Below are 1,153,433 nucleotides of genomic sequence, written 5' to 3'. Positions count from 1 at the left end.
AACCCAACCTGCAATGAATTGCACCACCCTCCGCATGGGCCCTAACGTAATGCCTTTGAGAAGAGTATTTTTATCAACTCCAAAATGGGGGTCATTAAGTGCATCATTTTACATAACAACTGGCTTCAGAGAGAGACAAGAGTCCCCTTGCCAAAGGACTCCCTGGCTGGCCTGAGTGTCTCAGGCCACTTCCTCAGCTCTCTGGGGCCCTCAGTCAGCCTGCAGCCCCTCCCAGACTAGCTGCAGTCTGACCAAGTCCTCTCCCTCATTCCCACACTTCCCTCCCCCTGATCTTTGGACCCTCCTGTCCAAACCCTCCTCTGCTTCCCGGACTCCCTGCAAGCCCTCTCAGTGCCTGGCCCATCCTCAGGGGCCTCTTTGTGGCCCCTAAACTCCCTGGGCCTCACTCCCCCACATTAACTCACGTACATCCTCACAACTACCCTGTCAGGAGACTTCAAGGGAAGAACAGCCCACAGAAATGGAGCTAGAAAGGTTAAGTAACTTTCCCAAGATCACACAGCTGAGAAGTGTCAGGACCAGGCCTTAACCTCCTCTGGCTTCACAGGCCTCGCCAGCTCCATGGCACATGCCTCCCTCTGACGTTAGCTGGTCCCGATATTTCAGCTCTGAGGGCAAGGTCCTGAGCTTTCCTTCTATTGCCCCCACCATGCTCAGCTGCAGTCAGCCATGACTGCACAGACAAAATGCTGAGAAGGCCTGTGCTGAGCCTCTCTGGGTGCCACATGCTCAGAGAGGCTAAGTGACTTGTCGAAGGTCACACAGCATGTGAAAAACAAGGCAGGGATTTCAAAGCAGGTTCATTCAGACAAGTTAGGTGTCTCTGTGGCCAAGCAGAGCACATCAGTGAGGGCACTGGCTGAAGGGGTTTGGGGACTAGAAGACATGTCCTCCACCTAACAGGGAATGGCTCCCAATTCCAGGCAGCAGTTAGCAGCTGGGAGCACAGCACGACCAAAGTTTCTGATTCTTTAAGGAAAGGTGGAAACCCAGATTTTTATGGGGAACCTCCTATTTTTTAACACTGACCAACACCTGCCCTGAATGTTTTAAACAACTCAGGGAACAACAAAGAAAACACATCTGAAGGTCTGATTCAAGCACTAAGACCCCTGTTACGGAGCTTGGAGTTCTTTTCAAATGAGTGTAGGAGCACTGGTACACAACCCTTTCCTACAGATGGGGAAACTGAGGCTAATCCTTCAGTGACAGGGATGGAAAACTCAACAAGCAAACACTGGCCGACTCTTAACCCCAGGTGCACAAGCCATGGGCAATTCTGGGGAGAGACCAGGGACCGGGGCCAGAGCCCTCTCTGTGGTTAGGAGGCAGACCTAATGTCTCTGGGCCTCAGTTTACCCACTTGCCAGAGAGGGAAAGAAAAAAACCAAACAAGAATGTTTCTTTCCTTCGCTCTGTCTTTGTGAAGATGATAAAGGAGTGATGGATTAGTTTTTTTAAAAATTCCTAAAATTATAAGAAATGACAAGTCCCCTCTCCATCCTGAATAGAGCTTGCAGGATTCAGAAGTTAGAACAGACCCTGGATGTCACGGCCCTCGGCACTGGAAACAAGGGCAGGAGCTCAATCTTTTGCTGTCCACTCAGGGGCCAGGCAGCCGGGACTACATTTTACAGACCAGGGGGCTGAAGCTTGGCAAGGCTCAGGGAGTGGCTGGCAGACACAGAACCAGGAATTTCTCAGACCAGGAACTTCTCCGGCTGGTGGGGACAGGCCCTGGGCGCAGCGGGCTGTTACCACTGCCCGGGCATCCGTCAGGCCTTCACTCACTGCTCCCTTTGAAGTTCAAAGAATGGGCCTCGCCCCTCCAAAGCAGGCAGTAAATCAGAAAGGAGAAAGGAAACTGTCCACCCAGATGAGTTATGGCAGCCGTGGCGAGACAGCCCTCACCCTCTGGGACTGCTGGCCCCAACCTTACCTGTCCCTCTGGCCTCCCCCCTGCCCCTTTCCGGCCCCAGCTGGCCCCTCCATCACCCCTGAGATTGGGTCCTGCCCCAGCCCCTCCATCCCACCACCCTATACCTTCTCCATCAAGGAGTAGTGTAGCCCATGCTTGGACACGTCCTGTGATGGGGAACACACGGCCACCTCCGACCCGGACACCACTCTCCCTCTCACGGCCTGCAGTTGGCTTCCCAGTGGGTCTCCCATCTTGGTTCCTGGGCTGGCCTGCACTCTGGGTCACAGGCCGCCTCCTCCCTGACCCCAAGACGGCCCTGCAGACAGGAGGCATGACACAGCTTCCTTGGGTGACTCTCCTTGTCTCAGAGCTACCTGGGGAAGTCACAGGGTACCCATGGGTTTGCAGGTGTGAACTTGGGGACGAGAGTGAACATCATGGGTGATTTCACTCAGAGCTGTGCACTTGTGGGCAGATGAATGGGTCAGGGACAGGGAAGTGTGCAGGCTGGATGTGTGACACGTGTGATCCTACGGCAGCCATCAGTCGGAACACAGACGTGACAGAGTCTGGGCAGCACTGCGTGTGCACGCGTGTGAATGTGGGTCCCTGGTTGGGTGTGTATGAGTGTGTAACCGGGTAGTGTGTGCACTGGGGGCCAGCAGGAAAGAGGAGAAGTACAAAGTGTGTCAAGGGGAGAAAACATAGGTGTGGGAGAGTGTGAGCTTCTGGCGTACGTGTGAGAATGTGATTGTGAGAGTATGAGTATGTGTGTGTGTGTGTGTGACAGAGAGAGGTTAGGAGCCTCTGAGACGGCAGGGGGACTGTGTCCCCCAGCTCTGGGGGACAGCCTTAGGCCTGATGACATCATTGGGCAGGAATAGTGCCTGAGCTCATCTCCTGGAGGTGGGTCCCAGAAGAAGGTCGCTCAGGAGAGGCGAAGTCTGGGCAGCAGGGAGGATGCATCCTCCTCAGTGAGACTTAGCTCAGTCCAGGGACCACCAGGGCCTCTAGGAGAGAGAAGGGGCCTGGCTCCTGATACCCCAGGGTCCCAGGGTCCCAAGATGGGGCAGAGGAGGCAGTTACGGCTCTGATTCTGAGCCTGAGTGCATGCCCTGGCCAGCCCTGCAGTGGGCGTTCACACCCTCCTACACGGCTGCAGTGTGGCCTTGCTGCCCCGCTGCTGCAGTCTGGGTCAGTGAGGACTTCCCCAATGCGAGGCTGGGCACAGCTGGCCAGCCATGGGGACAGTGTGGGTGACACTGTGCTCCCTCAGCTGCGAGTCAACCAGGGATCCCAGACGATTCCTGGAAGCCATCCCGACTGCCCACCCTGTCAGCCAAGCCTTCTTGGTTCTCTCTCCTCCTTCTTGCTGCAATCCCTGGCTCTTGGTTGCCATGGCAACCATCCAAGGCCAAGCCACCACCGCCTCCTGTCTGCATCGCACAGCAGCCTCCTTTCTGATCTCCTGCCCGTCTAGCCCCACTAGCACACTCCCATAGACACATGCACAGCGTGCCCAGCAGGCCCTCTACAGGGCACATGCACACACCCCTCCCCAAGCCAGCCCTGTTCCGGCCTTAATCAGGCCAGACTCTGTGTCCATCCTCAACCAGCCCCAGGCAGTGGGGAGGGGAGGCAGAAGACCATGCTATGTGGCCTCGGCCTGCAGAAGGCCCAGCGCCTAGAGTCCAGGAGGAGCCAGCCATCCCAGAATGCCACCAGACGTGGCATTGCGTGCCAGGGTCCCCACGGCCCATCCTTCCTCCACCCACAGGGAGATGTGGATTCAGTCTGGATGTGCTGGGTCTGGGACGTTGGTGACACATCCCAGTGAGAATGAGAAAAAGCCTCAGATGTGGCTCAGCAGAGAGGTCTGGACAACAGGCAGTGTCCGAGGTCACCAGGGTGTGGGAGAATCCATCACTAGCTCCCTGGTGGCCACCCAATTCTGTGTGTCCCTCTCAGTGTGCCTGTTCCCAGAAGACTGAAAGCTTTTTGGTTTTGTTTTGAATAAGAGGTTTAGATTTACTTGATCTATGGACATAAAGTAGGTGGCTGCAGTGCTGTACACAGTAGGTACTCAGTAAGAAGAATGTCACTTAAAATACAGAGACAGAATATCTGAGCTCAAAAGCCGGTGGGGTCACTTAGGCTATAACTGCAAAAGTCAGAGAGGTCAGCAGCTGCCATAAATGAGGGGAGTGGGTGCAGGGGGCCTGTGGGAAGACGGGCAGCCCTGCGCCAGGTGCAGGGCACGTTGCCCCGTGCCAGCTGACCTATGGCCCTCTAGGATTATGGACCCAAGATGCTGGATCTTTCTGGTTTTCAGAGAGGCCAGAAAGCCAGAGCAGTGTTTGACACTTCCCAATGTTTAAAATGTGCTCAATGTTTTCACATGCACAGTCTCTCATTTAGTCTCAGGCACTCTTTCTACTGAAAGTAAATTGAGGCTCCAGAAAACTTAGGGAACTGACTCTGCACAGCACAGGAGCAGAAGGCCAGGGAGTTCCCCACCTGCATGCGTGGCCTGGGCCCCAGCACATGGGTACAGCCAGACTGGTGAGAGCAATGGGTGCTGTTGGTGCCAAGCCCAGATCCCCCTTGCAGGGCAGGGCACCCATCCCTCAGGATACTGTGAGGGTGCCAGCTAAGAGCTTATAGCCACTCCTTGACTGAAAAAGTGCCTTTGGGCACCTGGAAATAAATGCCAGGAAGACGTATGCCTCTACCCCCAGGAGCAATGATCGACTGTTACAAGGTCCAGTCCCCTTGCCCCAAGGGGGTGGTTCCACAGTGCCCTTCACTCTCGGAGCTCCCATGGGGTCAGGCTGAGGAAGGCTTCTCCTGAAACCACGTCCACCACTTGTTTTCTTCCCCTGCTGCCCTCTCTCCCTCGCTTCCAGGTTTTTCCCAAGTGCTCCCTCAGTAAATTACAGGCACCCAACCCCTGCCTCAGGCTCTGCTTTTAGCAAGCAGCCTAAGCAGTGAGGGCAGCAGCAGGGGAGCTGGCTGGAGGCAAGGATAAAGGGACCCTTTGGAGACTCTTTGGCCACGACTGGACCTCAGAGGTCTGAGCATATCTGAAGGCAACAGGGACACAGGGGTATGCAGAGAAGGGAGCTGCTGGGGAGACAGCTCTCCCATGGAGCCATGTCCTTCACTCTTGCTGGTAAGTGTCACAGGACACCGAGTCAAAGGACTTCAGTGTCAACTTGGAGAAAAATCAGGGGACAGTCACCATCACCATCTTCCCTACAAAATTCCACAGCCCATCAACAAAACGAATCAAGGGCCTGCGGCATGTCAGGCCCACCTCTGGGTGCCGGACACAGCAGGGCACACACACACCGGAAGGTACGGCCCCTTCAGCCTAAGCCAACTGCCTTCCTCTCTCCCTCTCTCCCTCTTTCCTTTCCTCCCTCCCTTCCTCCTTCCTTCTTCCTCTCTTTCCCTCCTTCCTTCTTTCCATCTGTCCTTTCTTTCCAGATCATCTTTCAGCCCATACATCTTTCCAGATCTTGTTTCAGTAGGTTGATACATACAGAACAACTAAAAGTTATTGTGACGCTGAGAGAAAAAGAGAAGACAAACAGCTCTGGAATAGCCTGGACGAAAGAGGTATGGCGTCAGACTGTAAGTAGAAGAAGATTTCAGAAAGAAGGACTCAAAGCTGTGCCCTGAGGAAGGACTGGCAACAGGTGGAGGCGGATCTGTATGTGGGTGACGGGAGGGCTGTCATTTTTACTTGCAGCAGCCAGGCTGTCTCCTAACGCCCCCAGATGTCTTGCAGAATCTCTCTCTCCTTTCCCATTCTGGGGGCCCTCTTGGCGAAAGGGGTTGCCCACCTCCCGCCATGGAAGTCTGAGGCCTTAGCTTTCCCCTCTGTGCCCTAGGACAGCCCCAGCCCAACATGGAGCTGAGCTGAGCTGGTCAGACACTCCAGACTGGGTCTCGAGAGAGCCACCCACAGTCTGAAGAAGCCTGAGGAAGGAGAAGTTGGGAGGCAAGAAGTGAGACAAGTGACACATGGTCTCAGCCAGTTCTCCAGGGAGCCCTCTAGATGCCCCTTTTCTTATTAGACACTGGTTTTGGATTTTTCACAAATGTATAAGTTATAAGTACCATTTCTGTACCTTGCTTATGTGTTTCAACATCATATTTATCCATGTTGGCATTTGTAGCTCAAGTTCATTCATTTTTAACAGCTATATGATTATTCCAAAATGTGAATGCATCAGAACTGTCCAACTAAGCCATGGATTCAATAGCAAGAACACAAGCTTATGTTTTAAGCAACTGGGGTTTGTTTGTTTGTTTGTTTGTTTTACAGGGATGTCAGATTTCGCATCAGAAAGGATGGTTTGGGTGGCAAGTAACAGAAAACCGAACTTTTTAACTAGTCTCAACTATATAGGGAATTGATTAGATCATGTAACAGAAAATTCCAAAGTTTTCAAGAATTCAAAAAAATGTACAATGACTTCAGGCATGGTTTAATCAAGGCTCCAGGTTTGTTTCTCTGTGGCTCTTTCTTCCTACAGTTCTTTGGATGTTGGCGTTGCCCTCAGGGTAACTTGTCCCCATGCACTAGTTGGCTCAGGTAGTCTTTATGGATCCACCAGTGTGATAGAAGCGGTGGGACTGTGCCTACTGGCCCGGGCCAATGCCGTTCACGCCGGAGCTAAGATGGAGACAGGCCCCTCCCACACCTCAGGACCACCGCTTAGTGGGGAGGAGGGAGAAAATGGATGCTGAGGACGCCATAATAAAGACCGTGGCAAGGTCCTGGCCCTATGATAGCACATTGCGTAAGGTGCCACCTCCTCTATCACTAGCATGGCCCTGTCTAGGCCTCAGTTTCCCTTCCAGTAAGATGCAGGACTGCCGGGATGGTGTCTGTCGACCTCCACCCCCCTTTAGCTCCCAGAGCCCCAGTCTCAATGGATCAGTCTGAGTCTTAGGTGGAAGGCTGGAGCCCACCACCTGCCATCTGTGGGGTGAAGTAGACTCCATGGGCAAATGCTTCTTGGCAGAACAAATTGCTAGAGCATTGTTTCTCATTCTTCTTAGGGTGAATAATTTCCAGGAGTTTATTGGGGCAAGTGAATGATTTCCTCACTCTGCCAAGTTCTTTCCAACACTATAATTGCATTTTTAGTGACAAATTCTTAACAGCAACCCCCCAGCCAGGAGCAGGATGTGGCAAACTCCACTTCACACATTGGGGGCCATCCATCTGTCCACTGCCAGCCCACCTCCTGTCAGCAGACATCAGAGGAAGTCTGCTGGAGGGTTCTGGGAAATATTTCCTGTCTGACAAGAGACAGGCATATGAGCAGCAAATCCCTTTGTACCCCACTCTCCTGCTTCCCGCTCCAGCTGTACAGTGCCTGGTGTTGTGGCAGCCATTTGGGAAGGGAAAGTGAGCACGCTGAGGTGGTCACGTGGGAGGATGGGGAGCACTGGGGCCCTCGTGTCTTTGTTGAGCTCCGGAACACGCACTGCCCACTCACCTCCGATTTTTGTAAAGTAAAAATAAATGTCTTTGATGTATGGGTTTCTTGCAACCAAAAGCATCCTGAGTGATTCTCATTCAAGGGTGAGTCAGAGTTCTCCAGGTCAGCAAGATGCACATGTACATTCCAAGCAGAGAGAACAGTGTCGGGGAGGGCAAAGGAGGGCAGAGATGTGCGAGAGGACGCCCCATCCTGAGAATGGGAAAACAGCATGCGGGACTGTGGCTAAAACGAGAGTTGGGCAAGGGCCAGTACGTGCTGCCATGTGGTAGAGTCTGGCCTCCGGCCCGCACGTTGGTCAGTGGGGTGAAGGAACATTGGAGCATTTTAGGGAGCGGTTTTGAGTTACACGGTGAGCTATGGGTGGGAAACAGGTTGGTGGGGAAAGACTGAAGGCAAGGAAGCAAGCTGAGAAATGGAGGAGTGACAGGGAGAGGAGGGGCAGAGGAGGAACAGACAGGTCTTGGTGACTGAAGGACTGAGGTGACGCGGGGAGGAGGAGCTGAGGACAGGGCCCTGGGGACAGCAACACCTGACAGATGAAGGAAAGAAAGAGGGAGCAGACTGAGGTCAGAGAAAAGGCAGAAAGGATTTCCAGAAGGGACGGACAGCTGTGTTGCGTGCTTCTCTTACCGCCGCACCAACAATCCTGACTCCAGAGTACATCCCACCCCCCCCTCCCCCGCCTCCCCATCACCTGCCACCCAAGCCCACAGCAGCCCCCTCTCAGCTGCTTTATTGTGGCAACCTGCTGCGGGCTTCCTCCCTAGCTCCCTGCCGTCCATTCTCTCCACAGCCGCCAGAGGGCGCCTGATAAAACCTAAGCCAGGTCACACCTCTCCTCTGCTCCACACCCACTCATGGCTCTCATTTCCCTTGGAGGAAGAAAGGGCCAACATTCTCATAGGCAACTTTGATGCCCTAAAGACTCCCCACCCCACCTCTCCGACCTCATCTTCAACTACTATCTCCCTACTGTATTTCAGCCACTCTGGCCTCCTTGCTGTTACTGGAACAAGCCAAGAATATTTCTACTTCCTAGACTTTGCACTTGCTGTGCTCACCGCCTGGAACATGCTTCCCCACAATCTTTGCAAGGCATATCCCCTCACCTTTCTCAGCTAGTTCTTCCCTGGCTCCCTGGTATAATACTGCTCCGGTGCACAGCACCCTCCATCCACCCTACCCCAACTTACCATTCTCCATAGCCTCTATACGCAGTGCACTCTATGTGCATCTACTATAAATACTGGTGTGTTTATCAGCTTGAATCAGCTCCATGGGGACAGGATTTGTGTCTGTTCTGTTCACAGTTATATCCCCAATGCTCAGGTGTGTCCGGCCTACAGCAAGTGGTCAATGAAAATTTATAGAATGAATGAATGAGGACCAAGTGTGATAAAGACTGCAAATAGTCCTCTCTGAGTTTGGCAATGAATCCAGAATGTGAACGGTGAGGAAGTGGAGGTGGCAGGTATAGACAACTGATTTAGGAAGCTTGGCCATGAAGGGAGAACTGAAACAGGGGATGGGGCAAGGAAGTGAAGAAGGGCTTTATTTTTCAGATGCATGTAGTTTAAGCAAGTTTAGATGCCGATGGAAGGAACAAGAAGAGGGCGAGGCTTTCAAGACACAGGAGCAGGGGGAACCAACAGAGGCTGGCCAGAGGAGGCGGGCCAGACAGGGACCCAGAGCCTTGGACAGCCATGCCTGCAGAGCATTGCAGGAGGAAGTAGGGAGGGGTGTAGGAGGTGGTCCCTTTTGTTAAAGTACCTCTGAAAGTGGCACCTGCAATGGGTAAAGCATATAAAGGATGCACAATGACAAAATTGACTTCTAATTAATTTGATTTATCCAAAGAGGGTTTGAGGGTCTGTTTATGTTCCACAGAAGCAAGAGAGTTAACAACATTTGACAAATATTTATCAGAGGAGTACTCTAGACCAGGCCCTGGGTCCAGGCACTGAGTAAAACTCTGCTTGTGATGTAGCCACAATTAAATACCGGGGAAAACTGAGCCCCTTTTTTCAACACTTCCTCCTTAAGGACAATGAGAATCATGTCAATATTGGTGTTTCCTCCTTTACTTGGATACTAGGAAGCTCAAAGCCAAACCTGAAGGTCAGCTTTTTAAAACTAGAGTTTTATGGGCCACGTAGCTGCATTCTTACTTTCTTCCCAGATTTGATCACTAGTTAGATTTTTATTTTGCCTTGCCCTGAAGGTTTTGTTTGTCATTACATTTGTTTGTGTGGTTGCACTTCAAAGAAAATTAAAATAACAGTGGCTTAAAACATGATAGTGGTTTGTTTTTATCTCTTATAACTGGAAGCCAGGAAGTATACAGACCAGACCTAGGCAACTACAGCACACTGTGCTCAGGGACCTGGGTCCCACCTCACCCTTGCTCTACCTTCCTTCAGGTATGCCCCTTGTCCTGGTGCTCACCAGGTAGCCTCAAAGTTCCAGCATCATATCCACACCCTGGGCAGAAGGTAAAATAATTGCTAGAGGACAAGCAACAAAGTGAATTTCCCAGAAGCTCCTCCCAGCAACTTCTGCTTAGAAAACATTGGCTAGGACTGTATCCCATGATCACTCCTAGCTGCAAGGGAAGCTGAGCAATGAAGTTGTTTACCAGGGCATAGTGCTGCTCTGGACAAAACTGGAATCCTACTACTGAGACAACGGTGGATCACTATTGATCAGGTAAAATAGCAGTACCTAACATGGTTATCTATATTTCCCTCTTTTGTCCTTTATAAAATAAAAAACTGACAAATGTTGGGATAGAGTACAAAAGCCCAACAATTCCCAGAGTAGCTACCAGCTCTGTGTCCGTCTTGTCTGTGATTTTGTCTTCACTGCCTTGGAAAGGAACCAAGTACATTTTGCAGGGAGGTGAATGTCATTATCCTCATTTTATGGAGGAGGAAACAGCTTTTCTTCAGACTTCAAAGAACATCATACCACAGAGTCATTGAGCTTAAGATTATTATTCTACAGAGAAGGAGACATGGCCCAGAGGCTTTAAGTGACTTGCCCAAGATCACACAGCAAATTCATGGCAAAGACTAGAGCCCAGATCTTTGAAGATATATTTCAGATTGAATCTGGTCTGGACAGAACCCAACCCTGAGGTTGCCTAAGGCAGGGTTTCTCATTCCCCTAGATACTGAAATTCCATTATTCACAGTAGTCTTAAACACGGGTCCAAGTGAAGTGGGAGACTAGAGTCATCTTTGAGTCATGCAAGCAGCTGTAAAGTCAGGGAAATGGAGAAAATAACTAATAATGACTTTCGACCAAATTCAAGGTGAAACTAGTAAACAATGAACTTGAGAGGTGGAAAAAATTGTTTTCTACTAAAAATCCATTTCCTTGGGTCAAAAGCATTTTCGGCAGGATGGTTTTCCAGTAGACCATGAAGACCTGAACATGCCCCAAATATGTAATCCCTTCCTAAGTGCCAGAGAAACCCCACATTGGCGCCCTGACAAGTTGCCACCAGAATCACTATAGTTTCAGCCCCCAGAGAGGCATCAAAGTCCCTTTTACTAAAATGCATTATTTATGGCTTACAGAAAGTCTTCCAAACCCTGACAGCTAAGGAATGAGCTCAGAAATGAACACTTTGATATTATCAGGGTCAATCCATCTCTCTGGATTCTTTACCCCGTGTTCTTTTTTTTTTCTTTCTTTCTTTCTTTCTCTTTTTCCTGAAAAGCACGTACAGAGGAGGAATTTCATTCAAGGCACAAAGGAATGACGAAGCTGGCTGGGTAACTGCATTAGCCCCTTCGCTGATCGACCCTCTGATTCATCTGTCCTTTCTGTAAAGATAGAAATGACTTCTCATTTCGATGAAGGTGGTCCCAAGGATGGGAGAACCCAAGAGGTGACCAGGGATGAAGAGAATGAAGCTGGAGAGCTCCGAGAGACCACCTCATCCCATGGAGGCTCAGAGACGGCACAAGCCTGGCCGTCGTCACACAGCAAGCTTATGCACCAAGGCTGTGGGAAGTGTCAGGAAACCAGAGTCCCAAGGCTAGTATCCCCTTCTTGAGATTCTTGGCGAGTTCTGACTGCTTGGAGCCTCAGTTTTCCTATCCATAAAATGGCTGCAAACATGAGCCCAGTGTATTTCAAACTGTTTTTAGTGACTGTTTTGATTTTTCAAGCAAAACCATTCAAGGAATCCCCAAAAAGTAAAAAGATGAAAATGCAGTAATTTTTCTCTTGGCCCATCTATCATGGATACCAAGGGACCACAGGAACTCTAGGCTCCACAAAAGATTGTTTGAATTTCAGGCATGAGCTGAGCACTGAGACACTTCCAATGTGGAATTTGGGGTTCTACAATTGTGAGAAGGTATTCCTTCATCCCTAAGCTGAATTATGACTGTGTTGGCCCTCAGCAATAGAAGGGTGCCCCTCACCTTGCTCCAGCTCCATCCTCTTCCCATAGGCCCCTCCAGTGCAGAGATGAGCCCCTGCTGCTTGGAGCACCTTCTGCCTTGCCCAATGCAGTAGGACGCTGGCCCCTTATTAGCACACCCTCCCCGAGGCCATTCTCACCAGAGAAAGCATGGGAAGCTGTGGGAGAATAAGGCCCGCTGGAAGGCAAGAGGCTTGGACTTAGGTCCTATGTCTGTTACCAGCTTGCTGAGTGACTTTGGGCAAGTCACTTCCCCTCTCTGGGTCTGTTTTCTCTACAGGTACAATGCTAAGAGATATATAGGTCAGGATTATTTTAGGTGCAAAGAACAGTCAACTCAAATTGGCTTCAAAAAATGGAGAAATAGGACCCACGTGCACTGTTGGTGGAATTGCAAATTAGTGCAATCACTACAGAAAACAGCATGGATGTTCCTCAAAAATTAAAAGTAGAACTATCTTACAACCCAGCAATCCCCCTTCCGGGGATATATACAAAGGAAATGAAAACAGGATATCGGAAATATATCCCACCCCCATGTTCAAAGCAGCATTATTCACAATGGCCGAGACCTGGAAACAACCGAAATGTCCATCAGTGGACGAATGGATAAAGAAGATGTCACACACACACACACACACACACACACACACACACACACACACACAGAGGAATATTATTCAGCCTGATAAAGAAGAAAATCCTATCATTTGCGACATGGATGAACCCAGAGGGCAGTATGCTAAGTGAAATAAGGCCGAGAAAGACAAATACAGTTCACTCACATGTGCAATGTAAAAAGAAGTCAAACTCATAGAGATTAGAAAAGTGGTTACCAGGAGCTGTGGCATGTCGGGAACAGGGAGAAGTTGGGGGAGGTTGATAAAAGGGTACAAACTTCCAGGAATAAGATGAATAAGGTCTAAGGATCTAACATGTAACATGACTGCAGTTGATAACACTGGGTTGTATAATTAAAATGTACTAAGGGAGTAGAACCTAGGTTCTCACACGCACACAAAATGATAAATACTCCTGTGTGAGGTGACGGGTGTGTTAATTAATTAGATGGGGGATGCTTTCTCAATGTATAGGTATATCAAATCCTCGTGATGTACACTTTAAGTATCTTACAACTTTGTCAGTTATACTTCAATAAAGCTGGGAAACAATAAATTTAAAATGGAGAAGTGGAAAACACTGGCACATGGGAATGAAGAACTCACTGGTGGACTAGGTCCAAGTGAGGCCAAATGTCTTCCAGAAGGTGTTGTCTGGCCCCTTTCCTTCTTTCAACACTGGTTTGATCTGTGTGGCTTCATCCTCAGGCAGGGTCTCCTGTGTGGTGGCAAGATGTCCACTAGCAGCTCCCAACTTGCAGCCAGGTGGCTTTCAAGCCCCTAGAAAGCAAGAAGCAGCTCCTTGATGACACGTACACAAAATGATAAATACTCGTATGTGAGGTGATGGATGTGTCCAGAATCTCAGGACTGGTGCTGATTGGCCTGTCTTGTGTCATGTGACCACCCCTGACACACACACCCCTTGGGAGCATGCTCTTCTCTGATTGGCCAGGCCTATCATATGCTCATGACAGAAGCCTGGAGTGACAGTCCTCCCCAACCTTTATTATTCCCCAAAGATAATAAATCTCCATTAGAAGGCAAACTGGGTGCTGGAAAGGCCAAATCCACAGAGGATCACAAGAGAAAACTAGGGTCCCAACTTGTTTAAGTATGGAACCTCATCCTCAAACTACAGCTCACACAGGCACCCAATACTTGATACAGAATAAAGTCAAGTTGTTTTGGTTGAGGGAATTGGATAGTCCAGGACTTTGTTCACACTCAGTCTTTGCTTTCTCTGTGGATCCCAGCTAGGATATTTAAGAGCCCATTCAGCTCCCTAAGAGGCAATGTTTTGATGGCCCCTGGGGGCCAGGACTCAGGGTCTGTACCCTCAACAGCAGCCTGAGGTCAGGGACACTGTGCCAACCTGCCCCTTGCTGCTAACAGACCTTTTGAGAGCTCAGCTTGCCCAGCCTCCCATCTGATGGCTAAATCCCTCCTCAGCAGGCAGTCTCTCCACCCTCCTTCACATCCATCATCAGGGCGCTCACTCTCCTGCACTCATCCCACTAGATGTTATAGTCTGTTCAGTCTTTACTCCAGCCTCACTGACTGTGAGCTTTGCAAGGGCAGAAGTTGTGCCTGTTTGCACTGCTGTGTCCCCAGGCTAGAACAAGAAGGCTGGGTAAATACTAGAGGGGTGGGTGGGTGGTGGGTGATGGATGAATGGATGGACAGGTAGATGAATGAACAGATAGATGGATGGAAAATATAGCTCCCAGGATAGCCCATCTTTTTCCCAGAAATGGACTAGGAAAAAGCACTTACTCAGAAAGAGCGACCAGCCTCCCTCAGTGTCACACAAATATATGGAGGGCCCTGGCCCTGTCCTCTGACCCACAGACTTGCCTACGCCCCGCCCACCCCATTTCAGGATGGCTGGGCATACATGGCGGAGGGAGTGACCAGGACCCCTGGGGCTGCCTGTCTGAGTGGCCCAGCTCCTCCAATTACTCCTCTTGAAGCATGTCTCTACTGTCTGGCTACCCCTCTGGACACGCCCTAGCCTATACCTGCCCCTTTCTCAAAGATCTCAGCTGCAGCTTTTAGGCAATTCTATGGAGTACAAGGGTATAGCAAGGCCCTTCCTCCTTCTAGGCTCCATGCCTTAAGTTATATGGCCTGGGGCACGTGTGCTTGTCTGTACCACACAGGGACTGAGCTCCGGACCACTATGGACACTGCTAAGCCATATCTTCTGATCCTGGCCACAAGGCAGCTTGCTTTTTGGACCCAAGTAGTGGAATTGACATTTATTACCAGTCAATTCACTTTGCATGATTCCTGCTGGCATGACAAGACCACTGTGATTCTGGAGTTATTCTGTGGCCTGGCCATGGCTTTGGGGCATCTCCACTCCACAGCCCCAACTCCAGGGCTTCGAGCAGCCATGGCAGGACTTGGGGGCACTTCCCCTGGAGAAGCCATGACAGATGGGGAGATGGGCTCTCACCTCACCTTCGATGGACATGGGCCAACAATGTGCCTTCCTGGTAAATGCCCGGTCGGACCCTGACCCTCAACCTTCCTGTAAGTGTTTTCTTTTCCATCCTTTGCTTCTCCCTTATCCTCAACTTGGGCCACGGTCCCCCTCCTGCCAGAATCTTCCCAAAGACCCAACCCTTCTTTCCCTCACAGAATCACTGACAAATGCGTGGGACAAAAGTGAGTTTTGTTCTTTACAGATGGGGAAACTGAGGCCTGTAGTGGAGGGGCACCTTGCCAAGGCCTCCCCGAGCATCAGCAGCCAGACGGGACCCCCCTCTGTGAACGCAGTCCCACCACATCACAGGGCTGCACAGTGGTTAGACAAGGGGCTGGGCGTCCAGGGTGGAGTCCCAACTCCAGACCCCACGAGGCAGGTGACCGTGGCCAATGCCTCCTCCGGGCTCATTCTGCCTGGCTGAAAAATGGAGATGGTGTAGGATTTACCCCATAGGATTCAATGAGGTCATCTGTGGGGAGGGCAAAGCTAGCGCCTCAGACAGAGAAATGGGCAAGAACTCTGAATTTTTTCACTAGCATGTGCCAGACACAGCACTGGGCACTTTACATGCATCGTCACCTTTCTTCTTTGGGGCACGCGTGGTAGTTAGACAGCAATATTCTCATTTTCCAGCTGAGGAAAACGGAGACTCAGAGATAGAAGCCAGGCCTGTGGCACCCTCCACCCCTCACACTGTCTGCTCTGTGTTCTGCTGTCCACTTGTGGGTCACTGCCCACCTGCTTCCAAGTTCATGTCATTCTAATTCCCATTCCCAGGCACTGGCCCAGGCTCTGAGGAGACTGCAGGGAACGGCACAGAGAAGACTCCTGCTTTTGCTGTCCTGGAGGGACCAAGGCTGCCCTTTGGTCTCCGTTTCTACCTTCACTTGGTGCCCCACTCTACCCCTGAAAGAGCTGGACCTTGTACAAGTAAACACACACGGAAAAGACAAACTCCAAAGTAATAGTACTGTGATAAAGAGAAACAGGAAGATAAAGACATGGGGGTGAGCATCCTCTGTATTAACTAGCATGGCCAGAGAAGACCGCTCAGGAAATACAATGTGAATTGCTGAGAAAAAGACAGATCATGGCTATCCGAGGGAAGGAGTCCAGACAGCAGGTGCAAAAGCTCTGAGGCAGGAACGTGTTTGGCAAGTTCAAAACACAGTGAGGTAACCAGATGGCTAGAATGAACTGGAAAAGGGAGAGAGCGGCGGATGAGGAGGCTGATATTAAGGCTTCCCAAGAAAGAAGTCAGCCTCTCGGGGTGCTGTCAGCTCCTCCAAAGCACAGGAGATTGTGTTGGGAGGAGGAAACACAGCGCCGATCACTCTTGATTCCAGAACATTCTGCATAAAAACTAACACACCTGCTGGGAATATGAACTGGAATCGAGAATCAAACATTTAAAATGCACGTTCTTTGACTAGGCAATTTTAGCTGCAAAGGTGGTCAGTGGCATTTAATTACAGCAGAGAAAATCTAGAAAACACCTATGTGTCAACAGGTTGTGTGTGTTATTATACCATGTCAAGGTCACGGGAGATGATGTGGCCATGTGAAATGATGCTATAGAGAAGCGCTGAAAGTGTTTTAGTAAAAAAAGAAAGATGTGCACGATATATAGTTAAAATGAAAAATGGTCCTGTCTTTCTGAATATAAATCTATATGTACAGGCATAGCCAAAGAGACTAGAAACGCTGAGGACCATCTTTGTGGGAGGGAATTGCAGGCACATTTTCTTGTCTTCCTTTTGTTTATCTGGGGTTTCTGCCCCCCTAAAGTTACTTCAATTTGCCTGAGTTAAGTTAAAAAGGGAACTTTAAAGAGATGCATGGCTTTATGGTTCTATAGCCAAGATGGTAGGTGCTGGGCCGTGGCTCTGGGAGACGTGACAGATGTGATGGTCACCGCCATGGGTCAGCCTCCTGGTGATGCGCTAACCACAGCTGAGCTGTCCAACAGGACAGGACACTCCTGGGGGCCTGGAGGCTGACCTGAGGGGAGGGCAGGTGTGGGGGCAGGGCTGGGCCTGCGGGCCAGCCTGGGCAGCAACAGTTGGCATCCAGGCCGCAGTGCCCCGGTGCCAAGCCCTGTGTCAAAGCATGCCCCACACAGCCTCCCGTATGTCTCCAGCAACCCATTCTGGGAGATATTGTTGTCCTCACTTTACAGATGGGGAAACTGAGGCTCAGAGAAGGGCACCAACCCACTCGAGGTCTCACAGCTAAACAGGGCCAGGAGCCAGGACCAGAGCCAGGACCCAAAGTCAGGCCAGGACTCCAGAGGACGTGCGATTGGATGACAGTGCCAACTTACAGCCAGGCTTTCACCTGTTCCCTCAACATCTCTCAGTTCCTGCCACAGTCTCATGATGGGAACTAGGCTCAAAGAGGTTATGCAACCTACCCGAGGCCATACAGCCTGTAGGTGGCAGAGCCTAGGACTCCAACTGCCCCCACTACACACACTCCAGCTTCCACAATGGGGAAGTCCAGAGGGAGTTGGGAGAGAGCCACCTCCTGTCCCTAAGAACTTTGTGGGGAAACTGAGGCAGTTGTGGGGAGTTTGCTGGGACCTGCTGATGACCCCCTTTCCAGATACACCAGCCTCCCTGCCTGACCCAGGCCAGAGGCTGAGGATCTTGGGTGTGGACTGATTGAAGCATCCACTGGAGGTGCTCAGAGTTGTGGAGTCCCCAGAGAATGCCCAGAGCGGAGGAGTGACTTGCCCAAGGTCACACAGCACAATATCAGGGCAGGGCCCATGGGCCTCACCTCCCCAGGCACCACAGGCTGGAGTAAGGGGTTTGTCAAGGAGAAGGAAAGAGCCGGCGTCTTCCAGGCAAAGAGAGATTCCTCACGTCTAGCGATCACGTCATCGGGCCAGGATGCCGTGGCCCCGGAGGACCGTCTCCGTCCTCCATGACCTCATTTCTTGGCTGGGTCCCAGTGTAGCACAGGGCGCCTGGAATCAATACCTCTTGGCAGGGCCCAAGGCTCTCCCCACCCCCGCTGCCCGGGCGGCCCTGCCCAGGAGCACACCGACCCTCCCAAGAGAGGGAGTCCAGTCAGAGCCACCACTGCTCACCACAGGCTGGGAGTGAGCCCCGAAATTTTCAAGGAGCTCAAACTGACTCCCCTCCCTGGCAGCTCACCTGTGCTGAGCTTACCGCAGGTGGGGGAGCAAGCAGCCTCCTTTCAAATTCAGAAACCTTCCCACACTTCCTGCCCCATGGGGGGCAGCTCACATGGCCTCCCTGGGTCAGTGTTTTTGTGCTTCAATGGGGGTGATGAATCCAGCTCACAGAGTAGCCATGGGGTTTCACTGTCCAACACAGTGCCTCACAAACAGTAGGCGCTTAATAAGTGCTGTCTCTCCTCCCTTTAGTCTGGATGCTTATTATAGCACCATCAGAGTCACCCTCACACTTAACAGCAACCATGAGAAGGAGGCTTGGTGGGGACAAAAGGCCCCTCCTGCAGCTGGGGAAGCGGGGTTTGGTGAGGGTGCTGTGGAAACAGGTTTAGAACCCAGCACTTGACAACATCAAAGTGTAGCACCAGGCTGCCTCTCAGTCAGTGCCTGGGCTGAGAAACCCCTGAGAGAACATGGCATCCAGCTTGCTCCCCATTCACAGGCAGGAAGGTCAAGGCAGTTCTGAAGATCACAGAGCCAGTTAAGGCAGAGGTGACTGGAGCTCGGTGTCCACGCTCCCAGGCCAGTGGAGACGGGTAGCCTTCGCAGCCTGAGACTGGAGGCTGTTGTGACAGGACAGGCCCCTCCACTGCAGTCACACTCAGCTTTAGGGAGCGTCCTCATCTTCATGGGGCCCCTAGGGGACTGATTGCCCTGTGTGGCTTCTCCAGGGCGGGTCCCTGGTGCATTTAAGGTCTGACAATTAAGTTCACGAACTTGTTGCTAAACTTTTTTTTTATATCAGAGGGATTATTCATTATGAATTTGTACCAACTGGACAAACAGTTAATCAAGTTTACTATTTGGAAAGGTTGAAAAGGCTGCGTGAAAAAGTTAGACCAAAATAACCTGAACTTTTCACCAACAATTCATGGCTCTTGCATCACGACAATGTACCAGCTCACACGGCACTGTCTGTGAGGGAGTTTTTAGCCAGTAAACAAATAACTGCATTAGAACACCCTCCCTACTCACCTGGTCTGGCTCCCAGTGACTTCTTTCTTTACCCGAAGATAAAGGAGATATTGAAAGGAAGACACTTTGATGACATTCAGGACATCAAGGGTAATACGACGACAGCTCTGATGGCCACTCCAGAAAAAGAGTTCCAAAATTGCTTTGAATGGTGGACTAGGTGCTGACATCGGTGCATAGCTTCCCAAGAGGGGTACTTCGAAGGTGACCATAGTGATATTCAGCAATGAGGTATGTAGCACTTTTTCTAGGAAGAGTTCGCGCACTTAATTGTCAGACCCCATAAGTCCCACTAGCTCCAGGGCCCTGCGACAGGGTGTCCTAAGAGAGGGGAGGACCTGGCTAGGCTGGGGCTGCACAATCACGGCCCAGGCATCACGCAAGCAACAGATGAGTAGTGAGGGAAGCAGCCCCTCTGGGCAAATGAAAGGGACAGGTGGGGACTGAGGTGAGCAAGGGAGCATGTGCCCCACCGGAACAAGGTGGTAACTCGTTTTCTGCCATGTGGAAATACGGGTTGTAAGGGCTTCTAGATTGTTGATATATTGTTTTCAAGAAACAGCAATACATCCAGATTTTTATATAAAATCTCATTGAATCAGCAGGGAACAGGGCAGGGTAAAGGGGGACTGCTTGCTATTTGGGCCCGCACCTGGGAGCTCAGTCTTAACCTCACAAGGTGACTGTGCAAATGCCTCTTGGGTTCTCCAGAACCCCACAGGCCAGTTTCACCATTTGCTTTCTTCAGCTTCTGGGTGGGGAGTGGAGCCCATGTAGCCCACCCTGGCTCTCTGCAGGTGGTGTTTGGGTCAAGAAGCAGCATTAAGAGGGAGGGACCCTCACCCTGGCACCCTGAGATTAATGGGACCCTCATGAGCAGCCTTGAATTTGCAGCAGGGGTTGTAGGTTTGGGGCAATTCTTGGTGTCTTTGCTGAGACTTCCCTTTCTCTGCCAACCCAGAGAGCAGAGAGGAAACCGGTGAGAAATGATAACGGGGACACACTCTGCTATTGAGCGGGCAGTGAAAGCAAACCCTCCCACCTTGGATCTTGTGCATTTTATTCAGGCCACACCTCACCCCACACACCTTACTCACACAAGCCCAGATGCCCCCAGAGGGCCATGCACAGCGGTGGGCAGGGGTTGTCATTTGGGCCTTGAGAGGGCTCAGCCCCAGTGGTAGGCAAAAAATGCCCGCCTTCCCCAGATAGCCACTTCTTAATCCCTGGATTCTTGGAATGTGTTACCTTACATCGCAAAAGAGACTTTGCAGACGTGGTTAAATTAAGAATGTTGAGATAGGGAGATTATCCGGATTATCTAGGTGGGTCCAAGGTAACCCTAAGAGTCTTTTAAAGGTAGACGAGGGAGGCAGAAGGTCAGAGTCACAAAGAGACTTGAAGCTGCTATACTACTGGCTTTGGAGATGGAAGAAGGGGCCACCAGCCAAGGAGTGTAGGCAGCCTCTAGAAACTACAAAAGACAAGGAAATGATTGTCCCTTAGAGCCTTCAGAAGGAACGCAGCCCTGCCGACACCTTGATATCATCCCTGTAAGACCCATTTTGGACTTCTGAGCTCCAGAACAGTTCAGAGAATAAATGTGTTGAGCCACTGTGTTTGTGATAATTTGTTAGAGCAGCAACAGCAAATAATATAGATGTCATGTGAGCTGGAAAAAAACCTGGAGTAGGAGCAGCTGGGGCTGCGGGTAAGGAAGCCCTGGCGCTCACACCCTGAGGGCACATGTCCCACAGTGCCTATCATGGGTGTCACCCTTGCCTCACCCAAGCTGGTCTGTGACATCCCACCCCTCTTGCCTCAACATTTGGTTGAGATAACCCAGAGCAAGGCCAACAAGAGTATAACACCTTCATCCCCCAGGAATTGGCACAGAAACAGCCCAATCCGTGCAAAGGCCAGAACCTCTGCTGGCTCTGACGTCTCCTGGACATGAGGCCTGGAACCACTGTAGCCACGTTGCCACCTTGAGGGGCTTAAAAACTAGAGAAGGAAGGAGCTAGCAAGTCGCCTGTGAGAGCCACTGAGGTCTCAGCCTAAACAGTGGCTGTGGGGAGGGCCTACTGTGCCAAAATGAGGAAGATCGGTGAGGAGGACAGCCTACGGGTGAAACCTGAGCCACCAGCATCTCATGCACATTCTCCCACAGCAGCCAGGGCACCTCAGGAATATAGGCCAAATTACGACCCGCCACCGCTCAGGCCGCCAGTGGCCCCTCCGCACCCTGAGTAAGAGCCAAAGTCCTTTCTATGGCTACAAGGCCATACACCATTGGGCCCCATGACCTTCCTGACCTCGCCTCCCCCCTCCCTTTTCCCCAGACTGTTTCACCTTGGCCCTGCTCTGTAACTCAAACACACCAGGCACACGCCTGCCTCGGGGCCTTTGCCAGGGCTGTGCCTGTGCCTGGCACACCCTTCTCAGAGGCTCACCTGGCTGACTCCTCCCTCTATTTCAAGTCTTCGCTTAAATGTCATCCTTTCAGTGAGTCCTTCCTTGACCACCCTGCCATCTCACTCACCCCCATTTCCTGCTTGGTTTTGTTCCCAAGTATTTATCACATACCATTTATTCACTTATATCTTTTGTTGATTGACTGTAGCTCCCCAAAGGCAGGGACCTTCTCTGTTTAGTCCCACTGCCTAGAGCAGCATCTTACAGAGTGGCTGCAAAATACATACCTGAATCAGAACCAGGAGAGCTCCGGGTGGAGGCTCCAGCTCTCACAACCCAGCCCCTCCCCCCCCACCGTCCCTCCCCCACCACCGACCCCTCCCCCGACCACTGCCCCACCACTACCACCACCACCACCTGGACCACCATCCTGGGGCCTGGAGCTTGCTCTCCGGCGCCCTCCACCGCCTGAGCTGGCCCTTGTCTCCTGACCTCTAGATCGGCAGACAACTTTGTCTTAAAAAGTGCAGGCATTCCTGGGCGTCCCCCCCCACCCCCCCCGCACCCGCCCCTACCCCTCAGCCCCCCTCCTCCAGCCTCTGGTGCACGCAGGCACGTGTGCCGACAGGCCAGCACGAGTGGATTCCAGGAACGGAGAGAGCAGCAGGCAGGGCCCAGAGAGGCTGCCCATGGTGGGGCACCAGCAGCCCTAGCCCCGTCCCAGGAGAACCGCCAAGTCGCTACCTGAGCAGTCCCTGCTTCTGGGCACACAGGCATGCAGGCACGCAGGCATGCACGCACACTCCATTTGGAAATTCCAGAATGTCAGAATTCTAGAGTTTTGAAAACTTGTTTATTTCAATGTAGCCCACATTCTGTTCTTGAAAGACTGGGCTACGGCAAATTGTATACTTCCAGACCCTCAAACGCCTCAAGAATCAAAGCAGAAAAGTCCCATGAGGTCATTCTACGGCAGACTCAGCTGGTAGCTCCCAGCACCATCCATCCTTTTCTTATTTCTCTGATTTTCAGCGGGGCTCCCCAAATGAAAACCTCACTCCCAGCCTCTCTTATATCTAGAAGGGTCATGTGACTAAGTTCTGACCAGTGGAATGTAAGAAATAGTGTCCAGCATCAACTTCCAGGAGCTTTCCTTAAAAGATATCTGATACCCACACTTTGCTCTTTTTTATCCTTCCTTCTTTCCTTCCTTCCTTCCTTCCTTCTTTCCTTCCTTCCTTCCTTCCTTCCTTCCTTCCTTCCTTCCTTCCTTCCTCTGTCTCACTGCTTAGAACTAAGATGTGATGGCTGGGACTCTGGCAGCCATATTGGAACACAAAGACCAGATTTCTTCCTTGGTTTGAAGCCAGGAGTTAGAAGGAGGCTAGTCCCCACACCTCTACGCCTAAATATGAAAAAGATAAAAATTTCCCTCTTGTTTAAGTCATTGCTCTTTGGGATTTTCATTTACAGTCCAACCCTCTTACTGCATAGATGGGGCAAGTGAGGCCAGAGTGAGCAAGGACCTTACAAGGCTAGATGCCGAGTCAGGGCAGGGCCAGAGCAGAACTGAGGCACCTGCTTCCTTAGGAGCCCCTGGGCTGGCCTCTCTGATTGCTCCAATGGGTCACAGGACCCTCTTCCCCCAGGTTCGCCCAGACTAGTCCCCTATCTCTTTCCATCCATGGAGGTTCCCAAGGCCGCCAGAGGCAGCCCTGGATGGAGGCACCAGAGGCCTCGCCTCCACCAGGGACGTGTGTGAGCCCAGGCAAGCCCTTCCCATCTCTGGCTACGTGTGTGCTTCATCAGCCCCAATTATTGGCCTCGATGTCTCCCTTCACTAGACTCCCTCAGGATTCCTGGGTTCTGATTCACCCTCATCTTAAGACCAGAGGTCCTTAAAACCAGGGGTCCCTCAGCCCAAGCCCTGTCCATTCCACAATATCGCTGGTACATGGTCACCCAGGTGCTGTTCAGACAGAGAGGACAGTTCCTCTCCGACAGTGCAGCCCAGTCCTTCTGAGCTCTACCTGGGATGCCCGGGCTGCACATGGAGCTGGAATCAGCCTGCTGAGTCCCAGCCTGTCCTCTGGGCCAAATGAGCAGGGGACCAGGACGGTGAGCCCGCTCCTCTCCACACTCATGGGCACTTGATGCACTGCCGCTTTCTGAATTCTGCACGCTGGGGAGGAGTTCAGGTGGGACAGTGGAGGAAAGGGAATGCGGACTACTCAGCTTCTCCTCAAGGACTGGGTTTTTATCTCCACAGATAATGGAGCTGCAGAAGCGGGTCCAGGCCTCGCTGGCATGAGAAGAGATCCAGCCCATGCTCTTCATGCATTATCTGATTTAATGTTCATAATAATCGCTAAGGTACACTCAGTTATTACCCCATTTCACAGATAAGGAAACTGAAGTACAGAGAAAGTTGTCCACAGTCCACTTTCTGCCCCAACAAATCCAGATTCAACCCACGTGTGTCACCTTCTCCAAGACCCTCCTCTGTCTGGGATCCCACCCTGCCCATGGCACCTGGAGCGGGCCCCAATGGTGGATCTGAGCACTCGTCCACCGTTTCCCGGGGCCCCTCCCTCAGTCCTCCCAGGCCCACGTCAGAACAAGACTCCAACTTGCAGGAAAATTATGAATAAGGCAAAAGAAAGTTGTCCTGGCCCCTGTGCATGCCTTAAGTATTTAAATTCTTTTTCATAATTATCTCAAATAGTAATTATTGCAGGAGCAGATGCGCTTATCGCAGACAAGAAACCACCTGCCTTCCCATTTTTGTCAAAAGTGGAAACACTGACATTATTTTTGCGATTCGCTTCAATAGCTGTTTTCACTGTAAATACCACCTTAACCACAAGAAAAATACCCTGGGAGACGCTGGAGGTATTCGAGGTTTTGGAGGAATTATTCCATGAGGGCTGCGAGTGTTTCACAAGGACATGGACAGAAAGGGGCATGGAAGAGTGCTCCCTCTTCGTGCCAGAGGGAAAAGTGCACCAGCTGAGAGGAGGCTCTTACTCCAATGGGGGGGATCACCATGTGAGCCCCTTCCTGCTCTGTGCTCCCAACTCTCACCCCCACCATCGACTCCAGCTGCCTCCCCTGGGCTGCCCACCCTCTGGAAACACCTTGTTCCTCCCCAAAGAACATCAGAATCAAGGGGCTCCCTCCAGGCCCCATCGGAAACAAGGGGCCTGACCTCCAACAGGAAGCTCTAAGAGTGAAAGACTGGAAGGGACCAGGTTTCCAAGAACACGGCATTCCGAGGTTTGCAGGGCTCTAGCCTCACACAGTCAGGCACAGGGGCGATGGGAAAGACAAAGGAACATCAGGGGCTACAGCCTGAAAACTGTCCACCCCAGCAAACTCCTTCCCCACAGAGTTATGTGGAAGCAGGGCATCCCCTCCCTCTGAGTCCGAGCTCAGTCCGAGCTGTCAGGCACGGAGTGAACTCCCTGGGGGTGTGCAAGCAGGGCCTGCACAGTTGCTATGGGAAGGAGTGTCCAGTTCTGGGTGAGAGGCTGGGGACAGGGGCCTTGAAGGGGGGCCCTATGATGGGGCAGGATAAGCCATGGCCAAGAAGCGGGCATCCCAGGTCCTAACCCTGTGTCTGCCACAGGTGGCCTCGGCCTGCCTGCCAGTCCTCTCTGGGCCTCAGCTTCCCATCCATCAAATGGACACACAGTCTTGGAGGAGCCTCTGGCTCTCGTTCCTGGGGAGTACAGGTGGGCAAATGCCTCCTCTTCAAAGCCTTCAGCGTTCTCATCTCAACAGCGGGTCTCTCCCGGGCTCTGTGTCCCCAAGTTATTAATGTCATTGTCATGATCAATTATTGCCATTGAGTATTTTTACTAAGTGCCAGGTACTATGCTGAGTACCCAGCATGCACTCTGCTTTATGTCAGTTTTCTTGCACAGGATTTCCACGCTGTAGTCCCACCACCATCCCCATTTTACAGACTGGAAACTGAAGCTCAGAGGGTATAAGCGTGTTGCCCAAGGCCACACAGCTAATAGGCCGAGGTACACATGACTGCAAGCAGACAACGTTACTGAGACCTACACTGTGCCCCCTAGAGATGGCAGGAGCTCTGATTGTTCCCATGTCAAGGATGCAGGCATCAAGGCTCGGGGAGACTCGCTTTACCAGAAGCGGGGGAGCTGGGACTTTAGCAGGTGTCCCTGATGATCAGGAGGGAGAAGCTTGAGAAGACAGTAGCAAGATGGGTACTGAGAAGTGAGGGGAGGGGTTCGCATCCAGCCGGCTGCCTGAGCATCTCCACAGGGCTCCGTGGGCCCTCCACCTCCCCACTCCTTTCCAGTTGTGTTCTCTGCTGCCCTCGCGTGGTCAATGGAGTAAACGGGGTCTCTGGATCTGGCTTGAGTGAGGAAGGGTTGGCTGGACTGGCCAGAAGGCAAGAGGGCCCTGGCCTGGCCATGAGGCACAATCTTCTCTCTAGTCTCACGCACCCCCCTCCAGCCACTCCGGCACATTCTTACTTCTCGGCCTTTGCCCTGCAGATCCCTCTGCCTGGGACACTCTTTTCTGCCTTTTCACGTGGTGGCCACCTTCTCATCCTCCAGCTTCCTGGTGCTATGACACGTCTCCTATTTAACCTAGGCCCCTGCTCTTCTCGGCCCTCAGCTCTGTTCTCATGTCCATTGTCAGACTTGTCCCTGTCCGACAGCACATTCTGAATTTGTTTGTTTGTTGACTGTTTCCCCAGCAGGGTCGTATCCAGTGTCTGGCACACAATAGACGCTCAGTAGTGACTTTAGAACAAATGACTGCAGGAACATCCCCATCAAATGGCCGTCCACTTGTTCACCCCCACCATGGGGCAGCTACGGCTAAAACAGGGGCACTTTCTCACAAGTTTTGGCCCTGTCTTCCCAAGGTTCCAGCCCTACCCTCCTGCCCCAAGACACCCTGCAGAGAATTAGGGACAGCAGTTGGAACCCCTGAGGCTGTGCTTCTCTTGGCTGAGCCATTCTGCCTTCACACAGGATGGAGTCTCCAGGGGTCGCTGTCCATTTCAGAGTCCACTGAAGTGTCTAGAGTGGAGCACAGGAACCAGGGAGCTCAAAGAAGAGCAAAGCAGAGCTGGACATCCCCTCCCTCGTTGCAAGCACAGATCTTTAGTAATGTGGCCTGACAGACACAGTCATTAGCTCAACAAACGTATCTTCATGCTGTTCCCTGCTGGTGCAGAGAAGTCTGCAGAGATGAATCCAGCCTAGATATATTGCTCGTGGGAGAGATAACATGCCTCCTTCATCCCACCCACTTCTGTCTGGCTGTGTGAGACTTTGGGCAAGTCCCTTACCCTCCTTGGCTTTAGTTCCTCTTAGGTACAGTGCAGGTCTGGGGGGAATGGTCACAAAGTTCCCTGGGACCCTGGGAGCCCCCATTTCATTGCGTTGAGCCGTCCCCTGCTCTGAACCTGTGCCTTTTACAAGCACGCCTCCCAATGTGCTTTCTTGATCGTCTAGCTATGATCCATCCTCCCCGTGCTGCTCAAGGGATGGCAGTCTCAGAAGGAAGAAGGGCTGTGTTCAGGCCCAAGGGGACAGCCAGTGGTATAAAGGGCTGCCGCCCACCTGCCCAGCACCCTTCCAAAATGGCCTGATGGTGGCTGTCATTGCTCTCTTCTGGGTAGAGGGGGGTGGCCTGGCCAAGGCTTCCTCACACAAGCTTCTGTCTTGCTGTGTGACAAAGTTAGGAGAGACAGCCACTCACGTTTATTGAGCACCTACTGTGTTCCACACTCCGTCCTGAATGTGCCCCCTCAGAACTACATGACAGGTGCCTGCATCCCATCTTTCAGGTGGGGGGGCTGGGGCTTGGAGCATTCAGCAACCTGCCCCTACTGCCCGGCTGGTCAGTTTGGCCCAGCACAGACTTCACCTTCTATGGCTCAACCTGCTGCGGACTCTCATTTTTCCTTTTCTTCCCAGGAAAAGTTTGGGTCAAATGTCTGAATGCTCCTGGCCATTAGGGTTCACACATCTACATTTCTCGATTCCTTGGTTCTCTGCACCTCCTATTTTAAGTCTCTGGGTTTCTGAACCCATGAGTCAAATACACTGTCATGAGTGACAATAGTTACCCCCTCACGGAGGTATCATATGCACTGACTCATTCAGCCCTCACCACAACGGGCTGGTTCTGATATTAACCACAGAAGCTCACAGGCGAGGAAACCGGGGCACATAGAAGTTAAGGAACTTGCCCAGGTAAGTGGCAGAGCCAGGATTGGAACCCAGGAAGTCTGGCCCCAGGGTCTGTGCGCCTCACCACACTATACTGCACTAAAATTCAGAGAGCACCTAGTCCAGAATTCAGGTGCTGAGATTTGAACATTGCAATATTGTAAACATCTCAAGGAGTGTAATCTCCTTAATGGAGTGTTCTCACGACCTCCACCTCTGGTCTGGGAAAATGATCACACCGAGATCTTGAGGCACCCACGCCCTTCAGAGAAGTGGCCCAAGGGCAGCTGCTGCTCCTGCAAAGCGCACGCGGCAGGTGGCTTCCTGGAGGAGGACCCTCCACCTTGGTTGGTTTGGAGCCCCTTCTGTGGCTTGCTCAGCCCTGTCCTGCTCATACAGGCACTAACCGGGAAACTGAGGCCGCATAGAGGGGCATGTGAGCCGGCCCCATCTTCAGGGTCAGTGGTGAGTGGCCAGCCCGTGGGCGGGGTGGGCGGCCCTCAGGACCCAGGCCTTGCAAAGCGGCGGGGAGACGCTGGGCGCCAGGCCCAGCCCCTCTTACGCTCTGCTTTCCACGTCGCCACAGCGCCCCCTGGCGTCGGCCTGCGGCGGCCGGCTCCGGCCTTGAACGCAGGCAGGCCCTTCCTGCGGGAGCGGCAGCCGGGATGCCTCGGGCGGCCGGGCAGGGGTGCGCCCCGGGAAGGGAAGAGGCGCCCAAGGCCGGGCGGGGAGCGGCTCGGGGCTGGCGCGGGCGAGCGAGAGGAAGGCGGCGGGCGGCTGGCAGGCAGTTGGAGGGAGCGGCTCCCCAGCGGGCTGACCCTCGCCACCGGCTTCAGGGGACTGGCTCTTCGTGAGAGGCCTGGGCTTCCTGTCCTCCGCGGCAGGCTGGAGCGGCCGCCAGGAGCCGGGAAGAGAGCGACCACACCCCTGAGCCTGGAGCTGACTGACCTCCCGCTGCAGCTCTGCCCTGGGGCGGCATGGGCAGGGGCTCAGCCTGCCCGCCACCCAGCTGTGCCCGGCAGGCAGGCCCTCCCTGCCTGCAGCCAACTGGAGCAGAGGGGAATGCCTTCAGTTGTGACCGTGCTGACAACCATCATTGTAGCCAGGGCCTCCCACACCAGCGGAGCCCACATGCTGCCCCAGTGGGCACGGGAGCAGGGAGATAGATGGGGGCCGCATTGATTTTCTTAAAGCAGAGGAGTGTGCGTGCAGATGGAAATGCCAGACTTAGGGGTGTAGGGAAAGGCGGGGGAACAGAACCTGCCTTAAAAAAAGTGGGTTGGGGACACAGAAGCCCTGGGTCCGGATGCACCTCATCCTCCACCGCTACCAGGTGAACTCTGCCTCACAAACAGGAGACAAACTGTAGGCTGAGTATAAGGAGGAAGCCAGACTGGGGCTTCCAACAAACACAGACCTCAGGCAGCGTTCTTTTCTGAAATCTGGCAGCGAGGGCCCCAGAAGACAAAGCTCCCTGTAGGGAACAAAGCTCCCTTTCCTGGAGTCCAGCACCTCTGCTTCCACCACACACACACACACACACACACACACACACACACACACACACCTTCCCAGGACAAAGCTGCCAGGAAGTAAACACACGTTAGCAGGCTGTGTGAGAGGGAGAGCCCAGGCCTAAGGGTACAGATGGGGAAACTGAGGCCTAGAAAAGGGCAGCGACTTGCTCTGAGTCCTCCGCACACCCCACATTTCCACCATCATAGCACTCATCACACCAAAGGGTCTGTCTACCAGGGACCCCCAGACAACAATCACACAACTAAATATATAAAATAATATCAGTGAATGTGCTTAGAAGAAAAATATAAAGGGTAAGAAGACAGGGGATGATAGGCGGTAGGGGTGTGGAACTTACGGCAGACATGGGTCAGGGAAGACCCTTATGAGGAGGTGACAGCTGAGAAAAGACCTGAATGAAGGGAGAGAAGGAACCTTATGAATACCTGGGAATAAATGTTCCAGGCAGTGCAAAGGCTTGAGGTGGGAATGTACCAGGTGAGCTCAGGAACAGTGAGGATGGCCACGTGGATGTGGAAAGGGAGATGAGGTTGGGGAGTGTGCCCGGGCCAGCTCTGGAGGGCTTACAGAGCACAGGGAGGGATTCTAATTGATCCCGGCTATGACGGGAATCGATGGAGGGGATTGAAAACAGGGAAGTTGTTTAAAATAACTGCTCAGGCAGCTTTGAGGGAAAGTGCTGTGCAGACTGGAGGGCTGTGTAGTAAGGGAGGAGGCAGAGCGGTGGCAGCGATCCAGGCAAGGGACGATGGTGGCTGGAGCCAGGCTGCTGGCAGTAGAGGCGGGGGAGGGTGCTTGGGTTCCGCCGTGTTCTGAGAGTTGATTGTGCAGGACTTGCCTACAGTTGCCTGTGGGGAGGAGTAGCCATGGAGAGGTCAGGTTCTGAAATGTTCTGAAGGTCCAGCAGGCAGGACTCACTGATGGTTTGGATGTGGGGGTGACAGAGAGGAGTCCTGCTGCTCCAGCTTCTAACTGAGTGACTGGGTGACCATGGTACCATCCAACTCAGGCTCGCCCACCCCCACCCTCCATCCCTTTCACTATGACTCTGGGAACTCGTTTGTAGCCAGCAAGACCCCTAAAGCCGCCTCTCTCCTTACTGCATGCTCACCACTCGCTGAAGAGGCTCCATCTCCAGCCCCAGTGCCTGGAGGGGTGGCCAGGAAGGCGTGCAGGGGCCAGGAGAGCTAAGACCATGTGGGTGGGGGAGGGAAGCTCCCCAAAAGAAAACGGGGCTGCCACAACCAGGGCAGGGCCTGCCAGGCAGGCACAAACAACTGGTGCCTCGTGTAGGAGCGCACATTAACTGATGTCCCGGGAGCCCGAGGGTGGCTAATGAGGTTATGCCCGTTCACGGTTGAGGAAACAGAGGTCCAGGGAAGTGGAGTTCTAGCCAATGTCCCTCTGCTGGACCAGGCAGGGCTTACCTCAGGCCCCGTCTGCCGATGCTTTCCCTTCACCACAGCTGGTAGGTGGGTTTTCCCTGGGATTCCCATCCACAGCAGTGACAACGTGACCATGTTCACTCTGGGCCCAATTGGAGGGGCACTGGTGCCTCTACGCCTACCCCCCTCCTGCCCCCCTCCTGCCCCCCTACTGCCCCCCTCCTGCCCCCCTTGCCCCCTCCTGCCCTCCTCCTGCCCTCCTCCTGCCCACCCCCTGCCCCCCTCCTGCCCCCCTCCTGCCCCCCTCCTGGCCACCCCCTGCCCCCTCCTGCCCTCTTCCTGCCCCCCTCCAGGCCACCCCCTACCCCCCTCCTGCCCCCCTCCTGCCCCCCTCCTGGCCACCCCCTGCCCCCTCCTGCCCCCCCTCCTGCCCACCCCCTGCCCCCCTTGCCCCCTCCTGCCCTCCTCCTGCCCACCCCCTGCCCCCCTTGCCCTCCTCCTGCCCCCCTCCTGCCCACCCCATGCCCCCCTCCTGCCCCCCTCCTGCCCTCTTCCTGCCCCCTCCTGCCCACCCCCTGCCCCCCTCCTGCCCCCCTCCTGCCCCCCTCCTGAACCCCTCCTGGCCACCCCCTGCCCCCCTCCTGCCCACCCCCGGCCCCCCCTGCCCCCCTTGCCCCCCTCCTGCCCCCCTCCAGCCCACCCCCTGCCCCCCTCCTGCCCCCCTCCTGCCCACCCCCTGCCCCCCTCCTGCCCTCTTCCTGCCCCCCTCCTGCCCACCCCCTGCCCCCCTCCTGGCCACCCCCTGCCCCCCTTGCCCCCTCCTGCCCCCCTCCTGCCCCCCTCCTGCCCCCCTCCTGGCCATCCCCTGCCCCCCCTGCCCCCCTTGCCCCCCTCCTTACCCCCTCCGGCCCCCCTCCAGCCCACCCCCTGCCCCCTCCTGCCCCCCTCCTGCCCTCCTCCTGCCCACCCCCTGCCCCCCTTGCCCTCTCCTGCCCCCCTCCTGGCCACCACCTGCCCCCCTCCTGCTCCCCTCCTGCCCACCTCCTGCCCTCCTCCTGCCCACCCCCTGCCCCCCTTGCCCCCTCCTGCCCTCCTCCTGCCCTCCTCCTGCCCACCCCTGCCCCCCTTGCCCCCCTCCTGCCCCCCTCCTGCCCCCCTCCTGGCCACCCCCTGCCCCCCTCCTGCTCTCCTCCTGCCCTCCTCCTGCCCACCCCCTGCCCCCCTTGCCCCCCTCCTGCCCCCCTCCTGCCCTCCAACTGCCCACCCCCTGCCCACCTCCTGTCCCCCTCCTGCCCACCCCCTGCCCCCCTCCTGGCCACCCCCTGCCCCCCTTGCCCCCTCCTGCCCCCTCCTGCCCCCCTCCTGCCCACCCCCTGCCCCCCTGCCCCCTTACCCCCCTCCTGCCCCCTCCTGCCCACCTCCTGCCCCCCTCCTGCCCACCTCCTGCCCTCCTCCTGCCCGCCTCCTGCCTGCCTCCTGCCCTCCTCCTGGGCCTCTGACCTTGCTAGGACCCCTGCAGGGAGGGTTTAACATTGGCCCAAAGGCATTGGCCTGGAGACCAGTTGTCAGGTGGAAGCATCCAGGCAGAAATCCTGACACGGCTGACAACGCCCCGGGCAGGCACAGAGGCCCATTGTCCCCTTCCCGTCCCCACCCTTCCTGGTGTATTTCACAGGGTCAGAGTGGCTGCGGTGGGGAGGACAAGCACATAAACCTTGGCCCCTCCAGGCTGGACCAGCCTTGAGCTTCTGATCTGATAAATGGACTGCACGGAGGGCAAGGCATGGCACAATGCTGACCTTTTAGGGCTGAGAGTGAGGGAGCTAGAGGGCTGAGCCCCACTGGGGACCCTTAGGAGCCTGTGTGGCAGCAATAGCAAGGGCCACCACCAAGGAGTAGGCAGAGAGAAACCTGGAACAGGTGCTTCAGATATTGGGGGGTAGTGCAGGCCAAAAACAGGCCCCAGCCTGGGACGCCCCTCCCCTCCACATACCAACTGCTGCCATCACTACCACCATGCTGTGCTACTTCCTTTAGTTCTGGCCCCAGCCTGCACAATTGGACAAAGTCTGATTATCACGTGAATGGCTGGAAAGGACCCAGCCTTTCTCTCAAGCAGCTCATGGGTGGGTGGGGGAGTGCATAAACATGTCTGTTTATTTATCCAATAAATATTTATTAGTGCCTCCTTTATGCTGTACCTGGTGCTAAGTGCTGGGGAAAGAGATGATGTTTGTGTAAATTCTGAGAAGGGCTCCCCCTAGGGATGTGTGAAGGCAGTAGGAGCACAAAGCAGGGATGTGCCAACCCTGTGTGTGGTGATCAGAGTGGGGCATTGCAGGATGAGTAGGAGTTTGCCAGGCACTCCAAGCACAGGCATGGAGGTGTGGAGATGCTTGCAGGTAGCTGGGAAGGGATAGTGGCTGGGGTGGCTGGAACGCAGGGAATGGATAGGTTGTGACGCAGATCTGTGGAACTTGGACTTGATGGGGAGTCACAGGGATTTACATAGGAGAGGGACTGAAGCTGAGTGTCTCCTCTGCTAGCTCAGCCTCAGACATCTTCCTTTCACCCCCTGACATGGCAAGCAAGGACACTCAGAAGAACCAGGCACCCTGTCCGTCATCAGCCATGGCTGGACTGTGTGTGTGGCCTGGGCGAAATGTTCTGCATTGGTAAAGGGGGCATGATCGAGGAAAGGAGGGGGAGTCAAGAAGGCTTGTCTCCTTCAGAGGAGGCGAGGCAAAGCCCGCTCCTCCAGACCGCTTGCCACACCTAGGCATGGGCGAGGGCTCCTCTAAGGGCCAAAATGAGCAGGCTGACCACGGGGCTATGGGTCAGGTGGCTGCCAGAGCCCAGGCACCCGAGATCGGAACCCCCATACACACACACACCTCCTCCACCTTAGATGCACCCCCTTCAGGCCAGCATGCCCACAAAAGCAAGTACAGCAGGACCACTGATGGCGTGTAGGCCCCAGACATACGGCAGCCCCTGTCGTAGTGTCCTTGGGGGAGTCTGTTCACATCCAAATTATTAGTGGTGCTGCCTTTCTCATTCAAGGGTGCAGAGCTAGACAAGAAAGTTACGGTCACCCACCTCATCCTGGGCATTTGCTGGTGTCACCGTTCCTCTTAAGAGGGTTTCTCAACCATTGTGTGTGCATGTGTGCATGTTTGTGTGTACCTGCATATGTGTGCATGTGTGTGTATGCATGCACATTTGTGTGTGCACATGCACGTGTGTGTGCATGTTTGTGAGCACATGTTTGTGTGTATCTGTGAGCATTTTTGTGTGCGTGCATGTGCCACAGGTGTCTTTGGCCGTCTGGAGGAAACTGTAGGTTTTTAAATGTCAATTATATTGAAATTATAGTTATCAAAATACTAAAAAGAAGTCTGTAATAGGGCACTATGTGGGTTCCTTTCTTAACACAATGAATAACACATTCTAGCGGCAGATCTAACACACACAGTAATTTTAAAGTACTGCTGAGCATAAGCGGTATTTTGAGATACCTGAAATGTGACGTGAACACAGCTAATGCTACTGTAGCTTGTTGCCTGCGTTCATAATGAAAGGAAATGCTACATTTCCATTAGGGGGTAGTTTAGTGGCAAACAAAAGATGTCATTTTTGCACATCTATTTTCACGATCCCGATTTCTTTCCAGGTCCCGAGAGTGCTCTAGGAGCCAGCAATAGCCCTGCCCCACGCATCCCTACCTGCCCCCTCATCTGCACTTGTGTGGCTACCCGCAGTTCCCTGTGTATACACCCCAAGGTCTGGAGGAGCTGACCCTGGGCCAGCTCCGCAAAGCTCTAGGGACAGCACCATAGTCCTCTTCCCCCTGCCTGTGACTCAATTCTGCACGCGCACCCCACTTTGCACCTCAGAACTTCCACTGCTCCCCCAACACCTCACAACTCTGTGCTTGGAGTGCCCAACCTGCTTCTCCACCTGAGTAATTCTTGCTGGGTAATTGAAAGCCCACTGGAGGCAACACCTCCTCCAGGAAGCCTCCCTGATGCCAGTGTAATCACCCCTCTAAGTGTCCACAACCCCCTGCAGCTTCCTTACCATTGCAATGACTGCCCAAATGGTCATACCTGTTTCTGTATCCATCTCCACCAGACTGTGAGCTTCTGGAGGCGGGGTAAGGACAGTGCGATGAGCTATTTCCTTCATAGACTATTTTTCAGAGCAGTTTTAGGTTCACAGCAATATTGCCTGGAAAGTGCAGAGTTCCCCTCTGCTTTCTCCACCCACACATGTACAGTCTTCCCTGCCATCAACACCCTACCAAAGTGGTACATCTCTCACCGTCCATGAACCTCCATGGACGCTCTATCATCACCCAAAGTCCACAGTTTCCATGAGGCCTCACTCTTGGTGCTGGACATTCTGTGGGTTTTGGAAAAGGCGTAATGACATGTGTCCATCATTACAGTATATAGAGCAGTTTCTTTTTTTCCTTTGGACTTTTTTTATGAATTTAAAACAAACGTCTGTACATTATGTGCAGGTCCGATTAGCTGGTGAGCAGGCATGCAGGCAGGATGCCAAGCTGGGTGGGAGAGCAGTGGCAGCCACAGGGGCGTGGAAAGGGTCTGGATCCTGGCTTCTCCATTCCTGCTCCCCAGCCTGCTGTCCCATGGCATCCCTGTCCCCAGGCCATGCTGCTGGCCTACTTCCCTTGGTGGTGACCTCCCAGCATGAAAACAGGAGCCTCTTCCTATAGAAAAATTAATAGAAGCCCGGGGTAGGACCTAACCCACCCCCACCCTTAGTCCCAGGCCTGCAACAGCCGTCTTCCAAAGAGAAAAGCCGGTTCAGGGAGCCAGGCCCAGGCCTGGCCAGGAGAAGGGCGAGCGGTACCTAGCAATCCGTGTCACCCCAGGGGCCCTGGGGGTGGTGGGCAGAGCCAGGCAGGGGCAGAGGTGAGGGGCTCTCACCCCAAGGCTTTAAGCAGAGCAAGGTGAGGGTGTCACAGCCCAGGGAAGGGCGGCACACTGGCTGTGGGCAGGGCCGAGGACCGGCAGGGGGCTAGAGCAGATGTGAAGCCCTTGGTCCTGGACCCCCACTCGATGTCCAGTGCACCCTGGGGATGCAGGGTGGGGCCTGGGCCACCGCCTGATACTGTCTTCACTGCCCCAAAACTCCTTTGTGCTCCACCTACTCCTCCCCCAGCCCGACCCCTGGCAACAACTGATCTTTTCACTGTCTCCATAGTTTTTGCCTTTTCCAGAAAGTCATATGGTTGGAATCATCCAGTATGTAGCTTTTCCTGATTGGCTTCATTACCTTAAAATATGCATGTAAGGTTCCTCCATGTCTTTTCATGGCTTGGTAGCTCATTATTTTTAGTGCTGAATGATATCCCACTGTCTGGATGGACCAGTTTATTATCCATCTCCTACTGAAGGACATCCTGGTTGCTTCCCAGTTTTGGCAATGATGAGTAAAGCTGCTGTAAACATCTGTGTGCAGGTTTTTGTGTGGACGTCAGTTTTCAGCTCATTTGGGTAAATACCAAGGAGTGTGACTGCTGGATTGTGTAGTAAGAGTATGTTTTGTTCAGTAAGAAACTGCCAAACTGTCTTCCAAAACCGCTGCATCCCCACCAATAATGTATGAGAGTTCCTGTCGCTCCACAGCCTTGCGGCATTTGGTGTTGTCAATGTTTGAGACTCTGCCCATTCTCATAGGTGTGTATGATGTGGAGCATCTTTTCATATGTCTATTGACCATCTGTAGATTTTCTTTGGTGAGATGTCTGTTAAGGTCTTTGGCCCATTTTTAAATCAGGTTGTTTTCTTACTGAGTTTTAAGAGTTTTTTTTCCTTTTCTTTCTTTTTTTTTTTGGATCACTGTCCTTTATCAACTATGTCTTTCACAAATATTTTCTCCCAGAGTGTCCCTTGTCTTCTTATTTTCTGGAGCAATGAATTTTTGCGGTGAAGAACACCTGGGTTCAAATCTGTGTGACCCTAGGTAAGTCACGTGTTCTCTAAGCCTCAGTTTCCCCTCTGTAGAAAAGAAAAGATGCCCTCCCTCACAGGTTTTAGTGGGATGAAATGAAACCTTAGCGATGCAGAGCCCCCGCGCAGAGGCTGTCGGGTAGGCACTGATGGCGCAGAGTCATCTCAGTTCTCTGGGTGGTGCTCTTTGCCCAAGTTCCACCATGAAAGCACCTGGCCGTTAGTGGGGGTCCCATCCATGGCAGAGGAGACCAGGCCAGGTCAGTAAGTCCGTTTGCCAGGAAGATTCTTGTGGGTGGGAATTCTTGGTCCCACAGGGAAGAGGATCCATCCCCAGGAAGATAAGAGCCTTAGGGCCAGGGACACACTTGCTGTTCAAGGGAGGGTTGGCCACTCTGCCAAAGTCAGGGCACTACCTACACCATATCCCCTGAGGACACCTCTCACTCAGCACCCAATGCCCTTCTCATCTGGCTTCCCTCAGACCTCCAGCCTCTGCTCCCCGTACCTCTATCCTCCAACCACACTGGCCCCGGACAAGGCCTGTAGTGCACCCCATGAGCTAGTGTGGCCCTCCCTGTCACCAGACACACCTTCCCCCATGACCAGCTGTCCAAATGCATCTGTCTCCATGGGCAGAGGGCAGAGCTGCAGCCACAAGGGGGCACCACTGTCCTGCAGATGCCGGCACTCACCCAGCGTGCCTGTCTCACAAAATCTGGACAACATGGAGCTTCAAGGTCCAGCTCACACACCTTCATTGATGGGAGTGACAGGGGTGACACCTTCACCTCCAGCCAGGCTGCCCTGCCCATCACAGGACAGCTCTTTCTGTAAGAAAAGGGCTTTTCAGTGGTCTGGGCCTACATATTTTGCAGAAGCCAGGGGTTTTAAGAGGCCATGAAGACTACCAAATCTAATATTTTAAGAGAATGACTCCAGAAAAGCTCAAAACTTAAAACTTTATGCGAAATTTCTCAATGTTTACCTGTTGTCTCAAAATTTTTCTAACTATTGTGCCCGCCAAGCAATGGAGCATGTGGGCCCTCAGCTCGCCACACATGCCCTGGTTTGTGGCATGGCTCAGTGACTTGGATGGAGCCAGCCTCAAATGCCCATGTGCAGTACTCAGATACCCCCACCTGCATGCGCACTGCCAACGGCACTGCCTGCCCCTCAGCTTGGCACGTGTCAGGAAGTGAGATCATCGATGGACTCAGGTTACAGGAGGCTGACGGGAACTGCCTTTCTGGAGGGCAGCCTGAAAAAATGGCCACCTGGTGACCAGCAGTTATTCCTGGCTTTGTGTCCAGAGAAGTCCTGAAACAGGCCCTGTGGGGACAGCGTCCCAGAGAGCAGTTTCCAGGCTCTCGGCCTCATGTGGGGAGGTGCTGGCTCGGGTGGTGAATGGCCGTCAGCTGTGATTGGCTGGCCATCAGCTGTGACCAGTTGGCCATTGGCTACTAATGTAACTGCGGGCTGCGTTGATTGGTTGGTTGGTTGTCAGGCAGAGAAGTGAATGGCAGACTGTGCGGATCGTGTGGCTACTACTGCGTGTGTCGCCCAGCGGCCAGCGAGTATATACTGGTGTGACTCCCCCACCTGTGGCTCCGTGGGTGTTCCTTTTTGGCCTCACCACGTCCTGCGTTCTGATGTGGGGAGCGGGAGCAGAGGCCCCGCAGGCCGCCCCGCACGACACATGGCGCAGCGAGCAGGGCCTCACACATGACAGGCCCGAAGGGCAGGAGGATGTTCATTGAGGCAGAGTCGGGGACTGGTACCTGGGAGCAGCCGGGGGTGGCGGGGGAGGGCTCTGCAGCAACGGACCAGATGCACACAGTAACAAAGGTAAGTTTAAGACGGTACTGAATGCAAGGCAGTTTTTACACCGAATGACATCTAGACCACAAAACCGTTAAAGAATCAAAAATACATGCACAGAAGAATGCAGTATGGGAAGAGGGAGAAGAAAGAGTCACTTTACATCAGGGAACCCAACAAACACAACTTTAGCCAGTTGATAAAGGTCAACATGCACAGTGACATATTATGTTAACGGCATGTAACCTTGATATACTATGGTCTTCCTCCCCCAAACTCCTGACCCCGGTCTAATCCAAAGGAAAACATCGGCCACCGTCCAAGAGAGGGCACCTTATGGGACACCTGACCAACACTCTTCACATTGTCAAGGGCAACAGAAACAGGACAGCCTGGAAATGGTCACAGCCAGGAGGAACCATGACTACTAGTTAACGTGGGGTCCTGGATGGGGTCCTGGGTCAGAAAAAGGATATTAGGTAACAACTAAGGAAGTATGAAGAACTATGGACTTTAGTTTACGGTAGTGTGTCCATTGTGACAAATGTGTACAATAATGTAAGATACTAACAATAAAGGAAATTGAGTGGGTCAGGGTGTGAGAGAACTTTGTACTATCTTTGCACTTTTTCTATAAATCTAAAACTATTCCAAAATAAAACGTTTATTTAAAAAATACATACACACCAAGCGACAGTATTCCTTTTCTAAAGCTCCTCCTCACACAGAGATACACAACAAAGGTGTCAGAACGGGGCCTGGAGGAGGATAAGACCATTGACACAGGCCCCAAGGACAGTTGTGTGGGTGAGCACCAGCCCTCTGCCCCAAGGTCTGAAAAGCAGCCTGCCAGAAAGGCCAGCAGCTCCAGCTGCTCCCCACATGGCCCTCTGTGCTGGACACACCAGCCATCCCTCAGGGGTCCCAGGAGGGAGGCCCTGATGCTGGGACAGTGAGCATGGCACTGGTCTCCCACTGCAGGTGTGCTCACCTCCAGGAAGAGTCCCAGATGGCTCTTCCTGAAAGGTCAGGTGTGCTGATCGAGGCCGGGCCCATAGGCACGGGGAAGCCCTCAGCAGGGGATGCCAGAGGGCAGGCTCAGCCTGCTGGGAAGATACAGGACTGTCTGTGTGGGGGGAGGAGGGGGGCGGGGGAAGGGTGTTGTGTTTCACCTGACACAAGGCCATGAACTGCTGCCCCTCCTCAGGGCCTGGGGAGCAGAGTGTATACAGAAGGGCAGGAACATTAACATCAGCACGAATGTTGCAGTTCTGGTACAGATGGATCCAGCAGGCTTGTCTAGTCTGATGAGCAAGTCCTTGGCTTGTCCCTGAGATAAGGGGAGAGGGGCCTGGACATAACAGGGCTGGAGCGGTAAGGCCGGCCTCCAAGGGCCTCCCACCCTACGTGGTGCTGACATCCCTGAGATCAGCTTCTACAGGAACCTCCCCTCAGCCCTACGATACATTCTCCAGACGGGCAGCCAGCGTGACATTTGTAAATGCAAAACTGACCCATTGAGACAAGTTAGTGTGATTACTAGGTAGATAGGGAGGTCCCTGGTGGAATAAACAAAACGCAGACATGTCCGGAAACTCCAGGCCCTGGAGTGTCTCCTTCATCCAAGACAGAGACAGGAGAATACGCCTTAAACTTAATAGATAATCGAAATCCCTTCTGGCCGGACAGAGGAGCAGCTCTGATAGGTAGGACTGGGTTGGTTCCTTCATCCCTTCAGGATGGACAAACAGGACAAACGTGATGGATGCATCCAATTAGAAGGCTCCAGCCCCTTTCCCTAAGCAGCAAGGGAAGGTATAAAAGTAAGAGCTTCTGCCTCAGTCACGGGCACCCCCATTTGGGACCCCTCCCACTCGGGAGCTGCAACCTCTGCTCCTGCCTCTAATAAACTATCCTGTTTTTAAAACTTTTTGCCTCTCCCTGGTCCGTGTGTCCATTCTTCGGCTTCACGAGACACGATCCCGGCCCGCACTCAGAAACTGCTGGCAGATCCAACATCACCTACATCATTTGGGGACCCACAGGAAAATAACCCCACAGCAGCTCCCTGTGGCCAGGCAACAGCCTACCCGTCTGTCTCCTTGTACCTGCCGCCAAAGAAAGGAAAGTCTGTGGGACGGATCCCTTCAGGGACTTTGCTTCACCTTTCTGTTCGCACCTTATGTCTCCCTGTTTGGCTCCAAAGGATGGCTGGTCAGACAATGATGAGTAAGATTCCCCACGGGGTGGGGCAACTCAAGCCAGGCTCAATCGAGTGGGGACCAGCAGGAGAACCCACGGGGTTCATAGAGGTGGGCACAGCCCCCCACCTTCCCCAGGCTAAGAAAAGCCTCTGCCTCTGTGGCTGCGTTCCTTCCCAAAACCTGCAAGGGAAGAGAGTCCATGATGTGCTCTCCATCTATTCATATGCATATAGGATTTGTCCCTCGGGGAAGTACACACATCCTGAGACTTACGGTCCAGCTGCCTGCAGGCAAAGGTGATTGGCTTAAATCAGTTTCCTATTATGATGTGTGGGATTCACAGATCTTGAGATTGACAAGCTTTATCTCCTTTACTCCCCAACCTAACTAATAAAAGCTAATGCATAGGCCCGATTCGGGTTGTCCAGTCCTTGAGACTGGGGGTCCCTTGGCCCTGTTTAAACTCTATTCATGGCTACTGTCTTTTCTTAACCCTGCACCGCCCTCCTCGCTCCCCACAACCCTCATCGCGTGGGACGCAACAGCTCCCCATTAGGAGTCAAGGACTAGAGTCCTATCCAGGCCTGCCACACCCCGTCTGACCTCCCCACACCTCTCTTTCTACCTGCAATCATCCACTCACCCTTCACCAAGTCTCCAGGCACATCTGCCTTCTTCCCTGTCTCCAAAGCCTTGTACCTGCTGGTCCCTCTGCCTCGTTCCCCTTCCCCAGTTGTTACTGAATTCTGTTGGGGACTTTTCCTGTTGCATTTGACACGAAACTCATCCAAAATAGCTTGCACAGAAAAGACAATACTGCCAAAAAATTCCTCAGGCCCAGCAGGGGTCAGGGCTCAGGCATTGCAGCCAGGACTGCTGGCTTCAGTCCCACCTTCCACCTGCAGCAATGTGGGAGCGGCAACTTCAGGCCTGGCACCCCCTCAGGTTCACGGTCAGGAGACAAGAGTACCATCTCTATCCCAGTATTCCCAACAAGAGTCACTGTCTGGGATCACATCAGGGCCCATCCTGGAACCAGTCACACTGGTCAGGAAGCATTTGTAACAGAGATGTCACAGAGTAAACGTCACCTTTCAGCATTCATTGTGTGTGTCTCTTTGTGTATCAATTAAGCTCTTTCAAAAAACAGATGCTCAGCCGGGATTAAACGTGCCGGACTTCGTTAGTGGAAATGCCTGTGAGAGAAAATAAGGCAAGGTCTGGGTAAGGCTGGGAGCAGTCTGATCTGCGGGAAGGAGAGAGGGAAGGAGCACTGGGTGGCCACATCCCTGCCTGCCATCCGTCTGAAGGATCAGCAGATCCTCTTGGCTGTCCTCAATCTGTACTCGGCCATCAGAGGAGTCCCATGTCTGCCAGGAGGGGGCCTGCCTCACTAATTCTGCTTTGCTCAGTCCCTAGCTGGGAGCATCCTATGGAAAGCATGGCAAAGGCTTTCAAAGCGTGTAGCTGGGATCCATGTTCAGTTATACTCCCAGAGCTGCAGGTCCGCCAGGTGCATTCTCACGGTGCCCTACTTCTCCATGCAAGATCTGGTGGGCCCGTCTATCTGAGAGGAAAACTGAGAAAAGGGAGGTGAGTGGAGTGACCCACAGCTCCTGTCACTGCAGTTGACCTAGAGGGAACCACTGGTCCTCATCCTCTCCCCCACTATCAAAGGTCCCCTCACCCTTAGCTATCATCACCTTTTCAGGTGTTGGAGACTCATCTGGTAGTTTAAGCCAAACCTTCATTCTGAGGGATCTTTGATAGCTTGGTATTTGTCACATTGACAACCGAGCCCGTCTCACTCTGGGGTTGCTGCATGGGTCTGTTTACAGGTACAATGGGGCAGGAGCACCTGAGATCCCCTGAGTTCCCCTCATATCCCTTCTTGCCCCCATTGTGTTGAAACGGCCTTGTCTCCTCTGCTGACCGGGTCAACCACGTCATCAGCATGGGGACCTCACTGTGTACCTATCAGTCCCGGCACCAGGAGAACAGGGAGCACGGGCAGTGGCCGTAATGTACAAGTCAGTGGCACCTTGCCAGTTCCCTGGGGAAGAGCGTGCCCCTTTGGGAGCCAGGACTTCTAACCCTGAAGAGTCCAGATTTGCAAAGACAGAAAGAAAACAGCCACTCAGTGGCCACTGGCGTGATGACAAGTGGGGCCACTCCTGCGTCCATTCCTTGGATCCCAGACAGCTCCACATGGGGTCTCAGATTTAACGTGCTGCATCCTACAGGGCGGCACCCCGTGGTTTTGTAATGTTTTCCCCAAGCCAGCTCTCCATTCACCTTTACAAGGCCATTCCCGTGCTCTGAGGCTGGCTGCCTCGGGGTGACACGGTGTGTGAAGGACCAGTGGGTCCTACAGTCATGGGTGGGCCAGTCTCTCAGCAGCTTCCCTGTGTAGCAGGACTCTAATCCGACCCTGTGCTGTGCGGGAGGGTCGGACACTGTAAGCCTGCTCTCGGCTTCGGCGTCTACCCCAAGATGGAAGGAGGCCAACGTAGTGCCCTCAGTGCTCATCCCCAAAGCAGTGCTCACCTGCTGCGGTAAGTGGGTGTCCATACTCTTGGGTTCATGTGTCACCCTGGGACTTGTTTTATGGGGTCCCAAAGCACTGTGACTCCAAAACCTACTGGTAAAGTCCTAATGGGGCTACATTAGGAGGACACAGACGTACAATGGCTGATGGGGTTAAGGTGGGCATTTAGATGAACTGAATGTTTGAATAGCTTCTCTGTGAAGTGGCTGCATCTCTTCGACCCTAATGTATTATGAGGATGGACACTGTGTCTGATGGGAGAACACTGCCCCTCCCCACCTATATAACAGAAGACAGGAACCTGCCCTTCAGGCAGTATTGACTGGACACTGGTGGACAAAACATGTGAGAAGACCAGAAGCTGGTCAGTTTATTTGGGTTTTGGAGGACACATATTCCACTTTTGGGGACACTGCTAGCTTCTATCCATAAAACTGATCAAAAGAAGCTCTGAAGTCTTCCCTCAGACTGGGGCTTATGGCAAAGCTACCCAGGAATGACTGCTGGGATTTGGGTCCAGAAATTTTCCACGTAACAGGCAGTTACTGGTTGGATGTGGACCTTGACTGAGACTGCTCTTAGGGCTGAAGGCCATAAACCTTATCTTGAAACCTGAAACACCCATCATGTCGTGTGTGAGGTCCAGGAAACACTGTGACGGGGAGGGGAGAGAGCCGTCCACCAGAGATGCGCAAGAAGACAGAAATGGTCTGTGCAGGAAGACCCGTCCAGGGCGATGGCGGGGCACTCAGCAACCACACGCAAGAGGATTCCCCACGGCTGACTCTGGGCTCCGCCTGAGCAGCTGCCAGGTCCTGGCCACCCGGGTGGTCCCCTGTGAAAGCTCTCGATTGACCAAAAAGCGCTTCTTGGCTGATGAATGGCAGCTTCAAGGGTATGGACAGTGTCCTGTTGGAAGACTGCCCCTCTGATGGAAGAAGGTAAAAGCAAGTCCCCAGAGTAGCCGAGTTACACGCTATGTGCCCCAGGTTGGGTTTTTCAGTGGCTCACAGGTGGAGACCAAGGATGTGGTCAGGAAGAAGGGCCATGGAAACCTCGTCTTTTAGAGGGATGCCCACGTGAGCCCGGCCCTGTGGAAATCACTGTGGGAAGTGAGGGGTGCGTTAAAGTAGAACATGCTGACACCCATCCAAGGAATTCCCTTCCAGGATCAGAAAGTGACTGGAATTAGCAAGCAGGTATACTGGTGTGCTCCTTTAAGTTGGCCACCGGGGTCCATGAAATGAGTGGATATTTGGAGGCTGAAGCCATGCAGGGACTGGTTGAATCTAGACATACTCCTCTTGCCCCCTGAGGCACAAAATGTCAAGAACTGTCCTGTCAACTAGAGAGAACCGGTAAATTGCTATCTGCGGCAGATTCCCCAGGGGAAAGTCCTTGCCCACTGCTGGCAAATGGACAAATTATGGAAGCCCCGGACCAGCAAATGGGTCCTGACAGGAAGAGGCATTTCCTCTGGACTGGGTTTCACATGCCCCGCCTCGTGGAAGACGGAAATGCTCAAGATACTGTACGAACCATTAGCACAGTAGACAGTGTGACAATTTGGACTGACTCACATTTCTTCAGATCAAGGAACAGCCGTTATAGCCTGTAGTGTACAATCATGGAGACATCCTGCTGGGAGTCATGGCTAGAGAGAATTAGAACTGGCAACTGAAAACACTGGTCATCTAAACCGGGGGTGGGGGGGACACGCAGGCAGGAAGGGCTGGCTTATACGCCATCATGAGTATGTGCTCACACTCACCATGAGGGGGGCCAAGCGAGGGCCCCCCCGGATAGATTCCTCTGCTTTTCTAGGTGACCTGGGGAGGGGAGAACGGGGGTGCTGTTACGAGGACACAGTTCTTCCCACACTGGAGGACACTGGTATGACGATGCTCCCTGCAGCCCCACCCACCCAGATCATCTCAACTTTCTCTTTTCCTCTCTGATGCCATTGTCACAGGACCAGGTATGCAACTGTGGATACAGAAGCAGGAAGGATTCCTAAGCAAAGAAAAGTAACTAAACTTTCAAACCTCGATCTCATAATTCCTAAAGGCCCAAGGAGGTAGACACCGCTGTCCCCTCTTCCAGCAGAATCTGGGTTGACAGTGTACAAGGTCTGACAATTAAGTTTGCAAACTTGCCACCATGCGCTTACATTGGCAGCACTGTACGAACAGCTCAGTAAGGTTTCATAACCTTGGTATATCAGTGTCTCACAGCTGCGTTCGTGTGGATGTGTGGCGGTGTCTTGCTGAGTGGCGTTCATTATTGTTGTTGCCTGTTTTGTGTGCCGTCGCAAGAACATCTGAGCTTGAATTAGAACAATGAACAAACATCAAATTTCTTGTTAAACTTGGCAAGAGTGGAAGTGAAATCAGGAACATGTTAGTCCAAGTTTATGGGGATAATGCCATGAAGACAACAGCAGTGTACAAATGGATTAAATGTTTTTTTCTGAGGAGAGAGAACGTGTCACTGATGAAGAGAGGTCAGAGCGGCTAGTAACGAGCAGAACTGGTGAAAACATTGCAAAAATTCATCAATTTGTGCAAAATCGTCGGCTGACTGTGAGAAGCATAGCAGCCCAAGTAAACATCGACAGAGAAACAGTTAGGAAAATATTAACTGGAAATCTTGGTATGAGAAGTGTGCAAAAATGGTTCCAAAGGAGATCACTGATGAACAAAAGTAAAGGAGAGGCGAAGTTTGCCAAGACCTTTTGGCAAAGACGATGTTTTGGGCCGTGTTACCGCCGGTGATGAAATATGGGAATACCAACACCACCCTGAAACAAAGCGTCAAAGTGCACAATGGAAGTCAGCCAATTCTCCACTACCAAAAAAGTTCTGTCCGTCCAAATCAAGAGTCAAAATGATGTTGCTAACTTTTTTTGATATCAGAGGGATTATTCTTTATGAATTTGTACCAATGGGACAAACAATTAACCAAGTTTACTATTATATTTGGAAGTGCTGAAAAGTCTGCGTGAAAAGGTTAGACGACCTGAACATTTCGGCAACAATTCATGGCTCTTCCATCACGACAATGCACCAGCTCACACGGCTCTGTCTGTGAAGTAGTCTTTAGCCAGTAAACAAATAACTGTATTGGAACACTCTCCCTACTCACCTGGTCTGGCCCCCAATGACTTCTTTATTTGAAGATGAAGGAAATATTGAAAGGGAGACATTTTGATGACATTCAAGACATCAAGGGTAATACGACAGCTCTGATGGCCATTCCAGAAAAAGAGTTCCAAAATTGCTTTGAAGGGTGGACTAGGCACTGACATCAATCAGTGCATAGCTTCCCAAGGGGAGTACTTCGAAGGTGACCATAGTGATATTCATCAGTGAGGTATGTAGCGCTTTTTCTAGGATGAGTTCATGGACTTGTCAGACCGCAATGCAGCTGTACTAGCAGCCTGCGGGCCGAAATGGCCCACCAGCTCTGGGTCTCTAAACCAAGCCTGGAGGGACGGGAATGGACTGAGAGGGAGGCACCTGCACCTCTCAGGTGCCTGCACGTGGACCGGCACAGGGCCCAAACCTAAATCCCTTCCAGTGCTGGAAGGACGGGGGTACAAAGGGAGAAAGCTGAGGGAAACGGAACGAAGGGGTTATGGATGAGAGAAATCCAAGAGTGCATTTACTCAGTATTACGTTAACATCTCACGAGAGCCTTGGAGAGAGATGACATTGTCTCTTAGCTTGGTTATTCCAGATGCCGGAAAGGGGAAGCCAAGCCCACTCCTGCTGTTGGAACCTGACAAGGTCAAATGGAAGATGTAAACTGGGTGACCTTGACCCAGGAGACATTTTGGTTATATGATATGATGGTGGACTGGACAAATTGCTAATATCAGAGTGGGTCCCTGTCTTAATTTTCAGGTGACACCTACCGTGATATGGTACAGCACTGGCATTGTTGGTAAGCTTGTACTTACACTGATGGCCAAAAGTGCTGGAACATTGAGTTAGAGTCTCTGCAGAATGTAATACTGATGGAAAACGGCCAGCCTAAGGAACCATTAGCTCGTTTCTATGCAAAATATTCTGCATAAGTTTATCATAAGGTACAAACAGCTGATCAAGATGCGTGATAAGGAACACTAAACGTAGACGCCCAAATACGATCATCCTGTAAGAAAGCCTATGCCAGAGGCCAAAGGCGCTGGCCTTCTCTTACCTGAAGTCTGGTTGCCCTCGGGTCTTACAAGGGGAGCTCTAGGCCCCTGGAAAGTCCTGACTGGAGTGTTTTGTTTTTTTTTCTGTTTTTTTTTCACCTGAAGGCACTGGACAGTCTAAGAATGTGGCTTACGATGGGGGCTTTGGGACACACCTTATCAGTTCTGATCTCCAGAAGGGACTGGACACTAAAGGTCAGCCACGCTGACAGTATGTGACTGAGATCTAATAAAAACACTGGGAACCCCCCGTCTGGCAACACTGTGTGTGAACTGTTACCCATCATACCAGGAAGAATGATACGACCTGAGGACATGGAGCCTGGTATCTGGAAGGAAGGGTGGTTGTAGGGACCCCCAAGCTTGTGTCTGGCATCTAAAGTGAGGACGGTCTCTGGGGGCTGTACCTTGCCCAAAATTCTAGAATCACTGAACCTTGGAAACTACAAGACCAGAAGGAAAATTGTTTTCCAATAGCCTCAGGTGAGCTGACACCACGCTGGAGGCTTCATGTGTGTGCTGATTCTGTCGGCATGACAGCTCTGTGAGGGAAGAAGTGTGGGGATCCCCTCCACTGCTGAGGCACATGAAACCCAGGGAAGTGATTTCACTCATCTGAGGCCCCACCCACCAGGAGTGCCTGTGAACCGGGGGAAGGACCCAGGACTCGGTGGAGTCTGTGGGGGCCGGCTGGGGCCTCTGCCAGCCAGCCAGGGGCTGCCCATGCATTTCTGGTATCCTCAACCCACCTCTTGAATGGAAGGCTGTCCCCTACTAGCCCATGTCTGACAGAACTGCTAGCTCGGGTTTTGAAAAGCAGAGAAACAGAAAGAAGAGAGGCAGCCAGGCCAGTGAGAAAGTCCTGGCTTCGGCCACAGGCCCCTGGGGCCAGAGGCAGTAGGGAGCAGGGGGATCGAGGGCCTGAGATGGTGGGTCTTCCACGGCAGACGTACGGCCACAGGCTTTGAGGTTGGCTCTTACCAGTGGGTAAAAGTTTTAATCAATCACCACATCTTAAAATTGGGAGATTTTAAATCAAAATGTACTTTGGGAAGTTGTCTTGAAGAATGAGCACATCTGGCCACCTGTGCGCAGGTCCCCAGAAGGCAGCAGTGCTAGGACTGCAGATCACTGCCTTCCACACCAGGCATGCGCTCCCCGTTTACCTCAGTCTCCAGCAGGTCCGTTTTTCTCCATTTTTGACCACCACACATGAGCCAAAGCTGGTGGCACTGTGGATGCGCGCACACACACATGCTCTGCTATTTTGTGACACAAGCCTTCCCTTCAGCAGGTGCGAAGCACTCTGACACTTCTTTCCTATTTCACTTTTTAAACGCTGGCTGCCATCCACTACATCCACTATACACAAGGCCCACGGAGTCACATGCCGTTTACCGCCTGAAAGCCACTGGCATGAAAAAGAGCCAAGGGCAGTGGCCAAAGCATGCGCTTGGGGGCCTCACAGGCGAGGTCCAGATGTCCACGTGGACCATGGCATGAGCTGTCCCCTCTCAAGCCTCCATTTCCCCAGTCGTCCTCCTCTGCCCAAGACTTAAAGTCCCAGAAACCTATCGTGGAGAAGAAAGGTGAATTCTCTCATCCTTCAGGTTTCTGTCCAAGGCCACTGTCTGACCTGACGTGTTCAGGCCTCCAGGAGGGACCAGCACTGGAGTTCCTGGACAATATCCAAATGACACACCAGCCAAGGTCCATGTTTGGGCAAGCAGGAGAGGGAAGAGGGAAAGTGGGGAGAAGTGGTGAAAGAAGAAGGGATTGCAAAGCCAGCCTGTTTACACTGCGATCCTTTTACCCGCAAGGGAAACTCTTAGTGTGGGGCGAATTCCTTGAGTAACACATCAAGGAAGCTCACAATGAACAAACTGAAGCACTGTCCAGGCTGGGGAACCTGGGACATTCAGATACCATTGTCAAACTCAAACACTTTACAAAAGTAAGGGTTTTTTTTCTTTTCTCACTTTTTTAGTTTATAACCCTTTTGTACTATTTGAAAATTTTTTGCATTGTATGTGTACTACTTTTATAATTAAACAAAAACACTGAAAATGATTTTTTTAAAAAGTAAAGTACTAATCACAGTGGAATGTGAAATGGAATATCAACTTTGGGGACAGGTCATCCAGTTGAGTCCAAGAGCCCCAACGTGGTCGCTGTGTTTCCAGTCTTTGGTCATCAGCCGGCCTCTGGTCCTCCCACTCTACCCACAGGGCACCGGCAGTGACCTTGAACTGCTCTCAAAGCTTCCACACACCTCCCGCCACCAAGCTCCTTCCCATGGGGGTGGGGGCATAAGACAGGCCCAGGAACCCAGTCAGCAAAATTAAGTTACTTTACAGAGTTAGAGTAAAAACTGCCCGTGTAACCGGGCCCCACTCAGGCAGTGCTGAGCGCTGGCAGGTGGTATGGGGGCGGTGCTGGGGCCAGCGGGAGGACCCTGGGTCCTGCGGGCCCCGCAGGGCACTCAGGCGAGTGCCTTACAGGGCAAAGGTGGTAAAGAAAATGTGCATCTTGACCAGGAAGATGGTGACGGAGCCCTGGCGCCAGAGCTTCATCTCCACATCCAGGGCAAAGTCCCGCGGCTCGCGCACAGACCGCTGCAGGTACAGGACGCCTGTGTAGGCGTTGAGCCGGCGCGTGCCGAAGTAGCCCTCTTCGTTGCCCCTGGTGATGGTCAGGGTGATGGTGTCCCCTGCGAAGGCGGGCACCGGACTGATGCGGAAGATGTGTGCTGGCACCAGGAGGCCGGTCTGGAAGTTGAGCTGGTAGTACGTGATGCGCGAGGGCGAGTTCTGGCACTCCAGGAAGTCGTGGCACGTGGTGCGCTCACACTTCCTGTGGGGTGCAGGGGCGTGGTCAGCAGGCCTGAGGCCTTGCACCCATCCATCCAGCGCCCTTCCACCCTGATGACCACCACTGCAGACAGGGCAGACGCCCAGTTCTACCTCTAGTAGACTTGCAGCATCTGCTAAGTCACCTTGCCTCTGTGGGCCTGTTTCCTCATCTGCAGGATGGGCTGACAGCCTTGTGGTTTCATTGGAAGAGGGTGAGTTTGTCAACATGCAGCACTTTGCACAGTGCCTGGCAATCTGCCAGCAGCTCTCAGGCACCAGATGCTCCTCCCTTCCTCCTTTTTCTTTTACTTGCACACTGCCCATCTGCACAGATACTCTGGCCAGGGTGTTCTATTGTTTCAACCATTTTTCAAATTCCTTTTCTTCCGTGCACTGACTGCTCCTGAGCCATTTCCTCCTCTGACTGGGGATGCCTTGCCCTTTCCCAGGTGGAAGCCTTGAAACTTGGCCATACTAGACAAGGATGGTCCCCAATGGGGCCCAAGGCCTCAATTTTTAAGCACAGCAACAACCGGGTCTCTTCCTGGCCCTCTGAGCCCCTGGAAAAGCTCACTGCTTCCAAACCAGGATGCTGTGCAGGCACCAGGGCTCAGCAACTCTCGAGACCTTCTGAGCAGAGTTCCCCACCTGGCGGGCCACAGCCCCAGGCCACGCAGGGCCGGGGTGGGCACGACACTGCCCACACAGCACTGCCACAGCACTCATGACATGCCACACACTGCGCTAAGCACACCCGTCTTCACTCATCTGGTGTTCACAGCTGCCTGCAGTGGTGCTGCTCCTATCAGTCCCACATGGAAGTCGGCTTAGCTGAGACCCACTGTACTCCCTAAATGTCCCAAGAGAGGTCCACATGGACATCCCCGAGCAGTGTGCTGGCCAACTGCCAGCAGGGTGGCGGGTAAATAAATTATGGATGTGCCCACGCTAGGCGATGCCATTCAAGGCAGCTGTATGCACAGATGTGCAAGGGAGCCAGCTGCGAGGCAGAGAAGGCAAGCTTTGAACAACTGCATGCATCTGTGTGACAGCACCGCCAGGTACGATGTCTGCTCAAATAAGAGAGAAGACAACACACGCCAACTGGTCAGCAGTCATGGGGACAGGGGCAAGAACTTTTGCTTTGCGCACTTTTATTGTTTGAATGTTTTTATAAGCATGTGTCTCTTTTGCACAGGGCTGTTACTCTCTCTCCATGACCTGTGCTGGGGGAAGGCAAGTCAAAAGCAGCCCCATGGAAAAGCCCACACAGTGAGTAGCTGAGAGCTGAGGCCTCCTTCCCCGACCCATGTGAGTGGGCGGCAGGATCCTGTAGCCCCATGAGACCCTGAGCCAGAACCACCCAGCGAATCTGCTCCCGGGTTCCTGACCCTCCAAAACTGTAAGATAATAACTGTCTGTCTTGTTAAGATGCTAAGCGTCATGATAACGTGTTATACAGCAACAGATAACTAATATGGTGCGAGTGTGTGTGAGAGAGCAAGAGGGACTGAGATTTTCTGCGAGTCTTCTTCCCTTCCTTTTCTATACTCCAAACTTTCTGCAAGGTACTTTCATTTGTACCACTTGTGGTCAGACCACAGACCCGGCAGTCGGGGCGGGTGAAGAGCAGGAGGCGGTGAAGGCAGAGGCCACTGGTCACTTGGCCTCTCCCCTGGACCCAGGGCTGGGGTGGGGACACTCACGTTTCAGAGACTCGGATGTAGTTTGGAGGGCACTCGAAGCGCAGACAGCGGAAACCACCCTGGATGTTATGGCAGGTCTCAGCCTCAGAGCAGTTGTGGGTGCCCAGTGCGCACTCGTCCAGGTCTGGGGGGGAGAAAGGTGATGGGAGGGATGCCCCCCGCGGGGGACCCTAGTCTAAACCACCCAGATTGTAAGAACACAGCTCACAATTCTATCCTGTGCCATTGTGTCGGCTCCACACCCAGCAGCCAGAGGGCCTTGCTTTAAAATGCAAACCTTCTTTTGTCATGTTCTCTGAGGGTTTCCCATGCTCCCTGAAGAACAACCCTGGTCCCTCCCAGGGATGCTAGCCTTCGCTGAGCCCCTCTGCTTCCACTCAGGCTGTCGTCTTTCTGGACCCCTCTGGGCTGCCCCAATGCCCCAACCCTTCTCCCACCTCAGGCCTTTGCACATGCTGCTCCCGCTACTGGGACACTTTCCCCACATCTTCCCATGGCTGGCTCCTTCTCGGCTTTCAGGTCTCAGCTCAGGATCACCCCCTACAGGATGCCCCCCGGATCGCCCTACAGAGTGGTCCTCCTCCATCACCTCCCACCCCATCCTACTTGATTCTCCTCATACCTTCCGTCCTGCTCTCAGACACACCTAAGCTATTTGTTTGTCGCTTGTTTCCACACTCCCCCTCCTCAGTGTGAGCTCCAGGCGGGCAGGAGTACGTTTCTTTGTCTGTGCTGTGGTGTCCCAGCACCCAGCACAGTGCCTGGCCCAGGCAGGTGCTCTGCACAGACCGGTGGATGGCAGTGCGAGACCCCTCACTAGTAGATGCAGCTTCTGACACACACAGCCTCCAAAGCCCCCGTAAACGCCCAGGCACACGCAGGCTTCCTGTGCACTCACATGGACAGGCGTGCGCATGTCCATGCTCCACACACCCACCCGGGCAGATGCATGCACACGAGGTACTGAAACCTACACACACTGTGGATGAAAAGGGGCCACACACTAACGCTGACAGACTCAGGGGAGCCACATGGCAGGCCCTACGGACTCAGAGACTGAAAGTAACAACACAGGACGGTCTGAACAGAAAAACTCGTAACTAAAGCGCGCCATGGCCGGTAGTCACATCTTTGGCCTGTAGTTTCCTTGGCAAAGGACAGTCTTTACCCTAAGGGAGCCTGTCTGTTGTCTTTTTGCATCTAAGATAACATACCCTTGGAAAGTCAGAGCAATCCCTTTTTCTGGACCCCTCAGAGCACAACCCCCACACCGAAGAGGAAACTACAAAATCCCTCATTGTTGTCTTGTTCCCCAAATACCACCTTTATGTGCTATAAAATGTTGATTATTAACTGTCCTGTATCCACCAATGTAAAAGAAGTCTGTGTCTCTCCGTTTTACTTTTTATGCAATCTCAGAGATTTCCCTCTTTTGCTTTCTCCTGCTCCCTTAACCTATAACCAATGGATTTCATGTAACCCGCCTTATGTCTTCACCTTTGATTATAATGTATAAAATGAGCTGCAAAACTGACATCCTCCTAAGCATTTTCTCAATCCTTTGAGATTTTGCTTCCCAGCAAGTGTCATCAGTTTGGCTCGAGCAAACTCATAAAAATTCTCTACAGCTTTAGGCGTTTCTTAACGTCGACAACACACATAAACATATGGATAAATATCTCGGACAAAAAAAATCAGAGAAGCAAGAATACGGGGTGTGTGTGTGTGTGTGTGTGTGTGTGTGTGTGTGTGTTCCACAGGCATCCTGTGGATCAAATAAATGAGTTCCAGAGACCCTCCCTGTGAGGACGAGCTGATCAACTCAGAGAGGTCAGCCTCAGGAAGCCCCAGGGTCTGTGCCGGGGTGGGGGAAGCAGTGGTCTGTCAGGCCGTCCCCTGGAGGCCTTCAGGTTCTATACCCAGTCTTCCACACTGGCCCCACTTAGGGATTTCTCCTCACTCAGTCCCCACCCCGGCCCAGTGGGGTGAGGGACATGGGCCTCGCTCAAGGTCACGCAGCACTCAGCTGGAAGCCAGGTCCACCTGATGCCAAACTCTGGGATCCTACCATGGTGCCAAGCTGATCCCTAACGACAGCAGTTACAACAGAACAGTGCCACCAGCAGCAGCCAGCTGGACCGTCCGAGCTCACCGCCTGACATTCATGCAACACTCCAGCCACTCTGTACTCATTAACTCATGAGGCACGTGTGGGGTCGCTTCCAAGCCACAGCTCACATTCATTCACCTCTTCAAGCCTCACTCTTCTCTGAAAAATGGGTCATGATCCCATTTTCCCAGGGTGGTGCAAAGGCAAGGGGGAGAAAACATGGCAGGAGGCCAGAGCTGGTGGGGGGTCAGCATGGGTGTGGTGGTTGTCCCGACGGTCCACTAACTGAGTCCAGACCCGGGGAGGACCTCCTTCTGTTCCTGACCCTGTGCGGGGTGCCCACAACGTGAGTAGAAGTCTGGGCCCTGCAGCCTGGGTGGGGGCAGGGCGGGAATGAGGTGGGAGCAGCTTTTCACTGTCTGCCCTGGGCCAGTGTTGACAGTGTTGTCCAGAAGTGGCTGGAGGAGCCCCAAGGGTCAGAAGCGTGACCTGGCCGTGCCCAGCTCACAGGAAGCTGCTGAGGATTTCTCGGGGACCCCCTGGCAGCTTTGGGGCTTTGACCTTGCAGCTCTCCTGGACAGCTCAAGCCAAAGGAAGAGCTCAAGGCCGTACACCCACGGGGTGTCATCTTTTTTGGGGTCACAGCCTGATTTGGGGTGGCAAGGCACCAGCCACAACTCAGACGTGCAGAAATGGGGGACAAAGGCAGTGGTAAGGCTGTTAGCATTGCTAAAAGCTAGCCCTTATTGAGGGGATGCTGATAAGGGCTTCACATACACTAAAATGGAAAAGAGCAGCATTCAAGCTTATTTCCAGTATGATTTAGCTAATATTGTATTGTGTATGGACATATGTGTATACATATTGGCATAAAGAGACACGGGAAGGGAAAACATCCAAATACCAGAAACAGCTGCCTCAGTTCAGTCACATGGGCAAATAGTCACTGAGCACCTGTCATGTGCTGGGCACGTGCCAGGGAACAAGAGTCATGGCCCTTCCTCATGGCACGTACGTGTTGCAGGACACGTGGCCAAGTCTTACTACGTCCCTGTCCCGTTTTTCACTACTGAAGAGGGGCCGGTGCTGAGACCTGAGCAACACATTCTGTGTCCCCATGGCCATCCTACGGTCGGAGCTGTGAGACCTCAGTGTCTGGCCCAACACAACCAGGGAGCACAGAGGGCAACTGCTTAGCTCCGAAGGTCAGTGGCCACAGACACGTGGTGCCACAGTGTGACCCAGGAAGTGGATATGACCAGGCAGAACCAGCACCTCAAGCTGTGCCCTCGTCTACCCCGTGACAGACAGAGACTTCCAGCAAAACAGTCTGGAGAGAAAATAAAAGTGTCACATGTGCGGAGGGACCTCTCCCTCACCCGACCTCCCTGGGCTGGCTGGTGATGCTGCGTGGACAGGAGGGACCCTGTGCCTCGCCACCTCTAGGAAGGGGCTGCAGAGGCAGGGGGGCAGCATGGGCAGCTGTGGGGTCCCAGGGTCAGAGGTCAGTGCTGGCGGTGCCTGGGCCCAGGGAGCCCTTCAGGAGCAGCACAGGCACCCTGGGCCGTCTGGGCATTCCTCGGACCCTGGCTAGTGTGGGTCAGGGAGGGAGGTTCAGGGAGAGAACGTCTGAGCACGAGCAGGTTTTCTCCCGGAAGAGCCTTCAACAGTGAAAGTCACTTCTTACAAGTGACCACATGTATGCTCTGCTATCAGATGGGACGGCCTGCGTCTCAACACTGAAAGCACATGCTAGAGGCATAAAGTATTTCCCACACAGCTTAGCTTACAGGTAAAATCCCCACCTTTTCAGAGTCCATACCGATTGTTTTTTAAATTACAAAGCAGCGTGCTTTGCAGGTAGGGAGGCCGGGCTGGCTTCTGTGAGCCCAGCAGGTGTCCAAGCCCCTGACTGACCTGATCTCCGTCAGAGCATCTAATTTATCAGGAGTGGTAGTTTTTCATCAGCCGACAGTAAGTGGACGGCTGAGTGCACACGTGTGGACGGCAACAGTCCTGTGGGCAGAGCTCTCTGACCGACGTCACATCCACGCCACCTGCGACCCTGTATCTGTCCTACATTGATTTAAAAAACATCTGGCTGATATCTACTAATTAGACCTTAGGATCCATTTACAGGTAACGACCATCAGCCCGAACAACACTGATCTAACTCTATACCCTGCCGGGTGCCAACCCTCGCCGCTGGTCCCCAGGAACACCAGGGCTTGCCTTAGTGGATGAAAGCTGCAACCCAGGGACCTCAGGACTGTCAGCCCCACCACCTGGGGAGCCAGGAGGAGGGCCGGTGGGCTGGTGCCCCTCCTTGATCCTGCCCCAGGTGCACTCCAGGCCTTGCACTTCACCTTGCCCTGGTTTGCCCTGGTGGCTTGCCAGGTCTACAATTTGGTGGCCTCAGTATATCCCAATGGAACTGAACTAGAGATCCTGACTCTCCCGGTTAGAAGGAAGACTACATGTCACAGACCTGTTTCTTCTTCCAGGGAAGTAGTCCCCTCGATTTAACGGCTGACTGCCCAGCCCCTCTTTGCAGGCCTCCAGTGACAGGAAGCCGCCTTCCTCCTGTGAGCCCTTCCCAGCTCTGCGTATCTGTGCCTGGGAGGCTGTCTCTGTGCATGTGGCTCTGGGACAAGCCTCTCGGTGACCCTTTCTCTACCCTTGGGGTACCACTTTACCCTCGGGTCCAAGGCCTGGCTGCCCGACCCATGGCTGGCAGCAGATACCTGAAGACAGAGACTGTGGCTCCTCAGTGGACAGGTCTCACGCCTGTTAGAACCCCACCCCACACACATACGCATGCACAGATCCCCGCCCCACTTCCATGGCAAGGCCGAGCGGACTCCAAGCCTGGAAGATGCTAAGCTGGGTCGAACAGCACGAAGACTGTCAGCTTCCTCGTCCCAGGCACAGACCACCAGAGGCACTGCTATTCTGTGCTTATGCCACTTGGTGTCAGCTCCAAGTGTCAGCAAGCTGTGCGGGGCTTTCCATGTCAGCTCGCAGCCTGCCCAGGCTCTGGTGGGCAGCGACCCCTGCTCACCCTTGCAGGACCTCCCGCTGGCAGTCATGGTGTAGCCCTGCTCTGGGCACGCACACTGGTAACTCCCGGGCACGTTGACACAGCGGAAGGTGCAGAGGATGCCGGCACCCTGCGCGCATTCGTCAATATCTGCGGAGAAGAGGTTCAGCCCTCATGAGCCCTGCCCCACCACAGGGCCCAGCCACTGACAGTCATGCTCTCTCTGCCACAGCCAGGCAGCTTAGGACAAAGGGCTCAGAGAAGGAGAGGGTCCAAAGCCACACAGCAAAACAGGATTCCCATTCATGCTTGCTTCCTGGGGCTGCTCCATAATCACTACTATTAGCTAAGGGCCAGTCGGGTACCAGACGCGGGCCTGGACGCAGTGTTCAATTGAACCCTTCGGCCCACTGAGGTCAAGACCACTGACTCCATTTTGCAGAAGAGGAGCCTACGGTCAGACTCAGGAAGCGTTTGCCCAAGGTCACACAGCCAGGGAGTCACAGGGATGAGACTCCAACTCTGATTTGATGACAAAGCTTCTGTGTGTCCCCCATCAAGCAGGGACTGTCTGGGAGCCTGGTACATGGGAAGGAGTGCCTCTCAGGAAGGAGCCCTGGGCAGAGGAGATGTACCTGTGCAGGTGTGTCCGTCCTCAGCCAGCTGGTAGCCTTGGCGGCAGTAGCACTGGTAGGAGCCGTAGATGTTGGCACACTCCTGGCTGCAGCGCTGGGCCTCACACTCATTCACATCTGCAGGGAGACCAGCCTGTGGGCACGGCGGAATCTCGCAGCCCAGAAATGAGGGCCAGGGTCCAGGCTCACCTGGAGCCTTCTCTGAGTGAACATTAGTTCCAGCTTCCCCTTGGGGCCCAGACAAGGACGAGGGGCCCACCTAGGGCAGGCAGCTGAGGCAGGGGTACAGCTGGGGCTTGGTGTGGAGGCCTGGCTGGCCTGCTGTCAGGAGGAGGTGGCCACAGGTCAGGCTCAGATTCCAGGTGGAGCTAGAGCTGCCCTAATGAGAGTCCACAGCACCTGGTACAGATGGCTCTGGGAGCTGTCACCTAGGCGCTAACAAGGACATCCTCAGGCACTGCCTGGGGGTGGGGAGGGAGGCAGGTGCTCGCCTCCATTAGAGTGGGCTGAGCCACGTGTGGGTGAATGAAGGATCATGTGGGTGAATGAAGGATCGCTTCTCAGCTTAGGTGGAGCATCCACTGGACTGCCCGTGGCCAAGGACTTGTCTTTCACTCAATGAGCCAAGAACTGCTGATCTCTTATGCTGTGCCAGGCCTGTCTTAGGTCTGGGCCTGCCGCCATGAGCAGGACAAACAAAAATCTCCACCTTGTGGAGCTGACACTTGTGAGTGTTGGGGTAGAACAGGGGAGGGAGCTAATTAAATGAGTAAAGTAACTAGTATGTCAGAGGTGGCAAATGCAATGGAGAAAGACTGCAGACAAAGGGGACGGGGGTGTGTCTAGGAGGGTCACAGTTTTGCCGCCATGTGGGCTTCTGGGGAAGTGTTCCAGGCAGACGGTGCAGCAAGAGCTGACCTCGAGGTGGGCGCCTGCCTGGAGCACTCCAGGGACAGCAAGCAGGTGAGGGTGGCAGAGGAGAGTGACGAGGATAGAGAGGGAGGAGGTGACGTCAGATCATGCAGAGCCCCGGAGACCGTCTCATCCACGTCCAGATCCTCAGGACCTTGTAATATACACAGCATTCACACAAAATGAACGAATGATCTCTAGGAGGCTCTGAGCTTCTGGGGGCCAGGGGCCACACTGCTTCATCTGACTCTCACATCCAGCCACCGATGGTGGAGCAGAGAGGTGGCGTGAGGCAGGGATGGTGGGGATGACGTTGTACGGGCCACGGAGTGAATGAGTGACCACGTAATGCCTGGGAGGCAGAGGCCCCACCCCCACAGCTCTCTGCATTCAGCCTGGCACAGAGGAGGTGCTCACAGGCCGTTATAATGCAGACAAAGGCACGAGTGAGAGTGAGGTCTGCTTTGGGAGCCCATCCAAATGCCATCTGACGTAGCTCGGCCTGATCACCGTCCCCTGCCCCTGGACTGGTCCTGACCCATGGCAGGGCGAACCTCTCTGCCAGGCCAAGTGACTGGGGAGAGATACACAGCCCCTCCAGGGGTCTCAGCAGACCCCACCCCCAGGAGGGAAGACAGGAAAGCGCCTCCAGGCTGGGGAGGGACTGGCAAAGATGGTGCCAGGTAACTGGGGCTGGACACCACACAACTCTTTCCTTCAGCCCCTGCCTCCTCACTGAGAAGCCTCGAGACCTCCTTCCCTATCGGTCCCCTCCAGACCTGGTCCAACCACACTGTCAACACACATGGGAACAGCGCACGGCCCCCTCACATGCTGTGCCCTCCTCAGCCAGGGGTGCATCCCATCCAGGTGAGAACTCAGCCTCAGGTGCCAACCGTGGGCTGGGTCCAGCCTGTTCATGTGCTTCGCTTCACTCATAGCGTGTTTTTAAAACGTTTAAATCCATCAGCAACATGGAAAAAGCAGCAAATTTTACATAAATGTCTATCTTTCTGGCATCTGGACAACCAGGAAGATCACCCTGGACTGGCACTGTTGGGTGGCACCCATCCATGGGTGCTGTGGCTGCTGTGCCCTTTTTCCAGCAAATCCTGGGCTCTGCAGGTGGCCATGAGCCCTGTGTCATGTTTTACTCACTTCTCTTCCCTGCCTGGTCTCCAGGGCACTGCAGTCGTGACCAGGGTCAGAACCTACCAGGGGGCAGAGGCTGGGCTGGCACCCCGCCTGCATGGAGCTCCCTATCTGGGGGTAGAGATGACACACAGGCCCAGGCTCTCTAGTGTGAGACAGCTGGGGCCCTGACCCTTGGGGAGGGCTCACAGCAAGAAACAGCTAGACCAGCTGCGGCCGGGGGGGTCTGCACAGATGGAGAACAGAAGTGGTGAGCGGTGGGGTCACGGGGGTGAAGGTGTGAGGGTGGAGGCTGGGCACAGCTTTGGGCTCCGCACGTGGTGGGTGCATCTGTGTGGCATCAGAGGCTGAGGTCAGACATCAGGGTTAGTGGTACCTTCACAGCGCTTGCCATCAGCAGCCAGCCGAAAACCGGAGGCACAGGAACAGCGGTAGGAGCCGAGCGTATTCTCACATGTGTGTTGGCACAGGCGGCCCGGGGAGGTCCAGCACTCATTCACATCTGTGGGCAGATGACAGAGGCAGGTGAGTGGCCCAAAAGGAAGGCAGAGGTGGCCTGGAAGCCAGCTCCCTCCAGCCCAGGTAGAAGAGGGGGATGGGTGGGGAGAGGGACCCAGGAACCCAGCGTAAGAAGGGGCCCCAACACGGAAAAGGGGAGGCACAGGCACCGGGGAGAAAGGCAGTGAGAGTGTTGGAGGGAGGCCAGAGGCAGAGATGAGGGACAGACAGTCACAGCAAGCAAGGGCAGGAGAGGAGGGGACAGAGGCTGAGAGAGCAGAGGAGCAGAGCCACAGCTGAGCAGGAGGCAGGGAGTCCAGCCCAGAGGGCAAGCCTGTCAGAGCAAGGCAGAGGCTGCAGGAAGGAGTGGGCATCCTGCAGGGAGCCTGGGGCAGGTGGGCACGGCAGGGAAGCCAGAGAGGGGTTGGGCAACCAGCCCCACCTACCTACGCAGGTCCGGCTGAAGAGGTCCTGCTGAAAGCCGGCTTTACAGTCGCAGCGGTAGGAGCCAGGGAGGTTGTGGCACAGCTGGTTCTCCCTGCAGTGGTGCACGCCTGCCTCACACTCATTCACATCTGCAGGGGAAGGTGCGCAGGGTACCCTGAGGCCCAAGCCCTCGCCCTACACTGGCCTCCCCCAGGCTGGGAGCCCATGAAGGCAGCTGAGGCTGGCCAGGGGACAGGGAGGCAGTGGCCTTACCCACACACTTGGTCCCGTCCTGATTGGCATGGTAGCCGCGCCCGCACAGCAGTGGGTTCCTCTGGCACGTGTAAGAGCCCACTGTGTTGATGCAGCTGAAGCCGGCCCGACACGGCTCGGACAGCGACGTACACTCATTGATGTCTGCAGAGGGGGGTGTGGGTGACAGGGAGCCTGGCACGGCCCCTCCCCAGGCCCCAGCAGGGCCAAACTAGGAGGCAGCCACTCCCGGGCTCCAGACCAGCCCAGGTCAGGGCGGTGGGGTCAGATTGTCCCACTCGTGTCCCATGGCACAAGGGGTTTCAACTCCCAGAACCCAAGCACCTGCCAGCTACTTCCTAATGGGGTAGCGAGAGGCAGAGGGGATACCTAGGATAACTACAGCGAGTCAAGCCCTTGCTCCGGCATCTCCACACCTGCCAGCCTGTCAACCTCACCCCTCACACGCTGCAGGCCTGCCCTCTGAGCTCAGCATCCCGCCACGGCTGGGCACAGCCCTGGGCAGGGCCTTTGCACATGCTATCCCCCCTTCTCGGGCACACACTGCCCCCTGACACGTCCACGGCTGGCCCCCTTACTTCCTCAGGGCCCTGCCACAATGTCACCTCCTCAGGGAGGTCCTCCCTGACCACTGTAGGTAGAAAAGCCACCCTCCTTTGAGCTTTTATCCTCCATTTGTTTCATCATTTATTAAAGTACCTTTGCATAACTGCCACCTGTGTAAGTGTGTTTTCTTATTTAATCTCTCCCCTCTAAGATGTCCTGTTAAAATGCTGCAGCCCCGACTCTAGACCCATGGCACCTAGGAGGTGCTCAGGAAATGCTGCCAGTGACAGACTCACTGGGGACCTGTTTGCAGCCTGGCAGACACCTCTCCACCTTGCCCTGCCCTTACTGGGTGTCCCTGGGCAGATCACAGGGACCCTCTCGTGCCCACAGCCCTGTGGTGTCCTGAGGGGTTCCCAAGGCCTGACACTGTTGGGCTGCAACTGTTAAGAGGGTGCCTCCAGATCCCAGACTAGCTAGAGGGACCCCCAAAGTGCCTTGAGAAAGCCTTCACATAAAGTGAAGGCCACTCTCTGCCTCTCAGTGTCCTCCCTGTAAGTGGGGATGCCGCCCCACAAGCTGCTTTCGTAAGGAAAGGGTAGGTGACGGACGCTGTTCTAACACCGCTCGTTTCTTCTGCCACGGGCCGGCCTGCACCATGCCCACCTTCCTGCCTCTCCGTGTCTCATCCCTCCCCAGGTTTATCAGAGTGCACCCTTCATTGTGCCTACACTCCAGATGCCATGAGTACTAGAGGTGCTCGTGGTTCGCCTGTGGGCCTGCTCTGCAGCCGCGGGGAAGGTGGAGCCTCCTGGCTGTGGGCCAGGGGCTTTGGGACGCGGCTGAAGGGAGGTGGCGAGTATGAGATCTCCTGAGACCCATGAGGGGATAGGAGGCCAGCATCTGTCTGACTGACTGTGGGTCTCGCCCCATGAGTGCAGCATGCAGCCAACTTAGAAGGTCTCTCCAGCGTGCTTTGCAAACAGACATCTCAGTGAATGTCGCATGCAGTAGGGTAATGTTCTGTAGGACTTATGTTCCAGTCCTGTGCATGTGTGCGTGTATGCACGCGTGCACGTGTGTTTCTATACCAGGTAAAGATACAGGATATATTTCTTCTTATTAGCTCAGTTAAAAGACATCTGGTACACATTCATCCAGTCCAAGCCCATAGATGGGTAAACTGAGGTCACCAGAGAAGTAACTCAGCCAAGGTCAGAGAACTCAGGATAGTAAGAGCTTCTATTTGGCAAGTACGTCCTGATCCAGGCACTGGCACATCCATTCCCAGGAGGGACACTGCAGCCAGGAGAGGGTAGGAGCAGCAAGCAGGCCTTCCTGATCTCTACACGCTGAGTCCCCCACACATGACCAAAGACACCAGGCAGGGCTCCCCTGCCCACTACTCACCCACACAGTTGCCCTCGGGGTCCTGCAGGAAGCCCTCCATGCAGCGCTGACGAGCCTGGCAGTAGAAGGAGCCCTTGGTGTTCAGGCACGTGAATCCTGCCTGGCAGTTGTGTGTGCCCAGCTCGCACTCGTCCACATCTGGCGCACAGAGGTAGGGGGTCAGGGGCCTGCAGGCTGGCGAGCCCCTGCCCACAAATCCCCGTCCTGACCTTGCTGGTTACAAAGCGCTACTGCATCCCGGAAGGCAGAGCGCTGTCACTGCCCACGCTATAATGACGACAGAATGATGACATCATCACTTTACTGAGCTCCTCTGTGGTACTGGGCGTCGTCCCCAGCACTCTGAGCCGCGCTTATCTGCTTAATCCTCACAACCACCCTAGGAAATAGGGGCCATGGCAACCCCATCTGACACAGGGGGAACCAAAGCACAGACAGTTCCACCGCCAGGGGGCCTGGGCCAGGGCCTGCGCTCTGAACCGCTGCCCCAGGCTTCCCTGGGCAGGCAGAAATGGGGACACATGCTATAATCCCTACGGTCATGTGTCCAGGCTTCTCCACAAGTGTCAGACCTGGATGGAACTGCTGCCGCCACCGACTGTGTGGCACTGAGCAGGTCAGTGAGGGCCCCACCCACACCCCACGCCCGCGCAGTACCCCCCAGCTTACAAAGCACTGGTCCTGAGCTTTCCCTCCTGTTTCTTGCACAGCAGGCACATCAGGCCTTTTCTACAGACCAGGAAATTGGCTGAGTAGAAAGGCAACACACAGACTTAGTGTCCGGCCAAATCTCACTCAGCTTCACTGCCAGACCAACGCCCCTGTGTTATCTGTATGTCGTCTCTGTCCTTCCCTCCATCTACCCACTCTCTGGTTTCCAAGGCTTCCACCAGTTTCCCACTGCAGCCTAATCTCTGGGAGGCCCCGTGCCAGGTTCCAGGCAGCAAGACATGAATCAGAATGGCCCCGGCCAATGACGGCCTACTGCCCGAGAGGCAGCCTCTCCACATCCACGCTAAGAAGGAGGCGCCCAGCGCCCTCAGATGAGAGAGGGTCAGAGGGTGTGGGGTGCTGGGGCACATCCAGGGAGGTGGCACCTCTTGCCAGGTGTCTGGGGTCTTGGAGGGAGGCTGGCCCTGTGGGTGTGCACACAGGTGCTGAGGAGGCCGAGCTCATCTCCCCTCCTAGCTCATCCCACCCCCAACTCCACACCCAGCTCAGGGCTGCTGCACGGGGCGTGTTAATCCACCTCCCTGAGCTCACACCCAACCTCCGGGCTATTTCTCATCAGCCTTCTCCAGGGCCTGTAATAAATGAGCACTGCAGGTCTTCCCTCCTTGGTGACATTCTTTGGGACATTTTCAGTTAGAAATAAAATGTTTCCTATCACATGTGAAATAGACTCCAAACTCCTGTCAAGTCTGTACCCTCCTTCTAGGCTGCCGGCATGCTTTCCCCAGCCCAAGCCTCTTTCTGTTCTTCGAACATGCCACGATCTCTCCCCTCTCAAAAGCCCGCATGTTTGCTGTTCTCTGCCGGGAGCACCCTTCCCAGGAGCTCCTCGTCATGTCGGTCTGCACTCTGACGTCACTCCACAGGGGCCCCTTTAGACCCGACCTACTGTAGCAGTCAGCCTGAGGTCGCTCTGCCATCCTCCTGTTTCCTATGTGGCCCCATGTCCCTCATCAGGAGGTCAGTGACAGGGACATCGTCACCTACCACACATCCTGCCACCCAGAACCCCACAGGCACACAGAGAAGCTCGGAAGTATCTGTGAAAATGGTCCAATGAAAATTCTCCTTCCTAGGTGGCTAGAATTTTCCAATGAAAGGGATGGAAGTGACATGGGGGGCTCCACCCCAACACAGAGACAAGGGAAGCGAGGCATGGCGAGGGGATGAGTGGCAGTGAGACACCAGAAACAGGAAGCCAGGAGCATCAGCCTCAGACACCCCCTCTGCTCCAAACTCCATCATCGGGGGGGCTTCGTATGGGTAAGAAACCCAAGTGCCGGGAGCTCGTGGCTCTTGCAGGCCAGGGGCGGGTCAGGGGTGAGGCCTGCAGACGCTGTGCTCACCTGTGCACTCGCCGTCCTCGAGGGCGTAGCCCGGCTGGCAGGTGAGAGCCTTGTAGCAGCGGAAGGAGCCCACTGTGTTCACACAGTGCTCGCCCCGGCTGCACGTGTGCAGGTCTGTGACACACTCGTTGATGTCTGCGGGGACAGTGAGGGCACCAGAGGCTACAGGGCGCTGCCGGGATGGCGGCTGAGCGCCCAGAGAGCAGCACACAACTGACGGCCACTCGTCTATGCATCCAGTCATTCAATAAGGATTCACCGAGGGCCTGCCGTGTGCCAACAAGCACTGTCCTTGGCGCCAGGATACACGGTGAACGACACAAACAAATCCCTGCCATTGTGGGGACACTCAAGTGGAGGAGGTCCAGCAGATGAAGAAACGCACATGTGACAAGGAGGGTGCTCGTGAGTGTTGTGGGAAACACAGAGCAGGGTGCAGGAAAAGGGGGTGAGGGTGAGCATGCGCCACTGAAGTCGGTCATAGAGGGTCCTCAGAGAAAAGGACACTTAAATAGGGGACACAATGAGGCCGGCAGGTATTCCAGGTAGAGGGGGCAGCCCATGCCAGGGCCCTGAGGTGGGGGCCTGCTAGGCACATTGGAGGGTGGCCGGGGGCGTGTGGCTGCAGGGGGAAAAGAGTGTTAGGAGATATGGAGGGAGGTGGAAGCCATGGAGGGTTCCAGCAGAGGAAGGAAGTGCTCTCACTTATTTGTAACATGGTCCCCTGGCTGGGTGTTAATACTCCAGGGATGAGGGTGGAGGCTATTAGAATAGGAGATGATAAACTGCCACCCATGGAGGTGAGGAGAAGCAGTCAGTCCAGTTCTGGAAAATACTGTGAAGGTGGCACAGACAGGATGCACCAATAGATGAGCCAAGGGTGAGAGAAAAAGGACACAGAGGTCTGCAAAGCTTGTTGGCCAAGCAGCTGGCCAGGTGAGGGACCAGCCCCTGGGACAGGGGTGGCTGGGAGAAGCCGGCGTACAGGAGAAGATCCGGAGCCTGTGGTCACACTGAATTTCAGAGTCAAGAGCAGCTGGAGACACACGTCTGAGTTCATGGCAGGGGTCTGAGTGGAGGTACCAATGTGAGAGGGGTCAGCTGCTGAGATCATCTTGGGGGGGCAGGGCACAGCGAGAAGGGGCCAAGAACGGAGGTCTAGGAGGAGCAGCCGGGAAAGGGAGAAGCCAGAGAGGGGAGAGCAGAAGGAGCAGCAGGGCTCGGGGAGAAGACCGTCGGGGGTTCCCCCACTCAGACACTATTCCAGGTCGCGTGCTAAGCATGCATGGAGGCAAGCCCAGGGCCCGTCTCCACGTTCGTCCTGGCAGGGGAGGTGTGGCAGTCATCGCTGATGCATTTATTCCTGCACACACATTAACTAGCACTATCTGTGCTAGGCCCACGTGGCCAAGCGGGAGTGCCAGCCCCAGCTCTTGCCCTCCAGGAATTGCCAGCCCAGCGAGGGAGACAGCACAGACGGGGTGGTGACTCTGGGCAGAAAAGCTGTGCAGTCTCCAGGCCATAGTATTGCCTTCTCTGGGCCATGGGCTGGCAGAGCGCAGTGATCGCTGAGCTGAGTCTACAAGTGGAGAGGAGGGGTGAAGGGCTGCGGGGAAAGAGACCCCCAAACTCACAGGTGAACCAAATGGGTAAGGCCAGGCTTGCCGCGGTTTGGGTGGGGATGAGGAGGAGGAGGAAAAGACAGAGTTCTGGGCCAGCGGTTTCCAAGGAAGGCTTGGCTGGGCAGGAGAAAAACTTCTAATTTGCATGCTAGATTGACAGAGGGAGACACATTCCCAGGAGTCCAGAAATACTGGAGCCCAGGAGCCCGCAACCCAGGAGGAATCATGGTGATCAACAGCAGACACCACTCACTAGGGAGGCTCGCTAGGGACCGGGCAATTCCCGGAACTGCCATTCCACAATCCTGCGACAGTCTCATCGAGGAAAAGAGGGCATGTGGCCAGAGCAAAGTGAGGCAGCCTGCACACGGCAGCAGCAAGAACAGAACCAATGCTCAGCCCAGAACGGGGCCGTTTCCCCTGCTGGGGCCTGGGCCCCAGAGCCAGAGGTGCCCCCTCCTAAATTCTCGCAGCCCAGCCCACTGAGCACACTTTTCCCAGGGGCCAAGACAGTCCCCAAAGGGCAGGGACAAAAGGCAAACAGCAAAGCACAGGGGTGTCCCCACAGGCCACGTGCCCGTCACCACCCAGCCTAGCCCCACTGCAGCTCCCGTCCCTCCGTCCATGCGTCCATCCATCCATTCAGCAGAGATTTGTCAAGTCCCAGACTCATCACTACCATGCAGACTGCCTCAGTATGACACAGTGATTGAAACACCATAATGACATCACTCATTTCGTCTCCACAGTAACTGGTTTTACAGCTGAGGAAACTGAGGTGCAGAGAGGTTAAATGTCTTGTCTAAGGGCTTGCAACTAGAAAGCGGCAGTCAGGATTTGAACCCAGGCAAGCCGGCTGCAGAAACCATACTCCGTCTGGGCAGCGGGGTCCCATCTCATCAGCCGGGGTTAACACACATGCCTGGAGCTAAGACGTGAACCACAGAAGACACCAGTGTATGTTTGTGGATGAATACGTGATGGAAAGCATGAATGCTCACAGATGGTGACGTGAACATGGAAATGGAGCAGAAGGGCAAAGACGAGACCCTGAAAAGTCTGCAGGATCAATGAGGAGGGAAAAAACTGAAAGCATGAGACTGTGAGCTCATACATTTTGCTGAATGGAATGTGCCTTTGCTCTTCTAATCCCAGAACATGTCTTCCTGCTGCCCAGCGACACCTTTTGGCACAAGGGCTTCTCCCCAGGCCACCAGTGGAGCCTGCATACCCGGCATAGAAAGCAGTAGGGTGCCTGCAGGCCCTAGGGGGACCGCCTTCCCAGACACACAGACATACCCAGACAGGAGAGCTGCCCAGCTCTGACAAGCATGTTGTGCCGATGCCCGGAGGCCAAGGGCAAACGTGTGCAGCAGCCGCTCAGCCCAGTACCGTGGGCCTGTGTGCCCAGCAGTGGAGGGTGAGGAGAGGACACGTTCAGGTTGGACATGGTCCCCAAGCACAAAGAAAGACTGGGCTCTGCTCATGCGCCCTGAATGCACTCTGCACTGCTCCCACCTCCACACCTTGGCTCGAGCTACTCCTTCCAGCATGCATGCCCTTCCTGATTTCCAAGTCCTAGCTGTCCTTGGAGAGCAGTGCAAATGCCACCTTCTCCAGGAAGTGTGTACAGATGCTACCAGCCGGAATGACCTCACCCTCTGCCTGTATCTCTGCTGCAGCACTTGCCAGTCTGCCCCAAGTTCCTGCTCCTTTGGGTCCATCTCTGTTCAGGGCCATACTTCTTCCACCTTGGGAGAGCATCAAGCCCGCCCTTCTCACTGCCCACAGAGCAAACCTGGAGGCCCAGTGCCCAGCCCACATGGCCATCAAGAGGCAAGAGGGACAAGCTGTTACCAAGCATTGGCCCCACCCGTGTGCAGGCGAAGACCTGGGTGCCAGCCCTTGCCCTATCCTCCGAGCCCTAAGCTTAGAGGTCAGGAAACAGGTTCGGAGAGGAGAGCTCCACTGCTCAGGGGCACACAGCAAATGAACACCGAACTGGGGTGCAACGCCGGGTCTGCCAGACCCCAGCTCCTTCCTTTTACCCCGGGGGGCCCTGGATGCACCTAAGAACTATCTCAGCAGCTGACCTCACGTGCTCGCTGTACCCCAGCCTTTCTACTGTCCCGATGACCTCCAAAGGAGCATCCACGTCCTCAGCGCCTCCTTACAGATGACAAAACTGACACTTGGAGACGGGAAGTCATTTGATGAAGGCCACAGAGCCACTAGAGGATCCCGCTTCAGACCCAGGCCTCTGCCTGCAGACCTCACACGCCCTATCCTGCTGCCCAGAGGGCTGACCTCCTCGTTCAAAGGCCCAGCCAGGTCACACGTCACTCGGAGTGTGCTGACTCTCAGGCGCATGCCTGGGGAAAGCAGCCTCCCAGGGGCACTGGTGGAAAAGCGGGACAGACACCAGGACACGGAGGACGTGACACGGAGCATGGGGGGGGCCGGCTGCGCTGAGCTCACATGCAAAGGGCAGGCCCTTTAGCATGTGGCTGCATGTGGCGGGCGTGGTGTGGAGCAGAGCAGAGCGCCATGACGGTGGCGGCAGCAGGGGCTCTCGCTTACCCACGCACTTCCTGTGCACGTTGAGGATAAAGCCCTGGGCACAGAGCACTGTGTGGTTGACACAGTAGAAGGATCCCAGGGTGTTCACACAGAACTGCCGCCGGCTACAATCGTGAGCACCCAGCAGGCACTCGTCTCGGTCTAGTGGCAGCCGCAGAAGGGAAAAACAGAAGGGCTGTTAGGTGGGCATGGCCTGTCCTGGAGCACCCAGTGACAGAGGGGACGCTGAGACTCAGAGATGGGTAGGGAGCTGCCCAGGGCCTCCCAGCCCATCAGTGCTATGTCTGGGCTTTGGGCCCCAGTCTGAGTTTGTACAGTTCAAAGCTGTCAGAGCCGGAACCCCAGTCAGGGCAGGTGGCGAGGTGAGGCTCAGAGAGGGCAAGCAGCCTGCCACAATCCAACAGCAGGGCGGAACCAGGGACCGTCTGCCACCCAAGTTCTGGAGGCGTTCCACCTGCACAGACAGCCGGGGGCGCCACACAAGGCAGGGGCTGAAAGCTCAAGTACTAACGGGGCCAGGCTGGCAACATAAACAGGAGACGGGCCAAGGCGCGGAGTGAGGGGGACTCTAGAGGCACGTTGGGCCTGTGCTCTGTTCAGAGGGGGATCGGGGCTACAGGCCCCTGGCTGGCAGGTTTTACAAAGCTTCAATAGGAAACTGCCATCTGGACACTCAAAACAAATTCTTGAGTTTTTCATGGTTGGTAACTAGTTTGAGTAAACAGGGTAGAGCCCAGCAGGACTCCCCTGCAGGATGGGCTGCACGCTCAGAATGCCCGTCTGCAACCTCTGGCCTGGGCCCCATCGCCTCTCCCGCCAGGCCCTGCAGAGGAGGAAGGGAAGCCTGGAGACACAGAGACACTGGCCCACAGCCTGGCTGGACCCAAAGGAGTCCCAACCCAGGACAGAAACATCCTCACATCCTCAGGGCTCTGGGGGGAGTGAAGCCCAGCAGGCACCGGAGATCTGTCCCCACCACCCAAGACAAACACCTGCCAGTCACCACCATGCTGTGTGCCCTGGGGAAGTCTCCTGCCTTCTCTGGGCACTGGGTGGTTTTCATCCACATCAGAAAACAGCCTCAGTGGAGGGGCTAACTAGGGGTGTCAGCTTCTGGCAGGGACGTCGGCATTTTCCCAGAGGTTTAATCCAGGTTCCCCCAGATACCCACCCGGGTCACATCTCCTGAGATTGACCCTAATCTGAAGTGTGTCCTAGCCCATCTGCACGCTGCATGTCTGTCCTGCCTCCAGACATGACAGGTGTCTGGGGGAAAGGTGCAGTCACGAGGCCTCTCAGACTGTTCTCCACGCCTCACTCACTGAGAAAGCCGCCCCAGCAGGGTGGGACCCAATGCCCCCACCTCACAGGAGGCCACCGGGCCCCACAGAGGCCCCAGTGAGGTAAGACCCAGACCTACCAGGGTCGCTGGAGTGAGAGGGATGTACTTCCGGAACCTCTTCGACCCTCTGTGCATGGCAGTGGTAGCTAACTGTCACCAACATCTCCTGTCCCCTCCTTGGTTTCAGTAACAGAACTGAGCACGTGCTGCACAGATGGGGGCTCCTACTCCCCAGTCTTGCTCCCCACCGGAGGCAAGTGGGAGGGATGAATACCAATCTTGGTCCTGCCTTACAATAACTGGGCATGCACTTCCCTTTCCCTTTTTCCACCCACGGCCAGAACGGGGACAATGTGGTCAGAAACAACTTGGGCCATGCAGACAGGGGTGACCCCAAGGACAGGGGAGTTGGAGTGTGCTCCGGGGATCTGGTGAGAAATACACATTCTCAGTTCCTCTGACAGACCTACTGGGTCAGGATCTCTGGGGATTCTGTGGAATTCTCAGGGTCTGTGCTGTCACCGGGTTTCTAGATGACTCTGGCACACACTGAAGTTTGGGGAGCACTGCTGTGCAGCCCTGGCCAACCTGTGTACCCACCCTGGGCTGCACGTACACCTGTGCATGGTGACATGAGAGGTAGCAGAGGCCCTCCATTACAGCCGCCACACCTGTTCCCTCACCAACACAGTGAGTTTTAGATCAGGACCACCGCCCTCATTCCGTGTGTCCCATCCCCACCCTGGGCCCCCCACGGTGCTCACCTTCACAGGACACACCGTCCGCCATGATGGCGTAGCCGGGAAAACAGGAGCACATGGCGGAGTCCCCGACAAGGCTGCACACTTGCTTGCAGGGCCCATTGTCTGTAGGAAGCAACACGGAATCAGACACCACCAGGCTCATTGCCTCCAGCTCTGAGCTCGAGATGGCGGGACGGGAAGCCCAGGAATCCCACTCTTGGTCCTTTATACAAGTTCCCTGGTAGGCCGGCTCATACACGGGCTGGTGTCTGGGACAATGTTCTCGATCTCCAGATGCCAGCACCACTCGGAGACCAGACCCCTCGCTCAAGTAACAGCAGTGGGAGTGAGAAGGAGACAGAGGAGACAGAGAAACGATGGGGAGAAGGAGTAAGAAGGAAGGGAGGAGCAGAACAACAAACGGAAAGAACGCTCTACGTGTTACTGAAGGCAGTCTCCAGGACAGTTCCACAAGCAAGGAGTTCTTCTCTCAACTTTATAGGAACCGAGACCCAAAAAGTAGCTAATTGGCTTGCCTGGGGTCACATACAACAACCCCAGGCTGTCCTCTGTTCTCATCTCCCCTCTCATCCCAGGCTGACCCTGCCCCCAATCTCACCTCCTTAGCTACACTCAGTTCAGACAGCAAGACCAACCAACCCTCCAACAGAAGCACCCTTTGGACAGGGGCCACCTTGCACACACCCAGCACTGGAGAGCTCACCACCTGCAAGCAGCCCAGACACACCCTGAGGCCCAGGTTACCTTTGCAGGTGTTGGGTTGTGGCCGTGGGAGCAAGATGGTGTTGGGGGCCACTTGGGAGGAGTCTGGCTTCAGCGAGGATTCCTCTGCAGCCTTCGGCCGTGGGGGGCCACCGTCTGTCCCAGGCAGAGCAGACAGGAGAGGGAGGTCTGCCTCACGTCTGCAGCCAGGGCTCAGGCACTAACAGGCACCAAGCTGGCACTGGATTGAGACTACTTAATCCTTCCCCACCCACTTCACAGGAGAGAACACTGAGGTTCAGGGAGCTACATACCTTGAACCAGACTAATCTCACAGCTATTCAGGGCAAAGGAAGCAAGTAAGACAGGGAGTGAGTTTCCAGATTGACAACAAATCTGTCCCTGGAAGCTGGCAGGGAGAAAGACCTCCCAGACCAGGGGCTATGGCAGCCTCCTGGGCGGCCGACCGGGGCCTAAGTACCATGGGCCTGGCACTGGGGATACAGCTTGGGTTGGTGAGAGCCCCTGTGGCTTGAGTCCTGGCCCTGCACTGAAATCCAGGGCAGAGCACTAGGGCTGCCCCTGCAGATGGAGTTCAAGAGGGAGCCTATCTGTCTGGCCTCACGGAGTCCATCGGCAGGGGCTTCCCGCTCCTGCCGGTTCCAATGTGCAGGTGGCAGGAGAAGTACCCCACAGTCCCCACTGCAGGAATGCCACACTGCCCTGGCAAGGTCAGCCTCGGCCCCACCCCGACTGTCCAGGCCCTTACCTGGCTGGCAGGTGCGGCCATCGCCCTGCAGTGAGAAGCCAGGAAAGCAGGCGCAGCGGTAGGAGCCCACGGTATTGATGCACAGGTGCTGGCACAGCTCGCCGGGCAGGAGCAGGCACTCGTCCTGGTCATCTCCGGGCAGGCTGTTGGGCAGCTCGGTTTCCATGCCCAGTGACAGGGCCTCCCGGCTCCCCACCTGCGCCTCTGAAACTGGGGTGGGGGTCAGCACGCATGATAGGAGCTGGGTGGGCCCAGCAGGTGGCTGAGACCTCAGGCCCTCAGCAAGTCAGTGCAGGCGCTCGTCCGAACCATCTGCCGGCCCAGCTGAGGACAGGTGGACGGACGGATGAAGGGCGGGTAGGTGGGACAGATGGACAGACGGAGGGATGAGGGATAGGTGGATGGACAGACGGATGGATGGATGGATGGGCGGATGGATGATGGCTGGGCGGGAGAATAAATGGATGGGTGGACGGACTGACCCTCAGCAATAAGAGCGAACCCATGAGTCAGGTCTACAATAGCCCTCAGGAAGCTTTGCCTGAAGTGTTGGATTGGATTCACACCCTTAGATTAGTGACATCAGCGAGGGGAGCAACAGAAAGGGCCCCAAACCTGGGTTCCATCAGACTGCGATCTGAACCCTCACTTGAGCCTTCCCTAGCTGTGTCACCTTCAACACCACCAGGTCTCTCCATGCCTCCCAGGCTGCAGCAGGGAGCAGGTGAGAATGGGAGAGAAGGCTCTAAGGCCGAGCTGCCTTGGAAGGCTCATCACATGGCAGTCACGGGGCAGGGTAAGGCCTGCAACCCCTCCACGCTCCACGTCGGCCCAGAGCCTTGCTCTGCCCGCCAGCACCAGGCAGCCAAGTCCCCAAGGGAGCAGTGCACGAGGTCACACCTCAGGGACATGCTTCATACTGAGGGAGCTCCATCAAGCCCCAGCCCAGTCAGCCCAGGCCCGGTGCCTGCCCGCTGGGCTGCGCTGCCTGGTAGGCCAGCCCTCTGGACACCCAGCACTGCGAGCTGGCAGCAGACGGACCCGGGCCTGGGCCGTGCTGGGCATGCCGCATGCTAAGCAGCATCTCTGGGGCTCACGTCCTCATCAGCAGATTTCTCACAACGATCTGCCCAGCAGAGCGCACTCTGAGGTTCAGAGGAACACAGGGATTTGCCGAAGGTTCCCTGAGCAGGACGGGACCAGGTAAGTCTGAACCTGCCACCTGCATCCCAAGGCCCAGGTCACCTACCAGTTCCTTACCGGAGGAGAGGAACACATACCTCTGGCTCTGGACTCTTCTCGGCCCCCTGATCCCTGAAGCCAGGCTTCATCCCAAATCCTACCTTGAACCAGACTCATGGGTACTAACTTGGCCTTCACACCATGCCCAACCAGCCCCTTACAGCTCACCTCAGCAAGTGGCACTTCCTTGGACTGGACAGCCTCGTGCCCATGCTGGCCTGGTGAGGCTGGCCACTTCCCCTGGCTTGGCCTGGCCCATTCTCCATACACTGGCTGCGGCCCCGCCCTACTGCGAGGTCAGGTGTCTGCTGCGCCCACCATCACATCCAGGAAGCCCTGTACCCAGGGAGCAGGCTCTGCTCCTAGGAGCCCTGGCCCTGTAGCCTGTGGACAAGGGGTGTTCTAACCCCATGCACAGGGTTCCACTGTGCTGCATTATGATGACAGAGACTCAGGGATGACTGGGTCTGCTCAACTGCAGGACACCAGAAATCCAGAGTCAAAGAGTCCAGTCCCAACTATGCCAAAGACATGCTGTGCACCTGGGCTGAGGCCCTGCTGCTCTCTGGGCCGCAGCTTCCTCCTCTGTACTGCGAAAACGTGGCAACAGTAACAGGGTGGCAACTCTGAGTGCTTTGTCAGGTACTGTCAGAAGCTCTTGACGAGCATCCTGTCATCTGTCCCCACACTGATGAGGTAAGAGCAGAATCCCAGGTTTCTCCCCACAAAGGGCCACAACTTGTAGAGGAGAGCAGTGGAGGTGGGATCCCAACCAGGTCTACGGAACTCCAGACACCAAGAGTTAATCTTGATTCTAGAACAACCTCTGGGGCTTTCATTCCCAATCCTTGAAGTGACAGGACAGGCCCATAGGGGCCCCAGATGGTACACACAGCTGGAGGAAACACTAGGCTGGTGGTTCTGGAACTCTCCTGGCCATCTGGTCCCAAGCTGGTCAAGACTAAAGGTGTGAACGCCTGCACAGGTGACCTGCCAGGGCTTTCATGGCACCAGCCCCAGGGCTGCCAGATCAAGCTGGACAAAGGACATCCGTGGACTCACTGGGATACCATCGTTGGGCTCCTGGTGGCCCACAGCACAAAGAAGGTTAATAGCCACGAGTCCAGAAGATAGCTGGTTAGGGTGACAGAGGCTGGACATGGCAGCTAGAACAGTGACCACAGCATATGTAGGGAACAGGAGGGAGGAGACCCAGGGACACTGAGGGCTGGAGGCTCCCAGACGTGGCTCCTGACCCTCAAGCAGGAGCAAACACAGGCTCCAAGCCCCACGTGGTCACCTGGAGCTGCCCCCCCACACTGCCTAAGGCCGCTGGGAATGGGGATAGAGAGGGCAAGGGCATATGCCTGGTCAGCCCTCAAAGGACTTGTGGTCTGGTGGTGATGGGGGCTGCCAAACAAACACATTGCTCGTTCAGTCCTTTGCTAGCGCCTCTTCGGGGCCAGAAACTGAGAACACAGACATAAAAGACAGTGCAAGCCTGAAGGGGCTGATCAGGTAAGCGGGTCAACACTCACAAATGCCTTCTCTGTACTAGTTACACCCGTCCCCAAGAACGTAAGGATGGCACAGGTGAGAGGACGGAGGATGGATGAATACAAGGAAAGGTGAGTGAAAGGTTTGCTGACCAGGCTGGTGGGTAAATGCATAAGAAGATGGACAGGGAAGGAAGAAAGGAAGGAGGGGGGGAGGGAAGGGAGGGGAGAGGAGGGGAGGAGGGACAGAGGGAAGGAAGAAGGGAGGGAGGGAGGGGAACGGAAGGGAAGGCAGGGGAGGAAGGAGGGTGGGAGGGAGGGAAAGAAGACTGGACGGATGAATGGATGAACACATGACTGGAGGGACGAATGGACAGATGGACGGACGGACGGACGGACGGACGGACGGATGGATGGCTGAGTCAATGGGATAGACGAGCAAGTGGATGGCTGGGTGTGTGGGTGAGTAAGCAGATGGATGGACGGGCAAGGGGATGATGTCTGAATGGTATAGTGGATGGATGAATGGATGGAGAAATAGACCAGAGGATGGGTGGGGGATGGTTGAAATGGATGGATGGATAAAAGTATGGATGTGTAGGTTAACAAAGCCACGGAAGAATTTTGTCTAGAGCAGGACTTGTGCCTCAAAGCCACAAATGGCTGTGGACCCAGAGTTGCACAGAAGGACAGAGGGTACCCAGCTTTGGCTAGAAACCCCACCAGTTCTCTCCCTCTCATCCAAATATCCCATATACCCTGTGTCCCAGGGTGGGCAGCACCCACCTTTCTGTGGTGCGGTCTCAGGCTCAGGAGGTTGGCGGACTTCGGGGACAATGAGGGGGTCTTCGCCCTCACAGCAGGAGAGCATGACATGGTTGCAGGGGTAGCCCAGGTTGGGGTTGGATTCGCATGACTGGCCCTCAGCACGCACACGGAGCCCCAAGCCACAGCAGTCACAGCATTGCTAGAGAGAGACACGTGGTCACTGCCGTACCCTGGCTCCTCAGAGCCCATCTCCCTCCCCACAGGGCTCGCTGCGGGCCCCAGGGTGCAGCCTGGGTCAGGCTCGGAGGGACAGGTGATAAATGAGAGAGAATTAATCCTGTCTTGTTTCTTCTGTCCGTTATGTGCTCTCCAACGGTGCAGGACTTACCTGTGCCATTCCCCATGTCTGGCTCAGAGTAGGGCTAATGAGTGTTTTTTGAAATAATTAATAAACGGCCTCTTGTGAAAAGAACTACAAGTTAACCCCCAGCCACATCCACTAGCTCCCTGCCCCCATATATACTAGTGGACTGATTCTATTTAGGCCAGCTAAACAACTCCATTTTCCAGGGTCCCTTGCAGTCAGAGAAAGAAGTCACTGGGTGAAACTTTCAAAAGAGCTTTTAACAGAGGCTGATTCAGCTTGGAAGTACATCCTTTTTGCATGCCCCCTAGGTCCTTTTTGGAACAGGTATGATGGCTGGAAGACTAGCAACCATCTTGGGATATGAGGTAACCTTCAAGATGGAAGCCACAAGTTAACGATGACTGAGCAGAAAAATAGAAGCCAGGGTGCCTGAAGATACTGTGCAGATGCACCCTGTCCCAGACTGCTTACCTCGGAAATCTTTAATGTTCAAACTGCTGTGGCTATAATAATGGCCCAATAGTTTCCTCTCCCTGTGTCCACCATCTCTGCAATGTGATAGGGCAGGTCTTCCAATCAATATAGAGTATTTCCCAACCTACTGGTCGTGCCTCATGACATGCTTTGGCAACAAGATGAGACAGAAGTGGCAGCTCCAAAGGCCTTTAACACTTCTACCCCGTCAGGACCCTGCCCAGTCGTTAACATGGATAATCGCGGCTAAAAGAGTGTGAAGGATGAGACCAGTGAGGTCTGGCGGGGTCAGAGCAGACTTCATCACGGAGGCGGAACTTGGAGCCAACCATGACGCCTGGGGAAGGTGCACTGGTCATTTTAATTTACATACACAGAAATGATAATAAAATAATGATTATTGGTAATTCCTTCCAACTGAGATAACTATTTAAAATTTCCATGCATATCTTTCCCAGCTTTTTTCCCTGGGAATATATTACAAATTTAGAATTCTACCTAACAGCCCATGCTAGCCTGCTAGAGGCCACACGGAGTAGAGAAGAGTCCCAGCTTCAGCCATCCCAAATCATCTAGTGCCAGTAGAGCCATCACCTGCTGGCAGATGTATAAGTGAGCGCAGCCAAGGTCAGCTGAGCATGGCCCAGGTCGGCAAAATTACACTGACTCATAAGATAAGCCACTCATAAGTCAGCACATTTTGGGACTGTTTGTTACACAGCAACAGCTAACTGATACTCCAGACCTGCATCACCCAACGGTGAACATTCACACTTGGAAAACCCACCATGTACTTAATAAATACTTAGTTTGCATTACCTCTGATCCTCACTATCCCCCCCATAGGACATACATTATTGTCCCCATTTTATAGATGGAGAAGCTGAGGCTCAGAAAAGAAGACTGATCCAGAGTCAAACATACAGAGAAAAAAGGGATTCTAAAGTTGCCTGTCAACTAAGTGCTTTCCGTAATATCAGTTGTTTTTAGGAAAAACTATCCCCAACATGACAAAAATTGAAGTCAAAATCATCTCCCAAATGCTGCCTCCTCCAGAGGTCCCTGTCACAGTTATCCAGGCTTGTGACACTGTGCCTTCTTCAACTCCTTCCCCCCTCTCCCCTAAATACCTCCTTTTGTGCTGTTTCCTGAAACTGTTCCAAAGTCCTAGTTTGCCCCTGTCCTCTGCTGCACAACTAGCCAGGTGTCGATCCCAATGTCTGTTTTCCCTTCTTCCCAATTTTCAGTGGAGCACATAACCTCTCCAGAATAAAGACTATATTTCCCAGGTTCCCTTGCAGCTAGGTGTGGCCACTGGACTAAGTTCTGGCGAATGTGATGTAAGTGGAATTACTGTCTGTTATCAAAAGAGGGGCTTATCACACCCGTGTTTACAGAAGCATTAGTCACAACAGCCAAGAGTAGAAGCAACCCAAGTATCCATCAACGGATGAATGGATGAACAAAATATGCAATGGAATATTATTCAGCCTTGGAAAGGAAGGAAAATTCTGGCACATGCTACAACATGGATGAACCTTAAAAATGTGCTTGGTGAAATAAGCCAGATAATAACAGGACAAATACTGTGTGATTCCACTTAGATGAGGGCCCTAGCGTAGTCAAATTCACAGAGACAGAAAGTAGAATCGTGGGTGCCAAGGGGCTGGGGGAGGGGAAATGGGGAGTTGGTGTTTAATGGAAACCGTTTCAGTTTGAGAAGCTGTAAAGGGTTCTGAAGATGGATGGTGATGGTTGCACAATAATGTGAGTGCATTTATGCCACTGAACTGTACTCTAAAAAATAACAGAGATGGTTAATTTTACATTATGTGTATTTGCCACAATTAAAAATAATTTAAAAGGGGGTGCTCCTTCCTCCTTCTTGCTGCCTGGAGCTCAAACAGCCGTCTTGGGCCAGGAGGCAGCAAATTACAGTTGGTAAAGCAGTGAGACAGCATGAGCCTGTGTCCCTGATGACCATGGACCCTCTCGCTCCTTCAGCTCTGGCCTGGCTGCCTCTAGCCTCCAATATATGACAGAAATGCTAATGTTTTAGGGAGTGTCCCATTACTTGTAGCCAAACTGACAGCCCGTCCCTGAACTACCAACCCGAGGCCAGCATGAGTTCTAGCATAGTAACTCCTCTCTTTCTGTAAATCTCTCCAGCGCCCTGCAGACCACTGGCCTGAAACCCAAGTCCTCAGGGCAGTAATTATTCCTCTTCTCTATCCCACAGCTGCCTGGTGAGGTTTTACTCCATCCTGATCGCACTGTCACACAGAAGAACCCCCTCAATGAATGGTCTGCACAATTGTCAGAAGGGACCCAGATAATGTTCCTCAAAACTCTCCTGTTTCCCATGTCACTCAGAGTAAACGACCATCCCCATAATGATGGACGGGCTCTTCCCCATCACCTCTCTGGCCTCAGCTCCTGCTACTTTTCCCCCAGTCACTGTTCTCCAACCACAGATCTCCTTGCTGCTCCTCACACATGCCAAGCATATGCCTGCCTCAGGACCTTTGCACTTGCTGTTCCTTCTGCCTGGAAGATACTTCCCACAGACATCCACATGGCTCACCCTTCAGGGTTTTACTCAAATGCACCCTTCTCAGTGAAGCCATCTCCGGCCACTGTGAGCTGAAATTCCAGTGCTCCCCACTCCTGACACAGCTTATGCCCCTTCTCTCTTCAGTTTTTCCTTAACACCATCACCTCTAATACACCGTACATTAACATATTCATCTCAGTCTCCATCTATCCCCCTGACCAGAAAGAGGGCCCTCAGAGGGCAGGGATGTTCGTGTGGAAGTCGTTTCTGCATCCCAGATGCCTAAACAGGGCCTGGCGCACCAGGCCTGGTGTCAGAAACATTTCGTGAGGAGGCCGACATAATAACTGAAGATGTCTCCTATGCAGATGAAGAGACGCCCAAGCCCAGGGGTGAGGGTCACCACCCTGAAAAGCCCTGCAGGGGAGCCCCACCCCGGGCCCTGAGGACCCTCAGGCCCAGGCCACAAGGCCGCAGTCGAGCTTGCCTTGTACAGGGAGACGCCACAGGTGTCGCTGTCCTCCAGCCCACAGGCCTCGCCCTCCTTGGCCCCCATGGCACCAGCCATGCAGCTCTTCTCCTTCAAGTAGGACACGCAGCAGTGCTTCTGGGCTGTCCTGCAACAGACGTGCACCTCAGCCCCACCTGAGACCTAGCCCCGTCCTCCCAATGACCCTCCCCATTTCACAGAGGAAGAAGCTGAGGTGCGGAAAAAGGAAGCCCCTGCCCAAGGTCCTGTGAGTGGGACCTGTGCTGGTGCAGGGGCACTGGCAGAGCCAGCACAGCCCCCACCAAGTCACAGGCTTTGTTCCTTGGTTTAACGAAGAGGACTTAGGCCTGGACCTCGCTGGACTCAGTGCTGTGTGTCCCTGACCAAGGAGAAAGGGCAGTCGGCACCCCGAACCGCCACAGGGCCAACAGAGATAGGAAGACCAAATCCTGGGAAGGGCTATGTGGCGGGCCTGCAGAGCTGCAGCCTCCAGGGTCCCTGGTCACGCCTCCTAATCTCTGTGGGGCTGCTCTAGGGCAGAGGCAGCTGGTGAGTCGGCAGCATGAGGGCAGCGCCAGGACAGAGTCAGGCTCACAGGAGGCTGGTTCAGCCCCGTGTGAGGAAGAACATGTCCCAGCAAGAGCAGTCCAGCGACAGAAGTGGCTGTCCGTGAGGTAGTGAGCTTCCCATCACAAAAGGGATATAAGCACACAGTACAGCCACTTAGCTCAAAACTCCAGGAAGCTGAATGGGGCAAGCTCTAACTCCTAAACAGCCCCCAATTGGCAGGAAAACAGAAGGGGAAGGAAAGAGACAAGGTTAGAATGTAAATGTTTCTAAAGGTGTGCTGGATGTTAAGAAGTACGGAGTCTAACCCTGGTCATGCTCCCAGTGGGTCGTGTGATGCTGGGTGAATCACATCACCTCTCTGAACCTGTCTTCCTTGTCTGGAAAATGAGTAGGTTGGAAAAGATGGTGTTGCTGGAAAAGAGAAGTGGTGAATGGCTGAGCAAGGCCTCTTCTGGGCCTGGCACAGGGAAGGCATGCATGGGTCCCCATCCTCCCCTGCTGACACACTTGAGTCAGAAGAAACAATCGGCACAGGCAGCAGCAGAGGACAGCGAGAGGCCAGCCTTTCGGAGACCCTAGGGCAGCAGAGGGCTGAGGACCGCGGGGCAAAGCTGAGGGAGGAAAACGTGTGGGCTGCACACCGCGCAGTAGCATTGCGGTGTGTGTGCTCAGAGCAGCACCCAGTGAGTCCCAGGTGGTGATGGTCCCGTAGCACCTGCTCCAAAGTACACTCCTCTGATCATGTGTTTTAGCCGACTACGAATTTGTGTGGCCAGTTTACTTTGGGGACCAGTCTTGGGCTCTCCACACTTGCGGAAAGCCTCGCCAGCTGAGCCACAGCTGCCACGTGTGATGGCCCATGTGCACCTGGGAGCAGGTGAAGCATGTGCTTACCGTGCACTGCCAGGGCTTGGGGTCCATGGCAAGCAGAGGTCTGGAGCAGGTGAATGGGCAGCTCTGCCGGCTCCAGGGTACCCACCTACCTGCAGACGTCGCCCTCAGAGCCGCTCTCAGGGATTCCCAGGCACTCGTCATTGTCAATGGCCCACTGCTGTCCGGCTGCACAGCACGTCTCAATCAGGTCCTTCGTAGAGACTGTGGGTGGCAGGCAACACAGGCAGCGTCACCACCCTGGAGGAGGCATGCACTTCCAGGATGTCCAGGTCGTCATGCATATGAGATGCCACCAGTGCCCGTCAGACCCCCGTGACGGGGCAGCTGACCCACGCACCCGCTGCTGCGTGTTGGCTGCCAGCAACTCACAGCTGGAAGCTCGTGGGGAACTGCCTGACAGGTTGAGCTGCCCCCTGGTGCAGGGGGCTGGGAGAAGCACAGCCAGTCAGGAAGCCACCTGGGAGTACAAAGGTGACAGCTCTGTGGGCCACCGCACTCCCGCGTGCTCTGTAGGACCAGGAGCACTGTCCCACTCCTTCCTGCACCTCCCTGCACCTCCCTGTGCACAAGGGCCCCAGCTCAGGCTTGGCTTCCAATGACACAGCACTCCAAGGAGGACAAGACGTAAGAAAGCAACAGCAAGAGCAAGAGACGTTTAAAACTCAGAAAAGTTCACAGAACTAAGTTAGTGGAGAAAACTCTCTGTGCCGGGGGAGGTTGGGAGGAGCTGGGGGCAGGGAGAACACCTTAAACTCAAAGGCACAGACCGTGCACTAAGAAGCGGGTGAACTGACCACCTGAAAATTAGCATTCTCTGTGTCACAAACGCCTCCAGGAACAAATGTAACAGACTGCTGACAGGTGTACAATTTGGGAATGTCTAAAACTGAAAAAGAATTGCTATTAAGAAAATATAATAACCTCCTGAAAATTAACAACACACACACACAAAAACAACCCCAACATAAAATACCTATGAAAGTGGAAAAATCAGCAAGAGCAATAAATGGGCTCTTGGGGTGGCAGTGGGGAGGCAGCCAGTGTTGGGAGACCTGGCAGCACCTACACTGCTGAGTGTGCACCTCTGCCAGGACCTGCTGGGTCCGCTCCCGGGTACCCATGGCCCAGAATGCAACCACCACAAGAAGGCGTGCTCGAGATTCCTGTGGGAGGGGGTTGTTGCACGCAGTCTGCAGTTCATGCTGGGGAAGCGGATGAAGAGAATTTGGAGAGATCCTCCATGTAGAACTCCACAACTACCAGAGAAAACAGACTAGATGAGCATACAACATGAAGCTGCACACATGTACGCACAGCAACAGGGGCAGCACGGAACAGAACGCTGGGGGACAAAAGGAAGAACTCAAGTGAGATCATTACACAAATTCAAAAGATTGCACACAAAATAGTGATACACATTCTGCAAGAACACATAAAAAAAAATCCACAAATTTAACAGAAGAGAACTGTTGCCTATGGTAGGGACAGAGGATGGCAATGGGGAAAGGAAATACATAAAACACATAAATAAAAGAAAGCCTTGCAAAGCTGTAAAGGTGTAAGGTGCCAGGAAATGAGGAGTACAACTGACCCAACAATTCTATTCTGAGGTCTTAAAAGAAATGACATTCAAAAATAAAGCTCATCTGGAACACCTATGTAAATGCCGGGGCAGCAGGGAGCAATGGAGTAACTTTGGGCCTGGCTCTACTTCTTAGTGCTACCACGTGCAGCTGTGTCTCCTCCCAAAGACTCAGTGCCCTTCTCTGCTATGAGGACCTAATGTCTGCACAGCTGCTGAAGCCTACAGGACCTCTAAACATCCTAGAGCAATTCACGTAACCTGTAGGGCGGAGGAACAAATGCACCAAGGGGTGTCCGCAGCCTACAGGGTTCCAGGAACAGAATGAGCACTTGCTAGCATCATCAGTTTTATCTGCTAACCGGACATTTCAAGTCACCAAAGTTTTCTAAGCTTCAATTACCTTCTGTGAAACAGGGAAAATAAGCTTCAGTAATAACTTAAGAGCTGTTCTAAGGCACCAGGAGGATAGAAAGAATTCTTGATAACTGGTGTCTCTCAGGAACAAGTCACAAACATCACACTCAATAGTCAAACACTGGACACATGTCCCACTTAAGTCAGAAATATGACAAAAATGTCAACTGACACTGCTACTACTTAGCAGCTTCCTAGAGATGCTAGCAAATGCAATAAAGCAAGACAAGAAGAGGCACGAGAACTATTAGAAAGAAAGAGACGATGGTCATTATTTGTAGATGTCATGGGTTCATCTTCCTAGGGAATCAAAACAAAGTAGTAAATGAACACTAAAAACTTAGTATTATTATTATTATTGTTACTACTACTAGTATTACTACTAGTAGTATTACTACTACTATTATTATTTGCTAGCCAAAACCAAAATCAACATATTCAAATTAGTGGCTTTCCTATACATCAGCAACAATTAAATAGAAAAGGTAGTAGGAAAAAAACAATCCCATTGAAAACAGAAACAATTCTAGAAATAAATGTATAGTAAACATGCTAAATCTACATGAAGAAAAAATTGTCTAATAGATAAAACAGTATACTTTATTAAAAATATATACTGTGTATCTGCAGGGGAATATTCAATACCTTAAAGATGTCAATTCTCCTCTATTTAACCTATTACCATGTTTCCCCAAAAATAAGACCTAGCCAGACAATCAGCTCCAACACGTCTTTTGGAGCAAAAATTAATAAGACCCAGTATATTATGTTTATTTTTTATATCACATAGTATATTATATTACATTATATTATAATAAATTCCCAGTCTTATAGCAAAACAAGACCAGGCCTTATATTAACTTTTTCTCCAAAAGACGCATTAGAGCTGACTGTCCAGCTAGGTCTTATTTTCGGGGAAACACGGTAATTTCAATGCAAACCCAAAGTCCCAACATAATTTGTCATGCAATTTGTCTATGTGATTCGAAAATTCATTCAGAAAAGGAAATGTTTAAGAATACCCAAGAACACTGATGTCAGAAACAGGCGGCGTGAGAGGTCCCTTGGTTTCTCCTCTTAAAGTTAAAGCAAGTTGAACGGCTAGAATTCAACAAAGGATTCTCCGCTCAACAAACAAACATGTCTGAGAGATCCGCACAATGAAACATCTGAAGGTGGACAAATCGGGGTGAGCAGGAGAGAAGGGAAGAGGGAAGTGCAGAGATGGGGGACACAGCCCAGAGAGGGGAGGGGTCAGGTTGCAGCGTGTGCTCTCTGTAACCCTGAGCATTCTTGCTCGAGTGATCAGCATATACTACAGCTGAACGCAGGGCAGACACAGAATACAGAGGTGTGACAGCTATGGTCTAGCAGCCACCATTGCCAGGGAGAACAAAAAGCCACAGAGCCCGGTTGCCTCCCCTCACACTCCAGAGCTCGCTTCCCCTCACCCTCCCAGAACTAGCAGCAGGCCCCCGAAGAAGCTATAGCAGTGAGTGTCAAGTTACTGGAAAAAATATCAATAACAGGTCTGAAAACTGGAGAGACAGTTCCTGAAAGGCAGACACGAAGGCTAATCCCAGTGAAAGGGGTGGAGATACAGCGCTGAGGTCTGGGAGAAGAACAAAGACACAAACACACTTGCGGCCTCTCCCAGTCCACCTGGCACCCACCCATATCAGCTGATCTCAGTGGGCGCACCTGGGACACCTCGGGCAGTGCAGCAATGCACCTGGTTGCAGAGGACAGCCCTGGGATTTCATGCGCTTAGAACACCATCACATTCACTCATGGGGATGGTACCCTGAGACCAAGGGAACCTGGTCACAGAGGAGACGCGCACCTCCCTGGGGAATACAAGACATTCCCACTGACCTGAAAAGAATGCTCCTGCACCACCTACTGGAAAACAAAAGAAAGACCTCTTCTTATCAACCTGCTAAAGAGGTATCGCTCTTAAAAAAAAAATTTTAAAAAGGCAGAGTTCATTCCCATAAATACAGAGGCAGAGAAATAATCCATTAAACATCATGAACAACCAAGGTAACAAGGCAGCTCAGAAAGGAAATGAAAAAACTCTCCAGAAAATAAATGTAAAGACATGGAAATATGTGATTTAAATGACAGAGAATTCAAGATTGCAGGTCTGAATAAACTCGAGATGCAAGAAAACTCAGGCAGTTTAATGAAATAAAATCAATGAACAAAAGGAGCACTTCACCAAAGAGACTGAAACATTACAACAGAACCAAACATACATTCTGGAGACGAAGAACTCTATAAAAGAAATGAAGAATGAACTAGGGAGCTTAGAACACAAAGCTGACCAGATAGAAGAAAGAATTAGTGACATCAAAGATAGAACTCTAAATGATGCAGATGGAAGAAGAGACTTGAGAAGTTAAAAAAGAAAAAACTATCTGACTCCATCAGAAAGAGCAATATAAGAATAATGGGCGTACCAGCAGGAGGAGAAGGAGAGAAGAGAACAGAGAGCCTATTCAAATAAATATTTGATTAAGGACTTCCCAAACCTATGGAAAGAACTGGATCCTCAAATCCGAAAACCAAACAGAACACCTAGTTATCTCAATCCAAAAAGGCCTTCTCCAAGGCACATTATATTAAAACTGTCTAAAACTAATGACAAAGCAAGAATTCTCAAGGCAGCCAAGGAAAAGAAGATGGTAACCTATAAAGGAAATCCCATTTGATGATCATATTTTTTAGCAGAAACTCTACTATCTAGGAGAGAATAGAGTAAAAGATTCAAACTATTGAAAGAGATAAATTACCAGCCAAGAACAATATATCCAGCAAAGTTATCCTTTAGATACGAAGGAGAAATAAATTTTTTTTTTTCAGACATAGAGAAGCTAAGGAAATTTACCACGACAAGACTTGCCTTACAGGAAATACTGAAGGGGGTTATTCTACCTGAAACAAAAAAAAGACAAAAGGATACAAAAATATGAGTAAGATGACTAACAGACAGAAGCACAAAATTGCAACCCTTGTTCAGAGTAGGTTATTACACACTTAAATGTAACATAAAGATTAAAGGGGATTAAAAACATTAAAAAAGAGAGAAAAATTAGACAATAGCTAATGCAAGTCAGAAATGAACTTACAGCATATATAAGGATAATTTGTGACAACAAATACATAAAAGCTAAAGGTCTGAATTTGCAAAGGGGAATGGAGATAATGTGCATTCAGAAGAAAAAGTACTACTGTGTATATGAAACTTTGTTTTGCATAAACATAATGGTAACTACACCAAAAATCCAGAATTGAAACACATAACACAAAAACAGAAGAAACAGGGAAAATCGTAGAATACCATCAAACTAAAATAACAGAAACACAATGGCAAAGAAACAATGGAGACACAGAGCTACCAGAAAAAAGATAAAATAGCTATAGGAAATCCTCACATATCAATAATCATCCTAAATGTAAATGGACTGAATTCACCAATAAAAAGGCACAGAGTAGCAGATTGAATCAAAAAACAAAACCTAACCATATGCTGTCTTCAGGAGACACATCTCATCTGCAAGGACAAATACAGACTCAAAGTAAAAGGGTGGAAAATGACACTCTAAGCAAATGGCATACAGAGAAAAGTGGGTATAGCTGTGCTTATATCTAACAAAATAGATTTCACAATTAAAAAAAGTAACAAGAGGGGCCAGCCCGGTGGCTCAGGTGGTTGGAATACTGTGCTCCCAATGCCAAAGTCACCGGTTTGATTCCCACATGGGCCAGTGAGCTGCGCCCTCTAGAGCTAAGATTGTGAACAACAGTTCTCTCTGGAACTGGGCTGCGGTGAGTAGCTGGAGGTTGGCGTGAGCTGAGGTGGGCTGCTGTGTGCTGCCGCAGGCTGCTGTGTGCTGCCATGGGCTACCGTGTGCTGCCATGAGTGGCCAGTGGCCAGCGTGAGTGGCTGGCAGCCAGCGTGAGTGGCCAGCAACAAGCATGAGCAGCTGGCAGCCAGAGAAAGCTGCCGTGAGCTGCTGTGAGCAGCCTACTGAAGATCGCCTCAGCCAGGGGAGTGCAAGGCTCATCATACCAGCATAGGCCAGGGAGCTATGTCCTACACAACTAGACAATGGCTTGAACCAGAGTAGAGGGGGGAGGCGGAAGAAAGGGGGGGAAAAGTAACAAGAGACAAAGATAGACATTTTATAATGATAAAGGGATAATGACAATATATCAAGAAGATATAATACTTACCAATATATATGCACCCACTCAGGTAGCACCAAAATATATAAATTACTAACAGAACTAAAGAGAGAAACTAACAAAAAAACCACAATTATAGTGGTGACCTAAATACCCCATTGACAGTTATGGATAGACGATCCAAACAGAAAATCAATAAAGAAATGTCGGCCTTAAATGACATACTATTAGACCAAATGGACACAATCGACATTCACGGAACCTTTCATCCCAGAATACCAGAATATACATTCTTCTCTGGTGCACATGGAACATTCTCAAGGGTAGACCATATGTTGGAAAATAAAACTGTCTCAACAAATTTAAGAAGACTGAAATCATACCAAGTATATTCCCTGACTACAACGCTTTGAAATTGGAAATCAACTATAAAAACAAAGCAAGAAAAAAAACCCACAAATATATGGAGATTTAAACAAGATGCTACTGAAAAACTACTGAGTCAAAGAATATATAAAAGGAGAGGACAAAAGATACATAGAGACAATGGAGAATGACAACATGACATATCAAAACTTTTGGGACACAGTGAAAGCAGTAATAAGAGGGAAGTTCGTGTCATTGCAGGCCTATCCTAAACAAACAAGAAAAATCCCAAATAAACAACCTAACATTATATCTTAAAGAACAAGGAAAAGAAGCAGAAGTGAAGCCCAAAGTCAGCAGAAGGAAGGAAATAATAAATATCAGAGCAGAACTAAATGAAATAGAGAACAAAAAGACAACAGAAAGAAATTAATGCAACCAACAGCTGGTTCTTTGAAACGATTAATAAAATTGATAAACTCCTGGCTAAACTCACTAAGGAAACAAGATAAAACACTCAAACAAAATCAGAAATGAAAGAGGAGTTACAATGGATGCCACAAAAATACAAAGGATCATCCAAGAATACTATGAAGGACTATATGCCACCCAATTCAACAACCTAGAAGAAATGGACATATATAGAAATATTAGAAATATATAGCCTTCCTAGACTGCATCACAAAGATCTGGAAACTCTAAATAGACCGATCAACAGTAAGGAATTTGGAACAATCATCTAAAACCTTCCCAAAAAGTAAAAAGTCAAGAACCAGATGGCTTCACTAGTGAATTCTACCAGTTAAATATTATTTAATATTTATCCTTCTCAAACTCTTCCAAAAAATTGGGAGAAAAAGGCAATACTCCCTAACTCATTTTATGAGGCCCACATTATCCTGATACCAAAACCTAGTGAGAATAACACATAAAAAGAAAACTACAGACCAGTATCTCTGATGAATACAGATGCAAAAATCCTAAACAAAATGCTAGCGCATCATATACAACAATATATTAAAAAGATTATACATCATGATCAAGTGGGGTTCATCCCAGGGGCACAAGGATGCAGAAAAGGATCTGACTACACACAACATCCATTTATGATTAAAACACTTAATAGGGTCGGCCGGGTGGCTCAGGCGGTTAGAGCTCCGTGCGCCTAACTCCGAAGGCTGCCGGTTCGATTCCCACATGGGCCAGTGGGCTCTCAACCACAAAGTTGCCAGTTCAATTCCTCGAGTCCCGCAAGGGATGGTGGGCTCCGCCCCCTGCAACTAAAATTGAACACGGCACCTTGAGCTGAGCTGCCGCTGAGCTCCTAGATGGCTCAGTTGGTTGGAGCGTGTCCTCTCAACCACAAGGTTGCCGGTTCGATTCCTCGACTCCCACAAGGGATGGTGGGCTGCGCCCCCTGCAACTAGCAATGGCAACTGGACCTGGACCTGGAGCTGAGCTGCGCCCTCCACAACTAAGACTGAAAGGACAACAACTTGACTTGGAAAAAAGTCCTGGAAGTACACCCTGTTCCCCTGTTCCCCTTCCCCAATAAAATCTTAAAAACAAAACAAAAAACCACTTAATAAAATGGGTATAGAAGGAAAACACCTTAACATAATAAAGACCATATATAACAAAACCTCAGCTAATATCATAATTAACGGTGAAAAACTGAAGCCCTTTGCTCTACATTCAGGAACACGACAGGGCTGTCCCCTATCACCTCTGCTTTTCAACAGTGTTGGAAGTCCTCGCCAGATCAGGCAAGAGAAAGAAATAAAAGGTGTCTGAATTGGGAATGAAGAAGTTAAATTGCCACTTTTTGCAGATGACATGATTCTTTAGGATCTATACATCAAAAACTATGAGACATAATTAAGAGAAAACTGAAGAAAATACAAAGAAATGGAAAAACATCTGTGTTCATGGACTGGAAAAATCAACATAGTTAAAATGGCCACATTACCCAAAGCAATATACTGACTTAATGCAATCCCCATCAAAATCCCAATGGCATTTTTTAAGGAAATATAATAACAACAACAACAAAAAATCACCAGATTTGTGTGGAACCACAAATTACCCGAAAGAGCCAAAACAATCCTAAGAAAATAAAACAAGGCTGGAGGGGTATCATACTCCCTGACTTCAGTTTATATACTACAAAGCGACAAAACCAAAATAGCATGGTATTGGCTGAGACACACAGATCAATGGAACAAAACTGAGAACCCAGAAATAAATCCACATATATATGGGCAAATAATTTTTTACAAAGGAGCCAAAAACATACAATGGAGAAAAGAAAACTTCTTGAATAAACGGTGCTGGGAAAATTGTAAAGCCACATGAAAAAGAATGGAACTAGACTGCTATGTCATCATGCACAAAAAATTAACTCAAAATGGATCAAAGATCTAAACATAACCCTGAAACAATAAAATGCATAGAAGAAAATATAGGTACTAAACTTATGGACCTTGGTCTTAGAGATGATTTTATGAATTTAACCTCAAAGGCAAGGGAAGTAAAAGCTAAAATAAATGAATGGGACACTATCAAACTAAAAAGCTCCTGCACAAAAGAAACCATCAGTAAAACAAAGAGGCAACCAACTGAATGGGAGAAGATATTTGCAAATAAGACCTCTGGAAAGGGGGCTAATATCTAAAATATATAAGGAACTCATATAACTCAACAATAAAAAAACAATCCAATTAAAAAATGGGCAGAGGACCTGAACAGACACTTCTCCCAAGAAGAGATACAAACGGCCAACAGATATATGAAAAAATGTTCAACTTCACTAACTATGAGGGAAATGCAAATAAAACCTACAATGAGATATCACCTCACCCCAGTCAGAATGGGTATCATCAACAAGACAAGTAATAACAAGTGGGAGAGGCTGTGGAGAAAAAGGAACCCTCATACACTGTTGGTGGGAATGTAGGAGGTCGGACAATTAAGTGCGCGAACTCATCCTAGAAAAACTGCTCCGTACCTCATTGCTGAATATCACTACAGTCATCTTTGAAGTGCTCCTCTTGAGAAGCACTTCACCAGAGCCTAGTCTGTGATGTGTGACACAGAGTGTTGCCATGATGAAGGATGATTCATGATATACTTTAAAACACACCTTCTCTCAACCGTAGCTCACACCCAACTGACTGCACTGAACAAGCTGACACTTGTCACACACTGTTACTAAGGTTCAACACACTGCTTCCCATATGGAAGATCCCTGCCTTTCCACTGGATGGCATCCGGCATCAGCATTCACCTTATTTTGTGATCACATATCACTTCTGATACAGCAATTTTTGTCAAGTAAAAACATTACGGTGTGTCCTCATCCACCTTATTCACCAGATCAGGCACCGTGCGACTTCTGGCTCTTCCCCAAAGTCAAAATGACCATGAAAAGTAAACGTTTTGAATAGATTCAGGACATGGAGGCAGCCACGACAGTGCAACTAAAGACACTCATGAAAGAGGACTTCCAGAACTGCTTCAGAAAGTGGCAAGAACAATGAGGGGGATTAATGGCAATGTGTCTTTTACTGTAATAATTATTTAAAATTTAAACATTCACCATATTGTTTGATCACACCTTGTAGGCAACCCTGTTCATTACAGCACTATTCACAATAACCAAGACATGCAAACCAACTAAGAGCCCATCAATAGATGACTGGATAAAGAAAATGTGGCATGTACCAGGGGTGCCAAGTGGACACTTGGTCAATGTCGCTCAGGCAGTAGTTCACCGTAATCAGAAATGTCTGGACGCTGATGGTAACCACTTTGAGCACCTCTTGTACTTGCAGAAGTCAAACATGACATGTATTCATCTTTTGTTATTGGTATATATGGAGTATTTCAATTTTAATAGTTTTCCTTTCTTAAAATGTGTATACATTTTTTTGGCACCCTCTCTGTATATACAATGAAATACTATTCCACCATACAAAAGAAGGAAATCCTGTCATTTGTGACAACATGGGTAAAGCTGAAGGGCATTATGCTAAATGAAATAAGTCAGTTGGAGAAAGACAAACAGTGCATGGTATCACTTATATATGGAATCTCGAAAAGCTTAACTGGTAGAAACAGAGCAGACTAGTGGTTACCAGAAGATGGGAGGTGCAGGAAATGGAGAGATGCTGGTCAAAGAGTACAAACTTCCAGTTATAGGATAAAAAAGTTCTGGTGATCTAATTAATATACAGCAGAGTGACTACAGTTAATACTGCACCGTACGCTTGGAAGTTGCTGAGAGAGTACATCTTAAGTGTTCTCATCACGAGGGGAAAAAAATGTAATTATGTGGATTGATAGAGGTTTTAACCAGACTCATTAGAGTGTGTATGTGTGTGTGTGTGTATATATACATATATACACACACACATATATACACATACATATATGTACACACACATACACACACACACACGTTCATTACATTGTATACCTTAAACTTACATAATGTTGTACCAGGTCTGACAATTAAATTCTAAGTTCGAGAACTTGTTGCAATAATGTTGCTAACCTTTTTTGAATCAGAGGGATTATTCATTATGAATTTGTACCAACTGGACAAACAGTTAACCAATTTTACTATTTGGAAGTGCTGAAAAGGCTGCGTGAAAAAGTTAGACGACCTGAACTTTTCGCCAACAATTCATGTCTCTTGCATCACGACAATGCACCAGCTCACAGGGCACTGTCTGTGAGGGAGTTTTTAGCCAGTAAACAAATAACTGTATTGGAACACCCTCCCTACTCACCTGATCTGGCCCCCAATGACTTCTTTCTTTGCCCAAAGACAAAGGAAATGTTGAAAGGGAGACATTTTGATGACATTCAGGACATCAAGGCTAATATGATGACAGCTCTGATGGCCATTCCAGGAAAAGAGTTCCAAAATTGCTTTGAAGGGTGGACTAAGCTCTGGTGTCGGTGCATAGCTTCCCAAGGGGAGTACTTTGAAGGTGACCGTAGTGATATTCAGCAATGAGGGATGTAGCACTTTTTCTAGGATCAGTTTGCGAACTTAATTGTCTGATCTTGTATGTCAATTATAGCTAAATAAAAGCAATAAAGCTGGAGGGAAAGGAAATACAATCCACACACAAAAGGAAAATTTCAATACAACTGAGTCCATAACAGTGTGAAATACCTGTATGGCAACAGACAGTACATCCAACCAGCCCGGTTACTCTTTCATCACGTCACTCACTTAAATCTCCTCATAGCATTCATCACTATGTGAAATTCTCCTGTTTGTTTATGAACTCTCTTTTTAAATTGTTAGTTTGTGTCCTCCTCTGCAATCTCTGCTTCAAGACCTAGGGGTTTTATTTATCTTGGCACGGTGCCTGGTACAGAGGGGGTGTTCAGAGTATTTGCTGAACAAACCAATGAGACACCAGGCAACTGAGAACCTGTTTCCGACAGCAGTGTTGGTCTCACCATGGGAATGTAGCACAGCACAGATACACCAGGCCCAGAACGCCTACCAATGGAACTTGAGCGGCCACTGAGAGTGACACCACCATTCCGTGTTAATCCTCTCTAATTACACTCTGGACACATGGGAGTCTCCCCTTTGTTGGAATACTTCCGGTGCTGGAAGGCTCACTTCAGCCAGGCAGCCTGTCCCTTTCCTGCCTAGTTGAGGATCACAATGCCCTTTCTTTTACTGGACTGAACGCTTTCTCTTCTAAGCTTTCTCCAAGACTGCTTCACAGAGATCAGGAGATTGCAATAGATCCCTGGGTCTCAGCCAGGCAACCCGAGATGCGTGCTCTATCAGGATAACAGTAACAGCTGAAATGAATGGGGTACTAGCCATGGGCCAGGCACAGGTCCAAGTACTCTGATTCTCACAGTTACTATGTATGAGTACTTGACAGACCAGGTAGGGGCTTAGAAGTCCCAAGCCTCAACTTCCATCTGCCCTTCCCCCCTCCAACCCTCAGCTTCCCCACGGCTGTCAAGCAGGTGAGTTGATGCAGCTGATTCTGAAGGTCTACTCTGCAGAACTAACCACCACCAGCCTGAGAGGTGGTTCTGCTTTCCTGGGGATCGAACAGCCCCCTCCTTGATCAGACGCCAGGTTTCAGCCTGTGTTTGGCAGACTTCCCACCATTCTCTCCTGGCCTTTCCCACCCTGGCTTCCCTCCTTTTCAGAAAAAGGAACTCAGGGGCCGTGACCCCTCATGCTGGAAGGGCCACCCACTTGGAGGAGGGGAACTAGTATGGGGCGAAGCATGGCGCTGCCTGGTACCATCCAGTACAGAGGAGGCAGGGCCAGGCAGCCCGTCTCCCTGACCAGAGGACCCACGTCCTCCCAGCCCAATGCTTCTAGGCTCAGCCAAGAGGTCCTCTCCGCCACCCAGGTCCCCTTCCCTGCCCTGTCTCTCTGGTTCATATTCAGTTCCTGGGCACCAGCCTTTCAGGGTTTCAGTCCTGGGGCCTCTGTTCTCCCAGCCCCCACCCTGGCCGATCTCATTCAGTCTCTGAGTTTTAAGTGTCTTCTGCACCTCATCCCTCCTGCACATCCCACTCTGGCCTCAGCCTCCTACACACACACAACGCTGGCCCACAGTGGCTGTTCAGAGTATTTGCTGAACAAACCAATGAGACACCGGGCAACCGAGAACCACTGGGCATCTCCCTGGTGTTCCCATGGCCGGAATCCGTTTAGCAACTGACTTCTCCCAAACCACCTTTCCCTGGGTCTTCTTAGTATCAGCGAAGCACTTCTGTCAATCCCAGGGCCCTCCTGCCCACTCCTCATTCCTCACCGCCCTCCTCCAACCCATCCCCCGCTGCTCACCTCCAAAGTGACTCCTAGTCCGGCCCACCTCCCCCCTCACTCCACCAGGCTGCCTGCTCTCACCTGGGTCCTCCTGCAATCCATCTTCCGGATGGTGCCAGAATGACAGTTCACCAATATCAACCAGACCGTGTCTCTTCTTGGTCTACAGGCCCCAGGAGCCCTGTTTCTTCACAAAGACCTATCTGGTATGGCCCTGCCAACCTCGTCTCCTCTGATCCCCTCTCCCACTCCTCTGGCTCATCCCTGCCCCAGAGCCTTTGCACAGACTATATTTTCTGCCTGGAATCCTCCGCCCTCCCCTGTGCCCTACTCAATCCCCATTCTCTGTAGGGTTTCCCTACCCATTCTCTGTAGTCCCTTCTCCTCCTTCAGGAATCTCACCTCCTCAGAGAGGATCATCTGACTTCTGTATCCAAACTAACCTCCAGTCCAACCCTCATGACATCACCCTACTTGGTTTTCCTCATAATGCCCCGGCATTCACAAGCCCCGAGTCATCTCAGGGAGCCCTAGAGTCCATGGCCACCCAACAGGAAGCAGCACCCCTCCCTGGTGTGAACACCAGGGACTTCACACCACAGCCCACACTCCCATCCAGGCTCATGTCCGTCTACCCTGGCCATGCATGCTTACCTGCCATTGTGTCTTTGCACATGCTGTCCCACGATGGGACTTCTTCCCTGTCCTCGTCCAACTATCCAATGTCCAACTACCCATTCTTAATGAGCTAAGCCACGTGACTCCTTGCTTTTCTGTCCACTGCACCCCCATCCAGCACACCTCCATTCCAGGCAGAACAAACAGCTGCTTCCTCTGTCTTCATTCACATTAGCACTTGGTACACACTACCATGGTGTCACTGTCAGGTGACATTTGTCTCAACCACCAAACTGAGAAGGTCTCAGGAGCCAAGAATGGGTCTGAGTCATTTTGCGGTCCCCAGTGCCAGAAGAGACCTGGTACCGGATGAAACCTGGGACCGGATGGGGTATTCCAGGCCTTTGGTATATATATCGCCTCATGTAAACTGTCATCAACACCACCAAGTCAGAGGATTATCTTCATTCCCTAGCTGCGTAAATAGAGATCTAAGAGTTTACGCTGTACTGCCCAAGGGCACATGCTTAGAAAACCAAGGGGGAGGGATTCAAATGGTGGCCCACCCACATCACTCACACCACCTCCCTGCGGCAGGGCAGCGGGCACCTGTCTCAGAGGGGAGCATGGGCGGGGCTGCACCACACGGGGAACTCCAGCGACCAGCAGGGCCCCCCCACTTCTGGGAATGCAGTCGAGCAAGTCACTCATCCTCTGTGTTTCCACCTTCTTGTCTGTAAATGGGCAAATGACCTCTCTGCCCACAGTTCACAAAGTGGGGAGGTGAGAAGTCTCGGTGTGTGGCAAACCAGTGCTCAGGAAACAGTACCTCCCTGCCCGCTGGCACACAACTATTCTCCAGTTGCTTAATTAAAAGACAAAGTAAAAGACCAATACATGCACGGATAGAACCACCACCCCTTTAGCAGAAGCTGGCCAACCTTTCCCACTTTCGTCTGGGTTTTAGCAGACTTCCCCATTCCTGTCCACTAAGCTCAGGCCAGGGAGCATGCCCTTCCTCACTTGTCAGTTATCCTGACCTGCACACACAGGTGAGACCAGCTCGTACTGTGACAGCTGCACACCTGGCCTAGCAGGCCCTCCCTGGCCCGCTGGGATTAACAGCGGAATGGGCCAGCATCGTCCTGGCTTCAGAACGCTCTGGTATCTCTGCCTCACAGAACCAGGGCTCCGGGACCCTGCCTGGATGCAAACAAGCAGATAGAGTGGGAAATGGACAAAGCCAATAACGCAGCAACTGCATTGTCAAGTGTGCGTCCAGGGGAAACGGGTACCACAGCCTCCACCTGGAGACCCACCAACAGCCCCAAACAGGAAACGACTCAGCGCCCAACAACCGGACAAGGGGTGACTCAGCCATGATGTGAAAGAATGCACTCCGGCCACACGCAGCCAGGGAGAGGGGAGGGGCTCAGGGCAGGCCAGCTTTTGTCCCCACTGGCTGGTGCTTCCTGGGTGTCCACTTTCAATGCTTCTCTAACTAGTCCCATAACTCCCATAGCTCTTCTATTCACAAATACTTCACAAAAAGACATTACTTAGAAAGGTAGTATGATTAGAAAATTCTAAGACTGAAAACTAAAAGTGTCTTTAAAAATGTGACCCAAAAAGTGACATGAGACAGACACAAAAAGACAAATATTATATGATTCCATTTACATGGGGTTCCTAGAATAGGCAAATTCATATAGACAGAAAGCAGGACAGAGGTTGCCAGGGACTGGAGGGGCGGGGGAGGGGACGTCAGTGTTTAATGGAGACCAAGTCCCAGGGTGAAGCTGAGAAAGTTCTGTGGGTGGACGGTGGTGATGGTTCTACAACAAGGGGAATGTATTCAATGCCACTGAACTGGACACTTTAAAATGATTACATTTTATCACAATAAAAAGAAAGTAAAACATTGCTGTATTAAAAAAAAAAGTGACCCAGCAGTTCCCCTTCTAGAAATGTAATCTGCTGACAGACACCCCCATGGGTACAAACACGCATGTCTTACATGCTTGCCATAGCCAAGAGCAAAGGTCCAGAAACGACCAAAATGCCATCAACAGGCTAGTGACTACATAACTGATGTTATGTCCATCCAATCTTATGCAGGTGTTTAAAAGAACTAGTTAGATCTTCATGCACTTACATAGGACAATTCTGAATGCTCTATGAAGAATTAAGAAGAAAAGGGTCAATGCTGAATAGCACGTATTTTATCGTTTTAAAGGGAAGTGTGGGTATACGTGGAGTATTTCTCGAAGCAGAACCAAGTAAGTGGTTGCAGGGGTTACGGGGGGGGGCCTGGCCCTGGGGAGGGAGGGAGCTAACTGACATGCCACTGCTCCCCCTTTTCCATTTCTGTGCTGCCTGTCGTGTGCAGGGATCACCCATTCAAGACAAGCCCCGAGCCTCCGGAGACGCTAACTGCCTTTGATTACAGGACAATGGGTGTCCTGAACCGTCCAGCCCAGAGGTTGTAACCCCTCCAGACAGTGCCTTTTGCCAGACATTAAAGCCCTAAAGATCTGTGGGATTAAGAAGTATAAATTGCTATTTAAAAAACAGTCATGGGGAATAGCACAGCATAAGGAATATAGTCAGTAATATGGTAATAACTATGTGTGGTGTCAGGTGGGTACTAGCTTTATCAGGGTGATCTCTTTATCCTGATAAATCAGGGTAAATGTCTAAATCACTATGTTGTACACCTGGAACTGATATAATATTGTATGTAAACTATAATTGAAAAATACATTTAAAAAAAAAGAATTGTGGATTTGGGAATGCTGCAGAAAAATGTCTACCCCTGGCAAGAGGGTGATGAGCAGGCCATCTGTGCCAGAGGTGCCTTTGGGCAGGATGTCTGCAGGCCTGAGCAAACAGCCGCGAGAATACTGCAACTGATGCTCCCAGCAGCCTGCGGGGCGGGCGGGAGGACTGTTAGGAAGCACCTGAAGTCCTCTTATAATGACAGTTCCGGAGCTCTGTCACCTGCCCCAGGATCAGGCACAAATGGCAGACTGAGAAACAGCAGGAGCTGCTGGGCAAAGCCCACCCACCAGGGCCCACCCACTTTAGCCCCTTGGAGATGCCTCCCTGAACCCCGGTGGGCGGCCGCAGCCCCCACTGCCCTTTCCAGCACCTCCCCATCGCCTGTTTCCTACTGCCTGCCTACCCACGCCCAAGTCAGCACCTGGCCCACTGGCTCCCACCCAGCCTGGCCAAAGAGGCACTCGGCGACTCTCGATGACCAGCCAGATCTCTGCCCTGGCCCCGGCCGAGTTGCCTGCCGAGCCCAAGCTTGCACCCACTGCATCTTCCTCCATCTCTAGGAAGGTCCTAACCCCACCCACACTTTACAGATGAGCAGGTGACAGCCCAGGAAGGAGGCACAACTTGCCCCAGACCACACGTACTGGCAGGGGCAGGGCAGGGTCTACTGCAGGCTGTGTGCTCCACAGTGCCAGTTCCTCAGCAGAGCTTCCAAGGAAGCAAGGAAGGCGGAGAAAGGGGAAGTTCAAGTTCCTCGCTCTGTATCGGTGATCACAAGGGACGCAAGGTCCCACTCCTCAGGCTCCCTCCCCAAGCTCACTCCCACAGAGGACTCAACACTGCCTCTCCATCCTGTACAGGGCTAGGATCAGGGTCCTGGGCTCTACGGTCACTCTGCCTCCCCTACCCACTACTGCCTGGAAACAAGCCTGACCTTCAGCTCCATAGCCCAAGGTGCCAGGCTCCAGGCTGGGGCTGTTTCTGGCAGGGGCACAGCCTGCAGAGCTCTTTATTGCAGCTCCTGATGGGGACTTCCAAGGATGGCACCTCACAATTCTCCCAAGAAGCCCACAAGTTAGGGATCATTATTTTCCTTTAAAGGTGAGGGAAGGGACAGAACCAAGATCAGAACTCAGCTCTGCTTGTCCCCAAAGCCCAGGCTGTTACCCTTCTGAAACTGACTTGAAAATATTTCAATGTGCTTTCTGCCATGTGGGCAATGGGTTCACTTCAGCCGTAGCTGGCTAGTTAGTATGTGGAGGACATTAATAAGGATTCAACCCCTCAGGGGCAGGTGGTAAATGCTGCCATCCTACCCATGAGGACTGCAAAAACAGCCACTATTCTTTGCAGAGAGGTAGCACCTACTTCCCTATGCCCTGAATCTGGGCTGCCTCATGAGTACGTTGCTTTGGATAACAGGTCACAGCAAAAGTGACACCTCTGCTCTCTCTCCTGGGACCCTGCCAAGACGTGAACAAACCAGGGCTAACCCGCTGGACGACGAGAACAATGGAGCAGAGACAAGCCGTGCTGGCGAGGCCATCTACAGTGGAGCCCCCAGGTGCACAGATACATAAGTGAGCCCAGCTGCCATCAGACAAACATGGCCCAGGTCGGGAGAGCCCAGACCAACTGCTGACCCACAATGGTTACAAAACTAACACCAGCCACAAGTAATTAGCTAGGAACAGATCTAATTAAAGATGTGTAAGACCTCTATCCTCAAAACTATAAAAAAAACTGCTGAAATCAAGAAATCAAAGAATAAATCGAGGGATATACCAAGTTCACGCATTAGAAACGTAATATTGTTAAAATGTCAATTCTCCCAAAATTGATCTACAGAGTAAACATAATACCAATTTAAAAATCCTAGCAGGCTTCTTAAATGTAGAAATTGGAAAAGCAAAGAACCTAGAATAGCCAAAATGATCTTTTAAAAGAACAAAACTGGTAAATTCCCACTATCAGATATCAAAAATAACTACAGAGCTACAGTAAATGGAGACAGGGTGCAAAGATAATCAGCAAAACAATAGAACAGAAAAGAGAGGACGGAAGCAGACACACACATATACAGTCACCTGATCCCTGACAAATAACAGTGCAGTGGGGAAAGCTGTCCCTTTCAATAGCTGGTGTCGGGTCAAATGAACATCCATTTGGAAAAACAATGAATTTTGACTACTACTCACATCATCCGAAGAAACAAATCTAAATGTGATCTAATGTGAAAAATGAAACAAGTTAAAATGTCTAGTACATAGAAAAATAGCTCCATGACTCTGGGTAGACAAGGATTTCCTTAAAAAAAACAAAACAAAACAAACACACAAAATGTGCTAACATAAAAGATCACTAATTTATATTTCATTAAAATTAGAAATCTGTGTTCCTCAGAAGATAGTATTTGCAATGTACTCATCAGAAAACATCATTAAGAGAGTGGAAAGAAAACTCACAGAATGAGATAAGGTACTTGTGATCCAAAAAAAGATGCATAATCAGAATACATAAAATACTCCTATGAATCAGGCAGCAAGACAAAGAAACTCGATTTAAAAATGGGCAAATGACCAAAAAAATGGCCAATAGTAATATGAAAATGTGCTCAGCACCATAAGTTACGAGGCAATGCAAACTAAAACCATAATGAGATACCACGACATATCCACCCTATTGGCTAAAAGGAAAAAAATGGCATCTAGTGCTGGCAACGGTGTGAAACAACTGAACGCCTACTCCTTGCTGGTGGGGATGTGAGCTGGGAATACACATCGAAAAACTGTCGGACAGTGTCTGCTAATGCTAACCAATCCTTTGATGCAGTAATTCCACTCCTAGATATACACCAACAAAAATGAACAGCTAGGGCCGACTGGTGGCTCAGTTGGTTAGAGCGCGAGCTCTGGGCCACGGGGCTGCCGGTTCGATTCCCACATGGGCCAGCGAGCTGCACCCTCCACAACTAGAATGAAGTCAATGAGCTGCTGCTCAGCTTCCGGGTGGCCAGATGGCTCAGTTGGTTGGAGCACGTCCTCTCAACCACAAGATTGCCGGTTCGACTCACGCAAGGGGTGGTGGGCTGTGCCTCCTGAAACTAACAACGGGCAACTAGACCTGGAGCTGAGCTGCGCTCTCCACAACTAAGATTGAAAGGACAACAACTTGACTTGGATGGAGCTGATGAGAGTCCTAGGAAAAACACACCACTGTTCCCCAATTTAAAAAAAAAAAAAAAAAGTCCTGGAAATACACAGTGTTCCCCAATAAAGTCCTGTTCCCCTTCCCCAATAAAATCTTTAAAAAAAAAATGAATGACTAAACCTTCCAAAAGGCTCATACTTTCTGAATGTTCACAGCAACTGTATTCACAGCCAAAAGCTAAGCAGCCCAAAAAGCCCTCCACATGAGAAAAGATAAAATTATGATTTATTCCTATAATGGAACAATAAAGAACAATTTTTTTTTAAATGAACTACTGCTACATACAACATGGGTGAATCTCAGACACATTATTCTGTACCAAAGAAGCTAAACACAAGCAAAATCATACCGTCTGGTTCCCATGACACAATTTATGAACAGGTAAGAATAACTGATGGTGGTAGAAGTCAGCGTGTGGTTTCCGTGGGGTAGAGAGGACAGACTGACTGAGAGACCACCGGGACAATTCTCGAGTATATGACATTTTTATCTTGATTGGGAGGAGCTGCCTGGGTTACACTGTGTGAAAATCCACTGAGCTGCTCTATGAAGACTTGTGTGCTTTACTGTCTATACATTATACTTTATAAAAAATATAACAGGGTGCTGGTCAGCTCAGTTGGTTAGAGCGTGTGTTCTTAACAAGGGTGCTGGTTCAAATCCCCCATGGGCCAGTGAGCTGTGCCCTCCACAACTGGATTAAAGAAAATGAGCTGCCGCTGAGCTTCCGGAGGGGCGGCTGGATGGCTCAGTTGGTTAGAGCGCGTGCCAGTTCGATTCCCACATGGGATGGAGGGCTGTGCCCCCCGCAACTGGACTGAAAGCAGCAACTGGACTTGGAGCTGAGATGTGGCCTCCACAACTAGATTGAAGGACAACGACTTGACTTGGAGCTGATGGATCCTGGAGAAATACACTGTTACCCAATAAAATTAAAATTTAAAATTTAAAAAAAATATATATATATAAAATACAAAAATGAGGGAGTACTGTTAACCTACATTAAATGATACTCAAGAGTATCTATGGTATACTTCAATACGACTTTTAGAAAGAAGGAAACTCACGAGATACAATCACCAAATATAAACCAAGTAATGTTTAATCATCGATTAGATATTACTTTACAAACAGAGCTACATACAATACACTGTGGGACAAGCAGAGAGAAACGAATATGGTCTGAGTAAGAGATGGAATCAGGACTGGTGAATGGCGTAGGATCACAGTATGTGGTAATATAGGAGAATGTCTTTATTTTTTAGAGTTGCAACATACAGTGTCAAGATTGAAATGTTTCCATCACACAAGCACACACGTGCCGTACACACATATGTACTTTATCTCAGATGAGAGAGAAAGAAGAGTGAGCCTGGACAATTATGGGACTAAGATGTACTCCCTGAGCCCCTTCCCCCCAGAGCAGCCTCACTGAGGGTCTGTCCCCGATGCCTGGTGGGAGTTGGGGTTCCAAGGGGAACCCTTAGATGTTGGTGTGTCGTGGCTGGTGGAGCCATGGTTATGGGGGGATGTCATGGTGGGCTTTGACCACATGTTGGGGTTCTGAGGCCCCGCAATACTTGGCTTCAGGCTGGTCCTTGGGAAGCTTTGGGAGGCGGGAGCTGAGTGGCCGGATGACCTGTGGACAGACCGTACCCTCCATAGCCTCCCGGGAAGCAGGTGGTGTGTATGTGCCTGTCGTCGGCATTTTAATGGCTAATTCTGTTCAGACTTGTACAGTCAATGAGAAGCTGACTCCATGCAAAGAGAGAAAAGTAGCTTGCATAAGAACGGGCTGCCCTTATCACAAACAATGCAAAGATTCTTGACAGGCTTAGCTCTATTCAAAAGGAGTGTGTGGAACTGGCATTTTTAGAGGATTCTGCCCTTAAAAAGAGTCACCAGACAAATGGAACCTGGAGGCAAAAGCTCAACAGGACCAGCCCCATCCCTGAGGAGGAAAGAACTTTCCCAGAACAGACAGAACAGTTCTAAATACTTGGACACAGGAATGGACAGCTCGCATCCAAACAATGAACCCGTCACTGAAAGATGGCTACAGAATCAGAACACTGCGAGCCTCTTTCTAAAACAGAGCACGTGAGCAAGGATAGACGCGCATCATGGCCTCTCAGCAGCTGGTGGCCTTCGTCTGAAACAAAAGCGGTGACTCCTCCATGCAGGCTGTCTCTACACTTCTAACCATGTTCGCCACCTACTGAAGTTCATGGTGGCCCCAGTGGCCCCTCTCCCTCCCATGTTCCCAGAAGAGGCTTTGGGGACCCCTCCCAGGCCCTGCCAATGTAACTCAAACTTCAAACAAACCCATTGTATGGGTTTCCAGAACTGCACCAAGACTCATGGGGTGTGTCCTGTTCCTCCTCAAAAAGGGAGTGTGAATTATCTCTCTTTCATTATTAGTTTAAGAAACTGCGGCTGCCTAAGAGATTATAGTGACACTCAAACCGGAGTTTGATGGAATTCTGGCTCTTGGAAGAGCATTTTGTTTTACACATGAATCTAATAAGAGATTTACTTCTATTTTATTGTTCTTTCCAGACAATTTAATTTAATTACCAGTCCATCATACATCAGTTTAATAAGAAAAGACTGTTTACTATACAGCAATTTTGATTTTCCCGAGCCAGTATTTACAATAAGAGAAATGTAAACATAACTTGCTTTTTACCTTAATAGTAACTGGTAAAAAAATACAATGTCACGTGAAAACTAGGTGGGGGTCTCTCCTCTGAGAGGCAAACAGGAAGCAGGGCACCAGTGTGGTTTCCTGCAAGGTCCCAGGTGACCGTGCTGCCCTAATGGTGTAGACAAGAAACGCTGCCTGGAGAAGAGGCAGCAGCACTAGAACAACCCCCGACAAGGCTCTGCTAGGCAGAGGGGCTGCACTGGTGAGGGCATGGGGCCCACAAGTCTGTGACCTCAGGCTCCCAGCGTTTTCAAACGGGAAGCCACAGGGCCAGGCAGGGCCCTTCCAGGACCAACCCCCAGTGGCTGCGCCCAGCAAGGTTCCATTTCTCTCCACCCACATACTTGGGGCCTTGGCCACTCGGCCCCCACTCCACTAGCCCTTGACCACATCTCTTCACCACCCCCAAATACCTCCGTACTTTGTCTCGTTCCCCCTGCAGCCTGCAGAGTGACTGGTGACTGTTCAAAGTAGAGCACGAGGGGCCCAGGAGAGGCAGGTTGACAACACCCCACACTGAAGGCCACAGCTGGGCGTAGGTGGGAGCACAGAGCCAGCAAGTCAGAGAGCCTTGCGCTGCCTCCCATCGGCTGAGCGAGCTCAGGAAGACCCCTGGCCTCTCTGTTCCTGCATCCAGTCTTCAGGGCCCATGTGGTAATGGAGAAGGAATCACGAGACCTTGCTCAGGTGTTCACCCATCTGCTAAGTGGCCCTAGCTGTCCTCTGATCGGGTGTCCACCTCCAGCCCAGACCTCTGCCCTGTGTTCCAAACGCACATTCCCACGGTGTCTCCACGTGGGTGTCAGCAGCTGGCTCCAGCACCTCCGGGAGACCACAGGTAGGCCTGGCTGACTACCCTGGGGCTGCCCATCTCAGGAAGCACACACCACACCAAGCCTGCGGGATGCCATCTTCAGGGGATTCTGATCCCCAGACAGCAGCACCTGTATGGCCACCCTCCCTCAAACCTGCTGCTTGCCCCCTTCTGTCCCAGATGCCCCTTCTGCTCTGCTCCTTGCTGACAAAGTCTGACCTGGAGGGACTGCAGCCTAGCTCCTCACGCAGGCACAGTCACCTCTGCCTAAGGCCACTGCTCCTCCCAGGGCCTCAGGTCTCACCAGGTTCCCCTTCAGGTCTGGAGAGACAGCTCCCACAGCTGACAGGCCAGGGGCTACAGTGTGCCCTGCTGGTCCCCTAACTGCGCCCTAAAACCCCCTCTTTAGTCGCCCTGTGCACGTGCAACCTGCTTCCTGCACACTGGCTCCACCAGGAGGGCCGTGTGGGAGGAGAGCACTGGGCTGCGATCAAGACACCAGGGACCCCATTCTCTGAGCTCGCTGTGAGTCTTTGGCCAGCCCCCCCACCCCGGGCCTCTGTGTGCTCGCTGTCGTCAGCAGTGGGAAGGGGCAGGTGAAGCTGGCACTCTGTGAGTCTAGATTGTAGTAGCAAACTGGGCCCACTGTGGGCTTTACTGGAACTCTAATACATCTGAATTTGTTGTCAACATTTACAAACTGGAGCTTCCATACAAAATTAAAGATCTCAGCCTTCTTTTGGAAAATCCCAAGTTATGGGCCACGCTGGGCCGCCGCTGCCCCAGCTTGAGAGCACCTGACCCTACGATCGAGGCACTGTCTGGTCCCCACAGGCCTGCCCCCAGCCAGTGGCTCCGTCACCATGCGCACTGCAAAGGCCTGCTCCATACAGCAGGTTCATCCATCCTGGGCCAGAGAGGGGCTAATTCTTGCCTTTCTGGACTCCACTGGGTCTCTGGCACCTGACACAGCGTGGGCCACACACATATCATGAATGAGTGAGTGGGGTAGGTGAGAGGGTGATGACTGGAGGTGAGACGAGACTCTTCATCCACATACCTGGGACCTATCACTCTCTCCCCCGCACCCCCTTCCCCCCCAGGTCCTGGGTGCTCTCTGTGCTCAGCAGAGTCAGTGCTTAGCAGACATCTGCTTCATTGCCTTCAGTGACCCTGGGCAATTCACTTAACTTCCCTGTGCCTCAGTTACCTCGTCTCTAAAATGGGCATTATGAGCGTCCCCTGTCATAGAGGTATCACGAGACTTAATGTACCAATACACACTCAGGGATGAGCACAGCACTTGCCATGTAATAAACCCTCCCCACGTAGGTCGACCCCATGAGGGGGAAGGAGAAGGTGGACAGGGCATCTCATGCGGACCTGCAGAAAGTGCCCTCCCCAACTCTGAGAGGTCAGCCTTAGGGCCAGGCTATGCCGCTGAAGGAAAGATCTCAGGACTTGGGCGTTTGCTGATGCAGTTGGCAGAGCTGAAACAGCAGCATAGAGCAGGGAGGCAACAGTCAGGGAGGAACAATGTGCTGCACAACTAGAAGCAGCTGCAGTGACAGAGGTGGGGTGGGGAGCAGGATCTGAGAGCTGAACCCCCCCACCCATCCCACTAGGCCTGACCCCTTTGCTTTTACACTATAGGGGACAACTCCTGGCCACCAGAAAAGACACACATCTGTTCACTTAAACAAAAACACAAATCCATCCACCCACCTCCCAGAGAGCAGTAGCCCTCCAGCAGAGGAAAGAAGGGAACGCAGAGCCCCCAGCAGCCATTCCGTGCTGACCAATACTCTCTCTCCTATTCCTCTCAGTAATCCTGAGGGGTTGTGAGGGATTACTCTCCCATTTTACAGAGGCAGAAACTGAGGCTCAGAGAAGGTGAGTCAATCGTCTGAGGTCACCAGCCAGTGACGGCAGAGGCAGGATTCACACCCAAGGATACACCCTCTGAGGACTCAGTGGGTCATCCCTAGCGTGACTCAACCCCTCTCCCGCTTTCCCAGTGCAAAGACCCTGGAGTGGACCAGGAGGTTTCACCAGATCCCCAGCCCATGAAATGCTGACCTCAGTCAGGTAGAAGTCTCCCGCTCAAAGCCTCAGACGCTGCAGGACAAAGAACCCCATGGCCAGCTTGGGGAAGGTGCCAGCAAGCAGATGTCGCTGACACTGTTGATACTGCCCCCAGGGAAGCCCACAGCACAGACCACTGAGCTCCAGTTCACTGAGAACCCAAGGTTCCGGAAGGCTCAGGGTGCAGAAGACCAAAGAGGCTTGGTTCACCAGAGGAGAGCAGCCTCTGCTGCCTCAGGCTTGGTGTGTGAACAGGAGGAAGCCAGGCCAGCGCTCAGAGGCCGCTGCCCACACAGCAGAGCCCCCAGGGCTGAATCACAGCACCCAGAACACCAGCTGCGAGTGCAGCCTAACTAAGCCCAGCACCTCGTGCCCAACACCACTTCTTTCCCACTGAGAACACAGCTCTAGGAGGGAGCCCTTGGGAAGCCCATCTTATAGATGAGAAAACTGAGGCCGCCTAAGGTCACACAACTAGTGAGGGACAGAACCAGCCTAAAACCTCGAGAGCCTCGTACCAGACCTACCTAAGTAGGTAAGCAGGAAACCAGAGATACCTTAAACACTGACAGACCTGAGTTCAGAGCTTTCTCGCTGCTGGGCTATGGGCCAGGCACATTTTTCTCCCCTTGGTCGGAACGAACTGATTGTAAGGTCATTTGGGAACAAGTGAGACAGGGCATCTAGAGCACCCGACCTGGGGTCTCGGTTAGATTTGCTGCACTGACTGCCCCAACTCTCCTCCCTTCCTTTATCCACACCCTTTGCAATGCAAATTTACAGTAACTACCATCAGCAGGAACCCCTGAGCCTGGGCTGGCCCCGACTGGCTGACAATGGAATGTGGCAAAAGCAGCAGTTCTGCTATTCCGGAGCCTAGGCCCACTAATCCTTGTACGCTTCTAATGTTTCACTTGGGGCCCTGTTTCTGGATGAGAACAAGCCGGGGCTAACTCACTGGAGGATGAGACAGCACGTGGAGCAGAGATAAGCCATCCCTGCAGAGGCCATCCCAGACCAGCCAGCCTGAGCTCAGCTGCCAGCTGACTTAATAAGGACACTCACAAGTGTGAACCCAGCTGACATCAGCCTAGCCCAGCACAGCCTGGCTGGCCCGTGGACTTGGGAGCAATAACAAATGTTTATTACATGTGCTACAGAGGTTCTGTGGTTGTTTGCCGCACACATTATTATGGCAATCGATCATTCATATCCTGACCAAGGTGTGTCCCCAGCAGGAAGGACTGACAGGACCAGTGTGGTGACAGCAGCAGAAAGGTCACCTCCTCACTCAGTGTTGGTGGGAGTGTGACCAGACTTGCTGGGGAGCCCTTGGACCAGGCAGGGGGACAGCGAAGCACATGTGGAAACCACAGCAAGACACCAACTTCCACCTCCCAGACTGGCCCAGTGGAGACGTTTTACGTGTAGCACCCTGCTCACTCCTCTGCTTAGTGCTTTTCACCATGCAACACAGATCTGATGTGTTCCTGTGATTGTGTGCCGTCCCCACACACAGAATGGGACCCGCATGAGGGATGGACACCTGTTTTGATCACTGCTGTATCCCCAGCAGCCAAGACAGTGTGATGGGCACTAAATAAATATTTATTGAATAAATTGGGGAACCAGGCATTTTTGTACACTGCAGGTGTTAAGTAAAAATGGACACGCCATCAAGAAAGGACAAGGTGACATCTACCAGGGTTATAAACATGCATTCTGTGTCTTCTAAAGCTGAGCACACACCGGCCAGCACGTCCGAAAAGAAACGTGTGCAGCTGGTCATCAAAAGATTGGTCTAAGCAGGTGCACGGCAATTCTTCCTAACGGCCCGACTGGAGCCAGCCCCAAGGCCACTCGACAGGAGAATGAACGGAGAAACTGGGCCCAATCATACAAGAGAGCACCTCTCAGCAATACAAAGGACCAACTACGATACACGCAACTCTGTGAACTTCAAAAATGCTCTTTTACGTCTGGCGCAAAAAGCCAGACGTAAAAGAGAACCGACTGTATGGCTCCATTTTTAAAAGTCTGAGAGTGGGACTGTTAGAAGTCGGGACAGTGGCTCCATGGGACAAGTACTGAGAGGGGACCTGCGTTGTCTTGTGATGTTCCATGAGCTGAGTGATGGTTACACAGGTGTTTTTGTTTGTGAAGATGTATGATGGGGTTTTATGCTTCTGCTAGGTTCTATGTGTTATACTTCAATAAACAGTTTACAAAATGTAGAAATGCACATGTATACTGACCCCCCCACTACACACGGGGGCGTGGCACAGGTCTGCACTGCAGCACTGCTTCTTAGGGCAAAAGATAGGCAGTGACCTGAACACCCGTCAACCGGGACCCGTAAACAGAAGATGGACCGTGCACACAGCAAAGCACTGGCTGGTGAGGAAACTCTCCACACGCTGACAGGGAACGCTCCACGACAGGTGGCCAACAGGACCAAAGCACAGGGCAGAACGCTGTGCGTAACAGGCTAGTACTTGTGAAAGGTGTGTGCACAGCCTACGTTCTTGTAGTTGTATTGACCAGTGGTTCCCAAGTGTGGTCCTGGGCCCTGCAGGGTCCCTGAGACCTTTTCAGGGAGCCCGAGGGCAACATGATTTTCATAACACTGTGTTAGTTACCTTCTTATGCTCTGTCAACCACAAGCATACAGAGGAATTTTCCAGACTACATGATATTGTGATGATGTCATCATACCAATGGCTAATGGAATGTGTACTTGTGTATTCAGTGTTTTCTAGAATTTTCTAAATAAGCTCATGAAAAGATGATCAACATGGTTGGTCACTGGGGAAATGCAAATCAAATCACAGTGAGAACCACTTCACACTCACTCAGATGGCTATACTCAAAAGGACAGATAGTAACAAGCGTTGGTAAGGATATGGAGAAACTGGAACCCCCTGCATTATTAAAAGGAAAGCAAAATGGTGCAGCCACTGTGGAGAACAGTGTGGCCGTTCATCTGATGGTTAAACATGGAGTTAACACACAATCCAGCAATTCTATTCCTAAGTATATTTCCAAGAGATATGAAAACATAAGTCCACACAAAATATGTACATGAGTATTAACAGCAGCAGTACTCACAATAGCTAAAAGGTGGAAACACAAGTCCATGGTCGGATGAGCCGATAAACAGAACGGGATGTTATTCAGCCATAAAAAGGCATGAAGAACTGACACACGCTATGATATGGATGGACCCTGAAAGCATTATGCTATGTGATAGAAGACAGTCCCAAAAGGCCACATATTGTATGACTCCACGTCCAGGAATGTCTGGAATATGCAAATCCGTAGTGACAGACAGTAGATTGATCGTTTCTGGGCACTGGGAGAAGGAAGCAGTGGGAAGTGGCTGGTACTCGCTGTGGGGTTTCTTTCTGGGGTGATGAAAATATTCTAAAAGTAGATTCTGGTGATATTTGCACAACTGTGCTAAAAATTGCCAAACTGTACAGGGGGACTTTGTGGTACATGAATAATACCTCATTAAAGCTGTTTGGAAAGAAATGAAGAAACAGTTTTCAAAGTTAAAATAAAGAGACCCACCGAAGGCCTGGCCTTGGCCCGACCCTCTCTGTGGGGAGCAGCTGTGAGCGCTCCACTCTCCTCCAAGTGCCTGGCACAAGTCATATGCTCCAGGAGGCAAGCACAGGGAGGGCTGGCTCCAGGCCACAGACCCACTGCTGCTCCCAGGTCCCCCATAGGGCCATGGGCCCACCCCCTCTACTGGAAGACTGAGGTTCCCTACTAGCTACACTATGACCTCTGCAAAAGCCCCTTCCAGTTTCTCTTCCATAAAATACAGTGACGACACAGAATCTCTCAAGGTTGCCACAGGGTGAAACTATGCTCTGACAGGTGTCCCCAGCAGAGCACCCAAGCCCACTGCCGACCAGGGCCAGGCCAGCGACAAAGCTGAGGAGAGCCGGCCGAGGAAGTGCAGAGTGCCCAGTCTGAACAGCAGCGTCTGCTCAGCTCCCCAGACGTCAGCCTACGGACGTGGGCCTAGTGTGCCCACAATTGCCCATTTTCAACAAAAGCCACTAAGCTGAAATTTATGTGACATTTTCCAATTTCTACATATTGTAACACATTCTAGTGCTTACCAACATGCTTTGCAGAAAAAAGCTAACAGGTGGACAGATGAGAGGTACGTGCACCATTTTAGCAAGAGAGCAGACAGAAGTGGGAACGACGCTGGCCACATTCTCCCTGCACACAGCCCTGCTCCAGAGCTGTCAGTCCTACTACAACCGTGGGTGCTAAGCACACCACTTCACCGAGGACACGGGCTCAGGAGTGATGTCCCAGGCTGCAGGTGACATAACAAGTGGGGCTTCGCTGAGGACCTGCAGGGACTGGCGGAAGCCCAGGCCTCTCATCTGCCCATCCTGCTCCTGGCTGCTCCCGACAGGCCCCTGTGCAGCCTCAGCAGTCAGACGCCCACTGCAAACCCCATGATTAGGCACGCGGAGGGCAAGGGCCACTGGGCCCAGCTGTAAGCTCTCCACAGCGCTCTGCTGCTGAGCCGAGTGGAGGTTCCCAGAGGGCAACCTCTCCGTCGCCGGCCCCAGGAGCGGTAAGCTCCTGCAGGATGTGACGGCTGCTGTACAGGACTCAGGGGCTTGGGTGTCCAGAATTCCAGCCTGGCTCCCGCAGTTCCCAGGCCAGACATGCTCAAGGCTCCTGACCTCACGCAAGTTTAAATCTTCTACAGACCAAGACTGGACAGGGTCTATAGGGATCCTCTGGGGGAACGGACTCTCCTGCTCCCTGGAACCACAGCCTGGTGATTCTGGGAACCCTTGGAGACCCACAGACATCGGAAAGGCCCGGAGCTGGCTGACGACCCCGTCAGCCTGCAGAAGAGGCAGGGAGAACCCTGCTCCTGCACTCTCCTCCCTGCACCCAGAGGGAGTCTGCACAGCACGAATAAGATCAGAAGACCCCCTGCTCTACACCCAGTGACACCCCACAAAGCTCCAAATCTTCATCTCAATGATAAGCACTTTGCCCTGGGCCTGGCCCCCGACCCTCTCAGCTGCTTCGCACACCGGCCACACAGCCCCTTTCACTCCAATCGATTCCCTCAGGCTGCAGGACCTCTGCACACTCGGTGTACTCTGTCTAGAGCACTCTTCTCTCTGCCCAGATCAACCTCCATACCCAATCAACCACCCCTCTCACTCCAACACCACTTCCCCCAGAAGGCCACGCTGACCCCCAGGAGGAGTCAGACCCCCCCCACACACACACACACACAGGCTCACAGAGCTCAGGAACTTCACGCCGCCTGACTACTGGGTTCTTTACCTCTCCCACTAAACCAGAAGCTTCCAGAGGGCAGAGTGGGTGTTGGGTTCTGCTCCACATCACTCTTTTATCTTGTCACAGGCTGTGCACACACTGGCACTCAGAAATGACTGTCAGGGATGAACACACGAACGCATACGCGGGAGGCCTGGCTCCACCACTGCACGTGTCTGTGGGCAAGTGGCCTGAGTCCACTGCTGTCAACTACAGTGCTGGCTGAGGATTAAATAATCGCAGAGTGCTTACGATGGTGCCTGGCACAAGTCACAATACTACATGGTATCTGCAATTCACATAGTCGTTTGAACTTAAATAGCTTCTCTGTCAAAGCACTCAGAGACCCCTGCCCTGCACAACCTGGTTAAGTGAGGTCCTGAGGATGGGACCCCCTTCTCTGCCACACTCCTGGGGCCTGCAGAAGTGGTACGGGAGCCTCTTCCAGGAATGGGACTCCCTCCAGCTGCTCCAAGAACCTCTGACTTCCTGAGGGCAGCCCTGTCGCGGGGTTCCCTCCTGGGGGGTGAGGGGGCGATCCCCAACCCCCTCCGTCATGCCAGCCCAGCAGTAGAAGCCGCCCTCACAAAGCCCCTAGAATGACAATAGATGTCAGAGCCCGCTCCCCGGCCCGCAGAGCCAGCATGTGGCTTGCATTAGGCACATCTGGACATGCTCAGAGGCAGCCTGGATCCCTGGCACGGATCGGCTCAAAGACAGGACCCCCGCCCCAGCCAGGCCTGAGGCAAGGGCTGGAAACCTCCTTCTCCAGGCCCCAGGGCTGCCATGGCAACATGGACAGGGGTCATTTCCGGCCCCTGGCCCACCTCTCAGCAGGCCCCACCAGCGAGCTGGGCACAGCTGCCTCCCCAACTTCTCCTACCAGCAGCAGCCAGGGGCCTCTAAGACCTCACTTCCTCCCAGGCTGCTCAAATGGGCATCTGACCGCCCTCAGTCAGGCCGCCACCACCCCCTTCCCACACTGCATGCACTGGCGTATGGTCACGCATAGATCTGTGTGCCTATCTATTTAACGCCCTCCTCCCCAAGACCCCAAAAGTGGAGATGTCACGCCTGCCTTTTTCCCCTCGCACAAACCCTGGGCACAGAGAGGGTGCTCCCTAAATATCTGTTGAAGAAGCGCACAGATTAAAGAATGGATGGTGAGTAATGATGGCTAACATTTTCATTACTCAGCAAGTACTAAGTCCCCTGCCAAGCACTGGACATGAACTAGCTAATTTAATCTTCAAACCAGCCCCATGAAGCAAGGATTTTTCTGCTGCTTACAGATGGAGAAACGGAGGCACAAGAAGTTACGTGGGTGATGGGTGGATACCGGGTACGCAGGGGACCAAGGATGTGTGCGGTGCTGCATGGCAGGCCAGCCCTGGTCCTCTGACGAGGCCAAGCTGCTGGGTCCCATTAACGCGAGCTGCTCCCCCTTCCACTCAACCCCACACCGACTTTCCACACCGTCCTTCAACCCCACACACACTAAAAGCTGCAGCCGCCTGTCCGTGCCCTGACAATTCTCATCTCTGGGCCTTGCGTGTGGGGGGCCTTCTGCCAGGACAACCTTCAGATGAGATAAGGGGCACGGAATCAGGGGCCTCTACCCACAAGCAGCCCGCAAAGGCCACACTCCAAAATCCACATGAGAAAGCCCGGGGGGCGGAGCGGGGGGAAGGGAACCCAGAGATCCTGAGAACAAAGCAATTCTCCAGGATTCCACAGAGAGGCCTCTGGCAGCAAGAGATGGGGCGGGGGTTGGGGGCTGTATCTATTTTGGAAACCCTGGAGGCTGCAGCCCAAACACACTGTGTGTGCGTCACGCTGTGAGGCCAGGCCTGCACGTCCTCCCGGGGCACACACGAACTGCATCACAGCCCCACCTCACACAGGCTTGGGGCTGGGTTGGAGGAGCCCCTGAAGCCCACTGCCCCGATCCCAGCCCACCTCCTCCCATTCTGTGACCTGGACCCTTCAGCCACGCCTCGCAGACTCCTACCTGCTCAGTTTAAAACCAGAAGGAACTGACCTCCCTGGCTTGTGGGGCGGTTCAAGTCACAGAAATGGGGCCTGGCACCCAGGAGGTGCTCTGCAAGGGTAAATTCTGTACCCAGCCACTCTAAGCAGGCTGGACGCAGAGTGGTCTGGGCTTGTGGACCCTCTGGGCCTGCAGGTCAGGAGCGGCTGGCAGTTTCACCCCTCACTACTTGTGCACAGGCTTTGCACAGGAGATACCCAGCAAGACCCACAGAACTTGACAGGAGGGAAAACGGAGCCCAGGCCAGTTAAGAGATTTGCTATGGGCAGCAGGTGGATAGATGGGAATGCTGCAGAAATCCCAGAGCCCCCTCTTGCCCCCAGATACCTCTCAGGCATCTCCGTCACAGCTCCCAGCCTGAGAACTAGGGCTACACTAGTCTATTCATGCCAGGGCCCATCAGCATCTGCTCACTGTTAACACCTAATGAAGGTTTGTAGAGTGAATGATATGGTACTGAACAAGACACAGACTCGCAGATGTAGGAAGAGATCTCTAGTTGAGACAAGTCCCCAGAACACTCTCAGAAGGGACACAGGAAGAAAATGGAGCTGAAGAGGAGGGTCAGACAAAAATTCAGAGAAGGCTTCCTGGAGGAGGACCTACTTGTGCTAGCTGGGAACAGTGTGAGCACATGGGTGGATCAGAAGGGAGATGACGCTACAGGGTGCTAATGGAATGGCAGGGAAACAAGTATGAGGAGGGCAACTGATAGAGGGGTTAGCCACAGAGGCCCCATGGATTCACTCATTCATTCACCCCAACATCTGCAGTACCAGTTGTGTGCCAGGCCCTGCTAGAGCTCCTTGGACACAGCAGAGAAGATGACAATGTGGTCCCACCACACATGGCACTAACACTCTACTAGAGGAGACAACATTTAGCAAGTTACTATGTACTATGATGTCAAGTATTGCTAGAAGAATTACAGCAGTAAGAGGAAGGCATGGTGCTCTTTTAGCTGGGTGTCCCAGGAAAGCCTCTCTAGGGTGGTAACCTTGAACAAAGAGCTGAACGGAGGGAAGGAGTGAGCCACATGGACACCTGGAAGAGCATTTCAGGAGACGAAGTGGCAAGTGCAAAGGCCCTGGGGCTGCAAGGTGCCTAGACAGGAAGCCAATGGGGCTGAGCAAAGTGGATGAGAGGGAGAGCTGCTATGGACTGTTTATCCCCCACCCCAAATTCACATGAAATCCTAACCCCAATGGGATGGATGGTATTTGGAGCTGGAGCTTTCGGGAGGTAATGAGGTGATGAGGGCGGGGCCCTCATGATGGAATTAGTGCCCTTATGAGAAGAAACACCAAAGAACTTGTTCCTCCTCAGATGCATCTCAGCTAAGACGTGTCCTCCTCTGCTCTGCCATGCGAGGACACAGTGAGAAGCTGGCCATCTACAAACCAGGAAGTGGGCCCGCAACAGACCCCAATCTGCCAGCCCCTGGGTCTTAGACTTCCAGCCTCCAGAACTGTGAGAAATACTTGTGTGTCGTTTAAGCCACCCAGTCAACAGTATTTTGTTACAACATCCGAAACGGACCAAGACAAAGGTGATGGAGAGGAGGTCCAGGAGGTCACGGGGGCAGGCTGTGCGGGGAGGATTTTGGTTTCTGCTCTGAGGAGGTGGGAGCCACGGCGCAGGAGGTCTGAGAACAACTCACGCATGAACAGGACCAACAGGAAGAGCTGGCAGACCTGGGTCTGGGCTCCTGGAAAGAGCCCCCATGAGAGACCACATCCCTTTGGCTGCCACCTCAGAGACCAAGATCGCAGCCGTGACTGGAGGCTCCTACGAGGGAGGATGTGAGAGGCAGGTGCCCCAGGCCTGTGCAACTCCCCACTTCCTGCTGGAGCATGGTCGACCCCACCAGGCCCAACCTGAACCTCAGCAGGAACGCCCTCAGGGACGGCCCCCCGCCCTGATGAGGGATGCCCACTGGGGCCTCACCCCCACCCATTCAGTCCATCCTCAGGAGCTACGTTCTACCCACAGTGTGGGGCCCCACAGACCCAGCTCCCCCTATCCCAGGCAGGGGTGCAGGGACCTGGGGCAGTGAGGGTGCCCTTCCTCAGAGTGAGTGCCCCTGAGGGAACTAAGAAAGGGTCTTACCTTCAGGGTCACCTCTGGGGACAGAATGGACAGAGTTGGGGTCTGTGTCCTCCTCTGGCTGATGGGGCAGAACCGGTGGCTGCCTGGGCACTTCCAGGGTGGGTAGGACCTGGGCTGCCTCATGGAGAACTGTGGTCAGGACGCTGTGGGTGCTGGGTTTCGTCGGGTCTCCAGGAGAGCTTGACGTGGCCTGAGGCTGGAGGACACTGGCTGTGCTTAACCCCAGCACAGGTCCAGCCCTCGCTTGCCCTGTGCTTTGCAGGGTGGCCTGGGCATCCAGGATAAGGTTCTCTTCGGGCCCTGCTCGGACATCTGCGCCTTCCTCTTGGACAGGGAGACTGGGCCTGGCTGGGCCTACAGTGGGAGGCCCATCGAGCCCCCTGACGCCACCTGCTGCCAGCTGCTCCCTGCCAGCTACTGCCTCCCTCTCCTCCTCCCCTTCCTTCTGGCTGTCCTCTGTCACTCTCCTAGCTTTGGCCTGCACAGGTGCTGGTGGACCCAAGGCAGCAGCCACTGTGGGCCTGGGGAGGGCAGCCAGCCAGGGGGTGGCCTGGATGGCAGACAGTGGCTGGCTCCCGCCTCCCAGAGCAGCAGGGCCCCCTGCACCTGCCTGGAGCTCGCCTGCCAGGGCCGCTGCCGCTTCTGCCTCAGCTACTTCCTGGTCATAGCTGTAGGGGTCTTCATAGTGCCGCTCAGTGTCACCCTCCTCGGCATCTGAGAAGTTCCCGGAGGTAGCAGTGGGCACGGCCTCGGCATCTCCAGGGCAACCGGGGAGCTGGTAGCAGATGAGTGCCCCGCCGGTATCAGGACAGTGGCAGGCCCGGCAGGGTGACAGGTGGACCGTGTGGCCAGCAGCATACTTGCGACCACTGTGGAGGCAGCCCACCTGGCCACACTGCGGGCAGCTGTCGGCCGCTACCACGGCCTCGATGCAGTTGGGTGGGAGCTCCGGGCACAGCATGAACTGGCAGCTAATCTTGCCACCGCCTGGTGGGCAGGAGCACTCGGTGCTGCCGAAGTCCACGAAGTAGGACTGGCCGGCGGGCACGCGGCCGCGCACGAAGCCGCCCTGCAGGCAATCGTAGTACTGGTAGCCCTCGCAGGCGCAGCCCTGCTGCACACACGAGGCGCAGCAGGCACCAGGCTGCAGAGCCTCCTCGATGCAGTTCTCCAGTGGCGGGCACTCCACACCCGTGCAGTCCTGCCCAGGGGCTGCCACGCCCACGCCTGCTCCCAGGGCCAGGGCCAACGCCAGCGCCAGGGCCAGCCGCGCTCCCGTAGGCTCCCCGAGCGGCACCATGGTCCCACAGCCAGCCCAGGTGCCACCTCGAGCCAAAAGGTCCCCTGTCGTGCGAGGCCCTGGGGGAATGGGAAAGGACACGTGTCAGAACCACATGGGGCCCACACATGTGGACACACGCACCCCCTGGCACACAGCCCCGCATGTGCACATGGCCACCCTCCCGCACACGTGGGCACCCCATGCAGTCGGTCCCATGTCCCCATGCACACACTCCTGGTCACGTGTTTGGATGCACACAGGCTCTGCCACACGTGTCAAAGTGTCACAGACAGGGGCTTCCACAGTTGTCAGGCATCACAGGTGCTCTGCCCAGAATGCAACATGGCCCCTGAGGGAAGCTGATCCCCACCTTCAGCTGCCTCCGCCACGTGCCCTCTGAGTGGGACCCTCCTGCGCAGTCACACACTGGTGCCTGCACTGTAGCTCGGTCACACTCCTTCACCAGGGCGCACGTTCAGCAGGCCTGGGCACTCTGGCTCTCACACCCTCCACAACAGGCACCCGCAGTTGCTCACAAACCTGCCCCAGTCCTCCATGCACAGTTACACAACCTGTCTCACCTACAGCCTCGCCCGTGGGCCAGGATACCATGCGTGTTTTCACACACACACTACCACCCAAACAATTTCTCCCCCCAAGTCCAGCACATTCACCAGCCTTCCTCCCGGAGGCCTGTGGCTGAGGACAGAGGACAGATCAGGTGGAGGCGGGGCAGGGACAGGCCTCCCAGGCCTTGGTACAACCAGCCAACCCCCACACCACAGCCCTCAGCAGGCCCCAGGGCTCAGCAATGCTCCCCAAGGGAACTCCTTGGACCGCAAGTTTAGCCACTGGGGACACTCCTATCAACTCCTCCGCTGCCCCAGCAAAGGTCAGCGCCGTTCCCAGAATCACCCCCGACACTTGCTGCTCCTGGTACCCCTCCCAGCCCACCCACACCTTTCAAGTCCTATCTACTCTCCCCCATGTGCAGCCCTGGACTCACTCTCTCTGCCCACCTCTCCTCAGCCCTGGGACACACTCCCAGCACCCTGCCCCACAAACTCCACTGCTGCCCTTCTCTGCAAAGCCAGTGTGATCTGAGGGCAGCTGACCCTGCCCCTGCATCCGGTCTCCCGCAAGGAAAGGTCCAGACTCCCTGTGGTGGCTGCTTGACCCTCCTCTCTCTCAGGCCCTCCCATGACACTCCTGCAGGGCCCTCTACTTCCCCAGCCCCTCCTCTCCATCCTCGACAGGCTACTCGAGTGCCACCTTCCCGCCAGTCCTCATTCTCTGCCACCACGCCCTGTGGCTCAGGGGCCAGGCCTGCCCAGGCTGAGGCGCGTGCTCCTTGGCCACAGACAGGGGCTCGTTGCCCACCCACTCCCAGCCCCCAATCCCGGTGACTGTTTGCAGTCACTTTGCTGAGACTGCCCAGTTATTCTAAAAGGGATAAAAAGACAATGAAGTGACATCTCTAGTATTTTAAGTGCTTCTCATTTCGAACCTAAAAATAACAACAACTTCTTTAATGTTTTTGACAAGGAGAAAAAGGAAGCAGAGGGCAGAGCCCACGCCGAGAAGCCACTTCCCAAGGATGGAGAGTCCCATAGAGCCAGTGCACTCAGGAACAGCTGCTGGGAGAGCTGGGGCCTGTAGTCTCCAGTGACAAAGCCCATCACCCTCCACATGGAGATGAGGTGGAGGGTACAGAGGCCCTTGAGTCCACTCTCAACAGTGCCACTTAAAAAGGAAACCTTTGCAAACTGAGACCTAAACCCTCCTCCTGCCCTCTCCTGCCTTTCTACTCATCCATCACACACTCACATGGACAGTACCTTCTAAGAGGGAAATTGTCCCACCGGAGGCGGGCAGCCTTCTCCCAGAGGACCTCGGTGCCCCGCCAGGCCCGCAGTACCCACCCACCGCACCTCGCATTCTCCTGTAAACCAGTCCCCCAGCTCTGCTCACCTTCGTGGCCCCCACGGTGGCCTGGCCCTTGGCCTCCACAACTCAGCATCACGTTCTACCACACCCCGATGATTCTAGATCTTGGGTTCATCCATCACCCCCACCCAAGGCCCAGAGCAACGATAAAGGTCGGGCCCTGACTTGGTGTTCTCCTCATTTGCTGTGCAAACCTAAGCAAGGCCCTTGCCCTGTCTGCATCTGTATATAACGAAAAGGTTCTACTACACCACTGGCCATTGCCGGGGTTCCACAAGCACTATCAAGCTCACGGCTGCATTTTTTGGCCCACGCGGGTGGTTTTCAGTTTTAAATCAATTGCCAGCATTTACAAATTGGAAATGTTCACATGAAAATTCAAGTTTCCAACTTCTCTTGAAAACCACGGGATTTAGAAGAGCAATGTCACAGAAATGGCGGCATGAGGAGTGCTTCTGGAAATCTTCCCTGGTAGTTACAACAAATTGAACAGCTATAATTCAACAAAGGATTCCCTGCACATTACACAGGAATGCCAAAGAGACCCGCACACTGAATCACATGAAGGTGGGGAAAATCAAGCAAGCAATGGGGGGGCGGAGGGGGTGTGCAGAGACACAGGCTGTGGGCCACAGGATGCAGTCCGGAGCTCACTGCAGTTTCAGGCAGCAGAAGCACTCCCTGTGGTCTACACTCCTGCCTAAGGGATCAGCATATAATACAACTGAACCCAGGGTTCAGGGCAGACACCTCGGACGGAGCAAAAACCAAATACAGAAGAGTGAGTATGGTGGTTTAAGCCCTCACTGACGGACAGAAAACAAACCACGGAGCCTGGCCTATTCCCCGAACACTCCCAGACCTTGCCCAACCCGCACCATCCCTGTGTTAGAAGAGGGCTCTAGAAGAAACGGTGGCAGTGTCAGATTAAAGAACAGAATGTCTACAGCCCTGAGAACTTCACTAACATTCCTGCAGATGAACAGCGCAGACAAACGAGAGGGAAGGAATTGTAGGGGCAAGACAGCTGTAGGCTGGTAGTAGCCATTGCTCAGAGCCACAAATGTACCAACTGCCTCTCACATCCCACTCCGCCACCACCTTTCTGGGGGCAACCACAGCCACTGAGACATACAGGCTCTGCATCAGGCTCAAGGGGTAGCACTGTGATTTCACAAGGTCAGAGCTCTCTTGCCGTCCACATCCCCCCACAGAGGCAGTGCCCTAAGACCCAGGCGACATGCTCCAGAGAAGCCCGCCTTCCAGGGAACCTCCCATCGCGTGAGAAGCTGTAACAGTGCAAGAGAAAATATAACACTACAACGTGAGAGAAAATAAAAGGCTGCAGCAGGAGAGAAAAAAATAAAACATTCCAGCAACACCTACTGGAAAACAAAAGAAAGACCTCTTTCCATCAACATGCTGAAGAACCCACTGCTGTAATGAAATAATAATTCATTAATTGCCATGAATAACCAAGGTAACAAGACAGCTCAGAAAGAAAATAAAGTCTCCAGAAAGTGAACTTAAAGAGATGGAAATATGTGACTTAAAGGACAGAGAATTCAAGATTGCAGTTCTGAAAAAACTCAATGAAATATAAGAAAACACAGAAAGGCAGTTTAACGAAGTCAGCAACACAATCAAAGAACAAAATGAACATTTTACCAAAGCGATTGAAATTTTAAAAAAGAACCAAATGGAATTTCTGGAGGTGAAGAAATCAATAAAAGAAATGAAGAATGAAATAGCCAGCTTAGGTAAAAGAGCTGACCACAAGCAGGAAAGAATCAGTGACATCTAAGATAGAAATCTGGAAATGACACAGATCAAAGAAGAGAGAGACTTGAGAGTTAAAAGAAATGAAAGAACTCTACAAGAACTTTCTGACTCCATCAGAAAGAGCAATGTAAGAATAATGGACACACCAGAAGGAGAAGAAAGGGAGCAGGGAACAGAGAGTATATTCAAACAAATAGTCGACGAGAACTTCTCAAACTTGTGAAACGAACTGGATCCTCGAATCCAAGAAGCAAATAGAACACCTAATTACCTCAATCCCAACAAGCCTTCTCCAAGGCACGTTGTACAGAAGTTGTCCAAAATGACAAAGAAAGAATCCTCAAGGCAGCCAGGGAAAAGAAGACGGTAACCTACAAAGGAAAGCCCATTATATTATCATCAGATTTTTCAGCAGAAACTCTACAAGCCAGGAGGGAGCAGAATCAAATATTCAAACTATTGAAAGAGAGAAATTATGAGCCAAGAACAATATATCCAGCAAAGATATCCTTTAGATATGAAGGAGGAATAAAGACCATTCCAGACATACAGAAGCTGAGGGAATTTTCTAACACACGACCTGCATTATAAGAAATACTGACGGAATCTATTCAATCTGAAACAAAAAATCAAAAGAATACAAAACTATGAACAGTATTATGAACAGACAGACAAAACCAGGAAATAGCAATCCATACACAAAATAGGGCACTACACACTTAAACATAACATAAAGGGTAAAGAAGGAAAAAAAAAACATTAAAAAAAGGAAAAAGAAAACTTGCTATTGCAACTCAGAAATCAATTCACAGCATAAATAGGGATAACTTGTGACAACAAAAACATAAAAGGGGAGACAGTAAAGATCTGAACCTGCAAAAGGGGAATGGAGAAAGGAAGCATGCTGAAGAAAAAGGACTACTGTACATATAAAACTTTCTTTTACATAAACTTAAAGATAACCACTTAAAAACAACCAGAACTGAGATATATTACATAACATAAAAAGAAAAAAGAAAAAAGGGGGGGGGGAATCATAGCATCACGCTGAAATAATAGACAAAAACAAAATGGCAAAAAGCAACGGAGACACCAAGCCACCAGAAAAGAAAAGATAGAACAGGAAATCCCCATACATCAATAATCACCCTAAGTGTAAATGGACTGAACTCACCAATAAAAAGGCACAGAGTAGCAGACTGGATCAAAAGCAAAATCCAAAACCATATGTTGCCTCCATAAGACACACCTCCAGCTACAAATAAGACTCAAAGTGAAAGGGTGGAAATTGATACTCCATGCAAATGGTAGCCAGAGAAAATCAGGTGTAGCCATGCTTACATCAGATGAAACAGGCTTCAGGATAAAAAAGGTAACAAGAGACAAAGATAGACATTTCATAATGATAAAGGGGACAATACAACAAGAAGACATAACAGTCATTAATATATTTATCTCCAATCAGGAACCACCAAAATATACAAAGCAACTACTAACAGAACTAAAGGGAGAAATTGACCAAAACACAACTATAGTAGGGGACCTAAATACATCATTGACAGCTATGGGTAAATCATCCAAACAGAAAATAAATAAGGAAATACCAGCACTATAAGTAAGATACATTAGACCAAATGGACATAATTGATATTTATAGAGCACTTCATCCTAGAACATCAGACTATACATTCTTTTCTAGTGTACATGGAACATTCTCAAGGATAGACCATATATTGGGACATAAAATCAGCCTCAGCAAATTTAAGAAGATGGAAATCATACCAAGCATATTCTCTGATCACAAGGCTTTGAAATTGGATATCAACTGCAAAAAGAAAGCAGAAAAAAACCACAAATATGTGGAGATTAAACAACATGCTTTTAAAGAACAACTGGGTAAAAGAAGAAATAAGAGATCAAAAGATACATAGAAATCAATGAGAATCAAAATACATCCTACCAAAATTTTTGGGATGCAGTGAAAGCAGTTTTAAGAGGGAAATTTATATCATTACAGGCCTATCTCAAGAAACAAGAAAAATCCCAAATAAATAACCTCAGGTTACACCTTAAAGAACTAGAAAAAGAAGAACAAATGAAACCCAAGGTCAGCAGAAGAAAGGAAATAACAAAAATCAGAGCACAACTAAATGAAATAGAGAACAAAAAGACAATAGAAAAAAATTAATGCGACAAAGAGCTGGTTCTTTGAAAAGATTAACAAAATTGACAAACCCTTGGCTAGACTCACTAAGATAAAAAGAAAGAAGACACTAATTAACCAAATCAGAAATGAAAAAGGGGAAGTTATCACGGACACCACAGAAATACAAAGGATCATCCAAGAATACTATGAAGGACTATATGCCACCAAATTCAATAACCTAGAAGAAATGGACAAGTTCTTAGAAACATATAGCCTTCCTAGGCTGAACCATAAAGAACTGACTGATCACCAGTAACGAGATTGAATCAGTCATCCAAAACCTTCCCAAAAGCAAAAGTCTGGGACCAGATGGCTTCACTAGTGAATTCTACCAAACCTTCAAAGAGGATCTAATACCAATCCTGCTCAAACTCTTCCAAGAAGAGTTTGAAGAAGAGGCAATACCTCTTTACTCATTTTATGAGGGCAACATTACCCTGATACCAAAACCTGGTAAGGATAACACAAAAAAAGAAAATTACGGACCAATATCTCTAATGAATACAGATGCAAAAATCCTAAACAAAATTCTAGCAAGTTGAATAAAAAGAATGCATTAAACAGATTATACATCACGATCAAGTGGGGTTTATCCCAGTGGCACAAGGATGGCTCAACATATTCAAATTGATCAATGTGATACATCACATAAACAAAATAAAGTACAAAAACCATATATGATTGTATCAAAGCTGCAGAAAAAGCATTTGACAAGATACATCCATTTATGATAAAAAACACTTAATAAAATGGATATTGAAGGAAAATACCTTAACATAATAAAGGCCATATGTGACAAACTCTCAGCTAATCTCATAATTAACGGTGAAAAACTGAAGCCCTTTGCTCTACGTTCAGGAACACGACAGGGCTGTCCCCTATCACCTCTGCTTTTCAACATAGTGTTGGAAGTCCTCGCCAGAGCAATCAGGCAAGAGAAAGAAATAAAAGGCATCCAAATTGGGAATAAAGAAGTTCAATTGTCACTCTTTTCAGATGACGTGATGCTATATATAGAAAACCCTAAAGACTCCACCAAAAAGCTATCAGATACAATCAATGAATACAGTAATGTGGCCGGCTACAAAATCAACGTACAAAAGTCCACTGCATTCCTATACACTAACAATGGGATTTCAGAAAAAGAAATTTTTGAAAAAATTCCTCTGCAACTGCAACAAAAAGAATAAAATACCTAGGAATAAACTTAACCAAGGATGTGAAAGATCTATACACTGAAAATTTAACGACATTTTTAAAAGAAATTGAAGAAGACACAAAGAAATGGAAAGACAGTCCGTGCTCATGGATTGGAAGAATCAATGTAGTTAAAATGGCCATGTTACCCAAAGTAATATATAGATTTAATGCAATCCCCATCAAAATCCCAATGGCATTTTTTAAACAAATAGAACAAAAAAATCATCAGATTTCTATGGAACCAAAAAAGACCCTGAATAGCCAAAGCAATCCTAAGAAAAAAGAACAATGCTGGAGGTATCACGCTCCCTGATTTCAGCCTGTACTACAGGGCAACAATAATCAGAAAAGCATGGTATTGGCAGAAAAACAGACACGTAAACCAATGGAATAGAATCGAAAACCAAGAAATAAATCCACATATACACGGGCAGATCATTTTCGACAAAACAACCAAAAACATACAATGGGATAAAGACAGCGTTTTAAATAAATGGTGCTGGGAAAACTGGAAAGCCTCGTGCAACAAAATGAAACTAGACTGCTATCTGTCACCATGTACCAAAATTCATTCAAAATGAATCAAAGACCTAAATATAAGACCTGAAAACATATACAGCATAGAAGAAAACGTAGGTACTAAAATTATGGACCTTGCGTTCAAAAGGAATTTTATGAATTTGACCTCAAAAGGAAGTAAAAGCTAAAATAAATGAATGGGACTGTATCAAACTAAAAAGCTTCTGCACAGCAAAAGAAACCATCAATAAAACAAAGAGGCAACCAACCGAATAGAAGATATTTGCAAACAACGCCTCCGATAAGGGGCTAATATCCAAAATACATAAGAAAGTCATGCAACTCAACAAAAAAACAAACTACCCAATTAAAAAATGGGCAGAGGACATGAACAGAAACATCTCCCAACAAGACATACAATCAGCCAACAGATAGTATGAAAAAATGTTCAACTTCACTAACTATTAGGGAAATGCAAATAAAAACCACAATGAGATATCACCTCACCCCAGTCAGAATGGCTATCATCAACAAGACAAATAGTAACAAGTGTTGGAGAGGCTGTGGAGAAAAAGGAACCCTCATACACTGTTGGTGGGAATGCAGACTGGTGCAGCCGTTATGGAAGGCAGTGTGGAGGTTCCTAAAAAAATTACGAATAGAATTACCATATGACCCAGCAATCCCTCTCCTGGGTACCTACCCCAAAAATCTGAAAACATTTATCCATAAAGATATATGTGCTCCAATGTTCACTGCAGCTTTATTTATTGTGGCCAAAACATGGAAACAATCAAAATGTCTTTCAATAGATGATTGGATAAAGAAGTTGTGGTATATATACACAATGGCATATTACTCTGCCATAAGATGGAATACCGCCATTCGAGATATGGATATATCTTGAGATTAATTATGCTAAGCGAAATAAGTCAGACAGAAAAAGTTGAGAACCGTATGACTTCACTCATATGCAGGATATAAAATTGAAGGCAACAAAGGAACAAGACAAACAAATAAAGAAACAAAAACTCATAGACCCTGACAACAGTTAGTGGTTACCAGAGGGTCGGGGGGAGGGAGATGATAGAAGAGAGTAAAGGGGGTCCAACATATGGTGATGGAAGGAGAACTGACTCCGGGTGGTGAGCACATATGATGTATAGATGGTGTATATAACAGAATTGTACACCTGAAACGTATGTAGTTTTATTGACCACTCTCACCCCAATAAATTTTAATTAAAAAAAAGTTTTTTAAATGAAAGAAAACCACTGAGCCCTGGCTACCCTGAGGTGTTACACAGGGTGTGTGCTCTTGGTTCCCACCCCAAGAAGCCTAAATGGCCTCCCCGCTCACTCACACAGAGCTGGTTATGTTTGAACTCAGGGTCTCCCCAGGCTCACCTCTGAAACGGGAAGTCCACGGTCATTCCCACTGTGGCCTCCAGCTGGGAGAAGAGAGGTCTGAACCCCCTGCACACTGCTCAGAGCCCCTTGGTGCTCTCTGAAGGTTGTGTGCCCATCCACGAGGGGGACGGGACCAGCTGGGATGTGTCTGGAGGAGGTGGCCCAATGGGGGAGGGCCCAGGCCCCCTTGTGTGGCTGACCTGGAGAAGAGCTGCCTCAGGGGTCCCTGGCACATCTCTATAGCTGCTCTGGATGGGTGTGTACGGGGGTGGGGGTGGAGGGACAGAATCAACTCCATGTGGGGAAAGTTTTCTGCAGGTCAAGGACAGACCAGGCTGCTAGGCAGAGGGGTAAGCTCCCCATCTCTGGAGATAAGCAAGCAGGACCGGGAAATACTCATACAAGTGAGAAGTAGGAGGACACAATCACTACATTACTGATTCTCAGATTTGAACTTGTCCCCCACAGACCCCCCCCATGTGGCCCCTGAATGTCCACCTTCTACAGATGGATACCCCCACCTCCAATCTGAAAAGAGGCAGAAGCGGAGGACTGAGAAAGGGGACCTGACCTCTCTGCAGCCAGAATGGTCCGAAACACCCTGCGGCCAGGCTGCCTGACGCCTAAGGGCTGTGTCATGGGGCACACAGTCCCAAGGCAGGAGCTCACCAGGGCCGGGGAGACGCAAAGGCAGAACCCCCACAGGCTGTGCCCTACAGTGGCTGACTGAAAAGCTGGATAATGCACGCATCTTAATATTAAGAGACCGTTACCTAAGATGACGATTATAATGCCAGCTGACCTAAGTGACCACTGGAATGGACACGCTGGACAGCAGCACATATTCAATTAAGCCCACATAAGCAGTGTATGACGCCAAGTTCTCGTGCCCGGTGAGCTACCCAAAGACATCAGCACTGGGTCTACATGCCCACGGCGGTCACTGGGTATTCGCGTGGTGGTAGGAAGGGACCCACTATGCCGGTACCTATGCCCAGGTCCACTCCCACCCTTCTCCACTCTGCTCTGCACCAGGAGGCCGACCTCCTCAGACTGCATCCCCAGGTGCCCCGACAGGAGATCAGAGAGTAGGAAAGAAACTGGTGTGCATTTCCCAAGCCCTGTCTCCTCCCCTCCCAGGCAGGGGTTGGTGGTAGCTGTATGTACCCCCTCCACCACGACAGCCCCTACTGGGTGACACTGTTGGATTCTAAGAGCTGCCTCTCCCCAACCCCTGCAGGCCCAGGGTGCAAAGGGCTCCCCACCCACCCACCACTGCTGCGCTAAGAGCTGGCCCACCCCTTATAGGTTCCCCCAACACTGCCCACACCTCTGTTCTAGGTCTCTTCATGAACCACTGCTTCCATAAACCCTGTGAAGGCCCCCCATTTCCTGCTGGGACCCTGACAGACACGCACACACACGAAGACCCCACAAAACTCAAAGCCAATGATTCAGTGCACACAGAGCAGCAAGGATGGGCCTTAAAAATATAACATTAAGCAAAAGTACAAAACAGAACAAGACAGAAAGCCCAACACCATTCAAGTCGATTGAAACTGCACACACCCAAGGTAAAATCAACACCACTTGCAAAACACAGGCAAATAAACAGATCCACACAGAACATATATGGAGTCTGCCTGTAGTGGGGAAGGGAATGCGTTGGGAGCAGAGATAGAGGAACAAAGTAAGCACAGGACCCCGCAGACACCAAGACAATAGTGTGACATTCATTATGGAGTGTAATTAACTCAACTCTTAGCTCCTGAGGTCTAGCTGGTAAACAGAAAGAATCCCATGCTGAGCCGCTCTCCAAGCAGGACCCCCACAGCCTCAGGGAGGGCTGGGGCCTGGGGGGGGGGGGCGCCTTCCTGCACCTGGCTCTGAGGTGCAGCACGCCCACATGCCCACACCCAGCCAATCCACAGAGCCCATTCGCCCTGATTTGCTGCGACTGGCTGAGGGATGGGCCTGGGACCATGTGCAACCAATGAGAGTCAGAGCTGTGACGATTCCCGCCAGGGACGTGCAGGAGGCATGCTGAGCCCCTCCACCAGGTCTGGCATCCTCTGCCTGAGTCTCTAAGAGCACTGGGCCACCAGGGAAGACAGGGGACCACCCTGCCGGAGACATCACATGTGGTCGGTGCACTCCTCCTGGTCACTGTGCTGGCATGTGAGTGAGCCCATTTGGGAGACCCCCTCCGCAGGGAGGCGGGTGAATACCACTGAAGTCCCCATTCGATGCCATGTGGAGCTGAAGACAGGGCCCGGCCTCACGCAGCCTAAATTCCTAAGCAAATTACATGACTGCGGCCGCTTTCAGCCTCCAAGTGTCAGGGCAGTTGGTTATGCAGCAATATGTAACCAGAACCACTGGGGTCTAAATCATCAATTAAAAGCAGCTCATCCAGGAAGTGGGACATTTCTGTAGGACAAATGCCCGCCTCCTTAGCACATAGGAAAAGCAGGGAGAGAAGCTGCTGTAGGTGGAAACAGGCCTGAGCTATAATCATCCAGTGCAGGCGGGATCCCTGATGGGGCCCAGCATGAACAAACCACTGAGAGAGCGACACCGGGCTAAGTGACGGAAGCCAAGAACGGACTGAGGACACACAGCATCACAGAACACCCGCTCATTCTGTGATGCGTGATGCTGGCATTTTTAAAAGATTAGTATTTTAAATACCATCATGTCTACAATATGCTCTAACATACTTCAGCATGAAAAATAATCCAAGGCAATACGCTGGGAAATGTAGGGTGTCGGGGGTCCTTTCTGGTCTTCTGTTTTGGCTTGTTGCTCTCCATAATGAAAAGCCACAAAGGCAGTCGGTGTCTAGGTGAGGAGGAAAAATGGGAGTCACCAACACACAGAGTCTGGGGGCATCCAGCCGGTGGGGAGTCTCTGACTCCCAAGCTGAAGATCCAGGGTGAGCTCCAGGCAGGAGCGAAAGGCAGGTTGATGCCCAGTTGGGCTGTCACAGCCTGGGTCTTTGTTGACCAGATCCCTGCTGTGGGTAGGCGCAGTGGGGAATCCAGTGGAGTATGCAGTTCGGTTCTCAGGCCATCACTTAAACGTGACAGGGCAGAGGAGGGGACGACACACTCAGTCCAGGTCTCTTCCCAGAGAGCATCGGCAGAGCAGGCGGCGGAGTGTGCTATGTGGAGACATGCCCACTCCCCCACAGCCCCCACCACGGGGGCTGGGGACCCCCGGGGTCAGGACGCAGGTCAGTGTGGCGTGCCAGTGTCAGAGGTACCTCCGCATGCCACTCAAACCTCAGCTGCCTTCACTCACCCTGGCTCCAAGCTCCTCTCTCTGCCACCCTCGCTGCTGCTCACCCTCAGCCCCAAAAACTGAAACAAAATTACATCCCTACAGTAAGGTGACACCACGTCCTTTGATAAATTAATCTCACCCCCAGCCACAGCAGGCCCCAGATGAAAACTCTCTGGGCTGGCAAGGCCACCTGGTGCCCCCAGATGGCCCTGGGAGCACAAACACATTACCAGTACCACTACAAGAGTGGGGACTTGCCTTACGTGACTTTGAATCACAAGGTACGGAAATTCTTCCTTTTTCCCAGCTCTCAGATCCTTCAGATTCTGACAAGAATAGGCTTGCCAGAGCTAGCAAATAAAAAGAGAAGACATGCAGCCACAGTGGAATTTCAGATAAACAATGCATAATTGTTCAGTGTAAGCGTGTCCCGGGCAATATTCAGAACACACTTATTCATTGTTCTTCTGAAATTCCAATTTAACTGGAGTCCTCCATTTTTACCAGGCAACCCTAGATAAGAACAATCTCAGGTTTGTGCTGGTATGGCCTGAAAACTTTTTAAATATTTGCAGGGGATCTCTCTTTTAAACAAGAGGCAGCTACATCAAAACATTGGGACTTTCAAACAGCTGGGAATGACAGAAGGGAAATAAACATACAAGACACTTGTTGACATACCAGTTACAAACACACAAGTAATCAGGACCACCTGGCCTGTCCGAGCAGCTCCGAAGGCAGCACGTCCCTGGCTCCTCCCAGAAGCCGGCCTCACACACTGACCTGTACCCCATGTCCAAGCAGAGAGCAATCACTAACCAGCTGCTAGTCTGTCCATAGACCATGTTTGGGGGACACTTTGGAAATTAGTTGCTGACACTGTAATACTGCTGTGTTATTAAAGTTGTAACATTTAAAATCAGGACATTTGACACTGAAGCTGGACTCCCAAGTTCTCTAAGAAAATCAGAAGGTAGGGCCACAGCAGGGCATCACTGGTCCACCACGACTCACGCTCACTGTTCACAGCTATCGCTGGGCTCCCTGGTTCTCTCTATCCTCCTGTACCCTCCCAGGCCTAGCTCCTCTTGTCCACACCCAAAGGACAGACGCCCAGCGGAGGTGGGAGCTCCTGCTCCCTCCTGCCCAGGGTCACCTGCTGAATGTCCAGGTTTCCTGGGTTAGAACCTGCCTCTTCTCTAAGTGGCGGACTCTGAAAATTCTGCCCCCTCCCAAGGAGCCCACTCCTACCCAGGCGGCCTGGCAGGCCTCAGTCTGTCAGCCACATCAGAATCCAGTGGTACCCCCACAGCCATACAGGGCACACGGTAAGAGGACACACAGGAGTGTGGGGACAGAGCCCCAGAGAGCAGTATCCATGCTCTCAGCCTCACGAGGAAAGGAGCCGGCGTGGTCGTGTAGCCCGTGCATGCGCAGGACGCATCCCCACGCAAGCACTTATGTAACCAGCTGGCCGTCAGCCCCTATTGTTCTATATGCTACGTATATAACTGCCGTGGCTACGTTAGCAAGTGTGGATGTTTCGAATTTTGCAGATTCTACTTCCTGTGTCTTGCCCGGCCACCATCGAGACTGTGGTGCAGAAAGACCCCTTCTTGGGGTATTGGCGGATGTTTGCCTCTTGTATCTCGACCGGTGCCTCAAGAATATACCTGTGGTATGAACCCTTTACCTATGGCTCCATTGTCTTTTTTCTGGCCTCACCAAATCCAAGAGCCTGCCAGGAGTCAAACTCCTGCATTATGAGGAGTTACACACTGTCTTAGCCCAGGACCTCTAAGAACAGAGCTAGAGTTGGGTTCCTGTGCTCATGGTTTATCAGAGAACTCGAGAGAGACGGGAAAGAGGGAAGCAGAATAGAGGAGGGCATGAAGCTGGGCAAAGATGGGACCTCAGCTGGAGCCTGGTGCCAGCCTGATCCCGTGGGGAACGCAGCAGCATGACTGGCACCCCAGGGCTCATCCCACTCAGAGGGACATCAGTCAGTCACTGGCTATGGACTGAGTGGGGGCGAGGGGGGAGCATGACCTTCCAGGCATGTGGGGGAGGCGACTCCTGTGGGCCCAGGGCAAGCACCTGGAGAAGGACGAAGGTGTGAGCATGAGCGGCCAACATCTGGGGTGCTGGGGGAGGAGTGCACCACCGGGGTGGGGGGGGCAGGCAGGGCACCAGCAGTGACCACACAGGCTGCCACACGAACACACACATACACAACACACACACACACACACACACACACACACACACACACACACACAGGCAGTTTGGTCCTAGAAACTCTCCCAAAAACTACTTTTAATTTATAATTCAGTCTGTGTTCACCCCAGGCTCAGAAAGGTAAGAAAGTAACATATTAAAATAGTGTTTGCACACCCATGTTCACAGCCAAGAGGTGAAAGTAACCCAGTGTCCATGGGCAGATGAATGGATAGACAAAATGTGGTCCCAGAGAGTCCCAGAGAGCAGTTTCCAGGCTCTCGGCCTCACATGGAGGGGTGCTGGCTCGGGTAGTAGATGGCCGTCAGCTGTGACTAGTTGGCCATCAGCTGTAACCTGTTAGCCATTGGCCACTGATATAACTGCCGTGGCTACGCTAGGGGGGTTGGTTGGTTAGCAGAGAAGCGGATGGCGGATAGCAGCTAGCAAGTGAGGTTAGCAAGCGTCGATGGCAGATTGCAGATCGTGTGGCTCCTGCCTCCTGTGTCTCCAACACAGCCGCCAGCGTGAATACAGTTGTGTGACGCCCCTACCTATGGCTCCATGGGTGTTCCTTTTTGTTCTCACCATGTCCGGCGTTCTCATGCAGGGAGCAGGAGCTGAGTCCCTACATTACACATGGCGCAGCGAGCAGGGTGTGGTGTCAGCCAAAACTCTTCAAAAGGTGGTAGAGCAGCTTGCGCATATGAGCGCTCAGTCTCAAGACCAGGAGGAGCGGCGCCAGGAGCAGAAGAGGACATGGATGGCTCTCCGACCAGCATAGAAGGAGCCATGCAGCTGCCGGAGAGCTGGCAGGGGAGGGGTGGGAGGACGTGGACGGTTCTCCAACCAGCACAGGCCAGAGAAAGCGAAGGTCGTTGTGGCCCTGTGGGCTGGGAAGTGCTTGCTGAGGCAGCCCAGGTGTGGGACTTGCAGTCCCAGGAGGAAACACTTGCTGAGTCCTCGGTGGAGGATATGGATGAGGTCAAGGTTGTCCCTCACCCCCAGGTTTGGGAGGACTAGGAGCCCTCGCCCTGCGGAGAGGGCACACATTGTGGGGCCAACGCACAGCCTTGGCGAATGACTGTGGACTATGGGGAATTGCCTTCCATCCCTGATTTGATGGACCGCTTGACTGTTTGCTTGGGAACGTACCACCATGTAGTGGAACTGGCGGATGTTTGCTTCCTGTGTCTCACCCGGCCACCAGCAAGACTGTGGTGCAGGAAGACCCCTTGTTGGGGTACAGGTGGATGTTTGCTTCTTGTGTCTCGACCAGCCGCTCTCAAGAATATGTAAGCACCTTGGCTGTGAGCCACTATTATTCCAGCACAGTACTCTGAGAACCCTGGCTGTGCCCAGGAAGTAGGTGGACATCAAGGGACACCCCCTGGGACATTACTTGAACTGGAGTGAAACTTTTTCTCGTGATCTGGGTTCCTGACACTCGTGGGCCCCTCGTGGAAGACGCTTGTTGTGTAGATTGTGAGGCGAGACCCTGGAGGGGTGGAGTGTGGGGACAGAGTCTCAGAGAGCAGTTTCCAGGCTCTTGGCCTCAGGTGGAAGGGTGCTAGCTCAGATAGTAGATGGCCATCAGCTGTGACTAGTTGGCCATCAGTTGTGAACAATTAGCCACCAATATAAATGTCATGGCTACACTAGCGGGTTGGTTGGTTGGCAGAGAAGCGGACAGCAGATTGCGGCTAGCAAGTGGGGTTAGCAACCGCGGATGGCAGATCCTACTCCCTGTGTATCGCCCGGCCGCCAGCGAGACTGGGGTGCAGGAAAACCCCTCGTTGAGGTACTGGAAGGTGTTTGCTCTTGTGTCTTAACCAGCCACTATCGAGAATACAGTGGTGTGACTCCCCTATCTATGGCTCCGTGGGTGTTCCTTTTTCAACCATGTCCTGCGTTCTTGTGTGGGGAGCGGGAGCTGAGTCGCTGCATGACAGTGGTCCATCCATACAATGGTATATTATTCAGCTTTGAAAAGGAAGGAAATTCTGACGCACACTACAACATAGATGAACCTCAGGGCATTATGCTCAGTGAAATAAGCCAGATACACAAGACAAATGCTGCATGATTCCACTTATATGAGGGCGCTGGTGTAGTCAGATCACAGAGATGGAAAGTAGAACGGTGGCTGCCAGGGGCTAGGGAGTGGGGAAATAGGGAGTTGTTGTTCAATGGGGACTGAGTTTCAGTTTTGAAAGATCAGAAAGTTCTGGAGAAGATAGTCGTGATGGATCCACAACAATGTGAACATATTTAATGCCACTAAACTTGACATTTAAAAACGGTTAAAATGGTCAACTTTATGTTTTGTATATTTTACTACAATTAAAAACACTCATAATACATGTGTACTATGGAGTCAAAAGCGAATATTCAAAGAGCATAGAGAGGACAAGAAAAAAACTGTACTTAAGACCCAACAGGAAATAAGGGCTGCTCCTGAGACCTCCCCTTAGTAGTAAGCTTCCTGGCAGCCAAGGCTGAAAGGGAAATTTAAGGATGCCACAGGGCTCCTTGTTTGATAAGAGGAAGTCATCTAGGTCACTGGGAAAAGTACACTTGTTCTTGGCACAAACTGTTAGGAGGAATTTTAACTTGATCAGTTCATATTTATAACTATCACTTCCCCAGGGCTGACACAATGCCAAACAATGGACTGAGAATTTCCAGGGGTTTTTATTTTCTTTAGCCATGCTCTATAGATAAGGAAACTCAGGCCCAGAGTAGGCAAATGATCTGCCCAAGGTCACAGCACCAGTACAAGGTGACGGGGATCTGAGCCCCGGCGTCCGGCCCAGGGAGTCCTTCAGTTTGTCCACGTCCACTGGGCACCTGCGAGCCTCCCAGCTCCTATCGCTGGTACTGCGAGGTCGGTGAACAAGACCAGCAAAGGTGCGATCCGCATGTGGCCAACGTTCCGGGGGAAGGAAAGGATAAGAACAAATCAAAAAGACAACGTCGGCCCTGTGAAGGACAGGGACAGGGGCACCCCTCTGGAGAGACAGAGCGGGCCTCACTGAGGAGGGGACACTTCAGCTGAACCTTGTCTGGAAGAAACGTGGTGGCTGGCAAAGATCTGGGAAATGGAATCCAGTGGAGGAAGCAGCACAGGCAAAGACCCTAAAGCAAGAAGCAGCTTGACACATTGTCATTGGCACGGGGAACAAGGAAGAGAGGGGCAGGACGTGAGGGGAGGAGCAGGAAGAGAAAAAGTAGGTGAGGGGACAAGAAAATCAAGGCAGGAGAGAAGCTAGAAAGAGCAATAAGAGCAGTTACCCATTTCCAGTACCCCAGACCTCAGCAAAATACCCAGGAAATGTAGTAGACGTTGTTCCAGCAGGGCGGTGGGGCCACCGCTAGGCCACAGCACAGTGGGAACTCAAGAAGGGACTGAGACACCCCTCTCAAGAAGTCTGAGGAAGATTCCAGTCATATAAAGTACAAAACCAAGTAAAACCTAAAGAGTATCACTTATGGAACACAAATGCAGGAGGCAGAGCCAGAAAGCCAAGCTGGGTGGTAACTGTAAAAGTCTGGCAGAGAGAGGCAGGTTGAGGACAGGGCGCTGGGGGGCGGGGCTGGGTCCTCCTGGTTCTTCCAGGTGGGGATGACGCAAGGGCTCGTATGCTTTTATGTACTTTTTGTATGCGTGCTTTCTCACAATAAAAGAGACTTCTTACAGAAAAAAAGAGCCAATTACAGTAGTCTAGAAAAAGGAAACAAAGGCCAGAGATGGTTTTGGCAAAAGAAATGGAGAGGAGGAGAGGGAGATGAAAAATAGTCACAAATTATCAAAAGAAAAGTGATCGAGTTTGGCTTCTGTCTTTAAAGTCAAATTTTCCTTCAGTTCCCTGTGGGCAAAAGTTTGAATAACCGACGCCATCCTTTGCAAAAAGTCAAGTCAGGCCGTGAAGGGTGAGCTACATACAGGGCAGGGGGTTTGGGGAGGGGCCTGGGTCCTTTCGGGTAGAAGGGCAGGCAGGTCAGGCCTGGGGAGAGACGGGCAAGGCAGAAGGCACAGGTGGGGTAGCCTGAGGTCTCCAAGGAAGAGGGAGGAGCTGGGCCCTGAGCACAGAAGACACTGGGTCTCAGCAAACACTGGGTACAAGGTACTGGAAAGCAGCAGGGTCCCAGGTGGAACAAAGAGGGTGCCTGGGGCCCCGTATCCTCAAACGCTCATTGGCACCTGTGGACCTTCAACAGGTAAGCTCATGAAAACACTGGGAAAAATCACCCTTCAATTGGAATAGCGAAGTTTTTCCCTCTCCACCCTTAAAAAAAAAGGAGAGATGAATAAAAAGCTCCTTAAACCCTGGGTGCGAGCTGACCCTGCATATATAGTCACTAATCTCATTAGCAGCACAGGCAGGTGACAAATTACAAAGATGAATGTCCATGACTTACAATCAGCCTTTGGGAAAAGAAAATGTTGCTTCTGGCACCAGGAATGAGCTGATATTTTCCTTCCCCTCAATTCACAACTTTGGAAAGAGGAAACACTCCTAGGGTGGGGTGATGAGAAACGGCGGTAGCAGCAGCCAAGGCTGAGCTCACTGCTCTCCCCCACCTGGCGTCCCCATGTCCCCCACCCAGCCCCAGACGCAAGGCCGCCACACCCTCGACCTCTCCCTCTCTCTGTGAAATCCTGAGGCATCCTCCATCCAGTTTGTCCACAGTCCTGCTGCTGGGCACTTCTCATCTCATCTCCCAGCTCCACTCAAAACCCTGAATGGTTCCTTATCACCTCTGGTCCTTTTGAGAGCCTGAGAAAAGCTACGAGGGATAATCTAACCCCCTCAAGATGGGACTGAAGACACCCACAGAAGGAAAACACAACATGACATGAGAGCAGCTATGGGGTATGCTCTGACCACCATCATCTATCCACGCTCCTTCTAAGCACAGCCCCTGGATTTCATTCTGAGGTCCACACAACTCCCTGTCCGCCATTCAGTCTCTTCATTCCTCCCACAACGCGCCTGACTCAGCGATGAACACTGCGCCTGAGCCCATCTGAGCGCATGAGAACCAATTCAGGTGGGTCCCTGAGCAAACGGCCTCCCTCTTTCCCACTGTATTAGACACGAGACGATTTATCACTGAGGATCCCTGAAGCCATCTTGTTGTCAGGTGGAGACTGTCTGAGGCTGGAGCAAACTCAAAAAAAAAAACAAAAAAAAAAAAAACAGAAAAATCAATAGATGGGAAAAAGAGAAACAGAGTCATGGTGACAGCTGTTGGATCCAACCACGCCTGAAGAAATTAAAAGAACTAAATTTTGCAATGACACAAACCCATTTTGCTTAAGCTAACTTGGACCAAATTTTCTGTCACTTGTGAGCAAGAGTCTTAACAGATATATGGACATATAACAAAAACAGCTGTGTACCATTTTAAGGGTAAACAGAATCCCTGGAGGTGACTCGTGGACCCCGGTGGAAGATCCCTGGCCCAAGGATAAAGTGAAAATTCCTAAGAGTGACATTCAAAGTCCTTCACTATCCTGCCCCCATGTATCTTTCCTAACCCATTTCCCTCTGTTGCCCTCCACGTATCCAAGTCCTGCTAAACGGGAAGGCTCTGGTTTTCGACCCTTATCTTTGTTCACAACATTATCCCAATTCAGGATGCCCTCCATTCTAATCTCTGCACACCTAAATTCCACGCCCTACTTTAAGGCCAAGCCACAAGGATGGGTAGCTGGATGAATGGGTGGGTGGATGCCGATGGGTGGAAGGAAGGAAGGGCAGGTGGGTGGATGAGTGGGTGAATGCAATGGATGGCTACGAGGGATGGTGAGTGGACAGATGGATGGATGGATGGATGGATGAAAGGCTGCAAGGGTGAGTGGATGAATGGAAGGAAGGAAGGAAGGAAGGAAGGAAGCAGTAAATGGATAGATGGGATGGATGGATGGATGGATGGAAGGAAGCCTGGAAGGGTAAGTGGATGGAAGGAAGGAAGGAGGGAGGGATAGATGGGATGGGATGGGATGGATGGATGGATGATGATGGTCGACAAATAGGTAGCAGATGGAGGACAGGTGGATGAGAAGATGAATTAGTGGAAGGGTAAATGAAGTGGTATGTGGATGGATAGTTGACAAAGACACGGGTGGGTGAACAGATGAATGGTGACTGGATCATGGATAAATGGGTGGGTGAATGGATGGCAGATGGAAGACAGATGGTGGGAAGGCGGGTCAATGGATGGGTGAGTAACAAGCATACGGATACACGTCTGATGGATGAGCAGGCGAGTGCGTGGAGAGACGGGTGAGGAGATGGAGGACGCATGGACGGCAAGGTAGGCTACCCAGGGGGTGCATCAGCCTGGGGATGAACGGCTGAGGGATGGCTGGGCAGGTAGGTGATGGGTTCAGTGGACAAGGGGATGCACGAGTGGTGCATGAGTACATAGGTCGACGGGCCAGCAGGGGGTTGAGTGAAGCACAAACATTCTCGACACTCAGTCAGTGGTCTTCCCAACCCCCTGGAAAAACCCAGAACAAGGCCAGTGCTCTCCCACAGGCCAGCCTCTCAGACAATTCTGCACAACAATGAACAGCATAAAAAGCACAGGCCCTGGAGCCAGACTGGCCTCATTCACAGCTCAGCAGAGCCGCCTCCCACAGTATGACCACAAATCAGACACTCTGGCTCTCTGGGCCTCATTCTCCAGTGTGTTAAATGAGAAACACGGATGGTGCTTCTCCTCCCAGGGTGCTTTGGGATTCAATTAAAAATAAGAGGCTAGCCCAAGACACGGTACAGTCAGAGCTGACAATAATTTCTATCCTATTGAAAAAAATTGCTCCAGGGTCTCCTCTCATTTTATAAGACTAGGAAAATCCTGATATCAAAAGCAGACATGGATACTACAAGAAGGGAGAAGTATAGGCCAGTTTCACTTATGAATCTAGCTGCCAAGTCTTAAATATCAGAAAATTGAATCCAGCAGCATATTACAGGGATAATAATATACTGTGCCCAAGCAGGGTTACCTCAGGAATGCAAGGGTAGTTCAATATTAAAACATGAATGCAATTCACTAAAAGAAAAATTCTATGTGATCATCTCACTAGATGTTAGAAAAAAAGGTATTCAATAAAATTCAACATTTTGTGATTTAAAATCCGAGAAAAGTAATCTTCTTCTGGCAGAGGACTACCTACTAGGCTCCTGGGGGGGTGCTCCCTGCTGAGCAGGCACTGAAAAAGGTTCACCCCTCTCCCCTCCCAGAGAATAAATGGGCTTTTGGGGGGATTTACTGCCTCCCCAAGAACACAAAGGTGGGATTTCAGGGGCTGCGGCAGGCCAGTGGGTGATAAGCTTTGGGGTCCACCTATCCTCCAAAACCCCCAAACCTTGACTCGGCCCCTTTCACCCCTTCTTCAGCCCCTGAAGTTGAGTCCAGGAATGCAGTGCAGCGTCTACCTATGCTGAGAAACCAGCAGGAACTGAACTGCTCCTGGGAAGCGAGCACAGTCCAGGGGCCTGGACCAGGTTCTCACCCGTCTCTGAGCTTAAGCAGACATTCTCCTGCTTTCTTTTCTCCTCCTCCTTTTGATGCAAGAGTTTTTTTTCAAGGGAAGCTTAAAGACCAGAGTCCTTTCTATAAGAGATGCAGGTACTTATGAGTCAGAGAGAGAGACAGAGAGAGAGAGAGAGAGAGAGAATGAGAATGAGTCTGGGTGTGTGAAGGCGGCTGTGTGCACGTGAGTGCGTATGGCGTAGGTGTGCACATGGAAGGTATGTGTAAGTGTGTAAGAGTGTGGGTATAACTGTGTGAGACTGTGTGAGCACACTGTGCATGTGAACTCTAAGTGTGCATATGTAAGACAGCGTGTGCATGTGAGGTGTGTTCCAGCACCTGTGAGTGTGTCAGTCTGTGTGTGGTGGCAGCACGCATGCACACACAAGCACTGGGCCAAACTCTCCTGGCAGGGCCCCGCCCTTTCTCCAGCCCCAGGTGATGGGTCACGGCTCCCCACTGCCCCTGACCACTCCCCTCTGCCTGGACCATGCTGCCTCCTGGGTCCCTCCATGACTTGCTTCCCGCTCCCTGGACACATCCCTGGCCCACCTCATTCACAGCTCCACTGGAGCCCATCCGCTCCTCCAGCACCATGCCTGCTGGACCTCAGTGCAGACAGCCCTCAGGCTCCTGCAGAGCCCTGGACGGGTGGATTCTGCTGTCAGCTGCGTTTCAGAGTTCCTGAGCCCTCCCCTCTAGACACCAGATGCCCATCACAGGCTGGGGCTGGCAGGCTCCTGGCCTCCACCTCGAGGTGACATCTCACACTGACTGATGTGTCTGCCTGCTGGTCTCCCTGACTGGCCTGTGACTCCTGAGACAGAGGTCCTGCTCTCCTGCTCAGCCCTGACCCAGGGGCAGGCCCATGGAGACACTCAAGAAAGCTTCTGGTGCGTAGGTAGAAATGGGTGGATCAATTAATTAGTGTGGCGGCAGCACAGGGCTGACACAGCACGTGCGGTGACTTATAATAAATGTGAGTGCCACCACCACTCATCCCCAAAGGGCCTTCATACATGGAGAAAAACTTGCCTGAAGACACCTAGCGAGTACGCGGGGAGCCACACACAGTAACCCGGGGCACACCCACCCTTACACAGAAGCTCTTACCTCACCTGTCCTCCCTTCAGCCTCCGAAGGCCTGGGATTCAGATGGAGGGGGTGAGACAGAGACAGGCAAAAAGAAACTATATGAGCCAGGAGACCTCCAAGCTTAGGGTGGGCACATTTAAATCATTTTGGGAGAATCAAGCAGGCTCAGAGAGAAAAGCAGAGACCAAGGAAGGAGGGTGTGAGGCCGGCCGGTGGCAGTGGAGTCCCCAGCTCCAACTTCCCCGGGACCCATCACTCACCCTCCCCTGAGGACGCAGGGGAACGACTGTGAGGGCTGCGGTCCAGGCCATGGACAGGGCTGCTGCGCCACAGGCGAGGAAGGGCCCAGGATCCACCGCCACTCTCGGGGTATAAACGGTCAGGCACAGCTGGCCTTGGGGTCATGGTGGGTACATGTCCAGGACAGACAGCTAATATCACAGCCTTCCATCCCCAGCATTCCGTTAAACGAGTGTCTTGCTCTCATGAAAACATAAACTCAGTTCAAGAAAACAAGTTGCAGAGGGAGGGTGAGGGGACTGGAGCAAACTTCCCTCACAGGGTCCTGCAGTTAATTGAGGGCCAACAGCCACTGCTGCGGTGTTACAGGCACTGCCCATGCAAAGTAATATTAATGAACCCCACTCACCTGGGCGTAGCAATTGAGTGTACAAGGCACCTGCCCGTCTGGCCAGGCCTAGCTCCCCACCTCCTCCACGCCCTGGGCCCAGCCTCACCTTGCCAGCCCACACCGCCCCCTCCTTCAGAGCTGGAGCCCTGGCCCTATGCCCCAGCTAACCTGCTGCCCCTGGCATGGACCCCAGCTGCAGGATGCCCCTGACTAAGTCGCCTTCACCTCCAGGGCTCTGCACAGGTAGCAGGAAGGGTGCGGAGCTGGGGAGCGTAGGGGACAGCCCCAGTGCCTGCATGACAATGGGCATGGCCACTACCTGAGAACCAGGGTCTTAGTTTTGGAGAAGACATTCTGGCTGGAGGGGCTTCAACCTCCTCTCCTGGCGCAGCCCAGCAGGAAACATGCCAAGGAGGGTGCAGAAAGCGGAAATGGTCCTGAGAAGATGGGAGGTGTGTGACAATCAGCCCGAGGGGCCTTTCCAAGTAGGGCTAGAGGTAAGGACGCACAGGGACGCACTCAGAGCTCAGACCAAGCCCCGTGATAAGGAATGACCAGTGCCTAAACAGCTCCCTGATACACACCAAGCTTCCTTTTCAACAGAGACAGGGCAGGGCCCGCTGGCTCAAGGCTGGGCAGGGAAGAAGGTGGCGAGGATTCAGTCCTGCTTTGTAGCTCTTACCTTTATTTTAAAAGGTACTGCTGATTCAGGGCAAGTGGTCCAGATTCCTGTCTGCAGCTGTGGTAAAAGGACTCCTTTTAAATGAAGCGTAAGTAAACCAGGGGAAGGATTTTTAAAAATATATTCAGCATAATGTAAAGGCCTGGGAGGTAGGGCAACAGATGTGATTATGCTAATAGCTGCTTTATCAGAAGAGGAAGCCAACACCCACTGGATTCTTCCCAAGAAACAGCAAAAGCTCCCCTGGGGCCTGCCTCTATCAGCCCTGCAATCAGACCACAGCAGCAAGGGACCCTGGGGTGCCCAACAGACAAAGGGGCAGAATTAATCTGCTCTGAGGATCTACAGGGGACCCAACGAGCAGCCCCGAGCTACCAGGAAAGCTGACCAGTGACCCGCAGTGGGCTGAGGGGGTGGAGACAGGCGGGGTCACGGAGGGTATCCTGTGCTTGTCCTCAGGGGCCCAAGCGTTCTCTACCAGAATGTTTTTTAATGCTGTGTTTTCGTCGTGAGTAGAACAGAATTTTCTACCAAAAGCTCAGAACAGATCACCAAAAGCTTACTTAGTGACCAAATACAGGGCTGGGTATTTAGTCCTGGGATGGGGGGGAAGAAGAATCTGGGAGGCTTATCAAGCAAAGCATGGGGCTGTGTCCCCACCTCAGAGCCTAGGGCTGCCTGTGACGCAGGCAAGGGCCGCAGGGATCAGAAACAGACAGAAGTCCCTGGAGGGGCAACCATGCCTTTCAACAGAACCTAGTCCCGTGTATTAACTAAGCACCACACACTTGCCAAAGCCACACTTGGGCTTTCTCAGTCTTCACACCAACCCTGCTAGGTGGGCACCACCACTAGGCCTCTTCTACAGATGGAAAAGCTGAACCTGGGAAAGAAAACCCTCATTAACCAGGATCATGTGACTCTGGCCATGCAAACCCTCCGGTGGCCCCTGTGCTTCCCACACACCAGCTGGGCCCTCACCCACTGTCACTCCACACTTCAGAGCCCTCTTCCCACATTCCAGGCCATTTGTGGCAACCAAATGACAGCAGAACCAGTAGGGTTGTCCCCAACCCACAGATGAGGAAAGTGAGGACCTACCTAGGAGGTAAACTGGCCTGACACCGGCAGGGCCCACCTGAGGCAAAGGTCCTGTGTCTGCAAGCAGCCACCCCACTCCCCGAGCACAGTGGGGTTCACTGCCTGCACTGTCTTGGCCCGGCCTAGACTCAGGTGCCCCGGCCCCGGCCCTGGGCAGACAGGCAGCACCACTTCCTCTCCGGCACTGTAACTCGGGCGGGGTCACTCTGGCCTACAATACAGCCCCCCACAAAAAGCCAGACTGCCCACCCTCGAGGAAGGAAATAACCTTTCCCCAAACAAGTACTTTGATTGGAACAATCTCCATATGTGAGAAGGCAGAGGCAGTTTTGCAATGTTTCCAAATTCCAATAACTGTGAGGACAATGGTACAAATGACCCATGGCTTGACCTGGGAGGGTCCCTGGGAGGGGACCAGCCCAGAGTAGGTGAATTAGTGGTGTGTGCATGCCAGCAGTACCCTGTAATCAAGGGGCAGCCCACCCAGCGCAGGACCTAGAGGTGAACACACCTGGCTCCCACTCCAGTTCTTCCTCCTCCTAGCTCCCCTCCAACCCACCTCTCTGAGAGAAGCTGGGTTTTCTCCTGTCCCTCCGTCTCCCTCACCCCCTACCTCCTTATTACAATGCCAGTAGCACTTCCTCCAGGAAGCCCTCCCTGCTGACCACCCCCAGGACCTCGGCTGGATGCCTCCCGGCTGCCAGGGCCTCTGGGCTCTCCTCCAGGACAGCCCTAACCAAAGCACTTCTGAACCTCCTGTGTAAGTCCCTGGAGCCCTCAGGACGGCCATGGGAGGGACCACGCTAGGGGCCACTGCTAGCACTGTGTGTGTGAGAGAAAACCCAAGGCCTTGGTCACACAGTCCTGGTATGGGTGTCCAGGGAGCCTCTAACGGGGCTTTCCCTGGCTGCTCCCAGGAACTCAGGGCTGTTAACCCTTCTGGAAGGAGGCCACAACTCCCCACTGTAAGGCCTGGGGTCCTGCAGGTCCCAGGCTGCTCCCCCTCCACACACACACCCAGCCAGGGGCTGGGCAGGAGCTTTAAAATCTCATTCAGTCCTCACCCCTCCCCAGATTGAGTCCTGATCACACCCAGAATAAAACCAAAGGCCAGACCCTGCCACACCCCTGAGCGCCCTCCTTGTTCACAGGGGGTCCTGTCCTCCAGCTGCTCCCGCTCCCTGGCCTTCTCCACTGAAGCCAGCATCTATCTGCACCACTGGCTTCTCCGACACTCCCCCTAGAACAGCCCCACCCCCACCCCAGCCCCAGACCTGCCTGTTTGCTCTTTCTGGCAGGCACAACCAGCAGAGGACACCACAGTGAGCACCCACTGTCTCCCGTCTGTCACCCACCCACCGGAAAGCAAGCTCTGCGGGGGAAGAGGACGTCACCTGGGTCACTGCTTCATCCCCAGCAGTTGGAACAGTGACCAGCACCCAGTATGCTCAATAACTAACTATCTGTTGAATGAATGAATGGTCTCATTTCCTCCTTCCAACAACCCTGCGAGATACAAGTTATGGCACCCATTTAAAATGAGGGAACTGAGGCTCAGTTGGGTGTCACTGGCCCAGAGGGAACACAATCTATGAGTGGCCCAGCTGGGTCTGAACCAAAGCAGGGACTCCCCCCCACGTTCCCCCCACCCCTTCCAGCCCATCCCCCCGCTGCCCTGCTCCAGGCCCCCTGGGATCTGGACCTGTGGCTGGTCTCCCAGCCAGCAGACTGCAGAAACAGGCTCAGGACAGAATGGTAAGTGCTGTGGTGCCCACCCAAAGAAAAGCCAGCAGTCAATTCACCAGAGGAAACACACCCACAGGAAGAGGGAGAGAGAGAAAGGGTGGATTTTTTCTTTTGTCCACTTGCCAAACTTCGCAAAAAGTGACTTTGTTACCATCTACTTTTAATCACAGTGGAGACTTGTGTACATCAGGCCAGGAAGAAGTCAGCCTGCTCCACCACAAGGCCAGCAAAGCCGAGAATTTAAAAACCATCCTTAAACACTTCTACTTACAACTCACAAATGAACAGTCACTCACCAACTGCTCAGCTGCTTTTGAATTTAGTGTAATGTTCTGAACAGGCAATACAGTAGCCTGGTTCAAAAACCAGAAACTATAAAAAGGCGCACAATGGGAAGTGTCACCTAGCCTTGCACCCTGGTCCCGGCCCTGCCCCACTTCCTCGGAACCACAGGTGACCAGCACAGCCGCATCCTGGCGGCTCCTCCCCGCTCATTTACGCACATCCAAGCACACGGGAATTGACATTTCTTATTGTACACAGTGGTAGCATGCTTTCCACACCATTCAGCACCTTCTTTTCTTCCCTTAGAGGATCCTAAAGATGTTTTCATGAGAGCACCTTCACTTTTCACAGCTGCATAATGTCTCATCATTAGGCTGTGCCAGCATCTGTTTAACCAGGGCATGTCGCCCTGGATCTCAAATGTCTGTTCACAGGCCTCTGTTCCCCGTCTGCCTGTAACTTCTTATGGGTGAGAACTGCCCCCGGCAAAGGGCCTGGCACAGGGCTCGCTCTGATGAATGGTTATCAGGCAGCTCAGAACTTCTGCCAACATCCTCTCTACAGGGGCGCAAAGCTTGATCTTGCAAGCTAGGGAGGGTGTCTTAAAACAAATCAGATGTCATCGCTCCCTGGCTCAAAACTTTGCAGCACCTTTCAGTCTCCGTGCCCCTGCCCCACCTGCTGTCCCCCAGCTGCTCCAGCCGCCTCACTTTGTCCCTTCACACATAGCAAGCAAGGTCCCACTGTCAGGCCCTTTGCACTGGCTGTGCCCTCTACCAGGCATGCTCCCTCACCACTCCATCTCAGCTCAGGCACGCCCCCTCACAAGGACCCCCCCCCCCCCCCGGATCTGGTTGCCCTGCCGGTGGAAAAACTCCTTTACAGCATCTACTCCTGTGGGAAATTAACAAATTCATTTCTTTGTTGACCAACTTACCCCAGAATATAAACTGCATGGGAGGAAAGACAGCGTCTGGGCCGCCCACCACAAGCTCCCTGCGCAGACCATGCCTGGCCCCACACGTGACTCCCACCCTCGGCCCAGGACAGCCAGGCTCCTGGAGCAGCTCCTGCCTCACAGCAGTAACCCTGCTGACCTTCGAGGAGGTTGTGGGCTGGCAGAGCGCAGTGCCAGGAGTCCTGTCACAGGCCAGAATTGCATGCCAGGGCAAGGCCTTCAGGGGGGTGCCCCTAAGAGTTCACGAAGCCAGAAAGTAAACCTCCAGGAGGTACATGGAAGAGGTTGGGCACTGCCCACCATCCCCAAGTGCCATGTGCTACTTAGAGGGCTGGTCCTCAGTCAGTCAGTCAACAAACCTTCAGGAGGCCACACACTATAGGGGCCTTAGCTCCCGTGAACTCAGCCTCATGCACACGGCAAACAAGAGCAAGCAGAGAGTCATGGGAACTAGGGCTTGGAATAACTGTGCGGCTGCGCCACCCCTGCAACCCATCAGAGTGTGAGCCAGCCCTCTTCTTCCTGAGTCCCTCCTTGTGAAGGCTCTCATCCACAAGAACTACCAGGGGCTCACAGGGAAAACGCTCACACCCACAGCCCCCAAATGCAGGGCAAACATTGAATCTGACGTCCAAGAGGACACACCACAATGCCCCCGAAGCCATGCAAACTCTAGAGTCTCAGAGTTGTCCACCCTGGTGGTCATGGGATCACCATGAACTTGGCCATCAAGACCAGAGTAGGACACTGCACTGGGCTTTCAGGCCAATTCAAAGGAAATTCAGTAGTCATCTTAGGCCCTGAACTTAGCTCCACCTTGACCTCTGCCCAGAAAGCAGCTTCATCTCCCTCAGCTGTTGTACAAGCATTTATTAAGCACCTACTGTGTATCAGGCATGGATCTGGCTCAGGGAATTTGCCCAGAGTCAATGACACCAAGTACTTCCTCTGATGGATACGTTGGGAGGGAGGCAAAGAGCTTGGCTTTAGGGTCAGAAAAACCTAGGTTGAAATCCCAGCTATACCCTCTACTTGCTGGGAGACCCTTTCTGAGCCTCTGTTTCCCCATCTGTCAAGTAGGGGTAAGAATGTGACCTTGCAGGATCAGTGACAAGATCCGGGAAGGAAAGCAATGGATGAAGCCTGGCTCTGAGATCACTGCCCTCCTCGCATGGGGCCCCCAGGCCACTGTCTCCAACAGCCAGGCAGAAAAAGTGCCTGCTGCCATCACGGGATGCCCTGGGTTCAGGCCCCTGGCGTGCCCTCCGTGTTCTGATGACTAAGACCTTGAATGATACGAGGCTCCTTCAAGGCTTCCCCAGCCATGGGTGAGGGGACTAGACTACACCCACTTTGGGGTGGGCAATGCAGCAAAAACAGCTCTGTCTACACAGCTGGCACAGCCAACATAGAGGCCTATGCAGGCCAGGCAGGAGCCAAGAATGTGCAAGCAGGCTGGGTGGGGACTGTGGCCAAATGGTGTTCCTGCCCCACCCCCAGTGGCAGCAGGAGGGCAGCACCATGCAATGGACATCTCCCAGGGATGTGGACCCCAAGCTGCCAGACCTTGTGATTTTTCAGGAGAAGACGGAAGTCCGGACTTTTATGTGAAACCTGCCAATTTGTAAATGCTGGCAGCTAATTAAATTTTTAAAAATAATAATAACATGGTTAAGAGCCAAACACAACATGCAGGGCCAGCCACAACCAGGGCTGGCAGGTTTGCACCACAGGAATAAGATTTTTTGACTTCATCTATTCCCTGCCTAGTCCCAGATCATACAGCTCTGGACGCAGGAGAGGAGGGTGGGAAATGGAGGGAGCAATGAGGGCACCAGTTCCCAGTCCCTGCCTTCCTGGGCGGGGGGGAGGGTTCACCCCCATGAGCATGGGGAAGGGGAGGCCCAGAGCCCCAGTCACTCAGCCACAAACACAAGCCAGCCCCGCCCATCAAGGCTCGCTTACCAAGGGGCTCCAGGTGATGACCAGTACCCAAATCTTTTTTGTCTTTTTCTGGCCTGCCACAGGGCAACAGCTGGAGGCTCAGACCAGCTTGGTCTAGTCCAAGAGGCCACCACAAGCTGAGGTGGGGCAAGACCTCATGACAGCAAAGTAGGGAGGGAGGGCACCCCTGCTTGGGACAGGGGGGCAGGGGAGAGGATGCAGGGGGGTGATAGAGAGTGAGGAGGCTGGCAGAGTGGCCGCACCCCTGCAGGCTGAGCACTGCTCCCTGTGCTCCCCACCATAAGGGAGTGTCAGCCAAAAGCCTCCCTCCACCCCAACTCCCACGGGGCTCAGGAGAGCCCCAGGAGGGGGACTGTGTCCACAGAGGTGCGGGGGGCTGGGACTATGAAGTTGTTAGCATATGTGACTGTGTCCAAGATTCATGGTGCGTGGGGGCTTGTTTGTGAATCCAGGTATGTGAGACATGTGTGAGACAAGTGCGAGACATGCGTGTGTGACAGACACATGTGTGGCAGACATGAGTGTTAGAGACGCACATGCGTTTAACAGAAACACAACTTTGATAAAGAGGCACGTATATCTGGGAGACACTGGTGTGCAAGACACGTGTGTATGGAGCGTGTGTGCGCAAAAGGGCCAACTGTGAGGAACGCAAGCATGTGTGAGAGATGTGGTGTGTGTGTGGGCGGGGGGTGCTCTGAGAGCTGGACTAAGAAACCAGAGGAATGGAGGGACAGAGACGGCAGCGGGTGCGCCCATGCAGTGTGCAGAACTTCTGGCTACCGGTGTGAGTGCGTGTGTGGCAGTGAGTGAGGCTGGGTGTGAAGGCGGGGGTGGTGCCCCACCTAGGGTTCCAGTCTTCCCCTCTCGGGGAAGGGCTGGTGGGGAGTGGGGGGGTGGTGACCGGGCCTCGCGACCTGCGGGGCGGCAGTGAAGCAATGGGACAAGGCTGGGGCAGCGGGGAGACCGGTGGCGGGACCTGGAGGGTGGGGATACCTGCCGGCGGAGCCCTAGCCCCCCACAGGCGCCAGCCTAAGAGACGGCATCTCTCCAACGGGCACCGCGCGCTGCGCTCGGGCACCGTCCCCGCGGCTGGGCTATGGGCGCCGGGCGCGTCCGTGGAGCCGCCGAGCCGTCGGGGTGTCTGTCTGAGCGCCGAGCCAGGAGCAGCGCGCTGCGGCTGGCCGGGACGCGGTGCAGGAGGGAAGGGGGGACCAGGGGCCGGGTCCGCGCGCACTCACCGCGGGGCGCTTCGCACATCCGTCCGGTACGGCGTCCGTCCGGGGGCCCGTCGGTGCGTCCGGAGCCCGTGCGCCCCGAGCTGTGCGCGGCGCGGGGCGGGGCGGAGGCGTGCAGGGGCGGGCCTGAGCCGGCTCCGGGCCCCTTCCCCTGCCTCCGCCTCCGGGGCGGGATCTTGGCCGGGAAGGGGTGAGGGGTGGGGAGTGGGCGGCCTGGCGCCGCTCACTCCAAGCTGAGATGTGCAAACCGAGGCCCAGAGATGGCAGTGCGGTGAGTTCGCCAAGCACCTCGACCCTCTCCCTGCCCCCCCATTTCTCCGCCCAGTCTAAACTCTGAGTTCCACATCTGGCACAGCTGCCCTCAGCTGGGGGTGGTTTGACCCCACCACCCCAGCCAACCTTGACGTCAGTGTCCCCACCTGGAAAATGGGCTCAGAAACTCTGAGCCCGTTGGGAGGTCTAAGGAGCCTGGGCACAACACTGCCTGCAAGCAGGCCGATGTGAAAGGATCAGAGAGCAGGCGTAGCTTGGCCCCAGCCTTCAGAGGGGCTTTGCTTCCTGCCTTGGAGACTCCAGCACTTCAGCGCTGGCTGCACTTAACACTGCTACTGCAGGTCCTCGGGCACATGCTTCCCAGCCTCCAGCTTCGCGACAGTCTAGTTTTGTCGTTTTCCTCAGCCCACACATCTGCCTGTGACCACTGAGTGACCTCCACCAAGGCCTTGACCACTCTGAGCCCAGACTTCACATCTCCTTTAAGGGTTAACTCTGGGCTGTTGATGGGGAGACATAGAGAACCCCATGCCTTGCCCTCAGCATAGAGCCTAACAGGAGGTGAGCGCCTGCAACTTGTAAGCTCAAAACGTTAAGTACCATGACTCTGACCCCACAATCCAGGTGGGGTGGGCATCCCATGAGCTGGTTTCCACTCACTCCATTTGGCAAACTAGGAGCCTGTGCCTGGTAACAGGCCCCATGGGGAGCAGGCAGTTGGCAAGGGACTACCTCTCAGGCCCTTCCCCCTGACCAGGGGCTAAAAAACCCCACCCCCCAAAGCCCACACAGCAAAATCGAGCACTGTCAAAGCAGGGCAAACATTCTGGCACCAGAGCAGTCCAGGTAAAAAGGGGACTGGCCCGAACCCACTGGGCCCCGCAGGCCTGGCGTCTGGCACAAGGGGCCCTCCTTCCCCAGCGTCAACTTAAACAGTCCCAGAATCCAGTCAGGCCCAAGGTGAGTCAGGATCCTGGAATTCTGTCCTTCCACCTGTCTGTCACTCTCTGTTGTCCATCTCCTACCTCTGTCTGTCTGTGTCTCCTTTTATTGTAGTAAAATTCACATAGCATAAATTCACCGTTTTAAAGTGTAACTTCAATTTAGAACATTCACAACTTTCTTATCTGCTCTCAGTCTCTCTCTCTCTCTCTCTCTCTCTCTCTCTCTCTCTCTGTCTCTCTCTCTCTCTCCCCCTCCCTCCCTCTGTGTTTCTCACTCTTCCCTCATCCTGTCTTTTCCTTTCTGTGCCTCCCTTTCAGTTTTTATGTGAATCTGTCTCTCCATCTTACTCTATCCTTCTTAATCTATGCACTCCCTCTCACTCTGTCCCTTGCTCTCTCAGTCCTGGGGCTGTATTCTCCGGGACCTAAGGCCTAAACCAGGCCCTCTGGGACCTCAGGACTTCCTGGACCACCTCCCATCCCTGCCAGAAGAACCATTGCCCAGCAGTTGCCATCTCATATCTAGGTAGCAGCCATGGGCCCAAAGTGAGCCCGACCCCACCTCCACCCCAGGGGCCTCACTGTAGCCCCAGGATGGGTGAAGCAGCCCAGAGCAAAGGCCAAGAGAAGGGAATCGACTTGCCCAGGGTCACACAGCTAGGAGGAGGTAAAGCCAGGAAGTACCCAGGAGCTCAGACAGGGCTGGCACAGAGGCAGAGAGCGGGTGGAGGGGCCAAAGCTTGGACTGAAAACCTGGGTCCAGCCTACCCCAGCTTTCTGCCTAAGTCTAAGCAGGCCCTTTGCTCTTTGGGCTCCTTTCCCCCAATGGGCTTGTTTTCCTCAGGACCTTTGCATTCGCTGTTCCCTCTGCCTGGAATACCCTTCCCTAAATCCCTATGGCTGGCTCATCCTTGCATTGAGATATAACTGAAAAGTCACCACCCCAAAGTGCCCTGACAACCCAGCAGAAGTAGCAACTGCTCTACCCTCTCTGCTCCTCAGAATATGTGTCACTGACAGACTTTTATTCATTTGTAAATGACTATAGGACAGCCTGTGGCTAAGAACTGCATCACACATCAGCTGTGTGATCTGGGGCAAGTGACTTCTGCACCTCGATTTCCTCAGCCATAAAATGAACAGAATGACATCAGGGCCTACCTATCATATGGGGTTGTTGAGAAGATTAAATGAATTCAAATATATAAGTACTTTGAACAGGGGTTGGCCGAAGGGGGGTGCTCAGTAAATATCTGATGAATGAGTGACAGATTGACTGCTTTGTCAGCAGCAGGCAGGCAGCCTGGGGAGATAGACGGACACCTGCCTCACTCCCCTGGGCAAACTCACTGCCCTCTGATGTGGCTTCCTTCCCTCCAGCAAATTCCTGGAGCCCAGAGGAGAAGCCGTAGTGGAGATTTGGTCTCACCTTGCAGCCTGCTGAGCCCAAAGCCAAGCCAGCTCTCCAGAAGATAAAGTGGAGACATTTCCCTGGTCCTCTGTTATCTGAGCCGGAGATGCAGCCAAAGCAGCCATCCCCAGGGAGCTCTGCCAGAGCTGTTATCGAAGACAGAGCACACATCACCCAGCAGGAATTTGGGGCCCGGGTCTAATTGAGACACAGTTGCAGGAAGTTCCAGGCTGATAAGGCTGAGTCAGAATGCTCAGAGTGGGCAGCAAAGTTATCCACATCAGTGACAATCTCAGCAGCCCCCTGGGCATCGTGGCGCCAGGCTGGCAGGCATAGGACTCACCTGTACCACCTGGCAGCCCGGATGGGGAGGAAAAGGCTCACTGGGCTTCCTGGGTCTGCATCCTCGCTGGGTAGCCTTGGGGAGGTCACTCTGCCATCAGAGAAATTAGAGTAACAAAAATCATAACCCCCTACCACAATAATGTGCAGTTTAGAAGTATGTGCTCTGTAGCCAGATGGCCTTGGTTTAAAGCCATATTCCCCCTAGGTGACATTCAGCAGGTGGCTTCAGTCCTCTGGCCTCAGTGGCCTCTATAAAATAGTTCCTACCTCATATGATTGTTTTGAAGATGTTTAGAGCAGACTCTGTCACGTGATAAGCCCTCGATTAAATGTTTGTTGTTGTCAGTAACTGTGCGCAGACTAAACCAACTGGAGCCAGCCGCAGCATCCCAAATTTCCCAATACACCTGGGTGCAGACAGCAGGGGAGTGCCCCCTCCTTGAATGGTGGGCCCGGGCTCTCCACCAGAGCTTCTCCTGCCTCTGACATCTGATGTGACACCCCTTCCTCCAACAGTGGGCTGTGCGCTGGGCTGGCTTCGTCATAGCTCTTGCCTGCCATTCAGCATCTGTTGCATGCACAGTTGTTACCAGAGAGTGGTAACAATTGTTACCAGAGAGTGGGCTCTTCTCTGCTCGGTGTCCAGGCTCTTGGAGTCTCAAGCAAAGAATTGAACAAGATACTGAGGTAAAGTAGTGAAAAAGCATTTTATTAGAAGAAAACGTACACTTTAAGGAAATAGAAGTGGGCCCAAGCAGAAAGCAGTGTCTCAAGGGCCATTATTAAAAGGGGTAGTACACTCCAAAGAGTTTGGAGCGGGCCCCAATCAAAAGGAAGGCTCAAGAGGCTCAAAGGCCCAAGGGCCAAGGGCCCGGGATCAAAAAGGGCTGACTGGTGAGGACTTGGCGTTTTTTATCCATTTTTCTCTAGAGTGGCTGTTCCTTTCTGGGCGTGGACCACTTGATTGACACTTGTGATTGACAAGAGGCTAGTACTTCATCTTTCTAAACTGCACAGGTGTGAGTTGCCTGTTTAATCTAGTTGGGTATCTTGTACCCATTTGTTTACAATTAAAAGGGGAAGTTTTGGACAGAGAGGGAAAGTCTTTTGGGCGGTAATGCAGATACCCAATGTCTATCTCTAACTGCCTGCCTTGTTTTCCCCTTGAGAGGTGTGATCCCCATAAAATCTCTATGGGAAGTTGAGGGCAGAAGGTCTTTCCTTCTATATCTGCTTCCTGCTGGGCAGGGGTGTAGAGCTGTCCGGACCTATTGGGGATTCACAGAACTCTCGCAGATGAGAGGAAGGGGTCCCGAGATCCGCCTGGAAGACCGTGTTGGCTTCTTTGGTTGTGGCTGGCAAACTTTCTGGGGTATCCTCTGTATCCCCAAGGCCCCTGAATGAGGAAAAATAGATTTTAATTAATAAATCAGTTAGCTCTGTAGAGCCTGTGGCCATTCACCCAGTTATTTAGGTGACATCAATTGTCCAGGAGCTGGGCCCAGAATGGATTGGAAAGAACATTAGGCTTCAATGATTACAATCAACAAGTATACTGGCCTAGGGGTCTAGAACGGCTTTGGGGGAGTTACAGGTTTTTAAGTCCTTACCTGAGAGACATCCTGTGATTCAGGTTAGGAGAATCAAAGCCGGGGGCTAAGGAGCTAAGAACTAGGGAAAAGGAGACTTAAAAATTCTGTAGTGAGGGGGCTCTCCCATATCACAATGGCTGGCAGTATGGGGCAGCAGTCTGCTCCTGGCTGCAAAGGAGGCTGGGAATGAGTCTCTGGGCCCAGCAAGAATCTGGAATATTCCACAGATATGGGAAAGATATTCCAAGATGATGGGCAATGATTTCAGACAGAGGCCCTCCTCACCCAGGAGGTGGCACTACCTGCCATCCAGCTGCCAGCAAAGACCTGAACTTTAGAATGTGGCATTCCTTTAAAATCACCTGGGACTTCTTTTTGAAACACCAACATCTGTACTCTACTCCAGAACAACTAAGTCTGAGTCTCCAGAGGGTACAGCAAGGCATCAATATTTTTTGTCCCAGTTGACTGTAAGGTGCTGCCAAGTTAGAAAACACTGCTTCGAACTCCTGCTTCTGTCCTTCCAGCTGTGTCCCTCCCCAAGGGGTAAGGAAATGTGTCCACTCAGAGCCCATGATACCTCACACCGGTCCCTTGAATCCCCTGCTGTGGATGAAAAAGGGGCTCCATACTAAATCTGGCAACTCCAGTGCCCGAAAGTCACCTCACAGAGTGATCTGATCATAAATTCCTAACTGGGCAGGTCATGGTGGGTAGTCACGTCCCAGGCATGTAAACATAACTTCTTTAGTAAAAGGTTTATCTGTGCCTCAAGCAGTCCTGTCCATTGTTTCTATGCAGCTAGGCTAACACACCTTTGAAATACCTCTTTTTCTGACCCCTCAAGGGAGCACATAATCTTAACCATCCTGTAATCCAATCTCTGCCTGCTTTCTCCTTCCTTCAAGTAATCTTCCTTACGTTCCCTCCTTAATTCCAGATGCATGGAAGAAACTGCAAACTGTCATTCTGGGGAGGATTTGAGATCTTGCTGCCTGGCATGTATTGTCAGTTTGACTCAGATAAACTCATAAAAGTCCTCCATAGCCTTGGATGTTTCTTACATCAACACTGACTGCTCAACTGCGCTGAGCCCCAGGGGCTATGGGGGCCTCTTCCCCTCATCCCTCCCTCCAGGAGTGGGCTGCACCATCAGTGACACACCCGAGGCCTGAGGGGTGGCCGCGGGCAGCTGCTGGAAAGTGGCGTGAATGGAGCTCTGATGGGTGTACACCGTCCCTGCTTGTGACGCAGTGCCGGCCCTCTGTGGAGTGAGCCCTACCCACCTCTCCCGCCTCTTCCCCCGCCCACACTCCTGTCCCTAGCCCCCAGCATCTGACGCTTCAGCTCAGTGAGAAGCTGATTATACACCAGGAACTTCCCCACATCCTTGCCCTTCCATCCACCATGAATGCTGTTCCGCCTGGGCAGAAACTGCTAGTCACACCCCACATTTTAAGTCAGCAACATAACTATAGAAAGTTTACACAGACCCATGCCTACCTGGCTAAAGAATATATTCCCAGCCTCCCTGGCAGCCAGGTAGGACCACGAAAGTCTAAGGCCATCGGATGGGGGCAGAAGTGATGTCTCCCCTTCCCTCCCCCTTCCCACTGGCTGAAGCCAGGCCCTAGTGGTGGACACAGAGCTGAAGCAGCCACCTTACACAGTGTGGAAGTCACGCATGGGTGAAAGGAGGCCCTGGGCATCTTGGAGCCATCAGACCCGGCCTGGACCTCATGTGAAAGAAATAGGTTTTCACATATGCTGAGCCGCAGTCCTTCATGATCTCTCTAATAGCAGCCTATTGTATACCTAACTCGGAACTCCACCCACCTCAGAAGCCATAGCACACTGTGAACCCATCCGCCGTGGCTCGAGAAGACTGGTGCAGTCTACCCTTGGCTTCTGCGCATCCCTGCCCCTTGCTGCAGCTACCAGCCCGAGTCTCCCTTGCAGACCCCTCTTCTCTCCATTCTGAGTCCATGTGGTTCTTTCAGATTGAGCTTATCCTCCCCTCCGCCTGGGTGGCACCTGGCCCGGTGTGGCCCCCAAGCATAGTCCATCCAGGGAAGGGCTTGTGACTCAAGGGAGAGGCCCACTCTTCCTGCTGTAGCTCTAAGCCTGTGGCATGGAGCCCACCTCTTAGGGAAACTTGCTGAGAATGAAGCCAGCTCGAAGGAAAGCAGCGCTGAGAGGAGCAGAAGAGGAGGAGGAGGAGGCAGACACAGTTTTCTGACAGAACATCTAAGCACCTGATTGTAGCTCGCTGGAGGCCATCCCACCCCTGGCCTTTTCAGTTACAAGGGCCAGTCAATTCCCTTTGGGGCTTCAGCCAATCTGAACTGGAATTTCATTACTCACACCCAAGAGTCCCTGCTAATAGCATTTGTTTCGTTGACACAACATAACCTACCAAGTCGGGAGCATGCACTTTCCAGGTCCTCTTGGACACAGGTTTGCCATTTGGGGTCAGTATTTTTTTTTTTTTTTTTAAAAACAAAAGCCAAGTTTATTTGTTCATTTCTTGCATTTGAAGTACTCCTCGATGACATCCTTGGCCTGAGACTCTTTGCCATAATCCTTAACCACCACACAACTGCAACCAACCACTTTACGGGGCTTTCCCTCTCTGTCGATTTTACAGAGGCCTACCCATTCCCCTAGTTTCTTGTTGTCATCAACCTTAATTAGATTGATTTGGTGTTCAGCACAGAGGGCCTCCACCAACTTGACGTACATAGGTTCATCACAGTTGGATGCAAGCACACAAAGATGGGCTTGGCGCTTGTCTAAGGCTTTGGCAGCTTCGTGAATTCCACGTGCCAGGCCATCGTGGATGAGGGCGGTCTTCAGCACCTCTTGTAAAGCAGTATTGACGTCCATTACACCTCCAGCAGCAATGCCTTCCTCGGCCATGGCGGTGGGTTACGGGTGGAGCCGAATCTTGAATGCACCCAAGCCGCTGCCTCCGCGCTACTCCGCGGCGGCAGGAAAAGAGCTGGGGTCAGTATTTTTGATACCCAGATTCTCCCCAGGGGGTGCTTTGCCTTAAATGAAAGAGACAATGATTGGAATGAAGAATAAACTCCTGTCTGTTAACTATACAGTGGGTGCCAAGCATTTGAATAGGCTCACTACATTGATTAATTCATTTCATCCTCAAAACAACTCCAGAGGGGCTAGATATTATCATCCCAATTTACTCAAAGAAACATGTTCAGTGGCCTCGCAAGGGCCCCAACCCAGAGCAGTCTGACCGCAGAGTGTGCACGCTCTCCTGCCCTGGCAGACGAAGGAGTGGAGCACTCTGTAGGAGCCGTGGGTTCCCCTTCCCAGGAACTGGGTGACCCCTGGGCAGATGGCTGCAGGGGCTGAAGTACATGGAGTGGGGTGTGTGGAGAGAGGAGGTAGGGAAAACCATTGTGGGGACAGAGTCCCAGGGAGCAGTTTCCAGGCTCTCGCCTCACGTGGAAAGGTGCTGGCGCGGTTATTAGATGGCCATCAGCTGTAATCAGATGGCCGTCCGTCCACTGTGGCCATCTGGGTGGCCATCAGCTGTTACTGGTTAGCCATTAGCCACTAATATAACTGCCGTAGCTACGCTAGTGGGGTTGGCTGGCTGGCAGAGAAGCGGATGGCAGATTGCGGCTAGCAAGTGCGGTTAGCAAGCGGATTGTGGATTGCGGATGTTTGCTTTTGTCTCCACCAGCCGCCTTCGAAAATATAGTGGTATGAACCCCCTACCTGTGGCTCCATTGGTGTTCCTTTTTGTTCTCACCACAGCCTGCGTTCTTGTGCGGGGAGCGGGAGGAGCGGAGACCTGCACTACGCATGGCGCGGCGAGCCGGGTGCGGTATCAGCCTAAGCTCTCCGATCGGCGGTGGAGCAGTTTGTGGGTATGAGCGTTTAGTCTCAGGAAGCCGGTGAAGGGCAGCACCCAGAGCAGGAAACGCGATCTGCCTGACAGAAACGTGACCCTCAGTGAATTGGTGCTCCTCTGGAGCCTCCGGATGGCACACCGCCCTATTCACCATAGCAGAAGTCATCTGCTTTTTGGTGGTCCGCTGCTGCCGTGGACTCCTAGAATTGTGCGCGTCTTGCGCTGGGGCCACCACCCACTCGGATACCTGACTCGGCGAGCAGGCTAGGTAGGAATTATGTCTGACTCTGGGCAAGAGGATATGTGGCCCCCACACAGTGTTTGGTGTCTGGTGGCCACTGTTCTCAGGAGTTGGACCCCCGTGGAGGGGTGGGAGGACATGGACGGTTCTCCAACCAGCATAGACCAGAGAAAGCGAAGGTCGTTGTGGCCCTGTGGGCTGGGAAGTGCTTGCTGAGGCAGCCCAGGTGTGGGACTTGCAGTCCCAGGAGGAAACACTTGCTGAGTCCTCGGTGGAGGATGTGGATGAGGTCAAGGTTGTCCCTCACCCCCAGGTTTGGGAGGACTAGGAGCCCTCGCCCTGTGTAGAGGGCACACATTGTGGGGCCAACGCACAGCCTTGGCGAATGACTGTGGACTATGGGGAATTGCCTTCCATCCCTGATTTGATGGACTGCTTGACTGTTTGGTTGGGAACGTACCACCATGTAGTGGAACTGGCGGATGTTTGCTTCCTGTGTCTCGCCCAGCCACCAGCGAGACTGTGGTGCAGGAAGACCCCTTGTTGGGGTTCAGGCGGATGTTTGCTTCTTGTGTCTCGACCAGCCGCCATCGAGAATATGTAAGCACCTTGGCTGTGAGCCACTATTGTTTCAGCACAGTACTCTGAGAACCCTGGCTGTGCCCAGAAAGTAGGTGGACATCGAGGGACACCCCCTGGGACATTACTTGAACTGGACTAAAAGTTCTTCTCACGAGCTGGGTTCCTGGCACAGGCCCCTCACTGAAGAAGCTTGTCACGAAGATTGTGAGGCGAAACGCTGGAGGGGTGGAGTGTGGGGACAGAGTCCCAGAGAGCAGTTTCCAGGCTCTCGGCCTCGCGTGGAAAGGTGCTGCCGTGGTTATTAGATGGCCATCAGCTGTAATCAGATGGCCATCCACTGTGGCTGGGTGGCCATCAGCTGTTACCAGTGAACCATTAGCCACTGATATAACTGCCATGCCTTCGCTAGGGGGTTGGTTGGTTGGCAGAGAAGGGGACTGCGGATTGCAGCTAGTGAGTGCAGTTAGCAAGCAGATTGTGGATTGCGGATATTTGCTTTTGTCTCCACCAGCCACCTTCAAGAATATGGTGGTATGAATCCCCTACCTGTGGCTCCATTGGTGTTCCTTTTTGTTCTTACCATATCCTGCGTTCTTGTGCAGGAAGCGGGAGCGGAGACCCTGCATTACAACCATTACAGATTTTTTCACTCTGGGGCTTCTCTACACTTTCCCAAGCTGTCTGCTGTGGATGAAAAACGGAGTTCTATAGGAAGTAACCTCACAGGTGATCTGATCATAAATCCCTAACTGGGCAGGTCATGGTGGGGGGATCACGCCCCAGGCCTCTAACTTCTTTAGTAAAAGGTTTATGTTTGCCTTAAGTAAGCCCTGTCCATTGTTTTGTGCTTCTAGGTTAACACACCACCCTCAGGAGAGCACAGAATCCTGTCAACTCTACTGTAATCCAGTCCCCTGCCTTGCTTTCTCTCATCTCTGCATAATCTTCCTTACCTTCCTTCCGTAATCTCAAATGCATAAAAGAAATTGTCCTTCTCCAAGCATTTATCTCAGTCTGAGATCTTGCTTCCAGGTGTATCTCTTTTGGCTCAGATAACTTTTCATAAAATTCTCTCCAGGTTTGGATGTTCTTCCGTTGACACTGCTTATTCCAGGAAAGCTGCCGGTCTGACGCCTCCCCTCTGGTAACGGTTAGCTCCTACCTCCCGTGGCCCAGCACATGCGTGACTCACGCCTGGCCCATCCCTCTGCTTGGTGTGATGAAATTTCTGGCACCACTGAAAAGTTCTGGTCACCCTGGATGAGAATTGGCCCAGCCTTGCTGTTCGGTCCAGCTTTCCTGGCATGGGGGAAGCTGAGGGAGCCAGGGGTGCTGAGCTCAGAGGCTGGGATCTCCCTAGTGGGCTGGGAAACTTGGCTGAGGGGTCTCAGAGCCCCTTCCCTACTGGAGCAGCCCAGAGAGGGAAGGGATTTGCCTAGGGCCACACAGGGAAGCCCTAAGGAGCTGAAAGAGGCCCCCAGGACAGAAAAGGCAGCCCAGAGAGAGGGGGCTTTGTCCCGGGAAGCCTCTTGCACACTCTGAGCCTCAGTTTTCCCGTCTGTGAAATGGAAGAGGCTGACTCTGATTTTAATAAATAAGTTAGGAAATATACATAATAAAACATTCAACAGCAGCAAATCTACCTCACAAGAGAAAGTCTTCCAAGCACTTTTGTTCTATAATATGTATACCCGCATGAATACATGTATGTATGTGTGCCCACAATCAAATTCTAATAAAATTTCTTTCTGTTACATTTTTATGTGATATATTGTGGCCATTTTTCTACATCAAAACATATCACACAATCACTGTCAATAGCTGTCCAGTATTCCACTGTCCACTCTAACCACAGTTTATTTATCTGATCCTCCACTGATCATTTCCAATTTTCTTTGTTATAATAAATGATTTAAGTATCTCCTTGAATCTGTATTTTTGGGTACTCTCTATCTCCAAGTTGCAAGGGAGAAAGGACGTGTACATTTTTAATGCTTTTCATTTGTACTCCTAAAGAGCACCACCCCCCCCCACCCCCCTGGAAAGCTGTATAAATCTCTTCCCACCAAGAACTGGTCAGAGGGCATGTTTCTCATACACTCACCAGAGCCAGGTATCGTCAGCATTCCTAGTTTTAGTCAATCTGTGAGGTGAAGATGGTATCCCATTGCTTGAAGCTGATGGTCTTGGAAGCTAGAGGCCAAACAATGAGTCTGGGGCTCGTGCTGCCTGCGCCGCTCAGCCAATAGACTGACACAGGAATTGGGTCGTAGAATAAGCGTTTATTATCAGAGCACCGGTGGCTTGAGAAGACAGCGGGTTAACACCTCCAAAAACTGCCTTCGCATTCTCAGTATGGCTGGGGGTATTTAAAAGAAAATCTGGGCGCTCCTCCAGAGGCTACGTGATAGCTCTGGGGGTCTGCATGGAGCCTTCCCTCTGGCCACGCGATTCTCTGTTGGAGTCAGGAACCCAGGAACAATGATGGGATTAGCCTGGTAGACCATTGAGAATATGACCAATAAGCCTAAGAGCATTAGTCATAAGTTTCAGGGTAATTTTCTAAAGCAGGAACCTGGGACAGGGGACATTCTGAGCTGAAGCTGCAGGGGGATGGGCTATTGTTAAGGTCTAGGTGGGTCCAGGAGAGGTGAAGCCAGGTGGCAAACAGGTGTCTACTACGGGGGTACCGACCGGGCCTGCTGCATTTTTAAGTGTTTGCCAGCCTGCGTGTTTCTTCTGAGCACTCCACGTGCAGTCTTCATTCGCTTTCACTACGGAAGGGTTCCTCTTCCTCTGAATACTTTTAAAGAATTACTGGTATAGCAGGAGTGTTGGCCTTTTGTCTGCTAGCTGCATATGCTTCTGTTTTAAACTTTGGTTATGTGTTTTTTACATAAAGAACTTATACAATTTGATGTAGAAAAACTTACCAGTATTTTTCTTTGTACTTTCCCCATTCTAAGATAGAGATAGTAAGCTATGTATATTTTCTTTTTTCTTTTTTTTATTGGGTCTATTTTATTTTATATTCAAATTCATAGAGATAATCATTATAGTGCTATTTTGAGGAAAGAGAAATTTCACAATATCAATTACCTACGGGGGAAAACCTACTTGTTTACACATTAGAATTATTTTCTTCTCACTAATGTTTTATGTTTAGTTTTTTTTAATGTGCTACTCATATCTTTTTTTTAATTAAAGTTTAATTTTAAAAAATTAAAGTTTTAATTTAAGGGTGACATTGTTAGTAAAGTTACAGTATATTTTCTTCCACTCTTTTTTCCATTCATTCATTCATCCATCCTTCATTCACTGTTGTCCTTGAAGTCAACCCCATCCCACATGGCTGGTGACTGGGTCCTCAGCATATTGCCTTGCTATGGGGCAATTTACAGTAATTCCTGGAAGCCTCCCCTTCTAGAAATATGGGGAGGAAAACACATCTCAGTTTCAATGACAAAATTCAGCCTTTGAGTCTCCACATAACCCTGGGTTAGATGACAAGTCTCGACCTAACCAGTCCTTGGGCATAGAGGGGTTTAGGATAATGATTACAGTGGCATGAGAATGCGTCACTCAGACCTGCTCCAAGCAGCGTGGGTGACTGTCCTCCCTGCCAGATCAGCCCCGCCAACAGAGCACAGTGGCTGCTGTCACCATAAGAAACGTCCAAACCTGTGGACAATTTTTATGAGTGTTTATTTGAGCTAAACTGATGACACATGCCGGAGGCAAGATCTCCAATGCTCCAGAGGACAGTTTTGCGATTGCTTTTATACATTTGAAATTAAGAAGGGAACTGTAAGAAAGATTACATGGAGGTGGGAGAAAGCCAGACAGCAATCAGATTATAGGAGGGGCTTGAAGGAGGCGTTTCAAGGATGTGCTAACCTACATGCACAGGAGCACAGACGAGGCTTAGTTTATTTAAGGCACAGCTAAGCTGTGGGGACACAGCCAGGAGTGCAGTTTCCAGGCTCTCAGCCTCACGTGGAAAGGTGCTGGCTCAGGTAGTAAATGGCCATCAACTGAGATTGGATGGCCTTCAGCTGGGGCTAGTTGGCCGTCAGCTGTAACCAGTGAGCCATTGGCCACTAATATAACTGCTGTGGCTACGTTAGCAGAAAATGGGGGCTAGCAAGAAGATGGTGGCTGAGCTAACAAGCTTGGATTGCGGTTAGCAGGGCGGATTGCAGCTAGCAAGTGGAGTTGATTGGCAGAGAAAAGTGGACAGCAGGTTGCGGATAGTGTGGCTCCTGCTTCCTGTGTCTCCAACCCAGCCGCCAGCGAGAATACAGTGGTGTGACTCCCCTATCTATGGCTCCGTGGGTGTTCCTTTTTGGCCTCGCCACATCCTGCGTTCTTATGTGGGGAGCGGGAGCTGAGACCCCACAACACCCTGTAAGACAGGAGATCTTTTGGACAGTCACGTTCTGTGGGTTATGCAGGAATGCAGAGACCCGATGCCTAGCTCTGCCTGCCTGCCTTGTTTTCCCCCTGAGAGACGTGATCCCCATAAAATCACTATGGGAAGTTGAGGGACAGAAGGTCTTTTCCTCTGTATCTGCTTCCTGCTGGGCAGGGGCGTAGAGCTGTCCCAACCTATTGGGAGATTCATGGAACTCTCGCCTATCTGATCTTAGATGAGAGGAAGGGAGTGTGGGGACAGAGCCCCAGAGAGCAGTTTCCAGGCTCTCGGCCTCACGTGGAAAGGTGCTGGCTCGGGTAGTAGATGGCCGTCAGCTGTGGCTAATCGACCATCAGCTGTAACCAGTTAGCCAATTAGCCACTGATATAACTGCCGCGGCTGCGTTGGTTGGTCAGTCGGCGGGTTGGCAGGCAGACAAGAGGACAACAGGTTGCAGGTTGTGTGGCTCCAGCCACCAGCGAGACTATAGTGGTATGACTCCCCTACCTATGGCTCCGTGGGTGTTCCTTTTTGGCCTAGCCACATCCTGCATTCTTATGTGGGGAGCAGGAGCAGAGGCCCCACAGGCCGCCTCGCATGACAAATGGCGCAGCGAGCAGGGTCCCCCGCATGACAGGATCTTGAGATCCACCTGGAAGACCATGTTGGCTTCTTTGGTTGGGACTGGTAATCCTGCTGGGGTATCGTCTGTATCCCCCAGGCCCCTGAATGAGGAAAAATAGATTTTAGTTAATAAATCTGTTAGCTCTATAGAGCCTGTGGCCATTCAACCAGTCATTCAGGTGTTGTTAATTGTCAGGTTGGAAAGAACATTAGGCTTCAATGATTACAATCAACAAGTATGAATCACAAGTTTTAGGGTAATTATCTAAAGCAGGGGTAGGAGCTAAAAACTGGGGAGAAGCAAACTTACAATTTCTATAGGAAAGAAAACTTAAAAGTTTCTCAGTGGTGGATGGAGGGAGGGAGCTGCTCGTTGGCCACATCAGAAGGAGCCAGGAGGTCACCTACGGGGTAGGAAAGCAGCACCTTCCATTCTTGGGGAACGCTGTGTGTTGAGAGAAAAGTCTTGTTTTAAACAGAGAGGTGGTGCCCTTCCTGGGTTCCAGTGCTGCCCTCTGGTCCCCACACTGTCCTGCTCCTTGTCACCTTCCACATTCCAACCTTAACTTCAGGTCATGTGACCCGAGCTGGAGGTAGTTTATGTGGGGTGCGTGTACTGAAGTGCCACCCACACCGATTCAGGGTCCCTCAGCTGCTCAGCTGAGCACACAGAGCTGCTTGGCTCTGTGCTGGCCCAGTTGGCTTTGGGAACCCGTGGGTAGGCTGGCTGTCTGTCCTGGGTGTCCACACGGAGGTGCCCTCTGCTCTCTCCCCAGCCCAGCCAGCTCTCCCTACACTGCCTTGGCCTCTTCTTCCTTCTAGCCTCCTCACCAAGGTCCTGATAAGACAGCTGTTGGGGGCCCCACACCCTGTGCAGCACACCAGCCAGCTGCCTTCAGCCCCCGGGAAGCAGAGATGGCCTCTAGTGCGGTGTCCTAATCCTACATCTCCATCTGTTCAGCCCCAGTCTTCTGACATGCTCAGAACATGGGTTTAGTCTGAGCTCCAGACCCCTGATCTCCACTCACCCTGACCCCTGTTGGAACATGGCCTCAGCATCTATCCAGCCATCTGGCCATCCACGCAGATACAGTATGGCTACAAGCACAGACTCTGGAGCCAGGCTGCCTGGGTTTGCATCGTAGCTCTGCCACTTACTAGCCATGTGACCTGGGGAAGTTCCGTCTCTGTGTCTCAGTGTCCCCAGCTATAAAACGCTTGCCAGCCTCAGCATTTGATTGTGAGACTAAGTGAGCAAATATATGGAAAGTGCTTAGGAAGCAGCTTGCACAGGGTAAGTGCTCAATGCATATTAGCTAATATTACTCATTCAACAAATTTTTCCTGGGCACCCACTCTGTGCCAAGCACTGTGCACCCACTGGGGGTCCAGCAGGAGAACATACTTGTCCCTGCCTACATGGAGCCCATATCCTAACAGGAGACAGGTATAACTTCTACAGCCTCACAAGCAAACAGAAAAAGAGCTCCAAAGAGACGGTACAGGGAAGGCAGTATGGGGCAGTGGTCACCCTCGGAGGCTGGAGCCAGAATGCCTGGGTCCTGTCTGCATGATGGCTCAAGGAAGCTCCTAACCTCTAGGCCTCGTTGCCTCCTCTATGCATAGAGGTAATAGTTCCTATCCCATCGGTTTTATGAGGGACAAATGAATAGCAGGTGGAAGGACCTTCCAGGGCCTGACACACAGTATGTGCTTAAGGAAAGTAAGTAGGTATATGTAAGCAGAGGAGTCCTTTGAAGGACTCCTGGGAGGAGAGGGCCTGGAGGGCCCCATTGGCTGCAGGAAGAATTTGGTGTTTATTCTGAGAGCTATGGGGAACTACTGGAGGATTTTAGCAGAGGAGGCTGGTGCTGGAGTCCAGGGGTGAGCTGATGGAGTTCAGACACGGTTGGCTGCCAGGGGAAGTGGTAGAATTGGAGCGATGTCGAGGAGAGAGATTATGCAGACTGCTGTGATGTTGGGAGCCAGGGAGACAGAGGGATAGGGATCATTCCTTGGTTTCTGGCTCAGGGAGCATCACTGATGAGTTGGGGAGAGGTATCCATCTGGGACTTGCTGCTCCAAGTCACAGTACACTTGACTCAAAGAGGCTTAAGCTAAAAAGGGAGATACTGAATTCTGTAATGAAAGAGTAGGGAAGAGAGGTGGATTTCAAGCATACCTGGATCCATGTGCTCAAATGTCTTCAGAACAAGTTTTCTCCCTTTGTCCCTTCTCCTCTCTCCTCCATTTTCCACCAAAATCACTTCTGGTGACCAAACTTCCCAGCAGCTCTAGCCCACAACCCTTCAAGTCCAGACAGAATGAAGCCACTAGTCTTCTGATCTTAAAGTTCTCTCCAATTGGAGGAGCTAAAGTCAGATGCCTAGGCCTGAACCAATCACTGCAGCTAGACTTTATCAAGTCTGTCAGTGATTGGCTCTCAGCTGAGGAAGCCCCAGCCAGTCCAGCCAATGAGAAACCAGAGATTCCCAGATCTCACTGTCATTGACTCAGAGGTCAGGCAAAGCAGAGAGCCTTGGAAGCAATATGGGTCTGATGGGAAAGTTGTTGCCTGTGGTTGGTGACTAATAATACAACACGCAGGTTACAACCCATTGCAAAAATGTTAAGCCAGAGGGAGGCAATGTGACAGGAACCCAGTGGCTGATTCTGGTTATGTGAAAATACCAGAAAGGGGGACTGTGAAAGACGGGCTGCAGATCCAGAAGTCCTCTCTGGTTGTCCACCTCCCAGGTTTCCTGAAAAGCGTTACCATCTCCGTATGCAGCCCTAAACTTATTTCATTTGGGCTATTTTTGAACTTGATATAAACAGACATGCTGCAGGTGCTGTCTGCACTGAGAGCACCTATGTCTGTCCCTGCAGCTCGCCTCCATTTCTTTCTTCCACTGACCAATCTAACAATGATTGATCTTATCTGTGCATACTGAGATTGTCTGCTGTCTCTTTCCTACTACAGATAATGCTGCTCTAACTGTCCTTGTCCCGGTCTTCTGGTGACAGACGCATTAGTCTTGTAGGGGAGCATCCAGGAGAGAGCATGCTGGGTCATGCTGTGCACTCGTTCAAGTTGACCGACTCGTTGTTTTGGAGTGTTCACACCAGTGTGCATTCCTTCTGCCAGCTGCTGATGAGGGCTGACCTCCTCACTGACCCTTAGTAACCTACGGAGGAGCAGGTGTGAATTGGTGTCTAGGTGTGGTTTGTTTACGTGTCCCTTGTCACTGCCTAGGATGAGCATGCTGACATGTGTTTATCAGCTCTCTGCATTTCCTCTTTTGTGAAATTCCTGCTCATATCTTTGCCCCTTAGAACTGTTTTCTCCTTTTCAATCACTGATTTCTAAAGCACAGTCTGCCATGGGACTCCTTGCCTTTAAGCCTGTTTGTGGCTCCCTGGGGACTCAGAGCAAAGGCCACGCCCGGCGGGCTAGCCGGCAAGGCCCTACAGTGGTTTGGCTCTGATCTAGGTCTCCATTCTCAACAGGAATGTTTCCTGGCTTTCTCCTCACATTCTCCCCTCCCCTCAGCACCTACAGGGTTGCCTCCACTTGCTTGCCTACATCCTGCACTGTGCAACCTTCCAGCTACTGCTTGTGCTGTGGCACCTGCCAGCAACAGCAACACTCTCCCTCTCCCTGCTGGCCTCATATCCTTGCCTGGCTGGTTCTTTCTCAGCCTTTAGGCCTCAGCTAAAACATCACTTCCTCCAGGGGGACCTCCTGGCTTCCCCCCACTGCCTCACTGCACCACTCCCCCGCTTCCCCCACTGTAGAATGTAGGGTCCCAGTGCCTGTGCACTCTCTCAGGGCACTGTTCCTGTGCTGTAACTGTCAGCAGGACTCATCAGCCTTTGCCACTGCACAGCAGAGTCCACGAGGCCAAGACCGTGACATTTTGCTCATGCTTATATTCCTTGTAACTGCACAAGCTACCTCTCCAAGTGCTCTGTGGAAGGTGGGAAGAAGAGACGGATGGACAGGGGCAGTGTGGGGCTCTTTAAGAAAAGTGGCTGCACCAACACAGACCCTGGGAGGGACCCAGGGGTCGCTAGGAACCGGCATTAGTGTGGAGGCAGGAGGACTGCATTAGGAATCAGGGAGCCGGGTTCCAGTCCTGCCTCACTGCTGACAGAGTAAGATCTCTGGGCAAGTCTTGTCCTCTCTGTCTTGTTTTCTCCATCTGACAGACTGGAGCTCTGGCCTTCTTCCCATGACAGAGAATGGCCTGCAAGGTCAGCCTGATGTCTGAGCCACAATTTCAGCCCAGGGAACAGGCAGACCCCTGACCAGACAAAGGGGCCTTGTTTCGGGTTCTTTCACGGAAACTCCCCCCACACAGCTTGGCTCCAGCTGAACAAAATAATATGCCAACTTGTAGGAGGAGGGGGTGGGCAGGCAGGCACATCCCATCACGCCTTTCAACGTCCAGGCCCCGCCCTGAATGCCAGACGCCAGGGACTCTGAGGGAGCTCTCCTTCCACGCTTTCTGCCCTGCCCCCTATTTTCCCATCCCCCACACCCACCCCAGCTGCACCAGGACCTCATGTGAGTTCTCTTGGGGCTGAGGGAGCCAGTCACAGTGTGTTCCCCTCTCACCTCATGCAAGGCTCATGCCACCTCCAGGCAAGCATTGCACCAGGTCCATTTAACAGGTGAAGAACTGAGAGGCCTGGAGGTCATGGTCACGAGCCCTCAGAATCAGCCAGGAGAGGCAGAGGCTAGACCACACGTGGGCAGCCTGAGGCTCCCTGCCTAGGACCCCACCTCAGTGCCCTGCAGAGCTCTCAATATTCAAGGGGTGGGCAGGTTCCTCCCCTACCAAACCTCACGCTGGCCTTCCCATGAGAAGACAGAGCTCAGTGCAGCCTGCCCTCAGCAAATCAGAGAATGGACAGGGACAGGTGTCATCACCTGGCCTGCTGGACAGCATCAAGGGAAGGAGCAGGCCTCAAGTCCACTCACCACTTTGCATCCGGAAATCTGCTGAGCACCCACTCACCCGGATCTGCCAGGGGCAGATCTGCAGAGAATTCTGACTCCAGCCCCCACCCTGCCACCTCAACCTGTGTGTGCCATAGGGCAACAGACTCCCCTCCCCGCGCCTCTCAGGCTGTCGGTGAACTGTGCATGTGGCTGTGAGGAGGACAGAAGAACCTGGTGCACGTGAACAACCCACCTGCCCACTAGATTTGTAGAAGGAAAAAGACGGAAGTTGCAAGTGCGGGCAAGGAAGTGAAGCACTGTAATTCTTGTCCCCTGCTGTGGGAGTTTCATAAGGTACATTCATTTTAGAAAACTGGTGGGTGAAATTGACTATAGCCGAACACACACTCCACAATGACCCAGGACATTCATTCCACTGCTAAGTTTCTACTCAGAGGAGAACAGCATGTGTCACTCAGAATCCAGACAGGACAACCCCAGCAGCACTGGTCCTCATTCCCAAAGTGGAAGCCATTCAAATGTCTGTGGGCAGAGGGATGGAGAAGTATCCCGAATACTGCGGAGCAGTGAGAACAAATAATTGATGGCCACAAGGATATAACTCACAGAGTCGGCTGTGAGCCAAAGAAATCAGGCACAAAAGGTTACACACGTATTAGTCCACTGTTTAAGGAGTTCTACAACAGGCGAGGCTAGGAGCAGTACCCTCAGGGTGGCTGGCTGGAATGGGGCAGAGAGGAAACTTTCCAGGGGCGGGTCAGGTTTTGTTTCTTGATCTGGGTGCCAGGTCCACGAGTATGTTTGATTTGTGAAAATCTGGCACATACATAATTGTGCTAGAGACGTAAGAAGCTATCGAGAGGCAGGGCTGGGAGGAACTGATGTTTCCCTAGGTCTGTTTTGTTTTTTGTTTTTTTTTTTTCAGTGAGGTCTCTAGAGGGATGACAGACGGGGGCCAATGGCAGACAGTGTCGGTGCCCTGTCTGTCACCTCAGCCCGTGCTGGAGGTCACTGCAGCCTTGGTGGTCAGCCTGCACACACAGATGGCTTCTGGCTGCAAGAGTGCACCCGGCCTGGGTATGCAAGGCATCCGATTGCCAGGGCGTTAAAGCCTCTGGGAGCCGCACCCTTATTGGTGGGCAAACACCCCAGCCCCCTCTGTCCTTCTGAGGTGTGCTCCTGCACAGTCCCTTTGGGGGCCCAGCTGGCTGCAGCCCCAGTTGCCCCCACTGGTGACACAGTGAACACACCCTGGTTGGCGGCTATTCTCCTTCCCCTCCCTTCCCCCCTCAACTATGCTTTCTGAGATCACCTCCCAAATAAACTCTGCAGCCAGCACCCAAATCCTTGCCCTGTGTCGCCTTTTGCTCCTAAATGTCAAGACAGGGGGACTGATGAAGGGATTGTCCTTATCTGAACATCACAAGGCCGGGAAGCCAATTCCAGGTCTAATCAGAGCACCCTGTGGCCTTGGGCAACTCAGCCACCTGAGCCTGCCAGTAGCACAGTTTGCTGAGTGAGACTTGCTTCTCCAGGAACTAGTGACTAAGACCCAGAGCTAAGGACAAAGAAGCCCCCTGATGCCCACACTCCAAAGAAAGACAATGGGGGCCTGCAGCTCCCGCCATCACCCAGGAACCTCATGCCCACCTGCCGCTCTGATCCCGTAGGCCACCGGGGCAGAGGGGCTTAGAAATCATCAGGGTTGTGAACTGTCACTTATTGGCAGGCGCCACGCTTCCCCCACCCCGGAAGTCAAAGTAAAGCCCACAGATGCCAAGTGTCCAGGAGATTGGGTGGCTCTGTAAGGAGAGGGACAAGCACCTCACTCGCAGCTCAGATGTCGTCTCCCGCAGTGGTCCAATGGCCTATGTCCTGGGCTGTGGGCACCGGGGAGAAGAGAACGGGAGAGATGGCAGGGCAGAGGGCAGCCACAGGGACTATCGCAGCCCACTGGTGGGGCCCATAATAGGATGCCAGGCAAGGGCTGTCTGGGTGGTCCCCACGCTAGGTGATGGGAGGACCACAGCAACAGGGAACCCTGCTGGGGACAGAGGCTCAGCAGCTGTGAAGGGGTCCAGCTAGGGCCAGGTGCCAGGTCAGGGTCCCCTGCAGAGGGGCCTCTCCCTAGTAGTGCTTCTGGAAGAATCACACATGCCTGTAAGTAGGCTGGTGGGGACAGAGGCCACTTGAAGGACACGGCTAGCATCGATGGCCTGTCAGTGCAGCCCAAGGGTTTATAGAGACTGACAGAGAGATGGCAGTAGAGTCAGACAATGGCCTCCTCCCTGCAACGTCCTGCCCCCCCATAAGGGCACAGAAAGCAGAGGAAGACAGGCTAACCTGGCCCCACCCAGTCCCTGGGCCTTGGGCTACATCCTTCCCAGGAGGGAGGGGAGAGGAGGGAAAAGGAGGGGAGGGGAGAGGAGGGAAAGGGGAGGGGAGGCGAGGGGGAGGGGAGGGGAGGGCAGGAGTTCACAATCCGCGGTGGTCTGAACACTGTGGATTTGTCAGAGACGGCCTTCGAGGAATAGGAGGTCCACAGGGCGCGCTGGGGGACAGCACAGACTGAAGTAAAAGGAAAACCCCTTTGGGTGGGAGATGAGGGTAAGGGGGATCAAATATATGGTGATGGAAGGAGAAACTGACTCTGGGTGGTGAACACACAGTGGGATTTATAGATGACGTAATACAGAATTGGTACACCTGAAATCATATGTAACTTTACTAACAATTGTCACCCCCAATAAATTAAAAAAGAAAAAACCCTTTCCTCTTTGTCCTCTCAGCAGTCCAGGCTGCTCAATAAACTGGCGGCACTTGATTGGGAAGGCTGTGCTGCATAAAGGAAGACAGGGTTATGGGAAGGGGCCCCTTCCCCCTGCCATCCAGCACACCAGGCCCCCGCCCACCATGCAGACCAAGGAGGTCTCCACCCACTCCATGATTTTGCCAACAGACAACTTCACACATCATGAACCCCCTCTCCAGAGTCCCTTAGGCTGCATAGATGGGCTCACAGCCACCCAGGGCCCAGGAAACTATACCCCCAGCCCAGGCCAGCTCAGATGCGGCGTTGCTGAGCACAGGCAGGGTGTGGGGTGAGGGTGAGGGGGAGCTCAGAAACAGATTTCTCCCAAGTATGAGAAAGGAAAAGCACAGTGCAGTCCAGAGACACGGACACAAAAATCCTGAACAAATCTGAACAAACTAAATCCAGTCATTTCTAAAGGACAATGAAATGAAATGCATCATGTGAAAGTACCATTTGGTCCAGGAGTTCGGCTTACCTCTGGAAGGGCAAGTCATGTGTTCACCACATTAGCAAATAAAGGAGAAAAATCATTCAATCAGCTCAATAGGCACAGAAAAAAAAAGTGTTTGATAAAGTCAGTATCTCTCTCACAGACTAGGAGTGGCAAGGAACTTCCTTAATCTGATAAACTGTGTGTGTGTATAGATTCCGTTTCTACAGAAGATTGAAGACAGAGCCTGGGGAGCCAAGCTAAATGTGCCAGGCTCATTTCAATACCCACTCACCCTTCCAGCCAAGAAGCGTCCCTCAGCACCTCCTGTGGCAGGTCCCTCACTGTGCGCTGTGGTCACAGAATAGCAGGGGATTAGGTGTGCTGTGGCATTGGTGGTGCAGAACCCTCACCTTGTTGCAGAGGTGGCTGTCCCGGAAGTTTGGGGAGAGACAGGACTGGCCCTGGTGCCCCCACTCCTGCCTCCCAGCCTGCCTTGCCCTTCCCTATGTGAGCAGCTTTGCAACTTTTTAAAAATTGTAGTAAAATACACGTAACATAGAATTTACCATCCCAGCCATTTTTGAGTGTCTAGTCCAGCGCCAGTGAGCACATTCACTGCTGTGTAAACTTCATAAATATCCATCCATCTCCAGAACTTTTTCCATCTTTCTAAACTGAAACTCTGTCCCCATTAAACAACCACTCCCCTGATCCCCCTTTCAGCCCCTGGCACCTACCATTCTACGTTCTGTCTCTACGATTTGACTACTCTAGGGCCCTCATATGAATGGAGTCATACAACATTTGTCCTATTGTGACTGGCTTATTTCACTGAGCAAAATGTCCTCAGGATTCATCCATGTGGTAGCAGGTGTCAGCATTTCCTTCCTTTTTAAGATTGAATAATATTCCATTGGACGATAGATACACCACCTTTCGTTTATCTGCTCATCCACGGATGGCACTTATGTCGTCCCTCCCCTCTGGCTGCCGTGACTAGTGCTGCTATGAAAATGGCTGTGCAAGTCTCTATCTGCAGCGCTGTTTTCAATTCTTTGGGGTATTGATATCTTTCCTACTTTCTGCACAAAGAAACACTGCCTCAGACCTAGCATTCCAGGACACTGCCCAGCTCAGACGTTGGAACGGGGAAGAAGACGTGCTACAGAAGAACTGAAGCAAGCGTGTGTTCACGAAGAGGCAGGACTGGGGCAGGCAGAGGGAGCAGAGGGGATTACCCACATGTGCCATCTCAGCGATCCTCACAGTGACTCAGATCTGCGCACAAATGCGTTTTGCGTGTCCAGGATGCTTTAAAAATCAGATAGTTCAAGATCTGAATTTCTGGTTTCTCTAGAAAAGTTGATGGGTCTGGTTTGGTCTGCATTCTGTAGCTGGAGTCAAGTGGCATGCACCCTGAGACACAGCCTGAGCCTCCAGGTCTCCACAGTTCTCCACAGCCCTTCCCGCCCTGGGCCCCATAGACACTTGAGTTTGTGAGCCCTTAACTGGGGATGGGTGTTCCCATTTTACAGCTGAGGAAAGTAAGGCAGAGAGGCTAAGTAAATGACTGAGGCCTGACTTGAACCCAGGACTCTCAGGCTACATAACAGATACTGAATGGTACCGTGTTTCCCCGAAAATAAGACCTAACCGAAAAATAAGCCCTAGAGTGATTTTTCAGGATAACATCCCCTGAACATAAGCCCTAATGCATCTTTTGGAGCAAACCTTAATTTAAGACCCAGTCTTATTTTGGGGGAAACACGGTAACTTAGCTATGCAGGTGGGAGCTGGATGCTTCAAGAGAAACGTGATGACTCATCTGCATCCCCCACAGCCAGCCCTGTGCTCTCCGGACCCACCACTGTCTGCTGAGCCCCAGATGCAGCCCCTGCCAACGGAAACCATGTGACCCTTTTGCCTGTCTCCCCACTCTCCTGCTCTGCTGCCTCTTTTCTCGGTCATCTGGACCCCTGTGCCTGCCCTCACTTTGTCTTACCACTGCCAGATGCCCTGCAATCTGCCCAGACACGCTGCAGAAAGGCTCTTCTGGAAATGTGTATCTGCTGGCATCTCCCCTACCATGTTTCCCCGAAAATAAGACCGGGTCTTATATTAAGTTCTTCTCCAAAAGACACATTAGGGCTTATGTTCAGGGGATGTCATCCTGAAAAATCATGCTAGAGCTTCTTTTCTGGTTAGGTCTTGTTTTCAGGGAAACACGGTACCTGGAAGCCTCCTCAGCCCAGAGCTTCAGGATAAGGTCTGAATGCATCAGTCTGGTCTTCAAGGCCCCTGCGAATAAGTTTAGCTGCCCCCCACCCCTGACCTGCCTCATTTCCCGCACATCTGCCCCTCCAGTCAGACTGAGCGGATGGACACACCACACCGTCCATGCCATGCCTCTGTGCCTTTGCGGATACTGTTTCCTCTGCCACCATGCCCTTCCCTCACTTGTCTCCTGATAAACCCCTACTCACCCTCCAACACTGCCTCTGTGCTTCCGCCATTACAGCTCTGATCACCATGAATTCCTACTGCCCCTCTCCTGTTACACTGAGACCACAATGAGTCATGTCTGAGCCCCCATGCCAGCCGAGGGCCTGGCACAAAGTGGAGAGAAAATAAATAAAAGGATAAAAGGAAAAATGGAGGGATGGAGGGGAGGATGGAGAAGGGAACGGGTAGAAAGATGAAGGAATGGATGGAAGGAGAGATAGAGGGGTGGAGAGAAGGGGGAAGGAGGGAGAGACAAAGAGATAAATACAAAGAGAGATGGAGGGAGGGAGGGAGGGGAGGACTGTGGACCGGTGGAGAGAAGAATGGGAGGGGAGGATCTCCTTACCTCACTGTGCAGGAAGTGCCTTGGGGAGGGGAGCGGGGTCTTCATTTGCATGTGAATCCTCCACAGAGCCCAGCACAGGGGGTGTGTGCAGCAGGATCCAGGTAAACTGACAATGAGCCAAACAAGGAATTCACTGGAAGTGGTGTTTAGAGTGAGGAATGGGGGCCAGTGGGCGCAGGGACGGGGCAGTCCTGAATGATGACAGTGCCAGCCCCAAGTAGGGGTTGGGAACGCTGGGAGAAGTGAGACACTGAACAGCTATGAGGGAGGCAGAACTAGCTGGGCATCAAGGACGAGAAGAGGGGGACTGCATCCCTGAAGTGGGGAGCAGTGGTGACACAGGGTTGGACGTGCTGAGAAGGGGGAGCTATCCAGGGACAGGGTCAGAGCTCAGGACAGTGCCCTGGAAAGCCGGTATGGACTTTCTAACTGAGACAGTAAAAGAGCATGTGGGATTGAGAGAAATTTCCAAAACTCTTGGTGGAAAAAGCAAGAGGAAGGAAGCAGAGCCTTGGGGACAGGAGAGTGAAGCCAGTCAGGAAGAAACCAGAGGATGGTGGTGGAAGGAGAGCAGAGCAGCAGAGAAGGGTGACGGTAGGTACTGAGTCAGGGTTTGTTCCCTATCCTTAGGCCCCCTCTTCCACACTGTCCTGTCCTTGGGGTCAGACAGATGTTTGCAAACTAAGATGAAGGAGATGGGGCTTGGGCAGAGTGGTCATCATTTGTAGCACCAGAGAGGCAGGGCTGTTCTCCAAGGAGAAGCAGCAAATGGTCATGTTAACAGAGACATGATGTGCAGAAAGTGGAAGTACTGTATAGTTTCTGGCAGCCACACCTGCCGCTACCATATCTGGGCACCACCTGGAACCTCTGCATTTACAGCCTCCGTTTGGGACTTCTGACCTTCCCCACTTCAGCTGTGCCTCAGCACACCTCTCCCCAGCCCAGCCTTGCCCTGCCAGACTGCTGACCCTAACCCCTCAGGCAGACAGGGCCAGCCTCCCTCTCCCAAAAGACCTTTGCTCTGCTGCTGCTCACCCCTGAACCCCCAGCTGGGGAAGAAGGAGGCTTTCGTCCAGCATTGACCACTGCCAGGCCCTGTGCTGCCTGCCCTTGCCCTGCAGCTGGAGAAGCCTCTAGAAAGGTCAAGTGTAGGCTTTGGTGTCACGCCCAAGGAGGGTTGGTCCTGACAGCCAAACACCAGCTGCACAAAGCTGTGCCTGTCCCTGGGCCTCTATGTGCCCTACTTCTTGGACAAAGAGATGTCTACCTTCCAGAACAGATCTGAAGGCAATGGGAGACCAATGTGTCCCTCTCCCTGACTATGTCTCCAAGCCCATTCTGGACACTGGTCCTGGTGCTCACGGAGTCCTCTATCTGAGCCCTCCTCCCCACAAGGCTTGCCCCAATGTCACCAGGTCCCCAACTCCGCTGAACAAGCAGGGATCTCCCTCACTCTCTGCATTCTTCCCCCGTGTAACGTGCATAGGTGGACTGTAGCAAAGTCCTCACGTACTTGGCTCTCAGGGTTCTTTACTAGGACCACCAGGTTTAGTACATAAGGAAAAATACAGAGCGCCCAATTCAATTTGAATTTCAGATAAATGACAAATAATTTTTTTAGTATAAGTATGTCCCAAAGATTGCAAAGGACAAACTTGCATTTTATCTGGCAACCCTCTCTTCTACACTCTAAAAATTATTGAGAACCTCAAAGAGCTTTAGTTTATATGGATTACAAATACTGATATTTACTGTACCAAAATGGAACAATTGTTAAAATATTACTGCCAGTTGTTCTTTCAAGTAAAAAATGATGTTCCATGAGAAGAGGCTAATTGAGCTGACAACTCAAACTTCACACACATGTCCTGACGTGACCTTCAGACTGGGGGCGGTGTTTGTGCACTTCCCATTTATCACACAGAACATTACAAAGATGTGTGCTTACAGGTCAACATCAGAACAAATCTTTTTAAACATCTTTATTGAGATGAAACTCACAGACCATACAATTTATCCATTTAAAGTGTACAATTCAGTGATTTTTAGTATGTTTACAAGGTTATACAGCCATCACCGCAGTTAATTTTAAAACATTTTTATCACCTCACGAAACCAAACCCCATGGCACTTAGCAGTCAGTCCTCTTTCCCTCCCGTCTCTAACGACCAGCAACCTACTTTCTGTCTCTATGGATTTGCCTATTCTGGACATTCTGTATAAATGGAATCATACAATACATGGTCTTGGTGACTGGCTTTTCTCACTCAGCATAATGTCTTCCAGGTTAATCCATGTCTCAGTATGTACTAGCACGTCCTTCCTTTTGAAGGCTGTCCACTGTGTGGATGGACCACATTTTCTCTATCCATTTGTCCACTGATGGACATTTGGATTGTTTCCTCTTTTTGGCACATATTTATGTGCACAAAATTGCAAAGCCACATCACCACGTCTACACCAGTAGTACGAAGGCAGGTAAGTTCTTATCATAGTCATTAGTAAAATAAGCCTGAGCTGAGGCCTTAACATGAGAGATTTCATGCCACAATGGACAAAGAACATTTTTTGCTGACTTTTTATACAGACAGTGCCTAGCAGAAATAGAGAACACAGTATAACGTCCTGCCCGCCATGAGGCCCCCGCCCCCCACGCTGAGATGCCCCGCCTCAGTGTCCTGTGGGGCTGCCAGGAAGCGGTGCGGGCACCAGGCCCAGCTCCGGAGTCCACTCAGCCGGCAGCCAGCCAGACACCCCTGACCACACTGCCAGCCTCCCCCCTACAGGTGTTGGCCTAGGCTCAGGCAGCATTATCTCCTGATTGATACCTGCCCGGAGGCGACATCTGGGCATCTGGACTGGAAGGGAAGCTGTGCAGGCGGTGGGGCCTCCCTGACAGGAGAAGTTCCTGCACCAGCCTGGAAAGAGCTAGAAGTGGGGAGACAGAGACCCAGAAAAGTCAGGGACTCACAACGCATCTCCGAAATGTTCAGCCTGCAGACGCCTCTCAGAGGCCAAACGGGGCCGCAGAGGGAAGACTGCGCCATCTCAGCCCCTGCTCAGGGTGGGGCGGCGGGAGTGCAGGGCGGTGGCAACAACGTTTCTGCAGGAGGAATGCAGCCTGAGCCCACGCCCGCAGGTACAGGGGCCTGCAGGTCGGTCCAGTGACTCTCCACGCGTACTTCCCTCTTGTCCCTAAGTCTTCGCAAGATTTTCCGAACAGTCCAATCCTGGTGCTACAGGACCCCAGGACAGGACCCCCAACTGGGGCCAGGGGGTCAGCGAGAGAAAGGTCACCACCCCCCCCCATCCCAGGGGCCTGAAGTCCCTGGTGAAGGGAAGGCAGGCACTTGGGATGAAGGTTAGTGGAGGCACTAGGACCCAGCTTCCCCCACCAAGGCAGTTGTCCTCCCTCCAGGAATAGCCCGGGGAAGGGAAGCCCACTTCTGGGAGACCCACAGCTGCCTGTCTGCCAAGTCTGGTGACAGGAAGACACCTGGCAGCAGCAGCCCCCCTCCCCACCAAGCCTGAGCGTGCCAGCTGTGTCTGCAGAGACACTTCTTCCAACCTGCTCAAAGGCATGCTGAGCTCTAGTCCTGGTCTGCGGGCCCTGGTGGGGGCCCGCTGGGTCTAGCCAACTCTCCCAGGGGTGGGTCTTGGCCCCCTGGCTCTGCACTCTGACCCCCAACCCCCATCCCCGACTCGATGTCCTCTGTCACTCTCAGCAGGTGCCACCTCCCTCCCCCGCACCCAGCTGCCATGGGAGCTCCCTGAGTTAGCTTTGCTCCAAGCATCCTTTGGGAAAATATCCTTTGGGAAAATACGCTCACTGCCTGCAGGCTGCCCTGTGCTCCAGTTTCCAGACCTTGGTGGCGAGCACCACTGTTTACAGTGGGTCTGGGCAGCCAGCCCCTGGCGCTGGACTCTGCATGCAGTGCCCACCTGCCGTCTCAGACCCAGGAGAACTTGGCAGAGCCGCAGCTGAGCCCATGCCCCGCTGTCTCTCCCTCCTCACGCTCCTAGGATGGACCCAAGTTCCCATGAGCAGAATGTGTCCCTGGGCTAGCATCATCCGAGAGAGGCAGCTGAGGCCCGGCCTAGAGGTTTACAGGGACTTGGGAACCAGTGCCAGAGCAAGCACTGCCTGGGCTGCTCCCGCAGGTCCCCTGGACAGAGAAGGGAAGGTGACGGAGGAGAGGGGCACAGAGCCCTGACTGCATACCTGGCCACACAACGGCCAAATTTCACATGCTGGGGGCACTACCTCCCTGCTTTGTAGGAAGGAAGTGGGGACTCAGAGAGGAGAAGGGCCTTGCGCAAGGTCACACAGCCAGGGAGAAGCACAGGCAGGAATTTTTGGTGACTTTTGGCCCCCTGCTTGGGCCCTGGGCCTGACCTGACAAGGGAGGGAACAGAAGCAGCCCCTCCCAGCAGCAGGTAAGGCTGGAGTCCATGGCCTTGGGCCCCGGACTGGCAACGACACTGGGGCCTGAGTGTTCTTATGTTGCCGCCTCCTCCTGGATCATGTTTATCAGGCCCTGTAACTGGGCTCCTGCCACAGTCTCCCCTGCTGCCTGGGAGGCTGGGCCCTGCCGCTCCTTCTGGATCCAGCAGACAGTATGGAAGCCCCATGTGAACGCCCTCTCCTCTCCAGGATCTATCTGGCCCAGGACACTGCCCTGGCCAATGCAGGACATCTCTCGCTCCCTCCCGAGCACTCTGTCCCATTCTGGGGAGCATGGTCCCTCCACAGCCCAGGAGCTGCTCCTCTGGAGCAGACCCCTTCCTGGTGGGCATGTGGGAGGGGTGGAAGAGGCAGAAGGCAGGGACTCGGGAGAGACGCCCACCACCATAGATGTGCCTGCTTGCCTGGCATCTTCTTCCCTAAAATGGCAGGGAGTGTGAAGTCCTAAGTGGCTCCTGGTGCCCCGTGGGCCCTTCTCCCCACCCCCCACTGCCACTGCCTCCTGTGGTCTTTCTCTCGCAGGCCTTGAGTCAGAGGGCACTTAGAGACTGACAGCTCCATGCCCAGTTTTGAGGTGGAGGCAATGGACAGAGGCCCATAGAGCACCGGGGCGTACCCCTGGTCACTCAGTACATGGCCTTGGTCAGCCAGGGTTTGTCCCAGGCCAAGGAACCAGGGGAGCCAAGGGACGGGTGGGGCCGCTGGGGCTTGGGCTGATGATTGCTCCAAAGAACAACAAGGAATAACAACAGACAGCAGCCAGAAGAGTCGGGACAGCTTGTTTCCACAGTGGGCCCAAGGGAAACTGGCTGACCACACCTCAGATATGCTGGACCTGACATCTGCTCAATGGCTAGCCTTGTCCCTGCTCAGGCCTTAGTTTTTAATTCTGCACGAAGCGAAATGGACACAGCAGCCCACCGGGCACCGTGTCTGTGGCCGATGGGGCTAGCAGGTCTCCCCAGAGGTCAGTGATGCCCTCTGGGGGCAGTTCCCACGCTGGGGGAAGAAACAAGGAGAGGGAGAACAGTGGGGGAGGAGGGTCTCCGGCTGGCAGCCTCTGTGTGGGGCTGCTGCATACAGACTTCACGTAGGCTCACAGCTTCCCACACACAGATACATCGAGGGGAGGAGACGGGAAGTGGCAGACCTGCTTTGTCGCGGTGTCAGACTGAAGACTGGACCCCGACTGCAATGACTTACAATAATCACAGCAACTCATTTCTGGAACGTTCACTACGTGCCAGGCATTGTTCTAAGTACTTTGCATGGGCCGACTTACTCGTTCCTCATAGCAAGTCCGAGAGAGAGGTACTGATACTAACCCCATTTAACAGATGAAGAAATTGAGACCAGGGAGGTTGTTACTCACCTAAGGTCAAAGGGAAGTGGACCTCAGTCAGCACCATCCAGTTTACCCCAGTGCTCGTCCAGTGGATGGAAAGGGTAAGCTTGGTTCCTCCCACACCCGCTGGCGTCTCACCCAAGCCCCCCAGCCGGCTGCCAGCAGCTCCTTGGAAGCTCCAGGTGGAAAAACAATTGTGGTTTTGGCCCAGGGCTGCTGGAGGGGCCAGGAGCTCCCTTCTCCCTGTCCTGCTGATGGCAAACAGCCCTGACTGAGCGACCTGGAAGGGCTTGGAGGGGGTGGGGAATAGGAGCACTTGCTCAGGAGTGGGATGGGGCCCCCATGGGTTCAGAGGGCAAGTGGGAGCCCACTCTTCCTAGAAGTGGGATGGGGGAAGTGGTCTCCACCCTGGCCTGCTGAAGACTGCTCCTGGCCTGGCCCCCAGCGCTTGGAGGGCGGGACAGCCCCAACAGGCACCAGCCAATTTCCCTCACAACTGGAACAATGACGGAGTGTTTATGGAGCACCTACTGAGTGCCAGCAGTCCCTGTTCTGGGGATATTGTGGGAAAGCAGCCCCAATCCCTGCCCCCTTGCTGTCTGGCAGGGAGAGCAGACAATGAAAAGAGCAGTAATAAGAAAGTGTCTGTTTCCCAGCACACTGGGAAGAGGTAAAGTGACATGTGAGACACTCAGCGAGGCTGCGATGAGATTCACACCCATGAGATTCACACCTGGGGACCTGAGCCCTTGTGACGGCGCTCTGAACCCAGCCAGCCACCACCCTGGTGCCAGTCTCTGTGTGTGGAGCACCTGTTACATGCAGGGTCATTCCTACACCCGTGCGACCCTGCCAACGACACCCTCAAGTGGGTGCCAGCATTCTCCTTTTCCAGAAGTGGCAACTGAGGCTCCGAATGGGTTATTTAGTTGGGAAAGGCAGCACCAGGATGCCACCCCGGATCACTGACACCGGAACCCACAGGCTCCCCCAAACCTCTCTTGGGAATTCCTGGCAGTTAGAATCCTGGGAGGGAGCTCTCCAGAGCAGGGCCGAGTGGGGTCAGGGCCCCGGCCGGCCAGCAGCCAGCCTCCTGCTGGGCCTCAGAGCACACCATCATTTCTTTTACAAGGACACATTACTTATCTCGCTTAAGCCTCACCCGTGGGAACTCTCTAGATAGTTGTGGTCTATTCTTTTAAGCAACAACACAGTTATAATTTAACCATTTAAGAGGAAATGAAGTCCACACAGAGTCTTCTTTGTGATCCTAAAGAAAAACTACCATCCAACTATTTCAGGCCATACCACAGTAGAGTAAGAATCTAGGTGCTTCTTGAGATACGAAAGGTTACTTGCACCTACACAAATGCTCCCAAACTGATATTTTGTTATTGTTCTTGTGTTGGCTATTACTGGTAGTCTGTCTCTTCCCTTATTGTTGGACTATTATTTCTAAACGCACCTAGGGTTTGCTCTGGCAAGTGGCAAACAAGCTTGATGCATCTTGTCAGTGAATTGTCAATGACTCTGCTGTGAGCAGAGCTTAACAAGAAGGTTAATTCTTATTATTCCATCATAAGAATAAATTCCACCAAGTACTGCTCGAGCTCAGGGAGCTCCAGGGACTCAAGGACTGAAATTGAGGACTTGACACGGCAGTTACTAGCCTCCACTGCAGTTTTGTGCCCAGTAGAAAAAGGCTCCATTTCCTCAAGACACTTTACTGCCATCTGCTGGAAAATTGTTCTGATAAATACACAGATCTACTGTGATTACTGTGTGAAGAGCACTCCTTAGAATTGTGCAGTGCACAACTTGTACAGCTGTTCACAGCAGTCCTGTCTTGATGTCACCAGGATTCCCTCTTTTTCCATCATGTTTTATCTTTTTCTCCTTCCTCCATTTTATTCTTTCATACCTTAGACAGGCTTTATCTTTGAGATACAAACATGGCTGCTCTATAATTTGTAAGACAAGGTCACTTCCCCTCCTACCCCAACATAAACAAATCTAGGCAAGGACTCTGGCCCAGCTTGAGTCACATTGCGTCACTACACCATCTGTGTGATCAGGAAAAGGGGGTGCACATCAGTCAGGACGAGCCAGACTATGCTGTGTGTCAGCCTACGGGCGTTGGCTCCAATCCAGCGCCACCAGGAATCACCGATTTGGGGTGTGGTGAAGGAGGGAATGAGGATACTTTACGAAGGGCCAACAGCTCAGCTGTGATACGGCGCGGCTGCAGAACAGCATGACTGAGGAACAGCTCAGTGGCGTTACAGCTCAATTATAAAACAGCACGGCTGTAGAGCAGCAAGGCCATGAGGCAGCTCTGGGTTCCCGACGGCCCTGGCCCCCAGTGTTGCCAGCTAGACAGCTCTGTTCTGATCTGCTCCCCTCCCGTCTGACAAACACAGCTCCTCTGTATTACAGCTCCAGACTGGTAGTCTGCGATTGGAAAGGGAAAATACGCTGTCTGAGCCAGAGGGGACCTGACTTATATAGAGAGAAGTCCCCATTCCTGGTCCCTGATTGGTCTGTTCTCATGCAAATGAGGGCTCCAATCCTCAAAGTTTGGTCCAAAAGACACTGTCCTGATTGGTCAGAGTGGAGCTGCTGTCATTGGTTGGTGATGAAGATGCTGATGGTGACACAGCTGCACAGCTCCGATTGGACAGGAAAAGCCTCAGTCCTGTTGGTTTTTTAAAACACACTTCAGGAACTCCTTTACAAGGGCTGGCTCGGATGGCAGGACCACAGTGCAGGCAGGCCGGTCAGTGCCGGCTGCTCCCTGAAGTGCGGTTTGCATGAGAGGCCGTGTTTAGCAACAGCTGCTATGCTGTTTTGTTTTTGTTTTGTTTTAATTTTTGAGCCCAGTTAGCCACCAGGAGCCTTTTTTGGTACTATTTTCCTTCTCAGGGTCAACATGTGTTACAAGTCACCTGATCACTCCGTAGCTTAAAAAACAAAGGTTTATTCTTGCTCCATACTGAATGTCCACTCCGTTTGACTGGGGGCTCTGCTCACCTCGGACTTTCAGGGACCCAAACTAACAGACGCTGTGGCTCAAAATGTGCTCCCACCATCAGCATGGCATTCGGAGAATCACACACTGGTTTGGAAAGCTCCCCCCTACGAGATACATAAGCCACAGAGCTCATAGTTCATAAAGACAGTCTGTGGCTACATCTTTAGAGGGCAGATAGGTACAGCCCTGGCCTGGCACCAGTATGGGGCTGGACTAGGATGCACTGAACTTGAGTCACATCCTACTTTTGGGGCAGTGGGGCTGGGCTGGGGGTGGGCAGGTAATCATGGGACTGAGAGGTAGGACTTCCTCAAGGAAGTGAGGAGGGTGCCAGCTGCCCCAGACAACTGTCCAGGGCAGCAGCCAAGTGTCAGGCAGGCCGGGGTGGGAGGGCCATGTGTGAGTGACACAGCACAGAGCAGCCAAAGCCCGCCTCTGCACACTGCATCCAGCAGGAGCCTGCCAGGGACCAGAACTCTAGAGAAGAAACACACATACTCTGGCCCAGGGCAAAACTCATGAGGAACCCAGCCTGGACTCCACAGAGATGTTTTAAATGCGGAGCCTCTGTGTTTGTTTCACATTCTGATTCTTGGGTGGCTGTGTGTGGGCAGAGGTACCAGGTGAGTAAAGACTGATTATCGACACCCCTTAGAGTTGCAGACTCCATTTTACAGAGGCGACCAGTGCTGGATCAGTCAAAGAACTTTGTCAAATTCACCGAGCTGATTGAGAAGCCCGCATTTACTGAGCACCTACTACCACATGCCAGGCTTGAGTTCACTTCTCAGAGCAAAGAAGCACAGAGGTCGGGGACACATCGCAAGCCAGGTGGGCCCAACTCCAAACCTCAGGCCTCCCCATGGTACCTCAGGAGCCGGGGGTCATCTTTGGAGGGGGTTTGAGTGGAAGGAGCAGTGGGCCTTGGAAGAATGATGGCTCTAGCATGTGATCAAGGAACCTGAGGAACCACATGGATGGCTGCGGGGCTGCGTTTCAGGCACATTCCTGAGCTCTGAAAGGAGAACTGAAAGTGTTTCCCTTGTTTTTGAGCTGAAGAGACAGCAATATTGCGGTGTAACTAGGAACAGATGGGCTTCAGGAATTGCCAAGGGCTTTGAGCGTGTTAGACAAAATAGCCTCCCAGCCACACACCATAGCTTTGTCTGGCCAGCCTGGTATCGGTTACCGAGACGACCGGCAGGCTGCACACACTGGCTGGAGGGTCCCAGAAGGGAGTGGGCCTCTGGCTGGGCCCCCTGGCCACTCCCCCTGCCCCGGCAGGAACCCCCCCTGCTTATGACACTATCTCCAGAGTTCCAAGGCCACGGCACACACTGAGAATCGCAAACTCAGAGTCAGCAAGGGGGAGGGAAGTCCCAGAAGCTGCCCCGCCAGATGGCCCCTGATGCACAAACCCTCTGCTACCATGCCTTTGGGGAAGTGACACCCATGGTCACCCAAAGTGGAGCACACAGAGGCTCGGTGCCAGGCTCTGGGGGGAGCCAGGGAGCGTGCCCTGATTGGGTGACTGACCTGCCTGCACCCTGTCCTCATGTGAACAAACACTTGTGTGGGGATGAAGCCGTTTCCTAAGTGCCAGAGCCTGGACGTGCCTGAACCTGGAAGCACTGCTTTGTGTTGGCTGCTGTTATGATGACCTTTGGACCGCTCTGCTGTGACAACATCCTGCTTCATCCCTACCTGAATATTATTAGCCAATACGATTAGGTTGGTGCAAAAGTAACTGTGGTTTAAAAGGTTAAAAATAATTGCAAAAACCACAGTTATTTTTGCACCAACCTATAAGTGAGCACTCGTCTATGCCAGGGCATCTGATGGGGCAGCCCGAGGCTCAGGCCCACACAGCAATGCCAAGTCCTAAGCACTGTGCGAAACTGCCTCCCCATGGCCCCAGCTCCTGTGCGGAGCAAGGCCTCCTGGCTCTCTAGTCTGTTTCACCATCTGTGCAACAAGATGTTGGACAGTCAGCCATGCGGGGCCTCCCACGCTCACCCTCACCCTCATTGTGTCCTCAAATGACTCAGACACCATGTGGCAGCCCCACTTGCATTGTCTCACGCAGTCCTCTGTAGAGGGAGTGGCAAGCCTCAGAGAGGGAAGGCCACCTCGCAGGGTCATTCCTCAGGCCAGTGACAAGGGCAGGTGTGAACCCAGGCTGGCCAACTCCAAAGCCTGCGAACTTTCTCCTGAGACCCTCCCGCAGAGATCCTGGCTCCTACTCTCCTAACAGTGACAAGGGAATGCAGAGAAAACAACTGGGGTAGTGGCAGAGACGGCGCTCTGTCACTCAGCCCGGTGCAGCCTTTGGCGAGTGCTTTGTGCCTCTCTGAGCCTCAGTTTCCCAGTCTGTAAAACAAGCCTCTAGATCCCTGCCCAGGGGATGGCTGTGAGGGTAAAGAAAGACTGAGTGCAGACAGGGTAGTGCAGCTTCTGGTAGAAGGGCTTCGGGGGTCCTCTCACTGATGCCACGTCAGTACCTGCCACCATGGCCCTTCCCTCCTCCCACTGCTCCAATGAGAAGGGCGAGGGACGAGGGGAGGGAGCCAGGAGCCTGGGATTGCCAGGGCTGCCAGGCTCCTTAGCAGTCCTCCCTGGGCTTCAGTTTCCTATAGACAAATTGGCAATGTTGACCACCAGCCTTGAGCCAGGATCCCAGCAGGCCTCCCACGAAGGACAGCCTGCCCTCTTTCACCCCAGCCAGCTGAGTGGCACGACGCTGGGCCTCTGTGTGCCATCGACATGATGCAGGTCAACAGGTGGTCCCAGGGCCCTAGGCTCGAACTGTACACACACCGATCCATAAAGCACTTCTCAGCCGCCCGCTCTGTTTTATTTTCAAAAATTCATTTCGTACCTGCAAAATTCAAGCTGCAAGTCGGAGGGCCCTTCAGGAAGTCCAGTGCATCTCCAGGTAAAGTGTTTCAAGGGGAGGACGCGGAAGCTGCCCGTCTCTGCAGGCCCCAGAGTGAGCAGCCAGCCACTCACTCACTTACAACTGCCATACTCTCCTCCATCTGACCCTGCGACCACTGCTGAGGGACACTGGGTGCTGACACCTGCCTCTCCCAGGATTGCTAGTACAGGTGTGCGCCAGGGAGGGGCTGAGAGGTCCAGGTACAGGACATGGTGCTCCCTGAGATACTCTCACTCCCAACCTTTGCCAGAGGGTCTGGTTATGGGAAAAGGAACTCATTTGGAGTCAGATGCTTTTGGGTCTATTCCCTGGCTTTTCCATTGCCTGCGCATTTCACTTTACTTGGGCAAGTCACTTCACCTCTGAGTCTGTCTCCTGTAAATGGGTGATGACGACAGAGGGTAACTTGCATTGAGTGCTTACTCCGTGCTGGACGTGACTGGCAGCACTCACACATATTAACTCGTTTCATTCCCCCAACAACCCTGTGAGGTAGGGGCTGGCATCCCCATCTCACAGGTAAGTAAAGTAGGGCTCAGACAGGTAAAGTCACCCAGCTAGCAGGGGCAGAGGTGGAACTCAAAGCCAGGCTGGCTGAGGGATGGGAGCCCATGTGTTCCCACTGCACCCCAGGGTCGCGACCATCGCAGGACAGCACTGCTCCCAGGTTGTCCCCGGCCAGCGCTGCTGAACTAAATGAAACCAGCTCGAGGGCGGGCTGCTTGAGGAGAGTTCTCGGCCCCCAACCCTAAGCACCTGACCGAGGAGCCAGGGCAGCGTCCTGAGTCTCCTTTAGATCTGCCCGGGAGTCCTGCGAGGCTGGCGGCCATGCCAGCGGCCACCTTCCTTTATGCTGAGGCAGCAGGCTGGGTACCTTCATTCCTGCCTCTGCCACCCACCAGAGCCATTAGCCTAGCCTCAGCCATGGTCCCCATGTCTGCCTGAGAACCCCTCAACGGGGCCCGAGTGGTGAACAGAGCTGTGACTGGGACAGGAAAGCCCTGTCCCCAGGCCTCAGGCGGCCTACCAGCCAGTCGGGCACTAGGCTTCACGGGAGGAGGGAAGAGGGCGGCTGTGTTTATGCAGTACCTACCTGGTGCCAGGCCCTGAGCTGCCACCAGTGTCACCCCCCTGCAAGCCCAGTACTGTGACCCACCAGGGTGGCTGAGAAAGGAGTCTCTGAGACGCTGTCATTTGTTCAAGGCCCGACACCCAGACCCAAGAAGAGCAGGGCTGCCCACACGGTGGGCCTGGGCTCCAAGGTCTGCCCACTCCCCAGCTCTTGGGGGCCTCGTGCAGATACCCTACACCTGCCGGCATCAGGGCTGGCCCACGATGGCCTCCTACTGGCAGCGCTTTCCCTCCTTGTTTTCCACATGGCCCCTGCCTGTCCCTACTGTCACCCTAGGTGGCAGTACCCACTGCACCAGCCAGGGCTGCCATGCGGGCGCCTCAGCCACCTCACAAAGTTGGTGTGTTCCCCTTGGGTTTTTATAACTTCGGGAATAACTGCCAAACAGCAAAACACACAGGTCTTAAGAACAGATCCCAGACACTTCACATCAACTGTCCTGATTCTTCAATATGACCTACAGGAGAAGCATCGTCAGATACTGGGTGCCAGCGTGTAGTGGGTGCTAACATGAGGTGCTTGCGTGTAGTGGTGATGATGTAGTGGGTGATTGCGTGTAGTGGGTGATAGTATGTAGTGGGTGCCAACACGTACTGGGTACCAGCATGTAGGGGATACTAGCATGTAGTGGGTGACAGATGTAGTGGGTGCTAACATGTAGTGGGTGCCAGCAAGTAGTGGGTGCTAACGTATCGTGGGTGCTAAGACAATGCAACACAGCCTCCTACCTGCACCCCATGTGTTGAGGCGCTAATCCTGGAAACTCCCTTTGGCAAGTAACCTGAAAGGCCCCTTACAGGTGAGGAAAGCCTGTGGATTCAGTGCTGAGGCCTCAGCACAAATCCTGCTCCTCCACTTCCTAGCTGTGGGCCTACAGTGAGTAACTAGCCCGTATGCCTCAGTGTCTGCATCTTGAAACAGATGAAAACACTGCAGTACTTCCCTGCGCGTCTCACCAAGAGCCTGGAACTGGGCCTGGCACCTGTCAGCTTTCAGCCTCTTTCTCATACATAGTACAGGGACCCCTGGCTGTGCCACTAACGCTGGTCACTCTGCCAGGCTGAGGACAAGGTCCTGCTCCCACCTGCCTGGAACCCTCTGCCCTGCCCTGCTCACCCCATGTGCTCCACTGGAAGTCCAGGGCTGGAAGACACCCCCAGACCTGCTGCCCTGCCAGGGTCCCCAGGTGCCTCCCACTCTGCTGTCACCATTACAGCCCAGCCCTGTCTGCCTACCCATCCCGTCTGGCACTTTCCCAGACTGGTCCCAGACTCGTGTCTGGAAAGCAATGCCCTGCCTCCCCGCAACTCCTTGACTCTGCCAAATTTGAGGCAGCTGAGACACATACTCTGGAATCCACCAGAGCTGGGTTCAAACCTGGCTCTACCACTCACTAGATATGTGGGAGGCCTGGGGCAAATTGCTTGCTGAATCTGTTGTCTCATCTGTAAAATGGGAATAATGACCTACTTCGTAAGACTCTGAGGATGGAATAAAATACTAGCACTTCTTGGGCAACAATCTGACGCCAGGCCTCATGCTATAGAAATCTTGCTTCCTTTCCTCTGTGGGGGGAGGGTTCATCTCAAGAAACACACAGTGGTTCAGTCCGATCAAGAAGAGCCTTTATGGTTCTCTACAGACAGAAGTTCAGCAGTGACGCCACATCCCCTGCCTTTCCCCTGATGTTGCAGGCCCACAGTAGAGATGAAGGATATCAGGGACGCCAGGTCAGACACACAGAGACCAACCGCAAGGGCAGGGGCAGGGAAAGGGGCATCCAAGTGTGTGGTTAGTGCCTCAGGTCTGGTGCAGGTCAGAATTTTTGTCAGCTTGTGGTTCTGGAACTCTTACCCCTACCCTCACCCCCACCCCCACTCCAGCAGAGAGCTCGGCGAGCAAGTGTGAGGGAGGAAGTGGGAGAAAGCAGGAGCACCCCCAGATGGTAAGGAATACGATCCCCTAAGTGGGGTTGACTTGGGACTGGGACGCCTCAGCTGACCCACTCTCCCCCTGCCGCCAGCCCCACCTGTGTCCACTACGCACACACCCAGGAGAGGGAGAAGTGGATGCTCCCCACCCAGCTTCTGGGGGGCCTGAGTCCCCTGAGTGGAATGGGGACAAGGTCGGGGCTCACTTGGGATCCCTGGACGCAGCGCGATCAGGGCCCTGTGCATTCTGGGTGAGGACAGTGGAGGCTGCAGCCCACCCAGGACCCCACCCTAGCCCCCACCCTTACAACCTACAGACCTGGAAGGAGACCCCCTGCTCTCCCTCAGAAACCCCACCCTGGCCTCACCAGCACCTCAGGCCCTACCTGGGGCCTCAATTCCTGCAGGACCTGCCTTGACCACCTGCGCCATCCCCAATTTCTGTCTGGGCCGCATCTTCCCCTGCCCCCTCCCGACGGGGTCAGCAGCCCCATTAAGCCTTGAGTGTTTTTCTAAACCTCCTCACTGAACAGCTAGAGACCATTGTGGAAGCAGGGATTTGGGGCTTCTCAGGCCTCCCCTTCACTTATCTTCACTGAAGGGCTCTGGGAAGGTGGGTCCAGTCCCTGCTTTATTGAAGGGGAACACCACACAGGGAAATCCACCTGCATCCCCTTCCTTGCTGCCACTCACATCCAGGACCAGGGCCCCTGCCTGCTGGCTGGGAATCCAGGACCCCCTGCCCCCCAGAGGCCTGGCTCCAGTACCCAGCTTTCAGGCCCACCCACATGGATTCCCCCCTCCTCGTGCCCTGTCTGAGGCAAGGAGAGGGGGAGCAAATCGCTTGACTTAAGAGGGGGAGGCCCAACCATGGCAGAGATGGAAGCTTCCTTGGTCTGACACGGTCTGACTTCTTTGAAACGCAGAGCACTGGAACCCCTGGGCGCCCTTGCAGCAGCCCCCGAGCCTCGGCCCTTCCTCCTCCTTGGTTGGACTGCCTGACCAGACCCACAAACCCATGTGCGGTCTTCAGGCCCTGCCTTCTGCCCCTGCCCGAGAGGCCCGGAGACCGCCAAAACCCAGTGGGGACACTGGAGGAGGTGCCTACCAGGCCCCCAAGGCAGGCCCAGTGAGGGACAGGCCCCTGCCCCATGTGGTTAGAAAAGGGAAGCACTGAGAGGTGGGCGGGCAGGCGGCAGGCAGGGAGCCGTTCCGAGGGCAGTGCAGTCAGGGCACCTCTGGGGGTAGCAGAGGGGTGTCTGAGTTCTGGGCTGAAATGCTGGGTGACTCAGATCCGATAAGCCCCAGGCTGTACAAATTCAGGATGGAGTCGGCGATGATGCGGGCAGTGCGCTTCTGGTACCCACCTGAGTTACCATGAGGATGGGCACGTGGCGGCCGCGGACCGTCCGGAACACCAGTTCATCCCGCTTCACGATGCCCTGCGGGGAGACGGGAAGGCTGCTCAGACAGGCTCCCTGCCGTGGGGCCAGGAGGCCCTGCTCGACGGCTGCTGTTCCACCCTCCCGACAGAAGTGCGGCCCACCTGTCCTGGCGGGCTCCTGGGTTTGCAGAGCAGCCTGTCCCCTGTCCCCACGGTCAGGACGTACCTGTGGGCTGATGGACAGGCCCCCAAGACGGTCCCCCTCGAGGATGTCGGTGCCTGCGTTGTATACCACCACGTCAGGTGGGTGCTCCTGAGGGCTTTCTCGAGGTTCCTCTCACTTTACCCAGGTACTCATCATCCTCCGTGCCCCACTCCAGCTCCACCTTTCGCTTGATGGCCTCTGAGAGCAATACAGGAACACCCCTCAATGTGCAGAGAAGGGAAACTGAGGCTCGGCAGGGCAGAGATTGCCTGGCTCCCTGTCAGTGCCCAAGGTAGGACTGGAAACCAGTCGGTCTGATTCCAGCACTGCTCAGCTCCCCATGTCAATCGAAACTAAGTGAAAAAGAGCACCAAGCACTGCAAAGTGGTGACCAAAGGAGAGAAGGGGGTTGCCCTGGGGACATAAGAGATACACGTCAGCGACGTCTGGTCTCACTGCCTCCATGAGCCGTACCTCACGCCCAAACCCAGCATATTCAAGACTCAGTTGGGAAGTTGGTCCCCCAGGCCACGCTGGGCTCAGTTCCCACAACAGACTCACAGCTCTTCCTGCACAGATGCCTCCTGCCTGCAAAGTGTGTGTGTCCCTGTGTTTGCCCAGCTCATCTCTGCTTCCGGATTGATACATTTAATCTGCCTGCATTTATTTTAACAACTACTATAATTGAGCTGATTTCTGTCACCTGATTTGGAATATTCTATTTATCATATTTTCCCTCGTTTCTTTTTCCTCATTCCCCGTGTCCTACTAGATAGATGCAAACCTAAAAGAGGAGTCTACTCTTATTCTTCTCAAGGTTGCCCTAATATGAAGACCCACCCGTGTTTATTGGACAGGCTTATGTAGTCTTGGGTAGGTCAACTTCTCTAGGTCTCATTTTCCTCGACTGTAAAATGAGAACAAGCCCCACGCAGGGATCCTGAGAATAAATGAAGTGACTTCCACAGAGCCCAGCGCGTAGGAAATGCTCAGGGGAGGGCCCATCCAAGTCAGAGTGCCCTCAGGACTGGGGCAGGGGGTGGCTTACGCTTGGCGAAGCGGTCCCCGGGGTAGATGTGGCGGTTGTAGACGTCCATTATATACACACGCTTGTCACCCATGAAGTCCCGTTCATGCCCATTGCCCTGTGGGGAGGACACGGAAGGCACACGCAGGCAGGTGCCATCAGCAAGCCAACACCCGCCACCCAAGAAGCCCCCTCTCTCACCCCCGTGTGCCTGAGTGGGGCAGCTTGCCCTTAGGGCAGAGGGTCTCGTGGCTATTAAGTGACAAAGCGGGAATTCAACCTCAAAACCTGGCCCGTGACCTTCTAGTGTGACATTAAGCAAGCTCCAGCCTTCTCAGCTTCATCTCCATGGAACAAGGCAGTAACCCTGGCCCTCCCTCCCCCTCAAGTCTGTGGTCGGATTGGCTGGGATCAGGGACGTGAAGCAAACTGGAAAGGGCTGTACTCCTGTGACTTGGTTCAGGAGCTCAGTGTCACGTGACCTTGAAGTAGGGCCCCGACCAGCACAAAGCCACAGCAGCAGAGGTGTCAGAGGAACTTCCAGAGCCCACTGGATGCCTTGCTCTGCCTGTGACCTGAGGAGCAAGCCCTGGGTTTGGGGGTCCAAGAAGGAGGCCCTGACTCTGAGCCCAGCCAGTGAACTAGCTCTTCAGCAGTGGCCTGGGGCTGGGCAAGCCTGAAATCACGTGTGGGCATCTGCCCGAGGGGCAGGTTCACAGTGCTCGTCAGCTCCGTGCACACGGGCCAGCGCAGCCACAGGGGGTCCGAGCACAAGAACAGCACTGCCAGGTGGGCTTTAGGGAGGACCCTGGCTGTCTGATGGCAGCAATGAAGGGCCAGCCACCCTGGCTGGGTGGTGAGGGGCAGAGGGAGAGAGGACCTTCTGCTTCCAGGCTGAGAAGAGGCTCGGCAGCAGGGAGAGAGGCAGGAGGTGAGGGTGGGGGTGCAGAGGTCGTTTGGGGTGTTCCTGCAGTAGGGGGAGTCCCACAGTGTAAGGCTATGTGACAGGTGCCAATGGGGGCATGTGGAGGGGTCCTCGGAAGGGGGCCCATGAGAATGTGGCCCCCCCAGGGCACTCACCTGATGGGCGTCGAGATCAACAATGGTGGCCCTGGAGACGCCCTCCACACGCTCAAACAGAAACTGCCAGAGAGGAGAAGGGAGACATGAGGACCCAGAAAGGCCAGTGGACGCAGCCCCTCGGGACTCACAGAGAGGGCCCGGGCTGGAGGACGTACATGTTTGTGGGTTATCAGGACATGGGCAGAGACATCACACACCCAGAAGAGCTGGGTGGCTCCAGAAAAGCCTGTTTGCATGGTCAGGGAAGGCTGCCTGGAGGAGGCGCTTGTGCTGTGCCCTGAAGGGTGGGAAGTCAGGAGTTAAGTGAGTGGGGCAGTGGGGCTGGCCCTCAGTGATACTCCAGGAATACTGGGGAAATGTGTGGGGCTCAGGGGAAGGGAACCTCCTTTCAGATCTGGGCCTGGGAGTACATTCCGCAACCTTTGCCTTCCTACAAGGCCACGTCCTCATGCCTCCTTCTCTGGAAAGCCCTCCTTCTGCTCCCCGCACCCTCCAGGAAGGTTTCCTGTGCGTCCCCCTCTCTGAGTCGCCAGGATCTGCTGACCTGCCCCCTCCAGCACTGGCCTGTTTGTCCTGTGAGAACAGGGACCAGGACGGCCTGTTCCTGACAACCCGCACGAGGCCAGACGGAAGATGGGCAGGGGGAGCTCTGGGGTCTGACAGAAAGGAAGCCTCTGCCAGCTGTGCCCTTTCTGGCTGTGACCTCACCTCCCTGGGCTTCGGTTTCCTCATCTGTACCACGTGAGCATTGACTGAGGTGGGCCATGGAGGATGGTGGGTGGCACGGGGCTTGCCTGCACTAAATGCCGCGAGTGTTACCGTGATCATTATTAGCTCTCTCCTCCTCACTCTTGGAGCACTGCCCTTCTTACGTTGTTGATGTATATGCGCCCCCCAGGCCCCTGCCACTGTTGAAGGCTGTAACATCTCCTTTCTGTCAGGCAGCTCAGAGACAAGTGTCAGATCTGGGTTTGAGCCCCAGCCTGGCTTGTTCCCCTCTGAGCCTCAGTTCCTTTCTCTATCACGTGGGGTGAGATCAGGCTGGGAGTGGCAGGGGGACTCCAGGGAGGGCTCTCGGGGGCGAGCCTGCCATGCTCTGCTCTGGGGCACACCTTGATGGCCAGCGTGATGTCCGCGTAGGCGCAGAAGCCCCCACCACGGTCACTGGAGCAGTGGTGGAAGCCGCCACCTGTGGAAGGGCAGATGTGGTGCAGTCAGGCCCAGGCACTCCCCTGCCTCGGCCCCCGCCCGCCACTCAGCTCCCAGGAGGGCTTTGGGACTCCAGGATGGCAGTGAACTGAGTGCCTGGGCGTGTCCCCATCCCTGGGTCAGGAGAGGGCTTTGCCATTGCAGCCACCCCTCAGGGCCTGGGAGCTCATCCTCTCCAGGCAGAAAGTCTCCGCAGGGCAGGGCCGGCGCCCCTCTGAGTCCTCATGCCAAGGGGGGTGGGGTGGGGCGGTGAACGCAGGTGTACCTTGGGACCTCCCAGATGGTGCGGTGGTAGAGGGGATGGTCAGAAAGGCCACCCTCTGCTGGTTATGGCTGCCCATGGCAGTGAGGAAGGCGCTGGACACCAGTGTCCAGCCCCCACCACCCCGCAGCCCTGAGACTGCAGCCTCAAAGCCCCAGTACCCCTGCTACCCCCACAAGAACCTGAGCTGCAAGGGCTTCTGAAGTGGAGCCCAGTAACTGCCTCACCTGGCAGTGTGAAGCCAGGGCCCACGGATGCAAGGGACTTGCCTCTTCTACCACCCAGGAGGCTGTCATTGGATCACAATGACAAAATAACAGCCAACAGTGAAATCCTAACCAGGCACTGAGCTCGCTGAAGCCTCCCTACAGGCCTAGGAGGCAGCATTATCATTGTCTCTATTCTACAGGTGAAGAAACCAAGGCACAGAGAGTGTTAGCAACCTGTCCTGGGTCACACAGCTAACTAATGGCAGAACCAAGATTCGAACCAAGACTGGATCAGGACCCGAACTCTTAACCTCTACCAGGCCATAACACCTTCCATCGGGAAGGGCCTTCCTGGGTCCTCGTGGGAACATTGCAGTAGACACACATGGCATGTACCACTTATTCACTGGTTCAGCAGAGTATCATAAACCATGGTTAAGCCAGACCTAATGCTGGTATGAGCAGGCCTGGCCATACCAACATGGAAGAGACACAGCCCTGGTCTTACAGAGCTCACAGTCCAAGGTTGGGGGCAGGGCAGCTGTGGGGCTCTTAGTAAGCCTCTCTCGATGTCCAAGTTCTTATCACTGTAAGGGGACTGAAGGGTAAAACCTGGCTCAGATGAGAGGCCGGACAGAACAGGGCTTCACAAATTGTGAAGTGCTAAGCCTCCATGAGGGACCCTGGCGGGGGGAGGAAGACCATGGGTGTGGCCCTGTCATGAGCCAATCCTGTGGGAGAGCCCAGGGGGCTGGGGAATGCTGGCTGTCAGGGCCCTGAGAAGGAAGTGATATTGACCCTGGGCCTGTCCACCCACCGCATGACCAAGCCCCTGCAGGCTGTCCTGGGCCCCAACAGGTTGATGGAGTCTTTTGGGAGAGCCTCTGAAACTCCGTAGGTTTCAGCCCCATGCAGAGCTGCCCCCGGGTGGCACGGGCTTTCTTGGAGGGAACAAGCTCCCCATCACTGGAAGCATGCGAAGGCAGCAGTGGGGAGCCAACCGGAGACCTACTCTAGACAAGGATCCATGCCAGACGGAGGCACGGGTTTTGCTCTCGGCACCAGGAGGCTGCACACCTGCCTCCAGGCCACTGTAAGGAGGCTCGGGTGGCTATGAGCTCACGCTGTCTCCCCAGGTTCCTCTGGGCCCTCCCAGAGCCCAGGCCAGGCCCGGGGCACTCACCCACATTGATGGCCCAGCCTCGCTCCACCGCCAGCTTCCCCGCCTGAGAGACAAGCACAGGGTGAGGGATGCGGGCAGGCTTCCCGTGCAGCCACTCAGTCACTGATCCACTCGCCAGCCCATAAACACTGTTTCCAGCCACCTCTGAGGTGGGGATACAGAAAGCACGCACCCCCCCAACAAACTCAGTCCCAGAAGCAAGGACCGGATTGGCTGGCATGTGAGATGGGCAGTGCCTAAGCCCTTTGCAATTCTGTGAGGAAACTGGAACAAGGTAATTACTCATGATCACACCGGAGCTGACAATGATTTCAATGTGGTTTTCAAAGGGAAAACAGGCAACTTCTTGCTCAATGGAAATATAGTAGACTGAATACTGAAATCCCACAGGAAATCATAGTTTTGGGTGGGTAGTAATAGTCTAATAAACTAAAAAGAAATGTAAAAATTGCAAGCTAACAAGAAAAATATAGGGATCAATAGGTATTGATCCAGGTCTGAATTAGCTCATCGTACACTAAAATCTGAAATGTTCTCTACGTCCAATAACTTGGCAGCCTGTGGCTAACTTTGAAGAAAGCTACACACAGGACAGGAAACCTCATTTTGCCACGAGTGTTCTCCATTGCCACACCCTCGTTGGGGAGAGAGGGGAGCGTCATCCATTACTGAAGTCATGGGAGTTTGGTTTTCCACCTTAAATTTGAGTACATCGAAGTGACAGTTTTGGGATGTATCTCTGGGGGATGGGCTATATCTTATATGCCAGCAAATACGGTACCTAGGTCTGAGGTGCCAGGGGAGGGAACAAGGAATTCTAATGTGCCGGGACGGGAAACGGGGAAATGCGCTGGGAAGGAGACTGCTGCTGGGCCTTGACAACACTTAGGATTTTGTTCAACTACTAAGTGGGAGAAGGGCACTGCACATGGAGAGCCCCGGGTGGGCAGAGGCCCAGAGGTGACGAGGAACGGGGTGTGGGAGTCCTGGCCTCCTGCGTCCCGCCTGCCTCCCACCTACCATTATGGTTCCTCCCGTCTGGGTCCGAAGGGGCTTCAGCACCTTCCTCTGCACAAGGAAGTTGGGGAGAAAGATGACAGGGGGGATTTCTGTGATGGTCGCGACAGCAAAGGACCACTGTGGAAAGAGATGCAGGCCATTGGCCTCCCGGTGCCCAGAGCTCGGAGGCAGCTGGCGGGAAATCCGACTTCCTCTAATGCCAGTTTCCAGGTGCCCTGGGTGAACTCCGGGCCAAGTGCAGCTTCTTTAAGGAAGAAATGAGAACTGTCCACCCGCCTGGCCCACACAGAGCTCTGGGCTCAGGGAAGAGCCATTTACACAGCTGTCACCACATCCGAGCGCTCCAAAGCCCTTGGCTGCCCTCTTGTGCCCAGAATGAAAGCTGAAACCAATATAATAATGAATATCAACTGTAATTGAAAAAATAAACGTTAAAATTAAGAAAAATACAATAACAATATATTGGGGTGGGAAAGGAGAGAAAATGAAACAAAAAGAGCTGAGGAGGACTCCAAGTCACAGAGGTGCAGACCCGGAACTGGCCCAGCGCTGGCGGTGAACAGGCAGTTGCCTTGCTCAAGGTAAAAAAAAAAAAGACTGCTGGCAGGGGAAAAGTCAGTCCATGGTCAGGGGAAGCTGGGTGCAGCCAGGATAGGGCCGTGGTTAGGGCGTAAGGCTGGGTCTACCAGTGAAGGCTCAGACATCATGGTCAGAGCAGCACGCAGGGAGCCTCAGATGGTGCTTCCCAAGCAGCTGAGAACAGCAGCAGCAGCGGCCCCAGGGAGGAAGCAAGAGATAAGGAGGGTCTGGAGGGGGCTGGGGTGGGGGTGAGGATGGCTCACAGACAGGACGTAGGAGACAGATGGACAGAGGTATCCAGGACGCAAGGTCAGAACCCCAGGATTCCAGCATTGAAGGGCAAAGCTCAGGAGTGGAGCCCACTGGGACGAACAGGGCTGTCCTGGGACCAGAGGGGTGGCAGGGGGTGTGGGGGGCAGAGCTGCTCAGGAAGGAGTGAGCAAAGTGAGGCACTGCGGCTGCCAAGGCATCCTGGGAGAGAACTGGGAAGCATGGCCGCTGTGCTCACCAACCAGGAGAGAAGCCTGAGCACGGGCGTCAGCAAAGAGGGGAAGAGGCCAAAGACGGAGTGTGACAGCGGGAAGCTCATGTGAATGGAAAGGCCCGGAAGGCGCTGGGGGTGCCCACAGAGGCTGGGGCGGGACAGGACCCATGTCAGCCTGACAGGGGCCACAGTGGCTTAGGTCATGAGACAATAGGGGAGACATATGCCAGGTTGCCCACACCGCCAGCGACACGTGTGTGGCCATCCTTCCCAGGAGAGCAAGGCTGAGGGCAGCTGAAGACTGGGGAAGCTTGTTCTGCCCCATCGCGCAAGTGTAGGAAGCCATGAGCATGGCCCACGGGGCCTGGACCACTTGCCTGGCAGGAGGACCCCATCCAGCTCTCCTCATGCACAGGCCCTCCGGGGTAACATGGAGGCACGCCGGGCCTGGAAGGCGGCAAGAGTGCTGGAGCTGGATCAGGAAGGCTGGACAGCTGTGCGGCCCTCCCCCACATGTGTGCGCATGCACGCATGCTCTCACGGACACATGCGTGCATGTGTGTGGTGGGGCTCTGACACAGGGGAAGGTGGTGGCCTGTGGTCACACCAACCCCACTGCCCCACGCAGGCCTGGAACCACTGTTTCCTACGAATAAATGCGTGAACACACAAATGAAGAATCACATTAAGTGACTGCCTCCCTTCCTCAGCAAGCCAGCACAGGGTAGAGATAGAAAGGAAATGAAGCCATACCTCAGGCCCTGAGGGGTCCAACGTGCACACAAAGCCGTGAGAATGGCATTTCTCTGAGTGCATTCCACAGCGACTACCTAGCACCACAACAGTCCATAGAGAAAGGCTTCACATCAAATAAGTTTGGGGAACACTGCTCATGTTGTCCACCTCTTCTTGGAAATTCACAACCCACTCTGGCATGTTAAAGGCTCTGAGAAAGTCTGCAGTACAGAATCCTCTTCAACTGTGCTTTACTTCGTGTTTCCCAAACTTCCTCACTACAAGCCTCTGCCTGCCCCCTTTGCTTTTAGATAACACACACTGTGCTGAGCTTTGCAAAGCTGCAGTCATGTGGGTAGGACACACCCAGGAACCTCTAGCTAGAGACTGAACTTTCCATGGGCCGGGAACAGTCACCAGAAGCACATATGGGATGCAGCCAAGGGGACCAGCGCCCACAGGAGAAGGCAGTTGGCTGCCACTGTTTCTCCACTTCTGGCTATCCAAGATGGGGCACGGGCACACCAGCCTTCTGCCCGGCCCGCAGGGGTTTCTGTGCCCGGCAGTGGAATAGTTTAGATGTCCTGTGCAGCCCAGCAGTCACCACCCACATGGGGCTACCTGCGTATAATTTTAATTAAATTCGTAATTCAAATTTTGTTTTTCAGTCACGCTAGCCATATTACAAGTGCTGAATGGCCACATGTGGCTGGTGGCTACTGGACTCGACAGAGCCTTTCTAGAATATTTCCATCACTGCAGAAAAGTTCTGTTGGATGAAAGTTCTGATGGGAAAAACCATCAGTGGCCAGAGTAAAAAATAAGCAGAGTGGGTGGGCCAGACTTGGGGGTGGGTGGATGGGGGCAGATGTTCCAGTGCCGGGGATGGGTACTTTATCTGGGCCGTGCAGCAGGCTGGGGCAGGACCGCCCAGATCTGCCCGCAGGTCAGGCTCTCTGGCAGTCTGGCGCCAGGCAAGGGCATTGAGGGACAGGCTGGATGGGAGCGGCATGGGGATGGGACACAGAGGGATTCCTCAGTCAGCTGGTCTGACTCTGGGCTCTGCCACTGCCGTATGAATGCGGGCATGGCACTTCCCTGTGCCTCTGGCACGTGTCTCACCTGAGGAACAAGAGCTCCTCCAACTAGACCTGGAATGAGGACTTAGACTCATTAGAGAAACCTGTCCTCACTGCCCATCCTAAAGTATCCCCAGCTGGGCCCCCTTGACCCGTGCCTTTGTGCACTTGTCTCTCTACCTTGATTGTTATCTGTCTCTCCCAGAGGGATGCCAGCTCCAGGAGGGCAGGCGCTCACTCGTCCCCTGCTGCACACAGTAGGTGCGTGTAGCACATGCTTTCAACGCTGCCCCACGATGCCTACCTGCCCTCTCTTCCGAGCAGGCCACCTCACCTGCTCCATCCCAGGATGGACAGCTGTGCGGCCCTCCCCCACATGCGTGCGCATGCATATATGAGAGCCTGTAAGAATGTGGCCCCTGCTCCTGAGAGAATGCTGAGCACAGCACATGCCTCGAGATGAGGCTGATGCCACACTCCTGTTGAAGCCACGGGTGTGCCCAGTTCCCTCCCCGCCCTCTCTGTTCCCCACCCTCTCTTACAGGTTTCACCTGAAAACTTGCCCCGGGTGAATTCCCACTTCAGGCTCTGCCTTTAGGGCTATGCTTCTCCAAGTGTGGTTCCTGGACCAGCAGCAGCAGTCGCGTCTGAGAGCTTGTTATAAATGCACATTCTCAAGCCTCATCCCAGACCTCTTGAATCAGAAACTCTGGAAGTGGGTCCCAGTGATTTTCGTTGTGACAAGCCCTCAAAAAGATTTGATGCTTTAAGCAAGTTTGTGAACCACTGCTCTAGGGAACGTGACCTTGGACAGTGCTGAATGAATGAATGAATGAATGAATGAGCGACCTAAACCTGGGAGGTTTATCCCAGCTTGATGCCCACCACCCACCAAAGGGCGTGGCCTGCAAGCTTACCCACCCCAGCCTGCATGCCCAGAAAGCCTTTTGGGGACCCCACAGATAGGAGGTCACACCTGAGCCTGGCAACACCTCTGAGTCCCCCACACTCTGAGCTCTGCAAGAAGCGGGTCTTCAGCGGCCTGATTTCCTCAGGTGGACCCTCCGAGGTCCAAATCAAGAACTGCTCTCAGCAAACAGATTGACTGAAGCCCCACTTAAGAGCCTCAACTACTTGGTCTGGGTAAGAACTTTCCACCAGTGTAAGTGGGAGCAAAAGGAGAGAAAGGGAAAGAAAACCCACACAATCATCTCAGTTGATGAAGAAAAATCCTCTAACAAAATCCAACACCCTTTCATGATAAAATCAATTAAAAAATTAGGAATAGAAGAAAACTCCCTCAACAAGACAAAGGGTACTTTCTCTCTCTCTTTCTCTGTCTCTCGGTCTCTCTGTCTCTCTCTCTCTGTCTCTCTGTCTCTCTGTCTCTCTCTCTCTCTCTCTCTCTCTCTCACACACACACACACACACACACACACACACACACACACACTCCACAGCTAACATGCAATGGATTCTTAGAAATGACACCAAGAGCAAAACCAAGAACAACAAAAAATAGATAAAATGAACTTCAGCAAAATTTTGTGGATCAAAGGACATTACTATATCAAGAGCATGAAAAGACACCCCACAGAATGGGAGAGAATATTATTTGTAAATTATATAATATCCAAAGCATACAAGGAACTCCTACAACTCAACAACAAACATCCAATTTTTAAAATGGGCCAGACTTGAACAAACATTTCTGCAAAGAAGATACATAAATGACCAACAAGCACATGAAGAAATGCTCAGTGCTATTAACCATTAAAAAATGCAGATTAGAACCACAATGAGATACTACTTCCACCCACTAAGTTAGCCACAATAAAAACAAACAGACAGAAAATAGTAAGTGTTGGTGAGGATGTGGAGAAATTGGAAGCGTTGTGCTGTTATTAAGAATATGAAACGTGCAGCTGCTGGGGGAATCATTTGGGTGGTTCCTCAAAAAGTTAAACAGAATTACCATATGACCCAGCTATCCCACTCCTAGGTATATAACCCAAATAACTGAAAACAGGAACTCCAAAAATATTAATACTTGTACCTGCATGTTCATTGCAGCACTATTCACAAAGCCAAAAGCTGGCAACAACCCAACGTCCATGAGCTGAGGACAGGACAAGCAGAACGTGGCCCACCCACACAATGGAAGGTTCCTGAGCCTTCGTAAGGAGCCAACTGCCGACACAGGCTGCAGCATGGTTGATTCCTGAAAACACTACGCTCGGTGAAGCCAGAGCGAGAGGTCACAGCGTCTGTGATTCCATGTACACTGTAGAAAACACCCAGAAGAGGCAAAGCCAGGTTGGTGGCTGCCAGGGGCAGGGTGGAGGGCAGAGGGGAGCAACTGCTCAGTGGGCATGGGGTTTCCTTTGGGTATGAACATGGTTGGGAACTAGACAGAGGTGATGGTTGCGCCACATTGTGAGTACACTAAACGCCATTACACTTTACACTTTAAGACGGTTAATGATTAATTTTATGTTATGTGAACTTTAGCACAATAAAAAAAAGGAGAGAGGGGCCCCCTCAGGGAAGAAAAGAGAAGTGAGAGGAAGGCCATCAGAGACCCGGGGGTACCACTTCCCCAGAAACCCTCCCAGGACACCTGCCTTCGGGTGCTCTGTGGAGCTGGGGTCTGTGCCTCCCTCTCTTCCAGGGACTCCAAGTGCCCTGAGAGCAGCAATGAGGCCCAATTCCTGCCCAGACTTCCTGGGGCTCAGGCCAACATTTCTGAGGCATCCTTGGCTTCTTTCTCTCGCATGCCCCATACTCAATCTGAACAACAGAAAGTCCTGTTGTTTCAACTTCATAACAAACCCCCACTCCTACCACTTCCCCCCCACCCCCAGCTGCTGCTTCCAGGCTAGTGGGAGAGCCCAGAAGCTCTCGCAGTGATTAGTGCAACCAGCTCCTTCCCCACTGGTTTCCCTGCTTTTGTCCTGACAGCATATTCTCATCATAGCTGCCAAGCAATTCAGTTAAAACATAGCTCAGATCCCAGCAACCCTCTGCTTAAAACACTCCTTGGTTCTCCTGTCCCCAGAGCAAGGCCACAGAAGCACGCAGAGCCCTTCGTGTCTGGCCCCTGACCATCTTCTGACCGAGTCCCTTACCACTGTGCCTCCCGTCCCCTCTGATCCAGCCACACTGGCTTCCTCATTGTTGCTGGAACACACTGGAGGTCCTCTGACCTCAGGGCCTTTGCACTTGCTCGTTCTGCTGCTTAGAATGTTCTCCTCCAGATGCCCACCCAGCCCACTCCCTCACTCCTCTCACTTCATGATCACATCAGTAAGACCCTCCCTGACTCCCTGTTTCAAACAGCAGTCCCCCCACCTCCTTTCCTGCTGTCCTTTCCCCAGGCACCGAGCACCTCTAACACACGTATTACTGACTTGATTATTCTATTAGCTGACCCTCCCACCTAAATGCCAGCTCCACAGGAGAGGGATCGTCTCCTCACACCTAGAACAGACCACGGTGCTCACTAAATACTGGCTGGATGAACGGGTCCCGAGCACTGCCCCGCTCTGGGTGCACAAGGACAGACGTCACATTTGCATCACATTTGCATCACAGTACATGACAAATGTCACTGGGGTCAGCAGAAGACAAGAGCCCCACATGGGCCCAACACGTGCACCTCAGTGGGGCCGCGTCTGGGCCTCGCACACAGCAGCCACTCCACGAACACCTGACTCCATGAATGGATGCCATCTGTCAGACATCAGCCTATGGCATGCCTTCAATGCCTCGTTTATTAAGCACTGAAGGCCATTCCAGTGCAGGGCCAGGCATGAGTCCCAAAACACGGGCTGGGGGCAGAGTGAAGTGGGGGAGGAGAGGGGTGGACGGATACTCCACAGCACACACACAACAGCCAAGGAAAAGCAGTCCTGGGAAATCTGCAGGAACTCTCCAAGGCACTGCTTGGGGTCCGCAGCAAAGAAAAGGAACAGAAGTTGCAAACATGTGTTGGGTGCGGGGATGTCCCTGGGCTGCAGCACCCAGATGCCAGACAAGGCCTGAAACGGAATGGGTCTCCCCTGCGCATCTAGGGCACACCGCGTCACATCACTCTCCCACGACGCCTGGAACAGAACCTAAGCTCTTCCCACACCCTGGCGCTGCTGGCCTCCCCAGCCACACCACGTGCCACCTCTGTGTTTCAGTCCCTTCAACCTGCTGCTCAAGGAGGCCAACTCCTTCCCACTCCAGGCCTGAGACTAGGGAACATTACTTCTTCAAAGCTCTACATGACTGTAACCTACTCCTTATTTAGTCTTACCTCACACCTCACCTCCTCTGTGAGGCCCTCCCTGATCACGCGTCTAAATGAGCGTGGTCTCTCTGCCCAGCATACCCTTTATTTTTTTTCCTTCATAGCCCTTGGCACCCTCTGAAATGCTTTTGTGTGATTACTTCTTTATTTTCAGTCTTGCACAATGAAAATGCAAATCCACAGGCACGGGGAACCTTGCTTATTCCTTTTTTGTGCCTAGTACAGTCAGTGTTCCATATAGATGTGCTGAATGACTGAATATTTTTTCACCTTAGGTGTGTGCAATTCATCATGTTTCTCCTTTCACTCTGGCTTCCAGGGAGCTCCAAGCCAAATACGAGGTCTGACAAGTAAGTTCACAAATTTGTTGCAAAGATGTTGCTAACCTTCTTTGCTATCATAGGGATTCTTCATTATGAATTTGTACCAACTGGACAGTTAACCAAGTTTACTATTAGGAAGTGCTGAAAAGACTGTGTGAAAAAGTTAGACCACCTGAACTTTTCACCAACAATTCATGGCTCTTGCATCACAACAATGCACCAGCTCACACGGCACTGTCTGTGAGGGAGTTTTTAGCCAGTAAACAAATAACTGTATTGGAACACCCTCCCTACTCACCTGATCTGGCCCCCAATGACTTCTTTCTTTATCTGAAGATGAAGGAAATATTGAACGGAAGACATTTTGATGACATTCAGGACATCAAGGGTAATACAACGACAGCTCTATTGGCGATTCCAGAAAAAGAGTTCCAAAATTGCTTTGAAGGGTGGACTAGGCACTGGCGTCAGTGCTTAGCTTCCCAAGGGGAGTACTTCGAAGGTGACCATAGTGATATTCTGCAATGAGGTGTGTAGCATTTTTTCTAGGGTGAGTTCACGGACTTAATTGTCCGACCTCATATGTAGCTCAGTCATACCAACTTGGTTAATCATTCAGTTGGCATATCTGAATTGTCCTCCTGCTCCTGACCTCAATTTTCTACTTGGGACTCTACCTCCTAACACTTTATTACTTATCACATAGTAAGCTGTCCTCAGGCTTTTCGGGGCTCAAGGCCAGGCATTCAGTAAGCCCCACATAATTTCCCTAAAGGCCCCTCAAATGGGGGCATCCCCAGCCTTATCCCACGTGCTCACTCCATCCTGGCCCCACTCTCTTCTTGCCCGGACTCAATGCTTCCTGTCCCTGCACCTGGCCTTACCCCCTGGACTCCAGCAGGCGTGTCATCATGGTCCGGGCCCTGGGCTACGGGTTGTGATCACCCATGTTCAAGCCCCAGGAAACCAGAGCAGCCAAGCGCTGGGCTTCCTGCCAAGACCTCACACATCCCCCTCTCCCGGGAGCCAGGTTGCAACCTCTTCCTGGTAATCTTTCATGAGCTCACATTGTCATGACTCCATCTAGAATTCTCACAGATAGGCTGGAGTGTGGAGAAGGGAAGGCAGCAGCTGTGACCAGGAACCTGGAAGACCAGACTGGATGCCCGACCTGGGGTCTTCCCCAGGTCTGCCTGACTTTGCAGGTAACCTTGAACAGGTGTGGCCTTCTGGGCCTCGGCTTTTCCACCTGTAGAGGGGACGGGCCTGGTGACCTCTGGCATCCACTATGGCTCTGAGTCTCACATGAGTCCAGCTGGAAAGCCTGGGGTCAGGGGTCAGGGGTCTATACTCTTGGAGGTAGAGAACCTGAGGCCTCCCTGACCCCAGGGCAGGCTGACAGCACCAGGTTCTGACGCAAGCCCCGGCCCAGCCTCCCCTCGGCTCCCACAGAGGGGACTCACTGAATGCCTCCAGCCTCAGAACCTCAGCCACTAACGAGAGCTGTGGGCTCCTCTAGAAAGAGGTCACGAGAGGGCAGCCTTGTAGGCCCAGTTCGGTCTGCCAGTGGGATTTTAAAATGTTAAAATGTTGCCACATTAAGAAATCAGGAACTGTCACTTGGTAATTCCGGTTTCTCCTTAAAGCCAGGCGTCCTGCCCATGCTGGACCTGTGCTGGAGCCCACTGTCTCACCACTTGTTATGTTCCCGGCTGGGCCCTATGGGGCTTCAAACTTGTTTCCAGCCCAATAATTTTCCACAAATCTTTAGCAGTAGAAGTCCTTAGAACTGAATCGTAAACTTCAGTGCAATATAAAAATAGGTCAAGGTGGAGCAGCTCTGGTTAGATGGGGCCAGGGGCTGGGGTCCTACTGCCCATCCTTTGAGGGCTGTTCACAGAGCACAGATTGAAAGTCACTAACGTATGAGCCCCAGATCCCTATGAAGGATCATTCTCCACAGAGAGGACATGCCTGCTTTCATTCTCCCAGAAAAGGCGAGCTTACTATTGTCAGAGCAGTCTAGCCCACCCCTGTATCTGCCTTTCATGACACCTCTCTCCTTCTCTTGGGGACCACAGACTCACATGCTCCCCCTGCACTAGGGACAGGAATGGAACCCCTGGAGGCTGTGCTTCCCTGGCTAAGCTGCCCTCTTCTGCCCACTGCTCCTGGCGCACAGCCCTTCCGGCCCGTGGCAGCCCTCAGGCCCTCGACTTGTACCTTCAGCTCGTTGAGATAGCGTCTCGTGTGCACCACCAGCAGGTCCTCGTCGGAGGCCTCCCGCGCCTCCACCAGCATGCCGTCTGACACAAGCTTCTCCTCTGAAACCATAAATTGGGCAGCATGCTTCCCTGCTGGGAAGCCAGGCCCAGCTCCAGGCCCTCCCACAGGCTGCAGACGTGGCCTCTGTCAGCTGTGCCCCAGGACAAGGTGGGCACAGTGCTGGCTTACGGGCATTCTGAGAACAGGCCTCCTCCCAGGCCAGGGTGGACAATGGCCAAGCGCTGGGGCTAGGGGACATCAAACATTGTGTACGCAGCAGTCCTTGCTTCTCAAGCTGCTCAGAGCCATAAGGTGAGCTCAGGTATGACTGGACCACTTTCAGAGGGCGGTGACCCACGGGTCAATGATGTTGAGTGTCAAGGTGAGGAAAGCTCTGACCGATTCCCTCCACCTTCCGATGGCATTGCGGGACTCAGTGCGGTGTGGCCGCTCTTTAACACTGGTCTGACCCTTGCTCATCTGTTTTTCATCCCAAAAGCAGTCCCGCAGCCTGAAGTAACAGTAAGCAGCCTGCACTGAATTACACACTTGTTTTCATTGCGTTGATATTTTACCATAACTTTCTATTTATGGCAAGTGAAACCGGCATTTCCTATCTAGGTGACATAATGTTTCGTTTTAAAATTTTACTTACATGTTTAAAAACGGAGGCAAAGTCAATAAAACATATGAAGTAAACAATGGAACAAGAAGTATGAAGAGATGGCAAAGTCCCCAGATGGATTTCCATATGACCACTGTTTAGGAAACACTGCGTTATTTCATCACCCCTCACATACACTAGACAAAATTCGTTCCATTTTTGCAAAAGAAGAAACTGAGGCTGAGATTGGGAAGTGAAGGGCAAACAGGCCCATGATGCTGTGGGTTTTAGGGAAATCCAAGGCAAAGGTCAGAATCTAGAGGACCTGTTTTAATGTGTCACCCTTAGAAACCAACCCTTGTAGAAACCAATTATTTCCATACATTTTGCACATAAGAGTATAGCTCCACATACAGCAGGTACTCCTCCCACCTTGCCCCAGAACATTCCATATCTCCCCGCTGCCTTCAGGCAAAGGGCCAGCTCTTTTCTTGGAGGTACCCAAGGCCCTTTACCATATGGCCCCTGCCTCCTTTCCACCTATATTCTCAGAGAAAGGAGGGAACTCTGGAGGACGGTAGACTCTGAGAGGAGGGAGACAAGGAATCCTGTTGAGCTACTGGATGACACAGGAGCCCAAGGACAGGCACTGGGAGGGGGGCCTCAGACTGAAAACAGAGCACGAAGGACCACATTCAGAAGGCAAGAGAACTGCAAGGTGAGAGGCAGCTGGCTCTGCTCACCTCGTCAGTTCTCGTGATCGCTGCACACCACTTATTCTTTTCTACGTAACATTTTCCCCTGAATACCCAGTCTGGTCACTCCTGTATCACTACTGCTAATGGAATATCAGTATCACTTGCCATGAAGAGAAGTTAACCAGAAATAAAAAAACAAATACAATAGAAACAAGTGTTATTAAGCTCTAATTTGATTCTATTTTCTGCAAGGTACAGCACCTGAGGCTTGCTCTGGATTTGTTAAAAAGGGAGATGGGCTTAGGTGTTAAAGATGGGCTAGCCCCAGAGTGACCCTTTCTCCATGGTGTGATCAGAAGATTGGGTGATTTAAAGATATTCACTGTGTCATCCTACGCTAGGTCACACTTCAGGTGGTATTTCTTCCTTCCTTTACTCAGAGAAGCCATGATACAGGGAATAAGGAAAATATTCTCACACTAGCCTACTGTGATGCCTGAATTCCCCACCTAAACTAGATCCCTGGAGAAATATCTTGCTCAGTGGGATGAGCCATGAAGAGTGGGAGCCTGGAGCTCTGAGTTCCAGACCCCTCTCTGCTACTTAGTAGCTAAGTGACTTTGGGCACTTTTCCTAACCTTTCCGAGCCCATTTCCTCCATTTGTAATCAGTGGGGTTGGAGCAAAGGTTCTCTTCCTCTTGGACTCTCTGAGCTTGTGGGGGATGGACACTGGATTCCTCCAAACTTCAGCTTCCTGTGTCTGTCATTAATCAGTTCCCCTTCTACTGGGCTCCAGGGGAACACACAAGACCTAGGTCCACAGCGATGGGGAGCCAGGGAAGGTCTGGGACAGGGACATGCCATGCTTAGAAGTCAAGATCCTTTTGACAGCACGGGTGGAAGGAACCTGAGGGCTGAGACTGGAGGTAGGAGAGAGTCTGGAGCATCTGTTAGGGAAAGGCAGTGGGGGTGGGGGGTGGAAGAAGCCGATGTAGGATCCACGTGGGGCCTTCCATACCTTTTAGGAAGCTGATCACTTTGCCCCATTTTCCCGCGTCAAAAGGGTGCAGCTTCTCCAGGCCCATGAAGGTTATGTTGTAGCGGGGCGAGTACACGATGGGCCAGTGCGACTCGGGCACATGCTGGTACAGCTGTGTTGTGTGTGGCCTTCCGTGTGCATAGGGACAGAATACACAGATAGGGACAGCCTCAGGGTGGGAAGCAGCCTCCCGCTCTGGGCCAGCGGGCTTTGATTGACCAGACAGCCCTGATCTGGTACCGGTAGCTCCCTCAGCCACAGAAATCGGGCCACTTAGCAACAGCAACAATAACAGTGGATCCTTACCGAGCATTGGCTTTTCCCCTGCACTATCCAGCCCAATCCTCATAGTCCTGGGAGGTAGGCACCACTCTCACCAAAGGCTTGGGGAGGGGAACAGGTGTGCCCACGGTCACACAGAGGGTCTGTGGAGCAGCGGAGGTACATCCAGGTGTGCTGGCTGCAAGGCCTGAGCACCTCACTTCCACATTATAACAATTACAGCGAGCAGCCGTGTGGCCCTAGGCCTCAGTTCCCTCAATTATAAAATGTGTGCTTTTTGCTAGGACTGAGATAATACATCGCAGAAGCTGAGCGCACAAAGCGCCCTGTTCCTGAGAGCTGGGTTCCCAGAACCAGCAGGTAGGGGCTCGCGCAGGCTGTGGCCCAACCCGCAGACGGGTCAAGGGTCAGCTCCGGCCCGCTGCGCAGCTTACTCCCCACCCCACCCCATCACACCTCCGCAGCGGCCGCACAGGGACCAGAAACACGGGCTCCAGTTGCTGCCACTGCGGAGGCCTCCGCACAGCCGGTGCGGCCCAAGGGTAGACATCAGACCCACGCATGTCGCGAGTCCCCGCCCGGGTCCGGGCCCTGCGGCGGACTCCCGTCCCTCCGGCCGCAGAGAGATGGCGCGGGGCTGGCCCCGCGCGCAGGGCCGACCTGAGGGCACCCGGCCTCAGCGTCCCCTCTCCCGCCACACCTGGGCTGGTACCTGGCTGGCCCACCCCGCTGCCCGCGCACTCGTGCGCCCGCCCACGGAAACCCCTGGAAACCCCGGGGGCTTGGCCCGGCGTCCCCACCCCCGCCAAACTCACATCCCGGGGCCAGGCTCTCCCGGCGCGGGCCACCACTCCAAGACCGGGCGGGGCGGGGCAGAGCCCCGCCCAGGACACGCCCCCGGCCTCGGCTGCCTCCGCGGGAGTGGAGCTCCCTCAGGCTCGGCTCCGCCTCTCCCGCGCCCGCGCCTGCGTCACAGAGGGACCGAGTCCCACGCTGGGAGCTCCCGCAGGAAGGAGGCCACGCCCTCAACGCCCAGCAAACGCGCAGTCCCGCCTTCCGCAGACAAATACCCAGTGGATTCTCGCATGTCTATGGAAGCCACATCCGTCAGGGGCAGGGCTACACGAGTCTTCATCACAGAGCGTCAGAGTTGGAACGTGCGGCCTCGCCCCGCCCCAGGGGCGGGGCCACCCTCTGCCACACCCCCGGCTGCCCAGCCTCTGTGAGCTCTCGCAGGGCTAGGAGAGCCAAAGAGTTTGGCACCCACAGCTTTCCCCGGTTGACTGCGGTGGAGTCAGTGTGTGACCTTGGGCAAGCGTCTGTGCTCTGAGGTCTCTGTTGCTACAAACAGCATGAGAGGACGGGGGTCGTGTGCTCTGGCCCTGACATATCTGACCTAAGGGGATCCATGACTTCTCTGACTTGAGGCCACACGCACCCCCCTCCAGAGTGAATCCCCCAGCTCCATCCTTGGTAACTGTCGTGAGACAAGCATTACCCACACAAGCTATTTAAGCTCTCTGAGCCTCAGTTTCCGCAGCAGTAGAACAGCGCTGGTGACCCAATCTTCAGAGTACAGTCAGGTATCTGTGCACACTTCCTCATGCCCCTCTCCCACCCTGGGATGCCAAGACTACCGCCAACGACAGCTCATAGTGTCTTGGGGCTAAACTCTGGGAGGAGGACCGAACAACAGAGCCCCAGAGGACAGAGACAATGGACCTCTCTGTGGAACCAGCTGTCTTTGCCAACCAAGTAGAAGCAGCTGACCCCAGGGTTGCCAAGAACAGGGCAGCTGGGATCCCTGTTGGCTCTATTAGGGAGTCAGTTTGACAGGGTGGGGCACCATGAAGGGAAAGGTCACAGACATTTGAACAGTGCCCTCCAAGTGCCTGTCACTTGGTTGCAGGATGGCATTGGATTCTCACAACCCAATCCTATAAGGGGGTGCCATCATCACCCCAATTTTATAATGAGCTAACTGAGGTTCAGGTGTGGATTAAACACAGACTTGGCCACCTATCAGTGCAGTGGCCTTGGGCAACTTGCTCAGCTCTGTGGTTCTTCATTTCTGTATCTGAAAATGAGGTGATACCTGCCCATCTACCTCATGGGAAAGTTGAGAGAATCAAAAGAGATAGTAATGTTGATTGTTATTTAAAGAACACATAGCATTTGTTTTGTTCAATTCCAAAAGCTTTGTGCTAATTTAATCCTTATAGCAACCCTAGAAAGCAATCTATGATAATCACCATTTTACAGATGAAGAAACTGAGGCAGAGAATGAAGTAATTTGCCCAAAGATCAGGGATGTTGACAGGTGTGAACTATTGCCACAGAAAGAAGAAGGTAATATTAAATAATAAATGTAAGCAAGAAAGTGCATACAGTGGCCCCGTGTGGTCGTGAGAGGCCAACTTCATCTCAGGGAACGTGCCTTATGATTTGAGAAACCACAAAGACGAGACTCTTGTTGGGAGAATGAGGGTCTGGGGCAGGGCAGATTGGGAAGCTGAGGCCAAAGAGAGTGGGGTTTCTCTGGGAAAGAAGGTTTTTAAGTTGTGTCTGGTGTAGCTAAGGAGGAAGGCATTCTGGGGAGTCCTAGGGTCTTGGGAATACCTTCAGACCACCATGACAGCCTGGACCACCTACCCATATATAACCTCTAGGAGAAATAAACTGTTATTCATGCTGTGTTTGGGGGCCTCTTTGTTACCGAATCCTAGCATGTCTGCTCACTAAGACACTGTACTGTGACATAGCAGTGAACCCAGGAACAAGATCTAAAAGCCTTTGTCAAGCTCACAGGTTAGTAGGAGAAACAAATCTTAAACTAGGATACAATCATTCTTAGAAAATGCGGTTAAGTGCTGTGAAAGTCACAAGGTGAGATGGTGAGACAGAATCAGGAGACCCCCCCCAATTTAGACCCCTTTCAAGAGATGATTGTTTTTCACTTTTAAAACATTTTAAAATGTTGTGATAAAACAGGACACTGACTTATTGAACATTGTATCCTTATTATTTTCCCCATTTCATGCAGTCTTGGAATATATTTCAACTTAAAATGAAAAAGAAAACCCCAAAATATAACACTTCTTCTGAAAAATACAGGCATACAAAGGACATTAACTGTAGAAATGCACCAAAGATGAATAATAAATGGACAGATCCAATATTTCGATATTAGTTAATATTAGTTAAATTTACACAGTATTAAAACCATGCTCTTTAAATTCAAGTAAACACCTATTTCCATTCCCGTGTCAAGCAGTTTTATACATATTTAACATGACAGCAACAATAACAACAATGTTGACTAGTATTAGTTACAAATAATCCCTCTGATATCTAATTAGCAGTGCCAAACACTGCTAAATATGTAAAATATATGTTTTATTATTTGTTTGTTTTACTGATGAAGAGATGATTTTTAAACAAGCAGAGGAAACTGCAAGTGCAGAGGTCTCGAGGCCGGAAGGAGCTTGTAATCAAGGAGCACAAATGGGAGTATATGTTTTATTCCTATCTCAGTGAGAAACTGTGTGTTTCCCAGGATCCCAGCAGGAAAGAGAGGACCCACTCAATAGGGTTTATTGAAAAAGAGTTTGATGAAGGGGCCCTTTACCTGAGGGGTGTGTGGGTTAAGGGAATCCACAGGAGATGGTGCAGTACCTGGGCTGCCAGTAGTGGGGAGCTTTTACCCACTAAACCTGATGGGAGGAGGGCCAGAGTGGATTCCTGCAACCGGGGAGAGCTGCAGCTATGGGTCCGGGGTTCCCTGAGAACAGCAGTGGCTAGAGAGAAACACAGCCACTGCCCAAGTCGGGGGTAGATGGGAAAAATGCCCCCACTTTTCTCTCCTCCCACCCTCTGATGCCCACCGGAGGAACAAATGGGAGCCAACACCAAGGAAGCCCAGCTGACAGTGTCCACAGGGGTGAGAGTCATTAGGGGACACAGAGCAGATTGGAAAATTGTGGCAAGTAGTTAGAAATCTGTGGAGTGGAGGATAAGTAGAGAATAAACACTGGTGTTTTAGGTGAACGTGGAGATTTCTCCAGCCCTTTCTGAGCCAACTCCGTAACAGGAGTGAGTTGGGCTTAAAAACTGACTGTGTCTCCAGTACTGCCCGCAAACATCTTATAGACCCAGAGCACTCACAGGAGCTGTCACCATGGAAACCTGATACTCAGGCTGGCCACCTCTGCCTACCATCCATACCGTACCCCAAATCAAAGAGCTGGTCCAAACCAGTGACCAGGTGGTGCCCAAAGGATAAGAAACCACTGCATCTGTTCGAGCCCCGGCCTCCCCTCAGTCAGAAGAAGGTGGCAGGGCCCCTAGAGACAAGCAGGGATGTTTCAATGCCCTGGGCGGGATGAAGTCATCACTCCTATCTCTGGGCTTCTAGCAGCAGTTGGCTCCACCAGAGATGACTGGCTCTGAGGGAATGCCGCAGCCATGGCAACTCAGCCCACAGCACTGCCTGGCCTCTGTGACTAGAAGGCACATGAGGCCAGCAGCACACAGCACACATGCTCTCGGGTTCTCCCTCAGCTGCACCCGTGGAGAAAGATACAAATACCCCATAGCTACACACACACACCCACCTCATCATATCCAGATCCACACACAAATTCACAGACTGGTACAGACACACACCACAGGTGCTGACATCTGGAAAGCCCGCACCGCGCTTTCCACCACGCCTCAGCCCAGGTCTGGCCACCTCTGCCAATTCTTTGATTCTTCCAGTATTGGTTGTCCCAGGACGAAGGTTGGATGCCTCACAACACGCTCTTGTGGATCCCCGAACCTCTCTGGAATGGAGTGTCTTCCTCATTGTTGTGCATCTTTCCCAGAAGGGGAAGTTCCTGAAACAGAAATATTGAATGGAGAAAGGGAGGGAGGAGGGAAGGAAGAAGGGAGAAAAGGAGGAGAGAAAGGAGGTAGGAGGGAGGGAGACACAGACATAAGAAAGTCGGGAGCAGATTCAGGTTTTGTTGGGCCTGACGTTTATTTAGTGGGGAGAGGAGCTGTTTTTCAAAACAGAAGACTAAAATTCTGAATACAAATTAAAGGTAGAGCCGTGGAAGCGGCCCTGAGGGTCCTGGATGAGGGCCCTCAAGCTTAACAGTAAAGCTGGGACACATTCATGAAACACAGACATGTGAGCCCACAGACACAGGTGCCCCCCACTCCCAGACAGACACACACATGTGGCTCCAGGCCTCAACTGCTGTCAGAGGCTGGGCCCACTGGGCACCAGACTGCAGAGACCCCTGCAGCTTTCACTTAGAAAGTAGACTTCAGTGTCGGCACACTAAATGGTTCTCAAAAGCTTCTCAGTGTGGGTGAGGTCTACTTAAGTGTGAGCCATGCTGTTTAGTCATATGTGTACGTGTCCTGTTTTTTTTCTTACACACACACACACACACACACACACACACACACACACGGTCTGACAATTAAGTTCGTGAACTCATCCTAGAAAAACTACTGCATACCTCATTACTGCATACGAGTATCACTACGGTCACCTCTGAAGCACTCCCCTTGGGAAGCTATGCACCAACGACAGTGCCTAGTCCACCCTTCAAAGCAATTTTGGAACTCTTTCTGGAATGGCCATCAGAGCTGTCATCGTATTACCCTTGATGTCCTGAATGTCATCAAAATGCCTTCCTTTCATTATTTCCTTTATCTTTGGGTAAAGAAAAATGTCATTGTGGGCCAGATCAGGTGAGTAGGGAGGGTGTTCCAATACAGTTATTTGTTTCCTGACTGAAAACTCCCTCACAGGCAGTGTCCTGTGAGCTGGTGCATTATCATGATGCAAGAGCCATAAATTGTTGGCAAAAAGTTCAGATCGTTTTCGTCTAACTTTTTCACGCAACCTTTTCACCACTTCCAAATGTAGTAGTAAACTTGGTTAACTATTTGTCCAGTTGGTACAAATTCATAAAGAATAATCCCTCTGATACCAAAAAACGTTAGCAACATCGTTTTGACTCTTGATTTGGACGGACAGAACTTTTTTGGTCGTGGACAATTGGCTGACTTCCATTGTATACTTTGACACTTTGTTTCAGGGTAGTATTGGTACACCCATATTTCAGCACTAGTGATAACATGGCCCAAAACATCATCTTGCCTCTCCAAAAGGTCTGGCAAACTTCGACTCTTCTTTGCTTTTGTTCATCGGTGAGCTCCTTCAGGACCATTTTTGCACACATCTTTCTCATGCCAAGATTTTTCAGTTAAGATTTTCCTAACTGTTTCTCTATCGATGTTTACTTGGTCTGCTATGCTTCTCACAGTCAGCTGACAATTTTGACGTACAATTCAACGAATTTTTGCAATGTTTTTGTCAGTTATGTTCGTTACTGGCTGCTCCGGCCTTTCCCCTCAGAAAAACTTTTAATCTATTTGTACACTGCCGTTTTCTTCATGGCATTATCCCCATAAACTTGGAATAACATGTCCCTGATTTCACTTCCACTCTTGCCAAGTTTAATAAGAAATTTAGTGTTTGTCCATTGCTCTAATTCAAGCTCAGACGTTCTCGCCATAGTACACAAAACCACACAACAATAATGAACACCACTCAGCAAGACACCGCCACACGTCAACACAAACACAGCTGTGAGACACTGATACACCAAGGTTATGAAACCTTATTGAGCTGTTCGTACAGTGCTGCCAATGTAAGTGCATGGTGGCAAGTTCGTGAACTTAATTGTCAGATCTCGTGTGTGTGTGTGTGTGTGTGTGTGTGTGTGTGTGTGTAGTTAAGAATAAATTTAAATGTGTGCACTTACATTCAAAATAAAAAAAAAGAAAGTGCACTTCAGCCCAGCTGCTTCCACAACCGCAGACCACCCTCTGGGCCACGTGTATTTTGTTATTTCTTAGGAATGGACCTTGCTTGGCCGTGTCCCCCAGACCCCCAAGCCCACGTCCCTCTTCCCAATAGGAGCTGGCTTCACACCAGATTAGAGAACAAGGAAGAGTGGGGAGGAAGTGGGAGCTGCCTCTGAAGAGAGATTCAGGCCAACACTCAGTGAAGTGTCAGCCTCTGGCTGTTAGAGCTGGCAACTGCCCCAGCCCACCCTACTGCCTTCTCTTGAGGATGGGAAACCCAGGCCCAAAGGGGGATGGCATAGGCTCTATGTGGGGCTTCCTAGGGCACGACAGTATAACACATACCATTACACACACGCACGCACACACACGCACACACACGCACACACACAAAATCATCACACATTTTTCTAGAATGCAGGTGATTTTAAAATCATTTCTTTTTCAATACAGAAAAGCATAAGGAAAATGAAAATTGTTTGTAATACTACAGCACAGATAATCCCAATGACTTTTTTTTTTTTTTAGGGTAAAATCCTTTTATTTATTTTTATTTTTTTTATTTAATTTTTTTTTAAAATTTATTGGGGTGACAATTGTTAGTAAAATTACATAGATTTCAGGTGTGCAATTCTGTATCACATCATCTATAAATTACATTGTGTGTTCACCACCCAGAGTCAGTTCTCCTTCCATCACCATATATTTGATCCCCCTTACCCTCATCTCCCACCCCCCAACCCCTTTACCCTCTGGTAACCACTAAATTACGTTCCCCAGATTAATTTTCAAACCCCGTGGCCATCTTGTGGTTACTGATTGTTTTCTAATCCCCTCACCTTCCCCCTTACCCCTACCCCACCCCCGCCCATCTAGCAACCCTCAGTTTTTCCTCTTTGTCTCCAAAACTGTTTCTGATTAGTTTATTCACTTATTCTTTTCTTTAGATTCCGCATATAAGTGAGATCATATGGTACTTATCTTTCTCTGTCTGACTTATTTCACTTAACATAATGTTCTCTAGGTCCATCCATGTTGTTGCAAATGGTAAGATTTCTTTCTTCTTTATGGCCCCAGTGACATTTTTAAAAGAAAGTTTATGCATGCACACATTTGGAAACTTCAAACAGCTCTAAAAGATAACAAAATGAAAATTAAAATCTTCTTTTGTATGACAGTCTCTCTCACTGGAGAGGATCACTCTTTGCGTTCCCTTCCCGAGCACTTTGGTATACCGGCATTTTTACTGATAAAAAGAATCAAACTCTGCTCACTATTTTGTACCTTGAAGATTCTTTCACCTAAACCACATCTCTACAGATTTTTCCACATCAACAAAGCTGAATATACCACCTTCTTTTTTTAAATATATATATCCTGAGTGTGTGTGTGTGTGTGTGTGTGTGTGTATATCTAACAAACAATATTGTATTAGTTTCAGGTGTACATCACAGTTATTCAACAGTACCCACCTGGAGCTATACATACTTATTACCATATTGTTGATTATATTCCCTGTGCTAAAGAAGTGATCACCATGATAAGTCCAGCAACCATCTGACACTGTACCACGCTATCACAAAATTATTGACTATATTCCCCATGCTGTACATTACATCCCCGTGACTTATTTGTTATACCTGGAACTTTGAACCTCCTCCTCTTCTTTATCTCCCCCCACCCCTTTTTCAATTTACAATTAGAGTTGACATTCAATATTATTTTATATTAATTTCAGGTGTACAGCACAGTGGTTAGACATTTATATAATTTAGGAAGTGATCCCCAATCAGGTACCTCCCCCCCCCGGCACTATATATAGTTATTACCATATTTTTTATTGTATTCCCTATACTTTACATCCCCATGACTATTTTGTAACTACCAATTTGTATTTCTTAATCCCTTCACTTTTTCATCTTGCCCCCAACCCTCCACCCACCTATCACTCCATAGATCCAGTACCCACCTGACACCATACATGGTTATCACAATATTATTGACTATATTCCTTACGCTATACCCTACATCCATGACTACTTTTTAACAACCAAGTTGTTCTTCTTTAGCCCTTCACCTTTTCACCTACTCCCAACCCCCCTCCCACCCGGCAACCATCAAAATGTTCTCTGTATTCTGAGTCTGTTTCTGTTTCGTTTGTTTGGTTATTTTGTTATTTAGATTCCACTTATAAGTGAAATCGTATGACATTTGTCTTTCACTGTCTGACTTACTACACTCAGCCCAATACCCTCTACGGCCATCCATTTTGTCGCAGATGGCAAGATTTTGTTCTTTTTTAAGGCTAAGTAATATTTAATTGTATATATGTACCACCTCTTCTTTATCCATTCATCCATTCAGGGTCACCCAGGCTGCCTTCATATCTTGGCTTATGTAAATAATGCTGTAATGAACATATGGATGAGCACGTCCCCTTGAAGTAGCATTTTGGGTTTATTTGGATAAATACCCAGAAGTGGGATTACTAGGTCCTTCTTTGTTTCTTGCTATGGCCTTTGTTTTAAAGTCTATTTTATCTGATATAAGTATTGCTAACCCAGAGTTTTGTTTGTTTGTTTCCATTTTCACGAAATAACTTTTTCCATCCCTCCAACTTTTTTCAGTCTGTGTGTTTTTTGATCAGAAGTGAGTCTCTTGCTTTTTTGTTTGTTTGTTTGTTTTTTATTAAAGAGGGGAAGGAATTCATTTTTGGCGGGGGGGAAGGGGAACAGGGCTTTATTGGGGAACAGTGTGTACTTCCAGGATTTTTTCCAAGTCAAGTTGTTGTCATTTCAATCTTAGTTGTGGAGGGCGCAGTTCAGTTCAGGCCCAGTTGCCATTGTTAGTTGCAGGGGGCACAGCCTACCATCCCTTGCGGGAGTCGAACCAGTAACCTTGTGGTTGAGAGCCCACTGGCCCATGTGGGAATCGAACCGGCAGCCTTTGGGGTTAGGAGCACGGAGCTCTAACCACCTGAGCCACCGGGCTGGCCCCTGAAATGAGTCTCTTGTAAACAGCATAGGTAAGGGTCTTATTTTCTTATCCATTCAGCTCCCCTATCTTTTGATTGGAGCATTTAATCCATTTACATTGAAAGTAATTGTTGATAGGTGTGTAGTTATTCCCATTTTATTGTTCATATGTTTTATCCTTTCTTTTCTTTTCTTTCTTTTTTTTTTCATCTTAAAGTAGTCCCTTTAAAATTCCTTGTAATACTGGTTTGGTGGTGATGAACCTCTTTCGCTTTTTCTTGTCTAGGAAGATCTGTATCTGTGCTTTGATTCTAAATGATAGCTTTGTTGAGTAGAGTAATCTTGGTTGTAGGTCCTTGCTTTTCATCACTTTGAATATTTTGTGCCAATCCCTTCTGGCCTGCAAAGTTTCTGTTGAAAAATCAGCTGAGAGTCTATGGGAGTTATCTTGTAGATAGCCAACTGCTTTTCTCTTGCTGCTTTTTAAATTCTCTCTTTTTGTTTAACCTTTGGTATTTTAATTATGATGTGTTTTGGTGTGGTCCTGTTTGAGTTCATCTTGTTTGGGACTCTCTGCACTTTCTGGGCTTGTATGTCTGTTTACTTCACCAGGTTAGGGAAGATTTCTGTTATTATTTCTTCAAATAGATTTTCAACTCCTTGCTCTCTCTCTCTCCTCTTTCTGGTACTCTTATAACATGTATGTTGGTATGCTTGATATTGTCCTGGAGGTCCCTTAAACTTTCAATTTTTTGGATTCTTTTTTCTTTTTGCTGTTCTGATTAGGTGTTTTCTGCTACCTTATCTTCAAATTGCCAATTCAATCCTCTGCTTCATCCAATCTACTGTTGATTACCTGTAGTGTATTCTTCATTTCTGTTACTGTGTTTTTTATATCTGACTGGTTCTTTTTTACATTTTCTGTCTGCATTTTTATGTTTCCTATCTCTCTGTTGAAGTTCTCCCTGAGATCATTGAGCATCCTTATAACCAGTGTTTTGAACTCTGTATCTGATAGATTGCTTATCTTCATTTTGTTTAGTTCTTTTTCTGGAGCTCTGTTCTGTTCTTTTACTTGGGACATGTTTCTTTTTCCCCCTTTTTTAGCTGCCCCCCTGTGTTTGTTTCTCTGTACTAGGTAGCACTGCTATGTCTTCCGGTCTTAGTAGAGTGGCCTTATGTAGTAGGTGTGCTGTGGAGCCCAATGACACAGTCTTCCTGACACCAGAGCCACGCACTCCAGATGTGTCTCTTATGTGGGTTGTGTGTGTCCTCCTCTTGTAGTTGAGCCTTGGTTGCTATTTGCACATTATTGGGAGGGATTGACCCTTGGGCTCATTGGTTGTGAGGACTGGCTGTGACTACAGTGGAGAAGCTTCAGTGCAGAGGCTCTCTACAGAGAGGATCTTCTTCAGGGAGACTCTGGTGCTTGCCCAATCCACCCCTTGGTTGTGTCATCCTTGTGGCAGCTGGGTGATGCTCTATGTTATTTTGAAGCTGGCCACTGGGGGCACCAGCCCCAGGGCCACCTGGGAGGGGACCCATTGCAGGTGAAGTACAGCTGCAGCTTGTGCCCCACCCAGGGCCACCTGGCAGGAGCCACAAAGAAATCTGCAGGTATCTGCCATCCATTCTGTGCTTAGAAGTGTTTTAAGAGGCCTAGACATGAACCAAGGCCAGCTACCACTAGCGCCGGGCTTAGGGCTTCTCATCCAGAGGTATGGGACATCCTCAAGCCAGATGCTGCTTGTTTGGGTTCCTCAAACCTTAGGAAAGTCTGCAGCATGAGCTAAGGCAGGTGGCTGATAGAAAAAAGCCACTGGAAGCAGCTTGGGTGTGCCCGAAAGTTGGGTGGGGCAGGGTCTTGAATCACCAGGGCAGGGCAAAGGAACAACGTTAGCCAGCTTGGTGGAGACTCAGATATGGCAGCCGCATGTGTTTGCACGCCAGGAAAGGGGATGACTCAACAAAGAAACAATGGCCTCTCTGATCACAATGCTATGAAATTAGAAATGAACTACAGGAAAAAAACTGGAAGACACACCAATTCATGGAGGCTGAATAACTTATTACTAAATAATGAATGGGTCAAGCAGGAGATCAAGGAAGAAATCAAAAGATATCTCGAGATAAACGAAAATGAAAACACGACGACCCAAAATCTATGGGATGCCGCGAAAGCAGTCCTAAGAGGGAAATTCATAGCTTTGCAGGCCTACCTAAAGAAACAAGAAACATCACTAATCAACAGTTTATCTTCACATTTAAGGGATTTGGAAAAAGAACAGCAAAATAAGCCCAATGGGAACACAAGGAAGGAGATAATAAAGATCAGAGCAGAAATAAATGAAATAGAAACCAGAAAAACAATACAAAAGATCAATGAATCCAAGAGTTGGTTCTTAGAGAAGATAAACAAAATCGACAAACCTTTAGCCAGTCTCATTAAAAAAAAGAGAGAGAGGACCCAAATTAATAAAATCAGAAATGAAAGAGGAGAAGTGACAACGGACACTGCAGAAATACAAAGAGTTTTAAGAAGTTACTATGAGCAACTATATGCCAACAAATTTGACAATTTGGAAGAAATGGACAATTTTCTAGAGGCGTACAACCTTCCAAGGCTAACTCAAGAAGAAACAGAAAACCTGAATAGACTGATTACCACCACGGAAATTGAATCAGTAATCAACAGTCTCCCAACAAACAAAAGCCCTGGACCAGATGGCTTTACAGGTGAATTTTACAAAGCGTTCAAAAAAGAATTATCACCTATTCTCCTCAAGCTCTTCCAAAAAATCCAGAAGGAGGGAAGACTCCCAAACACTTTTTACGAAGCCAGTATCACCCTGATACCAAAATCAGACAAAGACACCACAAAAAAAGAAAACTACAGGCCGATATCTTTAATGAACATAGATGCAAAAATCCTCAACAAAATATTAGCAAACAGAATTCAGCAATACATTAAAAAGATCATTCACCACGATCAAGTGGGATTCATCCCTGGTATGCAGGGGTGGTTCAACATCCGCAAATCTATTAATGTGATACACCACATTAACAAAATGAAAAATAAAAATCGCATGATCATATCAATAGATGCAGAAAAAGCATTTGATAAAATCCAACAGCCATTTATGATAAAAACCCTTAAGAAAGTGGGAATAGAGGGATCTTATCTCAACATAATAAAGGCCATATATGACAAACCCACAGCTAACATCATACTCAATGGGGAAAAGCTAAAACCATTCCCCCTAAGATCAGGAACAAGGCAAGGTTGCCCACTATCTCCGGTTCTATTCAACATAGTTCTGGAAGTTCTTGCCACAGCAATCAGACAAGAAAAAGAAATAAAAAGCATCCAGATTGGTAAGGAGGAAGTAAAGTTATCATTGTATGCAGATGATATGATACTATATATAGAGAACCCTAAAGACTCCACCAAGAAACTATTAGAGCTGATAGATGAATTTAGTAAAGTAGCAGGATACAAAATTAATATTCAGAAATCAGTTGCATTTGTATATACCAATAATAAAACATCAGAAGGAGAAATTAAAAAAACAATCCCATTTACAATCGCTCCAAAGACTATAAAATACCTGGGAATAAATTTAACCAAAGAAGTAAAAGATCTATACTCAGAAAATTATAAGACACTGAAGAAAGGAATGAAGGAAGATATAAATAGATGGAAACACATATCATGTTCATGGATAGGAAGAATTAATATAGTTAAAATGTCCGTACTGCCTAAGGCAATATACATATTCAATGCAATTCCTATCAAACTACCAACGACGTTTTTCACAGAAATAGAACATATAATCCTAAAATTTATATGGGACCATAAAAGACCCCGAATAGCAAAGGCAATCTTGAGAAATAAGAACAAAGTGGGAGGTATAACAATACCTGACTTCAAATTATACTACAAAGCTACAGTAATCAAAACAGCATGGTACTGGCATAAAAACAGACACATAGATCAATGGAACAGAATAGAGAGTCCAGAAATAAATCCATGCCTATATGGCCATTTAATCTACGACAATGGAAGCAAGAATGTACGATGGAGTAATGACAGTCTATTCAATAAATGGTGCTGGGAAACCTGGACAGACACATGCAAAAAAATGAAGTTGGACCACCTCCTTACACCATATACAAAAATAAATTCAAAATGGCTTAAAGACTTAAATGTAAGATCTGAAACCATAAAATACCTAGAAGAAAATATAGGAAGAAACTTCTCAGACATTACCCGGAGTAAGATTTTTACTGATATATCCATCACCTCGCGCGAGGGAAGTAAGAGAAAAAATAAACATGTGGGATTATATCAAACTCAAAAGTTTTTTCACAGCAAAGGAAACCATCAATAAAACAAGAAGGGATCCTACTGAATGGGAAAAGATATTTGCCAATGATATATCTGATAAGGGATTAATATCACAAATCTATGGAAAACTCACTCAACTCAACTCCAAAAAAACAAACGATCCAATTAAAAAATGGGCAGAGGACTTGAAGAGACATTTTTCTAAAAAGGACATACAGATGGCAAACAGACATATGAAGAAATGCTCAACCTCACTAACCATCAGAGAAATGCAAATAAAAACCACAATGAGATACCACCTCACCCCAGTCAAAATGGCTATCATCAATAAATCAACAAACAACAAGTGCTGGCGCGGATGTGGAGAAAAGGGAACGCTTGTGCACTGTTGGTGGGATTGCAGACTGGTGCAGCCGCTATGGAAAACAGTATGGAGGTATCTCAAAAATCTGAAAATGGAACTACCTTATGATCCAGTAATTCCACTCCTAGGTATCTATCCGGAGAAATCCAAAACTTCAATTCAAAAATCTTTATGCACTCCTATGTTTATTGCAGCACTATACACAATAGCTAAGACATGGAAACAACCAAAATGCCCATCGGTAGATGACTGGATTAAGAAACTGTGGTACATTTATACAATGGAGTATTATGCAGCCATAAAGAAGAAAGAAATCTTACCATTTGCAACAACATGGATGGATCTAGAGAACATTATGTTAAGTGAAATAAGTCAGACAGAGAAAGATAAGTACCATATGATCTCACTTATTTGCGGATTCTAAAGAAAAGAATAAGTGAATGAACTAATCAGAAACAGTTTGGGAGACAATGAGGAAAAACTGAGGGTTGCTAGATGGGCGGGAGGGGTGGGGGGTGGGCGGGAGGGTGAGGGGATTGGAGGGCAATCGGTGACCATAGAATGGCCACGGGCTTGAAAATTAATCTGGGGAACGTAATTTGGTGGTTACCAGAAGGTAAAGGGGTTGGGGGGTGGGGGATGAGGATGAGGGGGATCAAATGTATGGTGATGGAAGGGGAGCTGACTCTGGGTGGTGAACACACAGTGTGATTTATGGATGATTTGATACAGAATTGCACACCTGAAATCTATATAATTTTACTAACAATTGTCACCCCAATAAATTAAAAAAAAAAAAAAAAAAGAAAGAAAGAAACAATGGCCTCCAGCAGCTCCTATGTCCAGGAGAAAGCTGTCCGTTCAGCCCTCATCCTGGAGCAAGACAACTCAGTTCCCCACCATATGTCCCTGCTGCCCCCACTGCTGTGCCAGCGCTGGAGCTCAGAGCCAGTGATTCTGTTGGTAAGTCTGTGCACGGTCCCTTTAAAAGGAGCACCTGAGACTCCAGCCACCCTCCATCTCAGTCAGAATCTCCGCTGGTCTTCACAGCCAGAAATTATGGGAACTTCTTTCCCCTGCACTGGAATCCTGGGCTGAGGGTTTTTTGAGATATCCCTCTTAATTTTTAATGATCAGACGCAGGTGTGGGAACAGCCCATTCAGTGTCTCTGTCGTCCTACCAGTCTGGAGGTGGCTTCTTCTTCACGTCCTTAGTTGTAGGGTTTTGGTTCAGCAAGATTTTAGGCGATTCTCAATAGTTGTTTTGTAGTTTAGTTTTAATTTTGATGTGGTTGTGAGAGAAGGTAAGCAAAGCATTTACCTACTGTGCCATCTTGACTGGAAATCTCTACCACCTTCTGTTTTTTAGGAGGGTGCAGCTCACAGTGGCCCACGTAGGGATTGAACCGGCAACCTTGGTGTTATCAGCACCAATATCTAACCAGCTGAGCTAACCGGCCACCTCTTTACCATCTGATTTTTAATGGTTGTGCTTTATACCAATGTATGATTGCATTCGCTGTCAATGTGTATTTATTTCCAGTTCTTTGCCCTTATAATACTCCAACAGCAACTTGGTGTACGTGGACATACTGTAAGTTTCCCATAGGGTCAGTTAGAAATGGAAGCACTGAGTATGTGCTTTTTCAATTTTGGTAGAGATTGCAAAAATGCTCTTTAAAAAGATGGCAAAAATTTACACTTTCGTCAACAATATATGAAAGAGGCTGTCTCCCTATACTCTTATTAATTTTGCCAATGCAAAAAATGAAAAGTAATATATCAGTGTTTTTTTTACAGCTTTATTGAGATATAGTTCACATGCTATAAAATGCACCTATTTAAAGTGGGCAAGTGCATAGTTTTTAGTAAGCTTAGACTCGCACAGTCACAGGTCTGTAAGTTGCCATCAGCCCTAAAAGAAACCCAGCGCCCGTTAGCAGTCACTCCCTCCCTCTCCCTGGCCGCGGGCCACCGTTCTGTAAATCTTATCTTTGAATTACAGTTGACATATTAGCTTCAGATCTAAAGCATAGTGATTAGATATTTATACTCATGTACCTTATGAAGTTCTCACCCCAGCTAGTACCCATCTGACACCGTCCAGAGCTATTACAGTATTATTGAGTATATTCCCTGTGCTGTACTTTACATCCCTGTGACTGTTTTGTGTAACTGGCGATTTGTACTCCTTAATCCCTTTCACTTTACCACCCATTCACCCGCCCTCATTCTCCTCTGGTGGCCATCAATTTGTTCTCTGTGTCTATGAGTTTGTTTCTGTTTTATTTGTTTGCATTGCTTTTTAGACTCCACATATAAGTAAAATCACATGATATTTGTTTTTCTGTGTCTGACTTATTTCACTTAGCATAATACCCTCCAGATCCATCCATGTTGTCACAGATGGTGAGGTTTCATTCATTTTTATGGTCAAGTAATATTCCATTGGATATATGTACTATATCTTCTATATCTTTTCTCTGTTGTTGGAAATTTAAGTTGTTTCCATAGGTTGGCTACTGTAAATAATGCTGCAATTAACATAAGTGTGCATATGTCTTTTTGAATTCGTGTTTTGGATTTCTTTGGATAAATAACCTGAACTGGAATTGTGGGGTCACATGGTAGTTGTATTTTTAATTTTTTGAAGAACCTCCACACTGTTTTCCATAGTGGCTGCTCCAATTTACAATCCCACCAACAGTGTATGAGGGTTCCTTTTTCTCCAGAGCCTCTCCAATACTTGCTGTTAGTTGATTTATTACAGTAGCCATTCTAACAAGAATCAGGTGATATCTCATTGTGCTCTAGATTTGCATTTCTCTGACAATTAGTGATGTTGAGCATCTTTTCATATGTCTATTGGCCATCTGTCTATTGGTCATTGCTCTTTGGAAAAATGTCTATTCAGGTCTTCTGCCCATTTTTTAATTGGATTTTTTTTATGTTGAGCTGTATGAGTTCTTTATATATTTTGGATATTAATCCTTTATTGGGTATATCGTTTGCAAATATCTTCTCCAATTCAGTAGGTTGCCTTTCTGTTTTATTAACGGTTTCCTTTGCTGTGCAAAAGCTTTTTAGTTTGATGTAGCCCCAGTTGTCTAATTTTGCTGTTGTTGTCTTTGCCCTAGGAGACATATCCAAAACAATATTGCTAAAAATTCAGAAAAGTCAGAAAGTTTATTGCCTATATTTTCTTCTATGAGTTTTATGGTTTCAGGTCTTACATTTAAGTCTTAAATCCATTTTGACTTTGTTTTTGTACATGGTGTAAGAAAGTGGTCTACTTTCATTTTTATGTCATGTATCTGTCCAGTTTTCCCAACATTATTGTATCTATTGCTGTTTTAGACTCTACTTATTTCTGCTCTGATCTTTATTATTTCCATCCTTCTACTACTCTGAGTTTTGTTTGTTTTTCTTTTTTCAGTTCCTTCAAGTGTAAGGTTAAATTGTTTATGTATGTGATATTTTTCTTGTTTCTTGAGGTAGTCCTGTACTGCTGTGAATTTGCTTCCTAGCACTGCTTTTGCTGTGTCCCATACATTTGGTGTCATTGTGTTTTAATTTTCATTTCTCTAAAAGTGTTTTTTTTTAATTTTTTCTTGATCTCATTGTTAATGCATTCATTCTTTAGTAGTATGTTCTTTAGTTTTCTTATAATTCATTTCTAGTTTCATACCATTGTGATCAGAGAAGATACTTGATATGATTTTAGTTTTCTTAAATTTATTGAGACTTGTTTTGTGGCCTAATGTGTGATTTACATGGATAATATTCCATGTTCTCATGAACAGGATGTATATTCTGGTGCTGTTGGGTAAAGCGTCCTAAAAATATCATTAAATCCATCTGATCTAATGTGTCATACAAGCCACTGTTTCTTTGTGATTCTCTATCTGGATGATCTTTCCATTGATGTCAATGAGGTTTTAAAGTCTCCCAATATTATTGTATTACTTTTGATCTCTTCCTTTATGTAGATCAATATTTGCTTTATATTTTTAGTTGTTCCTACATTGGATGAATGGATGTTTACATGAGTTATATCCTTTACTGGATTGACCCCTTTATCATCATGAAATACCCTTATTTGTCTCTTGTCACAGCCGTTGTTTTGGCTGATATACGAAGGTTGGACAATTAAGTTCGCAAACTCATCCTAGAAAAAGTGTTCCATCCCTCACTGCTGAATATCACTACGGTCACCTTCGAAGTGACCCTTGGGAAGCTATGCACCTATGCCAGTGCCTAGTCCACCCTTCAAGCAATTTTGGAACTCTTTTTCTGGACTGGCCATCAGAGCTGTCATCATATTACCCTTGATGTCCTAAATGTCATCAAAATGTCTTCTTTTCGATATTTCTTTTATCTTCAGGTAAAGAAAGAAGTCACTGGGGGCCAGATCAGGTGAGTAGGGAGGGTGTTCCAATACAGTTATTTGTTTACTGGCTAAAAACTCCGTTATAGACAGTGCCTTGTGAGCTGGTGTATTATGATGCAAGAGCCATGAATTGTAGGCAAAAAGTTCAGGACATTTTTGTCTAACTTTTTAATGCAACTTTTTCAGCACTTCCAAATAGTAAACTTGGTTAACTGTTTGTCCAGTTGGTACAAGTTTATAATGAATAATCCCTCTGATATCAAAAAAGATTAGCAACATCATTGCAACAAGTTCACGAACTTAATTGTAAGACCTCATAAGCATTGCTACCCCAACTTTTTTTTTTTTAATTGGACTAAATATCTTTTTCCATCCCTTTACTTTCAGTCTGTATGAAGTGGGTGTCTTGTAGGTGCATTACAGATCTTGTGGATTTTTGTTTTTGTTGTTGTTTAGATCAATTCAGCCACTCTATGTCTTTTGATTGGAGCATTTAGTCCATTTACATTTAAAGTAATTAGTGATAGGTGTATAGCTATTGACATTGTATTAATTGCTTTCTTTTTTTTTCAATTAAAGTTTATTGTGGTGACAATTGTTAGTAAAGTTGCATAGATCATCTATATATCATATTGTGTGTTCACCACCCAGAGTCAGATCTCTTTCCATCACCATATATTTGATCCCCCTTACCCTCACCTCCCACCCCCACCCCCCTTACCCTCTGGTAACCACTAAACTATTGTCTGTGTCTAAGAGTTTTTGTTTCTTTATTTCTTTGTCTTGTTCTTTGGTTGTTTTCAGTTTTATATGCCACATATCAGTGAAATCATATAGTTCTCTGCTTTTTCTGTCAGACTTATTTCACTTAGCATTATAATCTCAAGATCCATCCATGTTATTGCAAATAGTACTATTTCATCTTTTCTTATGGCAGAATAGTATTCCATTGTGTTTACATGCCACAACTTCTTTATCCATTCATCTATCGAAGGACACTTTTGTTGTTTCCATGTCTGGACCACCGTAAACAAAGCTGCAATGAACATTGGAGCACACGTGTCTTTATGTATAAATGTTGTCAGATTTTTTGGGTAGATACCCAGGAGAGGGATTGCTGAGTCATATGGTAATTGTATTCTTAATTTTTTGAGGAAACTCCACACTGCCTTCCATAACAGCTGCACCAACCTGCATTCCCACCAACAGTGTATGAGGGTTCCTTTTTCTCCACAGCCTCTCCAACACTTGTTACTATTTGTCTTGTTGATGATAGCCATTCTGACTGGGGTGAGGTGATATCTCATTGTGGTTTTTATTTGCATTTCTCTGATGATTAGTGATGTTGAGCATTTTTTCATATGTCCATTGGACATTTGTATGTCCTCTTTGAAGAAATGTCTCTTCAGGTCCTCTGCCCATTATTACTATTTTTTTAAAGATTTTTATTGGGCAAGGGGAACAGGACTTTATTGGGGAACAGTTTGTATTTCCAGGACTTTTTTCCAAGTCAAGTTGTTGTCCTTTCAATCTTAGTTGTGGAGGGTGCCATTCAGCTTCAATTTGTTGTCCTTTCAGTCTTAGTTGTGGAGGGCGCAGCTCAACTCCAGGTCCAGTTGCCATTGCTAGTTGCAGGGGGCGCAGCCCACCATCCCTTGCGGGAGTCGAACCGGCAACCTTGTGGTTGAGAGCCCACTGGCCCATGTGGGAATCGAACCGGCAGCCTTCGGAGTTAGGAGCATAGAGCTCTAACAGCCTGAGCCACCAGGCCTGTCCCCCTCTGCCCATTTTTTAATTGGATTGTTTCTTTCTTTGTTGTTGAGTTGTATGAGTTCCTCGTATATTTTGGATATAAGCCCCTTATCAGAGGCATTGTTTGCAAAAACTTTCTCCCATTCAGTTAGTTGCTTCTTTGTTTTGCCTATGATTTCTTTTGCTGTGCAGAACCATTTTACTTTGATATAGTCCCATTCACTTATTTTAGCTTTCATTTCCCTTGTCTTTGGAGTCAAATTCATAAAATGCTCTTGAACTAAGGTCCATAAATTTAGTACCAATGTTTTCTTCTATGCAGTTTATTGTTTCAGGTTTTATGTTTAGGTCTTTGATCCATTTTGAGTTAATTTTTGTACATAGTGACAGATAGCAGCAGTCTAGATTCATTCTTTTGCACGTGGCTTTCTAATTCTCCCAGCACCATTTATTGAAGAGGCTGTCTTTTCTCCATTGTATGTTTTTGGCTTCTTTGTCAAAAAGTATCTGTCTATATTTATGTGGGTTTACTTCTGTGTTCTCAATTCTATTCCATTGGTCTGTGTGTCCGTTTTCCTGCCAATACCATACTGTTTTGATTATTGTTGCCCTGTATTACAAGCTGAAGTCAGGGGGTGTGATACCTCCATCATTGTTCTTTTTTCTTAGGGTTGCTTTGGCTATTCAGGGTGTTTTGTGGTTCCATACAAATCTGATGATTTTTGTTCTATTTCTTTAAAAGATGCCATTGGGATTTTGATGGGGATTGCATTAAATCTGTATATTGCTTTGGGTAATATGGCCATTTTAACTATGTTGATTCTTCCAATCTATTAACATGGAATGTCTTTCCATTTCTTTCTGTCTTCTTCAATTTCTTTTAAAATGTTTTATAGTTTTCAGTATATAGGTCTTTCACATCCTTGGTTAAGTTTATTCCTAGGTATTTTATTATTTATGTTGCAATTGCAAAAGAATTGTTTTGTTTTTTTAATTTCTTTTTGTGAGATTTCATTGTTAGTATGGAGGAATGCAACGGACTTTTGTACATTGATTCTGTGTCTGGCAACTTTACTGTATTCATATATTGTTTCTAATAGCTTTTTGGTGTAGTGTTTATGGTTTTCTGTATATAGCATCATGTCATCTGCAAAAAGTGACAATTTAACTTCTTCATTCCCACTTTGGATGCCTTTTGTTTCTTTTTCTTGCCTGAATGCTTTGGCTAGGACTCCAATACTATGTTGAAAAGCAGAGATGATAGGAGACAGCCCTGTCGTGTTCCTGAACGTAGAGAAAAGGGCATCAGTTTTTCACTGTTAATTATGATATTAGCTGACGGTTTATCATATGTGGCCTTTATTATGTTCAGGTATTTTCTTTCCATACCCATTTTACTAAGTGTTTTGATCATAAATGGATGTTGTATCTTGTCAAACACTTTTTTTGCATCTATTCATATAATCATATGATTTTTGTCCTTTATTTTGTTTATGTGATGTATCACATTGATCAATTTGCGAATGTTGAACCATCATTGCGTCCCTGGGATGAATCCCTCTTGGTTGTGATATATAATCTTTTTAATACATTCTTGAATTCGATTTGCTAGAATTTTGTTTAGGATTTTTGCATCTGTATTCATCAGAGTTATTGGTCTGCAATTTTCTTTCTTTGTGTGATCCTTACCAGGTTTAGGTATCAGGATAATGTTGGCCTCATAAAATGAATTAGAGAATATTGTCTCTCCTTCAATTTTTCAGAAGAGTTGGAGTAGGACGGGTATTAGATCCTCTTTGAATGTATGGTAGAATTTATTAGTAAAGCCATCTGGTCTCGGGCTTTTGCTTTTCGGAAGGTTTCAGATGACTGATTCAATTTCCTTACTGGTAATTGGTCTATTTAGATTTACAATTCTTCATTATTCCGCCTAGGAAGGCTATATGTTTATAAGAACTTGTCCATTTCTTCTAGGTTATTGAATTTGGTGGCTTATAGTCCTTCATAGTATTCTTGGATGATCCTTTGTATTTCTGTGGCATCTGTGATAACTTCTCCTCTTTCATTTCTGATTTCATTTATTTGTGTCTTTTCTTTTTATCTTAGTGAATCCAGTCAAGGATTGCCAATTTTATTAATCTTTTCAAAGAACCAGCTCTGTCGCATTAATTTTTTCTATTGTCTTTTTGTTCTCTATTTCATTTAGTGCTACTCTGATTTCCTTTCTTCTGCTCACTTTGGGTTTTATTTGTTTTTCTTTGTCTTGTTCTTTAAGGTATAGCGTGAGTTTTTTATCTGGGATTTTTCTTGTTTCTTGAGATAGGCCTGTAATGATATAAATTTCCCTCTTAAAACTGCTTTCGCTGCATCCCCCAAATTTTGGTAGGCTGTATTTTCATTGTAATTTGTTTCTGTGTGTCTTTTGATCTCTCCTCTTATTTCTTCTTTGACCCGGTCGTTCTTTAAAAGTATGTTGTTTAATCTCCATGTATTTGTGTTTTTTCCTGCTTTCTTTTTGCAGTTGATATCCAATTTCAAAGCCTTGTGATCAGAGAATATGCTTGGTATGATTTCAATCTTCTTAAATTTGCTGAGGCTAGTTTTATGTCCCAATAGATGGTCTGTCCTTGAGAATGTTCCATGTACACTAGAAAAAAATGTGTAGTCTGATGTTTTAGGATGAAGTGCTCTATAAATGTCAATTATGTCCATTTCCTCTAATGTGTCACTTATGACTGATATTTGTTTATTTATTTTCTGTTTGGATGATCTATCCATAGCTGTCAATGATGTATTTAGGTCCATTAAATACATAATTGTGTTTTGGTCAATTTTCCCTGTAGTTCTGTTAGTAGTTGCTTGGTATATTTCAGTGCTCCCTGATTGGGGGCATAAATATTGATGACTATTATGTCTTCTTGTTGTATAGTCCCCTTTACCATTATGAAATGTCCATCTTTGTCTCTTGTTACCTTTTTTACCCTGAAGTCTGTTTCATCTGATATCAGTATGGATACATTTGCTTTTCTCTAGATACAATTTGCTTGGAGTGTCAATTTCCACCCTTTCACTTTGAGTCTACATTTGTTCTTGTAGCTGATATGTCTTTTGGAGGCAGCATATGGTTGGGTTTAGTTTTTTGATCCAATCTGCTACTCTGTGCCTTTTTATTGGTGAGGTCAGTCCATATCTTTGTTTGTCTGGTAGGACTGTGTCTCCATTGTTTCTTTGCCTTTTTATTGTTGTCTATTATTTCAGTGTGGTGGTATTCTATGATTTTTCCCTCTGTTTCTTCTTTTATTATGTTATATATTTCAGTTCTGGATTTTTTTTTTTTGAGTGGTTACCATTAAGTTTATGTAAAAGAAAGTTTCATATTTAGAGTGTTCCATTTTCTTCAGCATGCTTACTTTCTCCATTCTCTTATGGTAGTTCAGACCTTTACTCTCCCCCCTTTCATGTTTTTGTTGTCACAAATTATCTCTATTTGCTCTGTGAGTTGATTTCTGTGCTGCAGTAGCAAGTTGTCTTTTTCCTCTTTTTCTTTAAGTGTTTTTTCCTTCTTTACCCTGTATGTTATGTTTAAGTGTGTAGTGTCCTATTTGGTGTAGGGGTTGCCATTTCCTACTTCTGTCTGTCTGTTCGTAATACTACTCATGGTTTTGTATTCTTTTGCTTTTTTGTTTCAGGTCAAATAGCCTCCTTCAGTATTTCTTGTAGTGCAGGTCATGTGTTAGAAAATTCCCTCAGCTTCTATTAGTCTGGAAAGGTCTTTATTCCTTCTTCATATCTAAAGGATATCTTTGCTGGATATATTATTTTTGGCTCATAATTTCTCTCTTTCAATAGTTTGAATATTTGATTCCACTCCTTCCTGGCTTGCAGAGTTTCTGCTGAGAAATATGATGAAAATTTAATGGGCTTTCCTTTGTAGGTTACCGTCTTCTTTTCCCTGACTGCCTTGAGGATTCTTTCTTTGTCGTTAATTTTTGACAGCTTCAATACAATGTGCCTTGGAGAAGGCCTGTTGGGAATGAGGTAATTAAGTGTTCTATTTGCTTCTTGGATTCGAGGATCCAGTTCTGTCCACAAGTTTGGGAATTTCGCATCGACTATTTGTTTGAATATACTCTCTGTTCCCTTCTCTCTTTCTTCTCCATCTGGTACGCCCATTATTCTTATATTGCTCTTTCTGATGGAATCAGAAAGAGTTCTTTCATTTCTTTTAACTCTCAAGCCTCTCTCTTCTTCCATCTGTGTCATTTCCAGATTTCTATCTTCAATGTTACTGATTCTTTCCTCCATGTGATCAGCTCTACTACCTAAGCTGGCTATTTCATTCTTCATTTCTTTTATTGAGTTCTTAATCTTCAGAAATTCTATTTGGTTCTTTTTAAAAAATTCAATCTTTTTGGTAAAATATTCACTTTGTTCTTTGATTGTGTTTCTGAGTTCATTAAACTGCCTTTCTGTGTTTTCTTGCATCTCGCTGAGTTTTTTCAGAACTGCAATCTTGAATTCTCTGTCATTTAAGTCACATATTTCCATGTCTTTAAGTTCCTTTTCTGGAGAGTTTTCATTTTCTTTCTGAGCTGCCTTATTACTTTGGTTATTCTTGGATATTAATGAATTATTATTTCTCTTCCTAGGCACCTACAGGAGTGGGTTCTACAACAGGTTTATAAGAAGAGGTCTTTCTTTTGTTTTCTAGTAGGTGTTGATAGAATGTTTTATTTTCTCTCTGACTGTAGCCTTTTATTCTCTCTCATGCTGTGTTGTTATATTTTCTCTGCACTGTTCCAGCTTCTCACACAAAGTGGGGATTCCCTGGAAGGTGGGCTTCTCCTCTTTGAGCAGGTCGCCTGAGTCTCAGAACACCACCTCCATTGGGGGATGTGGAAAGCTTCTGAAGTTCCAAAGGTCTTCCTGCACCAGATTCAGGGCCTGTGTTTCAGTGGCTCTATTTACCCCTGCAGGGATCCTCCCAGATAGGTGGGGATGGGGGTGGAGTGGGTTGTGAAAGGTGGCTGTGAGCAATGGTGACCACCACCACAGCCGGTCCTGCACCCAAGTCTCCCTCCCCTTCACCAGAACTAGTTGAGCTGCAAGTCCATGGCTGTGGGCCACAGTTCTCAGAACTGGAAATACTCTGTTCTTTTGATCTGACACTACTGCCGTTCTGCTTCTAGCACTGGGCAGGTGGGGGTAGGGCGAGCTCTGGGAGGGTCAGGAGGGGTAAGCTAGGCTCTGCACTTAACCCTTCTGTTCTCTGCTTGGCAATGAGGATTTAAACCGCTGTTTTCACCCTTCTTCCCTCAGTCTTTGCTCTGAGGTCTCTGCCATGAACTTTGGGTTCAGCCGTGTTATATGCTGATCCCTCAGGTGGGACTGTGGGCCATAAGCAGAGCACTAGCTGTCTGAATTCTTCTGTCTCCCCTGGCTGTGGTAGCTACCAAATGCAGGGAGCTCCACACTCTGAGATCAGTCTGCTCCTGTGCCCATGCTGCCCGCATCTCTACATTTCCCTGTTCCTTCTTCCCCCACTTGCTCAATTTGCCCACCTTTAGATGATTTCAGTTGTACGTCTCTTAGTCTTGCCTGTCTGCTTTTCAGGGAGTCCTTTGTGGAATTATAGTTATTCAATTTGTTGTAAATTTTAGGAGAGGTTTCAATAGGCTCACCTCACGCTGCCATTTCTATGACCTAATTGTTTTCTTATTGTTTTTGTAGTTCTTCTCTTTTCCTTTTTTATTCTTTTGCTCTCTGCCTGTGTATGCTGATGACTTTCTACAGATTTCTTTCTCTTTCTTTTTTGTATATCTCTTATAGATTTTTGGTTCATGGTTACAACGTGCTTCATATATACCAAGCTATGTTTATAGTGGTCTATTTTAAGTTGATGGTTGCTTAAGTTCAGACACATTCTAAAATTACCACAATTTTTACTCACCCCCTCCACATATGTTTTTCTCATTATTTTTTACTTCTTTTTGTGTGCGTGTGTCCTTTTATTTATTGTAATTACACATCAACTTTTACTTTTGTACTACCTTTATCATCAGTGGATCCCTTTCTTTTTCTAAGTGTTTGCCTTTGTCATCGAAATTTGTTTCATTCCTATATATTTTTTATTCATATTTTTGATTACTTCTTTTCTACTTAAAACATCCCTTTAACATTTCTTGTAATACTGGTATAGTGATGAACCTCTTTAGGTTTGTCTAATCTGGGAAACTATGTCTCCTTTGATTCTAAATGATAGACTGGTTGGGTAGAGTAATCTTGGCTGTAGTTGTTTGCTTTTCATCACTTTGACATTTCATGCCATTCCCTTCTGGCCTGCAGAGATTCTGTTGAAAAATCAGCTGTTAATCTTATAGGAGTTCCCTTGTATGTAAACTAGCTACTTTTCTTTTGCTACTTTTAGGATTCTTTTATTGCTTATCACCTTTGGCATTTTACTTATGATGTGTTTTCGTGTGGGCCTCTTTGGGTTCATCTTGCTTGTGACTCTCTGTGCTTCCTGGACCTGTATATTTATTTCCTTTGCTCAGTTAGGGATGTTTTCAGACATTATTTCTTCAAATACGTTGTCAATCCCTTGTTCTCTCTCATCTCCTTCTGGTACCCATGTGATGCAAATTTTGTTAAGATTGCTGTTGTCCCAAAGGCCCCTTAAAATATCCTCATTTTTAAATTCTTTTTTCTGTTCTGATTGGGTGTTTTCCAGCATCCCATTCACACTACTTTGTCTTCCAGATTGCTGATTTGATCCTCTGCTTCATTTAATCTTCCTTTTATTCCCTCTAGTATATTCTTTATTTCAGTTGTTGTATTCTTCAGTTCTGATATTTTTTTTATGTTTCCTATCTACATTTTAATGTTTTCTATCTCTTTGTTGAAGTTCTCACTGAGTTCATCTATTCTTTTCCCAAGTTCATTGAGCATCCTATAACCAATATCTTGAACTCTGCATCTGATTGATTTCTTGTTTCCATTTTGTTTAGTTCTTTTTCTGGATTTTGTCCTGTTCTTTCATTTGAGATATATTTGTTTGTGTCCTCATTTTGGCTGACTCTCTGTATTTGTTTCCATGTACTGTGTTTCCCTGAAAATAAGACCTACCCTGAAAATAAGCCCCAGTTAAGTTTGTCAGCCAGACGGACGCATTTAGTATATTATGATGATGTTTCAGAAGAAGATGAAAAAATAAGACATCGCCTGAAAATATACCCTAATGAGTATTATGGAGCAAAAGTTAATATAAGACCTGGTCTTATTTTCAGGGAAATACGGTATAAGATCCAGTCTTATATTCAGGGAAACACGGTATTACATAGACCTGCTATGTCTTCTGGTCTTGACAGAGTGGCATTATGTAGAAGGTGTCCTGTGGGACCTAGTGGCACAGTCTTCCTGGTCACCTGAGCTTGGTGCTCCAGGCATGTCACTTGTGTGGGTTGTGTGTGCCCTTCTGTTGTAGTTGAGCCTTAGTTGTTATTTGCACATCAATGGGAGGCATTGATGTTCAGGCTGATTGGTTGTGAGGACTGGCCACGACTACAGTGGAGGAGTTTTTGTGCAGGTGCTGACCCTATGGAGCAGGATTTGCTTTAGCAGGTCTGTGGTCCACTGTTCTATGTGTTAGTTTTGAAGTTGTTTTTGTGGGTCTCTGGTGAGGTCTGAAGCCAGCCACTATGTGTGTTGCATCTGGAGCCTCTTGAGAGGGGTTCCAGTACAGGCCAAGGTCATTTGCTCTTTGTACCAGGCTTGGGGCCACTTGGTAGACGCTACAAATTGACTCGTGGTTGTTGCCCCTTGTGCTTGGCTTGTCGGTGCTTGGGAGAAGCTATGACGTTAACTGAGGCTGGCTGCCACTTTTTCTGGGCTTGGCACTCTTTAGTGGGCACCACAATGTGAGCTGGGGCCAGCTGCCACTTGTTCCAGGCTTGTGGCCACTTACCATGTTTCCCCAAAAATAAGACCTAACCGGAAAATAAGCCCTAGCATGATTTTTCAAGATGACATCCCCTCAACATAAGCCCTAATACATCTTTTGGAGCAAAAATTAATATAAGACCCGGTCTTATTTTCGGGGAAACACGGCAGTTGAAGTTATATTACAGGACAAGACTGGTTGTTGTTTGCGCCAGGTTTGTGGCCGTCTAATTGGAGTTACAGTGCAAGTTGACACCTATTGATGCATATGTTGGGCTTGGGGACACTTGGCAGGAGCTACAACGCACACTAAACATGGTTTGTGGATATTTGAGAGAGTCTATAGCATGAGCTGAGTGTGGGTGGCACTTGCATGAGATTTGTGATCTTTGAGAAACTCTGCAGCACGAGTCTAGGGCAGCCACCACTCATGTGGTTTGATGTACTTTGAGTGAGTCTGCAGCATGAACAAAGGCAGGGGCTCCTGTGGAGGAGTCCCTGGAAGGTGCTCAGACCAGGGAAGTGAGTCAGGTGGGGTGGGGTCTCAGGGAATCACCAGGGCAGGGCTAAAGTGTTAGCCAGGTTAATGGAGAGTATGGATTTGACTCCCACCTGTGTGGGGCCAGCTGGGTGGAAGAAGCATTCAACAAAGAAACAATGGTGCCTGACAGCAATTTCCTCCTAAGAGAGAGCTGCCCTGATCACTGCCCATCCAGCCCTCACCCTGAATTCAGTTCCTTCCTGTATGTCCCTGGTGCTTTTTGAGCTGCTACGCAGTACTGGATCTCAGAGCAAGTGATTTTGTCAGTGAGTGAGTCTGTGCATGGTTCATTTAATACCATCAGCACATAGGTAGGACTCTAGCAGCCCTCCACCTCACTCAAACACAATTCTCACTGGTTTTCATAGCCAAATGTTGTGGGGACTCCTCTTCCTCACTGGAACCCTTGGCTGGAGAGCCCATTGTGGGGATGGGACCCCTTCATTCCTTATGGGGTACCTCTGCAGCGAGATGTCCCATCTACCACACCATGTATGTGGGGCCTGCTCATTCCATATCTCTGTCCCTCTTACCAGTCTTAACATGGCCTCTTCTTTGTCTCTTTAGTTATAGCAATTTTGTTCAGCTAGTCTTCAAGTGGTTCTCAATGATGGTTCTATTATTTAGTTGTAATTTTGATGTGACCGTGGGAGGAGGCAATCTTAGAGTTTATCTATTCTGCTATCTTAACCAGAATTCCACACCCCATACTCCTGCAACCACTAATCTACTTTCTGCATCTATAGATTTGCCTATTCTGGGTATTTCATGTAAATGAAATAATATGTGGTCTTTTTGACTACTCCCACTCAGTACCTCATGTAAGTGGAAACATATAGCATTTGTCCTACTGTGACTGGCTTATTTCACTTAGCATACTGTCCTCAAGTTTCATCCATATTGCAGTGTTTGACAGGATTTCCTACTTTTTAAAGGATGAATAATATTCCATTGTATGTGTATACCATCATATCTTCTTTATTCATTCATCCATTGATTGTGCTGGGTTGCTTCCATCTTTTGGCTATTGTGAGTAATGCTGTTATGAATATGAGTGTGCAACTAAATACCTCTTTGAGATCCTGTTCGCAATTCTTTTGGATACATACCCAGAAGTGAGACTGCTGGATCATATGGTAATTATATTTTTAAATTTTTGAGGAATTTTCATAGTGGATCCACCATTTTACATTCCCAAAAACAGTGCACATGATTGCAACTTCTCCACATTCTCACCAGCACTGGTTATTTGCTGTTTTGGGGGTTTGAGTGGCCATCCTAATGGGTGTGAAGTGATTATCTCATTGTGGTTTTGATTTGAACTTCTCTAATTATTTGTGTTGTTGAGCAACTTTTCAAATGCTTCTTGGCCATATTTTTATCTCCTTTGGAGGAATGTCAATCAAGTCCTTTGCTCATTTTAATTGGGTTGTTTTTGTTGCTGTTAAATTGTAGTTATTTTATATATTCTAGATATTAGTGCCTTATGAGATATATGATTTCATAATGTTTCCTTCCATTCCATATGCTGTCTTTTTACTCTTTGATTGTGTCCTTTGGTGCACAGAAAAATTTAAGTTTGATGTTCCATTTATCTATTTTTGCATTTGTTGCCTGTGTTTTTGGTGTCATATCAAAAAAATAAAATAAAATTGTTGCTGAATCCAATGTCATGTCGTTTCCCCCCTATGTTTTCTTCTAGGAGTTTTATAGTTTTAGGTCTAATATTTAGATTTTTCATTCATTTTACTATCTGAGTCTTTGTTATTAAAACATGCCCTGGCCAGTATGTGGGCTGCAGAGAAATTGTTGAAGTCCTCACATTTGACTATAGTAGGACCTAGAGATGATTCTCTTCAGATTAATGGATCACAGGGTGGGTGAAGCTTTTGTGGGAATTGGCCCTTTCCCAGTCCCAGTGGTAGTGTCCATTAGATTGTGTCTTAGAGACACTCATTTAACAAGTGCCATATGTTCATCATCTCTATCGTCATCATTGTCAATGTCACCAGCATCCCATTCACACAGGTGTGCATCATTTAGGTAGCAGCCATTGCCTTGATCTTCCTAAAGGCTGTAACAAAAGCAGGTCAGGAATGATGCTCTTTTTGCAGATGGGAAAAATCTTTTGCAAATGGGAAGCTTAGAGGTATTCTCACATAACAAGTATGCAGAACTGTTTCCACTACACTGAAGTTTCTTCTCTATAAATATTTTTTAAATTGCTGGTGTACAATGACCTGCTGGAGAATTAAGCTGAATGAAAGAAATTATTTTTCTCCAACAGATTTATTTATCTATTTTTGGAAAGAAATGGATTTTGAGGAAAATGCATGGGGCAGAGAGGTATGGAATAGAAAATAAATACAAATGTAAGCTATTTTGCTAATTTTTAAATAATTACAACAAATGAGTACAGAGAAAGCCCTATAGAAAACAACAGAAAGTTTAAAGATCAAGGAGTTACTTTAGGCCAGGCTGAAGATTTCAGTCTCTGGCATTTGGAATTCAGGCTGCAGTCCATGTTTTTGGATGGATCCCTGGGTGTGTCGCGCAGTCCATGCTTCTAACCAGATCTGAACAGAAGCATGGCCCCTGGCCCAGGTAGAAGTAGATGAAGGGTGTGGTTTCATGTGTCCCACAACTACCGAAGTCCCTCCGCACGATGCAGAGCCAGGTGGGGTTGTACTTCTTGTCAAACTCCTTCCTAATATGGGCTGCAATGTCCTTCTCTATGTTATATTTCTCCAAAGCCTGAAGAGCACACTCCACCAAGTCCTGTTGCATCTCCTCGGTTGCATCAACATTTTTCATCACCACCTTTTGGTTGCACATGGCTACTGTGGAGCAGGGGCTGGCCAACTGCAACAGTCTCCGAGGGGAGGGACTGACGAGGCTAGACCTAGTGGGAGATGGCATCACTACTGAAGCCGTGGCACATCTGAAAGAAATGATTTAAAAGAAAATTAAAATCACTACATATTGTCAACTGAAAAATAATATTGACTAAGTGTTTCATCACCAAAAAGGATTTATTTGGGAAAAAGAAAAGGTTGCAACCTAGTGCATGCAGACATGGCAAGCCACGTGTACACTCTGGCCTGGGTGGTAAGATGGAGGGTCATTTATAGATGGGAACAAGAGGTTAAGGGAAGCGGAAGTTAGAACCAGAGAGCTTTATTATAAATGTAGAGTTCTTCCTGTAGGGTTCTCACGGGTAGGGTTCCCGCGATTACCTAAAATGTGAGAAATTTGATAAGCCCATGCTCCTTCCATAAACACTCCTGATTGATTATCTTTATTTAAAGTTACAGTTAGTCTTTATCAATACAAAGGTGTTGCTTTCAGTATGTTTGTGGAAGCCACAAAAGTGGAATGTGCCCAAATACCAAACAATAGAGAAATAATTATGCCAATGAGTGAAGTTCTTTGCAGTTAAGAGAAATAAGTCCCATAATGCCTCTGGGAAGATCTAGAACTACATACCTTAACCAAGAAAAACTAAGTGGAATCAAATTTATAAATAAATACTGACCACTGCTACATAAATACCATTTACATCATGTTGGTCAACTGCTCATGTCTGCTCACTTTCATCTTCACCCTTGCCTCTGGCTTCACATTCAGCCAATGGTTAGCTATGGTGGGATATTGAAGGACAGGAAGAGACGAGAAACCAAAGTATTTCTCCTTCCCTATGCTATGTGTGACATCTCTGGCAATAGGAGGGGGTTCTCCTCTTTAGCTTCAGCTCCTTCTTTTCCCTTGAGACCGTTTGTAGTCCCAGGTTCTACCGGAAAGGTTCTTTCCATAGTTCTAGATTCTGCCAGACAACCCTAACTCCACAGTAACACCAAACACTGTTGCTCCTCTTTTTCCAGACGCATGATAGTGGCTTCCTGCTGGGCTAATAAATGGGTCACCTCGCTGTTACCTATTTGGCTTCCAAACTCCTCCATCACCTAAGTAACCAATTCCCTGTATTAAATTCCCTATGAGTAGTTTGTGTTTTCCTGGCTGCACCCAGGCTGATACCTGGAAAAAAATAAAAAGTTTTATCTTCAATCATAAAAATGATATATGCTCATTGTACAAAATATGGAAAACCCAGAAACATAGATAAACTAAAAATCAGCCATAATTTCTTACCACTTAAATTCAACCACTGTTATCATTCCCCACTATTTTTAATATGTGAGATTGTATCCTGTATAATTTTATAATCTGTTTTTTTTCAGCTAACAACACAGCACAAGATTTCTCCATGTTAATTCCTTTTAAACCTTATTTTAAATGGCTAACATAATATATCATCAACTGAATGTACTATGTTGCTGTACATTTAGATGTTCTATAATTTTTGCTGGTATAAATAATACTATAATTAAAATCTTCCCTCCTGAATTTCAGATTACTTCCTTAGCTAAATTGAACCAAGGGTGTGAACAACTTAAAGGTCCTTGGTACACAGTATCAAATTACATTCTACAAATACCGACCCGTTGACACTCCCTGGAACCTTTGAGAGGGACCAGCCCATCACTACAGGAAGGACCTCCTGTGCCTTGGTTTAGAAAGCTTCTTAACTGAGAGAAGAGGTGCTCCTTTGCATGATATAAAATGTCAACAATCCAGGTGGGTCTAGGAAGAAGGGCTTATTTCCTGGGCTTCACAGGAGTACGGGGGAAAAGCCATGTATCAGTTAGCTGTTGATGTATAACAAAGCACTCCAAAAGGTAAAGGCTTAAAAAAAGAAACACTTATTATTTCCTATGAGTCTATAGATCACTTGGATGGTTCTGCTAATATGGTTCAAGCTTTGCTGATCTTGGCTGGGGTGAGCTATGATGCCTTGGCTGGGATGCCTCAGCCTTCTGAGTTAGCCTACCATTAGCTCACTAAGCTTATCTCTTACATCATTCCAACCAGCTAGCCCAGGTGTGTCCTCATGGTAGTGTCAGGATTCCAAGAGACAAAGCCACAATGATCAAGGGTTTTTTCAAGGTTCTGCTTATATTAAGCCTCCCTCTATTCCATTTGCCAAAAAAAGTCACATGGTCAAGCCCAGAGCCAGTGTAAATATTGGGAAGCAGGAAAAATTGGGACCATTATAATAACCAATCTACAAGCTGCATCCTCACTGGATGGGAACATGATCTCCATGGAAACCAGCAGGACCACTCCTGCTGAGGCCCAGGCCTCAGAACAGGCTGCTGACCTGCCCCCAACACATGATTCACATCACATTTACCCCTTGGAATGTGGGTGCATCCAGGGGAGAGGGAGAGGGAAGCCTTGAATGGCCACCCTAGAGAAATGGGATCTGGAAAGAGAAATTAAGATGGGGTATAAAAGATCAAGAAAGGTACAATTCTTGCACATTTGAGTGTATAGACTAGACTTCAAGTCCACCACAGAGAGAATAATTGGCCTTGAAATGAAGAGAGGGTGATAAAACACCAGAATGCTGTAAAAAAAAAAAAAAAAAAAAAAGTTCAATTTGAAGGAAGAAAATCCTTCAACTCCCATGGAAAAACCCATTTTTGGTCTGGCAGGGTCTTTAAACATCAACCGGCATAACCCCCATTTCACAGCCTAGGAAACAGAAGCCCAGGAGGTTAAATGCTGTTTGGGGTCTCACAGTGCAGGAGTCAGGAAGCAGCCTGTGCCACATTGGGCTGCTGCTGGGGTTTGCTGCAAACATTCAAATTGCTTCTTAATTGGAGTTTCCTGCTTAATTAGCTGCTTCCTGAGCAGCCTGTACTCCCTGCTTGAAAATCTCAATCAATATCGTCTTCTCTAAATTGGTGTGACCTTGCTCTTCTCATCTCCTCTGCATTGGGATTTGCTCCATGGTTTTGCCCAGTGGGACAGCTTGGGACGAGCGAGGCTGGCAGGCAATCTGTGCAGACAGAGTAGTGTTCTCAGCAGCTTCCCGCTCCAGGGACATCAGAGCATCACAGCCGCCGCAAAGGGTCAGGACTGGGAGGCAGGCAGGCTGGATTCAATCTTGGGTTTCATCTCGGGTAAATCTTTATTCCTCTCTGGGCCTCAGTGACCATTAAATGTCTCCCCCAAATTGGGGTTACAAGGTTTAGCAAATAAAAATGAAAGATGCTCATTACATTTGAATTTCAGTAAACAATAAATATTTTTTCATATAAGTGCGTCGACACAATATGTATACTAAATTTGTGTAGTACATATGTCTACTAAATTTTTTTTGTTATCGTTTATCGGAAATCCAAATTTAACTGAGCATCTTGCATTTTGTCTGAAAACTGTACCCCAGATGGAAAATTCTGTCCCACCCTGTTGTGTAGAGGCAGCCTGATGCAGGACTAGGAGCAGACGGTGGGGATAAGGCAGGCCTGCATGGGAATCCCAGAATGCCACCCACTCCTTTATGATCTCGGTCAAATCGCATCACGTCTCTGAGCCTCCGTTTCCTGGATTATAAAATGGACATGTGAATCCCTGGTGGCTTATCTCTCAGGACTAATGTGAGCCCAAAGAAAATGCATAATTAAGACCTCTTTATAGACTGAGAAATGTGCTGCAACCTCAGACATTTATTAAGAACCTACCTACCATATGTGACACACTCTACGAAATATTATGAGAAATAGAGATAACAGTGCAGGTGGGAAGATGTTTGTGTAAGAAAACAAAAGCCTGAGACTGTTAGCAAATAAGGGTCCAATGCACATGGAAGTCAATAATATGGCACCAGCTTTTAAGAAAAGAAAGGAGCGTTATTGGCAAGTTGGCAAGAGGACAGGAGGCAAGGCTCAGATCTGTCCTCCTGATCCAGGATTCGGGTGTGTGTGTGTGGGGGGGGGATGTCGAGAGGCAGCAGTTAAGAGGTCACAAGTGTTACTTGTAACCAGTGTGTCCAAGTCTTAAACTTTGGTTCCGGGTCGTGTTAGAAACATGATAGAACCAGGTTCTGTAGTTACAAGACTGTCTATTTTTCACAGAATCCTTCCATAAAGTAAAATTCCATCAGGGATTTAAATTAGGACTGCTATGAACTAATAAGGAATTAGATGCTCTAGGGAACAAAAGTCTGTGCAGTCCTGGAAAAGATCATGCCTGGCCTTGATTCTCTGGACAAGCCCTGCTTTGAAATTCCCATCTGGGAGGGCACATGGCTAATCTAGGACAGCCGAATTCATCAGTTTGGGTGGAATCTTTCCCATCTTTGCTTTGGGACTTGGATATGCCTCTGCTGTCAGGGGAAAGCAAGTTCCACTTGATTCCCACCTTCCAGAAGCCTAGACTGATGAGGTGGCTATCAGTGGATTGCCTGCCCAGCTCCCTGTCTTGTTAAAGGATCGATCTCATCCACCCAGAGAAGAGGAGAAAATATTTGGAAATCATATATATTATTTTATTTTATTTTATTTTATTTTTATTTTAAAGATTTTTATTAAAAATATAGCTAACATACAATATTATATGAGTTTCAGGGATACACCATAGCTGTTCAGCATTGACAGGCCCAGAGAAGTATATAGAGCATTAATTATGAACACAAAATGGACTCTAATAATTCTGATAGTTATGTCAGTCACAAAGTGACAGTCATGCCAGAGCATCCCGTGAAGGCATACCCAGTGAACACCCTAACCAGGTAACTCCAGACACAGGGTGGAGTGTGACCTTCTGGACACTTTATCAGACTGCAGAGGAGCTTTATGGGCTTGTAGGTGGGGGCACCACACCCAGTCTCAAGCATAAAATCAGAGCTCTCTCACAGCTATCATCGCTGAGGCCTCACCTGATGAGTTGACAGAAGTACCTACACCTATCCCACATGGAACGTTGAAGCCTCGCCTCCTGACCGTCTCCCCAGCCTGGCCTGACCCCGATGCTGAAGGGACTCTCGCTGAACACAGGACTCTCATTCTTCTTTCCTAAGACCCTGTTTGCCTTGCCTAATCCTATCGCTTACAAAGCTGTGTGACCCACCTGCTTGTGTGAAACTGCTCTACCTCGAGTATTGAGGCTATCATCTGCCGGGGCCGTGGTTAATGCCCGTGGTAAACTGAGTCAGTAGGACGAGATCCATGGCTTTATTCTAATAAAGTCTGACATTGTGGAAAGACACAAATGTGTGTGAGGCTGCTACTTTGATAGCCACGTCCTGCTCACAACAAGAAGTGATCACCATAAGTCCAACAACCATCTGACACTGTATCACGCTATCACAATATTATTGACTATATTCCCCGTGCTGTACATTGCATCCCCATGACTTGTTTGTTTTATACCTGGAAATTTGGACTTCTTGTTCCCCTTGACCTTTTTCCCCTTTTTTAATTTTTCAATTACAATTGACATTCAATATTATTTTATATTAATTTCAGAGGTACAGATTAGTGCTTAGACATTTGTATAATTTAAGAAGTGATTCCCTTGACTGGTCTAGTACCCACCTGGCACTATACATAGTTATTACCATATTGTTAACTATATTCTCTATGCTTTACTTTACATCCCCAAGACTATTTTGTAACTACCAATTTGTACTTCTTAATCCCTTCACCTTTTACACTCTGCCCCTGATCCCCTCTCATCTGGCAACCATGTTCTCTGTATCTATGAGTTTTTTTCTGATTTGTTTGTTTTGTGCTTTAGATTCCACATATAAACAAAATCACATTGTATCTGTCTTTTTCTGTCTGACATACTTCACTCAGCACAATACTCTCCATGTCCATCCATGCTGCCACAGATGGCAAGAACCCATTCCCTTCCATAGCCGAGCAATATTCCATTGTGTGTGTGTGTGTGTGTGTGTGTGTGTGTGTGTGTGTGTGTATACACCTCCTCCTCTTTATTCATTCTTCATTCGACAGACACCCAGGCTGCCTCCACATCTTGGAGATTTTAAACAATGCTGCAATGAACATATGGATGCATAAGTCCCTTCAAAGTAGCATGAAGTGGGATTACTGGGTTCTTCTTTGTCTCTTGTTATAACCTTTGTTTTAAAGTCTATTTTGTCTGGTATAAGAATTACTGCCCCAGATTTTTTTTTCCACTTTCATCTTCATGAGATATCTTTTTCTATCTCTTTACTTTTTGTCTTTCAGTCTGAAATGAGTCTCTTGTAGGCAGCGTATGGAAGCGTTTTCTTATCCATTCATCCCTCCTATGTCCTTTGATTGAAGCATTTAATCCATTTACATTGAAAGTAATTGTTGATAGGTATGTTGCTATTGCCATTTTATTATTTATATTTTTTATCTTCTTTTTCTTCCATCTTAGAGAAGTCCCTCTAACATTCTTTGTAATACTGGTTTGGTGGTGATGAACACCTTTAATTTTTTTCTTGTCTGGAAAGCTTTCTCTGTCCTTCAATTTTAAATGATAGCCTTGCTGGGTAGAGTAATGTTGGTTGTAGGCCCTCCCTTTTCATCACTTTGAATATTTCCTGCCAGTCCCTTCTGGCCTGCAAAGTTTGTGTTGAGAAATCAGCTGACAGTCTTATGGGAGCTCCCTTGTAGGTAACTAACTGCTTTTCTCTTGCTGCTTTTAGGATTCTCTCTTTGTCTTTAAACTTTGCCATTTTAATTATGATGTGTCTAGGTGTGATCTTGTTTGGGACTCTGTGCTTCCAGAACTTGTATGTCTATGTCCTTCACCAGATTAGGAAAGTTTTCAGTCATTATTTCTTCAAGTTGGTTCTCAGTCCTTTGTTCTCTCTCTTCTTTCCCTAGTGCCCCTGTGATGCTAATGTTGTTATGCTTAATATTGTCCCAGAGGTCTCTTAAACCATCCTTATTTTTCTTGATTCCTTTTCTTTTTGCTGTCCTGATTGGGTGTTTTCTGCTACCTTGTCTTCTAAATCACTGATTCGATCCTCTACTTTATCTAGTCTGCTGTTCATTCCTTCTAGTGTGTTCTTCATTTCAGTTATTGTATTTTTAATTTCTAACTGTTTTTTTTTAATGGTTTCTATGTCCTTTTTTATGCTTGCTATCTATTTGTTGAAGTTCTCAGTAAGTTCCTTGAGCATCCTTATAACCACTGTTTTTAACTTTCTCTCTGGTAGGTTGCTGCCTCCACTTCATTTAGTTCTTTTTCTGGAGTTTTCTCCTGTTCTTTCATTTGGGACATATTTCTTTGTTTTCTCATTTTGGCTGTCTCCCTGTGTTTGTTGCTACGTATGAGGTAGATCTACTATGTCTCCCAGTCTTGGCCGGGTGGACTTATGTAGTAGCTGCCCTGTGGGGCCCTGGCACAGTCTCCCTGGTCATCTGTGCTGGGTGCTCCAGGAGTGTCCTTTGTGTGGATTGTGTGTGCCCTCCTCTTATAATTGAACCTTGATAGCTATTGGCACATCAGTGGGTCAAATTGACCCTCAGGCTGAATGGCTGTGGGTTTGGCCACTTCCATAGCTAATGGGCTGCTGTGAGGGGGGCTTACCTGATGGAGTGTGATTTACCTTTGTGGGCTCTGGTGCCTGTTGAGACCACCCTTTGTGTGTGCCACTTGTGGGGATAATTATGTGCTGCTCTGCGGTGATCTGAAGCCAACCTCCAGGTATGTTGGTTCTGAGGCGTCTTGGGAGGGATTCCAGTGCAGGCCCAGGTCACTGACTGCCTGTGACCAGCAGAGGATTACCTGGTAGGAGAGACAAAGCAATCTTTGATTGTCGCTGACTATGCTACTCCTGAAGGCACATGGGAGATACCAGGCTGTGAATGAATGGATAAACAAAGTATGGTTTATCCATACTTTAGCATATTATTCAGCCTTAAAAGGAAAGGAAATTCTGGCACATGCTACTAAGTGAAATAAGTCAGACAAAAAAGGACAAATATTTTATGATCCCATCTGTATGATATACGTAGACTAGTCAAATTCATAGAGATAGAAAGTAGAATGGTGGTTGCCAGGGCCTCGGGGGGAGGGAGACAAAGGAGTTAGTGTTTACTGGGGACAAACTTTTAGTTTGGGGTGATGAACAATTCTGGAGATAGTTGTTGCGTCCAGCACGACAAAACTTGTGGGGAGCGAGGAGGGCAGTGCAGGGTTAAGAAATACAGTAGCCAAGAATAGTGTGCAAGTGGGGCAAAGGGACTCCAGCTTCAAGGGCTGAGCCCCGAATTGGGCAAATGCATACCTTTTATTAGTTAGGTGAGGAAGTAAAGGAGATAAAGCTTGTCAATCTCAAGATCTGTGAATCCCATACATTATAATAGGAAACTGATTCAAGCCAATCACCCTTGCCTGCAGGCAGCGGAACTGTGAGTCTCAAGATGTATGTACCTTCCCCAAGGGACAAACCCTTTATGCATATGAATAGATGGAGAGCACATCATTGAATCTCTTCCCCTGCAGGTTGTGGGAAGGAATGCAGCCACAGAGGCAGAGGCTCTCCTTAGCCGGGGGAAGGTGGGGGGCTGTGCCCACCTCTATCGACCCCATGAGTTCCCCTGATGGTCCCCATGTGGCTGTGTCTGGCTTGGGTTGCCCACCCCCGTGGGGAATCTTACACATCGTTGACTAGCCAGCCATTTTTCTGAGGCCAAACAGGGAGACATAAGGTGTAAGCACAAAGGTGAAGCAAAGTCCCTGAAAGGATCCGTCTCACAGACTCTCCTTTCTTTAGGGGCAGGTATGAGGAGACAGAAGGGTAGGCTGCTGTGTGACAACAGATAGTGGTGATGGTTGCACAGCAGTGCCAACGTACTTAATGCTGAATTGTATACTTAAAAATGGTTAAAACGGTAAATTTTATGTTACGTGTTTTTTTTTTTTTTTACCACAGTTAAAATAATGAGATGTAAGAAAGTGGCCAAAACAGGATTTTGGATTTTTGTTGTTGTTGTTGTTGTTTGTTTTAAATGGTGGTTTGCGGCTTTAAAAAAAAAATTATTGGGGAACAGTGTGTTTTTCCAGGACCTATCAGCTCCAGGTCAAGTCGTTGTTTTCAATCTAGTTGCGGAGGGCACAGCTCACTGGCCCATGTGAGAATCGAACCAGTGACCTTGGTGTTATGAGTACGGTGCTCCAACCATTGAACCAACCAGCCGCCCTGTTGTTGTTTTTAAAAAAGACCCATCTCTCCTGTTTGAGGAGCCAGCCCTCCCCCTTCTCAGTCCATGAGGTTCACCAGGGGTGGGCATTTAATTCACATACACCTGTGATTGGTCTGGGGTATGCATGTGACTTGAGCTGGACCAAAGAAAACCCTTCATGAGACTGTTGCTCTTTTCCACTAAGCTGACTTTTCCACTAAGTTAAAAGATAAGGAATCTATGAGGTATGACAACTAAGTTTGCAAACTGATCCTAGAGAAAGTGCTACATATCACTGCTGAATATCACTATGGTCACCTTGGAAGTACTCCCCTTGGGAGGCAATACACTGATGCCAGCGCCTAGTCCACCCTTCAGTGCAGTTTTGGAACTCTTTTTCTGGAATGGCCATCAGAGCTGTCATAGTATTACACTTGATGTCCTGAATGTCATCAAAATGTCTTCGTTTCAATATTTCCTTTATCTTCGGGTAAAGAAAGAAGTCATTGGGGGTCAGATCAGGTGAGTAGGGAGGGTGTTCCGATACAATTACTTGTTTACTGGCTAAAAACTCCCTCACAGACAGTGCTGTGTGACCTGGTGCATTGTGGTGATGCAAGAGCCATGAATTGTTGGTGAAAAGTTCAGGTCATTTTCGTCTAACTTTTTCAAGCAGCCTTTTCAGCACTTCCAAATATAATAGTAAACTTGGTTAACTATTTGTCCAGTTGGTACAAATTCATGATGAACAATTCCTCTGATATAAAAAAAGTTTAGTAGCGTCGTTTTGACTCTTTTTTAAAAAAAAATAAATTTTATTGGTGAACGGTGTGTCTCTCCAGGACCCATCAGCTCCAAGTCGTTGTCCTTCAATCTAGTTGTGGAGGGCGCAGCTCATCTCCAAGTTCAGTCGCCGTTTTCAATCTTTAGTTGCAGGGGGCACAGCCCACCATCCCCTGTGGGAATCAAACTGGCAACCTTGTTGTTAAGAGCTCGTGCTCTAACCAACTGAGCCATTTGGCCATCCCTCGTTTTGACTCTTGATTTGGACGGACAGAAGTTTTTCGGTCGTGGACAATTGGCTGACTTCCATTGTGCACTTTGACGCTTTCTTTCAGGGTCGTATTTGTACACCCATGTTTCATGACCAGTGATAACACGGCTCAAAACATCATCTTGCCTCTCCAAAAGGTCTTGGAAAACTTCGACTCTTCTTTGCTTTTGTTCATCGGTGAGCTCCTTCAGGACCATGTTTGCACACATCTTTCTTGTGCCAAGATTTTCAGTTAAGATTTTCCTAGCTGTTTCTCTATCAATGTTTATTTAGTCTGCTATGCTTCTCACAGTCAGCCAATGATTTTGATGCACAATTCGATGAATTTTTGCAATGTTTTTGTCAGTTATGCTCCTTAACTGACCGCCCTGACCTCTCTTCATCAGTGGTGCATTCTGTCCCCTCAGAAAAATGTTTACCCCATTTGTACACTGCCGTTTTCTTCATGACATTACCCCCCATAAGCTTGGAATAACATGTCCCTGATTTCACTTCCACTCTTGCCAAGTTTAACAAGAAATTTAATGTTTGTTCATTGCTCTAATTCAAGTTCAGACATTCTCACAGTAGTACACAAAAAACAACAATAATGAACGCCACTCAGCAAGACACCGCCACACGTCAACACCAACACAGCTGTGAGACACTGATATACCAAGGTTATGAAACCTCACTGAGCTGTTTGTACAGTGCTGCCCATGTAAGTTCTCGGTGGCAAGTTCGTGAACTTAATTGTCAGACCTCGTATGTCAAGAGCTGATGGTGACCTGTTTGCTGTCAAATTGGAGGAGCCTAGCTGACAATGAGGCCAACTCCTTGGAAAGCAAAGTGGGGAGACATAGAGACAAAGCCCTGGTATTGTCTGAGCCAGGCCTGAAGGTAGTTCATTGCCTACAGAGCCAGTTCTGCCATATCTGTAAGTCCCCCTTTGTGGCAGTTTGAACTGGATTTTCTGTCACCTGCCAACTGCTGACACACTCCTCCAGCCTGCTGAGATACACAGAGAGGGGCTTCCAATGAAAAGAACTCCTGCCGTGACTCAGGCCTGTGTTTCTGATGGCTGCATGCTCAACTCCCATTCATGGAGCACCTGCTCCTCTGATGCCTCAAACAAGCAAACCTCAAGAAGGGCAATTCCACCTGCGTTTGGGATCCAACAGCCACAGTGTCTGGGCAACCTGAACAGGACTTCAGGGCTGTGGGCTGTGTCCCATGCCCATCTCTTCCCCAAGCTCACCTCTCAGGGTGGCACTTAAGACTCTCCTTAAGTTGGTCCCCCCTAGCTCTCTGGCCCAGAATACCCCCATCCACTTGACACAGCAGCCACACTCTCTCATCCCCAGGACTCAGGTTCTGCTTCCCAGTATCCAAACTTCTTGTGGGGACAGAGCCCCAAAAAGCAGTTTCCAGGCTCTCGGCCTCCTATAGAAAGGTGCTGGCTCAGGTAGTAAATGGCCATCGACTGTGATCAAATGGCCATCAGCTGTGGCTAGTTGGCCGTCAGCTGTAACCAGTGAGCCATTAGCCATGAATATAGCTGCCGTGGCTAGGCTAGCAGAAAAAGGGGGAGCTAGCAAGAGGATGGTGGCTGAGCCTGCAAGCGGCACAGTGAGGGGTGAGAATTGTGTGGCTCCTGTTTCCTGTTTCTCCAACCCAGCCGCCAGCGAGAGTATAGAGATATGACTCCCCTACTTATGGCTCCGTGGGTGTTCCTGTTTGGCCTCACCATGTCCTGCGTTCTTATGTGGGGAGTGGGATGAGACCCCGCAGGCCGTCCTGCATGACGCTTGGCGTAGTCGGCAGGATCCCCTGCACTACACTTCTCCTCTTCCTACTCCTTCTGCCTGACGTGGCTTTCTGCTGTGTTTATCCCCCATCTTTCACTCGTTGAGTATCTACAGGAACAAAGCATATTGCTGCCCCCTCACAGACATGTCTCTGGTTCCTGTCGCCCAAATTGACACTCATCCCACTTCCACAGCCTTCAAGAGACCTTGATCTGAACCCGGAGCAAAGAGCATTCTGTGATGTGTTGGGTGTCAGGGCCCCGGCCTGAGCCTACGCTGAGCTTGTCCTGGGCTCAGAGTGGTCCAGGCACAAGGTTGTATATGAGGCTACATAGGGCCCTCTCTGAGATTCCGCTTTCACATCTATAACGGGTGTGAAAACTTCCCTCGTACAGTTACTCTGAGGTTAAATGACATAATATACCCATGACTACTCCAGTCCACGTTATCATTTACGTGAGAAAAAGCTCCTGTTAACATCCCCTTAATGCCTGCCTGCTTCCTACCCCATTCCAATGAGACCTGGGTCTTCACTGTCCCAAGAAAAGCAGGCCATAGTCAAAATGAAAAGATACAAAATTAATCATTAACTTTTGAGCTTTCAAGGGCCTTAAATTTTGTTAGTTAAAGGAATTTTCAAGGGTAAATTGACCATAATGCATTTTGAGTCTGATATCAGGCCTTAGAACCTAACCTCCCCACAGAAGGCAGAGGTCCCTTTCTATCCTCCTTGAGGCTCCTACTCCAAACCACTGAGTCTAGGGCCCTGGGGGTGACTTAGTCCAGGGGCTCGGTCCTGGTGGTCAACACCAGGCATGAGGACCCGCTGGCCAGTCCTACGTATACTCCTGTTGCTCTTCGTGCCGCCATATGGGTCACTGCGGAATGTGTGCTCTGCAAAGTCCGGTGCAAGCTTGTTTTCTGCTTGGGGGATTCTCTCCTGGCCCAGCAGACTGACAGTTCTGCAAAGGCCAGTCTTCACCTGGCCTTTAGGGACCCCAAGGGAACACACAGAGCTCGTTTGTGAGTGGTGATGGGCGCTGTGATGATGAGCGGTCATTTAGTTCGTGCTGCAGGTGCCCACTTGGAGGGTCTAGGCTTTCAGGTTTGTTTTGAAGTAAGAAAAGTTGCTCGTTAGAAGTTGTATTTTACTTCCTAGTCTAGGTGAACTAAAAAAGTCACTTTAGAGAAGAATTGTTATTTTGAGAAGAATTTTTGTTATTTTGAGGAGAATTATTAAGTGTCTCCTCTTAGTTTACCTAAGTTAGTTTATTTAACTACATTACTAACTTAGTTACCTAAAAAGCAAGTGTGGGGGGGCACATTGCCTTGAGAGGAAATTATAATGGGACCCACTAGCTAATCAAAGTTAGTGGCTGGGAAAAAGCTTGGAAACTTTGCATTAGGACCAAAAGACCTGTTGGGCACAAAGTAATCAAGATCCCAGCCCATTCTCCAGATTCCACTGTAATAAAACTGTGTGACAGATTGGGGGGGTCCTGACTATCAACCCCTTTGTAGGACTGGATGTGTAGAGCCACCGACAGAGAAATTGCCCTTGAGGCACAGGCTCAAGCTCAGCGCCAGGTCTGTGTTGTGTGGGTGGAGGGAAGCCATGTAGTGGCCCCAGACTGGGAACTCTGGCATGGTGCCCATGGTTTGAGAACGATGGCTGAGCGTGAGGTTCCACACCAAAGCCGTGAACAGTGTGGGGCCGGACTGTGGCCACTGAAGGATGCAAACCAGTGAGCACATCAGCACAGGACCAGGTTGCACAGATCTAATGTTCAATAGAAACACTGTGTTCAGGGACAGGGTAACCCCAACCCCAAACGGGGCCTTGCTGCACACTCTGTCCAGTTCTCCTTTCAAGAGTATCTTTGAATTGCTGGACTGAGTAATCCCCTCAAAGTTTTTGCAGGATGAGAAACAACAAATCTAGTATATGCAGACTCAAGTGTATTTTAGTTTTAAAAGAAATTGAAGGTGAACTTTGTACCCTCAAGCTACCAAATAAAGCACAACACCTATCCTTAATTTCATTGTTAAATTGTTTTCTTTTTCAACGAGTACCCCCACCTTAGTCACAGCTCTTACCTAAGGTTTGTCTTTTCCTTTTCTGGTTTGCTCCTAGATCTGTAGCTGTGACTACAAAATCTTGGGCTTGATTGTTAGGATAAGGTTTAATTACCTCCCACTTAAATGGAGAGGGTAAATTAGGGCAGGTATGCATCTTAGATAATTCATTCTAATTTTTTTCCTAGCCTCAACATCCAGCCAGGGCTGCAGGGACAGGGTAACCTTTGTCAATACTTCTAGATTCCTTCTACTCATGGGCTATTTCCCAAGAAGCCTTCATTGTACTGAAACTTTCTGCAGGGGGAAGAAAATGAGATTTGGGGCTGGCAGAGAGGTGGCCCACAGAGGACCCCAAAGGACCTGGTCGTGTCGCTGTGTGTGTTGGAACTCTCCCTTTCATTTACTGTCCTTTCAGTATATAATGTTCCATTTATAAAGTCCTCTGTATTAATTAGGATGAAAATTTGGCTGCTTTAACAGAGAAACCAGGAGTAACAGCAAGCTTAAGTTAGCTAAAATTTTATTTCCCTCTCTCATAAAAGTCGGTGTGGGTGATCAGGATAGGTACGCCAGCTCTGGAATACTCCAGGCCCTAACTATTGCTCTGTCATCGTCTGTGCATGGCTCTTCCAGTCTAAAACGATTGCTATAGCATCCACCAGTGTGCCCTCAGCTCATTCTGTGAAATCAGGAAAAGCCGAAGCGGAGGGCAAGCTCCTTCCTTCTAAGAGCACAGCCCAGAAGCTGCTCATGTGCATACTATTGGCCAGGAGTGGCTAGTGATTCTGCTAACACTGATCCTGCTTCCATGATTCTGCTAACATCCTATCAGCCAGAAGTCAATCACATGGCCATGGATGTAAAAGAGTCTGGGAGATGTGGCTCAGCTAAAACACCTGGGTTGTAGTACAAAATCGGGAAGCTCTACATGATGAGGAGCCGAGGGAAGGAGGGGACAGCATCGGGAGAGGCTCTGTGAGGTCTATTTCAGGTTCTTCAGTGTCTTTTGCCTTTTCTAGTGACCCGTTTCCTGCTTACCTGTCTGGAAGCTCACCTCCCTGACCCCAAGGTAACCCTGTGGCTTCCTGGGCCTCACAAAGTAGAAGCAGATCATGCTCTGATGACTTGGGCTGAACCTCACTACTGAAGGACTAGTACCTTACCACTCACTCTTGCAAAGTCTAAAGGAAAGAGTTGGACGTTTGGTTACCCTGACCGGGGACGGCGCCAAGACACCAGGCTGCCACACTCACTGGGAGGCCTGCCCTTCTTGAATTTGGCAGGCAGTATGCTCCCCATGGACCCGATGTGGCTCCTGACAGACCATGAGCGGTCGTTAGTGCTCTCCACGGGAAGTGACCTTAGCCGAAAGGGCTGGCTGTGTATGTGATTGTCAGGCTTGGCATAGTTTGGAAATTTTTTTAACCAGAAAGTGACCCAAAACCATGAGAGCTGTCCAAAGGATGGAGAGAAACAAGTCCCCAGAGCGGATTCAAAAGGGGCAGTTCTGAGAGAGAATAAAGCGGCTTCCTGCTTGTTTATATCCTACCCACTGAGTCACACAGTGGTGCTTGCCGCCAAGTCGTACTCTGGTGTTCTTCTTCCCACCCACCTTGGAAACGCCTCCATTGCATAGGCTTTTGGTTTGCAAAGACCAAATACCAACTTGGCTGACTTAACCCAAAAGGGGGCTTTGGGGAAAGATACTGGGGGCTCCCAGCATGGCTGGGAGCCTAAAGTCACAGCTTGTAAAATGGAACCCCTGGGCTGGAACCCAGGGTGCCGGTGGCAGGCAGTGGGATCTCCAGCAGAGGTCCTGCTGCAATGGGCCACTCGGCATGTCCCCATCCTATGACAGTCAGTCCAGCCTTCAGCTGTCCCCGACTGTCACTCCCTACGGAAGGATCCAATCCTGGGGGAGAGCAGTAGGTTGGCCAACCCTACCTCACATGCTTTGCTGTACTCCGCTGGCTGGACGGTGGGATAGTGGGAGGATGTAATGGATGCTGTAGGTCTGTGCGCAGAAGGCCCCTTCCATGCTGAGGGCTATTTCCCAGCTGCAAGAATGTTTGCCTGCTGACAGCTCAGCTGAGTCTCTTGTGTGTTGCCCTGGGCCGAGGAGAGCTGCCTGACCCAACGTTACATCTTCCTTCCTGTACACAGTCAATGGCCAGAGAAGGGAAGAATGTTTACAAACTGTCCTCCCTCCTGCCCTCCCTCTTTAATGTGGCCCATCTCTAAAGGGCCGTCCCAGTTCCAGAGCTCCCTCCACCACCTGCTCCCCAACCCTGGCAACCCCCTGAGGCCTTTTCACAACTGTGTGGCAGTTAAATTTCTCCCAGTGTCCAGTCCTGCTCCCTTTTTCCTTGGAGCCCTCTGGGTGCTACTCCTCAGGCCATTCCCGAATAAACCTCCCGCACACAAATCTCTCTTTCAGAAACTGTTTCTCTGGGAACCCAACCTACAACAGGGAATGTGGCACCTCGGCTTCTTCAGTGGGCAGCTCCATGTACTCCCACCAAAATCCACCCACAGCAGTGACTGAACAACTGTTCCTTCCAGAGAGGGCAAGTGACTTGGCAGGTGTAACACAGCACAGGAGTGGGAAACAAGAGGAAGCTGCACTGGTCTCTCTCGGTGAGGCCACGTCATTGTCTGAGGCTCACCTGCTCATACGTGGCTTTGAGTGAATCACACCTTCACGTGCATCTGAACTTGGGGACTGGTGTATTGGCAATGCAACCCCACCCACAGAGAACCAAATCAAACTTCCCCACCACAGTAGCTATGATTGCAGCTCCAGAGTCTTCATTTACTTGTTGTGTGATTCTAGCATGTTACTTGGCCTCTCTGAGACTCAACTTTTTCATCTTTTAAATGAAGATGAAGGCCTCTATCACAGGGCTTCGAGGATTATATCCCTTCATTTCACAAGTACTTTATGACATTCAGTACAGAGCATATAAAATGTATTATATATGTGGATTGAGCTTTGCAGAACAAGTTGTTTATTAGTAGGGACAGGACTATGGCCGCACACGTGTGAGACTGATAAGAGTGAAGTAAAAGCATGTTTCTGTGTGAAACTGAGCATAACAAAATGGAGTGATAAACATTTACCAAACAACTTCTGGTTATCACCTCAGAGGTAAACAACTCCTGGCAAACCGCTTCTGGTTATCACCTAACAAGTAAACACGTCCAAAGAAAAGAGGATAAAAGCAGAGCTCCAGAGCAATCCCACGAGTGCTCCGACTGGGCGCTCCAGCTAAGACTCCCTGCGAGGTGCATGCCGTGATATCCCAGGACTCTCTGAAGTTCTTCCCTGCAAGACCAGCTCGACTCAGACCCGTCGTGGGCCCTGTCGTCTCTCCTGGACCAGGGACCTTTACCACCTCAATTGACTCTGAGACTTGGTTCCTTATTAAATTCTACTCTATTCTGTATGACCTTCTGCGCTTACCAGAGCACTGGCCTCTGGAGGGACATTGGCTCCCAAATAAAGCTGTGTTACGCAATCTATCTGAACCTGTGTGCCGGGACTTTTTTCCCCACTCGTGTCACGAGTGCCACTCAGGGACGTAGGGCCCTGCTGAGGGGTTAATGTCCCCTTGACTTTCAGGAAGAGACTGAAATGTAGCGACTGCCTTTCCAGGCGCTCACAACACATTCTAGCTACTGGGGATACAGAAATGAACAACAACGATAACAACAATGAATGGACTGCTTCTTGCCCTCCGGGAGTTTACATTCTAGGTGGGACAGACACACAAGACACTGAACAAATATGTAAATAAGCCATTACTGCTGTGATGAAGGCTGAGTGGGGGAGGGCGCTCTTTTCCCAGAGTGATCAGGGAAGGAGGTGAAGTCTGAACTGGGACCTGAATGATGAAAATGCGGTAGACAAGATGAGGGCTGGGGAAGAAAAGTCTCGAAATGAGGGGTGCAAACTTCCTTTGCAAACTGTGAAGGGTGGCCTCAAATACCCATGGTTGTCATTCTGGGACAGCCGAAAGACCACATGACCGAGAAGGCCAAGGGCAGGGTTCTAACCTTGGGGCAAGGCCCTTAGCCATCTCACGTTCTCCTCTGAGAAATGGAAATAAAGTCATGGAACGAAGTTCATCCTCAATTCCGAGATGAGGTAATGACTGATGCTCAGAGAGGTTAAGGTAACCTGGGAAGTTCCCACAGCGTAGAAGCTAAGGGTGATGGAATTTTTGGTTCCAATTCTGCATCAGTCTCAATATCCATACCTTATATATATATATATTTTTATATTTGGTAATATGCACATAATGGAAAGTTTTCCATCTGAACTATTTTTAATTGTACAGTTTGGTCTTGTTAAGTACATTCACATTGTTGTGTAACAAGTCTATAGAACGCTTTCATCTTGTAAAACTGAAACTGTTCCTGTTAAACACCAACTCCCCATCCCGTCCCCCAGCCCCTGGCAGCCACCATTCTACGTTCTGTCTCTGAACTTGACTACTCCAGGGCCCTCATCTAAGTGGAATCACAGTATTTGTCCTGCGTGACTGGCTTATTTCACTCAAGCCCAGTGTCCTAAGGTTCACCCATGTTGTAGCGTGTGTCAGAATTTCCTTCTTTAAGGCTGAATAATATTCTACTGTGTGGATGGACCACATTTTGTCTATCCGTTCATCTGTTGATGGGCACGTGGGTTGCTTTCACCCTTTGGCTCTGGTAAATAGTGCTGCTGTAGTGACTGGACAAATATCTCTCTGAGACCCTTCTTTCAACTGTTTGGAGTATCTACCCAGTGGTGGGATTGCTGGTTCATGTGATAATGCTACATTTACCTTTGTGAGAAGCCTCATCTTGTTTTCCACAGTAACTGCACCATTTTACAGTCCCTTCAGCAACACGCAAGCATTCCAATGTCTCCATATTCCCACCGACACTTGTTATTCTGTTGTTTTGGTAGTAACCATAACAACGGGTGCCAAGTGGTTTCGACAGGCACCTTCCTAACATCCATGCGTTGTTCAGTGTGGCACGAGAGAGCTTGCCATCAGGAGGTGGGGTCTGTGGTGGCTTATGCCTGGCTTTGGTCATTGGACTGCGACTGGAGGAGCTGTGCCAGCTGCAAGCCGAGGCCCAGGAGACCCTTCGCACTCCAGTCTGCCATTGGAACCTGTGCGGCTGCCACGTGAACGAACCCAGGCTAGTCTGCTGCAGGGTGAGAGACACGAGGCCCAGGCACTCTAGCTGGCCGAGCAAATAGCTGGCCAGCTGTCAGACGCGGAGGTGAGGCCACCCTGGACCTCCAGCCGCCTGCAGCAAGGATCCGCCCCGCCTGGCCCAGGTCACCACTGCCTCGCTGACCCACCGAGTTGTGAGTAGCAGTGAATTCTTGTGTTCTAAGCCACGAAGTTTGGGGCTCCCCTTAGTCACCATGCTCCCCAGGTGGATCCAAGGTGCAGCCAGGTCTGGGAACCTGGCTGGAAAGCCAGGGGGCATGTGAACTGGCTCAAGCAGGTGAGGCCCCAGGTCACATGTGCTTGTGTTAGGAAGATCTCCCTGGAGGCCACCGGGCTCCCTGAGCTCCCCTACCTCACCCCTCCCACCCCGTGCACTGTCTCCCCAGCACAGCCATCTTGTCCATCCTCCACGGACCCTTGGCACACTCTGTGGTCACCACCCACTCATATGCCTTCCCCTCCACGGGCCCGGGTCTCAGGGAGGGGTCCCAGGGGCCAGCATGGGGCCTAGAATAGGGAGCCTGGTGATTAAGGGCACAGACCTCCATCAGACTTCCAGGGTTCAGTGCCCTTACCTGCCTTCCCACCTTGCAAACCTTGAGTGGTCCAATGGTTCTCCATTTGTGTTTTCTCATCTATAAAATGAGAACAGTAATAGCACCCACTTCACAAGATGCTGTGAGAGTTCAGTGATGGCTGCATACAGGAAACAATAAATCAGAGCACATTGGGCATCTGAATGTGTTTAATAAATTATTAAAATAAAATCTGAAGTGTAGAAAATTACAATTTAAGTCAGGTATAAAACACAGATCTTAGGTATATGTGCATGTGCTAATTCACCAAGCCAGGTACAGAACCTCTCCATCACAGAGACCAATTGTCCTTTCCTAATTAATTTCCTTCCCCACCAGAGGCCACCACTGCTCTGATTTCTGACAGGATAGACTTTTTTTTAAATTGAGGTATATTGACGTATATATTGACTTACAGCATTACATTAGTTTCAGATGTATAGTGTAATGATTGGATATTTGCATATATTGCAAAATTATCACCACATTAAGTTTAGTTAACACCCATCACCACACATGATTACAAATATTTTTTTCTTGTGATGAGAAGTTTTAAGGATAGATTAATTTTTCCCGTCGTTGAACTTCAAGTAAATGGAATCATAGAGCATGCATTCATTTTATGTCTGGCTTCTTTCATTCAGCATTATGCTTGTGGGATTGTTTGTATTTTCATGTTTATCAGTAATCTGAGCCTTCTTACTGCTGATGGGGGCTCTAGTTTATGAAATCGCCACAACTGATTTACGGCTCCCCCTGGCGTTACTTCCTCTTTGAAGCTGTTACAAATGCGACTCCTATGTACATTTATATACAAGATACTTTTGTGTGTGTACATTTCATTTTATTTGGGTAAATACCTAGCAATGGAGTTGCTGGGTCATAGAGTTTATTTAATTTTATAAGAGACTGTCAAACCGTTCTCCGAAGCACTTGTGTCATTTCATACTCCTGCCAGCAATGGATGAGAGTTCAGGTGTTCTACAACCTGGGGAACATTGGGATTGTCACTTCTTTATTCAGCTGTTCTAGTGGGTGGGAAATAGTGTCTCGTGGTATTTATTACTTGCATTTTTCTGATGACTCATGATTGTGGGCACTTTTTCATGTGCTAACTGGCCATTTGTGTATCTTCTTTTATTAAGTGTCTATTCATTTTACACACATTTTTATTGGACTGTTTGTCTTTACAATATTAATTTGGTGGAGTTTTTTAAACTATATGTTCTGGAAGCAATTCTATTGTCAGCTATAAGTACTGTGGAAATTTTGTTTCAGTTTATGCGTTGCTTATTCACTTTATTTCTCCCCACTTTTTAGAACTGCTTGGGGTATAATTGACATACAACAAACTGTATACATTTAAAATGTACAATCTGATATACTTTGACATACATGTGTATACACATATATGTGAAAACCAACACCACGATCAAGATAGTAAACATTTCCATCACCCCCCAAAGTTTGCTGGTGCCCCTTTGTGATTCATCCTTCCTGTTGCCCTTCTATCTCCTGTCACCCAGCCCCGGGCACCATCCATCTGCTTTCTGTTTCTATCCATGAGTTTACATTGTCTATATTTTTATATAAGTAGAATCATGCAGTATTACTCTTTATATGCCTGGCTCCTTTGCTTCTTTCTTGTTTTTAAAGATTTTTATTAAAATATAGCTAACATACAATACTATATTAGTTTGAGGGTTACACCATAGTTATTCATCATTTATACACCTAAAGAAGTGATCACCATGATAAGTGCAGCAACCATCTGACACTGTACCACGCTATCACAATATTACTGACTATATTCCCCGTGCTGTACATTACATCCCATGACTTATTTGTTTATACCTGGAAATTTGGACCTCTTATTCCCCTTCACCTTTCCCCCCCTTTTAATTTTTCAATTAGCGTTGACATTCAATATTATTTTATATTAATTTCAGGTGTACAGCACAGTGGTTAAACACTTACATAATTTACAAAAGGATCCCCCTGACTAGTCTAGTACCCACCTAGCACTATACATAGTTATTAATATAGCATTGACTATATTCCTTATGCTTTACTTTACTGCCTCATGGCTATTTTGTAACTACCAATTTGTACTTCTTAATCCCTTCACCTTTTTCACCCTGCCTTGAACCCTCTCCCATCTAGCAATCATCAGCTTGTTTCCTGCATCTCTGAATCTGTTTCTGTTTTGTTTATTTTGTTCTTTAGATACCATAAGCGAGATCTTATGGTATTTGTCTTTCTCGGACTTATTTCACTTAGGGTAATACCTGCCAGGTTAATCCATGTTGTTGCAAATGGTAAGATTTCATTATTTTGTATGGCTGAGTAATATTCCATAGTGTAAATGTACTACATCTTCTTTATCCAATCATCTATTGTTGGGCATTTAGGTTGCTTCCATATCTTCGCTACTGTAAATGATGCTGCAATGAACATAAGGGTGCATATGTCTTTTTGAATTAGTGTTTTGGACTTCTTAAATAAATATACAGAAGTGTGATTGCTGCATCATAAGGTAGTTCTATTTTCAATTTTTTGAGGAACCTCCATACTGTTTTCCATAGCACCTGCACCAATCTGCAATCCCACCAACAAGGCACGAGGTTTCCTTTTCTCCACATTATTGCCAACACTTGTTGTTTGTTGGTTTATTGATGATAACTATTTTGACAAGTGTGAGGTGATATCTCATTGTGGTTTTTATTTGCTCTGATGTTGAGCATCTTTCCATATGTCTATTGGCCATTTGTATGTCTTCTTTGGAGAAATGTCTGTTCAGGTCCTCTGCCCATTTTTTAAATTGGATTGTCAGTTTTTTAGTGTTAAGTTGCATGAGTTCTTTAAAAATTTTGAAAACTGAAAAAAATTTGACTATTGCATGAGATCTTTATAAATTTTGAATCAGATGTAGACTGTATTTACCCAATTGTATATTCTTGCCTCCTTTGTCATAGATTAATTGACCATATAGGTGTGGGATTATTTCTGGGATCTCTATTCTGTTGCATTGATCTACATGTCTGCTTTTATGCCCATACCATGCTGTTTTGATTCCTATAGCCTTGTAGTATAAGTATAGTCTTGATTACTATAACTTTGATATCAGGTAGCATGATTCCTCCAACTATGTTCTTCTTTCTCGATATGATGTGGCCTTTTATAAACTTTAGGATTATTTGTTTCAGTTATGTGAAAAAAATGCCATTGGTATTTTGAGATTACATTGACTCTATAGATTGCTTTGGGTAGTATGTACATTTTGATGATGTTAATTCTTCCTATCCATGAGCATGGCATATGCTTCCATTTATTCATATGTTCTTTAATTTCTTTCTTCAATGTCATAATTTTCTGAGAACAACTCTTTTACCTCCTTAGTTAAACTTACTCCTATGTATTTTATTTTTGTTGATGTAATTGTAAATGGTATTGTTTTCTTAATTTCTCTTTCTGATAATTTGTTTTTGGTGAATAGGAATGCAACTGATCTCTGAATGTTAATATTGTATCCTGCTGCTTTACTAATTTATTTTTTCTGCATCTATTGATATGATCATATGATTTTTACCCTTTATTTTGTTTTTTGTGGTGTTTCACACTAATTGATTAGCAGATATTGAACCAAACTTGCATATCAGGAATGAATCCCACTTGATTGTGGTGTATGATCTTTTAAATGTATTGTGAATTCAGTTTGCTAATATTTTGTTGAAGATTTTTGCATCGATGTTCATTACAGATAATGGCCTATAATTTTCTTTTTTTGTAATTCTTTCTTTGGCTTTGGAATCAAGGTAATGGTGGCCTCATAAATGAGCTTGGGAGCCTTCTGACCGCTTCGATTTTTTTTTTTTGGAATACTTTGAGAAAGATAGGTGTTAATTCTTTTTTAAATATTTGGTAAAATTCACCTGTGAAGCCATCTCGTCCAAGACTCTTTTTTGTGGGGAGTTTTTGGATTACTGATTCAATTATGTTACTAGTAATCAATGTGTTCAGATTTTCTGTTTCTTCTTTATTCAGTTTGGAAGATTGTATGCTTCTAGGAATTTATCCATTTCTTACAGGTTGTCAAATTTGTTGACATGTAATTTTTCGTAATGTTTTCTTATAATTTTTCTGTATTTCTGTGGTGTCAGTTGTCATATCTCCTTTTTGTTTTCTATTTTAATTTTTTTGGGTCCTCTTTCTTTTTTTCTTTCTTTTTTTAAAATTAAAGTTTATTGGGGTGACAATGGTTAGTAAAATTACATAAGTTATTAAAGTTACAATGGTTAGTAAAGTTACATAGGTTTCTTGATAAGTCTCATTGAAGGTTTATCAATTTTGTTTATCTTTTCAAAGAACCAGCTCTTGGTTTCATTGATATTTTGTATTGTTTATTTAGACTCTATTTGATCTATTTCCACTCTGATCTTTATTATTTCCTTCTTCTACTATTTTGGGCTTTCTTTGCTATTCTTTTTCTAGTTTCTTTAAGTGTAGGGTTGGATTGTTTATTTGAGATTTTTCTTGTTTCTTTAGGTAGGCTTGTATTGCTATGAATTTCCCTCTTAGGACTGCTTTTGCTGTGTCCTACAGATTTGGGGTCGTTGTGTTTTCATTTTCATTTCTCTCAAGGTATCTTTTGATTTCTTCCTTGATCTAATTGTTAACCCATTCATTATTTAGTAGCATGTTAGATAGCCTCCGTGTGTTTGTGTGTTTTTCAGGGTTCTTTTTTCCCTTGTAATTGATCCTTAGTTTTATACCACCGTGATCATAGGAGATGATTGATATGATTTCGATCCTTTTAAATTTATCGAGACTTGTTTTGCAGCCTAACATGTGGTTATCTTGGAAGATGTTCCATGTACCCTTGAAAAGAATGTATATTCTGCTGCTTTGAGGTGAAATACTCTAAAAATATCAATTAAAGCCATCTGATATAATGTGTTACTTAAGGCTGCTGGTTCCTTGTTGATTTTCTGCCTGGAAGATCTATCCCTCAATGTCAATGGAATGTCAAAATCCCCTACTATGACTATTAATGTCAATCTCTTCCTTTATGTTGGTTAACATTTGCTTTATATATTTTAGTCCTTTTGTGTTGAGGGCATAAATGTTCATAAGGGTTATATTCTCTTACTGAATTGATCCCTTTATCATTATGAAATGTCTTTCTTTTTCACTTATTATAGCCTTTGTTTTAAAGTCCATTTTGTATGATATATGTATTGTTACCCCAGCTTTTTTTCCCCTCATTTGCATGAAATATCTTTTTCTAACCCTTTACTTTCAGTTTTGATCTGAAGTGAGTCTCTTGTAGGCAGTATATGTAAGGGTCTTCTTTTCTTATTCATTCAGCTACCCTGTTTCTTGATTGGAGCATTTAATCCATTTACATTTAAAGTGATTATTGATAGGTATATAGTTATTGCGATTTTTTATTTATATTTATGTTCTTTTTCCCATCCTTTTTCTTCTTAAGGAAGTCCATTTAAAATTTCTTGTAATGCTGGTTTGGTGGTAATGAATATTTTGAGCTATTTTTATCTAGGAAGCTCTTTATCTTTCCTTCAATTTTAAATGATAGCCCTCCTTGGTAGAGTAGTCTTGTAGTAGGCCCTTGCTTTTTATACTTTGAATATTTTGTGCCAATCCCTTCTGGCCTGCAAAGTTTCTGTTGAGAAACCAACTGGTAGTATTATGGGAGCTCCCTCGTAGGTAACTAACTGCTTTTCTCGTGTTGCTTTTAAGATTTTCTCTTTGTCTTTGGCATTTTAATTTTGATGTGTCTTGGTGTGGGCCTCTTAGAGTTCATCTTTTTGGGACACTCTGCACTTCCTGGACTTGTATGTCTATTTCCTTCACTAGGTTAGGGAAGCTTTATGTCATTATTTCTTTTTAGTCTCTTGTTCTCTCTCATCTGCTTCTGGTACCCCTATGACGCAAATGTTGTTATACTTGATGTTGTCACAGAGGCCCCTTAAACCATCCTCGTGGGTTTTTTATTCTTTTTCCTTTTTGCTGTTCTGATTGGGTGTTTACTGCTACCTTGTCTTTTAAATTGCTGATCGATCTCCTGCTTCATTTAATCTGCTGTTAATTCCTTCTGGTGAGTCTTCATTTCAGTTATTGTATTCTTCATTTTTGACTGGTTCTTTTTATGATTTCTATGTCCCTTTTTTATGCTTACTATCTCTTTGTTGAAGTTCTCATTGAGATCATTGAGCATACTTATAACCAGTGTTTTGAATTCAGCATCTGGTAGATTGCTTTTCTTCATTTTGTTTAGTTATTTTTCTGTAGTTTTCTCCTGTTCTTTCATTTGGGACACACATTTTGTTTCTTCGTTTTGTCTGCCTCTCTGTGTTTGCTTCTATGTATTAGGTAGATCTGCTATGTCTCCCAGTCTTGGCAGGGTGGCTTTGTGTAGTAGGTCACTTCCCAGTGGGGGAATCTCCTTAGTTACCTGTGCTGGGTGCTCCAGGCATGTCCCTTATGTGGGTTATGTGTGTCCTACTGTTGTAGTTGAGTCCTGATTGCTGTTGGCATGTCAGTGGGTGGGATGAACCCTCAGGCTTATTAGCTGTAAGGATTGACCACAACCACAGTGTAGGACCTTCTGTGCAGAGGCTGACTTCATGGAGCAAGATTCACCCCAGTGGGCTCTGGTGCCTGCTGAGACCATGTTTTGGGTATGCCACTTGTAGGGCTAATTGGGTGTTCTGTTGTAGTTTGAAGCTGACCACCATTGTGCTGGTTCTGAGGCTTCTTGGGAGGGGCTCCTGTGTAGGCCAGGGTCAGCCACTTCCTGTGACTGGTCCAGGGATACCTGGTAGGAGCTACAAAGTGATCTGCAGTTGGTCATTGTCTGTGCTGGATCTGGAGGTGGGTAGGAAAGGCCATGCTGGGAACCACGGTAGGCTGTCACCAGTACTGGGCTTGGGCAGCTCAGCAAAATCCCCAGGGCACCCCAAGGCCTGCTGCCAGCTGAAAGAGGCATTGAAAGAGGGTGGTACAGGAGTTGGTTGGGGCAGGGTCTCAGGGAATCACCAGAATGGGGTGAGTGGTGTTCACCAAGTTAATGCAGATTCAGATTTGATGCCAGTTCTGAGCCCGGGTCCACTTCTCAAAAGTCTCAGAGCACACTAAGAACAGTTGCCACCCACCTGGGGCCAGACCCATGAGAATTGTCCAAGAAAGACTGCAGCGTGGGCCAACACCGGCTGCCTGCCAGCTGTGAAAAGCCTGTTAAATGGGTGGGGTCACAGGGAGTCATCAGGGTGGGGTGAGCAGAGCTCACCAGGCCAATGAAAATTCACATTTGGCTGTGGAGGGAGGGCTCAACACAGGAAAGATGGCTTCAGCCCGTGAGCTACATGGGAGGAGGGCTTAACACAGGGACAATGGTGGCTTTCCTTCCACCCCTTTCCCTGAATCCCAACTCAGTTTCTTCCCATATGTTTCTGGCACCTCCCAAACTGCAGTCCCTTCCTGGAGCCAAGGGTGAGTGCCTAGGAGTGAGAGAGTCTGTGCAAAGACCCTTTAAGAGGACATCTGGGTTTCTAGCTGTCTTTTGTCTCGTCCAGGTGGATGGACTCCCCACTGATTTTCACAGCCAGATACCATGGGCTTCCTCTTCCCAGCACTGGTGCTCTGGGCTGGGGAGCCTAGTGTGGGTCTGGGGCCTCTTGCTCTTCAGGAGGGAACCTCTGCAGCTGAGATAGTCCTCCCGATTCTTGAGCACCACATGTGGGTGTGTGGGCTAGTTCGTTTTATGTCTCCACCTCTCCTGCTAGTCTTGAGATGGCTTCTTCTTTGTATCTTTAGTTATAGGACTTTTGTTCAGCTAGTGTTCAGGTGATTCTCCAGGTTGATTGGTCTGTAATTTAGTTGCAATTTTCATGTAGTCACAGAAGGAGACAAGAACAGCACTAACCTACTCCTCCATCCTAACCAGAATGTGTCTTCATGCCTTCTGAAGAATATAGACAACCATAGCCAAAACCTCCAACTAATAAAAGCAGAATAGCAATAACTGCTTCCAGTTGCACCACAGCTGGTTCAGCTTCCGCACAGACTGAAGCTGGCCCAGGGTCCACCCACTCCCTTCTATGTCTGGCTCCTTTCACTCAGCATAATTATTTCGAAATTCATCCATGTTACAGTATATATCAATACCTTATGCATATACCAAAGTTTGTTTATCCACTCATCTGTTGATAAACACTTAGATTGTTTTTCAGCTTGTATATCAACCAAAGTTACTATGACACATTTGTACACAAGTCTTGTGAAATATGTGCTTCCTTTTCTCAGGGTAAATAAATACCTAAGAGAGAGATTGCTGGATCATATAGTATGTGTTTAAGAAAAATTAAAGAAAAAAAAGTGCCGGCCCGGTGGCTCAGGTGGTTGGAGCTCTGAGCTCCTAACCCTGAAGGCTGCCAGTTTGATTCCCACATGGGTCAGTGGGCTCTCAACCACAAGCTTGCCAGTACAACTCCTCGAGTACCACAAGGGATGGTGGGCAGCGCCCCCTGCAACTAAGATTGAACATGGCACCTTGCGCTGAGCTGCCGCTGAGCTCCCAAATAGCTCAGTTGGTTGGAGCGCGTCCTCTCAACCACAAGGTTGCCGGTTGGACTCCCGCAAGAGATGGTGGGCTGTGTTCCCTGCAACTAGCAAGGCAACTGGACCTGGAGCTGAGCTGCGCCCTCCACAACTAAGACTGAAAGGACAACAACTTGACTGGAGAAAAGTCCTGGAAGTACACACTGTTCCCCAATAAAGTCCTGTTCCCCTTCCCCAATAAAATCTTTAAAAAAACAAACCAAAAAAAAACACACTTGCCAAACTGATTTCCCAAGTGGTTGTACTATTTTATATTCTTTCCAGCAGTGTATGAGGATTCCAATTCCACCCCATCGTCATCAACATTTGGTATGGTCAGTATTTTTCATTCTAGCTATTCTAATAGGTATGTAATGGTATCTCATTGTGGTTTTAATTTGCATTTCTTTAATCACTAATGATTTTGAGTAGTTCTTCATGTATGTATTTGAAACCAGTATATTTTTTGTGAAGTGTCTATTCAAATCTGTCATGTATTTTTTTTTTATTGGATAGTTTTCTTATTGAGTTTTGAGAGTTCTTTCTGTATTCTGTATCCTTTATCAGATATTTGATTTGCATACATCTTCTCCTAGTCTGTGGCTTGTCTTTTCATTCACTTACCAGTGCCTTCAAAGAGCAGAAATTTGAAATTTTGGTAAATTCCAGTTTATCCATTTTTTCTTGTCTGGTTTTGTTAGTTAGAAATCTTTTCCTGCCCCAAGGTCACAAAGGTATTCTTCTATTTTTTTCTTCTAGAAGATTTATAGTTCCAGCTATGATATATCTCAAATTATTTTTTATGTATGGATTTGATTATCCAGTTGTTATAGCACCACCACTTATTAAAAAGCTTTCATTTTCCAATTGAATCAATTGGCAAAATATGTGACTGTCTATTTTGGACTTATTTTGTTTCACAGATCTATTTGTCTATTATGTCAATACCATAAAAGTTTGCTTACACAAAGCTAGATTACTATAGATTTACATGAAATTAAAAAGTATAAGTCCTCTGAATTCGTCTTTTTTCAGAATTGTTTTGGCTATTCTAAACCATTTGCATTTTCATATAAATTTTAGGATCAACTTGTCCATTTCTGCTAAACAGCATGATGAATTTTTCTTGGATCTGTGTTGAAATTATAAGTGAATTTGGGGAAAATGAACATCATAAAGATTTTCAATCCTCCAAGTTTTGTATATTGACCTTGTATCCTGCAATCTTGCTAAATTCACTTATTAGTTTTTGTAGATGTTTTTGTTTTCTAAGATTCTTCGACTTTTCTGTTTACAGAATCATGTTGCCTGTGAATAGAAACAGCTTTATTTTGTCCTTCCAATATGTATTCTTTTGTTTTATTCTGTTACCTTTCTGTACTTCCTGTGCAATGTTCAATAAAGTGGGGAGATTGATATTCTTTACTTGTTGCTCATGTGGATGAAAGCTTTCCATGTTTCACTATTAAGCATGTTGTTAACTATATGTATTTCATATATGCACTTTATTAGAGTTGAGGATCCCTTCTCTTCCTAGTTTGCTGGAAGTTGTTACCATGAATAGATGTTGAATGTTCTCAAATGCCTTTTCTGCTATAATAAGATGGTCCTATGATTTCTCCCTTTTATTTTGTTAATGTGATAATAGATATATTGATGTTTGAATGTTAAGCCAAAAACTTGCATTCCTGGGATAAGCCACTGGATTCTATTTCCTAATACTTTGTTATGGATTTTTGTGTTCATATTTAGAGGAATATTGATCTGTAATTTTCTTTTCTTGTAATGTCTTTGTCAAAGTTTGGTACCAGGGTTATGTTGTCCCACTAAAAACAGTAGGGAAGCATTTCCTCCTCCTCTATGTTCTAGAAGAGATAGTGTGAATTAGTATTATTTTTTCCACAAATGTTTGATATGCTTTACCCAGAGAAAAAGGAAGTGCTTAGAGGAAATTGGTAGCTCTTATGATGGCTAATTTTTAGTGTCACCTTGACACTAAAGTTTTAGTATCACAGACATTGGTCTGTGAGGGTATTTGTGGATAAAATTAACACTTGGTCAGTAGACTGAGTAAAGATTTCCCTCCCTTATGTGGCTCCAATCAATGAAAGACCTGAATAGAACAAAAAGTCTGAGTAAGGGGGAATTTCATATGTCTCACTGCTTGAGCTGAGGCATCAGCTTCAGACTGTGACTAACACAATAGGCTCTCTTGTTTCTCAGGCTTTCAGACTGGGACAGGAGCTGCTGCATTGACGCTCCCTGGGCCTCCAGCTTGCTGACCACAGATCTTAGAATTTGCAAGTCTCCATAATCATGTGAGTCATCCCTTATAATAAATTGCTTATACATACATACATACATGCACACATCCATACATACCCACACACCTGCATATCCTGTTGGTTCTGTTTCTTCGGAGAACTCTGACTAACACATCTCTAAACAGCTGTATCAGAAAATAATAAAGGTGCATTATTAAATCTCTGAAGACAGAAAGCAAGTTGAGATCACAGCACTTGGTCAAGGTAAGTGAAAGAATCAGGACATGAATGCAGATGACCAGGCTCCAGAGTCTGGGGCTCATCCCGCAAGCTGTGCTGCGTAGGCACAAGCTCCTACCATAGGCCTGTATCCAACTTGCAGAGGACAAGCAGTGCTGAAGGGGGCAGAGGGCAGGCTAACCCATGTAGGGCTCTGGAGGGAGAATTTAGACCACTGGATGGAGAAAAGCTCTAGGAATGCAGATTTTGGATTGATGTAGAGCAAAATGAGTGAACAGTGTAGCTTAAATGGTAGTGAACCCTTTGTCCCTGGAGGTGCTCAAGAATAAGGCAGGACAATAACTTTGTACTGAGTCAAACCCTGTAATTCATGTTCTAGCCAGCATTTAATGGATACTCTTCAAGAAGTTACCATGTTTTTTTAAAAAATGATTATTTGTCATAAGCCATAATTTTCAGGGTATTCATCTAAAGACCATGAAGATATTTTAAATAGGAATATGATCCATTCCCTGTCTGGAAAGAAATAATTAATCCAAAAAACAAAACCGTCTTGTACTCAGCACCATGGACAGGGTGCTCTACTCCTACCTCAAATACAGGAAAGCAGGCCAGGCCTAAGTTCTCTCGAGCTCTGTGGGATCACGGGTGTGTTACTCTTCTCTGTGTTTCAATGTCCTCACTAGTAAGACAGGAATAATCACCAAAGTGTGCATTTTGTGGGCCTCTTGAAAACATTCTCCCGATTGCTATGTCTTATGTTTTGACTTTTACAGAAGGTGAAAAGATCACAGATGATCAACACGTGAAAAGTTAAAAGCCAAGTGTACACAGAGAGGAGGAAAAGAACCTGATCTTTAAAGTCAAAACTTTTCAGGATATCAGCTCTTTAGCATCCAAATGCAGCCAATTTTTGCTGAAAGATGCACTCAGTTCTGTGACAGGCAAACATTACATCTCACCTCAGGTGTCAGAGATGTGTATCCCTGAGCTGGCTCTAACAAAATAAAACTGAAACTAATTAGTGAAGAAGAGATAATACAGATAAGTCCAGTTCCTGTTTTCATGGACATCTGACACTCAAAGTGAGGAAGAAAACAGGAAAAAATATTCTAATTAAAAATATATATATAATTTGGGAATATCCTTATCAGTGGCCTGCATGTCAGGAGAACTAAGTTTTAATTCTTATTCTACCAACCAAGTGGCCATGTGGCCTTTCAGAAGCCATTTGCCTTGCACCATTTCCAAATCTGTAAAATGGAGTTGGTTTTCCTTACCTACTGTAAAATAATAATAATAATATATATATATATGTCTCTGCCCCCAGTTCCTGGTGCAGAGCTCCTAAAACCCTTGTAGTTTCCTAAGTGATAAGAACATGAGGAGCATCGTTTGTTCTGATACTTGGTCTTCGGCCTTGGTCCCCCATACCGAGCGCCTAAATCCCTTGGAATTTCCTGAAGGACAGGAGTGTCTTTTGTCCTAAGGAGCTGACTCTTGGTTGGCTTCTGGAAAGCCTCAGATCAGGGCTGGTGACCAGAAAGACCAAGTCATGATTAGAAGCATGGAACTTTCAGCCTCACTCCTATCCTCTGGGAAGGGGAGAGAGTCTAGAGATTGAGTTGATCAACCATGCTTACATGATGAAGCCTGCATAGAAATCCCGAAAGTACAGGGTTCAGAGAGCTTCTGGGTTGGTGAATACACCCACGTGCCAGGAGAGTGGTGCACCCCAATTGCAGAAATAGAAGTTTCTGCACTCAGGGTCCTTCCAGACCTCACTTGATCTGGCTCTTTACCTGTATCCTTTATAATACTCTTTACAATATACTGGTGAACATAAGTAATTATTTCCCTGAGTTCTGTGAGCCTTTCTAGCAAATTATGGAACCCAAGAAAGGGGTCAGGAGAAACCCAGCTTAGACCTGGTCGGTCAGCAGTACACTTTGTGACTACAGAACCAGCTCAGAATGGTCCTAACAAGACAGTGAGTTGAGTTTCAGAGACAATAGACCAAAATCACAAGTCATGCAGCCAAATCATGTACAGAGGAGAAAACACGGACCTCCAGCTGTTCAGGAACAAAGTCTTGCACCCCCAACCTCACCTCTATCGGGGAACCAAAGGACCAGTGTTACAGTGTAAAAGGTCCAGCTGCTCTCCACAGGAAAGCCAAAACTCAAGAGGTGAGGCTCATGGAAAGAAAAGCAGTTTTATTCCAAAATGCCAGCATTAAGAGAAGATAGTGGACTCCATGTCACAAACACTGCCTTCCTGCTCTTAATACAGCCAGAAGATTTCATAGACACTCAAGGAGGGCGGAACAAAGAAAAGGAGAGGTTGGCCGGCAACTCCAGGAAACATCACTTCGCAGAGGCTGGTGTGCCTCAGGGTCAGGAGCAGACCCCATCCAGATGCAAAAACCTCTCCCAAGTCGCGGGCCAGGCAGGCACTGGGCACCAAAGTATGTGATGCCATTGAAACTGGTGGCTGTACATAGTAAATGTACAGTAAACTGAGTCATCAAGGTTTGGTAGGAGGGGAAGGAAGCGAAGAAAGGGACAAAAAAGTTCAAAAAGCCTTTAGCCAAACCACTGTCAAATCAAATTACATCAGAGGTTTAAATCTCAAAATAGAAGGTATTGGGTCACGGTTACAATCCTTCCTGTATTTTGTTCGTTCTGTTTCTATAAAATCAGCAAAGTTAGATTAGGGAGAAAACAGAACAACTACATTACTCCTTTTATAAACAGATTAAGACAATTTTTAAATTCAGGGATCTGGGCAGTGACTGCTCTTGCTACTTCCTGCTGAGAGTGGGTGTGGTCCCTGCCTGTCTACAGCCCGGAGCGCTTTGCTGTTCTGTGACAGCAGGAGGGGGATGCGAGGAACTGCAAGAGAAAAAAAGCCCGCCCGCTTGGTCAAGTGGCTGCTGGCGTGGCTTGTCATCCTCACGAGGGACAAGATGGAATCCTGGTGCACGACCTTCTGGAGATGAAACTGCTGTGTCTCAGATGACAGAGACCTGACACCGAGACCAAACGACAAGGGCCAAAAATAAGCAGTCCATAAAGAACTGACAATAAAGTTACTGTCCCACTCCCCTTGGAGGAGCCCAGGGAAGAAGAGAGCCAAAGGGACTAAAATCATGGTGAGGCATTAAATGGGGATCCCACGTGGGGCACCAGTAAAGAGGAAAGCTAGACCCAAAATAAGGCCCAAGAGAAAGGGAGTAATGCGCAGCTCCAGCATCATCAGTACTTAGCAGCCTTGGGAGACTGACTTGTCTGTTTGAAGGGGACCCTAAGGTCTTCAGTTGGCTCACAGGAGCAGGAGTGACAGTCTTCCTTCTGGGGTTTCCTGTGGGGACTTAAGTGAAACAGGTTTGATTCGAGGGAAGTGGACCCAGCCAATGACTCTCTGTAGATCAACACTTGTTGGGTGCTTGGAAGAACTGTAAAGGGTCCCTTCCATTTAGGAGCTAACTGGTCTGTCAGGGACCCCTCCCCGTCTAGTCTTTGAATAGTGCTAGAAGGGGTGGCCTGGGGGAGGTGCTGGTTCCCATAGTTTGTGAGTGCCTGCTGAACCTTTTTCAAGTTAATAACAGAGGAAAGAACATAATTGAGGTCAGAATCTAAAGCACTGGGCAGCAATTAGAGCCAGAGCTTAGAGGTCTCCTGACACAACTTTCCCAGAGTCCTTTTTAAATCTGATCTGCTTGTTTTACATTTCCTCTCAGGTATAGGGCAATGGTAAGGAACAGGCTGAGCACAAGTATGGGGGCTCTATTTATCTTCATATCCCAGAAGATTTAGAGGAAATAGTTCCAGAGTGTGTGGTGAGTGGCTGCCATATCAATCAGGAAATTAACAGGCTTACCTGACACATCAAGGATCACCTGCAGTTCCTCCCCTGTGATGAGAGTGGCCTCTTCTTTTTGGGAGCCACTAGGCAGTGGATCATAGCCATTCGTGTGGAAGGAGTTGGTCTCTGCTCCCTTCAGAGCAGGGGACACTCCCTCCTCCAGTGCCCTTTTGGTTTGCACAGGGCATGGCTGCTTTGGAGGCTTAGGACACTCTTTGCTCCAGTGGTTCTGGGCTTGTATATCCAAAGCAGCCTCCTTCACCTGGTGTTCTTCTTCTGGGGCTGCTGGGGTGGCCCTGAGGAGGCCCTGGCCTTGGCCCATCTCTTAACTGCCGCCAAAAATCTGGCCTGTCTCTGGTCTCATCCTCTGGTCTCACTATTCTTTCTTCTCTCATTTTCCCGGTCTCAGTTGTTAAAGACGTTTAAACAAATTCCCTGGCCTTCTTTTAGGAACTGAGCCTCTTTATCAGGGATGTAACAGTGGGTCCGAACCATTGTAATACCCTGATAGGTGGGGAAAACATGCGGCCGAGCTTCCTTACACTGGCCGAGGAGGACACATGAGCTCTCGCAGTCTTGGCATGCAGAAGCTTGTACCATTATTAGCAGAACTTCGTTCTTAGATTTAGTTTTCTTGAGTAACCAAGGACCTAATTAAGACAATATAAAACATAGAAAATTATTCTGATAACACATATAATCTTTGCTTTATAGGCAGAAAACTTTTTCATATCAGCTGCAGACTAATAGTCTAACAAACTTTGTCTTATTAGCGGAGAGAGAAAGCTTTAACTCTAATTTTGCACCAGCTTGCTTTTGGTGTTTAAATTGAATTAATCATATTTAGCTTAACCATATATAAAATTATCTAAAGATTTTCTTTTCACAAACCTTTTATAGCTCTCCCAGTACCTGTTAGTTTGTCTCCTGTTGTTTTCTTGTTTGCTTGTTTTTAGGAGCAGTTTTCAGTTTTCAGTTTTCAGTTTGTGCACAAGTCCATGCAGACTTGTTGCCTCCATAGGCGCTTGCTTCACCTGAGTGTGGTGAATGCAAGGCGTCCCTCGGCAAGCTTTACCGCTGTGTGCGTGATCAGCAACACACCGTAGCAAGCTGGTTTTCAGGTCCCTATTCTTTCCGCATCTTAAGCAGCACTCTGTCCCCCTGGTGGGACGGGTGGAGCAGTTCCTCCGGTGGGTGTTACGACCTGGTGGAAGCATACTTATGAAAGATTATTAACATTTGTCCTAGATGTTCTACATATTGGTTAAGCCTTATCTCCTGATCTAGGTCTAATAGTGTGCTCTGGAAAGCTATCTTGAAAGGGCTCAATTTGAGGCCACTTCTAGGGGCCACCCTATCCACAGGAGGGCAATGGGAAGAATTTGGTGCCACCTAAGGTGGGTTTCTTGACATATTTTGGCAATTGTCTTCTTTAAGGTGCGGTTCATCTTCTCAATTTTTCCTGTTGATTGAGCCCTCCAGGCAGTGTGCAGTTTCCAGTTTATTTGTAATGCCTTGTTTACCTTTTGGGTGACCTCGGACATAAACAATGGCCTGTTGTCACTTTTGGATGGAGCTTGGAAGGCCAAACCTTGGTATAATTTCCTTGAGCAAGCATCTGGTAATGTCAGCAGCCTTTTCAGTCCAGATGGGGTTTTCTTCTACCCATTCTGAGGAAGTATCTACAAAAACTAGAAGGAACTCAAAATATCCCTGAGTTCAAGGCATTTGAGTAAAATCAACCTGCCAATCTTTATAAGAGACCCTTCAGATTGTACACCGCTTCAGGAGGATTGCATTCAGTTTTTGGATTGTTTTTAGCACACAGCTGGCATCCTTGAGTGATCTGCTGAACAGTCTTAAACAACTGTGGGCCCCTTAAATGAGGCTGCATCAAATCCATTAGTGCATCTCTGCCATAGTGAGTTCCTTCGTGTAGATGTTTTAAAATGGAACACACTGAGGCCTCAGGAAGTAATATCATGCCCTGGGCATTAATTTTCCACATTGAGTTAGGGGTCAGTGTTTGTAAACCCCCTTTTTGGAATGTGTTCCTCATCTTTTCTGAATATTGAGGCTTAAATTCTGATAAATTCATGTGAGGTATTAGTGCCCCTAATATTGGGGTGTCTCGAGCAGCTTGTTTTGCTGCTTTATCGGCTGCCCTTTTTCCCTGGGTGACCGGAGTGACACCCTTCTGATGTCCTGGACAATGCATAATGGCAATTATGTCAGGCAGGTTTATAGCTTCCAGCAAGGCTAATATATCTGTCAGGTGTTTAATCTCTTTGTTTCCTGATGTCAACAGTCCCCTTTCTTTCCAGGGCCATCATGGGCAATCATGAAGGCATACTTATAGTCAGTGTATTTGCCCGCTTGCCCTGGGGAAATTCCAGAGCCCTGGTGAGAGCAATCAGCTCGGTATTTTGTGCAGAGGTGCCAGCAGGGAGGGCATGACATTCTATTACTATGTCCAGCTTCACCACAGCATACTTGGCTTTTTGCTGTTCATTGTCCATGAAACTGCTCCCATTGGTGTAAAGTTCCCATTCAGGTTCTGTCAGTGGCAGGTCAGACAGGTCCAGTCAGCTGGAATAGACTGAGTCAAGAATTTCCAGACAGTTATGTGTTAGGCTAGGGTCTGAGTCGCAGGCCGGTAGCCACGTGACTGGGTTCAAAGTCACGGTGGTTTGTAGGGCCACATTAGGATTGTCTAGTAAAATAGCTTGGTATCGGCCCATTTGCCCAGCTGGCAGCCTCCCTTTCATTCCAATAAGGCAAGGACTTGGTGTGGTACAAACACCATCACTGACTTTCCCAGAGTTATTTTCTCTGCTTCGTGTAGGATGTCAGAGGTAGCTGCAACTGCCCGCAGAAAATGTGGCCGCCCTCATGTTGTTTGATGGAGACTTCTGGAGAAGCAGGCTGTTGGTTGTGGTGAGTCTCCCAGCACCTGGATCAGGACTCCTAAGCCTATCCCCCGTTTTTCATGCACATGGGACTTGAATGGCTTCCTGGGTTTGGCTGAACCTAGCACCAGTGCTGACATTAATTTCTCTTTGACTGTGCCAAGTGCCAGTTGGCATTCAACCGTCCAGACTAGGCGCTCAGTATCCAGCACCTTTGAAGATTCATAAAGAGGCTTAGCAATCAGGCCAAAGTCTGGGATCCATCTGTGACAACATCCTGCCATACCTAAGAATCCCCACAGCTGTCTCCTATTTTTAGGGACTTGCATAGGAGCTACTGCTTGTTTTCAGCTGGACATTAGGCAGGCGGCTTCTTAATTGGCGCAATGGGGGTATTATATGGGGACTGGCGTGGCCAAATCAATCTGTTTCAGGAATTTTAGCAGGATTGGCTGTATTCCTTCTAAAGCCTCCTTTTTAGGGGATTTTCTTTTTTGATGTGGCCTTATATCCCCCTCCTTTAGCTTTATTTTTACTGGTTGTGCATTAATAGTTTTTCCATATGTCCCATCTGCCCAAACGGCTGTACTTACTACTTCGTAGGTCTCTGGAGCCACAGTTTCTCTTTCTGTCTTTTCAGGACAGACAAGTACCATCTGAAGCTGCAGGGCATGTTCTGGCAGAACCTGTAGGTGAAGCTTTTGTTTGGGGGTGAGAAGGCTCCTTGGGCACTGAGCTTACGTATAAGATCCTGACCTAAGAGGGAGAATAAGGCACTCTGGTACATAGAGAAATCTATGAGACATTTTGAAATCTCCCATTTTACATTCTAAAGGTTAGAGAAAAGCTTTTTACTGTAGTTGACCAGTTAGTCCTGCTTCCAAAACAGTTGCTGAGCTTTTATTAGTCAGTTTACTGTTTAATACCGAATAAGTGGCTCCAGTGTTTATTAAAGTTAATTTTTTGAATCATATTTTCATTAAAGCACAAAACACATTTATTAACAGATCTTAATTTATCCTTTTGCTTTCCTGTAACATGAAACCAAAAGTTGAACTCAGACCCATCCAATAATTAATATTTCAGTATTTTGTTATTTTGGAATATCTAGACATTTAATAATTTTTATCATTTAACCCAGCCTAGCAAAACTCCAAGATTTCAAGTTACCAGAAGAATTTGGGAAACCATGTTTAAGCATATATATCATACACACATTGATGAGGCAAAAAAGACTTAATAAAAGTGACCTCAAAGGGGGGCTGCCCAGGCCTGCATCCCCTCCCCGGGAACCACCCAGGCTCGCCCGCTAGAGATCAATCAAGCTATCCAAACACCCCTAAAAGGAGGAGAGAAGACCCAACTGGATTTAGCTGGTTCCTAACACATGCGCAAACTGCTGAAACCTGTCCGTTATTTGAACTTGGGCCTCATTATAATACAATTAAAATAAATTGAACACTAAGTCTTGCCCCCTCAAGGTGAGTTTTTCTGTATGCATTATGGGTAAGAGCATGTGCACAAAGAAACTACTTATATAACCAACATATGTCAAATGACCTCAGTCTATTTGTCGCATCTCCTGCTGTAAGGACATTTACCTACCCTTTCCTATATGAGAAAAAGCTCACCTAAAGTTAGGTGCAGTGGTCTATTCTAAGACTGCCCCGACAACCCTCAGTTAGTTTCTTTCCTTATTACCCGGGACGGCGGTCTTCTTTCTCTGCATGACCTTCAATAAAACTTTCCTTACTCTGATATATGTTTTGTCATTAGAAACCCCTGGGACAAAACACATATAATACATATACTATATAACGTTATTATTACTGAAAAACTTTGTAACAACCCTTTATTTTAGTTACCTCTATTAGTTCTTAACTCTATGAGATTTCAAAGTTAATTATTACCCAAGCTATTTTCTTGACAAATTTCGTAACAGAGATAACATAAACTTAATTTTGCAAACTCAGGTTAAACAAAAGATACCATATCTAATGTTAATAACCTTAACAGATATGTCTATTTAACAAAAAGTTAAACTAGCCTTAGTATCAAATATTTTCTTAGATCATGTGTGTAAGGCTTGTGGCGAGATAATGAAGCTATGAGTCAGGCGGGTTGAGAAAGGTGAGTGCTTTATTCTGTGTTCCCGGGCGAGGTTCACCGGTCCCGCAGACAGGGACGCGAAGTCGTGCCCAGGATAGAGGGAGGGAGGCATATATGCGGTTTTTGGGGTGGGGGTCGGCTGAGTGAGGTGGCAGATGAGCAGGCCCCCCCCCAGCGCAGATCGGGCGCGAGCGGCTGTGTCCGGAGTTGCTTATCACACCAGCGGTCTGCTGTTTTTTCTGGGAAACGCCAGGGGCCTGAGTCTCTGTCATGCGGGGAGGGGTCTGACTTGGCAGAGGGACATGACTTGGCTCCTGGGGACGGGTCTGACTTGGCAGAGGGGTATTTTTGGCTCCTGGCCACTTTGACCATGCCCGTAGCTGACCTAACAATGTGATCCTGAAAGGTACTTGGGTCAGTTTTCATTATTTGTTTCTAATTTATATAAGCTCAATCTTGTTCTTTAAATCAATCAAATATCAAACTGGTAATACCATCCAGAGGCAAAAACACTACATTACATATAAAACATACACAGCACAGATATCAGAGATCATTTGAAATCTCATATACATATAAACATAACTATTAACAATTGCAGAGAGGACTTAAGGTCTTACCATTGCCCCCTAATAGTTTCAAAGAGGCTGGAACAAAAGGCTGGAGGTCTGGATTGAGAATCAGACACTTGGTTTTAAAAGTGTCTCTCTTTTTTTTCCTCCCCTTCAATTACCTCAGCCTCAGGCAGTAGTAGTTAGCTGTGTTTACCCTTGAGGTTACCTGCAAGATCTTGAAAGTCACTGAGAGTTAGAAAAAAAAACTTATAAGACCTCCACTTTTGCCAAGTTTCTGAATACAGAGTTGGTGACTAGTCCATACCCATTCCACTTTCTTATTACTGGTTTTTGCAGCCATCATGCTGCTTCTAAACCTAGACAGGCCCACCAAGTGTTATGCTTTCTTTTTCATTGTAGGAGGTGCGATCATTTATCTTTTACTTTACATGGACTATCCCAACACACCCTTGACCATTGAACTTGTAAAATTCTTACTGATATGGCAGGCCCTTGGATCTAAATGGTTTATCTTCCTTACCAACACCTCCAATGTGCTAGTTTCTTCCTGCGCATCCAGTCCCATTAGCATGCCGTCAATAAAGAGAGCGGACATGATGTCCTTCAGTAATTCGGACGGTCCTGATCTCAGACTGGAAGAGTTTACATAGCTCTGGGGCAAGACTGCGTGTGTAACACCCTAAGAGCTTGCACATGAGGGACCTCATTCCATTTTCTTCACCTTTGACAAAACAATTCTAACTGCACAACAGTGTAATAGTTCAAAGACCTGTTTGTTAGGTCAGCTATGGGCATGGTCAAAGCGGCCAGGAGCCAAGTCAGACCCCTCAGCCAAGTCAGACCCCTCCTCGCATGACGGAAACTGGTGCGATAAACAACTCCGGATGCAGCCGCTAGCGCCCGAACTGCGCTGGGGGGGCTGCTCATCTGCCACCTCACTCAGCCAACCCCCACCCCAAAAATCGCATATATGCCTCCCTCCCTCTACCCTGGGTGAGACTTCGCTGGCCCCGCCTGCGGACTGGTGAATCCCGTCCGGGAGCGCAGAATAAAGCACTCATCTTTCTCAGCCCACCTGACTCTCTTAGCTTCATTATCTCGCCGCAAGCCTTACACTGTTAAGGGGCCATTTCTCTTCAAAATCTAATACATATATGGGCCAAATGGTATTACAGTAAAACACCATTTTTTTTCTTGTCATTAGTTTATAATTTGACCAATCAACCAATATATGATGCCGAGGACTCTCAGACCATATAGACACAGATCCCCTCCCATTTTTAGCTTAAGATTCACACAGAGAAGGGAAAGGAGGGAAAAACAAACAAACAACAAATGGTTTATAGACAAACCAAAGCCAAATGTGAGTACTCACGAACCAAATCCTCAATAGTGAGGAGCTGGGGGTCAGAACCTGGTCTCCCACCAAAAGCGATACGGCAAGTGGGTCTTGAGAGACCCCAAATGGCGTCAGTACCCCCAACGGGAGATAGGGGAACCTGGTCTCCCACCAAAACTGGTGCCATGAATTGATCTTTGAGAGCCTCCAAATGCCATAAAAGCCCCAACAGGAGACAGAGGATTTCCGGTGCGCTCTCTGGTCTGACGAGGCCCAGGCTTCAGATGGGTCTCAAGAGCCTCCAAATGGCTTAAAAGCCCCTGGCTGATCTGAGTCCAGTCCTGAGGTTCCTGTAAATCTTTGGTAAACAGTTATGGCTTTGCATCTTTTCCCACCTATTCAGGAGGCTGTTTTTGAAGAATTCCTCTAGTCAATTAGAACTATATGCGTGAAGGCCCTGGGAGAAATACAGGCTAGAATTTATGGTAAGAGTTGGATGGGAGTGAAGCAAACGCATTCCACCTTGTTTCAGGAGGGGATGATAAGTGCAGTGGAAATGTTACAATATTAGCCAAACTTCATATACCTGCAGTAGAATTTGTCCTGTAAAGTGGGTTCCCCAGTCACTATAAAGTTCAGTGGGGATTTCCCAAGTTGGAAAAATCTTTTCTAGAAGTATTTTGGTGACTGCAGTGGCTATAGCCCTTCAACATGGGAATTCCTCTACCCAATGAGAGCACACATAAATCACTAATACATGTTTATCCCTGACAGGGAGGCAACAGGATAAAATCCGGTTGGGTGCATACAGGTTTACTAGGATTATATCCTCTTGTTGGATGGATCCCTTTATCATTATGTATGTCCTTCTTTGTCTCTTATTAAAGTCTTCATTTTAAAGTCTGTTTTGTCCAATGTAAGTATTGCTGTTCCTGATTTTTTCTCCTTTACATTTGCATGAAATATCTTTCTTCATCCCTTAACTTTCAGCCTGTGTGTGTCTTTTGATCTGAAGTGAGTTTCTTGTAGACAGAATATGTGTGGGTCTTGTTTTCTTATCCATTCAGCCACGCTATGTCTTGATTAGAGCATTTAATCCATTTACATTTAAAGTGATTTTTGATAGGTACATAGTTGTTGCCATCTTATTATTCATATTTTTGATATTTGTTAGTTAGTTTGTTTTCTCCTTTCTTCTGCTTAAAGAAGTCCTTTTAACATTTCCTGTAATACTAACTTGGTGGTGATGAACTCCTTTAGCTTTTTCTTGTCTGGGAAGTTCTTTATCTGCCCTTCAATTTTAAATGACAGCCCTGCTAGGTAGATAGTCTTGGTTGTAGGCCCTTACTTTTCATGACTTTGAATATTTCCTGCCACTCCCTTCTAACCTGCAAAGTTTATGTTGAAAAATCAACTGATAGTCTTATGGGAGCTCCCTTAAATTACTAGTTGCCTTTCTCTTGCTGCTTTTAGGATTCTCTTTGTATTTAACCTTTGCCATTTTAATTATAATGTGTCTTGGTGTGGGTCTGTTTGAGTTTATCTAGTTTGGGACTCTGCTCTTCCTGGGCTTCTATATCTATTTCCTTCACCAGGTTAGGAAAGTTTTTAGTCATTATTTCTTCAAATAGGTTCTCAATCTCTTGCTTTCTTTTTTCTCTTTCTGGTACCCCATAAAGTGAAGTTGTTATGCTTGATGTTGTCCCAGAAGCCCCTTAAATTATCTTCATTTTTTTCTTATTCTTGTTTCTTTTTGTTGTTCCTATTGGGTGTTTTCTGCTACCTTGTCTTCTAAATCTGCTTTATCTATTCTGCTATTGATTCTTTCTACTGTATTCTTCATTTTGGTTACGGTATTCTTTATTTCTGACTGGTTTTTTTCTTGTGGTTTCTATGTCTTTCTTTATGCTTGCCATCTTTTTGTTGAAGTTTTCACTAAGTTCCTTAAGCATTCTTATAACCAGTCTTCTAAACTCTGTCTCTGGTAGGTTGGTTGCCTCCATTTTATTTAGGTCCATTCCTGGAGGTTTCTCCTGTTCTTTGGGACATGTTTCTTTGTTTCTTCATTCTGGCAGCCTCTCTGTGTTTGCTTCTATGCATTAGGTAGATCTATGTCTCTCAGTCTTTGCTGGGTGGCCTTATGTAGTATGTGTCCTGTGTGTTCCAATGGCACAGTCTCCCTGATCTCCTGTTCATGTGTTCCAGGAGTGTCCCTTGTGTGTGTTGTGTGTGTGTTCTCCTGTAGTTGTTGAGCCTTGAATGCTTTTGGCCCAGCAGTGGGTGGGATTGACTCCCAGACTGACTGACTGTGAGGATTGGCTATGCCCACAGTGTCTGAACAGCTGTGTGGAGGCTGACCTCTCAGAGGAGGCTTTGGCCTTATGGGCTCTTGTGCCTGTTGAGACCACCCTTTGGGTGTGCCGCTTGTGGGGCTAAGCAGATAGCACTTTGGTGTGGTTTGAAGCTGGCCTCTGGGTGTGTTTTTTCTGGTTCCTCCTGGGAGGGGCTCCCATGAAGGCCAATTTCAGCTTTGCCCGTGACTGGCCCGGGGCTACCTGGTAGGAGCCAGAAAGCTACAGGCGGTTGGTTGCTGGACCTGGAGGCATGTGGGGGTGGTCTCACTATAAACTGAGGCCAGCTGCCACCAGTATGGGGCCTGGGACAGCTTAGCAAAAGATCCAGGGCCCCTGTAGGTCTGTTGCCTCCTGCTGGCTGCCTATAAGGCTCAATCATTGAAAGAGCCTCTTTAGGTGTGCAGGCATGGGCAGTTAACCTGGTATTGAGAGAGTCCCTGAGCATGTAGCACTAGCTGGGTGGGCCAGGGTCCCGTGGAGTCACGGGTCGTGGGTGGTGATTTTTACAAAGTTAGTGCAGATTTGGTTCTTGAACCAGTGCTGGGCCTGTGACCCCTTCACAAAACTCCCTGAGAACACTGCAGCCAGTCACCACTTGCCTCAGGCCTGCAGGTCACCACTCATCTCAGGCCTGCAGTCACCACTCGCCACAAGAACTGCCCAAGAGAGTCTTCAGGGAAAGTTGTGGCTCACTGCTTATCACCAAGAGTTCTCTGTGCAGCCAGGGGTTGTCCATTGCTGTAAAAGCTTCTGCAGCTAGTGTGGCAGGACAGCCACCCAGGAGCTGAGGGTACCTCCAGTGATGCAACACTCGCTTTGATTTATTAAATTAAACAAATAAACTATTATAAAGTTGGCTGTAATCACTATCATGACTTGGGTGGGAATCCTTCCTATATAAAGAATATATAGGTTCTGTCTCAGCTCTATTCCTGCCCTTCTCTGCTCTCTGCTTTGTCACGTGGGGCTAGAAGCTTCTGTAGGAGAAAACTTTACCCTCAAGTTTTTTTCAGCCCGTCTAATAATCAAATAGACATGAGTGATTGACAAGAGAAGATAACCCAATTTAATACTTGCAAATGCATGGGAACCGCATATACATGAGAGGTTCAAAGACAGAAATGGAAAATGAGGTATGTGTGACCTTGTGTATCGATAAGTATTATCGATTGCTGTACACAGACTTAATTTCAAGGCCCGATACGCAAGACACACCACCACAAGCCGGGATGAAGGGGTTAAAGAGTTTTATTACAAAGCGAAAGTAAGTAGACAAGACAGAGTTAGGGGGATATATCATCATGCCACTAACAAGCAAGGAGGCAATTCGTCATACCACCAGGGCCCAGTCAATTAGACTCCTAGAAACAGCAATGGCCTTTCATCAGCACGGGCGAAACATCACCCGCAGAAACAGCACCGGCCCTTCATCAGCGAGGGCAAAATCCCAGTCAAGTAGAGTCATCAGCACGGGCGAAATATCTTGCAGCAGCCGAGGTGGCCCAGGGAACAACTGTGCCTGCCTCGGTTTTCTGGGGTTTTGAGGACTTCACTAACAACAGCGGCAAGGAGCCAATAAGCATACGTGTCAGCAACACAAGGAACTGGTCCCGGATCTGGCTAGGAGCCGGGGCCAGTCCTTGGTACGAGATTAGATGTGTCGGAGCTCTGCCCACCTGCGCCAAAGCGAAGGCCAGGCTCCACATCCTGTAAACATTTTCTTGGTCCTTGGGAGGGTAGCCAGTCCTTTCAAGGCCAAGCACGTACCCCAGCCTCTGTGAGAGTTTACATCCCCAAATGTTCCCAGGCAGACCTTCATATATTGTATTCCTTACACCTTGTGAGCCAAGGATCACCTTGGGGCTTCCTAGGGAAAGAAGGTCATTGCAGGAGGATAAGAAGAGTTGTTCAGTGATTAGAAGTTTGCCCTGCCCTATAGATATGTCAAAAAAGGTCATCTCTGATAATCTCTTATGACGGGCAAGGCCCCTATTCAGTTTCTTTTAGGTAGTTAAGGGAGGGGCAGAAGTTTCTCTTGAATCTATAGGTTCCTGGTTGCCTTTAGCTCAAAACAGTCTGCATGCCACTGAGGCACACCTTGGGGTGACTTGTTCTGAACCCCTACACTTCCAAAGTACATTTCCCTTTCTCCCTTTCCTGCTGGATTGGTAGGCTCTGGTGGAAGATTGTAAGGCTAGAGAAAGAAGGAAACTCTTTCTTCTGTGGCACCATCTCTGGCAGATCGGTGGTACTTGGCCCAGCAGCAGGAGCAGAGGCTCCTGCACTCTTGGTCGGGGCAGGGCCTCCAGCAGAGCAACAGTAAGTGTGAGCTCTTGGCTTCAGTCTAGGGGCAGAGGCAGCCTCCTGACGTCTGAGTACTACATCCTTTTTCCTGTTGTTCATCCCTTTCAACTCATTGTAAACCAATTATTTTCATTAAATCCTTTCTGCTTGAAATAGTTAGAACAGCTTCTGTTTTTCTCACCAGGCATGGATGGGTTAAGTACTATTGACTGGCATGTCCCTAAAATTTGCATAAACACCATCAAGTTGTATAGAGCATTCTGTACTTCCTTTTTTTTTTTTTTAACTTTTATTTATTTTAAGTGTGTTTTTCCAGGACCCATCAGCTCCAAGTCAAGTAGTTGTTTCAATCTAGTTGTGGAGGGCGCAGCTCACAGTGGCTCATGTGGGGATCGAAACAGCAACCTTGTTGTTGAGAGCACCGCTAACCAGCTGACCTAACCAGCTGCCCCTCTTTTTTTTTTTTATAAAAATAAATTATAAATTATACATATACAGAAAAGTGTTCAGTTTAAGAAAAGTTTGCAAAGTGAACCCTCATGGAACCAGGTTAAGAAACAGAACATTCGTGACAGAAATCCCCAATATATTCTTACAATGTGCTTTTTTAAGTGAAAATCATACCTTCTACATGAACTATTTTACTAAATTTTAATATTAGGTTAAAAATGGATATTTCTTCTTTCTTATTGTTGTTCTTATTTACTAAATGGTCCAGCACCCTCTGTAATGACGAGCGAGGAAAAGGAGGAGGAACATACGCTAAAACGGGGCTAATTAATTTATTTAGTAATATCTAATCAAGTTATTTAGCAATATGCAATAGCGAAAGACAAGGGCAATTAATAGAATGTGCTGATGACAGAAAATAAAGGTGGTTAACAATAAACTATATACATCGATACCAATGTCATGTCAAAGGAGTACACATACTTATAATTTTAAGAGATCCCAGCATATGTTTACTATTGATCAAAAATCACTTGACTAAATACACAAATAACGTCAGTGAGGAGTATCCAAAAGCAGTAATAAGCTCTATAGGATAGTAACTATTACAGTAGATGTCAAAAGCTCACCAAACTGGGGGAGAACAACACTGGAAAAGTCGTAAATCAAAACCTTGCCAGGTCCGCAGCTGAGAGAAACTCAGGCGTCTCCCACACCGCTGCTTGCTAGTTCCCAAGAATGTTGCTCTTGTTGTCTTTGTTGTTATTAGAGTTAGGACATCTTCTGATGTTGTAAGCTGCAAGCTGCATACAAGTTTTCTAGATGCTCACAAGTTCTCAAGAAGGCTAACCGTGGGGAACAACACTGGAGAGGCCGGGAACCAGCCAGCCCTCACCAGGTTCGCGGCTGGAAGTCAGGACATGCCCTGGTGTTGTAAGCTGCATGTTGCTGGAAGTCTTCAAAATGTTAGAATGATGAGAAATCACCAACAACTAATGACCAAATGATGAAATAATAATTAATTAGTACTGCCAACTGAGGTCTGTCTTATATATTTTCTCAGATGCACCCCAGAGCCAAGTTTCTTGTTCCTGCCTCCCCCTCCGGGAATGGCCAGTTCCAGGAGGGTCCAGCAGTTACTGATATGAATGCTATCCATCCGGTCAAAGGGCCAATTCATCTGGATAAACAATATCTACTGTTCTTGCTGGGACCTTCAGCCCAAGGTCTACTAAAGCCTGGCAACGTGCCTGTCACGTCGTCCTGATATAACTTAGTTACTTCTTCACTTCACCTGCTAATGTGGGCGAAACAGACAGAATAAAGAGGGAATTCTTTCAACACCTGATCAAGAATTTCTTTAACCCTAAGCGAACCATCAGCTCACAGCACAGACAGAACAACAAACATCATCTCATGTCTCCCCTGCTCGGGAGAATGAGATCAAAGGGGGAATTTACTCAACCCCGATCACAGCACAGAAATCACCTCACATACAGGAACAGACAAAAGCTAATAGACAAAAGCTCACATCAACCAATGAAGACAAAAATTTTTTAGACATCTTCCCTACACCCTCTAATATTATTCATTACTACAACAGGCCAATGTTTTTTAAAACTACAATGTAATTAAAAAGTTATCTACAATATTATTCTACCTCAGCTTCAGGTGTACAGCGCAGTGGCCAGGCATCTACACCGTCTATGACGTGATCCCCCTGATAAGTCCAGTGCCCATCTGGCGCCCTACATGATCTTTACAACATTGTTGCTTATATTCCCCAGACTGTATTTCACATCCCGTGACTACATTGAGTCTATTAATTTATTCTTTCTAATCCCTCCACCTTCTCCCCCACATGCATTTATCTTCATTTTTCTCAGTATGCTACTTAATAAGTTAAGAGACTTACCAGTCTCTTAAATGTTTTCAACATTAATTCTATTAATCTTGGTTTAATAATTAATATTTAAAGTTATATATTTTATTTCACTAGAACTTTGGTGATGTACCATGGGTTTTATTTTTATCATTTTTTGAAAATTAGTTTCAGGTGTACAAAGCAACGTAAGAGACATTTACACCCCTCACAGTCATAATCCCCCTCCCCCGAGCTAGTACCCCTCTGACAACTTATACAGCTGTTACAATACGATTGACTACCAACCTTATGCTGCACTCCACCTCCCATGACCATATATACTTATATACATATACATATATAAAGAACCTGAAAATAAAAACTATAAGATAATTAATTAATTAATTAATCTATTACCTTTTCCTTTTTGGCTGTAATATTTATTTTTTATTAAAAATTTGCTTTTGCTTGCTTGCTTATATATACAAAACTCAAAGAATAAAAAAGTTATGTTTTCCCAACCACTATGTTGCATTTAATGTTTATTGCTGAAAACACTTTTGTCTTATAAAGGAATGTTAGAAAACAGTCCTCAGTATGGTGTCAGACACACTAGGTTCGCTACTGGAGGTGTGGAGTATGGAGTTGTGTCCAGGGGCTGGGGGAGGCAGAAGGAAGAGGCAACGCTGAGCAGTAAGCAGGGACACCTTGGAGGGCCTGGAGACCCAGGAAGGAGTCTGGAGTCTCTGCCAAAGGCATCTGGGAACTTTGGAGGGCCAGCCAGCTGAGGGGTGTGCTATGGTCTGTGCTGACCCCTCTGGAAGCAGTGTGCAGCCGCTTGGCAGGCTGGGGCAGTTCTGGGAAAGCAGGAGAGGACCGGCCCTCCTCGTTTTGGTGCCTGGGGATACCTGAGGACTCCCTGTGTGTCGTCAGTGCTGCCGGTGTCAGGCTTCGCCAGCTGGGATAACACACATGTGCCTGAACTTCCGAGTGGGAAGTTGTAATCAGTTTATTCTGTAGCCATGGTCCGTAGCAATGCCTATGGGGACAAAACTCAGTGTGTGAGGATGAGGGGTCCCACGGCCCGTGGGAAGCTACCTCCAGCTGTCACGGATCTTGGCAGAGGATGAATGTGGCAAGTGTGAGAAAACTGTTCCGATCCACAAGTAAGCACACAAACAGAAATTCGATCCTGCAAGCGGGCAGTTTGTCTGGGCATTGATAAAAAGTAGCAATTTCTGTAATTAAACGACACCATTATCTTACACATGATGAAGTTTTGGAAAACATTTTGTAAATACCGAAGCCATTCCAATGCTCCCAATCTCTTTGTTATGTTTTGTTTTTCCAAACACTGAGGTTTCCAGCTCAGAGATGGTGCTGAAGGTTCACAATGGGTCCCTCTTTCCTAAGTTTCCAGGGACCGTGACCAAAACCTAGTTGTAGACTCGTGCAACAGAGACACCACGGCTGCCGCAGCAGTGCCCACGGCTGCATGGCAGAAGGGAGGCAGGACTCAGCGTGAGGGTGCTCTAAAATACAAATTTCTACTCCAAAGATAAAGGAGCAACACAGAAATTGCAAAGGAAGAGAGATGGAGGGAGAACCTATAGATTAAAAGCTCATTTTAATCAATTGCAAAGTGTGAACCTTACTTGAATTCTGATTCTTAAAACATAAACTGAAAAAAAAGTTATGACATTTATGAGATAGTTGGAAATTTCAACTTCAATTGGCTATTTTATGACTAATTTTTTACATGTCATTAAAAAAAAATTGTCGTTACAGTATATCTACAAAAGAGTCCTTATCTTTTAGAGATACACACTGAAATGCAGATGAAACGAAAGGATGTCTTGGATTTGTTCCAAAATGACATGGGCTGGGGTTGGTTGCGGAAGGCACAGGACTGGCCATGGACTGTGGTCACGTGACTGGGTGGTCATGGCGCTTTATTATACTAATGTGTATAGTCTTGTGAATGTTTGAGATTCTCCACTGTAAAATTTACATACCGCGGGTGCCCAAAAAATGTACACATTTTAAGAGACATTATCTATGTATTATTTTTCAAACTTGAATTGAATTACGTACCAATGTGTAGTACAACGTTCGCTCAAAAGATGGCGTTAATCAAGTGAATGCTAGCGTCATTCACTGATGGTACCACTTGGAGCACCTCTTGTAATTGCAGAAGTCAAACGTGCCTTGCATTCATCTTTCGTTAATGGTATATATTGAGTACTACAATCTTAATACAGTTTTTTCCTTTCTTAAAATGTGTATACAGGATGATGTCATAGGAATGGCGGCAGCGGGGCGCACTTTCTGAGTTCTCCTCCGGATCTTATTAAAAACAGGACCTCTAACCCATCAAAGAACTCTTTGCTCATCACACAGAACAGCTAAGAGACTCGTGGAAGGATTACTTGAAGGTGCGCTAATTGGGTGACCAGGGGAAGGAAGGAAGGGAGTGGAGTGAAAACGCTCAGGCCTGCGGCGGGGTCCCGGCTGGCGGTGGCGGCGGTGGCAGCGAAAACCGCGGTGGCACCCGCAGTTCCAGGCACGCACGGGATGCCAGGGCGGAACGCAGAGCACAGAGAGCAGGAGGTGGGCTCTTTCCCTGCGTCCCACGGCTGATTTCTCCCGCCGGGAGGGCGGCTAGTGGGCCCTGGGGCAGACAAAGAACACAGACTCCATACCTGGGCCCCTCCCCCCCTTCCAATCCTACCCCCGCCCTTCCAGAGACTTACACTGGCTCCTGAACTGAGGAGTAGTGTCAGATTACAGAGGAGCCGTAGTGCTCAGGCTCTGGGAAGACTGACAGGTAGCCCTGACCCAGGGAAGAGGCTGGGAAGGGTGCGATTTTGGCTGGGCTGGGAGAGAAGGGACTTCTCCATCCCCAGCCACCACCTTTTCTGGCCTGCGGGAAGAGGGTGACGTGGCTAGGCTGGGAGAGAGAAGACCCCTCCATCCCCAGCCCCCACCCTTTCTGGCCTGCCTAGGGCGGGGCAAGTGCTACTGCTGAGACACTCCCAGGGATCAGCAGTAAGCAGCAGACGCAGCTCTGGGCTTTCAGCAGCTCAGAAATCTCCCGCCCGCACCCCCCCCCCCCATACACACACACACACACTGAAGAAGTGCCCTAAGACTCAGGAGTAGTGGACACGGGGCTGGTGGGGCTACTCTCAGTGTGCATATGTGCAGGCAAGGGCAGAAACTGCACTGACTTTGTAAAAACTATCATCCAGACCCCTCAGGCCCACGCATTTATCTACAGTCCCAAAGTCACTCTGGGCACCAGGTGACTGGCTCTGCCTGCGCAATAAGCAGGGGGCTCTTTGGTACAGCAGAGGACAACCTGGACACTACTTGGTGGGCTTAAGCCAAGACTGGCGCTGCTTTTAGTTTTGCTTTGTTTTGTTTTGTTTTGCTTTGTCTTTATATCTTTGATATCTTTGCCTGTGTCGAGTGGGGGTTATCGGGTGTTTTTACATGTGAATGTATTTGATTTTTTTCTTTGTTGTTGTTGTTGTTGTTGTTGTTGTTGTGCTTGGTGATTTGCTTTGTTCTGAAATTGCCCTACAGGGCCCATCTTAAGAGGCACAAGATTCAACATATGCAGAGGCCAACTCCAGACTAAACCAGAGTACTACTGGGTTTGACCTACAAGTCACACATGCAGAGGGAATTCTCTGCAGGCACTACAGCCCATAGAGGCCAAACCACATTTAAGCGGTCAACCCTCACGCAGCAGAACGCCCTGTGGTGGGCAGAGCCAAGTCTCACAACAAGTCAGCCTAGGAGTTAACCCCACCTACTCACAAACAAAAAGCAATTAAAGATCTTCTTGAACAGGACAATATACACAACACAAGAGTCACCGTTGGAGCACACGCAGAGGAGAAGAACGAAGTAGTGCAAGTCAAATATAAAGGACACATACTACATAAGATAACCTAGCAAGAACTAAGAACTCTAGGGGATCTACCTAACACATCAAAGCAAACACAGACAGTCAGCCAGAATGGGGAAACAAAGATACATGTCCCAAATAAAAGAACAGAAGAAACATACACAATTGGAACCAAATGAAGCAGAGGTAACCAACCTTTCAGAGACAGAGTTCAGAACACTGGTGATAAGAATGTTTAAGGAGCTTAGAGAAGACATAAAGAAGGATGTAGAAATCATAACGAACAACCAGTTAGAACTAAAGAACACAATTACCGAAATTAAGAACTCACTTGAAGGAATAACCAGCAGGTTAGATGAAGCAGAGGATCGAATCAGCGACTTAGAAGACAAGGTAGCAGAGATCACCCAAACGGAACAACAGAAAGAAAAAAGAATAGAAAACAATGAGGAAGGCTTAAGAGACCTCTGGGATAACATCAAGCGCAACAACATGCGCATCATAGGAATACCAGAAGGTGAAGAAGGAAGCAAGGGATTGAGAACATATTTGAAGTAATAATGTCCGAAAACTTCCCCAACCTGATGAAGGAAACCAACATACAAGCCCAGGAAGTGCAGAGAGTTCCAACCAGGATTAACCCAAACAGGTCCACACCAAGACACATTATAGTTAAAATGGCAAAGCTTAAAGACAAAGAGAGAATCCTAAAAGCAGCATGAGAAAGACAGAGGGTTACATACAAGGGAACTCCCATAAGACTATCAAATGATTTTTCTACAGAAACATTGAAGGCCAGGAGGGAGTGGCAGGAGATACTCAAAGTGATGGAAAACAAAGGCCTACAACCTAGATTGCTTTATCCAGCAAGGCTATCATTTAAAGTTGATGAATAGATAAAGAGCTTTCCAGAAAAAAATAAGCTAAAGGAATTTATTACCACCAAGCCAGCATTGCAAGAAATACTAAAAGAACTTCTGTAAATAGAAGAAAGATCAAAACAACCTAACTACAAATTTAAAAATGGCACTAACTATGTACCTATTAATAATCACTTTAAATGTAAACAGATTAAATGCTCCAATCAAGAGACATAGGGTGGCTGACTGGATAAGAAAGCAAGACCCTTATATATGCTGTATACAAGAGACTCACTTCAGAACAAAAGACACACACAGGCTGAAAGTGAAGGGTTGGAGTAAGATATTTCATACAAATGGAAATGAGAAAAAGGCTGGAGTTGCAATACTTATATCTGACAAAATAGACTTTAAAATGAAGAACATATTAAAAGATAAAGATGGGCACTATATAATAATAAAGGGATCGATCCGACAAGAGGACATAACCCTAGTAAATATGTATGCACACAATATAGGAGCGCCTAAATATATAAAACAGGTACAGACTGACATAAAGACAGAGATCAACAGTAACACTATTATAGTAGGGGACTTCAACACACCTTTGACAACAAGGGACAGGTCTTCCTGACAGAAAATCAATATGGAAACAACAGCCTTAAATGATACATTGGACCACTTGGATTTAATCGATATTTTCAGAGCATTTCACCCCAATGCTGCAGAATACACGTTTTTCTCAAGCGCACATGGAACATTTTCCAAGATAGACCATATGTTAGGCAACAAAACAAGTCTTGATAAATTTAAGAAAATTGAAATTGTACCAATTGTCTTCTCTGATCACAATGCTATGAAATTAGAAATGAACTACAGGAAAAAAACTGGAAGACACACCAATTCATGGAGGCTGAATAACATGTTACTAAATAATGAATGGGTCAAGCAGGAGATCAAGGAAGAAATCAAAAGATATCTCGAGACAAACGAAAATGAAAACACGACGACCCAAAATCTATGGGATGCCGCGAAACCAGTCCTCAGAGGGAAATTCATAGCTTTGCAGGCCTACCTAAAGAAACAAGAAACATCACTAATCAACAGTTTATCTTCACACTTAAGGGATCTGGAAAAAGAACAGCAAAATAAGCCCAAAGGGAGCACAAGGAAGGAGATAATAAAGATCAGAGCAGAAATAAATGAAATAGAAACCAGAAAAACAATACAAAAGATCAATGAATCCAAGAGTTGGTTCTCAGAGAAGATAAACAAAAGTGACAAACCTTTAGCCAGACTCATTAAAAAAAAGAGAGAGAGGACCCAAATTAATAAAATCAGAAATGAAAGAGGAGAAGTGACAACGGACACTGCAGAAATACAAAAAATTTTAAGAAATTACTATGAGCAACTATATGCCAACAAATTTGACAATCTGGAAGAAATGGACAATTTTCTAGAGGCGTACAACCTTCCAAGGCTAACTCAAGAAGAAACAGAAAACCTGAATAGACTGATTACCACCAGGGAAATTGAATCAGTAATCAACAATCTCCCAACAAACAAAAGCCCTGGACCAGATGGCTTTACAGGTGAATTTTACAAAACGTTCAAAAAAGAATTATCACCTATTCTCCTCAAGCTCTTCAAAAAAATCCAGAAGGAGGGAAGACTCCCAAACACTTTTTACGAAGCCACTATCACCCTGATCCCAAAATCAGACAAAGACACCACAAAAAAAGAAAACTACAGGCCGATATCTCTAATGAACATAGATGCAAAAATCCTCAACAAAATATTAGCGAACAGAATTCAGCAATACATTAAAAAGATCATACACCATGATCAAGTGGGATTCATCCCTGGTATGCAAGGGTGGTTCAACATCCACAAATCAATTAATGTGATACACCACATTAACAAAATGAAAAATAAAAATCACATGATCATATCAATAGATGCAGAAAAAGCATTTGATAAAATCCAACAGCCATTTATGATAAAAACCCTTAAGAAAGTGGGAATAGAGGGATCATATCTCAACATAATAAAGGCCATATATGACAAACCCACAGCTAACGTCATACTCAATGGGGAAAAGCTAAAACCATTCTCCCTAAGATCAGGAACAAGGCAAGGTTGCCCACTGTCTCCGCTTCTATTCAACATAGTGCTGGAAGTTCTAGCCACAGCAATCAGACAAGAAAAAGAAATAAAAGGCATCCAGATTGGTAAGGAGGAAGTAAAATTATCATTATATGCAGATGATATGATACTATATATAGAGAACCCTAAAGATTCCACCAAGAAGCTATTAGAGCTGATAGATGAATTTAGTACAGTAGCAGGATACAAAATTAATATTCAGAAATCAGTTGCATTTGTATATGCCAATAATAAAACATCAGGAGGAGAAATTAAAAAAAAATCCCATTTACAATTGCTCCAAGTACTATTAAATACCTGGGAATAAATTTAACCAAAGAAGTAAAAGATCTGTACTCATAAAATTATAAGACACTGAAGAAAGAAATGAAAGAAGATATAAATAGATGGAAACATACATATGTTCATGGATAGGAAGAATTAATATAGTTAAAATGTCCATACTGCCTAAGGCAATATACATATTCAACGCAATTCCTATCAAACTACCAACGACGTTTTTCACAGAAATAGAACATATAATCCTAAAATTTATATGGGACCATAAAAGACCCCAGATAGCCTCAGCAATCTTGAGAAATAAGAACAAAGTGGGAGGTATGACAATACCTGACTTCAAATTATACTACAAGGCTACAGTAATCAAAACAGCATGGTACTGGCATAAAAACAGACACATAGATCAATGGAACAGAAAGAAATCCATGCCTATATGGCCATTTAATCTACGACAATGGAAGCAAGAATGTACGATGGGGTAAAGACAGTCTATTCAATAAATGGTGCTGGGAAACCTGGACAGACACATGCAAAAAAATGAAGCTGGACCACCTCCTTACACCATATACAAAAATAAATTCAAAATGGCTTAAAGACTTAAATGTAAGATCTGAAACCTTAAAATACCTAGAAGAAAATTCACAGACATTACCCGGAGTAAGATTTTTACTGATATATCCCCTCGCGTGAGGGAAGTAAGAGAAAAAATAAACATGTGGGATTACATCAAACTAAAAAGTTTTTTCACAGCAAAGGAAACCATCAATAAAACAAAAAGGGAAAAAGGGATCCTACTGAATGGGAAAAGATATTTGCCAATGATATATCTGATAAGGGATTAATATCAGAAATCTATAAAAAACTCACTCAACTCAACTCCAAAAAAACAAACGACCCAATTAAAAAATGGGCAGAGGACTTGAAGAGACATTTTTCTATAAAGGACATACAGATGGCAAACAGATATATGAAGAAATGCTCAACCTCACTAATCATCAGAGAAATGCAAATAAAAACCACAATGAGATACCACCTCACCCCAGTCAAAATGGCTATCATCAATAAATCAACACACAACAAGTGCTGGCGCAGATGTGGAGAAAAGGGAACCCTTGTGCACTGTTGGTGGGATTGCAGATTGATGCAGCCACTATGGAAAATAGTATGGAGGTATGTCAAAAATCTGAAAATGGAACTACCCTATGATCCAGTAATTCCACTCCTAGGTATCTATCCGGAGAAATCCAAAACTCCAATTCAAAAATCTTTATGCACTCCTATGTTTATTGCAGCACTATACACAATAGCTAAGACATGGAAACAACCGAAATGCCCATCGGTAGATGACTGGATTAAGAAACTGTGGTACATTTATACAATGGAATACTACGCAGCCATAAAGAAGAAAGAAATCTTACCATTTGCAACAACATGGATGGACATAGAGAACATTATGTTAAGTAAAATAAGTCAGAGAAAGACAAATACCATATGATCTCACTTATATGTGGAATCTAAAGAAAAGAATAAGTGAATGAACTAATCAAAAACAGTTTTGGAGACAAAGAGGAAAAACTGAGGGTTGCTAGAGGGGTGGGGGGGTGGGGATAAGGGGGAAGGTGAGGGGATTAGAAAACTATCAGTAACCACAAGATGGCCACGGGGTTTTGAAAATTAATCTGGGGAACGTAATCAATAACGTTGTAAAGATTTTGTAGGGTGTCCGATAGACACGTGTCCCATTTGGGAGACCATCTCAAGGAAGATGTAGATGCCTGATCACTGCACTGCACACCTGAAGCTGAATGATAATGAATGCCAACTATAATATTATATATATATATGTATATATAGGTATGTATACATTTACAAGAGGCGGAGTACAGCATTGCGAGTGGAGATAGTGGAAATGGGATGGCTCGGTGCGATGTCAGAGGGATAGCAGATGGGGGGAGGGGAGTCCACAGTGTGAGGGATAGAAACGATAAACATCTAAGAAAAACAAAAACAAACAAACAAACAAAACAAAAAAAACCTCATAAACAAGACAGACAATAGTTTAGTGGTTACCAGAGGGTAAGGGGGTTGGGGGGTGAGAGCTGAGGGTAAGGGGGATCAAAAATATGGTGATGGAAGGAGAACTGACTCCAGGTGGTGAACACACAATGGGATTTATAGATGATGTGATACAGAATTGTACACCTGAAATCTATGTAATTTTAGTAACAATTGTCACTCCAATAAATTTAAAAAAAAACCAAAAAAACAAAACAAAAACCGTAAATATTTAAAAATCAAACAACGCTCTTAAAAAAAAGTGTATACATTTTTTTTTTGGCACTGTGTGTGTGTGTGTGTGTGTATGTGTGTATGTAATAAAAAGATGGTGGATAGGCTCTAACATGACAACATCCCACTAGGAAAAACTGACTTGCCTTTTAAATTCTTTCAACCCTCATACGTTAAAGGAGAAAGGCCCAGTGTTGAGGGGGTGGGTCATGCCTTTATATTGCCGGGTGCTTGGTTATTTCCCAGTTGAACAGTGAGAGCAGGCCTTGGGCTCTGAGCCTTTAGCAGGAAACAGTGTCTGCTTGATAGGAAATGACAGTACAGGTGGTACTCAGATACTGTAAGATGTTTGAGGCTGGTTAAGAAAATGAAAGTTTGGGAGGTACTGATACAAGTCACAGAAAACGTTTGCCTGTCTCATTTTATTTATCAGGTAGACAACCATCTCACACAAACCTGGGGTCCCTTCCAACACAGTGCCTCTGTACCTGGGGCAGATGGTCTGCTCAGGCCACTGCCTGCTGCCTAAGGCATCTGACACCCAGAGAAGGGGTTCCAATGGCAAGGACTGGAAACAGACCACATAGAGAAGGCAGGGTGGCCCACAGGAACCCCTAGACACCATCCCTCATCAGTTCATAGGCAACTGAAATGGGGGAAAGGGGATATGTTTAAGGACAATATAAAAGGCAAAATCTCAAATGGGAAAATGTTTATCCACCATTTTATTTCCCATTGGTTGTTTTTGCTGGGGAAATTTCCTGACTGTTTTAAATTAAGCAAGATGTCCACCCAGATTATTTTGTTAGGCCTGTTTGTGTGTTTGCTTTTTTGTTTGTGTAATTAAACTTTTTTTGAGGTAATTGTACATTCACATGCCGTTGTCAGAAATAATACAGAGTGATCCCATACACTCTTTATTCAGCTCCCCAGTGGTAACATCTTGCAAAACCATTGGACAAAACTGCAATCAGGACACCGACGTCAATACAGTTTAAGATGCAGAACATTCCATCACCACAAGCCTTTCTCCTGTTGTCCTTTTATAGCCACCTCACCCCCCACCTACACAGGCCTGGCCTGCCCCATCAATCACTCATCTGCTCTCTACTTCTGTAGTTTTGCCACTTCAAGAATATTACACGAATGTAATTATACAGTATGTAACCTTGGGGACTGTTTTTTTTCACTCAGCACACTTCCCTGGAGATTTGTCTGAGTTGTTGTGTGTGTCACTAGTTCTGTCCTTTGTGATTGGGTGGTACTCTACGGTACAGATGGACCAGTCTGTTTAACCATCGCCCCTGAAGGACCTCTGTGCTGTTTCCAGCTGTGGGTTTTATGACTAGAGCTGGTATGAACATTTTATGTACAGATTTTTGTGTGAACATGACTTTTCATTTCTCTGGGATAAATGTCCAAGAGTAGGTATGTTTGTTTTTAATAAATTAATTGCATTCATTTACAATCAGGATGTTTCACCTACAAATCCATGTTCCTAATTTCTCAATAAACATAAGATCTGGAAACATGGGGCAACAAGGACTCATGATCCTGGTGGGCCAGAGCGCTTCAGTCCCCCAAAGCCCCACCTCGTCCTTTTATGTATTTATTTACCTCCTGGCAAGGCTCCTGGTTTGCCAACTGAAGTGGGCAGAATGGGAACATGATGGGTTATATCTTGATTTTTAAATGTATGTGTTTGTATATGCATAAGCTTTCTCTGGAAGTGTATTCAAGCAGAAAACACTGACCATGGGGAAGGTACCGGGTGACGGGAAAGCCCGGGAAATCACTTGCATTCTGAGCCCTTTTGACCTTTTTAATTTACACTATCTGACTGCAAACTGCATCAATAAAATGTGCCAACAAGAGCAAGAAGATTTCCTCACTGATTTCCCTTTGGGGCTGCTTTGCCATACAACTCTTCTGTTTCCCATTGGAATTCTCCTCCCAGAGCACCTGGGAAGGACCCAGGGAAGACCCCCCACCCCCTCCCAGCTTTGGGATCTCTAGAGGTTCCCCCAACCCACACATTCCCTGGTCTGGGGCCCTCAGGTTTTGAGGGTGACCCCCAAGACACCGCTCATCACCATCCAAAGGCCAATGACCTCTGAGCAGCAGGCTCAGATGCACCTAGGCCTCTCTGAAGCCCAGTGAGGTATCTATGCCCAGGCCAGGGGCCACCTCCTCTAAGAAGCCTTCCGCAGCCTGACTGAAATTCGTCTTCTCCTTCCTTGTCAGGCGGTGGCATCAATGTGTGCCTTCCGGGTTACAATTCAGGGCACACTTCCTGGACCCTTCCCAGGAGCTGGGCCTGCACATGCTCACCCGGGGCCCCTTCCTGAGTCCCACGAGGCTGCGCCCTTCCTGTGACAGATTAACATTTTAGAGACACTGGTGCTGGCCGAACCAACCCTCATGCAATTCACAAGGAAAACAACTACAAACCATACAGCACACAAAGTAGACTGAATTTAAGAACTGAGGTGTCTGCACGCAGACGAATTCGATGATGCTGCACGTGTTCTCTTTCTCTTTCACTCTGGGGGAGGTGCGGTGAGCCTGAGCTGGCGCCCTGAGTCTGCCCTTTGGGTACCCCCCTCCCGCTTCTGGAAGGCAGTGGGTGCAGTGTAGAGAACAAGGGCTTTGGGACCAGAGAGCCCCAGCACTGCCCTTCTTGGCTGAGTGATCTTCGGGCCACTCAACCTGTTTCTTCCTGGAGAAATAGGGATCATATGGCCTTCCTGGCAAGGCCGTGAGGTGGCTGACGGGGGAGGAAGCACCTATAGTGCACTCAGAGCTGCGACAGGTCTTCTTCCCCTTGCGGAACACACGGTCCCCCTTCTTGAAAGTGTAGACTTGGGTGAGGCGCACATCAGCACTCCGCCTCCCGGATCTCCTCGGTGCTTGTCCCTTTGCGCGCTCAGTTCAAGGTATGGGGAGCCTGGCGGCCTACCTTAGGCTCTGCCCAGGTCCAGAGGCGCTGGACGGAGCCAAACGAAAGACTGCGGGCATCTGGGAGGCTCCACATTGGCCTGCAGTACCGTCGGAGAGAGTGACACCAGGGGGTACGAGCATGGAGGCCAGAAAACGGCTCAGGGCTTCCCGCGTGCTCCAGGGGTGCCCCGCAGCCGGGCGCGCGCTCCATCCTTTCTCCCCCTACTGTGGTGGTTCGGGCACGCGCCCCAGCCCCTTCCTCCGCCCCGCGTGGCCACGGGGGATCGCCGGGAGCTCGGCCCCCTCAGTTCCCGCGCTCGGGCCCCGCCGGGGCCCAGGAAGTGGCCCGAGGCCTTGGCCCTCGCCCCGCCCCTCTCCCTCCCGCGCTCATCACCTGCTGGCTCCGCGGGCGGGCGGGCGAGGACGGAGGGCGCGAGGGGGAGCGCGCGGGCAGCCCGGCGCCGGGTCGCGGGAGGTGAAGCGCCGCGAGGATGGCGGCGCGGGCTCAGGGGCTGTCGCTGCTGCTGCTCGCGCTCTCGGTGCTGCTGGCGCTGGGCCCCACCGCCGCGGCGGCCAAGCTCAACATCCCCAAAGTGCTGCTGCCCTACACGCGGGCCACGCGCGTGAACTTCACTCTGGAGGCCTCCGAGGGCTGCTACCGCTGGTGAGGCGCGGCCGCGGCCCGAGGCGGCGAGGGCGGGCTGGGGGCTGGGCGGCCGGCGGCGCGCGGCAGGTGCGCGGGCGCGGGGGAGGCGGCGCGGGCGGGGCGGCGTGGCCGGCGGCGGGCGCGCGGCCTTCGGCCCGGCTGGCGCCGCGAGGATGGCGGGGCGGCCGGGCGCGCCCCCCGCCGGCGCGCGCGTGGCCTGTGCGGCGGCCAGGTGGACCCGCCGGAGCGGCCGGTCGCGCGTGACCTCGCGGCGCACACGCTGGTCGCGGCCGCCACTGCGCATGTCGCCGCCAGGCTCCCCGCGTCACTCCGGCCGGAGCGGAGCCGCCTGGGCCTGGCCGGTCGTGACCTGCGTGTTTGTGGGTCGTGCGGGAGGAGGGGTTCCCCCGTGTCGGCATGATTTCGGGAGGGGGTTCTTCAGGACTCCTCGGTAGGGAGAGGCATGTGCTCTTCCTCTTGTAGCTCTGGACCCCAGGGAGCAGGTGGGCAAGGCGCTGCCCGGAGAGTCAGGAGACTCGGTGCCGGTGACGCAGGAGTCATGCCTGGCGCCGGACTGCTGTGGGAATTGGGTTCTGTGGCGGAGTGAGGAAGGCGTGTGTGGGAGTCTAATCATACCCCTTCAGCAGATCTGGGAGGAGCAGAAAACCTGTGATGGAAGGTCTTTGGGAGGAAAGCCAGGCATCCGTTGGACTGGTGAGACAGACACAAGGGAATAGTTGGTAACTCACTCACTCCCAGATGGCCCACAGACCGGGGTTAGCCTTGACACTCAGGAATAGTCTTTTTCTGACACCTCCCCTCCTGGCTTTCTGGAGGAACTCAGGAATTCTACACTCATTGTGGGGCTCCTGATCTGGGAACCCCCAGAAACTAATGAAACTGGCGGACTCTGTCCCACCTCCCCCAGTCAGGGAGCCCTGGCTAGGCCCTTGACTGGGCGGGGTGATGTGGTCCACCAGCCCCACCATCCTGCAGATGGAGAAGAATGTGGCTTCTAGCGGGGTGGAGACAGTCCTTGGTGTGACTGAGGTCCCATTTATGTCACAGATGGACCTTGCTAGAGATGAAGGAGGTAGTCCCCTGCCCCTGGCAACCCCCATGATACACCTTTGCTCCTCCCTTTCTTTTCCTCTTTGAAAGCTGGGTCAATGTTGCGGCTTAAGAAGATGGGATCACATTACAAAAAAACGTGTGTGTGTGTGTGTGTGTGTGTGTCTGTTTTCTGTTTGATTATTAATTAGTCTGTGCATGTGTGCCAGTATGGTATCCAGAGCAGAATTCTTCCTTACTTGTTCCTTTTTACTTTCTGAAAGTGGGCCTCCTAAAATAAGGACATGCTACCTCAGCCAGTTGCATTTTGGATTAGTGCCTTCTGTGCCTGCATGACCCTGTTTCTGGCTTGCTGTCAGAGGCTGATCTTCTGCTTTACCTTTTCTATGTCCCTGGAGGAAGGCTGACGGTTAGTCCCTGCTTTGGAGGAGAGACATGTTCATGCTCTGGTTGAAGGTGTCTGTTCTTGTAATAAGTGGGCAAGAGAGAGGAAGCTGGTTATTAAAAACAGCTGGCTTCCATTGAATGCCTTTGGATGTATTTCTATGCTGCTTTCCCTGACATTCTATAGCTGTACTTTTTTTCCCCCTGAAGTAACAATTTTTTTTTTCCTAACTGCATTTTCTTTTGAGAGGAGCTGATGGACTGGGGGGGACTTTAATTTACTTGTATAGATTCTCGGGAGGAAGGAAAAACACAATCCTAATCTCTTAGGCATCAGAGAAGTGCTAAGTGTGTTATAACTTGTTTTGCGTCTGATCCATACTTTTTCTTGCAAGTGTGTGACTGCTTACCATAGGTGTCTCCTCAGAGGTGTTTAGTGGTTGTGATTTCCCACTTAACTTCACAGGAAAATATTCCATCAATCAAACACTGAAAATGTTTTATTTTCAGTAGCACTGTTCCTAGTTTCATCATCTATCACTTGGGTTTTTGAAGACTAGATATTTTAAGAGTTGGCGTGCAGACAAGCTGTATGTCCCCAGGAATATAAAGCTGGATGGAAAATACCTTCTGCACCCAGGGAGTTCATTGTTAAGTCTCTGTGATGGAACTCAAAGAAAGCGAAAACTTTCCTGCACCGTGGGAGACTTGTTTTGCTCTTCCTTCAAATTTGTGGCCAAGTTCCAAGTTTACAGAGATCACCACACGCCTGAGCCAGTAGCTTTAAGTTTACTGTTCCTGTTTCTTGATATTACAGCATCAAGTAATTGGACAATTTTAAGGCCAGAGGAACCGTAGAGATCCTCTAGTCTGAAATGCCTACGTTTCAGTCCAAGCCTCAGAGAAGGAAGTACTGTATGCGATTAACTATAAGCTGTGATGGTCTGTGAGTCGCTGCTGGACGCCTTCTGTCCCACCCCTTCAGGAATTTATAGCCTCTGGCTAATCCGCCAGACTAGCCGAACCTCTCCAGTTGCATCCAGCATTGCTGGTTTTAAGTTTCTGATTCTTTTTGATATTTTGTGTTACTGAAAGTGCTCCATAAAGTATATTTCATTTAGGCCCTTTATGTTTAAAAAAATGACATTATATAGAAAATTGGGAAAATAGAGAAAAAGAAGAATCTTTTGACTGTGATACAATCAGTCACCATTTTGTTTTCCTTTCAATCACTTATTTTTTCCCTCGAAGCTCACACCTGGTATTTGGGCCACTCCGTAACTAACCTTCTCTTCCAACCACCAGTTAACATTAAAGCCCAAGTATTTTTCTATGTTGTTTCAAAACCTCCCTGAGCGTAGTGTCTGAGCACCACTGTGTTGGGGAGATGCTGCCTTATCTGCCTGTTCTTTCACCTGCGGCTGAAGTCCCAGGGTTCTGGATTCTTCAGTGGGCTGCCCTATCCTGCAGAGAGTGAGTATCTTAGATTGGTCTCCCAGAAGCAGAGCCTGACGCTGCTGATGAGTGGGCTGGGGGAGAGGAGTGAGGATGTGGGCTGAGACTCGAGGAATTGTACTAGCAGCTTGAGGGAAGGGGGAGACCGAGGTTTTAAGCTTTCGAACCCACTGTTAGTCAGCCATCGGCTGCTCCTTGGGGGAGGGGGAGTGTGCAGCCACCCAGGCCTCTGGGTGAAGCACCCCTAAAGCCAAGGGTGTGTGAGTGGATAAGGTTACAGGTGTAAACTGAGCATCAGCACCCCTCCCAGCTGAACAGCGGTGCACCTGCCTGGTAAGGAGCATCTGGCAGACCATACAGAGCCCACATTAAACTGAGCTGTGCCCAGACTTCTCCTCCTCTTCTGTGCCAGAGGGCTACCCCTTGGGCACCTGGAGCTGCCTATTGTGTTTGCCAGGCCTGGTCCTGAGTCAAGGTGTACCCTCTCACCATGGCCCTGGGCACAGCTGAGCCTCAGGTGCAGGGACTGTCAGGGAGGCAAAGGGGAGCCCTTTCTGCTGCATGGGCCCCCCCATAGTGAGCTGGTCCTTGGAGCACCCTGTGTACCAGGCCGCTCAGGGGACCCTTGGAGAAACAGTGGGCATGAAGGACCTCCTAGTCCGCGTCCTTGCTAACCCAGGACTGCAGGGCATCGGAAGCCAGCACAGCCCAAGGTCCCTCTGCCTTCCCCCGCAGGCGGGAGCAGCGGCACTCACACTGCAGTGCTTCGCAGGCTGAAGTTAGGGGAGAGGGTTTCCTCAGACTCCTCTCGAAACCCCTTACATTCTGTGCCTTGTGCTGGGCTCACGGACAGCCTACAGGACAGAGGGGCTCACATGCTGGAAGCTGGACAGGTGAGGCGACAGGACCTGAGGGAAACTGGGGAATGACGCTCTGACGTTGAAGTAAGAAGTTTACCATGTGGACACTGAGCAAAGAGTGTGTTTAATTGAACCGGAGGCCCAGCAGTTTACGACTTCTGCAGCCCGTTCACTGGGCTTTCTGACCCCTAACTGTACTTCTGTTCCCCTTGTCTGGAGTGTTTTTTCCTTGACACCCCACTTATGGGCACTGCTCATCCTATCACACCTAGCCCAATCTCTCCTCCTTCCTCCTGCCTCCTTCCCATAGACTTTGGCTGTATATTCTCACGTGGGGGCTGCATTGGGTGTCATTTCTGGCAGTTAGGGAGTGGGGTAGAGATGCCAGAGTGCCTGCTGTGCCCAGGACAGCACTCGTGAGAAGCACTGTCCTGCCCGATGCCCTGGGGACAAGCACTGGGGACCGCCATACTTCACAGGTGAGGGCAGGGGGTTCACCAAACAGACAGGTGATGGCTATTGGTGACTCTTTCTAGGAGCCAGGCACCATTCTAGGTCCTGGGGCATGTGGCAGTGAATAAGCACAATATTCACTCCTGCTTTCCTGGAGCATGAGGTTGACTGTGGGAGTTAATAAAGATGAAATAAATGGGTGCATTTCTGATGGAGAGAAGAACGTGAAGGCAGGAAGCAGCGTGCTGTGGTGAGGGCTGAGGAGACGTGCAGCTCTGGATGGGGTGGTCAGGAGAAGCCTCTGGCGCAGAACTGGGAGCCGCGTGGGACCAGCTGGAGCCAGCAGCGAGTGCAGAGATGCTGGGGACGGGCTGAGCTTGTTGGAGGGCACAAAACAAGGCGTGTTTGGTGAGCGGAAGGGTGTTAGGAGGTGAAGTCAGTGTGGTTGGCAGGGGCCGGGCCATGTGGGTACTTGTGGGCTATGGTTAGGAAACAGGAAGGGGGTTGCCAGGGTCAGGAGTGGAGCAGCCATAGCCTGAGCTTGGTTCTGCAGGCCTTGCTCTCCTGTCTGCACTCAGCTTGCCTGGCCCGAGGGCTGCCTGCAGCTCTGGTTCCTGCAGGATTGGTGGGGTCTTGCTCAACTCCCTTCACCAGACCCACAAAGGCGGTGCCAGGAAGTGTGTGTTGACTTGAGTTGACCTGGTGCCTGGTTGCTTACTTCCTGTTTCCTTTGTCAGTTCCCCCTCTGCCTGTGTCAGGCCTGCAGGCCCTGCCTCTGCCCAGGTGGATGGATGGGGGTGGGAGGGTGGGCTGTGGTGCTCCCCACCCCCACCCAGCCCCATTCTTTGCACAACTCTCAATTCTCGTTTTTTCACTGTCGTTTTCTGGCCTGGCCCCGCATGTCCTTGGGTCCCCTGCCCTCTGCCCAGCGCCTGTTCTGTGCTGGGAGGAGTGGAGAGCAGCTCCCCCAAACGCAGTGCCTCCCAGAGCACCGGACGCGTACTGTGTGTCCGCCGGGCTTGCGCGGTGCTGGCAGTGGGAAGGATTTACCCTTTCCAAGTTCAGTGTCAGTCCTTTAGAGTTCCTCAAAATAAAAGTTTATTTCTGGCTCCAGTATATGGTTTATATTTTTTCTTTTAAAAATATTGTGGTAAAGTATACATATCATAAAATTTACCATCTTAAGTATTTTTAAGTGACCGGTTCAGAGGCATTAAGTTCTCTCACACTGTGTGGAACCATCGCCACCATCCATTTCCAGAACTGTTTCATCTTCCTCAGATTGAACTCTGTCCCATTGAGCACTGACTCTCCTTTCCTCTCCTTCCACCCCTGGGCACCCACCATTCTACTTTCCTTAACACCTTTTAATATTTGCATGTCTCTAGAGAGAGCAGGCAGGTGGGCTCAGAACCTTTGGAGGCAGTGTCTCCACAAAATCTAGTAACGTTTTGACACATGTTTGTTTTTATGGTTACCACAGATGCATGCCAAATGATGGGGCTTTCTGTTTACACTGTGAGAGAAGCTTTCCTTTCCAAGCACTTTTTCCATAAAGAATAATATAAATGGACAACAACAAGAAAATAATAAAAGGGTTCTCTGAATGTAACTGGACCCAGGAGGGCAGCGTACAGGAAGGGCCCAAAGGTGGGGAAGGGCTGGCTGAGGTGCAGCTGTCCCTGCGGCCAGAGACACCTGTCCAGAGGCAGGAGCTTAGAATGTTGTGTGTGGGGGGGCTGGGGGAGCCGGGGATGTGGCAGAGGGAACCCAAACAGCAGGACCCGTTTTTCTGTTAATCACTTTGCATATTCTTCCCCACTTAATCCTACAAGCGAAACAACCGTCTTTGGTAGGAATGATCAACATAGCACCAACCGGGAGCCAGAGATCAGCCTCGCAGCCGGGCACCGGCAGAGCCACTTTCAAAACCAGGTCACCGCGCGGTCCACACCTGTGGCTGTGGAAATGCAGCCCGCATCTGCGGCGGTGGAAACGCGGCCGGCACCCGCAGCTGCAGAGACGCAGGGGATCCCAGGACGGAACAGAGAACACAAAAGCCAGGAGGGGGGCTCTTTCCTGCGTCCCACAGCTGATCTCTCCCGCCGAGGGGGCAGCATATCCAGCATTTGAGGCAATAACCTTGGCTGGGACCTCCAGTTGGGCCCTAGGCTGGACAAATGACACAAACTCCATACCTGGGACCCTCCCCCTGCTCTTCCAATCCTACCCCCGCCCTTCCAGAGACTTAAACTGGCCCCTGAACTAAGGAGTAGTGTCAGATTACAGAAGAGCCTTAGTGCTCAGGCTCTGGGAAGACCAGCATGCAGCTCTGACCCAGGGAAGAGGCTGAGAAGAGTGTGACTTTTGCTGGGCCAGGAGAGAAGAGACTCCTCCACCCCCAGCCACCACCTTTTCTGGCCTGCGGGAAGAGTGTGACATGGCTGGGCTGGGAGAGAGAAGACTCCTCCATACCCAGCCCCCACCCTTTCTGGCCTGCCTAGGGCAGGGCAATTACAACTGCAGAGGCAATCCCAGGGATCAGCAGTAAGCGGCAGACGCAGCTCTGGGCTTTCAGCAGCTCAGAAATCTCCTGCCCACCACACACACACACACACACACACACACACACGCGCAGAAGAAGTGCCCTAAGACTCAGGAGAATTGGACGCAGGGCTGGTGGTGCTACTCTCAGTGCGCATAGGTGCAGGCAAGGGCAGAAAATGCACTTACTTTGTAAAAACTACCATCCAGACCCCTCAGCCCCATGCATCTAAATCTGCATTTTCAACGTCACTCTGGGCACCAGGTGACCAGCTCTACCTGCACAATACGCAGGGGACTCTTTGGGACAGCAGAGGACAACCTGGAGATTACTTAGTGGACTTAAGCCAAGACTGGTACTGCTTTTTGTTTTGTTTTGTCTTTATATCTTTGATATCTTTGATATCAAAGTTGAGTGCGGGTTGTCAGTCGGTTTTACATGTGAAGGTATTTGATTTTTTCTTTGTTGTTGTGCTTGGTGATTTGCTTTGTTCTGAAATTACCCTACACCAGGGCCCAGCTTAAGAGGCACAAGATTCAACACACCCAGAGGCCAACTCCAGTCCAAACCAGAGTACTACTGGGTTTGACCTACAGTGACACACCAGAAGGAATTCCCTACAGGCACAAGAGCCCATAGAGGCCAAACCACATTTAAATGGTCAACCCTCATGCAGCAGAACATCCTGCGGTGAGCAGAGCCAAGTCTCACACCTAGTCAGCCTAGGAGTTAACCCCACCTTCTCACAAGCGAAAAGCAATTAAAGATCTTCTTTAACAGGACAATATACACAACACAAGAGTCACCTTTGGAGTATACGCAGAGGAGAAGAACGAAGTAGTGCAAGTCAAATATAAAGGATACATACTACATAAGATAACCCAGCAAGAACTAAGAACTCTAGGGGATCTACCTAATACATTGAGGCAACAACAGAGAGTCAGCCAGAATGGGGAAACAAAGAAACATGTCCCAAATAAAAGAACAGAAGAAACTTCCAGAAATGGAACCAAACAAAACAGGTAACCAACCTATCAGAGACAGAGTTCAGAACACTGATGATGAGAATGTTTAAGGAGCTTAGAGAAGACATAAAGAAGTACCAGAAAGAAGTAGAAATCATAATGAACAACCAGTTAGAACTAAACAACACAATTACCGAAATTAAGAACTCACTTGAAGGAATTACCAGCAGGTTAGATGAAGCAGAGGATTGAATAAGAGACTTAGAAGACAAGGTAGCAGAGATCACCCAAACGGAACAACAGAAAGAAAAAAGAATAAAAAACAATGAGGATGGCTTAAGAGACCTCTGGGATAACATCAAGCGCAACAACATGTGCATCATAGGAATACCAGAAGGTGAAGAGAGGAAGCAAGGGATTGAGAACATATTTGAAGTAATAATGGCTGAAAACTTCCCTAACCTGATGAAGGAAACCAACATACAAGCCCAGGAAGTGCAGAGAGTTCCAACCAGGATAAACCCAAACAGGTCCACACCAAAACACATTATAGTTAAAATGGCAAAGCTTAAAGACAAAGAGAGAATCCTAAAAGCAGCAAGAGAAAGACAGAGGATTACATACAAGGGAACTCCCTTAAGACTATCAAATGACTTCTACAGAAACATTGAAGGCCAGGAGGGAGTGGCAGGAGATACTCAAAGTGATGGAAAACAAAGGCCTACAACCTAGATTGCTTTGTCCAGCAAGGCTATCATTTAAAGTTGATGGAGAGATAAAGAGCTTCCCAGAAAAGAATAAGCTAAAGGAATTTATTACCACCAAGCCAGCATTGCAAGAAATTCTAAAAGGACTTCTGTAAATAGAAGATGAAAACAATCTAACTACAAATTTAAAAATGGCACTAACTATGTACCTATCAATAATCACTTTAAATGTAAACGGATTAAATGCTCCAATCAAGAGACATAGGGTGGCTGAGTGGATAAGAAAGGAAGACCCTTGTGTATGCTGTATACAAGAGATTCACCTCAGATCAAAAGACACACAGGCTGAAAGTGAAGGGTTGGAGTAAGATATTTCATACAAATGGAAATGAGAAAAAAGCTGGAGTTGCAATACTTATATCTGACAAAATAGACTTTAAAATGAAGAACATATTAAAAGACAAAGATGGGCACTATATAATAATAAAGGGATCGATCCGACAAGAGGACATAACCCTAGTAAACATCTATGCACCCAACATAGGAGCACCTAAATATATAAAACAGATATTGACTGACAAAGACAGAGATCAACAGTAACACTATCATAGTAGGGGATTTCAACACACCTCTGACAACAAGGGACAGGTCTTCCAGACAGAAAAGCAATATGGAAACAACAGCCTTAAATGACACATTGGACCACTTGGATTTAATCGATATTTTCAGAGCATTTCACCCCAAAGCAGCAGAATACACGTTCTTCTCAAGCACACATGGAATATTTTCCAAGATAGACCATATGTTAGGCCACAAAACAAGTCTTGACAAATTTAAGAAAATTGAAATTGTACCAATTGTCTTCTCTGACCACGGTGCTATGAAATTAGAAATGAACTACAGGAAAAAAACTGGAAGACACACCAATTCATGGAGGCTGAATAACATGTTACTAAATAATGAATGGGTCAAGCAGGAGATCAAGGAAGAAATCAAAACATATCTCGAGACAAACGAAAATGAAAACACGACGACCCAAAATCTATGGGATGCCGCGAAACCAGTCCTAAGAGGGAAATTCATAGCATTGCAGGCCTACCTAAAGAAACAAGAAACATCACTAATCAACAGTTTATCTTCACATTTAAGGGATCTGGAAAAAGAACAGCAAAATAAGCCCAAAGGGAGCACAAGGAAGGAGATAATAAAGATCAGAGCAGAAGTAAATGAAATAGAAACCAGAAAAACAATACAAAAGATCAATGAATCCAAGAGTTGGTTCTCAGAGAAGATAAACAAAATTGACAAACCTTTAGCCAGACTCATTAAAAAGAAGAGAGAGAGGACCCAAATTAATAAAATCAGAAATGAAAAAGGAGAAGTGACAACGGACACCGCAGAAATACAAAAAAATTTAAGAAATTACTATGAGCAACTATATGCCAACAAATTTGACAATCTGGAAGAAATGGACAATTTTCTAGAGGTGTACAACCTTCCAAGGCTAACTCAAGAAGAAACAGAAAACCTGAATAGACTGATTACCACCAGGGAAATTGAATCAGTAATCAACAGTCTCCCAACAAACAAAAGCCCTGGACCAGATGGCTTTACAGGTGAATTTTACAAAACGTTCAAAAAAGAATTATCACCTATTCTCCTCAAGCTCTTCCAAAAAATCCAGGAGGGAAGGCTCCCAAACAGTTTTTACGAAGCCACTATCACCCTGATCCCAAAATCAGACAAAGACACCAAAAAAAAGAAAACGACAGGCCAATATCGCTAATGAACATAGATGCAAAAATCCTCAACAAAATATTAGCGAACAGAATTCAGCAATACATTAAAAAGATCATATACTATGATCAAGTGGGATTCATCCCTGGTATGCAAGGGTGGTTCAATATCCGCAAATCAATTAATGTGATACACCACATTAACAAAATGAAAAATAAAAATCATATGATTATATCGATAGATGCAGAAAAAGCATTTGATAAAATCCAGAAGCCATTTATGATAAAAACCCTTAAGAAACTGGGAATAGAGGGATCATATCTCAACATAATAAAGGCCATATATGACAAACCCACAGCTAACATCATACTCAATGGGGAAAAGCTAAAACCATTCTCCTTAAGATCAAGAACAAGGCAAGGTTGCCCACTTTCTCCACTTCTATTCAACATAGTGCTGGAAGTTCTAGCCACAGCAATCAGATAAGAAAAAGAAATAAAAGGCATCCAAATTAGTAAGGAGGAAGTAAAATTGTCATTATATGTAGATGACATGATACTATATATAGAGAACCCTAAAGACTCCACCAAGAAGCTATTAGAGCTGATAGATGAATTTAGTACAGTAGCAGGATTCAAAATTAATATTCAGAAATCAGTTGCATTTGTATATACCAATAATAAAACATCAGAAGGAGAAATTAAAAAAACAATCCCATTTACAATTGCTCCAAAGACTATAAAATACCTGGGAATAAATTTAACCAAAGAAGTAAAAGATCTGTACTCATAAAATTATAAGACACTGAAGAAAGAAATGAAAGAAGATACAAATAGATGGAAACACATACCATGTTCATGGATAGGAAGAATTAATATAGTTAAAATGTCCATACTGCCTAAGGCAATATACATATTCAACACAATTCCTATCAAACTACCAACGACATTTTTCACAGAAATAGAACATATAATCCTAAAATGTATATGGGACCATAAATGACCCTGGATAGCCTCAGCAATCTTGAGAAATAAGAACAAAGTGGGAGGTATAACAATACCTGACATCAAATTATACTACAAGTCTACAATAATCAAAACAGCGTGGTACTGGCATAAAAACAGACACATAGATCAATGGAACAGAATAGAGAGTCCAGAAATAAATCCATGCCTATATGGCCATTTAATCTACGACAATGGAAGCAAGAATGTAAAGTGGGGTAAAGACAGTCTATTCAATAACTGGTGCTGGGAAACCTGGACAGACACATGCAAAAAAATGAAGCTGGACCACCTCCTTACGCCATATACAAAAATAAATTCAAAATTGGTTAAAGACTTAAATATAAGATATGAAACCATAAAATTCCTCGAAGAAAATATAGGAAGAAACTTCACAGACATTACCCGGAGTAAGATTTTTACTGATATATCCATCACCTCGCGCGAGGGAAGTAAGAGAAAAAATAAACATGTGGGATTACATCAAACTAAAAAGTTTTTTCACAGCAAAGGAAACCATCAATAAAACAAAAAGGGAAAAAGGGATCCTACTGAATGAGAAAAGATATTTGCCAATGATATATTTGATAAGGGGTTAATATCACAAATTTATAAAAAACTCACTCAACTCAACTCCAGAAAACAAACAACCCAATTAAAAAATGGGCAGAGGACATGAAGAGACATTTCTCCAAAGAGGACATACAAATGGCCAATAGACATGAAAAAATGCTCAAACTCACTAATCATTAGAGAAATGCAAATAAAAACCACAATGAGATACCACCTCACCCCAGTCAAAATGGCTATCATCAATAAATCAACAAACAACAAGTGCTGGCGCAGATGTGGAGAAAAGGGAACCCTTGTGCTCTGTTGGTGGGATTGCAGATTGTTGCAGCCACTATGGAAAACATTTTGGAGGTATCTCAAAAATCTGAAAATGGAACTGCCTTATGATCCAGCAATTCCACTCCTAGGTATCTATCCGGAGAAATCCAAAACTCTAATTCAAAAATCTTTATGCACTCCTATGTTTATTGCAGCACGATACACAATAGCCAAGACATGGAAACAACCGAAATGCCCATCGGTAGATGATGGATTAAGAAACTGTGGTACATTTATACAATGGAGTATCACATAGCCATAAAGAAGAAAGAAATCTTACCATTTGCAACAACATGGATGGACATAGAGAACATTATGTTAAGTGAAATAAGTCAGACAGAGAAAGACAAATACCATATGATCTCACTTATATGTGGAATCTAAAGAAAAGAATAAGTGAATGAACTAATCAGAAACAGTTTTGGAGACAATGAGGAAAACCTGAGGGTTGCTAGATGGGCGGGGGGGTGGGGATAAGGGGAAGGTGAGGGGGTTAGAAAAGAGTCAGTAACCACAAGATGGCCACGGGGATATGAAAGTTAATTTGGGGATTGTAATCAATAATGTTGTAAAGATTTTGTAGGGTGTCCGATGGACACGTGCCCCATTAGGGAGACCACCTCAGGGAAGATGTAGATGCCTGATCACTGCACTGCACACCTGAAGCTGAATGATAATGAATGCCAACTATGATTTTTTATATATATATGTATATATAGGTATGTATACATTTACAAGAGGCAGAGTACAGCATCGGGAGTGGAGATAGTGGAAATGCAATGGCTGTGTGCGATGTCAGAGGGATAGTGGATGGGGGAGGGGGTTGACACAGTGTGAGGGATATAAACGATAAACGTCTAAGTATTACTTTCTCTTGTGAACCTGAAACTAATAAAAAAAACAACAAGAAGAAAAAAAAACAGGTCACCTGCTCAGTCCTGGGAGGCAGGAGAAAATGAGCCAGCACTTCTCAGCCAACGGTCGGTTTCCCCAGGCCCTTCAAGAGAGTTTTAGAAAAGTCAGTGACACTTTAACAGCAGTGTCAAGGACACACGTGGGGTAGAGGGTCTTTGGGAGGACATCCAGGCCACCTCCTGCCCGCTCTGGGAGCCTGGCCCTGCCCCGTGGGCAGCATCCGGTGGGGGTGGGAGGCCTTCGGCCTCGTTTCAGCACAAAGGAGCCGGTCAGCGTCTGGACCTGGCCTCCGGAGCCAGGCCTGACTGAGGCATTTCTTTACGGCTGAGCACGGGCAGCCTCCTTGTCGTTTCGTACCGAGCATTCCTTGTGTACGAGATGGGGTTTTAATGAGCTTGTTCGGAGGCGGATGAAGTATTTGTGATGCGTTACACATAAGAAGCGCAGAGTGAATGAAAGTTTTTTTTCTTTGAGTTTGTACCAGTGGTTTGAATTGAAATAAAGCAACAGCCGTAAAAGCAATTAGTCAGGGGGATTGCATTTGTTTAGATTCTTCTGACTGTATGTGACAGGAAACTCAAAGCACAATAGTTCACATGAAACAAAGGAATGCTGTTTTGGCACAGGAACCTGACAGCCAGGCTGAGTCTGTTTGGGGTTCTGTGTTTCAAGAGCTTACGTGGTGTCAGCAGGACTTGGTCCCTTGTCCTCAGGTCTTGGCTTTGGCCAGGTGCTGTCCTGGGGTGGCAAGGTCACAGTGGCAGCTCTTCAGCCCCAGCTCAGGTCTAGTGGGGCACATGCCTGATCTGTACCCCTGCCTGGCTAGGGGAACACACGGCTAATTGGCTGGGCCCTGGTCACCTGCTTCCCAGGGTCTAGAGGCATGTGAGTGCCCTGGAGCCTCATGGTCTGAGAGTGGACAAAGGCGGCCCCCACAGAAAAGCTGGGTGCTGCTACTGAGAAAGGTAGGTGGAGGCTGAGCCATGCAAACCTACACGGATCCCATATAGGAGTGACACCCATGTGTGCATGCTGGCCTCACTCACCTGTTCACTGAGCTGTTTGTGTGTGTGTGTGTGTGTGACAGAGAGAGAGAGAGAGAGAGAGCAAGAGAGAGAGAGAGAGAGAGAGAGACAGAGAGAGACAGAGAGAGACAGAGAGAGAGAGACAGAGAGAGACAGAGAGAGACAGAGAGAGAGAGAGAGACAGAGACAGAGAGAAAGCGAGCAGACATACCCTGGGCTCGCCTGGGGTCCTTGAAGGGAGCTGCTGTGATCTGCGAGGTCATGCTGGGATGTGAGTGAGAACCCTGAGAGGAACGGAGGCAACCTGGCTGTGTAGTCGGCACTGAGCCTCAGTCTTCCCGGCTGTAAGGTGGGCACCCCGGCCCCACTTCCTGTGCAGGACTTTGGGATGGTTCTGGAAACACTTGGAAAGGCATAGAGTCCTCGGTGCCTTCTCTTCAATTTAGGACATTTGGTAAAATTTAGTTTATAATTACAAACCTTCTCATAAAGAAAACTCTAATCCCAGGTGGTCTTATCTGTATATTCTGTGAACATTTAAAGAAAAAATAGTTCAAATATACTTTTTAAGGGAAGAGAGAAGGAATGATCATTTTCTAGTTCATTTTTATGAGGCCAAGATTACATTCATTGCAAACCAGACAAAATCATTACAAGAAAAAGAAATCCATAGACCAAAACCACAACATTCCTTAACAAAATACTAGCAAATCCATTCCAGGAAAATATAAAAAAGATAATGTATCATGACCCCTGGGGTAAATCCCTGGAATGCAAAGCTGGTTTAGCATTAACAAAGCAATCAGTGTAATTCACTGTATGAGCATCATGAAGCAGAAAGCCGTGTAGCTGCCCCATGTAGTTGGTGCAGAGCATTCAACGCCCATTCATGATAACAATTCACAGTGAAATAGGAAAAGAAGAGAATCAATCCATAGCCTGATGAAGGACAAAAACGTGGGCCAGTCTTACTCTACTGCAGTGGCCAGATATGAACCAGCCATGGGCTCTGTCGTCACACTCAGTGTCTGGAGGATTGAGTCATCTAATGATACATGTATTTAGCTCTGGGCTTAAACACACATGTTGCACAATTCCCTTTGTTATCCTCGGTAAGGATATCCATTAGTAAGGGTCCTCCAGAGAAACAGGGCCAATAGGGTCTTATATAGCTCACATTGCAGAAAACATCCAAACTTGGGCGTAGAACACTTGTGTTCTACCCCTGGCTCTCCAAGTGGCCTTCAATCAGTCCCCTCTTCCTTCTGAGCCTCCGGAGGTTTACTTATGCGCGCGCGCGCGCACGTGTGTGTGTGTGTGTGTATGTGTGTGGGGTATTGGCTCACGTGGTTATGGAGGCTGACAAGTCCCAGATCTGCAGGGTGAGTTGCCAAGCTGGGGACCAGTGTTCCCGTGTGAATCTGAAGGCAGGAATAAGCTGGTGTCCCAATCAAAGGCAGGCAGGATGAGCTGTCTCTTACTTGGAGAAAGGTCAGCCTTTTTGTTCTATCTCGGCCTTCCACTGACCAGGCGAGGCCCATCCACATCAGGGAGGACAGTCGGCGTTACTCAGTCTCCTGGTTTAAATGTTAACCTCATTTACAGACACCCTCACAGAACCCCCAGAATACTATTTGACCAAATAGCTGGGCACATCATAGCCCAGTTATGATGGCCTAGACCCATAAAATTAATCATCACGCTGCCCCAGCACACTGTTCTTTTTCAGTCAAAAATTGAGCCCTGGCTGCTTCTGGGCTTGCCAGACATGAGGTGCTTGCCTTTCTTATCTCTGGTGGCACTTCTGTCGCTCTGCCTGGCTCTGTGTGATTAGCCCCCGAGTCTGTGAAGAATGACCAGTCCTCCCTCTGTGCAGAAGGTGACTTTTTTCTTGCTAGATTCTGGAAGCAGAAACATTCCAAAACTGTTCACGTGGGGCCAGCTCTTCCATTCCTAGCCAGGAAAGAGCTTGTCCAAATCTCCGGGGCATCTGTAGGGTTTTCCCAAGGACACCGAGAGATCTGTGAGATGCAGACTGTGCGGCCCAGAAGTGACTCGAATAGCAGAAAACATCCAAATTTGGGTGTGGAACACCTGTGTCCTGGCCCTCACTCTCCCAGTGGCCTTCAGCTAGTCCTCACTTCCTTCTAAGCCTCCGTTTACTTACCTGTGAAATGAGGGCACAGTAATATCAGGTTGCTGCAAAAGAAACTGCGGTTTAAAAGGTTAAAAACAATTGCAAAAACCACAATTACTTTTGCACCAACCTAGTACTTCTCTAAGTTACATCCAATGTTAAAGGGAAATATTTTTATTTAGAAGTTGGAATAATCCAGAAAAGAACAAAGAATAATAAAATGAATAGCCACATTTCTACCATTAGAATTAGCCATTGTTAACAATTTATATATTTGTTTCCAGTCTTTTGTGTCTTTTGCTAAGAAATAAAACATTATAGGTAAAGATGAGGTCCCCTTTCTGCCCTCTCCCAATTTTCACCCCCCACCCCTGGCTTTCCATTCTGTGTTTGAAGTCTGTGTTGTACCTTTCCCTTTATAATTTCCGACAAACACTTTCAAATGTGCTTTTTTATCCAGTATTCCACTGGAACCTCACCGTGAAGGGGATTCTGAGGCCAAAGGTCACATGGCTAGAGTCTGTGTTTTTCATGTCTCTTAGAAGTACCGCCAAAGCAAATGGCTTCAGAATGTCCCAGAAGGAGTTAGATAATGAAAAGGAACCTTCTGCAGGGAGCAAACACTACCTGAGATTGTCTGGACCCTCCTGCGGATGGGTGGGGTGCCCTTTCAGCCTCAGATGCAGTGTTCTGGAACCCAGAGGAAATTCCCGGGGGAGGTGGGGTTGGGCTGTGGTTACTCAGTCTTATCCCTTCCATCCTGGTTGTTTCCAGCCCTACTGCTGACAGTCTCAGCACTTCAGCATTCATTGGGAAGTGTCTCCAACCCTCCCAGGGGCCGTGAGGAGGAGGCTGGCTCCCTCTGCACTGAGCGTGGCCCAGGTGGTGGGTGCAAGGACTTGGGGAGCTCCTCCCTTTTGTGTGCCCTCTGTCTTCTGGCTGGGATAGCCCACCTGCCGCAGGCCTGAGGGTGGTGTGGTGCCTCCTCCCCAGGCAGCTGGAGGTGAGACATGCCACTGTCTTATCTTCAGGCTGCACTTAAACCGCTCTTGTATCAGCCCTGAGTGTGAGGAGCAGAGGCTTTCCTAAGAGCCCTCAGTCAGCGCCTGCTGAGCCCCCAGCCAGGCCTTGCAGGAGTCAAAAGGTGCCCCTGGGCATGGCGAATTAGGAGGACTGTGTGTCTCACAGGCTGCCACCTGAAGGCCAGGACTCGGTCCCACAGGCACTCACCGTTTGTGATTTACCATTGCCCGAACGCAGCAGGGACCTTATGGCAGAATGATGTACTTGGGAGATGTCGCGTTACGTAGTATGTATTATTAAAATTAATTTCACTGGTTACTTTTCTTTAATACAGCTTTTTAATAGGAACTTTACAAAACTAAGGATGCATTGGCAGAGCAGAAATTTTTAGGGCAGTAAAACTACTCTGTGATATCATAATGGTGGATCCATGTTATACATTTGTCCGAACCCATAGTATGTAGCCAATAGTGAACCCTCATGTAAGCTGTGGGTTTATCAACTGTCACAAAAGCACTCTGGGGGGAGTTTGATAGTGGGTAAGGCTGTGCACATGGGGTGGGGGGCTGTATGGGAACTCTGCACTTCCCACTCAATGTGACTATGAACCTAAAACTGCTCCAAAAATAGTCTATTAAATTAATTTCACCTGTTACTTTTTTCCGTAAGGCAATTAGAACATTTTAAATGTGATTCACCTTATGTTTCTCTTGGACAGGGCTGCGTTAGGGAACATGTCTGTCCTTACAAAGCCATGCAATGCAAACAGCATGCACAAAGCGAAAGGTCAGTGTTTCCAGACAGGCTCTGAAGACGACAGGGCATCTCCGTGGCAGCCCGTGGAAGGGCTGGGGACGTGGGAGGGAGGATCTCAGACCTCCAACTTGAATTAGGGTAGCTCTGTTCTTATCAGTATTGGTTTATTTATTGAGACTCTGCCTGAGAGTAATTCACTGCTGTGAGGGAGCAAGAAAAGAGTGTTGCCCCTCGTTTGTTCTGGAGGAGACTGAGGTTTGGAGAGGGGTGGGATGTATAGCCCAGACTGGGGGCGGGGGGTCCATCTCTGTAGCTCACAGGGGCCACTGAAAAAGACAAACCACACTGTTTCTCGAACATAGGAGTGGGAAATGATGAATTCTTTTCTCATAGACTTTATTTTTTACAGCAGTTTTAGGTTCAGAAAAAAATTGAGCCAAATGATACATTTCCCAGAGAGCACCCCTTCCCCCAGCATCCCCCATTAGCAATATCCTACACTAAACTGGTGTATTTGTTAACAACTCAGGAACCGACACTGACACCCATGGTTTATGTTACAGTTCATAGTTGGCGCTGTACATTCTAGGTTTGGATAAATGTGTGATGACTTGTATTATGATAGTCTCATATACAATAGTTTTACTGCCCTCAAAATCCTGTATGTTCTGCCTGTTCATCGCTCTTTCCCCTGTCTTTTTTTATTTTATTTTAAAATTTGGAATAATTTTATATTTATAGTGTGGTGACAGAGTCCCAGAGAGCAGTTTCCAGGCTCTCGGCCTCACGTGGAAAGGTGCTGGCTTGGTTATTAGATGGCCATCAGCTGTAATCAGATGGCCGTCCGCTGGCCATTGTAACCAGTGAGCCATCGGCCACTAACATAACTGCCGTGGTTATGTTGGGGGCTTGGTTGGTTGGCAGAGACGCGGATGGTGGATTGCGCATTGTATGGATCCTGCTTCCTGTGTCTCCAACCCAGTGCCAGCGAGACTATAGTGACATGATCCCCTCACCAATGGCTCCATTCGTGTTCCTTTTTGGCCTCAACATATCCTGTGTTCTGGTGTGGGGAGCGGCACCAGAGATCCTGCATGACACATGGCACAGCGAGCAGGGTGTGGTCCCTGCCAGAACTCTCCAAAGGGCGGTGGAGCAGTTTGTGTGTGTGAAAACTCAGTCTCGGGAAGCCCGGGAGGAGTGGCACCAGGAGCAGGAAACGATCTGCCTGGGAGAAATGTGACCCCTCCCCCTGCTGAATTGGTGGTCCTTTTGAGCCCCTGGATGGCACGCTGCCCTATGGGCCATAGCAGGTGTCACCTGCCTTTTGGTGGTCTGCTGCTGCTGTAGGCTCTGAGGATTGTGGACGTCTTACACCGAGGCCTCCACCCAATCGAAAGCCTGGTGCGGCGAGTAGGATTCCAGCCAGGTGGGAATGGTGTCTGACTCTGGGCAGGAGGACAGGTGGCCCCCACACAGTGTGTGGTACCCAGTAGCCACTGTTCTCAGGAGTTGGACCCCTGAGGAAGGGTGGGAGGACAGGGATGGCTCTCCAGCCAGTGTAGAGAGGGCCCTGCACGTCCTAGCTCAGCGGTTGCCGGAGGAGGCAAAGGGGACAGCCGGCCGTGTGGGCTGGATGCTCCTCACCGCATTGCGTCGTAACATGGAAGACGCGCTTAATGAAATAACCCAGGTGCGGGACCAACATCCCCGTGGGAGGCGCTGGAAGCTTGGGACCGCCAGTTAGAGGCATAGCTCGGAGGAAACGCTTGCTGGAATAGCCCAGGTGCGGGACCAGGTGTCCCGGTGGGAGGCGTGGGAAGCTTGATCCGCCCGTTAGAGGATGAGCCAGGAGCCCCACAGTGGAGACTCTGAGGCAGAGGCGGACCAAGTGACTGGAGACAATGTAGCTCCCAACTCCCAAGCCTGGTCCATCTTGAAACAAAAAGTAAAACGTGAGCAACCTTTGGGCCCCGGGGGCATTGCTGCCGGCAACCCAGCTGTGACTGAGCTCACAACCTATACCCCTCACACTCCCACTGAGTTGCAGGAGCTGGGGAGGTGGTGCCGACAGCGTCCTGGAGAGCCAGTCTCGGCTTGGCTACCACGTTTATGGGATGAAGGAGCAGATAACATTCTCTGCTCTCCAGGCGAGATGGAAAAGCTAGCCTTTGTGACGGTGCATCCGTCCCTGCGACAAAGGTTACAGAATTGCCATAGGTTGGCCCACGACCAGGGCAACCATTCTGTAATGGAGTGGCTCACTGCTGCGGTACGCACAGTATGGGGACAGGCTGGCGAGCTGCCAGACACTGTGAGTCAATGGCAGTCATATACGGAACTTACTCAAATCATCCATGAAATGGGTATGAGACATGCTATTTTCAACCCTAATATGCAGGGGGCCAGATGACGAGCTTTTTACAGCCAGCATGAGAGATCTGGTTTTGGATACTGCACCTGCGAGTGCTTTTGGATCCTTGGTTGCCATTCTTACACCTTATGTGGGGCGACGGATCCATGAAGTTACAACTGCCATGGCCACCCTGGGGGATGTTGAAAGCTGGCGGCAAAGGAAGTTAAGACAGGAGGTCTGCACAGTTGAGACCTGGAAGCCCAAATCAAAAGTAAAGGGCGAGGTCATGGGCCTCAGAGAGTAACACATGCACAGATGTGGCGTGATCTCGTGGCAGCAGGGGTCGATCGGGAGAAAATAGACCGACAACCTAATGCACTCTTGTTGGAACTTTGGAAACAGTTGTGTCCGCAACAGCAATTCTGGAGAAGCCTAAAGGAGAAGTCTGGGAAAGCGTGACCCGTGTCCCTCCAGGACTTTATGCGGCCGCTTGAGGCCGACTCCTTTCAGCTTGATTAGTGGTGGGGCCAAGGTACCCGGTCAGAGGGGACGAGCGGGGACCGGAGGCCCCACGTGGAACTGTCCATACATTGGTCCCCTTCTAATGTGCAGAGGGTTTTGGCCCTAGTGGACACTGGCACAGACTGCAGTCTTGTTTATGGGAATCCAGAACTGTTCCCTGGACCAGCAATCTGCATTGATGGCTACGGGGGAAAGACTGTGACTGTGAAAGCTGTTTCCTTAACACTGGGTATAGGAAGGCTTCCCCCTCGTACCTACAAAGTATATGTCTCCCCCGTTCCAGAGTATATTTTAGGGGTGGATGTGCTACATGGCCTCAGCTTACAGACGTCGGTAGGAGAGTTCTGTCTCCGGATCCGGGTGGTGAAAGCGGTGACACGCGGGCATGCTCACCACCCTCCTCAAGTGTTGCCACAGTCCCGGCGCATGGTTACAGTGCGACAGTACCGCCTGCCAGGAGGGCAGGAGGAGATTGGTCGTACAATATTGGAATTGGAGAAGGCACATATTGTGAGGCCGACGCACAGTCCCTTTAACTCCCCAGTATGGCCTGTCAGGAAGCCAGATGGGACTTGGTGAATGACTGTGGACTATCGGGAGTTAAATAAGGTGACGCCACCTTTGCAGGCTGCAGTACCTTCAATACACGATTTGATGGATCGTCTGACTGTCCGCCTGGGAACGTATCATTATGAGTGGACTTGGCAAATGTTTTTTCTCCATTGACATTGCACCCGAGTGTCAAGAGCAGTTTGCTTTTACTTGGGATGGGCGGCAGTGGACTTTTCAAGTCCTGCCACAAGGAGACTTGCACAGCCCCACTCTCTGCCACGGGCTCGTAGCCCAGGACTTGGCACCTTGGAATCAGCATCCTCTATGGCCTTGTTTCACTATTTTGATGATATTTTACTAATGACTGATTCTCTTTTCAGATTTAGAGCAAGCAATTCTCTCTTTTCCGCCACCTGAAGTCACATGGCTGGGCGGTGAACGAGAAAAAGGTCCAAGGCCCTGGCTTATCCATCAAGTTTTTGGGTGTTGTGTGGTTGGGTAAGACAAAGGTCATACCTGAGGCGATTATTGACAAAATACAAGCCTTTCCCCGGCCAACCAAGGTCTCCCAACTGCAGACGTATTTGGGTCTGCTGGGGTATTGGCGGGCGTTTGTACCCCATTTAGCACAAATGGCAAGGTCCTTGTATAACATGATGAAAAAGGGGGCCTCATGGGATTGGACAGAGGCTACAGAGCAAGACTTTGTCCTATAAAAATGGGCAATAACGAAATGGGCAGTGAAGCGGGCACAGGCTCTGCAAGTAGTAGACCCGGGCCGCCCGTTTGAACTTGATGTTCACGTAACCCAAGAGGGGTACAGTTGGGCCTCTGGCAATGGCAGGAGCATCTCCGGTTGCCAGTGGAATTTTGGTCCCAATTGTGGAAAGGAGCAGAAGTCCACTACTGCTGTTCCTCTAATAGAGAAACAGCTGGCTGCTGTGTACACAGCCCTAGTGGTCACAGAAGCCATCACAGGAACGGCACGGGTGTTGGTTCAAACAACCTATCCCGTCCAGGGGTGGGTCCGTACATGGACCCAGGGACCCAAAATGGGGGTGGCACAGACCACCACCTTCGCCAACTGGGGTGCTTACTTAGACCAACGTAGCACCCTTAGTTCAAGCCCTTTGAGCACAGAGCTACAACAGGTCCTGGGGCCTTGGAGCTTGTGGCCCAGGCTGAGCCAAGCCCTCTGCCTAGCGGGGGGGACTTGGAGCCCTCGCCCTACAGAGAAGGACAGCCCCCAGTACCTGAGGATGCCTGGTTTACCGATGGTTCTAGCCGAGGGGCTGCAGCTGTTTGGACGGCTATTGGTGTGCAGCCCAAAACAGACACCATTAGGTTTGATACTGGGACGGGCCAGAGTAGCCAGTGGGCTGAGCTACGGGTTGTGTGGATGGTAATCAGCCATGAGCCTGGGCCCCCAGTTATTTGTACTGGGTGGTGTTCAGGGGCCTAACATTGGGGCTCCCTATATGGAAACACCAAAACTAGTTGGTAGGACACCGTCCACTGTGGGGTCAGGCAATATGGCAGGACCTCTGGGACCTAGGGCAGAGAAAGGAGGTGACCCTAATGCATGTCACAGGTCACTCCCCCTTAGAGTCCCCAGGTAATGATGAAGCAGATGCCCTAGCACGGGTCCGATGGTTAGAACGGGCTCCTGCCACTGATGTGGCCCATTGGCTGCATAGGAAATCGCAGCACGCCGGAAGCCGAACCATGTGGCAGGTGAGCAGACACTGGGGTCTGCCTTTGAAATGGCAGGAGATAGCAGATGCCTGCTATGACTGTGCCGTCTGTGCCCAGGACAGCCCCCAAAGGTGGGGGCTCCCCTGGGAGACACAGCAGATTACACGAGGGAGGGGTGCCCCTCACTCGCTGGCAAGTGGATTACATTGGACCCCTGCCTAAGGCCCACAATGCGATATACACATTTACAGCAGTGGACACTGCTACGGGGTTGATGTTTGCTTGGCCGTGTCCGGCTGTGGATCAGCGGCATACAGTGGTCGCTCTTACACAGCTATGCGCCCTCTATGGGCGCCCCCAAGTCATTGAAAGTGACAGGGGTACCCATTTTATGGGGAAAGAAGTGCAGCGCTGGGCTGCCAGGATGGACGTACAATGGTTGTTTCATGCTCCGTATAACCCATAAGCAGCTGGCATGACTGAATGCTATAATGGCCTTTTGAAGCAAGGTCTCCGGGTGTCAAAACACCCTCCCACGATGCGTGACTGGGCCTCTTGTCTATGGGATGTCTTGAGAGTCCTGAATGAGAGACCATGGAAGGGAGGGCCCACACCAGTAGAAACTTTGCTACATCGAATGGCCGTGCCCATTCAATTACAAGTTACCACAAGTGAGGCTCTGGTAAAGCCAGGCTACGGCAGAAATGGAAACATTTTGCTGCCAGCACCCACATGCTTGAAAGCAGGGGAACGGCAGCAATGGACTTGGCCCTGGCAGGTCAAAAGCCCCCACTGTCGATAGTTGGGCCTGATAGCCCCATGGGGGGCCAGTTTGACTCATGATTTGCAAGTGATGCCAGGGGAGGTGGCTGAGTGGCCACCGCAAGTGACTGTAGTATACGGAGGTCCCGATACCGGGATGATTTTGCGGGGAACCTATGTGCTGTCACTATGGCCTATTATGGGGTCCCCTGTTCTGTTACATGTTGAAACTATGCAGGGGACCCCAAGCACTGCCATAAAGGTCTGGTACCACAAACCGGGAAAGGTGCCAGTGGCAGCGACCCTCCTTTCCCAGGACAAAAAGCTAGCATGTATCCCCCCAGATGGAAGGGATTTGCCATTGTTGGTTCCTAAGACTATTGTTTCTTCCCATCCGTAGGTGCCTGTAGGCTAATATGGCACAGGGACCCTCGCAGAAGACGCTTATCGCATAGATTGTGAGGCGATAGGGGTGGAGTGTGGGGACAGAGCCCCAGAGAGCAGTTTCCAGGCTCTCGCCTCACGTGGAAAGGTGCTGGTTCAGTTATTAGATGGCCGTCAGCTGTAATCAGATGGCCGTCCGCTGTGGCATGGTGGCCATCAGCTGTAACCAGTGAGCCATTAGCCACTAATATAACTGCCGTGGCTACGTTGGGGGGTTGGTTGGTTGGCAGAGAAGTAGATGGCGGATTGCGGATCGTGTGGCTCCTGCTTCCTGTATCTCCAACCCAGCCGCCAGCAAGACTGTAGTGATATGAACCTCTTATCCATGGCTCCATTGGTTTTCCTTTTTGGCCTCAACATATCCTGCATTCTTGTGCAGGGAGTGGGACCAGAAACCCCGCATGACATACAGGAAAGTTACAAACATAATACAGAGAATTCTTATATACCTTTTACCCAGCTTCCCCTAATGTTAGCATCTTCCATAACCAGGATCATTTGTCAAAATGAAGAAATTAACATTGGTACATGACAATTCATTGGACTCTAGACTGAATCTCACCAGTTTTTGCACTAAGGTTCCTTTCCTGTTTCTAGATCCAGTCCGGGATCCCACATTGCACTTATTTGTCCTATCTCCTGTAGTTTTTCTAATTTGTTCTCGTTTCCACAGTCAGTTTTGTGTGTGTGTATGTGCACGTGTGTGCACACGTGTGTGGGAGGTTTGACACCCTTTGAAAATGCTCTTCGAGTTCCACAGTTGTGCCAATTAAATGGGGTATGTTTCTAGCATGGCGTGAGCTTTTTGCCACAGGCACCTTCTCTCTCCTCTTGTCTCTGTGTGTGATCCTGACCTCGTTCTTGTCTGCCCTTAGTCTCTGAAACTCTTCTCAGAATCTCTCAAGGAGGGGAACACAGATGCATCTCCTCAGCGGCTTAGATTTCTTAACTGTTGGTGAAGTTTACTGAGTGCTTGCAGTAGAGGTGTCGGTCCGCCTCAGGGGGCCCTGCCAGCAGCTTAGCCCGTGTCTGTAATGTTTGTGCGCTCAGAGCATCCTGACATGTGTTTGTGGTTGCTGCTGTGCCCACCTGGCTCTGGCTGAGACACTGGTGTCAAGCTGGAGGATTTGGAAATGTCCATTTGAGTGCATTTCATACCATTACTTTTGAACTCCAGGCAGTTTCTACATGTTTTCTTCTGGATACCCCAGAGCTCTGATGTTTCTGTGAGTTTAAGCAAAGGGCAGGAAAGAAAGCAAAGACTCAGAGTGCCTGCTTGGGGTGGGTGCTGAGTCAGCCCTGGAAATGAGCACTGGACATTGCACAGTGGGTCTCCTTCCCTGGTCCTCAGTAACACGGTCAGCTCACTGAGGGCAGCGCCTTATTCTCTGCTCTACAGATGGACATCCAATTAGAATGTGCACCTGCTCAAGATCCCCAGTGACTTGTTGTGCCCTCTGAATACATCTAAGCGCCTTACTGTGGTCTTCCATGCCTCTCTGCTCTCCTCACCTCCCATCTCCTAGACCTCAGCTCCTCCCTTCTCCTGGACCTCAGCTCCTCCCTTCTCCTGGACCTCAGCCCCTATTGTCTCCTGGACCTCAGCCCCTATTGTCTCCTGGACCTCAGCTCCTCCCTCTCCTGGACCTCAGCCCCTCCCTTCTCCTGGACCTCAGCCCCTGTTGTCTCCTGGACCTCAGCTCCTCCCTTCTCCTGGACCTCAGCCCCTCCCTTCTCCTGGACCTCAGCCCCTGTTGTCTCCTGGACCTCAGCTCCTCCCTTCTCCTGGACCTCAGCTCCTCCCTTCTCCTGGACCTCAGCTCCTCCCTTCTCCTGGACCTCAGCCCCTGTTGTCTCCTGGACCTCAGCTCCTCCCTTCTCCTGGACCTCAGCCCCTCCCTTCTCCTGGACCTCAGCCCCTGTTGTCTCCTGGACCTCAGCTCCTCCCATCTCCTGGACCTCAGCCCCTCTTGTCTCCTGGACCTCAGCTCCTCCCTTCTCCTGGACCTCAGCTCCTCCCTTCTCCTGGACCTCAGCTCCTCCCTTCTCCTGGACCTCAGCTCCTCCCTTCTCCTGGACCTCAGCTCCTCCCTTCTCCTGGACCTCAGCTCCTCCCTTCTCCTGGACCTCAGCTCCTCCCATCTCCTGGACCTCAGCCCCTGTTGTCTCCTGGACCTCAGCTCCTCCCTTCTCCTGGACCTCAGCCCCTCCCTTCTCCTGGACCTCAGCCCCTGTTGTCTCCTGGACCTCAGCTCCTCCCATCTCCTTGACCTCAGCCCCTATTGTCTCCTGGACCTCAGCTCCTCCCTTCTCCTGGACCTCAGCTCCTCCCTTCTCCTGGACCTCAGCCCCTCCCTTCTCCTGGACCTCAGCTCCTCCCATCTCCTGGACCTCAGCCCCTGTTGTCTCCTGGACCTCAGCTCCTCCCATCTCCTAGACCTCAGCTCCTCCCTTCTCCTGGACCTCAGCTCCTCCCATCTCCTGGACCTCAGCCCCTATTGTCTCCTGGACCTCAGCCCCTATTGTCTCCTGGACCTCAGCTCCTCCCTCTCCTGGACCTCAGCCCCTCCCTTCTCCTGGACCTCAGCCCCTGTTGTCTCCTGGACCTCAGCTCCTCCCTTCTCCTGGACCTCAGCCCCTCCCTTCTCCTGGACCTCAGCCCCTGTTGTCTCCTGGACCTCAGCTCCTCCCTTCTCCTGGACCTCAGCTCCTCCCTTCTCCTGGACCTCAGCTCCTCCCTTCTCCTGGACCTCAGCCCCTGTTGTCTCCTGGACCTCAGCTCCTCCCTTCTCCTGGACCTCAGCCCCTCCCTTCTCCTGGACCTCAGCCCCTGTTGTCTCCTGGACCTCAGCTCCTCCCATCTCCTTGACCTCAGCCCCTATTGTCTCCTGGACCTCAGCTCCTCCCTTCTCCTGGACCTCAGCTCCTCCCTTCTCCTGGACCTCAGCTCCTCCCTTCTCCTGGACCTCAGCTCCTCCCATCTCCTGGACCTCAGCCCCTGTTGTCTCCTGGACCTCAGCTCCTCCCATCTCCTTGACCTCGGTCCCTCCCTTCTCCTGGACCTCAGCTCCTCCCGTCTCCTTGACCTCAGCCCCTGTTGTCTCCTGGACCTCAGCCCCTGTTGTCTCCTGGACCTCAGCCCCTGTTGTCTCCTGGACCTCAGCTCCTCCCTTCTCCTGGACCTCAGCTCCTCCCTTCTCCTGGACCTCAGCCCCTGTTGTCTCCTGGACCTCAGCTCCTTCCATCTCCTTGACCTCAGCTTCTCCCTTCTCCTGGACCTCAGCCCCTCCCGTCTCCTTGACCTCAGCCCCTGTTGTCTCCTGGACCTCAGCCCCTCCCTTCTCCTGGACCTCAGCCCCTGTTGTCTCCTGGACCTCAGCTCCTTCCATCTCCTTGACCTCAGCTCCTCCCTTCTCCTGGACCTCAGCCCCTCCCTTCTCCTGGATCTCAGCCCCTGTTGTCTCCTGGACCTCAGCCCCTCCCATCTCCTGGACCTCAGCCCCTCCCATCTCCTGGACCTCAGCCCCTCCCTTCTCCTTGACCTCAGCCCCTGTTGTCTCCTGGACCCCCGGGGCTCGCACTGCGCTGGCCCTGTCGGGAGCGTGCCGAGCTGCTTTCCATCCCAGGCCTTTTGCTGACTGTCCCCTGCTGACACGCCAGTATCAGCCATTGAGAGGCCACCTCGGGAGGCCCCCCTGAGCGCCTTATCTGCAAATCGCTGTAAGGACATGTGGTCACCCTGCGCTCGCCGTGCTGTACCCCCTCTGCTCTCACCCACCTGCTCCCATCCCACCTGGACTGACAGCTGTTGTTACCCTGTGTCATAGGTGAGAAACCATGACACTAACCCTGGGTCCCTCCCAGAGTCCTGCTGTCCCTTCATCCTGGACTTCTGCAGGCCTGGCTTTCCATGGGAAGCGGTCCCACCGATTTTGCTGATTCATGAGTGTGTGCTGATCTGCCTTTCTCGCCGTGTTATCAGGATGTCACCTCTGTCACACGGGGACTATTTGTTGTCGTTATTATGGTTGGTCTTCTCCAGGTTTGGTGCAACCTATTTGGGGATGGGAGCTAATATCAGAGCCTGGTGTGTGCCACACCTGGCATGGAGGTCAACAGAGATAAACCGTGTCTCCTCCTCAGCAGAGACCACAGGCAGTTTTCCTCCTGGTGCAGAATGACTTCAGGTACCAAAGAATAGTTTTGTAAGGTGACTGTCAGCAACACTGAGTGACTTCCAAGTCTTCGGTCCCCTGTTTGATGATTTCAGTGGCGTAGTCTGTGCAGAGGGCCCAGGCCCTCAGTGCCGTCTTCCTGGTGGAGGGGCCCTTGGCCAGCCCCGTTTCTCTGGTCTGAAGCTGCTGGAGACTGCCTACATTTTCTGTGTTTGAGTCTAGGACAGAGCCCCAGATGGGGAGCCGTGCCTTTGGCTTCTGGTCTCAGGTGTGCTTTGTAGGGTGACTCCAGAGAGTAAACTCTTGTCTTCTCCCCACAGGTCCTCGACCCGGCCAGAGGTGGCCAGCATAGAGCCGCTGGGGCCGGATGAGCGGCAGTGCTCCCAGAAGGCCGTGGTGCAGGCCCGCCTGTCCCAGCCCGCCCGCCTGACCAGCATCATCTTTGCCGAGGACATCAGTAAGGCTTCGAGTGCTCTGTGTGGTCCCTGGGCCACGACATGGGAAACACCCCACTGAGATGTTCCAGAGCCCGAGGCAGTGGTCTCGTTCTCTTGTTGGGTCAGAGGACGTGGAGGGGGGGGTGTCGGGAGGCACTGGGCAGGCAATGCTCACCCTGGTCCCTCCTGCCAGCACTGCCTGCTGCTTTCCCTCTCGTGCAGGCTGGCTTCCACTCCACAATTATTATTTGTTAACCCAAATAATTCTTAACATGTATTGAGTCAAAATGAAGAAAGCTGGTGAAATCCTTTCACTTCCCCATATTTAATTTACCATATTATGGTGGTAAAATGCTTAGAAAACAATATAATGTTCTATCATGCTTTTCTCCCACCTAACATGATATGAAAAGTTTTCAATCTCATAGAATTACTCTTAGTGGCTGAATAATATTCTTAATAGGACATTTAGATTTTCAGATGTTTGTTTCAGTGCTATATAGAAAAATAAATATTTTTATACAGAAAACAATTTGGGGTTCTTTTATGTTATTTACAGCCAAGGATAGATTCCTAGTTTTACTGGGTCACAAAGCATATGAATACTTTTAAGGCTTTTGATAAATGGGGCTGTGTGCTCTCTAACGGCTACCATTTATAGCACCATTTATATGGTGCCTTAAGAATGTTCAGAGGGATTTGCTGTTACGTGCTGTTACTTTTACACTAGAGAATTCTCCAGGTAATGCCATTTACTTGTCTCATTTATAGAGCAAGTACTGTGTTTCCCTGCAAATAAGACTGGGTCTTACACCGTATTTCTGAAAATAAGACCGGGTCTTATATTAATTTTTGCTCCAAAAGACACATTAGGGCGTATTTTCAGGGGATGTCTTATTTTTTCATGTACAGCAATCTACATTTGTTCAAATACAGTCCTGTCATCTTCTGGAACATCGTTATCATGTACTAAATGCGTCCTTCTGGCTGACGATCAAAGCTGGGGCTTGTTTTCAGCGTAGGTCTTATTTTCAGGGAAACACGGTAAAAAATCTGTGCGCAGGTGCCACAGCCCTTTCTCCTAGGGTGCAGCTGATAGTCTTCTGTAAGAACACCAGTGCAGATAAACGAACACCACCAGGTGAAATTCCTGATCTCAGTGCAGGGACGGGCATCGGAACAGCACGGTGTACTTGAATGCTGACTCGCTGTCCTATAGCCCTTGCCGTGTACCATAATGGCTACACCCTGAACAAAGCTAGGTTTTCTTAGAGGAGTTTTTTTTTTTTTTTTGCACACAGCTTTAAATGCTGGTGCTTGCCTTGGAAAAGCACAGTGGGCAGAGAGCATGCCTGCCAAGCTCTTGCTTGCTGCAAGTGCATGACTCCTTTTGAAGGGTGAGTGTGGTCAGCTGCTTGGCTTCGGGGGCTTAGTTTGGACCTTCCAGCCCCGTTTCGTGGTGATTGTTTTGTTGGCTGTTCTAGTCTTTGCCAAAGTGTAAGACCCCCTGAACTGCGAAGCCCTGGAAGTGTGGTAATGGTCAGGACACCGCCCTCCGCCTGACCCCTCTGTTCCTGTCCATTCAGCCACGGGCCAGGTCCTTCGCTGTGATGCTATCGTGGACCTCATCCATGGCATTCAGATCGTGTCCACAACCCGTGAACTCTACCTGGAGGACTCCCCGCTGGAGCTGAAGATCCAGGCCCTGGACTCCGAAGGTGAGGACGCCCCCTGGTGGTCTCTGTTTCTCTCTCCCCTTGGGTCGGGCGCTGTTCCTCACATAGGGCTGCTCCAGCCAGAAGGTGAAGTTGGTGTGGGGTGGGGGGAAAGGCCTTGAAGAGTGTCAGACCGCCTCTGAAGTGGACCCCAGGCCCTCAGGGGCAGTGGGGTCATGGCCGCCCCAGCTGTGCACTGGTCTGTACAGCAGGCCTGTGAGTTGAGACCTTCTGTAGCCCCTGGAGGCTGACTCCACGCCTGTACACGGGGATTATGCTAAAGTGGGTCTCTGGGAAGCGACATCGGAGTGTGTGAGCAGTGATCCGAAGCTGGGAGAGGTCGTCGGTTACCATGCTGCAAACAGCGGGAGGCATTCTCCTTGCTCGGCTTGAGGGCCGGTGTTGGCGTCCTGGTCCGGACTGCAGTGGCTGTATGTCTGCGTGTGTGAGCGCAATGGGCCACTGGGTCCCGGCTGCGCTACTGGTCCCTCCTACGCACCACCCTGCACTTCTTCACTTCACCAGAGTTGAATATTGGCTTGTTTTGGGCTGAGACTCTTCTTAGAGGATCTATTCTGGCAGTAAGAAAACTGTTTGGCTGTAGCCTGACCTCTTTGTAAAGTAACAGAGGGAAAATTTATAGGTTAATTTCTTTTCAAATTTAATTTGTTTTAAATTTATTTTTCCATTACAGTCAATATACATATTAGCTTCAGGTGTACAACATAATGATTAGAGATTTATATACCTTACAAAGTGATCACCCAGATAAGTCTATGATGTAGGTTAAGATTCTTTTTGAAGGAACTACGTCAGGCAAAAGGTGCCTGTAAGATGAAGGATCTTCCAAAGCTTTAAGTTGAAACCAAGTCTCACCTTGTCTTTGAAATCTTCCCTGACAGAGTGGGAAGATTCCCCCTGACTCCCAACTTTTAAAAAAATTTCTGGATTGGGCTTTCTCAGCCTAGGCAGTATTGGGCCCAGAGAATTCTTGGTGGTAGAGGCTGTCCAGCACACCCCTGGCCTCTGCCCCCTGGATGCCAGCCTAACAGAACTCCCCATGTTGTGACAGTCCAGAGTATCTGCAGCCATTGCCAGATGTGCCTTGGAGGGGGCGGAATCACTGTTCTGGAGCGTCTGTCCTGTTCTTCCTCCCGCTGTGTGTGCATTCATCACACGAGCTGCCTAACTTCTCTGTTTTCTGGGCTGTGACACTGACAGTCGTGCTTACTTGGCGGTTGGAAGGACTTGGTGGGAAGTGTAAAGGCTTAGCTCTGCGTGGCGCGTAGTGGGTGCTCTGTAAGCCACGTAGCAGGTGAGCTTTTTACCTGTTGAGCATTCTGCCAGGTTCTGGGGGTCCTGCAGGGGAAGCAAGGGCCTGGCCTCTGTCCCCAGAATCTCAGGCTCTGGAGGAGGTCCACCTGTAAGTGCCCGTGTGCATCTCAGCAGGTGCTGTTCATGCTCAAATTGGATGCAAAGTGTGAGGCAACCACGGAGCTGGGGAGCCAACCCCTGGGAGTGTTGGAAGTTGGGTGTGGAGAACAGCGGTCAGGACACTTTTGTTGTTGTTGTTTTTTAAAATTAAAGTTTATTGGGGTGGCAGTTGTTAGTCAAGTTACATAGATTTCAGGTGCACAATTCTGTAATACATTATCTATATCTCACATTGTGTGTTCACCACCCAGAGTCAGTTCTCCTTCCATCACCATATATTAGACCCCGTTTACCCTCTTCTAGAACCCCCTTACCCTCTGGTAACCCCTAAACTATTGTCTATGTCTGAGTTTTTGTTCCTTCATTTGTTTGTCTTGTTCTTTTGTTGTTTTCAGTTTTATATACCACATATCAGTGAAATCATATTGTTCTTTTTCTGTCTGACTTATTTTGCTTAGCATTATAATCTCAAGATCCATCCATGTTGTCACAAATTTCATCTTTTCATCTATTTCACCTTTTCTTACCGCTGAATAGTATTCCATTGTATATTATACCACAACTTCTTTATCCATTCATCTATTGAAGGACATTTTGGTTGTTTCCATGTCTTGGCCACTGTAAACAAAGCGGCAATGAACATTGGAGCACACGTGTCTTTATGTATAAATGTTTTCAGATTTTTTGGGTAGATACCCAGGAGAGGGATTGCTGGGTCATATGGTAATTCTATTCGTAATTTTTTGAGGAACCTCCACACTGCCTTCCATAACGGCTGCACCAGTCTGCATTCCCACCAACAGTGTATGAGGGTTCCTTGTTCTCCACAGCCTCTCCAACACTTGTTACTATTTGTCTTGTTGATGGTAGTCATTCTGACTGGGGTGAGGTGATATCTCATTCTGGTTTTTATTTGCATTTCTCTGATGATTAGTGATGTCGAGCATTTTTTCATATGTCTATTTGCCATTTGTATGTCCTCTTTGGAGAAATGTCTCTTCAGGTCCTCTGCCCATTTTTCAATTGGGTTGTTTGTTTTTTTGTTGCTGAGTTGCATGAGTTCCTTGTATATTTTGGATATTAGCCCCTTATCGGAGGCACTGTTTGCAAAAATCTTCTCCCATTCAGTTGGTTGCCTCTTTATTTTGTTGATGGTTTCTTTTGCTGTGCAGAAGCTTTTAAGTTTGATATACAGGACAGTTTTTTAGATGGCACAATAGTTGACTGAGTCTTGAGGATGTGGGGTTTGCCAGGGAGGGAAGGTAATTTTATTTTCGAATAGACTGACGCTCAGACAGGGGTGGGATGCGATGTAAAGGGTCCTATGTGTCAGATATGGGATTTGCACTTGGTCTTAGAGCAGACAGAGCTGAGGAAGGGGTTTGTGTAGTGAGGTGATAGGAGCTTGTCTGCAGGACTTTGGGGTGAGGTGGGGGCGGTCATTCGCTGTTCTTGGGAACAAAAGACCAAAGTCTGAGGCCACACAGGTGGCAGGTACCCCTCTGAACACTTTCATCTTCTAGTTCATTTCATGTCCAGGTGCTGAGACTGCAGCACAGAGTGGACACACACACACCCATACACATGCACGTACACATACGCACATGCATACACACATGCAAACACATGCACACATTCACACGCTCACATGCACGTACACACATGCATACACATGCACACAACGCTCACATGTGCGTGCACACGCACATGCGCACACTCACATGCACGTACACACACATACACACATGCAAACACATGCGCACACTCACATGCACGTACACACACATACACACATGCAAACACATGCACACGCTCACATGCACGTACACACATGCATACACGTTCACATGTGCGTGCACACGCACATGCATACACACATGCACACACTCACATGCATGTACACATGCACACGCTCACATGCACGTACACACATGCATACACATGCACACACGTACACTCATGCATGTACACACATGCACACACATGCAAACACATGCACACATGCACACGCTCACATGCACGTACACACACACACAGACAGACATGTGGGTGTGTAGCAGAGCAGACCATGAGCCCACCCTGGTTCCAGAGCTCACTGTCTTGGCCAGGGGGTAGCAAACTTTGTGAACAGCAGATAGTAAATGTTTTAGGCTTTGCTGTCCATAGTCTCAGCTGTGCCACTGTCACTCTAAAGCAGTCATAGATGATGTGGGTGTGGCTGTGCTGTAATAAAACTTTACTTAACAAAAAGTGGCTGTGGCCAGATTTGGCCCCGGGGCCGAGGTTTGCCCACCCCTGCTCTTGACCAGTCTGTTCTACTTCCTATCTTAAGTCGCTTTTTTCAAAGATTTGTTAATTTTTCTTGAGATTTTATACCGTGAAACTCACCTGTTTAAAGTGTCCAGTTCAAAGGTTTTAATCTATTTACAAAGTTGAGTAAGATCGCCACTGATTTGAGAACACTGTCATCACTCTGAAGAAGGAAGCCCGTGTCCGTCCGTACTCTCCAGTCTTTCCTCTCTCTGCCCCTCGCAACTACTAACCTGCTTTCTATGTAGGTTTGCCTGTTGTGGGAACTCCATACAGCTAGAATTGTACTAGTGTGACTGACTGTTACTGAGCATAATGTGTTCACGGTTCATCCATTTTGCAGCATGCATCAGTACTTTGTTCCTTTTTATGGCTGAGTAGTATTCCATTGTATGGATGGACCACATTTTGTTTATTCATTTATCCGTCCATGGATATTTGGGTTGTTTCACCTTTGGCTACTGTGAATAGTGCTGCAATAGTGTGAATAGTGAACATTCGTGTACAAGTTTTTGTGTGGACGTATGTTTGAGACACACCCAAGAAATGTCTCTTGGGTGTAGACCCAGGAGTGGAATTCTGGGTCATAGCGCAGCTCTGTTTAATTTTTTTGACAAACCAGACTTTTCTTCCATAGCAGCTGCACCATTTTACGTTCTCAGCAGCAATGCATGAGTTCTTGTTTCTCCATATCCTCACTTGTTATTGTTCATCTTTTTTGTTATACATAAGTCATTTGTAAGTCACTTTTATTTTTCTCCTTTTTCCCTGTCTCTGTCTTTTTCCCTCAAGCAGTTGGTGGCAATGTTAGCATCAGGCCTTCCCATGCAGACGGATACCTGGGGCCCTGGAAAGTCGGCTCTCTCACTCTTAAGGCCCAGGAGTCCAGTCCTAGAGTAGAAAGTCCAGGTTCACCAGCTGGCTGACAAACACTGGATCCTTCACTAATAACCCAGATCACCTCCTGTGCAGTAGGCAGGTGATTCACCTGTCCCACTTTCTAGTGGATCATCCCTGCCCAGAAGTACTTGGATTAGAACCTTATTTCTCCCTTCTTTCCCTGGACCCTGTGTCTTCTTTACTGGTCACAATCTCCTTTGTGAAGGTGAACTTGACCCTTGTAACCTTTGAGGACCTAGTAGTCTCAGAAGGGATATACTCGTATGTTATCTAGACTGGCAGGTGTTTGTTAAACATGACTGCTCGTGGCTCAAGAAGCATTGTTAGGTGCCCTTTGTGTGCCATGCACTGTGCCTGTCCCCTTACAAGTGCAGTCTTTTACCCCCAGTGGATAATGCCCATTGCATAGACAAGGAAGCTGAGGCCGAGAGAGCCTGAGTAACTTGCCCAAGGTCACACAGCTCATGGCTGGTAGAGTAGGGGTTGGAATTGAGGATGTCTGTCTGTTACCTGGGCTCTTGTCCACCAGGCCGCACTGCCTGTTTCCTGCTGTGGCATGTTTCATGGGTGTGGGAGGCCCTGCACAGGGCTGGGCTCCACCTTTTTGGCCTGAGGCCATGTGCAGGGTGCCTGCCTCAAGTTAACATTTCCTGCCCACACATACTGCCCACATATACCGCGTGCATGGCAGAGCCGAGCTAGCTCAGGGGTCACCAGAGTGCCCCTCCTCTCCTTTCCCCTGTCCCCTGTACTCATGCTGTATGCTTTGCCTGGAGCACCTTCTACCTTCTCCTCTTGGTCTCTGCTCTCATGGCCTTGGTCCCTCTGGGTGTTCCCTCTCAGACAGTTTTTCCTCCAGGACCTCACCCTGCCTGCCAAGGAGGCATCCATCCCTCCAGGCTGAAATCCTACACCAGTTCACTGGGTGTGAGGCCCTCTTTAAGTTGTCAGGTACAGCACCTGGAGGGCAGAAAGGGTTGACTTCATCCTTTTGGACTTCTGTGTTGGACACTGGACTTTGGGCCCAGCCAGCATCCGGCAAATATTTGTTACGGTGAATTGCTCAACGTTTTCCTGCTGCCCCTGGGCTGGGACAGGGGAGCTGCCTCCTCCCGAGACGGGACCTGGGCTTTCTTCTCAGTCTTAGCACGTGGCTGTGAGGCTTCAAAGTTACAGGTTCCATCTGTACCACGTAGTATGCGTTAAGAGCTATATTTTGAAGGTGAAAAGCAAAACTTTAGGCAGAAGTTTCTTGAAAACATTCTTTCCCACCTTCCAACCCTGCAAATTCCTGCTTATCATGTCAGTGTTGGAATCTGGTTTTGGCTGAGAGGTGCCTCCTCGCTGACCGCACTGTGGGAAGTCACAGTGAGTGAGCTGGTGGTTTAATTTTGTCACCTAGACGTCGGTCTTCCCTTCCTGTCCATATGGCCAGTTTCACATAGGCCTCGTGCTTGGAAGGGGCCCGGGCTTGGTTTAATGCATGTCTACTGCCATCTTGAAATTTTTAATTCATTTATCTTTGAACCTGTGTTCTGTGAGTGGAGTCTGATGAGACTGTGGAGTGTGCATCGGGGGCTTAGAACCTCAGTAATTTGAAGTTCTGCTTGCTGCCACCTCCCTGCCCCCTGGGATGGGTTCTCAGGCACCTGCTTCCTGTCCCCTGATATCCTGGGCCCTGCCCAGCCTCTCCCTTCCCGTCCTGGCCCTGTGATGACTGCCACCTTCCAATCTGGTGGGGAGGCTGGGTGCATGTGCCCCAGGGTATGTCGGGGTGCAATGTGGTGCTGGCATCCCTGTCCTGGGCTGGCAACACCAGGGCAGGTCTAGTCCAGAGGATGCATCTCACTTACCCTAATCAGGTACCGAGCACATCCTGGTGCACAGGCTTAATGGTGTGTCAGCAGGACATGGGCGGAAGAGATACCTGACTCAGTTTCCCTAGAGCCTGCTCTAGCCCGGCTATGTTGTGTTGGTCTAGTAGCTGGCAGGAGGAGAACCGGGTGGGCCCACATGTGGCCCAGATTGCAGGGCAGGGCCTCTGGGTGCCTGTGAGGCTCTGCACTCACGCTGGGGCATCCCAGCTCCCCAAGCGCTCACCAACTCAGGCCAGCCTGCCTGGGGGCCTCCTCTGTCTCCCCCACCTTCCCAAGTCTGACTCGTTTGGGGCACTTGCCCCTGCCTTTTGTGGGAGGGGGTCCCACATTTTCATTTGTATGGAGTCCTACAAATTCTGCAACCCATCCTGCATGTGCCTCTGCCCAAGTTGGTGAAACTGCTGGAAGCCCCAGGTCACTCTGCTCTTGGAATCACCACACATTCATCGTTCTTTTCTTAAAGATTTTTATTAAAATACAGCTAGCATGCATATTATATTAGTTTTAGGGGTACACCATAGTTATTCACATTTATATACCTAAGGAAGTGATCACCATGATAAGTCCAGCCACCACCTGACACCGTACCACGCTATCACAGTATTATTGACTGTATTATATTCCCCGTGCTGTACATTACATCCCCAAGACTTGTTTTATACCTGGAGATTTGGGCCACTTATTCCCCTTCACCTTTCCCCCACCTTTATTAGTTTTTCAATTACAGTTGACATTAAATATTGTATTACTTTCGGGTGTGTAGCATAGTGGTTAGACATTTGTACAATTTAAGAAGTGATCCCCCTGACTAGTCCAGTACCCACCTGGCACTATACATAGCTATTACCACATTATTGACCATATTCCCTATGCTTTGCTTTGCATCCCCATGACTATTCTGTAACTACCAATTTGTACTTCTTAATCCCTTCACCTTTTTCACCCTGCCCCCGAACTCCCCCAGCTGCCACCCCAAAAAATCTAGTACCCACCTGACACCATACATAGTTATTACAATATTATTGACTATATTCCTTGTGCTTTACCCTACATCCCCATGATTACTTTGTAACAACCAATTTGTACTTTTTAATCCCTTCCCTTTTTCTCACCTACAGACCCAAACCCCTCCCATCTGGCAACCATCAAATGTTCTCTGTATCTATAAATTTGTTTGTTTTGTTTGCTTATTTTGTTCTTTAGATTCCACATATAAGCAAAATCCCATTGCATCTGTCTTTCTCTGTCTGACATACTCCATTCGGCACAAACTCTCCAGGTCCATCCACTCCACTGCAGATGGCAAGGACCCACTCCCTTCCCTGGCCAAGCAATATTCCATTGTACATATGTACCACCTGCTCTTTATCCATTCATCCATCGACCGACACCCAGGCTGCCTCCAAAATCTTGGCCAATATAAACAATGCTGCAATGAACATATGGATGCACACGACCCTCAAAGTAGTGTTTTGGGTTTCTTCAGAGAAATACCCTGAAGTGGGATTACTGGGTCCTTCTTTGTCTCTTGTTATAGCCTTTGTTTTAAAGTCTATTTTGTCTGGTATAAGTATTGCTACCACAGGTTTTCTTTGTTTTTTTTGTTTTTTTCATTTCCATTTTCATGAAATATCTTTTCCCCTCCCTTTACTTGCAGTCTGTGTGTGTCTTTCAATTTGTAGTGAGTCTCTTGTAGGCAGCATATGTAAGGGTCTTATTTTCTTATCCATTCAGGCACCCTGTCTTTTTTATTATTATTAGTTTCAGGTATACAAAACAATGTAATGATTAGACATTTACACACCTCACAAAATTATACCCCAACAAGTCTAGTACGCATCTGACATTGTACATAGCTATTACAATACTATTGATTACAATACTATTGATTACAATACTATTGATTACAATACTATTGATTATATTCCCTAAGCTGTACTTGATATCCGTAACTATATGTGTGTGTGTGTCTATATGCACACACACACACATATATATGTTGCCAAAAGATGTATACACATTTTAAGAAAAGAAAACTGTATTAAAATTGTAATACTCAATATATACCGATAACAAAAGATGAATACAAGTCACATTTGACTTCTGCAATTACTAGAGGTGCTCAAAGTGGTTACCATCAGCGTTTGGACATTTCTGATTACAGCAAACTACTGCTTGAGCGACATTGACCAAAATTTCCACTTGTATACATTTTTTTGGCACCCCCGATACACACACACACACACACACACACACACACACACATTTGTAGTTGACATTCAATATTACTTCATATTAGTTTCAGGTATAGAGTGCAGTGGTCAGGCATCTACACAGTCTATGAACTGACACCCCTGATAAGTCCAGTACCCATCTGACACCCTACATAGTCTCTACAACATTATTGATCATATTCCCCACACTGTATTTCTCATCCCCGTGACTATTTTGTGACTATCAATTTGTACTTCTGAATCCCTTCACCTTTCTCACCCAGGACCCTAATCCCCCTCCCATTTGGCAACCATCAGTTTTTTCTCTGTGTCTTATGAGTCTATGTCTGTTTTGTTTGTTCGTTTATTCTGTTCTTTAGATTCCATATGTAAGTGAGATCATGTGGTATTTGTCTTTCCCAATCTAACTTATTTCACTTAGCATAATATCTTTTACCATGTTTCCCCAAAAATAAGCCCTAGCCGGACAATCAGCTCTAATGCGTCTTTTGGAGCAAATATTAATATAAAACCAGGTCTTATTTTACTATAAGACCAGGTATAATATAATATAATATAATATAATATAATATAATATAATATAATATAATATAATACCAGGACTTATTTTACTGTAAGACCGGGTCTTATATAATGTAATGTAATGTAATGTAATGTAATATATAATATAATATAATATAATATTGGGTCTTATATTAATTTTTGCTCCAAAAGATGCATTAGAGCGATTGTCCGGCTAGGTCTTATTTTCGGGGAAAGACGGTAGGTCCATCCATGGTATTTCAAATGGTAAGATTTCATTTTTTTTTCTTATGGCAGTGTAATACTCCATTGTATAAATGTACCACCTCTTCTTTATCCAATCATCTATTGATGGGCATTTTGGTTGTTTTCATGTCTTGGCTATTGTGAGTAGTGCTGCAGTGAATATATGGGTGCATATATTTTTTTCAAATTAGTGTTTTGAATTTTTTTGGATAAATACCCAGGAATGGAATTGCTGGGTCATAAGGTAGTTCTATTTTTCATTTTTTGAGGAACCTTCATACTGTTTTCCATAGTGGCTGCACCAATTTATAATCTCTCCAAGAGTGCATGAGGGTTCCCTTTTCTCTGCATCCTTGCCAACACTTGTTGTTTGTTGATTTGTTGATGATGGCCATTCTGACAGATGTGAAATGATACCTCATTGTGGTTTTTATTTGCATTTCTCTGATGATTAGTGATGTTGAGCATCTTTTCATATGTCTGTTGGCCATCTGTATGTCCTCTTTGGAGAAAATGTCTATTTAGGTCTTCTGCCCATTTTTTTAATTGGATTGTTTGGGTTTTTTTGGGTTTTTTTTTTTTTGGTGTTGTGTTATATGAGTTTTTTAAAATAAATTTTGGATGTTAACTCCTTATCAGGTGTATCATTGGCAAATATCTTCTCCCATTCGGTAGGATGTCTTTTCATTTTGTTGATGGTTTCCTTTCTGTGAAAAAACTTTAGTTTGATGTAGTCCCATTTGTTTATATTTTCTTTTGTGTCCCTTGCCCGAGGAGATAATCTCAGTGAAAATTACCGTTAAGGGTAATGTCTGCGAGTTTACTTGCTGTATTTTATTCTAGGAGTTTTATGGTTTCGGGTTTTACATTTAAGTCTTTATTCCATTTTGAGTTTATTCTTGTATATGGCATAAGAAGGTGGTCCAGTTTTATTTTTTTGCATGTATCTGTCCAGTTTTCCCACCACCATTTATTGAATAGGTTGTCTACACCAATGTAAATTCTTGCTTTATTTGTCATAGATTAAATGACCATGGATTTATTTCTGGGCTCTCTGTTCTGTTCCACTGATCTATGTGTCTGTTTTTATGCCAGTACCATGCAGTTTTTATTAATATGGCCTTGTAATAAAATTTGATGTCAGGTAGTGTGATATCTCCAGCTTTGTTTTTCTTTCTCAGGATTGCCATGGCTATTTGGGGTCTTTTATGGTTCCATATAAATTTTAGGATTATTTGTTCTAGTTCTGTGAAAAATGCCATTGGTGTTTTGGTAGGGATTGCATTGAATCTGTAGATAGATAGCTTTGGGTAGTATGGACATTTTAACTATATTAATTCTTCCTATTGGTGAGCATGGTACATGTTTCCATTTATTTGTATCTTCTTTAATTTCTCTCTTCAATGTCTTACAATTTTCTGAGTACAGGTTTTTTACTTCCTTGGTTAAATTTATTCCTAAGCATTTTATTTTTTTGATGCAATTGTACATGGCATTGTTTTATTAATTTCTCTTTCTGATAGTTCGTGATTGCTGTGGAAAAATGCAACTGATTTCTGAATTTTAATTTTGTATCCTGCTACTTTAGTAAATTCATTTATCAGTTCTTATAGTTTTTGATGGAACCCTTGGGGTTCTCTATATAAAGTATCGTGTCATCTGCAAATTTTTACTTTTTCCTTTCTAATTTGGGTGCCTTTCATTTCTTTTTCTTGTCTGATTGCTGTGGCTAGAGCTTCCAGTACTATGCTGAATAAAAGTAGTGAAAGTGGGCAACCTTGTCTTGTTCCTGATCTTAAGGGGAATGCTTTTATCTTTTCCCCATTGAGTATGTTGTTAGCTGTGGGTTTGTCATATATGGCAAGATATTATGTTGAGATGTGTTGCCTGTTTTCCCTCTTTGCTGAGAGTTTTTGTTATAAATGGATGCTGGATTTTGCTAAATGCTTCTTCTGCATCTATTGATATGACCCTATGATTTTTCTTTTCTTTTTTGTTTATGTGGTGTATCAGCTCAATTTGCAGATATTGAACCCATCTTACATACCAGCAATGAATCCCACTTGACCGTGGTGTATAATCTTTTTAATGTATTGCTGAATTTGGTTTGCTAATATTTTGTTGAGGATTTTTGCATCTATGTTCATTAGGGATATTGGCTTATCTTTTTTGTTGTTGTTGTTGTTTGGTTTTGGAAGCAGAGTAATGATGGCCTCATGAAATGAGCTTGGGAGCCTTCCTTCCTGTTGGATTTTTGGGAATACTTTAAGGAGAATAGGTGTTAATTCTTTTTTGAATGTTTGGTAAAATTCATTTGTGAAGCCATTTGGTCCAGGACTTTTGTTTGTTGGGAACTTGTTGATTACTGATTCAATTTCATTGGTAGTAATTGGTCTGTTCAGATTTTCTGTTTCTCTTTGATTCAGCCTTGGAAGATTGTATGCTTCTAGGAATTTATCCATTTCTTCCAGATTGTTGGTGTACAGTTGCTTGTAGTATTTTCTTAAATTTTTTTTTTATTTCTGTGGTGTCCATTGTCACTTCTCCTTTTTCATTTATGACTTCATATATTTGGGTCCTCTCTTTTTTCCTGATGAGTTAGATTAAAGGTTTGTCAGTTTTGTTTCTCGTTTTAAAAACACCAGCTCTTGGTTTCATTGATCTTTTGTATTGTTTTTTCAGTCTCTATTTTATTTCCACTCTGATATTATTTCCTTCCTTGTACTCACCTTGGGCTTTATTTGCTGTTCTTCTTCCAGTTCCCTTAGGTGTAAAGTTAAACTGTTTACTTGAAATTTTTCCTGTTTCTTGAGGTAGGCCTGCACTGCTATGAATTTCTCTCTTAGGACTGCGTTTTCTGTGTCCCATAGAGTTTGGGTTGTTGTGTTTTCATTTTTGTTCGTCTCAAGGTATCATTTGATTTCTCCCTTGATCTCATTGTTAACCCATTAGTTATTCAGTAGCGTGTTATTTAGCCTCCATATGTTTGTGTATTTTTCAGGTTTTTTTTTCTTGTAATTGATTTCTTGTTTCATACCATTGTGGTCAGAGAAGACACTTGATATGATTTCAATCTTACATTTATTGAGACTTGTTTTGTGGCCTAACATGTGGTCTATCTTGGAAAATGTTCCATGTGCACTTGAAAATAATGTATATTCTGCTGCTTTGGGGTGAAATGCTTTAAAAATATTAATTAAATCCATTTGGTCTAGTGTGTCATTTAAAGCTGCTGTTTTCGTGTTAATTTTCTGCCTGGAAGATCTGTCCATTGGTGTCAGGGGGTGTTAAAAGTCTCCTACTATGATTGTGTTACTGTTGATCTCTGCCTTTATGTTTGTCAGTGTTTGCTTTATATATTTAGCTGCCAGCCATCCTGTCTTTTGATTGGAATGATTAATCCATTCACATCGAAAGTAATTGTTGATAAATATGTAGTTATTGCCATTTTATTATTCACATTTTTTGTTTTTCCTGTCTTAAAGAAGTCTCTCTAACATTTGTTGTAATTCTGGTTTGATGTTGATGAACTCCTTTAGCTTTTTCTTATCTGGGGAACTCTTTATCTGTTCTTCGATTCTAAGTGATAGCTTTGCTGGGTAGAGTAATTTTGGTTGTATGTCCTAGCTTTCAATCAATTTGAATATTTTGTGCCAATTCCTTCTGGCCTGCAAAGTTTCTGTTGAGAAATCAGCTGACATCTTATGGGAGCTCCCTTTTAGGTAACTATGTGCCTTTCTCTTGCTGCGTTTAAGATTCTTTGTCTTTAACTTTTGGCATTTTAATTATGATTTGTCTTGGTATGAGCCTCTTTGGGTTCATCTTGTTTGGAACTCTCTTCACTCCTGGGCTTGTGTATTTATTTCCTTTGCCAGGTTAGGGAAGTTTTCTTTATTTTGTATTTCTTCAAATAGGGTTTCAATTCCTTGGTGTCTCTTCTCTCTTTCTGGTACTACTATGATGTGAATGTTGGTACACTGGATGTTGTCCCAGTGGCCCCTTAAACTGTCCTAATTTTTTAAAATTCTTTTTTTTGTTGTTGTTGTTTTGATTGGGTATTTTCTGCTACCTTGTCTTCTAAATTGCTGATTTGAGCCTCTGCTTAATATATAATCTACTGTTGATTCCCTCTAAAGTACTCTTCATTTCAGGTATTGTGTTCTTTATTTCTGACTAGGTCTGTTTTATGTTGTCTATCTCTATTTTTATGTTTCCTATCTCTTTATTGAAGTTCTTCCTGAGGTCACTGAGAATCCTTATAATCAGTGTTTGGAACTCTCTGTCTTGTAGATTGCTTGTCTGCATTTTGTTTAGTTCTTTTTCTGGTGTTCTTTTCTTTCACTTGGGCCATGTTTCTTTTTCTCCCCATTTTGGCTGCCTCACTAGGTTTGTTTCTATATATTAGGTAAAGTTGCTATGTCTCCTGGTCTTAGTAGAGTGGCCTTATGTGCTAGGTGTCCTGTGTGGCTCAGTGGTCTTCCTGGTCACCTTAGTTGTGCACTCCAGGTGTGTCCCTTGTGTGGGTTGTGTGTGCCCTCTTGTTGTACTTGAGCCATGGTTGCTGTTGGCACATCAATGGGAGGGATTGACCCTTATGGTGATTGGTTGTGAGGATTGACCATGACTACAGTAGAGGAGCTGTTGTGCAGGGGTTGAGCCTATTAAGCAGGATTCACTTTAGCAGGCTCTGGTGCCTGCCATATCTGCCCTTTGGGTGTGTCATCCCCACAGGTGGTGGGGGTGATGCTCTGGCTGGATCCAAAAATGGCTACTGAGTATATGAGCCCTGGGGCCTCCAGGGAGGGATCCCACCGCAGGCCAATTTCAGCTGCAGCTTGTGCCCTGTCTGGGGCCACCTGGCATGAGCCATAAAGCATTCCTCAGGTGGCTGCCACCCACCCTGTGCTTGGAGGTGTTTTGAGAGGCCAAGACTGTGAACTGTGACTATTGCTACTACCAGGCTTAGAGCTGCTCAGCCAGAGGTAGAGGACATGCCAAAGCCAGATGCTCCTTGTTTGGGTTTTGTGAACATTTGAGAAATTTTAGGAACATCCACAGCATAAGCCAAGACAAGCCTTTATATAGAAAAGCCACTAGAAGTGGTTTAGGTAGGCCAAATGTTGGATGGGGGTGGGTCTCAGGGAATCAGCAGGGCGGGGAGAATGATCAGTGTCAGCCAGATTGATAGAGACTCTTCATGGTGGCTGCCTGTGTCTGCAGGCAGAGTGGGGAAGGGCTCCACAAAGAAACTATGGATTCTGCCAGAACTTCTGTCTGGGAGAAAGCTGCCCCGCCAGCCATCACCTGGAAGCCAGACATTTCAGTTCCTCCCCGTGTGTCCCTGGCACGTTTAGAGCCGCTGCCCCAGCACTAGAGCTCAGAGCAAAAAAGTCCATCAGCGAGTAAGTCTGTGTGTGGACCCTTTAAGAGGAGCACCTGGGACTGCAGCCACCCTCATCTTACTCAGCCACAATCTTTACTGGTTTTACAACCAGAAGTTATGGGGACTTCTCTCCCCGGCACTGAGACCCTGGGCTGGAGAGCCTGGTATGGGGCTGGGACCCCTTGCTCCTCTGGTGGGGACTTCCACAGCCAAGTTACCCCTTCCGATATGTAATGGTCACCTGAGGGGTGGGACCAGCCCGTTCCCTATCTCTGAACCTCCTACAAGTCTTGAGGTGGCTTCTTGTGTATGTCCTTAGTTTTAGTGCTTTGGTTCAGCTGGACTTCAGATGATTCTCAGTGATGGTTGTTCTGTAGTTTAGTTGTAATTTTGATGTGGTTTTGAGAGGAGGTAAGCACAGCATTTACCTACTCTGCCGTCTCGACCGGATCTTCCATTCATCTATTCTTTCACATTTGACCATGGGAGACATGCAGGAGAGACTGAGGTGGGGGCAGCAAAGATGCTAGAAAACAGCTCCATGTGCAGCCACTGACCTGTATCAATACAGCATTTCCTGTTGCCATTTTCCATGTAAGAGACCCCAGCAGGCCTCCCTCAGCCTCAGTCCCCTGTCCTCAGAAGGCTGTAGTGAACAGTAGTTGCTCCCTGGTGTTGGCTGGCACAGCCCAGGCACCCCGCTGGGGTGCTTTCTCCATTTGATCTTCCCAACAACTCTGTGGATTGGTATTTTCATTCCCATGTCACAGAAGAGAAATGTGGTGCTTGGAGATAACCTGGGTAGGTGTTCAGTATACTGGTGGTGTTTGAATGGAAATGTTTTAAGAGAGCTTTCATATTGAATTTCTGGCCATCCATTCACAGTCTACTGTGATAATAGAGAAATTTATTTTTATCCTAACTGAGCAGTTTGCAGAGTCAGCCTGTTTGGGTCTGCCACTAAAAGGTGGGAGTTTGGGCTGGGTTTGCTTTGTGTATCCCATTTTGGCTTAGTGGGTGGAAGAAGGTTGTCATGGTCAGAGTCGTTAAACAGAGGACTGGTCTGTACTGGAGGTGGTGAGCTGCTCATCATGACGGTGTGCCAGAGGGACGTGGGCCTGAAGCAGGGAGTGCTGTGCTTGGTTGGACCCTTGCAGCCAATGTGCTTCACTGGTGTGAGTTTTACTATCTGTCTTCTTACCTAATACCCAAATATTGGGAATAAAGGTTACTTTAGTCAAAATGCTTTGAGATTTAAGAAATCACAGACCTTTTGTTTGCCCAAAGTCATTTATTGAGCATCTACTATGTGTGTCAGGCCCTATTGAGGCCTCACTGAGGATACAGAGGTAAGTGGGACAGTCCCTGTCTCCCGAGTCCCCGGTGAGCGACAGCACTCAGACAGCTAAGCATGGTGCGTGCAGTGGGAGGGCTGTGCATGGGCTCTGAGAGTGTGGTCCACCTGCCCGCTGGGCGGGGTGCTTGCAGGCTCTGTTTTGTGGGGAGGAGGCTGAAGGGTCCCTGTGGCTGCCTCCCTCCATTTCCACCCTGTCCTGTTCCCTTTTGTACCCTATGTGTTTTTCATTGTCTACCAAGGAGGGAACTGGGTGAGTTCTCGCAGCAGTTGGGTATTCTGGGTCCTCCCTTGGAGCTCTGAGAAAACAGCTCTCCAAGCTTTGTCCATGGTACCTGGGTTTCCCTTCCCTTCCTCTGATCAGTTGCCAAAGTCGATGGAAAGACATCTAGGGAACTGTAAGGAATAGCCTCCCTCCATAATAGTTGCCCTGAAAATTAGTGGCAATGACAATTTTCTGAAGCTTTTGCTAAGCTCTGTTTAATTTGACGTCCGAGATCTCACAGGAGTTGTGGGGGGTGTAGGAGCCCAGGCCCCCCTCACTTTAAACACCTTGCCCTGTGTACTGTCGCTTTTCTAGGCCCCAAGTGCTCTGTTCTGGGAGCTTGTGAGGCAGCGAATATAGATGGAGGTGGACTAGGTATGGGATGACAGGGTGTGGCGGACATGGCACACCTGAGACCATGCCCCTCCCAGGGAGGCTGAGCCAGCCTCTGGTCACCAGAGCTAATAGAGTCCAGGAGGCTGCATCGTCAGACTTTTCAGGAGAACTTGGACATTGGATTTATGTGTGGCATTTCTCAATTTCAAAGGGTGAAAACTAATTCAAAAATGTAAAAGCAACTTTGGGAGCAAAGCAGAAGGATGTAGAAACCAAGAAACCCAGAGCCCCTGCTAGATCAGCATTTGAGCCACCAGTTTTTCTCTCCCGCCATGTTCCAGGGCGTCCATGTGGAACCAGGCTTTGGATTTACACTAAGACTGTGTTACCCAGTGTTTCAGACCCATTCTGAGTCCTGTTCCTCCAAGAATCATTGCCACTCACCTGTTGGGCCTGCTTGTTCTGACATCCTGTCAAAAGGTGCAGAGACACAAGCCATGACTGTGGAGCCAAGACCACCTGTGTGCGCCTTTCCATTTCTACCCGGGGACCCTAGGAGTCTCCGTGTCATGGTGAAGAGACAAGAATAGTCATTTGAAACCTAATAGTTACAGAGTTTGGCCCCTCATCTGCCATGTCTCTCCCTGCATGGGAAGGTGGTAGGAGGAATGAATGAATCAGGTCTCAGGAGCTGGACCCTAAACTGTGGAAGTGCTTGCAGATGCTGGGTGATCATGTTACACACTAACCAAGCCTGTTGTGAACAAGGGCGTGGGGGGGGGCAGGGGTACAGTGGGAAGGATGCAGTTATCACCGGAGTCAGGCCTGGGTTCACATCGTGGCTCAGCCCCTCACAGTCACGTGACCCCGACCCTTCAAGCCTGTGTGTCCCTTCCAGAGCTAGAAGCATGACACCTGCTCTGCAGGGGATGGTGCTGACTGGGTGTCCCTTCCTTTGGCCCCAGGAGTTAACTCTGATGCATTTTTGCCCCCGTCTGCCCTTACAGGGAACACGTTCAGCACCCTGGCTGGGCTGGTCTTTGACTGGACAATTGTGAAGGACACGGAGACCAGCCGGTTCTCAGACTCCCACAATGCACTGCGGTGAGAGGCACCTTTCCCGGAAGGGGAGCGGGCACGCGGATGTGCTTGGCTCTGAGTGGGTGGGAGGCTTTCATCATTGTGACTGTCAGCGAGGAGTCCAGGGCGATTTCAGTGGGCTCGCTGAGGTTGCCCTTGACCAATTAGGGATGTGTGTGGGCCCACGTGGTTGTGCGGGAACCTCACTGCTTCTGCAGCCCACAGGGCTGGGATACTGTGGAGGAGGAGGCTGGGATGTCCAGTTGCAGAAGAAAACACTTGTCTCACATAATGGGGTGCAGGGGGGTTCTGTGTGGCCCAGAGGGCAGCCTTCCCATTGGGGGTCAGTTGAAGGGGAGACAGGTTTTGGCTAAGAGGACGTTCCAGCAGTAACCGCCCTTCGCAGGTGGAAGAGGTTGCGTTCCCTAGCACCGGGGTGCAGACAGCCTCCCTACCTGTCTTAGCTCAGCCACTCTTCTCAAGAGCCATGCAGGCTTACGTACCACATTTTCTCCATTGTTCAGACAGAAACTGAGAGGTTTAAGCTACTTTTCTCAGGGTGGTAAGTGGCGGAGTTAGAATTTGAACTCAGATCTGTTCAAGTCTTCACTATCCAATGTGGTAGCCACTATCCCTTCCTAGATTGACATTTAAATTGGGTAGGAGGAAGGGCTCTGTTCCTGAGACACACTAGCTACACCTGCGTAGCTCGTTCACAGTGCACCTTGTGGTCACCGGTCCTGGGCAGAGCGGCCTGGGGCATGCTGTCCCTGCCGGAGCTCTGGGCCAGTGTTGGTGCAGACCCTCATCTGGGCTTTATCCCCTATGACACTGCATCGCCTCGTGCTTTAGCAAATGACTTTTAAAAGAGTATAGTCCCTTTTGGGAGAGTAGAACTTAATTTTTAAAGAATTTTGCAGCCATTTCAGCCTACAGAAAGTTCCAAGTACATTACAAAAAGTGATTTCCCTATACCATTTGGGGGCAAGTTGCCAACCTGTTGCCCCATCACCCCTGGTTATTTTAATGTTCCTTTACCACTATTAACAGCATTTTCCTGCATCAAAATTTGGAAATTAACACTGATGCATCCAAGGGCCCATTCACGTTTTGCCAGTTATCCCAATTATATCTTTTGTGGCAAAACCCCAGCCCAGCACCCCTGCATGCTGTCCTGTCCCTTGGTCTCCATCAGCCTGGGACAGTTTCATGGTCTGACTTTTGGGACATGTGAAGATTAGTCTAGTTATTTTGTAGAAGGTCTTGTTTTGGGCTCATCTGATGCTCCCTCCTGATTAGACTTGGAGCTTTGCGTCTCTGGCAGGAATGTCACAGAGAGAGGAGATTCGGTATTATCTAACTGTATCCAACCACGGTTTTGTCGTCCTGTCGTGGGTGGCGCTCACTGTTGTCACTTGAGTAGGGTGAGCCCCACTTTGAAGTTATTTTCTTACCCGGTTGCAATCAGGAAGCGTTTTGAGGGGAGTTGGGACTCTGGTGTTTACTGACACCTCGAAGTCTGGCTCAGGGCTCTGGGGAACATCCAGCTTGGCTCACAGCCATGCCCATGGTAGACACCCTCACACCTGGCACTGCACACTGCGGCACCCTCCCGGGGGCTGGGACCATCGGCCTGGGTCCTGTGTGAGCTCTGGAATTGCCGGTGTCTCAGAAAGCCAGGAACGTGGGCCTGACAGTCCTGGCCAGTGTCACTTCCCGCCTGGGGCCCTGGTTATGTGGGAGTGTAACCCCTCTGAGCATCAGCTTCCTCTTCTGTCACAGAGGCCATTGTTGGGCCCGCTCTGAGGGCAGCCACGTGGGGCTGCACATCGACTGCCCCGAACTCCTCCTGAGCCGGGCTCACACTGGATATTCAGGGATGCTGGTGCCCCGCCCCTTTCTCTGCCACCAGGCCTGTTTGCTGCCATAAAGGCCCCTGAACTTCCAGTCACTCCGTCTCTGAGCCACATGTTAGCCAAAATCCCAGGTGCTAAGGTGTGTTGGAGTCAATGCCCTGGATTTTCATTAAACTCAGCGTATGACACCTAGTGAGATGGGGTGAGGAAATAAATCATGGTGTACAGCACCCGGCAGACCTTGTGGGTGTGAGAGTCTGTCCAGCGGATGGCTCTTGTTCAGGCGGAAAGCTGGGCTCATTTGTTATCACAGGCTGCAAGTGAGACGCTGTATCGAAAGGGTTCCCTGAGCCGCTGTGCTTAGCAGCCACACTCTAGGGAGGGTTTCCGCATCCCGACTTCTACCCCTCCCCCGGGGCTTCTCCCCACAGCCCAACTCCAGGAAGGATGAGACCTGATGTGATCCCCTCGTCCTGCCACTTGAGGGCAGTCACTGAGACCCAGTCTCCAGAGGCAGGAGCCAGCCCGGGGTCAGGTGGAACATGGCACGTGGCCCTGGGAGCCTGGTGGGCATTGCTGAACTGCTCCAGCTGGGTCTGTGGTCCTTGGCCTGCTTCTTAGTTTCCATGGGCCTCATCTGCACATCTGGGAGAGTGAAGCATTTCTCCTAACTGGGAAGCTCTCAGATTTCAGTATTTACTATAGTCACATGCAGATTTTAATAAAACGCAGATTGCCAGTCTTTGTGCAGCAAAAGCCTGGGCCAGGGGCCGAGACTCTGCATGTTTTATGAGGACGTTGACAGTTCTGATGTAGGAAGTTTCAGGGACACATTTCCAAGCAGCACCCACTAGAGCGACACCACTTATTTCAGCACTTGGCAACTCCCAGGAGGTCCTGAGAGACCGTGAATGTGTCAGGTTCTCTGATACCACACATCAAGTCTGACATGTGCTTTTCCAGGATCCTCCCGTTCTTGGAGTCTACGTACATACCTCCTTCCTACATCTCAGAGATGGAGAAGGTGGCCAAGCAGGGGGACACCATCCTGGTGTCTGGGATGAAGACCGGCAGCTCCAAGCTCAAGGCTCGCATCCAGGAGGTTGTCTACAAGGTGGGCTTGGGGTGCGGGGGCTGCTGGGCTCCTGGGGTGCAGCCAGGATGACTGTCCTGCTCAACCCTGGGCACACATTTAGTCGTGGACACGAGATACCCTACCGTGAAAGTTGAACTGTTCATGAAAGGAGAACTTCAAGGTGTGATTCCGTATTTTTGTTAGTTTGGTTTGGTTTTGGGGGCGGGCACAGCTTAGTGAGAGGGGGTTGGGATACCAGAGGGCACCATGGGGCATCAGAGTCACAAAGCATTTACTCCGTCTCAGTTTGAGGGAGGTCCAGGAGCAATGGGGTTTTCATTAACTAGCTTATTTTCAACACGTACCCCCAGCCCTGCCTGACCCAGGATAGGGACACAGCCAAGCATTTGGGGCTGTGTGGAAAATGCCAGGTGCCCTCTACGCTCGCTCTCCTGGTGCCCAGCACGAGCCCTGAGACTGGTGATTCTACTTGTGGGTGGTTAGTGCTGCACCCCCCCACCCCCCACGTTGCCCGGGCCTCAGCAGTAGTCTCTCATCAGTGCCCTGTTTTGAGAGGGCTCGGACAGAGGAAAGGAGTGGGTTCAGCCAAGGTCCTGGTTCTTTCCCAGTTCTTGTGGGCCAGTGTCTGCCCGCCTGTGCCTCCTTTTGAACTGCAAACCTGAGCTCTTCCTTTCGTTTGCCTGGTTTCTGGAGCACAGGCAGGAAGTTGTGGTACTGCATCTCTCTTTTAGTTTCTAAAGTGACAGACGAGAGAAACCTCCTGGTCCAGTCTCTTTAGTGGGTTATCAGTGGTTTGGGAGTCCTGGCAGGTTTTGGAAACATGGGAGGTGGCAGGTCATGGGGCTGACCCATATGACTCTGCAGTTAGTATTTGGAGATAGTTTGCCTCTCGATTCTGGGCCCTGGTGTGTGTGCAGGGCTGGGCCGGGGCCGGCCTACCGCCAAGCTGGAAAGACCCCCTTGTCCTGCCTGCATCGGTAAGTGGCTTCCCTGCCTGCTGTGCTGCAGGGCGTCCACCACAGCCTGGCCTGAGGTACAGGCTCAGTGTGCTTTTCCTCTTTTAACGAGGCAAAGATACTCTTTCACTTACGGTTAGTGAGGAAACCTGTAAGATGTTACAGCTGGGTCAAAGGAGAGGTGAACCGAAAGAAATTCCAAATAGATGTAGAACTAGCCAATACCTATGGGGTGGTAATTGGCTGCGCCTCAAGCAGGGAGAGCAGGTTTGCATTTTCTGTGGACAAGAATCATTGGCTTTGCCCTCAGTTTCCCCACTTGCAGAGTTGCTGTGCAGCTCCCTGGCAGTGGAACGTGCAGGCCCCTCCAGAACCTGCGAATGCCAGAGTCCTAGCGGTGCTTTCTCCCACTTCAGGGTCTCTCAAGAATTTTCCCCATGAGGAGTCCTCGGTGTGGCCGGTGCGGTGGGCGGGGCCTGTGCGGTGGGCGGGGAGGACCTGAGAAGCAGGCGCTCAGTGTTTGTTGAGGGACACATGCCTCTTCCTTTTCAGGTTTCCCAGAAGCTTCTCAACCTCACTGGCTTTGGGGGCTTTTGTGGGGACAGACCCTGAGACCCATGGATACACTTCTGCCTCCTCACTTTTCTTTCTGTTTAGTTATTATGATTGTAAATTGAGTTATACATCAAGTGACCACTAAACGCATGCCTGCCATACATGCAGGGTTCCCCTGGGGCTCTGGGGCTCTGAAGGGGTAGCTTTGTTTTTTTACCCCTAACTTTCCTGTCCCCACATGAACATACTGAAAAGTTCTAAAGATTCCCTTTCTCTTTCCTTCACCCCTATCCTTCATCTCTATTCCCTGACCCCACGTCACTTTTTCTACCCTCTTCTTTATGCTCAGAACGTCCGCCCTGCAGAGGTCAGGCTGCTGATTTTGGAGAACATCCTTTTGAACCCAGCTTATGATGTCTACCTGCTGGTGGGGACCTCCATTTGCTACAAGGTGCAGAAGATCAGGCAAGGAAAGATCACAGGTGGGTCACTGACTCAGGTAAAGTATACATAATACAACATTGACCACTTTAACCAATTGTAAGTGTGCAGTTCTGGAGCAGTGAGTACATTCACGTTGTGTCATCACCACTGTCCATCTCGAGAACGCTTTTCGTCTTGTAAAACTGAAACTCCGCACCCAATAAACACAAACTCCCCATTCCTCCTCCCCCAGCCCCTGGCACCCACCATTCTGATTTCTGTTTACATGAATTTGACTACTCTACAGACCTCAAATAAGTGGAATCACAGTATTCTTTGTAACTGGCTTATTTTATGTAGTATAATGTCCTAAGGTTCACCCATGTTGTAGCGTGTGTCAGCATTTCCTTCCTTTTCAAGGCTGAATAATATTCCATAGTGTGGATGGACCACATTTTGTCTATCCGTTCATCTGCCCGTGGACACTGGGTTACTTTCACCTCTTGGCTGTTGTGAATCAAGCTGTGAACATGAGTGTGCAAGTATCTCTTTGAGACCCTGCTTTCAGCTCTTTAGGGTGTACGAGTGTGTGTTTACATCTTTGCTGTGTAATGTCCCTGAAGAATCAGTACATTTGTTTCCCAGAAGGGCCTTATTCACGGGAGGACTTTGAACAGTGGAGGCAGCCAGTGCTTCATAAAGCAGCACAAAGTAACACTGCTTTAGTGAGCGACGGCATTATTTTATTATGTTGTTATACGTATCCTCGATTCAGTGCTGCCGTTTTCTGAACATGGGGTCCAAACCTGCAAGGTCACAGCCCAGGTTGGCTGGGCTCCCCCTGTTAGAGACAAGGAAGTGGGCTGTGTGTACTCTGAGGCATTCTCCATCACAGCACACACCAACATCAGCTGGAGGGCCTGTCCAGACAGTGCAGGACGTATCTCCCCCCACCAGTCTGCTCAGCAGCTCTGGGGTGGGCCAGTTACTGACAGTTCCCAGGTGATGCTGAGGGTTCGGGGACCACAGTGTGAGGACTTTCTGATTCAGGGCACATTCTTGGGGACTAAGGTAACACACAAATATACCTGCCATGCAGAGTGTCATGTGGGGTCTCAGTTCCCGCTCCCCACATAAGAACACAGGACATGGTGAGGCCAAAAAAGAACACCCAGTGAGACTTTGTCGTGTGGGGACTCATGCAGGAGACCCTGCGCCCTGCGTCACATGTCGTGTGGGGCGGCCTGCAGGGTCTCAGCTCCCGCTCCCCACATAAGAACACAGGACATGATGAGGCCAAAAAGGAACACCCATGGAGCCATAGATGGGGGAGTCATACCACTATATTCTTGCTGGCGGCATCCGCCTCTAGCAATCCGTGCTTGCTAGCTCAGCCACCATCTTCTTGCTAGCCCCCTTTTGCTGCTAACGTAGCCACCGCAGTTATATTAGTGGCCAGTGGCTCACTGGTTACAGCTGACGGCCAACTAGCCACAGCTGATGGCCATCCAATCACAGTTGATGGCCATTTACTACGCGAGCCAGCACCTTCCCACGTGAGGCCGAGAGCCTGGAAACTGCCCTCCTGGCTCTGTCCCCACAATACTCTCAGACAGGAAGGGGCTAGTTGCTTCCCTGTTAGAATTCCCATCAGAACTCCTGGGGATTCTGAAGGGTGCTTGTGGGGACAGAGCCCCAGAGAGCAGTCCAGGCTCTGGGCCTCACATAGAAAGGTCCTGGGTCAGGTAGTAGATGGTCATCAGCTGTGACTAGTGGCCATTGGCTGTTACTGGTTAGCTATTAGCCACTGATATAACCGCCGTGGCTAAGCTAGCAAGGTGTGGTGTGGTGGTGTGGCGTCCTGGTGTGGCGTGGCGTCCTGGTGTGGCGTGGCGGAGTGTGGATTGCGGATTGCAGTTAGCACTGCGGATTGCAGCTAGCAAGTGAGGTTGGTTGACAGAGAGAAGTGGACGGCAGGTTGCGGATAGTGTGGCTCCTGCTTCCTGTGTCTCCAACCCAGCCACCAGTGTGAAAATAGTGGTATGACTCCCCTACCCATGGCTCCATGGGTGTTCCTTTTTGGCTTCACCATAGCCTGCGTTCTTGTGCAGGGAGTGGGACCAGAGACCCCGCATGACACCCTGCATGACAGTGCTCTAGCTGAAACTCCTCCCGGATCCTTGCCTGGGGACCTCCCATGGTGGGCCCTAAGCTGGGGCCTAGTGGTTCTCTGCATCCTCTTCTTTCTTGCTGGAGGGCAGGAACGTGACCACACCTGTGGGCTCACTGAGTGGGTGACTTGACAGGATGTTCTTTAGGCTGGGGACAGGGCATGTCAGAGCCATCAGGCTCTCTTTGGTTTGAGTCCCAGCTCTGCTGCTTACCTGCAAACTTCTCATCTTCATTTCCACAGCTCCCCTACCTCCAAGATGTGGGCATCAGGAGTGCCTGTTTCAGGGGTTGCTGAGGGACAGGATGGGGTCATGTGCACATAGAACATTAGCACAGTCCTGCTACATCTTGTTTCCTGGTCAGCAGCAGCCACGTATATCAAAAGTGCTTGTGGTCTCTACCTGGAGGGTGCGGGATACTGACAGAGGAGGTGGGTTCTAACAGCCATTATTTCCCAGGGAAATTGTTTCCATCCTGGCCCCGGTCAAGCGAGTTCTCTTCCACAGTGCAATGCAGAGCAGGGCGACCTGGATGGACGGTCAGGATAGAAACTTTGCATGTTATAGACTCTGCTTTTAAAACCAAGTGGGAGACAATGCACCAGCGCCTTTTTTGGAAACTCCCAGCGGATGCACAGATCCAGTGCGCCCCATCCTGGAACCCTCCATGCAAAAGCAGAGTTCATTTCTGCGATGACCAGAACAGGGTCTGTTGACACTTTGCAAACAGTCAGCAGTTTGAGTCAGAGGCTGTACTTGATTTTAAAAAGCAGTGTGTGACAGTCACAAAAAACTGATTGCCTCTGAAAATTCATGGAGAGTGTCAGCTTTATCCACAGGCATGGAAAAGAATGTTAAAATTTAAAACGTTGAAAAAACTTAAGCAATAAATCAATCAATCAAACTGCTGTACTACAGCGGGGTCTAGGGATTCAGGGTGCAGTTGACATGCTGGCACTGGCTCCTAACATTCCCTATCTCTCTCCCTCTCCCTCTCCCTCTCCCTCTCCCTCTCCCTCTCCCTCTCCCTCTCCCTCTCCCTCTCCCTCTTCTTGTTCTTTTTTTTTTTTGGGTGGCTAGAACTCTCCATGCCTTCGGATCAGTATGAGCTGCAGCTTCAGAACAGTATCCAGGGGCCTGCGGGAGACCCGAGCCAGCCTGTGGCTGTCTTGGCTCAGGACACGTCCACAGTCACTGCGGTGCAGCTGGGACAGAGCAGCCTGGTCCTCGGCCACAAAAATATCCTTTCCACAGGCCAGTGTGCACGTCATATGCGTGTCCTGTGCACAGAAGATCTGCTGTCTGGAAGTCAAGTCATTTTTCTCCCTGGAAGCTGAGCGAGGCTAAAAATAGCCCTATTTTCCCTCAAGGCCTGAAAATTGGACAGAACGGAAATAGCAGCACGGCCGAGTGGCATCACTCACTTCTGTGGGTGACTCACCGGAGAGGCGCCCGGGCTGGGAGGTGGTGGTGGTCATGGAGCCTCGCTGGCCTCCGCGTACTTCTCCGATACCTTCCATCCCACCCGAGGGGCCTGGCAGAGGCCGTTTCCACACTGGCGTGGGGTTGTGCCTGTCCCAGACTTGCTGGTATGCCCTGTGTGGTCTCCAGTGTCCCTTGCAGAGATCCCCCTTTGCTAGTGTTGGACGCACAGTGTAGCTCTGAATTTGGAAATGGCTCTGCTCTTCTGGCATCAGTCAGGCAGAGGAGTTTTCCTCTCCTTCTGTCCAGGTGATGTCGGATGACAAACCACCTGCGCCGCGCTTGAGCCCGGCAGCTAGTTTATTTGTGGTCCTGTATTTTGATCCTTAATTAAGAATTCAGGTATCCGTATGCAGGGTGCTTCCAGGTTACCTAACAGCACTATCTATGTAGTGGAGCCCGGATACCTGGGTGAGTGGGGCATCCTGGGTCCTGGGTGCTGCTCGTTTGTGATTGCACGACTTAGAAAAATAAGAGTCACAGCTCCCCACAAAATACTTCTTTCTGGCCAGCTCCCCCAGCTGGGAGGTCAGGGCTGCTAACCAGTCTTTCCTTGTCGGAGCCCAGAAATGAGTGGCAGGTAATGGACTCAGGCAGGTCGGCAGGGAGAGAAACGAGATAGGGTCGAGGGGGCCGGGCTTAGTCTCCTGCTGGTTTTACACCGGAGCTCGGTCCAGACCTGACCATGGCTATGAATGTTTGGAGGTTGGGGGCCAGCTCAGGGGGGGTCCTAAAGTGACAGGACAGTTGGTAATGTCTCTGTGGGGAGGAAGGGGTAGCTTTGTCTGAGCGGAGCAGAGGACTCCCCAGCCATGGAGGACTAGAGGGTCGTAGTCAGGGCCTGGGGGCTGCCCTACACATGACAACTTGAGAGATGTCCGGGACGCACTCTGGGTCACCATCACAAAGCCTCTTTTGGTCTGAGCTTGCTCACCTGTTGAGTGCGCTAAAGTGGTTCAGGCAAGAGAGTGATTGATGTGCAGCAAATCCCAAGTTCCCCTTGTTTGCTGTCATGTACGATTGCTGTTTAGTGCAGACCCAAGTGGACGATGTGGTAACAGCAGACAGGATGGCTCTGTGTGTCCTAGGAGCTCCATTTACTTAGAACTGTTTCCTTAGTACCTTCCACCTGCCTGGCCTGTGCTGGGCACTGGAGTTCTGGCTGAAGGAAGAGGGAGTCCTTGTGCTTGGTTTTGTGGGGAGAGACTAGTGCAACGGACAGTGAGAAGACAGTGGGGTGTGGTTAACAAATGTGAGTGCAGAGACAGGCTTCAGGGACATGATAATCGAGGCAGGTCTTTTCCAGGAAGCTGCTCTGTTGCGGGTAGGTCACCATGGCAGAGGGAAGAACTTGGGCAGTGGTGTGGAGGTGAGAAAGCACATCGCATCACAGGGGTCAGTGAACAGCTGGCGTGGTATCCACGGTGGGAACAGAACAAGAGGCCTGGAAGCCACGCAAGCGCACTGTCAGGCCTCACACGTAAACTGCAGTGCGTTCAGAATGTAGGCACAATATGGATTCAGAGCATAGCCTTCTGTGGATTCAGGGCTCAGACCTTCTGTGGAATAGGAGCGTAGACCCACTGAGGATTGGGGTGTTTTCAACGTGTAGATTACCAGAGAGTCAGTGCGTACATTCACTGTGGATTAGATCCTAGACTGGCTCTGGGTTCAGAGCTGAGCCGTAGTGGATTCAGAGCATAGACGTACTGTGGATTTAGAGGGTAGTTTCACTGTGGATGCAGAGTGTAGACTCACTTGGATTCAAAGTGTAGACCTATGGGTTCAGAGCATAGACTCACTCTGTATTATAGTGTAGACCTAGTGTATATTCAGAGCTTACACTCACTGTGATTTCAGAGCGTAACCTTACTGTGGATTACAGTATAGACCTACTATGTATTCAGATTGTAGCCTAACTATGGATTCACAGTGTAGACATACTGTATTCAGAGTGTAGATTTACTGTGGATTCAGAGCATAGATCCATTGTGATTCATAGGGTAGACCATGGATTCAGGGTATAGACCCACTATGGATTCAGAGCATAGATTCACTGTGGATTCAGAGTAGACCTACTGTGTATTCCGAGTATATACCAGTATGGATTTGGAGCTAGACCTACTGTAGATGGGATCAAGTTTGAGCCTTGAACAGTCAAGTTGGGATTGTTCCGGTTTGGTCCTAGGGTGACTTAGAGATCAGCTCAGGTTTGAGGGCTTGTGTCTGATGGCTGGCATTAGATCTCACAGTCGTTAACAGCTGGTCCTTTTCCATGGAGGGGTATAGGCGAGCAGTTGTGGGCTGTCTAGGTGAGTCGTAGGCTCCCATTGCTATAGGTCTCCCCAGCTGAGTGGCCCGGGCCCTTCCAGTCGGTGGTTGTGGGGCCCCCAGGTGAGCAGTGTGGGGCCTGGTGCTGATGGTGCTTGTGCTTGGTCCCATCCTGTGGCCTGAGTCGTCAGGCGCTGCCACTTCCCTGTTTTGTAGGGTTCACAGTCTACCCTGGTGACAGATGGGTGCTCGAGACTGGCCGCCTGTACGAAATTACCATTGAAGTGCTTGACAAGTCTGGTAACAAAGTCTACCCATCAGACGTGAGTGCCTGCCTGCCTCGGGTCCTGGTGGGGTGGCAGCCTGGGCGGTGTCTCCTGGAGCAGCTGCTCAGTGAGCTGCCCTCAAAGGAAGAGGGGTCCCCATGCCGCAGGCTGACTTCAGTCACTTCCTAGTGGTGCTGCTGGGTCCACAGTATCCCCGGGATCCCCGGGGCATCTCAAGACCCTGTAAGCCTGTGTGTCTGCATACCATAGCCCCACCCCCTACAGGGCTGGGGCCGGGAGAGGAGGTACAGGCCGCAGGGTTCAAGGAGGTACTGGTGTCTCCAGCTGCCCTCCAGCTCCTTTTGCATCAGCCTGGGGACTTCCCAGCACTGAGAATCTATCCTTTCCTGCTTTGTGGAGGATCAGGGAGCCCTTCCCCACCTTCTCCCTGCAGGGCCCGGGACACTAAATCTGCTGAGAAGTCCTGCATGCTAGGCCACCCTCTGTTAGCTTTCGGGCTCTGGAAAGGAGCATCAGACAAAAGGGCAGGTGGAGACGAGTCTAGGCAGTTAGTTGGTCCTTTGAGAGAAACTCCCAGCATCGTAGTCTGGGACCTGCCTGGTGGTGTCTGAGGTCGACTTCTTTGCAGAAGTCACTGCCTCCCTCATGTTAGTAAAGACTCAGTCAGTCACCGATTTTGGAAGTTAGCTGAAAAGGATTTTGCTGTCCTTTATTGTGTTTGGTGGTTGCCGTGTGGGAGGGCAGGGCCCGAGAAAGCCAGCAGTGGGCTTCGAGCTGTTGTGGGCCCCCTGTGGGCAACTACAGTGGAACATCAGGTCTTCGGGTCACTCAGGGAGGTAGGCCAGGGAGGGGTCACAGCCCAGACCGGTCAGAGCTCAGTTGCAGGGCTTTGTCCAGCCCGTCTGATGCTGGCTGTTGGAGGCCTGTGAGCCTCGAGGGCCTGTCGACCTGGTCTGACTGCTGTTCTCGGGTTGCATTGCTTCTGACTTTCGCGGGTTGACTGAGAAGCCCTTCTCACCCATCCTGCCTCGCCTTCCAGAACATCCGCATTGAAACCGTGCTCCCTGCTGAGTTCTTTGAGGTGCTGTCTTCTTCCCAGAATGGGTCGTACCATCATGTCAGGGCAATGAAGAGAGGCCAAACAGCCATCAATGCAGCCCTCACCTCCGTGGTGGACCAGGCAAGTTGGTGCCTCCCTCCTCTGCCCCCTGGGCCCTCCATAGGCAGAAATGTCAGCTCAGGCGGGATGCAAGGCCTGAGGTGTCCGGACCCCACGCTCGGCCTCTGTGCTGCTTTCACAGGTGCCATGAGGGCCCCTCCCTCTCTGGCCTCACAGGGGATGTGTGGGAGGCTGGGCTTTGGGCTTTTCCTGTCACCTGTCCCCACACCAGGCCAGAGGCCCTCTTCCTCTGCCTTTTGCCGGCCCCTATAAAAGTGAGTCTGCATCTTCTGCGATTAGGACTAGACCTCTTGTTGGGGAGCATCCATCTGTGCACCAGCCAGGAGCCATAAGCGCCCCTTTGGCTGTTTTGGCTGTGGGTCCTTCAAAGGCTTTTTATTTTTCCCTGTACTTAAAAGGCCATTCATTTTTTGGTGGGAGCAGTTCTCACTGATTGGGACCTTGGCATGGGTACTCTCATCTGCCTGCCCTGCACCATAGCTTTCTCAGACCTGTAAGAGGGAGCAGGAGGCAGCAGAAAGAAACAGCCTGTGGACCACACAGCGAGGCCTACCAGTCTGTACTTCAGCTCTGGGGGCTGGAGGCAAGTTGTTTCAGTACTTCACGCCTCAGTTTCCCCATCTGTAAAGTGGGGATAACCATGTCCATCTTGTCAGGGGGTCCATGTGGATAAAGTCCAGCAGTGTTCACTAGAGTGGCTACTACAGAGCCATGGAAAGCCATCTCCATGGAGACAGAGGCTGCAGTGTCTCTGGCATCTTACTTCCCACTCCCCCACAATCACAGAATCTACCTTTGTGGCCCAATCCCCAGGGAGGGGAAGGGATGTACTGGAAAACTGTGCTGATGACCTGGTTGTCATGGTGATGTGGGGCGCCCTCACCCCCTTGTAGGACGGAGGGGTCCACGCGTTGCACGTGCCTGTGTGGAACCAGCAGGAGGTGGAAATTCACATCCCCATCACCCTCTATCCCAGCATCTTAACATTTCCGTGGCAACCAAAGACGGGCGCCTATCAGTACACGATAAAGGTAACTACCTGGGAGCCCCCATATCTGGGTGCACTCCTGTGGGTGTTTCCATGAGATTGGGGCTTTTCATCCATTCTTTTCCTTCTATTATTATCTTCTGTGGGGTTGGAGAGAATTTAAAATCAGAGAGTCTTTATGCCTTCTGTATTTTCTGAGGTTTCTATCACAGCAATATATTTTGATAATCAGAAAAAAACCCTGAAAAACGGAAAATAAAGCAAAATAATGAAAACCTGGGACACAGATTTAACTTCCACATGAATTTGTTTTTGTTAAATATTGTTTTCCCAAAACACTGTAAATATCCTTAGAGGAAGATTTGAGATTCAAGGGAAAATGTCTCCAGCCCTGTCATACACCAAGTGCTCTTGGTCTGTGATAGTCACGTGCCCACCTGACTCCGTCGGGGTCGGAGCCCCTGTGGCCAATACAGTCCCAATCCGTCCCTGCTGTCTCCCTAGTGGTGACGACAGTGTTCTATGTCCTGGTACTCACTGCTCCATCATTCAGATGTGTCATCTTCCTGGCTCCTCTGGGGTGGTGGCCCTTGTTCTCAGAAGCCGTTGGACTATTGTTTACTTCATGGCAGATAACTCAGAGGAGGCAGGGGTGTGTGCCATGAGGGGTGCTGTGTGGTCGGGTGTGTGCCATGAGGGGTGCCGTGTGGTGAGGGGTGTGTGCCGTGAGGGGTGCCGTGTCTGGTCAGGGGTGTGTGCCATGAGGGGTGCTGTGTGGTCGGGTGTGTGCCATGAGGGGTGCCGTGTGGTCGGGTGTGTGCCGTGAGGGGTGCCGTGTCTGGTCAGGGGTGTGTGCCGTGAAGGGTGCCGTGTCTGGTCAGGGGTGTGTGCCGTGAGGGGTGCCGTGTGGTCGGGTGTGTGCCGTGAGGGGTGCCGTGTGGTGAGGGGTGTGTGCCGTGAGGGGTGCCGTGTGGTGAGGGGTGTGTGCCGTGAGGGGTGCCGTGTGGTCCGGGGTGTGTGCCGTGAGGGGTGCCGTGTGGTGAGGGGTGTGTGCCGTGAGGGGTGCCGTGTGATCAGGGGTGTGTGCCATGAGGGGTGCCGTGTCTGGTCAGGGGTGTGTGCCGTGAGGGGTGCCGTGTCTGGTCAGGGGTGTGTGCCGTGAAGGGTGCCGTGTGGTCGGGTGTGTGCCGTGAGGGGTGCCGTGTGGTGAGGGGTGTGTGCCGTGAGGGGTGCCGTGTGGTGAGGGGTGTGTGCCGTGAGGGGTGCCGTGTGGTGAGGGGTGTGTGCCGTGAGGGGTGCCGTGTGGTCGGGTGTGTGCCGTGAGGGGTGCCGTGTGGTCGGGTGTGTGCCGTGAGGGGTGCCGTGTGGTCCGGGGTGTGTGCCGTGAGGGGTGCCGTGTGGTCCGGGGTGTGTGCCGTGAGGGGTGCCGTGTCTGGTCAGGGGTGTGTGCCGTGAGGGGTGCCGTGTCTGGTCAGGGGTGTGTGCCGTGAGGGGTGCCGTGTCTGGTCAGGGGTGTGTGCCGTGAGGGGTGCCGTGTCTGGTCAGGGGTGTGTGCCGTGAAGAGTGCCGTGTGGTGAGGGGTGTGTGCCGTGAGGGGTGCCGTGTGGTTGGGTGTGTGCCGTGAGGGGTGCTGTGTGGTCGGGTGTGTGCCGTGAGGGGTGCCGTGTGGTGAGGGGTGTGTGCCGTGGGGGGTGCCGTGTGGTGAGGGGTGTGTGCCGTGAGGGGTGCCGTGTCTGGTCAGGAAGGCGCCATCTTGTACCTGACTTCGTTGCCTCGAGTCTCCCACTCCAGCCTGAGCGCTGGCAGGTGTCCGGGGGTTCTGGGGCCACTGTCCTGGGCGTCTCTATATGTGTATGTCAGCCCCAGGGTCCCCAGAACGTAAAGACTAGAAATGAGGCAGGGTGGAGAGAGCAAGGGGTGGAGGCAGCCTCCAGTCAGGCATTGGCTTGATGCCATGGTTCCCCCGGGGGGGGGATGCTGACCTTATGAGTGTGAGAAAGAATGAGTGTGAGTGGATGTGTGAGTGTGCGTGAGAGTGAGGCTATGTGAGTGAATGAGTGTGTGAAACAGAGACCAGGCAGGTGGGCTGATCAGATGGTGACTTTTTCCCCAGGCGCTTGGCGGGAGTGGGAACTTCAGTTGGTCTTCGTCGAGTCACAATGTTGCCACGGTCACTGTCAAGGGCGTCATGACGACAGGCAGTGACATAGGACTCAGTGTAATCCAGGCACATGATGTTCAGAATCCACTGCATTTTGGGGAGATGAAGGTGAGAACTCGGGGGCCAGGACAGCCCGGGGGGTCTTGGGATGATGGTCTCTCGCTGCCCCCTCTTAACCCTCAGGCTTAACTCAGAAACACCCTGTAGCCCTTGGTCTTGTACTTGGTATTGGCAGTGAGCAAGGTGGTGGTGGGTCAGGCTCTGGCCCTGCCCTTGAGGAGATCATAGCCGTGTCACGGGGATGGAAATGATGCCCCACACCACGCGGGGGATGGGACCAAAAGGGCCAGGGTCATCATAGCTAGAGTTTCTGGAAGGGAGACCAGAGAACACAGAAGACATGAGATAATCAAAGGAGTCATTCTGGAAAATTCCCCAGACCTAGAAGATATGACTCTGCAAATTAGGAGGGTCACTGAACACTGGGTTGTAAATTCACAGTGAAAGGAAGGCCCCAGACTCCAAGAGACCTGGTTGACCCTGACTCCTTTTTTCTGACTTATTTCACATACAAAGTCAGGAGTCCTTGCACCAGGGTTTTACACCTGCCTTTCCTCCCGGTCATGTGGGACCAACTCGCTTAGCAAAGGCTGCAGGTGGGAGTGGTCACCTGTAGCTGAGCCTCTCTGAGGGCCCCACCCGGTGCCTCCTGACTGTACTGCCTTCTTACTGCCTGGCCCTAACCTCAGCCCCTTTTATGACTTCATTTAGGACAGAAATCCTAAATGAAGTGGGGTGTCCAATCCTGACCTTCTCACATGATTTCGGATATTGGTGATAGGTTGTGTTAGTCTTCTGACACACACACACGCACCCTATCTAAAAACTGATCTAAGTCTCATATGGAGAAGGTCGTAATAGAAACCTCTTTAGTTACAGCATGATTGTCAAATATCTGGATAAACTATAACCACCTTGCCCCCTCCTAGTCTCCAAGCTTCTTCATCACAGTAAATGTTTCATCTGGTTACTCAGCCAAAAGCCAGAGGACAATTCCCCAGTAGGTAGTCTGTGTAATGGTTAGAGCTTGGCTTCCGGGACTGGACTGCCTAGGCCAGATTCCCCCATGCTCTAGCTCAGGCAGGTTCCTCCCATATCAGTTTATTCATCAAGTCACTTGGTTGGTAATAGAACCTTCGTAACAAGGAGACAGGATTAAATGAGTTACCGTAGCAGTGTTCTTAGAACAGAACCTGGAGTCTGGTGAGTCTTGTTTTCTGTGAGTATTCATTGCTCGCTCTCTCTCTCTCTCCTTCCCTATCCAGCCCCCCCCCCCCACACACACACACTGCCTTCTTTATATTCCTCCAACATGCTGAGCTGGCACGTGCCTCAGGACCTTTGCATGGACTGTCTCTTCTTCGTAGACATGTTTATCCTCCAGACTTGTCTGGCTGCCCCTGATTATGGTTCTGAGGTCTGAGCTCCTACATCACCCTCTCAGAGGGGCCTCTCCTGACACCTGTATCCCTGAATGTCACCCCAGTCCCCACCATATACCCACATGTCCCCACAGCTCAGTCTTAGCACCTGGCAGCTGTTAGCAAATCTGAGCAGCGGCCCTTCCTCCCCCATGGAGCCTGATGACCCTCATCCACGTCCTGTCCTCCAGGTATATGTGATCGAGCCCAGTGGCATGGAGTTCGCCCCGTGCCAGGTAGAGGCACGAATGGGCCAGACCCTGGAGCTGCCCCTGCGGATCACTGGCCTCATGCCCAGCGGGGCCAACGAGGTGGTCACCCTGAGCGACTGCTCCCATTTCGACTTGGTGGTTGAGGTGGAGAACCAGGGTGTGTTCCAGCCGCTGCCAGGTAACCCAGCACTGACAAGTGGGTGCCAGACTGTGGGATTGGGGCACCCCCCTGGATTCTCCCTGTGGGCCGGCCTAGAGGCAGCAGAGGGTCACAGCATGAGAAATGGCATTTGTCCCCTTGTTTACCATCAGCAACAGACCTGGTCTGGTCTGCTGTGTGATCCAGGGTGTCACTGTTCTCTCTGAGCCTCAGTTTCCAGGTCTCTAAAATGGGTGTCATCCTAAATAGAAGCGCATGTTGCAATGCCCACTGCAGTGCCTGGAGTCAGTAGGTGCTCAGAACACACTGTGCTGGGGGTTTGGGTTAGTGACCGAATTGCAGCACCTTTGTGACGTGTAAGGTCCACCCCTCCAGCGCCATCAGCACCATGCACATCGATCTCTCTAGCATCTCCTGCAGGGTTTTGGTGATACTGGTGGAGATATTGGTAGTAAGGACCGCCAGCCCTGCCGGGCAGAGCAGCACTTTGTATGCATGACCCCATTAAACTTCAGAACAGCCGTGGGAGGTGGAGCTGTGGTTGGACCACGTGTCAGGTGAAGAGACAGAGGCTGTGCAAGGTCACAGAGGGGCACGGGCTGCGATGCTGTAGATTGGGTTGTGTCTGACACTGACCTGGAGCCTTAGTCCCCCGAGAAATGGGGCCTTCCAGGGGAGTCGGCTCAGGGGCAGTAGGGGTTCCTCTCTGGTTTGCAGACGAAGAAACCCAGGACTGCCGAGCCATTGTGGGCAGAGTAAGGTTTGTGCAGGGGTGGGAATGGGGAGCATCATTCTGTGGGTGGGGCTCCTGGGGCGGGGCCAGGACAGGGAGCGTGTCCGGGGACGGGGGCACGCACGGTGGACTGGGCATGGCTGGCCCTGTTGAAGCATGAAGCGTGGAGGGCTTGGACCTCGGCGTCCAGGCAGTGGGTGCCTGCTGACAGCTCTTGAGCAGAGGAGTGACCGCTTGATCCTGGCAGAGTTTGGAAGCCTGATCGGCTGAGGTGCTTGTGGGAGTGCCTGTAGTTGTGGTTACTCATGTTGCTGTTTGAATGTGAAGCTGTGTGGAGGAAGCAGCCACGTCCCTGAGACATTACCACATTTTTGTCCTTCCCTGATGGGCGCTGCTGTGTCCTCTCTGACCACCCAGGAGAAAGCGAACTTCATGAAACCTTACGTGTCCTCAGTGGGCAGCCACTTAGGATGGAGAAAAACATTAGCACTCAGGAGACAGAGACTCACTGACAGCAGGAGAGGGGCCTGCCCTGTCACACGTCCCCACGTGTGTCCTGGAGGGGACCTGCAGGCTGCCGCCCAGGCACCGGTCAGTGTCGAGGACGTCCCAGGATTAAAGGACAGGGTTTGGGATTCCACGGGCCCAGGTCCAAGCACCACTTCCACATGTCACCAGGCAAGTTGCCCAACCTCTGTGAACCTTGGATTCTCCATGTATAAAATGGGGACACCAGCCCCTTGCCTGCTGTGAGGGTTACAAATGAATGTCCCTCAGCCCAGTACAGGAGCATTTTTCAAGCAGTTTGGTTGTGAAGACAGCAGCTGAGATAGAAATACTGTGGTGTCAGAATCTCCCTGAGAAACCTCCTTAAGTGTCCCCAGGTTGAGTGCATGTGTCTCTGTGAAGGCTTGTGGAAGGGCCAGGTTGTACCTTACAACCCGGAGCCGACGCAGAGCAGAGAGATGCTGGTGTCATAGAAATCTGTGGGACTCGAGACCAGAGGGGTTCAGCACTGAGTGATGCCTGCCCTGGGGCACATCATGAACAGATGGGGACAGGTGTGATCCCCACCTGGCTAATGGTTTCCTTCTCTTTCCCTTTCTCTCTCCCTCCCTCCCCCGCTCAAGTGCATGCCCTTGAGGGCACCTCACCCAAGCTAACAGCACACAGGACGGGACTCAGGCCATGGGTCTTGGAAAGGGGCTGTAGCAGGTCCCTCGGCAGCTGCAGCCCAGGCACCACCCCTGAGTGACGTGGGGAGTTCACCCTCTTCCTACTGGACTTGGCCACTGGGATGCCATTCTGCCTTGTTTTCATCGTTGAAACCCCCTACAAGGCCCTTGGCTTGCAGGCATTACCACGAACCTCCCCATGGAGCCCCAGGATTGGGTTTGGCCAGGCTCAGCTCCTGGGGGGGCAGCAGCTCAGCTGGTGCTCTGCCCTGGCCCTGTTTCTGCTCTGAGCCTCAGCTAGTTCAATGAGCACCTACTAAGTGCTGTGCTCTGGGGGTCCCTTGGTAAACATGAGAGACATGATCTCACCTTCACGGCCATTGATAGGTAGTGAGACAGATGGCTTAACAGGCAGTTATGGTACTTGGGACAGAGGGCACCAGTGGGGAAGCACAGGTCCCCTGAGTTCTGTCCCACTCCTGGGCGTGTACCCACATGTTCCCCAGAAGTGCCCAAACGTGTTCCCCAGAAAACTGCAGAAGACAGGTACCTAAGCCAGTGTGGAGGTATCTGGGTAGGCAGTTTAGAGGAGGTGATAGCTGAGACCTGCAGGAGGAGACTGGGAGAGAATGGGGGAAGAGTGTTCTGAGGAGCAGAGGAGTATGAGGAGTATGTGGGAAGCCTGAGAAAGGGTGTCGCATGCTTCCGGGCGGAGCAGCTGGGCCTCCCCGCCCCAGCGCAGGGCCCGGATGATGGTATGCGGGCAGGTTGAGGCCAGGAGGGATGGCTCAGGAAGCTTGTCTGCAGTGCCCTCTGAGCAGTGCCTCTGGGGGCTCCGTTCTTCAGCACTTCTCAGCTATACAAATGGCCTGGCTCCCCTCTCAGAATTCAGGGTCGTGTCCAGATAAGCATTTGCCCAGATTCTCTGTACTCGTCTGGAAGACAACAGGGTCCACACTCAGCCCCCTGCCATTTCCCTGTTCTTTCTGTCTATGTACCTGTGGACACAAATAGGCCCATCTGGCAGAGTTGCAATTTTTGGGAGCTCCTGGGCTCTGCCTGTGGACTCTGTGGCCTGCCCTGCTTGGTGGCATAGGGACTTCTGCCTAGGGCCACGGTGGTGGCCATTGGCAAAACAGCGTGCATTGAAATGTGTCCTAAGAGAGAGCAAAAGCAAAATGTGTTCTCAGAGTGTGGAGAATATTGTTCAGGAGTGTCCACAGCAGCTCTGTTCCCAGTCATCCCAAACTGGAAACCCAAATGCCCATCAGCTGCTGAATGGATAAGCAAACCTTGCAATGGGATACTTCTCGGCAATCCAGTGGAAACAGCCGCTGATCGTGCGGCAACGTGGCTGAGTTTCAAAGACACGCTGCGTTAGCTGACTTAGACACAGAGCACAGCTCACTGATGTGGAGTGTGAGGCAAAACTGGCCCACGCTGAGACCAAAAGTGGAGCAGTCGCTGCCAGGTTTTCCTTCTGGGTGAAATTTTTTTTTTCCTTCTGGACCAGGTCATTTGGGTCCACTTAAGATCTGTGCATTTCCTTGTGTGTAAATTTGACCTTAAGAAAAAGCCATAAAGAAATATTGAACTGTAGCTAATTATGTGTTTGCTAACGTATTTAGAATGGAGTGTACGCTGAGGCCTGCAGCTTACTTTTAAATGCATACCAAATAAGATCGGTTGGTAGGAGATGGACAGGTAGTGCGATAAGAGAAATAGAGCAAAGTGTTGATTGTGAAATCTGGGGTGCAAATGTGAGGTTTCATGGCGTAATTTGTTTTCTAAATGTTTAGAAAGAAAACAATAAAACTCCGCTACACTCCCACTCAAATTGCCTTTTCTAATAAAAGGTAGAAAATACCAAATATTGGCAGGGCTGTAGCACAGTCACCAGTAGCAGTATAACTTGATACGACCACTTTGGGAAGTGCACTTGGCTGTGATGACGCATTCTCGCGGGCAGTAAGGACTGGCGGTGCGCATGTGGCATTTAGGGACACACCCAACAAGGCCGGAGCACGTCCACCAGCGTAAATGTGCAGCCGACGAAATGGTCCAGCAGCACTGCATGTCACTGCCCTGCAGTGGGGACACCCCAGATCCTCGCAGTAGCAGGGACAAATGGACTGCAGTTTTTTTTTTCACACAACAGAATAATATAAACAAATGTGGGTAGAAGATCTACGACTTGCAAAAAATGAGGGATCTCACCACCGACACTGAGTTGAAGAGGGCAGACAGGGAGTTTTTGCTCAGTGATTGCCTTTATATACAACAGAGAAGCCAGCAAAATTGTGCTGTGTTGTCGGCAGGCAGCAAACATGGTTCTCTGAGGACGAGCTAGTGACCGGAAGGGCCTGTGGGGGCTCCAGGGCTCAGGAGACACTGTTTCTTGACCCCAGTCCTGGATGCAGGGTGCACTAAGTCTGTGGGGGAAACATTGTGGGAACTGTATACTTATGACAAGTGTCCCTTCCATGGTGGGAATTGTACTTAAAAATGTTAAGTCAGGCTGTGTATCAAGTCTGGGGGCCGCTGGCCGGCCGGCCATGTCTTTTCAGCCGAGCCAAGTTCACGGTGACTGCTCTGCTCTCCTCTTGCAGGGAGGCTGCGGCCGAGCTCTGAGCACTGCAGCGGCGTCAGGGTACGCGCCGAGGCCCAGGGCTACACCGCGCTACTCGTGAGCTACAGGCACGGCCACGTCCACCTGAGTGCCCGTATCACCATTGCTGCCTACCTGCCCCTCAAGGTGAGTCCAGGCCCTTACCCCCGGCTGCCTTCCTGATGCAGATTATTCCTTTGTTCTGGCAAATTTGTGTTAAAACCCGGATTGCTCAGAGCGGTCTTCTCCTGGGATTTTTAAGCTGCTGTCGGGAAGTGTGTGGAGGAGCAAAGCCTCCGCAAAGGCAGACAGTGACTCCATCCGTCCATGTGTGTGGATGAGATGTCCTCCACAGGGTCCAGGGCTCCAGAGAACCCTAGAATGGGACATCGGCCCTGGCGTGTGGTGCAGAGTCTGGGCCTCTGGGATGTGAATCAGGTTTGCGTTCTCCTCCTGCCTGAGGCCAGGTGACCGGCGAGTGTCCAGGCCCCCTCTGCTCGTCTGTCTGGGAAGTTGTTACAGTGCAGGGTCAGAGCTCATGGCTTCAGCCTTGACACCAGCCTCCAAGTTTGAATCTGGGTCTGACACCGGCTCTGTGACCTTGGCTGATTTAATTTCTCTGAGTTTAAGTTTCCCTGCCTATAAAATGGGGCTAATACAGTACCAGCCTCAAAGGCTGTGGTGAGAATCAGCTGAGTGAATGAAGGAAATGGGCTTAGAATGGTGCCTGCGAGGTAGTGCGTACTCAGTAAGGGTTAGTTATTAAAATACAGAGAGAAAAGAGCTGGACCTCCCTCCACGGGTGGGTGTGAAGTTTTCACACAGTAGCTACTAAGCAGTGGGATGGGGAACATAACTACTTCTTACTTTGTTTGAATCTGCCTCTCACACAGGAGGCCTCAGAGGAGGGGTGACGGCGTGGCCTCGGGGAGACTCTCCCCCAGCCTCCCAGACTGGGCCCATCAGCGCTGGCCTTCCCCTGACACCCAGCAGCAACCTGTAGGACAGCTCTGGTCCCCTTGGTTTGTGACCCTCAGCTGGTAGAAGCAAGCTCAGTAACGTGAGAATCTTTCCTCTCTGAGCCATGGGTCCTGCGCACAGTGCCTGATACAGAGCAGACAATAACCAAGGGTTGTTTTGTTCTTTTATTGAGGTGTAATTGACATATAACGCTGTATTAGTTTCAGGGGTACAGCGCGCTTCAGTATTTGTGTATATTGGGAAATGGTCATGACAGTAAGTCTAGTTACTTTCCATCACCGTACATCGTTGAAATTCTTTTTTCTTGTGACGAGGACTTTGAAGATCTATTCTCTTAGCGACTTTCAAGTGTACAATACAGTTCTGTTAACTAGAGTCACCGGCTGTACAGTACATCCCCAGGACTCAATTATTTTATAACTTCGAGTTTGTACCTTTGGACCCCCTTCACCCATTTCACCCACCTCCACTCTCCTCCCTTGCACCCAGCCATCTGTCACCTGTGTCTGAGATGTTTGTTTGTTTTAGATTCCACATAGAAGTGAGATCATACACTATTCGTCTTTCTATGACTTATTTCACTTAACATAATGACTTCGAGGTCTATCCATGTTGTGGCAAATAGCAGGATTTCTTTTTTATGGCTGAATAATACTCATTCATCAGTAGACACTTAGGTTGGTATAGAAATCTTTTCAAGTTAGTGTTTTTGTTTCCTTCATTCTCTTTCATATCCAGAAGAATTGATGGATGATGTGATATTTCTGTTTTAATTTTTTGAGAAGGGTTGTTTTATTTAAAATGAACAAGTGGGAGAAATGTGTTTAGAGTTAACCAGCCAGGACAGAACCAAGGTCCTGGTCCCCAGACCTAAAATAGCAGGCATTTACAGGTATTTATTAAGGATGAAGTGGCCCAGCCCTGCTCCTCCTACTCTACTCATCCGTTTATTTAACAAACATACAAATACCTACTCTGTGCCAATCCTGCTCTAAGCCGGAGGGATACAGCAATATAGCAAACACACAGAAGTCCTTGTGTTCATGAGCTGACATTGCAGCAGACAGTAAATAAACCGAACAAGTAATGTGTTTTCTATTTGCATGCCATGGAAGAGGTCACGTGTGAAAGGACGATGGGGAGCACGGAGGAAGGGAGGGGGGCCGTTTAAAATTAGGAGGTGAAGACCCCTCACTGATCAGGACACTGGGTGAGGTGACAGGACTCAGAAGGCAGAGTCCAAGAGAATTGAAATCCCTAAGATGGCAGCAGTCATTCTCGAGGAAACCCTGCCACAGCTGTCCGTGTGGTGGAGTGTTTCACCAGGACCCTCAGGACGAGCTTCGTAGAGGAAGAATAGGTTCTCTTCTTTTATCTTTCTTCTGCCCTCTGGGCAGTTAAGATCAGGTAATAAAACCGAAATAACAGTGGCTTAACTAATAGAGAGTTTATTTCTCTTTCACACAAGAGTTCTCACACAGGGCAGTGTGGCAGCTTCAAAGACATCAGGGACCCAGATTTCTTTCTTTCCACTTCATCATCCCAGTATGTGGCTTTCATCTTTAAGGTTGCCTCATGGTCTAAAATGGCTGCTGGAGCTCCAGCCATTACATCCGCATTCAACATAGCAGAAAGGGAAAGAACTCACCTCTCAGCTGAGTTAGCTTCCTGTAGTAGCCTTGTCAGAAGTTTAAAACAGCGGTTTCCACCTGTATCTCACTAGCTAGAACTTAACCTGTTGCTCACACCCAGCTGCAAGAGAGGCTGGGAATTATTTTAGCTGTACTAGTTACCACCCTAATAAAATTTTGGTTCTTTCTCTAAGGAAGAAAAGAGTGTCGGAACTGGGAAGACAGCAAACAGTTACTGCTACAACCTGTGTTTGCCGGCCCATCTATCCGTTTACTTTGCAGACAGTCCCTGGGTACTTTGTTGTTACAGGCCCAGGCTAGGGAAACAGATCTGGGGAGAAATCCCACACTCTGTGCCTTGGGAGGCGGCCAGTCTATGGGGAAGGCAGATACGCAGAGAAAGTAGAGGTAATGAAGTGTCACCGATGAACAGAGGAGTGGAAGGACGGCATAGAGGCAGGAAGTGTGGCAGGTGGGGACACTAGAAGTAGTGTGGTGTATCTTGGGGTGAGATATAAGGCCGTGGTGGGTCAGAGCAACAAGGTTTTTGAAATCCACTTAGGAGCTGGATATTCTCATCTGGCCATGGGCAGCTGATGAGGGTCAGGGGATGGACCACTGCTGGTGCTGGGGCAAGTGAACGGGGGTGTCCTGGAAGCAGTGTGAGGACTTGCCCGTCCACAGAAGAGAGACCCTTCCAGAGTTTTCGGGAGGTGTTTGACTCTGCCCCCTCCCAACTTACATGTCACCTTGTCTGTCTGCTTGGACCACGGGGGGCTCATTCTTGCCAGTGACCTAATTCCCTGTGCAGTCAGTGCCCCAGATGCCCTTCCTCACCTCTGTCTGCTGCAGGAATTAGAGGCCCTTATCCCACCTTACCCTCTGGAAGCCCCCACCTGGCTCCTTGGTTCTGGCAGTGTCAGCGTAGACTGAATTCATTGACCTGGGGCCTTATCCTCCCACCGCCCTGCACTTTGCCTCTGTCTCCGCCTAGATGAAGTGTGAGTATCCCTGTGCGGAGGTGCTTGGATTTACGTTTGCTACAAACGTAGACCACCTTGCTAAGGGTCTGTCGATGGATGACCAGACTCATCCTCCTGTTTTACAAACCGGAAAATAGAGGCCAGTGAAGTGGTCTCGCCCAGGTGCGTGGGCACACACCGTTCTGGCTTTGGGGTCCTCGCCCAGGTGCGTGGGCGCCCTCCGTTCTGGCTTTGGGGTCCTCGCCCACATGCGTGAGCACACACCGTTCTGGCTTTGGGGTCCTCGCCCAGGTGCGTGGGCGCCCTCCGTTCTGGCTTTGGGGTCCTCGCCCAGGTGCGTGGGCGCCCTCCGTTCTGGCTTTGGGGTCCTCCCCAGGTGCGTGGGCACACACCGTTCTGGCTTTGGGGTCCTCGCCCAGGTGTGTGAGCGCCCTCCGTTCTGGCTTTGGGGTCCTCGCCCAGGTGCGTGAGCACACACCGTTCTGGCTTTGGGGTCCTCGCCCAGGTGTGTGAGCGCCCTCCGTTCTGGCTTTGGGGTCCTCGCCCAGGTGCGTGAGCACATACCGTTCTGGCTTTGGGGTCCTCGCCCAGGTGCGTGGGCACACACCGTTCTGGCTTTGGGGTCCTCGCCCAGGTGTGTGAGCGCCCTCCGTTCTGGCTTTGGGGTCCTCGCCCAGGTGTGTGAGCGCCCTCCGTTCTGGCTTTGGGGTCCTCGCCCAGGTGCGTGGGCACACACCGTTCTGGCTTTGGGGTCCTCGCCCAGGTGTGTGAGCGCCCTCCGTTCTGGCTTTGGGGTCCTCGCCCAGGTGCGTGGGCACACACCGTTCTGGCTTTGGGGTCCTCGCCCAGGTGTGTGAGCGCCCTCCGTTCTGGCTTTGGGGTCCTCGCCCAGGTGCGTGGGCGCCCTCCGTTCTGGCTTTGGGGTCCTCGCCCAGGTGCGTGGGCACACACCGTTCTGGCTTTGGGGTCCTCGCCCAGGTGCGTGGGCACACACCGTTCTGGCTTTGGGGTCCTCGCCCAGGTGTGTGAGCGCCCTCCGTTCTGGCTTTGGGGTCCTCGCCCAGGTGTGTGAGCGCCCTCCGTTCTGGCTTTGGGGTCCTCGCCCAGGTGCGTGGGCACACACCGTTCTGGCTTTGGGGTCCTCGCCCAGGTGTGTGAGCGCCCTCCGTTCTGGCTTTGGGGTCCTCGCCCAGGTGCGTGGGCACACACCGTTCTGGCTTTGGGGTCCTCGCCCAGGTGTGTGAGCGCCCTCCGTTCTGGCTTTGGGGTCCTCGCCCAGGTGTGTGAGCGCCCTCCGTTCTGGCTTTGGGGTCCTCGCCCAGGTGCGTGGGCACACACCGTTCTGGCTTTGGGGTCCTCGCCCAGGTGTGTGAGCGCCCTCCGTTCTGGCTTTGGGGTCCTCGCCCAGGTGCGTGGGCACACACCGTTCTGGCTTTGGGGTCCTCGCCCAGGTGTGTGAGCGCCCTCCGTTCTGGCTTTGGGGTCCTCGCCCAGGTGCGTGAGCACACACCGTTCTGGCTTTGGGGTCCTCGCCCAGGTGCGTGGGCGCCCTCCGTTCTGGCTTTGGGGTCCTCGCCCAGGTGCGTGAGCACACACCGTTCTGGCTTTGGGGTCCTCGCCCAGGTGCGTGGGCACACACCGTTCTGGCTTTGGGGTCCTCGCCCAGGTGTGTGAGCGCCCTCCGTTCTGGCTTTGGGGTCCTCGCCCAGGTGTGTGAGCGCCCTCCGTTCTGGCTTTGGGGTCCTCGCCCAGGTGCGTGGGCGCACACCGTTCTGGCTTTGGGGTCCTCGCCCAGGTGTGTGAGCGCCCTCCGTTCTGGCTTTGGGGTCCTTGCCCAGGTGCGTGGGCACACACCGTTCTGGCTTTGGGGTCCTCGCCCAGGTGTGTGAGCGCCCTCCGTTCTGGCTTTGGGGTCCTCGCCCAGGTGTGTGAGCGCCCTCCGTTCTGGCTTTGGGGTCCTCGCCCAGGTGCGTGGGCACACACCGTTCTGGCTTTGGGGTCCTCGCCCAGGTGTGTGAGCGCCCTCCGTTCTGGCTTTGGGGTCCTCGCCCAGGTGCGTGGGCACACACCGTTCTGGCTTTGGGGTCCTTGCCCAGGTGTGTGAGCGCCCTCCGTTCTGGCTTTGGGGTCCTCGCCCAGGTGCGTGGGCACACACCGTTCTGGCTTTGGGGTCCTCGCCCAGGTGCGTGGGCGCCCTCCGTTCTGGCTTTGGGGTCCTCGCCCAGGTGCGTGAGCACACACCGTTCTGGCTTTGGGGTCCTCGCCCAGGTGTGTGAGCGCCCTCCGTTCTGGCTTTGGGGTCCTCGCCCAGGTGCGTGGGCACACACCGTTCTGGCTTTGGGGTCCTCGCCCAGGTGTGTGAGTGCCCTCCGTTCTGGCTTTGCCAGTGTAGATATCTGTACTTGGATGTCCACTGAGGAGGCTGGATGATTTATGGGTGCATCACTAGTGGTGTTGGTTACTAACCTGTCTCCTTGGCACAGGATTCTATGACACTTTTATGCCTGAATGAGAAGGTGATAATTCCTGGTTCCCAGCTGTTATTCGTGGGACATGCAGTGCCTTGGCACAATCTCTCCCTTTGGGCTGGTCATGAGAAAATCCTTTGGGGTTTCCAGTAACCTGTTTTACTCACAGCGGAATTTTGCTGATTGTGGCATTGAGATGTGGTAAAGCCCGGGCATCGGGCATTGGAACACATGTGGGCCCACCAGCTGGGTAAACTTGGGTAAATTGCTTTGCTTTGCTGGGACTCATGCTTTTCATCTGTAAAATGGGGCGATAGTTGATGGTAATGACAGTTGATAATAGCAGGGGCCATTTATTGAGTCTGTGCTGGGCATGTGTTCAGGCTTTTCATTCGCGCTGCTTTGAATCTGCAAGAACCCCATGAAGCAGTTCTCCTGATGCCCATTTTGCAGGATGGGAGACTGAGCCTTGTGAGGTTAACCTGCTTAGGGTCACGCAGCTAACAAGTGGCAGTGTCATGCTAGTTGTGGGGACAGAGAAGCAAATGGACAGATGAATATATGGAGAGTAATGGCAGGTAGTGATAAGGACAGTTGAGCTGGGAAACGAGGTAACAAGTGATGGAAGGTCTTGCTCTAGACAGGGGATCAAAAAAGGCCTCTGTGAGGAGGTGACATTTGAGCAGAGACCTGAGCAGAGTGCAGGAGCAGGCCATGTGAGTGTCCTGAGGGGACGTCAGGGAGGACGAGCCAAAGGCCTGGGCATCCTTAGCGATTCATATGCAGGTAAAGGGCCCTTGTTATAGTTAAGACCTGGGTGTGTAGCAAGGTAGAGCCTCGGCGTGGGTGTCAGTGGGGGCACCCCGTGCTCCTTGGCACCTTATGTGCACTGTGTCACCTGTGCACAGGTACATACAGGAAGGAGTCCTGGAGGGTTGAATGCTGATAGCAAAGTCAGAAAATGTTCATATTGCAAAAAATAAAAGTCAAAAGGACAGAATTCTCACTGAAAAGTCACATCCTTCCTTTGCTACGGGTTTAGTGCAAGGGTGTCCAAACTGCGGCCCGCAGGCCAACTGCAGTCTGCAATCCATCGTTAATTGGCCTGCAGCAAATTCCAAAAATATGTTTAGTTTACTTAAATAAACCCGGTGAGGCAATACGTACTTCACCTCGAGTGAGTGGCCCGGCTGTTTGTGTATTTTACCTCACATGGCCCTTGGTGAAAACCGTTGAAAAAAGTTTGGACACCCCTGGTTTAGTGTAAGCCCCCAACCAGGAGGACCCGAGCCCCTGGGCCTCAGTGTCTTGTCACCTCAGCCCCCAGCCCACCTTGTCCTTGAGGGTGTGTGCATCTTAAAGCTGTCACTCAAGGGACAGCCTGTCTCCACTCTGAGGTGGCATCTGGTTGGGGCACTGCTCTGGGTGCAGGACGGCAGGTGACAGCCGAGTGGTTGTCAGCCTGTACCTGCACGGACTCTGGCTGTTGGCAGTCCCGCCCCGCCCCATGGGGGTGACCGCGTGGAGGGAGCTGAGTGAAGCCCGAGGCTGTGATGCAGGCAGCATCTGCACAGACGCAGTGGGCGGTGCACCCTGCAGGGAGGCACGTGTGTTAGGCCAGGAATAGTGAGCTGATAGAATTAATTTTTGAAAGAGCACGTTTCTGTGCAGACGCACCAGCTTCACGGCAGTGTCGCTGGGCGTCCACACGTGGGGTTTGTGCTAATCAGACGGCTGAGGAATAGCGTCACAGTGTAGTTCTTGTCTCTTTTTGTTTTATGTTTCCCTTTTTTCTATACTGTGTTTCATTTCTCACATGGCTGAGGTCATGCTGGGGCTGCAGAAGGAAACAGACATGCCCTCCCTGTCCTTAATGAGCCCACAGCCTGACCAGGAGGCAGACACGCACAAATCCTTTCCTCACAGTCTGAGCAGCACCCAAAGCAGGAACCAGACACTGAGCGATTGCCCTGGCAGGGGGAGCGTTGCCTGATGAGGGAGGAAGCGGGGGGTAGGGGGCCAGGCTAGTCTGAAGGTGGGAGCAGGCAGAAGTGAGGCGATGGCCAGGCTGGTAGAGCCCCATCCCAGGGCAGACAGCTCACTCAGCCTTCCTTCCCAGGGCAGCTGGTGCCCCGGAACCATGTAAGGCAGAGGGCACACGGTCAGATCTGTGTTTGAGGAAGGCACACCTGGCAGCTCCTGGAGGGTTGCGTGGAGCGAGTAACAGGGAAGCAGGCTGACAAGTAAGGACCTGGTGGTGACCTCAGTAGGACCCTCTGGAGCCAGAAATCAGCCAAGCTGTGCAGGGAGTCACAGAACGGGGCTGCAAGACCCCTCAGGGGCACTCCCTTCTCCCCAGCACCCTGGCTGTGTCCGGGGTGCTCTTGTACGGAGCACACCATGTCTTCCAGCAGGTGTGTCCGTCTCCCTGCTGTGGGATGGGACCTAAGCACCGCCGTTGTCTGTGGGGGACCTCTGGGACCCTCAGCACAGCAGTCACCCTGGCCCAGAGGAGCACATGACAGCATTTTGTAAAAACAATTATTGTAATTCATCCTTTGTTTATTGGGACTGACTTACAGGACCTAATATTCCCTCTTTCATTCAACAAATAATGATTGAGCACCTACTATGTGGCCGGCATTGTTCTAGGTGCCGGGAACAAAACAGGTAGAAAGGCTTGTCCCTGAAGCTTACATACAAATTATAGAAAGTGGGGAACGTGCAGTGGAGGAGAGCACGGGACACAAACCACCAATAACTGTGCCACGGAGGACACATGGTCTGTTTCCCTTGGTCGTCTGGCGCGTTTCTTTTTAGGATTGTTTTATGCCTTTTAAAACAACGTGGTTGTGATAAACTGTAGTCAGTTTTGTACCCAGCCACCACCCTTGTGCGTCTCCGTGTTTGGCTCCTTCTGCTCTGTCCAGAGGTGCAGTTCCAGTTCTGGGAGCTGCGGGTATTTTCAAGGCTTTTACTGGATTGTTTTACAAAACAGGCCGGCCAGTTGACTCCCCTGTCCCCCTGCAGTGTATCAGAGGCAGGCGGAGTGTTCCACAGAGCACTCTTGTGCTGGCAGCCCTGGGAGCGTGCACATGAGCACCCCGAGTTCCCAGAGGAGCAGCGGGGCTCTCGTGACCTCTGCAGGTGGCAGGGTGAGGCCTCCAGCACAGAGGAAGGCCCGGAGGAAAGGTGACCCTTCTTCGTCTTCCTCGCACAGGCCGTGGACCCCTCCTCCGTCGCCTTGGTGACCCTTGGCTCTTCAAAGGAGATGCTGTTTGAAGGAGGTCCCAGACCCTGGGTCCTCGAGCCGTCAAAGTTCTTCCGGAACGTCACCTCCGAGGACACACATAGCATCAGTCTTGCTCTGTTTGGCCCCCCTGCCTCCCGGAATTATGAGCAACACTGGATCCTCGTGACCTGCCAGGCCTTGGGTGAACAGGTGAGACAGTGGCCACCCCCAGACCCACCTTGCCCGGAGGAAGGGTATAAAGTCACATTCCCTGAGTGCCCTGCTGTACTTACAGCGTCAGTTTATCGAATCTTCAAAGTAACCCTGAGAGCTAGCTGAGGCTGCTGCTCCGATTTCACAGACAGGCAAACTGAGGATCCGTGAGTTGGAATGACTTAGTGAATGCAAGCAGGTCGAGCGCTGTGTGGCAGCTGGGTCCTCCAATACACTCCAGCTTTGATAGAGCTGATCAGTCCTGGCTCCTTCTCAACTACCGGGTGACCTCTTTCTCTAGGCTTCAGCATTCCCCACCATCAAATCGGGGTGCGATGAGGTCAGGCGTCACAAACTCAAGGGACAGGCAGGCAGGCACATTACAAATGACTGAGACCGCAGGCCCAGGTTTGGGAGATCTTTTTGGTATTTCAGGATAAGCTGAGAATTGCAGTATTTTTCTGTGAAATCTCTCTTTCTCTTTTTTTTTTTTTCAATGCTGAAAACCAAGAAATAAGGCGACTGGGTGAACTGAGCAGAACGTGTCTGTGACCTGAACTAGCTCGGGGCTGGAATCGCCCGGATCAGGGGCAGCTTGCAGTTCAGTCCCCAGGCTCAGGGCCCCGTACTCATTGTGCTCACACTAGGGCTCCTCTGTTCTTAGAGTGCCCCAACGCTGGGAAACCAAAAGCAAGTTGGGAGGCCAGCGTGAATGAAGAAAGATAGGCGAGAAGCCATTTGGGGGGGCGGGAAGAATATGCTTGCATGTTTAATAGTGCAAAGAATTTCAGTTGATGTTGAAACACATACATGCACCCAAGGCGTCCTTGTGAGACGACCACACTGAGACGGGTGTGAGCAGAAAGAGGCGCAGTGAAAGGCCACTTCCCACTAGCTTCGTTTGTTTTAAAAAACAGGCAAAGAATAAGGAAAATAAATACACAATAATAAATAATGCCATCCTAAGCAAAACTTCAGAATTAAGTCAGAGAAGTTTCTTAACCCTGTGTCCCCCCACCTCCCAAGTCTGTTGGAGCCGAAGCCTCCAGGGCCCCTCCCACTGCAGTGCTCTGTGTGTCTTACTTCCTTGGGGTGTCACCTGCAGGTCAGTGTGAGAACTGCCCTTGTCTTGCCTCATGGTCGGGAAGGGTGAGGGGCTTCTGGACCGGACCATTCCTTCCCACAGAGTGTGTGTCATTGAGGGGGCCAGGGCTGCCCCCAGGGACAGGCCACGACCCCTCACCCTCTGTAAGCCCTTTTCTGGCCCACCCCACAGGTCTTGGTCTCACCCACACCTCATTGTGATGGACGTTTTCAAGTTAGCATGGATTCTTCATTTAAAAACCCACAGACTTGTGAATTTGCTCATGCATCCGTGGGGTTTCCTAGGGTGCTGGGAAGCCACACGGCCCTACCAACCCACCTCTCCCCTGGGCCGCGGAGAGGCAGTGGTTCTGGCGGGCCTTTGCAGAGGGCACCAGGGGCTCCCATCAGAAGGTCTCCTGCAGAGTAAGAGCACCCTCCCATGCGTGTGTCACTGGACCTTGTAACCTCCCTGTAGTGTAGAGGTCATCACCATTCCCACCCTGCAGAAAAGCACATGGAGTCCCAGGGAGCCGGACGGTGAGACGAGACCCACAGTGGAGCAGGGCCTCCGACTCGGGGTGTGTGACTGCTCCTTCTGCCCGCCAGGTCATTGCCCTCTCGGTGGGGAACAAGCCCAGCATGACCAACCCTTTCCCTGCGCTGGAGCCGGCCGTGGTGAAGTTCGTGTGTGCCCCGCCGTCCAGGCTCACCCTGACACCTGTCTACGCCAGCCCCCAGCTGGACCTGTCGTGTCCGCTGCTGCAGCAGAACAAGCAAGTGGTGAGTGGACACTTGTCGGTGATGGTGGTGGCTCGGTGCTGTGCCACCTGGTCTCCCCACTCAGCCATCTCTCCATGGTGGGCGCTTTGGTCTCAGTTTTACGTACGGGGTTCCCAAGACCTGGGCAGGTGACAAGACTCAGCAGTCCCAGGGGGCTAGTGGCAGTACCAGGTGAAAGTAGAGCTTCTGCAATGCCAGACTCAGCTGCCCCTCTCTGCATGACACGTGGCATTTGTAAGAGTCTCTTGGATCCCTCTGTGCTTTGGGGGTGTAGGGGGCGGCTTTTTGTCAGTGAGCAGTGTGTGCTGTGAGGAGAGGTGCAGCGCTCTCCACGGGTGTGGGACACACAGGGGCTGTGTTTAGAATGTGAATGTGGGGAGAGGGAAGAAAGCCACCTGGGGTTACTCTGACAGCAGGGATGCAAAGCGAAACCCACAGGTCTGGTCCTCTTGGGGTGCAGCCCACCAGCCCTCCACCCCTAAGGTGCTCGGACCAGAGTGAACAGGGAGGATCTGGAAGCCCTCCTGGTCAGGTGCAGGGTAAACGCTTCCAGCTGGCACCAGCCCCAGCCCCTTTTCTGAGCAGGAGACTGGGCTTCTTTTCACTTATTCCTTCAACATGTGTCTGTTGAGCACCTCCTCTGTGCTGGGCACAGTTCTAGGTTATGGAATACAGAGTAATCGGGACAGGTGACAGGAAGCCCACAGGTAGACAAGATGGATCAGACGATGGGAAGTGCTGTGGAGGAAGTAAAATAGGGTGCAAGACAGCCTGCAGTGGGTGCAGCCACTGGTGGCGGCCACTTCAGAGGAGCCAGGCCAGGGGCACATACCATCCCAGGCCTCTTGGCCGAGAGGAGCTGAGATAAGGGTGCCCCGGGCAGGTAGAAGAACACGTGCAAAGGCCCTGAGGCCACACCAGGGTTTCTGTGTTCCTGTGCCCACACAGCAGTCAGAAAACTCGTGTGTGCCAGGAACTCTCCCCTCTGTGCCTCGATCCCCATCACCAGGACCATCTGTGAGGCCAGGGTCCTCGTACCCCTTCCCAGATGGCCCGTGGGGCTCGGGTGGACAGGGTCCCACAGGCAGAACCTAGATCTGCCCGGCTCCAAGCTCAGTGCCTCCTCGGTGGCTCCTGCAGCCCCAGCCCTGCATCCAGTGGCAGTCTGCCTTGGTGGCCCCCTGAGAGGAGCATTTCCTGGAGCCACTGGGACAGAACCCTCTCCGCTCTCTGCAGTTCTCCAGAGAACGTTCAGTGCCAATCCTCTGATGCCTGTTGGAACCTTCTGAAGCTGCCCATTTCAGCGGCCCCTCCCAGCCCCTGGCAGTAAGCTCTGGGAGTTGGCTCCCCCTTGGGTGAAGGACAGGGCAGCTCTGTATTGTGTCCAAATGTATCTCTCTGCAGCTCTAGGAAAGACACCAGTCTTCGCCATCTGGCACGTGACTCAGCCTCCATGCCCCTACAGGTTTAGCTCAGCTTTTCCTCCCGTTGCTCTGGCACTCAGAGGGTGGGCTTCTGCGTTCTCTCAGGCTGCGTTAGTCACTGGGTGTGGGAGTCCCGACACTGGTCACGTTAAAAGTGAGCATCAGTTAAAAGGGAGGGGTCTTCCTGCGTGGCCTCACAGCACGGCCACACCCCCTGCAGGGACCAGGAAAGGACTATCCCACTTGACCGAGGAGACCAGGGCTCAGAGCCCCGGTCCACAGCAGTCACCCCGAGCTCAGGCTGCGGTATTTGTGGCGTGGAGCAGATGCCATCTTTCCCAAGCTGAAAATCTTGTGTGTTCAGGAAAAGAATTTTATTTCCCTGTCTTTGGGGACTATTAAGGTGAACGTCCTGAAAGTTTTACATTTTATCACTTTTATGTATTTAGCAATCATCTCTGTGGAAAGAATAAAATCACACGAAGGCTGGGGACTGGACAGCAGCTTGAGTCCACAGGGCGAGCGGTAGGGGCGAAGCCCTGCCCCTCACACAGGCTGGCTTCCTTTGAATGATTGTGGGGTGACAGTGTCACAAGGAGGAAAGTGTGACTGGACTTCGGTGTTCAGAGTGGTAACTTAGGCTTTTTACGTTGCTCTCTCCTTCAGCCCTGCCAGTGTCATCCCACCCCCCCAGAGGAAAAGCTGAAGCCCCTTCTGTGACCGGCAGGGCCTTGGGTCCTGCCCCCACCACTCTTTCCCTCCCAGCCACTCCGTCCTTGCTTGGAAGCCCTGCCATCCAGGAGCACACTGGAATGGGCCCTGCTTGGCTCTCTGACTCGTCACCCCTCTGGCTTGAACTCTCTACCTTCCCACAGGTCCATGCCTTCCTCTCTTACCTCCTTCGGTTCTTTATTCGAATGTAACCGTCTGGCTGGGACCTTTCTCAGCGTTCAGACCTTATCTAAAGTTTCACCACCACCGCCACATTTCATATTTCAGTGCCCACCGCCCCGCCCCGCCCCACCACCTCCAAGCACTAACAGTACCGAATGCTGTAGAATTTACACGATCAGTTTTCTCTGTGATTCTCTAGACTGGAGCCCGGCTCACAGCAGGAGCTCAGTAAATGTGGTGGATGAATGAGTGTGCAAAGGAACTCACTGTGCTGTGTCCTGCTGTCTTCTGTCCTTGACTCAAGCTGGCTCAAATGCCTGGCAAAGTCAAGTGGAGGCAGTGCTGGAGAAGGGGTGGGGAGGAGGAATAGTGCAGACCTGGAGAGAGGGGCCCCTCCGGAGGGCAGCCTGCCCTGTTTAGCCCATTCAACATCAGGCTGCCCAAATCTCATTTTCAAAGCAAAAAGAAGGTCAGATTTGCATGCATCTTCCCTGTTCTTAAACTTGGCTACTTGCTGAGCAAGCCAGGTTTGGCTGTCTGTTGTCTATGACCATTGGGTCAACCAGGGTTGTCTCTCCTGACTGGAAGCTTGCGTGTGTCATAGATCCACTCGCCATGAAATAATGGACCTCAAACATGGAACTGCCATGTGATCCATCAGTCCCGGGTCCCGGAGCTGAGAGCCAGTCAGGCCCGGGCCCTACAATTTATGCTCTCACTAGGGGACCTTGACAGAGCTATACCCCTGCCACACATCCTAGGTGCAGTATCAATTTAATTTTATACCTCTCCAAAGTCAGAGGCCACCCAAGACATGTTTGCAGAGTAAATTATGGGTGAGGCCAGACAGTAGAATGGAGCTGACCAGTCGGAACGACAAACTGGAACCGCACACCTGCCTGACCTGGGTCTTCTGAGCGTGTCAGACCCCTGCAACTGATTAGCAGCCACATGCAGGAGACGGCACAGCCCGCCGGGGCTCGTCTGGGAACTCCACCTGACTCCCATGCTGCACACGGCCAGGGCAGGCCTGCCGGCTTTAACATCAGACCAGCAGAGTTCCACTCCTAAAGCTGGGTGACCTTGAGCAAGTTACTAGCGTCTCTAAGCCTCAGCCTCCCCATCTGTAAATCGGGGTAATATTGTTGCCCAGAGTGGCCAATGGAAGGACCCAGGAAGCTCTCGAGCATGCTTGACGCACAGTGTTACCGTCCTCCCTGGGGGCAGGCAGAAGGGAAGAACATCAGTGTCCCCAGGGTGCACCTGGGGGGGTACCCGAACAACAGCATGCCCCTGTCCCTGCCCACAGTCACGGCGCCTGACTGGCATCTACATACTTACAACACGCTTTGTGCCCCCAGGCGGTCGTGCTGCCTGCGTTTAGAATCTGCAGGCTGCTTTGGTCCAGTGTTCTCTGGGGGCAGGAGGGCTGCCACTGGGGGAGGAGCCGTCCTGGGGGCGGTGGGGAGCTTGGGGACTGCAGGCCGCAGGGACAGGGAAGCCCAACCCAGTGGCCTCACAGCACAGGTTCACTCCTGCTTACACTGCCTGTTCTGGGTGGCTGGGGTCCCCGCTTCGTGTCATTCTCATTGTCCCTCCAAGACTTACATGGTGAGCATCCGTTGAATGTGGCCAGTGCCACTGTGGAGACGAGGAGAGCGTGGCTGGCCCTGTTCTGGCTGTTAAAGCTTCTGCCTCCTTGAATTGTCTCAAGTCACTTGTTACATTTCATCGGCCAGAGTAAGTGGCACTGTCAGTCATAACCACAAGGGCCAGAGAAGGGCAGTCCTTCCTTCTGGACTCATGCCTGGCAGAAGACCGGACACATCTGTGGACATTGCTGAGGGCTGCCCCTTCCCTGTTTGCGCATTAATTGCAACAAGCCAGGCTCTTTAAAATGCTCTCTCATGACCCTTTTTAAAAATAGAGTCCTGGGAGTTCTGTTGTGATTCCCATTTCACAGGTAGAGAATCCAAGGCTCTGAGAAGCCGGCAGCTTGCCTGGGTGAAAAGAGGCAGAGCTGCGGTTCAAGTCCAAGCTGAGACCCAGATGTCTATGTACTTGGGATTTCCGTTTCCTGCCCCCGCTACCTGCCCCCAGACCGTGCAGGCAGGGAGGGAAGGGAGGAACCATCACCTGGGGGAGTGAGGCTAATCCAGCATGGGTTCTAAGGGGCGCATTTGCTCGGGGAGCAAGAGGTGAGGGTAGATGGTAGGAATTCAGGGTTTGGAACTAAATCCTGAAGGTGTGCCACTCAGCCACCCATTGGACTTTGATTGTTCCCTTTCTCCCCTGGGATTCTGCTTCCTCCCCCTTAATCCGGGGATGACGGCTCCCACATCACTATTTCAAAGCAGGAGAGAATTTGGCTCTGAAAGGACCTTTGCAAAGCCAGTAGCTCTGGGACATTTTAGGGGTTATCATTAGCATTCCTGTTAAACCACTGGGGGCACATCCTGGAGGGGCTGAGGTGTGGGGGATAGGGAGAAGGTGGCAAGGATTCAGAAAGGTGAGGCTGAAAGGAAGGAGAGCAGCCTGGCTGGGGTGGGGAGCTTTAGGGCAGACTCCCCCAACCTTGGCTTTACTGACAGTTCGGCCAGTGGGGCTGTCCTGTGCATTTTAGGGTATTCAGCAGCACCCACTAAATGCCACTTGTACCCCCTGCAGTTGTGACAATGAAAAATGCTTCCAGACATCACCAAAGCCCCTTTGCCCCCATGGGGACCACGGGCTAGAGTCAGAGGCCAGGCTGGGCGTGTTGACAGCGGGCAGCAGTGAGGACGGGTTAGTGATGTGCTGCCCGCGCCCCACAGGACCCCATGAGCCCCCAAGGCAGTCGGCCGGGTTTGGGGTGTGCCGTGTGGTCAGGAGTGGCTGTGCCAGCGTGGTCCTCAGTGTTCACTCAGTGTGGACATCGTGCCCCGTGTGGCGTGGCCAGGGCCCGTGCCTGACCTTGGCTGCTTGCAGGTTCCAGTCTCCAGCCATCGCAACCCCGTCCTGGACCTGGCCGCCTATGACCAGCAGGGCCGCAGATTCAGCAACTTCAGCTCTCTGAGCATCCAGTGGGAGTCCACCAGGCCGTCGCTGGCCAGCATCGAGCCGGACCTGCCCATGCGGCTGGTGTTCCAGGAGGATGGGAGTGGCCAGAAGAGGTTGCACGGTGAGTGGGCACTGGGCCGCTGGCCCCGGGCGGGAGGAGCCAGGGCAGTGAGACCTCGCGGCGGGACTGCTGAGCAGTGCTAGCAGCCGGCACTGCCGGGAGCTGCTGTCTGGGACTCCTGTCACCCAGGACGAAACGGAGCGCTGTGGGCTCACAACGCTCCTTCAGTCTTGCACAGACTCTGTGTGGTAGGAACTAGAGGTGGGGAAGCAGACGCAGGGCCAGTGCAGGTAAGCACCAAGGCCCACGTTACAGAGCAGGTCGGCCTGGCTCGGGCCTGCCGCTCTGAGCCACAGCCCTCTCAAGCCAGACTGAGTCCGTCTTCTCCATCTTGGCTAAGCCGCTTCGTGGGAGCTCGCTCAGGGTCTATTAACCCTTATGGTACCCACAGTTTACACAAACTCCGTTACCTACTTTTAGGACTGTGGGAGATTTAAAACTGCAAATCTAAAGGAGAGAGGGGCTACCTCCCAGGCAGCCATGGGGGGAAAAATGCAACGTGGGTTTCCCTCTCTCTGGACTCAGGTTTGCAGCCCATTTCTGTTCACAAGGCATCGGGAACCACAGCCATCTCCGCCACTGTGACGGGTTACCAGCAGTCCCACCTCAGTGCAGCCCGAGTGAAGCAGCCGGTAGGTAACTCCAGGGCCCCGTGGTGGTGGGGGAATCGTCCTGCTCTGCCCGCCTTCCCCCAGTGTCCTAGTGTCCTGAGCCGCCCGAGTCACACCCCTCCCTGTGTGGGGTGTGGTGGGCCTGCCTGGGCGCTGAGCCTCCCGCCTGCAGTGTCATCCCCACCCCCCACCTGCCCACCCCCCCCCCACACACACACACACGCCTGCACTAAGGGGCCGGAGGGATCTGTTGCTCCTCACAGCAACAGCCTGGGGAGCGTGCAGACCTTCCTGCTGAAGGCAGCCGCACTGTCAGCCCGAGCTTGCCCACCTAGCCTCTTCTCCCCTGTGGTCCTGACTTACAGACCCCACCTGGCATGCCTGGGTGGTTCAGGCTGCCATGCCTTTGAACCTGCAGCTCCTGTTGCCTGGAATGCCGTCCTCTCCTTTTACTCTTGTCTACCGGGTGGCCTCCCGTCCTTCCTGTCCCGGCGCCGTATGTGCTCCTCTGTGAGAGTTCCCTAAACCCCAGCACAGAGCAGCTGCTTGTGCTCCCCCCTCTCATGGCGCAGGCCACCCCCTCCACATGCATCACTGTTGCCACCATCTGCATACACATGTGGTATGCAGCCCAGCTTCTCACCAGGCCCAGGCAGAGGTGCTGCCGGAGGGTGGCGGATGGGTACATGCCAGGTGAGTGGGAAGAGTTCCCAGAATGGTCCTGCCTGGATGCCACCCACCCCATTGTGGGACGAGGGTGGCGGTCAACTTAGGTTTTGAATATGGTGGAGGCGCAAGGTAATGGCTGTAAAGAGAAGGTGTGGCTGGACTCAAGGGACCCTAAGCCCTGGGATAAGCAGCTTGGATTGTCTTCTGGGTGGTGGGGGACAGGCCGCCCTTGAAGAGGGCGTGACCTCAGTGGGAGCAGCAGGAGGTGGCTGGCCCGGAGGGACGTGGCCCTGAGAAGCAGGCTGGTACCTGCCCTGGTGGCTTAGGCCCTGTCAGCCCACTGGCACCAGGGATTCCTCAGCTGCTGGTGGCTTCATGGGCCTCCCTGCTGGGGCGCAGACATCCACGAGGCCCCCCCTTTAGGGCCTCTGCACGTCGATTTCTTACCCTATGGGCTTTCCCCTCTTTGTTGACACCACTCACACCTTCCCTTCCGAAGTCTGCTCACCTGAGAGGCGACCTGCGAGCCCCTCCCTGTCACCCCGTCCCAGCCTCCATGGCCCCCACCACTCACAGCTTTCTGTCACCGTGTACTGGTTCCCTTTAATCCCTGCATTAGAACACATGTCCCCGAGGGCACCTGCCTCCCCGCTAGTACCTAACAGTGCCTGGCCTCCAGCAGGTGCTCAGGTGTGTGAGTATATGTGGCCCAGAGCCTGGGAGGTCCAGCACACTCCCTGGAGTGACGTGTGGCAGGAAACAGATACTCAACCATGTGCTGACCCCGGGGTGAGGGCCGAGCTCAGGCCCTCGTGAGCACACCCGGGGCGCCTTACAGGCCCCCACGCCCCAGGCTGGCCGGGAGCTCTGCTGTGTGCCTAGACACCCGTCCTCGCACACAGCACTGCAGCTGCCACTGGCTGTGTGCGCCCTCCTGTCTAGGGTTGTGTGTGTGAATCGCCCAGTGTGGGGCCTGGCAGGTAGGATGAGGGCACCTGCCTTGGCAGGGTCATGAGATAGGGTGTGGCCTCTCAGCTGGGCCTGCACCATGGGTTCATTGGGGCCTGTGTCCCAGAAGTAATGAGTACCCTGGGCTGACACCGGGACCGGGGGCCTCTGGACCTGCTCTTCCCGGGGGAGGCCCGTGGGCTGCTTGGGGTTGGCCTGTTGCATCTTGGGTCTGATGGCCTTGGCCTTGCCCCTGCAGCATGACCCTCTCGTGCCCATGTCGGCCTCCATAGAACTCATCCTGGTGGAGGACGTGAGGGTGAGTCCGGAAGAGGTGACCATCTACAACCATCCTGGAGTGCAGGTACAGCCCTCTCCCTGCCACCTGGCCTCCTGAATGTGGCCGTCGGGGGGCAGCCCTGGCCCCTCACACCCAGCCTGACCCCACTTGCAGGTGGAGCTGCACATCAGAGAAGGTTCTGGCTACTTCTTCCTCAACACCAGCACCGCAGACGTTGTGAAGGTGGTGTACCGCGAGGCCAGTGGCAGTGCCACGGTGAGTGCGGGCCGTGTCCACGGTGTGCAGCTGTGGGCTCCTGGGGCGGTGATGTCGAGATCCTGCCCTTAGTCACATCAGCTGCCGTCAGCAGGGGGCGCTTTTGATTCTTGGGTTCACTGGGGGTGACTTCAGTCGTTGCTGGATAACTCTGTGGTTTTTATTCCATCTCTACACACTGCCCACTATTAGTTAGCCAATGGTTTCCTTTCAGTCTTTTAATTAAGATGAAAATACTATTATATAAGCACCACTATAACAACCATAAAGTTGCTTTTAAAAGATGTCTCACCTTTTTCTATTTTTCCACATTCCTTTCTTGATCCTCTCCCTATTGTAAATTTGATATCTTTGTTCATGGTGTGGAAGACTTTGGTATCCCACTTTTTTCAATTATTTTATTCTAAGGTTTTCCCCCTATGTTGCTGTGTAGGCTGGCTGATTACTTTTGTGCAGTCATTTGTACTTAGCCTTTCTGTCCTTGTAGAGCATGTGGGTTGTTTAAATCTTTTGTTTTATAAAAATAGCCCTGTAGTTATAGTGAAGAGTAACAAGCATGAAAACAAACATCAGTATTCTCAAAGGCTACATGTTCTCAATGGCTGCATGTCTGCACAATGAGTTATTATGCAATCAGGAAAACTGCACTTTCTTTAAAAGTTCATTACTGCTGAGTGTGTTAGAGCACTGCCGTATCGCACATACAGGCAGCCAAAAACAATACAGTGGTGACCCCCACAGCGTCGTTAAGTTGCCGCTCTGCAGTTGCTGTTGGGCTGCTCTGAGCCTCAGACCTGCTTTCCCGTTGTGCCAGCGCCAAAGGAGACTTTCTCCTGGATGCCAAAGGGGCTGGGCTTGATTCAGTGTCTGGCATGTGGTAGGGTTCAGATGGTGCAGCACGGAGGGCAGGCCAGGGCCTCGCCCTGCCTGAGCCATCTGTAGTCCTCGTGTCCGCATCGATGGGCTTTAGCACTTCCTGTTCCCGAAGGTGAGCCCTTACAGGCTAGCAACAGCATGGAATAAACTTCCTACTTTCAGGGATGGCTAAAATTGGAATTCACCTTCACAGAGACCCAAACCCAAATCTCCTCTCAGAAATCCAGCCAGACTCCCCTGCCCACAGTTATACAGTAAGTTTGTGCAGATACAGCTCCCAGTTAGAAATCAAGCACGCCACCTCAGTCTCTGCAGGGTATTTGCAACCATAACTCTCTGTGGGTCCCTTTCTCTGTGTCCACTGACTGTCTTGACACCGGGGTCACAGAATCAGCTGCCTCTGTGGTGGGACAGGTGTCAAGTGAGGGAAACAGGCAGTGTGAGGACTACTCTTGGGGGTGCTGTGCGAAATGGGCCTGGTTAGCCTCAGTGTCGGGTGGTAACCGGCGGGTGGGGGCAGTGGCACCCTGGAGCACAGGCCATGTCTAAGGGACAGCCACCGTGCACCTCTAGCAGACTTTTGTTGGTATTTTTATTAACAGCTTTATTGAGGTATAATTCATCTAGCATACAATTCACCCATTTAAAGTGTACAATTCAGTGTTTTCTGATATGTCCATAGATAATGTACAGCCATCACCACAGTCAGTTTTAGAGTATTTTTATCACTTCAAAAAGAAACTCTGTACACTTTAGCTATCACTTCTATTGTGTGTATACACAGGCACACTCACGCACACACGCACACAAGGGGATTGGATTCTGTCAAACGCTTTTCTGTATCTCTTGAGATGATCATGTGCGTTTTTTGTTTTTATTCTGTTGATGTGATGTGTTATGTTAACTGACATTCAGATGTTAAAGCAACCTTGCAATCCTGAGATAACCACTACTTGATCATGATGTATAATTCTTTTTACACGTCACTGGATTCAGTGTGCTAGTATTTTGTTGAGGAGATACTGGTCTGTGGTCTTTCCTGTGATTTCTTTGTCTGGTTTGGGAATCAGAGTAATATCAACCTCATGGAATGACTTAGAAGTATTCTGTCTTCTAATTTTTGGAAGAGTTTATGTAGAATTGGTAACAATTACTTTTAAATGTTTGGTAGAATTAACCAGAAGCCATCTGGACATGGGCTTTTCTTTGTGGGTAGTTTTTTGATTACTAATTCCATCCCTTCGCCTGTTACATGGCTGTTCAGATTGTCTGTTTCTTTTTTGTCAATTTTGCTAGCATGTGTGTTCCTAGGACAGTTCAGAGTTGTTGTTTTTTTGTTATGTTTGTTGTTTTTTTTAACATTTTTTCACGTTTCTCCAGTGGTCAGCCTTGGTCTTTAGCTATCTTGTGGAGAGGATGCTTTTCCACAGTGCCATCTTTCAATGAAGGGTGAGGAAGCATGCCGTAGTATTCTTGTTCTTCCTAGAAGCAGAACTGCAGACAGCAGGACCTCAGGTTTGTTGCTATAAATCAGAGCAAGGCAAAACTGTCAGCAAATGTGTGTTGCTAGAGGAAGCTTGAGGGTTGCTAGAAATCTCAGATCATATCTGAAGCTCTCCTGTAAGCATTTTTATTCCCTTTATAAAAGAAAGAATAATTCCTCCTGCCATTCCTCCTGCCATGTAAATGAGTATTCACTGTCAAATCCTTCACATTAAAAGGAAAACCTCAAATTGTAAATAATTGCAACTGCTTGAAATATGCCGTGTTTTACTTCTACAGATGAAATATAGCTCTTCTGTTATCAAGAAGAGGGAAGTTTCAAGATTGGGAAAAATGTGCATCATAGGAATGGCGGCAGCGGGGCAGACTTTCTGAGTTCTCCTCTGGATCTTATCACAAACGGGACATCTATAACCCATCAAAGGACTCTCTGCTCATCACGCAGAACAGCTAAGAGACTCATGCAAGGATTACTTGAAGGTGGGCAAATTGGGCGAGCAAAGAAAGAGGGAAGGAAGCGGAGTGGAGACGCGGCCCGCATCTGCGGCTGTAGGGACACAGCCTGCATCTGCGGCGGTGGAAATGCCAACGGCATCCGCAGCTGCAGAGACGCAGGGGATCCCAGGATGTAACAGAGAACACAAAAGCCAGGAAGGCCCAGCTTAAGAGGCACAAGATTCAACACACCCAGAGGCCGACTCCAGACCAAACCAAAGTACTACCGGGTTTGACCTACAAGTGACACATCCAGAGGGAATTCTCTACAGGCACAAGAGCCCATAGAGGCCAAACCACATTTAAGTGGTCAACCCTCACACAGCAGAACACCCTGCGGTGGGCACAGCCAAGTCTCACAACGCGTCAGCCTAGGAGTTAACCCCACCTACTCACAAGCGAAAAGCAATTAAAGATCTTCTTTAACAGGACAATATACACAATGCAAGAGTCACCTTTGGAGCACATGCAGAGGAGAAAAATGAAGTAGTGCAAGTCAAATATAAAGTACACATACTACACAAGATAACCCAGCAAGAACTAAGAACTCTAGGGGATCTACCTAATACATCGAGGCAAACACAGAGAGTCAGCCAGAATGGGGAAACAAAGATACACGTCCCAAATAAAAGAACAGAAGAAACCTCCAGAAATGGAACCAAATGAAACAGAGGTAACCAACCTTTCAGAGACAGAGTTCAGAACACTGATGATAAAACTGTTTAAGGAGCTTAGAGATGACATAAAGAAGGATGTAGAAATCATAACGAACAACCAGTTAGAACTAAAGAACACAATTACTGAAATAAAGAACTCACTTGAAGTAATTAACAGCAGGTTAGATGAAGCAGAGGATCGAATCAGCGACTTAGAAGACAAGGTAGCAGAGATCACCCAAACAGAACAACAGAAAGAAAAAAGAATAAAAAACAATGAGGATGGCCTAAGAGACCTCTGGGATAACATCAAGCGCAACAACATGCGCATCATAGGAATACCAGAAGGTGAAGAGAGTAAGCAAGGGATTGAGGACATATTTGAAGTAATAATGTCCGAAAACTTCCCCAACCTGATGAAGGAAACCAACATACAAGCCCAGGAAGTGCAGAGAGTTCCAACCAGGATAAACCCAAACAGGTCCACACCAAGACACATTATAGTTAAAATGGCAAAGCTTAAAGACAGAGAATCCTAAAAGTAGCAAGAGAAAGACAGAGGGTTACATACAAGGGAACTCCCATGAGACTATCAAATGACTTTTCTACAGAAACATTGAAGGACAGGAGGGAGTGGCAGGAGATACTCAAAGTGATGGAAAACAAAGGCCTACAACCTAGATTGCTTTATCCAGCAAGGCTATCATTTAAAATTGATGGAGAGATAAAGAGCTTCCCAGAAAAGAATAAGCTAAAGGAATTTATTACCACCAAGCCAGCATTGCAAGAAATACTAAAAGGACTCCTGTAAATAGAAGAAAGATGAAAACAATCCAACTACAAATTTAAAAATGGCACTAACTATGTACCTATCAATAATCACTTTAAATATAAATAGATTAAATGCTCCAATCAAGAGACATAGGGTGGCTGAGTGGATAAGAAAGCAAGACCCTTGTGTATGCTGTATACAAGAGACTCACCTCAGAACAAAAGACACACACAGGCTGAAAGTGAAGGGTTGGAGTAAAATATTTCATGCAAATGGAAATGAGAAAAAACCTGGAGTTGCAATACTTATATTTGACAAAATAGACTTTAAAATGAAGAACATATGAAAAGACAAAGATGGGCACTATATAATAATAAAGGGATCGATCCGACAAGAGGACATAACCCTAGTAAACATCTATGCACCCAACATAGGAGCACTTAAAGATATAAAACAGATGTTGACTGACATAAAGACAGAGATCAACAGTAACACTATCATAGCAGGGGACTTCAACAGAACTCTGACAACAAGGGACAAGTCTTCCAGACAGAAAATCAATATGGAAACAACAGCCTTAAATGACACATTGGACCACTTGGATATAATAGATATTTTCAGAGCATTTCATCCCAATGCTGTAGAATACACGTTCTTCTCAAGCGCACTTGGAACATTTTCCAAGATAGACCATATGTTAGGCCACAAACAAGTCTTGATAAATTTAAGAAAATTGAAATCATACCAATTGTCTTCTCTGACCACAGAGCTATGAAATTAGAAATGAACTACAGGAAAAAAACTGGAAGACACACCAATTCATGGAGGCTGAATAACTTATTACTAAATAATGAATGGGTCAAGCAGGAGATCAAGGAAGAAATCAAAAGATATCTCGAGACAAATGAAAAATGAAAACACGAGGACCCAAAATCTATGGGATGCCGCGAAAGCAGTCCTCAGAGGGAAATTCATAGCTTTGCAGGCCTACCTAAAGAAACAAGAAACATCACTAATCAACAGTTTATCTTCACACTTAAGGGATCTGGAAAAAGAACAGCAAAATAAGCCCAAAGGGAGTACAAGGAAGGAGATAATAAAGATCAGAGCAGAAATAAATGAAATAGAAACCAGAAAAACAATACAAAAGATCAATGAAGCCAAGAGTTGGTTCTTAGAGAAGATAAACAAAATCGACAAACCTTTAGCCAGACTCATTAAAAAAAAGAGAGAGAGGACCCAAATTAATAAAATCAGGAATGAAAGAGGAGACGTGACAACGGACACCACAGAAATACAAAAAAATTTTAAGAAACTACTATGAGCAACTATATGCCAACAAATTTGACAATCTGGAAGAAATGGACAATTTTCTAGAGGCGTACAATCTTCCAAGGCTAACTCAAGAGGAAACAGAAAACCTGAATAGACTGATTACCACCAGGGAAATTGAATCAGTAATCAACAATCTCCCAACAAATAAAAGTCCTGGACCAGATGGCTTTACAGGTGAATTTTACAAAACGTTCAAAACAGAATTATCACCTATTCTCCTCAAGCTCTTCCAAAAAATCCAGAAGGAGGGAAGACTCCCAAACACTTTTTACGAAGCCACTAGCACCCTGATCCCAAAATCAGACAAAGACACCACCAAAAAAGAAAACTACAGGCCGATATCTCTAATGAACATAGATGCAAAAATCCTCAACAAAATATTAGCGAACAGAATTCTGCAACACATTAAAAAGATCATACACCATGATCAAGTGGGATTCATCCCTGGTATGCAAGGGTGGTTCAACATCCGCAAATCAATTAATGTGATACACCACATTAACAAAATGAAAAATAAAAATCACATGATCATATCGATAGATGCAGAAAAAGCATTTGATAAAATCCAACAGCCATTTATGATAAAAACTCTTAAGAAAGTGGGAATAGAGGGATCATATCTCAACATAATAAAGGCCATATATGATAAACCCACAGCTCACATCATACTCAATGGGGAAAAGCTAAAACCATTCCCCCTAAGATCAGGAACAAGGCAAGGTTGCCCACTTGCTCCACTTCTATTCAACATAGTGCTGGAAGTTCTAGCCACAGCAATCAGACAAGAAAAAGAAATAAAAGGCATCCAAATTGGTAAGGAGGAAGTAAAATTGTCATTATATTCAGATGACATGATACTATATATAGAGAACCCTAAAGACTCCACCAAGAAACTATTAGAGCTGATAGATGAATTTAGTGAAGTAGCAGGATACAAAATTAATATTCAGAAATCAGTTGCATTTGTATATACCAATAATAAAACCTCAGAAGGAGAAATTAAAAAAAAATCCCATTTACAATTGCTCCAAAGACTATAAAATACCTGGGAATAAATTTAACCAAAGAAGTCAAAGATCTGTACTTAGAAAATTATAAGACACTGAAGAAAGAAATGAAAGAAGATACAAATAGATGGAAACACATACCATGTTCATGGATAGGAAGAATTAATATAGTTAAAATGGCCATACTGCCTAAGGTGATATACATATTCAATGCAATTCCTATCAAACTACCAATGACGTTTTTCACAGAAATAGAACATATAATCCTAAAATGTATATGGGACCATAAAAGACCCCGGATAGCCTCAGCAATCTTGAGAAATAAGAACAAAGTGGGAGGTATCACAATACCTGACTTCAAATTATACTACAAGGCTACAGTAATCTAAACAGCATGGTACTGGCAAAAAAACAGACACATAGATCAATGGAACAGAATAGAGAGTCCAGAAATAAATCCATGCCTATATGGCCATTTAATCTACGACAATGGAAGCAAGAATGTACGGTGGGGTAAAGACAGTCTATTCAATAAATGGTGCTGGGAAACCTGGACAGACACATGCAAAAAAATGAAGCTGGACCACCTCCTTACACCATATACAAAAATAAATTCAAAATGGCTTAAAGACTTAAATGTAAGATCTGAAACCTTAAAATACCTAGAAGAAAATGTAGGAAGAAACTTCACAGACATTACCCGGAGTAAGATTTTTACTGATATATCCCCTCACGCATGGGAAGTAAGAGAAAAAATAAACATGTGGGATTATATCAAACTAAGAAGTTTTTTCACAGCAAAGGAAACCATCAATAAAACAAAAAGGGATCCTACTGAATGGGAAAAGAATTTGCCAATGATATATCTGATAAAGGCTTAATATCACAAATTTATAAAAAACTCACTCACCTCAACTCCAAAAAAACAAACAACCCAATTGAAAAATGGGCAGAGGACATGAAGAGACATTTTTCTAAAAAGGACATACAGATGGCAAACAGACATACGAAAAAATGCTCAAACTCACTAATCAGTAGAAAAATGCAAATAAAAACCACAATGAGATACCACCTCACCCCAGTCAAAATGGCTATCATCAATAAATCAACAAACAACAAGTGCTGGCGTGGATGTGGAGAAAAGGGAACGCTTGTGCAGTGTTGGTGGGATTGCAGATTGGTGCAGCCAGTATGGAAAACAGTATGGTGGTATCTCAAAAATCTGAAAATGGAACTACCCTATGATCCAGTAATTCCACTCCTAGGTATCTATCCGGAGAAATCCAAAACTCCAATTCAAAAATCTTTATGCACTCCTATGTTTATTGCAGCACTATACACAATAGCCAAGACATGGAAACAACCGAAATGCCCATCGGTAGACGAATGGATTAAGAAACTGTGGTACATTTATACAATGGAGTATTACACAGCCATAAAGAAGAATGAAATCTTACCATTTGCAATAACATGGATGAACCTACAGAACGTTATGTTAAGTGAAATAAGTCAGACAGAGAAAGATAAGTACCATATGATCTCACTTATGTGTGGAATCTAAAGAAAAGAATAAGTGAATGAACTAATCAGAAACTGTTTTGGAGACAAAGAGGAAAAACTGAGGGTTGCTAGATGGGAGGGGGGTGGGGTAAAGGGGGCAAGTGAGGGGATTAGAAAACAGTCGGTAACCACAAGATGGCCATGGGGTTTTGAAAAGTAATTTGGGGAATGTGATCTATAATGTTGTAAAGATTTTGTAGGTTATCCGATGGACACTTGTCCCATTAGGGAGACACCTCAGGGATGATGTAGATGCCTGATCACTGCACTGTACACCTGAAGCTGAAGCTGAACAATAATGAATGCCAACTACAAGTTTGTACATATATGTATATGTGTATATATATATGTACTTACAAAAAGCGGAGTACAGCATTAGGAATAGAGACAGTGGAAATGTAATGGCTGTGTGCGATGTCAGAGGGTTAGTGGATGGGGGGAGGGGGGTTCACACACTGTGAGGGATATAAAAGATAAACCTCTAAGTATTACTTTGTCTTGTGCACCTGTAACTATTAAAAAAAATGTTGTACCCTCATACAACAAACATTGAATAAAAAAAATAAATGTGCATAGTGCCAACCATACGTGGGAACACTTTCACTCATGTTTCCCTCACACCTCACATTTTGCATAAGCCCTGAGGTGAATCTGTGGCCAGAGAAAGGCCTTTCCTCTAGGAATGAGAGCTGCTAAGAGCCCGCGATGGACTAGGCTGCCTCTGTCGGTAGTGAGCGCCCTGTCTCTGGAGGCATTCAGGCAGAAGCTGGGGCACCTGTCTGCAAAACTCAGGATGGGATTCCAACATCAGAGTGAAATTTCCCCAGAAGACCTATGAATCCCCATTCAATCCTACAGTGCTGCAGTTCTAGGATTACCCTGGTCCGTCCCTCTCAGCAACAGATTCTAGGATTCTCTTAGTCAAGACAAGTATTGTTGTCCCCATTTTACAGATGGTTCCAGTAGCACTGTAGCAATTCTCTCTCCAAGTTGTGGACTGGCCTCCGCTGGTGTCTCATCTCTTTCTTGGCTCTCATTGAGTGGGACAGAGTGCCCAGTGCAGGCGTGATTCCCAGAACAGTGTAGCCCTGTGGGAGTGCCAGGAGCATCCCATGTGCAGGCCCCACAAGGAATGCTTTTGCCCCAGAAGGTATCCTGGGGGCACCTTACCTGGGGTCTCTGCTACCCCTCATCCTGGGCCTGTGCAGAGACCATTGCAACTCCAGGTGCAGATAGGAGTCCGGTTTCCTTTGCCTCCTGTAACCTGCAGGACGCCTTCATGGCGTGCTGACAATCTGTGACAGCTACTCTCGGCTTCTCTCGAATGGTTGTTTCAAAAGGACATTTACACATTTCTGTGGCATTTTCCAGCTGTTAATTAGCCGCATTCTCATTTCCCTAATCGCAGAGACAAGAAAGCCCACGACAGTCCTTCAATTAGCTCATAGAAAATGTTTTTTCCTTTCCCTGTTGATACACATTTGGGATGCAAGAATGGCTGGTGGTGTGTTTTGGCTTTCGAGTGTCTGGAAGTGAGCTGTGGGGCTCTGTCCAGGGCTATTGTGAGTGCGATGACGCGCTCTGTGCTCCAAGGGCTGAGCAGGGCGGCGTCATCTTGCTCCCAGGGCCCCAGGACTCTGCAAGTGGCCTTTGTTTCATTTTTGGCTGGCTCACACAGCGGAATGATTACCTGATTTAAATTTAGGTTTTCTTTCGTCTCCACAATTCTCTACACTCCAAAGTAAGTGGGAGCAGAACTCAGGGGTTATAAAAGCAGGGGAGAATCCTGGTGTGCGCTGAGCACTTCACACCTTCATTAACCCAGCCATTCAGCAAATTCACTCAGCAAATCCCGTGCCTGTCACCGAGGACCACGGTGGGGGCGGGGCGCAGCTCTCAGAAGTTGAGGTGATTTCTCCCCATCTCCCCAGTCCTAGGACACGGAGCCTGTCATGGCGACCCTGTCCATCAGGGGGCGCATACTGGAGACAAGGTCAGAGGGCGGCTGTAGGTGGCAGCTGCAGGGCTTGGACTTGGGTGTGTCCTGCTTTTCCCCTGAGAATGGCCTGTGGACAGAGGGGCCTGTCCCCAGCCATGGCCCTAAGGGGAGTTCAGGGCTGGCTGGGGTCCCTGAGTGAAGTTTCATTTAGCGTCCAAGCCAGGACCTTCTCAGGGCCTGTGATTTTCGTGTGGTCTTGGCTGTCCCCACAAGCCTTGAGGGCATCTACTTGGGGGGGACGGACCCCGACACTCTTGCATGGCATGGCCTGGCCCACCACATGACATTGATGGGCACACTACAGGAAATAGGAGCTGTTGGCTCCAGTGATATTCAGAAATATTTGTAGGGTCGTTACTCTTATACAAATGGCACCTGTCAAGGGGCAAGTCTGAGGCAAGATGGGGCTGAGGAAAGCAAGGAGCTCAGATGGCGCAGGCGGAGCCGCGGGGCCTGGTGGGCACCAGTAGAGGGCACAGCTCCAGCCCGCTCACGAGCAGAGTTGCCTCTGGCTCCATTTAGAGTCTTAATGAGCAAATCATGCATTCATCATCTCTGAAGAGATGACAGGACTTTCCTCTCGGCTCAGTATTTGCTGAAGTTCTTAGCACTTAGAAATTAGAATTCATTCTGGGCATGGATCTCCCCACCTCCTCTCCTTCACACACATTCTCCTGTGTGTTGGTCAAGATGCAAGCAGGTCCGCAACATCTGGAGAAGTAGGGTGGTGTGACAGACATGCACAGTCTAGAGTTAGGGGTGGGGGCAGGTTCCCACTGTGCCACCAGATGGCTGGCGAGTCCTCTCACTTCCCCAAGAGTAGTTTCTATGTCTCCACAGTTACCCAGAGAGTTGTTCACGTGGGGCTGAAGTAAGCCAATGTGTGCAAGCAGACAGACAAGGCCAGGCCACACAGCCTGTCCCTGACGGCAGCTTGGTACTGCCCTGCCTTCATGTCATCTGGAAGGTGGTTTGATGTCCAGCCTCTGGGAAATCAAGTGGAAGAGGAATAGATTTCCCCATCACCATCTTGTCTTTATTTAAAATGTAAAATGGTCCTCTTGAAGGAGAGAAAAAGAAAAAAAGCCTCTCGTGCAGTGCCCCGCGTGGGTCTGTCAACAGTCAGTACAATGTGTAATCTCTTCACACTGGGAAGGACACGCCAGCTTCTGACAGCAGTAACATTTTCAGGAAGGTCAGATTGGATCCTCGCATTATGTTCTCAAAGAAAGCTTTTGCTTCTGTCATTTTAAAATGAGTTTTCTCTGGGGAAAATGTAATCAGCCAGGGTGAAGTGTCCTCAGCACAACTGGAGGCCTGGTGCTCCCAGACCCCAACCCCCAGCCTGTGTTTAATGCCAGGGTGGCACGGGCATGGCTCAGATCACGTAGCTGTCATTTTAAAGGACAGATGTGGTTTCCACTCTGGGATCTTCATTAATCAACCTCAAGGCATTGCGTGGACTCACCCAGGCATGCTTCGTCTGTGTTGATGTGCCCTTGCTCAGTGACACTGGCGGAGTTTTCAGCTTAGCCAAGCTCGCTAATGCTCCATGCCCCCAAGTAACTGTGGGCTTGGGTCTGTCTCAGCTCCGGCCTCTGCGGCCAGCCCCACCCTTCCTGCGCAGCAGTGCCATTCTGGTTCCTGGAGAGCAGTGTGGGACTTGGAGCTCAGGCACCTGTGCTGCCCCTTCAAGGCTGTGTTCTCAGCCTGCGTGAGCCTCGGTTTCCCCAATATGTACACTGAAGGGGTTGGACCAGAATCAGCCCTTTCCAAAGAGATGAGGGTACATGGGATTTGCCGACATTTCCCCCCAGAATTTCCCAGTCTTAACAAAGCTAAGCAAAGGGGCTGAAGTACCAGGTTTCTTTGTTAACTGAACAACTTAGCTGTGCCTCGGGCTTGAGCTGATCAAGACACATTTATCAGGGGAGAGTCTGTGCCAAATGTTCTGCTCAGTCCTGAGGTACCAGGGGGGAGAAGACACCCGGGAGGGAAGGAAGGACGGACACAAACAATGGTCTATCTGAGGACTGAATGACAAGCAGTGTAACTGCACTATAAGTGAGAAAACATGGCCAGGGAACCTGACCTGTCTGGGCTCAGGGAAGACCTTCCTGAGGTCTTCCTGAGGAAGGATGCTTAAATGAGCACCTGAATCATGAGTGTGGCCAGCAGGTGGAGATGTAGGGAAGCGTCCCCGATTTTTATTTAAGGTGGGCGGTGCAGCCGGAAGGCAGGCAGGCAGGCAGCAGAAGCCAGCTTTGAGGCACAGAGAAAACAGTGTGCCTGGAGTGGGATGGAGTGAGGTGCTGTGGTTTACGGTGAAATCAGAGCCATGGGCGGCCAGATGGTGCCAGAGTCTTAGAGGATGTGTTAGGGATTTGGACTCACTCCCTGGACAGCCCTTGAAACACTTTAACCAGGATATGATATAATCATATCCGGTTGTCTCCTTAGGGTCAGAAACCTGATGTTTTTTCCCCACAGGTTTTGATACTGAAATTCTAGCTTTTCAAACATTGAACCATTCAGTGTAGACATTACCCGCCAATGAATATAAGACCACAAAGCTGGGTAACTGAGGCAGCAAAGCCAGGACCAGATAGAGATGGGAAGCAGCCCGCGGGGCACCTCCACTCGCTCTGGACTTGTCCCTGCCGGTCCAGCCTCCGCGACCACCCAGCTGAGACCCACAGCTCACCAATGTGACAGGTTGCTACAAGTCTACAGCATGAGCTAGTCATTATGAGGTAGTCGGGGGAGAGATTCTTTTGAGGTGGAGTCCATGGAAGTAGTTACAGAAGAAGGCTTAGGAGGGGGGTGTTTGGAGTGAGAGACTGGAAAACAGTAGCTCAGGTGTGTTCATTCACTCAGAACATTTTGCAGGCTCTCTGCTTCAAACAGAGCTGAGGTAGAAATAGGAATGTAGAGATGGACGAGACTCAGAGAGATCACACGTCAGACCGTGGCAGCCGCCGCAGTCTGTTCCCAGGTTCCGTGATTCTGTGAGTTCAGGTGGAAACTTCTAGGTGAGAAGTAGCTGTCACATGCCCTAGCAGCCCTGGACTTGCTGGGTACTTGTCTGTTATTGGGACTGCAGGGGCAGGCAGCCTGCACAGGAGGTAGAGAATCCTAGACCTCAGTCCTCATTCTCTCACTTGCTTTGTGCCCTAAGGCTGGTCACTGCCCATGTGAGCAGCTTCCATTTTCTTCTCTGTAAAATTTACAAGGCTGAAAGAAATGCTGTCTGAGATCCATCCCAGCACATTTCAAGCCCATCCCCTGACTGGCAGTGGGGGTTCATGATGAAGGGTGGACAGGACATTTGGGGGAGGGTTTTCCTGGTCCACTCCTTCCGAGCTGGTGTCTCATGGGGGACAGGCTGATGCTGTGAGCAGCTGTAACTGAGCCGCTTCTGCCCCTGCAGGTGCACCCTTTGCTCCCGGGCACATCGACCATCATGGTCCACGACCTGTGCCTCACCTTCCCGGCCCCGGCCAAGGCTGACATTTACGTCTCGGACATTCAGGAAGTGTACGTCCGTGTGGTGGACAAGGTCAGTGGCTCCCTCTCTGCTGATTCACAGACACTGGGGAAATGCTGCGGGTGTGGGAGGCTCTTCCCATGCACTTTGCTTTCTCCTGGTTTCTCTGTCTCTCGACCCGCCCCCGAGTCGCTGCCGCTCCATGCACACGGTGCAGAACCACCTCTGAGGCTGTGCTTCAGCCCAGGTGACATCAGTCAAGTTTGGCTGTAAATCTCGCTTGGAGTTGTCCCCACCTCAGCCCTGACTTGGGAATTCCTGGCCTCCAGCTGGTGGAGTTTGCTAAGCAGCCAGGCACACACTTGGCTAAACATGAATTTTTCTCCCCGCCATGTATGGTCTGAATTCTAGGGATTTTCAATGGCAAATGAATGAAACTCACTAATGCCAAGTGCTTTTGCAGAATGAATTCATAATAGACTTAGGCTTTTCTTTAACGCAAATAGAAAATGTTTATTACTCCAAATACCTGAAGTAACTGCAGCTAGGCTTACAGAGGGGTGCTGTCAGTTCCTAGTTTCCTGAGTGGAAAGAATGGTTAGTAATTAAAAAGGGAATGTTCGAGCAGCTTAGACTATGTAAAAAGCCAGCATTCTCTCACAGTCTCAAATGTTCATTCCTCCTGTGATCTCATTTCCACTGGTAATTTGCTGACCAGGCGTATTTGTCCACTGTGCATTTCTGACTCCCATTTCCTCCCGTGCTTGTTGTATGTATTACATGCCGCCGGGTGTGAGCTCCTCTGCCACTGGGCACTCACGGAAGCCCTCCTACATGCCTGCTGCTGTTCTACGCTGGGGCTTATCTCTCCAACTAGATTGCTAGTTGTGTACGAGTGGGGGGTGTAATTTCTTCATCTAAGTATCCCCAAGCTCATTGTATTCAGCAAGTGCTCAATTGACTCACTTGTTGATTGGCTGACAGTCTGGAGGTCAACCCAGGTGACCTGTCCCTGATTCCCAAGTCTGTGGGTTTGAGGTTGGTGACACTTTCTCTGAAAGGCACAGGGTGCCGCAGGTGGCAGAAGTGTTCGTTCAGAGACCCCTGCATGTCTGTCCCCATGATGCAGGTGGAGATTGGGAAGACGGTCAAGGCCCATGTCCGCGTGCTGGACTTCCACAAAAGGCCTTTCCCGGCCACGTACTTTGCCTTCATGGACCTGAAGCTCCGAGCAGCCTCCCAGGTCGTCACACTGGTGTGAGTTTCCTGGGGTCAGAGCAGGGCACCTCGGGGACAGGGCTGCCAGGTCTGTCTGGGGGCAGAAGTCCCAGCCCTTCCTTCTGTTCCAGCTCCCTCGATGAGGCTCTTGACAACTACACTGCCACGTTCCGTGTCCACGGTGTGGCCATTGGGCAGACCAGTCTCACCGCAACTGTGACCGATAAAGCTGGGCAGAGAATCAACTCGGCCCCACAGCAGATAGAGGTACGCTGCGCCTCTTCCTGCCACACAGGATCCCTCAGCCCCGTTGCACGCACGGTGTAGGGGAGGGCGTGGCACGGAGGGGGGCTGCAGGGACAGTCCAGGGAGCCGCTGACACCGTGTTCAAATCTGTGGCCTGCATTGTCCGCGGATCACCAGTACAGGGACCTGCGGGACAGCCCCAGAGGGAGGGAGCCGAGTTACTTTAGTCTCCCTCTAGGACATGGGGCCAGGTGTGCCTCCCGAGAAGGGGAGTGGCAGAAAGGAAGGGCTGAGCAGAAGCAGCAGACATGTGGGCTTCTGTGTGGAAGCCTTCCTTGACAGTCGGTCTGAATGTTAGAACAGGCCCTTGGAGGCGGTGAGCTCTGGGGTTGGGGGCACCTACCCCAGCAATTTCTGGATGAGGGAGCTCGGAGGTCCCCACTTCACCTCACGGCCTGACTTGGGGCTGTCTCTGGCGTTAGGTTGGCCCAGAGCTGCACAGGCAGCATAGCCAACAAGTCACGTCCGCATGTGCCCTTCAGCAGCAGCACTAAGCTGGCGCCTGCCAGGGTCCTGCAAGGGTCTCGAGCACACGGGCACTGGCCGGCCATATATTAATTAATCTGCGTTCTGAAACCAGTGGTACACACCGTGCCTCTGCGCGGAGGTGAGCCTTGTCCTGGTGAAGCGGGAGTCATTTCCGCTGCCAGGTGGCCCAGCCCTACGGAAAGCAGTCGTCACACACAGAGCAGCCCCTTGGCTGACTGCTGCGTTTGCTCAGCCTCACATGTGCCTGTGCCCCTGCCAGGGGCCCTGTGGGAGATGCAGGCGGGGATGGGACTCTGCCCTGCTGCACAGATGGGGGCATCCTCTTCCCTGCCTCCCCCAGGGTCCCTGCTTTCCTCCCCTGAAAAGTTTTGAGGGCATCGAAGTAGAGAACTTCTAAGGCAGTTTGGCAGTAGAAATTTGGAGAAATTTGGTGAATGAGGCAGCCTTCCAAAGACGAGTGCGGAAATCTCAAAGGCAGTGGGTTGGAAACTTGTACACGCATCAGACCTTCCTGGAGAACTAGTTAAGACACAGATCGCAGGACCCACCTCTGGTCTGGAGTGGGCTGGACAATGTGCATTTCTGATGGTTCCCAGGTGACAGTGACAACAGCAGAGCACGCCCCCATTGCAGATTCTCAGGCCCGGGTGGGACGAGATCCTGTGGGGGCCACATAGGCCCCCAGGGTCGGCGCAGGCCCTCGGGCTCTCACTGGTGCGTCTTCACGCAGGACTGATGTCCTTGCATCGTGTTTCCCTCTCCCTGAAAGTGTTAAGTGTGAATGACAGCAGCAGGCGCTCAGAATGCAACGGTCCCTTTTCTCTCTCTGTCTCCATACGCAGGTCTTTCCCCCATTTAGGTTAATACCCAGGAAGGTGACGCTGATCATCGGGGCCACGATGCAGGTAGGAGCCCAGGCCACACGCCTGACCCTCCCCGTTCCCTGGCTCCAGGCGTGCCCACCCTCCGAGGGCATCAGGCCAGAGCAGGTAGAATGCTCAGGGCGCTGGCGCCCTTGTCCTCTGAGGACTGAGCCCGGGCTGGCTGGTGGGAGGGGCTGACGCACACGGCTGTTTCTCCTGCTCCAGGTCACCTCCGAGGGAGGCCCCCAGCCACAGTCCAACATCCTCTTCTCCATCAGCAACGACAGTGTTGCCGTGGTGAACAGTGCGGGGCTGGTGCAGGGGCTCACCGTGGGCAACAGCACCGTGGCGGGGGTCGTGCGGGCTGTGGACGCTGAGACCGGCAAGCTCGTCATCGTGTCTCAGGTAATGAGCCTCAGCTCCAGCAGAGATGGGTGCTTTCTGAATGCACCCTGCACACTGGGCCCTCTAGTGCTGGTTCCCCTGACAGCTGCTGGGGGTCAGCTGTGAAGGTGAGGAAGCCCTGTTTCCTGGGTTCGGGCTCTGCTCTCGAGGACCACCCCTCTTTGAGGGTCTTACTTCTGCCCTCTGAATCTACAGCCCCTGCTGTCAGCCCTACCTGGGGCCAGACTTGCGAGCCTGGGGGCAGCCAGAGCCCCAAGGTGGCTCTTCTCCTGACTGAGTCTCCCCAGCTGCTCCTCTACGGTCAGGTCTCCAAACCCCGGCCCTGGAACCGTCCGGTGCCTGGTGACGGTAGCAGTTGTGATAGCAGCCTCTGTACAGAGCGCCCTTCACTCACCCTGGTAGTCCTCTCAGCACCCTCGTGCATCCTGCTGCCATCCCATTTGCACATGAGGCGCCTAAGGAACCAGCTAATGGCCCGCGGCCACTGCCAGCCAGTCCTGGGACCTGACCTGGGACTGCCAATGGCAGCGCTCCTGGGCCTTTTGGCGTTCATTTCAAGGAGGGGGTGCTGTTGGCTCGGATACACTTTGTGGGTTACAGTGAGTTTTCAGAGGCATGTGCCAGCCTGGCTGCTATGAGAGTGGATAGTTGGACAGCAGTAGTATTTCAGGCCTGGATTTGTTCCCATTTCTGGGAGAAACAGAAAACCTGAATCGTCCACTGATACCTTTTGCCCCACTAGAGGTTAAGTTACCTCTCGGGCCTCTTTGCCAGAGTGGGGAACATTTCCTTGTTGCTTTTCTGGGTCAACATGACTGGAGGGCCAAATTGGAGGGGTCCTCTCCCCAGGAGCGGCCCCCTGCCCCGTGTGGGTGGGACCGATTTCAAGCATCTGAAAGTTGGTGTCTCCAGGTCAGACAGTTTCCTTTCTTTCCAGGGAGTGGGCTCCTCTGGGCTGCCGGAAGGCGATGGGAGATTGTTCCCACCTCCCGAGAAGGGCTCAGAGCTCCTGGACACCGCCGACCGCCCCCCTCCGACCCCCCCTCACCCCCCCTGCACACACCTTGGCATGCGGTGACCTGCAGGAGCGTCTCAGGGGGGCTGCTGCATGGTCACAGCTGTCCTAGAATCTGGACTTAAAAGCGTTGTGTTTTGTGCAATGTGACTATGGGCAAGGACCTTTTCAGGACCCAGCCATCACATTGCTCGTCCAGAACTGGGGCCTGGAGGGAACACAGAGCATGGGCCGCTGGTGCGTCTGCTGCCCTGAAGAGGGGCGTCTGAGGGGCCCTCCATCCTGCAGCCGACTTTGAGCCGACCTTGCGTTCATTGATTTACTCTTTTCCCAGCAGTCTCGGGGTCTGTCCAAGTATCCCAGTTAAACTGCAAAGTCCTTTGCGTCATGGAGGTACGCACCTCGCTTCTGCCTATTGATGTTCTAAAGACAGGAAAGCATTGAGGATGTAAGAGCCTGTCTTGTGGCGTACAGCGTGGTTCAGATAGATGTCCTGGAGAGTGAAGTTAAGGACAAGGAGGTGCTGCCGTTTTTCTTTCTCTAAAGAAAGTACTGTGGCCTCAGGAACTGGTGCCTTTTTCCCTCCTGGGGGCCCAGGTGACTTAAATGGCAGCTGACTGGAAATTCAGCCAGAGGGGCACACAGCCATCTATTTCCCTTCTGGCCTCCCTCTTTGTGGTCCGACCTTGCTGGGCCAGCTCTTTCCATGTCTCTCCCCTCTGGCGAGTTAAGGAAGGTGCCGGGAGGAGGCCCTGATGCCCCTTGGCAGATGGAGAGGCTGCGCCATCAGCTCCATCTGAAAGGCATGTCCGTGAGCCCCGGTATGCGGGAAAACAGCCTGAGGCCCCCGTGCCCACAAAGGGTAGGTGATTCTGGATGCTTCGAAGAACCAGCATCCAAGGGGTGGGCCAGGACTGGCAGCGGCAGATCACAGTGAGAAGGACAAAGGGAAGGAAGGGAATGAATGCTTATTGAGCACCTACTATGTGCCAGACGTTAGCCCAGATCGCAAGACACAAGAAATGGGCTCAGCGTGAGGACACATGAAAAGGGCTTAAGGGTTTTATTAACTTATATTCAGCATGAATCAGCAATACTATGAAAAAGCCAATAAAGTTAGTCTTTGGCCAGGTTAATAGGCATACAGAGTTCAGAATGAAGGAGGGTATAAGGTCTGCTCTAATCGCATGCTACCTGACTCCTTCATTTGTCCATGTACTCTGCTCGGAGAGATCAACAGTCTGGATTTGGGAATTGAGGGTCTGGAGACCTGTCCTGTGAGGGCTCCCCAGCCTAGAAAAGAACAGTCCCCAGTCACTGCCCCCCAGTCTGCAGTGCTGACCTGGAACAGCTGGATCACACAGGTCTGTAGGCTCAGAGGGCCAAGCTGGCACCCCCACGGAGATGGAGAGGCAGTGGCCACATCTGTGTGAGCAAACCACCCACAGAGCCAGGCCACCTTGGGAAGAGAAACACTGAGCTACACATGCTGTGGGTGCCTTGTGATGGAGCTGGGCTCAGCTGGAGCCTCCACCCTCGGAGGGGTCCCTTCCTGAAACTCGTTGCTAGCACATGCCCCCACCCCCACCCCCAGCCAGCCTGAGTCCCGGCCCTTTTCCTAGGATCTCGTGGAAGTGGAGGTGCTGCTTCTGCAGGCCGTGAGGATCCGTGCGCCCATCACCCGGATGAGGACGGGGACCCAGGTGAGGCGGGACCTCTCCAGCCCTCCTGCCTATGCTGTCGGCACAGCCTCTTGGCAAGTGTGGGGCTCCAAGTTCTGGGTCAGGATGAGCTGAGGGAGCCTGCTAGGACACTGTTCTTCCACCAGAGCACTTCTCCATCTCCCCTTTATCTGCTGAACCCCTTTATCTAAGGGTCTAGCTCCCCACGCCACAGGAAGCCTTCCCCACCTTTTTTTCCTGCTCCAGACACACAGGCACTCCCTGCCCGTCTCGCAGCACAGAGCTCCTCTACACCTGCCGTGCCCCCTTCGGTTCTGTGCTGCTGTGCTCGCTGAGTAATGCCTGTGTCTCCCCTCGTCTGCCACCGTTCCACACCTAGCAGAGCAGCTGGTGCGTCCCAGGAGCTAACAGCTGTCTAGTGTACACTCTACCGAGTGCTTTCTGTACTGATCCAGTTGGTGTTTATTACAACCCCATGAGATAACTACCAGTGTCAGCTCCGTGTTGCAGACAAGGAGGTGAGCACGTAGGAAGCTTAAGGCTCCACCCCGTGTCACACAGCTAGGAAGTGATGGAGCCGGGGACCCACTCAGCAGCCTGGCTGAGGCTGCTGTCACCTTTGGCTGCACGTCCTCCACTGTGCCGAGGGCAGACCCTCGGCAAACCCAGCTGGAGGAGCCTGATTCCACCCTGCCCGTCCCCGTGAGACTGGGTGAGGGCCGCAGACGTCCTAGAGCTTAGGGGGCCATTTCCGGAACGAGTCTCCCAGCCGAGGTGAGACACAGCCCACGGCCCAAGAAGGGTGGGCTGGGGAGGGACTAGTCTGTCTTCTGCTCGATTATTTGCTGTTTCATCAGAACTTCCCGAACCTGTACTGTGCTCATCTCTGGTGAGGGCAGAATCGGCACAGTTCCTGCTGCACAAAGGAGACACGAGTCCCCGGGCAGTGGAGAGGCAGTCGGGCTGTGCCCAGGCTTCCGGGGCACCCCCCACAGTGGGACTCTGGCTGTCACGGGCCTGGTTTTTCCCTGCAGATGCCCATTTACATAACCGGGATCACCAACAACCAGAACCCTTTCTCCTTCGGCAATGCCGTGCCAGGCCTGACTTTCCACTGGTCAGTCACCAAGCGGGACATCCTGGACATCCGAGGACGGCACCACGAGGTAACCACCCGCTGCGAACCCCTGCCCTCCATCCCAGGCCTGCGTCCGGGGCGAGTTAGGTTCTCTGCCCTACACCTTCACACTAGGCTGCTCCTGACCCCATCCTGCTCTCTCACGGCTCATCGAGACGTCTCCCAAACACTGCTGCCACTGTCTCTGTCTCCCAGTGTCCTTCCTCCTCCTTTAGCTCTCAGTCCGTGTGTCCAGGAATTCGGCCTCCTAGCAATCCTTCTCACAGTATCCCGGGACTGTCTGAAGCCCTTTGTATTTTAAGTACGCTCTTGCTAATCACTACAGAGGAGGTTATAGGTAAACTACTAACAGAAGGCAGAAAAGTTACAGCCTTGTAGGGAAGTCACAGAAGTTCCAGAATGTCACAGGGTTTGGTCGGGGTCCCTGGTCTGTAAGTTCTACCCTCTTTCTGAGACGACACCTGGCAGCCCTGGGGTTTTCTCCTGGTTTATCCCAGAGGCCAAATTCCCCTCCCTTGGTCCTCCATAGGGGGACCCCAGCCCCTCCTCAGATCTCAGAGCTGGAAGGTGTTGGAAAGAACTTTCTTAAAGCCCTGTGTTAACTAGAGCCCTTACATGGGAAGGGACTCACCTAGGGTTGCCCAGGGAGTCAGTGGGGAGAAGGGACTAGGCGCCAGCCTGGTGGTTCCAGGCTGCCACCCAGGGAGGCCTTGGGCACACAGGACTGGAGTTAGGGGTGGTTCTGGGATATTTCTTCTTGCCTTATCCCTGGGTAGTGAGGGGGAAGTGAAGGGGGGGCGGGGGAGGCGGGCAGAGGGACAGCATTTCCTAGAGGTTGCCCAGAGCTCATTCGTGTAGGTCGAATGCCTTCCCCAGCCCACCGGTGGGGCCAGGGTGCTGTCCCCAGTGCCGGGCACTTCCCGACTGTTCCCATGGTACATGGGCCGTGCGAATTACTCCCAACATCCCATAGCAAAGGGGCTCTGTGGGGAAACACTGCCAAGCCTCGCATCCCTCTTGGTGATTCGTAACCACAGCCACACACTAAAGGCTTTGAGAAGTCCTGTCTTGAAACTCTGACTCTGATGGGTTGACCCAGCGTCTTCCACATCCACCTGTGAACATGGTGGAACTCAGCGTGGGGTACGCTGGGCTCGTGCTGGGTGGCCGTGGCCTGCACACCCTGACCAGGGCGGGAGGCAGTGCACTCTGAGAACAGCCAGGTATCTGTCTGTCAGGAGTCCGGGGCTCCTATCTAGGGCTCCTTTTGGGGGTGCTGGGGCTTTGGGGCTCTCCCTGAAAACATGTTTGGTGTCTCTCCCAGGCGTCGCTCCGGCTCCCATCCCAGTACAACTTTGCCATGACCGTGCATGGCCGGGTGAAAGGCCGGACCGGACTGAGGGTGGTGGTCAGGGCTCTGGACCCCACCGCTGGGCAGCTGCATGGTCTCGCCAAAGAGCTCTCTGATGAGATCCAAATCCAGGTAAAGGACAGGTGTGCAGGAACCACGTGAGAGGGAGAGTAAATGCCAGCCCAGCGCCCTTCTCCTCTCAGGGGCCATGTGGGCACAAATGAGTCCTCCCTCTGCCCCAGGGAAGGGGGCTGGGGCCCTGCCCGTGAGTTTTCCTTCTGCAGGGGCCTGGGGCAGGGGTGTGTAAGATGCCATGGGAGCCCAGAGGCTTCACAGAGCAGTGACATTTCAGGGTGGGAGGAACTGGCTGTCAGGCCAGGTGGAAGGAATGGCCTGTGCAAAGGCCTAGAGGTCTGAAATAGCTTGATGTGTTCCCCAAATAGAAAATCATTCTGAGTTTGGAGCCTGGGGTGCTTTCCTGGGAGAAAGAGGCTGGAAAATGGTCTGAGCTGGGCATTAATGTAATTGTGTTTATTTGACAAACACTCGTAGAGTACCTGCCAGAGGCAGACATGCTTTCCCCATTTCCCAGTGCCCCCGCAAGGCCTGGGGGCAGGAGCTGCGGGCGGGGGCTGCTGCTGGATGGTGAGCCTGTGGCCCCATGGGGGGGATTCCCCCCTCCAGGTCCCACCAGGGAGTGAGCAGTGGCCCTGTGGGCAGCCTGGGGGACGGTGTGACCTCTTGGTTCACAGAGGGAGATTGAGTCTCCAACGGGGCGGTGGCCTGCTCGCAGCCCTGAGAGGGCGCTTAGTCGATGCAGGACCCAGAGCTGAGCGCCCTGGCTGCCTCCCAGGGCTCAGCTCCCCGCCTCTGTCTTCAGCCTGTCCTCCTGCTCCCCTGCCTCTCGGTCCCTCTGTCAAACCGGGCACTTGACAGGTTGCTCTGAAGAGCATTTTTAGCTTCAAAGGGCCCCATTCTGCTGATGTGAGACTCAGTAACACCTGGATCCTCCTACGTTGCGAAGAAAAACTGAAAGCGGCCCCTAACTATCATGAGAAAGGAAATGGGTTCAAGTCTCCCCTTCGAGAAGAAATAAACCATTTCTGACCCAGGCGCATATCCCACTGGGGGCAACGATTCTCAAAGAAGGAAGTGCCTGCTTGCCAGCCCCCTTACTTCTGCCTCATGTAAGCATTGCACACACAGACACATGTATGTACAGACACTGACACACAGATGCACGTGCACGCGCGCAGACGGCCACAGACGGACATGTATGTGTATACATACAAACAAATACACACAGAGAGACATAAACACACAAGTATGTGTTCTTCCTGGTTAAAAATAAAAGTAAGTTTTGGCATCTCTCATAGAATTAAAGACAGCTTTGCAGCTTCCAAATTCTGTAACCTCAGCTGGGTTACTTAATGTCTCAGCCATGTTTTCCTTAGCTGACAGCAGATGGAGTTTTGAGTTCATCAGAAACTTAGAGAAGCTGGATCCGGTCCACAAATATGTTTTATTTGGCTCCCTCAGTGCTTTGAAACAAGTCTTCTTTGTTGCCAGCATTTAAAAATAGGAAGATTTTATATAAAAACCCAACATGCAGCTTGCCCCGAAGACATGCCCTCGCCACACGGCAAAACTGGCAGATGAGAAGCGGTGTCCCCTTTGCCCGAGCAGTGCCCTCCGGTTTGCCGCAGGCTCCACTGCTCCCTGTCGTCTCTCCGCAGGGGGCCAAGTTGCCGGTTTCCCTGGGTGTTTGCACTGTTGCTTTTCCTGCAGTTAACCGGAGAGTGATGTATTTCTTATACCTTCACTTCCGTCTAAAGAGTGGCAATGAGGAGTGCGCTTCAGAACCACAGAGGGAAACGCACCTGTGTAACTCTTGTGTAGTACATGTGTCTCGTGCGTCAGTGAGGCTGCTTCCTTCTGAAAGCCACCTGCCTGGCAGGACCCACCTGATGTCAGAACCCATGCGGCTACCCACGCTGTTTATTCCTCCCCGTTCAGGAAGCGCTGCCACTCACATTATGTCACGTGAATCCCACAGCTCTTTGAGACAGGCATGGCTAGGATTATTAGTTTTAAACCCATTTTACAGACAAAAGACATCTAGGCTAAAGTATCTGGTCAGAACCTAGAGGTGCTGGAATGCAGGGGAGTCAGGCCGCTTTCCTCTTAGAAAATCGTTCTTCAGTTCAATGATTTTTAGACACAGGCCCTTGGGAGAATCCAGCTGGTCTGATCAGACCGGAAGCCAGTGAGTGGGGAGCTCAACACTGCTTGGCATCCAGGCTCAGATGCCCCGGACGCCAGCAGCTCCAACGGTCCTTAGAGAAGAGGATGTAAAAGGTGGTGGGCGCGTTCGGATTCATGCCGGGAAGGGGTCTAGAGTTCCAGGTGGTGCTGCCGCTGTGGCCCCTGGAGCGGACCCACTCCAGAAGGAGCAGGCACTTCCTTCTTTGAGAATCGTTACCCCCAGTGGGATATGCGCCTGGGTCAGACTCCGTCCAACATGCCCAGGTGTGTTATCATCCGCTGGCCTGTGGTCGCCACATGCCCCACACCCATTCCTGCTCTGTGCGCATCCAGCAAGAGCCTGGCAGGAAGCGACATGGGCCGAGGGGAGGGACGGGCGTGGTTCTACCATGGACATGGCAGGAGCAGGATGTCTTGCTGACAGAAAGGAGACTTTAGATGGTGCTTTCTCCATGCTCAGTCTAACAGAATTAGGGCTGGACAAGACCCTGGCCATCTCATTCTGCTGCCTTCTGCGCACACACCTGGCAAACTCGTCCCTCCCTGGGAGCTGAGGCAGAGGCTTGTGCTCCCTGGCTTCGTGAGGCAGCTCCCATGGGGTCCCCGAACGTGCCCCTGCTGGCTTTTCCTCCTCGCACGTGTGGCGTCTCTCACCAGTCAGCCCTGCCCAGCACACCGCCAGCTCGCTACCTGTCAGGTGCTGGCTCACAGCAGTTTCCCATCTCTTGTCTCCTTGGCTCTGCCTGCTGAGAGACGCAGAGACCCAGACACGATTCCAGTGTGTCGTAGGAAATAAAATGTGCCTATATTCCAGGTATTTGAAAAGCTGCTGCTGCTGAACCCTGAAATAGAAGCAGAACAAATATTAATGTCACCCAACTCGTTTATGAAGCTCCAGACGAACAGGTACGTGGTGCAGTGCTGGTTTTCAGGCAGGCTGTGAAGCTGCCCTCGCCCTTGGCCACTCATTTGTCAAAGGTGACAGCAGCCGTGGTTGAACTGGGCATCAGGTGAGCTGGGCGTCTTTCTTGGTGTCGCCTTTAAAGTGGGTGCAGCTCCTGCATCCCTTCTCTTCGTGTGGACGTCGCCTGCTCTCTGTGTCACCTACCCCAGCGGGGCCCTCTTCTCCCTGTATCCGAGAAACCTTTTGATGCCTGCTGCTCAAATCCAGCGCTTCACGGGGGAAAAGTACCCACTTGGAAGTGTTAGACTTTTCAAACACCCCTGTGTCTTCAGGACTTGCCAGTCTGAGTGCGGTCCACACACCAGCAGCGTAGGTGTCACCTGGAGCCCGTGGGGATGCAAGTCCCCAGACCTGCACCTGCACTGGATCCCCTCAGCAGTGGGGATGCACATTAACAGTGGGAGACGCAGTCTAGAAGCCTGTGTGCAAACACTGCTCTTACCTTGCTTTCCAAGGGCAAAGCGGGGCTGTGAGGACCACTTACAAGTTCCCTGAAACACACACACACGGTATTCATCCAGCTAACTTGTCTAAACGCCTGGCTGTGTGCTGGGCTCTAGGAACACAGGTGGAAACAGCTGGTGCCCTTGAGAAGTGTAGTGGGGAAGAGAGGAGGGTAGCATGAGAAGGGTTATAATGAAACGACGTAGAACGCTCCAGCCATAACCCAAAGAAGGCCTTCCTTGGGAGGAGCCAGGGAAGGCCTGTCGTAGGTAGAGATGTGTGAGCTGGGTCTTGACGGGTGCATAGGAGTTCTGCACTTTAAGAGAACAGGGTTGATGAGGGGGAAGAAAAAGTTGCAGAGGCAGTAACGTTTCTTTCAAGTCATCTGTGGAGGGTCTGTAGGTGTGCGGCACAAAGCCTTCCTGTTTCTTTAGACATTAACGAGTATGAGTATGTCCAAGATCATAAAATACTGCAGGATTTGTCTTCTACCCAGCACCTAACATCAGTGTTTTGCTTTCTGAGTAAGTTCCTCATTTTTACCCTATTACCAGTCCTTGGAAATAAGGCATTACTCTCCATTCACAATTGAGGAAACAGGCCGAGAAAGGGGACACCACGTGTAGAAAGGCAGACAGCTGTTTGCAGGTGTTGGGACTGGCTTTGGTTTCCGTCCATCCTCTCCACCATGCCAGGCTGCCTTATTTCTGTAAATTGAAAACAATTTGCGTCAGAAACTGTATTTTGTAGTAAGTGCCCCACGCAGCTGATGAAAGAAACTCAGTCTTCACAGCCTTTCCCTCGCTGCTCACCAGCCACGGTAGGCGCTCTTCTCCAGAGTGAGAAGCAATGCTTTCCTTGGAACTTCTGGTTTTCCAAGTTAGGTTTCCTCGTGGTGATGGGCTGCGGACAAGCTGCCCGCAGGTGGTCCCAGTACACAGCGGGCCTGAGACCAGGCCTCTGTGTTCTCTCAGGAGCAGTTGGGGACCCCAGAACCCCGGCCAGCCCCTCTGAGCCCCTTACCCGCTGCTGTGAAAATGGCTTTGTTTGTTTACCAAAGGGATGGCGCAGCTTCTCTGAGCTACCGTGTGCTGGATGGGCCGGAGAAGGCTCCTGTCGTGCATGTTGATGACAAGGGCTTCCTGGCATCGGGATCTGTGATTGGAACTTCCACCGTAGAAGTCACTGCACAGGAGCCTTTCGGGGCCAACCAGACCATCATTGTTGCAGTAAAGGTAGGACCGGTGTGCCTCCTCCTCACGGTCATAACGACAATGGTGCCGAGGAGTTGTTTTCCCCTCACACGTGTAAGTGACCATATTCCCCTTCCAGCTGAGGAATCATGTTAGAATTTATTTCAGAGCAACTCAGGGGCAAAGGTCCTAGACAGAAAGCTCTAGCATTTCCTGACTGTCAGAGCCAAAGATCCTTGGAGGTTATAGATCGCCACAACCTTGTTTCATAGTTGGGGAAACAGGCCCAGCAAGGTTCATGATTTGTTGGAACTGGTACTGCAGGGTCCTGACTTGCCAGCCAGTACCTGGCCTGAAAGGCGCCCTTGGATGCATGTGTTACATACCCGACCCACAGGTCATTACACACACCCACGGCAGCTTGGAGAAGTGGGTGACCCATTTTACAGGCACAGAAACCGAGGCCCAGAGTAGAAGTGGTTGTGAGTCAGAGTTTGGGTTCTAACCCACGTTGGCCTGGCTCAGGTTTGTTTGTGTCCTCTGCTCACAGCACACTGCTTCCCACATGACCAGGATTTTCTCCTTAGACATCGCTGGCTTGGGTCCCGGGTTTATCCTGAACAGAATTTTCTTTCCATATCTCGTCACAGTCACCTTCTGAATCCTAGATGACAGAAAATACACGACCACTTGCATTTTTAGATTTTGCCTAGGTTGCAGGCCTATTTCCTTAATTAACGTCTTTTTGTTTCAAGGTGAGTGAGTGCCTGGCAGGGAACGTCCACCCTAGCTTTTCAGTAAGTGAAAGTGACGGCTCATCTAATGTCAACAAGTACATATTGAGCACCAGCTGTGTACGTCACTGTGCCAATGAACTTTGTTAAAGAAATTAGGTCTTTTGGGGAGCTAGCCTTTCGTCCAGGCCGATTTTACTCGGAGTTAGAGAACCAAGGCTGATCTTTATGGAGCTCAGGTTCTTGGGCTTCCAGGAGCCATCATTCCCTCCTCTTGCCCTCGGTCCTTGCCCTGCAGCAGCTGCAGTTCTGCGGTGACCTTAACCAGTTAACGCTGCCCCTGCAGTCCAAGTGGACAGTGTTTCTACTTTAAACGCCCAGAGAGCCAGGGCCTCGGAAGAATCTGAACAGTCAAAGCCCAGGGATATTTTTGCAACATAAATCGTGATCTAATTTTTCACATCATGGATTCTGACTCTTGTGGGTTGGGTTGCTCACTCTTTAAGGAGGTGAGAAGCTTGTCACTAGGTTGGGATGCTTGGTTCAGCCTCTGGTCCTTCCTGAAATGGGGACCAGTCAAGGACAAGTGTGTCCTCCTTGGTGGGTGGGTTTTTAGGCCACTGTTTCCAACACAGTCCTCGCCATACCTGCTCACTATCCCCCAGGTGGCCCCTGTATCTTACCTGAGGATCTCCATGAGCCCAGCCCTGCATACCCGGAACAACGCGGCTCTGGTGGCCCTGCCTTTGGGAATGACCGTGACGTTCACTGTTCACTTCCATGACAACTCTGGTGATGTCTTCCATGCCCACAATTCAGTGCTCCACTTTGCAACTAACAGGTAGGGTGTGGGTGATGCCCATTTCTCATGTTGAGGGGTGTCTCAGCTGTACCAGCTTTAATGTATGGGGGTGACTGACGGCAACACAGAAAGGCTAATGCCACTGGAAGAAGAGTTGTGCTGCTTGGAGTTTCAGAGAGGAGGCGTGCCACTCTCCGGGCCGGTGAGGGCAGTGCCAGGCTTGGTCTGGACGCAGGAGGAACGGGGGAAAGCATAGCTGGGGGCCTGTGTTTACTCTGTGGCGGACATTGTTTGGCGGGGACATCGCCTGGGAGGTCAGGAAGCAAACGCAGAGGTTGGGGTTTGTGGTTGGAGGGTTTGTAGTAAGGTTTTTGTGCACTTTTAACGCTGGACTGCAGGGGAGGTGTAAACAACCCTGGCGTTTGGCCTGGCCCTGCGGTCTAGGGATGCAAATCACCCGTTACAGACTACAAAAGGTGGTCAGAACAAGGCACACACTTTCCGGTGCTCCGTCGTGCACTGACCATCTGCTGTGTGCAAACCCTGCATTGCGTCTTGCTCTTCACTGTCATCCATTTGTTGAGGCCCAGAAAGGTCAACCACTTGTCTAGGGTCACACAGCCAGGAAGTGGGGTGTGAATACCAGGCCCCACCCGGCTCCAAGTGCAGCTTGTTTTGGATGACTGTTCTGAAACACAGCTGCAGCCTCAGCCGAAAGTGAGAAGACATGAGGTGGTCTCCGGAGCAAAGCAGAGAGCTGTGGCCTCAGTCGGGGCCTGCTAAAACTTCTGCATCCACTGGAGAGGTGGCCCTCAAAATGTCCGCAGACCAGCCTCGTCCCATCACTGGGGAGCTTTTAGAAATGCACATTCACTGGGCCAAACAGTCTGTGTTGTAACGAGGCATCCATGTGACTAAAGGTTGAGACCCACTGCCCCAGTTGATGCAGACCCAGCCAAAAGGAGGAGAGAAGCGTCTGTTCAGGAGGCAAGAGCAGGGTTTGGGGGTGTGTCCTAGGCAGCACTAGGTGGGCGCAGAAGACTGTGTGCAGTTGGCACCCGCTGCAGCGTGGCGTCCCAGGGCCCTGCAGCACGTGTGCGCCCGGTTGCTGCATGCAGCCAGGGTCAGGCGCTGGGAGCGTGGCATTTAGAGTGAGACCTGCTCCAAGCCCGGCTCGACGCTTTATGGAGCCTGCTTTCCGAAGGATGGCACAAGGCAGGTCGCCTCTCCAGGCCTTGGTTCCCACACCTGTCACGTGGGGAATGTGGCCTAGTCCCCAGGACTAGGTGAGGGCCTCTGGCCAGCTCTGGGGCTCTGTGTGCAGTGTCCCTGCCGTCTGTGGTGCAGGCTGCCTTGGAGGAAATGGAGCTGGGCTTTCACAGCCACTCAGCCACCCTGCGAGCCCTTTGGTGGCAGGAGCCTGTCTCCAAGAGACCAGTCAGGGCCCAGGGGTCTGAGGCACGGTGGAGGGAAGTGACAAAGCCAGGGCCCCTCACCGTCAGCCCACCCAGTCCAGGCTTTCCAGGGAACAACACTGGCTGGTGTGGACTAAGCTGTCGCCATGGCAGGCGCTGGCCTAAGTACTCACAGCTCCACGTCTGGTTCAATGCTCACATCACACCCCTGTGACAGGGTATACTGCTGTCTCCCTCTGACAGGTGAGGAAGTGGGCACAGCAGTGCTGCCCGTTCGGCTTACACTGAGAAGGGCAGCCTGTCCTGCCCCACGCATCCCAGTGCCCTGTGGGTCAGTTTGCTCCCTGGGCCTCAGCTCCCTCCTGCCATCTGAGGGTGGCGATGTGGGCGTCCTGGATGAGAGCCACAGGTTCCTCTGGGTGAGGGATGGGGGCGGTGGGAGGCCCCTGGTGCTCTCTCCTCTGGAGCAGCTGCTGGGTACCTGTGGGTCGGAGTGACGTCTGGGGCTGCCGTATGTGAGAAGTGTCACCCAGGACCCATACTGCACTTCCCCCCCGGAGTCGGGGCTCTTTCCCGATCCTGAGAGCCCTTGTCTCCCTCCTGTGCCTAGAGACGAGTTTGTGCAGATCGGGAAGGGCCCCACCAATCACACCTGTGTCGTCCGCTCTGCCAGCGTGGGCCTCACGCTGCTCCGCGTGTGGGACTTGGAGCACACGGGCCTCTCCGACTTCGTCCCACTGCCCGTCCAACAGGCCATCTCCCCGGAGCTGCCTGGAACGCTGGTGGTGGGGGACGTCCTCTGTCTGGCCACTGTCCTGGTCAGCCTGGAAGGTAAGAGAGAGGCACTGGCCCAGGGAGCCCTCCCTGGGAGACATGGGCCCACGCAGAATTGGCAGTGGGCTCCTGGAGGAGGTTCGCAGCTTCCCGTGGTGGGAACTGTACAAGCAGGACTTGGACGATGTCCCAGGGCAGGAGTCAGAAGACCACCCTCCGGGCAGCATGCAGCCTGCTGCCTCTTTGTCCAAGCACCAGTTTACCAGAACTTACTCAGACCCATTCGTTTGCATGTTGTCAGTGGCTGTTTTCACCCAACTGCCAGGTTGAATGGTGGCATCAGAGACCTTCGGGCAACACAGCCCAAATGTCTAGCTAGTATATGGCCCCTTGCCAAGCCATGCTCGGAAACAGCTCTGTCCAGTAGAACGTTCTGCCATCATGGAAATGTCCTGTATCTACTCTGTGTGGCACAGTAGCCACTAGCCACTGCACACTGGAAATGTGCCTAATGCAGCTGAGGAAATGAATGTTTTGTTCTAATTAATGTCATGGCCGGTGGCTGTCGTGCTGGAGGGCCTGCCTCTGAGACGCACCCTGTGCCGACAACGGCCAGGGCCCGCTCACCGATTTCAGGCGTGCCCCCCCCTGCACAGCCATCAGCTCCATGCACAATTACTGCCGTTCCTTTTCAGAGTAGCTCCCTATTTTTCCCTCTAATTAAATTCATTTTAAAAGGAAGTTAAGTACTCTCTTTCAAGAAAAACAAGTATAATTTGCCATAAATAAAATGTGGTTGTTGAGTCCTTTCATTGTATTTATTATATCCTGTGACTGGCTTTTACCTAAGAAATGTTCTTTAGTGACAGCTCTGAGCCCGACACCTGCTTTATTTGCTAAAAGGGATTGATAAGCAATGTGTGGGGGGGCAGGGGGTGCTGTGGAGGAGGGCGTGTACAGGGCGGGGCCTGAGGGCCAGCACCCAGGTCATCTCTGGACAGGGGGAGGCGCTGGGCGTGGCAGGGGCCACCGGTTATTCTTGACAGGCCATGCTGTGTGGTGCGCAGGTGTGGGGGCAGGGCAGCTGGCTCCACGTGCCGCAGCCACGAGTGTGAGGGGAGCAGGCCGAGCCAGGCTGCAGAAACAGAGTGTGGCTTCTGCCCGAGGGTGGTGAGTGAGCTCCGTGTGGCCGCTGTGTGGTGTGGGGCAGGGCAGCAAGAAGGCCGGCACAGTGACCAGGTAACATGGGGCTTGGCTGCAGTATGAGATGTGGGCAAGATGGGTGACACCCAGGCTTCCTCTCCCAGGTCTCCCTGGAACCTGGAGCTCCTCAGCCAGCAGCGTCCTCCACGTGGACCCCAAGACGGGCGTGGCTGTGGCCCGGGATGTGGGCTCCGTGACGATTTCCTACGAGGTCCCTGGGGTCCTGAGGACCTACAAGGAGGTGAGGCTTCAGGACACATGTGGCTCATGGCCTGAGAGGCTGAACTTTGGGATGAAACTGTCAGCTTTCCATACTGAATGGTTCCCCTTTCTTTAGACAAACATGTGTCATTGCCTTGGCGGCACTCAGGGTCTAGAAGTCACCAGTGGGGGGTCTGCCACCCACTACCTCTGGGATTGGACGAGTGCCCATGTCTTCTCAGCTTCTGTCTCCCCATGCTCAAATGGCGTGATGGCGAGAGGCAGCCTCCTAGTGTGGATCCCAGCTCCCACTGCACGTGAGCTGTGCCTGCAAGGGTGGGCATGGCCGCACGGGTGTCCCTGGGGCTGCGGCTGTGGGTGGGCCAGTGCAGTGCCTGGGCGTCACAGGCAAGGGTACCCCTCCCCCAGGGAGTCACCTTTTGAATCTTTCTGGAGACAGACAAAACTGCCCTCTCTTCTGTTTATCTCCAGCTGAGAAAGACTCAATGAGCGAAGCTTGGCTGTGTCCCAAACGTGTCAGTTTGAGAGCCCACATGCCTTTGTCAGGTCCAGGAGTTTCACCTACGAGTGTGTGCGTATTTAGTGCTGCAGCTGTGCGGTGTGGGCCCGCCACTTGCAGAGAGGTGCACCCTGTGACCCTAAGGCTGGGCTCTCCTGGAAGGAGCTGCTTCGAGTGCTCAGGGGCGCTGGCAGAGGGAGCATGAAATGGGCAAAGGGTTCCCGAGCCGAGCCCCGGTATATTCCCCGAGCTGGAATATAGAATGTGGGGAAGCGGAGGCTGGCTTTGTGATCAGATCGTGAAACGTGTCGACTTCCAGATGCTTAGTTCCATGGAGTGGTTAAGTGTGTAGGCTCCAGGGCCAGGCCTGCCTAGCTTCACATCCCAGGAGGGCCACTGAGGACTGTGACCCTGGGTAAGTGATTTAACTTCCCCGGGCGTCAGTTTGTTCACCTGTAAAATGGGGATACCAGTGTGGTGCGCCACCCTGAGCTAACACATGTGAAGGCCTTAGGATGGTCCTCACACACAGCAAGTGCTCAGTAGGCATTAGCTGCACTGTGACTGTTCCGGGTGAAGAGGCTGAGGCTTATGCCAGCACAGGAGGGGTTCATCAGGGCTTTTAAATCAAATAGTGATATGGATCGGAGCAAGTTTTGGGACAATCACCCGGTGGCCAGCAGAGCGTAAGAGCCCAAGAGAAGAGGAGTAGCTGCAGGGTAACCAGCCAGGACACCCAACAAGGGCTGTCAACTGGCACCGGCGGGTAGGCAGAAACTAAGGGTGGGTGCAGGAGAGATTCAGGAGGGCGGTCATCAGAGGTTTGTGACTGTTTGGAAGTGGAGGTGAGGAAAAAGCAGGCCGTGTGGGTGACACCAGGGTCTGGCTGGGTGACCAGGTGGCTGTTGGTCCTTTGCTCTGAGAGGGGAGCACAGGAGGAGGGTCAGTGGGGGGAGGACGATGAGTGACGTTGGGACATGGTGATTTGAGCTCCTCTGAGTGGGGCTGATGGTGATACTCCGTCAGGTGTGTCTGAGCACCAAGGCAGAGAGCTGGAGATGGGCGGGAGGGGCCTCCCGCACAGAGATGGCTCTGGAACACCTGGGAGGGTGGGAGCATGTGGGGGGCTGGGGCCAAGGTATGGAGGACGGCGAGGGTGCCGGGAGGACTGCGGCACACGGGCACGGGGTCAGGAGTAGAAGGCGAGACGGAGGAAGGAGGGAATCGGCAGCGCAGGGGTGGAGGTGGCCAGCCGCTGAGGGTCTGTGCCTGCCTAGAGCTCTGTGGGGGTCATGGCCCTGGGAGCTGCGGGCACTTCAGCGGGAGTGGGACCCAGCCCCTTTCTGGTAGAAATCAGCCCTGGGGGAGGCAGGAGGTGCTCGGTGCCTGCCCAGAGCGGGCAGGAGGCCTTCTAGCTGGAGAAGGCTGCCCTGGAGCTGGGCCCCCCTGGGCAGATGGCACTGGGCTCTGCGGGGAGGTGGAGGTGTGCAGCTGTGGTGTTTGCGTATTCCTGGCTGCAGGCTGGGCAAGGGGAGCCTGGGAACACTGGAGTCTGGGGACCCTTCACTGCTAGGGCCGTGTGAGTTCACGTTGCGGTCAGGCTGATTTATTTCGAATAAATGATGGTAAAGTAAAATGGATTTTTCTCTCTTTGCTGAAAGATTAATTAACCAAATCGAGGTACAGAGCAGTGACGATAACGCTCACAGGCGCCAAAATCCACAGCTCACCTCAGACCGATGAATGAATTGAGGCCTGCTGTTTAGCTCTCTGCTCTTGTTCAGCAGGAAAGCCCTAGGCTGCAGAATCTGACCAGCCTGGGGTCTGCCCCAGCTCTGCCATGTTCCAGCACATCATTTAGGCTTTGGGCCTCAGTTTTGTCACCTGTGAAATGGGCAGTGCCTGCATCACAGGCCAGAGGATGAGATGACAGAGATGGACAGGCCAGCACATGGCTGGTACTTACTGAGCTTACCTGGCTTCCTTCCCAGGTAGTGATCGGCATGCCTCAGAGGGTCGTAGCCCGTCACATGCGCCCCGTCCAGACCGGTTTCCAGGAGGACACAGCCTCCAAAGTGACGGTCACCGTGGGAGACAGAAACTCTAACCTGAGAGGTAGAGAGTCGGGGGTCAGGCGGAGGGAATGGGGAGGGGGCTTCTTGTGCCCTTCTGATGGGCTTTTGTATGCTCAAACTCATGCCAACTCCAGAGAGAACATTTAACCCTAGCTGGCCTGCCCCTTCCAACTTTTTTAGAAATTCTAGTCAGCCACAAGCAGACGCCACGGAAGGAGTCTTCCTAAAAGAGACAGGCACCCAGAAACTGTCTGTTTCTGAGCTAGAAATGTGACTTCAACCTCAGGTACCACAGTAAAGAATGCCGCGACTGACCACCCTTAATCCCAGAAAGTGACGACCTAGCAGGCCTTGTCACTGATGTTGATTTTTGTAATTACCTCTCCCAAGTCATGCACAGCACGTTCAGCCCTGTCCCCTGCCCATGAGCGCCCTGGACACAGCTACCAGAAATTAATACATCAACTTATAAAAAATTAATAGAAGGCTTTTTAATAAAAGTAAATACAAAGCTTTTTTTAAAAAGCCACTTAACTGGTAGAATTAAATACCACTGTTTTCGTTCTGATTAACGAGGCAGATGTATTGAAACATGGTAATCTCTCTTTTCCTGCCTCAGTGCAAGTGACCGATACTGTGCTGCTGCGGAAGTGGTGCTCAGTGTACCCGTGGGGCCCTCTTGATGTCCAGAACTAAGTTGCCCATTTGTCCCCTGCGGAAAGGAACAGATGGCACACGTTAGTGGCCTGACCCATCTGCCATGGCCCTGGACACAAGCGCTAGAATAAATCCTGAAATTCTGATCTGAAATTGCCTGGCATTCAGAATGATGCCCTCCTCTGTAAAATTTGTTCTCAGCTTCTATAAACCGTGGCACAATCATGAAGCTTTGGGCAGCTCCGGCGGCCTAATGTGGAAGGAATTTGGGGTGCAGGTGCAATTTTGTGGCCTGGCCAGCCTGCTCCCTCATCTTGGGGCTCTTTAGGCAGGTGCCGAGGCCTTGGCAGGCCTATGTGTGGTGGCTGCAGTCCGTCCTGGCCCACGCCTTTCTTACTCTTCTCCCGTCTCTAGGTGAGTGTTCCCTGGCCCAGACTGAAGTCATTGAGACCCTGCACCCAGAGTCCCTCATCAGCTGCCAGCTCCAGTTCAAGCAAGATGTCTTCGATTTCCCGGCACGTGACATTTTCACTGCAGAACCAAGGTTTGACACCATTCTGGGTAAGTCTAAAGGGGGTTGAAAGTGGAAATTGACTTGCACAGCAGGTTTGCCTTCAGTGCCTTTGGCTCACAGTGGCCTCTGTCCAGAGGGGCAGTCAGTCAGGAGCCCAGCCTGGGACTGACACTGTCACTCTGGCCTCTGTGGTTCATTGCGGCCTCCAGAATGGGTTGGTGTCCCTGTGCTGGGTCATGGCCATTTTAGGCGTCCCTCTACCCCGGCAGAAAGGACGTGATTCAGAGGGAACCCCTGAGCTCAGTGCCTCCTTTGCTCTTGCCAGCTCGGAGCCTGTGGATGTTGAGGCTGTATCCCTCCGTGAAATGGGGAGGGTAGTGCCTTGCTCTGCCTTCAGGTCAGGACTCTGAGAGGAGCGAGCCAGGGAGGGATGGAAGGGGTCTTATTAAATCGTCCAGGGCCATACGGCGTGCCGTCAACTTGTGCTGTGGAACTGCAGGCTGAGTCACGTCACGCATCACCTCCTCGATCTGAGGAAAGAGTGCCCTCCTAGGGGTTCCTGGGACAGTTCCTATGACACGTTTCACACGTCCTGAGTCCTCAAAGGTAGCTGCCAGTGTTGTTGTGATGACGACTGTTGATGATCAGGGGGTGCTTTTTTCAGGTCTTTCTAAGAATATGCAGCCCAGCCTTAACTGGGAGAGGGTGCCAGGCCATACGCCCATCTGCAGCATGCTGAGGCCCCTCTCTCTGGGCTCGTTCTGCATCTCTATTTCTGGCAGCAGCAGCAAAGCAGCTTCAGTTCTCAGGCGGCTGTCTGAGAACAGAAGATTTATCCTGGGGGCACAGTGGGTGCAGGGCCCAAGCTCAGCGCTTAGTGCAGAATAGGCAGGCTGTGATTCCGGGCCCTGGTTATTCATTCATGCATCTCCAAGGGGGGTGATGTTACCCCCACTTGACCAAGAGAAATGGCCAGCAAGGAAGCCGACTTGCCCAGGGTGTTTAGCTGACATAGGCATGGAAGGGACTCGCCTAGGGGCACTTGGCATGGAAGGGACTCGGCTAGGGGCACTTGGCATGGAAGGGACTCGTCTAGGTGCCTTTAGCATGGAAGGGACTCGTCTAGGGGCCGTTGGCATGGAAGGGACTCGTCTAGGCGCCTTTAGCATGGAAGGGACTCGCCTAGGGGCCTTTGGCATGGAAGGGACTCGTCTAGGCGCCTTTAGCATGGAAGGGACTTGTCTAGGGGCCCTTGGCATGGAAGGGACTCGTCTAGGCGCCTTTAGCATGGAAGGGACTCGTCTAGGGGCCTTTGGCATGGAAGGGACTCGTCTAGGCGCCTTTAGCATGGAAGGGACTCGTCTAGGGGCCGTTGGCATGGAAGGGACTCGTCTAGGGGCCCTTGGCATGGAAGGGACTCGTCTAGGCGCCCTTGGCATGGAAGGGACTCGTCTAGGCGCCTTTAGCATGGAAGGGACTCGTCTAGGGGCCGTTGGCATGGAAGGGACTCGTCTAGGGGCCCTTGGCATGGAAGGGACTCGTCTAGGGGCCCTTGGCATGGAAGGGACTCGTCTAGGCGCCTTTAGCATGGAAGGGACTCGTCTAGGGGCCGTTGGCATGGAAGGGACTCGTCTAGGGGCCCTTGGCATGGAAGGGACTCGTCTAGGCGCCCTTGGCATGGAAGGGACTCGTCTAGGCGCCTTTGGCATGGAAGGGACTCGTCTAGGGGCCCTTGGCATGGAAGGGACTCGTCTAGGTGCCTTTGGCATGGAAGGGACTCGTCTAGGGGCACTTGGCATGGAAGGGACTCGTCTAGGGCCCTTGGCATGGAAGGGACTCGTCTAGGCGCCCTTGGCATGGAAGGGACTCGGCTAGGGACACTTGGCATTGAAGAGTCTCGTCTAGGGGCACTTGGGCATAGATGGAACCCTCAGCCAGGCATCTAGGTTTCCAGGTTTAGGGAGATTTCCAAAGCATCACTCACAGTGTTTATTCAACTCATTATGTCCCTGGGTCAGGCATGGAGTACATGAGACACCGAAATAGTCCCAACTAGTCTTCACAGAACTTCTTGCTGTATCTGGGGCCATCGGCTATACCGGGAGTCAGTCCCAGCTCAGCCTGCACCCCAGATGGGTCATGAGTCTGTTTACCATTTTTTCACACTTGTTCTGAGCCAGGCTACTTGGGCCCGATACAGAGCTGGACTAGACCTTTCTGCCCCAGAGAGCCTCACTCCAGTGGGGATCTGGTGAATAGGGGATTCTGTGACAGCAAAGCAGAGTGCTGGCCACAGAAAGGGTGTCCAGTGGGCTGGGGGCACTGACAAAGGACTTCCCAGAGGCCCCTGGGGGACGTGATGCCTCATCTGGGCTCTAAAGATTGAGTAGGAGTTCTCCAGTTAGAAAAGCAGGGAGAAGGAACAGCATCAGGTATGGGTGTGTCAACCAGTGATCATTGGTGCCAATTCAGTGCTAACAGGAATTCCCCAGTTTGGGGGGTGATGAAGAAGGAAACTTTATTCAATGCAAACAGTTCAATTGAGATACAGCTCAGCTGTGAGAGCAGCTCAGTAGGATTCTAGCACAATTAAGAGAGCACGGCTGTGAGGCAGCCCTTGGGCGAGGTGTCCCTGGGGCAAGGTGGCCCTGGGCTGAGGCTCCTCTCTGGCTGGACAGCTCTGCTCCGCCTGCTCTGATCTACTCTGGTCCAGCAAGACGTCTTTGGTGTTTCAGCTCCAGCTTGGGAAACACAGTCTTCAGTGGAAAGGGAAAGTATACTCCCTGATTGGTCTGTCCTCATGCAAATGAGGACTCCAAATAGTCACAGTTTGATTGGTCCAAAAGGCAGTGTCCTGATTGGTCAGTGAAGATGCTGATGGTGACACAGCTGCACAGCTCTGATTGGACAGGGAAAGCCTCAGTCCTATTGGTTGAAATACACTTCCGGGAACTCCTTTACAAGGGCTGGCTCAGATGGCAGGACCACAGTGCAGGCAGGCAGTTCAGTGCCGGCTTCTCCCTGAAGTGCTGTTTGCATGAGAGGCCCCTGTTCAGAAATGGCTGCTAGGCTCACCTTTTAAATTTGAGCACAGTTAGCCAGCAGGAGCTCTTTTCTGTCGGTATCATGTTTCTCAGGGTCCATAGGTGGGAGAGGGAACAAAGTGGGACCTCCTTATCTCCACAGGCAAGTACCTCTGCTTGGTCACGATGCACAGACTGACGGACAAGCAGCTGAAGCTCCTGAGCTTGAAGAAGACAGCGCTGCTGGCCACTGCCTCCCTCTCGGGCAGCCACTTCTCTGGAGAGCAGGTTGGGGCTGAGGTGCCCTTCAGCCCAGGGCTATATGCCGACCAGGCTGAAATCCTTTTGAGCAACCACTACACCAGCTCCGAGGTCAAGGTCTTTGGTGCCATGGAGATTCTGGAGAACCTGGAGGTGAGCGGTGTCCCTTCACAAGCTGGGGCATCGGGAAGGACGGGTCAGGAGGGCTGGAGGGAATATGGGAATCCTGAACCACCTCTTTTCAAAATTAAAAAATTTTTTTAAATTAGTATTCTTACCCTGTTTACCCCATAGCACACTGGTCTCCGTTAGCCTAGTGGTTGTGTTAAGCATTAGGACTCCTGCTGGTCTTTCCCAGCCGTTGGTTAAGTGTGCGAGGGCAGCACTTAGCACAGGGCCTCCCCAGCACAGGCTGGTCAGGGAGCAGCGAGTGGTGAGTGAAGGGATTCAGTGCAAGAACGCTGCTGGCGTGGCCAAGAAGCAAAGCCTAAGCGTAAACTGTCAGTGATTCGTGTCCACAGGGGCCCACAGAGGTCCCCTGTCTGCTGGCCGGTACACGTGTGAGTGACGTCCTGGACTTCACCCAGTCGGGAAGGGACCACATGTCTGTGTGAAGGCGCTCGTGGCGTCTGTGCTGGCCCATCCTCTTGTCTCCTGCGGCACAGCGCTGAATAATCGCAGCGTGACACGGGGATAAGTGGGCTCTAGTGACAGAGGGGCTGCCAGGCCTGCGGTGGGGCTGCTGGCTGTCAGCCTTTAACAGAGTCCAGACTGCAGCCTTGAAAGGTGGTGTTTGTAGATAGGTCCTGTCGGGTTAGCATTTTTTTAAAGAGCGCTTGATTAGAATTCAATGATACTGATTTGTCCTTGCCTTCAAAGCACCCCATGTACAGACAGTGTGCTCCTTCCCCGCCTCCGCGGAACGGCATGCTATCAGGGCATTGTCACCTGCCTAGGATGTGGCGCCTGGGCAGGGAGCCTCTAGCATGCAGGCGTGGGAGGGAAGCACAACGTCTCAGGCAGAAATGGGGATGCTCCCCTGCAGCCCTGACATCTCTCCCAGGTGAAGTCGGGGAACCCAGCCGTGGTGGCCTTCGAGAAGGAGAAGTCTGTTGGGCTGCCCAGCTTTGTCACGTACACGGTCGGGATCTCGGACCCTGTGGCTGGCAGCCAGGGGCCTCTGTCCACCGCTGTGACCTTCTCCAGCCCCGCGACTAGCCAAGCTGTCACCATCCCGGTCACCGTGGCCTTTGTGATGGATCACCGAGGGCCCGGTGCTTGTGAGTCATGAGCCAGTTCACCAGCTGGGACGGAGGGGAGGGAGGGGCTGGAGGGGCCCTGGGTGTTCGTGGAAGCCTGGAAGCGTGGGAACTGGGGGAGTGAGACATGCAGAATGTCTCACAAAGTGGAAGTTGCCCATTTGGGCAGTCACGCCCCCGTCCATTCCAACACAGCAGGCAGAGAGAGCCTGTTACACTGTGACCGTATCGCCATTCTCTGCTCGGCATTTTGCTATGCCTCCCACCTCCCTGGGAGGTAAAGCCCAAGTCCCTCCAGGCCCAAAAGGCCCACGTGTGATCTGCACTCCCGACCCTTTTATGACTCATTTCCCACATGTACTTTGCTCCAGCCAGACTGGCCGCAACTAGAGCCTCTGGCATTCGCTGTTCCCTCTACCTATGATGCTGCTGCCCCAGAGAAGCCCTTGGCCCAAACCCCTTCAGAGCTTCCCGCAGACATTGCCTTCTCCTAGAATCTGCAAACCTGAACCTCACTGCAAACACTCTCACCCTGGTGTTCTTCTGTAACACTCCGCCAGCTGTCACCTGTGCCATAATTAGCCTAATGAATTACGACGGTTCCTCGGGTCTTCCCCAGCTAGAAGTATGAGGACAGCACTTAGCACAGGGCTTCCACAGCATACAGGGGGTGCTCAGTAACGAATGACTGCATTATTGTGTCGCCATGGATTAGCACGTGTCGTGTGCCAGACCCCGGGCTGGGCGGAAGCCTGAGAGGTGCCCAAACCCCAACCCCCAGGAGACAGGCGTGGAATCACGCCTGCAGTGAGAACGGAAGCATTCTAGAGACGTGGCTGAAAATGGGCTGCACACAGGGCATGGTTTCACTTCTGCTGGGAGAGGTGGCAGTTCAAAGCGGACGCCGCAGCTCGGGCTGGAAGGATTCATGGCCAGGGGAGGGCGATGCAGTCAGGAAGACCCTGGGGTGCGGTGCAGGGGGAGGTGCTGCCCAGGGGGGCTGGAAGGAGCCTGGGACACCACGCGGGCCTCGGGCGTTTTTCTGAGAGGGAAGTGACCTGGTCAGGCCTGGCTGGGAGTGGACTGAAGGCGTGGGCCAATGTCAGGGACACTTGAGGAAACCACCGCCTTCTTCCTGTGGAGCTCAGGACAGCCCAGTGGGGTGGGGGGACGGGTCCTTGACACGTGTGAGGGTGTGGGCTGAGGCCGGGGCAGGGCTAGGTGGACCCCTGAGCAGAAGCAGCTTTGGGCAGAAGAGGCAGCTGAGCCCTGGATGCGCTCAGCCTCACTTCTCAGAGCAGTGGGTCCCTGTCTGATACCTTTCCCCTGGCGAAGTTTTGTGATTCTGACTCACGACTTGGCATTTTCAATACTACCTTGTCTCTTCGGCACCATGGCTGACTCCCCAGCAGCCCACATCTTCCAGACTCCCCCAGACAGGCCTGTTCTATCCCCGAACCATCCTGCTGAGCAGTGCTGAGCCTTTCCTCCTCCGAGGAAGCAGGCTGTTGGTGGAACAGGGTCGAATCAAGTGGCCCATGTGGGAGGGGAGAGTACTGGGTAACAGGCCCACGGGACTGGACATGCCCCAAGCCCCAGGCAGGGTACCTCACCCTCTGACCATGGACATGGGCACGAAGGCCCCCATGGGGTCATTTGGTAACTCACCTTTCTGCTTATCACAGATGGAACGAGCTTCTTTCAGCACTTCCTGGACTCCTACCAAGTCATGTTCTTCACACTGTTTGCCATGCTGGCTGGCACCGCTGTCGTGGTCATAGGTGAGGCCGGCGGCACTATGTTCTTTGGGTCACCCCCCCATCCCAGCCTGCTCTAACCAGCCACCTCTGTGGTCTTGCAGCCTACCACACGGTCCGCGCCCCCCGGGAGCTCGCCGCACCGCCAGCCCTCTCACCCCGAGCCAGCCCTCGGCACAGCCCCCACTGTGAGTAGCCACCCTGCGGGCATAGCCCAGCAGAACGGGGGTGAAGAAGAAGGGTCCTGGGGGAGGACCTGGGGGCGAGGCCTTGAACCCCACTGCTCAGCAGGCATGGCCCTGGGCCAAAAGGAGCAGCCCTCTGAGACCTGGAGGGCAGATGTGGGAGCCGGGGGACAGAACCTTAAGGCTGCCGTGTGGGTCTGAGGTCCTGGGCCAGGAGAGCTTTTCCCAGGCAGAGCTGTACAGGGAGCAGGGGCTGGCAGCGGGGGCCCTGCCGCTGCAGGTGTGTGGCTGGGGACACTGCAGTGGGTCTGAGCTGGCTGACTGGCTGCCTCAGAGATGGGGTTGCAGGCAGTGCTGACGAGGGAGGAGACTGGCAAGCCCATGCCTCCTAATAGGCCGGTGTGTGGTGGCCCCGGCCCGGCAGTCCTGCACGGCTCCAGGGCCACCTCTCTCTGTGAGTGGCGTCCCCTGAGCCTACACAGCTGAGCACGGCAGGTTACGTCTTCTGGTTCCCATTGGAATGCTAACACCCCCAACAAGAAATGCTTGGCTGCTGTCTGACCCAATGGTGGGGCATGGCCAGGCCTCAAGGGCTCCATGGTGTTTGAAAGAGGACACAGTTTTGTATATAGATGCGTTTTCCAAGGTAACAAGTTCCCACCTGCGTCCTGGGCCCAGAGCCATAGCCTTCTGCTGGGGTGCCTCTTGGGCCTGTGAATGTTGCCCGTGAAGCCACGGAAGGCCCAGCAGCTCATTCCCCTTGCTGGCAGCTGTCCTCATGGCGGCTTGCAGCCCTCAGCACTGCGTCTCCCCACTGCCTCCCTGTGTGTGGGAGCCCCCCAGCACCTTGTCTTGTCTCCCTAATGCGTCAGACTCTTCTGCTCACCTGGAGTCTGTTCATGCTACTGCCCCCACGTGGAGGCTGGTCCTGCTGGTTGCACAGCGCCCTGCTGGGTGCCCCATGGACTGCACACTTCCCTGCCATCCCGAGACTCTCCACTGAGCTTGGGGAAGTCGGGTCACACTATGCATCCAGCCGTGCTCCTTCCCTGTGAGGGCCAGTTCAGGGCCCTGTGTCCTCCCGTCCACTGGCCCAGGGATGCTTGGGGCATGGTTAGGGAGGCGTCTGCTACTGTTTGCTCGCAGGGATCTCTGAGGAATGTCCGTCTCCCTGGCGCTCGGCTGCTCACTTCATCTCTTTCCACCCTAGATTTTGCTGCCTCATCGCCCCCGATGCCTTTCCATACACTGCCTAGTCGCCGGGCCACTCCTCCGTCGGGGCTGTGGAGCCCAGCGTACGCCACGCACTAGGCAGCATGCCCCGCCGACGCCCGGGCGCTCCTGTGCCCCCACGACAGGCTGTCCTGCTCGGCCCAGCCCCGAGCCCACTCTCACTGCCGCCTCTATCCTCATAGACCTTAGTTGGCACTGCGCGTAGGCTTGTTCTCACATATCGGACTGTGTTTGTCTTACTTCAGCCTTGCAAAGGCTGAGACTTTCCGACTCATTCCTCCATGCCTGGTTGTCTAGGGTTTCTGGACAATGTGCAGCTATGCTTTTATTTTCTTAGCGTCTCTGAAACCACTCCCTCCCAAGACTTCGAGCAGGCCGAACTGTTTCGAAGTTGTCTTTAGATGATGTTACTGCCGTAGTCTCAGGGAAAGGACTTTTTAAAAATATTTTTGTGTGGTGTTTTTCCCTGTGGAAACGACTTCCCTCTAGTCTGGCTCCTGCTAGGACATGAGGGGAGTGAATAACGAGTGTCTGGTCACTGCCCCGTTCCTGCACAGAAGCCTGAGGATCGCAGCGCCGGATCCCGTGCCGCCCGGCTCCAGGGAGACAGACACTGGACAGCAGCCAACAGCCTGCCTTAGCCCCTCGTCAGGCCACTGTGAACAGACTGCTGGTCTCTGTGTTGTCTGTGTCCTAAACTGTGGAAACATCTCCTGGGCTCGGCCCCGGCCCTGTGGGGACATCCCGGCTTCTCTGTCAGCACAGGGATATTGGAATGTCCTTGAGCTAGAGTCAGGAATGTCCTCTCCGTTCGTTTGGAAAAGCCACTGTGTTCCACCCAAGCACAAAGACCCAGTGTTTGTCCCTCTTGTACCACAGTCACACCTCAGCAGATCTGAGCCTCTGTCCTGCCCCCAGCAGGAGATGCCTCCCTGGAGGCAGTGGAGGGCCCAGGGCCCTCCAAGCAGCTCCCCAGCGGGCAGAGCTGGGCCGAGCCAGGTCCTGCAGACCCCCGCTCCAGGAAAGGCCCGGGGAGGAGAAGGCGGCCGGGGTAAGTCATCCCTCCTGCCCCTCCTCACCCTTTCAGCAACTGAGACCTCCACACGCAGCCCTCTGCCCTGGGCAGGAGCCCTGTGCTCTCAGGAAGACCTGGAGATGCAGCCCAGGGCCAGGCACATGTGGACACTGTGTGGGGTCCTGTATGACTCTGAGCCGCAAGTGTGAAGCCACTTCAGTCCTTCAGGGCTGGTCCACGGGATTTCTTTTGTAAAGCTGGAGACAGGGAGAATTGTGCCTTGCATATTACTTGAGCTCAAACTGACAACATGGTGTAAATAGGTGCATTTCTACTCAGTTTATTTAATAAAGCGCAATATAATTTCTTAAGAGATGTGTGATCACTGCAGAATTGCCTGAGTCCTGCCTGCGAGTGACCCAGGCCCTGGTGACTTTGTTTCTGGTTACGTGCGTTTGGGGAGGAGATCTGTTCTGCCCGCCCTGAGCCTTTGGCACTACACCTCTCTTCTCTGGCACCAAGGCTTTCCTCCCACCTCTGAGACACCAGCCAGCTGCCAGGGCTGCCAGATCAGGGCCCCCATGGGTGCCTTCCCTGGAGGAGAATGTGGCCACCCTGCCCACACAGCCACATGTCACCCAGTGGCAACTCAGCCTTCTCTCTCGGGCTCCTCTCCCTCTGCCAGCCCCACTGTCCCTAAGGCTGACCTCCCCAGGGTCACCAGCTCCTCTGCTCGGCCACTCATCTCGCTGACCTGTACAGCCGGACACCTCCTGGCCTTCTGGGCAACTCCTTGTCTGCTGCCCAACCTTGCCTCCCCAGACCCTCAGCCTCTGCCTGTTCCATTACTCACGACCCTCAGGCTGGTCCTCTGCCGGCCTTTCCACTCCAACATGGTCCCCCAGTACCCCCTTCTGCCTTCACAGAGCAATGACACACGGTGTCCCGAGAGGCCTGTGAAACCGGTATGGGAATGGATGCTGAGAAAGGTGGTCACAGGCCCCCAAAGGCACCTGTGGTGGAGACAAGTTGTCGCTGACATCACTCCACCTTCTTCCGCAGGATCTGAACCCCTTTTCAAGCTGCAGACCAAAAGCAGCCCAAACACACCATTTCCCATCCCCCTTTGCTGCCACAAGCCAACATGCCCCTGTGGGCACAGAACGTGGGCAGCACCGTCCCGTGCAGCTCGTGGGAGGCAGTACTCTGCTCACCTCTGAGCAGCCCAGGTGACGGTTCCATGTTGCAAGGGTAGTAAAGCCACCAGAATCACTGGTCCATTGTATCATGGAGGCTGCACCCTCACCCAGGGTGGCCTCCTTAACAGGGGAGAGCACTCATCGGCTTTGTGATCGAGTGGGTCTTCCTCTACAGGCAAAGCTAATGCCATTGATTCAATGGCAGCGCCCCAGTGCATGCCCGGACAGCCCAGTCTGCGCGGCTCGGACCACACCGCATGTCCACACACACCGCTCCCCCACCCTGCACGGGCCTGGAGACCAGGCAGCTGGGGCCAGGGCCTGGATCTACCCCAGGCTGCCTGTGCACTCCTGCTCTGGCCTCTCTCCCAATCTGGGCTTCGTTCGGCTTTCTCTTCTCTGACGTGGGCATAGCAGTGTGAACATAACGTACCATGTATGAGGCCTGTCTTTGGGGCAGTGGGTAGGTGAGGGGGGTGTCCTCTCCTGGAGGAAGTGTCTGATCCCACTCAGAAGGAAAGGCAGAAGAGGGAGAGGTGAGAGGCCTCAGCTCCTTGCAGGAGGCTCTGGGGCAGGGAGGAGACCTGAGCAGGGGAAGACGGGGCGCAGAAGTGCTTGGGAGACAAGTGAGAGCTTTAGGACACGTAAGCCCTGTCATGGCCTGCCCACGCTGAGAAGCTAAATGCAGAATCTAAGAAGCCCCTGTAGGCACTGTCACTGCCGTGGCCCGGGTCTCTGACGAGGATTCTGTGAGGACAAAATGTGCCCCTAGGCGGAAGGTGCTGGGTTCACACGGCCGCTGTCACTGAGTTGGGGAAAGTTGGCACGAGAAGCCCAGATGGAGAGAGCGTTTGTTCAGAGGATGAGATGGAGCGAGGGGGAAAGTGGAGGCAGGGAGCCCCTCCAGCCCCCTGGACCTCTGCTGGCGTCCCCCGTCCTGCTGCCATCTTCCGACCCCACTGCCCGTCCCTGCTAGGACCTCCTGAGGGAGGCAACAGGCCTGGTTCTACTGTGTCCCCAGCACCCAGTACGCAGAAGGCGTAGAAAGCATTCAACCAATGTCGTATGCTCAGCACAGAGCCTGCCGGTCATTGCGTGGCTCTGATTCCTGGTGACTCAATGAATGAGGTCCACAGTGTCCTGTCCTCACAGCCCCGCTCAGCTCCTGGAGACTCAGCCTATAGCTTCTTTATGGACTCAGTCCATCTCATATTTGGTCTTCCTCTTTTCCAGCTGCCTTCTGTTTTCCCAGCATTACTGTATTTTCCAAAGAGTCTGCCTCCTCATGATGTGCCCGAAGTAGGGAAGCTGCGGTTTGGTCATTTTTGTCTCCAGCCCTGTTCCAGGATTCACTTGCTCCAGGACCCACTTGTCCGTCTTCCTCGCAGTTCAGGGTCTCCGTGGAGCTCTCCTCCAGCACCATATTTCAGATGAGTCAATTTTTTTCCTATCAGCCTTCTTCACTGTCCAACTTTTGTATCCATATGTAGTAATTAAAAACACAAGGGTATGAAAATATATTAAAAACTCAACTCAATAGCAAAAAAACAAACAACCCTGTTAAAAAATGGGCAGAGGACATGAAGAGACATTTCTCCAAAGAGAACATACAAATGGCAAACAGACGTATGAAAAAATTCTCAACATCACTAATCATCAGAGAAATGCAAATAAAAACCACAATGAGATATCACCTCACCCCAGTCAGAATGGCTATCATCAACAAGACAAATAGTAACAAGTGTTGGAGAGGCTGTGGAGAAAAAGGAAACCTCATACACTGTTGGTGGGAATGCAGACTGGTGCAGCCGTTATGGAAATCAGTATGGAAGGACCTCAAAAAGTTGAAAATGGAACTACTTTATGACCCAGCAATTTTACTCCTGGGTATCTATCCAAAGAAATCCAAAACACTAATTTGAAAAAATATATGCACCCCTATGTTTATTGCAGTACTATTCACAACAGCCAAGATATGGAAACAACTGAAATGCCCATTGACAAATAATTGGATAAAGAAACTGTGGCATATTTTTACAATGAAGTATTACTCAGCTATAAAAAAGAATCAAATCTCACCATTTGCCACAACATGGATGGGCCTTGAGAATATTATGCTTAGTGAAATAAGTCACTGAGAGAGACAAATACCATATGATCTCATATGTGGAATCCAAAGAACAGAATAAATGAGCAAACAAAACAGAAATAGGCTCAGAGATGTAGGAAAAGGAAACTGTTGGTTGCTAGATGGGAGAGGGGAAGAGATGGGAAGAAGGTGGAGGGATCAGAAAGAGCAAATCAGTAGACACAGTATAGTCACGGGGATGTGAAATCCAGTCTGGGGGATATAATCAATACTGTTGTAAAGATCATGCAGGGTGCCAGGTGGGCGCTGGCTTTATCTGGGGGGGGTCACTTCATAGACTGTGTAGACGCCTGACCTCTGCGCTGAACACCTAAAACTGAAGGAGAATTCTGAATGTCAACTATAATTAAATATATAGGTACATATAGTCACGGGAGGTGGAGTACAACATAAGGAAGATAGTCAATGGTGTTGTACAGCTATATAAGATGTCAGAGGGGTCGTAGCTTGGGGGAGGGGGTTACCACTTTGTGAGGGGTGTAAATGTCTAACTATTATGTTGCTTTGTGCACCAAAAATAATGGTGATAGAATATATATACCCATTAAAATAATGTTAGGCAAAAAAATAATAATAATTGAAAATAAAAATATGCGGGTGTGGACAAGCTTAGTCTTAGTGTCTAATACACATCTTTGCTCTTGGTAATTTTTCCTGATTCTTCCATCGCTGCCCTTCCGAGTCTCAGCCTTGCCCTGATTTCTTGGCTGTGGTCTCCATTTGAATTGATGACTGAACCAAGGGAAGAACAATCCTGAAGACTTTTATAATGCGTGCTCAGTTAGCACTTAAAAATGTCAGCATGCCCTCAAGCAGGCCCCTTTAGTGCATAAGACGGCTGCGTCACAGCACATCCGGACACGGCGGCCTCCATAAGAAGAGCAACAGAGAGCCAAGCTGTCTCTGTTTCCTTCTAAGGACTAAAGACTTCTTTCCCAGAAGGCTCCTTAGCAGACAGCCCCATCGCACTCACAGCGGGCTTGTCTGCCGTGGTCCACGGCTGTCAGGGCACTGGGACGATCGTGTCCCTCCCTGCGTGGTAGTCCTTCAGGTTGACTGGATACCAGGATACCAACCCTCGGGACATCTTTCGGATAAAAATGGAAAGAGCTCAACATCCGCCCAGCTGGTTTTCTCTCTGACGATGATGTCTTCTCCCCTTTACCCATCTTGGATCCTCTGCAGCTGCAGAGAGAACCAGATGCACAGGTTCAAGAGGTCTGGGCGTTATTTTCCCCAGAGGGGACTGTCATTTTAAAGCACATTCGGGGATGGCAAATGCACGTGCTACCAGCAGTAGCCAGACCATCCCCAAATGAGTGCATTGACAAAACAAGGTGGCATGCAGTGCGGTTCAGCTTTCTGTCCCCAAAACTAACCAAGCACCTTCCGCTCTCCAAAGGATGCCAAAAATGCTTTTAGCACCATGTAGCGCTGAAAATATAGTCTTGCATATGGATCTTTCTTTCTCCAGAATTCCTAAATTTGGCCAAAAATTAACTCTCTCTGTGTGTCTGCCTCTCCGTGTGTGTGTGTGTGTGTGTGTGTGTGTGTGTGTGTGTGTATGTGATTCTGGAAATGTTACATCTCAAAGTCTGATATACCAGCTAGTAGAGAGCCCAGAGTCTGGGGCATCCAGGATGGGTAGCGAAGGTCTAGTCTGATGGAAAATGCAAATCATTTCATTTCTCTGGGCCTCAGTACTTCCCTCATTTGCAAAGTAGCTGTTCTAATACAGTCCTGCCCCCACCCAGAGTAGCTTCTGTCACTGTGCCAGCCCTCGCCCTCCCTGTGTGCACACCCTCTTCCATGTGACTTTGCAGTGATTCCCACTCGACCCTGAGTATATTTCCCTCCCTGGGAGTTGGCTGTGGTCATATCACTTGCTTTGACTAAGAGAATGTGGATGAGAGTGATAGAGTGTCAGTTCAGAAGTTGGTTTAAAGAGACATTGCAAGTTTCCACTCACCCTTCTTGTGCTTCTGCCATTGACCATAATGAGGAAGCCCAGGTGGCTGCTGGTCCAAGAGGAGGAAAGACACCTAAAATGGGCCTGAAATGATCCCTGCCCATCCCACATCAACTGACCGACACACCCATGACATGGGAAGAAACAATGGTTGTTAAAAACCACCCCTCTGGGGACAGTTTGTTAGGCAGTGTTACCACGACACTGGGTAACTAATACAAAGCGTGTTATGGATGCCCTTCTGTCTGAACCCATTGAAGGCAAGTTTTCTACCACTTGTCACCTAGGCTGATTGACATACCTGAACCCTGCGGTGGGCCCCTTCCTTCAGCCTGTTCTATCCTGGCCCCTGCTGGGTGCTGTCCCCTCCATCCATCCTGCTGGGACAGGGTTTCCTGGGTGGCCCTAGCAGAGGCTGGAAGCGCAGCGGGTGCTCAGAGCCCAGGCCAGGGCTTGGGCAGGAGGCTCTGAGGATGAAAGGCACAGGAACTCTCTGGTGCAGGCCTGCCCCAACCCCCAGCCCTAGTTTTTCGTCTTGGAAGGGGCACTGCCAGCCGCACAGTCAAGGCTGCCATGAGGGTTGATGGACCTGTGTAGTTCAGAAAGACTCCTTGCTCCGTCGCTGTGGGTCCCACACCCAAACCAAAACGATCCCACCCCAGCGTCCTCCTCCACTGCATCCCTCGTAGTGGGGACGACACAGGGGGATGTTCTCAGGATGTTTTGTTGAATGAATGTGGAATGGAATAAGTGATTGTGGGTTTTCCTCCATCACGGGGCTCTCGTTTTCCCTAACACCCTGAACCTGAAGCCAGTGGGGAGAAGAGCAGGGCTAGGGAGGCAGGTGGCAGCTGAAACTCTTTAGTTCATTTTACCCCAAATGCCAGTGGGGAGGGGAGAGCTGTTCCAGCCTCCCCTAAGCCACTCCCCCTAGCAGCCTGGAGGGTTGGAAGCCACCTGGGTCAGGGCCTAGCAGAGGCAGCTCGGCAGAGTAGCCACCAGCTCCCACACCAACCATGGCTCCCTGTGGCTGGTGTGGACCATCGGAAGAGGCCTGGTAGCAGAGTGAGCGATGAACACAGCTGCCATTTACTCCACTGGCCCATGAGGCATGTGCTGAGCATGTCCCAACCTCTAATCTGCTCCGTCCTCACAGCCCTAGGAGGCATGACTACTTACAGACAGAGAAACTGAGGTACACAAAGATAAGCCACCCTTCTGGCATCACACAGTTGGCAAGTGGCAGAGCCAGGATTTGAATCCACGCAGACTGTGTCAGGGTTCGCTTTCCACACCCGTTATTGTGTCTGTCCACCTGCAATCGTGGCTGGAGAGGGAGCTGTGCGGGCAGGGCGACAGCGCTGGTACCCTGCCCTCAGACAGCTCTGCTTCGGGCTGTTCCACGGGTCATTTTTCATAAGGAAAAATTGTAATATAGAAAAGTACAAAGAATGATGTGACAGCCCTCCCCCACGCCTTCCACTCAGTGTGGGCACCTTTTAGCACAGTCTTTTGGGCTCCTAGGTGATGGCGGTGGTGGTGTATTTTTTCAAAAAATAGGTAAACAAAAAAACTACAAATGTGACTTAAATTTCATTTAACTTCTGCCCTTCTATCTCTTCCGCTCCCTTCTTAGAGGCAACTACTTTTATAAATTTTTAGCATAGCCTTCCATAGCAACTTTGGTGTTACTAATAAGCATCAGTAAACACTATATTTTTGTGTGTACTTTTATGATTTTACATAACTGGTCACAGTCAGCATCTTGCTTCTGTGGGGGTTCAGAACCTGTCACCTCAAGATGCGTTTCTGCAGTATATGGATGGTTTTGAGCTAAGGGCAATTTTAGCTTCAGGCTCAAGAGAAACTTCTGCCCCTCCCTTGACTACCCAGAAGAACTTGAATTAGGGGCTTTGCCCATAATAAGAGATTATCAACAATAACCTCTTTTTGACCCTCCTTCCTATAGGGCAGGGCAAACTTCTGTTTACTAAGCATCTGCTCTTTCCATCCTGCAATGACCCTTTGAAGCCCCCAGGGCAGCGTACCTCGTCCTCAGCTCAGGCTGTCCTATGTACCCACGTTCCCTTTCTGTCTCTGAGCCTCTCGTCATGTGGGGTTCCTGTACATGTGTGTGTATTAATAAGTTTGGTTGTTTCCTCTTGATAATCTGTCTCATGTCTATTTGACTATATATTAGACCAGGCACAAGAACCTTGAGGGTAGAGGAAAGTTTGTTCCTCCCACACACTTTTTTCTCGTAAGTGTCTTGTACTATTCCGTCATATAGCTTCATTTCAACTTAATTCTTCATTCTCCTAATGTTGGCAGAAGGCTGTTTAGGATTTTTGCTGTACTATAGCACGATGCACTGAGCACTTCTGTAAGAAGGCTCCGTGGGCCCAGGGGCCAGAGTTCCTCCAGGGTGGATAGCAAGGAAAGGAGTGTCTGGGGCAAAGGGTGTGCCCATTATCGATTTGGCTAGCTGCTGCTAAATTATTTTCCACAGCATTGTACCAGTTTTCACACCATAATCTGGATATGAGAAATTCTGTTTCCCCTGTCCTTGTCAACACATAATATTCTGATCCGTGTACAGGAGTCCCCCTTATCCAAGAGGAATAAGTTCCAAGACCCCCAGTGGATGCCTGAAAGTGGATAGTACTGCATCCTGTATATACTGTATTTTTTCCGCACACACGTACCTTCACAGCTTCCCTTTGGCATATCGAATCGCCAGCATTACTGCATCACCACTCTTGCACTTTGGGGCCATTATTAAGCAAAAAAAGGATGACTTCACCACAAGCACTGAGATACCGTGACAGGCGATCTGACAACCTGGACGGCCCAAGTGACTAACAGGAGGGGAGCATGTGCAGTATACCATGTGGACAAGCTGGACAAACGGGCAATTCGCATAAGGGTGGGGGACCGAACAGGATGGAATGAGATTTCATCACACTACTTAGAATGGTGCACAATTTAAAACTTATGAATTGTTTATTTATGAAACTTTCCATTTAATATTTTTTGAACCATAGTTGACCACAGGTAACTGAAATCATGGAAAGTGGATAAGGGGGGATTACTGTATATTTATTCTGCTGGTTTGGTGGGTGAAAATGGCATTTTATAAATTTAATTCAAATTCTTTTTTTTTTTTTTTTTAAGATTTTATTGGGGAAGGGGAACAGGACTTTATTGGGGAACTTCCAGGACTTTTTTTCCAAGTCAAGTTTTTGTCCTTTCAATCTTAGTTGTGGATGGTGCCGTTTAGTTTCATGTTGTTGTCCTTTCAGTCTTAGTTGTGGAGGGTGCAGCTCAGCTCCAGGTCCAGTTGCTGTTGTTAGTTGCAGGGGGCACAGCCCACCATCCCTTTCAGGGGATGAACCAGCAGGCAACCTTATGGTTGAGAGAACCGCTGCAACCAACTGAGCCATCTGGGAGCTCAGCAGCAGCTCAGCTCAAGGTGCCGTGTTCAATCTTAGTTGCAGGGGGCAGAGCCCACCATCCCTTGTGGGACTCGAGGAGTCGAACTGGCAACCTTGTGGTTGAGAGCCCACTGGCCCATATGGGAATCGTACCAGCAGCCTTCAGAGTTAGGAGCACGGAGCTCCAACTGCCTGAGCCACCAGGCCGGCCCATCAAATTCTTTGATTACTAGTGAAGATGAACTTTTTTGTTTATTAGCCAATCACATTTTCCTCTGTGAATTGTCCATCCTCTACTCAAATGTTTATTTTTTTTAACTTATTCCTTTCTTACTTCAAAAGAGTGATACTATAAAATACCTATTTATATGCTTAATTTTGTATTTTATGTATCAGTTAGCAATTGCTGTGTAACAAATACTCTCCCCCCACCCCAAATCTCAGTGACTTAAATCAGCTAACACCAATTATTTCTCATGAGTGTGGGAGTCAGCTAATCTCATCTGGGTTCTGTTTCATGTGTCTCACACCCTCCTCCCAGGAGGAGCCAATGTCCTTTTCATGGCGACAACCTCGGTGCAAGAGAGCAAGTGGAAACACAGCCTCTTGAGCACTAGGCTGGGACTGGTATACTGTCATTTTTACGTCATTCTACTAGGAAAAACAAGTCATGTGACTGAATCTAGGATCAAAGCTTGGGAAATAGACTCTACCTTTGGTGGGAGGGGCTGCAAAGTCACAAAGCATAGGGTATGAAAAGAGGGGTGAAGAATTAAGGTCATTAATGCTAATTTATCATGGTTGTCTTTTTTCTTATTGATCTGTGGCAGCTCTTTATTCAAGATACACTTTGATATTTTATATATTGATGTTTTATCTGAGGTAGTTTGCTTCTGAAATAAAATTTTGAAACCCATTCAACTCCCTCATTGTACAGATAGGGAAAATGAGGCCCAGAGATGGGAAGGGACTAGTCTAGGGTCACACCAGAGTAACATACCATGTCCTAGCCCCATTTCTGACATTTCAGATCCCTACCTGACCATGCTGGCCACAGCAGCTAAGATGGTTCATGCAAATGGCTGTGAGCACTTACTCAAAAATTAATTCTCAAAAAGGCAGCTTAGATCTACAATTTTACTTGCAAGTAAACTGAGCAATCTCAGTTAAAGAGTGAGAAGAAGAAAGACAGCCACACCCGAGACCGTGGGTTTGGCAACCTTCTATTATTTGGTAAGTTTTGTGTTGCATGGAATTAGCAAATAAAATTCTGTGCAGAATGTCATTAGAAGCCTCATCAGGGGGCCACCTTCATCTGGGGAGTACCTACTGAAAGAAAAAACAACAAAAAAAAGACAATTTACAAGAACCAGGAAAATGGAGTCTGCCAGACCCAGTGCTTCCCTGCCTTAAGGCGTATTGCCGTATTGCCGTAGGGAGCGGCCGGCCACCTCCTTCCTCTGGGCCCTTCACTATGGGGGAAGGTAAGTCTGCAGGCGAACGGCAGCAGCCAGGGAGCCTGGTGAACGGGGCCCAGGCACCGAGTGGAACTCCTACCTCTGCCACTTACCAGCAGGTGACCGTGACCTTGGGTAATTGATATGACTTCTCTGAGCCTCAGATACCCTGTCTATAAAATGTTAAGCATAAGAAGATGTCCTCCCTAGACTTGCTGTGTGGGTTTGATGAGCTCCTGTGTTGCAAACACCCAGCATAGTCGTAAGCAAACATTTGGTGCTCAGTAAATGGGAACTTTCTTTCTTTCCTTGCCCTGGGTGGTCTGAGGCAGCCAGCCTTACTCTCTTGGGGCCATGACACACACTCTCTGGGACTCTTTTTATAACAGTCCCCTCTACCGCTCTCTGGGCTAAGTGAGGCAAATCAATAACCAAGTCCAGGTTCATCAACCTGAATGTGACCAGCCAGGAGGGTAACACACCACGTGAGAGGGGTGGACACTGGGGACCTGGAGTGGGGCCAGGTGGGAACAAAGCCCAGGGGGCCAATCCTTCTGGGTTTCTAGAGACTCCAAACATCCAGCTTTTGGGGGTAAAACCTTCCACCTTATAAATAATAGTAATAAAACTCAAGTTTAAAAAACAAAAAACAATCTGTGTGGGACAAAAACATCTAACATCCAGTTTTCAATCTCTGAACTTCTTCATAAACTGAAAATTAGCAGACATTGTTCATCACTCCCAGCACTCTCTTCTGCTCAAGCAGGACTCTGCCTCAACATTCCTTACAATTCAGCATTCTGGGAAGCTACAGCCAGTTAGCTCGTATTGGCAGAGGAGAAGAAGCCCATCGTCACCCCTAGTCTACACCAAGCCCCTCATTTTAATGATGGGAACGGCTGGTTTTAGCTCACACATAATCAAAGATGTGAAAGTATCCGTTTTTCTCTGAAACTTGCTTGGGATGGACACATAGAGGAAGGGATAGAGGCTTGGTTAAAAGATGATCTATATGCTAGAAGGTTTTTATACCCCTTCAAAATTATAGGTTTTGGGCTGAAGCATCTTTTTCTTTTTTTTAAGTTTATTGGGGTGACAATTGTTAGTAAAATTACATAGATTTCAGGTGTACAATTCTGTATTACGTCATCTATAAATCCCATTGTGTGTTCACCACCCGGAGTCAGTTCTCCTTCCATCACCATATATTTGATCCCCCTTACCCTCATCTCCCACCCCGCTCCCCCCTTACCCTCTGGTAACCACTAAACTATTGTCTGTGTCTATGAGGTTTTGTTTCTCATTTGTTTGGCTTGTTCTTTTGTTGTTTTTGTTTCATATACCACATATCAGTGAAATCATATGTTATTTCCTTTCTTTGCTTTTTCTGTCTGACTTATTTCGCTTAGCATTATATTCTCAAGATCCATCCATGTTGTCACAAATGTTCCTATGTCATCTTTTCTTACCGCCGAATAATATTCCATTGTGTACATATACCACAACTTCTTTATCCATTCATCTATCGAAGGACATTTTGGTTGTTTCCATGTTTTCGCCACCGTAAATAAAGCTGCAATGAACATTGGAGCACACGTGTCTTTATGGATAAATGTTTTCAGATTTTTTGGGTAGACACCCAGGAGAGGGATTGCTGGGTCATATGGTAATTCTATTCGTAATTTTTTGAGGAACCTCCACACTGCCTTCCATAACGGCTGCACCAGTCTGCATTCCCACCAACAGTGTATGAGGGTTCCTTTTTCTCCACAGCCTCTCCAACACTTGTTACTATTTGTCCTGTTGATGATAGCCATTCTGACTGGTGTGGGGTGGTATCTCATTGTGGTTTTTATTTGCATTTCTCTGATGATTAGTGATGTTGAGCATTTTTTCATATGTCTATTTGCCATTTGTATGCCCTCTTTGGAGAAATGACTCTTCAGGTCCTCTGCCCATTTTTCAATTGGGTTGTTTGTTTTTTTGTTGTTGAGTTGCATGAGTTCCTTGTATATTTTGGATATTAGCCCCGTATCGGAGGCACTGTTTGCAAAAATCTTCTCCCATTCAGTTGGTTGCCTCTTTATTTTGTTGATGGTTTCTTTTGCTGTGCAGAAGCTTTTAATTTTGATATAGTCCCATTCATTTATTTTAGCTTTTACTTCCCTTGACTTTGGAGTCAAATTCATAAAATGCTCTTTGAACCGAAGGTCCATAAGTTTAGTACCAATGTTTTCTTCTATGCAGTTTATTGTTTCAGGTCTTATGCTTAAGTCTTTAATCCATTTTGAATGAATTTTGGTACATGGTGACAGATAGCAGTCCAGTTTCATTCCTTTGCACGTGGCTATCCAATTCTGCCAGCACCATTTATTGAAGAGGCTGTCTTTCCTTATTGTATGTTTTTTGCTTCTTTGTCAAAAATTATCTGTCCATATTTATGTGGTTTTATTTCTGGGTTCTCAATTCTATTCCTTTGGTCTATGTGTCTGTTTTTCTGCCAATACCATGCTGTTTTGATTATTGTAGCCCTGTAGTACAAGCTAAAGTCAGGGAGTGTGATACCTCCAGCATTGTTCTTTTTTCTTAAGATTGCTTTGGCTATTCGGGGTCTTTTGTGGTTCCAAACAAATCTGATGATTTTTTGTTCTATTTCTTTAAAAAATGCCATTGGGATTTTGATGGGGATTGCATTAAACCTGTACATTGCTTTGGGTAATACGGCCATTTTAACTATGTTGATTCTTCCAATCCATGAGCACGGAATGTCTTTCCATTTCTATGTGTCTTCTTCAATTTCTTTCAAAACTGTCTTATAGTTTTCAGCATATAAGTCCTTCACATCCTTGGTTAAGTTTTTTCCTAGGTATTTTATCTTTTTGTTGCAATTGCAAAAGGAATTGTTTTTTGTATTTCTTTTTCTGAGATTTCATTGTTAGCATGTAGGAATGCAATGGACTTTTCTACGTTGATTTTGTAGCCAGCAATTTAACTGTATTCATTGATTGTTTTTAATAGCTTTTTGGTGGAATCTTTAGGGTTTTCTATATATAGGATCATGTCATCTGCAAAGAGTGACAATTTAACTTCTTCATTCCCAATTTGGATGCTTTTATTTCTTTCTCTTGCCTGATTGCTCTGGCAAGGACTTCCAACATTATGTTGAAAAGCAGAGGTGATAGGGGACAGCCCTGTTGTGTTCCTGAACGTAGAGCTTCAGTTTTTCACTGTTAATTATGAGATTAGCTGAGGGCTTGTCATATATGGCCTTTATTATGTTAAGATATTTTCCTTCTATACCTATTTTATTAAGTGTTTTAATCATAAATGGATGTTGTATCTTGTCAAATGCTTTTTCTGCATCAATTGATATAATCATATGATTTCTGTCCTTTATTTTGTTTATGTGATGTATTACATTGATGGATTTGCGTATGTTGAACCATCCTTGTGCCCCTGGGATGAAACCCACTTGGTCATGATGAATAATCTTTTTAATGCATTGTTGTATTCAATTTGCTAAAATTTTATTTAGGATTTTTGCATCTGTATTCATCAGAGATATTGGTCTGTAATTTTCTTTTTTTGTGTTGTCCTTACCAGGTTTTGGTATCAGGGTAATGTTGGCCTCATAAAATGAGCTGGGGAGTACTATCTCTTCTTCAATTTTTTGGCAGAGTTTGAGCAGGATTGGTATTAGATCCTCTTTGAAGGTTTGGTAGAATTCACTACTGAAGCTATTTGGTCCCGGACTTTTGCTTTTGGGAAGGTTTTGGATGACTGATTCAACTTTGTTACTGGTGATCGGTCTGTTTAGATTTTCCAGTTCTTCATGGTTCAGCCCAGGAAGGCTATATGTTTCTAAGAACTTGTCCATTTCTTCTAGGTTATTGAATTTGGTGGCATATAGTCCTTCATAGTATTCTTGGATGATCCTTTGTATCACTGTGGTGTCCGTGATAACTTCCCCTCTTTCATTTCTGATTTTGTTCATTAGTTTCTTCTCTCTTTTTATCTTAGTGAGTCTAGCCAAGGGTTTGCCAATTTTGTTAATCTTTTCAAAGAACCAGCTCTTTGCCACATTACTTTTTTCTATTGTCTTTTGTTCTCTATTTCATTTAGTTCTGCTCTGATTTTTGTTATTTCTTTTCTTCTGCTGACCTTGGGTTTCATTTGTTCTTCTTTTTCTAGTTCTTTAAGGTGTAACGTGAGGTTATCTATTTGGGATTTTTCTTGTTTCTTGAGATAGGCCTGTAATGATATAAATTTCCCTCTTAAAACTGCTTTCGCTGCATCCCCAAAAATTTTGTTAGGATGTATTTTCATTGTCATTTGTTTCTTATGTATCTTTTGATCTCTCCTCTAATTTCTTCGTTGACCTGGTTGTTCTTTAAAAGTATGTTGTTTAATGTCCATGTATTTGTGGTTTTTCCTGCTTTCTTTTTGCAGTTGATATCCAATTTCAAAGCCTTGTGATCAGAGAATATGCTTGGGATGATTTCAGTCTTCTTAAATTTGCTGAGGCTGATTTTATGTCCCAATGTTTGGTCTATCCTTGAGAATGTTCCATGTACACTAGAAAAAAATGTACAGTCTGATGTTTTAGGATGAAGTGCTTTATATATGTCAATTATGTCTATTTCATCTAATGTGTCATTTAGGGCTACTATTTCATTATTTATTTTCTGTTTGGATGATCTATCCATAGCTGTCAATGATGTATTTAAGTCCCCTAGTATAATTGTGTTTTGGTCAATTTCTCCCTTTAGTTCTGTTAGTAGTTGCTTGGTATAATTCGGTGCTCCCTTATTTGGGGCTAAATATTGATGACTATTATGTCTTCTTGTTGTATAGTCCCCTTTACCATTATGAAATGTCCATCTTTGTCTCTTGTTACCTTTTTCACCCTGAAGTGTGCTTCATCTGATATCAGTGTGACTACACCTGATTTTCTCTGGATACCGTTTGCTTGGAGTGTCAATTTCCACCCTTTCACTTTGAGTCTATGCTTGTCCTTGTAGCTGATGATGTGTCTCTTGGAGACAGCATATGGTTGGGTTTAGTTTTTTGATCCAATCTGCTACTCTGTGTCTTTTTATTGGTGAGTTCAGTCCATTTACATTTAGTGTGATTATTGATATGTGAGGATTTCCTGTCATTCCATCTTTAGTTTTCTAGTACAGCTGTGTCTCCATTGTTTCTTTGCCTTTTTGTTGGTGTCTATTATTTCTGTGTGGTGGTATTCTATGATGTTTCCCTCTGTTTCTTCTTTTATTTCAGCATGTATTTCGGTTCTGGATTTTCTTTTTGAGTGGTTACCATTCAGTTTATGTAAAAGAAAGTTTGATATTTAGAGTATTCCCTTTTCTTCAGCATGTTTAATTTCTCTATTTCCATATTTCGGTTCAGGCCTTTACTCTCCCCCTTTTTATGTTTCGGTTGCCACAAATTGTCCCTGTTGATGGTGGTCGAATATCCTCCTTTAGTATTTCTTATATTGCAGGTCGTGTATTAGAAAATTCCTTCAGCTTCTGTATATCTGGAAAGGTCTTTATTCCTCCTTCATATCTAAAGGATATCTTTGCTGGATATATTATTTTTGGCTCATAATTTCTTTCTTTCAATAGTTTGAATATTTGGTTCCACTCCCTCCTGGTTTGTAGAGTTTCTGCTGAAAAATCTGATGATAATCTAATGGGCTTTCCTTTGTAGGTTACCGTCTTCTTTTCCCTGACTTCCTTGATGATTCTTTCTTTGTCGTTGATTTTAGACAGCTTCAATACAACGTGCCTTGGAGAAGGCCTGTTGGGATTGAGGTAAATAGGTGTTCTATTTGCTTCTTGGATTCGAGGATCCAGTTCTTTCCACAAGTTTGGGAAGTTTTCATCGATGATTTGGTTGAATATATTCTCTGTTCCCTTCTCTCTTTCTTCTCCTTCTGGTATGCCCATTATTCTTATATTGGTCTTTCTGATGGAGTCAGAAAGTCATTGTAGAGTTCTTTTATTTCTTTTAAGTCTCAAGTCTCTTTCTTCTTCCATCCTTGTCATTTCCAGGTTTCTATCTTTAATGTCACTGATTCTTTCCTCCATCTGGTCAACTCTACTACCTAAGCTGGCTATTTCATTCTTAATTTCTTCTATTGAGTTCTTAATCTCCAGAAATTCTATTTGGTTCTTTTTTAAAATTTCAATCTTTTTTGTAAAATGCTCGTGTTGTTCTTTGATTGTGTTTCTGAGTTCATTAAACTGCCTTTCTGTGTTTTCTTGCATCTCGTTGAGTTTTTTCAGAAGTGCAATCTTGAATTCTCTGTCATTTAAGTCACATATTTCCATATCTTTAAGTTCCTTTTCTGGAGACTTTTCACTTTCTTTCTGAGCTGTCTTGTTGCCTTCGTTATTCATGGCAATTACTCATTTATTATTTCTCTTCCTAGACATCTACAGGAGTGGGTCTGCAACAGGTTGATAGAAAGAGGTCTTTCTTTTGTTTTCCAGTACTTGTTGGTAGAATGTTTTATTTTCTCTCCGACTGCAGCCGTTTTTTCTGTCTGACACTGTAGTGCTATGTTTTCTCTGCACTATTCCAGCTTCTCACACAATGGGGGGATTCCCTGGGAGACAGTCTTCTCCTGTTGACAGTTTGCCCGAGTCACAGGGCGCGGTGTCCGTGTGGGTATGGGGAGAGTTTTTGAAGTACCAAAGCTCTTCCTGCACCAGATTCAGAGCCTGTATGTTCCAGCAGTTCTGTTTACTCCTGCGGGGATCCGCCCAGATAGGTGGGGACAGGAGCTGGGTGAGTTGTGAGAGGTGGCCCAGAGCAATGGCGGCGACCACCAGCACAGTCGGTCCTGCTTCCACAGCTCCCTCCCCTGTGCTGGAACTAGTTGGGCTGTGAATCTGTGTCTGCGGACCACAGTTCTCAGAACGGAAAATATTCTGGTCTTTTGATCTGACACTGCTACTGTTCCGCTTCTAGCGCCGGGCAGGTGGGGGCGGGGCGAGCTCTGGGAGGGTAAGGAGGGGGCGGCCAGTCTCAGTGCCTAAGGCTTCCGTTCTCTGCGGCAGTGAGGGCTTAAACCTCCGTTTTCAGCCTTCTTCCCTCAGTCCTTGCTCCGAGGTCTCTGCCGTGAGCGTTGGGTTCAGCCGTGTTATATGCTGCCCGCTCAGCCCTGTGGGCCATAAGCGGAGCCCTAGCTGTCCAAGTTCTTCCCTCTCCTGCAGCCGCGGTAGCTCCGGGATGCAGCGAGCTCGGAGCACTGAGCCAGGTCTGTGTCCTGAGCCTGCCCGGATCCGTCTCTGCACTTCTCCCTTCCCTCCTCCTGCGATTTGCTCACCTTTCGGTGAATTCAGTAGTGGGCCTCTTCGTCTTGCCTGTCTGCTGTGCAGGAAGTCCTTTGTGGAGCGATTGTTGTTCGATTTGTTGTAAATTCCCGCGGAGATTTCCAGAGGCTCACCTCACGCCGCCATTTTGATGATGTCTCTCTGAAGTATCTTAAAATGAGATGGAGCAGGCAATCATCGGTGCCACAACTCCTGTACCTACAACTGCTGCCCTCAGGTACCAGAGGCAAGGGGCAACGGGATTTGGGCATGTGTGTTAAATGTGTAAGGGTAGTCATTTCATTAAGTTTTCAGGAACCATTGAAATGATATTTCCCATCTGTGTGGGGGAGGGAAGTGGGGCTCATGGTCTAAATTAAAGGAAAATTATCAAGGGCTGCTTTTTGGGCACCAGAGTTGGCAGTAGATTCATGTCTGCTGCCAAGTCGATAATTTTGTTCCCTAGCCAGGAAAGTTGAGTTGCTGTTATCACCTCTAAGGGATGTTGGCATCCTTTGTCAGGGCTCTGCTTCCCATCCATTTATTCTCCAAACATTTATGAGCTCAAGGTATATGCTGGGAGGATGGCGGGCAGAGTGATATGTCAAATGGGGTTTCTCCGTGGAGGGGCAGAGTAGGAGACTGACAAGGCTCAAAGCACTTTCTATGGGATGGAAGGTACTGGACCTGCAAGAAGGGGCTGTGTTTGCTGGTGCATTTGGAGGACGCTCCCAGGAGGTGACTCAGAACCAGGCCTGGAACAACGGGCATCTCAGTGGACAGGCTGGTTTGAGCTCAAGGTCAGAAACTTCCAGCCTCATGTAGGCACCATGTTGAGGAATGAGGAGGAATGGGGAGTGGCCTGGGTTCAAACCCTCACCCACTTGGAACAAAGTTATGGTATATTATGCTGGGTGTAAGCTCCTAGGACCCCAGACTAAGGGGTGATGGTAGGTCCTGATTTAGGATGTCTCGGGTCACTACATTCAAAGCACAGGCTTCCTATAACATCCCCAGGGGCATGTGGCTGGGGTGAGATGCTCTGAATTAAGGATATCCGAAAAGTGGAAGTCAGCCAAGCTGATTCTTTTCAATCTACCTGCACACCTTTAGGTTTCTCACATTTTGAATTTCAAAATGGATAAAGCCCACTTAATACAGTTTCACATAATTTCAGGTTATGAGTGGGTTATTAAATGGATAATTAAAACCCGTTTGATCAAATCATGTCATAAAATATTCGAATTAGTGGAACCTCATTGTATTTTACCTTATCAAATGTTTAATATGTCTTATTTTCTATGAATAAAAGTACACCCTGTAACATAGGATGAAAAATTATAGATGTCAACTTAGAAAGGATGGAGGGAGCACAGGCTTGCCTGTGAGGGAGCAACTAGAGGCTGTAAAGTTCTCCTGCAGGCAGCGGGGAGCACGGATGGTGCCTGAGGGGGATGTGCCCAAGGGGCTAGTTGTGTATGTGAGTGGGGTCCCCTTCGCGTAGCCGATAGGATGACCGGTCTGTCCGGGGACTTGATGGGCTGTCCTGGGGGAAGTGCCACCCTCCCTGTCCTCTGCCTCTTGTCCTTTAACCAGGCTCCCCCAGCTTTTAGTCCCACCAGGGTCCTCCCCCTGTCAGCAGGTGCTTCCAGTTCCAAGGGGCTGAGGGCCCAGGAAAGGAGGGGACCAACTGCCCGGGTCCAGCCTGCTCACCACAGCTGAGACTTCAGGGAGCGCCTCCGCTGGCCTCGAGAGGCTGCCCTGTGCTTGTCCCATTACAGCATGCAGCTCAGCTAGGCACAGCGCAGCCCCCCGCAGCCCACAGCACACTGAGAGGGCCTGCAGGACACGTGAGCAGCCTCTGCCTGACTGGGCACATCTCAGGGACAGACGGGAGTAGGCCTGTGGACGGCGCTCATTGTTAGGAAATGCCCAGTGGCAGCGGGGCCCTGTCACTGGATCCCTGAATTATGCCTACCCACGCGTGGGACCAGTGCTCACCGCAACAGCCACCTGTCCATCCCACCTGCCATACCTCATTACCTCCTCCCAGCCCGTGGGCTGTGCTCTGGGGATGCTCCCCGTCAGCCCCTGGCCAATCTGTCTGTCCTTCCATTTGTCTCTTCTCCCTTCTCCCCTGCCTGGCTCATCTATCGGGCAGAGGTCTCACCTCTTCTGAAGTTTCTCTTCTTTCTTCTCCTCTACTTGAACACTTCCTCTTCTTCCTCCTTCTTCTGCTCCCTCTCCATGCAACACTCTCCAGCCTTGCTGCTCAGACCCTTGTCCTCGGGTGAACAGCAGGGGCATCGCCTGGGAGCCTGCTAGAAATGCAGACTCTCAGGCCCCACCCCAGCCCTGCTAACTCAGAGTCTGCATTTCAACAAGACCCCCAGGTGACCTGTATGCACGTTTCTAGTTATACAATAATCTGAGTTAATTTAAGTAAGAACTACAGATAAGCAAAAAAATAAATAAATAAATAAAAATACCCCCTGTAGCCCCCTGCTTATTGTTAACTGTTTTCAGTTTGCTGTGCTTTCTTCCAAGATTTTTACACACACACACACACACACACACACACACACACACACACAGTGAGAGTGAGAGAGAGCCAGAGTTAGAGAGAGTGAGAGTTGGTTTTTCTTGCAGAAATGTCAGCAAGCTGCAGAGATTTTGTTACCTATGTTCTTCCTGCATGTAAATATATGCCATGTCCATAAGTAGTCATTCATTAATTTATACACCCACTCAACAAATATTGAGTGCCTACTATGTGACAGGTACCATGCCAAGATCTGTGTTTATACTGAGGAATAGGACAGATCAATTTCTACATTTGTGGAGCTTACAGTCCAACTGGGGGGGAAATATAAAGACCAATACTGGGACCATCACAAATAGGACAGGTTCCTTCCTGGGAGACCCATGTCATAGGGGGATTTGACCCAGTCAGGGAGGAACCCCAGGAAGTGCTGATTGGGCTGGGTTTGAAGAGTGATTGGTAGTTAACCAGGTAAGGAAAGGAGGGAAGAGTGACCCAGGCAGCGGGAGCAGTGTGTAAGGGCCCCAAGAGGGACAGAACGGAGGGAACGTGGCAGTTGTGGGCAGTGGGTAGAGAGCAGGGGGAGAGTGGTGTCAAGGCAGCTGCAGGTGCAGGCGGAGGACCGCTGCCTGGCTCAGCGGCAGCCCAGTGAGTGGGCACTGAGCGCGTTTCCAGTGTTGTGTGTCATGAACAGTGCTGAAATGAGTATCCTCGTACATACAGATCTGTGCACTTGTCTCATCTTCCCTAGGAGAACCTCCTAGACACGAGCTTTCGTCTGTGTGGGGCTTGAGGGTGATGGAACCAAAATCCCAAACTGGATTTAACTTCCTGGAAACCACTCCCTGAACCAGCTGACCTGACTGTCTGGCTGTCCTTGCTCTAGTTACGCCAGAGAAGTCAACTCCGGTTGGCCAGGTACAGCCTGGGATGGAGACCAAAGTCCTGCTGAGGACAGAGCTGCTGAGGTTCCCACTAATGGAAGGGGTGGTCTTTGCAGTCCTGAACTTACCTTCTCAGCCCAGCCGATGTCGGGCCCTGGGGCCCTGGGGGGCGTCCGACCCATCCCTGACTGCCAGAGCTCTCAATCCTAAGCAGAGACAGCCAGTCCAGTCTTAGACCAGGGGTAGAGGGGGAGCAGTCCTGAGGAAGCTCAGAGAAGGCCCTGACCTAGTGTAGGGGAGGGACTAGTCAGGGAGGGCTGCCTGGAAGAGGTGACTTGCTCAGATACCTTGACGGAATAGTCAAAGGTTTCTCTGGTGGACAAGAGGAAAAGGGAAGGGTTCCCCAAAAGAGGGAACAGCACATGTAAGAACAACCAGGGAGAGGGCGAGAAGTTGTGTGTGTGCCAGGTGGGTGGTGGTGGTAGCAGGGAAGGGTGTGATTGAGGTCAGGAGAGTGTTGAGGTTCTGTAGCTGGGGCAGGACTTCTGTGGGTCTGTTGTAAACATTTGAATGGAGTGAGGGGGTAGACCAGGCCACTGTTTTCTACATGCAGGCTCCGGAGGCAGAGGCCTGTGGTCAAATCCTGACTCCACTTCTTGTGAGCTGTGTGACCATGAGCAAGTTGCCAAAACTCTCTGAGCCTCAGTTTCCTTACTTGGGAAATGGAGGCAATAATAGTGCCTCCATAGTTTGGGCTGATTTGAGATTAAATAAATTAATTAATGGAAAGTACTGGGAAGAGCCTCTGGCATACAAAGGGCCAGCTGGAGAACAAGGACGGGTCACCCACCACCATGAACCTTGGTTTCTTTCCTCAGCCGCAGTGTGGGCAGCATGAAGCCTGTCTTGCAGGGGTGCTTGCAGATAGATACTCAACAACATCCAACGACCATGCGTGTGTGGGGCCCTCCGCTGCTCGGCTCGGCATCTCTCATGGAGCTGACTCTGTAGTGGGGGAGGTGGAAAAGCATCTCAGCGGTGGTGCTAAGTGCCACGAGAGACGTAAGACACAATCATGAAAGAGACAATGGCAGCGGTGGGACACTACTTCAGCGTGGTGGTCAGGAAAGACTTTTCTTCAGTGACAACATTTGAGTGGAGGCCTCAGTGTCCAGGAATCAGCGAAGGTGGGTCAGGCTGAGTGTTCCGGGCTGAAGGGGCAGCACACGCGAAGGCCCGCGGTGGGAATGACGGCGGAGATTGTGAAACAGCAGGGGGCAGTGTGGCTGAGGTAGGGGCCCCGACTCAGCAAATGAAAATATAGGGCACCCGAGCGAACGTTTTGATGGTTCCCAGGTCGAAGGGGAGTTTGGGGTGGTGAAAAAGGGGAAGGGACTAAGAAGTACAAATTGGTAGTTGTAAAAACAGTCACAAGGATGTAAAACAGCACAGGGAACATAGTCAATGATATTGTAATAACTACGAACAGTGCCAGGCGGGCACTAGACTTATGGGGGGATCACTTCGTAAGTTACACAAATGTCTAACCACTGTGCTGTACACCTGAAACTAATATAATATTGTATGTCAGCTGTAATTTAAAAATTAAAAAAAAATAAACCCATTACATGTTAACATTAAAAACACATATAGGACAACAGTTAAATTTCCAAAATTGGAATTTTAGATAACCAGTGAATGACTTTTTTGTATAAGAGGGCCCCAAATGTTGCACGGGACATACTTATGCTATAATGTTATTTCTTGTTTATCTGAAATTCCAATTTAAGTGCTCACCCTGTATTTTATCAGGGAATCCTGGGCTAGGAAGGGGAGAGGGAGGGAAAAAGTTGGGGGAGATGAGTCAGCAACAGGGCAGAGGCTTGGCAGGCCTAGGGAGGTAGCTGGATTTTATTCTAAGGGTCATGTTTAACAGTGGCTAAGACTGCCAGTCTCCAGCCTGGTCTGGGTGTTTAACTGGGGGTGGGGTGTTCTTTGCTTAATGGGGAAGCTTCTGGCAGGGCCCCCAGAACCAGTGTTTCAGTCTCCCATGTGACAAAGAGCCCTCCAAAAGATGACTCACCCCAAGAACAGACAAGAGAGCTGGGGCTGCCCTTAGGAAGTGACAACATCCCTTACAGAAATGAGAAAAAGGGGGGGCGGACAGAGGTAGGATGTGAGTGATGTTAAAATTAGAACAACCGTGTTCTCTTAATTAGAAATGCATTCGGTGCTACATGAATCTGTAATGGGCTTCCTCGCATCCTCGCAGACTTCTGGAACGGGCAGGCCTGGGTCAGCTGTGTAAATATTCATGAATGGCTGGGAAAGGGTCACTGGGGAATGCAGGCCTCCTTGCTCCCGGGGGAGGCACAGCGGGGAGGTCTGGGTGCAGACCCCTGTTCCGACACTAACTGGGTGAATCTCTGTGACCTCAGCCTGTCTTGTGCTCTCTGAGCCTCAGTTCCCGCCATGTGTGCAGGAGGGACCCTGCCCTGGGGGAGATGGCTGATAGAATCAAGTTCAGGATGGAGTAGGTACTAAGAGATGAGAGCCAAAGGGACGTCATGACCCTGAGCTGTCCCTCGCTCAGAATCAGGGCCGAGCAAGTGGGCTCTGCTGGCTCCACTCTGTCAAGTGCCTGTCCTATGAATGAGTGAATGAATGAATGAATGAATGAATGGAGGCTCTTTGGCAAACAAACCGCTTCCTTTTTGTGGCCAGGGCTATTTTACAACTTCTAGGTGCTCTTTTGGCATATCCATACCGCACACACATGCCTCGTTAAACAAAATTTATTTTATGTATATAAATATATGTATGAAACTACACGAGAGCTGAGCTGAGATGCACTTGACTAATTGACTAATGTTATGTTCTGTGGACATTTAAACATTTATTCATTTTGATGTGTCGTGTTTTTTCTTCCCTCTTTCCCTCACACATTTTTGTGGGCCCCTGACAGGCTCCTGTCTGCAGAAGCTGTACCCACAGGGTCTAGGAGACAAGGCCGATGGCTTTGGGGCCTGCTCCCCATCTACACTGGGGAGAGTTGGCAGAGGTGAGCCCTCCCGTGCACGCCCTCCCCCTGATGTGCCGGCCACAGCTGCCCCTCTGGCAGAGCTGTGTAAGCATGGTCACTGTCAGAGCAGGAGGTCGTGCTGCGTGAGTCGCGTCACCTCACTGAATTTCATGGCCTCTAACAGCCCTCAGCAGTAGACAGTCTTATCCCCTTTCAGAGATTAAAAGACAGAAACTGGGGATGGGGGTTAAGACAAGCCCTGTGGGGCCCTAACGTACCTAAGACAAAGTCCCCAAGGCCATTTGAGGGGATGTGGGCATTAAACAACAGGAAATGACAGGGAGAAAAAGGGCCCTCCTTTCCCATGTCGTTTTCAATCTCCCTGCTATATGAGGGAGAAGGGTTCAGTGACATGCTCACGGGTCCTTAACCCTTCTCTAGCACTTGCTAATCTAGAAAGAACAGCTCTCAAAACAGTGTAGAGTGACGAGTTTCTAACTGGAAATTAGTAATTTTTTCTTTCTATTTTATTTCATGTTTTATTTCATATTTTATTTCAATTTACCTTCTAATTATGGCAAGTGACACAAACTTTCATTTCAGACTAAGTATATTTTGGCAAGAAAGCTTTTATGTTTTTTTTTAATTAAAGTTTATTGGGGTGACAATTGTTAGTAAAATTACATAGATTTCAGGTGTACAATTCTGTATCACATCATCTATAAATCCCACTGTGTGTTCACCACCCAGAGTCAGTTCTCCTTCCATCACCATATATTTGATCCCCCTTACCCTCATCTCCCACCCCCCACCCCCCTTACCCTCTGGTAACCACTAAACTGTTCTCTGTGTCTATGAGTTTTTCTTTCTCATTTGTTTATTTTGTTCTTTTGTTGTTTTTGGTTCATATACCACATATCAGTGAAATCATCTGGTTCTCGCTTTTTCTGTCTGACTTATTTCACTTAGCATTATATTCTCAAGATCGATCCAAGTTGTCACAAATGTTCCTATATCATCTTTTCTTACCGCCGAATAGTATTCCATTGTGTATATATACCACAACTTCATTATCCATTCATCTATCGAAGGACATTTTGGTTGTTTCCATGTCCTGGCCACCGTAAACAAAGCTGCAATGAACATTGGAGCACATGTGTCTTTATGTATAAATGTTTTCACATTTTTTGGGTAGATACCCAGGAGAGGGATTGCTGGGTCATACAGTAATTCTGTTTGTAATTTTTTGAGGAACCTCCACACTGCCTTCCATAGCGGCTGCACCAGTCTGCATTCCCACCAACAGTGTATGAGGGTTCCTTTTTCTCCACAGCCTCTCCAACACTAGTTACTGTTTGTCTTGTTGATGATAGCCATTCTGACTGGGGTGAGGTGATATCTCATTGTGATTTGTATTTGCATTTCTCTGATGATTAGTGATGTTGAGCATTTTTTCATATGTCTATTTGCCATTTGTATGTCCTCTTTGGAGAAATGTCTCTTCAGGTCCTCTGCCCATTTTTCAGTTGGGTTGTTTGTTTATTTGTTGTTGAGTTGCATGAGTTCCTTGTACATTTTGGATATTAGCCCCTTATCGGAGGCACTGTTTTCAAAAATCTTCTCCCATTCAGTTGGTTGCCTCTTTATTTTGTCGATGGTTTCTTTTGCTGTGCAGAAGCTTTTAAGTTTGATATAGTCCCATTCATTTATTTTAGCTTTTACTTCCATTGCCTTTGGAGTCAAATTCGTAAAATGCTCTTTGAACCCAAGGTCCATAAGTTTAGTACCTATGTTTTCTTCTATGCAATTTATTGTGTCAGGTCTTATGTTTAAGTCTTTGATCCATTTTGAATTAATTTTGGTACATGGTGACAGAGAGCAGTCCAGTTTCATTCTTTTGCACGTGGCTATCCAATTCTGCCAGCACCATTTATTGAAGAGGCTGTCTTTCCTTATTGTATGTTTTTTGCTTCTTTGTCAAAAATTATCTGTCCATATTTATGTGGTTTTATTTCTGGGTTCTCAATTCTATCCCATTGGTCTATGTGTCTGTTTTTCTGCCAATACCATGCTGTTTTGATTATTGTAGCCCTGTAGTACAAGCTAAAGTCAGGGAGTGTGATACCTCCAGCATTGTTCTTATTTCTTAAGATTGCTTTGGCTATTCGGGGTCTTTTATGGTTCCAAACAAATCTGATGATTTTTTGTTCTATTTCTTTAAAAAATGCCATTTGGATATTGATGGGGATTGCATTAAATCTGTGTATTGCTTGGGTAATATGGCCATTTTAACTATGTTGATTCTTCCAATCCATGAGCACAGAATGTCTTTCCATTTCTTTGTGTCTTCTTCAATTTCTTTTAAAAATGTCTTATAATTTTCAGCATATAAGTCTTTTAATCCTTGGTTAAGTTTATTCCGGGTATTTTATTCTTTTTGCTGCAATTGCAAAAGGAATTGGTTTTTTTATTTCTTTTTCTGAGAGTTCATTGTTAGTATGTAGGAATGCAATGGACTTTTGTATGTTGATTTTGTAGCCAGCAGCTTTACTATATTCGTTGATTGTTTCTAATAGCTTTTTGGTGGAGTCCTTAGGGTTTTCTATATATAGCATCACGTCATCTGAAAAGAGTGACAATTTAACGTCTTCATTCCCAATTTGGATGCCTTTTATTTCTTTCTCTTGCCTGATTGCTCTGGCGAGAACCTCCAACACTATGTTGAAAAGCAGAGGTGACAGGGGACAGCCCTGTCGTGTTCCTGAACGTAGAGCAAAGGGCTTCAGTTTTTCACCGTTAATTATGAGATTAGCTGAGGGTTTGTCATATATGGCCTCTATTATGTTAAGGTATTTTCCTTCTATACCTATTTTGTTAAATGTTTTGATCATAAATGGATGTTGTATCTTGTCAAATGCTTTTTCTGCATCAATTGATATAATCATATGATTTTTGTCCTTTATTTTGTTTATGTGATGTATCACATTGATGGATTTGCGGATGTTGAACCATCCTTGTGCCCCTGGGATGAACCCCACTTGGTCGTGATGAATAATCTTTTTAATGCATTATTGCATTCGATTTGCTAGAATTTTGTTTATGATTTTTACATCTGTATTCATCAGAGATATTGGTCTGTAGTTCTTTATTTTTGTGTTGTCCCTGCCAGGTTTTGGTATCAGGGTAATGCTGGCCTCATAAAATGAGTTAGGGAGTACTTTTTCTTCCTCAATTTTTTGGAAGAGTTTGAGCAGGATTGGTATTAGATCCTCTTTGAAGGTTTGGTAGAATTCACTAGGAAGACATCTGGTCCAGAACTTTTGTTTTTGGGAAAGTTTTGGATGACTGATTCAATTTTGTTACTGGTGATCGGTCTATTTAGATTTTCCAGTTCTTCATGGTTCAGCCTTGGAAGGCTATATGTTTCTAAGAACTTGTCCATTTCTTCTCGGTTATTGAATTTGGTGGCATATAGTCCTTCATAGTATTCTTGGATGATCCTTTGTATTTCTGTGGTGTCCAGTGATAACTTCCCCTTTTTCATTTCTGATTTTGTTAATTAGTGTCTTCTCTCTTTTTATCTTAGTGAGTCTAGCCAAGCAAGGGTTTGTCAATTTTGTTAATCTTTTCAAAGAACCAGCTCTTGGTCACATTAATTTTTTCTATTATCTTTTTGTTCTCTATTTCATTTAGTTCTGCTCTGATTTTTGTTATTTCCTTTCTTCTGCTGACCTTGGGTTTCACTTGTTCTTCTTTTTCTAGTTCTTTAAGGTGTAACATGAGGTTATTTATTTGGGATTTTTCTTGTTTCTTGAGATAGGCCTGTAATGATATAAATTTCCCTCTTAAAACTGCTTTTCCTGCACCCCCAAATTTTTGGTAGGATATATTTTCATTGTCATTTGTTTCTATGTATCTTTTGATCTCTCCTCTAATTTCTTCTTTCTTAAAAGTATGTTGTTTAATCTCCATGTATTTGTGTTTTTTCCTGCTTTCTTTTTGTAGTTGATATCCAGTTTTAAAGCCTTGTGATCAGAGAATATGCTTAGTATGATTTCAATCTTCTTAAATTTGCTGAGGCTGATTTTATGTTCCAATATATGGTCTATCCTTGAGAATGTTCCATGTACACTAGAAAAGAATGTATAGTCTGATGTTTTAGGATGAAGTGCTCTATATATGTCAATTATGTCCATTTCATCTAATGTGTCACTTAGGGCTGCTATTTCGTTACTTATTTTCTGTTTGGATGATCTACCCATAGCTGTCAATGACGCATTTAGGTCCCCTAGTATAATTGTGTTTTGGTCAATTTCTCCCTTTAGTTCTCTTAGTAGTTGCTTGGTGTATTTCAGTGCTCCCTTATTGGGGGCATAAATATTGATGACTGTTATGTCTTCTTGTTGGATAGTCCCCTTTACCATCATGAAATGTCCATCTTTGTCTCTTGTTATCTTTTTCACCATGAAGTCTGTTTCATCTGATATCATTATGGATACACCTGATTTTCTCTGGATACCATTTGCTTGGAGTGTCAATTTCCACCCTTTCACTTTGAGTCTATTCTTGTCCTTGTAGCTGAGATGTGTCTCTTGGAGACAGCATATGGTTGGCTTTAGTTTTTTGATCCAATCTGCTACTCTGTGCCTTTTTATTGGTGAGTTCAGTCCATTTACATTTAGGGTGATTATTGATATGTGAGGAATTCCTATAATTCTATCATTAGTTTTCTGGTAAGATTGTGTCTTCATGGTTTCTTTGCCTTTTTGTTGTTGTCTATTATTTCTGTGTGGTGGTATTCTATGATGTTTCCCTCTGTTTCTTCTTTTATTACAGTATATATTTCAGTTCTGGATTATTGCTGAGTGGTTACCATTAAGTTTATGTAAAAGAAAGTTTGGTATTTAGAGTATTCCCTTTTCTTCAGCACGCTTACTTTCTCCATTCCCATATTCCGGTTCAGGCCTTACTCTCCCCCTTTTTATGTTTTGGTTACTACAAATTGTCCCTGTTGATGGTGGTCAAATAGCCTCCTTTAGTATTTCTTGTAATGCAGGTTGTGTATTAGAAAATACTAAAAAACATTCTACGTTGATAAAAGGTTTTATTTTCTCTCGACTGCAACCCTTTTTTTCTCTCTCACACTGTAGTGTTCTGTTTTCTCTGTACTATTCCAGCCTCTCACACAATGGGGGGATTTTATGGAAGTTGGGCTTCTCCTCTGTTAACAGTTTGCCTGGGTCATAGGGCGCCGCGTCCCTGTGGGGATGCGGAGAGCTTTTGAAGTTCCAAAACTCTTTCTGCACCAGATTCAGAGCCCGTGTGTTTCAGCAGTTCTGTTTACTCCTGCAGGGATCTGCCCAGATTGCTGGGGCCAGGGCCGGGGTGAGTTGTGAGAAGTGACCCAGAGCGGTGGCAGCCACCACTACCACAGCCGGTCCTGCTTCCACAGCTCCCTCCCCTTTGCTGGAACTAGTTGGGCTGCGAATCTGTGTCTGTGGTCCACAGTTCTCAGAACAGCAAATACTCTGTTCTTTTTATCTGACACTGCTACTGTTCCGCTTCTAGCACTGGGCAGGTGGGGGCGGGGTGAGCTCTGGGAGGGCAGGGAGGGGGCGGCTAGTCTCGGTGCCTAAGGCTTCCGTTCTCTGCTCGGCAGTGAGGGCTTAAACCACCGTTTTCAGCCTTCTTCCCTCAGTCTTTGCTCTGAGGTCTCTGCCATGAGCGTTGGGTTCAGCCGTGTTATATGCTGCCCGCTCAGCCCTGTGGGCCATAAGCGGAGCCCTAGCAGTCCGAGTCCTTCCCTCTCCCGCAGCCGCGGTAGCTCCGGGATGCAGCGAGCTCGGAGCACTGAGCCAGGTCTGTGTCCTGAGCCTGCCCGGATCCATCTCCGCGCTTCTCCCTTCCCTCCTCCCCCGCTCGCGCGATTCGCCCACCTTTAGGTGAATTCAGTAGTGGGCCTCTTCGTCTTCCCTGTCTGCTGTGCAGGGAGTCCTTTGTGGGGTTAGAGTTGTTCCATTTGTTGTAAATTCCCGGGGAGCTTTACAGAGGCTCATCTCACGCCGCCATTTTGATGACATCTCAAGAAAACTTTTAAACTAAAGATATTTTGCTTTAAAAAAGTAAAGAAAAAATCAAATCTATGTTTAGTTTGTACCCAGTAATAGAACAATTCATGAAGACAGTGTGTGAATGAACATGCTGCCATTAACATGCTGTGTGTCCTCAGACAAATTCCTCCTCCTCTCTGGGCCTTCCCATTTGTAATAAGGGACTGTTGGCTCAGGCCAGCTCCAGTGCTAATAGTTGCACACTGAAGACTCCTTTCACTGATTCTCTTCCCTTTCTTCGGAGAGCAGACCAAAGCCTTCCACAAGTTCCAGCGGACAGTGGACCAAAGGCCCTTCGACCCGTCCTGAGTCCTGAAACTCCTTCGAGTACGTGGGTTCCGGGAGCTCTGCACTGCATATGAGAGGCCAGGAGGGGCTCCATCACACTGTGGGTTGTTTGCAGCTGCTCTTACCATCACCGTCACCGACAGCAGCAATGTTGTAGCCAGTTACGTACTTCTGGAAGGTGAAGCAACCCAGGAGTGAGCACCCATCCTGCTTTGCAGAAAGGAGGTGATTGGCAAGGCGACTGCCATCACCAGCCAGCCCAACTGAGAGCCACAAAGTGCTCCCTGGCAATCCAGAGACAGCGGCCTGATGGCCAGCCCTAAGGAGTAGGGGCAGGGAGCATCGGGACAGGTGAGGTTGGGGTGGGGAGGTGGCAGGCAGGGACTCCAACCCCCACTGAGATCTTGAGATCCTTTACCTCTGTCAACCCACACAGCTGGCCATCGTGAGAATCCTGAGAGCCTCTGCTTTTTAATAGGGAAGTTGAAAACGTTCACGTTATTGTGGTTGATCTGTTTGGACGTATTTGGCCATCTTAGGTTGTGTTCTTAATTAATTGTTATTTTACTGTGTTACACTTCAAAATTGACCAAACTGTTTTTGTTCCAATTTTTCCCTCTACTGTTTTTGAAAATTTATCTTTTATCTCTATTTTTCTGGTGGCTACTTTAATGTTTTTAACACACATATTTATTTTCTAACGGTGTTTATTGTTTAACAGTGTCTATATTCCTACTTGTTCTTTTCGGATGCTGCCAGATCCCTGAGGCAAGGACCAGGGAATGGGGAAAGGGAAGGTGCTGTTATTTATTGGCACTTACTACCTGCTGGCACTCTGTGTGTTTCCATACCTGACCTCATTTTAGCCTCGGAGCAGCCTAGAAAGGGGGATCAGTCTCCCCATTTATAGATGAGGATAAAGAGTTGCCCAGGGCTTATTAGGAGGTTGGTGGCCAAGAGGGATTTCTGGGTCTTGGCTCTTTCCACCATTTTTTGTCTGCATTTCCTCAATAAAGGGTCAGGTAAGCTGGAGAATAGACAAAAATAGAGCACTATGCCAGGCGTAGTGGTGAGAGTGTGAGGGGAGAGGAGACTCCTGCTTCCTGACAGGCAGGGTTCAGGGTGTCTGGCAGCCTCACAGACCTCTGCGTGTGGCGCCTTCCTAGCCTCGGGCTCGGGAGGACACCTGCACTGATTCAGGTAGGAACTAGGGCTCAAGGACGACCCCTCCGGCATGCGTCCACCCGCTCATCTGAGCATTCATCAGACGTTTCCCGAGCCCTTCTCGGTGGCCAGTCCTGGCCTCAGACACAATGTCGGCCCCCTGAGTGTGGGTCAAAGTCAGAGGAAGGTGTGCGTAGAGAACATAATACCCTGACATTATTTGTGCCTTTTCAGTTTGCTTATTATGGTTATATTTTGAAAAGGTCATGCGTGTGCATAGAAAACAATATCTGAACTTTACAAAAGGCTATGGAGTTCATCCATCTGCTTTCCACCGCTAAGATACTGTTACTTCATAAAAAGGTAAAATATACATGAGGAGGTATAAAAAAATCCAGAGCCACCCGCTTTTAGCATTATCTGGAGTGTATCCTTCACACTCCCATAATGCGATTCACACTCCAGCAAGCAATTCTACCTATTCCTTTTTATTTTTACACTGCTGGGAACATCCCATGTCTACTGTTATGTGCCTGACTCTTGTCACTTACTTATCCTTTGGAGTTTCCATGATTCCTCTGAGCCTGTGAGTGAGTTTATTATGGGATAAATTCCTAAGATTGGACTTGTCGGGTCAAAGGGTGTGTGCATTTGAAATCTGGAGGACACTTTGATTATGCACTTGTGCTGTGAGGAGCTTGCTCCAGTCGTCACTCCAGTGGTGAGTGATAGTGCTTATTTCTCCACAGCCCCACCAAGCTGGTGAAAACCACCTTTTGAAAAACAGCAGGAGGAAGAGCTTCAGGAGCCCTAGGGAGCCCCCGGTTGGGCTGGGGGAGACAGGAAGGGCTCCTGGAAGGAGATACCACTTGGATTGGGTCTTGTAAGATGGGTAGGAGTTTGCCAGTCTGGGGAGTGTGGGGAAGGAGTATCTGGAAGAAGAAACAGCATGTACAAAAGTGCAGAGGTGCGGGAGCATGTGATGTGTCCAAGGCAAGAGAACGCAGAGTGGTGCCGTGGAGAGGAGGGAATGCGGGAGCCCAGTAACGAGGGGCACTGGGGCTGTACCTCATGCGCCTTTCTTTTCTCCAGCTCTATGATAGGACTTGGCAGCATGACTTCCCTTCACGGTGGAGGAATCAATAAACCACTAGAAATGCTGCAGGGTGGGGGTGAGCAACACACACACAGCCTGGAATTCAAGGTCAAGTTCCCCCTTGCTCACTGAGTGACTTTGGGCAAATAACTCCAGGATTTGGTCTCAACTTCCTCATTTGTAGGGTGCGACCAACAACCTATGCCCTGGCTTGTAGGGAGAGGCCTCCACATGGGGGTGAGATGGCGGCTGCAGGTAAGGGGCTTAGCAGGCAATCATTGTCCGTGCGTGGAGGGTTTACAGCTCTCACCTGGTTGTGTCCTCTTGTCACCCACCTCTGGGGCCTTCTGCTTTCTGCCCACACCACTTTGCAGCATCACAGCTCTGTGTTCTACAGCAAGACTCAATCTACCAAGCAGATAACCAAGCAGTTTCTCAAACTCACCAGGAGTGGGAAGATTGAGCAGAAGCTCCATGGCAGTGTCCTGAGAACATAAATGTGGTCACAAAAGCACCTGACATCATCACCATCGTCATATCATCCACCACAGAGGGCATCTGATGGTGCGTGGAAGGGTGGAGGGACAATTACAGCCCCTTCCAAGGGCCCACGTAGTTGGGGTGTCCTGAGAGAGAGCCCCTTCCCTCATCCCTCCATCTTCCTGGCTCCAAGCCAGGCTAGGGTGTGGGGGAGAGCTGGAAGTGATGGATGTGCCCTTGAAGTATGAGTTATTGCTCAATGAGCCCCTGTTGTGTGCCTGGTACCAAAGAAACTATGATGACAGATGTGGCCTCAATTTTTGCCCCTTCCTGTCTCCACACCCTCTGTGATATGGCTTTGCAGTGCCTCCCCTCCCTTTGGCCTGACTGACCCCAGGACTTGCTTTGGCCAACAGAAAGTGGCAGAAGTGGCGCTGGCCCATCTCTGCACCTGGACTCAGGAAGCCTGTGCTGCCCTCTCCTATAATGGGAATGAACAGTTGGCTGGCTGACGGCCAGGAGTGTCCTACAGCCCCAGCACCAGGGTCTGACAGGCTCTGGGAAGCCGGGCTGGAAACTCAGATGCTTCCAAGGCAAGCAGGCGATGAAGGCATGAGAGGACAGGGCTAGCCTGGGGCACACCGGAATTCACCTAAGGGGAGGCCGCCAACACCCACCTGAGACAACTGCAGCCAGAAGGCGCCTGTGCGGGAGGAGCCCCAAATTACATCCTTTGTATGAAATTTCCCGCCCTTAAAATGTCGGCAACTGAAACTCATTGTTCAATGCATTGTCACCTTGGGCTGGGACGGCCAGCTGCCCCATGTGCAATGTTTGTCCTGGCGTCCAGTCCAGTCCTGAGGACTGAGAGCCAGGTGTCAACTACATCTATGGCCATGATTCACACAGCCCTTCCTTCAATGGAAGCACAGTGCTCTGTGGCTTCTCTGGGCCAGGCCTTAGCTTGAGATTACAGAGAGGAGCCCTGAGGTGGGAGGCAGGTAGGCTGCCCTGCCAGTTCACTGACAGCCGCAGCCCAGCACGGGGCCCTGGGGAGGGCTTCACAGGGAGCATGGAGAAGCGGGTCCTCCCTCCTCACACCACCCCATCTCCTCACTCTGGATGATCCCTGATGGCGACACTGGAAGATAATGGTCAGTCTTCTTAAATGGAGCTATTCTATTAGATATTGTGATGTTTTTCTTTTAATAGCTTTATTGAGATATAATTAACATGCTACACAATTCACTCTTTAAAAGTGTACAATTCAATGACTTGCAGTATATTCACAGAGTTTCCAAGCATCACCACAATCAATTTGGGAACATTTTCATTGCCTTGTAAAGAAACATTCACCCTCCAGTCTTACCCTCCCAGCCACCTCACCCTCCCAGCCCCAGGCACCACTAAATCAACCTTGTGTCTCTACAGCTTTGCCTATTCTGCACATTTTATGTACATGGAACCATACAAGATACAGTCCTTTTTGATTGGTTTCTTTCACTTAGCATAATGTTTTCAACATCCATCCATGTTGTAGCATGTGTCAGCATTTTATTCCTTTTTATTACCAAATAATATTCATTATTATGGGTAGACCACATTTCATTTATCCATTGATCAATTGATGGATATTTGTGTTGTTTCCTCTTTTTAGCTATTATGAATAATGCTGCTGTGAACATTTGTGCACAAGTTTTTACATGGATACGTGGTTTTCTTACCTATTACCTACGAGTGGAATTTCTGAGTCATATATGAGGTGTGATCAAAAAATATAGTAAATACTGCTGCCAAGTGCCATCCAACGGAAAGGCAGGGATCCTTAATACGGGAAGTGGTGCGTCGAACCTTAGTAACAGTGAGTGACAAGTTTCAACTTGTTCACAGTGCAGTCAGTCGGGTGTGAGCTACAGTAATAGAAGGTGTGTTTTAAAGTGTGCTGTAAGTCATGGATCACGAACAACGCATTAACATGAAATGGGCAAACAGTTTCATCCTCCATCATGACAACGCTCCATGTCACACATCGCTTCTGGTGTGGCAATTTCTGTCAAATAAAGACATTACAGTGTGTCCTCATCCTCCTCATTCACTGGATCTGGCACTGTGCAACTTTTGGCTCTTCCCCAAAGTCAAAATGATTTAGGGCATTGAGGAAGACACGACAGCTCAACTAAAGACACTCAGGAAAGAGGACTTTCAGAACTGCTTCAGAAAGGGGCAAGAACAATGGGATAAGTGTGTTTGAAGTGAGGTTGAGTATTTTGAGGGGGATTTATGGCAATGTGTCTTTTACTGTAATACATTTTTTTTTAATTTAAATATTCGGCATAGTTTTTGATCACACCTTGTAATTTCTGGGTCATAGAGTTGTAATGTTTACATATATGGGAAACTGCCAGACTACTTTCCAAAGCAATTGCACCATTTTACATTCCTACTAGCAATGTATGAGAGTCCAATTTCTCTACATCCTTGCCAACAGTTAGTATTTTCTATATTTTTAATTCTAGCCACCTAGTGAGTATAAAGTGGTAGCTCACTGTGGTTTTGATTTTCATTTCCCTGATGGCTAATGATGTTGAGTATGTTTTCATGTGCTTGTTATATCTTCTTTGGGGAAATGTCTATTCAGATTCTTTACTCATTTTATATTGGGTTATTTATATTTTCAATTATTGAGTTATAAAATTTCTTTAAATATTCTAGATACAAATCTCTAATCAAATATATGACTTACAAAAACTTTTTTTTTAACATTCAGTGGATTGTCATTTCAGTTTTTTAACTGGTGTCTTTTGAAGAGCAAACATTTTTAATTTCAGTGATGTCCAATTGATCTAGTTTTTTTGTTGTTGCTTATGGTTTTGGTGTCATTTATTTGGTGTCACTGTGGTTTTAATTTGACTAATGACTATTGATGTTGAATATATTTTTATGTGTTTATTTGCCTTTTGTATGTCTTCTTTGGTAAAATGCCTGGTCAAATATTTTGCCTATTTATAATTGGGTTATGTGTCTTATTATTATTCAGTTTTAAGAGTTCTTTGTACATTTTGCCCACAGTTCTCTGATGAATATATATTTTGCAAATATTTTCTCCCATACTGTAGCTTGCCTTTTCTTTTCTTTTTAAAATAAATTTTATTGGGGAAAATTGGGAGACAGCGTGTTTCTCCAGGGCCCCTCTGCTCCAAGTCGTTGAGATTTCAACCTTCAATCTAGTTGTGGAGGGCGCAGCTCAGCTCCAAGTCCAGTCACCATTTTCAATATTAGTTGCAGGGGGCACAGCCCACCATCCCATGCGGGAATTGAACCGTCAACCTTGTTGTTGAGAGCTCGCACTCTAACCAACTGAGCCATCTGGCCACCCCTCTGGAAGCTCGTTGTCTTCAGTCTAGGTGTGGAGGGTGCAGCCCACTGGTCCATGTGGGAATCGACCTGGCAACCCTGTTGTTCAGAGTTTGCGCTCTAACCAATTGAGCCATCCGGCTTTCCCTCGCCTTTTCTTTTCTTAACAGTGTCTTTTGAAGAGTAAGGTTTTTATTGTGATGAAATTGAATTTATTGATTTTCTTTTCTTTTAGAGTTCATGCTTTTGGCGTCATACTTAAGAAATCTTTGCCAAACTCATAGCCATTAAGATTTTCTATATTTTTTCCCTAGAAGTTTTATATATTTAGCTCCTACATTTAGGTCTACTATTCATTCCAAGTTAATTTTCGTAGATGCTGTGAGGATTGGGTCAATGTTCATTCTTTTGCATGTGGACCTCCCATTGTTCCAGCAATAATTATTGAGAGATTATCCTTTCCCTCATTAGCTTACCTTGGGATCTTTGTTGAAAATCATCAACTATATGTGTGCAGGTCTATTTCTGGATTCCCTTCTATTCTATTGATCTTTATGTCTATCTTTACACTAGTACCACTTATTTGATTACTCTTACTTTATATTAAGTCTTGAAATCAGGTAGTATGAGTCTTCCAACTTTGTTCTTCTTTTTGTCAATTTGAATGGGACAGTTTTGGTTCAGTGGGACTTGCCTGTTGTATCATAGGTCCCTGCCCACTGAACACCAGAGTGTACCCAATGTGATGATCAAAAATGCCCCTCACCATATTTCCAAATGTCCTGATGGGGGCAGTAATATCCTCCACCATCTGCCCAAAGAGAATCTCTTCTTGAAGGGAACAAGAATCAGATTAGCATTGGTAGCACTAGGTGAATAGAGGAAAATGGAGCAAACTCTTCCAGGTTCTGAGGAAATTAATTTTTAACCTAGAATTCTATACGCAGCTAAACTGTCAATCAAGTGTGAGGAGAAAAATAAATTCTTTTAGATACACAGGACACAAAGATCTTCCCAAATGTTGTTTCTAGAAAAATTGCTGGAGGACATACGCAAAATACAAAATGAATCCAAGAAAGAGAATACATAGGATCCAAGAAACCGTGGACACAATCCCAAAGTGTAATGCCAAGAAATCTCTGATGATAGCTGTGTAGCAGGCCAACGAAGCAGCCAGCCCGAGGAAGCAACAGGGCACCAGAGCGCTCTCAGAAGACGGTTTTGAAGAAGAAAAGTGAATATTGTACAACAAATGGTAATATTGAAAGATAGATGATCTTACTGAGAAGTTGAACATGGATAATAACAGTAAAATTAATAAATGATTATAATATGCTTTGCTTCCCATCTCGTCCTCAAAATTTTTGTTACCTTTGTTTTCTTTTGAGTGTATAGTTACATCTCTTTCTCTGCAGTTCAATTTAAACTGCTTGGCCTTGTATTTACATAATTATAATATTGGAAAAAACAATTACTGATTTTTCAGGGCTTAGAATTTATCTCCATATGAAGTTGGGAGACCTTAACTAGAGTTACAGAACAGCATGTAACTCCCATAAATCATAACAAGGTGAAAGCAGTGATATGAAGACAGGGTTGGGAGAGGAGGGTATCCTGGGCTGCCGCCCAGGGAGACATCCTGAGAAGGAGGCCTGAATACAGGAGCTCTGTTGGGGACTGTTCTGTGCACCAGTGAAGGAGCGAAGAAGCAAGACTGGGCAGAGGGAGTTGGGCTGTGGTGCAATCCCAACAGAGGCCTCAGGGGCTCCCGTCAGGACCTCTAGGGTTGGAATGATGCAGCAGCGCGGCCCAAGCTCAAGCAAGGGGACTGGGCTCTTGTATGAGATCCTGCATGGACCAGTCCTGGATGAGGGCTGCTCCAGGAAGGGGGGATATAATGTTTGGTGATACAGATGCCATCAGCACAAGGCAGTTTCCCAATAGGAACTTGGCCTCAGCTGTGAGCTGTCAGATGCCAACGTGCCTGGCCCATGGATGATGAGAGCCTCATCCTGAAGTGGGAGTCTGGTCAGCCACCACAGCATCCGTGGCAGAGTTCGAATTCTTCCACTGTACACTGTGGAATTTAGACAAGAGACAGTGTCTGCATTCAACAGCCTGAATTTGTTTTGACTGCCTTGTTTTGTCAGCTGTGTTAAGGCACCCTGCTTTACCCCTTACCTGTCTGCCTCTGTCACTCTGCCTGTCAGTGTTCTTATGTTATGGGCTTATGTGGAGAGACCATAAGAGACATGGCTAAGTGTGAAGAATCCAGTCCTCATCCAGCAGAGATGTCAATTACCATATCTGGGGGTCAGAGGTGGGGATCAAAGCCATGGAGACTCCCATATGTGGCAAAAGAGCTTGGTGAAAGGCAGGTTGTGCTGGACCACCTTCTAAAGTCCCGTCTGGGAGGTAGAGGTATGCAGGCCTTTCTGTCCCACGCCCCACAGGAAATGCTAGGCATGGGTGAACTCTCTCTAGCCTGCTCCCAGCTCGCATCTTCTCTGGCCCAAAGTGGAAACTCTTCAGCTGATACCATTGTGATTCCTATTAGGTTTAGGCTGAATGTCAAACAGGCCAAGCCCCTGTCGTGTTCTCACTGCACGGCCCTGTCCTGTCTGCACCGCCGTGAGCACTGTGGCCTAGCTCCACCGCAGAGCTCTCGCGATGCAGGCCACAGTGGGAGTGTTTGCAACCTGGAAAGTGGCAAATGCTACATGTGGTGCTTTTTCCCTTGTTGTTCACTGCTTACTGGCACACAGCGGCACTCCTCCAGGACTAGCTTCATGATGTGAGGGGCTCAGTGCAAAATGAATGTGGGGTCCCTTGTCCCAGAATTATCAGGATGGCGACGGCAGAGCATTAACCCAAGAGCGGGTCCTGCTGAGCGACTGCCCAGATCCCCGGCCCACCCTTCGATGCTCAGTAATACTCCACTGGAGAACTCCAAGATAGTAGGGCCCTTGTCTGTCACGCTTGGTGTCCCCAGAGCCTGGCCCCCATAGATGCTCAGTGACATTGTCTCAGTGAGTGACTGGCTGATGCTCTTTGAGAAGGAGGCCTCCCTTCTCTGGGGGAGGGGCCAGCCTTTATTCTGGAGTGTGCCTCAGTGTGTGAGCCAGGAAGGCAGGCTGGCGTATGTGAGCTCATGGTCAGTGGCACACTTGTAACCTCTCGCTGGGGATTTGGCTCTAACTAGAATACCCCAGAGTGCCGGGAAAGGAGGTCAAGGAAAACCAGTAAGACAGGAGGCAGAAGGGCAGCCCGTGGGTGCTCATTGCCCTCACCTCTCCCATTGCCGAAGGTGACAGGAACTGGAAGGAGTAGAGAAACTGGTCATAAAACTCACCATCATTCACACTGCCCAGGGCTTATGCTCTGTGGATATCTCAGCTGGGCTTAGCGGGCCTGGGGTGCACCAAGCCCGGAAGGACAGTGTTCTTCCCAGTCCTCGGGTGTAGCTGTGGTCCCCAGAGGCTGCCATAGCACCTGTATGCCCACTGCCACATTCTACCCTGTCCTGGTCTGGCTTCTCCTGGGAGGCAGGGCTGGAGCCTCCCCCACCCCCTGCCCCAGTCTCCAGTACCCATATGGGCCTGGCACCGACTAGACACTTTGTCTGCTGCTTGGAGAGCTGGCACATCTCAGAGATCAAGGAGGCTCTGTGTGGATGGAAACGTGAGGTCAGCTTCAACCTGGAACTGCTGGAATGGGGTGTCTGGGGTGGGGGTCAGGGACAGGCAAATGAGGTTGTGGCCCAGGAGGGGAAGCCCAGTTGCTCCTTCTCACTCAATCAGCTCCTCTGCCCACCATCCTCACTGACGTGTGTCAGGATTTAGAATCGAATTTCCTTCACTCCCAAACACTGGCCGAAGACTTATTTGTGGCTTTGGGTTTGGGTTTCCCCCAGAAGTTGAGAGAAGCCTGGGCCACGTTTATTTTTGGGAGGCTCCTGATATATTTATAAAGTGAGGAAATATTTGATTAGGGTTGCAAAGATGTTGGTATGTTTTAAATTTATAAAGTGAAGTGACAAATACTTTTACACGCACACACACACAAATAGGATATAATATAATTGTGCTCTTCACAAAATAATTACAGAATTTATAAAAATAATATAAATTCTAGATCACTATAACTGGTGTAGTAATGAGGGAGAAGTTTAAAATTAAGTGTTAAGAGTTTTAATTCAGCATGGGTTTATTTAACCTCATCTTGATGAATTTGAGGACTCCACACAAATGGCCCCCCTGCCGTTCTCTCCCTCCCCATAGGTCCTGCTTAAGGGACACCCAATACGGGCTTATGGTCCCCAGAGCGTCTAGGGTCTCACCATGCAAGGCTCATCCTCTCTGGGAGGTAGAGGGATATCAACAAACATGGGTAGGGGATACCAGATGTCAGCAAAGCCAGTATGATGCCAGCCTTAACGAAGAAAAGCTATACCATCAAAATGTACATTATTACAAAAATGTTAGAAATATATGAGATGTAGCTAAACCTTCACCCAGAGGTAAATTTATAGCCTTAAAATGCATTAGCTAGAAAACAAGAAAGAATGGAAATAGTTAACTGCAAGTCAAGACAGAAAAATAACAAGTTTAATTCCAAAGAAGTTCGGCATATGAAAACTATAAAGATTTTTTTTTTTAAGTCAAGAAATAGAAAACATCTACACAGTCTATGAAGTGATCCCCCCTGATAAGTCCAGTACCCATCTGGCACCCTACATAATCTTTACATTACTGATTATAATCCCCATACTTTATTTCGTATCTCCATGATTATATTGTGACTACCAATTTGTATTTTCTAATCCCTTCACCTGACCACTGCTACACCTAAACTGAAGTATTATAGAATAATATTGAATGCCAATTATAGTTATATATATATATATATATATATATATTTTTTTTTTTTTTTTTGAGAGATGCTCAGCATTGCTCAAGCCATAGTTTGCCATAATCAGAAGTGTCTGGATGGTGATGGTGACCACTTTTAGCACCTCTTGTAATTGCAGAAGTCAAATGTGACTTGTATTCATCTTTTGCTGTTGGTATGTATTGAGTATTACAATTTTAATAGTTTCTTTATTAAAACGTGTATACTTTTCTCTCTCTCTCTCTCTGTCTCTCTGTCTCTCTGTCTCTATATATATATACACAGAATGTAAAGCACAGCATAGGGACTAGAGCCAATGGAATTGTAACAGCCGTACAAAATGTCAGAGATACAGTGGATTAGTAGATTGGGGGTGGCTAGCACTTTGTGAGGGGTGTAAATGTCTGTTATGTTGCTTTCTACACCTGAAATAAAAAAATAGTTATTGTAGAACAAAGCTTCTAGTAAAAATTTTCTCAATCTTAAAAACAAAAACAAAACATTACTGTTGAGGAAACGGAAGCTCAGAGGCAAAATAAAACTGCCCAACGCCTCAACAGCCAGTGTCCCAGACGGGCCTCCTGTCTCACACACAGGCCAATCAATTCCCTGAACCCAGCGTGTGAATTTCAGAAGGTCCATGCCTGGGCCTTAGCTGCTGGTCCATACGGATGTCTTAGACGTTTCGGGGCCACTGTGTGCCTAGAACGCGGAAAGGCCAGTCTAGAAAACTTGCCTTGTGTGTGCATCTATAAAACAGCCCCCCTTTAGTAGACTTCTATCAGTTACAAAGTCCTTAGGAATTTATCAGCTACTTTTCTATTCACACCCCAAATCGCAGGCTGACAGTATTATGAAGATACATTTCACCGAATTTCTTTTTTATTAAATGCATACATCCGAGTGGCTAGGATGGTGGTGCTGAGGCGACAGTCGCCCCCCAGCGAGCCGGGCGTGGGGCGCAGGGCCGTTAGGCGGCGCCGTCTCTCCTTCCCTTTTTCCGACCCTCCCTGCCTCCCTCCCTCCGGTCTAGTCCCGCGCCCGCCGCTGGGAATCCCGCTCCTCCTCGCGTCGAAGCCGACACTTTGCAAACTCCTCGCCTGCCCGCGGCGACCTCAGCTCCGCGCCCTGCCTTCCTGGGCGCGTCCGTGGGGCAGTGGGCGGCAGAGCTCCGCAACGCCCGGAGCGGCGGGCACCCGCGGGGGTGGGAGCCGAGGCGGGGCCGCGCCAATTCCGCGCGGCCGCGCCCCCCGGGCTGAGCCCCGCGCGGCGCGGAGCCGCCGTCCCCGCCGCGCAGCCATGGCCGCCCCGCCGCCGCCGCCGCCCCGCCGCCCGCTTGCCTGAGGCGCCGCGGCCGCGGGCCGCGGGGCGGGGACTATGGCCAGCGCCGCCGAGTCCCCGGGCAAAGCGGCCGAATACCTGCAGGAGCTGACCCGGATCGTCGCGGCGCAGCAGGAGCTGCTGGCTCGCCGGGGGCGGCGCATCGAGGCGCTGGAGCGCCAAGTGGCGCGGCTGAGCCGCGAGAACGCCGGCCTGCTGGAGCGGCACCGGAGACACCTGGCCGCGTGCGCCCGCCGCCCGGACCCCGGCCCCGGCCCCGGCCCCGGCCCGCAGCCTCTCGGCGCCATCCCGGAGCTCGGCGGCTGCCGCGACAAGTAAGCGGGGGCCGGGGGCGGCGGGCGTGTCGGGGGCGCGCGAACTTCTGGGGGGGGCGTTTCCCTCCGAGTCTCCAGGGAGGGTTCCCGGCAGACGAGCGCCGCGTCCGCCAGGAGACCGCGGGGTGCACCGGGGGACCCCCGGAGGGGTCGCGGTCCCAACCTGGGGCTCGATCTGGGGCAACGACTGGGCTCCCTTGGAAAAGGGGCTCCAGGGCGCTGCCCAGCGCTCGCACCCGCCCGGCTCTCCGCGGACAGACGGCTCGGGATTCGGGCTCCAGCCACCCCGGGAGCTCGGATGCGGGGTCGGCCTCGTCACTGGGAGACTTCTGGGGCGCAGAGCTGGAGTTCTGGGTAGTGGGACCGGGCTCCTGACCCGAGACCCAGGGACCTGGTGGGGAGGGGACGCAGAAGGCACAGATCCCATCCTCGAACGGGCCCGGGTCGCAGTCCCTCCGGAAGGGACTCTGAGCTGCCTCCAGCTCGGGACGCGCCGAGCCTTCTCAGTCACCTCCGTGTCTTTCTTGGCGACGCCGGGTTAATACCCCTCCCGCCTTACTCTGGGATTACCTGGGGCTGTTTTGGACCGAGGATTAAGTAGGGACGGGATGGGGCAGGACTGCCCAGCTGCCTGGGCCCCGGCGTCCCGGCAAGCTCGCACTGGTGGGCCGGCTGGCCGCCGGTTTGCTTCCCGGGGCTGTCGAGAACTGGTGCTCGGCCCCTCTTCGCGGAATTTCGGGCGCCCATCTAGGGAAAGGCAGGGGGCACGGGGTGGGGGCTTCGGGTGACGATGGAGTGGGGTTCCTGCGTGCTCTGTGCCCTGTTTATCCAGTCTGTCCCTGTGTCTTTGGGACCTCCTGGCCCGCACTCCACGGTATGGGCTGGGGTGGAGGAGAAAAACGCTACGTGTGTGTTGAGGAGGTGGGGAAGAGAATGGCTGTGGTCGGAAACTTCAGGAAAGGTCTCCTAGGAGGCTGGGGGTGGGCTGAAATGATGGGGGAGAAGTTAACCGGGACTCCAAAATCTTGCGGTTGTGGAGGGGCTCCTGATTCCCAGGAGTCCAGGTAATGTCGTCCAAGATCCCATGTCTTCTCCATCCAAGGTGGGGCTGTGCCAGACTGTGGTCATGGGACAGAGGGCCCCTGCTGGCCTGCTTCCTGCCCAGGTTCTGGACAGTGCTCCTGGGCTCTGGTGGGCTCTGGAGTAGAGCAGTGAAGGTGGGGTCAGGGTGTGGGTGAGCCTCCGGCTCTGTGCCTGGCAGCCTCCCCCTCCCCGCCTCAGTAAATGCTTTCTGTTTATCCTGGGACAGAAGAGTGAGGCGTGTGGATAGTTCCTAGCTGGTGTCGCTGAGAGAAGAGACTCCCATGTACTCTGCCTCTGGCTCCGGCGTCTCAGACCCCCTGCATCATGGGCTCTCTCCCATGGTGCTGTGGGTCACCTGGTGCTACTTGCAGGAGCCTGAGCACTTATCCCTCTGTCAAGGTCTAAAGCAAAGCTGGGGCTGCCAGGTGAAGCCCTCAGTAGCTGAGGGAGGTGACACACCAGGGCAGGGACAGGAGCCGTGCTTTCGTAGGAAACAGTGATACACGCTGTTGGCAGTGCCTCACAGCACTGTCCCAGGGGATAGATTCTTTTTTTCCCTTCAAAGTCACCTCTAATGACAAAAGTGTGGGGATGGGAAGATTCTGAGAGGCAGCGAGTCCTGCCTGCTGTGGGGAATCCCCACAGTGTCGTGTCCCGGAGGTGGCCTTGGCCACAGGATTTGTTTCACAAGTCCCCAGCTCTGTGTCAGCCTGGCTTCCCTTAGTTGAGACACAGCCAGAGCCCATGATATCATCCTCTTTAAGACAACTCGTGCCAACACAGCCCCTGGCCCAAGTTGTAGGGTAGGGGAGCTTATCAAATGTGCAGACCAGGTGCCTGGGAATCGGGCTAAAATGTAGATTCTGACCAGCAGGTCTGGGGCGGGCTGGAGAGCCTGTGCTGCTCAGACACCTGGGCGGTATGGACCCTGCTGGCCCCGGACACCAGCATATTAAGAGAACTGGGGGTTCCCTCAAGGCGAGCATGCCGGGCCCATCTTCCTGCATCCACTCCATTTCCCTTCACAGGAGACTCTTGTGGGGGCCGACGGGGTCTAGTCACTGGAGCCTGCGGGGAATGAGCTGAGGGCGGCTTTTGCACACGTGGATTTGAGATGCCCACTGCCCATCTGTGGAACTAGGTGATTTATGCCTAAGGAGAGCAGGATAAGCCACTCCCTGAGAGCAGTCAGCTTTTATTAAGTGCCTTCTGTATGCAGAGCCATTAGTAATGTGCTTGGAGACATGAAAGGAAGAGCAAAGATGAGAGGGAAAGCATAAACAGCTCTGCATGGAGAAAGGGACACCGGCAGACAAAGTTGGGTCTGATGGCTGGCTCTGCATTTGCCAGCCTGTGATGCTCTCTTAGCCTTGGTGGTTTTTTTTTTAATGCTCATAAAACAGGGACGGTCATAGCTGACTCCCGTACTTTTTCTGAGGATTAAATGAAGTTAATGGGCATTGTGGAAACTGGCACACAGTAGGTGCTTAATGCATTTCAGATTCTTTTCTTGTGAATCACTTTCTCATTTCCTTTGGGCCAGCTGAGCACAGGCAGGAGGGGAGTGAACTTCCTGACAACCTTGTGAGACCTGGGGGTGGGGGAGCGGGGCAGTGCAGGGGACTTGGTGTCATGAAGAACTGCTGTCGAGAAGTGGGGTGGGGTTAGGGTTGATTTCTCGTGATGGAGACAAGAACATCTGTGTGAGCTTCCCAAGGCGACAGGCGGTGCCAGGCCACAGCATCAGATCACTCCCTGTTGGGGGACTTGGCTCCACTTCTCCCTGCTGGAGAGCCCCCCAGCAGGCACTGCCAGTGCTCTCTCCGGGGCCCCCCTGCCTGCAGACAGGGGCCCTTGTGGGTCGGCATCCAGCACGCATGTCAGGCTGAACCAGGCCTGGCTTTCCTTTTCCTAAGCAGCCTTTCTGCTCCAGCTTGAGTCAGGAGCCCCCTGCCCCCTGCCGCCATTGGACAGGAGGCCTGAGTACCCCGAAGCCGCAGTGTCCTGCTGGGGGAGAGAGAAGGCAACTGAAAGGGCCCACACTGGGACCGCAGCCACTGGTACTGCCTCACCCAGCAGTCCTTGGTCTGCTTTACTGAGCCTGGGGGACGTTTTTACGCCCAGAGACCTTTAAATACTGTCTCAGAAAGTCCTCTTTCAACCACCACTGAAAGATATCATGAGTTTCTCAGCTTCGGAGAAAACAGGATGATAACAGGAAAGAAATAGGATGCCTTTGATTACTTTGGGTTTTCTGACATCAGAATTTATTTCCAGTGTTTATTTCCTGTGTTTACTGGGTTAGAGTGCCCCCCTCCCACTGGGGGTTCAGGAACATGATAGGTGCTCAGTAGATATTTGTTAAGTGGATGAGAGCTGGGGGAATGGACTGGTTAGGGGCAGTGTGTTTTCCTTTAGAAGGTCAGCTTGAGCGTTAGCAGGTGCAGCTGGGGTTGACGAACATCAGCACCATCCTGTGTGCCGGTCCTACTCCAGGTCTTTGCACTGGTCAGCTCATTTCACGGTCACATCGTTTGTATGAGGCAGGAACAGCGGCCACTCTGAATTTACAAATGTGGAAACTGAAGCTCAGAGAGGTCACGTGACTTGCACAAGCTCTCTCACCTGGCCAGTGGGGGAGGCAGGAGTGGGACTCAGGTGGTCGGGCTGCAGGTCCCCTGCTCTCACCCACCCACCACCTGCCCTTCATTTTGAGGAATGATCAGATGACCTTCTGGGATCCTGCCTGACTCAGCTTCTCATGCTGGAGGAATCCCACCGTGCATGGCTTTTGCCTTGCCATGTGGGATCTTGTCACTGAGCCAGGCCCCCAGCGTCACATGAGGCAGCAGTGCGGTGGGGCAAGGGCTGAACGAGATGGTCTCTGCTAGCCGCTGGTCCTGTGAAGTTCTGGCAGAAGTACGCATGGGCTGAAGAGGTTGTGGAGAGCGCTCTTCTGTGGGGCAGCCTCCCTCCCTCGTTCTCATCCCCTCTAGCCCTCAAGTGCTGTCACATCACTTGGAAAGGACATTTTTCTAAAGCTGTGAGTTGGTGACTCACTCTGGGGGAGGTTTCCAGCGGCATTCAGTCTCTGTTGACTTACCAAATAAGCTCTCTTTCCTGGTCTGTGGTGACATTACCCATGACAACTGTGCACCAGTTTGGAGGGAAGCTCAAGGATGGCCAGTGGAGAGGGGGCGGCCAGAAGTGATGGCACAAGAAGCTGTCCTTGGGAGGGTCCTGGCAAGGCGTCCCAGAAAGCTGTTATTCTTTAGAGCTGCTGGGGAGTACCAAACCTGGGGTCCAGGGTCTGAAGGCCTGAGAGCTTATGTCCCTATCTCCTTGTCCGCTCTTAACAAAGAGTGGGGGCTGTGCGCAGGCCAAGAGACACTGATCTGTGAGGCTGGCAGAGAAGGTGGCAAAGGGAGATACTGTGTTCACATTTTCATGAAACAATGTCCTTGTTCTCCCAGCCAAGATAAAGCCGATCGCCAACGTGGGGAGGATGTCCCTCAGGCAGAAAGGAGCTGCAACAGCTCTTGGAGGCTTGTCCTGCTCAGACAGAATGTATTCCGCTCTAGGGGACAGGGTGAGCGCTTCTTATTTTTCCAGCACGTGGTAGAATTCACAGAAAGATTAGAGTATCTCTCTGAAGCTTTCTCCCAGCCATCTGACAGGCTAAGTAAATTATTATTTTTACAACCTGGAAAATAAATCACGAAATGCTTCTTTAGCTCCAGTTCAGAAAAACGGAGCAGCACGGTGTGTGAAGTGGTGGACACCTGCTCTTGTTTCCAACATACGTTGTTGCTCCACCTTCTGGGCCCAGGCTTGTGCTGTGGCATTTGCACACTATGAGGGTCCCGGAGTCTCGAGTTTGGGGCATCAGCATTTTTTGTCAGCTGGCTGGCTGTCAGCTGTTTTGTCTCTGACAATGTTTTGACAGCCAATCCTGTTTTTGCTTTCTGATTTTTAAAGAAAAAAGGAATGCCCTTCCTTTCAGGGTAAGTGCCATCTATATAACTGCCACAAACCAGCAGAAAAAACAAACAGACGAGCCGGGAGATCGGCAAGAACTGGGATAGGGGAAAGTGAACTGACCTAATCGAAATGAGAAACTACAGATGAGGTCATGAAGTGGTCCAGGGCTTGGGAATTCCGTGGGCTTCGCATTTGCCACCCCCACTCATTGTAGACACAGGCCAGGCTGCAGCTGAGATTGTCCCAACTGTGAAACAGGCTTATCTGAGTGACAGCACTGATAGGAATTCCGAGCCTTTGGGGTTTGACCCCTGCTCTTCTCTGCAGGGCTGGTGGTTTGACAGGACACGCCAGACCAGTTACCACAAATGCTAAGTCCTTCTGTTTTGATTGGTGAAGAGTTACAGCCTTGAGTTTTCCGAATGCTTTCCCACCCCGGCTGCCCTGGCCTTGCTCTAAGGGACCCTCCAGGCCACCCGATGACGGACACCTGAGCAGTGAAGCCCTGCTCCAGCAGCGGGTCTGTGGGGTCCCCATCATGCCTCAGTTTCCTCCCAGCATGTGGCCAGGTGTCACCCTTTGCTCCCCCAGGCCAAGTTTCCTATGTACAATGGGCGGGGGCGGGTGGCTACTTCTGCTCAGGAAGAGCAGATGCAGATGGAGGACTTGTGTAGGGGGCCTGGCGTTGTAGGACGAATTTGATGGCAGAAAAAAGTCATGGAGATGTCCTGGGTTTTGGCAGATACCTATTATCTACCTACCCACTCATCCTTCTCCACATGTGATGTAGGTGGTTTTGAAGTCAACCTTTTGTAAGATGTGCCATCATAATCTCTTTAACTTTGTTACAGCCTTCCCACATGTACGATAGTTGTGGAGACTTCATGTTATTAAAGCAGAATGGAGGATTCCCCACCAAAAAGCAGAGGCATCTGGAATATTCTTCCCTCCTCCCCAGCCCATTACATGCTCAGATTTCTGTCTAGACTTCTTTGAGGCTTTCACCCAGCTCAGCAGTTCTCAAACTTCGAGGTGCATAAAGATCGTCTGCCTAACAGGACATCCGGGGTGACTGACCACCCCATTCAGTTCTTACCGCCAGGCTGCCCTGCACTCTGTCTGGCACCGACTGTGAGCCAGGCACTGGGCCGAGGGCTCAGCCAGGCCACTGTACTGGGGTCTCACCACCACCAGCTGTTCCCCACTTAACAGATGACTCTGCAGGGCTGCACTGCGGACCAAGTTAAATAGTGGGAGCGCAGGCATTTTGAAAGTCTTAACCCATTGTGTGAGTGAATGTCTCCTCACCCAGAGAGGAAATGTAAGGGATTATCGTTTCCACCTTCCCTTGATAATGAGTAATAATAAGTGTGATGACTGACTAGTTTATTGTAAACACTTGGCACCACGCTGTGAGGTAGGGACCGTTATTATCCACGTTGTACGGCGGGGGAAACAGACACCCCGACAGGCGAGGGTGGTGGGGAAGGTCGTGGTCTGAGCAAGGAGGAGCCACGCACATCCCCGTGAAAGCTGTTGCCTAGACATTTTTGGGGACTCTTTAAATTTTAGTCCAGGTGTTCAGAGAATATACTTTGTATGATTACAAATGTGTTGAAACTCATGTTAAGGTCTAAGATATGATCTATCCTGGAGAATGTTCCAAGTCCGCCTGAGAAGAATGTGTGTGTGCTGCTCTTCGTGGAGTGTTCCGTATGCATCTGTTAGGTCTGCCTGGTCGGCAGTGTTGGTCAAGGGCTCTGCTTCATGGTCGGTCTTCTGTCTAGTTCTGCCCCCTGAAAGTGGGCTATTGATGTCTTCAGTTATTATCGTCAAATTGTCTATCCTTTTACTTCTGTTAGTTTTTGTTTCATATATTTTAGGGTTCTGTTGCTTGGTGCATATGTATTATAATCATTGTATCTTGGTGGATTAACTCATTTATCCTAATAAAATGTCCTTCATTGTCTCTAGTAACAATTTTTGTCTTAAAGTTTATTTTGTCTGATGTTAGTATAGCCTCTAACTCTCTTTTGGTTACTATTGGCATGATACACTTTTTTTAATTTTAATCCTTTCAACGTCTACCTATGTGTGTCTTTGAATCTAAAGTGAAGTTCTTGTAGACAGCATATAGTTGGATAGTGTATTTTTTAATTCATTCTGCCAATCTCTGCATTTTGATTAGAGTGTTTAATCTACTTATATTTAATATAATTAAGGTAGGATTTATATCTGCAATTTTGTTATTTATTTTCAATATGTCTTTTTTCTTCCTCTATCCCTCCCTTACTACCTTCTTTTGTGTTAAATACATATTTTCTAGTGCAACATTTTTGTTCCCTTGTAGTTTTAGTATACAGGGGACTTTTTAGAGTATAATAAAAACCTGTCCAAGAGGCATATAATCCCACATGTTGTTTCCTTACCCAGAGCAAATGAAGGCAGGAGCAGGAATTGGACAGGAGCATGTTGACAGGGGAGCCCAGAAGTGATCAGCCCCAGGGAAGAGAGCTGCCAAACAGGAAGCAGGTGCATGGATATGGACCCAGACAAGCTGCGTAGGTACCAAGGAACCAGCCCAGAAGCTCCCTTGGGGACAAGGAGAATGAATTCTTTGTTTTTGCTGTTCCTGTATGGGGTCCTACCTCAGTATAGGTTTTAATGAATATGAGATCAGGCAATTAAGTTCAGGAACTCATCCTAGAAAAGGTGCTACGTACCTCAGTGCTGAATATCAGTATGGTCACCTTCAAAGTACTCCCCTTGGGAAGCTATGCACTGATGTCAGCGCCTAGTCCACCCTTCAAAGCAATTTTGGAACTCTTTTTCTGGAATGGCCATCAGAGCTGTCATCATATTACCCTTGAAGTCCTGAATATCATCAAAATGTCTTCCTTTCAATATTTCCTTTATCTTCAGGTAAAGAAAAATGTCATTGGGGCCAGATCAGGTGAGTAGGGAGGGTGTTCCTGTACAGTTATTTGTCTACTGGCTAAAAACTCCCTCACAGTCAGTGCCGTGTGAGCTGGTGCATTGTCGTGATGCAAGAGCCATGAATTGTTGGTGAAAAGCTCAGGTCGTCTAACTTTTTCACGCAGCCTTTCCAGCACTTCCAAAGAGTAAACTTGGTGAACTGTCATCCATTTGGTACAAATCCATAAGGATCAGCAACGTCGTTGCTGCAAGTTGGTGAACTTAATGTCAGCCTCATATGTGTTGAATGAACGACTCAATGTATCAATCACTCAAATTCTCTATCTGTGTAACAGAATTTAGAAGCTTAAAACAACTACCCTTTTGTTATATCTCAAGATTCTGCAGGTCAGGGTCTGGCCTGGCTTCACTGGTTGGGTCTTTTGTTCCCTGTGTTGCTGATGGCAGTTTCTCAGTGGTATTCAAATAGTGGATAGGCTGGTCTGGATGGTCCGAGGTGACTTCATGTGTGTGTCTGGGAACTTACGGCTATGTCTGGAAGGCTGGGCTCAGCTGGGACTGCCGACGGCAGTGTCTACATGCAGCCTCTCCAGCATGGGGATCTCGGGGTGCTGGCTTCTTACGTAGTGACCTGGGGCCCCCAAAGTGAGTGATCCAAAAGGCCCAGTAGAAGATGTGAGGTTTCTTGTGACTCAACCTTGAGAGTTTCAAAGGTCACTTCTGCCACCTCGTACTGGTCAAACAGACCCCAAGGCCAGGCTCAAGGGGAGAGAGTTAGACTCCACTCTCAGTGGGAGGAGGTGCCAGGCTTTGCAGTAATCCACCGCATCAGGCTCACTTAGGCCATGTCCCCCACCTAAGTCATGCATGGCTTACCCACAGGTGGGGCTCAGTCTGTGCCCCTCTCTCTCTCTCTCTCTCTGGAATGTGGCAGCCTGTCCTGCCTCTTTGTGGTGACCTCTCGTGTCTGTGTTGGTAACTTTCAGTGGGTGGCGGTGTGTCTGAAGGGCGCTGTCATCCCCCAGGTCATTAGGAGACCAGCACCACAGAGCTGGGAACGCTTCCAGGCCTGCGACCCAGCTGGGGGCGGGGGTGAGGAGCTGGCCAGAACCCCCCACTCACCCAGGGAACATGTGCCCACTCTGGGCCTCCCTCACTTTGAGCTGTATTTTTAACTCCTGCCACATGACGAAGCAGTCGAAACATCCAGGGAGAAGAGAGTCGGGAGGAAACATGGCCACTAATGCATTTTTGGCAACCTCAGTGACTAAGAACAGAGAGCTTCTCCTTGCCACCTCCTCTCCCACACTGTGGGCAGTGTGGGCAGTGTCACTCCCGCCTGGGGGAACACTTGTCCTTCAGGAGGGTTGGTGTCCCACAGTCTCATTCCCTTCCTGCCAGGAGGCCTCAGCGAATCCCTGGAGGGCAGTGTCGCGTGAGGAAGAGTTAGGGAGGGTGTGCTGAGCCCTCTCTCTGCCTGCCACGCGGTGAGCAAGCAGGGAGTGTGCATTCTCTTCCTCCTCTTCATTTCCTCCCCTTTCTGGTTCATCTTGGCCAAAGACACGGGCATTTCCATGAAGGCACGTTCTGGCTCAAAAACACACCTTGGGTGGACTGACCAGGCAGCTGCATTTACTGTGCACTGCCACTCCAGGCACGTGCTGTTTCTACAGTTTGGAGCCTTTGCTCATGCTGTTCCCTCTGCCTGGAATGCCCTCCCATATCTCCATTGTTTCCTCTGGAAACCCCACATTTCCTGTCAGGCCTGGCTTCCGTCACAGAGCTTTTCATGATTTTGATACATGTTAGAAGAAGCCTTCTCTTTCTGTTACGCTCGCAACCCTGAGTCCTTCCAGCGGCCTCCCGTCCGACTTACCATGACTATACCGTGTCCAGATGCCTGCCTGGTGCCCCTCTGGGCCAGGCAGCAGCCAGATCCCGCTCACCTTTGATGCCTTCCCAGCAAACTATTAATACTTACATTTAAGTGAGGTATTTTAAATAAGTCCATGGCTGTTGTATGGATAAGTCCAGAGGTTCCAGAATGGGGTGTGCATACCCCCGGGGGTGAACAGCACAATACTTTCAGGTACAGAAAATAATATTGGAACTTGTATTTCAGTTGGTGACTTCATTTCATCCTCAGCGTCTTTTTGGCGGACTGTAGCAATCTGCATGACATTCGTGCCGTTGTGCCTGCAGGTAATTGGTAAACGCAAGCCGACACCTTTGTTGTGCGATGTGTGTGTGCCCCGCTCTTCTAGCCGGGACGGCTCCTCCAAGAGCACGGCGGCCTGTGTCCTCGACTGCACTGATGCCTCACTGTTTTCTCCTCTAGGCGGCGGCTTCCCTGGCACGGGGTCTCCGCTGTGACATATGCATTTATCGAGCACTTGCTGTGTGCTACCTGACCCTTTTGTCCCACACTTTGTAGATGAGGAACCTGAAGCTCAGAGAGGCAAAGCATCTTGCTGACAGTTGCACAGCTGGAAGTGGCAGGGCCAGATATGAACCGTGACACTCAAATCAGTGCTTTTTCCGTGCTGTCCTGTGTCCGGTGGTCCTGAGGCCCACCTCTGGCCAAGCTCTTGGTGTCGGCAGCTGGCCTCTGTGTTTCTGTGGCTTCTGGGGAGGATGATCCTGTGAGCAGTGGTCTGGACGTGGCCTGCAAAGGCTTCTCATGGACAGGACTCTGCAAGTCCCTTCTCTGTCTTTTACTCAGAAACCTGAAAGCTCCAGGCCAGGGAGGAGAGGACGGGAATGGATCTGGAGAACAGTGGCCCAGTGGAAAGGCTGTCTTGTTTAAGAAACATGTGGGGGCAGCCGATTAGCTCAGTTGGTTTGAACACTGTGCTTGTAACACCAGGGATGCCGGTTTGATCCCCACATGGGCCAGTGAGAGCTGTACCCTCCACAACTAGATTGAAATAACTACTTGACTTGGAGCTCATGGGTCCTGGAAAAACACACTTAAAATAAATAAAAGTTAGAAAACAAACCAAAAAATCCATGTGGACCCTGGCCCCTGAGGGCACAGGGTGGCGTAGGGTGGGGGAAGCCGATTTATCACCATCTCCCCAAATTTTCACTCACTGGATACCAAAAGTCCTGACCCCCCAGCTGGAGGAGCCCAGACGGATGGGAAAGGCAGCTTTCATTTTGTCAGAATATTAGCCTCTCTTCTCTGCACAGACTGTTTTTATTGTACGGGGTAGAGTCCTTTATCTCGCCACTGAACTGGCACTTCTGGTCTAATCCAGTAAGCATTTACAGAGCCGCGTTATGTGCAGATGTGTGTGGGGGCGTTGGGGCACAGGGAGGTGTCCTCACGCCTGGCCTGGCGGGAAGCAGACCCCCCGGCCGCCACTGTGCAGGGCCTGGTGAGGAAAGCCTGCCGGGCTGGGGGCAGGAGAGTGCGTCAGGAGGGACAGTGAGCCCAGAGAGTTCCAGCACCCTTTTGGTGCTGCCTTGCAGGGACCCACATCCTGGCTTCTACCTGTGTCCCTCCTGGAGGGGCTTGGCTTTCGATTTCTTCTCAAGGTGACCGCTGTAACTAAAGCTCACAATTTTTTCTCCTTGAATGGTTCTCCTTTGTTTTAATTTGATTGAAACAAATCTTCACCCTCCCACCCCACCCCCCCACACACGTGAGCTGGTGGCTGCTGCTGTGTGTGTCCTGCATGAGTTGCCATGAGTCCCCTGGTTTGTGGCAAAGTCCGCAGCTGGAGTCTGGGCCTCCAAGCCCTGTGCGCTTAGCCCGGCCCAGCCAAGCGCAGCTCTCTGTGAAGGGCCAGTCTTGGTGTCGTCAGAGCAGTGCTGGCTCCTTGAGTACTTGCTACAGTGGGGATACCTTCAGGGAAAGGTCTGTCTCAAGCAGCTTGATTCCAGGGGGAGGTCAAGGGCTGTGGGTGGCATTGAACGCCACCACCTCTCCTGCCCTGATTTGCCGGCATTGTTTAGTTAATAAAAATTCCTGGGCCTGGGTTTAGGTTCTGACTCCATCCTGAGCAGCCAGGAAGCTCCTGCATCCCGGAGATAAGCCTAAGAACAGAGAATAGTGCCTCCTCGTGGGACACAACCAGGAATGACAGTGCCGTCTGCCGGGGTGCTCCCTTTGTAGTAGTTCTATCTCCATTCTTTGGGAGGTTGGGGGAAATAGTAAGAGGGGTCTTGGCGGAGAGAAGGGGGTGATCCTGGTCTGGATGGAGATCAGTGTGAGACCCATACAGCTGCCTTCCAGTGTCTGCTTTCAGCCTTCTCTGTAGCATGAACACTTCTGTTTTTGTGTATGTGTTTTTGTTTTATAATGTGCCCATGAGGCCATCCAGAATTTTCCAGCCTCCTGGTCCTTAGAGATGGCCACGTGACTCCATTTTGGCCAGTCGCAGGTAATCAGGAGTGTGGTGTTCGGCTCTGAGGAAGTGTCTCAAAAGGAAGGAGTGAATCCTTTGCCCCTTAGTCCTCTTCCTGTTGGCTGGAATGAGAAGTGGGGCTCGGCAGTCCTTCTGGATGGTGAGGAAAAGGGAGGGCAGTGGTTTAGAGGCAGCGCGGTCCCTGTTACCTGGCTCCGTGTGGCTCAGACTCATATGTGAGGATAAAAGTGTGTGTTTAAGTCTGATGTTAGCAGCGTTGTCTTGTTAGTCCTAAGGTTACAAAGAGGGTGGTTTTATAGCTGTGACCACACCTCTGGGAGCTCAAGGCCTCTGTTCGGGTCAGTGGGAGTGGGGGTGCATCCACTGGGGCCAGTGGTGTTGGGACAGTTGTTGAATTTACTCGCGCAGTGGGTGAGGGCCAGTTACTTCACACAGTGTGAGATGCAGAGGTGAGGGCCCGCTGAGGCCCCTGGCCCCTGACCCTCAGGGGACGGTGAGTATCTTGTGACAGAGAGAGCCCAGGTGCGGGTGGGGCTCCCGCCAGGCAGGGTCCTCTCAGAGGCTGCTTGGGCTAGGAAGACGGGGGGGCAAGGCGCTGGCCTTTTGGACAGTGGGGTGGGGGACACCTGGCTGACCTGGCCTGGGTCACTCCTTTAGGGGCTGGGGGTGGTGCTCCTGCCCTTTCCAGGGGGAGACGGGGCAGCAGGCGCAGCTCAGCCCTCTGGTCCTTCTGCTTTCAGCTGCACTGCTGGGAGACAGACAGACAGACAGACAGACACTGACAGAGAAGGGGTGCAGGAAGAAGCAGAGAGAGAGAGAGACAGAGAGACAGAGGGACAGAGAGAAACTGGGGGGATGCACAGACAGGCAGAGACTGAGAGATGTGTAGGCAGCGACATGTGTGTGACCCTTTCTTCCTTCCTTCTTTTCTTTCCCCATGTATTGACTTAGTCATAGATTTATTCACTTAGTCATTAATCTAACCAGCATTTGCCAGGCCACTAAGTGCCAGCCTTCAGCCGAGGGATGCTGGGGCAGGGAGGCCAGGGTCAGCCCTCGGCGATGCCAGAGGGAAAGGGGCAGGGGTGCCATGCCCCATCAGAAAATGCCTGGGCCACGTTTTCAAGGTCGCTTCAGGCTGATTTTGAGACTAATGAGAATCATCGGAGGAATCTGGTGAAAGCAGGATTGAAACCGAGGCCCGGGTCTGGAACGCAGGCTCGGGGCGTGTCTGTGCGCTTTGCTCCCAGCCTGTCCCTTCTCCTGGGCGCTGGGTGTGCCCCCTGCCCTCATCTCCTCAGCAGCTCACACCGCAAGCCGCATGTCTTCCGTGGGCACAAGAGGAGCCTGCTGGTGATTGTGCCTTGATTTAAAAGCCAGTTTGAGTTTTAAAAGAGAAATTGTGACAGGCAGTGAGGTGGAGGTAGGGAAACAAAGCCAGAACAACCTGAGGCCTGGACAACAGAGGAGGAAAAGGCAGGCTGTGCTGTGGGGCTCCGCAGACTGGCCCCTCATAGACGGGAGTTTGCAGCCAGGCTTCCTGGGTTCCCCTGGCCTGCCAGGACCACACAGCCCAGTGCAGCAGGCGAGGCTGGGAGCTTAGGGGCTATTTATATCCGTTCCAGCAAATCTTTGGATCTCAGTGATCCTGGGCAAAGCCTGTGTCATGCTGGCTTTTGCGTGCTGGTCTCCCAGGTCAGCAGGCTCAGGGACAAGGACCGAGTCCAGAGAACAGCTGAGCTAGAAGGACCCCTCGTCCACACCCCGACTCAGAGAGGCTGAGAGCTTGGCCAGTGTCACCGGCTAGGAAGCACCAAGCCCGAACCCTGTTCTCCTGGTTCTTGTCCATTGTTTCTCTGCCTTGAGGGGGAGGGAAAGGAGGAGGGAGAGGCTGGCATTAGCTGAGCACCTACTGTGTGCCAGGTATTTGTTTTGTCCAAAGGAGGGTTGTTTATTTTATTTTTTTAAGTTGTGGTGAATACACATAACATAAAATTGACCATTTTAACTATTTTAAGCATCCAGTTTAGTAACATTAAGTACATTCACACTGTTGTGCAACCATCACCACTATCTATCTCCGGCACTTTTTTATTTCCCCCCAACTGAAACTCCGTACCCATCAAACGCTGACTCCCCATTTCCCCTTCCCCAGCCCCTGGCACCCACCATTCTACGTTCTGTCTCTGAACTTGACTACTCCAGGGCCCTCATCTAAGTGGAATCACAGTATTTGTCCTGTGTGACTGGCTTATTTCACTCAAGCCCAATGTCCTAAGGTTCACCCATGTTGTAGCGTGTGTCAGCATTTCCTTCCTTTTCAAGGCTGAATAATATTCCATAGTGTGGATGGACCACATTTTGTCTATCCGTTCATCTGCCCGTGGACACTGGGTTACTTTCACCTCTTGGCTGTTGTGAATCAAGCTGTGAACATGAGTGTGCAAGTATCTCTTTGAGACCCTGCTTTCAGCTCTTTTGGGTGTGCACCCAGGAGTGGGATTGCTGGATTGTATGGTACTGTGCAGACTTTTAAAAACAGGAACTCAGCCATCACATAACCCACCGAGGTAGGTGTTATTATCTGCTTTTTACAGATGAGGAAACTGAGGCAGAGGAATGGTGGAATGAAGATAGGAGTAGTTGCAGGGCAGCTGCTTGACCCTTCCGAGGCCCACTCCCTCCTTTCCCTTGGGGGTAGCTGCTCAGAGCAGCCTTCCTGACCATGCTCTGAGACGCCCACTCTCACCACCAGCTCCGTCCCCACCTGGTTTTCCTTCTGAGCATAAATCCCTGCTCAGCATACGCTGGGTGCTGGCGTCACGAGGGCAAGATTTTGTCTGTTTGCTCACTCTTGAAGCCCCAGTAGCTGGCACACAGTAGGCCCTCAGAAACTACTTGTTGAGTGGCCGGGCATTTTCTCGTTTCCCTGCTGGTTCTGCAGAGCCTCGCCCTGCCCGGCCTGGCTTGTCCCCCCAGAGGGAGCCCTTTCTCCTGAGCTGCCTGGCGCTGTGCTCAGGGCTGAGTGATGAACGACCCTCCACGACTCTGGTTATTAACTTGGCTTCCGAGGGCTGCTTGGTGCTGTTTGGTGTGGAGAGCTTCGGGCACACTGAGCCCAGCGGCTGCGTGCAGACTCGGGCCTCATCCCCGTGGCACAGTGGCTGCGGCTGCGGCCCCTCCCCTCGAGGTGGATGAGTTACAGTCCCAGGCATGTCGAGTGTGTCAGCGTGGTCCCACCACGGCCTCCCTCTGCCTTCTCTGCTCCTTTCTTCCCCGACTCCACACCCAGCCTGTTCCCTGCCCCGGCTTTTCCATGTCCTCAGTGCCTCTAGGTCCTCCCTCGGCCGTGTGCAGAGCAGTTTGTACACATGGTTCCTTGTGGGCAGATCCCCTTGACAGCCACCCCTGTCAGCCCTGTCACCTGGGACTGGCTTCTGGAGCGAGCCCTGGGCTGGTGGGGCCACACTCAGAGCCACCCCCAGCCCACACCCCAGCCTGGGGCACCAGGGACCCACGATGGGGCCACAAAAGCGGATGGCCTTCCCTCAAGGCAGGACATCAATGGTGCATGTGCTTTGCAGACTTGCTCTTTGGGCCCGACTGGGGCAGACCTCTGTGAGTTGTGCCTTCCCCCCTCTGCCTGCAGGGCACCCTTTCCTCTGCTGCTGGGAAGCTGCCTGAGGCGCCCCGTTCCCCCCTCCCCCGCCATTTGTCTTACTTGGGTCACTCAATTTTGAACTTTCAGGTCCATAGTGACCCCGGTGTGCACTCGGTTGGTTGCTTCTCGGGGACCAGAAGCCTCCAGGGATGGGCGTGTGGTGTCCGCCACGACCCACTGTCCACTTCCGTGGGGCGGACTCCCCGGCTGCCTCCATGACAGGTTCTACTTGGTGAGTGGTGTCCCCTGCGTGTCCTTGCAGGGACCGGCGTGAGTGTTTCTGTGGATGGACACCCAGGGCTGCACTTCCTCAGGCAGGGCAGAACTGTCCTCCAGAAGGTGACACCAGTCCTACAGCAGGGCCCTGTCTCCACGTCCACACCTGCCCTGGGCACTGTCACCCTCTCGGTATTTACCTGCTCTTTGTGTACGTCCCAGCTTTAAAGTTCTTTGTGGAGGTCCCCTGGCCTCCCCTCCTGCCTGCTGGTCAGTGACAGCCCTGCTGTCCCCTCCTCTGGGAGGCTTTCCTGGTGGCCCCCCGCTCCCCCAGAGGCCTGGCTTATCTGTCAGTTGGCGATGTGCTGCTGCTGCAGGTTCTTGGGCTCACGTGCTCTGTCAGCACCTGTTCTGGGGGTTCTGACTGGGTACCAGGCTGTGCACTGTTGCCTGGGCCCCCTACCCCCGTCCTACGGAGCTTACATTCCTGGGGGGTAGCAGTGGGCAGGTACTAAAGAGTGTGGATTGGAATGGCCACCAGAGGTGGACATTAGACAGAAAAGGGAAGCAGGACAAGCAGGTGGAGAGTGATGGGTGCAGTTGTAGGCAGCATGATCGGGGTGACCTCGAGCAGTGGAAGTGGAGGTGAAAGGCCTCGGGGCGGGGTGCCACAGTGCTCTCAGCAGCCGTCCCTGGGGAGCTGGGCCTGCTCCCTCTGGAGGCTTCTTGCACCCACTGTGCTTCTTCCTGCTGCCATGTGCTTGTTGGGCCCAGAGGTCCCCCGCCCCTCAGCTTTGAGGCCTCAGTCTGGGCCCGGTCCTTCAGGTCACAGGGCAGTGGATTGTCTGTCTCCATGCCCATGTCACCCACTTGGATGACCTTGAGGTCAGAGTCAAGGTCAAGGGTAGCCTGGCATAGAATAAGGACCTGACCTAGACATCAGGAAAGAGGCAGCTCGGTCAGGTAGACGGAGTTAGGTGTAGACGCCCCTCCAGGACTTGTGACGCTCTTGTAATTATGCCCTTAGGAACTTGGACTTTTGACCACCTTTGCCAGATGCGCCTATTTTGATCAAAACTGTTCACTCAGTGAAAAATCAGAGAGACGGTCTTCACTCTTACTTAATGGAAACCAGAAGCCGATTGGTGGTTAAGGCCAAATTGTATATGCCAACTGATATCGATCAGGTTTGTTTATCACTGCACAGGTTCCCCGCTTCTGGCTGCACCCTGGGAACTAGGCAGCTCACACCTTTCTGGTGGGCTTCTAGGTGGCAGAAAATGTTGGGCCAGAGAACATAGTTAGTCTCATACGAATGAAGCTTCCTGGGTTGAAGATTACAACTCCTTCCCTCCATTCCAACCCCACCGCCCTCCCTAACCTTCTCTTTTCCTGCCCCCTCTCTTCTCCTCCTCCTCCTCCTCTGGCCCCGCTTGGACCCTCCAGGAGTGAGAGTGAGGCTGCTTCCTGAGACGCCAGCACCTGGTTTTGCCTCTGGCAGGGGCCATTTTTCCTGGAATGCCATGCGTGCCTTGCAGAAGTCTCTGCCAGCATGACTGTTCTAATTAGTCATATTTTGAAAGCAGATCTGCTTAATTGCAGACAGTACTAAATATTGGTATGTAAATAAAGTCTTTAATAACCACACGCATAAATTTCTGCAGAGCACCACAACAGCTGGACCCTGTTGACCCTCCTGGGTGGCCTCAGCTGGACGGATGGTGGTGTCCGGCTTGCGCCTCCCAGCCTGGGCAAGTAGTCAGAGGAGACAGCAGGTGGGGGTGAATGTGAAGGTTTCCCACAGGAGGAGCCGGAGACCCCTGGGCCTGAGGAACGGCAGGTTTTTGATGGCACCTGACTAGTGCGATGGGCCTTCTGCACTGCTTTACACTTAGGAAAACAGGAATGGCTTAACCACGCCGTTCATCAGCAGCCTCCAAGCCCAGGGTTACGTCCGTGATTCCCCACGGAGAGAGTGCAGAGGATGACATCTATCCAGCACACTGGGGGTGTGTTTATTCCTCAATATATCCAATAGTGTTTACTGAGCACCCACTCTGTGCCATCCTGTTCTAGGGGAGAATGTCACGTGCCAGTGCCTGCATGGTGGAGGGCAGTGGAGGTGAAGCAGAGGCTGGCAGGGGCCTGGAGGAGGGGGCTTTGTTCTGGTTGCTGCCGAATGGTAAGCTCTGAGTCACGAGTCATCACTTTAGAAGACCTCTCTGGCTGTGGTGGGAATCCACTGGAGGGAGGCACACTGGGGACTTTGGTCTTGGCCCAGGACAGAGATGATGGTCTTGGGTGAGGAGGAGGGGTCAGCTGGTCAGAAGCCCAGATTTGGGGGCTGTTTTGGGGCATAGACTCACAGATGGCTTGGGGGGGCTGATGGTGAAGAATCACGGAAGACCCCCAAAGTGTCTGGCGTGAGTAACTGAGAGGGTAGTGGAGGCAGCTGCTGCAGGCTGGGTGGGGGTGCGGGGGGTGCAATCCGAGGGTGTCAGTACAAGATGTGTCAGTCCCTGCTGGTTGTACTTCTCACTTGCTGGATTCCCCTGCTTCTGTCATCTTCTCTGGGTTCTAGATTTTTAGAGTTTTTTCTAAATAGACTTTATCTTTTAGAACACGTGAGGCCTGTAGACAAATTGAACAGTCTACAGAAAATTCCCACGTGCGCCTGCCCCTCGCCCCCTGCAGTTCCCTGCTGTGACACAGCCAACACTGCTGCAGCCTGAGCACTGCAAGTCCATGGTGCGCACTGGGTTCACTCTTGGTGCTGTACATTCTGTGGGTTTGGACAAATTCATTCGTCACTGTAGTGTCATAAAGGGTGTCTTCTGTGCCCCCCAAACTCCTTTGTGCTCCACCTACGCCTCCCCCCGCCCGACCCCTGGCAACCACTGATCTTTTCACTGTCTCCAGTTTTGCCTTTTCCAGAAAGTCATGTAGTTGGAATTATACTGTATGTAGTCTTTTCATATCTGCTTCTTTTACTTAGTAATATGCATGTAAGGTTCCTCCATGTCTTTTCATGGCTTGGGAGCTCATTTCTTTTTAGTGCTGAATGATATCCCACTGTCTGGATGGACCAGTTTATTTATCCATCTCCTACTGAAGGACATCCTGGTTGCTTCCCAGTTTTGGCAATGATGAGTAAAGCTGCTGTAAACATCTGTGTGCAGGTTTTTGTGTGGATGTAAGTTTTCAGCTCATATGTGTAAACACCAAGCATGTGATTGCTGGGTCGTGTGGTAAGAGTAAGTTTAGTTTTGTAAGAAACTGCCAAACTGTCTTCCAAAGTGGCTGCGCCATTTTGCATTCCTAGGTTTCTAGATTTGTGACCCTTTAAGGGGCTCTGGGCTCTAAGAACTTCACAGACCTGAGTGTACACCCCTACCCAAGCCCTGCTCCTGTTTCCCCAGCTGTCTCAGTCCAGGTGCCTGGTGGGGAGCTTTCCAGAACGTGATGATCACAAGTGAGCACAAACAAGGACCAGTCACTGAAGTCTCTGGATTCTCTCGGACCACACCAGGCCAGGAGCAGAGAAGGAGGGAGGAAAATTCAGCGAGAGCACAGCCCTCTGCACCAGTTTTGGTCTTGTTTAGCGGCGAGGCTAATCTGCTTGATTCATTTAGGGGCTGTGTAAGACAGTGTGAAGCTGGCAGCATAGGTTCTCAGTGAGGTCTGAGAAGCGGTCTGGGCGTCCTTGGAAGCGCCTGGCCTCACTGAATGTCTGTCTCTCATACACATTCCCTGGGAAAGCTCGTCACGCACAGTTTATATATAAATAGCATGGTACAAGACTAAAACTTCAAGGGGGTGTCCTGGGTCGCCAGCCACTGTGCGGTTGCTCTGGGAAAGGGCAGCATCAGAGATCTTCTTCTCATCATTAGATGTGTTATACGACCCTTGTGTGCCAGCGAGGCGCTAAGCACTTTACACACGGTCCCATGTAATCCTCACAACAGTGAGAGGTAGGTTTTGTCACGCCCATTTCACAGAACAGAAAACTACGCAGAGAGGTTAAGGAACTTGCCTCTTACACACATCAGATTGGCTGGGATCTGTGCAGAGCTTGGTGTTAGAGCAGTGCCTGCTTCGGGGTCAAGGAGCAAAGAAGCAGGGGGCCTCTCGCTTGTGGGGAGGATGGGGCTCCTTTGCCTCCTAGCTCTTTCCACCAGCATTGCCTTTTCAGTGGGTGCCCTCACCCCAGAGTTCTGTGTCATCTGTGTGCTTTCCTTCCTTCCAGTACATTTACCATCTAACATGCCTTACAGTGTGTCCCTTTGGGTTTTGTTTCTGGTCCATGTTCTGTCTGCCCACTATGCCCTGGATCCCTGAGGGGAGGGCCTCCACATCTCTGGCGCCGGCCAGAGCCTGTGCCCAATGACTGTTTGCTGAGTGAACGATTCTGAAGACTGTTTGGGGCTTGGTGAGGTCAGTTTTGTTGAGAACAGAGCCCCAGGAATATAGGCCTTTTTCCCAAGCAGTGGGAAAATGCCCAGGTTCAATGCCCCCCTAGGTACTCCCCCCAGTGGCCACAGACGAGTAACTGCACCTGCTTCGGCTTCAGTTTGCTCACCTGTCCAGTGGGAATAGGACGGGACCGATGTCATGGGTTGTAGTATGAGTTGGCACATGGGGAGCACTTCACATTATGAAATAATTATAGTTACATAATAATTTGTAAGTATAATTATATGATGTAATTAAATTACAGATGTTATTATTGTGGTAAAGTATACATGACATGAGATGTACCATGTTTTAGCGTACATGCAGTGACATCGAGTACATTCACATTGTTATTGTGCAACCGTCACCACCATCTATCTCCAGAATTTTTATGTCTTCCCAAACTGAAACTCTGTACCCATGAAATAAACATTATGATATTATTGTATTATAATAGTCCACTATTATTTTTTTTTTCCTGAGACAACTTTAGCTAAGCGTCCACCTGTTTCTCAACCTTGGCACCATATGTATTTTGGACCAGATAATTCCCTGCTGTGGGTCCGTCCTGTCCATTGTAGGATGTTTAGCAGCAGCCCAGGCCTCCACCGGCTGTAACAGTAGTAGTCCCTTCTCAGTCCTGACAATACAAAATGTCTCCAGGTGGGTACAAAGTTGGAGTTATGTAGGGTGAATAAGTCTAGAGATCTAATGCACAGCATGATGAGTATACTTAGTCACACTGGAAATACGCTAAGAGAATAGATTTCAGGTGCCCTCATCACAAACACAAAATAGTACCTGTCTGAGGAGGTGTTTTAATTAGCTTGACTGTGGTAATGACTTCACTATGTATATGCATATGCGTATCCAATTGTCCTGCTGTGCACCTTACATATAAACAATCTTTATTTAAAAATATGTAAATAAATGGGGAAAAAAGTCTCTAGACATTGCCCAATGCTCCCTGGGTTGGGTTAGAAATTGGCTCTGACTAGGAAACACTGGTTTAAGAGTTTGGAGCTAGTTAGTAAAGCAGGCATCCCATTTTTGGGGAGCAAATCAATCTAAAACACTGCAAAGCTTTTTAAGGCACCAAGAAGAGGCCCTTCTTACTGCTTGAGTCCTCAAGCCCCTTTGAATAGACTTTCTCCTACGTTAGTTGAAGTTTTTGGCCGTGAAGTAACCACAGACTAAGATGGCAGCCTGGCCAATGGAGCTTTTCAAATTTAGGCATAAATTCTACTTTGCAAATACTGACACAGTCCCTGGGTATGGGCGAGTACCCCCATCCACAGCCCATCCACATTGCCCCAGGATGGAGTGACCCTGCCCGGACAGCCTCCAGGTCAGGGACAGGCAGGCCACACACCTGTGCCTCCCTCCCACCTGCCTGCTCTCTGGCAAAACCCAACCTGCCCCAGGTCACTTCCTCAGTACCCAGAAATTGGTCTTTAATTGAGATGAATGCAGCTTCTACAGCTACTGGACTTGGAAGTTTGCATGGCCCTCCTAGAGTCTAAACTGCACTGGCTCTTTGGGCCCAGTTTCTCTGTTGTTCTGGATAATTGAGAGTGGAGCCCAGGTGAGGGCTGCATGATTGTGACATGTCCATGTGGAACTTTGTTGGGATGTTGGGATGATCTAGCAGGCCGTGTGGAATGGTGAAGGGACTCAGGTTCAGACCCAGGCAGGTTGCACAGGTGGTTAATCTGCAATCTGAGAAAGCTGAGCAACCATGTGGATGGGGGATACTCGCCCATACCCAGGGACTGTGTCAGTATTTGCAAACTAGAATTTATGCCTAAATTTGAAAAGCTCCATTGGCCAGGCTGCCATCTTAGTCTGTGGTTACTTCATGGCCAAAAACTTCAGTTTCCTCATCTCAAATATAGGGACAGGTCGGTGTAGCCCCCAATGGCCCAGCAGAGCCTACAAGAGGATTCCATTGTGGGGCTCTGCCACCTGTCTGTGCAGGGTCAGTGCCAGCTAGGAGAAGGAAAGAAGTACATGGTAGTCATGAGTAAAGGGGTGACATTTAAAGTATGGACTCCCAGAGTTCTGGGCAAGATGGCAGAGTAGGTAAACACTGTGCTTGCCTTCTGCCAAGACCATGTTAAAATTTCAACTAAATTGTAGTACAGTCAATCTAGAGAACCGTCTCAAAACCAGCTGAACAGAAGTCCTATAACAAAAGATGTAAAGAAGAAGCCATATCGAGACTGGTAGAAAGGTCGGAGACACAAAATGGGCTGGTTCACACCTGTGTGTTGTGGTCAAGAATCAGGAGGATAGCTCTGCTGCAAAGGTACCCCCTGAAGAGTGAGCCCCACATTTGGCTCCCCAGCCTGGAGCAGCAGTGTCAGGAAGAGTCCCCAAAACGTCTGGCTGTGAAAATGAGCCCCATAAATGGCACACCCAAAGGGTGGTCTCGGCAAGCCCCAGAGTCAACTGGGACAAATCGTGCTCCATGGGGTCAATCCCTGCAGAATGGCTTATAAGCTGGGGTTTTGATCAGTCCTCACAGCCAGAGAGCCAGAAGGTCAATCCCACCCATTGATGTGCCCACAGCAATCAAGGCTCAACTACAACAGGAGGGCACACACAACCCACACAAGGGACACTACTGGAACATCCAGCTCCGATGACCAGGGAGACTGTGCCACTGGGCCCCACAGAGCACCTACTACATAAGGCTAGCAGGCAAGACTGGGAGACATAGCAGATCTACCTAATACATAGGAACAAACACAGAGAGGCAGCCAAAAGAGGAAACAAAGAAACATATCCTAAATGAAAGAACAGGACAAAACTCCAGAAAAAAGAAGAAAACAAAATGGAGGCAAGCAACCTACCAGATTGAGAGTTCAAAATATTTGTTATAAGAATGCTTACCATCAAAATGGCACGTGAGGTGAGCCTCTAGAAATCTCCCCTGGAATTTACAACAAATTAAACAACTATCACTCCACAAAAGAATCCATGCATAGCAGACAGGCAAGACAAAGAGGCTCACTACTGAATTCACCTAAAGGTGGGCAAATTGTGCGAGCCGGGGAGGAGGGAAGGGAGAAATGTGGAGACGGAGCTGCGCGGGCGCAGGACACAGACCTAGCTCAGTGTTCCGAGCTCGCTGCATCCCGGAACTACCGCAGCTGCGGGAGAGGGAAGAACTCTGACTGCTAGGGCTCCGCTTATGGACCACAGGGCTGAGGGGACAGCATTTAACACAGCTGAACCCAACGCTCACGACAGAGACCTTGGAGCAAAGACTGAGGGAAGAAGGCTGAAAACGGTGGTTTAAGCCCTCCCTGTCACAGAGAACGGAAGCCTTATGCACTGAGACTAACTACCCCTTTCCTACCCTCCCAGAGCTCGCAGCGCCCCCACCTGCCCGGTGCTAGAAGTGGAACAGTAGCAGTGTCAGATCAAAAGAACAAAATGTTTGCAGTTCTGAGAACTGTGGTCCGCAGACACAGATTCACAGCCCAACTAGTTCAGGCAAAGGGGAGGGAGCTGTGGAAGCAGGACCGGCTATGGTGGTGGTTGCTGCCATTGTTCTGGGCCATCTCTCACAACTCACCCCGTCCCTGGCCCCACCTATCTGGGCGGATCCCTGCAGGAGTAAACAGAACTGCTGAAACACACGGGCTCGGAATCCGGTGCAGGAAGAGCTCTGGAACTTCAAAAGCTCTCTGCATCCCCACAGGGACGCTGCGCCCTGTGACCCAGGCAAACTGTTAACAGAGGAGAAGCCCGACTTTCAGGGAATCCCTCCCATTGTGTGAGAAGCTGGAATCGTGCAGAGAAAACATAACACTACAGTGTGTGAGCGAGAAAAAGGCTGCAGTTGGAGAGAAAATAAAACACTCTACCAACTCGTACTGGAAAACAAAAGAACAACCTCTTCCTATCAACCTGTTGCAGAAGCCTCTCCTGTAGATGTCTAGGAAGAGAAATAATGAATCAGTAATTGCCATGAATAACCAAGGCAACAGGACAACTCAGAGAGAAAATGAAGTGCCCAGAAAATGAACTTAAAGATATGGAAATATGTGACTTAAATGGCAGAGAATTGAAGATTGCAGTTCTATAAAAACTCAATAGATGCAAGAAAACACAGGAAGGCAGTTTAATGAACTCAGAAACACAATCAATGAACAACATGAACATTTTACCAAAGAGATTGAAATTTTAAAAAAGAACCAAATGGAATTTCTGGAGATTAAGAACTCAATAGAAGAAATTAAGAATGAAATAGCCAGCTTAGGTAGTAGAGTTGACCAGATGGAGGAGAGAATCAGTGACATTGAAGATAGAAATCTGGAAATGACACGGATGGAAGAAAAGAGACTTGAGACTTAAAAGAAATAAAAGAACTCTACAAGAACTTTCTGACTCCATCAGAAAGAGCAATATAAGAATAATGGGCATACCAGAAGGGAAAGAAAGGGAGAAGGGAACAGAGAGTATATTCAAACAAATAGTCGACAAGAACTTCCCAAATTTGTGGGCAGAACTGGATCCTCGAATCCAAGAAGCAAATAGAACACCTAATTACCTCAACCCCAACAGGCCTTCTCCAAGGCACATTGTATTGAAGCACATTGTATTGATCTTTGTCTAAAATCAATGACAAAGAAAGAATCCTCAAGGCAGCCAGGGAAAAGAAGCTGGTAAGCTACAAAGGAAAGCCCATTAGATTATCATCAGATTTTTTAGCAGAAACTCTACAAGCCAGGAGGGAGTGGAACCAAATATTCAAACTATTGAAAGAGAGAAATTATGAGCTTAGAATAATGTATCCAGCAAAGATATCCTTTAGATATGAAGGAGGAGTAAAGACCTTTACAGACATACAGAAGCTGAGGAAATTTTCTCATACATGACATGCACTACAAGAAATACTAAAGGAGGCTATTTGACCACCATCAACAGGGACAATTTGTGGAAACCAAAACTTAAAAGGGGGAAAGTAAAGGCCTGAACCGGAATATGGGAAGGGAGAAAGTAAGTGTGCTAAAGAAAAAGGAATACTCTAAATATCAAACTTTCTTTTACTTAAACTTAAGGGTAACCACTCAAAAAAAAAATCCAGAAATGAAATACATACTGTAATAACAGAAGAAACAGAAGGAAACATCATAGAATACCACCACACAGAAATAATAGACAACAACAAAAAGGCAAAGAAACAATGGAGACACAGCCGTACCAGAAAACAAGAGATAGAATGACAGGAAATCCTCATGTATCAATAATAACCTTAAATGCAAATGGACTGAACTCACCAATAAAAAGGCACAGAGTAGCAGATTGGATCAAAAAACTAAAGCCGATCCTACCCCGCCCTTCCAGAGACTTAAACCGGCCCCTGAACCGAGAAGTGGTATCAAAAGCTCACGCTTTGGGAAGCCTGACGGGCAGCCCTGACCCAGGCAGTCTGGGCAGTGTGCGTGATTTTGGCTGCGCTAGGAGAGAAGAGACGCCTCCACCCCCAGCCACCACCTTTTCTGGCCTGCGGGAAGAGGGCGACACACGGCTGGGCTGGGAGAGTGAAGACCCCTCCATCTCCAGCCCCCACCCTTCCTGGCTTGCCTAGGGTGGGGTGGGTGCAGCGGCCGAGACACACCCGGAGATCAGCAGTGAGGCAGGCGCAGCTCTGGGCTTTCAGCAGATCAGAAATCTCCTGCCCGCACTCACACACACACACTGAAGAGGTGCCTTAAGACTCAAGAGTTTTGGTCACATATCTGGTGGTGCCACTCTCAGTGTGCATTTGTGCAGGCAAGGGCAGAAACTGCACTGATATTGTAAAAACTATCATCCAGACCCCTCAGGCCCACGCTTTTAAGTCTGCAGTCCCAAAGTCTCTCTGGGCACCAGGTGACCGGCTCTGCCTGCGCAATAAGCAGGGGGCTCCTTGGTACAGCAGAGAACAACCTGGACATTGCTTGGTGGGCTTAGGCCGAGACTGTCGCTGCTTTTTGTATTGCTTTGTTTTGTCTTGTTTTGCTTTGTCTTTATATCTTTGATATCTTTGCCTCTGTCGAGTGGGGTTATCAGGTGGTTTTTGCATGTGAACGTATTTGATATTTTTCTTTGTTGTTGTTGTGGTTGTTGTGCTTGGTGATTTGCTTTGTTCTGAAACTGCCCTGCCGGGGCCCAGCTTGTGAGGCACGGTCAGCAGATCAGAAATCTCCCGCCCGCACCCATACACACACACTGAAGGAGTGCCCTAGGACTCACGAGCTCTGGACAAAGGACTGGTGGTGCTCCTCTCGGTGTGCATACGTGCGGACAAGGGCAGAAGCTGCACTGACTTTGTGGAGACTATCATCCAGACCCCTCAGGCCCACGCTTTTAAGTCTGCAGTCCCAAAGTCTCTCTGAGCACCAGGTGACCGGCTCTGCCTGCGCAATAAGCAGGGGGCTCTTTGGTACAGCAGAGGACAACCTGGTCATTGCTTGATGGGCTCAGGCCGAGACGGTCGCTGCTTTTTGTTTTGCTTTGTTTTGCTTTGCTTGGTTTTGTTTTGCTTTATCTTGTATCTTTGATATCTTTGCCTGTGTCGAGCGGGGGTTATCGGCTGTGTTTTTTTTTTTTTTTTTTTTTTTTTTTTTTTTTTTTTTCTTTTTTTCTTTTTTCTTCTTTGCTGTTGTCGTTGCTGCTGTGCTTGGTGATTTGCCTTGTTCTGGGACTTCCCTGCCGGGGCCCAGCTTGGGTGGCACGGGACTCGGCATATCTGGGGGCCAACTCCAGACCAAATCGGAGTGCAGCCGGGGTTGACCTGCAGGTCACATACCTAGAGGGGGTTCTCGGCAGGCTCTGGAGCCCATAGAGGCCAAACCACATTGGGGTGGTCAACCCTCACGCAGCAGAGTGCCCTGCGGGGGGCAGAGCCAAGTCTCACGGCAGGTCAGCCCAGGAGTTGACCCCACCTGCTCATTAGCGGGAAGCAATTAAAGATCTTCTTGAACGGGACAGTGTACACAACACAAGACTCACCTTTGGAGCACACGCAGAGGAGGACGACGTGGTGCGAGTCAAATATAAAGGACACATACTACACAAGATAACCTAGCAAGAACTAAGAACTCTAGGGGATCTACCTAATATATCAAAATAAACACAGTCAGCCAGAATGGGGAAACAAAGATACACGTCCCAAATAAAAGAACAGAAGAAGCTTCCACAACTGGAACCAAATGAAGCAGACGTAACCAACCTCTCAGAGACAGAGTTCAGAACACTGGTGATAAGAATGTTTAAGGAGCTTAGAGAAGACATAAAGAAGGATGTAGAAATCATAACAAACGAGCTTAGAGAAAACATAAAGAAGGATGTAGAAATCATAACGAAAAACCAGTTGGAACTAAAGAACACAATTACCGAAATTAAGAACTCACTTGAAGGAATTACCAGCAGGCTAGATGAAGCAGAGGATCGAATCAGCGACTTAGAAGACAAGGTAGCAGAGATCACCCAAACGGAACAACAAAAAGAAAAAAGAATAAAAAACAATGAAGATGGCCTAAGAGACCTCTGGGATAACATCAAGCGCAACAACATGCGCATCATAGGAATACCAGAAGGTGAAGAGAGCAAGCAAGGGATTGAGAACATATTTGAAGTAATAATGTCTGAAAACTTCCCCAACCTGATGAAGGAAACCAACATACAAGTCCAGGAAGTGCAGAGAGTTCCAACCAGGATTAACCCAAACAGGTCCACACCAAGACACATTATAGTTAAAATGGCAAAGCTTAAAGACAAAGAGAGAATCCTAAAAGCAGCAAGAGAAAGACGGTGGGTTACATACAAGGGAACTCCCATAAGACTATCAAATGATTTTTCTACAGAAACATTGAAGGCCAGGAGGGAGTGGCAGGAGATACTTAAAGTGATGGAAAACAAAGGCCTACAACCTAGATTGCTTTATCCAGCAAGGCTATCATTTAAAGTTGATGGAGAGATAAAGAGCTTTCCAGAAAAAAATAAGCTAAAGGAATTTATTACCACCAAGCCAGCATTGCAAGAAATACTAAAAGGTCTTCTGTAAATAGAAGAAAGATCAAAACAACCTAACTACAAATTTAAAAATGGCAATATCTATGTACCTATCAATAATCACTTTAAATGTAAATGGATTAAATGCTCCAATCAAAAGACATAGGGTGGCTGACTGGATAAGACAGCAAGACCCTTGTATTTGCTGTATACAAGAGACTCACCTCAGAACAAAAGACACACACAGGCTGAAAGTGAAGGGTTGGAGTAAGATATTTCATGCAAATGGAAACGAGAAAAAAGCTGGAGTTGCAATACTTATTTCTGACAAAATAGACTTTAAAATGAAGAACATACTAAAAGATAAAGATGGGCACTATATAATAATAAAGGGATCGATCCGACAAGAGGACATAACCCTAGTAAACATCTATGCACCCAACATAGGAGCACCTAAATATATAAAACAGGTACTGACTGACATAAAGGCAGAGATCAACAGTAACACTATTATAGTCGGGGACTTCAACACACCTCTGACCACAAGGGACAGGTCTTCCAGACAGAAAATCAATATGGAAACAACAGCCTTAAATGATACATTGGACCACTTGGATTTAATCGATATTTTCAGAACATTTCACCCCAATGCTGCAAAATACACCTTCTTCTCAAGCGCACATGGAACATTTTCCAAGATAGATCATATGTTAGGCCACAAAACAAGTCTTGATAAATTTAAGAAAATTGAAATCATACCAATTGTCTTCTCTGATCACAATGCTATGAAATTAGAAATGAACTACAGGAAAAAAACGGGAAGACACACCAATTCATGGAGGCTGAATAACTTATTACTAAATAATGAATGGGTCAAGCAGGAGATCAAGGAAGAAATCAAAAGATATTTCGAGATAAATGAAAATGAAAACACGACGACCCAAAATCTTTGGGATGCCGCGAAAGCAGTCCTAAGAGGGAAATTCATAGCTTTGCAGGCCTACCTAAAGAAACAAGAAACATCACTAATCAACAGTTTATCTTCACATTTAAGGGATCTGGAAAAAGAACAGCAAAATAAGCCCAAAGGGAACACAAGGAAGGAGATAATAAAGATCAGAGCAGAATTAAATGAAATAGAAACCAGAAAAACAATACAAAAGATCAATGAATCCAAGAGTTGGTTCTTAGAGAAGATAAACAAAATCGACAAACCATTAGCCAGACTCATTAAAAAAAAGAGAGAGAGGACCCAAATTAATAAAATCAGAAACGAAAGAGGAGAAGTGACAACGGACACTGCAGAAATACAAAGAGTTTTAAGAAGTTACTATGAGCAACTATATGCCAACAAATTTGACAATTTGGAAGAAATGGACAATTTTCTAGAGGCGTACAACCTTCCAAGGCTAACTCAAGAAGAAACAGAAAACCTGAATAGACTGATTACCACCACGGAAATTGAATCAGTAATCAACAGTCTCCCAACAAACAAAAGCCCTGGACCAGATGGCTTTACAGGTGAATTTTACAAAGCGTTCAAAAAAGAATTATCACCAATTCTCCTCAAGCTCTTCCAAAAAATCCAGAAGGAGGGAAGACTCCCAAACACTTTTTACGAAGCCACTATCACCCTGATACCAAAATTAGAGAAAGACACCACAAAAAAAGAAAACTACAGGCCGATATCTTTAATGAACATAGATGCAAAAATCCTCAACAAAATATTAGCAAACAGAATTCAGCAATACATTAAAAAGATCATTCACCATGATCAAGTGGGATTCATTCCTGGTATGCAGGGGTGGTTCAACATCCGCAAATCTATTAATGTGATACACCACATTAACAAAATGAAAAATAAAAATCACATGATCATATCAATAGATGCAGAAAAAGCATTTGATAAAATCCAACAGCCATTTATGATAAAAACCCTTAAGAAAGTGGGAATAGAGGGATCTTATCTCAACATAATAAAGGCCATATATGACAAACCCACAGCTAACATCATACTCAATGGGGAAAAGCTAAAACCATTCCCCCTAAGATCAGGAACAAGGCAAGGATGCCCATTATCTCCGCTTCTATTCAACATAGTTCTGGAAGTTCTTGCCACAGCAATCAGACAAGAAAAAGAAATAAAAGGCATCCAGATTGGTAAGGAGGAAGTAAAGTTATCATTGTATGCAGATGATATGATACTATATATAGAGAACCCTAAAGACTCCACCAAGAAGCTATTAGAGCTGATAGATGAATTTAGTAAAGTGGCAGGATACAAAATTAATATTCAGAAATCAGTTGCATTTGTATATACCAATAATAAAACATCAGAAGGAGAAATTAAAAAAACAATCCCATTTACAATCGCTCCAAAGACTATAAAATACCTGGGAATAAATTTAACCAAAGAAGTAAAAGATCTATACTCAGAAAATTATAAGACACTGATGAAAGGAATGAAGGAAGATATAAATAGATGGAAACACATATCATGTTCATGGATAGGAAGAATTAATATAGTTAAAATGTCCATACTGCCTAAGGCAATATACATATTCAATGCAATTCCTATCAAACTGCCAACGTCGTTTTTCACAGAAATAGAACATATAATCCTAAAATTTATATGGGACCATAAAAGACCCCGAATAGCAAAGGCAATCTTGAGAAATAAGAACAAAGTGGGAGGTATAACAATACCTGACTTCAGATTATACTACAAGGCTACAGTAATCAAAACAGCATGGTACTGGCATAAAAACAGACACATAGATCAATGGAACAGAATAGAGAGTCCAGAAATAAATCCACGCCTATATGGCCATTTAATGTACGACAATGGAAGCAAGAATGTACGATGGAGTAATGACAGTCTATTCAATAAATGGTGCTGGGAAACCTGGACAGACACATGCAAAAAAATGAAGTTGGACCACCTCCTTACACCATATACAAAAATAAATTCAAAATGGCTTAAAGACTTAAATGTAAGGTCTGAAACCATAAAATACCTAGAAGAAAACATAGGAAGAAACTTCTCAGACATTACCCGGAGTAAGATTTTTACTGATATACACCCTCGCGCGAGGGAACTAAGGGAAAGAATAAACATGTGGGATTATATCAAACTAAAAAGTTTTTTCACAGCAAAGGAAATCATCAATAAAACAAGAAGGGATCCTACTGAATGGGAAAAGATATTTGCCAGTGATATATCTGATAAGGGATTAATATCACAAATCTATGGAAAACTTACTCAACCCAACTCCAAAAAAACAAACGATCCAATTAAAAAATGGGCAGAGGACTTGAAGAGACATTTTTCTGAAAAGGACATACAGATGGCAAACAGACATATGAAGAAATGCTCAACCTCACTAACCATCAGAGAAATGCAAATAAAAACCACAATGAGATACCACCTCACCCCAGTCAGAATGGCTATCATCAATAAATCAACAAACAACAAGTGCTCGCGCGGATGTGGAGAAAAGGGAACGCTTGTGCACTGTTGGTGGGATTGCAGACTGGTGCAGCCGCTATGGAAAACAGTATGGAGGTATCTCAAAATTCTGAAAATGGAACTACCTTATGATCCAGTAATTCCACTCCTAGGTATCTATCCGGAGAAATCCAGAACTTCAATTCAAAAATCTCTATGCACTCCTATGTTTATTGCAGCACTATACACAATAGCTAAGACATGGAAACAACCAAAATGCCCATCGGTAGATGACTGGATTAAGAAACTGTGTTACATTTATACAATGGAGTATTATGCAGCCATAAGGAAGAAAGAAATCTTACCATTTGCAACAACATGGATGGATCTAGAGAACATTATGTTAAGTGAAATAAGTCAGACAGAGAAAGATAAGTTCCATATGATCTCACTTATTTGCGGATTCTAAAGAAAAGAATAAGTGAATGAACTAATCAGAAACTGTTTGGGAGACAATGAGGAAAAACTGAGGGTTGCTAGATGGGCGGGGGGAGTGGGGGGTGGGGGGGAGGGTGAGGGGATTGGAGGGCAGTCGGTGACCACAGGATGGCCACGGGGTTTGAAAATTAATCTGGGGAACGTAATTTGGTGGTTACCAGAGCGTAAGGGGGTTGGGGGGTGGGGGATGAGGGTGAGGGGGATCAAATGTACGGTGATGGAAGGGGAGCTGACTCTGGGTGGTGAACACACAGTGTGATTTATGGATGATGTGATTCAGAATTGCACAACTGAAATCTATGTAATTCTACTAACAATTGTCACCCCAATAAATTAAAAATAAATTAAAAAAAAAAAAAAAAAAAAAAAAAAAAAACTAAAGCCAACCATATGCTGCCTCCAAGAGACACATCTCAGCTACCAGGACTCAAAGTGAAAGGGTGGAAATTGACACTCCAAGCAAATGGTATCCAGAGAAAATCAGGTGTAGCCATAATGGTATCAGATGAAACAGACTTCAGGGTGAAAAAGATAACAAGAGACAAAGATGGACATTTCATAATGGTAAAGGGGACTACTATACAACAAGAAGACCTAACAGTCGTCAATATTTATGCCCCCAATCAGGGAGCGCCGAATTATACCAAGCAACTACTAACAGAACTAAAGGGAGAAATTGACCAAAACACAATTATACTAGGGGACCTAAATACATCACTGACAGCTATGGATAGATCATCCAAACAGAAAATAAATAACAAACTAGCAGCCCTAAATGACACATTAGATGAAATGGACATAATTGACATATATAGAGCACTTCATCTTAGAACATCAGACTGTATATATTTTTCTAGTGTACATAGAACATTCTCAAGGATAGACCATATATTGGGACATACAATAAGCCTCAGCAAATTTAAGAACATTGAAATCATACCAAGAATATTCTCTGATCACAAGGCTTTGAAATTGGATATCAACTGCAAAAAGAAAGCAGGAAAAAACACAAATACATGGAGATTAAACAACATACTTTTAAGAAAGAAGAAATTAGAGGAGAGATCAAAAGATACATAGAAACAAATGACAATGAAAATATATCCTACCAAAATTTTTGGGATGCAGCGAAAGCAGGTTTAAGAGGGAAATTTATATCATTACAGGCCTATCTCAAGAAACAAGAAAAATCCCAAATAAATAACCTCATGTTACACCTTAAAGAACTAGAAAAAGAAGAAGAAGTGAAACCCAAGGTCAGCAGAAGAAAGGAAATAACAAAAATCAGAGCACAACTAAATGAAATAGAGAACAAAAAGACAATAGAAAAAATTCATGTGACAAAGAGCTGGTTCTTTGAAAAGACTAACAAAATTGACAAACCCTTGGCTAGACTCACTAAGATAAAAAGAGAGAAGACACTAACAAAATCAGAAATGAAAAAGGGGAAGTTATCATGGACACCACAGAAATACAAAGGATCATTCAAGAATACTATGAAGGACGATATGCCACCAAATTCAGTAACCTAGAAGAAATGGACAAGTTCTTAAAAACATATAGCCTTCCAAGGCTGAACCATGAAGAACTGGAAAATCTAAACAGACTGATCACCAGTAACAAAATTGAATCAGTCATCCAAAACCTTCCCAAAAGCAAAAGTCCGGGACCAGATGGCTTCAGTAGTGAATTCTACCAAACCTTCAAAGAGGATCTAATACCAATCCTGCTCAAACTTCTCCAAAAAATTGAGGAAGAGACAGTACTCCCTAACTCATTTTTTGAGGCCAACATTACTCTGATACGAAAATCTGGTAAGGACAACACACAAAAAAGAAAACTACAGACCAATATCTCTGATGAATACAGATGCAAAAATCCTAAACAAAATTCTAGCAAATTGAATACAACAATGCATTAAAAAGATCATTCATCACGACCAAGTGGGTTTCATCCCCGGGGCACAAGGATGGTTCAACATCTGCAAATCCATCAATGTAATACATCACATAAACAAAAGAAAGGACAAAAATCATATGATCATATCAATTGATGCAGAAAAAGCATTTGACAAGATACAACATCCATTTATGATTAAAACACTTAATAAAATAGGTATGGAAGGAAAATACCTTAACATAATAAAGGCCATATATGACAAGACCTCAGCTAATCTCATAATTAATAGTGAAAAACTGAAGCCCTTTGCTCTACGTTCAGGAACACGACGGCTGTCCCCTATCACCTCTGCTTTTCAACATAGTGTTGGAAGTCCTTGCCAGAGCAATCAGGCAAGATAAAGAAATAAAAGGCATCCAAATTGGGAAGGAAGAAGTTAAATTGTCACTTTTGGCAGATGACATGATGCAATATATAGAAAACCCTAAAGACTCCACCAAAAAACTATTAGAAACAATCAACGAATACAGTAAAGTTGCTGGCTACAAAATCAATGTACAAAAGTCCATTGCATTTCTTTATACTAACAATGAAATCTCAGAAAAAGAAATACAAAAAACAATTCCTTTTGCAATTGCAGCAAAAAGAATAAAATACCTAGGAATAAACTTAACCAAGGATGTGAAGGACCTATATGCTGAAAAGTATAAGACATTTTAAAAAGAAATTGAAGAAGACACAAAGAAATGGAAAGATATTCCGTGCTCAAGGATTGGAAGAATCAACATAGTTAAAATGGCCATATTATGCAAAGCAATATACAGATTTAATGCAATCCCCATCAAAATCCCAATGGCATTTTTTAAAGAAATAGAACAAAAAATCATCAGATTTGTTTGGAACCACAAAAGACCCCGAATAGCCAAAGCAATCTTAAGAAAAAAGAACAATAGTGGAGGTATCACACTCCCTGACTTCAGCTTGTACTACAGGGCTACAATAATCAAAACAGCATGGTAGTGGCAGAAAAACAGACACATAGACCAATGGAATAGAATTGAGAACCCAGAAATAAAACCACATAAATATAGACAGATAGTTTTTGACAAAGAAGCGAAAAACATACAATGGAGGAAAGACAGCCTCTTCAATAAATGGTGCTGGGAGAATTGGAAAGCCACATGCAAAAGAATGAAACTGGACTGCTATCTGTCACCATGTACCAAAATTAATTCAAAATGGATCAAAGACTTAAGCATAAGACCTGAAACAATAAACTGCATAGAAGAAAACATGTGTACTAAACTTATGGACCTTGGGTTCAAAGAGCATTTTATGAATTTGACTCCAAAGGCAATGGAAGTAAAAGCTAAAATAAGCGAATGGGACTATATGAAGCTTAAAAGCTTCTACACAGCAAAAGAAACCATCGACAAAAGAAAGAGGCAACCAACTGAATGGGAGAAGATTTTTGAAAACAGTGCCTCCGATAAGGGGCTAATATCCAAAATGTACAAGGAACTCATGCAACTCAACAACAAAAACCAAACAATCCACTTGAAAAATGGGCAGAGGACCTGAAGAGACGTTTCTCCAAAGAGGACATACAAATGGCAAATAGACATGAAAAAATGCTCAACATCACTAATCATCAGAGAAATGCAAATAAAAACCACATGAGATATCACCTCACCCCAGTCAGAATGGCTATCATCAACAAGACAAATAGTAAGAAGTGTCGGAGAGTCTGTGGAGAAAAAGGAACCCTCATACACTGTTGGTGGGAATGCAGACTGGTGCAGCCGTTATGGAAGGCAGTGTGGAGGTTCCTCAAAAAATTATGAATAGAATTACCATGTGATCGAGCAATCCCTCTCCTGGGTATCTACCCAAAAAATTTGAAAACATTTATACATAAAGACACGTGTGCTCCAACGTTCATTGCAGCTTTGTTTCCGGTGGCCAAGACATGGAAACAACCAAAATGTTTTTTGATAGATGAATGTATAAAGAAGTTGTGGTATATATACACAGTGGAATACTAAGAAAAGATGATATAGGAACATTTGTGACAACATGGATGGATCTTGAGAGTATGATGCTAAGCAAAATAAGTCAGACCGAAAAAGTAGAGAACCAGATAATTTCACTGATATGTGGTATGTGAACCAAAAACAACAACAACAACAAAATAAAAACAAATGAGAATCAAAAACTCATAGACACAGACAATAGTTTAGTGTTTTCCAGAGGGTAAGGGGGTAGAGGGGTGGTAGATGAGGGTTAAGGGGATCAAATATATGGTGATGGAAAGAGAACTGATTGTGGGTGGTAAAAAAACAATGTGATTTATAGATGTTGTAGTATGTAATTGTACACCTGACATCTATGTAACTTTACTAACAATTGTCACCCCAATAAACTTTAATTTAAAAAAATGCTTAAGGAACTCAGTGAGAACATCAACAAAAAGATAAAGCATAAAAAAGGACATAAAAAAGGACTGTAAAAAAGAATCAGTCAGAAGTGAGGACTACAATAACCGAAATGAACAATACACTAGGAATCAACAGCAGACTAGATGCAGCAGAGGACTGAATCAGCTATTTGGAAGACAAGTTAATGGAAGACACTGAATTGGAACAGCAAAAAGGTTTTTCAAAATGAGGGTAATTTAAGGGTCCTTTGGGACAACATCAAGCATAACCACATTTGCATCATAGGGGTACCAGAAGAAGAAGAGAGAGAACAAGGAATTGAAAACCCATTTGAAGAAATAATGATTGACAACTTCCCTCACCTGATGAAGGAAATAAATAGACATACAAGCGCAGGAAACAGAGTCACAAACAAGATGAACCTAAAGAAGCCAACACCAAGACACATCGTAATTAAAATGCCAAAGGTGAAAGACAAAGACAGAATCTTAAAAGCAGCAAGCAAAAGGCAGTTAGTGACCTACAAGGGAACTCCCATAAGATTGTCAGCTGATTTCTTTGAGAAAAGAGCTTCCCAGGCAAGAAAAATGTAAAGGAATTAATTACCACCAAACCAGTAGTACAAGAAAAGGACTTAAAAAAAAAAAAATTTAAGAAGAAGAAGTGCCGAGGGAAAGAAATAAACATGAATAATAAAATGGCAATAACTATGTACCTATCAATAATCACTTTAAATAGAAATGGATTAAATGTTCCAATCAAAAGACATGGAGTAGCTGAATGAATAAGAAAACAAGACATATGCTGTCTACAAAAGACCCACTTCAGATCAAAAGACACAGACTGAAAGTAAAGGGCTGGAAAAAGATATTTCATGCCAAGGGACATGAAAAAAGACTGTAATAGCAATACTTATAACACACAAAATAGACTTTAAAACAAAATCTATAATAACAGACAAAAAAGGACATTTCATAATGACAAGGGGATCAATTCGACAAGAGGATATATAACCCTTGTAAACGTCTATGCACCCGAAGTAGGAGGACCTAAATACATAAAGCAAATATTGACCAACATAAAGGGAGAGATCAACAGTAATACAGTCATAGTAGGAAGTTGAACACCCTATTGACACCAACGGACATTTCTTCTAGACAAAAAATCAACAAGGAAACAGATTCCTTAAGTGACACAGTAGACCAGGCGGATTTAATTGATATTTTTAGAGCATTTCACCCCAAAGTAGCAGAATACATATTCTTTTCAAGTGTACATAGAATGTTTTCCAAGATAGACCACATATTAGGCCACCAAACAAGTCTCAATAAATTTGAGAATATTGAACTCATATCAAGCATCGTTTCTGACCACAGTGGTTTGAAACTAGAAATCAATTACAACAAGAAAACTGAGAAACACACAGACGCAGAGGCTGAATAACATGCTACTAAACAGTGAATGGGTTAATGATGAGACCACTGAAGAAATCAAAAGTTACCCTGAGACAGATGAAAATGAAAACACAAGAAACGAAAATCTGTGAGTCACAGCGGAAGCAGTCCTAAAAAAGGAAATTCATAGCAGTGCAGGCCCACCTAAAGAAACAAGAAAAATCTCAAATAAACAGTCTAACTTTACACCTAAGGGAACTGGAGAAAGAACAGCAGACAAAGCCCAAAGTGAGTAGAGGGAAGGAAATAATAAAGATCAGAGTGGAAATAAATGTGGTCTAAAAAAAATACAAAAGATCAATGAAACCAAGAGTTGCTTCATTGAAATGACACACAAAGTTGATAAACCTTTATCCAGATTCATCAAGAGAAAGAGAGAGGACCCAAATAAATAAAGTCAGAAATGAAAGAGAAGTAACAAACTGACACCACAGAAATACAAAAGATTATAAGAAAATACTATGAACAATTATATGCCAATAATTTGGACAACCTGGAAAAAATGGATAAATTCCTAGAAATATATAGTCTTCCAGGGATGAATCAGGAAGAAATAGAAAATCTAAATGGACTGATAACTACTAATGAAGTTGAATCAGTAATCAAAAGACTCCCAACAAACAAAAGCCCTGGACCAGGTGGCTTCACAGGTGAATTTTACCAAGCATTCAAAGAAGAAGTAATAACTATTCTTCTCAAACTCTTCTTAAAAAAATTGAAGAAGAAGGAAGGCTCCTAAACTCATTTTATGAGGCCAGCATTACCCTGATACGAAAACCAGACAAGGACACTATAAAAAAAGAAAAATTATAGCCCAATATCCCTGAGGAGCATAGTTGGAAAATTTCTCAACAAAATATTAAACCAAATTCATCAATACATTAAAAAGATCATTCACCATGATCAAGTGGGATTTATTCTTGTGATGCAAGGTTAGTTCAATATCTGCTAATCAATTAATGTGGTATACATAAACAGAATGAAGGATAAAAATCAACTCAATAGATGCAGAAAAAGCATTTGATAAAGTCCAGCATCGATCTATGATAAAAACCCTTAAGAAAGTAGGATTAGAGGGAACATCCCTCAACTTAATAAAGGCCACATATGACAAACCCATAGTTAACATCATACCCAAAGGTCAAAAGCAGAAGCTTGTTCTTTAAGATCAGGAACAAGACAAGGATGTCTGCTTTCATCAATTTTATTCAACACAGTACTGGACGTCCTGGTCACAGACATCAGAGAAGAAAAAGAAATAAAAGGCATCCAAGTTGGAAAGGAAGAAGTAAAACTGCCATTATTTGCAGATGACATGATACTATATACAGAGAATCCTATACATTCTACCAAAAAAACTATTAGAACTAATGAATGAATTCAGTCAAGCAGCAGGATACAAAATTAATATTCAGAAATTGGTCTCATTTTTATACACCAATAATGAACTATCAGAAAGAGTAAGAATAAATTCCATTTGCAATTTAATGCAAAAAATACCTAGGAATAAATTTAACCAAGGAAGTAAAACCCTGTACTCAGAAAACTATAAGATATTGAAGAAAGAAATTGAAGAGGACACAAATAAATAGAAGGCTATGCCATGCTCATGGATGGGAAGAATTAACATCATTAAAATGTTCACACTACCCAAAGCAATCTGCAGATTAAATGCAATCCCTGTCAAAATGCCAATGCCATTTTTCACAAAACTAGAACAAATAATCCTAATATGTATAGAGAAGCACAAAGAAACCTGAATAGCCAAAACAATCTTGAGAAAGAACAAAGTTGGAGAACACTACTTGATATCAAACTATCCACAAGGCTAGTAATCAAAACAGCATGGTACTGGCATGAAAACAGACACAGTATCAATGGAACAAAATAGAGAGCACAGAAATAAATCCACACCTAATTAATCTATGATAAAGGAGGCAAAGATATACGATGGAGTAAAGACAGTCTCATCAATAAGTGGTGCTGGGAAAACTAGACAGATGCATGCAAAAAAACGAAACTAGACCACCCTCTTACACCACATAGAAGAATAAACTCAAAATGGAATAAAAACTTAATCCATAAAACACCTAGAAGAAAACATAGGCAGTAAGTTCTCTGACATTGCTCTTAGTATTATTTTTTCCCTGATCTATCTCCTCAGGCAAGGGAAACAAAAACAACAAATAAACAAATGGACTACATCAAACTAAAATTTTTGCACAACAAAGGAAACTGTCAACCAAATGAAAAGTCCACTTTCTGAATGGGAGAAGATATTCAACAATGATAGATCCGATAAGGGGTTAATATCCAAAATATATAAACAACTCATACTACTTAACACCAAAGAAACAAACAAGCTGATTAAAAAATGGACAGAGGACCTGAATAGACATTTCTCCAAAGAGGACATACAGATGGCCAATGGACATATGAAAAAATGCTCAACATCACTAATCATCAGGGAAATGCAAATAAAACCAACAATGAGACGTCAGTTCATAACTGTCAGAATGGCTATCATCAATAAATTAACAAACAACAATTGTTGGCGAGGATGTGGAGAAAAAGGAACCCTTGTGCACTGTTGGTGGGATTGTAAATTGGTGCAGCCACTGTGGAAAACAGTATGGAGGTTCCTCAGAAAATTAAAAATAGAACTACCTTATGACCCAGCAATTCCACTTCTGGGTATTTATCTGAAGGAATCCAAAACACTAATTTGAAAGATACGTACCCCTATGTTGGGTTATATAAATTTCTAATCATATGCTGTACACATGAAACTAATACAATATTGAATGTCAACTGAAATTGAATATTTTTAAAAAGCAGGGGCAGAAGGTGAAAGGGAATAAGAGGTTCCAGTTTCCAGGTATGAAACATACACACACAAAAGCCATGGGGTACTCTGATGGAGGCTGGTCGGAACTCAGCTGGTAAAGACACAGACAGGTGCCCGCAGTTCAGAATCCCGGAAGCCTAGAGGGGCCTGTAGTAAACAGGCCTCCTGCTCGCTGTTGGATGAAGCCCCTCCTTCATAAACTACAAAGCTGTAGTTTGTGGGCTGTAGTCAGGTGTTGGGCCGCTGCTGTGGCCTTCAGTCACCTGCTGGAGGGAGGCTGCCGAGGCCTGCGTCCGGTGATGGGGTGGTGGCCCACGTCCAGGGCTCGGGGGACACGAGCTGTTGGACGGAACCATGGCCGTGCCTGGGAGGGCCTGGGTGTTGGGTACCATGTAGTGCAGTATCTCCTGGCCTTTTACTCTCTCCTCAGCTCTGGTCGTGCAGCCCAGCTCTCCCCCACACAGTAATCGCCCCAGAAAATGAAGCTGTTGATACTTCAAACATGGAGTTGTTAAGGGTGTCATTACATTTATCTTCCTGTGTGCACTCACATTTTGCATTTTAGAAACCAAACATTGACTGTTCCTTATCTAATATTTTGATGGATGCAATTTTATGAAAATGGTGCTGAATTTAGTTTTCTCCATGACAGCACTGAAATGTGTTTATAGTAAAGTATTACAGCGGTGTCATTTGACCTTGGTGTGAACTCTTCGGATCCCTCGTCAGAGTCACTGCAGCACCCAGTAGCCACCACCAGAGCTGAGCTGGGCGTCTGATGCTCTTGGAGTGAGGTGATCACGTCGCCCAGTGGGTGACGTGCCCCTGCTCTGTGCGCCTGAGCACTCTCTGCTCTTGACATTCCAGGTTTGCGTCCTGGCTCTGCTGACAGTATTATCTTCCATTTCCCTCGACACGTTACTAAACCTCTGCGCCTCTGTGTCCACATCTGTAAAATGAGGGCCAATAATGGTGTCTGCCCCACAAGGTGGTTTGGAGTGTAAATGAGTTCATGTTTGCAAAGCACTTAAAATAGTATCTGGTCTGTAGTGAATACTGAGTTTTGTGTTTGGTGATGCGGTACCCCCTTAGCCGTGAGCTACCTGTGGTCAGAGCCCTCTGTTGAGGGCACTGTGGTGTCAGCACTCAGCACTGAGAGGGGCTTTAGTAGAATTTCCTGCTTGGATTCTGAGTCTGGCATGAGGTGCAGGCATTGTTGCCGAGCCGCTGAGCTTGCGAGGCCGCCCTGTTTGCAGTCCTCATCAGGGCCTTTGTCGGCCCTCCTGGGCTCCCGCCTGGAACTGGTGCATTGCACACTTTCTTTCATATGCTGGCGTGTAAACACCATGGTTTCCGTCCTCTCGGTCTTATCTGTGACCGTCAGCTTCTCTGTTTTCCTCTGTGTTTGTTGGCTGGGAATCAAAGCAACATTTAAAATATTCCTGAGTGTTCAGGTTCTTTCTGCAAATACCATTCATTCAAGAAGTATTGATGGACCGTCTAGTACACGTGCCAGGCCTCCTTCTGCTGGCTGGACAGTGACTGCAGAACACAAAACAAAGTCCCTGTTCTCATGGGCTCATATTTTAATGGGGCAAAACAGATACCAACTGAGATAAATACAGACAATATTTAGTGTGTTAAGAGGAAATGTGACTGAAAGGAGAAAAAGAGTCAGAGAGAGCTGAGGGTGGGTGGGATGTTGGCGTTTTAGGTAGAGTGAATAGCAGAGACCTATAGGAAAGGGAGGCATGAGCCACATGTGTTTTTGGGGAGAGCGGGCCAGACACAGGGCACTGCAGTGCAAAGGCCCTGAGGCAGGCGTCCCCTGGCATGTTGGTGAGCAGGCTGGTGTGGCTGAGGATGAAGGAGGGGAGAGGAGTGGCTGAGGACACAGGTGAAGGGGGCACGTCCATGCAGGCTTCTGTGGGACTCTCTGGCTTTTACTGCAGCCTGGAGGAGGGGCATTTACATTTCTGAGGAGAGGCGGGACATGATCTGGATCTGACTTACTCTGGATGCTACATGTGGAAGAGACCAAGGCGGCTGAAACTGGAAGGAGGAGAGCCGAGTCCATTGCAATAATCCAGGCAAGTGACGATGGTGGCACATGGGGCAGCGCCTCTGTGGTCAGTCCAAACTGGAGGACCCAGCGTGTCTTCTTTGAGTCCGCAGATGTGTCTCCCCCTGGGTGCTTGTGACGAGACCTAGAAAAGCCAAGAAGGAAGTGTCCTGCCATACCTGTTTGAGGCAGTGTGGCTCCGTGCTGTGAAGCAGTAACCATGGCAGCAGCAAACAGGTGCTTCTCCACACCAAGACAAAATCTCAGAACCTGAGCTGTGCAGGAGGCTGTGTTAGCTGGCAGGGACCTCGCAGTGCAGATGGAGACCTGAGCCCCAGAGGTTGGCTGCCAGCCTGCGGACACACGGCTTATGGGGCACAGCTGCCCGGGACACCTGAGAGTCTCGCCCGGACCTGAGGGAATGCAGGCAGTGGTGGCAGCTGCTCCGTCCATGCTGTCCCCTCAGACCACCTCTGAGCCTGTGCTCTGTCTCATGTTGTCTTCACATCCCCCACCCCATTTTCCAGAAGGGGACACTAGGCCCAGACAGCTGGAGCAGTTTGCCTAAGGTCACACAGGAGGAGCTGCGACTCAAACCCAAGGCTGGCTGACTTCACCACTGGCTCCGATAGTCACCTGAAATAAGCAAACATAAGCTGACAAAAATGACTGAGGAATAGGAATAAAATAAACTCTTCTTTAACGAAACTCTGATGAAGACATAAGGAAATTCCCCAAAGGAAATGTCCTCTTCCTTTCTTACAACCATGCATTGAAATCCTGCCCTCTGGCAGGTGGACTTGGAGACCCAACAGGTAATTTCAGTGATGAGTGAGAGCCGCTGCCCACAGTGTGAGGCAGGAGATGGAGCCTGTCATACGCAGGGAGAGTGGTCAGGAAGACAGATGTTGGGGCCAATGCACCTGGGTCTAACCCCAGTGTACTGACCAGCTGTGTGACCTCAGACAAGTTACTTAACCTCTCTGTGCTTCACTTTCCTTACCTATAACATGGACGTTATAAAACCACCCAACTCATAGAGTTGTGGTACAGATTAAATAAACTACTATAAGTAAATTGCTCAGAGTAGTGCTTGGTACATACTAAGTACTCAATAAAAAATGTTAGCCATCATTAGTATACAGGATCAAAAAGAGTTCTGAGGGCGAGAACATGGTGTGTAGTTTGTAGCAGCCAGGAAAGGCCCCTGGAGAAGGGGACAGTAAGGATGGATCTTGAAGGTGGGGAGGACCCGAACAGAGAGAGGGGTGGGCATTCCCTGGGGGGAGGCCTAGGAGCAGATTTTGAGGAGGAAACCTGTGAGCCTGATTAGCAACCTGAGGGGACAGATGGCCTGGGGTCTGGACTCAGGTGATACCAGGGCCTGGAAGGCCAGAGCACGAGCAGCCTGAATGCCTGTGGAGAACTCTGCTTTGTTAGGTAGGTGGTGAGGTGGTGAGAACCATCTCGAAGAAGTGCCAGGGAGGAATCCCAGGTTTCGTCTTGCACCCATGCAGAGTCTGAATTTCCAGTGGCCAGGAGATGGTGGGAACCTTGGAAAGAACACCAGTTTCTAAGTCCAAAGCATTCCTTTCCTGCGCTTTGGAAAGGCAGGTGGTGGTGGTGGAGGTTTCCTCCAACCCTGGTGACTTCAGAAGGCACTGTTTTCCCCACCTGGGGCATTAGGACAGGGTCACAAGCTGGGCATTGACTTCAGGCATGACGCGAGAAAGAACTGTGAAGCAGGAGGCCCGTGACCCTGGACTAAAGGCTGCAGGGTCTTGGGCACTCGGGGACCCTGGAGGACAGCATTGGCAAATGTGTTTGCTAGGGCCTCTGTGGAGGGCCGGGAGTTAACCTGGTGGGCCCCGGAGGAGGCAGGAAGCCCTTGGAGCCTGTCCCGGCCTTGAGCTTCTCCAGGGAGATCGGATGCAGACCATTTATTACGTTTGCACTTGACACTGATGGCTGCTGATGTGATGGAATCAGGACTGTAAGTGATTTGGACACTTCTGACTGCTGCGTGGAAGCTCATTGTTGGAGATAAATACGTGGCCCAGCTCTCCGTTAAAGAGTGAGCCAAATGCTCACTGGACAGCTGGGGCAGAGGTGAGCTGAGTGTTTTATCAGGCCTGCGGTGCGGCCATCCTGGGAGCAGGGGAGGCTGACGGGCCAAGGACGCACACAGACCGACGCCGAAACGCTCGGCGTGGGGCCTGGGTGTGTGTACTGAGCTGTCCCTGGACAAGGTGGGTTTGGTCTGGGAGGTCCAGAGGAGGAGGTGAAGGGGGGACAAGCTGTCAGGTGGCCAGTTATCTGAGGGGAATGGAATGGAGCCCCGGGACATGCTGGGGGTTCTGGGAGTGTGGGGGCCAGGGCAAAGTCAGTCTGGGCAGGCACATCTGTTAGGGAATTTTCATAAGATTTTGCAGGTCAGCGTGCTGGGATGGATGTACCAGCTCCTCCTGCCGGGTTCTAAGGACAGCACATGTCAGACCAAATTCTGCCCGCAAGCAGGCACTGACAGTCGTGCAGCCAGCTCTGAGACGCGAGGAGGTCCTGTGGGTGTTCGGAACCTCCTTTCTTGAAAGGTTCATCTGAGACAGATTGGGTCCGTTTTCCAGGATCACTGATCACCCAGCTCAGGAAAATAGCAAGAATCCTCCCATCTACCTGGTGGGAGTTGGCTCTAGGTGGGGACTCAGCTGTGTGCCCCCCACAGGGGCATGGGCTCATGAGCTATTCATGCCTGTCCGTGCAGGCCGGGGAGGGGGTCTTCAGGATTCTGGTGGGAAGACCGCCATGGATCAGTCAGAACCCAGTCCCATCTCAGCCAGAATTAGCAAGCCACTCATTTCACCTTTGAGGACTTGTTCCTCAACGTGCCTTATGCTCACTAGAGGTAGAGAGAGCTGCCTGGGGCGTGTGACCTGTGACTGCGCTTGGCGCCCCCCTGGGAGCTGGCCTTCCTGAGTTAGACCACGGCCGTCCCGGAGCCTGGCTCTCACGTGGTAGGATGTCTAGGCGAGGACTCTGCAGTCCTTTATAGAATCTGTAATGAGGGGCTTCTGGAAACCACCCTCACGGGCTTCGCCGTATTTGTATTTCCTTCACATTATTTTTTGTTTTTTATTTTGTTACCTTTAACTGTGATAAAATACATATAACATAAAGTTGACCACTTTAACCAATTTTAAGTGTGCCGTTCTGCAGCAGTGAGTACATTCACGTTGTTGTGTCATCACCACCATCCATCTTCAGAAGTCTTTTATCATGTAAAACTGAAACTCTGTACCCAATAAACACAAACTCCCCAGTCCTCCTCCCCCAGCCCCTGGCACCCACCATTTGATGCGTCGTGGAACCCCAGCCATCTCAGGCCGGTCAGACTCCACTGAGCTGACCACAGACACTCAAGAAGGTGACCAAGTCCAGCCCAAGACACCCAACCAACCTGTAGAGTTGTGAAAGACGATAAATGGTAGTTGTTTTAAGCCACTAAGTTTTGGGGCAATTTGTTTGGCAACATCATGGTAGTAGCAACAGACAGCTGATACACTGTGCGCCCCGAGACTATGGACTCTGTTGGTACGTCTCCCCCACCGAGGTTCCCAGGATACTTCCGTTGTGTGTGAAGCTGGGATTTCTGGTTGGCAGAGGGTGATGTGACTCTCCCCGCAAACCCCAGAGCAAACGGCCAGCTCCCTATCATTGTGCTGTCTCATTTCAGAGTTGCCAGCCTGTTTTGATGTTTGCTTGGCAGAACCGATGATGGGATGTCCAGGGGAGAGGGCGGTCTTCCTCCAAAGCCCCTGCTCACTCCGTGACCGTCCTTTGCCACTGGTGTATCACATGGCTGAGCCCGGGAACACAGATGAGTACAAGGTGTCTAGGTGGGCTGCTCACAACAGCTGGTCGAGGTTTGGGTCACACATTAGCTGAAATCAGTGAGCTTGCCGTCCGCTCGCTGGGGTTATGTTACGCTGACACAGTGGGGTGCCCCATTCATCTCAGCAGACATTATGGCAAGCCCAGGGCCCGATGTTTGAGAGACAGCTGTGTTCCATTTACTGATAATCACTAGGTCTTGGTGTATACGTGTTGCAATTTCAGCTCTTTCCGCACTTTCGCAGAGGAGCTATTTCTAAGTGTTAAAAAATAGGTGGCACTGTAATTATTATCAGCTCCTTTTTTTCTCAGCTGCTATTTTAGAAAGCATGTCAGGGAGTCAGACAGGCAGGGTGCTGGTCTGCAGCTCTGGTTGCAAAGTACAGTCCCCCCAACCTGGCTCACCACTGTGTTCCCAGCATCTGGAACTGTGCCTGGTACAGAGCAGGCATTTCGCAGATACGTGCAGAGCAAATGAAAGGACACACGATTTTCCTAATCGCCGTGTGTGGCTGTCTGCGGCACAGACACCACTGTCTCCACTTTGCAGACGAGGGACTTCTGGTCCAGAGGATAATGGGCCTGTGTAGCGTCCTCACAGTGAGATGTAGAAGCATCTTCTTGTACTTCCCACTCTGCCAAACTCCCTCCCCAGAAATACAAAGAGTGTCCAAAGAACAGCTGCAAATCCAGATGCGTCTATGAGGGAGACTGTGGAGGAGGCAGAGATAAGGGGACCACCCCTGTCCTAATCGTTTATGCCAGATAATGAAGGATGGCACTGCAGGAAGCAAACTGGTCTGTGACCATCAGACCTGTTCTTAGACCTTCTCCTCAGTCTCAAGGGGCCTCAGTGTGCAGGGAGTAGGACTGCTGGCTGTCGGCCCCCATCCATCAACCAGCTGAGTTCATCTGTGTGGTCTCAGCTTCCACTGATGTGGATGCTTCTGCGAGAGACAGAGAGACAAGTGTGGGCATGAGGCCAGCAGCCCTTCCTTCCAGCCACCTGGAGCTGAGAACCACCCACGGGAGAAAGGCATCGCTCAGAAGAGTCTGCCTGAAGCATGCTCTCAAAGAGGGTCTTATCTGGCCTGGGACAGAGGGACAGCCTGGGGCCAAGGGGCCTGCAGCATGTTCCAGGCTGGGACACCACGGCAGTCATGAGTCTCCCGCCCAAGGCGGTGTGAGGGCTGGGTGGCAGTGGGGGCCAGCTCAGGGAAGGCCCCCGGGAGGCAGGAAGGCCACTGAGGAAGGTGATGGTGGGCCTAGTCCAGCGAGATGAAGATGAGTACGTCTGTGTACCCAGGCTTGTGCTGGGAGCTCTCACCCATATTTTCACTTGTGTTCCTCACAGCCATGGGCCTAGCTCCTAGCTTACATTCAAGACAGTTTTGAGACCTTATTTCAGGTCAGCGGAACACTTTCACATTCTCTCACCATTCCCATCACTGCACAAGTTTAGAGTTTCCTGTAAAGCCCCAACACCTGCCCAGAGATTAACCATCCTCCCCCTCCCTCCTCCTTCCTCCTCCTTTTCTCTTTTCTCCTTCCTTCCTTTCTCCCTCCCTCTTTCCCTCTTTTCTTTCATCCCTCTTACCGTCCTTTGGCCTCCCTCCCTCCCTCCTGTCTAGCTCAGTGGTTCTCAGACTTTCTTGTGCACAGGATCGCTATGGGTCTGTCTTCCCAAACCCAGAACATGCTGGTCTGCAGGTAATTAAAGGAACTTTCTATGTAAGGGTCTTGTTTCCTTATCCAGTCAAGCTCTCCTATGTCTTTTTGTTGTAGCATTTAATCCATTTGTATGAAAAGTAATTGTTAATAGATATGTAGTTATTTATATTTTTTATTTTTTCCCCTTCTTCTTAAAGAAGTCCCTCTAACATTTCTTGTAATACTAGTTTGGTGATGATGAAGCCCTTTAGCTTTTTCTTGTCTGGGAAGCTCTTTATCTGTCCTTTGATTCTAAATGATAGCTTTGCTGGGTAGAGTAATCTTGATTGTAGGTTCTTTCCATCACTTTGAATATTTCGTGCCAATCCCTCTGGCTTGCAAAGTTTCTGTTAAGAAATCAGCTGATAATCTTATGGGAGCTCCCTTGTAGATCACTAACTGCTTTTCTCTTGCTGCTTTTAAGATTCTTTCTTTGTCATTTTAATTTGGCATTTTAATTATGACATCTCTTGGGATGGGCCAATTTGGGTTCATCTTGTTTGGGACTCTCTGTGCTTCCTGGCCTTGAATATCTATTTCCTTTGCCAGGTTAGGGAAGTTTTCCATCATTATTTCTTCAAATAGGATTTCAATTCTTTGCTCTCTCTCTCTTCTCCTTCTGGTGCTCCCATGATGTGAATGTTGTCGCACTTGATGTTGTCCCAGAGGCCCCTCAAACTGTCCTTACTTTTTTAATTCTTCTTTTTTTTTTTTTTGCTGTTCTGATTGGGTGGTGTCTGCTACCTTATCTTCTAAATCGCTGACTTGATCCTCTACTTCATCTAATCTGCTGTTGATTACTTCTAGTGTAGTCTTCATTTCAGTTATTGTATTCTTCATTTCTGACTGGTTCTTTTTTATGTTTTCTATCTCCGTTTTTATTTTTCCTATCTCTTTGTTGACATTCTTTCTGAGATCATTGATCATCCTTGATAACCAGTGTTTTGAATTTTGCATCTGGTAGATTGCTTGTCTCCATTTTGTTTAGAAATTTTTCTGGAGCTTTGTTGTGTTCTTTCATTTGGGGCGTGTTTCTTTGTCTCCCCATTCTGGCTGCCTCTCTGTGTTTTGTTTCTATGTACTAGGTAGTGCTGCTGTGTCTCCCAGTCTTAGTAGAGTGGCCTTATGTCATAGGTGTCCTGTGGGGCCCAGTGGCACAGTCATCCTGGTCACCTGAGCTGGGTCCTCCAGGTGTGTCCCTTGTGTGGATTGTGTGTGCCCTCCTGTTGTAGTTGAGCCTTGGTTGCTGTCTGCACATCATTGAGAGGGATTGATCCTCAGGTTGATTGGTTGTGAGGACTGGCCATGACTGCAGTGGAGGAGCTACTACCCTATGGAGCAGGCTTCATTCACTTTAGCAGGGCTGCTCAGTCTGCCCTTTGCGTGTGTCACTTGTGGAGATAGTTGGAGGGTACTCTGGTGTGGTCTGAAGCTGGCCACCAGGTGTGTTGGTTCTGGGGCCTTTTGGGAGGGGCTTTGTTGCAGGCCAAGTTCAGCCTTCACCTGTTCCCTGCCCAGGGCCACTTGGTATGAGCCACAAAGCACTCTGCAGGTGGCCGCCATCCGCACTGGGCGTGGAGGTGCCTGGAAGAGGCTAAGCTGTGAACAGAGGCTGGCTGCTGCTAGTGCCAGGCTTGGGGCTGCTTAGCAAGAGGTACAAGGCATGCCGAAGCCAGATGCTGCTGGTTTGGGTTTTGTGAACCTTTGAGAGACTTTAGGAAAGTCCACATCATGAGCCAAGACAGGCTGTTTGTATGGAAAAGCCACTGGAAGCGGCTTCGGTGGGTCTTCAAGTTGGCTGGGACAGGGTCTCAGGGAGTTAGCAGGGCAGGGCAAAGGCTGTCAGCCAGGTTAATGGAGACTCAGATATGGCGCCCTCTTGTGTCTGCATGCTGGGTGGGGGAGGGCTCAACAAAGCAGCAATGGCTTCTGCCAGCACTTCTGTCTGGGCCAAAGCTGCCCCTCCAGCCCACGCCCTAAAGCCAGACTCTTCAGTGCCTCCCCATATCTGCCTGGTGCCTTTGGAGTTGCTACCCTAGCGCTGGCGCTCAGAGCGAGTGAGTCCGTCAGAGAGAAAGCCCATGTGCAAGGCCTTTAAGAGGAGCACCTGGGACTGCAGCCACCCTGCTTCTCACTGAGCTACAATCTCCACTGAATTTCACCACCAGAAGTTGTAGGGACTTCTCTTCCCAGCCATGGAAACCTGGGTGGGGAGCCTGGTGTGGGGCTGGGACTCTTTGCACCTCAGGGGGACCTCCACAGATGACATATCCCTTCTGATTTTTAACTGCCACAGGCAGGTGTGGGACCAGCCTGTTCCGTGTCTTCATTCCTCCTACCAGTCTTGATACGGTTTCTTCTGTATGTCCTCAGGACTTCTCTGGTTTCAGTTTGAAGGTGTTATTCTGCAGCTGCCTCTTACATGGCGAAGGTCTGGAAGCTCTGTGTGTGAGAGAAAGGGGTCTGAATTGACCAGTGGGGTCATTGTTGAGGTACTGTCCGCCTCTTGGGTGAACCCTTCTGGATAAAGGGATCCACCGCCCCATTTATGAAACGTGGAGCCACAGGAGCTGGGTAAGAACATTCCAGGCACTCTGTCCTGAATACAGCAGATGCCATGTATCATGGAAAGTGGGGAGGTTCTGGACTCACCCCAGCACCTTTCCCATCTCAGAAGAGAAGGACCAACCACCAAAGCACCCATCAGTCTGGAAACCAGCCCCTGAGGGAGAGACTGTGACCTCAATGGCTGGGTGAGGTGGCTCTTGGCACAGCGTCCAAGCTGCAGCTGCGGCAGCATTATTAGAGTACATCAGAGCTGACTCACCTACTTACAGCCACTGTTACAGGAGAGAAAGGAAATTGCTCTGGAGCAGCCTGCAGCCTGATCCAGTAGCCCAGCTCAGAGGGATGCTAGGTCAGCCCAAGAAAGCCTCCAAGTTACACATGTAGGGAAATCTGTGCCTTTGTATAACAAGGTCCTAGAATTCAGCATTTTCCAAACTCAAATATCTGTAAGAGTCAGGAAGCAAAATGTTTCATGGTCAATTAAGTTTTGGAAATTCTGGGTCCATAGGGTTTCTTTACTGCAGGACTTCTCAAAGCCTTTAGTGACTCGCTGGACATGTGGACAAAGTTGATGGACAAGCTACAGTTGGACTGTGTGACAGATTCTGGTCTCTTCTGACCATTTAGTGCTTGGTTTGAAGATGGGATCACATCCTGTAGCACACTCCTGTACTTCTGAGCAGAAACTAGGAAATGCTGCTAAAGTTGATTCTTACGGGGAACAAGGCCATTTGTACGTTTGTCTTAGAACTACTTTGCTAGATGACTTCAGTTCAGCATGGTGAGAGCCCTTGTGTCTTGTATTCCAGAATTCGATGAATATGAAGGCCACCCCCATACAAATGTCAGGATTTAACAAAAATATTTGCCCATTGCCTCTGCTAGCCACATTCCTGCAGGTTTGGGCCTGCATTTTCCTGCGTCTTTCATGGAGCATGTACTACGTTCAGTACAGCTGTGAGCGTTTCCTGGATGCCGGGTATTGGGTTACTTGACGGGGATGTTGGGATTGAAAAGTGACCATTCCTGCCTTCAGGGTGCTCATGGCAGTCCTGTGGGAGGGAGAACATTAGGAGTTGACTGTGCAGGGATGCTCAGCAGCATGCTTTGTGGTCCAAACGCCTCAGTCTGGCCAAGTTTAGTCCACGTGTGTAGCCATCCCATGGCTCAGTTTTGCCTACAGGCCTCCGAGGGTTGTCCTGGGTAACAGGTGCTGCCTGTGGAGCCTCGCCAAAGGGCCCCAGATTCCCTGCTGGTCTGGATGCATCGGGCAGGGGTGGGCAGCTCGGGTGAATGCTGTGCTAAGCCTCTAGAGACCTTGGTGTTCTAGGAGGATCCAGAACTTTCTGTTTTATGCCTGAATGGAAGAGGGGCATGAGGGGCCCCGAGACAGTGAGGACAGGGGCCTCAGAGTTTGCCACCTTGGGTCTTCTGTTCTTGCCTTGCTTGAGAGCTCAGACAGGCCAGGAGTCTGGAGCTCAGAAGGCGAGGTGAGCCGCCAAGGTCCTGGCTGCTTCTGCCCTGACTGCCTTGCTGGGCTGGCCGTTCCCTGGTAAGCGGCCCCATCAGGCTGCCGCCTTCATTTGGAGCCAGACCATCACGGGCAGGCAACAGGATTCCAAGAGAACTCTGCGATTTTAATGTGATGTGACGAAAGGAAGTTCACAACTTCTACGCTGCTGCTGTTCCTTAGAGACGCTAAGTGTACTGCCTATCTTTTTCTCAGCAGGGGGACTTGCAGGCAGTGGAGGGCCTTATCTGGAGAACCCGGTGTCCTCAGGTGAACACAGAAACGAGGAAAGGCTGGAGGGCTGGGTGGCAGCCCCAGGATGGCCTCAAGGGCTCTTTGTAACATGTCCTTCCCGTCTCTAGTGGAATTGAGGTGATGTGGTGTTGGGCTTTTTAACACCTGGCTGTTTAAGAGACTCATGTGTGCTACTTGGCCGCTCTGATGCCTATCCCTGAATAAGACCAGGGCACTCCTGGGGGGCAAAGGTGGGGGCCTTGGGGATCTTTGAGATACCCTGGGCCTCAGCCTGGTCTGGTGTATAGGTCCAGCTGGGTGGGCAGCTAAGGGGTGAGTGCCCCACGTGGACTGGACTCATCGTGGGTTTCTGTCCTTGAAGGCACTGGGAAACTGAGGCAGGAGCTCATTCTTCCTAGGAGAGGAAGACAGAGGGCACAGGATGACTTATGTCCACGATAATGGAATGCTCGCCACATGCCAGGTAGCGCTCTAGGCTCTGGGAGGGACAGATGGAAGCAGCTAACCCGCTGGGAGTGGCAAATGCTACGAAAGTATAAGCAGGGGACAGAGGAGGAGGCATCGTCTGAGCAGGAACCTGGAGGAAGTGAGGGGTGAGCTCTGGGCATTGGAAGAGCATCCGTGGCAGAGGAATGGGGAGTGCAGAGGCCTCCGAAAAGCTGAGGTGGGAAGCCAGGCTGCAGGAACTGTGCAAGGGGAGGAGACCAGGGCTAGACTGCATGGTTTGTGCTCAGGGTTTCATCTGCGTGAGGCACAGAGCGAAGGCAAGTGCATGGAGGAGTGTCGGACTCCTGTATGCATCTTGAAAGGACCTGGAGAGGAGAGCAGTGCCTGTCCCAGCGGCTCCTGAGGCCGGGTCAGTACCTGGTTTTCCAGATGGAGGTGCAGAAACGTCAGCTCGTTGCTCAGGCCACACTGTATGAGCAGGGCTGACACTCGCCTGCCCGATTGCAAACCATGGCTGTTCTGTCCACAGCTGGACGCTCAGCTCCACAGTGCCCCAGATGTGCCAGGGTGGGAGCCACAGGGTTGAAGCTTCGCACCCCCAGGAGTCTGACTGAGGAGGTGCGTGGGGCCCGGCTAAGCTGTGACCAGGCTACCTCCTGCTCTCGGGGCCCCTGTTGAGCTGCTGGTGTCCTCCTAAAAGCTGAGCTGGGGTTAGAAGCATCAGCTCTGAAACCAGGGGTAGGGGGGTTTCTTGGATCTAATTTCCACAGAACAACTTTCCCTCGGGGCAGGTACAACCTTATCTTACAGCCGGGGCACCGACCCAGAGCTAAGCAACTTCCATGTGCACACACCTCCAAGGGCAGGCCTGGGACCCCAGGTGTGGCTCTGCTCGGGAAATCTGTGCTTGGCCATTGACTTCTGTGGCCTTAGAGCAGTTTGGCCTCAGGAAACGTGACTGTGATGTGCAGCGTGGTGGCCGAGCGGTGGGCCAGGCCCTGGGGCCGTTCCAGAGCATGCCCTAATGTTCCTCTTCCGCGCTCGACGGGGTTGCCCTTTGAGTGCACTCGCTCAGGGAGGATCCATGGCAGAGGGCCGGGGGGTGACCCCAGATCGTTGGAGGAAAGACTCGGAACGGGGCATGTTTTACGTTTGCTCTGTGTCCCGACTGTGTGGGGGCAGTGGTGCTCGGTGCTCTGCAGGTGATGGGCGCAGGCCAGGGCCAGGGGAGGCATGGGAGGCTGGCACAGTCCTCTGGGGCTGTCGCTGCCAGCCCAGCCACTGTCCTGGGACACCTTGAGTCAGGGCAGTGCCGCACCCACAGGAACAAGTCTTTTATGGTTTAAAATTTTTGTCAGCAGATAAAAAATTTTCCTAACGAAACCTTCTGTATGGGAGCAGGATGTATAGTCAGAGAAAAGCAGAGAGGCAGCCCCGCCTTGTGACCTGGTGTCTAGGAGAGGGGAGCACCATGGAGCATCCCTCCCCCATCAGGACACTCCGAGCTGGGCAGGAGTTAAGGCAGCCTCCGGGCGAGCCAGGGCCCGAGCGCCGGGCCCTTGGCCTCAGGCAAGCAGAGCCGCCCTCAGAACCTGGTGGGGGGCATTGTAGCTTTCACAAGATCAGCCGTCTCCAGAGGCCCCCAGATACTCTAGGTCCAGTCAGCAGGGGTAGTGGTCAGCATGGGAGGTGTCCAGTCAAGGCCAGAGGCCCCAGGTGCAAAGACACAGCCCAGGGGCTGAGCGCAGCAACCCCACACTGTACCCCAACCCCAGTCTAGGCCCTACATGGAGTTGGCACCGTCATAGTTCCCCTCTCTGCAGGGATAACAGGCAGACGGAGCAGCTGTTCTCTCCTTGAGAAGGTTGGGTGGGTGGGTGGCTGGGTGTCCGCTCAGTGAGAGAGGGTTCTGGGATTCGGAATTGTCTGAGAAGGGGCTCGGGCCTTTGTAAGGTCATGAGTCTCCCATCACTAGAGTGGGCTGCACGTCCACTGTGCAGAGTGAGTGCGGAGGGGAAGCTGGGAGAGGGTTTGCTTGGGACTCAGGAGGCCTTGCTCGACTGCACCTCGCCTCCACTTTCTCCACCAAGCTCTTCTCAGGAGGCCACGTGTTGTGGTCATTCAAAGTGTGGGTCTGAAGCCGGACGGCCACCAACCAGGTTTCGTTAGGAAGCCGATCCCATCACCACCAACCGCTCATTACCCCCATTTGTCAGCTGGTTTCCTCATGTGGCAAACGGGGGTAAGTGTGGGACGCATCTCATAGGGCTGATGTGAGAGTGGAGTGAGTGAAGATGCACAAGGCACTAGCTTTCACCTTTTCTGAAAACGCTTAGGTTGCCCAGGTGATGTGAGGTGGCAGTTCCACCTGGAGCCCTCGTTTTCCCACAGATGGAAACAGGGCGGGGACTCGGGCGTGCCCTTTGCAGAGGGCCTACCCCTGGAAGTGCTGACTGGACGGGCCCGTCTCACTTCCAAAACTCTGTCAGAGAGGTTTCCAGTGCAGCATGGCCAGGCTGTGAGGGACACAACCCTGGGGACCCGGGGCGGGCCAAGACATTGGTCTTTGAGGCACTTTGCTGTGTGTCTGGACTCTGATCTGCTGAACTGCCCTGTTGAAAGCGCCTGGTCTCCCACCTCTCAGCTGGGAGCTTGCGGAGTGGTCTCTCGCCCTTGAGCTTCTCTGCATCAGGAGCAACGGGAACAGCAGTTAGCAAATACCAGCTGTGCTCTCCAGACCCACACTGTCCTGGCAGGGTGCCAGGGCTGACGTCCACGGTTACAGCACCATTGCGGGGTCCTTGGGGTAAGAGCCGTTTGCTTACATTTCAGGAAACAAAGGCATAAGGAAGCTGCATCTCTTGCTGAGTGTCCCCATCTGGAAGGCGGCAGGGCCCGGACGAGAACTAGGCTTTTCCGCCTGCAGAAGCCCTGTTCTTGCTGCCCTGGCCTGCTTGCATAGACGGGCCAGGCCCCAGGAGGAGCGAGGGGCAGCGAGGGACAGGGTTAAGCACCCGGCTCCCCAGAGCTGCCCTGAGGTATGCGCTCGCCCCCTCCTGCCCTCTTCTCTTCCTCCAAGTTTTACTGCCTCATCCTTCAAACGACAAGCACTGTGGTTTAAGCCCGTGGTGGCTCGAACTTAAGACACTTCACAGACGTAAGAATAACCTGCTTGGCATTTATCACGCCGTAAGAATCTCGTTCCTCACTGCCCGGCTGCCTGGGGTCCGCAGGCAGAGCGACCAAGTAGATCCGAAGCCTTAGGTGAGGGGCCGCCTCGTGTCAGCAGACCCCAGCCACCTCCCTTCTCAGAAGGGCGGTTTTGGACAGAATCCCCTCCTTCTGCTGTAAGCTTTTCACATCCCACCTAGTTTAGGACCAGCCCCCATCAGCCCCCCGTCAGCCCCCCATGATCAACTTGGATTGTTGGGGGACACTGGCTGGATAGGCCCAGCAATGGGGGTGTCTACCCTGAGGTCCTCCTGGGCCACCTCACCCAGGAGTTTTGTTGTTGGGGGTGATGTGGGGTGCACAGACCCCACCCATGAGCAGGGATGTTTCTGGATGGATCTGGCTTCTTCCCACCTCTGAGGGCACGGAGGTGGGTGCCCACAGGTCCTCAGTGACCAGCCCCCATAGATGGAGTGGCTCGTGTAACTCTGCCGCCGGCTGGGAAGGGTGTTCCACTTTCTCAGACCCCAGCAGTGCCTCCCTGGAGAGCCGGGTGGGGGCTGACGCGCCCGCTAGCCACCTCAGGCCACCTCTGTGTGAGGGAGAGCCGGCGGCCCAGCCTGGGTCTCAGGCTTCTCTGGGGCTGGGGCCTCACAGAGGAGGAGCCCAGTGGATCTTCTCCCCGCTTACTCCCAGCTCTCTCAGCGCCTAGACAATAATGGACATCTCGTCGCTGACTGTTGGTAAATTCAGACTACGTTTCAAAAAAACACCGTGTGCAATGGTCATGGGAAGAAGAGATTTTATTAGCTTTCCTGGGGTGAGAAACCGCAAGGACCGGGATAATAGGATACGTTTCTCATTAGATGTAAGCGCCGGGAAAGAATTAAGGAACACGAACGTTTTCTGTGTTTAATCAAGCACAACAAGGGTTGTGAGGTGCAGGGCAGGGAGAGGCAAGAAACCGGGCTTTACGTGTGCAACGTGGGGATTACGTACCCACTGGACAGTGTCCCTGGATCCCTGCCCTCAGGGACGATGTTACCTGCCTAGGAACCAGCCCCGTGAGGGATGATTTGGGGGGTGCTGCAGTGATCCCTCTTGTCCAGCTGCAAGAGCGTATCACTCAGCAGCAGCAGGGCAAGGTCACGTGCAGGGGGCGGCGCATTTAGAAAATTCAGTGTGCCGCCAGGAAGGGGTGACTGGGATGAGCTCACGGAGGGAGGGGAAGCCCACAGGCTTCCTCTTGGAGCAGCGTCACCATTTCAGCTGTGGTCTCGGGTCCCGTCTCGTGGTGCTGCTGCCCTGGTCCCCGGGTGGGCAGGGAGGGAAGGCCTGAGAAGCATGAAGCACATGGGGGCAGGAGGGCAAGGACGGCTCCTCGGCCCACAACCGGCTGCCCACACCCTGGCCTGGGCATGTGGCCTCTTGGAGCCCACAGCCCTTTGGGATGGTGAGGGCGGCTGCGGGACAGTCTCAGAGAAGGAATGTGTGAGGGGAGTCCCTAGGCTGAGAAGATGTAGCCAAAGCAGGCTGGAGAATGGGGGTGGCCCATGAGGCTCTGGAGGGGTTCTGGGAGACTGAGCTGGGATCGTCCCAGGGCATTGAGAAAAAGGGACAAGCCAGGGGACAGCACGAGCAGAGGCACAGAGCCTGATGGCACCTCACATGGAGAGAATAGTACTCTGCCTATGTGTGTGGCTGGGGGGGGAGCTGGGCTCCATCCTGAAGGGTGGGGGGACCTCGATTCTTTTCTGCTGGGAGTGGGCTTGTCCCAGAGACGTCTTTCCTGAGGAGAGACATAACAGCCTGTTTGTGGAAAGACCACATGCAAGCATGGATACACAGACAGACACGAGGACACACATGGGCACACAGACACAATCGATGCCAGTTTTGAAGGATTAAATGAAGACAAATCCACTATTCAAGAGCTAAAGGAAACATGTGGGTTTTTTTTGGGGGGGTGGTTTTTTTTTAAATTTCTTTTTTTATTTTTTATTTATTTTTAAATTTATTGGGGTGACAATTGTTAGCAAAATTACATAGATTTCAGGTGTACAATTCTGTATCACATCATCTATAAATTACATTGTGTGTTCACTACCGAGTCAGTTCTCCTTCCATCACCATATATTTGATCCCCCTTACCCTCATCTCCCACCCCCCACCCCCCTTACCCTCTGGTAACCACTAAATTACGTTCCCCAGATTAATTTTCAAAACCCCGTGGCCATCTTGTGGTTACTGATTGTTTTCTAATCCCCTCACTTGCCCCCTTACCCCCCCCGCCCATCTAGCCACCCTCAGTTTTTCCTCTTTGTCTCCAAAACTGTTTCTGATTAGTTCATTCACTTATTCTTTTCTTTAAATTCCGCATATAAATGAGATCGTATGGTACTTATCTTTCCCTGTCTGACTTATTTCACTTAACATAATGTTCTCTAGGTCCATCCGTGTTGTTGCAAATGGTAAGATTTCTTTCTTCTTTATGGCTGCATAATACTCCACTGTATAAATGTACCATATTTTCTTAATCTAGTCATCTACCGATGGGCATTTCGGTTGTTTCCATGTCTTAGCTACTGTGTATAGTGCTGCAATAAACATAGGAGTGCATAAAGATTTTTGAATTGGAGTTTTGGATTTCTTCGGATAGATACCTAGGAGTGGAATTACTGGATCATAGGGTAGTTCCATTTTCAGATTTTTGAGATACCTCCATACTGTTTTCCATAGTGGCTGCACCAGTCTGCAATCCCACCAACAGTGCACAAGCGTTCCCTTTTCTCCACATCCGCGCCAGCACTTGTTGTTTGTTGATTTATTGATGATAGCCATTTTGACTGGGGTGAGGTGGTATCTCATTGTGGTTTTTATTTGCATTTCTCTGATGGTTAGTGAGGTTGAGCATTTCTTCATATGTCTGTTTGCCATCTGTATGTCCTTTTTAGAAAAATGTCTCTTCAAGTCCTCTGCCCATTTTTTAATTGGGTCGTTTGTTTTTTTGGAGTTGAGTTGAGTGAGTTTTTTATAGATTTGTGATATCAATCCCTTATCAGATATATCATTGGCAAATATCTTTTCCCATTCAGTAGGATCCCTTTTTGTTTTATTGATGGTTTCCTTTGCTGTGAAAAAACTTTTTAGTTTGATGTAATCCCACGTGTTTATTTTTTCTCTTACTTCCCTCGTGCGAGGGGATATATCAGTAAAAATCTTACTCCGGGTAATGTCTGAGAAGTTTCTTCCTATATTTTCTTCTAGGTATTTTATGGTTTCAGATCTTACATTTAAGTCTTTAAGCCATTTTGAATTTATTTTTGTATATGGTGTAAGGAGGTGGTCCAGCTTCATTTTTTTGCATGTGTCTGTCCAGGTTTCCCAGCACCATTTATTGAATAGACTGTCTTTACCCCATTCTACATTCTTGCTTCCATTGTCGTAGATTAAATGGCCATATAGGCATGGATTGATTTCTGGACTCTCTATTCTGTTCCATTGATCTATGTGTCTGTTTTTATGCCAGTACCATGCTGTTTTGATTACTGTAGCCTTGTAGTATAATTTGAAGACAGGTATTGTTATACCTCCCACTTTGTTCTTATTTCTCAAGATTGCTGAGGCTATATGGGGTCTTTTATGGTCCCATATAAATTTTAGGATTATATGTTCTATTTCTGTGTAAAACGTCGTTGGTAGTTTGATAGGAATTGCGTTGAATATGTATATTGCCTTAGGCAGTATGGACATTTTAACTATATTAATTCTTCCTATCCATGAACATGATATGTGTTTCCATCTATTTGTATCTTCTTTCATTTCTTTCTTCAGTGTCTTATAATTTTCTGAGTACAGATCTTTTACTTCTTTGCTTAAATTTATTCCCAGGTATTTTATAGTCTTTGGAGCAATTGTAAATGGGATTGTTTTTTTAATTTCTCCTTCTGATGTTTTATTATTGGTATATACAAATGCAACTGATTTCTGAATATTAATTTTGTATCCTGCTACTTTACTAAATTCATCTATCAGCTCTAATAGCTTCTTGGTGGGGTCTTTAGGGTTCTCTATATATAGTATCATATCATCTGCATATAATGATAATTTTACTTCCTCCTTACCAATTTGGATGCCTTTTATTTCTTTTTCTTGTCTGATTGCTGTGGTTAGAACTTCCAGCACTATGTTGAATAGAAGCGGAGATAGTGGGCAACCTTGCCTTGTTCCTGATCATCTTAAGGGGAATGGTTTTAGCTTTTCCCCATTGAGTATGATGTTAGCTGTGGGTTTGTCATATATGGCCTTTATTATGTTGAGATAAGATCCCTCTATTCCCACTTTCTTAAGGGTTTTTATCATAAATGGCTGTTGGATTTTATCAAATGCTTTTTCTGCATCTATTGATATGATCATGCGATTTTTATTTTTCATTTTGTTAATGTGATGTATCACATTAATTGATTTGTGGATATTGAACCACCCTTGCATACCAGGGATGAATCCCACTTGATCATGGTGAATGATCTTTTTAATGTATTGCTGAATTCTGTTCGCTAATATTTTGTTGAGGATTTTTGCATCTATGTTCATTAGAGATATCGGCCTGTAGTTTTCTTTTTTTGTGGTGTCTTTGTCTAATTTTGGGATCAGGGTGATAGAGGCTTCGTAAAAAGTGTTTGGGAGTTTTCCCTCCTTCTGGATTTTTTGGAAGAGCTTGAGGAGACTAGGTGATAATTCTTTTTTGAACGTTTTGTAAAATTCACCTGTAAAGCTATCTGGTCCAGGACTTTTGTTTGTTGGGAGATTGTTGATTACTGATTCAATTTCCTTGGTGGTAATCAATCTATTCAGGTTTTCTGTTTCTTCTTGAGTTAGCCTTGGAAGGTTGTACACCTCTAGAAAATTGTCCATTTCTTCCAGATTGTCAAATTTGTTGGCATATAGTTGCTCATAGTAATTTCTTAAAATTTTTTGTGTATCTGCCGTGTCTGTTGTCACTTCTCCTCTTTCATTTCTGATTTTATTAATTTGGGTCCTCTCTCTCTTTTTTTTAATGAGTCTGGGTAAAGGTTTGTCAATTTTGTTTATCTTCTCTAAGAACCAACTCTTGGATTCATTGATCTTTTGTATTGTTTTTCTGGTTTCTATTTCATTTATTTCTGCTCTGATCTTTATTATCTCCTTCCTTGTGCTCCCTTTGGGCTTATTTTGCTGTTCTTTTTCCAGATCCCTTAAGTGTGAAGATAAACTGTTGATTAGTGATGTTTCTTGTTTCTCTAGGTAGGCCTGCAAAGCTATGAATTTCCCTCTGAGGACTGCTTTCGCGGCATCCCATAGATTTTGGGTCGTCGTGTTTTCATTTTCGTTTGTCTCGAGATATCTTTTGATTTCTTCCTTGATCTCCTGCTTGACCCATTCATTATTTAGTAATAAGTTATTCAGCCTCCATGAATTGGTGTGCCTTCCAGTTTTTTTCCTGTAGTTCATTTCTAATTTCATAGCATTGTGATCAGAGAAGACAATTGGTATGATTTCAATTTTCTTAAATTTATCAAGACTTGTTTTGTGGCCTAACATACGGTCTATCTTGGAAAATGTTCCATGTGCGCTTGAGAAAAACGTGTATTTTACAGCATTGGGGTGAAATGTTCTGAAAATATCGATTAAATCCAAGTGGTCCAATGTATCATTTAAGGCTGTTGTTTCCATATTGATTTTCTGTTTGGAAGACCTGTCCTTTGTTGTCAGAGGTGTGTTGAAGTCCCCTACTATGATAGTGTTACTGTTGATCTCTGTCTTTATGTCAGTCAGTACCTGTTTTATATATTTAGGTGCTCCTATGCTGGGTGCTTAGATGTTTACTAGGGTTATGTCCTCTTGTTGGATCGATCCCTTTATTATTATATAGTGCCCATCTTTATCTTTTAATATGTTCTTCATTTTAAAGTCTATTTTGTCAGATATAAGTATTGCAACTCCAGATTTTTTCTCATTTCCATTTGCATGAAATATCTTACTCCAACCCTTCACTTTCAGCCTGTGTGTGTCTTTTGTTCTGAGGTGAGTCTCTTGTATACAGCATACACAAGGGTCTTGCTTTCTTATCCACTCAGCCACCCTATGTCTCTTGATTGGAGCATTTAATCCGTTTACATTTAAAGTGATTATTGATAGGTACATAGTTATTGCCATTTTTAAATTTGTAGTTAGATTGTTTTCATCTTTCTTTTATTTACAGAAGTCCTTTTAGTATTTCTTGCAATGCTGGCTTGGTGGTAAATTCCTTTAGCTTATTCTTTTCTGGGAAGCTCTTTATCTCTCCATCAACTTTAAATGATAGCCTTGGTGGATAAAGCAGTCTAGGTTGTAGGCCTTTGTTTTCCATCACTTTGAGTATCTCCTGCCACTCCCTCCTGGCCTTCAATGTTTCTGTAGAAAAGTCATTTGATAGTCTTATGGGAGTTCTCTTGTATGTAACCCTCTGTCTTTCTCTTGCTGCTTTTAGGATTCTCTGTCTTTAAGCTTTGCCATTTTAACTATAATGTGTCTTGGTGTGGACCTGTTTGGGTTTATCCTGGTTGGAACTCTCTGCACTTCCTGGGCTTGTATGTTGGTTTCCTTCATCAGGTTGGGGAAGTTTTCGGACATTATTACTTCAAATATGTTCTCAATCCCTTGCTTGCTCTCTTCACCTTCTGGTATTCCTATGATGCGCATGTTGTTGCGCTTGATGTTATCCCAGAGGTCTCTTAGGCCATCCTCATTGTTTTTTATTCTTTTTTCTTTCTGTTGTTCTGTTTGGGTGATCTCTGCTACCTTGTCTTCTAAGTCGCTGATTCGATCCTCTGCTTCATCTAACCTGCTGGTAATTCCTTCAAGTGAGTTCTTAATTTCGGTATTGTGTTCTTTAGTTCTAACTGGTTGTTCGTTATGATTTCTACATCCTTCTTTATGTCTTCTCTAAGCTCCTTAAACATTCTTACCACCAGTGTTCTGAACTCTGTCTCTGAAAGGTTGGTTACCTCTGCTTCATTTGGTTCCATTTGTGGAGGTTTCTTCTGTTCTTTTATTTGGGACGTGTATCTTTGTTTCCCCATTCTGGCTGACTCTCTGTGTTTGTTTTGATGTATTAGGTAGATCCCCTAGAGTTCTTAGTTCTTGCTAGGTTATCTTATGTAGTATGTGCCCTTTATATTTGACTTGCACTACTTCGTTCTTCTCCTCTGGGTGTGCTCCAAAGGTGACTCTTGTGTTGTGTATATTGTCCTGTTCAAGAAGATCTTTAATTGCTTTTTGCTTTGAGTAGGTGGGGTTAACTCCTAGGCTGACTGGTTGTGAGACTTGTCTCTGCCCCCCGCAGGGCGTTCTGCTGCGTGAGGGTTGACCACTTAAATGTGGTTTGGCCTCTATGGGCTCTAGTGCCTGCAGAGGATTCCCTCTGGGTGTGTGACTCGTAGGTCAAACCCAATAGTACTCTGGTTTGGTCTGGAGTTGGGCTCTGGATATGTTGAATCTTGTGCCTCTTAAGCTGGGCCCTGGTAGGGCAGTTTCAGAACAAAGCAAATCACCAAGCACAACAACAACAACAACAACAACAAAGAAAAAAATCACATACATTCACATGTAAAAAACCCGATAACCCCCACTCGACACAGGCAAAGATATCAAAGATATAAAGATAAAACAAAACAAAACAAAGCAAAACAAAAAGCAGTGCCAGTCTTGGCTTAAGCCCACCAAGTAGTGTCCAGGTTGTCCTCTGCTGTACCAAAGAGCCCCCTGCTTATTGCGCAGGCAGAGCCGGTCACCTGGTGCCCAGAGTGACTTTGGGACTGTAGATTTAAATGTGTGGGCCTGAGGGGTCTGGATGATAGTTTTTACAAAGTCAGTGCAGTTTCTGCCCTTGCCTGCACATATGCACACTGAGAGTGGCACCACCAGCCCCGTGTCCAGTACTCCTGAGTCTTAGGGCGCTTCTTCAGTGTGTGTGTGTGTGTATGGGGGGCGGGGTGCGGGCGGGAGATTTCTGAGCTGCTGAAAGCCCAGAGCTGCGTCTGCCTCACTGCTGATCCCTGGGAGTGTCTCGGCAGTAGCACTTGCCCCGCCCTAGGCAGGCCAGAAAGGGTGGGGGCTGGGGATGGAGGGGTCTTCTCTCTCCCAGCCCAGCCGTGCGTCACCCTCTTCCCGCAGGCCAGAAAAGGTGGTGGCTGGGGGTGGAGGAGTCTCTTCTCTCCCAGCCCAGCCAAAATCGCACCCTTCCCAGCCTCTTCCCTGGGTCAGGGCTGCCTGTCAGGCTTCCCAGAGCCTGAGCACTACTACGGCTCCTCTGTAATCTGACACTACTCCTCAGTTCAGGGGCCAGTTTAAGTCTCTGGAAGGGCGGGGGTAGGATTGGAAGAGCGGGGCGGGGGTGGGGCCCAGGTATGGAGTCTGTGTTCTTTGTCCGCCCTAGGGCCCACTGGCCGCCCTCCCGGCGGGAGAAATCAGCCGTGGGACGCAGGGAAAGAGCCCACCTCCTGCTCTCTGTGCTCTCCGTTCCGCCCTGGGATCCCGTGCGTGCCCGGAACTGCGGGTGCCACCGCGGTTTTCACGGCCCCTGCCGCCACTGCCGGCGGAGACCCCACCGCGGGCATGAGCGTTTTTACTCCGCTCCCTTCCTTCCTTCCCCTGCTCGCCCAATTAGCGCACCTTCAAGTAATCCTTCCACGAGTCTCTTAGCTGTCCTGAGTGATGAGCAAAGAGTTCTTTGATGGGTTATAGGTCTCGTTTGTAATAAGATCCGGAGGAGAACTCAGAAAGTGCGCCCCGCTGCCGCCATTCCTATGACATCATCAGGAAGCTTGTGTTTTTAAAAAATTCCATTCAGATCCCAGAAGTAATGTTCAGAGAGTGTCTGTTTCAGTGTCAGTAATAATAACAGCAGACACTTAAACAGTGACCTAGTGCCGGCCTGTTCTGAACACTCTGCTCAGTCTCCCTCATTTAACCCTTCCAGTTGCTAGGTACTAGAATTACTCCCGTTTTACAGAGTCGGCACAGAGAGGTCAAGTATCCTTCCTAAGGCCACATAGCTCATAAGCTCTGGAGCTGGGATTTGAACTCACGGGCTGTGCCCCAGAGCCCACACTCTTCTCTGGGGGAGTTGAGTGTCTCTTGGCTTTGTTACTCAGGGAAAGGACAGGATTCTTTAAAACAAGAGCTGGAAGATAAGATGGCAGGCTACTAAGGGCAGGGAGAATTAATGAGAGGCTGTGAAGACAGTGAGACAAACAGGGAAGGAAGGAAAGGAAGCTTTGGGGACTGGTGGAGATGGAGGAGGTGAGAGGCTGGGCAATTAGGGACACAGCCCAGGAGGCTGGGCTCTGGACTAGCCCAACAAGAGCCTTCTGGCAGAGCCACGTCACCTGCAGAGCAGCCCTGGCCCTGAAGGTAGGTTCCTGGGTAGAGGAGCCCCCGGCTAGCCTGGTAGTATCTGAATCCTGCTCACCTCAATGGGAGCCCTTGTAAAGGGCAGGGTCTGCAAGGGACCTGCAGGGCACACAGTTGGGGCCACATCCACGAGGTGTTCTTTCTCTGCAGACCAGAGAGCTGAGTGCTTGAACAGGCAGTTCTGGGCAGCAGGAGAGTACAGTGGGCCAGTTTGGCCTGTGAGGTTCTAGTGGGCAGGCTTAGGTTCTCACCTCACTGCTGTGTGACCTAGGGCAAGTTACTTAACCTCTCTGGGTCTTAGTTTCCCCATCAGCACGATGGGTATGATAGTGGTTCCATCTTGTGGGGTTGAAGTAAGAGGGCTCAGGAAGTATGAGCAGGTACCTTGGGCAAGTCCATGGGGTCGGCTAAGTAAGGGGTCGGCCAAGTTAGGGGCCTGACATCCAAAACAGGTCTCTGGAGATCAGTGAGGTGGCAAGGCCTTGAAACTCTCCTTTAGGGTAGAGGAAGGGACAGGCCTAGAAGATAGTGTTTCTCAGTGTGTTTAGAACCCTTGCAGCCAGGTTACCTGTGGTAGTTTTGGGGTGCAGGTGTCCAGGCCCCATTCAAGACCTGAGGGGACAGTAGTCTGCCTGGGTCTCTAAGAGATGCTGCCCTGAAATCTGCATTGCTGATGCCTCACCCCAGGGACACTGATGTTTTCATTGTGGTAAAATGCACATCACAAAAAATACCCCTTTAACCAAAGTGTTCAGTGGCGTTAGGTATTTACATTATGTGTAATTATCACTACCATCCATCTCCAAACTTTTTAAAAAGATTTTTTTAAAAAGTATAGCTAACATACAATGTTATATTAGTTTCAGGTGTACACCATAGTTATTCAACATTTATATACTGAAAGAAGTGATCACAAGTCCAGCAACCATGTGACACTGTACCACGCTATCACAGTATTATTGACTATATTCCCCGTGCTGTACAGTACATCCCCATGACTTATTTGTTTTATACCTGGAAATGTGGACCTCGTATTCCCCTTCAACTTCCCCCCGCCTTTTAAATTTATCAATTACAGTTGGCAGTCAATATTATTTTATATTAATTTCAGGTGTACAGCATAGTGGTTAGACATTTATAATTTAAGAAGTTATCTCTCTGACCAGTCTAGTACCTGCCTGGCACTATACATAGTGATTACCATATTATTGACTATATTCCCTATGCTTTACATCCCTGTAACTATTTTGTAACTACCAATTTGTACTTAATCCCTCCTCCTTTTTCACTCACACCCCTAACCCCACTTCCATCTGGCAACCATCAAAATACTTTTGGTATCTATGAGTTTGTTTCTGTTTTGTTTGTTAATTTTGTTCTTAGATTCCACATTGCAAAATCACATTGCATCTGTCATTCTCTCTCTGACATACTCCACTCAGCACAATTCCCTCCTGGTCCATCCATGCCACCACAGATGGCAAGAACCGACTCTTTTCCATGGCCAAGCAATAGTCCATTGTATGTATGTACCACCTCCTGTTTTTCTATTCATCCATCGATAGACAACCAGGCTGCCTCCAAAATCTTGGCCATTGTAAACAATGTTGCAATTAACATATGGATGCACACATCCTCTTAAAGTAGCAATTTGGGTTTCTTTGAATAAATACCCAGAAGTGGGATTACTGGGTCCTTCTTTGTGTCTTGTTATAGTCTTTGTTTTAAAGTCCATTTTGTGTGGCGTAAATATTGCTACCCCAGATTTTTTATTTTTTACATTCCCCATTTTCATGAAATATCTTTTCCCCATCCCTTTACTCTCTGTGTGTATTTTTCAGTCTGAAGTGAGTCTCTTGTAGGCAGCATATGTAAGGGCTTTGTTTTTTTATCCATTCAGGCCTGCTATGTCTTTTGATTGGTGCATTTAATCCATTTACATTGAAAGTAATTGTTGATAGATATGTACCTATTGCCATTTTATTATTCATAATTTTGATCTCTCTCTCTTTTGTTTTTCATCTTAAAAAAGTCCCTCTAACATTTGTTGTAATATTACTTTGGTGGTGATGAACTCCTTTAGCTTTTTCTTGTCTGCGAAGCTCATTATCTGTCCTTTGGTTCTCAATGACAGCCCTGCTGGGTAGAGTAGTCTTGGTTGTAGGCCTTTGTTTTTCATCTTGTTGAATATTTCCTGCCAATCCCTTCTAACCTGCAAAGTTTCTGTTGAGAAATCAGCTGACAGTGTCATGGAAGCTCCCTTACAAGTTACAAGTTGCCTTTCTGTTGCTGCTTTTAGGATTCTCTCTTGGTCTTTAACCTTTGCCGTTTTAATCATAATGTGTCTATGTGTGGGCCTGTTTGGGTGCATCCTGTTTGGGACTCTTTGCTTCCTGGACTTGTGTGTCTATTTACTTCAGCATGTTAGGAAAGTTTTCAGTCATTATTTCTTCAAAATGGTTTCCAATCTCTTGCCTCCTCTCTTCTCCTTCTGGTGCCGCTGTGATGTGAATGCTGTTATGCTTGATGCTGTCCCTGAGGCCTCTTAAACTATCCTCATTTTTTTTGGATTCTTTTTTCCTTTTGCTGTTCCAATTGGGTGTTTTCCTCTGCCTTGTCTTCCAAATCGCTGATTTGATCCTCTGCTTCATATAGTCTGCTGGTGATTCCTTCTAGTGCGTTCTTCATTTCAGTTACTGTATTCTTCACTTCTGACAGTTTTTTTAAAAGGGTTTCTATGTCCTTTTTTATGTTTGCTTTTTGTTGAAGCTCTCGCGAAGTTCTTTGAGCATCCTTATAACCATAGTTTTGAACTCTGTATCTGGTAGGTTGCTGGCCTCCATTTCGTTTAGTTCTTTTTCTGGAGTTTTCTCTTGTTTTTTCATTGGGGTTTATTTCTTTGTTTCCTTATTTTGGCTGCCTCCCTGTGTGCGTTTCTATGTGTTAGGTAGATCTGCTATGTCTCCCAGTCTTGCCGGGTGGCCTGGGGCCTAGTGACACAGTCTCCCTGGTCACCTGAAATGCATGCTCCAGCAGTGTCCTTTGTGTGGGCTGTGTGTGCTCTCCTGTTATAGTTGAGCCTTGATTGCTATTGGTATGTCAATGGGTGGTATTGACCCTCAGGCTGACTGGCTGTGGGATTTGATGACATCCACAGCTGATGGGATGCTTCCCTACTGAGTGTGATTCACCCCAGTGGGTCCTGATGCCTGTTGAGTCCACCCTTTTTGTGTGCTGCTTATGGGGCTAATTGGGTGGTTCTCTGCTGTGGTGTGAAGCCAACCTCCAGGTATGTTGATTTTGGGGTCCCTTGGGAGGGACTCTGGTGCAGGCCCAGATCAGCCACTGCCTGTGACTGGCTAGGGGCTACCTGGTAGGAGCTACAATGTTGATCTGTAGTTGTTTGTTGCGTGTGCTAAACCAGGAGGTGCGTAGGAGAGGCCATGCTGTGAACCAAGGACCAAGGCTGGCTTTCACTAGTACCATGCCTGGGGTAACTCTGCAAAAAGCCAGAACACTGCAAGGCCATCTGCTGGCTCCCTTAAGCTTCAGCCACTGAAAAAGCCTCTTGCATTACTTGAGTTGGGTGAGGCAGGGTCTTAGGGAGTCACCAGAATGGGAAGAGTTGTGGTCACCAGATTAATGTAGATTCTGGTTTGATGCCAGTGCTGAGCCTGGAGCATCTCAGCAAGTCTCAGAGCACAGCGAGGCCAGTCACTACCCATCTGGGGCCCGTGGACTCTGATAGTTTTCTTAGAGAGTGCAATTCAGGAGGGGCTGGCTGTTCACAGAGAAAGTGCCTCCTGCACTGGGGAAGTTGGGTGGGTGGGGTCCCAGCTGAATCAGGAGGGCACAGCAGTGGAGCTCACCAGGCCAATCAGATTTAGATTTGGCTGTTGTGGGGACAGGCTCAACACAGATAGATGGCGCCCACCTACCAGCTGCATGGGAGGAATCCTCTCCAAGAAAATGGACTGTCCTCTTACCTTCCCCCAAAGCCACACATCTCAGCCTGCCCCCGCATGTGTCTCTGACGCTACCCACATTACCATCCCTCTGCTGGAGCCAAGGGTGAGTGCCTACGAAGGAGTGAGTCTGTGCACGGGTCCTTTAAGAGGATGTCTGGGGTTCCGCCCGCCGTCCTTCCCACCCGAACATTGGGAATCCCCACTGTTTTTCACAGCCAGATGTTGTGGGGGCTCTTTTTCCCAGCATCAGTACTCCAGGTTGGGGAGCCTGTTGTAGGGGACTGAGGTCTGTTGTTCCTCGTGGGAAGGGGGGTGGAACCTCCATAGCTGAGATATCCCTCCTTACTCTTAAACCACCAGAGAGGTTTGGGGTCTGTTCCGTGTCTTCTCCACCCCTCCTACCAATCTCCATGTAGCTTCTTCTTTATATTTTTAGTTCTAGGACTTCTGTTCAGCTAGACTTCAGATGGTTCACCAGGTCGATTGTTCTATAATTTAATTGTAATTTTAATGTGTTCACGGAAAGATACAGGCTCAGTGTTTATCTACTCTGCCACCTTGGATCCCTCCTTTCTCCAGAACATTTTCATCTTCCCCAAACAAAAAGTCTATTCCCATCAAACATTAACTCCCCAGTTCCCCACCCCGCACTCCCTGGCAACCACCATTCTATGTTCTGTCTCTATGAATTGGACTCCTCTAGGGCCCTCATATCAGTGGAATCGTGTGGTATTTGTCCTGTTGTGACTGGCTTATTTCACTGAGCAGAATGTCGTCCGGGTTCACCCATGTTGTAGCGTGTGTCAGCATTTCCTTCCTTTTTAAGGCTGAATAATATTCCATTGTGTGGATGGACCACATTTTGTCTATCCGTTCATCTGCCCGTGGACACTGGGTTACTTTCACCTCTTGGCTGTTGTGAATCATGTTGCTATGAGCATGGGAGTGCAAGTGTCCCTTCAAGTCCCTGCTTTCAGTTCTTTTGGATATCTACTCGAAAGTGGGATCGTCACATTGATCCTATGGTAATTCTTTGTTTAATGTTTCTAGGAACTGTCATACTGGACACTAACATTGGATAGCCTCCTCCCCTCTTCCCAGGGGGAACCCTGTCCTTGTTAAAATGTTTGTGCCACTGAAGCAAGCCCCAGGAGTTCTGACCTTTCGTCTCCTCCACCCTAGGACCTCGGCAGGGCAGCCTTCTCTTGGATGCAAGGAAATCCAGAAATCGGTCTCTGAGAATCAGGGCCGAGCAGGGCCAGATTTGCTGTCCATGAACAATGTCCGCCTCAGGGTTTCAGGGGCTCTGGCTGCACCTGAATCCCAGGTTTGGGCCCCTCCACTGGACACTCCATGCGGGGCACACAGGCCCAGCCAGGAGCAAACTTGTCCCCTCCCCGAGATCTGCTCTCTCACTGACTCCTGCGTCCCCCACTCACCCAGGTCAGGCCCCTAGGAGTCACCAGGAACCCTGCTGTCCCTCACAGCCTTACCCACTCGCCACTGGCTGTGGGTCCTTCATGTCCCCACCCCCGCACCTTCTCCCTCAGATCCGTGGTGCCTGACAATACTTGGGGTTGACTTCTTACTGATCAGCTGAGTTATTTTAACGGTCTCCCACTTGTCCCCGACTCCACTTCCAGCTCTCACCAGCCACTTCCCACTCCCAGGTCACAGGGGAGAGCAGCAGCCATTTGGGTAGGGTCACATTTGGGTGTGTCCAACTCCTGGTGCTGGGGTGGCCTTCTTCCCACGTGGCTCCATCATGGGGTTGCTGCCCAGGGGTCTCACCTGTGCAGAGATGGGGGCTTCTGGCATTTCCGGGTTGGTGATGCTGGACGTGCAGCCATGTGTGGGGGTCTCCAGAGTGGAGGATTATCCTGTATCCCTCATGACTTTTGAACATCCTGTCAGATCTTCACGAAGGGAAAAATCCACTCTTAATCCCCTAAGCCTGGAACCCAGCTCAGATTTCCACCTTAAGGGCTGATTTTCCCAGGAACATAGCTGGTCTCTAAATTGTGGGGAGTTATACTTTCTTTGGTTTTGGACGTGACTGAGAAGTGTTGGTGATTTCAGAAAGTCGTACCACCGTTGGCAGCGTCCCCGACATCTGGTCCCGACTGCATTTGTAGCATCCCACAGAGATGTGGACATCACTGCTCTGCCTCACCCCACAGCGGGGTCACGTCGGGCACAGCATGGCGCCATGACAAAACCTGTATTATTTTTGTCATAAGTCATTTTCCTTTGAATGCCACTTTATGGTACAGTTAGGGCACTGTATTGGTGTTTAAAGGTTATTGGGTGGGTATGCTTTATCATCTGTGATTTTCATTTCAGGATATTAAAGGGAGGGTCACAGAAAAACCTGCTGTAGTTGATGGGTTGGTCTGATTTTGCCGAGATCACTGCCCAAGCTCCTCAGTCCCACCACTGTTCCATTGTCAAGAGGGGAAACTGAGGCCCCGGGAGGCTGAGAAAATGGGCCAGGAGCCCAGCTAGCTGGGGGGAAAAGCTCGCGTCTGAGAAAAGCAACGCTGGGTGCTTCCCACCGTCTGCTTTACCTGCTTGCTGTGCCATCCTCTCTGTTCAGGGGGAGTCCAAATGCCCCACCATTCTGGGTGTCCCTGTCCACGGACCTCAGCTCCGCTGTTGGGAGGCTGCCTCTGGCAAGGCAGGAATGAGACTAGTAGCCCAAGGTGAGGTCCTCTCACTCCTGAGGAATGCAGAAAGGCGGTGGGGAGAGGCAAGGTGGGGTGGCCTCTGGGCAGGGTGCTTCTGGGCCCCTTGTGGCGTGGGCCCAGGCAGGAAGGACATGTGGCACATCTGATGACGAATGTCCAGGAGGATTGGCTGGAGTTGGGAGCAGAGACCAGAGGCTCATCGTCCACAGAGATGTGGAGAATATGTCAAGAATCACGCGCTTATGGGTGACCAAATCTGCCCATGCTTGTAAGCCCCTCGCAGGGCGGGGTGTCTGCCCTGATGTGCTCCAGGGTGAAGGGTTCAATCCCCTCATCCTAGATGAGGTTGGGGTGTGCGTGGCTGGCCAGGGTCAAGTGCAGGATGTGGCCCCTGCTGCTGGTCCTGTGCTCTGTGCGATGATCTGATCATTACTGACTCCTGTTGAGTGCCAGCCGCACCTACCGCCATCCTTGGTATCAGGAGCAATAGAAGTTTTAGGGAAGAATGAATGAATGAATGAACAAACAAACTTGAGTGTTCCTGCCAGCTCAAATTTCTCCTCCTTGGTGAAGCCTCTGCTGGCCTCTCGAGTGGGTCGTGTCATTTCCCATACCTTTTTTGTCTTGTATCATCCAATCATGTGATGTGTGTAACCAACCTAGGCTGCCTTTGTGGAGACACTTGGCAAGTTGCACTTTTACAGGTAAATATAAAGCTTCAAACATGGGTCCAGAAAAACCAACAGCCGTCATGTAGCCTGGGAGAGACAGGTGTGATGGGCCAGAAGTAGAGTTACAGGAGGGCAAGTTGTTGGATGGCTGTGGCAGCCGGGAGGCTTGCTGCTGCATCAGGCGGCATTAATAGAGGTAATGTGTGGAGGACTGAGGAGGTGATGGCCCCGCCCTGCTGGAGGTGGCAGGTCTAGAACCCCAGTCCAATAACATCAGGATTATCTTTGCACAGTAATTTATAGTTTGTAAAAACATTCACATTCATTATTGTGTATGATAGTGACAACGAAGTAGGCATTATTTCATTTTATATAAAACAATAATGGATATATACGAGGTCTGACAATGAAGTTTGCAAACTTCGTTGTAACGAGGTTGCTAACCTTTTTTGATATAAGAGGGATTATTCATTATGAATTTGTACCAACTAGACAAACAGTTAACCAAGTTGACTATTTGGAAGTGCTGATAAGGCTGCATGAAAAAATTAGACGAAAATGACCTGAACTTTTCACCTACGATTCATGGCTCTTGCATCACGACAATGCACCAGCTCACATGGCGCTGTCTGTGAGGGAGTTTTTAGCCAGTAAACAAATAACTGTATTGGAACACCCTCCCTACTCATCTGGTCTGGCCCCCAGTGACTTATTTCTTTACCTGAAGATAAAAGAAATATTGAAAGAAAGACATTTTGATGACATTCAGGACATCCAGGGTAATACGATGACAGCTCTGATGGCCATTCCAGGAAAAGACTTCCAAAATTGCTTTGAAGGGTGGACTAGGCGCTGGCGCCTGTGCATAACTTCCCAAGGGGAGTACTTTGAAGATGACCGTAGTGATATTCAGCAATGAGGTAGGTAGCACTTTTTCTAGGATGAGTTTGCAAACTTAATTGTCAGACTTTGTATATACACACATACGTACGCATACACACATACTTTATTATGCATCAGGGATTGTTCTGTGTATTTTACACATATTAATTCAAACTTAAAACTTCAAAGCAACCCCATGAAATAAGTACTATTCTCACTCTCATTTGACATATGAAGAAACTGAGTCATGGAGAGGTCGGGTCTCTTGCCTGAGGTTACACCGCTGTGGAGTGGTGAATCTGAGCAGAGCTCAGAGGCAGTGGTGGAGCTGGCCTGAGTGAGACTCTCAGAGAACTGACCTTGCAGTTGAGAGCTGTGCCATGCAGAGAAGCCATGGATGAGCCTGGGGATAAGGGTTCTAGCAAAGGGAACAGAATGTGCCAAGTCCTGGGGCAAGAACAAGCTTGGTGAGTTTGAGGAAAGAATGAATAAATAATGTAGCTCCCCTGCCAGCTCTCCTCTTTGGTGAAGCCCTCGCTGACCTTCAGCTATTTCCCCGTGTCCCCTGCACTGGTCTGTAATTCACTCACATGACGGCCAGTCCTGGACAGCCTGTGACAGCTTAGTCCTGCTGCGTCAGCTCTCACTGCTGAATGAATTGTCACACCGAAGGGTGTGAACATGTCGAGGGGTGGGTGGGGTAGCTGCCTCAGTATCCCCATGATGGCAGCACCAGGTCCCTTGTGCACTCAGTAAGCATTTGAGGGCTGAACATCTGTGTCCATCGTCACTAGTAGGAACCATAGTTAACTTTCATGGAGTGGGCAGCGGCTGTGACCACATGTGCCATGCACACATCACACATCGCATGACTGTGGTGTCACACCATGACGCTGTGAGCTTGGCAAAACAAAACAATATTCTAGCCTTCCTATTTGGCAAATAATTTCTCTAAGGACTCTTTAGGGCAAAGGGGGGATTTGAACCCAGGCAGTCCAGAACTGGGTACATGGTGTGCTGTGCTGTGCTATGTGAGAGTGTATGTATGTGAGTGTGCGTGTACACAGGTGGTGCCAACTAATATCACAGGTTCATTGATTTATTTTATAACCTGTACCATGTACCTGCCTCGTGTCAAGCACCAGGCTGGGCTCTAGTGGTAAAAACACAGACACTCTTGGGGGCAGTTCTCAGACCAATCAGAAATTGTTGTGAGTGCCAAAAGGAGAAAACTGAGTGATCTGAGAGGGACGGAATTTAGACTGCGCAGCATGGAAGGCCTGCCTGAGGAAGTGCCATTTACACCGGAGGCTAAAGAAATGGAGGGAAGGAGCCTGCCAGGGGCTGGGTGGAGGGAACGCTGCTCCAGGCAGAGGAACGGCATCCGTACGTGAGGCCCCAAGGTGAGCATAGTTTTCTTGTTTGGAGAGCTGAGAGGTCAGTGAGGCTGGAGCACGTGGGCAGGGCCCAAATCATAACAAAATCTAACACAATCATATCTCATGATGACTCTCCATATCATTCACTTACAGGAAAATGCTTCTGGTAAAATAGTTTGTCTTTGGTGTATTAAGCACAAACACGGAGGGTCCTCTCTGGTAAAGCCACGTTAGATCCCCAGGGTCAAAAGATACTGTGAGGACGATGAAACCAATTGGCCAGAAGAAACGTCTACTTAGGGTTCAACACGGACATTGGTGCCCCACTGCAGTAGTACACATGCCGGTGGCCATAAAACGTACTGACTTCTTTGGAGAGGTGGTAACAGAAGGTCATAGGTGGACATTGTCGCGTCCAGCGCAGCACAGGCAGTGAGCGAGCGAGAAGGGGCGGCGAAGGGTTCAGAAGCTAAGACACAGAAATCAAGAAAGTTATGAAACAGGTGCCAAGAGTCTCACAGCCTCAAAGGACTGAGAGCCCCAAACCGTCCCCCTTGTGGCTTTTATTGATGTTCACACAAGAAAGCAACATTGTTTTCTCCAAGGTCTGTGAATTTCACACATTATACTAAGAAACTGATTTGAACTAATTACTTTTGCCTGCAAACAGCTGAACCGTCAATTTCAGGATGTACCTCCCCAAGAGACAAAACCTTTATGCCGAAACTTACTGAAATGGATAGATGGGGAACTAATGTTATTCCACCATTGAATCTCTTCCCAAGCAGGTTGTGCGAAGGAATACAGCCACAGAGGCAGAAGCTCTCCTTAACTGCGGGAAGGTGGGGGTCTATGCCCACCTCTATCAACCCCGTGGGTTCTCCTGCTGGTCCCCACTCGGCTGCGCCTGGCTTGAGTTGTCCCCCAGTGGGGAATCTTACTCGTCATTGGCTGACCAGCCATCCTCCGGGGCCAAACAGGGAGACATAAGGTGTAAGCACAAAGGTGAAGCAAAGTCCCTGAAAGGATTAGTCTCACAGACTCTCCTTTCTTTAGGGGCTGGTACGAGGGGACAGACGGGTAGGCTGTTGTGTGACATTTCCCCCTTTTTGTTTTTGAAATATGAGAAACACAGACCCTGCAGATTTTTTATTCATTGCCCATCGGAGGGCTGTTTGTCCACTTCTGAGGACTAAACAAAATAAACATAAAATAATAAACAGAATAGCAATAGCAGCAGGAAACCCTCCACCCAAAGTCTTTATCCAATTGACAGGGTTTAAAGTAGAAAGTCCTTCTGCAGCCGCAGAAACTGTCTCCTCTCCAGGGAGGAGTTGAAGCTTGGCGTTAGACATCTGATCCACTGCTTGTTGTAGCTGTAAAATGTCCACAGTGAGATTGGGCATATGTCCCAGGAGTTTGGGGCGCACGTCAGACCAAGGGGTACGAGTTAGATTATAAGAGAAAGGGGTTACACGATAGGTAGACATATTCCAGTCACATTTTAAAGTAATCATAGTATGGAGAATTTCCAATTGATCACCAAGAAATACAACAGTAGTTTCTAAATTAGCTAATCTAACATTAATTTTCTGATCTATCTTAACTTGTCAATTCCAAGATTTACTAGCATTTTCATGCCATTTTTGTACAAATTCAGTGGTCTGTACCGTTTGGTGTAGAGCTACTCCAGAAATGGTAGCTACAGTGGCTATAGCAATTATTCCCATAATAGCTGCAATTAAAATCCAATAAATCTTTTGGTTCTTCCCGCAGTTGACTGTCAGGCTGGTCTTCGGTGCGTCGTTCATGGTACGGTTTAATACACCGACTGGGCACCCACAAAGGATGTCCTTCCGGTCCTGGAGAAACACAAGCACAACCTCACCCCCATGTTAGGAACAAGGTTCCTAACTGCCATTGATATGTTTGAATATCTTTCCACCAAATGGGCACATTCTCCAAGGCTTTAGGACTATGGAGATTGTTAAAATGTCTTTCTGCAGCTGTGCACCCAAGGTTTGGTTCTGTGGTAGAACCAGAAGAATTCAAAACATTTAAAGTAAATATGTCGTTAGCTGGTTGTACTTGTGTGTGGGGGGTCCTTGCTGTCTCGAGCTGTTCCTGGAGGAATGTAAAACAATCAGCTAAAATCTCTGTAGATGATGCAGCACAGAGAATGTCATCCATATAGTGAATGATGTAACAATCTGGAAATTTTTGTATAACTGGCAAACAGCTCAAGCTACAAAAAACTGGCAAATTGTGGGGCTATTAAGCCTTCCCTGTGGAAGAACTTTCCATTGATATCTTTTGATAGGTTCTTTGTTATTTACAGAAGGTATTGAAAATGCAAATCTAGGGCAGTCTTGAGGATGTAAGGGGACAGTATAAAAACAACCTTGTAAATCTGTTACTACTAAAGGCCAAGTTTTAGGATTCATGGACAGTTGTGGGAGTCTAGGCTGTAAAGGACCCACAGGTGCAATTAGGGCATAAATAGCTTGTGAACCAGTGAGCATTCGCCCTTTTCCTGATTTTTCCTTTATCACAAACACTGGTGAATTCCATGGACTAGTGGAGGGTTCCATGTGGTCTTGTTCTAATGGGATCTGCACTAATTCTGTCAAAGCCTCTCATTTTTCTTTTCAGAGGGGCCAGACAGGTTTTTGCTAACCCATTCCATCTACAGGAATCAGCCGATTGCCATCGGCAGTGCCTCTATGAAGGCCTATAGTACAAGGTGAAGTAGGTCCAAATTGCAAAACTGCCTGTTCTAATTCTTTGAGTAATTTAAAAGAAAAAGTTTCATGAACTGCCTCATGAATCCATCGGGGGGTTCTGCAGTAGAGGCTTCGCGTTCCCTAGTGACTACAGGGAAGGCCAAAGCATCCACACCCCCTTCTAACCTGGCCTGGCGTGTGCCACGCTCTGTGGCTGATAATGAGAGCCCTTCCTCAGCGGGGGAGGTACACTTTTGCAGAGGAAAGGATTGTTACTTCTTATTACTGATCTTGAGGGCCCCCACGCCTGCTCTGCACAGGAAGGCAGTGGTGAAGGTAAATGAGACAAGCGATGGGAGGGGGACAAGCGCCTTTAAACAGTCTCCCAAGTTTGGATATAATGATTTCGGGACTACTGTTGGCATTGTCTCAGACTCTTTATCTTCATCTTCTCTATCCTCCCTTTCCCCCCATCTGGTCTTCTATCTTTCCGTCTGTCTCCTCCTCTGAGTCTGTCTGAAGAGATTCCAAGACTGAACGAACTAGTTCCCATGTTTCCCAGATTGAACCGGGCAAAAAGACCCATTGGAATGTAAATTATGGAGGTCTCGTCAGACTTCCTCCCATTGATCTAAATCAAATATTCCAAGGTCTGGAAACCAGGAACAATGAGTTACAATCACCTTAAGAAGTTCCTCTACTTTCTTTTCTGAAGTTTTATGTTTTCCCTTCTTAAGAAGTTGTTTAAGCAGGCAAGTGTAAGGTCTATACTTACTCTCAGCATCGCCCATGTTGGTAAAAGAAAAAAAGAGAAGAGCTTTCACTTCAAGTTCACTCTGAGGCTCATCTGGCCGCATCCCTCGCGGGACTTTCAGGTCCGTCTTACCTATAGTGCACTCGTAGAAGCCACAAGCCTGGTTGGCTAAGCGCCAGATCACCATTTTGCCGTATGACGTGACCACAGAACCGCAGATTAGAGCCCATACAGGCTCCGTAGCCGAGGCCGTGGAGCTAAGATCAATCACTGACACAGTCACACTCTCACATACAAAAGTGTTTAGTAAGGTTTTATCCAATTCCCCTTTTCCTTGGTTAAATTCTCCGGCACCTTCCCTACCTCCTTACCAGGTAGTTGTTGCGCAATGGTTACCCAGAGCCCTTGCCGTTGCTCCACCAGTTAATTTCGACTCGTAGTCGTCCTTCCCTCCTCAAGCCCCACAAATGAGTCCCAAAATCAGGTGCCCCAGAATCGTGTCCAGCACAACGCAGGCAGTGAGCAAAGGAGAAGGGGCAGCGAAGTGTTAAGAAAGTAAGACACAGAAATCAAGAAAGTTATGAAACAGGGGCCAAGAGTCTCACAGCCTCAAAGGACTGAGAGCCCCAAACCGTCCCCCTTGTGGCTTTTATTGATGCACACAGAAGAAAGCAACATTGTTTTCTCCAAGGTCTGTGAATTTCACACATTATACTAAGAAACTGATTTGAACTAATTACCCTTGCCTGCAAACAGCTGAACCGTCAATTTCAGGATGTACCTCCCCGAGAGACAAAACCTTTATGCCAAAACTTACTGAAATGGATAGATGGGAAACTAATGTTATTCCACCATTGAAACTCTTCCCAAGCAGGTTGTGCGAAGGAATACAGCCACACAGGCAGAAGCTCTCCTTAACTGGGGGAAGGTGAGGGGTCTATGCCCACCTCTATCAACCCCGTGGGTTCTCCTGCTGGACCCCACTCGGCTATGCCTGGCTTGAGTTGTCCCCCAGTGGGGAATCTTACTCGTCATTGGCTGACCAGCCATCCTCCGGGGCCAAACAGGGAGACATAAGGTGTAAGTACAAAGGTGAAGCAAAGTCCCTGAAAGGATTAGTCTCACAGACTCTCCTTTCTTTAGGGCCTGGTACGAGGGGACAGACGGGTAGGCTGCTGCGTGACAACAGACTGTGGGTAGGAAAACCTCCATTTCCCTGGGAACCAGATAAATGCCCCCTCTGTAGCTGGCGGCATCACTTATGGTGAAGTGTCTCCTGGTTGGTGAACTGCATGTGGACAGGCTGGGGCTCTAAGTGGGCCCAAGCTCGGGCTTGGCTGAGCACAGTGGATCCTGTGCTGGCTGCTTCCCTGGTGGGGGCCTGGACGTTCTGCTGATGACGGAATTATTCCAAGAGGTGTTGGAATTGTGGGGCATGAAGCTTTGAAGCCAGGCAGCTCCCACACCTGCCTGATGTATCTCTTCTACTTGCACCAGGTGGCTGGGTGCTGCCACAGGGAGGAACTCGTGAAAATACTCTGCTATCAAGCTGTGTCCTCACCAGTGGACGGTCGCCTGAGGTATAACAGTTGTGTGAATTGAGCGTGGACTTGCGCTCCAGAACACACTCTGGCTATCACTGCAGAAGTCGGACATGACATTGGCAGAGTACAGTACTGGAGACTGCGTCCATGGTGCTTATTCAACACTGGGAGAGTAAATGTGAAAGCAGTTTGCTCAAGGGAGCCTCAAGGCTGAGGACCCACCTTGTGTCCCCGCCCTTTCTCTCGCTGCGTCCTAGAGAGCACCCAAGTCCTGGCCGTGGCTGAGCCTGGAGCCCAGACCTGGTGGAGACCTGTGGTGTCAGCATCGGCCCCCAAGGCAGAAATCATTCTTGCTAGCCCTTCCGTGCTCCTTGTGGGGCCTGATAATTAGGTGTGGTGAGCTGCTTTCTTCGTTAAACCTCGGGGTTCAGGACAGGTCTCTATTTTCTCCGTCCCACGGCTGGACCCAGCTATGGAGGGGAGTGCAGGCTGGGTGGTTGCTGGGCGTCCCAGCACCGCTCTTGCCCCATGCTGGCCCGGAGTACATGGTCTTCCACCCTTTCTCTATTAAGCCTCCCAACAACCTCAAGACATAAGCATCCTTCTTTGTCTCCATTTCTCAGATAAAGAACTGGAGGTTCAGAGAGGTTAACTAACTTGCGCAAGGTCGCCCAGCAGGTGTGTGGCTGAGTGAGGACCAGCCCTGACCACCAGCCCAGAGCCCAGCTCTGACTGTCTGCATTGTTCTGACCTCCCATACCCTCCCAAAGCTAATTAATAATGTCCTGTGATTCTAAATCAACGCCACCTCGTAGATGGCTCTGGGCAGTGAATTTCTAGGGCACAAGATGTTCGTCTTCTTTCCCTCCTTCTGCTTCAGTCTGTCAGTTCAAGCTAAATGGGCCAGGTGTCAAATCTGGAATAGGGCCCCAAAATTAATAAGTTTATCCTTTTCCCTCGAATGCCTTTGTTTTAACTTCCTCCACAGATGGCCACCGTCTCTCTGGTGTCCCAGGCATAGCTCTTAGGAGAAGCGTGGATTCTCAGATCTGGCCTGGTGGGTAGGACTGGGCGCGGGACAGGGCGTCTCTCTGACATGGCAGGTCTGCCATCCCTGAGGAATTCAGCCACAAGCAGTCTCTGTGATGGGCAGGGTTCTGCTTAGAGTGCGGGAAAGCCTTTTTACTCACCAGGGATGAGGAAGGCTGCCCCAAGGGTGGCGAGCTCCTCACCCAGCAGGTGGAGAAGCAGAGTGGGGGCCGCTTGGCTGCAATCTAGAGGGCTTTCTTCTTTGTCTTTAGTGTCCCTTCTAAACTCGAGCTTCTCCCTTTCCATGATTTCTTTCTGCAACCCGTATCACTAACTCAGAAGAAGCCAGTTTATTTTTACATTAAGAGAAAACATTCTGGAGATCATTTACAAAGTATGGAGAGCCAGGAAGACCAGCCCACAATATGTAACAGGGAAAGCTAAGGGGTCTGGGGAGGGTATACCTCTCCCACCCCTACCCAAATCTCTCAACCTCTCTCTGAAAAAAGATCCCTTTTTGTTATTTCTAATCCATTGCTGTTGATATTTTGGCAAAATACAAAACCCTGCCTTGCATGTCAGAGACATATAAAAAGGCTGCAGAAGTTTCTGAGTGCTGATAACATGTTTCTGTACTTCCGCTGCTGTGGTCCTGTGACATGGGGGACGGGCCAGCCCCTGGGCCACCCTTTCAGAGCCTGGTTTCCTCAGCAGCTCTGAATAAAGCTTGGAGCAGCTCTACTTACATTGTCTCCTGTGTGGTCCCTGAGTTCACTGGGGTATTAACAGTTCTAAGGCGTCCTGTGGGAAGGAAGCTTGCTCACTAGTTCCCAAACCTGTTTGACCTTGGAATACTTTTTAATGGCCGGTCACAGAGCTTGATTCCCAGAGTTGGCTTTGAGAAATTCTTCTCCAGTGGGTGAGGATGTGGAGAAATTGGAACCCTTGTGCATTGCAGGTGGGAATGCAAAATGCTGCAGCCACTGTAGAAAACAGTGTGGTGGTTCCTCAAAAAGTTAAACAGAATTACTATGTGACTCAGCAATCCCACTCATGGGTTTATATCCAAAAGAACTGAAAGCACGATTTTGAAGAGGTATTTGCACACCCATGTTCATAGTGCTATTCACAACAGCCAAGAGGTAGAAGCAACCCAGTGTCCACGGGCAGATGAATGGATAGACAGAATGTGGTCCATCCATCATACAGTGGGATATTATTAGCCTTAAAAATGAAGGAAATGCTGACGCCTGCTACCACATGGATGAACCTTGAAAACAAAGTAACATAAGTCAGTCACTACAGGAAAAATACTGTATGATCCACTTATAGGAGGGCCCTACAGTAGTAGTCAAGTTCATAGAAACAGAAATCAGCACCGTGGCTGCAGGGCCTGGCAGGCAGGGGAGGGGAAGTTAGTGGGGATTTTTTATTTAATTTTTTTCTTTAAGATTTTAATTAAAAATATAGCTAACACACAATATAATATTAGTTTCAGCGGTACATCATAGTTATTCAACATTTATAGACCTAAGGATATGTCCATGATAAGTCCAGCAATCACCTGACACTGTACCACGCTATCACAATACTATTGACTATATTCCCCGTGCTGTACATTATATCCCCATGACTAATAAGTTTTGTACCTGGAGATTTGGACCTCTTATTCCTCTTTACCTTTTCCCCACCTTTAAAAAAATTTTAATTACAGTTGACATTCAGTATTATTTTATATTAATTTCAGGTGTACAGCACAGTGGTTAGGAATTTATATCATTTAAAAAGTGGTCCCCCTGACTAGTCCAGTACCCACCTGGCACTATACATAGTTATTACCATATTATTGACTATATTCCCTCTACTTGGCTTTGCATCCCCATGACTATTTTGTAACTATCAATTTGTCTTCTTAATCCCTTCACCTTTTTCACCCTGTCCCCTAACCTTCCCCATCTATCACCCCACAAATCTAGTACCCATCTGACACCATACATAGTTATTATATTATTATTGACTATATTCCTTATGCTGTACCCTACATCCCCATGACTACTTTGTAACAACCAATTTGTACTTCTTAACCCCTTTACCTTTTTCAGCCCCCTACACCACTCCCATTTGGCAACTATCAAAATATTTTGGTATCTATGAGTTTGTTTCTGTTTTGTTGGTTAAGTTTGTTCTTAGAGTCCACATATAAGCAAAATCACATTGCATCTGTCTTTCTCTGTCTGACAAACTCCACTCAGCACAACACCCTCCAGGTCTATCCATGCTGCCGCAGATGGCAAGAACCCATTCCCTTCCTTTGCCAAGCAATATTCTATTGTATTAGGTTGGTAAAAAAGTCACTGTGGTTTTCCCATTGTTGAAATTTGCCATTTGATATTGGAATACATTCTTAAATAAATGTGGTTATATTATACATCATTTTAATGCACATTTCTCACTTTATGGTTTTTGCTAATGACTTATCACTTGCTGTTTATTTTATATTTATTCTAGACTATGGAAATGATGTTAGACAAAAAGCAAATTGGTTTGATTTTCTTATTCGAGTTCAAAATGGGTCATAAAGCAGCAGAGACAACTCGCAACAACGACTCATTTGGCCCAGAAACTGCTAATGAACGTACAGTGCAATGGTGGTTCAAGAAGTTTTGCAAAGGAGACGAGAGCCTTGAAGATGAGGGGCACAGTAGTCGGCCATCGGAAGTTAACAACGACCAATTGAGAGCAATCATCAAAGCTGATCCTCTTACAACTACACGAGAAGTTGCTGAAGAACTCAAAGCCAACCATTCTACGGTCATTCGGCATTTGAAGCAAATTGGAAAGGTGAAAAAGCATGATAAGTGGGTGCCTCAAGAGCTGACCAAAAAAATTGTCGTTTTCGAGTGTCATCTTCTCTTATTCTACACAACAACAACGAACCATTTCTAGATCGGATTGTAACGTGTGACGAAAAGTGGATTTTATAGGATGACCAGTGACAACCAGCTCAGTGGTAGGACCGAGAAGAAGCTCCAAAGCTCTTCCCAAAGTCCAACTTGCACCGAAAAAAGGTCATGGTCACTGTTTGGTGGTCTGGTGCCAGTCTGATCTGCTACAGCTTTCTGAATCCAGCGAAACCATTACATCTGAGAAGTATGCTCAGCATATCGATGAGATGCACTGAAAACTGCAACACCTGCAGCCGGCATTGGTCAACAGAAAGGGTCCAATTCTCCACAACAACGCCTGACCGCAAGTCACACAACCAACGCTTCAAAAGTTGAACAAAATGGGCTACGAAGTTTTGCCTCATCCACCATATTCACCTGACCTTTTCACCAGCCGACTACCACTTCTTCAAGCATGTTGAAAACTTTCTGCAGGGAAAACACTTCCACAGACAGCAGGATGCAGAATATGCTTTCCAAGAGTTCATCGAATCTCAAAGCATGGATTTTTACACTACAGGAATAAACATACTTATTTCTCGTTGGCAAAAATGTGTTGATTATAATGGTTCCTATTTTGATTAATAAAGACGTGTTTGAGCCTAGTTATAATGATTTAAAATTCATGATCCGAAACTGCAATTACATTTGCACCACCTTAGTATATATGTACCACCTCTTCTTTATTTCTTCATCCATTGATGGACAGGCAGTCTGCCTCTACATGTTGGCCATTGCAAACAATGCTGCAATGAACATATGGATGCACATGTCTCACATGAAATTACTGGGTCTTTATCTTTTCTTATAGCGTTTATTTTAAAGTCTATTTTGTCTGGTATCAGTATCACTATCCCAGCATTTTTTGTGTGTTTTTCATTTCCATTTTCATGAGGCACCCACTTATCATGCTTTTTCACCTTTCCAATTTGCTTCAAATGCCGAATGACCGTAGAATGGTTGGCTTTGAGTTCTTCAGCAACTTCTCGTGTAGTTGTAAGAGGATCAGCTTTGATGATTGCTCTCAATTGGTCGTTGTTAACTTCCGATGGCCGACTACTGTGCCCCTCATCTTCAAGGCTCTCGTCTCCTTTGCAAAACTTCTTGAACCACCATTGCACTGTACGTTCATTAGCAGTTTCTGGGCCAAATGAGTCGTTGTTGCGAGTTGTCTCTGCTGCTTTATGACCCATTTTGAACTCGAATAAGAAAATCAAACCAATTTGCTTTTTGTCTAACATCATTTCCATAGTCTAGAATAAATATAAAATAAACAGCAAGTGATAAGTCATTAGCAAAAAAACATAAAGTGAGAAATGTGCATTAAAATGATGTATAATATAACCACATTTATTTAAGAATGTATTCCAATATCAAATGGCAAATTTCAACAATGGGAAAACCACAGTGACTTTTTTACCAACCTAATACAATAGAATATTGCTTGGCAAAGGAAGGGAATGGGTTCTTGCCATCTGCGGCAGCATGGATAGACCTGGAGGGTGTTGTGCTGAGTGGAGTTTGTCAGACAGAGAAAGACAGATGCAATGTGATTTTGCTTATATGTGGACTCTAAGAACAAACTTAACCAACAAAACAGAAACAAACTCATAGATACCAAAATATTTTGATAGTTGCCAAATGGGAGTGGTGTAGGGGGCTGAAAAAGGTAAAGGGGTTAAGAAGTACAAATTGGTTGTTACAAAGTAGTCATGGGGATGTAGGGTACAGCATAAGGAATATAGTCAATAATAATATAATAACTATGTATGGTGTCAGATGGGTACTAGATTTGTGGGGTGATAGATGGGGAAGGTTAGGGGACAGGGTGAAAAAGGTGAAGGGATTAAGAAGACAAATTGATAGTTACAAAATAGTCACAGGGATGCAAAGCCAAGTATAATCATAATGTGATTATTGATCGTTTTAATCATAATGTGTCTATGTGTGGGCCTGTTTGGGTGCATCCTGTTTGGGACTCTTTGCTTCCTGGACTTGTGTGTCTATTTACTTCAGCATGTTAGGAAAGTTTTCAGTCATTATTTCTTCAAAATGGTTTCCAATCTCTTGCCTCCTCTCTTCTCCTTCTGGTGCCGCTGTGATGTGAATGCTGTTATGCTTGATGCTGTCCCTGAGGCCTCTTAAACTATCCTCATTTTTTTTGGATTCTTTTTTCCTTTTGCTGTTCCAATTGGGTGTTTTCCTCTGCCTTGTCTTCCAAATCGCTAATTTGATCCTCTGCTTCATCTAGTCTGCTGGTGATTCCTTCTAGTGCGTTCTTCATTTCAGTTACTGTATTCTTCACTTCTGACAGTTTTTTTAAAAGGGTTTCTATGTCCTTTTTTATGTTTGCTTTTTGTTGAAGCTCTCGCGAAGTTCCTTGAGCATCCTTATAACCACAGTTTTGAACTCTGTATCTGGTCGGTTGCTGGCCTCCATTTCGTTTAGTTCTTTTTCTGAATTTTTCTCCTGTTCTTTCATTTGGGCTGCATTTCTTTGTTTCCTTATTTTGGCTGCCTCTTTGTGTTTGTTTCTATGTAGTAGGTAGAGCTGCTGCATCTCCCAGTCTTGGCCAGTTGGCCTTATGTAGGGTCCTTTGTGGCCCAGGGGCACAGTCTCCCTGGTCACCTGCTCTGGGTGCTGGTGTAGTGTCCCTTGTGTGGGTTGTGTGTGCCCTCCTGTTATAGTTGATCCTTGATTGCTATTGGCACATCAGCAGGTAGTATTGACCCTCAGGCTGACTGGCTGTGGGTTTGGCTACATCCACAGCTATGGGCTGCAGTACAGGGGGACTTACTCCACTGAGTGGGATTCACCCCAGCAGGTGTGTGCCATTTGTGGGGCTAATTGGGTGGTGCTCTGCTGTCCTCTGAAGCCAACATCCATGTATATTGGTTCAGCCTCTTGGGAGGGGCTCTAGTGCAGGCCCAGCAGCAACTGCCTGTGAATGGCCAGGGGCTACCTGGTAGCAGCTACAGATTGGTCTGTAGTTGTTTGCTGCCTGTGTTAAACCTGGAGGCATGTGGGAGGGGCCTCTCTGGGAACCGAGGCTTGCTGCCGCTAGTAGCAGCCTGGAGGTAACTCTGCAAAAAGCTAAGACACTCCCAAGGCCTGCTGCCGCCTGCTGGCTCCCTTAAGCTCCAGCCACTGATAAAGCCTCGTGCAGTATGCAAGTTGGGTGAGGCAGGATCTCAGGGAGTCACGAGAGTGGGAAGAGTTGTGGTCACCAGGTCAATGTAGACTCTGGTTTGGTGCCAGTGCTGAGCCTGGAGCAACTCAGCAAAAGTGTCAGAGCACACCGAGGCCAGTCACCACACGCTGGGACCCATGGACTCCGATAGTTTTCCCTCAAAGAATGCAATGTGGGTGGGTCTGGCTGCTCATGGAGGAAGTGCCTCTAGTGGTGTGGGAGTTGGGTGGGGTGGGGTAACAGGGCAGAGCAACAGAACTCGCCAGGCCAATCAGATTCAGATTTGGCCTGTGGGGGGCTGGCTCAACATAAGAAAGGTGGTCCCTGCCTGCTGGCCGAACAGGAGGAACTGCCCTCACTGTGAAAATACCGACTGTCCTCCAGTTCTCTCCCTGAAGTCACACACCTTAGTCTGCCTCCCTGTATGTCTCCGAGAACCGCGAGTCACCGTCCTGCACTGGAGCCCGTATGAGTGCCTGCGAGTGAGTCTGTGCACGGGCTGTTATAAGAGGCCGTCTGGGTTTCCCGCAGCCTTCCGTACCACCTGAGCAGTCAGAATCCTGACTGCTTTCCACAGCCAGAGGTTGTGAGGGCTCCTCTTCCAGCACCAGCACCCAGGGCTGGGGAGCTTGGTATGGGGGGCTGGGGTCCCTCACTCCTTTGGGGGGAACCTCTCTGGCTGAGATATCCCTTCTGATTCTTAACCACCACAGGGAGGTTTGAGGCCCATTCTGTGTCTCTGCCCTTCCTACCTGTCTTGATGTGGCTTCTTTATATTTTTAGTTACAGGACTTCCGTTTGGCTAGACTTCAGATGGTTCACCAGGTTGATTGTTCTATAATTTAGCTGTAATTTTAATATGTTCATGGAAGGATGCAAGCACAGTGTTTACTCCGCCATCTTGGATCTATCAGGGAGTTAGTGTTTGATGGGAACAGTTTCAGTTTTGTAAGATGGAGCATTCTGGAGATGAATGATGGTGATTCTTGTACACAATGTAAATGTACTTAATGCCACTAACCTGCACACTAAAAATGGCAAATTTCATGTTAGACATCTTTTACAACACGCACAAAAAGACAGAAATTTCTCTCGGGCTGCTGGGGTGCCAGGTTGAGTAGGGGACTCCTGTCCTCTCTGGAGTTCCAGTCTCCAGCTCTCGGCCTGGCTGAGGAAACTCACTCATCTCAGGAACACACTACATTTTGAGCTCAGGCAGCTGCCTGGCCCTGGGGTCCTTTGTACATCTGGTCACCATGGGCCCCGAGCCTGTTTTCCAGATCACTAATTGCAGGAGAATATTCCTGGCTTGTGGCAGATGCTGGTACTGACAGCTCCATGCAGAGGCCTGACCCCTTTGAGGAGTCGCTGAGCCATATGCTGCTCCAGCTGTAGCTATCGTGGTCTCAGGAGGGCCACCGCACACTTCGGCCTCTGCTCCAGAGGCCCTAGGAGCCCTTGTGTTGTGAGCTCCTCACGTCCCTGGATCCAACACTGCACAGAGAACAGGGCGCCAGGCGTTCCGGTGGGCTGGCAGGGTGGGAATGCCAGTTCTGCGGTTTCCCAGGGAGGGGCCTCCCAGGTCTTGTCCAGAAGGTTCCTCACATGCTGGAGCTGCTGTGTCAGGTAAGGGATGGGGTTTGAGTCCCGAGTCTCTCTCCTTCCTTTGCCCTTTCTTTGGCACTACCCGCAGGCTCTTGGGCCTGTTGCTGGACTGATGTCATCCTTCTGGTTAAGCCAGAGGAGCCTGCAGAGGGACAGTGGGCCAAGAAGCAGGCAGGCCCGAGCCTCTGTATGCCCCGAGGGGCCCCTGCCAGGCAGGACAACTCTCTGGGCACTGCCCTGGAGGCAACCCCACCCGGACCAGGTCCGGAAGACTTGGCCTCTGCCCGCAGCCCTCAGGGGCAGGAAACACCTCACTTCTCTCACCATTTTCGGGGATCTCTTTGCCTTTCTGTGGTATTTTCATCACACGGTCCTTCCAGTGGCTGACCCTCGTGGGTGGTTAGGTGCGTAGCCATGGAGCCAGACACTCAGGCTCATGGGGCTCCCTGCCTCTCTCAGACTCATCACCGCCCCTCTCTGCACCTTCTGTTCCTGACCGGAGAATGGAGTAAGCAGCTCATGACGTCGTTTTGAGGAATAAGTGGAGCGTTCCCATAGCTGGTAGCTATTAATAGTAACAAGCAGTTGGCAACAAACCCTATCCATGGGGCTCTGGGGTAAAGGGGTTCTGGGGAGCGGTTTGGCTGGACTGTTAACAAGGCTGATAGCCTCACTTTCCACGGCTTGGGCATCCCCTTCATACCGGGGTTGGGGGAGCTGTTCTCTGTAAGGGTTGACATGCACCTCAGAACATTTCAGGTGATGCTTTTTAGGGAACTGCTCTTGAGATAACAAATAAGCCAGAGGATTAAGTCAGATTTTGCTTTATGGCTGTACCTTGCTTTGGACCAGAAAATAGGCTTGATTATTAATTAGTCATTTGATTTAGTGAGTAATTATTCGGGTGTCCTCTTTCCTGCGTCCCCGGATGTTGGTGAGAAGCATCTCTGTCTGGATGTTTTCCAGGTTTGAGATGGGGGCCTGTGGAGAGATGTGGCTCTGGAGCGGGCCAGTGCTGTTCCTTTGGAGGGCGAGATTGCTCCACCTGGCCCACTTACTCATCCACAGACACACTGACATCCCAAAATCAAGTTCCCCAACTGTCTGGGGGCGCATAAGTGCTACTGAAATAAGCCATGGGTGCCTCTGGGGACCTTGCTGAAAGGGGTGATGACCTTAGGATGCAGAGGCGCCACCTTCCTTCTTGTAAAGGATGCCCCCCCCCCGCAGCCGTGTGGCTGGTGGGGACTGACCCCAGGCCGGGCAGGCCCTGCAGAGGTGGCCGGTCCTTGGGGAGGCATGGTGCCACTGCCCACGCAGAAAGCCCACCGGGTGTTAGGCAGGACACTTGCTGTTGAATTATTGAACATCTTAATGAGTCCATTTGTCACATCGTCCGCTGGCTTCCCAGGATCTGCCAGGAGAGCGGGCAGCTGGTGAGGTTGTAATTAATATTAATGAGGCAGCATTCTGTTTGGTGTGTCTGCTTAGCGGTCCTTCCCACCAGGACAGGGCTGGCTTAGGGGCACCTTCTCAGTGGCCATGTGGCCATCCCGTCTTGGGGCCACCAGGGCCTTGGACATCTGTTTCCAGGCCCTGGGGGCCACGGGGAGCTTACATCCCTGTGAGTGACTCCAGGGAGAGATTTCTGCACCTGGACAAAGCAGGCACCATGACTTGAGTGTCGAACATGCTAAATGATTTGTTCCCGCCTCTCTTCACCTTTTGCTTCCTCTTGCTGGTGGATTGGAAGCAGGCGTTATGAACACCACCCATATTTTGTGGGAAGAGCAGGCTCAGCAAAGGCCTGCTGTCCAGGGAGACTGACCAAAGGCTGTCCCTGCCTGCTTATGTCAGGAGCCTATGTCTGCTGAAGGAAGACAGGGGGACAAATCACTGATGTTACAGCAGCACACGTGCTGTGATGGGAACTAGCCCGCCAGTGGGAGTGGGCTGACCACGTTGCCCTCCGCCGAGAACTGAGTGGAGAAAAGGAGCTGTGACGATCAGATGAGGACTGTCCTCAGTGGAGGGATGGCTGGTGTCAGGGTGAAGTGGCAGATGGGCGTGAACTTGGCTGGAGGCGAAGGGGCCGGAGGAGGAGGGGCAGGAGGCTGCTGGGTGGAGAGGGCAGGGCGGGACTCGTGGGGTCAGGGTCGGAGGTGCGCTTTGGTCCCGAGTGCCAAAGGGGCCTTTGGTGGGTTACCCACGAGCGTGGGGTCACGTGGTGTGACAGTGTTACAAGTCCCCTCCTGCAGAACAAACTGTAGGAGGCCCGGAGGAAGCTGCCAGACTGTAGGGCGGCTGGTGCAGGGGCCTGAACTAGGGCGGGTGTGGTGGCCGTGGGGAAGAGCCCGTAGTTTTAGGTATACTTTGGAGGGGCCGCCAGCTGACTTCTGAGGGTGGCAAGTCATCGATGAGGGGACAGGCACTGCGGTGATTTGGCAGGGCTTGCACAAGTGTACAAGTTGGTAGGGGTGCAGGTGGGCTGGGGGAGCTCCCCTCCGCTTCCCGCCCACTGCTCGCCTGCTGCCACAGGTCATGGCGAGCTCAGTGTCATCAGCCCGCCCTTGGCAGGAAGGCCCAAGGCCCCTTTGCCCCGCTGCCTGGAGGACTCAGGGCTCATCCTGAGGGAGCTGCAGAGCCTCCTCACCCAGAGCCCTCTTTGCCACCTGTCCCCTCAGCCCATGCATGAGCAGGAGCAAACAGAACACGTGCACCCCTCTTTCCAGCTTCTGTGCCTTTTTTAAAAAAACATTTCCCTTTCCACCACCACCATGGTTAGAATCATCCTGCCCAAACTCCCTATTCTCTCCCAAAAACAGCCTTTTGCTTAAGGTTTGAGTAGTGTTCCGATTGCAGTTGTTGTAGCCTGTCTTTTCTCTCTTAACAGCTAGCTCATCCATTCACGTGTCGTCATACATTTACCGAGGGCCTGCTGTATACTGAGCACTGAGCACCACCTACCTGACTTTGGGCTGATTACTGGGAATATATCTGGTGCCAGCCTCAGAGGACCTGAACACAGAGCAAGGCCTGGTCCTGTCCTTGCTCTGCCTGGAATACCTGTCTCGGTCCCCCACCTTTCAGGGCCTCATAGGCACATGTGGAAGGAATTAACCAGGGCATGCTGGGGTCCTCTGCTGTGCTCCCTAACACAGCTTTCGTGAGGGCTCTGAGCCTCTGCACCTGGGAATCCTGAAGGCCTGGAATTGCAGAGCTGGAAAGGACAGGGCCTCAGAAGTGAGGGCTGTGCCTTCAGTGTAGGTAGTGGGTGAGCGATCGCCATGCTGCTGTTAGAGGCAGCTGAGTCTCTGTGAGAAGGTCACTCCATTCCAGCTCCTTCCGGCCCTCCAGGTTCTGGGAGGGAGAGCGGCTCAGTACAGCCTGGAGCCAGATTATTCGGTTTTCATGGTACTTACTTGGGGGTTCTTTTCTCTTTCAGGCAACTGACAGTATTTTTAAATTTAAAGTGTGAATATAAATAAGTATGAATTTTCTTATCAAAATAAATGTATTTAAGTTATAAAGTGAGCCAATTTAAAGGAAAATACTAAGTAAATACTAGAGATAAGGCACAAGGTTTGGGAAGGGGGTTGGAATGAGTCAGGTTGGGGAAATCCGGCGCTACTGAGACGCAAGGCTGCTTGGCAGGTGTGGAGGGGCCCGCTGGCCTTCTCTTTGGGGGCCAGGGTTCCTCTCGGAGCCTTCTCGGTGCAAATACTCAGGAAAGCAGTGTGAATGCAGATGGCACGTGTTACACCCATACAGTGGGATTCCACGCAGCCTAGAGAGGAATGGACTCCTGGTGCACCCTGTGTCGTACGTGAATCTTGAAAACATTATCCTCAGTGAAAGAAATCAGTAATACAAGACCATATAGGATCCTATGAAACTCATAGAAAGTCCTCTCATCATATGGAAGTCCAACTAGGCAGAGCCATGGGACAGAAGGGGAGTGGGCAAACTCTATGTTACCAGACGTGAGGGGTTTTAAACTGGTCTGTGGGGGTGGCTGCACCACTCAGTCAAGTTACTGAAAAGCATTGGATTGTAAGGTAGAACAACACACTAAAAAGCCCAAGTCACATTTACAATGTTGGGTTAGAAAAATGAGGAAAAGCACTGAGAACAAAGGGAGAGCCATCTTTGGTCGTCCATGACATGGGGAGGAATTTCCTTTTGGGCTTTTCTCCGTATGTAAACATTTTGTCACCACACTGCGCTCCTCTTGTCTTTGACGCTTTGTAGTTGGTTCATTTCACCTCCTTAACGATATGCTGTGCCATGAACTATTCCAGGTCAGTGCCCCCCCCAGTCAGAGACGATCAGTAACTTTGGGAAGGGCAGCAGTGAGTGCAGTCAGACGTGGGTGTGAGACGTGCTGAGGAGCGTTCCTCTCCAAGGGGGAGACAGTGTGTCTGGGGTACGTTCTCTGCAGGCTCCCCTCCACCATGCTCTGGGCCCTCAAGCTTCCTGTTGGGCTCACTCATGAGAAGCACACACAAGGTCAGTGGGCAGGATGGAAAAAGGCTGACTGTCCGTTCTTCCAGCGCTTTCCCTGCTGTGCCAGGGGTGGGCAGTGGCTGTGTCCCTCTGTCCACAGCCACAGCTCCCGTTGAGTGGCTCTCCACTTGGAAACCTTTCAGTTCCGTAAATGCTTCCTACCCTGTCCCTTAGGATAAGGGGTTAGCAGCTCCCCTCCTCTCCCAGCTCTGGGAGCTTCAGCATCTCCACTGGGTTCCCCCAGCCCTGCCCACAGCTCTGAGTAGCCCCTTTCATGTAGCTCCTTCTGATGCCCAATTCTGAAGGCCTTCTGTTCTCTGCTGGGGAGTGTGCCCTCAACCGATTTGACCTTGTGTCTGTCACGGAGGTCATATGAGTTAGTGGTGTGTGGACTCCCCTTTAGGAGAGATGAGGTTCTACAGCAGCATTTTCAGTGGCTGCGTAACTTCCTAGACCTCATGTATGATATTATCACAAATTATATCTTCTGCTGTTGAGCAATCGCTCACTGCCAATACGTTTTGTATCTTCGTGCAATGGTGTATGTGCTTTGGATAGATTCCTAGAACGTCCAAAGAATGCCCACTTAAACATCTTTCCAGGAGCGATTGGACAGGGCTCTCGAGGGTGGCCCAGCTCCAGGACTGTGGCCTCACCAGTTCACGGCACCGTGTTAAGAAAATAGGCTCTGGTTGTGAGAGCTGGAAACAGCTGTTGGGTTTGTGGGGTGGTGGCTCTGGTGCTCAGGTACACCCCGATGATGACACTTGTTCTGTGAGCTGTACAAGCAGGCCCTGTCTGCATTGCCCGGGCCAGACGTCACGAGATGTTTTTGAAAAACCTGGTGAAGCCTTGGTAGAAATGGGTTTGCATCCCAGCCCAGCTGTGGACGTCAGCCGTCAAGCGGCCCGTCTGAGCCTCACGGAGCTGTGCAGTGCGGACGACTGAGAAGACCTCATGGCCTGAGCACCTTGTCCGGCCGTACCGGGGGCCGTATCTGCCTTCTGCGAGCTCCGTGGGCACAGCCACGTGTCTGTGCCCACAATGTCTTATGACGGCTTGGCTGTGTTACCTTGCAGCTTCGCCTCCCGCCCCGCACCAAAGAGGCGTTTATCACTGGCTCACATGTACAGACTGCTCTGCTTTCAGGCTTAAAATACCTTTTAGAATAAATATCTTGCTGTCACTGTTGTTTGCTTTTCTGAGGGAGCTGGAGGGGAGCTCCACAATTACCCCAAAGCCGCCTGGTGGGATCGTAGTTACTGCACACGTGCCTGGGGCATGTCCCTGGGCAATTATTTTGGGCAGGAGCTGGTAATCTGGCTAATCTAATGGCGAGTCCTTCATGATTTCACTGGGCAGCCACAGGGTCCTTGGTCTCCTCTGGGCAGTCTGCAGGTTGCTGCTCCGCGTCTTGGCCGATGGTTATTTTGGAATCTTGTATTCCCAGGTTGTGAGCTTGTCCCATGTTTCTCCATATTCCTGTGTGGTGTGCTGTGGGAGCCTGTCTTCAGGACTGTCTTGGTAACGGAGGCTGTGGTGCCTACCCTGCGGTATTGGGAGGTGATGGGCGCCTCGGGTCACCTCCTCTCCCATTGCCAGATGGAGAATGAGGCGCTGAGTCCCTGTGCCCTGCACCTGGCCTCCCCCAGCCTTTACAGAGCATACCCAGCACTGGCCACTAAGACTATTCAGTGACGCTCACTCGTCCATCCTGCCAGTCCTCACGCATGTCCTAGGGCTTACTCTGTGCCAGGCACTGGGTCCACAAGGTAATAAGGAACTCAGTCACTCATTTATTTACTCAACCACTCATTCAGCCTGTGTTTATTTGAATCCTCTGTCCATCTCACAGCAAAACTGCAAATGACAGACTCTGCTCTTGCGAATTTCAGCACAGGAATAAGTTGTTACAGGATGTCGGGTACTTGGCACCAGCTGGGAGGTCCAGAGAATCTAGCTGCACGGTCAGAAGCAGCACCCAAATGAAACCTCGAGTCTGTTCCCTGAGGACCCAGCTCCACTGGATTCCAGTGTGTGCCGCCGTGCCCCTGCACGCCAGCTGTCTCCCTGCCATGGTCTGCCCTTTCGCCAGGATGGATCCCCCAAGGTGCCTGTTGCTTACCTTGCAGGCTTCTGGCAGGATTCCTGCTCAGGTACACCTGACAGGTAGAGGAAGGCCCCGTGTTGCACCTGAGCTGCAATGAGGGCTGTGAGAGCGACTTTCTCCTTTGTTCCTTAGGGAAGGCTGATGAGGAGAGAAGTTCCCCAACCTGGGCAAGGGGTCATGGCCGAAAGTGACAGCTGAAGTCTGCTGCAGTCTTGCTGAGCGCCTCCCTGCACTAGCCTGCAGGGCACAGAGGTGAAGGATAGCCTTTGAATGTTTCCTGGACAAATGTGTGGTGAGCCGCAGGGAGCCCAGTGGCGTCCCACTGAATGAAGTTCTCAGAACTCTGAGGAAGGTTTCTGTGAAGGACTCAGCGGCACAAAACAAAGCTTGCTTAGTCTTACCTGGGGCTGGCGGTGGATACTGCTTTGCAAAATGAGATCTCTAAATGGTTAGTTAACAAACAAAAAGGTACTGGAATTGATTTGTCATCAAGGAAATACAAAATGAAGGCTATTGATTGACAACACCAACTGACGGTGAGGGCATGGAGCCATGGGCTCTGTGCTGCCCTGCAGGTCAGCGAGGGCAACACGAATGGCACCACCTGCTCACCTTCACGTTAGGGCTGGTCTCTGTCCCACCAGGTCCGCTCCTTGGGCTCCTAGGTTCGCCTGTTATCTGTCTTCCCTACCAGAGTGTAACTGTGAAGCTAGAAGGACTTTCCCACTATCCCCAGTACTTAGTGTACCTGACTGAGGCACTTCATCAATACGTGTTTAATGAAGTGTATGGAAAGACTTTCGAGGTATGTGCACACATACCTTGCTTCATTGCGCTTCACAGATACTGCGTGTTTTACAAATTGAAGGCAAGACACCCTGTTGCAGGAAGCTGGGAGGCCCAGAGAAGGGGCCTGGACCAGTGGGTTCTGGGCGGAGCACAGGGAAGATTTCAAGCAGGAGCTGACATGGAAGTTAAGCAAGGAGGAGTTTATTCAAGCAGAGGAGAGGCAAGAAACAGGCTACTCCAGAGACAGAGCAGTGCCCCTCCTGCCGGGGTTTGAGCCTCTTATCTGTGTCCCTTTAATTAGGTGATTCACGTCCCGATTTGTAGGAGGAATATTCGGGTTTTCTGAGAAAGGGCAGAGGTTTCTCTGAAGGGCTCCAGTGGGCCATTTTGTGTCCTTTTATGGTCTGCCTGTTTCCGTCAATGGCAGCGCGGGGAGTGTCTTTTATTTAGCGTACTAATGATTATAATGAGTGTATAATGGGTCTTAGGGTCCCTGCTAGGTGAAAGCTGTCTCCATGCTGGTTTTAGCTGGTCGCAGCCGGTCTTAGCTGGCTCCCAGACCACCACCTCTCCATCCCGCACTGGGGTCTGGCCTGGGGGTCTGGTGGCAGGTGTCAGAAGGGTGGAGATTTCTTGTCCCTCAGCCAGCCCTGCCTCTGCACCTGTCTACTACACCTCCACCAGCAAAAAATTAGGACTCGCTTTATCGCTGTGGTCTGAACCTGAATCCGCAATGTCTTCAAGGTATGCCTGTAATAAAGAGAGGAAGAAAATACAGAATGAAGCAAAAAAAAAAAAGATCTCTGAGAAAGGGGTTTGTCAGATCAGGGATTTGCAACTACATGGGGGTACGGAGAGGGACAGTGCAGTAGAGACGCCAGCATGACAAAGGCCTAGAGGCTGACAGCACCGGGTGGGCGGGCGCTGGGTCTCCCCACAGACCGTGGGGAGTGACAGTGGTGACAGATCATGGCGGACATGGCAGGAGAGGGGGACATTGTGGCAGGGAGCAGGCACCGGGGAGGGCTGATGGGGTCCGGGCAGTGGATGGAGGGAGGGCTCTCTAGGAGATTTGGGGAGGTAGGATTGACAAGGCCTGGTGACCGACTGGGAGGATGGGAACCCATGGTGGTGCTGGTCCTGCTGTGACTGGTCGGTGGGGGCCGCTCCTGAATGGCCCACGCGTCCGTTTGTTTTCCATCTAGCCACTTGCAATCTCTTTTTCATCTTTATGTCCCCAGTCTCTTGCCTGGGGACCTGGTCATGCCAGTCGGGTTCACAGGGCAGCCGTCACTTTGGTTTACAGTCTGGTAATTATTAAATATATGGATTGATTGGATTTGATCAGGTTTAATATGACCTTTTACAGCTGAAAACTTGTCAAAATGAAGGACATGACCTTTAAAGGAGCTCTGGGTCATGTCCTTCTTTCAGGTGCATGTTGGTCAAGGACGAGGTAACAAGCAGACCCTACAATTCAGGTGGACACGCCAGGACACTCCTGGAAAAGGAGGAGGACTCACACTTTCCAACTTCTAAACTTCCTGCGAGCAACAGTAATCCAGAGTATATGGTACTGGCACAAGGATAGACATATAGATGAATGAATAAAATCGAGAGCCCCAAAGTGAACTCATACATTTGTAGTCAACTGTCTGCCACGGGTTGTCAAGATCATTCAACGGAGAAAGAATAGTTTTTTCAAAAGACGATACTAGGACAACTAGATATCCAGATGCAAAAGCGTGAAGTAAAACTCTTACTTCACACCATAAACAAAAGTTAATTCAAAACGGATCAGAGATCTAAATATCAGAGCTAAAAATGAAAACATAAGAAAACATAGGGCAAATCTTTGTGACCTTGAATTTTGCAAAGGATTCGTAGATATGACACCAAAAGTAACTAAATAAAAAAAATAAATAAATTGAACTCAATTAAAATAAAAAACTTTTGTGCTTCAAAGGACCCACACAGAATGGAAGAAAATATTTGCAAACCATATATTTCATAAGGAACTTGTATGTAGAATATACAAAGAACTCTTATGATTCAATAATAAAAAAAATACTCTAAAAAGTGAGCAAAGCAACAGCAAAAAACCAGACAACCCAAAAGACTTGAATAGACATTTCTCCAAACAGGATATATAAATGGCCAATAATCACATGAGAAGATGGCTGATTAAGCATCAGGGGAATGCAAATAAAACCACAGTGAGGCACCACTTCACACCCACTCGGATGGCTATAATAAAAAAGACAGACAATAACAAGTGTTGGCCAGGATGTGGAGAAATTGGAACCCTCATACATTGCTGGTGGGAGTGTAAAATAGTGCAGCTGTTGTGGAACACAGCCCAGCCTGGCAATTCCTCAAACAGTTAAATTATAGAGTTATCATATGGCCCAGCAGTTACACTCCTCGGTATATACCCAAGAGAAATGAAAATATGCGTCCACAGGAAAACTTGTCCACAAATATTCACCACAATGTTATTCGTAATAGTCAAAACACTGAAACAACTCATGACTGACAGGTGAATGAATAGACAAAACCCTTACAATGGGCTGTTCCTCAGCTGTAAGAGGGAATGAAGTCCTGCCACCTGCCACAACATGGGTGACATTGCAAACATGATGCTGACTAAGTGAAAGCAGCCACACAAAAGTCCACAGATGAGCCCATCCATATGCAATGGTCAGAAAAGGCAAGTCTGCAGAGACAAGGTAGATGGGTGTTGACCAGGGACTGGGGTGGGGTGAGTGGGGGGAAAGAGGGCTTCTTTGTGAGATGATGAAAATGTTCTAAGATTGTGCTGATGTTTACACAACTGTGTGAATAGACTGAATACCATTCACTTGTATACTTTAAATGCGTGAACTGTATAGTATGTGACTTATACTTTAATTTCTTTTTTAAAGCAATTATACCTTCTTTAGAAGAAGAAAGAGGGTGAGCTGTCCGAGTTATTCAAGAAGCAGCTCCTGGCTGTCTCTCAGAAATGCTGTAGGGGAGATTCCTGACGCTGGTGGGGGTTGGATGACTTTTTAAAGCACCTTTATTGAGATACAACTTTTCCAACCTTTCCAGCTCCGTGGGACTTAACATTCTGTGGTTTTCTTGGAATGCCTTCTATATAGTAGATTGGTGGAGGCAGCTGTAGGGTAGGGTAAATAAAACCTCACTGATTAAGGTTTGCTGACCTACCTATTGGATCAGCGATCAGTGGGATTAGAGCTGTCTTGGGCGCGGTACACACTGGCTGCATCTTGCTGAGCTGGCGGTGTGGGGCCTGGGGACACAGATGTGGATGGGCCTCTGACTTCACACGTCCTGCAGGCCACGCCTCTGACTTCACACGCCCTGCAGCCCACGCCTCTGACTTCACACGCCCTGCAGGCCACGCCTCTGACTTCACACGTCCTGCAGCCCACAACCTGATTCCCCTGCACAGAAAGCAAGATTGCCAAGAGCTTGGTGAACAGAGCTGTGCAGTGTACCAACTGTCGGGCCCTTTGTTCCCGTGCAGGGGTCATCCCAGAGTGCACGTGGAGATGCCCCAGGCCTGGGTCACTGCACCAGGAGTGGTTGTCACAGAGATGGCTGTGCTGTCCCTGGCACCTTGGGCAGGTCAGATGAGGCCCCGTCCCTGTCCAGCCCATTGCGGTGGAGGCTGGAGGAGAGTCCACCCTGTGTTGGACAGATACCCAGAGGCTGGGTCCCCAGGATAGCACTAGTGATGTGTGGGGACTGCATATGCTTGGCCCAACCAGAGCTGTGTTGCAGGTGAGCACACATACCTGCACTGCTGGGGGTAGAACGGTAGGGGGGTTCACAGTGCTAGCGGTGTGTGTGACAAAGAGGCCACCCCGTGCCTTTGGAAGGGAGCCTGTCAGATGTCCCCTGTGAACCATATCCTGGCCTACAGTTGTATTCGGCAGTCATTAGGGAAGGCCAGTGGTGTTTGTGTGGGGGGGGTGGTCTGGCAGAGACTACCCTCCTTTGGTTTCTAGTTAGGACTAGGGGCTGTAAAATATGACCTCTTTGGCATTTGTCCTACTTTTCGGTTTATCAGTTACAGGCAGGGTTTTCTTCTCCCTCCCTCCTGTCTGCCTGTCTATATTTTACAAACGTTGACGGACCGTACTGCAGGCCTGTGCATGGAGCGGTCAGATGTGCGTGTGTGTGGGGGAGACAGGCCTGCCTACCGGGTGCAAGGGCAGTGGGAGGCCAGCCATTCCCCCGCTCCCACTGGAGTGGCACCAGCTGGAGAAAGCTGGGAAGACAGAAGACGGCTTCCTGATCAGGGGTGTGAAAACCTCCCAGCCAGGTGAGCCTTGAGTGCTGGCCTCTGAAGTTCTTTGATATAGGGCCAGAAAGGACCCCCTGCAGAGGGAGGAGAGGTGGGAAGGCCGGGAACAGGGAGAGAATGGGGCTGGGACTCCAGGAATGTGGAGGGGAGGCCTTCACTGGCGGAGCAGGGGCAGGGGCTGCAGAACAGACTGCCAGAGCCGTAGGGCAGGGCGGAGGGCAGCCAGGTTGTACGCACACAGCTCCCTGTGCTAATTCTTATAAGAGTGTCCTTTACATCAACTGCGCTGCACTGTGTCCTAAGCAAGCATTGCTGTGAAATCAGGAATATAATGTGCCTGCCGCACATTTTTATGAAACATGCGAAAGTAAATATGTACCTGAACATAAAGAAGTTTATCTGTGCAGGTACCACCTGGCGACCCAGGAGCTGATATGTGGGGGGGTCTGACAGCCACTTGGTGCTCAGAGTGCTGGGGGCGGGCATGGGGTGGTTATTCTGAAGGTTTTCCGTCACCTCAGAAGCTTCTCAGGTTGAGAATGCTTGGTTCTCCTGTGCTTTGGGGAGGAACCACACTTGAGGTGGCTCAGTGTACGAACGCCTTTGGGCTTCGGCCTGACCATCTTCTCAGCGCTCTGTGGTCTCTTCTTACCAGCCCCCAAGCCAGCAGCCCTGCTTAGCCCTCCCTGTGGGAGGGGCCGTGGCCTCCTACTAGGGCTGTGACTGCGAACCCCACTCAGCTGCTGGGACCTGTTGGAAGCAAAGGGCCCTGGGAGCTGTTGCCACCACATCCTGGAGTCCTGGCCCATAGCCTCCGTGACCAGTAGCTGGATAGGAGCAGAGTTGTAGGTGGAGCTGCCAGGAGGGGGCTGTTTGTATAAATCCTGTGTCCTGACTCCACTGGGCTGACGCACAGGCTCTTTATTGTGTCTGCACCCCACATGCACTGGCCAGGATCCATGCAGAATGGGTCTGTCTAGAACATGCAGGTACCAACTCGTCTCCCCCAGCTGGCTGGCCTTTTCACCCCAGAAACTGAGCTGCAGCCCCAAGGTTTCTCCTACGCTGTGAGATTCACTTGCGTTCATTAAAATTTACCAGATGCATATGGAATTACGTTGTTATTGCCTTGTTATTCTTATTAATTAATAGCCACTATTTATCAAAACCCCCTGTGTGCAGGTCTCTGTTCCAAGAGTTTGTCTTATATTACCTCATTTAATTTTTACAACAATCTTGGCGAGAAGATATAATTCTCCCCATTTTACAGATGAGAAAACTGAGGCTCAGAGAGGGTAAGGAACCTGCCCCTGGAGTCACACCACACAAATGTGGCAGAGGCAGCATTCAGGTTCTGGATTGCCTGATTCCAAAGTCAGCGCACCCAGCCACCCACCTGGGCCTCTCAAAGAGGCTGTGCATAAGTTCTGGAAGCTCACAGACACTCAGATAAGCTGAGGGTCGTGTCAGGTGGGCCCAGACCAGAGTGAAGGGATGTGGGGATATGCAGCTGGAGTGGAGACATTGTGGCTGAGAGGATGTGGCAGTGAGGGACGTTCCAGGAAGAGGGAAATTCAAGGGCATAGGCCTGGAGGCCGTGCAGCTCAGTTTATGTTGGGTGTGCCTGCTGAACAGGGTTCGAGTGGTGGCAGAGCACTGGGACTCTGCCTGGCCCTCAGGGATGTGCTGCGGGGATTGGATCTTCCCCTGGGGCCCATGGAGAACCGAGGAGAGCGACTCACCCACCAGCCCTGCGGGCTCCTGACCTGGGAAAGGGACATGTCAGGGCAGGTGGCTGAAGACCCTGTTCTGAAAGGAGGATGGACACCTGAGGGGCCCCAGACCCCGAGTAGGGGTGTTTGTAAGGTAACCTGGGTTAGGGAACAGATGGGGTCTGTGGGGGCACAGGCAGCAGAGTAGGGACCTCTGGCAGGGATAGCTCCTCCCTCCCTTCGTATTTCAGTACTTTGTATGGAACCCATAGTATTGGAAATACTGGGTTCAGGAACAAAAGAATGAAGAGCTCAGTGCTGGGGACTTCCCTGGTGGGTGCTGTCCAGTAGGGAGTGAGAGCCCGGTCACCACAGGCTGCCCCCTCTCTTCCCCCGAGGCGGTGCTTTCCCAGCATGCATGATCACATGGAGACCCACTGTGCTCATGCTCTTCTGTCTTGTCCGCAGACTGAGAGCGTCTGAGGGTAGGGATCATTCAGTCATTCAGCAAAGCTGTACTGCATACCTACTATGTGCAGGCATTGTGCTAGACATTGAGGCTACAACAGGGAGCAGAGCAAACTCTTGTTGTCTTTTTCTCCCCCGTGCCCAGCCTCAGGCCAGCCCTATGGGCAGTGGGGACAGAGTAGTAATATTTGTTGAGTGATCTGTGTAAATTGGAATTATCTAGAGTAGCTGCTGGGGCGCCGGGGTTAATCCCCCACACACGCGCACTAATTGGCCTCCTGCTCCCCAGGGCTGAGCACAGGTATATGAGAGAAGGAGCAGGGACGGGCATCTTGGAGCTCCTACAGGGTTGGGGTGGGGCTTGGAAACTGAGGGTCCCCTTCTTCCCAGGGCAGCACTGAGATGTGCAACGCCCACCAGCCTCGTGCACCACCTCCCCCACGAGCATGTGGGAGGCTGGACAGGGCAGCACTGAGGTCGCCTGGGCCACGGCATCTTCCCTTTACTGAGCTTCTGCGGTGTGTCAGGCACTTGGCATGTGTGCTACTTCATTGGATCCCCAGCGAATCCCCATTTTACTCCTGGGGAAACAGGACTGTGACTGTAAAGCCATTCCACCCACGTCCCATCCCTGGCATTTGAATGGAGCCGGGATTTGAAAGCCAGTAAGGTCCGTACTCACTGGCCAGGCTGTGCTGCCTCCCGATCTGGACCTAGGACTGTGTGTCTGAGGCTCCAGGGGGCAAAGTGACCTGCCCAAGGTCACACAGTGAGTGCATGACATTGCTTGGTGAGCTGCGAGTACGCAGGATATTAATGGGTCCTAGGTGACGTCCCTGCTGCACTTAGTGCCCTGAGGTGGGAGGAGGATGGCTGTGGAGTGTAAGAAGGAAGAGTCTCCAGTGTGGGGAAAGGCGAGCACACATGGCTGCACCCAGAACAGGTCACCCAGAACAGGCCCAGCCTCCTTGGGCTGTCAGGAGGGAGCTGCGGACTTCCAGGCTGCTGGAATTGGGAATCCACGGCCCAGGCGTTAGCTAGCTGGACTCCTCCATGTGGTCCCTGAGAGGACATGTTGACAGCAGTGAGCTGTAGGTAGGGCCCAGCCCAGGGGTCGGTAAGGGAGGGCATTGGCATGGACCCAGGCTGCCAGAGCTAATGCCCAGCTGGAGTCACCCTAGCTGAACTGGTCTGCAGGGGCCCTGCCCAGCGCACACCAGCAGGCTGGTCCCTCCACGGAGGCCAGGGGAACGAATCCTCAGCCCGTCAGCAGATATCCACTGGCTGCTTAACTGGACGCAGGGAAAGGCATACATTGCAGGGAATTGCAGTGCAGGCAAGCGGAATCTACGCTAATTTAACCAGATTGGAGAGAAGGGGAGGGAGAGCACGAGGGGAGGAGGATGGGAGGGAGAGGTCCCGACAGAACTACCTCAATAGCAGACGCCATTTGCCTCCCGTTGCCCCGAGCCCGTGTTTGCACAGAGTGAGGAAACCTGGTCCTTATTTCCGATGCCTGGTGCTGGATCATCTCAGCTGCTCAGAGGAGGTCCAGTCTGAGGACACTTGCTCTGGCCCCTGAATGGAGCTGTTTGCTTCGTCTGGGCTTAGCCCAAGAGACAGAAGCCATGTGTTCTGATGACGAATGGCCCTGAGACACCGGGCACCTGGACGTAGGTAAGGCTCAGGGTTACATGCTCCATCCTCGGACGCTGCTGTCATGGTGGTTCACACACTGTCTCCAGGGGGCGTTGGTCTGGGTTTGAGTTTTGCCCACCCATTGCCTTCTGGTCAGGTTTGAACCCACTGTGGGCTTGGTCCAGCTGCCCTGCCTGACTTAGATGTAGCCGTGGCCTCCTGGGGCGGTCCATGGGCACTCCATGGGCAGGGCAGTGAGAACTTGTAGGAAGAACACTGCCAGCTCCTCCTCCAAGAGTAGACATGAAGCAAACTTAAAACCAGGATGGGTTTGTGTGGGCAGCCTGGGGAGAGAGGCACGTGGAACATGAGAGAGGGCGGGGGCTTGTCTCAAATCAGCACACTAGTTGACTGTGGAGAGAGCCTAATCAGCCGCTTCACTTTGGAAACTTCATTTTTCTCCCTCCAAGTAATTTAGCCAGTCCTGCCTGTGGGTCAGGCATGAGCTGACCAGGGACATAGACAGAGAAATGAATCCATGTAAGAAAGCACAGGTGGGGGGACTTAGGCAGAGGTATGTTTGAGGGGCTTGGGTTAGGGGAAATGAAAGGAGGCATCCCAAAGTGGGTTCTTGAGCCTGGTGGCTACAGGTGAATAGGAGTTCACCAGATGAACAAGGGATGAGCCGGCGGTTAGGATCTGAGAAGAGTTCTGGGGACTGGGGGCAGGGGGTTAAAGATACTGGTGGCCAGGTCCTGAAGGGCCCTGTCTACCCTTGGAGTTGGTGCTTTTCCCTGTAGCAGTGGGAAGCCCAGAAAGGTATGTTCCAGGGAAGTTATTTGAGACTCTAAAACTGAGTTGGATTTGTACCCCCAAGTTATTCTCCAGCATGACCTGTTCAATAAAGCCTCAAGTGGCTGTTTCAAATCTAGTTAATATGCAGCGTCAGTCCCTCTTTATTTTGCTCATATATCTGTCTGGCCAATCACCCACCTAGACTTCACTACATTCTGAACTACTGCATACTTTTAAAAACCTGAATTTTAAATCTGCATTATTTGGCAAACTGTTCAGTGAGTCAAATGAAGATGTCCTTACTATAAATATTCAGTGATTTATTCATTCCATGGAGATGTATTTATTGAGCACATACTATGTGTCAGGCTGGGGAAACAGTAGTGGGACAGATGTGTTCTCTCTTAGCACTTACGTTGTAGTGGGGAGAGATGGGGTAATCAACAACCAGGAAGTAAACAGGCAAAGCAGAGGATGATGAGGGCTGTAAGAACACATGGGGTGATGTAACAGCATGGCTGGGGTGGCAGGGATGGGGCCAGGGAGGGCCTCGGGGGAGAGCTGAGGTCTCTGCTGCAAGTGGCAGGACTATTGAGAATATCAGGAAGTTGCATCTACCCGTGTACTCCTTCTCCCTCCCAGCCCTGTGTCCCCCACCACCCCCACAGGCGAACACTATCCTGAAACTCGTGTCTAACCCTCCGATTCTGTTTTATTACATAATGCATACAAACTTATTTTTTTCGTTTTGCCTATGATTTTAAAACTTTTTATTAAAAGGTATATGTACATAAATAAAGGACACACATCTTAGCTACACACTCATTGAATTTTTACATTCGTATACACTGATGTGCCTACCTCAGACATGAATATTGAAAACATGTCTAGTGCCTTGGAAGACTCCCTGTCCTCCTTCCCAGCCACTAGCTCTTCTGTCCTAACTTCCGTCAGCATAGATTAGTTTGGGGTGTTTTTGTACTAACAATTGTCACCCCAATAAATTAAAAGAAAAAGGAAAAAAAAAACTCAAGGAGATGCAAGAAAACACAGAAAGGCAGTTTAATGAACTCAGAAACACAATCAAAGAACAACATGAGCATTTTACGAAAAAGATTGAAATTTTAAAAAAGAACCAAATAGAATTTCTGGAGATTAAGAACTCAATAGAAGAAATTAAGAATGAAATAGCCAGCTTAGGTAGTAGAGGAAAGAATGGAGGAAAGAATCAGTGACATCGAAGATAGAAACCTGGAAATTACACAGATGAAAGAAGAAAGAGACTTGAGACTTAAAAGAAATGAAAGAACTCTACAAGAACTTTCTGACTCCATCAGAAAGAGCAATATAAGAATAATGGGCATACCAGAAGGAGAAGAAAGAGAGAAGGGAACAGAGAATATATTCAAATTGTTGATGAGAACTTTCCAAACTTGTGAAAAGACCTGGATCCTCGAATCCAAGAAGCACATAGAACACCTAATTACCTCAAACCCAACAGGCCTTCTCCAAGGCACGTTGTATTGAAGGTGTCTAAAATCAACGACAAAGAAAGAATCCTCAAGGCAGCCAGGGAAAAGAAGACGGTAACCTACAAAGGAAAGCCCGTTAGATTATCATCAGATTTCTCAGTGGAAACTCTACAAACCAGGAGGGAGCGGAACCAAATATTCAAACAATTGAAAGAGAGAAATTATGAGCCAAGAATAATATATCCAGCAAAGATATCCTATAGATATGAAGGAGGAATAAAGACTTTCCAGACATAGAGAAGCTGAGGGAATTTTCTAATACACGACCTGCACTACGAGAAATACTAAAGGAGGCTATTCAACCACCATCAACAGGGACAATTTGTGGCAACCGAAACATAAAAAGGGGGAGAGTAAAGGCCTGAACCGGAATATGGGAATGGAAAAAGTAAGCGTGTTGAAGAAAATGGAATACTCTAAATATCAAACTTTCTTTTACATAAACTTAAGGGTAACCACTCAAAAAAAAATCCAGAACTGAAATACATACTGTAATAAAAGAAGAAACAGAGGGAAACAACATAGAATACCACCACACAGAAATAATAGACAACAACAAAAAAGCAAAGAAACAATGGAGGCAGCCTTACCAGAAAACTAAACATAGAATGACAGGAAATCCTCACATATCAATAATCACCCTAAATGTAAATGGACTGAACTCACCAATAAAAAGGCAGACAGTAGCAGATGGGATCAAAAAACTAAACCCAACCATATGCTGTCTCCAAGAGACACATCTCAGCTACAAGGACTCAAAGTGAAAGGGTGGAAATTGACACTCCAAGCAAATGGTATCCAGAGAAAATCAGGTGTAGCCATAATGGTATCAGATGAAACAGACTTCAGGGTGAAAAAGATAACAAGAGACAAAGATGGACATTTCATAATGGTAAAGGGGACTATACAACAAGAAGACAGAACAGTCATCAATATTTATGCCCCCAATCAGGGAGCACCGAATTATACCAAGCAACTACTAACAGCACTAAAGGGAGAAATTGACCAAAACACAATTATACTAGGGGACTTAAATACATCATTGACAGCTATGGGTAGATCATCCAAACAGAAAATAAATAACGAAATAGCAGCCCTAAATGACACATTAGATGAAATGGACATAATTGACATATATAGAGCAGTTCATCCTAGAACATCAGACTGTATATTTTTTTCTAGTGTACATGGAACATTGTCAAGGATAGACCATATATTGGGACATAAAATAAGCCTCAGCAAATTTAAGAAGATTGAAATCATACCAAGCATATTCTCTGATCATAAGGCTTTGAAATTGGATATCAACTGCAAAAAGAAAGCAGGAAAAAACACAGATACATGGAGATTAAACAACATACTTTTAAAGAACGACTGTGTCAAAGAAGAAATTAGAGGAGAGATCAAAAGATACGTAGAAACAAATGACAATGAAAATACATCCTACCAAAATTTTTGGGATGAAGCGAAAGCAGGTTTAAGAGGGAAATTTATATCATTACAGGCCTATCTCAAGAAACAAGAAAAATCCCAAATAAATAACCTCATGTTGCACCTTAAAGAACTGGAAAAAGAAGAACAAGTGAAACCCAAGGTCAGCAGAAGAAAGGAAATAACAAAAATCAGAGCAGAACTAAATGAAATAGAGAACTAAAAGACAATAGAAAAAATTAATGTGACAAAGAGCTGGTTCTTCGAAAAGATTAACAAAATTGACAAACCCTTGGCTAGACTCACTAAGATAAAAAGAGAGAAGACACTAATTAACAAAATCAGAAATGAAAAAGGGGAAGTTATCACGGACACCACAGAAATACAAAGGATGATCCAAGAATACTATGAAGGACTATATGCCACCAAATTCAATAACCTAGAAGAAATGGACAAGTTCTTAGAAACATATAGGCTTCCTAGGCTGAACCATGAAGAACTGGAAAATCTAAACAGACCGATCAATAGTAACAAAATTGAATCAGTCATCCAAAACCTTCCCTAAAGCAAAAGTCCAGACCAGATGGCTTCACTAGTGAATTCTACCAAACCTTCAAAGAGGATCTAATACCAGTCCTGCTCAAACTCTTACAAAAAATTGAAGAAGAGACAGTACTCCCTAACTCATTTTAGGAGGCCAACATTACCCTGATACCAAAACCTGGTAAGGACAACACAAAAAATGAAAACTACAGACCAATATAGTTTTGTGATGAATACAGATGCAAAAATCCTAAACAAAATTCTAGCAAATTGAATACAACAATGCATTAAAAAGATCATTCATCACGACCAAGTGGGTTTCATCCCCGGGGCACAAGGATGGTTCAACATCTGCAAATCCATCTATGTGATACATAACATAAACAAAAGAAAGGACAAAAATCATATGATTATATGAATTGATGCAGAAAAAGCATTTGACAAGATACAACATTCATTTCTGATTAAAACACTTAATAAAATAGGTATAGAAGGAAAATACCTTAACATAACAAAGACCATATATGACAAACCCTCGGCTAGTCTCATAATTAATGGTGAAAAAACTGAAGCCCTTTGCTCTACGTTCAGGAACAAGACAGGCCTGTCCCCTATCACCTCTGCTTTTCAACATAGTGTTGGAAGTCCTTGCCAGAGCAGTCAGGCAAGAGAAAGAAATAAAAGGCATCCAAATTTGGAATGAAGTTAAATTGTCACTCTTTGCAGATGACATGATGCTATATATAGAAAACCCTAAGGACTCCATCAAAAAGCTATTAGAAACAATCAACGAATACAGTAAAGTTGCTGGCTACAAAAATCAACGTACAAAAGTCCATTGCATTCCTATATACTAACAATGAAATCTCAGAAAAAGAAATACAAGAAACAATTCATTTTGCAATGGCAGCAGAAAGAATAAAATACCTAGAATAAAGTTAACCAAGGATGTGAAGCACCTATATGCTGAAAACTTTAAGACGTTTTTGAAAAAAATGGAAGAAGACACAAAGAAATGGAAAGACATTCCGTGCTCAAGGATTGGAAGAATCAACATAGTTAAAATGGCCATATTACCCAAAGCAATATACAGATTTAATGCAATCCCCATCAAAATCCCAATGGCATTTTTTAAAGAAATAGAACAAAAAATCATCAGATTTGTTTGGAACCACAAAAGACCCCGAATAGCCAAAGCAATCTTAAGAAAAAAGAACAATGCTGGAGGTATCACATTACACTCCCTGACTTTAGCTTGTACTACAGGGCTACAATAATCAAAACAGAATGGTATTGGCAGAAAGACAGACACATAGACCAATGGAATAGAATTGAGAACTCAGAAATAAAACCACATAAATATGGACAGATAATTTTTGACAAAGAAGCGAAAAACATACAATGGAGGAAAGACAGCCTCTTCAATAAATGGTGCTGGAAGAATTGGATAGCCACGTGCAAAGGAATGAAACTGGACTGCTATCTGTCACCGTGTACCAAAATTAATTCAAAATGGATCAAAGACTTAAGCATAAGACCTGCAACAATAAACTGCATAGAAGAAAACATAGGTACTAAACATGTGGACCTTGGGTTCAAAGAGCATTTTATGAATTTGACTCCAAAGGCAATGCAAGTAAAAGCTAAAATAAACGAATGGGATTATATGAAACTTAAAACCTTCTGCACAGCAAAAGAAACCATCGACAAAATAAAGAGGCAAACAACTGAATGGGAGAAGATTTTTGCAAACAGTGCCTCCGATAAGGGGCTAATATCCAAAATATACAAGGAACTCATGCAACTCAACAACAAAAAAACAAACAACCCAATTGAAAAATGGGCAGAGGACCTGAAGAGACATTCTCCAAAGACGACATACAAATGGCAAATAGATATATGAAAAAATGCTCAACATCACTAATCATCAGAGAAATGCAAATAAAAACCACAATGAGATATCACCTCGCCCCAGTCAGAATGGCTATCATCAACAGGACAAATAGTAACAAGTGTTGGAGAGGCTGTGGAGAAAAAGGAACCCTCATACACTGTTGGTGGGAATGCAGACTGGTGCAGCCGCTATGGAAGGCAGTGTGGAGGTTCCTCAAAAAATTACGAATAGAATTACCGTATGACCCAGCAATCCCTCTCCTGGGTATCTACCCAAAAAATCTGAAAACATTTATACACAAAGACACGTGTGCTCCAATATTCATTGCAGCTTTGTTTACGGTGGCCAAGACATGGAAACAACCAAAATGTCCTTCGATAGATGAATGGATAAAGAAGTTGTGGTATATATACACAATGGAATGCTATTCAGCGGTAAGAAAAGATGATATAGGAACTTTTGTGACAACATGGATGGATCTTGAGAGTATAATGCTAAGCGAAATAAGTCAGACAGAAAAAGCAGAGAACCATATGATTTCACTGATACATGGTATATATACCAAAAACAACAAAAGAACAAGACAAACAAATGAGAAACAAAAACTCATAGACACAGACAATAGTTTAGTGGTTACAAGAGGGTAAAGGGTGGGAGATGAGGGTACAAGGGATCAAATATATGGTGATGGAAGGAGAACTGACTCTGGGTGGTGAACACAGAATGTGATTTATAGATGATGTAATGCAGAATTGCACACCTGAAATCTATGTAATTTTACTAACAATTGTCACCCCAATAAATTAAAAAAAAATTGAATATCAAAGCCGTGTTATTAAGGAATGAATAAATAAATTAGAAAGAGAGAGAGGATTAAAAGATATACTGCTGAAATGGAGAAAATGTCAAAAAAGGAAGACTTAAGATAACCAGAGTGAGCGCAGCTGATGAGAGAGAGAGAGAGAGAGAGAGAGAGAGAGAGAGCTGAAAAGAGAGAGAGAGAGATGAAAGCACTTACAGGAGAACCAGCGGTATAGAAGAAAACACTGATGGTTTTCCAGAAGTAGAGGAGCTACCAGTGAAACAGAAGATGTGTCCCGTTATGTATTTACTATCAGCAGGTTGTGCTAGCCCACTTTATTCTAGAAACATTTGATCAACATCTTCAATGCCAAAACATATTCAAGTTCAGACTAAAGGAAGAATTCTCCAGCACCTAGGCAGAAAGGGTGCATTACCTACAAGGGCAGAAATACCAGGCTCACCTCAGCTCTGCCAATTCAGTGCCAGAGAGTAATGGAGATATATATACACAAGGTTTTGAGGGGTGTGTTCCTGGAGAATAACATACACAGCCTTGTTGTTGGCTATGTATAAATGTAACGGTCAGACTTTCTTCAAGATGGACTGGGTTTGGTCTGAAGCCTGCAGGGCCGTGTCTGCATCTTAGTAATGTGCATGGCAGGTGCACTTGTTGCCACTGCTGCAATGAGGTTTGTTCATTCTCGGACAACTAGCTTTACACGGCTGCGTGCCCACTGTGTCAACACCCCGTTCCCCTGGCCGGCCTGGAGTGTGGGCATCGTCAGGGCAGGACAGGAGTCTCTGCAGTCTGTGGCCACCCTGCCTAGGCATTTGTCCTGTGACATGGGCAGAGACAGGTGTACGGCGGTGGGAAAACAGAGGCACACTCACGAGGAAGTTTAAGGAAGGGATGATTGAGGAGGTGAGTGAGATGGCTGAAGCCCACAGGGCTGGTGTCGTGCCTGAGGATACGCGACAGCAGGGAGGGGTCCCTACGCTCAGCCTGAAGGGGCGTGTGTGCACGTGTATGCCTGTGGGGGACGGGGGTGGGCAGTACTAACTGCCCCAGTGGCTCTCGACTCTGTTCTTCCAGTTTCCTGCTGGGGCTGTCTGTTGACTGAAAGAGTTCAGCTAAAAGCCAAGGGGAGCCTGGCTGACGCAGTCTGTGGAAGTCCCCTCACTAGGGCACAGAGCCGGACGGAGAAGGCATCTTAGAGCCCACACGGACAGGTGCTGTGGGGAGTTCATGCTCCGAGTGGTGTCGGGCACCCACTGAGCACGCTCATAAATGGTCCTTACTGTTACTGCACGGCTCTTCCTACCCCTCACAGTAAGGACTCAGCACGGACTTCGTTTTGAGGTAAAATACACATTACATACAAGTTACCACGTTAATCATTTTAAGTGTCTAGTTCAGTGGCAGTTGTGCAACCATCACTGGTATCCAGCTCCAGAACTTTTTCATCTTCCCAAACTGAAACCCCCCAGTCCCCCGCCCCCACCCCTGGCAACCGCCATCTACTTTCTCTCTCTATGAATTGGACTCCTCTAGGGCCCTCATATAAGTGGAATCATACAATAATTTTCCTTTTGCAACTGACTTATTTCACTGAGCAAAATGTCTTCAAGTTTCATTCATATTGTAGCAGGTGTCGGAATTTCCTTTGTTTTTAAGGGTAAGCAATATTTTACTGTATATATAGACCACATTTTATTTGTTCATTCATCACTATGAAAAAATCTGGGTGGACACGGGTTGTTTCTACCTCTTGGCTGTTGTGAATAATGCTGCTATGAGTGTGGGTGTGCAAGTGTCTCTTGGAGATCCTGCTTTCAGTTCTTTTCAGAATACCCGCAGAAGTGGGATTGTTGGACCCTATGGTAATTCTATATTTAATTTTTTGAGGAGCTGCCATAGTGTTTTCCACAGCAGCTGCACCATTTTATATTCCTGTTAGATAGGACAAGGACAAGGGTCTCAAGGTCTGGACAGTTACTACTAAATGCTGTTCTCGTCAAATGTTACAACATAGCACAGTATTTTGCAGAGGTAGCTGTAAACAGGATGAGCTTGACAGGAACCCAACCAGATAAGTGTAGCCAACTGCAAAGAATCAACATTCTTCACCAAATAGTGTATAGAAGCAAAGGCTAATCCTCCCTCAGGGGAGACAGAGCTTTGGAGGTGAAACCTATCTTCTTGTGGCAAATAAAATTCCCTAGTGACACCACGTCTGGTTCTTGAATTTGAATTGAACATTCTAAGCAGCGGACCCCTTGATTTCAGTAGCATCCCCACAAGCAGTGCACAAGGGTTCTGATTTCTCCACATCCTCGCCCAGGCGTGCTGCTGTCTGTGTTTCCTATGTAGCCATCCTAGTGGGTGCGAGGTCCCGCACAAACTTTATTCATAGTAAGGGTGGATGGACGGAGCCGTCATCTGTGTGTTAAAGTGAACAGCACTTAGCTACCAGTTGGCTGGAGTCTCTGTGGACTGCAAGGTAGTATTTCTTTTAAAGTGCTCTGGAATAATGCCCCCACCTTCTTTTCCCATTTGTCCTACCAGCAGGATTTTGATGTAACAGAGCTGTCCCAAGAGCCACAGTGTGACTGCAAATGAACTGACTTAGCAACACAAATGCGTGGCATTGAGGGTGCCATTAATTTGGTTGTTAGAACATACCCCATCTTATTTGAATTCTGGAGATGAAACTGCCTTTTCCCCCACAGAGAAAGCTTTGGTTTTAAACCATCGTTAGGAAAAAAGTGCGCTGCTTCTGCCCACGGTGCTGCTTGTGACCACGAGTGTCTGCCCGGACGGGTGAGATCCTCTCAGCGGGTCTCCATGTGCTCCCTCCTGGACTCCTGCGCAGCTCTGCAACTGTGGACATGGTGGCCCACAGAGCACGCGGAGTTGGGGGTGCACTGAGAAGTTCAGGGGCCCTCAATCTGAGTTTTCGTCACCTCCCTTCCTAGCTGTGTGCCTCAGGTAAGCTGATTTTTGTTTCTTTGAAGACCACCAGTTCCCTCTCCTATGGATAATACAACTCACCTCACAGGTGTGATGTAGAATCAAAAAAACAAACATCGGACTCAGATACGGATAGTGGAGTGTGGTGGTTGCCAGGGGCCGGGGGTGGGGAAATTCGATGCTGTTCAAAGGGCACCAATTTTCAGTCACAAGATGAGTAAGTTCTGAGGATCTAATGTACAGCCTGGTGACTGGAGGTAACAGGGCTGTATTGTTCCTTGAAAGTGGCTAAGAGTAGATCTTAAGTTTTCTCACTACAAATAAAAAAAGTAACTGTGAGGTAATGGATGTGTTAATTAACTTGATTGTGATAAATATTGTGATAAGTCATCACACTGTACACTTCAAATATATATAATTTTATTGTCAATTATACCTCAATAAGGCTGGGGAAAACAGAATTCTGTAGGGTTGCTTTTGCTCTCGATCCCTGTTACTTGTAGGTAAGGAGGTCTTCTGGGCGTGGGGGGCTTTGACTTGAGCAGGTGGGAGGACACTCTTTCAAGTCCGCCCATGGTCAGCCCTGCTGCAGGAGGGCAGCCAGCTGAGGGCAGAGATGTCTGGGGAGGGAGTTCCTAGGGCAGTAGGTGGCACGGTGGCCACTACAGGCTTTGACAAAGGAAGCCTATGTGTGCCCCTGGGCACATGCTGTGGGAGCACCCAGAGTCTGGGGCTGACCGGAGAAGAAAGCTAGAGGGAATAGTCCCCAAGGGGTAGCTTTTGCAGTTGGGAGGGAGACGGAGAGGCCGGCAGAAAGCACGTGGTGAAGGAGAGGCTACCAGTGCTGGTGACCTACATATCTGGGTCTGGACCTGTGCCGTCAGTCCCCTTAGACATGCCCCCTGAGTGCTCTGAGCCTGTTTCCTTAACTATAAGATAGAGATAAGGAGTCTGACCTTGCCAGTCTGTTTGGAGACTCTTAGATGCCGGCCACCTGGTCCTGCGTGAGGTACGTGGCTCAGAAGGGCGCCTTTACTCTGTAGAGAGGTTTGTGTGTGGCCCCCACCCCGGGGCGTGTCCTCAGTGGTTGGCACAGGCGTGAGGATGGAGGTTTGACACGTGCCACGTTTTCTGAGTATAACAGCCGGGGCCTGAGTCCCAAGCCCTCATGTCTACCCAAAAATATTTCCACAGAGACTGTATCAAATGTCTTTCTCGCCTTTTAAGAAGGGGTCAGGTGCTGCATCCTCCAGGAGGTCACCTCACTCCCCAGCCCCTTCTCCTCCCCACACTGGGCCAGGGGCCTGCTGCACCCCATGACTTCACGTGGCACCAGGCCGATGTCAGTTCTGTGTCACCTGCCCCACCATATCTCTCCTCAGTGCCACCAACAGGCAGCATATGGCTGTTGATGCACAAAGGATCAGATCAATATTTTAATACCAATGTAGTCTTATTATCAAAGCAGATAAAACACTACAGAAAATTTGAAAAGTAAAGGCAAAAAAAAAAGTGACCCATCAGCCTTCTGAAGGCACGGCCATTCCCATTTGGTATTCCCTCCTAGAATATTTTTCCTCAGCATGCTTTTTCTTCCCCAGCAGCAGAAAATTCAGGGTCCACTGTTTTTCAGCAGAATAATAACCCCCACTCTGAGGGCATTAACGGTGGGTCAGGGGTGGGGCTTTGGCTTGCACATACCCTCCCTCACCAGAATGCTAGGGGCTGGTGAGTTTTAGCCCATTTACGGCCAAGGAGCATAGGCGATTGAAGTGACTTGGCCAGGGTCAGCGCTGGGGTCACCGCCAGGTGTCCGTTTCAGGATCCCAGCTCTAACTGCCCGCCCTGCCACACTCCCCATCAAAACATGGGCACTTCCTGTGCTGCCCGGAGCGCGGGAACAGGACTCCCAGTGGCTGTAGAATATTCTGGCCGGTCCGCCCCATCCAGGCTGAGCCCCACGGAATACCAGGTGCCGAATTAGCTTCTGACTGGATGGAGCGCCCACGTGTGTCTTGGTTGGTGACGTCTCAAGCTGGTGTCCCTGGGCGGCACATGTTGTCCAGAAGGGTCATGACCCACACAGTCTCCCGGGAAGGTGGTGCTCAGCCAGCTGGAGCCTTGGAATTGCTGTTTAAATGTCGTATGTTTACAACACTTTGGGGGGGTAAAAGCCCACAAATGGGCCATAACAGGCAGGAGAAACAGAGAGTAAATTAACTTTTAATGTCCAGATGAGCTTGCTGACCACGGGACTAAATTACAGAGGTCCTCTGTGGGAGAATGAGCGGAAATTGTCAGAATTAGAGAAAACAGGTAGGCGACTTGACCCTCGTGTGTTTCTGGATGGACTTGGCGCTTCTCCTCTGGGCATGGGCCATCCTCTGTCATTTCAGACTGTGTGTGCTCAAGGAATAGAAGCCGTGCCTGCGGGCACATGGCACACCCCTCCCAGCAGAGCGAGAGGCCAGGGCAGGTCAGACCCATCTCTGCACCCAGACGCTGGGCTGCAGGCACCACTGGGCAGGTCACTCGGGCCCTCTGAGTCTGGGGTCCCCCTTCTGCTGGTGCGGAAGCTTAAGGAGTCGGCCTGCTGTGAGATTTGACATGGGCGCTCCTCACTTCTCGGTGCCTGTCTTGGGCTTGTAGGACAGAGGGGCTGTCCCCAGCAGTGCTGTCCCCAGCAGGCCAGGGCAGGAGAGAGGAGGGTGGTGGGCCACTGAGGGGCTCATCGAAGCTTAGAAGATGGACCTTCATAGCCTTGACATGACACCAAATCACCAAGTATGTTCATCAAATAGCTGCTTACAATGCCAGGTCCTCCTAGAGCTGCCACACAAGGATGTGTGGCCTAGGCCTTCTTCCGTGCCCTCTCTGGAGCTCAGTGTGCCCACCTGTGAAAGGACATACAGATCCCTACCAGGGCAGAATGTCAGACACCAGCCCATGCCTGGCAGGTCACTTCTCTGAACACGGCTCCTGTCTGTAAGATGGAACGCCCCCTGCTGCCTCCTTCATGCATTCACGAGGACCTCGGGGGCTGGGGCTGGGAAATCATCACGATGCCGCTGCCTAGGGTGGCTTCATCAGAGGGACCTCGTCATTCTCCAGGGAATGACATTTGGGGCCGCAGGGACCCCGTGGCCTTGTTGGAAGTGGGTTCCTCTGTCAGTCTGCAGCGTTGCCCGGAAGTTGGCGTGGGTGAGGGGATGTCTCGCCATCCAGGCTGGCCTGGAGGGCCTGTGTAGGAGCCGGCACCCTCCTGACAGTAGACGGGCTAGTCGCAGAGTTTCCTGTGCAGACTGGAAAGGAGGGAGGACTGACAGACAAAGTGCCTTCTCCTGGCCGCAAGCCAGGCAGGCAGAACCCAGCCAGCTGGTGCCTCTGCCCACCACCACCCTTCCTGTGTTGCGGAAAAGCAGCGAGGACCCAGAGACTCAAGCGGCACGCAGAGATCAGGGAGAACACAGCTTTATTACGCCGGTGGGCTCAGAGGAATTATTCCAAAGACTGAGCACTTCCCGGGGTCGGGGGCTTTGTTTTATAGGGTTAGGCCTCCGGGTTTGGGGGAGGTTCGCGCTAGTGCTGTTGCGACGCTAGGGATTGGTTACATCTGGCCAGGGTGCGGGGATGTCCGTCCCTAGCAGCTGTGATTCTTCAACATTCGTTTTGATGGGGGAGGTCTCTAAGCTTAGTGCCTGCAGGAGACAGCTCCGATACCCTTATGGAGCGAGACAGCTCCAACAAGGGGCTGGAGCGAGATCGCTCCGATAGGGGGATGGAGCTCTTTGCAGGGGTTTGCCGGGGAAAAAACCGTCCCGACATGTCCCCCCTGGTGATGATTGGAAGGGGAACCCTGAAGATCATCATTTAAACTGAGAGGGCGGTAGCCCCGTAGGGCTAGGATGCGGGCGGTGGTCAGACGGGAGACGGTATTTTCGATGAAGCGGACAAGGGCATTGAGGATGCACGGGCTAATGGTAGCTAGGAGAAAAATGGAGACTAAGGGACCCGCCAAAGGGAGGAGCCAGGAAGTCCAGGACTGAGAGCCAAACCCCCAGGAGGCGAGCTCCTCACGGCGGTGCTGTATGCGATCCTGGAGCTCACGGACCTTGGTGGCAACGATCCCAGACTGGTTCATGTAGTAGCAACATTCTTCTTGGAGGAAGAGACAGGTTCCACCTTTTTCGGCCGTGAGCAGGTCTAGGGCCCACCTGTTCTGGAGGGCGACCGCCTCCAGGCTGGAGAGTTGGGTCTGGAGTGACACGAGTGAGTCTGCGACCTGCTCCATGTCATCATTCAGTTCTTGAGAAAGTTTGTAGTAAAAGTCGATGGAAGTCCCAAGGCCGGAGGCACCGGCAGCGACCCCTGTAAAGATGCCAGCACCTATGAGGAAAGGGATGAAAGCCGCCCGATGGGTGCGAAGGGAAGGGGAGACCTGCGACTGGAATTCAGCGTCAGTGAACACGGCGGCAGAAGGGGAAATGAAAGTGAGGATGCAGCCACTTCCATTGTGATGTGCGTCCCGACACCTGTATGGGTGGCCTCCGTCACAGAAGAGAAATATGCCGGGAGGAGTGCAGAAGGGTAAAGGTGCAGAAAAGCTCTGGCAGCGGGGGTCGGGAGCCTGGGCGAGGCCAGGGGGTAGGTAACAGGTGAGGTTTGTGGCCGGAGCCAGCGGAGCCAGCGGGACGGGATCGCCGATGGGTTCGGTGACTATTGAGGCAGAAGTGTTGGTGGAGTTATGGAGGGCCAGTTGGGCCGAACGGGTATTCCGAAGACAGCTGAACGGATAAGGGGCAGACAAATCCAGCAGGGGAACCGATAGGGAGAGAAGTGGAGTTGAGCCAAAGCTGGTAAGATGTATTGAGGAGGTGTAAAGTGAAGTCCGGGAGCTAAGGAGTGGTGGCCGGCGTAAAGAGGTGAGGTTCAGGCGCCGGTAGCGGGGCCGGGGCGGAGTGGCCCGAGCTATCGCAGCAATCCGGGTTGCCGCAACTTTGTGGAGGGTAGTGTCTTGGGCACCTCCATCATCGGAGGACCCGGCCTGGGCCAGGTAAGACCAGCAGACAGGCCCTCGGGGGAAGGAATTGCAGGGGGACTGGAAGGTCTGAGTCAGAGTGGCGGTCCAATAAGTGTGGCCGGATTCCTCCTAGGTGGACGGTATGGTTCCCTGATAGCATTCCTGGGGCATGAGAGTAAAGAATTGGAAGTGAGCGCTTGTCCCGGACCCCCGGGTGCAGGGACATTTTGAGCCATCTGGAGTGCGGACAGGGGTGCTCCAGCAGAGGTACCCTCGACCATAAAACCTGCAATTGTTCGAAGAGGGCTGTGTAGCAAGAGCAGTCCTGTAGGTCTTACCGTCCTTTATGCAGAGGAACGGCAAGGCACCGCGGTAACAATCCGGGGTCATGGAGTCATAGGAGAAAAAGGAGGATCTTAAAGTCGGGTAGAAAGGGGACCCGCGGCAAGAACATGTCCGCAGGGTTGGGGCGCTCAGGAAAGGGTAGATTAGGCCTAAGAGGCAGAGGGCCGTAAGCAGGTGAGCGCGAATAAGGGAAAGATCCATAGTAGAAACCCAAACAGGAGGAGGCTTCTTTGGGCTGGGGTCCAATCAGAGGGGGTCGCAGAGATAAGAAGAAAAGAGGTTAAAAGAATCAGTAGACAGAGGGTTGAGATGGTTAGGGAGGAGCAGATGAGAACTGGCATTCAGGCGGTTTTCTTAAGCGTTGTCTTCAGTGGCTCGTCGGGCACTGGATGAGAAGTCCAGGCAGGCTGGTCCAACTCTGCTCATTTGACGCAGGAGTGGTGAATCCACGGTGTGATTCCGGAGACCTTAAGAGCAGTGGGGGCGACAAGGATTACTGTGTGTGGGCCTGTCCATGTTGGGCGGAGGGGCTCATGTTTCCAATCTTTGACCCAGACCCTGTCACCTGGAAGGTGGGGATGGACAGGGGTTCCTAATGAGATAGGAATTCTTTCTAGTAAATGTGAGTGCAGGCTCCTAAGGATCTTTCCTAGGGCAATAGCTGACCTTGGAGGTGGGAGTCACCTACTGCTCTGAGGCTGCCTGGGATGGATGATAGCAACGGGGGAGGCCGGCCATAAAGCATTTCAAACGGGGAGAAACCGTCCTTTCGAGGAGTGCACCGGAAGCGGAGGACGGCTAATGGGAGTAGATCCGTCCATCCCAGGGAGGTTTCTTGGCATAGCTTAGACAATGTTTCTTTGAGGGTACGGTTCATGCGCTCCACTTTCCCTGAACTCTGAGGCCGGTAGGCCGTGTGAAGCTTCCAGGAGACATTGAGGGCTGAGGCCAGTGTCTGCAGCACGTCTGAGACAAAGGCTGACCCGTTGTCGCTCTGAATGGAGAGGGGAAGTCCATATCGTGGGATGATTTCACGGAGGAGAACTTTGGTGACTTCTCTGGCTTTTTCAGTTAGGGTGGGAAAGGCTTCTACCCAGCCCGAGAAGGTACAGACTAGGACAAGAAGGTATTTCGTCCCTCGGTGAGGGGTCATTTCTGTGAAGTCTACCTCGATATCCTCAAAAGGGGCAGATCCCGTTCGTTGGACCCCAGGTGGCGGGGTCGGTCCGGTCTTGGGATTGTGCTTAGCACAGGTAGCACCGCGCTCAGTGATGGAGCGGCATAAGGCTGTGAGCCTGGCTGTATAGAAGTTTTGGCTAGCAGCCCTTTACGTCCAGTCTTCCCTAGGTGGGACGTAGAGTGGTGTTCCGAGATGATGCGGGGAGCGAGGGCGGCTGATATGAATAAGCGGCCATCGCGCAGTATCCACCAACCTTGAGGGTGCCTGGTGGCCCCCTCATTCTGTGCCCAGCTGTCTTCTGCTGCGGTTAGGTAGGGCTTGGCGAGGCTGTAGTGGTGGAAGCATTGATGGCTGCGTCTGTGTCCTGGGCAGCCGCTTTTGCGGCATGATTGGCAAGGCGGTTGCCAGCAGCCGGCTCATTGTTCCCTTTCTGGTGTCCTCGGCAGTGGATAATAGCTAGGTGCTGGGGTGCCCAAACAGCTTCCAGTACCTGTAGGATCTCGCTTTTGTTTTTGATGGTTTTTCCTTCAGACGTGAGGAGGCCACGTTCTTTGTAGACGGCCCCGTGTATGTGTACGGTGGCAAAAGCATACTGGAGTCTGTGTAAATGTTAGCCCTTTTGCCTTTTGAGAACTGCAGTGCCCGTATGAGAGTCCAGAGTTTGGCTCGTTGTGCTGACCACCCGGCTGGAAGTGTCTTTGCCTCCAGAACCTCCGTGGCGGTAGTTACAGCATAGCCAGCTCTACGTAGCCCTCCCTGCAGGAAACTGCTGCCGTCAGTATAGAGTGTAACCTCTGCGTCCTGCAGAGGGGAGTCTCATAGGTCCGGTCGTGTGGCATGGACCTCAGTAATGACTTCTAGACAGTCGTGTTCAGGCTCGCCTTCGGCTGTGGGGAGGAACGTTGCTGGGTTTAAGGCTTGAACAGTCTGGAGGCTTATGCGAGGATTTTCCAGAAGGAGTCCCTGGTATTGGGTGAGCCTGGAGTTGGAGAGCCATCGTGGACCCTGACAGTTCATGAGTGTAATTACAGAATGGGGAACCTTGACTGTAAGTTGTTGTGTGAGGGTGAGCTTGTCAGCTTCCCGGACGAGGAGTACTGTAGTGGCTAAGGCCCGCAGGCATGGGGGCCATCTGGAAGCAACCGGGTCTAGTCTTTTGGACAGGTAAGCAATAGGTCTCATCCAGGGTCCAACTGTCTGGGCTAGGAGTCCTAATGCAGTTTTGTCTTTTTCATGGACAAATAAGCAGAAAGGTTTTTCCGTGTCGGGTAGACCTAAAGCTGGGGCTCTCCCGAGCAAGTCTCTGAGTTCTGTGAAGGCCTTTTCCTGTGTCTCACCCCATTTTAGGGGTTGCTTGTCTTGTCCTGTGAGTGACTCATAAAGTGGTCGGGCTATGGCCGAGAACCCGGGGATCCAGATCCGACAGAATCCAGCTGCCCCCAAAAATTCACGTAGTGCTCGCCTAGTGGTGGGCCGTGGGAGGTTGGTGATAACTGCTTTTCGCTCTGCGCTGAGAGCCTGTTTTTCCTGGGTGATTATGAAACCCAAATATTCGACTTCCTGTCTGCAGAGCTGAGCCCTTTTCCAGGACACCCGGTACCCTTTGGTGGCCAGATGTTGTAAGAGGGCAATCGTGGCTCGGTGGCAGGCCTCCTTGTCGGGCAGGCGATGAGGAGATCATCTACATATTGTAAGAGAGTGCAATTGACTTGTTCTCGCGGGAAACCCGCAAGGTCAGAAGCCAGGGCTTCACTGAATAGCGTGGGGGAGTTTTTAAAACCTTGTGGAAGACTCGTCCAGGTGAGCTGCATTTGACGCCCTGAATTAGGGTCAGTCCACTCAAAGGCAAAGATGGGTTGGCTTATCGGGTCTAGTTGAGTGCAGAAGAAGGCGTCCTTAAGATCCAGGCATGTGAACCAGAACTTGGCTGAGAAGGGTGTAGGGATTGGGAACTACTGGATGCAGAGACTAAGTTACTTGATTCACTGCACGGAGGTCCTGAACTGGGCGATATTCACCATTTGGCTTCTTGACGGGGAGTAGTGGTGTGTTCCAGGGGGACTGACACTCAACGAGGATGCCTGCATCTTTCAGCCGTTCAAGATGTGTCTGAATGCCTATTTGAGCTTCCCTGGAAATCGGGTATTGTCGGAGCCGTTGTGGCTGGGCTCCGGCCTTTAGTTCAGTTATGACAGGGGCCCGTTTATTGGCAAGTCCAGGAGGATTGCTTTCTGCCCATACCCCTGGTACCTTAGTTCGGTAGTACTCAGGGTTTGTTTCGGCGGCCTCTGATTCAAATAGTCTCCATTCTTCGTCCCTAGGCATGTTGAGAGGCAGGATGAGTTGTGGTTCGGCGGGGCTCAAGTTCATAGTTGTTTGGCCGGATTGCTCGAAAGAAATTCGTGCCCCTAACTTAGTGAGTAGGTCTCTTCCGAGCAGTGGGATCGGGCACTCAGGTACATATAAGAACTCACGGGAGATGATGTGGCCTCCTACTTTGCAGGTTCGAGACCGGCAGAACGGCTGACTTACTGCCTGGTCTCCGGTGGCCCCCGTGATGGTTACAGTCTGATTAGTAAGGGGAGCCACGGGGGAAGTAACCACTGAGTGTTCTGCTCCTGTGTCCACCATAAGGGTAATCTTTCGGCCCCCTATGTCTACATCAACCGTGGGCTTGCGGGGGCCTAGCAATAGAGAGTCCAGTCCACGTCAATCAGAGTCTATGCCGGCCAGGCCGATGAACTCGGGTTCCTTCTCACTAGGAGGAGTAGGCCGCGGATGGCTTCTGGGTTGGGGCTGTCGCCGATTGGAACATTCATTTTTCCAGTGCCCCATTTCCTTGCAATAGGCATTTTGATCCTTTTTGAGCGTCCTGCGAGGCTGCGCCGGGTCCCTCATCTGCCCCACAGTCTTTCTTTGGTTGGTGTTTTGTTGGAGAGCCGCCGCCAATAGAGTTGCTTTCTGTCTTATCCTCTTATCAGCTTCTCGCTTGGCTACATTGTCGCGGTTGCGGAATACTTTGTTAGCCAACTGTAACAGTTGGGTGATGTTCATCCCAGCGAAGCCTTCAAGTTTTTGGAGTTTTCGGCGGATGTCGGGGGCCGACTGCGCAACAAAAGCCGCATTTACCATTCGCTGATTTTCTGGTGCCTCTGGGTCAAACGGGGTGTATATGTGGAAGGCTTCGCACAGTCTTTCGTAGAAGTCTCCGGGCGTTTCTTCACTGTCTTGAGTGACATCAGTTGTCTTTGACATATTAGTCGGCTTCTTTGCCCCTTGTTGGAGGCCCCGCAGAATGGCCTCTGGATACCTCCTGATAGCACCTCTACCTTCTTCCGTGTTGAAGTCCCAGTTGGGCCGGTTGTCAGGAGCAGCCTCGTTAGCCCATCTCCCCGTGTCCATGACGCCTCCTGGAGCCATCCCTTCGAGCCACTTCCGAGCTTCTTGCAGGATTCTCCGCCTCTCTTCTGTGTTAAAGAGGGTGCGAAGGAGTTGTTGACAGTCTTCCCAGGTCGGCCGGTGTGTTCGGAAGATAGATTCCATGAGGTCAATCATAGCTTGGGGCTTTTCTGAGTAGGCTGGGGTGTGATGTTTCCAGTTCAGGTCAGTGGTGGTAAAAGGCTGGTAGTAGATTATAGGTCGGCCAGGAAGGGGTGTCCCGTCTGGGCTGATAAGGTCGGGCCCTTGGGTTTCGCGGAGAGGCATCTGGAGGGCTGGGACGTTTCGCAGCCGAAGGCGCCGGGGGAAATCTTGGGGTGTGGGCTCTGCTGGCCGACCCTCGGGTTGAGCAGCTGGGGGGGTTGTGGGCTCTGCAGGCCGACCCTCGGGTTGAGTGGCTGGCGGGGAAACAGACGGTGGCGGGGTGTCTGGAATTGCATCTGGAGCAGTTTGCAGGACTGGTGGGATGTATGGTGGCGGCAGGATTTGCATCTCCTCCTCAGGGTCCCCTTGGTGTATAGTCTTTGTCGGAGGGGCGTTGGGAGTTCTCTTCAGAGCCTGGGTTACGAGGATCCTGCACTGTCCCTTTTTATTAGAGCAGAACCGCACCCAAGGCGGAAGGGTTCTAGCAATCTCCAGCCATGAGTCAATATATGGAAACTGATGCGGGTTACCAGGATTGCCGGTCACTACAATATAAACACGTTGGACAACGGCCAAGTCTAGGGTTCCCTCTGACGGCCAGCCGACGTTAAAAGCGGGCCATTCCAATTCACAGAGGGTCCTTAACTTTCCTGGGGTCATGCGGACTCCATAGTCTCCTCCATAACCCTTCTTAAAATTCTTTAACATGCAGTCTAAGACTGTGGGCTTACTCTGCTTCCCTCCTGTAGTGTACGATGCTGCAGACGGTGGGGAGGGGGATTTACTCAGGTGCTGCCCTGCTCGCGTCCCTCGCGGGAACTTAGGAGCGTCTTGGCTACAGTGTTATTTTGGAAAAATTTCCAGACCAAGCCACTCCGTGGAGTAAATCACCGTTATGCCAAATAACGCTTCGCGAGAATCAGGGTGAAGCTTACTCAGGTTTCCATAGCTAAAGCAGTGGAATCAAACAATCAGGCACAGTCAGTCACTCACACACCGGGTTGACACCCTCCCCTGGGTGTCCCAGCCTGGTAGGTTATAAGAACCTACAGGGAGGTGATCAGGCTCCCCTCTGTCACATGGGACAGGACTGGCTGGGACAATGGCCTCGAGGCTTACCTGGTCCGACGGGAGGATCCAGCTGGTTGTCCCTGGTCCCTCTCAGTGGGTCCAGCTGGGGACACGCGGGGGGCCGCGGCTGCCCGGGGAAAGCCCGGTCCGGGGTCCGCCAACATCGGCGGGGCACGTCTACACCCTTCTCGGGCCTCCCGTCACTCCGCGCCCACCTCTGCCCCACACCGGTGGCGGTGGCGTAAGGGGCCAGCGCGGTTGGCTTTCCCGGTCAGGGAACCAAAATGTTGCGGAAAAGCGGCGAGGACCGAGAGACTCAAGCGGCACGCAGAGATCAGGGAGAACACAGCTTTATTACGCCGTGGGCTCAGCGGGATTGTTCCAAAGACTGAGCACTTCGCGGGGTCGGGGGCTTTGTTTTATAGGGTTAGGCCTCCGGGTTGGGGGGAGGTTCGCGCTAGTGCTGTTGCGACGCTAGGGATTGGCTACATCTGGCCGGGGTGCGGGGAGGTCCGTCCCTAGCAGCTGCCTTTCTTCAACATTCGTTTTGATGGGGAGGTCTCTAAGCTTAGTGCCTGCAGGAGACAGCTCCGACAAGGGGATTGGGCGAGATCGCTCCGATAAGGGGATGGAGCTCTTAGCGGGGGTTTGGGGGGGGGGAGGGGAACCATCCCCACACCTGAAGATGGCTCCTCACGCCACTGTGCGTCCTCCTTGTGTGTTGGCAAAGTAGAGTTTTTAAGTCCCATTTGTGTACAGGGAGCAAGCATTTCCCATTCTAATGAAGGAACATATGGGTGTATTTATATCCCCTGGATCTTCCTCCATGAAACCCTGTTAAGATTTCTGTGGAGTCCTCTAAGAGACTGACAAATCTCTATAGCACCAAACAGAGGTTGCCTTTGAAGTTCTTGCTGTCCTGGCCTGTGACCTGTACATGTCCAGGTTGGGGTAGGTCTCTGGGGCAGGGGTCCTTCATGGTTCTGGGCTGGGTCTGCTGCCCTGTGGGTCTGCTACCCACCTGGACCCTTACTGTGGCTACTGGCTCTGACCTCTGGGCCCACAGACCACCTGTTCCTTAGCCTGGGATGCCCCTGTGTTGTCTGGGAGACGATGGGTAGGGACCCCCAGGCTGTTCTTTTCCAGCTTTTCTGAGATGGGCTCTGTAGCCCAGCCCCCTGGCAAGGTAGGCTCAGAGCTGAGCACAGGACGGGGTGGGGTGGAGAGAATGAGGGACGTGGACGAGATGGTTCGTTCCTTCCCTCCTGGAGGAGGTATTGACCAGGATACTGACACACACACACATACACACACACACAGACACAGAAAAGGGTGGCCACATAAAGATTGACCATGTTCACCTGTGGTGTGCGAGGGGATCCAAAAGACATGGTCTTCCAATTGGGAAGGAAACAAGGAGACTTGGTAGGCTGCTCTCACTCTCCCTGCCCACATTACTAGGAGGCAGCTGAGTGACAAACCAGATGCGTGCAGTCCAGCAGAATGTGCAATGCTCCAAGGACAGCTGGCCTGACTCAGGAGGGCCGGGAGGCCAACTCAGTCAGGGAACAAAGCTCCCAAACCTCAGTGACTTCATACAACAATATTCCTATATTTACTGTCACAGCCCCTGTAGATCAGGATGGCCTCAGCTCTACAACAGCTGGGCCACCAGCTGGAAGACTTAGAGGCATGGAGGCCTGGGACTGGGATCTCTGGGGCTTTGTCACTCCTGGGTCTTGTTGACGATGTTGGTGTCACCTTGGTGTCTAGCTGAGGCTGTTGGCTGGGACACCTGCCTACACCAGGTGGCCTGGGCTGTCTCAGAGCATGGTGTCTGGGTTCCCAGAGTGAGTGTCCTGAGATAGAGAGACAGAGAGACGGAGACAGAGATTCAAGTTTTGCCTTGTGGTAAAATCCGAACTCTTGCACAGGCTGCAGGACCCTTAGGTACCTGCCCTGTGCCTGCTTCACCGTCTGTCTGCCTCTTGAAGCCCGACACTGAGCTTCAGCCACACTGCATACATAGCTCGCGGTCCCCTCCGTGCAAGATGCTGTTCCACTTCAGGCCTGTGCTCATTCTGTTCCCTGCTCCCAGGGAACTCTTCCTGCTCTTCTACCTAGGAAATGCCTGCTTCTTCTGTCGAGGCTCAATGGAAAGGCTGCCTCCTCCAGGCCGCCCCTGTAACCTCCTGGGCTGAGTTAGGTTGTAACTTTTCTGCTCCATACTTAGGTCCATTACAGAGTTTTCAAATTGTGGGTTCACTTGTCTTCCCACGAAGAGTGAGATTTTTCCATGTGTGAGCTGCAGCAGGCCTTTCCAAATGTCTGTGGTGGGTTTTGTTTATAGTATAAAGTATTATTAAAATGCACGTTACTATTATAATAAAAACGGTAATAATACTTACCATTATTATGATCTTAGGCTTTGGGGCAGCTGGTGGTCTGTTTGTAGGGCTTGTGTTTGCCTGAAGGGCTCTTTTGTGCCAGCTAGAAATGGATGGTTATTGCAGACAATTGGTCTCCTGCCTGTGCACGATTTTGTTTCGCGTGGTTTGCTTTTGCTTCACCGCATGGATGTCAGACCCTATCCAGCCCGTTACGGGGCGTCCTTCAGAGGAGCCGTTGGTGGTCCTCGACCTGATGGATGTCAGGCCCTGTCCAGCCCGTTACGGGGCGTCCTTCAGAGGAGCCGTCGGTGGTCCTCGACCTGATGGATGTCAGGCCCTGTCCAGCCCGTTACGGGGCGTCCTTCAGAGGAGCCGTCGGTGGTCCTCGACCTGATGGATGTCAGGCCCTGTCCAGCCCGTTACGGGGCGTCCTTCAGAGGAGCCGTCGGTGGTCCTCGACCTGATGGATGTCAGGCCCTGTCCAGCCCGTTACGGGGCGTCCTTCAGAGGAGCCGTCGGTGGTCCTCGACCTGATGGATGTCAGACCCTATCCAGCCCGTTACGGGGCGTCCTTCAGAGGAGCCGTTGGTGGTCCTCGACCTGATGGATGTCAGGCCCTGTCCAGCCCGTTACGGGGCGTCCTTCAGAGGAGCCGTTGGTGGTCCTCGACCTGATGGATGTCAGGCCCTGTCCAGCCCGTTACGGGGCGTCCTTCAGAGGAGCCGTCGGTGGTCCTCGACCTGATGGATGTCAGGCCCTGTCCAGCCCGTTACGGGGCGTCCTTCAGAGGAGGACCTTGACCTGCTCCCAGGCATGAGCAGCACCAACACTGCTGCTTCTTCACGCTGCTCCTCTCTTCATGGCAAAGGCAGTGAATGGGGATGAGCAGTGTGAGTATAACAGCACTTGGGCAAGGATGGAAGTGTGTGTGTGCGTTTGCAGCTGGAAGAGGACCCTGCAGCCGGTGCTGAGGGCTGTCGTGGAAGGCTGATGACGTCCTGGCATCCTCCATAGGCAGGGAGAAACCTGCAGCTCCCACCGCTTTCCAAGAGGCATTTGGGGCTGGAGGGTGGGGCGTTTGTCCCTGCAACACCTGCGCAGCTGGGGCTGCACTTTGCTGACATGGCTCCACTTATGGGGTGCAGTGAGGTAGGGGAGGCTGGAGCACGGAGCCCAAGCCAGAACCTGTGGCTGAGACCACCCCCACCCCTCAACACGCAGCCCCTTAGCCAGCACAGGCACAGCCGGGAGCTTGCGTTTCAGGGTAAACGGCCCCATTGGTGCAGACCCTGCCCTACATGGAAAACTTACAAAAGAGACCAGCAGCTTAAGGTTCTCACTCAGGAGCACACTGTTGGCTTCCTTTCCCTCAAAACTATGTATTGATTTTGTCAAGTTGGTGAGTCAAAAAGGATGTTGGAGCATCCAGGGTAGGATTGGGCCGAATGACCTCAGGAACTTCTAGGGTCCAGCTTCCAAGATGCTCATAGATTTAATATAAAAAAGTGGAAATGCAATAAATGAGCTAAAGAACGTTTGCGCCATCTTGGAAGTAAGAAGATGATGCTGTGCTCTTATCACTGTGTCTTGGGGACACAGCTGCTTCCAAAGCCCATGGCCGGCTGGTTGGACTGTCCCTGAGTCAGCCCCCGCTGGAGCCACCCCGTGGCTGCTCCCAGGTGGTTGTCTATCTTCATGTCCGTTTCCTTCTCCATTCGGTCTCACACCTCCCTGTCCCAGTGCTCTCACCTCAGGCCTGCCAGAGGGAAAGTGCCCCCAAATGCAACTTAGTAGCACACAGGCACGTTCCTCCCTGATCTCCAAGCATTCTCGGAGGGCCTGGCTGTGGCCATCTGCACCAGGGGTTAATTGTGAATGGAGGATGCCCTAGGGTTTAGGGGGGGTTGCGGCAGCTGCTCTTTATCAACTGAATAAAGTGTGTTTCTGGATTTTAACAAGGAGGACTCCTGTTTTGGAGCGTGTGGCCTGCCCTGGGGACCAGGACCATCAGGACAGTAAATAAAATGGAGAGCGTGTGTGGAAACACAGCTGTGGGTGTGCCCTGGGTGTCGCACAAGGCAACGCAGACGAGCTGTGGGACTGTGTGGAAGGCAGTCCCAGACTGTGCAAGCTCTAGAAAGGTCTGGGGTCCAATGTTAGGGAGGCTTTGTGTCTGAGCTTAAAACATGAGCTTTAGCGCTTTTCTCTGGCCTGCAGATAGAAATAGGGTGAGCTGGAACAGGGACCGCCTGTCGTGGTGAGATGGCAGCAGGCATGGGTCTGCTGAGTCCACTCCTGGACCCATCCACTCTGGGGTGCAGTGGAGAAGGGCCCAGACACACCCCCATCAGAGCAGGGCTGGAAGGGGCTAGGACTCCGCCAAGTAGAGGGTGGAGGGGGACAGCCCAGATGGGGACCCTTGATGATTTTCATCCTGTCGGGGTATTTGCCTGCAATGTAGCTTACTTTATGGTTTACTTCATAGGTTACATTTTATTTATGTAAACAATTCAGAAAGGAAAATTCTATTTTGTTCTCGGCATGGAAAAACCTGTATCCCCTGCTATTAAGATAGCAGTGTGGACGATGAGACCATGTTAAGTCCTGGCTGTGATTCTTTCTGGCCTCGTAGAAGGGGAGACCGGTGAGCACAGGTGTCGTGCGGGGGACCCTGCTCGCTGCGCCATTTGTCATGCGGGGCGGCCTGCGGCGTCTGTGGTCACGCTCCCCACATAAGAACGCAGGATATGACTAGGCCAAAAAGGAACACCCACGGCGCCATCAGTAGGGGAGTCAGACCACTATAGTCTCACTGGAGGCTGGAGCCACACAACCTGCAACCTGCTGTCCGCTTCTCTGCCTGCCAACCCACTGACTGACCAACCAACGCAGCCGCGGCAGTTATATCAGTGGCTAATTGGCTAACTGGTCATAGCTGATGGTCGATTAGCCACAGCTGACGGCCATCTACTACCCGAGTCAGCACCTTTCCACGTGAGGCTGAGAGCCTGGGAACTGCTCTCTGGGACTCTGTCCCCACAACAGGGATGGATGTCAGGACCACACTCTCACCATGGAGACCCTCTTCTGAAGGAGAACCAAAAATGGGTCTGGTATTTCTCCTCAGCCTCTCGGGATCCCTCACCCAGGTCTATGGGCCCTCAGAGCAGGGCACGCGTAGGGCCTGGCCCAGCACCAGGAGGTGTCTCAGTCCTAGACGAGCTGTCCAGGGACAGAAGTGCATGCAGGCACTGGAGGCCTAGAAATGGGGGCTCGGGGAACTTCCTGGGCTCAAAGTGTGTACCTACCCCAGGTGCTGAGCTCAGGTGTCAGGGCATCTAGGGCTCAGCGTCACCTGGGCAGTCTCAGAGCTGGCTCTCAGGATGGCTCGGGAGCCATCAAGGGAAGAAGGGAACTGAAATAAAAGGAGTCAGGCGTTAGCAGTGGAGTGAGGGCCCACGAATGGACTAAAAGGAGCAAGCCCAGATCCTGAGGCTGGGTTGCCAACCGTGAGAGTAAGGCAGCTACAACCTGGTGCCTGTGTCCCGGCCTTGAGCATTCGGGGGCTGGCCGGGGGTGTAGGCAGGGCCAGGGATCAGCCTTGAAACGCTGCTGCCTGGTGCCCCATGCCCCCGGATGTGGTGTTGCTCTTCTGATGCAGGCTCCTCCAGGATCCACAGCCTGCTGTCTGGGCTCACCTCCAGCTTCCCCAGTACTCTGGCCGCCCGCTCTCAGGGCAGTGCCACAGGCTCACTTACCTGCTTCTAACAAGAAGAACGTGGAGTCCAGCTTAGGAGACTCACCTTTCCCCCGTGGGCCGTTTCACCACCTCTTCCCAATCCTGGCTCCCTAGCCGTGTGGCGCTGGCAAGTTCCACCCACCGACGGTGACCCCTCCGCTAGGGCTGTTGAGGGGGCCACGTACCCAGCACAGGGCCGGGTGCCTGCGATTCGTTCTGGTGTGATTATTGCTGGCCCTGAGCTCTGTGCTGGGGGCCTGGGCCTATCTGGGTGTGGCTCTCGGGGAACCCCAGGCAGCCCAGGCCGGTGTGAGGGTCAGATGCTTCGGGCCAGGAGGCCGGCTTCTGGGGTCTGCTCAGGCGCCCGCCCACCAGGTGGCCTTTCCTGATCCCACCGCAGTAGGCTCAGAGCACGTCATTCCTCCATTCAGCAGATATTTATTGACTTCCCCTGTGTACTGTGCCGATGCTCGGATAAGGCTGTGAACAGAGCAGGTGAGGTTTCTGTCCTCACAGGGGGTGACAGTTGGTGGACAAGAGTGAGATAACTGTCAGCACATACAGAAAGAAGGTGTCTCCATCAGAGCGGTGTGCCACGAGGAAAATCAGGCAGGGCCCAGCAGGAATGGCGGGGGCAGGGGCCTCTGAGAAGGTGGCCTTGGCACTGACACCTGGCTGGGAGGCCTGGGGAAGGGCCTGGCAGGCATTGGTGCTCAGGGAGGAGTGAGCCAGGGCAGCAGGTGGGCACTGATGGAGCCCTGCGAGCATGTGACAGGAGAGGGGCCTGAGCTGCTGTGCCTCACTGTCCCTGTCGGGTGCAGGGAGAGCGATGAGGTGCCCCGAGGAAGGTCTGTGGAGTGCTTGTTCTTTCAGGAGAGGGAAGCAGGGAGGAGGGAAGGACAGGCCTCCGGAAGTCTCCAGACCAGGGTGTTGGGCGAGGAGCAGGCGTGGGCCGTTGGTTTACAGCAGGATTCCAGCCGGATCAGGGCAGAGGGACAACGTCAGCAAGTGTCCCCAAGCCAGGGCTATGCAGTAAGGCGATAAGGGAAACTGAAGTGGAAGGTCATTAGCACAGGGTGAGTCTGTATCATGGGCACAGGAGGGAGATTGCAGCATGGGAAGCTGCTGGGCTCCTCGGGTCCCTGCCTGGCAGTTCAGGGTCAGATAGCATAGCCCCCCAGCCTGCCGGGGGCTGGGGTGGGGCCGCTACAAGGTGGCCTTAGGTTTGGGCAGGCTGTGCTAACAGATGGAAGGATTTGGGTGTGCAGGGTAGAGAGACTGGACAGAAGCCAGCATGCAAAGTCTAAACTGCTTCTGAGTGGGTGGGGGCAGGTTTGGGTCCCAGGCTTGAAGTGAGTGGAAACAACCCAACTTACTGGTCTGGACAGAAACTCAACTCAAATGGACCCAGGGCCCACTAAAATTCCAGTAAAGGAATTTGGGGCCCGTGAAAATTAAAAATCCAGCCAGCCTTCTGCTTATGGTGTGGGTGGATCCAGGAGCGTAAACACTGGCCCCCCACCTCTCCCTCCCTGCTCTGCGTGCCCCTGGTCAGCTTCCTCCTCGGGAGCCTCTTTCTTTGTGGGGGGCCGATAGGTCCAGGCTCACAGTGGCAGGAGGACACCTTGTTCAGTAGATCGAGCCCAAGTGTGGGGACTGACTCATTGGTGTGGCTTTGGCCTTTGCTCAGAAGACTTGGTAATTTATAGAGAATGAACTTTGGAGGTAGACAGCAGGATTCAAATCCTAGCTTTGCTACTTAAGAGCTGTGTGAACTCGAGCAACTCCCTTAACCTGTCTGAGGCTCAGTCTCCTCATTTGTGAAATGAGGCCAATAATAGCTCATCCACCTTATAAGGTTTTGTTGTTTTAAGAATTAAAAGAGTTAGTAAATGAACAGTATTTAAAACAGTTCTTGGCATATGACTGAAGCCTCCTACTACTCTCTCTGGCTTGTCCCGGAACCAGTCCTGGTGACAGGAGTGCAGAGCTCATATTGGCCTGGCCTGGAACACAGGCCGGCCCCGGCGCTGAGCCCCCAGGGGAGCGCCACGGTGGAAGGAGGGAAATGGTCCGGACACAGCTACAGGAAGTCAGGGAATAAAAGCTGGGTGGGCAAAGCCATCAGATGCCTATGACGGCATGGAAGGATGGACAGCTGGGGCGATTCAAGCTTCAAACACTGAAGAAGCTCCAAAAGGCAGGTCTACAGACCAAGAGTGGCTGACGTTTTCTAAGGCAAAGAAGAGAATGGCTGAAAATCGGAAATGAAAGTCAGGGCCGCGAACCAAAACAGAAGTTTATTTAGCATGTGAGTGTTTGCTGAGAACACTGTAAACACTATGTGCAGACTGTCACCCTAGGCCCCTGGGTACAGCTGTGAAGGAGAAGGAGCAGTCACTGATCTCCTGGTTGCTTCATTCTATGGGGGACGGGGAAGGCCGACATGAACAGGTTAACAAATAAAATATGTTCATAATTCAAACATTTATGCCATGATATGCCTCATATTAAAGTCCTATTGGAAGCACATTTAAAACCACTAACACAAATTCCGTTCATCAGACATTTACAGAGGGCTTTCGCTGTGCAAGGTGCTGGGCACACGGGCTTCATTCCCTTCAGCGGCCCTGCGTCTATGTCTGTCTCCTAACGCCAGCCATGCTGGAGGAGGAGTGAGCTGTCTCCTGGCTAGACTGCAAGCTCCTTGAGGGGCTGGGTGCATGTCTGCTTGGTAGAGTGCCGGGCCCATAACTGATGCCCAGTGTTTGTGACGGACGTGTCAGGGGCTGGGTGGCTGCATGGATGTGTGTAGAGATGATGAGTGGATGGCTGCATGGATAGGTGGGTAAAGGAATGGAAGTCACGGGTGGATGAGTGCATGAGTAGCTGGGTGGGTGGATACACGGATAGTGGGTAGAAGGACGGACGGATGAAGAATAAATAGATGGGTGGATGAAGGAACTTGTCTAGGTATTCCATTTGGCAACCAAACTCTTCCTTGTATATACTTAGACCTAAGGAAGAACAAATCCAAGGCACCTTGACATAGGAGATTTTTATAGCATCCGAATGTGCTTACCCTGATCTGATGCCTTCAGGGGATTTTGATTCTACTCCTGACTGTTGGATGTCTCCTTTGGGGTTTGTGGGCAGGTCCCAGGGAAGACTTGGTCCAGCTAAAATTAAATCCTGGATGGAGCTTGGGTCTCCCAAAGGGTTCAGGTCCTGTCTCAGTGCCCAAGCTACTGTGCCACACATCGGGACATACCATTCAGCCATATGCAGAGTGGTCAGGTCAGCAGTTCCCTGCTGTGGTCAACTGTACTGACTTCCTAGGTCACTCTGCCTCATCCTTGGGTCCACAGAACGCTGGCAGTCCATGCTCAACTCTGCACATGGAGATGCCTGAGACATTGCAGCCCAGCTGATAAGAGGGTCCTCTCAGAGTGCTAGAAGCTTCCAAACCAAGCTATTGAGTCTTTTTAAAAACGTTACTGCAAAGTAAGCAAGTCTTTAAAACATAAAAGAATCCAATTTCCCAGCTCTTCCTAACCCCAAACGACTTCTTTCCTGTTGTGGGGTATTTTAAGCAGTTGTCAACACCCTTTTTGTCAGACTTTTCATTTCTGGTAATGATCGTATTTATACAAATTCTGTCACTGTTTCTTCCTTGATCACAATTCATGGTCTAAGAAAAGATCTGTAGAAACTGAAGCTTTGGGAATATATGAGGTCTGACAATTAAGTTTGTGAACTCACCCTAGAAAAAGTGCTACATCCTCATTGCTGAATATCACTACAGTGACCTTCCAGGTACTCCCCTTGGGAAGCTATGCACCGACACCAGAGCTTAGTCCACCCTTCAAAGCAATTTGGGAACTCTTTTTCTGGAATGGCCATCAGAGCTGTCATCGTATTACCCTTGATGTCCTGAATGTCATCAAAATGTCTTCCTTTCAGTATTTCCTTTCTCTTCAGGGAAAGAAAGAAGTCATTGGGGGTCAGATCAGGTGAGTAGGGAGGGTGTTCCAATACAGTTATTTGTTTCCTGGCTAAAAACTCCCTCACAGACAGTGCAGTGTGAGCTGGTGCATTGTCATGATACAAGAGCCATGAATTGTTGGCGAAAAGTTCAGGTCGTCTAACTTTTTCATGCAGCCTTCTCAGCACTTCCAAATAGTCAATTTGGTGAACTGTTTGTCCAGTTGGTACAAATTCATAATGAATAATCCCTCTGATATCACAAAAGGTTAGCAACATCATTGCAACAAGTTGCGAACTTCATTGTCGAACCTCGCATACAGCGCTTCCATGCGGAGGCAGGCCCAACGCCGGGCCCAGGGGGAACACCCTCACTGCACACTGCCGTTCCAGGTGTGGCAGGTAATTCTCTCATAAATAGACAAGGTGTAATTTCAGGCCGTGCTGACTGCAACCAAGGAAAATGAGCAGTGGAAGGTGTAAGAGTCAGGGGCATGGAGAGGCCCTCTAGGAGGGGGTGTCGGAGGGGGTTTCTTGAGGAGATGATGTTTGGTCAAGTCTGGAGTGAAAAAGGGGAATGTGTCACATGAAAGCCTGGCCAAGGGAATGGCAGTTGCAGGCCCTGAGTAAGGAATGTCCCCAGTGCCATCAGGGCCTTGCTCTGGAAACGGACAACGGCATCAGAACAAAGAGGAATGTCCAAGGTTGCAGGGGGTGAAGGGGCGGGTGCAGGGAAGTGGAGCATTCAGGGATTCCGAGAGAGGGAACATGATGTAGGAGGACCAAGGGAACGTGCACTGTGCGTCCTCAGCTGGAACCAGAGTCCAGACGGGGAACACAGAGGAGCCTGCGCATTTGGCTGGAAGAACTGATGCAAGTGGGGAAAAAGCAGGGGGGAGGAGTGGCTTAATGTGTTAATTCATGGAACTGAGAATTCCGGGGCGAGTCTGGGCTTCATGTGAGGCCTGAGCCAGGTCTCAAACAAACTCATCAGCACCTGCTATCTGTCTGTCTGTCTGCCTACCTGTCTCCACACCTTGGCCTGCTTCTGCATGCTGGTGCCCCTCTCTCAGAAGGCACGTACGGTGCCACACTCGATGTGAGGCTCTAGGAATGAGAAGATGGGTAACGAGTTAAACCTGAGTATAGGGAGACTGCTGTAGTTCCATTTGCACGAACACTTCGTGTCCCACAGACTCACGTTGAAGTTGGGCCATGTCACTGCCTGGCACTGGGGCCTGGGGCAGTGCTTAGGCTCCGGAGCCCCAGCTCCTCACCGGCCTGCCCATCAGGGTCACTGGCGTCCCAAATGGCACACTTTATACACGTAGGTTAGAGAAATGTCTGAAAGCCCGCGGCCAGGGGCCTAGTGCAAAGTAAATTCCCCATGAAAGCAAGCTTCCTTCTCTAGAAGGAGGGGGTTGGGGGTAGGGAGGGAGGGCAAACTGACCCTTCGATGTAATGAATCACATTGAAGAAGACTGCTACATCTTAAAGTCACACGTGAGCACAGCATTGTAATATTCTGATGAAAGAATACTCTGATTCCCCAAACATACCGTGATGACCAGAAACTCTCCTGCAGTGTGGACTTCCTTCCTTCACCTGGGCCCTGGTTCTCCAGGCCCAAGAGTAGCCCTGCTCAGTGCTTGGGGCTGGCTGTCCTCAGCCCCTTCGAGGCTATCCACCAGGTAGTGCAGCTGCAGGAACCTTCCAGAGAAGCTGTAGTTATTCCGCCTGTGCTGCTTGGGAGAGGAGAACAGAGCAATAAACCCTCTCCCATTAGTACTAACAAGACTTGCTAATCACCTCTTTTAAGTCCTGCTGAATGTGTCAAGCTTGGCTAAAGACACGTACAAGCCAGAAGCAAGCCCATTGCCCGTTATTCCTTCTGAAGAGCCTCCCAGTGGGCCTGGCCCACCTTGGAGCAGGTGGGAAAAGTGGGCTAGATGGCTGACATTCAGGCCACGGTCACACCAGTGTCCGAAGGACGCCCACTACTGGTGTGTCAGAAATGGACGTGACGTTTAGCTCTAATGCCGTCTGCTATCCTGTGACCTTCAACAACTGCCTTTCCTCTTTAAGAGTCCCTCTAGCTATAGTAAGGTTCTGGCCGTTATCTTTGGATGGACCTGCCCACAGAATGGGCCATCTTCCATAGGTAATGATCTCCCTGTTTGTGGAATCAATCAAGCTATAATTTCAGTTATTATCATACTTTGTACATTCATAATCATATATTTGCTAAAGTGCTCCTGCATGCCAGGTACACTGCGACGTATTGGGTGTGCAGTGAGAAGCACAAGGGGCTCTTGTCCTCTGGAGCTGACTTTAAGGCAGAAGGCACAGAACAAACAAATGCACAAAGAAACAAGACAGCTTCAGAGAGCATTAGGTACAGAGTGGTAGTGTGACAGAGTGTGACAGGGAGGGCAAGAGTCAGGAAAGCTTCTCTGAGTTGAGACCTGAAACATAAGAGGGTGCCGACCCTTTCAACAGCCAAAGAGAGGAAATTCTAGAAGATAAATCCTCCTGCAAGGTCGAAGGCTGAGGGAGGAAGTGCTGGCTCAGGTGAGGGTGGGGGTGCATCCTAGGGATAAATTGAGGGGAGTCAGTGAAGGGTGGGTGTGGGAGGAGAGAAGAGAGGACCCAGATGGTACTTAGTGCTTGCTAAGAAGAGGGTGGTGGCATAGGTTACTGAGGTGTGGAGGGGACGGGGAACCTGAGGGGACAGGAGGCACTGCGACTTTGAGATGCTCATGAGATGCCCAGGTAGAGCCTTTGTGTGGTAATTGGTGTCAGAGCATGGAGGTTAGGGAGAGCCCGGGCTGGAGAGAAAAGGGCCCAATGCTGTGGAGAGGGTGTTCAAAGCCCTCAGTGTGGGTGAGGTCACTAAGGGGAAGGGTGAAGAGAGGGCCAAAACGGAGCTTGGCTCCCCAACATCCAGAGACCTGGCAGGGAGGAGGAAATGAGGGCAGTGTGCTCATTTTCTCCGAGGTCTCTGCCGTGTGAGCCTTGGGTTCAGCCGTGTGTCGTGCGGGGTGCCCGGCAGGGTCTGTGGGGTCTCTGCTCCTGCTCCCCACATAAGAACGCAGGATATGGTGAGGCCATAAAGGAACACCCATGGAGCCATAGGTAGGGGAGTCATACCACTATACTCTCGCTGGCGGCTGGGTTGGAGACACAGGAACCAGGAGCAACACAATTCTCAACCCTCACTGAGCCGCTTACAGGCTCAGCCACCATCTTCTTGCTAGCCCCCCTTTTTTCTGCTAGCCTAGCCACGGCAGTTATATTCATGGCTAATGGCTCACTGGTTACAGCTGACGGCCAACTAGCCACAGCTGCTGGCCATTTGATCGCAGTCGATGGCCATTTACTACCTGAGCCAGCACCTTTCTATGTGAGGCTGAGAGCCTGGAAACTGATTTTGGGGCTCTGTCCCCACACTGTGTTATATGCTATCTGCTCAGCCCTGTGGGCCATAAGTGGAGCCCTAACAGTCCGAGTTCTTCCTTCTCCCGCAGCTGCGGTAGTTCCCAGATGCAGCGAGCTCAGAGCACTGAGCTAGGTCTGCGTCCTGCGCCCGTGCGACTCCATCTCCACACTTCTCCCTTCCCTCGTCCCCCCGCTCATGCGATTCGCCCACCTTTAGGTGAATTCAGTAGTGGGCCTCTTTGTCTTGCCTGTCTGCTGTGCAGGGAGTCCTTTGTGGAGTTATAGTTGTTCCATTTGTTGTAAATTCCAGGGAACATTTACAGAGGCTCACTTCATGCCACCATTTTGTTGATGTTCTAAATCAGAGTAAGTGTTTTTCCATTTTTGATTCCATTGATTTCTGTTCTTTGTTATTTTCTTCCTTCTGCTTGCTCTAGGTTTAATTTGCTTTTGTTTTTTCTAATTTCTTAGTGTGGAGTCTTGATTTGAAACTTTTTCCTATTTTCTAATACCATATAAGCATTTAAAGGTATAAATTTCCCTCTTGACAAAGCTTTAGCTGCCAAGTTTTAATATGTTGTGCTTCCATATTCATTAATTCAGAATGTTTTGGGATTTCCCTTGGGTGATCTGGAAGTGATTGCTTAACTTCTAGTTCTTTTAAATTTGTTAAGATTTCTTTTATGTCCTAGAATGTGGTCTTGGTTGGTGTGTACTCCATGTGCACATACACCTACCTATCCATCCCTCTACTCATCTCTCTACTCATTATTTATTCACCCACTTATATTTATGTTCATCCAACCATCTGTCCATTGATTTACCTGTCCATTCATTTGTCTGTCATCAATCACAGACAATCCTCTGTCCATTGATTCACCCACTTATCCATGTTTTCATTTATCAATTTACTCATCCGTCCACCCATTAAAACAGTGTCTGGGACATAATAAATATTTTTACTATTATTATTATTATTTTCCCTGTACCACATAGTGATCCTGGGTCACTTGTTTGCTAGGAAGGGTCACATACTCACCCCTTGGTGGGAGAAGTGGGCTCAGCCTTGCATGAAGTTCACGGTACTGTGGAGGGATGGTTCCCCAAAAGAAAATGGTCAGAATACAGTTACCAGAAGACAGGGAATGAATGCTGGTCAGCAAAGCCAAGGCAAGCCCATGACAAGGCATGGAAGGAAGGAAAACTAGAGTTCAATTTGAAGTCTTACAAAAGGTCCAACGGATAGATCTGCAGACCAAGAGTGGTCGATGGCAATGGCAATTGCTGAAAATGACAATGTCAGGATCAGGAACCCTATAGAATTAGAAGATAAATACATTCCTCTAGCATATAAATGTTTACTGTGGACCTGCTATGTGCTAGCTATAACACTAGGTCTTGGGGTATAGCAATGAACAAGACAGGATCAGTCACTGTTGTCATGGAGGCCACGTTCTGGTGGGAGAAATAAGTAGTAAATGTGTTGCAAGTGAAATATTTTCATAATTCAAAAATATATGTTCCTAGTATGTTCCTGTTAAAATTCTGTTCAAAAGCAGTAAAACAGATCCATTCATTAGATATTTACTGTGTGCTTTTTCTGTGCTAGGTGCTGCGTACATGGGCTTCACCCTCTTCAATGGCCCTGCTATTCCCTCTGCATCCATCTGTCTATAAGTCTGTCTACCTGGCTAGACTGTAAACTCCTTAAGGAGCTTGATGCATCTCTGCTTAGTATAGTGCCTAACCCATAACAGATGTCCAGTTGTGTTTGTGCGATGGATGCATGGAGGGAGGGATGGGTATATATTCTGGTGTTGTTGGGTGGAGTGTTCTATAAATATCAATAGGTCAAGTTGGTTGATAGTGTTGTTCAGGTTTTTCTATATTGTTGCTGATTTTCTCTCTCCTTACTCTATCAATTACTGAGAAAGGATTGTTGAAGTCTAACTATTGATTGTGGATTTATCCTTTTATCCTTTCAATTCTATGAGTTTTTGCTTCATATAAGGTCTGACAATTAAGTTCGCAAACTCATTGCAGTGATGTTGTTACCCTTTTTTTGACATCAGGGGATTATTCTTTATGAATTTCTACTAACTGGACAAACAGTTAACCAAGTTTACTACTTGGAAGTGCTGAAAAGGCTGCATGAAAAAGTTAGACAACCTGAACTTTTCGCCAACAATTCATGGCTCCTACATCACGACAGTGTGCTAGCTCACACGGCACTGTCTATGAGGGAGTTTTTAACCAATAAACAAATAACTGTATTGGAACAGCCTCCCTACTCACCTGGTCTGGCCCCCAATGTCATCTTTGTTTATTTGAAGATAAAGGAAATATTGAAAGGAAGACATTTTGATGACATTCAGGACATCCAGGGTAATACGATGACCGCTCTGATGGCCAATCCAGAAAAAGAGTTCCAAAACTGCTTTGAAGGGTAGGTAGGCACTGGTGTCAGTGCATAGCTTCCCAAAGGGAGTACTTTGAAGGTGACCATAGTGATATTCAGCAATGAGGTATGTGGCAATTTTTCTAGGATGTGTTCGCGAATTTAATTATTAGACCTTCATATATTATGAAGACCTTTTAAGTGAACACGCATTTAGGAATGTTATATCTTCTTGGAGAATTGACCCCTTTATTACTATGTAATGTGTATGTGTGCTATTTTTACTGGGTATAGATTTCTGGGTTTACATTTTTCTTTAACACTCTAAGCATGTCACTCCATTGTCTTCTGGACTGCATAATTTTTATGAGAAATCTGTTGTATTTCTTATTTTTGTTTCTCTATAGTTAATGTGTCTTTTTATTCTGGCTGCCTTGAATATGTTTTCTTTGTCTTTTTCTTTCAGCTGTTTGAATATGATGTGCCAGGGTATTTTTGTTTTTGTTTTATGTGTAACCGGCTTGTTCTCTAATCTTCCTGACTCTGTGGTTCGGTGAACATCATTAATTTTAGAAAACTCTCAGCCATTACTTTTCCAAGTATTTTGGGTAATCAAAGTTCACATTCTCTGTCATTTTTTGAAGGGTGCCTGCTTTTTCTTAGATTTTGAGTTTATTGGTTTCCTGTAACCTGAGCTCTCTGATGAGTTGAAAAAAAGTTGTGAATTAGCATCTCATCTGGCTTGTCACTCTTGTTCTTTAAGGATGAGAATAGTGCTCTTTCCAGCTTTTACCGTATAAGCAGAAGCCAGAAGTCCTGGTTTGTCTTTCTTTTTAAACTGTATTTTTAAAAAAGTTATTTTGCTGCGTGTTATCTTCTAGAACTTTCTCTCTTCATTCCTGATTAGATAACTGAGCTATATTCATGTTATTATACATATCTATCGTCAGTTAACTTTCACGGCTGCAGAGTACTCTGCCGTGGTTTGTTTATCCATTTTCCTACCGACAGGCATTGAGTTGTTTCTATTGCGAGGCCATTTTGAATGACGCTGCTATGAACACTCTTGTGTACGTCTGCCTGTGCCCTTACGCATGAGTTTATATTGAGCATGTTCCTAGGAGTGGAATTAGTCAAAAGAGATGAGAGTTTTCAACTTTACATGATTTTACCACTTAAACCTACCCACCAGTGGTGATAAGAGTTCTTGACTCTCCACGCCCTGAAGCCTGAATTCTTGCATCTGTAAGTGGGGAAAAGGGGGAGGCTGTGCAAATAATAAGACCCACTCTCGAGGATTTGGGGAAGTCTAGATGAACATGTGTAGTGCACCCGAAACCCTCCCATAATCAGTCACTCAACGTGCACTGCTGTTTTCTCTTGTTATAATTATGGTCATTCCTTTTATTGAAATCTGATATGAGTTGTGAAAGCAGTGTAGGCTAGTGGGTTAGGTCACAGACTTTGCCATTAAACTTGGGAGTCAAGTAAGTGCTGGCTCTGCCACTTGCCTGCTGTGTGATGTTGCGGAAGTCACTTAACCTCTCTGAGCTGCATTTTCCTTATCCAAAAACTTGGGAGAATTGTAAGAAAGCCTTCTGATATGTGCTTGTATGTGTTGGCATAAAGACAGACTGTATACATGAGACTGCATGCCTTGGTTGCACCAAGTGAGTGGAAATGGAACAGGGATGGACAGAGAGAGGACAGCAGGTGTGGGTCGACTGTGAACTTGCTCTTTACACAACTCTATACTATTTAATTTGCTCCAATGAGCATGCATTCCTTTTGCAATTAAAACAAAGAGGCCCCCAGAAAGTAGAAAAGTTAAATAAAATAAAGGTACTATCTTCCTTCCAGGATGTAGTGAGGATTAAATGAGTTAATACATGTAAAGTGATTACGATAGGGCCTGGTACATGGTAACTGCTGCGTAAATGTTTAGTTGTTATTATAATGACAACAATGATAATTATATTATGATCAGATCACTATTGTGTGGGAGGAACAAACTTTCCTCTACCCTCAAGGTTCTTGTGCCTGGTCTAATATATAGTCAAATAGACATGAGACAGATTATCAAGAGGAAACAACCAAACTTATTAATACACACACATGTACAGGAACCCCACATGACGAGAGGCTCAGAGACAGAAAGGGAACGTGGGTCCATAGGACAGCCTGAGCTGAGGACGAGGTACGCTGCCCTGGGGGCTTCAAAGGGTCATTGCAGGATGGAAAGAGCAGATGCTTAGTAAACAGAAGTTTGCCCTGCCCTATAGGAAGGAGGGTCAAAAAGAGGTTATTGTTGATAATCTCTTATTATGGGCAAAGCCCCTAATTCAAGTTCTTCTGGGTAGTCAAGGGAGGGGCAGAAGTTTCTCTTGAGCCTATGGCTAAAGCTGCCTTTAGCACAAAACAATGCATTCCACAGAGGAACGTCTTGGGGTCACTTGTCCTGAACCTCCATACCATCACCATTAGTTTTCAAGGAGCTCTGCAATGTAACTCCAAGAGAAATGGGAGTCCCCTTTAATACTGGGGTTTGGGGCATGCCTGGAAGTCCAGGGATGCTGACAGTCACCTATTCCAAGGAGGAAGGTGAGAAGTCCTGAGGTGATTCTGGGCAGAGCACCAGCTCCCCACGCAGGCTTCTCTAGTGCTGCCAGCGTTGGGGGCTCCTCTGTACTGGGGTGGGGAGGGCAGGTGTGTCCCTTTAATCTTGTGATTGGGGTGCTCTTAAAAGTCTAAGAAGGCCTGAAGGGTAGGGAGGGGTGTCTGGGTTGAAACTGAGTCAAAGCCAAGCAGTAGAGCCTGCAACTGTGACTTGCAGCCCTGAGAGGTTGGAAAGCAGGGGACAGGGATCCCAGCTCAGGAGATGGGAGATGTTCTTATGGGCCATCAAATGGGACTTCTTCCGTTCTGCAGGCTGGGCCCCCCCCTTCCCCCCCCCCAACACTGGCCCAGGGAGAAGCAGGAGGATTTGGTTTTATTTTTAAGATGTGGAAGACCTTAAAAGAGGCCCGTAAGCGTTTTGCAGAATGGGTGTCTGTGGATGCCGTTTGCATAACAAGTGTCTTGAGTCATCAGTGAGGGGGAAGAATTGCAAAGGAGGAGGAGCAGAGAGCCTCTGGAAGTAGAGGCTATTGATGACACCTTGGGTTTGGGGCTCCTGAGAGGCCAGGGAGAAGCCCTGGGAAACAGCCTCAGGTGTGCTGTGGGGTTGGGGCTGATTCATGTCTTGCGGGGCCTAACGCATGGAACTTTCATAGTTTTGGGTGGCGCTTTTTAAGAAAAAGAACCCAGAATTATGTGTAGGATCTAAGAAGGGCCCGTACAAGTGAGGGCTCTGTGGTTTCAGCTTCCTTAGCTTCCCAGGAAACATGCCTCTGGTAGTAAGTCAAACACAGGAGTTTGGGAAAAATTCCCTTCATCAGCACGTCTGCTCTGCCCCACAGGCTGTGTGACCCCCTGACTGGCCTCCTCACCTCCGTGTACTCGCAGAAGAAACATGACAACACTGAGGATTGCCCCTTAGGGAGAGACAGTGGCACAAGTCCTGTTAAGACTCCAGAGAGGCTGCTGCCTTCTGGAAATGCTGTTTGGACTCACACTCATTAAGCTACTTCATAGCTGCCTAATGCACCTCTTATTTTCATTCTTGTTTCAAAGCTAATGCGTGTCATACAAAGATGCCAGTAATGTGGTCAAACCTCCTGTCCACTCAGAGTAGCCCGCTTCTCTGTTGGATGCAAGTCCCCCACCACTCCCTTCATGATTTGCACTATTCTGGCGTGAAATGTCTGTGCCTACATGCATGTGTCTGTGCAGCACACTCTCGGGGGTTCTCTTTCTGGAGGCCTCTTCCCTCTGTAGTTTGTGCTAAGCACATGGACACGTACAAGCATCAGTGCCCAAGTTCGTGCTTTGCTTTGCTGGGTCTGGTCCTAGCTCCACTGTGCCTCGTCCCCATCCAAATCACGCCGCCATCAGGTCCAGTTCGACCCAGGGGTTCAAAGTGTGTCCTCAGCAGTCGCTTTAGCTCTGCCTTCCAGGTTGGCCTTACTCTCAGTCAGTCTGCTGCTTGTAGTGGAGCTGGCAGCCCCCAGAGGGGAGGAAAAGCTCCTCGCTGGCAATAGTTCTGTCGCAAGCCCTGGCATGGATTTGCTGGGCTTGGGTCACACGTCCATCCTTGAATCGGCTACAGAAACAAAGGGGGTGAAATCTGCAGATTGGCCACATCTAGGTGATGTGCTCACCCTTTGATTCTGGTATTACAGACAGTGAACGTCCCCCCAACCAGGGGTACTAGGAAAAGCTGGAGGAGTCTTCAAAGGAAAAAGGAGGCACTGTTGGCATAAAAGGAGGAGGTAGAAGGCAGGCCGGCAAAATAGCCACAGCTACCCCCTACCTCACCCAGGGCAGTGGAGCGTCCTGGGATCGGAAGTTTTCCCATAACTCATGGAAAACCCAACTCAAGACTCTTGAGGACTAGACATGGTACCAAGGGTTGTGGAGCCTGGAACTGAGGGCCAAATGGAGACAGGGCCCAAGGCAAGCAGAGTAGACATGAGCACAGGGTTTCTTGCTGGGGCTGCTAGCCTGGGGGGCTGGGGGCCAGGTGCTCAGAAGCGGTGTCAGTGGACAGGAAAGAACGGGCAGGAAGGCGTAAAGATAAGAGCCTGTGGAGGAATTCTCCTGGGAGCTGGGTAAAGAGGCAGCATCTCAAGCCCTACTGCAGTCTTCCTGCGTGAGAATCTGGTGACTCGTGCACGGCTGGCCTGAAAGACTCATCCCTGGTCTCAGCTCTCACGTTCAGGTCTATGGTAGGTTTTCAGTGCAGACTCTCTGGAAGGCAGTGTGGCCGTGTGTATGAAGGAGCCTTAAAATTATTTATGCTCCAAAGAGCACAGTGTTTCTACTTTGGAGACTATTAACAAAATCACCAGAGGCAGGGACAAAGACTGTTATGCAGAAAGATATTTCTTGCAGTACTATTTATAGTTGGAAACTACTACATATGCACTGGTACGAAGGGCAAAGCCAAGTATGGCACGTTATACATCAACTGTTATGTTGCCATTTAAAATGTTGCTTTAAAAGAATTTTGCGGGGAGCCGTCGCGACTGGGAGCCCTGCCTCGCCGCGGCCGCCGGGAGTCGGGGTCCGGGGACAGCGGTATTTGCCGGGGAGGGGGCTGTCGCCTCCCCGGCCCCGGGTGCCGCTGGAACCGCGAGCCGGAGAGAGACCGAGAAGGTTGCGGCTGGGCCACGGAGCCGGGAGCGCCCGGGGCGGGGCGGGAGCGCAGTGGCGGAGCCGGAGGCTGAGAGCATGGGAAGGAGAGGCGTGAGCGCCCGGCCACCGTCCTGTGCTATAGTTTTGCGGCTGGACTCTTCCCTCCTCTCCCCCACCCCATCAGGATGATATGAGACTTGAAAGAAGACGATGCATGCAGGAGGAGAGACTTCAGCATGCAAACCTTCATCTGTTCGGCTAGCACCGTTATTTTCATTCCACGCTGCTGGCCTTCCAATGGCTGGACAGCTGCCCCATTCATGTCAGTACAGTGACCGTCGCCAGCCAAACATAAGTGACCAACAGGTTTCTGCCTTCCCTTATTCTGACCAGATTCAGCAGCCTCTAACCAACAGGTGATGCCTGATATTGTCATGTTACAGATGCCCCAAACCTTCCCTGATCCAGCAACTGCCTCCCTGAGAAAACGCTCTGTTGACTTGATCAAAACACATAAGCATATTAATGAAGTTTACTATGCAAAAAAGAAGCGAAGGCACCAACAGGGCCAAGGAGAGGATTCTAGTCATGAGGAGGAGCAGAAGGTTTCAACTTGACGGTGATGGCTATGACAATGAGAACTATGGTTATATTGTAAAAAACACACAAAAGTGATGGATCGTTACGAAATTGATTCCTTGATAGGCAAAGGTTCCTTTGGACAGGTTGTAAAGGCGTGTGAGCGTGTGGAGCAAGAGTGGGTTGCCATTAAAATCATAAAGAAAGAAGGCTTTTCGGAATCAAGCCCAGAGAGCAGTGCGACTTCTTGAGCTCATGAACAAACATGACACTGAAATGAAATAATACTACATAGTATATTTGAAATGCCACTTTATGTTTCAAAACCATCTCTTTAGTTTTTGAAATGCTGTCCTACAACCTCTATGACGTGTTGCGGAACACCAGTTTTCGAGGTGTTTCTTTGAACCTAACACAAAAGTTTGCACAGCTTTTCCTTGTGACTCTAGAACTTAGTATCATTCACTGTGACCTAAAACCTGAGAACATCCTTCTCTGTAACTCCAAACGCAGTGCAGTCAAGATCACGTTGACTTCGGCAGTTCTTGTCATTTGGGGCAGAGGACATACCAGTATATTGAGTCGCTTTTACCGGTCTCCAGAGGTGCTACTGGGAATGCGTATGACCTTGCGATTGACATATGGTCCCGTGGGTGTATTTTGGTTGAAATGCACACTGGAGAACCTCTGCTCAGTGGAGCCAATGAGGTAGATCAGGTAAGTAAATTAGTGGAAGCCCTGGGTATTCCACCTGCTCACACTCTTGACCAAGCACCAAAAGCAAGAAAGCTCTTTGAGAAGTTGCCAGATGGAACTTGGAACTTAAAGAAGACCAAAGATGGAAAATGGGAGTATAAACCTCCAGGAACCTGTAAACTTCATATTCTTGGAGTAGAAACAGAAGGGCCTGGTGGGGGTCATGCTGGGGAATTGGGTCATACGGTAGCTGACTACTTGAAGTTCAAAGACCTCATTTTAAGGATGCTTGATTGTGACCCTAAAACTTGAATTCAACCTTACTGTGCCCTGCAGCACAGTTTTTTCAAGAAAACAGCCAATGAAGGTACAAATACAAGTAATAGTGTGTCCGCGAGCCCCGCAATGGAGCAGTCACGGTCCTCGGGCACCATCTTGAGAACGTCGTCAAGCTCAGGTGGGTGGTCGGGCACGAGCAACAGTGGGTAAGGCAGATCAGACCCAACTCACCAGCACCGGCAGAGTGGTGGGCACTTCAGAGCTGCTGTCCAGGCCATGGACTGCGAGACGCAAAGTCCCCAGGTGCGCCAGCAATTTCCTGCTCCCCTTGGTTGGTCAGGCACTGAAGTTCCTACACAAGTTACTGTTGAAACTTATCCTGTTCAAGAAACAGCATTTTATGTAGCCCCTCAACAGAATGCATTGCATCATCACCATGGAAACAGTTCCCATCACCACCACCACCATGGACAACAAGCCTTGGGTAACCGGAGCAGGCCAAGGGTCTACAATTCTCCAACGAATAGCTCCTCTACCCAGGATTCTATGGAGGTGGGCCACAGTCACCACTCCATGACACCCTTGTCTTCCTCTACGACTTCTTCCTCTACGTCTTCTTCCTCTGCTGGGAATCAAGGCAATCAGGCCTACTAGAATCGCCCAGTGGCTGCTAACACCTTGGGCTTTGGACAGAATGGAGCTATGATGTGAATTTAACCGTTTACTCCAATCCCCGCCAAGAGGCTGGCATAGCCAGACAGCCCACATACCAGTTTTCTGCTAATACAGGTCCTGCACATTACATGACTGAAGGACATCTGACAATGAGGCAAGGGCCGATAGAGAAGAGTCCCCATGACAGGAGTTTGTGTGCAACACAGTCCTGTAGCTAGCTCATAAGTAAGTTGAAAGTTGAGTTTGTTTCTTGTGTGTTTTTATAGAAGTGGTTTTTCCCAAAAAAAACAAAGTGCAAAGCTGCTTGAATCAGAAGGAGGTTAACACACTGAACCATGACAGGAGGGCAAAGCTGACTTTTTTTTTTTTTTAACTTGAAAAGATTGCAAAGGGACAATGAAGTTTTTAAAAGAGCCTTGTCCAAACCCACTGTACGGACAATAGAGTTAGTCAGGCTCCCCTCCCCCGGCCAGCTGCTGGCTCTGAGTGGCCCTCCAGTCCGATAAGATAGAGTGTCATGCAAGCGCCATCCATCCTGAAGATGTTGTTTGTGTACACGCTTATGTCGGCACCTTGGCTGTGCACCTCTTTTGTCTCTGTACGGTATAAAGGGGTCCGGTCATGTTAGGGGACAGCGGAGGCGGAAACATGGTGGAAACCGTGGGCTGTATTGTACAGGGCTGCTGAGACAGGGGGCTGTGGGGCCCGTGCCCCAGGGCTGCTGCTGTGGGCTGCTGAGAAACAGGCTGCTATGAGTTACGAGGCTGCTGCTGGCTACAGGTTGTACCCTGAGAATGTCCAGCTGTGTGCAGCAGTGAGAAACCCCTGGCTGTGTCCCAGGAAGCCTGGGAATAAAGCATGTGTGCTCTGCCTTTGGCTCCATGCACCTTCCGGCCTCCCAGTCACAGACACCTTGCCCCCAGGACACCATCCGTTCGGACATTGACATGACACCCATCTTCATGGATAGCTCAGAGGTGTCCTCTTTTCATCTCCCTCAGTTTAACTTGCCACATCCCAGTCATAGTGGGGTTTTTGTCTTTCTAGTCCACAAAAGTTCATGCTCAGATGTTTGTCTTGTTCATTTGCCAACTAATTTTAAAATAAAAAGACACTGCACATGATTTGTATAAAGGGCCCCATGAGAGTGTCTTTATTTTTTTTCCTTTTTTTAGTTTTTGTTTTGTTTTGGGTGGGCGGGGGAATTTGGGTTTTTAAGTCCTCTAAACACACTTGGGCACAGAAATGCAGTACTGTAAGGAAGAGGGACCTCCAGCTTACACAAACGTCACCTTCAGCTGTATGCAAGGGACGGTTGTGTTGGACCTTGTAAGGCACAGTAAGCATGCTAAGTGGCAGGGATCAGAACTCTCCTGTCTGAACCTACTGAGGAGCAAAGCAGCAATTACACGGGGTCCTGTGGGTCTCCTATGGGAGAGGCCACAGTAAGATAAGATAGTAATGGAACGTGACTGGTCTCCCAACCAAGGTGCACTGAGAAGCAATCAACGGGTCAGTCGTGGCCAGTCCTGGGGAGGTCTGAGTGGTGGTCTTTGGGATAACCTTTGGCCTTGTGGATTTGGACTCGAAATTAGAAGAGCCTACCATTTCAGATGCAATCAGTTTTGGACATGCTTTTGCAGACAATCCTTAATGCTGGAAACAGAGAATGGGTAATTCAAGAGGCCTTTCATAAGGTATTGTAAGGTCACTTTGCGTGTGTCATAAAGTTGACTTCCTTATTGGTCGAAGGTCACAGAAGTAGTGGTTTGCTTTGATGGAAATAGCTATAGCTGTGTCCCTTCCTGCTTTTTACTTTTGCTTTTGCTTTTTCTCTGCACGTGATATCTCCACCATTTCTTTTGCACAAAAATGCAGGATTTTATGTGATTGCTTTTATGCCTCACAATTGTGCTGTGAATTTTACAAAAATTTATTTTCTTTTTTGATAACTTATTGTACCAAAGCTGTTTTTATAGCACATAAATGTCTGTAACCAATAATGTAGCAGTTCTGCAATTAGATACAAGGTGTAACTAGACCAATTTTAAATGTCAGTTGAAAATTATGGCTGTGCTATTGCTTAAACAAAACTGGAACTGTTGTTGAATCCACAGCAATCTGTGTACTGAACATAATAGCTTGACATCTAATTCAAGATCACAACATCTGTTACATTCTAAATGCATTCAGGCGTCTGAGGGTTAAGGGACACTGGTTCCAGAAGCTATGGAACCAGCAGTTGATTCTTGTATTCCCGATTAATCTTCTTGTAAACTTGAAAGCAAGACCTTGGTTGCACCAACAGGTCCACATATGAGCACGAGTAAAGCAAAACTCGCACGCATGACCTGAAGTGAACAGGCTGGTGTTTAACAGGTGCCTCGGTTTGAGATTATGCTGCCTTAATGTAACACAGTCTAGCAGTTGCTAAAGTTGTGTTCCCATTTTAAATTGATCAATTTTAGGGTGTCACACTTTTGAGCGGTTGAATTGGGATGAGTAATTGAATGAGGATGAATAACTTACCTGTCCAGGATGAAAAGAAGCCGAGAAAAGAAGCAGTAACCCACCTCTGCCGATAACCCTGTTCAGAGCAACTCAGCAGGACACCACATTACTTTTTATCGGTCAGTTCCATGTGGCTGGCGAGGTCCATTTTTTTTCTGCGCGAAAGCACGTTTTTATATGTATACAGTGACAAAACAAAAGCTTAAAAAACTATGTGAATGTGAATGGAAACTTGGAAGTATCTGTTTTTATAAACCACAAAATTTTTTTGTTGTTAATCAGGAAATCCATATTTATTTTGTAATTAAATGTCAAGCCTGTGGATGGTTTTTGAACTTGGTATTTCATAAAGGTTTACAGTGAATAAAAGGATATCATCTTGAGTATAGCAATATCAAAAGAAATTCAGTAGTTACTGCTGTTTAGGAGTATAAGGTAAAGATATTATATGGGTCAGGTCATTTTTTTTCTGTGCTGGTTGTCACATCTTAAAAAGCACCAAAAAATGAAAGCGGTTTTTAAACCGCTATTTACATAAAGGAAATCACAAAACCCAGTGCTTCCTCATACTGTGTCGTGTTACAGTCCAGTTTTGTGTGCTTTACTACATGATTTGGTTACAGGACTTCTGTGCATTGTAAACATAAACAGCATGGAAAAGGCTGAATACCTGTGTGCAGATTGTAAGATATGGTCTGGACTTACTGTGTATATTGTAACGTTAAGTGAAAAAGAACCCCCCTTTGTAGTATAGTCATGTGGATTTATGTATGATAAACAGTTGAGTTCTATATTGAATTAATTAAAATTAAGACAAAAAGAATTTTTCAGGGAATGGACAGGTAATGTAGTGACAAGACACAGTGCCTGCTGTCTTGGAGCTGATACACTAGTGGGGAAGACAAACAATCAGGAAATGAGCAAATGAAACAGACAGTTTCAGATTGTGACAAGTACAGAGAAGGAAGAATGGTGTAATGTGGTAAAGAATCATGGGTAGGTTGGGGAGGGCTGTTTAGGTGGTGGAGACAAGGAAAGCCTGTCTTAAGAGCTGGCATTTAAAATGAAATCCAAAAGATGAGAGGGAACCAGCAGAATGTACAGCCAGGGAAAGATCATCCAAGCAGAGAGGACTGGAATTACCAAAATACAGGAGTTGGGGAACTTGTCTGTGTGAGGGATGTGCTGTAAGATGTATGGCTAGACCAGGATAAGCCAGGGGAAAGTTGGAAGCTGGGGAAGTGAGCAGGGCCGATCCTTCAGGCTTTGTAAGAGTTTGAGTTTTGTTCTAAGAGCCAAGTGTATAAGAGTGGGGGGAGCGAAGGAGTATCAGTAAGGTTCTGATAGGAGATTCCAGCCCTCCTCCCCCCATAGAAACAGAGATTTGACAACCATCTACGGATGAAAATGCTTTTGTTAGAGTTCTGGAGTCCAGTGGGGAAGCTCCAGTTCCTCAATGGACTGACCACAGAATCCAAGATTACATTGAAAAGGTTCTCTTTGCTTGCATTACCCTTCCCCCAGGCCAATAAAACTCAGAGCTGAGAGAGATTCTCTTGCCCCACAACTTCTCCTGTAAGAGAAAAAGAGAGCAAGTGAGGGGCTGGATTCCCAGCCTTTTGGAGCTCTGTCCAAGAGGTCTACTTGTCTCAGCACACGCAGAACACTGAGTAAAATGGCATAGTTGGATCATCTGGGAGCAGTGAAGAACAAAGGAAAAGGAAAAGGCTCATAACAAAGGGAGCACACACTCCCCACGAACCACATCCCATGCAGAGGTTGTCCCACATGCTCCCACCAGTGGCATGTGGATCTCATCAGCCAATGAGGATGTCAGCAATCAGCTTGACTTTGCAGGATTAGGAGAAGGTGCACAACCCTGAGACTGCTCCCTCAGGATGGAGGGATAGAGGTGGAACTTATGTCCATTGTCTCTGCACCTCGTTATACTGCTATAGGAGAAAGGGGTGAGTGACTCTTGGCACTTGACATGGCTTTGTGGAGTAGGGAGAAGGCACAAAATCCTAAAATCCTTCAGGATGGAGGGAGGGGAGTGGAACTCGCACACAATGCCCCAGCATATCAAATCACTGCCCTAAGGAAAAGGAAAGGGCTGCTCTCAGCATCTGACACAGCTCTATGGGATCAAGGGAAGGCACACAGTCTTAAGACTAGCCCTACAGGAAGGACTGAGAGGAACATCTATAGAAAAGTTTTGAAAGGTCCCTAGAATCTCTAGCTGGGCTGTCTGGTGAAGGTCTTTCCCTTCTGAAGCCAGTTCATAAAGACTGGAATAGGTGACTACTTTTTCACATGTTCAGACACCAGCACAGACTACAAAGATTACAAAGAATCAGGGAAATATGATATCATTAAAGGAAAAAAATAAAGCTCTAGTAACTGACCCCCCAAAAATGGAGATCTACAGGTTGTCTAACAGTTCAAAATAATCATCTTAAAGAAGCTCAGTGAGCTGCAAGAGAATGCAGCTAGACAACTAAACAAATAGAAACTCTGGAGCTAAAGAATACAATGGCTGAATTGAAAAAGAAATGCAATAGAGAGCATCAATATCAGACTTGATCAAGCAGAAGAAAGAATCAGTGAACTCAAAGACTGGTTATTTGAAATTAGAGATGCAAAAAGAAAAAGGAATGAAAAAGAGTGAAGAAAGTCTCTGGGACTTATTTGACATCATCAAGAAAACCAATGTAACTTAACAAGAATTCAAAAAAAAGAAGAGAAATAGAAAGGGACAAAAAGGTTATTTAAAGAAATAATAGCTAAAAACTTCCCAAATCTTGGCAGGGAAACAAGCAGCCAGATTCATGAAGCCCAAAATATCCCAAATAGGCTGAACTGAAAAAAAAAAATACACCAAGACACATTAAAATTAAATTGTCAAAAATCGAAGACAATTTTGTGTATGTGCTGCCGAAGCGAGCACAATTGAAGACAATTTTGAAAATAGTACGAAGAAAGTGAATTATCACATATGAAGGAACCTCATAAGAATATCAGCAGATTTTTCAGCAGAAATCTTGAAGGTCAGGACATATTTACAGTAGTTTTTTGTTTTTTTTAATAAACAAACAGCTGCCAACCAAGAATATTATACCTTCTTTAAAAACGAATGCCAGGTATAGTATTCTTAGACAAACAAAAATTGAGGGAATTTGTTACTCCTAAACCTTTCTTATAAGAAGTGCTTCAAGTTGAAATGACTGAATACTAAACAGCAACACAAAAGCATAAAAAGGTATAAATCTCACTGGTTAAGGTAAACATATAGACAAATACAGAATAATGTAATACTATAATGGTAGCACTTTTAACCATGACATAACAGTTAAAAGACAAAAAAGTATTAAGAATAGTTGCAGCTATACAGCCACCTTGGAAAACAGTTTTGCAGTTTCTCATTAATTTAAACAGTCATCCCCTCCTAGGTATTTACTCAACTGGAATAAAAACCTATGTTCACACAAAAACCTATACTCAAATGTTTATAGTGGCTATATTCAAAATTATGAAAAACTAAGAACAACCTGAATGTATCTTCACTGAGGAATTGATAAACTGTGGGATATCCATGGAATACTATTCAGCAATAAAAAGAAACAAACTGATAATACGCAAAACAACATGGATGAATCGCACATGTGTTATGCCAAGTAAGAGAAGCCAGACTCAAAAGACTGCTTATATCAAATCATTATGTTGTACACCTGAAAGTAGTATAATGTTATATGTCAATTATATCTCAGTTTTTAAAATAAAATGTTTTTAAAGGCTACATAAAAAAATTATAACTACAAAAATCTGTTAATGGATGTATGCACAATATAAAAGATGTAAATTATGACATCAGTAACATAAAAGAACAGATGTCTTCACAAGTAAATTCTACCAAACATTTAAAGAAGAATAATACCAATCCTTAAATTGTTCAAAACAATAAAGGAAGGAACACTTCTGAACTCATTTGTGAGGCCAACATTACCCAGACACCAAAGCCAGACAAAAAATTAAAAGTAGAGTTACTATATGATCCGGCAATCCACCTATGGGTGTATACCCAAAGGAATTGAAATCAGGATCTCAAAGAGGTATCTGTACTCCCATGTTCACTTTTTATAGGAGCCAAGACATGGAAGCAACCTAAATGTGCATTGACTGATGAATGGATAGAGAAAATGTGATATATACACACAATGGAATATTATTCAGCCTATTAAAAGAAGGAAATCCTCCCATTTTCAACAACATGGACAAACTAGGAGAACATTATGCTAAGTGAAATAAGCGAGACATAGAAGGACAGATACTACACAATACCACATATCTGAGGAATCTAAAATAGTCAAACTCATAGAAGCAGAGAGTAGAATGGTGGTTGCCAGAGTCTGGGGAGGGGGGAATGGGGAGGTGATGGTCAAAGGGTACAGAGTCTGAGTTATTCAAGATGAGTAAGTGCTAGAGATTTAATGTTATATCATAGTGCCTATAATTAACTATGCTGTATTATAATCTTAAACTTGGCTAAAATCATCATCATCATCATAAATATCGCAAAAATAGTGATAATTAAAAATAATGATACTAAAATATCACAAAAATAATGATAAAAAATAAAGAATGTAGAAGAAACTTTTGGAAGTGATGGATATGTATATGGCATAGGCTGTGCTGATGGTTTCACAGCTGTATACTTACCTCTAGAGTCATCAAGCTCTATATACTAAGTAAATATATACAGCTCTTTGTATGTCAACTGTAACTCAATAATGTGGTTTTTAAAAATAGTGGATAGAGAGGAACCCGATTTGGTCTAGGGGGGTAAAGGCATCATGGACAAGGCCATTGGGACATGTTTATAATCCATATTAAGTGAGTAGAACTGGCACAGAATGATATAAACTGTGTCATTTTATAAAAACAGAATTCAAAGCCCAGAAGGAAATATGCACAAACGTTACAGCAATTACCTCCAGGTGCTATGATTACAGATGATTTTTACTTGTTTTTCTTATGCTTTTCTGTATTTCTTCACACAAGCAAAACAATAGAGATGATTTCAGAATCTGAATTTGTAAGTCACAGTGCTCAGTTATAGGCAACAGAATCCACTCTTTCTGGTTTGAGCAGAAGGGGGATTTATTCCAGAGTGTTAGCACTGAGATTCCAGGACACCAAGCTGGATGCCTCATAGCCAGGGAGTATACAGCCTGGAGAATCACCTAACTCAACCCTAGACAGTTGCCATGGTAACCCCACTGCCTGTGACTCTCAAGCCCAGACAGTAGAGCCTGCTTCTGGGGGAGAAGCAGGCCCCTCTGCTCCCTGACAGCCAGGAGTCCCATCCCTCCACCACCCTGTGTCACTCAGTTTCACATCTTAAATCTCAAGCAGACATCTGTCCAGAGCTGAGGCCATTTGCAGATCCCTAGCTGCAAGGGAGTCTGAGAAATGTAGATTTCAGTTTTCCATAGACTAATGTATAAGCAAGTCACGGAAGGCAGGGGTTGGCACACAGGTTGAACAAGTCAGTCTACAGATCTACCGGAGAAGTGAAATAAGAGTGGCAAAATGATCACTTGCACCCTTGAACTTTTGAAGGCTACATGAGAATTCAGTTATCCATTGTGTTCTAATAAGGACTGCAGCAGGCTGTCTTTTAGTCCAGGGAGCACTGGCTGTCAGAGTGCCCTGCTCTCCTCAGTGCACACCGACCTGACTTCCAACTGCCAGCACTGCTCTGCCTGGGGAATTTCCTCACTGCTGGAGACCCCTTGACCACCTGTCTGGCAGGCTGAAGTGTGGAGACTTACCATTCCCTTGGGAATGAACTCAGCCAGCACCCTAGTTGCCTTACCCCTTGGATGGGAGAGCTCTGCACTGCTCTGCATTGGCCCCCAGTCTCCCTGGTGGACCACACTCCTGTGGCCACAGTGGCAGGTTTCCGCAGTGATGGCTCCAGCAGTGATTGGCTCCCACAGCGGTGGGCTGCTTGATAACTGCCAGTATTAGCCACCTTTTCTTCCTCTTCTCACCTTCCGGACGCTCTTGCCTTTACCTACCAAATAAAATCCTTTCACCAGAATCCTTATCTCTCGGTGTGTCTGGGGTAGCCCAAACTAAGGCAGTATGTCCTAAGCATGCACCCACGTTTAGGCATCCTGGCTCCGGAAGACCTGCTGGGGACAGTCACCTGGGCAGTGGGTTAATGGGTGGGAGGGCTGCTTCTGTGACCTCACATCTGTTCACGCCAGTTTGAAAGGTCGTCCTGTTCCTGGTTCTGGTCCTTACCGGCAGAAAACCAGGGGGCTCCAGGACGCTCCCGAACACCTGCGGCCTCCCCTAGTGCTGACCCCATGACCAGAACACAGGTGTCATTCGCTCCAGAGTTCTTCCCGACCGCTCTCTATTTCTCCATGCATCATTTATTGCTCCTTTTGCCCCAGGACCGGTGATGACCCGCCATGGGATTTAAGGACATCCCCTGAATGTGTCGTCCTGTATAAAAGTGGACTCTGCTACGTGCTGCTGTGGGCACGTGAGGTTTGCGCCAACTCTGTCATGAGCTCACGCAGCAAATGTTCCCTGGGGCCTGCTCGGGCAAAGCCCCATCCTGCTGGCACAGGGGTGTGTCATCTACTATGGAACTCAGCCTTCCAGAGGGCGCAGAAGTCCATCTGCTCCGGAAGTCAGCCTTCCAGCCTGTGGCTTCGGGATTCTGCCCAGCAGCCCGGCCGCTCAGTGGCAAGGAGCTCACATCCTCAAATTACACCTTCAGGCAGGGGTGAGAGAGGCAGCTTTATTGACCCATTTACACTGTGCCAGGTGTGTGCCTTGTCTCCTTATAGCATTCTTGGGGGCTAATTGTTACTATCATCCCCAATCCACAGATGAGGAAACTGAGGCTCACAGAAGTTGAGTGACATTCTGAGGTCGTCAGGTAGGCGGTAACGGGGGGAGCTGGGCTGGCACCAGGATGGTCTGGCTCAGGGTCCATGCTTCTTCCCTCATCTCTGCTGGCCTCTCAGACACAGGGTGTCCAGAATGACGGGGCTTCTGGTGTTGCCGTGTCTCTGTGCCTCTCCATTGTCTTAGCTCTGGGGACTCTGCACTGAACCTAATGAATCTCTTGTCCTCATGGAGTTCCTCCTAATGAGGAAGGCAGAGACAGCAAGTAGTTCTAAATAAGGCTGTTTCATGTGGCGCTGAGTGACAGCCAAGCAGGGTGATGTGATGGAAAGGCGCTGAAAAGGAATTGGTGTTGTCATCTGTTGCTGCATAACACTCAGCAGCTTACAGGAGCAAAGGTTTACTGTCTCATTCTCTCTGGGTCAGGAACCCGAGAGCAGCGTGGCTGGGTGGTTGTGACTGAGTGTCTCTTGGGAGGTCACGTTCAAGATGTTGGCTGGGGCCACCTCATCTGAGGAGCTGGGAAATCTATTTCTAAGCTCATGCATGTGGCTGGTGGCAGGAGGTGGCAGGGCCTCTCCACAGGACTGCTAACAGGAGATTGTGGCCGGCTTCCCCAGGGTGAGAGACTGAGATGGTGAGATGGAGATTAAGATTGAAGCGCGCACGGACACACACACACACACACACACACACACACACACACACACACACACACACACACACACACACACACACACACAACCCTGCCTGCCTGCTTTTTTCTCTATCACGGCTATGATAAAATGGAAAGGAAAAGCACAGGACAAGAACTCTCCTGCTGCTCCTGTGGATAGAACACCCCGAGCCATCTCTGGCGTGCTTTTGCTTCAGGCTTCCTGAAAATGGCTTTGTAGTCTCCCACTGGACAGAGGGCTGCTGTGCCCTTTGTCAACCTGTCCCCTGGGCAAGGACATAGCACAGGTTTCTGTTGGCCATTCTGGTCTTGTATCACCTGCCAATGTGGGGGCAGTGAGACCTGTGTTGGCATGCACTGATGCCCACTGGGACAGCTGGACAGGGTGTCCAGTGTCCTTCTAGAGTAGGGCTTTGCATTCAGGCAATGGGAACACATGGTGCTGAGAGCTACCTGCTTTTCGACTCATTTGCTACTGGAGAGACTGTGGGGGTGGGATGGGGTGGGGTGGGTGATGGAGTTTGGGCACTGCCAGGGGAGGCCCGGGCCGTCCGCTTGGATGTTTGAGGAGCAAGGTGGGGACTGGACTCTGTCCTCCTTTTTAAAATAGTAATTCATTGCTTTGTTGAACAACTGCTCATTTTTTCCACTTTAAAATTGTGGCTTATACACATAGGAGACATACAAAATATATAGTCATACATGTCTGTGTGTGTGTGTGTGTGTACACATATATGTGCCTACACACGCAGTTTGCAGATTTGCTATAGTCACCCTGTAGTCACCTGCCTCGTCAGTACATGGTACATTCCCAGCAGCCCAGAGCCACTGGTGTCCCTCCTGACAACAAGCCCCAGGGTGACCGAGGCCCTGACTTTGGTGACCCTCATGTCCTTGCTGGGCCTCATACTTTAACTCCCAGGTGGGCACCTCTCAGCTGAGGCATTGAGTTTACCTGTGTTCCTGCATGCAGATGGGTTATGATGCGGGCGCTGTTTGGGGACTGGCTGCCTGGGCGACTCCCCCTGCTCCTGGGGGTGGCTGTTGAGTGCCCTTTGTGTGCATGGGTCACATTCATCCATTCTCCTGTGGGGCACACTGGGCCCATTCCAGCTTAGGCTCCGGGAGCACATGGCCCCAGGCCTTGCCACCTGCTTCACTGGTGTTTATACCTAGGGGCACACTTCTGGGTCAAGGGGTGCTTTGGCCTTCCTGGGCAAAGCCACCATCTTTTCTAAAATGGAGCACGTCTGTATGCCAGGCCCTGTGCTGAGCTGGGGAAATGGGCATTAATCGAAGCATGATTCAAAGGGAGGGAGGCCTGGCTGAATTCGCGGAGGGTTGTCGGAGATGCCCCACTAGTTAGTGACGTAGCTGCTGAGAGTGATGGATGCTCAGGAGGTGCTAACTATGGTAAGCATCTCAGGTAAGAGGAAGAGGACGTGCAAAGGCTTTTAGGCTGCAGAGGGTACTTATTAGTCAGCTCTGGCTACTGTAACCAAATATGATCGACTGGGCAGCTTGGACAACGTAGGTCTAATTTCTCACAGTTCTGGAGGCTGGAGGCCTCAGACCAAAGTCCAACAGGGTCAGTTTTTGGTGCGGACTCCCTTCCTGGCTTGCAGCCGGCCGCCTTCTCACTATGTCCTCACATGGTGGGGAGAGTGAGCTCTGGCGTCTCTGCCTCCGCATGGAAGGGCACTCGGCCTACCAGACCAGGGCCCCATCCTTGTGACCTCATTTAATCTTGAGCATCTCCTCACAGGTCCCATCTCAGATACAGCCGCACTGGGGGTTGGGGCTTCAACATATGGACCTGGGAGGGACACAGACATTCAGTCCATAACGGGGTGAGGAGAATTTGGGAAATTGGAGCACATGTTGGGTGAAAGGCGAGACAGCATTTGGGTTACCCATTGTGTAACAAACCACCCCTAAATTTAGTGATTTGAAGCCATAATCATCCTCTATGTACTCAGGATTTCACAATTTGGGCAGGGCCCAGGGGGACCCGTCCTCTCTGCTCCATGTGACATCAGCTGAGGCCTTGCTCCTATGCTGATACTGGGAGGTCAGCTGGGGTGACAGCCAGGGGCCTCGGTCCTCCCCCATGTGGCTGCATGGGCTCCCTCTCAGCATGGTGACTGGCTTCTAAGAGCCAGAAAGCAAAAGATGCCAGTCTTTCAAAGGTTAGTCCTGAACCTGGCAGAAGTGTCATTTCTGCTATTGTGGAAGTCACAGAGTCCAGGTACAGCGACTGGTCACTCACGTCGCAGACATCACCTTTTTTTCTTTTTTAAATAAAAATAATATGTATTTAAGGTGTACAACCTGATGTTTTTGTATCCATATACATAGTGACATGATTAGTAGAGTCAAGCTAACTGACATGTCATCTTCTCACAGTTACCGTGTGTGTGTGTGTGTGTGTGTGTGTGTGTGTGTGTGGTGCATGCACCTGAGATCCACTCTCAGCGACTTTCCAGTATCTAATACACTGTTCGCTGCAGTCCCCATGCTGTGCACTACATCTCTAGACTTGTTCATCCTACATAACTACAGCTTTGTACCCTCTGGCCTACATCTCCCCGTTTCCCCCACCTCCCGGCCCCGGTGACCACACACACCCCATCTTCTCTTGGCCAAGTGCTGCAGTAAACACTGCCACCTTTTATGTTTGGCACCATCTCTTAGGCTAGACGAAGTGTGATTAAAAAAACACAGTGAATGTTTAAATTAAAAAAAAATGATTACAGTAAAATAAAATAAAATAATTACATTGCCGTTAATCCCACTCACTTTGAACACACTTATCCCATCATTCTTGCCACTTTCTGAAGTAGTTCTGGAAGTCCTCTTTCGTGGGTGTCTTTAGTAGCACTGTCGTAGCTGCCTTGATATTTTGAATCATTTTGACTTTGGGGAAGAGCCAGAAGTTGCACAGTGCCAGATCTGGTGAATAAGGTGGGTAAGGACACACCGTGATGTTTTTATTTGACAGAAATTGCCGTACCAGAAGCGATGTGTGACACACAGCATTGTCATGATGGAGGATGAAACCGGTTGCCCATTTCTCAGGCCATTTTCTACACACATCGTTTCTTAAACGCTGTAATAAGGCCTTATAATAGTCAGAGTTCACTGTAGTGTTCCTGGGTGCAAACTCAGCTCACACAATTCCATGAAGGTCAGAAAACACAGTTCACATCACCTGGATGGCACTTGGCAGCAGCATTCACCGTATTGTTTGATCACACCTACTGCATCACCTTGCCCTGCAAGCGCATATTGGCCCGCTCTTTCCCCAAGCCAGCACAGCCCCAAATGGTTAAGACACCAGGTGGAAGCACACAAAAGCTGTGGAAATCAGGGTCAGTTGTCCCAAATGCCACTGTCTGTGCTTTGTTCTTTTGTGGCCAGTGCACAGGGGTTCCATGACTGGGTTTCCAGCTGAGTGTGTGTTTTTCTGGAGTGAGGTCCATGGCTTTGATGAGATGCTCTGAAGGGCCTCTCACCCAGACAAAAGTGCCATGATGATAGATACGAGCTGACTCTATCTTTGTAATGTGGCTGTGGGAGGAAGACGGTTTGCTCAGCCTCTCCAGGTCCATCTCAGAGAAGCCATAGTTGATCACGTGCCCCGCTCACCACCTGACTTAGCAGGCAGGAGCCCAGTAATGCGTGCACCCAAATTCACTTTTATGTTTTATTTTTTTAATTTTTTCTTGTGGAACAGTCCTTCAAACATACACAAAAATAGGCAGAACAGTATAATTACCAGTTTATTATTACAAAGGATATTAAAAGATACAAGTCAGCAGCTAGAAGAAGAGACACAGGTCGGACAATTACGTTCGTGAACTCATCCTGGAAAAGGTGCTGCATACCTCATTGCTGACTGTCACTACGGTCACCTTCGAAGTGACCCTTGGGAAGCTATGCACCGACACCAGTGCCTAGTCCACCCTTCAAAGCAATTGTGGAACTCTTTTTCTGGAATGGCCATCACAGCTGTCGTCATATTACCCTTGATGTCCTGAATGTCATCAAAATGTCTTCCTTTCAATATTTCCTTTACCTTTGCGTAAAGAAAGAAGTGATTGGGGGCCAGACCAGGTGAGTAGGGAGGGTGTTTCAATACAGTTATTTGTTGACTGGCTTAAAACTCCCTCACAGACAGTGCCGTCGTGCATTGTCGTGATACAAGGCCATGAATTGTTGGCAAAAAGTTCAGATCATTTTCGTCTAACTTTTTCACGCAGCCTTTTCAGCACTTCCAAATAGTAAATTTGGTTAACGGTTTGTCCAGTTGGTACAAATTCATAATGAATTATCCCTCTGACATCAAAAGAAATTAGCAACATCATTGCAACAAGTTCGCGAACTTAATTGCAGACCTCTTAGGGCAACGTTCTGTACAAAGGAACTTCTGTTCCTGTGGAGTTTGGCACCCCATGCATGGTGCCATGTGGAAGCGTTCTGGTTCCCCAGTGTGGATGCTCTGAACTGTCTCCATTTGGGTTTTTATGGAGACTTCATTACATAGGTGTGACTGAATAACTCATGGCCACTGGGGATTGAATGGACCTCCATCCCCTGTCTCCATCTCAGAAATTAGGGGTGGGACTGAAAGTTCTAACATTCTATTCAAGGTTGGTTCCCTTGGCAACCAGCCCCCATGCTAGGTGCTTTCCAAAAGTCACCTCCTTAACACAAGCCCGGCTATGGTGGAAAGGGGCTCGTTATGAAGGACAAGATATCCATTTCAGCTTGATGGCCTTGAAGTGTTTTCAGGAACTGGGACAAGAGACCAAATGTTGTAACAAAAGATGCTGCCATTGTTCTTATCACTCTAGAAATTCCAGGGTTTGGGATGTTGTGAGCCAGGAACCACAGATGAAGACTAATGTATATGAGAAATAGAGTTTGGTCATCTCAATGACCAAGTATGGACGCCGTGTGCGTCACAGTGGTGTGCCTGGGTAAGCAGTACCCGGGCCAGGGGCCCGTGAGCCCGCGTCCCCTTCCATCACCTGCTGCAAGTCGCCTCCGACCTAACTTCTCACAGGAGTCTGCTGTGTTAGCCGGCAGCCCAGGTGACAGGAGGGTGGAATAGCAGTGAGTAGAGTGGGTAGACTCAGCAAATTGGAGTCCACATAGGCCTTGGCACTGGCTGGTCACACACCGTGGCACTTACACAGCCTCAGAAGCCCCGGCCCCTCACCTATGCAATGGAGACAGGTGCTGTGAAAATCATCAGTAATCAAAAATGACCGGTCTGTCAGGGCCCAGCCCAGTGCTGAGCACATAGTGAGGATCCAATAGGGAGTGTCTCCCGTAGTCGTCGTCTTCAGTGTTATTTCCCCGTTGGCTCCTGTGGTGAGAGGGAGTGACCTGTGGCCTCGGCAGTCATTGTGTGGCTGGGGTGAGAGCCGTGCACCCCCCGACACCTGCGGGTGTTTGGAATCCTTGATGGCATCCTAGAGAAACTGTCCTGCGCTGGACCATCAATTAATTTGAATGACAACCTGGATGACATCTGTCACTGCAGTGGCAGACATAGGAAGAGGGCACAGGATGGCCTCCTAAGATCAGTAAGGTTGGTTCCACAGGAGAAGCCATCCCCTGACATTTGTGTAGCTGACAGGGCCATGCAGCTAGTCTGCAAAGTTACTGAAAAGGCAGCTTGCCAAAAGAAAAGTTGTCTGACTTTGGATTGTCTGTTTTTATTTCTAAAGCTCTGTGGCAATAAAACCCAATTTGGGACATGCCCGGATTAGATTCCTGAACGTGTTTACTCAGAGGCCTTTGTTCCTTCAGACCCAGGAAGCCTAGCCATACCTTTAGCCATCAGCTGTGTGTGCTTTAATCCTGAATTCCCTCACCTTTGGTTTACAGATCTGGGAGGCATTGCTCTTGATTGATGCTGAGTATTTTGCAATTTCTCTGCAAGTTCAAGTGCTTGATATGATCTAATTATTCCAGTTTCTTGACATTCAGGCTTGTCTCCTTTGTAAAGCAGTGCAATTGACTTCTGGGTCCTTGAAAAATAGAGCTGGTAGTGGGGAAGTACACTGCAGATACCGCCTAGGGGCCAGCCACACTGCCCCACTCATTCATTCATTCAGTCGTTGTTGTCTTGCAGAGCCCACACATGTAGTTCAGCACCACAGCCCCTCTGTGCGGTTACTCTCTAGCTCCTGGGATGTTCCGATCCTGGGCAAACAATTGCAGTCACTGTCATGGGCACTATAAAGGGGGGGGCAGGGAATGAGCCCTAAAGCTTCCAAGGGGAGGTGACTTTCAGGGTGGAGTTCCAGGTCAAAAGAAGGGCGATGTGAGACCCTGGGGGCTGGGCCCGGGACATTCGGCTGAGGCTGGAGAAGGGTAGCTGGGGACCTCAGCGTCTGCACGATCTGTGTGGATCTGTGTGGCTCTCGCGGAGCACGGGCACTGGCATTCTAAGCATGTGTTCTCTCTCTCGTTGCAGGTCTGAAGGAGAAAGCTCCCGGAGCGTCAGGTATGTGTCCTCAGCCTCTGGCACTGCCTCTGTGTCTTGGGAGTGGGCAGCTTCTATGAAACCATGCGCTTTGATTTCTCTCTGATGCGGTTTTGCCGGCTTGGTGGTGGTTCCTCTCTATCAGGGGCTGCTGGTGGCCTGGTTTGCCTAGGCTGTGACCCACCTAGGACCAGAAGATTTTCAGCTCAGGCAGCTCCTGGAGGCAGGCTGGGTGGGATGGGAGCAATTCTTTGGGATTTCTGGTGGCAGGACGGGCTCCCAGCCACGTCCCCACCATGAGTGGGTGCTGGGAGATGTGTGTGGGATGAATGACTCCATGTGGTGATAGCATTTCGGCTCTGAAGAGAGCTTGAGTGCCATGCTCCACTCCTGCCCCTTACTTCCACCTCAGCGTTCTATGTGGTGGGTTGTGTTTTTGCGAGGCAGGTGATGTTGGAACCAAGTCCTGAAGGAGGAGGAAGGATGGGAAAAACATCAGTGGGGGGAACAGAGTGTGCTTGGACCTGTGTGGTGAGACTAAGGAATGCCTGAGAATACTGAGAAGTATGCAAGGTTCAGCCGTGTCAGTCTCAGGACTCACGGAGGAGCTTAGCGAGGAAGAAAGCTGATGTACGTTCAAGCAGAGAAGGCTGTGTTTAAGTTCTTGTAGGGCTGAAGAACCCAACCCCCTTGTGACCTCTAGTCCATTGCCCTGCATGGACAATTGGAGATGGGACTTGTGATAGAAAATAATGCTACCGTGTTTTTCTGAAAATAAGACCTAGCCAGACCATCAGCTCTAAGGCATCTTTTGGAGCAAAAATTAATATATAACTCCGTCTTAGATTAGATTAGATTAGATTATTATATTGTATTATATTATTATATTGTATTATATTATTACATTGTATCATATTATTATATTGTATTATATTATTATATTGTATTATAAAGACCCGGTCTTATATTGTATTAAGGTAAGTCCGGGTCTTATATTAATTTTTGCTCCAAAAGATGCATTAGAGCTGATGGTCCAGCTAGGTCTTATTTTCGGGGAAACACGGCTGGACTTTAAGATGCTCTTGTCAGGCCTGGATGTCATCTCTCTCATGTGCAGGCAGCTGTCTACATGGGTGTCAAGTCTCGGTCACATGTCCCACCCTCTGCTCACGTGCATGGGCACAGAGGCATGTATGTAAAGCCCTCCCTTTGTTCAGGACTGGAAGCTCTCCAGACCATTCAGACCCGACTCCCGGAGGGCCCTGCTCCCACTCCCCATGCTTCAGCCCCTGGACAGCTCTGAAATTTGTTTTCCAGAGTGTCCCTGAGGTTTCTCCCTTAAGCAGCCCAGTCTCTCGTCACGTGTTCTCCCGTAGTACCGCTGCCCTCTCAGCCCCAGAAAAGGGAGTGTTCTAAACTCAAGCTCCACAGTGACCCTGCTGCTTCTCCCCCAGGCACCCCTGTGGCCCATCCTGCTGTAACTACAGCTCTCACTCAGACCCCTCTGCCTGGCACCTCTCACCTGTGCCACGTGGTTTCCTGCTCCAGACCCCCGGTCACCTGCTCCCACCACACTGGGCTACTGGCTCTTCTAAATGCATCCGTTGATTCCCTGCCTGCCTCTGCTTGTGTGACTGAGCTGTTCTCCCGCCCGTCCACTCAGCAGAACCTCCGTGATGCTACCTTCCTCAAGTTTCCAGGAAGCTATTCCCCCTGCTTGCGCTCCATGGCTTTGGGCTTGCTTTTGATCCCCAAGTTCATTCTGTTTTGTGTCCTAGTGTCTTGAGTACTTGTCTTATTCCCCTGGGGCAAAGGCATTCCCCAGGATGCAGCCCCAGGTCGTCTCCAGGTGGGGCCAGCACCAGCAGGGCAGGCGCTGACAGGCCGTAGTGGAGTGAATTCATTTGGTATCACTGGGAGGCCTGGCCATGACACCTTGCACAGAACAAGCACAAATTAATGTTTGTTTAGTTGGATTCAGGACCCATAAAACATTTTCAGGCCTTCAACGGAAAGAAAAACAAGAAAAGTGGACGATCCAACTGCTCAATGGAGTGCCTCCGCCCCCTTCAATCCACCTTCCACAGCAAACCCACATGAAAAATAGTGGGCAGAAGGAGCTGCAGTTGATGACTGAAAAAGGCTGGATTTCATTACCTGGCTAAGTAAAGTATGAGGGACACTAGAGCTTATGGTCTTTACTAAGTATTGAGGAAGGTGAACCCTGAGAGACCATCCTGTACCCCACCCTCTACTGGGTCCCTGCTGGGCAAGGTGATTTTTCTTTCTCTTTTTATTAGTTTTAGATAATAATTAGACATTTACATCCCTTACAAAGTGATAACCCCACCAAGTCTACTACCCATCTGACATCATATAGAGCTATTACAATACTATTGCCTGTATTCCCTATGCTGTATTTTACATCCCGTGATGTGTGTGTGTGTGTGTGTCTATATATGATTATGCTTGACATTCAATATTATTTTATATTAGTTTCAGGTGTACAGTGCAGTGGTCAGGCATCCACACAATCTATGAAGTGACCCCCCCCCCCCGATAAGTCCAGTTATCTGGCACCCTACATGATCTTATAACATTATGGATTATGTTCCCCATACTGCACTTCACTTCCCCGTGACTATTTTGTGGCTCCCAATTTGTACTTCCTAATCCCTTCACGTTTCTCACCCATCCGGCCACATCCCTCCCATCTGGCAACCATCAGTTTGTTCTCTGTATCTAAGAATATATTTCTCTTTTGTTTACTCATTTATTCTGTTCTTTAGATTCCACACATAAGTGAGACCATATGGTAACTGTCTTTCTTCATCTGACTTATTTCACTTAGCATAATATCCCCTAGGTCCATCCACATTGTTCCAAATGGTAAGATTTCATTCTTCTTTATAGCAGAGTAATACTCCATTGTATAAATATACCACAGTTTTTTTATCCAATTGTCTATGATAGACATTTTGGTTATTTCCATATCTGGGCGATCGTGAGTAGTGCTGCAGTAAACATAGGGGTACATATATTTTTTTGAATTAGTGTTTTGGATTTCTTCAGATAAATACCCAAGAGTAGAATTGCTAGATCATAAGGTTGTTCTAGTTTTAATTTTCTGAGGAACCTCCATACTGTTTCCCACAGTGGCTGCACCAATTTACAATCACACCAACAGTGCACGAGGGTTCCCTTTTCTCCACATCCTCGCCAAAACTTGTTGTTTGTTGATTTTTTTGATAATAGCCATTCTGACTGGAGTGAGGTGGTGTCTCACTGTGGTTGTAATCTGCATTTCTCTGATGATTAGTGGCGTTAAGCATCTTTTCATATGTCTATTGGCCATCTGTATGTCCTCTTTGGAGAAATGTCTGTTCAGGTCTTCTGCCCATTTTATGATTGGATTGTTTGTTTTGTTGGTGTTGAGTTGTGTGAGATTTTTTTAAATATAAATTTTAGATATTAACCCCTTATCATATGTGTCATTGGCTAATATTTTCTCCCATTCAGTAGGTGGTCTTTTTGTTTTGTTGATGTCTTCCTTTGCTGTGAAAAAACTTTTTAGTTTGATGTAGTTCATTTGTTTATTTTTTCTTTTGTTTCCCTTGCCCAAGGAGATATATCGGTAAAAATACTACTAAGGTTAATGTCTGAGAGTTTACTTTTTACTTCCTATATTTTCTTCTAGAAGTTTTATGGTTTCTGATCTTACATTTAAGTCTTTAACCCATTTTGACTTTATTCTTGTATATGGAGTAAAAAGGTGGTCCAGTTTCATTGTTTTGCATGTATCTGTCCAGTTTTCCCAACACCATTTATTAAATAGACTGTCTCTACCTCATTGAGTAGTCTTGCCCCCTTCATCACAGATTAAATGACTATATAGGCATGGATTTATCTCTAGACTCTATTCTGTTTCCATTGATCTATGTGTTTGTTATTATGCCAGTACCATGCTGTTTTGATTACTATGGCTTTGTAGTATAATTTAATATCAGGTAGCATGATACCTCCAGCTTTGTTCTTTTTCTCAGGATTACCGTGGCTATTCAGGGTCTCTTATGTCCATTTAAATTTAGGATTATTTGTTCTAGTTCTGTGAAAAATGCCATTGGTATTTTGATAGGGATTTCATTGAATCTATGTATTGCTTTGGACATTTGGACATTGCTTTATGGACATTTTAAGTATATTAATTCTTCCTGTCTATGAGCATGGTATATATTTCCATTTATTTGTATCTTCTTTAATTTCTCTCTTCAATGTCTTATAATTTTTTGAATACAGGTCTTTTACTTCCGTGGTTAAGATTATTCCTTTTTTTTTTTTGATGCAATTGTAAATGGGAATGTTTTCTTAATTTCTCTCTCTGATAATTTGTTATTGGTGAATAAAAATGCAGCCAATTTCTGAATATTAATTTTGTATCCTGCTACTTTACTAAATTCATTTATCAGTTTTAATAGTTTATTGGTGGAATCCTTGGTATTCTCTCTATATAGTATCATGTTCTCTGCAAAATAATGACAATTATATAATATTTTACGAGCATTACACCCCAAAGCAGCAGAATGTACATTCTTTTCAAGTGTATGTGGAACATTTTCCAAGACAGAACACACGTTAGGCCACAAAACAAGTCTCAATACATTTAAGAAGATTGAGATCATATGACATGTCTTCTCTGACCACAATGGTGTGAAACTAGAAATCAGTTACAAGAAAAAGAAACAGAAAACAAACAAACACAGAAACACATGGAGGCTAAATAACATACTATTGAATCATCAATGGGTCAACAATGAGATCAAGAAAGAAATCAAAAGATACCTCGAGACAAATGAACATGAAAACACAATGATCCAGAATCTATGGGACATAGTGAAAGCAGTCCTAAGAGGAAAATTTATAGCAATGCAGGCCTACGTAAAGAAATAAGAAAAATCTCAAATACACAGTCCATCTTTACACCTAAGGGAACTGGAAAAAGAACAGCAAACAAAGCTCAAAGTGAGTGTAAGGAAGGAAATAATAAAGATTTGAGTGGAAATAAATGAAATAGAGACTGAAAAAACAATACAAAAAATCAATGAAGCCAAGAGCTGGTTTTTTGAAAAGATACATGAAATTGACAAACCTTTAACCAAACTCACCAAGAAAAAAAGAGATAAAACCCAAATAAATAAAATCAGACACTAAAAGGAGAAGTAACAACTGACACCACAGAAATACAAAAAATTATAAGAAACTACTATAAGCAACTACACACCAACAAATTGGACAATCTGGAAGAAATGGATAAATTCCTAGAAGCATACAATTTTCCAAGGCTGAATCAAGAAGAAACAGAAAATCTGAATAGACCGATTATTACCAATGAAATTGAATCGGTAATCAACAAGCTCCCAGCAAACAAAAGCCCTGGACCAGATGGCTTTTTTTCCAGACGAAAAGGATTAAAGTGTATTGGAAAGGTCCCACTTACAATGGAGCTTTTGAAGCTTTTGACAGACCATCTGGTCTACCTTGGTCTATCCACATGGATGTTAGAGCCCTCCAGTATCTCCCCACCTCTTCACGTTCCCTGCTTTGGGCCCCATCTCACCTGATTTGCCTCCTAGGACCTCCACAGAATCTGCATTCTATCTGTGACGCTGAGCTTCAAACATTGTAGGGTCAATGACATAACTCTGGACGAGAAGATACAAGTCAGGTAATGAAAGAGGACTGTCGTGGACATCTGATTTGCTGCTTTTTTTTTTTTTTTTTAACACTGGGTATTCACAAACCTTTCTAGAAAAAACCCAAGTGTTCTCTAGGACATCCATCCTATTTTTTGAGTCATAGCCTGTACAAGTTGAGATGTGTTCCCTCCAGATCCCTATTGTAAGTGTGGGTATGTGAGCAGTTTGGGTCAAAAAGAGCATTCCATGGAGGTTCATGGTGAACGCTAAATATCTGCAATCCTCGTGCATAGTCTAGGTAGGACTCACCTCTGATTCAAGAGCTGCAGATGTTCTGGGGGAAATGGATGAGGGCTCCACCAGGGCCATGAAGATCAAAGGGGACACGTCCATCCTGAGAGCCGAACGGCACTCGCTAAGGGCAAGATCTTGTATATTTCCCGGAAGTATATGATCACCTTCCCCAAACACAGGGACGCCAAGCCTGACAACATCCCCACAAATACCATTTTCCCTCTCAAACAAGAGCCCCGTGCCATTTGGTCTAAGGCATCGGCATGCAGTGCGGTGCTCTGAGCAGCCTCAAGCAGGTGGAGTTTGGAGCAGACGGAGGAAGCTGGGAGCAAGGCAGGGTCACAGTGCGGGGATGATGGGGCATAAACCTTTGTTCCACCGCAAGGTCACTCCTTCCCCTCTCCCTTTCTTCTTATTTTCCCACTCACTCTAAGGCAGCTTTACCTTACTTTCAGCTTTATTTTACCCTAGAACAGGGGTGTCCAAACTTTTTTCAACGGTTTTCACCAAGGGCCATATGCGGTAAAATACACAAACAGCCGGGCCACTCACTCGAGGTGAAGTACGTGTTGGCTCACCTGGTTTATTTAAGTAAACTAAATGTATTTTTGGAATTTGCTGCGGGTCAATAAAAAATGGATCGCGGGTGGCAGTTGGCCCGCGGGCTGCAATTTGGACACCCCTGGCCTAGAAGGTAGGTGGCTGCCTGGTCATTATTCCTACCACTGACAGCTAAGCGATGCTTTGGTCTGCTAAAAAAATATCATCAATCCATCCACCTGAAGAAATACTCAGGGGCTGGAACCACTTTGCCAAGGTGATTTTCCAGGAAGGAAACTTCTGTGTCGACTTTAAAGGATGCTTCCCCAACACGTTACCATGAGCCACGAGACAGACTTGTACGCGCCACCTTTGCTGTTCCTAGACCCGACCCCAACCTGCCCAGGGTCCACTGTAGTAATATCACCCCCAAACACACTCTGTGGGGTCACCCCCCCGGGATCATCTGATCACTGATTTCTCCATAACGATGAAGCCACTGTTTCTTCTTCACTGATACTTTCTGAAAATGTACCTGTCCCTGACCCTCTTTAGGTATAGAAGGTCTGTCTTCCCCACCACCCTAAAGGATATAAAGCATTCCAGGAGGAATGTGGTCACTGAGACTAAGCCAAGAAGCAGGAGACACAGCCCATCGCCTCACACTTCACCAGGGACGAAAGGGGCTTTTGGGGACTTGCTATCTATTTCTCAGCTAGCGCTCCAAGGGACAGGTCATATTTAGAAGCCAAAGGAAGCAAACGATAAGGGCTGAACTAACTCCTTCCTTTCCCTAAGCACAAGCCCTCAGTTACCCAAAACCCAGGCCCCCAACACAGCACACAGAAAATACATCATTATTATTGGGGAAACATTTATTTGGGAGAAGCAGTATTCTCCACAAGCGAGATTCATTCGGGGGTGGGAAAATGTTTTCCCTGGAAATTCTGGATAGAGGTTTTGCATCTAAATAGTTGAGACACATGTGAGAAAGCACTGCCTTCAGCAGCAGTGAGAGCAGCCTGAGGGCCCTGTTGAGCTTCACACCTGCAGGTGGGGCCTGGATGGGCCGCAGTCTCCCTGTGGGGCCCTGGTTGGGGGTGCTTCTGACATAAGAGCTGCTCTTTAAATACTGCAACTTTCTTGGGTTGTTCTTGTCTTCGATTGTCTAATACTTGTAGAACTCGGGCCAGCAGAGACGGCCTTTTGTTAGAGTGGTGTTTTATTTGCCACTTTACAGCAGGGAGCCCTGGAGTTGAAAGGATGCCCCTGGCTGGGCCCTGCCTGGGCTCATACTTTTGACTTCCACTGAGCTTTCCCAGGCTTCACTGGGGAGGGAAGGGGCTCTTCAGGGAAGGGGATAACTGTTATACGCCGGCACCCCAGTTTCTCCTGTAGGAACTTCCCAATGCGTGTCTTCACTTTCTGACCTTTGGTTGTCCCAATGAAGATAGCTCTCCTTTGATCTGAGCCTCCGCTCTGTGCAGATGATATGGGGCTGCCCTTTTCCTGGGAATTTCCTTGGTTTTTCTTGCACCGTATGCTCCCAGGAGTAAGGCATTGAAAACAGCCCATCATTTTGTTCCTGGAAGGTATTTGAGGAGGAGACTGCCCTTTCTGTGGCAGGGTCTGGGAAGACTTGCTCCCAAGCATCTCCTCTAATGCCATGTCCTGAGGACAAATGCTCTGCTGTCCAGGTGGGGATGTTCCCAACCCTGGATTGTGCTCCACCAAGCTCTTCTGGTTCAGGGCATTGAGGGCTCACTCTGTTTTTAGTGTGTGGGAAAAGATTCCTCTGATACCACCTGAAGCTGTGCTTACGGAGCCGAGGCTGCTGCCGCTGCTCCAGTCTGACTCCTTGGGCCTCCACACAAACGTGCGGCACGTGGGGAGCTCTCATGTCCGCACTGATCACATGCTCAGCATAAGTCAGGGAGGCTGTGTGAGTCAAGCCATCGGAGGCAAGGGACATGTCAGTGTGTGGGCCTTGGGCCTGGCGACGCTCCCTGTTCTCTATTTCAGACTGTAACTCATGAGAGAGTTGCTCCTTAGAGTCTGACGATTGAGGATCTTGGAGCACTGGTATTTTGGCTGGGGGACTTTGAGTGCCACAGGGTGACTGACTCAGGGCCCCCTGTCCTTCCTGGCCCACATGCGAGGTGGCAGGGAGAGGACGAGCCAGGATGGAGGCTGTGTATGCTGCTGTCATGTCGCCTCCATGAAGACATGGAGAGCTGCCTGTATGGGGCATGAAGCCCCCAGATTTGGACTCCACCTCAGAATTAAGGTTCATCGAGGAAGTAAGGCTGGAATTCGACAAGGAATGGGACAAGTGACCTTCACATCTGGAGACTTCAGTGGATGCAAGGACCTGGGAGGGCACGTCCCCCAACTTCCTCATATGAAAATTGTTACTGTGGGCATCCAACATCTCTGTGGACTGCACCGAGGGACGGAAAGCTCCTGGCAGGTACTCAGGCCGGCGTCCCCTCCCACTGATGGTGGCAAACTTCTCTGTTCTGTTATGGTGTGGAGATTCACGGAACAAGTTGATATTTGCCGGGTATCATGCCATGCACAACGCACAGGTCCAAGTGGCAGACCCACCTTGATTTCCTCAAACTCGTTGCTTAATTGTACTTTCCGGACATTTTCAAGTTGTCTGTGACATAGACTGTGCCTGACATCATTGTATTTTCTCCCACCAGACTCGGCCTATGACTTTCTAGGTCTTCCTCAGCGTCACGCACCAGGTGTTTATCTGAGGAGCCCTCTGTGTCACTCAATACATGATCTTTTTCTCCAGGCTCTGGGAGTGCGGACTGAAGGTGGGCCTGGGGCAGGGTTTGAGTGAGAGGTAAGGGCTAGGATTGGGGCAGGATTTCAGGGGAGGGTTGAGGCTGGTCTGCAGGCAACAATGGAGGTAAGGGCTGAAAGTGTATTGGGTACACTTTGTATGTGGGGGGGATTTGGGATTCTATTGAAAGTAAAGACTGAGGAATAGTCGCCCAGGGCATGGACAGCAGAGGGCATGGACTTGCTGGACAAAGTCCAGCAAGGGCTATCTGGAGATGCGGTCTCTGCATCAGGCTTCCATGGGATGGAAATTCATTTAGAGTGAGTCGCAGTGAAATTGCAGCCGGGGGTGGTGGGTACATAGCACTGGTTGTATCACATGACAAGCCAATGAAGCGGTGGGATTCCTTGTCTGGGACAAATATGGTAAGGGCTTGATATCTTGGGAAAGGGAGGGGTTGAGAAAGATGGTGTTCAGAGTCAAAGGGCCCTCTGCTTGGAGAAGAGGATCTGCTCTTGCAGTCCCATATGGTGGGGCAACAAGGGGTTGGGGTGGAGAATGGTCCACTGGGAATGCAGATTCCAAGGGAGGAAAAAGCTCTTGGCCTGGTGTTGAGGGTGAAGGAAAGTCAGACAAGGCGGTCATTGGATTAGGAGAGAGAATTGGAGGTGACGATGGGAAAAGGCTCAGGCAGAGGGGCTGGTATTGGTTCTCCTGGAGGGACTCCTGAGAAGGCGGGGCCAATGGGAAGGATGACTCAATCACAGAATCTGTGGAAGCCAAAGTGGACACTGAGGCAGTAGCATCTTCCCGGGCCTCAGGGAACGGTAGACAGTTGACCACAGTGGTTGCATTATTGCTCACCTGACAGAAGGGGTCTGGACGTAACCGCTGACGAAAGCAGGTGGTATCATGACGCAGGTGCAAGGGGCTGCAAGAGACATGAGGTACAGAGCTACAGCCAGGACCAGAGCAGAGAGGAGGCCCTAATGGCCCTGTGGGGGTGGGGCCACCTGAAAGAAGCCCTTCACATTGCTCCACATCCCTGACTTCACAATATACCCAATAGCGCTCACCCGGGGCCTGCATGCCCACCCCTGTTCCTATGGATACTCCATCCCATGACTATGGAAGGCTGCACCGAGCCCCTGGAATTGCACAGAACATGCTAAAGAGGGATCACCGAAGGGGAGGGAAGACTACTAACCTTTTGTGGATAGAAATCAGCTGTGTTTTCTCCTCTTCTGCTCTCTGGTAATGTCTCCAACCTGGGAAGCCAGGAGAGTGAGTTATGTGGGATGAAGGTAGAAGCACAGGTAGTATACAGGACTCCCTCTATGGGAAACCACTGTGATACTAGACTGTGACGCCCCAAGAATCAGCCGATGAAGTGAAATGGTCCATGTCGATACGAACAAGGTTCCCATGTGTCTGTTGCTTCATTTGTAAATTACTTTCACATACATTATCTCATTTGATGCTCAAAACCACTCTGTGAAGCAGAGAGGTCTGTGTTTACATCTGAGAGGAATCTCATCACCCCAGAGGTCAAAGTACTTAAAGTCCAGACACAGAAGTTCTGAGTCTCCACATCTATTAGGCAATGTCTCCTGCTCAGGTCCATCACTGCTCATGCCCAGTGAGGGCAGAGCAGGGGACCAGAGAAGTGACTCAGGGTCTCACTGCCCTCCCAGGAGCCTCTCCTCTGATAGCTCTGTTTTCAGACAGGAACTGTATCTAGCAACTAATGGCCCCAGAGGTCATGGACCAGGGACCTCACGGAAAGGACAGAAAGGGCCACCCTTGGAGAGTGCAGGTGAAAGAGGTAGAACCGTACCTTTCTGTGTCCCACCTTTCCTTCTCCTCTTGGTTCTGCCCGGGTGCGGAGAAGGAGAAAAGAATCATTTCTGTCGCTTCTTTCCATAGGAAACTTAGACATTCATGATCCCAGAATAATATGACTCTATCTTAATTTCTAGAACTTTGTGTTCCTTCTTTTGATCTATTTTTATGGGTTCAAAATGTTTTCAATTTTCCCTTCTTTGAAAAACTCAAGGAAGGTTTTGTCTATGAGGTCCACACTTGGTGTTCTCAGTCAGAAGTCCTCTGCTCAAGGAGGGCAGAGGATCTGAGGCCAACAGTCGCATCGCTGCTCCCTCAGATAGGACCCTGTAACCTGGGCAGAGCTCCGGCTCCAGCCTCCGCTCAGAGGCTCTCAGAGGCTCAGCGCTGCCCTCCTGATCAGCCCAACGCAGAGGAAGGCTCCGTGGAGTGATGTCTGACATGGGAATGTGACTCCTGATGAAGTGCTGGGGACCTCGCTTCTCCTGCAGAGATCCCAAACCCTCTGAATAACCCAAGCCAGGGCCAGGAAGTCACTGTTTGGGGTTTGATCCTGGAATCAGTCCTCTACCATATGCACATGGTCTGTGAGCTACCAAGGGAACAGTCCTTGCTGAACGTAAGCCCGGTCCTGCCTATTCTCCTACAAGGATGTTCTATTCTCTCGGACTCCCCACCTCAGGTGTTACTCTCAGCCAGCCCTGCTCATTTTCAAAGGTGGGAGTAGAAATGGGCACAACACTAAACAAAATCTGTTGGGCCTCCTCGGGGTTCCTTACCTTTGGGATGTTTTTGGTTTCCTGGACGGGTGGTAAAGATGGAATCTCCACCAGGTCGCACAGGAACAGAAGGAGCCAACACAAACCCCACAGACAAGTGAGGAGAACCTGTAATGAGACAGAGCAGAAGCTCACACAAATTTCAATAAGGCTATTCAGAAATGCAAACACATTCCATTGTAGGAAATCCATGATCTGAATCGCCAAGCTGCCTGAAGCAACTGAGCTGTGACAGTGCTGACTCTTGACTTTATCGCCAGGCCTGCCTCCCAGACCATTGAAGAGTCACAAAGGGTTGTGACACAGCCCCTCCCCCATCCACCAGACCAGCAGATCCCTCCACCCCTCTTGGGCCTCTAGATCCCTCTGCCCTCAGCTCCCATCCTATTTTCCAATCCATCTTTCGTCATATAGTTACTTTAAGGAAAAGGTTCCTTCTGCTTGTTCCACCTGTAACCCAGATATGACCTGGATTCCCCTTTACTGTGTGGAGACCTTGACTTGGGGCTAACCATGTCCACTACCTTGATAGTCTGAAATTCTGCCTGGAAGGTTTGCTTGTATCCAGACATTTACACGCAGGATCATATACTCATACGTCCTCAAATCTATCCTTCCTACAGAATGTTTTGCCTTATATGACCCTAGGTATATATAGAACTTAAAGTTCTTTTATACTTAGTGTTCTGAATGTTGAATAGCAAATTTTAGTTTTTGTTTCAGTTAGCCTTTACGCTGTTCAATCAGAGGGGCTGACTGAAATAATTAAAACAAATCATCCATTATTCAACATTCACAAAGCTGAACTCAGTATAAAATAAATGTAAATAATTAAACCTTCAAATGATCTTGGGGGTAAGTCTGTAGCACTTACTTCTCTGAAGTTAGTGAAGCTCAAACTGCACAAACACTTTCAGGACATGCGCGCGCGCACACACACACACACACATCTTTTGACACACCAATCCAGTATTTTCAAAATTGAGTATCTTCTCTTTTTTATTTCAATCTTTTATTTTTTTTGTATTTGGATCCCACTCCTTTTTACTCTAAAACACAGACAGCCCCTGATGTCTACATCAATTCCCTAACAGCTGTAGGAATCTGTATCTTTCTCATTTCAAGCTGCTATAATATAATGAAGATACCATAGACCAGGCCGCTCAAATAACAAACGTTTATTTCCAATAGTTCCAGAGGCTGGGAGTCCAAGATCAAGGCACCAGCAGATTCAGCGTTTGGTGAGGCCCACTTTCTGGTTCATAGACAGCTGTCTTCTCCCCACCATCTCACGTGGTAAGAAAAGGGGGTGAGGGAGCTTTCTGGGGTCTCTTTCCTAAGGGCACTGATCCCAGTCACGAGGGCTCCACCCTAATGACCTAATGACTCCCCAAAGCCCCGTCTCCTAAGAGCATCACACTGGGTTTGGGGTTCAACAAATGAATTTGGGGGGAATCCAAACATTCAGTCCCTAATACTCCACATAGGTTGACATAGGTGACAGTGTGCTGAGCTACTGATCCCTTAGCCTCTGGAGGCAGTGAGAGCTAGACCTGTCAGATCCTTAGGGTAGATCTAGTCTTGAGCAGAGACGCCTGATTATTTATTCTTATGGACCCTGTAAATAGGATCTTTTCCTAAGAGACCTCATACAAATATAATAAAGTGATAGGAATTGTGAGAGAAGTAGGAATAAGAACACAGTGCAAACAGAAAAAGGAACAATTCTTTTGCCAAGATAGAGAGGGTAGAGGGAGCAGGAAAAACTTCAGACGTGTTGCCACTGAGATGGGCCTTGTGAGGTTGTCTTCTGCTTTCCCTTCTCCTTCCTCCTCCTCATACTCCTCTTATTCTTTCTTTAGACCTTATTTTTTAGAGCATTTTAGCTTCATAGAAAAATTTAGTGAGAAGTACACAGTTCTCATATGCCCCCGACTCTCAGCAACACACACACACATAAATTCATATCAAGTGTCTTCTCTAAACTATAAGTCAATTAACAACAACAAAACTGAACAACATACAAACACATGGAGGCTAAATAATATGCTATTAAACAGTGAATGGGTTAACAATGAAATCGAGGAAGAAATTAAAAGCTACCTTGACACAAACGAAAACAGAAGGACCCAAAATCTATGGGACACAGCAAAAGCAGTCCTAAGAGGGAAATTCATAGCAATGCAGGCCTACCGCAAGAAACAAGAAAAGTCTCAGATAGACAATCTATACCAGAGGGAACTGGAAAAAGGACAGCAAACAAAGCCAAAAGTGATTAGAAGGAAGGACATAATAAAGATTAGAGTGGAAAAAAAAAGGCTAAAAAAAATTACAAAGGTCAATGAAACCAAAAGCTTCTTTGAAAAGATAAAATTGATAAACCTTTAACCAGGTTCATTAAGAAAAAAAGAGACAGCACCCAAATAAATAAAGTCAGAAATGAAAGAGGAGCAGTGACAATGGACACGACAGAAATACAAAAGATTTTAAGAAAATACAATGAGGTATTATACACCAACAAATTGGACAATCTGGGGGAAAAATGGATAAATTCCTAGAAGCATACAATTTTCCAAGGCTGAATCAAGAAGAAACAGAAAATCTGAACTGATTGATTACTACTAATAAAATTGAATCAGCAATCAACAAGCTCCCAACAAACAAAAGTCCTGGACCAGATAGCTTCAGAGGTGAATTTTACCAAACAGTCAATAAAAGATTTATTCTTCTCAAACTATTACACTAAATTCAAGAGAAAGGAACGTCCCCCAACCTCATTCTACGAGGCCACCATTACCGTGATTCCAAAGCAAGACAAAGACATTACAGAAAAAAGAAAACTAGGGGCTGTTATCCCTGATAAACATAGATGCAAAAATTCTCAAGAAAATACTAGCAAACTGAATTCAGCAACACAGTAAAAAAATCATACACCACAATCAAGTCGGATTTATTTTTGATATGCAAAGTTAGTTCAATATCTGCAAATCAATTAACATGCTACACCACCTAAATAAAATGAAAAAGAAAAATCATATAGTCATATAAATAGATGCAGAAAAAGCATTTGGCAAAATCCAGCATTCATTTATGATAAAAACCCTCAGCAAAGAGGGAATACAGGGAATGCATCTCAACATAATAACATCTTGCCATATATGACAAACCCACAGCTCACATCATACTCAATGGGGAAAAGATAAAACCATTCCCCTTAAGATCAGGAACAAGCCAAGGATGTCCACTTTCTCCACTTCTATTCAGCATAGTACTGGAAGTTCTAGCCACAGCAACCAGACAAGAAAAAATAAATAAATAAAAGGTATCCAAATGGGAAAGGAAGAAGGAAAAAATGGGCAAGGTGATTTCTCTCTAGACCCAAATGATCCCAGCTGCTGCCTTTCTGGCCATTTCAGCCTCGCAGATACCAAGGAACTGCTTTTGCCAGGAGAAGCTGGCTTGAGAATTTGTGTATGCTATTTTCCCCCAGGTGAAACATTTGCAAGATTATATGTATTCATTTTCCACAAATGAAATGACTCATTTTTGACCATTTTGCAAATGTAGGGCTTTGCTTCTTGTTCTCCAGCAGATTGTGTCAGCTTTTCAGTTCATTCTGAGGGAGGCTCCAGGGGCCCCCAACTTTAAATTGTCTAATTGAGGGGAGGACTGGAAAGAGGAGAGGTTGCAGAGTTTGGATTTTGAAAAGAATGAAGAGCTGTGTGGAGGGCCCAAAAAGAGTGCTGATACAGTATTCAAGATCCAAGGACTTTCTGCAGGGTAAAAACATTCTCCTTTTTTCCTGGCTCTTTCAACCCCTTGAAATGAACTCATGTTCACTAGTAAGAATCAGTACTATTTAATGAGCATTCACTATGGGTCGGGACCTCAGCTTATCTGCACAAACAACTCCACCCCTTCAAGAGAGTTATTATGAGAGAGTTATTATTTATTCAGCTCTGGGAAACTGAGGCTGAAAAATACTAAACAGCTTCCCTAGGATAACACAGCTTTCAGGTACAGAGCTGGGATGTCGCACACCAAAGCCTTTCTAGTCAGAATTGCCTGTGTTGAAAGAACAGATTCCCAGGCCCCATCTTTATGCCTGACTCGGTAGGTCTAGGGTGGGGCCTACGCATGTGAATTTTAAACAACTTCCCCTGTGAGTCTGACAGGCAGCCTGAGCGTGCGGACTCTCCAGGTAGGCCAGTATCCAACGTCAGGCGAGGCCCACTTCCCAAGTGTGAGCTGATCGATCCTCAGAAAAACATTCAACGAAGTGGTTCCCCATTGGCTGACGCCCCTATATAGGGTTCTGAAATGTTAACGGGACTTTTCCAAAGGCACCAGTGAGCAGCACAGGGCTGAAAGCAACCTGTGAAACCCCAGGACTATTTTACTTGGGGATTGTGGAAGCTGCTTCTGGGGAAGGTGGGCTCAGTTACAAATGTTGTCTTAATTGGAAGCAAGACATGTAAGTGAAAGCAATTAGTCAAAATCAATCCATTTTCCTGTGAACATCTCCCCTCACTCCACACCAAGGCAGGATAGCCTTTGTAATTAACTGGGCCTTATCCCCCAAAACCTCAAATGAGAATGTGCAATTTATTTTGTGCACAAGGAGGTATAAAAATAGCCAAAGGTGGCAGACAAAGCTGGGACTGTTAGCTATGCGAAGTAAAAAGAGCTGAACTGTCTGCCTCTGAGATGGAATTGGAGCTGGCTCCAAATCAGAGACATGGGCTGGGGCCTTCTCCTACAGCCATGTCTGGCAGTGCTGGATGGGCGAGTGGCCTTGGGAGGTGAGAAGACATTTCTTAGCACTGTGGAATGGAAAGAGTAGAGGCACTGAGGTCAGACAATTCTGAATTCAAATCCTTTCTCCTTGTCTTACCCTCTGTGTTATCTTGGACCAGATACTGAACAAGCCTCAGATCTCACACTCATTCAACAATGTTTATTGAGCATCTACTGTATGCATCTCTTTGGGCTAATCACTAAGGGCATGAAGACCAATAAGATACATGAATGTATCTCCCACAATGAAATGGAAGCAAAGATCTCAGCCTCATAGACAGTGGACCTACTAAATGAGGCTGTAGACGGGACAGAGTGTGACACATAGTAGCATTCAATTACTGTCCACTTCCTTCTCCTTTCCTTTCTTCTCCCTCCACCGCAGTCTCTGGAGACTCACCTCTTTGGAGTTCTGAGGGAGGGTTGGAGGCAAACCCATGTTTGCTTGAGCAGGAAATGCTACACCCAGGTTGGGGCTAACAAAATAGAATAATTCCATTTTGACTCTCTTCCATTCTCCCTTCTGTCCCCTGGAATTCTGTTTAGAGTTTTCTGGTCCTCTTAGTTTCTCAGAACCTGTCTTTTACTTTTCATCTTCTTGGCTCTTTGTGCTGCATCCTGAGCAATTTCCTCAGGATGGTCTTTCAGTTCATTAATACTACTTTCAGTTGTGTCAAGTCTGCTGTGTGGCTCCATCCATTGTGGGCTGAGGCTCTTGGATGGGGTCCATATGTGCCCAGCCTGATTCTGGAGGCACCACTGCTCCTTTTTTTCCGTGGGAAATAGAAAGGTCTTATAGAAGCCGGATTCAAGTCAATGAGCAAAGAACCCCTCTGCCTGGATATTTTAGAAAAATCCTCTGATGACTGTCTAGAAGATGGGCCACAGATATTTGGGGGTATCAAGGCAATGCCAGCCTCATAGAATGAAGTAAGAATGCTCTTACTCTTGCATTTTTTTCAATTAGTTTGAGAAAGATTAGTGTTAGTTTTCTAAATGTTTGGTAGAATTCACCAGTGAAGCCATATATCCAGAGCAATTTTTTTTGTCCAGAGTTTATTATTACTGATTCAATCTCCTTACTAGTTATGAGTCTATTCCAATATTTTGTTTCTTTGTGATTAGTCTTGGTAGGTTTTGTATTTCTAGAAATTTGTCCATTTTATCTAGGCTATCCCATTTGTTAGAGTACAATTGTTCATAGTACTGTCATAATTTTTTTTTTCATTTCTGTAGAGTCAGTGGTAATGTCCCCACTTTCATTTCTGATTTTAATAATTTGAATCTTCTGTGTTTTTCTTAGTCAATCGAGCAATAGTTTGTCAATTTTGTTAATCTTTTTGAAGAACCAACTTTTGGTTTTGTTGAGTTTTTTCTACTGTTTTTCTGTTCTCTGTTTTATCTCTTCTCTAATCTTTATTCTTTCCCTCCTTCTGCTAGCTTTGGATTTAGTTTGTTCTTTTTCTAGTTCCTTAAGTTGCATAAAGTTAAGTTGTTGATTTGAGATCTTGTTTTTTAATGTAAGAGTTTGATTTGAGATCTTTCTTATTTTTTAATGTTAGCATTTATAGCTATAAATTTCCCCTTCAGCACTGCTTTGTTTCCCATAAGTTTTGATATATTGTGTTTTGTTTTTCTTTATGTCTAAGTATTTTCTAATTTCCCTTGTGATTTCTTCTTTGAAGCATTGGTTCTTTAAGAGTGTTTTGTTTAATTTCAACAAATTTGTGAATTGTCCACTTTTTTTTCTGTTGCTGATTTCTAACTTTATCCCACTGTAGTCAGAAAAGATGCTTAGTATGTCTATCTTTTAAAACCTATTAAAATTAAAAATTGTGGCCTAACATATGGTCTATTCTGGAGAATGTCCAAGTCCACTTGAGAAGAATGTCTATACTGTTGTTGGTTAGTGTCCTGTGTATGTCTGTTAGATCTAGTTGGTTTATTGTATTGTTCAAATCCTTGATTTCCTCACTTACGTTCTTCCTGGTTCTTGTATCAATTATTGTGAACGGAGTACTGAAAACTTCACTATTCTTGTAGAACTGTCTATTTCTCTCTTTAGTTCTGTTGGTTTGCTTCATATATTTTAATGGTCTGTCATTAGGTGTGTGAATATTTATCATTTTATCTTCTTGCTGTGTTGAACCTCTTGTTAATATATCATGTCCTTCTTTGTCTCTTGTAACCTTTTCTGATTTTAAGTCTATTTTGTTTGATATTAGTACCGCCACCCCTGCTCTCTTTTGATAACTATTTACCTGGACCCTTTTTCTACTTTTTCATGTTCAACCTTTTTGTGTCTTTGGATCTAAAGTGAGTCTCTTGTAGACAGCAAATAGTTGGATCATGTGTTTTTATCCATCCGGCTGATCTGTTTTGAATAGAGAGTTTAATCCATTTACATTTAAAGTAGTTACAGATCAGGAAGGACTTCCCTCTATCATTTTGCTGTTTGTTTTTTATATGCCTTACAGCTTTTTGTCCCATATTTCCTGCATAACTATCTTCTTTTTCATTTAGTTGATGTTTGATAATGAAACATTTTAATTCCATTCTTGATTCTCTTTGTGTATATTCTATAGCTGTTTTCTTTCTGGTTACCATGGGATTACATTTAATATCCTCAAGTATTAACACTTAAATGTGAATTTATACCAGCTTCACTTCAAGAACATATAAAAACTCTGCTCCTATACAGCTCTTACAAGATTCTTGGTTGATAGGTTTTTCCTCTGGTCTGGTCTCTAAGTTTTCTGATGAGAAATCTACTCATGATCTTATTGGTGAAAATATGATGAAAGCTATCTTTGTCTCAGCTTTCTAGATATTAGTAATGTACCTTATCTTGTGCAATGGAACATTTTCCTGTAGTATCATGATATCAATTAAAAGTTGTAGCGTCATTTTAAGAGCAATCAGAGTTTAAGGAAAAGGAATTGAATATTTTAAGTATAGGCACTATAATGTTTTTAAAAGCCAAAAGTTATTACAGATTTTCAAATTACGAATGAAAAGGTCACTGAAACATTCTACAGATTTTAATTTTTAATAAAGTAAATGTCAATCTCTAATATCCCATGTAAACAAAAGCTCTTTGGGATCTCCTTTTTTTTTTTTTTTCCAGTGTAAAGGGGTCTTGAGACCAAAAAGTGAGAAAACCACCTTGGTTATCCTCAGCCATGATTGGGCAGTTTCTTGCTCTGACCCCATAAGGTATCGTTGTGATAGAATTACAAAAAACTCCTCTATAAGTCCGTGGGTGGGCTGAGGTTTTTGTCCTTATGGCCCAAGAAGCAGATTTGTGTTAGCTCAGTTTCTCCTTTTATAAAAATTTTATTTTTTTCTCTCCTCTTTTTTGATTTTTCTTCATTATTTTCCTTTTTCATATTTTTCTTTATTCTTTTTCTCATTTTTCTTTATTTTTATCTTTTTCTCATTTTTCTTTTCATTTTTTTCTAATTTTTTCATTTTCCTTTTCTCAACTTTTCTTTTTTAGTTTTTTTCTTTATTTTCTTTGTTCTTTCTCATTTTTTCTTTAAAAAATTTTTAGGTTGTATTGTTAGTACAATTAGTATTGTTGGTATACTTAATATAGTTATCTAGCATAGACAGTGCTAGCTTTGTAGGTGTCGTTAATCAGCGTATTTAGTAAGCATAGTTAGTATTGTAGGCTAGGGTACTGAGCAGATCACCATGCTGCAGGGATTTGCAGCCATCTCCTCTGACGAGGAACCCCATATTGGCCATTACAAGCTCCTGAACACCATCGGCCAAGGTGACTGGCCCAGCACATTCTGACGAGGACAGAGGGGGCTGTTAACATCAGTAGAGCCAGCAGAGCTCCTCCAGCCTCCAGGGACTTCACATAAAGGTCTTGAATCACTAATATTTTAAAGTTATTTGACGTGATTGACATGGAAGAAATATTACTCCTTTTTATGGAGTGTGTTAGTGAAGAGACATGTTTGATTATTTACAGGACCACGGCTGCAGGCCCAAGAATGAGGCCCCAGGCAAATTCTGGTGATACTGCCACCAGAAGGCCAAGTCTTTGGTCCTCAGATGAACATAAGACTTGCAGACTTTGGCCTCAGCAATGACTTCACTGGTCATAAGCTGCACACGTCCTGTGGCAGCCCTTCCTATGCCGCCCAGAACTCCTCCTGGCCCAAAACCAGGATGGCCCCACCGTGAATGTGTGGAGGCTGGGGATAGTCCTCTATTCCATAGTCACTGGGACTCTGCCTTGTGTGGGAGCTGCAGCAGTGGCTACTGAGGGGCAATAGCATGTCCCAATTCCCGTGTCTCTAGAGTGTGTAAAGCTTTTGAAAAACTTGATGACTTTTGACTCCAGCAACTGAGGAACCTTAAAAGTATTGAGGGACTTGTGGCTAATCATGGGCCAAGAGGAGGAACGCAGGCCAGTAAGGGGTTCCTCATCAGAGGAGATGGCTGCAAATCCCTGCAACGTGCTGATCTGCTCAGTACCCTACCTGACAATACTAACTGCTAATTAACACGGGCCAAGAGGAGGAACGCAGGCTTTACAGTGAGCTGCCTGTGACGACAAGGATCCCTGAGTGACAGGTGATGACGTCCATGGGCTTGGAGTGGGACCAGATCCAAACTCATTGGCAGGAGGTGACCACGTGATAGTCACCTACCTGATCCTGAGCACCAACAAATCTGGGGTGGAGGGCCACTCCATCCTGGTCAGGTCCTCCCCTTCTCTGAAGTCCTTCCCCAACACGAGAGGATCAGCCAGAGGTCTCTACAGATCCAGTACAATGCAGCTATAGTGAGCCTGCATTTCCCACCTGGACTGCGAGGCAGCCGAGGACCAGGACTCAGGACGGAAAGGAAAGGGTCTGCCTGTCCCCACCCAGCCTGGAGTCGGGGACTGCCACCGCAGCCCAGCCTCCTAGCGTGGCCCTGGGGCTGCCCCTCCCATCCACAGCAGCAGCAGCAGCTGGGGCCCCTGAGGGAACCAGTCTGCCCCCTACAGTGCAAACTCTTCCCATGCTGGCCATCTGGATGATGACCCCAGCCTTTCCCTGTGGCCACAGCCAGGGCTGGCAGGGGGTGGCTGGGACATTCTTCAACTTAATCTTAAGAAACTTTTGCCTTAGTCTGTCCAGCAGGACCCAGCACAGCTAGTGGCACAGGGTAAAGCCAATTTAAATTGTGGATGGCCAAGGCAGGGCCACACTCAAAGACTGTGGGGAGGTCAAGCCATGATCCCTGCATTTTAAATGCTGGACTTGAAGATGCTGAGCGGCAGGGAGGCCGGCTAGGTGGTGCGGGAGATCGGCCAGAGGCTGGACATAAACAGCTGCTGGTGGGAGCAGTGCAAGAAGGACATGTGTGTGAAGGACCCCTGGGCGAGAGGACCTGGCCCACAGATAATAGGGGCGTGCAAACTGTCCCAGCGTCCTCTGCACAGGATTCACTTTGGGAGGGCATCCGGCACCTCCGTGGCCTTCAGAAGCATCGTATCCAAAATCCCTGTGAGCTTGGAGGACAGCCTGGAGCCCCCTGGAGGACAAGAGGAGAGGCTGTCCCAGCTGCACGTCCACTCCCAACCCCCCATGGGTGAAACTTCAGAGACTGGACTCTTTTTCCTGGGGCCCTTCCCCCGGCCCCTGCCCTTCTCTGTCTTTTCTTCCATGTTTGAGGAAGAGGGGGATGGTTCTTATTAAAGTACTTGGTTCTTCCAGAACCTGTCATAAGCTTGATGCTCTGAAAAGATGTATCACAGATAGTGTTTTGCATCTGCCCTGCTCAGAATTGGGGCTGTACATCCTCCAGCTTGAGAATCACGTCATGAGGTGTACTTGGACTTAATCAGAACAACTAATGGAAGAGAAGTATCACAGGAACTCCCAACAGCAACAAATGTGGTCCCAAAGGGGAAAGGCTATGAGCCGTACCACAGGGCAGAGGGGCAGAAACTGTGTTATCTTCCGGCACTCACACTACCTAACGCAGGAGGGCCGAGGGAGGGCCGAGGGAACCTTTGGTCCTGTGGCCTGTGTTCATCATGACCAAGAGCTCCACAGGAGGATAGCAGTGTCCTGTGACCCAGCCTGCAAGGGGGATCAGAGAAGTGGCCTGGATTGGCCCCAAGTCGGCTTAGGGATCACTTACCTGAGCAGTCGAGTTTCCTGACTCTAATGCAGAGCTTGGGCCATTCTCCTCTCCCCACCAGGGAGGGACCTGACTTGTGGGTTTGACCACAGGAAACAGAGAGAAGGTGTGGGGGCAGAAGGAAGCTGGAGTGGTAGTCTCTGATGACAGAACACCCTGCTCAGGACACTCTCCTTCTGAGAGCTCTGGCTGTGGCTGGCTGGCCCAGGGGCTGCCTCTGATCTCCCTCATTAGTCCAGCTCAGTGCCAGCAAAGGCTGTGGGGTTTGTTGTAAAGGGCAGGGAGGCACATGGTCAGCATGCACTGGACGGTGTGCCTCTGGCTGCGTGTGCGCCGTGGGCTCAGGTGGGAGAGAGAGCCTCGGTGTCAGGAAGGGGGTCCCACCAGCATTTGCCAGCAAACCTAATGAAAAGCACACACAGCCCATGATTTTCAGCTGGTTCCTGAATTATGAATTACTTAATACAATTTTTCTGATGTACAGTCTTTCATAAAACATGAACTCAGGGTAGGGAGTGGTCAGGTGGCAGGAGGGCACCTTGAAAGGGGTGTAGCAGAGAGGTCCAGATGCTTCCCAATAGCTTGTCCACTTCTCTCCCAGAGCAGCTGAACACTTACAGCTGGCACGTGGATGCCCAAGACGACGGAGTTCCCAGTCTGCTCTGCAGCTAGGCTGGGGTGTGACCAGGCTCTCCTTCTAGGAAGGGAGGGGAAGCAATTTGTGCAACTTCCAGGATATTTCCTAGGAGAAAGACGCAGGCCATTCTTTCTGTTTCCTTCTCTGTCCTGCTGCTGGGTATGCAAGCTCTGAGGCTGGAGCTCTGTCCTGGCCTGTATGGACGAGGATAATTCCCCTGGGACGACAGGACATCAGAGAGAGGAGCTTCCTGGGACCGCCCCGCCAGACCAACCCTGGACTGTCTGCCTCCATAGTGACCGGGAGAGAGATGCAAACCTCCAATTTCCTGTCATGTGGGGGCCCTTTCTACAGCAGCTGAACCTTATCCTAACCAGGAGAGCAGTCTCAGAGGGGACATTTCTCTGTTATTCCCTTGGGTCAGGCTGCTCCTAGAACCACAGCTGTCTGAAATGGTCAGGCCTCCCTTCCATGAGGTGACAGCCAGCTCAGCTCCAGCCCCTGTCCTCTCCAGGAATTTCTCTGGAGATCGAACGTGTGACTGTCAGTCCTCTCAGCTAATGGAGTCGAGCACATATCTTCCAGGGGCATCATGTTGTTCTTTCCGCCCACACTTGTGAACGCCCCACTCTTTCCCAAAGACACAGCTTGTTTGAAATATGCTGTGCTGACTCTTTCCCTGCTAATATCTGCAGATTCTAATTAAATAACTCAGGGAACAGGCTGTCGCATGCATGGTGTAACTTGATTATTGCTAGAAAGATGAGTTTGGAACTGACAAGTTCCCTGCTAAGCTGACAAGTTTAAAACTTAATTTGAAAAAACAACCAAATTCCACTTGCAGTATGAAGGCAGAAGCCGGGACTTGGTCGGGCCTTGGCCTGAGCTCTCAGTTTGGGGGACAGATATTTATGAATTCCCGGGGATCCTGGTCTTATCCGTGTGAGTTCTTACATGCCTTACACTCTTGGGGAGCCTGCAATTTTATGGATAAAAGAATTTCTCATATATATTAAAATATTTAACTTGTTGAGGACGTTGTAAAAAGATATACAGTTCATTGGTTTTTTATTTGTTTACTCTAAGTGTCTACAAAGTATCTTGTAGGGCTGGTTGAAAATAAAATGCATTAATAGAAAATGTGAGAAAATGTGAGGTTCAGTAAGGCTGGCCTCAGGAGATGACTGCCATTGAGAAGAAAGTGTGTCAGGCCCCGGGTAGGAGGCACACCACACCACGCAGGGCCACCCAGGGATCACCAGGTGGGTCAGGAGGCAGAGGGAGCAGAGGGAACTGTGCACAGGAACCTTTATTGGGGCTGCTGCAGGAAGGAGCAGGTGAGGCAGGTGAGCCGGCTCGGGGTTAGCTGGTCCGAGGCACGTCATGCGCTCCGTGGTGTAGGGCTGTCCTGAGTTGTCTGATGCTGGCCCTCGCAGGTGAGGGCAGAGGGGTAGTGGCCAGGAGCGTGAGCACCCAACAGAGGAGGTGGGATGTGTGTGGGCACTGGATTGGCTGGTTTGTACTTGAAAAGGGGGTCCCTAGAAGGAGAATTCCTCCTGGGGGTGGGAGAGGTGGCCAACCAGGGAGGCAGGAAGCCACGCTGTGGTGACTGAGAAGAAGAGGCATCCGGCATGTGCACACAGGCAGCTATTAAAGCATCGAGTTCACAGAAGCTAGAAACATGGTCCATAACAGGGCTCGGCTCAGATGTCCCCTCCGCAGAGGAGCCTTCTCTGCCTGTGCAATCTACAGAACAGCCTCCAGTCTCCGCAGACGGTCCTCACTTCGTTCCTTTCGTAGCATTCTGGGCGCGGCTCACCTGTTCATCCCCAGCCATGGCTCCCCCACCAGAGGAAAAGCCTTCCAGGGCCAGCAGGCCCTGCACAGTCTGGATCCCCGAACTCTTGCCTCCTCTCCCACCCTGTCCTGCTCTCTGCCCACGCCAGCCCCCACCCCTGCCCTCCGGATTTCCCCGGGCTCTGCTTGTCTCCGCAGCACACATCTCTTCTAGCCTGCTGTCCTTGCTGGCCCCCCACGATGCCAGCTCCACAGGAGTGGCAGGGTTTGCATTTCTGTCTCATTCCCTGCCGGGCCGAGAGCATAGGTCCGTGCCGGCCACAGAGGAGAAGCTCACGGAGTAATGAATGAACACTTATCACAACCTGAAACACTCCTGTCATCTACAGCATCCATTCATGGAGGGCCTACCGTATGCCAGGCCGCTGCCAGACACCAGGGTATAGGAGTGGGTGGAGCAGGCAGAGTCTCCATTCTCTTGCAGCTGACAGCTTAGTGGTGGAGACAGAGAAAACACAAGTAAAAATATGCAAAATCAGGCAGTGATGTGCACCATAGAGAAAAATGAAGTCAGGAAGGATGTTTGAGCAAATTCCTGAAGGCACGTGTTTAGGGAGCAAGCAATGTGGAGGGCTGAGTATTCCAGGCTGGGAGAACAGCATGTGTAAAGGCCCTGAGGCCACAGTGGGCTGCATGTTGAGAGTCTTAGTTATTAGTGTGGGTTCTTAGTTTTGTCTCGAGTCTGTATTTTGCTTTTATTTGTAATCCTTGGTTTCACCTCTCTAATTAACCTGAGCCATCAATCTATTGAATTCAGGAAATTCTATCCCAGTATTTTAAAGTGAAAACAGGTGAATTTGGGTCAAGGTAAACATGCCTCCCTGGGCCCAGCTGCGTTAGGCACCAGGAGACTTGGCAACCAGTTAATAACTGTCCTAGATGTCCTTAAGCCCCTGCCACTGCACCTCTATCCCATCTCATCTGGGTCTGGAGCTCAGACTCTGACCCATTGTCACACCTTTGTCCCCTGTGTTCAGCTTTTTCTTGACATCTCTGTCCGGGTGTCCCCCAAGCTTCTTCAAATCCACGTGTCCCACACTGAGTTCATCCTTTGCCCCACTACTGCCTTGTGGGGACAGAGCCAGGAGTGCAGTTTCCAGGCTCTCAGCCTCACGTGCAAAGGTGCTGGCTCAGGTAGTAAATGGCCATCAGCTGTGATTGGATGGCCATCAGCTGTGGCTAGTTGGCCGTCAGCTGTAACCAGTGAGCCACTGGCCACTAATATAACTGCCGTGGCTACGTTAGCAGCAAATGGGGTTAGCAAGAAGATGGTGGCTGAGGTAGCAAGTGCGGATTGCAGTTAGCAGGGCGGATTGCAGCTAGCAAGTGGGGTGGGTTGGTTGGCAGAGAGAAGCAGACGGCAGGTTGCAGGTCGTGTGGATCCTGTTTCCTGTGTCTCCACCCCAGCCGCCAGTGAGAATATAGTGGTCTGACTCCCCTATCTAAGTCTCCGTGGATGTTCCTTTTAGGCCTCACCATGTCCTGCGTTTTTATGTGGGGAGCGGGAGCTGAGACCCCGCAGGCCACCCTGCATGACATGCGTCCTTTCCCTGAAGTCCCTCTCCGTGAGAGAAGCCACCACAGGCTGGACCCTTGAGCCCCACCCCCTGATGTGTCCCACCTGTGACCACCCGCTTGCGGCTGCAGGGCCCTCACTGCCCACTCTGCTCTTCAGTCTTCGGCTGCACACTGACTTCCCCCTGTTCACAAATCCCCAGGAGGCATGTACAGTTACACTTGGGGACACCGAGGCCACACTGTAAGGTGTTCTGGGAATGACAAGCAGTATCGGAGCAGAGGGCAGATGAGGGCTCCCAAATGGCCTAAGCACAAGGCTCCTGTGGCAGCAAGGCAGCCGCCGTGAGTATAGCAGCCCAGATGGGCTAGGACACACAGTGTGTCCTGTGCGCCAAGCTTCGGCCTGGGCACGCTGTCTGTTAGATGGGTGCCCATTCATTCATTTATTTGTCACGTATTTGGTTCCTGCTCTGTGCCAGGCTCTGGCTGGATGATGGTGGCTCATCCTTGGAGACCAGGTCAGAGGTCACCTCCTCCATGAAGCTCTGCTTTGTCCCCACGCTCTCCTGCAGCTCCCTGTGGCCCAGCCTGGGATCCCCCAGTGCTGTGATCACAGTCTAGTTATCTCTCCTGCCTGTGAGCTCTGTGAGGGCGCTGGGCCAGACGCAGACAGGGGTGCAGAGAAGTGTGATGATGGATAGACACTGAATAGGTGAAAGGATTAGATGCGGGGTGAGCAGAGCACACCTCCTCCCTCACTTCCTCCAAGACCAGGGCTCCACCATTAACATTGGCCCAGGGGATCTTCTTTGACCCTCGTGCTCATTTAGTCCATTAACAGTCTGGATTTGTTTTCAATATTAATTATTCTTTTAACTTTGAAGACATGTCATGACGGTACCCTCTGTAATGAGAAACTTAAGTATCACTGCAGAGCAGGACTCCGTCTGGTGTTAGAGCCAGGACTGGACAGTGTGGAGTGAGGGATGCTGAGGGCTGGGCCTCGGGGCGCAGGAGGAGGGGAGACAGAGACGCGGTGCAGGCAGGGCTGTCAGGGCCTGGGCCGTGCAGGAGGTGGGGACGGGGCTACCAGTGTCACCTTCTGCCACACCTGGCTGCTCCTGCCTCGGCGTAGGAGCCACTGCCCACGTTGCCTCACCCCTCCGGGCCTTTGCAAAGCTGGGGCCTCCACCAGGAGCACCTTTACTCACCAGTGAGCAGTACCCCTCGCCCTGCAGGCCGCCGCTCCCGCTCCGCTGGGGGATTGGCCCCCGACCCTCCTGTCTGGTCCCCACCCCACTATGACTCACTCATCCTGCTTTGTACTAGCTCCGCTAAGTGTCATTGCTGAGAGTGACTTGTCTCCTGAGGAGATGGCTGCTCTTCGGGGGACAACTTGAGACACCAGCAGACCTGGTTTCTAAGCCCTTTACGTCTGTGTGACCTTGGGCAGGTCCTTTATCCCTTTGGAGCCTCCATTTCTCACTGTGGAGGGTATGGCAGCAGTGCCTCACAGCAGTTGTGCTGAATGAGCTGTCGGAGGTGGGGTGCTGGGCCGGTGCTGGTAGCTGTGCCCTTGGTGCTCATGCTAGGATCACAGTCCCAAGCGGCTGGTTAGTGGAATGGCTGGATGCAGGATGCGTGACGGAGTGGAGAAGGGCTGCAGCTCAGGGTGCAGTTTGGGGAGTCAGAAGGCAGGGCTTTCCTTGGGGCTGCTTCCCAGAGCCCTGGCCCAGGCCTGGCCCACCCACCACCACCCTTCAGAGGGCATGCAGTGAGTGTCAGCTTTGAGGCTGCATCCGCAGCCTGTTCCAGGGAAGCTTAGGGAGCAGCGGGGGCTGTGGCAAGCTGGGGACACAAACTCTGTCTGGACACAGCTCAGCTCCAGAAGGGGCTCGAGGGACTGTCACCCAGGTGGCTGGATCCTCTCCTTTCATACCCCCCTAAAAAGTGCTAGACTCCTGAATTTCTGTCTGAAATCTTCCAGTTTTTAAACGTCAGCATTAATCCAAAAAACAAAACAAAACAAAAAACCCTCGATTTGCCCCTGGGTCCTAGTTTCAGGCCTTGGTTTAAGATACTTGAGCAGGGTGGGCTCAGGGACAGCCACTCCGAGGCAGGGTCCAGATTCTGGATGCTCTTGTCACTACACAGCCCCACACCCCACCCCGTGCCTCCTCCTGGATGTTCAGGGGACAGCTTCATCACCCCGAGGCAGGGCTCAGTGGTCTGCAGGCTGCTGGGTGGCTGCCGCATGGGGAAGCTAGGCTCTCGGGGGGCTGCCCTTTCCTTCAGTGGCTGCAAGGCAGGTGAAACTGCGAGGCCGACCCACGCTTCCCTGCACACACCAGGAGCTTCGGTCCAGCCCTCAAGGAGCCCAACTAGGCTTGTTCTGGGTGCAGACATTTTTGGGGGGCACAAATGGGAAGAAGACTGAGTTGGAGAACAGTGAGTGGAACCCTGCAGCCTTACACGTATATTGAGCACCTGCTGTGCACTTGGTCCTAGGTTGGGAGCTTGAGGACCGTGGGGCACAAAGAGCCCAAGCATGTGTCCACAAGAGACCAAATCACACCACATGAGGAAGCAGGGGCAAAGAGGGCTTCAGCAAGGAGGGAGGACACGCCTGATGGGGGACAGGAGCTAGGGTCTGGGGGTCCTTGGAGCGTCGCCACAATTTGATCGAGCAGGGACGAGGACAGGATGTGGGTGTGCTCAGTGGAATAGCACACACGACGGCTCAGAGGCAAGACATTCAGGGTGTGGGGAGTGGGATGTGACTGGGGCTCCCCGACTTCACTCTGCCCCTGTCTTCGGCATCCGTCCTCCCTTCCTCTGTGATGATGGGGATGGTGAAGAGAGCAACTCTTAGCAAGCACAACCCGGGGGCCTGTAGCTAGCTCTCTGTTACAGATGAGGACACGGAGGAACAGAGAGGGAAGCAGTTTGACCAACATCACAGAGCAGTGAGCACTGCCCGTGTCCTTAACTATTGCTCTATGCTGCTGGCAGGGGTGCAGGCCTGGAATGGACTTTGAAAGAGTCTGATCCAATGCCCCATTGGATGCTCAGGTGTCCCCAGAAAACACTGCTCCACACCTACTTCCACACTCCCAGGAAGAGGGAGCTCGTTGTTCCTGGAAACTGGCTGGGCCTCCCTGTGAATTGGCCTGGGACACTCCAGGAGGGGGTAAGGGGAGACACAGAACCCCAAGGCTTCCTGGCCCCGGCCGAGCAGCTCGGGTCAGGTCCCTTTGGATGTCCCTGGCAGAGGGCCTGATGGATGTGATAGCCATGCAGCCAGGCGTGCAGGGGAGACAAGAAATGTTAGGCACAGTGCATACCACACACAGACATTAATGGATTCACTCGACAGGCATTGATTTAGGCCTTGCAGTGTGGACAGCTTGGGTGTGGGCCTGGGTATCCAGCAGTGAATGCCACACAGCCCCTCAAGCTGCTGGCCTCATGGGAGGACAGTGCTCAGAGAACACCAGCGCCCTGCCCCCCACAAATAATCATGCTGAGGTGTGGCTGCGGCTGGCTGTGGTCACAGTGAAGGGAGGCAGGGGACACCCAGGGCGGGTCTGACCAAGAGCCAGGATGCTGGGACCAGCTGACTGGGCTCTGTGATCTGAAGCAGTCACCTCACCTCTCTGTGTCTCAGTTTCCTCATCTGCAGAAAGGGTTGATAACACTGGTACCCACCTCATAGATTTTCATGAGGATTAAGTGAGTTCATATTTTTAAAGTGCTTCACACAGTGTCTGGCAGTGGATCAGGCTACTGCTCCCCTCAACAACAGCCCTGTAAAGGTAGGGTTTTCTGTCCCCATTTTAAAGATAAGAAAACCAAGGCTGAGAAGAGTTATGAGATGAGGTCTCAGTCACCCGTCCTCATGCAGCACCGTGAAGGTGCATGTGTCCCCTTGCTGCGCAGCCAGCCTGTGTGCACCTCAGTTCTCCATCTCCGGTAACCACCCAGCAGAGCAGGTGCTGGGAATCATTGAAGGAATCCGTGCCTGAATGAAGGCTCTAACCCTGCTCCCCACCTTGGGCTCTCAGGGCTGTGACCTGGACAGGATGTTGCGCTCCTTGAGACTGTCCAGGAGTGTCAGCACATGTCCGTCACCTTAGTTACACCCACGTGGCAGAGGGTCTGGGGGCCGAGGGGCAGCAGGTGCTGGAATCACCCCTGGGGGAGATGCGGGGCAGGCAGGGGAGAGGCCCAGAGGCCTCCAGAAGACGGTGCACACCTCGCTGTTTCCAAGGGGATGAGGTGCTTAGCAGTGGCAGAGGACCCCGTCTAGCACTGAGTGGCGGTGAGAATCGGGACAAGCCCTGCTCCCTGAGTCTCTCCTCATCTGACACGGGAGGACAAGATAAGAAGACGAGTGCAGCTGACTCCCACCGAGGCTTTTGTACATATGAGCACATTTAATCTTCCTCAGACCTTGTGAAGTAGCTACTGATTTTAGCCGCATGTGGACAGGAGAGCTGAAGCATGGAGGATTTAGTGAGTTGCCCAGGACAGAGCCAGGATTCAAAGCCAGCCAGGTACCTGAGTGTGTGTTCCGGGCCCCCAGCTGAGAGCAGCCTCACAGGAGTCCTGTGTGTCACCGACTCACAGGAAATGTCCCTGGTGTCCTGGTGTGTAACGCAGGGCAGGCTCCCAGTGCCCACACCTGGGAGGACCCTTCCATGTGGGATCAGGATGGCTCCTGGGAGGTAGAGAGGGTGTGGGCCTGAGCATTGGGTCTGCATCCACTCCAGCTCTGCACCTCTCGACTTGTCACGTGGAAACTTTCCCTAACCTCTCTGTCTCCAGACCTGACCCACAGGGTGGCTGGCTGTACAACCACTGTAGGCCCTCATTCAAAGGCAAAAGCCAGTCCTCCCAAAAGGACCTTGTCTTGTGTGCTCAGAAGTAAAGCACGTGTGCCACATGTCACCCAGAACTGTCCCTTGACTAGCGAGGCAAGTGCAATGCAAAGGTCCTCCAGCCCCCTGCCTGAGGAGGAGCAACTCACAGCTTGCCAGGAAGTGTCCTGAACTTTGTGAGCTGGCAGAATTCCCTGTTCCACCCTACTCAGTTTCCAGGTTGTCCCAACAAGGAACAAAGCACCTGCACACTCGTGTTTTAACGGCATGGGCCCAGGGGCAGAGCTTGCAAGTGGCCCCACCACTTTGGGGATGGGGAAGTGTGATTCCAGAGCACAAGGACCATCTGCCCGCTGACTTCAGAGGGCTCCCCCTCACGTACATCCCCCCCCCCACACACACACACACTTCTCTTAGCCAGGCTCTGAACAGGGTTAGAGATCCAGAACCAAGTTTGATTTTATGGGAGCACAGCCCCGGCCCAATATTGGAAACACAAGTGTGTAAGATGGAGGGTCCTCAGTGCCGGGACCCCCATCATGGAGACAGCAGGTTAGAGAGCATGGACCACCTGTCCTTGATGCTGCTTTTGCACAACAGCAGAGTCCCCTAGTTGTGACAGAAACCATAGTCCTTCAAAGCCTATTTCCTCCTGGGTCTTTATAGACAAAGTGTGCTGACCCAGCCCTGGAAGGCAGGAACTACAGCAGCGACCACAGCGGGCCTGGTGCGGGGCTCTGCCCACGCCAGCTTCCTGCTCTTCCTGTTAGTTATTTAATCCCGCTATCCCCTCCCCAGTGAGGAGAGATTTCCATATTCCCATTTTACAGACGAGAAAACTGAGGCTCATTTTATCCTCAGTAACTATGCAGGTGGGGAGCCAGCTTGGAATCCCAGTTTTCTGATTTTGAAGCCCTCACTTCTCAACCGCTGCAGGGGCTCAGGCACTCACGACGCTCCGCCGTTCACACACCTGTGTTCTGGGGCCCAGCATCTCAGAGGCTGCTGGAGGAACACATTTAATGGACCTACTCTGAATGAGCTGGGCCCTTGACTGCAGCTCCCCTTGCTGCCCAACACAGCACACAGAGGGTGGGTCTTCAAAGACCACCTGCCCTGCTGTGTGGGCCCAGCCCCTCCGAGCCTCCTTGTTCTAAATCCCTAGCCCTTAAGTCTGCAACACTGCATAAAAAGAGCCCTGCTCCCGGGTGTGGAGGCCTGGACAACAGGAAGGGAGGAGTTTGCGGTTTAAGTTGACACATGAAAGCGACAGTATTTGTCCATAATGAGATGCAATTTGAAGCTAAGAACTTGGTCCCAGAGAGAAATAAAAGCTGAGAGGCAGAGGGACTACAAGGGAGCAGGCAAAGGTGGCTTGACTATCAGGTTGTAAAGGTGGAATTTAATTTTAAAAATCAACCTCCTGGATGATAACAGTTTGCCCTTTAAGACTGGAATTGGCCAACTGGACCCCCAGATGCCACTCAATTCCAGGATGCAATTGTCTGGGCATGGCGAGCTGGAACTGGGGGTGTTGTCTCTCTGTCATGTGCACCCCATGGAAGGAGGAGCTGTGCAGGGTGCTCCACGTGGTTGACCCCTGGAGACCCTAGGTCATAACAAACAAATGACACATCTGTGGGGTCACACGTGTGCTCTGCATGGGTGAGCAACTCTTAGGGAAGAGACTTCCCCTCCCGCCCCCCCGGGGGAGTGCTGGAGGGAGCAGGTGTCGTGAGCCACTGGGGTTTAGCAAATATCCTGGCTGGAGGTTGGCAGGGGTGCCCCCTGTGAAGTCATAAAGCGGCATGATGGATTGGGAAAGACAGGCTCTGGGTTCAAATCCCACACCCACATTTCGCCAGCCTGTTTTCTTCTCTGTAAACAGACAGTCACCCTCGCCCTCACCTATGACACAGAGCCCTAGGTTGTTTGGGGCACACCGTGGGGCTGTGGGGCCCAGGGCAGGTGGGAGAGGGGAAGCGCAGTGACAGATGTGACAGCAGGGCTGTCTAAAGAACTGGTGTGCGTGTGTGTGTTCTGACATCCAGGCACAGGGAACTGCCCTCAGCAAATTCGTTGACTAAGGTCATGCTCACTCTCCAGTCAGTTATACACACATTTGAACAGAGGCTTCCCGAGTTTACTGCCGACACCACCGCCTGTCACAGATGGATCCGCTCAGTCCCTAAAGTGCCGGCCACGGCACACCTGCCATTTTCCATCTGCTCGAGCACTCGCTGTCTTGCTCAGCGTCCCTCCGTAGCTCCCCACTGCCGAGCAGCTCCCTCACTCCAGGCATAAAACGGTACTGTGAGGCCCTGCCCACCTTCCCCACCTGGGCTGTTCCTCCAGCGGTCACCCTTTGCATGTGCAGCTTCTCGTCATGGAGGGGACAAGAGGAAGGCCATGAGGTTCCACAGAGCCTCTCCGCCATCCGCTTCCCTCTCCCCGCTTCCTCTCCCCACCCCCTCTGAGTTCCAGCTGAAGCTGGTCTTGGCTCCTGGGCAGAACAGAGACCCCTGCCGTGTTGGTAGGAGAAGCAGGGACCCCTTTGAGGCGTGCCCAGTGGGAGGCCTTTCTTTTTCTTCTGGTTGAGTCTAGTTTCTCTTCAGTCTTTGAACATTTGGGGACATGAAATAATTCCCGTGGTCACTCTGTCACTCTGTCAGTTCATCCAGCCCTTCATCACTTATTTAATCCATTTCTTCCCTTCTTTACTCAGTTCATGCTTACAGTTTTTTAAGCAAGAGGGGAAATTTATTAGAACAGAGGGAACCCATGAACAAACAGAGGGAAGAGTGGCTGGACTTCTCTAAAGACTGGAGCCAGGAAGGGGTGAGACATGAGACACCGAGTCTGGTGTGTTTCTTCACCACCCGGGGCCACAGAGCCACTCTCTCTGCTTCTCCTTCTCTCTGCACACCACAGGATGTTCCTGCCTCTTAAATCTTGTTAGTTTCTCTCCATTTCCACTGCCATGGCCCTAGTCCAAAATACTATCCGTTTTCTGCCTGGAAAACTGAAATGGCCTCCTAATTTTTCTTCCTAAATTGCCCATTTCTAATCTGTTGTTCTGCTCATTATGACCGGAGTGATTTATTGAAAATGGAAAATGTACTCAATTGGTTTCCATTGCTCTGAACATCCAAATCCTAAGTCAGACGTGGAACTGGGTTACCATTCACCCCATTCAGTGGTCTTTCTGTGGCACCTGTCTCATTGGCGTTATACACACCTTTGCCCCCATTGCTCTCAGGTGTGGCTAATGTACGGTGACAGAAATGTGAGCACACACTTTAAGAACCAGTGTGTGATTTACTACCTTTTCCTTCTTCCCGGGCAATGGCAGTAGTCCAGATAGAGATGGCTCTGGCAGCCTGAGTCCAGAGGGAAGTGACATGAGGCACAGCCATGTGGACAGGAAACATGAGGGATAAATAAGGCTCGCTGTAGGCCACTGAGCTCTGGGGAGTCCCCTGTTACTCAGCACGACCAGCCTGTCCTTCGATACACATGGCCCACGCTCTGTCACTCAGGCCCATGTCTTGGCTGAGCCCACTGCCTTTCAGGACTTCACAAGTTACTCCCTCCCACCTCAGAACGTGAGTCTCTTATTCTCTCTCCTAGGGAAGTTCTTTACACCCTCTTTTGCCCAGTTCATACTTACTCACCAGTGAGATCTCAGCTTAAATGTGAAGTGCTCAGGAAAGGATTGCCTGACCTGTGTTCAAGTACGTCGGATTCACCCTCTTTGTCATTAGCTCTCTTTCACTAAACTGTGAGTGCCCTGAAGGCAGAGCCCAGGAATTTAGCCCCTGTTCTTTTGAGGCCCTGCTCCATCCCCACCATGTCAGGGCACTGCTCCACAAACCTGCCCCATGGTAGGGCAGAGAGACAGGCAAACAGCAGCATTTGAACCCACTGTGATTGTTCTAGCAGGAAGTTAGTATAAAAGAGACTGGAGGGAAGGCCAGGGAGACTGCCTGGAGGAGGAGGCGGTGTCAGAGTGGGTTTTGAGGAAGAGCTGGAGTTGTCCAGGTGGGGAGCTTGCAGGGGGAAAGTGATGGGGAGATTATAGAGCAAGATGCAGTGTGTCTAAAGTTGCCAACGCTTGAAAGGGGATGAGCTCAGGAGCAGTGGGACCAGAGTGAACATCTGGCATCTGTATTCCCGTGAACACAAGCGTTTCTGTTTCAGCGCCTTTGCAGTGAAAAGTGGCTCGTGGTGTTTGCTGCTCAGGGTCTGTAGACAGTGATGATGATAGCAGGTGCCAGGCCTTCCACACAATGGGTGTCAGTGACAGACTGTGATCTGGGAGTCTGATGGGCCACCTCTGGGTGCGTGCTGGAGCTTTGTTCCGGCAGGAAGCAGCGAGACAGCTTTGTCTCCATTCTGCTCATTGGAGATGTCTCGTGCCTTAAGTTCCTGTCCTTGTTTTCAAGAGCCCACCATAGTCAGTTCTTTGTAGTAAATCAAGACTTCCTGTGCACGCAGCCCCAGCAGTCATTTAAAATTTGCATAAGATGAATAAAATGGAAGACAGATGAATCACCAAAAGCCATGTCACTGGATATAATGTCTCTTGATATTATCTTGTTGCTAAAATTATCTGCAGGTAGCAGAATGAGACAAGAGGCGTCCTGCTGCTTGGTGATTAGGGACTGTGGTCACTCAGCAGTCCCCTGCTTTGGGGAGGAGAGGCATGTCCACACAGGACTGCGGTTTCAGGGCCCTGATGGAAGGTGGCAGATAGCTGCCCAGCCTCCCACAAGGTGGGCAGGTGGGCAGTGACACTGGAAAGTCACTTCCATTTGTGGCCCTTGACTTTCTCATTCCTCCAGTGAGGATTGAAGCCCTGTCCTTCCTGCCAGCTTGACAGGCTGGGAGGCAGATGCAGTAGGTGGACAGTGCTTGGAAAGCCCATAATTCCAAGGAATTTTCTCGTGCCAGTTGAAAGGTGGTCTCTGAGGGCTCCCTGAAGTGGGGGACAGACACCCACAGAACCTGCACCCTGACCCAGTGCACAAGTTCTCCATGACGAAGCTGACCTCTGTGTCATGGACACCTAGAGGAGGGGTCCTGAACTCCTGCTAGGGAGGAAAGGGCTAGGACAGTGCAGCCTCGGAGGATGGGGCTACGAGGGGAGGAAGGGGGGCCCTCCAGGCAGCGGGTGTCCCAAGAGCAAAGGCCTGCAGGCCTGAGTAGGCAAAGGTGGTGAAGGAATGCCGTCCTTCTGCCTCGGGGAGGCGGGTCTGATAAGGCTCAAGGCGCCATTTCCCAGCTGCCCTGTGCGTTAGTGACGATGAGCTCCTGCCTGGCCCTCTGTGCTCGTCTGGCTGTTCTTCAGTCCTAAGCTCACCAGCATAGGGCAAGCTCACAAGCCTGCCCACAGACAGCCCCAGGAGGAAGGTGGGTGGGCAGCAAGAGGCTCCAGAACACTGGCAGCCACAGGGGTGGGCACTGTAGAAGCTGAGGTCTCATGCTGCCAGAGTCTGGCCAGGGACAGCTCCAAAACCAGTGGTCTGCTCCCTGAGAGGCACGGCCTTACAGAGTACCTAGTACTTGCTAGCCGGCTTCAAAACTCCCAGGCCAGAGCTGAATGGACTCTCCAGGTCAGCAAGTAGGTCTCATAGTGTCAGCAAGTAGGTCTCATAGTGTGCCACCTCTGACTGACCGTCCTTGGCAGTCTGCAGTGCCAAGCTGAGGAGTCCAAAGCCGTGTACTGTGTGCTCAGCTTGGAAGAGTGCTGCAATCCACTAGTAATGTCTGAAGTGGGCGAGGCAGAGGACATTGTGTTATGCATGCCAGCCATGTCTTATTCCTGGGACACCCTTATTTTGCATTTGGAGAAACTGAGGCCTAGGAGGAGGAATGCCCTGATCCAATTTTCAGTTCTTTCGCCTCCTGGTCTGGCCTCCCCAGACCACTAGGTACCCACTGTGACACAAAGTGAAAGCAGTGAACTGTGTGACAGGGAAGTCATGGTGGGTCTGTCTGGATTCACACCCTGTTCCTCCTCTTTTTTCTTCCTTTGCCTATTTTTTTAATATTTAATGTGAACCCACCACTCAACTCCCAAACTAGAACCTTCTCGATAATTTGAATCTGTGTGTTTGCATCTTGTCCTACCCTGGAGGTCACCACTATCGTGAATTTGTGTTTGTTTATAATTCTCTTGCTCTTATAGCTAAACAATATATTGTTTTGTTTGTTCTTGAGCTTTATAAAAATGCTATACTATGTGTGGGATTCTAATATTTGTAACTTTTACTCAACATTTTATTGTTTCTAAGGTTTATGCATACTGTCGTGTGTAGCTGTAGTTTATTTTTACTGGCGTAAAAATAAATTGTGTGACTGTTCCACAGTTTATTTTGTACTCTCCTGTCAATGAGTATTTGGGTCATTTCTGGTTTGTTTTGTTTTTTTCTACTATTAACAATGCTTCTGTGAGATCTTCTTGTATGAGCCTTCTTGTATGGACTTGTAAGATTATAAAGTGTGTGAACGGTCAACCTAACAAGAAAATGCCAGTGACTTACAAAGTGGTGGTACCAGTTAACACAGTCACCAACAGTACTTTCGTATTGCACCCTCTCAAACCCTTGGCACTGTCACGCCTTCCTTTTTCCAGTCCAGTGGGCAAACAATGACATCTCACTGAGATCTTGGTTTGCATTTCCCTGTGTGCTGCTGAAGTTGAGCATCATTTCCTATGTTCATTTGTGTGCCTGACTCCTCCTCTAAGTTAAATGCCTGTTCTGGTCTTTTTGCTCATTGCTTCTCTTTTTCCTATGTATTTATAGAAGGTCTTTATGCATTCTGGATACCAATCCTTTGCTGGTTGTGCATATTCCAAATGTCTTCTTGCCCTTTGTGGTTTGTCTTTTCGTCTGTCTCTTGGTAAAAAAGTAATTCTTCATTTTACTGCAGTCAAATTTACCTTTTTCTTTCTTTTTTTTTTCAATGCTTAGTGAGATTTTCTGTTTCTTGTTTAAGAAATCATTCCCAGCCCCAAGTTTGGAAAAATCCTCCCCAATAGAAAATGTGTCTTAAAGTTTTACAGTTTTCCCTTTCAAATATAAGATTTTAATGTGTCTGAAATTGGTTTGGGGATGTGGTGTGAGGTAGGGATCCCACTTCATTTCCCCATAGGGTTACCCGTTGTCCCAGCTCCACTCACTAAATGGGCCTCCTTTCTTGAGTCACATATTAAGAAGCCTTTTTAAAAGTGTAAGTATTGAGATGCTCAGATCTTTGGTATGTGCAGAGCACCTTGCAGTCTGCCTCCTGTCTGTCTCTCCCCTTCACCCTCTGTTTAGCACTGTGATTTCTGGTATGTGCAAGTGCTTCCAGAGACCCAGTAGCAACCCATGGATGTTGTTGAGTGAATGAGGGAATGTGAGCACAGAGGATGGTCTGAGTCTCTAATGACTGTACTGGGGTGACCCCAAAAGGAAGTCTGGCTGGGACTCACTGAGGGCAAGGTCTGTGTTCTTTCCTCATGGTGTCAGACTGCACACAGTAGGGCTGGTGGTTTGGGACCTGGGTCCCTGGAGCTGCTGCTAAAGAGATCAGACCCGACACTTTGCTCCTGTGGGCTCCACTGAGCTGGCATGGAGCCCATTCTGGGGCATTTCTCCTAAAGGCCTGAGAGGCACTTGCTGCTTCTGCTTCTCATTCCCCGGTGTCATTTCGATAATGAAGCACCTGCAGTTTAATAGACTCCTTCTCTCTCTGCCCGCCAACTCCTTGCCTGGTAGCAAGATGGAGAACTCTGGGAGCACCCCATGACCCTCAAGCCCAAAACAGAGAGCCATGTCCACCCTGCTGTGGGGTGCAGAGTTGTGGCCTCTGATGATACTCTCCACCACTCCCTGGCTAGTCCCTAACTCCTAGGCCCTTGACATAGGCTCCCACTCTGATGGCTTGAGCCTGGAAGGGAGGTGCTCTGTCCTTCCTGACCGGCGCCCATGAGGAGGCCCTTGCTGCAGCTCCCCTGGCATGTCTTCCCTGGTGTCTGTCTGGCTCCCAGACTCCACCCCTACTCCCACCCCCAGGGCCAGTGAGGGCCTAGGTCCCAGAAAAGTCTTGCTAGGTCCCAGGACAGTCATCCTATGATGATGGTGGTGATGATGGTGGTGATGGTGGTGATAGTGATGATGATGAGGAGGAGGACGAGGAGGAGGATGGTGATGGTGATGGTGGTGATGGTGGTGATGGTGATGATGAGGATGATGGTGATGATGATGGTGATGAAAAGGATGATGGTGATGATGATGGTGGTGATGGTGGTGATGGTGATGAAGGTGGTGATGGTGGTGATGGTGATGATGAGGAGGATGGTGATGAAGGTGGTGATGGTGGTGATGGTGATGAAGAGGATGATGGTGATGATGATGGTGATGAAAAGGATGATGGTGATGATGATGGTGGTGATGGTGGTGATGGTGATGGTGGTGATGGTGATGAAGGTGGTGATGGTGGTGATGGTGGTGATGGTGGTGATAGTGATGATGAGGAGGAGGAGGATGGTGATGGTGATGGTGGTGATGGTGGTGATTGTGATGAAGGTGGTGATGGTGGTGATGGTGATGATGAGGATGATGGTGATGGTGATGGTGGTGAAGGTGGTGATGGTGGTGACAGTGATGAAGAGGAGGAGAATGATGACATCATCATCATTACCCTCTGATGATGATAATGATGATGACAATAGTTCAGTTCCACAGCCAGGCTCCTGTCTAAGCATTTCATGTGGTCCTCAAACCCTATGCAGAGAAGTGCTTTTATGCCCATCTTACAGATGAGGAAGCCAAGGCTCAGAGCCATTGTGTGACTTGCTCAGGGTCACTCAACAGGCTGATGAGTGGGCTTGAGCCCAATTTGTCAGGCTGCAGACTCCATGCCCCTCACCATGACAGTACCCGGTCCCTTTGGACCCTGTCCGGGTCTCTAGCTTTCCTTCTTGGTGACTGATATGAGACCCCAGTCCCCATGGGGTCTGACCCTCATCACAGAGTGCAGAATCGCTTTGTCACTGAGTGTGATCCATAAGAATCCAGGATCCATGAGAACCTGGGCCTACCTTGGGCCTCTCTACCCCCAGATGGTGCCCTCCCCACTTCTAGGCTGGGCCAGGTCACCTGTTGGGACTCCTGCTTGCTGCAGGGAGTCTCAGCTCCCAGTTTGATAATTCTCTCTTTTGCAGGCTCTCACGAGTCTGAGAAGGGCCCTGAATGCCAGGCCCTCAATTAGAGGACTGTAGACAGCAGGAGCTCCCAGGTGGACCCTGCTTCGTGGGCCTCCTATGTCCCATGAACAGACCTCTAGGGCCAGCTCAAGTCAAAGTATTTTTGACAAACGTGTGCCACCCATAGGAGGCTTGTAAACAGCTATGCCATGGCCATCGATATGGACCCATTCTCCCGAGTAAGACATCAGCTCCTCGAAGTGGCGGAAGCATGACACTGCCGGCGTGTTGCTGGTGGTTGTCAGGCAGGGAGGATAGCGGGCTGCTTCAGGGACACCTGAGCTCCCAGTCAGCTGGCTCTGTGCCCTGGAGGTCCCAAAGCTGACCTTCTTCCTCACTACCACGCCCTCCCTTATAATTCTCGCTGTTCTCACTGGAGAGCTCCTGACATAGACATTGTTGTGCTAAATGCTCTGAAAAGAAATAAAGTAGGAGGAGGGCATAGAGAGTGACAGGTGCCATTTGATAAGGAGCATTCTGCTTGGGCTATTGGAGGAAGTGATGTTGGAGCCAAGGCCTGAAGGAAGTGAGGAAGGGGCTGCATGGGTGCCAGGGAGGAGCATTCTGATCTGGAGGAACTGCACGTGCAACGGTTGGGTTCTGTGGGTTGGAGGCCGGTGTGGCTGGTGTGGAGAGTCGGAGACATGAAGCTGAGAGGGCATGGGAGCAGTGAAAGTCAGGTAGATTGGGTGACGAGTTGGGATTTTACCCTGAGTATCATGAGAGGCCACTGGAGGGCTTTGAGTAGGGCCAGTAAGCAGGAGAAAAGGCCAGAGGGCTTGGACATGGGGACTGCCAGGTGGACTCTATCATGGTTGTCACTGCAAACTGAGGCCTGGGCTCCAATCCATAGGGCAACGCTCAGACAGCGACAAACATGAAGGCCAGGTGAGAGCCCCGAGGCCAGCCAGCCCATCTGTCTGCAGCCAGGCTTCCTCCCATAAATCCTGCAGCCTATGCGCTCTGAGTCTGTATGCTCAGAACTCCAAGATGCCTGCATCAGTTAGCTCCTGCTGCATAACAGCCACTCCACACGCAGTGGCTTGCAAAACCCATTTACTGAGCTGAGTAGCCTGCTGGCTGGGCAGGTCTGTGGGCTCCTTCAATCAGGTAGTCAATGTCAGGGCAGCAGGGCTGGTCTGCTGCTGGGGGCTGGCTGATTGCTGGCCAGTCGGTTTTTAGTTGAGGTGGCCTGATGTGGTGGTAACTGGGCCCCATGTCTCTCCTTCCAAGAGGCTAGTTGGGCTTCTGCACATGGTAGTGGCCTCGTCCCAAGAAGGTGGGCACACAAGGCCAAAGGCCCATTGAAGCCTATGCCTGGAACTGGCTCAGCCTCCTGTGCACTGCATTCTGTTGGCCAGAGAAAGTCATGGAGCCAGTGCAGATTCAAGCTGGAGGGGAATCCACCTCTTGACGGGAAGAGCTGCCCAGTCACAGTGCAAAGAATGTGGGTCAGAGAGGTGGAGAAATGGGGCTGTTATGGACCAGCCAGTGTCCCTTGTTCTTGACGGAGAAGCAAGACAGGAACAAGGGCCCCTGGACAGTCAGCAGTGGCTGTGTCTCTGCTGCCCTGATGAAAGCAGACCCCAACACTCCAGGACCAGGCTAAAGGTGCTCATACCAGTTGTTACTTTGTCACTTAACACTACTCTTTGACATCGCCACCCACGTTGCAGAGATAGACTCAACAGTCCTGATAGAGGTTTCTTTGGGACACTCGTCTCCAAGGACTGCAGAGCTCTCATGGAATGGAGCACCCCAGGCCACCTCTGAGCTCCACCCTCAGCCGCCACCCACTGGCTCCTGTCACAGCCAGTGGTGCACTGTGTGGCCATCACTGGTACATGTGTGTGCCAGCCTCCTGAGTCAGAAAGGCCAGGCCTTGAGGACGGGGTTCTGTCCTGCTGGCCCTGAATCCCTAGAGTGGGGAGGTGTGCCGAGGATGAGGCCAGTGAGGTGTAGCTGCTGGGACCTGCGGGTCAATGCTGACTCCCACTCCATGTCTGCGGGAAGGGCGGGGGCACTGTACCGAGCTGTGGGTGCCAGCGGAGCCCAGCCCAGGGCGGGGACAGGGACTGCTGGGGACAGGCACTGGACGCAGGGCAATAGGAAGAGTACGGGGAGCGAAGGTGGATGCCACAGTCTCCTTCCCGACAGCCAGAAGCAGGTCCCGAGCTCCAGGCACGAGCACCAGGCAGGAAAGCGACCCATGGGAGTGAATGCAGAGTCCCCATTCCAGTGCTCAAGGGCAGCACTGGGCAGACAGGAGCCGGGCAGGGCCTGCCACCCCGAGGAGAGGAGACACATCGGCCGCTCCTGACAGTACTTTCCAGTTACTCCACTTTCTCTTGGCAGCAGCGCCGCTCCCGGGGCTGGGCTGGGCAGTCTCCCCTTGGGGAGGGAGTTTGAAGCCTTTGCAGTTCTTAGTTGTCTGTTTTATTTAGAAACCCAAGCATCCAGTCATAAATTACCCTGAACTAGTTTGCTAACCCTTGTGACTTGGTGCAGCGCTCTTCAAAAGCGGCCAGTTATGTAACTGGCTGAGTGAGGCACAGCCTGGTTCCCTCAGAGGCCAGGTGGTGCTGGGCCTGGCAAGAGCGCTGGCCTCGCAGGGTCACGGGGGCCAATGCAGGGAGAGGCTGTGGGTCCCTGCAGCTCACTGGCATTGCCATGGAAACACACTCCCATCAAGGAGCCAGGGCTCACGAACTCATGGGGCTGGACTCGCACGCCCAGAGCATGGTCATGAGATTTATGCCGCATGGAAGGGGCAGAGCGCACCATCTGGTTCAGCACCGCCTGTGATAGCCCTGCTCGTGAGTCATCCAGCTCCCGCTTTCACCGTTCCAGGGATGGGGACCTCATCACCACCTGAGACGTTCCACATTGGCAGCAAGTTAGCTTCCTAATGATTCCAGCCCTGTCTCCTAGGGACACCTCTGAATGCGTACCTGAGGCTGCCAGGGCAGAGTGGGAGGCCTGACAGGAGTCCTGACCAGCCCGCACGGCTCCTCTAGCCTTCCCTCCACGGCCACGGCCCCTCTGATCAGAACAGACACCAAAGAGGCCAGCTGGTCAGACGTGCAGGGTGTTGCCTCTGTACTGAAAGGTTGTGTGTGCCAATGGTGACATCAAATTTTAATATCAAATTATTGCAAGAGAAATATCTCAATTATTTTTATCTCTAAACAGATCTTCAACACCCTCCCTATTTCTGCATTCAAATAACAAACAGGTGACTTGTGTTAGGGGACGGGGCGGAGGGGAGGAGGTTCAGGTGTGAAGGGAGTGTCTGTTTGTAACATGAGATCAGTTTCCAGTATCCTCTGGGGCTCCCTGAAATTTGCTGGTGGAAAAAAACTCATGTGATGTACAAAACCAGGCTTCAAACAGAAGGGGACAGCCTGAAACACCTAAGAAACGGACTCACTGCGAGGAATAAGTTTTCCAGCCATTGAACATCAGGCAGTAAAGGACAGTTATCCCTGAGAGGAGAGAATGGGAACAAAAGTGATCTCTGTGGTGCGAGCATCTGCCTTGGGAGAGTGTCTTGGCACAGCTCCAGGGAGGGGTTCAAGCAGGCGGAACCCAGAGAACTCCTGAGTCGAGGAGACAGGGCTGGGAGTCTGGGAAGACCAAGGCAGCTAGAGTGCACCGGAAAAGTACTAGGGTAGACTTCAGCGCAGAGAGAGAGAACTCGGGAGACCTGCAGAGGGCCCCTCCTTGGGTATTCAGCTGGGTACTACTAGTAAGTGTGTGTGAGAACACTACCAGAGCCTGGGGAATTAACTATCCAAGAGAAATCAGACATAGCACAGTGCTTGGTGCTCATGTACAGACAGGAAAATACCTATTCTCACCAGCCAGACTGGAAAACCTCACGATGCGTGGACATTGGCTGCAGTATTCTGAACAGACTTGCCCAGGAGTAGAAAATCATCAGCCCTACACTGAGCATTGTGAGGTCCCACCTAACACCCCTAGAAGCAATATCCTAAAGGATCAAACTGTTTCCACATAAGTTACCCATATCCCAGAACAAAACTCAGGACAATTTAGAGGAATACAAAAATGTCCACCGATGTAAATTTCACAATGGCTGGCATCCAATGAAAAGTTTTCAGGCATGAAAAGAAGCAAGAAAATATGAAAAGAAAAATTAATCAAAACTGAACCGAAACAGAACAAACATCAATGCTACAATTTTCAGAAAAAGCCATTCAAAAGCTTATTACAACTGTGTTCTACACATTCAGCAGGTGATGTATAAACAAGAAAGATATGTTAAATAAAAAACTTGTAAACATTAAAACTCTAATGCAATCATAAAAATGTTCAGATAAGCCAAAAAAGTTAGTAAAAGAAGAAAATGGAACAAAGAACCAATGTGACAAAAAGAAAACAAATTGATTTAAACCCGATCGCTTTGATAATCACATTGATGCAAATATTCTAACTGCCCCGGTTGAAAGCAGTGATGCTCAAATTAGATGTTTTTACAGTACTGGCACTATGTACTGCCTACAAGAAACATGTCAAACAGAAAGATACAAACAGGTTAAAAACAACAGGGTGGAAAACTAACACTAATCAGAAGAAAAAATGGAATGGCTATATTAATACCAGAGTAGATTTCAGAGCAGATCATATTGCTAGGGACAAATAAGGTGATTTTGTAATCATTAAGGGATCAATTCATAAGGAGAAAAATGACGATCCTAAGTCACTATAATAGATGTTCAAGATACATGAAGGAAAAGCTGGTGAGACCACAAGGAGAAGTAGATAAGTCCAGAATTATGATTGGAGATTTCAGTATTTCTCTTTCCATACTCGACAGAACAAGAAAACAGAAATCGGTAAGGGTGTAGGAGACTTGAACAATATTGTCAATCAACTTGACCTGTTTGACATTTCACCCACCAACAACAGATGCACATTCTTCTCAAGTGCACCTGGAATATTTACCATGATAGATCAGATTTTATGTCATAAAACTTATCTCAACAAATTTAAAAGGATTCAAGTCATACAACATATCTTCTATGATACAGTGGAATTTAATTGAACACCAATAACAGAAATACTTCTGAAAAATCTGTAAAAATTTGGAAAATAAATAACATTTCTAAGTAACCCATGAGTAAAAGAATAAATCAAAAGAAAGTCTTTGGAACTGAATGATAATAGGGGAAAATTTAGGACACTAAAAAAGTCTCAAATCAATAAACTTAGCTTGCAACTTACAAAGCTAGTTTTTAAGAAAAAGACTAAATTAAAACCAAAGTAAGTAGAAAGAAGGAAATATAAATATCAGAGTGTCAATAAAACAGAAAACAAAGACGATGGAGAAAATAAATTAAACCAGGACCTATTTCTTTCAGAAGCTCAATAAAAGTAATAAACTTTTAGACAGACTAATCCAGGGAACAAAGACAAAAGATACAAATTACCAATACCGGGAATAAAAAATAATGACATCACTACAGATATGAAAGATATTTAAAGGATAATAAGAGACTATTATGCCAATAAATTAAAATTTTTAATGAAATTCCACAAAAGGCACAAACCAAGAAATCTCAGTCAAGAACAAGCAGATACCCTAAATAGTTATATATCTATCAAATAATTGAAATTGTATTTTAAAATCTCACAGACAACTCCAGGCCTACATTGGCTTTACTGGTGAACTTTATCAAATTTAGGTAAGAAACAATACCAATTCTACACAAAATCTTTCAGAAAATTGAAAAGGAGGGAATATTTCCCAAGTCATTCTATGATGCCTGCATTATCTGATACCAAAATCAAAGATATTACAAGAAGAAAACTACAGACCTGAAATTTTTTTTTATTCAAGTTTATTGGGGTGACAATTGTTAAGTAAAGTTACATAGATTTCAGGTGTACAATTCTGTATTACATCATCTATAAATCCCATTGTGTGTTCACCACCCAGAGTCAGTTCTCCTTCCATCACCATATATTTGATCCCCCTTACCCTCATCTCCGACCCCCCACCCCCTTACCCTCTGGTAACCACTAAACTATTCTCTGTGTCTATGAGTTTTTGTTTCTCATTTGTTTGTCTTCTTCTTTTGTTATTTTTCATGTGGTTCATATACCACATATCAGTGAAATCATACGGTTCTCTGCTTTTTCTGTCTTATTTCACTTAGCATTATAATCTCAAGATCCATCCATGTTGTCACAAATGGTCCTATTTCATCTTTTCTTACCGCCGAATAGTATTCCATTGTATATATATACCACAACTTCTTTATCCATTCATCTATCGAAGGACATATTGGTTGTTTCCATCTCTTGGCCACCATAAATAAAGCTGCAATGAAACACGTGTCTTTATGGATAAATGTTTTCAGAGTTTTGGGGTAGATACCCAGGAGAGGGATTACTGGGTCATACGTTAATTCTATTAGTAATTTTTTGAGGAAACTCCACACTGCCTTCCATAGCGGCTGCATCAGTCTGCATTCCCACCAACAGTGTATGAGGGTTCCTTTTTCTCCACAGCCTCTCCAACACTAGTTACTGTTTGTCTTGTTGAGGATAGCCATTCTAACTGGGGTGAGGTGATATCTCATTGTGGTTTTTATTTGCATTTCTCTGATGATTAGTGATGTCGAGCATTTTTTCATATGTCTATTGGCCATTTGTATTGTCTTTGGAGAAATATCTCTTCAGGTCCTCTGGCCATTTTTCAATTGGGTTGTTTGTTTTTTTGTTGTTGAGTTGCATGAGTTCCTTGTACATTTTGGATATTAGCCCCTTATCGGAGGCACTGTTTGCAAAAATCTTCTCCCATTCAGTTGGTTGCCTCTTTATTTTGTCGATGGTTTCTTTTGCTGTGCAGAAGCTTTTAAGTTTGCTATAGTCCCATTCATTTATTTTAGCTTTTACTTCCCTTGCTTCTGGAGTCAAATTCATAAAACGCTCTTTGAACCCAAGGTCCATAAGTTTAGTACCTATGTTTTCTTCTATGCAGTTTATTGTTTCAGGTCTTATGCTTAAGTCTTTGATCCATTTTGAATTAATTTTGGTACATGGTGACAGATAGCAGTCCAGTTTCATTCTTTTGCACGTGGCTTTCCAATTCTCCCAGCACCATTTATTGAAGAGGCTGTCTTTTCTTCATTGCATGTTTTTGCTTCTTTGTCAAAAAATTATCTGTCCATATATATGTGGTTTTATTTCTGAGTTCTCAATTCTATTCCATTGGTCTATGTGTCTGTTTTTCTGCCAATACCAAGCTGTTTTGATTATTGCTGCCCTCTAGTACAAGCTAAAGTCAGGGAGTGTGATACCTCCAGCATTGTTCTTTTTTCTTAAGATTGCTTTGGCTATTCTTGGTCTTTTGTGGTTCCAAACAAATCTGGTGATTGTTTGTACTATTTCTTTAAAAAATGCCATTGGGATTTTGATGGGGATTGCATTAAATCCCGTATATTGCTTTGGGTAATACGGCCATTTTAACTATGTTGATTCTTCCAATCCATGAGCACGGGATGTCTTCCCATTTCTTTGTGTCCTTCTTTAATTTCTTTTAAAAATGTCTTGTAGTTTTCAGCATATAGGTCTTTCATATCCTTGGTGAAGTTATTCCTAGGTATTTTATTCTTTTTGCTGCAATTGCAAAAGGAATTGCTTTTTTTCTTTATTTCTTTTTCTGAGATTTCATTGTTAGTATATAGGAATGCACTGGACTTTTGTAAGTTGATTTTGAGGCCGGCAACTTAACTGTATTTTAATAGCTTTTTGGTGAGTCTTTAGGGATTTCTATATACAGCATCATATCATCTGCAATGAGTGGCAATTTAACTTCTTCATTGCCAATTTGGATGCCTTTTATTTCTTTCTCTTGCCTGATTGCTCTGGCAAGGACTTCCAACACTGTGTTGAAAAGCAGAGGTGATAGGGGACAGCCCTGTTGTGTTCCTGAACATAGAGCAAAGGGCTTCCGTTTTTCACCATTAATTATGAGATTAGCTGAGGGTTTGTCATATATGGCCTGCATTATGTGAATGTATTTTCCTTCTATACCTATTTTATTATGTGTTTTAATCATAAACGTATATTGTATCTTGTCAAATGCTTTTTCTGCATCAATTGATATAATCATATAATTTTAGTCCTTTATTTTGTTTACGTGATTATCACATTGATGGATTTGCTTTTGTTGAACCATCCTTATGCCCCTGGATGAACCCCACTTGGTCGTGATGAATAATCTTTTTAATGCATTGTTGCATTCGATTTGCTAGAATTTTGTTTAAGATTTTTGCATCTCTATTCATCAGAGATATTGGTCAGTAGTTCTCTTTTTTGTGTGTGTTGTCCCTGCCAGGTTTTGGAATCAGGGTAATGTTGGCCTCATAAAATGAGTTAGGTTGTACTGTCTCTTTGTCACATGGGGCAGCCTGCGGGGTCTCAGTTCCCGCTCCCCACACAAGAACACAGCATATGCTGAGGCCAAAAAGGAACACCCACGGAGCCATAGATAGGGGAGTCATACTCTCGCTGGCGGCTGGGTTGGAGACACAGGAAGCAGGAGCCACACTGTTCGCAACCCTCACTGCACCACTTGCAGGCTCAGCCACCATCTTCTTGCTAGCCCCTATTTTCTGCTAGCGTAGCCACGGCAGTTATATAAGTGGCCAATGGCTCACTGGTTACAGCTGACGGCCAACTAGCCACAGATGATGGCCATCCAATCACAGGTGCTGGCCCTTTACTATCTAAGCCAGTACCTTTCCATGTGAGGCCGAGAGCCTGGAACTGCACTCTGGCTCTGTCCCACACTCTTCTTCAATTTTTTTGGAAGAGTTTGAGCAGGATTGGTATTAGATCCTCTTTGAAGGTTTGGTAGACTTCACTAGTGAAGCCATCTGGTCCCGGACTTTTGCTTTTGGGAAGGTTTTGGATGACTTATTCAATTTCGTTACTGGTGATCGGTCTGTTTAGATTTTCCAGTTCTTCATGGTTCAGCCTAGGAAGGCTATATGTTTCTAAGAACTGGTCCATTTCTTCTAGGTTATTGAATTCGGTGGCATATAGTCATTCATAATGTTCTTGGATGATCCTTTGTATTTCTGTGGTGTCCGTGGTAACTTCCCCTTTTTCATTTCTGATTTTCTTTATTAGCGTCTTCTCTCTTTTTATCTTAGTGAGCCTAGCCAAAGGTTTGTCAATTTTGTTAATCTTTTCAAAGAAACAGCTCTTTGTCACATTAATTTTTTCTATTGTCTTTTTGTTCTCTATTTCATTTAGTTCTGCTCTGATTTTTATTATTTCCTTTCTTCTGCTGACCTTGGGTTTCATTTGTTCTTCTTTTTCTAGTTCTTTAAGGTGTAACGTGAGATTATTTACTTGGGATTTTTCTTGTTACTTGAGATAGGCCTGTAATGATATAAATTTCTCTCTTAAAACTGCTTTCATCAGTTCTGGGGACATCATCAAAATGGCGGCGTGAGGTGAGCCTCTGTAAATCTGCCCTAGAATTTACAAATTGAACAACGATAACTCCACAAAGGACTCCCTGCACAGCAGACAGGCAAGACGAAGAGACCCACTACTGAATTCACCTAAGGTGGGCGAATCGCGCGAGTGGGGGAGGAGGGAAAGGAAAAGTGCGGAGAGGGAGCCGTGCGGGCGCAGGATGGAGACCTAGCTCAGTGGTCCGAACTCGTTGCATCCTGGAACTACCGCAGCTGTGGGAGAGGGAAGAACTCGGACTGCTAGGACTCCGCTTATGGCCCACAGGGCTGAGGGGGCAGCATATAACATGGCTGAACCCAACGCTCATGGCAGAGACCTCGGAGAAAAGACTGAAGGAGGAAGACTGAAAACGGTGGTTTAAGCCCTCACTGCCAAGCAGAGAATGGAAGCCTTAGGCACTGACACTAGTCGCCCCCTCCCTACCCTCCCAGAGCTCACCCTGCCCCCAACTGACTAATGCTAGAAGTAGAACAGTACCGGTGTCAGATCAAAAGAACAGAATATTTGCTGTTCTGAGAAATGTGGTTCTCAGACACAGATTCACAGCCCAACTAGTTCAGGCAAAGGGGAGGGAGCTGTGGAAGCAGGACCGGCTGTGGTGGTGGTCACCGCCATTGGTCTGGGCCACCTCTCACAACTCACCCCACCCCTGGCCCCACCTATCTGGGCAGATCCCTGCAGGAATAAATAGAAGTGCTGAAACACACGGGCTCTGAATCTGGTGCAGAAAGAGCTTTGGAACTTCAAAAGCTCTCCGCATACCCACAGGGACACTGCACCCTGTAACCCAGGCGAACTGTTAACAGAGGAGAAGCCCGTCTTCCAGGGAATTCCCCCATTGTGTGAGAAGCTGGAATAGTGCAGAGAAAACATAGCACTACCATGTGAGAGAGGAAAAAAGGCAGCAGTCAGAGAGAAAATAAAACATTCTACCAACAAGTACTGGAAAACAAAAGAAAGACCTCTTCCTATAAACCTGTTGCAGAAGCCCCTCCTGTAGATGTCTAGGAAGAGAAATAATAAATGAGTAATTGCCATGAATAACGAAGGCAACAAGACAGCTCAGAAAGAAAGTGAAAAGTCTCCAGAAAAGGAACTTAAAGATATGGAAATATGTGACTTAAATGACAGACAATTCAAGATTGCAGTTCTTAAAAAACTCAACGAGATGCAAGAAAACACAGAAAGGCAGTTTAATGAATTCAGAAACACAATAAAAGAACAACATGAGCATTTTACGAAAAAGATTGAAATTTTAAAAAAAAACCAAATAGAATTTCTGGAGATTAAGAACTCAATAGAAGAAATTAAGAATGAAATAGCCAGCTTAGTTAGTAGAGTTGACCAGATGGAGGAAAGAATCAGTGACATCGAAGATAGAAACCTGGAAATTACACAGATGAAGGAAGAAAGAGACTTGAGACTTAAAAGAAATGAAAGAACTCTACAAGAACTTTCTGACTCCATCAGAAAGAACAATATAAGAATAATGGGCATACCAGAAGGAGAAGAAAGAGAGAAGGGAACAGAGAATATGTTCAAACAAATCGTCGATAAGAACTTCCCAAACTTGGGTACAGAACTGGATCCTCGAATCCAAGAAGCAAATAGAACACCTTATTACCTCAATCACAACAGGCCTTCTCCAAGGCACATTGTATTGAAGCTGTCTAAAATCAACGACAAAGACAGAATCCTCAAGGCAGCCAGGGAAAAGAAGATGGTAACTTACAAAGGAAAACCCATTAGATTATCATCAGATTTTTCAGCAGAAACTCTACAAGCCAGGAGAGAGTGGAGCCAAATATTTAAACTATTGAAAGAGAGAAATTATGAGCAAAGAATAATATATCCAGTAAAGATATCCTTTAGATATGAAAGAGGAATAAAGACCTTCCAGACATACAGAAGCTGAGGGAATTTTCTAATACATGACCTGCACTACAAGAAATACTAAAGGAGGCTATTCGACCACCATCAACAGGGACAATTTGTGGCAACCAAAACATAAAAAGGAGGAGAGTAAAAGCCTCAACCGGAATATAGGAATGGAAAAAGTAAGTGTGCTGAAGAAAATGGAATACTCTAAATATCAAACTTTCTTTTACATAAACTTAAGGATAACCACTCAAAAAAAAAAAATCCAGAAATGAAATACATACTGTAATAACAGAAGAAACAGAGGGAAACATCATAGAATACCACCACACAGAAATAATAGACAACAACAAAAAGGCAAAGAAACAATGGAGACACAGCCTTATCAGAAAACTAAACATAGAATGACAGGAAATCCTCACATATCAATAATCACCCTAAATGTAAATGGACTGAACTCACCAATAAAAAGGCACAGAGTAGGAGATTGAACCAAAAAACTAAACCCAACCATATGCTGTATCCAAGAGACACATCTCAGCTACAAGGACAAGAATAGACTCAAAGTGAAAGGGTGGAAATTGACACTCAAAGCAAATGGTATCCAGGGTAAATCAGGTCTAGTCACACTGATATCAGATGAAACAGATTCAGGATAAAAAAAGGTAACAAGAGACAAAGATGGACATTTCATAATGGTAAAGGGGACTATAAAACAAGAAGACATAACAGTCATCAATATTTATGCCCCCAATCAGGGAGCACTGAAATATACCAAGCAAGTACTAACAGAACTAAAGGGAGAAATTGACCAAAACACAATTATACTAGGGGACATGTATACCCAATGTATACACAATTATACATGATTGACAGCCATGGATAGATCATCCAAACAGAAAATAAATAACGAAATAGCAGCCCTAAATGACACATTAGATGAAATGGACATAATTGACATATATAGAGCACTTCATCCTAAAACATCAGACTGTACATTTTTCTAGTGTATATGGAACATTCTCAAGGATAGACCATATATTGGGACATAAAATCAGCCTCAAAATTTAAGAAGATTGAAATCATACCAAGCATATTCTCTGATCACAAGGCTTTGAAATTGGATATCAACTGCAAAAAGAAAGCAGGAAAAACCATAAATACATGGAGATTAAACAACATACTTTTAAAGAACGACTGGGTCAAAGAAGAAATTAGAGGATAGATCAAAATATACATAGAAACAAATGACAATGAAAATACATCCTACCAAAATTTTTGGGATGCAGCAAAAGCAGTTTTAAGAGGGAAATTTATATCATTATAGGCCTATCTCAAGAAACAAGAAAAATCCCAAATAAATAAACTCATGTTACACCTTAACGAACTAGAAAAAGAAGAACAAGTGAAACCCAAGGTCAGCAGAGGAAAGGAAATAACAAAAATCGTAGCAGAACTAAATGAAATAGAGAACAAAAAGACAATAGAAAATAATTAATGTGACAAAGAGCTGGTTCTTTGAAAAGATTAACAAAATTGACAAACCTTTGGCTAGGCTCACTAAGATAAAAAGAGAGAAGATACTAATTAACAAAATCAGAAATGAAAAAGGGGAAGTTATCATGCACACTACAGAAATACAGGATCATCCAAGAATACTATGAAGGACTATATGCCACCAAATTCAATAACCTAGAAGAAATGGACCAGTTCTTAGAAACATATAGCCTTCCTAGGCTGAACCATGAAGAACTGGAAAATCTAAACAGACCAATCACCAGCAAGGAAATTGAATCAGTCATCCAAAACCTTCCCAAAAGCAAAAGTCTGGGACCAGATGGCTTCACTAGTGAATTCTACCAAACCTTCAAAGAGGATCTAATACCAATCCTGTTCAAACTCTTCCAAAAAATTGAGGAAGAGACAGTACTCACTAACTCATTTTATGAGGCCAACATTACCCTGATTCCAAAACCTGGCAGGGACAACACAAAAAATAGAGAACTACAGACCAATATCTCTGATGAATACAGATGCAAAAATCCTAAACAAAATTCTAGCAAATCGAATTCAACAATGCATTAAAAAGATTATTCTTCACGACCAAGTGGGGTTCATCCCAGGGGCACAAGGATGGTTCAACATACACACACCCATCAATGTGATGATACATCACATAAACAAAAGAAAGGACAAAAATCATATGATTATATCAATTGATGCAGAAAAAGCATTTGACAAGATACAACATCCATTTATGATTAAAACACTTAATAAAATAGGTATAGAAGGAAAATACCTTAACAAACCCTCAGCTAATCTCATAATTAACGGTGAAAAACTGAAGCCCTTTGGTCTATGTTCAAGAACACGACAGGGCTGTCCCCTATCACCTCTGCTTTTCAACATAGAGTTGGAAGTCCTCGCCAGAGCAATCAAGCAAGAGAAAGAAATAAAAGGCATCCAGATTGGCAATGAAGAAGTTAAATTATCACTCTTTGCAGATGACATGATGCTATATGTAGAAAACCCTAAGGACTCCACCAAAAAGCTATTAGAAACAATCAACGAATACAGTTATGTGGCCGGTTACAAAATCAACATAGAAAAGCCCATTGCATTCCTACATACTAACAATGAAATCACAGAAAAAGAAAAAAAAATTCCTTTTGCAATTGTAGCAAAAAGAATAAAATACCCAGAATAAACTTAACCAAAGATTAAAAGACCTATATGCTGTAAACTATATGACATTAAAAAAGAAATTGAAGAAGACACAAAGAAATGGAAAGACATTCAATGTTCATGGATTGGAAGAATCAAAGTAGTTAAAATGGCCATATTACCCAAAGCAATATACAGATTTAATGCAATCCCCATCAAAATCCCAATGGCAGTTTTTAAAGAAATAGAACAAAAAATCATCAGATTTGTATAGAACCACCAAAGACCCCGAATAGCCAAAGCAATTCTAAGACAAAAGAACAATGCTGGAGGTATTGCACTCCTTGCCTCCCTACAGGACAACAATAATCAAAACAGCATGGTATTGGCAGAAAAACAGACAGACAGACTAATGGAACAGAATTGAGAATGCAGTACTAAACCCACATAAGTATAGACAGATAATTTTTGACAAAGAAGCCAAAAAAATACAATGGGGAAAACACAGCCTCTTCAATAAATGGTGCTGGGAGAATTGGAAAGACATGTGCAAAAGAATGAAACTGGACTGCTATCTGTCACGATGTACCAAAATTAATTCAAAATGGATCAAAGACCTATATATAAGACCTGAAACAATAAACTGCATAGAAGAAAACATAGGTACTAAACTTACAGAACTTGGGTTCAAAGAGCATTTTATGAATTTGACTCCAAAGGCAAGGGAGGTAAAGCTAAAATAAATGAATGGGACTATAGCAAACTTAAAAGCTTCTGCACAGCAAAAGAAACCATCGACAAATAAAGAGGCACCAACTGAATGGGAGAAAATTTTTGCAAACAGTGCCTCCGATAAGGGGCTAATATCCAAAGTATACAAGGAACTCATGCAACTCAACAACAAAAAAACAACCCAATTGAAAAATGGGCAGAGGACCTGAAAATACATTTCTCCAAAGAGGACATACAAATGCCAATAGACATATGAAAAAATGCTCAACATCACTAATCATCAGAGAAATGCAAATAAAAACCACAATGAGATATCAGCTCATCCCAGTTAGAATGGCTATCATCAACAAGACAAATAGTAACAAGTGTTGGAGAGGCTGTGGAGAAAAAGGAACCCTCATACACTGTTGGTGGGAATGCAGACTGGTGCAGCCGTTATGGAAGGCAGTGTGGAGGTTCCTCAAAAAATTACGAATAGAATTACTGTATGGCCCAGCAATCCCTCTCCTGGGATTATAAAGACATGTCTTCTCCGATGTTCATTGCAGCTTTGTTTATGGTGTTTAAGACATGGAAACAACCAAAATGTCCTTCGATAGATGAATGGATAAAGAAGTTGTTGTGTATATGCACAATGGAATACTATTCATTGGTAAGAAAAGATGAAACAGTACAATTTGTGAAAACATTGATAGATCTTAAGATTATAATGCTAAGAGAAATAAGTCAGACAGGAAAAATAGAGAACTATATGATTTCACTGATATGTGGTATATAAAACTGAAAACAATGAAAGAACAAGACAAACAAATGAAGGAACAAAAACTCATAGGCATAGACAATAGTTAACGCGTTACCAGAGGGTAAGGGGGAGGGGGGGTTCTAGAAGAGGGTAAATGGGGTCTAATATATAGTGATGGAAAGAGTACTGACTCTGGGTGGTGAACACACAGTGTGAGACATAGATAGTGCATTACAGAATTGTACCCCTGAAATCTATGCAACTTTACTAACAATTGTCGCCCCAATAAACTTTAATTTAAAGAAAAATCTCAACAAAATTAGCAAACTGGATTCAACAGTACATTAAAAAAATTATACAGCATGATCAAGTGGGATTCATCCTAGTGATGTAAAGATGGTTCAACATCCATAAACCAATTAATGTGATATATCACATTAACAAAGTAAAGGATAAAAACCACATGGTCACCTTAAAAAATGCAGGAAAAGCATTTGCAAAGTCCAACATCCATTTATGATAAAAACTCTCAGTAAAGCGGGGATAGAGAGAGCATACCTCAATATAATAAAGGCATATGTGACAAACCCACAGCTAACACATACTCAACAAGGAGAAGCTAAAGGCGTTCTTCTCAAGATCCAGAACAAGACAAGGATGCCCATGATCATCACTGTTATTCACCATAGTCTTGGAAATCCTAGCCATAACAATTAAGCACAAAAAGAAATAAATGGCATTTAAATTGGTTGTAAAACATTGTTTGCAGAAGACGTGATACTATATATAGAAAATCCTAAAGACTCTACCAAAAAATAAACCCCAAAAAACTATTAGGACTAATGAAGGAATTCAATAAAGTTTCAGAATCAACAGACAGAAATCTGTTACATTTCTATAAACCAATAATGAATGATCAGGAGAAATTAATTAAACAGTCCCATTTACAATTGCATTAAAAAGCATGAAATACCTAGGAATAAATTTAACCAAAGAGGTGAAAGACCTGTACTTGGAAAACTATAAGCCATTGAAGAGAAAAATTGAAGAAGACACAAGTAAATGGAAGGATATACCTTGCTCATGGGTTGAAAGGATTAATATTGTTAAAATATCCATACTACCCAAAACAATATACAGATTCAATTCAATTCCTATCAAAATACCAATGACATTCTTCTCAAAATTAGAACTAAGCCTAAAATTTATACGGAACTGCAAAAGATCCGGAGGAGCCAAAGAAATCTTGAGAAAGGACTAAGTTGGAGATACCATGCTACGTGATAACAAACTATATTACAAAGCTACAGTAATCAAAACAGCATGGTACAGGCACAAAAACAGACACATAGATCAGTGGAACAGAATAGAGAGCCCAGAAATAAATCCTTGCTTATATGGTCAATTAATCTACAACAAAGGAGGTAAGGATATGGGGTAAACACAGTCTCTTCAATAAATCGTTTTGGGGAAACTGGACAGGTACACACACAAAATGAAATTGGACCACTTTCTTACACTATATTCAAAAATAAACTCACAGTGAACTAAATACTTAAAAATAAGACCTGAAACCATAAAACTAAAATAAAACATAGGCAGTAAACTCTTTGACATCACTCTTAGCAATATCTTTTTGAATGTTTCTTTGGGCAAGGGAAAGAAAAGAAAAAATAAATAAATGCAACTATATCAAAGTAAAAAAATTTTGTACACTGAAGGAAGCCATCAACAAAATGAAAAGATAGTGTACTAAATGGAAGAAGATATTTGCTAATGGTACATCTGGTCTTTATCCAAAATATAGAAGGAACTCATAGAAATTAACACCAAAACACCAAACAATCCCATTACAAAATGGGCAGAGGACCTGGACAGACATTTCTCCAAAGAAGACATACATGGCCAAGAGAGATATGAAAACATATTCAACATCACTAATCATCAGGGAAATGCAAATCAAAACCACAGTGAGATATCACCTCACACCTGTCAGAATGGCCATCATCAGTAAATCAACAAATAACAAGTGCTGGCAAGGATGTGTAGAAAAGGGAACTCTTGCCCACTGTTGGTGAGATTGCAAATTGGTGCACCCACTATGGAAAACAGTATGGGGTTTTCTCAAAAAAAACCTAAAAATAGAACTAACTTATGACCCAGCAATTCCATTTTTGGGTATTCATCCAAAGAAACCCAAAACACTAATTTGAAAAGGCACATGTTCATTTTAGCATTACTAATAATAGCCAAGATAAGGAAGCAACTTAGATATCCATCGATAGACAACTGGACAAAGATGTGGTACGTATATACAATGGAATATTACTTAGCTATAAAAAAAAGAATGAAATCTTACCATTTGCGACAACATGGGTGGACCTAGAGGGTGTCATCCTAAGTGAAATAAGTCAGACAAAGACAAATACCATATGACCTCACTTATATGTTGAATCCAAAAAAAACACCAAATGAATAAACAAAACAAAACAGAAACAGACCCATAGACATAGCAGCTCTACTTAATACATGGAAACAAATACAGGGAGACAAACAGAATGAGGAGACAAAGAAACATGTCCCAAAGGAACAGAACGAAGCTCCAGAAAAAGAACTAAACAAAATGGAGACAAGCAATCTACCAGACCCATTGATATAGAGAAGAAGCTGATGGTTGTCAAAGGGAAGGTGCTGGCAGGGTTGGAAGATGGGAATAAAAATAAGTCAATTCAAAGAAAACAAAATCCTTCAGGGCTTGTGTAGTGAAGGAGGTATCTTTTTCCTCTCATAATTTTGTTTGAGAATGATCACACCAGATTGTCCCATTGAGACAAGTACCGGAGCCTTTCTAAGAGGTGCACCAGGCTGAGATTAGGACAGCGTCTCTCCCTTAGCTGGCTTCAGGTCCTGCAGGGTCACACAGCTGGCCCCAAGAGAATGCCCTTTCCCATTGCATTTCTTGGCCAAAAGAAATGGATGTGTTTGGAGGACGTATTTGGAGTTTGGGTTCTTTCTGTTACAAGAAATGCCAGCATGTAGAGAACCTTTATCTGACACCAACATAATTCCTGTAGGAGAGATACCATTATCTTCATTTTACAGATCTGGGAACAGAGGCCCAAAAGGCTGTTCGAGAACACAAGCTTCTCAGAGATTTGGGTGGGACTTGATCCCGGCCACCCAGCTCCACAGCCCTCTCTCTTGACCCCTGCACTGCACTGCCCACCTCTGCCTGTCCATCTCCCACACCTCCAGCTCCTGGCCAGGTCCACACTGTCCTCACCTTCTATTCTGCGACATGCAGGAGCGCCCCAGCCCGAAACAAAATTCACAACTGCACTCATTTTCCTCAAATCCTTGAGGACTTTTTCACTTAAAATGTATTTAATTTATTCTCCTTTTTTATTCACTAATTCAACAAATAGGTGTTAGGTTCCAGTTGGAACTGGGAACTGCTCAGGATGCTAGAGATACCGTTTCCCCGAAAATAAGACCCAGCTGGACCATCAGCTCTAATGCATCTTTTGGAGTAAAAATTGATATAAGACCCGGTCTTATTTTAATATAATATAAGACCAGGTCAATATAATATAATATATAATATAATATAATATAATACAATACAATATAATATAATACAATATAATATAATATATACCGGGTATTATATTAATTTTTGCTCCAAAAGATGCATTAGAGCTGATGGTCTGACTGGATCTTATTTTCGGGGAAACACGGTACCAGTGGCATTCTTCACAGAACAAATAATCCATATAAAAATCCATATAAAAAAATTTATATGGAACGATAAAAGACCCCAAATGACCACAGCAATCCTGAGAAAGAAGAACAAAGCTGGAGGTATCACACTATCTGATATCAAATTATACTACAAGGCCATACTAATCAAAACACCATGGTATTAGCATAAAAACAGACACATACATCAATGGAACAGATTAGAGAACCCAGAAAGAAATCCATGCTTATATGGTCATTTAATTTATGATTAAGGACACAAGAATTTACACTGGGGTACAGGCAGTGTATTTAATAAGTCATGTTGGGAAAATTGAACAGATACATACAAAAAAATGAAACTGGATCACCTTCTTACACCATATACAAAAATAAGCTCAAAATGGATTAAAGACCTAAATGCAAGACCCAAAACCATAAAACTCCTAGAAGAAAACCTAGGCAGTAAACTCTCAGACATTACCCTTAGTAATATTTTTACTGATATATCTCCTCAGGCAAGGGAAACAAAAGGAAAAATAAAATGGACTACATGAAACTAAAAAGTTTTTTCACAGCAAAGGAAACCATCAACAAAATAAAAAGACACCCTACTGAACGGGAGAAGATATTTTTCAATGATACATCTGATAAGGGGTTAATATCAAAAATTTATTAAAAAAACTCATACACCTCAACACCAAAAATCAAACTATCCAATTAAAAAATGGACAGAGGACCTGAAGAGAGATTTCTCTAAAGAGGACGTACAGATGGCCAACAGACATCTGAAAAGATGGTCATCTCTAATCATCAGGGAAATGCAAATAAAAACCACAATGAGATACCACCTCACTCCAGTCAGAATGACTATCATCAATAAATCAACAAACAACAAGTGTTGGCGAGGATGTGAAGAAAGGGGAACCTTCGTGCACTCTTGGTGGGATTGCAGACTGGTGCAGCAACTATGGAAATTAGTATGGAGGTTCCTAGAAAATTAAAGATGGAACTACCTTATGCCCCAGCAATTCCACCCTTGCGTATTTATCCAAAAAAATCCAAAACGCTAGTTTGAAAAAATATGTGCACCCCTATGTTCATTGCAGCACTACTCACAATAGTCAAAATATGGAAACAACCAAAATGCCCATCAATAGACCATTGGATAAAAAACTATGATACATTTATACAACGGAGTATTACTCTGCCATAAAGAAGAATGAAATCTTACCATTTGCAATACATGGATGGACCTAGAGGGTATTGTGCTAAGTGAAATAAGTCAAACTGAGAAAGGCATATACTATATGATCTCACTTATGTGTGGAATCTAAAGAACAGAATAAATGAGTAAACAAAAGAGAAATATATCCTTAGATACAGAGAACAAACTGATGGCTGCTAGATGGGAGGGGTGTGGGGGGCTGGGTGAGAAAGGTGAAGGGATTCAGAAGTACAAATTTGTAGTCACAAAATAGTCACAGGGAAGTGAAGTGCAGTATGGGGAATATAATCAATAATGTTGTAGAGACTATGTAGGGTGTCAGATGGGTACTGGACTTATCAGGGGTGTCACTTCATAGACTGTGTAGATGCCTGACCACTGCACTGTACACCTGAAACTAACATAAAATGATATTGAATGTCAGCTATAATCAGATGGATGGATGGATAGATAGATAGTGAGACAGACAGACAGACAGACAGATAGATACAGGATGTGGAGTATAGCATAGGGAATATAGTCAATGGTATTATAACAGCTATATAAGATATCAAAGGGTAGTAGTCTTGGGGGGGTTATCACTTTGTGAGGTGTGTAAATGTCTAATCATTATGCTGTTTTGTACACCTGAAACTAATATAAAAAATTAAATCAATAAATAAGACATATTCTAGGTGCACAGGGAGTGGGTGAGTGCTCTAGGTAGGGAAACACATCCCCTGGGTTCTGTGTCAAAAAGTTCCCTCGGGCCGCTGTGTGGACTAGGAGCTGGGCATGGAGACACGTAGGAGGTGCCCCTGGAGCCTGGGACAGACGTGCTGGTGGCCAGGCCACATGGCGTGGAGGTGGTAAGTTGTGGATTTGAATTTGGGATCTGCGCTCATGGTGGTGCTGAAGGAGTCCTGCCGGATTAAGTGTGGGCGGAAGCAGCCATTGGGGTGCGGGGGCTGTGACCGAGCCAGGAAAGGCCGGGCAGGAGGGGCACGGGGTGTGTCCAAGAGCACCTCTTGTCACTGGCGAGTGCGGTCCCTCTCCTGGACCTTGACTAGTTGCCCCACTAATGGCAGTCCTGCTACTGCACTTTTTTGAGCTCGTAACGCGTGTGCCAGCCCTGTCAAGCCCATCACAGCCTGGGTGCCTCTTCACCCTGCACAGTGTCGAGCCAGGGTGCATGGGGAGGTGGGGAGACGTGCCATGAACATCCTCGCTTTGCAGAGAAGCCACTACTTGCCACCTCAGTTTTCTCAGTTGTCAAAGGAAGGGCTCAGAGCCCTGTGGGTCCTTTTCGTAATGCATAGACTGTCTTGGTCTCAGAAATAATGGGATCTGACCCTCTTACAGATGGAGAAACTGAGGCCCTGGTGTAGAGCATGACTTCCCATGGTTAACATACTGGAGTCCTAAATTCCCTGCTTTGGGAGGCACAAACCATTTGGTGAGTTTGATGGTAACCACTGTGATTCTCGGGAAGCTGGCCCCCTCCTCAGCAGTCACAGGTTGCTAAAGCAACCAGGATGACCTGGCCTGTAAGCTGAGTCCTGATGCTCTGCTGTCACTGTCATCCACCCCCCGACCCCTCACCCTCCACAGGCTGCCCATCCTCACAGCCTTGTAAAGGGGCCATGCCCCCCGATGTGAGCCACCCTGGGGAATGAAGGGGTTGCAGACCAGGGCACAAACCCACACGGAGCTTGCAGTTCTGACAGCAACCAGCTTGAGTGGCAGCATTCCATGGGCTGTGGTTGTCTGCAAGCTGCTACACCCCAGTACAGATGTGGATAGGTGGGGGTTGTGTTCCAATAAAACTACTTATAAAGCAGGTTCCTGGGCAGATTTGGTGGGAGGGTCGTAGTTGGCCAACCCTACATATTCCAAATCCCTTGCTAAACCAGATTGGTCAGTCTGACCCCAGGCCAAGCTATAGCCCTGACATGAGGCCGGGCGCCAGCGCAGAGCCCTGGGCTGGGGGGAGCAGAGTTGAGCTTGAGTCCTCACTGGCCCACTTTGTAGTGTGACCCCAAGCCACTTGTTTAACTTCTCTGGGCCTCAGCACACCTGAAGGCTTACTCGGGGTGCAAACTCAAGGCCTGCGAGGGTCACACAGCCTGTAACTGAGAAAGGCTGGCTGGTGGGGGGTACTTGGGCCCATCTAAGAATTCAACTGGCTTCTCTGTTCCCAGCAGCCCTTGCAGATGGAGATGCTCTGGCCCCCAACATTTCAGAAGCCCCCAGCCCACATTTCAATTATCAGCCCTCCCAGTTGCACGCTGGTCACTGACTCAGGCCACCCTCGCCTGTGTGGGGCCAGCCATGGTCACAGGCCACGCCCCTCTGCAGCCCCTCAGCTCAAGGATATCCGACTCCTCCAGTGCGGGCCTACAGAGGTGCGGGGAACGTCCTTTGATTAGAAGATAGAGAAGCCTTCCCACAGATGCCATTTATAGCTTTGGAGTCAATTGTGAGGGGGCACAAATATCAGAAAGGCACTCCCTCCCACATCTGCATGCCACTGTTCATTACCGTCGGGTAATGACCTTCCGAGGCCTTCCGTGTTCAGCTCACGTGTCCCGGAATCAGCCCATGCAAATTGTTCTTGGCTGGGTTTTTTCTTCATCATTTGATCAGTGGGTGTATTATTTGACATGTAATTGTCTTCCTAGGGGAAATTAATTTTCAGTGTCTTGAAGGCCTTTATTAAAATAGAGCGGTGAACTGCAGCCCTGTTCTGGGATCGGGGAGCCCAGCTCACCCACACAGGGGCTGCGGGAGTCCATTCCCCACTGAACAGCCAGACGGGTCCTGATAAAAGCCAAGTCAGTCCAAGCTCTTCTTGCCCCTCCTCACTTACAGTCGGAGAGGAAGCCCCCCCAGTAGCACTCCTGCCATGATCATCATCTCTGTCCTGTCCGGCCTCAGCAGTTCCTGGGCACCCGCTCATTCACTCGGCTCCAGGCACACTGCTGCCCTCCGGGCACACTGCTGCCTTCTGCCTGGCTCACTCGTTCTCCAGTCGCCCTCCGGGCTCCTTCACCCCGTTCAAGTCTTTTTGCAAATGGTTTCATCTCATGAAGACCTTCTCTGATAAGCCTATTTGCATTCGCAGAACTGGCCCTTTCCCTGGAAATGGGTATTGCTATTCACAGTGAATGTCACTGTCTATCGGATTTGGTTGATTGTCATCTGCCCCACTGGAAGGTAAGCATTCTGCAGGCAGGTGTGCCAGGAATTCTGCTGAATTATTTCTACTCAGCCGTGAGAAGTTGGCACCCAACTTAGATGGAGGGCCCCGTTCAGTCTCCCGTTCCTCGGCAGTGCCCTGCGTTCTGCAGGATTGTGCTCTGCTGTCCACTCCCAGCTCCTGAGGCAGCTCCTGCTCCACCCTCAGTGTCAGAGCCGGGAGTTCAGCAGGCCCGGCGCCGGACCCAGCCCTGGCGGGTGCTCTATTGATTCCGCGGTCCTGGAGCAGAGCGCTTCCTTCCTGTGGGCTGGATACTGCTAGCCCCATTCTCGCCCTTCTGCACTGTAGTTGGCACTGCCCAAAACCAGGCCTCTGAGCCTATCGTCTTCCAGAGACAAATAAAAGCTTGCTTTGCATCTGCCTTCCACCCCTGGTTGTCCTCTCAAGGCTGCCCTTGGACATTGTGTGTCCTGGCTGCCTGAGACCTTGGCACATGCTGTCTCAGAACACATCAGCTTGTGGGTGCACACTTCTACTCAGGGCCACCACCTCCCAGGGCAGCGAGTGCCTTGTCCCCAGAGGTTACCAGGAAGGTCCCTGTCCACACCAGGCACAGGTCATTCATTCCATCACGTCAGCCATCCATCAGCAGATGGTCAGCAAGCAGCTGCTCTCCGTGCTGGGAGCAGGACGGAGGGCTGCTCTGATGGGCCTTGGCCTCACCCCTCCGAGCCCGGTTTCCTCCTCTGTGAAACGAGATAATGTTGGCTTCTCCAGGGGCCTGTGAGGAGTGGATGAAACAGCTTTACAACAGTGATCACAAAATTTTTCTGTGAAGGACCAGAAGTAAATATTCTATGTTTTGTGGGCCATATGGTCTCTGTCATCACCATGCAGATCTGCAGATGTCTCAGCCTCGATGATATGTAAATCAGCGGGCACCGCTGTGCTTCAGTGACAACTCACAAAAAGACCATGGGCCAGACTTGGCCTGTGGGGCGTGGTTTGCCGACCCCAGGGGTAGCGTGTGGGCTGGTGCGGAGTAAGGAGTAGCTGCTACTGCAATCATGACTGATGGTGACAACGAGGACGACGCCGTCCTCCTCCAGGACACAGGCTACAGGAAACTCAAGGTCGGGGGTGCACGCCGGGTGTAAGCGCAGGGCGTGAGAGCTAAACAGAACTGCTTCTGTTCCAATCTGTTTAAGCCTCATCTAATCTGGGTCTCTGGGTCTTTACTTAATCCTGGGTGCATATTTAATCCCTAACCTAGCAGGATCAGATCTCTGGGAGAAGAAAGCTAGGACTTAATTCATGAGCGAGGTCTGCCAGGAGGTCCAGCAGACGTGGCTGATTTTGCCCTCTGTAACTTGGCCCCTCGCCACCGTTTTGAAGGAAGCCTGGACCACGCCCCTGGAGGCCCCTGGGTGCAGACAGCAGCCAAGCAGGTGTCATGCACCCCACGTCTTCGCCCTTGAGACTCGTCTGCTTGCCTGTCCTCACTCCCTCCCTCCATTCCTCCCTGGTGCTCTGAGATCCCTCTGCTCACTGCTCTACTCAACCCCATCTCAGATTGTGTAGCTTTTCTTAATTAAATATTTGCTTCCTCCTTCTAGACTGTGAGCAGCTCCTCCTTAGGGAAAGGAAGTGGAAGAATTAATATTCATCTAGTGTGTGCCAGCTGTGGCCTTGGGAGGAGTACAGGGAGCCCAGAGAGGTTATGGCCTGCCCTGGGGTACACAGCATAAGAGCTGCGGAGCTGGGATCTGGAATCAGGCCGCTCCTTTGATCCCTGATCCTGTGCCCTGCCTGCCCTGTGTCTCATCTTTGTGGGAGAGCCCAGGCATGAGGAACACAGACTAGAGTCAGAGACACCCGGGTTGACAATTCCCCTCTTCTACCAAGCCTCAGTTTGCTGATCTATAAACTGGGCACAGTGACACTCACCACCTCAGAGTGGTCCTGAGGATCTTGTGAGGTTGGGGGGAAGGGACTACAGAGAGGCCTTTCCTGTCTCTTGGGGGCCTGCAAGTCACCGCTGCTGCAGACTGCCCAGCCAGCCGTGCACACCCAGGTCCCGAGCTGGAGTGGTTGGTGGCAGGCGTGTGAGTTTAGCTCCCACACTGTCCCTGTGCCAAGGGAACGCCTTCCAAGGAACATGCCTCCGTGGCCAAAAAGAGCCGACCTGGGGGAGCAGAGAGCCTCCTGGGGTCTGTCCAGCACCCCAGCCTTTCTGGCCGCCTCCAGGCAGGGCTGCAGGGAACGAAATAGGCTGTTCTCTGCTGCTGATGCTGGGCAGTGAGCCTCTGTTCTTACGGAGAGCCCCCCAGAAACAGCACACCACCCTGCAAACCAGAGCCTTGCCATGTAGTGAAGTCGGGGCTCTGGATCCTCCCTTCGTCCTGCTGCCCCTTCAGCTTCATCATCACCCATCAAGCTCATCATATCCATAGCCGTCTTTATTCTGGGACACACAGAGAAGACCATCCCAGATGCTCTCCACCGGCACTTGGGAACCGTGGCCCTATCCAGCTCACCGGCTGCTTTTTTCTCTCTCTTTGTGAAGAAAGGTTTTTGACATTTATTTCCTAAGAAGCATCAGTCATAACAGTAAATAAAAACAAAACAAAACCCTAGAACATCATTGGCCTTTCTCATGCCTCTTTTACAGTTTATTAATATTTCTATATTAAATTATAAACCATGATATGCAACATGGAGATTGTATCAGGACATCTGAGATTAACAGCACTCGCTGTTCAGACCCTACAACCAGCTCCCCTCACTCTGTTTCCATCACCATAGAACTGTCTTTGAAAGTTTGTTTTTTAAACTGTTGTTGGCAGGGGCAGATTTACCTGCCCAGTACCATTAAAGAAGCTTTAGCTCAGTTCCCTGGGTCTCTTTTTAAGGATGGGGTGGAGGGGCTGAACATACAAAGGTCTGACAATTAAGTTCAGGAACTCATTGCAACAGTGTTGCTAACCTTTTTTGATATCAGAGGGATTATTCATTATGAATTTGTACCAACTGGACAGTTAACCAAGTTTACTGTTTGGAAGTGCTGAAAAGGCTGCGTAAAAAAGTTAGATGACCTGAACTTTTTGCCAACAATTCATGACTCGCATCACAACAATGCACCAGCTCACACAGGTACTGTCTGTGAGGGAGTTTTTAGCCAGTAAACAAATAACTGTATTGGAACACCCTCCCTACTCACCTGATCTGGCCCCCAGTGACTTCTTTCTTTACCCAAAGATAAAGGAAATATTGAAAGGAAGACATTTTGATGACATTCTGGACATCAAGGTAATACGAAGACAGCTCTGATGACCATTCCAGAAAAGGAGTTCTAAAATTGCTTTGAAGGGTGGACTAGGCGCTGGCATCGGTGCATAGCTTCCCAAGGGGAGAACTTTGAAGGTGACCGTAGTGACATTCAGCAATAAGGTATATTGCATTTTTTCTATGATAAGTTCGCAAACTTAATTGTCCAACCTTGTAGGTATATGCTTTTTTTTGCAGTAAAATATACATAACATAAAATTTACCATTTTAACCATTTTTAAATGTCCAGTTCGGTAGCATTAATTGCATTCACTTTGTTATGTAACCATCACCACCATCAATCTTCAGAACTTTATCTTCCCAATTAAAACTCTGATGCCATTAAACACCAACTCCATTTCCTGTCCCCCAGCCCTGCAACCACTAGTCTAGTTTCTGTCTTTATGATTTCGACTACTGTAGATACTTCATGTGAGTGGAATTACAGTATTTGTCTTTTTGTGACTAGAATAATGTCTTCAGAGTTTACCCATATTATAGCTTGTGTTGGCATTTTTCTTCCTTTAAGGCTGAACAATGTTCTGCTGCTCGTATAGACCACACTTTGTCTATCCATTCATCCGCAATGGACATTTGCGTGGTCTCTACCTCTGGGTTACTGTGAACAGTGCTGCTATGGACATGGGTATGCAAAGCGTGCTTTGAGACCCTGGCTTTCAATTCTTTTGAATATTACCCAGAGGTGGAATTGCTGGGTCATATGGTAATTCCATGTTTATTTTTTTAGGAAACAATGGTACCGCTTTCCACAGCAGCTGCACCATATTACAATCCCACCAGCAATGCACAAGGGTTCTCATTTCTCCACATCGTCACCAACATTTGTTTTGTTTTGTTTTGTTTTGCAGTTAGAGGGTGCTGATGATGGCCACCCTAATGGTGTGAGGTATTAGCTCATTGTGGGTTTCATTTGCATTTCCCTGGTAACCAGTAATGCTGAGCATTTGTTCATATTCACATTGGTCATTGGTATATCTATTCAAGGCCTTCACCCATTTTTCAATTGGATTCTTTGTTTTGTTGTTGTTGTTGTAGAGTTTTAAGAGTTTTTTGTGTTTTTTTTTACATATTTTGGATATCAATCCCTTATCAAATTTGTGATTTCCAAACATTTTTTCATTCTGTGGGTTTTCTCTTCATTCTTTTTTTTTAATTAAAATTTATTGGGTGACAATTGTTAGTAAAATGACATAGATTTCAGGTGTACAATTCTGTATTACATCATCTATAAATCCCACTGTGTGTTCACCACCCAGAGTCAGTTCTCCTTCCATCACCATATATTTGATCCCCCTTACCCTCATCTCCCACCCCCCACCCCCTCTTACCCTCTGGTAACCACTAAACTGTTGTCTGTGTCTATGAATTTTTGTTTCTTCACTATTTGTCTTGTTCTTTTGTTGTTTTGGGTTTTATACCACATATCAGTGAAATCATCTGGTTCTCCACTTTTTCTGTCTGACTTATTTCGCTTAGCATTATATTCTCAGGATCCATCCATGTTGTCACAAATGTTCCTATATCATCTTTTCTTACTGCCGAATAGTATTCCATTGTGTATATATACCACAACTTCTTTATCCATTCATCTATCGAAGGACATTTTGGTTGTTTCCATGTCTTGGCGATCATAAATACAGCTGCAATGAACATTGGAGCACATATATCTTTATGGATAAATGTTTTCAGATTTTGGGGGTAGATACCCAGGAGAGGGATTGCTGGGTCATACGGTAATTCTATTCGTAATTTTTTGAGGAATCTCCACACTGCCTTCCATAGCGGCTGCACCAGTCTGCATTCCCACCAACAGTGTATGAGGGTTCCTTTTTCTCCACAGCCTCTCCAACACTTGTTACTATTTGTCTTGTGGATGATAGCCATTCTAACTGGGGTGAGGTGATATCTCATTGTGGTTTTTATTTGCATTTCTCTGATGATTAGTGATGTCGAGCATTTTTTCATATGTCTATTGGCCATTTGTATTATTGTCTTTGGAGAAATATCTCTTCAGGTCCTCTGCCCATTTCTAAATTTGATTGTTTCTTATTTTCTTGTTGAGTTGCATGAGTTCCTTGTATATTTTGGATATTAGCCTCTTATCGGAGGCACTGTTTGCAAAAATCTTCTCTCATTCAAGTTGGTTGCCTCTTTATTTTGTCTATGGTTTCTTTTGCTGTGCAGAAGCTTTTAAGTTTGCTATAGTCCCATTCATTTATTTTAGCTTTTACTTCCCTTGCCTTTGGAGTCAAATTCATAAAATGCTCTTTGAACCCAAGTTCCATAAGTTTAGTACCAATGTTTTCTTATATGCAGTTTATTGTTTCAGGTCTTATATTTAGGTCTTTGATCCATTTTGAATTAATTTTAGTACATGGTGACAGATAGCAGTCCAGTTTCATTCTTTTGCACGTGGCTTTCCAATTCTCCCAGCATCATTTGTTGAAGAGGCTGTCTTTTCTCCATTGTATTTTTTGGCTTCTTTGTCAAAAATTATCTATCCATATTGATGTAGGTTTATTTCTGGGTTCTCAATTCTATTCCATTGGTCTGTGTGTCTGTTTTTCTGCCAATACCATGCTGTTTTGGTTATTGTTGCCCTGTAGTACAAGCTGAAGTCAGGGAGTGTGATACCTCCAGCATTGTTCTTTTTTCTTAGGATTGCTTTGACTATTCCAGATCTTTTGTGGTTCCACACAAATCTGATCATTTTTTTGTTCTATTTCTTTAAAAAATGCCATTGGGATTTTGATGGGGATCACATTAAATCTGTATATTGCTTTGGGTAACATGGCCATTTTAGCTATGTTGATTCTTCCAATCCATGAGCATGGAATGTCTTTCCATTTCTTTGTGTCTTCTTCAATTTCTTTTTTAAATGTCTTACAGTTTTCAATATATAGGTCTTTCACATCCTTGGTTAAGTTTTTCCAGATATTTTATTCTTTTTGTTGCAATTGCAGAAAGAATTGGGTTTTTTTATTTCTTTTTCTGAGATTTCATTGTTAGTATATAGGAATGCAATGGACTTTTGTAAGTTGATTTTGTAGCCGGAAACTTGACTGTATTCGCTTATTGTTTCTAATAGCTTTTTGGTGGAGTCTTTAGGTTTTTCTATATATAGCATCATGTCATCTGCAAAGTGACAAGTTAAGTTCTTCATTCCCAATTTGAATGCCTTTTATTTCTTTCTCTTGCCTGATTGCTCTGGGTAGGACTTCCAATACTATATTGAAGAGCAGAGGTGTTAGGGGACAGGCCTGTCGTGTTCCTGAACGTAGAGCAAAGGGCTCCAGTTTTTCACCATTAATTGTGATATTAGCTGAGCATTGTCATATATGGCTTTTATTAATTGAGGTATTTTTCCTTCTATTTTATTAAGTGTTTTAATCATAAACGGATGTTGTATCTTGTCAAATGCTTTTTCTGCATCAATTGATATAATCATATGATTTCTGTCCTTTATTTTGTTTATGTGATATATCACATTAATGGATTTGCAGATGTTGAACCATCCTTGTGTTCAGGGGATGAACCCCACTTGGTCATGATGTATCATATTTTAATGCATTATAGCATTCGATTTGCTAGAATTTCGCTTAGGATTTTTGCGTTTGTACTCATCAGAGATATTGGTCTGTAATTTTTTTTGTGTGTGTTATCCTTACCAGGTTTTGGTATCAGGGTAATTAATGTTGGGATTATGAAAAGAGTTAGAGAATACTGTCTCTTCTTCAGTTTTTTTGAAAGAGTTTGAGTAGGACAGGTATTAGATCCCCTTTGAATGTTTGGTAGAATTCACTAGTGGAGCCATCTGGACCTGGATTTTTGCTTTTCGGAAGTTTTCAGGTGACTGATTCAATTTCCTTACTGGTGATGGGTCTATTTAGATTTTCGAATTCTTCAGGATTCAGCCTAGGAAGGCTACATGTTTCTAAGAACTTACCCATTTCTTCAAGGTTATTGAATTTGGTGGCACATAGTCCTTCATAGTATTCTTGGATGATCCTTTGTATTTCTGTGGTGTCCATGATAACTTCCCTTCTTTCATTTCTGATTTTGTTTATTAGTGTCTTTTCTCTTTTTATCTTAGTGAGTCTAGTCAAGGGTTTGTCAATTTTATTAATCTTTTCAAAGAACCAACTCTTTGTCACATTAATTTTTTCTATTGTCTTTTTGTTCTCTATTTCATTTAGTTCTACTCTGATTTTTTAATTTCCCTCCTTCTACTCATCTTGGGTTTCGTTTGTTCTTCCTTTTCTATTTCTTTAAAGGTTATTTATCTGGGATTTGTCTTGTTTTTTGAGATAGGCCTGTAATGATATGAATTTCTCTCTTAAAACTGCTTTTGAAGCATCCCAAAAATTTTGGTAGGATATATTTACATTGTCATTTGTTTCTATGTATCTTTTGCTCTTTCCTCTAATTTCTTCTTTGACCCAGTTGTTCTTTAGAAGTGTGTTGTTTAATCTCCACATATTTATGGTTTTTCCTGCTTTCTTTTTGCAGTTGATATCCAATTTCAAAGCCTTGTGATCAGAGAATATGCTTGGTATGATTTCAATCTTCTTAAATTTGCTGAGGCTGTTTTATGTCCCAATATATGGTCTATCCTTGAGAAAGTTCCATGTACACTGAAAAAAAAATGTATAGTCTGATGTTCTAGGATGAAGTGCTCTATAAATGTCAATTATGTCCATTTCATCTAATATGTCATTTAGGGCTGATATTTCTTTATTTATTTTCTGTTTGGATGATATATCCATAACGGTCAATTATGTATTTAGGTCCCCTAATATAATTGTGTTTTGGTCATTTTCTCCCTTTAGTTCTGTTAGTAGTTGCTTAGTATATTTTCGGTGCTCCCTAATTGGGGGCATAAATATTGATGACTGTTATGTCTTCTTGTATAGTTCCCTTTATCATTATGAAATGTCCATCTTTGTCTCTTGTTACCTTTTTTTATCCTGAATCTATTTCATCTGATAGCAGTATATTTACACCTGATTTTCTCTGGACACCATTTTCTTGGAGTGTCAATTTCCATCCTTTCACTTTGAGTCTATGCTTGTCCTTGTAGCTGAGATGTGTGTCTTGGAGACAGCATATGGTTGGGTTTAGTTTTATAATCCAATCTGCTACTCTGTGCCTTTTTATTGGCGAGTTCAGTCCATTTACATTTAGGGTGATTATTGATATGTGAGGATTTCCTATCATTCTGTCTTTAGTTTTCTGGTAGGATTGTGTCTGCATTGTTTCTATGCCTGTTTGTTGTGGTCTATTATTTCAGTGTGTTGGTATTCTATGATTATTCCCTCTGTTTCTTTTTTTATTACGTTATATATTTCAGTTCTGGATTTTTTTTTGAGTGGTTACATTAAGTTTCTGTAAAATATAGTTTCATATTTAGAGTATTCTATTTTCTTCAGCATGCTTACTTTCTCCATTCCCATATTCCGGTTCAGGCCTTTATTCTCCCCCTTTTTATGTTTTGTTTGCCACAAATTGTCCCTGGTCAAATAGCCTCCTTCAGTATTTCTTGTAATGCAGGTGGTGTATTAGAAAATTCCCTCAGCTTCTGTATGTCTGGAAAGGTCTTTATTCCTCCTTCATATCTAAAGGATATCTTTGCTGGATATGTTATTCTTGGCTCATAATTTTTCTCTTTCAGTAGTTTGAATATTTGATTCCACTCCTTCCTGCCTTGTAGTTTCCGCTGAAAAATCTGATGATAATCTAATGGGCTTTCCTTTGTAGGTTACCGTCTTCTTTTCCCTGGCTGCCTTGAGGATTCTTTCTTTGTCGTTGATTTTTGACAGCTTCAATACAATGTACCTATGAGAAGGCCTGTTGGGGTTGAGGTAATTAGGTGTTCTATTTGCTTCTTGGATTCGAGGATCCAGTTCTGTCCACAAGTTTGGGAAGTTCTCATTGACTATTTGTTTGAATATAGTCTCTGTTCCCTTCTCTCTTTCTTCTCCTTCTGGTATGCCCATTATTCTTATATTGCTCTTTCTGATGGAGTCAGAAAGTTCTTGTAGAGTTCTTTCATTTCTTTTAAGTCTCAAGTCTCTCTCTTCTTCCATCTGTGTAATTTCCTGGTTTCTATCTTCGATGTCACTGATTCTCTCCTCCATCTGGCCAACTGTACTACCTAAGGTGGGTATTTCATTCTTCATTTCTTGTATTGAGTTTTTAATCTCCAGAAATTCTATTTGGTTCTTTTTTAAAATTTCAATGTCTTTGGTAAAATGTTCATTTTGTTCTTTGATTGTGTTTCTGAGTTCATTAAACTTCCTGTCTGTGTTTTCTTGCATCTCATTGAGTTTTTTCAGAACTGCAATCTTGAATTCTCTGTCATTTAAGTCACATATTTCCATGTCTTTAAGTTCCTTTTCTGGAGACTTTTCACTTTCTTTCTGAGCTGTATTGTTCCCTTGGTTATTCATGGCAATTACTGATTTATTATTTCTCTTCCTAGGCATCTACAGGAGGGGCTTCTGCAACAGGTTGGTAGGAAGAGGTCTTTGCTTTCTAGTAGGTGTTGGTAGAATGCTTTATTTTGTTTTCTACTGTAGCCTTTAATTTTTCTCACTCTGTAGTGTTATATTTTCTCTGCACTGTTCTGGCTTCTCTCACTATGGGGGGATTCCCTGGAAGGTGGGCTTCTCTTCTGTGAGTAGGTCACCTGGGTATCAGGGCACTGTCTACGTGGGGGAATGTGGAGAGCTTCTAAAGTTTCAAAGTTCTTCCTGCACCAGTTTCAGAGCCTGTGTGTTTCAGAAGCTCTGTTTACTCCTGCAGGGATTCACCCATACAGGTGGGGGTGGGGGCGGGGTGGGCTGTGAGTGGTGGCCTAGAGCAATGGCGGCGACCAACAGCACAGCCAGTTCTGTACCCAGGGCTCCCTGCCCTTCACGGGAACTAGCTGGTCTGTGAGTCTGTGGCTGTGGGCCACAGTTCTCAGTACTGTAGATATTTTGTTGTTTTGATCTGACACTGCTACCATTCCACTTGTAGCACTGGGTGTGTGGGGATGGGGTGAGCTCTGGAAGGGTATGGAGGGGGCGGCTAGGCTCCGTGCCTAAGCCTTCTATCCGCTGCTTGGCAGTGAAGGCTTAAACTGCCATTTCACCCTTCTTCCCTCAGTCTTTGCTCAGGTCTTTGCCATGAGCACTGGGTTCAGCCGAGTTATATGCTGATCCCTCAGGAGCGACTGTGGCAATAAGGATAGCACTAGCAGTCCAAGTTCTTCCCTCTCCTGTGGCTGTGGTAGCTCCGGAATGCAGGGAGCTCCAAGATCCGGTCTGTGTTCTGTGCCTGCACAGCCCTCATCTCCTCACTTCCCGCTTCCCTCTTCCCCTGCTCATCCAATTTGCCCACCTTTAGATGATTTCAGTTGTGCATCTCTTAGTCTGGCTTGTCTGCTGTGCAGGGAGGGAGTCCTTTGTGGAGGTATAGTTGTTCAATTTGTTGTAAACTCCAGGGGAGATTACCAGAGGCTCACCTCACGCTGCCATTTCTATGACATCATCTTCTTTTCATTCTATTGATTGTGTCCTTTGATGTATATAAGTTTAATTTTTATGAAGTCCAATTGCAAAATTTTTTTTTTCTTGCTTGTGCCTTTGGTATCATATTCAAGAAATCACTGCCAAATCCAATGTCATGAAGCTTTCCCTATGTTTTCTTCTGGATTTTTATAGCTTTAGTTCTTACTTTTAGATTTTTGGTCGATTTTTTATTAATTTTTGTGTATAGCATTAGGTATGGATCTGACTTTATCCTTCTGTATGTGGAATCCAATTTTCTTGGCACCATTTGTTAAAGACAGACCTTTCACTCTTGAATGTTTTGGCACTGTTGCAGCAGATTATTTGGCCATGTATGCAAGGGTTTATTTCTGGGATCTCTATTCTATTGTCCGTTTTTGTAAATAAAGTTTTATTGCAACACAGCCATGCCCATTTGTTTATGTATTGTCTGCAGTTACTTTTGAGAGAAAAAGAGTAGTTGCAACAGAGAATGTTTAGCTTTTGAAGCCAAAACTGCTCTCTGCCATCCTAGTCCAGTCCCATCAGCCCTCCCTGGGCCGTGACATCCTGGCTGGTTTTATCCACCATCCCCCTCGCCATCCCCACAGACAGCATAAGCATGTAGGTGTTCTGTCAGCCTTGTGAGTTGTTGCCATCTTTTGAACCAGGAGGATTTCGTTGCCTCTGGCCTGGTTCATCCTCCAGGGAGAAAGTATTAAAGAGGTTAAAGTACTAGAGGCTTTGTTCATTCCCTCAAGGCCGTTCATTCATTCCCTGAGGGCCCATCTTTCACTATTGATTTGGCTGGATGAAAAACCGAGAGGCAGGGGCATGACTACAGAGGAATGGTTGAACTACCTCAGAGCATCCTGGAGGCCTCCGCTGCACTAGATGTTAACCTTTTAGTTGATGAATTACAGAAAAGTGGAGAGCCGGTCCCAGGGTCAGGGCAACACTACTAAGCGATAGGATGAGGTGTCTTACTGTTTACCAGTGGACGTCAGCCCTCAGTGATAGTATCGGCATCAGCTGGGAGATGGGCATAGGGCAAGCCATGGCCCATGGTGAGTGCCCACCCCAGGCAGCTGGCCCTAAGCACTTGTTAGGCATAATAGGAGCCTAAATGTTTGGGCAACCTCAGGTCCAGCTGCCAGTGTGTCCCACTCTCGACAAGATAATGCATTATTGTCCCTGCTTTACAGATGAGGAAATGCACTGGGACAGGGACTTATCCAGTCACAGAGGGGCTGAGGTAGCCCACCAGGGGATGTCCTGGGGGCCAAGACTTCTGAGGGACACTGTGACTCAGCCGCATTCCTCATCCTGAAATTGGGGCCTGCTAAGCACTTGTTGAGGCAGGACACCCCAGGGGGAGAAGGGAGAGGATTTGGCCAGGGGACGGGAAGGGGTGTGGGGGAACTGCCCCTGGATTGCAGAGGAAAATTTGCTGAGTTGGGCCAGGTCCTCTGGGTATTTCATTGCCCCATGAGCCATGACACGGCCCAGCTCAGAAGTTACCTACAGCTACCTATTGACAACAGAAGGACATCCAAACCCCTGATCCTACATTCAAGACCTCAGCAGAGTTCCCCAGCCCCTGCAGCTCACCTGCCCAGAACGACCTGGGGCTTACCACCCCGCTCAGTCCTGCCCTTCTTGCTTCTTCCATCTCTGACACAGACTTCCTGGCCTCTTCTTGTAGCAGAGGCGGTGGGGTCCCCACTCCATGGGCTGAAACACCACTCCCTCCTCCCTCTCTGAATCTCCCTGGCGCTTAGCTCTTCTCTTTGTCATTCAGTACCGTCTCTTCTAGGTCACATATTTTTAAATTTTTTAATTGACATTTAATTGTAAAATGTCAAACCCATGGAAAAGCTGAAACAACAACATAATAAATACCCATATAGACCTTGCCCGGGTTCTCTGGCTGTTAGCGTTTTCTGGGACCACTCCATCTCTTTCTGGAATGCACCCATGTCCCCCTTTTGCCAACCTGCAGGCTGTGGATGCCATGTCACCCCACCCCAACACTTGAGCACACATCCCCCCAAGAACAGGGACCACACATGAGTGAAACCACATAGGGAACCACACGAGTGAAACAACACTAATTCAGCCACTCCATCTGCGGCCCATAAACTACACATGAGCACATTTCTCCTTATGACTAATTAAAGCCAGGAGGAGGCTGAGAAGCCTTTGCCAGCGTCCCCAACCGGCCCCTTCCGCGGGGTACCTGCCCTCATTGTTTGGAGTGCATCCTGGCAGAACTTTTCTGTGCATTCCAGGTACACACACATTAAGCTGACAGGGTTCTATGTGTGCGGTCCTGTCTCACAAGCAGAACTGCATTGTCCAGAGGGTTCTGCAGCCGGCTTTGTACGTCCACGTCGTTCTGTGACCTGTAGCTTAAAGCGCACCACCACAGCCCAGCCAGTGCCCCATGAAGGAGCACCCAGATGGCTTTCCTGTTCTGCTTCCGTCTGACGTGATTCGCCCCTGCCCCATGGGCAGAGTGGGGGGCTTGTGAGGGGCCCCTCACCACCAGCATCCACCCCTCACATTCCTGCAGCTCCCTTAGGCGACTATGAGCTCCCAGACGAGGTCGCTGGGTGCCATGCCTGCTGTTATCTTTACCACTCCTCTCTGAGGTGGGCTATGTTATCCTCATTTTACAGATGCTTAAGCTGTGACCCAAGAGGTCACATTGCTGATGGAGGTCACGTGGCAGCAAAGGGCTGGCAGATAGGCTCCAGGGTTTGTGCACTGTAGAGCTTCCTCTTCAATACTGAAGTGGCCCGTGGGAGTTCAGTGCACCTGTCCAGCGCAGTGGAAGCTTCAGCACCAGCCCTTTCGTGACCGGCACCTGCCTTCTCACGTCACCAGCAGCACCTGGCTCCCAACCTAGGCAGCAGGGCAGCAGACCAGGCTTTAACTCCAGACCTGCCACTCCCTCCAAGCTGTGTGACCTCGGCTGATTACTTGCCTACTCTGAGGCTCAGTTTTCTCCTCATGAGAGAGGCTGGTAGTAGAACCTTCGTGGTGGAGAATGGTATTGGAGAGACCCCTCACAGTGCAGGGTGCACAGCAGGAGCCTGATAAGTGAGTGTGAGTGTCTGCCCCCCACCACCCAGAGCACTTGGGGGAGGAATACCTGCGCATAACTGATGTTCAGCTGTTGCAGCCTGAAGCCAGAGTGATTTATGACACTCTAGCTGGTTTTTAATCACAGCAAGATGAAATGTGGCAGATTCAGACGCTGATTCATGTCACAGTGTTCACTGCCTCACTCTCACTTGGCTCTCCCTGGCCTGGATGGTGACGTGGGGGCGGGAGGCCTCAGCTCTTTGGAACCCCCAGGTCACTAAGGCGTCCTCCCCTCCCACCTGCCTACTATGCACCAGGCCACTTTTGCTGCAAGTTAGGGAGAGGTGACACGGGACAGGAGTGGTGGGAAAATCCTAACTTGCTGCCCTAAGGCCGTGCACCCTCTGCTTCCCCTCTTTTAGCAGCACCAGCAACACCTGGCTGCGGGCAGCAGGCGCCCCTGGCCCACTACCCCAGTCTCTTTGGCTGGGTGGACTGCCTGGTCTGCTGCCTACGCTGCTTCTGTATCAGTGATGGCAAAAGCTCAGAGGTGTCCAAAGCACCTTCACTCAAGTGTCACCTCCTCAGGGAAGCCCTCCCTGACCACCCGAGACAGACTGTTCTCCTTAGAGCTCCCAGGACTGGGGGAGTTCTCTGCATGTCTGCTTGTCGGTTGTCCTTCCCCGTGAGAGCGATCTTTGGCACCCATGTAGCAGTTGCCATGTGCTGGGACACCGCAGCGCTGTTTACAGGTGTTAACTAACAGTCCCAGGCAGCTTAGGAATTGCCTCAGTTCACCAGCTTGTAAGAAGCTGGGCTAGCTGATCACCTGTGTGCTTTCCTGGCCTGTCTGTGCTTGCCACTGTGACTCCAGTGCCCAGAACACTGCCAGTTACCTGGAGGGCGCTCAGTCAGCATTTACTGACTGTTGCACTGAAGAATGCTGTTCCGTGCACTGAAAGCCGCTTGTGTGCGCCGGTGTGCTGAGAAAAGGTGTGAGGAGGGACAGCAGAGAGGTGGTGATTTTGCTCTGCCTTGGAGGTTGAGCAGGAGTCCAGCTGGCAGGTGGATGGAAGGAAGGCAGCCAGGCAGAGGGAACAGCATATGCAAAGGCAGGGGGACAGCATGAAGATAGAGGGACTGGGGCAGTGAGAGCAGATGCAGAGGGCCGCCCAGAGTAAAGGATGAGGAACATTGCAAAAAACAAAATCACTCGGTGTATGAGTCAGCTCGGGCTGCTACAACAAAGTGCCACAGACTGTGTGGCTTACCGAGCAGCATTTATTTCTTATGGCTCTGGGGCTGGGAGTCCAAGATGAAGGTACCGGTGGATTTGGTTCCTGGTGAGGGCCCTCTGCCTGGATGGGCGGGACCGCCTTCTTCTTGTGTCCTCAGTGCATTGGGGGTGGCCGGGGCGCTCTGCTCTCTCTTCTTATAAAGGGGGCTTCTTAAAGGGGCTTCGCCCTCATGACCTCATCTCAACCTAAATACCTCCCACCACCAAACACCATCACATTGGAGGTTGGGGCTTTAACAGCTGAGTTTGGGGGAAGACACAAACATTCAGTCAACAATACTCAACTATCTTAAGCAGAAAGAGTTTCACATGGGAGCTAGGTGCTAACCCACATTATTGGTAAGCGTGGAGGCACAAGCTCTCTGCAGACCTCTAGGCACGAGGCCAGAACAGCACCACAGAGCTGACCTCTCTGGGCGACTGCAGCCTCTGCCAGTCAGGAAGGTGAGGGTCAGGAGACTGCCCGTTGAAGGGTCAGGAAGCCACCACGCAGCCCCTCACCCCCACCCCAGGAAGCCAGCGACTGGACTCCCTGACGCTGTGTCATGCGGGGTGTCAGGCGGGGTCTCTAGTCCCACTCCCCACATAAGAACGCAGGACACGGTGAGGCCAAACAGGAACACCCACGGAGCCATAGATAGGGGAGTCACCACTATACTCTCGCTGGCGGCTGGGTTGGAGACACAATTAGAAGGAGCCACACGGTCCGCAACCTGCCGTCCACTTCTCTCTGCCAACCAATCTCACTTGCTAGCTGCAATCCGCCGTGTTAACTGCAATCCGCTCTTGCTAGCTCAGCCACCATCTTCTTGCTAGCCCCCATTTGCTGCTAGCGTAGCCTCAGCAGTTATATTAGTGGCCAATGGCTCCCTGGTTACAGCTGAAGGCCAACTAGCCACAGCTGATGGCCATCCAATCACAGTTGATGGCCATTTACTACCCGAGCCAGCACCTTTCTATGTGAGGCCGAGAGCCTGGAAACTGCACTCCTGCCTCTGTCCCCACACGCTGCTGCAGAAAAACCCAGAGCCTCCAGGAACTGCCGGCAGCCACAGCCTACGCAACAAAGAGACAGTCCTCACTTCACTTTGGCCTTACTGCTCTCTCTGAGATAAGAGCGAGGAAGAGCCAAGCTGGGCACCATGGTGAGCCCAGGGGGGAGCCGGGGAGGGGCTGCAGGCCCAGGAAGCCCAGGTCAGGCCATGTCCCGCCAGCTGCAGGGTGAGCTCTCCAGCCTCAGGAAGTCACCTTCCCCGTGGCTGGGGCCCCAGCAGTCCCTGTTTGTTGTTCCCTATGTCCTGGACTCACTCCCTCTTCCTATTCTTTCCAGCCACTCTTGTTTTCCTCTCACTGTGCATAGTGATTCCCCTAAGCCAACATCACTGTTGCCCGCTGTCCTCTGGTCAGCTCTTTAAGATGGGGTTCATTTGCATCGTCACTTTAATTGGTGTCTTGTCCCGCCCATTGTATATCTCTAAACGCAGGCCTGTAAGTGTAGAGTGTAAATCTCCACAATGTTGCAAATGTTTGAAGCTGGGACAGCAGCCTGGTCTCCATGTCACAGATGCTCGGAGGCCTAGAAAGTGCTATGAGCAGGGTCTCAGGCAGGGCTTTTGTGTTCAAGAGACAGAAACTGACTTTGGCTAAAATCAGGCCAAAGAGAATTAGCTGTGAGGTCAGGGAGTTTCAGGGCTCTCACGAGGTCAGGATGTGGTGGAAGCATAGCCAGGGCAGCTCAGCGGGGCTGGGCTCTGGGGCGAGAACCAGTGACCAGGCTTCTTGGACACCCTGTTGGAGTCAGCTCCAGTTGTTGGGGTTTCCAGATGACCAAGTGCAGTTGTCACTCGGTATGTCAGGGGATTGGTTTCAGGCCCCCCAGCCCCAGCAGATGCTCAAGTCCTGCATGTAGAATGGCATGGGATTGCACATGTCCTGTGTTTGCACTCAGGCCGTCCCAGGGCGTGGCTGCACGTCACGTCATTCACATGGACTCAGCCAGGGCGCAGTGCTGGCAAACCCAGTTTTGCCTGTTGGAACTTTCTGGGATTTTTTTCCCCAAATAGTTTTGATCCGTGGTTGGTTCAATAGGCAGATGCAAAACCCACGGATACGGAGGGCTACCTGTGTTTCAAATCTAGGACAAATAACAGTAATAGCCTATACTTACATAACACCAGTGTGCCCAGAGCCATTCTAACTGCTTAATCAACACAAACTTCTTGAATCCCCTAATGACCGCTTGAGGCAGGTACAATGAAGGCACAAAGCAGTTACCTGGGTGACCTCCTTGGGAGCTGACAGTCTGAATTTGAACCCAGCAGTGTGTGTAAACATTCACATACCCACCATCCAGATTAACTGGTGTTTATATTTTGCCTTAACGAGGAAGGCAGGAGGGAGAAGAAGCTACTGTTCCAAACTGACCTGTCCCTCCCAGGCTGGACAGTCCCTTGTGTATGTGTGTGCATTGGCCACAGAGTCCCCGTGCATGGGCGGACTTGGCAGACCTTGTCCACACCCCTCTACTACCCAGCTCTGGACATCCCTGTCCATGGTTGCTGTCTGGAGGTCTGTATCCAAGGGTAGGACCCCAGAGGGACCTGTTAGCTGTGTGACGCCTGACCTTGGCCATGTGACGCCTGACCTTGGGGAGGCCGTACCACCCTGGCCCACATCCTGTTCGTTGTCCCTCACCTTTACCATCAAGACGTTTCCCAACTCAAGAACCATCACTTGCAGGTGCCCCCCAACCCATCCCAGTAGGGAACTGTGTGGTCCGTAGGCTACTGTTTTATGTGTGAGATTTATCAGGTGGTGCTTATCATTTTTGCAAATTGCACTATTTGAATCACTGTTGTTTTTAAGCTTTGTTCATGCTAAGATTGGAAGAGCCAACGAGCACATGCAAAGATGTGTCTGGTGGGTTCTCCACCCTGGAGCTATTCAACTCAGATCCAAACTCAGGGGGAAGAGTTGGACACCCTGAGGTAGCGAAGGAGGTTCCCAGCAGGACAGACTCACAGTAGGGCTGCGGGAATTCCCTCAGAACAGGAATTTTTGCAAGAGGGGACATGCACGTGCATGGATGAAGAGAACAGCACACTCATTGCAGACTGGGGGATGTGGGCATTTGTATGGAGGGTCCCCAAAATGTCCCTACACTTTGACCCGTAATTCTCCTTCTTGGAACACTCTTGGAGAAACTCCTCACAGATAAAAGCAGGGAAATGCCTCACCACATTGCTTTATGATGGCAAAATATCGGCAATAACATTGATAGCTAAAAACAGAGTTTTTGTTTCACAATTTATAGTACAGCCACATATGATGATAAGAGATTTTTTTTAATGAGGTGGAAGGATGTTCATGAAATAAGTCACTGAAAAAGTAGAAGGCAAAACTAAAAACTCCAGCAGGATGTCAATTAGGTAAAAACAAATGCCTTAAATGAAACGACTGGGAGAAAATTCACAAAAAAGCAGAGTGGTTCATTCTAGGTGGTGGGATTACTGGTGACTTTTGTTTCTTTTGTCCTTTTCTGTAATTTTCTGGATTTAAAAGACCCCAATGCATTAGTGGCAGCATGAAGGGTTGGTCCCCCGGTGCCCACCGAGTGGGGGAGCATGTTGCTGAGCGCAGAGTCACAGCAGGCCAAGCTGGCACGTGGCACGGGGAGGGGTGGGTCCCCACGTGGCTTGTGCCCAGCTTCTGAGGCCAGCTGGCGGTGAGGCAAGGATTCCATCACTATATCTGTACCCACCAAGTCTTACCCAGAAGCCCAGGGTTCTGGGGCTCAGGTGGTCAGCAGCCCTGTCCTGGACCATGAGTGCAGGCCCTGGCCAAACAATGCTGACAGATGAGAAAGCACAGATCACCGTGATGCGAGCAGACATTGTACCAGCTGCTGTATGCTGGGTTCTATCTCGATGCTGAGGAGAGCCTCCTCATAGAAGACGAGTGTTGGAACCAGCCTTGGTCCTAATCCTATATCTGTCACCAGCTGTGTTTTTGGCAAGCGATTTAACTTCTCTGAGCCTGTTAAGTTTCTTCATGTATAAAATGGAGATGATAGCACTTACCTGAATTGGGTACTGGGAAGATTAAACACACAGGAAGCCACTGATACACCAGCTATATAGCAGGCATTCGAGTCACTGTACCAGCCATGGGGATGGTGGCCGTGGTGGTGGTGCCCAGTTATCCGAATGGTTTCTTCAGGGTCTAGACCACAGGTTATAGTGGGAAACGGCTGTATTTTTTTCTAGCCACTGCTGACACCGCTGCTGGCTGGGTCTTCCTTCAGGCTCCTGGATGACTTCTGGGCCAGATCCTATTAGACACCTGCAGGCAATGCACGGGGTTCCCAGGTCCCTGTCTCTGGTGGGCACCCGAGCCATCCACACCTTTCAACATCAAAAGAGCCTCAGTAAGAAATAGCCAGGGTTCTGCCAGCTCTGTGGTGTTTTATGTGTTCATTTTTACTTTGGGTTGGTGTTTCATTAGTATTTAAGCCTTTCCATGAAACCACTCCAGTCTGTTACTATTTTCATCACTCCTGCTAACTCCTCATGGCGGGTTAACTTTAATGGGCCTTGAAGCTGGTATTTGGTCTCTTACCTCAAGCAGACTTAAAATGATGTATTTGGGGGGAAAACGTATACTTGGAATTCTAAGGTTGTGAACCCCAGGGATGTTCTAACTTCCAAAAACGGTTGTCCACAGGATGTTTGTTTAGCCCCTCATTTTATAAACATCTTTTGAGCATATGCTACAGGCTTGGCCCCGTGCTAAGCCACAGGGGTAGGAAACGGTGAGGCCTGTGGACAGGAGGCAACAGGCAGAGCATATCCATTTACTCTGCACTGGTCAGTAATCCGTTGCAGCACTCACTCATCACAGATTAGCCATGCTCCCTGCAGAGGCAGTAAGGTCCAGTGGTTAACGGTGTGGAGTGGTTAAGGTTTGAATTACCGCCCTGCCTCCTGCTACCATCAGAGGGTAGGAGGAGGCTTCACAGTGGAGAGAGGGCAGTGGAGCCATGGGAGCTAGGGGACTCCCTGAGAAGTCCGGTTGGAGCTCCCAAGGCAGAGATGAGGGGTGGGTTCCAGGTGGTGTGTGCATAGATGTGCACTTCTCTCTGTTAAGAGTCCATAGGAGTGCTGGAAGCTGAGGAGACCGAGGGCTCTACCCCACATAGTCACCCAGGAACTCGACCCCCTTCATCTTGTGGCTCTGCCATTCCCTGGGAGTGGAGGCCTACTCTCTACCCTCGCCCAAGGGTTGGTGACAGAGGAGGTAGCCCAGAATCTAAACACATCTCCCTGGCCAGAATTTAGTCATGTGGCCATACTTCACTGGTCAGCCCCAGGCCCTGCTGAAACTGGGGAAGGGGCAAATGGACATAGGGGGCAGGGGACAGAAGCAAAGGGTCAGGTAGCAGAGTGCATGTGGGTTTGGGGTGTAGCGGGTGATAGTTTGAAATGCAGCTGCCAACTTGAGCACAGTGTTTTAAGGGATTCACAATGGTCCGGAAGCCTCTTTCTTCCACTTTCTGTGCCCCTGCTGGTAGGGTGCGGGTCCAGGGAAGGAGGCGGTTGTCCCTCCTCGAAGGCAACAGAAGGAACCTGGGGCGTGGGGGCAGGGTCCTGGGCTTCAGACCAGGCTCCGTCCCTGGCTAGTGGGTGATGAGGCCTGGGCAGGCGACTGATGTGCAGGAGACATGGCTGTGGTAGTTTCTGCCTGGGGGGTGGGGGCGGGGTGCGATTAGGGATGGTTTTCTAGAGATCACAGCATCATTCTGGTAAAGGGGGCAGACCTGGGGCAGGAAAGCATCATCGTATCTGCAAGCTCACTTTGGACTCAAAGGGGCCAGACCATGAAAAGTCTTGAATGCCAGTCGAGAGTTTGCTCTAAATAGGGCAAAGGTCACAAACTAGCAGCTGACAAACTGCCTCTAGCCTGCAGAGTGTTGGTTAAAAATTTCAAAACTTAGACATTTTATAACATAATTACCTAGTGACATTTGAAAACCATATAAGATTTTAGGTAAAATATTGGGTTTCTGTCTTCTCTTGGCTCAGAAACCCTGACAGCCTCGGTTGGTTCCCTCCTGGCAACCATGGAATGGAGCCTCCCCACCCCACAGAGTCAAGTCGTATTCCCTCCATCCTCGCAGGGCAGGTAATCTTCAGCCTGCCCCTGTCCCCACTCACCCAACCCAAATAAGTGAGCAGGCGCACCACCCGGCTGCCTCACTCATTTCATCTCCACCAGGTGGGTGCCTGTAAGCCCAGCCCTGCGCACATGGTGGAGGCGCTCTGAAGGATTTGAGGCCCAGAAGACCCAGTCAGTTGTCTGGGTTAGCATCTGGTTGTAACCAAAGTGAGGGAAGAACGGGAGGAGGCTGTGATGGACCCTGTACCTGTGGTCCCATGAGAGCAACTTAGTCCAGGGCCAGGGCCCAGGGGAAGGGGCTGGTCAGAGGAAAGAGGTGGGGAGGGGACGAGCTAGGGGGACTTGGGGTATCAGATGGCTAAGATCTGGCACCCAGTGTGCACAGGGAAAGAAAGGACAACATCCAGGGTAGTTTCTGCCCAGATGTGGGGTCAATAGTAGTCATCCACTTACCTCACTGGAAATTTTAAGGCTCTACATAGAAATGAAATCATGGATTTTGTCAGTCAGGATGGAGGAGTAGGTAAACGCTGTGCTTGACTCCTCTCGTGACAACATCAAAATTACAACTAAACTACAGAACAACCATCATTGAGAATCACCTGAAGTCATACCGAACAGAAATCCTATAACTAAGGACATACAGAAAAAGCCACCTCGAGAATGGTAGGAGGGGCAGAGACGTGGAATGGGCTAGTCCTACACTCATGTGTGACCGTTAAAAATAGGGAGGAATATCTCAACTTCAGAGGTACCCCGGAGGAGAGGGGGGTCCCAGACCCACACTAGGCTTCCCAGTGCAGGGTTTCAGGGCCGGGGTGAGAAGTCCCCATAACTTCTGGCTGTGAAAACCATCGGAGATTGTGGCTGAGTGAGATGGAGGGTGGCTGGAGTCCCAGGTGCTCCTCTTACAGGGCGCACGCATGGGCTTACATGCTGACAGAATCACTCATTCTGAGCTCAATTGCTGGGGCAACTGCTCAAAAGGCACCAGAGACATTATGGAGAGAAATTGAATTGTCTGGCTGCAGGGCAAGGGCTGAAGGAGCAGCTTTCTCCTGGACAGAAGTGCTGGCAGAAGCCATTGTTCCTTTGTTGAGCCCTTTCTGCACCCAGCCTTCACGTGCAGGTGGGCACCGTGTCTGAGTCTCCATCAATCTGACTGGCACCGTTCACCCTGCCCTGCTGATTCCCTGACACCCCTGCCCCACCCAATTTTTAGACCCACCCATGTTACTCCCAGTGGCTTTTCCATACAAATGGCATTTCCTGACTCATCCTGTAGACTTTCCTAAAATCTCTCAAAGGTTCACAAAACCCACACAAGCAGTGTCTAACTTTGGCATGCCCCATATCTGTTGCAGAGCAGCCCCAACTCTGGCACTAGAGGCCGCTGACTTTGGTTCATGGCTAGCCTCTCGAGGTAACTCCAACCCCAGTGCAGGAGGCAGCCATCTGTAGATCACTTTGTGGTTCATGCCAGGTGGTCCATGTCAGGGCACAACCTGCAGTTGAACTTGGTGTGCAATGGGGCCCCTCCCAGGAGACACTGAAGACGGTGTGCTCAGTGTGGCTGTCTTCCGACTGAGCCAGAGTGTCAGCTGGCCACCTCCCCAAACAACACACCCAAAGCGCAGACTGGATAGGCACCAGAGCGCTGTTAAAGTGAATTCTTCTCTGTACTGTCAGCTCCTGCTCAACAGCTTCCCCACTGTAGTCACGGCCAGTCCTCACAACCAATCAGCCTGAGAGTCAATCCCTCTTATTGATGTGCCAACAGCAACCAAGGCTCAATTACAAGAGGAGGGCACACATAATCCACACAAGGGACATACCTGAAGCACTGCTCAGGTGACCAGGGAGACTGAGCCACTGGGCCTCATAGGACACCTACTACAAAAGGCCACTCTACTAAGACTGAGAAAAATAGCAGCCCTCTCTAATACGTGGAAACAAACACAGAGAGGCAGCCAAAGTAGGGAGACAAAGAAACATGTCCCAAATGAAAGAACAGAACAAAGCTCCAGGAAAAGAACTAAACAAAATGGAGACAAGCAATCTACCAGATGCAGAGTTCAGAACCCTAGTTAGAAGATAAGGTGGCAGGAAGCATCCAACCAGAACATCGAAAAGAAAAAGAAACCAAAAATATGAGGATAATTTAAGGGGCCTCTGGGACAACATCAAGCATACCAACATTCACATCATAGGGGCACCAGAAGGAGAAAAGAGAGAGCTAGAAATCAAAAACCTATTTGAAGAAATAATGATGGAAAACTTCCTTAACCTGGTGAAGGAAATAGCTATACAAGCCGAGGAAGCACAGAGAGTCCCAAACAAGATGAATCCAAAGAGGTCTGCACCAAGACACATCATAATTAAAATGCCAAATGTTAAAGACAAAAACAGAACCTTAAAAGCAGCAAGAGAAAAGCAGTTAGTTACCTACAAGGGAGCCCCCATAAGACGGTCAGCTGATTTCTTAACAGAAACTTTGCAGTTCAGAGGGAGGGCAGGAAATATTCAAAGAGATGAAAAGTAACGACCTACAACCAAGACTACTCTACCCAGCAAAGCTATCATTTATAATCAAATGAGAGATAAAGAGCTTCCCAGACAAGAAAAGGCTAAAAGAGTTCATCGCCACCAAACCAGTATTATAAGGAATTTTAGAGGGACTTCTTTACGATGAAAAAAATAAAAAAATATGAATAATAAAATGGCAATAACTACATATCTATCAACAATTATTTTCAATGTAAATGGATTAAATGCTCCAATCAAAAGACATAGGGTAGCTGACTGGATAAGAAAAGAAGACCCTTACATATGCTGCCTACAAGACACTCACTTCAGATCAAAAGACACACACAGATGAAAAGTAAAGGGATGGAAAAAGATGTTACATGAAAATGGAAAAGAAAAAAAAAATGCTGGGGGTGCAATACTTACCAGACAAAATAGACTTTAAAACAAAGGCTACAAAAAAAGACAAAGAAGGACCCAGTAATCCCACTTCTGGGTGTTTATCCAAAGAAACCCAAAACACTACTTTGAGGGGAAGTGTGCATCCAAATGTTCATTGCAGCATTGTTTATATTGGCCAAGATATGGAGGCAGCCTGGGTGTCTGTTGATGGATGGATGGATAAAAAGGAGTTGGTACATATGTACAATGGAATATTTGCTTGGCCAGGGAAGGGAATGGGTCCTTGCCATCTGCAGTGGCGTGGATGGACCTGGAGAGTTTGTGCCGAGTGGAGTATGTCAGACAGAGAAAGACAGATGCAACGTGATTTTGTTTATACATGCAATCCAAAGAACAAAATAAACAAACAAAACAGAAAAAATCTCATAGATACAGAGAACATTTTGATGGTTGCCAGAAGGGAGGGACATTGCGAGGGTGGGTAAAAGGGGAAGGGATTAAGAAGTACAAATTGGTAGTTAAAGAATAGCAATGGGGGTGTAAAGTAGAGCATAGAGAATATAGTCAATAATATGGTAATATATATGTGTAGTGCCAAGTGGGTACTAGACTAGTCAGGAGGATCACTTCTTAAATTATACAAATGTGTAACCACAATGCTGTACACCTGAAATTAATATAAAGTAATACTGAATGTCAACTCTAATTGAAAATGTTTACAAGGAGGGAAAAAGGGAAGGGGATATAAGAGGTCCAAATTTCCTGGCATAAAACAAATGTCACGTACAGCATAGGAAATATAGTCAATAATGTTGAGCTAGCATGTTACGGTGTCAGATGGTTGCTGGACTTACGGTGATCACTTCTTTAGGTATATAAATGTTGAATAAATATGGTGTTCTTGAAACTAATATAATATTGTATGTTAACTACATTTTAATAAAAATCTTTAAAAATCATGGCTTTTAACCTGCTTTAGAGATCCCAGATAGAAGAGATTGGTGAGGAGGGAATCAGAGGGTCCCTAGTAATGGCCCCGACGTGTGCCTTCACTGAGAGGCTTGTCACCTCAGGGTTCCCCAAGGGGATGCATGCACCCCTTCTCTCCTGTTCACCCCCACCATAAGCATGACAGATTTGCCCCAAAAGAGAATTTGACTGTGTTTCAAAAAAAGCAGAGTGCAGAATTCTCTCATTTATTCACTCAACAAATGCATCTATGTGATTGGTATATGTCACGGAAGTTATGTGGGGCCTAGGACCCGGTGCCTGCCTTGCAGAGCTGACAGGTGAGGGAGAGCAGGTAGGGGAGAGCAGAGTGGAGCTCCTGAGTTTGGTAGTCCAAGTTGGAATCTGAGCTCTACCACTTACTAACTGTGTGACCTTGGCAAGCCATTTAATCTGTCTGTGCCTCAGTTTTCCTGCCTATAAATGAAGACACTAATAGTATCCATGTTAGGGACTGCTGTGAAGATAATTTAGTGAAGCTCTTAGTGTTCTGTGTTGGCAAGTATTACTGTTTATGTAGCAAAAATTTACTGAGCACGTGCTAGTGCCAAGAACCGAAGCTAGACAGAGTCGTGTTGGAGATGGCACAAGACAAGCCCTTGCCCTCGTGGGGTGGCAGGCATCACAGGGTAAGCAGATAAGTACCACTGTGGAATACTGAGGTGCCAGCATGTATGGGAGGCAGACCATCCTGGGGCCATGCTCCCCTACTTTTCCCTGCTTGGAAGCCACAGCCCCTGGCCCTTCCATTCCCCTGCTGGCCGTCTGGAGAACTTTGGCAAATTGCCTGCCCTGAAAGGCACACTCAGCCTGGCTCCTGTCACCTTAGGGCACTGCCTTGACCTGCCCGATCCTCTAGTCTCTCTCTGTGATGGAGATCCAGTCCCTTCCTTGGGGCTGTGGAGAGAAGCAGGGCACAGACGTGGAGGGCATTCAGGTGGTGGGGTCAGCCCTCCAGGGACAGGGAAATGGCGACTGGTCAGTTTTAAACACACCTGCAGCTCCCCTGAGGCTCATGGAGCCTCTTGGTGTGTAGTCTGAGAGGCCAGCGGAGGAGGGTGATCTATCGGTGCCTCTGGTGTGTTGGAGGGGGGTTAATTAAAAAGGTGGCTGGCAACTAAGATTGAAAGGACAACAACTTGACTTGAAAAAAAGTCCTGGAAATACACACTGTTCCCCAATAAAGTCCTGTTCCCCTTCCCCAGTAAAATCTTTAAAAAAAAAAAAAAGGTGGCTGGCAGATGTATTTCTGGAAACGCAAATTGAAAACCAGTGGAAGCTATTGATCTTCTTAATGTGAAGCCAGTGGTATCTGAGCAATCTGACAACTCTAGCTCAGGGAGGAGGAGGAATCGATGCAGCCCTTCCCAGGCCCTGCCTGGGGGGCCAGGAGGCGCCTCCAACCCCCCAGCAGGACGGGGCTGACCCAGGTCAGAGCAGGGGAGCAAGCTATGTTTCTGCTGGGGGTCAGAGCCTCCTCTGACATCCCCTGTTGGGGGAGCCTCCTAGCTGGACAAAGTAACAAACCTCTTCTTGCCTGTTTCCTCCTCTGGAAACTTCTGCGCCGGAAGTTGTTGTGAGGTTGAACACAGCGATAGGTGGGCTGTGGCAGACACGTCCTCAGCACTGGGACATAGCAGTGAATAAACTGCCCTCCTGGAACTCACACTTTAGGGGTGAGACAGACACCAAACAAACAAGTCTGTATGTAATACAGCGGCGGGGAGAGCTGCATGTGCAAAGGTCTAGACGGGTGAGAACCTGGTGGCCTACAGTTGACAACTACTGCCCGTGATGTGAGTGGGACATCGTCATGGCAACCAACAAATAGGCCTCAAATTTCCAAGCCCTGCCCCACCAGGGGATGGCAGCACTTCTGTGAAGAACCACTGACATGTCTCTGCTCATGTCCTCCCTAGGGAACCCCGTGCCGTACATATTTTGCTGCCTACTTCACAGAGGAGTGAGCTGAAGCTCAGCCAAGTGTAGCCGTGGACCCGAGCCTGCAGCCAGGACCTCAGGCCTCCCCTGCAGTCCTTACCCCGACTTGTGGAGCCGGCCTTGACTGTATTTCACTGGTCTCTCCACAGGATCATGCAGGGCTGGACCCAGGGGCTGACTCTCCAGCCTCTACTAGTCTTTCTGAGCAGATGAGGACAGCAGTGACCTCTGTGAGCACCCAAGTGACCTGTGACTAAAAGCCATTTGTCCTAGCAGCTTTGAGATGATGCAATTCTCATTGCTTTTAAAATGTCAGATTCTCATAACATGCAGACCTGCACACCTGAAATTTGTCTTCTCACACCCCACCCAGTACTTGATGACATTCCCAGGTGGAGTATGAAATGGCCCATGTACCCAACTTTGGCCTGAACTTCCCCAAACGGCTTGCACGGCTCCCACTCCTGTCTGCCCCTCCCAGGGCTACACAGAGCAGTGCCCCAGTGGCAGGCATGGGACAGGCTAGTCCAACTGTCACCCCGCTCCCGGACCCCAGCCTCCACTCAGGTCTCTGCTCATATGGCAACTGCTGGGGTACCCTTCCTGACCTATCCCCTTATCTCCATTCCCTTTCCTTCATGACACCGATCACTACCTGACATATGACATGGTAGCTTTATTGATGTATAATTTACATACTATAAAGCTCACCCATTTCAAGTATACAGTTCAGTGGATCTAGTATATTTACAGTTATACAACCATCGCTACTGTCTAATTACAGAGTATTTTCACCACCCCAAAAAGCACCCTGTACCATTAACAATCATGCCTCATTGCCCCTCTTCCAAGCCCCCGGCAACCACTAACCTTCTTTCTGTCTCCAGGGACTCGCCTATCCTGGAAATTCATATTAGTAGAACCATAAGCTCTGGTCTTTTGTGATTAACTTCTTTCATGTTGCAAAGTGTTATATAATTGTCCGTTTCCTCCTACCTCAAGGCCTTTGCACCGCTGCTCCCTCTGCTACAAATGTTCTTCCCCAGATGCCTCTGTGGCTCCTTCCCTCACTCCCCCCTCAGCAAGGTTGTCCCTGCCACCCTGTGTAAGTGGGTATCTCACCTTCCTCTCTTACCAGCCTTGCTTTTCTTCCGAGACCTTAGCTCCCTCTGACATTGCTGTACTTCCCTGCTGTTCTGTTACCAGCCTCCCCCCAAAATCTTGTCTTATTCTCTGCTGTGCCTTCCGTGCCCAGAAAGATGGCTGCACATGAGAGTTGCTCAATCAATGTTTGTTGACTGAGTGAAGACGTTCTCGGCTCTTCTGGGATCCCCGTAGCTTCCTTGGGCCCAGCCTGGGACGGGGCGAGGCAATGAGCCACCTTGGGGTGGCAGATGTCGACTGCACCATCACCCTGGGGTCCTCCATCTTCGGCTCCAGATTCCTGCACAGTGCTCAGGACACCAGGGGCTGAGGCCAGCCGTGTGGGCAGATGGGCGTCTCCTAGGACGCCGTGGAGCTGGTCATGAAGAAAAGGGCTGCAAACGGTGTGGGCTCCAGCCTGCCCAAGTGACAAACGGCTGATAATTAATGTTGGGTCTGCACATTATTAATCAATTTAAAGTTGAGTGCACAGCCAGAAGTGATTCCAAGAAAAAAAAATGTTGGGCCTCAATCCTCCGTACTCATCAATCACTCATTAAAATGTAGAGGAAAGCATGGCTGGAGAAATGAAAGGTCCTAAAGGCCCGGAGATGGTTTGTCAGAGTTTTGCAGATATGGGTGCTGAGAGTGAGGAGTACGATGCAGGAACACAAAGCTGAGCTCAGGCCCCGTTCCACAGAGGGCAAGACTCAGCTAGAGCAGGACAGTGGTGTGAAATCTGGAAAGATAACGCCAGGCAGGGGTGTGGCCCGGAGCTGGGACCCCCTGAGGGCCAGGACCCCATGCGGGGCATAGTGGGCAACCAGGCAGTGTGGATCCCACGGAGAGGACTTGGTGCCTGCAGGGCACTGGCACCACCTCTGAGTACAGGACAGGGATGAGCATTGTTTCGGAGGCAGGCAGATCAGGAATCAAATCCCTTCCCAACCAAAGGTACTAGAGGACAATCACCCTTCCTCTCTGAGCCTCAGTTTCCTCCTGAGGCAGGAGAAAATCAGACCCCTCCCAAAGGTTTGCAGAGATGAAGGGAGCCCATGTGTGTGAAGGTCTGGGATGGTACGTTTTGTATGGACTAGGTGCTGTGGATAGTAAATGCTAACTGTCTTCCCAGTGGCCTGAAGGCCCAGAATTGTTCCTGGCGGGCAGCCGTGGTTACTGCACCTCCCAGGGGCGTGAAGACAGTCATGTGGGTCTGTAATCAAGTGAGTTTGCCCTTTCCCAGGACAGCTTTGCAAAGAACAAGGAGGCTGCTATGGATGCCTTTGCTCGCGCTGTTACCCCTGGGAGTGTGCTTTCCTCACTTACCTGCTCCCCCCTTCCCCCTCCCCCCGGGAAACTCCTAGGCATCCTTCAAAAGCCACCTCACAGGGCTCCTCCTCTGTGGTGCTTTCTCAGCCTTGAGTCAGCTTCTTGCCTTCTGTGCTCCAAAAATACTTGGTTCTTTCTGGACTGTGAATCCCTTGTGGGAAGGAGTTATGCCCTAGGAAGCCTAATATGCAGTGATATAATAAATTTTGTTGGATGAGCAAGTAAAGGAATGAGTGAATAAATGAATCGGCAGCTCTCTCAACACATAGTCCTGCCCTGACCTCACCTAGAGGGCTGTCGCTCACTGTCCCCTGCCTCCAGCACTGAACTCAACAAGAGTCAGGCCCTGGCCTGGGGGTCTTATCTCTGCCACTGGCCAGGACAGCTCTTGCTGCCCACTAGGGACTCAGTAGATGTCAGAAAGCCTGAGAAGGGAAAGGGGGGTGGGAACACAGAGCCCACACTTAGTAAGCACCTACTACGCATCAGGATGGTGCTGGGCACTTTCGCCCACAGCATTCTTTCTTTGCCTTATGCCAAGCCCGTTTCACAGATGTGGATACTAAAGCAGAGGGAGCTCCGTATGAGCAGGAGGCAGAATTTAAGCTGTGGAGTCTGGACGCTCTGACGGCTCTTGCCATTCCATCATGCTGCCTTCCACAGGGGTTAACGCTGCGTGGATGAGTGAGTGAACAAACACGAACAAACGACTGGATCCCCTTGGGAGTTGTGCAACCTCCTTCTTTCATCTCATTCCTGTCCCTTTTCCTCCTGCCCAGGCCTCTCTCCTGTGCAACTGGCTCAGCGATTTTTATTTGGGGCAGTAGAATGAGAGCTGCCCTGCCTGTCCCCGTGCCTCTGTAGGACACGCCACACCCAGACTGTCCCGTGCGCCCCGCCCCTCCGGCACTCCGACCTCTCCCTGCTCTGAAGCTGCAGCTGCTGGCCCCTCCCGTGTGCTCTCCTGCCAATCAGACCCCATTGTCCTGCTACATCTGCAGAGCCCTGCAAATTGCCAGCCCTGAAAGCCTTGCTCAGCATCCTTTGCAAGAAGCCATTCACGCTTCATTCTCAAGCAGCAGTTCCTAAAAGGCTGGTGATTGTGTCCTCAGTGTCCTCTTCCCCAAGCCTTGGAGTAAAAGCCTGAGATGGTTGGGGAGGGAGGGGCTTGTCAATGATCACCGCTGAACGGAAGTGTGCAGGGCCTCTGCGAAGGCACCTGGTGTGCATTAAGTAGGGAACATACTTCTAAAATACCCTTTGCTCTGTCCATGCCAAATCCTGTTTTGCTGCCTGCCAGAGTAGTGTCTCCCTAGTGGGGTGGCATCCATGTTCCCAAGAAGGCTGTTAACACCGAGAGAGCTGCGGGGTCCCTGGGTTCTGGTTCAGTAGGTGTGGACGGGGCCTGAGAAGGTTCCATTCTCACAAGTTGCCTTTTGATGCTTTGTGTTGAGGTTGGGGACCACACCTTGGGGACCGTAAGGGAGCTTGAGGCAAGGGGGACCACACTGAGCTGGGCTGCCCTGGGGGGAAGGCAGTGATTGCCGAGGCCCTCCAGGGACAGGGCAGAGGCACCTGTTACTGGTGGAGCATCTTCATTGTGGTGCAGTAATCCCAGAGCAGGGGAGGGAGGGAGGCTGGGCAGAGGGGAAGGCCTGGCCATAGTCCCAGCGCACACTGACATCACATCTCCAGCACCACAGAACAGTAGGGCAACCCTTCCGGGCAACCCCGCCAGGCCCCAAATGCCTCTCTAGTGTGTGATTTCGTGTTACTGAGGACTGTTCATGGGCCATCTAATGGCACACCCCCTCTGGGGTGGTAAGGATTGATTTTTTTTTTTTAAAGACTTTATTGGGGAACAGTGTGTACTTCCAGGATTTTTTCCAAGTCAAGTCATTGTCCTTTCAATCGTAGTTGTGGAGGGTGCAGCTCAGCTCCAGGTCCAGTTGCCGTTCTTAGTTGCAAGGGGCACAGCCCACCATCCCCTGCAGGATTCGAGGAGTTGAACCGGCAACCTTGTGCTTGAGAGCCCACTGGCCCATGTGGGAATCGAACCGGCAGCCCCCGGCATTAGCGGCACGGAGCTCCAACCGCCTGAGCCACCGGGCCAGACCAGGACTGATCTTAACTCTCCCATCCTTCCTGAATGTCCATTGGAGTCCCAACAAGGTCATGCGCTTACCCCAGGTCACACAGCTTGGAGAAGGCCCCGGAGCTCGTGGTGCTGGAGTCAGTTGGCCTGGGTTTGTCCTTGCACCCAGAGGTGCAGCAGTGTAGCCCTGGGCGGGACCTGACCTCCTCTGTCCTCAGTTTCTGTGTCTGCACCATGGGCCTGAGGACAAGGAACAGGCTGCCTTCAGCCCCCATCAATGGACCAGCTTCCTCCTCTGCCGGCACCCCTCCTGGCAGACCTGCGAGGAGGGTTAGCACCGCCCTATGCCCCTTTACCAGAGGAGCAGCCTGAGGTCAGGGAGAGGCACTGTGCAAGAGCCCCGCAGTGGCCGTCCCCATCCTGAGGCGTCGCTGTTCCCTCCAAAGCTGAGATTTGGGGGCCAGTGTCCAGTCCACTCATGGGGCTCTAGAGTCAGACCTGGAGTGATGTCTCCCAAAGCACAGGAGGGCAGGGCCTGGCCTAGACAGGGATATGGAAGACAGTCCCCTACATGTCTCAGGTAAAAATACATAAGAAATGCTGGATGAAGTGTCCTCCAGGTGAAATGTGGCAGCTGAACAAGTACAGCTCAGGGCACTTCCCCGGGCTCAGAGAGGCTGCTGAGGGATGCAGTGGGGTGACAATGTGGGTGGGTCACCGAGGGTGGCTCAGGACCTGGCTGGGGTAAAGTAATCCCAGGTACTACAATTCTACCAAAAGGGTCCGGTCCAGCCACAAGACCCTAAGGACCAGAAGGACCTTGGTGGTCAGGCCGGGCCTCCGAGCACATGATATCTGAGCCGAGAACTCAGTGAAGGACGGAGTCAGCTGTGAGACTGGCAGGGTAAGCCAAGCAGAGGGAGCAAGTGCAAAGGCCCTGCCTCTTGAAGTTCCCTGTCTGTGGAGTGACACGAAGGACAGGTTCCTGGAGCTGAGGGGAGGGGCCGAGTGCTGGGCGGGGGCCCAAGGAGGCCGGCTGTGGCTACGTGTGAGGGCCTGGAGGCCGTGCTGGCAGACTGTGTCCCACTCACAAGTGGGGGCTGGGGGGTGACAAGGCCCCAATGATTCCTCATTGACAACTGGGTTGTCAGAAACAGAGACTGAGACAGGGCACGGTAGCCAGGGAATAAGGTACGGGTGGTCTCACAGGCAGGCCTGGGAGGGAACCAGATCCACCGGGCCTCTCCTGTCTCCTTGGGAACCAGGGATTTGCCTTTTGGAGGCAACTCTTTCCAGGACTTTGTAGCAACCAAGGGCTTCCCTCTGCTGGACTATCTGAGTATTACACCTGTTGACTTGGGCTGCACAGACCACAGAATTCCCTGAGAACTTCAAGGAAGCATCCCTGGGATGCAAGGTTCTTAGGGCAGGCAGGGCCTCCCGAGGTCTTCTCCTACCCCTGATAGATGTTGCTTGCTTAGCCTCAGGGACAGGGAGTTCACTCCCTTTTGAGGCTGTCTGTTTAACTGTGTGTTTCGCACAATGCAGATCAGCTTGACCCCAGAAGGAGGTGCCCCTGGCTTCCTCCTGGCCTTGGCTCTGTACTCTGGGTCTCAGGACTGCCTGCAGGGTCTGGGGGCACCGACCTCTCCACACCCGCAGTTGCCCTGCTTTGGCTGGGTTGCTCCAGGTCCTCTGGGCCTGGTTCATCCTGGCTCTACCCAAGCTGCCTTATGCCCATCAGTCTTCCATATGGGAGCCCCTGACCAAAGAGACCTGAACAGCTGAGGCCTCCACAGAGGATGTGGCTTTCTCAGAAAAATCCTTGCAGACCTCCCAATGTGCCTGTGTCTCTGTTTCTATGTCAGAGCCACGGCTTTCTCTTGGTTTCCCTGAAGCCAAAGGCAGGTTGACAGTGGGCCTGGTCTTGGGGAGTGATCAGGTGAGAACAGAGGGACTAGCAGCCGAGAGGCCAGCTGGGGTGAGGCTGCAGCACAATCAGGAGCTGGGGCTTCTCTGGAGCATCATGGGCCTGCCCCACGCTGGGCTTCCAAGACCTTTCACATCCTCAGCCCCTGCTTCTGCAGTAGCTGCAAAGGAAGGTCAAGAGGAGAGGAGAGGAGAGAAATTGGTGGGCTTGGTGGCAGAAGAGGAGACCACAGGGTCTGGGCCCTGGAGGGCCAACCCTGCTCCTGGTACTCCCCATAAACGGGCCCAGCCTGGCCTCCAGCTCTGAAGGCTACAGGAAGGTGTTTCTGAGTGGTCAGGGTCAGTGTGTGTTGTTAAATATTTTCAATATTCCCCTGGGTGTAAAACACAGCACATGCAAATGTCCTGGGGCAGGAGAGGGCTTGGCAAGCTGGAAAAAAGAAGAGGTCATTGTGTCTGGGGCAGAGTGAGCAAGGAGGAGAGGGTCAGGAGACAGGCGGGAGGGTCATGTGGAGGCTTGTGAGTCAGTGCAGAGGCTACGAGGGGGGGTCTCACTTTGGGAATGGCTGCAACACGACTTTGAAAACTCTAAAAGGGGCTCTGAAGGTGGCACTGCTGCCGACCTCAGGCACTCAGTCCAATAAGGACCCACTCAGGGCTGCAGTCGGGTGCCCAGCCAGTGCATACTGTGCCCAAGGGCTGCCTTCACAGCTTCCTGATTTCCTGAGCGCTGGAGATGCTGGTCACCTTTGTGAAACAGCTGTCACATGGCACCCACTCTTCCAGGTGTGCTGCATCCATCCACGCGGTCAGCATTCCCAGCAGCGTCTGGAACGGGTGGATGGGAACTGATCCTCGAGGGGAGGCAGGCTGAGAGAAGAGGGACAATGTGCCCAGAGCCACGGCAGGTGGCCGTGGAGTCAGATTCCTGCCCACACCCTACCCTAAACCTGTGCACTGGCCCCTGCAGAGTCCCAACCTTCTCTCCCCTTAAAAATTAGTTTGTTAGTGTTTTCAGTCATTTTTAGATGACTGAAGAATTTTTTTGGAGATTTTCTCTTACTGTCGTTAAGCATGTTGTAGAAATTTTGAAAAATAAATTAAAAGAAAAAGAGAAATAAAATTGACCACTCAGAGGTGCTGACTATGAATGGAGCCATACTGGCATGTGTCCTTCCAGCCGTTTTTCTAGTTGTGTGTTACGGTCACATTGTTGGGTTCACACTGAAAGTCCACTTCAATGACCTACATTTTTTTTACTAACAATTGTCAACACCGTTGCTTGTAAACACCCCCTCCTGAAGGCTACATGATACCCCATCTCATCTGTAACCGTGTATTTCTAACCAGCTCCTGCTATTGTACATTTATCATCATATTTGTTTGGAGTTTTAATTTAAATATTGTTGTCATAAATAATGCTGTAATGAACATCTTTGAGCATAAAGCTTAGTGCTGCTTTTGGATTCTTTGTCTCTAAGAAATGTCATTCTTGTGTTTTCTCAGATCCTTGGGGCTGGGATCAGGGTTGACTCACGGTGGTAAGACAGGCAGACAGTTACCCCAGGAAGGGCTATAGCACTGGCAGCCAGCGCTCATCCAGCCCAGGGCTGTGTTATGGCAGGTGTGAAAGCGTGTAGCTGTGGACAGGGACACCACTGGGCTTCTCTACCTCCTTTGCTGGCATTTGCTTCTTCCCTGAAAGGTCTGTATCCCCAAAGCTCTGCTCAACCTTCCCTCCTCACCTCTCACACTGCCCCTCTCCTCTGCCAGAGCAGAGGCTCCAGGCAGATGCTTGTAGCCTCCTGGACACTTTCCCGAGTTGTCCCCCAGGCACCACACCTCGGAACATCCAAAAGGAGAGTGGTCATCTGCACCTGTTCCATGTAGGTAAATGGAGCCCCCATCTACTCAATGCTCAGTCCAGGAACCTGGCTGTTGACTTTGTCCTGCCCCCTCCTCAGACTTCATCCACCCTTTGCTCCAAATCACCTCTTCTGTCCTGTCCCTTTCCAGGCTGCACTCAGGTCCCCTGCTGTACCTCCCTGCAGAGATAACGTCCCCCAGCCTCTAATCTCTCCCCCTCCAGCCCATCCTCCAGAAAGGGATCTATTTGATCACATGTTTAATCACATGTCCCTCTTCTGCTCAGAAACCTTTGGGGGACCCCCAGTACCCTGGGGTTACTACTCCTTGGTAGGTTGAGCCTCTACTCTTTGCTTTTCACCTCCAGGCCTTTGCACATACTGTTCCATCAGCAAGTAATGCCTTTCCATGCATTGTGCACCTGAGAAGCTTCTATTCATTCTTCAAGACTCAGCCTCAACATCTTGTCCCCCAGGAAACTTCCATTTTTCTTCCTATATCCCTTTTCTCCAAAGAACTCCTTCCATCATACTCACATATTATTCTGTGTATACTTCTGTTGAAGCAATCACTCAGTATTATAATAGTCCCTCAGAGTGAGAACTATTAGGAGACACATGTATTAGGACTTAGGGTTACAAGGGACAGAGAGTCCACTTCAAACTGGATTGTCAGTGCACAGACCCTCAAAGCTTTCAGGCCTGGCTGGATTCCGAGGCTCTGACGGTGACACTAGGAACTGTCTCTTCTGCTCTCTGTCTGGCTTCCTCCTCCACCAGCTTCCCTCTCAAGGAGTCTTGTGTAAACATCTGCTCACATCTTTCAGGTTTAAGATCCAGTTCAAGTTGAGCGGTTCTGTCTCCCAACAATGCCAGTGAAGTCAGGCCCAGCTTGAATTCCACACCTGATCCTGGGCTGGGCTTCCAGTCAGCCCCACCTGAGCCCTAGGCAGTGGGAGGAGCAAGGGTGACTGCCAGGAGGGCAGGTGGCTGGGCAGCCAGAAATGCTGGCTGTCCTCCACAGGCCGCAAGACACTTCCTTCCGCCAGGAGGAGATGTGGCTTTTTCTCACCTTCGTACCCCTGATGCCCAGACGGGGCCTGGCCCAAAGCAAGCATTAGTCAGCATTTTCTGGGTGAAGGGAGAGTAGGTGGAAAGTGAGTGCTGCTGTCGTTCATGGGGGGCTGGACGGTGAGTGGCCCACAGTAGCCGGTCCCCAACCACAAGCACCGAGCCCAACACAGCTTTATGGATTCCTGTGAAGACCCAGGAGACACACCCATTGGGATGATGTTAGTTTTCCGTAGGGCATGGCTACCCCCGTCATACGGGTCTCAGAGGCCTCTTGTACCCTGTTCCCACGCAGGAGTGCAGACCACCAAATATCACACACACACACACCACACGTGCACACACACACCCCACACACACCACATACCACACACAAACACGTGTGCACACACCACACACACGTGCACACACACACACACCACACCCCACACACACCACATACCACACACAAACATGTGTGCACACACCACACACACGTGCACACACACACCCCACACACACACCACATACCACACACAAACGTGTGCACACACCACACCACATGTGCACACACACACACACACACACCAGCACTCCAGCAGAAAAGGGCAGGTAGGTTTTCTGTGAGGGAAAGGGGCAATCACCAGCCCAGCAGTGACCATGAGCAGCCCTGTGACCTTCCCTGAGCACCGCCACGCAGGTCCCTGTCCAATTTGACCAGCTCACAAACAGGCCCATCCTGCCACCAGCGTCCCCAGCGCCAGCGTGGGGTTTCCCAGGCTGGGGCACCTGGGCCCCAAGGGCCCTGGGAAGGCTGCAGGTGAGTGGTTTTTCTTTCGTAACCATATTTATTTGAATGTTTACTAGTGGAGGGAAGTAACTAGTCTGTCAATACATGCTTTACAATAGTGACAGGAAGTTTAGCCTTTGAAGAAAAATTATTTTAGATTTAAAGAAAAATACTCGGCATGTGTGAGTACAGAAAGGATGAGGGATGGGAGCTGCCCTGAAGTCGGTACAGAGCACGGTGGCTGTCTGCACCTCCTGTGCTCACGTCAGCCTCCAGCTGCAGTTACAGGGAGGGCGTCCGCCCAGCACTCCCTCCTCAGTTCCTGGCAAATTCCAATTCTGTGAACTTTCCAGCAGCCCAGCCCAGCTCTAAAGCAGCAGCAGTAACAACCACACTAGCTAACACTTTTGGAGGAGGATGAGGTTGGGTTACCTGTGCAAAGTCGCAAGCTGGTGGCAGAGGCAGCTCTTGGTCTTGACCACGAGGCTATACTGCCTGCTGAGAAGGTGCAGGGGCATGTGGGTGGGTGGTGGCAGGGAGGAGATGCAGCACCTATTTGGCACATTCCGACCCAGCGTCTGTGGCTTAGTGTCTGTGGCTGGTCCATCCTGCCCTGCCAAGCCCCCCACAGGCTTCAGGGCAGCCAGTGAGGCCACTCCTCCACTTTCACACCCACTCTCCATCTCACAGGGGCCAGGCCCGCTCAAGGGCTTATGAGTACAGGCTCAGAAGCGCTGAGGCTGCTCCCGCTTGTTCTTGCCCTCTGAGTGAGCAGGATTGGGAGTTCCAGTCCTGCAGGAGCAGACACAGCAAGCAGCACTGGTGTCCTATAGGTAGTGGTTGAACGCCAGGTAGGACACTGTCATGCAGGGTCTCTGGTCCCGCTCCCCGCACCAGAACACAGGATATGGTGAGGACAAAAAGGAACACCCACGGAGCCAGAGATAGGGGAGTCATACCACTATAGTCTCACTGGCGGCTGGGTTAGAGACACAGGAAGCAGGAGCAACAGGATCCGCAATCCACATTCCGCTTCTCTGCCAACCAACCAACCCCACTTGCTAGCTGCAATCTGCGCTTGCTAGCTCAGCCACAGCAGTTATATCAGTGCCCAATGGCTCACTGGTTACAGCTGATGGCCAATTATTCACAGCTGACGGCCATCTACTACCCGAGCCAGCACCTTTCCACGTGACGCCGAGAGCCTGGAAACTGCTCTCTGGGACTCTGTCCCCACAGAAACCTTTGTGGCAGAGGTTCCCCCTGAAGAGTGAGGGGTCCCAGCCCCACACTGTGCTCCACAGCCTGGGGTTCCTATGCCAGGAAGAGGACTCCCCACAACATCTGGCAATGAAAATCAGCGAGGATTCTGGACGGCCAGCCTAGTGAGACAGAAGGTGACAGGAAACCCAGATGCCATCTTAAAGGGCTTGTGCACAGGACTCGCTTGCTTGCAAGCACTAACCATGAGCTCCAGCGAAGGGGCAGCAACTTGAGAGACACCAAAAACATACAGAAAAAGACTGAGTTGTATGGCTTCGGGATGAGGTCTGGAGGAACAGCTGCCATTGTCTCTATGTGCAGCCTATAAGAGGGAGCCTCTTTCCTCTGTTGAGCCCTCCCCCACAGGGCCAAATCGGAGACCTCATTGGTCTGGTAAAATTTGCACATGTGTACTGCCTGGATAACTCCCTTGGACCCTGCCCAGTTAGGGTGGCACTCTCATCTCCTGGGCAGCCAGCCCTCCCCCACAAGCTACTGGAGGCTTGTACAGCAGGGGGCGGCCCGCCGACAGCCTGGGAAACTTTCAGAGAGGGGCAGTCAAACGCCGTTTGCAATGCAGCCTTCCTTGGGCAGCTCTCAGGGATCTGCAGGCCTAAGGGGAGCAGTGGCTGTCCATAGTGTTCCCTGGGCATTTTGTGGAGTGGCGATAGCTCAGCACTGGTGCAAAAACTGAATCTGCATTAACTTTGTGAAAACCACTGGCCATGCTATGTGACTCCCTGGGACCTTGTCCTGCCCAACTCAGGCAGCATCACTGGGACACTGTCAACACCAGGTCAACCAACCTGGTCCACACTCCTAAAAAGACTCGTTCAGCAGCTGAGCATTATGGGCAGCAGCAGGTGGCAATAGACCTAAAGGGGCCATGGGCCTTTTGCTAAACTATCTCAGGCCCAATACCTGTGGCAGCCAGCCTTACTGTGTTTCCCCGAAAATAAGACCTAACTGGAAAATAAGCCCTAGCATGATTTTTTAGGATGACATCCCTTGAACATAAGCGTCTTTTGGAACAAATCTTAGTATAAGACCCAGTCTTATTTCCAGGGAAACATGGTAGTTCACAGCGAGGCAACCCCCACATGCCTCCAGGTCCAACACAGACAGCAACCAGCTGCATGTAGCTCCTACCAGGTAGCCCCAGGCCGGTCATAGGCAAGGCTGAAATTGGCCATGGGAACCCCTCCTAAGAGACACCAGAAAGAACACACCTGGAAATCAGCTTCAGACCACACCAAAGCACTATCTGGTTAGCCCCACAAGTGGCACACCCAAAGGGTGGTCTCAACAGACAGAAGAGCCTGCTCTGGACTGACTGTGTGTCAGTCCCCACACAGTAACTTTTACACTGGGTGAAGCCAATCCTCAAGCCAGTCGGTCTGAGAGTCAATCCCAAACACTGATGAGCCAAAAGCAATCAAGGCTCACCTGCAATAGGAGAATACACAAACCACACAAGAGACACTCCTGGAACACATACACAGATCAAGGAGGCTGTACCACTGGCCACACAGGACACCTACTACATAAGGCCACTCAGCAAAGACAGAGAGACCAAGGAGATCTACCTAATGCACAGAAACAAACACAGAGAGGCACCAGCACAAGGAATCAAAGAAACATATTGCAAATAAAAGAACATGAGAAACCTCCAGAAATATAACTAAATGAAATGAAGGCAACCAACTTACCAGAGACAGACTTGAAAACACTGGTTATAAGAATGCTTAAGGAACTTGGTGAGAACTTCAACAAAGAGACAGTAAGCATAAAGAAGGACATAGAAACCATAAAAAGGAACCAATCAGAAATGAAGAATACAATACCTGAAATGAAGACTGCACTAGAGGGAATCATCAGCAGATTAGATGAGGCAGAGGACTGAATCAGTGATTTAGAAGACAAGGTAGCAGAAAACATCCAATTGGAACAACAAAAAGAAAAAAAGAATTTAAAAAATGAGTATGGTTCAAGGAACCTCTGGGACAACATCAAGTGTAACAACATTTGCATCTTGGGAGTACCAGAAGAAGAAGAGAGAGAGCAAAGGATCGAGAACCTATTTGAAGAAATAATGACTGAAAACTTACCTAACCTGGTCAAGGAAATAGACGTATAAGCTTAGGAAGTGCAGAAAATCCCAAACAAGATGAACCCAAATAGGCCCACACCAAGACACATTATAATAAAAATGCCAAAGATTGAAGACAAAGAGAGAGTCTTAAAAGCAGCAAGAGAAAAGCAGTTAGTTACCTACAACAGAGCTCCCATAAGACTGTCAGCTGATTTCTCAACAGAAAGTTTGCAGGCTGGAAGGGATTGGCATGAAATATTCAAAGTGATGAAAAGCAAGGACCTACAACCAAGACTGCTCTACCCATCAAGGATATCATTTAAAATTGAAGGAGTAATAAAGAGCTTCGCAGACAAGAAAAAGCTAAAGGAATTTACTACCACCAAACCACTATTACAAGAAATGTAATAGGGACTTATTTGAGGGACTTTAAGAAAAGAAGAAAGGAGAGATGTCATCAAAATGGCAGCATGAGGTGAGCCTCTGTAAATCTCCCCTGGAATTTACAACTAATCGAACAACTATAACTCCACAAAGGACTCCCTGCACAGCAGACAGGCAAGACGAAGAGGTCCACTACTGAATTCACCTAAAGGTGGCCGAATCGCGTGAGCGGGGGACGAGAGAAGGGAGAAGTGCGGAGACGCAGCTGCGCAGGCGCAGGACGGAGACCTGGCTCAGTGCTCCGAGCTCGCTGCATCCCGGAACTACCGCAGCTGCGGGACAGGGAAGAACTCGGACTGCTAGGGCTCCGTTTATGGCCCACAGCGCTGAGGGACAGCACATAGCATGGCTGAACCCAACGCTCACGGCAGAGACCTCAGAGAAAAGACTGAAGGAATAGGCTGAAAATTGTGGTTTAAGCCCTCACTGCCGAGCAGAGAACAGAAGCCTTAGAAACTGAGACTAGCTGCCCCCTCCCTACCCTCCCAAAGCTTGCCCCGCCCCCACCTGCCTGGTGCTAGAAGCGGAACAGTAGCAGGGTCAGATCAAAAGAACAGAATGTTTGCTGTTCTGAAAACTGTGGACCACAGACACAGATTCGCAGCCCAACTAGTTCCGGTAAAGGGGAGGGAGCTGTGGACACAGAACCCACTGTGGTGGTGGTCACCCGCATTGCTCTGAGCCACCGCTCACAACTCACCCCGCCCCTGGCCCCACCTGTCTGGGCAGATCCCTGCAGGAGTAAACAGAACTGCTGAAACACACGGGCTCTGAATCTGGTGCAGGAAGAGCTTTGGAACTTCAAAAACTCTCTGCATACCCACATGGACACTGCGCCCTGTAACCCAGGCGAACTATTAACAGAGGAGAAGCCCATCTCCCAGGGAATCCCCCCATTGTGTGAGAAGCTGGAATAGTGCAGAGAAACATAGCACTACCATGTGAGAGAGAAAAACAAGGCTGCCGTCGGAGAGAAAATAAAACATTCTACCAACAAGTACTGGAAAATTAAAGAAAGACCTCTTCCTGTCAACCTGTTGCAGAAGCCACTCCTGTAGATGTCTAGGAAGAGAAATAATAAATCAGTAATTGCCATGAATAACCAAGGCAACAAGACAGCTCAGAAAGAAAGTGAAAAGTCTCCAGAAAAGGAACTTAAAGATATGGAAATATGTGACTTAAATGACAGAGAATTCAAGATTGCAGTTCTGAAAAAACTCAACGAGATGCAAGAAAACACAGAAAGGCAGTTTAATGAACTCAGAAACACAGTCAAAGAACAACATGAGCATTTTGCGAAAGAGATTGAAATTTTAAAAGAACCAAATAGAATTTCTGGAGATTAAGAACTCAATAGAAGAAATTAGGAATGAAATAGCCAGCTTAGGTAGTAGAGTTGACCAGATGGAGGAAAGAATCAGTGACATCGAAGATAGAAACCTGGAAATGACACAGATGGAAGGAGAAAGAGACTTGAGACTTAAAGAAATGAAAGAACTCTACAAGGACTTTCTGACTCCATCAGAAAGAGCAATATAAGAATAATGGGCATACCAGAAGGAGAAGAAAGAGAGAAGGGAACAGAGAATATATTCAAACAAATTGTCGATGAGAATTTCCCAAACTTGTTGACAGAACTGGATCCTCGAATCCAAGAAGCAAATAGAACACCTAAGTACCTCAACCCCAACAGGCATTCTCCAAAGCACATTGTATTGAAGCTGTCTGAAATCAACGACAAAGAAAGAATCCTCAAGACAGCCAGGGAAAAGAAGACGGTAATCTACAAAGGAAATCCCATTAGATTATCATCAGATTTTTCAGCAGAAACTCTACAAGCCAGGAGGGAGTGGAACCAAATATTCAAACTATTCAAAGAGAGAAATTATGAGCCAAGAATAATATATCCAGCAAAGATATCCTTTAGATATGAAGGAGGAATAAAGACCTTTCCAGACATACAGAAGCTGAGGGAATTTTCTAATATACCAACAGCACTACAAGAAATACTAAAGGAAGCTATTTAACCACCATCAACAGGGACAATTTGTGGCAACCAAAACATAAAAAGAGGGAGAATAAAGGCCTGAACCAGAATATGGGAATGGAGAAAGTAAGCATGCTGAAGAAAATAGAATACTCTAAATATGAAACTGTATTTTACAGAAACTTAATGTAACCACTCAAAAAAAAATCCAGAACTGAAATATATACTGTAATAAAAGAAAAAAGAGAGGGAAACATCATAGAATACCACCACACAGAAATAATAGACAACAACAAAAAGACAAAGAAACAATGGAGACACAGTCTTACATGAAAACTAAACATAGAATGACAGGAAATCCTCACATATCAATAATCACCCTAAATGTAAATGGACTGAACTCACCAACAAAAAGTCACAGAGTAGCAGATTGGATCAAAAAACTAAACCCAACCATATGCTGTCTCCAAGAGACACATCTCAGCTACAAGGACAAGAATAGACTCAAAGTGAAAGGGTGGAAATTGACATTCCAAGCAAATGGTATCCAGAGAAAATCAGGTCTAGTCATACTGATATCAGATGAAACAGACTTCAGGGTGAAAAAGGTAACAAGAGACAAAGATGGACATTTCATAATGGTAAAGGGGACTATACAACAAGAAGACATAACAGTCATCAATATTTATGCCCCCAATCAGGGAGCACAGAAATATACCAAGCAACTACTAACAGAACTAAAGGGAGAAATTGACCAAAACACAATTATACTAGGGGACTTAAATACATCATTGACAGCTATGGATAGATCATCCAAACAGAAAATAAATAACGAAATAGCAGCCCTAAGTGACACATTAGATGAAATGGACATACTTGACATTTATAGAGCACTTCATCCTAAAACTTCAGACTATACATTTTTTTCTAGAGTAAATGGAACATTCTCAAGAATAGACCATATATTGGGACATAAAATCAGCCTCAGCAAATTTAAGAAGATTAAAAGCATACCAAGTATATTCTCTGATCACAAGGCTTTTAAATTGGATATCAACTGCAAAAAAAAAGCAGGGAAAAACACAACTACATGGAGATTGAACAACATACTTTTAAAGAACGACAGGGTCAAAGAAGAAATTAGAGGAGCAATCAAAAGATACATAGAAACAAATGACAATGAAAATACATTCTACCAAAATTTTTGGGATGCAGCGAAAGCAGTTTTAAAAGGGAAATTTATATCATTATAGGTCTATCTCAAGAAACAAGAAAAATCACAAATAGATAACCTCATATTACACCTTAAAGAACTAGAAAAAGAAGAACAAATGAAACCCAAGGTCAACAGAAGAAAGGAAATAACAAAAATCAGAGCAGAACTCAATGATACAGAGAACAAAAAGACAATAGAAAACATTAATGTGACAAAGAGCTGGTTCTTTGAAAAGATTAACAAAATTGACAAACTCTTGGCTAGACTCACTAAGATAGAAAGAGAGAAGACACTAATTAACAAAATCAGAAATGAAAACGGGGGAAGTTATCACGGATGCCACAGAAATACAAAGGATGATCCAAGAATACTATGAACGACTATATGCCACCAAATTCAATAACCTAGAAGAAATGGAAAGTTCTTAGAAACATATGGCCTTCCTGGGCTGAACCATGAAGATCTGGAAAATCTAAACAGACCGATCACCAGTAAGGAAATTGAATCAGTAATCCAAAACCTTCCCTAAAGCAAAAGTCCAGGACCAGATGGCTTCACTAGTGAATTCTACCAAACCTTCAAAGAGGATCTAATACCAATCCTGCTCAAACTCTTCCAAACAATTGAAGAAGAGACAGTACTCCCTAACTCATTTTATGAGGCCAACATTACCTTGATTCCAAAACCTGGCAGGGACAACACAAAAAATAGAGAACTACAGACCAATATCTCTGATGAATACAGATGCAAAAATCCTAAACAAAATTCTAGCAAATCGAATGCAACAATGCATTAAAAAGATTATTCATCACGACCAAGTGGGGTTCATCCCCGGGGCACAAGGATGGTTCAATATCCACAAATCCACCAATGTGATACATCACGTAAACAAAATAAAAGACAGAAATCATATGATTATATCAATTGATGCAGAAAAAGCATTTGACAAGATACAACATCCATTTATGATTAAAACACATAATAAAATAGGTATAGAAGGAAAATACCTTAACATAATTGCAGGCCATATATGACAAACCCTCAGCTAATCTCATCATTAACGGTGAAAAGCTGAAGCCCTTTGCTCTACGTTCAGGAACACGACAGGGCTGTCCCCTATCACCTCTGCTTTTCAACAAAGTGTTGGAAGTCCTTGCCAGAGCAATCAGGCAAGAGAAAGACATAAAAGGCATCCAAATAGGCAATGAAGAAGTTAAATTGTCACTCTTTGCAGATGACATGATGCTATACATAGAAAACCCTAAAGACTCCACCAAAAAGCAATTATAAACAATCAACGAATACAGTAAAGTTGCCGGCTACAAAATCAACTTACAAAAGACAATTGCATTCCTATACACTAACAATGAAATCTCAGAAAAAGAAATACAAAAAACAATTCCTTTTGCAATTGCAGCAAAAAGAATAAAATACCTAGGAATAAACTTAACCAAGGATGTGAAAGACCTATATGCTGAAAACTATAAGACATTTTAAAAAGAAATTGAAGAAGACACAAAGAAATGGAAAGACATTCCGTGCTCATGGATTAAAAGAATCAACATAGTTAAAATGGCCATATTACCCAAAGTAATATACAGATTTAATGCAATCCCCATCAAAATCCCAATGGCATTTTTTAAAGAAATAGAACAAACAGTCACCAGATTTGTTTGGAACCACAAAAGACCCCAAATAGCCAAAGCAATCTTAACAAAAAAGAACAGTACTGGAGGTATCACACTCCCTGGTTTAGCTTGTACTAGAGGGCAACAATAATCAAAACAGCATGGTATTGGCAGAAAAACAGACATGTAGACCAATGGAATAGAATTGAGAACTCAGAAATATAACCACATAAATATGGACAGATAATTTTTGACAAAGAAGCAAAAAACACATAATGGAGAAAAGACAGTCTCTTCAATAAATGGTGCTGGGAGAATTGGATAACCACGTGCAAAAGAATGAAACTAGACTGCTATCTGTCACCATGTACCAAAATTAATTCAAAATGGATCAAAGACTTAAGCATAAGACCTGAAACAATAAACTGCATAGAAGAAAACATAGGTACTAAACTTATGGACCTTGGGTTCAAAGAGCATTTTATGAATTTGACTCCAAAGGCAACAGAAGTAAAAGCTAAAATAAATGAATGGGACTATATGAAACTTAAAAGCTTCTGCATAGCAAAAGAAACCATCGACAAAATAAAGAGGCAACCAACTGAATGGGAGATTTTTGCAAACAGTGCCTCCGATAAGGGGCTAATATCCAAAATATACAAGGAACTCATGAAACTCAACAACAAAAAAACAAGCAACCCAATTGAAAAATGGGCAGACGACCTGAAGAGATATTTCTCCAAAGAGGAAATACAAATGGCAAATAGACATATGAAAAAATGCTCAACATCACTTATGGTTAGAGAAATGCAAATAAAAGCCACAATGAGATATCACCTCACCCCAGTCAGAATGGCTATCATCAACAAAACAAATAGTAACAAGTGTTGGAGAGGCTGTAGAGAAAAAGGAACCCTCATACACTGTTGGTGGGAATACAGACTAGTGCAGCCGCTATGGAAGGCAGTGTGGAGGTTCCTCCAAAAATTATGAATAGAATTACCATATATGACCCAGCAATCCCTCTCCTGGGTATCTACCCAAAAAATCTGAAAACATTTATCCATAAAGACACGTGTGCTCCAATGTACATTGCAGCTTTGTTTATGGTGGCCAAGACATGGAAAGAACCAAAATGTCCTTCGATAGATGAATGGATATAGAAGTTGTGGTATATATACACCATGGAATACTATTCGGCGGTAAGAAAAGATGATATAGGAACATTTGTGACAACATGGATGGATCTTGAGAGTATAATGCTAAGCGAAATAAGTCAGACAGAAAAAGCAGAGAACCATATGATTTCACTGATATGTGGTATATAAACCAAAAGAACAAGACAAACAAATGAGAAACAAAAAACTCATAGACACAGACAATAGTTTAGTGGTTACCAGAGGGTAAGGGAGGTGGGGGGTGGGAGATGAGGGTAAGGGGATCAAATATATGGTGATGGAAGGAGAACTGACTCTGGGTGGTGAACACACAATGGGATTTATAGATGATGTAATACAGAATTGTACACCTGAAATCTATGTAATTTTACTAACAATTGTCACCCCAATAAATTAAAAAAAAGAAAAAAAGGAAAAGAAACAAAAAACAAAAGAAAATAAAATATGAGTAATAAAACGGCAATAACTATGTACCTATTAATAATCACTTTAAATGTAAATGTATAAAAACGTATGGTAGGTGAATGGATAAGAAAACAAGATCCATGCGTGTGCTGTCTACAACAGGTCCATCTCAGACTGAAAGACACTCATAGACTGAATATAAAGGAATGGAAAAAGACATTTCACACAAATGGAGATTAGAAAACAACTGGGGAACTTATATCAGACAAACTAGTCTTTAAAACAAGGGCTATAATAAGAGACAAAAAAGGACATTGCATAATGATAAAGGAACTAGTTCAACAAGAGGACATAACCCTAGTAAACATCTATACACCCAAAATAGAAACATCTAAATATATAAAACAGATATTGACTGACATAAAAGAAGTGATCAACAGTAACACAATCAAAATAGAGGACTTTAACACCTCATTAATATCAACGGACAGATCTTCCAGAGAGAAAATCAAAAAAGAAACAGCGGCCTTAAATGACACATTAGACCAGATGGATTTGATTGATATTGAGAGGATTTCGTCCCAAAGCAGAATATACACTTTTTTCAAGTGCACCTGAAATATTTTCCAAGATAGAACACATTAGGCACAAAAGAAGGCTCAATAAATTTAAGAAGATTGAAATCATATCAAGTGTCTTCTCTAAACTATAAATCAATTAACAACAAAACTGGAAAACATACAAACACATGGAGGCTAAATAATATGCTATTAAACAGTGAATGGGTTAACAATGAAATCAAGGAAGAAATTAAAAGCTACCTTGACACAAATGAAAACACAAGGACCCAAAATCTATGGAACACAGCAAAAGCAGTCCTAAGAGGGAAATTCATAGCAATTCAGGCCTACGTCAAGAAACAAGAAAAATCTCAAATAAACATTTTAACTTTATACCAAAGGGAACTGGAAAAAGAACAGCAAACAAAGCCAAAAGTGAAGGAAGGAAGTAATAAAGATTAGAGTGGAAACTAAAAAAAAAAAAAATTAAGCCTAAAAAAAATACAGAGATCAATGAAACCAAAAGATTCTTCTTTGAAAAGATAAACAAAATTGATAAATCTTTAACCAGGCTCATCAAGAAAAAAAGAGACAGCACCCAAATAAATAAAGTCAGAAATGAAAGAGGAGCAGTGACAATGGACACCACAGAAATACAAAAGATTTTAAGAAAATACAATGAGGTATTATACACCAACAAATTGGATAATCTGGGGGAAAATGGATAAATTCCTAGAAGTGTACAATATTCCAAGGCTGAATCAAGAAGAAACAGAAAATCTGAACTGATTGATTACTACTAATAAAATCGAATCTGCAATCAACAAGCTCCCAACAAACAAAAGTCCTGGACCAGATGACTTCAGAGGTGAATTTTACCAAACGTTCAAAAAAAGATTTAACACCTACTCTTCTCAAACTATTACAATAAATTCAAGAGAAGGGAAGACCCCCAACCTCATTCTACAAGACCACCATTACCCCGATTCCAAAACAATACAAAGATATTACAAAAAAAAAGAAAACTATAGGCTGTTATCCCTGATAAACATAGATGCAAAAATTCTCAAGAAAATATTAGCAAACTGAATTCAGCAATACATTAAAAAAAAAAAAAAACATATACCACAATCAAGTGGGATTTATTCCTGATATACAAAGTTGGTTCAATATCCACAAATAATTAACATGATACACCATATAACCAAAATGAAAAATAAAAATCATATGATCATATTAATAGATGCAGAAAATGCATTTGGCAAAATCCAGCATCCATTTAATATATATATATATATATATATAATATATATATATATATTATATATATATATCTATATAACATGATATATAGATATATATATATCTATATAACAGATATATATATATAACATGATACTCAAAGGGGAAAAGTTAAAGCATTCTTCTTGAGATCAGGAATAAGGCAAGGATGTCCACTTTCACCACTTTTATTCAACATAGTATTGAAAGTCCTAGACATAGCAATCAGACAAGAAAACATATTAAAAGGCATTCAAATGGAAAAGGAAGAACTAAAACTGTCATTATTTGCAGATGACATAATATTATATACAGAGAGAACATCAAAGATTCCACCAAAAAATTAACAGAACTAATAAATGAATTTAGTAAGCAGCAGGATACAAAATTAATATTCTGAAATCAGTTGCATTTTGTACACCAATAACAAATTATCAGAAAGAGAAATTAAGAAAACAATCCCATTTACAATTGCATCAAAAAATATTAAATAGTTAGGAATAAATTTACCCAAAGAAGTAAAAACCTGTACTCAGAAAAGTATGAGACATTGAAGAGAGGAATTAAAGAAGATATAAATAAATAAAAGCATATACCATGCTCATGGACAGAAAGAATTAATATAGTTAAAAATGTACATTCTACCCAAAGCAGTCTATAGATTAAATGCAATCCCTATCAAAATACCAATGGCATTTTCCACAGAACTAGAACAAATAATCCTAAAATTTATAAAAGACCCCCAATAGCCATAGCAATCCTGAGAAAGAAGAACAAAGCTGGAGGTATCATGCTGCCTGGTATAAATTATACTACAAGTCCATAGTAATCAAAACAGCAAGGTATTGGAATAAAAACAGACACACAGAATAGAAAGCCCAGAACATAATAGAAAGCCCAGAAGTAAACCCACATCTATATGGTCATTTAATCTATGACAAAAGAAGCAAGAATATACACTGGAGTAAAGACAGTCTGTTCAATAGTGCTGGGAAAACTGGACAGATACATGAAAGAAAATAAAACTGGAACAACTTCTTACTCCATATACAAGAATAAACTCAAAGTGGATTAAAGCCTTAAACGTAAGACCCAAAACCAAAAAATTCCTGTTTTGATATCAGAGGGATTATTCATCATGAATTTGTATTAACTGGACAAACAGTTAACCAAGTTTACTATTAGGAAGTGCTGAAAAGGCTGTGTGAAAAAGTTAGACGAAAATGACCTGAACTTTTTGCCAACAATTCATGGCTCTTGCATCACGACAATGCACCAGGTCACACGCAGTGTCTGTGAGGGAGTTTTTAGCCAGTAAACAAATAACTGTATTGGAACACCCTCCCTACTCACCTGATCTGACCCCAATGACTTCTTTCTTTACCTGAAGGGAAAGGAAATATTGAAAGGAAGACATTTTGATGACATTTAGGACATCAAGTGTAATATGATGACAGCTCTGCTGGCCATTCCAGAAAGAGTTCCAAAATTGCTTTGAAGGGTAGACTAGGCTCTGGCATTGGTGCATAGCTTCCCAAGGGGAGTACTTTGAAGGTGACCATACTGATATTCAGCAATGAGGGATGTAGCCCTTTTTTAAGGATGAGTTTGCGAACTTAATTGTCAGATGTATACAATGCAGTATTACTCTGCCATAAAATGAATGAAATCTTACCATTTGCAATAACATGGATGAACCTAGAGGGTGCTAAGTGAAAAAGTCAGACCGAGAAAGACAAATACCATATGATGTCACTTATATGTGGAATCTAAAGAACAAAATAAACAAACAGAACAAAAAAGACTCATAGTTACAGATAACAAACTGACAGTTACTAGGTGGGAGGAGGGTTGGGGAATGGGTCCGAAAGGTGAAGGGATTAAGAAATACAAATTATGCCTGAAACTAATATAAAATAATATTGAATGACAACTATAATTTTAAAAATAGTCACATGGATATAAAGTACAGCATAGGAATATAGTCAATAATATTGTAATAACTACTGTGTTTCTCCGAAAATAAGACCTAGATGGACAATCAGCTGTAATGTGTCTTTGGAGCAAAAATTAATATAAGACCAGCAGTATTATATTATATTATATTATATTATATTATATTATATTATATTATATTATAGACCCAGTCTTATAATAAGACCAGGTTTTATGTTAATTTTTGCTCCAAAGACACATTAGAGCTGATTGTCCGGCTAGGTCTTGTTGTCGGGGAACACGATATGTACAACGTGAGATGGGTAAGAGACTTATTGGGTTACTACTTTGGAAGGTGTGTAAACGTCTAATCACTATGTGTTTTGCACACCTGAAACTAATTTTAAAAATTTTAAAAACGGCAATGGTTCATGCAGTTTGCAGGTAGCTATCCACATAGGAAAACTGCGTAGGAAGTGTGCTGTGGGAGCGAGTTCACTGCGGGTGTGAGGGTGGAGGCTGTGACGGGACTTCCGTCAGATCCCACCTTACGATTCCCGCGGTGCGTGGGAGGCAGATGAGAGCTCAGGCGTTCATTTGATTCCTTTCAATGTATTTCAATTTTTGTTTAACTTAATTATTTAATAGGATACCTTTTTCAGAGTCACATGATACTTTTTATTTTCTATGAGCGTATATGTATACATAAATGCCTAGAAAATGTTCTAGAAGGATGTGCTTCAAACAGATGGCAGCTGGTTACCTCTGCAGAGATTGGAGAGGGGAGTAAGGTTGATGGAAGTGGTCAAAAGGGACTTCATTTTGTTTAAGGAAAAGAGTTTTCCATGTTATATTTGCAAATAAGATTTCATTTGTTTAAAATGTAAAGCTTAAGCAAACGGGGCGGGGCGGGGCGGGGGGACTGGGAAATCCAGGATTTGAAGGATTTGTGATACTGAGATTTGATGCGTCAGAATGTTGATGGTTCTGCATTTCCACAATTAGAACAGTTGGTGACCTGAGAAGCAGGATGGGGGTTCCATTCTGCCCCCGTGGGAAGATGCTCGATCCTTGGCACTCCATGGCTTGAGTGGCAAGGAAGGTCCATGATTTGGGGATCTGTTGACTGTGCTCTAGCCCTTTCCATCCATCCTCTGTGCAAATGCGGTCGTGTTTCTTTCATGCTGGGGACAGATGGGAGCATGTCAGCTGTAGGTTGCAGTAGCAAAAGGCTCCTTGTGTGAATGTGCCGGCTGGAATTTTCCAGTCAGGAGGTAAGTTCATGATGTGGAATGTTTCCCCACCACACTTCGGCAGCTGCTTTCTCCTTCCAGTCTGGGTTGCTTCCAGGGGGCCACAGTGATGAGGTGGGGTCCGGGGGTGAATGCAGGCATTTCCAGTGCTACCCAGAGTGATTGTTGGGGTGAAGAGCTGTGCCAACACTGATTCTAGCTGTGCCCAGTTCCAGGCCTGCAGAGATGGGTGGGTGGGTGAGCCTGCAACTACAGCCAGGAAAGGCTGGCTGCCACCCCCTTCCCACCTCAAGTATCTGATTACAGTTGGGAAAGTCTCACCATTCAGCCCAGAGTCCTGCAGCACCACTTGCTGACTGTGTGCCCTGGACCTTCTCCTGACCTCGGGCTTCACGGTGGAAAGTAGAGCTAGCAAACCCAACCCTTGGAGATGATGGTGAGGGCGTGGTGTGGTGCAGGTTAGGCCCAGGCACGCCCCCTTGCTGAGCTCCACTCTGACCTCCATCACTTCCGGAAGGGACAAACCTGAGGGCTCCCTAGTCAGGGCCAGCATCAGCATCTCAGCTGCACGCTTCCTGGAGCCTCCATTCTGGTGCACCCTGTGCCGCACACTCAAGGTCAGAAACCACAACAGCCAGGTGAGCTGCAAACACTGCCCGGTGCCTTATCAACACCTACACACTGGACATTTGCTTCCAAATGCTGGGGTCGGTGCCATTTACCCTGTTTTGAAACAACAGCGTAACATATGAGACAGATGCACGTCAATTGATAAGGAGGAAGTGCCAAAATGCAATAGATGAGCTATTGGACGTCATGGCCCCCCTGGGAGCAAGATAAGAAACCTGGGGAAGGGACCAGACACTGGAGTGGCCTCTGCAATTGGGGGTGGCCCACTTCGCACTGAACCTCCGTTTTCTCCTCTGGAAAGTAGGCTTGATAAAATAATCCCTGCTTTGAGGAGGTCGCGAGGGGAGTTGTTAGGGCCCAGGCTTGGGAGCTGCAGAGATGGGGGTTCAAGCCTTGGCTCTAGCACTGCATGGAGTTGAGACCTCTCTGAACAGAAGTGGTGATTGACCTGCTTCATAGGGTGCCTTTGAGGAGTCACTAAACGTTAGAGCTAGAACGAAACAAGCCGCATGAAGCCCTCCTGGTTGTAGTTATTTGAGGTTATTAGTAAAATCTTGTGCAACTCCAGTGAGGAGCCAGGTAGAGTGGGCTCTGTAACATGCTAAGCCCCCTTACGTGGCAGCGTTCTTCTCTGGAGGGAAGTCCGTGTCGTAGGAAGTTGGTCATTCCCAGAGTCACTTCAGGAAGGTGAGGCAGGAGGCATTGTGCAGTTCCGACGCCATTCACTGCGGCTACACCGCTGCCTCAGCTCCACCCTGGCTCCTTGAGAGAAAAGGGTCCAGAGAACAGATCCCACTCCCACCTCTGCCACTTGGTGATGCCTCTTTGAGCTCCATGTCCTCCACTGTAAAGGAAGGAATGAAACTCAAAGATGCAGCATCCCTCCTTCCCCTAAATTCAGTGGATCTGAGAATCCAGAGAGAATGGGAAGAATTAGGGAAGGGCCCACTGAGCTGCCAACCAGCAGCCGGGTCATGCATCCCCCATTCCCTCATGTAATCTTCCCAGTGAGGAAGCTTTGCAAGCACTTAGGAGCCAAGACGCTGGGCCAGACTGCCCTGGTGTAGCCCCACCAGCTGTGTGACCTTGGGCCGGGTGCTAACCTCTGAACTCTGGTTTTAGCTCTCTCCTCTGTAAACTAGGATGAAAATCTTATACCTCACTGAGGTTGTTCTGAGGGTTACAATGCTTGTGAAAATTACACACACACATGTATCTGAGATAGGTGTAGAATTCCTGATGTGTAGAAGAGGAAACAGACTCATCAGATAAGAAGAGAGAGAGAGAGAGAGAGAGAGAGAGAGAGAGAGAGAGAGAGAGAGAGATCTGTGTGTGACAGAAAAGTGCGTATGGGAGGAGGGGATGAATGGGCCTCACCTTCACCTCCCTGTGGCTCGCCCCCTTCTAACTCACTGCCTCCTCAATGTACTCAAGTACCCTACGCTTTTTCTTCCTCTGGGCCTTCACACTACCTCTTGCCCTCTGCCTGAAATGCTCTTCCCTTAGCTCTGCAATTATTTAGGTCTCAGCCCCCACATGCCCCTTTAGAGACAGCTTCCCTGCCCGCTCCCTCTAATGTGGATGGCCTCCCCCTACATCAAAGCCCCTTCTCCTCCCTTCCCCTTCTGCTTCGTTTTCATCCTGAGCCTCATTACCCTGCAAAATTATATGTTTGACTACATGTTGATGTCCCATTTCGCCCTTAGAGTGTAAGCACTCTGAGGGAGCTATGTCGCCCTATTCACCACTGTATTGCCAATCCAAAAGCAGTGCCTGATCTGTGGGAAGTGCTCTGGGTACTGGCAGAATGAGTGAGTGAGTGAGTGAGTGAGTGAGTGAATGGGTACACAGCTAGACCAGAAGTTCTCCCACCCCCATAAAACCCTCAGGACATGGCCAGCATAAATGATACCAGCTAAGCATCTGTACAGCTCGTGTGTGGCAAGCCCTCCTGGAACTCTGCGACACAGCGGTTACGGTCCCATTTGACAGGAGCATACACCAAGGCTCCAAGAAGAGAAGCAAGCGGTTTGCCCAAGGTCTCACGGTCTCACGGAGGCAGCGCCAGATTAGGAATTGGTCTGCCTGACTCCAGGGCGCCAACCCTGTGCACTCCACAGCATTTCTCTGTACCAAAGGCAGAGAAGCCACCCTGGAAAGCAGCGTCATCTCAGGTTCAGGGGAAGCGGCGCATTTTAGCAACGAATTTCCAGCGCTTGCTAGGAAGGCCTGGCGCGCCCACGGTGCCCTCGCACCCGCGCGGACACTCTCCGCCAGGTGGATGACTTTGCAGCTAAGGCGCCCCTGGGCGGCCGCGCCTGATGCTGCAGTTGCCATGGCGACGAGCGCCTCAACGATTGGTCCGGCGCGGCCACACTACGTAGCTCCTGAGGCGCTGGGGGATGGCTACCGCGCGCCCGCCCCTCCTCCGGATGCTGCGAGAGCAAATCCGGCGCAGACGCCCGGAGCCCACCCCTTCTCCTTCCAGCGCCCCGCCACCCCGGATGTGTGGGAGGGGAAAAAACCCAGGTAGTCCCAGGTAGCAGCGAGGCGGACGCCCCCGCCCAAGCTGGAGACTATGGTGGTGACTCGACGTTCTCGCAGGCTCCTGGAATTGGTGTGAGCCCTGCGTGCGGGGGCCCCTGGGAGCCAGCTGCTTCCATCCCCCTGCTCCCGCCCCACCCTCCTTAGAAGAGTCCACCACCACCACCACCCCCGGGAATGTGACTCGCCCCTCGATTTAATTTTATTCCCTTCCACTTCTCGCCTGAGCATCTTGCGCCTCCTTTAACCACAGTGAGCCTTCAGCTGGAGAGGGAGAGAGAGAAGGGGGAATCTGACCCCAGACAGGATGGCTTGCCGAAGACGCTATTTGTGAGTACATATGGCAGGTTTATGCCTGAAACTCTGGAGTTCAGAGGCCAGAAGGGCTCCAGTTGAGCTTGGAGCTGGAGTAAGGGGCTAATGGGGGAGGGGCAGGTTGTCTTGCAGGTGGCTTGCAGAGGGAGCTGGCCATCCCACAGAGATGCCAGCGTTTGTAGCCTGCATCAGAGGTGTTCGTCCGCGCTGACGATGAGAAAGAGGCTGTTAGCAGGTCTTCACTGGGCTGTGAAATTCCCCATCTCTGAGGGATGGATGAACTACCCCCCGCCCCCCCGCCAAATCCATACACAGGGACCCAGACCCAGTGCTACCATTTTGACATTGGTATAGCCCTCAGCAAGCCTATTTGGAAAAAAGCCTCTGGTGCCCAACTCATCCATGACGAGCACTTAAACCATGCCTGATGGAATGTTGGCAGGAAGGTTGGGGTGGGACAGGATGCTGTGTCCTCCTCCACCAACATGCCAAGGTCCAGCCCACTGTTGTGAGTAAGGGGCACCAGTGTCCCCCATGCCACCCATGTGTTCTATGGGCCAGTGGCAGAGCGCCTGTCTGCTGGACCCAATACCAGTGGCAGACGCTGTCAAAGTCTGTAGGGGTTGGTGACATCACAGACCTGATGGGTATTTATGGAAACCGAAGCCTGTGCCTGGTTAAGCCAGGCTTCTCGGGCATCCGGATTAGAACAGCAGCCCCTGCACAGCTCTCTGGGCTATATGCTGTTTTCTTCGGGGGTGAGCAATCTTTGGTCTCTGGCCTTGCAGGAACCCTTTTCTTGCCAAGGCCATAGGGGTTGAGACCAGCTCTAGGTCGCCATCTGCCCTGGGCAGTTGGCCCACCACCTCGGCCATTCGGGGCTGTTCAGGACCTCAGGCCTTGGCAGTGAGAGCAGAGCTGGGCCGTCTTGGGCTGGGCTCAGTTCCCGGGACTAGGAAGAGGAAGCTTGGAGCAACACGTAGGGAGACAAGTGGGGGCCACTCCACATCTCGCAGCCCCCTGTACCATGACAAGGGCCTATGGAACCCCTAATTAAACAGGAGCCACTCCCCTCCATCTGGGGACAGCTCTCTTGCTAATGGAGCGTGAAGGAAAGTAGATGGCTGCATCAGCAGGCCCAAGCGGGAGGGAGCCTGTGGGTGATGGAGAGGCCTGTGTCTGGGGTTTGCTGTGATGTTGCTGTTCTTTTAGTGGAAAAGCCCACAGGGAGCTTGGTTTGTGGATGTGAACAGAGTACGTGGAGTTCTCACTCCTTGTGACAAGGCCATGACTGTTTTTGGAAACAAATATTAAAACCTTAGCCAATGGGGCACTTCTGCCACCACCTCTGGGAATAGGCAGCCATCTTCTTCCTGCTGTCTTTGCCTGGGCCCTGGAGCCTGATGTCAGAGGAAGTCTCAACTCTCAGGGGTTGTCAAACCCTCGGGGAGGGAAGATGTCATTAGGGGAAAATGTGACAATCTTCAGCGTGTACAGATGCTCAGTGATCAAATCCTTACAATACCCTTATCTGGGCTGCACTAAGATTCTCATTTTAGAGAAGGGGAAACTGAGGCTCAGCAAACCCCCCTGGAAACTTGGAGCGCACTGCCCTGCGGGTGGGGTCAGCCCAGGCTGCCACTGAAATCACCTGAGGAGAATTTTTAAAGATATCCATCCCTGGGTCCCACCCCCAAGATTCTGGGTTATGGGCCTGGGGGCGGGCTCAAGCATCAGGGTCTTGTTAGTTGTCCATGTGAGTTTATTGTCCCGCTGTGGTTGTTGTTCGTGGGTGCAGCTACTTCCCATGGCTGCTCTGCCCAAGACTGTCAGATGGTGATACTTCTAGGGACATGGCTACCACGCCATATGGCTTTCAGTGCCCTTGCAGCACCAACACAGATCTGCTGGGTGCTCAGTAACGTGCAGCCTAACACAGGGCCCCTGGCAGGTTCCCTGACCCATGGACTAAATTTTTCTTGCCCACTTGCCTGGGAGAGGGGCTGGGCTGGTGAGGAGGGCAGGCCTATCAGGGGTTCCATACTCCCTGCCTCCCGTTCCTGGGGGTCTTTTCATGCTTTTCCAGCTTTTAGGCTCCCACAATCTGGCATTGTGGCATCCAGGCCATCCCTCTACGTGCTGCCACCAAACCTATGTACACCAGCGATCGCAAAGAGACCGCGGCTGGGGGGGGAGTGACAGGAGAGGAGCGATTGCCCCTATTTTTATAGAAAGATTTTGAGACGTACAGAAGGACTTGCCTGCGGTTGCACAGGGGCACTTGTGAGTGACTGTTTGCTCACCATTCTGTCCTCACCCAGAGCCCGGGTGGGGCCGACCCCAAGCGCAGAGCCCGCCCAGCACCTGGTGATGAGGGCTGTAACGTGGCCCTGGCCGGGGAGCTGGTACCCCCAGGGTCTAACTGGCACAGCAGTGGGAAGTGAAGCCAGTGTCAGCGTAGCCCACGTCAGGGTCACACTGTTTGGCTTCAGAGCCTTCTCGTGCCTGGTGACCTCACTGGGTCTCGTCACCACGGGATATTACTCATCTCACTTTACTGAGGAAGAAACTGAGGCGCACAGAGGGGTAAGACCTTAATTGGGGTCACGGTGAAGTAGGAGTATTTTCCTGTGGGTCCCCAGATGATGTAGGTGATGTTGGATCTGCTGGCAGTTTCTGAGTGCGGGCCGGGATCGTGTCTCATGAAGCTGAACCAGGGAGAGGCAAAAAGTTTTAAAAACAGGATAGTTTATTAGAGGCAGGAGCAGAGGTTGCAGCTCCCGAGTGGGAGGGGTCCCGAATGGGGGTGCCCGTGACTGAGGCAGAAGCTCTTACTTTTATACCTTCCCTTGCTGCTTGGGGAAAGGGGCTGGAGCCTTCTAATTGGATGCATCCATCACGTTTGTCCTGTTTGTCCATCCTGAAGGGATGAAGGAACCAACCCAGTGCTACCTATCAGAGCTGCTCCTCTGTCCGGCCAGAAGGGATTTCGATTATCTGTTAAGTTTAAGGCGTATTCTCCTGTCTCTGTCTTGGATGAAGGAGACACTCCAGGGCCTGGAGTTTCCGGACACGTCTGCATTTTGTTTATTCCACCAGGGACCCCCTCCCCCCCATCTACCTAGCTAGACTCTGTTGTTGAGAGGGGGATGGGTCACCTACAGAGGTGCCATGGTGAATTAGGATAAAGGATGACAATGGAAATCTAAGATCTATGAGTGGAATGAGGGAAATCATTAGGGCTCCAAGAATCCGTTCCTTAATCAAACTTCCTAACAGCCGAGGTCATTACTGTACTGACGGCTTAATTACTGGTGTCTTAATTAAGGTCAGCCCCCTTCTAACTAGAGCTGCACTTAGCGAGGTAACCACCATCTTACTGGGCATGGCACAGCCTGCTACTTGATGCTGAAGTTGGGCTGTAGGAAATTTGCATTGAGTACGAAACACAGAGCTGTTGGGGTGACGGCTGAGGCAGAGCAGTCTCTTGCCTCCCTCAAACACTTGCTCATTCATTCCCTCACTCTGCCTGAAACTTCAAGGCACCTTTCTCCATCCCTCCAGGGTTTTGCTCTAACCAGCAAGTCTAGCTTGCAGATTTCATCCTGACATAGTCTGACCCTTTCCCTGCCTAGCACCCTCCCTGTCTGAACCACCACTGTGCCCTAAATTGTTGCTTAATTGGTCCGTCTTAGGCACTAGAATGTCAGCTGTACCAGGGCAGAAGGGCTAACAGTGTGTTAGCTGTTGCTGTGTCTAGCACATAGCAAAGCACTGGGCATATGGTAATTGCTCAGTAAACTCTTGTTGAATGAATGAATTATGCATCCTGTGCTGGGCATTGCTCTAAGCAGTAAGGCCCTAAGCAGAGCTGAGTAAGAAATCGTTTCTGTCTTCTGGGAGCCTGCAGGCCAGTGGGGGAACAGACGAGAACAGACAGTGTCAATGCCAAGTGCCAAGGGCCAGAACAGAAAGAACCGAGACGGGGAGGGTCACCACAGACTACAGCATGCATGTACATAAATGGTTTCACGGCGGGAAGAGCACTCCAGCTGTGCAAATGTCAGGCCTCAGATCCAAGCGCTTTGCGAGCATTAGCTTATTTGACCTTCATAGTGACTCTGGAAGGTGGAGCTGTTAATGATCCCCATTGTTTAGATGATGCAACTGAGTCCCTGAATAACTTGCCACCAGGCAACACCAGTGAGGGGTAAAGGCTGGACTTGAACTCAGCCACTCCAGCCCAGGCCCAGCTGTAATGCTGTAATACTGAAGGCTTTGCTGAAAGTAATTGTGTCTGGCCTGAGCCCAAATGTGAGGGAAGTAAGAGATGGGACTGGAGGGGTGAACACGACCCAAGGCAGGCGCCTTCTGGACTGCTAGGAGGAGGTTCTCCCTGAGGGCAGCGGGCGATGGGGAGCCACGAGGGTTCTTGGTAGGGTGGGAGCCACGGAGGTTCTTGGTAGGGTGGGAGCCACGGAGGGTTCTTGGTAGGGTGGAGCCACGGAGGGTTCTTGGTAGGGTGGGAGCCACGGAGGGTTCTTGGTAGGGTGGGAGCCACGGAGGGTTCTTGGTAGGGTGGGAGCCACGGAGGGTTCTTGGTAGGGTGGGAGCCACGGAGGGTTCTTGGTAGGGTGGGAGCCACGGAGGGTTCTTGTAGGGTGGGAGCCACGGAGGGTTCTTGGTAGGGTGGGAGCCACGGAGGGTTCTTGGTAGGGTGGGAGCCACGGAGGGTTCTTGGTAGGGTGGGAGCCACGGAGGGTTCTTGGTAGGGTGGAGCCACGGAGGGTTCTTGGTAGGGGTGGGAGCCACGGAGGGTTTCTTGGTAGGGTGGGAGCCACGGAGGGTTCTTGGTAGGGTGGGAGCCACGGAGGGTCTTGGTAGGGTGGGAGCCACGGAGGTTCTTGGTAGGGTGGGAGCCACGGAGGGTTCTTGGTAGGGTGGGAGCCACGGAGGGTTCTTGGTAGGGTGGGAGCCACGGAGGGTTCTTGGTAGGGTGGGAGCCACGGAGGGTTCTTGGTAGGGTGGAATCACCCAATATTTGTGCTGTGTGTCTGGCTTATTTTTACGAGCATAATGTCCTACGGTTCACCCATGTTGTAGCGTGTATCAGAATTTCCTTCCTTTTGAAGGCTGAATAATATTCCATTGTTTAAGACACGTGTGCTCCAATGTTCATTGCAGCTTTGTTTACGGTGGCCAAGACATGGAACACACCAAAATAGTCTTTTGATAGATGAATGGATAAAGAAGTTGTGGTATATATACACAATGGATAGTATTTGGCGGTAAGAAAAGATGATATGGAACATTTGTGACAACATGGATGGATCTTGAGAGTATAATGCTAAGCGTAATAAGTCAGACAGAAAAGCAGAGAACCGTATGATTTCACTGATATGTGCATATAAACCAAAAACAACAAAAGAACAAGACAAACAAATGACAAACAAGAACTCATAGACACAGACAATAGTTACCAGAGGGTAAGGGGGGAGGGGGCAGGAGCTGAGGGTAAGGGGGATCAAAATATGGTGATGGAAGGAGAACTGACTCTTGGTGGTGAACACACAATGTGATTTATAGATGATGTGATACAGAATTGTACACTGAAATCTATGTAATTTTACTAACAATTGTCACCCCAATAATTTAAAAATATCTATTCCATTGTGTGGATGGACCACATTTTGTCCTATCCGTTCATCTGCCTGTGGACACTGGGTTACTTTCACCTCTTGGCTGTTGTGAATCATGCTGTGAACATGAGTGTGCAAGTATCTCTTTAAGTTCCTGCTTCATTTGGATATCTACCCAGAAGTGGGATTGTTGGATCAGATGGTAATTCTGTATTTACCTGTGTGAGGAACCTCCCTACTGTTTTCCACGCAGCTGCACACTTTACATTCCCACCATCAGAGCACAAGGGTTCTTATTTCTCCACATCCTCCCCAACACTTGCCATTTTGTGGTTTGGGTGCTTTTTTATAATAGCGGTCCTTGTGGTGTGACGTTGGCGTCTCGTGTCATTTACCTTTCCCTGAACAAAGGCAGTGTGAATGACACCATTCAGCCCTCCCCATGTCTGACGGACCACTCGTCCCCGAGGACCCTTGGTGTCGGCTCTGCAGCAGTGGGCACCCGACGATGCCTTTGTCAGAGTTCCTGTCCCAGGGCAGGGGGAGGGATAAAGGGGAGCTCTGGACTCTCCACCCAGAACCCAGTCCTCCGGGGCATCAGTAGCCCAGGGAGTTAGGTCCTTTGGGGTCCCTAGCATGCAGCAGATGCTCAGAGAAATTCAATCACACAAGTAACACCTGCTTCCATCTTTTTTTTGTTGTTCTTTGTGTATTCATATAATTGAGAGATAATTTATCCACATGGTATAAAATGTCTGTATGCAGTGCAAAGTTGCCTTCCTCCCTCCCTGTCCCGCTCCGTGCCACTGCCCAAGGGCCACTGCTGTGTGCAGTGTCTGTGGCCCCTCTGGAGTGGCCCTGCGCATTCACACGTGTGCCTTATTCACACGTGGGGAAGCGCCTCAACCCCCCAGCCACTTAGCTACACAGGCAGGTCAGTGTCCCGCCACTGTTTTCCCGTTCTGGATTTGAGCCAATGAGAGGCTCAGTTTGAGGGACTTGGTGACCGGCTGGCCTTGAAGGAGGGGACATTGTCCCTCTGATGGGAAGCCATAACCCGTTGCTTGCAATGGGGTCTCCAGAAAGGAAGCAAAGCCATGGCAGGAGAGGGGAGCCCGTCAGGGCTGGTCCTGGAGTGTCCCAAGATTAAGGTCCCACCAGGCCTCCCAGAGTACTGTTTTTTGCAGCCTCGCCATTGTCACCTTGGCTGACTCTCTGTCCACATCAATTCTGTTGAGCACGTTTATTAGCGCATTCTGGGCACTGGTCCTGTGCTGGAGCCTGGGGAACAGTGGCCGCTGCCCTTGGGGACACAGACACAGCTGGAGCTGCCAGTGGCGGAGCAAGGGGTGTCTGCTGAGGGCTTTCAGCAGGGCCACACTGTCCCCTCTGGGGCCAGTAGAGATGTAGGCAGACATTCTGGGGTCGGGGGTGTCAAGCAGAGGTTTCTGACTGGCAAGGGCCAGGGGCGCTAACACCTTACATCGTGGGACACAGGCCTGGTGCCAGGACGTGCGAATGTCTTGCTAAATATTCACAGGAGTGAAAATCCATGTGTAGTTACCTGAGCCTGGGACCTCACTCCTTTCCTATGATTTTAATACACACTGAGTTTTCCAGGAATGTACCAGCTCTTCTTACAGTCAAGGGAAGGTCAGACTGACACATTCAGAGTTCTGCCAAGAGCCATCACCATTCAAAGCCTCGCGTCACGGAGGGCAAGATGTCACCATTGGGGGAAAATGGGGTAGACAGACCTGTGTAGATAGGTCTCTTTACTACTTTTAACAACTACAAGTGAATCTACAATTATCTCAAAATAAGAATTGAATTAAGAAAGCGGGGAGCAGGTGTTATGTACAGAACAACGTAATAGGCTAGACCTCTGGTGACTGGGACAGGAAGGCCAGGGACCCCGACCCCGTCTCAGTCCTTCCGTAGGAGGCCTCTGCGGCCACAAGCCTCCACGGTCCTCCCCTCCCTGACCTATTGTCCCTAAGGCTGAACCCCACCGGGGGCACTGGGACCAGCTTCCTTCTATAAGAAAGGCAGCATCAGCCCCTTTTGCTGCCAGCTGGGGCCTGGTTGGCCCCCAGTGATGAGTTTGAGACCCTGCAGCAGGGTGTTGTCCATTCCCCAGAGCTCTAGCCAGAGCCAGGGCCCAAGCCCACCCGGGCCCCTCTGCGAGCCTGCCTGTCCCCTGTGCCTCCTGACTGTCTGCTCCCTGCCCCCAGCCTGTGCCCAGAGCTGCGCTCATCTCGGTCTGCCCTGCCTTGCCCTCCAGCCCCCATTCTCTGCCTCTTGCCCAGCTATAAACTGAACATTCCTTCAAATGCCATGTGAAGACAAAAATGAAGAACAGCCAACTAAAACTAGAAGGGTAAGGGCAGCAAGTACATCTGATGAGTCTATCATCCTGCAAATTGACTATTCAGTGAGTTGGCCTTTGGCAAATTTGCTCATCACAGAAAGCAGGATATCCGGGACAGACCAGTGGGGCTGGGCAGGGGTCAAGGCCAGCAGGAGATCCAGGACAGGCCGGTGGGGCTGGACAGGGGTCAAGGCCAGCAGGAGATCCAGGACAGGCCGGTGGGGAGGGGCAGGGGTCAAGGCCAGCAGGAGATCCAGGACAGGCCGGTGGGGAGGGGCAGGGGTCAAGGCCAGCAGGAGATCCAGGACAGGCTGGTGGGGCTGGGCAGGGGTCAAGGCCAGCAGGAGATCCAGGACAGGCCGGTGGGGAGGGGCAGGGGTCAAGGCCAGCAGGAGATCCAGGACAGGCCGGTGGGGCGGGGCAGGGGTCAAGGCCAGCAGGAGATCCAGGACAGGCCGGTGGGGCTGGACAGGGGTCAAGGCCAGCAGGAGATCCAGGACAAGCCGGTGGGGAGGGGCAGGGGTCAAGGCCAGCAGGAGATCCAGGACAGGCCGGTGGGGCGGGGCAGGGGTCAAGGCCAGCAGGAGATCCAGGACAGGCCGGTGTGGCTGGGCAGGGGTCAAGGCCAGCCTGGGAGCTGTGTCAGCTCAGGTCTCAGGGCCAGACTCACTGGACAGAGCCAGCTGAAGGGTGCTGGCATTCCCTTGTCTGTTTGTCCAATTCCTGGGAATGAACTGGGGACACCAGGGCTCTAAGGAACTGGGCCTGGAGATATCTCGAGTCTCCCCCATCTCCGGTCATGTCTGATGATTTGCGTTGTTTTTTAATATTAGTTTCAGTCGTACAAAACAACATAATGATTAGACACTTACACCCCTCACAAAGTGATAGCCTCCTCTCCCAAGTCTACTACCCCTCTGACATTGTATATAGCTGTTACAGTCCCATTGACTATATTCCCTATGCTGTACTCCATATCCTGTGAATACATATGTACAATCATTTTAAGAAAGGAAAACTGTATTAAAATTGTAATACTCCATATATACCGATAACAAAAGATGAATACAAGTCACTTTTGACTTCTGCAAGTACAAGAGCTGCTCAAAATGGTTCCATCAGTGTCCAGACACTTCTGATTACGGTGAACTACTGCTTGAGCAACATTGACCAGTGTCCACTTGGATACATTTTTTTGCACCCTCAATGTAGATATATGTATATTTATAATTACATATACATATAATTTACATATATATTTAATTATAGTTGACATCATGATTCTACTTCAGCTTCAGGTGTACAGTGCAGTGGTCAGGCAACTACACAATCTATGAAGTGACCCCCGCCCCGATATAATCCAGTATTTATCTGGCACCTTACATGATCTTTGCAACATTTTTTATTATATCCCCCATACTGTATTTCACATCCCGGTGACTGTTTTGTGAATACCAATTTGTAATTTCTAATCCTGTCACCTTCTCCCTCATCCCCCAACCATCACTTTGTTGTCTGTATCTATGAGTCTATTTCTGTTTTGTTCACTTGTTTATTCTTTTCTTTAGATTCCACATATAAGTGAGATCACATGGTATTTGTCTTTCTCTGTCTGACTTATTTCACTTAACATAATATTCTCTAGGTCCATCCATGTTGTTGCAAATGGTAAAATTTCATTCTTTTGTATGGTAGGGTACAAATGTGCCTCCATTTTATAAATGTATCACAATTTCTTTATCCAATCGTCTATTGATGGGCATTTCAGTTGTTTCCATATCTTGGCTATTGGGAATAGTGCTGCAATAAACACATGGGTGCATACATTTTTTTCTTATTAGTGTTTTGTATTTCTTTGGCTAGATACCTAGGAGTGGAATTGCTTGGTCATAAGGTCGTTCTATTTTTAATTTTTTTAGGAACCTTCTACTGCTTTCCATAGTGGCTGCACCAGTTTACAATCCCACTTAGACACTGCATGAGGGCTCCCTTTTCTCCACAGTCTTGCCAACACTTGTTTGTTGATTTATTGATGATAGCCCTTCTGACTGGAGTGAGGTGGTATCTCATTGTGGTTTTTATTTCTCTGATGATTAGTCAGGTTGAGCATCTTTTCATATTACTGTTGGCCATCTGTATGTCCTCTTTAGAGAAATGTCTTTTCATGTCCTCTGCCCATTTTTTAACTGGGGTTTTTGTTTTTTTGGTGTTGAGTTGTAGAGTTTTTTAATAAATTTTGGATATTAACCCCTTATCAGATGTATCATTGGCAAATATCTTCTCCCATTCAGTAGATTGTCCTTTCGTTTGTCGATGGTTTCCTTTGCTGTGAAAAAACTTTTTAGTTTGATGTAGTCCCAATTGTTTACTTTTCCTTTTGCTTCCCTTGACCGAAGGAATATATCAGTAAAAATATTACTAAGGGTAATGTCTGCAAATTTACTTCCTGTATTTTCTTCTAGGAGTTTTATGGTTTCTGATCTTACATTTAAGTCTTTAATTAATTTTGAATTTATTCTTGTATATGGTGTAAGGAGGTGGTCCAGTTTCATTTTTTTGCATGTGTCTGTCCAGGTTTCCCAGCACCATTTATTGAATAGATTGTTTTTACACCACTGTAAGTTCTTGCTTCCTTTGTCTTGGATTAAATGACCATATAGTCATGGATTTATTTCTGGGTTCTCTATTCTGTTCCATTGATCTATGTGTCTGTTTTTATGCCAGTACCATGCTGTTTTGATTACTGTAGCCTTGTAGTATGATTCGATGTTGGGTAGTGGGTGTGCCCACGTGGATTCCATCCGACCAATGTGATCCCAGACTTGCCTTTTGGGGGAGGGTTTAACCCTGAAAAAATGGCGCCATCGCATAAGCCACGTGCGTGTCAGATTCCACACAGGGAAAACTGTGACTCTCCTCCCTCCAGTTCCTACATCAAAGGCACTCAGTTCCGCCCTTTCTTGCACGTCCCTGGGCCTCCCAAGCTGCCACTCCCTCTGCCAGAGACCAGGCGGGTGGGTGCCTGCCAGCGAGTGAGTTCATGTGCTGGCTCTACAAATGGGAATCTAGGTTTCCAGCCACCTTCTGCCCCACCAGGAAGGGCAGATAGAATCCTCGCTGATTTTCACTGCCAGATGCCATGGGAACTCCTTTTCCCAGCATAGGACCCCCAGACTGGGGAGCCCAACGTGGGACTGGGGGGCTCCCCTCCCTCTTCAGGGGGGACCCTCACCACTGGGGCTTCCCTCTGGCGTTCACCCTCTCCCTGTGGGTTTAGGGACAGCCTGTTTCATGTCTCCACCACTCCTACCAGTCTTGACATGGCCTGTTCTTTATATCTTTAGTTATCGTGGTTCTGTTCAGCTAGACTTCAGATGAATCGTGAGGTTGCTTGTTCTATAATTTAGTTGTAATTTTGGTGTAATCCTGGGATGCAGTAAGAATAGCGTTTACCTAATCCGTCATCTTCCCCAAGTTTCAATGTTCAATCTTATTGGACCCTGGTGTACTGGTCTGACCTCAGATGGACGAAGTTCCTGTTTATGAAAGGATTCCATCAGAGTGACCCCCAAAGCTCTGCAGGTGGCTGATTGGAGCATGGCCAATTGCAAGTTATTTTATTGGCTTCTTTGGCCTCATTCCTCCATTAATACAGTCCCCGGCTTCGGTTTGGAATGGTTTATAAGGGACGTTTTGCATTTTTAATCACCACAACTCTCCCTGGAATCTGTAGCCCGAATGTCACAGCACCTGCTGGCCCCAAGGTAACATGGAGCATTTTCCTACATTTGTTTTTCATTATCAAATAAGAGAGTGGCACTGGCTTCACCTAGACCAGTAAGGATGGCTGTAGACACCTCCTGAGTCCCTCAGATCCCCAATTTTTGGGCTTCAGTCCCTGACCACCTCTAGGGCTGCTGAGTGATTGGGGTACCGTGGAGGAGCCCCCTGAGAGGTTGGGCCCAGAAGAGGTGGAGGCCAAGGTCCTGGGGTAATCAGGGTCTTTTCCAGTCCTTCCCCTGTTTCAGGGCCCAGCCACCCTGCAAGAAGCTGCCCAGGTGGAACCCCTTATCTACTACCTGGTGGTGGTTTGACTTGAGGCCAATGACTCAACCCCAGATTCCTTTTCCCTAAAATGGGGCCAATAATTTCAACTTCGCAGGGGACCGTGAGGTAACAAAGCACATGGGGGATCTGTAACCTGTAAATATTATTCTTGTCTCTTCCTCCCTAGATTCTCACTGCACGGGGATAGGCTTGGGGACGTGATGGGACTGAAGAAACAGGGACAAATGAGAAGGGGAAGAAGCCACCTGCGGCTGAGGGTGTATTAATCAGAAGTGTTTGGGGTGTGAAGGACAGAAACTCCAGTCAGAGGGGTTTTAATGGTAGCTGTCAGTGAACGGCCCGGCGGTTGGGCTTCAGTAGGGCTGGATCAGGGGACCTGACACCCTCACCACCATCTCCTGTTTGCCTTCCCCCCGGCCATGTCCCCATGTGGGGCTCTGGCCTCTGAGGACCCTCACATCCCGCAGGTCAGCCCGGGACTCATGCCATTCCTGAAACCATCTCCATGGCCCATTGGTCAGCCTCTGTCACTTGGGCACCCCTGGAACTCGGAAGATGGCGTCAGCCTTACTTGAACCACTGCACTGGGAATTTAGGAGGGGCTTCCGATGTGTGTGTTTGTTGGAGAGGGTGGTACACTGAGGCTGCAGACAGCCCACTGCGAATGCTTGGAGTTAGAGGGCAGCCTCCGCTCAATCACAGGCAGTGCCGGTGGCTGCCTTCTAGGCAAGCCCTTGGCCGGATGGCTGGGCCCTGGCCCCAGCACAGAGCCTTCAAGTATTGACTGACTTTGAGTGCCAGGGGCTTTGCTGTGCAGCCACAATGAAAGGGGTTACCGCTGATGGTGTCTGGATAACTCCATAGGACCCCTGACGCTCGAATCCAGCAGCCTACCCCCCACCCAGGCTGCCCATTGTTCCCTATTTCTTTACCAACTGGGACCTATAAACAAGAACCCTTCTCCTTGCTATTTCATCGTTCCTCTTTTCCCAGTGGTATGTATTGAAGAGAAAAAACGTTGCCTGGAGCAATGTGTGCTACCCAAGAAACTCATCATCTATTTCAGACTGACCGCACATCCTTCTTCCCAGCACCTCAGGGAGGGGAAATCCTTCCAGGCTGTGCTGAGCCAGCCTGGGGAGGTATAGTGGGGAGAGGTGGAGAGAGGATTGTGGGCAAGCACGTCTGTGCTGCTGGCTGCACCTTCTATGTCCCCATCTGTAAAATGGGCCATTCCCAGCCCCTGAGACCAAGTGGAGGACACAGATGACTGAAGGCAGCATACGGGGTGCTCAAGTGAAAGTAATTTCTCAGCAAGGACAGGGTTCCTGGGCTCCTACAGCTGGAACAAACAGCACCCTCACACTTGTCCACTGTACTTCCCAGTTTACAGAGCACCGCTTAGGCAGAACAGGGCTCAGAAGCCCGTATAGGAGACAGGCTCTGGGAGACAGGGAGCTCCTCTCAAGGGCGCCCTGGGCTGAAGTAGGATTCAGACCCTGTGGTCTGGGTTTGGGACGGTGTCCTGGGCTCCGTGATCTGTTCCCTTTGAGTGCGCTTCCTCCTGTTCTCAGGGCTGCCCCCTCCTCCTAGAATGTAGGGGCGAGGCATCTGCCAATCCAGGGCTACACGCAGTAGCCCTCCCTCCCAGCAGCCTTCTTGAGTCAGGCTGAGCTGTGGCTTTACCTCTTTCCTGCCCTTATCCTTTCCTGTCCTTTCATGTCTTTAGACATGCCCTCAACACTGATCATCAGGCCTGGGACAGGTGTCCTTGCCAGGGAGCCCCAGGTCCAGGCAGAACTGAGCCCCGAGAAGGCGGGGCCCTTCCCAAGGCTTCCCATCAGTGAAAAGCCAGGCCATGGAGTCAGGCTTGGCGATGGCAGGCCTGCTTACCCCCCTGTCCAGGGCCACGTCTGTCTCACTGGCATGCGCACACAGCAGGTTCAGGGTCTCTGGGCAAGGGCCTGGACCCTCCCTCTAGCCACAGCCCCTCCTTACATGGTCGACGTGCCTAGCTGGTACCTCCCTCCCAGCCTTTGCCCCTGCAGTTCTAGCTTTCCTCCCAGACTGTCACCAGCCTGCACCCTCACTGTGCAGCACTGTGTGCCCAGGCCTGGAGTAGTGCTTGGAGGCAGTAGCTGCTCCACAACTGTCTCTGAACCACCTGAGGGCCAGAGATCCTGGTGCTACACAGAAGAAGTGGCACCTGAGCCAGGCCTTGGTGACAGTCCAGACACACAGCAGCCCTCAGCGTCTGTTGGGTGGGTGAGGGATGTCCAACGTTGTCTCCTTCAGCTTGAAGTGTGTTTTCCGTCTCTTCCTTTCATCCAGAAAGCACTATCTAGAGGGCACCCTGCGCTAGCCCAGGCCAGGTGGGGGCCTGATGGTAAAAGCCGGAGGCGGTCTGGTGGGGAGGCTACAGCAGCTGACAGAGCAGAATGACTGGGGTGCCACTGAGGGACGGCCTCAGGATAGGGGCCAGTGGTGGAAAGGAAGGCATTGAAAGCATTGCAGACCCCGGTGCCCAAGGTGTGGCTTGAAGGTCTGGATGGGTGGCAGTGCCTCCGCTGAGAAGGCCTCCCACTGTGCGGGCTGCTGGTGCAGGGAGATGCCTATGGGACAGCCAGGAAGGAGCAGGTCAGCATCTAGCTCGGTGTTCTGTTGAGGTGGGGGGAAGTCAGAGCCTGGGACGGACCCCCACTCTTATGCTCAATGAGGATGCTACCCCTCCATCCCTCCACTTGGCCCTGCACACCAAGGCTCAGCCCTGCCCAGCTAGCCAAGGGCAGACTGTCCCTGATGCTGCTGCAGCCTCTGCCTGCCCTTGGGGCTAGGGCACCAAAGGCCTCCTGCCAGAGCTGCAGCCATCTGCTGAGACAATGCTCCACATCCCAAGTAGAGGCCAGATGCGTAGGGAATGGAGCATATTGTGACAGCATCTTGCTGCCCCTGAAATAGAAGCCCCCACACTACAGCCTTCAGGCTGAGCTTCTTTCCTCTCCAGCTCCTTCCTCTCATGAATGGAGCAGGAGGATTAAGGCTCCCCATTAATTCAGAGACCACCAAACACCCAGATCTAACAGCAGGGGATCCCCACGAGCTTTGCCTCTCCCACTAAGGCTTCAGACCCCACCGCAGCCCTCAAGAAAGTGTCCCTAGGAAGAGCTGTGGTCTTCCCATCAGCTGTGCAAATCGGGTCCCCCTTCCTTTCCCTCTTATCCGACCCACTCCCCAATCCAGTCTGGCCTGCATTCAAGGACAGTGCACTGCACAGGGACCCTCACTTGGCTGTGACTGGGCACAAGCCCTTTCTGCTCTCTGAGCCAACTCACTGCTCTACAAGGTGGGGGTGATGTCAGTACCTGCCCCAGGGTGTATGGAAGGACAGAAGCCACATGCCTGCTACCCACACACAGTGTTTTTAACTTTCGTCTAACAAAACTGAATCAATACACCCAGTATGAAAAAAAGGGTGGCAAATCTAAATTAAAGAACTTGTTAGCTAAATCTAAGCTCTTCCACAAAGAGTCCCAAACAAGATAAACCCAAAGAGGCCCACAACAAGATACATCATAATTAAAATGCCAAAAGTCAAACACAAAGAACCTTAAAAGCAGCAAGAGAAAAGCAGTTAGTTACCTACAAGGGAGCTCCCATAAGACTATCAGCTGATTTCTCAACACAAACTTTGCAGGCCAGATGGGATTGGCAGGAAATATTCAAAGTGATGAAAGGCAAGGTCCGACAACCAAGATTACTCTACCCAACAAAGCTATCATTTATAATCAAATGAGAGATAAAGAGCTTCCCAGACAAGAAAAGGCTAAAGGAGTTCATCACCAGTATTACAAGGAATGTTAAAGGGTCTTTCTTAAGTAGAAAAGATCAAAATATGAATAAGAAAATACAGGAAAGAAAACAAATCTCACTGACAAAGGCAAATACTTAAAAAAAAAAGGAATGGATCCACCGATTATAAAGCTCGTACAAAGGTTAAAAGACACAAGTAGGAAGAGCATGTGTAATTTCAATAATAAATTAAGGGATATACACACAAAAGAAGTAAAAAAAGAATGGCAAATAACATAAATATGGAGGGGATGAGTAAAACTTGTAGTGATTTTAGAATGTGTTCGAACTTGGCAACCATCAACTTAGAACAGACTGCTATAAACATAGCTTGGTATATACTCATATGAAGCAGATGATAACCACAAACCAAAAATCTGTAAGAGATAGACAAGAAATAAAGAGAAAAGAATCAAAACATAACACTAGAAAGTCATCAACATACAAGGGCAGAGAGCAAGAGAATAAAAAAAGAACAGAGAAGAAGTACAAATACAATCAGAAACAGTTAATAAAATGAAAATAACCACATACCTATTAATAATTACTTTAAATGTAAATAGACTAAATGCTCTAACCTATCAGAGAAATTAACATCCCACTTGCAAGTACATCAGAAAGAATGGAACACTTAGGAATAAATTTAACCAAGGAGGTAAAAGACCTGTACTCAGAAAACTCTAAGATATTGAAGAGAGAAATTGAAGAAGCCACAAATAAATGGAAGCATATACCATGCTCATGGATAGGAAGAATTAATATAAGTTAAAATGTCCACTCTACCCAAAGCAATGTACAGATTAGGTGCAATCCTTACCAAAATACCAATGGCAGTTTTCACAGAACTAGAACAAATAATGCTAAAATTCACATGGAACCACAAGAGACCCTGAACAGCTGCAGCAATCCTGAGAAATAAGAACAAAGCGGGAGGTTTCACTCTACCTAATATCAAACTATACTACAAGGCTATAGTAATTAAAACAGCATGGGACTGGCATAAAAGCAGACACATAGATTAATGTAACAGAATAGAGAGCTGAGAAGTAAACCCACACCTACATGGCCAATTAATCTATGACAAAGGAGGCAAGAATATACAATGGAGTAGACAGTCTTTTCAATAAATGTTGTGGGAAAACTGGACAGATACTGTGTTTCCCCCAAAATAAGACCTAACTGGACAATCAGCTCTAATGCATCTTTTGGAGCAAAAATTAATATAAGACTGGGTATTATATTATATTATACCAGGTCTTATATAAGATCGGGTCTTATAGCAAAATAATACTGAGTCTTATATTAATTTTTGCTCCAAAAGATGCATTAGAGCTGACTGTCCGGCTAGGTCTTATTTTCAGGGAAACACTGTACATGCAAAACAATGAAACGAGACCATTTTTTTACACTGTTTTGAATAAACTCAAAATGGATTATAGACTTATATGTAAGACCTGAAACCATAAAACTCCTAGAAGAAAACATAGGCAGTAAGTTCTCTGACATTGTTCTTAGTAATGTTTTTTTAATATGTCTCCTTGGGTAAGGGAAAACAAAAAAAGAAATGGGACTACATCAAGCTAAAAAGCTTTTTCACAATGAAGGAAGCCATCAACAAAATGAAAGACAACCTACTGAACGGGAGAAGATATGTTACATCCAAATAAAGTGTTAATATCTAAAATATATAAGGGGGGCAGCCTGATGGCTCAGTTGGTTAGAGCGTGAGCTCTGAACAGCAGGGTTGCTGGTTGGATTCCCACATGGGCCAGTGGGCTGCGCCCTCCACAACTAGGTTGAAGACAACGAGCTGCTACTGAGCTTTCGGAGGGGCTGCCGGATGGCTCAGTTAGTTAGAGTGCAAACTCTAAACAACAGGGTTGCTGGTTCAATTCCCGCATGGGATGGTGGGCTGTGCCCCCACAACAACTAAAGATTGAAAATGGCAACTGGACTTGGAGCTGAGCTGTGCCCTCCACAACTAGATTGAAGGACAATGGCTTGGAGCTCACAGGCCCTGGAAAAACACACTGTTCCCCAATAAAAATAAATAAATAAATAAATAAAAATAAAAACAAATAAATAAAATATATAAGGAATTCATACAACTTAACACCAAAAAAATAAATAACCCAATTAAAAAATGGGCAGAGGACCTGAATAGACATTTGTCCAAAGAGGACGTACAGATGGCCAACAGACATATGAAAAGATGCTCAACATCACTAATCGTCAGAGAAATGCAAATAAAAACTTCAGTGAGATACCACCTCACTCCAGTCAGAATGGCCATTATCAATAAATCAAATAACAAGTGTTGGAATAAATCAAATAACAAGCGTTAGGATGTGGAGAAAAGGGAACCCTCGTGCACTGTTGATGGAATTGCAAATTGATGCCACTGTAGAAAACAGCATGGAAGTTTCCAAAAAAATTAAAAATAGAACTACCATATGACCCAGCAATTCCACTCCTGGGTATTTATCCAAAGAAATCCAAAACACTAATTTGAAAAGATAGGCGCACCCTCATCTGAGAGTGAAGCAGAGGTATAGTGGCCACTGTAATGAGAAGGAACGTGAGACTGAAGAGCAAGGCAGGCAACTCTACGTGATATAACAGAATTTATTATAGGGTAAGTCACCTACAGGAAGAAGGTCAGAGCGGATGGCAGTCCACAATCTGCACAGTTATTCTCTGCTACCAGACAGTTACAGTAAATGTTTTATAGTATAGCTAGGGTGCTAACGATTGACAAGACAAAGGGACCACGAATGCAGTACGTGCCAGGAATCACACCTACTGGTAGTCTGATGATGGATAACTGGTACAGTTGACACCCACACCAGTTTGATATTTATCTCAGTTGTCATGCCATTCTGGCCATTACTGACAAGAATCTTTATAGGTACACTGTGTAAGTTTGAATAACATAAATAATCATTAACTGTAACTATGAGAATAGTTAGGTTACTAAAGAGGTCACAGCATGAAAAACTTGAACCAAAAGTATCAGGTGCACCAAGATCGATAGAGTCAGTCTTATTCACATCAACGTCTATGCATACTCCTATGTTCATTGCAGCATTATTTACAATAACCAAACGAAGTGTCCACTGCTAGATGAATGGATAAAGAAGACATGGTACATATATACGATGGAATGTTACCCAGCCATAAAAAAGAATGAAATCTTACCATTTGCTACAACATGGGTGGATATAGAGGGTGCTTTGCTGAGTGAAATAAGACAGAGAAAGACAATTACCATATTTCACTTTTATGTGGAATCTAAGAAAACAAAATAAGTGAACAAACAAAACAAACTCATAGATACAGTGGACATATTGATGGCTGCCAGATGGAAGGGGGTTGGGGGGCAGGGTGAAAATGGGGAAGGGAATAAGAGGTACAAATTGCCAGTTATAAAAACAGTCATGAGATGTAAAGTACAGCACGGAGAATATAGTCAGTAATTTTCTAATAACTGTGTATGGTGCCAGGTGGGAGTGAGATTTATCGGGGTGATCACTTCATAAAGTATAAAATGTCTGCTCACTCTGTTGTACACCTGATACTAATATAACATATATCAAAAAGCAAAACCAGCCTGAGCTGTTCATCGATGTCCTCCTGGTTCCTGGCCCTCAGCTGAAGGAAGCCGTGGGCCAGGAACCAGCTTTTCTTTAGTATGTTGAGTGCAGGGCATGGGGCAGGAGTAATGGGGTCACATCCTAGCCCTTGCTCAGCATGTGACCCTGTGCTTGGTGGCCTGAGACAGGTGTGCTAGGGTGTCCCTTGCTGGGAGGGTTTCCTGCTTGTATGTGCGCACGGATGTGTATGGCGGAGTGAGTGTGCGTGTTTGTATGTGTGTATGTATACATGCACGTGCATGTATGTGCTTGTGCTCATGCAATGGTAAGACAGTGTCTTGTGTATATATTTGGCTGTGTGAGGTCAGCAGGGTCTGAGAGTGTTTGTGGGTTCGGGTGTTGTTCAGTGGGCCCCATGTCAGATGTGGAGGGGAGGCAGCCCCCTGAGGTCCATGGCTCTAGGCCTGCACTGAAACCAGGGGGTGTTCCCCATGCCTCCCTGCTTTTCCAGGGTCAGCGGCTCAGGTCACAGAAGGCTCCTCCAGCCTTGCCCCTCTACCCTCACACCCAGAGGGCTTGTGGAGCCAGGCACCTGCCCTCATCTCGCTTAGTCTTCAGCCCACAGTGACACATGGAGCACCAGGCATGTGTGCCCGAGACTGAGGGGCAAGCTCCAGAGTGTGTCCAGAGGGGACACAGGGCCAGTGAGTCGTGGTGAGGCGTTTGTTGAGGAGGAAGAGACCCAATCACCCGAGGCGTTTATACTGATAGCTGTGCATGTGTGTGTCTGCCTATGTGTGTGTGAAGAAGTTCTCAGGATGCTAAAGAGACCAACGGCAGGGACTCCCTGGGGGCTAGGAACACCTTGGGTGATATGGGACAATGGGAGGGAGCTTTTCTCTTGACGTCTTTTTTATTTTACTTTTGAACCATGAGAATGCATTGGCTATTTAAGAAGGAAAATTTGTAAATGTGTAAGTTACTGGGTTATTTTCTGAATATCCGAAAGGACCTCCCACGCCCCACAGTGGAAGGACACCCCGAGGGAACATGCACTTTAGCAAATCCTCCACCCCAAGGTTGGGTGGGGTCAGAACATTCTGGTTGGGGCTCATCTGCCTGCGATGACTGTGGACGTAGGAGGCCTGCAGCAAAGGGCAGGGCACAGAGCCAGGTGAGCTGCCTACCGTCCAAGAGGCCTTGGGCAGGTCTAGCCTATCGGAGCCTGTTTTCTCATCTGTAAAATGGGGATGAGAAACTCCAGTTCTCCCAGAGGCTGGGGAGTGGTGGGCCTGAGGAGTGAATGAGATCACATCAGCTCCCGAAGAGTCTCACATCTGGTAGGGTAAGGCTGAGAACCCCAGATTTGCACGCCGGAAGGCTGGGCGAATCAAGTGGGAGCCGCATCTCCCCCGGTGATGGGGTGCCGCCTGATCGTTCTGTCTGGGCACAGAGTGGGCATTTGGGAGGGGCTGCGGCACGCCCCTGCCTCCCGGCCTGTGCTGTGCCGTGCTCCCTGCCCACAGTGACCTGGGCCTGGGAATGATAGGGCATGGTAGTTCCAGACACAACACCGAAGGCCACTGGGGCCTGTGCCAAGCCACATGGTGAGAGGCTTCAGTAACTCCCCCAGCCAGGAGAGGCGATGTGCCTGGCCAGCTGTCTGGGACCCTGGACGCCCTCAGCTGACACCTCTCCCCTAAGAAGAGAATCCCTGGTGGGACCTTCGGGTTGCAGAAGAAGGTGGGATGCTAGAGTGATGGTGGTAGGGGTCTCAGTGGACCTCTCCCCACGCCAAGCCTTTGTCCTTACAGCAAGCTCCTAGCTTGGCCCCTGTGTGTGACCCTGCAGCCCGCCCTCTGCCACGCCAGGAACACGCGCAGTCACTCCCACGTCCGGCCTTGACCCTTGCTGACCCCTTGCAGGAAACCTCCCCTTCCTTCAACTTATCACTCAGACCGCAGCTCAGAGGTCACCTCTTCCTAAGGGCTTTACTGGCCAGTGTCTGAGGGCAGCCCCTACCCCTTCACCTCTGCCTTCCACCGTCTCATATACTTGCTTCTACTTTCTGACCGGTTTGTGTGCTCATCTCCTTTTCTCATTTGCCTCCTCCCTATTGCCCTGTGCTCTGAATAATGCCACCGATGACATGTAAGAGCCTCAGTTTCCTCATCTATAAATCAAGGATAAGAACGTCTCACTGTTGCAGGGTGGTGGTGAGTGTGATGAGGCAGTCCTAAGCTCTCAGCAGCCTGGCACCAAGTGGGGCTGCACGCTTAGCAGGTGGGACGGATCAGTCATTGTCCTAAAGTGGCCTGAGACATCCCCACCCCCTAAGCTAAGAACCACTGCTCTAAACAAACCTCCTTGTGTACAAATGGAGAAACCAAGTCCCAGAGAGGGTCAAGATGCCCTCTGGGTCTCACCCCGGGGCCCCTGTCTGCTGCCCTGGGCTCTTTCTCCACACCTCTATTGGTGGAGGACAGATAGACACGCCCCCCCACACAGCAGGGAGTTTTCCAGACTGAGCTCCTGGGCAGGGCAAGCTGGCAGGACAGATGCATGGATGTCAGCCTGAAACAGTCGCCTCACTGTGCCAAGTGGTGGGGCCCCCGGGCCGGCGAGCAGGGCTGCTTGGGGCTGAGTCGGGACAGGAAGGCTGAGGGTGGTAGGCAGGAACCCTTTGTGGCCTTCTGTAGGCGGGGGCCTGAAGCCTGGGTAGGTGTGAAGCCCAGGTGTGAGCCAGCAGGAGCACCTCACGTCTGTCTGGTTTACGAGGTGCCTCCAGCCTGTCAGCTCCGGGGAGCTTCATACAGCCTCTGAGGCAGGAAGATCAGCCCATCTGACAGAAGGGGAAGTGGAGGGTGAAGCAGACCAGAACTGGGAACCCAGCAGGCCATGTGAGCTGAGACGAGATCCCAAGGCCTGGTGCCACCTCACTTGCTCTGTCTGCACTGCAGAGCCCCAGAGAGGAAGGGTGACACACTGCACTCACTGACTCACCAGAGCCGTGGCGGGGGCTGAGCCCAGGCCTGGCCCTCGCCGGTGTATGGTCTGTCCAGCAGCCTGGCCGAGTGGTCAGGAGCACGAACCCAGCTCACTGCTGCTCATCTTCCCTGACATGGAGCAGATATGGGGCCCTGCCCTCATCTCTGCTCAAACAGAGAAGCTTCTGGAGCTCTAAGAATGTCCAGACATTCGCTGTCACAGTCCAGCCTCTTGGGTCAGCATCATGGGTACCCAGAGCCATTAAAACATTCCCTCCCCTGACCCAGAAATTCCAGGAACGAGTCCTAAAGGAACATTGGTGGCTTTACACAAGGGCTGTGTTAAGAGGACATTCCCATAGCCTTGTTTACCAGGGAGACCAGAGGTGGGGCCAGTCTCCAGGGCAGGGAAGCATTCTGCGGTTCCAAGCAGCTTTCCACGGTGTGACGTCATGTGCAGGAATGTTTGAAGACCTGAAAACACACTCAAGAGGCGTATTACGGGACGTGCTGGTGTATATTTTACAGAACAGAGAATATTTTTGTGTAACCAAAAAACATATATACCTGGTCACAGGCACACATTTAGAGAAGGGCCTGCCAGAAAATACCCTCAACTATTAATACTGGTTAACCCCTAAGGATTAGGATGGTACATAATTTGATTTTCCTTGTGCTCTGCTGCTACTTTTTACGGTTGATAACGGTGAATATGTATTACTTATTTAATAAGGGGGAGGGGGCAGAGGAACAAGGAGGTGTGTGGCCTTCCTGCCCCTTTGGAAATGAAAGCAGATCCCACAGACACCCGTTCTGGGGCCTGTGGCGGTCTGGAGCCACCTTGCTTCAAGCCTCTTCCCAGGTCATGCCCACACCCCAGACAGTCTTTAGCCACCCTCTGCTTTCTACAAACAAGCCCACTCACAGTAGCTCCTGGGGGCCTTGAGCTGACCTCCTGGGGAGGGCCCAGTGGAGGGCCCTACCCCATGGCACACGACCACCAGTGCCTCCCTTCTCCCCGTTCATCCCCTGCTCCCTCTATTTTTTCCCATTCCTTGTCAAGAACAAGTAAGGCCATCCCCTGGCCCAGGACACAGTAGCTCGGAGCCACCTGTAGCAGTCTGGTCTTCACTGGGGACCTCCAGGTATTCCTTCCAGAACGCACATGGGGCCAGAATTGTTACAGCAGTGAGTGTGCTCTGTTTGAAACTGACAGAACTTTCCAATCTTGGAGTGCTCTGGGGGATTAACTGTTTCCCTGTTAGACCCCTCTGGGAAGTCCCTTTAAAAATAAAGGTGCATGTGAACAGACATGTCACCACAGATTTGCAGATGGCAGATAAACACATGAAAAGATGGCCAACATCATTAGCTGTTGGTGAAGTGCAAACTAAAATCACAGTGACATATTACTACATACCTATCGGAATGGCTAAAATTAAAAAATAGTGACAGCACGAAACCCTGGCAGGATGCACAGATACTAGATGACTCCTACCTTGCTGTTGGGAATGGAAAATGGTACACTCTGGGAGACAATTTTCTAAGTAAACGTCCGCTTACCTATGACACAGCTCTTGCATGCTTGGGCATTTATTTCAGAGAAATGAAGACTTATGTTCACACACAACCCCGGGGGAGAATGTTCATAGCAGTTCTATTCATAACAGGTGCCAAACTGGAAATTGCCCAGGTGACCATTAGTGGGGGAATGGATAAACCCATGGTGGCCCATCCACTAGTTCCATAAAAAGGGAGGAGCTAGTGATACACACGCAGCAGCTTGGATGAACCTTCAGGGAAGCGTGCTGAGTGAAAAACGCCAGTCTTAAAATGTTCTATACTGTGCAATTCCATTTCTGTAACATTGTTGAAATGAGAGGATTTTGGAGACGAAACCGGTTGGCGGGAGGAGAGGTGGGGGCGGCTGCAGCGGGAGGCAGCATGGCGAGCCCGGCGATGCGGCACTTCTGTAACCTGACCGTGGCGGGGCTCACACAGCGCTGCACACACGATACAGTTACGTGCAGACACGGATGCACGCACACACATGTGCGTGTGCTGTGTGACAGGTGAAAGCTGCATAAGCCTGGTGGACTAGACCAATGGCAGTTCCCTGGTGTAGCTAGTGGGCTATGGCTGTGTGAGATGTTACCAACTGGGGCAGGCTTGGGGGAGGTGCCTGAGACTTCCCTGGACATTGTGTTTTACAACTTCCTCTCAAAATGGTTATTTCAAAGTAAAGAGTTAAAATCAAACAACAACAAAGAAAACCCAAGGTGCAGCAGCACGCACCAGAGGTTCTGACTTAATTTATCTGTGTCAGGGCGCAGGCATTAGTATTTCCTAAAAGTGCCCCATGTGTCTACCGGATAGCCAGGGAAGAAACACCGGCTGACCACTCTCACTCACATTCAACAGAGGGAAACAGATGACAGAGGGGAAGCGCTTTCCCCAAGGCCACACAGCTATCACGGAAGGAAGGGGATGACTGCAGGCTCCCCTGAGCTATGGCCTTGGTTTTTTCTGCTGCTCCAGGCTGGGGCCAGAGGTTGGGGCTGAACCAAGAGGTTTGGGTTGTTTTAGTTTAATGTAAATTTTTACTGACATAGTGTCCAGCTTGTTGAATTATCAGAAACTGAACGGGAGAATACTAGCGTCCAGGAGCCTCTCATGCCCTGCCAGTCACCACCTTCACCCCTCCTGACTTTTTACAACACAGAGCAGTTTTTCCTGTCCTTGAACTTTGTGTATATGGTTGGGTGCTGGTTAGAAGCTGTAGGACTGGTGCAGCCAGTTTATTCTGAAGGAAAAAGAAATGATCTCCCCAGGAGCCAGATAAAGTAGGGCTGGGGGCGGGGAGCAGGGTCTGAGAGAGCATTCACAGGCTGTCTGCAGGCAGTCACCTGGTCCAGAATGTGTTGTGTGTTCCTTGAGCCTGAACCAAAGGCCAGAGAAGGAGCTGGAGCCCTGCCCAGGTGACCAAGAGCTGTGTTCATGAGCCTGTTCCAGCGTCCCTCAAAGATCCTGGGGTCCCTGAGCAGGGGGAGGTAAAGTTGCGCCAGCAGGGGGGACGGAGGAAGGAAGTTGGACTTGGGGCTGAGCAAATCACCTCTGAGAGCCCCAGTTTCCCCATATGTAAAATGAGGATTTTATATATGTAAATAAAACAAAGACCTATTAATATAGAATTGTTGTGTTAACATAACACAATAATACTGCATTTGGATACTGTTGGTATCACACACTAATATAACCTGTATTGTATATAAAGTGTAATATAAGCTGTGCTGAATAATGTACTAATCGTTTGAATTCTGTACTAGTCATAGCTGCCATTTATGGAATGTGGACTCTGCCTGGCACTGTTCCAGCTGCTTTAAATATAGTAACCCATTTAATCTTCCCAAAGCATTACGGGTGAGGCACCTGGAGGTTCATTAACTTGCCCAAGGTGACAGCTTAGCATGTAGCAAAGCAGGGATCTGGAACCTGGGCCCCTTGGCTCTGCAGCTCACATCTTAACTTTTAAGCGCTAACGTCTCAACAGACACTGTTATCTGTGTGTATCTCAAATATGCATGCCTCGCACTTCCTGGCTCACAAAATGTATTCTGTGGGCAATATCTCATCTTTCTTCCAACGCCTATGTGAGGTGGAGCTATTACCTCATGTTCCAGATGAGGGGCCTGGAGCTTAAGGACGGTTTGTCACGTCTCAGGGTGGAAATGGGGTTTGAGCCCAGGCAGTTGGTTCCAGATCCAGGTAGGCCTGGCCTGGAGGCCTCCCCGAGCACTTACTCTGGGCCTTTCCTACTTGGCCTGTGCCTCTCCCATTCGCAGCCAGGCTGAGCCGCGAAGGAGGGTAGTGGGGAGAACTGGCCCTCGGCATGTGCTGACAGGGCTGCATGGACCCAGCGGGGAGCAGGCAGAGGGCGGGTCTCCGTTCAGAGCCATCCTAGCTGGGTTGACACGGAGTCAGAGACACCAGGAGGGGGACTACCAAGTGGTTGAGGCCACCAACGGGTCCCCAGAGATGGGCAGTGATGTGGCTGGGAGGAGGGGAGGGCCCAGGCGGGGCCACTGCCTGCCATGGGCTTTGGGGCAGGACCACAGCACCACTCGGGCCCCCGGGCAGGCCGTGTGAAGGCAAGGGCGTGTGGGAAGTCCCTGCCTCCACTGTGTGCTTCGGTGACAGTACCATCCGGTTGGAAAGTCGTGTGCACCCCTCAGTACCTTGAACCCATGTATCACCATGTGCTAGAGAGTCACCAGGCCTTTCTCGTGGGCTACACTGAAGATTAAGTGCGTTGATGCCTGTAAAGCATTAACACCAATGCCTAGTACATAGCGACTGCTCAAAAAAATTCACTGTTATTAGGGAAGTGGGCGCTAGAAGAAGGGAGAAAAGCAAGGAGGGAGCAAGGGAGGGAGGGAAGGAGGGAAGAAAGTCTGCCTAGGGGCACGGAGGTGAAGGAGGAGGCGCACAGGAGCTGATGCCTGGGCGGGGTTTCACAGGCTGAATAGGAGCTTGTTGCAAGATCAAGAGGCAGGGAATGGAATGATGTCCCACGTACACGGCGCCCTAAACCACACTTTCAGCATTTGTAAAGGGGGAGGGGAAACATGATCCCAGGTGCCTCACAAGGTTCCTGCAAGACTTAGGTGAGGGAGAATTGGAAAACCGTCCAGCAGGGGGTGCCTGCGGCAGGCCAGGGTGTTGCCATGATGTGGTCGGAGCAGGGCTGGAGCTGGGACCTGGCTCCCATGCCATGGCCAGGCAGCCTGGGGCCCCGGCACCGTGTGCTGTACCCTCGCAGCCATCGTAGGACTACTGCCTCACGTGAGGGTCCCGGCAGGGGGATGCCAGCTGGGTCCCCTGTCCAGACTGGGGGCTTTGCGATGGCCAGCAGGCCTCACCACGCCCAGCATGGGTCCTGGCATGGCAGGGAGCAAAGGCCTGCCTTGCCAGCCCTGCCCTCTCTCGCTCTGAGATGACTGTCAGCCATCCGGAGTGGGCACAGGACAGTGAGCAGTGCAGGGAAGTGACTGGAAGGCGTCCTGACCCCACCGCTCACATCCTCTTTTCTTCTTGATCTTTGGCAAGGCCCTGTTGGCACAGCGGCCGGTGCTGAGCCCCCGGTGTGCGGGCACTCTGGCTCCAGGCGAGGGGAGCCCCTCTGCGGCCTCTTCAGCTGGGGATGAGGAGGAGGAGACGCCTGGGGCAGGGCTTGGTTCTGGGGCATCTAACCTGCTGAGCACGGGGTCCAGCCGCCAGCCGTGCTTCAGCTGCACAGGAAGTGGCGGAATAGCAGGTCAGTGCGCAGACGTGGAATGGGGAGCCTCCGTCAGGGCCCTAGTGAGGGCGAGTAGGGAAACTGAGGCTTACACTCAGCTGGTCATGGCAGGCACCCAGCGCTGGCTCAGAACAGCGGCACCCACAGTGCCAAGCATGGGCTCCACAGAGCAGGTACCAAGCCTCTGAGGCACTGGGCAGGGGCGCGTGGGTGGGCAGCACGGCGGGAAGGGCGGCGTCCCACTGCAGAGGCGTCAGAGGAGAGGGGCAGTCCAGGCACATCGCCTCCAGGAGTGCCTGTGTCAAAGCAGCTGCTCCCGAGGGGAGAGGATCGGCCGTGCCGGGGTAGCCAGGCCCGTGCCTGGGGCGGGGGTGGGGGGGTGGGGGTGTCCCGGGCCCAAAGGCTTTCAGCCAGAACAGACAGAGGCTCTTGTTTCTCCACAATCATTCCGGATCCATTGTTTGCCCCGTGAGCGATGTACTTGTTCCTTTTTCACAAATGAGGAAACGAAGGCACAGAGAGGTGAAGGTACTTACACTAAATCCATGGCTAGTTCGGAGTGGGGTGGGATCTGACCCCAGCTGGGGCTGGCTTTGGGCCCAGATCCAGAGCTGAAAGCAGGGTCTCTGAGCAGCGGCTTCCGTGTCCCAGGCATGGTGGTGGTGGCCCCACCTGTGGTCTGCAAGGACTCCAGGGCCTCTTCGGGGAAGGAGCTTGGCGGTCTCCAGCCAAACACACCCGCCTCTCAGTCCTGCCTGAGTCTGAGCTGTTAGACCCTGCCATGATGTTCCCCTCTGAACCTGTTTTCTCAGCCATGAGGGGGCACAGGGAGCGCTCCTTCCCCATCCCTGGCAGCACTCACCATCTCTCACCCACGGCTTGTAGGTTTATGGCAGGGGACAGGATCAAGGAGACACTGGCCAGCAGTGACCAGAACACACAAGGCTCTGCCTTCGGGGAGGGGACACTGATGGGAAGACAGGCAGGGAACAAGCAAACAGACAGATGGTTCAGCTCCTTTCCTGTGGGGTCTGAAAGAGAGAAAAGGGGGCAGTGGAGTGAGCATATTGCAGGGCAGGGTACTGCTGCAGGTGGGGAAGGTCTGTGACCTGGAAAGTGAGTGCCAAGTGTGGTGATTGGAGTCAGAACATTCCATACAGAGGGGACAGCAAGTGCAAAGGCCCAGGGGTGGGAATGCTGTGGGAGCAGGGGGTCAGCCACGGTGGTGGTGGGGGCAGGGGGAGTAGGACGCGAGCAGGGTGAGGAGTCAGGACAGCTCACACATGGCAAGGGGAGGTCTGCGGCAGGGGGACCTGTGGGCAGAGCTGAGAGCTGGCAGGCCCAGGCCTCAGTTGTGTCAGTCAGCTATGACTGCAAAGATCTGCTGGGAGACTCCCTATGAGACCTTGGGCCTCAGCTTCCCCACTGAAAAGAGTACAGTTGGACTTCATGTTGCCAAGAGCCCCTTGTGACTGAGGCCTCTGAACTGCATGGAGTAGAGACAGGGCAGCTTCTTGGCTGAGCCACCCATCAGAGGGAAAGAAAGCACATGGTTTCTTGCATGTGGGGACCAAATGCTTTTCCAGGGCTGCCCACCCATCCCAGGACCCGTCCCGGGGCCACCCAGTGTGCTGTGTGGGGGGCGTCAGTCACGCTGTCTCACTTTTCCCGCCTCAGGAGCTCCCTGGAGACCGGAAGCAGCCTCTCCCCTGACCACCACAGGTACTGTTGCTCTGTACCTGTACTACTCCTCTGTAGGCCCACTCGAGCCACTGGACCCACGCTTCCCATCGGCACCTAGGATAGGTCCCAAGCAGCCCTTAGGGGAAATTAGCCCCACTATTTGGCCCTAAAATTCCTCCAGGGACTAGGGATACTGCTGACACGTGCCCTGAGAACAAGGACAGCTAAGAGTGGTGCCCCCAAACTCCAGGGCTCAGCCGAAGGTCCCCCAAATACCAGGGTTCAGCCCAAAGTCCCCTGAGGACTAGAGCTTAGCTGAAAGTTCTACAAGGACCAGAGCTCAGATGATAGTTCTTCTGAGATCCCAGGCTGGTGTTCTGCAAAGGGCTGGCCTGGAGCAGCCCAGAGATGAAGCCCATGGGTCCCACTGAGTTTTGATTGTACTTGGTGGAGGCGGCAGCTGTCTGAGGGTCTCTGCCCTCTTGTGTCTTTTATCTTAATGCTTCCATGAGATGTCTTCAGAAGAACGCGTTGTCTGATTTTACAAGAAAGGGTTGGAGACCGCGGCATAGAGGATGGATGGAAGCACAGGTCTCTGCTTGCAGTCTAGTGGGTGAATCAGGGAAAGACAAGTAACAGGCAGCAGGCCCTGGAGTGGGGCTGGCACAGGGGCGAGGCCCGGGCAGCGGTGTGGATTAGGGAAGAGGAGCCGTCTGCGCTGCGCTGCAGAGGTAACTAGAAGTTGGCTGGGGGTCGTTCCTGAGGGCCCCACGGAGGGGCAGCTCTGTGAGGACCTGCGAAGAGCAGACAGGACCAGCTTGTGGGGAGTGAGGACAAGGGAGGCAGAGGGTCAGGCGCAGCTGAGTCCCATGGAGGAGTGTGGCCTCTGTGAGAGGGGCTCTGAGCAAGCCTGAAAGGAGACTCACAGGCAGTGGAGACGCCACGCAGGGCCGGCCCCAGGTGTTGGGGTGCAGTGAGCACTGTTGGCTTGTAGAGACCAGCTCTGAAGCCCTCAGGCTGCGGGAGGCTATGCGAAGAAGTGAGGGAGTGGCCATCTGGGCACTGCTTTCCTGAGCCAGCTCGGGCTGCAGACGAGGAGCTGGGCTGTTCACACCCGTGCTCACAGGCATGCGCGCACACTCTCCTGCCTGTACATGGACACTCCACAGCCACATGTAATGATAGTAGTCGTGTGTATTTGATGAGAGCTGGCAGTGTCCCACTGCCTCGCGACCACACAGTGAGACAGAACTGTTAGCCATTTTCCAGAAGTCTCCTGTTCAGGCTTCTCAGCTGCGGAGCACTCCTGGAATATGAACTCAGATCCTGGTGTGAACACTGCCCGATGCCATAGCACACTCCTCAGCCGTGTGTGTACACCTTCTTGTACCAGGACTTCTCACATGGTCATTGCACAATCACATACACACACAGAAGTCACAACACACACCCACTCTTTTCCTCATGTAGCTGGACCCTTGCACCATCACTCTTGCACACAGGCTGGCACACTCAGGCACCCCTGCCTGGCTGGTCCAGGGTCCCCAGCAGTGGTGTGGGTGTCCATGGCAGGATGGGCTGGGCCCAGGGTGAAAAGCTCAGGAAACTCCTGGAAGCCACTGAACCACTGGCTTCTCTGACAGCCCGCACGTTGCAGACAGCAGTCCCCTCTGCCAGCTGGCCAGGAGTGCCCTGCTCAGGGACAGGCTGGGAAAGGCTCTGGAATGAAGGGAGGGTGCTGGGTCTCTTGTCCCGGGGTGTCTGCATGTTGGGTGGGGTCTGTCATGAGTCCCCTGTCCTGTCAGGCTTGACCACTCAGTTCACCATCAAAGTAAGGCCCGGCTGTCTCCAGGCAGGGCGGGTGGTCGTGGTCAGGGGGCTGTCATAGTCACCAGTGTCCCTCGAGGTTAGCCACACCTCACCTTGCAGCCTATGACCCAGTGCCTTCTCAGCCCTAAAGGACAGAGCTGGGGATCGGAACAGAGACAGCAGGGCCCTTGGGCTCTGCCTTTCCCTCCCCTCTGCTTAGCCGTTGTTTCCTGAGCACTGTGAATGCCGGTCAGTCAGGATGCACAGGGAACGGTCCTGCTGCCTTTGCAGAGTTACTGTGTCAGGCAGCAAACCACAAAGAAACCAGCCTGTAACATAATGGGTCGGATGATGATTAGTGCTCCGAAGAAGTCAGTCAGGGGATGGAGATTGAATGGAGGGCAGTCAGAGAAGGCCCGTCTGAGGAGGCATCATGTAACCAGACGGCAAAAGGAAAGGGGGCTGAGCCACGTGACTCCTGGAGGTGGAGCATCCAGGCACTGGGGATGGCCAGTGCAGGTCCTGAGGTACAGCATGCTTGGCCTGTTTGAGGACCAGCAAAGAGGCAGGTGCTAGACGGGAACTGCCCCCATCCCTGTGATCTCACTGTCACATGCATCCTGACTTCTGACTGTCATGCAGCCTTGGGACACAGAGCTCAGTTCTTCATCCCATTTCACAGGTGAGGTAAACAGATCAAGAGATCAGAGGAATATTGGTGCCAGACCGGGACCAGGACCCAGAATCCCCACATAACCCCTCCCAGCACCACCTGGCCTCTGCTACTGGCTTTGCTGCTTGTGGGGGCCTCTAAGAAACACAGCCCTCGAGCTCTGGTGGAGGCAGTACCTAGCGGCCGGGCCCATCCCGCGGAGGTCCTGGAGGCCCTGTTCACAGCGTGGGAATTCAGAAACAAAGGTCCCAGCCAGTAATTGCCTCCTTTCAAAGACTCAGCCAGCTTCCTCTGCCACGGTCGTGACAGGGAAACTAATGCCCTCTTCGGGGAGAGGGACGGGTGGCCTTTTAGGCCAGCTGTCCGTCCTGTGCTGCCTTGGCAAATAGGCTCGCCGTGAGCGGCAGATGGCCACTGTTGCCCTGCTTGTCCCCCTGCCCTGTGGCTCACAGCCCCATTATCCGTGGCTCATTGTGCCCCCATGTGGGGCATCCTGTGTCCAGCTTGGGCCCATCCTGCTGCTGCACCCATCAATAGGCGTCACACTCCCTGCTGTACAGCAGTGCGTGGAATGAGCCACTCTGGAAGCCTTTCCAGTTCCAGCCATCCACAGCAGAGGGTCTCCAAAGGAAATTCCTCGTAGAGCAGGGTTTCTCAGCCTCGGCACTACAGATATTTGGAGCCGGATCATTCTCTGTGGTGGGGGCTGTCCTGTGCTCTGTAGGACGTTTACCAGCATCTAAATGTCACAGGATACCAGAAGCAAGTCCTGTCCAGTTGTGACGACCACAATTTCTCCAGACGTTGCCAAATGTCCCTGGCAGGGAGAGGGTGGTGGCAGAATTGTCCATGGCTGAGCACCTGTGCTCTAGAAGCAGATGTTTGCCCAGGTAGACTAAGGAACCGGCCTCCTGAGGCCAGTAACTGGTGCCTGGCTTGCCGGAGTCCAGGCTGGGGTCCGTCCCCTGGTTGCACAGCAGCCCTGGGACGCCTGGCATGTGTGCTGAGGACCAGCTCCCGTCTGAGGTCCTGTATCCTGGACATCACTCCTCGCACACGGGGATGTGGACTTCCCTGAGCCTCTGTTTCCACATCTGTGAGCAGGGGAAGGTCAGAAGGCCTCTTCATAGGAGTGCAGGAGTCTCCAGTTTTGTCAGTCATGTTGAGCAAACAAGGGACCTGAAGTCGCAGAGGAGCTGAGTGCTTTCAGACACTCTATTCTGCTGTCCCAAGTCCTCATGCCTTCAGCTGGTGCTGACCAGGCACCAGTGGTGACCAGGCACCGGTGGGTCAGGCTTGTGCTGAGCCAGGAGTGGGCCATGAAAAGGGAGGTGAGTCCTGCCCCAGAGAGGCTGCTGCTGCAGCTGGGGGTGGGGGTTGGGCAGCAAACCCATGGGGATGTCACGGGGTGGCATGAAGGGGGCTCAGGACGCCAGGGAGGCTCAGAGGGTGCTGAGGTACAGTCTGATGGACGATGAGGACCCCTCTGGCAGAGGGGCCGCAGGAAGGCCTGGAAGGGTGTGGTCAGTCAGGGGACATGGTGGAGGCCAGGGGTTTGGGTGTTGGGAGCCTCAGAGAGGTCAGATGGTCAGTAGGAGCAGGTCATGGAGGGCCAGCTGATGGCCAGGACATTGTCCTTTATTCTGAAAGCCGCAGCGAGCCACACGAGGGTATGGAACACAAGAGTGATGTTTTAAGGTCCCTGCAGCTGACGTGTAGGGAATGGCCAGGGGGCCACCAGAGTAGAAGCTGGGGACCTGCCAGGATGGACGGGGAGGCAGGGGCTGGGCCCAGTGGTTCGGCTTCGTCATCTGGGACGGCCAGGGCCTGGGTCCACAGAGCCATCCCTTCTGCCTGTGGTTTCCCTGCTCCTGCCGAACAATGCCCCTGGCTGTCCTCACCCTCAGCCCAGCAGCTCCCCTCCCTCCCTTGCTAGCAATAGGAGTCCCCTCCTGGCAGCCAATGAGCTGCTGCCATCGAGGTTCCATTTTAGATTTTATCAATGTGTCCCGTCACCCGGGCAACCGAGCAGGGCCGCCCTGTCAGTCTTTATCTGCTGCCTTTCAGAGCAGGGCTGCTCCCACCCACACCATGTGGTTGCTTGGTGAGTTTTCACTCATGCGGTCTGCACCGGGATCCCACCAAACATAATTGGCAGACAAGGCTGCGCTTGTCTGTCGTCTCGCCCCCTTCCTGCCTGCACCCCCTGCGTCTTTCTGGACTCAGCCACTCCAGGCCAGACAGGCGAGTGGGCCACTGCCCAGCCAGGTACTGGCGAAGCCACCAGGAGCCCCAGGGCCTGGTTGGAAAAAGGAGCTTGTAGAGCTGCTGTCAGGAGTCCCAGAAGCCAGGACCCCCAGGATGATGGGCCAGGGGCCCTCACAACTTGGCACAGCCAGGGCCGCCTTGGTTTGCCCCAGAGAGCCCCAAGGGAGCCCCAAGAAGCACCAGCCCCCAGAGACAGCAGCAGCTTGAGCCTGCCGGGTGAACTGCATGGACGAGTGGCTGGGCTTTTGTGTGCGCTGCTCTTTGTACTGGAGGCGTGTGCTGCAGGAGCCGGCTGGGCAGGGCTGGGCCATGTGAGTGGGGCCTTGTGGCAGGACCTGGGCAGGCCGGAGGCTAGTCCCCCAAGTCCCACCAGCCCCTTTCCAAGTCTCAGTGGAGGCACCACGGTGGTCCAGTGGCTGGAGACGGAAAGGTGAAAATGCTCAAGTTCAAGGCCTTTTGCCTGGATTACTGGCAGTTCTTGTGCCTGCAGCCGCTGCATGGAGTCTATAAAAGGTACGTAGACCCTCAGGAGCAGACCTCTGCCTCTAGGGCAACGGGGCTGCAGGGGAACTTTCACCCTGAGCCTGCTGAAGGTAGGGCCTCCGCATCTCAGCACAGGGTCCCTGCCACTGGCCAAGAACTGTGGCAGCATTTGCCGCAGGTCACTTTACAATTCTGCTTACTTGTACCCTCCTCTCCCTCCAACCCTTAATCGGTAGGATTTCTGCAGAAGCGGTCACCCCAGAGTGCTTTGTGCTCAAGCGCTGTTTCATGACTTCTTGTTGCTGGGATCATCCTCGGGGGGATTTGTTCCTGAGAGGGTCTAACCCCACAGGAGGTCAGCCCTGCCACAGCATACTCCCTCCGACTTCACGGGAGTCTCCTGTGGCTAATGGGTTTGACTGTGTTCCCAAGCAGAGATTTGAGACTTCTTGGGGGGGCAGGGGGGTGAGCCTTGGTGTGGAGGTTAGAAGACCAAAGTTCAAGTCCCTTCCTTCATTGTGTGACTTTGGCTGGCTCACGTCCCCTCTCTCTGCCCGTTTCCCCTCTTTAGGGATTTGGCCCTGATAATGTGTAGTGGCATTTGGGGACGGCTTCCTTAAATGATATAGGCCCAAAGACCACAACCCAAATGTTAAGAAACCTGACAGTGTCTCGCACATGTGTGTTCTGTCCCCGTCAGACCTTGGCCAGGAAACGCCGGTGCCCAGGCCATCAGGAAGGGCTTCATGGAGTTGTCTCCATGGCCACCTTGGGCCTGTAATAAAGGCCCTGGAGGAGGGAATGAGAACACCGGCTATTCTGAGGGAATTAGTTTTTCCTGATTTCACACTCTGTGAAGTCCACTGCTATTAGCATTTGAGCAGTTCTGGGAAAGTGTGGGAGCTTTTCTTTTCTCTTCCAGTGGGCTTTTTCCGAAAGAGGCGGGCACTGCGGGTCTCACGGCAGCTCAGAAAGGAAGTCCTGCTCTTGGGTGGCTGCCAGGTTGAGAGGCCATCCTGCATCTCTGATTACCACCAGCCACATTAAAACACTGTGCAGGTGACTAGCCTTTCACTGCTCTCCCGGACTTTGTTTTTATAGCCCCTGCGCACCTGGAATATTCTGGCTGTTATTAAATGTCTGCTGAGGAGAGGACATTTTACCTGACTGGTAATCCCCACCACAAAAGAGGCATTACGCCCCCACCTTTGACAGGTGAATGGAGTGATACCCAAGGGTAGGCAGCCAAGTAAGTAAGTGTGGCCACAGGATTTGGACCCAGGTCTGTCTTGGTCCAAGACAGAAGCCCCACAGCTTCAGGTCACAGCACACCGGGGGTCCTGGGGCAGGAGGGACACATGAGGCACAGCCCCACCCACAGGGCTCAGCTGGACAAGGGAGGAGTGAGGGTCATAGCCTTGACACAGGAGTGGGACTAGATGTGGGGACTTCAGAGAGGAGGTGACAACTAAGCGGGAGGTGAAGCATGTGGAGGAGTTGTCTGGGCTGGGAAGGGGAGGATGGGTGTTCCAGGCAGAGGAAAAAGCACATGGAAAAAACCCAGAGCTTTCAAAGGGCAGGTGTCTTCAGGTGGTGGGGAGAGGCCATGGAGCTAGGAGGGGTGTTGGAGAAAGGAGTCCAGGACCAGTGGCTGGACTGTGTGCTGCATAGTGGGGAGCCTATGAAAGGCCTTAGGGAAGGCATGGCAAGTTGACAGTCACCTCTGGTAATGCATGGTCCCATGTAAGAGGCCTGGCTCGGCCTCCAGGGGGAATCAGTGAGACTTCCTTGGCCCTCGCCTGCTGTGGGAGGTTCTTATTCAAGTTGCTCACAGCCTTGAGGAAGAGAACCACTAATAAAGCATGAAAGGCAAGGATGGGGGATAAATGAAGGTGGCACAGAGATACCAGCAGCGTGAGGGAAGCCATCTAGGAGGAGTCAAGGAAGGCTTCCTTGCAGGAGGTGTCATCTGATCTGCGCCTAGACGTAGGATGGGATTTTTCTAGACAGGAAAGGGCACTGTAGGCGGAGAGCATGGCATGAACAAATGTGGAGGTGGGATAGAGCCTGGCATGGTTTAGAAATGGTCAAAGCGGAGGCCATTTCTAACTGGGTACACATCAGGGGTGAGACTGGAAAGGAAAGGGTTGGGTGAGGATAATGCTGAGACTCACTGAGCACCTGTTACGTGTGAGGCACCGTCTAAGTCCTGACTCTGCCCCATCCTCAAGAAGTGGGGATATGATTATCCCCTTTCCCAGGTGAAGAAACTGAGGCACAGGAGGGAGAAATCGTTTGCCCAGAATCACATGACCTGGCAGTGGGACCACTGGGATGGCACTGGGTGGTTCAGCTGCTGAGGCCCCAAGCTGCCAGCTGAGGAGCTCTGACTGTGCACCCCACGTGTGATGCTCTTGACTAGCGTCCACAAATCATGTGACATGTTAGGTGGGTGAGACAGAAACCTCAGAAGGTCACTTTGTCTCCATGCATCTCAGGGTGACTTTGTACTAGCCCGCCTCCCACAGCCCCTGTGGGGATTGACAGGGTCAACTCCAAGAAAGCACTTCATGCAGCACACTTAGTAGGGGCTTAAGAGTTGGGGGCTGTCCTTGCACAAACAGATCTAAGCCCAGGAAGGCTTTGTAGATGGAGCCACTTGGCTTTTTTCCTGATGTCATATTCTACTATTTAAGACAACCACCCAAAACTTCAGAGTTTGAAAGGGGTATTTTTCAGACAATGCATAATTAATCACTTCTAAACACAGGGTGTGCAGGCTTCCTCGAAGCTCTTAATTATTCTTCATTAGTGATCTTAAATTAATGTAAAATAACGTGGAGCTCTGCCAAGGGCTGGGGCTGGGAGAGGAGCAGAGCTGTTTCCTCCAACCAGAAAACCAAAGGAACGTTCACAGAGCTCTGCATTCCACTTGGGTGGGGTGGACCCTGCAGACCCGTTAGCTTTGGCCTGGAGTCCATTATGGGGGCGGCGCAGAACGCTCTCCCAGTCCCCAGAGCTCAACAGACCTCAGGGTACTCTTGTTAATGGAATGGTTCTGCTGGAAATACCAGGGCCAGGTACCTCCAAACGCAGTGTGAGAAGAGCTCCTCAAACTACAGCCTCAGGAAGTGACCTCGGGCTGGTAGCTCTGGGCACATGGCCCGGGAAATGGGACAGACAGATGTGCCTTGTGGTCAGAGGTGGCAGGGGCGCCCCCAACACATGCCTATGCCTCAGGCAGCAGCTCTCAGCTGCGAAGCTCCGTCCAGGGAGGAGTGGCTCAGCAATGGGCACCCCACAGGTTTTGTGACTTCAGGGGACAGTACAGGCCCTGAGGCCAGGCGGACTGGGAATTCAATCTAGTGAGTTCCTTTGGTAGTAATTATTACTATTATTGCTCCTTTTGTTAAGCGTTTATATATGCTGAATGCCTTACATGTGGTGTCTCTGTTGACCGTCACAATAGCCTTATGAAATACTATTATTTTCCCAATATTTCAGACAAGGAAACAGAAGCCCAGGGAGGGTAAGTGGCCTGCCTAAATCACAGAGAAGAAATGTGCTCAGTCCAATCCAGGTGATCAGCCCTGCTAAGCTGCTGGGCTTCACTTGTTAGTCACACTATTTAACACTTTCTGGCTCTGTGTAACTGCTCCACCGGCTGTGGCCATATAACAAGTTACCCCAAAACTTAGTGGCTTAAAACAATGACCGTGTTTGTTTTTCCATGAATCTGCAATATGAGTGGGTATGTTCTACTCAACGTCAGATGGCACTTCCTGGAGACTGGGGCCGGGCTCCTCAGAAACCTCACCCTCCCACCCACCTTGCAGTTCTGCTGGCTGGCGGCTGAAACACCTACACGGGGCCTCCCCAGGTGGCCGGGCTTTCTCACAAGATGGTGGCTGCATTGCCAGAGCAAACAATGAGACAGACACACACAGGTAGAAGGTATGTCACCTTTCCAGACCAGGCCTCAGAATCACACAGTATCACTTCTGTTGTGTTGTATTCACTGGGGCATCACAGTCCTTCCCAGGTCCCAAGGGAGACAACTTGTACTCCAGCTCCTGTGAGGAGTGACACGGTCTGGGAGAGCATGTGGGACGGGAGACGCATTGTGGCCCTCTCCAGAAAGTCTGCCAAGGTGACCTTCAGATCCCTTCTCCACTCTGACCTTCATGTTCTTAGCTGAAAAGGATCTAATGGACATAAGGGTTCCTGGGACACAGTTGACAATAAATGGTGGTTTTCTTTTTATGAATGGAGCAAGTTCAAAGTGCGGCTGTTATTCAAGAGAGGGAGTGACCTTTTCAACAGGGAGAGCTAGAAAGGGTTCTTGTAAACCTGAGACGAGTCTTGAGGGATGAGGAGGGTGTTCCCATCAGCATAGGGAAGGCAGTGCTCTTGGCAGAAAAGGCATGAAAAGGATGTCAGGATGGGAGAGTGTAAGCATTGGATCCAACAGAGTCTTTGGTGGTGAGCAACAAGTGCCCTGTGGCCAGGGCTCACGAAGGCCAACAAGGAGCTAGAGAAGTGCCCCAGGCCCAGGCTTCTGGCTGAGCAGAACACCGAGGTAGTCTATGCAGCCACGTGCCGCCACTCAGGACACTGCTACCCCCAGCACTGCACTCTGTGAACCCCCCCCCACACACAGCACTGCACTCGGGGAACCACCCCACACACATAGCACTGCACTCTGGGATCCCCCCACACACACAGCACTGCACTCTGGGATCCCCCCACACACACTGCACTGCACTCTGGGAACCCCCCCCGACACACAGCACTGCACTCTGGGAACCCCCACACCCACTACCGCTGCAGTCTGGGAACACCCTCCACCCCTCCACCCCAAGCACTGCTCTCTGGGGAAGGCTATTCTCCCAGCAGCACTGGAGAGTCATTTGGAAGGAGTCTGTGTTCGGGGCAGTGTGGAATGCCGTGTGCACTTCTGCTGGACCAGAGTGAGGCGTGGGTGAGGTACCTGCCAGAAGGCTCAATGTGACCATATTGTCAAAGGTCGTGGGAATTGTCGTCAGCACATTTACCAGTCAAGTTTTAAGAATCAGGCAGCCAGCACCCAACGCAGCCCAAGTTTAGAGAGAGGAATTAGTGTCCCCAGTGGGAAGGCTGCCTGCCTCCCTCAGCATGTCCTTGCCGGGTGCATCTAAAAAGTGTTTGAAGCCAGCACTCCAGGCATGGTAGGCCCCAGTCTTCTCCCCAGCAGCCTCTGTGTCTTAGCAAAGCCCTCTAGTAGCCAGAAGGGTGGGTGGGGGCAGGGAATGGGTGTTAAAATATTGGAGATTTTATTCAGGGGAATATTGTTGCTGGGACAAGACCTTTCTGGGCATCCCCAACAAACACTTTCTGCCTTCTGTAATTGCCAGACGTTGCACGTGACAGTCGTCCATAATGAGTGACCATTTGTGCCTCAGCCCTGTCACAACTGTGATCGGATGGGTCAGTCTGCCTGGGGAGGAGCATGCCAACCTGGCGGGCTCCAAATGCCCCCCCCCACCATTCAGCTCAGAGGAGGAAAGAGCTGGGACCAAATGCTTAAGAGCTAAGCCCCTTCTCTGTTATGGGGCAAGTTGTGTCCCTCAGAATTTGTGTTTTGATGTCCTAACCCCCAGCACCTCAGAATGTGACTGTATTTGGAGATGGGACCTTTAAAGAGGTGATTAAGGTGAAGTAGGCCCTTAGGGTAGCCCTCATCCCATATGACTGGTGTCCTTATAGGAAGAGCAGATGAGGACACAGACTCACACGGGGCAGGGCCCGGTCTGAATGGTAACTTTTTGTGTCACCCTGACTGGCCAGGGATGCCCAGGTATTTGGCTAACAATTATTCTGGGTGTGTCTGGGAGGGTGTCTCTGGATGAGATTAACTGTTAAGTGGGTAGACTGAACAAAGCAAACTGCCGGGACTCCCGTATGTGGATGGGCCTCACCCAATCGATGGACGGCCTGAATAGAACAATCTATGTGAGAGGGAACACCACCGCCTGACTGCCCTCAAACTGGGACATCAGTTTTTTCCTGCATTGGAACTTAAACAAACATCATCTCTTCCTGGTCTCAAGCCTCCTGGCATTTGGACTGGAACCACTCCATCAGCCCTCTAGAAGTTCTGGAGTTCAAGATCTTCAGCTTGTCAACCACAGCTCTTGGGACTCATCAGCCTCCATAATCACGTGAGACAATTCCTTATAATAAATAAATACACACACACACACACACACACACACACACACACACACACACACGAAGTTCTGACAATTAAATTCGCGAACTTGTTGCACCGATGTTGCTAACCTTTTTTTTTTTTTTGTATAATTCATTATGAATCTGTACTTATTGGACAGTTAACCAAGCTTACAGTTTGGAAGTGCTGAAAAGTCTGCATGAAAAAGATGAAAACGACCTGAACTTTTCACCAACAATTCATGGCTCTTGCACCCTGACAATGCACCAGCTCACACAGCACTGTCTGTGAGGGAGTTTTCATTCAGGAAACAAATAACTGTATTGGAACACCCTCCCTACTCACCTGATCTGGCCCCCAATGACTTCTTTCTTTACCTGAAGATAAAGGAAATATTGAAAGGAAGGCATTTTGATGACATTCAGGACATCAAGGCTAATATGATGACAGCTCTGATGGCCATTCCAGAAAAAGAGTTCCAAAATTACTTTGAAGGGTGGACTAGGCGCTGGCGTCTGTGCATAGCTTCCCAAGGGGAGTACTTTGAAGGTGACCGTAGTGATATTCAACAATGAGGCATGTAGCACTTTTTCTAGGGTGAGTTCACAAAATTTTTGTGTGTGTGCATACATGCACGCACGTGTGCACACATCCTTTTCTCTTGAGAACCCTGATTAATATACAGCGGTACCTCGGTTTTCAAACATAATCCATTCCGGAAAACCATTTGAGTTCTGAAATGTTCGAAAACCAAGGTGTGGTTTCCCCATAGAAAGTAATGCAAAGTGGATTAATCCATTCCAGACCTTTAAAATCAACCCCTAAAATTGCAAATTTAGCATGAATTTTACTACCTAGTGATACCATAGATCCATAAAATTTTCAGCGTTTGTAAACCAAAGTTTTCGTCAACGGTGATGTTCGCAAATCGAGGTGCCACTGTATATATGTGAGAACACAGTGAGAAGACGGCTGTGTACATGCCAAGAAGAGAGGCCTCAGAAGAAGCCAGCCCTGCAGACACCTTGATGTCAGCCTTCCAGCCTCCAGAACTGTGAAAAAACTTGTTTCTTTCATGTGTGAAATGGTCCAAGGACCCATTTTCAGGCTCCTCATGAGACTGTTGAGCACAAAGGACGTGCACACACTGTGTGCAGTCAGCAGAGCCTGTGTGTGGTGTGGTGGTCAGGACTCGGGTTAGGGAGAGGTGAGTGAGGCATACACCTCTGTAAAGTGCCAACTTTAAGTGGGCACCAAAAAGCTCAGCGATCAAGTCAACAAAATGTCAAAATTACACATAAAGACAGGCTGTTTTTTATTTTATTGTGCAAGGGGAACATTTCCAAAGAGGCTGCAGTTTCCTGGCCCTGCAACCCTATGTGCCTCGGGTTGGGTTTATGAGGGTTGACAATAATGTACAAACAGATTGGGCAATGTAGGGCTGTTCCTATAATCTTTTAAAGATTATTTTAAAGCTTTATTAACTCTCTTCACTTGGCTCGAAATATAGGAGACTACTTTGGCAGGTGTAGGTATGGTGCATGTTTTTTCCCTTTGCATCAGTCTCCAGTATAGGTTTGCCTGGGGCTGGTGCTGGCCTGAGCTGGGCATCCACATGCTGCATTGGCCACTTCCAAAGGGTCAGGCTAGCTGTTCTCAGAGGCCGTCCTGAGAACACAGTTGTGCCTCTGCATGTTTGTAAAGGAGGCTTAAGAACCAGGGATTGTTTCTCCACACAGGACATCATTAGGTGAGTTGGTAACTCTGAATAAGCAACGTTAACATACGGACTTTGAAAATTGTGCTGTGATTATGGCAGAGAATGTCCTTGTTTTTAGGGAAGATAATCTGAAGTAGCAAGGGCTTGAGGTGGGCAACTTTCAAACAATTTTTAAAAGCTGTGTGTGTGTATCTGTAGAGAGAGAGAAAGAGAGAGAAAGAATGATGAAGCAAATGCGGTACATCGTTAACGTGGGGGGATCTGGGTGAAGGATATATAAGAATTCTTTGCCTTCTTCTTGCAACTTTTCTGTAAGTCTGGAATTACTTAAAGATACTAAGTTTAGAAAAAAGAGTCAGGAATTGCTGAGGGCTGGTTGCATGTGCTCAGGCTCTCGCGTCTCCTGGAGCCCTCTGCCCCCAGATCGCCTCTCTGCCTCTTCTCAGTCCTTCAGGTCAAATGTCACCTCCTCAGAGAGGTCCCTCTGATCACCTTGTCTAGCATAACACCCTCTTTCCCTATTTGTTTTCTTTCATGTACCTGAGTTTTGTTTTCTTTATCACACTCACCAACACCAAAATTATCCCATTTGTTTGCTTAGTGTTTGTCTCCTCCATCCCCAGCTTCCTAATGCTGGCTCCAGGGGACTCTGTCTGTTCACCCCTGCCCTCCCATCTCCCATGCCTGGCACACAGTGGATGCTCAATTAATATCTGTAAATGAGAAAGTTTCGATGGTCGGAAAACCTGGAGTCTGTGCTTCCTAGTTTCCCCACCCCCAGACTTGCCATGTGACTTTGGGCAGTGCCCGTCCCACTCTGGGCCTCGGGTTCTTCCTCTGTGTCCCAGCTCTAAAGCTTTTGGAGCATGTGGTGCTGAAAGCCCCCAGCTGCTGCAGGATCTACCAGCTGGGTGGATCTGCCCCCAAGCTTATCACTGCTCCCTCCCTGACAGAGGAAAAGCAGAAAGTGAGAACATGTGTTTCGTGGACTTTCCCTGTACGGTGTTCCCACGCAGATGGGCCCATGATGAGAGGAAGTTCACTTCTCTCGCAGAGCTTCTTTGAAACAAAGACAGGGCAGGTTTGAAGCCCAGCACCTTTGGCAGGAAACAGTATCTGCCTGAAATTGAATAACATTGTCTTGTTTTCATGGTAACCTTCTACTTACAGCAAGTGATACTAGTTTTCCATTTGGGAGAGTGATATAAAGTTTCCTTTTAAAACAACTGTATTCAGGGGTGAAATCCAGTTAATTTGGTATTTTGCCCATTGTTTTTTTTTAACTTTTTATTGTAAATTTGAAACAGTTGGAAGCCGAGAGAGTGGCTTCTTAGGGTCCCACCATGAATCACACACTTGCACCAGAGGTGAGTGGTTCACCTGGGGAGTTTCATCTTTTCTCCACCTACTCCACAGTATTTTGCATATTCAGCTTTCCCAGATGGTCTCCACAAATGTCTTTTTACAGTCGATTTGTTCAAACCAGGATCCCAATGAGATCCACATAGTGCATGTGCCTCTTAAGTCTCCTTTTATCCAGAAGTGCTCCTTACTTTTTCGTCCTTGCAGTTTATTTGTTGAAGAAAACTGGGCCATTTGCCTTTAGCATGTCCCACATTCAGTTTTTGGCTGATCACCTCCCCCAGTGGTGTTGTTTAACCTGTTCCTCTGTCTCCCTTAGTTCCTATTGGGAGTTAGATCAGGAAGCTTGGGTCCAATTTTTTAAACCAAGTGATTTTAATAGAAAATGTTAAATAGTATTCAATTAAATATTAGAATGTCCACAGAGAGAGTCTGCAGCAGAAAGGTGGGGTGAGGATGAATTTGGAACTGTCTATGCAAGGAGAAAACTAGGCAGCAGACAGACCTGGGCAGTCCTTCCCTGGGGATTGGGGAAAAAACCCTGAAGCAGCTGCTGCAAAAGAAAGGAAGCAGAAAGGCCAGTGAGAAGCTGAGGTCCTGGCCCAGGGTGGGGCATCCTTACCAATCCTCTTTGAAGGAGGTTTGTGTGTGTTGTGTGTCACATATACACAACACACCCAAGGGGAGGGTTCCTGTTTGGGGTAACTCGACCTGTATGCCGGGAATCAGGGAGCTAAGAGCCAGGGTCCAAAGAATTTAGGTCTTTCAGCACAGGACAGGGGTCAAATGAAATAGATGTTCTCCTTTGCATAAGAAGGAGCTAGAGAAAGGGCACAGCTTGCATCAAAAGGAATTTAGGTTAGATACTGAGAAGGACTTCCATGCCAAGGTAGGAACGTTGTGTTGCATAGTGGTTATAGTATGTGCTTTGGAACAGAATTGTTTGGGTTCATATTGTAGCTCTATCATTTCCTATTTGTATAGCCCTGGGCATACAGGCCCTGTTTAGTGTGTTTTTCACTCTACAGATGAGATAATAATAGTACCTACCTGATAGGATGGGCCTGAGGATTCAGGGAGTTAGTCACCTGCAGGCCCTGGCTGTAGTGAGCGCTCAATAACCATTAGGAATTATTATTACTAGCGGATGACAGTGAAATGTCTCTCCCTGGAAGTTTTAAAGATTGCCACACCCAGAACAATTCAGAAACTGGAGGCTAAGAAGAGCAGTGCTTTATTTTCCTAATCCTCCATGTGGCTTCACACAGCATCAGCTCTCCAGTGACTGTTCTGCACAAAGCCCCCTGGAGGCAGGCTCCATTTCTCTCCCTGTTTTGTGGATGAAGGGCGGGAGTGTGAGCAGTGGCTTGTCATAAAGACCCCATGGTCTGAAGCTCAGCATCATAGAAAGGTAAAGGTCCTAGAGTCGGAACCCCTGTGCCCAGATCTGCTGCTCTTGGAATATGTGACCTTAGATAAGTCACTTCACACTTCTGAGACACCGTTTCTCCATCTCCAGCATTTGGGGAGTTGGGTGGGGGCCCCCATTGCTTCCACTGTCTGATTTGCCTATGTGGCATATCTGGGCACAATCCCTAAAGGTCCCTGATACTGTCTGACCTTCCCAGGGCCAAAAGGGAAGTGTCATTTTGACTGATAGCTGATGTCAGACCCTGTCCTGTGGGGTTCCATCCATCCCACAGCCAGGCCACTTGCAGCGGTGTCCAGTCTTGGGGTCTGGCTCTGCCCTGACCCCAGTTGGCGACCACCTTAGCAGGTTCCTGGAGAGACATCTCTGGAACAGTCTCCCCCAGACACTAAGGAGCTGCCGAGGATCCTGTTTTTCCCTCCTGTGGTAAAACTTGATAAGACTGTGCAAATGTCTTCATACTTCCTGCCCATCCAGTCTCAGGGGCAAATAGAGGTTGAACAGTGAGCAGGCCCTGACCCCATTTCCCACCCTGGGCTGGTCAAGTTCCTTTTCTGGGCCTCAGTTTCCTAATTTGCAAAAGGAAAGGCAGAAGGATCAAATGAGAGACTTGATCATCCATTCATCAGAAATTCGTTTTTTAACTCCTCGTCTGGGTCAAATCATTTGCTGGGGGCGTGAGAAATTCATGAGTAAACCCCATATCCACTCTCAAATGACTCCCAGGCTGGTTTTTTCGGCCCTATGGTGGCTGTGTGTAGCCACATGTGTGTCTGGAGCTGGGCCAATCATAGGCAGCTTTCTGGAGAAAGTGGCCGTTCCATGAATCTTACAGGGTGAGAAGGAGCAGGGCATGAGAGGTGGCCTGTGGGCCGGACGCCCACAAAGGTGCTTTATTTGGCTGGCATAGGATTAGCTCATATGACATTTTAAGTTTGAATTTATTGCAAACCTCTAAAATCAAGAGCTTTTATGCAAAAATCTGGGTTTCTGGGTTCTGAAAAACTGGAGACCACATTCCTGGAGAGCAACGATTGTCCCTTTGGACCAGGTGTCGTCCCTACCACCCTGCCCCACCTGATCGCCGCCAGTAGCTGTCCCCATCACCATCGATGGGACCTCCGCTCTCCCATTGCTCAGGCCAGAAACCCAGGCACCAACTCCTACTTCTCTTTTACTCTGCCCTCCTCATCTTATCAATCAGCAGCTCTACCAGCTCTGCTTTGAGAATGTTTCTGGAATCCAGTCACTGTCCTCACCTCTGGGCCCCCCACCTGAGGCTGAGCGAGCACCAGCCGCCCTGGTCCTTGCTGCTGCCCCTGTTCCTGCCTTCTCTGCACAGTGAGCAGAGGGAGGCTCTGCGTGCCAGCGGCTCTGTACTCCTCGACGGGCTTCCCAGACCCCCGGCCTGACTCAGTGGCCAGCCCTGCATGTCCCTGAGCTTCCCAGTGGCCTGAGACAACATGGGAGGACCTAGGAAGGCCGGCCACCAGGAGGCTAGGAGCTCACCAGTGGGCCCATATGACCCACTGCTCTTAGCCATGGGCCTCCATTTTCCCATCTGGAAAACAGGGGCATCCCGGCACCCCCTCCTCACAAGGCAAACGCTCGTTTAGAAACAGGAAGGTTAAGGGTTTTGATGTTCAGCCAACTTGGTTGATGTGTGTTGTCCCTGGCCCTGCTCTGGGCTCCACTGGAAGTCTGCACATAGAAATGACGGTGACTCATTTAGGTCTCAGCCTGATGCAGGAGAAAGAGCTCTGGCTACGGAGTCAAATCTGGGTTTAGAGATCATCCTGGGCAAGGTGTCTGGACCTCAGTTTGTTAATTTGCCAAAAAGGGAGATCAGAAGGACTGCCACTGCTGACAGTTACTGTGTGCACCAAGACCTAAGCTGCGTGGAAACTCCCCGACCTTCCACGGGCGCTCAGAGCAATGCGAGCGAGGGTCGCAGACACGGGTAACGCACATCCAGGGTGGGAAATGGCTACCGCTCCGTCTAGGGAAAGGAGCGGACGTGAGGCTGGAAAGGAGGGAGCCAGGGGAAGCTTATCACCAGAAAACCCTTCTGCTTTATTTGTCTTCTTCATGGCACAGATCACAGCCGGAAGTCATTGTACTGATTTGCTTACTTGGTGCTGGTTGTTCCTTCCATCAGAACGTTCTTCCTCGGCTCTAGCTCCTTCCTCACAAAGTCCTCGAGTGATACTTGGCACAGAGTAAAGCAGTCAATGTACGTTGAATGGATGAACTAGCAAGCAAACGAATGAATAGTTGGCTTTCTAGATGTGAGGCAGCTTGAAGGGTAGTGTATTGGGTCATGGCAGGATACATCAAGCTCACTAAAAGTTTGTCTGCATTGCTGGCTGCATTCAGGGGCAGGGGTGAGGGTTGGGAGAGCTTGCAGGGGAAGATGGAGCATCTAGGCTGGCAATAGGGGGGAGGCCTTTACCAGCCCCAGCCTGAGGGTGGGGGAGGGAACAGGTAGATGAACCCAGAAGGAGAGAGAGCTGTGTGCAAAGGGCTTCCCCCCGGGCACTGTGGCTGCAGAGGGGCACAGGGGAGGAGGAGAACCTCGGCAGCTAGTATGCTGACTGACCACTGTCTGCCTCCTGCTCTCCTGCCTGTGCTTCTCACTGGCCACTCCCAACAGGAGGCAGCAGGCACAGGAACTGCCCAGAGTGGGGAGAGATCTGCAGGGCGCATGGATTGTAATCGGTACAGTTGTGCAAAATTCCTGGTCTCAGGTGGGTAGGCCAGGAGGCCCAGAAGGGCTCAATGCAGATGGCAAGGGGGCTTGTTTGCCCAGGCAAGGCTTGGCCTTTCTTCTGTGGGTGAAGGGCAGCCATGGGGATGGTGGTGGGTATTAGAACGACCGTATGGTGGACAATGGGAGATGGGCTGAAGTCAGGGAGACCACAGGAGAGGGTACACAGAGATCCAGTGAACAGGTAGGGAGCTGAGGTTGGCCTAAAAACCCCATCGCCTCCAGCCCGCCAGGTGGAATGGGGTGGAATGCACCCATTTTGTGGATGAGACAGGCAGATACAGAGCGGTAGCTTGCCCCTAAGTCAGAGGCAGGGTTGGGGAATTTCAGAGCCCTAAGACCACAGGCACTCTTCACGGGCAAGAGAGGGGACAAACCTAGCTAGGCCTGGAGACTGGTCCAAGACTCAAAGACCCTCACTTGACCTCCAGAGGAGGGGCACACCCAGGCCCCACCCCCTGAACGGGTCCGCACCCTGTGCCCGCCTCACCTCTCCCAGCCTGTCCTGGAGCTGCTGCCTCCCTCAGGTGAATACAAACCATGAGCTGTCTCCTCTCTGGCAGGCCCAGCTCCCAGGGAACATATGCATCCTTTTCTTTGCCGGAATGGCAGTGACTTCATTTCCAGTGGGATGGGTGAGTCACTGCTCTCTGCTGGCTGGGGAGAGGGAGCCTCTGAGGGTGGCCCTGTGGCCCACCGGAAGAAGGGCTACAGCCCGTCCCTGAGTACCTAACATGCCTGGCAATGCCAGGGGCTTTGGGAATGACAGCTGGTGTTAGTACCTGGTGTCCTATAGAAGGTGATGCTGAGAGGTCAGATCTCGCACCCAGGGTTACGGTGTTCTGCCGGCCTGTACCACTTATTCCTCACTGCAGCCAGGAGGGCAGGGATTAGATAGGTGAGACTCGTGAGAGACAGGGGAGTCAGAGATGAGTAGGCGTCTGTCCTGTTCTCCGGGACAAGCCACTGTCAGTGGTGAGGACAGAAGGAGTGTGACAGTTGATACTCAGGAGACCTGAGGGCACTGGGAGCCTCAGTCTCCTTAACCAGAAAATGGGGATAATGACACAGCCCTCAGGGCTGTTGAGAGGCTGAGAGAGGGCATGATGAGAGCTGTGGGGGTAGCCCAAGCACGCTCCCGGCAGCCCCCACTCAGCATTCTCCTGTGCAACAACCTCTGCTGCCATTGGCGCCCTGGGCTAGGGCAGGGTGAGTCGGAGTGGGTGGCATGTGCTGCTCAGGTCTGAGGCTGGGCCAGAGTGATGGCTGTGTGGGGGTTACAGTGCCTTCTACACGCAGATCTTCAGGCCACTCTGTGAATGAAAGCATGAGAGGTGGCTCGTTGCTTGGCCTCTGCTGGACGGGCCCGCTGAGCTCCTTTTGTGCCATCAGATTCATTCCCGAGGCTTTCCTAACCCCTCAAACAGTCCCTCCGCCTCTCCCCCCACCTACCCAAACCAAGAAAGCAGCTTTCTGAGAAGTGAGCAATGTTCTGTGGAAGCTGGAGAAAGCCACACCCATCCCTGGGCCTTAGTCCTCCCATCTGTAAAGTGGGGGGAAGGAAGCCCCAGTGTGATGCAGATAGAAAGGAGATGGACACAGGTGGACACAGCCGAGAGTAAGAACGAGGTGAGGTCCCAGGTCCTACGGAGGTTTTGGTTAAAGCGGTGTCTTCCAGGAGAGGTCATTCCATTGAAGAGGCCCCCATAAGCGTCTTGGGTCTTTAGTCCTGACAATGACACCTGTCTCTGAGATCACCTCCAGGCCCCAGAGTACCACTTGGGGCCAGCCATGACTGGAGTTTGGCACACAGCAGGCATGCAGGGTGCACGTGACAAATACTCCTCCCAGCTGGGTGGTGAGCGTCTGTGCCTCGGCCCAGGGATTCTGCCCCAGAACCTGGGGTGGTAGGGCCCAGGAGACATGGGAAATCAGAGCCTAGTGAGCAACAGGCAGGCTTGGGGTAGAGAAGCCTCAAATTTGCCAGGGATGTGAGGAAACCTGGGGGACCAGGTGAGAGACAAAGGGCAGGCAGGGAAAGGCACCTTCAAGAAGATGCCTCAGACAGAGAAAGAAATTGCTGCAACCACCTGTTAGAGCTCTTGACCCTGTGTGGACAGGGGCGAGCCCAGGTCAGAGGGCAGTGAGTGTGGAGATGGATGGGCCAGAGGATAGATGAATGGAAAGTCTGACGAGGGGATAGATGGATGATTGGGACGGAGAGAGGGGTGTATGTATTTGTGAATGGATGCGTAAGTCCGTGGATGGTTGGTTGGAGAAGTGGATGGGTGGATGGGTGGTGAATATAGGAGTGAGTAGGCACAGATGTGTAAACAGAGGCTGCCTCCATCCCCAAGAGATGCTGGGAAAATTGCTAGTGAGTGACAGACCAGATAAACTATTGAATGAAGGTCTTATTCTGTGCACAAGGAAGGGAGGCCAAGGTGAAAAGTGGTAGTGAGGCTCCATCCAAGGAAGAGTTTCCTTAGGTCAGTGGAGACCATGATGGGAGGGGCTACCTGGGGAGGTAGTGAGCTTCCCATCACTGGAGGTGTTCAAGCTGAGGCTGAGCAGCCACTTCCCCAGGGTGCTATAGAGGAGTGCTTTGGGCACATAGGGACCCACTGTGGTGGCTTTTGATGGTGAGGAGAGAGAATTTGGATTGCTAAGACCCCCAGGGCGGCCACAGCCTTTGCAGAAACCCATCTTGCTTTCAGATTAAAAGTTCTTTCCCAGCTTGGGGTGGTAGATGTGTGCACAGCTGCTGTTCCTTGCTGTAGAAATCGGGCTGGAATCTGAAATGGAACTCCCATGTTTTATGGGCCAAGGCAGGGGGCCTGGGTCCAGACAAAACTTTGACCTGGAGATGCCGAGTCAGACCTTCTGTGGGCCGGCGATGCCCCTTTCTAAGTCTTGATTTCCTCATGGGTGAACTGGGGACATGATGGCATTGACAGCTGTCCCTGATGCCTGGGGCCCTGCAGGGTGCCAGGGTCGTGGCCCACCTGCCCTCTGGGGGACTTCCGGGGGCTGTGGGTGGGGAGAAGTGGGTTCTGTGAGCACTGACCTTGAGCAGTGAGTCACTGTCCCTGGGGGCCCTGCCTGGGAAGCCCCAGCTGCCTGCCTTGGGCTGGGCCTGGGAGCAGCTGGTGGGGGGTGAGGGTGGGGGCTCCACCTGGGCCCCAATCAGGAAACACCCAGACCCAGCTCAGGCACAGACCCCACCCCTACCCCCCATCTCTACACAGAGGCGCTGGCTTGCACTTGCCATACCAGGCTGTCATGGTTCAAATCCCAGGTCCATCACTTCCTAGGCCTGTGATTTTCCCCCACCTGTACCTCAGTTTCCTCACATGTAAATGGGCTGACAATCCATTTCATAAAGCTGTTGGGAGAGCTGGAATCCTGGGCTATGTGAGCCTGAGGTGGTGAGACAGCGGTTAAAGTCAAAGAGGAGTCAACCTCCTCCAACACCTCACACAGCAGGGGGCAGCCTGGCAGGGCTGGAGTATCATCTTTCTCACCAGATGGAGACCCTTGTGGGTGGCCACTCTACCAGGAAGCAGCCCTACTTTTGTCTTTATTTTGTTTTCCATCTACCCCAAGCTTCTTCCAAGAGCCAAGCAGGGGACAGCCCCTTTCTCTGTCTGGCCAATGCTTCGGGTGGGCCGGGCTGTGGGCAGGCAGGCGGGTGTTAGGTTTAGGCCTCTGGGGAAATGGGGGAGGCTGTGGGCCCGCCCTTGGCTCCCCGCCCACCCCTCTCACGGGCTCAGCTTCTCCCTTCCCAGGCCAGCCTCTGGACACAGGACCAACCCTTGGGCTGCTCCGGGCAGCCCAGCTGTGTGCTTTCCCTCAAGGCGGACGCCCCTCGCTTGTCCCGCCCCTGGTGACTCACTGCTGCCCTGGCCCCCAGCCACAGCTATCTCCTGGCTAGAAGCAGGCACAAGGTTGTGCAGAAGCCATAGGGTCTGGTGTGCAAGGGCTGCTCGGCCAGGAGGATCTGGAGCAGCCAAACAGCCAGTGCCTCCAAGCTGGCCCAGGGACAGCAAGGCCAGTGACAGGGACCTGTGGTGGCTTGTAGGAGCCAGTGACGCCCCCTTTCCCCTGGACTTGGGGCCTTTTCTTTCTTCTTCCCACCATGAAGAAGGAAGTGACCTGACAGCCAGCGAAGAGAGACAGCCCCCGGTGGGGAGGAGACCAGGTTCGCAGGACAGTGACTGTGGGCCCTTTGACGACTCTCCCCCACCTAGTCAGGCATGAAGGGTGGTGGCAGCGCCGTGTGGAGCCTTATGTGGAAGTACTGCATCTCCGTGAGGACCCTCAGGTACCAGGGGACGCGTGTGTGGATGCCGCTGCCCGGCCATCGCCCGGGGGGTGGGGTAGTCGTGCACCAGGCCAGCCAGTTTGCATGGGCTCTGGGAGGTCCAAGGCAGACCCAGCCTGGGGGCAGCAGGGATGGAGGGCAAGCAAGGCCAGGCCAGGACTTCTTCGGAAAAACTCAGAGTCGAAGGAGGGAGGGAGGAGAATGGAAGGCTGGTCAGAAAGTGTGTGGGCACTTGGCTGGGACCCGGAGTGCCCAGTGGAGGGTGCCCGGGGCAAGGACAGTGTGGTTGGCAAACTCCCTCATGTGCGTGGGAACTGGCCTTCGTTACATAACACACAGACACTGGGCACGGCTGTGTGACTTTGGCCCTGTGTCCCGCCTTCTCTGAGCCTGTTACCCATGAATGCAAGGGGCCCTGCTTGTTCCTTCAGAGCACAGTGTAGAACTGTTTCACGTGACCATCAACCGCAGTCGAGAGTTTGAGTTCAGCCCAGACTCAGGCACCTGGCTGCTCAAGTTTAAAACTGGCTGTGGCATTATCAGCAGTGTGAGGTGGCTTACCTCTTGGGCCAGTTTCCCACCTGCAGATCCTTATAGGATTAATGAGGATTAAATGATGTAATACACAAAGAACAGGGCCTGCCACATCTCAACGGTTGGGTGAGCGTTAGCTCTGATTACTGCTGCTATTGTTCGTATACTTGCCCTACGTCGGACAGATGGAGAGGTGTGACTAGATGGGCCCCTGTGCACTTGGAGTGTGGAGCAGAGCTCCTTACCCCTTGGGAAAAGGACACCCTCTCTGAGGTGTGCCCCAGATTCTGCCGGTGCTGAAAGGACTCAGATCAGGCAGCAGGAGGCCAGATCCTGTGAGGTCTCGGGTAAGGCTGGGGCCTCAGTGTCATCATCTGTCAAGGAGTGTAGGGTGGGCAGGGTCTATACCTGGGAGGGGCTTAGGCAGCTGCCCTGTCTCCCCAAAAATAAGACCCAGTATTACATTATATTATTTTATATTAGACCCGATCTTACAGTAAAATAAGACCAGGTCTTATATTAATTTTTGATGCAGAAGATGCATTAGAGCTGATGGTCCAGCTATGTCTTATTTTCAGGGAAACACGGTAGCTGCCTATTTGGAAGACATCTATCTGGATACACCTAATGGCATATTTTTTACTTAAAGAGTTTTTTGCTTAAAAGTTTTACAAAGGGTAAGGGATTAGAAGAGTCTCCTTTTTTCTTCATTACGTGCTATACAAACTATATAAGGTTGCCTGCCTTCTTTTGTTCTTTCCTTCCTTCCTCCCTCTCTTCCCTCTTTCCCAAAATATTTGTGACAGTTCATAGGAAACACCTATATAAATTACATAATGAAACATCAGGACCAGGAAAATCACAATTTAGAATAGGATGTGATGCCCTGGGTGCGGGCAGGGACAGGACAGAATAGTTGTATGCAGCATCCTGTAGGACCCTGTTGAAGTGAAAATTGCTGAGCTTCCTGGAAGCCAAAGGGAATGGAGAAATCCAGCCATATGGCTTGCTTTCACTAGAATTCGAAGCCACTGTTACAATGGCCACAGTTGCCTCTGCTGCTGGGTGAGAGTGTCTGGGACCCTAGCCCTCTGCCTGGATGAATGGACAGGAGGCATTACAGGGACTGACCTCAGGCCTGGGCTTTGGGGGAGCAGTGCAGACAGTGAGCGCTGAGGGCTTTGCTTGGATGGGGATGCCGGCTGGCTGTGGTAACGGAGAGAGTCAACAGCCACTTGTCCCTCCTTAGACCCTGGCGTAGACATCTTTGGAGGCCAGGACAGCCCGGCAAGTGGCCCATGTGTCTCTCCCTCTAACAGCCCTGGATTTTCCTGTGTCTCATTCTTTCTTATGGTTTCTGGGGACTGGTGTGCTGGAAACCTCAGGGGCTGTTTATAGGACGCAGTGGGCCAGGCCCTGGGAGGCTCCACTGAGCTCTGCCAGGCGCTCACCCCTCTGATGAGGGCAGCACCGCCTCCACACTGGCCTCCATGCCTGTTTCCTGGACAGGGCTGTGGGGGAGCCTTTCGTGGCTCGTGCTCAGTGCTCGCGCAGTGTTTGTGGCCACTGCTAGCCAAACAGTGGTGATGTGCAGGCCTGCACCACTGGGCTGCTGTAAGCACTGGTGGGGTGGCTGCCTCCTCCTCAGTCAGGGCGGGTGTGGGGACCATAATTGGCGCTGGGTTTGCCCCAAACCCCCATTTAGCACCCATAAGTACAGGCCACCTCCAAGGTTAGCTGAGGATGGGCTTTGGGGGCGGCGGGAGACGTGTTCTGCTCTCCAGACCCCATTTGGTTGGGGGCCCCAAGGGGGGCTAAGGCTACTCCCTGAGTCAAACAGACAGACCAAGCTAGTGTTGCCAGGATCCTATCCCCCTCAGCTGCCAGGGGAGACCTGAGTCAGCAGGTCTGCGGCCTGAGGCAGGCTGGCGGCAGCCACAGGGACAAATTGGAGGGTGTAATCGGACAGCGCATAGTTTTCCACTTGCGTGTTCAGATTCCCCTCCACATGAGCCTGTCTCCCCTGGCCCAGTCTGTTCACATCTGGAAAAGTGAGAGGTGTGTGGAGAACAGGCTGCCATGGCCTGCTCTGGCCTTCTGCCCAGGGGTTCAGTGGCTGCAACTGAGAAGCTGAGGCCGGTCTCAGGGACTTTGGCCTGAGGTCCCTGAGAGGGGACCCTCCGGCTCTGGGCCACCTCCTGACAGAACTTAGGAGCTGGGCATACCAGGTCCCATGGCTGGAATCGTAAGTTGTGAGATGTGCAGTGGCCAGCAAGTTGCTAAAGTTCTCTGGGCCTGTTTCCTCCTGTACAACGAGGAGAGCAGTGCCGTGTGGGCAGGGTTCTTGGGGAGGTTCTACAGGGGTTCTGTTGGCTCAGCACCCAGGGAGCACCCACTGATGCCTGTCCCCTTCTTCCCTCTTCGTCTCAGCACTGGGGGAAGCAGAAGGATGAAGTGGGGAGAAAGTGGGCTTGGCAGTCAAGCCGACCTGAGTGTGAAACTTGGCTCAACCCCTTTCTACTGCATCAAAGCCATTCAGGGTTGTTTGAGATTAAATGAGTCAATGCCTGTTGGCCCGTCCGGGTTGGGGTGGGTGCTGTGTTGATGCTCTGCCTCTAAGCACACACCTCCAGGCTTGTCTGTCACAGGCCTTACTCTGTGGTACTAGTAACCCTCAGCTTCTGGCAGCACGCAGGAAAATCGCTTTTGCATGTGGCCTTATTTTGGGAACAAAAGGTCACTTTTTGTACCTCAAGGGCGAGTGGGGCATTTGAGCTGCCGTGTGGCGAGGGGCAGCCCACCTAGGACCCTGACTGAGGGTAGGGCAGTACCTCAGCTGAGCAGACCCTGCCCCCGGCCCCTCCCCACTGTGGTGCATCTGAGGAGAAGTGGGGAGCAGCTGACAGCCAGGCTCTGGGATCTTCCTGGTCGCTTCCAGGACAATTAGCCATCTGATACCCCTCAATAAGAGGCGATGTGCATGTACCTCCTGGGACAGGGAGCTCACGGCCTCCTAGCCTGGGCCATGTGTGGGCAGCTCTGATGCAGGGAGACTCTTTCCCACTTGGAGCTGGCATCTCTCTCCCCATGATGCCTCCCCCACACAATCACACTGGGGCCTGCATTCTGGGCCCCCAACCCATCTGCTCCCCTATCCTGCAGAGCTACCTGAGGCCGAGGATGGGTTTTCAGTCCCCTGTCCCTCTGTGGGCAGGGCCCAGAGCCAGTATGCTGCAGGGCAGAGCTTACGCTGTGCCCCTTTGTTATGGGCACTGCCCAAGGTACACAGGGTCCTTCTGGTGGCCACTCTACCCTGCATCCATGGGACTCGCAGCACCTCAGCCCTGTAGGCCGACCCCCTGCCCCACCTCCCTGCCTCATGCTGCTCCATTGCCCGCCCCCACATGGAGTCTGTGCAGGGCTGAGGACCTACTGTATGTGTGGCATGATGCCAGTTGCTCAGTATACATTCTACCGTGACCAGCTGACACCCACTGTGAGGACCACCCCTCCAGGACAACACACCTGGGGCCCGAGCGCCTTGTGTGACTAGTTTCATTCCAGGGTTATTGGTGAGTAAGGTGCTGTCCTCAGAGAGCTCAGGGCCGGCAGGGCACAAGCAACCACAGCAGACTGTGGAAAAGGCTGAGCACCTACTGTGTGCCAGGCCTGTGCTAGGCCCTGGGGTACAGCCATAAGTCAGGTGGACAGCCTGCACCTCACAGAACTGACATTCAGGCAGGAAAGAAACAATAAACAAAACAAGTAGATGAAGATGTCTTGAGACAGGGGTTAGAGGCAAGAGGATAAAACTAGGAGGGGTGATAGTGCAGCAGAAGGAGCCATGTGACCTGGGGTGGTCAAGAAAGGCCTCTCCCTCGTGGCGGGAAAATGGTGGACGGGAAGGTGGGAGGAGAAGCCGCAGGGAGTTGGAGCTGCCAGAGGACCTGAAGAAGCAGATAAATCTCTGAAAACTAAGACTGTTTCTTCCAGTAATGGAGGGGACAGTTCCAGTCTCTACGCTGAGAAGCAATCTGCTGAAGAAGACGCTGCAGACCTCCCAACAAGGCCTGCAAAAAGCTCCAAGTTTGGATTCACCATGGACAGTCAGAGGACAAAGAAAGCCCCAGCCATAGCCATCAAACTTGGATCAAGTAAGCCTAAAGAAATGGTTCCGGCTCTTGCTCTTTCAGTAGCAGCAGCTTCTGATGAAGACAAAGGTAGAGAAGCAGAGGAAATGCCTCCAGAAGCAGAGATGAGAATGAAAAATACTGGAAGTGATACACCAACATCAGCGGGACCAAACGCCTTCAGTAAAGGAAAGCATGTGGTTTCCGATGACCAGCAGCTATGGGAGAGGAATGCAAAATCTCATCTTGGAAATGTCCAGGACCAAGACGATTAAATGGTGTGTTTTGAAACTGGGGTGTGGGTGGATGTAAAGTTAAAAGGAACAGTTTCCTTTTTAAAGAATGGTACAAGACTATCTTTGGAGCCTCCTTTTATTTATGTATTTATTTTTAAGATTGAGTGCTACACTAATAAATGAGAGTTTGAAATTAGAGGTAATTTATGTTTTATATACAGACTTCAAGACAGTTGCTAATTTTGTAGTTTCGTGTGATTAGTTTCCAAAGGTTACAGATAATTTTTTAAAAATCAGAAATGGTACCTTTTTAAGAATTATATCTATCTTTAGACATAACTATCAGCACATTAATAGGGAAGCAAAAAGTTATTGTCTGTTTAAACTGCAAGCAATTCCTCTCTGACTTAACTACCTCGTTAACCTAAACTTTCTGGCTCCCAGGAACAGCCTTATAGAGAAGGGAGTATTGTATTGGGAGGAAAATGTTACTGGACTATTGACTGAAATGTGACTGGACTATTAATTAGATAAAATTAAACTATTGCTTCTTTTCCTACTGGGCATTTGTTTTGTTTCAAGTCATAAACTAGATATTGCATTGCTACCAGTGGATACAGATGCTTAGCTCTTTAAAAAAAAAAAATTAATTTTATGTAAACTGTTGAGTATTTGAAATAGGCCACTTCACCTGAAAGGGTCTTATCTACCTTCATTAATCTTCAAAGAACAACCATTTGCTACCAAAGTAAGTCAGTATTTTGAATGTGCTTCTCTTGGGTTTTGTTATAGCTATAGCTAGTTCCTTAAGCATTTCCACCAGATCTTGAGGCAAGTCTTAAGGAAGCTATTTCTTTTAAAATACAAACCACCACAAAAAATTTTTTAAATGTATATAGTACTTAAATATTTGGCTGTTTTATTTTTAAAAGGTAACAAACACCAAAAAAGTCGACATTGTATGAAGATGGAAAATGAAAAAGATGCATTTTTTGTAACTTTGTCGAAACATTTAAGTTACTAACTTGTGAAAACCAATTTGATTTGAACATACTATGTATGTACTTAAACCATGCTATAGTACAATAGCACACAGTAACCAGTGGCTTCTCAAAAGCACATTTTAGGTACTGAAAATAGAAGCAAAGTAAATGCATCTTTCAACATTTTATGGAATCTTCCACCACTTTGTTAAGCTGTGTGTTGTAGGGGTGTTTGTTGTTGTTGTTTGTACTTTGCATTGAATATGAATTCAATACATTGAATATAATATGAATTCTATTTTAATGTGACAGTTAACCACATCTTTAAAAGCATAGTCATAGATAAAAGCAAAATGCAGTGTAATGATTTCCTCAAAAAACTACAATGTTATACGAGGTAGGACAATTATAAGTTTGCAAACTCATCCTAGAAAAAGTGCTACATACCTCATTGCTGAATATCACTACGGTCACCTTTGAAGTACTCCCCTTGAGAAGCTGTGCACTGATGCCAGTGCCTAGTCCACCCTTCAAAGCGATTTGGGAACTCTTTTTCTGGAATGGCCATCAGAGCTGTCGTTGTGAGCTGTCATCATATTACCCTTGATGTCCTGAATGTCATCAAAATGTCTTCCTCTCAATATTTCCTTTATCTTCGGGTAAAGAAAGAAGTCGTTGGGGGCCAGGTCAGGTGAGTAGGGAGGGTGTTCTAATGCAGTTATTTGTTTACTGGCTAAAAACTCCCTCACAGACAGTGCCCTGTGAGCTGGTGCATTGTGGTGATGCAAGAGCCATGAATTGTTCTTTTCATTGGTTGAAAACGTTGGTGAAACGTTCAGGTCATTTTCGTCTAACTTTTTCAAGCAGCCTTTTCAGCACTTCCAAATAGTAAACCTGGTTAACTGTTTGTCCAGTTGGTACAAATTCATAATGAATAATCCCTCTGATATCAAAAAAGTTTGACAACAGCGTTGCAACAAGCTCATGAACTTACTGTCATACTTCGTATTTGCAGGCAGCTTCAAACTGTCTACTGGTGGTAACTAAGTAATAACTCAGTCCTTTTAATAAGTAATAATTCCAGAGAAGCAGCATGTGCATATTCCTAACACTTGTTCACTTGCGTTTAAATTAGAGTAAGCCCCAAGTCAAACAATGGAAACATGTATAGAATGTCATTCTTACTTACCTGGTTTAATTATATCAAGATACATGAACTTAACTTGTTTTAATGAAGGCAAACTTCATTTTTGTCCATTTTACCGTTTATGTTGAAATAATATCCCTCTCCTACATATTCTTTTCTTGACTCAAATGCAATATTAACCTAAGATCAAGATGGGAGAGAGAAATGACTGAGATGAATGTCTTTACTAAAATACCAATAAATTTGTCAAACTCAAAAAAAAAAAAAAGGAAAATAAAAGAAAGGCCTGTCCCAACTCATAACTGATGCGGTCCATCCATGCAATGGAAAGTTATGCAGCCATAAAAAGGAAAGAATGTGACATGGATAAACCTTGAAAACATTGTGCTGAGTGAAATAAGCTAGTTGTAGAAGACCACAGAGTGTGTGGTTCCATGTACACGTGTGAGTGTCCACAGTCGTTAAGTCCGTAGAGACAGTAAATGAGTGTTTATCTGGACTGGGCACAGGAAGAACGAGAGTGCTTAATGAGTACAGGGTCTCAACGATCAAATTGTTCTAAATTGTGGTGATATTTGTACAGCTCTCTGAATATACTGAAATCATTGAATTGTACATGTTAAATGAGTGAATTTTATGGAAAGTGGATTATATCTTGATAAAACAGCTTTTTAAAGAAAAGCAAATAAGGCTTTTCTGAGAAGGTGGCCTTGAGTTGAGAGTAGCAGGAAGTAGTGATCGTGTGAAGACCTGGGGAAGAGAGAACAAACAACAGGTGCAAAGGCCCTGAGGCAGGAGGGTGCCTGAAGAACACTGGGGACGCTGGGCAGGAGTCAGGGAGGAATGTGCAGTCCCTGAGGACTGATCCTTTTGAGGGCTTGAGAGTGTACTGAGGTGAGGGGACAGACAGTGCAAGGTTTTAAGCAGGTTAATGACATGATGTGCTTTCTGCTTTTGAAACAATCACTCAGGCTGCTTTGAGGAAATGGGACTGTGGAGAGGGAGGGGCAGGGGCTGGGGGTGGAGAGACCAGTTAGGAGGCGGTGGCCACCGTCCAGAAGACGGATGATGGTTGGTACCCAAAGGAGACAGACCAGCAACCGGCAATTCAGATGGGAGGAGAGGCTTCCTGGAGGAGGGGCCTGGGATGGCCTCTAGGAATGGGGGGTGGACAGGCAGGGGGGCAGAGGTGGCATGAGCAGTGTGGGGAGCTGAGTGCACGGAGACCTCTGAGCCCGGCCTGGCCAGAGGAGACCAGGCTGACTGCCACCCTGGGTCCCATTTAGGCTGGAGCTGCTTTCAGAGTAAGTAGGGCAGCCTTTCTCCAGGGCCACCTTTGTCCTGCCTGCTCATGCTGACCCTCAGTGAGAGTGTTAGCACCAGAGTGGTCAGAGACCCAGAGGGGCCCAGTGTTCTGAACAAAGCAGCCTCGCAGAAACTCGAGTGGCCCCGAAACGCGATCGGCCACGAGAGACCGGCCAGGGAAGGAGCTGTATTATTTATTGACCAGAGCCTCTGGGGCCTGCCTGTTGAGGCCATTTGGACTGGCCAGACCTGGAAGCAGCCCCCTGGACAGTGTCCGGGGCCCAGTGGGAGGGCAGGCAGGGGCCCCAGGGTGCCTGGCACTCTCTCCCCGGGGCGTGGTTTCCCGGATGCTGGCTGAGCAGGGAGGAAGTCAGACTTCAGGCCCTGCAGGGGGGAGCCCACAGCTTGTCCCCAAGGACCGTGGAGACAGGCAGGGCGCTGGGGCTTCAGGAAGACCTCTGCCCCATCCCCTGTGACACTGTGAGTACCAGCCGCCTGGCCCAGGGCAGGGAGGGGGTCTTGGCTACCTGAGAAACCTGTAAGGGGCTGCCAGTTGTCAGGGCAGCCTGCCGTGCTTAGGGTCTCTGGGTTCTCGTCAGGGTTTCTGTTGTTTCTTGGAACTGTTTTCTTCAACCTGTTCTCACTGCCTGGATGACACACAGGCCCACCCTGGGCTCAGGAACCCGAGGTGTTTCCCCACAGCTGCCTCAGCTGCGTGAGGGAAGTTTTCTCACTCCCCTGGGCATTAGACCAGCCCGAGGCACAGATGGGGGTAGACAGTCCAAAGACCCTCAGGCTGGTTGGTTCTTTGCCTGGAGACCTCAGAACAACCCTAAGAAAGAGGGACTCTTGACAACCCTATTTTACAGTTGAGTAAACTGAGGCCTGCAGAGGTCACACAGTTTTCCAGGGCTCCTGGAGTGTGGTTGGTGTCGTTTCCTTCTCCAACTGCTACCCCCTTACCTCCTGGAGCATAAGCTTCAAGCACACGGGGGTTTGGGCAGAGGGAGCAGAAGGCTTCCTCAGGTTCCTGCACCTGCATTTCCTGCCATCTGTCAGTCCATTAGGGTCGACCTTGGGCAGGTCGCCCCTTCAGTAACTCCCCAGGGCCATTCCCCCACCTGCGCAGTGTCCCCTGGAGTCCCCATGAGGTCAAGCTGACAACTTCAGCTTCTTTCTGAAATGATCCAGAGTAGAACCTTGAGGGCCTGCAGACCTCCGAGGCTGGTAGGGACTTGAGGGACGGTCCCTAGGTGGGTGGGGCAGAATTTGAACACAAAATGAGAGATTCGGTGATGCTCTTTGGTGCTGTCCCTTGGGAAGTCCCCTTTGATGAGATGGGGACATGGGGCCCCCTGCCCTTCAGGGAGACTCCCCACCTAGTCCTGCTTCCCCAACTAACCCTCGCAACAACCTGGAAAGGGGAGTGACTACCACTGATGGTTGTGTGGCAACTCAGGCCCAGGGTTGTCAGGATGTCCTTGCAATGTCCCTCCGTGGTTGTAAGTTGGGGAGCTGGGATTGGAACCCAGAGTGACTCTGAGCCCCTCAGTGCATCATGTGGCCTCTGTCTGGGGTGCGGGGGCAGGGGTGAGTGATCCCATGACTTCCCCATTACTACTGGATCTCAGCTTTTCCATCAGCAGTGGGTTGGACTCCAGAGCTAAGGAGAGGGCTGTCTGCCCCACTGGCCCCTAAGAGTGAGGGGAGGTTCGGTGACAGGAGTGAGAGCTCCCAGGGCTGCTTTCTGAGCTCAGTCAGCAAAGGCATCCTCTGACCCATCTGTAGAGCCCTTGATGACCCCAGTGGCCAGGGGCTATAGGAGGACCCCAGCGGTCAGGCAGCTCAGAGCGCAGAGCTCCAGCCTTCAGTTTGGTGGTCTCTGGCAGTGATCTGCCTTTGTTAGGCTTCAAGGCACAAGCTGGGGAGCCTAGCCAGGTGTTGCCTTTCTGAGAGGCCGACGGGAAGGCCCATTTCAGTCCAGCTGGGCAGAGGACGCCCTGAGGGCAAGGCAGAAAGTGCATGACCGAGAGCTAGGACAGCTGGGGTGTGGAGCAGGTGTTTCTGTTGGCTCCCCGGGGACCTCAGACAAGCTCCTTTCCCCCCTGAGGTTCCATGTCCTCAGCTGTGAAGTGGCCAGGAGGAGTCAGGAGGCTTGAAGTCCTCCAGGACTCCATGCAGGGTCAGGCACCTCACCCGTTCATGAATTTAATCATTCTACACCTACTGTGTGCTGAGTACCTACTGTGAGCCAAGCATTGTGTTGTCTCTGGGGATGCAAAAATGATAAAGAAACCAGATAAAAAGGAGAAAGGGGTAGACAACAAGGGAGGGGGTCTGGTCGGGCATGTTTTATTTTTGTAGATACACGTTGCTCCTCAGGCAACAAAAGCAGCCAACACACCAGATTCACAATGTCACAGATACCAGTGCTTAGGCTGCAGCAAAGTTAAACACGACAAAAGAAGTGGGTGGACTTGCAGTTGATTTAGAGAGCAGGTGGCGGACAGAGAAGGCCAGAGGCCTGCTGGGGCTGCGGGATCCTGGAGCTCTGAGCAGAGCACAGCGAGCGGGCTGGGCTCTGTTGTCTGGAGCAGGGAGAGAAATCCAGGCTTTGAGAAGAGACAGCATCCACAGCCTCTCCTTCCCTGGAAACATCTGGAAGTGTCCAGGCCACGTCCCAGTTATAACGTGACCCTCCTCAGCTTGGCTCTGCTAAGAGAGATCCTTTATGCTCAACGTGACATTGGATGCCTCCTAACCTCTGAGTGGGACGTGCTGTGTAGATGATAGTGTCCAACAAAGCCTGGTTAGGTCCAGGCCCTACACCCCTCCTGGTCAAATCACAGGCCTTTCCTGAGCCTCTACTTGCTCGAGCATAAAAGGAGATTGCTTCGTGATCAGCAAATAAGTTCTGGCTTAGCAGGCCTGCCCCTGCCCTCCCCCTTTGCACCTGGGAAGCATGAGGCTGCCCGTGTGTCCCTGACTCCTCTCCAGATGACCCTTTCCTGGGAAATGAGCCGCCTTCGCCCAGAGGCCTGCCAGCCTCGTCCAACTCGGAGACCCTCTTCTGGGCTTAGAGTGAGCAGGGAATGTGCAGGACCCCACCCCCACCACCAATGAGCTGGAGGAGTTCAGCCTTCAAGACCCCTGCCCATAGTGGAGTTACTACCAGGCCAGGAGGGTTAGTCATGTATGGGCGGGGTGTGCACAGGGCAGACGTGAGCCCGAGCTGCAGCAGGGGGGCAGGTGGAAGGTCCACACTGCGGCGTCCACTCACTGAGTCCTGGGTGGTCAGGCAGTGTGAGGTGGCCTTTGACTGTCACCAAAAGTCTGTGTGTGGGAGGGGGTTAGGGTGGGGGGGGTTAGGTTGGGGGGATTCATTAGCGCCAGTTGATGGATGAGCAAACCGATGCCCAGAAATCCGTATCAGTGTTGCTTCGGCTGTTTCTGGGGATGAGGTGTACCGCTGGGCAGAGGGGAGTGTCCAGGCTGTGCCCAGCTGTCATCTGGGCCTGGACTTTGGGGCGTGGTCAGGCTGCTGAAGCAGGAGAGCCCAGACTTTGGTGTGAGTCTCAACTCTGCTACCTTCTTAACCATGTGAGCTTGTGTGTGCCAGGTCACCTTACCAAGCCTCAGTTTGTCAGTGAGGACCCTTCTAGTTGAAAGTGAGAGAAAATCCAATCCAACAGGCTTACACAGAAAAGGGGCTTTGTTCCTTGGCTCTTGGAACTGCAGAGTGTAGGGGTAACCTTAGGGGTCACCTCTGCTTTTCTCCTTGCTGGCTTCCCTTTGAGAGAGGCCCACTCCCTATGGGGTCCTTGGCTCTGTGCCTGGCCGATTCTGCAACAGACCTGCTTGGTGAGCAACATGCTGTTTATGTCTTGGGGGTGTTGACAGTACCCTGGGGGGTGGGACAAGAAAAGAGGAAGTCAACACACAGTGCTGAGATAAGGGTGACTCCCAGGCCCATGAAAGCCCAGAGCTGGAGCGCCAGAGTGCACATCCGGACAGGTTCTCCAAAGGCTTCCTAGAAGAGGTGGCAGCTGAGCTACATTTTGAGGGCCAAGGAGTTGCCTGGAGAATGAGAAGTGAGGAGTGGGGCTCAGGTTGGCTTAGGGCCCACCCACAAGTGGGGCTGACCTGGCTGTACCGGGTTCCCGGAGCTCCTAGTGGGGCTCAGAGATCAGGAGAGGTGCCTGAGCAAGAGCGAGGGTTTGGCTGAGCCTGCATGTGTGTGAAAGGTGGCCCCAGCTTCAAGGCTGGGAGGACATGAAAGAAGGAGCAGTCAGTGTATCTGTGACTTTCCATATGGTGCCTCACTCCAGCCATACAACAGCCCCTGGAGTTTCCTCATCCCCTCTTTGCAGAGAATGAAACAGGTACTGGAACAGGACTTTTTATAAATAAGTCAAGCATATTTCCCCACACACTTAGAATTTGGGACTCACCCATTGACTAGGCTCAGTTCCTCTGACCTGCCTTCTAGAGGCTACTGGGATGCCACCCTTGGCAGGAACGTATGGGGAAGTCACCATATTCAACACAGTTGTGTGTTGAAACACCTTCCTAGCAGACTAACCACCAAGACTCTGATCACACTGGCAGCCGGAAGCAAACACAGTAACTCTGAAACCTGATGCCTGCAAAACAGGGATCATGTCGTAGCCAGAGCCAGAGGTCCCGTGCAGAAGTGGGCATGGTGGCTCGTGAGCAGGCAGCGGTTCTGAGCTTTAAGTGACGAATTTTTAATCCACTTCCAAGCTGCCCCTAAACAGTGTGTTCGCGCATTGCTGAAATCAGCTTGGGGGGGACAGGAAGACGGGTCAGATCCCAGCCCGTTTGGTGCTGTAACCCTTGGGGAGACCTCCCTGAACCTCAGTTTCCTCATGTATCAACGTGGGACAGGACTTCACGGGATGTGGATTAAGTCACATATGCTTGAGCACGCCAAATGCAGCGAAGCAGCGGCTTGGTAAATGTCACTCATTACTGTCCCCAAGTCAAATTCATGTTCTTGCTTTGATTATAACATTTTAAAAACTGTCATCTTTGCAACCCTGGGCTTGAGCCACATTGGAAGTTGTTTCCTTCAGACTCAAGTCCCCCAAGGACAGGTGCCGGCTCATTTGGTCCTGCATGCACCAGTAAGGCCTGTGGTTCAGGAAACGCACCTGGCAAGTTAAAACCAATTCTGAATTGGTCAAATTCTAAGTCAATTCAAGATGTTTATTTCTGAAACAATACAGTGAGATAGTGATTTTTGAATAGGTAAAAACGAAGTGAACTTAACCACAAGGATATAATTAGAGAGTGGGAGGAAGCCAGAGGTAGGTGACATTGATGCTTCAAAGTGGTGGAGGGGTCTTCAGGGGAGTTTCTGAGGGAGGTGACATCTGAGCTGGACCTGGAGTGTGAGCAGGACCTGAGCAGGTGGAGAGAGTGGAGGAGACATTGGGTGGAAGCTGTTGGCTGAGTCCCCATGGTGTGTTTAGGTAATGGCTATCAGTATTGGGTGGCATGGGGTCTGGGAGAGTTGAGGGCCAGAGTCGAGGTCAAAAACGAAGGCAGGTGGCACCAGAGCCGGAGTGCTGGACTCTCTCTGTGAACACAGAGGATCCATCGGGGGTCTGAGTAGGGAGGCTGTACTAACTAGTACTTTTTTGGTTGCAAATGATGAAAACAAAGAAACAAACAGAACCCAGACTTACTAGCCAAAGGCTGAATTTATTGCCCTCTATTCTGAAATGGATAGGGCTTCAGGTACAATTTGATTTGGGGCTTAAACTTTGTCTCCAGACACTGGTGTCTTTTTCTCTTCTGTCATGTCTCATGACTTCACTCCCAGGCAGCCTTTCTGTCCAGGAGGGCTCCTGCTGCTCCGGGCTTACCATCCTCTCATAGCTAACCATCCCAGCAGAACTCCCAGGGCAGGCTCCCAGTGGCCGAGCTTGGGTCACACGCCCAGCCCTGGGCCAATCACTTTGGCAAGGGGGCGGGATAGTCTGCAGTTAGGGGTGGAGTCAGGTGACACAAACTATATGAACTAAGAGTGGAGGAGGGGGATTCACCAAAGAAAATTGGGGTGCCTCACTCAAAGTGAGAATGGAGGCTGGGCAGGCAGAAACAGCCACCAGTGTGATCTGACCAGGTGCAGTGCTAGGTGACTTGACATGCGTCATGCCTTCCTGACAGCCTCATCAGGTAGGGTTTCTTATGATCCTGATTTTGCAGATAAGAAAACTAAGGCTTAAGGAGCTGCAGTCACTCGCCCAAGGTCACACCATTAGCAAATGGCCTCCAACTCCAAAGCTGCTTGACCCCAAAGCCCAGGTTGTTCACCATCTGCCCCACTGCTTTACAGTAATCAGATGTGAGTTTGAAGAGGATGTCTTGGGGGCTTGAGTGGACGACTGACCAGCAGGGTGAGACTGGAGGCAGAGAATGAGGCCGGAGGCTGGTGCCATGCGTGTAGAGAGGAGGGGGCCTAGGACGTACAGCTGTGCTATGCTACAACCCCTTGTTCTCAACCACTGCCAGCTTCGCTGCTGTTGTTTTCTTAGGTAGGTAAATGCATTTGTTATCGAATCAGCAACACATATATACATATACACACAGCAACATATATATATACACACACACACACACACACAGATATATATCCGCATATTAATTACTGTGCCTACTAGTTTCTGCTTGGGGTTATCTTAACGGGAGGGTGTGAAGTGTGAAGCACTTGGGCCTGCAGGCTGGACTTACGCTCAGGCTATGGGGTGCCTCACTCAAAGTGGCATTTCCTGGGGAATTTCTGGAGGAAGTGGTCAAAGGGAGGTGACCACCCTCCTGGCTTAGGGCCAGGGTCCGGAGTTGGCTGGATGGGGAAACAGCCACTCCTCACTTCCTTTGCTGCCCTAAGACTTCCCAGGCAAACAGGCCTGCCTCCCTGATGCCATCACAGCACGTCAGAGGGCATCCTGCCCACATCCTCATTGCACAAAGGAGAAACCAGACTCTGGCCTCTGTACACAAGTAATAGTAACAGCTGTTCTTTGTGGAGCATCCGTGTATGTTGGGCACTGTCGGGTCCTCTACACAGAGCATGTTATCCTCTTGTGTCTCATGTTGTCACAGTGAGCTTCTCGGTGACATGCCATTCTCTGAGTGCCCACTGTGTGTCAGCACAACTGTATTTAATTCTCACAGCAATCCCATCAGCTAGGAATATCCACCCTATTTTGCAGTTGGAGAAACTGAGGCAAGCCACGTGACTTGTCCACATTCCTTGCCAACTGGAAAGTGGCAGCATCAGAACGGGGACCCAGAATTGAGCTTTCCTTTGGGATGTGGAGGGCTAACCAGTGTAGTGGGTAAGGTGGGGGGAGAGAGGCTCATGTGCTCCCACCCTAGCAGTTGCCTTCTCCCGGGCAGTCTCACTAGTGATGAATGTATTGGTATATGTGTTTCTGTTAGCTTTTGCCGTGTAACAAAGCACCCCAAATGTAGTGGCTTACAACAGAGTGGTTTCTTATGGTGCGTGACTGTGCAGGTTGGAAAACCTGGGCAGATATACTGGTCTCCCTGTGCTCACTCATTTGCTGCAACTCAACTGGAGGGTCAGCTGGTCTGAAAGGTCCAAGATGGCCCCACTCATGTGGCACAGTTGGTACCGGGGTACCTCAGCTCCCCTCCTCGTGCCCCAATCTCCCCAGCGGATAAGCCAGCTTCCATCCATGGCATTCGAGGGCAGTATTCCAAGAGCTTAAAAATGGAGCCGCCAGGCCTCTTGAGGCACAGCTTCAGAACTGGCCTACTGGGCAAAGAAAATCAGATGGTCAAGGGGACGGGGAGAGGACAAGTTCCACTGTGGAGGGGCCTGGGCACCAGGATAGAGGGAGTCCGTGGCCATATTTTACAACCACAGAGTGTGTATCATTAGGATTTTGATGGGTTTTTATTTTACAAAGTTTGGGGTGAGGGGAGCAGGTTCTAAAGCCAAAACGACCCTAGTAAAATTACTCTTGAAGACCCTTTCAGTTGCCCATTGTATAGAGTCCCTGGCTTGTGTACCCTGCCCTGCAGGGAGCTCCATGCCCACGGAACCCTGAGCCGACCAGATGAGGTAACTGAGGCTTGCCCAGGCGTTCCAGCCTTTTCGGTGAGAGGGGGACCCCAAATCCCAGCTGGGAATGGAGGGTGGTCTAAACCAGCAGCTCCCCTTCAGCGCACTCCCTCTGTGTTCCCACTAAGCCTCTAGGGCATCTCTGCCTAGGACAGAAGCCACTAGGCATGGAAGCTATTTAAATTTTAACTAGATAAAGTTAAATAAAAAAATGTAAAACCTCGGTTCTCCATCCCCACTAACCACATTCTGAGTGCTCTGTGACCACACAGCTAAGAAGTGGGGACCCAGGAGTCAGCTGGCTTGAGCCCGAGTCACCCCTTTCATGCAGCCACCCACCTTCGAGGTCATCCAGGTCCCCTGAGCAGGCTGCTTGGACCTTAGGAGGGACTCAGCCTCGTCTCAGTCACTGCCCTGGAGGGGCTGTGGGGCTGCTGGGGCAAGCGGGCTGGTAACACATGGGGTCAGCCTGGGAGCCCCTCCCAAAGGCTTGACTCTGACCCACCCTGTCCTGCATGCAGCCAGGACCAAGGACATGTGCTGAGACGGAGCCTAGGGCCTCACCCTCTGGAGCAAGGCCCTCGCTATGACCTTGTCCTCCCCACTTCTAGGTGTTTCCAGTAAAAGGAGGTTGCCTCGTCATCACCAAAAGCTGTAAGAAATTTCCCTAGACCACCCCCACACACACATGAAGGTTAGCTACTAAGAACCCACTTTAGATGAATTTAAAGTCTATGAATTTTATTCATTGCAGCAGCATCTATTCTGGTTTGAAAAATGTTAATGTATGAAACAGTACTTGTTTGGTCTACCAGCCCTGTTGGGTGTGCATAAGGGATGCAAGATCCCCCAAAATAATTCAGAGGCTCCTGGCTTAGGAATCCCCAAAACCTACAAGGGCAGCAATCTCTGAGCATCGAGGGGTGGGAGTGCAGGTAGCAGGAGGCCACCTCGTGGGGTTTCCGTGTGGCCAGCCCTCTGGGCCGCCGCATGCTGGCCTTTGAGGTGCGAGGGGGATGACGTACTCCCATGCCTGCACCCCTCCCCACTCCCAGCCTGCAGTCATCCCGCCTACCACCTGCTCTTGCTGGTTAGCTTCTGAGCTCTGCTGATCTGCTGATCTGAGGTGGCCCAGTGCATCTGCTATGCCCTCAAGGCTGTGGGCCCCAGACTGCCAAGCTGGGACCCTCTTTGCTGTGTGGGGACAGAACTTGGCATGTTTATAATCCAGGGAACAGAGATGATTCAGACACCAATACCTGCCCTCCATGGCACCGTGTCTAGTGGGAGCTGGGACCAGGGCACAGCTGAGGTGTTTCCACAGCTCCTTCCCTCTCTCCCACCCCAGCTGAACCTCAGCACCTCCAGGGCAGCGATTGTGTGTGTCTGCTTCACAGCTCCTTCCTTGCACATAGTAGGCACTCAATACATATTTGCTGGGTGAATGAATGAGTGCTGTGTAAAGGCACGTGTCCTGCCCCTGCCCTCCAGCTGTTGGCTGCGTCTTCCCTCTGAGGGTCCCACAGATGTGTCGTGAGCAGGGGCATCCCCTATGTCAGCTGTGTTCACGACTAGATCAGCATTTTGTCTCCTTTTGGAGTCCATGCATTTGTTTTATGTGTGGATTCTTTAAGAGTTGTAAGAGTTATTTTGTAATAATTTCAATCTTCAAGAAAACTTATAAGAATAATACAAAAAAAAATCTCCCATGTATCCTTCACTCAAATTCATCATGAGTTATGTTTCACCAGACTTTGCTCTCTCATTTCCTTCTCCTAGAATTGTTTGAGAGGTCATTGCAAACATGCAGTGTGATGAGTTTACTCTTGAAGAGTACTTCAGCATATATTTCTTAAGAGCAAGGACATTCCCTTATGTAACCATGGTCCAATAGTTAAATTCAGGAAACTGACACCATACTAGGATCTAAAATGCAACTTACAGTTATATTTCACCAGTTGTCTCAATAGTGTCCTTTATGTCAAGTTTTTATCCCAATCTAGGATTTTGCATTGCATTTAGTCATCATGTGTTTTCTTAAAGCTTTGTCAAGGTATAATTTATCTACCATAAAACTCACTCATTTTAAGTGTATAATTTCATGATTATTAGTACAGCACCACAATTTTAAATTATTTCCACCATCCTGAAAAAGAAAACAAACACTATTTTCTGTTACCCCTAGCCTCCAACAACCACTTATCTACTTTCTGTCTAGAGACTTGCCTTCCTGAGCGTTTCATATAAATGGAATTGGTAGTATATAACATTTTGTGTCTTGCTTCTGTCATTTAGCATGATGCTTTCAAGGTTCACCCCTGTTGTTCATTCCTTTTTATTGCTGAATAATATTCCTTTGTGTCGATATACCACATTTTGTTTATCTGTTGTCCCCAGTTGATGGACATTTTGGCTATTATGAACAATACTGCTATGGATACTCACAAGTTTTTATGTAGACACATGTTTTCATTTCCCTTGAATAGCTACCTAGGTGAGGAATTGCAGTCATATAGTAACTCTGTGTTTAACTTTTTAAGAAACACCCAACTGTGTTCCACAGCAGCTGCACTATTTTACACTCAAACCAGCAATGTATGAGGACTCCAATTTCTCTACATCCTCACCAACACTTGTTATTGTCTGTCTTTTGATTATAGCCATCTGAGTGGGTGTGACGTGGTGCCTCACTGTGGTTTGATTTTGCATTTCCTTGATAGCTGGCTAGTGATGTTGAGCATATGAATGCTTGTTGGCCATTCATATATCTCCTTGGTAAAATATCTATTTAAACCTTTTGCCTGTTTTTTAATTGTATTGTTTTCTTATTATTGAGTCATAGAGTCCTTTTTATATTCTAAATGTAAATCTATTTTTGGTTATATGATTTGAAAATATTTTCTCCCAATCTGTGAGTTACCTTTTCATCTTAATGGTCCCTTTTGAAGTGCAGGAGTTTTTGAATTTTGATGAAGTCCAATATATCAATTTTTTCTTTTATGGCATGTGCAGTTGGTGTCAAAGCTAAGAAATCATTGCCTAACTCAAAGTCACAAAGATTTACTCCTATGTTTTCTTCTAAGAGTTTTATAGTTTTAAGTCTTATATTTAGATCTTTGATGACTGAGTTAACTTTTATGTGTGATGGAAAATAGGGGTCCCAATTCATCCTTTTGCAAGTGGATAGCCAGTTGTCCCAGTGATATTTGATGAAGAAACTCTTTTTTTTTTTTCTGATGCATTATCTTGGCACCTTTGTCCATGTGACCAATAGACAATTTTAAAAGTATTATTTTCATGAAGATGACAACCTTTCCCACTTTCACAAAAAATATGTTCCCATTACCTGGATGACTCTCTAAAAACTGAGTTCTGCTGCCTGATTTCTGTGGCTACCTTTCCTATTGTTTATGAATATGTGGTTATCGAGGTATAGCAGCATTTAACTTTGGATGCAGTGGCTTTTAAAGTGGGATTTGATGAATCTTACAGACTGTATTCCTAGGGATCCACCAGATCTTAAGTTTGAGAAACATTAATGTATAGCCATTTCTCAGATAGGAAAGTAGAGGCACAAATAGGGAAACTGATATGTCCAAAGCCATGCACCTGTGAGTGCCACAAGCCAGCACAGAGGCAGCGTGGGGTAATGATAGCCAGTTAGGAAGTCACCCCTCAGAGCCTTGGTTTTCTCATCTGTAAAATGGAGGGAGCACCATCCATCTCGAAGAATTGCCAGGAGTTGAGATAGTGTGGGCAAAGAGCCCAGCACAATGCCTGCCTGACACAGAGTGAGTAGTGGAGGTTGTGTTACTACATTCCTGGGGCTGTGCCCACCACCTGGCTCTCCATCTGGGCTCTCCCCTCCTCCACAGCACCTGCTCTCCCCAGCAGAGCAGCCCCTGAGGGCTGATTCCTGGCTCCAGCCTCACACACCTCACCTGCCCCATTGCTCACCTATTTATTGGGCACAGGTCTGTGGCAGACCATGGGCTGGTGCTGGCAAAGCAGAGGTGATGACTCCAACACCATGCTTGCGCTGAGGGACTTTGGGGAAGTTAATAGACCCATTAGCTGATGGTTCCAGAACTGTGTGGCCATTTTTATTTTTATTATTAATTGCTAACACTGAATTTCTGCTATGTGCCTAGCCCTGTTTTAAGCATTGTCTCAGGGTATACAAGTCACTGTGAGAGCCAAGATGTCCAGAGGGGGTGACATTTTTGCAGCTGGATGTAAAGGGTGGGTTTGGACTTCAGCTAACAGACAAAGGGACATGCACGTTGTGGGAATTTTTGCTCATTTGATGGGTGAAAATGGTATCTCATCATTATGATTTGTGCATCTTTATAAGTAAGGTTGTGCATGTTTTGTAGGCCATTTTTTATGGGCCATTTGTATGTTTTTCCTTTGAACTACCTAGTAAAATCGGATATTTTTCTTTTGAGTTCATTTGTTTTTCGTACTGTTTTGTAAGAACTCTTTACATATTGAGGAAACCATGGGAATAGTATGTGCAAATACTCTCATGAAACAGCACAGTGTGCTCAAAGGGCACGAGTACAGCTTGACTTTGGGGGAAGCAGTGAAGAGGGAGCCAGGCAGGGGCAGACACCAGCTCCAAGAGCTTAGGCTTTATCCTCCAGGTCTCAGGGAGCCATGAGCAGGGAAGGGATGTGATTGAAAAATTGCTTTAAATAAGGGACAGTCATGGACAGAAGGAAGAGCTAGATAGGTAAATTGAGGCCAGAAAGTGCAGAAGCTTGAATGTTCAGCTGATGAGTGGCCGCTTGGATTGGTGGGCAACAGGGAGCCCCAGAAGGTTCTGGGTGATCCCTGATAGTGGGATGGGGGATGAACCGAGAGGCCATGAGGATGAGAGCTGCCTATGGGAAGGACGGGATGGGATGGGGGCCAAGGCTGGTCTCTGGATGGGTCAGTGGCTGCTTTCCAGGATGAGTCTGATCCCACTGACATCTCACCTCCACATGGGGGCCCAGTGCTGTGTCATCTGTCCCAGCTCCATAAGACTGGCCTCTAATCCTGACAGATGGGACCATTGCCACAGATAACCTGGAGAGGAAATGAGAACCAAGAGTTTTCGGGTAGGGCACTGTAGTGGGAGAAAGAAAAAGGAACAGCATATTGGCAAGTCAGGAGGGATCTTAGAAGTTATGCAAGCCAGTGTCCCCAAGGCAGCAGACCTTTGGCCTCTGCTCCCACATATCCAAGGTGGGGAGCCCCCTACCTGCCCGGCTGCCTTTCCGTATCTGATTGGCTGTCTCAGTGAAATGGTTCTCAACCTTATGGAGTGAGGGGTATAAGGAGCCTTGGCACTCATCTTACCTCGTGCTTCCTGTCCACTAGATGGAGAGGACCCTGAGGCTCGGCGGGAAGATGATCTTCCCCTCAGGTCACACGTGGGGTTACCCCAGCTCACGTCAGCGCAGGCCCTAACAACCAGACCTGCCAACTCTATGTCCAGGTTCAGAAAAGCAAACAAAACAGTAGTTCATGCATATACTGCAAAAAAACAGTTACTTTTTTTAATACCTGTAAAAAAGATTTAGTTGGCCCATGAGACTGTGCTTATGCTCAGATAACCCCTGGTGACTTTAAAAAAATGAATTAATCCTCAGAAAAGTATAAAATGAGAGGTGAAAGCTCCTCACATACCCATTCCACATAGCTCATCATCCTCCCAAAAGGTAGCCACCAATAATAGTTTGTTTGGGTGTGTGTGTATACTCTGGGGGAACAATTAGGACATCCCATGTACGTATAACCTTTTAAAATATACACAAAAGGGATCATAACATACATGGTCTTCTCGCCCTCTCCTTGTCCACTAGAAATGTGTCTAGTGGAGACCTGTCTGTCTCAGGACAAAGTCCAGTGTGCTGGTGTGTCTTCATGCAGTCCCTCCCTGTTGGACACCAGAGGTGTTTTCCTTTGTTTGCTTACTCTTACGCAGAATGCCGTGTTGACTGTCCTCGGATTGTATAGTTTTGCCTTGAGAAAAGGTTGTACCATCTTGCAACTCACCCGCCAGTGTTTTGGAGTGCATTTATTTCTTCCCACCTTCAACAGCAAAAGTATTATCAAACTTGTTCATTTTTTCGCAACTTGGTAGATTTTTTTAAATGGCAAGCATGTTGTGTTTTGATTTGCATTTCTTTAATATGCATTTAATTACAAGGGAGATTGGATATATTTCTATGAACTGCTTGTTCATATCTTTTGCTCCTTTTTCTAATTGGCTAGTCATCTTTTCCCTAACAATTTGCAAGAACTCCTATGTATCAGGGAAATTACCTTTCAGCTCATTTTCCTCAGTTAATTTTTGTCATATGTGCTGCAGATTTTTTCTTAAGTTTACCATTTGTCATTTTTTACTTTGTGGTATTTTAAAATTTCATTTTGAAGTTTTCATTTTTATATAGTTAATCAATATTTTCTTTCATGGCTTCCAGAAATAAAAATATTTATACGGTGCATTTTATATAACCGTTTCACACATTATCGTGGTTGATCCTCACAGCAGCCTTTGAAGGGAGGCAGGGTGGATTTTTTTTTTTTTTTTTTTTACCATCAGTTCAGTTTTACAATGAATGCAAACGAGGTTGAGAAAGGTAGTGGGACTTGCCCAGGCTGAACAGATTCTCCCTCTTCTCACTTCCCTCCCCTGCCTTCCACCAGCCAAGTAACTCACTCCTAGCACTGATAACAAAGGATGTGGCTTCTGTAGTAGAGCGTTTTGGATTATTAAAACTATAAGCATCTTTTCTTCCTCTAAGTGCTCTATTAAAATATTTTTGAAATTATAAATTCATAGTTCTCCAAAACAAAACCTCCCACAATACAGAAGAGAGAAACACGGGGTTTGGGGTGGGGGTTCATGCTTTGCACAAAAAGCCCGCCCCTAAGAGTGACTCCAGTCCTGTTAGCTGCGAGCATCAATAAGGTGCCATGGGCTCACTCTTGCCACAAGGTGAGGAAGACCTGCCAGTAGCTGGACCATTCCTTATTCGTCTTCGTTTGTCACGAGTGCCTTGTATATTCCAGGAACACCTCAGGAGCTTGACAAATGCTTCAAGACAGGAGACCCAGGTGGTCACACTATCCACTTAGACTTCTGCAGCCTCACAGGCCCGTGTTCAAATCTCAACCGGCTACTTAGCAGATGTGTGAGTGAGGGCAGGTGACTTACCCTCTATGTGCCGCAGTGTCATTGTCTGTAAAATTGGGGTAATACTTTCTACTTCAAGTAAATTAAATAAGCCTCATAAAGTGCTGAACAAAATGTCCACCTCTCATCTCTGATCTGTCATTCCTTGCTGGCTCCACTGTCCACTCCCACCTGACCCCAATGTCCAGAGTCATGAGATATCAGAGCTGAAAATGGAGCTCCCTTCCTCCCAAAAGCTCAGAGAGAGGGGAAGTACTTTGCCCAAGGTCACACAGTCTTCCGTGTCAGGGCCAGCAGTTACTCCAGTCTCCTGACTCATTACATCACTCGCCCAGCTTCCTCTCCGCGGGACCACTGCAGCCGCGTTCCTCTCACCGCCTGTCCCCTTCTGGCCACCAGGGGGCGCTTGCTAAACCCAGCCCAGATCACTGACTCTCTTGCTCCGACCCGGTGCGCGGCTCCCTGCTGCATCCGAAAGGAAGCCGCCTGGTTTCCGTCTGGTGCTCTCGGCTGTCAGACCCCGCCTCCTCTCCCCTACACTCCGGACTACGCGTATTCCCTTCCCAGTTTTTTCCTGAGGTACACTCCTCCTGGAGCACCCTCCCCTTCCTGCCCCTTCCAGGCCCAGCCTCTCGTCTCCGGTCTCCGCCACTTCTTGCCCACGGTTTGGGGCTCTAAGGCTGTGCTGCCCCATTCTCTATGACAGTTGCCAGGCCACTGAGGCCCATCCCAAGCATTCGGTTGGTGCGGAGTCAATGTGTGCTGCGGGATGAGGGGTGCCGCGGGCAGGCCCGGATCCTCCTCCCAAAACTGTAAGGAGCGCGTGTCCTGCAGGGGACTTAGAGAGGCGTGGTTCCAGAGGGCTGCGCGCAGCCCTGGAACGCTGTGCGACTCGGGGCCAATGGCTGCCCCCTCTGAGCCCCATTCTTGTCATCTGTGAACTGGAGAGGCTTAGGAGAAGGAGGCTGGGCATTGCCGGCGGGGGCTGCGGTTCTCGGTGGGAGGGGCCAGGGCACTTGGCCTGAGGCTGCATTTACTAGGCTGCATTTATTTAGGGGTCTTGGGGAGTCTAAGGGACGTGCTGGGGCCAGAGTGCCTGCTCCAAAGCGCCTCGGTTGTACGTACCCGACATCCGGGGCCCGCCGCTCCACGCGCCCTCAACACACCGAGACGCGGGTGACACCCGCAGCTAGAGCACCGGCGTCCCCCTCCTCCAACTTTCGAAGGGGGGAAACTGAGGCGGGGCGCGGAGAGGCCACAGCCAAGGTCACGGCCCGCGGGTGGCGGAGCCGCCAGGCGGCCGGGCGCGGGCTCCAGATCCTGGGTGCGGGCTCCGGCTCCGGAGCGCCCCTGGCCAGCCTCCGAGACACCGCAAGCTCGGCAGCTGCAGGCGGACCCGCGAGGTAGGAGGTGGGCCTGCGGGGCATTGGCGCGGCGGCGGCTGGTGCGATGCGGGACCGGCGAGGGCTGCGGCCGGAGATCCCCCCCACCCCCCAGCTAAGAGCCTGCAGCTCCGCCCCCGAGGCCGCGGCTGCACCGACGCGCGGGCGGCTCTCGGGAACCTCGGAGCGGGAGGGGGATCGCGGGCGGCTGTGCAGAGCCGGGCCCCGGAGGAGGTTACGAGGCCACAGTCGTGGGGACGACACAGGTGGCGCGGGGTTGTAGGGCTGGGGACTAGCGGCCGCCAGGCTCTGGGATATGGGGAACCGGCCTACGCAGGCCTGGGCGCGCCGACGCCGGTCTCTCTGAGCTGGGGCTCTGCGAGTCGCTCTGCGGTGAGGTTGCAGGAGATTTAGCCTCCTCCGCTATGCGAAACCTTGCGAACGCTGAAGGCGCAGTCTTGATGGGAGGAGGCCTCAGGGTGCTCCATCTCCGCGTCTATGCAGTTGGTTGCCTCCCTGGGGCGGGGAACGTGAATCCAGGCCCGAAGGGTCGCGGGACAAAGCAGCCCTCCTCCCCGCACTCCCTCCCTGCTCCCGCCTCCCCGCGGAGAAGTCCCGCTGCCAGGTCCGGGGTCGGGATCCTGCGGGCGGGGGACCGAGGCATCTCAGGAGTTCACTGGGAGGCAGACAGACGCTGTAGGGAGAGAGTGCCGAGCTTCGGCCGGGCTGGAGGGACAGGGTCCGAATCCTACCCTACCGCTGACCCCCTTCGTGACCTTGGGCAGCCCCTCCTACTAACACGTGGCCAAGAAGCTGGTTCTTAGTCCTGGTCAGACAGTCCTACAGGTCAGACCCCCAGGCAGCCGGGAGTCTGTGTAGGCAACTGTGCTGGTAGCTGTCATAACCCCAGCAATCTCCTTACGCTGTCCCAAGTGGGACAGGAGGCAGAGAAGTGATGGGGCTATTTTAGGTGTCAGGACTGTGTCACCTGTTAGCCTGAGCTGGGACCCTTGTGGGCCAGGGGCTTAGAGTATGGGAAACCCCTGCCCTGCCCAGAACTGGCTGCTCTTGGGCTGTGAGGTGCCAGGGACCTTTGGCAGAGGTGAGTCAAGGCTGTCTTCCCCCCACCCAGTCACGGGGGTGATCCCCTCCCTTGTCTGACAGGCAGTTGCCACTTTAAACTGCCAAGCTCTCAGCTGTCACAGCTGATCTTCTCCTGAAGCAAATGGAGCAGAAAGACAACAGTGGGTGTCCCCTCCCCTGGTCTGTCCATGAGATGAGGCTCCGCTCTGCCCGCTCAGCTTTGTGCGTTTTGCTCTGGTGGTTCTTCACATTCTCCATAACTGGGAGGGGCTGGGTACTCATTCTAGACTAGGAGTCTGCTTGTGCCCTCTGAGGAGCCACTGCTCCACTCTCGGCAGTCCTCACCACAGCATGCGCATGCTGGCCTCGCCCTCTGGGCACCCTCCCCTGCCCCCAACATTATACCTGGCTCCTCACTTGGGTGGCCCAGGTAAGCCTCTGAACTTACTTGTGGCCAGACCCAGCAGTTGAGTTCAGAAGAAGAGAAGAGAAACAGCCCCAGGACCCGTCAGCAATGGAGGGAGCATCCTGGGGTCTATTCCCTGTTAGAGGTGGGGATACAGAGGCTTGAGAGAGTCAGGGACAAGTGCAAGGTCACACAGCATCATACTATTTGTTCCCAGTTCTCCAGCAATCCAGCCATCCCTGGGGAGCCACTGTCTAGGGAACACTCAGAAGACTCAGTGTTCCCCACAGAGGTCCCTGCAGTGGAGGGACAAGGAGGAGGGCTGGTGCCCTCCTCTGTGGGGGACTCTGGCTCCTGCGCAGTTTGCAAACGTTAAGTAATTTGGGATCTCATGACCAGAGTTGCCACCCTCTCTCAAGGGTGCTCAAAGGGCCCATCGCTGCCTGCCCTTCCATCTACTGCTCTAACAAGCCTACCCTTCCCTGCCCTGCCCACCCCATACCTGCTGGCCCAACCACCCTCAGGGTTTTAGTCATGCCCTTCCCCACTGTGTAGAGGACAGTGCCAAGCCTAAGCCAGAACGGGCAACCATTGAGTCTTTAGCTTTTCTCCACACCAGTGTCCTAATTCTTGGGGTGAGGGGTAAGCTAAGCACCTAGGCATCCCTAGCCAAGAAGAGCACGGCCATCCTCTGTTCTTGTGCTAAGCACCCCTTCACTAGGGTGTGCAAGTTGAGCTGAAGATTAACTGGTCAGGGAGGCTGTGCATCTGGAGGGTTCAGCAGATGTCTCGTCACACCACACTGGTCCTTCGTAATTAGGGGGTAGGAGTGGGGTTGCTTGCTCCTATCAGGAGGTGTTTCTTGCATGAAAGAGGCTGGGTGAAGGCCTATCCTGTTGGTGAGCTCCGTGTGTACTGGGGTCACACACACCGCCATTGCTCACACGTGGTGGGCACTGCCACGCTGAAGTGTGACTCAAACCTGCTTCAGGGAGCAGCATCTTCTAGTGCCCACAGCCTGCCCACTGGGCCCAGCCTTGCCCTGTGTTGGCACCTGCAGAAATGCACACCCCACCCTGCCACTTGGGAACCTCTTTCTTCCTCATCACTTTCATCCTGCACCATCCTGGTACCACTGTCACTGGACAGAGGAGCAGTGTGCAGGATGCAGGAGCCCAGGTACGACTGACATTACGCCCCTGGCGAGCCAGTCTTAAAATCCCCGCCCTGGGCCACAGTGGAGCTACGATGGCAACTGCCAACTTGGAAAAGAAGGATGCAGGCAGCCAAGTTCCCAGTGACTCTTTGAAGAACTGTGTGTACTGTGTTTCCCCGAAAATAAGACCTAGCTGGACCATCAGCTCTAACGTGTCTTTTGGAGCAAAAATTAATATAAGACCTGATCTTATTTTAATATAAGACCGGGTATAATATAATACAAAATAATATAATATAATATAATATAATATAATATAATATAATATAATATAATATAATATAATATAATATAATATATACCGGGTCTTATATTAATTTTTGCTCCAAAAGATGCATTAGAGCTGATGGTCCGGCTAGGTTTTATTTTCGGGGAAACACAGTATGTGGTCTTCTGATCCAACACGTTCGCAATTCAAGCCAGCAAACATTTTTTTAAGCATGTGCTCCTCTATGCCAGACCCTGTTGTGGACGGCCGTCACATATATTATCCCATTTCATCTGCAAAACCACAAGCCCATCCATGAATGTGTGTGAAGCTTCTAGAAGCATAATTTTAAAACAATGATGTCAGCCCCACAGGCCAGCAGTGCAGCCCCCCACCAACCACTGTTGATCAGCCCTTTCAGAGCCACACAGGAGAGTGTCCAGACACCCTCGGGGGCGATTCCTCTGAAAGGAGTGCTCAGACCCAACTGAGCAGAGTCCAGGCTGAGCCACATCCATCCTTCAGTGTCTGCAGTGGGACTTGGAATGCTACCCACGACTTGGGCCTCACAGCCTCGTTGGAAGGCAATCCCAGGCTGTACTGTGTCCCATTTTACTGGGACGACACAGTCTCTGGGAGCTCCCTGAGGGCAGCATGGTGGCTGAGGCTCCTGCTGGTTCCTAGCACCAGGGGCTAATAGGAGTTTTTGTTTGTGCTCAACTGAGCTGAATCCAAGCCAGAAACGAGCAACCTTACAAGGCAGTGAGTTTCCTCTCTCACTGGAGGTCTGCAAACTGAGGCCAGGGAGAGGATTCCTGTATCTCAAGTCATTTTAGCTCCCAGAGCTAAATGATTTTTAAAAAAATTATTAGCTGACGACTTGGTGAAAGCTATCAGGATGGTAATATAGGTTCTTACAAATGCTAAGTGTCAAGGTATTTTAATAAAACTGGTTGCCTGGGGGGTATTATGGGAACATTTCATTGTTCAGCTCATTCAGAGCCAAACTAGGACCAAGTTTTGAACTTAGCCAAGCGTCCTGAGGATTTGGTATGAAGTGAAACAGGAAGGAAGTTGAGTGTCTTGTGACAAATCAGTGAGCAACTACTGCGGTCAGTGTCATCCATACCAACTTGGGAAGCTTGGAGGTCCGAGAGCTGAACTCTGTGTCATTCGGCAAATTCCTTCCCCTCCCTGAGCCGAAGGAGTTCGGAAGAGACTGGAAAATACTTTTGAAGTTATAATCAGCACCCAAAAAGGTTGGGGGGGCTGGAAGGGTAGGGAGATAGGAGGGGCTGAAGTGTGCAGATCCTGATAGTCTCAGCTGTGGACCAGCTAAGGCGCCACCTGCCTCTAGGACGAGGTTCAGACCCCAGCTCTCAACATTCCAGCTTTGTGACCTTGGACAAGTCAGCAGACCTCCCTGAGCCTCGGTTTTCTCCTCCTTACAATGGAGGTGATGATAGTGACAACCTCCTAAGGCAGTTATGAAGATAATTCTGTGAAAGTGTCAATGTCATATACCGTGTTTCCCCGAAAATAAGACCTAACTGGAATAGAGGCCCTGGCATGTTTTTCAGGATGACATCTCCCGAACATAATCCCTAATGCGTCTTTTGGAGCAAAAATTAATATAAGACCTGGTCTTATTTTCGGGAAGACACAGTAGTTATTTTTCATTTTCTCCTTTGGGGATATCATAGAAGCCATTAAGTATTTCTAGGACCTCAAAGTCCAAATAGAAATGTCAGCTCCATTCATTTACTCATTCAACAAATGTTTATGGAGCACCTACCATGATGCCACAGAAGCAAAAACAGACAAAAACTGTTTTCTCTGGGAGCTCTTATTCTAATACCAGGAGACCTCCACTAAATAAGTTAAGCAAATAATTTCAGAGCGTGCCAAGTCCTACAAAGAAGCTGTCTGTGGTTGATGTGAACGGGGCTTTGCAGTGGAAGGACTTTCACGGGGAAGAACAGAGAGGCCTGGTTTGGGCTCCCTGACACCTGAGTCCCAGTCCTGGCCCTGCTGGCTTCCAAACTTGCTGTTCCACTTTGGGCAAGTTCCTTTCTGTCTGTGGTCCTGGGTTCTTGTCTGTGAAATGAGAGTGGGAAGAGCCCTTCCAGCTCAGAAGTCTAGTGTGGCTGGGGTGGCTGTCATGTCAAGGCTACACCACCTGGTGGCGCTACAGTCACAGGTTGGGGTCCCTGCTGACCTTGCTGCCCCATACCACATGTACCAAAATGTGATATGTAACCTGTCACATAGAAAGGTGGAAAGACGTAGTGTCCTTGTTCTCACTGTCTTACCACCTTTCTGAAAAACTTCTTAGAATGTAATTTTGTTTTTCTTATTTTTGAACTCTCAGTAAATAGACTTAGGCTATAGATATTTGTTTTTGGGTCTGGCTACTTTTGCTCAATTGTGGCTGTGTGACTCTTTCAGTTATGAGTAGCTGTATTTTGCCCTTGTCACTGCTGTATCGTATTCCGTTGTAGCACTAGGCCACAGTTCATTTATCCAGCCTACTGTGATGACATGTGGGGTGTTTCCTGTCCGGGACAGCCCATAAACCTGTCGTGCCCAAGCACACACGGCATGAACTTCTCTAGGGTATACACCTATGTGCCTCTAATGGGCTTGGGGGGAGTGTAAGGTGTGTGCTTGTCAGCTTCACAAAACAGTGCCCCACTGTGGCCATCCCACCCCCTGCTGGCACTCCCTTGCCAGTCGGTCATACATGTTCGCCCTGGGGCTGTGTGATGCCTTCTCACTGTGGTTTCCTTTGCATTTCCCTGATTGCTGATGAGGTTGGGCAGTTTTCGTACATTTCCTGGTCATTGGGGTTTCCTCTTTGGTGAAGTGCCTGGTCGAGTCTTCACCCACATGGCAGTGTTTTCTTCTTTTCTTGTTGACTTGGAGGATTCTTTAGGAATTCCAGGTTTTAATCTTTCACCAGTTGTGTACATTGTAAATATCTTGCTTATTTCACTTATAGTGGAGTCATGAGATGAATGTCTTAATTTCAGAGTTCCTAATTTAAGTAGTCAAATCTGTCTTTCACTTTATTATTATTACTGTTTTGTGTTTTAAGGAATTTTGTCCTAACTTCTGGTCATGAAGACTCGCCTACTTTCACTGTTCCCATTAGGTCTTTCATCTACCTGCAACTGATTTTCATGTATGGTGTGAGATAAGGGACCCATTCCTCTCTCGCTCTCTCTCTCGCTCTCACGCACACACACTCGCACTCACACACTCACACACTCACTTCCCCAGACAGGCCAGCATCATTTGGTTAGAAGTGTGTCCTTTCCTCACCCCCACTCCCTCCCCCATGTACCCATCCTTCTCCCAGGCAGGCAGGAGCCCAGGACTGAAGGCTGTGGGCTGGAAGACCAGCAGGAGTATGGTTATCAAGGACAGCCCCTGAGGGCAGGGTGGACAGCCCTCCCCCACTGGACCAGTTGCTGCTCCTGACAAACAGGTCTGTGGGGCTATGGTCTGTCACGTGTCTGGCTGGTGCTGGCTGCCTTGAGGATTAAGCAGGGGCTCAGGGCTTATGACCTGAACTGCCCACTGCACAGGCCACAGGAGGGCAGAGGGAGCGCATCTGCGTGGGCCACAGAGGAGGCCCCTAGGGCCAGCGAGGCCGTGCTGTTTGTGGCAGGAGGCGCACACCCAGGGCAGTGGACCAAGGTAAGGGAGAGCCAGGATGGTCCTTGGCTGTGTCTTCCCTGCTCAGCTCTGGGACCTGTGTCTGTAAAAGAAATGACCCCTCCCAATTTCTTTCCATCTGGGTCTGTTTGGGGCAGCCAAGAGCCAGGAGTGGCCCTCTGGGGAGGGCTATAGCCTGTAGCAAAGACATGCCAGGTCTCTGGCCCCCATTCAAGCCCACAAGACCACTGGCATTCTGCCCACCTGCTCCTCTTTGCCAATTTCAGTGTCCAGGGCCTGCCCACTGGTGTGTGAGGAGTCACTTCCAGCTTCCAATCTGCCCTCCAGACCCTGGTGACTTTCCCCCAGCAGTGGGCAGTAACTGGCCTGGCAGGAGGCAGCCGTCCTGCTCCTGGAGGCATCAGGGCACCGAGGGAGTATGTGCTGAGCACTTTCCATGTGCCAGCTACCTCACCTTTACGTCTTTACTTCTGCTTTGCAGTATATATAATAGATGAGGAAATTGAGGCTCAGGGAGGGGCTGTCGTCCAGCTGGGCCTCGGCCAGGAGGATGGGGAAGTCCTCTAGGATCTCAGTTGTCTGCCTACGTGACCCCAGAAGTTGCAGGCTATGCTACACCCTTGCCTAATTCCTTCCGGCTTGCTGCCCCCTGCTCCTTGGGCTCCCTGGGGTGCTCTGAGAGCTCCAGTCCCTGAGAGGCCAGAAGCAAGAGCCAGTGCTTCTGGGCCCAGCTCAGCTTAGCTAGTGACTGGGACTTAGGTTCCGTCTCCTTGTGTGTGCAGTGGGACAGGGACAATAATTATACCCACCTCTTCAGGTCACCCTGAGGCTGAAATGCAACCTGCACAAAAGGGCTGCAAACATGGCCGTCTCCCAGGAAGTTGTTAGGAAATCTCAGCTTTCGTTTTTATAGGGAAGGTCAATATTGAATTCCCTTCACCCTCTGAAATTTCTGTCTGTTTCCTTCCTTCCTGGGCTTTTTATTTATGTCGTTATTACTATGAGCAAATATCTGCTTAGAAAATATAAGCACATGGTAAAAATGTTCAACATTGTAAGAATATATGATGAAAACTACATCTGCACCCACCCTTTCCCCAGAGCAAACATGAAAAGCAATTTTGGGATATCTGGTCATATATCCCTTCCCCCGTCCCATTATAAAGAAAACACCCAGCAGCTTGCTCTGCCCCCACCCTGTGACTTCCCTCTGGGCCTTTAAATCTACCTACTCGGGCGAGAGCCCGAGCTGCTGCCTCCTTCCAGAAGGCACAATGTTTGTGGACGCTGGCACCAGATTTTCCTTGTCAGCAGGACTGAGGGAGGCTACAGCCTGGCACAGGGCAAACAGGGGGGTTGTTGAGCAGCAAAGAACGGTCCCTCTGTGCCCAGTGAAGGCCCGAGTTGGAGACCAGCTCCCCCTCCTCCCCACTCTAACAGATCTGGGTCTGGATTGAGGGTGGAGCCTGGGGACCTGGCTGAGGCCCAGCCTGGCTGCCAGCTGGCCATTGGGTGACCTTGAGCCTGCCCTCGCCTCCGCCTGGCTCCTGACTCAGTACAGGAGCCTAGGGCATGTGGTGGCCTCAGTGAGAGAACTGAGGCTCTGTCCCCTTCAGGTCCCAAGCACGCCACACATCACCCGTCCCGTCTGGGCTTAAAGCTCATGACGTGGGCTGAGGTTTTCACTTCTTTCCTGTTAAGCTTTGATGTTGTTCTGTGAAGCAACTGAAGTCAGTGCTAAGTCTTGTTGACATTTTCTTGGTGAGCCTTGTGACTCCTGGACCTGCTGCTGTCTTATCTCTGCCACAGAAATCTCCCAGAGGGCTGAGGGCAGGACTTTATCTCTCTCAGGGTCTAAGAAAAGAAAGTGGTAGGTGGCTACATGTGGCCACATGTCCTGCACACATGACTACAAGGCCTTGCCAGAAGGGCTCCCTGCCCCCTTGAAGGAAGAGCGGGATCTACGATTGATGTCAGGAGGATGGCCAGGACCAAGGGTCACAGTCACCCAGTGGGGCAGAGCTCCAGGTGTTTCCAGAGTAGTTATTCAGGTTGCACACTGTACAACCTGAAAGGAAGAATGCACTCTTGCCAAGTTGTGGGCCTGAAAGACTGTGTCCACCAGAAGAGGGCACTCTTTACAAACTCACACACAGGGCCTGTGGTGGATGCAGGTGGGGGAGCCAGCCTTGAGCGTGCTCATGGCCAGAGGAGAGGTGCCTGGGCCTGAGGGGGTGCCTTTCACACTTATGTAGTCTTCCTGTGCTCAGTTTTCTAGAATCTCTCACCAGGACCCTGCTGGTAATTCCCGAGAAAGAAAACTCCAAAACCCTTCTCCATCTGTGTGAGCAGCTTGAGTAGACCCAGTTGGGTGAATATTCAGGAAGAACTGGACCGTATGCCTGGCTTTAGGGGCCACAGAATGGCTTGGCTCAAATCATACCTAGGTCCACATCTCAGCTCTAGCTTTTCCTGGCTGTCTACTCCTGGTCAGGATACCTCTGCACAAACCCTCCACTTTATCATCTGTTAATATTCCCCAGAACTCAAGTATGAAGGACCTCTGCCTCTGTGCCTGGCACCTTGGAGAGTGAGCACTGTATTTATGAAGGCATGCTAATTTGGGACAGGGACTCCCATGAAACACGCATCATTCATTTAACCCACAAATATTTCTTGAGCATCTACGATGTGCCAGGCACTGTGCTGGGGCTGAAAATCAACGGTGAGTATAACAGACATGATCTGTACCCTCACGGAGCTGCCCAGGGAAGGAGAGGGAGACTCTCCCATGAACAGTAGCAACCACATGCTGGGAGGAATCGCTCAGTGGTGCCTGCGAAGAAGTCAGGCAGCTTGTCTGAAGGAGCTGAGACCTGAAGGTGAAGTCAGGGTCTAGTAGGTGAAAAGAGAGACGTGTGTACTCGGCAGAGGGAACAGCATGTGCAAAGGCTCAGGATCAGGAGCCAACTTACTGGATATGAGGTTGGAGCAGAGTGGTGAGGGCAGACATAGGCAGAGGCCAAATCTACAGGGGTTTGTGGGTATGGAAAGGAGTTTGGTGCTTATTTCTTAAGCAGTGAGGAGCCAGGGTTTGAAACAAGGCAGTGACGTGTTGTTAGATTGAAATGTTTTTGAAATTGGGTTTGAGCTTTGGCTCTGCTTCCTGATCCAGCTGCCCTCCATCCATATGACAAGGAGGGTCGGGGAGGAGGGTGTCTTCTCTGGGCACCTGGCCCCAAGCCGGGGCATCTGCCTGCTCTCTTGGGGCTGGAGAGGCCAGACTGCAGTTCTCCAGCAGGGCGACCGGTGGTGCCAAGCCCCCAGCGGTGGCTGATGGGCTGAACCAGCTGGGGTCAGCCCAGTGAGAGGTGGGCTGGAGACCACTGTGGTCAGTCCAAGGCGAGGCCAAGCTTCCCCCTGCTCCCCACTGCACCCAGACCACTGGTTTGGTGGCTCCAGCCTGCAGTTGTCACTACCCTGTCTTTCATGTCCTCTGAGGACTACTCCATCCGCTGTGCCATGAGTTGTGTTTTTAAGTTGATCTAAATTTGCTGCTAAGCTCGACCTGGGGACAGCTGAATGAAACCACCCTTTGCAGGGGAGTGCTTGGGTCCAGACCTCATCTCTTCAGCCCCGGGTCAGTGAAATGCAGGTTATGAAGTCCCTGGTATGCATAAAGCACACAGTGAGTGCCTAACAAGTGTTAGCCTGGCTAGGGCGTGCAACAGGAGGCTGTCACAGCCCGGTAGTCCCTTCCCCGCTCCACGGTGGCCCCTGCACCTGGCACCAGAGCTAAAACACAGAGATGCCAACGTGTGTTGAATGAAGAAGCACCTTCCCGACCAGAGGCTGAGTCCCAAAGTGGGACCACTCGGCAGTTGGGCCATCCGTGCGCCATCTTGCATCTTGGGCAAATGGCCTGGTCCTTCTGAGCCCGTCCCTACTGTAAAATGTGGATGGTGCCTTGTGTGAGTCCCATGGAGCCCCATGGAGCACCTGGCACAGAATCAGTGCTCCAGAAATGGCATCCACTGCCACTGCTACTATGAGTAAGCCTCCCTGCCGTGAAACTACCCGTGGTCACTGAGGGAGACCAAGGAGCAGAAGCTAGAGCCTTGATTGCAAGCAGCATACAGCAGCCTGGCTGACTAAAGCAAGAGGGAATTACTGGAAGGTAGTGTTGTCCCGAGACTGTCCAGGAAAAATGGGAAGCAATCCTAGAACAGGGCCCCTTCTGAGGGCAGGAGGCAGGACCCGCCAGGAATGGTGCCCACTTGTTCCTGTGTGGGAGCCTGAAGACAGGGCCGAGCCCCACGAGAGGCCCACCGAGTGCAAGTGCCGTAAGGACGAGGCCCGCTGCAGGAAGGGACAGGAGGAAATGACCTGGAGGAAAACAACCGAGGTCCACGTTAGCACCCCCACTCCTGGCTTTCCATCTCCATACAGTGGTGTATTTGTTAGATGTGGATTACCCTTAATAATTACTGCAGACATAGCTGAGATGTTGAACAAGTTGTTGTATGCCTGTAATTCCAAATTGCATTTCTAACACTAAGGGGGTTTCCAAACCTTGATGTCTTTGCTACTGACACGTAAATGTCAGTCATATGTGGAAATTGTGAGAGAGACAAAAGTTGTGTGTGGATTGTTGCATAAGTAATGCTAATTGTGGGTCCACTCTGGGAACCTGGAGGGCCCAGTCTGGATCTTGCGGTTTACACTTATTTTGTGGGGTTGGGTTCTCTTACCAGCCGAAAGCCCACTTGGTGCAGAGGCTCCCAAACTTTTCATGCATAGACCTGCGGGTGGGAATCCCTGCTCTGCCATGACCAGCTGAGTGGCCTTGAGTTGTGCCATTTAACCTCTGTGTCTCAGTTTCCGTATGGTCTAAAGAATGGCACTTGATAACTGATTCCACGAGATAGCTCTCCGCACTTGTCTGGTGTGCAGGAGGTGCTCTCTGGGGCCTGCCCTCCTCTCTTCATAGTGCAGGAGGTTCCGAACCACAGGGGACTGGACCTTGACCATGCTCCAGCCTGCCCCAGCCACAGGTGGTGGGGAAAACATAACATGCTTGAGGGTGTTTTTTCTTGCTGCACAAAGTGTGTTCTCAGACCCCTGCTACCCAGCAAGCAGAGTTTCTGTATGTATGAGACCCAGGCCCTAGTGGGTGTGAGCTGACTTCAGGCATTCAGTGACGGGAAAGATCCCCCAGTGCTCACTCAGCCTTCTGATTACATCCAGACCAAAGTGTCAGTGGGCTAACATGTCTTTAACACCTCTTTATCACGCTAAGAAAGGCTTAATTGTATTTCTTTATTTTATAGGAAGTGACACAATCACATGGTTCAACAGTTAAAGATATAAAAGGGTATACAGTGAACAGTGAGCTACCCCCCCAGCCCCATCCCAGTTCTCCCAGAAGTAACCACTGTCCAGGATATTGTATGCACATATCAACGTGTGTGCGCGCGCGTGTGTGCGTGTACTCTCCCCCTATCGTCTTTTACCCAAATACAGCATTCATCATCTTACTTTTGTCACTTAGTAATACGTCCTGTATCTTGCTCCCTATCAGGATATGAAAAGCATCCTTCTGTTTTATGGCTGCCTTCTGTAAATGGATTCTCTATACTACTTGCTAATCTCTGTTTTAAACAAAGGCCCTCAAGCACGGGCCTTTTGCTGATATGATAACAGAATCCGAGCAATATTTTATAACAGTCGTTTGGTATTGGTGATTTATTTTTATGGAAAAACTCCATTTATGCTTAGTGAGACTGGTTTCTTATTGATGGAACAGATATAAAGTCTCCCTGATAGAAAGAGTAGCATTAATTGGTATATAGTGCTTTTGGTCCTTGGGAAAACTAACCTGGGGATAAATCCAGGCCACTTCTGCTGACTGCAACCCCCCCACACACCCCCATAGGACGAAGCCCCTACTGAACCCTCCGGCTTCCTTCTTCATAGCTTACCTGTCCCCACACTTCCCGATTCACGTGTTTGCAGAACTACGGTTATGTTTTCCCCAGCTCCCCACGCCTTTGCCCGTGCCATTCCCTGTACTTGCAGTGCCCTTCTCCTGCTGCCTCACTCAGTGAATTCCCATTCATGCCACAAATCCCAAGACAGGTGTTACCTCCTCCAGAAAGACTTCCCTGGTGGCCACCCCCACCAGCTCACAGTCGTTCCTGTCTCTATGCTAGGTTGCTCCCATGATGGCACTGACCACCCATATTAGTGCCCTGGCATATGCAGGGATTCTCAAACTGCAGCAGGCATCAGAATCAGCTGGATGGTGAGAATTTGCATTTCAAATGATTCCCAACTGGGACTGTGGCCGCTGCTGTTCCTGGGACCACACTTTGAGAACCACTGGTGGAGTGGAAAGAACGTAGGCTGAGTGTCAGTGTACCTGGGTTCTAATCCCAGCTCCATCATTAATGGGTTATGTGTCTTTGAGCAAATTACATACCCTCTCTGGGCTTCAGGGCCTCTGTGATAAACTGGGATGCAAACCCAGCTGGCAGAGCTGCTGTCGGGAGGCAGCTCTCAATTGATGAAGGGCTGGCATCATCAAATGAGAGCTGCCTCCAGCCCCCTGGCCCACTGAGCTTCCCGAGTGCAGGACCCACCTCTGCTTTCTCTCCTCATCCTCTGAGATACCTAGTCAGGACCTGACACACAGTAGGTGGTCAGGTTGAACACATTCAGGAACGCACATGTTCTCAGTTATAGATTTATTCAAATAATGAGTCAGATGTCACATGTACGCCACCTCTGTTAGTTCTGAAACAGTGGAGTCAGGTCAAGCTGTTTGAAGCCTTCCTCCCACTGGGCAGCAGGAGGTGTTGTTTAAATCGATCACATAAAGAAGATGGCACAGGACAACGTTTAACCCACTTAAGAGAAGCTGTGGTTTTAGGAGCACTTAGCAGGATCCGTTTGTGAAACGGGTGTTCCCAGCACTTGTTGTAAATGAACAGACTATTCATAGAGGCCCACTGGGGCCTTGGCTGGCACCCCCTGGGTGCCACTCTGTAGTGTGAAGGCACTTCTTAAGGGTAAGCGAGCTACTTCCCTAACAGCCCCTTAAAACATGGACCCAGCCCTGCCATGTGACTGAATCAGTGACACCAGATGGAAGCCCTAGCAGCTTTCCGTATGTATTTTTTTCTAGGTTCCCTCAATTTCCCCACTCCTTTTAATGCAGATGGCTCCCAGTTTAAGCAAAGTTACTAGAAAAGAAACCCAAATATGTCAAGGATGGTCATTTGTGTTGCCAAAGGGATTCCTCTTTTTTTTTTTTTTTTTTATAAAATCTTTAGCTGACAGGTTCCTTTAAGTACTGGGCATGCTGGAGATAAGAATGGATGTTTTTGCGAAACAGCTTCACCTGGCCCTTGCATAATATATGGTTTCTGAAGAGGGGTATTGGCTCAGAGTAAGACGAGGGTGAGGCTGGGGAGCAGGAAAGGGCCTGCGATTCCCTTCCTGACTCACGTGTCTTGCCCGACCCCTGTCGTTGTCCCTGAGCCAGAATGAATGTGGTTCGACAAAATTCATCCATTTATCTGACATTTTTTGAGCAGCTACTGCAGACCAGGCACCATCTGTGTGCTGGGATACAGTGGTCAGCAAAGTCTCCTTCACAGAGCTTCATTCTGGTAGAAGAGACAGACAGTAAACAAGTTAACAAGTAATTAAGCAAGATAAAAATATAAGCTGGTAAGATGGGCTTGAAAGGGAGTTAAATGAGATGAAGAGATGTGGGGATGGCTTACCTGGGGAAGCCGGGGAGGGGCCTCCGAAGAAGTGGCAGGGAGCAGTCCACCGGCCCTCCTTGGGACATGTATCGCTGTCTCAGAGCTCTTCAAGTGTGGGGCCTGTCTCCTTCTATAGGTGGGGCTTGGAACTGTGGAACTTAATCCCTGGCCCCAAGCTCCTCAAGGGGTTCATGACAAGGGGCCCTCTGAGTGTGGGCTCAGCCCTGGGATGGGTTTGTTGAAGGAGGAATGGGAGACGCAGGCAGCCAGGGAAGAGAAAGAGCAAAGTCCAGGACTACCCCAGATGTGACCCGACCGGGACCTCTGAGGCAGCCTCAGCAGAGCTGGCAGAAGCCTTGCGTCCTTCCTGGGGTGGCCACTGCTGTTCCCTTTCTGCTTCGCCCTAGCTGCATTCCATTCCAAAAGGGAAGTGGGCATTCCCAGGCAGAGAATCGGGATTTGTGAAGGGGTTCCAGGAGCAGACTGCGTGGGCAGAGGTGGACAGTGGTGAGCAGAGTGCATGCCGAGGACCCAGCACTTAATATGCCACTTAAGCATTTACAAACTCAGAGATATGCATTGCTATTCGTTCCCATTTTACAGAAGAGGAAACTGAGGCTCAGAGGGGCAATGCCCAAGGCCACACTGCCAATCTAGGGACAGAGACAGGGGTCTGACTCCACAGCCAGTGGGGGCAGGGAGGGACTGATTTTGCTTTTGTCATTTTCATCGTATCAACCAGGAGGGGAGACTGTCCCCTGCAGGGGTCTTCTTGGAGCTGGACCTTGAAGACCAAAGGGAATATTGTTATAAGCACTTGGGACTCAGACAGACCTGGGTTCAAATCCTTCACTTAAGCTGTTTGCACTTACACAAATTCCTTCACCTTTCTGAGCCCCAGTTTCTGTTTCTGGATCACGGGATGAGGATAACAGGGACAGTACTGACTTTAGAAGGTCCTTGTGAGGCTTAAGTGAGATGGCACATGTAAAGCACTTAGTACAGAGCCTGTGCTCAGTAAGCTCCTTGAGTAGGGGGAGAAGGGACAAGTCTGGCTTCAGGAATGTAACACGTCCGTGGTTTGGCGGCCAAATGGACCTGTGCTCAAATCCCTGTGTTGCCTTAGGCAAATTACTCCACGTCTCTGAGCCTCAATTTATCTGTAAAATGGAGGGTTGTTGAGGATTAAATTCAATCAGTTTGGTAAAGTGCCTGGTTCAGAGTATATGCCCGTGAGAGATGGTCATGACTCTGTGAGAGAGGTCACAGCCCCCAGGCTTAAGGAAGAGGCACAAAGAGGCAGGGAGGTAAGAAAGGAGCCTCAGAAGACTGGTGTACTTGCCCAAGATGCAAGTTCACAGCCAGGTGCAGGAACCTGGGTTTTTGATACCAGTGTATGGCCCAAGCCATCCTGGCCAACCAGTCCCAGTGTGGGATGGAGCCTCTGGTAGGAAAAGCGCTTCCTCATTCAACACTCCTTTGCTCCTCTTGTGTGTTAACTCGTGTGTGAGGTGCGGGACTGCCGGCTCTGAAGGCCTCTGGGGTGCCTGGCCCTGGCTAGGCAGTTGCGAGTGTCATTGCCAAGCCTCACTCCACTCCGCAAGGAAGGTCTGTCCCCCTTTTGTGGGTGAAGGCACTGAGGCCCTGAGAAGCTGGGTAATTTGCCGAAGGTCACATGGGGGTAGGGGCGTGTGGGGGGGATATCTGTCCAGACCTATTGGGCACAGGCCTCCCTCTTCCATTTGTGGTGGAGAATTGGGGTGGCTGGGGCTCCATCTCAGGCAGAGAGAGTGGGCACAGAGAGGCCGACCTGAAATAGCTTGGAGCCATTTTCCTTGAGCTGTCCCTGAGGGAGGGCTGAACCCACTCAGTATAAGCATTGTGGGTCTTCCCTAAGCATCTGATGGTGACTTCTTCGTGACACCAACCAGGAAAAGGAGGGTTGAGTAGAGAGGCTGAAGTGGGGGCACTTTTGATTGTATCTGGGCTGGCAGGGCACCCTGATGGGAAGTGTGATGAACTGTGATTTGGGCGGGGGTGAGGGTCAGGAAAGAGACCTTCTCTGGTGAAGGCAATAGGTCAGCTTTTCCTTCTACATTTCTTCCTGGTGTCTGGCCACTTCCCATCCACTTTAATAGATTCAAGAACTCAAGTAGCCACACTTCAGAAGCCACAGATCTGTTCTCCACAGGCCCTGCCCTTGGACTCCAGGACAACCAGTCCAACTCACCTGGCTGGGCCCAGCAGAGGGACTCAGAAAGATGGGGTATGCCCACAGAAGGGCCAGACTGGGAAGGGATGTGCTGAGAACATTGTGATCTGTGGCTTCCTTCACTTTTACAACAAAACAACATCCTCTGGGTGGCCGGGGTTGTAGTGGGCAGTGGGGACCTGGAAGCCTGGAGTGCTCTGGGGATCCAGGTTAGGAGAGCTTCTTGGAGGAGGCGATCATTACTGGCTGTTTTGTTCACTTGGTGAATCACTGAGCACACGTCACATGCTGGGTTTTTCAGAGCTCCCACAGAGCCACCCTCTATCTCTACCCATGGGGGATTTTGTTTCTCCATGCATTGGACCCTGTGTCCTAACGCTGTGTTTCTGTTACTGCAGCACCTCCCGGAGGGTCCTTCCCATGCCTTCACAGGCTGTATTAATCCATTTGTCAACTGTTGGCATAATAACAACTGCATCATTCATTTATCATTCATTTCAAGACCACAGGAAAACAACATCCTCATACCTCAAACCACAATGGTTCCCTGGCTCCGTGACTTCCCTTGTCAGAACAGTGGGGAAGGAGCTATGGAAAGGAAGGCAGAAGACGAATTCTAGGCTGTGTGTCAGCATGACTTGGGGAAGGGCTCCCCACTCTCTAGGCCTCAGGCTCGTCATATGAATGATGAGCAGGTAGCACTGGGTAACTCCTTCTGCTCTAAAGCTATAGGGTGTGCTAGCATTAAGGCCACTTTAATCTCACTGTTACAGTCCAGGTCATGGCCAACCCAAGTGCTGTTGAGTTTTCTGTGGTTGGGACTCAGCTCCCCTGGTGCTGTGACAGCTGTGCCAGTTACATGAAGCAGTGGCAGCGTCAGGGCGCCACTGAGATGAGAGGGTAGATAGTGATGGAGAGCCATTGTCCCAGCCCTTGAGGTGTCCACAGTGTCGGTGAGGGGGAGTGGGGGCACTAAGGGATGCTTCAAAGAGAAGGTGACATTGGGGCTGGTCCTTGAAAGTTGAGTAGGAGTTTGCCAAGCAGATAAAGAGAGCAACCCAGGAAGTGGGAACAGCATAAGCAAAGGCACTGGGATGGAAACATGCCCGATGCATTCTGGGAGGAGCTATATTGTAGGGATGGTAGTTGGGAGTGAGGCTGGAAAGAGAGTCAGGAGCTGGATGACAACCAAGGTAGTGCCCGAGCAGGTAAATGGCCCTACACTCTCATTCCAGATAAAGAACCCCCAGCTTCCCAAAGTAAGTTATGCCAACGTCATTTAGTTTACGTTATTTAGTATGATCAGAGAAGTCTATGATTTGCAAGTGGTTTTTGTTAAAAATGATGGAGATTGAAAAAGTGACTTGCCACTTATTACAGCTTTATTTTAAATAAACAGCTTTATTGTATTTATTTATTTTTAATTATAGTTTATTGGTGCGACAATTGTTAGTAAAGTTGCATAGATTTCAGGTGTACAATTCTGTATTACATCATCTATAAATCCCACTGTGTGTTCACCACCCAGAGTCAGTTCTCCTTCCATCACCATATATTTGATCCCCTTTACCCTCATCTACCACCCCCCTCCCCCCTTACCCTCTGGTAACCACTAATCTATTGTCTGTGTCTATGAGTTTTTGTTTCTCATTTGTTTGTCTTGTTCTTTTGTTGTTTTGGGTTCATATTCCACATATCAATGAAATCATATGGTTCTCTGCTTTTTCTAGAACAGCTTTATTATCTGGATAATTTCTCTTCTGGGGACTAATTAGCTTCCCTTAGATGTCACTCCAGAGAATTCTATGTTCTGCACAGCTGTCTCTGGTTTTTTATGGCATCCAACACTTACACGAATAAGTTCCATTGTGTATGGAACCTACAACTCCCCCACGCCCGGCTGTATGCTGCACTGTCCAAGTCCCTGCTGCGCCATCCAGCAGTGAGGACCAGTGGCCTGGGCCAGTGTCTGTGCTTCTAGTGCCTGGCCTCACACCCCAGGGCTCATCCCTTCACCTCTCTGGGCCTTGGTTTGTAAAACGAGGGGTTGGGCTGGAGGGATGATCACAGAGCCCGCTCCTGGACCCAGCATTCTGGCTGTGATGTGGGGGTGTCTGTTTCAGTGTCACGAGGCGTACCATGTTAATGATGGGCACTGAGCGGAGGGCTGAATGGGCTACAATGCACCTCCAGTTGATTTGCATGGCTGTCGGCAAGACACAGCCTGCTCAAAAGACAAGGAAACTGGAGTGGCCAGAGAGGCAGCTTACGTACAATCTAGAATTGGGGTCTCTGTGGACTGGCTCTGGCCGGCTTCACAGCCTCCTAGAAAATACTAGAAGATGCTACCCTGTTTCCCTGAAAATAAGACCTAGCTGGACCATCAGCTCTAATGCGCCTTTTGGAACAAAAATTAATATAAGACTCAAATTATATTATATATTATATTATAAGACCTGGTCTTATATTATAGTAAAATAAGACTGGATCTTATATTAATTTTTGCTCCAAAAGGCGTATTAGAGCTGATGGTCTGGCTAGGTCTTAAAACGGTAGAAGACCTCCAGTCCCTTGGATTACCGTGTCTTTTATTGATTTCTTTATTTCACTGGCTTTTTTTTCCCTTAATGTAATAAACACTTGTTTAAAATTTTGAAAAATTTCAAGGGCATAGAGTGAAAAGTCTTCCTCTTTCCCTTCTCTGTCCCAACTATACCTCCAGCTTAGAGGGCAGGGGCCCATTCGCAGGAATCTCTGGAACCCCCATTTTTGACATTGAAAGCTGAAACCCGAAGTCCTGGCCATGAGCTAGGCATAGTGGGGTTCTGAAGGAAGTTTAGTATTGCTGGACGTGTGGCACGCATGAAGGGGGCATGATGATGGGCAAGGGCTGGAGAGGTGAACCAGCCCACAAGGTCAGCCATGTGGAGAGGCTGGCCTTCATCCTGACAGTTCTGGGAGAGGGACTGCAAAGGTTGGCCTTTGGGGGAGTGCCACATGGGGACTGTGGGAGACAGGAGGCGGTCAGGAGCCTGGGGGGGGGATGAAGTCGGGTTGTGGCTTGTGAAATGGTCCAAGGCAAGCAACTCAGGACTAAAACCCAGGACAACACAGTGGGACTGAACATTTCATGGGTTTTGTTTGCATCCTACAACCTTGTACATGGGTTCCTACTCATCCCTCAAAGCCCAGCCCAAATGTCCCTTTATCTTTGGAGCTTCTCATGGGGCAGAGTTATAGAGAATTATAGGCTCCTTTCTCCAAACTATCATGACATCATACTGGGGGGGACACTTGTCACAGCACTGTCTTCCCCATTTGGGCCTCAGAAGACAGGCACAGAGCAAGCACTAATAAATGCTTGCTAAATTAAATTAAACAGCAAGGTGATTTAGCCAGGGTTAAGGAAACTGAGACTCAGAAGGCTAAGGAATTTGCCCAAATGGTACATGAACAAATTTTTCCCAGCCTAGTCATTTCGGCAGAAAAATTGGCTTTCTCTGCCTCTCCTGGCTGGAACTTTTCTCACTCACCTCATGATATGATAAATTATTAATCTGTGAGGCAGTTAACTGAGCAGAAGCAAGAGGCACACTTTGCAGGAAGATAAGAAGACAAGAGAGGTAGAGGCATTTGGTTTCCAGGGACTCCATCCTCTGGTGTTCCAAATGCTAACAGGGAAATTCACTCCCTTCCTGTAAATCCCAGCTGGAAAAATGTCTCCAAGACCATACTGACGAGGCCCTGGGCCTGGAGAAGTGCCTGAAATTCTTGGAGAATCAGGTTGTGAGGCTGTTGGAGCCTTTCTGGAGGGCTCCAGCAGCTGGGCTGGGGAATTCTCTTGGCTCCATTTATTGCAGCCTATTTTTAGAGGGCAGTTGAAGCTGAGGTGGGAGTTTTCCACCTGCCCCCCGCCCCCAAACAGGACTATAACAGCCCTATTCCCTTCCAGCTCTCCCCACCCACCAACCAGGGTGCAGGATGTGACCACAGTCTTTGAACTTTGTGGCTCAGTGGTCTTCTCACTCTAGAACTCCATGTGTAGGTGCTTTTGTCTATCTCCTTGACTCTGGCCATCTTAGTGGCGAGAGGCGATATCTCACTGTTTTGATCTGTACTTCCCTGATGACTAGTAATGTTGAGCATCTTTTCATGTGTTAGTGGCCATTCATATGTCTTCTCTGGAGAAATGTCTATTCGGACCCTTCGCCCATTGTTAAATTGGGTTATTTGCCTTTTTATTATTGAGTTATAAATGTTCTTTATATAGTACTGATACTAGACCCTTATCAGATTTGTGTCTTGCAAATACTTTCTCCCATTCAGTGTCTTTATTTTTAAAGTAGCAAAGAAAACATCAGAAGCGAAGAGGAAGAATGTGGAAATGGGCAGTGAGGGCAGCACTGAATTCTTGCTCAGCCTCTTGCCTGGATACCCTAGTGCACTAAATTGGCTCTCCGGACTTTCCCATGGGACAAGCTGGACCAACCCAGTCCTCTTCCTTCACTGTCCCCCACCCCAGCCCAGTTTCCCCATCTGGGAATAACACTCACCAGGCCCTTTGCACCACCCCCTGCAAATTAAAGATTCAAAAGGGCACAAGATGATGTCCCTGCCTTAGTGGCTTCCTACAGCTTCCTGACTCCCGCAGAACAGCCAGTTGCCTGGCCCTCCAGGAGATGGACTTGCAGGTGGGACAGCCCAGGACAGGTGGGGTTTTGATTGTATCTGTGTATGCTTGATGTCTCCCAACCACATTTGGGCATTCCACAAGTGTGGGTGCTGTGCACTGTGGCTGCCTTCATGAAGCCCAAGGACAGATAATAAACATGTAAATATGCAAATTGGAACAGTAATCCATGATTGCTTATAGTAGGGAGAACTGAGCAGCCTGGGAGAGGAGAGAGAAGGTGAGTTAGTTAACCCAGTTAAACTGAGCCTCAGTTTACTCTTCTGAAAAATGGGGCCAGTAATAACTCCACCTATGTCACAATGTTGTCTTGAGGATTAAATATCAGTAAAGAGCTCGAAGATACTAAATTAGTATTACTTTAAGCCTGCAATGGGAGTCTGAATGTTGTCTCTGAGCGAGGGAAGGGCTTAGGGGGAAAAGAAGCTGCCTCCATTAGATCCTCACCAAAAAGTCCCCCAAAGGGTCTCCCCAGCCTCAGGACGGGACCTACTCCTTTCTCCGGGGCAGGAGCATCAGAGCCTCAGTACTAGACCATCTGGGACAGCAAGGGCCCAGTTTTATAAACTGAGGCCAAAGTCAGGATTGGCTCCCCCAGCAGAGAAGGCTACAGTTTGCTGGCTTAGGGTTTTGTATTTGTTGTGCACGTTGGGGAGAAAGATATGGATATTGGGGATATCTGTGCTGGAGGAGTGCGCAGTCCTCCCAGAAAAGGGCCTAGCTTGCAGGGACACGGGAGGCTGTAACCTGAGAATGCCGACCCTGCGCTGCTCACCCACCTAGTCCTGCAGCTCGGCGTGGCCCCGCCCCTTTCTGCCCCGCTGCTGCGCTCCCCCCGCGGCTCCGCCTCCCGACCCCGCCCCTTACCCCGCCCCTCCCGGGCCACATTCCTCCGGCCCGGCCTCTGGTTGCGCCCGGCGGGGGAAGGGTTCGGCTCGGCTGGCCTGCGGCTCGGACTTGGGCCGGGAGCGGCAGGCACTGGCAGGCACTGGTGGTGTTTCAAGGTGGTCGCGTGGCGCGTGGTCAGGTCTCCCGGTCGGGTGTAGGCCCCCAGATCCCGCCGCCCGTGGCGGGAGTAGGCGGCGCTCCGCTGGGCCTGGGTCCCGGGCGTCCGGCCCCGTCAGCTCCCGCCGCAGCCACCATGTGGTGCCTACATTGCAACTCCGAGCGGACCCAGTCCTTGCTGGAGCTGGAGCTTGACTGCGGGTAAGGGCTCCGGGCGAGGCCGGGGTGGGCGCGGGGGCTCGGGCGAGAGGGCTGCGGGGAGGGGCTGAACGCGCATCGGCTGGCGGGGCGGGGCCCAGGGTGGCGTGGGGTGCCCGCGGCACCCGACACTGCACACTCGCCTGCAGAGTGTTGTGGGTGTGTGAGCGAGCCTGGCGCCGCGTTCGGTTGTGTGATGGTTTGTTAGAGACGGCCGGGGACGGAAGTGTAAGTGTGTGCCGGAGAGAAGCTGTAGAGAATGGGTGTGTGAGAGTGAGAGACTGTCAGGACCAGTGCCTGTGTGTGAGAGGGAGGAGGGGAGCGGGGTGCAGTGTGTCTGCGTTAGTGTGTGTGTCAACCAGACACAGGGCCTGAGTCTGTGTGTGTGAGAAAAGATGCTGTCAGTGCAGGGAGTGTGTGTGTGCTCACACTCGTCAGTGACTTGGAATGGGAGCTTGTGTGTGGGTGCGTTTACGTGGGAAAAACCGATGGGAGTTGGTATCTGGTGCGAGAGCAAATGGTGGGAGAGGGAGCGTGGCCAGCAGCCCTGGGGGTTGTATCCGGTTGCAGGTGGGCCAAAGGCTGGCAGGGAGTCCTCCTGGAGGCCCGTTGGGGGGAGACCTTACTCCGTGTCTGCGGTTATGTGTCTGCTCTGTCAGGGGAGACCCCTGGTGTGTGTGCGATGCTGAGGTGCTGAGGGGCTGTGGGGAGGTGGTCCAGGTGTGCTCCCCAGTGGGGCCCCGGGAATGCAGGTGGGCGCCTGAAGCCAGGGAGGCTGAGTTCTGTGTGGCTACTGTTGTGGCTGTGAAGGGACCGCTGGTGGGGTTGGGGTGTTTGTTTATGTACACCTGGTATAGTCAGGAATGGAGTCTGAGTGGCGCATGTGTCCCAGAGACCAACCCTCTTCTGCTTCGGGCTTGTGGGTGGCTGTCTGAGCATCCAAGGGCCGATATTTATGGAGAGAAGGAGAGTGTGTATGTGCTGGGAATATCGATTTCCTGGCTCTGCTCGCCAGCACAGCTGCCCTGAGCTGTCTGCAGGCCCCTTGGAGGAGCAGGGCTATGGGGTGGAGGGGAGTTGTTGACAAGCTGGTTTGGCATGTGTCAGGCCCCCTGGGGGGAGGCCCACCTGCAACCGTTTGATCTTTGAGTTCAAAATTCTGCAGCCTGTGTCTGGTGGTTGCACTGAGAACATGGGTGTGTTCCCCTCTGCCCCCCTCCTCACTCCAGGGGCCCGGAAGTCTGGGCATGAAGCATCATGGAGGGTTGTGAGGGTGGGGTTCCCAAAGACCCATGGCTGTTTGCATCTGGGGCGAAGGCTGAGCAAGCTGCAGCTGTAGGGCCAGCTGTCTGGAATCAGTGGATCAGTCTGAGAATGAGGGTGGTGATATGCACACCCCGCACGTGCCTCTGCCTTGTGCAGCTGTCCCATCCGGTACTGCGTTGGTATTCCTGTCCTTGTGGTACCGTCGTCCCCATATTGCAGGAGAGAAAACTGAGGTTGAGTGTTCAGTCTTGTAGGCACCAAGGCTCCATGGTTTATTGAGAGTGCCTGGTGTTCACCCTTCGGCCTCAGAGCAGGTGGGTTACATTTGCTCCCGAGTGCCTGGGATGTGGTTCCGAAGGAAGCTTGGCCTGTGGAGGCTCAGCCAGGAGAGCTAGGAGCTCCTTACACTGGCCAGCTTGCCCCCATCCAGAGTCCTTCCAGCTGACCATCTCTCCCTCTCTAAACTCTGAAAGGACCCGGCATACTCCAGGGACCTCCACCCGCAGTGTGTAACAGTCCAAGACGCCCTCTCCGGGCACAGCACGCTGTCCTGGGAGCAGACGCTTCTCCAACGGCATGTGCTCGCACGCAGCACCCGCTGCTCTGCCCTGTGGGCCCCCAGGCCACCCGGGTGTCTCCCTACCTGCCCTTTCTAAGTGGGTACATTCAGGTAAGGAATCTAGTGAGTTGAGCAGAATATTACAAGGGGAGCCTGAAATAGAACCCAGACATTCTGATGGAGGGCCTCTGGAGGACCCTGCCAGCCTTGCCAGGATTTTCAGGCTTTTGCTCAAGGAAGTCTGCTGTGAACTAGTTGTGCTAATATTTACACAGCTTCAGTTCAAAAACATGGACAGGACTGACATCTCTGCATAGTCAAATACTGTGTTTCCCCGAAAACAAGATCTAACCAGAAAAGAAGCCCTAGCATGTTTTTCAGGATGACATCCCCTGAACATAAGCCCTAATGTGTCTTTTGGAGCAAAACTTAATATAAGACCCGGTCTTATTTTTGGGGAAACACGGTAGTGAAATGAATGGGCAAATAGGTGTTTCTGGAAGGGATTGAACGGGGCTGTCTACTAAGGGAGCTCAGTGTGTGTGTGTCTGCGTGTCGTGTGTGTGCATGTGCGTGTGTGTATGGGTGTTATCTGGCTGGACTCGATAGAACATGGCATCATGCTTTGCCAGGAGAGTCCAGGGCACTCTGAGAGGCAAACAGACTTTGTTTCAAATCTCAGCTCAGCCCTGTGAGTTTATGCAAGTTACCATACTCCTGTGAGCCTTGGCCTGCCCCTTGGGGAAAGGGAATGATAGATAATGTGCTTCACAGAGGTGCCTGGGAACATGGGTGTCTGAAAGCCCTGGCCCCGCTGCCCAGCCCAGGCTCCAGTCCGATGCTGCCATCATCCAGGTCAGCACTCAGCTCTCCCCACCACCGCAGACCCATCGGATTTTCTTCCTCCCCTGTTGTCAGTTCCCTTTGGATTATGATGACACGCGGACCATCCACCAACTAAGCATGTGACAAGATGACAGCATAGTTCTGATGGGCTTGGGCCCGGCCAGGGGCCTGAGGAGAGTTCCACACAGGTGGCCCACTCCCCTGTGGAGGTGTGTTTGTGTGGCAGGGGACGATGCTCAAAGGCCGTTGAGTGGGATTCATCATTTGTCCTCAAAAGGAAATCATAGTGAGTTTAAAGGCTCTTGAACAATTAATTGGCATGGCCTTACAGAATCTTGCTGCTCCCACTGCATGAGCTGTTGCTGAGAGAAAACCGATGGTGATTATGGTGTAACATATCGCATGGTGCCACCTGGACCTGCCACTCTGGCTGCTGTGGCTGAAGCCCTAGCTGGGCCGGCGGCTGGGCCTCTGATGCCTGCCCAGCATGGCGCCTGACCATGAATGAATGACTGCGTCGGTGAATGAATGAGCCCATGGATGCATGCGTGGGGGCCGTTGGGGGCAGATTGTATAGATGGGCTTGCATGGGGGGTGTTGTTCTCCGGGGAGCCGTGTATGCCCCGGGGGCACCTGACGTTGCACTTCCCAACCTTTATTTACTCACCAAACAGTTACTGAGCACGTACTTTGTGCCAGCTCTGGGCTCGATGTGGACCAACCAGGGTGAATAACGTGAAGCCGTGCATCACAAAGCACAGGCCTGGAGGTCGCACAGAACCCTGACTCCGCCTCCTCCCAGCTGCATGGCCTCAGATACGTGGCCTCCCCGTCCGAGCTCTGATTTTGTCATCCATGCAGTGGGGCCTAAAAACAACCTCCTGCAAGGGTGTGCAGCTTTGCATGGCGACTGACACATATTAGATGCCCCCAAAATGGCAGCTGTTGTCACCATCATGACTGTCACCACCTTTTCTTGTTTGCGAAATTACTGCTGAATTAAACTGTCTCCTCACAGTTTTCCATTTTGCTAGTTTCTGGGTCTGAAGACTGGTTTCTGGGCCTACATGGCTGCTTGTGAAATCTCTCCTTGAGGGGCCGAGGCTGGTCCTAGTTGCCCTGAGTATGTTTTTATGATTTATTCATACGTGGCTGTGGCTTCCCTGCTCCTTGATGGAAAGGATCATTCTTTCCATTTTTTTTCCTTGGTCTGCAGCCTCCTAACATGGTGACAGTTTAGTTTGAACTTAAGGCCCAGATGTAGAACCATAGCGAGAGTTCCCTCCCGGTTGGTATAGATGGGACACTATGCTAGCATTGTTTTCTCCTCTTTGTTCAAAGGTCAGTGTAATAATGATAGTAATAGCAGTAGTTGCCGTTTAGTGAACTCTGTGTGGAGTAGTTAATTCTCAAAGCAGTTTATGAGTAAGGGCTTCTGCTGTTCCCACTTTTTCAGTTGGGGGAAGATGATATGACTCGCCCAGGGTCACCAGCCAGTAGGTCCAGAGCAGGGCTTTGAACTCAGTCAGGCTGGTGTCAGGGTCTGTGCTCTTCTAAGCCAGGCTCTGCTTCTTCAGGGATTAAATAATCTTTAGCAAAATATGTCACCATCATAAAAGGAGCCTTTTGCATCTTTCCCAAGCCACAGAATAGGTGTCTGTTACCCCTGGTGTCTGGATTCCCAAAATATTTCCCAAATCTGCTATCCCTTGAACTCTGGGCTCTTCTGGTGTCTTGCCAGTCCCCGTAGACCCCAAAGGCTGCTTCCCCCAACACGCCAGTGGGATTCTGAGACACCTGTGGTCCTGAGCACCTGTGGCATTTTGAGGTACCACACTTGCCCCAGGCTAGCCTTGCTGTGGAGTGTGGTCCTGGGCACGAAAGCTGACTCCCTGGGAGACCAGTGCAAACACCACCGGCTTCTGCACGGTGGGAAACCGAGGCGAGGACTGGTGACATCACTAGGGCACCCACGTGTGTGTGGGTGCTGAACTTGATCCCACGGGAGGAGAGAAGGACCATTAATAAACTGGAAAATTTGGGAGAGTCTCCAGCCAGTGGGTGGCCTCCTCGTTTGGGTTCCCCGAAATCACCTATGGCCCAGACTGGGCTGGCGTCTGTCTGCCAACGTGAATGCTTTCTCCCCAATGCCTGTTTTCAAAGGAGGAAGCAAATGATGTTTACTTTTTTATTTCTGGCTGGGAGGCTAGGTGGTGTAAGGATTAAATGCGTTGGTACATGTAAACCATTTAAAACTAAAACAGTGCCTTATTGTATTATAGGAAGCGCTCAATAAATGTTAGTTATAATGATTGTAATTGTTTTTATTTATCCTGATTATTACTGAGCTTGTAAGGGTCTCTCCCTCCAGAGAGGAGGCCTCCCAGAGAGGCCGGGGCAGAGCTGGCTTCCGTTAGCTGTTGGCATTTGGCCTCCCTGGAAGGCCTGGCATCACTCATCTCAACACATCTCATTTCTGGCCTCAGTTTCCACATCTGTGAAAGTAGATGCACCTTATTTCCTGAACCTTGTGGTCATTTGCTGAGGGAAGATGGTTAAGGGGGCAAATTCTGTAGCTAGACCACCTAGAACCCTGCCCCCCTCTGCCCCTCACACTGTCTAATGTTGGGCAGTCCCCTAGCGTTTCTGAGCCTTGTTTTCCCCATCGGTAACATGGGGGTGCCAGTAGCAACTGGGGGAGTCATGAGGATCCATGAGTTATCCACATAAAGCGCTTGAACAGCGTGGAGTAAACCTGGTAGATGGTGGCTTTTAGCTAGTGTTTCAGAACCGAGAGATTCAACTGTGCTGGAACTGGGGCACGTTACTAAACAATGGGAATAGATGCTCTCTCTTTTTGGCGATGGACAAGGCCAGGGTTAAGAGAAAGTGAGGCAGAGAGATGCTGGTGAGGGCAGCAGTTGAAGGGCAGTGCTGTTCACAGCGGAGGTGGCAGTGGCTGCTTGGAGCGAGACAGACCACAGACGGTGAGAAGGCACTGAAGCCTAGGCTGTGTGTGTGCGTGGAGCCCGCTGTCCCCAGCTGTCCCTAGATTTATAGAGGACACTAATAGAGGACAGTTAAGAGTGTTTTGCCTGTGGATTAGAAAAATTTCAACTTAGCGAGGTTGAAGATTTCTTAGACAGGATGGGCAACTGGCCTTTGGTACCGTGGTAGTATCTGACGTTTGGGTGGCCTTTCAGTTTTACACGCACTTGTCTTATTTGAACCTCCCAAGAGCCTTGTGAAGTAGCTGGTATCATTCACACTTTACAGACAAGGAAACCGAGGTGAAAAAAGTGAAAATAACATACTCAAACTTTGCAGAATGTAGACTCGATTTAGCGTCCTGGTTAACGCATAGCTGTCCCCTTCCTGACATTGTTGGAGGGCTTGGGCCTGTTAGAATGGAGGGTGAAGCAGAGCCTGCAGGGCCCCCCGGGGCCCCGGCACCTGTGGGTGGGCACAGTGGGGCCTCACCCTTTGTAGAGAGCACAGAGCACCCTGGGAAGCTCTGGCTGGTGGCCTTGAATCTCAAGAATATGTTTCCCAGTCCCAGGAGGACGTCTGGGTGTGAGAACTGGCCTCCAGATTTCCTGTCGATATTGGGATGACTCTGAAGTGGCGGCGATGGCAGAGAAGGGGCTAGAAGAGCGCCAGCTCGTAATGGTGTTCAGTAAATGCCAGCCGCTTTGTGGTTCTTCCTGCGTGGTGTAGCCACCATGGCTGTCGTCCTTACTGCTGTCATCTGCCTGGGAAGGCCTTGAACAGGACCCCGAAGTGCAGTTAGTCCTGGGAGGGGATTGGAGAGGAAGTGGTTGGGGAAGCCACTCTTTTCTCTGCTGTTAGTGAAGCGGGGTGGGAGGGCAGGCGTGCAAGCACAAGTTCTCCGTTCCCACTGCGGCCCTTGGTCTTTCTCAGAGCCATGATTTAAATGTACAGGCTTTGGGGTTTTGTTTTGTTTTGTTTTTCCACTCACTTAGTAAAAATGGCAAAATGGCTCAGGATGATAGCAGGCCTTGATGTGGATAGCAAATTCTTAGTGCTATTTTGAACTTTTCTTATGGAACATTTTTAAACATACATGGAAGTGGAGAGAATAGCATAATGATCCCCATGGACCATTTTATTTCCTTGCCTCCAGGTTATTTTGAAGCAAATACCAGACATTTTGTTGATTTTCACATCAAGGATCTTTTGTGTGGTCAGTCTTATTTCTGGCAGTGGAGGTGTCATGTTTCTGGGGGGCCTCTGGAGCAGGGGCCTCTGGAGCAGGGCCCTCCCTCAACATCCCTGGCCGTGTGGGCAGCCTGGGCCCGTCACCCAGCCTGGAAGACCAACGGACGCCCGCCCCTTTTGGGGCAGTCTGTGTGGGAGGTCCTGTGTCTAGAAGTGAGCAGGGGAAGCCAGGCCTGTGAGTGAGTCCCCACCAGACAGGCCTTTCTTGGAAGAAGAGTTGCCCAAGGCTCGCAAGGCAGAACTGGGGCTCTCTGCCGTGTCCCCACAGGTTCCTGCCTGCTGCCCCTGGGTGGCCCCGTGGCAGGTAGTAGAGTCGGGAGGTGGTCCCTGCCTCACCTCCACCCCAAGCCTCCTGGCTCATCGCCTTGCTGGGCCTCTGGACAGCCTCTCACACCTGCCCCCAGCACTCTCCTCTCCGGCTTAAGGAACTGGCGGTCCTGGCCTTCGTCCCAGCACACTGCCACTCCTTCCCAGGCCGCGTGGCCAGCTCTTCTCCCTCCCATGCTGGTCTGTTAGCACTCGGGTTTCCAGGCCTCTCCTCGCCACGGTCTCTAACATTCGTGGCTTCTTACCTGGCTCCTTATTATCTCCTGCTCCCCTAGTCTGCCTTCTTCCGTGTTTTCGTCCATCTGCTCAGGCTCTGCCCACAATGCTGGAATCGTCCCTCCTTTCACCTTTACCCAGAGCATCCCATCGTCACTCAGTGCGAGGCCATCCCGTGGTGCCACCTTTGGAGCCTGGCGCATAGTAGGTGCTCAAGACATTTTAGTTGCTATCATTCCTATGACTATATTATTACGATACCCCTGTTGTCTCACGCAGTGGGTGCACATAGGGGGCCGGTAACCAAGTTGAGTCAGTAAGCCAGCTGTGGGTCCAAGTCCTGCTCTGTACAGCCACCGCCCTGTCAGGCCACCCGTGGCCCTTCTCGGATGCAGGTGCCGGTGCTGCTCCAATGGTCTGACACCTAGTTCTGAGCCAAGGCATCTCCTTAAGGCCCCCGCCCACCGTGGCCTGCTCGCTGCCTGATAGCCCCACTTTGTCCCCTGATGCCCCTACGATGTGGGGAAGTGATAACAGTCCTATGTTGTGCTGTTGGTCAGCCACCCCAAGCTTGTCCTGGGTGACGGGCACTAGGCTGAGGATTTGCCTGTGCATTGTTTGACTGTGAGGCGGACAATGCCCCCACTTTTATGGCTGAGAAATCGAGGCGCAGAGAGGCCAAGTCACTCGCCCAAGGTCACACAGCTCCTGCCTGCCAGGTGCCAGCCAGTCACCAGGGAAAGGCTCCGTGTGCCAACACTGCAGTTGCAGGAGGTTGAGGGGCCCGTGTTCCCTACTCTGAGCTTCGTTCTTCCCCAGACCCTTTCTGCACACCTGCTGTGGGTGCCATGCGCAGAGGAGAGACAGTCAGGCAGGTGCTGCTGTGCCACAGGACCAGGTCTTAAGAGGGAAAGCGGAGCGTGGTGGGCAGACAGCAGGCGGGCTTTCCCCGCGGAGGGAAAGGGGTGATGGAGACTGGGTGGGAAGCGGCTTCCTCCATCCGCCAGCGGGCCAGTACCTCAGCCAGCCTTGGCACTCCCCTTCTGAGTCCTGCGGCCTGGGTAAATTACGTCACCTCTCTGTGCCGCAGGTCCTCCACCTGCACAATGGGAAGATGATACAGCACCTACCTCAAAAGGTGGTTTTATACAACACCAAGCGTGAACCTTCAAGGAAAACCATGGGCTCTGGGTCCTTGTGATGTGTCCATGCAGGTTCATCAGCTGACACAAATGCATCGCTCTGGGGGGACTTTGGCGTGGGGGAGGCTGTGCACATGGGGGTACAGGGGAACTCTGCACTGTGTGTTCATTTTGCAGGGAACCTGAAACTGCTTTAAAAAAATAACAGTCTGTTTTAAAAGTTGTTATAAGGGTGATGTGACTTAGTTCCACGTGAAGTGCTCAAGAGTAATGCCTGGCAGAGCAGCTGTTCCCTCTTGTGTGATTATTCTTTTCACCATTATCAGTTTGTTCGTTTGTTCGTTCGTTCATGTGTTCATTCATTCATTCCACCACATGCTTTTTGACCCCTGCTGGCACTGAGGACACAGACACATAGAGCATGCCCCTTCTGGGGTCAGCTCACAGGCAGGCAGAAGAGTCCCGTGGGCTCCCATAGGCTATGCTGCCCCTGCTGTGGAACACCAAGTGTCCCAGGAAGGGGAACAGTCTGAGTGAACTGGCCACAGCAGCACATAGCTGCCAGCCTGCAGACAGTATGTACCACATGGATGGAGCTTCAGAGTGAGTTGGGGTCAGCAAGACATTCGTTAGCCTAGGAGATGGGCAGAGCTGGGTGTCAGTGCCACACTGAGGAGTTTGGACCGTGACAAAAACTTTAAGCCAGCAAGGGCTTGGACAGTTTGCATTTTAGAACGTGTTTTCTGGCAGCTGAGGCTGGACAAGTGTGGAGAGGCCCAAGGGCAGCTTGGTGGTGGTGGCAGTTTGGGACAGGGCTGGAAGCTGAGTCGGGATTGTGCTGGAGTCGAGGGCCACACGCTTGGCCCTGGCCGAGGGGGTGGCTGCAGGCAGGGAGGCCCGAGACATGGGCATCTTTCTTTTTTCCGCCCACACTCTTTCGCAGAGCCAGCCTCCCCAGCCTGTGCCTCACTTCCAGCACTCCCGGGTGTCCCTGGGGCCCAGCCCAGCCCTGTCTGCTGGAGCCTGCCACAGAGAAATGCCTTATTTAAGTCCATTTTACACGTATGGAAATAACTAGAGGCCTCTGTATTTAATTTGGCTCTGTGTGCGCACGTTGAAAAATCTTTGCGAGTGAGCCCAGGGATTGGAAGCTCTGGTCATCTTTATGCAGTCCACAGCAACAAGAACCGTGCTGGCTTAGCTGGCGATGAGGGTCTGGCAGAGGGCAGGCTATAGGAAATGGCTACGAAAAATAGACAGAAAGGGCGGCGGGAGGTGATGCCAGCTGCAGAGATCGTGACGAGGGAAGCAGTTCTATAGATGTTGCTGCTGCAGACCATGTAAGCTGTGTGTGGCGTGAAAGGAAAGGGGCTTTTGAAAGTGTAAAGCTCTACACAGACATGACAGAGATGTTTTTGGTTTCCTCAGCAGAGGCTGCTTAATTTGGTGTTGGGCTGGAGAATGCTTCCGATGTACGTCTTTCTGGCCTTAAGAAGCCCGGCTCAGCCTCTCGGTCGAGCCCTTCTCTGATCAGTGGTGTGGAGCAGAAACAGCCCACATGTTTGCACAGGGATTTATGGGTGGCAGAGCATGGTCCCACATTCCTGTTGCTGAGTGAGGCAGGAATGACACCCATTGCAAAGATGAGACACCGGAGGTCCGGAGAGCTGAGGTGACCTGCCACCGGTCACTGAGCCTGGAAGTGGGAAGCTGGACTCCATCTGGTCTGATCTCCACCCAGAGCTGCCCACCCGTGGGCATCTCTCGAGCCACGGGGGCATCATGTCAGACCTAGACAGTCAGAGGGTCTGCACAGGTGGGCAGAGCTTTGGTGCAGACCCCAGGACATCACTGTGAGCCTAGTTTTGGAATAAACACCAGATATGAGAGGCCTTTTAAATTCTATCCCGACCATGTGAAACTGAGGAAGGAGGATGCCTGGCATATTGAAGCTTGGTGGGTGTGCCAGTGTGTGCCTGTGGGTGATGATCAGTGTGATGGCATGACTTAGGTAGAGCCTTGTAGAAAACACTTGGAGGACACAGCAGAGCAGGCCTTGGCATTCCCACCGGCTGAGCAGAGCGGTGGGAATTCTTGAGCCGTGTCCCATGGGACTTGGGTTCTAAATCAGGTTCCTTAGGAATGACTGACCCCAGAGCTACAGATCCAACTTCTGCTCCTCAATGGAGTCCTGAATTTTGTTTTTTGCAAGCATCACACGCAAATGCGGAGGCCCTCGACTGGCAGGAAAGTGATGTGCTGCACGGGAGAGAAGGCTCGGCATGGCAGGGACTGTGGTGAGGGCAGAGCGGAGCTGCCTGGTGGGGGTAGCTGCCAGCACACCATCTAAGTGCTGTCAGCCAGGAATACTGGCCCAGTGTGGCCAGACCCCCTGCTGCCTCCCCCTCCCAAAGAGAAGCCAGCAGCCTGGATTTCCGTATAAAATCTCTAGATGGTAAAATGTTGGTGATTCATTCTTTTTTTTTTTTTTCAGTATGTTTGGGCCAGGGGCTGCCGGTCTGGAGCTCTGTGTTGAGACCTGTTGAGCTCCTTGAATGGAGGTCCTCTGTCTCCCAGAGAGCTTTGTGCCATCTAAAGTGTCCATATAAGGAGCGGCAGGGTGGGCGCTGGGCCTGGCTCTCCAGTGACGCCAGCCTCCCAGCCAGTTGTCCCGGAGTGAGGCCCAGGGTCCCAGAAGGATGGGCCTCCATCCTGGCCCAAATGGCCCAGGCAGAATAAAGGGCTTTTTCACAGCCTGTCTCTTGGGAAAGGCTGCCCGTCCTGGGTTTGGCTGCAGGACTGGCATTAGCAGCTTGATTTTCCTCTTGGGTTAGTCCTGTCCCCTAGTTTGGTGCTCTGGTCCTCAGGATGTGGGGTGAGATCTCAGGCAGCTGGGGGCCTCTCCAGGACTGTTAGTGACGCCAGCAGGAGCGGCATCTCCCCAGGCAGAGGCCCTGGCTCGGCTGGACTGCAGGATGTTTGCATAGGCCCCCACACCTTGCCCGCCGGCCCCTGCCCCTCCCCAGAACCACATGGTTCTTCTCTGCTTTAAGCCCAAGTAAAAGCTCATGTTTGCCGGCCTGTGGCGTCAGGCTCTGTTCCTGCTTCTTGTCTGAGGCTTCACCATGCTGGCCCAGCGAGCAGCTTCCCAGGGCTTTGAGAGGTGGGCCCAGGGGAGCTGAGCCAGGGCATCCCCAGGGAGTGGGACTGCGTTTGCCTGTTCCTTTGGGACTGGAGGCCTGGGGAACGGCCTCCTGGGTGCAGAGCTTATGTCTCTCTACTTTGGAGAAACTTGCCGCTTTCTGCAGCTGTTTAGTATTTCCAAGGCCTTGCTGTAGAGCAAAGGAGAGACCGTGGACACAGGTCCTGTGGCGGCTGTGCCCTGTGTGTCACTTGTGTGACCTGGTTAATCTCTCTCCCCTCCAGGCACAGTGTTTCCTCTTGTAAATGGGAGAGGAGTGAGCCCTGCCATCGGCCTATGGGGAGTGAGTGGCATGGCCTGGGTGAAATGCCAGGGGATGGTAGGATGAGGGTGGTGCCACCCAAAGGGCTTTGAGGAAGAAGACAGGGGTGTCCTTCGGGCTTCTAGCCAGAGAGGAGCTGAGGCATGTGGCCCAAGTCGGGGAGGGCCCGCTCGGCACGGAGCTCTGTGGCTTTAGAGCCTAAATATTCTCTGGGCATCGTTGTTCCATCTCTATATTTGCTGAATGAATGAATGAATGAATGAATGAACTAATAAATGAGCAAATGAGCGCTGCTGCTTCTCAGGTTTTTACAGGTTCTTTAGTCACTAGTAGCATCACTCACTCATTCAGTCATTCATTTGTTCATTCATTCATTCAACCAAGAGTAAGTGAGCACCTGCTATGCTAAACCCTGTCCTCACACAGGGGACGCTTGAGCCCAGGGCAGGCTACATGGGCGGCCACCTCTCTGCCCTTCCAAAGCTGACTCTCTAGTAGCAAGAGACACTTATAAATTGAAATGAATGACCAAAGGTAGATAATGAGACGTGCTGTGAAGAAAACCAAGAGCTCATGGTTGTAGAGACAGTGGAGGTGCGGGGAGAGGGCACCTGTAGGCCCAGAACACCCCTTTTCCTTTCTCCTGCCAGGTGTGCATGCTCTTGCCTTGGAACACCCTGCACTGGTCCCCTGGGCCACAGCTGGGACACATGGCGCTCTCTGATGAGGGCCCCCAAAGTTGTCAACACAGAGTGGGTCTGACCTCTGACCCTGCCTCATCTCCAGGACTCTGAATTCCAATCTCCAAACCTCACTCTGGTCCTCCAGGCTATTTTCATGAGAGTGAGTCAGAGTAGTGGGAAGGGCCAGCCCAGCTCCGTAGGCAGACAGACAGACAGACAGATGTTCTCTATGTCCGGGAGTGAGGCCTGGGCCATGAAGTTGCAGCTACCACCCTCCTGGGGCCTGAGCGCCAGCCTTGGCAAACATGTTGGCAGGACGGGGCGAAGGCCTGGCTGAGTGTGCTGGGTACACAGGTCACAAGGCTGTTTTCTTCTGTCTGGCGATGCCCTGAGGAGAAGAAGCCCTGTCTGAGGAAGGGAGCTGCCTTGGCCCCTCCTAGAATAATTCCCTTCCAGTTAGGCTCTGCATTAGCTGTGTGCAGGGCTCCCAGGGCACCTGTTCCTGACCACCGTCATGCCCCCACACAGGTGGGAAACTGAGGCTCAGAGAAGTTGGGGTAGGACCCAGGTGTCGGAGTCCAGCCCCGAATCTCACTGTTGCTCACACCGTTACTTTGGGGGGATTGCCTCACAGAGCTGTGTGGAGTCCTTGCGGACGTCCAGAGAACAGGGACATGAGTTGGCTGCCACTGCCCCCACCCCTCCATGCCAGCTGGGCATCCAGGAAAACTGCACCTTTTGTGACATGCTCATGTGGCCTGAGAAGACCTCAGTCCTAACTGCTGCCCTCGTCCCGTCCTGTGGTCTGCTCATCTCACCAGCAGCAGCTGACAAATGGGGAAATGCTGAATGTTGGTCAGTAAGCAAAGCTCTAAAAATAGCCTTCCGTTTTGAGAAGTTCATTGTTCGAAGTCCTATACTCATATGTTTATAGGTATATAAAAGCCTCTTCTGGAGGCTTTGGTGCCAGGTAATTGGAGCTAATGCTGCCGCCTGTGAGGTGGACTTGGCAGGGCAGGCCTCAGGGGGGGAAGTGAGCAAGACCCGTTCCCCCAGAGGTCAGGGGGCAGCCAACCAACCACGATGTCTGTGGGTCACGGAGGCCAACAGGCGAGGGATAGAGACCAGACGCCTCCCACTGTGGGCCCACTCCCTGCAACTGGGCACAGGGTTGGAATGAACCCCCGTTTTCTCTTGGTTTGCCCAATTCAAACCTCAGGCTCCTGAGCCCCAACTTGTTGTGGGGGGGTGTCAGGCCCCCTGGCAGCCCACTGACCCCCCTCCCTGCCTCTTAAAGGAAAGCAAGGCCCCCCAGAGGAGGGGCTCCCACTGGCTGGACGCCCACTACCTAACGTCAGCCCTGCTCAGTGCCCTTTCCTTCTGGTAACCTCTCCTGTCACCGTTCAGAAGTGCCCAGCTCTCTTCCAGCTTTCAAACCACAAGCCTGGACCCCCAGCTCCCGTCAGCTGTCACCCCATCTGCACCTTCTTCTCACCCACAGTCCTCTAACGTATCTTCAGCCCCCACGATCCTGCCCCAGCTCCCTTTCTCACCCCACACAGCTCGACTTCTATCCCAGCTCCTTGCCAACATCTGTGACTGTGCCCCTGTCCTTAGCTTCCTCGACTTCTTGGGGACGTCTGGCCTCACCACCCTGGCTTCCAGGACCTTGAGGACTCCTGTCCTTCCCACAGCTGTCTTGTTGTTCAGCGCGGTCGCTGTCTCTCAGATCGGTTCTCCTCCATTCCACAGGCACCGCCTCATGGGGGCCCCTGTGGCTCCCCTGACACGGCCCCCTCCACCCGTCCCCTGCTAACATCCTGCACTCTGCACTTAGACTTGCCTTTCTAGAGCCCCACTGCTGTCCTGTCCCACCCCAGTTAGACCCTGGGCCCTTCCTCAACCCGCCCTGACCCTGGGTCAAGCACACATTCCTTAACAAGCCCTCCCAGGCCCTGAACACTCGGGGCTTTCCTGTCCCCCGCAATAGTCACGCCACACTGGGCGCTTCTGTCCCTGTGTGCACTGTGGGCTCCCACTTCAGTCTGCTCAGCCTTTCTTCCAAGCGCACGTCCTCAGCTGGAAGCACCCCTCACCTCCCACACGGCTGGTGTTCTCTGGGTCCCAGCTTTGGCACTGCCTCCCGGGAAGTCCTCCTGTGTCTGGCCCTGGGTCTCTACTGGCTATCCTACAGGCCCTGACGCTGCCCCCATTACTGTTCCTAACTTAACTGTCCCTTGGTGACCCCATGAGGATGGGGTCGTGTCTCTGTGTTCACTGCCTTGTCCCCAGTGCCTGACACAGGTCTGTCACATACTTGGTGTTCAGTAAGTATTCATGGAATGAAGTGACTGGCTGGGAAGAGGGGGATTGCAGGGAGGGACCTGGGACAGGGCAGACCTTCCAGTGGGAGGTTCGTTTTGTGTCTGCATTGTGGTCCCCACGCAACCTGGCTTCTCCTGCCCATTGTTTGATGAATAAAACTTTTCTGGCCCAGAGAAATATCTCAAGAGAGATTAAAACCAGTGAGGTTTTTAAACTCCCTTTTTAAAGAACAAAACTAAGTAAGTTTTCTTGTTAACTATGTTTTAAGCCTAAGTGAGGCAGCTGGATCAGGCTCACTTCCTCAGGCTTTGGCCGGGTACCGACTCGTCCTGTGGGGGCCCAGGAGGAGGCTGAGCTCTCTGGCCGCAGCGGTAAAGCACTGGCTTGGCCTGGGCTCAGAGGCTTCCTGAGCATTTGCTGTGTGCACAGCCTGCTGCTCACCCATCCTCGTGACACCTTGCCAGCTGGTGAACTGAGGTCCAACCTGGGGAAGTGACACAGGGCGCCAGCAGTGTGTGGCAGAGCTGTGGCTGCAGCTCTGTGCTCTGCACTAGTGAACAGGCCAGGCGAAGCCCCAGGCATCTCACGGGGCATCTCATGGGGCAGGCAGCCAGCTGGGGGCTCAGGGCACTGCAGGGGGCACTGATCAGCTCAGCAATGGATGCCACGTGATTTTTGTTTTCTAAGAGAAGCCAGAAATCTGGATTTTGAGTGACCATTCCTGGTACCTAGTTCTAATTTAAGAAAGAAAACAGCAATGAAGGCTGACACTGCTCTGTGTACACCAAGCAGAGTCACGCAGACTGCGCCCAGGCCCTGGGCCCTGGATGTGGGCCAGTGGGAGGTGAGGAGGCTGGGCTCTGCCCCATCTGCCGCTGGCGCAGAGAGCTTGGGTGGGTCTCTCCTCCTCCTGAGGCCTCATTTGTCCTATGGAGGGGCTTGGCAGTTATGGGACTCCAGGGAGACCACATGTCACACCACTAGGGCTCGTTTCAAAGTACCATTTCTGGGGCCCTACCACTGACTGGCCCTTTGAATTCTCGGGATTTCTAGGGCTTGAGCAGGAATAGGCTTCAAAGTCTCCCAGGGTGCGTCTAGGGATCAGCTGGGGTGGGTGCCATGGCCGTGGGCCCTGTGAAGTCTGGTTCTCAGAGTGTCTGCTTACCATCCTCGTAAGAGAGGGTATTAGTGCCAGGCCAAAGAGGTCTTTGTACCTGTCAAGCCCCTAAGTTTGGGATGAGGGTAGAAAAGTTTCCAGTTTTTCTTTTAAAAATCTGTTCATAAACAATTCCAAGTCATGTTTGTGTGGATTTTCTGCATTAAAATGTTAATTTTGGTTGTTTTGTGCGTGTGCGTGTGTGTGTGTGTGTGGTCCCCTATCCCGCCATCCCCAGCCGGGATGTGAACCATCACTTGATTGTCTGGCTGTGACTTGGAAGTTGGTGTCCACCGTGGCCCAGGGCTCCCACTCCCACAGACCTCACAGTCCACATGGCAGACAGAGCCTCCTGGAGTCTGGTTGTTTAAAAAAGGCCTCCCTGGCTTGATTGTTTGTGTGGTGTGTGTCTGTGGTGTATGTGTATGTGGTGTGTGTGTGCATCTGGTGTGTGTCTGTGGTGTGTGTGTGTATCTGGTGTATGTCTGTGGTATGTGTGTATCTGGTGTGTGTGTGTCTGGTGTGTGTCTGTGGTGTGTGTGTCTGTGGTGTGTGTGTCTGTGGTGTGTGTGTATCTGGTGTGTGTCTGTGGTGTGTGTGTCTGTGGTGTGTGTGTGTGTATCTGGTGTGTGTCTGTGGTGTGTGTGTCTGTGGTGTGTGTGTCTGTGGTATGTGTGTGTGTATCTGGTGTGTGTCTGTGGTGTGTGTGTCTGTGGTGTGTGTGTGTGTATCTGGTGTGTGTCTGTGGTATGTGTGTCTGTGGTGTGTGTGTCTGTGGTGTGTGTGTGTGTCTGGTGTATGTCTGTGGTATGTGTGTCTGTGGTGTGTGTGTCTGTGGTATGTGTGTGTGTATCTGGTGTGTGTGTCTGGTGTGTGTCTATGGTGTGTGTGTCTGTGGTGTGTGTGTGTCTGGTGTGTGTCTGTGGTATGTGTGTATCTGGTGTGTGTGTATCTGGTGTGTGTCTGTGGTGTGTGTGTCTGTGGTGTGTGTGTATCTGGTGTGTATCTGTGGTGTGTGTGTCTGTGGTGTGTGTGTGTCTGGTGTGTGTGTATCTGGTGTGTGTCTGTGGTGTGTGTGTCTGTGGTGTGTGTGTATCTGGTGTGTATCTGTGGTGTGTGTGTCTGTGGTGTGTGTGTGTCTGGTGTGTGTCTGTGGTATGTGTGTATCTGGTGTGTGTGTGTATCTGGTGTGTGTCTGTGGTATGTGTGTCTGTGGTGTGTGTGTCTGGTGTGTGTGTGTATCTGGTGTGTGTCTGGTGTGTGTGTGTATCTGGTGTGTGTCTATGGTGTGTGTGTCTGTGGTGTGTGTGTGTCTGGTGTGTGTCTGTGGTATGTGTGTATCTGGTGTGTGTGTATCTGGTGTGTGTCTGTGGTGTGTGTGTCTGTGGTGTGTGTGTATCTGGTGTGTATCTGTGGTGTGTGTGTCTGTGGTGTGTGTGTGTCTGGTGTGTGTCTGTGGTATGTGTGTATCTGGTGTGTGTGTGTATCTGGTGTGTGTCTGTGGTATGTGTGTCTGTGGTGTGTGTGTCTGGTGTGTGTGTGTATCTGGTGTGTGTCTGTGGTGTGTGTGTCTGTGGTGTGTGTGTGTGTGTGTGTGTGTGTGTGTGTGGTCATATAAGCCCGGTGGGAAGTGCAGCTCTGAAGCCGTTACTGCCTGGGTTCTGATTTCGCTCACTAGCCGTATGACCTTGGGGATGGGCGTAACCTCTCCATGGTGCTTGGGAGGACTGAATGGGCTACACGTAAAGCATAGGGCACTGCTAACGATACAGACGGACATTAGCTGTTATTATTACCATCATCATCATCGGTGTTGGGGTGAACAGGGAGCCCCCTGACAGCAGGTATCTGCTTCTGCCGTGCCCTTGCCTGTGCTCAGAGCCTCCTCTGACTAACACTGTTCTTGAGAACAGTCATTTGTGACATCACAGGCCATAATTAGAGACTTCCATGGCCGAGTTACCTCCCCCCACACTCACTCCCCAGCTGAGTTAAGATGTGTCTGGCTGTGGGGCCCAGGCCCCTTTCCATGACTGCCCACCGTTCCTAGGGGTCATCAGCTGTGCCCACGGCTGGGGTTGGTGTCAGAGACAGGCCCTGCAGCAGGCAGGTGCAGGTGACCGGGCTCCACAGTGTGCCCCTCTCTACTCGACTGCTGGACATGTGGTGGGGGCCTCTCAGTCAAAGAATAATCAGACAGCATTAGAAAGTGCTTTTTATGAGCCAAACAGCCTTTGTATCAAACAGCCCTTGATACAGAGTCACCTGTATCGACTCGGTAAAGCCTTGCAACAGTCATGTGAAGTTAGTGCTCTAATTGCCCCCATTTTACAGGAAAGAAAACTGAGGCATGGAAGTCTTCTTGCCTGTGATCACACAATTCCAGCGCTGACATCTGGCTTGGAGGCCGCAGCAAGGAGCACCTCAAGCCCCATCACTTGGCAGAAAGGAAGCAGGGCGTGGTGGGGGTGGGGAACGTTTCAAAACGTCTTCTCTGTGCTTATGTGTTTTCCGTCATCTTAGGGCAGTTGGAAACTCTGGATGCTGTTCTGTAGTGAGCCATTCATTTCTCCACATAAATATAACACAGACTGGCCTCCAGCTGAGGAAGGCGTGTTTGGAAAACTGGAGAGGAGAGGAGCAGCTTAGGGTAACCGTCCAGTGACTCAGAGCTTGGAGTCCCTGGGTCAGCGAGGGAGAGGGGCCACTGGGACCAAGTGTGGACGCCTCCAGGTGCAGCTCCAGCTCTTGCCCTGTCCTTGGCTGGTCCCACCTCTAGGTCTCAGGTCCCTGTCTTTGCTGGAGGCCAGGGCTTTCAGGGTCCCAGCTCTCACAGAGCAGGACTCCTGGTGGCGTAGTCAGTCTTTCTCTCTCTCTCTCTCTCTCTCTCTCTCTCTCTCTCTCTCTCTCCCCAGATAATCCACACAATGATGAAGAGTGTGGGAGTGGGGGCTGCAGTAGGTGGGGGTGGCCTCATAGAGGAAGTGGGAGTTTAGTTGAGACCTGGGTGTGGTCCTCAGAGGCCAAGAAATACAAGTAAAGAGCAGTGGAGAGACACAGGGTGGGGTACAGATTCAGATAGTGCATCCCAGCTTCCAGTCAGTAGGAATTCTTTTGCCACATCTCTCTGACTGGTGTCTGACCAACTGTAGCTTGCACACCTCCAGTAACAGAGAGCTCACTACCTACTAAGCAGCCTATGTGAGAGCATGCTTTCTTGGGTGAGGCAACATTGGTTCTGTCCGCAGGAGAAGTGTGCTGTGTCCTCTTCTTGTCACCCCATCAGAGGCTTAATGACAGGCATCATGTGTTCCCTCTTCTGCCTTTTTCCTGGCCAAGCAGTCCCAGCTTTTGGTAGGAGGTGGTTTGCAGACCTTGAGTTTTTCTTCTGGTATACTGTGATTTGGGCTTGGCAAGTACAGTCCTCTCACGTACCTGCTGGAGTCACTTTCGTGGAGTGCTGTGTTGGAAGGTGTGTGGGAGGGAAGCCGATGAGTTAGCAGTGCCTGCTTCTAGCAGGTGAGCAGAAGGCAGAGCAGCACACACGTGGGCTTGTGATCCGCACACCAAGGCTCTGCGTGGTTGGTGGGCTGACACCAGCAGTGGACAGGAGGGCTGTTTGCGCGTCTGGCTTCTCACTAGTTCGTGTTAGTGACTGGCTTCTCAGTTGCATCATGGTATCAGTTTATATTAAACTTACCCGTCTTTTTCATAAGAGCAGCCGTCAAACGGAATCTTCCCCCATCTTGACATTGTTTCCATTATATGGATATGTAATTAATTTAAATCAGTCCCTTGCTGACAGACATTTAGATTATTTCCAAATGTTTATAATTAGAAACAATACTACAGTGAAATTCCTTGTTTTTACCTTTTTGCTTATTGGTCTTATTTTCTTAGTGAAAGGATCTCTAGAAAAGGGACTGCTGGAGCAGGAGCATCTTCTGAGAGTGCAGGCAGCAGCCACCTAAGTGTCATAGACTGTTCCAGAAACTCTTAACCTGTCAGGGAATATCAGGGTACTGAAAAGGTGCCTGTCCCACCCCTTGATTTGCATGTGGTCCAGGAGTCTGTGAGCGCTCAGGAATCCCAGTGTGGAACTGAGGACTGACGGCAGCGTTTTCGGCCCTGGATGAGGGACGTGAGTTGTGGGAGGAGCTTCCCCAAGGGCGCTGACCTGGGTGGCAAAATATTGACTCCACATGGGAAGTAACTGTGGCAAAGAAGTGGTGTGCAAGGCCTGGGGTGTGTGGGGGGGCCGGGGGCTGGAGTCTCAGGGAGGGGGAGGGGGAGGGGGAGGGGGAGGGGGAGGGGGCAGATCTCTGACGCGCAAGCGCCACCTGTATACTCAAGTCCGATGCAGAGGTTTGTGTCCCTGCCGCCCTGTGCAGACGGAAAAGATGACTGTGATGCTGACGTTTGACACTTCCTCCTCCCCCAGGAAGGAGCAGGGCTTAGAGCTGAGTACTAATCATTATCAGGATGGGGGGGGCAGGGAGAGACTTAGATCCTGGGTTTCAAAGTATCTCTGTAAATAAAACGTCTTTATGGGTTCAGCCAGTCAAGCTTCACATGATTTAGTTTGATAATTATTTCTAGCTACTGCTCTGAAGAAGTTCCTCCTACTTCTGAGAGTGCCAGTTACTGCACGGACTTGTCAACACTGGGCATTTTCACTTTAAAAAAAATTATCTTTCTGTTAGCCAGATTAAGAAAATACTCTCTTCTTCTTCTTAAGTCTAATACTGTCTACCTATTGATTGGAATCAATAAGAATTGACATTCTCTGCCTCAAGACAAGTTCTTAAGCTCCATACCTCCCTTCCTGCTGTGCTCACTTTGTCCACTTGTTTGCTGCAGGGCAGTGCTGATTACGGCACCACACTGGTTGCAGTAAGATGGCCTGGCCATTTCTTTTATTATTGGGATGGTTTGGGGTTGGTTTTGATTTTTAGGGTGTGGAAGGGCTGCCACACTGCATAACTCAAGGGGATACAATTCACGTACATTTGACAAGACTTGGTGACATTGAATGGGGCAGGGGTGGGGGTTGGCTGTAGGGGAGGGACTGGCATCATGACATCTAGGACTCTGGCACAGGTGACTGTGTCACTGTGTGGTAATAGGGGAAGGGTCACCACGTAGCTTTGCGGCGTATAGGATGTGCAATGGGGATGACGTAAGACACCACATCCCAGGACTCAGCACACCTGGCCTGCGGAAATGCCCTACTCATCCAGCACTTACTGCACACTGCTAGGTGGGTGCATGTGTTGGCCCTGGGGATGTCGGTGGGCAAAACAGACAAATTGCCCACCCTCATGGAGCTTCTGTGCTAATGTGGGAGACAGACAATAGCCAAAAAATGTGATGAATACACCCTTCAGTGTGTCACAAGATGATGGATCGTCATGGAGAAGGGAAAGAAACAGACTAAGGAATTAGGAATGCTAGGGGCAGGGAGTAGGGTGAGCCTCCTTCCGAAAGGGGTATTGAGTAAAGACATGAAGGAGGTGAGCGAAGAGCGTTCCAGGAGGAGGGAAGAGCCAGTGCAAGGTCCCTGTGTCAGGAAGAGCATTCCTAGAGGAGGGAAGAGCCAGTGCAAGGTCCCTGTGTCAGGAAGAGCATTCCTAGAGGAGGGAAGAGCCAGTGCAAGGTCCCTGTGTCAGGAAGAGCGTTCCTAGAGGAGGGAAGAGCCAGTGCAAGGTCCCTGTAGAGTGGGGAAGAGCGTTCCAGGAGGAGGGAAGAGCCAGTGCAAGGTCCCTGTGTCAGGAAGAGCGTTCCTAGAGGAGGGAAGAGCCAGTGCAAGGTCCCTGTGTCAGGAAGAGCGTTCCTAGAGGAGGGAAGAGCCAGTGCAAGGTCCCTGTAGAGTGGGGAAGAGCGTTCCAGGAGGAGGGAAAAGCCAGTGCAAGGTCCCTGTGTCAGGAAGAGCGTTCCTAGAGGAGGGAAGAGCCAGTGCAAGGTCCCTGTAGAGTGGGGAAGAGCGTTCCAGGAGGAGGGAAGAGCCAGTGCAAGGTCCCTGTGTCAGGAAGAGCATTCCTAGAGGAGGGAAGAGCCAGTGCAAGGTCCCTGTGTCAGGAAGAGCGTTCCTAGAGGAGGGAAGAGCCAGTGCAAGGTCCCTGTAGAGTGGGGAAGAGCGTTCCAGGAGGAGGGAAGAGCCAGTGCAAGGTCCCTGTGTCAGGAAGAGCGTTCCTAGAGGAGGGAAGAGCCAGTGCAAGGTCCCTGTAGAGTGGGGAAGAGCGTTCCAGGAGGAGGGAAGAGCCAGTGCAAGGTCCCTGTAGAGTGGGGAAGAGCGTTCCAGGAGGAGGGAAGAGCCAGTGCAAGGTCCCTGTGTCAGGAAGAGCATTCCTAGAGGAGGGAAGAGCCAGTGCAAGGTCCCTGTGTCAGGAAGAGCATTCCTAGAGGAGGGAAGAGCCAGTGCAAGGTCCCTGTGTCAGGAAGAGCGTTCCTAGAGGAGGGAAGAGCCAGTGCAAGGTCCCTGTAGAGTGGGGAAGAGCGTTCCAGGAGGAGGGAAGAGCCAGTGCAAGGTCCCTGTAGAGTGGGGAAGAGCGTTCCAGGAGGAGGGAAGAGCCAGTGCAAGGTCCCTGTGTCAGGAAGAGCGTTCCTAGAGGAGGGAAGAGCCAGTGCAAGGTCCCTGTAGAGTGGGGAAGAGCGTTCCAGGAGGAGGGAAGAGCCAGTGCAAGGTCCCTGTGTCAGGAAGAGCGTTGCTAGAGGAGGGAAGAGCCAGTGCAAGGTCCCTGTAGAGTGGGGAAGAGCGTTCCTAGAGGAGGGAAGAGCCAGTGCAAGGTCCCTGTAGAGTGGGGAAGAGCGTTCCAGGAGGAGGGAAGAGCCAGGGCAAAGACACTGGGGCAGAAGTGTACCTGGCCCTTTTGAAAAGAGGATGCCAGTGAGGCTGGAATAGAATGAGGAAGAGGAGCCAAGTGAGTGCAGCTGAGGTCAGGCCTGAAGGACATTCCAAGGACAGTGTCTTCCTTGTGATGCTGTGGGGGAAGGAGGCAGGGAGACCGATGAGGAGGCTGTTTGATAACCCGGGGAGCAGTGCTCACAGCCTGGCCCGTTGCTGAGATGCGTTTGGAAGGTAGGGCTGGAGTTGCTATCGTGGGGAAAGGAAACACTGTGGGTAAGAGTCGGGCCTCCTCCCTTGGCCTTGAGAGGATGCCCAGATGTCTTTTCCAAGTGTGTTCAGGAACCTGCTGGCCCACAGCAGTCAGGAGGCAGATAGTGCACAGAGCAGGGATCCTGGGCTGCCCAGCCTCAGAAAGTTCTTGCTTCTCAACAGCTGTCCCCGTCCATATCAGATCCAAAGAGTGCCCCTGTTGGGCCCAGAGCCTCCTTCCAGGGTGGTGACATCATGCAGAGGTCCTGCCTGTGAGCCCAGCCATCCAGGAAGCTCCACTACAGGGCAAGCTGCAGCCCTTCGTTCATGACCCTCACCTGCTTCTCTGTCCTTAGCCGTGCTCTGCCCCACACCACGGCTGGGAATGAGAACAGCTTCTCAGAATCGTGGGCAGCCCATGTGCACACTCCTCTCCCTGCTGTCGGGAAGAATGCCGTTTCACCTGCTCACACTTGCTTCTGAGACCAGACAAGCAGGGATCAGGGAAGGGGTGGAATCCATTGCCATACAGCTCCCTCCTGGAGAAGCGCGTCAGGGCAGTGCGGTGACAGTCCAGGCCACCACTCCCCGGCAGAGCCGCCAGCAGCTCAGAAGCACCTGCGAGACATGAGGGGCTTCTGGTTCTGGGGACCTGCACAGAAACCACCCTCTGTCATCGTGTGTGTCTGCAAACTCAGGTGGCCAAACTATTTCAAATCTATATGAGCATCTCTTCGAGGACAATATTTTGGTTCCTGTTGCTTCTTGCTCAGAAAAATAGATTTGGCCCCTGACTGAAGCATTTCCAGCATGTGGGATGTGTGTGTGGAAAGGCTTCTTTGTGAGGTGCTCACAGGCTGCATAGAGCAAGCGAGACAGAAGGAGGAGTGTGGGGGGCTTTGGGCCACATGGCCAGGTGGGCTTTGCCAGCAGAGACTGCTCATCTGTAAGTTGGGCATCGATCGTCTGCGGGTCTGATATAGATGGATTCCCTCACTGTTCCACACACTGTTTATCGTAAGGCACTGTCCAAAGCTTTATAAAACTGCCAATGTAAGAAATGTCCAAACCTGTAGAGATTTTTATGAGTTTATTTGTGCTAAACTGAAGACATGCCAGAAAGCAAGATCTCAAATGCTCAGTTTTAAGGACAGTTTTGCGGTTTCTTTTATACATTTGGAATTGTGGGAATGTAAGGAAGATTACTGGAGGTGGGAGAAAGCAAGGCACAGGATGGTGAACGTGATTATGTGCTCCCTTGAGTGTGGTTGGTTAGCCTCTGAGGAGTCTCAAAAAGAGGATTACGCTGGCATTTCAAAGGTGTGTTAACCTACATGTCTAAGAACAATGGACAGGGCTGGCCTAAGGTGAAGATAAACCTGCTATAGGCCTGGGGCGTGACCACCCACCATGACCTGCCCGTTAGAAACTTAGGATCAGATCACCAGTGAGCCACTTCCAGGTGACGTATCACAGAGTCCCCTTTTCATCCACGAAACAGGAGAATTTTAGGTTCTGAACGCCCCCATGCCTTTCCCTACGCAGCACAGACACACGAGGCCCGAGGAAGCTGCGGTGGTGTGGCCGATGGCAGGGGAGCCCTGAGGGTGGGATTCCTCTGACACCCTGAAGGCACCTAGTCCAGCCTACCTGGATTACAGATGGGGAAGCAGGCCTTCAAATGAGGGCTGACCCACCCTGATTCACACCAGATCAGCAAAGCACATGCATGGTCTCTTAATTTCTAGCCCAGGGCTCTTTCCGAAGGAAAGACCTCTGTCACACTTTAGCCTCCGGGGAGCTGGATGGGATGTCAGAGGAGAGTGACTGCATGGAGGCCAGAGCCAGTTGGTGGAGTGGAAGTTTGCAGCCCATCCTGGCTTAGGGCAAAAACAAACTCAAAGGGCAGGCTGCTTCCTGCTTCCTGCTGCCTGGGTCTACTGCCTTGTCTTGGCCCTCTCTGCTCCAGTGCCTTTTCTCCTTTGACCCCACTTCCACTCACTCTCCCCTAGGAGTCAGTGAATAATTTCACATTCTATACTTGGCAGCATGTCCCTGCCAGTCCCTGACAAGTGGAGGCAATGGAAGCAGAGCTGGGAAGGGTAGACCAGTTGGCCTCGAGGCCCTTGACTGTAAGGCGTTTCCATTGGCGTGAAGGTGGGTCCATTGAGGAACAACTGCAGCCTAGGTAGGGCCTGTGTTCCCTTCTCTCTGCTGGGCCACTTCCAGAGAGACCAGGCCCTGGTCCCAGGGATCAGATTTTTTTTTTAAAGGTTGCGTGATATCCTATAGGGAAAGGGAAGTGGAAGGGCTTGACTGAGTGGGCACCAGAAGCTATGTTAGAAATGTCGTGCATAAATTTCTCCCTCCTTTCCTATGATGAAAAGCAGTCTGCAGCAGGAACCAACTCTATATTCTAAGTTCATGCGATTGGGATGTGTATGTCAACGAATCCCTCTCTGTCCCCCAGCTCCCCCGTTTGGTCCTCCTCCTACCTGGTGCTTGGAACTTTGAGAGGGGTGTGTACGAGGAGTCCTGGGGGCGGGGGGCAGTGGGGTGGGGGACAGAGAGGGGTTTCTGGTCTTGGGAGCCCCACTGACCTCCTTGCTGTGACCCGTGCACCCTCGGGCAAGTCCCTGTACCGGAGCAAGGGCCACAGGCGGGGTGGCTGCAACAACAGACTGTATCTGTCAGTGCTGAGCTGCACGGCCGAGGTCGAGGCCTCCGTGGGTTGGCTGCTTTGGGGCCGCTCCCCTTGGTGTAGACGGTCGCTTTCTGGCCGTGTCCTCACATGGTCACCCCTCTGTGTGTCTGCACCCCAGTCCTCTCAGAAGGATTCCAGTCATACTGGATCAGGTCCCTAACGACCTCATTTTAACTTATTACCTCTTTAAAGACCCTCCCTCCAAATACAGACATATTCTGAAATACTGGAGATTAGACCTGCAACGTTAGGGGAGACAATTCAGTCCATAACAAACACCAGCACAACGCGTGCCTTCTGAGTAGGTGTGCACTAAAGAGTCACTCTTGTTAACTACTGTTTAAAAAAAAAATTCAAAAATCATTGGTTTACTTATTGCAGATGGTAGAGAAGTGACAGGATCCATTCAGTCAGTGAGTAAATATTTACTGAGCACCTACTAAGTGCAGGCCTTACTGCAGGCACTGGTATCATCAGTGGACCAATGGGCTAAACTTTTGTCCTCCCAAGCTGACATTTTCATATAGGAGATGGACAGTAAAATCAATCAGTGAAGTGCGTCGGTTTTTCCAGAGAAAATGAACCCTGAGGGAAGTGAGCCTCGGGAGCATTTGGAGCGGTCTTGGCAGGATCCCTCTGGCTGCATGGGGGGCTCGACTGTCGCAGGGCGAGGGGCAGTAGGGAGACTGGGTGTGGTGGAGGCCCCTGGAACGTGGGGGACTGCCTCTTGGCTGTTGCCCCTGCTACCTCCTGGTTACCCCTGCAGGCCCTAGGTTCTGGTTTCCCACTCACTGGAGGCCTCTCCTCTCTCCTGCAGCGTGGAGGGCGAGGCCCCGAGCAGTGAGACCTGCACGTCGCTGGACAGCCCCTCAGCCCGCCGCCAGGGCCCCTTAGTGCCTGGCTCCAGCCGGAGCCCCGACCACTACGAACACACGTCCGGGGGTGCCTATGGGCTATACTCGGCGCCACCGGGGCAGCAGCAGCGCACGCGGAGGCCCAAGCTGCAACACTCCACGTCCATCCTGCGCAAGCAGGCCGAGGAGGAGGCCATCAAGCGATCACGCTCCCTCTCTGAGAGCTATGAGCTCTCCTCAGACCTGCAGGACAAGCAGGTAGGTGGGGCCGGCCTGGCCACTCCAGGCAGGCAGCTCTGCCTGCTGCGTGTCCCCCCAGGAATGATGTGGCTCTTTGCTGGGGCTGCCTGAGGAGGCAGGCGTCTCAGTCCTCAGGTGCTGGTGTCCTGCACTCTCCGACAGACAGAGGTGTGAGTCAGGTGCACATCCTTGTGAATGTGCCTCAGCCTGAGCTCCCTAATCTCCTCCCAAGGTAGGGAGCGCTCAGAGAGAAGGGGCGAGACTACCGGACGTTTCCTCTGTCGGGCCCTTGCTTCTGCCCTGTCCACAGCTCTAACGGCCGGGGGCTGGGGACTGTGCTGGGCCTCCAGCCATCAAGGCCTGATGCCACAAGGACACTCGGGTTGCATGGCCGGCCACTGGGGTTCTGAAGGCCCAGGAGAGACCCAGCCCTTAGGAAGTCTGCAGGAGGAGCTTCCAGTGGGAAGGAATGGAGGTCGATTTACAAAGGAAATAGCTCTTAACTCTGAAATGAACGCCAAGCCCAAGCACAGCTAGTGAGGAGAGTTTGCTTATTATATCCCCGCTGGTTTACATCTTAGCGTTCTTGTAGGAAATCACCCCGTTGGAGGCTGCACTTCCTCCCCCAGTACCTGTGTGCAGAGGAGGCGGATGCAGCCTCTTGGGGTTGAGGGAAGAGAGGAAAGGCCTGTCCCGGCTGGGTGGTGCTGGGTGGGGGGAGCAGGAGGTCACTGGGGAGCAGAGTTCTCCCTTTCAGCCCTTTGGAGTGCAGACACATAGTAGGCACTTTATAAGAATTCTAGTGGGAATCTCTGAGGGAAAGTTTTAGGCTTCAGGAGAAATCCCAGGCTGCCAGGAAGCATTGTGCATGTTTGCAGGGCCAGTTGTCCAACTTTCCCTAGTTCCTGGGCACTGAGTTTTGGCCAGTCATCTCCTTGTGGGTCCCGGGCAGCCCCTCTACGGTGGCCTGTCCCCAGGATCCTTTCTAGCAGCCCCTCAGACAGCAGGCTGCAGAACTGTCCTTGCCTTTACTTCTGCCCACCTCTGCCCCGTGGCCTGTCTGCCTTCTGTCTTCCTGTTTGTCTTTTACAGAGCAGGGGTCAGGGCCTCGTGTGCCTCTCAGGAGTGGTGTGGATTGTCCCCCACCGACAGAGCCCCTGCCAGCACTGCCCCTCCTGTGCTCAGTGTTGCCCTCTGACTCTGGACAGCCCTTCCTACCTTACCCTGATCTCTCTCCATCCTTCTGCTTGTGAGTTGGGACTGAGAGGGGAGCCAGTAAGTGGCCAGAGCCTGACAGCAGATGGCCCCCTGCCCCTATAGTATCTGGCCTCATGGCCAGGCCCACAGCAGGGAGGACAGCCTCCGTTCTATTTATCAGTTACACCCGGATCCAAAGTGGATCAGAAAGAGCTTATAGTAAAGGACACCTGCAGGCAGCCATTAAAATAGAGTTGAGCAAGGTTAAGACTTGGCAGAAGCCTGCGGCAATATTCATGTGCTCCACACAGCCGTTGTGTGGCCATGGCTGTTCATTTTCACCCCATGCACATTAGCCGAAGGCCCACCCGATGCCAGGCACTGTGCTGGTGCTTGGCGGTCAACTGTGGGCAAGGTCATGCCCCAGGTCTCGAGCTGACACTGTGCTCAAGGAGACAGACCATGGACAAGTTAGCAATAAAGACACAGACTAAGTCCAGAAAGTGATGCAAACTCTAGAGAGTGTGAAATAGGGGAAAGAAATTGAGTGACTGTGGGAAGTGATAGCATTGGATAAAGGTGGTGGGGAACACCTCTCTAAGGTGGCATTAGAACTGGGTGTTTGAAGAAGGGGCTTTCCAGAAAGAGGTAATAGCAGGTGCAAACGCTCTGCGGCAGAACGAACTTGGGAGAGAGGATGGCAGCGAAGAGGTGATAAAGAGGTGAAAGAGAGGAAGAATCATGAGGGCCACTGGGCACTCGACTCTGCTGCGCTTCCTGGCAATTAAGGCAAAAGTGGGAACAGAACAGATGACACGAGAATTGCCAGACAAATGTAAGGTGCCTGATTCCAAGCGGAGTTCAAGTCTGGGAATGCGAAATCCTCTTTAAGTGAAAGGAACCCAGTGGGAAGTCATGGATTTCCATCTGGCCCCTGGGTTTCAGTGGTTTCCTGTCACTGAGAGCAGGAGGCAGCTCTGAATTGTGGAAGGGTGTTCCTGTCAGTTCTTCGTTCCCGCTGTTGAGAAGTCCCCTTCAAAGAAAGAGTGAGGGCTTAATAGGAGAGCCCGGCTAGGGCTTGGCTTCTCATCACACCACTTCTCTGAGCCTCCTCTGAGAAGTGTCGGTCCTAGAGCCCTCTGCAGACTGCACGTCACTGTGAGTATCGGGAGGGCGACACACATCAGGTAAGCACTTACTGCTACGATTCCTTCCCCTGTCCCTCAATAAACTTTCAGACCAGGCCTTGTGTGGGTTCCGGCCTAACGGGAAGAAGGAGCAGGCATGTCTGGGGATGAGTAAGAGCAGGCCTGGGCCACTGTGTGTCGTCTGCGGGAGGCCAGGTAGGAGGGACTCAGGGGCTTTGGTGATGAAGCACAGAGCCCATTTCTGCTCTCCAGAAGTCCTTCTTCTGTCCCTCCTCTGGGCCCCCACCCCAGGTTTGCAGAGACAGTGTCAAGAAAACAGGGTTGCTGCCTGGTTTAGGAGGTCCAAAGTCAACAGGAGATAAAGGGCCCTGGAGTGAGCTCTGGGCCTGATCTGGTCACCCTGGCATCGTGACTGTCCACCCCCCACCCGAGGCTACCATAAGGGACCCAGGACCACAGGCCTGGGAGGGCAAAGAAGAGAGGGCTTCCCGGAGCTCAGCCTTGGGCCTTTATTGACCCTGTGGGCTTTCAAAGCTCCACTCAAAACCCAAAAAACAGAAACACTCTGCTTACAGATGTGGAAATGAAGTCATCTCTTTGGATGGCAATCAGTAGCTCCAGGACGAGAGAAAAAACAGACACACCCTGGCTGACTCTGGGCCTGGCCAGGCTTTAGAAAATCATTTGGAAAATCATTTGGCACCCCCATGCCAACCCCGTAGCCGCTCTGCCCAGCCTGCTGCTCCCTCTCCTGTGGGCCCCAGAGAGCTGGCGTGCCCAGTGTTTGTCGGCAGCTGGCATTCCTGAGATGGGTGGCTTCATGGGGCTGGGCACACTCTCACTTTCCAGAGGGGTGAACAGGCCACACACTGGCAAGCAAAGGGACTAGGACGCATATTTGGGCGTGGGAAGCTTCGAGCCCCTCCTTCCCGCCCTGCAGTGGCTCCGAGCAGCACTTCCCCAACTCTGTCATCTGTGTGGCTTTATTTCAGTGACATGTGTGTGTCTCTCTGTTCTTCACAGACTCTTTGCTTGTTGAGTGCAGGGACCTTGTCTGTGTCTGCTGCCAGCTGTGGCATGCCACCCGGCGTGGAGTAGGCGGGTGGGACCTAGAGGAGCAAGATGGGGTACTTCGCCTCCCTGAGCACTGTGACTAGCTCCTGGGGACCTGAGAGGTCTATTGGCCTCATGTCAGAGAAGGTGCCTTCTCTGCCCAGCCCCTAGGAGAGAGAAGCCAGTCCTTTATCTTGGATCCCACTGAGCAGGCTGCAGCTCCAGGAGTATGTTTGTTTCTCACTTACGCTGGAAGCATGGAGAGCAGCCCTCGGGGCTGTCCTGGGTCACGGGCGTACATGTAGGAAGCCCATGTGGCGCACTGGAGAGTCCCAGTTCCTCTCACTGGCCTACAGCCCTGCCCCATCTCCAACTCAAGGAGAAGGGCAATCAGGACCTATGGTACCAGCAAGTGAGAGCTCGCTCTCGAGTCTGGAGGCTGCCGTGTGTGTGTTAGGTGTCTACTCTGGGCCTCAGTTTCCCCATCTGTGCAGTGAGGGGACTTAGGGAACCCATAAACTGTCAAGACCTTCCAGGAAGGCAGCTGTGAAGGTCTTGCAGCCCCAGATGTCCCTGAGCTTGGCATGTGCTTGTGTCAGTCTCATCACGTGATTAGCACAATCCTCTGAGCAGAGCTGGGTTTAGAACCCAGGCCTCTGGCCTTGAAGCCTGCTCCTCAGGTTGGTGATTCTCACAGGTCTCCCTAAAACTCTGTGACTCCCCCAGGCCACCAGAATAACACTGCTGGTGCCACAGAGAGGAAATGAGGCTGGAATTCTGTGTCCAGTGCTCAGTACCCAGGACCTGGCTGAGGTCTTTGGCAGGTCTCAGTCTGCACATGCCTCGGGTCCCTCATCTCCACAGAGGCCCTTCACCTCCTCCAACATCTACAGTTGTGTTGAACTGCGTGCCACAAGATGTGGGAAGGCCAAGGCTTCTAAAGGTTCTGAGAAGCCCTGCAGGGAGCTGACTAGCTTTAACTTTGACGTGGTGTTCCTCCATCTTACTTGGGTCCCAGATGTTGCACAACCCCATGCGCACGCCCCAGAGTGGTGCTGCAGCCTTCCCAGGTTGTGCTGCTGCAGGACCGTGGGGTGCTGTGCCAGCGCATGGGGCTGTCTTCACCCTCCTCTTCTTCCCCTCCAGGTGGAGATGCTAGAACGGAAGTATGGGGGACGCCTGGTGACCCGCCATGCGGCCCGCACCATCCAGACGGCCTTCCGCCAGTACCAGATGAACAAGAACTTCGAGCGCTTGCGCAGCTCCATGTCTGAGAACCGCATGTCACGCAGGATCGTACTGTCCAACATGAGGATGCAGTTCTCCTTTGAGGGGCCTGAGAAGGTGCACAGCTCCTACTTCGAGGGCAAGCAGGTCTCGGTGACCGATGATGGCTCTCAGCTGGGGGCCCTAGTGCCACCTGAGTGCAGTGACCTTGGTGAGCTGCCTGCCCTCAAGTCTTCAGCCCCTTGCAGTGACTTCGCAGATGCCATCACGGAGCTGGAGGACGCCTTCTCCCGGCAGGTGAAATCGCTGGCTGAGTCCATCGACGACGCCCTCAACTGCCGCAGCCTCCACACGGAGGAGGTGCCGACCTCTAGCACTGGCCGGACGCGGGACTCCGAGGCCCCGGCGGCCCTGCACAGCGTGGACCACCACAAACTGGACGAGATGACAGCCTCGTACAGTGACGTCACCCTGTACATCGACGAAGAGGAACTGTCACCACCGCTGCCCCTGTCACAGGCGGGGCACCGGCCGCCCAGCGCCGAGTTAGACCTGCGGCCACGGGCCAGGGGTGCTGCCCAGGACTACTGGGCCCTAGCTCATAAGGACGACAAGGGGGACACGGACACGAGCTGCCAGAGCACGCCATCGCTTGAGCGGCAAGAGCAGAGGCTGCGGGTGGAGCACCCGCCACTGCTCACCATTGAGCCCCCCAGCGACAGCTCCGTGGACCTCAGCGACCGCTCAGACCGCGGCTCCCTCAAGAGGCAGAGCGCTTACGAGCGCGGTCTCAGCGGGCAGCAGGGCAGCCCCAAGCACGGCCCTCACAGCAGCTCCACCAAGGACCTCCCACGGGAGGAGCCGGACTTGCGGCCCCGGCCGCCCAGGCCCCTGGATGGCCACCTGGCTATCAACGGCTCGGGCAGCAGGCAGAGCAAGTCGGAGTCAGACTACTCCGACGGGGACAACGACAGCATCAACAGCACGTCCAACTCCAATGACACCATCAACTGCAGCTCCGAGTCGTCGTCCCGTGACAGCCTGCGGGAGCAGACGCTCAGCAAGCAGACCTACCACAAGGAGACCCGCAACAGCTGGGACTCACCTGCCTTCAGCAACGATGTCATCCGCAAGAGGCACTATCGCATCGGCCTCAACCTCTTCAACAAGTGAGTGCTCGCCCGCAGGGGAGATTGGGTGGGGCAGTGACACCCAGGGGCGTCTGCCAGGGCCTTCCTCTCACGTCCCAGTGCTGAGGGGGCAGCCAGTGTGGGTGGAAAGGGAGACGGGGCCAGTGGGCAGTGCTGGGGGGCACACAGTACCGGGCTGAGCAGGGGCAGAATGAGGGGCTTCTGTGTGCAAAGCAGCACGAGTTCAGGGCCCCGTCGGCACCTAGAATAGTGACCGGCACACAGGTGCTCAGGACACATTATGTGCCGGCCAACACAATGGGTAATGCGCACCTGGCCATGAACGGCAGGCTCTGGGGTTTGGATTCTTTTTCTCTGGGTGATGAGGGGTGTGAAGATCTTTGAGCAAGGGTGTGATGAGGTCTGTGTCTCAACACGGTCCCCTGGGGACTCAGGGCCTGTGTGAGGAGAGGAGGACTCAGGGAAGCCTGTGCTCACAGAAGTCCCAGCCTGCAGGCCCTTTGTGCCAATCGGGTCCGCTGAGTGGCTGCCACCTGCCATGGTTCTGGAAAGGTGCTGTGCTGCAGTCCTGAGAGCAAATGGAAGGAGGCAGAGGACTATTTAAAGTAGGCTATTCTTAGCTCTGCCAAAAATAGCAAATGAAAAGGGAGTGGTTCTGGGCATTCCTTGGAGAGGACGTTGGCAGGCTCTGGTTATTAAACCTCACATGTCACATCATTTCCCTCCATGGGGCCTCCAGGATTTGGTGTCACCAGACACCAGCTGGTGCTGATGACCCCTCCGAGGCTCGGGACATGACCAGCCTGCCTCGCGGTCGCTGGCACACTTCCTGCTTCCTGCTTCCCCGTCTCTTAGATTGGAGGAGTCTTCTGGGCACCTTTGAGCCATCCCAGCAAGTGGAAGTGCTGTCTGGGGGATTCAGAGAGACCTGTCCCCAACGGGTGGATATAGGGAGGGGCGCATTCATGAGGGGCAGTCGCGGTCTGTGAGTCGTTGGTCCTCATCCAGCTAAGAACGAAGACTCTTGCACTGCCATGAGTGCTCTCCTGAGACTCCCATCTGCCCATGGCCTGCTGCACACAAGTTTCAGCCCTGCCTCTACAAACTGTGGCCAGAGGAGCACGCTGGACAGAGAAGGTCATGTCCTGCTCAGCCCATCCTGAGCTCTGTCCCAAAAGTCTGCCCCACCTGTCCCACCTGCTCCTGGGTACAGCCAGCTCCTGGATCAATTTAGGCTCAGGCCCGTGCCCTGCTAGGGGAGGCTGAGATAACCTGGGGGTTCCCCCAGCACCCCAGCTTACCTCGTCCCTGGCAGACACTGTGTCCTGGTGTGGGAGTTGCAGCGGAGTGGACAGGTAGAGGCCAGAAAGAACAGTCTCCCTCAAACAAGCAGTGTGGATCTCTGTAGGTTCCTTCTAGTTCTGTCAGTTTTTAATTGCACGTGTAGTACCTGAATATGTTCTCCAAAGGAAATGAAAGCCTTTGGGTAAGGATAACATCCCCTTTGAGTCTCATCATTTTGCATTGTCTCCTCCCAGACCCTTTTCCCTGTGCATGTGGATGTGCCCTCAGGAACTCGACTCAGCTGAGGTTCAGAACACAGCTCAGGGCCAGGCTGCCCAGGTTCAAGCCTGGCCCTTTTATTTCCTTTTGTACATATCCTTAGGCAGAGCAGCCTCGTGCTGCAAGTGGCCTTATCTGTACAGTGGAGCTGAGACCAATAACATGCACCTCACAGGGTGTGCAAAGAGCTGGGGGCAGCTCCTGACACAGAGTAAGCCCTGCCCAAGTGTAGCTGCTGACGTCATCTGGGTCTGGTGTTCTGGGGATTCTCCTGCTGTGACATCGACGCGTGGTTTGCTGCTGGAGGTTTGCTGCAGGAACGAGGTGGTCCCGGGCACTGGTGCTGACCGTACCCTGGACCACCTCATTCCTGTGTGCTACTGTGCAGGGATCTATGTGTGCTTATCTGTGTTTATCTGGCCACTTGCTTTCACTTTTTCACGATTACCAACAATACGACAGGAAGCGTGGGTCTACACACACTCCCAAGAGAGTCTCTAGGGAACACAGCTAGAGGTGGGATTGTCGGGGCATGGTGGGCATGTTTTTACTTGAAATAGGAACTGTCAATTTACTGTTTAAGGGGGAGCTCTACCCATTTCTTCTCTACAACTGGATCTGAGAGTCCCTTTTCCTTCACATGCTTGTCCACACTCAGTGTTATCACCCACCTCCCAATCAAAGGGTAGGAGTAGTGTCTCTTGGTTGTTTTAATTTGCATTTCCCTACTTACTTCTAAAATGGAGCATCTATTTGTGTATCTTTTGGCCATTTGGGTTTTCTGTTCTATAAAATGTCTATTCTTATTTTTTGCCCATTTTTCTATTAGGTTATTTGTCATTTTGGTTTACTGGTAGTTCTTTATATAATGTGGATACTAATCCTTTGTAATTACAAATGTTTTCTTCCTGTCACTTGTCTTATTTTTTTTTTTACTTGTTCTTTTAAGATTTAATTCACAGACAATTCACCCTTATAAAGGGTACAATTCAGTGGTTTTTAATTATACATCTTTTAACTTTGCTTATGTTTTTTCATCCAACAAGTTTTCAATTATTTTTGCATTTTTAACTGAGATACAATTGACATGTAACATTACATTAGTTTCAGGTATGCAACACGATGATTCGATATTTGTATGTATTGGGAAACGATCACCACAATAAGTCTAGTTAACATCCGTCACCACATGTAGCTCCAAATTTTTTTTTTCTTATGAGGAGAACTTTCAAAATCTACTCTCATCAACTTTTGAATATATAACACAGTATTACTACTGTAGTCACCATTCTGATAAGAGGTTTTAAAATTTTATTAGTCAAATCATCAGAAGTTTTAAATTTTAATTAGTCAAATCATCTTTTTTTATTACTTTGGTTTTTCATGTTGTATTTTAAAAGATCTGCCCCAAGTCATAAATATAATTTCAAAATATTTCTTCAGTGCTTCTCCAGTTTTGTTTTATACTCTTTAGGACTTTAGCCGGGCATTTGTTTTGGAGACTGGTACAAGATGTGGGCTGGCATTTATTCTACATACAACGTATGATCAAAAGATAGGATGAATGTTTAAATTTAAAAAATGTACTACAGTAAAAGACACATTGCCATGAATCCCCTTCAAAATACTCCCCCTCGCTTTGAACACACTTATCCCATCGTTCTTGCCACTTGCTGAGGCAGTTCTGGAAGACCTCTTTCGTGAGTGTCTTTACTTCACCCTCCATCTTGACAACTCTCTGTGTCACACATCACTTCTGGTACGGCAATTTCTGTCAAATAAAAACATTACAGTGTGTCCTCACCCACCTTATTCACCGGATCTGGCCCCATGTGACTTCTGGCTCTTCCCCAAAGTCAAAATGACCATGAAAGGTAAACGTTTTGAATCGATTCAGGGCATCGAGGCAGCCACAACAGCACAACTAAAGAAACTCAAGAAAGAGGACTTCCAGAACTGCTTCAGAAAGTGGCCAGAACGATGGGATGAGTGTGTTCAATGCGAAGGGGAGTATTTTGAGGGGGATTAATAGCAATGTGTCTTTTACTGTAATTTTTTTTTTTAATTTAAACATTCACTGTATTTTTTTATCACACCTTATAAATTAGCCAGTTGTCTCCAATTTATTGAATAGTTTGTTCTTTGTCTACTGACTTGAAATTCCATCTAATTTCTACCTGAACATGGGTTTGTTCCTGGATCCTTTCATTCATTCAGCAAATGTTTATTGAACACCTATATTATATCAGTGAACAGACTAAAAATACTTATGAAGCTCTATGCTGATGCTTAGGGGATCCACTTTTTATTTCTCTGCCAACATCAGATTTTTATGTTTTTTTATTAGGGCAAAACCCTTGTTTTGTTTTTAAAAATTGTCTTTCCTCTTCTTGGTAGGTATTCTTCTATATGAATTTTAGAATCGGCTCATTATGAGCCTTGAAAACTCCTGATGGACTTTTCACTGGAGTTGCCTTCAGCTGAGAGTTTAACTTGAAGTAACTTGAGCCTTTACAACGTTGAGGTCCAACCACAGGTGGCTGTTTAAGCTGAAATGAAAGCTAACTCGTGAAGCCAGTTCCCAGGTGCAGGCAGCCAGCGGCCGCATGTGGTCATGGCCCCTGTGTGTGGCAGCACAGTGCTAGGACAGCCAGCCGCATGGCTGCAGAGCACACTCGTAGCAGGGCTGGGTGGGAGCACTGAGGACAGAGCAGTGCGTCTGACCACGTGTGGGTGTGGGCACAGCCGTGGGGGTAGCTCCTTCCCCCGCCCCATGGCAGGAGCCCTTGGGTTCCTTGTGGAACCCCATCTGCCCGTCAAAGAGAGCGTGGCCTCTCCCAGCATGGCCTTCACACCTCTGAGCCCTGCTTTACCGCCTCAGCTGGTCGTTCGCAGGCCCAGAGGAGAAACCGCTTTTCCAAAACTGTGCTATGGAAGTAAGCAAGTGCTTTTCTTACACAGATTCAGAGCACCCCTGCCAGTCTCCCCTGGAGCTTCCGGGCCCCTGAGAGAGCTGGTGCTTCTGCTTAAGTAGACGGAGCCCCAAGCAGAACCGGAGCTGGAAGCTTGAGGCCTTGCGATGTGGCTAGTTGCGGGGCAGAGCCAGGAGTGCAGTTTCCAGGCTCTCGGCCTCACGTGGAAAGGTGCTGGTTCGCGTAGTAAATGGCCATCAACTGTGATTGGATGGCCATCAGCTGTGGCTAGTTGGCCGTCAGCTGTAACCAGTGAGCCATTGGCCACTAATATAACTGCCGTGGCTACGCTAGCAGCAAATGGGGACTAGCAAGAAGATGGTGGCTGAGCTAGCAAGAGCAGATTGCAGTTAGCACGGCGGATTGCAGCTAGCAAGTGGGGTGGGTTGGTTGATAGAAAAGTGGACGGCAGGTTGTGGATAGTGTGGCTCCTGCTTCCTGTGTCTCCAACACAGCCACCAGCAAGACTACAGTGGTATGACTCCCCTATCTATGGCTCCGTGGGTGTTCCTTTTTGGCCTCACCATATCCTGCTTTCCTATGTGGGGAAAGGGACCAGAGACCACACATGACACCCTGTATGACAGGCTCGTTGTGTCCCTTGGAGCTGCTGGCTGAGGATGACCGAGGACAGGAGATTCTAGTGGACATGCAGCACCTCTACTGCCTGAGGCTGGGTCCCTCCCCAAAAGATCCCTCCTCACCACCTCCCACCTTTCCACTGCCTACCTCTGCTCCCCGTGGCTCCCTGTGGGTACCTTGTCCCCCATCTCCCGCCCTTCCCAGCTTGCCACCCTTGCCCATACCCCCTGACCGCCTCCCCTGTCCACTCAGCCTCCCAGACAGCTGTTATTCCCGCCCACTCCCAGCAGTGAGCTTTCTTGGCATAGACCCTTTCTTCAAGGGGACATGGAGGATCTGAATGATGTATCAAAAGTGGGTGAGCCTGTAAGACGGAAGAAAAGCAACACAAAGGAGACCTGAGGAACGGCTGTGGGTTGGCAGGTCGGACCCGTCCGCAGCCTGTCAGCCTGACACCCAGATGTTCCTCCGAGAGTCTGCCCTTCACAGGCTCTGGGGATGGTCACCTAGCTCCTAGCACTGGAGGGGGTGGTCCAGGAGCCAGAGGCAGGGGGGTTTCTGCCCCATCTCTGCCACACACCAGCCACAGGGTGTTGAAAGCTCCCTGCAGTCCTGAGCCTCACCAGCTGCACCTGGAAAACGGGCACAGGGTTCCTGCCCTCAGGCCTAGTGAGGATTAGAGATGGTGGGACCAAGAGCCTTGCCTGGAGCCTGCCATCAAGGAAGGAGATACTTGTGGGTGGCAGCTGGGGCTTCTGCGCCCAGAGCTAGGGCCAAGAGGAGGGGGCTCTGGAGGACCCCACATGTGGTTTGGTGGGCAGAGCAGTCGTACGTAGTAAGGATGGCCAGTTCTTATGTGTGCTGAAAGCATGCCAGGCACTGTTCTGGGAGCTTGTCATGCTTTACGTGATGTGCTCCTGTGGAGTCAGGGCTGTCGTTAACCCCACTTTACAGATGGCTGAACTGGGGCTCTGAGAGCGTGCCTTGCCTGAGGTCACGGAGTTGGTAGGTGGTCAGGCTGGAGTTCACACCCCTGCCAGCCAGCTCCTGAACACATCCCCTCAAAATCCAGTGTAGGAACTGCTACCCATGTGCAGCCCTGTGCTCCCCCAGCTGCTCACTGGACCACAGGTATAAAATGAGATTCCAGGAGACAAAGCCACACCACTCATAGAAGGCCACAGGCTTGGAGCAGTGGTCCTGGGGCTGCCGCAGTGGTGGGACCTGGGGTCGGCACCCCGCAGTCCTGATGGGCGCCCAGTGAGGCCCTCATGCAACCTACCATCTGCTTGCTGGTGGAAGCCGTTTGCATCCCGCCCCAGGGTCCCCGGCTCTTGTGCTGTGCACCTCTGCTTAGGGGAGGCTACCTGCCTCCCCTCTTGGAGGCCCCTACCATGTACTTTCTGGCAAGGGCCCAGGTGATCGTAGTCCAGGCCAGTTTTTGTCACAGGTGGACCAGGTGAGACCTCACCCACCTCTGATAGAGTGTCCTCATCCCCAGAGCTGCTCTGCGATGAAACAGGAGCCCTTAGAAGAGAGTGAGCACCTTGTCTCTAAGGAGCATGTAGTCAGGGCCTCAGCAGCCACCCGGTGTGACGGTGTACTGGGACTCCTGCTCGGACTAGAGCTATTCCCGGGGGCTTCTGAGGTCCCTTCCAGCCCAGGGCCTGCAGTGGGAGGCAGGCCTCCTCTCCACCCACACCCAGCCCGTGGCCCACCGGTTGCCCAGTGACCCCTGCTGCCGGAACTGCTGCAGGAGGGAGGCAGAGAGCACTACTGTGAGTCTGGGGGTGCTCTGAGATTTCACCCTTCCAACATCCACAGGGTCAGCTGCACTCAGCCTGTGACAGAGGCAGGCTCGGGGTGCAGGGCTTGGCCAGCTCTTGAGAAGCAGCAGAGCTAGGGTGAGGCCCCTGATGTGCTACCTGCAACGCCATGGCCTTGCTCCTAACTTGCTTATTGTGATTAATGAAAAGGACAGCGACGGCCAGCCTGTAGGGATGTGCATTGAAGCTGCCAGGCACCGTGCTGAACACTTCATGTGCGTCATCTTCTTAAATCCTCACAGTAACCCTGTGAAGCTGGGCTCTAGGGACCCAGGGCTCAGATAGAGCCAGGCCCCAGCGCAAGGCCACCCAAGCAGAAGTGCTGGCTCCAGGGTTCTGAGGGACCCCAAGGCTCTTTGTCATTGCTGGTAGTGCTGACAGTTTAAACAACCAGTTCTCTTAGGAGCACATTGAGCTACTAAGGAACATGAGCCACTCTGGCCTGTGGTCCTCGCCACCCTCAGAACTCCAGGGGTCCCTAACCCTCTCCCAGTTTTGGGTGCTGGTGCCAAGTCCCTGAGGGACGAAGATAGCACCAAGGCAGGCCCTGCAGGGTGTGCCAGCCACACTAGAGGGTCATTCTTCCACCTTCCCTCTGGGATACGTGCAAGGAAGACCCCAGCAGCTAGGTTCAGTGTGGGTGCCCAGAATCAGAAAGAACTTTGTGAAAATCAAGAGCTGGATGAAGTAGGCATTCTGAGGAGGTGGTGAGCTCGCTGGCCCTGGACATGAGTGAGCAGATGGAAGGTGGCCGCTTCTCTGCAGGACACTGCAGGAAATTGAGCCTGGGTTACCAAAATGAGGGGCACATCAGGCGTGCCGGGGTTCTACTGCCGAACTTGGTGAGTGCATCCCAGCCCCGGGGCCAGCCTGAGAGTGGTCACCAGGGTGGCTCGGCCCACTGACCTCGGAGGATGCTCAGGCATTGTAGGTATAGTATAGTTATATATAATATAGAGACCCTTATATATAGTATAGAGACCCTTATTGTCATGCAAGAGACCATGCTCGCTGCACCATTTGTCGTGCGAGGCGGCCTGCGGGGCCTCTAGTCCCGCTCCCCACATAAGAATGCAGGATGTGGCTAGGCCAAAAAGGAACACTCACGGAGCCATAGATAGGGGAGTCATACCACTATAGTCTCACTGGAGGCTGGAGCCACACAACCTGCAACCTGCTGTCCGCTTCTCTGCCTGCCAACCCGCCAACTGACCAACCAACGCAGCCGCGGCAGTTATATCAGTGGCTAATTGGCTAACTGGTTACAGCTGATGGTCGATTAGCCACAGCTGATGGCCATCTACTACCCGAGTCAGCACCTTTCCACGTGAGGCCGAGAGCCTGGAAACTGCTCTCTGGGACTCTGTCCCCGCACGTATATATAGTATAGAGACCCTTATATATCGTGTAGCGACCCTGTGTTGGTCCTGTGTTGACAGGGCCTTCTCCATTGCAAGTGAAAGGAACCCAATCAAACAGTTAAGCAGGGGGCCCTTTAGTGGCTCCAGCATCTGAAAAGCTATTGGGCATCTCTTAGCTGTCTTTCCCAGAGCCGGCCCGTCCCTGCCAATCTCCTGACCAGGGCAGGAAGACCAACAGCAGTTCTGGCTCCAGGCAGCCCCGCAGGGAGAGAGAGCCTTCTTCCTTGCTGGTACTGCTGGCTCTCTGAGCCACTCAGCTGTGTTCAAAAAGATGCAGGGCTCTGACTGGCCGGGGGGGGGGGGGCTGAGGTCAGCCCCCCGAGGCAGGCTGTGGAGCTCGAGGTGGGGGTGGAAAGCCGCCGACCAGATGCCCTGCAGGAAGGTGCTGGGCAGCTCCCACTGCTGCTGCTTGTCAGCTGCATGAGCAGCTGAAAGGACAGGAGAAACTCCTTTGACCCTCCAGCCTCCTGCCAGGAAAGGAGCCTGCGAAGCACTCAACATTCGGTTATCTTAGGTCGTGGTCCTGAAGTACAGGCACGGCCTTGTAGCTGCCCTCACGAGAGCCCCACAGGCGTGGTCTCAGCACTGACCGCTCGCAGCCCAGGGACGGGAGGTGCTGTGAGGGAAGCCACCGTGGGCTCTGTCACGGCTCAGTCTGAGCCAGCGCTGACTGGAGAAGCCAGCCCAGGCTGTTGGCAGGTGGGGGCGGGGCTGCAGAGTCTCCCACCAGGTCTGCCCTGCCAGAGCCTTGCAGGGAAGCAGCGGGGCTCAGGTGTCGGTGGAGAAACTCATACTTGGCACCTGTTGCTGCTGGGCCCTTAGAGGATGGAAGTAAGGGAAACTAGGAAAAAAACAACTGGGGGAATCCACAGAGAAATTGGGGAAAGCGGGCTCCACAGAGTTGGGCAGAATGGGTTTTCAGCAGCAGTGATGGGGTGGGGAGGGTAGAGTGAAATTTTAGGGGCTTCTTAGAGCAAAGGAGTCAGTTAAAAATGCTGGCACTGTTTCTCGTGCCGGACAACCTGGAGCCAAGTTACTGGAACTCATTTTGTTACCTGGCAGACAAGACTTCTACGCTGGCCTTGCCTTCTAGCTGGCCCCCTTTCCTGGCTCCCAGGTCGATGCTCCCTCCCTCCCTGCCCCTTCCGGCTACAGTCCACGCCTTCTCCAGGTCACTTGGTTTAGGTTTGCCTATTGCTGACCCTTTACTTCCAGCCACATAGCCAATGTTTTCTGAGGGCTCAGAGGCATTACGTCACGTCCTTTTCACAGTAACTGCTGTTACACTGTTGCTGTCCCCGTTACAGGTGTGAGGACGCCAAGGCACAGGTAAGTCACTTGCTCTAGGTCACCCAGCTAGTAAATGGAGCGGGTGTTTGGGCCCAAAGCCATGGCCTTGACTCCTATGCTGTGAGCACCTCTGTATCCTGGGAGTTTTTCTCCCTCCCTTATGCTCCAACTAGGATGCATGTTTTCAAGAATGGGGACTTTATTAGGACACAGGTGTGCACAGTATCTAGCCCAGAATAGGGGCTCAGTCCTGTTTGTGGAGTGAATGCAGAAGTGAACCAGGGATGAGGCGCCCAGAACTCTGTCCTGCAGGGGTTGGGAGACCCTGGAAGGTTTCAAAACAGTTCCTGTGACACAGGGTAAGGCAGCCACTCTCCGAGTCGTGTCTGCCCTTAAGCCTGCACACAGGGCACGTTTCGTTTCTCCTTTGTTGGCCATGCTCTGTGTGGGCCAGGCCCTTGCTAGACACCTAGAGTCCAGAGTCAGATGAGCCCTCTTCACTCCTTAGAACCCAGTGTCCCAGTCAGAAATTTTCAGAGGCCTATGGTACCGTCATAGCAAGAGAAAGAAAAAGTTGGGGAGGGGCCAGAACCCCGCTACTGTGTCTGTGCTGTGGGGTGGAACATGATGCCCTATGGTCCAGTTTCCCTAGCTGGAACTAATCCTCCCTGCATCTGTGCTCTGTCATGCTAACACAGCACAAGTGCATTTCTCTGTCAAGGCAGCATCCTTTGTAGGTTGGCCAGGGCTCTGGTCATCACATCTCTTGGGGCCAAGATGGGCAGAAACCTCCTTTTGGTGTGGCTTGCTGGGTTCTCAGTGGCAAGGGAAGGCACCGTAGGGGACAGTGCTGCTCCCACAGAAAGTGCCACTCACCTCTTCTGCTCACAGTGCATTGGCCAAAGCACATCCCATGGCCCCTCACTTCCACGAGGGGAGGCAGGTAGGGGTGGGAGCAGTGGGGGGGCAGCATTAACAGCTCACCCCTCTGCATCCCTTCACCCGGCAGGTCTCCGTGTGTGATGCTTAACAGGACATACGGGCATGTGTCCTTCAGTCACTGTGGAAGCTCTGTGAACGAGCAGGTAGATAGACCTAGGACCACCCCCTGGCAGGGCCCGCAGGAGCACACCGGAGGCGGGAGGGCCTTACTGCACTGCCAAGAGTGGCTGGGGGCCTACAGGCAAGTGACTCACAGCAGATGTGCTGCGCGCTGGCTGCGTGCCGTCAGGTCATTCAGAGGCTCCTTTGCCAGCATACCCATCCCGACGCTGGAGCCCCCCACACCCAGGCCCTCCCTGTACTCCTGCCACCACGCCTCTCCTCTCCAGTGCTCGCTGAGTCCCTGGTCACTGGGCAAGGCCCGGCCAGCTCAGATTCCTCTCCTGCATCCTGCTGGGAAACCGGCCAGGTGGCATCAGTCCCTCCCACATTTGGTTCAGGCTGAAAGCCATCGGCTTCCTACACGGATCCACCAGCAAATAGTATCATCTCTACCCTCAAATTATATTGCAACCAGCTGCATCTCCCCACCTTGTGCCCCACAGCCTGGGTACTTGTGGGAGTCATCCAGTGGGGCTCCCAGCTCGGGCCTGGCCTTGCTCCCCAAAGAGCAGCCAGAGGGAGCTCCTCAGACATGGACATCGGGTCCTGTCAATGCCCTACTCACAGCATGCCGGGACTTCTTACCCACTCAGGAAGACCAGACTCTCCAATGGCCTGGCCCACACACTCTGCACTCCTCCCGCCCCGCCAGGCCACCCTAGAGCAGCCTGCTGGTCCTCCATCTATGGAATCACTTCCCACCCCAAGGCCTTTGCATTCGCTGTAACTTCCACCTGGAAAGCTGGTTAATCACTTTGGTCACTATGTGTCACCTACTCAGAGAAGGCTTCTGCTTCACCAGCAGGAGCCCTTCCCCACGTCCTCCAGCCATCACTCAGTCGCTTTGCCCTTCAGACTGGACTGCAGCCTGCCACTTTGCGGGGCCTTTATGGCTGGCCCTGCTCCCTGTGGCTGTCCTGAGTGGTGTCTGGCACAGAGGACACACGTGGTACTTAATCCAGGAAGAATCGACTTTCCAGGGCCCCTTGCATAGCCTGTCCCTCTGCAGTGTGTTCCACTCTCCCATTGTGCTTGGAGCTTCTCCAGGATGGAAGAGCCCATCTCCTGGAGTCCATGATGTTGCATGACATTGCGTGAAACACTGGAGGGAGTGGTGGCAGCAGAGAAAGTAGAGCAGCCACCCCCTGGGGAAGCAGGGGCTGGCTGTGCCTGGAGCTGGGCACCATATCAGGCCCTCAAGGGCCCAGGCAGGCCAGGGGTAGGTGGGTAACGCAGGGCACCTGAGTGGGGGAGGCGCAGCCACACCAGAATACAGGTTCAGGTGTGACCCCTCACCTAGAAGTGAGGGAGGAGAGGCAGGTATGGGCTGGGGCCCTGTGGGGGCATGGAGATGGTCGGTGAGGAAGTGTGACCTCCGCTGGCCACAGCATCAGTGGCTGAGTGGCTGGACAGGCCTGGAGTTTAGCGACCCCAGAGTCATGGGGGAGAACGGGGTATGCAGGGGGCCCTGGCAGGGGTGGGGGAACAGGGCCACTTTGTCACTACGTCAGTGCCAGGAGCCCGCTGTCCTGCAGCTATTCCCAGCCGAGCTCCTGAGGGCGAGGTCAGGTGTGTGGTCATTCCAGATAAAAATAACAGGGTCACCTTGCTGCAGGTTTGCTTTGCTTGCATGTGGAAACCCAGTATCTGCAGGACACTGTCAGCTGGGACCTTCTGGGTTGACGGGCGGGTTGACACTAGCCCCCCGCCCCCCAAACCCCCAGAGGACAGCAGAACGCTGACCTCTGCCTGCTGGGTTGGTGGGTGATTCGGGGACTCCACACTGGTGAGTGCCAGGTCACCCCAAGTGCTCCACAGCAACTCGGGCTCGGGGGCTGTTAGAGGACACCTGCCCTCCGAGGGACATGATGTGGCCCCCCTCCTCCCACCCTGTCTGCCTGTGAGGGCAGCCAAGCTCACGTCACACCACACCGCTGGCAGGAGGACAGAGGCCTCAGGGGAGGAAGGGGCCTCCCTGCCCATGGCTCTGGGGGAGCTGCGTGTGCCCGACCCCTCGTAGGTGGCCAGGCACATGCTGTGCTACCGTTTCCTGTGATATGAACAGGGGCTAACCCTAAGAACCTGCCATGGTGCTGACTGTGTGCAGCATTCCAGGCGCTGCCTGTGTTAACTCAGTGTTACGTCGCTACAGCAAAGTCACAGGGCTGCTGGGCTCGTAACTGGCACAGGAAACAAGAGTGCCAATCGCTAGGAGTGTGAGAAGTAAGTAAGTTCATGTGTAGGGTGCTTAGACAGTAATGCTCAGTAAGTGCCCAGCAGGGGTTAGAGACTGTTCTCCATGGCTGGGTGGGCAGGCGGGCGGAGGGCAGGCCAGCATGTTTGCGCAGGGGGTTCCAGTCTGCCTGAAGTGCGGCACGGCTGGCAGCTTCCACGTGGAGGGGAGCAGAGAGCTGCGCAGCAGGGGCCGGCTCTGTGTGGAGCTGGCATGTGGGGCCATGCTCCAGCTCCCACGGCCACGCTCCTGTGACTGGGCCAGTCTTGCCGTTCTTGGTACAGGGTCTGGGCAGTTCTGGGTTCCCCATGTTGAAGGCTCGGGGCGGGACAGGACAGGGTGCCTGCAGTCTAGGGTGGGTCAGGCCTGGCTGGGGCACCCTGAGAGCCTGTGGAGGTGGAAAGGAAGCCTGGAGGGACCAGGGCTGCCAGGCCTGAGCCGATCTCTTGTCCCGCCCCCAGGAAGCCCGAGAAAGGCATCCAGTACCTCATCGAGCGTGGCTTCGTGCCTGATACGCCTGTCGGGGTGGCCCACTTCCTGCTGCAGCGCAAGGGCCTCAGCCGGCAAATGATCGGAGAATTTCTGGGCAACCGGCAGAAGCAGTTCAACCGCGACGTGCTAGAGTGAGTTCTGGGGGGGGGGGGGGGGGAAGGCGCTGGTCACGTCCCTGTGACAGGCTCCGTGACCTATCTGGCTCACCCTGCTGCAGCACATACACCAAATCTTCCCTTTACCTCTTTCTAGCTCCTGGGTACCCCCACACCATCTTATGCATCATAACTTGCCACCATGCATGCGCACATTGACCCTTAGGTGCCCCCCATATGCACCCTTGGCACCCCCCCTCCAGTCAGGCCGAGCCACCCAGCACTGGGCGGGGGGCAGGGGATTTGGAGGTCAGGGCCTTGATATATGCCCTGCAAGGGAATAGGGGCAGCTGGTCCAGAGCCTAGCCCCATACCCACAGCTCCGCCCCTGACTGACTTTCTCGACTTTCCTGGATGGGAGATCGGGGTGGTGGGCTGAGAGGCCAACCCCCACCTCCTGACCCCACATTCCCAGCTCCCTGGGATCTGCTGGCAGTTTTGAGAAGTCCTGTCCCACACGTACCCTAAATCTCTCTGTTCCTCCTTCAGACTGCCCTGAGTAGAAAGGCACCTGTGTTTGGACCCTTGAGTTTACAGAGCAGTTTCTGTGTCAGGCCTGTATCCTCATCTTACCCATGCGGGTGGGTGTCAGGGATCGATGACCCCTTTCACAGACGAGGAAAGTGGGATAGGGATGGCTTAGCACAGGTGTCCTGTCTACCCTCTGCTGCTCCCCAGGCCTGCGAGTGAGGACTTTTCTGACCCAGGCAGCTACGAGCTGATAGGGCTGACCCTGGGTGATAGTCCAGGAGCAGAAATCAAAGCAGGCAAAGAGCTAGCCATCAGAATGAGAGCCGAGCCACTCACCGTCCAGCCAGGCTCATCAGGGAAAAGGACAAGCGAAGGGCGTGCCCCCCCGGGATCAGGCCGTCTGCAGGGAGGAAGGGCCTGGCCACATGTTCGCCTGCTGCCTCTAATGCTTCCCTGGGGGGAGGTGGGTGGGCTCTGTGACCTCTTTGTACCACAGGTCATGGGGAGCACCTGGCCTGGGTGCCCCCACACACGGACTCACATGTGCATGTATGTATTCAGTCATACACATAGCACACACATGGGCACATGCAGACACACACAGGAGGTGTAGTGAGCCAGGGCCTTTGGTGGTGGCTGCTATGCCAGGGGCATGCTGCTGGCGCCCTTCCTTAGCCAGCCTTGCCCTGTGGGCTGCGTTCTCCCTGCCCAGGGTTTTCGTTTTGGCCTGCTGCGTTGTTAGGGTGGTGAGTGTCCCTCCCCCCTTTAAACCGGTATGAGGAAACAGTTCAGGGGAAGCAGGTTATCTCTTTAGTGAATGGGGCCCCAGACAGTCTCGGTCCAGCTTCCCCCTCCCCCCACCCCCCCACCCTGCAGCCATTTCTAAACTGCTCTCTGCACCTGCCTCCATACTGGCTTCTGGTCCATAGGAAATCCGTGCATTGTCTTCCTTGGATCAGAAAATAGCGGCCTCAGGAAGCATGAGACTGCCCCCGCCCCTGCTCCCTGCACCAGCAACCTACTTGGACGCTGGTCAGCAGATCGTCCCCTGTGGCCGCTGCCCTCCTGCCTTTCCCCACAAAGGCTGTAGCCCTAAAAGGCCCCGAATGGGAAGGATGGGCGCACCATAGCTTACCCCAAGTCTGTTGCCCCCAGTGGAGGGTGGGCCCTGGAGTGGGATTAGGTCCCCCATGGCCAGGCCTCTGCAGTCCTAACAGGGGTGGCCACAGCTTTGTTACAAACAGATAAACTAGACACCACAGCCTGCTGCATGGGTCCCTAGTACAGACCCCACCTTCTCTGTTCAGGGGTCCTGATCGGAGGACAGAGCAGGTTGTACTAGGGGGCAGGGCTGTGATAAGAGTGGAACCAACCAATGCCTGTTACCAGAGGCCTCCCAAGCTCCACCCTCAATCTTCTGATTGGCAGACGAGTATGGAAAGGCCCCTCTGAAGTGCCTCTCAAAAATACGTGGCCAAACCCAGCTACCTCTCCCCATACCCTTGGCGTGAGAGGACAGACAGTGTGAAATCGCAGCTTGGCAAGTTAGTGCCCCCGTGAGCATGCTCTTCGGTTCCCTCGCAGGACACTAGAACTGCTACGTGCCTGGTGTAACAGACATGCTTGGAAACTTTTGTTTCTGCACCATGGATCTTTATCGAGGACAGCCGTATTCTCTGGCTCCGTGTGTCTGTAGAAAATGGCACCCATTGGCATAAGCACCAACATTTTCCTACAGTTTCAGGGGTTCATGGACTCCCCTGAGAAGCATGGGGATCTTTGGCCCTAACCTGGAGTGTTTGACGATTGGAGGAAGCCAAGCATAAGGCCATCCCCATGGCCCTCGGGCGGCTCCCTCGCCCTCCTGCACCAACCCCTTTTGTGCCCTACCCTCTGACAGCGTGTGTTCACTCACCTGACGAGAAGGCCCGCAGACAGAGGCTGTGCGGGTGGAGGACACTGACACGCCTTTGTCTCGTTTCAGCTGCGTGGTCGATGAGATGGACTTCTCTGCCATGGAGCTGGATGAAGCCCTGAGGAAGTTCCAGGCGCACATCCGTGTCCAGGGGGAAGCTCAGAAGGTGGAGCGGCTCATTGAGGCCTTCAGGTCGGGGCCAGGGCAGGGCGGGGCGGGGGCACAGGTGTCAGGGACAGAAGACTCCTGGCTCAAGGGCCAAATGCCCTCAATCCCGTACCTGCTCAGGGTCAGGCGGCCCTGAGCTTGCCCGGGGGTGAGGCAGAGTCCCTCCTAGGTGCCAGGCGCTGTGCTGCTTCGTGCTAGAACCAGGGTTTTGAAGTCTCTCTTCCTCCAAATCCTCATGGCCTCTGTGTTACCATTCATCTGCCCTTTCACGGGGCAGACACTCACCCTCAGTAGTCCAGAGCACAAGCTGCAGAGCCAGATGGCCTGGTTCTAACACACACTCTGCCACTTACCATCTGTGTGACCTTATGCTTGTTGCTTAACTTCTCTGTGCCTCACATCCTTGCCTGCAGAGTAGGGATAATAAGAGCACCTGCCCTAGACAGTGTGGATACTTAAGCCACTTAGGATGTGTGGACACACTTAGTGTAGCACCTGCACTGAGGAGAGCCTGGCCCCGACATCAGCTCTCGCTGTGGTCTTCATCCCAGGACTTGGGCACACTGGCTGTGTAGGGGTCTCTGTGCTCCATGCTGCGCGTGGCAGACACGAATCAGCTGCTGACCCAGTCCTCTGGGCTCAGCGCCCATGGTGGGGCCAAGGAGGAATGAGGACATGGGGAGGACAGCCCCAGGGCCCCAGGCAGGGGCTGTTTGGCCACTTCCTTCCTGAAGGGCTCTGGGAGCGGGTAGCACTAACAGGGAAGACAGAATTGAAGGCCATGTTGCCTGAGTGCCAATGGCGGCCCCACCGGGTTCCTCTTGTCTGTCTCTGCCAGCCTCTCACCGCTCCGTAAGGTTCCCAGTGCAGGGGCCTCTTGGAGGTCGGGGCAGAGAGCAGGCGGTGAACACAGGAAGAAGATGACCAGTGAGGCAGAGTGTGTTAGTGAGGCTATTTGTTCAGGTGCCACAGCAAAGGTGCCCCAGCAGCCACAGCTGAAATGGGGTACAGTGCATCTCCTCCGAGCTGGTACAGAGGCCAGGCTCCTGTGATGTCCTGTCAGCATCCACTGTCAAGTCCCTGCTCCAGACAGGGGAAGACAATGCAGAGCCACCCCTGCCTTTTAAGGTATAGCCTTCATGGTGTCCATATCCCATTGGCCAGAACGTAGTCCCGTGGCTGCACCAGCTCGTAGGGAGGCAGGGCATGCAGTCCTCCCCCTGAGAGCCAGTGCCAGCTGGAGCACAGGTGGGTGGGAACAACTCCAGGGAGAAGGGTGAGTGGAGTCAGGGAAGCGTCACCCTGTTCACCAGATGCAGCAGCGGTGAGCAGCCAGGCGGAGCTGTGGCAGCGACTCACGAGCGAGGGGCAGACCACCCCTGCCCTGCCCAGCTGGCCCTGACCCTCCTCCCTGTCCCCCACCCCCAGCCAGCGGTACTGCATCTGCAACCCCGGGGTCGTGCGGCAGTTCCGGAACCCGGACACCATCTTCATCCTGGCCTTCGCTGTCATCCTACTCAACACGGACATGTACAGCCCCAACGTCAAGCCCGAGCGCAAAATGAAGCTGGAGGACTTTGTCAAGAACCTCCGAGGTGAGCTGTCGGGGCCCCGGGCTCAGAAGCACAGCCTCCTGGACAGCCTCTGACATGGGCCCCAGCAGGTGTGGGCTGACAGGTGGATGTGACACTCCCTCATGCTGGGCGGACGCAGGGGACAGCAAGGCAGCGAGGCTGCAGCGCACACACGGGGTGTCGCACAGAGGGCCCCCCACAGATGTGCACATGCAGCACAAACTACAGTAAAGAGCAAATGCTGTCGTAGGGGTGCACATGAGGGCACTGCCGGGGCCACGCACGCAGGGTCTCGTTCCTGAGGAAGTGGTGCTGCCAGCTTGTTAGGAAAGGACACGCAGGGCTTTGACAGGTCGCAGTGGAGGGGTCTTATTCATGAGGGGGCAGAGGCCTGAGGAAGCCGCTCGTCGCAGTGCTGGAGGCTCGGCCATACACAGGCTGACTAGGGCCTGGTTCAGGGATGTCCGGGAGCACAGAGTGGAACTGGGGTGCTGGGAGCCTTGTCTTTGTTTTTTTATTTAAATACATTTGAAAAAGGAACCTTATATCATCACCATAAATGGGAAACCAGTAGCATTTGCTACACATAGGAAGTCACCATAAAAATGAATACAGTGAAAAGAAAGCACCACTGTTGGCTGCAGCCAGAGCTGTTCCTGGCTGGGCCCCAAGGCCGCCCTCTCTTCCTTGTCAGGTGGGCCAACATTAGACAGCTGCTGATGAGGTCGGCAGCAAAAGAGGAGGCCTTCTCCTGGTGTTAGGTGGGAAAGAATTGAAAAGGAAATGGCCATCTTCTAGGTGGCTCCATGTTAGGAGATGGCATGCCCCTCATGGACCTGGAAGGAAGACGGGTAGGAACCGTGTCCCTCTCCTTGAGAAATTCCAGCTGCCGAGGGCCAAGGTCCCCTTAGAAATTATATATATATATTTATTATTATTAGTTTCAGGTGCACAAGACAATGTAAAACAGTTAGACGTTTACACCCCTCACACAGTGACAACCCCCTCCCCCATCCACTACCCCTCTGACACCGCACACAGCCATTACATTTCCACTGTCTCCATTCCTTCTACTGTACTCCACTTCTTGTGGGGGGGAAAAATATACGTGTGTGTGTGTGTGTGTGTGTGTGTATATATATATAAAATTATAGTTGACATGCATTATTCAGCTCCATGTGTACAGTGCAGTGATCAGGCAACTACACCATCCCTGGGGTGGTCTCCCTAATGAGACAAGTGTCCATCGGATACCCTACAAAATCTTTACAACATTATTGATTATATTTCCCAAACTGACTTTCGTATCCCCGTGGCCATCTTGTGGTTACCGATTGTGATTTAAAATCCCCTCACCCTCTCCCTCATCCCCACCCCCCTCCCAACTAGCACCCCTCAGTTTTTTCTCTGTGTCTTTGAGACTGTGTCTGATTAGCCTGTTCATTTATCCTATTCTTTAGATTCCACATATAAGTGAGATCATATGGTTCTTGTCTTTCTTCGTCTGATTTCTTTCACATAACATAATGTTCTCTGGGTCCATCCATGTGGTTGCAAATGGTAAGATTTCTTTCTTCTTTATGGCTGCGTAGTACTCCATTGTATAAATGTACCACAGTTTCTTAATCCAGTCATCTACCGATGGGCATTTCGGTTGTTTCCATGTCTTGGCTATTGTGTATAGTGCTGCAATAAACATAGGGGTGCATAAAGATTTTTGAATTGGAGTTTTGGATTTCTCTGGATAGATACCTAGGAGTGGAATTGCTGAGTCATAAGGTAATTCCATTTCCAGGTTTTTGACATACCTCCAAAATGTTTTCCATAGTGGCTGCAACAATCTGCAATCCCACCAACAGTGCACAAGCGTTCCCTTTTCTCCACATCTGCACCAGCACTTGTTGTTTGTTCATATATAGCCATTTCAACGGGGTGAGGTGACATCTCATTGTGGTTTTTATTTGCATTTCTCTAATGATTAGTAAGGTTAAGCATTTTATCATATGTCTGTTTGCCATCTGTATGTCCTTTTTAGATTTAGAGCAATGTCTCTTCATGTCCTCTGCCCATTTTTTAATTGGGTTCTTTGTTTTTTTGGTGTTGAGTTGAATGAGTTTTTTTATAACTTTGTGATATTAACCCCTTATCAGATATGTCATTGGCAAATATCATTTCCCATTCAGTAGGATCTCTTTTTGTTTTATTGATGGTTTCCTTTGCTGTGAAAAAACTTTTTAGTTTGATGTAATCCCATATGTTTATTTTTTCTCTTACTTCCCTTGCCCGAGGGGATATATCAGTAAAAATATTACTAAGGGTAATGTCTGCAAACTTTCTTTCCTATGTTTTCTTCTGGAGTTTTATGGTTTCGGATCTTACATTTAAGACTTTAATCTATTTTGAATTTATTTTTGTTTATGGCATAAGGAGGTGGTCCAGCTTCATTTTTTTTGCATGTGTCTGTCCAGTTTCCCAGCACCATTTATTGAATAAACTGTCTTTACCCCAGTGTAAATTCTTGCCCCCTTTGTCATAGATTAAATAACCATATAGGCATGGATTTATTTCTAGGCTCTCAATTCTGTTCCATTGATCTATGTGTCTGTTTTTATGCCAGTACCATGCTGTTTTGATTACTGTAGCCTTGTAGTATATTTGATGTCAGGTATCGTGATACCTCCCACTTTGTTCTTATTTCTCAAGATTGCCAAGGCTATCTGGGGTCTTTTATGGTTCCATTTCAATTTTAGGATTATATGCTCTATTTCTGTGAAAAATGTCCTTTGTAGATTGATAGGAATTGCGTTGAATCTGTATATTGCCTTAGGCAGTATGGACATTTTAATGATATTAATTCTTCCTATCCATGACATGGCATGTGTTTCCATCCATTTGTATTTTCTTTAATTTCTCTCTTTGGTGTCTTATAATTTTCTGAGTACAGGTCTTTTACTTCTTTGGTTAAATTTATTCCTGAGTATTTTATAGTCTTTGAAGCAATTGTAAATGGGACTATTTTCTTAATTTCTCCTTCTGATATTTTATTATTGGTATATACAAATGCAACTGATTTCTGAATATTAATTTTGTATCCTGCCACTTTACTAAATGTATCAGTTCTAATAGTTTTTTGGTGGAGTCTTTGGGGTTCTCTATATATAGTATCATATTATCTATATATAGTGACAATTTTACGTCCTCCTTACCAATTTGAATGCCTTTTATTTCTTTTTCTTGTCTGATTGCTGTGGCTAGACCTTCCAGAAGTATGTTGAATAGAAGTGGAGAAAGTGGGCAACCTTGCCTTATTCCTGATCTTAAGGGGACTGGTTTTAACTTTTCCCAGTTGAGTATGATGTTAGCTGTGTGTTTATCATATATGGGCTTTATTATGTTGAGATATGGTCCCTCTATTCCCACTGTCTTGAGTTTTTATCATAAATGGCTGCTGGATTTTGTCAAATGCTTTTCTGCATCTATTGATATGATCATATGATTTTTATTTTTCATTTTGTGAATGGTGTAAGACATTAATTGATTTGCGGATGTTGAACCAACCTTGCATGCCAGGAATAAATCCCACTTGATCATGGTGTATGATCTTTTTAATGTATTGCTGAATTCTGTTTGCTAATATTTTGTTGAGGATTTTTGCATCTATGTTTATTTCCTAATATTGGCCTGTAGTTTTCTTTTTTCATAATGTCTCTGTCTGATTTGGGGATCAGGGTGATAGTAGCCTCATAAAAAATGTTTAGGAGCCTTCCCTCCTGGATTTTTTGGAATAGTATGAGGAGAATAGATGATAATTCTTTTTTGAATGTTTTGTAAAATTCACCTGTAAAACATCTGGTCCAGGGCTTTTGTTTGTTGGTAGCTTGTTGATTACTCATTCAATTTCCCTGGTAGTAATCAGTCTATTAAGGTTTGCCGTTTCTTCTTGGGTTAGCCTTGGAAGCTTGTATGCTTCTAGAAAATCGTCCATTTCTTCCATATTGTCTAATTTGTTGGCATATAGTTGCTCATAGTAATTTCTTTAAATTTTTTGTATTTCTGTTGTGTCTGTTGTCACTATTTCTCTTTCATTTCTGATTTTATTAATTTGGTTCCCCTCTCTCTTTTTTTTAATGAGTGGCTGAAGGATTGTTGATTTTGTTTATCTTCTCGAAAAACCATCTCTTGGTTTCATTGATCTTTTGTATTGTTTTTTTGGTCTCTGTTTCATTTATTTCCACTCTGATCTTTATTATTTCCTTCCTTACTCCCTTTGGGCTTATTTTGTTGTTCTTTTTCCAGATCCCTTAAGTGTAAGGATAAACTGTTGATTTGTGATTTTTCTTGTTTCTTTAGGTAGGCTTGTAATGCTATGAATTTCCCTCTTAGGACTGCTTTTGCAGCATCCCATAGGTTTTGGGTTGTCGTGTTTTCATTTTCGTTTGTCTCGAGATATCTTTTGATTTCTTCCTTGAACTCATGGTTGACCGATTCATTATTTAGTAATAAGTTATTCAGCCTCCATGAATTGGTGTGTCTTCCAGGTTTTTTTTTTTTTTTTGTAATTGATTTCTAATTTCATAGCACTGTGGTCAGAGAAGAGACTAGATATGATTTCAGTTTTCTTAAATTTATTGAGACTTGTTTTGTGGTATAACATGTGACCACATGTTGGAAAATATCTTGGAAAATGATCCATATGCACTTTAGAAGAATGTGTATTCTGCAGCTTTGGGGTGAAATGCTCCAAAAATATCTATTAAATCCAACTGGTCCAATGTGTCTTTTAAGGCCACTGTTTCCATATTGATTTTCCATCTGTAGGACTTGTCCCTTGTTTTATATATTTAGGTGCTCCTATGTTGGGTGCATAGATGTTTACTAGGGTTATGTCCTCTTTTTGGATGGATCCTGTTATTATTATATAGTGCCCTTTGTATAGTGCATCTTTGTCTTTTAACATATTCTTCATTTTAAAGTCTATTTTATCAGATATAAGTATTGCTATTCCAGCTTTCTTCTCATTTCTATTTGCATGAAATATCTTACTCCAACCATTCACTTTCATCCTGTGTGTGTCTTTTGATCTGAGGTGAGCTTTTGTATACAGCATATGCAAGGGTCTTGTTTTCTTATCCACTCAGCCACCCTATGTCTTTTGATTGGAGCATTTAATCCATTTACATTTAAAATGATTATTGATAGGTACATAGTTATTGCCATTTTGTTATTTGTATTTCTGGTCTTCATTCGTCAGATTGTTTTCATCTTCTGTTTACAGAAACCCTTTTAACATTTCCTGCATTGCTGGCTTAGTGGTAATGAATTCCTTTAGCTTATTCTTTTCTGGGAAGCTCTTTATCTCCCCTTCCATTTTAAATGATAACCTTGCTGGATAAAGCAATCTAGGTTGTAGGCCGTTGTTTTCCATCATTTGAGTACCTCCTGCCACTCCCTCCTGGCCTGCAATGTTTCTGTAGAAAAGTCATTTAATAATCTTATAGGAGTTCCCTTGTATGTAACCCGCTGTTTTTCTCTTGCTGCTTTTAGGATTCTCTCTTTGTCTTTAAGCTTTGCCATTTTAACTATAATGTGTCTCAGTGTGGGCCTATTTGGGTTCATCTTGTTTGGAACTCTCTGCACTTCCTGGGCTTGTATGTCAGTTTCCTTCACCAGGTTAGGGAAGTTTTCAGACATTATTACTTCAAATATGTTCTCGATCCCTTGCTTCCTCTCTTCACCTTCTGGTATTCCTATGATGCGCATGTTGTTGCGCTTGATGTTATCCCAGAGGTCTCTTAAGCCATCCTCATTGTTTTTTATTCTTTTTTCTTTCTGTTGTTCCGTTTGGGTGATCTCTGTTAACTTGTCTTCCAAATCGCTGATTCGATCCTCTGCCTCATCTAACCTGCTGGTAATTCCTTCAAGTGTGTTCTCTATTTCAGTTATTGTGTTCTTTAGTTCTAACTGGTTGTTCGTTATGATTTCTACATCCTTCTTTATGTCGTCACTAAGCTCCTTAAACATTCTTATCATCAGTGTTCTGAACTCTGTTTCTGATAGGTTCTCTGTTTGTTTGGTTCCATTTCTGGAAGTTTCCTCTGTTCTTTTATTTGGAACATGTTTCTTTGTTTCCCCATTCAGGCTGACTCTCTGTGTTTGCTTCGATGTATTAAGTAGATCCCCTAGGTCTCTCAGTCTTCGCAGGGTGGACTTATGTAGTATGTGTCCTGTATATTTGAATTGCACAGTCTCCCTATTCTCCTGTGCATGTGTTCCAGAGGTATCCCTTGTGTTGTGTGTATTCTCCTGTTAAGGTTGAGCTTTAATTGCTTTTGGCTTGTCAGTAGGTGGGATTGACTCCCATGCTGACTAGCTGTGAGAATTGGCTCTGCCCACAGTGGATGAGCTGTTGTGTGAGGGTTGACCCCTCAGATGAGGCTTGGCCCCTATGGGCTCTTGTGCCTGTAGAGAATTCCCTTTGGGTGTGTCACTTAGGTCAAACCCAGTAATGCTCTGGTGGTCTGGAGTTGGCCTCTGGGTGTGTTGAATCTTGTGTCTCTTGGTCTGGCCCTGGTATAGGGCAATTTCAGAGCAAAACAAATCACCAAATATAACAACAACAAAGAAAAATCCAGATACACTCACATGTAAAAACAACTGATAGGCAACACTCAATACAGTCAAAAATATTAAAAATACAAAAAAAACAAAATCAATACAGAAAAATGGAAAGAAGAAGGGAAAGTAGAGCAAGGAAAAGAAAAAAGAAGAGAGAGAGAAAGGGGGAAATATATATATATATATATATATATATACACACACACACACACACACACACATATATATATGTATGTATATATATATGTATATGTTAAAAATGATAGTAATACTAAAAAAAAAAAAAAAAAACCACAAAAAAAACACAAACGCAGCACCAGTCTTGGCTTGAGCCCACCAAGCTATCTCCAGGTTGTCGTCTGCTGTACAAAGACTCCTCTGCGTCTTGTGGTGCAGAGCTAGAGGAGTGGAGCTATGGGGTATGGTTGGTTTTTACAAAGTCAGTGCAGTTTCTGCTCTCGCCTGCATAAAGGCACACTGAAAGCACCACAGCCAGCCACTGGGCGGTGGTCTTATTCCCTGTGCCCAGGTCTCCTGGGTCTTAGGGCACTTCTTATGTCTGGGGGGTGTGGAGGACATGAGATTTCTGAGCTGCTGAAAGCCCAGAGCTGCCTCTACCACCTGCTATTGGCCCCTGGGTATGTCTTAGCAGCTGTAATTGCCCTATGCAGGCAGGCCAGAAAAGGTGGGGGCTGGGGAGGGAGGAGTCTTCTGTCTCCAGGCTGGCTTCTTCCCTAGGTCACAGCTGCAGATGGGTTTTTCCCAGATCCTGAGCGCTATGGCTCCATTATTACTTGAAATAATCTGACACTACTCCTTAGTTCAGGGACCAGCTTGAGACTCTGGAAGGGTGGGGTGGGAGAGCTGTGGGAGTGTGCCGGGAGGAGCCCAGGCGGGAGAGATCAGCTGTGGGACGCAGGGAAAGAGTCCACTGCCTGGCTTTTGTAGTCTCTGGTCTGCATCCTGGGGCCCCCGCATCTCCACACGGCTCCCTTCCCTCTTCCCCTGCTCGCCCAGTTTGCCCACCTTCAAGTAATCTTCGTGCGAGTCTCTTAGCTGTTCTGTGTGATGAGCAGAGAGTCATTTGATGGGTTATAGATGTTCAATTTGTGGTAAGTTCTGGAGGAGAACTCAAGAAGCCCACATGGCTGCCGCCATGACCAGCAACTGTCAGAAATGATATATTTTTATAAAAAGGAAAAAAGTTGGTCTGAATCAAGTCCAAATGTGAGCTTTTTGATCCATTTAAATTTTCTACTTTCTCTTTATTTCTGTAAAACTGCTGCTCTGTCATCCCCTCTCTTGGGGCAGGACAGCTCTCCTGCGGGGGTTCTCCGTGTCTTCCCTGGGATGTGAACCATCCTAGTGTCCCCCCACCCAGGGTGGGCACCACCATGACAGCCCAGCTGCTGGCCCTGTGGGCAGTGACAAGGGAGCCAGAAATGATTCGCCCAGAGGACAGAAAGCTCAGGAAAAGACATGGCAGCTGAGTCACATATTTGCCAACCAGCCCCCCTCATGTCAATGGCTCTGTGGTTTGTATTTTGCACCCAGCCATCCCAGCAGTCTGGGGACAAGGTGGCATTATCAGCCCACTTCCCAGAGCAGACACTGAGCACCCCAAAACCAGGAGAGAAAGCTGCTGTTCCCACCATGCCCCCTCTTTTCAAGCCAGAGATTTGGGGGTGTTCTGCCCCATCTTCCTTGTGCTTCAGAAGGGGTAGCCAAGGCTCAGAGAAGGAAGGGACTTGCCCAAGGTCACACAGCAAATGAGTGTCAGAGAAGGCAGCACCCTGGTTCCTGAAAGCCAGGCTGGCACTCTGTCTGAGCACATGTCTGGCTTGTTCTTTTTAGATGTCCCTCCAGACACACCTACACACACACACACTGGACACACATTTTCTCTGGAATCGCTCCTTCCAGTCTCCCCAGTGTGTCCAGCAGCAGGATAGATGCAGGAGGAATAGCTCACCAGCGCAGAAGCCAGATGAGCAAGCAGCATTTTACTTTTATTGCTATTTGTTTTAAAAGTTTTTAATTTATTTTTTGAATGGGTATTATCTTTACATAGTTCAAAAGCTAGCCAGAAAGTAATACTACCCAGTAATCACACTCCTTGGTATTTACCCAAATGAGCTGAAAACTGACGTCCACACAAAAACCTGCACAGAGATGTTTACAGCAGCTTTACTCATCATTGCCAAAACTGGGAAGCAACCAGGATGTCCTTCAGTAGGTGATGGATAAATAAACTGGTCCATCCAGACAGTGGGATATCATTCAGCACTAAAAATAAATGAGCTACCAAGCCATGAAAAGACATGGAGGAACCTTACATGCATATTTTAAGTGAACGAAACCAATCAGGAAAAGCTACATACTGGATGATTCCAACCATATGACTTTCTGGAAAAGGCAAAACTATGGAGACAGTGAAAAGATCAGTGGTTGCCAGGGGTCGGGCGGGGGGACGGGAAGGGATGAGCAGGTAGAGCACAGAAGAGTTTTGGGGCAGTGAAGACACCCTTTATGATACTACAGTGACGAATGCACGTCATTATACATTTGTCATAGAAAGTACAACACTAAGAGTGAGTCCGAGGCAAACTGGACTCGGTGACTATGACGCGTCAGTGTAAGTTGTAACAAATGCACCAGTCCGCTGAGAGAGGTTGCTAGCGGAAGAGGCTAGCGGGAAAGCAGAGGGTGTATGGGAAATCTCTGTACTGTGTTCTCAGTTTCTCTGTGAACTGAAAACTACTATAAAAATAAAGTCTGTTTCAAAAACCCCTGTTTCAAAAAGGTATAAATGGTCCATGGCAGAGAGCCCCTGCCCCCGCCATCTGCCAGGACTTGCCATCTCTCCCTAGAGGCCGTCAGATTTCAGTTCCTGATGTCCCTGATAAAATTCCTTTGCTCAAGCAAGTACAAATGTGCATGGTTGGTTTTACCCTCCTCTGTTTTGTACTTTTCTTTTTTTCATTGAATAAATCCAAGAGATCCCAGACAAGAAAAATTTAAAGGAGTTCATCATCACCACCGTGCTAGTATTACTAGAAATGTTAAAGGGACTTCTTTAAAAAGAAGAAAAAAAAAGATAAAAAATATGAATAATAAAACGGCAATAACTACTTACCTATCAATAATCACTTCAATATAAATGGACTAAATGCTCCAATCAAAAGACATAGGGTAGCTGAATGGATAAGAAAACAAGACCCTTGCATATGTTACCTACAAGAGACTCGCTTCAGATCAAAAGACGCACACAGACAGAAAGTAAAGGCATGGAAAAAGCAAAAAGGTATATGCAGCCCTATGTTCAAAGTAGCATTATTTACAATGGCCGAGTTATGGGAGCACCCTAAATGCCCATCAACAGACGACTGGATAAAGACGACATGGTGCATTTATACTATGGAATATTACTCAGCCATAAACAAAACAGTGAAATCATGCTACAATGTGGATGGACTTAGAGGGTATTATGCTGAGTAAAATAAGTCAGACAGAGAAAAACAAATATCATATGATCTCACGTACATGTGGAATCTGAAAAACAAAACAAAACAGAAACAAACTCATAGATACAGAGAACAAACTGGGTTGGTGAAAAAGGTGAAGGGATTAAGAAGTACAAATTGCAGGCCGGCCCCGTGACTCAGGCCGTTGGAGCTCCATGCTCTGAGCGCCGAATGCTGCCAGTTCAATTCCCACATGGGCCGGTGGGTCTCAACCACAGGTTCGACTCCGCAAGGGATGGTGGGCTGTGCCCCCTGCAACTAACAATGGCAACTGGACCTGGAGCTGAGCTACGCCCTCCACAACTAAGATTGAAAGGACAACAACTTGACTTGGAAAAAAGTCCTGGAAATACACACTGTTCCCCAATAAAGTCCTGTTCTCCTTGCCCAAATTAAAAAAAAAAAAAAGTACAAATTGCCAGTTATAAAAATAGTCACAGGGATGTGAAGTACAGCATAGGGAATATAGTCAGTAATATTATCATTAAGTATTTATGGTGCCAGGCAGGCACTAGACTAATTGAGGGAATCACCTCATAAGTTATATAAATGTCTAATCACTATGCTGTACACCTGAAACTAATAGAAACTAACATAATAGTGTATGTCAACTGTAACTGACAAATAAAAATCTTTTTAAAAAAATCTAATGGAGTGTGTCCATGTTGGCTCTCTGGCCTTCTACATTGTTCCTGGCAGGTGCACAGTATTCTATGTACCAATGTGCATACTGGTTGATTAGTCCCCGGTTAATGGGTAAGTGGATGATTTCTGATGTTCTCCTATTTGGAAGTACTGCTGCAGTAAACAACCTTGTTTGTGCATCATGTCCCATGGGATAAATCGCCCAGCAGGGGGTCAGTCCATTTCACCATCCCACCAGTGGTTTGTGGGCAGGTTCTTTTCTCACAGCAGTTTTCAGGGCAGGGTATCAGGAAGGGTATGCACTTGTCAGAGCAACCTGAATTCAAGTCCTGGCCCCGGCCTCTACCCACGGGATGTGGGACAACAGCTGGCAAAACTGCTAGACACACTGAACTCTCACTCTGGAGCATGCCACGAACTGCCCACACGTCCTCACAGGGCCCTGTGAAGTCTCTCGTGCTCTTACTGGCCTGTTCCTGATGTCCAGCTCAGAAAGACTGAGTCGCAAGGCTAACAAGGGCCAAAGTGAGGACCTGGGCCCAGGCCTGTTGGAAGCTGAACTCACAAAGCCTATCTACACGGCTTCCCCCAGTTCCAACCCCAACCCCTTCCCTGGGCCTCAGCTTTCCCATCTGGGGAATGGGGGCAGTTATGCCCGCTCCATGGGGCTGCAGTCAGGATCAGCAGTGTAATATTTGTAAAGCCCTCTGAGCAGCCCCCCAGCCAGTCCAGGTGGCTGTGCTGGCTTTGTCCCTGGTGGAAGGGTTCTGAGTGTACTCAGCAGCTGTGGGCAGAGAGATCTGAGGTTCTGCGGGGACTGGTGACAGGGATGGCTGTTCTGATTTGGTTTAGAAGCTGGTACGTCAGGCTGAGCTTGGGGCCCAGGGCTGAGTAGGCCATGCAGGTCCCAGCTCAGCCTGACGCCTGGCCGCTGTCTCCTCCCAGGTGTGGATGACGGGGAGGACATTCCCCGGGAGACGCTGATTGGGATCTATGAGCGGATCCGCAAGCGAGAGCTGAAGACCAGTGAGGACCATGTGTCGCAGGTGCAGAAGGTGGAGAAGCTCATCGTGGGGAAGAAGCCGGTAAGTGGGGCCTGTGTCCCAGGGGAGCCCTGAGGGTGCTTGCCACCCACGTCCCACCCTCTCAGTTTGACCCCAGGCTCCCTGCTGGCCTCGGCTTCTGCCAGTGGCTCTGATGCCCCTTCTAGGCTGGACTGGTGAATTCTTTCAGGGTTTGGGATTCTTCAAGAGGCTTCTAATACTTGGGAATAATAAACATTTGCTCTGGGTTAAAGTTGAAGAGAACCTGAGGCTCTTAATAAACCGACAGGCAGAGCTGTCCAGTGTTTCTTGATGACCTGGAATGCCCTCAGGGTATCCTCAGAGCTTGCCAGCGTGACGGCCTCCCTGCCTACCCTGGGTGGCTGCATGGAGCTAAGGGCAGGTGCTGCATGCAGGAAGGGCACTGCTTCTTTGGGTGTTGCCGTTAGTTCCCTCGGGGCCTAGGAGCGTCTTCTGGAGCAGTGATGTCTTTTTTCTTTTTTACTGTTTCCCCTGTAGATTGGATCCCTGCACCCTGGGCTTGGCTGTGTGAGTATCTCTCTGCTTTCACATTCTGGCTGGCATATCCCCCGGGGGTGCCCAGCACGGCCACATCTCCGGGCTTGCACAGCCACAGTTTTGGCTGCTTGAGTTAATTTATGGAGCAATAAGAAATTTGATTTTCATAATTCTCCCAGCCTTGAATCTCTGCAGGCCCTGAGAGCACGACCACCGGGGAGGGCTTTGTGGTCAGGCTGAGAGCAGATAGTCTCCTTCCCTCTTGTCTGGGCCTGATTGAGCTTGTCCCCAGACCCCGAGACCCTGCACCTGAAACAGATGATCTCAGTTTGCTTTGGGAGAGGGCCTTCTCCTCCACCAGTCCACGCTCTGCCCCCAACAACTTGTTCATACGCCAGGACCCTCTCCATTGCCACAGCCCTGAGGAAGTTTCATCTGCACACCCCTGGAGCACATGCTTACATGGCTAGCCTGGTAGTCACCCAACATGTCCCTTGTGTGTCTGTCTGTCCCTCACTGGTCAGCTGAGTCAGCTTCACAAACCCCTCGACCGCCCTTCTCTTGCCAGTTTTCCCTAGAGAGAGACCAAGACCACTGGATGCTTCCGTGACCTGCCCTCACCTACTTCTCCAGCCTTACATCCCACTATTTTTCCTTTGTACTTTTGCTCCAAACAGTATTGTTCTCTGAGCGTGCCAGGCTGGGCCGCGCATTTTCCTCCCTTGCCATCCTGATACATGACCTCGAGTACCCCTCCCTCAGGGCACCCCTTGCAGACTTAATGCTCCCTGGCTGTGACCGTGCTTACCTGCTGGGGGTCTTCTCCTGGTGTATGCTGTCCCCCACTAACTTTTCTGTCTGCTGCATGAGCCTGGGCACTCCCAGAACCACGACTGGGCCTCCGGGATGGTTTGTCACATCAGACCTTGAGAGCAGCTTGGGCTACAGCAGGTGGGCGCCCTTTGAAACCGTGGCAGGCCTGTTCAGAGGCAGGTGTGCAGGAGGGAGGTGACAGCTGGCTCAGGAGTTTGGACAGGGTCTTTCAAGCTTCAGAAACATTGAAATCCCTTCGAGATATCTGGGAGAATGGCAAAACTCTGGTGCTCTGCAGTGCCCTGGTCATGAGGCTGAGGCAAGTTACTCAACCTCTGTGCTTCAGTTTCTTCATCTCAAGTAGACTACCTGCTGAAAAACGTTTGCAGGGACTAGTGGGTACTTTGTGGGAACTCAGAAAGCATGCATCCCTCTGTGGGTGGAGGTCCACCTGTGAGCATGATGCTTTAAGAAGTCTGGTACCTGCCTGAAAGAATCGAATGGAGGTCTTATGAGAAGGGGGCGCTTACTGTGGTCCTGCAAGAGAGCTCCTGAGGACAGAGTGGGGAAATGGCTACAAGCCAAAGAAGCACATGCCAGTCTGCGCGGTTTGCAAGATAAGGTGTTTCTGAACACGAGGCCCAGGGCTGGTTTCCTAGCACGCAGGCTGGACCCCTGTGCAGCCCAGGCCCCAGAGCGGGGGCAGGCAGCTAAGGGCAGTTTCTCCTCTCTGCACAGGTGCTCTCTCTGCCTCACCGGCGGCTGGTCTGCTACTGCCGGCTCTTTGAGGTTCCAGACCCAAATAAGCCCCAGAAACTTGGATTGCACCAGCGAGAAATCTTCCTGTTCAATGACCTGCTGGTGGTACGTGGTTTCCTGTGGGGTGTTGTAGCTGAGAGCTGACTATGCGCCCACAGGGAAATGCACACACGGGTGTGGGTAGAGGTGAGGGGGTGGAGTTAGCCCAGGGCTTTGGGTTGCCAGAGGGCAGGATCCAACTCACACTGCTGTTGATGAAAACAGGGCTTCTTTGGCTCTTGTAAAAGTCCGGAGGGGGATTTGGAGCCTCAGCCCTGGCTATTCCTGGAGGCGCAGACATGTCAGCAGGATCCCTTTGTATGTTCTCTACCTCTCAGCTGCACAGGCTCCTCTGTGTGGGCTCCCTACTCAGACAGGCCAAAAGGGACAGTTAGCCTCGGCAGCTCCCAGCTCAATTCTGTCCCCGCAGCCACCAGAGCGATTCTCTTCCAAAGAATCCAAACCAAGGTCTTGTTGCTTCCTATGCCCAAGCCTGAGCTAGTCACAGGGCCAGTCAGGTTGGTGCTAGCCCAGTGGCTAAGCCTGAGTCAGTCCCAGGACTCATGGACTGAGGGTGGCAGAGAGGGGGTTCCCCAAAGGGAGGCTGAGGAGCTGTTGCCCAAAAAAGGCAGCGTGGATGCAGCTAGCAGGGATGAAGATGCCCCTGTAGAGAGCAAGGGCAGCCTGTCCTTGGAGCTGTCCCCCGGCATGCCGCAGACTCCTTGCTAGAGGCCCTTGTCCCCTGTCCCCTCCTGTTTGAGGACTAACTGCACTTCTCCGCTTCCTGAGGTTGGAATCCAGATTTGTGGGTTCAAGTCCTTTATTAAACATCTCTGACCTTGAGCAAGTCACTTCAAATCTCCGAATCTCAGGTACCTCTGTTAAAATTAATCTCTCAGAGGGTCACAGTGGTCAGATGGCTTCCTGGGCATAAGACCCTGGCATGGTGCCTTTGGTGCCACACCAGGTAACGTGCCTGCCATCTCTCTGCTGGGTTGAGGAGCTTTGTAGCCAGCCAGGATGGCACCAGGGTCTCACAGGAACAGAAAACAGTGTCCATGTCAGGGTGTGAATGGTTGTGCACCCCCCACGCCAGCTCTGCCCTGCTGCAGGGGCCCCCTGACGTCTGACCAGCAGAGTCATTCTCACACAGGAGAACAAGGTCACCACCTGGTCCGTTTACAGCCCTGAGCTCCCGAGCTGCTCCAGGGCAGTGCAGACACGTGGCTCAGCCTCTGTCTCTGGCTGCCCCCAGGTCACCAAGATCTTCCAGAAGAAGAAGAACTCGGTGACGTACAGCTTCCGACAGACGTTCTCCCTGTGCGGCATGCAGGTCCTGCTCTTTGAGAACCAGTGTAAGTCTGTCCGGGGCTGGCGTGTGTGGCCACTGGAGCGCTGTCCACACGTGGCCGTGACCCATCGCGCAGCTCTACCCTCGTAGTCAGGAGGCACTCTTTTTCCCATTCTCTCTTCTTCCTTCTGTGCCACGGAGGACAGAAGCCCCGGGAGGAAGAATTGAATAGCATTGGGCACAGGGCTCACTGCCTTGACTTTTCCTGTTACTGCTTGCAGGTGATGAGTTTTGAATTTAAGGCAGAGTGACTTTACTTAAACGAAATATTGATAGGAAAGCATGAAGTAAGTGGCATAGATGATATGCAAATATGCCAAATAACAGAATGTAATCCCAAAGGGACTGTATAGGTCCAGGGCTGAGCTCCAGAGCCGGCAGCCAGGGTTCAAATCCCAGCCCTTGCGGTTAGCGGCTGTGGCCTGGCTGCCAACCTCTCTGAGCTGTGTTCCCTTTGTCTATCCAATGAGGTGATGCCAGTACCTGCCTCACAGGGTTAGACACATGGCACACAGGAAGTGCTGCTGTCAGGATTTGTTCTTAGGTGCAGCCGGAAGGCCTTTGGGTGTGAGTGGGTCACGGGGACCTGGGGATTTTGGAGCCAGCTCCTACCCAGGACACCCCCCACTGACTTCATTTTTTGACCTTGTTCCTTCTCATGTCCCACGTCCTTCTCTTTTCCTCTCTTCCTATTTGAGGTCCCTGAGCTGCAGGCTGCACCCATCTTTCTGAGAGGGGGTGGGGTGACAGTTCTGCTGCCCTGCACATTCTTGAGTGACCCCAAGGGAGGCTGCCCTGATGTAGCATTGTCATGTCCCCAGAAGCAGGGACATTCTTGTCCTGTCGTACCAGTGGCCATGGTGCTGTCTGATCCGCCTTCAGTCTGCAAGTTGAAAAAGTGCCAGGGACTCGTTGCTGGGCCATCCAAAACCACAGCAGCTGAGGGCCTGGATTTCAGGCTCATTACCCCTTCTCTGCCCTAAACAGGACCAGCACCTGCCGTGCTCTCTCCTTTCTCACATATCCACAAGGAGCCCAGGATGCCCTCCCCCACTGCCCCAGCTGACCCACCCCAGGCCAGAAAGCCTGCCTTGCCTTGGTTTCCACCAGGCAACACCAGGGAGGTTGGTGCCACCTCTCACTGTCCAAACCAGCAGGCCCCTCTTGCAAGGGTTGGTTGTGGCAGTGAGGCTCCCAGCAGGAGCCCGACCAGACTGAATCCCCAGACAGAGGCCTTCCTGGATTCGTTTTAGATTCCCAGGGCTTGGCCCTCAGTACTGGGCACAGATGCTGATGAGAGCTGACCTGGCATCCCGACAGGCCATGCCTTCACGCCAGGGGTCTCACACTGCCAGCTCCTGGGTCAGTCTGGCTCAGTGATGTTATATTTGGTTTGTATACTTTCTTAAGTTTGTTGAGCTGATATTTAAATCCTCACATTAAAACTCAGATATTTCTGGCTTCTCTTGGAAAATGAAAAGGCTTGCGTCCCTCAGTGGGGCAGGGTCCTGATCTGCACGCCCCTCCCCCAGCACTCTCGGCTGCTCACAGCCCCACCTGCATTCAGGAGACCAGCTCAGACTTCTAGGCTTTTGAGTTCCCAGCCTTGACCGATGTCAAAGGTGGGTTTGGTATTTAGGCCAACATTCTCCAAACACCCAGATGCTCGATTCCCACTGAGGGAACCAAAGCCCTAGAGACCCCTTGAGCTTAGAGGTGGCACCAGACAGGTCTGAGCAGAAACTCACTGCATTCAGCATGGTGTGTTGGGTTGGGGCGCCCACAGTGCTCCGAGGTTGCTGAGGGTCTGGAGCCCATTCAGTAGAGAGCAGAGCTCGGTCTATTCTCAGAGTAACGGGAGGTGGCTGGGTAAGACAACGCACCGAGCACTGGGTGCTGCCTCTGAAGTCCCCTGGAGGCAGCACCTGGCCACTATTTCAAGCCCCAGCAGAGTGGGCACGTGCCTGGAAGCGAGGGGTCCGGGCTCCATGACCTTCAGGCTGGAGAAGAATGAGGGCCCTGGCTCCCCTTAGATCAGCCAGATCTGCTCCTGAGCTTCATATGGAACAACCGGGACTCAAGCCAGCAGATGGAGAGTGTCTGGTGGACCCTCCAGTCTGCCCTGCAGAAGCCTCTCCTCCCCGTCAGACCCTGCTGAGAGCCTGCCCTCTGACCACTTGTCTCACCCCATCCTGAATTCAGACTTACTAGTATTTTCTTGACCAGAGGGGAGACGGCAGAGAATGCAGAGGCCCATGGGCTCTCCCCTTCTCCTTTGCAGACTACCCCAATGGCATCCGGCTCACATCTGCAGTCCCTGGAGCAGACATAAAAGTGTTAATAAACTTTAATGCTCCCAATCCTCAAGACCGGAAGAAATTCACCGATGACCTGCGAGAGTCCATCGCGGAGGTGCAGGAGATGGAGAAACACCGGATAGAGTGTAAGTTCAGACCTGAGGAGGAAGAGCCCACAGCCCTGGCATCTTTCAGGACTCACTGGACACAGGTGTTGGCTCCTGTATGGTGGCAGGAACTCTCTGAGCCCACAGAGATGAGATTCCTGGTCTTTTCTGACCTTCCCATAGCCATGTGACTGGCAGCCCCCACGCCCAGGCCACAGAAGGTGGCACGGTGGGGGGGGGTGGTGAGCAGGGGATGACAGAGGCCTCCTGGTGAGAGCCAGGGCTTCAGAGGCCCAGGCCCATTCTGCCTGTGGGACCACGCTGCATGCCCTGGGGACGGCCCCTGGTCCCTGGTCACCCCATGCAGAGTCCTGGTGCTGAGCTCCTTGCACTTCAGTGTGGGTGTTATTTATTCATCTTCTGAGTCGGGGCCCGGCAGATTGAGGAGATCAGAGCCCAGCCCATCACTTGGGTTCTGGTAGAGCCGATTATAACCCGCTTCTCCTGGCTCCAAGCCTCACTCCCTGGCGCCTCAGGTGTTCCTACCTCTGACCCCTCCACACAAGGCCGGTTACCCTTGCTCATTTCCAGACCCATGCGATTCTGACCCTCGAGCCTGGAAGATGACTGTCATTCAGGCAGATCATAAGGCACTCTGACCTCTCCACTTCCCTCGCGGAGTCTCGTTTTGGCTCCCTTTTGTCTTCTCTCCCCTAAGACAATCCTGCCTCTTGCCTTTTCCTCATTCCAGCCAGATGGAGACTTGGTACAGAGGGAGCCGGTTCTCTGCATTTCCTCCTGCAGGTGTCCCGGCCCTGGCCCTCCCCCACTGCCCTCCAGGCCTCTCACTGATCCCTCACCCCTCTATTTCAGCGGAGCTCGAGAAGCAGAAGGGTGTCGTGCGTCCCAGCATATCTCAGTCCTCCAGCCTCAAAAAGGAGTCGGGCAACGGGACGCTGAGCCGGGCCTGCCTGGACGACAGCTATGCCAGCAGCGAGGGTCTCAAGCGCAGTGCCCTCAGCAGCTCCCTGAGGGACCTCTCAGAAGCAGGTAAGAGCTGGGCCTAGGTCCACCTTCCCAGCCTGGTGCATGCAGGACTCAGCCCTGGCAATCCGGCCGTGGGGAAGGCATTGCGGTGGAGGGCTCGGAGAGCACCGTGGGGTTTCCCATGACCTTCCCCAACTCACAGCAGCTTATGACCGTACAGAGAGAGGACACCCCCAAAAGGCTAAAGAAAACAGGACCGAACTGTCAAAGGCAGAACAGCAGGGAGGCCACCCCGATTCCCCCTTTCTTCTTCTAGGGCTTTTATTTGTTCTTTTATTGACTTTCTGAAAACTGCTCTCAGAGTGAGGCAGGCCCACTGACGGGTGTGTCCCCAGGCTCTGTGCTCCGCACCCATGTCGTGTGCTGATGAATGAAACAGAGGAAAACCCTCTAAACTGTCTGGAAACCCCCTCCTGCTGGCCCTGGTGTTGCGTTCTCCTTCCTGGGAAACCCGGACCTCCGTTCAGCCCAGAAGTGGCAGCCACAGCTGGCCCTGGGAGTCAGGGGAAAGCCCTGGCAGAAACTGTGATTGTAGTTGTTCTTTGTTTCTGTGTGTGTTTAATTTGCTGCCAGCTTCTTAATGCCCAAGCAAGCAGCACCACTCGAGCCTTCCAGGTTTCCCAGGGCGGGCAGGGTGCGCCTGGAGCATCAGAGCAGGGAGCTTCTGCTGGCAGCCCTCACCCATACTGGTTCTGTGGGCTGCGGCAGGTAAAGGAGACAGATGCAAGCAGAGCCCTCTGGCTGCCCGTGAGTGATGCTCTACCCGCTTTGCCTGCTGGATCTGTCAGAGGAGCTGTGGAGGGAGGAGGTGCACCCTGGCAGCCCCATAGTCCCCACTGGCTGTGTTTGGCTGGTCAGCTTCTCCCGGGAGGAGCTGCAGGGGTTGCGGTAGAGTGGGGGTTGCAGGGTGTGGTTGCACAGGGGTTGTGCCCAGCACTGTAGGTTCCCGGGACCCTGGGCTCTGCCTGCTGGAAGGACCGAGGTATCCTGGCCCCAGGGGCCCCTGATTGGTTGGGGAAGACTCCATCAGGCCAAGATCAGCCTCGTCTTCTCCAGGGGTCCAGCAGCCCCCTCCCTCCTAGGGGCTTGCCCACCCCACCCTGCCTCGTGCATCATCAAGTAGCCAGCTCTGGGCCCCCCTCAGAGAGCCTGCTCCCAACCCCATCTCGTACCTGCCTTGCCAGCAGCTCTGCCTCCCTTTGTCTGGCTTATTCATTTTCCAGAATGTTTTTTTCTTTTTCTTTCTTTTTTTGAGTTGGATTTTTGCTTTTGCTTTTGTCTTGTCATTTTTTTTTCTCTCCATAGTGAAAATCAGAAATCCATTGCCAGCATGAGGGTTACCCAGGGGCTCACCCCAGCACTGTGACATTCTGTGCTTACTAATTCCTTGCTGTGGGGACTGTCCTGCGCAGGTGTGGCAGCGTCCCTGGCCTCTCCCCCGAGGTCGTGACAGTCAGTGATGTCTCCAGAAATTGCCAGGTGTCCCCTGGGGTCAAAATCATCCCTAGTTGAAAACCACTGGTTTTCCCTGTGGCTTGTTAAATAAACTCAGCTAAATATAACTGTCTTGGGCCTCTGCAGGCTGGTGGCCTGGGGCCTATGTTTGAGTTTGTGCAGTGGGGTAGGCTCTGGCCTATTCCCTGGAGGGCCGGGACTCTGTCCAGCCCCCTCACGTACCATCTTTCCCCGAAAATAAGACCTAGCTGGACAATCACCTCTAATGAGTCTTTTGGAGCAAAAATTAATATAAGACCCGGTCTTATTTTACTATAATATAAGACAAGGTCTGATATACTATACTATACTAGACTATAACATAGTATAATGTAACATAGTATAATATAATATCATATAATATAATATAAATACCGGGTCTTATCTTAATTTTTGCTCCAAAACATGCATTAGAGCGGACTGTCTGGCTAGGTCTTATTTTCGGGGAAAGCAGTAGCTTCGTTGAAACTGAGGCTCTGAGCATGCCCAGACACACTCGCTCCGGTCCCAATGGTCAGGACCTCAGCTGTCCATTCTCTGCCAGAATTTAGGGATCATATAGCCACATGCCCAGGTGGAGCTCCGAGGTTTGGCTGATTTGCATTGATTGTTACTATTGCCACTGTCATTTGAGGATTCTAAGCTGAGAAGGCCTCTAGGGATTGTGTCCTCTCGGACCAAAGCCACACTGAAAAGAATCCCTAGGAAAGAAAGCCCCCTACCCCTAGGAAGGTTGGAGGGTGAGATGAGGTGGTTGTTGGAGTCCTGGCAGCCACCAAGGCCTCAGACGGGGGACACAGGCCACCTTCAGCTTCCAGAGGGAGACAGGCCAATGCCAGTGGCCTTCCACAAGATGTTGGGCTTGGTGTCCAGTGATGCAGGATTCCGTGCTCTGGACGAGGTCTGGGCGAAGCTCTGCAGAGGCAGCACCACTCCCACCCCGGGGCCTTCACCAAGATGGCCTGTTGCGAAGAGGCAAGGCCTCCAGCAGCCTCTCCCCTCCAAAAAGCCACCGCTCGGTGCTTAGCAAGTCAGCACTCCCAGAGCAGCTGCTTCAGAACTGCACTCGCATATCCATCCAGGAGAAAACACACCAGGGATGTGGACCCAAGAGACAGGCACGGTTTGCTGGCCTAGGAGGAAGCCTGTCCAGGAGCCATTGACATTCTGAGAGGTAGAGGAAGGGTCTGGGCTCCTCCCTAGCTCTGAGCTGGGAGGCCTCACCCCAGGTCTCTCCACATGGTCTTTTTGCAGCCGGGGCCCTGTGCTCGTGTCAGGGGCACCAGAGCTCTGCAGGCCTGAAATCAAGGCCTGGCAGGGACCATGGACATGGTGCAAGGACCCCGCTTCTCCCTGGCTGAGCTGCAAACGCCAGCCCCATGGGGATGCCCCCCAGGAGCCACAGGATCTGCCTGTACCATCATCGCCCTGGGAACAGAGCTGGAGACCTGCCGTGTCCTGCATCAGGGCAGCCCTGTCTGGGGTGCCTTAGCGGCTCCTGGTGGCCAGTTTCCAAAGCAGCACTTGCTGCCCTGAGATGGGCCCTCTGTGCACAAAGTGGCTGCTTCTCCTGGGACATGGGCCATGCTCAGGGGCGCACTTGGGATGGCCACCCAAGCAGAGCCCAGTGGAAGACACACAGCGTACTGATTCCAGAGTTACCCTGAGAAGGTCTTCTTCCCCTCTGCCTGCTGCTATTAGCAGTCAGGTTCTGGCCAAGTCATACCTCTGGGCCTCAGTTTCTCCAGCTGCAAGGTAGGAACTGGTACTTCCTTCCAAGGATCTCTGTGAGAGAGTCGATGCATGCCAAGCTTTAGAGCAGGGCCTGGCATGTGACTGTTGTCACTGAGCAGGTGTACTTGCTTGGCCTCCTGCACTGCCAAGGGCCACAGGGCAAAACCTCTGGCAGAGAGAACCCTGCCTGCATCCTGTCCTGATTCTAAGAGGTAGAGGAGGCTCTGAAGTACCATGCTAGGAGCCCCTTCCAGACATGATTTCTGATCCCAGCTGTGGCTGGGCTGACGGGCTGATGTGGCTCTGGGACAGATGCTGGCTAGGGTGGGACTCCCTGAGGCTAGACAATGTCCAGAGAGAAGGGAAAGATACCTGGAAACAGTGCAAGTGACGGATAGTGGGAGTGCGTGGTCACAAGCCACGTGGGTCAGGCGTGCGTTGCTTCTGTTACTAGACAGTCTGCACGCATGTGCGTGTATGCACACCGGGACAGGGGTCCGTAGTGGGCAGTGTCTGTGGGTCTGCCTGTGAGAGGGAGCTCTGAGGCTGCAATGCAAGAGGGCTCCTCTAGGGACAGCCCATGTCTCATGCTGATCCGAGAAGTGGAAAAGACGAATTCTGAGAAACAGCATCATTCGGAGACAGTCAAGCTAAAGCTCTCCTAAGTCTTGGCCCATGCTGGGCAGGAGGAGGAGGAGAAAGAAGCCCTCATTCAGCTCCAGGTCAGCACTATATGAAGCCCCCAACCGGACTCCACTCCTGTCCCCAGTCTCACTGAAAGAAGCAGACCAGCTGGAAGGACTGCTGGGCACAGGAAGGGAGGGCTCTCTTTGCTCTGTCCCTGGTTTTTAGTCTGGCCCCTTTGAGGGGCCAGAAAATGGATTTAAATTCCCAAAGACAACAGGGATCGTCAAATTCCCAAAGACAACCTCATCGTCTCCACACAGTGCCACAATATCCTGAGTGTTTGCTGCCTATGGCCAGCCTAGGAGGGGAGGCATGGGCGGTGTGCCCATTTCACAGATACAGAAACTGACGTAGAGTTGAAGGAGTGCCACATGGGGTCACCTACCCCGCCAAAGAGCCTCCTTCTGGGAGGCCAGACTAATTCTGCTCCAAGTCCGTGGGGCACTGTGTTGGGACAGAAGGAAGAAAGGAAAGGTCAGCCCCTCTTCTCACACCAGCTGAAAGATGAGGAAATGCGACCGTCGTCTGTCTTCTGGCTGGGAACAAGGGCCGGGTCCCACCTGGTTCTCCCTGGTCCCCAGTGCCTGGTGGAAAATGCTCTTCTCCTTATGCATTGTGTGGCCCTGTCCTGAGAGGGCTCTGAGGCCCTCTCACACGTGCCAGAGACTACAAGGCTTTCTGTGGACCTCAGGCTTCCAGCTGGAACTCAGTCTGGGGCAGGGCATGGGGATCAGCAGGAAGCGCAAAGGGACTGGACCTCCCCTGCCCACCATCGTCTGCCTAGGACCAAGGCTCTGTCCTGGGCATGGCCTAGGAAGCTCAGGTGCCACCATGAGGCCAAAGGACCCACAGGCACACCCAGTGCACCCAGTGTGAGCCACAGAGAGGCACAGGGCAATACCTCCCATCTTCCAGGCTCCTGGAGCTGGCCCAGTCCAGCTCAGAAGGCAGCATGGCCAAGATTTCCCGGTTCAGCGATGCACGGCAGACCTGGAGGTGAACCCTGCGGGAATTGAGCTGGTCAGGCTACGGGCCAGAGCCTGTTTCCTCCTTGGCATGGACGGAGGGACACCTGCCCTGCATCGTTGTGGGCGTGACTGAAAGCCCAGCGTGGTGCTCAGCTCGTGGCCAGGGCTGCATGGGTGGAAGTGTAGGGAATGTCAAATGGGAGGCCTCTTCTCTGTGCCCCCGTCCCATCTGCACGCCCAGACGCCGGGCGAAGGCTGGACTCCTAGGCCTGAGCACCATCGTTCCCGCCGGCCGGCGTGTCCTACAGGAATCCAGGGAAGTCCTCCAGCTGGGCATCCAGACCCAAGAGGAAGACGCCACATTCTGAGTGCCTACCATGTGCCATGCGCTGGGGACATAAAAAGTCATCAGCACTGGGAGCTGAGGGCATTGGGGGTGATGGGGTGCCCACGGGTGAAACAGGACTCCTCTCTCTCGCCTCTGGCCAGGGCCCTGCACAAACCAAACACTCAGCCCCAGAGGCCCCAGCACCTTTAATCTACCGAGAAAAAAAAGGATTGGGAGCTTAGTTTTCTCCTAACAATTAGTCCGCCCCGCCTGGAGGGGCGGCTATGTGTGTATGTATGTACGTATGTGTGTATATACGCAGACGAGTACCTACATATCTGAATCCACTGGTAGTCAGGCCCATGCAGGACCACATTTTGTTTGTTTTCAGTTGTTGAAGAAGCTGTCTTCACCGTGTTCCCTGTCAACAGCTGAGGCCAATTTGGGCGTGGGGCTTTGGGCCCCACTTACGTACCTGCTTCAGCTGCCAGGAGGCCCCTCCCCGCAGACTGCTGGCCCAGGAGAAGGGGTATAAAGTTGGGGCTGGTTGAAAAAGATTATTTTTCTGTTTTTTAAAAACCCCATTTTTTTTTAACTCGTTACTGCCTTGCCACCAGCTTCCCCCTGCTCCTACCCTCACATGCAGCAGGGGGGCCCCATACCCGAGCCTGGTGGTGGTGGCGGCGACACTGCCCGGCCATGTCCGCGTCTAACCTCTGGTATTGCATGTTCTGGGCAGGGAAGCGAGGGCGTCGCAGCAGTGCGGGATCGCTAGAGAGCAATGTGGAAGTAAGTAGGAAGCACCTGCGTCCAGCCGACTGTCGTGTGTTGCCTCCCTGATCCTTGGTTTACATCTGTGGTCTTCTTTTTTTTTTTTTTTTTGCTCTTCCTTCCCCTTACTGCACAGAGGTGCAGACAGGCCCCCGCCCCCACCCGCCGCCTGCTGCAGACCAGTGCATGCCAGCTTCCCCGCTGCCTAGAATCTCCTGTGCCTCTCACCGCTCGTTTGGACTGGAATGGTGGGGGTGGTTCTGGATTTGTGTTTTAGTTCCCACTTAACCTGTCCCTTGTGGTCCCTGAGCATGGCTAACATATCCCCTGCTCCCAGGCACTTCCTGCCGGGCTCCTGCTCCCCAGCACTGCTCCTGAGCAGGAGGCAGGCCACTGAGCACCCACACACCCTCCACCCTTGCTGTCGGGGTTTTGCCAGTCTCTGATTTCCGTGATCTGCCATCCCCATTGCTTTCTTCCTGGAGTTTCGATTGCTGTGTGTCTGCAGTCAGGGCACCATGGAACTGCTGAGCTTGCTCAGGGGCTGGTGGTGGGGGGAGGAGGAGAGCCGTGAGAGAAAGAAAAACTGGATTTCATGAGATTTCATTCATCCTTCAACCATCTCTATATTACTGTTCACATCTTAACCTCAGCTTGCAGATCTTTTTGTTTCTTTTTCCTTGTTTGGTTTGCAATAGGTAGCTGCAGTGAAATGCCAAAGCAGTCCCCCACCCCCAGCACAAGGTTTCCCAAGCCCCTTCTGTCCTTTCACCACCTTCGCAGAAGGCTTGGGACCCACACAGGCAGAGCACGTGCCACAGACCCAGTGAGAGGACCCAGGAAGAGCTGAGGGTGCGATTTCAGCAGGAGCAGGGTTCCTCTCATGGACCCCAGCCCGCCCCCCTTCCCTCAGCACGTGCCGCACACAGAAACCCCCAAACAAATTGTTCTGGTCTGAAAGGTCAGACCATGACGGGGTACTTGCCAGGTTGAGGGCCCAAATTTGTGCTGTTGCTACAGTTGACCGGTAAGGAGGGTCCCTCCTCCCCTGTCCCAACTCCCACTTTTGTCACCGGAAGGCCACGTGTCACAGTCCCTCCAGCCCCCCCAGCTGACCTGCCATAGTAGCATGAGAGGAGGTGGCTCCGAGCTCAGCCTCACCCAGCCCCGCCCTCGGTGGCCACCGAGTTGAACTAAGGCTTAGCAGTCAGTGGGTGAACTTTTTACAATTTTTGAAGAATCATTCTTACATAAGCGCTTTAAGATCTTTTAATTTCGGTTTCTATGAATTTCCTTTTTAGGGGTCCATCATTAGCAGTCCTCACACGCGCCGGAGAGCCGCATCAACACGCGAGTGTGCTTCTCGCCCACACCAGACCATGCCTAGCTCATCCTCCCTCCTGGGCTCCTTATTTGGGAGTAAGAGAGGGAAGCCCCCTCCGCAGGTGCACCCGCCCCCAGCCCCGCCCCAGCCCCCTCCACACCCACCAGGCCTACCCCACCCGCACCACCAGGGGCCTGCAGAGGGCGCTCCGCACGCGCATCATGCCCAGTACTGCCACGTGCCGCAGAACCCGCCCCCCTACCACCACCATCACCACTACCATCCCCCCCAGCACGTCCAGCACGCACACCAGTACCACCACGGCCCCCATGGGGGGCACCCACCCTATGGGGCCCACTCGCACAGCCATCCGCCGCTGCCCTCGGCCCACGCCAGCCACATGGGCCACACAGCACACCACCATGGGCAGCCCCTTGCCCCACCGCCCCCCACCAGCAGCAAGGCCAAGCCCAGCGGCATTAGCACAATTGTGTAGACAACCTGGGCGGGAGTCCCAGACTCCCGGGAACAAGTGCACGCCACACAGAAGCACGCCAGGGGTGGCCAGCCTCACACCAGACCCAGGGCATTTCTGTTTCCATCTCTCTCCCCCTGAGCCCCTGGGCTTGTGTTGTAGGGAACAAAGCTCCTGATTTAATTTAGCATTGGCACCCCAGGCTCCACCCACCTCAACCCAAGGGTGGGTCTCGGCACCATCAGCCTCGACAGGGTGCCTCCGGCCCAGTCATGTTGAACTGCCCCCCACCCACTGCAGCCCTCAGGTCTCTGCTCCCAGTTGTACATGCATCTATGAAAACCCAGCCTAGGAAAAGAAGAAATGAGACACAAAAAACCAGAGACAGAACACAACAAAAAAACCCAAAACTTGCTGCATTATTGCTCTTTTATTGACAATGGGCAAAAAATTAAGTAGACCTGATATGGTTGATGAAAATACGTAAGTAAACTTTATATAATATAAATATATAAATATAAATAAATAAATATATATATTATATATACACACTGTATAGGTAGTATTTGTGTGTGAAAGGCAAATGTTTCAGTCCACAAAATTAGCAATATAGACTTCACAAGGACCTCCACTTACCTAACCAGAAGACAGTACCTTAGATGAATGTGTGAGAGAGTAGACCAAAAACCTAAATGCTAGGAACAAACTCAGATACTTCCATATTTTCATAAAAAGAGAAGTCCCTCTAGGACCGACAAATCTTTACGCAATCATTACTTATTGTGCCAAGTAACATAGCATCTAACTGTTTAAAAAGTCTAGTATTGCTTTGTATAAATCCTTATTTTATTAACAGAATACTATCATAAGTAATCAGTATTATAACTGCTGTTATTTCAGGTAAGCAAATAGATAAAATGCAGTAAAGTACAGTAGCAACTTGGGATGACTAGTTAAGAACTGGTTGTCTTAGAATATTGGTTACACAGATTCATAGACACTTTAACGGCTGTGAAAACTGTGAATTTCCATGATCCATATTTCTTTTATATGCATCTGATTTGATGTACACTCATGTAGAGTCCTCTGAAAGGGGCACCCATACACTGCGGACGTATCATCTTCAACATGACAATGACCCACCCTCATTCCCGTCTCCCCAGCACCATAACTTCCTCATCCTGTTTCCAGCTACAGCAGGCCGAAGCCCCCGAGCGTGGTTCCACCAGGAACCTCTCAAACCTGCAGGCCGATTCTAGTGTCTAGCAGCCCAGGGTGGTGTGTGTGCTTCCCGTTTTGTTCTCTGAGTGGTAGCCGTGATCATTGTAACTCCATGTAGCCATGCGCTAGCACAACCCCTGTGTCATCACTGCGGCGCATCTGACCCCAGCTGACAAGTGCCCAGCCCTCGCCAGTGAAGCCCCCGCTGCCTCTCATGGTCCAGTTAGCTGCCGGGGCATCACATGACTCTCAGCTGTGCTCTTGTCGCTTCCATGTTGTGGTGACACCATCTGCTCCCCTGGGGCCGGGCGCTGCACACGTCCGGTTCTGTGCCTGAGTCACCCATGGGCTGTACTTTGTAGTTTCAGCCTTTCGAGCCACTGCAGCCACCAGTGCTGTGTTCCTAAGCCATGAGACCCGAGGACTGCCCCACGGCACCTGCCCAGGCGGAGAGCCCTTTCAGAAAGGGAGAAGCTAACGCAGGACTGTGGGCGGCAGGGCCCGTGCTCCGTGGAAGGCGTGGCCAGCTGTGGCAGGACGGAGACAACAGGGGAGCCCACCCTGGCCAGCTGGCCGGGGGTCTGTCCATTTCCCTCCCCACCCAACCCTTGTCATATTATTGAGGTCACCATACCAGCAAATCTGCAAACCAAGCACTTTGTTGATCTCCACAGAGAGCAAATACAGCAATGTAGAGTTTAGCCTTTTTAAAAAAGAAGTCGGACTTGAAGCTGCCTGCTGTTATCTTCCCATCAGTATAGCATTTCTCTCTTGGGCATCTGCTCAGAAAGAGAGACGGAAAAAGCACAGGTGTGCCTGATGGCCCAGGTCCAGCAGGTGGGGAGGTGCCCCTTCCCCATTCCATTGACTCCTGAGTTCCTTGGTTTTCCTTCAGAGCCAGGTTCCCCGAGGCATTCTGTTGTGCAGTTTAAAGGATGTTGTTCTGACAAGGAAAAATCAAATTGTAATGCGTGTCATCTGCGTTGGTCGTGTGAGGCCACATCTATGTATTGTATATTTCCAAAATATATCAGTGTTACTGTTGACGAATAGTTGAAGTAAAATGATAACATATTAAATATGTCGGCTTTTCTTCACCCTTCTGTACCAATGGTAGAGTCCAACTAGAAACTCTATAGGTTGTTCCAGAAAAGATACAGGCTGCTTGGTACAAGATTGCCCTTTCCGAAGGGACAATCACTAGCGAAAAAAACAAAAAGAACCAACAAATTCGTTGATGGGGGCCGGTGGGAGGGGCGCTCTCTCCTTTGTGTCCTACATGCCCCAGGGCCGTTCAGAACTCTCACCTCCAAAGTTGTCATTGGTGTGCCCTGAAGTTTTGTTAGGGTGCCACAGAGCCGGGTCTGGTGAAAGCTTCTTGAACAAACTCAGTTTCTCCCCATGTTTCCAACTTTATACAGTGTATTGGGTTCAGGTCAGTGAGGTTTCATCATTCTATGTGTTTTATTTACAAACTTATCATTGGAAATGTTTTCAGAAGTTCCATTGAGAAGACTGGAGCCACACTGCCCAAATTTTGTTTGGGAAACAGAAGCTTCTGATAAACTGATGTCCCACATATTGCTTTCACGGGGCTGTTCTGTCTAGATCCCAGCCTGTCAGAGTCACAGCTGTGGGACCTATTGTTCACAGAGCCCCCTCTCCCTCTCTCCCAGGAGGCAGGAGGCCAAGTGCCACCAGGATGTCTGTGTCATCCTTTCTTACTATCAGGACACGAGACATTTTTCTCAAGTCGTACAAATTATTTCAATTACATAATTTCTGACAGGAGCAGGAGATCCTTAGAGGAAACAACAGCTGGTAGTATCACAAAAATCTTTTCTGGGACAACAATTAAATCATGTATTTGTATTTTTTTAAGTTTATGAATGAATTGTACAACAATGTAAAAATAAAATTCATCCTAATATGATGTGCACATCTTGCTTAAAAATGTCTTCAGTCCCCCAGTGTAGAGCGATTTCCTATCATGCACTGCATGCAGCAGAAACCTCTTGTTTTTCTTTAAAATGAGCTGAAAAGACAGCAGCTATTTAAACATGACCCTGCGTATTGACTCAGCATTCCATATGAAGCTGTCTCTCTACACGTAAGCATGCATCTTACAGTTTCGCTGTAAAATATCATCACCTTTCCTGCCTGAGAAATGAGTAATTTTGTATGCATTTTAAATAACAACAATAATCAAGGAAACAGGTTGCACAGTGAATCAGTGTGAAGTGGGGGTGGTGAAGAGGGACCAGCAGTAGCAGCTTGGCGTAACTTGTACCTCATGTGCACGTTCGTGTCCCTGTTCTGTCGCTGAGGTTTCGTGCAGTATCCATCTCCTCTTGGGAATTGTCATTCGCCTTCGAGTTGTTTTAAACGATTAGAATCAGGTCTTGAATGCAGACTGTTCAAAGACTTCGAGGGATTCCTCGCTCACAAGAAGCTCAGCACCCACTGTGTAACTTTGGGGAGGAAAGGAGTACTTTGTTTTAATATGCATTCTGTTTGTGGGTAACTACAGACTCTTCATGTAAAACCAGAGCTGTGATCATGTGGAGAAATCAAATAAATCCTTTAAAATTCTCCGATTCTTACTTTTTCTGAAAAGTCCAGACGTGTTCCTGTTGGCCATGGAGAGAGCTCCAGCCGACAGGATTGCTCACTCCCTGTCAGGACTGTAGGCACTCGCTTTCCTGGAAGATGCTGGCCTGACTTTAACTTGAGAATGCTGATAAAAGATTTAAGATAAAGGTGCATATCACAACTTTGGCTGTGATAGAAGATGTCAAAGGTGCTTACAATTTCTAGCAACTTTCAACAAACTTCGGTGCTTTCGTTAAGTTAGAGGAGATGGATCCTGTGAAGTATTGAGGTGAACTGGGAATGATGTCGGGGAGAAAACCCCAGTGGCCCAGTCCCCAAATCCTTGAAGAGAGATTACTTTCGTTTTCCCACATTGGTTAACGTGATGTGCAAAAGCCGAAAAGGTGAATTCTGATTCTACTGGAAGAGTTCTGTGAGAACATGATTGCCTGGACTATTTTTCCTTTCCTGGAACCAAATTCAGTTCCAGAGAATACTACTTTGAATTTTCAGTATGTATCAAAAAATGAAGTAAAACTGGTAGACCTAATTTGTGGGAAACAAAAAAAGTTAGTTTTATTGACCTAAATTGGCTGTGGCCCACCCTTCATAAAGAAGTGAATTTTGATCAAAAGATGCTCTCAGTTTTCTGCACCTGAGTGGCCATCCCTTTTCCAGGCCACTCAGAGTTCTTCAAGATAGTGAAGCTGGTTACTAAAACTCCCTGAAATAGTTAGCTCTACTTCAGTGTTTGCGTCTACGAACATAAGACTACAGGTCACCAGCTGCCTGATGTAGGTGAGCCGCTAAGCCAGGGCTTCAGTGTGATGTTTCTCTGGGTTTTGTGCTGGTCTCCCCCACCAGGCTATGGGTTCCTTGGGGGCGAAGGGTGCACCTGATCTACTTTTCGGTGTCCAGTGACCAACACCGGACTGGTCCTGTCAAAATGCGTCTGAGGAAATTTTTTAAAATGATGCTACTTTGAACCTCCTAAGTGAAATCAATAATTAGCCAAAACTGACCCCAGAAGAGAAAAATTTTAAACAGATAAATTCCCACAAGAGAAATAGAAAAATTAATCAACCTGCCAGGCCTGAATGATTTCATAGGGGAATTCTTCCAAACCTTCAAATACCACACACTCTCAAAGCTGCTTAAACTGTTTCAGATCACAGCAAAGGAAGGAAAACTTCCAAATTATTTTTATGAAGTGACTGTATCATTGTTTCCTAAACCTGATAAAGTTTTGCATAAATACAAAACTATAGACCACCAATGCAAAATTATTAATAAAATAATAGCAAACATCTAATGGCACATTAAATGTAAACTAATATACTTCATGACCAAGCAGAAGTTTATTTCAGGAATGCTAGAATGGTTCAATATTAGGTAATCCATCAATCCATTTTAATTGAAATGAGAAGAAAAATCATATGATCATCTCTGGTTGCCAAAAGCCTTCAACAAAATCCAGACCTATTCCTGATACATAGGGCACTTAAATGGATATTTTGTTGGCATGATAAAGTGTATGTGCCCTCCATCCAAAAGCTAGCATTTTATTTAATGGAGAAACAGTGAATGTATTCTATGAAAATCAGGAAAAAGATATGAATGACCACCATCTTCACTTCTGTTTAACTTTGTAGTGAAGGTTTTAGCCAACACAATCAGACACAATTAGAGACATAAGAATTGGAAAGGAAAATGAAAATTATTTCTATTTGCAGATGATATAATGGCATATCTGAAGAAATGACAAAACCTAAAGAAATCAATGAAAAAATAAAAACAATAAGGAAACTTAGCAAGGTGATCGTATATAAAATTAATAATTAGGATCAATAGCTTTGCATATTTCTTTAAAAATCAGAACAAAAAAGTGAGAAAGAAGACCACATTTGCAATATATATATTTTTAAATGTCAGGGAGTGACTTGAAAAACAATCAAACAGGAGATAATTATTAAGACACTGAAAAACAAAAAACTGGAGTTGAACAAATAGAAATACATCCCATGTTCTTTAATAATACAATTTAACATAAATGTGTCAATACTTTAAAAAAATTGGAGCTAGAAAATTTATTTTTAAAAAGTTCATATTTTTAAAAGACGAGCATATTCAGGAAAACCTTCATTTATTGTATTTGTTAGGGTTATTGGTATAACCAGATTTTAAAGCATACTGTAACATCTCCATGATTAAATATATGGTATTGGCCTGTGAATAGTCAGACTGATTGAACTGAATGGGCAGCACTGAAACAGACTTGATTATGTGGAAGTTTAGTATGTAATAAAATGGCATTGCAAATCCCTGGGGAAAAGATTTGACTGAACGGTGTGTCAGTGAGCTTTTGCTGCATAACAAGATACCCCAAAATTTACCGGCTTGAAACAACAACAATTTAATGTTTCCATAAGGCTAACGGTTGGGCAGTTTTTCTGGTCTTCAGGCTCGCTCAATATCATTGGAAAAGAAATGGTTACAACCCACTGCTTGGCAGTGGAGTGTGCGGGTTGTCGCAGGCCAGAGCTGGCCCACACAGTCACTGGGATGAGGCTAGCAGGCAGGAAATCCCCTGCCAGAGTGATGGCTGACAGGAACTGAAGGTCACACGTCACGCACACAAGAAATCCACCCCTGCCAGGGTTCAGGCAGACCAAGACAGCTGCAGACTGAGAAAGGCATGCATGCGTGGTGCAACAAGGATGGTACACCTCTTCCTCCTGTAGTGCCCCCTCAGTGCCATCTACTGCCAGCTGGAAAAGGAGAACATTTGAAGTCAAACTCCATTATTGCAAAGTAAGAAATGAAGAGTGGGTTTGGAGTTGAGAGAGGAAATCAGCAACTACCACTGTCCACTCACTTGGGCCACTCACCTTCCACATGCACATTTGCACACTTCCTACACACATTTGTACTTTGTTCAATAAAACAGCTCTGTTTCCACCTAGCAAGATACAACTATGATTCAGACAGGTGAAGGTGTTTCTCACCGGAATGAGGAGCTGCACGATGTAAGCAGTTCTAGCTATATTAATGATCCTCAAATTGTCACAGCTCTACTGCATATTCTGTCACCTAAAGACAAAATTGTAAAGTTACCTCCAAGAACTCATATAAAATAAAAAATGGAAAGAAGGAAAGCGAAGGACATAGCATATGCAAACACACACATATAACAAGGAAAGAGAAAATGTGTAAGCTACTCTAGTCCTCATTTTTGTAATTGAGGCCACAGTTGATATCTATGGCTTCCTTCTTCCAGCACGCATTTCATTTTTCCCCTGCTCTCAGGCAGAATTTAAGCTGATCAGAATTCCTTATCTGGTCAAACGACAAACCATAATTTCTAAATGGTCTGAGTCTTCAAGTGTCCTACTTGTTTTGGTCGCTGTAGTTTTCCATTAACCATTGCTATTGGCCATGGAAGTACTAAGAGGTACCCCAGGGAATCCCCTGGGATGCAGACATAGTCCTTCTTGCCCCTGTTGTGTAGCTGCAGCCCAATTTCCCCTTGGTAATTGGGATCAGTCACCAGCCAGTAGAATAAGCCTGTTTGCTTTCTGTTGGTTCAGTGGCAGTAAGGAGCCCTAAATGGCCAAGTGAAAGCCTCATCTTCCAATTCAGTGAAATCATTACTCTGTCTCCTCTGGTAGAAGCATTCCCTCTGTTGACCATAAACAAGTCGACCAGATATTCCATCACCAAAAAGGATTTAATCAGGACAAAGAAAGGATTACAATGCCCTACGTGCAGCCATGGGAAGCCACATGAAAACACTCTGGAATAAAAAGCAGGAAGCCCATTTTTACAGAGGAGAAGAGGAAGTTAAGGAGAGGGGCAGTTAAAACCATAGAGCTCTGTTGTAAATACAGAGCTCTTCCTGTAGGGCTTTTGCGATGACATAGGGTGTGAGAGCCCCTCCCACAGGCCCTCCTGATTCCTATCTACGTTAAGGTCTCTTGTCATAAATTTTGACCTTTCCCTTTTTTTTGATTGACACTTTTCTCTGAAAATATCACTGATCAATAGTCAAGACCTCTGATTTCAGTGGCCTTTTGTTCCTTGATGCCAAGAAGGGGCTCTTCAGGCCAGCCCGGTGACTCAGGTGGTTGGAGCGCCGTGCTCCTAATGCCGATGTTGCCGGTTCGATTCCCACATGGGCCAGTGAGCTGCTCCTTCTACAGCTAAGATTGTGAACAACAGCTCTCCTTGGAGCTGGGCTGCTGAGAGCAGCTGGAGATCGGTGTGGGCTGCTGTGAGCTGCCAGGAGCAGCCGATGGCCAGCATGAGTGGCTGGCAGCCAGTGAGTGCTACCATGAGCTGCTGTGAGCGGCCGACCAACCAAAGATCAACCGCCTCAGCCGGGGCGGGGAGCGGGCATCACAAGGCTCCTAATACCAGCCTGGGCCAGGGAGCTGTGTCCTACACAACTAGACTGAGAAACAACGGCTGGAACTGGGGTGGGGGAGGGGGAAGGCAGAAGAAGTGGGGAAAAGGGAGCTCTTCTGGGTGTCACATCTCATGTTGGAGGGAAGGGGCATGGATTGGAAGCAGCTTGTGTCCAGGTTCAACAAGCAACAGGTGCAGAGTTTAATAAGAAGAAGAATACAGAGCAAAATTTAAAATAATGCAACAAACTTAGTCTATATGATGGTTCTAAACCAGGAGCTCAAACCTATAGGCAGTGAAATAAGGGTCATTATTGTCTGAAACAGATCGAAGCTCTTTGATGACAGATCCAATAACTGGAGAGGTTTCCCCTTTCACAATAGATTGGAAAATGTGGACAAGGGCATTTTCCTTCCAAGGAAGAGAAATAAAGTAAGAGGTAACAATAGGAAAAGTTGTACAGGCCTGGACCAGTGGTTCTGGGAAAGCTGTCTCCTTCGGATGCCACCTGCTTTAACTTTAGGTCACCAGACTGTGTACAGTTCCAGTCAGGGTTTGTGCCTTCTATAGGTGTGACAGGGCAATCCAGGAGTCTAGTCCCTGGAGTTTAGCAGCACAGGGGTTAATCAATAGTACCTGATAGGGGCCCTTCCAGCAAGGCGGGAGGGAGTCTTTGTGGAGGTGTCTCTTCCAGTAAACAAAGCCTCCAGGTTGCAGAGTGTGCTTAGGCTTTTTATCTCCTTGGAGCACACTGTGAAAAGATTGCTCTACCAGAGTATGGTTTTCTTCAATAGAGGCAATTAGGCCTTTACAATATTGAAGCATTTCTCCCTTTATCGACTGTGGATAGAAAGAAGCAGGAGCCAAATGCATGGGGCGTCCTGTAATTATCTCAAAAGGTGAGAGTTTATGAGCCCCAAAGGGGGTGGCTCTGAGATTTAAAAGGACCAACAGCAATGTTTTTGGCAAAAATATTTGAAACATCTTCACAAATTTTGTCAATTGAGTCTGAATAATGCCTTTAGTATGTTTAACTAAACCTGAGAATTGAGGGTGGTAAGCGCAGTGAAGGTGTTATAAAACTGGCCAAACAGCACAGACTTGCTGAAGCACCCGTGAAATGGGCTCCCTGATCACTATGGAATTCCAGAAGAGTCCCCCAGGTAGGGACAATCTTTTCTAAGAAGATGTTTGCCACAGAAGAGGCAGTAGCTTGTCTGCAGTGGGAATCTTCAGTCCAGTGAGAAAACAGACCATGACTTAGACATATTTGTAACCATGAGATGGGAGAAGCCGTCTGAAATACTTGCCAAACCTCCAATAGTCCATTAGGCAATCTAAAATGTTCAGGACCAGTGTAAACAAGCTTCCGTGGGTTGTATTTTTGGACAGGTGAGATAGGCACTTTTTGAGGCTTTATTAATACTTCCCCATCAATGTTGATTCGTAAATGTTATAATTTTGTCAGGGGATCGATGGTTTAACGCATGGACAATAATTAGGACGGGGAATTTTAGTCTCTGGTAGGACTGGGTTGTTATTTGGCCCTAACCAGAGCTTTTTATCTAACCAACCATTGTTGGATTTCCAATTTTGTTTTTTCTTTTCTGAGGCCAATTGTTGGGCTTCTACGGCCAGTTTTTCTAAGTTAACATTTGGGAAAAATATCTTTGGACAATGACAGAGGTTTGACTGCTACTGGTTCCTTTGAGGGCAACATTCTTAGGAGAAGTGTCAGCAAGGTGATTTCCCTTAGCTTCCAGAGTCAAGTTTAGAATGCTCTGGGAGCCTAATAATAGCTAAAGCAGCAAGTAAAACTATGGCATCCAATAACTCTTGAATATATGGGCCATTTTAAATTTTGTTTCTGCTGGAAGTAAGGAATCCATATTGTTTCCATACCTTCCCAAAGTCCTGAGCTACTCCGAAGTCAGGGAGGAGTCGGCATCCCCCAGAGCAGTCCCTGCAGATCACCTGAGAGCAGGGATATCTTGGGTATGGAGGTCCAATCGAAGAAGCAGGAGGTCCCAGGCCCACACTAGGCTCCCCAACCCAGAGCAATAGAGCCAAGAAGAGGAGTTCCTGATGAGACAAGTAGAGTTAACAGGAGCGAGCTTGTGAGCTGAAAGGAATGAGCTTAAACATTAACAACTTGACTCTGACTCCCCTGGCTAGCACTGTACCTGCAAGCTGACGAGCACCTTACATCCCTCATAGGTGAAGTTCCCAATCACAATGGCACCCCCCTGCACACTAACAAACACCCATCATAGATGGGAACAGAACAGTTCCCAATCGTGACAGCAATCCCCTGCAAGCTGACATCCATCATAGATGGAAACAGGACAGTTCCCAGAAGAAGACAATTGTAACGGCAGCCCCCCCCACCCCCCCAGAAGCTGACAAGCACCCTACATCCTGCACGGAAAAATATAAAATATAAAACCCCAGCTAAACAGAAACCTACTGCAGCTCTCTCTATCAGACGGCCCTGGCAAACCTCTTTTGCCAGTATTTCTCTTCCAAACAGATCTCTCTCTCTCTCTCTCTCTCTCTCTCTCTCTCTCTCTCTCTCTCTCTCTCTCTCACACACACACACACACACACACACACACACACACACATTCAATAAACCATTTCTTGCTCTCCTATTTTGTAGAATCTCGTGAATTCTTTCACGTTTTGTGAATGACCAGGGTTTGATTCTATGCCAATACAGTTCCCACAACATATGGCTGTGAAAATCAGAGGGGATTCTGTCTGGGTGAGATGGAGGGCTGCTGGAAACCCAGGATTCCTCGTAAAAGGCACATGCACCGACTCACTTGTTGATGGATGCACTCACTCTGAGCTCCAGCACTGGACAGCAGCTTGAAAAGAACACTGAACTGTCTGGCCTCAAGGCAAGGGCTGGAGGGGCAGCTCTTGCCAACATTTTATTCCTTTCCTGAGCCCAATCTCAACCCAGCCTGCAGGTGCATGCAGGCACCAAATATGAATCGCTCTACTTTCTGGGAGATTTCCTCAATTTTACTTCCAATTCTTCAGTGGAGGTATTCCTTACCTTGTTTTTCATATTAAATAGGTTTTATTCCCTCAAAATATCATTTTTTTCATAGTATCTAGTTTTTGTTTCATGACTACATAAATTTCTCTTAGTTCTCTGAAGATATTGATAGGGCTTTTAATGTTTTCTTTCCCTGCATATTCTGTTTCCTCCTAGTTGCTCTAAAGAGTTTGTTTTGATCTTTAGCTTCCACATTGCAGATGTTCCTCGAATATTTTAATCTTGCTCAAATGTTTATGATTAGGTGTCAGGAGCTTAAAAAAACAGCTAGTGCAGAGCTCTAACACGGTTGGAAGGTGCTCTCAGTTGTGAACCTCATTGTACAGTGATCTGGCTGAGCCATCTGTTGGGGGATCCCCAGTAACATTATCTTTATATCTTTTCTCTGGGGCAAGTCAGATTCCCCAGAGAAAGGTCTTCCAGTCTCCTGCCCTCTTGGTAGGAGGTAAGTGAGGAAAGGGGACTGGGAAGCCTCAACTCTTAGTTCATATACAATAGCTTAATTTTCTGTTTTCAGCATCATATCACGCCTTCAACGAGAGACTAAAGATAATAAAGGCTCTTTTTACTCTTTCCAAGAAAGACAATTTCAGATTAATGAGTGGCAGTTGCCCGGCAGCACAGACTTGGAAACGGACCTATTTAACTGCTTCCCAAGCACCTTGACACAACCCCCTTATTTTAGCCATTCCTTTTCCCCATTTCAGGAGGTGCTGGGGTTTCCAGTTCTGGAGCCTTTGGAGAATTCTGTTGTGTAAAGATTGTTTCTCAGCTTTCTCCACTGTCAGCTAAGGTTTGGTGATCTGCTAAGTCACTTACCACTTGTCCATGTGATTTCCAGCTTCCAGATTTGTGTTGCATCGTGTCCTCTCCTGTTCCAAGATAAAGGATTTGCCTGTTTGTTGTTAATCCCTACATTCCAGTTTCAGTGGGAAGGGAGCAAAAATAGATGTAAATATTCAACCCACCACCTCATTCAGAACTCTAGCCTGACTTTTAGTTTTGATTTTGTATATTGAAAAAGAATTTTAGGATATATGTATTATATTTATACCTTGCCTTTTCCCACAAAGGATTTGTAGTGGAAGTATTGTCATAATGTTATTTTGGTCAGGGTTTAAATTTCTTTCCTCAAAAATGTTTCCCCATTATTGTATATTGTTAGTAAACTTAAGACTCATCAGAGGCATTTGTGTAGTTCTTTTCCCCCCCCCTTCTTCTGCCTGCCGCCCACCCCCCACTCCGGTTCAAGCCGTTGTTTCTCAGTCTAGTTGTGTAGGACACAGCTCCCTGGCCCATGCTGGTATTAGGAACCTTGCGCTCCCCTGGGCTGAGGCAGCCGGTCGCCGGTCATCGGTTGGCCGCTCACAGCAGCTCTGGGCAGCTCTAGTTGGCTGCCAGCTGCTCACGATGGCTGCCGGCCACTCACAGCAGCACACAGCAGCCCATGGCAGCTCACACAGACCTCTGGCTGCTCGTGGCAGCCCAGCTCCACGGAGAGCTGTTGTTCACAATCTTAGCTGTAGAGGGCGCAGCTCACTGGCCAATGTGGGAATCGAACCGGTAACCTCGGCTTTAGGAGCAAGCTGCTCCAATCACCTGAGCCACTGGGCCGGCCCTGTGTAGTTCTTTTACTCCAAAAGTTGAACTTTAGAACATGCTGAAAAGTACCAAGTCATTTTTGTGTACAGAGAAATACAACAGCAATGTATCAGGACACAATTCATTTCTCAAAGTATTAGCATTTCTTTTTTTTTTTTCAATTGGGGTGACAATTGTTAGTAAAATTGCATAGATTTCAGGTGTACAATTCTGTATCACATCATCTATAAATCCCATTGTGTGTTCACCACCCAGAGTCAGTTCTCCTTCCATCACCATATATTTGATCCCCCTTACCCTCATCTCCCACCCCCCACCCCCTCTTACCCTCTGGTAACCACTAAACTATTGTCTGTGTCTATGTGTTTTTGTTTCTCATTTGTTTGTCTTGTTCTTTGTTGTTTTTGGTTTATATGCCACATATCAGTGAAATCATACGGTTCTCTGCTTTTTCTGTCTGACTTATTTCGCTTAGCATTATACTCTCAAGATCCATCCATGTTGTCACAAATGTTCCTATATCATCTTTTCTTACTGCCGAATAGTATTGCATTGTGTATATATACCACAACTTCTTTATCCATTCAACTATCGAAGGACATTTTGGTTGTTTCCATGTCTTGGCCACTGTAAACAAAGCTGCAATGAACATTGGAGCACACGTGTCTTTATGTATAAATGTTTTCAGATTTTTTGGGTAGATACCCAGGAGAGGGATTCGTGGGTCATATGGTAATTCTATTCGTAATTTTTTGAGGAACCTCCACACTGCCTTCCATAACGGCTGTACCAGTCTGCATTCCCACCAACAGTGTATGAGGGTTTGTTTTTCTTCACAGCCTCTCCAAGAGTTGTTAGTATTTGTCCTCGTGATGATAGCCATTCTGACTGGGGTGAGGTGATATCTCATTGTGGTTTTTATTTGCATTTCTCTGATGATTAGCGACGTTGAGCATTTTTTCATATGTCTATTTGCCATTTGTATGTCCTCTTTGGAGAAATGTCTCTTCAGGTCGTCTGCCCATTTTTCAATTGGGTTGTTTGTTTTTTTGTTGTTGAGTTTCATGAGTTCCTTGTATATTTTGGATATTAGCCCCTTATCGGAGGCACTGTTTGCAAAAATCTTCTCCCATTCGGTTGGTTGCCTCTTTATTTTGTCGATGGTTTCTGTTGCTGTGCAGAAGCTTTTAAGTTTTATATAGTCCCATTCATTTATTTTAGCTTTTACTTCTGTTGCCTTTGGAGTCAAATTCATAAAATGCTCTTTGAACCCAAGGTCCATAAGTTTAGTACCTATGTTTTCTTCTATACAGTTTATTGTGTCAGGTCTTATGCTTAAGTCTTTGATCCATTTTGAATTAATTTTGGTACATGGTGACAGACAGCAGTCCAGTTTCATTCTTTTGCACGTGGCTATCCAATTCTCCCAGCACCATTTATTGAAGAGGCTGTCTTTCCTCCATTGTACGTTTTTTGCTTCTTTGTCAAAAATTATCTGTCCATATTTATGTGGTTTTATTTCTGGGTTCTGAATTCTATTCCATTGGTCTATGTGTCTGTATTTCTGCCAATACCATGCTGTTTTGATTATTGTAGCCCTGTAGTACAAGCTAAAGTCAGGTAATGTGATACCTCCAGTATTGTTCTTTTTTCTTAAGATTGCTTTGGCTACTCGGGGTCTTTTGTGGTTCCAAACAAATCTGATGATTTTTTGTTCTACTTCTTTAAAAAATGCCATTGGGATTTTGATGAGGATTGCATTAAATCTGTATATTGCTTTGCATAATATGGCCATTTTAACTATGTTGATTCTTCCAATCCATGAGCACGTAATGTCTTTCCATTTCTTTGTGTCTTCAATTTCTTTTAAAAATGTCTTGTAGTTTTCAGCATATAGGTCTTTCACATCCCTGGTTAAGTTTATTCCTAGGTATTTTACTCTTTTCGCTGCAATTGCAAAAGGAATTGTTTTTTGTATTTCTTTTTCTGAGATTTCATTGTTAGTATACAGGAATGCACTGGACTTTTGTACATTGATTTTGTAGCCGGCAACTTTACTGTATTCGTTGATTGTTTCTAATAGCTTTTTGGTGGAGTCTCTAGGGTTTTCTATATATATAGCATCATGTCACCTGCAAAGAGTGACAGTTTAACTTCTTTCCCAATTTGGATGCCTTTTATTTCTTTCTCTTGCCTGATTGCTCTGGCAAGGACTTCCAACACTTTGTTGAAAAGCAGAGGTGATAGGAGACAGCCCTGTCGTGTTCCTGAACATACAGCAAAGGGCTTCAGTTTTTCACCATTAATTATGAGATTAGCTGAGGGTTTGTCATATATAGCCTTTATTATGCTAAGGTATTTTCCTTCTATACCTATTTTATTAAGTGTTTTAATCGTAAATGGATGTTGTATCTTGTCAAATGCCTTTTCTCCATCAATTGATATAATCATATGATTTCTGTCCTTTATTTTGTTTATGTGATGTATCACATTGATGGATTTGCGGATGTTGAACCATCCTTGTGCCCCGGGGATGAACCCCACTTGGTCGTGATGAATAATCTTTTTAATGAATTGTTGTATTCGATTTGCTAGAATTTTGTTTAGGATTTTTGCATCTGTATTCATCAGAGATATTGGTCAGTAGTTTTCATTTTTTGTGTTGTCCTTACCAGGTTTTGGTATCAGGGTAATGTTGACCTCATAAAATGAGTTAGGGAGTACTGTCTCTTCTTCAATGTTTTGGAAGAGTTTGAGCAGGATTGGTATTAGATCCTCTTTGAAGGTTTGGTAGAATTCATTAGTGAAGCCATCTGGTCCCGGACTTTTGCTTTTGGGAAGGTTTTGGATTACTAATTCAATTTCGTTACTGCTGATTGGTCTGTTTAGATTTTCCAGTTCTTCATAGTTCAGCCTAGGAAAGCTATATATGTCTAAGAACTTGTCCATTTCTTCTAGGTTATTGAATTTGGTGGCATATAGTCCTTCATAGTATTCTTGGATGATCCTTTGTATTTCTGTGGCGTCCGTCATAAGTACCCCTTTTTCTATTCTGATTTTGTTAATTAGTGTCTTCTCTTTTTTTATCTTAGTGAGTCCAGCCAAGAATTTGTCAATTTTGTTAATCTTTTCAAAGAACCAGCTCTTTGTCACATTAATTTTTTCCATTGTCTTTTTGTTTTCTATTTCATTTAGTTCTGCTCTGATTTTTGTTATTTCCTTTCTTCTGCTGACCTTGGGTTTCACTTGTTCTTCTTTTTCTAGTTCTTTAAGGTGTAACATGAGGTTATTTATTTGGGATTTTTCTTGTTTCTTGAGATAGGCCTGTAATGATATAAATTTCCCTCTTAAAGCTGCTTTCACTGCATCCCCAAAATTTTGGTAGGATGTATTTTCATTGTCATTTGTTTCCATGTATCTTTTGATCTCTCTAATTTCTTCTGTGAGCGGTCATTCTTTAAAAGTATGTTGTTTAATCTCCATGTATTTGTGTTTTTTTCTTGCTTTCTTTTTGCAGTTGATATCCAATTTCAAAGCCTTGTGATCAGAGAATATGCTTGGTATGATTTCAATCTTCTTAAATTTGCTGAGGCTGATTTTATGTCCCAATATATGATCTATCCTTGAGAATGTTCCAAGTACACTAGAAAAAAAATGTATAGTCTGATGTTATGGGATGAAGTGCTCTATGTATGTCAATTATTTACATTTCATCTAATGTGTCATTTAGGGCTGCTATTTCGTTATTTATTTTCTCTTTGGATGATCTATCCATAGCTGTCAATGATGTATTTAAGTCCCGTAGTATAATTGTGTTTTGGTCAATTTGTCCCTTTAGTTCTGTTAGTAGTTGCTTGGTGTATTTCGGTGCACCCTGATTGGTGGGATAAATATTGATGACTGTTATGTCTTCTTGTTGTATAGTCCCTTTTCCCATTATGAAATGTCCATCTTTGTCTCATTACCTTTTTCACCCTGAATTCTGTTTCATCTGATATAAGAATGGTTACACCTGATTTTCTCTGGATACCATTTGCTTGGAGTGTCAATTTCCACTCATTCACTTTGAGTCTATGCTTGTCCTTGTAGCTGAGATGTGTCACTTGGAGACAGCATATGGTTGGGTTTAGTTTTTTGATCCAATCTGCTACTCTGTGCCTTTTTATTGGTGATTTCAGTCCATTTACATTTAGGGTGATTATGTGAGGATTTCCTGTCATTCTATCTTTAGTTTTCTGGTAAGGCTGTGTCTCCATTGTTTCTTTCCCTTTTTGTTGTTGTCTAGTATTTCTGTGTGGTGGTATTCTATGACGTTTTCCTCTGTTTCTTCTTTTATTACAGTATATATTTCAGTTCTGGATTTTTTTTGAGTGGTTACCCTTAAGTTTATGTAAAAGAAAGTTTGATATTTAGAGTATTCCATTTTCTTCAGCACGCTTACCTTCTCCATTCCCATATTCCGGTTCAGGCCTTTACTCTCCCCCTTTTAATCTTTTGGTTGCCACAAATTGTCCCTGTTGATGGTGGTCAAATAGCCTCCTTTAGTATTTCTTGTAGTGCAGGTCGTGTATTAGAAAATTCCCTCAGCTTCTGTATGTCTGAAAAGGTCTTTATTCCTCCTTCATATCTAAAGGATATCTTTGCTGGGTATATTATCCTTGGCTCATAATTTCTCTCTTTCCATAGTTTGAATATTTGGTTCCACCCCCGCCTGGCTTGTAGAGTTTCTGCTGAAAAATCTCATAATAATCTAATGGGGTTTCCTTTGTAGGTTACCGTCTTTCTTTTCCCTGGATGCCTTGAGGGTGTCCACAAGTTTGGGAAGTTCTCATCGACTATTTGTTTGAATATATTCTCTGTTCCCTTCTCTCTTTCTTCTCCTTCTGGTATGCCCATTATTCTTATATTGCTCTTTCTGATGGAGTCAGAAAGTTCTTGTAGAATTCTTTCATTTCTTTCAAGTCTCTTTCTTCTTCCATCCATGTCATTTCCAGGTTTCTATCTTCGATGTCACTGATTCTTTCCTCCATCTGGTCAACTCTACTTCCTAAGCTGCCTTTTCATTCTTAATTTCTTCTATTGAGTTCTTAATCTCCAGAAATTCTATTTGGTTCTTTTAAAATTTTAATCTCTTTCGCAAAATGCTCATGTTGTTCTTTGATTGTGATTCTGAGTTCATTAAACTGCCGTTCTGTCTCGCTGAGTTTTTTCAGAACTGCAATCTTGAATTCTCTGTCATTTAAGTCACATATTTCCATATCTTTAAGTTCCTTTTCTGGAGACTTTTCACTTTCTTTCTGAGCTGTCTTGTTGCCTTGGTTATTCATGGCAATCACTGATTTATTATTTCTCTTCCTAGACATCTACAGGAGTGGCTTCTGCAACAGGTTGATAGGAAGAGGTCTTTCTTTTGTTTTCCAGTACTTGTTGGTAGAATGTTTTATTTTCTCTCTGACTGCAGCCTTTTTTTCTCTCTCACATGGTAGTGCTGTTTTCTCTGCACTATTCCAGCTTCTCACACAATGGGGGGATTCCCTGGGAGACGGGCTTCTCCTCTGTTAATAGTTTGCCTGGGTCACAGGGCGCAGTGTCCATGTGGGTATGCATAGAGCTTTTGAAGTTCCAAAGCTCTTCCTGCACCAGATTCAGAGCCCGTATGTTTCAGCAGTTCTGTTTACTCTTGCAGAGATCCACCCAGATAGGTGGGGCCAGGGACGGGGTGAGTTGTGAGAGGTGGCCCATGGCAATGGCGGCGACCACCACCATAGTCGGTCCTGCTTTTACCGGAACTAGTTGGGCTGCAAATCTGTGTCTGCGGTCCAGTTCTCAGAACAGCAAATATTCTGTTCTTTTGACCTGACACTGCTATTGTTCCGCTTCTAGCACTGGGCAGGTGGAGGCGGGGCGAGCTCTGGGAGGGTAGGGAGGGGCGGCTAGTCTCAGTGCCTAAGACTTCTGTTCTCTGCAGCAGTGAGGGCTTAAACCACTGTTTTCAGCCTTGTTCCCTCAGTCTTTGCTCCGAGGTCTCTGCCGTGAGCACTGGGTTTGGCCATATTGTATGCTGTCCCCTCAGCCCTGTGGGCCATAAGTGGAGCCCTAGCAGTCCGAGGTCTACCCTCTCCCACAGCTGCGGTAGTTCCGGATGCAGCGAGCTCGGAGCACTGAGCTAGGTCTGCGTCCTGTGCCTGCGCGGCTCCGTCTCCGCACTTCTCCCTTCCCTCGTCCCCGACTCACGCAATTCGCCCACCTTTAGGTGAATTCAGTAGTGGGCCTCTTCGTCTTGCCTGTCTGCTGTGCAGGGAGTCCTTTGTGGAGTTATAGTTGTTCGATTAGTTGTAAATTCCAGGGGAGATTTACAGAGGTCACCTCACGCCGTCATTTTGATGACGTCTCCCCAAAGTATTAGCATTTCTTGCTGTTCATAAACCAACTGATTAGCCTTTTATTTTGTTGTTCATAGTATTCCCTTAGATCCTGTAGCCTTCTCTGGCATCAAAGCTATAACAAGGGAAACGTTTTAAAGCCGAAGTACCACTGCATCAACTTTGGGTCTAAAGTTTATTTTTTACCCCTTAGTCTTCCTTCTCTAGTTAACTTCTCCAGTTAAAACCCATTTTGCGCATCTGGAATTCAAGCCAAACTCATTATTCTGAAAACCTGTATATAGATAATGTATTTTATAGCTAGCTATAATGTATATTTACAACTAGTTTTTATTTCCTTAAAAAAAAATTTGCTAGCCACAGAAAAAGTGTTGATGACTAAATACTGCTTTATCTCACAAGCTGGATTCTGTAGACGAAAAAGGGGCCACACACTAAATTTGACAATCTCAGAGGAGGCCTGCATGATGGGCCCTACAAACTCAGAGACTGAAATTAACCACCTAGGATGGTATGAACATAAAAATTCCTAACTGAAAGGGAATAATGGCTGGTAGTCACGTCCTAGGCCTGTAGCTTCCTTGACAAAGGTCAATGTTTACCTTAAGTGAGCCTGTGTATTATCCTTTTTCATCTAAGTTAACATACCCTTGGAATGTCAGAGTAATCCATTTTTTTCTGAACTTTTCAGAGCACAACCGGCCACACCAGACCAGGAGGCACAGAACCCTTCATGGTTATCTTGTTCCCTGAATACTACTCCTATGTGCTGTAAAACGTTAATTATTAACTACCCTGTACCCACCAATGTAAAAGAAGTCTGTGTCTGTTTTACTTTTTATCCAGTCCCAGAGATTTCCCTGCTTTGCTTTCTCCCACCCCCCTAATCTACCACCAATGGATTTCATGCAACCCTCCTTACATTTCTTCCTTTGATTCTAATGTATAAAATAAGCTGCAAAACTGCCATTCTCCTGAGCAATTTCTTAATCCATTGAGATTTTGCTTCCTGGCAATTGTTGTCAGTTTGGCTCAAATAAACTAATTAAACTTCTCTACAGGTTTGGACATTTCTTACATTGACAATTCACGTATTAGGTGCTTAATCATTCACATTTGGCAGACACTGACTAGAAACCAGACTTCGTTCTAGAGAATATTTTTTAGTAAACAGCACCCAAATGGCCTTTTCATTGTGACCTGGAGTCCAAATCCAGCTTTCTGACACCTTTGGCTGGATATCCTGAAAACCCATTCTTGTATGCCTTTTGCAGTTAAAAGCAAAAATGGGAGCTTTTTGTAGGGCAGTGCTGGGCACTTACAGTTTATGTGCTATAATCTGGCCAGCAAGAGAATACTGGATCTTCATGGGAAAAGTTGGGGGGAGGGGACCTATTAATTACAATATATTGCAGGAAAAAAATAACAAAATTAGTTCCTTAGGTGAGTTTCACTTTATCTCTCTTATAAATTATAGCTGGGGAAAAAACGAATTCAAGTACATATACCAAGTTCTGTTAAGTGATTAAGAGGAGTAATTTCCTCTAAAAGGGAAAAGACACAGCAATTGTCAATAATTTTTGACTAAATGCCGAATCTTCAGGGTCCTGTAATCTGACTTTACAACATTCAGGAACTGAGAGTTTTTCATGCACTTCAAAGGAGAAATGATAAATGAACGAATGTGGAAAAGAGTCTATGCATAGGAAATAATGTTTTGCTAGATTTCTTTTAAAGGAGGGGGGTAATGTGAGGGAACTGTAAACTCTAACTCATGCTGAGTGAGCATGGAAAGCTTTTTGAAATGCAGGGACTCATTTTGGGTGGCCTGAACTGACTCTACCTTCTGTTGTCAGTGGGTGAACCATTAATGAATTTTCCTGCATAGCACTTCATTATCTGGTTTGCAGTCCACAGTCACTGGCTTGGAGGATTACAAAAAAATACTGTTATTAGTTTCAAAGAAATGTTAGCGCTGAGAGGCAAACGCTGTTGCTAGAGCCTCAGGGCTTCCTGGGAAGAGGCTGACTGCTGAGTTTCCTGATAATGAATGACCTAGTCGGATCGCTGTGTCAGGATTGCGTATGCAGGCATCAGGGTGATGAATTGTGCTTCCCAAAATATATTTCCAGGTCATTATTTGTTCTAATTGAAAAGGAATATTCCACAGTAAGTCTCTTTAGCTTGGACTGGCATTGCATCATCTTTATATGCCGTTTCCCATGAGTTAAGGTTTTCCCCAGCTGACGCTGCTAGCTGGACATCTTGAAATGATTTCAGGCTCTCCTGGCTTTTGTGCAAACAGATAAAGTAGACCCCAGTGCATTCTGTGATTACCTGGCTCTTACATTACAGCAGTTATTTGCCTTGAGAATTCTGGAGGTTTCAACACAGCATTTGCATTATCTTATGTGCTGTTCTTAGTGGAAAAGTGGGTCTACATGCTCTAGAACTTAGATCTTAGGCTATTTTGGCTTTTGAAACATAAGGGAAAAATAAAATCTAGGGTATCTTGTTTTTTGTCATCGTTAATATTTCAGCTCTCCCAACGTTTATAGACTATCATCATTAGAACCACGTTTAAACTAAAAGCCCATTTTCTTAACATACATTAAACATTTATTTCAACATTGCATTTTTTTCCCATATTTCAGAGCCAGCAAAGATAAAATGATCCCAATTATGGAATTGGGTACCTAAACTGTGAGCACTGATGGTAAACACATATGACACACCCCCAAGAACTCCCAGAAATATTTGGGGGAAGTTTTCAAGAGCCTGAGGTTGTTTTTTTTTTTAATTGGGTGTGATTGGCATATAACATTATGTCAGTTTCGGGTGTATAGCATGATGATTTGATATTTGTATATATTGCAAAATGATAACCCGGATAAGTCTAGTTACCATCCATCACCACACATAATTACAAATTCTTTTTCTTGTGATGAGAACTCTTAAGATCCACTCTTTTAGCAACTTTCAAATAAGCAATACAGGATTGTTTACGGTCACCATCATACTGTACATCACATGCCCAGGACTGTTCTCTCATTTGTAAAACAGTGAATTTACAGGCCTCTTTGGAGTATTAAATGAGATAATACATATAAAGAGCCTAGTACAGAAAGCACTCATTAAATGTTAGCTGCTGTTATCACTCACTTTGAGAGCACCATCTCTATTGACCGACATAGCAGTGTGCTTGCCCGGTGCTCGATTAATCTGCCTGATGGATTTGACTGCCCCTCGTAATGATGACTCTTTGTATTTGTAGTGTAACTTACATAATTTTTTCTTTGAAACTTGAACGGTAGTATTAGTTTAGGTAATATTTAACAAATAATGTTTATTAGTTAATACTGATTGCTTTAGCAATTAAACCCCCAAACATCAGTGGCTTAATACAATATGTATCTTGCTCATGTAACAGTTTAATGTGGGTGTCCCTATTCTTTGTTTGGTTTTCATCCATATGGTTGATTAAAAGACGTAGGCTCTTTCCATTTTGTACTGCCAGCCCCTAGAGTACAGCATCCTCTGCTTCCAGCTGGTGGAAGAGGAAGCATCAAAGAATTACCACTCATTTCTTAAAAACTGAACAGAAGTCACATATTCCATCACATTATGCTGGTGAGAACATTATTCTGGATGTGGGGAGGGAGGAGGCTTTCACTGACAAATGCTCACTAAGGAAGGGACACACTTTTTTGGTTACTAGTTGCCTCTGCTACAACACTTATTCTAAGTCATAGATAATACAGTTGAGGCTCAGAGGGGAGGGCACTTGCCTAGAATCACATAGCTGACAAGTGGCAACATTGGGACTAGATCTCTCCTCATGACTCTTTTTCATGGTCTCTTTCCTACATTTTGCTCTGCCTCCTACCTATGCAACAGGCTGTGTAGTCTAAGGGGATTTCCAAAATTTTTAATGGAGCCAAGAGTCTTATCATTTGGAAGACTGCTGATTCCAAACCATAGTAGGAGCACTGGGTATATGAGTTCTAAGACATAGCCTCAGTTCTGTGGTCACAATTAGGCCCTATTTATTTTTGAAAACACTGTGTGCCAAGAATTACAACACCTTCTGTATTAGTCTGCTGGGCAGCTGTAACAAGGAACCACAAATTGGATGGCTTAAACAACAACTTATTTCCTGAGTTCTTTTTTTTTTTTCCTTTGACAGAAAAATGTACATTTATATTTCCTTAGTTCTTGAGGCTAGAAGTCCAAGATCAAAGTATTGGCAGGGTTGGTTCTTCTGAGAAACTGTTCCAGACCTAGCTTCTTGTGGTTTCTTGGCCTTGATGTTCCTTGGCTTATAGAAGTATTATCTCAACTCCGTCTTCATCCTCGCATGGCATGCTCCCCGTGTGCACATCTGTGTACAAATTTCCCCTTCTGATAAGGGCATCAGTCATATTGGATTAGGGGTCCGCACTACTCCCATATAACCTCATCCTAACTTAGTTACATCTGCAAAGGGATGCAATAGGAAATTCTTTCTAAATAGTCACTTTCTGAGGTACTGGGGGTTAAGACTTCTCCAAATGAATTTTGGGGGTTATACTTCAACCCATAACACTTGTCAACCCCAAGAAAGAAGGTTATCTACCAAGAAGGTCTTCTGGTGGCTATCTGGGCTCAAATTTAAAAGCAGAGCCTAGCAACCATTTCTAAACAGGGGCCTCTCACACAAACTGCACTTCAGGTGAGTAGAGCCTCCAGTCAAACTGGAGTGGACATTCAGTATGAGCAAGAAATAAACCTTTGTTTTTTAAGCTACTGAGTGATCAGGTGGCTTGTTACACATGTTGACCCTGAGAAGGAAAATATTACCAAGAAAGGCTCCTGGTGGCTAACTGGGCTCAAAAATTAAAACAAAACAGAGCATAGCAGCTGTTGCTAAACAGGCCTCTCATGCAAACCGCACTTCAGGGAGAAGCCGGCACTGAACTGCCTGCCTGCACTGTGGTCCTGCCATCTGAGCCAGCCCTTGTAAAGGAGTTCCTGGAAGTGTGTTTCAACGAACAGGACTGAGGCTTTTCCTGTCAAATCGGAGCTGTGCAGCTGTGTCACCATCAGCATCTTCACCAACCAATCAGAGTGGCTCCACTCTGACCAATCAGGACAGTGCTGTTTGGACCAATAAAACTGTGAGGATTTGGACTCCTCATTTACATAACGTCAGAACAATCAGGGACCAGTTGCAGGGACTTGTCTCTATATCTCAGCTCCCCTCTAGCTCGGGGAGCACATTTTCCCTTTCCACTGAAGACTGTTTCCCTAGCTGGAGTTGAAACACCAAAGACATCTTGCCACACCAGAGTGGAGTGGACTGAAGCAGATGGAGTGGACCAGAGCATGGCAGAGCCTACCTGAGTGGACTGGACTGGAGTGTCTTGACTGAGGGCCACCTCTGTGGAACAGAATGTGCTGTTCCAAAGCCATTCTGTATCATAATTGAGCTGTAACACTATTGAGCTGTCGCATACCTGTGCTGTTCTCACAGCTGTGCTGTATCACAATTGAGCTATTTGCACTGAATAGTTTTCCTTCTTCACTATACCCCAAATTGGGGATTCCTGTTGGCATTGAATTGGCATCAATGACCATCAGTTGACACACTCCATTACCTTTGCAGCTTTCAATAAGCTAGTGACTTCCAGGTTTCCATAATAAATAATGTACCCCAAATGGGAACAAGTATAAAGCAAAAAGGAAGGAATAGTAGACAGCATAATGTAGTGTATGAGACAAAGGATTCTTTGAGGGACACCTCTGTACACACAGATCTTTGGTCTTTAGACAGTAAGGTGTCAGCCAACTTCTCTCTCAGCAGGAAATAAACTAGTGATAAAATGTGTACAACTTATTTGTGTGCCCTTGTATTAGGATATTGACTGCTTTGAGGCAGAAACCTTAGCTAGACTCATATTTCACATAACTGATTATTGATCTTATAGCCATGGAACAGGAGACAACTCCCCTCACCCTTTCTTTTCTCCAATTCTGTAAGTCAATTTCTCCACTGGCTTCCGATTTTGCAGCTTTAACACTGGGGTATCTAGGAGTAGTTTTCTACTCAGACAATATGCCTGTAACTCAAAACCAAACATCCTGGTATGCTATTATGGCCAAGGAAGAGTGTCAGATTATTTGCTGGTAAGTTATGTATGGGAATCAGCTGCATTGATGTGACTCATAGAAAGGACATTCAGAGATACAGGCATACCTTGGAGATATTGTGGGTTTGGTTCCACACCACCGCAATAAAGCGGATATTGCAATAAGTGAGTCACACAATTTTTTTGGTTTCCCAGTGCGTATAAAGTTATGGTTACACTATACTGTAGTCTATTAAACATGCAATAACATGTCTAAGAAAATAATGTACATATCTTAATGAAAAATAATGTCCAACTGAGAACTTTGATGGAATTTTGAAGTTTTATCTTTTTGGATGTCAGACTTACTAATTTAATTAAGCAGATATTGTTTAAAGAGGAAAAAAACACAAAAAATAAAGATACTTTATTGCTCAAAAAAGGCTAACCATTATCTAAGTCTTCTGTGAGTTTAATCTTTTTACTGGTCAACAGGCGTGCCTCAATGTTGATGGCTGCTGACTGATATGTGTGGCTGTGGCAATCTCTAAAAAGAAGACAACAATGTGGTGCCCTTTCTACCATATCTGCAGTTACTTCCTCTACCGACGTCTTGAACCCTTAAAAGCCATTCACGAGGGTCGGAATCAACTTCTTCCAAACTCCTGTTAATGTTGATAGTTGACGTCTTCCTGTGAAATCACAAATGTTTTTAATGGCATCTAGCATGGTGAATTCCTTCCAGGTTTTTAATTTACAGATCCATCAGAGGAATCACCATCTATGGCATCAATAGCCTTATGAAACGCAATTCTTAAATAAGACCGTAGCAAATATAATCATAAAGAAAAGTCTGAAATATTACAAGAATTACCAAAATTTGACACAGAGACATGAAGTGAGAAAATGCTGTTGGAAAAATGGCACCGATTGACTTGTTTGGTGCACGGTTGTCACAAACCTTTAATGTACAAAAAGCAGTATCTGTGAAATGCAATAAAGCACAATAAAACAAGGTATGCCTGTACTCAGTGAGGATGTTTTAAACTCTGAAGATGGGAAATTCTATGTCTATAGTAAACTACTTAAAAATGGCATCCTATTTCTCAGAGGCTTATACTCAGGTATAAGATACAAACCTCAGAGTGTAGGCATTTTTCATTTTTACAGTACTAAAGGAAAAACATTGCTCATTTAATGTGGTAGATGCTTTCATATGGATTATTTTACTAAATCCTCACAAAAATCCTGTGAGATAAATGGTATTATACTCATTTTTATAGATAAGGAAACTAAACTTAGAAACCGGCATAGAACTCTATAACTCTTTTCCCACTGTACACACTACTTGAGTACTTACAAATTATGCCTTAATTTATTTATAATTTTTGTTTTGGAAACTGTGTGCCACTGAATTTCTCACTTGCTTAACTTAAGGTTGATCTCTGTACACTAAACAGGAACTGACACATTATCAGATTACTTGATTGATTTGACATTTGTTTTGGCAAAAATGTACAGCAGCTCAAGATTGAAACCCAGGTTTTGCAATATCACTTTTCTTTGTTTCATCCCCCTCCCCAGGTTAATTCACAAAGGCAGCAGTTTCCAAATGCCTTCTTGCAAAGCTATATTTTGAAATAGACAAATATTGATCACTGATGAAGAAACCAGGCGATAAACCTTTGCAAGTCAAAGAAAAGACAAAATAAAAAACAAATTGCAGAAGATGTTTGCAAATACACTGCAACCAATAAAGTTTTTGAGCTCTTCCCCGATGTTCTATCAAGTTTTTACTCAAACAAGTAAACATTTTATTGGGCCAGGCATAGCACCATTGAGATGAATGAGATTCCATTCAACTCCTATTCTCCAGGAGTTGCCATAATGAATGAAGGCAAAAAGGATTTCCCAATACTGTGGTAAATGCTATAGTCAGGGTACAAGTACAATGAGAGGTAAGCAGAGAGAAAAATCTTCCTGGAGGAGGCTGACTTAAGACCACTAGTGAGTGCACACTTGGCCTGGTTCATCGCTGGGCTGTGCGGTGTCTCAGAGATGCCAGGTCCTCCTCCCTGGGCCCTAATGACTTTCTGGACCTATTCCACCAATTATTGTTCCCACCCCTTCTCGGTTCCCTCTGAAGCTTCTCTTCCTTTGCCTGCCCTTTTAAATTGGTGTTTCCTAGGTACAGTTGTAACTCACAGGATTTTATCCAAACCTCTCTCCTGCAGAACATCACTTTTCTTTTCCTACACACACACACACACACACACACACACACACACACAGTGGTACCTCAGTTTTCCAACGCAATCCGTTCCGGAAGACCATTCGAGTTCTGAAACATTTGAAAACCGAGGCGCAGTTTCCCCATAGAAAGTAATGCAAAATGGATTAATCTGTTCCAGACCTTTAAAATCAACACCTAAAACTGTAAATTGAGCATGAATTTTACTATCTAATGATACCACAGATCCATAAAATTTACGGCGTTCGTAAACCAAAATGTTCGTCAATGGAGACGTTCAAAAACCGAGGTGCCACTGGGGTGACAATGATATGCACACATATGTTAAGAGGTGTTATCTATGCTGAAGTATAGTTTGCTATAATCAGAAGTCTCTGGACACTGAAGATAACCAGGTAACCACCTTGAGCACCTCTTGTAATTGCAGAAGTCAAATGTGACTTATATTCATCTTTTGTTATCGTTATGTATTATTACAATTTAGTTTTTTCCCTTTCTTAAAATGTGTATACATTTTTTATTGTACACATATAATCGAAACAAAACGACTTCTCACGAATCCACCATGCACTTTAAAACCGAATCCACCATCCACTTTAAAACCGTAACATTACCGGTACTGTGGGTTCCCTTCCACAGGTATATCGTGAAATTTCCCCATTCCCTTGCTTTTCTTTAGTTTTACAACGGCCTTGTTGCTCCACTTGGCAAGAGGGAGGTAAATGGAGGCAGCCAGGCCGCCGCTCACGCGCTGGTGCCCACAAAAATAACAACGCCCTCCTCGCCACCACGGCCACCAGCCAGGACAGCAAAACCATCAAGACGGCAGCGGCCCCGCCCCCCTGATCTGCCGGCGGCCCTGGGGGGCGGGGCGGGAGGCTGCTCAGGCGCGTGGGCGGGCGGCGCGGGCCGGTGACGTCATCCGGCAGCGCGGGCCCGGTGCACGTGACTGCGGCGCGGAGGAGAAGGTGGTGGCGGTGGGAGTGTGGGGATTCCCGGCAGCATGAGTTGTTGCGGGCTCTTGCGAAGGGCTGTGGCATCGCGTTCCTGCAGCGCTCTGGTGGCCTCTGCCGTGAGCCCGCGCCGGCTGAGCACCAGTCGGACGAGCCGAGCTTTCGCCAAGGAGCTCTTCCTGGGCAAAATCGAGAAGGTAACGCCAAGTCTGGGCCCACTCGGGCTCTCTGCCGCCTGCTTTTTGCCCCGATCAGGAAACACTGGGATCAAGCTTTTCCCGTGTCCGCACACCTGAGGGGCAAGGCGTGCTAACACTCCAGGTTCCTGAGTCCCATTAGATCATGTGCATTTTTCCAGGGAAAGGGAAGAGTCTTTCCAGGGCGGGGGGCCCCGAGAACTCATGGTTTTGACAAGTGTTCCATTTTGTTCTTGTCCAGTCAGTTTGGGAAACACTAGGCCAGGCGATGCAACCCTCAACTCAGCGGTCTGGCCCCCGAATGTGTGGGGCTTCCTCTCTGAATCCTAAACACAGCTCGGACCGTGCCACTCTGTCAGCTTCCAGCAGACCCGAGGCGTCCACAGCTGAGTCCGAGCACCTCACTCTGCCATTCAGGTTCCTCTGCAGTCTGGCTCCAAGGTGCCCTCACCCCATCCCTTCCACGGTGGCACCACCCAGTAGTAACCCAGATCTTACGCAATAGTAATAACAGCTTGGTTATTAAGCATTCAACGTCCTCTTATAGTAGGAAGACTTGGATTTGACCTCGGTTCTGTGACTGAGCCTCAGTTCTTTTAGCCTTAGAAAAGGAGCTAGTGATGTATTCTGTCTCACAGATGTGTTGTAAAGCCCCAGTGAAATATATAGGGTGTGGAAATGCTTTTTAGCCTGTAAGGTACTGTGCAGATGCAGAAGTCAGCAGAATAGGTAGTAAATGCTGGCTTCAACACTTACTAGTGTATGTGCCTAGTACTTACCCCCTCCTAAAGGTGCTTTGTAAACCAAAGGAAAAAACTTGCATAAAGTGCTTTGAGCTTGGCTGAAATGTTGGCTGATAGTATATCATTTAAGGACTTATTCCCTGGTTTTCCTTTGGAACATTCCTCTAAGGTTGCCAAGCATTACAGATGCAGAAGCAGAGACTCAGACTAACAGTGGTTTGCTCTGGTAGGAAGTATACAAACTCTGTCTTTAAGGTTTAGGAAACCATTTTCCCCCAGCCTGAGGCTGTGGTGCTCTGTCCTGGGATCTCATGCCCGCCTCAGCACAGTGAAGAAAGAAGACAAGTCATTCATGCTTCTCTTTTTCCAAACTTTTGGCACTCCCTCCCCCATTGTCACTCTGAGCTGTCAGCTTTGCTTCCTATTTCACTGAGAAAATACATGCAGTCAGATGACAACATCCACCATAACACTTAGCCGCTCCTTCCTATGCTCTGTGCCGTGTGGGCTGCATTCTCTTATTGTAGATGAACTGTCTACTTAAAGAAAAGGCCAAGCGCGTCACTGTACCTCATGTCTTCTCACCTACTCAGGGCTTTGACCCAGTAATTCTGTCCTTTCTCATCTACATCATCAGTTGTTCCTTCTCTGCTGCATCTTGAACTCACACCATTCAGGCTTTTGTCCTGAACAATCCACTTATGCTCATGAAAGTCAGTAGTGACCTTTGTGTCATCACATGTAGAGATCTGTTCTCTGTCCTCATCTTACTTGACCCATCATTGGCGTCTAACACAGTTTATCACTCTGGCTTCTAAGAAACTATTCTCTCCTAGTTTTTCCATCTGCTTTACTGGCTGATCCTTTTAACTTTTTCACTTTTTCTTTCTTGGCTCCTTGACCTCTAAACATTGGCCAACATTTTCAACTAGCCCAGTTGGAGCTGGAGTTTTTTAGGGCTCAGTCTGTAGACTTCTACAACCCCACATTGGATGATCTAATTTAGTATTGTGGCTTTAAATACCATCAATATGCGGATGTCTCAAATTTATTTCTCCAGCTCAGATTTCTCCCCTGAACTCCAGACTCTTTTTATATCTACCTTTCTAACAAAAGCTTCACTTAGGTGTGAATAAGCATTTCAAATTTAGCATATCCAAAACTGAGTTCCTGGTCTCCCTACCCAACCCCATTCCTTCTACCAGCCTTCTTAATCATAAATGGTTAATTTACTGTTCAACTTGTTCAGGCCAAATACCTGGAGTTACTTTTGATACCTCTTAGTCTCATAATCCACAGCTAATCTGACAGCACGTCTTGTTTTCTCTGCCTTACATTTAGAATCAGATTCTTATATTTAGAATCTGACTGCTTTTAAGCACCTGCACCACTATTGCCCTGGTTTAGGTCAGCATCATCTCTCACAGCATTATTGGGGTTTGAGCAGGAACGTGGCATCTGAGATGCCTAGAATTTCAGAACAGAAAGAGACCTTCAAGATCATCTAGACCAGTAGTTGTCAAACTGCCTTCAGGTGGACCCTCGTTATTCATGGGAGTGTCCCTGGGGCTACTGCTGGGACCAGTGGGAAGCCGAGTAGGAGACATTTGGGTGATCTTTCTCCCCCTCTGCAGTCTCAACCAGAGCAGCTTGACTTTTATTTGTTCTACGTATTTGGTGTCTGCACTAGATTTAACTAAAAAATATGTTTTACTACTTTAAAAAATTTGGAAGCGCAGATGGGAATTAAACCCAGCACCCATGAGGCACCCCGTTTAGTTTATGAACACTGATAGAAGAGATTTGTTCTTCCATGCATGGAGATCTCGCTCCCTGCAGCAGTTAGCCTTTGGTTGTGCTTGAGGGCCATCTAGTTCCCAGGCTGTTCTCTTTTCTTTTCTGGAGTGCTCACTGGTACCAGGATAATCTTATAATCGTCCTCTAACATAGCTCATTGCACAAGGCCTGAGTGAACCCATGGGCTTGTGAAAGCCAGAGCAGTGGGTTGAGCATCTGTATTTCAGCTAAGGAGCTGGCTGTGTTCTGAGAGGCTTCAGAGTGATTAGTCTTAGCATATTTTCCTCCTAGACAGTCTAGGACAGGGTCAGAAATGGCATGGAGGCAGGAATTCCTTTTAAGTCAGCTATCACTTTTGGATAGGGAACCACCTATAAGCCTTTAGTCATGGGGCCTGAGAGGAGAAAACAGACTTGGGAGTATGTTACTAGAGTGGACAGTCTTTGGTGACTGATTAGAAGTTCAAGGGCTGGAGAAGGAAGATTGAGGACTCCTTTGCTTTGAACACCTTGTCTGGAGACATTTGATGAGAGGCGCCATTAGGAAAGACAGGGTCTGGCAACTCATGATCTGGGACACCATTTTTCAGCAGCTGTGAGTCCAAATCCAAATACTCATGTCATGCTGGCAGGGCTGTCTGGAGCCCCAAAACCTTGAGGGACTAAGGATACAGTGGGATGATTTTAGGCAATATACAGTGATGGCCCAGTGGGGAATCCTGGGCCAGTCAGAAATATTGGCCACTCATTGGATTGAGACAGAGATTTGAAGCTAATTTGTTTTCCATGGTGTGAAGTGGAGGTAAGAGCAAGTATTTGTCACAAATACAGTTACTTTATGTTCCAGGACGTATTACCTCTTTTGAGCCTCACAGCTACCTTCTGAGGTATCTGTAACAGAAGGGAAACTGACACACAAGTCACACATCTAAGAAGTGGCAGCGTCAGGGCTGAATTCAGGTTGATCTGGGTCAACAGCTGGGCCTCCTCCAGTGACCTTCTTACTTCGTATGTTTAGCACAAGTAGCAGATGTCATCTAGCAGGGAGGACAGAGGCTGGAATATGCAGCTGGCTGGGAACCTGGCAAGATGTCAGACCTTGTAAACACAGTATGTTCCCGTCAGCTGCAGCATCTTTGAATTTACAAAATAACAAATGTAAAACTTTACATTTTAGTAATGAGCTTTCACACCAGTTATCTTCCATGATTCTGACAACAACCTTGAGTAAATATTACCTGCATGTTACTGGTGAGAAAATGGAGATGTGGAGAGATAAAGAGATTTGGCCACACAATAAGTAAGCTGCAAATCAAGAAACAGAGCTCAGGGCTTTTAAATGTTTAGTCCAAGTCTCTTTGTTTCATGGGAAAATCATCATGATTTATTGATAAGGAAAGCTGATCAAAGTCGGGAATAAACCTGCTTGAGATACAGGGAGGGAGGCTGTATCTAGGTGGTGGAGTCTAACATACAATTCTTATATCTTAAATACCTTCTGGAAGTTGCTTTCTAATTCCTTCAATGAGGAATGCCCTGCCTACCAGATATGGACTCTAAGAAATCTGTCTCCCTTTTCACTGATATCACCACTATAGCAAGTTCCTAAAAATTAATTTTTATTAAGTGTTTATCATTTTTAGAAAGAAGTTTTCCCATTTCCAGAAGTTAGCCAAGATGAACTTAATGAAATCAATCAATTTGTGGGACCCGTAGAAAAATTCTTTACTGAAGAGGGTATGTATGATTTTCTTTATCATTACCATATCCATTATAAGGGCAATGCTTTGATATTTACGTTAGAAGCAGTAGACACAGGGGAAGCTCTCTTGAGTGTCATTAAACATGGGGAAATAGTATCTATTGATAATACGAGGTGTGATCACGAAATATGGTGAATGTTTAAATGTAAAAAATTTATTGCAGTAAAAGACACATTGCCATTAATGCCATTCAAAATACTCCCCCTCACTTTGAACACACTTATCCCATTGTTCTTGCCACTTTCTGAAGCAGTTCTGGAAGTCCTCTTTCGTGAGTGTCTTTAGTTGTGCTGTCGTGGCTGCCTTGATGTCTTGAATCGATTCAAATTTTTACCTTTCATGGCAATTTTGATTTTGGAGACGAGTCAGAAGTCGCACGGTGCCAGATCTGGTGAATAAGGTGGATGAGGACACATTGTAATGTTTTATTTGACAGAAATTGCTGTACCAGAAGTGATGTATGACATGGAGCCTTTTCATTGTGATCACAAAATATGGGGCCAAGTGCCATCCAGTGGAAAGGCAGGGATCTTCAATATGGGAAGTGGCGCCTTGAACCTTACTTAGTAACAGTGTGTGACAAGTTTTAACTTGTTCGGTGCAGTCAGTCGGGTGTAAGCTAAGGTTGAGAGAAGGTGTGTTTTAAAGTGTTCCGTAAATCATGGATCATGAACAACGCATTAACATGAAATGGGCAAACGGTTTCATCCTCCATCATGACAATGTTCTGTGTCACACATCGCTTCTGGTGAAGTGTCTTTCAAATATTTTATGCATTAGAGATATTTGGTTTTGTTATTGAGTTGTAAGAAGTCTTTTTATATTCTAGATACAAGATGTTTATAAAAATTTTTCTCATAGTCACTTGTTTCACTTTTTCATTTTATTAAGTGTCTTTTAAAGAGCAAAAGTTTTAAATGTTAAGTAATTTTTTTCTTTCATAGTTCATAATTTTTGTATATGAGAAATCTGCTAAATCAAGGTTGTGATGATTTTTTGTCTATATTTTCTCTTAGATTTATATTTTTAACTCTAAATTTTTAAATTTATAATCTATTCCCAGTTAATTTTGTTTATGATGTGAGGTTAAGTTTGAGGATAATTTCTTTGCATGTAACTATCCAATTGTTCCACAACACTTATGTAAAAATTGTCCACTTCCTATTTAATTCACTTGGTACCTTTGCCAGAAATCAATTGACCAGAGGATTCTGGGAAGATAGCAGAATAAAGCGCACCAGAAATCTGTCTTCCCACCTAGACAGCAATTGCACTGGCAGAATCTGTCTGATGTAACTGTTTTGGAGATCTGGAATCTTTTCGAGGTTTCCAACGCCCAGGAGAAGGCTTGGACAGTAAATTGTGCTTTTATTTTGATAGATTTAAGCTCTGAGCACACTAGCAGCTACCCATTCCTTTCCTCAGCCCCAAAGCAGGCAGCTGTGAATTTATTTTTGGAGCAGCTTGCACATAGCTTGTGGGAGCCATATTGGACGAAAGGACTCTGCCCATAAAATATTAGGGACCTGTGTTTTGATTGCTGCTTCTGATAACAGAGGTGCAAAGAGGCAGAGGCTTTGCACCTACTCTGCATTGTCCCAAGCCCATCCCCCTCTGGCTGAAATGACTTCCAGGGAATTTAAAAGACTGCCCCCCCAGCCATCTTCATTTTTCTTTTCCCTGTTTTGTGAACCAGATTGAAGACAAGGACATTCAAAAGCAACCACATATATGGGGGGAATTAGAAAGTCGTCATGCATGCTCAGGGAAAGGTGCAGGCTCAGAGAAGGCCAGGGAATTTAAATTTATACCTTTGGCTGATCCTCGGCACAGACTTAGCCCACAACAGTTAAAAACAGCAACAACAAAAAGCAACAACACCAAAATCACAAAACAACAAAAACAAAACCAATATGTGGGACTACATGAAACCAAATGCTTCTGCACAGCAGAGAAACAATTGACAAAATGAAATGGCAACTTACAGAATGGGAGAAAATATTTGCAAACCATATATCAGATAAGGGGTTAATATCCAAAACATACAGAGAACTCATGCAACTCAATAACAACAACAACAACAACAACAGCAAATGATTAAAATATAGAGGAACTAAATAGACATTTTTCCAAAGAAGATATCCAAACGGCTAACGGGAACAATGAAAAGATGCTCAACATCATGAATCATCAAGGAAATGCAAATTAAAACCAAAGTGAGATATTACCTCACTCTGTTAGAATGCATATTATCATCAAGAAGACAAAACATAACAAGTGATGAGAAAAGAGAACCCTCATACACTGTTGGTGTGAATGTAAATTGATGCAGTCACTATGGAAAACGGGTTTCTCAAAAAATTAAAAATAGAACTACTGTAAGATCCACTACTGCCTGTATACCCAAAGGAAATGAAAACAGGATATTGAAGAGATATATGTAGTTCATGTTTATTGCAGCATTATTCATAATAGCCAAGACATGGAAATAACCTAAGTGCCTGTCAACAGAAAGTGCCTTTCCAACAGATGAATGGAAAATATGTACACACACACGCGCGCGCGCACACACACACACACACACACACAGAGTGGAATATTATTAAGACACAAGAAAGAAGGAATTTCTGCTGTTTGTAACAACATAGAGGGACCTTGAGGATCTTATGTTAAATGAGATAAGTGAGAGAGAGAAAGACACTATGATGTCACTTATACAAGGTCTGACAGGTTCACAAACTCATTCTAAAAAAAGTGCTACATACCTCATTGCTGAATATCACTATGGTCACCTCTGCGGTACTCCCCTTGGGAAGCTATGCACCAACGCCAGCACCTACTCCACCCTTCAAAGCAATTTCGGAATTCTTTTTCTGGAATTGCCATCAGAGCTGTTGTTGTATTACCCTTGATGTCCTGAATGTCATCAAAATATTTGCCTTTCAATATGTCCTTTATCTTCAGGTAAAGAAGTCATTGGGGGCCAGATCAGGTGAGTAGGGAGGGTGTTCAATACAGTTATTTGTTTACTGGCTAAAAACTCCATCACAGACAGTGCTGTGTGAGCTGGTGCATTGTCGTGATGCAAGAACCATGAATTGTTGGCGAGAAGTTCAGGTTGTTTTCATCTAACTTTTTCACGCAGCCTTTTCAGCACTTCCAAATAGTAAACTCGGTTAACTGTTTGTCCAGTTGGTACAAATTCATAATAAATAATCCCTCTGATAATAAAAAAATTTAGCAACATCATTGTGACTCTCATTTGGACTGATGGAACGTCTTTGGTCATGGAGAATTGGTCGACATCCATTGTGCACTTTGACGCTTTGTTTCAGGGTTGTATTCGTACACCCATGTTTCATCATTAGTGATAACACAGCCCAAAACATCATCTTGCATCTCCAAAAGGTTTTGGCAAACTTTGATTCTTCTTTGCTTTTGTTCATCTTTGAGCTCCTTCAGGACCATTTTTCTACACACCTTTCTCGTGCCAATATTTTCATTTAAGATTTGCCTGTTTCTTTACCGATGTTTACTTGGTCTGCTATGCTTTTCACAGTCAGTCAACAATTTTGATGCACAATTCGACAAATTTTTGCAATGTTTTCGTCAGTTCTGCTCGTTACTGGCCGCCCTGACCTCTCTTCATCAGTGATGCTTTCTCAAAAAAACTTTTAATCCATTTGTACAATGCCATTTTCTTCATGGCATTATCCCCATAGACTTGGACTCATATGTTCCAAGTGGATTTCAGTTCCACTTTTGCCAAGTTTAGCAAGAAATTTAATGTTTGTTCGTTGCTCTAATTCAAGTTCACATTCTCACGACAGCACACAAAAACACGCAACAACAATAATGAACGCCACTCAACAAGATGCCGCCACATGTCGACACGAACACAGCTGTGAGACACTGATACACCAAGGTTATGAAACCTTACTGAGCTGTTTGTACAGTGCTGCCAATGTAAGCACATGGTGGTAAATTCGCAAACTTAATTGTCAGACAGTTTATGTGGAATCTAAAAAAGCCAAACTCATAAAAATAGAGTACAATGGGGATTAAGAGGCCAAGGATTAGAGGCCAAGGGAATAGGAGAGATGTTGTTTAAGGGTACAAACTTGCAACTAGTAGATATATAAGTCCTGGAAATCAAATGCACAGTATTATAGACAATGCTGTGTTATAAATATCAAACATGCTAAGATACTAGTTCTTAATTATTTCCACCACAAAAGAAGAATTGATAATTGTGTGACATGAGAGATGTTAGCTGAAGCTACAATGGCAGTCATATTGCAACATGTAAATGCATCAAATCAACATGCTGTACACCTTAAGCTTACACAATGTTATATGTCAAGTACATTTCAATTTAAAAAAAGCAAAAACAAAACAGCAAATACTGGAGAAGAGGGAAAACTCTCATTTCCAGACTTACCACTTTATTAGATTCAAATGCCCAGTTTTCAGCCAAAAAAATCGCAAGGCATACAAAGAAGCAGAAATGTATGGCCAATTCAAAGAAAAAAAATAATAAACCAACAGAAACTGTTCCTATAAAAGACCTCATGGGAGGATTTACTAGACAAAGACTTCAAAATATTCTTATAGATGCTCAAAGAACTAAGGGAAGATGTGGAGAAAGTCAAGAAAATGATGTATAAACAAAATGAAAATCTCAATAAAGAGATAATCTAACAAGAAACAAAAAAGAGGTGTGGGAGTTTAAAAGTACAATAACTGAAAAAAATCACTTGAAAGATTCAAAGGCAGATTTGTAAAGGTAGAAGAATCAGCTCACTTGAAGGTAGGACAATGGAAATAATCAAGTCTGAAGAACAACAACAACAAAAAAATTGAAGTGAACTTAAGGGAACTGTGAGACATCATCAGTCAGACCAGCATATGCGTTGTGGAAGTCCCAGAGGATGAACAGAGAAAGGGCAGAAAGAATACTTGAAGAAATAATGGATGAAAATGTCCCAGATTTAATGAAAGACATGAATATAAACATCCAAGAAGCTCAGCAAACACCAAGCAGGTGAACTGGTAGAGACCCACACCAAGATATATTATAATCAAACTGCCCAAAGACAGAATTTTGAAAGCACTAGAGAAGCAACTCATCACATATAAGGGATCTTCAATAAAATTGTAATCACATTTCTCATCAGAAACTTTGGAGGGCAGAATGCAGTTGGCCAATATACTCAAAGTGCTAAAAGAAAAAAAAAATCTCAATCAAGAATCCTGTATTCAGCAAAACTGTCCTTTAAAAGTAAAGGAGAAATTAAGACGTTCCCAGATAAAAATCTGAGGAAGTTTATCACTAGATCTGCTCTGCAAGAAATGCCAAAGGGATTTCTGCAGTTTGAAATGAAAGGACACTAGATAGTAACTTGAAGCTGTATGAAGAAATAAAGATCTTAACAAAGGTAAATATGGGGGCAATTATAAAAGTTGGTATTACTGTAATAATGGTTTGTAACTCTACTTTTTATTTTCTACATGATTTGAGAGACTGATACATTTAAAATGTTAGTCTAAAAGCTAGTATCATTATAACTCTGGTTTGTAAGTCCACATTTTATTTTCTATTAAGAGGATAATGCATGTAAAATAATTATCTGTGTTTGGATACAATGTTGTAAAGATGTAATTTTGTGACATCAATAAGAGAAAGCGATAAGGATGGAGCCATTAAAGGAACAGAATTGTAGTATGTTATTGAAGTTAAGCTGGTATAAACACAAATTACACTTATAACTTTAGCATGTTAATATACTCCTCGAGGTAATCATAAAAAATAGCTGAAGAATATACGCAAAAGGAAATGAGAAAGGAATTTAAACGTTTCACTGCAGAAAATCAATGAACAACACAAAAGAAGACAGGAATGCAAGAAATGAAGGACAAAAAAGTTATAAAGCGTATAGAAAACAAATAGCAAAGTAACAGAAGTAAGTTTCTCATTAGTAACTATTTTAAAAGTAAATGGATTAAATTGTCCAATCAAAAGACAGGTTGTCAGAATGGATTAAAAACAAAAAAACATGGTCCAATTCTATAGGAAACTTACTTTAGATCCAAAGACACAGATAGGTTGTCAGGTTAGATAGGTAAACAAAAGATAGTATATGCTAAGAATGGAATATTAACCTTTGAAAGGAAAAAAGTTCTGACCCCTTGAATGAACCTTGAGGACTAAGTGAAATAAGCCAATCACAAAAAGACAAATTACTGTGATTTCACTTACAGGAGTTACTTAGAGTAGTCAAATTCATAAAGACAGAAAGTAGGATGGTGGTTTCCAGGGACTAGGGGAAGGTGGAAATGGGAATCTGTTGTTTAATGGGTAGTATAGAGTTTCATTTTGGGGAGATGAGAAAAGCTCTGGAGACGGATAGTGGTGAATGGTTGCACAATAATACGAATGTACTTAATACCATTGAATTACGCTGTTTCCCCAAAAATAAGACTTAGCCGGACGGACAGTCAGCTGTAATGTTACAGCTGATTGTCCGGCTAGGTCTTATTTTTGGGGAAACACGGTATATACTTAAAAAAAGTTAAGATAGTAGATTTTATGTTATGTATATTTAGCACAATATAAAACATTGGAAAGAAATCATTTGACCATTGATGTGTGGGTTTATTTCTGAATCCTTTGTTCTGTTGATCTGTTTGTCTATCTATGCAAATATTACATTGTCTTGTGCTGATCTTTGTAATAAGGCTTGAATCCAGATAGTTGTTGTTTTCTAAAGTTGTTTTGGCTTCTCTAGGTCCTTTTCTTTTCCTTATAAGTTTTAGCATCAGCTTTTCAAGTTCAACAGAAAGACCTGCTTGTGTAATGGTTGGGATTGTAAGAAGTCTATAAATTGGTTTAATGGAGAATTAAGATTAAAACAATATTGAATCTTCTGACCCATGATTATGGTATATCTCTCCATTTATTTGGTTCTTATTTAATTTCTCAACAGCATTTTGTGTGTGGTTGTCAATTTTTGTCAAAAATTTTTTGATGATTTATCAAATTATACGTAACATTTTTGATGGTTTATAAAACATATCTATAAGTATTTAAATTTTTTTGATATTGCTTTAAATTGTTTTTTTAAATTTGAGTTTCTGATTGATGCTAGTGTATAGATATACAATTGATTATTTAAAAATTATTTTTGCAGTATGTTGGAATTCCACTTTTTTCAGTATATGTTTCTATTTATGGAATTTTCTTTAGAATATACATTTTGTTCATTTCATTAGTAAAATTCACATTTATTAAAGGACATTTAGGATGTGTAAACAAGATGAAAAAAATGTCACACATTCTGTCATAGTTTTTGTTGAAAATCAATTTAGTTGGACTTCAGCAAATGTGGGTGTTTCATTGGGGATTTCTTAGCAACCTCAGGGTTATTTCCATTAAATTTAATATATGTGTAATATGATAACATTTATTTGTTTGAAAAACCTTTATGTTGAGATAATTGCAGATTCACATGTAGTTGTAAGAAACAGTTCAGAGATCAATTGTATCCTTCCTCCAGTGGCCCCCGTGCATAACTTTATAGTATGCATTTTGCAGCATCACAACCAGGAAATCGGTATCAATCCCATCTTATTCAGGTCTCACCGGTTGTAGCATGTGCTGATTTGTATCTGTGTGTACTCACCCAGTTGTATCATGTGTAGATTAATGTCACAGCGGCCACAATCAGGGTGCAGAGCAGCTACCCCCCAAGGACCCTTCATGCTGTCCTTTTATATCCATAGCCTTCTTGCCCTCCCCTCCCCCAACCTCTGGCAACTAGTAATCTGTTCTTCATTTTTATTTCAAGAATGTTGTATTAATGGGCTCATAATAGTATGTAAACTTTTGGGATTGCCTTTTTTCACTCAGCATAATTCTACAAGTTGCCATATGTATCAATGGTTTATTCCTTTTTATTTCTCAGTAGTATTCCATGGATTACTTGTGGATTACCACAGTTTGTTGACTATTCTAATGTTGAAGTATATTTGGGTTGTTTTCACTTTGGGGACTTTCATGAATAAAACTGCTGTGTACATTTGTGTACAAGTTTTTGTGTGAACGTGTTTTCATTTCTTTGGGATAAATGCCCAGAATTACAATTGTTGGGTTCTAAGTAAGGTACTCGTGTGTTTAGTTTTTTAAGAAACTACCAAATTATTTTCAAAGAGGCTGTACTGCTTTATAGTCCCACCAATAATGTGTAGTTTATCTAGTTTCTGTGCCTTTCTGCCAAGATTTGATGTTATCATTGTTTTTTGTTTGTTTGTTTATTTTCTAGCCATGCTAATAGCTGTGGAGTGATAGCTCACTGTAATTTTAATTTGCATTTCCCTAATGGGAGATGATGTTGAGTGTCTTTTTATGTATATAGTTGTTCTCTTTATTCATGTCTGACAGTTAAGTTTGCAAACTTGTTGCAATGATGTTGTTAACCTTTTTTGATATCAGAGTGATTATTCATTATGAATTTGTACCAACTGGACAAACAGTTAACCGAGTTTACTATTTGGAAGAGCTGCAAAGCCTGCGTGAAAAAGTTAGACAACCTGAACCTTTCGCCAACAATTCATGGCTCTTGCATCACCACAATGCACCAGCTCACAGGGCACTGTCTGTGAGGGAGTTTTTAGCCGGTAAACAAACAACTGTGTTGGAACACCCTCTCTACGCACCTGATCTGGCCCCCAATGACTTCCTTCTTTACCCGAAGATAAAGGCAGATATTTTGATGACATTCAGGACATCAAGGGTAATATGACGACAGCTCTGTTGGCCATTCCAGAAAAAGAGTTCCAAAATTGCTTTGAAGGGTGGAGTAGGCCCTGGCATCGGTGCATAGCTTCCCAAGGGGAGTACTTTGAAGGTGACCATAGTGATATTCAGCAATGAGGGATGTAGCACTTTTTGTAGGATGAGTTCGCAAACTGTTGTTCGACCTCGTATTTTGCTGCTGTTTTTCACAGTGAGTACACCCATGTAGATAGCACCCAGTTCAAGAAACAACACAACCTGTACTGGTAATTTTTAAAAATACAATTCTTTTAGGGCTAATGAGGTAAAATTGAACACCTGATGAATAACCATGACTATACAATTTCCAGTTTTAAAGTTTCGGACACTGGGATTTATACTATACAAAAATTGTTCTGTTTACTTGTATTTATATAAACATAGCTTATATTTTATTTAATCAAGATTTTTTTTTCTTGGTAGTGGACTCTCGAAAAATTGATCAGGAGGGAAAAATCCCAAAGGAAACATTAGAGAAACTGAAGAGGCTGGGACTTTTTGGGATGCAAGTCCCAGAAGAATATGGTAAGTAAAGGAAACCACTCCCTCACTGGTTGGCTCTTAGGAAAGTGCTCTGTATTTGTCCAAAAAAGAGTTCTGTTCAGGAAAGGTGGCCTTTAAGTGCATATGTCCAAGAACAAGCTGTAGAACCACTGGAATTAATAAAAATATCTATTGTGGGCTAAATGTGAGTGGCCAGCTGGTGAGTACATGTGGACTGGCTAAGGGGCCTGTCGGCAGAAAGAGCTGCTGAGTTCTTCACTTTCTTCGTCTAAAATGGATAAAGGACTACTTCAGGGTATCTGCTCGCTAGGTCTCTGTGGGTGGCGGAGGGGAGCAGTGTCACAGCTGAAATAGCTGATTGCAGTGTTATCTCCCTGCACAGCCCTTTGGTCTGGTGGGCACAGGAATTGCCCCTAGAGCCACGTGTGTGGGGTCTCCTGGGTTTGGCTTCTGAACTGGGTACAAAAGAAGAAGGCATATGGCTGCCGGGCACAAGCTGTGTGTGTGTAAGTGGGGGATTTGACCCTGGGCAACCTCAGGCTTGGCCCTGTGTCCTGTGGATTGTGCACGTTAATTCTTGGAGTGTGACAGTGATGTTTTTAGCCCCCACGTTAGAGAGCTTGCCTTTCTGCTCGGGGTCCCAGTGTAGTTCTGCCTGGTTGTATCTGGCTAATCACTGCAGCGTGTTTTTCTTTTGCCTTATCTGGAGGTGGTTATCTCAGTTCTGTGGGATTAAGGGGACAGGCAAGCAGTGTGTGGGGGGAGAGGACTGAATAGAAAATGTTTCAAAACGACAGAGCACAAAGCACACACTATTTTCACTCTCAGGCCCCTTTGACATAGAGCTCTAGGCCCTCAGCCTTGACCCTGCACCCATCTCTCTGAGCCCCCTCCTTAAGCCGTTGCTGGGTGGGGCTGCGGCCAGCTTTCACCAGCTGTTGGGCAGGAGTTCAAGGGAGAGAGGTGTTAGTGGTGATTTAAGGGCTGGGCGTATTTCATGGCTGTGAGCTGGTCATTTGGAGATTTTTACTATTTTGGGCATTTTCCCAGCCAGATTGTAAATTAGATTTTGCACAGCAAGTCACAGAAGCAGGAGTTTGTCTTGATGTTCTGTTTTTCTGCCCGGTTCACTTCTAGACACTAAAGTTAGCGCTGCCCTATCCCATCCCCTGCCCTGTCAGTCTCAAGTTGGGGGGCCCTCAATGTCTGTAGAATAAGTTCCCAATTGTACCCAGCCTAGAGCTGGTGCAGTCTGAGAATAGTGAAAATTTAGGAGAAACTAGTGTAATGCCTAATTTCCTTGATTCTGAGGCATATTTTAATCCGGTATAATCCATATATAAATCTTAGTTTATAAGTATGTTTATTACTTTGTTTTAAATTGTTTAATGGTGTATCTTGTCATCATGTGAAACACCTCCCATATTTCCAAATGTATTAAAAAAATTACCCCATTTCTGCAGAAGACAAAATCATCAGTGATGTTGCCACCCCTATTGGTGGACATACAGCACAGACCGCTGTGGGGAGAAGCTACACATCCCGCCTCTTTTTTTTTTTTTCCCCTTTCTTTTGCCTCCCGCACCCACTCCAGTTTAAGCTGTTGTTTCTCAGTCTAGTTGTGTAGGACACAGCTCCCTGGCCCATGACGGTGTTATGAGTCTTGCCTGCTTCCAGCTAAGGCAGTCGGTCGCCAGTCATCGTTCGGCCGCTCACAGCAGCTGCCGGCCACTCACGCTGGCGCCCCGGCCACTCATGGCGGCACATGGCAGCTCACGCCAACCTTCGACTGCTCACGGCAGCCCAGCTCCAGGGAGAGCTGTTGTTCACAATCTTAGCTGTAGAGGGCGCAGCTCACTGGCCCATGTGGGAATCCAACCGGCCAGCTTGGCATTAAGAGCACGGCGCTTCAACCACCCGAGCCACCGGGCCGGCCACATCCTGCTTCTTAACACAAACCTGCAGCCTTTGAGTGAGGCTGGGAGAGATTGAACTCTTCCCAGACATCTGAAACTTAGTGTTACAAGTCACAGGCAGCAGGAGAACTGTCTGCCATAACACACGAGCTACCTCAAAGATTAGGATGGAAAGCAGGTGGGGTAGAGCCGGAGCGTGGTAGTCGGTCTGTCGGCATCTGAAACAACAAGTGCTTGTTAAAAACAGAAATAGCTTGAGAAAGCTGCCAGACATAGCCAAGTTAGTAGTAATATGTGTTTTCCCTTCAATATCATTTTAAAATCACTTCTTGATTGATGAAAGGTACTTAATTTTTCCTTCAAACAATTTCTGTGTAAAATTGGGATACGTTATCTTTTTACTTCTATATGTCTTGAATGCCAGCATGTATTGTGTGTGTGTGTGTGTGTGTACTCATATGTATGCGCCTGTGTTGGTATGAGATTGCACAACTCTCCATCCCTTAGTTTTGTTTTATGTCCCACTTCTTGGTATGAAAATGCTCTTTTCTTTCATGAGATGATAATGGTCACATCTGGGGCTTTTCTTTTAATCCTTTCTTGGGAAATTAAGGCGGCAGCAACTTTATACTCATGCCCAAGAAGTTTTGGGGAAATGTTCCCAGTCTGGAGCATTCTAAACACTGATTGGAAACCCACGTTCAGGGAAACGGAGGCCTTTCCACCAACAAGCCTGGATTTCCTCCCGGGTCCCTGCAGCCAACCAGGCTGATGTGTGGCTCCTTCCTGACCCCATCTCCTCCTCCACCTGCAGTCTCCACGTGCCTGACACCCTTCCCAATGTGATTTCTGTCCCCAATGATTTTAATGATAACTTCCTTGGGGGAGAAAGCATCAGAATTTACTTTTTAACAAACAAAACTGACTGCCTCAGTCTATGAAATACGTAAAAGTGTTTTGATTGAAGCAGAAGTGGGGAGGGGTGGTGGTTGTACTACAGAAGCCTGCCTTCCCGGGGTCCCACCCTGAGCCCATGGGACGCCACACCAGGCAGGACCACTGCTATCCCTTTGGGACTTGGCCCTTCCTTTTGTGTAAGAGTGGTGGCTCCAAGGGCCTGCGGCAGCACACACCCTGAGTTCAGGGCCCAGTTCTGCTGCATGTTGGCTGCGTGACCTGAGGCCTCATTTTATTGTTTGTAAGATGCACATAAGGCCGCTAGCTGGCCACCTGTGGGAGTTGAAGATGAAACACAAAATGGCGTAAGTTCAGTGGAGTTCTTGTATCTTTAATTTTGGGGTTTTTTTTACTCCAGAACAGTGATTTCCAACCAGGGTGATTTTTGTCCCCCAGGAGACATTTGACAATGTCTAGAGACATTTTTGGTTGTCAAAATTCTGGGGGAGGTGGAATTTCTGGAATCTAGTGGATAGAGGCCCAGGACGTTGCTAAACATCCTACAGTGCACAGGACCGCCCCCCGCAGCAAAGAGTGAGCCCAGAATCGGTGTCCTAGGGTCCACTAGGCACTGCGGATGGGATGCTGGACATGTTTCGTTTATAAAGGTCTGTGTCTGTGACAGAGGTATTCACAACATACTCAGTAATTTAATATAGGGTTAGGTATTTTTATATTTTTGTATTATAGATTATATTTTTATGTTAAAAATACATCTATATATGCTCATATGCCTATAAAAAATCTGAAAGTATCTACACAAAAATGCTTTTAGTAATGTGTATGGGTACTGTTTTCTTTGTAGATTTCTGTGTGGTGATTTTTCTCTAATGGTGATCTGGCATTACGTTTATAATCAGAAAAGACCAATAAAGTGTTTGTCTTTAATGGGAGGAATTTGTGGCTGGCCCATAAGTAAAGCTGGTCTGTTTCTTCTTCAGGTGGCCTGGGCCTCTCCAACACCATGTATGCGCGGCTAGGGGAAATCGTCAGCCTGGACGGGTCAATCGCTGTGACCTTGGCAGCACACCAGGCTATCGGCCTCAAGGTCAAGTATGGGATGCTTCCTGAAGGTCTTCTGGAGCCAGCCCGTGATGCCAGAAGACCTTAAGGAAGTGAATTGGGCTTGCTGCCTCAGGGTCTTAGAGGAGGGCTGCTGCTGGCCCTGCAGCCTGGTTCTGCAGAGCCTCACGCACAACATGCCATGCGTGCTCAGCTCCCACACGAGGAGCAGCCCTAGACCTCACCACCCCTCCCCTTTGAGTCTCCTCCTGTCCCCATCGCCTCTGACCCATCCTGTGGAGGCCCAGTTCTGACGCTGCTGCCTCTGTGGAGCCTGCCTGCACCGTGGGCTGGAAGTGAGCCCCGCCCCTGAGCTCTTGTCGCTCACTCGGGCCAGAGCTCACCCTCCCTGCTGTTGGTACACGTGTCTTCCTCACCCCACGGGGCTTGGAGCATTTTAGGGTAGGTCCAGGGGCACACAGGTCATAGCAGTAGTCCACTTATTTGGCTTGTTTCTGCTCAAAGTAGAAGCGAAAGGGAACTGAGTGAGCAGTGGGCATGGCTCCCCCTACCCCAAGAGCAGCCAGTGGAAACAGTGGACCTACCCACTTGGCACTGTGAAGAGGGTGGGACAGTTCTGACACTGACTGTGCACCTTCGTTATGTGGCGCTAGTATTCCCACATCTTCGCGTTTTGTCATCCAAACCTTCCCCTCAGTGTGTAGGTGGGGAAGGCGATGGAGGCTCAGAGAGGGGATATTCCTTACCCAAGGCCACCTAGCCAGGAAACGGGACTGCGATGGAAATCCCTGAATCTGATACCCCGGAGTGTGCACCTTAGGGTGGCTCCTTAGCAGTCTGGCTTCCCATACTCTCCAGCAGACCCCATTTTTACCGAAGGCTGCCAGTTCTGAGCCAGTTCTGAGCCAGGGTGTTTACTTTTGCATGAAGCGAGTATTTCCTTTTGAAGAAGCCATGTACTGCAAGCACATTTCACACTCTTCTCCCCACAGCTAAAATCAGCCTGTGCATGTCTTGTTTAGGGGCTCATCTTGGCCGGCACTGAGGAGCAGAAGGCCAAGTACCTACCCAAACTGGCATCTGGAGAGCACATTGCCGCCTTCTGCCTGACCGAGCCAGCCAGGTCTGCCCCTTGATGGGAGGGGTCATGGAATTGTACCTTCCAGGGTGCACTGGGAGGAGGGTCGTGGTTTGCCTGAATGGGAAGTGATTCTGACTTCTTCCCTTCCCGAAATCTTCTAGGAGTCAACTCAACAACTTTTCTTGCCAGTTCTCTTATCTTTACTTTTTTTTAGTGTCTGTCCCAGTGAGATTTATAAATGAGATAACATAGCTGACAGCACCTATTAAATGATTGTTTTATGGTTTACAACACACTGACACATGATACGCTTTCAGACTTCAAAGCCACTCTCAGAGTACTCTGAGTGTGGGGCAGCTGGTAGTGTCTCCATTTTACAGATTAGAAACTGAGGCTCAGTGAGGTTGTGTGCTCAGATGAAGGTCACACAGCTGAGACATAAGAAGGCTGGCGTAGGACCCCGGACTTCTGACAGGGAGCGTGTTACTTGGACCACACTCCAGTTTGCTCGCCCCCACGTGACAATCGGGTGCTCTGAACTCATCCTCACAGGACCTCAGACCAGCCTGTTTTCAGCAAACATTTCCATGTTTAAACTTAAGCCCCAGTATTCACTGCCATTTTTTAATCTGATGTGATAAAGCAGGGGTCGACCAAATCCAGCCTGCCACCTGTTGTTGTAAAAAAAGTGTTACTGGAACATGTCTGTCTGTTTACAAACTGGCTGCCTTCATGCCCCCGTGGCAGAACTGAGGAATTGGGACAGACATCCTGTTGCCTGTAAAGCTGCATATAGTCTGGCCCTTTATTTTAAAAATTTGCCAACTCCTGTGTTAAAGTGAAAACCTCCATTTTGGGGCCCTCCAAATACTTCTTCTTGATTCCAAGCTTTACTGCCCTCAACTGCCTGTCTGTGTCCCTGCAGTGGGAGTGACGCCGCCTCCATCCAGACCAGGGCTGTGTTAAGTGAGGATAAGAAGTACTACCTCCTCAGCGGCTCCAAGGTACAGCGCCTGGCCTCACGGGCGTCTCAGTCGTCACCACCGCCACCACACACTCACCAGGGACCACTACACATCATCTCTTGATCATCACCTCTTGGGTGGATGCTACTTTTCATTTTTTAGAAGAAATGGGGGCTCAGAGAGGTTCAGTGTCTTGTCAGTGTTCTATGTCTCCTTAGTGGCAGAGCCAGGATTGGAGCCAAGGAGTTCTGGCTCTGGAGTCTGTATGCTTGCAAAGTACCAAGTACCTCCTGAGCTGCTGTTGGGTGTTTATTTTCTAAACTTGTTATTATGCAAAATTTGAAACATACACAAAAGTTTCGTATAGTGAACCTCTGTGCATCTATCAGCCAGCTTCCACAGTTATTAGCTCATGGCCAGTCCTGTTTCTCTGTCAGCATCGCCAGCTCTGGATTGCATTCATAAGTGTTTCAACTTATATTTCTAAAAGATAAGACTATTTTTTAAAAAGTCATAGTACCATTATCTCATTTTTAAAAATTGGTAATAATTTCTCACTATCTAGTCAGTGTTCAGATTTCCCTGATAGTCATACCTTTTTATTTGTCAAACAACTTGCTTGAATTAAGATCCAAATAGATTCCATACATTGCAGTTTGTTGAGAAGGCTCTTAGTCTTTACCTCTCCTTCATGCTCCTCTTTCTTCCACCCCGTCTCCTTGCTCCTTTCTGCCCGCACACCCCTTTCTTGAGGAAACCCTATTGTTTGGTGCTAGAGCCTGTGCTGTCTTAGTACCATTGACTGCTACACACAAACACAACACACACACCTCTCTCCCCCCGGTCACCTGTGTCCCTTGGGAAATAGCCTTGCTCTGGGGAGACTGGGTTGAGCCCTGTCTTCTGTTCATGCAGCCTTGGCTACCCCAAAGCCAAGGGCTTTACATTCTGTCCTGAAGTTTGATGGGCAACTGGAGTGTCTTGTGGCAAATATAGAGCTCAGAGGTCGCTCATGATAGTTTATTTTCCTCCAAAGTTCTTTTGCTTTTTTCTCAGGTCTGGATCACCAATGGAGGACTGGCCCATATTTTTACTGTGTTTGCTAAGACCACGGTTGTTGATTCTGACAGCTCAGTAAAAGACAAAATCACAGCATTCATAGTAGAGAGAGACTTTGGTGGAGTCACCAATGGGAAGCCTGAGGATAAGTTAGGCATCTGCGGGTCCAACAGTAAGTTTGTGTGTGTGTGTGTGTGTGTGTGTGTGTGTGTGTGTGTGTGTGTGTGAGAGAGAGAGAGAGAGAGAGAGAGAGAGAGAGAGACCGACCCTTCAGCCCCATCCAAATGTCAAGATAAAATGAGATTTAAATAGTTTTGATTGCACTTAAGCATTTTTGCAAAATCAAATTAAGCATGCCACAATGGCTATTGCAACTAATCCTGCTATGAACACAGGGGCGCATATGTCTTTCTCAACTAGTGTTTTCATTTTCTTTGCATAAATACCCAGAAGTGGAGTTACTGGCTCATATGGTATATTCATTTTTAATTTTTTGAGAAAGCTCCATACTGTTTTCCATAGTGGCTGTGCTAATTTGCAATCCCACCAACAGTGCACGAGGGTTCCCTTTTCTCCACATCCTCGCCAACACTTGTTTGTTGACTTATTGATAATAGCCATTCTGACAAGTATGAGATGATACCTCATTGTGGTTTTCATTTGCATTTAATGATGATTTGTGATGTTGAGCATATTTTCATGTTTGTTGGCATCTGTATGTATGTCCTCTTTGGATAAATGTCTTCATGTCCTCTGCCCATTTTTCAATTGGATTGTTTATTTTTGTGTTATTGAGTTGTATAAGTTTCTTATGTATCTTGGATATCAACCCCTGATTGGATGTGTCATTGGGGAATATATTCCCCTATTCAGTAGGTTGTCTTTTTGTTTTATTGATGGTTTTCTTTGCTGAGCAGAAGCTTTTTAGTTTGATGAAGTCCTATTTGTTTATTGTTACTTTTGTTTTCCATGCTCAAGGAGATGGATCCAAAAAGATACTACTCAGACGGATGTCAAATAGTGTATATGTTTTCTTCTATGACTTTTATGGTATTAGGTCTAACATTTAAGTCTTTAATCCATTTTGAGTTTATTTTTATATATGGTGTAAGAAGTGGTCCAGTTTCATTTGTTTGCATGTATTTGTCCGGTTTTCCCAACATCGCTTTTTGAAGAGACTGTTGTTACTCCAGTGTATATTTTTGCCTCCTTGGTATTGCCCATTTAGGCATGGGTTTATTTCTGGTCTGCCTATCCTGTTGCATTGATCTACAAGGAATGATCAAACAATACAGTGAATGTTTAAAATAAAATGTACTACAGTAAAAGACACATTGCCATTAATCCCCTTCAAAATACTCCCCCTCGCTTCAAACACACTTATCCCATTGTTCTGGCCACTTTCTGAAGCAGTTCTGGAAGTCCTCTTTCGTGAGTGTCTTTAGTTGCCCTGTCGTGGCTGCCTCGATGTCCTGAATCGATTCAAAACATTTACCTTTCATGGTCATTTTGACTATGGGGAAGAGCCAGAAGTCGCATGGTGCCAGATCTGGTGAATAAGGTGGATGAGGACACACCGTAATGTTGTTATTTGACAGAAATTGCCATATACCAGAAGCAATGTGTGATACGGAGCATTGTCATGATGGAGGATGTACGGCACACTTTAAAATACACGTTCTCTCAACTGTAGCTCACACCTGACTATACTGAACAAGTTGAAACTTGTCACACACTGTTACTAAGTTGCAATACACAGCTTCCCATTTTGAAGATCCCTGCCTTTCTGTTGGATGGCACTTGGCAGCAGCATTCACCGTCTTTTGTGATCACACATTGCTTCTGGTACAGCAGTTTCTGTCAAATAAAAACATTACGGTGTGTCCTCATCCACCTTATTCACCGGATCAGGCACCGTGCGACTTCTGGCTCTTCCCCAAAATCAAAATGACCATGAAAGGTAAATGTTTTGAATCAATTCAGGACATTGAGGCAGCCACGACACTCACGAAAGAGGACTTCCAATTCTGCTTCAGAAAGTGAAGAACGATGGGATAAGTCTGTTCAAAGCAAGGGGGAGTATTTTGAAGGGGATTAATGGCAATGTGTCTTTTACTGTAATAATTTTTTTTTTTAATTTAAACATTCACTATATTTTTTGATCACACAGACGTTTTTGTGTCATTACCATGCTGTCTTGATTAGCCTTGTAGTGTAGTTTGAGATTAGGGAGCCTGATACTTCTAGCTTTGTTTTTCTTTCTCAAGATTGCTATTCGGGGTCTTTTGTTATTCAATATAAATTTTAGGACTATTTGTTCTAGTTCTGAGAAGAATGACTATAATGTCCCCTGTTGCTCATTGCAGCATTATTTACAATACCCAACACATGGAAGTGACCTAGGTATAATGGATGGATCTAGAGGGTATTATGCTAAGTGAAATAAGTCAGGCAGAGAAAGACAAATACTGTATGGTTTCACTTATATGTGGAATCTAAAGAAAAACACAAGAAAATGAACAAACAAAACAAAACCAAACCAGATTAATAGAAACAGAGACCAAAAAGGATGGTTACCAGAAGGAAGGGGGGTTATTCAATAACATTATAAATGTACACAGTGATAGATGACAACTAGAATTAGTGGGGTGATCACATTTAAGGTATAAAAATTCTGAGTCGTTACATTGTGCACCTGAAACTAATATAACCAATATAATATTGTATACCAACTATACTTAAATTAAAAAATTAAAAAAACAAAAAAGAATGCCATAATGACTCTTCATGGCATTGCAGATGAGCTCTTTGAAAGTAACTCATTAATTCAGCAAACACTGACTGCATCTCTCCATGCATCGAGTGATGGTGATTTCAAGGTGAGTGAGACAGTCAGAGTCTTGTGGTGCTCTCAGCCTTGTGAGGGAGGGCAAGGACAGTGGGGTGTCCTAGGTAAACATTCCATTAGAGGAACCCCCCGTATTACCTGCCTAGAACCTCCTCCTCCTCCTCACTCTGCCTCCTATATGCCCAGACCTGCCTGCAGCCCCTGGTCAGCTCTCAGTTCACTGGCGGCTGGTATCCTGTGAGTGGCCTCCAACTTGCCCAGAGATGCAAGGGAGTCCTTACAGGACTCTGCCTCATGGGTCTCCTAATTCAGATCGTGGAGTGTCTGTGCTGCAGGAGACTGCATACCACTCTTGGCACCTCCACATGCACTTCTGTTTGCCACCTCGTCTTTGGGGACCCTGTGTTCTGGATGGTGGTATTTGCCACGATATCTGCTCAGCCTGCGGGGGTCAGAGGGCCCCGAGCTCTAACCTGGCTCTTGGCACAGAGAAGCGATGTGACTTTGAACAAGCTAGTTTGCTTTTCTTCAGCTTCCTCACCTAAAAGAAAGGAATGCTAATAGAACCTTCCTTGTGAGGTGACATGAGAAGAGAGTGTTACGACGTACTGTAAAATGCTCAGTCCACATGGAGGCCAACAATTAGCTGCTGCTTTACTGATGTTACCACCAGTGCTGCCTATTGTGCACTACTCAGAATGTTCCAGCAGGAAGAAACATGCTCACAGGCCTTGAGATAAGGAAGGGCTTTGTGTGCTTGTGGGGAAAAGGTGGCCAGAGTGACCGACGTAGAGGGAGGGGTCAGGGCTGTTGCAGGGCCCCACTTTGGGACACTGTCCATACTGAGGTCTGGGTAAGTGGTGTCCACTGAGACTGTGCAGTGGCCCTGGGAGAGGGGGTCCTCCCCACAGTCTGTGAAGGAACAAGAGCTGGTAGAAGGGCCTGGCCTCACAGCCGATGTGCTTAAGCCATAAATGGGACCCAGTGGCCAGAGATGGGTATTTCATTGTATTTCACAACCAGGCTGAACACAGCTGTCATCAGAACAGAAGGTCAGCAGAGCCTGGTTGCCAGCACTTTGTTTGGCCACTGCTTGGTCACTTGAGCCATGACTTCCCTTTCCTGAGCCTCCCTTTTCTCTGGCAAATTGCTGGGAACTGCCGTTTTCATGGAACATAATGTGGAAACAGTTAGAGAGAACACCGTAGAGAGACCCTATTCTTTCCCTGCCGTTCCCTGGCCCATGCCGCGTGTACTCTGACTTCGCACACTGACGTGGCTTCCTGCCGCGCCGCACGCCAGTACGTCTACATCTGTTGTTGCGGTGACCCACCTGAGAAACTGCCCAACACTTAGCATCTCTTTCTCCCCTACAGTCTGTGGGTGCTGTGGGTTGGGTTCAGGTCTGCCGTGTGTTTTCTTGAATGTGCTATGGCATGTTCTCACAGCAGATTATCAGAGCCCAAGGGGCCCAGCCAGACTGGATCAGCACAGTTAGGCCTCTCTGCTCCTGTTGGGTCAGCTCCACACCCCTGGCCACAGCAAGTCACATGGCCAAACTTGGCACTGTGGGCAGGGAAAGTCAAATCTCCTCCCGCAGGCCCACAGTGCAGGCTGTGGCTGCATTAAAGCAGAGTGAGATGGGACCAATTCTCCCATCTGCCATGGTACCTTAGAAAGTGCTGTGCCATCTTGCTTCTTTGTCTCTGGCTCTTTCTCACCCTTTAAACTTCACCTTAGAAAAATTTGAAACCCTTACTTAGTAAAGAGTAAAAGTAAACCCTTAGTAAAAATAGTATCGTCCACCCCCTCCAAACTCCATTTCTGTCACTGTGCTGTATTGATGGCATCCGTAGCACTTACCACAATGTTCTAGCCTCTTGTTTATGTTATTTCCCTAACCAAAGTATGGGAAAGTTCCACGGGGGGGGGGGGGGGTTCCACGGGGACCGAAACCTTGTCTTTTTTTTTTTTTTTTTTAAAGATTTTATTGGGGAAGGGAGGCAGGACTTTATTGGGGAACAGTGTGTACTTCAGGACTTTTCCAAGTCAAGTTGTTGTCCTTTCAGTCGTAGTTGTGGAGGGCGCAGCTCAGCTCCAGGTCCAGTTGCCATTGCTAGTTACAGGGGGCGCAGCCCACCATCCCTTGCGGGAGTCGAACCGGCAACCTTGTGGTTGAGGGGACGCGCTCCAACCAACTGAGTCATCCAGGAGCTCAGCAGCAGCTACTTGACTTCATTCTAGTTACGGAGGGCACAGCTCGCTGGCCCCTGTGGGAATCGAATCGGCAGCCTTGTTGCCCAGATCTTGCACTCTAACCAATACCCCTGAGCCACCAACACCTTGTCTTTCTGTACTGTCCTCTCAGTAGATGTAGAATGAATGAATGAATGAATGAATGAATGAATGAATGAATGAACGAACAGATTGCATGCCTGCAATTTAGTTTGGTTTGCATTTAAGGCCTTCGATTGTGTGTGTTTCAGCTTGTGAAGTCCATTTTGAAAACACCAGGGTGCCAGTTGAAAATGTTCTTGGAGAAGTCGGAGGTGGGTTTAAGGTGAGTTGCCAGCAGCAGCCCCTGTGCATGCTGCACAGTTTCCTGGTGCAATTTGGTCACTCCCGGCTTTCTGTCCCATGCCTGCTTACAGCACCAGTCTGTAAAGGGACCACGTGTGGTTTCTGTTGGGAAATCAGCAACATGGAGAGTGGAACGATTGGCTCTCAGAAGAAGGAGTGTGTGGTTAGAACTAAGTCCCTACACCTCCGAGGCTGTGTTTGCCTGGAATAGGGACCAGATTCCTCTTTCCAGCATGACAGAGCAGGCCCATAGCACTGGGGAGACACAGGTGCTCTGAATGCACACCTCAGGGCCTGGGTCCCCACTCTTAAGTATTTTTTCTTTGGACTCAGATTTATTATTTTTTATGGGCAGATAATTCATATAACAAAATTCACCATTTTCAATTGTACACATTGGTAGTTTTTAGTATACTCACTGGCCCCTGTGTTGTGCAGCCATCATCATGGTCTAATTCCAGAACATTTCCATCATCCTAGAGAAAAATGCCAGCCCTTCTCATTTCCCCTCCCCCATCCCTTGGCAATTACTATTTTACTTTTTGTTTTTATGGATTTACCTATTTTGAACACTTCATATTCATATGAATGGAATCTATGTGTGACCTCGTGTGTTTGGCTTCTTACATGGAGCATAATGTTTTCAAGGTTTATCGAAGTTGTGGCACTTTTCATTCCTTTTTATGGCTGAATAATATTCCATTGTATGGATATACCACATTCTGTGTATCCATTCGTCAGCTAATAGACATTTGTGTTGTTTCCACTTGTCGGCCATTGTCAGTAATGCTGCTATGAACACTCATGTACAAGTTTTTGTCTGAACAATATATTTTCAGTTCTTTCGGGTACATATCTCGAGGTAAAATTGCTGGGTCATGTGGTGACTGCGTTTAACCGTTCGAGGAACTAGCAGGCTGTTTTCCATGCAGCTGCACCACTTTACCTTCCCGTCATCAGTGCACGGGGGTTCAGATTTCTCCACATCCTCACCAACACTTGTTATTGTCCATATAAAAATTGTAACCATCCTAGTGGGTGTGAAGTCGTGTCTTGTGGTTTGATTTGCAGTTCTCTAATGACCATCATTGAGCACCTTTCCATGTTTTTATTGGCCATTTGCATATCTTTGGAGAAATGTGTTTTTAAATCCTTTGCCCATTTTTATTTTTATTTTATTTTAATTTATTTTTCCTTTTACCAATATTTTTTTTTAAATTGAAATTTATTGGAATGACAATTGTTAGTAAAGTTACATAGATTTCAGGTGTGCAATTCTGTATCACGTCATCTATAAATCCCACTGTGTGTTCACCACCCGGAGTCAGTTCTCCTTCCATCACCATACATTTGATCCCCTTTTCCCTCCTCTACCATCCCCCTCCCCCTTACCCTCTGGTAACCACTAAACTATTGTCTGTGGCCCATTTTTAAATTGGGCTCTTTGTCTTTTTTGTTGTTGCCCGTACCCTACTTTACCCTTGATCACCTGGGTAAGTGTCTTCATCCCTGGGAGCCCTCTCCCTTTTGTCTGTGAAGCAGGGTTCAGATCAAAGCAATGCATTTCTCACCTCCTGGTTATCTTGAGAATCAGATAAACGCTGTGAGCCAACATGAGCCAACACTCCTGTCAAGGGGTCGCTCAGTGAATGTGGAACAAAAGCGTTATAGAGGTAGAAGGACAAACAGTCTGCATGTAGCGAAAGGTTTATTCAGGTGACCCAGAAGTTATATACAAATTAGAGAATATAGATAGAGAGAAAAAAATGGGTCCCCAAGAGAGTTGGCATTCACTGTTCACATTTTTGGTGCTTATCTTTCTAGATCTTTATAAAGAGTATGTGTCACTTAAATGTTCGGTGCATACGTGTGATATACTGGGGGTGCCAAAAATATATATACATGTGACTTGTATTTATCTTTTGTTATTGGTATATGTTAAGTACTACAATCGTAATACAGTCTTTTTCCTTTCTTAAAATGTGTATGCATTTTTTTAGCACCCTGCATTTTTTCATTTATTAATAAATTCTAATGTAAACCAAAATTGATTTTAGAATGTAATGAAGAATTAAAAGCGTTTATTTGAGTAAAAAGGAGACACAGATTCAGGTAGCAACCTCAATTATGTTCCAAAAGAGACGCTGTCTTTTATAGCGAAAGTTCTCAAGTCTGTTTTATGTAAATGAGATACCACATTGTGCAGTTCTGGTTGGACAGGGCAGGTCTCAGTCTGTTGGTAGAAAGACAAACCAGGGTTTCCTTGCAGGGGTTGACTCAGACAGCATAAACAAGTGGGGCATAGTGCGGGGAGCCCAGAGTTTGGTCTGAGGTTCTAACCGGTGTACAGGGTGCATGAGGAACCCCTGTCAGCAAATGGCCACTAGACTCTCATTATTTATAAAACTTGAATCCTTGGTTGACCATGGGGAGTCCATCCTAGCAGATAAATTCCTCAAATGAATCTGTCTTCTTGGGGTCCACATAATATTTTCATGCTAGTGAATGTATATTGCCAATGTTTAATGACGTATATTGCCAGTGTTTAATGATACATAGTATTTCTTCATGTGGTGATACCACATTTAATGTTGCCAGGTTCCCAGGATAGGGAATTTAACGTTGTTTTTACTTCTTTTCTATTCAGACCCACATCTGGTCATCATCGCATATATCTTTGTATATATCCTTTGCACACTTGTCTAATTATTTCCTGAGTTTAAACACCACTAATGAAATTACCAGGTCAGAAGGCATGAACATTTTTAAGTTCTTGATCCATGTTGCCAAATTGCCTGCTGGGAAGTTGGACCAGAGTCTGTCCTTCCAGCAGTGTGGAGGTGCCTCTGTGCCTAGTCCTTCCCATCAGTGGACTTAAATTGTTTTCCACTGTGTTAATGGAAAAATGATTGTTGTTTTAATATGCAAAAGAAAATAGATTTATAATAGCCTTTTTTTTTAATTGGTGGGATTGTTTGCCAGTTAGCGTAAATACTGAAAAATGTGATACACTGGAGTGATTCTAGAGATCACAAAATGATCAAAAGCCAGGTGAAAATTGAGTGGCTGATGTGAGATAAAAGAGCTTCTTCCTCTGGGGTGGTCAGAAGGTTTTATCAGTAGTCAGACCTCTTAAGGCATAGAGGCAGTTAGCTGACGGGCTGTTGAAAGATGGATTGCATGTTGCATCTGGGAAATTTGAGATTAGATGGTAGTTGTGGAAATTATAGAAGGAAGCTCTTTTGCAGTAGAGAGGGTGATAAAGTATGCAAGTGCTGAGAGGCAGGAGGAGAGGACTTCAAGGTAAAGAAGACCATTCTGAGCTCATGAGCCCTTCAGATAAAGCTAAACCTATCAGGTCTTCAGTGCTCAGGGAACGAGACCTAGTGTCAAATGCTTTTCTCCTCGTATTTATTTTTTTGTTGTTTTAAATGAAGTTAAGAATAAACTCTGAAGGGGCTATGAAGTGAATTGTGTTCATAAAACTATGAGCTGGCTTTTGAAAGCCCATTTGGGAAGAGGGAACAGAGATGAGAGAATTTAGCCCTGGTCAGTGTTCCCCCAGGTCCCGGGACCCGTGAAGTCTGAAGTTAAAGGCAGGAGGATCTGAGCGTGGTACTGTGGTGTGACAGAACCTCCATGGGTTCTGGCTCGTCTACCCGGTCTCCCAACTGGCGGTTGGGGCCAACAGCTGCCCTTCCCAAAGTTGGAGCAGCTGTTTCCGTCTCTGTAGTCCCACAGGATATGTTTTGAGATATTCTGCCATTCAGCTTGTTTAACAAGTAATTATTAATACGAATTCAGTTGTACGTTTTATTAATGCAGGTCACGCATGAGCAATCTGTGAAAAGCAGTATTGCATTTGTAATTGAGCTTTTAGGAAAAGCAGAGTCACACAGTCCTTTCTGCCTTGGAGGCCTCCTAATTGGGCACCATGTGCTTGAGCAGAGGCTCGGCACGTCCCGGCTGTCCTTCAGGAGGCTCCTGCCGGTGGCCTGGATGCCCTCCCTTCCCCAGATGGCCGGGTCGGCCCAGCTCAGGGTCTCCTTGGGCACCTTCGCTGCCCAGCAGCCCCTCTCCCCACGCCAGAGGACACACACACACACACACAGCCTTTCCCCCGGACTTGTGTGCCCTCCCCCCAACCCCCGTAGTCCGCATCACACCACTGACCGCCTGTTGCCTGGCCAGCGGTTTGCCTCCGCCCCTTGTGGTCGGTAAGGGGACGCCTCCGTGGATCTGGACAGGTCAATACCAGGAAACAGTGTGTGAACACAGTGTGTGAACACAGGTGTATGCCTGCCCCTCATCACCTTCTGTACTAGATAGGACGTTAAGACCAGAAACGGGGGGAGAAGCTGACAGCAGTATGAGTATAGCAGGAATTGGGTGGAGGAGGAGCATGGCGTGTCTGTGTGAGGGGCTGCTTCAGGCAGACAGCATGGGCCTACATGTCAGGCAGATGCTGGCCGTGTGACCTTGGGAGAGTCGTCGCCAGTGGTGAGGCGCTTGTTGTGAACGTCAGTGGTTTGCAACATGCCCCCAGGAGACCTCAGTGTCTCCTGCCTCCCTGAGGACGAAGAATGGACCTGTTCTTTCGGAACGAGGTTGTCCAGTTCCCTTTGGAGGGGGTGACTCCAAGGAAGTTTGTGAGAACCATAACTATGACACTGACCTTGTTTTGAAGCACTGGGACTCCTCTCTTCCTGCTCAGTAAGGGTTGGCAGGGTGCTTCACTGCCCAGATGCCGGCACAGAATTCTCCAGAGACTTGCCTTTTGTTTCCAGGTCTTCTGGTACAAGTAGATAAGTACTGTTGTGGTCTGTCACCTGTGTCCTGCATGGTGCGGGTAGGAGGGCCTGTGGGAGCAGGAGCTCAGTGTGCTGCCCACCACACCTTCTCCACAGGTAGCTATGAATGTCCTCAACAGCGGGCGCTTCAGCATGGGCAGCGCTGTGGCCGGGATGCTCAAGAAACTGATCGGTAGGTAAGTCGGGGACAGGAGCCCTTTGCAGCACAGCCTGGCCCTGCTGCCTCTGCTGCAGCCTGGAGACTGCACATCTCAGGCCGGCGCTGAGCCAGCCTGCAGGACACGCGGCCCTACTCAAGTTCAGGATGCGCTCAAGTTTAAGACCAAAGAATGTACTCGGTCTGTCCCCAAAGAGTTAGTGTTCATGTTTCAGCACTCCTCTATTTTACCTGGTCACAAAGGGGACACGGGCGTTGCTGTCACAGTTTCTTAGTGAACATCCAGCTGTGAGCCAGATTCTCACACGATCCCCATTTGTAGGAGAGACTGCACAGTGGGTGAGGACGGGATCAGATTTGGAACACAGATCCCTCGGCTTCTTGTTTATTCTGTTAGGATGCCTGAAATTTGGATTTTCCTTTGCCAGTGAACTTAACATGGTTTTTGTTGGGCACAAAATGTCATTACTGTGTCAGCTTTGTGGAAGTGGCTGCAGGGAAATGCAAGGGGCCCTGGCTGTGGACGGTGGGGGTTCCCCAGGCCGGCAAACCACTGAGTACTTAGGAAGTTCCTCAGGGTTCAGGGCGAGGTGGGCACAGGAAGGCTCTGTTTTAGGCTCTTAGCTCCATTTTATAGATGAGGAGACTGAGGCTCAGAGAGGTCAGTGGTTTGCCAAGGCCAAGTACCCGGCCTAAAAGCTGACCCTGTCAGAGTCTAAGCTCAGGGCTTGTCTCACTGCCCCCAAGGCCTGGAAGCCCTCTATGCTTCCCCATCTGGAAGGTCCTCAGTGTAAGAGCTGTCATGGTCAGCTTCTCACTGAAGGATGCAGAACCCCTGATGAGATCCCAAATCCGGAAGTATGTGAATGTGGGTGCCTGTTTACCTTAGAGGCCCACCGTGGATGTGCTTGGAGAACGCTGTAGGGGCGGGGTTCAGCTAACTGGGTGGCATGCTGCCATATTCAGTTGGGTGCCTTCAGAGCCGGGCCACGACATAGTATGTGTTCACAACTATACACTTTGAAGTCATAGACCTGAGTTTTCAGAGCAGACCGCTTTCCTGCTGTGGTGATGAACAGCTGTGCAATGTGAGCCTGCGCCTACATCTGCCTAGGGTGTTTCTGTGGCCCTGTGTTTGCTAGACACCTCCCACTTGTATCCCATGTCATCTCTACAACAGCTCTGTGAGGCTGCTGGTTTTGTTCAGGGAGGTGAAGCGGCTTGGCCTGGGCAACCTGCTGGTAAGAAAAACTGCCAGATCGAAACCTGTGTCTGACTCCAAACTCTGTGCTTCCACTCCTGTCCACAACTGTAGACAGCACTAGGCGTGGCAGTCCCTCTTCCGACCTAGACACGCTGAACAGGGGAGGCTCTGTCTTTAGCGTGTGTGGTCTCAATAGACCCGTTTCACATAGTTCCTATCTGAGTGTTTGAAAGGTAGTGGTTACCTTAGGAAATCATCTTAGGACAACCAGAAAGTTGTTCTTTTTAAAATCTCTGGTCTTCAGAAATGACTGCTGAATATGCCTGCACGAGGAAACAGTTCAACAGGAACCTCAGTGAATTTGGATTAATTCAGGTACTGAGGGTTCTGTATGGGTGGTGGACATTCAGACGTGTGCTTTTGCTGTCTGCTCTGGTGCCTCGTGTGCGGACACTGGGGAAGAGGACAAGAGAAGGCTTTCGTTAATGTGATTCCCTTTTATGAATGCGGGGCTGGGTTCTCTTGTGCTTTGAGGCTTTGGACTTAATCTCCTTCTCTGCTGGTTGGCAGATTTGGCACATGTAAATTGTTTCTTGACTGTGTTTTTTTCTGAATACTCCAGGAAAAGTTTGCCCTAATGGCTCAGAAAGCTTATGTAATGGAAAGTATGGCCTACCTCACTGCGGGGATGCTGGATCAGCCAGGGTTTCCTGACTGCTCTATCGAGGCTGCCATGGTGAAGGTAATCCCGGCACAGCCCGACGGAAGCTGAGAAAAGCTTCTTAGCCACAGCTGGTCAGGTGGTCAGGAAGGTGCCTGGGGCCACCCAGGGAGACAGTGGCAGTCAGGCTCTCACCTGGGTTAGCCTCATCGCCCAGCCCAGCTCCATCCTGAGTCCCCCCCTCCTCCCCAGCAACACCCCCCCCCCCACTCTGAGGTCCTCCTTTGGGACGGGAGTTGGCACCAACGAGCCTGTGCTGACGTTCCTCTTGGGTCCATGGCAGGTGTTCAGCTCAGAAGGCGCCTGGCAGTGCGTGAGTGAGGCTTTGCAGATCCTGGGGGGCACAGGCTACATGAAGGGGTACCCGTACGAGCGCATGCTGCGTGACAGCCGTATCCTGCTCATCTTTGAGGTGCGTGCCCTGCCGCCAGCCCCGTCTCGCTCTGCTGTGGGCCCCGCTGGCTAGTGCGTTCTCACATCGGACCCTCGTCACACCCCTGCCTAGACGAGAAGGCTGAGGTAGACAGGCCTCAGTGGAAGCAGCTCACTCAGGGTCCCGTTGCCAAGGACCCTTTCTGCTGAGCCCACCACATCCTGGCAACTCGCCACAGGTCTTTGCCAAGTTGGTGGGACAAGTAGAGATCTTGTAGGCGGCCTAGGTTTGACCTCGAATGCTCGCTCTGGGTCTGGGTTTTCTCAGTGTACTGCCACAGCTTAACGGGGTCGTGTCTGAGGCCATCCTGGCCCAGCATTCTCACTGTCGAATTGCCATCCCCCTAAGTTCACAAGTCTAGATCTAGAGTCTGCTCATTGAATGTGTGCCAGGAGGGACCCAGGGCAGGGAGGAAAGGGGGTTGAGGCCCCAGAGACACTGCAGACACCATTTCACCTTTGGGGTATCAGTGGTCTTGACGGCGCAGCCTGACTGACCAGGAGGAAGCCAGAATCCCAGGGTGTGAGGGACAGAGATTCTCCTCTCCTGAGGGGATGACATCGCACGAAGCAAGTGCACCTGGCCCTTGGGGGCAGAAAGGACTTTGACCAGGCTTAGGGGAGGGCAGTTTGGGCCGAGGGCAGGGAAATAAGACATGCCAGGCCCAGGTAGGATCTTACTTGCCAGCACTAACTACCGTGTTTCCCTGAAAATAAGACCTAGCCAGACAATCAGCTCAAATGCGTATTTTGGAGCAAAAATTAATATAAGACCCGGTCTTATTTTATTATATATAAGACCAGGTATAATATTATAATATAATATAATTAATATAATATAATATAATATAATATAATATAATATAATATAATATAATATATAAATACCGGGTCTTATATAAGACAGGGTCTTATATACATTTATGCTCCAAAAGACGCATTAGAGCTGATTGTCTGGCTAGGTCTTATTTTCGGGGAAACACGATAGGTGAAGGGAGGTAAAATAAGCTAGTCTTTGTAGGAGAAGCAGCCATTCCTGCTGGGTGGCTCTGGAGCAGGTCGTGGAGTAGATGAGGGGTGGATGGAAGGAGACACAAGCCAGGTTGCAGAAGACCTTCGATTTGACTGTGAGGGCAGTGGAAGCTATAGAAGATCACAGCCCTGCTTGCAGCGGCTTCCACAGTGCGGGTGAGCAGTGGTGGCACGGCCACCCAGTTACACGTGCAGCACTGCTGGGGCTGCCCGGGGACAGCCTCTGACCTCTGTACTGCTGGCCACAGGGGACCAACGAGATCCTGCGGATGTACATCGCCCTTACAGGCCTACAGCATGCCGGCCACATCCTAACTGCCAGGATCAAGTAGGTGCCGTGCCCACTCTGCTCCTCGGGTCCCCCCTGGGGTGGCAAGAGGTGGGTGGAGCAGTGCAGCCTGGCAGAGCTAAGCTCACTGTCCTGCTGGCTGGGGGAGGGAAGGGGCAGGAACCCTGCTGAGTGACTATGGGGCCTTGAGAGCCAGACTTCAGAGGAGCCGGTGCTCAGGGAAGCCCTCCATGCCTGCCTTGTGGTCAGTCCCCTCACAGCTCCTGTTTCTCACGTCACGGAGCTGTTTTCATAAGCTGGGGAATGAGAGGTACCCCTGAAATAGTTGCCGGGCTTCAAGGCCAACAGAGACCAGTTTATTTCTTCTCTTGCTCCCCATGACCCCCACCCTGGGGCCAGAGCAATTAGTGCTGGAGCCCAGGATGGGCTCAGAGCATTTTCGATGGCTCATTGGGAGAGAACGACCTGGAAGCTGGACGTGACTGAGCAACTTGTGGAGGGAGCACCTCAGAAGATACTGGCTGCTCTCTGACAGTCCAGAAGGGTTGAGCCCGCAGCCAGGTGTCTAGCACGCCCAGGCTGGGGGAAGGGCACATAGGACTTGGATTGGCCCTTTATGGTTTTGCATAGTCAAGGAGAGGGAGCGGATGCCCTAGAGCTCTGGAATACCAAGAGGGGTGATCGTGTTGCTGGGAGAAGCAGAAGGGCCTTGGGTTATGGGGCCATGGGCTTTCTGCAGTGAGCTTAAACGAGGCAACGTGACCACTGTCCTCGAGACCATTGGCCGGAGGCTTCGGGACTCGCTGGGCCGAACCGTGGACCTGGGGTTGACGGGGAAGCTCGGAGCGGTGCACCCCAGTGTTGCGGTGAGTGAACCCGGAAGGTGTAGCCTGTGGAATATCTCCTTCCCAGAAGGGACGTGACCAGGGGCACTGGGGAGGACCAGCCAGTCCTCCCAGCTGATGTGCCTTGTCTCCACCCTGTCACGATGGAGAATGGCCCAGCATGATACCGTGGCCTGGGCCCTGCAGCCCCTGCCATGCCCTGTGCTGGTGGGACAGGAAGGTCACCATGGGTGAGGTGCTCAGCTGACTCCTTTCCTCTGGCCTTCCAGGACAGTGCGAGAAAGCTCGAGGAGAACGTTTATTACTTCGGCCGCACTGTGGAGACATTGCTGCTCCGCTTTGGCAAGGTACCCAGCCCCCTGCAGCCCTCAGGATGGCAGGCCCTCCTACTGCGGGTCAGGGAGGTGGGCCAGCATCTGTGAGATGGTATCTCACCAAGTGTTCATCTTTGGGAAATCATAGTCCCCGGGGAGGGGTGGGGTAGGGAGGCAGGGCAGACTGAGGCTGCCTGTCCCAGGGACCACTCAGCCAGCTGTTTGGGAGCCCCTGCTGCTGAGCACCTTCCAGGTGAAGAGACTCTCCCTTGAGAAGGGGCAGCCTCACTGGGGCCTGAATCTCAGGGGCTGATCTGTGAGGCTCTGGCTGGTGGAGATGCACTGGCCTCATTTCTCAGCCTGGTTCCTGGGACCTGGTCTTGCCTTGACCCCAGCCCAAATCTAGACCGTGAAGGGGAAATAGACACCTCCCACATCCTGCAGAAAAAGGCAATTTCTATTGCCCGTCACCCCCAAGATGTGAGGCTAGGAGATGGGTGAAAATGTGCCCAGGGAGGGGCTGTGCGTGTTGGGACAGAGGCTTCTGTGTTTTCCAGACCATCGTGGAGGAGCAGATGGTCTTGAAGCGGGTGGCCAATATCCTCATCAACCTGTACGGCATGACGGCTGTGCTGTCTCGGGCCAGCCGCTCCATGCGAATAGGGCTCCGGAACCATGACCATGAGGTGAGCCAGCCCTCCCCTGCCCTGCCCTACTCTTCCGTCCCCTGCCTTCCCTGCGCTGCCCTCCCCTGCCCAGCCCTCCTCTGCCCTGCATTCGCCTGTCCTGCCCTCCTCTGTCCTGCCTTTCCCTTCCCTGCCCTCCCCTGCCCTGCCCTCCCCTCGCCTGCCCTGCCCTCCCCTCCCCTGCCCTGCCCCCACACAGGCAGCCTCCTGCTGGCTTTGTCCTACTGTACTTTAATGAGACCTGGTGGCTGGGTGAAGAAGTCATTCATTGGGTGGCATGGCCCAGGTGGGGAGTCTCAGGTGGGAGGGGCTAGGCAAGGGCCTAGCACCTAGTTGTGACCTAGAGTGAGTGAAGTGCAGGGTCCATGCAGCAGCTGACGTACACGCTGGCAGGTTTGCCACGTTGGCTGTGGCCTGTGGTGGACACTGCCAGCTCCAATGGGAGGGTCCGTGCTGCTTAGGACACAGGGCCACTCCCTTTCTTCTTCCTACCTGAAAGAAGAGGGTGGGTGAGTGACAGGGTCCCAAGCCCAGCACCCTCACCTTCTCTGCCCTCCTCACCCTGCTGGAGGAGATGGGTGCAGTCACTGAGTGCCTGCTCCATGTCCGTCTTTACGTGCATTGTCCTGTGGCCACAGGAGTCATGATCCCTCTAGCAAGGGAGGAAACTAAGGCTCAGAGATGTTGAGTAACTTGCCCTTGGGACAGAGCTCATTTGGCTCAGGGCTAGAATTAGAACCTAAGATTGTGTGACTTCTGAGCCAGGACTCTTAACCCCAGCCCAGCTGCCCAATAGTTCTTTGCAGCTCAGAGGTCAGAGCTCCGGGAGGGGCTGCCCGTGGCCCAGTGGTCCCAGGGTTCTGTCCGACTTGACTCTGCAGGTTCTGTTGGCTAACATCTTCTGCGCTGAGGCTTATTCCCAGAATCTCTTCACCCTGTCTCAGCTGGACAAGTGTGAGTAGGGTGGTTTGGGGGAGGCAGGGTCGGTTCTAGGCCATTGTTGACGTTGTTTCTGGACCCTGTCCGGCTCCCAGGGCCTGCCCTTCATCCCGCACTGCAGCGGGAATGGAGCTCCCTTCCTGCAGTGTCCCTGGCTGCGGCCGTGGGCCATGTGGGACTTTGCTCCTGCTGTGTGGTTTGTCTCCCACGCCATGTGGCTGTGTCTCGGACTGTGCAGCTCAAGTTCATCTCCGGCTCTTACAGTCCCGCTGACCTGAGGGCTTCATGTCATGTGTCCCCGTTGCCAAGAGATGGTGGAGACAGTCACGTAATTCTATGTAGTTCTGGCTCTGGTGCTGCCAGGCACCCTCCCGGGGTGCAGACCATGCTGTGTCCACAGTGAGGAAACAGCTTCTCCTGCAACAGGCTTGAATTATAGAGGGGTCTTCTAGTGAGCAAGGGCCTTCTCCTACTCCCACAGATCTGGAGTTTTTAGGGATTAACTAGATGAGTCCTTTGTTACTCAGAATGAAGCCTCTATCTGCAGCCCAGAATCACTTCCTGGGGGTTCGGAGGGGTGGGAGGGTCACCCACGGGCTGAGTTTGTTGGGGAAAAAATGTTCCACCAATATTTCTGTTATCACAGTGCAGAAAGATCATATACTGTCTCTTTTTCTCCCAGATTCTCCAGAAAATCTAGATGAACAGATCAAGAAAGTGTCCCAGCAGGTCCTAGAGAGGCGAGCGTACATCTGTGCCCACCCTCTGGACCAGACATCCTGAAGCACAGAGACGGAGGTCCCTGCTGCCGCCAGCCCCTGGGCCACAATCCCTTGCTAGATGACTCGCACTCTTTTCCCAGAAGGTGTAGAACTTGGAGTTACTCCAACTTGAACCATTTCTTCCCAGTCTTCACCTGAAGGTCTTTCTCCCGGCTGAGGAGGCTCTTCTAGGCTTTGACCTGTGGACATTACTGCGTAACGTGACCCCATGTTCTGAACGGGGACAGAGAGAGAATGGAATTGCTGCGACCTGCGATTTGAGGACAGGCTGCTGGTTAGCAGACTTCACCGTGGACACTGGGGCCTGTGCTACCACCCCATGGCCTGGGGCTGTGCAGCCTGGTTCAGGCAGGGACAGCCATTTCTACTGGGCCACACATTCTCCAAAAAACAGTTTGAAAGCTGCACACATGTTCATTCAGACTAGGAGCAAAATGCACTTAGAACATGTACCAGGAACCACTGAAAAAAGAACATTAAATGTCACAGTTTGTGTTTACCCTTCTTTGCTGTACCAGTCATGCTTTTTCCTCAGAACCAACCTTTAATGGGTGACCGTGGGGCCCTTAGCACTCCCTTCTAGTCCCTTTTGTCCTCACCTTGCGAGAAAAAGGCCCTGAAAGCTGTGGCGCAGGTGCCCAGTGTGGGCTGTGGGGGCAACGAGCCCTGTCTTTGATCCTTCTCAGATGATGGGCGGAAAACCACAATGCCTGGTATATGGCAACACATGCTATTCCCACCTGGGCTTTCTCTCAGCTTTCTTTGCAGGAATTGGCCTCCACTCTTGACGTGAGGGAAAAAAGGTATCTTTAGGTGGCACTGACAGGCCACTGCATTTCTCCAGGCTCCCTTCTGCTGTTACCTGCTAGATGTACACGGTCCCAGCATGCGTACACTGGCAAGTGTCAGGATTTGGTCTGGTTCCGGGTGGTGTGGGGCTCCCCACTCAAAAAGCCCATTGTAGATGTTGCCTCGAGGGGCAGGAGGAAGCCAGACTCTCTCCTTTCCCTCTAAGTGTAAGTCGCACTCTGCTGTGATGAGAGAAATAAACAGGCAGAAAGAAGACTGGGAATACTGCTGAGCCGGCTTAATGGGGTTCCCTGAACATTGTGCCAGAATTTTCAAAGCTAATCTTCTAAAGGTGAAAGTTTACAAATATGACTTTGGAAATAACTTTCCAATGAAACTCAGAGTTCTTAAAGTATTTTATTGGCAAGGAGGCATTTTGCACAAAATGGAGAGTACATATCGTTTCAGATGGTATGGGGGAACGAAGGTGCACGGAGCGAGCGCCTCTGCGGGGAAGGCTTGGGAAGCGTGCAGACCCTGCCCTCTCTGGGCAACATTCAGGAAAGGGGGCTTCACTCTAGGCCTGGTGGCATGCAAGTCCCGTGTCAACAGCAGGTTTTCTCCCTCCAGTTGAGTTTAAAAGGCTGGAGCCACCAGTTCAAATTCTCCCTTTTTCTTTTCTTAAACATGTTTTGAGGAGGGGAGGCCCTTGTATGTACTTGTTACATGTTTTCAGCAACATGCACAGGCCACTTGAGATGCCCAGGGAACGTGTGCTGGGAAGGCCTGTAGTCGAGCCCACCAGAGCACTCAGGCCAGTGAGGAAGCCTGGTGTTCATGCCTGGGCTGTAGCACAGCAGTGACTCTGAGCCCAGGGCACACTAAACGGAGGAGGAGGTCTTCACACAGCCCCTGAACCTGGGGCCTGTCCTGAAGGGAGGCAGCAATGTCCAAGTGAGGACAGAGAGAAATCGCAGCTTTCAGCACTCCCTCCTGTTTCATGCAGCTGTCACCTGCTGCCCTTGGGAGTCGGGGGGAGGGAAGAAATCCACCCTATTTATCCTGTTTTCTGGGAAAAGACTCTGGCAAACCTTGTTGCCAGATAAGCCCATCTCATTCTTCCCTAACAAAGGTTCTAGTTCTGTTAACCCATCAATTTGGGTTCTCATCAACCTATGAATGATTTCGAGGTCCTTCATTAACAAAGGCTGAGAAAGACAAGAGGACCCAGAGGGACTGATGCATCAAGACCCCAGTCTCCCCAACAGAGGGAGATGGCAGTGTCTTGAACTCCAAGGGAGTTGGAAGGCCCCAGTGAAGCCCGCAGCTTCTGCCCCCAGCTGTGGGCTAGGCTTTCAGAGACCAGTCACGAGGAATAGTGTTGAAGCTCAGAAAGCCCTTAGATCTGTTTTCCACCTTCCCATTTTATAGTTAAGAAAGCTTATATTTAAGGCCCAGAGCAATGAAGGGACTTGCCCAAAGTCACCCAACAAGTTAGTATTACTGCTGCAGCTTCAATCCGGGTCTCCTGAGCTTTCAATTTGATATCAGACCCATTCTGAAGCTTGACTTCCAGTTATGGGGATCTGAAATTAAATGGATACGACTGAAGACAGAAAGCACAGAGTTCCTGCTTGTCCACAGCACCTGGAGGCTCAGCTTTGCAAAGGCCTCGTCTGTTACCTGGTACGGGGTTCACTGCTAGAGGAGCAGGCAGTTCGAGGAAATGTGGTGGCTTCCTGTACAGGTCAAAGTCCCGGTGGCGCAGGTGCCAGCTCCACCGCCCTCGATCCAGCACAGGCCCTAGCACGTTAGCAAACAGTGTGTTCTCCCTCCATCCCTAAACGGGGAACAGGAAGTTAGGGGAAGGTCCCTAGAGACACCCCAGCCGAGCCCTGCTCCTCCCCATGGACCTCAGTGAGTCCTGTGGTGGAGCTGGTGGGCAGCAGCCCGAGGTGGGGGTTGCTTTCAGTGCTGCTCTGGAGACCTGTCCCTTGGACTCCGTTGGCTGTCAGCCAGGCTTGGCGGCATTTCTTCTTGGCTTTTTTCTGCTCTTCCCCAGAATCCTGAGGCTCTACCATAGCTGAGAGGTGATTCTTTGAGTATGTGAATCTCTTCCTTGGCGCCTGGAAATGAGAGACAAATGTGTCTGGAAGGCAGACTTGGGAAGGGCTGACTGAGCCTCAGGTTCCCAAGTAGCTGTGAGCAACAGCTGAGGGCACAGTGATAGTTTCTGACAACATAAACGGCTGCACTCAGGTGAACAACTGTGCAGCAGCCCTGGGAAGGTTACAGAAGTCCCCTTTGACAGAATAAGACCTTTCCTAAAGTCACTGTGTGCTGGCCAAGGCTTTTTCTTCGGGGTGACAGCTACTCTCATAAGCAACAACAAAATACTCCCTGGAGGGGAGGGACCTGTGTGTTTTGGGCCATGAGCATCTGAGCGTATGTGGGGGACCTCAGCTCACCCCTCATGTTTAGTGTGGGAGCAACCCCTCTCTCTCCCAGCACCGGCTCTCCTGTCCACTCCGCCTACCTGGTTGGCTCTCATCCACATACTGGAGATCTGCTGACCTCCAGGCAGGATGGTCAGACTGGAAAGAGCTCATGGGATTAGCCAACTGCTGTCTGGAGTATAAACAGTTGACTGTTTCCCACTCTGTGCCTCTCACTCACCTTGGCCATCTCTCGGTGCAGCTCCTTCTTGGCAAGCGCCGTAGAATTCAGGGTCTGAACGCTGTAGTTATAGACAGCATCTTGGATAGGGGCTGAAATTCTAATCACCTTCACCATAGGCTTTGGAGGCTTTTTGCTAACCTGGTGGGCTCCCGTGATATTTTTCTGAAACAAGAGACAGCAGTCATTACCCACACAAGGCCAAGCACCGTCAACTACCTGCTCGTGTTCAGCTCTGGGGCATGGCTGCAATACAGGTATCGATTCTTGAATACTGACATGGCCCACACGTGGCTCCAATCAGAATATTTAGTATTTTGTCCAGTGTTTCTGGTTGTCCTCTGGGAGAGTTGGTCCGAATTAGTCAGTGTGCCTGTTCCTTCCAAACCCTAGAGCTAGTGGGTTATACCTCCTTCCATGATACTTCTTCCGTAGAGTTTAAGGTTGAATTTCTGACCAGAAGAGATTATTCGGTGAAGTTAAAACAGTGGTCAACAGTTATTCTGATGCCTGGGATTCTCTGCCCTGGGGCTGATCTGGCGAGGCATCTGGGGAATTAGGACTCACAGCCAAAGTAACTAGATGCCTGAGAAGTGTATCCGATATTAAAGAAAGACCACAAACTGAACAGCTGAAGCTGAATTATTGGAAGGGGTGGGATAAAAATTTAAGATAAATGTAATAATCATTCTTAAAAGATATAAGTGAATATATTAGCAATATGAGGCAGAAGTAAGACCAAAGAAAAACATTGGGTATAAAAACATAGTAGAAATAAAGGACAAAAGTAAACGAGATGTACTGTAGCAGTGTTGACAGCTGGGGAATGAGTCCGTGAACTGAAATAATAATAATAATTACTATTATTATTATTATAATAATCAGCTTGAGATATGCTCCCAAGAGGCAGCCAGGTATAAAAAGATAAAGTTAGAAAACCTGAGTTTAGAGGTAGAAACACCTACAAAAGTCCCAAAAGGCAGGGGAAAGTGAGAATAGGAAAGTTTGTAATAATAATGAGTATCAGAATGGATAAGGAAAATTCCAAGCTTGGACACTATTCGTGAGATTTAAAACAACACAAAAATAAATCCTAAAAACTTCCAGAGGAAAAGAGCAGGACACCTATGAAGGAAAGAGTTGGATTAACATCGGATTCCACCACAGCCGTACTGCAAACAAGAAGGTAAAGAACTTGAACCTAAAATTTTATATCTAGGCAAAATGTTCATTTAATTGTCAGGGCATAGTCTCAGGTTTACAAAGCTTTCGTATGTTTACAAAAGACCTTCCTTTGAAAATACACTTGGAAGAAAATTCCAAATGCAGGAGAAAATTCCGGGAGTATTTGGACAAAATTAGCAACTGACAGTGTCCAGGATCCTCGTGAAGTTTTCTCGTCTGAAAAGGACCAGGAAATTATCATAAGAACCTAGAACTGAAATTCTAGAGACATGGGAAATGGATGGTGGGATAGAAGTAGGAAAAGAGATAAAAGGTTATTATGAGTGCTATTTGTCTTATAAAGTAAATTAATACAAATTAGAAGTTTCAGAATTCAATAGGAATATATAAAAATAAATATGGTCTTTAGGATAAATACCTTAGAAACAAAGAATGTATAACTTTTAAGTCAGTGAAAGAAAACCTAGTCAAAGTTTGCCAATTAAAGAATCTTGGATTTTTTTTTAAGCTAACAATATGTTGTCTATAAAAACTGTTTTAGATGAAAAGATACAGATGTGAAATTAAAAGGAGGAAGAATATAAACTAGGCAAAAATGGACAAGAAAACCAAAATACCTGGAGTAGCATTCTTTTTTTTTTATTAGTTTTTTAAATTTATTGGGGTGACAATTGTTAGTAAAATTACATAGATTTCAGGTGTACAATTCTGTATCACATCATCTATAAATCCCATTGTGTGTTCCCCACCCAGAGTCAGTTCTCCTTCCATCACCATATATTTGATCCCCTTTACCCTCATCTCCCACCCCCCACCCCCCTTACCCTCTGGTAACCACTAAACTATTGTCTGTGTCTATGAGGTTTTTTTTTTTTTTTTTACTTAGACGTTTATCATTTATATCCCTCACACTGTGGACCCCCCTCCCCCATCCACTATCCCTCTGACATCCCACCGAGCCATTACATTTCCACTATCTCCACTCCCAATGCTGTACTCTGCCTCTTGCAAATGTATACATACCTATATATACAAATATATATATATAATATTATAGTTGGCATTCATATAGTTGATGTAGCATTCTTAATATCTAACTACATAACTCAAGATAGAAATCTGTCGACGAGGCAAAAGGGATTTGTATATTTAGAAAAGAAGAAGAAATAACTGTCATGAATATCTTGTGCGCCCAACTATAGTTTCAAATTTTATTAAGCAACAGCTGACAGGATTGCAGAGAGAAATAGACTTATCTGTTTGACATCATTGGAGAGCAATTAAGGCAGCCAGGATTTGAGGGGCCTAGAATCTGGAGAGAAGGGAAATATATTGGAATGCATTTTTTCTTTTCTACATAGTTTTTTCTTAAGGCATTTGCTGATTCTTAAGTTGCACATGAATGAGATGAATGAAGCAGATAAGAACCCAAACAGAAAAAGCAGCTAAGAGGCTCAAATTTTAGGCAGATAATTTGGAAAATGTCACTGTGCTAGGGACATAAAAATTGGATTTCAGAGTGTGCCATGGAGGAAGAGCCATGTAACACTAGGCTCTCAATTCAAAATTCAGAAAATCTATGCTTTAAAAGTAAAGGCAAACCAGGAATAAACCTGTTTAAGGGAATTTGTCTTTTATTTCCTAGAAGAAAATTAAATTCTCTGGAAGAAGATATCAAGGTCTCTACAATTTTTCATACATAGTGTCCATGTAATTAAAATTAACACCCCAAAGCAAAATTGGCTATGTATGGTGGTGTATATTAACTAGACTTATTGTGGTGATCATTTCAACATATATACGAATATTGAATCATTGTTATAAGGTGTGATCAAATAATATGGTGAATGTTTTAAAATTATTACAGTAAAAGACACATTGCCATTAATCCCCCTCAAAATACCCCCTCCCGCACTTCAAAGACACTTATCCCATCGTTCTGGCCACATTCTGAAGCAGTTCTGGAAGTCCTCTTTTGTGAGTGTCTTTAGTTGTGCTGTTGTGGCTGCCTTGATGTCCTGAATCATTTTGACTTTGGGGAAGAGCCAGAAGTTGCACGGTGCCAGATCCAGTGAATGAGGAGGATGAGGACACACTGTAATGTTTTTATTTAACAGAAATTGCCATATACTAGAAGCCATGTGTGACACGGAGCGTTGTCATGATGGAGGATGATTTACGGCACACTTTAAAACTCACCTTCTCTCAGCCGTAGCTCACACCTGACTGATTGCACCAAACAAGTTGAAAGTTGTCACACATTGTTACTAAGGTTCAATGCGCTGCTTCCCATAGTGAAGATGGCTGCCTTTCCATTGGATGGCACTCGGCAGCAGCATTCACCTTATTTTGTGAGCAGACATCGCTTCTGGTACGGCAATTTCTGTCAAATAAATACATTACATTGTTTTGTACACTTGAAACTAAAAAGCAAAACCAAAAACATTACAGTGTGTCCTCATCCACTTTGTTCACCGGATCAGGCACCGTGCGACTTCTGGCTCTTCCCCAAAGTCAAAATGACCATGAAAGGTAAACATTTTGAATCGATTCAGGACATGGAGGCAGCCATGACAGCTCAACTAAAGACAGTCACGAAAGAGGACTTCCAGAACTGCTTCAGAAATGGCAAGAACAATGAGGGGGATTAATGGCAATGTGTCTTTTACTGTAATAAATTTTTTTATTTACACATTCACTGTATTTTGTGATCATACCCAGTCTACCTGAGACTGATATGTCAGTTATATCTCAATTAAAAAAAAAATTAACGGACATGCCTGGAAACAGGACCAAATGATGAAAATAAAGAGAAAAGGCAGACAACTTAGAAAGAGACCCAAGATAGTCCAGATTGTGAAATTAGAAAAGAACATTGAGATAATTATGATTAATGAGATAAGTAAATGAAAAGACGGAGAACTTAACCAGATACCTGGAATCTATAGAAAAATCAAATGGTAATCTTAGAACTGAAAAAACAATCATTAAAATTATAATTCACTGGATGGGTTTAATAGACTGGACATACAACAGAAGAAAAGATTAATGAGTCAGAGAGAGAGATTGGTTAAAAATATCCAGATTGAAGCACAAACATACAAAAGATGGAAAATAAAACTTATGAGATATATAAGCAATATAAGATATAACTCATAGTGGAAATATCTTATTTGTCATTAGGATCTCAGGAGGAGAGGAAGAGAGAATATGAATAGAACAGAAGTAAGATCTGAAGAGAAATAGTGGCCTAGAATTTTAAAAATTGAATTATATTAAGCCACATATTCAACAAGCTCTATAGTCCCATAGAAAGATAAATACAAACAAAGAACAAAAACAAAAACCCACCCACATAGGATCATAGTAAAACTGCTGAAAACCAAAGAAAAGGAGAAAAATTGTAAAGCTCACATTATCGTCAAAAGAGCAGGAGTAAGACTGGCAGCTGACTTCAACAATGGAAGAAACAATGTAAGTCAAAAGACAATTGACATCTTTAAAGTGTTAAAATAACTGCCAGGCTAGCACTTTTGTCAGGAAAAATATCCAAAAAAATCTAGCCAGAGAACACTTCTCAAAAAAATACACGTATGAAAATGTAAGTCAAATTGGGAAAAGATGTTTGTAATATATGTAACTGACAACTCATCCAGATTAAAACAAAACAAACAAATAAAAAAAACACTAAGAAAAGTACAACTGAATTTCTTTTTTTGGCGGGCCCAGTAGTTGGAACGCCGGGCTCCTAACACCAAGGTCACCGGTTCGATTGCATACATGGGCCAGTGAGCTGCGCCCTCTACAGCTAAGATTGTGAACAACAGCTCTCCCTGGAGCTGGGCTGCTGTGAGCAACTGGAGGTTGGTGTGAGCTGCTGTGTGCTGCCATGGGCTACCATGAATGGCCAGTGTGCTGCCATGAACGGCCAGTAGCCAGTGTGAGTATCTGGCAGCCATCGTGAGCGGCTGGCAGCCGGTGAGAGCTGCCGTGAGCTGCTGTGAGTGGCCAACCTACAACCAGTGACCGACTGCGTCAGCCGGTGGGGAGCGCAAGGCATAAAATACCAGCATGGGCCAGGAAGCTGTGCCCTACACAACTAGACTGAGCTTGAACCGGAGTGGGTGGGGGAGCAGAAGAAAGGGGGGGAAATTTCTTTTAAATGGAGGGAAAACACATTTGAAGAAGCACTTCACAAAAGGGGATATCTAAACGGCCAATAATGTGTGAAAAGTGCTCAACATTATTATTTAGTGAAAGGCACATTAAAACAAGAATATAATATCAGTACATAAAGATTGACAGATCCAAGTGTTTACAAGGTTGTAGCACAACAGGAACTCCCATATATTTGCTGGTGGCAGCATGAAATGGTACATCCACTTTGGAAATGTGGCAGTTAAAAGTTAAACATAAAGTTATGGCCCAGTAATTTTACTGTTAGGCGTATGCCCAAGAGGGATGAGTATATAGTTCAAACAAAAAGGAGCTGTACAAAAATGTTAACCATAATAACACTCCTGCCAAAAAAAAAAAACTCAAAAAAACCCACAAATGTAAATCAGTAGAATACATTAAGTAATTGCAGCATACACACAATGGAAAACTCAGCAATACATATATACGTAATAACATACATATTTTAAAAATGCCAGTGCAAGAATGCATATTGTATGATTCCATTATATGAAGTTTAACATCAAGCAAAACAAATATAGTGATAGAATTCAGGACAGTGGTTAACTGGGAAGGGACAGGATACCTTCTGGCAGGAGAGAACTGTTCTACACCCTGACCTGAGTGATGGTTTCACAGGGTGTGTGTGTGTGTGTGTGTGTACATGTAAAAATGAAGATATACACTCAAGATTTATGTATTTTACTAACTGTAATGTATACGTCTAAAAAAATATGTCCAGAGATTAAAAAAGGGACCTATCAAAGTTACAAAAGCTTCAAATTAACAGCGTAAAACAGTTCTAAATATGTGTATATATAAAATAGCTTTGAAATATATAAAGCAAAAACAGATACAAAAGAGGAGAAAGAAACAAATCCATAATCATATTTGAAAACTTTAACGGACTCCATGTAGTAACTGGGAGAAGAAACAAAATTTAAAGATAAGGATATAGAAGACTTGAAAAAAAATAAAGTTGACAAAATTGACATACATATAACATTATATTAACAACTACAGGATACACTTTTTTTTTTCATCATTATTTGAAAATTTTAATCTTAGAAAGCAAAACATCATTTTAAAGTAACAGATTTTAATTTGTACCAGAAAAATAACAAAAAAGGCCTTGTTTCCTTTTAATAAGTGTAATTATATGCATATATAGTCTTAATAACTAATTCTTTTATTCATTCAAAAATTATTTATTGGCGTTTCTGCTGTGTTCCCGGCACATTTCTAGCCTTCAGGAGTAGAGCTTCAAACAATATGGCCACCTTGCTCCTCTTGGAGCTTTCATTTTAGTAAGGAAGTAAACACAAAATAAATAATATTTTAATTCTTTTTTTTTTTAATTTTATTTTTTAAATTTATTGGGGTGACAATTCTTAGTAAAATTACATAGATTTCAGGTGTGCAATTCTGTATCACATCATCCATAAATCACACTGCGTGTTCACCACCCAGAGTCAGCTCCCCTTCCATCACCATACATTTGATCCCCCTCACCCTCATCCCCCACCCCCCAACCCCCTTACCCTCTGGTAACCACCAAATTACGTTCCCCAGATTAATTTTCAAACCCGTGGCCATCCTGTGGTCACCGACTGCCCTCCAATCCCCTCACCCTCCCCCCCACCCCCCACCCCTCCCGCCCATCTAGCAACCCTCAGTTTTTCCTCTCTGTCTCCAAAACTGTTTCTGATTAGTTCATTCATTTATTCTTTTCTTTAGATTCCGCAAATAAGTGAGATCATATGGTACTTATCTTTCTCTGTCTGACTTATTTCACTTAACATAATGTTCTCTAGGTCCATCCATGTTGTTGCAAATGGTAAGATTTCTTTCTTCTTTATGGCTGCGTAATACTCCATTGTATAAATGTACCGCAGTTTCTTAATCCAGTCATCTACCGATGGGCATTTCGGTTGTTTCCATGTCTTGGCTATTGTGTATAGTGCTGCAATAAACATAGGAGTGCATAAAGATTTTTGAATTGAAGTTTTGGATTTCTCCGGATAGATACTTAGGAGTGGAATTACTGGTTAGAGTTACATTTTCAGATTTTTGAGATACCTCCATACTGTTTTCCATAGTGGCTGCACCAATCTGCAATCCACCAACAGTGCACAAGCGTTCCCTTTTCTCCACATCCGCGCCAGCACTTGTTGTTTGTTGATTTATTGATGATAGCCATTTTGACTGGGGTGAGGTGGTATCTCATTGTGGTTTTTATTTGCATTTCTCTGATGGTTAGTGAGGTTGAGCATTTCTTCATATGTGTTTGCCATCTGTATGTCCTTTTTAGAAAAATGTCTCTTCAAGTCCTCTGCCCATTTTTTAATTTGATCGTTTGTTTTTTTGGAGTTGAGTTGAGTGAGTTTTTCATAGATTTGTGATATCAATCCCTTATCAGATATATCATTGGCAAATATCTTTTCCCATTCAGTAGGATCCCTTCTTGTTTTATTGATGGTTTCCTTTGCTGTGAAAAAAAACTTTTTAGTTTGATATAATCCCACATGTTTATTTTTTCTCTTACTGCCCTCGAGCGAGGGTATATATCAGTAAAAATCTTACTCCGGGTAATGTCTGAGAAGCTTCTTCCTATATTTTCTTCTAGGTATTTTATGGTTTCAGATCTTACATTTAAGTCTTTAAGCCATTTTGAATTTATTTTTGTATATGGTGTAAGGAGGTGGTCCAGCTTCATTTTTTTGCATGTGTCTGTCCAGGTTTCCCAGCACCATTTATTGAATAGACTGTCATTACTCCATCGTACATTCTTGCTTCCATTGTTGTAGATTAAATGGCCATATAGGCGTGGATTTATTTCTGGACTCTCTATTCTGTTCCATTGATCTATGTGTCTGTTTTTTTGCCAGTACCATGCTGTTTTGATTACTGTAGCCTTGTAGTATAACTTGATGTCAGGTATTGTTATACCTCCCACTTTGTTCTTATTTCTCAAGATTGCCTTTGCTATTCGGGGTCTTTTATGGTCCCATATAAATTTTAGGATTATATGTTGTATTTCTGTGAAAAACAACGTTGGCAGTTTGGTAGGAATTGCATTGAATATGTATATTGCCTTAGGCAGTATGGACATTTTAACTATATTAATTCTTCCTATCCATGAACACGATATGTGTTTCCATCTATGTATATCTTCCTTCATTCCTTTCTTCGGTGTCTTATAATTTTCTGAGTACAGATCTTTTACTTCTTTGGTTAAATTTATTCCCAGGTATTTTATAGTCTTTGGAGCGATTGTAAATGGGATTGTTTTTTTAATTTCTCCTTCTGATGTTTTATTATTGGTATATACAAATGCAACTGATTTCTGAATATTAATTTTGTATCCTGCTACTTTACTAAATTCATCTATCAGCTCTAATAGCTTCTTGGTGGAGTCTTTAGGGTTCTCTATATATAGTATCATATCATCTGCATACAATGATAACTTTACTTCCTCCTTACCAATTTGGATGCCTTTTATTTCTTTTTCTTGTCTGATTGCTGTGGCTAGAACTTCCAGCACTATGTTGAATAGAAGTGGAGATAGTGGGCAACCTTGCCTTGTTCCTGATCTTAGGGGGAATGGTTTTAGCTTTTCCCCATTGAGTATGATGTTAGCTGTGGGTTTGTCATATATGGCCTTTATTATGTTGAGATATGATCCCTGTATTCCCACTTTCTTAAGGGTTTTTATCATAAATGGCTGTTGGATTTTATCAAATGCTTTTTCTGCATCTATTGATATGATCATGTGATTTTTATTTTTCATTTTGTTAATGTGGTGTATCACATTAATTGATTTGCGGATGTTGAACCACCCTTGCATACCAGGGATGAATCCCACTTGATCATGGTGTACGATCTTTTTAATGTATTGCTGAATTCTGTTCGCTAATATTTTGTTGAGGATTTTTGCATCTATGTTCATTAGAGATATCGGCCTGTAGTTTTCTTTTTTTGTGGTGTCTTTGCCTGATTTTGGGATCAGGTTGATAGTGGCTTCGTAAAAAGTGTTTGGGAGTCTTCCTTCCTTCTGGATTTTTTGGAAGAGCTTGAGGAGAATAGGTGATAATTCTTTTTTGAACGTTTTGTAAAATTCACCTGTAAAGCCATCTGGTCCAGGGCTTTTGTTTGTTGGGAGATTGTTGATTACTGATTCAATTTCCGTGGTGGTAATCAGTCTATTCAGGTTTTCTGTTTGTTCTTGAGTTAGCCTTGGAAGGTTGTACGCCTCTAGAAAATTGTCCATTTCTTCCAAATTGTCAAATTTGTTGGCATATAGTTGCTCATAGTAACTTCTTAAAACTTTTTGTATTTCTGCAGTGTCCGTTGTCACTTCTCCTCTTTCATTTCTGATTTTATTAATTTGGGTCCTCTCTCTCTTTTTTTTAATGAGTCTGGCTAAAGGTTTGTCGATTTTGTTTATCTTCTCTAAGAACCAACTCTTGGATTCATTGATCTTTTGTATTGTTTTTCTGGTTTCTATTTCATTTATTTCTGCTCTGATCTTTATTATCTCCTTCCTTGTGCTCCCTTTGGGCTTATTTTGCTGTTCTTTTTCCAAATCCCTTAAATGTGAAGATAAACTGTTGATTAGTGATGTTTCTTGTTTCTTTAGGTAGGCCTGAAAGCTATGAATTTCCCTCTTAGGACTGCTTTTGCGGCATCCCATAGATTTTGGGTCGTCGTGTTTTCATTTTCGTTTGTCTCGAGATATCTTTTGATTTCTTCCTTGATCTCCTGCTTGAGCCATTCATTATTTAGTAATAAGTTATTCAGCCTCCATGAATTGGTGTGTCTTCCAGTTTTTTTCCTGTAGTTCATTTCTAATTTCATAGCATTGTGATCAGAGAAGACAATTGGTATGATTTCAATTTTCTTAAATTTCTCAAGACTTGTTTTGTGGCCTAACATATGATCTATCTTGGAAAATATTCCATGTGCGCTTGAGAAAAAGGTGTATTTTGCAGCATTGGGGTGAAATGTTCTGAAAATATCGATTAAATCCAAGTGGTCCAATGTATCATTTAAGGTTGTTGTTTCCATATTGATTTTCTGTCTGGAAGACCTGTCCCTTGTTGTCAGAGGTGTGTTGAAGTCCCCGACTATAATAGTGTTACTGTTGATCTCTGCCTTTATGTCAGTCAGTACCTGTTTTATATATTTAGGTGCTCCTATGTTGGGTGCATAGATGTTTACTAGGGTTATGTCCTCTTGTCGGATCGATCCCTTTATTATTATATAGTGCCCATCTTTATCTTTTAGTATGTTCTTCATTTTAAAGTCTATTTTGTCAGATATAAGTATTGCAACTCCAGCTTTTTTCTCGTTTCCATTTGCATGAAATATCTTACTCCAACCCTTCACTTTCAGCCTGTGTGTGTCTTTTGTTCTGAGGTGAGTCTCTTGTATACAGCATATACAAGGGTCTTGCTGTCTTATCCAGTCAGCCACCCTATGTCTCTTGATTGGAGCATTTAAGCCATTTACATTTAAAGTGATTATTGATAGGTACATAGTTATTGCCATTTTTAAATTTGTAGTTAGGTTGTTTTGATCTTTCTTCTATTTACAGAAGTCCTTTTAGTATTTCTTGCAATGCTGGTTTGGTGGCAATAAATTCCTTTAGCTTATTTTTTTCTGGAAAGCTCTTTATCTCTCCATCAACTTTAAATGATAGCCTTGCTGGATAAAGCAATCTAGGTTATAGGCCTTTGTTTTCCATCACTTTGAGTATCTCCTGCCACTCCCTCCTGGCCTTCAATGTTTCTGTAGAAAAATCATTTGATAGTCTTATGGGAGTTCCCTTGTATGTAACCCTCCGTCTTTCTCTTGCTGCTTTTAGGATTCTCTCTTTGTCTTTAAGCTTTGCCATTTTAACTATAATGTGTCTTGGTGTGGACCTGCTTGGGTTAATCCTGGTTGGAACTCTCTGTACTTCCTGGACTTGTATGTTGGTTTCCTTCATCAGGTTGGGGAAGTTTTCAGACATTATTACTTCAAATATGTTCTCAATCCCTTGCTTCCTCTCTTCACCTTCTGGTATTCCTATGATGCGCATGTTGTTGCGCTTGATGTTATCCCAGAGGTCTCTTAGGCCATCCTCATTGTTTTTTATTCTTTTTTCTTCCTGTTGTTCTGTTTGGGTGATCTCTGCTACCTTGTCTTCTAAGTCGCTGATTTGATCCTCTGCTTCATCTAGCCTGCTGGTAATTCCTTCAAGTGAGTTCTTAATTTCGGTAATTGTGTTCTTTAGTTCTAACTGGTTGTTCGTTATGATTTCTACATCCTTCTTTATGTCTTCTCTAAGCTCCTTAAACATTCTTATCACCAGTGTTCTGAACTCTGTCTCTGAGAGGTTGGTTACGTCTGCTTCATTTGGTTCCAGTTGTGGAGGCTTCTTCTGTTCTTTTATTTGGGACGTGTATCTTTGTTTCCCCATTCTGGCTGACTGTGTTTATTTTGATATATTAGGTAGATCCCCTAGAGTTCTTAGTTCTTGCTAGGTTATCTTATGTAGTATGTGTCCTTTATATTTGACTCGCACCACGTCGTCCTCCTTTGCGTGTGCTCCAAAGGTGACTCTTGTGTTGTGTACACTGTCCCGTTCAAGAAGATCTTTAATTGCTTTTTGCTTGTGAGTAGGTGGGGTTAACTCCTGGGCTGACCAGTTGTGAGACTTGGCTCTGCCCCTCGCAGGGCGCTCTGCTGCGTGAGGGTTGACCACCCTAATGTGGTTTGGCCTCTATGGGCTCCAGTGCCTGCAGAGAACCCCCTCTGGGTGTGTGACCTGCAGTTCAAACCCGGCAGCACTCCGGTTTGGTCTGGAGTTGGCCCCTGGATATGCTGAATCCCGTGCCTCTCAAGCTGGGCCCCGGCAGGGCAGTTTCAGAACAAAGCAAATCACCAAGCACAACAGCAACGACAACAGCAAAGAAAAAAATCAAGTACATTCACATGCAAAAAACAGCCGATAACCCCCCGCTCGACACAGGCAAAGATATCAAAGATATAAAGACAAAGCAAAACAAAACAAAGCAAAGCAAAAAGCAGCGACAGTCTAGGCCTAAGCCCACCAAGCAATGTCCAGATTCTCCTCTGCTGTATCAAAGAGCCCCCTACTTATTGCGCAGGCAGAGCCGGTCACCTGGTGCCCAGAGTGACTTTGGGACTGCAGACTTAAATGCGTGGGCCTGAGGGGTCTGGATGATAGTTTTTACAAAGTCAGAGCAGTTTCTGCCCTTGCCTGCACATATGCGCACTGAGAGTGGCACCACCAGCTCCGTGTCCAGTACTCTTGATTGAGTCTTAAGGCACTTCTTCAGTGTGTGTGTGTATGGGTGCGGGCGGGAGATTTCTGATCTGCTGAAAGCCCAGAGCTGCGCCTGCCTCACTGCTGATCTCCGGGTGTGTCTCTGCAGCTGCACCGGCCCCGCCCTAGGCAAGCCAGGAAGGGTGGGGGCTGGGGATGGAGGGGTCTTCTCTCTCCCAGCCCAGCGGCGTGTCACCCTCTTCCCGCAGGCCAGAAAAGGTGGTGGCTGGGGGTGGAGGAGTCTCTTCTCTCCTAGCGCAGCCAAAATCACACACACTTCCCAGTCTCCCTGGGTCAGGGCTGCCCGTCAGGCTTCCCAGAGCCTGAGCACCAGGGCTCCTCTGTAATCTGACACCACTCCTCAGTTCAGAGGCCAGTTTAAGTCTCTGGAAGGGCGGGATAGGATTGGAAGAGCGGGGCGGGGGAGGGGCCCAGGTATGGAGACTGTGTTCTTTGTCTGCGCTACGGCCCTCTGGCTGCCCTCCCGGCGGGAGAAATCAGCCGTGGGACGCAGGGAAAAAGCCCACCCCCCGGTCTCTGCGCTCTCCGCTCCGCCCTGGGATCCCGTGCGTGCCTGGAACTGCGGGCTCCACCGCGGTTTTCGGTTTTCGCCCCCGCCAGCTGAGGCTCCGTTGCAGGCTGGGATCTCCCGCCGCTGCCGGCCGGGCGTTTTCACTCCGCTCCTCTTTTTCCTTCCCCTGCTCGCCCAATTAGTGCACCTTCAAGTACTCCTTAGCTTCAAGTACTCCACAAATCTCCCCGCTGTTGTAGCGCTGCAGTTTCCTCTCCGGGGGCGACTTGACGAGCCAGCCGGTGCACACAGCGTCGCCCGCGCTCATCGTGGCCGCTGCTTCAGAGATGGACTTTTAAGCAAAGTTGCTGGTACCATTGAGCATGTGGAAGATATGAAATTAGATTCCTACCCTCATACAAAAAATAAATTCCTGATGGATTAAAATTTATTTTAATGAACAAAATTTTAAATTTTTTAGAAGAAAACAGAATAGTTTTATGACCTAGGGGTAGAAAAAGACTTCTTAAATGAAGTAAAAAGAAAAATTTAAGTCATAACGGAAGAAATGGAAAATTTACAAAATTTAAAATAACTTATCTATTAAAAGACACCATTAAGAGTGAAAAGCTAAGTCTTACTGTAACATGTATGCATGGAAGTAGAATAATGGGAAATCATGCACGGTTGGTGGGCATATATTTGTATAAACATTTTGGAAAATAAACTATTATCCTGGCAAGTGGAAGTACCACTAAGCAATTCTAATCCTAGGTATATATCTGGCATATATATTTTTAGGAAATATGTTAATATGTTTGCAATTATATTGTTTAAGAGGAAAACAAACAATATAAATGCCCATCAGTAAGCTGTGGTATATCCCTACACCTAGACACATAAACATGGTTAAATCTCATTAATACTGAGGAAAAATTAAAACTGTAGAAAATTATATACACTATCATTTCATTTTATAACATTCAAAGATATGCAAATCTAAACAAAATGTTTATGAATATATGCATAAGCAGTAAACTCTAAGAGAAAAGTAAGTGAAAGATAAAATTCAGCATGGTGGTAACTTCTGGGATAAAGGGTAAGAGATAGGTAAGGGTACCATAAAAGAAAAGTACTAAAATATTGAAAATGTTTGATTTCTTAAGCTGGATAGTGGGTGTAAGATATTGGGTTTTTATTTTTACCAGTACTTCCACATATGCTCTAATGCGTATGTTTAATAAAGTATTAATAAAACAAAACTATATTATTCATTAAAACAGGAAATTATGAGAATTTTTGGAAAGTAAAAACATGACCAGTACAATTTAAAATTATACAATTGTGGTCATAGAGGAAAATCAAACTAGTGAAATGGAAGCTAGAGCAGAACTCTGTGTATAAAGTCAACACGTACAAATTAAGAGGGAAAAAATCAGGAAGGAAGGCTCTTTAAGTTTCAGTGAAAACAAAAATATCCCCACATGGACACCTCGATATGAACACCAATGATTAAGAAAGAGGTTTAAAAGACTCTAGAAGGAGTCATAGTTTAGTCAAAAAGGAGAAAGAATCAGATGGGCATCCGTCTTATCTGCAAGTCTTGATTTTAGAAAGCAATAGATTTGGTGTTGTGACAGTGGTGTGTGTGTGTGTGCGTGTGTGTGTGTGTGCACGCGCGTGTGGATAGGGATTTGAATATACAATCCTAAAAATAGCTCATTTGCTATTCAAAGGCAAAGATAGAATGATGACCTTGGAACTGCAGGCACCCTGAAAGTTTATTAGCCACAAAAAGTTTCTGAAAGAGAAAAATAGTAAAGCAAGGATAAAGTAGACACAACCCCCAAATAGTAGCAAACACAGATATAAGTAAAATTTGTGGCTGGCTGGCCAGCGGGAAGATCAGACTCTAGTGTGGGAGAGCAAGGAGCTCAATCCTCTCCTCAAAAGCAATTATAAAACTGGAAAAAATTGTCAAAAACCACCAATGGAAATTGACCAAAAGCATACAAAAGAGAAGTGTTTATTCATAATCTACTGAACCTCAGGTAAGAACAGTAGGAGTAAGTGTCATTCCTGCCATCCAGTACAATCAGAGCAGCCGTTCTAGGGTGGGGTAACTCGTGAAAATCAGCAGCTGCTCTGCTCACTTGAGAGGAGGCTCACTGGCTTGGGAATGGGTCTTTAAAAACCCCATATGCATGATTAATTATAAGTAGCAACAGCAATCTCAGCAGCAAACAAACAGAAAAGGCCAGCTGCTCTGAGCCTGAGGTTGCAGTCCTCCATGGAGCAAGCAACATGCTGGCAAGTTAATGAGGATTGAACAGGAAGACACGGGAAATGAGACAGTCACAGAGGACCTTGATAAGCTCTTCACACATCCCTTCCTGACTGCCTGTCTGCTCACGCTAAGGAGGTGTGAGAGGGCCCAGTGCAAAGTAAAAGAGCACACTTTGAATGCACTCCCCTGCCCATACACAGCCCCACTGATAAATATTGGAAGTTTTCTGGCTCAAGGTGTTTGAGCACAGCATCTGACCAATTATCGACTGATCACTGACTGAAGCAGACACAGGGGTGACCCCAACAAAGCCAGGCTTAAAAAAAATACACCATACAGTTACTAGCAATCATACACCCTTGAGGAGACAGATTCCGCACACTTACTAAACTGCAGGCAAATTACTAAATAACCACCACCACCACCATTGCAGTGGGCAAAATAATCCAGAGTTGCTGCAATATATTTAGATGTCTCCTTAAAAATTAGGAGACATGCAAAACAATAGGAAAGTTTAAACCTTATTCAAAAAACTAAAGCAGTCAGTGGAAACCGAGTGGGTCCAGCTGGTTTACTTAACAAAGACTTCAAAGCAGTTATTATTTAAAAAAAGAAAGAAACAAAAACTTGAAAGTTTATGGGATGCATCTGAAGTAGAGCTAGGGGAAAATTTGTAGCTGTAAATAGATATATGAAAAAAAGATCTCAAATCAAAACCCCAACTTTATTCCTTCAGAAACTAGAGGCACAAACTGAATCCAAAATAAGCAGAAGAAAATTATAGTTTAGAGTGGAAATAAATGAAATATAAAATAGAAAAACAGAGAAAATGAATTCCAAAACTGGTTATTTGAAAAGACCACCAACACCACAAACTTTAGCTAGACTCACCAAGAAAAAAAAGAGACTTGATACAAATTAGTAAAATCAGGAATGAAAGAGGAGATATTCTACTGATTTCACAGAAATTAAAAGGATTATAAGAGAAGATTATAAATAATGATATGCCAATAAACTATATAACTTAGACGGACAAATTGCTAGAAAGAAACAAATTACCAAATCTGTTTTAAGACATAGATATCTGAACAGACTTATAACAAGTGCAGAGATAAAATCAGTCATTTAAAATTTCCCCACCAAGAAAGCTCAGGCTTAGATGCTTGGTTCAACCAGACACTGAGAAAATGAATACCCACATTTCACAAATTTCCAGAAAATAGAAGAGGAGGAAACCCTTCCTGGGGCAATATTACTCTGATACCAAAGTCAGACAAAGATATCACAAGAAAAATACCAAATATTAGCAAACCAAATTCAGCCGCACATAGATAAAGAATTATGTACCATGACCAAGTGAGATGTATTCCAGGAATGCAAGGTTTTAACATCTAAACATCAAATAACGTAATATACCATGTTAATACAGGACAAGAACCACCTCAATATATGTGTGCAGGGGGAAAAAGCATTTGACAAAATCCAATATTTATTTATGATAAAAGCTCTCAACACACAAAGACTATAAGAGAACTTCCTTGACCTGATAAACTGCATCCCAAACCTGCACTTAATATCCAACTTAATGGTAAAGGACTGAATGCTTTCCCCTCAAGGTCAGAAACAAGGCAAGCATGCCTGCTCTCATCACTCCTATTCCACACTGTAATTTATACTAGAGGTTCTAGGCAATAAAAAGTGGGGGGAGAGGAGTGAAGTAATGGATTGACAGTTTGTGCCCCCCTCTCCCCGCCACATACAAATCATATGTTGAATCCCTAAACCCCAGTGTGGCTGTAGGTAAAGAAGTAATTAAGGTTAAATGAGGTCATAAGAGTGGGGTCCTGATCCAGTAGGATCAATGTCCTCACGTTAGCTTCCAGAGAGCTCACTTGCTCCCACACCTGCATACAAAGAAGAGGTCAGCTGAACACAGTCATCTATAAGCTAAGAGGTCTCAGAATGAAATTCACTTCACTAGCACATTGATCTTGGATTTCCCATCCTCCAGAACCATAAGAAAAACTAATTTCTGATGGGTAAGCCACCCAACTTGTGGTATTTTGTATGGCAATCTGAGAAGACTAATACAGGAAGGAAAGGAAGCTAGGAAAGGTATCCAGATTGGAACGGAGGAAGTAAAATGATATTTATCCATGGATGACATGATCCAATTTCAAAAGTTTTCAGGATACAAAGTCAATATACAAAACTCAATCGTATTTCTTTATTGTGGCAACAAACAATTCAAAAATTAAAGAAAATAACTCAGTTCATAATTTATTAATTTCACAAAGTGTAAGACTTGTACACAACAACTACAGAAATTACTGAGGAAAATTAAAGAAGACCTAAGTAAAAGCAGAGACATTAAATGTTTATAAATTAGCAGCTTCAAAATTAAGATGGCAGTCCTCTCCCAAATTGATCTATAGATTCAGTGATCCTCATGAAAATACCACAGGCTTTTTTTTTTTTTTTTTTGGTAGAAACTGGCATTCTGATCCTAAAATTTATATGAAAATGCAAAGGATCATAATAATTTTGAAAAAGAACATAAATGACTTATACAATCTAACTCCAAAACTGTCTATAAAGCTGCAGTAATCGAGACAATATGCAGATGGCGTGAGGACAGGCATCTAAGTGAATGGGACATAACAAGTCTTGCATTTACAGTCAACTGATTCTTGACAATAGCCATGGCTATGCAGTGGGGGGATAGCTAGTCTTTTTGAGAAATGGTGCTGTAACAATAAGATATACACATGCAAAGAGATGAATTTAGACCCCGTACCATACATAATACACAAAAATATTTGGCCAAAATGCACTAAAACTATAAATTTAGAAAAAGGCATAGAAGAAAATCTTTGTGACCTTGAGTTAGGCAGAGTTCTTAGCTAATGACACCAAAAGCATGATCAATAAAAAGAAAAAATTGATAAATTGGAATTTATCAAAATTAAAAACTTTCACACATCAAGTTTTGCTTTACACCATTAAGAAAATAAAAAGGCAAGCCATATAGATACAGAGAAAAATATTTGAAAATCGTATTTCTGATTAAGCAATTATATCCAGAATCTATAAAGAACTCTTACAAACCCAAAAATAAGAAGACAAACTGATTTTTTAAAAAAGGTAAAATATATGAACAGATATCTAGCCTGGCAATCAGCAGTCTAACACTGTCCTGCTGCTGGGCAGTGGCAGGGAGCCAGAGCTCCTGGCCACCCGACACGATCACAGGGGCAAACAACAGATACTCTACAGTGTGCTGTGCTGCCAGCTTGTTTTGGATATTGTCTTCTAAGCACATTTAAGGTAGGCTAGGCTAAGTTTGGTAGGTTAGGTGTTTTAAATGCATTTCAACTTATACTTTCAATTTATGATGGGTTTATTGGGATGTAACCCCATCATAAGTCAAGGAGCATCTGCACTATTCAGCAATTAAAAAACAAAAACAAAAAACTACTGATACATTCTGCAACACGGATGAAGCTCAGAAACATTATGCTCAGTGAAAGAAGCCAGACACAAAAGTCACATATTGTATAATTTCATTTTACATGAAATGTTCAAAAAAGGCAAATCTGTATAAACAAAAAGCAATCAGTGGTTACTTGGGGCTGGAAGTGGGAGCAAATTGACAGTAAATAAGCATAAGGAAAATTTTTGTGGGAATGGAAATGTTCTAAAACTGGATTGTGATGGTTGCAAAATTCTGTAAATTTACTTTAAAATTGTTAATTTATATACACTTACAATGATTGGATTTATAGTATGTTAATTACATCTTAGTGTAAAAATAGAAAACAAATTAAAGGTGATTTCAATGATTAATTATGGACAAGATATTTAAAGCCATTTTAAAGTAGCAATACATGAAACAATAGAAACATAATTTTCTAAAAATCTGGAACAATACTTCCAAGTGATATCAACAAAATATAGGAGAAAGGGGGATATTCAATAAATTATGCAAATGTATTATAAAATTATGTACAGCTATATTATTGTAAGATATTCAAGACCCCTTTTTAAATGACATGAATAAAACTGCATCTTCCATAAATTAATACGATCTATTCATGTACTTTTGTGTGCACATATGTAAGTTCATTGAGAAGGTGGGATAAAGGGGTAAGGAAAGACAGCAAATACCCTCAATACTACTTGAAACTTTTATAGGCATGAACCTAGGTCTTGCTTTGTAATTTAAAAGAAATTTAAGGCAAATAACAACCAGAACATACAATACATATGATACTTTACAGAATATGGCCAAGGATGTATACGGAGGAAAATGCACAGCCTTTCTTACTAAGCAAGAAAGAATGAAAATGAATGAAATTCAACTTAAGAAGCTAGAAAAAAGGAGAAAATATGTTTGTTAATGTCATAAAAATTAAAAGCTGAAGTTAATGAATTAGAAAAACAGAAAAAACAGATTGATAAATCCAAGAAGTGGTTCTCTTAAAAAACTGAAAATCTGAAAACTAATAGAAAAACACAGCCTCTTCATTGGTTACCTCACTAGCTTCTCAGTCTCCTACTCTTACATTTTCTCATACTGATTTAGTTTTTGTCCTGTGTTGCTTGGACAATTCACAACACCCATGCCTGTAGCCACTTAAGCAAGATATTACGTACACACACACACACACACACACACACACACACACACACAGACGATAGTTCTTCCTCAAATATGAATGCTGGGGCCAGGGTAAAAGTAATACATCTAGGAACATTCCTTTTCACCTTTCAGGAAGTATAGGGTATGCCAGGACAAGGAGTGAGAAGTTCTGAAATCGTTCCGACCTGCATCCAGCACTGCGTGTGCACCCACCTTCGATCCCAGGGCAGGAGAGTAGATACAGGCTACGGGAGGTGCCCTGCTCAGAAACTGGCCACCTGCCCGATATCTCCCAGGAGGTGGGGCAAAAGCCTGGAACCTCTGCTGCTGGACAGGAGACAATGCCCACCTGGATCAGACTGTGCTTCTGGCCCTTGTTCTTCAGCATCACAGTGTCCTGCCACTGCAGATACTTCTCTTGGTGTGCAAGGATTTCATAAGTGGGGGTGGGATTCCGACCTCGGAAGTCCTCAAGATTGGGGGCAGGAAGAGGTGACATGGCCGAAAATTTTCTATCTGTGAGTTCTTCTTGTGAAATGGGCAACCCAAACTCTCGGCTCAGGTCTTTGATCATGGTGGAGGAAGGCAGCAGATCTCTTGTGATCACCTCCCTGAGCCTGGTGCTGTGATGGCAGATGCAGTAGATCCTGGAAAACACAGGGCCACGCTCCTCAGCCTCACCTACCTTGCAAGATAGGTCATCCCCATTTTACAAGGGAAAATAAAAACTCAGGTTGATTCGCCCACCCCAGGTCACAGAGCTTGTCCATGGAACTTAGATTCCACGCAGCTGGCTCACAAGGGGGAATGCCTCCTGTTCTCTCTCCTGCCAGCCCCACAAGCTAAAGTCTTCTAAGCTTTTGCTCTGATTATTTTTCTGCTACTGTGGCCTTAATTCCAATCACCAATCACCAGAGAGCAGCCCCAGCCAGCTGGCTGTTAAGGGTGTTGACCTCAGAGTTTGTTCCCCAGGAGGAACACACTGTGCACACAGCCTCATGTCTTAGCAAAGCTCAAGGACTGAGCAAAGAACACCCCCCACCCCCCCCGCCAAAGGACACCCCTCGCTGCACCATCCCTGGGCCTGGCATGCAGCAGGCACTTGATTCACGCCAATGCTCTCAGGAATACAGGTGGGAGCTATGTTTTGCTGCTCACTGTCTCTGCTGTTTCTGAGGTCTGGCCTGAGGATGATTGATTGGGCTCTGCTTGTCACTAATTGGGTTCCCTGGCCCACCACTTGGCCTCTCTGAGCTTCTGTTTCCTGACTTTTCAGATGGGAATAAAGCCATAATGGATGTAACTAACTAGGAAGCAGTGAGCACCTAAGAAATAGCTGTCTTCCCATCTGCTAACAGAACCCCCCAGCTACACCCTATCACCCACCAGGCAGGGGAGGGTCCACGCTCCCCCAGCTGATCACCAAGGCTCTGGACACTCCAATGCTCCAGCGCCTGCCCAACACAAACCTCCTGCTGTGCCACGTCCTGACTTGCAGCTTTAGCTGTTGTTTTGGGGTTATCCCATATACACTTGCTCAGCCCCTTGGGTGTGGAGGGTTGGGGAATAAAGGGAAGCCTTCTCAGCCCTTGCTGATTTTTTTCCTCTGTTCCCTGTGCTCTCTCCCCTTCTCTCCCACTCCTCCCTCCATCCTCTCCTTTATTAATACATTCAGCGAGCACAGGCTGAGAGCCAACTCTTGGCCAGACCTATTGCTAGCTCTGAAAACATAAAGAGATGGTTCGCACCCCCTGCCCCAAACTGACAGTGAGTGAACTGTCCACCTGGTGAATGTCTGCTTGTTGCTTCTCAAGGTCAGACTTTCCTGACCTCCTGAAAAAACTGCCGTGGTCCTTTCTTTACTGATTCACTGATCCAGGCACAAACTAGCTATGGTCTCGTGTACCCACTACACACTTCTTTGTCCGTCTCCACTTAGCCCTCCCCCTGGAGCAAGCCCTAGAAAGTGGCATCTGTCCATGAGTGCAGGAGCTCTGCAGCCAAGCAGGAGCAGTACGACCTGGCAGGAGGAGCACGCAGCCGCCCAGAGTGGGGATGCCCACTACTGAGGGCCAGGGAGGTCACCAGCATTGGAACAGAAGGAAAAGCACAGGAAAAGGGGTGCAAGTAGTGAAAGATCGAGATCTTTGGAGATGGGCTTTCTGAGGAATAAGGAGGGAGGGTGGAACAGGGCTTAGGGGATGAGCAGGCAGAAAACAAAACACTTGGTCGAGTGAGAAAGCTGTTGTTGGCCTGGTGGGCCTGGCAATCTCAGTGCTCGCTGTTTCCCCATAACTCACGGGAAAAATGGGTTTTAACTAGTTTCTTCATTCATCAGGCTGTTCTTGGATATTCCCCAAGTACAGCAGATATGTTCAGGTGACATGTGTTCAAATACTGTCTTTATTTCACCTTTATCTTTCTCAATCTCTCTTCAGAAAGCATGTGAAATACTGGGAAGGATGTAGGCTCGGGGTCCCTTAGAATTGCACCCACTCCTGCCTAGGCTTCTTCAGGCAAGAAAATTAAAAACTACACCTCAAAGGGTCACTGTGCTGCCCGTGGAGGCCACCACAGGCCGGGTGGCAGCTCCCGTCCTGCAGCTGGCTATGGTGCACACCTGGTTGGGCTACAGTGCACACCTGGTCAGGGCCTGGAAGGCCTCCTGTGGTACAGCATTGCGAACATAGAGTGCTGTGTGCTTCATGAGCTGTGACAGCGGCTGGAAGAGGTGCACGTGGTACAGGATGGTCTCCAGGTCTGCATAGTGGCGGTGTTGGAACAGCAGCTGAGAGTTGTAGAGGACTTTGCATTTCCCATATTCTGATTTGGTCATTCTGCGAGAGAAAGCCACAGGACAGGCTTTAACACTGTTCTGCAGGCTCTTGAAATACTTTGTGGTTTTGCTCTGGCTGGCAGAGCTTTTGTTTAAAAGCTTGAGGGGGGTGGTGGTGTAAGAAGCATGGCAGCATGAAGGGTCCCTTTGATCTCTCTCATTGAAGTTCAACAACTTAAACAGCTAAAATTCAATAAAAGATTCCCTGTGCAACACACATACACATCTGAAAGATCTGCGTATTGAAACATCTGAAGGTGGGTGAATAGGGAGAACAGGGGAGGAGGGAAGGGGGAAGTGCAGAGATGTGGACTGTGGACACAGCTCTGAGCTAACTCTGTGTCCCGGGACAGGAGCACCCAAGGTGCATGCAGGAGTACTCTCTGTGGCCCCGAGCATTCCTGCCTGAGGGAATCAGCATATAATACTGCTGAACCCAGGGATCAGCGCAGAGACCTCGGGGCAGAGCCTGTATATGCAAGTGTGACAGCTATGGTCTAGCAGCCCTCACCGCCAGGCAGAAAACAAAGCCATGGAGCCAGGCTGCCTCCTCCAGCCTCACAGAGCTTGCCCTCCTGTACCCTCCCAGAGCTAACAGCAGGCCCCAGAAGAAACTGACAGTGAGAGTCAGGTTATAAAGCAGAATATCTGCAGCCCTGAGCACTGGAGAGAGAGAGTTCCTGAGGGGCAGACACATACTGTGGCTAATCCCCGTGACAAGTATGGACATACAGAGGCAGCTGAGGTCTAGTGGTCGCCATTACGAGGACACAAAGCTACAAACACACCAGTGACAAGTATGGAGATACAGACGCAGCTGAGGTCTGGCGGTCGCCATTACGAGGACACAAAGCTACAAACACACCAGTGACAAGTATGGAGATACAGACGCAGCTGAGGTCTGGCGGTCGCCATTACGAGGACACAAAGCTACAAACACACCAGTGGCCTCTCCCAGCCCACCCCACCCACACACATCACAGCTGGTCTCAGCAGGGTACCAGGGACTCCTCAAATAGCACAGCACTGCATCTAGTTGTAGGAGCAGCACTGTGATTTCAGGGGTTCAGAATCCCATCACCCACCACATTTGCCCATGAGGGTGGTGCCCTGAGACTGAGGTGACCTGGTCACAGAGGAGACATCCACCTCCCCAGGGAATACAAGGCATTTTTCACCTCTCAGCAGAGTTGTACCAGACCAAATAAAATGCTCCAGTGCCAACTATTGGAAAACAAAAAAGATCTCTTATCAACCAGCTGCAGAGCTCACTCTGATACGCCTAGACTGAGAAAGAATCCATCAAATACCATGAACTACCAAGGTTTGAGGCAGCTCTGAAAGAAAACGAAAAATCTCCAGAGAATAAATTTAAACACATGGAAATATTGGACTTAACTGACAGAAAATTCAAGACTGCAATTCTGAAAAAACTCAATGAGGTGCAAGAAGACTCAGGTAGTTTAATGAACTCAGAAATAAAATTAATGAACAAAAGCAAACTTTATCAAAGAGACTGAAATTTTAAAAAGTAACCAAATAGAAATTCTGGAGATGAAGAACTCAGTAAAAGGCATGAAGAATGAAATAGTGATCTTAGGAAACAGAGCTGACCAGATGGAGAAAAGAATTATGATATCGAAGACAGAAATCTGGAAATGATGCAGATGCAAGAAGAGAGAGACTTGAGATTTAAAAACAACAAAATGAAAGACGTCTACAAGAATTATCTGATTCCATCTGAAAGAGCAATATAAGAATAATGGGTATACTGAAAGGAGAAGATAAGGAGAAGGGAACAGAGAGTCTATTCAAACAAATAATCAATGAGAATTTCCTACCTATGGAAAGAACTGGATTCCCAAATCCAAGAGCAAACAGAACACCTAATTATCTCAATCCAAAGAGGCCTTCTCCAAGGCACATTATATTTAAAACTGTCAAAAATTAATGACAAAATATTCTCAAGTCAGACAGGGTTAAGATGATGGTAATCTATAAATGAAAACCCATTAGATTATCATTGGAATTTTCAGCAGAAACTGTACCACCTAGGAGAGAGTGTAATCAAATATTTAAATGATTGAAAGAGAGAAAATACCAGCCAAATATAATATATCCATCAAAGTTATCTTTTAGATATGAAGGAGGAATAAAGACCTTTCCAGACATGCAGAGGCTGAGGGAATTTTCCACTATAAGGCCTGCATTACAGGAAATACTGAAGTGGGTTAGTCTACCTGAAACAAAAAGACAACAGGACACAAAAATATGAGTAAGATGACTAACAGAGAGAAGCAGAAAACTGCAACCCTTTTCAGAACAAGGACTGTATACTTAAATATAACAAAGGTTAAAGGAGATAAAATATTTTTAAAAAGAGAGAAGATGATGACTATAGCTACTGTAACTCAGAAATGAACTCATAAATAACTCATAAATAAGTAAATAAATAAATAAAGGAACAGCATAAATAAGGATAATTTGTGACAACAAAAACATAAAGGGGAGGAGAAGTTTTGAATTTGCAAAGGAAAATGGAGATAAGATGCATGCAGAAGAAAAAGGATTACTATATACATGACACTTTCTTTTACATTAACTTAATGATACCTCTCAAAAAAATCCACAACTGAGACACATAACATAAAAAAAGAGGTAACAGAAGAAAAATAATTGAATATCACCAAACTGAAATAACACACAGAAACACAAAAGCAAAGAAACAATGGAGACACTGAACTACCAGAAAACAAGATAAAATGGCTATAGGAAATCCTCGGACATCAATAATGACCTTAAGTGTAAATGGACTGAAGTCACCAATAGAAAGGCAGAGAGTAGCAGACGGGATCAAAGGCAAAGCCGATCCAAAACTCCCTTCAGGAGACACATCCCAGCTGCACAGACAAATACGGGCTCGAGGTGAAAGGGCGGGGGGAGAAAATCCTTCAAGCAAACGGCATTCAGAGAAAAGTGGGTGTGGCCGAACACAGCTGATGAAACAGATTTCAAGACAAGAACAGGGTAGCACGAGACAAAGATGGACATTTCATAACAACAAAGGGAACAATACATCAAGAAGACATAACATTTATCTACATATACGCTCCCAATCAGAAAGTACCACAATATATAAAGCAACTACTATCAGAACTAAAGGGGGAAACTGACACAAACACAATAATAGCAGGGGAACTAAATACCCCATTGACAGCTATGGACAGACATTGACACAGCACTTCATCCTAGAACACCAGACTATACAGTCTTTTCTAGTGTACATTTCATGGAACACTTTCAAGGACAGACTATATGTTGGAATATAAAACTAGCCTTAGCGGATCTAAGAAAATTGAAATCACACCAAGCATATTCTCTGCTCACGCTTTGAAATTTGAAATCAAATGCAAAATCAAGTGGGAAAACCCACAAGTATGTGGAGATTAAACAACATTCTACTAAAGAATCACTGGGGCCAAGAAGAGATCAAAAGACACATAGAAACAAATGAGAATAAAAATGCATCGTATCAAAACAGTTGGGATGCTGCAAAAGCAGTAATAAGAGGGAAGTTTTCATAATTACCAATCTCAAGACACAAACAAAAAACAAATCCCAAAAAAACAACCTAACATTACACCTTAAAGAACTAGAAAAAGAGCAAATAAAGCCCAAAGTCAGCAGAAGGAAGAAAATAACAATGTTTAGAGCAGAATTAAAAGAAATAGAAAACAAAAAGACAATAGAAAAAGTAAATGCAACAAAGAGCTGATTCTTTGAAGATGAATAAAATTCACAAACCCCTGGAATCACTAAGGAAAAAAGAGAAAAGACAAACTAAATAAGAAATGGGTTCCAGAGAAATACAAAGAATCAGATGAAATACTATGAAGGACTATATGCCACCGATTTCAATAACCTAGAAGAAATGGACAAGTTCTTAGAAACATATAACCTTTTTAGACTGAATCACAAAGAACTGGAAAATATAAATAAACCAATTAACAGCAAGGAAATTGAAACGATCATCAAAAGCCTCCCAAAACGCAAAAGTCTGGGACCAGATGGTGAATTCTACCAAACATTCAAAGATGATTTAATACTTGCTCTTCTCAAACTCTTCCAAAAAATTGAAGAAGAGGCAATACTTCCTAACTCATTTTATGAGGTCAACATTAGCCTGATACCAAAACTTGTTAAAGATAACACAGAAAGGAACACTATAGACCAATATCTCTGATGAATACAGAGGCAATAACTCGAAACAAAATACTGGCATATTTAGTACTATACATTAAAAATATTATACATTATGATCAAGTGGGGTCATTCCAGGAGCATAGGATGGTTCAACATATGCAAATCAATCAGTGTGATACATCACAAAAACAAAAGAAAAGATAAAAACATATGATCATATAAATAGATGCAGAAGAAGCATTTGACAAGACAAACATCCTTTTATGATTAGAACATTTAATAAAATGCATATAGAAGGAAAGTACATCAACATAATAAAGGCTATATATGAAAAACCCTAAGCTAATATCATACTTAATGGTGAAAAACTCAAAGCTTTCCATCTAAGATCAGGAAAAAGACAAAGATGCTCTCTCTCACCACTGTTATTCAACATAGTGTTGGAAGTCCTCACCAGAGCAATCAGGCAAGAGAAAGAAATAAAAGATACCCAAATACAAGATATCAAATTGTCAGTTTTTGCAGATGACATGATATCGAGAACCCTAAAGACTCCACCAAAAAAGTATTAGAAGCAATAAAGACATGAAGTTGCAAGATACAAAATCAATGTACAAAAATCCATTGCATCCCTAAATATTAACAATGGAATTTCAGAAATGAAAAAAAAATTCCATTTGCAATTGCAACAAAAACAATAAAATACCTAAGAATAAATTAACAAAGAATATGAAGGACATATACCCTAAAAACTACAAGACATTGTTGAAAAAAATTGAAGAAGACACAAAGAAGTGGAATGATGTTCTATATTCATGGATTAGAAGAATCAACATAGTTAAAATAGCCAAAGCAATATACAGATTTAATGCTATCCCCATCAAATTCCCAATGGCACGTTTTCAAGAAATAGAATAAAAACATCATCAGATTTGAATGAAATCACAAAAGACCCCAAATAGCAAAAGTTATCCTAAGGAAAAAGAACAACGCTGGAGGTATTACACTGCCTGATTCTGAATTTTTTAAGGAACCTCCACACTGCCTTCCATAACGGCTGCACCAGTCTGCATTCCCACCAACAGTGTATGAGGCTTCCTTTTTCTCCACAGTCTCTCCCACACTTGTTACTGTCTGTCTTGTTGATGATAGCCATTCTGACTGGGGTGAGGTGATATCTCATTGTGGTTTTTATTTGCATTTCTCTGATGATTAGTGATGTTGAGCATTTTTTAATATGTCTATTGGCCATTTGTATGTCCTCTTTGGAGAAATGTCTCTTCAGGTGCTCTGCCAACTTTTTATTTGGATTGTTTTGTCTTACTTTTTTTTTTTTTTCTGTTAATGAGTTGTATGACTTCCTTATATATTTTGGATATTAGCCCTTTATTGGAGGCACTGTTTGCAAAACTCTTCTCCCATTCGAGTGGTTGCCTCTTTATTTTGTCAATGGTTTCTTTTGCTGTGCAGAAGCTTTTTAGTTTGATATATTTCCATTCATTTATTTTAGCTTTTACCTCCCTTGCCTTTAGAGTCAAACTCATAAAATGCTCTTTGAACCCAAGGTCCATAATTTTAGTACTTATGTTTTCTTCCATGCGGTTTATTGTTTCAGTTCTTATGTTTAGGTCTTTGATTCATTTTGAGTTAATTTTGGTACACGGTGACAGATAGCAGTCTAGAGTCATTCTTTAGCACGTGGCTTTCCAATTCTCCCAGCACCATTTATTGAAGAGGTTCTTTTCTCCACTGTATGTTTTTGGTTTCTTTGTTAAAAATTATCTGTCCATATTTATGTGGCTTTATTTCTGGGTTCTGAATTCTATTCCATTAGTCTGTGTGTCTATTTTTCTGTCAATACCATACTGTTTTGATTATTGCCCTGTAGTACAAGCTAAAGTCAGAAAGTGTGATACCTCCAGGATTGTTCTTTTTTGCTAGGATTGCTCTGGCTGTTCGGGGTCTTTTGTGGTTCCATACAAATCTGATGATTTTTTGTTCTATTTCTTTAAAAAACGCCATTGGGATTTTGATGGGGATTGCATTAAATCTGTATATTGCTTTGGGTAATATGGCCATTTTAACTATATTGATTCTTCCATTCCATGAACATGGAATGTCTTTCCATTTCTTTGTGTCTTCAATGTCTTCTAAAAATGTCTTATAGTTTTCAGTATATAGGTCTTTCACATCCTTGGTTAAATTTATTCCTAGGTATTTTATTCTTTTTGTTGCAATTGCAACTTTTGTTGCAAAAATAATTATTATTTCTTATTTCTTTTTCTGAGATTTCATTGTCAGTATATAGGAATGCAATGGACTTTTACTTGATTTGTAACAGGCAAACTTACTGTATTCATTTATTGTTTCTAATAGCTTTTTGGGTGATTCTTTAGGGTTTTCTATATATAGCATCACGCCATCTGCAAAGAGTGACAATTTAACTTTTTCATTCCCAATTTGGATGCCTTTTATTTCTCTCTTTTGCCTGATTGCTCTGGCTAGGACTTCCAACACTATGTTGAAAAGAAGAGGTGATAGGGGACAGCCCTATCACATGTTCATGAACATAGAGCAAAGGGCCCGGTTTTCCACCGTTAATTATGATATTAGCTGAGGGTTTGTCATATCAAATGCTTTTTTTTGTTATAGTTACATGATTTTTATCCTTTATTTTTTTATGTGGCATGTGACATTGATCAATTTGCATTTGTTGAACCATTCTTTTTCCCCCTGGGATGAACCCCACTTGGTCATGATGTATAATCTTTTTAATGCATTGTTGCATTGGATTTGCTAGAATTTTGCTTAGGATTTTTGCATCTGAATTCATCAGAAATATTGGTCTGTACTTTTCTTTTTAGTGTGTTATCCTTACCAGGTTTTGGTATCAGGGTTACGTTGGCCTCATAAAATGAGTTAGGGAGTATTGTCTCTTCTTCAATTTTTGGAAGCCATCTGATCCCGGACTTTTGCTTTTGGGAAAATTTCAGATACTGATTCAATTTCCTTAATGTTGATCAATCTATTTAGATTTTCCAATTCTTCAATAGATGATTTGATAAAGAAGATGTAGTATATATACGCAATGGAATGCTATTCTCCCATAAGAAAAGATGAAATAGTACCATTTGTGACAACATGGATGGATCTTGAGATTATTATGTTAAGCGAAATAAGTCAGACAGAAAAAACAAGAATCATATGATTTCACTGATATGTTGGCTATAAAACTAAAAACAACAAAAGAGCAAGAGAAACAAATGAAGAAACAAAAACTTATAGACACAGACAATAGTTTAGGTGTTACCCGAGGGTATGGGGAGAGAGGGGTGGTAGATGAGGGTAAAGGGTATCAAATATATGGTGATGGAAAAAGAACTGACACTGGGTGGTGAACACACAATGTGATATATAGATGATGTATTATAGAATTGTACACTTGAAATGTATGTAACTTTGCTAACAATTGTCACTCCAATAAACTTGAATTTAAAAAAAAAGAAAGAAAAGAAAGATCTAAATAAATGGAGAAACATACCATATTCATGGATTGGAAGACTTGACATAGCAATGTGCATTGTCCCCAAAATGTACATAGGATTATCACATCCTAGCAAGACTTTTTGTAGATATAGACAGCTCACTGTAGAACTTACATGAAAAGGCAAAGGAACTAGAATAGCTAAAAAAATTTTGAAAAAAAGAATAAAGTAGAATGGATTATTTTACTTGACTTTGATTATATAGCTACAGTATATCAAGACTGCGTGAAACAGAATAGAGAACCCAGAAATAGATCCATATACTTATGACCTGCTGATTTTTTAGAAAGTTGCAAAAGCAATTCCATAAAAGAAGACAGTATTTTTTAAAAATTGTGCTTTAGTAATTGGATATGCATTGGCAAAAAACTAAAAGAGAACAAATAAAAAACTTCACCTAGTTTCCGGCTCAAGATGATGATGCAGGAAGATCCTGAACTCATCTCCCACAGATACACCAAATCTACAGCTACATATGAGTATGGAAGAGTTTTCTCTGAAAAAAAACCCTAAAAATTAGAAGAGCAAACCCTTCACATAGGGCAAAGAAGAAAAAAGTCACATAGAAGCAGGTAGAAAAGTCTGACTCATTCTCATTATAATCCCCACTTCCAGTGCAGCAAACAACAGTCAGAAGGAAACTGAAAATCAGCTTTGTCCTGAGGAGCAAAGGGTTTTTACTACATATTGTGCATCGCACCTTTTAAGACCAGCATTTCAGAGATAAGTCCCCAAAACATCTAGCTTTGAAAACCAGTGGGGCTTACTCCCACAATATACATGGGGCTGTGACAAACTGAGAAATGGTTCTTAAAGGGCTTGTGCCCAGATTCAATTGCCCCTGGGCCCAGTGCAGAAGCAGCTCTTTGAAAAACACCCAGATGTTATATGAAAGAGACTCATTTGCTAATTTTAAAGCAGAGGCCTGTTGGGATACTCTATGGGGATAGAGGCTGGTGGGCACCAGCCTGCTCTCCCTATGCCTTGTTGAAACTGGTAGGCACCATCTTTTTCTTCTCAAACTTTTCCTTTTCTTTTTTGTCTTTTTGGTCGGTGCCTCTCTGCATTCCCACTCTACTTCACATCAGCCAGTGGGCACCACCTTTATGCTCTTCCTGTGCTGTGTTCCAGAACATCAGTATCTCCTATAGGGGAACTTGTAAATGTGTGTGGTGCCTCAGATTTTAAACCTGGTAACCCAGTTTTTGCAGCTGCCGTAACTTGATTGTTTGGCTCTGGGGGGTAGGGGGTCTTGAATTTCTGGGTCCCCTGAGACTGTAGTTGTCAGAGAGACAGTTCTTGAAAGACTACCACTCCCAGGGCACTATACATAGGAGGACTGACAATTAAGTCCGCGAACTCATCCTAGAAAAAGTGCTACATACCTCACTGCTGAATATCACTATGGTCACCTTCAAAATACTCCCCTTGGGAAGCTATGCACTGATGCCAGTGCCTAGTCCACCCTTCAAAGCAATTTTGGAACTCTTTTTCTGGAATGGACATCAGAGCTCTCATCGTATTACCCTTGATGTTGAATGTCATCAAAATGTCTTAATGTCTTCCTTTCAATATTTCCTTTATCTTCGGGGAAAGAAAGAAGTCATTGGGGGCCAGATCAGGTGAGTAGGGAGGGTGTTCCAATACAGTTATTTGTTTACTGGCTAAAAACTTCCTCACAGACAGTGCTGTGTGAGCTGGTACATTGTCGTGATGCAAAATCCATGAATTGTTGGTGAAAAGTTCAGGTCGTCTAACCTGGAACTGAGCTGCGCCCTCCATAACTAAGATTGAAAGGACAACAACTTGACTTGGAAAAAGTCTTGGAAGTACACACTGTTCCCCAATAAAGTCCTGTTCCCCTTCCCCAATAAAATCTTAAAACAACAACAACAACAACAAAAAACAAGACTCGTCTATATGTTACCTGCAAGAGACTCACTTCCTATTTAAGGACACACAGAGACTGAAACTAAAGAGATGTAAAAGATATTTCATGCAAATGGAAACAAAAAAAAAGCTAGAGTATCTATACAAACATCAGACAAAACAGACTCTAAAATTAAGACTGTAATAAGAAACAAAAAAGGCAAAGAAGGGCCTTCTTTATCTGATGACAAAGAAGTCAATCCAATAACAGCCTAACATTTGTAAATATTTATGTACCCAAACTGGGAGCACCTGAATATATAAAGCAAGTACTAACAGACAAAAAGGAAGAAATAGGCAGCAATACAATAATATTAAGGTACTTTAATACCCCACTTACATCAAGTGATAGGTCATCAAGATGAAAATTCAATACAGAAATTTTATTTATTTATTTATTTATTACACTCCATCTAAAATCAACAGAATAACATTCTACTCAAATGCACATGGAACATTCTCCAAGATAGATCATATGTTAGGCCACAAAGCAAGTCAATAAATTTAAGAAGACTGAAATCATATCAAGCATCCTTTCCAACCACAATGGTATGAAGCTAAAAATCTTGTAATTACAAGAAGAAAACTAGGAAATTCACAAATACGTGAATATTAAACTACATGCTACTGAACAACCAATGGGTTAAGGAAGAAATCAAACAAGAAATAAAAAAATACCTTGAGACAAATGAAACTGGAAATACAACATACCAAAACTTGTAAGATTCAGCATAGTAGTTCTATGAAATAAATTAATAGTGATAAATGCCTCCCTTAAGAAACAAGAAAAATTTCAAATAAACAACCTAACTTTATACCCAAGGGACTAGAAAAAAAAGAAGAAGAAACAAAACACAAGTTACTAGAACAAAGGAAACAGAGGCATACCTTATTAAATTGTTTGCTTTATTGTGCTTCATATTCTACTTTCATCAACATTGAGGCAAGACGCTCCACCAGCAAAAAGATTGTCTTACTGAAGGCTCAGATGAGGGTTAGCATTTTTTAGCAATAAAGGATTTTTAAATTAAGGTATGTACATATATTTTAGACATAATGCTATTGCACATTTATAGACTACAGTATAATGTAAACATAATTTGAATATGTACTGGGAAACCAAAATTTTTTGTAGCTTGCTTTATTATGATATTCACTTTATTGCAGAGGTCTGGAACCAAACCCACAATATCTCCAAGGTATGCCTATAACAAAGATCAAAGCAAAAATAAATGAAATAGAGTTTTTTAAAAATAGGAAAGATGAAACCAAGGACTGGTTCTCTGAAAAGATAAATAAAATTCACAAATCTTTAGCTAGACACACCAAGAAAAAGAGAGAGAAAAATCAAATAATTATAACCAGAGACAGGAGACATTACAACTGATACCACAGAAATACAAAGGGTCACAACAGACTATGAACAATTACACATAAAGAAGTTAGACACACTCACACACAAAAGAAACAAAAACAAAGAAGAGAAAAAAAAATTTAAAAAGAAGGAAAAAAAAGAAATTAGACAACTTAGAAGAAATAGATAAATTCCTAGCAACATACAACCCACCAAGATTGAATCATGAAGAAATAGAAAATCAGTACAAACCAATTACTAGTAAGGAGACTGAATCAGTAATGAATAACCTCCCAACAAACAAAGTCCATGACCAGCCAGCTTCACAGCTAAATTCTACCAAACACTGAAACAACAATGAATTCCAATCCTTCTCAAACTCTTCCAAAAAATAGAAGAGGAAGGAACACATCCACACACATCTTAGGAGGCCAGCATTACCCTGATAGCAAAACCAGGTAAGGACACCACATGAAAATAAAATTTTAGGCCAATATCCCCAATGAACATAAAGGCAAAAATCCCCAACAAAATATTACCAAACCAAACTCAACAATACATTTGGTGGATCATAAACGATAATCAAGTGGGATTTATTCCAGGGATGCAAAGATGGTTCAACACTTGTAAATCAATTAATGTGATACACCAAATTATCAAAATTAATTATAAAAATCATATGATTATCTCCATAGATACAAAAAAGCATTTGACAAAATCCAGCATCCATTATGATGAAAACTCTCACCAAAGTGGAAATAGAGGAAACATACCTTAACATAATAAAGGCCATATATGACAAACCCATAGATAACATCATACTTGCAGGCGAAAAGCTAAAAGTGTTTTTCTTAAGGAACAAGACAAAGATGTCCACTTTCACCACTTTTATTCAACATAGTATAGGAAATCCTAACCACCGCAATCACACAAATAAAAAAATAAATGTCATCCAAATTGGAAAGGAAGAAATAAAACTGTCGTTATTTGCAGATGACATGATACTATACATACAGAACCCTAAAGAGTCCACCAAAAAAATTATAGAACTGATAAATGAATTCAGTAAAGTAGCAGAATACAAAATTAATAATCAGAAGTCAGTTGTATTTTCTACACCAATAACAAACTATCAGAAAGAAAAATTAAAAAAACAATCCCATTTGCAAGTGCATCAAAAAAATAAACCTAGGAATAAATTTAACCAAGGAGGTTAAACACATGTACTCAGAAAATTATGATACCTTAAAGAAAGAAATGGAAGAAGATACAAATAAATGGAAGCATATACCATGCTCATAGATAGGAAGAGTTAACATTGTTAAAATGTCCATATTACCCAAAGTAATCAACAGATTCAACGCAATCTCCACCAAAATACCAATGGCATTTTTCACAGAACTAAAGCAAACAATTCTTAAATTCACATGGAACCACAAAAGACCCTGAATAGCCAAGGCAATATTGAGAAAGAAGAACCAAGCTGCAGGTTTCACGCTACCTAACATCAAACTATATTACAAGGCTATAATAATCAAAACGACGTGGTACTGACATAAAAGCAGATACATAGATCAATGGAACAGAATAGAGAGCCCAGAAGTAAATGCATGCTTATATGGTCAATTAATCTATGACACAAAGGCAATAATATAAATGGGGTAAAGACAGTCTCTTCAATAAATGGTGTTGGGAAAACTGGACAGATACATGCAAAACAATGAAACTAGACAACTTTCTTCCACTGTATGAGGTGTGATCAAAAAATACAGTGAATGTTTAAATTTTAAAAATTTATTACAATAAAAGACACATTGCCATTAATCCCCCTCAAACTACTCCCCCCTCACTTTGAACACACTTATCCCACATTCTACCACTTTCTGAAGCAATTCTGGAAGTCCTCTTTCATGAATGTCTTTAGTTGTGCTGTCGTGGCTGCCTTGATGTCCTGAACGATTCAAAATGTTTACCTTTCATGGTCATTTTGACTTCGGGGAAGAACCAGAAGTCTCAGGGTGTCAGATCCGATGGATAAGGTGGATAAGGACACACCATAATCTTTTTATTTGACAGAAATTGCTGTACCAGAAGTGATGTGCGACATGGAGCTTTTCCATTGTGAGCAAACAATACGGTGAATGCTGCTGCCGAGTGCCATCCAATGGAAAGGCAGGGAAGTTCAATGCGGAAAGCTCACGTCAAACCTTAGTAATAGTGTGTGACAAGTTTCAACTTGTTCGGTGAAGTCTGGTGTGAGACACAATTGAGAGAAGGTGTATTTTAAAGTGTGCCATAAATCATCCTTCATCATGACAATGCTCTGTGTTACACATCAATTCTGGTATAGCAATTTGTCAAATGAAAATGTTGCAGTGTGTTCTCATCCACTTTATTCACTGGATCTGGCACTGTGCAACTTTTGGCTCTTCCCCAAAGCCAAAATGATTCAGGACATCGAGGCAGCCACGACAGCGCAACTAAAGACAGTCATGAAAGACGACTTCCAGAACTGCTTCAGAAAGTGGCAAAAATGATGGGATAAGTGTGTTCAAAGTAAGGGCAAGGATTGTGAGGGGGTTTAATGGCAATATATCTTTTACCGTAATAATTTTTTTATTTAAACATTCACCATATTGTTTGATCACACCTTGTATACAAGAATAAATTCAAAATGGATTTAAGTCTTAAATATAAGATCCCAATCTATAAAACTCCTAGAAGAAACCATAGGAAGTAAATTCTCTGATATTACTCTTAGTAATATTTTTTTGGATATGTCTCTTCGGGCAAGGGAAGAAAAGGAAAAAAATAAACAAATGGGACTACATGGAACTAGAAAGTTTTTGCACAGCAAAGGAAACCATCAACAAATGAAAGGACAACCTACTGAATGAGAGAACATATTTACCAATGATACATCTGATAAGGGGTTAATATCCAAAATAAGACCCTTGTACAACTTAACACCAACACCTCCTACCAAAAAAAAAAAAATCCGGTTAAAAAATGGGCAGAGAACCTAGAGATATTTCTCCAAAGAGGACATACAGATGGCCAATAGACATATGAAAAGATGCTCAAGATCACTAGTCATCATATATATATATATATATATACACACACATATATATATATATATATATATATATATATATATATATATATATATATATATAATTAATTCCCCCCCTTCCTCTCTCTCTTCTTTTCTTTTTTCTTTTCCTTACTTTTCCTCCTTCTTTCCATTTTTATGTATTGATTTGTTTCTTTGGTGTTGTTTTTTGTATTTTTGATATTTTTGTGTGTGCTGAGTGTTGGTTGTCAGTTGTTTTCATATGTGAATGTATTGGGTTTTTGTTGTCATTGTTGTTGTCATTATTGCACTTGTTAGTTGGTTTTGTTCTGAAATCACCCTGCATGAGGACCCAGCCCAGAATCACAAGAATCAACAAACACATCCAGAGGACAACTCCAGACAAAACAAGAGCATTGCCAGATTTGACCTACAAGGGACACACCCAAAGGATTTCTTTACAAGCCTAAGAGCCCATAGGGGCCAAGCCTCATCAGAAGGGTCAACCCTCACACAACAGCTCATACACTGTGGGCATAGCTAATTCTCACAGCTAGCCAACTGGGGAGTCAATCACACCCACTGACAAGCCAAAAGCAATTAAAGCTCAACGTCAACAGGAAAATATACACAACACAAGGGACACCTCTGGAACACACACACAGGACAACAGAAAGACTGTGCAATTCAAATTTAAAGGACACAAACTACATAAGCCCACCCAGCAATGACTGAGAGACCTAGGGAATCCACCTAACACATTGAAGCAAACACAGCCAGCCAGAATGAGGAAACAAAGAACTATGTCCCAAATAAAAGAACAGAAGAAACCTCCAGAACTGGAACTAAATGAAATAGAGGTAACCAACCTATCAGAAACAGAGTTTAGAACACTGATTATAAGAATGTTTAGGGAACTTAGTGAGAACATAAAGAAGAATACAGAAATAATAATAATAAAAAGAAACAAGTAGAACTGAAAAATACAATAACTTAAATAAAGAACACATTTGAAGGAGTTACCAGCAGATTAGATGAAGAAGAGGATTGAATCAGTGTGTAGAAGACAAGATAGTAGAAATCACCCAATCAGAACAACAAAAAGAAAAAAAGAATAAAAAACAATGAAAATAGTTTAAGAGACCTGTGGGATAACATGAAGTGAAACAACATGCACATCATAGGAATCCCAGAAGGAGAAGAGAGGGAGCAAGGGATCGAGAACATATTTGAAGAAATAATGACCAAAAACTTCCCTAACCTGGTGAAGGAAATTGACATACAAGCCCAGGACATGAGAGAGTTCCAAACAAGATGAACCCAAACAAGCTCACACCAAGACATATAGTTAAAATGGCAAAGGTTAAAGACAAAGAGAGAATCCTAAAAGCAGCAAGAGACAGACAGCAAGTTACTTACAAGAGAGCTCCCATTAGACTATCAGCTGACTTTTCTACAGAAACTTTGCAGGCCAGAAGGGAGTGACAGGTGTTCAAAGTGATGAAAAACAAAGCCCTACAACCTAGATTGCTTTATCCAGCAAGACTATCATTTAAAATTGAAGGAGAGATAAAGAGCTTCCAGAAAAGAATAAACTAAAGGAATTCATTACCATCAAGCCAGCATTGCAGGAAGTGTTAAAAGGGCTTCTTTAATCAGAGGAAAGATGAAAACAATCTAACTAATGAAGACCAGAAATACAAATAATAAAATGGCAGTAACTATGTATTTATCAATAAACACTTTAAATGTAAATGGATTAAATGCTCCAGTCAAAAGACATAGGGTGGCTGAGTGGATAAGAAAGCAAGACCCTTGTGTATGCTGTATACAAGAGACTCACCTCAGATCAAAAGACACACACAGGCTGAAAGTAAAGGGATGGAATAAGATATTTCATGCAAGTCGAAATGAGAAAAACTGGAGTAGCAATACTTATATCTGACAGAATAGACTTTAAAATGAAGAATATAATAAATGACAAAGAAACACACTACATAATAATAAAGGGATTGATCCAACAATTGGACATAACCCTAGTAAAACATCTATGCATCCAACGTAGGAGCACCTATATATAAAACAGATATTGACCGACATAAAGACAGACATCAACAGGAACACTATCATAGTAGGGGACTTCAACACATCACTGACAAAAACGGACATATGCTCCAGACAGAAAATCAATACGGAAACAGTGGCCTTAAATGACACAGTAGACTAGTTGGATTTAATCGACATTTTTAGAGCATTTCACCACAAAGCAGCAGACTATACATTCTTCTCGAGTGCATATGGAACATTTTCCAAGATAGACCACATGTTAGGCCACAAAACAAGTGTTGATAAATTTAAGAAAACTGAAATCATTTCAAGCATCTTCTCTGACCACAAGCCATGAAATTAGAAATCAATTACAAGAAAAACAAAAACAAAAAATAAAAAAAGCAACTGGAAAACACACAAGTACATGGAGGCTGAATAACATGTTACTAAATAATGAATGGGTCAACAATGAAATCAATGAAGGAATCAAAAGACACCTCGAGACAAACGAAAATGAAAACAAAATGACCCAAATTAAAGTTTATTGGGGTGACAACTGTTAGTAAAGTTACCTAGATTTCAGGTGTACAATTCTGTATTACATCATCTATAAATCACATTGAGTGTTCACCACCCAGTGTCAGTTCTCCTTCCATCATCATATATTTGACGCCTTTACCCTCATCGACCACCCTTACCCTCTGGTAACCACTAAACTACTGTCTGTGTCTATGAGTTTTTGTTTCTCATTTGCTTGTGTTGTTTTTTTGTTCTTGTTTTTGGTTCATATACCACATACCAGTGAAATCATATGGTTCTCTGCTTTTTCTGTCTGACTTATTTCGCTTAGAATTATAATGTTAAGATCCATCCATGTTGTCACAAATGGTCCTATTTCATCTTTTCTTACCGGCGAAGAGTATTCCATCGTGTATATATACCACAACTTCTTTATCCATTCATCTATCGAAGGACATTTTGGTTGTTTCCCTGTCTTGGCCACCGTAAATAAAGCTGCAATGAACATTGGAGCACACTTGTCTTTATGGATAAATGTTTTCAGATTTCTTGGGTAGATACCCAGGAGAGGGATTGCTGGGTCATATGGTAATTCTATTTGTAATTTTTTGAGGAACCTGCACACTGCCTTTCATAGCGGCTGCACCAGTCTGCATTCCCACCAACAGTGTATGAGGGTTCCTTTTTCTCCACAGCCTCTTCAACACACGTTACTATTTGTCTTGTTGATGATAGCCATTCTGACTGGGGTGAGGTGATATCTCATTGTGGTTTTTATTTGCCTTTCTCTGATGATTAGCGATGTTGAGCATTTTTTCATATGTCTATTTGCCATTTGTATGTCTTCTTTGGGGAAATGTCTCTTCAGGTCCTCTGCCCATTTTTTTAATTGGGTTGTTTGTCTTTTTCCTGTTGAGTTGCATGAGTTCCTTGTATATTTTGATATTAGCCCCTTATCAGAGGCACTGTTTGAGAAAATCTTCTCCCATTCAGTTGGTTGCCTCTTTATTTTGTCAATGGTTTCCTTTACTGTGCAGAAGCTTTTAGAGTTGGATATAGTCCCATTCATTTATTTTAGCTTTTACTTCCATTGCCTTTGGAGACAAATTCATAAAATGCTCTTTGAACCTAATGTCCATAAGTTTAGTACCTATGTTTACTTCTATGCAGTTTATTGTTTCAGGTCTTATGCTTAAGCCTTTGATCCATTTTGAATTAATTTTGGTACATGGTGACAGATAGCAGTCCAGTTTCATTCTTTTGCACGTGGCTTTCCAATTCTGCCAGCACCATTTATTGAAGATGCTGTCTTTTCACCATTGTATGCTTTTTGCTTCTTTGTCAAAAATTGTCTCTCCATATTTATGTGGTTTTATTTCTGGGTTCTCAATTCTATTCCATTGGTCTATGTGTCCGTTTATCTGCCAATACCATGCTGTTTTGATTATTGTTGCCCTGTAGTACAAGCTAAAGCCAGGGAGTGTGATACCTCCAGCATTGTTCTTTTTTCTTAAGATTGCTTTGGCTATTCGGGGTCTTTTGTGGTTACAAACAAATCTGATGATTTTTTGTTCATTTCTTTAAAAAATGCCATTGGGATTTTGATGGGGATTGCCTTAAATCTGTATATTGCTTTGGGTAATATGGCCATTTTAACTATGTTGATTCTTCCAATTGATGAGCATGGAATGTTTTTCCATTTCTTTGTGTCTTCATCAATTTCTTTTAAAAATGTCTTATAGTTTTCAGCATATAGGTCTTTCACATCCTAGGTTGAGTTTATTCCTAGGTATTTTATTCTTTTTGCTGCAATTGCAAAACAATTTTTTTTTCTTTTTCTGAGATTTCATTGTTAGTATATCGGAATGCAATGGACTTTTGTATGTTGATTTTGTAGCCGGCAACTTTACTGTATTCATTGATTGTTTCTAATAGCTTTTTGGTAGAGTCTTTAGGGTTTTCTATATATAGCATCATGTCATCTGCAAAGAGTCACAATTTGACTTCTTCATTCCCAATTTGAATGCCTTTTATTTCTTTGTCTTGCCTGATTGCTCTGGCAAGGACTTCCAACACTACGTTGAAAAGCAGAGGTGATAGGGGACAGCCCTGTCGTGTTCCTGAACGTAGAGCAAAGGGCTTCAGTTTTTCACTGTTAATGATGAGATTAGCTGAGGGTTTGTCATATATGGCCTTTATTATGTTAAGGTATTTTCCTTCTATACCTATTTTATTAAGTGTTTTAATCATAAACGGATGTTGCATCTTGTCAAATGCTTTTTCTGTATCAATTGATATAATCATATGATTTTTGTCCTTTATTTTGTTTATGTGATGTATCACATTGATGGATTTGCGGATGTTGAACCATCCTTGTGCCACTGGGATGAACCCCACTTCGTCGTGATGAATAATCTTTTTAATGCATTGTTGCATTTGATTTGCTAGAATTTTGTTTAGGATTTTTGCATCAGTATTCATCAGAGATATTGATTAGTAGTTTTCTTTTTTTTTGTTGTCCTTACCAGGTTTTGGTGTCAGGGTAACGTTGGCCTCATAATATGAGTTAGGAAGTACTGTGTTTTCTTCAATTTTTTGGAAGAGTTTGAGCAGGATTGGTATTAGATCCTCTTTGAAGATTTGGTAGAATTCACTAGTGAAGCCATCTGGTCCAGGACTTTTGCTTCGGGTAGGTTTTGGATGACTGATTCAATTCCGTTATTGGTGATCGGTCTTTTAGATTCTCCAATTCTTCATGGTTCAGCCTAGGAAGGCTATATGTTTCTAAGAACTTGTCCATTTCTTCTAGGTTATGGACTTTGGTGGCATATAGTCCTTCATAGTATTCTTGGATGATCCTTTGTATTTCTGTGGCATCCGTGATAACTTCCCCTCTTTCATTTTTGATTTTATTAGTGTCTTCTCTCTTTTTATCTAGTGAGTCTAGCCAAGGGTTTGTCAATTTTGTTAATCTTTTCCACGAACCAGCTCTTTGCCACATTAATTTTTTCTGTTGTCTTTTTGTTCTTTATTTCTTTATTTAGTTCTGCTCTGATTTTTATTATTTCCTTTCTTCTGCTGCCCTTGGGCTTCATTTATTCCTCTTTTTCTAGCTCCTTAAGGTGTAATGTGAAGTTATATATTTGGGATTTTTCTTATTACTTGTGATAGGCCTGTAATGATATAAATTTCCCTCTTAAAACTGCCTTCGGTGCATCTCAAAAATTTTGGTAGGATGTATTTTTCATTTTCATTTGTTTCTATGTGTCTTTTGATCTCTACTCTAATTACTTCTTTGACCCGGTTGTCTTTAAAAGTATGTTGTTTAATCTCCATGTATTTGTGGGTTTTCCTGCTTTCTTTTTGCAGTTGATATCCAATTTCAAAGCCTTAGCTTTTGTAGGTCTGGAAAGGTCTTTATTCCCCTTCATATCTAAAGGATATTTTTGCTGAATATATTATTCTTGGCTCATAATTTCTCTCTTTCAATAGTTTGAATATTTGGTTCCACTCCCTCCTGGCTTGTAGAGTTTCTGCTGAAAAAAATCTGATGATAATCTAATGGGCTTTCCTTTGTAGGTTACCGTCTTCTTTTCCCTCGCTGCCTTGAGGATTCTTTCTTTGTTACTGATTTTTGACAGCTTCAATACAATGTGCCTTGGAGAAGGTGTGTTGGGGTTGAGGTAATTAAGTGTTCTATTTGCTTCTTGGATTAGAGGATCCAGTTCTTTCTACAAGTTTGGGAAGTTCTCATCGACTATTTCTTTGAATATACTCTCTGTTCCCTTCTCTCTTCCCCTTCTGGTATACCCATTATTATTATATTGCTCTTTGTGATGGAGTCAGAACATTCTTGTAGAGTTCTTTCATTTCTTTTAAGTCTCAAGTCTCTTTCTTCCTCTATCTGTGTCATTTTCAGATTTCTATCTTCGATGTCACTGATTCTTTCCTTCATCTGGTCAACTCTACTACCTAAGCTGGCTATGTCATTCTTCATTTCTCTTATTGAGTTCTTAATCTCCAGAAATTCTATTTGGTTCTTTTTTAAAATGTCAATCTCTTTGGTCAAATGTTCACTTTGTTCTTTGATTGTCTTTCTGAGTTCATTAAACTGCCTGTCTGTGTTTTCTTGCATATCGTTGATTTTTTTCAGAACTGCAAGCTTGAATTCTCTATCATTTAAGTCACATATTTCCATATCTTTAAGTTCATCTTCTGGATACTTTTCATTTTCTTGCTGAGCTGTGTTGTTCCCTTGGTTATTCATGGCCATTAGTGATTTATTATTTCTCTTCCTAGACATCTACGGGAGTGGGTTCTGCAATGGGTTGAAAAGTCGTCTTTCTTTTGATATCTAGGTGTTGGTAGAATGTTTTATTTTCTCTCTAAATTCAGCCTTTTATTCTCTCTCACACTGTATTTTTATATTTTTCTGCACTATTCCAGCTTCTCACACAGTGGGGGTATTCTGTGGAAGGCAGGCTTCTCCTTTTTAAACAGTTGGCCTTGGTCATACAGCACCACCTCTGTGGGGGGATGTGGAGAACTTCTGAGGTTTCAATGCTCTTCCTGGCCAAGATTCAGAGCTTGTGTGCTTCAGCAGCTCTGTTTACTCCTGCAGGGATCTGCCCAGATAGATGGGGTCTGGGGCAGAGTGGGTCGTGAGAGATGGCCCAGAGCAATGGTGGCGACCACCACCAGTCGGTTCTGCTTCCACAGCTCCCTCCCCTTTGCCGGAACTAGTTGGGCTGTGAGTCCATGTCTGTGGACCACAGTCCTCAGCACTGCAAATATTCTTTTCTTTTGATCTGACACTGCCACTTTTCTTCTTCCAGCACCAGGCAGGTGGGCATACGGCGAGCTCTGGGAGGGTAGAGAACGGGCGGCTAGTCTCAGTGCCTAAGGCTTCTGTTCTCTGCTTGGCAGTGAGGGCTTAAACTACCGTTTTCAGCCTTCTTTCTTCAGTCTTTGCTCCGAGGTCTCTGCCATGAGCATTGGGTTCAGCCGTGTTATATACTGTACCCTCAGCCCTATGGGCCATAAAACGAACCCTATGAGTCCAAGTTCTTCCCTTTCCCTCAGCTGTTGTTGCGGTAGTTCTGGGATGCAGGGAGTTCAGAGCACTGAGCTAGGTCTGCGTCCTGCGCCTGCGCGGCCCCGTCTGCGCACTTCTCCCTTTCGTCTTCCCCTGCTTACCCAATTTTCCCACCTTTAGGTGATTTCAGTAGTGAGCCTTTGTCTTGCCTGTCTGCTGTGCAGGGCATCCTTTGTGGAGTTATAATTGTTCAATTTGTTGTAAATTCCAGGGAAGATTTCCAGAGGCTCACCTCACGCTTCCATTTTTATGACCTACTTAGGAATAAACTTAACCAAAAATGTGAATGACTTATGTACTGAAAACTATAAGACATTTTAAAAAGAAATTGAAGAGTCACAAAGAAATAGAAAGACACTCCATGTCCATGATTTGGAAGAATCAACACAGTTCAAATGGCCTTGTTACCTAAAGCAATATACAGATTTAATGCAATCCCTATCTGTGGGGAGCCATAATTTCTTGTTATTCTGAAGCCTTGCAGACTAGCTCAGTTTATGATTAACTTGTTTTAGCTCCTAAGGCATTGTCTCTGCCTGCAACTGGAGGGTGCTTACAAGCTGCTGGGGAATGAGGTGGGAGTGGCTGGTTCCCGGACACAGAGGACTGATGATTATCAGGGTAATTGATGGGCTTTGTCATGGTAAAATCACTTTGGGGAAGTTTCAGTGATTTTGTAGTTTCTATGTAGAAGTTAAAAATTTACTCTCAATGAGGTAATGCACACTCGTGATTGTTAAGCTGCACGTACACAGATGGTATAAATTGGTGAAGAAAAGTAAACTCGGTGCTTCAGCATCACTGGAGTCCGATCGATCGCATCATTACATGTGTGAGTGTCTTTTTTCATTCCCACTCCCCCATTCAGGTACTGATCGACTCGTGGCGGCTGGCCTGCCACACCTATCAAAATCCCAAAAGCATTTTTTAAAGAAATAGAACAAAAAAATCATCAGATTTGTATGGAACCACAAAAGACCCCAAAAGCCCGAAGCAATCCTAAGAAAAAAGTACAATGCTGGAGTTATCACTCTCCCTGACTTTAGCTTGTACTACAAAGCAACAATAATTAACACTAATGGTATTGGCAGAAAAACAGACACAGAACAGTGGAATAGAATTGACAACCAGAGTAAACCCACATAAATATAGACTGATAATTATTGACAAAGAAGCCAAAAACATACAACTGAGAAAAGATAGCCTCTTCAATAAATGGTGCTGGGAGAATTGGAAAGCCACGTGCAAAAGAATGAAACTAAACTGCTATCTGTCACCATGTACCAAAATTAACACAAAATGGATAAAAGAACAAAACATAGGACCTGAAACAATAAACGGCATAGAAGAAAACATAGGCATTAATCTTATGGATCTTGGGTTCAAAAAGCATTTTATGAATTTGACCCCAAAGAAAAGGGAAGTAAAAGTTCCCCAAAGAAAAGGAAGTAAATGAATGGGACAATATCAAACTGAAAAACTTCTGCACAGCAAAAGAAAACATCAACAAAACGAAGAGGCAACCAACCAAAACGTAGAAGATTTTTGCAAACGATCCCTGTGATAGGGGGCTACTATCCAAAACATATAAAGAACTCATACAACTCAACAACAACAACAAAAAAAAACAATCCAATTAAAAAATGGGCAGAGGACCTGATTAGACACTTCTCCAAATAAGACATACAAATGTCCAATAGACATATGAAAAAAGGTTCACATCACTAATCGTCAGAGAAAAGCAAATTAAAACTACAATGAGGTATCACCTCACACCAGTTAGAATGGCTATCATCAACAAGATAAATTATAACAAGTGCTGGAGAGGCTGTAGAGAAAAAGGAACCCTCATACACTGTTGGTGGGAATGCAGACTGGTGCAGCCACTATGGAAGGCAGTGTGGAGGTTCCTCAAAAAATCAAGAATAGAATTACCATATGACCCAGCAATCCCTCTTCTGGGTATCTATCCAAAAAATCTGAAAACATTTATTCATAAAGATATATGTGGTCCAATGTTCACTGCAGCTTTATTTACAGTGGCCAACACAAGGAAACAACCAAATTGTCCTTCAATAGATGAATGGATAAAGAAGTTGTGGTATATATACAAAATGGAATACGATTCTGAAATAAGAAAAGATGAAATAGTACCATTTGCAACAACATGGATGGATCTTGAGATTATTATGCTGAGTGAAATAAATCAGACAAAAAAAGTCAAGAACCATATGATTTCACTGAAATGTGGTATATAAAACTGAAAACAAAAGAATAAGACAAACAAATGAAGAAACCAAAACTCATAGACACAGACAACAGTTTAATGGTTACCAGAGGGTAAGGGGGGAGAGGGTGGTAGGTGAGTGTAAAGGCAATCCAGTATATGGTGATGGAAGGAGAACTGACTCTGGGTGGTGAGCACACAATGTGAGATATAGATGATGTGATACAGAATTGTACCCCTGAAATCTATGTAACTTTCCTTACAATTTTCACCTCAATAAACTTTAATTAAAAAAAAAGAAATTAAATCAGTAATCAAAAAGCTCCCAACAAACAATAACCCTGGACCAGATGGCTTCACAGGTGAATTTTACTAAACGTTCAAAAAAGAATTATCACCTCTTCTACTCAAACTCTTCCAAAAAATCCAGAAGGAGGGAAGGCTCCCAAACTCTTTTTACAAGGCCACTATCACCTGTATCCCAAAATCAGACAAAGACATTACAAAAAAAAAAACAAAATGATAGGCTGATATTTCTAATGACTATAGATGCAAAAATCCTCAACAAAATATTAGCAAACAGAATTCAGCAATACATTAAAAAGATCATACATTATGATCAAGCGGGATTCATTCCTGGTATACAAGGTTGGTTCAATATCTGCAAATCAATTAATGTGATACACATTAACAAAATGAAAAATAAAAATCATATGGTCATATCAATAGATGCAGGAAAAACATTTGACAAAATCCAGCAGCCATTTATGATAAAAACTCAAGAAAGTGGGAATAGAAAGACCATATCTCAACATAATAAAGCCTATATATGATAAACCCACAGGTAACATCATACTCAATGGGGAAAAGCTAAAATCATTCCCCTTAAGATCAGGAACAAGACAAGGTTGCCCTCTTTCACCACTTTTATTCAACATAGTTCTGGAAGTTCTAGCCACAGCAATCAGACAAGAAAAAGAAATAAAAGTCATCCAAATTGGAAAGAAGGAAGTAAAACTGTCATTATATGCAGATGACACAATACTATATATGCAGAATCCCAAATACTCCACCAAAAAACTATTAGAACTGATAAATGAATTTAGTAATATAGTACGATACAAAATTAACATTCAGAAATCAATTGCATTTGTATACACCAATAAAAAACAATCAGGAGGAGAAATTAAGAGAACAGTTCCATTAACAATTGTTTCATAAACTATAAAATACTTAGGAATATATTTAACCAAAGAAGTAAAACACTTGTAAAACACAAAAAAGTAAAAACCACTTGAGAAAATTATAAGACACTGAAGAGAGAAATTAAAGAAGATACAAATAAATGAAAACACATACCATGCTCATGTATAGGAAGAATTAATATAGTTAAAATATCCATACTGCCTAAGGCAATATATAGATTCAATGCAATTCCTATCAAACTACCAAAGGCATTTTTTCACGAAAATAGAAAATATAATACTAAAATTTATATGGAACCATGAAATACCCTGAATAGCCACAGCAATCTTGAGAAATAAAACAAAGTGAGAGGTATTATAATACCTGACATCAAATCATAGTACAAAGCTATAGTAATCAAAACAGCATGGTACTGGCATAAAAACTTACATATAGATAAATAGAACAGAATAGAGAGCCTAGAAATAAATCCATACCTATATGATCATTTAATCTACGACAATGAAAACAAGAATGTACGATGGGGTAAAGACAGTCTATTCAATAAATGGTGCTGGGAAACCTGGATAGACACATGCAAAAAAATGAAGTTGGACCACTTCCTCACACCATATACAAGAATAAATTCATAATGGATTAAAGAATTAAATGTAAGATCTGAAACCATAAAATTCCTAGAAGAAAATATAGGAAGAAACTTTACAGACATTACCCGGAGTAAGATTTTTATTGACATATCCTGTCGGGCAAGGGAAGTAAGAGAAAAAATAAACATGAGGGATTACATCAAACTAAAAAGCTTTTTCACAGCAAAGGAAACCATCAATAAAACAAAAAGGGATCCTACTGAATGGGAGAACAAATATATTTGCCAATGATACATCCGATAAGGGGCTCATATCCCAAATTTATGAATAACTCACTCACTTCAACTCCAAAAAAACAAACAACCCAATTAAAAAATGGGCAGAGGACATGAAGAGACATTTTTCTAAAAAGGACATACAGATGGCAAACAGACATGAAAAAATGCTCAACCTCACTAATCATTAGAGAAATGCAAATAAAAACCACAATGAGATACCACCTCACCCCAGTCAAAATGGCTATCATCAATAAATCAACAAACAACAAGTGCTAGCGAGGATGTGGAGAAAAGGGTACACTTGTGCACTGTTGGTGGGATTGCAAATTGTTGCAGCCACTATGGAAAACAGTGTGGAGGTATCTCAAAAAACTGAAAATGGAACTACTTTATGATCCAGCAAGTCCACTCGTAGGTATCTATCTGGAGAAATCCAAAACTCGAATTCAAAAAAGTTTATGCACCCCGTTGTTTATTTCAACACTATACACAATAGCCAAGACATGGAAACAACCGAAATGCCCATCAGTAGACGACTGGATTAAGAAATTGTGGTACATTTATACAATGGAGTATTACGCAGCCATAAAGAAGAAAGAAATCTTACCATTTGCAACAACATGGATGGACCTAGAGAATATTATGCTAAGTGAAATAAGTCAGACGGAGAAAGACAAATAACATATGATCTCACTTATATGTGGAATCTAATAGAATAGAATAGAATCTAAAGAATAGAATACATACACAAACTAATCAGAAACAGTCTCAGAGATATAGAGAAAAACTGAAGGTTGCTAGATGGGAGGGGGCTGGGGATGAGGGAGAAAATAAAAACACAAACTTGTGACCACAAGATTGCTATAGGGATACAAAAGACAGTTTGGGGAATATAATCAATAATGTTGTAAAGATTTAGCAGGGTGTCAGATGGGCACTTATCTTATTAGGGAGACCACTTCAAGGATGATGTAGATGCCTGATCACTGCACTGTACACCTGAGGCTGAAGCTGAATAACAATGAATGTCAACTATAATTTAATATATATATATATATATATATATATATATATATATAGTCACAGGATGTGGAGTACAGCATAGGGAATAGAGTCAATGGAATTGTAACAGCTATATAAGATGTCAGAGGGGTAGTAAACTCGGGGGGTTATCACTTTGTGAGGGGTGTAAATGTCTGACTATTACATTGTTTTGTACATCTGAAACTAATAAAAAAAAGAAATCAGCCAAAGGAAGAGATACATAGGGCAGAGTCCAGAATGATTCCAAACACAAAGCTTCCATTGGCTTTTCATCATGGAGTTAGGGTGTGTTGCCATTATGACTTTGATGAGTGACAATATGCAGAGTAGATTCCTTGAGGCTTCATGTCCTGAGTCTTTATTATGGCTCTGTTACAGAGGCGTGACTGATTGTTTGATTGCCCATATGGCAATTTCAGTTTCCAGGTCAATATATACTGCATGACCCAAGCTCCAACCCTAAATCATACTTTTGGTCTTTCTGGCACAGCCAACCTTCATCCTATGACTATCAGGTGAGACTGTTCCCACCATAATATCTGGTGTGGTCAGTCCCAAACCTAAAAAAAGACTCTCCTATAAGGTATAATACTGATTACCTCTCAGAAGACAAGGGCCAGACTTGTCTTTTGCAAGGCGAATTTCTTTAGTATACATAATGAACTTCACTCTTTTAAAGTGTACAGTTCAGTGGCTCACAATGTTGTACAATCATAAAAATTCTAATTCTAGAACATTTTCATCACCCAAGAAAAAAACTGTACCCATTAGCAGTCACTCCGCACTTCTCCCTCGTGCTTCCCCTAAGACCTTGGCAATCACTGATCTACTTCCGTCTCTATGGATTTGACTATTTGAGACAATTCACATAAATGGAATCATATAATACGAGTATGTGGTCTTTTACGTCTGGCTTCTTTTACTTAGCATGTTTTCAAGGTTCATCTATGTTGAAGTATGTGTATAAGTACTTCATTCCTTTTTTAGGGCTGGATATTATTGCATTGTATGAATATATCACATTTTGCTCATTGGTTGGTGGACACTTGGGTTGTTTCAACTTTCTTACTATTATAAATAATGCTGCTATGAACATTCATGTACACGTTTTTGGGTAGACATATGTTTTCAGTTCTCTTGGGCAGATAACCAGCCATAAGGCCAGCTTCTTTCCAATGCCTTTTGGCCCATCAGCACATCAAGACAGGCCCCCACAGGGCTGCACTCTCCTTCTGGGTGGGTAGACTCAAGTTCCAGACTCCCTGCTGTTAGCATCTGGGTCCTGGGGCATCTGAGCTCTGAGGACAGTCAGGAGGCCTGCAGACTAAAGGAGGAAGGTCTTATTTACCCAAACTAGGATACTTGTAGATCATGAAAGAAAAAGAGAACAATCATGTCACCAAAACTAAAAAAGAGAAGAACCATGAGGGGCCATTGCTTCAGTCCAGAATCAAACACTTTAATTGCCTCTACAAAGTCCTTACTGAGTGCTCCTGGAGGCCTCAAGGGAAGGGGAATTTTCTGTAGCCCAGACAGACCCTCTAGGTTAAAAAGAATCAGATATGTATTAGCTGGGGAGTTTGAAATCTATCTCCTTGTGATGTCCACCTTTGGGCCGTACAGAACAGTCTGCTCACTGTTAACCAAGGGGGCTTCTCAGAAGTCTGAAGGCAGGACTCATTGTACTCAACTACCTTCTCTTCTATATACCCCTAAAATCTTCCCTTCAACTAAAGGCAATCAATTCTTCCTGTTATAAAGCCCAATTACTGAGCCCTGTAAAGGGCCTTATACTAAATCCCAAGAGGAAATGAATCAACATATCCCTCTCACAGATGAAGTAACTGAACCTCAGCTTGGCTTTAAAGATCTCTCCGCTCAGTATCCAGGTGCCATCACTTTTACATGAAATGCAAAATAAACCACCTACCGGCTTTGGTGGCTCTCCCACAGCTGCTTCAAACCTTGGGCAGCCAAGCCTTCCAGAATGAGGAGGTGCATCTTCCCATCCAGCAGGTGGAAGCCAGTGAGAACATCCAGGTCCTGCATTTCCTGGATCTTCACCCGCATCTTAAAAGCTGCCAGGACATGTTGGATGTTGTTGATAGGGTAGGAGTCCAGATCAAGGGCCTTGGCGTTGATCCTGGTGATATCCTGTAGCAGACTGTATAGGAGGAGGATCTCCCTGGAGTCAAATACAAAAATGATGCAGCCAAACTGGGTCCTTGTGAGGCCTGGACCAGGGGCTTCTGCCCTGGTTTGCAGCGGCACTGCAATGTCCACTCGCAGCTTGAGCAGGGAGTTGGCATCTAGGTAGTTGCCCGTGGGCATTGGGCCATGATGGAGGCCATTGGCAGGGACCTGAAACCCGACAACCTTCCTGCTCCTGCTGATCTGACCATGTTGAATGGGTTTGGGTTCACAGCTGTGGATGGGGACAACCAGGTTCAAGTACTTGTGGCCAAGCAGGAGATCAGAAAAACTGACCTGAGCGACCCCATGAGGGTCCCACATCTTGTTTTGGGATTCAAAGGGGTTGTTCTCTGTCGCTTTGAGAGAGATGAGGGCCTGGAAGTTGAGGTATGAATCCAGAGGGTCCTCCCCAAACAGGGTGGGCTTCTGGGAATAATCCTCTGACTTGCGGTCCCGGTCGTGAACTTCCACCACCATGGGAGGGCCTTCCAGGTATTCCCTCAGGTCACTGGGGTGAATTGCCCCAAGGAAGATGACATTAATGTCCTGGAAGGAGACATGGCTTCCATGAGGCTTCCCCTCAGTCTGGTGCACCGGAGTCTTATGGAACTGGTACCTGCAGTACACAGGAGTGCAGAGCCTCTATGAGAGAGCAAAGAGATATCAGGGCACTGGGCTGCAGTGGCAGTCACTCTATCTCCCCTCTAAAGGAAGGCTCCCAGTAGAGGAGGCTCAAATAACACCTGTAGCCCGTGGGTTTCCTCATCCACAAAATACTGATGAGAGAGGCTGCTCTGCAAGGCATTCCAACCCAGGACTGGGTGACATATGTGAAAGCACCCAAATGGTGGCTGGCACAAGAAAAGGGCTCAATAAGTATTATTCACTATTTCTTCCTCCCAAACAGTGAGTGCCACGAAGATGGCCATATGTCTTTTTCATATCTATGTTTCTAGCTCTTATCCCGAAGGCTAGGCAAAGAAAAGGTGGACAGAAGTAAACCATATTTTCTAGACATACATTTGGGGGACAGTTGGCACAGGCTCACCTTTAGCATATTAAGTATCCAAGTAGAAAACTGTGACAAGAGGAAGAAGACTCAGAAGTTTAAGGCTTAAGAGGGCATGGAAAATGAAATGGAAAGGAGGGCAGAGCTGTGTTGAGGCAGAAAACCAGGAATCTTGCATGTTTTAAGTTAACTGTTACACAAGTTTGTGGTCCAAATTCATATTCCAAATTCAGCATCAAATTTACACTGATGCTGAAAATTTATTTTTAAACACACCTGGGTTGGTAGCACTCCCAGGTACCTGGAAGAAGTAATTAAGAGACATTTCTGAAAAAATCCACTTTCAACCTAGGCCTCAAAGAATTCCCACAGAGAAAGTTCGATTGAGAGTGAGAGCACAGTAAAAATCACAAAACACCTAAGGCGAAAAGTACTACTAGCAAAATCAGATGCACAAAGTCATAAAGTATTAGAGTGATCAGATACATAAAACAAATAATTTGTTAGGTTTTAAAATATTTTTAATTATCAAGGTCAAATCTATTGGAATTCTATTTACTAGCAACAAATAATTTAAAAATGAAAAAATTTAAACATCACCTACAATAGCATGAAACCTAAAATGCCTAAGGGGAAATTAAGTGGAAGATGTATGAGACCTATATACTGATAACTATGAAATAATGCAGACAGAAATTAAAGAAAATCTATATAGAGAAATATACCATTTTCATGATCAAAAGTACAATTAATTCTAGATGAATCATAGACCTAAACATAAAACCTAAAATTATGCATCTACAAGACAAAAACATAAGAAAGTATCTTCATGAACTTGGGGTGGGAAAGATTTATTGACAAGATACAAAAAGCATTAGTCATAACAGAAAAAGTTGATAACACAGACTTTATGAAACACACTATTAAGAAAGTTAAATTTAAGCCCCAGACTGGCAGTAAATTGTACAGTACATATATACTTGACAAAGGACTTATATCCAGAATATAAAGAACATCTAGAAAACAATAATTTAAAAAGAAACAAAATAGCAAGAGGAACTTTCAAATTTGTATAAATGGAGTAAAAGCACACCTTGCATCTCCCAGCAAATGCAACTAAAAACCTTAGACTGAATGCATGAAGCAGCTATTAGAGGACTCTGAAAAGTAAAAGGTAATGGGTAGATTGGTGAAGGAGACCAAGCTCATTGAGTTTCCTGGGTTTAATTTTCCTCCCATATGTCACTGACTGAACTCAAAGGAAGCCTGAATCCCAGAATTGTATTTCACGTGTGGAGAGAGAGCTCTAAAAGAAAGAATGAGGGGAAATTCCCTGTTGATTTTTTCTCCTGGCCCTGTCCTTAGGTAAGTTCAATTTCCAAAGCTGTGATCTGGTGGCAGTGACAGCATCTGGGCAGGCACCTAAAAATCTGAGAGAAGGGAATCCTCTTTGATTATAGGGACTGTGATGTAAAGAGTGTGTGGAAAATCCTCATAATAGCTTTGTCTTTAAATGTCTTTCCACCATTTGTCCTCAGAGGCTGACACAGTCTCAGTAAGGGCATGTTAGAGGGGTAACACCAAAGCTCCACCTTTCGAACCAGCAGATCACAAAGAGGACTCCTTTGGAGATGAAGAGTGTGGAAAGGGGAGGAAACAAAATAGGGATTCCATAAACTCATATGTAAGCTCATGGGCTTATTTCTGAACTGTTCATATATGGATCTGACCTTAAGCAGCATACCAGTGGTTTTGAGAACCAAACTGCAGGGCATACCAATGCACAGGACTCAGAGTAGTGGCACCTGAGTAGTGTACATGCTGGACAGATTTGAATATCACTAAAAAATCTTTGAAAACTGAACTGACTTTAAAATCACAGTACACAGAGGGTGACTTGGAACTTGCAGCTTGACCCTAACTGAGCCTATTGCCTAATAAAACAAAAAAGCCAACATTCTTTATAGGATTTAACCAAGACTCAAGAGTCTCATAACATAATATTCAAAATGTCTAAGATACAATCCAAAATTACTTCACATACAAAGAACTGGGAATCTTGACCAATTATCAAGGGGAGAGACAACCAAAAGACACCAACCCTGAAATGACTCAAACATTAGAATTATCATATACAGACTTTAAGACCACTATTATAATCATGTTCCAAGAATTACAACAAACACTCTTAAAACTACTGGAAGGTAGTCAGTCTCAGTGAATAGAAACTATAGTGCAGAAACAAATAGAAATTTTAGAACTAAACAATACAAAAACTGATATAAAAAATTTGCTGGGTGGTCTAAAACCAAGATGGAGATGGCAGAGGAAAGATAAGTAAATTCAAAGCTAGATCAATAAAAAGTATGTAACCTGAACACATAGAAAAAAAAAGATTGAAAATTAAAAAGTAAACAGAGACTCAGGAACCAATGGGACAATAGCAAAAAGGCTATTTGAAAAAAAAAGGAAAACAAAGGCAAAGTGCTGGCCTATTTAGTTCCAGGTGAGTGCTCTCTTCCTTACTCACAGAAGGCCACCTTCACTGTTTCCTCACATGTTTATGTTTCCTTCACTGTTTCCTTGCCATGTGTACATGGGTATGTGGGGTAGGGCAGAGAACTCTTCCTCTTCTTATATTCACTAATTAGTGACTCCCATCACGAGGGTCACATCCTCATGATTTAACCTAGCTCTAATTACTGCCAAAGGCCCATGTCCAAATACCATCACATTGGGGGTTAGGCCTTCAAATATGAATTTGGGGTGACACAATTCAGTCCATGATAGTATAGAACAGCACAAGACAGCCCATTTCCTAAGTATAACAGGGCTTATCTCTTCCTCCTTCTTTCTAATGACTCATCAGAGTCCCAGCAGGCGAGGAGAAAAGATATTTGTAAAAAGATATTTGAGGAAATAATGTCTGAAGGTCTCTCAATTTTGACAAAAGGCATAAAATTAGAGAGTCAAGAAACTCAGTCAGTCCCGTCAGGATAAACTCAAAGAAACACATACCCAGACACAGCCTCAATGCTTGAAAGTAGCCAGAGAAAAATGATGCATTACTCCTAGGAGAACAACAATTCAAATAACTGGATTTCTCCTCAGAAACTATGGAGGCTATAATAGAGTAGAACAAAATTTTTACAGAGCTGAGAAAGAAAATAACTTTCCACCCAGAATTCTAAATCTAGTGAAAATATACTTCAGGGATAAAGGTGGAATGAAGACATTTGCATATGAAAAAAAACTAGGAGACAATTTGTTTCTAGAAGACATGCTATAAAAGACATGCTACTGTATGATTCCATTTATATGATATTCTAGAAAAGTGAAAACTATAAAAATGGAAAAAGATCAGTAGTTTCCAGATGTTAGAGGTGAGAGTGGAGTTCGCTAGAAAGGGGAAGCATGAAGAAGAGATTAGAGATTGCAAGGAGTAAGGGAAGACTTCTGGAATGTTATAAGTAATGTTATATTTCTGTGAGAAAATATTTTTAAAAACTTAATCTCCATCCCACTGGAAAAAAATTAAAAATCTCAACAGAAAGCTTAAATAACAGATTAGAAAAAAAATGAAACTAAAGATACAAATAAGTAGAAGGATATACTGTGCTCATGGTAGAAAGAATTAATATTATAAAAATGCCCAGACTACCCAAAGCAATCTACAGATTTAATGCAATCCCTACCAAAACGCCAGTGGCATTTTTTTTCACAGAATAAGAACAGATAATCCTAAAATTCATATGGAACTACAAAAGAAACAAAATAGCCACAGCAATCTTGAGAAAGAAAAACAAAGTTGGAGGTGTCATACTACCTGATTATCAAACTGTACTACAAAACTATAATAACCAAAACAGCACAATACTGGCATGAAAACAGACACATAGATCAATGGAACAGAATAGAGAGTCCAGAAATAAACCCATCCCTATATGGTCAATTAATCTATGACAAAGGAGGCAAGAATATAAAATGGGGTAAAAACAGTCTGTTCAATAAATCGTGTTGGGAAAACTGGACAGATACATGCAAACCAATGAAACCAGACCACTTTCTTACACCATATACAAGAATAAACTTAAAATGTATTAAAGACTTAAGTATACGACCCCAAGCCATAAAACTCCTAGGAGAAAACACAGGGAGTAAACTTTTCAAAATCACTACTAGCAATACATTTTTTTGTGGATATGTCTCCTCGAGCAAGGGAAACAAAAGAAAAACTAAATAAATGGGATTACATGAAACTAAAAATGTTTTGCACAGTGAAGGAAACCATCAACAAATGACACTCTACTGAATGGCAGAAAATATTCACCAATGATACATCCAATGAGGGGTTAACATCCAAAATACATTAGAAACTCATTCAACTTAACACCAAAACCCCCACCCCAAACAATTAGATTTAAAAATGGGCAGAAGGCATTGAATAGACATTTGTCCAAAGAGGACAGACAGATGGCCAATAGCCATGTAAAAAAATGCTCAACATCACTAATCATCAGAGAAATGCAAATTAAAACTACAATGAGATATCACCTCACCCCAGTCAGAATGGCTATCATCAGCAAGACAAATAGTAACAAGTGGTGCAAAGGCTGTGGAGAAAAAGGAACCCTCATACACTGTTGGTGGGAATGCAGACTGGTGCAGCCGTTATGGAAGGCAGTGTGGAGGTTCCTCAAAACATTAAAAATAGAATTACCGTATGACCCAGCAATCCCTCTCCTGGGTATCTACCCCATAAAATCTGAAAATATTTATCTGTAAAGACACATGTGCTCCGATGTTCATTGCAGCTTTATTTACGGTGGCCAAGACCAAAGTATCCTTTGATAGATGACGGGTAAAGAAGATGTGGTATATATACACAATGGAGTACTATTCTGCCATAAGAAAAGATGAAATAGTGCCATTCACAACAACGTGGATGGATCTTGAGATTATTATGCTGAGCAAAATATGTCAGACAGAAAAAGTGGAGAACTATATGATTTCACTGATATGTGGGAATATAAAACTGAAAACTACAAAGGAACAAGACAAACAAATGAAGAAACCTAAAGTCATAGACACAGACAATAGTTTAGTGGTTACCAGAGGGTAAGGGGGGACAGGGGTGGTAGATGAGGGTAAACAGGATCAAATATATGGTGATGGAAGAATGGACTCTGAGTGGTGAACACACAACATGATATACAGATGATGCATTACAAAATTATACACTTGAAACCAATGTAACTTTACAAACGTCAACCCAATAAACGTTAATTTAAAAAGACTAAAAAGTAAAATTGTTTTACTAAAAAATAAAAGAAGTAGAAGAGGTGATACATATTTACAATGGAATATAACTCCAGCTATAAAATAGAATGAAATCTTAACACTTGCAACAACATGGGTGGACCTAGAGGGTATACACTTAATATAACATTAAGGCCAAAGGTTGTAAAAACAAGAAAAAATAAATAAAATTGCTACTGCAACTCGGAAATGAACTCACAGCATAGATAGGGATAATTTGTGACAACAAAAACATAAAAGGGAAGGGGGTAAAGTTTGAATTTGCAAAGGGGAATAGAGATAAGATGCATGCAGAAGAAAAAGGAATACTGTATACATGAAACTTTCTTTTCCATAAACTTAATGGTAACCACACACAAAAACATCCACCACTGCGACACAAAATACAAAAAAGAGGAAACAGGATGTCATATAAATGGTGGCCTGAGGTGAGCCTCTTGATACCTCCCCTGGAATTTACAACAAATTGAACAACTATAATTCCACAAAACACTCCCTGCACAGCAAACAGAGAAGACTAAGAGGTGCACAATTGAAATCATCTAAAGGTGGGCAAATTGGGTGAGCAAGAGGAGGTGGAAAGGAGAAAGTGCGGAGATATGGGCCGCACGGGCACAGGACGCAGACTGGAGCTCGGAGCTCCCTGCATTCCAGAACTACCGCAGCCACAGAAGAGGAAAGACTGCTAGTACTGCGTTTATGGCCCACAGTCGCACCTGAGGGATCAGTATATAACACAGCTGAATCCCACCCTCACTGCAGAGACCTTGGAACAAAGACTAAGGGAAGAAGGGTGAAAATGGCACTTTAAGCCCTCACTGCCAAACAGAGGATGGAAGACATGGGCACAGAGCCTAGCTGCCCCTTCCCCACCCTCCCAGAACTCGCCCCATCCCCACCGGCCAGTGCTAGAAGTGAAACAGTAGCAATGGCAGATCAAAAGAACAGAGTATTTGCAGTTCTGAGAACTGCGGCCCACAGCCATGGACTCTCACCCAACTAGCTCCAGCGAAGAGGAAGGAGACTTGGATGCAGGACTGACTCTGCTGGTGGTCGCTGCCATTGCTCAGAGCCATCACTCACAACCCACTCTGCCACTGCCCCCACTTATCTGGGTGGATCCCTGCAAGGGTAAACAGAGCTGATGAAACACATGGGCTCTGAATCTGGTGCAGGAAGACCTTCAGACTTCAGAAGCTCTCCACATCCCCCAAGGGAGGTGGTGACCTGAGACCCAGGTGACCTGCTCACAGAAGAGAAGCCCACCTTCCAAGGAATACCCCCATAGTGTGAGAAGCCAGAACAGTGCAGAGAAAATATACCACTACAGCGTGAGAGAGAATAACAGGCTGCAGTCAGAGAAAAAATAAACCATTCTACCAACACCTACTGGAAAACAAAAGAAAGTCCCCTTCCTACCAATCTGTTGCAGAAAACACTCCTGTAGATGTCTAGGAAGAGAAATAATAATTCATTAATTGCCAAGAATAACCAAGGTAACAAGCCAGCTCAGAAAGAAAACGAAAAGTCTCCAAAAAATGAACTTAAAGACATGGAAATATGTGACTTAAATGACAGAGAATTCAAGATTGCAGCTTTGAAAAAACTCAATGAGATGTAAGAAAACACAAACAGGCAGTTTAATGAACTCAGAAACTCAAAGAACAAAGTGAACATTTGACCAAAGAGGTTGAAATTAAAAAAAAAAGCAAAACACAACCAAACAATTTCTGGAGATTAAGACTCAATGAAAGAGGGGCCGGCCAGGTGGCTCAGGGGGTTAGAGCTAACTCTGAAGGCTGCCGGTTCGATTCCCACATGGGCCAGTGGGCTCTCAACCACAAGGTTGCCGGTTCAACTCCTCGAGTCCCGCAAGGGATGGTGGGCTCCGCCCCCTGCAACTAAGATTGAACACAACACCTTGAGATGAGCTGCCTCCCAGATGGTTCAGTTGGTTGGAACACATCCTTTCAACCACAAGGTTGCCAGTTCGATTCCTCGACTCCTGCAAGGGATGGTGGGCAACTAAAATTGAACACAGCACCTTGAGCTGAGCTGCCACTGAGCACCCGGATGGCTCAGTTGGTTGGAGCGCAACCTCTCAACCACAAGGTTGCCAGTTCGATTCCTCGACTCACACAAGGGATGGTGGGCTGTGCCCCCTGCAGCTAGAAACGGCAAGTGGACCTGGAGCTGAGCCGCACCCTCCACAACTAAGATTGAAAAGACAACAACTTGACTTGGAAAAAAGGCCTGGAGTACACACTGTTCCCCAATAAAGTCCTGTTCCCCTTCCCCAATAAAATCTTTAAAAAAAAAAAAGACTCAATGAAAGAAATGAAGGATGAAATAGCCAGCTTAGGGAATAGAGTCGACCAGATGGAGGAAAGAATCAGTGACTTCGAAGACAGAAATCTGGATAGACACAGATCGAAGGAGAGAGAGACTTGAGAGTTAAAAGAAATGAAAGAAGTTTACAAGAACTTTCTGACTCCATCAGAAAGAGCAATATAAGAATAATGGGCATACCAGGAGGAGAAGAAAGGGAGAAGGGAACAGAGAGTATATTCACACATATAGTCGATGAGAACTTCCCAAACTTCTGGAAAGAACCAGGTCCTTGAATCCAAGAAGCAAATAGAACACCTAATTACCTCAATCCCAATAGTCCTTCTCCAAGACTCATAGTATTGAAGCTGTCAAAAATTAAAGACAAAGGAAGAATCCTCAAGGCAGCCAGGGAAAAGAAGACAAAGTAAAGACCATTCAGTTCTCATCAGATTTTTCAGCAGAAACTCTACAAGCCAGGAGGGAGTGGAATCAAATATTCAAACTATTGAAAGAGAGAAATTATGAGTTAAGAATAATATATCCAGCAAAGATATCTTTTATATATGAAGGAGGAATAAAGACCTTTCCAGACATACAAAAGCTGAGGGAATTTTCTACCGCATGATCAGTATACCACTATACTGAATGTATGACAAGAAATACTGAAGGAAGCTATTCAACCTGAAACAAAAAAACCAAAAGAATACAAAACCATGAGTAGTATTATGAAAAGACAGAAGCAGGAAATGGCAACCCTTACACCAAATAGACACTACTGTATACACTTAAACATAACATACAGGGTAAGAAGGAAAAAAATAATTAAAAAAAGAGGAAAAAGACAACTTGTTACTGCAGTGCAGAAATCAACTCACAACATAAATAGACATAAGTTGTAACAACAAAAACATAAACAAAAATGTAAAGGTCTGAAGTGGTACAAGGGAATGGAGAGGGGAAGCATGCTGCAGAAAATGGAATACTCTAAATATGAAACTTGATTTTACATCAACTTAATGGTAAAATAAACAGTAAAAAAAATCCAGACCTAAAATATATAACACAACAAAAGAAGAAACAGGAAAAATCACAGAACACCACAACACTGGAATAATAGACAGCAACAAAAAGGCAAAGAAATAATGGAGACACATTCCTACCAGAAAACCAAAGACAAAATGATAGGAAATCCTCATCTATCAAAAATCACTTCAAATGCAGATGTACTGAACTCACCAATAAAAAGGCACAGAGTAGCAGACTGGATCAAAAAAATATCCCAACCATATGCTGCCTCTAAGAGACACATCTCAGCTACAAGGACAAATATAGATTCAGAGTGAAAGGGTGGAAACTGACACTCCAAGCAAATAGTATTCAGAGAAAATCAGGTGTAGGCATACTGATATGAGACGAAACAGACTTCAGGATAAAAAAGGTAACAAGAGACAAAGACGGATATTTCATAATGATAAACAGGACTATATAACAAGAAGACATAACAGTCATCAATATTTATGCCCCCAATCAGGGAGCACCGAAATATACCAAGCAACTACTAACAGAACTAAAGGGAGAAATTGACCAAAACACAATTATAGTAGAAAACCTAAATACATCATTAATCGCTATGGATGGATCATCCAAACAGAAAATAAATAAGGAAATATCAGCCCTAAATGACACATTAGATGAAATAGAGCACTTCATCCTAGAACATCAGACTATACGTTCTTTTCTAGTGTACATGGAATATTCTCAAGGATAGACCACACATTGGGACATAAAACTAGCCTCAGCAAATTTAAGAAGATTGAAATCATACCAAGCATATTCTCTGATCACAAGGCTTTGAAATTGGATATCAACTGCAAAAGAAAGCAAGAAAAATCACAAATATGTGGAGATTAAACAACATACTTTTAAAGAATGACAGGGTCAAAGAAGAAATAAGAGGAGACAACAAAGAATACATAGAAACAAATGAGAATGAAATTATATCCTACCAAAATTTTTAGGATGCAGTGAAAGCAGTTTTAAGATGGAGATTTATATCATTACAGGCCTATCTCAAGAAAGAAGAGAAATCCCAGATAAATAACCTCATGTTACACCTTAAAGAACTAGAAAAATAACAAAATAAAACTGAAAATCAGCAGAAGGCAGGAAATAATGCAAATCAGAGCAGAACTAAAAGAAAGAGAGAACAAAAAGACAATAGACAAAATTAATGCAAGAAAGACCCGATTCTTTGAAAAGATTAATAAAATTGACAAACCCTAGGCTAGACTCTCTAAGATAAACAGAAAAGACACAAATATCCAAAAGCAGAAATGAAATATGGGGAGTTACCAAGGATGCCACAGAAATACAAAGAATCATCCAAGAATACTAAGAAGGACTATATGCCACCAAATTCAATAACCTAGAAGAAATGGACAAGTTCTTAGAAACATATAGCATTCCTAGGCTGAACCATGAAGAACTGGAAAATCTAAACAGACCGATCACCAGTAATGAATTTGAATCAGTCATCCAAAACCTTCCCAAAAGCAAAAATCCTGGACCAGATGGCTTCACTAGTGAATTCTACCAGACCTTCTTGCATCTCGTTGAGTTTTTTCAGACCTGCAATCTTGAATTCCCTGTCATTTAAGTCACATATTTCCATATCTTTAAGTTCATTTTCTGGAGACTTTTCATTTTCTATCTGAGCTGTCTCGTTACCTTGGTTATTCATGGAAATTAATGATTTATTATTTCTCTTCCTAGACATCTACAGGAGTGGGTTCTGCAATTTTGTTTATCTTTTCAAAGAACCTCCTCTTGGTTTCTGTTGCGTCCCGTGCAACGAGGGTTGTGGGGAGTGAGAAGGGCAGCGCAGGGTTAAGAAAGACAGTAGCTAAGAATAGTGTGCAAGCGGGGCCAAGCGACTCCAGCCTCAAGGACTGAGCTCCGAATCGGCCTATGCACAGCTTTTATTAGTTAGGTGGGGAAGTAAAGGAGATAAAGCTTGTCAATCTCAAGCTCTGTGAATCCCACACATCATAATAGGAAACTGAATCAAGCCAATCACCCTTGCCTGCAGGCAGCTGGACCGTAAGTCTCAACTTCCCCAAGGGACAAAACTGTATGCATATGAATAGATGGAGAGCACATCATTGAATCTCTTCCCCTGCAGGTTGTGCAAAGGAATGCAGCCACAGAGGCAGAGGCTCTCCTTAGCCGGGGGAAGGTGGGGGGCTGTGCCCACCTCTATGAACCCCGTGGGTTCTCCTGCTGGTCCCCACTTGACTGCTCCTGGCTTGAGTTGTCCCCCATGTGGGGAATCTTACTCGTCATTGACTGACCAGCCATCTTCCTGGGACCAAACAGGGAGACATAAGGTGCAAACACAAAGGTGAAGCAAAGTCCCTGAAAGGATCTGTCTCACAGACTCTCCTTTCTTTAGGGGCAGGTACAAGGAGACAGACAGATAGGATGCAGTGTGGCAATAGGTTTCATTGATTTGTGTTTTTTTGGTCTCTATTTCATTTTTTGCTCTGATCTTTATTATTTCCTTCCTTGTACTCCCTTTGGGCTTATTTTGTTGTTCTTTTTCCAGTTCCCTTAGGTGTTGATTTGAGATTTTTCTTGCTTCTTTAGATAGGCCTACATTGCTATAAATTTCCCTCTTAGGACTGCTTTCACAGCCTTTCATAGATTTTGGGTTATGTTTTTATTTTCGTTTGTCTCGAGTTATCTTTTGATTTCTTCCTTGATCTCATTGTTGACCTACTTGCTATTTAGTAACATGTTATTCAGCATTCATATATTTTCCGGATTTCTTATAATTCATTTCTAGTTTCATACCACTGTGGTCAGAGAAGATGCTTGATATGATTTCAATCTTCTTAAATTTATTGAGACTTGTTTGTGGCTTAGTATGTGGTCTATCTTGGAAAATTTTCCATGTGCACTTGAAAAGAATGTATATTCTGCAGCTTTGGGGTGAAATGCTCTAAAATATTGATCAAATCTAAATGTTCTAAAGTGTCATTTAGGCCACTGTTTCTGAGTGGATTTTCTGTCTGCAGGTTCTGTCCATTGGTGACAATAAGGAGTAGAAGTCCCCTACCATGACAGTGTTACTGTTGATCTCTGACTTTATGTCAGTCAATATCTGTTTTATATATTTAGGTGCTGATATATTGGGTGCATAGGGTTTACTAGGGTTATATCCTTTTGTTGGATCGACCCCTTTATTATTATGTAGTGCCCTTCTTTGTCTTTTATTGTAGTCTGTATTTTAACGTCTATTTTATCTGAAATAAGTATTGCTACCCCAGTTTTATCATTTCCATTTGCATGAAATACCTTATTCCATCCCTTTATTTTCAGTCTGTGTGTATCATTTGATCTGAGATGAATCTCTTGTATACAGCATATGCATAGTTCCTGTTTTCTTATCCACTCAGCCACTCTATGTTTTGTGGGGTTTTTTTTGACCTTCAAATTACATTTTATTTTTTTATTTTTATTTTTTTATCATTGATTTTTTTTCCTATATTAATCTTTTTTTTAAATTTATTGGGGTGACAATTGTTAGTAAAATTACATAGATTTCAGGTGTACAATTCTGTATCACATCATCTATAAATTACATTGTGTGTTCACCACCCAGAGTCAGTTCTCCTTCCATCACCATATATTTGATCCCCCTTACCCTCATCTCCCACCCTCCACCCCCCCTTACCCTCTGGTAACCACTAAACTATTGTCTGTGTCTATGAGTTTTTTTGTTTTTTTTTTTACTTAGACGTTTATCATTTACATCCCTCACAATGTGGACCCCCCTCCCCCCATCCACTATCCCTCTGACTTCCCACCGAGCCATCACATTTCCACTGTCTCTACTCCCAATGCTGTACTCCGCCTCTTGTAAGTGTATACATATATATATATATATATATATATATATATATATATATATATAATATTATAGTTGGCATTCATTATTGTTCAGCTTCAGGTGTACAGTGCAGTGATCAGGTATCTACATCTTCCCTGAGGTGGTCTCCCAAATGGGACAAGTGTCTATCGGATACCCTACAAAATCTTTGCAACATTATCGATAACGTTCCCCAGATTAATTTTCAAAACCCCATGGCCATTTTGTGGTTACTGACTCTTTTCTAATCCCCTCACCTTCCCCCTTACCCCCACCCCCCGCCCACCTAGCAACCCTCAGTTTTTCCTCTTTGTCTCCAAAACTGTTTCTGATTAGTTCATTCACTTATTCTTTTCTTTAGATTCTGCATATAAATGAGATCATATGGTACTTATCTTTCTCTGTCTGACTTATTTCACTTAACGTAATGTTCTCTAGGTCCATCCATGTTGTTGCAAATGGTAAGATTTCTTTCTTCTTTATGGCTGCGTAGTACTCCATTGTATAAATGTACCACATTTTCTTAATCCAGTCATCTACTGATGGGCATTTCGGTTGTTTCTATGTCTTGGCTATCGTGTATAGTGCTGCAATAAACACAGGAGTGCATAAAGATTTTTGAATTGGAGTTTTGGATTTCTCCGGATAGATACCTAGGAGTGGAATTGCTGGATCATAAGGTAGTTCCATTTTCAGATTTTTGAGATACCTCCATACTGTTTTCCATAGTGGATGCACCAATCTGCAATCCCACTAACAGTGCACAAGCGTTCCCTTTTCTCCACATCCGCGCCAGCACTTGTTGTTTGTTGATTTATTGATGATAGCCATTTTGACTGGGGTGAGGTGGTATCTCATTGTGGTTTTTATTTGCATTTCTCTGATGGTTAGTGAGGTTGAGCATTTCTTCATATGTCTGTTTGCCATCTGTATGTCCTTTTTAGAAAAATGTCTCTTCAAGTCCTCTGCCCATTTTTTAATTGGGTCGTTTGTTTTATGGAGTTGAGTTGAGTGAGTTTTTTATAGATTTGTGATATTAATCCCTTATCAGATATATCATTGGCAAATATCTTTTACCCATTCAGTAGGATCCCTTTTTGTTTTATTGATGGTTTCCTTTGCTGTGAAAAAACTTTTTAGTTTGATGTAATCCCACATGTTTATTTTTTCTCTTACTTCCCTCGCGCTAGGGGATATATCAGTAAAAATCTTACTCCGGGTAATGTCTGTGAAGTTTCTTCCTATATTTTCTTCTAGGTATTTTATGGTTTCAGAGGTTACATTTAAGTCTTTAAGCCATTTTGAATTTATTTTGGTATATGGTGTAAGGAGGTGGTCCAGCTTCATTTTTTTGCATGTGTCTGTCCAGGTTTCCCAGCACCATTTATTGAATAGACTGTCTTTACCCCATCATACATTCTTGCTTCCATTGTCGTAGATTAAATGGCCATATAGGCATGGATTTCTTTCTGGACTCTCTATTCTGTTCCATTGATCTATGTGTCTGTTTTTATGCCAGTACCATGCTGTTTTGATTACTGTAGCCTTGTAGTATAATTTGAAGTCAGGTATTGTTATACCTCCCACTTTGTTCTTATTTCTCAAGATTGCTGAGGCTATCTGGGGTCTTTTATGGTCCCATATAAATTTTAGGATTATATGTTCTATTTCTGTGAAAAACGTCATTGATAGTTTGATAGGAATTGCATTGAATATGTATATTGCCTTAGGCAGTATGGACATTTTAACTATATTAATTCTTCCTATCCATGAACATGATTATGTGTTTCCATCTATTTATATCTTCTTTCATTTCTTTCTTCAGTGTCTTATAATTTTCTAAGTACAGATCTTTTACTTCTTTGGTTAAATTTATTCCCAGGTATTTTATAGTCTTTGGAGCAATTGTAAATGGGATTGCTTTTTTAATTTCTCCTTCTGATGTTTTATTATTGGTATATAAAATTGCAACTGATTTCTGAATATTAATTTGTATCCTGCTACTTTACTAAATTCATCTATCAGCTCTAATAGTTTCTTGGTGGAGTCTTTAGGGTTCTCTATATATAGTATCATATCATCTGCATATAATGATAATTTTACTTCCTCCTTACCAATTTGGATGCCTTTTATTTCTTTTTCTTGTCTGATTGCTGTGGCTAGAACTTCCAGCACTATGTTGAATAGAAGTGGAGATAGTGGGCAACCTTGCCTTGTTCCTGATCTTAGGGGGAATGGTTTTAGCTTTTCCCCATTGAGTATGAGGTTAGCTGTGGGTTTGTCATATATGGCCTTTATTATGTTGAGATATGATTCCCACTTTCTTAAGGGTTTTTATCACAAATGGCTGTTGGATTTTATCAAATGCTTTTTCTGCATCTATTGATATGATCATGTGATTTTTATTTTTCATTTTGTTAATGTGGTGTATCACATTAATTGATTTGCGGATGTTGAACCACTCTTGCATACCAGGGATGAATCCCACTTGATCATGGTGTATGATCTTTTTAATGTATTGCTGAATTCTGTTCGCTAATATTTTGTTGAGGATTTTTGCATCTATGTTTATTAGACATATCAGCCTGTAGTTTTCTTTTTTTGTGGTGTCTTTGTCCGATTTTGGGATCAGGGTGACAGTGGCTTCATAAAAAGTGTTTGGGAGTCTTCCCTCCTTCTGGATTTTTTGGAAGAGCTTGAGGAGAATAGGTGATAATTCTTTTTTGAACGTTTTGTAAAATTCACCTGTAAAGCCATCTGGTCCAGGGCTTTTGTTTGTTGGGAGATTGTTGATTACTGATTCAATTTCCCTGGTGAAATAAGTCTATTCAGGTTTTCTGTTTCTTCTTGAGTTAGCCTTGGAAGGTTGTACGCCTCTAGAAAATAGTCCATTCTTCCATATTGTCAAATTTGTTGGCATATAGTTGCTCATAGTAATTTCTTAAATTTTTTTGTATTTCTGCGGTGTCTGTTGTCACTTCTCCTCTTTCATTTCTGATTTTATTAATTTGGGTCCTCTCTCTCTTTTTTTAAGTGAGTCTGGCTGAAGGTTTGTGAATTTTGTTTATCTTCTCTAAGAACCAACTCTTGGACTCATTGATCTTTTGTATTGTTTTTCTGGTTTCTATTTCATTTATTTCTGCTCTGATCTTTATTATCTCCTTCCTTGTGCTCCCTTTGGGCTTATTTTGCTGTCCTTTTTCCAGATCCCTTAAGTGTGAAGATAAACTGTTGATTAGTGATGTTTCTTGTTTCTTTAGGTAGGCCTGCAATGCTATGAATTTCCCTCTTAGGACTGCTTTCGCGGCATCCCATAGATTTTGGGTCGCCGTGTTTTCATTTTCGTTTGTCTCGAGATATCTTTTGATTTCTTCCTTGATCTCCTGCTTGACCCATTCATTATTTAGTAATAAGTTATTCAGCCTCCATGAATTGGTGTGTCTTCCAGTTTTATTCCTGCCATTCCCTCCCGGCCTTCAATGTTTATGTAGAAAAGTCATTTGATAGTCTTATGGGAGTTCCCTTGTATGTAACCCTCTGTCTTTCTCTTGCTGCTTTTAGGATTCTCTCTTTGTCTTTAAGCTTTGCCATTTTAACTATAATGTGTCTTGGTGTGGACCTGTTTGGGTTTATCCTGGTTGGAACTCTCGGCACTTCCTGGGCTTGTATGTTGGTTTCCTTCATCAGGTTGGGGAAGTTTTCGGACATTATTACTTCAAATATGTTCTCGATCCCTTGCTTCCTCTCTTCACCTTCTGGTATTCCTATGATGCGCATGTTGTTGCACTTGATGTTATCCCAGAGGTCTCTTAAACCATCTTCATTGGGTTTTATCCTTTTTTCTTTCTGTTGTTCTGTTTGCGTGATCTCTGCTACCTTGTCTTCTAAGTCGCTGATTCAATCCTCTGCTTCATCTAACCTGCTGTTAATTCCTTCAAGTGAGTTCTTTATTTCAGTAATTGTGTTCTTTTGTTCTAACTTGCTGTTCATTATGATTTCTACATCCTTCTTTATGTCGTCTCTAAGCTTCTTAAAAATTCTTATCATCAGTGTTCTGAACTCTGTCTCTGATACATTGGTTACCTTTGTTTCATTTGGTTCCATTTCTGGAGGTTTCTTCTGTTCTTTTATTGGGACATGTTTCTTTGTTTCCCCATTCTGGCTCACTCTCTGTGTTTGCTTCGATGTATTAGGTAGATCCCCTAGAGTTCTTAGTTCTTGCTGGGTTATCTTATGTAGTATGTGTCCTTTATATTTGACTTGCACTTCTTCATTCTTCTCCTGTGCGTGTGCTCCAAAGGTGACTCTTGTGTTGTGTATATTGTCCTGTTAAAGAAGATCTTTAATTGCTTTTCTCTTTTGAGTAGGTGGGGTTAATCCTAGGCTGACTCGTTGTGAGACTTGGCTCTGCCCACCGCAGGGTGCTCTGCTGTATGAGAGTTGACCACTTAAATGTGGTTTGGCCTCTATGGGCTCTTGTGCCTGTAGGGAATTCCCTCTGGGTGTGTCACTTGTAGGTCAAACCCTGTAGTACTCTGGTTTGGTCTGGAGTTAGCCTCTGGGTATGTTGAATCTTGTGCCTCTTAAGCTGGGCCCTGGTAGGGCAATTTCAGAACAAAGCAAATCACCAAGCACAACAACAACAACAAAGAAAAAATCAAATACCTTCACATGTAAAAACAACCGACAACCCCCACTCAACACAGGCAAAGATATCAAAGATATAAAGACAAAACAAAACAAAACAAAAAGCAGCGCCAGTTTTGGCTTAAGCCCACCAAGTAATGTCCAGGTTGTCCTCTGCTGTACCAAACAGTCCTCTGCGTATTGTGCAGGCAGAGCCGGTCACCTGGTGCCCAGAGTGACATTGGAACTGCAGATTTAGATGCGTGGGGCTGAGGGGTCTGGATGGTAGTTTCTACAAAGTCAGTGCAGTTTCTGCTCTTGCCTGCACATATGCGCACTGAGAGTGGCACCACCAGCCCTGTGTCTAGTTCTCCTGAGTCTTAGGGCACTTCTTCCTTGTGTGTGTGTGTGTGTGTGTGTGTGTGTGTGTGTGTGTGTGCGCGCGTGCACCTGTGTGTGTGCGTGCGTGCACCTGTGTGTGTGCGTGTGTGGCGGGTGGGAGATTTCTGGGCTGCTGAAAGCCCAGAGCTGCGTCTGCCATGTACTGCTGATCCCTGGAAGTCCCTCTGCAGTTTTAATTGCCCTGCCCTAGGTAGGCCAGAAAGGGTGGGGCTGGGTATGGAGGGGTCTTCTCTCTGCCAGCCCAGCCATGTCACACTCTTCCCGCAGGCCAGAAAAGGTGGTGGCTGGGGGTGGAGGTGTCTCCTCTCTCCTAGCCCAGCAAAAATCACACTCTTCCCAGTCTCTTCCCAGAGCCTGAGCACTAAGGCTCCTGTGTAATCTGACACTACTCCTCAGTTCAGGGGCCAGTTTAAGTCTCTGGAAGGGTGGGGGTAGGATTGGGAGAGTGAGGAGGGGCCCAGGAATGGAGTTTGTGTCCTTTGTCCAACCAAGGGCCCAGCTGGAGGTCTCAGCTGAGGTTACTGCCTCAAATGCTGGATACACTGTCCCCTCGGCAGGAGAGATCAGCTGTGGGACACAGGAAAAGAGGCCACCTCTTGGCTTTTGTGTTCTCTGTTCCATCCTGGGATCCCCTGTGTCTCTGCACCGCAGATGCCGTCTGCCTTTCAGATGCGGGCCACAGATGCGGGCAGCATCTCCAGAGCCACAGGTGCGGGCCACATCTCCACTCCACTCCCTTCCCTCTTCCCCTGCTCGCCCAATTTGCTCACCTTCAAGTAATCCTTGCACGAGACTCTTAGCTGTTCTGCGTGATGAGCAGAGTCCTTTGATGGGTTATAGATGTCCCATTTGTGATAAGATACAGAGGAGAACTCAAAAAGTCTGCCCCGCTGACGCCATTCCTATCTTAAAGTGATTATTGATAGATACATATTGATTGCCATTTTGTTACTCATATTTTTGGTCCTCCTTTGTTAGTTTATTTTCCTCTTTCTTCTGATTAAAAAAGACCTTTTAACATTTCCTGCAATGCTGACTTGGTGGTAATGAATTCCTTTAGCTTATTCTTTTCTGGGAAGCTCTTTATCACTCCTTCAATTTTAAATGATAGCCTTGCTGGGTAGAGCAATATTAATTGTAGGCCTTTGCTTTTCGTCACTTTGAACACCTCCTGCCATTACCTTCTGGCCTGCAGAGTTTCTGTAGAAATGTCAGCTGATAGTCTTATAGGAGTTCCTTTGTATGTAACCTTTGTATACAGTTACTTTGTATGTAACCCATGCCCACTTTTTGTTTATTAACAAAATATTTTTGTTTATTAACAAAAACAAAGCAAGGCAAACCAACCACACCCAAAACCAAATACACTCCCACAAAAACATGACAAACAATGAACAGACAGAACAAATATATCAAAGCAAAAACAGCAGAACAAGTCAGAAAAACAGTAACCAAGGCTATAATAACAAGGCAAACAAACCAGAGAAACAACAACAAAAAAGAAAACATGAAAGAAAAAGGAGGAACACAAAGATGAAAGAGAAACAAAGGAAACAGGAAAAAAAGAAAAAAACAACATAAACAGAAAATGAAACAAAGAAAAAAAAAGGCTCTCTGTCCGCTTGAATCTGCAGATCACTTGGTCAGCAACAGAGTCTCCAGGCAACTCAGCACCAGCTGTGTGGAGGGCAAAGACATGTGCTGGAGGGCCTGGCATGTGCTGGCCTCCCTCTCAGGCTCACAGGCTACTGTGAGCTGCCTACAATTAGCTGTGGTGGGCTCTGGGGCCATGCTCACTACCAAAAATCCCCACGGGTTGCTTTGGGCTATCTGCTGCTGCAAAAACCCTCTATGGCCTGTGGAGGTGGGGCCAGGGCCCAGAGTGCTCCCTCAACGCAGCTCTAGGTGGGTGGGGCAGGCTCTCAGGGCACCATGGGGTATAGTCAGTGGCCCCCACCAAGTCAGAGCAGCGTGCGCTCCTGCACTGGCAACCAGCCCACCAGCCCACACCAACACTCCATGAACGCCTTGGCCAGATTGCGCCTCTGTGCAGCTCCTAGCCCAACACTCTCAGGAAAATTCTCAGGCTCTGCCTGTCTCAATTAGCAGCCTGTGGAGCAGGGAGAGCAGCTCACCAGTCAGGCTGTTCCCTGGCAATGCTGCACAAGCTGTGTAGAGAGCGGGACCCAAGGCAGCATGCACACACATGCACACGCCTGCACCAATTCCACCAGACCAATGTAGACCCGAACCCGACGCTCTGTGGGAGGGTTTAACCCTGAAAAAATGGCCCCTTCCTGTTATCCACTCGTGTGCAAGCTCTACACAGAGGTAGCAATGGTCTCCAAACCTCCAGCTCCTGCGCCAAAGGCGTTCAGTTCAGTCTTTCCCCCACAGACTTCTGGGACTCCGTCTTCCCCCCACTCCCGTCGTGCTATTCGCTCCTTCAGGGACCAGGTGAGTGCTTGCCAGTGAGCAAATCCATGTGCCAGGTCCACAGGAGGGTGACTGGACCTCTAGCCACCCTCCGCCACACTGAGTTGAGCAGAATGAGTCCTCACTGATTTGTACTGCTAGCTATCATGGAACTCTCCTTCCTGGCAGAGGAACTCTGGGCTGGGGAGCCTGGTGTGGGGCCGGAGGGTCTGTCCCCCAACAGGGGAAGCCTTTGCCACTGAGCTGTACCTCCCAGCATTTGCCCTCTCTCCATTGGCCTGGAGTCAGCCTGCCTCACGTCTCTGCCCCTCCTACCACTCTCTATGTGACTTCTTCTTTATATCCTTAGTTTAGTGGTTCTGTTCAGCTATTGTTCAGATGAATCCTGAGGTTGAATGTTGTATAAATTATTTGTAATTTTGGTGTGATCCTGGGAGGCAGTTGGCACAGCGCCTGCCTATTCCGCAATCTTAGCTCTTTCTCAGTAATTTGTAAAGTCTGCTCATTTTTTTTATTGGATTTTTTTCCAGTTACATGAGTTATTTATATATTTTGGATATTAGCCCTTTATCAGAGGTGTTGTTTGCAAATATCTTCTCCCACTCAGTTGGCTGCCTCTTTGTTTTGTTGATGGTTTCTTCTGCTGTGCAGAAGCTTTTTAGTTTGATATAGTCCCATTCATTTATTTTTGCTTTTCCTTCTCTTGCCTTTGAAGTCAAATTCACAAAATCCTCTCTAAGACCAATTCCATAAGTTTAGTAATTATGTTTTCTTCTACACAATTTATTGTTTCAGGTATTTGATCCATTTTGAGTTAATTTTGGTATATGGTGACAAACAGCAGTCTGTTTCATCTTTTTGCAAGTGGCTTTACAATTCTCCCAGCACCATTTATTGAAGAGGCTTTCTTTTCTCCATTCTATGTTTCTGGCTCCTTTGTCAAAAATTGTCGGCCCATATATATGTGGGTTTATTTCTGGGTTTCCAGTTCTATTCCATTGGTCTATTTGTCTCTTTTTCTACCAATACCATGCTGTTTTGATTATTGTCACTTTTTAGTACAAATTGAAAACAGACAGTGTGATACCTCCAGCCTTGTTCTTTTATCTTAGGCTTGCTTTGGCTATTTGGGGGTATTTTGTGATTTCATACAAATCTGATGATTTTTAGTTCTATTTCTTGAAAAAGTGCCATTGGGATTCTGATGGGGATTGCATAATATCTGTATATCGCTTTGGGTAATATGGTCATTTTAACTACGTTGATTCTTCCAATCCATGAACATGGAATATCTTTCCACTTCTTTGTGCCTTCTTTTCTTTTAAAAATGTCTTATAGTTTTCAGTATACAGGTCTTTCACATCCTTGATTAAGTTTATTCCTAGGCATTTTATTCTTTTTGTTGCAATTGCAAAAGGAATTTCTTTTATCAATTTCTTTTTCTGAGATTTCATTGTTAGTACATAGGAATTGATTTTGTACATTGATTTTGTAGCTGGCAACTTGACTGTACTCGTTTATTGTTTCTAATACCTTTTTGGTGGAGTCTTCAGGGTTTTCTATATATAGCATCATGTCATCTGCAAAAAGTGACAGTTTAACTTCTTCATTCTGAATTTGAATGACTTTTATTTCGTTCTCTTGCCTGATTGCTCTAGTTAGGACTTCTAATACTATGTTGAAAAGCAGAAGTGATAATGGACAGCCCTGTCGTTTTTCTGAACGTAGAGTAAAGGGCTTCAGTTTTTCACTAGTAATTATGATATTAGCTGATGGTTTGTCCTATATGGCTTTTATTATGTTAAGGTATTTTTCCTTTTACCCATTTTATTAAGTGTTTTAATCATAAATGGATGCTGTATCTCGTCAAACTTTTTCTGCATCTATTGATGTAATCATATGATTTTGTCCTTTATTTTGTTTATGTGATGTATCACATTGATTGCTTTGCATACGTTGAACCATCCATGTGCCCCTGGGATGAACCCCACTTGCTCATGATGTATAATCTTTTTAATGCATTGTTGAATTCGAATTGCTAGAATTTTGTCTAGAATTTTTGCATCTGTATTCATCAGAGATATTGGTCTGTAATTTTCTTTTTTTGTGTGATCCTTACCAGGTTTTGATATCAGGGTAATGTTGGCCTCATAAAATGAGTTAGGGAGTATTGTCTCTTCTTCAATTTTTTGGAAGAATTTGAGTAGGATTGGTATTAGATCCTCTTTGAAGGTTTGGTAGAATTCACTAGTGAAGTCTCCTTGTCTCAGAGTTGTTTTGGGGAAGGTTTCGGATGACTCATTCAATTTCCTTACTGGTGATCAGTCTATTTAGATTTTCCAATTCTATGTGATTCAGCCTGGGAAGGCTATATGTTTCTAAGAACTGGTCCATTTCTTATAGGTTATTGAATTTGGTGGCATATAGTCCTTCAGAGTGTTCTTGGAGGGTCCTTTGTATTTCTGTGGCATCCGTGATAACTTCCCCTTTCATTTCTGATTTTGTTTATTTGTGGTGTTTTGTTTTTCATCTTAGTGAGTCTAACCAAGAGTTTGTCAATTTTATTAATCTTTTCAAAAACCATCTCCTTGTCACATTCATTTTTTTCTATTTTCTTTTTGTCTCTATTTCATTTAGTTCTGCTCTGATTTTTATTATTTCTTGCCTTCTGGTTTCATTTGTTCTTCTTTTTCTGGTTCTTTAAGGTGTTTATCTGGTATAATGTGAGGTTGTTTATCTGGGATTTTCTTGTTTCTTGACATAGGCCTGTAATGATATAAATGTCCCTCTTAAAACTGCTTTTACTGCATCCCAAAAATTTTGGTAGGATAATTTCATTCTCATTTGTTTCTTTGTGTCTTTTGATCTCTCCTCTTATTTCTTTTCTCCCAGTCATTCTTTAAAAGTATGTTGTTTAATCTCCACATTATTGTGGCTTTTCCTGCTTTCTTTTGCAGTTGATATCCAATTTCAAAGCCTTGTGATCAGAGAATATGTTTTGTATGATTTCAATCTTCTTAAATTTGCTGCGGTTAGTTTTATGTACCAACATATGGTCTATCCTTGAGAATGTTTCATATATACCAGCAGAGAATGTATAGTCTGATGTTCTAGGTTGAAGTGCTCCATAAATGTCAAGTATGTCTATTTCATGTAATGTGCACTTAGGGCTGATATTTCCGTATTTATTTTCTGTTTGAATGATCTATCCATAGCTGTCAATGAGGTATTTAGGTCCCCTACTATAACTGTGTTTTGGGCAATTTCTCCCTTTAGTTCTCTTAGTAGTTGCTTGGTATATTTCGCTGCTCCCTGATTGGGGGCATAAATATTGATGACTGTTATGTCTTTTTGTTTTATAGTCCCCTTTACCATTATGAAATGTTCATCTTTGTCTCTTGTTAACTTTTTATCCTGAAGTCTGTTTCATCTGATATCATTATGACTACACCTGATTTTCTCTGGATAACATTTGCTTGGAGTGTCAATTTCCACCCTTTCACTTTGAGTCTATGCTTGTCCTTGTAGCTGAGCTGTGTCTCTTGGAGGCAGCATATGGTTGAGTTTAGTTTTTTTTATCGAATCTGCCACTCTGTGCCTTTTGATTGGTAAGTTCAGTCCATTTACATTTAGGGTGATTATTGATATATGAGGATTCCCTATTCTATCTTTGGTTTTCTGGTAAGAGTGTGTCTCCATTGTTTCTTTGCCTTTTTTCTTGTTGTCTATTATTTCAGTGTGGTGGTAGTCTATGATTTTTCCCTCTGTTTCTTCTTTCATTGTGTTATATATTACAGTTCTCGATCTTTTTTGAGTGGTTACCATTAAGTTTCTGTAAAAGAAAGTTTCATATTTAGAGTGTTCCCTTTTCTTCAGCATGCTTACTTTCTCCATTCCCTTAAGCTGGTTCAGACCTTCACTCTCCCTCATTTTATGTTTTTGTTGTCACAAATTATCCCTATTTATGCTGTGAGTTGATTTCTGTGCTGCCGTAGCAAGTTGTCTTTTTCCTGTTTTTCTTTTTTTTTTCCTTCTTTACTCAGTATGTTATGTTTAAGTGTATAATGTCTTATTTGGTGTCAGAGTTGCCATTTCCTGTTTCTGTCTGTCTGTTCGTAATACTATTCACGGTTTTGTATTCTTTTGCTTTTTTGTTTCATGTCAATTAGCTTTCTATAGTATTTCTTGTAGTGCAGGTCATGTGTTAGAAAATTCCCTCAGCTCTGTATGTCTGAAAAGGTCTTTATTTCGCCTTCACCTCTGAAGGATATCCTTGCTGGATATATTATTCTTGGCTCATAACTTCTCTCTTTCAATAGTTTGAATATTGATTCCACTCCCTCCTGGCTTGTAGAGTTTCTGCTGAAAAATCTGATGAGAACTTAATGGTCCTTCCTTTGTAGGTTACCGTCTTCTTTCCCTGGCTGCCTTGAGGATTCTTTCTTTGCCATTAATGTTTGACAGCGTCAATACAATGTGCCTTAGAGAAGGCCTGTTGGGGTTGAGGTAATTAGGTGTTCTATTTACTTCTTGGATTCAAGGACCCAGTTCTTTCCACAAGTTTGGGAAGTTCTCATCGACTATTTGTGAATATACTCTGTTCCCTTCTCTCTTTCTTCTCTGTCTGGTATGCCCCTTATTCTTATATTGCTCTTTCTGGTGGAGTCAGAAAATTCTTAGGTTTTCATTTTTTTTAAATCTCAAGTCTCTCTCTTCTTTAAATTTCCAGGTTTCTATCTTCAATGTCATTGATTCCTCTATCTGGTCAGCTCTATTATCTTAGTGGGCTATTTCATTCTTCATTTCTTTTATTGGGTTCTTCATCACCAGAAATTCTACTTCATTCTTTTTTAAAGTTTCAATGTCTTTGGTAAAATATTCCTTTTGTTCTGTGTGTTTCTGAGTTCATTAAACTACCTATGTGTGTTTTCTTGCATCTCGTTATTTTTCACAACTGCAATCTTGAATTCTCTGTCATTTATGTCACATATTTCCATGTCTTTAAGTTCATTTTCTGGATAGCTTTCATTTTCTTTCTGAGCTGCTTTGTTACCTTGGTCACTCATAGCAATCAATGAATCATTATGTTTTTTTCTGGGTATCTACAGGAGTGGATTCTACAGCAGGTTGATATAAAGTGGTCTTTGTTTTGCTTTCTAATAGGTGTTGCTGGAATGTTTTATTTTCTGTCCCACTGTAGCATTTTATTTCTTATTGCATGCATTGTTCCAGCTTCTCATGTAATGGATGGTGGGCTTCTCCTTTGTGAGCAGGTTGCCTGGGTCTCAGGGTACTGCCTCCATGGGAAGATGTGGAGAGTGACAAGAGCAGTGAACTTCTGAAATCCCAATGCTGCCCCTCCAGCCTGATGCAGAAACTGTGTCTCAGTGGCTCTGTTTGCCCAGCAAGGATCTTCCCAGAAAGGTCGGGGCAGGGTGGCTGTGAGAGGTGGCTGGTGCATTTGTGGCTCTGAGCAATGGCAACTATCAGCCCACAGCTATCTCACCTGTACAGCTCTTTCCATATCACTAGAATTAGTGGTGCTGTGCATTTGTGGCTGCGAGACCATCGTTCCAGTTCTCAGGGTTGTAGGTATTCTGTTCTTTAATTGGACACTGATGCCGTTTCTTCTGGAGACTGCTTCTAATACTGGGAGGATGGGGTGGGGAAAGTTTTGGGAGGGTTGGGGTGAGTCAGCCAGGCTCTATGTCTTTGTTTTCTGTTTTCTGCCTGGAAGTGAGGGCTTAAACCACAGTTCTTACCTGAGGTCTCTGCCATGAACACTGAGTTCAGCTGTCTAATATGCTGTTCCCTCAGACAGGACTGTGGGACACAGAGAGTGTGCCTGCAGCATGAATTCTTCCCTCTCCCAAGACTGCACTGAACTCCGAACTACATTTCACACCTCTGCATTTCCCCCCTCCCTCTTCCCCTGCTTGCCCGATTTGCCCACCTTCAGTTGATTCGAAGCACAGAACTCTCAGACATTCTTGTGTGTTGCTTAAGTTATCCTTTGTTGAATTATAGCTGTTTAATTTGGTGTAACTTCCAGGAGAGATTTCAAGAAGCACTCTTCATACCACCATTTCTGTGATGTAATCTCTCTCTCTTTCTCTCTTTTAATGTTTTTGTCTTCTTTATCTTTTACATTATATTGAAGTGTATAGTGCCCTATTCTGTGTAGGGGTTGCTATTTCAATCTTCTGTCTGTATGTTAGTAATCTTGCCCATGGTTTTGTATTCTTTTGACTTTTTGTTTCAGGTTGAATAGCCTCCTTCATTGTTTCCTGTGATGCAGGACATGTGGCGGAAAATTTCCTCAGCTTCTGTATGTCTGGAAAGGCCTTTATTCCTCCTTCATCTCTAAAGGATAATTTGTTGGCTATATTATTCTTGGCTGGTAACTGCTCTCTTTCAATAGTTTGAATGTTTGATTCCACTCCCATCTGGCTTATAGAGTTTCTGTGTAAAAATCCAATTATAATCTAATGGGCTTTCCTTTATAGGTCACCATCTTGTTTTCCCTGGCTGTCTTGAGAATTCTTTCTTTGTCATTAAGTTTTGATAACTTCAATATAATGTGCCTTGGAGAAGTGCTTTTTGGATTGAGATAAGTAGCTGTTTTATTAGCTTCTTGAATTTAAGGGTCCAGTTCTTTCCATAGGTTTGGGAAGTTTTTATTACTCGTTTGAATAAGCTCTCCTTTCTCTTTCTAATATACCCATTATTCTTATGCTGTCCTTTCTAATGGAGTCAGATAGCTCTTGTAGAGTTCTTTCATTTCTTTTAATTCTTAAGTCTCTCTGTTCTTCCACCTGAGTCATTTCTAGATTTTTATCTTCAATATCACTAATTCTTTCCTCCATCTGATCTTCTTTATTTACTAAGCACACTAGTAATCTTCATCGCATTTATTGAGTTCTTGAGCTTCAGATTTTTTGGTTTTAACAGTGTTTGCCTCTTCAGAATTTCTGTTTGGTTCTTTTTTATAGTTTGAATTTCTTTGGTAAAGTTCTCCTGTTGTTCACTCATTTTATTTTGATCTCATTTAACTTCTTTTCTGAATTTTCTTGTATCTTAATGAGTTTTTTCATAACTGCAATCTAGAATTTTCTGTCACTTAAATCAGTCTTCCGTGTCTTTATTTTCTGGAAATTTTTCGTTTTCTTTCTGAACTCTTTTGTTGATTATTCATTGTTTGATGGATTATTTCTCTGCCTGGGCATTTGTGGGAACGAAAAAAAAATTTTTTTTGGGGGGGGAGTATTTGACTTAGCTGTTTAGCAGATTGATAAGTAAATGTCTTTCTTTTGTTTTCCAGTAGGTGGTGCTGATGCACAAGTTTTTGTTTTCTTTTACTTGTACTGGGGCTTCTTTTGGGGGCAGTGTTGCCTTGGCTGTGGAAAATTCCTCATACTCCTTGTGAGATGGGTGACCTCTTTAAGACCCACTTGCCTTCGTCTCAGGGCACCAACCCCATGGCAGGATGTGGTGGGCTATTTGTCTCCTGGCCTGTGTGTTCCTGGCACTGCCTTCCTGGACCACTGTGATGGGTGAGAGAGGGGGAATCGGGGGCGCAGGTTCATGCATCGGCAGCTTTGTTCTTTCCAGTGGGTTCAGCTGCAATGTGTTCAGATCACTTAGATTGGAAAGTTGTTGCTACTCTTTTGCAATCTGCCACATGAGCATTTTACTGCTAGGTGGACCACAGGATGGGGGTGGGTTCCCATGTCTGTGGCTTTGTCTGGTGACAGCAGTTTGTAGAATGCTGCCACCCTTTGCACCATTTCCCTGCCCATGCCTCTGAGATCAGTCTCAATGTGTACTGGCAACCCAGGCATGATTGTCGCTTCTGCACCACTGGTCTGGTCTGCTCAGTGGGGTCTGCACCCCAACCCTTCACTGCTATCACAACCAGTGGTGACATGGCGAGTGCCAGATTGCATCTGTGACTCCTGTCTCTGTCCTTCCCCAATCCGATCTCCCATGATCAATCCAATCTGTCAACCTTCAGATGTCTCAAAGCATGGATCCCTCAGACATGTTTATGTGTTGAGCAAGGAATCCTTTGTTGAATTATAGTTGTTCAAATTGTTGTAACTTCAATGGGAGTGATGTGGAGGTCCTGTCATGGTGCCATGCTGCTAACATCTGGTAGTTTTATTAGCTACCAGAGAAAATCTGGTAGTTTTCTCTTCATAAATGTCGTGACCAGAGAGAATACCCTTTCTTGTTTTCCTATGTTATTATGAATTCAGACTCCACCATTTACAAACTATGTCTTTGGGCAAATCTTGGCCCTCTCTGTGCTTCCATGTGCTTCTCTATCAAATAGGGTAGAGATAAAGCTGCCTGGCTGGTATGATGACTTGTGAAAACACTGGCACTACCTTGGTTGCCCATCTGGCCACCTGGACAGAAGTGGCATTCAAATGAGAGGCTGTCTTTGAGTAGACACCAAACGAACCATCCCTAGCTCTACATCTTGCAGGGCTGAGATATCCACAACCTCTTTTGCTGATTGAACTTATACGAAGGAGAAGGGTACTCAGTGGTCTAAGTGCTAAAATCATGTCCTCATCCAGATGAGGAGGGGCTGCCACAGAACCCTCCACTCCAAACACAGCCAGAGCAGTAAGGCTGGGCTGGCAAAGAACAGGAGAGATGGGGACCTGGAAGCCATGCTTCCAGTCCTGGCGACAGGAAGGAGCCAGCTGCAAAGGGTACCCACACTGGTACATTGGCATTACTATCTTCATCAGCGTCCCCTTGCCTACCTGCCCCAAAGGGGAAAGGCACAGGCTATAAATATCTCAACTCTGCTACTAACGAGTTGTGTGATCGCAGGCCAGTCACTCAATGTTGTAAGCATCAGTTTCCTTGCCTGTAAAATGAAGGCAGCAGTATCTACAATATTACTAACTGGACTGAGAGAGTATCTGACACAGTGTCTTACACTAGAGATTACTGCAGACAGTGCTTCTTTTCCCTCTTTTGGGTAATGTTATTACACTGGCACTAGGCAAATTACCTGTTCATTTGCTCTCACATTTGACTTATGTTCTCTTAGCTTCTGTTCTGTGCCAGGCCCTGGGATGGGCACTGGAGATGCTGACATGGTGAAACTTGTCTAGGAGTGACTCCTAGTCAAGTGAGGATACAAGCTAAAAATCAGGTCATGCTGTTTTAAGTGGCAGATTGAGCACATACATCTAATTTCATTCCTGGCCTAAATTCCACCTAAACTAACGGGAATTAAAACAAGAAAAAAGACATATCATGTAAGGACAAGGAGAAGAGGACAGAAGACAACATGAATGTTAGAGCAACAATGGGTGAGTGCTACAGACTCAGCACAGTTGAGAAAGCCAAATTCCAAGCATGAAATGTAAAAGCTGAAAACAAACCAGATTTGCTCTGCAAAACCCTCAAAGGGTTCAGGAACTGGTAGAACCCAGTACAGGTATCCCCATTTTTGAAAGTTCGCTGTATGCCACTTCACTTTTATGAAAGATATACAGAAGTACCTGTTTTTGCTAACCAAAAGAAATCTGAAGAAGATTTTCACTTTTATCAAAAAAGGCAAAAGGTGAAAATAGCATTCAGCGTTTGTTTTTCAGGGAGCCATTACAGAGTCAGCATGCACCCTGAGCAGCAAGACTGGCCTCACCAGCTCTTTCCCCAGGAACTACACTCAGTATCTCAGCATCAAGCCACCATAGCATTGAACTCTGTGACATTCTGCTTTATCTCTATTTATTTGATGCATCCATTAGCAAAGTGTGTCCTAAGGTAATTGCTTCTTTGCTTTATATCATGGGACTTCCTCTACTTTTGGATAATGAAGTAAACCTGTATCTCTGGAGCTGGGGTCACAGGGAAAGGCTATATATAGTAAGGAAAACTGGGTGCAAGTCCCTTGAGAAGCAATCCAATCCATAAGTGCCCTCCCCCACTACTTGGAAGAAGTCTGTTAGATTTTTCTCTAGGCAAAATGAAAATGAAGGGTCCTAAATGAAAGCTTCTAAATACTGATGAAAGAAAGAAAAGAAAACCTAAACAAATGGACACACTGAATTCAAGGACTGCATTCAGATCCAACTCAGTAAAGATGTCAATTCGCCCCAAACTGATCTGTGGATTTAACGTAAAACCAATCAAAATCCCAGAACATTTTTGAGGATACAGACAAACTGATTCTAAAATTTACATGGAAGAGCAAAGAAACTGGAATCATTCTGAAAAAGAATACAGTTGCATGAATCGCCCCACCCATTTTTTTAAGACTTAATACAAAGCTGCCATAATCAAAACAGTGTAGTATTGCTGGAAGGGTGGACATATAGATTAATGGATCAGAACCCAAAACCCAGAAATAGACTTACACAAGTACAGCGAATGAATTTATTGGAGGTGCAAAGGAAATTCAATGAAAAAAAGTTTTTTCAGCAAATGGTGTTGGAACAACTAATTAAACAGATAAAAATAAAATGAACCTCAACCTAAACCTCTAACATTATATAAAAATTGATCATAGGTAATGGGAGAGAAGGTGAAGGGATTAGAAAGTACCAATTAGTAGTCACAATATAGTCACAGGGATATGAAATCCAGCACGGGGGACATAACCAATGATGTTGTAAAGCTTATGCAGGGCGCCAGGTGGGCGCTGGACTTATCAGGGGGATCACTTCATAGACTGTGTAGATGTCTGGCCAATATGATGTATATCAGAAGCTGAATGTAGAATAATAATGAATGTCAAATACACAAACACGCACACACACACACAAGTTTGTGAACTCATCCCAGAAAAAGTGCTACACACCTCATTGCTGAATATCACTACGGTCACCTTCAAAGTCCTCCCCTTGGGAAGCTATGCACAGACGCCAGCGCCTAGTCCACTCTTCAAAGCAGTTTTGGAACTTTTTTTCTGGAATGGCCATCAGAGTTGTCATCATATTACCCTTGTTGTCCTGTATGTCATCAAAATGTCTTCTTTTCAATATTTCCTTTATATTTGGGTAAAGAAAGAAGTCATTGGGGGCCAGATCAGGTGAGTGGGGAGGGTGTTCCAATACAGTTATTTGTTTACTGGCTAAAAACTCCCTCACAGACAGTACCTGTGTGAGCTGGTGCATTGTTGTTGGTGAAAAGTTCAGGTCATTTTCATCTAACTTTTTCACGCATCCTTTTCAGCACTTCCAAATAGTAAACTTGGTTAACTGTTTGTCCAGTTGATATAAATTCATAATGAATAATCCCTCTGATGTCAAAAAAGGTTAGCAACCTCGTTTTGACTCATTTGGACTGATGAAACTTCTTTGGTCATGGAGAATTGCCTGACTTCCATTGTGCACTTTGATACTTTGTTTCAGAGTCACATTGGTACACCCATGTTTCATCACTGGTGACAACACGGCCCAAACATCATCTTGCCTCTCCAAAAGGTCTTGGCAAACTTCAACACACTCCTTTGCTTTTGTTCATCAGTGAGTTCCTTCAGGGCCATTTTTGCACACACCCTTCTCATGCCAAGAGTTTCAGTTAAGATTTTCCTAACTGTTTCTCTAATGTTTACTTGGTCTGCTAGGCTTCTCATAGTCAGCTGATGATTTTGACAAACAATTCAGTGAATTTTTGTAATGTTTTCATCAGCTCGATACTGGCTGCCCTGATCTCTTTTCATCAGTGACGCATTCTCGAAAAACGTTTAATCCATTTGTACACTGCCATTTTCTTGATGGCATTATCCCCATAAACTTGGACTAACATGTCCCTGATTTCACTTCCACTCTTGCCAAGTTTAACAAGAAATGTAATGTTTGTTCATTGTTCTAATTCAAGCTTAGACATTCTCGCAACAGCACACAAAAACACACAACAATAATGAATGCCATTCAGTAAGACACCGCCACATGTCGACACAAATACAGCTGTGAGACAGTGATATACCAAGGTTATGAAACCTTACTGAGCTGTTTGTACAGTGCTGCCAATATAGGCGCACAATGGCAAGTTCATGAACTTAATTGTCATACCTTATATACATATATGTGTGTGTGTGTGTGTGTATATATACATATATACACACACACATACATACATGCAAACATATATATATATATATATATATATATATATATACCTTGCCACAGGATGTGGAGTACAGTATAGGGTAGATAGTCAAGGGATAGTCAAGGGTAACAGCTATATGAGGTCTGACAATTTTGCAAACTTGTTGCAGTGATGTTGCTAAACTTTTTTGATATTAGAGGGATTATTCATTATGAATTTGTACCAACTGGACAAACAGTTAACCGAGTTTACTATTTGGAAGAGCTGCAAAGCCTGCGTGAAAAAGTTAGATGAAAATGACCTGAACCTTTCGCCAACAATTCATGTCTCTTGCATCACCACAATGCATCAGCTCACAGGACACTGTCTGTGAGGGAGTTTTTAGTCAGGAAACAAATAACTGTATTGGAACACCCTTCCTACTCACCTGATCTGGCTTCCAATGACTTCTTTCTTTACCCGAAGATAAAGGAAATATTGAAAAGAAGACACTTTGATGATATTCAGGACATCAAGGCTAATATGATGACAGCTCTGATGGCCATTCCAGAAAAAGAGTTCCAAAATTGCTTTGAAGGGTGGACTAGGCACTGACGTCAGTGCATAGCTTCCCAAAGGGAGTACTTCAAAGGTGACCGTAGTGATATTCAGCAATGAGGTATGTAGCACTTTTTCTAGGATGAGTTCGTGAACTTAATTGTCAGACCTCTTCTATGATGTTAGAGGGGTACTAGATTGGGGGGATTATTACTTTGTGAAGGATGTAAATGTTTAACTATTGCATTGTTTTGTATATCTGAAACTAATAAAAATAAATTTAAAAAATGATCATAGACCTAAATATAAAATGTAATACTATAAACATATAGAAGAAAACAAGGAAGGAAATCTTTGTGACCTGGGGTTAGGCAGAGTTCTTAGATGAGACAAATACACAATCCATAAAAGAAATAAATTGTATAATTTGGACTTTATCAAAATTAAAAACTTTTGATCTGCAATAGACATTGTTAAGAGAATGACAGGTAAACTACAGACTGGGAGAAAATATTCGTAAATAATATATTCAACACAAAACTTATACCCAGAATATATTTTTAAAAATTCCCCAAACTCAGCAATAAGTAAACAAACAACCCAACTGAAAATTGGGCAAAATTTTGAACAGATACTTCACCAAACGAGGTATCAAATGGCAAATAAGCACATGAAGGGATGTTTGACATCATTATGTATCAGGGAAATGCAAATTAAAACCGTGATGAAATAACACCACATACTTATTAGAATGGCTAAAATTAAAAATAAAATACTGACAATACTAAGTGCTGGAGAGAATAATGAGCAACTTGAACCCTCACGCACTGCTGGTAAAAATGCAAAATGACACAGCCACTCTGGGAAATGGTTTGGCATGTTCTCATGGAGTCAAACATACACTTGTATAGTCCAGCAATCTCATTTGTGGGCATTTATCCTAAATAACTGAAAACTTATGTTCAAAGAAAAATACACACAGAGATGTTTTTAGCAGGTCTATTCATAATTGCTAAAACTAAAAGCAACCTAAATGTCTTCAGTGGATAGAATGGATAGAAAAACTAGGGGATACCCTTGCAATAAAAGGAATGAATTCTTGATAGATGCAACAACTTGGAAGAATCTCAGAGGTGTTATGCTGAGTGAGAGAGGCCACACATATTGTTACGTGCTGAAACAGCGGTTAACACTGCATGATGTTATACACTATATAACCCATTTACATGATATTCTTCAAAAGTTAAAACTATAGTGAGGGAGAACACACCAGTGTTTGCTGGGGGTATAGGTTGGGGGAAAATGTGGTCACAAAGGCCTAGTGCAAAGGAGTTTTGGGGTGACATAACTGTTTTGTGTTCTAATTATAGTGGTAAGAACACTGATCTATACATGATTTAAAAGTTATATAACTGTACACCAAAAGAAAATAGTTGATTTTATTATAGGATACTTGTACCCCTTTGCATTTTGCTTTAAAATATTAAAAAACCAGAGGGTCTCTGGAATGGGCACAATTGGGGGCATTTCGGCTGTACATAAAGCAGATGAATTAGGTGGCCAAATGCTCACTGACAAGTCAATGCAGACCCCCAGTCCCTTTCCTTCACTTGGCTACCAGACCCACCCTCCAGGCAGGCAACTGAGAAAGACCTATAGATACTGACCTTGGGTTTCCCCACCAACAGCCCACCCAGATCACCCCATAATAAAGCTCAGAACTGACAAGCCTACTATGCATCCAGAACTTGCCTTTTAGGTCCCTGCTCCTAACTATAAGCACTGAGCCAGGGGATTAACAGATACATGAGGAGAACTTCTGTCATGGAAGGTAGAGGCAAAACAAACAGAAAAATCAACTCGAGGAAGGACAGACTACACAAATGATGGCAGTAACCCATGACGCAGAGATATGCTGTTTCAGAGGCCCCCAAATCACCCTTAAATCCAGTGATTCTCTAGGAGGCTCTGCATATAGTCATACTTATCGCTATACTTTATTACAGCAAGAGGCGACCAAGAAAAATCAGCAAAAGGAAAATGCATATGAGGAAAAGTACAGAGGAAAGCAGGCATGAGTTTCCAATGTCCCTTTCCTGTAGAGTCCCAGGATGTGCTTAGATCCTCCACAACATATTGTGACAACTTGGGTGACATGTTGTCCTGGCAGGATGCTTATTGGATCTTAGTACCCAGGGTTTATATTGGACCTGGTTATGTAGGCTCTCTGTGCCTAGAATGCATGAAAATTTTAGATTCCCCAAAGGAAAACAGGTGTTCAGCAGAAACCATATTGTTTGCATAAACAGTTGAGGCAATGAGCCACTCTTACCAGGGAATGATGGGAACCCTCTTGAAATACAAGTTCCCAGATGCCAAGGGCCAACCTTGCAACAGGCCATTTTAAGGATAATATTCTCAGGCTTGCTATGTTAACTTTTTTGCACATATACTATAAAAATGAACAACCAGGGAAGAGGAAGCAACAAAATAGAGGAACAGTTCAGGAGATTCAGCATCTAAGTAACAGGAATTACAAAATGAAAGAGAAAAATGAGGAAATAATGAATGAAATAAATCAAGACAATTTCCCAGAACTGAAGGACATGAGTTTCTGAGGTTGCAAGGGCTCGCTGAGTCCCCCAGATATCAAAGGATAAAAATATGTCTATAGATTTCCTATTCCGGGTCAAGATAAAATACGTACTTTTTCCTATTTCTCCTGCTAAGTACAGATATTTAAAACATTGGACTTTATCTATAAAACAAACATAAGAAAGTTTTGAAAGGTGGAGAGAAGGCACGTTGGGACCATGGTGACTTGGGACCATGGAGAGAAGGCACCTTGGGACCATTTTGTTCCACGAGGAACAAAATGTGGTGACTTCTCAGGGGTTTCTACTTCCTATATTCTGGATTAGGTGCCAGAGAAGACAGCACCCAGAAAGGCTAACATGAGCAGGCAGGAAAAACCCCAATAGAAACCTTCTCTTTCCAGCCAAAGGACAAGAAACGGGGCAGCCTCACAAGCCAGGAAGATTTTAGACAAGTAACTGCTCTATCCCAGGCAAGCATCATGAAGAAAACCTGGCCCTACCCAATTTCATAAACAACGGTCAAATCGGGAAGCTACAATTCCACCCTTGACAGACTGTAACAAGGTGCCCTTTGCCATCCTCCTCACATAGGTAGCATCAGAAAAGACCAAGTTGGCAGTCAGGATTTTCATCCCTGCCCAGCAGTAATGAGGAATCAGGAGAGGCTGAATTGGAAGCCAAAACCTTTCACCACCATCCAGTAGTAATGAGGCTTCCCTACCACTGTGGCGTCAGTGAAGGTAATGTGAGGAGTAGGAATGAGGCATCCCTCCCCACAGAGTATAACTGCCAAGTGGGGAACCTCTGGACTTCCACCGCTATCTGGCAGGAATCAGATGGCATTCCCCATTCTCCACTGGGAGTGTGTCAAATCTTCTGCTAAAACAGAAGATTTAAATAATATCTCATAACTTAATACCCAATATATCCAAGATGTAATTTGAAAACCACTTATTATACCAAGTGCTGAAAAAAACAAAGAACTGTCAACCCCAAATTCTAAATCAGGTGAAACTATTCTTTAGGAATGAAGGAGAAATAAAGACTTCCTCAGACAAAGAAAAACTTGGAGAATTTGTCATCAGCGATCTACCATAAAAGAATCACTAAAGGAAGTTTTTGAAACAGAAAGGAAATGATTAAAAAAAAAATCTCAGAATATCAAGAGGGAAGAACAACAAATAGAGCAAACCTTTGGGAAAATACAATATACTTTCCTTCTCCTCTTGAGTTTTCTAAATTATGTTTGACAGTTGAAGCAAAATGTAAACATCATCTGATGTGGTTCTCAGTCTATGTAAAGAAAATATTTAAGACAATTATAAATGAGGAAGGTAAAAAGATTTAAAGGAAAGATTTCTACACTTCACTCAAACTGGTAAAATGTCAACACCAGTAGACTGTGATATGTATGCATAACATAATTCCTAGAGTAACTACTAAAAATCTGTATAAATAGATACATTAAAAAATACTATAGATAAATAAAAGTAGAATTCTAAAAAATGTTCAAATAACAGGGAGGCAAGCAAAAGAAAACAAAGAAACAAAAAACAGAGGGAACAGATAGAAAACAAAAATTAAAACGGCAGACTTAAGCTCTAACATACCAATAATTACTCTAAATATAAATGGTCTAAAAAATACCTAGTGAGTAAGAAAATGACTGAACTAAATGCAAGGGTATTATGCTGAATAGGAAAAGGAGGCCAATATTAAAAGTATGTGACATACTGGATGTTTCCATTTATATGATTGTATTCATTTCCTAGGGCTGCCATAATAAAGTACTAAACTGAGTGGCTTAGAACAATAGAAATGTATTGTCTCACAGTTCTGGAGGCTAAAGTGAAAAATCAAGGTGTCAATAAGGCCATGCTCCCCGTGAAGATGCTAAGGAAGGATCCTTCCTTGTCTCTTCCAGCTTCTGGTAGCCCCAGACATTTCTTGGCTTTTGAAAGCATAGCTCCACTCTTCACATGGCATTCTCCCTATGTTTCTTCGCATAGTCTTCTCTCTGTATACGTCTGTCTCTATGTCCAAATTTCCCTTTTTTTATAAGGACACCAGTCATATTGGATTCAGGCCCATTGTAATAACCTAATTTTAACTTGATTACCTCTGTTAAGACCCTATTTCAAAATAAGGTCACATTCTGAGGTACTGGTGGTTAGGAGTGCAACATATGTTTTTGACGGAATACAATTCATCCCATAACAATAACATTTTAAAATGGACAAAAGCATAAAGTTGGACAACAAATTAGTGGTTAGGGATGGTGGGAGGTTAGGAGGTGGTTGTGACTATAAAGGGGTAGCATGAGAGAGATCTTTGTGGTGATGGAATAGTTTTGTATCTTGAGTGACATGACAGTTACATAAATTTACACGTGATAAAATGGCATGGAAGTATACACACATGTTGGACCAATATCAGTATCTTGATTTTGATATTGTTCTATAGTTATATATGATATAACCACTGGAGAAAACTGGGTGAAGGGTACATGGGATCTCTGTGTACTACTTTTTGCAATTTTCTGTGAATCTATATTTCAATATAAAAGTATAATATATGGTTGCACCCACACTAAGACACATAATTAAACAGTTTCAGAAGACAAAATTAAGATTCTACAAGTTTTGATAGAAGTAAAAAATATACAAACCACATACAAAGGTTCAACATGAAACATAAAAAGATAATGGAACAATGCCTTCAGTACTCTGAAGGAAAATTATTTTTAACCTAGAATTCTATACCCAGCCAAGCTAGCAATCAAGTGTAAGGGTAGAATAAAGATATTTTCAGACATGTGAAATCTCAAAAGAAATATCTCCCATTAATTTATCTTTTCTCAAAAAGCTACAAGATGTGCTCTAGCAAAACCAGAGAACAAACAAATCAAGAGGAAGACATAGAATCTAGGAGACAGGTATCCCACCAGGAGAGGGAAACCGGAACTCCCAAATAAACAGCAGATGGTTCAAAAAATAGTTGGTTTGAAATAAATGAGCCTCTAGGTGACCAGTACTGCTGTAACAAGGAAGTCTAGGGACTCCTTCTGAAGGAAGGATCACTACCACCTGTGGTGTAATGGGGAAACCTCAAGACTTGGTAGCTCTCAATCCCAGGACACTAATCTCTTGCTGTGAAATCCTAAATAGTGAAACTGGGACGATAATTATATATCTCGTGTAGGGCCAGTAGAGAGGATAAAGATGACACATAATGGGGACTTGGCTGGGAAAAGGAGCCCTCAAATCAGTTTGCCTGGCTCATTCTTACCTCTAGTTCATGGATGGGCACAGGTTGTGATGGAAGACAGGAAACACATTTGATCCTTATGGTCAGGGGGTTTAAATCCTGCTTTTGCTCCTCAGTCATGATAGGTACTTCTGTTTTTAAAGTCAAAAAACAATCTAAAATGTTGGCAGACCTCCCACTGCCACGACTGATGATAGTTTGCCATCCTGGAGGGAGGGATACATACAGCATTAGACCATTACTCATGACAGTCCCAAGACAAGCACAGAGGGATCAAGCAACCTGAGATGAGCCAATGGGAAAATTACAACAACAAAAAAGAAAACTTAAAAATAAAAAAAAAGAATTGGGAAAAAGTTATAGGCAGCATGTTATACACCAGTTTCTCAAATTGAGGTTCCATAAATTCTCTAAGATAATTTAATTTTTGTGATTTAATCTTGATGATCATCTTGTAATATTAGCAGTTTCTGAATCATCTATAGGATACAATACGGAATACAGATGGTTGAGTGCCACCCCAAAACAGTCAGATTACTTGATCTAGGTACAGTCTTCATGTTGGGGTTTTCAAAAGCTTCCCAGGTGATTCAGAACCACCATCCTAGACTTGTCCAGTACAGTACTTACTGGCTGTATGTGACTACTTAAATTTAAATTTTAATTCAAATTAAATACACTTTAAAATGCAGTTTCTTCTTTCCATGAGTCACATTTGTTTCTTTTATTTTTTTAAATTGTGAATAAATCCCTTTATTTTTTTTTTTAAAGTTTATTGGGGTGACAATTGTTAGTAAAATTACATAGATTTCAGGTGTACAATTCTGTATTACATCAACTATAAATCCCATTGTGTGATCACCACCCAGTCAGTTCTCCTTCCATCACCATATATTTGATCCCCCTTACCCTCATCTCCCACCCCCTGTCCCCCTTACCCTCTGATAACCACTAAACTATAGTCTCTGTCTATGAGTTTTTGTTTTTCATTTGTTTGTCTTGTTCTTTTGTTGTTTTTGGTTTATATACCACATATCAGTGAAATCATATGGTTCTCTGATTTTTCTGTTTGACTTATTTCGCTTAGCATTATACTCTCAAAATCCATCCATGTTGTCACAAATGGTACTATTTCATCTTTTCTTACCGCCGAATAGTATTCCATTATGTATATATTCCACAACTTCTTTATTCATTCATCTATCGAAGGACATTTTGGTTGTTTCCCTGTCTTGGCCACCGTAAATAAAGCTCCAATGAACATTGGAGCACACGTGTCTTTATGAATAAATGTTTCCAGATTTTTTGGGTAGATACCCAGGAGAGGGATTGCTGGGTCATATGGTAATTTTATTCGTAATTTTTTGAGGAACCTCCACACTGCCTTCCATAAGGGCTGCTCCAGTCTGCATTCCCACCAACAGTGTATGAGTGTTCCTTTTTCTCCACAGCCTCTCCAACACTTGTTACTATTTGTCTTGTTGATGGTAGCCATTCTGACTGGGGTGAGGTGATATCTCATTGTGGTTTTTATTTGCATTTCTCTGATGATTAGTGATGTTAAGCATTTTTTCACATGTCTATTTGCCATTTGTGTGTTCTCTTTGGAGAAATGTCTCTTCAGGTCGTCTGCCCATTTTTCAATTGGGTTGTTTGTTTTTTTGTTGTTGAGTTGCACGAGTTCCTTGTATATTTTGGATATTAGCCCTTTATCAGAGGCACTGCTTGCAAAAATCTTCTCCCATTCAGTTGGTTGCCTCTTTATTTTGTCGATGGTTTCTTTTGCTGTGCAGAAGCTTTTAAGTTTCATATAGTCCCATTCATTTATTTTAGCTTTTACTTCCCTTGCCTTTGGAGTCAAATTCATAAAATGCTCTTTGAACCCAAGGCCCATAGTTTAGTACCTATGTTTTTTTCTATGCAGTTTATTGTTTCAGGTCTTATGCCTAAGTCTTTGGTCCATTTTGTATTAATTTTGGTACATGGTGACAGATTGCAGTCCAGTTTCATTCTTTTGCACATGGCTATCCAATTCTGCCTGGACTATTTATTTAGAAAAGAAGAGGCTGTCTTTTCTCCATTGTATGTTTTTTGCTTCTTTGTCATACATTATCTGTCCAAATTTATGTGGTTTTATTTCCGGGTTCTCAATTCTATTCCATTGGTCTATGTGTCTGTATTTCTGCCGATACCATGCTGTTTTGATTATTGTTGCCCTAAAGTCAGGGAGTGTGATACCTCCAGCATTGTTCTTTTGGCTATTCAGGGTCTTTTGTGGTTCCAAACCAATCTGATAATTTTTTGTTGTACCGCTTTAAAAAATGCCATTGGGATTTTGATGGGGATTCCATTAAATCTGTATATTGCTTTGGGTAATATGGCCATTTTAACTATGTTGATTCTTCCAAACCATGAGCACGGAATGTCTTTCCATTTCTTTTTGTCTGCTTCAATATCTTTTAAAAATGTCTTATAGTTTTCAGCATATAGGTCTTTCACATCCTTGGTTAAGTTTATTCCTAGGTATTTTATTCTTTTTGCTGCAATTGCAAAAGGAATTGTTTTTTGTATTTCTTTTTCTGAGATTTCATTGTTAGTATATAGGAATGCACTGGACTTTTGTGCGTTGATTTTGTAGCCGGCAACTTGACTGTATTCGTTGATTGTTTCTAATAGCTTTTTGGTAGAGTCTTTAGGGTTTTCTATACATAGCATCATGTCATCTGCAAAGAGTGACAATTTAATTTCTTCATTCCAAATTTGGATGCCTTTTATTTCTTTCTCTTGCCTGATTGCTCTGGCAAGGACTTCCACACTATGTTGAAAAGCAGAGGTGATGGGGACAGCCCTGTCATGTTCCTGAACGTAGAGCAAAGGGCTTCAGTTTTTCACCATTAATTATGAGATTAGCTGAGGGTTTGTCATATATGGCCTTTATTATGTTAAGGTATTTTCCTTCTATACCTATTTTATTAAGTGTTTTAATGTAAATGGATGTTGTATCTTGTCAAATGCTTTTTCTGCATCAATTGATATAATCATATGATTTTTGTCCTTTATTTTGTTTATGTTATGTATCGCATTGATGGATTTGCAGATGTTGAACCATCCTTGTGTTCGGGGGATGAACCCCACTTGGTCGTGATGAATAATCTTTTTAATGCATTGTTGTATTCGATTTGCTAGAATTTTGTTTAGGATTTTTTGCACTTGTATTCATCAGAGATATTGGTCTGTGATTTTCTTTTTTTGTGTTGTCCTTACCAGGTTTTGGTATCAGGGTAATGTTGGCCTCATATAATGAGTTGGGGAGTACTGTCTCTTCTTCAATGTTTTGGAAGAGTTTGAGCAGGATTGGTATTAGATCCTCTTTGAAGGTTTGGTAGAATTCACGAGTGAAGCCATCTGGTCCCGGACTTTTGCTTTTGGGAAGGTTTTGGATGACTGATTCAATTTCGTTACTGGTGATTGGTCTTTTAGATTTTCCAATTCTTCATGGTTCAGCCTAGGAAGTCTATATGTTTCTAAGAACTTGTCCATTTCTTCTAGGTTATTGAATTTGGTGGCATATAGTCCTTCATAGTATTTTTGGATGATCCTTTGTATTTCTGTGGTGTGCGTGATAACTTCCCCCTTTTCATTTCTGATTTTGCTAGTTAGTGTCTTCTCTCTTTTTATCTTAGTGAGTCTAGCCAAGGGTTTGTCAATTTTGTTAATCTTTTCAAAGAACCAGCTCTGTCACATTAAGTTTTTCTATTGTCTTTTTGTTCTCTATTTTATTTAGTTCTGCTCTGATTTTTGTTATTTCCTTTATTCTGCTAACCTTGGGTTTCATTTGTTCTTCTTTTTCTAGTTCTTTAAGGTGTAATGTGAGGTTATTTATTTGAGATTTTTCTTGTTTCTTGAGATAGGCCTGTAATGATATAAATTTCCCTCTTAAAACTGCTTTTGCTGCATCCCCAAAATTTTGGTAGGATGTATTTTCATTGTCATTTATTTCTATGTATCTTTTGATCTCTCCTCTAATTTCTTCTTTGACCCAGTCGTTCTTTAAAAGTATGTTATTTAATCTCCATGTATTTGTGCTTTTTCCTGCTTTCTTTTTGCAGTTGATATCCAATTTCAAAGCCTTTGGATCAGAGAATATGCGTGGTATGATTTCAATTTCTTAAATTTGCTGAGGCTGATTTTATGTCCCAATATATGGTCTATCCTTGAGAATGTTCCTTGTACACTAGAAAAAAATGTATAGTCTGATGTTTTAGGATGAAGTGCTCTATATATGTCAATTATTTACATTTCATCTAATGTGTCATTTAGGGCTGCTATTTCGTTATTTATTTTCTGTTTGGATGACCTAGCCGTAGCTGTCAATGATATATTTAAGTCCCCTAGCATAATTGTGTTTTGGGCAATTTCTCCCTTTAGTTCTCTTAGTAGTTGCTTAGCATATTTCGGTGCACCCTGATTGGGCGCATAAATATTGATGACTGTTATGTCTTCTTGTTGTACAGTCCCCTTTACCATTATGAAATGTCCATCTTTGTCTCGTTACCTTTTTCACCCTGAAGTCTGTTTCATCTGATATCAGTATGGCTACAACTGATTTTCTCTGGATACCATTTGCTTGGAGTGTCAATTTCCACCCTTTCACTTTGAGTCTATGCTTGTCCTTGTAGCTGAGATGTGTCTCTTGGAGACAGCGTATGGTTGGGTTTAGTTTTTTGATCCAACCTGCTACTCTGTGCCTTTTTATTGGTGAGTTCAGTCCATTTACATTTAGGGTGATTATTGATATGTGAGGATTTCCTGTCATTCTATCTTTAGTTTTCTGGTAAGGCTGTGTCTCCATTGTTTCTTTCCCTTTTTGTTGTAGTCTATTATTTCTGTGTGGTGGTATTCTATGATGTTTCCCTCTGTTTCTTCTTTTATTACAGTATATATTTCAGTTCTGGATTTTTTTTGAAAAAAAAATGGTTATCCCTTAAGTTTATGTAAAAGAAAGTTTGATATTTAGAGTATTCCATTTTCTTAGTGGTTACCCTTAAATTTATGTAAAAGAAAGTTTGATATTTAGAGTATTCCATTTTCTTCAGCACGCTTACTTTCTCCATTCCCATATTCCAGTTCAGGCCTTTACTCTCCTTTTTATGTTTTGGTTGCCACAAATTGTCCCTGTTGATGGTGGTCGAATAGCCTTCTTTAGTATATCTTGTAGTGCGGGTTGTGTATTAGAAAATTCCCTCAGCTTCTGTATGTCTGGAAAGGTCTTTATTCCTCCTTCATTATCTAAAGGATATTTTTGCTGAATATGTTATTCTTGGCTCTTTCCATAGTTTGTAATTTCTCTTTCCATAGTTTGAATATTTGGTTCCACTCCCTCCTGGCTTGTAGAGTTTCTGCTGAAAAATCTGATGATAATCTAATGGGCTTTGCTTTGTAGGTTACCATCTTCTTTTCCCTGGCTGCCTTGAGGATTCTTTCTTTGTCGTTGATTTTAGACAGCTTCAATACAATGTGCCTTGGAGAAGGCCTGTTGGGATTGAGGTAATTAGGTGTTCTATTTGCTTCTTGGATTCGAGGATCCAGGTCTGTCCACAAGTTTGAAAAGTTCTCATCAACAATTTGTTTGAATATATTCTCTGTTCCCTTCTCTCTTTCATTTCCTTCCGGTATGCCCATTATTCTTATATTGCTCTTTCTGATGGAGTCAGAAGGCTCTTGTAGAGTTCTTTCATTTCTTTTAAGTCTCAAGTCTCTTTCTTCTTCCATCCGTGTCATTTCCAGGTTTTTATCTTTGATGTCACTGATTCTTTCCTCCATCTGGTCAACTCTACTACCTAAGATAGCTATTTCATTCTTAATTTCTTCTATTGAGTTCTTAATCTCCAGAAATTCTATGTGGTTCTTTTTTAAAATTTCGATCTCTTTCGTAAAATGCTCATGTTGTTCTTTGATTGTGTTTCTGAGTTCATTAAACTGCCTTTCTGTGTTTTCTTGCATCTCGTTGAGTTTTTTCAGAACTGCAATCTTGAATTCTCTGTCATTTAAGTCACATATTTCCATATCTTTAAGTTCCTTTTCTGGAGACTTTTCACTTTCTTTCTGATCTGTCTTGTTGCCTTGGTTATTCATGGCAATTACTGATTTATTATTTCTCTTGCTAGACATCTACAGGAGTAGCTTCTGCAACAGACTGATCGGAAGAGGTCTTTCTTTTGTTTTCCTGTACTTGTTGGTAGAATGTTTTATTTTCTCTCCAACTGCAGCCTGTTTTTATTTCTCACACTGTAGTGCTGTTTTCTCTGCACTATCCCAGCTTCTCACACAATGGGGGGATTACCTGGGAGATGGCTTCTCCTCTGTTAATAGTTCGCCTGAGTCACAAGGCTCAGTGTCCGTGTGGGTATGCCGAAAGCTTTTGAAGTTCCAAAGCTCTTTCTGCACCAGATTCAGAGCCCGTGTGTTTCAGCAGTTCTGTTTACTCTTGCAGGGAACCGCCCGATAGGTGGGGCCAGGGGCGGGGTGAGTTGTGAGAGGTGGCCCAGAGCGGTGGCAGTGACTACCACCACAGTCCATTCTGCTTTCACAGCTCCCTCCCCTTTGCTGGAACTAGTTGGGCTGCGAATCTGTGTCTGTGGTCCACAGTTCTCAGAACTGCAAATATTCTGTTCTTTTGGTCTGACACTGCTACTGTTCCGCTTCTAGCACCAGGCTGGTGGGGGCAGCGCGAGCTCTGGGAGGGTAGGGAGGGGCTGGCTAGTCTCAGTGCCTAAGGCTTCCGTTCTCTGCTCGGCAGTGAGGGCTTAAACCACTGTTTTCAGCCTTCTTCCCTCAGTCTTTGCTCCAAGGTCTCTGCCGTGAGTGTTGGGTTCAGCCATGTTATATACTGTCCCCTCAGTCCTGTGGGCCATAAACGGAGCCCTAGCAGTCCGAGTTCTTCCCTCTCCCGCAACTGCGGTAGTTCCGGATGCAGCGACCTCGGAGCACTGAGCTAGGTCTGCATCCTGCGCCGGCGCGGCTCAGTCTCCGCACTTCTCCCTTCCCTCCTCCCCCGTTCGCGTGATTCGCCCACCTTTAGGTAAATTCAGTAGTGGGCCTCTTCATCTTGACTGTCTGCTATGCAGGGAGTCCTTTGTGGAGTTATAGTTGTTCGATTAGTTGTAAATTCCAGAGGACATTTCCAGAGGCTCACCTCACGCCGCCATTTTGATGATGTAACTCCCATGAGTCAAATTTCAAATGCTCAGTAGCCATGTGTGGCTGGTGGCGACTGGACTGGACAGTGCAAATGTAGAACATCTCCATCACTGCAGGAAGCTGTGTTAGAGAGTGCTACTCTGGGCAATTATCTTAGAACACATTCAAGCACAAACCATGCCAGTGTCTATTCTGGTGTCCAGCAGTGTTGCTTTAACTGCTGTGGTCTAATGAGAAAAGCACAGATACTGATGTCTGACATACTGATATACTTGAGCCAAATCAAGCATGGCACACCTCCCGCTATGCCGGTTTTGCAATAGTGTGACTAGAGAAAGTATGGGTGAATTGCGCCACTGCATGGCACACAGACTGCTGTGAGAATACACTTCTCATAAAATGTGTCCATTTCACCAGGTAGACACATACTGGTATAGGAAAACAATTCAAAAAGCTCCAGTTTTGCAAGCAGAGAGGCCTAGGTGCAAATCCTAGATCTGACTCTTAGTAGTCAAGTGATCTACAACAATGAGAGGCTCTTTGATGCTCAATATACCCATGTGCAGAATGGGCACAGATATCACCCTTCTTAGGGTTATACATATGAAGGTGCCAGGAACACTGCCCAGCACATAGTACATGCTCAAAAAACAAGTTCTATCACTTTCAAAATGCTTGTAAATATGTTTCTAGGGCACATAAAAACCCAGTCATTTATGCTTAGAAAGAGTAGTCACTTCCAAAACAGGTCGAGAGCCCAGTGTGTGCAGCTGTCTGTATGGGCCATGAGCACCTCCTGGGCAGCCCTCCCTGCTCCCTCGTGATTCTCTTCAATAAAGCCGACTCATTAAGGCCATAACTAATTATGATTTGTGTTCTAGAACTTTGAAAGCGTTTTCATATAAAAGACTTTCTGGTATAGAAAAAAATTTCCAGTATAAACATGTACTCAAATCATCACTCATAAATTTAGGGAGATGTCAGCCATAATTACAGGTTAGGGTTTCTCAACCTCAGTACTACAGATATTTGGGGTCAGATAATTCTTTGTTGTGTGGACATTCAGCAGGATTCCATTAGATGCCAACAGCATCCCGCTCACTTATGACATCCCAAAATGCCTCCACATACTGTCAAATGTTTCCTGAGAGGCACCAATGCTTGAGTTGAAAACCACTGTTCCAGAGTAAGGGGAAAGGTGTGGGGGAATGGATACGTTATGGTTTGTGCACTTAACAACTGCTAGACTTGAATATGCAGTAATGCCATTTAATCCTCAAACAACATTGTGTGGTTGTTATCATATTTTCTTTACATATGAGGAAACTGAAGTCCAGGGATGTTAAGTAATTGTCTAAGGTCTCTTGGCTAACAAGTGTTGGAACTAGTGTCCAAACTAGTACTGCTTGGCTAAGGTTAGCCCCTTCAATATTCAATTAAAATAAGAGTTTATTCCAAACACAGAATCTTTCTAGAATCTTACTGGGTTACTAGCTAACCAGTATGTACCACTAAAGTATGCAAGTCTATGGCCTAATTTGAAACTGAAGATGATTATCAAAATAATCATACTGGTTTTGGAATAGATCTTATGCTACTATTTTATGGGAAACACAAATATACAATTGGCCTGCTGAGTCAAGGCCATTCTCGGTTATTACCATAAACCATGACATCAGTGTTAGGAAGGAGGTTATCTTTCTGTTCTCCTCGCTGGAAGCCCACTGTCCTGCATCCAGCTCACCCAATGTCCTAACAGAAGCAGCTGCCACCTCCATGCCAGCAACCTCTGTGTCCTACTGTGTGCAAGGTTCCATGCTAAGCAGTATACCCACATTATCTCATGTGATCCTTACTACAGACCTCAGTGGTAGGAATTATCACCCCCATTTTAGTTTCCCCATTTAGATGAGGAAACTGAGACTCAGAGAAAGCAGATAACTTGCTGGTAAGTGGTTGAGCCAGGATTCAAAGTCACTGCAGCTCTTGCAATAACTGTCATATTACACAGCCACACCAGCACAGGTTAAAGAGAGGGGAGGCCCAGGAATCTCTTGGCTTCACTATTCTGGAAACAGCCACACTAGGCAGGCCAAGACCATTCGAGATTCTCCTTCCCCTTACAGCAAAATTAAGGAACACAGTTGTGCAGGTCACTCAGAGCTTCCCCACCTAGAGGGCCATTGGTTCCTGTTCGGGATTCAAGGACTATGAGCGTTTATCATGTTTGCTCCAAACAGAAGCATGCAACATCTGTGTAGGGAGCTTGGTCCTCTCAGAGCACAACACGAGAGTGGGAAGAGTCTCTGAAAATTCGCTTCTCTAGAAAAGATTATAATATGGTGGGAAAGCTAAGGCAGTCCAAAAGGCCCAACTTTACGTGAAAGCTGATTTTCAAAAATTCATTTAAAGGTGCAAAATAAAAAGTTACTAGTATTTCCTCAAAATGTATCAACATTAACCCAAGAGCCTGTGAGAATTATGATTTTTCCAGCACCTGTGGAACTCAACACTGACTTTATGTTGAGTTACACTGGGTTTTACTCTGTGTCTGCAAATGTCAGTTCCGTGTCAGACTCAAACCTAAATTTCTGCAGATTGGCCAGTAGAGGGCGCACAATCACTGTGATGGCCAAAAATTTCACAATGAAGTAGGTTTGAAATTTCTCTAAGGGGAAAAGGAAGAGGAAGGTTACCCTCACCCATATTACCCTTTTAAAAATGAAAGTCACATAATTTTACCCAAAATATATTCTGAGCTTTCCATCATCAAAACACATGGATATAATAAATACCTATTTATTCTTTATCAAACTGTAGAAAATCTAGTTTATAACTTGTGATCTTACAAAACAACAACAAAAATCAAACCTCTGTTCTCTGTGTGACCTTGGCTAAGTTATATACTTGAATTCCCACTGGAAAATAAAATTGGTGACAATGATAACAACTCCTGACACCACTGCCACAAGTTTATTGGGAGGATCAGAGTTTGTCATGATAAGTAAATGATGGGACATAAATATTGGTTCCCTTCCCTAATTTCCTTACTAGATGTTTTCATAAAAATCTGTAGAATCATGTTTATTAAAAAGCAGCATCTTGTTTATCAAACAAAATTACAATATTTATTATCCTCACAGGTTTCCTTAGACTTTGAAATCAGAGCTGGGTTCAAATCCTGTCTTCACACTTCCTTGTTTGTGATCTTAGATGATGCATTTAACTCTTTGGGCTTCCATTCCCCCTCTGTACAGTGAGGTACTTAAGACGGCTGTGAACATGAAGTTTGATGGCACAGAGCAGGGGTTTGGTCACCATGGGCATCCTGTTTATGGACTTTTGGCCACTTTTGAGAAGACAACCAGAAACTGTTGGGAACAGGTGTAGCTACCTGCAAGGAGTGGCATTACTGCCAGCTGGATGGAGAAGGAGCCCTGCGTCCAGCGGCCTGCCATCTTGGAATCAGTTTCCTCTTCTGCTCGAGATTTCTTCCTTCTCTTCTGGCTTTTCATTTTCCCCTCTGATTCTTTCTGTTTAACTGTGAAATCAAAAGAAGGAAATAAGTGTTAAGAGGAGCTTATATCCAAGCTGCCATATGTGAATGTACACATGTTACAGAGATTTGGGAATGTTCTGGAAGCTCCTTGAAGGTAGAAGTTGTTCTTTGTGCTGCTGCCCCTTCCTAGCAACCAGAAGAGGTATCTAAAAGTGGATAGCTGAACACTAACCAGTTATATACACCACCTGCTACTACCAAGAATGTGGGCAGAAGGGAGCTAAGTTTGCCATGATGACAACAGCACCACAACATAAGTTTTCCTTCAAGTCAGCTCTTCACCAAAGAATAGGGTTGAGGTTTGGGCTTTGGAGTTGAACCACCAAAGTTCCAGCTCTACCCCTCCTGCAGTGTAGTGCTAGAAAAATACCTTCCCCATGCAGAGCCTCAATTACCTCATCTGTCAAATGGGGGCAACAGCACCTCTTTCTGAGAAGAGTAAGTGAGCACCTCTTGCCATATGCAAAATGAATTGCAGACTAAAGGTAGGAAACAAAAACTTCAAAATTATTAGAAGAATACATAGGAGAATGTACTGACATCTGAATGAGGAAGGATTTCTTAAACATTATCAAAAGTACAAACTACAAAGGAATTGTTAAACAACTGGTGTACAAAAGAAGACACTGTACGTACAGTGAAAGGATAAATTACAGATCTCAGTCTGTGAAGTTTAGAATGCATGTAACTGACAATGCATAATCATCCAGAAGATGTGAAAAATAAAGCTTACGAATCAATAAGAAAAAATTTGGAACCCAATGGAAAAATGAGCAAAGAAATAAGAATAGGTAAATCATATATGAGTGTGACCAAATAAGAATCTCAATCCCATTAGGAATCAGGAATTAAGCCCCTGACTGTGCCAAGCATGGGTGATAATGTGGAGAAACAAAAATTCTTGTTGAGTGCTGTCAGGAGGGCAACCCAGAGAGTAAACTGGCAGCATCTCCTGAGGGGAGAAATGCATTTCCTATACCTGGTGACCTCACTGGGCAATGCCCTAGACTCTCTTGCGTGTGCACACGGATGCTAGCTATTGCAGTGCTGGTGGAACCAGGAAACTTGTGACAACCCATGGGTGAAGGATGCTACATCTATCTAATGGGGTACTCTCCAGAAGTTGTAATAAAGGAGCTGGACTTACATATATTGACACGAATAAATCTCAGAAATAAAGTTGAGTGCAAAGAGTAAGTTGCAGGAAGATATGTGTAGTATGAAATTGTGGACGGCAAAGGGGCCACATGTTAAACCTGACAAGCTCAGGAGAATGAAAATAACAACATAGGATGGTGTGAACATCCTATGGGCCATGGCAGGAAGGTGGGCCATGGCAGGAAGTCACATCCTTGGCCTGTAGCTTCCTTGACAAAGGTCAATGTTTACCTTAAGTGACTCTATCTGTTGTCTTCTTGCATCTAAGATAACATGCCCTTGGAATGTCAAGAGTAATCCCTTTTTCCGGACCCCCCAGGGGACACAACCCACCACACCAGAGCAGGAAACAACAAAATCCCTCATTGTTATCTTGTTCCCGGAATACCATCTCTATGTGCTATAAAATGCTATTAACTATCCTGTACCCACCAATGTCAAAGAAGTGTGTGTCTCTCCATTTTACTTTTTATCCAATTCCAGAGATTTCCCCGCTTTGCTTTCTCTGACCCCCTTAATCTACAACAAATGGATTTCATGTAACCTTCCTCCTTTGATTCTACTGTATAAAATAAATTGCAAAACAGCTATTTGCTGGAGCATCTTTTCAATCCATTGAGACTTTGCTTCCTGGCAATAGTCGTCAGTTTGGCTCAAATAAGCTTTCTCTTAGGCTGGATGTATTTTTCGTTGACATTACTTGGCGTAGGTGGCAGGATTCCAAAGAAGCCCACCCAGGACCACCCTGTGGACCCAGATTCGGTGCTCGGTACCAGCAGGGCCCATTGTGCCCCAACTGCTCCCTGCTTCGCATCGGGTGAACTTGGGTGAGTTATCTCTTGGAAATCCAGGACCTTCCCCTCACTTATGTTAGAGGGTGTGACTTTATTTGAGCTGTTCTTAGAAAATCCTCAAGATAATACTAAAGGATAGGAGTTGAGATGGGTGGCTGGTTTTAATTTTGGTTTTTCAATTGGAATTGCTTACTGCAAGTCTGAACAAACCTTTGCTGGATAAATGAGAGCCTGAACTTGTTCAGCTCCGAAGACAAGGGGCATTTACTCCCTCCAGCCTGAATTTCAGTATTCAGGTGACTAAGAATTTTGTGGAAGTGTATGAGGGTACTCCTCAAAATGTGCAGTGGCCCCAGAGGGAATTCCAACACAACTGTAATGAAATAATTAACTCATTTGGGGACGTGTACATAAAGGCTGGTTACCTAGCTCTCCGAGTCCTCACGGATGTACTAGACAGCCGGGGAGAGAAACCGAAAGAGGGTTGAAGCGACTACTCGGGAGGTTACAGCCCCTCGGTGCTCAACTCATAAGCAGCACACGTCAACCTGCTAGACAATATCCCTACAAGTGTGTTCAGACTCTGCAGAAATCTAAGGAAAACTAAAACTAACATGGGACATCGTGCCTCTAAGGTCAGTAAACCCCAGAAACCACAGACTCTCATTAATACTCCTGCAAGACGCATGTACAATTCGTACAGAATTTCAACTTACAAGTACCTACAGAAATGGAAACTTTTAACAAAAAATGATATCAGCTTGAGATGGCCAAAATGGGGAAGTTTTGAGACTCCCAAATTGAGTTTTTTTTGCATGCTCAATTGGAAAAATCTGGCTCTAAAATTAAACTAAAGGAAAGGGAAGCTTGATTGGAAATTAGAAGCTTCTAGGCGGAGCACATATAAACTCCTTTCTCTACAGGAAGTTAATAAGAAAATTTTAGAAACCGTCTCTGAACGAAAGAAGGCCTCTGAAGCTGATAAATGCCAACCCCCTATTCCCCCCACCCCTTCTCCAGCTGCCCCACTATATCCCTTGCTTTCTGAGCTCCCTTGTCCGGACATACCCCTCCCTTCTCTTCCTCCTCCGCCTCCTCCTTCTGTCTCCTCTATACCCCCTTCACTACCACTCTCTACAGACCCAGGGGAAATAGAGAATAGAAATTCAGACCAAGATAAAGCAGAAAAAAATAGAAATTCTGGCAGCTCCCTTCAGGGAGAAGCCGGTCTCAGGCAGAGGGGAACCAGCGACTGTTTATGTTCCTTGGACTAGAACAGAATTAGAATTTAACTAAAGATTTCCCTGACCCTCTCCAGGACCCTGATGGGTTTGCAAAAGAATCTGATTTAACTGTTAGAACATATGATCCTGGCTGTTCTGACCTATTCCAATTGATACACCTACAGGTTTCCGAGAGCAAAGCAACAGAATGGCTGAATAAGGTTCCCTGGGAAGCTCCTGTAGACGACTTCTTAAAACAAAGAGAGACAGACCGGAGAAAATGCAGGGACTTAGCCCGCCGGCTTTATCAAGCTATATCTGAGATTTCCCCCCAGAAAATAGACTGGACCAAGGTCCAGCAATGTAAAAGAAGGCCTGATGAACCAGTACTTGATTTCTTTGAATGTTTTATAAAAACTTTCAAACAATACTCAGGTCTGTCTCCAGTTTTAAGGATCATCAGAATGATCCTTTACTAAACTCGGCATTTTTGGAAGGACTGGATGAAGAACTTGTAATGCTGATTAAACAGCAAAAATTAAATTGGCGAACTACATGTACTAATGACCTGGCAATTGTGGCTGATCAACTACCTAAAACGATTGAAAAGAGAGAAAGAGATAACGCTGCCAAAATCATGAACTTACAGCTTCAGCAATTAAGCCGTCAGGTCAGGCCTCCCAGAGGTCACTTAGACAAGGGGACAGAGGAGTCTATTTTTATTGTCGAAAGTCAGGTCACCTCAAGGATTGTAGAAAACTGAAACGGGATTTAGAAAAAGAAAGGAACAGAAGCAAGCACAGGTTTGCTGAGGACTATGAGAGGATATTTCCCCTTCTCCTTACAAATACTTTAGGAGAAATCGAAATTATCACAAAAGGGGAAATTACTAAGGCCCTTGTAGATACTGGGGCTACTTTGTCTGTTCTTAATGCTACCCAACTAAGTTGCCCTCTCCCCTGGAGTAAAGCTTCTCTACAAACGGTAGGGATATTAATCAACCAATGGCTGTTTTTAAATCAGAACCTGTTCCCTTCCAACTAGGAAATGTTACTAATTAAATGTTAAAACGTTACTATACTACTAGTTAAGATGTTACTAGTTATTTTTACTAAATATGCTCCAATTCACCTGACAGGGAGCGATTTTCTTGAAACCCATGATGTCCACATATCCTTTTCCCACAAGAGTGACATGTATTTAGAACTAAATGATTCAGATACTGAACCAATTGGGCAAGTAATGATTTTAAAGGAATCTCCACAGAGGAAACTAACCTTGAGACTGAACAATTATTGCAGGACATCCCAGTGCAAATTTGGGCCCTTTCCAGTATAGATATTGCCGAGATGAAGTCAGCCTCTCCTACTAAAATAACTATAGACTACATTGCCTCTACCTAATATTCACCAATATCCTTTAAGATCCGATGCACTAGCCGGAATTAAACCCATTATACAAGATTATTTAAATAGGGGGCTTATAATTCCTTGTATGGGCCCCTGGAATTCTGCTATTCTTCCAGTAAAGAAGCCAAATGGAAAAGGATGGAGATTTGTACAGGATCTCAGAGCAATAAATAAAATAGTCATTCCGAGACATGCTGCAGTTCCAAATGCACATACCCTATCATCAGTCTTTCCTGTGGACTGCCAATATTTTCCAGTAATAGATTTATGTAGTGCCTTTTTCAGCATTCCTGTAGAAAAGGACAGTCAATATCTCTATGCTTTCACCTGGGAAGATCGCCAATTTACTTGGACTGTGATGCCCCAGCGGTATACAGAGAGTCCCACCTATTTCTCCCAGATATTAAAGGCTGATTTGAATGATGTTGATTTTCCCAGAGATTCCACACTAATCCAATATATGGATGACTTACTTTTATGCTCTAGGACACTACTAGACCCCCAAAAGCACACAATTTACCTGTTACAACAGTGAGCTCTAAAGGGACATAAGGTCTCAAAGGAAAACTTCAATTTTGTTTGCCCCAAGTAAAATACATTGGCCATCTCATATCCAAAGATGGGTTACTGATTAACCCTGAAAGACTCAAAGGAATGTTATCCTTTCCCCTTCCAAAAACGAAAAATCAGCTTAGAGGATTCCTGGGTCTAACTGGATACTGTTGCAATTCGGTTCCAAATTTTTCATTAATGGCCCAACCTCTGTATGTCTTATTAAAATCAGATCAACCTGATCCACTTCAATAGAATCCAGAAGGGAAACAAGCTATAAAAGCTCTAAAGGAAGAATTATCTAGAGCTCCCGCTATGGGACATCCTAATTATAAACTGCCTTTCTTCCTTTTCATGAAAACAAAGGAAATGCTTTGGGAGTTCTAACTCAGAAACGTGGAGACCATCATAGACCTACAGGATATTACAGTCAGTAACTGGACTCAGTAGCCAAAGGGCTCCCTCCTTGCATGAGGGCCATCTCTGCAACAGCCACGTTGTGCAAGCAAACAGAAGAGATAGCCATGGGCTCTCCTTTGACTATGTATGTTCGTCATTCTGTTGGATCCTTACTGAACGCCCATCACATTCAACACTTCTGTCAGTTGACTGGCTTTTTATAAAATATTCTTGCTCTCTGTGCCTAATATCACTTTAACTCAATGTAACAGTCGTAGCCCATCAACTTTTTTACCCTCTTTACAGGATGAAGGCACCTACGATTGTGTCTTGCTTGCTGACCACCTTCTTGTTCCCAGAAATGATTTACAGGAAACTCCTACTGATAATGCTGACTTAATTTGGTTTGCAGATGGCTCTTATTTGAAAGATGAACAGGGACATCACTGAGCTGGATATGCAGTAACTCCCATGGTGGATAATTGAAAGTTCTTATTTACCTGAAATAAGATCTGCCCAGCAAGCCAAATAATGGCTCTAACTCGGGACTGTCAATTGGCCAAAGATCAAGTAGCCAATATTTACACTGACAATCGCTGTGCCTTTGGTGTAGCTCATGACTTCGGAATGTTATGGAAGTAGTGACGTTTCTTAGCTTCCTCAGGGCAGCCCATAAAGAATGGAAAGTAGGTTGCAGAATCATTAGATGCCATACAGCAACTGAAAAAACTGGTAATTACCAAAATTCCAGAACATTCTAAAGCTGTCACAATGGAAGCAAAAGGAAATCATTTAGCTGAGGCTGCAGCTAAACAGGCAGCATTGAATAGTCAGAATATCCAGATCTGAGAATGCCCCTTGCTTCCTATTAAATCAATAAGACTTTCTTTTACAGTTCCAAAAGACAGCCACAGAAGAGAAGAGGATATGGCAACAAAAAGGGGGAACCTTTGACCCAGTCAAACAGGTAAGTCTTGGAGCCAATCAAAAACCTGTCTTACCTACAGGGGCTTAACTACCTATACTTCAATATGTGCTATGAGCTCACACATTGGGGTCCTGAAAACATGTTATGGAGTAAACAATATTACTGGAAACGTTCTCCCACTGTAGCTCATAAAGTGTGTGGCAGATGTTCTATCTATCCGAAATACAACCCAGGAAAACCATTCCATGGATCCCAAGGGCATTTCCCACTTCCTTTAGGCCCATTTGAGGTATGGCAATTGGATTTTATCCAAATGCCACCATCTCAAGGATACAAATATATATTAGTTATGATTTGTATGTTTTCTCACTGGGATGAGGCATTCACTTACAGGAGAGCAACAGCATTAACAGTAGGTAAAATGCTTTTGGAAAAAATAATTCCCAACTGGAGAATTCCCTGTGAGTTACTTAGTCACTAAGGGACTCATTTGACTGGACAAATAATGCAATCCATCTGTAACATTTGGCCTATTCTACAGCATTTTCATTATGCTTGTCACGCCCTGTCCTCTGGATTGGTGGAACACACCAACGGTACAATCAAAATTCAGCTAGTCATAATTTCAGAAGCTTTTAATCTTCCATGGCCTTAGGCTCTCCCTGTTGTGCTCCTCAACCTGAGGTCTACTCCTTTTGGTAACATAGGATTCGTCCTTATGAAATAGTCACTGGTTGCCCTATGCATATGGATGCAGGGACATATGAACCAACCTTACTAAAAGGAGATAGCTTAAAGGGATTAATAAATTAGTAATTGATTCATTTCAGAGTGCGCTCCTGGGAGATGAAGACTTCAAAGACCATGGTTTACAACCAGGAGATTTTGTCTACTGGAAAAGACATCAAATAAAAGATTCTCTCCAGACTCTTTGGAAGGGACCTTATCAGGTGTTACCAACTAATCCATGTGCAGCCAAACTTAAAGGAGTTAACTCGTGGATTCACATTTCTCATTTAAAAAAGGCACCTAACAGTGAATGGACATCTATTCCTATATCTGACTCACCTCTGTCTACAGCAAACATCGAAGACTCAAGGATGAGAAGCCACTGACATTAAAGGCAGAGAGCTATCCAAAGACATCAATAAGGCCTATATACCCACAAATTGATGCTGGACCCAAAGACGCTTATTTAATCTTTTTTTTTTTTCCCCTTAACTAATAGTTAAATTTGCTCCTTAAAATTCCCTCAAACCTTACTCTTATATCACCTAATTCTTGAGATATATCAAACAGTTCTTTTATTGTTGTTATCCTTCTTGTGGTTTCCTAATGGAAACAGTGTCTGTCTCCCCAGACCCCCTCCCTTACTGGATATGAAAAACTTGGATACCTGCTAATCTTTCCCATTTACTAGACAATGATGTTCTCATGATCACTTATGATAATGAGGCTAACGCCTTGTTAGCCACGCATTGGTCCTCTCCTACTATTAACTTTGGTACATTTTTTTCTGGGTGTATCTATTATAAAGAACCCATCTTGAGCAAGCACTTTCCAGAACACTTCCCTGGTAATTCCCCTGGTAGAATTACATAAGGATCTAATTTAGATGAGTATTGTATACCTATAGGAATGGATGATAACAAATTAAGGAAAAAGGCTTGTAGCAGCCTGCCCTGTCATAGTATAGCTTGTCCTCAAAGCTACCAGCCATGCTCCTGTGGCTGGATGCCCGTAAAACAGGAAAAAATAAATGGGTCTGCATTTCAGAAATTATTGGAATTACTTGGTGGGTAGATATGTCTGTTAATACCCCTCCCTCTTTGCGTCCTGGACACTTATGGGAAGCCTTACGGAACACTGAAACTCTAGCTCATTTAGGGGTTACCTCTACTCATTTAATTATGGTATGGGAGACTCAACATTTTTGGGTCCATTCAGTGTACCCCAATTGCTCCCAGGCCATAGGCACCCCAGGCAGCAACATTCCTGGTGGGTCCAACAACACTGGCCATGTCTAAGAAATAAGAGGGAGATACTCGGAGGGTTGGGAGCCGGCCTTGGCGTTCTGGGGCAAGCTGAATTTGCAGCTAATGAAGAACGTCATTCGTTAGAAAAGGACTCTTTATCTAAAATAGGCCATATAGAGGGAATGTTATTTCAAGAGGAAGGAAAAAGATGGGAAGCAGCATAGAAAGACAATGAGGCCCTAGCTCAATGGACAGAACAGACAATCAAATTTCATGCACAAACCCAGCAATGGGAACGTGCCTTTACCCTGACTCAACAGGGCCTATTATCTATGCTAATACAAATGGAATCTGAAGTAGCTATGAAACACTGGCTAACTATAATGGGCACCCAGCCAGACACTTGTGGGACTCTTATGGTTTCCTGGACTTTGGAAAATTTTGGATGGCAAATGTGATCTAAGATGTTGTATCTTAAAAACACAAGCACCTCAGTTAAATCCTAAGCTAAGATTTTCAGTAGTTCAACTGGCTGGCATAGGGACCATCCTTAATAATACTAGACTACTCCCAATGGGAAGTAGATGGGCCATATTAAATAATAATAAAAATTGGGAACCCATCTCATTATCTGATTATGAAAATCGAAAAGGTGAATGGTTATATATCCAATCAATATGGAATTCTGAATTTACCTAATCCTGGCCTATTGTATCCACCCCAACAAATAACAATATATGGTGTATGGGAAAGGGAGGTTTTTGTTGGGAAGGGTTAGAAAATTCTTCTGTCATGCTAACTGACTTCTATTGTAATATACCAGGTTTGCAGTAAATGCTACAGGAATATGGTTTAATACTAAAATCATAGGCAAATTATTTTGCCTGAGTTTGATGAAACCAATAATAATATAGATACTGAAAATTCAGTTTACTGGGAAATTGAATTAAATCCTCCCCATGAAGTCATTTCTATGGAAACTAATTGGCCAGAAGAAAAATTAGAACTTCTAGATCATGAAATAACAGAGAATCTTCATTCATCTGTCCAAACTTATGGTAAGGTACAAACAGCAGTAGACGAGGGAGGAAAACATATTATTAGCTTAATAAAAAATTATGATAAAGCATGTAAAGGGTTCTTTGGATGGCTAGGATGTTTATTCTCCTCAGACTCATACTTATTTAATGTTGGACATTTTCTGCTTCTCATCGGTGTTACTGGTTTAATACTATTGCTCTTTGCCCTAGTTTGTAAATGTTATACTAGATGCAAAAAAACAAAACATAAGATTAACAGAAAAAAAAACGGATCATGATAGCTCAAAGATTAGAAATGATCCAGAATATATTTCATGAAGACATATAGGATCTGACTGCCTCCCATTTGCTCACATTTTCTTTTAAATAGAGTAATTTGGCCTTGACTGCCATCTAAGGTTATGGTTTTGCCCCACCCCCAATAGTCCAACATTCAACATGATAAACGCTGACACTAAGACTTCCTAGGAATGAGCCTTCCTAGCACCGTGGGACCACACTATCCAACCAGAAGGTTGGTCATCAATGTATCCTTCGGATTAATTTATGACCAAAATGGGGAACTGTGGACGGAAAAGAGGCCACATGTTAAACCTGACAAGCTCAGGAGACTGAAAATAACCATAGGATGGCATGAACATAAAAATTCATAACTAAGGTGGGCCATGGGGGGAAGTCACATCCTTGGCCTGTAGCTTCCTTGACAAAGGTCAATCTTTACCTTAAGTGAAGATTGTCTTTTTGCATCTAAGGTAACATACCCTTGGAATGTGAAGAGTAATCCCTTTTTCTGGACCTCCTAGGGGACACAATCCACCACACTAGAATAGGAAACTACAGAATCCCTCATTGTTATCTTGTTCCCCCAAATACCATCTCTATGTGCTATAAAATGCTATTAACTATCCTGTACCCACCAATGTCAAAGAAGTGTGTGTGTCTCCATTTTACTTTTTATCCAATCCCAGAGATTTCCCTGCTTTGCTTTCTTCCACCCGCTTAATCTACAACCAATGGATTTCATGTAAACTTCCTTTGATTCTAATGTATAAAATAAGTTGCAAAACAGCCATTTTCTGGAGCATTTTCTCAATCCATTGAGACTTGCTTCCTGCCAAGTGTCATCAGTTTGGCTAAAATAAACTCTTAAAAGCTTTCTCTAAGGTTGGATGTATTTTTTTGTTGACAAAATCATTTCTGAAACTCATAAAACCACAAATCCATACCATGTTGTATGAAAGTGCGAGAAAGAATGGGGTAGCAGGAAGGATTACACCAGTTTCTATCTCAGTATAGGGTATGCTTCTTAAAAGCACAGGATGCAAAGGGGACTGAAACTGTATCTGTAAACTTTTACTTCTTAAAAAAAAAAAAAGAACAAGAAATGAAGAACACTTATAACAAAATAATAAAACCTACCATATTTTGCTGCGTATAAAGCACACTTTTTTGCCCAAATTTGTGAGGGAAAAATAAGGATGTGCATTATTCATCGGTAGTACTAATTGTGTATCTATGTAAATGTTTTTAATTCTTTTATTTATGCTTAGGAGTTAAAAGTATAACTCTAAAAATCAATAATGATGTCCGTATGCAAAATAATACCAAGGAATACAATAATCGGTTTTGTTGAACTTATGATGAACTTGCAACAATGAAGAGTTCTTGGCCTTCTATGATGCATAAATATAAATGTATAAATGTGTTACCCGTACATAAAATTTCTTGTACCTTGTATCTGTTCTTGTGTTTTGTAATTATTTGTTACATAAAATTTCTTGTAGTATGTTATAAAAAAATGCTAAAATTCCTTTATAATAACAAAAAACAAGTACCTAAATGTAAACAAATAAACATTTGAATTAAAAAATTAGAATGAAAGATTTTTTTCCCTGAAAGTTTGAGCCAAAAATGTGGGTGCACGTTATACACGGGAGCACATTATACATGGCAAAATATGGTAAATAGCGGGTACATTGTTGTTATAGTTTTCTGTATACTTTCCTCTCTTTATATAAAGATAAAAAGAATGGTTTGAAAACCTCATTAAAATGCTCAAAGAACATAAAAAAGGAGTGGGGTTGTTTATCTGGAAAAGAGAAAACTCAGAAGGAGCTGAGAGGTGTTCAGTTATGAAAGTGTGGACTAGTCTTTTAGGGCCTTAAAAATAGGAATGAATATTATTCACTGTGTTTCCAACACCTAGTAGACAGCTTGACTCAAGCCATCATTTCTCTCTGCAACTTCAATGTTGAACTAGAACCAGGAAAAGCAGACTAACTAAATGAGAGTTAAGGAAATGACTTGTAACATTTACAGCTGAATGAATGGGAAATGGCCATCCCAGGAGACAGCAAGTGTATCGGTTCTAGAATTTTCTGCCCCATACTGGAAACCCAACTGCTTGCTGAAAAATTGATGAGGAGATCTAGGCCAAGAACGAGGTAGATTTACTGGCTTCTGAGGATCTTTGCTTCTTCACAGTCTGTCACAAAGATTTCGTGTTTCTGCATGAGTAGTTCCTGCAACCTGGGATGCTATTTCCCTCATTCCACTATAAGAAGGAAATAGCTTCCTATCTTCCAAGGAGAGTCTTTCCTTATTCCCTACTCTTCCGTGCTTCCTCAACATACCACATACCTACCCCTACCACAGCATCTATCACATAGAATTGTTATTATTTGTTTGAAAGTCTCCAGTAGACATTAGAGATTTTCATGTTTCCCATATTCACACCACCATGGATCAGGAGCACAAAAATACTGGAAGAGTTGGAAGGGATGTGACAGAGGGTGTAGATGGATGGGATAATGAGGGTAAGTGAATGAGATAAAATTGGATTGGGTGAATGGATGGATGGACAGACAGATGTTAGGGATGGAAGGATGAGGTGAGATAGAAGGGATAAGTTGAAAGTATATGTAGTATTCTTTTATTTTGAGGAATATTTGGTCAGATATCACAGAATCTTATTGAAATATTTGGAATTTGAAATATTTCATAATTCTTCCAAGTCTAGTTATAAAATTCCAAAATCCCATCCTTACTTTGAAATTTTTGCTTTTCTAATAATTTTGTTAAGCTGCTAAATGATGGTCTCTCAATAAATTTCTTCATCTCCATTACAGTTGCCCCTCCCAAAGAAATAGTTGGTAGTCTTGAAATATTCCATCTAGAAAATTCACAAAGAGAAAAATAAAGGTGAAAAATAAATCAGACAGATCTAATAATCTATTTATTGGATTAAATGTGAGCAGATTAAACAAAAATAACATTGCATTCCTTTAACCCAATGCTTCTCAAATTTCAACATACATATGAATCACCTGGGAATGCTATTAAATAAAATGCAGATTCTGGTTCAGGAAGCCTGGAGTGGGCCTGAGACTCCACATTTCTAACAAGCTCCCAGTAACAGTGATGCTTTGGTCTGCAGACCACACTTGTACTACCAATTTCTAGAAAATATAATGGAAAATAATATATTTTTTAATAAAAGCAACTGAAATTCTAAAATACCCAGGAATTCATTTACAGGAATTATCCACAACATCTATGGGAAGAAAAAATTAACTCTGTCAATAATGCCACAAAGGAGCTGCTGAACTAGTGAAAATATACAACATGATAATGGATGGGAGAACTGCACGATGTAAAAATGTTAATTTGTTTCCAAATTAATCTATAAATTCAATGCAAAAGCAATTTTTTTAAATTGACTCTTTTTCAATGACATTTTCTCTTGCTTATCCCCATCCCTATTCCCCCAAGTAACCAGCTGGGCCTCCATTCTACTCCTAGTCTCCACAGCATCCAAGGAAACTCCTTCTCCAGACCCTTCTTAGGCTCCACGAGGCTCCAAGAGCAACTGCCCTCCCAGAAGGGCGGGCTATGGACTGGTAACCTAAAGATATGGGTTGGGGTCCTGGCTTTACCAACACACCCAAGATTCCCAAGAACTTTGTGCAAATCACTTAACTAGTCATCTTGTGGAGAACATGGAGATAGTAATACCACCTCACAGAGTAATCATTATGAGGATTACATGAGACAAAGTAATACATGACAAAGCACAGTGCCTGACATATAACATGTGCTCACAAACACAAGCATTTCACCCTCTGTTCCTTTCATTTCACTTGGATTGCATGAGCTCCAACATAACTGAAGTTACTAAAAGTCTACACCACTCGTGGTGGAAGTCTATAGGGCTAGTATAAGAGAGGGCTGCACTCCCACTCCCCAAAATGACGTGGGTCCATTCTTACCCAACCGTAGCAAGATCTTCCGTTCTGAGTAGCTTTTCATATTCCTCAGTGTTCCTGGAAAGAGTTTCAGGCTCTGCTGCATGAGAACCTGATAGTTAGCAAAGGTCTCCAAACTTCTTGTTCCACACCAGTTCACTAAGAAATGAGGGTTCTTTGCACATTTTGTAATACCAGTCCCAAACAGCAGGCCTGCTATGTGATGAGCATTTAGTAAAAAAGTTAATAATAAATGAGTACATGAGTGAATATACAGACTAATTATGATTATTTGGACAAATAGAGGCAAGAGGAGGCCTCCAGTTCTTTATATGATACCCCACAAATAAAAAAAGAAGAAAAGCCTATTATATTCAGTTGTCCACCTTAGCACTGTTCACATAGAATATACTCAAAACACTCCCAGCTTCCTAAGTGCCCACCTATAGGGAATGATTAAGCAAATTACGGTATTACCAGCAGATGAAATATTATTTAGTCACCACAAATGAAGTTTATGGCATGTTTTGAAGGAAATAGGAAAGTGCATGTAATGACATGTTACTCTCAGAATACAGAATCAAGTATCCAAGATAACTTTATCTATGAAAAAAAAAAATCTTAGAAGAAAAGGAATTTGCCATATGATAACCAAAATATTACAATGCTTGTTCCTAGTAATGGAATTATATTTTCCGTCTTTTACTTTTCTATATTCATTAAATTTTCTAAAAATCACTTATATAACTTCTACAGTCAGAAAGTTCTTTTGTAAGCCACAAAATAAAGAAAAATAACAACAAAAAGTGAGTCATGCAGAGAAAGCAGTGCTTGCTTTGGCAGCGTGAACCAGCATTAGCAGAAGCAGCTGGTACCCATGAAGGACAGTAGTGCACACACACTACACCAGTATCACCAATCACTTTCCCTGCCATAGTTTGCACTTGGCTTGTCCACAAAGATCATCTCCACTCACCATGCAAAGACTTTAAGTGTTTTCCTGCTTTTTCTGGTTTTCCTGGTGCATACTCCTGGTCCCACTCTTCTTTGACATGAATGCCAAACAATTTTTTCTGATTTAAAACCAAATGTCGTACTTCCTCTAGAATGCATGAGAAAAAAGAATAATTGACTCGATCAACCAGAAATACCTTTTGAAAACCTACTAGTATATGACAATGCCACTTCTGGTGTTTGAGATAGAGCAATGGATTAGAGAGGAAAAGCCCCTGACCTCCACGAGGTGTTGCCTAAGGGGCTGCGGCTTCGAAATACCAGGAAATTTAAACCTCAACTGGCAACAATGTCTACTTCCAAATAAGACCATTAAGTACTCAATATATGTTGTTTCATTTAATCATTACACTTCAAGGAAGGCATTACCACTTCTCCATTTCACAGATGAGGACCTGACACTTAAGCAACTTTCCTGTGGTCAGAGAGCTGGCTTTAGCAAAGCCAGGACTATACCCAGAGCTTCTTGTCCCCAGCTATAGAGATGACCCCTTCATGTCTTTCATTTCTGTCAGTACAGGGCTTTGCATGCATATGGCAGCAATGAACATGTGTGAGGAATAATGAATGAGCTGAGGGAGTGAGTGGATGAAGAGAGATAATGGAAGGTGCAAGAAAGACGTGGGGGAAAAAAGTGAAATTGGGTTCTGTGTTAAAGGATGGATAATAATTTTGGAGAAAGAGATGAGGCTAAGAGCTCCCTAGGTATGGCCAAATGCCTGAAGACGGATCCCATAATGAGGAAAAGCCTACTGTCTTCAGGGACCAGGGGATGGACCAGGTCTGAAGGTGGGAATGGCAACAGGAAAGGAGCCTTAGGGAACAGATTATATGACACCTTTAAGGCTGGACTCAGAAGTCAGAACTTGGTTCCCTAAGGCACTGGGCAGTGATGAAAAGCTGCACAGCAATGAAATATCAGGGTAGAGGGTGATACAGAAAGGTCATGGAACTGCTGAACCACCTCAGTTCTTGTCTTCTTGAAGGAAAGACTTCAATCAAGAAATGGAATTTGTGAAGCATGAACAGCAGAAATGTATTAGTAAAAGTACACTCTCAGACAGGGAGGGCCTGACCCAAGAGAGGGAAACAGCCCCGCCTTACATTGTGTGAAGGCTTTTATTTCTATGGGTAGAATTGCCTCCCACTCCCCTTTTATCTCTTTCTTCTCCTGAGGTGCCTAGTCCTCTGGCATTTAGCAATGCTTTTCTTTGATTTAGGGGCATGAGTAAACACATCCCCTTAATTTAGGGGGATGTAAACACATCCCTTAGGGGTATGTGAAAACCTGGAATCCTGTTGGGCTAGTAAGGTATCCATGATCCTGACAAACAGGATGACCCCCTTTCCCGCCCCCCCATGACTTCTAACAACAATCTCTTTGATTTAGAGGTATGTGTGAGCCTGGAGTCCTGCTGAGCAGCTGCCTGGGGTCTTGGCCCAGGTAGGAGCTGCAGCCAGTGGCTTTCTAATCAGGGCTAAATTTCTCCTTCTCCTGCTCATCTCTATCTACCTACCTACCATATCAATTATACTTGTCTGGAAGCCACTAAAAACAGCAATAATATTACCATATTCCATGGATTCTCAGATGTATATTGCTTTTACCTTTTAACATCTCTAAAAAAACAGGGATGCATCTTTACAATCAATGCCATAGTATAGTTTAACTGGCAGGGTTTTATTATTTTTATTTTTTTTAAATTTTTATTAAAATATAGCTAATGTACAGTATTATATTAGTTTCAAGGGTATACCATAGTTATTCAAGATTTATATACCTAAAGAAGTGATCACCAGAAGTCCAGCAATACCGTGCCATGCTATCACAATATTAACTACATTCCCTATGCTGAACGTTAACATCCCCTTTTATTGTGTCTTTGTTTTAAATTTTATATTAGTTTCAGGTGTACAGCACATTGGTTAGGCATTTATATAATCTATGAAGTGATCCCCCTCCCCCGAATAAATTCAGTACCCATCTGAAACAATACACACGAGGTCAGACAATCAAGTTCGCGAATTCATCACAGAGAAAGTGGTACACACCTCATTGCTGAATATCACTACCGTCAGCTTTGAAGCACTCCCCTTGGGAAGCTATGCACCAACACCAGTGCCTAGTCCACCCTTCAAAGCAATTTTGGAACTCTCTTTCTGGAATGGCCATCAGAGCTGTCGTTGTAGTACTCTGATGTCTTGAATGTCATCAAAATTTAATGTATTTCAGTATTTATTTTTGGGTAAAGAGTCACTGGGGGCCAGATCAGGTGAGTAGGGAGGGTGTTCCAATACAGTTATTTGTTTACTGGCTAAACACTCCCTCACAGACAGTGCCCTGTGACCTGGTGCATCGTCGCCATGCAAGAGCCATGAATTGTTGGAGAAAAGTTCAGGTCGTTTCATCTAACTTTTTCACGCAGGCTTTTCAGCACTTCCAAATAGTAAACTTGGTTAACTGTTTGTCCAGTTGGTGCAGATTCATAATGAATAATCCCTCTGATATCAAAAAAGGTTAGCAACACCGTTGCAACAAATTCGCAAACTTAATTATCAGACCTCGTGGACTGTAACATTATTGATTATATTCCCCACACTGTATTTCTCATCCCTGTGACTATTTTGTGACTACCAATTTGTGCTTCCTAATCCCTTCACTTCTCCCTCATCCCCCAAACCCCTTTCCGTCTAGCAACCATTTGTTTTTCCTCTATATCTCTGAGTCTTTTTCAGTTTTGTTTGCTCATTTATTCTGTTTTTTCAATTCTCTGTGGACAGCACACACCTTCCTTACTTCTTGTGTCTGGGGGCGGGGGGTCCCTGCTACGGCCTTGCCTTTAGGCATATGGCCAGAGGAAGGAGATACATGTCCAAAGTCACTAGCTAGTTCAAGATGAGACAGGACTGAATTCCGCTATCTGACTTCAAAGCCTGGGTCTTTCTACTCCTTCCAGCACTCTCCAGGACTGTTCAAAAGGATACTTTCTAGAATTGATCTAATATGGACACAAGTAAGAGTCTAGAGCAGGGGTGTCCAAACTTTTTTCAACGTTTTTCACCAAGGGCCATATGCAGTAAAATACACACACAGCCGGGCCACTCACTCGAGGTGAAGTACGTGTTGCCTCACCTGGTTTATTTAAGTAAACTAAATATATTTTTGGAATTTGCTGCAGGCCAATTAACGATGGATTGCGAGCTGCAGTTGACCGGTGGGCTGCAGTTTGGACACCCCTGGTCTAGAAGGTCTATGTGAAAATGTTAACATGGTGTCTCAAAGTGGTGGGATTTTAAAAAAAAAGTTTTCTCTTTTGTTTCTCTGAATCCTTTTGGTTTTTTTTCAATGAACATACAATACTTATCCAGGGAGACAGGCTAGGGGTGGGTGCCAATGTTGGCACCACCCAGGCACAGGAGGTCCCAAAAGGTGGCAGGCAGGAAGGTGGTGGCTAACAAGCATAAACAGAGACCCGAGCAGCATTTTCTGGGGCCTGAACACACCCTGAGGGATAACATACCACTGATAAAGAAACTAATGTGTGCACTAGGAAAATCAGACAGAGGAAACAAGGGGATGCTGCTTTTATCCTGTCACTGGTAAGAAGCCACAAGCCTCTAGAAACTTTTCAAATAAAATAGGAATACCTGACTTACCAGAAGATCCTGCATCTTCCGAATATCCAGCAGTCTTTAATCGATAATACCTGACTTTTCTTGAAACCTTATCCTTACTGTCCCAGAGCCTCAAAGTTATTTTGTGAAAATTTATTTTCTTCAGTAATTCCTTTGTCATGTTGATGTTAAAAATTTGGCTCCATGACACCCAGACTTTGTCCCCTTCATGCCACGGCCTCACTGTCTGTGTAAAAGAATACCAAGAGACTTTCAGTGTGGAAAGCTGGGAGGCTCAGCAGTGTAGGACCCATCACCAAAGACTGTACCTATTGGCTGGGCCCGCTCTTTACCTAACTTCTGTGTCTGGTTGTCCCCCAGGTTCAAACTCATATCAGGAAATGGGTGTCATGGGCTAGGCCCTGACACACCTCTGGGTTCCTCGGAAAAAATTAAGTCAAAGCAATTACCTGCAAACAGTATCCTTTCCAGTGACTCTCATCCCTGACTGAGCTGGGCCACAGGCAGCTGTTTGCGTGTGGGGGGCAGTCGGGTGTGCACACACATCTTCACATGCCATACACACAAAGAAAGAAATCGTGAGAGCTATAAAAACTTTTGAAACACCAAAGCAATTATTAGGTAGAAATATTTAAATAGAAAGTCATATAATTGGTCTTATTAGGTCAGTATGATAGGGTAGGCAGACAGAAATGAGCAGGAGAAGGAGAAATTTAGCCCGTTTTTCAAAAAGCCCCTTGCTGCAGCTCCTACTTGAGTCAAGATCCCTGCCAGCTGCCCAGCAGGACTCCAGGCTCTAAATGAAACACATACCTCTAAATTAAAGAGATACCCGTTGTTAGAAGTCAGAGAGGGGGGTGGGGGACACATCCTGTTTGTCAGGCTCATGGATACTTTACTAGCACAACAAGATTCCAGGTTTTCGCACATCCCAAAGGAATGTGTTTACACACAGGCCCCTAAATCAAAGAAATGTATTGCTAAATGCCAGAGGACTAGGCACCACAGAGGGGCAGAAGGGAGGCAATTCTACCATACAGATAACAGCCTTCACACAATATACGGTGGGGCTGCTTCCCTCCCTTTAGTCAGCCTGCTTCGCATCTCCACATCTCGGAGTATACTTTCTTTTAGTAATAAACTTCTGCTGTTCATGCTGCACAAATTTCATCTCTTGATTGAAGTCTTGCCTTCAAGAAGACAAAGAACTGAGATTCAACATAATTTTTCTGGGAACAACTACAGATTCTCATTTGGTAGGTCTGGGGTGGGGCCCAAGATCCTGCATTTCTAACAAGTTTCAAAAGAAGGGAGAACACTTCGCGTATTGGGTATTATATACAAGGCTAAACACACACCTTTACTCCTGAATCCAGGAACACTTTGACCACCGCTGGGAATACCACCATATCTACTATTTTAGGCTCTCCATCATCTGGCAGAAGGAAATACTCAATGTGGTAGAAACGGCGAAACTTTGCAATAGGTTTGTCCATTTTAGGGTTTTTTCTATATTTTTCGATCAAACTTGTATACTTTCCTTTATGACCTAGAAGATAAAAATGTAATGAGTCTTGTTTTAACCTCGCATGGGAAAGCACATCCATCCCCGCAGTTCCTTGGAACCAAGAAAGAGCCCAATGCTGTGGGCGGCCACCTCCCGCCACGCTGCTTGCCTAGCCCTTCTAGCTAGCAGAGTAGCAGGTAACTCTGGACTAGGACTAGGCACCAGGGTGCAAAATTTCAGTGCATGACTCTGAGAGTGAATGTCTCCTTATATTTTTTCACCTCAGGCACTTCACCTGCCTCATCCTAGTCTCCGCAGTAAAAAGCAAGTAAAACAAACAAACAAAAAAATCACAGCACAATGTGATTTGTGTAATACCAGCAGCATGAACAATGTTCTGAAGAACATCAGAGGAGGCAGCAGTAAACTCTGCCTGGTGGTGGTGGGGGAAGCCCCCCAGGGGACCTCAGCAGAGTCTTTGTAGAAGCAAAACTGGCAGTTATTCCAGGCAGAGGTCAGAGATCCAGCAAAACCTCATGAGTGAAGCTGCACAATGTGGGTAGATGGGATGAAAGGATGCAGAACCTAAGTCTGGGCTTCAGCCAGAGCCCAGGGTCTCCACCGCCCTTGACCTTAAAGTGAACCCTCCAAGCTAGGGCTTTGCACACCATAAGAAGATGCTTCAGGAGCTCCATAAATACTTAATTCAAATTTCATTCTATAAAAATATTATCACTACTATATTTAAAGCTGTAGTTTTAAATTTTCAAATTTTTAACACTCACAATTCTGTATTAATTTTGTGCCACCAGAAGAATTAGCTTTTGTGAGGAGCTTGGAATAAAGGTCTCCAGCCAGTCTCTGCTAGGCATTAAGATTTCTTGTAAAGGTGAAACTGATCAGAAAGCATTTTATAGGTCTGTGTTCTGATTCAATCTAAGGTGAGCGAGCAAGAGGACAGGCATACAGACCCTCTCACTTCCTGTCAATAGGAGAGAAAATTGCTACAACCCCTTTGGTGGGCAATTCAACAATATCTATAAGAAAATGTAAATGCATACAGTAAGTATGTCAACTTTATGTCATTGATAGGTCCTGGATTTTAATGAAACAACATACAATGAAACCAAATTTTACCATAGGCTAATTGATATAAACAAAAGTCCCTAGAGCATCTCAACAATGTTACAATGAAATGACTTTGAATGAAAGAAACAACATTAGTCAAGGTCCTCCTGTACCTTCAACCCAACAATTCCACTTGTTGAAATCCAGGCTACAGAAGTGGCCACCCACATACACACACATGTGCATACAAGGAGGGCTATTGCAGAAATGTAACAGAAAAAGTTTGGAAACAAGTTAAATGTCACCAATAAGGGGTAGAATAAATTAGAAACACACAACAAAATATTATATAGGTGTTTAAAAGACAACAACAAAGTAAAAACAAATATGCTCATTTCTTCTCAGACACTTAAGATATATTGTCAAAATTTTAAAAAGCAAGTTGTAGAACAGAATGTTTAGGATCTCATTTCTCTTAAACAATTTATTTAAATAAACTTTTATAAACAAATCCATAAATAGTCAGATATTGAAAGAAAAAAAACACTGAACCTAGAATTTTATATCCAGCCAGATGTATGTCCTTCAAAGGTATCGGCATGATAAAAAGACTCTAAAAAACAAAGTAAACAAACAAAACAGAAATAAATTCATAGATACAGAACAAATTGATGGTCACCAGATCAGAGGGTTTAAGGAGGTAGATGAAGAAAGTGAACGGAATTAAGAAGTTCCTATTGCCAGTTATAAAAATAGTCACGGGAATGTAAAGTACAGCATAGAGAATATAGTCAACAATATTGTAATAACTACGTATGGTGTCAGATGGGTTCTAGACTTATCAGGGTGATCACTTTGTAAGGTATATAAATGTCTAATCACTATGTTGTACACCTGAAACTGATATAATATTGTACGTCAGCTGTAATTGGAAAATACATTAATAAAAAGGACTCTCAGGCATGCAAGGCCTCATAAATTTTTGCTGCACAGAGATCTATTTTGTAAATGCCTTTGGAAGAAGCACCAAAATAAGAACAACAAGTCTAGAAGATGCTGCAAGAAAGGCAAAGGTTAAGGTGGTCAAGTAAACACCAACTTTCTTTTGGTTGGTATTTGACAGAAGTCTTTTTCCGTGTTCTTTTGCGTGATGTCAATAGACCCAAGATAAAAAGCATCATTATGGGTAGAGGAGGTCACCACAAAAGGACAAAAAGTTCTATTCACCAAGAAAATTGATCAATTCTAAACATGGTTGTTGCAACCTGCACAACACAAGCTGTTAAACATACACCTAACCACATAACCTCTAAAACATCTGAAGCAACAGTTGACAGCTACAAGGAGAAGCTGAAATTAATCATCATGGGCAGGACAGTTTAAGTAGACAAAAAAACAAAAGGTAGATCATAAAGTGGAGTGATGAGGCAGAAAAGGGTAAATAAAAGTGACCCTAAAGGGGGGCTGCACAGGCCTGCATCCCCTCCCCAGGAACCGCCCAGGCTCATCCCCTAGAAATAATCTAAGATGTCTATTCCCTCATAAAAAGAGGAGATGAGACCCAACTGGTATTAACTGGTTCTTCACACATGTGCAAAGTGCCAAAACCTGCTCTTTAATTGAACTCTAGCCTAATTATAATGCAAATTAAATGGAATGAACATTAGGCTCAGCCCCCCCCCCCGGGTTTTTCTGTGTGCATTCTGGGTAAGAGAATGCACAGAAACAAACTAGTTATATAACCAACATATGTCAATCAAATGGCCTCAGTCTATACCTCACGTCACCTGCTGTAAGGACATTTACCTACCCTTTCCTATATAAGAAAAAGCTCACCTAAAGTTAGGTGCAGTGGTCTGCCCCGGGGAACTTCTATGCTGGCATCTTGAATGAATTTACTTCCTTGCTCTCCTCCTTTCAGGGTGAGTCTGTGAATTCTTTTCACTTTTTGAGAATGACCAGGGGTTAATTCCAGTGACACAACATGGAGTACTTTTCTTTGCCCCTAATATTGGGGTTTAACCACGTGACTTGCTTTGGCCAATAAAAATTAGCAGGTGGGAGGTGCCCTGTGGGGACAGAGCCCCAAAAAGCAGTTTCCAGGCTCTCGGCCTCACATAGAAAGGTGCTGGCTCAGGTAGTAAATGGCCATCGACTGTGATCAAATGGCCATCAGCTGTGGCTAGTTGGCCGTCAGCTGTAACCAGTGAGCCATTGGGCACTAATATAACTGCCGTGGCTAGGCTAGCAGAAAAGGGGGATCTAGCAAGAAGATGGTGGCTGAGCTAGCAAGCGGCACAGTGAGGGGTGAGAATTGTGTGGCTCCTGTTTCCTGTTTCTCCAACCCAGCTGCCAGCGAGAGCATAGAGATACGACTCCCCTACTTATGGCTCCGTGGGTGTTCCTGTTTGGCCTCACCATATCCTGCGTTGTTATGTGGGGAGAGGGACCAGAGACCCTGCATGATACCCTGCACGACACATGCCCAAAGACCTGAAGAGAGGGCTTGCCCTCTGTTCTCTCTCTGCCTTTTGGTAATATGAATGTGTCTGGGCTAGCTCCTAGGTTCAGGTGGGGATGAGAGATATCTGGAGGAGAGCAGTGCCAGTGCAGGGAGCCCAGGCTCGCTCTGCTAACCTGCTCATCCAGGACACCAGGGATTCTTGTGTGAAGCCACTGACTTGGGGAGCTTGTTTGGATTTGTTACACAGCATTGTTGCAGTAATAGCTAACAGATCTAATTTTACACTCAGAGATTCAATACATCTGAGAATCTGTATTTTAAGTAAGGAATAGGTGATGTACAACCAGCTTATGGGAATGAAGGCCTTAACGTCTCTGTCATTTCTTAATCTGCAAAAAGGAGAAATAGCATCACCTACTTCTTAGGATTATTGAGAGGATTAAAAGTGTGAAGACCACACAGTCCATAGTGGACCCCCTAAAATTGCAGTTTCTTTCCTTACCTCTGCTCCTAGAATCTACCACCCTACTGGGGAAAGCTTGGAGAGGTAGCATGTGTGCCCTAAACTCCTGGGAGAAAGTTCTTAGTCCACCCCTTTTTGCAGTTGGAATTCTGCTCTAGTACTTACCAATATTCACTGGGAAGGCCAATGAGATGATGAAGTTGCAGGGGACGACCTGGGGCTCGTCGGAGTTGGAAATGATGGCAGGCCCGTGTGAGGATGCGACGCTGCTGCACTGGCGCTCAGAAGCCGAGTCCCGGGCCTGCGCTCCGGCGGTCAGGTTCTCCACACCACACTCGCTCGCGGACCTGGAAAAGCCGCTTCGGGAGGGCCTGGGCGGCATGCGTGCCTCGTCCTCAGCCTTGCACTCCCCGGCGTGCAGTGACATGCTGCAGTGTCCCCCCGCCCAGCACTCCTACCGGGAAAAAAATTAAGGCACTTCTGACACCTTTCTCCTCCCTCATTTCCCTTGTCATTTTCTGGGTTGAATGTACCACAGAGAATGGTGGCTGGCAGTAATCATGATATTGAACAACCCCAGGTTCTCTAACTTGAGTCTCTGTTCTCACCCAGCCCCAGCCGCTCCTCCTTTCATGAATCTGAGGTCAATCAGCTGGCTGTCCTGGAATATCTATCTTAGGTGAGGACAGTTCCCGGGAGCCACAAGGGTGGGGGTTGAATTCCCCGTGCTTCCTCTCAGGGAGGCCCTGGGGTAAGCTGCTCCAGAGCACAGCATGCATTTGCCATTTGGGGACTGGCAAACCAGGCAGGAGACCGCATGTGCAAGTTCCTGATGAGCTCAAGGAGGGCGAGAACCTTGCGGTCTGATACAAACGGGCACTGAGCGCCCAAGGCACAAGGAGGGGGAACCCCGGCTGATGCCAGGAAAAGAAGCCCGGGCTGCAGCGTGGGGTGGGGGAGTGGAGGCGCGGGGGGGGGGGGGGGGGGGCGGTGCGGACACACGGTCCCCTCAAGGCGCCATCGCACCTGCGAGCAGATGCGCTAGGTAGCAGCCGGGGCTCAGACCGCGGCGTCAGTTGGCTCACATACCCGCCGCACAGCCGCCGTGCGAGGAGGTTACGGGGGACACGGTCCGCCCCCGCGACCCCGCGCGCAACTGTGTTAGAGAGTTGCTAGGAGACAGGCGAGGACAAGGCCCTGGGGCGGGGCTCCCCTGGGGGCGGGACTTCCTCCCTCAGCCGGAAGTCTCAGACCCGCTGTGTGGACAAAGTCTGGCAAATAGTGTATCTAAGTAGGAAACCAGCCGCATTCATTCACCCGTCCACTCGTTTAATCTTTAAGGAATTCCTGCTCCAAACATGAGCACCCGTAATACTCCTGACCCTTACTTAGAGTACGGGTAAAGGCAAAGGAAGCAAAGGGCTCTGCAAACTCGGATCCTCTCACCCCACCCCAAACCTCTCTCATACAGACTTTTTGCTTCTGTCACTGATGTCCTTAAAATAACATCAAAATTCTGTTAGTGATTGTGAGCCCCAACTCAGACGAGGAAACTGAGGCTTAGAGAGGGGCAGCGATTTGCCTGAGGTCACACAGGGAGTGTGTGGCAGCACTGGATCGAAGCCCAGATTATCTGACTTGGGCTCAGCTGTAAAATCCCTCTTACCCCTACCCCTGTCTTTCCGCTGAGAGAGCCCTGGCTGCTGCTTCCATTGTAGAAGGCCACAGAACACCGAAGGGGATGGGCGGAGGGACACATGGCAGAGGTGACTGGCAGGAGGGGTCAGAGGCATGCTTCATAAAGGAGGAGACAAAAGCCAAACTTTGCGGTTTGCCAGGCAGTGAAAGAAAGACAAGGCATCCAGGCTGAGGGAACAGTATATACAAAGGCCCAAAGGGGTGAAAGCACACGGCAAGTTCAGGTAAGGGATGATGAGACTGGAGTGTTGGACAGGGCCCCTGGTACATAGCGCTGGAGGGCAGGCAGGGCACCAAGATGGTGGGCAAGAAGGAGTCACATTAAGTTTTCTGGCCAGAGAGAGTAGCACCACTCAGTAGCAGTTTGTTCAAGAGCATGGGAGCTCAGGTTCTACACACAATTGTTGGGGAAGCCGAGGCTTTGAGCTGAGATATGACTACTACCACTGGTCAAAGAGCAAAACTGTGGCAGACCTCTAACTGGAACCCTGGTACCTTTCCCCTCAGTGCCCTGCCTTCCTAGACCAACCCCAGGGGCTGGAAGCATTCCCTGCCAGAATATTGTCCATTGGCAGGCCATCCAATATTCCTCAGGTTCAATCAATTAATTAAAAAAATAAAACAAAACTGGGCCTCAAACTCTTAGCACTGAATGTTACATCACCCTGTCATACTGTACCTCCAGCAGCCTGTGGACTACCATCTCTAAATCCGGAAGTGCTAAACAGATGCAGAACATTGGAGGAAAAAAAGCCTACTAGGATACAGCTGCTCCCAAAAGGCCCCAATAAATAATGGCAAGTCAATGATACCTTGGACAGCAGGCCTTCTGCGTCTCAGGTCCCACCTGCTGGCTTGAGGCTAGTTTCCCTCCAAAAGGGAAACTCCAAAAGGTCCTTGATCACATTATCACCTAGGGCAGCAGTCAATCTCTCTAGCATCTCCCACGGGGACATCCCTGAGCTCAGGATTGAGAGGCCACAGGTCTCGGACAAAGAGCCAATCCAGGTCCTGGCTATGCATCAGAATCACCTAGGATCACTTCCAAACGTCACTTCTGAGGCTTCTCTCCAGACCTGAGGAATTGATTCTCCAGGGGTGGAGCTTAGGAACTGGTAACAGATTGTATTTTCCAAAGACAACCACCTCAATAGAGTCCCTCCCATGTCAACATGCCTTCCATTGGTGGTAGGTGTAGTCTTCTCCCCTTGCACCCAGACAGACTTTGTAACTACCTCAGCCAATAGAAGATGGTGGAAGTGACACTATGTAATTTCAGAAACCAGGTCATCCAACTATGACGATGTAAGTCCTCACTTAACATCGTCAATAATTTTCGTGGCTTAAAGTGAAACAACATACAGTGGTACCTTGGTTTTTTAATGTAATCCATTCCAGAAGACTGTTCGAGTTCTGAAACGTTTGAAAACAGCCAACAGCTAGGCCTCAGGATCTTGCACTCAGTGGAAGCTGCGTGACATGTTTGACTTCCGAGGCATGTTTGAAAACTGAAGAATTTACTTCTGGGTTTACGGCATTCGTCAACCGAAATGTTCATCAACGGAGACGTTCGAAAACCGAGGTACTACTATATAATAAAAACAATTTGACCATAAGCTAATTGATATAAACAAGAGTTAAGTTCCTTTGTCATCTTGTCAATGTTATAACAAAAAACGTTGAATAAAATGACAGTATTTGAAGACCTACAGTACTTCTGCCATGCTCTCTTGGGGCACTCATCCTAAAAAATCCAACTATCGTGTTGTGAGGAAGCACATCAGCCACAAGAAAAGGCCACATGTAGATATTCTGGCCAACAACCCCAGCTGACTTCCCAGCTGACTTCTAACCTCAGCCAGCAGACATGCAAGAGTGCCAGACTTCAAATGATTCCAATTCCCAGCCATTGAGCAACCTGGACTGACACTATGTGTAGCAGAAACCAGCTGTCTCCACCAACCCCTCCCCAAATTGCAGATTTATGACCAAAGTAAATTATTTTGTTTAAACTGCTAAGTTGGTGGATTATTTGTTGCAGAATAATAAATGACTACTACAGAACTCCTATTTCTTAACGTTACCTCCACCAAGATTTCATTGCACAGCTAAGATTTGGAAGCACTGCCCTGAGAGAGGTGGTGTCCAGGTCAAGACCCAGGGCATCATGGGATAGAGTGAGGACAAAGGTGTGCCACATGGTACTTAGGTATAAGAGGTGGGTCCATAACCTCTTCAGGCCTGGCAAAGTCAAAGCAAAAGGGGGCATCTGTTTTAGTTGTCTTCTGATGCATATCAAGCCACTCCAAATATTAGGGGCATAAAATAGCCATTTGTTACTTCTCACAATTCTGTGAGTCAGCTGGGTGCTTCTTTGTTGGTGTTGCCTGGGCTCACTCACTGGACTGTACTCATCTGGAAGGTCAACAGGACTGGAAGGTCCAAGGTGGCACGACTCAAATGTCTTGCAGTTGGTTGTATTGGCTAGGGCACCTAATTTACCCTCACGTGGACTCCAATCGTCCCCCGAGCTGGACTGGATTCCTCAGATGGCATTCTTAGCGTAGGGTTACAAGAGGCCAAGGTGGAAGCTGCAAGGCCTCTTGAGACCTCGGTTTGTTATTGGCCTAATGGAACTTCACCATATTCCACTGACCAAAGCACATCAGAAGGACCAGCCCAGATTCAAACCGATGAAGAATAGACTCCACCTCTGCTAAGAGGAAAGGCAAAAGCACATTGCAAAAGGGCACCCCATATATGAGAGCTATTTGAGGACAATCTATCACTGCTTTCTTCTTCTCCCAGGGTAGGGTGGCCCCAAAGCTTCCATGGGTACCCAGAGGGCTTTCTGAAGTAATCCCAAGACTCTGGCAGTTAGAAGCATAGTAGGGAAAAGCCACACCTGTCTTCTTACCACTCCTCTCCTAGCCAAAGTGCCCCCATCTTTTTAATAGCTTTATTGAGGTATATTTCGTATCACAAAATTCACTCATTTTAAGTGTAGAGTTCAATAATTTTTAATAACTTCACTGAGTGGCCAAATCATCACTATAAATAAGTTTTAGAACACTCTCACTACCATAATAAGATCCTCCATGCACATCTAAATTAATTTCTGTTCCCACCCCAACCCCAGGCAATAACTAATCTACTTTCTGTTTCTAAAAATTTGCCTTTTCTGGACATTTCATATAAATGGAGTATTAAAACTTGTGGTCTGGCGTTTTGACTGGCTTCTTTCATTTAGCATAACGTTTTTGAGGATCACTCAAATTGTAGCATTTATCAATACGTCATTTCTTTTTATGGCTGAATAATATTCCATGATGTACCATATTTTGTCTATCCATTCATCAGTTAATAAACATTTCAACATTTATGAAAAATACTGCTATGAATATCTACATGAAAGTCTCTGTGTGGACAGATGATTTCATTTTTGTTGTGTAGACACCTAGGAGTAGCACCTAGCTGAGTCAGGTAACGTGTTTCCCTGAAAATAAGACCTAGCCAGACCATCAGATCTAACGTATCTTTTGGAGCAAAAATTAATATAAGACCCAGTATTACATTATATTGCATTACATTACATGACATTACAAGACCTGATCTTACAGTAAAATAAGACCAGGTCTTATTTTAATTTTTGCTCTAAAAGATTCATTGGTGTGGATGGTCCGGCTAGGTCTTATTTTCAGGGAAACATGGTAGTAGTTTTATGCTTATCTTTTTGAGAAACTGCCAAACTGTTTTCCAAAGTTGCATGTGAGGGTTCCTGTTTCTCCCCATCCTCAAAAATATTTATTGTCTGTCTTACTTATTATACTTATGCTTATCGGTGTGAAATAGGATCTCATTGTGGTTCTATTTTATATTTCCCTAATGACTAATGATATTTAGATCTTTTTATGTGCTTATTGGTCACCCGTATGTCTTATTTGGTGAAATGTCAGTTTCTATCATTTACCCACTTTTTGATTGGGTTGACTGTCTTATTATTTAGTGATAGGAGTTTTTTGTAAATTCTGAATACAAGTCCTTTGTCAGGCATATATTTTGTAAATATTTTCTCCCCGTCCCGTTTGTCCTTTCATTTTCTTAATGGTGGTGTTGACAAAAATTCCCAAAGAGATGCAGAAAAAAGAGAAACTTTACTCAGGTGAACTGTGCAAACTGCGAGACAGAGTCTCCAGATACAAACCAGAAGTGTGCTCCACTGAGACAAAGAGAAGGCTGCCTTTTATACAGAAAGTTCTCATCCAGGTTCCCAATTTGTCCAATTTTATGCAAATGAGGTTGTCAAATTTGTACAGTTCTGATTGGTCATTATAGTGCAGTTCTGATTGGTATATTTAGCTGCAAATGAGAATATAATTGTGTAGTTCTGATTGGACAGGGCAGGTCTCAGTTCATTGGTTGAAAGATGAAACCAGGAACTCCCTTATAATAGTAGACTCAGATGGCAGGAGCATAGTACAGGAGGTTAAAAGCTCAGTCTGTAGCATTTCCCTGAAATGCACACTGTGTGAGAGGTCTCTAAGCCTCTGTTAGAGTCTGGTAATGAATTTGGGCCTAGTTAACTACAAGGAGTCCTTTTTGGCAGAGGTATTTCTTCTTGGCCTTCACATTTTCCCCTTTTCACCAAAACCTGTGAGCAGACAGCATTGATGATCGATCAGGTCAGCTCATCCTACATCAATGACATAGTGGTTTGGCTATGTGTGTGTTCCGGGCCCATCCAGTCCCTTAGTGGGACTCCTGTGGTTGGCAGTAGCCAATAAGGTAACTAGGGACATTTGCTTATAAGAGGTCTCCCAGGTGCCAGTCAAACTCAAAGAAATTCTCTGATGTTAAGTTTATCTTGACACACTGGTTTGAGTCTAGCAGGATTTCTTCACAGCCTTCTATAAAATGGCTAGAACATTTCAAGAAGACTTATAGAACGAGCAAATGCACTCAATTTGTGACATCAAGAAATTAGGGGTATGGGCGGACGGGTGGCTCAGGGGTATTGGTTAGAACGCGAGCTCTGGGCAACGGGGTTGCCGGTTCGATTCCCACACGGGCCAGTGAGCTGTGCCCTCCGCAACTACAATGAAGTCAATGAGCTGCTGCTGAGCTCCCAGGTGTCCAAGATGGCTCAGTTGGTTGGAGCACGTCCTCTCAATCACAAGGTTGCTGGTTCGACTCCCACAAGGGAAGGTGGGCTGTGCCTCCTGCAACTAACAACGGCAACTGGACCTGGAGCTGAGCTGTGCCCTCCACAACTAAGATTGAAAGGACAACAACTTGACTTGGAAAAGTCCCGGAAGTACACACTGTTCCCCAATAAAGTCCTGTTCCTCTTCCCCAATAAAAAAATCTTAAAAAAAAGTCATATGAAGTTTTCATATTTATCTATAAAACAAACAAATAAACAAACAAACAAAAAACTCAGGGGTAATTCGCTAATAGTATTCAACATTGGGAGTGAAGGTTTTAACTGTTATGGATTATAAAAATAAAGGGGATGAAGTGGCCTGATTGATCATTTTTATCCTTCGTGCAACCATTGCTCAAGTCTTTATAGGGGACTCTAGGCACCTGGTTATACAGAACATCAACAGCTTGACAATGAAGTATATTAAACAAAGGAGAACAATTTGTAATCCAGACCTCAAAATAACCCTGATGTTCCAGTGGGGAGCCAGCTGAAAATATCAGAAAATTTAAACCCTAACCAGCTAGTGGCACATGAGGAAAAACTGGAACATCCCTTAAGAGATTTTGCAAATTTAAGAAGCTTAGTTGTTTCTAATTCTACCTGGGAAGAGGTATTTATCCAGGAACAGCTGAAGGTATTAGCTGTGGCACAAATTCTTCCTTGGGCTGCAAGTAAGTAACAAAGGACAATGTTACTATTGAGGACTATCTGAGCTAAAGGGTATATTTCTGAATAGTAAAAGAGGTCATGAGTTGTCCTAGGGAACATGTTCCACCCATTCTCCATAAATCTAAACATTCAAGTGCCTAGGATGTATGTTGTTGCCTGCAGAAGATGTAACCTGATGGAAATTAATGGAATTATTGGTGGGCAATAGGAGCTTATTTTGTCATACCAAGGGTCTATTTTCATTAAGCAGTATTGGGGGTCTGTCTCTTATAAATTATAAAAAGGAAACACGGGGAAAATTCAAAACATGCATAACTATTGAATCATTATTTTTAGCAAAGGTGGTTTTAGAAGATTGGTGACAAATCCCAGAGTAAGCCAAAGCATGGGAAAAAACTGAAACAAAAATATTCTCTTTTCATCTATCGTCATGTGCCATAGATATCAGAAGTAGAAAGAGGAAGGATCTCATAGACCAATGAAATAGACTTCAGTAAACAAGTCAGGACCAGAGTTAGAACAGAAATGTCAATCCAAATGTTTTTCGAATACAAGCCAATAATGGGAAATGATTAAAATAGGCAATCTAAAACCCAAGGAAGGTGACCAGCTTGTCATAGGAATATTAAGGTCATCAAAATACCTAGGAATGTGAATGTTATAGCAACTATGAAAGAAACATAAAAATTGTGCATAGCAGGAGTCGACATTATTGGTTTGGGCCCAAATCTTGAGAACATTTGTCTGTAACAGATATCATCTGCTTGTCATCCTGGTTACCACTGGGCCTTCTGGTCAGTTGGAGTTTGGTCTCAGTGATGGATTAAACAGTCCACTCAGAGGTAGTATCTGGAGCCTTTCATAAGTGTCTTTAGTTGCGCTGTTTTGACTGCCTCGATGTCCTGAATCATTTTGACGTTGGGGAAAAGCCAGAAGTCACATGGTGCCAGATCTGGTGAATAAAGTGCATGAGAACACGCAGTAATGTTTTTGACAGAAATTGCTGTACCAGAAGTGATGTGTGACATGGAGAGACGTCATGATGGAGGATGATTTATGGCACACTTTAAAACACACCTTCTTTCAACCATTGCTTGGACCTGACTGAATGCACCAAACAAGTTGAATCTTGTCACATACTGTTACTAAGGTTTGACATGTGCTTCCTGTATTGAAGATCACTGCCTTTCCATTAGATAGCACTCGGCAGCACCATTTTCTTATCATTAGTTTATAATTTGACCCATCAATCAACATATGATGCAGAGGACTCTCAGACCATATAGACACAGATCCCCTCCCATTTTTAGTGTAAGACTCAAACAGAGAAGGGAAAGGAGGGAAAAACAAACAAACAACAAATCGTGTATAGACAAACCAAAGCCAAACTTGAGTACTCACAAATCAGATCCTCAACAGTGAGGAGCTGAGGGTCAGAACCTGGTCTCCCACCAAAAGTGGTATCACAAGTGGGTCTTGAGAGACCCCAAATGGCATAAAAGGACATTACAAAAAAAAGAAAACTACAGGGCCGGCCTGGTGGCTCAGGTGGTTAGAGCTCCATGCTCCCTAACTCCGAAGGCTGCCGGTTCGATTCCTACATGGGCCTACCCTGCTCAACCACAAGGTTGCCAGTTCAATTCCTCGAGTCCTGCAAGGGGATGGTGGGCTCCGCCCCCTGCAACTAAGATTGAACACGGCACGTTGAGCTGAGCTGCCTCCTGGATGGCTCAGTTGGTTGGAGCACGGGCTCTCAACCACAAGGTTGCCGGTTCGTCCGACACAACTAAGACTGAAAGGACAACAACTTGAAGCTGAACAGCACCCTCCACAACTAAGATTGAAAGGACAACAACTTGACTTGGAAAACAGGCCTGGAAGTGCACACTGTTCCCCAATAAAGTCCTGTTCCCCTACCCCAATAAAATCTTTAAAAAAAATAAAAAAGAAAAAGAAAACTACAGACCAGTATCTCTGATGAATACAGATGCAAAAATCCTAAACAAAATTCTAGGAAATCGAATACAACAATTCATTAAAAAGATTATTCATCACAACCAAGTGGGGTTCATCCCCCGAACACAAGGATGGTTCAACATCCACAAATCCATCAATGTGATACATCATACAAACAAAATAAAGGACAAAAATCATGATTATATCAATTGATGCAGAAAAAGCATTTGACAAGATACAACATCCATTTATGATTAAAACACTTAATAAAATAGGAATAGAAGGAAAATACCTTAACATAATAAAGGCCATAGGAGGACATCATAGGAATGGCGGCAGCAGGGCGCACTTTCTGAGTTCTCCTCCGGATCTTGTTGCAAACAGGACCTATAACCCATCAAAGAAATTTTCGCTCGTCACACAGGATAGCGGGGAGATTCGTGGATTACTTGAAGCTAAGAAATACTTGAAGGTACGCTAATTGGGCGAGCAGGGGAAGGAATAAGAGGAGCGGCGTGAAAGCGCCCGGCCGGCAGCGGCGGGAGAGCCCAGCCCCCAACGGAGCCTCAGCTGGCGGGGGCGAAAA

General features: G+C 48.0%; 7 protein-coding genes and 2 pseudogenes across 23 annotated transcripts; 4 read left to right on the top strand and 5 right to left on the bottom strand.

Moving 5' to 3' along the window:
• Positions 1–49,572: 49,572 nt before the first annotated feature.
• On the bottom strand, positions 49,573–150,071 carry FBLN2 (fibulin 2). 2 transcript variants are annotated; one of them, XM_033089303.1, is made up of 18 exons: positions 149,973–150,071; positions 116,871–118,229; positions 81,867–81,978; positions 80,311–80,440; positions 76,447–76,627; positions 72,923–73,132; positions 72,196–72,309; positions 71,452–71,553; positions 69,346–69,486; positions 65,144–65,278; positions 63,066–63,203; positions 61,110–61,253; positions 60,857–60,985; positions 60,289–60,414; positions 57,849–57,965; positions 57,235–57,363; positions 52,064–52,187; positions 49,573–50,358 (listed from the first exon to the last, which is right to left on the bottom strand). In XM_033089303.1, the coding sequence occupies exons 1-18, from the start codon at positions 149,989–149,991 to the stop codon at positions 50,001–50,003; spliced, it is 3,768 nt and encodes a 1,255-aa protein (XP_032945194.1). In that variant the 5' UTR covers positions 149,992–150,071; the 3' UTR covers positions 49,573–50,000. The 2 variants fall into 2 exon arrangements, with proteins under 2 accessions (XP_032945194.1, XP_032945203.1); XM_033089312.1 differs by lacking the exon at positions 69,346–69,486 and having other exon boundaries at positions 50,001–50,358.
• A 6,941-nt stretch (positions 150,072–157,012) lies between these two features.
• LOC117037160 (40S ribosomal protein S12-like) lies at positions 157,013–157,529 on the bottom strand. Its single transcript, XM_033132930.1, has one exon. The coding sequence runs from the start codon at positions 157,451–157,453 to the stop codon at positions 157,055–157,057; it is 399 nt and encodes a 132-aa protein (XP_032988821.1). The 5' UTR covers positions 157,454–157,529; the 3' UTR covers positions 157,013–157,054.
• A 32,336-nt stretch (positions 157,530–189,865) lies between these two features.
• HDAC11 (histone deacetylase 11) lies at positions 189,866–211,164 on the bottom strand. The gene is given in 12 exon segments (XM_033135416.1): positions 189,866–191,558; positions 191,561–191,630; positions 191,799–191,901; positions 191,903–191,975; positions 192,826–192,922; positions 193,885–193,947; positions 195,000–195,076; positions 196,751–196,793; positions 197,771–197,887; positions 207,491–207,591; positions 209,854–210,002; positions 210,972–211,164. Coding segments are annotated over 12 exon segments (1,038 nt in total). The 5' UTR covers positions 210,974–211,164; the 3' UTR covers positions 189,866–191,415.
• Positions 211,165–241,897: 30,733 nt separating this feature from the next.
• Positions 241,898–242,166, bottom strand: LOC117012977 (dynein light chain 1, cytoplasmic-like; annotated as a pseudogene).
• Positions 242,167–300,582: 58,416 nt separating this feature from the next.
• On the top strand, positions 300,583–439,062 carry NUP210 (nucleoporin 210). The gene is made up of 40 exons (XM_033127109.1): positions 300,583–304,100; positions 332,837–332,973; positions 334,540–334,671; positions 352,537–352,633; positions 355,429–355,579; positions 357,422–357,554; positions 360,747–360,905; positions 361,491–361,559; positions 363,636–363,742; positions 364,746–364,886; positions 365,780–365,917; positions 367,988–368,143; positions 369,708–369,906; positions 374,406–374,551; positions 383,688–383,909; positions 385,605–385,778; positions 391,064–391,256; positions 391,782–391,888; positions 393,744–393,848; positions 393,939–394,040; positions 407,674–407,802; positions 408,860–408,987; positions 409,080–409,215; positions 410,586–410,648; positions 410,832–411,011; positions 413,649–413,729; positions 414,743–414,874; positions 416,171–416,329; positions 419,277–419,368; positions 420,931–421,105; positions 422,463–422,638; positions 424,625–424,845; positions 426,096–426,232; positions 428,704–428,827; positions 429,859–430,005; positions 433,145–433,395; positions 434,306–434,522; positions 436,187–436,282; positions 436,363–436,446; positions 437,654–439,062. The coding sequence occupies exons 1-40, from the start codon at positions 303,928–303,930 to the stop codon at positions 437,752–437,754; spliced, it is 5,670 nt and encodes a 1,889-aa protein (XP_032983000.1). The 5' UTR covers positions 300,583–303,927; the 3' UTR covers positions 437,755–439,062.
• A 42,572-nt stretch (positions 439,063–481,634) lies between these two features.
• IQSEC1 (IQ motif and Sec7 domain ArfGEF 1) lies at positions 481,635–949,076 on the top strand. 15 transcript variants are annotated; one of them, XM_033091241.1, is made up of 15 exons: positions 481,635–481,706; positions 648,148–648,177; positions 895,994–896,288; positions 900,815–902,064; positions 915,499–915,660; positions 918,140–918,262; positions 919,667–919,833; positions 931,542–931,681; positions 932,159–932,188; positions 933,710–933,835; positions 935,025–935,124; positions 937,402–937,563; positions 938,398–938,574; positions 944,522–944,571; positions 945,855–949,076. In XM_033091241.1, the coding sequence occupies exons 4-15, from the start codon at positions 900,821–900,823 to the stop codon at positions 946,371–946,373; spliced, it is 3,000 nt and encodes a 999-aa protein (XP_032947132.1). In that variant the 5' UTR covers positions 481,635–481,706; positions 648,148–648,177; positions 895,994–896,288; positions 900,815–900,820; the 3' UTR covers positions 946,374–949,076. The 15 variants fall into 15 exon arrangements, with proteins under 15 accessions (XP_032947132.1, XP_032947074.1, XP_032947049.1 ...); XM_033091183.1 differs by lacking the exons at positions 481,635–481,706; positions 648,148–648,177 and adding an exon at positions 768,747–769,140; XM_033091158.1 differs by lacking the exons at positions 481,635–481,706; positions 648,148–648,177 and adding an exon at positions 821,140–821,657.
• Positions 629,477–631,215, top strand: LOC117013795 (dual specificity tyrosine-phosphorylation-regulated kinase 1A-like; annotated as a pseudogene).
• Positions 949,077–974,908: 25,832 nt separating the features above from the next.
• On the top strand, positions 974,909–1,013,914 carry ACAD9 (acyl-CoA dehydrogenase family member 9). 2 transcript variants are annotated; one of them, XR_004425133.1, is made up of 18 exons: positions 974,909–975,129; positions 979,312–979,405; positions 988,688–988,789; positions 992,583–992,689; positions 993,687–993,787; positions 994,671–994,749; positions 995,767–995,941; positions 1,001,104–1,001,177; positions 1,006,105–1,006,180; positions 1,007,674–1,007,744; positions 1,007,992–1,008,111; positions 1,008,374–1,008,502; positions 1,009,803–1,009,882; positions 1,010,583–1,010,709; positions 1,010,958–1,011,035; positions 1,011,560–1,011,688; positions 1,012,485–1,012,642; positions 1,013,310–1,013,914. XR_004425133.1 is itself a non-coding variant. In XM_033127941.1 (18 exons), exons 1-18 carry the CDS (start codon positions 974,983–974,985, stop codon positions 1,013,408–1,013,410), a joined length of 1,863 nt encoding a protein of 620 aa, XP_032983832.1. In that variant the 3' UTR covers positions 1,013,411–1,013,914. The 2 variants fall into 2 exon arrangements, 1 of the variants encoding a protein (XP_032983832.1); XM_033127941.1 differs by having other exon boundaries at positions 974,983–975,129; positions 1,012,570–1,012,642.
• A 766-nt stretch (positions 1,013,915–1,014,680) lies between these two features.
• Positions 1,014,681–1,144,509, bottom strand: CFAP92 (cilia and flagella associated protein 92 (putative)). Its single transcript, XM_033121420.1, has 15 exons — positions 1,144,345–1,144,509; positions 1,143,484–1,143,772; positions 1,139,175–1,139,365; positions 1,137,838–1,138,042; positions 1,134,143–1,134,268; positions 1,133,191–1,133,266; positions 1,131,970–1,132,094; positions 1,119,279–1,119,425; positions 1,108,706–1,108,890; positions 1,068,887–1,069,791; positions 1,039,651–1,039,845; positions 1,037,358–1,037,655; positions 1,016,875–1,017,039; positions 1,016,112–1,016,324; positions 1,014,681–1,016,038 (listed from the first exon to the last, which is right to left on the bottom strand). Exons 2-15 carry the CDS (start codon positions 1,143,743–1,143,745, stop codon positions 1,015,775–1,015,777), a joined length of 3,357 nt encoding a protein of 1,118 aa, XP_032977311.1. The 5' UTR covers positions 1,143,746–1,143,772; positions 1,144,345–1,144,509; the 3' UTR covers positions 1,014,681–1,015,774.
• Between the last annotated feature and the right edge of the window lie 8,924 nt (positions 1,144,510–1,153,433).

The sequence above is a fragment of the Rhinolophus ferrumequinum genome, chromosome 2 (assembly GCF_004115265.2).
Source record: "Rhinolophus ferrumequinum isolate MPI-CBG mRhiFer1 chromosome 2, mRhiFer1_v1.p, whole genome shotgun sequence".
In the NCBI taxonomy this organism is placed as follows: domain Eukaryota; kingdom Metazoa; phylum Chordata; class Mammalia; order Chiroptera; family Rhinolophidae; genus Rhinolophus; species Rhinolophus ferrumequinum.
The sequence above is the reverse complement of the archived record's forward strand: the minus strand, read 5'-3'. Positions and strand labels throughout refer to the sequence as shown.

What these genes read in the sequence shown, in the direction of transcription:
- FBLN2 (XM_033089303.1), bottom strand. An exon ending in TGAGACCGCACCACAGAAAG is followed by an intron (nt 73,133 to 76,446) that starts GTGGGTGCTGCC and finishes CCCCCACCCCAG; the next exon opens with TTTCAGAGGCGCAGGTGGGG. An exon ending in GGACGGACACACCTGCACAG is followed by an intron (nt 57,364 to 57,848) that starts GTACATCTCCTC and finishes TCTTCTCCGCAG; the next exon opens with ATATTGACGAATGCGCGCAG.
- CFAP92 (XM_033121420.1), bottom strand. Translation starts at nt 1,143,745, where the DNA reads ATGTCACTGCACGCCGGGGAGTGCAAGGCTGAGGACGAGGCACGCATG. An exon ending in ACACTTAAAGTCTTTGCATG is followed by an intron (nt 1,133,267 to 1,134,142) that starts GTGAGTGGAGAT and finishes GTTCTCATGCAG; the next exon opens with CAGAGCCTGAAACTCTTTCC. An exon ending in GCCTTCCAGGCCCTGACCAG is followed by an intron (nt 1,037,656 to 1,039,650) that starts GTGTGCACTGTA and finishes TGTGTTTTCCAG; the next exon opens with GATCTACTGCATCTGCCATC.
- ACAD9 (XM_033127941.1), top strand. Translation starts at nt 974,983, where the DNA reads ATGAGTTGTTGCGGGCTCTTGCGAAGGGCTGTGGCATCGCGTTCCTGC. An exon ending in TGCCTGACCGAGCCAGCCAG is followed by an intron (nt 993,788 to 994,670) that starts GTCTGCCCCTTG and finishes GTGTCCCTGCAG; the next exon opens with TGGGAGTGACGCCGCCTCCA. An exon ending in CGGTGCACCCCAGTGTTGCG is followed by an intron (nt 1,010,710 to 1,010,957) that starts GTGAGTGAACCC and finishes CTGGCCTTCCAG; the next exon opens with GACAGTGCGAGAAAGCTCGA.
- NUP210 (XM_033127109.1), top strand. Translation starts at nt 303,928, where the DNA reads ATGGCGGCGCGGGCTCAGGGGCTGTCGCTGCTGCTGCTCGCGCTCTCG. An exon ending in CTCCACTTTGCAACTAACAG is followed by an intron (nt 422,639 to 424,624) that starts GTAGGGTGTGGG and finishes TCCTGTGCCTAG; the next exon opens with AGACGAGTTTGTGCAGATCG. An exon ending in CAGAAACTCTAACCTGAGAG is followed by an intron (nt 428,828 to 429,858) that starts GTAGAGAGTCGG and finishes TCCCGTCTCTAG; the next exon opens with GTGAGTGTTCCCTGGCCCAG.
- LOC117037160 (XM_033132930.1), bottom strand. Translation starts at nt 157,453, where the DNA reads ATGGCCGAGGAAGGCATTGCTGCTGGAGGTGTAATGGACGTCAATACT.
- IQSEC1 (XM_033091130.1), top strand. Translation starts at nt 836,437, where the DNA reads ATGAGGCCGGAGGCTGGTGCCATGCGTGTAGAGAGGAGGGGGCCTAGG. An exon ending in CAGACCTGCAGGACAAGCAG is followed by an intron (nt 896,289 to 900,814) that starts GTAGGTGGGGCC and finishes CTTCCCCTCCAG; the next exon opens with GTGGAGATGCTAGAACGGAA. An exon ending in TTCAACCGCGACGTGCTAGA is followed by an intron (nt 915,661 to 918,139) that starts GTGAGTTCTGGG and finishes GTCTCGTTTCAG; the next exon opens with CTGCGTGGTCGATGAGATGG.